Source organism: Loxodonta africana, chromosome 17, assembly GCF_030014295.1.
Source record: "Loxodonta africana isolate mLoxAfr1 chromosome 17, mLoxAfr1.hap2, whole genome shotgun sequence".
Lineage (NCBI taxonomy): Eukaryota > Metazoa > Chordata > Mammalia > Proboscidea > Elephantidae > Loxodonta > Loxodonta africana.
Window position 1 is genome coordinate 4294974 of NC_087358.1, and position 1064610 is coordinate 5359583.

Sequence of the window (1064610 nt, forward strand, 5' to 3'; positions counted from 1 at the left end):
GTCAACAGCTGGCACAGAAAATGCCAAGGGAGATAATCTTTAAACCTTAAGCCTTAAAATAAAAATATCCCCTGAAGGTTTCTTCAAGCCAAAAAACAGTTTAGCTTAATTAGTAAAGAAGTCTGCCTTGAGCATCGTGCTCTTTTATAAAACTTTGTGTTTGGGGTCAAATTGACAGCAGCAACTCAAAGGTTAGCTAGGAAGCTTAGGGGGCAGTGAGTTTATGTTAATTGGGGAAGAACGACTCAGAAAAGGAGGGTGCGAATGGTTGCACAACTCAAAGAACGTAATCAGTGTCGCTGAATTGTACATGCAGAAACTGTTTAATTGGTTTATGTTTGGCTGTGTATATTTTCAACAACAATAAAAAAATAAACTATCTTAAGAACAAGGTGGGTTGGAACGCTCAGCAGTCCACCCAGACCCTGGAAAACTTCCAGTTCTCTAAGATTCATGCAAGACCAGACCAGCGTTCGGGGAAGAAGCGGAAGGTTAGCGAGCTCATTCACTACATCCCAGGGGTAGATGCAAGGGGTTCACCACCCCTCAGAGTGGGGCGGCTTGGGATCAGGAAGGCGTGAAATCTGATGAAACTGGACGTGCAAATTCCTCCAATGGCTTCACGTAGAATGTAGTACAAAGTCTCAGCCTGTCATTCAGGATCACCCGAGATCTAACACCTAGTCTACCTTTCCAGTATTATCTCCTGGCCTGGTGGTGCAGCGGTTAAGAGCTTGGCTACAAACCAAGAGGTTGCTGGTTCAAACTCACCCAGTCGCTTCATGGGAAAAAGATGCGGCGATCTGCTCCCGTGAAGATGACAGCCTAGAAAATGCCATGGGCAGTTCTACTCTGTCACATGGGATTGCTGGTTCGAAAGCAACCCGACAGCACCTAACAACTTTCACTACTCATTTCCCTCAAATTCTCATACCTCTTCTGTTGCCACGCCTCCCCCTACCCAAACTCCCAGGTGACATTACATACAAGGGCTGAAAATAAGATGGTTTTTGTTACGAGCACAGTGTTTAATTTTGCTTTTTTTACTCCTGGCTTAGTTTGTGTCTTTTAAGTATATATCAATAAATAGAATGTGTTTAATGATGTGACTCTTGGCTATAATAAAATCCTTTGCTGCTTTTACCTGCGTTACCGTCGACTTTATGTTCGAACAGCTCTTAGTCTGCGAGCTACCCTCCCACACCCCCTCCCACGGCTCTGATCCAAAGGAGAAAAGAGCAGGCAGGGAGAGCAGGTGATGCTCTGGGGCTGTCACGGCTCCAAACAGCAGAACCATGCCCACCTCTCCCTCCTGCCCCTACAGTCAAGGACATTTAAAAGCTCCCTGTGTTGTGGTACTCTGGAGCCCTGGTGGCGTAATGGTTAAGAGCTACGGCTGCTAACCAAAAGGTCAGCAGTTCGAACCCACCAGCCGCTCCTTGGAAACCCTAGGGGGCAGTTCTACTCTGTCCTATACGGTTGCTATGAGCTGGAATAGGCTCCATGGCAACAGGTTTGGTTTTGTTTTCCAGAGTAACTCTAGTAGCTCTGGTGGCACAGTGGTTAAGTGCACGGCTGACAACCTGAAGGTCGGTAGTTCAAACCCACCAGCCAGTCCGAGAAAGATGTGGCAATCTGCTCCCATGAAGATTACAGCCTCGAAGACTCTATAGGGCAGCTCTACTCTGTCCTTTTGGGTTGTTACGAATCAGAATGGACTTGACGGCAACAGGTTCGGTAACTCTGAGTTCCTGGGTGGTACAAGGGTTGGTGCTCAACTAGTAACCAAAAGGTTGGAGGTTCAAGCCCACCTAGAAGAGACTCAGAAGAAAGGCCTGGCGATCTACGTCCAAAAAATGAGCAACTGGAAACCCTCTGGGGTCGCCATGAGTCCGAGTCAACTCGACGGCAACTGGTTTGGTTTTGGGGGAAGTAATTTTGTTCTTAGGAGCCATGGTGATGCAGTGGTTAGGTGCTCAGCTGCTAACCAAAAGCTCGGCAGCTCAAACCCACCAGCAGCTCCGCGGCAGAAGGACCTGGTGATCTGCTCTTGTAAAGATTACAGCCTTGGAGACCCTACGGGGCAGTTCTACTTGGTGCTGTGGGGTTGCTGAATGAACTCGACAACAACAGGTTTGCTAACTGTTCTTAAGATGTTGCCTTTCTCAGTGGTGTTTCCTGTTGAAAAGAGTTTGGATGGACTGATTACTTCAGAATAAGCGCGGAGTATTTTTGTGGTCAGCTGAGACAGCGTCACGGGGGAAATAAGAATGGATGCTGCGCAAAGAGACCCACTTGGCAGCTGCAGGAGTGTGGGGGGAGGGAACAAGCTCTGACCACCGGCTCAGTAACGCAAACAGCTGCTGGTCTGCACTGAGCCTTAGGCTAAGAGACTGTCTCAGCAGGAAGGGACATTCGTGCTCCTCTGACCCCATTTCCTCCTGGTACAGATGAGGAAACTGAGGCCAGAGACCAGGAGGGGTCAGAGCCCTCACCTGCTTCTTCCATTCCAGGATTTCTTTTTCTGGAAAACACAAAAGGCACGGGTAGCCCAAAGACTTGTATTCTTGAGATTTTCCTATACGAAGGTAATAGGTCGTAATGAGCCACTGTCAAGTGATTCGAAGATATTGAGGGGCCAGTGAACCCCACTGGCTGATTCTTCACCCTGGACTGGTGTCTGTCCTTTGTGTGGCCTCTGTTCACTGTGTGGCATTGTGAACGCACAGCACTGAGCACCAAGCACTGAGAATTGAGTGCTGAGCACACTGCACTGAGCACAGAGCATCAAGCACTGAGTACTGAGTACTGAGCACCAAGCACTGAGCAATAAGCTCTGAGCAAGCCCTCAGGGGCTCCCAGCTTATGAGCCTCCCTATGGCAGGAATGTGATCACCCCGTGGATCCTGCCAGCTTCCTTGGCTCTAATGGAACAGGTTTCAATGCTGAGGAATACTTAAGGATCTCCTCTGCCCAGGAAATATTCGGAATATCTTTTCTTCTCTCTCTCTTTTGTATTCCACGACACTATCCATATGCCAATAGCATCCTGGTTGTATTTCAGCTCCCTGGAGCATTCCAGAAAGAAGGCTTGTGTGATAGCCTTCTTCAAGAACTCACCCTCCCCCTCCTCCATGAAGCCTTCCCTTCTAGCCCCAGATACAGTTCCTCTCTCCTTCCTCTCTGTTCCCAGAGCACTGATGCCCAGTATTGTGTGACTGTCCACCATTTTGTCATCTGATGCGATTTTCCTGTGTTGTAAAAAAAAAAAAAAAAAATTATCCTGCCTCTATGATGTTAATGAGGCAGGGTTAGAGGCAGTTATGCTAATGAGGCAGGACTCAATCTACAGGATTAGATTTTGTTTTGAGCCAATCTCTTTTGAGATATAAAAGAGAGAAGTGAGCAGAGGGACAAGGGAACTCATTACCACCAAGCAAGAGCCAAGAGCAGAGTGCATCTTTTGGACCCTGGGTCCCTGTACTGAGAAGCTCCTCGACCAGTGGAAGATTGATGACAAGGACCTTCCTCCAGAGCCCACAGAGAGAGAAAGCCTTCCCCTGGAGCTTGCACCCTGAATTTGGACTTCTAGCCTCCTATACTGTGAGAGGAGCCCTGGTGACACAGTGGTTAACAGCTTGGCTGCTCACCAAAAGGACAGCAGTTCGACTCTACCAACCACTTCTTGGAAACCCTGAGGCGACTGTACTCTGTACTACAGGGTAGCTATGAGTCAGAATCAACTTGATGGCAACGGGTTAGTTAGTTAGTCTGTGAGAGAATAAGCTTCTGTTTGTTAAAGCCATCCACTAGATAAGTAAGACACTCCCCTCCCTCTCTCTCCTGCTTCTGTTCCCCAAGGTTTTCTCCTGAGTTCCAGCCTTACTCCCCGTCGCACCCCTTCTTCCCAGGAAACAGAAAGCAAGGCTTCAATGAGCATGAGGTCCACATGGGTTTCTTGAAGCCTGGGTCTCTAGCCTATCCTCCCCTTCTCAACCTTGTCCATAACCTGATTCCACCCGCAATGTCAGAAATTATTTTCAGACTACAAGAAAATATTCACTCTCCAGCTACATTCTGTTTTGTATGTTTCTAGACTCACTTATAGAAGGAGCCCTGGTGGTGCAACGATTAAGCACTCGGCTGCTAACCAGAAGGTCGGTGTTTCGAACCCTTTCAGTGGCTCCACCGGAAAAAAGCCTGGCTATCTGCTCCTGCAAAGATTAACCAAAACAAACCAAACCGGTTGCCGTTGAGTGGATTCCAACTCATAGGGATCCTATAGGACGGAGTAGAACTGCCCCATAGGGTTTCCAAGGAGCAGCTGGTGGATTCAAACTGCTGACATTTTGGTTAGCAGCCAAGCTCTTAACCACTGTGCCATGAGGGCTGCTGAAAAGACTACAGCCTAGGAAAACCTATGGGGCAGTTTCACCCTGTCACACGGGGGCGCTATGAGTCAGAATCAACTCAATGGCACACAACAATGACACAGCAGATTCACAGGTACAGCTTGGACTTTTCAGACGGCTGTTCTAAATTCAAAGCTGGGGCTCTGGAAAGTCTTAAAATGCAGGCTCTGAGGGAGGAGCAGATGCTTCACAGCAGCGGGGAACAACTGTTTGGCATAAGTGCCAATTCGAGGAAAACGAAAATATTGAAGGACTGCATGTGTCTCCTTTCGAAGGAAGTGCATATTCATACAACTTGCATTTATTTGCTTTGTTGATTGTAAGAATGCCCAGGGCTGCCCAGCTGCCATTACTGAACGTTTTGATCAGAGCCTCAATAGAGGGATCCCGGTCAAAAGGTGGGGAAATGTAGGACAGAATTTCCAATTCCTATGGAATCCAGACTCACTGGACCCACTGATACTGGAGGAAACCCCAAATCTATTGCCCTGAGATAACCTTTAAACCTTACGGTGAAAGTATCCCCTAAGATCATCATTAAAGCACACAAGTCTAGCTTAATTACTGAAAAATGTTTGCCTTGACCATCGCCCCACTTTAAAGAATTGTCTACATGAGATCAAACCGACAACATTAAATCTGAAGCATAGGTGACAAGTTCAGGGGGCAGTGAGTCTAAGTGGTGATGAAATAATTTGGGTAGAAACAGCGAGAATGATGACGCATGATGAAGACTATAACCAATGTCACTGAATTATACATGTGGAAATTGTTGAATGGGTGTATGTCCTGATTGTACACATATTTTCATCAAAAAAAAGAATGCTCAGGAAGAAATTGGCATTTCTTTTCACACACACACACAAAGGTAATATCATACCTGGACTTACTTGAAAAATGACCACATAGACCTATCTTTCTGACTTTCCTGTCGTTTCATCCTGAACTCAGGGGGCGCCCCTGTGCAGCCCCTGGCTTTAGGCGGCTCAGCCCCACCGTAGACAATCTTCTAAATCCCAGCCTGGCTCGTTTTACATTTAAAAACCGATCTTCCCTCTGCTAGTCCAGCTGCTACATATTCTACATGCCAGCAGTTGGGGATCCAGAATGTCCCCAAAAGCAAAATCCTGAAGTCATTTTGGCAGATTTTAAAGCATATAATGTTAGAAACAAGCTGCCAGGAGAGGTGTTTGAGGACGGGAAGAGAAGCTGGGCCACCCGCTCACCCATGTCCCTTGGCGTTTGGATCGATCGTCACCAAATTATCTCAGAGCCAGAAGTCCTGGAGTTCAAATCACGCCAGGGGTGCATCTCCTTTGTAAATGCCCTTCACTGTTCTTAGGGATGGCCAAGAGGGAGGGAGACCATCAGAAACCCTGCTCCTGTTTTAGTTTTCAAAGAATTAGGCCAGTTTTGTGGTGCTTGACTATTTAGTTCTGATGATAATCAAGGCATCCAACAAACAACTGATTGTGATTAAGTCGAGTCAGACTCAGGGCAAACCCACGTGTGTCAGAGTAGAACTGTGCTCCATAGGGTTTTCAGTGGCTGATTTTTTGGAAGGAGATTGCCAGGGCTTTCTTCCAAGGTGCCGCTGGGTGGACTGGAACTCCAACCTTTTGGCTACCAGCCAACCACATTAACCATTTGCACCACCCAGAGACCGTCCTCACTTTGTGGTTGTTGTTAGTTGCTGTCAGTAGCTACTCATGGTGACCCCAGGCATGTCAGAGTGGAGCTGTGCTCCAGAGTTTTCAATGGCTGGCTTGTCAGAAGTAGGTCATCACCAGGCCTTTCTTCCAACGTTTTGGTTAGCAGCTGTCTTAGTCATCTAGTGCTGCTATAACAGAAATACCACAAGTGGATGGCTTTAACACACAAAGCTTTATTCTCTCACAGCCTAGGAGGCTAGAGGTCCAAATTCAGAGCACTAGCTGCAGGGGAAAGCTTTCTCTCTCCGTCAGCTCTGAGAGAAAATCCTTGTCATCAATCTTACCCTGCTCTGGGAGATTCCTGGCACAGGGACCCTGGGTCCAAAGGACGTGCTGTGCTCCTGGCTCATCTTGCTTGGTAGTAATGAGGTCCCTCTCCTAACTACCCGATTCTCTTTTACATCTCAAAAGAGATTGGCTCAAAATAAAATCTAATCCTGTAGATTGAGTCCTGCCTCATTAACATAACTGCCTCTATCCTGCCTCATTAACATCAGAGAGGTTAGGATTTATAACACATAGGATAATCATATCAGATGACAAAATGGTGGACAACCACACATTTTTGGGGGGATATAATTCAATCCATAACATTCCACCATCTGGCCCCCCAAAATTCATGTCCTTGCCACATATAAAACACATTTACCCCATCATATCACCCAAAAAGTATAAAATCAGATTCTAGTCAAAATTCCATCCTGCAGCAAAATTCCTCTTCATTCTTGAAATCTAGAATACAAGTTATCTGCTCCAAAGTACTATGGTGGGAGAGGCACAAGCTAGACATGTGCATTACAAATGGGAGAAACTGGAGGGAAAGAAGGGATAACAGGCCCCAAACAAGTCAGCGGAACACATTACTTTAGCTCTCAAGGCTTGAAAATAATCCTCTGTTCTCTGAGACCATTGAGGCAATGGTCCTGCCCTCCAGACTCTGGGTGTTGGCCACACTCTCCGAATTCTGAGTGGAGACCCCTCGGCCCTGAGCTTCATTCAGCTCTGCCTTCCAGGCCCATGGGGTGGCAACTCTGCTCCCTCAGATTTGGGCAGCCCCGTCCTCCTATTTTGTCTGAGTGGCGACTCCACCCCCTCAGCCCCAAGAGGCCCCATTCTTCTGTCCTTTGGGCAGGGTAGCCCCGTCCCCTCAGCTTTGGGCAGCGGATCCAGCCCCACTCCCGACATTCAGGAAAGACAGCCCCACACTCCAGAACCGAGTTGGTGAAGACCTGACTCTTTGAAACCTAGGAGGCTGTAGCCCCACCCTTTGAGACCCAGGAGGCTATGGTTCCAGACTTTGAGACCCTAGAGGTTATGGCCCTACCCTTTGAGACTGAGGCAGCTCTGCTTTCTGTGCTCGCTGCCTCTTCAGCTTCTGCTTCCTGGTTCTTTGGCCTCCTGGCCCCTCAGACTCTTCAGCCGGCCTCTGCTCTGCTTGGGCAAGTGTTCCAAAGTTCTTTAGCTGTACTGGTAAGTTCCTGAAGGCACCCCACTCCACCAAGAAGTATCCTGCGGCACAAAAGCACTCAGCTCTCTTGCTCCGTGAGTCAGCTCCTGGGCCGTCTCACGCCAGTCCCCTGGTTCTGCTGCTGCCATTTCTCTGCTGCTGCTTCTCAGTATCCACACCATCTCCAGTGTTACACCTCCCCTCACTTCCCTCAGAGCCCTCACCAGAATTGTCTTTGATGTTCATAATTCCACCAACAGTCTCGTCAAAGCAATCTAAGCTTTTATTATACGGCACTTTAAAACTCTCCCAGCCTCTACCCATTCACAGTTTCAAATCTGCTTCCACGTCTTAGGTATCTGTTAGAGCAGCACTCCACTCTCCTGGCACCAAATGGTAGGTGGTGATGGTGTGGGTTTTCAGGATTTTCTAAGTCAAAAGTGTCCTTAATTCCTGACAGTTTAGTATTAGCAAGCATCAGAGGATAGAAGGTCAGGTCTTTGAGGTGTTACAAAGGAATTATTTATTTAAGGAGGATTTTGTGGGGAACTGGATGTGGAGTTCACAGAAGAGATTAAAAAAATGTGTAAGATTATGAATCAGCAGAATTAGAGAGTAATAAAACCACTGAACAAAAAGAATAGGCTCCTAAGAGTGAACTTGTGGGCGGTAAAATAGCCTCAAAAAATTTGGTTTCGGTTTAATTGAAAAATTCAACTTAGATTGCTTACAGATACACCATTTAGGACGAATATTATGGCAACAATTGAACTTCAGAATTAAGATTTGAGATTCACAAACATTTATAGGGTACTTGACACTTCAAGGAATGAGTGTCCGTGTGGCACAATGGGTAAGCCCTTAGCTGCTAACTAAAAGGTTGGTGGTGCAAACCCACCAGCCTGCTCTGAGGCAGAAAATACCTGGTGATCTGCTCCCACAGGTTACATTCTAGAAAACTCTATTGGCAGTTCTGCCCTGTCCTGTAGTGTCGCTTTGAGTCAGAATCAACTCGACGGCACCCAACAACAACAGTAATAAAGGAGTGACGACAGCAACCTCCAAGCAGAGGGCAATCAAGGTACAACAGGTGTTTAAGTGCTGGTAAAAAGCCAGTAAAAGGAAAACCTCTTAATTTCTTCCTGTTTTTAAGTATTTATAATTCTAGAAATTCTTATCCAAATTGTAATCAAATTAGAATAATATTAAGGAACCCCATTCCCGGTACGAAATGTCTTCGGCTGAGTTCTGTAGAAAAGCAAACCGGCGCAGCGTATGTATATACAGAGAGAGAGAGAGAGGTCAAGGAAATGGCTCACATGCTGCTTATAAAAATATATATATATATATATATATTTTTTTTTTTATAAGCAGAGGCTGGAAATTCCCAAATCCATGGGTCAGGCTGGAGGCTTCTGCTTTTGGGCTTTTGCTTACTCTGAATCCTGCAGCTGGCTCCTGTTCATCTGAACTCTGGTTCTTGGGACTTGAGCTAGCAGCTTACCTGCCATCTTGGGAATCATCAGCCTCTGCAGCCAGTCACCTGCCATCTTACCTGCCAATCTGGGGATTCATTGGCCTCCACAGCCCGTGAGCCAGCAGTCTGCTGTCTGACCTGCCAATTTTGGGTTCATGTCATGGATTGAATTGTGTCCCCCCAAAATATGTGTCAACTTGGTTAGACCATGATTCCCAGTATTGTGTGGTTGCCCTCCATTTCGTGACTGTAATTTTATGTTAAAGAGGATTAGGGTGGGATTGTAACAGACTTAACTAAGGTCACATCCCCGATCCCAGTGTAAAGGGAGTTTCCCTGGGGTGTGGCCCGCACCACCTTTTATCTCTTGAGAGATAAAAGCAAAGGGAAGCAGAGAGTTGGTAAACTCATACCACCAAGAAAGCAGTGCTGGGAGCAAAGCAAGTCCTTTGGACCTGAGGTTCCTGCACTGAGATGCTCCCAGACCAAGGGAAGACAGATGACAAGGACCTTTCTCCAAAGCCAACAGAGAAAGCCTTCTCCTGGAGCTGATGCCCTGAATTTTGACCTCTAGCCTATTAGACTGTGAGAGAATAAATTTCTCTTTGTTGAAGCTATCCACTTGTGGTATCTCTGTTATAGCAGCACTAGATGACCAGGACACCTCATCAGCCCCTGCAGCTATGTGAGTCAGGAGAAGCCTCCAGCCTGACACCTGACCCATGGACTTGGAATAGTCCAGCCTCTACAACTGCATGAGCCATTTCCTTGATATAAAGCTCTCTCTATCTATATATCTATACATATATATGGAGCCCTGGTGGTGCAGTGGTTAAGCATTAGGCTGCTAACCAAAAGGTCAGCAGTTCTAATCCATCAGCCGTTCCTTGGAAACCCTATGGGACAGTTCTACTCTGTCCTATGGGGTCGCTATGCGTTGGAATCAACTCAGTGGCAATGGGTTTGGTTTATGTATGGTTTACGTACATGCTTCATTGCTTTTACTTCTCTAGAGAACCCAACCTAAGACAGCAGCTGAGCAATTAACTGTTGACACCACTCAGGGACGAGTTAACAATAGAGCTGATATTTTAAAACAGGTCTTCCTGAGTTCCTTTTATTTTCCTTTCCGGTTACCATCAAGTTGATTGAGACTCATGGCGACGGTGTGTGTGTCAAAGTACAACTGTGCTCCATAGAGTTTTCAATGGATGATTTTTCAGAGGTATATTGCCAGGCCTTTCTTCCAAGGTGCCCCTGGGGGGATTCAAACGGCCAACTTTTCAGTGAGTAAATGAGCACCTATCCATTTGCGCCACCCAGGGACTCCTAATAAAGGCATAAACATTCAAAAAGGCCAACTCTGTATTACTCTCTCTTTCTCACACACACACACAAGCTTAGAGTCTCCTAACCCGAAGAGAGTCGCCCCAGGGAACTCTGAAAAGTTTCTGCTCTTATTTGTACTTCCAGAAGCTTTAAAAGAAAACAGTATGTTTAAGAGTCACTGTTGAGGAGCAATCCATTTGTCACAGTGAGCTTGTTAAGTTCTGCAATGATGACATGACGCATACATTACTCATCAAGGACACGCTTACCTAAAAAGCCGATGTCATTGTCTACAGGCTGATGAGTGCTAGAATTAAGAAAGGCTTTCTGATGAGGAGGAAAGGGCGAGGGAGAAGAATAAAGGAGGTTGTGCTCATTCTTGAAGCACGACCTTTGATTAAATAAAGCCTCCTCAGGCTGTGGAGTTGCAATAGTGACTCTCTGAGTACTTCTTGTGTGGTGTCCCTGTGTTCCCAGCACTAAGTATTGGGTTTATGTTTTGTTCTTGCCCGTATTTAATGGACACACACTTATTTTCGTGATACCCATTGCCTTAGGGTTGATCCTGACTCACAGCGACCCTATAGGACAGAGTAGAACTGCCCCATAGGGTTTCCAAGGCTGTAAGTCTTTACAGAAGCTGACTGCCACATCTTTCTCCCATGGGGCAACTGAAGGGTTTGAACCACCAACTTTTCAGTGAGCAGCTGAGTCCTTAACCACTGTGCCACCAGGGTTCTACTGGCATGATAAAATATGCAAATGTCGTTGTTGTTAGCTGCCATCAAGTTGATCTCGAGACATGGTGACCTGATGCACAAGGAATGAAGCGCTGCCCAGTCCTGCACCATCCCCGTGATCAGTTGCAGATCGGACCACTGTGATCCACAGGGTTCTCATTGGCTGAGTTTTGGAAGTAGATCTCCAGACCTTTCTTCCTGGTCCATCTCAGTCTGGAGGCTCCGCTGAAGCTTATTCAGCATCACAGCAACATGCCAGCCTCCACTGGTAGACGGGTGATGGCTGCGCAGGAGGTGCGTTGGCTGGTGCCTTGGTCTTCCAGCGCTGCTGTGACAGGAACACCACAAGCGGGTGGCTTTAACAAACAGAAGCTTATTCTCTCACAGTCTGTAAGCTAGAAGTCCGACTTCAGGGCATCAGCTCCAGGGCGAGGCTTTCTCTCTCTGTTGGCTCTGGAGGAAGGTCCTTGTCATCAATCTTCCCTGGCCAAGGAGCTTCTCAGAGTAGGAATCCCGGGTCCAAAGGACGCCCTCTTCTCCTGGCTCTTGTTTCTTGGTGGTATTTCTCTGCTTGCTTCTTTCTTTTATAGCTCAAAAGAGGCTGGCTTAAGAGACAACCTAATCTTGTAGATTCAGTCCTGCCTTATTAACATAACTGCCCCAAATCCCACCTCATTAACATCATAGAGGTAGGATTTACAACACATAGGAAAATCACACCTGCTGGCAAAATGATGGACAGTCACACAATACTGGGAATCAAGGCCCAGCTAAGTTGACATACATTTTTGGGGGACACAATTCAATCCATAACAGCAGGAAATCGAACCACGTCTCCTGCATGCAATGCCATAAATCTGCTATTTTCCTTCTGTCTTCCTGCTTAGTTAGACTTTATGTTAGACTTTCTGGATGGCTCTGCTTCTGCTCCTGCCTCTGGCTATCCTGCCCAAGGACAGCCAGATGCCTGGCAGAGAGCAGAGCTGAAACAGCCCCTGGCCCAGGATAGACATTCATTCATCTCATTAATTTGTCCCATCCAGGCCCAGGGTGGATGTCAGGAGAGACTCTGAAACATGCTCTTGAACGTTGAGTAGCTAAAGCGAAAGGAAGAAATGATGAAGTAAAAGAACTGAACAGAAGATTTCAAAGGGTGGCTCAAGAAAACCAAGTATTATGATGACATGTGCAAAGACCTGGAGATAGAAAACCAAAAGGGAAGAACACGCTTGGCATTTCTCAAGCTGAAAGAATTGGAGAAAAAATTCAAGTGTCAAGTTGCAATGGTGCAGGATTCTAAGGAGAAAATATTAAATGATGCAGGAAGCATCAAAAGAAGATGGAAGGAATACACAGAGCCACTATACCGAAAAGCATTGGTCGACATTCAGCCATCTCAGGAGGTAGCATACGGTCAGAAACCAATGGTGCTGAAGGAAGCAGTCAAAGCTGCACTGAAGGCATCAGCGAAAAACAAGGCTCCAGGAATTAATGGAACATCCACTGAGATGTTTCAGCAAAGGGATGCAGTGCTGGAGGTGCTCACTCGTCTTTGCCAAGAAATTTGGAAGACAACTACCCAGCTTACCGACTGGAAGAGGTCCATGTTTATGCCTTTCCCAAGAAAGATAACTCAACCAAATGCAGACATTATCAAACAATATCATTAATATCACCAACCCCCCCCCCCAAAAAAAACCCAACCCATTGCCCTTGAATCAATTCCGACTCATAGCAACGCTATAGGACAGAGTAGAACTGCCCCACAGAGTTTCCAGGGAGTACCTGGTGGATTCAAACTGCTGACCTTTTGGTTGGCAGCTGTAGCTCTTAACCACTATGCCACCAGGGAAGTGAAATCTTGCTGAAGATGATTCAAAAGTGGCTGCAGCAGTATATCGACAGGGAACTGCCAGAAATTCAAGCCAGATTCAGAAAAGGACATGGAACAAGGGATATCATTGCTGATGTCAGATGGATCCTGGCTGAAAGCAGAGAATACCAGAAGGATGTTTACCTGTGTTTTATTGAAAATGCAAAGGCATTCGACTGTGTGGCTCATAACAAATTATGGATAACATTGAGAAGAATGGGAATTCCAGAACACTTAATTGTGCTCATGAGGAACCTAGATCAAGAGGCAGTCGTTGAAACAGAACAAGGGGATACTGCGTGGTTTAAAGTCAGGAAAAGTGTGCGTCAGTCTTGTATCCCTTCACTTTACTTATTCAATCTGTATGCTAAGAAAATCTGAGAAGCTGGGCTCTATGAAGAAGAACAAGGCATCAAGATTGGAGGAAGACTCATTAACAACCTGCATTATGCAGATGACACAACCTTGCTTGCTGAAAGTGAAGAGGACCTGAAGCACTTGCTGATGAAGATCAAAGACCACAGCCTTCAGTATGGATTACAGTCAACATAAAGAAAACAAAAATCCTCACAACTGGACCAATAAGCAACCTCATGATAAATGGAGAAAAGATTGAAGTTGTCAAGGATCTCATTTTACGTGGATCCACAATAAACACCCACAGAAGCAGCAGTCAAGAAATCAAAAGATGCGTTGCACTGGGCAAATCTGCTGCAAAAGACCTCTTTAAAGTGTTGAAAAGTGAAGTTGTCTCCTTAAAGACTAAGGTGTGCCTGATTCAAGCAATGGTGTTTTCAGTCACCTCATACGCGTGCAAAATCTGGACAATGAATAAGGAAGACCGAAGAAGAATTGATACCTTTGAATTGTGGTGTTGGCGAAGAATATTGAACATACCATGGACTGCCAAAAGAACAAACAAATCTGTTTCAGAAGAAGAATGCTCCTTAGAAGCAAGAATCGCGAGACTATGGCTCACATATTTTGGTCTTGTCAGGAGGGATCAGTCCCTGGAGAAGGACATCAAGCTTGGTAAAGTAGAGGGTCAGTGAAAGAGAGGAAGACCCACAGTCAGATGGACTGGCACAGTGGCTGCAACAATGGCCTCAAGCATAACAAGGATTGTGAGGATGGTGCAGGACTGGGCAGTGTTTCATCCTGTTGTACACAGGGTCACTACGAGTTGGAACCGACTTGACGGCACCTCACAAACACAACACCAGGCCCAAGAAGTAACTTTGATGACCTAAGAAACCAACCCCCACGCCCTTGGTGAAAGAAAAATTCTGATCTATAAGTCAATGAGAGTTTGAAGGTTCTCTGGGCAGAATGAACTGTCCGTGAACAGGGAGCAGCCGCTGAGATGAGCCCTCACGTTACAGCTGTGACCTGCTTATGTCCAGCACAGATTACAGGAGGGTCCCCAAAGGGAAATGTGGAATGGTCGGTTGTCGTTCACTTAATCGACAGAAGGTGGCTTGGGCTGGCTTATTAAGTTGGCTCTTCTGCATTCTATAGGCTAGTTATGGCTCACCTAATTATTCAAATTTTCCCCAGAGCTGTCTTTATCTCGAGTTGCTAGTTACTGTGAAGGGTTAAGAGTTAAGTAGAAACAGGGGTGGGCATTTTCTTGAACACCCCTTTCTCTTCCTTTGTCACCTTAGCCCACACGGTCCTGTGCTCACAGCAGGTACTCAAGAACTATTTTGGGCTCCGACTGCTGACAGAGGAGCAGACACCCCATCAATACAAGGTCAGGGCCAAAAGACTCCAGGAAGAGAAAATAAACCAGGCTGTTCCTGTAGCTCTGCCACGATCAGCAGCCCATGTGACTAATTAGCTCATTAGTCAGACTAAGCCAGAGGTGAGAGCACACTGTATTTGGATCCAAAATGTTTGCACAAATGGGTAAAGCTGAGAACTTTCTGCCCACTCAGAGGACCCTACAGCCTGCTTCCCCTGAGCTGTAAGCCTCCTGTTATGGAATAAATCCCAAGATGGTTTCAGCGACCCTCAGGAAACTCAGCATTTTGATTAACGAGTCTACAGCAGAATCCTGACCAAAAGGGGAGAAATGCAGAACAAATTTCAAATTCTCATGGGCTCCAGACTTTCTGGAGCCATGGAGCCTGGATGAAGCCTAAAACTATTGCCTTGAGATAATCTTTAAACCTTAAACCAAACCAAAACTATCCTCTGAAATCTTCTTAAAACCAAACAATATTTTATCTGAATTAGTAAAGAATGTCTGCCTTGAGTGTTGTGCTCTTTCAAAGCCTGTCTATATGGGAGCAAACTGACAACAGTAACTTCAAAGATTAGATGAGAAATTAGGGCACAGTGAGTTTATGTTAATGCGGGAGGAACAACTCTGAGAACAAGGCTGAGAATGGTTGCACAACTTGAAGAATGTAACTAGTGTCACTGAACTGTACATGCGGAAACTGTTGAATTGGTATATATTCTGCTGTGTATATTCTCAACAACAACAGCAAAGTTAAAAAAAAAAAAAAAGCTAAGATGACCCTATGACTCAACAGTTCAGCGAAGGAATTACAAAAAGAATTTGCTTATCAGTGAAATCCTATCCTGAGATTCAAGCTGCCAAAAGCAGGAATGAGGGGAGTCTGCAGATGTGTTCTTGACACACAGTTCTGTGAGCTCGGATTGCCCTGCCGAACGGGGAGGCTCTGATGGGTTGCGTGGACCGTGTTGAAGGTCCCCCACTCCCGCTGCTGGGGTGACTCCTTTTGCAAAGGACAGGGAGGAGGTTTGTATCTCCACCTGCAGCTGGCCCAGTGACCACACTCCGTGGGCTCAAAGCATCCCCATGGCCGTCTAGTCAATTCCAACTCAGACTCAGACTGGGTCGTTCGCTAGAAAACACACCCTCAGGCCTTGGTCACAGCAGCTGAAGTCTTCTTACGTCCAGTCCACTATGCCTCTAGCCTTAGCTTCGTTGCCACAGGGCAAAAAATCATTATGACTCATGGTCCCTGCTTCCAGTCGAATTGGGAAGGCAAGCTGAACCATGAAATGGCAAAGAAAGATACCAACGCTGAATTAATTGCGAATCCTTGTGGCCCTAGCGCAATGGTTAACCACTCAGCTGCTAAACGAAAAGTTGGTGGTTCAAATCCACCACAGGAAACCCTGTGGGGCAGTTCTACTCTGTCACATGGGGTCACTATGAGTTGGAATCGACTCGATGGCACTCAACAACAGAAAATCAGAGAAACTGAGGTAAGTGGGGACTGAGAAACTTACAGCTTGCTCACTTTACAGTCTTCACATATGCTGGCGCCTCTGCCTGGAATGGGGCAGTGGTCGCTCGGTGGCAGAATTCTTGCCCTCCATGCAGGAGACCCGGGTTCGATTCCTGGCCAAAGGACCTCACGCACAGCCACCACCTGTCTGTCTGTCTGTGGAGGCTTGTGTGGTGCTGTGATGCTGAACAGGCTTCTGCAGAGCTTACAGACTAAGATAGACTAGGAAGAAAGGCCTGGAGATCTATTTCCAGAAACCAGCCAGTGAAAACCCTATGGATCATAGCCACCTGATCTGCAGCCTGTCCTGGGGAGGGCGCAGGCCTGGCTAGCGTTCCGTTCTGCTGTGCGTGGAGTCACCAGAAGTCCAGGGCAGGCTCCAAGACAGCCAACAGCTATCGACCGGAACGCTTCTTCCCGTCTCTGCCCTCAGTTCACTCCTGTTCACATCAGGTCTCACCTTCCGCGTCAATTCCCCCAGGAGCCCTCGCTGATCCTCAGCAGGCTGTCTTCTCCCACAGACCTCGCACAGTTTGTGCCATCATTTTACTTAGCCTTGTCTGTGGAATGGTGCTCTCCTCCTGCTAGACTGCAAGTCCCCAGAAAGCCGGGGCTGTGTCGGCTTTGCCCACTGCTCACCCTTGGACCCTCAGCACAGGCCTGCAGGCACACAGTAGGTGCTCCGTGGAGACCTGGTGCTGAAGGAAGTTTAGGGTTGGGGCGGCAGAGGGAGAAAAGGCAGGACCCCACAGGGGATCACAACACGGACAGAGGCCTAAATGTGGGCACACGTGGGGCACGTGTCTGAGGGCTGAGAAGAACCCCTGGGGAGCAGAAGGAGCAGAGAGGAGAGGAGAAAAGGTCCCCGGAGATGGACCAGGTCTGGGAGGAGCTACAGGCCAAAATGTGACTGCTGAAGAAGAAACCACAAAACTATTGAAGGCTTTATACACACACACACACACACACACACAAACACACACACGGTCCCCGACTTATCATGTATCCAAGTTATGAGGAACCGCACTTATGCCCTGTGTTTTTGGTACATCTTATCGTTTTTTGTTTTTTTTTTATCGTTAGTAATGTGTACTACATACAATGTTGCAGCACGTAATTTGCTGATGTCATTGTTCTCAGATGTTCAATGTTATGATTTACTGTTCAAAACACTGCCAGACAGCAGGTTATGAAAACTGAAAAAAAAAAGAGGGTATTCGACTCACATCAGTACCGACTTACAATGGAGACGTTGGAATGGCAACCCGTCACAAGTCGGGACTACTTGTATGTGCATATAAGTATATAAATATACGTAATTTATTTTATTTTGTTGTTGTTGAGAATATACACAGCATACCATAAGCCAGTTCAACAATTCCTACATGTACAACTCAGCGACACTGATTACGTTCTTTAAATTGTACAACCATCCTCACCCTCCTTTTCTGAGTTGTTCCCTTCTCATTCACAAAAACTCACTGGCCCCTAAGCTTCCTGTCTAACCTTTCCAGTTGCTTTGATCCCATACAGAAAGTTCTCAAAAGAGCACAATGCTCAAGGCAGACATTCTTCACTAGTTAAGCTAAACTACTGTTTGGTTTTAAGAAGACTTCCGGGGATATTTTTGGTTCAAGGTTTAAAGCTCTCACCACTGAAGGTTTTTGAGAAAAGGAATTTCCTAGAGAAAGTAACGTTGGAAGACTAGCTTAGTATCTTGCTTGGAGGAAGCTGCACCTGGAAGCAGGTGAGTCAGAGAGGACTCATGAGAACCACTCAACTCGATGACGTGGGCCTGGCTGAGAAAAGTTAGCGGCTGAGTGTGTCGACTGTTTAGCCACCCGAAAAACCAAAACCAAAACCTGTGGTCAAGCTGATTCTGACTCATGGCAACCCCGTGTGTGTCAGAGTAGAACCGGGCTCCATAATCTTGGCTATCTTTAGGGAAGCAGGTCGCCAGGCCTTTTTTCCATGGTACAGCTGGGTGGGTTTGAACTGCCAACCTTTCGGTTAGTAGATAAGCACAAACCATTTGTGCCACCCAGGGACGTTTTGCGCCACCCAACCCAGTGCCATCAAGTCAATTCCAACTCATAGCAATCCTAGAGGACAGGGTAGAACTGCCCCCTAGGGTTTCCGAGGAGCGGCAGGGGGATTCAAACTGCCGACATTTGGGTTAGCAGCCGAGCTCTTAACCACTGTGCCACCTACATACACACATACCTAGTCTGATAATAAGAGAGGGAGCAAAGGCCCTGAGATTGGAGGGTGCCTCTTTGAGACATAGCAAAGAGACTGGTGCGTTTAGAGGAGAAGCAAGTAAAAGAGAAATAGACTAATGGGGGTCGAGTGTGGAATCTAGAGACTTAGTAAGACAGGAACAGAGGGGCCCCCAAATCTGCAAACAAAGTAGCAAGAAATGGGCCAGGGCACAGAAACAAAGCCGTTCCCCAGAACAATGGGGCAGGGCATCTAAAAATAGCCCGCAAACTTCTCTAAAGTTGCCTTTCAGAAGCAGCTGGAGAAAACCAGGCCCAGGGACATGCGCAGAACATCCACCTGTGACCACTGTGTGACCTTCCACCAGGGGCAGTGAGGGGCTGCAGCCCCAGCACGGGAATCGAACCCAGAGAGCAGGCGGGACACCCCACAATAAGTCCTGCTATGAACCCACAGGCCTCCACGACAGGAGCCATCTTGGAAGGCTGCTGTGCGTGCACCTTAGTTAACGTATCCCCACCTGTGCCTGTGAACAAACATGAATCTTTTCCCGCCCAAGAACTTTTAAAAACTCAGGCCCGTCTTTTGTTCCGTGAGACGGGGGTATGCGTTGCTCTAGGCCCTCCTCATCTCTGCTCGCAAGCCTCTTCAGTAAAGCTTTGCTCCTGTGGAAAACTACGTGCCTTACCTGCTCATTCTTGACCAGTGAGAGGCAAGAACCTTATTCCGGTAGCAATAACAGGCTTACCAGCTTGTTCTGTACCTGGTTACCCTCGTCATTGTGCAGCTTTGGAGTCTGGGTCCCAGGACATTCCATACGGTTCTGGTTCATTCCCTCAGCCAGGTCCTATAGCTGAGTGGAAGCAGGGCCCATGTTTTCTAGACCTTTCCTGCACTCTGGTACAGAGTCCATGTTTTCTAGACCTTTCCTGCACTCTGGTACAGAGTCCATGTTTTCTAGACCTTTCCTGCACTCTGGTACAGAGTCCATGTTTTCTAGACCTTTCCTGCACTCTGGTACAGAGTCCATGTTTTCTAGACCTTTCCTGCACTCTGGTAGCACCTAGGATGGCCAGCCCTGGGGAACTGCTTGCTGAGGGAAAAGATTTCCCCTCTGGCAGTGGAACCACGGAAACACGGGCACAGCAGACAGCCCACAGGAAACTGCAGCGTTTGAAATACACTTCCCGGATTTTCAAGTCATTTCATTCTCAGCAACGTCCTTTAAAGCAAGGGTTGAGTCCTTTGTCCTCCAAAGCCTAGCGATGCTTCTGGTGAACCATTTCTTTATTTGAGTTTTAGATTGCATTTCCCAAAATCACCTCAGGGGCCGAGCTCCCCAAATGAAACCATTAATAAGACCAGATAAGACCACAGCAGCTCTTAGACCCAGCCCTGGAGGTCAACCACGCTACAAGTCAGGGCCTCAATTCCATTTGTAAATCTCCTGAGCTGACTTCTCAGAGCACCTCCGACCACCTGTTCTTGCCTCTCTCAGGCTGGGGAACGATGGCCAGCCCCTGTGCCCTGCTTTGAAGGGAACAGTCCCTGGAAATAAATACAGAAGGGGTGAAGCTGAACAAGAGGAGAAGAGCCATCGAGGGCCAGGTTCCTGCCGAGCAAAGGGTTTCCTGCTGACCGGGGCTGGGTGGAGGCCAGCGCCCTCAGCACCACTCGGTGGAGGATGAAGAAGAAGGGAGGGAGGGAGCCTTTTGCTCCAGGCTCAAGGCCAGGCTGGGGGGATTGCCTGGTGCCTGTCCCAGCAACGGAGCCTCAGAACTGAGGGAGCTAACGAGCTTCTCCCTGTGCCAGCCCTTTTGTTGTTGTTGGGTGCGGTCGAGTCGATTCCAACTCCTAGTGACCCCATTGGGTTTCCTAAGCTGTAATCTTTACAGGAGCAGATCAGCAGGCCTTTCTCCTGTGGAGCCTCTGGGCGGGTTTGAACCCCCAGCCTTTTGGCTAGCAGCCAAGCACTCAGCCGTTGAACAAGCAGACCTCGTTGTGTACTGCACGGCTTGGATGTGAAGCAGCCTCAGTGGACTTGTAGAAGATGGCTAGAACAGAGCAGGCAGACACAGTGCTCACAAGCTGTAAGGCTGCAAAGGCCACTTAGTAACAGAGTTCAAAACCCCAGACGTCAGTTGGCAACAGCTGACTCACTGTGTGCCTAACAGGCACCGGAAATCAGCTCTGCATTCCCATGGTTCTCAAGGCACCCAGCGTGACCCCGCAGCAGGCCTCTTCCCTGCCTCTTCGTCCAGAGCAGCCTCAGGGACACGGTGACCCAGCCCTGCCCTGCCCCGCCCCAGCCCTTTACATAGACTCTGTCTTCCAGATTCGTTCACTCTGAGGTGGAGGTACTGGTGACAGCTTAAAGGGTTTCTGCCACTAAGGATAAAACGATGGAGACCTCTGTGGGGCGCCTAACTGACTCAAAGGAGCCCTGGTGGTACAATGGCTAAGCCGCTCTGCTGCTAACTGAAAGGTTGGTGGTTCGAACCTACCCAGGGGCTCTGCGGGAAAAAGACCTGACGATCTGCTCCCGTAAGGATTATGGCTTAGGAAACCCTAGGGGGCAGCTCTGCTCTGTCCTGTGGGGTCAATATGGACAGCAGCGGGTTAACTGAACCCACTATTTACTGTCTTAAAATCATCTGTCTTATCTATGTGTCTATTTTTCTCACGGTCCCATCCTTCCACTCGCTCAGACCCAAGCCTTGGACACATCTCACTTCTTTAACTAGTTGTTATCGTTAGGTGCCGTCGAGTTGACTCTGACTCATAGCGACCCTGTGTGACAGAGTAGAACTGTCCCAGAGGGTTTCCTAGGCTGTCATCTTTATGGGAGCAGATCGCCAGTCCTTTCTCTGAGGAGTCACTGATGGGTTCAAACTGCCGGCCTTTCGGTTAGTGGCTGAGCACTTTAACCACTGCGCCACCAGGGCTCCTTCCGTTAATTCAGGTCATTTCAGCCTGCACTGTGGGAGGCACAGCCCCCAGGCGTCAGTTTCTCACAAACACCTGATCTCCTCGAAGGCCCAGAGGAAGTTCCAAAGCTGAGCTGAGTCAATGTGGAGGGCCCTGGACGCTATCTGCCCCTTCCCTCTCCATAGCGACACTTGTCCAGGCCGTTCCCGTGACAGATCTGTGGTCCTCACCCACTTTGTGCCTCTTTCTTTACCATGTCCCTTGCCTCAGAACTGTCCATGGCTTCTCACAGCTAAGTCCACATTTCCAACTTGGTGTTTAAGGCCAAAAAAGCCCTGGTGGAGCAACAATTAAGCCCTCGCCTGCTAACCGAAAGGTGGGTGGTTTGAGCCCACCAATGGCTCCGTGGAAGGAAAGACCTGGTGACCTCATGCCGTGAAGACTGCAGCCTAGAAGGCCCTATGGGGCATTTCCACTCCGTCACATGGGGTCGCTATGAGTCAGAATCAACAATATGTAAGGCCAACCCCTCATAATTTGGGCTCATTACCTGTCTTACTTTCTTCCAATCATTCCTAAAAATGAAAAGCTTAGAGTTAGAGGAGGAGGAATAAAAAATTCAGAGAAAAAAATTAATATTTTGATTTCTCTGTTTTTTCCTGAAAAAAAAAAATACATGGAATTTTTAGAATAATTAAGAAAATGGTTAGGGTAAAGTATTCTTAATTACTTATATTTTAATTCCACCAAATTGATTCTGAGGTGGAAAGGTTTCACATAGAATTGGTAGCAGATATTACAACTAAATTACAGAGTAAGCTTCCTTGAGCACTCCTACCAAACAGCCTGTGAAAAAGCAACTGTTTATTAGGCGCGGTGGCAGCTAACCGCAGCAACACTAGAGTTTAAACGAATCTTTGCTTACGAAGAAGAGATTTAAGAATTTCTTAAGAAACAGAAATAATTTATTAGTTTTTAAAAATGTTCTAAGTGCCTCAAAGAAGCATGTGCAAAGTTCTATACAGAACCAGGAAGAAAGGGATAATTTGTGAGTGGGTCTCATCAGGGAATACTGCAAGGGCAGTCAGAAACAGGAGGAGGAAGTGAAATGCGTGGCTGGCTGCCTCCACGAGCAACCGCCTCCTTTGCCCTGAGACCAGAAGAGCTGAATGGTACCTGGCTACCATTACTGAACGTTTTGATCAAAATTTCTGTAGAACAATCCTGATCAAAAGTGTGGGTTAGGGGAGGAATGCAAAACAGAATTTCAATTCTCATGGAATCCAGACTTTCTGGAGCTATGGAGGCTGGATGAGCCCCCTAAACTCTTGCCCCGAGATAATCTTTAAACCAAAAATATTCCCTCATGTTTTCTTTAAACCAAACAACCGTTTAGCTTACCTAGTAAAGAATGTCTGCCTTGAGCATTGTGCTCTTTTAAAAAGCTATCTCTATGGGATCAAAGTGACCACAGCAACTAAAAAACAGACAGGAACCTTAGGGCTCAGGGCATTTATGTTAATGGAGAGGAATACCTCAGAGAAGGAGGGTGAGAAGGATTGCACAACTTGAAGAATGTAATCAACGTCACTGAATTATACCGTAGAAACTGCTGGATTGGAGTGTGTTTTGCTGTGTATATTTTTAACTAAAATTAAAAATAAAGGCTCCGTGCAGGCGTGGGCCTTTGAGCATGACCTGGAAAAAATGGGAAGGTTTCTCCAGGCAGAAATGGAGAGAGGACAACCCCAAAAGCAGAAGAATACCAGGACAAGAACGTGTGGTGTGTCTTCCAGGGGCAGCCAGTCGTTCAGAACAGGCTTTGGGTGAAGTGCAACCAGTGATGGGCTGGAAAGGGACGCAGCTCTGCAAACTCCACAGACTTGCTTTGTCAATGTTGTTGTTGCTGTTTGCTCACGCAGTTGTGGAGACTGGCAAGTCCCAATGCTGTGGGTCAGGCATCAGACTGGAGGCTTCTCCTGACTCATGTGGCTGCAAAGGCTGATGAATTCAAAATCAGCAGGTCAGATGGCAGGCTGCTGGCTCACAGGGCTGCAGCAGAAGCTGGAGAATCCCAAGATCTGCAGTTCAGGCGGTAGGCTGCTTGCTCACGTCCCAAGAACTGGCGGTCAGAGGGTGACGAGTCAGATGCAGGGCCCTGAGTGAGCTTTGCCAGAACATCCATATATGTTGGATTCAGGCCACACCCCCAAGGAAACTGATTGGCTTTCAACTGACTGGCCTTTCAGCTGATTGGCTGCTCACATCAGATCATAAAATGGAGGATGATTACATAATATCTGCTAAACCACTGAGAATCATGGCCTAGCCAAATTGGGATGAGCCCCCTAAACAACCTTAGCCATCACACACCCCCATCTGTACAGAATAGAACTGTGCTCCATTGGGTTTTTAAGACAGTGACATTTCAGAAGTACATTGCCAGCCCTGCCTTCCAAGGCACCTCTATGTGGATTTGGACCACCAACCTTTCAGCTAGTAGTCGAGCGCTTCACCCTTTGTGCCACTCAGGGACGCCTATGGGGTTGTGAGGACTGATCACATTTCCTCAAACCTAAGACACCACGGCTTGTCCAGCACACCAGTATTTTATACCCTTACACTAAGCTGACAAGTCAGTGATGGTAAGAAGCATCCTGAATTCAGAGTTGATGGGTGCTGCAAACGGTTAACACACTCTGCTGCTAACCAGAAGTTTGGAGGTTCAAGTCCACCCACAGGCATCTCTGAAGAAAGACCTGGCAATGCAATTCCAAAATATCAGCCACTGAAAACCCTGTGGAGCACAGTTCTCGTCTGACACACATGGGGGCGCCATGAGTCAGAGTTGACTTGTTGGCAACTGGTATTTTGGTAGAAAATATTGTTGTTGTTGTTGTTAGGCGCCGTCGAATCGGTGCTGACTCATAGCAACCCGGTGTACCATGGAACGAAACTGCCCGGTCCTGTGCCATCCTCACAATCATTGTCATGCTTGAGCCAATTGTTGCAGCCACTGTGTCAATTCATCTCGTTGAGGGTCTTCCTCTTTTCCACTGACCCTGTACTGGGCCAAGCATGATGTCCTTCTCTGGGGACTGATCCCTCCTGACAACATGTCCAAAGTATGTAAGACACAATCTCGCCCTCCTTGCTTCTAAGGAGCATTCTGGTTTTACTTCTTCCAAGACAAATTTGTTCGTCCATGGTACATTCAATATTCTTCGCCAACACCACAATTCAAAGCCATCTATTCTTCTTCAGTCTTCCTTATTCATTGTCCAGCTTTCTCATGCGTATCCAATGATTGAAAACACCATGGCTTGGGTCACCTTAGTCTTCAAGGTGACACCTTTGCTTTTCAACACTGTAAGAGGTCCTTTGCAGCCGATTTGCCCAGTGCAATACATCATTTGATTTCTTGACTGCTGCTTCCATGGGTATTGATTGTGGATCCAAGTAAAATGAAATCCTTGACAACTTCAACTTTTTCTCCGTTTATCATGATGTTGCTTATTGGTCCAGTTGTGAGGATTTTTGTTTTCTTTATGTGGCGGTGTAACCCATACTGAAGGCTGTGGTCCTTGATCTTCATCAGTAAGTGCTTCAATTTCTCTTAGCGTTATCAAGCAAGGTTATGTCATCTGCATAACGCAGGTTGTTAATGAGTCTTCCTCCAATCCTGATGCCCTGTTCTTCTTCATACAGTCCAGCTTCTCAGATTATTTGCTCAGCATACAGACTGAATAGGTATGGTGAAAGGATACAACCCTGACGCACATCTTTCCTGACTTTAAACCACTTGGAACTGAAACATTTAGTAAATTGGGAGGCTGGAGTGGTAGAGTGGGGTGAAGGGAGCCCAGAGGATAATGTCGACATCAGATAAGGAGAGGGACACTGGTGGTGCAACGGTTCAGTGCTCAGCTGCTAACTGAAAGGCTGGTGGTTCAAACCCACCCAGTGGATCAGCAGGAGAAAGGCCTGGAGAAAGATTACAGCCTAGAAAACTCTGTGGGCCAGTTCTCTGTCACATGGGGTCACTGTGAGTCAGAATCAACTCGACAGCACACAACAACAACAGAATAAGGAGAATCTGCCCACACAAAAAGAATAGTGATGTTGTAGGCATGGATGAGGCAGATGTTGGGGGCACTGGGTCCCCCAGTGCCCCTACAATTACAGCATCCTGTTCCGGCCGCTTGAAGCTAGGGCAGAATGGCTCAGCTGCCTGCTTGGGCTATGCCGCTTGGCCCTGCCTGCTCCACTCTGCCCTACTGCCTTGTACTTCTCGCAAACACCCCGCAGAGGAGGGGTGCTCTGGAGACCACCCACTGCCTTCTCCCAAAGGAGGCAGCCCACACCGCTCGGTGTGGAGAGGAGGCCGCCTGTTCCGTTGAGCACAGCTGATGGCAATTGAGGTGGACAACGGACGTTCCTGAATGATGCATATCCCAGGGAAACAACAACAGGGTTTCCTCAGAATTCCAACTCTGAAGCCCAGGGAAACTTCCAGACTGAATTTTCTGTGATAATCAGTTAGAAAAAGGGGGCACTCTGACCTTAATTTCAGATCAGAAAACACACTTCTGAGCCATCATTGCCATGCCAGCGTGTGCACACACACACAGTGAGACACTTGTGTGTGCATACATGCTCATGCAGACACACGCGCACGTTCACATGTGCCGACATACGTGCACACGTTCTCATGAATGCACACTTGCACACACACAGGCGCACACACACACACACACACACACAGTGAGACACTTGCAGGAGACAAATTGGCATTTTTCTGATTCTGAGATGTCGGCCAACACGAGGAGCTTTCCATTTGCTTTGTGCAAGTTACCGCTGGCTACGCGTCTGTCTACAGCGACACTGGAAGCCTCAAACCAGGGACTTACATGCATATTTCATTAGTAGATAATTATGTTCCTTATAATTGGTTTCTCAGTCAGCCCATTTCACACAATTACGGGTTTTTTTTCTTTTCTTTTGCCTATTCAGTGAATTGTAAAGAAAGCAAGAAAGTTCTTTGTTATTAAAAGGGCATATTTTTAAGCTCTGTTATGGAGTGAAGGAGGTAAACTAAAATAAAGATACAACATTTTGCATACACAGAAAATACTCCTCATTACAATGCATCATGTATTCAAGAGAGGAGAAGAAGAAAGACTTTTATAAATATATCAGGAGTAACAAAATGCCAAGAGGGGAATTTGAGCGTGAGGGCAGATTTTGAAAAATCAAGAATGAAGTCATGCTGTTTGAATGCCAAAATCATTTTTCACCCAAATGAAAAAAGCAAATTGGGTACGAAAATGAAGGTCCCCAAATAACGACAAAGGAGCTACATGGGTTACACACTCAGAAGATCTTAATGCGTCCTTGGTGGTGCAGCGGTTAAACGCTCGGCTACCGACAGAAAGGCTGGTGGTTTGAACCCACCCAGCGGCTCTGCAGGAGAAAGACCTGGCAATCTGCCCCCATAAGGATGACAGCCTGAGAAACCTATGGGGCAGCTCTACTCTGTCACATGGAGTCACTGGGAGTTGGAGTCCACTGGACGGCACCCGAGAGCAACGTTCTTTCACCTACTCAACAACCATCTCCTGAGCACTGTGCTAGGTGCTGAGGACGCGCAATGAGCAAAACAAGTCTCTGCACCACTGGAGCTCAGCGTGGACCCCCGAACTCATGCACTCAGGGAACAGTGAGGGGACACGCTGCTGGACAGTGGGGAAGTGATCCCAGGCAGCTTTTCAACAGACTATGTGAGCGCCATAATGTCCTTCTCCAGGGTCTGGTCCCTTCTGACAACACGACCAAAGTGCATAAGACAAGGTCTCGTCAACCTTGCTTCTAAGGAGCATTCTGGTTGTACTTCTTGCAAGACAGATTTGTTCATTCTTTTGGCAGTCCATGGCATATTCAATATTCTTCGCCAACACCACAATTCAAAGGCATCAATCCTTCGGTCTTCCTTTTTCATTGTCCAGCTTTCTCGTGCACACGAGCACATAGCCCCATCCAACCCTTGGTTCTTGGTGATCCTCACGTGGCAGCTGTCTTCCCCAGCATGTGCTGGAATCTGTGTCTAATCCACTCTTCCTATAACTCAGAAATGATTAGGTTTAGGACCCACCCTGCAGCGATATGGCTGTATTAACATAACAAAGAAAATCCTATTCCCAAACCGGATCTCATCCACAGGGATAGGGTCATTATTCCCACACCTATTTTACTCACTGCCATCCAGTAGATTCCGACTCATTGCAGCCCTGTAGGACGGAGTAGAACTGTCCCTTAGGGTTTCCAAGACTGTAATCTTTACAGAAGTAGGCTGCCACATCTTTCTCCCTTGGTGCCACTGGTGAGTTCAAACCACTGACCTTTCAGTTAGCAGCTGAGCACTAAACCACTGTGCTACCAGAGCCCTGTTAGGGGGATGCAATTCAATCTATAACAGCTACTTTTCTTTAAAAAAAAAAAAATGTGTTTGATTTAGAAACAAAAGGCACAGATTAGAGAGCACACTCCCATGGCAGAGCATGGATGGAGCCGCCGCAGCTGAGGAGACCTGGGAAAGAGAAGTGAGGAAATCAGCTACTTCCCAGTTATCTGAAACTATCAACAGCTTTGGGCAGTTATGAAAGTGAACATGGACGGAGAGAAAACAAAGGCTGAGAACTTTCTACGCATGAGAAGAAGGGCTTGAACGGAGAAAGCGGCGTGCAGGCAGAAACTGCTTCAAGCAGGACAGTCCCAAATCAGAGCTCCCGGGAGGGCCAGTCAGCGCAGGTGGAAACAAAAATTGCTCCCTGGCTATCCTAACTGTGGTGTCCCCCAGCTCCATAATGAGAGAGAGGGATGGAAGTGAACACGAGAAGCCCTCTGCATTTCATTTATAGTTTATTTTTATGCGTATATATATATGTTGTCGCTGTTGGGTGTCAAGTCGATTCCAAGTCATAGCGACCCCACGTGACAGGATAGAACTGCTCCACAGGGTTTCCTAGGCTGTAATCTTTGTGGGAGCAGATCAACAGGTCTTTTCTCCTGCTGAGCTGCTGGGTAGGTTTGAACCCTCAACTTTTGATTAGCAACCCAGTGCTTAACTGTGCCACCAGCACTCTTTGCTTATATATACATATATCTTTACAGAAGCAGGTGTGTGTGTGTGTGTGTGTGTGAGATAAACTGCAAAGAATTCTTATTTCGTCACATTCAAGTAATCCTTCCTGTTTCTTTTTAGAGTCCTGAAGTAAAAACTTCATAGACCTATCACTATCAGAGGCCTGGGACAGGGAGGGGACTTGTAGGGGTCCCTAGTGATCACCGCCCCCCTCTTTTCTAAGAGAACTCACACAGCCACCTGTGTCAAAGAGATGGTTAAAACTGGTCAAAGCTGATAGTGGTATTGGATATGACAACAAAAGTAGAAGTGACCAAAAAAAAAAAATTAAAAAATTTTTTTCTTTAAAGGATCTCATCAAGAAACTGAAAAGACAACCTACAGAATGGGAGAAAATATTTGCAAATCACATAGGTTATAAGGAAACCCTGGTGGCATAATGGTTAAGTGCTACGACTGCTAACCAAAAGATCACCAGTTCAAATCCACTAGCTGCTTCTTGGGTTGCTATGAGTCAGAATCGACTCAACAGCAACTGGTTTGGTTTGGTTTTTTGGTTATAGGTCATAAAGACTTTGTATCCAAAATATACAAAGAACTCTTTACAATTCAACAATAAAAAGACAAATGACCTAATTTACAAATGGGCAAAGAGTCTTACAAAACCAAACAGTCTTATCATAGGAGACAGCAATCACACTCCTAGGTATTTACCCAAATGAGCTGAAAACAATACCTACACGAACGTTTATAGCAGCTTTATTCATAATTGGAAGCAACCAAAATGTCCTTCAAAAGGTGAGTGGATATGTCTTAGTTATCTAGTGCTGCGGAGCAAAAGTACCGCAAGTGGGTAGTTTCAAAGAGCAGGAATTTATTTTCTCACACTCTGGAATCTATAAGTCCAAATCAAGGTCTCTGCTGTGTAGTTTGCTCTCCTGTCAGCCGCCCGGGTGTGTCTTTGTTCTCGGAGACCCTCAGAGGTCGTCTGTTTTCCTCCCCGCGTGTGCTGTGTCTAATCTGATCTTCTAATAACTCAGAAGATCTTAGAGTTAGAACCGTAATTGACAAAACAAATAAAATGCTATTCCCAAATAGGATTACATCCATAGGTACAGGGGTTAGGATTCCAACACGGATTTGAGGGGATATGTTCACTCTGTAACATCACACGGAGGCTCCTCCAGATGGCTGAGTGCATGTCAGGTAAGCGCTCGGCTGCTAACCGAAAGGTACGTGGCTCAAACTCCATGGGAGAAAGACCTGTTGATCTGCTCCCATAAAGATTATAGCCTTGGAAACCCTATTGGGCAGTTCTACTCTGTCACATGGGGTCCCTAGGAGGTGAAAATTGACTGGATGGCACCCAACAACAACACTGCAGTTTTGGGAAACAGCCACACACAGTTTCTTTCTCATCACTGACTTCAAGAGTGGAGAAGGGACAAGAGGCAGCGCCGAGTTGAGAGAACTGCCCTAGGTCTTACGGCTCAATGCATCTCAATCCCTGATTATAAGATGCAGTCAGTTCATGGACCACTAGGACCCCCCGCAATTCTTCTGTCTTTGTATTGAATGAATTGTTTCTCATTTTTGTTTCAGAGAAATAATTTTTCATATTGTTGTTGTGCGCCTTGGAGTGGATTCTGACTCAATAGCAAACCCCCATGACACAGTAGGACTGCCCTGTAGGGTTTTCTAGGCTGTAATCTTTAGGGGAGCCAATAGTCAAGTCTTTCTCCCATGGAGTCTTTGGGTGAAGTCAAATTGCCAGCCTTCAGGTTAGCAGCCAAATGCTTAACCATTGCACCCCCAGCACTATTTCATATTGGGAAGATAAATGGAAGATGATCAGGTCTAATCTACTATTTTACATACAAGGAAATTAAGATTGAGACAGGTCTTACGACTTGTTCAGGAGCTAGAGCCAACACTGGAAATCAGATCTTCTAACTCCTAATCCAGGGCTCTTTCCACTGCCTTACGTTTTCCATCCAAAATGTTCCATCACACTCTTGTTCCCAATAACCATTATTTTACTGATTTTTGCCAACTATCGACTTTAATAGTACTTTGAATTTGAATTTTACTTTCTAGGGTGTTAATAGCCCTACTTCTAATCCACTGGAAGTTGGCTTTGTTTCCTGATACTTTTCTTTTTTCCTTTCTCTCTCTCTCTCTTTTTTTGTTGGCGCAAAGAAAGCCCTCACAAAATAATGACAAAGACGTTAAAGCCATGACTATAATAAAATGTACATTCACTTTGCTATCCTCTCATACTAGGTCTTAACAACAGATTTTAGAAAGTTCAAAAACAGTTTTAATATGAAAAAATATTCACGACAATTATTCCTATTAATATCCGAGTTGTTCTGAGCACACCTGTATTATTTATGATCAGTGCGTTAGTCCTCCGGATGCACAGTGATCAGACAGCAATCAGTGTTTATACAATATTGGCACAACCCTAATCACAGTCCTATAGTTTAGCCCAATGAAAGTCACATAATTAATGAAGATGCTAATTTCTGCTAAAACCTAAGGGGGTCAACAGATGCTCCATGGTAAGAACCTGTCCTTAAAAAATGCAAGTTTTATACTTACAGTTATAATTGTTTGAAGGAGCCCTCACGGCGCAAGAGTTAAGCACTCAGCTGCTAACTGAAAAGTCAGTGGTTCAAACTCACCCAGCAGCACTGTGTAAGAAAGACCTGGGCAGTCCTACCCTGTCATATGGGGTCACTATGAGTTGGAACCGTCTTGACAGTACCCAACAACAACATAATTGTTTGAACAGGGAAGACTGGTTTGATCATGCTTCAATGTATTGATCTGACAATCGCATTCTAAGTTGATCTAAGAAAAAGTTAACTCTGAAAAAGTCATCTTGCCTCTTAGAGACAAGTGAATTCTTACGTTACAGAGCAAGCCACACTGCAGTAACCTCTGCGAAATGCCCCAAACGCTGCATTTTTATACCATTTCTTGACATAAATGACTAATGTGTACGGCTTGACAATCACTACTTTTGCAGAGATTGGCGTTGTTGAATTAGACTGAAGCCGTGTGATGGGAATGGGATAATATACTCAAGTGTTCACCATCGGAATCGATTAACATGTGCTCAGTATCTCTCAGGTTCCGGCGTCATATTATGTTCTCTTTATGTGTAAATAAGTTTAGGAGCAAATAAAATGCCACTTCTCAATTTTCAAATAAGCCTACTCAGTTTTTAATTAAATTTCTCAAAGCAGCTTGTCAACCTTGGCATTTATACATAAAACAATAATCTCGTAAGGATTCTTAAGAGATCTGTCAAGAATGTGTCGACTTAAGAAGCACAATACCAGAGAAAGGGCAAAACTGAAGCGCTACTGTCGTGTTCGTCACAGCTGGGCTCTGGTAACAAAAGCCATACAGCAGAGGTGATTCATACTCAGACACACTAAGAGGAGAGTGAGGGGCCCCTTGGAAAGAGGAAAAGTTAAAACCAAGGCCATGCAAGTTTGCACTCATCCTGGGAAACTGTAGCTTTTATTTCTGGAAAAATATTTAGGAATCCCTATAAGAGCCTGTTGTTGTTAGGTGCCGTCAAGTCAGTTCTGACTCACACACAAGAGAACGAAACGTTGCCCAGTCGTGATCCTCACAAACATTGTTGTTTGAGCCCATGGTTGCAGCCACTGGGTCGGTCCATCTCTTTGAGGGTCTCCCTCTTTTCCGTTGACGCTCTACTTTCCCAAGCATGATGTCCTTCTCCAGACACTGATCCCTCCTGATAACATGTCCAAAGTACATAAGATGAAGTCTTGACATCTTTGCTTCTGATAACTCTCCTGGCTGTACTTCCTCCAAGATGGGTTTGTTCCTTCTTCTGGCAGTCCGTGGTACAGTCAAGATTCATCGCCAACACCATAATTCAAATGAATCAATTCTTCTTCAGTCTTCCTTATTCATTGTCCAGCTTTCACATGCATACAAGGTGATTGAAAACACCATGATTTGGGTGAAGTGCACGTTTTCGTTTGATTTCACTGCTGCTTCCATAAGTATTGATTGTGGATCCAAGTAAAATGAAGTCCTGGAGTACTTCAATCATTTTTCCATTTATCCTAATGTTGCTTACTGGTCCAGTTATGAGGATTTTTGTTTTCTTTATGTTGAGGTGTAATCCATACTGAAGGCTGTAGTCTTTGATCTTCATCAGTAAGTGCTTCAAGTCCTCTTCACTTTCAGCAAGCAAGGCTGTGTCATCTGCATAACGCAGGTTGTTAAGGGGTCTCCCTCCATCCTGATGCCCCGTTCTTCTTCGTATAGTCTGGCTTCAATTAGGGACTGTGCTTGGAGCCAGCACAATATTCCTATTAGAAGAATAGAGAGATATGGGAAGGAGGGAAGCAGAGCTAGATAGAAATACATGTTGTTATCAGTTGCCATCGAGTTGCCTCCGACTCCTGGCGACCCCATGTGCAACAGAACGAAACGCTGCCCAGTCCTGCACCATCTTCACCATCATCGGCACACTCGAGTCCATTGTTGAGGACGTCGTGTTTCGTGAATACCTTCCAACCCAGGGGACTCGTCTTCCAGCACATTCTGTTGTGACTCATTGGGCTTTCACTGGCTGATTTTGGAAGCAGCTCCCCAGGCCTTTCTTTTCTTTCGTTTGGAATAAACCCCTGTGTGTATGAGCCGGAACCCTGGTAGCAGAGCTTTTTGACTCATTTCCATACATTACTTCATAAGCCCTGTTCTCTTAAGTAGAAACACAGTCTGGGGTGTGGGTAGAGGTGGGCTTAGAGTAGCAACCACCACCAAGCTTTGCAAGGAGTTTCCCCAGGTCTCTACTCCCACCACTCATTCCCTGGTCTCCACCCTATGGAATTCTGCTGGCGCTTCAAGTGTCCGAGAGCACACGGCATCCGAGCGGCACCTGGGCCACCTCCCAGGACCCGAGCTCCCTGTCCTCACCTCTGTGGCCATCATTTCCACCGGAGCCTTCTCAGTACACTCAGGGCTCTGCTGCTGTTGTCGCTGGGTGCCATCAAGGCAGTTCCGACTCACGGCGACCCCACGTGACAGAGTAGAACAGCACCATAGGTTCTCCTAGGCTGTAATCACTATGGAGCAGACCACGAGGTCTTTCTCCCATGGAGCTACTGGATGGGTTCAAACTGTCAACCTTTTAGTTAGCAGCCCAGCACTTAACTATTGCACCACCAGGGCTCCTTAAAACTAAGATTTGGAGTGCTTATAAATAATGGTTTCTGTCCTCTAGTTAAGATACCCGAGCAAAAAGAAAGTAGAGTGTATTTAAGTTCTAGGCTTACTCAGCAGAGAAGGGGAACTGGCTCCCTTCCCTGTTTACGCGACACTAACTTAGAGGTGTTTCAAATCAAGGCAGCTTTTATCCCAGCAGTCTTTAAGGTTTTTGGTAAAAGACCTTTTTTGGTGTGTGTTTATTTATAGTCTTCTCCCTCTCCAGGATGCAGACTTGAGTCCATCTCGGGGTGCCAGGAGCAGATCAAGCGAGAGAAACTACAATCGCTACTCCGAGGGGTCCCTCTGGAAACCAAGGCTGTGCTCCTGGCTCCTTCTTCCTTGGGGTGAAGGCCCTCCGGCCCTGATGCATTAGGCTCTTGTAGGCTGCACCACAAAGCCACGGGGTGTGCACAACTGTATCTCAGTCCAGAATCGGAAGCTTACTCGTGGGTTTCTCCTCTACTGTTTCGGTGTTGCTGTTCATCGTCGTCCAGTTGATTCTGATTCACAGTGACCTCACGTGACAGAGGAGAACTGCCCCGTAGGGTTTTCTCGGCTAGAACCTTTGCGGGAACAGATCAGCAGGTCTTTCTTCAGCAGTGCCTTAAAAGCTTGCGAGCGTAGATACAGCTTTGGGTCTCTCCTCATCTGGGGTGAAGACTCAAAGAAGAAACTAGTCCGTCCACAGGGCAAATAGGTTACACAAATCACGGCCTCATCTATCCTGACACCAGAAGAACTAGATGCTGCCCAACTACCGCTACTGACCTTGCTGATCAGGGCCACAATAGATGGACCCTGATAGAATGGGAGAAAATTGTGGAATGGAACCTCAAATTCCTTTTAGCAAAATCACAGATTGGCTCACAAAATAATAAATGTCACCCATGGGGGCAGGGCAGGGGGAGGGAGAGGGAGCACAGAAACTATTGCTTCTGCCTGCGTGCTCCTTTCTTATTTCAGGTGGGCAGCCTGCTTTGGGGAGGGGATGTAGTCAGTGTGTCCTTTCCTGCCCAGCACACTGGCAACCTGCTGACTGTCTGTATGTCTGAAAATCTCCGAAAATGGTGAAGCACACCAGAAGTGATAGTTATGATTGTCAGTTACCAAAGCATCTATCAGGAATTCAGTTACTAAACCACCAGCGGCTCAGCCTACTTCTGTGGAGATTACAGCTTGGAAACCCCGTGGGAAATCCTATGAGTCAGAATTAACTCAACAGCAGTGTCTTCGGTTTCGGATAAAAATTAAAATGAACCTAATTTGGTTTAAAGAAATGCTGAGTTCCATAAGCTAATATGCTATTTAATATTTTTGCACCAAAATCGGTTTGGCCAATAGCTAATTATTTTGGGCCCAAAAATAATGCAGTCGTTATTGGGTTTTGGTAAATGTTGGCTTCTTAAAAATAAGTTTGAAGCCTTTTCACTTTCTCAAACGGTTAAAAAGTGTTATTTAAATTTAAATACAGTGTGTGCTTTATTATCAAAGGGAGGTTAGTGTAATTGTTAAGAGTGTAGGCTCTGATGCAGATGTCAAATTCTCGTAAAAAGACCAGGCTTAACGGTCTGACTGACACTGGAGGGGCCCTGACGGTCATGGCCCCCGGACCCTTTGTTAGCCCAAGATTGGAACCATTCCCGAAGCCAACTCTACAGACAGGGATTGGCCTGGACTATAAGACAGACAATGATGCTGGTCAGGAGTGAACTTCGTGGCTCAGGTAGACACACGAGACTATGTAGGCGACTCCTGTCTGGTGGCGAGATGAGAAGGCAGAGGGGGACAGGAGCTGATTGACTGGACACAGGGAATAGAAGGCGGGGAGGAGGACTGTGCTGTCTCATTAAGGGGAGAGCAGCTAGGAGCGTATAACTTTTTGTATGAGAGACTGATTTGATTTGTATACTTTCACCTAAGGCACAATAAATAAAATTAAAAAAAAGAAAATAGTGTGGGCTCTGGAGTGGAACTGCCTGGGTCTGAAGCCTGGCTCTGTCATCTCCGAGCTGTGTGACTGCTGGCAATTTTCTCTGCCCTACTGGAGTTAGTAAATGGCATCACCCTAACAGGGTGGCTGTGAGGATTGAATGACAAATTCCTGTAATAACTTAGAACAACGTCAGGCTTTAATAAGCACTAAGCACCTGTCAGCGTCTCTCTCCCCTTACGTTTATTAGTTTTTCTTTTTCTAATTTCTGTTTCTGCCATCTTAATTCTTCCTTTAGATTTATCTTATTGTTCTCTTTTTAATTTCAGTTGATATTTTTAATTCTTCTTAATGTGTGTGATTTTCCACTGAGCACCCATCCCACAGACCATGAAGACAGTAACAGTAGCTAATATACTCTGAGCACTCACTTTGTACCAGGTATGAACACACACGCTCATCTAATCCAGGGAAACCGAGGCTGGGAGAGGCCCTACAAAGGTCCGAGGTTACACACCTGATAAACATCAGAGCTGGAACGAAACCCGATCAAGGTCTGGCTGTGCAGCCCATGTTCTCAGCCACGTAGGATCCTATGGCTAGCCTGCCTTTCACACCTGGCATTTTCAGTATAGCCATTTTCTAGATATTCACTTTTTTTTTGTTTTCTTTCTTGACCTGAACGCACTAAAAATGTTCTAGGTAATTAAGCGTTTCTTTGGTTTTAATTAATTTTGTAGTTTGAGGTTCTTTGTGGCTTAATAGTTTTGTAAATGACTCTGGGTTGCTTGAAAGTGTATATATTCTCTGTTTCAAGGATACAGTATTTACTGTATTTTTATGCAAATAACGCTCGTGTTCAACGAGCCCTCCCCTCCATGAGGCACTTTCGTAAGGGCGCTATGCCAGTTTTTTTTAGCGTGTTGCTCACCTATTAGGTCTGCCTGGTTTCAGTCCCTTATATACTTTGATCTATAGCCATTTGCAGGCTCATTGCTTGGGCTGTTTTTCAGAGCTGAAGTTCCCCAGTGCCCTTGAGTGTATGAAGATGTCTGAGGTATTTCCTTTCCTGGGGTATCCTTTTGCTGTATGTTCTTAACCTGCCTTTTACTTATTCCTTTTTCCTTGGCGGGGGGGTGCAGAAGGAAGGGTGCAGGTGCTGACCTGTGGTGACTACTCATAGCTCCCTGTGAGCTCCTCTCCTCCTGCTGGTCGTCTCTGATGGCCGCACTTCTCTCAAGCCGCTATTCCTGAAGGACATGGAGGGGGAAGCTAGCTACCTTAAACACCTGGCGGTTTCAGTCTGGCCTTCAGAATACTCCCTCACAGGAAGGGGGAACATCCACGCAATTCCTGCACCGCCCCACGTAGGGCCGGGTCAGTGTGGCCAGTGAAGCTGGCATGGGCTCTCCAGAGGCCCATCTGGTGTTGCTCTCAGCTGACCTGTCAGCAACCACCAATGGGCCGTGCAGCTGCTTCCTCTTGGCCACATCTCACTTGCAGATAATCTCTCTCCACTCAGAGGCCGGAACGCAGTGATTCTGCGAGATGCCTCAGCGATTCCACACCCCTTGCCGTTTAGGGGAGCCCTGCTGGTGCAGTGGTTAAGAGCCTGGCTGCTAACCAAAAGGTCAGCAGTTGGAATCTACCAGCTGCTCCTTGGAAACCCTATGCGGCAGTTCTCTGTCCTATAGGGTCGTTATGAGTCAGAATCAACTAGACGGCAACGGGTTTGGTTTTGTTTTTGCCATTTAGGGTGCCAACTGAGTCCCTGCTGGCATGTCCAACCCTTGTCACAGGCCCAGCCGAGTCCCTTGGTCATCTTGTCACTCCTGACAGAGGACCCTCAAGTGGACTCGTCAGGTTGGTGACACTTTCTTCTAGACAATTCTTTCTTGGGCCTCAGAGGTCTATCCGCTTTTGGAGTTCACCTTATTTTAGTCCAAAAATAATGAGCTGATAGTAATTCATAACTGTGGTATAGAATTATGGCTCTTTTTTTGTTTCACAGAATATGAAGTTTTCTACCTAGTTCAACCCTTTCGTTTTCTGAGTGGTTGCAGCGACATGGAAATAAAAGCCTTCCCGTTAAAAGATGTAATAAAATAGGACCCCGAAAAGGTCTGTATTTCAGATAACTGGAAAAAAAAACAGGGTACTCCAGTGGTGAAGGTGGGCAGAGGGCGCTGTGGCAGGAAGGAGAGGAGACGGAAGAGAAGAGGGTGTGAAGCGGTTGGAGATCCAAACAATTGGCAATTGGAGACTTGTGACTAGAGTTCAGGAGTCAGTAATGAAAAACAAAGACTGGGAGTTGTTATGGATTGAATTGTGTCCCCCAAAAATGTATGTTATAAATCCAAACCCCTATACTTGTGTTTACAATCCATTGGAAATGGGTCGTCTTTGTTACGTTGAGGCCGTATCAGTGTAGGGTGTGTTTTAAGCCTATCATCTGTAAGATATAAAAAGAGCAGAATAAGCATAGAGATGCAAGCAGAGATGGGGGAACAGAGATGCCAAGCCACATGGAGATCACCCAGGAGCAGAAGCTCAAAGAGACAAGGACTTTCCTCCAGAGCCAACAGAGAGAGAAAGCCTTCCCGCAGAGCTAGTGCCCTGAATTTGAACTCCTAGCCTCCTAGACTGTGAGAAAAGAAAATTCTGTTTGTTAAAGACACCCACTTGTGGAATTTCAGTGATAGCAGCACTAGATAACCAAGACATAATTTATCAGAGTTGAAGCTGTGTCAATGACTTGTAGCACCAACGGAGTAAAAGAAAAAAAAAAAAAGCATAGCCACAATATCTAGTCTTCTCTACCATGATGTAATCGGAAACCCTGGTGGCTTAGTGGTTAAGAGCTACGGCTGCTAACCAAAAGGTCAGCTCTGACCTTCAGGGTCGCTATGAGTTGGAATCTACTCAGTGGGAATGGGTTTGGTTTGGGTTTACCGTGTAATCAAATTAAGTCACTGAAAGGGTAAGTGTAACAAGCCATAAGCAGAAGGCAAGTCAAGATGGCACAGTAGGCTGGCTGAAGGCAAGGTTTAATCTCAGGTTCAGGTAACTAAAATTGGTTGGGGTTACAGACTAAGACAAAATAAGCAGGAATAAAAACAGGACCGGGGGTGAGACGCGTGAGTTTGATTAATGGGCAGAGGCCAGGGATGGAAGCTAGTTAGATGGCAGCAGTCTGGCTATTCCCTACCTTTGTCCCAGAGCAGTCTTCCTGTTAAAACACACACACGCTCGCATTAGGGTAACTCTCTGTTCGCCGTGTGTGTCTCACTCACTCACATCAGGTAGCTCTCCGTTCCCCGTGTGTGTGTCTTACCTCTCCAGGTAAATATTCTTACCAAAGGCCCAACTCCTACCCTTTGGTGCGAAAGTGGGCAATGACCCCAATAATCAAATTCCTGACACACGCTTTGATAACTAACTATCCTAACTATCATTTCTAGTGTGCTTTATCATTTTCAGAGACTTTTCAGGCACAATACCATAATTGATTTGATTGAGCTTTTTTAAAAATATGTTTATTCCCATTTTACTAGTGAGGAAACTGCAGCTCAGGTGGATGAAACGACTTACCTGAGATTACACATGGATTCCATTTGCAGACCCCGCAGAACAAAGGCTGTATTAGCTACACCTTCCTGTACACCTGGAACTGATCAAATAAATGAACTGACCCACGTCCACCTAAGGGGCCAATAAACACCCTTCCCACAGGGGTGGTAACATCATTTAAGCGTGGACAGAAGAAAGTGAAAGCTTACTGAGCGTGGCAAATCCAAAGTCACCACATAAATAGGACCGGGCGACGTTTATTCTCACCACGAGTCGGAGTCGACTCCACAGGAAACAATGACAACAGTCAAAAGAAACCGTGAAAACCCCTAAGGTTCCCCACGGTTGTATATATACGACCAGCGTAGTGACTTCATGTGCACTCAGATTGGAAGATCAATGCCCTAAACCTACAAAGGCACAAAACGAAAGTGTCTACTTAGATGTCAGTGTATTCAAACAATTCTGCCTCGAAGAGAACTAGGACATCACAAGTGAGGAGATGGGTAGATTTATAGAACGTTCTTGCTTCCTTGCAAGACTTAATTTGGCTTAGGCACTTGCCATTTACATACTTAGCCAGTCTTATTCTACTACACGTCGTCGTGTCAGAGACAGTGAAGCCCGAGGAGCCCTGGTGGTGCAGCGGTCAGCACTCAGATGCTAACTGAAGGGTTGGCGGTTTGAACCCACCCATTGGCTCCATGGGAGAAAGACCTGGAGATCTGCTTCCATACAGATTACAGCCTAGGAAACCCTATGGGGCAGTTCTACCCTGTCGCCGTGGGCCAAAACAGACTCAGTGGCCCTAACAACAACAGCAGAGTCGTACCTTTCAAAGGGAGTAGATTTTGAAATCAATGTAGACTTTAATGACATTTACGGTGTGCTTGTAACCGACAAATTGTGAATACATATCTGTCTCTCGCAATGGATACTTAAAAGTACAATTGCTACTGGAGGGTATCTGTAAAATTGTTTTTGTCTTTAGAAAGAGGACAAAATGTTGGTAACTCTTCCGTTAAGCAATGAAGGAAGAAAAGCCACTAGTTATGTAACAGGCATTCAGAAGGGTTGGAAGAAAACCCTGTCAGGATAGCATCACGGGGGCCAGTCAGAAGAGCCAGAGATACAGACAGATGGTGCAAAGGAGAGCTAGGAAGCCAGCACTGGGTCTACAGCTAGGTGATCAGGTCGTAGTGGTGTCTGACAGGTGGGTAAAATGCGCCGCCCTGTCTTGGGCTGGCTGGTAGAAGCCCCGAGGAACCAAAGTGACGGCAACCTGCACAGTGGAGCAGTGGAGGCGTAATTACAACTCCAATGCATAGCGCCCCCATGTGACAGAGCAGGACTGCCCCACTGGGTTTTGTAGGCTGTAATCTTCTCAGGAGCAGATCACCAGGTCTTGTCTCTCATGAAGCCGTTGCTGGTTTCAAACTGCCAACCTTTCAGTGAACGCTGAGCGCTTAACCACTGCACAGCCAGGATTCCTTGGTAGCATAATTACACACGCTAATCTGTTTCTTTTTTCAAAAAAGCAGTTCAGGAAGGCTCAAAGATGACAGGTTAGAACAGGTTTACTCAACTTCCCCCAGACAAATAAAAAGGAAAAACAAGTAGGAACAGGACCTAAGTGCTGGAATGTGGGAGGAATTCCACCAGATCCAGAGAAGATTAAATACCAGATCTACCTTCCCTCCCAAAATGACCAAAGATGATTTAAGAATACCCGCACACTCCACAAAAATCACAGAATGAGAGGAGGGGAAGGAACAGGAAACGCAGAAATTGTGGCAAATTCTGGAGAGAAAAGAAGATCTCCAGAAGAATCAAAACTAAAAAGAATCATGGCTCAAAACAACGCTGGAAGAAAGCGTTGCAACAGTGAAATGGGGATATGAACGTCAGCTCTCAAGGCTCTAAAACTGTAACCAGCGTTCCAGAAGCGGAACAGAGGAAATAAAGTGAATCATAAAGATAGCTGTGTGGTGTTCCAGGAGCCCTGGTGGAGCAATGGTTAAGCACTTGGCCGCTAATGGGAAGGTCAGTGGTTCAAACCCCCCAGTGGCTCTGTGGGAAATCTGCTCTCATAAAGCTCACAGCCTTGGAAACCTTATGGGGCAGTTCTACTCTGTCACACAGGGTCACCGTGAGTCAGAATCGACTTGATGGCAGTGGGTTATAAGATGTTTTAAAATTAGACATAAAACAAAATGACACAGGGAAGTTGGAAAAAAGAGGTCAGAGAAAAATCTGTCTCACACAAATATGAATAAAAAGCATAGCAAGATTAAGATCCAAGAGAAGCCAAGCAAAAACATTAAAGGAGGAAAAGTCAGATATTTGGTGCAGTTGAAATATACACTCCATTGAGAATATGTATCAGTCACGGAACTACTAACCTCACAACTCTGGAATATACAAAATAAACACTGATAGAAACCCAAGGAGAAATGGGCGAATTCACAGTCTTCATGGGAGATTTTAACAGTACTCACTCCCCAGTGAATAAGCCAGACGGACCATAAAAACCAGATATAAGGTTTAAATACCCCCAAACAAGCTCAGTTTAAAACATACACGCACACATTTAGTACCCAAGAAACTATAAATAAACCTCTCATTGTAGTCCAAGAAGCAAAACTGACAGGAATGATGGTCTTTGCCCACAACTCACTTAAATTAGAAATTAATCACAAAACCAAAAAACCAAACCCACTGCTGTCGAGTCGATTCCGACTCATAGCGACCCTATAGCACAGAGCAGAACTGCCCGATAGAGTTTCCAAGGAGCGCCTGGTGGATTCAAACTGCTGACCTCTTGGTTAGCAGCTGTCGCACTTAACCACTACACCTCCAGGGTTTCCTTAATCACAAAAGGATAACAAAAGTTTTCTAAGCTGGACTTCATTAGCATTAAAAGCTGCTGCCCGGCAAAAGACACTGTTAAGAGACTGAGAAGACAAGCCACACACTGGGAGAAAATATTTGCAAAACACTTATCTGATAAAGGACTTGTATCCAAAATGTACAAAGAATTCTTAAAACTCAGTAATAAAAACAAGGGCAAAAGTTCTGAACAAACATCTTGCCAATAAAGACATTCAGATGGCACGTGACATGTGACAACTGCTCAACATCATGCCACTAAACCAAAGCCAAACCCATTGCTGTTGAGTCAATTGCGACTCACAGTGACCACGTAGGACAGAGCAGAACCGCCCCACAGAGTTTCCAAGGAGCGGCTGGTGGATTCAAGCTGCTGACCTTTTGGTTAGCAGCTGAGCTCATAACCACTGCGTCATTAGAGGATTGCAAACTACAACAAAAAGATACCACCACACATCTACTAAAATGGCTAAAATCCAAAAACCTGACACCACCACATGCTGACCAAGGACATGAAGCCACAGTAATTCTCGTCCATTGCTGCCGGGGACACAAAATGGTGCAGCCGCTTTGGGAGACAACTTGGCAGTTTCTGACAAAGCTAAACATAGGCTTACCGTATGAGATAGTGATTGCGCTTCAGGGTATTTACTCAAATCAATCAAAAACTTAGTCCACACAAAAACCTGCATGCACACGTTTATAGCAGCTTTATTCAGAACTCCCAAAAATGGGAAGCAACCGAGAAGTCCTTCCATCGGCGAGTGGATAAACACACTGTGGTGCATCCGTACAACGGCGCGCTATTCAGTGATAAAAAGAAATGAGCTATCCAAAGACAGGGAGGAGACTTGCATGCATGTTGTTAAGTGAAAGAAACCAGTCTGAATCTGAAAAATTACAAATGTGTGATTCCAATGAGGTGAAGTTTTGGAAAACGCAATACGACAGAAACAGGCTCAGAGGAAGGCGGAAGAATGAAAAGGTGGGGCACCAAAACCAGAAAACCAAACCTGTTGCCGTCGATTCCGACTCATAGCGACCCTATAGGTCAGAGAAGAACTGCCCCATAGGGTTTCCAAGGAGCGGCTGGTGGATTTGAACTGCAGACAATGGTGCACACTTGGTATTATGCACTCGTACTCGTAGGGCTGTACAACAAAGAGTGAGCCATAAACTATGGACTTTGGTTAGTAATAGCACACCAACACTGGCCCATCAATTGTACACACGCACCAACTCATGCAAGACACTAATGATGGGGGAAGGCGTGCGGGTGGGAGGGGGAGCACGAGAGCTCCCGGCACTTTCTGTGAGATTTTTCTGTAAATCTAAAACTGCTCTAAAAAATAAGGTGTATTCAAAAAAAATAAGATAGCCTATGTAAAAATTTTCACCAAGAAATTTTCAAAATCTTTAAATGCATTATTTCTCAGGAAACCATGAGCTACCAAAACTGAGAAAGAAGTGAAAAACCTGAATTAATCAACTACAAAAGAAGCTAAAAAGGTAATAAAAGCTCCACGCTAAAAATGCCATTAGGCCCCAAAGGGGTCTCCCGGTTTTTGGTAAACCAGTAGGTAGACAGGGTTAGTGTTCCTAACCACCAGTAACGGACAATTAGAAAAAGTAATTTTAAAGAAAGATATAATTTGCAAGACCATTATGGAGAAGACTGTAAAACTTTATCGATATATATAAAAGAGCAAGATGGATGGATGGATGGATGGATGGATATAGACAGCTGACAAACTGACCACCTGACCAACCTACTATATTCATGGATGGGAAGATTTAATATCATAATAACGGTCATTTTCTACAAATCCACCCCCTTTTTTTTTGCAGAATTTGGCAACCTGATTCTAAAATTCACGTGGAAGTGTAGAGAGACAAGAATAGCCAAGACAACCGTGAACAGTATTAACAAGTGATCCCTTACCGTAAAATGATAGTAATTAAGGTACACTGGTTACAACGGTACACATCTAACCTACTGGAACAGGAAAAGAACACTAGAAACAGACCCCAATATATAAAGGCACTTGGTATATGACAGACACAGCATTACAAATCAAAGCAGAAAAAGTAACTGTTTAAAAATTAGTGCTGAGGTGAGTGGCTATGCGTTTGAGAAGATAACATTAGATCTCTAACCTACAGCAGCCACAAAATTAATTTCAAATGGCTACAAATCTGCCACTGAGGGAACAGCAGGACTTCTTGTCCACTGCTGGTACGAGCACAGAGAAGACCCACCTCTCTGGGATGCAGCCGGCCGATATCTAGGAAGTAGAAGATGCGTACTCACTACAATTCGACACTTCCATCCAGAATAACTTTCCGAGACGTGACGGATGTTCACCTTGGGACTGTTTGTAATGGTGAAAGTGCAAACAATCTGATTACACACCAGTAAGAGGAATGATTAATTCTGGAACAGAAATGAACGAACTGTGGTATATTCAAACAACAGAACGCTTTACAGCAATTAAGATGAATTAACTACGGCATTTAATCAAACCTGAGAGGACATCAATTATAAGGTGCACCATTATTCTGTCGTTAAGAAAGAAAATGCTGCCAATTTTAAGACACCACTGATTTAAGAAGCATTCCAACTTCCAAGGTGTTATATTGTGAAACAATGGAGAGAAAAACATGCATCAACAGGGCTGACAGTACTAGGAGAAAAACATAGCAGGTTGCAAATAGATACAATGTTTCTTTTGCAAGAAAATTCAAAAGCACCCAAAATAGTTCCATGTATTTTCAAAAATACACACATGTAAAAGGAGGAGGAAAATCGTCATGGGAATGATGTTGTCTGTTAAAAAAAAAAGGGGGGGGAGACTAAATGGAAAGAGACTATGAGTTTTAACCATACAAAACTTTTTTTTTTAGTACTATATTTCTTATTTTTTAAAAAAGTTACTTCACAGAAGCACCTGAACAAAAACAATGAGAATGTTCACGCATTGTGAAGGATGTCACCAACGTCACAGAATGACCTGCATAGAAACAGCTGAATGGGAGCCTAAACTGCTGTGTGAACCTTCACCAAAAACACAACATTAAAAATAAATAAATAAAGGTCCAGAGGGGAAAGGGGACTGACACTGAAAAGATGTGGGAGGTAAACCCAGCGGTCAAGCTCAGCATGGCCAAGAGTGGGGCGAACTGACAGCACCCCTTTTCCTGTGAGATGGGGTGCCCTTCCCCCCGCACCTATGTAACAGTTTTGCTAAACCATCCTGAATCTCATCCCAAGGCATTCGACATGAAAACTGGCCGGGACTCTTCAAAAAGTCAATTTCATGAAATTAACAATAGTAACAACAACAACAAAATAGAGAGAGGGTGAGGACCGCCTGGGACATGTAACCAAGGACACCCAGTGAACCACAACGGGATCCAAGCAAAGCTGTAAACCACTTTGGGGTAAATGGGAAGTCTGAGCACTGACTGGGTCTTAGCTGAGGGCTGAATCAGGGTCTTGAGGTCCCGAGGGATGTGGGAATGTCCTTGTTCTCAGGAAACTCACTCTGTGTATTTAGGCTGACGTCTACACTTATTTTCAAATAAGGCAAAGAGGCAAAGCAAATAAGACAGCAAATCTGGGCAAGCGGAAAAAGACAGGTTACCTCAGCTTGTGCACAGTACACGAGTTTATCCTCCCCCCAGGGACCGGCAAGCGCCAGCCTCCCTCCGCGGTCCCTGTTAAGGCTTGCTTGCCCACCTCCACGGTCTGCTCCTTACAACACAGTGAAGAACCGCGGGGTGGGGGTGGTAATTGCGAACTGAAACATATATGGCAGTGTTAAGATCTTTTAAACATAAGGAATGAGATCATGAATGTCAACTAAATTCTGTCCCAGATGTCTGAAATGTTTTTTACTTTAAAATAAAAAATTCTAACTAAATTTTAAATAATGAAATTTAAAGACACCAGGTACAACTTTAAGGGTGAGTTCTATCAAAGTTTCAAGACAAATAACACCTACATTTATAAACTGTTTCATAGAAAAAATGTGGACAGCTTTCCAATGCACTCAAGAAGGCTAGCAAAATCCCTTATACCAATCCTGAGACAAAGATAACTCAACAGAAAATTATAAACCACTCTCACTTCTCAGCATGGATGTAAGAATACTAAGTAAAATGTTAGCAGTTGAACCTAGAGGCTTGATCAAACTGGGGTAATCTTATCAAAGCCACAAAGATTCTATATGAAATCTATTAATACTCATCACATTAGTAATTATATTTTAAAAAATAAAATATCAAACAGAGAATTCAACACATTTCTGATTTCATTTTTTAATGTCCCTGATTAAACTTTTAAAAGGATACTTTCCATTATTTAACGACCCTCTGGAGGTGCCAATCAATCCAATCAGACCAGAAAACTTGACCTATCAATATCAGAACAATTCAAAATAATCTACTATCTGCCTGGCAGATCCAAGAAAATTAACTGAAAAATTATTAGAACTAATAAAGAGCTCAGCAAAGTGGATAAAAAGATAACATAGCAGCCATAACCAACCAGAAAATAATGGAATGATAACAATGTTAGTAATAACAAAGCCCATGAAATATATTTGAAAAGGTGCAAAAGCCTATGTTGAAGAAAATATTGAAATCGCACTGATGGAAGGACTGTAAAAAATCTGTCTCAGTGGCAAGACTCAATCCTGTAAAGACGTTGATTCTGCACAAATCAGTCCATAAAACTAGTGCCCTTTCCACCAGGATGCCAGCAGGATTTTTTAATGGAAGGTACCAAGCTGACTTCTCTCAGTAACAAGAGCAGCCAAGAACAGCAGAGACATTATTAAAATTAAAACTTGGGAAAATTTCAGACCAAGCATAAAAACAACTACGCAGCCACAGTAATTAAAAAAGATACTGACGCAGCCGTAGACAAAGGGATCAATGAAGTAATAAGTGTTCAGAAACAGACTTAGGCAGATATTTAGTTCACGTGACCTGTGGCACTTCCAACCAGCAAAAATAAGAGAAACTGTACAATAAACTGTGTTAAGAAAATCAACTATACATTTAGCAAAAAACTAAGTTAGACCACAATCACATATATCAAAATAGTCCCCATATGAATTAAATAATTTAATGTAGAAAAACTAGAGAGTATAAGAAAAAAAAGAAAATATTTTCAAAATATTGCAGTAAAACACAAAGCCCAGAAGCCATACTGAAAGGTATAGTCAGATCTGAGCCCATAAAGAGTAAAAACTTCTATATCGTACGAGAGAAGATATCATTAAAAAAGTTTAAAGATAAGTGATTCACTAGAAGCTATCTTCCACATACTGAACAGGCAAGAGCTCAAAAAGCTCCTAGAAGGAGGGGAAGTTCCCTACTTTAGCTCCCTTTTATGCTAGCCAAAGGCTGCGGTATGAATTACACATTAACATAAAACTCAAAACCAAACCACTACTGTCGAGTCGATTCCGACTCATAGCGACCCTATAGGACAGAGTAGGACTGCTCCATAGTTTCCAAGGAGCGCCTGGTGGATTTAAACCTCTGACCTCTTGGTTAGCAGCCGTAGCACTTAACCACTAATGCCACCAGGGTTTCCACATTAACAAAAAGAAAACAAAAATCCTCACAACTGGACTAATAAGCAACATCACAATAAACACAGAAAATACTGAAGTTGCCAAGGATTTCATTTTACTTCGAACCACAATCGACGCCCATGGAAACAGCAGTCAAGGAATCAAACGACTCTTTGCACTGGGTAAATCTGCTATAAAAGTCCTCTTTAAAGTGTTAAAGAGCAAAGATGTCACTTTGAGAACTAGGTTGTTGCTGACCCAAGCCGTAGTATTTTCAATCGCCTCATATGCATGTGAAAGCTGGACCAAAGAATTGATGCCTGTGAATTATGGTGTTGGCAAGGAATACTGAATATACCATGGCCTGCCAGAAGAGCAAACAAATCTGCCTTGGAAGAAGTACAGCCAGAACGCTCCTTAGATGCAAGGATGGTGAGACTTCGTTTCAAGTACTTTGGACATGTTATCAGGAGGGACCAGTCCCTGAAGAAGGACATCATGTTTGGTAAGGTAGAGGGGTCATCGAAAAAGAGGAAGACCCTCAACAAGATGGACTGACAGAGTGGCTACAACCTGGGGCTCAAAAATAACAATGATTGTGAGGACGGCGCAGGACTGGCAACATTTCTTTCTGTGATATATAGGGTCCCTGACTCAGAAGCCACTGGCAGGCACCAAACAAGAACAACAACAAAAGCTGCTGTATCTTTTTATAAGAAACGAGTCAAGGGTGTGGCTAAAGTCCATAATCCATCTTTTCCTCCTTCCCTTTACCCAGAGGCAACAACAATGATAAAAAGACAAACTGAACACATTTTAAAAAACGGGCAAAGAATATGAGGAAGTAACTCATAGCTTATAAACAGCCAATCAACATGAAAACATACGCTCAGTTTCACTTGTAATTGGAGAAACGCAAATTACAACAAAGTAGTCTTTTTTTTTTTTTTCTTTTAACTGCTGGGTTGACAACACTTGAAAACAGTATTAATTGGTGGGTTTTTTGGAAAACAGTTTGGCAGAATACCAAAAGCCAAAAAACCAAACCCACTGCCGTCGAGTCAATTCCGACTCATAGCGACCCTATAGGACAGAGTAGAACTGCCCCATAGAGTTTCCAAGGAGCGCCCGGCGGATTCAAACTGCTGTCCTCTTGGTTAGCAGCCACAGCACTTCACCACTGCGTCAGGGCAGAATACATACAGATGTAAAAGAACTCCACAATCCTCAGCGCAGGAAAACTGGCACGTGAACACAAAGATGACCATTTGCCGCATTGCTGGTGACAGTGAAAACGTTTATGTAAAGAATCCAAATGCCCACCAACCGGAGAGTGATGGAATCAATCATGGCACACCCATAAAATGGGTACCTTACAGTTGTTAGGAAGGATGCTGGCAGTCCAAAAGGTGAACAATTACTCCAAAGCTGAGATGAGAGGATAAGGGGGCAGGGAAACGAGAGCCCCGGAAATGCAATGGCCACAACACAGTTAATGTGACACACTGTGGAAAATGTAACTAATGTCACTGAGACATTTGTGTTGAAATTGCCAGATGGGAACCTAATTTGCTGTGTAAACTTTTGCCGAAAATACAATATTTAAAAAAAAAAAAAAAAAGGATGCTGGTAGGGACAGATTTATAAGAACATTAAGTACGGAAAAGAGTTGTAGAAAAACAGGTAGAGTATGATCCCACTTAATAAAAACAAGAGACACATATGTGAGAAAGTAAAAAACCAAAAAAACCCAAACCCACTGCCGTGGAATCGACTCAGCACCTCACAGCAAAGAAGTCAGGCAGCCTGAGATCCTGGTGGAATGATTTTCCTATTTCCTTCTGAATGCCTGTGTCAAAGTAGCTGTGTAAAATTACTAAGTCAAAAAAAGATGCTTAACTAACTGGCTGCTGCTTAATTTGAACATTATTTTTTTAATTTTGATTTTTTTTTTATTGTGCTTTAGATGAAAGTTTACAAAGCAAATTAGTTTCTCATTAAACAATTAATACACATATTGTTTTGTGTTACCAACACTGGTTACCAACCCCAAGACATGTCAACACTCTCCCCTTCTCAATCTTGGCTTCCCCTCTTCCATTTGTCCAGCTTTCCTTTCCCCTCCTGCATTCTCATTCCTGCCCCTGGGCTGGTGTGCCCATTTAGTCTCGTATACATGGTTCAGCTACGTGTATTATTGTTTGTTTTGTTTTATAGGTCTGTCTAATCTCTGGCTGAAGGGTAAACCTCAGGAGTGACTTCAGTACTGAGTTAAAAGGGAATCTGGGGGCCATACTCCTGGCTTCCTCCAGTCTCTATCAGACCAGTAAGTCTGGTTTTTTTGTGTGAGTTAGAATTCTGTTCTACATTTTTCTCCGGCTCTGCCCAGGACCCTCTATTGTGATCCCTGTCAGAGCAGTCGGTGGTTGTAGCCGGGTACCATCTAGCTGTGCTGGACTCAGCCTGGTGGAGGCCATGGTAGCGTGAGCACTATTTGCTAACTTGAATGGAAGTAGAGAACTCAGTCCCTACAGTTATGAACAGTTTGAGGCTTGCAGACAAGGCGACTGCTTACTGGACAGCGGTCTATTTAGATATGGTGATGTTTGCATCCTACAGCTACGTAGCTGGACTCCGTGCTCAGCCTCTTACTGTGTTACACACCCTCCAAAGCTGCCATGCTGAAGTACCAGCAGTTTCATTGTCTTCATTCTTTTGTTCTAAAAAGCCTTCACTATGTCTGGAATTCAAGGTCCTATGCGATGTTCAAGGAGCCCTGGTGGCGCAGTGGTTAAGTGCTTGGCTGCTAACAGAAAGGTTGGCATTTGGAACCCATCAGCCGCTCCAGGGCAGAAAGATATGGCAGTCTGCTTCTATAAAGATTAGAGCATTGGACACCCTATGGGGCAGTTCTACTCTGTCCTATAAGGTCAGAGTCTGAGTGGACTGGATGGCAATGGGTACGGGACACGATGCTCTCCTGAACTACTTTTCCAAGGAAATTTCTGCATTACTGAACCACAACTAAAAAAAGTTCTCCACTTTGCCAAGCTGGTCTCCTGAGCCCTCCGTCCTCCTGCACCCAAACCCTCAGACACCATCTGTAAGATGCTAAGGGGGGTCCCCACGTCTTCTACCATCTTTACACACAGTAACTGTCGGCACCCAGGAGCAGAATGCGAAGATTCTAAGAAGGCCAGTTAAAACTCATTAGCTCAAGAATGTAGATACACAAAATGAATTAAATTTACATCTTTACCCATCAATTCTCAATATCTGTCTGCAACATAAACTTTCAACAAATGGAAAGTAGTTTTAGTTTAAGTAAATTATTTGAATTCTAGCCCCGTTCCATAGAGTAAGGACTGGCTGAGACGATGAGCTCTGATCGGCTGCCCTCTGTGACCTCTTCCTAAGTTACTTACAGTCAAGATGTCTTTACTGGTAAAACCTGGTAAGTACGTACTTCTGACAAGGTGGTGGTGAGCCCACGGGAGGTGACACCTGCACAGACACCAGAGTATGCACTCAGAGACGGCCACCGTGTTCCTTCCCCTGACCAGGAAATCCCGCCATTTAGGAATCACAAATTTATCAATACTTCTTTAAAATTAAAATTCATTTAGCCAATGTTGATTTAATAACTTGGTTGAGGTAGTACAGAAAAGCTTGGTTTTCGAGTAAAACCAACTAATTGCTATTGTGTGGATGCCGGTTCATGGCAACCCCATGTGTGTCAGAGTAGAACTGTGCTCCATAAGATTTTCAAAGTAGATCACCAGGCCTTTCTTCCAAGGTGTCTCCAGGTGCACTCAAATCGTCAACCTTTTGGTTAACGGCCAAATGTGTTCAATGTTTTCAGCAGCCAGGGACTCCTACCACACGTGATCAAATCTTTCTGCACCACTTCAGAAATGAAAAATCTTGAGTGAACCACAATCTCTGATCCCGGTTCCTAATTTGCTAAAAGGGCATGGCCTCAACTACCACAGAGAACTGCAGAGAGAACTATGGGATTATAACACATGTAGTTTTTAGTAAGGTATCCGGCACAAGTAGTATGATTCCTTCATTTTAAATCAGCTTTTAATGTCTACTCTTTATTTACACTTCAATAATGTAAATGGAGTCCCCGGTGGCACAAACTGTTGTGTGCTGGGCTATTAACCAGGTTGGCAGTTTGAATCTACCCAGAGGCTACTCAGGAGTAACGTGTGACAATCTATTTCCAAAAGGTCACAGCTGTTGAAAACCCTGTGGAGCACAGTTCCACCCTGGTGCAGTGGTTAAGAGCGATGGTTGGCTAAGCCAAAGGTCAGCAGTTCCAATCCACCGGCTGCTCCTTGGAAAACCTATGGGGCGGTTCTACTCCGTCCTACAGTGTTGCTGTGAGTTGGAATCAACTCAACGGCAATTGGTTTTAGTTTTGCCTTGAGTCGGAGTCGACTCAAAGGCAACTGAACATAAAATGTTATGAGTACTACGTGCACCAGGCACTGCGCTAAGTGCTAGAGATGGACAAGTAAACAAAACAGGCACCTCTGTCGTCCGGAGCCTGCCGCTGGCACCGCCTGTCATCCGGAGCCTGCCGTTGGGGGCGATGGCATCAATCAAACAGCTCAAATATCACGCTAAGCGACGTGGTGAGGGGAGGCAAGGTTTGCCCTGATCACAGAAATCGAGAAAGGCTTCCCCAGGGAAATGCTTAACTGTATCTGCACAGGTAACAGCCACACATAGTGGAAGGAGAGTGTACAACCAGAGAAAACAGAACGTTGTACATTTTTGGCATTCCTCTACACTTTCTGTCCAGCCTCGTACCACCTGGTATTAGGTACAAGGGACCGAGAGAACCGTGTAACCGGCACATCCTGAAGACGACCAGCTGGATAGGAGTGCCCCAGCATGCAGAGCTCTGTAGGGAACGCTATTGTAAACGGGTGAAGTATCAAAGGGCTGTAGGGCTTGTGCTGTTTGTGGGCGCTGCTGATGCTGAAGGAGATGGAATCGCTGAGAGAACGTGAGGCGGGGCAGGAACTAAATGAGAGCAGGTCAGGTCAAGGTAAAGAAATGGTGAGAGCCAAAAGCTAGGGACATTAAACTGGTGAGAAAGGTAGAAAAACTCAAGAAGTGATGGGCGGTAGATCCAAAAGGACGAGAGGACAGACTGAACGTGGGGTAAGGGAAGAGGGGAGTCGAGCCAATGCCTAGGTTTCTGATTTAGTTGCTTACTAGCTGGGTACTGGTTCCATTTTTAAATATAGGGAGACGACCAGATTTGGGACAGAAAGATTCATGTATTCAGTTTTGGACATTTTGAGGTAGTCTATAGAGAACATCAAGCGGGTAGCTAGATGTATGAGTCAAAAGCTTGCAGGGAAGATATGGGTATAAATACAGGTAGCCCCTGACCGACAACGGGCAACCGTTCCCACGACTCCGTAGCAAGTCAGCTCTGACATGTCAAATACCTTTTTTAGTTTTCATGGTAGACCAGGTCATAGCCTGCTACATGGCAGTGTTTTGAAGCAAACAAAACCATTGCCATCGAGCTGATTTCAACTCACAGTGACCCTATAGGACAGAGTAGAACTGCCCCATAAGGTTTCCAAGGAGCGGCTGGTGGATTTGAACTGCTGACCTTTTGGTTAGCAGCCGAGCTCTTAACCACTGTGCCACCAGGGCTCTGTGTTTTGGACAGTAAATCATAAAACTGAGCAACTGAGAATGACATCAGCAGATGATGCAACATTGCACATGGTGCTGTACACACGACATCCTTAAGTGTGGCTGTAGCTGCAGTTCCTTGTAACTGGAATATGTCGTCCTAAGTCGGGGACTGCCTGTATGTATTGATGGGTGATGCATGTTTAGGTGGTTTAGGCTGTCCCTACCTGGACTTACTCAGGTTAGACGAAGTCACCACAGAGAAATGACAATTGATGCATTATATTTGTGAAGCATCTCCTGTATTTTATCAACAAGTACTAGTCAAGCTTGTTGGTATGGTTGCTGGAATCAAGTTATTAGTAAACTGTTATAACCAAAAACGAAACCCAGTGCCGTCGCGTCGATTCTGACTCATAGCGACCTGTTATGTAATTGGAAAATTATTCTGTATCTTGGTATATACGAAAGACATACTCATGAGTCCTATGCAGACATGCCCTTGTCCCAGGAGAATTTAACTGCCAAGGAGATTTAAACTAACTCACCTGAAAACTCCATCGGCTCACCACCACCAACTACCGAATTCAAGTAACTGTAAAAACACACAGATTTATCTTCCATGCTCTCACATCTTGGAATGCCAGAAATTAGGAAATGTCCACATTTTTATTGTGGAAGCCAACTTGCTTTATCTTTAAATAGGAAGAAGCACAAAAGACTGACACCCAAATATCCAAAGCCTCTAAAAATTATGCATCACACGCTGACACTGATGAAGTGGCTCCAAGTGCTTTTATCCTGGAGATTATCTCCCGCCCACCTACCCCATCTTCACTGCTTTGGAAAACGGAATCGACAGGCACTCAGTTTCTCAGGTTCAAAACTCAGGAGTGGTCTGTGACTCATCTTCCTCACATTTCCATATCCATCCCACCAGCAAGTACTGTTGGCTGTGACTTCAAAATTTGTCAGGAACCCAGCTACTACCTCTCACCACTCACGTTAACACCAAGGTGCCACGAGTCCAACTACGATTTCACGACCTCTACCCCACCACTGTGTGCTGGATGTCCACCCACGCTCTGGACTACCGCTGTACCTACACCACACTCTGAGCTTCCACCCTTGCGTTTCACTGTCCGTTCTTTACACAACACCCAGAGGAACATTAAAAAAAAAAAAGAGACCTTGCCAGTCTCCTGCACAAAGCCCTACAATGCACTCCCACCAAACGCTCCACGAAGGTCCCCGGAGCCATCCAGGTCTGATCTGGGTCCTGGCTTCCTCCCAATTTCCTGTCCCACCCCTTTATCCCTGCCACTCCAGAAACATTCTCAAAATCCCTGATGCACACGAGGTTCACTCTTGCTTGCCGGAGAGCTTTTTCACTTACGCTTTTCCTGCACATTCACATGGCTTGACCACTTAATTTGAGGTCCATGATGAACGTCACTGCCTCAAAGAAGCCTTCTTTGATTTTTCTATATAAAACAGCTTTCCTGCTGAGAGGCTGGGCTGGACAGCCTTGTTGTGCTAGAGAGGGCCATCACATAACACAAGTCATGCCCTCCTGATACCTGACACAAGTGCACTGAGCCTACCTAAAGCTGCAATCCAGGCCCAGCTCCACAGACTGAAGTGACTGATTCCTCCAATGCTTAACAGAGAAAAAGGCGAATCATCTCTCTTGGGGTAAATCGCATCGACTTCAATCTCTTACGGTTTTTAATACACAACGCCCTGCACTAATAAACAAAGTAGAAGGCCTATGAAGAGGAAGAAGAAGTATGCTCAGGGAAAATGTGAGTGATAGTTAAGAGAAAAAAGAAAGACAACAGAAGCAGACCCACAATTCAGATGTTGGCGTTAGCTCACAAAGATTTGAATGATATAACTAAAGCTAAAGAAAGAGAGAAAAGGACAGGTGAAAAGATAGACTTTCAACAGAGAAATGAAATCTATAACATAATTAACTGGACACTCTAGAACTGAAAAATAATATTTGAAATTGACTCATTTGATGGGTTAAATAGCAGACTGGAAACGAGAAAAGACAGGATTGGTAAATCTGAAGATTATCAATAGCAAATATCCAAACGGAAGCAGAAAGAAAAAAGAATGGAAAGAGCAGAAAAGCACATAAAAGGCACGCATGTTGGAGGAGACATGAATATGTGACGAGAGGACAGAAAAGAACTTTTCAAAACTGACAGAAGACATTAGCCCACAAGTTCAAGAGCTCAGCGAACTCTAAGTGGGATAAATAAAAACGAAAACCATACTTAGGCACATCACAGTCAAACTGCTAAAAACAAAATGTAAGGAGGAAATCCTAAAAACTGCTAGGAAAAACGTATGTTACCTAAAAAGAGCAAGAGCCAGATTTCCAGCTGACCTCCTGACAGCAAATACAAAAGCCGGAGGACAATGGAACATCAACTTGTAAGTATCAAATATAACTGCCAATCTAAAATATTCCATATTCAGTGAAAATTTCCTTCAGGCATGAAGGTGCATTAAAGACCTTTCAAACAAACCAATGATGACTTCAGGTGACTGCCAGCAGATCTGCACTTCGAGCCATAGGAAAGAAGTCCTTTAAGCTGAAGGAAAATGAATTTGCATGGAAGCACAGAATTACTCCCCGCCTCCCCCGGCCAAGTTGGGTTCCCCCGGCCAAAAAAAAAGTAACAGCAAAGAAAAGAAATCTTATGGGTAAACACAAAGAATATTGGCTATTTAAAGGCACAGTAATATTGTGGGGTTTGTAACCATAAAATACCACTGTGGCACAGGGTGAAGCTGCATGGCTCAGAAGGTGGCAAAAGCACTAATGGGAAATAGACGGTAATAAGCCAAACACAGACCCTGTGAACTGCAGGGCGACCACGAAAACAGTGACACAAACCAGCGCAACAAAGCAGAGATCGGCAAAAAGAAAATAAGCAGCAAGAGGGCAGCCTTAAAACCCACTAGATCAGTGATTACACTAAATGTAAATGGTCTAAACACTCTAAAAAAAGAACAAGACCCAAGTACAAACTATTTACACAACATTTAAGGACATAAATAGGCTGAAAGTACATGGTCAGACCAAAAGTTTTCTCATACTGACAATATCCAAAACCAAGCTGGTATGGCTATATTAATATCAGACGAAGTACACAAAAAGTTAACTACAGATAGCAAGTGACATTTTGTAATTATAAAGGTGTCACTTCATCATAAAGATACAGCAATCCTAAATTTTATACACTGAGTAACACAGCCTTAAAGTATATAAAATAGCTTCTCCCTCAATCTCTTCTACCCTCTATCCTGCCTTTTTTTGTTAATTTAACATACTTTTCACAATGTGGTATTATATATTTAATTATTGTTTACTTATTCTCCTCGCTCCCATTAGAATGCAACCTCCAAAAGGGTAGGGACTTGGTCTATGCTGATCACACTTTATCCTCTGTAACTAGCCTGGCACACAGTAGGCACTTAATAAACACTTGGTGAACAAATTAATAAGACTGCCACTAGCAACCTACTTTCTTAGTGCCTTCTTTTTTGTAGTTTATATTGTAGGTTTATTTTCTTCAGTTATGCAATACTATCACTTACATGGTACTTAGTAAACCTCTGTCAATCAAGAAGTTTAGACAAAAATTTTGAAAAATGTTACTGGGAAAGAGATGTCCTCTTCGTGAAACAAAGGCTCTAAAATTTAAAATCATCAAAATGTGTCTTTCTCTATTTAGAACACATATTTAAGTATATACTGACTCACATAAATAAAATACAAATTATATTAACTTTCATGTTTATTCAACTTCACAGAAAATCCAAAACTGTGTCTGAAAATTGGTTATCTATTTAAATACCAATGGTTCATTATGGTGACATAATACTACGTGACAGGGAAGATATGGCTAAGTTAAACAAGTTCCTAAATTCCTGACGGTCTTCAGGTGGGCAAAAGTAAATCTTAAAAATCAAACTTACAAGTTATAAGAAGACGTAGAAAGTAATTTAACCTTTAATACCTGGGACAAGTTTTACAGCCACATTTGTAATTTACATATACAGTGGAGATCACTGAAAAAGCTTCCTGTTGCACTGCAGCAAGAAATTCTATTATACTGTGGATTAAACGGGTTTGCTGCAGAGTGCAGCAAGATAACCTCACCGAGAAATCGTAAGATTTTCATAATGGAACTTGTTACAGTGAGTGAAGTATCTTCTTAATGTTATACAGTACATATTTTCAAAATGAACATCATCACTGACATTTGCTAACCGGTGTTAGCAATTAATGTTTTATACAGACTTAATTTTATTCTAGCTGAAGTATGTGGCTCCCCAAATGTTAGTACATGAAATGTTAAGTTTAAACATAGTAAGGTGATCCCCTAAGATGAAGACTCAGGACATCCAAACTTTGATCATTATTGTACCTATTTTGCTACAGAATAATGACAATTTTACATCATAATTCTCCCCAAAAAAGTACAACAGACAAGTTTTAAAATCACAGACTCGATGGCATTATGAACAAAATCTACAATGAACACTTTTTTGTGACTGAAGTGCAATGAAATATGGTTAACTATGATCAGGCAAATAAAAATCTTGCACAATCGGTTTCAAGATCATTTTTTCATTTGTTTTATAAAATGGTCTTAAAGATGTATTTCCATAAACATTTCCGGTGCAATTTAGTCAAAGACAAAAATACAAAGCTATCCCTTATTCTTTATAGATTTAGAAACATGCCTTTGTACTGCTGAGTAGAAATAGCCTACTTGGGAGAACCGAGCCTGTGAAACATTTAAAAACCAATGGACCTTGATCCAACGTTAGCTGCCTTGATATACAGCAGCCTCCCATAATCACTGGTGTCAGTACTGTTGTAAATGAAGAATAACTAAATACTGAGAGATTAAAACACAACTCCAAACTTTTTTTTTTTTTTTAAATAAAAGGCTGTTTCATAAACATGAAGAATCTTTAAAACAGAAACAATCACATCAATTGCAATATACACTGGAAAATAGTAAAATGTCCTTTTCCAAAATAGTAGTTTCTTTATCATACCCCTATCTACTATAACCAATCTTTATCACACCCCCATCTGGTATAACCAATCTTTATCACACCACCATCTGGTATAACCAATCTTTATCACACCCCCATCTGGTATAACCAATCTTTATCATACCCCTATCTACTATAACCAATCTTTATCACACCCCCATCTGGTATAACCAATCTTTATCATACCCCTATCTACTATAACCAATCTTTATCACACCCCCATCTGGTATAACCAATCTTTATCACACCCCCATCTGGTATAACCAATCTTTATCACACCCCCATCTGGTATAACCAATCTTGGAAATATACCTTAAGAATAATGGTGTATTATATGAAAATGGTCCATCATTCAACGTGATAAATTTAATAAGTGAGAATATGATTTTCTTTTCTGATGTTGACAACCACAAAGAAACCACTAAAACAGCACCAGAAATACTAAAATAAATTCAGTTCAGCGTTATACAGTAACCTATGTTTTGGTTCAAAACACAGTTTACATGACTGTGTAAAGGATACTGCCTTAAGTAATTTGTTTCTGTATTTTGCTGACTACAACAAAGAAAAAAAAAAAAAAAAGACCTGCTCTAAATCCAAATAAATTTCCACTTCTCCCAACCTGGATAAAGTGGAATTTCACTCAAAGTTCCTAAGACTGTGATACCTAAGTAGTTGATATAGTTGGACATATCACTCCCACCCTGCCCCCCAAACAATTTTTGGCTCCAAAATAAAGTACAATAATAAACTCTTGATGAAAAACTATGTTATGGGCAATCTATCATATACGATGGCTAAATATGAATTTACAGAAAAAAGCACATCCCATTGTCAGCACTTTTTTTTTTTTTTTTTTTATAAACATGCAACTCACTATAAAATACAAAACACTCGGCTTTCAAGAACAGCTTTATAAAGACACACTGCATCAATAAAATTTTTCTTTCTGATCAACTTTACACTGTACGGAGAACTGGAATTTTATAATGTGTATATATCAGATTTTATATTATAGTGTAATAATTGTAATAATTTGCATTTTCTGAACATAATGCTCAGGAGGAAATATCTATACACAATAACATTCTAGACTATTAAAAACTCATTCAAATTACAGAATTTTATTGATACAGTAGATTAATAAAAACTGAAAAGGGATGATAAAATGGTATAAAGAATTCAGTACATTATTTTATAACACACTCTTTAAAATTAAAATATTTTAAATCTCTCTCTTCTTAAATTTTCATTGCCATGGAAGGCCAGAAAATTCTGGGATCAATACTGAGGTGTAAAATATTTCAAACAACGTAAGGGCTATTTAGCAATTTGCATGGTGTCATCCCATCAGAGACATCATTCGGTTGTAATGGCAGACAGTTTAGCACCTCTGGAGATTAAGGGTGCCCAGAAGTAAACACTAGGTAAGATACACAAAGGGGAAGAGACCGTTGACCTCTTCAACAAATAGCGACATCAAGAAAATGACACCATTTGTTGAAAAATTTGTTTCACAGTAAAATCGCAGAGAATACAAATACAAATACTGACAGATTACTGCTTACGATCTAGCATCCTAACAAACGCTTTTCAAATCAACAGATCCAATAAACAGTCAGGTACTGTCAGTTTAAAGCCGCAGGTAGAAGCTATACAAGCACTTTAGAAGTCAGAAACACTAAAAAAAAAAAAGGGGGGGGGGTATTTACAAGTTTCTTCTTTAGTTTCTGTCTACACAGCCATCGCACACCACACTTCCACAAGACTCCAGAGTCAATGTCACCAGCATGTGCATTGGCTAAAGCGGTGACCACAAATACATGAGGTCAGAAAAGTAAGGTTCAGCTGTCCAGTCTTCGGCAGTCCCATTCTGTCCACCAAAAGTTTTATGCAGCCCCAAGCTTGACAAAAAAATGATCTTTTTCAAAGCTTTCAACAGAGTGTTCTTGGTTACACTTGCTCATCGCCTATCCCTTTTAGAGCTTCTCCGCCGCACCTAAAAGGAAAGCCAAGGGATACGTAGTTAAAACGGGGACACACTTGTAAGACAATCTTTATTCTCACTTATTCCTGATTTTCCTTGCTTTCCTTTCCCTGAAACCTTTCTCCTTTCCACTCTGTGCCTTCGCATCATGTCCTTAGACCTATAAAGGAATGTCCCAACTCCTGTCCTCATCTCTGCTGCGTCAGCCCCCAACTCATGGCTACTCCACACAGAAGAGAACAAAGGCCGCCTGCTCCCGCCGCTTGACTGGTTGTGAACAGGACCCTTTTTTTATGACGCAGGTTTTTACTGGCTGATTTTCAAATGCAGATCACCAAGGCCTTTCTTCCTATATACACAGCCTTTTCCAGAAGAGCAAAAAAAAAAAAAAAAAAACAATTACTGTTTAATAATTCTAGAGAGAAACGAACAGAAGCCACCATTCACAAGAACAATCAACAGACGGATTAATCATCTTTCTACACACCTTTCTGTAGTGAAAGAAAACACCTGACGCTCACGGGCATATGCTTGAATGACGGCTGTCCTTCTGAGAAAAAGAGCTACTGAGTCTACATCCTGACAACGATCAAACGCACATAAATAACCTGAGATTTACACATAAAGCTATTTACTGGCAAGCACTAATGAAAGCATAAAACTCTAGTTCAAAAAGGATCAGTATTAACAACAGGCATATAAACAAACCAGGGTTTTAATTTAATTAACAACTTACTCAATAGTTTTTCTTTTATAATTTTTTTTTGGGGGGGGGCAAAAATACACACGGCAAAACATAACCAATTCAACAATTTCTACATGTGCGCTTCAGTTACACTGCTCACATTCTTTAAGTTGTGTGACCATTCTTGCTATCCTTTCCAAGTTATTCCACCAGCATTAACATAGACTCACAAGCCCCTAAGTTTCTCATCTAACGTTTCAAGTTGCTGTTGTCAATTTGATCCCATATAGATAATTCTTTAGAAGAGCACAACACTCAGGGCAGACTTCTGGGTGTCTGCTTGTACGTAAGCAGTGTCAGCAGCTGTCCTTTTTTTTTTTTTCGGTAAAAATATATGCAACATTTACTAACTCAATCTTTTTCAGGTGTACAGCTTAGTGATATCAATCAAACTGATCATGTTGTACAACTATTACCCTTAATCAATGCCAAATCTCCCATCGCTGTATACACAAACTCTACCGTGAAACTCAAACAGAAACATGACACATAAATAACAATATACTTAATGGATACCAGGGCACTAAAATCAAGCTACAACCTAAATGCTTGAAGTGTCCATGTTAGACTGTTACTCGTTCTTCTCCACATTGTTTTAGACTTGACATTTACATTTCCACTGGGCTCACCTACTACTCTCATTTAGTTTCGGGTTTCCATAAAAGATGTTCTGTCCACTAACCAAGCCTATAGATGAAATGACACTACAACTAACGAAGAAAAACAGTACATTTAGAATTATAAGTAACAGCAAGTACTAAGTGGGTCTGACCAAATATGTACCAACTATATTCTCGTATTCCACACCAGCACTACGGCATCCAGTAAACACATACGTTCACTGTAGAAACTTCCTCTTCCTCTGTTTCTTCCTGTGTGATATCATCATTGGCAGGAGAGCTACCCTGAAACACATCTACCTCTTCACTGGAGTCGTTTTCTTTCGTAGCGGCTTGTTTGGACCGTCCTACACGGCTGGGGCAAAACACATGAGGATAAGATGAGTAGTCTGGTCTTTAGGAGATCACTACACTCTGTCGCAGGAAGCACTTTATATACTTCGTGATTTCTCATTATTTCTATCCTCAATTACTTTAGGAGACAAGAAATAATTTTCTTATATTTTGAATCCCAAACCAGTGTTTTAATCCTAGAAACAAAGGTCTACCAGGTAACAAAAATAAGTGTGATCCAGGCCGTCACCTCGAATTCGCTCTTCTATTTTTTCCAACTCAGTAAAATGCAACTCCTCTATACCTACCACACTACTCCAAGATGAAAATCTGGACTCTTTCTTAATAATATACTATTTTTCATCTGCTTTTTCCTAGGTAAAAATAGCTGATGTCAAGCCTCCCCCGACACCCTCACCACGGTAACTCCCCACTCAACTGAGAATAATTTTGTAAAAATCCTTAACACAGCATCCCGGGCACTGCAGACGGTCCCTGCCTGCCAGCTTTCGTTTCTTTCTATTCTCCAACTCCCACAACCACAATCCAGCAAACCCTCGGCTTCCTTCAGCTCTCTGGATTTGCCAAGATTTTCCCCCACTTTAGAACCTACAAATAAAGTGTCTCCTCCCCAACAAAAGTACCTCTCCCTCCTCCCTGCTTGTCTCATTTCTACGTACAGATGGTCCCCGACTTATGACGGTTTTAAGTTATGATGCACCCCACTTACGACCCTCTGTTTTTTCTACACCTTACATTACTAACATGTGCTACATACAATGTTGCAGGGTGTTATTTGCTGACGTTCTCATTCTCATGCCCATCCCTGAAGACTTTAAATAAAGATCAGGTTTATACAGGTGCTTATAATAAGAGGCAATAAAAATGAAAAGTAAAAAACAAACAACAAAAAAAAGAGGTATTGGACTTATGTCAGAACTGACTTAAGACGGAGTTGTAGGAACAGAACGTCATCGTAAACTGAGGATTCCCTGTATTCTCAGGAATTAGCTTATTCTCAGTTTCCAAAGAGAAACTTTCCCAAATCCTTGATCCTCCTACATCATTCTGCTACAGTTTTTCAGAGTGTGATCACAATTCACACTTCCCTATCTGTGTGGGGTCATTTAATGATGACACACCTGCTGGACGGAAAGTCCCAGTGACAGGAACCATGCCCGTTCCTGCCACTGTATCCCCGGCACCTAGTGCTCTCTCAACCACAGGAGCCCCAGGGAGTCAAATGGATCAACCTTGAGTCATATTCATTCTTTAAAAAGCTGGAAATACAGCTTATCGCTTCCATAACCCTACAAAATGTATATTATTTAACCGATGCTCAAACTAAGTAATTTTTTTCTTTTAAAAATCTTATATTTAACAATTATATTTATTAACTGACTCTTTAATTTGAACATCAGAATAGAGAACAAACATGTATTCTCTTCATGGTTAGAAGTTAGTAACTTTTTACTTGGTTCAGTTTTTCAGGAATGACAGAGGTTATTACATAAACATAATGATAAAATCTTTGTCAACCCCACTAAGGTCAGGACAAGAAAAACAGACAAATACTAACACATTATTATACTAGCTATGAACAGAGCTTTCCAGTGAGGGTAAATCCTATCCCAAGACAGGCTACGGAATTCTTTTCTGCACTGATTTTTAAAAAGAAGTACCCGTCTCATCTAGAACACTCATGGCAGGACTTGTGTAATCGTAGACAATGAGGGCAATACTATATGCTTAACTTTATGATGCTGAAATATAAACAAATTAACTTTCTGAGCTTGGAAGATATTTACTCTCTGTTATTTCCTTGCTATAAAATTAATCACAGGAATTTAACATTCATTAAGAATCCTTTGTTTAGAAACCATGATTTTCCTTCGTTGAATCCAAGCATATCTATGAAGCTGCCATAAAAAATACACTTACCTTAATTTTTTACCTGAGAGAAAAATAAATAAAACAAAGAACAGGAAAAACATCTATTTAACCAAGGCATGCTGGCAACTCTGGAAAGTCAAGCTGGTGATAAGATTACATAATGGAATCACACTCAGAAAGAGTGCAGGGGTTTCTTAGTAATATTACAAAGACTTGCTATTCTCTTCCCCTTAAATCAGTGAACAAAAAATACTGCCAAACCTACAAATTACACCACTGGGTTCCTGTCACATTCATCATCTTGCGTACAAAACTGTTATTGTAACTCTCTTATAAATATGCGTTTTTGTGAAAATCCAAAACTACATATGGATTAAAAACAAAGAAAAAACTTTGTCATCCAGTTATATCAACACATAGCAACCCTCTAGGACAGAGCAGAACTGTCCAACAGGGTACCCACTGCTGTAATCTTTACGGAAGCAGACTGCCACATCTTCTTCCCACAGAGCAGCTAGTGGGCTTGAACCACCGACCTTTTGGTAAGCAGCTGAGTGCTTAACCACTGCACCACCAGGGCTCCTTATATATAGATATTTTAATTAGATTAGAAAACAAACATAGCCAAGGCATCAAGAAATTTAGATCGACCTGGGGTAATTAATTTCTATATATTATAACTTAAGAAAACTGATGTCTGTTAATTTCCTGCTACAAGTTCACAGGAATAAAAGCAGAAGTGTAAATGCTATTTTCACGTTTCCTAAACAAACAGCTGCTGAGGGGAGATATGAAGAAACACTGCAGCGTGCACTGAAGAGGCAATATGCTCAATGGGCTCTAAGTACTGAAAATACCTTACCTTCTCTTTAGGTACCATAAAGTCTACACAGGAAATAAACCAAACCAAACCCACTGACCTCGAGTCAATTCTGACTCATAGCGACCCTATAGGACAGAGTAGAACTATCCCATAGGGTTTCCAGGGCTGTAATCTTTACGGAAACAGACAGCCCCATCTTTCTCCCAGAGTGACTGGTGGGTTTGAACTGCTGCCCTTTCAGTCAGCAGTTGAGCACTTTAACCATTGTGCCCCATACGAAATAATAAAACTGTTTAATATTCATTTATAAACTCGTAGAAATGAACAAATGTTCCCGGGGGTTACTTGGGATATCAATCATCTAGGTAAGTTTATAAAAATAGTATCTTACCTAGCTAATGGGGCTAAATATATGAGGATTTAAATACAGCCTTAGCTATATTTATATATTTATGAACTTCCACAAAATAATTTGAAATTGGTTTGAAATTTAATATTATTTACAACTTACACATTTTTTTTGGGTTGTGATGGTGATGGCGTTTTTGATGGTCTTCCACGTCCTTTCTGTGGTGTGGACTGTGTGGATTCAACTGCACTAGTTTCAGGAGATTCTGCTCTGCTTTGGGGAGACCCAAACGTGGATAGCATCAAATTATGATTCTTCACACGGTAACTGAAGACCCGCGGTTTAGAGTGGCACGTACTTACCTCGGCTGCGCTCTCCTGGACGGCCGGTGCTGTTTGCTTTTCGACTTCTGCTCTACATTTCCACTTGGTCTGTCGTCTTCTTCCTCTTCCTCTGCTGCTGGCGGTCCCGATTTTTTTTTGCTTCCTTTTTTGGAAGTTTTTATTGTTGGTTCTTCTTTAGGGATACCTCCGCCAAGAGGCTTCGGTGGCCGGCCTCTTTTACCCTTCTTTGGTGGACTGTTCTGTTCGTCCTCATTCTCTAACAGGTCTTCTTTGAGCCTCTTCTCCTCGGGCCACTGCGGCTCATCTGACTCGGAGGCCGTGTGGCCCCTCTTTCGGCCACGCTGACTGCCCTTAGGTTTCTGTTCCTGGACTAATTTGCTCAGGTCATCAACACCTAATTTTTCCTCTGAGTCTGTAACAGGTGGTTTTTTCCGGCTTCTAGGCTTCTCTAATTCAGACTAGGAATAAAAATGAATCCCAATTTAAAACATAAAATTGTTAGCATGCATATTTTGAAGACTGAAACAATAAAATTTTTTATCTACTTCTGCCACAAAAAAAAGTACCTAAAGTATAGAGTTCTTGAACATATCAAAACCATAACTACTGACTTGCTTTTATTAATAGTTTTTTTTTTTTTTTTTTTACTTCTCTGGGCTAAGACGGTAGATTTTCATTCTTTCTTTGAAGCTAGAGAGTCTCAAGTGGGAACCTCTCAAGATCAGTATTTTATTAAATAATAAATTTTAGTGAAAGTTTTTTCATGAAAAGGAAAATTCTGCAATCAGTGCTCGGTCCTAATTGACCATGTAAAATGGATCTGTTTTCCCAGCCAGTTTAGGAGGTGCTAATTTTACACATAGTGCATAACCTGACATGAAATATCAACTATTCTATGCCACCAGGATTTCCTATTCATACATACATATCATTAATTCTTACAACATCATAGAAGAACTACTCTGATTTTATATGGAAGTCGCAAGATACAAAAGTTAAACATACTGATCACTTACTAAAAATTTTAAAAGTACTTCTGAGTCAGAGATACTACTTCTTCCCAGATATGCCTAATTAACAACAACACAAACAATAAAAAAACAGTGCCTTTCAAATGTCAAGTACTAGTCTACCTTCCCAGAGCTGATGGGCTGACAGCAAGTGGAGGGGGGAGAAACTGTCCGTGGAAGCCGAGAACGTGGAGTGTATGTTTGAGAATTCACACTCACCCTACACACACACAACTACATGTACACATAGGTTTTTATTACTAAATTAATCTCCAGGAAGGGTATAACAATCTACATTCTTAAAAATCAGTGAAAACAAAAGACTTTCTTTTATATGTTTAATTAGTCGTCTGCTTTTTCTGTCTGTGAACAGCCTGATTATGTCTTCTGTCCATTTGTCCCCCAGAGCCTAAGTGTTTTTATCTCCATTCTTCTACACTTGGCATATGATTAAATTTAATTCCTGCTGTATCTTGTTTTATAATAGGATGTGAGACCAAGCTGTAAACGCCCCTGCCCCCACCCCACAGAGCTAGCCGATCATTTCAGAGACACTGAAGTATGACCCTTCTTTCCTTCTGCATTACGTGTGAGCGTGCACGAATGTTACTGAGCTATTTTTGTAACAGTACCACAATATTTTAGTAACTATACCTAAATGTATTTGTGTCTGAATGGGCTGATCCTAGCTTTACTGCTCCTCCATTTTGTATACCTATCTACTCTTCCATGGACTTAAAATCACATTGGAATTTTACAATTATGTACTCACTTACAAAGAACTACCATTTTTCTTTATCCATTTTCCATGCAGGCACATAGCATCTCTTTTCTCTCTCTCTCTTCAAGTCTTCTATGTACCTCAGTTTTGATATTTTTCCTACAGTGGTTTCCTTCCACTTATTTTTAAGGCTATGTCTAGATATGTCAATATAAATAGGAGCCTGGGTGGTGCAAATGGTTAACCGTTCAACTAGCCAAAAGACTGGCAGTTCGAACACACCCAGAGCTACCTCAATCTGCTTCTGAAAGGTCGCAGCCTTGAAAACCCTACGGAGCAATTCCACACTGCACACATGGGGTCACCATGAGTCAGAACTGACTCAACAGCAACTAACAATAACAACAATATGCATACATACATGTATAACAATACACACACACATATTTTCTATTTTGCTGCATCTACCAAGCATGATGTCCTTCTTCTGAGACAGATTTGTTCACGCCAATCCGTGGAACATTCCGTATTCTTTGTCAACACCATAATTCAAATGCATCAATTCTCCTCTGATGTTCCTTATTCATTGTACAGTTTTCACGTGCATATGACGCAACTGAAAATACCATGGCTTGGGTCAGGTGCACTTTAGTCCTCAAAGTAACATTTTTGTTTTTTAAAACTTTAAAACAGGTCTTTTGCTGCAGATCTGCCCCAATGTAATAAGTTGTTCGATTTCTTACCCGCTGCTTCCATGGGCATTGATTGTGGATCCAAATAAAGTGAAATCCTTGACAACATCAGTATTTTCTCTGTTTATCGTGATGCTGCTATGAGGATTTTTGTTTTCTTTATGTTGAAGTCCAATCCATACTGAAGGCTGTGGTCTCTGATCTTCGTTAGTAAGTGCTTCAAGTCCTCTTCACTTTCAGCAAGCATCGTTGTGTCATCTGCATAACGCAGGTTGTTAATGAGTCTTCCTCCAATCCTGATGCCCCATTCTTCTTCATGTAGTCCAGCTTTTCAGACTGTTTGCTCAGCATACAGATTGAATAGGTGTGGTGAAAGGATATAACCCTGACACACACCTTTCCTGACTTTAAACCAATCAGTATCCCCTTGTTCTGTCCTAACAACTGCCTCTTGATTTAAGTTTCCTCATGAGCACAATTAAGTGTTCTGGAATTCCCATTCTTCACAATGTTATCCGTAATTTGTTATGATTCACACAGTTGAATGCCTTTGAATAACCAATAAAATACAGGTAAACATCTTTCTGGTATTCTCTGCTTTCTGCCAAGATCCATCTGACATCAGCTATGACTCCCCTTGATCCACGTCCTCTTCTGAATTCAGGCTGAATTTCTGGCAGCTCCTTGTTGATATACTACTGCAACAGTTTTGAATGATCTTCAGCAAAATTTTACTTGCATGTGATATTAATGATATTGTTTGATAATTCGTCTTTGGAATGGGCATAAATATTGATCTCGTCTGGTTAGGTGGCCAGGTAGCTATCTCCCAAATTTCTTGGCACAGACGAAGCGAGCACTTCCAGTGCTACATTCGTTTGTGCGAATATCTCAGTTGATATTCCGTCAATTCCTGAAGCCTTGTTTTTCACCACTGCCTTCAGAGCAGCCTGGACTTCTCCCTTCAATACCAGTAGTTCCTGGTCATACGCTACCTCCTAAGATGGTTGAATGTCAACCAATTCTTTTTGGCACACTGACTGTGTATTCCTTCCATCTTCTTTTGATACTTCCTGTATCATTCAATATTTTGCCCACAGAATCCTTCAATATTACAAATTGAGGCTTGACTTTTTCCTTCACGTCTTTCAGCTTGAGATATGCCAAGTGTGTTCTTCCCTTTTGATTATCTGTCTCCAGGTCTCTGCAAATTTCATTATAATACTTCGTCTTCTCAAGTCGCCTTTTGAAATCTTCTGTTCAGCTCTTTTACGTCACCATTTCTTCCATTTGCTTTAGCTACTCAATCTTCAGCAGCAACTTTCAGTCTCTGCTGACATCCACTTTGGTCTTTCCCGTCTTTTTAATGACCGCTTGCTTTCTTCATGTATAGCGTCCCTGGTATCATTTCACAACTTGTTTGACATTAGGTCATTAGGATTCAAAGCATCAAATCTATTCTTTTTTTTTTTTCCTTTGGTCTTTTCATCTTTTTTGTTTTTAATTTTCATTGTGCTTTAAATGAAAGTTTACAAATCAAGTCAGTCTCTCATACAAAAATTTATATACATCTTGCTATATATTCCTAGTTGCTCTCCCTCTAATGAGACAGCACACTCCTTCTCTCCATCTCTCTTTTCGTGTCCATTCAGCCAGCTCTGACCCCCTCTGCCATCTCATCTCCTCTCCAGACAGGAGCTGCCCACATAGCCTCATGTGCGTACTTCATCCAAGAAGCTCATTCTTCACCAGTTTCATTTTCTATCCTATAGTTCAGTCCAATCCCTGTCTGAAGAGTTGGCTATGGGAATGGTTCCTCTCTTGGGCTAACAGAAGGTCTGGGGACCATGACCTCTGGGGTCCTTCTAGTCTCAGTCACACCATTAAATCGGGTCTTTTTACGAGAATTTGGAGTCTGCATCCCATTGCTCTCCTGCTCCCTCAGGAGTTCTCTGTTGTGTTCCTTGTCAGGGCAGTCATCAGTTGTAGCCGGGCACCATCTAGTTCTTCTGGTCTCAGGCTGATGTAGTCTCTGCTTTATGTGGCCCTTTTTGTCTCCTGGGCTCATAATTACCTTGGGTCCTTGGTGTTCTTCATTCTCCTTTGCTTCAGGTACGTTAAGACCAACTGATGCATCTTAGATGGTGGCTTGTTAGCATTTAAGGCCCCAGATGCCACTCTCCAAAGTGGGATGCGGAATGTTTTCTTAATAGATTTTATTATGCCAAGTGACCTAGATTGTCACCTGAAACCATGGTTCCCAAACCCCACCCCTGCTATGCTGGCCTTCAAATCGTTCAGTTTATTCAGGAAACTTCTTTACTTTTGTTTTAGCCCAGTTGTGCTGACCTCTCCTGTATTGTGTGTTGTCTTTCCCTTCACCTAAAATAGCTCGTATCTACTATCTAATTAGTGAAAACCCTTCTCCGTCTCTCCCCACCTCCCCACTCTCATAACCATCAAACAATATTTTCTTCTCTGTTTAAACTATTTCTCAAGTTCTTATAATAGTGGTCTCATACAATATTTGTCCTTTTGCAACTGAATAATTTTACTCAGCATAATGCCTTCCAGATTTCCCCATGTTATGAAATGTTTCACAGATTCATCACTGTTCTTTATCAATGCGTAGTATTCCATTGTGTGACTATACCATAATTTATTTATCCATTCATCCGCTGATGGGCACGTTCGTTGCTTCCATCATTTTGCTATTGGTAACAGTGCTGCAATGAACATGGGTGTGCATGTATCTGCTCATGTAAAGGCTCTTATTTCTCTAGGATATATTACAATGAGCGGGATTGCTGGATCATATAGTAGTTCTGTTTCTACTTTTTAAGGAAGTGCCCCCCCGCCCCCACGTATATCTCAGTTTATCCTACTGTGGGGGCTTGTGTGTTGCTGTGAAGGTATGCCACCAGTATTCAGATACCAGCAGGGTCACCCATGGAGGAAAGGTTTCAGCTGAGCTTTCAGACTAAGACAGACTAGGAAGAAGGACACAGCAGTCTACTTCTGAAAAGCATTAGCCAGTGAAAACCTTATGAATAGCAGTGGAACATTGTTTGATATAGTGCTAGACGATGACCCCCCAGGTTGGAAGGCACTCATAAGATGACTGGGGAAGAGCTGCCTCCTCAAAGTAGAGTCGACCTTAATGATGCGGATGGAGTAAAACTTTCAGGACCTTTATTTGCTGATGTGGCACGATTCAAAATGAGAAGAAACAAATGCAAGCATCCATTAATACCTGGAACCTAGAATTTACAAAGTATGAATCTAGGAAAATTGGAAATCATCAAAAATGAAATGGAATGCATAAACATCGATATCCTAGGCATTAGTGAGCTGAAATGGACTGGTATTGGCCATTTGGAATCCGACAATCATATAGTCTACTATGCTGGGAATGACAACTCGAAGAGGAATGGTATTGTATTCATCGTCAAAAAGAACGTTTCAAGATCTGTCCTGAAGTACAACGCTGTCAGTGATAGGATAATATCCATACGCCTATAAGGAAGACCAGTTAATACAACTATTATTCAAATTTATGCACCAACCACTAGGGCCAAAAATAAAGAAATAAAAGATTTTTATCAGCTGCTACAGTCTGAAATTGATCGAACATGCAATCAAGATGCACTGATAATTACTGGTGATTGGAATGCGGAAGTTGGAAACAAAGAAGGATCAGTAGTTGGAAAATATGGCCTTGGTGACAGAAACAATGCTGGAGATCGAATGATAGAATTTTGCAAGACCAACGACTTCTTCATTGCAAATACCTTCTTTCACCAACATAAATGGTGACTGTACACATGGACCTTGCCAGATGGAATACACAGAAATCAAACTGACTACATCTGTGGAAAGAGATGATGGAAAAGCTCGATATCATCAGTCAGAACAAGGCCAGGGGCCGACTGTGGAACAGACCATCAATTGCTCATATGCAAGTTCAAGCTGAAACTGAAGAAAATCAAAGCAAGTCCACGAGAGCCAAAATATGACCTTGAGTATAGCCCACCTGAATTTAGAGACCATCTGAAGTACAGATTTGACACACTGAACACTAGTGATCAAAGACCAGACGAGCTGTGGAATGACATCAAGGACATCATCCATGAAGAAAGCAAGAGGTCACTGAAAAGACAGGAAAGAAAGAAAAAAACAAGATGGATGTCAGAGGAGACTCTGAAACTTGCTCTTGAGCGACGAGAAGCTAAAGCAAAAGGAAGAATTGATGAAGTAAAAGAACTGAACACAAGATTTCAAAGGGCCTCTCGAGAAGACAAAGTAAAGTATTATAATGACATGTGCAAAGAACTGGAGATGGAAAACCAAAAGGGAAGAACACGCTCGGCGTTTCTCAAGCTGAAAGAACTGAAGAAAAAATTCAAGCCTCGAGTTGCAATAGTGAAGGATTCCATGGGAAAAATATTAAACGACGCAGGAAGCATCAAAAGAAGATGGAAGGAGCACACAGAGTCAGTGTACCAAAAAGAATTAGTCGATATTCAACCATTTCAAGAGGTGGCATGTGATGAGGAACTGATGGTACTGAAGGAAGAAGTCCAAGCTGCTCTGAAGGCACTGGCGAAAAACAAGGCTCCAGGAATTGACGGAATATCAGTTGAGATGTTTCAACAAACAGCGCTGGAGGTGCTCACTCGTCTATGCCAGGAAATATGGAAGACAGCTTCCTGGCCAACTGACTGGAAGAGATCCATATTATGCCTATTCCCAAGAAAGGTGATCCAACCGAAAGTGGAAATTATAGAACAATATCATTAATATCACACGCAAGCAAAATTTTGCTGAAGATCATTCAAAAATGGCTGCAGCAGTGTATCGACGGGGAACTGCCAGAAATTCAGGCCGGTTTCAGAAGAGGACGTGGAACCAGCGATATCACTGCTGATGTCTGATGGATCCTGGCTGAAAGCAAACAATACCAGAAGGATGTTTACCTGTGTTTTATTGACTATGCAAAGGCATTCGACTGTGTGGATCATAACAAACTATGGATAACATTGCGAAGAATGGGAATTCCAGAACACTTAATTGTGCTCGTGAGGAAACTTTACATACATCAAGAGGCAGTTGTTCAGACAGAACAAGGGGATACTGATTGGTTTAAAGACAGGAAAGGTATGCGTCAGGGTTGTATTCTTTCACCATACCTATTCAATCTGTATGCTGAACAAATAATACAAGAAGCTGGACCATATGAAGAAGAACAGGGCATCAGGATTGGAGAAAGACTCGTTAACAACCTGCGTTATGCAGATGATACAACCTTGCTTGCTGAAAGTGAAGAGGACCTGAAGGACTTACTAATGAAGATCAAAGACCACAGCCTTCAGTATAGATTACACCTCAACATAAAGAAAACAAAAATCCTCACAACTGGACCAATAAGCAACATCATGATAAACGGAGAAAAGATTGAAGTTGTCAAGGATTTCACTTTATTTGGATCCACAATCAACAGCCATGGAAGCAGCAGTCAAGAAATCAAAAGTTGCATTTCATTGGGCAAATCTGCTGCAAAAGACCTCTTCAAAGTATTGAAGAGCAAAGATGTCACCCTGAAGACTAAGGTGCGCCTGACCCAAGCCATGGTATTTTCAATCACATCATATGCATGTGAAAGCTGGACAATGAATAAGGAAGACCGAAGAAGAGTTGACGCTTTTGAATTGTGGTGTTGGCGAAGAATATTGAATATACCATAGACTGCCAAAAGAACGAACAAATCTGTCTTGGAAGAAGTGCGACCAGAATGCTCCTTAGTGGCAAGGATGGCGAAACTGCGTCTTACATACTTTGGACATGTTGTCAGGAGGGATCAGTCCCTGGAGAAGGACATCATGCTTGGCAGAGTACAGGGTCAGCGGAAAAGAGGAAGACCCTCAACGAGGTGGATTGACACAGTGGCTACAACAACGAGCTCAAGCATAACAACGATTGTAAGGATGGTGCAGGACCGGGCAGTGTTTTTTTCTGTTGTGCACAGGGTCGCTACGAGTCGGAACTGACTCGACGGCACCTAACAACAACAAGGAAGCGCCAAATCGATTTCCAACGTGGTTGCTCCATTTTACATTCCCACCAGCGGTGTACAAGTGTTCCAGTCTCTCCACAGCCTCTCCAACATTTATTAATTTGTGTTTTCTGGATTAATGTCGGCCTTGTTGGAGTGAGGTGGAATCTCATTTCAGTTTTGATTTGTATTTCTCGAATGGCTAATGATCCTGAGCATTTCCTCATATATCTGTTAGCTATCTGAGTGTCTTCTTCAGTGAGGTGCCTGTTCATATCCTTTGGCCATTTTGTAATTGGGTTATTTGTCTTTTCGTAGTTGAGTTTTTACGGTATCATGTAGATATTAGAGATCAGACGCTGATCTGAAATGTCACACCTAAAAACTTTTTCCCAGTCTATAGGTAATCTTTTTTACTCTTTTGATGAAGTCTTTGGATGAGCATGTTTGATTTTTAGGAGCTCCCAGTTATCTAGTTTCTCTTCTGCATTGTTAGTAACATTTTGTACACTCTTTATGCCATGTATTAGGGCTCCTAGCGTTGTCCCAGTTTTTCTTACATGATCTTTATCATTTTAGATTTTATATTTAGGTCTTTGGTCCATTTTGCATTAGTTTTTGTGAATGGTATGAAGTATGGGTCTTGTTTCATTTTTTGGCAGATGGATATCCAGTTATGCCAGCACCATTTGTTAAAGAGACCATCTTTTCCCCATTTAACTGACTTTGAGACTTTGCCAAATATCAGCTGCTCATATGTGGATGGAATTACGTCTGGGTTCTCAGTTCTGTTCCACTGGTCTATGTATCTGCCGTTGTACCAGTACCAGGCTGTTTTAACTACTGTGGCGGTATAATAGGTTCTAAAGTCAGGTAGAGTGAGGACTCCCACTTTGTTCTTTTTCAGTAATGTATTACTTATCTGGGGCCTCTTTCCCTTCCATATGAAGTTGGTGATTTGTTTCTCCATCTCATTAAAAAATGTCATTGGAATTTGAATCAGAATTGCATTGTATCTATAGACTGCTTTTGGTAGAACAGACATTTTTACAATGTTAACTGATCTTATCCATGAGCAAGGTATGTTTTTCTACTTATGTAGGTCTCTTTTGGTTTCTTCCAGTAGTGTCTTGTAGTTTTCTTTGTATAGGTCTCTGACGTCTCTGGTAAGATTTATTCCTAAATATTTTACCTTCTTGAGGGCTACTGTAAACGGTATTGATTTGACGATTTCCTCTTTGATGTTCTTTTTGCTGGTGTAGAGGAATCCACCTGATTTTACTATGTTTATCTTGTATCTAGGTACTTTGCTGAAATCTTCTATTAGTTTCGGTAGTTTTCTTGAAGATTCCTTAGGGTTCTCTGTGTATAAGATCATGTCATCTGCAAATAGAGATACTTTTATGTCTTCCTTACCAATCTGGATGCCCTTTATTTCTTTATCTAGACTAATTGCTCTGGCTAGGATCTTCAGCACAATGTTGAATAAGAGTGGTGATAAAGGGTATCCTTGTCTGGTTCCCGATCTCAAGGGGAATGCTTTCAGACTCTCTCTATTTAGGATGATGTTGGCTGTTGGCTTTGTATAAATGCCCTTTATTATGTTCAGAAAATTTCCCTCTATTCCTATGTTGCTGAGAGTTTTCACGATGAATGGATGTTGAACTTGGTCAAATGCCTTTTCTGCATCAATTGATAAGATTATGTGGTTCCTGTCTTCTGTTTTATTTATATGATGGATTATTACCTTAACTGTTTTTCTGATATATATATATATATATATATATATATTTTTTTTTTTACCATCCCTGCATACCTGGTATGAATCCCACTTGGTCACGGTGAATTATTTTTTTGATATGTGGTTGACTTCTATTGGCTAGAATTTTGTTGAGGATTTTTGCATCTAAGTTCACAGGGGATACAAGTCTGTAATATTCTCTTTTTGTGGTGTCCTTACCTGGGTTTGGTATCAGGGATATGCTGGCTTCACAGAATGGCTTTGGGAGTATTCTGTCCTTTTCAATGCTCTGAAATACCTTTAGTAGTAACGGTGTTAGAACTCTGCAGTGAAGCCGTCGGGGCCACAGCTTTTTTTTTGTTGGAAGTTTTTTGATTACCTTTTTAATCTCTTCTTTTGTTATGGGTTTATTTATACTTATCTAGTTTTCTACCTCTGATTGTGTTAGTTTAGGTAGGTAGTGTGTTTCTAGACATTTATCTATTTCTTCTAGGTTTTCAAAATCTTAAGAGTATAATTTTTCATTGTAATCTGATATGATTCTTTTAGTTTCAGTTGGGTCTGTTGTGATATTGCCCAACTCATTTCTTATTCAGGTTATTTGCTTCCTCTCCTGTTTTTCTTTTGTCAGTTCGGCCAACGGTTTATTCGTTTTGTTAATTTTTTCAAAGAACCAGCTTTTGGTCTTGTTAACTCTTTCAATTATTTTTCTCTCCTCTATTTTATTTAATTCTGCTCTAATTATTATTATTTGCTTTCTTCTGGTGCCTGAGGGTTTCTTTTGTTGCTGTCTTTCTATTTGTTCAAGTTGTAGGGATAATTCTTTGATTTTGGCCCTTCTTTTTGTATGTGTGCATTTATCGATATAAATTGACCTCTGAGCACTGCTTTCGCTGTGTCCCAAAGGTTCTGATAGCAAGTGTTTTCATTCTCATCAGATTCGATGAATTTCTTTATTCCACCTTTCATGTCTTCTATAATCCAGTCGTTTCTGAGAAGAGTATTGTTCAGTTTGCAAGTGTTTGATTTCTTTTCCCTGCTTTTCCTGTTATTGATTTCTACTTTTATGGTCTTATGGTCAGAGAAGGTGTTTTGTAATATTTCAACGTTTTGGATTCTTCTAAGGCTTGCTTTATGACCTAATATGTGGTCTATTCTAGAGAATGTTCCATGTGCACTAGAAAAAAAAGTATACTTGGTTGCTGTTGGGTGGAGTGTTCTGTGTATGTCTATGAGGTCAAGTTGGTTGACTGTGGCAATTAGATCTTCCATGTCTTTACTGAGCTTCTTTCTGGATGTTCTGCTCTTTGCCGAAAGTGGTGTGTTGAAGTCTCCTACTATAATTGTGGAGCTGTCTATCTCACTTCTCAATGCTGTTGGAGTTTGTTTTATGTATCTTGCAGCCCTGTCACTGGGTGCATAAATATTTAATATGGTTATATTCTCCTGGGATACTGTCCCTTTAATCATTATATAGTGTCCTTATCATTTATGGTGGATTTAACTTTAAAATCTATTTTGTCAGAAATTAATATTGCCACTCCTGCTCTTTTTTGGTTGTTGTTTGCTTCCATCCTTTGAGTTTTAGTTTGTTTGTGTCTCTAAGTCTAAGGTGTGTCTCTTGTAGGCAGCATATACATGGATTGTGTTTTTTTATCCGTTCTGCCAGTCTGTCTCTTTATTAGTGCATTTAGCCCATTTACATTCAGCGTAATTATGGATAGGTATAGTTTAATGCTGTCATTTTGATGTCTTTTTTGTGTGTGCTGACATTTTTTTTCCCACTTAATTTTTTGTTGTGAGTAGTTATCTTTATATATTGTCTTTTTCTCTTATTCATTGTTGTTGATTTTGTTTCTGCTGAGTCTCTATTTTTTTCTTGTATTTTATTTTGATGAGTAGGATTGTTAGTCTCCTTTGTGGTTACCTAGCTTTTGTTTCTTCATATCAACTTGTCTTCCTCCCCATATGAAAGATCTATGACTAGATTTCTTAGTCCCTTTTTATTGTTTTAATGTTATCTTGTTTTACATAATGACATCGCTGTTTCCCTGTTTTGAGTTTGTTTGGTTTTTTTTTTTTAATCTTGATTTATTTTTGTGATTTCCCTATCTGGGTTGACTTCTGATTGCTCTGCCCAGTGTAGCTTGGGTTGATACCTGGTATTACTGATTTTCTAACCAAAGAACTCCCTTTAGTATTTCTTGTAGTTTTTGTTTGGTTTTTAGAAATTCCCTAAACTTCCGTTTATCTGGAAATGTCATAATTTCGCCTTCATATTTGAGACAGTTTTGCTGGATATATGATTCTTGGCTGCCAATTTTTTTCCTTCAATGCTTTATATAAGTCGTCCCATTGCCTTCTTGCCTGCATGGCTTCTGCTGAGTAGTCCGAGTTTATTCTTATTGACTCTCCTCTTTAGGTGACTTTTCGTTTATCCCTAGCTGCTGTTAAAATTCTCTCTTTATCTTTGGTTTTGGCAAGTTTGATTATAATATGTCTTGGTGACATTCCTTTAAGATCTACCTTACATGGAGTTTGATGAGCATCTTGGATATCTTCTCATCTTTCATGGTATCAGGGAAGTTTTCTGCCAACAAATCTTCAAAATTCTCCCTGTATTTTCTGTTATCCCTCCCTGTTCTGGTATTCCAATCACTCGTAGGTTATCTCTCTTGATAGAGTCCCACATGATTCTTAGGGTTACTTCATTTTTAAAAACTTCTTTTATCTGATCTTTCTTCAAATGTATTGGTGCAGAGTGCTTTATCTTCAATCTCACCAATTCTGCCTTCCACTTGCTCAGTTCTGCTCCTCTGACTTCGTATTGAGTTGTCTAATTCTGTAATTTTATTGTTAATCTTCTGAATTTCTGATTGCTGCCTCTATGGATTCTTGCAGTCTATTAAATTTTTCATTATGTTCTTAAATTATCTTTTTAATTTCTTCAACTGCTTTGTGTGTTTCTTGGCTTGTTCTGTATATTGCCTCATTTCCTTCCTGATGTCTTGAAGAGTTCTGTATATTAATCTTTTGTATTCTGCATCTGGTAATTCCAGGAAGGCACCTTCATCCAGAAGATCCCTGGATTCTTTGTTTTGAGAGCTTATTGAAGCGATCATGGTCTGCTTCTTTATGTGATTTGATATTAACTGTTGTCTTCAAGCCATCTATACAGTATTATATTAGTTTATTTTATGTTTGTTTACTGTATCCTAGCTTCTTGCTTTGTTTTGTTCTGCTATGCCCAAATAGGTTGCCTGAGTGAGCTAGCTTGATTATTTTCACCTTTGAAGCTCTAACGTCCTGTCATCAGATGTCTAGAGCTGTTATCAGGTATATGAACCTAGGGGTCCATTCACTTTTCTTGTATGGATTCAGCGCAGGTGTCCTGGTAGTTGGTCATCAAGTGTGTGGCACATGCTCTGTCCTACAGTCTTAGAGGGGCAAGGGTGATTGTTGTAGGTACTGGTACCTGGTTGCTGCTGGGGCTCACATTCTGAACTAGGCAGGGGTCTGACAACTGTCCCCTGAGTGTCTGTGAGGAAAGTGCATCACTGTTCCCTAGGGTGCAGAGGTGGGTGCATTCTGCAGACGGACCATGGGCACCCAGTGCTTTTGGTTGTAAGGACTGGGAGGTACCAGTTATCCTTGGACCCCTGTTGCGGGTGGCTGGATGACCTGAGTGGAGCCACCAGTCCTTAGGCCCCTGATATGGATAGATGAGGACCCTGTTTAATAGGCAAAGTGGTATCAAACATCAAACACCCACCTCTCCACCTCACAGCTAAAACAGTTGCAGTCTGCCAGCAAGGTTCTATTCTCCTGAAATAGGCCCACACAGGCCCATGTGGGCAGGAAAGGTATTCAAAGTCCATGGACTGTTTATGCCTGGACAGGGGCCGCTTCTGTCCTGAGCTCCCCAGGTTAGTGGAGCTGGCAGATTATCTTTTCCCCCAGTTGTGAGTTTATTCCTTTTCCAAGGGCGGGGAGAATGGCTCTAAGCATGCAAGAGGACCTATCTCAGGCCCAGGGAAATCGACAACCACTGAAGCCTGCTTAGGGGCAAGGAACACAGTAAAACATATGCAAGTATTTAGCTTTTGCCAAGAGCGCCGTTCTTCTCTGGTTCTGGAGGTATGAGTAGGCTGTTTCTCTCTGAGGAAACTGCAGCCAAATACTACCACCAGCCCACAACAGTCGCTCCTGGGGATGGTGCCTGAGGGCTCCTGGCAATCAGGTCTGGTAACTCCTCTCTGCTTCTGAACTGTCTTTCCCTCCCCGTCTCTCAGTCCATTTTCTAACTTTGCCTTTGATGTTCAGGGCTCCTAGCTTGTCATAAATATAATCATTTCACTTGTTTTTTCGAGTCTTTGTCGTAAGAGGGATCGCAGGTAGCGTTTGGCTATTCTGCCATCTAGGCCCTGCCTCCAAATCTGTTCTTGAGATGATCTCTAAATTCAGATGGGATATTCTCAAGGTCAAACTTTGGCTCTCGTGGACTTGTTTTAACATTCTTCAGGTTCAACTTGAACTTGTTATGAGCAACTGATGGTCTGTTCTGCAGTCAGCGCCTAGCCTTGTTCTGACTGATGATATTGAAGTTCTCCATCATCTCTTTCCACAGATGTAGTCGATTTGATTCCTGTATATTCCATCTGGCCAGGCCCACATGTACAGTCGCTCTTTACGTCGTTAAAAAAAGATATTTGCAAGTAAGATGTTACCTTTTGCTCTAATCTAATCATGTTTAAACTGAACTTGTGTTTCATAATGCTCACCCCTTTGAGGACATTTCAGATGAAACTACCTTAGTAATAACATACTTGTATTTCTGATAAAGGACCCAATGTTACACTCTATGGATGCCACAACAAACAGCAAAAGGCCTCCACTGGGATTATACAAATAAATCCTCGACTGCTCAGAAATTCAAGACTGCTCCATGAAAGACAGAGTAAGACTTTGTTCTGCATTGCTCCAAAAGGTAGGAGTAAATATGGAATTTATAGGGCCACAAACTGTGAAGAAGAATTAATAAAGTCATGTTTCCCAACTTGGGAAGGGGGGGATGTGGGTTTGGGTGTGAGTGGACTTGTTGACCTTTCCAACAAACAAGAGGAACCACCAGGTGTACATTTATGGCATTTTTAAGTACTTGGTGACCAGCTCCCTGAGCAACAATGAAGAAATGTCTGCATTAACTGAGACGACATAAATATCTTTTCCAATTCAAGGATTTTCTTCTACAAATACAAATAACAGGATTCCTTTCTGGCCAAGCTATCAATTTTTAATTCTGCTTCCATAAAATTTTTAAACAGTCAGTACAAATCCGAATTTGAAGTGCAGGTAGTAAGGATTTAGCAAGAATTCTAGAACTTTAAATTTTTTCTAAGAGAAATGAGAAACAAAGTGGCTAATTGAATTACTGGTGAAACTCGAAAACAACTGAAAATAAGTTAAACTCTTGGAATGACTAAAGTCGGCCCAGTGGAAAACAAAAAGGGCAGTAATACTTCAGAGAAAGCAGGAGTAATAATTTTACCAATAATCCCCCACTCCTATTATTTAGGTAGACTCAAACACTTTAACTTATATTGTTAGGATAATCATTATTATCACTTTAACAACAATAATACAGCAGCAGCAACAATTTCATCTGGGCTAATTCATTTGTTCTGATAAACCTTACTAGCTAAGTATCCACATTTCACAGATAAAGAAACTGATTTAGAGGTTCTAATTCGGTATATAAGAAATGTTTAGGACTTAAATAAAACATTAAAATAAGCCTGATTTTACGGCCATTGGATTGTGTTGGAATACATAACTGTGTTCTGTATCTGTACTAAAACTTTACCAAATTTGTCTTCAAATGACATTGACAAACTGTGTCTATAATACAAGTTATCATTGTTACTAAGATTTAAAAGCTGGATAAGGACTTCATGAAAACTGTGCCATTTTCAACCCATACGAGAAGCTTATTTAAGTAATTAAAGGCTCAAGAAATAAACCAAAGGGAGACATCTTCAAGGTCCTTCGTTCCATTTACCTCATTTCTGAGTATGAAATAGCATGTTTGATTCCAAAGACATAAAAAGTAAAGATTATTTATCAGAATGACAAGAAATACAGGGATTCAATATACTTAAACAACATGGTAGAGGGTAACTACATACTCAAAGTTGTGATTGAAACCACTTAAAAAAAGAAAAAATCATATGTCAAATATGAGAGTAATATTAACTGGTTTCAGTGTAAAAATTATTATTTATAGAGTAGAGTTGTTGTTATTATTGAAACTATTACACGATCAAATATCTCACCCTTACAAGATCAGAGTCGTCTCTCTTGTCGCTTTTTTTCCCCGGCAGTGGTGAAGACATTGTGTAATCTTCATTTTCACTGTGATCCATTTCGGAACTATCAAGCCTTTTAATACAGACATTTGCAACTGTTATTACAATCAAATAACCTTAAAATCTTTTCCCTGTTCGCTAGTGTAGCTTTATAGGGAAGAGTTTCTCACTCTTTTAAAAAACTATCAGTTTTATTCTATCGTACTTTATACAAAATCAACAAGCAATAGCAGAATTATTTTAACATAATAGGGAAACCAAAAAGCACAAATTTAGTTTTTTTTCCTAAGTCTTTTTAAAACCTAAATTCTATTTGGGGGGCAGGGGAACATAAGGCAAATGAAAACTTTTTGGTATTCAGTTGGACTGGCCAACTCTGTGACCTGCCCCATCCCCTGCCATTCCCTATCCCCTGCTGTACTTTTTCTTCTCTGTCATAGTAATGCTCTATAACACACATAGCTATTATGTTTATTATTTACTGACGAATTTCCCCTGCTAGCATGTAAGCATGGGTCTTTGGTCAGTTCTGCTCACCACTGTGTAGTAAGCACTTGGATCAGTGGCTTACATAGAGTAGCCGCTCAATAAATATATGTTCAATGAATGAACATACATGCTCTCAGAAAGGCTCAGTCCTCTGTCCTCGGTGATCTCATCTTATCCGATTTTAAAAATCATCTATATATGAAGAAACTAGTCTGCCAGACAGTCTACACGAACCATGGCCTCATCTACCCCGAGACCAGAAGAACTAGATGGTGCCCAGCTACCACTATGGACCATTCAGATCAGGGCCACAACAGATGGATCCCTAATAGAATGGGAGAAAAATGTGGAATAAAACCTCAAATTCCAAAAAAAAAAAAAAAGCCAGACCTACTGGACTGGTTGAAACTAAAGGACCCCCTCTTCAGACCTTGAACTGAAACTAGCCAGAGGTCACCTTGTAGCTAAATAACAAGCTGGTTCCAAAAATAATGAATATCACCCATAAGTAATGTGTTCCTTTTAAAAATCACCAATATGAGACCAAATGGTGAATAATTACTTTAAAACAAAGATGAGAAGGTAATGGGGCAGGAAAGCTAGATTAATGGCAACAGAACTACCAGAACGGAAATAATGAAAATGTTCACGCATTGTGAAGTAACCAATGTCACTGAACAACTTGTGTAGGAATTGTTGAATGGGAACCTAAACTGTTGTGTAAACCTTCACCAAAAACACAACAAAATATTATTTAAAAAAAAAAGTATATATTGTTGAACCCTAAATCCTGATCTTTGGCCCCGAAGCTGCCATGAGTCCTAGCCTCACAAACCCAGTTGCCTACTCAACACTTTACTTGAATTTCTAGTAGGCACCTCAATTTTAACATGGGCAAACTGGCTATTTTAAATTCCTCTCTTCTCCACTTCCCTCAAAACAGTAAACGGCACCACCATCTGTCTAATTATTCCGGCAAACAGGCAGGATGCGGCCTTAAATTCTTCCTTTCCCTAAACTGTTCTCACTGCATCCAGAGGCAAGATCAGTGGATCTTCAAACTCCAAATTTAACTGTTTAAGATCTTCATAGTTCAAGCCATCTTCATTCATACCCTAGATTGTTTTATCTGCTTCTTAACTGTTTTTCTACCTCAGTTCTAGCTCTGTTATAGTCCAGTCTCCATAAATCATCAGGGCAATCTTTTGAAAGCATCAAGTAGATCATTCTCCCAGTTGCACACACTTAACATCAAATTCCAACTCCTTGCCTTGGCCCACAAAGCCCAGACATAACCTGGCTCTCTCTCAGCCTAGTCTCTTACTAATTTAAAAATTAGGAAAAAACCAACCTAATTTTCCCCTTTCCCCACTCTCCAACCAAACTGGTCTCTCAAACAAACCTGGCTCATTCCCTTGGAAACAGTCGTAATGAACAGATGAAATTTGGACAAAAAAGTGACAAAAGAGATTGGTCAGAGGCTAAAAGGAAGTTTTTAAAAAAGTGTATAAAAATGTATAGTGAAAAGTACAGCAGGGAACCTATCAACGACTGACCAGGAGGCACTGTTCTGAGAAAAAATGGGAGATGAGCCCAGAGGAACACTGTAATTGTCTTGAAAGCAAGAGCTTGAGGTTACGGCTCCATTCTGTAGACAAGGGAAGACAATAAAGATTTCTGAGCAATGGAGTAACCCAAAAACTGTGGCATTCTAAGAAGATGATCTAGCAGTGACACAGTGAGGAGAGTAAGGAAGAGAAAAGCAACAAACACTACAATAATTAAAGAACAAGAACACACTAAATGATGACAGCAGGGAAGGACAAAACAACATAAAGAAAAAAAACTGTGGAAACTCAGCAGCTGAACACACAGACAAGGGGAAGAGCCAAAGGCAACTGTGAGCCTCTCAACCTAGATGATGGGGTGAATTAGGTCCCCTTTAGTTATAACTGGGAACTCAAGGAGAAAAACCAATAACACAGGAAACAAACTGACGGAAACGTTTTTGGCCATGTTAGGTATGAGGCCATCCACTGACAAGCACAGCTGAAGGACCACCTGGGCATTAGCCGCTAATACTGGGCGTTAATCCAGCAGGATCTAAAACAAATGACAGTGACAGGTGTAGTTGCCTCTTCTATTTCTAATGTACTCTACATCCTTGAACAATCTATTCATGACGAGGAAACTGATAATCCATTTTGGAGTATCTCTTGCTTTCTTTACTGACTGGTTATGAACACTGCCAATGACAGCATGGTCTTCCAGAATAACTTAGTAAAATCAGCAAGCAGTGGCAGTTCAGCCCTCTAGAATGCTCTGTGGCTAACAAACAGTATGCAGTATGCTAAGCACTTGTGCTAAAAGTAGTGAGAGCATAATATGAAAGTTCGTTTTAAAAGCTACTTTTTTTTAACAAACAAGTTTATACATGTACATGGTAAAAAGAAATTCAAACTACACCAAAGAGTATAAAATTATCTTCCTCTTACACTAGATTACCATAAACATGGTTACGATATTGTGTATTAATTCAAAACCTTTCTACACACACACTAACAAATAGAAATACAAATCTGTAAAAACTTGGAGAAGATACCATAACACTGCCTGTAGTTTGCCTTTTTCACTCGGTTTTTAATGAATCAGGAAAGTCTTCCATACCCGGCCATAAATTATGATTCTGTGTTCCGCTACAGGGTGTACCCTGAGGTAAGGGTGTTACAATCGATGGACACTTAGGTTGCAGGCTAGTTCACGCCTACCAACACAGGCTGCCCAACAAAATGTAGAACACGAAAAGCTAAGACTGAGCATCTACCTAAAACAAGCATAAGGCAACACATGAACTTGTAAACGGCTACCAACATTCAATGTGAATGTTACGATACCCAATGATTTCCATTCATGGACATTAAATGCTTTAAATTATATTATTTTAGATCTCTTTGCCTTGTTGGGATCCTTAAATGTAAAGTGTGCTATTTTTTATGCACGCACCTCCCTTTTATTCTGCCAGGAGAGCTTGGATTTGAGCTGCTGCTTGCATTGCTCACAGTCTCCATTCGTGACGATTTGGTCTGTGATTGCTTGCCTGCTGAGGAAAGTGGCTTGTTAACAGCTCCGAGAACATTGGTTGTCTTAGGCTGAAATCAGAAATGCATGTCTCTGATTAATTAAAACTAAATTTACATGTCATAACATAAATAACATCTCTGTCAGAGTATTTACGTACAAATCATGAAAAACGTGTCTATCCTTAAGCAAAAGAAGTTTCGCTTGAATCAGCTGAGAACAACACTGACAGCATCACAGCTCCGTTTCCTGGTCACGTGGGGGCTCACACGGAGAGCGCCGACGGCCAGCCGTGGGAGGGGGCAGACTCTGGCTACGGGGGGCTTCAGAAGAGACCTTTTCATCTTAGGGTTTCGATCTCGATATTACAATTAAGAAACCTATGAGTCAAAATCTGCTGAGCTGTACTACAAAGCGAAAAAATAAGTTTGTGTGTATCAGCTTCCACCTAGCTTACATGCAATAAACAAAATTATTTTTGTGCTAGACAATGAAATATATGATGATTATTTTCTTCTGCTTTGAGATATACACATTTTTGGAGAAATCCAAAACAGCGTAATGACGCCAACAGGGCCGCTGACTAAAACAAACTGCAACACAATAACAATGAAAGTGCTTTTCAAGACGTACTTTTCCAGGAGTAAAAAACGACTTCATTTCAGGAGGCAGGTAATTTTTGGTGTTGCTGAAGTTCTACAAGCAAGGGAAAATGAAGCAGTCAATTAACGCTGAGGAACTCCATCTACAGAGCAGTTCAAAAGCCAAAAGAATAGACAGCAGCTCTTTCTTTCCAAGCACACAAAACACAAAATTTCAGGCACAGATTTTAAGTACTGTAATAACCTCAAACTAACCTCATGCTATCACCAAGGTGAACAAGTCACACTTGAGCTTCACGATCCCTGCATTCTAGGACTGCATCAGAAAACACTGCTTCTGCAATCATCTCCCAGGGACCGCGCTCACAGGACCGTATTCTATGTATTCCTGCTTCTGCAATCATCTCCCAGGGACCGCGCGCACAGGACTGTATTCTATGTATTCCTGCTTCTGCAATCATCTCCCAGGGACCGCGCTCACAGGACCGTATTCTATGTATTCCTGCTTCTGCAATCATCTCCCAGGGACCGCGCTCACAGGACTGTATTCTATGTATTCCTGCTTCTGCAATCATCTCCCAGGGACCGCGCTCACAGGACTGTATTCTATGTATTCCTGCTTCTGCAATAATCTCCCAGGGACCGCGCTCACAGGACTGTATTCTATGTATTCCTGCTTCTGCAATCATCTCCCAGGGACTGGACCATACACACAGTCCTACTGTTATTTTGCTCATCCGTAGGCAAATCCTTAAACACAGAGAGCCCCTTCTGACTACTGGGTAAAACTACACAGCTGCTGCTCCAAATCTCTCTATATACTGGTACTTCATAAAGTAAGTCAGTGCCCCACAAGACTTTAACTGGTGTTTTGCTTTTTTGAAGAAAAAAAAAAAGAAGGTAGAGTGGTTTCCAAAACTCTAGGTTACTCAGTGTGATTAGGGACATGATGACTCTCTGAAAAGGATTCTAGAAAAACACCCCTTTGCATCATACACAACACTAGAGTTTTATGGAAAAGAGTTTGGGCACAGAGTTGCAGTGTTCCCAGTGTCTCTGATTATTTCCTCAGGCTCAGTTAAAACCAAACTAAGGGCTTTAACTTCAGGCTCAGTTAAAAACCCAAACAAGTGCTTGTAACTTCAGGCTTTATCTCTGTCAGCATTCTCCTTCCCATTCTGATCGATGGCCATTAACCCACAAATCCATATACTTTGATCCCACTTCTGCTGTGCTCACAGACTGCCTTAAAACTCTCCACACAAACTGCAAATCACCCTAAATCGTCTCTGAACCTCATTTGTACCCTCCAACTTGTACTCTTCAACCTATTTTCAAGACTGATGGCAACCACTCAACATCCTGGTAGTGCACCATCTGTGACACTGATCCTTCCTGATCTTCCCACAGCCTAGTGCTGAGAACAGATTTTACTTCAACACACACAAACACATCGTAAAATATCTACCTTGTCAGGTTGGGTAAAAAAACGAGCTGGTAGTACTGGGTCTTTAGGAGATTCCAAACTGTATGTGGTACTCTTTGACATGATGATATTCATGGCTACATCACACACAGTGTACAATTTCTGCAATGGTATTAAAAAAAAAACCAGTAGGTACTTAAGTTGGCATCCCAGGCTCTGTGAATCAGGAGTAATTCTAGAACATGCATCCAGAATAACTGGTAAATTAATGAAAGCAACTGTCAGTGTATACATCTTACTAACAGAAAAGGCTGTTTGATATCGTCTATAAATCCTACCGGAGTTTCAAGCCCATACCCAAATGCTCAGACCAACATGGAACCATAATTAATTTACAGGGAATTACATACTTCATTCATTTTTGCATCATCTGGTCCTTGGGCATCTTTTGTTTGTTTAATATTTTCTACCATTTTTCTGATAAATGCATGACTATTATTTTCATTTTTAGCCATTAGTATTTCCAGAACAAACCAAAGACATCTAAAAAACAAGAAGAAGAAATATAGAAGAAAAAAGATCCTTTGTTAAATACAGACACAATAATTCTAAGTATTAAATTTACAATGTAATTTTTTTTTAGATTATAACTCTAAAAGTGAGGGAAAATTAAAAAGAAAGAAACAGCTATAAATCAGCAGGGGAAAAAAAAAATGTCCTACATATACATTACATTACAATAGGTTAGCAATATAGGTGTGAGTTCATAAGACCCCTTCTCAAAGTCTCACTAATTTTCCCAGGGAGGCAGGTTAAAAAGGAACACTTATGGTGCCAAGAACAAAGTGACCATAACCCCCAGCTATCCCAGGGACAGAAGACTGCCTAAAGGAGTAACTGGGCCATGGACAAAGTAAGGCCTCAAATACCCAAGACTGACTATTGTCCTGATTAGAAGCCTTCAAGAGAATTTAACTACTCTACTCAATTGTTAAGAATATTCGTCAATAAATTAGGGAGGAAAAAGCCATGGTTGATAACCACATATAGTCTCTGCTTTAAGAGAGACAAACTAAGAGAGTTTCCGTATCCCAGGTTTGAAGTTAATTACATAAAATCCTTTTCAATAAAGAACCAAAAGTGCTCTGTTATTCTGTTATAAGTGGCAAGGGACAGAGCCACAGCTGATACACACAGGAGAAAAGCAACAGGAGGAGGAAGAGAAAGAAACATGATACGGGGACTCCAGGGGGAAAAACAAGCTTTTAGAGCGCAGGTGTATGATAAGGTCTCCTAGAGTGGCTGACGTTACTCACGGCTGTACTGGGGCTCTTCAGAAATACAGCCTAAAATGTCTAGTAAATTCCAAGAATATTTTATTTCAAAAGCCAATGTTCTCTGATAAGGAAAGACAGCTAGAAGCTTTCATTAGTTATAATCACTAGCACAGAACTCACTTTGGGAGAGCTAACTGCTTGTTTTTAAAAATGGAAATGCTAACATGAGAGTAATAGCTTTTTTCCCTTGGTATGAGAAGTATTAGTAATTTGATTTTATTCTTCCTGAAGTATCTTAATTATTTATCTATAAAATATGTTATTAAAAAAAAGTTATTTTCCTTAATAGGAAGCTAAAGGCATAACAATTTAATCAAACTCACAAAGGTCATTCTTTATTATAACAGAAAAAGGGTCAAGGAACTCTGCTGGTCTAATGAAGGCTTCTCCAAGTACCACCACATCCTCCTATTCCACACCCAGGCACATCTAGTCTGTTCAGTCTCTCAGCAATAATCTATACCACAACTGCCCTCAACTCTACGTAGAGAATCACCAAGGGAGTAATGAGTGGGAGTGGTTCTCCGGCTATTAACCTGGCCCACTGTTAGGTCAGGCCTTTCTCTCTTCCTGTGGAGGAAGGCAGTTGCTTCAGAGAAATAACGTGCTCACCGTGTGACTGAAGGAGAGCACCACCTCACCTCACGTGAATATCTATACAGAGTTCAGAAGGAAGTGGGGAAAGATAAACACTAGCATGACACTTGTAATGGACTGCTTTGATAGAAAAGAAATGGCAGACTGGTAGAGAAACAGAACTAAAATAAGTGTGCTAAATTAAATTTAGGGAAAATATATAAGAAATCATGTGACAAGATGGTATGAAGAAAAACAAATAAGAGAGCAAAAAAAGGAATAAAGAAAAGAACCTGAAACTCCTAAGAAATGAATTAAATCTAATAAGCCAAGTAATTACAGTTAAGATCCCATTATTGGCAGTAAAGGGTAAAAACAGCTTTCAGAAAATATGAAAATGGGATGGAAAAGTCTTACTCTTTAACATCTTTAAGTTGTTCAATATCCTGTACTTTGACATAATCTGGGTCATGTGCCAAAAGGTGGATTGTATATGGAACAACATACTCTGGTAGAAGAGACAATAATTTTTCTGGAAAAAAAAAAGAACAAAATAACAACAAAAAATCTGGGTTAGAAAACCAAATCTTGTGCGCTCTCTCTGATACTGTATTTCCTGTACCCCAATCGTTCACCACACCATGGTAGGAGAAAAACATCCTGGATGTTCCATGTTGAGGTGCTCCATAAATTAAACAGTCCGTCCATCCATCCATCCATCCATCCATACAGTATATGCGATACTGAAATGCCTACTGAATATACATGTGTTGCTGTTACACAGACAACAGTTAGGTTTCCAAACACATATGGAAAAAGTGACCCAAACAAGCCATGTTTACAATTGACAGACTTCACATCTTGTTTTCCTACAATAATAAGCGACCCTATGTTTAACACTCTCTTAAAGCTGCTGAGCAAAATGCAAAACTTCTACTAAAACCCTGCAGTCAATATGGTACAAAAATAGGAAGTAAATATTGACACTATTTCTAACAGAACAGATATAAAAAAGAATGGACTTCTTAGTTTAAACAGCTTAATTTAAATTCAATTTGTTTTCTCAAATTTGTTGACAGAGATCAGCACGTTTCTTTAGAGAAGTCAGTGGTAATCCTAACAAACTTTTAAAAACTGTATTCAGAACAACCAAGATTGATGTTATGAACCATTTCTTTTGTATTTCCTATTTTCAAAATAAAATTTTATAGCAGATATTCAACCTAAAGTGTAATCATATCAATATGCACCAATCAAAACCAAAACCACTGCCATCCAGTCAGTTCCAACTCATAGCGACCCTACAGGACAGAGCAGAGCTGCCCCGTGTTGTCCCAGGTTGTAACTTTTACTGAAGCAGACTGCCACATCTTTCTCCCGTGGAGCGGCTGCTGAGCTCAAACCACCAACCTTTTGGTTAGCAGCCAAGCACTTAACCACTGTGTCACCAGAGCACCTTATATGCATCAATGAGGCACTAAATTTTTTTTGTTTCTAGAGCTGAACTGGAAGAGAATAGTTTGTACGTAAACCGCTCATTTCAAGGCAGGCACAGAAGAGAGATTCGAAATTCAGTGTAACTCAAATGAAATCAAAGTTCTTGAGTGCTTAGGACGTCCCAGGCCTACGTTAAGAAATAAGGCTACGGAGGTGAGTAGGACGAGGTAGAGTTTACATCAAAGCACAGCGGAGACAGAAGCTATCCTCACTGAGAGGTGCCTACGACAGCCAACGCTGAGTACACCTCGGGGCCATGCACTATGCCACATGTTCTATACTCATTATTTTCTAATCATCACAACAAGCTTAAGAAATGAGTATAATTATATCCACTTTTACAAATAAGAAACTCGGGGCTCAGGTTAACTGAGTAGTCTGCCCAAATGCAAGCCGTACATGACAGGGCTGGGAGGGACTCCAGAGCCTCACTGCCTTCAAAGTGAGACAGTAAGAGAAAGAAAGACAGCCACGGCCATGTGGTAACAGCAAAGCTGTAGTTACGACAGGTCAACAGGTGCAAACCATAGTCCTCGGTTTTGCTTTTCGTGTGTCTGTTTCCCTGGAAGGGGGAGGCAATTTCTACATAGAGATGACAACAGAGCAAAAGAGATGGCTGCACATGTCTCCAGGGACCCAGGGTTCATAGCAGGGCGTGGCTGGAGAGAAAGCTGGATATCCGGGCTCAGCGCGAACTACAACTTGATCATACGAGAATGAAGACTCAACACTCGTTTGAAGCAAAAAAAGTGATGTGATCACATCAGTTTTAAAAGGATAATACTGACAGCAGTGTGGTCCACTGCAGGGGAGCACACTACAATAACCCACCTGAAATACAACAGGGGAGGAGAGATGATCAAGACCCTGGAGGAAGAACTAAGAGGACTCTCGGTGGCTGCTGAGAGGAAGAAGGCAGGGAGGAAGAGCACCTCTGATTTCTGACTTGGCTAACTGGGTAGATTTGAATGCTGTTGAACAAGTGATACAAGTCAGCAAGGTACACGGACTAACATGGACAGAGTGAAGCGAGCAAATGTACAAATAGGCACACAGGACCTGAGAGTAATGTCTCTATGGTGAGAGCAGTCAATCGACAAAGACTTTTCTTCAACTAAAAGGCAGTGCTTGGACAGTCAGTATAAATGTACACATTTTATTCTTCCGTTAGAAGTGCCTCAGCGATTGCAGTTTCATTTCCTTGGCCGCTTACTCATTTACATCAGGATACAGGGTTGATACTTACATAGCCACACATTTGTACTTAAAAAACGACCACCTTTCTAAATGAAAAGCTGTTGTTGAAAAATAGTAATGTCTTATTTAATGAGTAACAATTAGAATCAAATAAAGAACAGTAAGGTCATTTTGCACTCTACATGATGGAAACGTCCTGTGTGCTTACCGCTAACAGCTGCATGCTGCTTCAGATACTCGCGCCTAACGTTTATATTTTTCACCAGACACTGCCTGGCGTGAGCTCTCCTCTCTTTCACAGGATCTTTCGCACAGAGCGCACAGATGGCCATGTACTCAAGTGGAAGGCGTAATCGGGAAAGGCCTTTGTGAAGTTTTTGAGCGAATACTTGTCGTACTTGATAGCACTCATCCTGTAAAGACAAAATTATCCCGGGTATCATCCCCATGGCAGCTAAGAGTACCGTTAAGTAACAACTTCAGATACGAACTTGGCTGCATCAAGGCAAGACGGGTAGCCGTAACACGTTCATCTACAGCCACTGCTCTGCTCACAGACTGACACGTTGTGACTCAAGGGGATTTTAGGTCTCTGAGTGGTCACCTGGATCCTCATGACGGATGATAGAAAACTTTTACAACAGATATACTTTTGGATGCATTTTTAAAACAGATACAACTAGTAAATATAAATTTATCCTCATTTAAACAAACAAGATATGGGAAAAAAAATTTTAAACACTGATTGTTTCATATATATAGCCTTTCATTTACTGAGCAAGATAAAACTGCCCAATTTATGTTTTAGTTCTAGCCTTTAAAAAACTATTCAGATTAAAATGCACAGCTCTGACGGTAAGAGTTCCTAATTGATTTCAGAAACACCAAATTCCGTAGTTCAGTAAGTTCACCACACTGTCTGTAACCCTGTGCCTGCTTTCCCCATACTCCCCCACCTCACCGCCCAGCCTCACTTGCCCAGCTGAGTCCTACTCCTTAAAGGCAGCTCACACACCTTCCAGAAAGCGGCCCAGGATCAGAGTTCTGCATCCACGTGCACGCTCTCTTAGCACTCGGCAGGTCTCAGTGCAGCACTCAGCGTATGATCCTAAAACATCTTGTGCACAGTGCCACTTCCCTCAAGACCACACTGTGTCTGTCTGTCTTTGTGTCTCTAACACCTAGCACAAGACCTGGCACACGGACCATTAGCTTTTTCCTACCCTATAGGAAACAGCCCAAACTCTTCCACAGGACTTAAAATATCTTTAGGATTACTGTATTTTCATGCAAATAATGAGCCTTCTACATTTGTTTACCAACCCGCCCCCCCCCATCCTCATAAGCATGCTATGCTAATTTTTTACAGCAACAAGTAAAAGAAATTGACATAGCAGTGCTTATGAAAATACCTTGCAGGGAGAGGGCGTGGCTGACAAACAGAAGGCGTGCCTTATTTGTGTAAAAACATGGTACACTTTATTCCACCCAATTCACATACGATGTGGTGTGTTTCACGCTATTACAAATTTATGTCTATTTTTTCTCCTATCTCAAATGATTGTTTAGTTTTTCTTCAAAGCCTAGTTCATGATATGCTGCCCTTATCTTTGAATCTTTATTCTGTGTATCTTCTTTGATTTAAACTTCAGTTTATTATAATACCAAATACCTACTTTAAAAAGAGTAGTCAGCAACTAATAGCAACAGCAAATCCACCCTCACGCTGGACAAAGCAAGATTAAAGTGAGCTCATGCTTCCTCAGTGCTGCTCTATAGGGAAGGAAGGGGTTCATTATCCAGGTATTTATCACGAAAACACACAATTACAAGCTGCATAAATAGGGAAACGTCAAAATATCACAAATATACTCACAACTGAACAGACCTTTCCTTAAGAAATTATAGGCCACTCATTAAAACGTTCACCTCCACTCAAGTATGGCTCCTCCTTTAGATATATCCCCACCCGAGCCCATGTTTTTCTCCTCTCTCACTATTAGCTCAGGATCCATCAAAACAATGCAAAGTACTCATAAAGTCAGTCTGTGAATCATGGCAAAAGCAGTACAATTTCAAAAAGCCATTAAAGTGGCGTTAGGGAAGAGATGTCAACTTACAGGCAAGGTGACTGAAGAACAGTTAACAACACAAGAAGAGAAAACTGACAAGAACGACACACAGCAGGCACTTCAAAAGAGAATCATCTGAATAAAGTACGAGAAGGGGTCCTACTGGGAACTGAGGAAGCCTTCCAGTGTTTCTGCCAAGATGCGTGGACTGTGTTACGAAAGTTATATGTGAAGTAAAGGATATGGTAATACGACCTTATTAGGAAAATTATACTCTCGAAAACACAAACACTTGATTCTTTCCAGATTGCAATTATAACCAATAACTGGATAAATATAAGGAAAAAAAAAAGATGGTGTTTAACTCTACTAAGTTTTCTATCCCAAGATAAAATTCCAATCAAAGCTTTCATTCACTGTTAATTGTAAAATCAATGCTGCTTTTCATCTCAGGCAAATCCATGTTCAGTGCCCTTTTCTGCTGAAATTATCCTCAAAACAATTTCCAGTGCCTTGTATGTAGCTCGCTCACTTTGTGTATCACACTATATTACAAGCATTTATATTCAGTTTCTCCTTAGAGGTTGTTCACTTCTTGAGGGCAGTGCCGTGAGTTACTCATCTCTGTATTTCCAGAACCTACAAATACGTATGACCGTAGCAATGCAAAGTAAAGGTCTGATGATAAACTGAATTTAAATTCCAAAATACCTAAGGAATTACTTAAATTACGTCAAGATTCATAGTATTGAGTCTCGACTCCTTCAGACCTACTTTCAATTCAAATACATGGCAAGGGCCTGCAAGACACAACACTGCCTGGAAAGAGGCTCAGCTGGAATCCGAGAACTAAACCAGACAGACATATGTGAATAACTGAAGCACAAAGCCAAGTTCAGTATGTCTGAGAGGACTGCAGACATAATACTTAGGGAACTGAAAAGATAGAGTGATCACTTCCAGCTCTAACAATCAGAGAAGGTTTTGGAAGAAGGTTGTGTTTGAGTCTCACTTTGTAGAAAGGTTTGGATGTATGGAGATGGGAGGGTGAGAAGAAAATTCAAGGTAGCAAAGTCAAGGCACAAAAAAGAAAACTGCTCACCGTCACTGGAATGAGGGTAGCTAAGTGGCAGTGTGCTAAAGAATAGCTGCAAATTCCATTCGGGTCCAAATATTAGAGGGGCTTGAATGCCAGGCTGAAAACTAGTATTTCTATTTTTTTTTTTTTTCAAGTATGAGCCCCTAAATATTTTTGAACAGGAAAATAATATGACCAGAGCTGATTCCTAGTCAGGAAATTCACCAGTAATGGGGAAAGTCTCACAATAGCCCAGGGGAGTGCTAATGATGGTTACAGCAACAGGAGCAGTGGAATGGGGGTGAAAAAGAGAGATACAAGCAATATCAGAGGTCAGGATTATCTGGACCTTCGCAGTGAGGTGCAGGAACAAGCGATCAAATAGGATTCATGTGTTCAGGTCTAAGAAATGCCATTCAGATTTATTTCACATTTACGAGGCTCTCCATGCTGGGAAAGAACAGACTTGGGAAGATTATAAATTCAGTCTTATATTCAGGGAACATAAACATATGAAATTTCTGTTTAGCACCTGGAATGGGACCAGAGACGAATGTTGCTGGCATTGGTGTCACTTACAGAGAAGATGAGATAGCCAAAGAAGAATACATAAATGGAGAAGCTGAACATGGACAGATTCACAGAGAACACGTACACAAGAGGAGGAAGAGCCAGAAAACGTAGTCAGAGAAGGAAGACAAAAATCAGGAGACGAATCCAAAGAAGAGAGCTTCACAAATCCAGGTGCAATGAGCGGCATCATTAATGCAACAGAAGGAGATGGACCACGAAGACTAAGGTCAGCGGACCAGGTGACAGTAACAGGACGTTCTGAAGAAACAACGAGGGCAAATGACAAAGTGTGAGTGATGGGGAGTGAGGGAGTAAAAGGCCAAGAGAAACCGAGGTGTAGACTGAGACCTGGAGGTCTGAAGAGGGCTAATGGGCATGTGCCTTAATGAAACCGCAGAATTAGGGAGAGGTTTTATTTAAAATGGGGTAAAACCTCGTGTTTATAAGCTGTGGGAAGATGCTAGTAACTAACTTTCAAGAATTAACACGTGTTCCACACTCAATAGAATACCAAAACAATCTTAATATTTAGGCAATTTAATCTTGGGAAGCTAGTAACTGAGGTGGCAATGTATTACAAATATTACACTAGACAGAAAAGTCCACAGAAATTAATAAGTATGGATTCTTTTCATACACGGTGAATGTTTAACTAACGGCTAGAGTTAAGTTTCCAAAAGAGCCGATTTCTTTTTATATATTCCCATTCCTCCTTGGTTTTTTAAAATTTCTACTTCAATAATGACAGCACCAATACCATAAGAAATATCAGACCAAGAATCTGATAAATCAATAGACTGCAAGTATTGCCAACTCAAGGCTACAGAATTGTCAATTTATTTAAAAAACAAAAGAAAACCTGCATAGGTGATTCTTCTTCAAAGAAATTGAACACATATTTAAAAAAAAAGTTTTTTTCACTTTCTTACAAAATAAGATTATCTCCAAAACTAAATGAGAAAACTAGACACTGAAGTTATTGGCGCCCCACAAATCTCATTTCCCAGTTTGTCTGATATCTGAACAACAATAAAACTAAAACAAATCATAAACAGGATTTAGAATAGCTGTTTTAAAGACTGAAGCACTAGAAATTGACAAAATAATTGTAATTAAAAAACATAATGGTCGAGCCTAGATGGTATACATAAGCAATACTTTTAAAATAAGCAGTAGAAGGAAGAGGAGGGGGAAAAGGAGAAATTACAATGACCCCTGAAAGTACTGAGATAAACGCTATACATATTCTTATACATGAGACTGCTTGGAAAAGAACAAGAAAACTAAGTGTAAAATAACCAAACCATGAATGAAAAGCTCACATCAGAATACCATATTTACATATTTACTATTACGAAACTCCTTTTTCATTTTCTCAATGGTACTAAAAATGTGTAAAAGTGAATAGCTCCAATATAATGTATTCTAATATAAAATCTCTAAGAGTGGACTACGAAGCCGTAAGTCATCACTGTTAATAACTTGAGAACTTAATTCACTGAGTAAGAAGGAATGCTTCTGATCTGAAATTAGGATATCCCATGTCAGTATAAAAATATAAATTTCTTTATTTTTTCCTTTGTTTTAGGAACTAAATACTACGATACAAAAAAAAAAAAACCCATTGCCATCAAGTCAATCCCGACTCACAGTCACCCTATGTGAGAGACCAGAACTACCCCATACGGTTTTCTAGGCTGCAATCTTTACAGGATAAGACTGTCAGGTCTTTCTCCTGAGGAGCCACTGGTGGGTTTGAACTGCCTACCTTTCAGTTAGCAGCCAAGTGGCTTAATCACTGCACCACCAGGGCTCCTAAATACCATGTTAAAAAAACCCAAAACTCAAATGACGGTTTAAAAGCATTGAAATGTTTCTCATACATAAATTTTTCAGAAGGAGATATAAAAACCAAAATAAAACCCACTGACATCTAGTCAATTCCAACTCATAATGACCCTATAGGACAGAGTAGAACTGCCCCATATAATAGAACTGCCCCATATAGTTTCCAAGGAGCACCTGGTAAAATTGAACTGCTAACCTTTTGGTTAGCAGCCATAGCTCTTAACCACTATGCCACCAGGGTTCCCAGGAGATAATAAACATTCAAGATTTTTACTATCTATCACGGTGATGTTTTTCTTCCTAAACGTCAAAGATCAGACAAGGTAACCACGTGTCGATACAGTGACAGCCAGTGCACAGAGCTCGTTCTAAAAGTCAAAGATCAGACAAGGTAACCACGTGTCCTTATGGTGACAGCCAGGGCATACAGCTGGTACTAAAAGTCAAAGATCAGACAAGGTAACCATGTGTCCTTATGGTGACAGCCAGTGCACACAGCTGGTACTAAAAGTCAAAGATCAGACAAGGTAACCACGTGTCCTTAGGGTGACAGCCAGGGCATACAGCTGGTACTAAAAGTCAAAGATCAGACAAGGTAACCATGTGTCCTTATGGTGACAGCCAGGGCATACAGCTGGTACTAAAAGTCAAAGATCAAACAAGGTAACCACGTGTCCTTAGGGTGACAGCCAGGGCATACAGCTGGTACTAAAAGTCAAAGATCAGACAAGGTAACCACGTGTCCTTAGGGTGACAGCCAGGGCATACAGCTGGTACTAAAAGTCAAAGATCAGACAAGGTAACCACGTGTCCTTATGGTGACAGCCAGGGCATACAGCTGGTACTAAAAGTCAAAGATCAGACAAGGTAACCACGTGTCCTTAGGGTGACAGCCAGAGCATACAGCTGGTACTAAAAGTCAAAGATCAGACAAGGTAACCACGTGTCCTTAGGGTGACAGCCAGTGCACAGAGCTGGTACTAAAAGTCAAAGATCAGACAAGGTAACCAGGGGTCCTTATGGTGACAGCCAGTGCACAAAGCTGGTACTAAAAGTCAAAGATCAGACAAGGTAACCACGTGTCCTTATGGTGACAGCCAGTGCACACAGCTGGTACTAGAAGTCAAAGATCAGACAAGGTAACCACATGTCCTTATGGTGACAGCCAGTGCACACAGCTGGTACTAGACGTCAAAGATCAGACAAGGTAACCACGTGTCCTTATGGTGACAGCCAGTGCACACAGCTGGTACTAAAAGTCAAAGATCAAAGTAACCACATGTCCTTATGTGACAGCCAGTGCACACAGCTGGTACTAAGAGTCAAAGATCAGACAAGGTAACCATGTGTCCTTATGGTGACAGCCAGTGCACACAGCTGGTACTAAAAGTCGAAGATCAGACAAGGTAACCACGTGTCCTTATGGTGACAGCCAGTGCACACAGCTGGTACTAAAAGTCCAGGATCAGACAAGGTGACCACGTGCCCTTAGGGTGACAGCCAGTGCACAGAGCTGATACTAAAAGTCCAGGATCAGACAAGGTAACCATGTGTCCTTAGGGTGACAGCCAGTGCACACAACTGGTACTAAAAGTCCAGGATCAGACAAGGTGACCACGTGTCCTTAGGGTGACAGCCAGTGCACAGAGCTGGTACTAAAAGTCCAGGATCAGACAAGGTGACCATGCGTCCTTAGGGTGGCAGCCAGTACACACAGCTGGTACTAAAAGTCAAAGATCAGACAAGGTAACCATGTGTCCTTACGGTGACAGCCAGTGCACTGAGCTGGTACTAAAAGTTAAGGATCAGACAAGGTGACCACGTGTCCTTAGGGTGACAGCAAGTGCACTGAGCTGGTACTAAAAGTTAAGGATCAGACAAGGTGACCACGTGTCCTTAGGGTGGCAGCCAGTGCACAGAGCTGGTACTAAAAGACCAGGATCAGACAAGGTAACCATGTGTCCTTACGGTGACAGTCAGTGCACACAGCTGGTACTAAAAGTCAAAGATCAGACAAGGTAACCACGTGTCCTTAGGGTGACAGCCAGTGCACACAACTGGTACTAAAAGTCCAGGATCAGACAAGGTAACCATGCGTCCTTAGGGTGACAGCCAGTGCACAGAGCTGGTACTAAAAGTCCAGGATCAGACAAGGTGACCACGTGTCCTTAGGGTGACAGCCAGTGCACAGAGCTGGTACTAAAAGTCCAGGATCAGACAAGGTGACCACGTGTCCTTAGGGTGACAGCCAGTGCACAGAGCTGGTACTAAAAGTCCAGGATCAGACAAGGTAACCACGTGTCCTTAGGGTGGCAGCCAGTGCACAGAGCTGGTACTAAAAGACCAGGATCAGACAAGGTAACCATGTGTCCTTACGGTGACAGTCAGTGCACACAGCTGGTACTAAAAGTCAAAGATCAGACAAGGTAACCACGTGTCCTTAGGGTGACAGCCAGTGCACACAACTGGTACTAAAAGTCCAGGATCAGACAAGGTAACCATGTGTCCTTAGGGTGACAGCCAGTGCACAGAGCTGGTACTAAAAGTCCAGGATCAGACAAGGTGACCACGTGTCCTTAGGGTGACAGCCAGTGCACAGAGCTGGTACTAAAAGTCCAGGATCAGACAAGGTGACCACGTGTCCTTAGGGTGACAGCCAGTGCACAGAGCTGGTACTAAAAGTCCAGGATCAGACAAGGTAAGCAGGGGTCCTTACGTTGATAGCCAGTGCACACAGCTGGTACTGCTCCAGTGTGATGATCTCGTGGTAGCAGGGTTCTTGTGCCAGCTTCACAATTGCACTGGCAGCAGCAAGTCTCAGGCGGGACATATCTGGTTTACTGAAAAATAAGCAAGAAAGAATGCAGATTACATTTTTTAAATGTCTGCACAAAAGCCTTTCTTCCTTGCTTATCTAATTTTGTAAAAATTATTCTTGCAAAAAAATTAGAAAATAACTTAGTGATGGTGAATACCATATTATGTTTACTCAACTATGGAAATGATATCTAATATTACAATATTCTTCTCTTAAACGTAAGTCTTTGCTAGTGCCTTCAAAGCCATTAATTCTTTCATCCTACTCACAGTTTTCAGCCATGCCTAGAACAAATCTATTTCTATGCTAGTTGTTAGGTCTTAATTCTTCCATTATGGATTTTTTTTTTTTTTAGATACTTAAGCAAATACAGATTAGGTGTAAATATGTCCCAACTGCCAGTCAGTCAGCCAAGACTACCATGCTAAGAAGTAGAAAGAAAGCAACAGTATAGTAGGTAAATTATCACTATCCTGACCTAGAATTCAATTTTTCAAGTATTTCCAAGAGGCTCCTTCTCAAGCATAAGGAAAGGAAACTTCCGCTGAGTGGGCACACCTCACAGAATTCCTGACTAGTAAGCACATCCACACAAGCCTTCCTAACATAGTGACCTATCAGAGGAGTTACAGGGATCCTGGCTTAATGCAAAGAGGGAAAAAAGTGTGTTTTTCTACAGTAAAAGATTATTGTACAACATTCATGTAACTGTTTTTCTACAGTAAAAGATTATTGTACGACATTCATATAACCAGTGTGTCTGTTGTGTACGCAGCACTGAAGGGGATTTAAAAAAAAAATCTTACTCTTCCAAGATCTATTGTCCTGGTTCGGGTAAGACCCTTTATCTTTCGAAGGATTATGTAAAAATATTAACTGAATGAATGTAACACTGATAACATTCTGAGGTCTCAGGACATGCCCCAAAGGTACTTTTTAGTTTGTCGATAGCCATTAACAGGTAAACCACAGTCCTCAGCTCAGAGTACAGGCCTGTGGCTGGACACTTTCCCCACAGGCATGGACCGCAGATGCTTCCTCCGTGTCTGTCTTTAAAATATTCCATCTAGACCAGTAGTTTCTGTCTACTCCAGTGGGCTTTTGTTTTCTCTTTTTCACTTTGTTAAGCAAAGGGATCTTTCCTTCGAATAAAATCTGACATACAAGTTTAAGGTGTAAACACATAAAAGCCAGGTTCCTATTAAAGCACGGGACAGAGGCTCCTCAGGTTTCACCTGCTCTGTTTCTACTAGACGCCCTTCTTATCCCCCTCCAGGCAGCCCCCGGATGTTCCAGGGAGCACAACTTGAAAAATACCAATCCAAACAATGGTAACCCAATTAAGTCGACTCTGTAGCAAACCAGGATTCTGGAAGCCCCAAAGGTTAATTCTACATCTTGTAAATACACTTTTCCATGCCCTGGTATCCGCTGATTTGTTTGTTTCCTCAGATTGTTTTCTACTTTTACACCCCTCATTCTACTCGGCAACATGGCTTAGTGGTGATGGACGTGAACACAGACCGTGGGCCGACCGTGCGGGCCCACAGGCTGCTGGCAGACTGAGCGAGTCCAAATCTGGGTCCCACCATTTATCAGCCGCCTTACTTATCAGCAAGTTATTTAGCTTTTCGTGTCTCAGACTTCTCATCTGTAAGATGGGATAGCAACAGTACCCTTACAGGGTTTATGTGAGGACAGTACGTATTGAAATATGTAATTAGAATGATTCCTAGAGTATAACGAGTTTAATTCCAGCTCACAGGGACCCTACAGTGTCAGGAAAGCCTTTATTATTTTTATTATCACCTAATACCACGCTCTCATTTGCACTAAGGACTGAAGGTCTCCCAGACAACTCCCAAAAGTTTTACTTCTGAGCTCTTATTCTGTGTACGATCCCAAGTTCCCTTCTTCCCACCCTAGCTGGTACCCCTTCAGATGGTGCCTACACCTCTTCTGCTCCTCAGACAGATATCTTCAGGTCTCCTTCTACCACCTCTTGGAAAAGCTCCATCTTATCAATGTTGAGTGCTGTCAACTGACCGTGTAAAATCAGAGCTTAGGGAAAGGGACAAGGAAGCATTATCTTGAAAAGGAGACTGTCTCTCCTCTGTTTAAGCACCTCTCCTAGTTTTCTATCAAAATTGCCTTCGACCACATCAGTGTAGGTAGTACCCCCAATGACTAGCCGACGAGGGAGAACAAGTCTCATTAGTGTGCAAGTACCAATATCTGAGTTACTTCTGTTCCTCCGCAGGGAAACGGCAGTACGGAGCCGGTAAGTAACCTGCTAAAGGTTGCCTAGCTAGTAACTGCTGGAGCCAGGGTTCCAGTCTGCAAGGATGATACTGTATCTTTCAAATAAACAAAATAAAAACAAATCAAAAAGTCTGTGTGTTTTAAATAATTTACATCAAGTATATTTTTTTAATTTGCATACACCTATGCACCTGTAAACAGATTTAATAAAAAGCCTTCCACCTAGTCTGTTTTTTGCCTTAGACACCAGCAAGAATGTGTAGCATCAGTTACTGATGAACGCACTAACACCTGCACATTAAATATCCAAAACAGGAGCTATCCATTGTTCCAAACGCCTACCACGGACAGCAGGACAGCAGGATCCCCGTGGACACGTGACTGCCATTCTGAAGTAACTGCTGTACAAATGCATACTACAGGAAAAATATACACACACCTACAAAGTCATAGTAATTATTTTTTGAAAAAGAAACTACACCATTCAACAATGAGGCCAGGGGCTGAGGCATGACACGGCCCGGAGACCTGTGAAGGGTAACTGCATACCTAATCTTCCCTTGCTCCGTCAGGTCTCCGTCGCTATGCAGTATTGTTGTCAGCAACCGTAGGGTCGAAGTTCCTGACTTACTGTGATTATTTTTCATTCCAAGGAGCCATCGGACCATCATTTTAATAGCCTGAATCTATTTAACAGAAAAATTGGCAAATATGACATTGCTACCTTTTAAAAGAACTTCCATAGCAAATTTAAAAAACCAGGAAATGTTTTTAATGGATGCTTTTTTAAGAAGGAAAAAAAGAATTATTCATATAGACAGATAAATAGGTGGAGGGTGGGCGGATGCATGGATGGATGGATGGATGATGGTATATGTGAGATAGACAGACACACAGAGAGACAGATAACTGGGAGTGGCAAATAAGTGCTTTGACTAAAGACCGTTGTCGTTTTTAACGTTTCTCCCACATGCACTCCACTCTTGAGAACAGAGTAAAATCAGCTAATTTTCCATGGTAAGAAAAGTACTCAACCCCAAAACTATACTCAATCTTCTGAGCCCGCGACAGAGAGAGAGAGAGAGAGAGACTAACAGCCCACACCTGTAGTACATCTTACAATCACGAGGTACTTAAGTGCTCTCACACCCATCAGTATCTCTGGTGTTCACAGCAGCCCTGTTTGAGGGGTGCACATCCCTTTTGTCAGATGAGGAAGCTCAGGCTCAGGGGCTCAGCGGGTCTTGCACACTGTCCAACACGTGGCAGACACCGTCAAGACGACCTCTATCCCGAGGTCACTTAGTGAGCACAGCTTCAATACAGGTGGCCGCCTTCTAGTCCAGGGCTGCCCTCAACTACAAACTAAAAAAGAGAGAAATGCTGAGAGAATGGGCTCAGCCAGGAGCTGCCAAGTGTCAAAGCCTCACTCAGTGAGAGTGAAGGAAGGACCACTCTGCAGGGCTGCACACACAGCGTCAGAGCCTGAAGCTGGAGCAGCATGAAACAGTTCACAGCACGAAATATACATACACACAGAGAAGTATAAGACATTACAACCAGAAAACAACATTTAATACAACTGTTCCCAGCCTTCCCATTTTGGGCAGTGGGACGGGGTCTGCCCTAGAGGCCAGAGGCTGTCTTAGTACATCAGTAACTCTCCACACCAGTGATGGAAAACCTTCTATGCACAACTCCTAATTCAAAGAAACTAAAAATGTTTACAGGCTGCATTTTTTCAAAAATAAAAATAGTTTTACTATGTCCCATGTGAAAGAAGAGTCCTAAAACTTGAGCTTCTTCTTAACTGAAAACGAGACTGTCCATAAGAAAGCCAGCACTGTTTTTTGTCATTAAAAGGTTGGTATCTAAGAAGTAGAAACACGGAGGCAGCTTTCAACCCTTTTTTTCTCAAATTAGATCAGGTGCAGCTGCCCACAAGACCCCGGGTGCCTCGTTATTGCCCTACACCCTCAGAGCACACAGGATGTTATATAATATAGATACTTGAGTGATTTTCGTAGCCACATCACTATGACAGGAATAGAAATTTTAACACCTATAATGATATTAAAAACAACACAAGAACACCCGTTGTTATCGACTCAATTGCAATTCCGTGTGTTTCAGAGTAGAATTGCTCCACAGGGTTTCAGTAGCTGTAATCTTATGGAAACAGGTCGCCAGGCCTTTCTTCTGCAGTGCTGCTGGATGGATTCAAATTACCAACCTGTCAGTTAGCAGCCAAGCACAAGCTATGGCCACCCGGGGAACCTCAGGATAATATCACAACGTATATGGCCACCCGGGGAACCTCACGATAATATCACAATGTATACCGCCACCCGGGGAACCTCACAATGATATCACAACGTATATGGCCACCCGGGGAACCTCAGGATAATATCACAACGTATATGGCCACCCGGGGAACCTCAGGATAATATCACGACGTATTAAATACATTAAAGCCAAGAGGTCCATCCACATCACTCACTTTGACCATCGTCTCAGGAGAAACTTCTTCATCAGGAACCCAAAGTTTAGTTGTCTTTTTCCCGGGAAGCTAAAAAAGAAATGAAAGGCTTTAATACATGAATATGAGTAATCCCGAGATGACAGACTGAAGGAGCTGGGTGATATAGATTTGGGGTAGCTGCCAGGTATTTAAAGTGGCAGAAGAGATAAAATCAGTCTTAGAAGACCTGAGACACCAGTTTTTATCCCCAGACCCCGTTTTTTTCCCGGCTGCCAGAAGACTTCCAGAGGCGGCCTAGGACACAGAAGCTGGACAGCAGCTCTGCCAGCAGGACAGGGAACTCCAACATTGGGCAGGGAAGCCTCTCAAACACACAGGGCCAGATATTCACACACGACTGTCGACTGGGCTCTTCAGTTGAGAAGAGCCCTTGAGTCTGAAGCAGGAATTATGAAAAAGGGGCCACATGAGACACAACGGGTACTACAAAAACCAGCGACACAGAAAATCAAAAAACTAAACAGATGGCAAAAGTATGCCCGTCAAGATGGAAAGCACTGAGCAGGGTATGGACAGAAAGAGGATACTGATGTCAACAGGGTACTCACTGACATCCTGACTTGTACCACCAGTAAGATACAGAAGTCATTGATGTTTACACACCCAGCAGCATAATACCAAAGTCAAACAAAACATGGATGACTGAGAAAATCAGGAAAGACTGAAAACTCCAACCTCACTGTAGAGGACCTGACTGAACCTCTCTTAGAAAATGAAGTTGAGGTGAAAAGGGTAAATACCTGAATTACAGGCAGAAATATATAGAAATAAAAAATGCAAGGATTAGAAAATCATTAAAACTGGCCCAACCCAGTGCCGTCGAATCGATTCCAACTCATAGCGACCCTATAGGACAGGGTAATACTGCCCCCATAGAGTTTCCAAGGAGCACCTGGTGGATTCAAACTGCTGACCCTTTGGTTAGCAGCCATAGTACTTAACCACTACACCACCAGGGTTTCCTTTAAAACTGGCATCCTTCATAAATTAAAACTGGCATCCTTCTTAAATGATATGATTAAAAATATACTGATAAGGAGAATTCAGCAAGAAAGATGCATATAGATCAAAAGCACAAAAGAATTTGCCCAAATCAGCTACAAACAGAAAAAATACTTTTAAAAACTGGGGTACCTAACATGAGATGTACAAGCGTTAGAGGGAAGACGGTAACATCTTCATGGAGGGGACTGATGAGTGCGAGTGAACAAACGAGCCAGATGAGCAGAGGAGAGCTAGATCTGCCACACGCGTGGAACCACTGCAGCCCCTGGGGGAGGTAACATTATATTTACATTCACAAACTGCGCTGTGAAATCCAGTCGTCCTCAGGGGACCGTAAAAAGAAACAGAGTCCCTCCATCACAGCAAGTAAAACCAATCAATCCAGGCGGATTAAATTTTTTATATGTGAAAAGGAAACCTGAAAACTTTTAGAAGAAAACATGACAGACCATTTTTATGATGTGGGAATAAGAAAGGGTTTCTTAAACAAGCTATAAAAAGCATTAGCTACAAAAGAAAAGAATAATAAATTTAGTTACATTTTTATGCTAAATGATAAATTTAGTTATGTTAAATTAAAATTAACAACTTTTAAATTGGAACCTAATTTGCTGTGTAAGCTCTCCCAAAAACACAGTAAAATATTATTACAAAAACTAGTTAACAACCACCTTCGTTCAAGAACAAAGCAAAACTGAAGAAATTTTTGTTTAGAGAGAGATATGTGGTAAAGCGTTTTTGTTTTCAATTAGGGAATAAACAACCTAAAATTCAAGAGAATGGTTACCTGGGGCAAGAAGAAAGCAGGGAGAGTAACAAGACCAGGAGCTTCAGCAGTTCATGGGTGTTCACTGCACTATTTTAAAATATAACCTATACTTGCAGTATATACAGTAAAGCCTGCAAAAGCCAGAACCTGTGTAATGCAGAAGCCTATCGGAGAAGAAAAACTCAAATTATTTTCCACTAAAATGAGCAATAGGAAAGTGGTAAGGCTGTACCCTGTGTCAAGGGCAGAAAACTTGCAAGACCTGGGAAAACAAGGCAGTCCTGTCAAGTTCCAGCTCTCACGGGTTTCACTGTACATTCCTTTATACATAGCAAATATACTTTAGATATACAGATGAGCAAAAAAGAGAGGAAAAAAAAAAAACCTGTCCAAAAATGGAAGCCCAGCTTCCAGTCATTCCTTTCTTGATTGGACTGAGGTGATCTGACAATATAAGTCAACCTTCTCTGGAAGAATATAAAACCTTCCAGCGTCCTTGGAAAGTGTGAATGAAGAACTGAAGGCTTGATAAGACTTAATTTAATCTAAATTTGAATAGCCACTAGAAAACACTTCTTGGGGTAGGCAAATAACTTAAATCAAGATGACAAGTGCTAACCATAATGAAAAAAATTTGACAAGCTGGGCTTCATTAAAATCAAGAATTACTGTTCATCAAAAGATACCATTGACATAACTACAATTAATGTGAAGTAATTGTTAAAAATGTTGAAATGGCTAATGTTTTATTACATACATGTTTATCAGAATTAAACAGAAAAAAAGACACCATGAAGACAGTCAAAAGGCAAGTTACAGAATTGAAGATGAAATCTGCAAAACATATTACCAACAGAATATATAAAGATATCTTTCATGTCAATAGAAGACACTGACAATTTAATACGAAAACTGTGCAAAAGAGACTTCACAAAAACAGATATTCACTTCACAAAAGAAGATACCCAAAATATCAATACACACATGGAAAGTGGTGGAGAACACACTGCCACACCGACACAAACTGGTACATCCAGGACAGACGAAGACAGTACAACTAGAACCCTCATTCAACATGGTAGGAATACTAATGGGTACAACTTGGCAAAATCTAACTGAACATATACATTCCCTATGGCACAGTAATTACATCTCAAACAGAACTGCATAAATAAGTGCACAAACACATACATAAAACAATACTCATGATGCCAGTATTTGCTAAATATGGACAACAGCCTAGAGGTCTATCAACGGTACAACAGATACACTGCGGTAAACGCACGTAGCAATGAAGATGAACCAATTCTTGCTATATGCAACATGATAGATAAATCGCACCAACGGGATACTGAGTGAAGGAACCAGGTATCACTGACTCTGATTTCATTTATATAAAGTTTAAAAATGGATAAAAAATAATCTGTGGTCTTGGAAGTCAGAATAATAGCTACCTTCAAGGAGTAAGGAAGGCGTAGCGATAAAATGGGGCCTAAGAGAGCTTTTAGGGTATGGGAATATTCTATTTCTTGACCTGACTGCTGGTTAGTTGAAAATGTTAGCTTTGTGATAACTTAATGAGTTGTATGCACAACTATAAAGTATGCACTTTTCTGGTACATTTTACCACAATAAAATTTTTCATTAAAGAAAAAAACAGTAAAGAGATAAGAAATTTGAACAATGTGATTAGCAAACTTGACCTAAAGGATAAACAAGCAGTCCCTGGGCTAAGAACACCCGACTTACACACAACCCATAGTTACGAACCAACCCCGTAAAGCCTATTACATTAAAAATTCAAGGTACATACAATGGTTTCTGATAACAAATGGGTGCTACTTTGCAACACGCATCAAAACATTGTTATTACTGTGTTATTATGTTCAAGATGTTTTAGTGTATCTGGAAGTGATTCTTTAATGCTTTCATGCATAGAAAGGTACACTACATACTACATACTAATACAAACATTTGACGAACTGATGTTAGATACGAACTGTACCTAACTGTTCTGACTTATGTACAAATTCGACTTAAAGACAGACTTAGGAATGGAAGTTGTTCATGATCCGGGGACTGCCTGTACATGAAACTCTGAGAGGAAGGAAAAGTGAGAAACACTACTGGAGAACACAAGCAAAGGAACAGGTAGACATGCAAATTAACGTAGGCCCTTGGTCTCCAAATCACAGAGCTCTGGTCAGCTAAACAGCCACATACCATCACAAATCTTATATTTAATACACACAATTACCTTGACTAATATGCCCACAAACTATTTTTGCATAACCAATTAGTTTGAAATTATTAACATTTATGAACTGGACAGAAAAACAATGGTGGATATGACGTACGTGGTAATACAGCTGCACACCTTGAGATTTCTAACTGTATTTTAACAGCAGAAACTATTCATCATTTCTTTCCACTCTTCAGAGAATCTAGTAGAGCGCTGAGCACAGGGCAGATGCAAAACTGATGGTGACATATGTGTCTGTGCGTGTGCGTGTGTGTGTGTATGAGACATACATGCGTGCGCACATACACGTGTGCATGGAATTCCAAGGGACTGTCAGGGATCCATTCTCCGGGACACAAGATAGAGACAGCAACGTTGCTTCTTTTCCAATGTTTTCTCCCTGGGCTGTTTAAATTCTCTGCCATATGGAGGGGAAGAAACAACCACATTTACAAAATCTACACTGTGAAACAACTTGTGAGTCTTCCCGTTTTTTAAAAATAGACACCATCGCAAAAATTACACCTTGCAAAGTTGCGACAGGATTAGGAGACATTTTGCATTTCTCAAAGGCTGTGTTTTCGGGTCACATGCCTATGATCAATTAAACAAATGTTTCACTGATCACGGAGATACAACGTATTTTAAAAAACAGAAACACCTAAAACAAGGCGACCAGATGGAAATGTCACTCACGTCATTTCAGTCCTGTCTGTTGTATAAAAATTTAGAACACATTAAGAAAAACACAAGTCGAAAAAATGTAAATTACCCGATCGTTCATGAGAAGGTCTTTCACGATGAAAGTAGCTACCAAAGACTTCAAAGGAGCAGCAAACTGATCAGGTGCCAGGAGAGCAATGTGGCCGATGGTGACCAACGGGGTGATGAGATGCTCCAAGTTGCTGGGATCTAGGCTCTTATGCAGAGGCTGCAAGGGAGGACAGCACGATATACTCAGCTCTGAACACGTGGAAACGCTCTAACACATAGGCATGGCATAAACAGTAACTCAAGCTTACATTTAGACTCACACAGGTTATTTACAATGTCTAGGAGGTATCGTGTTTTCCGTCTCGTCCAAGCCCCACTTTAGGGGGAGGTAAAGAAACTGCCAGCACGTAGAATCCTATTAAGTAGCATGTATGTCATGACCATGAGCACGTGAGACTGCCAGGGCTCACTCACACCCACTTCTCTTCTACTTCCTGGGCATAGGCAGGACCAGGCTTCCAGCTCCCTCTGCAGTTAGGTGAAGACACGGGAATGGGAGCCCAAGTACGGCAGGGCACCCGCACTGAAGCAGGTGTGTGTGGGGTGCCGTCACAGTCTCTCTTTACTCACTGGCTGGCTGAAGGCCAAGGGTGCAGTGAGAATGTAGGGAAGAGCCACAAGACAGAAAAAAATCTCTGCTCCTAAGCCAAGGAGCAGAGGGTGACTCAATACCGAACTGGACTTTCAAAAGAAAGAAGAAAGCTTTTATTACGTCTAGTAACTTGAGTTTTTCGGGTTTTTATTACAGCATCAAATATTGGATACCATAACTAACAATTTTTATTATCCTGACAAGAAACCCTTAACAGAAGTTTTATTATTCTGACAGGAAACAATGTGAATTTTGCCATGATGGAAGAATGAAGAAGCTTTATACTCACACTAAATGACACCCACAATGTATTGTTAAATTAACAAAAAAAAATCCGAAGAGTGGCTTCGGTATGCCATCACTGGCATGGGGGTGGGGGGACATTTGTGTGTATGTGTGTGTTTACTTGTCCTTATTCACCATATTTTTACACAAATAACGTTTGTTTGCCAACCTCCCTAACCACCCCACCACCACCATTAATGCTGTATGCTAACTTATTTTACAGCAACAGGTAAAAAAAAAAAACATTGGCACAGAGCTCTTACCAAAATATGGGACGGGGGGAGGGTAGGAGGGTATGGTTGGCAAACAAAGGTAGTGCACACGTTATTTTCGTAAAAATGCAGTACATATGTTGACTATCTCTAGACAAACACACAGTAAACTGGTAACACTGGGTGCCTCTAGGAACGGGAACTGGTTGAAGGAGTGATTCCACAAGCTGAAATGTTCCCTTCTCTATTTCTAAAATCTGAACTTTGTGCACATTATAAATTACCTATAAAAGTCTAAAGGGAACAGGAGTGGGGGCGGGACCTTCTGCTGTATACTCGTTTCGTATTTTTTGATTCTGAAAAAAGTGAATATAGTATCTACTAAAAATTTTAATGCTACATTTTAATGAAAACTCAGTATGCTGAATTTGCCATACTGAACACCAAGAATCCTCAGCTTGAAAAGCAGTATGAAACCACTCTTCCCCAACATATTAGGGCAATATGAGGTTTTACCTAGTCAAAAAATATGTTTAAATGGGTTTAGTTCTTTCTACTCTTGACAACTTCCCTCACTATTCCATTGCATACTAAGCCAAGTGCCAGTTCATTTATATTATAAACAAAAATCTGATATAGTAGTTATTGTCAATTACTTTATTATACTGAATCTGATCATCTTCTACAATAAGTTAATAAAACCATTTCTGAAAAGGCAAAACAGAGACCAGACCCTGGGTTAGTGGAACTTCACAAAGGCCAGGTATCTCTATGAAACCTTTTCTCAGAAAGCCAGCCAACATCATATCCTGTAAGTCGGACATACAAGGTTAAGGTTCTTTTAAAGATCAAACAAAATAAGATACACTATCAAAATGAAAACAAAAGTACCCTACAAATGCAGGTTAGGGTCAGTATCATCTTCCTCATCATCATCATTGAAAGGAAGAAAAAGGAGATTAATCCAGAAAAACAAAAGCTTCTATAAATCAACATGAATTTATTGAAGACATTCTCGTACACAAAAACACAACATCTCCCTCCCCCCCCGGCCCCGGAAAAAAATAAAAACACAAAATTTGACATAAATTATTTGCTACCAAAAGCTATTCTAAAGATAGTTAAAGAAAACTACTTTTCTTCCTCTTTTGGTTGTTTAACATAATCCAACAGCATGGCAATTATACATGAAAACATGGCAAAGTGAGCATATACGTTTCTGAAACAGAGGTGATCCTGAAAGCATTTATAGTAGGGAGCTTTAGCATAATTTCCTAATTGTCTTCTCTTCATTTAAGGTTCCTGAACTAAAATTATAAGTTTGGATTTAATACATATTCTGTTTAGCTTTTATACAGAGTAACAGCACTGAAAAAAAAAAAAACCCTAATTGTAAGAGACTGCAATCAAACTACAATGCTTAGAAGGGGAATGGTTATTCAAAGTATAAAGAAGGTAATTTGAAATATATATTAAAAGGCATACTTCCTCTCTTGACATAAAATTAGGTCTGTCACAAAGGTATAAACTCATTCACTTTATATGACAAACTAAATGTTGATTTTACAACATCCTCCATTTGAGCAGTGTCTCAGATAAGGAATTCAAATTTGTCAACACTATAAATGGACATAACACTTATCTGTTACCTACCACCAAAAACTATGATTTTTAGATGGAATTATTTGTTAATGAAAAGACTCTCCAATTACTAAATCTATAAAGCAATGCCAAACAACCTAATTGTTTGATTTCTGAATCTGAGTTAACATTCAACATGTAAATAATCAGATCTTTTCATATTTTAACTACTTATCAAAGCTATTTAACAGATTCAAATTCTGAAAAAACTGTTATACAATGATACATCACGAAATGTGAACATTCAGTACGATCAACATTTGTTTATTAATGACAACATATAAAACAATTTTTTTTTTCTCTTTACCTCAAATATCTGTGCAAACTGGGTCTCTTTACTAGAAAATATTGCATGGATACAATGAATGGCATACTTGGCTTGTCGGGGAGGTCCTTTTTTAGATTTGTGATGTAAAACAGGAAGCAGGGCTCTGAAGAAAAGCAAATAAATCAGAAACATCAATGTGACTTATGCTAGAAACTTTAATGTTTGCATATTTGAATTAATGTTTTGTGAGAACAAAAAACGTCACAAGATCTACTCAGACTCGTTTTCAATAGTCTATAATTTTACTTGGTAATCATCTTTATTAAAAACATAATCTAAATACAAGTACTTTGGGTTTTTTTCCCTTTTTATTCAACAATTATAAACACAAACAAGCTGTTGACACAATCCCTCCTCTCTGGCACTGTCCCCAGGAGGCCTTTCTCTTCCCTTCTCACGGCTGTTACTGCACCCTTACACAAAGACCACTGTGATGGCACCTACATTGTTCCCTTGTTCTCAGGTCTCTGCCTCCTCAGCCTTACCCTCCGCTTTGTGCCAGAACAACACACCTAAAAGGGCAATCTGCTCACTTAACCAACACCTTCTTGAGTGCTTCAGTGTGCCAGGTGCTACTTGGGGCCCCACATCCCAGCCTCATGCTACCAGCATACGAGGGGACAAGAGAAATGAGACACGTAAACAAGCAGTACATGTGGTACGTCAAATTGTGGTAACGGCTATAAAAACCCGTTGCTGTCAAGGCGATTCTGACTCATAGCGACCCTACAGGACAGAGGAGAACTGCCCACAGAGTTCTTTACGGAAGCAGTCTACCGCACCTTTCTCTCATGGAGGAGGTGGTAGGTTTGAACCACCGACCTTTTGGTTAGCGGCCGAGCGCTTCACCACCGCAACAACGGCTACAGGTATAAGAGAAAAAAAAACAGAAGAAGAGGATGGTGGCGGGGGGGAGTGTAGAAGACTGTTCGGATTTTAAATAGGGTAGTTATAGAACATCTCTCTTATAAACTAACATTTGAGCCAAGTTCTGAGGGGTGTGGGGAGGAGGTCATGTAGCTCGCTGGAAGAACACTCTTACTTCTCGAAAACTCAAAATGGCTTCTGAGTAAAGCAGAAGCTCTCAGCACAACCAGCATTCAAACATCCTGTGGCAAAAGCAGCTTCTGTATCCCCCCCTCCGCCATGGCCCAACACCCACCTCCGGCAGCGAGAATTTAGAGGGCCGACACGTCACCACAGTACGAACAGTGTCTCATAAAAGGCAGCAACAGCAAACTGAGGGTGAAAACGTGCATTCGTATTACAGAAAAAGGGTTAATACTCATCCCTAACACATAAAGATCTTCTAAAAATGGAGAATGAAAAGACCAAGCATGCCACAGAAAGATAGGCTAGACATAAAGCCGTGCAAAAACTTCTTCAGAAAGAGGCAGGCAGGTTCCCCTGAGGGGGTCCCTGGTGGTGCAGTGGTGCAACACCTGAAAAGATGCACACTTCACTCCTAAGAAAATAAACACAAATTACAGCTAACCTGAGAGGGCCGCTGCTTCCGATCACAATGGAGTCACTCGGACAATTTAGCCTCCTGCCTCAAGCAACCAGAAAGCAGGATGCTACATTAAACAAAGCTTTCATACACTGGACAATACTCAGCAAAGACTGTGATCCCTAAGAGATGGGAAGAAACAAGAAGAGCCCTACATCTGCCCCAGCTCGCTGCGTGGAGGTAGCTTCCAGACATTGTGCAAGAAGGAACCCAAACGGAGCCTGGTAGTCTCACTCACCAAGTGGAGGGAGGCAGAGGTAGGAGTTCAGGGAGACCAACGAAGCTACAATTTTTAGGGTACAGGACTAGAGAGGGGGAAGCTACAGGACAGTGAGTCTTTGACTGGATGTGTGCCACACATGAGAAGAAACTACCACGGACCAGGAAAAGGATGTCTGGAAACCAGTAGGCCAGACACATCCCTGAACATACACAGGTCAGGAGAAAAATGAACAGCCCTAGAATGGCACAAATGACAGAATTAGCAAAGACATCAAAACAGCTGTTATAAATGTGCTCCCTATGTTCAAGAAGGTGCAGGAACCCATGAGCGTGATGAGGACAAAAATGAAATCTTCAGAAAAGACCCAAATGAAACTACTAAATGTGAAAAACACAATATCTGAGGTGAAAAGTACACTATCCAAAACCCATTGCCGTAGAAGTGATTCTGACTCACAGCAACCCTATAGGACACAGTGGAAGGGTTTCCTAGGCTATGATCTTCACAGAAGCAGACTGTCAAATCTTTCCCCCAAGGAGCAGTTGGTGGGTTCAAACAACCAACCTTTCGGTTAGCAGTAGAGTGCTTAACCACTGTACCACCAGGGCTCCTTGAAAAGTATACTAGATGGAATTTAAATCTGATTATGTATTGCAGAAGAAAAGATGAATAAACTTGAAGACATAACTATAGAAACTGCAAAATAAAATGAGAGAAAGAGAGGAGGAAAAAAAAAGGTCATTAACCTGTAAGCCAGTAGCAAGTAGTCAAAAACACATGTAATTGGAGTCCCATAAAATAAGGTACTCACTGCACCTTGGGAAAAGATAGGAAGAGACAATATTTGAAGAAATAATAGCTCAATTTTTTTTTTTCACATTTGATGAAAATCACAAACCCACCAATCCAAGAATCTCAAGCAGAAGTAACAGCTATTCCGTGGCATGCCATTATCAATTTGGTAAAAACCAGTGAGAAAGAGAAAATCTTATAGGCAGTCCGAGAAGAAAGATACATTGAGGAATAAGGAATGACAGAACGCTTTCCCACAAAAACAATTCAGTCCAGAAGATAGTGGAATGATTTCTTTTAGGTACTAAAAGAACTGACAATCTAGGATTCTATTCTGAGCAGAAGAAAAATTTATAAGGTGAAAATTTTATAATAGAAAACATTTCAAATCAATGATTTAACCTTCCACTTTAAGAAATTAGAAGAAGAGCAAAACAAACTTGAAGTAAGCAGACAGACGGAAACAACAAAGAACAAAAATTAATGAAATACAGTCGGCCCTCAGATTTGCACGTTCCGCATCTGCGGATTCAACCAACCACAGACCAAAAATATTCAGAAACAAACGAACAGTAACAGACTTTTTTTAAATCATTAATCCCTAAACAATATGGTATAACAACTATTTACATAGTATTTACATTGTATTGGGTATTATAAGTCATCTGGAGATGATTTAAAGTCTAGGGGAGGATGTGCACAAGTTATATGCAAACACTACACCATTTCACGTAAGGAACTTGAGCATATGAGGATTTTGATACCTGCAGGCGGTGTTGGAATCAATCCCCTGTGGATACCAAAAGACAACTGTAGGCATAATCAATGAAATCTTAAAAAAGAAAATAAAAAAATAGAAACAATGAAAACAAAATGAGGTTCCTTGAACTATCAATAAAGCTGATGAACTTTGAGCCAGGCTGATCAGGAAAAAAAGAAAGAGGACGTATATTATCAGTATCAGCAATGAAAGATGACAACTTCAGATCCTTCAAACAATGGATGAGAGACTATTATGAGCAACTTTATGCCAATAAATCCGACAATTCAAATGAAACATTCTTGGTGAATGTTCCACTGCACTTGACGAATTCCAATTTTTGAAAGAAACAAACTACCAAAGCTGATTCAAGATAAAAACAGATAAACTGAGTGCCTATTAAAGGAACTGGGTGTGAAGTTGAGCATTGGTCCACAAAGAAAACTCTGGTCCAGGTGACCTCCTTCTCTGGTGGATCCTACCAAACCCTTGAAGAACAAATAATACCACAAACTCTCCAAAAAATTCTTCCAGAATAAAGAAGTGGAGAAAAGATTTCACAACTCACTTTGTGAGGCCAGCATCACTCTGATACCAAACCAAAGACAATGCAAGAAAACATAACTATGGAACAACATCCCTCATGATGACATATGCAAAAATATTTAACAAGATTATATCTAACTGAATCCAACAATATACATATAATAAAGAGAACTCATCATGGTCAAATAGACTTTCTCCTAGGAATGCAAGGTAGGTTTTCATTCAAACGTCACTGTAATTTTAAAGGGAAGAACCATATGATCATCACAATAGACGCTGAAAAAGCATTCAACAAAACTCAACACTCATCATGATAAAAACTCGAGGTAACAAAGAACAGAAGGACACTTCATCGAACTGATAAATGGCATCTACAAAAAAACCCACAATCAACAACTGCCTCCTTTGCCCTGTGATCGGAAGAACTAAACGGTGCCCAGCTACCATTACTGAACGTTTTGATCAAAGATTCTAAAGAAGCCTGATCAAAAGGGGGGAGAATGTGGAGAAGAATTTCAATTCTCATGGAATCCAGACTTTCTGGGGGTACTGAGGCTGGATGATCCCCCAAAACTCCTGCTCTGAGATAATTTTTAACCCTGAAACCAAAACCCAAAAATATTCCCAGAAGCCTTCTTTAAACCAAACAACTGTCTAGCTTATCTAGTAAAGAATGTCTGCTGTGAGCACTGAACTCTTTTAAAGAATTTATTATATGGGACTGAATTGTTAAAAGCAACTCAAAGGTCAGACAGGATGCTGAGGGGGAAGTGAGTTTACGTTAATAGGGGAGAAACAAATTGGAAAAGAAGGGTGAGAATGGCTGCACGATTTAAAGAATGTAATCAATGTCGCTATATTATACATGTAGAAATTGTTACAGTGTTGTACATTTTGCTGTGTATATTTTCAACAATTAAAAAAAAAGTGCAAGACTATACCCTGAAAACTATAATGTACTGCTGACAAATTAAAGAAGACTTAACTAAAGAGCTATACCATGTTCATGGACAGATGGACCCAGTACTATAAATATGTTCATTCTCGGCAAAGTAGTCCAAGGCAACACAATCCCAATCAGAATCCTTGTGGGCTTTTTTGAAGAAAATGACAAGCTGACTATACAATTTCTGGACATATAAAGGGCCTAGAATAGCCAAAACAACTTTACAAAGAAAAACAAAGTTGGAGGACTTACAGTGATTTAGAATTACTACAGTAAGTGTGAGATTGGTGTGAGAAAAGATATCAGTCAATACCATAGAAACACACATACACACATGGGCCAACTGATTTTCAACAAAAATGCCAAATTACCTAAACAGGGAAAGGTAATCTCTTCAACAGATGGTAGAGGAACAACTGAATAGCATATGGGGGAAAAAAATGAACCTTGATCTTACTTCAAACGACATACAAAAACCAACTAAACAGGGATCACAGACATACATATAAGAGCTAAAGCTGTAAAACTTCTGCAAAACACACCAGAGAAAATCTTTGTGATCTCTGATTAGGAAAAGATTTCTAAGGACACAAAAAGCACAAATTATAAAAGAATCAAAATTAAAACCTTTTGCTCTTCAAAAGGCTGGTAAGAAAATAAAAAGGCAAGCCAAAGAGTGGGAGAAAATAGGCAAATCACGTATCTAATAAAGAACTTGTATCCAAAAAACATAGGGGATTCTTACAACTCATTAGGAAGACAAACAACCCAATTTTAAAAATGGGCAAATGATCTTAACAGACACTTACTTCACCAAGGAACATATATAAATACCAAAAATCACCTGAAAAGATGTTCAACATCACTAGTCATCAGGAAAATGCAAAGTTAAAATCACAATGATAATACCACTAGCCACCACTACCCACCCATCGGAAAGGCTAAAATTTTAAAAACTGACAATGCCAAGTGCTGATAAAGATACAGAACAAAATTGCCGGTAGGAATGCAAAATGGTGTACTTCGGAACACGGTCTGGCAACATCTTATAAAGTGAAACATACACTTAACATACAAGCCCACAATTCCATTCCTAGGCAACTACCCAAGAAAAATGAAAACGTCTCTACACAAAGACTTGTCAAAGAAGCTTTATTCATAACAGTCAAAAACTGAAAACAATCTAAATGTCCATCAGCTGTGAACGATAAGCAAAATGTGCTGTATCTATTCTAGGAAATACTACTCAGCAATAAAAAGAGCAAACACCACCATGCAGAGTAACGTGGAGAATCACGAACACATTATGCTAAGTAAAAGAAGTCTGACAGAACGATTACACACTCACTCCTCACGTATCAACATGGTTAGGGCCCAGAGATCAGGCTGCCACACACCCAGCCCCACCCAGGCGGAGGCTTCAGGCCCAGTTCAGCTCACTTTGGGGTGTCATTAAACTTGCAGGCATTTCTTCCACCACACCCTCCCCATACCTCTTTCTTTCCTCCCTTCCCACCCCACAGCAATTTTGAGCTGCGGGGCCTCGGGCTGCACAGGACCTGGGAACCCAGAACAGATGCCTGCTGGCTCAGTGCTGCCTGCACGCCCAGCTGGTGGCAATGGCCACAGAGGAGGGGGCAGGAGGGAGGGGAGGGCGTGGGGCCACCGGACCCGCTCCCCCGTTAATGAGCAAAATAGTAGATTTTTAACTACTGTCATGTAAATACAGCACAAGACAGTATGACAAGACAGTCAATAACTGAGGAGTAGGTGTATACTGGAAACCCTGGTGGCGTAGTGGTTAAGTGCTACAGGTGCTAACCAAGGGGCGGGGGGGGGGGGGGCAGTTGAAATCCACCAGGTGCTCCTTGGAAACTATGGGACAGTTCTACTCTGTCCTATAGGGTCGCTATGAGTCAGAATTGACTCGACGGCAGTGGCAGTGGCAGGTGTATACTGCATCATTCCATTTACATAAAATTCTAGTAAAAGCAAAATTAAATAGAAAGTAGACTGGTAGCTGCCAGAGGCCTGGGGGTGAATGGGAAGGTGGCTCAGAAGGAGCAAGCTGGAACTCCAGGGAGTACTGATAGCCTCCATATTTTGTGAGGGTTCAAACGGTGAAGCACTTGGGGGCTCACCAAAAGTTGGCGTTTCAAACCCACCCAGCAGCTTTACAAAAGAAGGGCCTGGTGATCTGCTTCAGCCAAGAAAACCCTATGGAGCCAGTTCTACTCTGTAACACGGAGGCTCGCCATGAGCCGGAATCGACTGGACAGCAATGGGTACAGGTACATCTTCACTGTGGTGGCACTAGCATGACTGTATACATTTGTCAACACTCACCAAATTGTACACTTAAAACTGGTGACTCTTACTTTGGAAATCAATTATGCACTTCCTTAAAAAGCCGGAAATAGACCTACCATATGATCCAGCAATTCCACTTCTTGGAATATACCCTAGAGAAATAAAGAGCCTTCACACGAACAGATATATGCATGCCCATGTTCACTGCAGCACTTTTTACAATAGGAAAAGGATGGAAGCAACCAGGGAGCCCATCAACGGATGAATGGATAAATAAATTATGGTATATTCAGGTAATGCAATACTACACAACAATTAAGAACAATGATGAATCTGTGAAACATCTCATAACATGGAGGAATCTGGAAGGCATTATGCTGAGTAAAATCAGTCAGTTGCAAAAAGACAAATATTGTATAAGACCACTATTGTAAGAACTCAAGAAAATGTTTAAACACAGAAGAAAATATTTTTTGATGGTTACGAGGGTGGGAAGGGTGGGAGAGGAGTATTCACTGATTAGATAGTAGACGAGAACTACGGGAAAGACAACACGCGATACAGGAGAAGTCAGCACAGCTGGACTACCAAAAGCAAAGAAGTTTCCTGAATACAATCGAATGCTTTGAAGGCCAGAGTTGCAGGGACAGGGCTTGGGGACCATGGTTTCAGGGAACATCTAGATCAACTGGCATAACAAAATGTATTAAGAAAACATTCTGCATCCCACTTTGGTGAGTGGCGTCTGGGGTCTTAAACACTAGCAAGTGGCCATCTAAGATGCATTGATTGGGTGTGGTTAGCAGACAAACACAGAAGGCGCTCATTACTTGCATAAAAATATGGTATTCACTGCGGGACTGTTTACAATACTGGAAACAACCCAAAAGCCCACCAATAAGGAAATGGTTAAATAAACTATGATACAGCCACGAGATAAATGAGAGCATCTCTATATTGCACTATAGAATAAGTGCAAGTGTATACAGTTAGTAAAATGCAGAACAGAGAAACGTATGTACAGTGTACGTTATCACTGTCAAAGGGGTATATGAACACACACACATTTAAATACAGGCCGGCGCGTGATGGAAGGATAATTCTGTCTTCATGCTCATCTACTGGGAAGAGAACAAGGTAGAGCATCAAGAGACAGCCGTTAGACTTCTTAGAAGACATTTTGCTTTTTAAATCTGACTTTAGAACCAGTGAATATCTTACACAATTTTAAAAAATTAAATTTTTAAAAAGCAACCTCCAAAAAAACAAAACAAAACAAATCAACAAAAGAGTATATCAATTTGTGGCATAACTACCCTAAGAGAAATAATTCCAAGTAACTTTTAAAACATGAGAATGTGCCTATAAAATCCCTTAATACAAAAGAGAAATGCCTAAACAAACAGCTGTTTCTAGGAATCACACTGGTGTGTTACTGCTATCTGAGATTGTTACGGCTGTAATATGAGATAATGCAAACCATTATTACGGAATATTATAATTTTACCATTCTATGAATTCTCAGCATGGGGAACAGACATATAAATGTAAAATCAAAAAGGTTTAGTAAAAAAGCGGTAGTCCTGGCTCTGGATTGGAAGTACCAGTATAAAGGCATGATGCACTTTACCTTTCAAAAAGGATTTTTTAGCCGTGTCTACTGCAACATCCTAGAAACATGACCCGCACACTAGCAATTAGTGCCCAGAGCACTCACAGTGAGGTTTCTTATACCACTTCCCATTCCCAGGAACCAGGGCTCCTCGTAGAAACGGCTGGTTCCAGGCCTGGGGCAGGATACGTACAAAATGGGCCCAGAACATCTTGTCATACAAGATGGCAAAGAAATTAACAGGAACTACTGGGGTTTCTCAAAAGGACAGACTCAGGGGCCGATTCAAGGTCACAGATGAGACAATCTGGGCATCAATGAGTGAGTGATGGCTGCAAACAGATTGAACGAAAATACATGTAAACCCGTGGGGTTTATCATGTTTTATAAAAACAGCTCTTAAGTGGTAGCCTCTGGAAGATGCTAGTTAACCCAGACTATTAAATAACATAAAAGTATCCAGACTTTAACCTGCCTTTCCTATATGCATGGAATACTGGGTGACCAGAGGGTAAATGCGAAGTTCTCTTTATAAAAGGGTTCTGCTAGTAAGTGAAGACGAATGACATAGGAACATCCCCACTGACAACCAAGTACCAACAGCTGCTAACATCACAGGACCAGAGACAAGACAGTTTGAACCTTCTGACAGGAGAGCACACCCCTGCCTACAAAGTAGTCCTGGGACAACAAACTAAACCAGAATCCAATCAGGCCTCCAGATTCAACTTGTCAGTTTACAGAAAATTCAAGAAGCCTGCCAAAATATGCCACAGGGATGCAAATGGTGAAAAACAGTTTGTGGGAAACTCTACAAGAGAACCAACCTGGTTTCTGTATCAAACACCTCATAAGAAGAGAGGGAGCTGGAGGGGAGCTGTGGTCAGCCAATCACAACGAGCGAGCTTAATTCAAACCCTGATTCAAGTAAACTGTCAAATAAATCACTACATTTTTAAGAAAATTAACAGACCATGATAAAGTTGTTGCTGTTAACTGTGTTTGTGATTTTTTTTTAAGAATTTTTATTTTTTAGATACATAGATGACATAGTAACAGTGTATGAGATCTGCTTGCAAATTTCAAGCGAACAGGGGCAGTGGGTAGAGATACAAATGAAACAAAGCCAGCCAGGAGTTACTCATTGTTAAAGCTGGTTGGTAGATAGTAGATACATGGGAGTTCACTCTATGTATGAAATTTTCAAGGATAATATATTTTTAAAAATTAAGAGTTCATTAAAATGTTATCTTTTTAGTCTATGGTCTGTAGCTTCTTTGTACAATGGAAACTTTTGTGGTTACTTCAGTAACTAAACTCTTCAGATAAGACCCATCCTTATTACAGATCATATCTTACATTATAAACATTGAGAATCTCTGTTCTCAGTAATCAAGAGAAAAATTACAGGTCACACACAAGTAAGAAGTGACTTTGCTTGGCATTTTTTAAGACAGTTACGTGAAATTTTACACTTATCCAGAGTTTTGTGTATTTGTTTATTTCAATAAGCAATTATAGGGGGGAAAAAAAAGAAATAAACCAAGCCAATAAACATACAGAAGAAAATAACTCACACAATTTTAATAATTCTGAAGTTCTGGGTAGAGTCTTAGAAGTCGGTGAAACGTAAATAAAACAACTACCTTCTCTGACTGCTCTTCTATTAAGAAATTCCTATTTATGAATCCCTTCACTCTTTTTCAATTGATTATGTTGATTTTCCTCTTTACAACTGAAGGGATTTTTCCCCTGATAGCAATCACACACATGTAGAAAATGCAAATGGAACTGAAAAATATATTAAAAACATAAAATAAAATAAAAACTCCCACTGCCCTGAGGTGATTACCGTGAACATTTTGGTGAACACTCTCCTAAAGGTTTCCTCACACATACGTGACCGGGGCTGTCTAGCGGAGAACCCCATGTGTGTGAGAGTAGAAAGAATACATGATGCACAGTATCTGGAAGCATATTTTTTCACTCAACAACGCTGTGGAGAATCTCCTAAGTAAAATATTGCTCAAGTTATCCTTTTTAATAGTCGCACAGCTCTTTATGTATGGCTCTACCACAACTAGCCTAACCAGTCTCCTACTAGCGGGCATTTAGAGTGTTTTCATTTTACTTTTTGGCCTAAACAACAATATCAGAAACACCGGTGTGCTGGTTCTTTACCTACTGTCCTGAGCTTCGACAATCTGCTCAGAAAGGCTGAAAACGTACATCTGCAAACTACATTTCCCAGACTCCCTTTCCAGCTGGCTTCCCATTAGGTTCTTCTAATGAGACATTGCAGCTTCTCCAGGCCCTCTGGGTACTCACTTCACTGTCCCCAGAAACGGCCAAGCCACCCTTCACCATGGCAGTTCAGGCCATGCCAAGCCTTCTACCCACTGGGTAGTACCCCTTAATGCCACTTCTTCCCAGGTGCTCCATGAGCCCTAGAGGTGGTGGCTGCTTCCAACAATTAACCATCCCAGGGTTGCCAAAGGACGTGCGCATGCTTTCAGCCTTCAAACATCTATACCAATTTCTCCATGTTTAAAATAACTAGTATGGTTTCTGATTGGACCCCACCCATGGATCGTTATGTAGATACTGTCTCAAATGGTCTCTCTGGCATAAGTTCCTAAAAGTGAAATTGCAGAGCCGAAGGCCACACACATTTTAAGTTGATCTGTTATTACAATGCCAATCCATAAAAGTTGCACCAATATATACGCCAAGAGAGTATCACTGGGAGCCAGCTAACACTGGTCGTTATCACACAATTATTTCTATTTCTTGATTACTATTAGTAGTCATAACCATCTCTTCAAGATCTGGGAGGATCTCCCATTAGTAAATTTCTCGTTCGTTCCTTTCGCAAGTCTTCTGCTGTGAGACTTGTCTGCTATTCCTTTATTAACACAATATGTTCTTGTTGTTGCTGTTAGGTGCCGTCAAGTCAGTTCTGACTCATAGCAACCCTACGTACAATACAACAAAACACTGCCCAGTCCTGCGCCATCCTCACAATCGTTGTTACGCACTATATACATGACAGATATTAACCTTTTCTTCATTATATAAATTGAAAATATTTTCCCAGCATATCATTTGCATTTCCAACTTATTTCATTATTTTTGCTTTTGTCTAAATAGTGGTTCTCCCCCAGTGGAATATAAGCGCGGAGACTTCACCTGTCCTGCTCACCACAATACCCTCGGTACCTAAAACTGTGCCTGGTACACAGTGGGAACTTCAGAAACGTTCTTGCAACAAACTTATTTTTTAAAATAATCAAATCTATCAGTACTTCATTTATGACTTGGCATTAGTGTCCTATTCTCCACAAAAAAAGGAGTTACAGAAAAGTACAGGGTTCTAGTACTTTTATTAATTCATTTTATATACTTGAAATCTTAGAGTGATCAAGAGTTTATCTTTCATCCATCTGCAATATATGTAAAATCAAGGCAGGCAGTCTGCATTAACATTTATTGGGGGGTCTACCTTGCCTTTCTTTAATGTTACACTCCCCACTCACCACTATAGGGCTGTGTATTTCTTGTACACTTCTAGGTTTTCTGGTTTTTACTGCTAAGGTATTTCCTACATGGTTGTTAGTGGTCTATAAGGAAAGATTTGGAGTTTTACAGATTTATTTTGGCCACCGTGTTTCAGTTGATTCTCTTGGATTTTCCAAGAAAAATGATAATTTTGCTTCCTCCTTTCTAAGAAAATATTGGTTTTACTAATACCAACCTCTTCTGTGTTCCTGGAATTAACCATATTTGGCCATACTATATTTTTGTTTTACTGTAATATACCCTCTTTTTAAAAATATTTTACTTATGATTTTAGCGTTAATAGTATTCAGATTTGTCTTAGTTATTTATTATTTTTTGGGGGGGGGAGGAAAAGATGGTTACCTTTTATCAGGATTTAGTATCTGTGGTAATGCAAACGGTTAAGCACTCAACTACCAGCCAAAAGGTTGGTGGTTCAAACCCACCCAGAGGTGCCTCAGGAGACAGGCCTGGGGAGCTGCTTCTGAAAGTCATACCCTTGAAAACCCTCTAGGGCAGTTCTACTCCACACATATGGGGTCACCATGAGTCAGAAGCAACTCAAAAGCAACTAGAACAACGACAGTATCCATCTCCATCACCCTGGCTTTATCAGAGCGACCCGAACGCTTCCCTTCTGACCCTCCCTACCCTGAACAAGTGAAACGAACCTGGTGTTTTTACATCTGAAACACTTCCCTCAAGAAACTTTTTCTAATGCTTTCATTAGAGGGTGATTTTCTCAATTTCTTTTATAATTATAGCCTGAGGTTTTTTTCTTCCCTCTTCTGGAGCCAATTTTATTAATTTGTATCATCCTAAAAAAAAAAAAAAATCCAGGTTTTCAAGTGTATTCGCACAGCCACATTTAAAGCTCAAATGCTGGCAGTAAAGTGATGGGCAGACAGGAATGAAGGGGAGGCAAACAAAAAGAAAACAACGCTGGATTCAGGGGTATAAGCAAAAAGTTAATTCGAGGGTAAAAGCTGGTAACTGGGTAGACAGATTCATTTCCTGAGTTCTGCACACTAAAGAGCATTCTTCATTTGCCCTTGCTTAAACACAACGTGGCTGGCTAGCTGTGTTCCTTTTGTCCGTTAGAACTCTCTGGCTATTGAAACACTAACTTCAGAAATCTCATGTGGCTAGAAGAAATAAGTGTGCCCCATTACTTTTCCTTTATACTATAAAACAAAAAAAACCAAACCCACTGCCGTCGAGTCGATTCCAACTCACAGCGACCCCATGTGACAGAGTAGAACTGCCTCGTAAGGTTTCCAAGGCTATAATCTTTACAGAAGCAGATTGCCAGGTCTTTCTCCTGGGGAGTGGCTGGTGGGTCTGAATCACTAATCCTTTGGTTAGCAGTCGGGCACTTAACTTTGCACCATAAGGGCTTCTAACATAGGACAGGACACTTACAACACGCTGCTTTTACACCTGATTCAAGGATACGTGTACCAACCATCAATACTGTTACATTCAATTCGGTCTAAGTGGTATTATATCCAGCACTAATTCTGTCCAGTTGGTGGTAGGTTCCACTTACATACTTTTCTTTTGGTTCTTTTAAACTGTTTTGGTGTCTTCTAGGGAACATAAGTTAAATAAATATTCACTTAACTCTATCATTTTTCCTCAAAAACTCAACTCACCTAATTTAATAATTCTAAACATAAAATCTGCATACATATTTTATCTCCTGCAAGGCACACGCTATGAGATACTTCATCGAGAACAGTGTGTGCACACAGCAGGTATTCAGTATCAGCGGAGCTATATACTCAGCACAGGAATCAGGTAACTTTAAGTACTGCAGCTCCACATGAAAGCAGCACGTTTTAAAATGCTCTTGTATGTTCTACAATGTCCACCTTTCTGCCTTGCTTTCAGAGTACTCCTACAAATATACCAATGGTTCTTTAAAATACAAAGGAAAAACAGCCTAGAAAGAAAGCAATAAAAACCTCCAGTAAGTAAGTCTAGCAAAGCCTTGTTCAAAGCTCTGGTTAAGAACGGGAACTGCAGGATAACAGGTAGGTTATAGGCATTGGAGCCAAGCAGGCCTCATTCAAACCCTGGCTCTGCCACTTGCTAGCTACATACCTAGAGCCTTTTACTTCTCTACCCTTAGTTTCCTCATTTGGAAGATTTAGAAAACAGCCACACTTTACTAAACTGTTACAAGGTTTCAATGAAACTGTGAGCAGGTGGAAGGCTGTATATACCTACACTGATGTACGCCCACACACACTCTTAACAAATCTTTGATCCGAACAGGAGAGCCTCAGCCCCATTCCAAAAACAGATTTATACTCTGGGTTCAATTAAAACTTAAGAAGTCAGTTCCAAACAATAAGGTTCCTCGCTCTTGCCAAAAAATACTACTGTTACAAAACTCTGGTATATTCCAATTACTATTTAAACAATGCCTTTGTCCTATTTATCAGCAGTTCCTAGAATTAAGCTCACAACAACAGACAAGGGTAACAAAAACTGTACCTGAGGTTCTAGGAGCTAGCTTTGTTCACAGTCTCTCTGAGGAAATGGGCCACAGGCCACTCCTGTGCATGAAGACATGTGCGACCCCAACCAGCTAACTGGGCCAGCTGAGGCAGAAGGAGCGGGTGAAGGGGACACCAACCACCCAGGACTGCAGCAATCTCAGGACCACACATCAGGTCCTTTATCCAGGAAGAGGTAGGAGAGACACATGTGGAGAAGAAGGCAAGGATCTATCAAGAATGAAGACTTCATCTCTCGAGCTACCGCAGACTCCTGAACAAAGGTCAACCACTGCTAAGAGTTCTCCATCACACTGCTGTGAGGATGAATGTGCCGTGCTTCCTGCTTCCCTGTGAGAAGTAAAGCCCTGCTTCGGAAACTCTTCTGTCCAGTAGCCTTAATCACAGAGCAAGGAGGGCAGTGCTGTGGACAGTCCTACTGCAAGTCCTCTGGAATTCCCCACTGCACATTAAATTCATGTGAATTTTTAGTCTGTGCTATAACATACTTGTCATTTACCTGGATTCACAATCAACACGCATGGACTCTGCAGTCAGGAAGTCAAAAGTCATATTGCATTGAGCAAATCCCCTGCAAAAGACCTTTTAAAGTGTTGAAAAGCAAAGGTGTCACTTTGAGGACTAAAGTATGCCTGACATGAGCCATGGTATTTTCGATTGCCTCATATGCATGTGAAAGCTGGACAAGGAATAAGGAAGACCAAAGAATTGGTGCCTCGGAATTATGATGTTGGCAAAGAATACTGAATAGACAACTGACTGCCAGAAGAATGAACAAGTCTGTCCTGGAAGTAGGACAGCCAGAATGCTCTTTGGAACTGAGGATGGCAAGACTTCATCTCATATATTTTGGACATGTTACCAAGAGGGACCAGTCCCTGGAGAAGGACATCATGCCTGGTAAAGGGACGGGTCAGCAAAAAAGAGGAAGCCCCTCAACAAGGCAGACTGACACAGTGGCTCCAACAATGGGCTCAACAATTGTCAGGACGGTGCAGGACCAGGCAGTTTCATTCTGTTGTACACAGGATCACTGTGAGTTGGAACCGCCTGGACAGCACCGAACAACAATAACATACTGGGGACTGTTGTACTATAAAATTTGTTTTTGTCAAAATCTTTAAGCAGAACTAATGCTTCAGAAAGATATGCTATCTTTATAGCCAACAATTTCATGAGTCTTCTAAAATATCAATACTTTCTTCCAGGAAATGAGAATCCAACTTGAACAGCACAGACCTAGAATAATCTACATTTTTTTTTTTTTCTTCAACATTTGAAAGATCCCAACAATTACATAAATCAAGAAACAGGAAATTCTTCTTCTCTTTTCCAAACTGTCAGAATTAGCTCAACTCACGATCTGATGTGTGGAAAATCCTCTTCAATTTTACTCCCTGTGTTCTTGAAAATCTGCAGCGCAGCTTCTGCTACCTTCTCATCATCCATTTTCAGACAAGCCAGCAGAGACTCAAAGGTTTCGGCAGAATGAAAGGAGATGGGATGTGTAAATGAGAGGACCTACAAAACGAGCCACAAATTCTGTTTTTAAACCCTTCTCATCTTTAAAAATACTCGATGCTGAGATGTTACATTAGAAATACCGCAAATCAGATGTCAATATGATAATTCAGCTAACGAGAGAGAGAATTACAAATAAAATTTAAATTTGCTCAAATACACAGCAGAAGACAGAAACAGACGTTCCTGTGCAGGAAGACCACATGATCTAAAGAAGTCATTTCTTCCCAAATGAAATTACAAACGTACATAATTCTAGTCAAAGTAATTTGGTTTTTGATTAAAGTTTGGGTTTTGTTTTTGTTTTTTGGGGAGGATGAGAGCAGGAGAAAGAAGGAACATGCAGAGATTGGAACAAAATATCTGTACACTTCTAAATAAAGACCATTAGATGAGATCAGCTAAGAACATTTCTAAGGAAAGTTCTAGGGAAGGGGATAAAACACTTACCAGGAAGTAAAAGACATCAGAAGTTACAGTAACCAAATCAACATGGTACTCACATCAGAAAAGTCACAAAACAGAAAAAGTAAACCAATATGGATCCCAGCATACATTAAAAATTTAGATTACACAGACTGTAATAAATTATAAAGAAAGCAACAGAAAATAAATGAGAATGAACAGAATTTTTTAATAAATAGTCTGGGAAAAACTGGCTAGACATTTGGAAAAAATTGTTTCAGATCTTCCCTCACAAAACACACTTTGAAAATAAATTTCAGAGGAGTTATTGTTTAAGATAATTTTTAAAAACCTCTAAATGTGATAGGAATTTTTAAGCTTAAAATAAGCAATGGAAACCAAATGTGGGATATAAAAAAAATCAAACAGCAAAAAATATATTCTGTATAAATGCCATATTTCTAAAATCAATAAACAAGCAAAATACACACTATGTTAGATATAATGTTAGATATTACTTAGACATACACATAGAGATACATACATAGACACAATTATATAAAAAACTATAAAGAATAGTAAGAGAATAACAAACCCAAAATTCAGGACAATTATATCTGGAGGATATAAGTGGGAAAAAACCACACAGGGATCTTCAACAGTATCATTGATACTGTAATTTGGGTTAATGTTATATTTAACTCTCGCTGGTATGACTTCATTGCTATACTTTATAATTTACATCTAACACAATACATTATATTCTGTTAATTTATCAAATACATCCTGTAAAATAGCAAAGGAAAATAGGGTTGAATTTGGCCAAATAAAATGTTAATATACGTATATCAAAAAAGGAACCCAAAATAACCAAACAAAAAAACAGCAAATCAATTAAAGCAAAACACAAACTGGGCAATAAGTGTACCAGAGTTAATATTGCTAATATATAAAAAGTTCAGTCAAATCAGTTTAAAAAAAAAATAAAAGATTGAGATACCACTAGGTATATGGACAAAATATAAAAATAAGGAATTTACTGCAGGAAAAACATGAATGATGGACATGTGGAAGGTGGATCTCGCTAGTAATAACCATGCATGTGAAAACATTCTTTTTGCTGATCAAATGGGCAAAGCTTTTAATAATTTACTATATTCCCAACAGTACTGATTAGGACAATTTTTCTATAAAGGAACTTGGCAATATGCATCTGAGATTTTGGAAAAGTCATTCTCTCGGACCATTCTCTTGGAATGCCCATCTAGGACTCCAAAGAAATAAGACATTAGCAAGAGATGTGACACAGAGATATTCACCTAAGCACTGTTCACAGAAGAATAAAATTGGAAAAATATAAAGATCCAACAATACGAAAATTATCAGAACACTAATGACTTACCCTAAAAGTGGACTAATAACTACTTCAAAAATAATGTTATTTCTAATATGAGCCAGACACTGTGCTAAAAATCTATGTACAAAATTTAATTTGGTCCTGTTTACGATAAGTACTTTTATTATCTACACTGCAGATAAGGAAGCAGAAGCAATTAACTTGTTCAAAGGCAAACGACCACACGGCAGCCAAAAATCAGCTGTTTTCTGGTACTCTTAAACACTGTCTTAAAAGACACTGGGAAAAACGCTTAAAATTTATTAAGGGAATAAGCCAAAAAACCAAACCCAGTGCTATCGAGTCGATTCCGACTCATAGCAACCCTATAGGACAAAGTAGAACTGCCCCCACAGAGTTTCCAAGGAGTGCCTGGCGGATTCGAACTGCCGATCCTTTGGTTAGCACTACACCACCAGGGTTTCCATTAAGGGAATACAGGATGTAAAATTATATATTCAGTCTGTTCTCAACTATATTAAAAATGTATATTTTAAAAGGACTAACAAGAAAAAAAGAAACATTAATGTTTACGTATAATAGGGTTCATGTCTTCTTTGCAATTTTATATTTTCTAAATTGTCAACAATTTGATATTTTTATAATTAGTAAAAGACAGTAAGAGCATTTTTTACCTAACAAAATTAGAAATAAAGTGGCTTTTGAGGAAGAATCTGGCCCATTCTGCAGTACAGTCAGCACCCTCTCTGCTCACTAACGACACCTGCAAATCATACTCCAGTATTTTCACATAATTAATACTAAGACCGTACAATTTTAGACCTGAAAATATTCCGCTTACGTGTTAAAATAAACACGTAATTTCTAAACTACCTAAAACAACTGAGAAAATTTTACCCCGGGTCATAGAAACTTAAGAAACAAAACTTAAGAATAAATATATCAGCTCTACGTGACAGTCGTCTAACCAGGCACTTCGTTCCGGGTAGGTATCTCACCCACCTTAAGCAGCTCCAGGCCTGCCCTGATGGCCTGATCCGTCGGAACGCCTTCATCTTCATCATCTGCTGTCCCATCAATTGATTTGTTCACTTGCTTAATAAGAGCACTAAAGGATGACAGAAAATAAAACAGACACTCGAACTGGCATTTATTAGCAATGTCTAACCCTAAGTATTTTATATATAGGTCACAGCCAAATCAAATGCAGATCTGATAGCTGTTTCACAAACATTACTACGAAACAAACAGCTATAATAAAATACTTTGAGAAGTTTTTAAAAACAGCATTTTCTCTTGTCCATTTAAATGTAGTCAAAAATGTAACTTGATTTGCTCTTTATTAATGCTATCTGTATTTTTATTATTGTCTTTTGTGTGGATAGTCTATGCCCAAACACATTAACGATACGCTGTTTTTAATTATTTAAAATTCATTTTTAGTCCAGTAAGTAGAACAGTATACTGAAATAAAGGACAAGCGGCAACACCAAGCATTTTCAAAGTTTACTAAATATGACTTTATATGGGCCATCGTTGTCAAAGCCAGAAGCACACAGTTCTGCCCCTGAATGGTATAAAAATACCTAGGTAACCCCAAAAAATAACCATTGCCGTCGACTCAGACCCATAACAACCCTATAGGACAGAGCAGAACAGCCCCATAAGATTTCCAAGCCGCCGCTGGTGGATTTAAACTGCCAGCCTTTTGGTTGGCAGCCAAGCTCTTAGCCACTGCACCACCAGGGTTCCTGACTGACTCACAGTGACCCTATAGAAGTTTTTTAAGACTTGCCAAGCCCTAGCATCTTCACTGGTAAAACGAGGATTGAGCACAGTACCAAAGTCTCAGGCAGACTAACGGTAACATAAATAAAGCACAGAGGCTAGTACACTGCTTACACTCAGTAAATGTTAGCCATTACTTATTACTACTATTCATTAAAATCTTAAATAAATCAAATTGAGAACCAACAGGTCCTGAAATACAAAGGTGTGAACAAAGCATGAAGCTCTCCGTCTAGTGACAGAAGGAGAAAATGAGGCCAACAGATGCTACATGAAAGCCGTCACCAGGGCATAATACAAAGACTACGAAGAAGGCCACGACACAAGGTGAAGGTCTTCAGCCAGGGCAGTCAGGAAAGGCCTCTCCAAATGGGCTCGGAGCCGAAGAACAAGGGCCAGTCGTACCAAAAAAACTGGGCGAAAACATTCCAAAGAGAAAGAATACCAAGTACAAGGACCTACAGGAGCATGGCCTGTTTAAACAACTGGTAGACCCTGTGGGCTGGAGAGAAACAGCATGGAAAGAATGTAAAGGCTGAGACTGAAGAGATAAGTAGGAGTGAGGCCATGGGGAGCCTCGCAGGCCACGTGGTGACCACGCTGCAGTGAGGGGACCGGCCAGGAAATGACTGCTGCAGTACAGCAGACAGAAAGGTCGTGCAGACAAGGCAAGCAGTGGGGGTAGATGTGGTGGGGTCACTAGCAGAGGCTTACTATGGCAGTGAAGGAGTCCTGGTGGAGCAAGAGTTAAGCGCTCACCTGCTAATGGAAAGGTCGGCGGATCGAACCCACCAGCCACTCCACGGGAGAAGAGACCTGGCAATCTGCTCCCGTAAAGATTTACAGCCTAGAACACCCTATGGGGCAGTTCTACTCTGCCCCATAGGGTCACTATGAGTCGCAGTCTATTCAATGGCACATAACCATACCACCACGATGGCAGTAATTCTCCCCACAAAGCACTAATCACTTTTTAACGTACTAGTAAGTTCATTGCATGTCTTCCCTACTAGATGGAGACCAGCAAATCCCAAGGGGCAAATCTGGCCAGTAGTCTGCTTTTGTAAAGAAAATATTAATTTATTAAATAACAATGAATGAGCCACACTCATTTATGTGCATGTTGCCAATGGCTGTAATGGCACAGCTGAGTAATTCTGACAGAGATATTACGGCCAGCAAAGCCTAAAATATTAACTATTTACAAGCTAACAAAAAGGAGTTTTTCCTGATATACTGGTAAAAGATAAAAACTACTCTTAGATTGACAATTTCTGACACAAATTGAACTTACCACTAAAACCAATCAAAAGAAAAGCTAAATATGTACAGATGTGTATCCAACAGCTAGTTTACTGCCCTATATACAGTAGGTAGAAACCCTGGTGGCATAGTGGTCAAGTGCTACAGCTGCCAACCAGAAGGTCGGCAGTTTCCAGGCACTCCTTGGAAACTCTATGGGGCAGTTCTACTCTATGCTATGGGGTCACTATGAGTCAGAATTGACTCAATGGCAACAGGTTTGATTATCTTTTTTTAAACACAGTAGGTGGAGCCCTGGTGGCACTGTAGTTAAATGCTCAGCTGCTAACCAAAAGACTGGCAATTTAAATCCACCAGCTGCCCCTTGGAAACCCTATGGGGCAGTTCTCCTCTGTCCTATAGGGTCACTAGGAGTTGAAATTGACTTGTTGGCAACAGGTTTGGCTATGCAGCAGGCACTCAACGGTGTCTGACCGACTGAAGCTATGGCAGGATGATGACAGGACAGACAGTAACGAAGACTTCACAGTTTTACACACAAATACCTGATAGACTCGGCGTCTATGTGCACAGGGGCTATCCTCTCCAACAGAAACTTGATCATCTCGAGGAAAGGATTCGTAGGCTGCTTGGGGTTGCCCAACTTCTTAGTTATTTCACGCTGTAACACAGATTTTTAAAATGTTACCAAAAAGTGTTTAAATAAATCATCACCTTAAAATGTTAAGAATCTACAATTATTAGGACCGTGAAGTATCGCTGCTGGAATGAATGAATCAATATGAATTGATCAAGTCCAGAAAAACAGTAAAAATTTAGTATCTGAGAAAGGTAACATTTCAAGCAAATATGAAAAAGATTACTCAATAATTGTACTAAAATAGCTGGACACACATTTGGAATAAAAACAAAGTTAAATCCCCATCTCATACCTTATACCAAAAATATTTCAGAAGAATTTAAAAAATGCTTAAGAATAAAACTAAGGTCAGTGGATATACAAACTTCAGTAAGCAAAATTATCTGAGGGGCTTGCTAAAACCAGATTCCTGGACGTCACTCAAAAGGTTCAGATTTAGTTAATCCAGGGTGGGGCCAAGAAACATCTTTTTTTTTTTTTAAAAAAAAAAAAGAGTCTCAGAAGAACTGTGGGCAAGAGCTCAAGAAATACTGATGTTAGTAAATATCTTCACTGACTTACAACAGAATTGGATTTTGTAAGCAAGACACCAAAGGCAAAAACCATGAAGAGAATTCTGATAGGTTCAGTTAGATAAAAATAGAAACTATGTCAAAAAGTGCCAAAAACAAAACGGAAGGGGAAACTACAACTGACAAGACATTATTTGCAACTTTATTAACAGATAATACTACAGAATGGGTAAAGACTGTAAACACATAATTCACACCAAAGAAATATAAATAGCCAATAAACCCAAGAAGAAAACAAAATGGTCAGATAACTATCAAACAAGAAATACAAATTCTAACAAAACAACTACGTTTTTGTTTGTTTATTTGGTTTTGGCTTGTTTCCAGCAATGACGACAATGATGTCAGTTGCCACTGAGTCGATTCTGACTCGGAGTGACCCCACGTGTGCAGAATAGAACTGCTCCACAGGGTTTTCAAGGCTGTGAACTTTTGGAAACAGTTAGCCAGGCCTGTCTTCCGAGGTGCCTCTGGGGGGGTTTGAACCACTAACCTTTCAGTTAGTAGTCGAGGGCTTAACTGTTTGTGCCACTGAGGGTCTCCTCAGCAATGATACTGGCCAATACTGTTATGTGTGAGGAAACGGTCACTTTTGTCACTGGTGATTAGTATAAAACTAGTTCAGTTGTGGAGAACAATCTGATAATACATACTAAAAGCCTTAAAAAATGAACCTTTAACCCATGCAACTGCACTTCTAGGAATTTCTCCTAAAAAATAAACAATCAATGCTATGTACAAATATTTTGCTATAAAGATATTACAGTGTTCTTTACAGTAATCAAAAACCAGGAAAAAATACTAACATCTAGCACAGTGGATTGTTCAATAAATTATAGTGTATATATTCAACAGTATTCTATGTAGCTATTAAATGTAACACTGCAAAAGACTAATTAATGAAAATTAAGTAAAATGTACAAAACTAGACATACAATATGATCTCATTTGGGAAAGGTATATACCGTAATACTAGCAGCACTTGTCTCTACAGTGGGATAATCATTTATTCGCATGGTTGCTTTTGTGATTCTAAATACTTCACAATGAATATATTCTATGGGGTGGGGGGAGGGACAAAAAAGAGATTTGGGGCTTTTTCTTAAACATTAGCGCTTTTAATTTCTCTCCTTACCACACAACTTTCAGCCTGCTTGCAGGAGCATGTTGGACTAACAAGTACTTCTAGCTGTTTTCTTATTTTCTCATCATCTTCTAAGACCTGTGTGAATTTCTTCATAAAATCCTGAGCCTTACCAGGATCTGGCAAATTTCCTTAAAGTAAATTAAAACACAATTTTAAAATTTTCTCAAACTAATAAAAGGTAAACATTTTCCACTCCTTTTCTTACTTCAATTAAGAATCCTAACATACACATTCAGTTTAGTTTACTGAGAAAATAAATCTTCAATTATCTTTAATAATCAACTTCCACATATCTTGCAAGAAATATAACACAGGATTATTGTGAAGTTTTCCTCTATGAACAGAAGGACTAAATTGGCTATTTCTAAGTAACTCCTTATAATACTGAATGGCACTAAATGTCAACCTGAATAATACCAATTTCATTACTGTCCCCTTGAGCTTAATACATACCTTGCTGGAGATTAACCAAATAGTTTTACCTTTAAGCAACTAGCTCCCTGTATTGTGTTGATTATTGTTAAATCAGTCCAGAGATAATTCACATACACAAGCCTGTTACATAAACGTCAGCCTCTGACATCTACTGAGCAACTTGGTTCAGTGTCACTGCTGGGTATGTCTTTACTACATGAGAGAGAATAAATGCTTATAGAATCAAAGATGATTTTTATACTACTATACCAATGTGTCCATGTATCAAACCATTTCTGAAAGCTAACAAAATTTTAATACTAGCATCCTTTTTTCTGGCTATTGGTGCTACAGAGAACGAGACTAGGATACTTCCAACAACAGAGATAATACACAACTTTGGACTGTAATGAAAGTAGGAGAAATTCAACTGAGCCTTAAAATCCGGGTACAGTAAACACACCCTTCAAGGCTGCATGCAACCCTGAAAGTTCATTTTAAGTCTTGGGTACAGCAATCAATCACTAGGTGCAGCAAACATCAATGAATCCTCCTAACACTTGACTGTAGGCCCTTCCCATATTTCTATAATAAACATGTCTGCTGTAAAGACAGAACCACATCAGCCACGATCGCTCACATAAGATCATCTAAACGTGCACCCAGTGAGCCTCTGAGGCCAACTGGGCACTGCTGGTACAGTGCTTTGCCAACTCGGTTCTGAACATCACCAGCTGTTCACTGGAGTTCAACTGGGTTCAGGAAAAGCTAGCATACTGAAGGCTGTAATAAGGTGTACCATTTAAGGAACAAATAAGAAGAGAGAGAGAAAAGGGAGGGAGGAAAGAGAAAGAAAACAAAACTCTAATTCAGCATCCTACAAAACTTAAATGACTAGGGAACCCTTTTTTTCTGACAATACTATTAACACCGGCAGGACACTAGCATTCCTTAGAACAGAGTTTGGGAGATACTGTACTTCCAGGAAGGAAGAAAATGGATATAGGAGGGGAAAAAAAACAAGAAAGAAGGTGGGAGATGATCTATCTCCTTTAGGGGATAATGTCCACAGTAGCACAAAACTACTTGTTTTAAGTTATTCTAAGGGAGTGAAAACTAGGTTATGTTTAGCTGCCCTGGACTAAATGATTTATTTGGTCTTAAAAGCCTAAGCACCAAACCAAACCAAATCTGTTGCCATCAAGTGAGGTGCATCTCATGGTGAGCCCAAATCTGTTGCCATCAAGTGGAGTGCAACTGGTACAGCCCCATGTGTTACAGAGCAGAACTGCTCCGCCGGGGTTTTCTTAGCTGTATTCTTTACGGAAACAACTTGCCAGGCCTTTCTTCCACGGAGCTGCTGCTGCTGGGTGGGTTTGAATTGCCAACTTTTAGGTTAGCAGCCGATCACAAACTGCTTGTGCCACCCAGTCTCCTTCCTGAAAACCGTACTCATGCTAAAATGCTTCTCACTTAATCTAAAACCCAACAGGTTAGGTTACTGCTTGTGTTCAGTGTCTGAGCATTACTTCCATATGTGTTTGTTAGCATCTCAGAAATCCACCCTACAATCTCCTCTTTACTACCAAGTGGAAGCTCAGCAGAGGCATTTTTCCGGGTGATCCTGTTTACCTCTCTGTCCACATACTGTACACAGTGGCCTCTGCGGTGGGAGGAGAAGCCAATGAACTGAAAGGCTGCAAATTTTCCCTGTTCCCACTCTGACTAAAGGCACTGTGCCACACAGTCCTTCCCTGTTTACTACTAAGTGTAATTAAATAACATTTTATTTGAAATCAAAGCAAATTAATATTTTTTCGAAGAAACTGTTTTGTAGTTACTAGGATATCCTGTAGATTCTGAATCTTGGTTCAGGGTAAAATTAACTTCAGACAGATTCCCCTGAGCGCAAGGAACATTAAAGTTCAGATGCAGTTTTGACAGTAACTGTATGGACAGTAAAACCCATGAAAGCTGGAACCTGTATAAGGCGGAAACCTGTCAGAGAAGGAAAACGCAAATACTTTCCACTAAAATGACAATAGAAACGTGGTAAGACTACACCCTGTCAAAGGTGGAAAACTTGTGAAACCCAGAAAAACAAGACAGTCCCATCAAGTTCCAGCTCTCAGTTTTCACTCTAACGATGTAAATTAAACCCAAAACCCAATGCCATCGAGTCGATTCCGACTCACAGCGACCCTATAGGACACAGTAGAACTGCCCCATAGAGTTTCCAAGGAGCGCCTGGTGGATTCGAACTGCCGACCATTTGGTTACCTGCCGTAGCACCTAACCACCACGCCATTGGAAACCCTGTTAATTCTCTGAAATCTATTTATAGAACAAATCCTTTTGTCTAGCTCTTGTTCATACAAGACACTAATAAAGGTGAAAAATTGTGTGTAGTTTGCAATATAAATGAAAATCAGAAAAAAGGGGGAAGGTGAGGCTGAATGGTCTGGCAAAAGTCAGTCAAAAACACTTTAATCTTTTCCTATATTATCAGAGCCTAAAGCAGAACTACATGAAAAAAAACTACCAGAAAGGTTTCAGTTAAATCTTCAATTTATAAAGAATATTTAAAATAACTTACTTGTAATAACCATCACCTTTGAAAATATGGCCTTGACGCTGGCATCTGTCTGTAAATCACACAAAAATGCACAATTAAAATCCCCCTGGTGAGACGCCACATCACGCTCTCAGAAAAGGAGACAAGCAGAGTCCCTGCCCTCAGCGCCAGGTGGCCTCCTCATCGGGCCATTTCACAGCTGCAGACGAAATGAACAGGAGGTAGGGGGACTCGGAGTCTGCTCTTATTCACCCTCTTTCGTCAGCCCCCAAACAAAAAAGAGGCCCCTTTTCCAGCAAGGAGATACTTTATCTTTCTTAAGCACTGAAAGAACAGAGCAACTACGTCTACCAACACAACAAAACATCCAGGAAATACAAGTTTTCAAGTTTTTATCCCTTATCTCAAACAGGAAGTTGACACTTAAGAATATGATTATGATTGCCTTGAGGCGTTCCTAAAATTTTTAAGCCTGAGCATTATAGGGCACAATCATGAAGCTCATGGGGAGGATGCTGGAGAAAAAAGACAAAAAACGTGTCAACGAGCAGCTCTGTGCAAAATACTGAGGTAGTCTGTAAACACGCGGTGAAGGGGACAATTCAAAAAAATAAAGACAGGCTTTCCGTTGAGAAGGAGCTTGCTAAGAGGCAGCAAGAGGCAACAGTAAAATCCTACTGCGGTCAAGTTGGTCCGACTGATAGCAACCCTACAGGACAGAGCAGAAATGCCCGTTAACGGCCCTAGAGGACGGAGCAGAACTGCCCCATAGGGTTTCCGAGGCCGTAATCTTTACGGAAGCAGACTGTCACATCTTGCTCCTGCAGTGCAGCTGGTGGGTTCAAAACCGCCAACCTTTCAGTTAGCCACTGAGCGCTTTAACCACCGTGCCACCAGGGCTCCTCATAACAGAGTACAAGAATATATTTGAAATTTAAAGTATTTGGACAGATCTCTCCAGAAGCATTTAAGACTTCTGTCATCATTTTATTTTGGTGGAACAGGGTGGGCTGCCAGTTGATCCACATGAAAAATAACAAGAAACAGAACCAGCCAAGGTACAGTACTAGAAATTACAGTCACTTCTGTGTGATGCTGGTCAACGAATGAGTAGGAATCAACTTGATGGCAATGGGTGTATGTGTGGTGTGTGGTCAAATTAAACTAGTTAGCTATAGGAGAAGGGCTGAGCTGAGAATAAAAATGATTTTAATCAAACTGAGTAATGAAGAAAACAAAAAAACATTTACTGACTCTTCGCCACCTAAGAGTGTTCCTGATCAAACAGAAACAGAAAGAAGTAAAAACACCCAACAGTTACGAAACACAGCTTGGTAGTGTTTGAGCTTCAACTCTGTAACGTCTACTACGATTCTCGGTATGAAGTGAATATGAAACAATCAGAGAGAAATTATTAATTCTTCTCACACTACCAGGTGCTGTCGAGCTGACTCCAAGTCACAGCAGCCCCATGTGTGTCAGAGCAGAACTGTGCTCCGTGGAGTTTCCAACGGCTGATTTTTGGGAAGTGGACTGCCAGAGCTTCTTTTTGGGGCACCTCTGGGTGGACTCGAACCTCCAACCTCTTGGTTAGTAGCCAAGCACATTAAATGTTTGTATCACGCAGGGACTCTTCCCACACTAGAATTCAAATTCGGGGTACTATTCTCTTCCATTCTGTTTTCTCTTCAATCTCACCATGTATGAATGAGAGTTCCCTCTTTCATGTGGACAACTTGGTAATTAGTTCAGGCCAAGCAGACGGAAAGCAGCACAAAGTAAAAGAGGACTAAACATTCTGATTTAATGGAGATTGTATTTTGTAATTTCACGGAAGACTGAGCAGAAAATTCATGAGACTCTCCCAACTTTTTTTTAACCAACAGGCAAGAGGAAGAAGATTCGACTAAATGAATTTGAAAATGGTCAAAAACAAAGTTCTACTTGCTTACATCTGACACGTCACGATGTTGAACACGACAAGCTTGCTTGACTTACACACTTTACCTGTTACCTGGCTGCTAGTATGACTATAATAATGCCTAAAATCAGGGATAATTTTATACTCAGGCATATAGAAACACCTCATATTCTTTCATTAACACATCTTCATCTTTAGTGAGAGAAAGTAAATTAATATGGCTCTGGGATAGCAAACAAAGGCACCTTACTTATCCAGAGCTTATTCACTGAAAGACTTGCAAATATAGGTTCCTAACGTTAACTGAGGTTTCCAATTCCCCCCCTCCCCGCCCGCTTGGCAGAAAAGGAAATACTAGAACCACAAATTTGTTTCAAGTCATTTACTATATGCGAAGACTTATTCTAGAAGGTTCGACATAGTCAATAATCATAGAAAAAAAGGTTAAACTATGTTCAAGAAACAGAGATCATTGCTAGCCTAACAAAACTACTACTCGGCCATCAGCTTTAATTAGACAAACAAGTGGAATGAAATGTATTATTACTTGCTATTTGGACGTTTAAAAAAAATAGTGAAAGTGTCACTATAAAAACGAATCAAGCAACTGGTATCATCTGGTTGATTCCCAGGGCACGTGGGAACGTGGACATTTCCCTTCTGAGGTGACACAGCGCTGCTCTATAGACTTCTGTCCTGGGAACATGACGTGTGTGTGCTGGGGCGGGGAACGGGGAGGGGACGATTATGAACTGAAAAAGAAATACACAAAAATGCTGTATTGTTATCTCTGAAATGCAATTTAAAGTGACGAGGCGCGATGCTTTTTTAATGAATTATACCTCTTATCGCCTATATAATACAGCATTCTCAAAGAAAAGGAGGAAAAGAAAAAAAACAAAAAATTAGAATCATTCTAAAAGACCAAGAATAAAATATGACACATCCACTGGATAAACAGCACCATTAAATTATGAGTATGAAGAGCACGTAATAATTAAAACCACCACAATAATTGCAAGTAAAAAACATCAAGACACCTAACTATAATTACATGATTACTGGAACTTTCTAAAAAAGCACAAGACTACTCAAATATGATGGGAGCATCTCAGGGTGGCAAGAGAAAGTGTCATTTTGTTCTATTTTCTAGGTTCAAAAATACTGAATTATTGTCTCTATTACTTTATTTTAAAACTGCCCCACCGCCCTCCCCCCTAAAAAAAACCCTTAATTTTGAGTATATGGAAGCGTATTCTCTTTCCTGTGGGGCATCACCTTTTGCAGACACAGTAAACATGTTAAATCATCTATATCATAAGTTTCTCAAAAATTCAAGGGTTCTACGTTAGGGATTATAGCTTAAAAATGTTCAACACAGAACTACTTGTTTAATACATAATAGCAATGGTAAATAAATATAACACGTGTGTTTTATAACACTTAACATCAAAGAAATTCTTTTCCTTTAAAACTTAACTTACTTTGGGTTGCTTAATTAAGTCAAGCAAATCCTTTACTTGATGTCGGAGCAGATTTTGACACTTCCACATTTCATTCAATGCTCTAGAAAACACAGACAGATAAATTTAAACAACAAAAAAGAACAAAAGTTCTTCTAGCATATTCCAACTATGTAACACTAAAAAAAAGCTCGTTACAAAGGGGATGACAGAGGTGAGGCAAAATTCATAGGACTGCGCAAGTGATGAGGCATGGAGGGGAGGAGGGTGTCCGAGGTAACAGGAACTACCACTTGAAGAAGGAGCCCTGGTGGCAAGTGGTTAAGCACTCAGCTGCTTTCTCCTGCTCCAAGGGATAAAGATGTAGCAGCCTGCTTCCTTAAAGATTACAGCCTTGGAAACCCTGCGGGTCAGTTCTACTCTGTCACTACGAGCCAGAATTGACTCGACTGACAGTGGGTTTTGGTTTATTACTGGAAGAGACAGCAGGATCAAAAGAGATTAATGGCTGCTGTTTTGCTTTATATAAAAATAAGGAAACTACCATTAAATGAACCGTGTTTGTAGGCTAAAGGGTAGGAATTAACAGGTGAGAGCAATTATAAACTTGAGAAATAAAGGAATAATTGATGGAATAAAGTCCAGTAGTAGGGCAGTATGAAATGGTGCGAAAAACAGAAGAAAGTGAGTCATGAAAGAATGGGGGCACTTTTTCCTAAAAACAAGTATTATTATGTTTAAATTTTAAACTGTCTGGAATTATTTTTGTAAGAGTTTTTTTTTTTTATGGCAAAAATCCTGATGTCCTCCTAATAGTTCTATTATTCTCAGGAAGAATTTTAAAAAGAAATTACACAGATTCTCAAGAAAATACAGTAAAACTTGCAAAAGCCAGAATCTGTGTACAGGAGAAACCTGCAGAGAAGGAAAACTCGAATATTTCCCACTAAATAGAAAACCACAGGAGAGTGGAAAGATTGAACGCTGTCAGAGGTGGACAACTTTCAAGACCTGGAAAAGCTTAGACAGTCCCATTGAGTTTTGGCTCTCACAGCTTTCACTGTACATGCAAATCATAAAGATAGAGAAGTTATAGAAAAAAAGAATCATACACATTTTAAAATTTAAAAAAGAAAGTTTCCAAACTGAAATCTTTTCATCATTTTGTTTTCCCTTATCTGCACTCCCCTGACCCTCTGGTCACCAAGTAACGAGGCACTGCCGTGGAACTGCACTGTGACCCGGAAACCATCAAACAATCCTTTTCTTCCGGTAGACAGTGAGCTGCTTGAATTTCTTCATTCTCCGCTTTAAAAATCTGTTTAAAACATACTTCCCTATTTTCTTAAGGAGATATTTTAGTTTAAACGTGGAAACTTAAACTCCTTTATAGTAGCCATTAGACGGAAACGCTGGTGGTGTAGTGGTTAAGCGCTACGGTCGGTAGTTGGAATCCGCCAGGCGCTCCCTGGAAACGCTACAGGGCAGTTCTACTCTGTCCTATCGGGTGGCTATGAGTTGGAATCGACTCGGTGGCACTGGGTTTGGTTTGGTTTGGTTTTGGTTAGCCACTAGAAAATGGTACTGGCAAAGCAACAGTCTTGAGGCACTTTGATGTTAGCAGTTAAATTTTAAACAGCTGTGCTTAACTATTTCCAAATTACCAAAGTCCCATAAAAAGCTTAATTAGCATAATTTAAGAATGTAAAAACTTAAAACAAAATGATCATTCTCCAGAGGACTGTAAAATCTAACACCTAGGTAGGACTTAAGTAATTAAAATAATAATTTTCAAAGAAATAGTCATCGATGAAACTACTTCCGAACTCCAAGGCCGAATGTATCCTCTCTTCTACGCTCTTTATCATTAATTACACCTTCCGAAACGCCTGGGTTTTGAAACCTGCCTTCACTTAAAGTGGGAATGATTTTACCTTTTTATTGTTACTATATTAAAGATGAAATCTCAAAGCCGTTATAAACTACTATGACTGTAGCTTAAATCAAAAAGTAATGACAACTAAGAATTCTATCATAACTTAGTTTAGGGGGTCGTCCTCCTAGGAAACACTGCTTTGGCCAGAAACACTTTGGTCCAAGTGCCTGGGAAGTCGACATTCAACTTGTCCTTTCCGTTTATTGCCTTTCTAAATATCACTTCCAAATGGAGAGGAGTGGATGTGTGTGTTTGCGGGGAGAGGCAGGGTGGTTCTACTAGTAGAAATATTAATACAAGAAGACAACTTAATCTATGATTGTTCAGATGTGCAAAAATATTGTGTTGCTTCTTGCATCCTACCCCTTCTTTCTGAATCTAATTTCCATTTATTTTACCGTTAGTGACCAGATCTGTCACTAAATAAATGTGAGAAATACGACTGGAGCCTGGATTCTCCATGTGTGTTACACAGCATTTTAAATCATGTCCTTTACTCAAGCAGTACGTCCCTCGCTAGGGCTTCTCCTTGTTATTGTGGCAAGAGTTTGCACCAACTGAGAAGAACCCCTGCCACCACTGGGTCTCAGTTGGGGACCTGCCCAAATGTTGACAAGCACCTCTCCTTCAACCCACTGCTCCAGGTGAGCAAACGGCCCACAGACGCAGAAGTGCACAAGTATCTGGATGGGAGCCTGCTCGACGAAGGAGGTCACAGCCAGGACAGCTCACACCGCCTCCTCCTCTGGCCACTACTGGGGGACCTGGGAAACCCATGGGAGGCGGATATACACACCATGGCTAGAGAGTATGCAAACCCGCCACTAGTCTCTTTTTTCAATAGTCCAGATATGTGATTAACTTGGGTACTTATCCAACGGCTGGTCCACATCAAAAACAATTTGAAGAATAGGAAGTATTTTTTTCTTCTCTAAAGAACATAGTTGTAGAATAAAAATAAACACAGTTCTTTCAACTAATAAGAAATCCTTACCAAACATGTTCTAACCAGGAACCTCCCTGCCAAGTAGCTACTTTTGGAGCCCCTATCAAACTAATTAAAACTAAACCAAACCTGTTGCCATCGAGTCGATTTCTACTCATGGCAACCACATGTGTTCAAGAGTAGAACCGTGCTCCTAGGGTTTTCTTGGCTGTTTTTTTTTTTTTTTTTTTAGATACTGAGTGACATTTCATTTATTCATTCATTTTTTAATTTTTATTGTGGTTTAAGTGAACGTTTACAGATCAAGTCAGTCTCTCATACAAAAATTTATATACACCTTGCTATATACTCCTAGTAGCTCTCCCCGTCATGAGACAGCACACTCCTTCTCTCCACCCTCTATTTCCATGTCCATTCAGCCAGCTTCTGTCCCCCTCAGCCTTCTCAGCTCCCCTCCAGACAGGAGCTCCCCACATAGTCTCATGTGTCTACTTGATCCAAGGAGCTCACTCTTCATCAGTATCATTTTCTAACTTATTCTCCAGTCCAAACCCTGTCTGAAGAGTTGGCTTTAGGAATGGTTCCTGTGGGCTAACAGAAGGTTTGGGGACCATGACCTCTGCGGTCCCTCTAGTCTCACAGTCAGACTATTAAGTTTGGTCTTTTTACGAGAATTTGAGGTCTGCAACCCACTGCTCTCCTGTCCCTCAGGGGTTCTCTGTTGTGTTCCCTGTCAGGGCAGTCATCGGTTGTAGCTGGGCACCATCTAGGTCTTCTGGTCTCAGGCTGATGTAGTCTCTGGTTTACGTGGCCCTTTCTGTCTCTTGGGCTCATAATTACCTTGTGTCTCTGGTGTTCATCATTCTCCTTTGCTCCAGATGGGTTGAGACCAATCAATACATCTCAGATGGCCACTTGCTGTCCTTTAAGACCCCAGACACCACTCTCCAAAGTAGGATGCAGAATGTTTTCTTAATAGATTTTATTACGCCAATTGACCTAGATGTTCCCTGAAACTATGGTCCCCAAAACCCCACACCTGCTGCGCTGGCCTTTGAAGTGTTCGGCTTATTCAGGAAACTTCTTTGCTTTTGGTTTAGTCCAGTTGTGCTGACCTGTCCTGTATTGTGTGTTGTCTTTCCCTTCACCTAAAATAGTTCTTGTCTACTATCTAATTAGTGAATACCCCTTTTCCTCCTTCATTCCCTCCCCACTCTCGTAACTATCAAAGAACATTTTCTTTTCTGTTAATAAACTACTTCTTGAGTTCTTATAATAGTGGTCTTATACAATATTTGTCCTTTTGCAGCTGACTAATTTCACTCAGCATCATGCCTTCCAGGTTCCTCCATGTTATGAAATGTTTCACAGATTCCTAACGGTTCTTTATCGATGCGTGGTATTCCATTGTGTGAATATACCATAATTTATATATCCAATCATCCCTTGATGGGCACCTTGGTTGCTTCCATCTTTTTGCTATTGTAAACAGTGCTGCAATGAACGTGGTTGTACATATATCTGTTTGTGTAAAGGCTCTTATTTCTCTAGGATATATTCCAAGGAGTGGGATTGCTGGATCGTATGGTAGGCCTATTTCTAGCTTTTTAAGGAAGCGCCAAATCGATTTCCAAAGTGGTTGTACCATTTTACATTCCCACCAGCAGTGTACAGTGTTCCAATCTCTCCACAGCCTCTCCAACGTTTATTATTTTGTGTTTTTTGGATTAACGTCAGCCTTGTTGAAGTGAGATGCAATCTCATTGTAGTTTTGATTTGTAATTCTCTTAATGGTATAATGATCGTGAACACTTCCTCATATATCTGTTAGGTACCTGAATGTCTTCTTTAGTGAAGTGCCTGTTCATATCCTTTGCCCAATTTTTAAGTGGGTTATTTGTCTTTTTGTTGTTGAGTTTTTGCAGTATCATGTAGATTTTAGAGATGAGACACTGAGCAGAAATGTCATAGCTAAAAACTTTTTCCCAGTCTCTAGGTAATCTTTTTACTCTTTTGGTGAAGTCTTTGGATGAGCATAGGTGTTTGATTTTTAGGAGCTCCCAGTTATCTAGTTTCTCTTCTGGTGTTTGGACATTGTTAGTAATGTTCTGTATACTATTTATGCCATGTATTAGGGCTCCTAGCATTGTCCCTATTTTTTCTTCCAAGAGCTTTATCATTTTAGATTTTATATTTAGGTCTTTGATCTATTTTGAGTCAGTTTTTGTGCATGGTATGAGCTGTTGGCCTTGTTTCATTTTTTTGCAGATGGGTATTGTTGTGCCAGCACCGTTTGTTGAAGAGACTTGGCTATAATTTTCATGGAAGCAGATCACTAAGCCTTTGTCCCACAGCACTGCTGGGTAGGCTCAAATCGCCAGCCTTCAGGTTAACAGTCCGGCACAAACTGTTTCCACCACCCAGGGGCCGCTCAAACTCATCAGAGGTCACAAATTCAAATGACTTCTGGGCAAGAATGGTAACTGAAACAAATGGAGTGGGACAGGTGTCGTAACTGGAAGTAGAAAGGGCAGTGGTGAAATCAGACACATTAATGGACCACAAAACTATAAAAATATCAATATTAACAATATTCAAGAAAACTGAAACGAAAAGGAGATAAAATTTTACACCCAGAAGATAACCAAAATTGAGGCATCCAATCATACTTCAGGAGGATGTAGGAAACTCACCCGCCACTGGTGGGCATGTAATTAGTACAATCTCCCTGGAAAACAGTTTGGCCCTGGTTTACGGTGCTGAAGACAGGCATACCCAGCGACTCCACTCCCAGCTACACTCCAGTGATCCTGAACCTTGGGTGTCCATTAGAAGCTCCTGAAATGCTCTTTTTTAAATCCCAGTACCCAGACTAAACTCCAGGTAAACTGAGAGCCTCTGAATGTGAGACCCAGGTAGCGGCAGTGTTTAAGCCTCCCCCCACCCCGCCCGATTCCAGTACGTAGACAGATTTGAGAAGCCTTCATACATGTACCTTAGAAAAACTCTTACGTGGACACGTCTTAATGAAATACGCTCACAGCAGCACCGTTTGTGACAGGGAAAATACTGGAAGCAACACGAATGTTCATTATACTCCGTGGACTCAGACAGCCAATGCCAAGACAATGGATAAGCTGTGGCATAAGGACAACTTGTAATTCCATGCCACAGTGAAAGTGAATGACCCACAGTGATAAATAATATTAGCGATGAATTAGAAACATGACACAGTGACCAGCCATTTTTGTAAAATCAAGGCCTTTTGACAACTGGTTCACTGATTAGAATTTACTTTCAACTGTTCCTTGGCATATTTTTCAGTTTATCTCTTATGATTAAAAAAATTTGTAATTCAATCTAATTTACTGTCATTTAAGTGATGAGTAATATTCATATGTTTAGTTTTAATATTGCTGTTTATATTGCATGTTTTCTGTTTCCCATAATTTTTCTTTTCTTTTCTATTCCTTTGCTGGTATTAAAGTTTTCATTCATTCCTTTTTGCTCCTACGGATTTGGAAGCTATACATTCTAATTCTACTCCTTCAGGGAATTTGTAGCATGCATACCTGACTTATAACCTTCTTGATCAACACCTCTGCCCCCACTGTTATAGGATTCAAGGACCTTAGAACATTTAGATGCTGCTTACTGACCTACCATCTTCCCACTGCTGTCGAGTCCATTTCAACTCTTAGCATCCCTACAGGACAGAGTACAACTGCCCTATAGGGTTTCCTAGGCTGTCATCTTTATGGAAACAGATTGCCAGGTCCTTCTCCTGCAGAACCACTGGTGGGTTGAATCGCAGACCTTTTGGTTAGCAGCCGAGCACTTAACCACTGCACCACCAGGGCTCCTTATCTACCACCTTACATGTTGTTATCTGATAGGCAGGGCGCTGACTAATCAGAACAGCTGGCAGAAGAACAAGGTCTGAAGGCCCTCCTGCTGTGCTGTTCCCCGGCTTGGAAGGCAGGGGTGTCCCAGGGACACTCAGAGGGCTCAGATACGGCTGCGGTGGTGTGTGCTGGCTAAGTATCAGTCTACATGGCACCCAGGGACACTCAGAGGGCTCAGATACGGCTGCGGTGGTGTGTGCTGGCTAAGTATCAGTCTACATGGCACCCAGGGACACTCAGAGGGCTCAGATACGGCTGCGGTGGTGTGTGCTGGCTAAATAGCAGTCCAGATGGCGTCTAATATTTAATTCACACCACATTCCTTGTAAAGAAAGCTTTATTATTATTCTTTTCACAGTCCAGGATTGTATAGATTTGCAAAAATGTTGTGTTGCTTCTTGTATCCTATTCCTTTCTTCTGGATTTAATTTCCTTACTTTGATAAAAGAAATTCTTCTTCTTTAATAATTTTTCAACTAGGATCTATCAGTAGTAAACTCTCATCTTTTGCTTGAAAGTATCTTTATTTCATTTTTACTCTTTAATGATAGTTGAGCTCAGTCAAGAAGTCTAGACTGACTGTGGTTTCAGTTTGTTTCAAATGGGGTATAGATACCATGTTATTCCCTGGGTGGTACAGTTAATGTGCTAGGCTGCTAACGGGAAGGTTGGAGGTTCAAGTCCACCCAGAGGCACCTAGGAAGAAAGGCCCGGTAATTACTTCCAAAAAAATCAGCCATTGAAAACCTTATGGAGCACAGTTCTACTCTGACGCACATGAGGTCACCATGAATTGGATCCACTCAACAGCAACTGGTTTGGTTTTTTGTATACACAATATTTCATCAGATCTAAAAGGCCAGGCCATCAATTCTAAGAAGCACCATTACTTTTTATACCATGAAGGAAAGAGCTGCTAATTAAACTATGAGAAAAACAATTTTAGGATGCACGCCAATTCTAGCGATGTTAACATATGAAAATTTTATGTTTCAGAATTAATACGGCAGTAATATATTTTACTATATGCAGTGGAAAAAGAATGAGCTTTGGAACCAAGTAGAATTGGGTTCAAATCTTGGCTCTTGTTTTAATTACTTGTATGACTCTTTAGGAGTTAGTTAACCCCTGTGGAACTCAGTTCATCGTGTGGAAACTGGGAAAACATCAGGCACTTGGCAAGCCTTCCCTGAAAAGGCCAGGCAGTAAAGCCGTCAGCGCTGCAGGCCCTGCTGTCTCTGCTGCGACTACTTAGCTCTGCCGTTCCAGCACAAAAGCAGCCACAGGTAACACATACTCCAGTGCCTGCAACAGAGCAGGTATTGAGAAAGGTGCACTGCCCACTTCAGAACGTTCTCCCCAGTGTTTCTACGGCAGACACAAACAGCGCATAAAATCATCTCCACAGAGAAAATAAAGCCACAAGTCCCAGTAAGCAGCAGTACAAATGAAAACGAGATGCACCTCTTAGATTTCCAATCACCCCAGCTTCTCTCTGAACAGCATTTAGTCCCCAGTAGCCGTAAACCCTGCTGGCTGCAATACTAAGGGTCTACATTTTCTAAAACCTCAAGCAAAGCAATCTCTAAGTCTCGATTTCCTATCCTTCAAAATGATCCAATTAGGTTAGCAATGTCTCTTCCATGTCCAAAAGGACAATTCGCTACTCAGACTTCCAAAAGCATTTTTTTTAATGAAACGTGGTCATAAGAACACACCTGTACCAACCCTTACGCAAAACTACACACTGTGTTGAGGACACGTGGCATAAAAACTTATACCTACAGGCATATACACAATTCAAGTCAGTTCCAGGTAAGAACAACTAAGGGACCTTTCTAACACCTTAAGGAAAACAAAAAAATAACAACTACCTTGGCAACATTTCTGTAGAACCAACAATATAAAAATCTGGAAAGAAAAAAAATCAAATCCTAAAACATCCCATGTCGATCAGCTCTCTATATTTTTTAATTGTTTATACAAATCATTGTTGAGCTCATGTTGACAGCAGTACTTCCTGAAGAAATAGCCAAGTATCTTATTGTTGTGTAACCCTTTAAATGAGGAACCCTGGTGGTACCGTGGTTAAGTAGTTGGCTGTTAATCAAAAGGCCAGCGCTTCAAACCTGCCCAGAGACTGCACGGGAGAAAAGGCCTCACACTATCTGCTTCCATTACGGCCTAGGAAGCCCAATGGGACAGCTTTACTGTGTGATACAGGGCCACTCTGAGTCGGAGTCAACGCAACAGCACAATACAACCCTTTCAACAATGCTTCGCAACAAAAACAAAAGTAGCTCCTTTTCCATATAATCCAGTATACTGCAGAAGATGAAAAGAATAAAGAGACTGACATTTGAAACATACTTCACAGCATTTAAATCCAGTGTGGCATACAAGTAATACAAGCACTTCATCCGCTCCGTAGTTTCCAAATTGTGGGGGACCATGTACTGAGCAAAGATGCGCTCGACAAGCAACCTACAAAAAAACATAAAAGTCACTGTATTGATTTTTAATGCATTTATTAATTTGTATATAAAATTCCAGAAGACATATGAAAGAAGCTCCTGCATCTCTGCGTGTAGATGACATTTCCTAGTGAAAACCACCTTCCTGTAAGAAGAGGAGGCAAAAGGTTTTAGTTGGTTGAACTGGAAATGGCCCTACATCCAGCTAAACTAACAACTACCTTTGCCTGACCTTGGGCAAGCTACAGACTAGGGACTCAATATCCTTACGTGGATAATAAAGGGTTAACGAATTACACCAGGTCCTGTCAAGCACCCAATTACACTTCTATAAGCTAAAAACCATGGGGGAAAAAAATTAAGATTCTTAGTTTTCATAGTCATCATCAGGAAAAAATATCTAATTAAAAATACTAATAAGTACTATCAAATCACAACGCAAATCTCTATGCACTAACGAATGCCACACACTCAGAAAATCTAAAAATGTCCGTTCAATAAAAATAACAACTATAAAGTTTCTTAGATAATGTTAACTAAGCTACCCGGTTTCTACTTCCATTACTCTTAAAATCATAATACAACCTACTGGTTCTTAATTTTCTCATTCTGACCTGCAATAGGCAGGATCATTTGTGCCCTACTAAGAACGTCACGTCAGCTGTGTGCAGATTTACATCTCCATTAACCACTGAAGAGCTAAGCTCCGTGCAAGCTGTAACCTCAGCCCAGAATGGAAAATACCAAGATTGTATTCAGAGAACACATTTTTGTATAAACTTATCAATGGTTTTTTTTCTTTAGACTTTAGCAAGAATTATTTGTGTTTAAAATTACTGCCTATAATATAAAAAAATTACTTTTATTTGAATCTCAAATGATTAAGTGGGAAAAAGAAAGGAGTTATGAGGATCATTCTAAGAAGATTAAATATGGAACAAAATAAATTATAACTATAGATATTCAGATATTCAAAACTTTCAGATATTACTCTGCTCAAAAATAGAATATACAAATGAACATAAAAGCTGTACCCGTCCCTAAAGTGATATGTCCGCTACTGCTTCAAATCTGGCTTTGGCAGGGAGAAGACTGGTCCCTCGTGACCTTCACCTCATGGTGAAAACTGAAGGGGGAGCTAGAAGTTACAGGCCACCAACTACAGACCAACAGCAGGTACGTAACACCCCAAATCACCGCATATTCTGTATAGAGCACCCTTAACTTACCGATCGTCAATACTATTTTGGTAATATATATGCAGTAATTTGTCTTTGATCCATGAAATCTGTTTTGCAGCATCTTTTCCAGCTGCTGATTGTAAAGCATATTTCTTATAAATTTGGGCAAGTCCCATCATGGCTTCTTTGCGTACTCTCCACTAAAAAGAAAAACGAAAATATGCTCTTATTGTTTAAAAATAAACATAAGAAGTCTGGTTTTCTGGTTTTTAATTTTCCTTTGCTTTGTATATTTTCTTCAAGTTGCAGATTCTGAATATCAGTTTACCACTACTGTATCTATGACAAGGCAAAGCTACCATGTTAATACATCTAATATACAAAGTCCAGTGGGCACATCAACATGTATAAAGACTTTTAAGACTGCAGTATCTTAAACGCATCATCTGCACGCCATTACTCAGAACTGGCGAGGGAAAGCGTGCTCCCACATTTTAAAAGGGAAAGACAGAATGAACTGGATAAACTGTGACCCACTGCTTACACGTTCTTCCTAAGCTACAGTCTTTACGGAGCATACTTACACTACATTAATGTAGTAACAACAATCGGCCTGTACTCAAGGTGTCTGTGACACTGGCTTTCCCAAATGCTGAATGAAAAGGCTGTCAGAGGTTCCATCCTGTCTGTCAGAGAGTCGGGTTCTGGTTGTCATCAGGGGAATAAAGTCAACTACCCAATTATTTTTTTAAACAATAGTTTAACACTGCTTAATTACTTGGAATGAGCGTATGCTTTAATTTTACATAAATACAACACCATTATCAGCAGGAAGTCAGTAACATTTAGAACTTCAGATGACTCATTTTTTCTCTGCAGTCTCTTACTCACAGCAATGTTCTTCCTTGGTTTTTGTTTCAATTAATTATAACAGGGAACAAATAGTCCTTATCTCATTCATCACCACTGAAAATAAAAGACTTCTAAAAGTTTTGCTCATAAAATTGGAATTCAATTTGCTTGTAAAAAACTCTATCTCTAACCCCTTATGTCATTTCTAACTCTCATTTGCCGAACTGCTGAGTTAAAGAGAATTAAAGGATAAAGCATCTTTTAATGCTGGAGCCCTGGTGGCCTAGTGGTTAAGAGCTATGGCTGCTAGCCAAAAGGTCAACAGTTCAAATCCACCAGCTATTCCTTGGAAACTCTATGGGACAGTTCTAGTCTGCCCTGTAAGGATGCTATGAGTTGGAATCGATTCGATGGCAATAGCTTTGGGTATTCTTTTTTCTATTTTTTTACTGTGCTTTAGATGAAGGTTTACAGAACAAACCAGCTTCTTGTTAAACAGTACACATACTGTTTTGTGACGCTGGTTACCAGCCCCATGACATGTCAACACTCTCCCTTCTCTACCTTGGGTTCCCTATTACCAGCTTTCCTGTCCCCTCCTGCCTTCCAGTCCCTGCCCCTGGGCTGGGGTTCCCTTTTAGTCATGCTCTGTTCCATGGGCTTGGCTTTTTTCTTTTTAATGCTGCCAGGAACATGTATATATTCAATTATTTTTTGGTACTCAATTTTTACATGAATAAGACAACCTACTATGAGCACAATAAACTGATCAAAAATATATGGGAATTATCATGTCAACAACACACAATGACTTCGTTCAAATTCTAAGCTAGCTAAGAAACAGATTACTTGAACGGTTAGGAGGCGGTTACCTTACGCCCGATGCAAACCCCTTTCCCTCTTATGCCTTTCATTGCTTAACACCCTGATACAATGTGCAACAAAGACAATTCCAAGTTTATCCAATAAAATAAGGTCTCTGGATACCAACCAGAGTTGGAGGCAAAACCATGCAATTCTCGCATATCCACCCCCTAGCTACAGCCACCACCATCAAAGAGAGATGAAAAGATGAAGATGGCACCATCGACCTGGGGAGACTGTGGAAAGTTTTACAACTATTTACCTCGTCAAAGCTTCAAAGCTACCAGTAGGCCTCTTACCTTCTTTGCTAATTAACCCCTAAATACATCAAAGATTCTCATTCTTGCACCAAATTACTCCTAAGCCTGAATGGGTAGAGCCCATGCCGTGAAGGAAAGGCCACCAGGAGGAGGGCAGAGTGAACATTCTCTGAGTACCTAGTATATTCCAGGCAATGTGGAGTACAAAAATAAGTCATGGTCCTGGACTCAGAAGCTCACTGCTGCAGATGAGCGGAGCTAGTGTCGCTCACCCAAGAAGGAAGGTTTGGGGTCCCAGAAGACAGGCTACAAGCATCCTGCTCTGTTCAGTTTGGCTTTCCTAAGTTGAAAAACCTCTTTCATCTTCAAGTCCATGAAATTATCATACAACCACCTAGAGGACTACCAACCTGTACCCATGTGACAAAAGCCTTAAATGAGAAAGAGAAGGGAGCCAACAGCACAAGATGGGTTGTGTCAGAAGCCTGTACCAAAAGTCGCGTGTCATTAAAACTGGTGTCCAGGCTAGACATATGACTACTCTGCCACTAAGAGCCATCTCATTTTTAAGGATTAGAAAAGCAACCTTGATAAAGAAAAACTAATAAAATTTAATCAAACAAAAATACAATTTTAAACGTTAAAATGCCTCCCCCTCAAAAAAAAAAGTTAACTGCAGTTAAACCTCAGTATTTTCAAATACTATTAAACCTCAAATATTTGCAATGACAACCTATTAATAATTATTTATTCCTGCTTACTTACCCGTTTGTCTAATGTTCTCTCTCTCACAAAATTCAGTAAGTGGTCGTTGACCAGCAGAATGTCCTTTTTAGCAGCTGTAACTATAGACACAATAACATCGTGTCTAATGGCTTCCTCGGGGTCATGTGACCGTACTTTAAGATACTCTGAAAGATGAAGTTTTCCTTGATTAGAATGCAAACTTTAATAATCAAAATGTTTAAAAAGACTGCATGAGACCTTTGAAAATACAGCACAACAAAACAAAACCTAAGTGGAAGGTCCAATGGATTTTCCATATGAGTTGCAATCAACTCAACGTCAACGGGTTTGGTTTTTGGTTTTGGGCTAGTATCTTTAAAAGGAATTCATAGATGAAGGAATTCACCTCACACAATTAAAAAAAAATCTATTTATCCTCTAACTGTGACAGACAGGAAAGAGAAAAGGGGAGAGGCAGAGAGACACACAGGACAGAAAGCACCCTCATGTTCAGGAGCAGGAGTAGCAGTTAACAAGCAAGAAGAGACCGTCTCTGAGGCCACTGGGAGAGAGGAAAAAGGCAGCCAAGGCGGGTATCTAGGGAAGGCCTACCCTGGCGGAAACGCCCAGTGCTGTCTGCCTCTCTGTGACCGGCAGGCAAGGTGGGCGTCTAAGGAAGGCCTATCCTGGCAGGAGACGCCCAGCGCTGCCTCTCTGTGACCAGCAGCCAAGGCAGGCATCTAAGGAAGGCCTGCCTTGGCAGGAGACGCCCAGCACTGCCTCTCTGTGACTGACAGCCAAGGCGGGCGTCTAAGGAAGGCCTGCCCTGGCAGGAGACACCCAGCACTGCCTCTCTGTGACTGGCAGCCAAGGTGGGCATCTAAGGAAGGCCTACCCTGGCAGGAGATGCCCAGCGCTGCCTCTCTGTGACCCATGTAGGCTAACATGATGGCAAGTTCAAACAAAGAGGGGCTCTACTTAGCCATGTATTAAGTAACTTGTTTCACACGCTGCTACATGTTTTAAAAAAGAGCACTTACTGGGGTTGTTTTACTAAATGAAAAAAATTAGAATTATAAAAATGAGAAATTCAATGAGAAAAATCAAAATCTAAAATAAAAAGCAGAAAAATAGATTAATGAAGTAACTAAAATGAGGCATTATAATGAGTTCAGATATTATCGTAAATATTATTTTGATCATATCACTAAACATATTTTCTAGAAAACGTGATAAAAGTTTAAGAGCAACAAGAACAACTATTCTATACTAGATTATTTCAAATTCTTCAAACCCCTTGAAGATAAATAATGATAACTAAAAATATTTTAGAGCTGTACTTCAAGACAAGCTCAGGAGAGTGGCAGGAGCAGGCAAAGGAAACAGGGAAAATTCTAATCTGGAAAGCAGTGAATAAATATAAGTAACTCTGGCGTCTCAAGAAAGCAAAATCCTAAACCAGTGGAGGGAAAATTGGTGCACCACACATTCTTCAAAAAGCTAGGAGCTAGCAACAAGTACTTCTGGGTCTGAAGACAAGGGGGAGGAGAGAGAACTAGGCAAAAAGTTGTTGGAGAAAACTCAACCGTTCACGTACGAGATTACCCCCATTCTACCCCGAAAGAAGTCTGGAAATTAATTCTATGCAAAACGTAAAACAGAGAGTCTCTAAATGGGGTGGGGGGACACCAAGCACAGTTAAGGGTATGGTCGCCATACCCAAAAATGGGGATTAATTATGCGACAGCAGAGCTAAAATGTGACTACAGAAACCCTCTGTCCTTTCCCCAAAGACTCTGGCAACGAGACTTTTAACCTCCACACAGGACACTCTTTTCAGGGAAATCGAAGTCAAGAGAAGTATCTAAACATAAGGGCTTCCCCACAAACGAGCCCTGTGACCACCCTAACGTGAAGCTCAGAGCTGACAGCCCCATCCATACACTCGGGCTTCCTAAGAGCTTTCTCTTCATCAAGGCGTTTGAGGAAAGTCTCTAACGTGGAAAACAGAGACAAAAGCAAGTAAAAGGTGGAAAAAAAAAGTTAAAAAAAATAGGTATCTTGTAGGAAAAAGAGAACTTGCCCCCAAAACAACAATTAGTAAAAAAAAAAAAAAAAAGAGAAAATACTGCATCCATAATACAGGGATGCCAGGAAAAAGGGATATCCAGGGAAAAGGGGACGAGGAAACAGAAAAACCAGAAAAACGGAGGAGGGGAGGGAGTGAGGGGGAAGGGGGAGGAAGAAGGGAGGGAGTGAGGGGGAGGGGGAGGAAGAGGGGAGGGAGTGAGGGGGAAGGGAGGGGAAGACGGGAGCGGGAGACAGACAGGAGGGAGGGAAAGAAAAAGAAGGGTGGGGAGAACTGAAGAAGAAGAAGAAGAGGGGAGGAAAAGGAAACAAGGAAAGAGAAAAGCTGGGTGTGAGGGGTGAAGTGAGCGAGGAAGACCAGGCCAGGCCACGATCAACACTGTACAGTCCACGCGGGAGAGGGAGGACAGGGGGCTCCAAGCCGGATGTCTCCCCCAAAAAGGATACATCGATAAACGCACCTGCTGTTTGTATGTGACTGATACAAACTCCACAAAACCTGACATCATTACTATCACACACTATTGTTTAAAATATCTTAAAAGGATATAATTCTGTGATGTTCTTCATCAGAGGAGTGTAGCAAGATTTAAGAAGCAACAGGGAGAAAAAGATTGTAAAATAAAAAAGCAGTTAAAATGTGCTCAAAGTTGGGAAGGTTTTTTAAAAATGTTAAGTAACTAAAGCAATGACGTGAAAGACAGGAGACAGCAGTCAGAATTAAAGCCTAGATTCCCAGGGCCCTTGGTTGTTCAGAAAGAAGCTAGAGAATTCTGATGGGACTTCATGAATCAAATACGTAGCGAGAGCACACACACAAAAAAGTTAACTTCCAAGCCCACGGAAAAAAGGAGAATGAGAATAAAGGAAGCTAATCAATCTAACAGAAGAGAGGAAAATAGGGGGAAAAAAGCAAAGAAGAAGCATGTAAACAGAAAATAACAAAATAAGACAGAAATAAGTACAACTAAATCAATAAAATTCAAATGATACTCTTTTGATAAAAACTTTAAAACATATGACACCACTGAGCACAACTTGTGGACAGACCCACAGGCGGCAGGAGTGTCACCACATGAACAGGAGACGGGCCAAATTCAGGGGAGGGGCTGCCAGGCTCTGCAAGGCGGGAAGGAGAATAGTTTGCGAGGGGCATTTCAACTGCAGCTACAATTTCTGTTTTTAATCTTTGAAGGAAATATGGGAAAATGTTAACACTTGTAGGAAATACATAAGTGGCTGTGACACTGGTCTGTATTACCTGAAGTATTTAAAAAAATTTTTTTTAATTTAACAGAACAGCAATAGTCAGGTATAGGACATTCTCATCACTACAAAAATACAAAGTTTTGAACTGCCTTACGCTTACACAGGGTTTAGAAACGTCATCTCCCTTCAGCATGCTTAAGTTAGTTTGTAAATCACTGACTCTCATCAAAATTCCTAGAATATTAAACAATGTTAAAGTCTTATAATCTATTCGAAATCAAGACTTGTTCAAATCCAAGCACCTGAGATATTTTTAGAATTACCCATAAACTAGGAAATTAACATTGTTCCTGAAGACACCGGCTTTCTATTGGCGTTTCTAGCCTAAGGAGGCACTAGGCTGTAAAAATTCTAGCTTCAGAGAATAATTTCAATGATGAGGAATTGTAACAAGACCACTTCACTTTTCACAGCAACTATTTTTTTTTTCCTATAAAACCAATTTTTTCACTAAGAAGCATCTAGGAATATTTGCTGTTATAGAGTACCTGTTAAGTCCTTTGCCAAATCAGGATGGTTCATGAGACAATGGCTAGCAAATTTCACACATTCCAGGCGAATTGGTACATGGATATCATTAAACCTGATGAAATATCAAGGCACAAAGCAATATTTAAAACAAAAGAAACAGATGTGTTTAATCTGCACTCAATTTATACTTATTTCTTTGAACAAGGAAAATTTACACAGGGGAGTCCAAAGTGGAGACAGGACATTTTAACACAGTTCACAGGTGCACTACAGATGTGGGCATGCCCTGGAGTCTCTACTTTAAACCAGGGCATCTCTTGGGACAACTAAGTCATTTTAAATAGCCTCTAAATATATGTTTAAGCAATACACATCTGGTTCAAATGTAAGGATCAGTATGACAAATACATGGAGTCCCTCTGGGTGGCCCAAACGGTTAACACCCTCGCTGCTAACTGAAAGGCTGAAGGTCCACTAAGAGGTGCCCTGGAAGAAAGGTCTGGCCATCTACTTCCAAAAAATCAGTCATTAAAAACGCTACGGTGCACAGCTCTACTCTGACACACATGGGGTCACCAGGAGTCGCAACTGGCCAGCAACTTGTTTTATCAAATATATGTGTACAGGCAAGTGTGTGTATGTAGTTTACGGAGAGACATAAACCTCACACCGCATTTGAAGCAGGGCTTTGAACAGGTTCATAGCGGAACCCCTGGAAAAGAATTTGAATTTCTAACAAGTGTCCAGGAAGTTGTACATAAGAATCACCTGGGGATCTTGTTAAAATGTAGATTCTGATTCAGTATATCTGGGGTGGAAATGCAACTTCTCAGCAGGGGACCTGTTAGAAATGCAAATTTCCAGCAGAGGGTTTGAACCAGAACGAACCGGTTCAAAGCCCTCATTTGGAAAGAACATTTTTCTCAAAATATTCTTCCTTAAATATAGGGCATGCACAGATGTGTGGCAGATCTCACACTACAGGCTCTATTATTTCATATTACCTGCCTCTGCAGATGCACCCAAAATATAACTCACTCCTATCCACTTCGCCATTACAATTACTGCAATTTTTACATTTCGTTTGTAAATAAGTATCTCTAAAAATTTTAAACTCTCTTAGAAAAAAGAAGCCATGATCACACTGAAAAAATTAAAAATTTCTTATCAGCATCAAATATTCAATCTCAAATGTCAATTTTTTTTTCTAAATTTTATTTTGTGGTTGTTGAGAATATACACAGCAAAACATACAATTCGACAAGTTCCCGTACAATTCAGTGACACTGATTACATTCTTTGAGTTGAATACATTCTCAAATGTCAATTTTTAAAATGTTTTCTTTGTAAATCAGTATTCAAATAAGATTAGAACATTGCTATGGGTTGATATAAAATTATTTATATCTCTTTAATTTTATCTTTCCTCCATCTCTTTTTTCTCTTGTAATTTAATTGTTGAAGCCACTGTGCAGCCACCGTGTGTGTGTGTGCGCGTGTGTGGTATGGTGTGCGTTCACAGTTTGGATTCTGCTCACTGCATCACTGTGACGCCAGTTAACATGCTCCTCTCTCTCCTCTATTTTGATAATCTGTACTTAGATCTACAGCCTTCCCATTTACAGGTTCAGTGTTTATAGCAAGACTACTTCATTAGGAAACATATGAGGTCCAGCTACCTCTCAACCACTGATGTTTAGAGCCTAGTACATTAGTTCAAATCCTCATGGATTCCAGACTTCCAGGAGCCATGGAGGCTGGATGAACCCCTGAAACTATTGCCCTAAGGTAATCTTTTAACCTTAAACCAAAAATATCCCCTGAAGTCTTCTTAAAACCAAAGAATAGATGAGCTTACTAGTAAAAATTATCTGCCTTGAGCATTATGCTCTTTTAAGAACTATCTGTACTGGGATCAAGTTGACAAAAGTAACTGAAAGATTAGACAGGAACCTTAGGGGTCAGTGAGTTTATGTTAACAGGGGAGAACAACTCAGAAGTGGACGTGAGGATGGGTGCACGACGCAAAAAAGGTCAATGTCTCTAAATAGCACATGTAGAAACTGCTGAACTGGTGTATGTTCTCCTGTGTATATTCTCAACAACAAAATACGTAAAATTTAAATTAAATTAAAAACATATATAGAAAAAAGCACAGTACATTAGTTCATTTTTGGAGTGAAAAGTTGTTTGTTTTTTTTTTAACCATTTTAAGTTATCAACAACATTAAAGAGAAAGCCAGCACTTTTAATTCAACATATTTGTAAGTCTTAATTTTGTGAAATCAAAAGGCTCTCCAATCTTTCATCATCTAACACTGGAAGAAACAGAATTTTGCATGATAAAGGAGGAAAAAATCTTGAAAATCAATACCAAATTACTCATAAAAGTTTATTTAAAAAATCGTTCTACGAAGTACGCCACCCAGAAAAGTTCTAAAATACGTTCTGTGGTCCCACATAAAGTTTCCTGAGTGTTTTGAATCCAGGTATTCAATCTCTGTAATTGTACCATGTCTTAACTAACCATTTGCCATAAAACCATTGTAAGTAAATATAATAAAAGACCAAAGAAAAATATCTTTAAAAATACTCTAGAGCTCTTTGATATTAGTGATATTGTGATTTTGTGTCATTAATATTAAAAGACAAAACCACAACGTAATAGAAAGGTGACCCAGAGGTTTAAATTAGGACTTTTTTTTTGTGTGTGGTAAAATTTAGACAACAAAGAATCGCCATTGTAACCATCTCCCAGTGTACTATCACACTCACAATGTCGTCAACCACCACCACTGTGTGTCCCCAAACTGTTTCATCACTCCAAAGAGAAACCCTATGCCTAGTAAACAGTAACTCTCCCACCCCCTTCTCCCCAGCCCATGGTAACCACTGACCAACGTTCTGTCTCTATACACCTATGTATTCTAGGTATTTCATATAAACGGGATCATACACCGTTGTATTTGTCCTTTTGTATCTGATTTATTGCAGTATGCATGACGTTTCCAAGGTTCAAAACTGTAACAGTTTGTGTGGAGGAACACTATTCTATGGTATGGACAGACCAGATTTTGTTTATCCATTCAGCTGTTGTTGGACACTTGGTTTTTTTCTACCTTTTGGCTATTGTGAATAATGCTGCTATGGACACTGGTGTACAAGGATCTGTTTCAACCCCTGCTTTCAATTCTTTTGGCTATGTACCCAAAAGTAAAACTGTTGGGTCATGCAATAATTACATGTTTAACTTTCTGAGGAACTGCCAAACTTTTCCACAGCAGCTGTACCATTTTATGTTCCCGCCAGCAACGGATGAGGCTACCGATTTCTCCTCATCGTTCTTCTGATGAAATCATCCTAGTGGGTGTGCAGCGGCATCTCGCCATGGTTTTGATTTACATTTCCCTAAGGACTAACGATGTTGAGCATCTTTTCATGTGCTTCTTCGCCACTGCTGTATCTTTTTTGGAGAAATGTCTACTCAAGTCCTTTGTCTATTTTTTTATTGGGTTATCTTTTTCTTATCAAGGAAACCCTGGTGGCGTAGTGGTTAAGTGCTACAGCTGTTAACCAAGAGGTCCGCAGATCAAATCCACCAGGCGCTCCTTGGAAACCCTTTGGTGCAGTTCTACTCTGTCCTGTAGGTCGCTATGAGTTGGAAGCAACTCAACAGCAGTGGGTTTGGTTTTGGTTTAGTTTTCTTATCGAGTTCTAGAAGTCCTTTATACATCCTGGATATTAAACCCTCATTAGATACGTAAGGAGCTTGGGTGGTGCAAGCGGTCTGTGATCAGCTGCTAACCTAAAGGCTGGCGATGCAAACCTACCAGTGGCTCCACAGAAGAAAGGCCTGGTGAACTGTTTCCGTAAAGATCACGGCTAAGCAGACCCTACGGAGCCCAGTTCTACTCTGTAACACACGGGCTCGCCGCGAGCCGGAACCGACTCAGCAGCAACAGGTTATCTGACGTACGGTTACCAAATATTTTCTCCCATTCTCTAGGCTGTCTAGTCACTTTCTTGATAAAGTCCTTTAATGCACAACAATTTTTAATTTCGATGAAGTCCATTTTATCTGTTCTTTCTTTTGCTCCTCAGGCTGTCAGCATCGTATTTAAGAATCCACTGCCAAATAGAAGGTCCTGAAGCTTACTGCTGTGTTTTCTTCTAAGAGCTTTGTAGTTTTAGCTCTGTATCTAGGCTCTTGATCCAGTTAGTTTAGTTAATTAATTTCTTTATCTGATATGAGGTACACTAGGATTTTTTGCTCTAAAAACCTATAAGATAAAGTCTGGCTAACTCAAGTCCCGATTTAAAGATACAGCTACGTATTAGAAATACTTTTTTGGAAATAAAATGGACATAAAATTTAGTTGCATCATTTAGCTTGTAAAACATTTTGTTCAACTGCCCACAAATCTTCCATTGTATTTAAGGGGAAAATGCCTACAAATCAAACTCAAAATGACAAAGGGCTAATATTTATTAGGTTAAGTATTTCATTAAATATTACTACTGAGCTAAATAAGAGCCAGAAGATCAGACTAAGAATTTAGAACTTAATAATCATTTATAAAAGTTCACATCCTCATTTAACAAATTAGAAAAACGAGGCCAAATGAGACTAAATTTATCACAATCACTGGCAGTTCTTTCACTGAAAAAGAAGATAGAAATACTAACCTAGATATTTCAACACAAATCAAATAGAATATATGTCTTTCAATTCTACTTATTTTTTATGGCTTATATGCACTATTTGTTATGAGGTTAATTCAAGGGGGAAAAAAGTTCTCCTTTATCCTCAGGGTCAAAACAGGTATTGGCAGGGTACTTGTAGGATTTTTACATTGTCACAGTCAGGGACCCCTTTGGAAATCAGAATGAAATGAGCCCTTGTCACAGAAAAGTGCCACATGCAGATACACACACAGTTTTACCACCCATTTCAGCATCCAAGGAACCTGGGGAACCAACTTCTTTAGTAAGGAGAAGCCCACACAGAGGCCAGGGAGAGGGACAGCCACAGGCAGTCATTAGTCATCCTCTGGGTACCCTTATCCTTTTCAATATCCCCGAAAATCTAATTAAGCATAACTTTCTATGAAGGGGCTATAGCTCACAATGGCATATTTTCAGTTGGAATTAATCAGTGCTTTGCAATGAAACAATTTAATATCCTGGCTGTAATACTACATGAGGTAGCTTTTTAAATGTATCATCTTTTGAAAATTCCCAAGGACAAAATAAGATGAAACGACGAAGAGAAACTGGAAATACAACCAATCATTGTCAGCACTGAAGATTTCCACAACAATGAAGGACCTTCATGTTTATGACCTAAGAGAATATGGCATGATGGCGTAAGTAGAAATAAACACATATCACCACTTTTAAAGAGGAAACCAAAAGCACACACCTGCCCAAGTAGCACTGCCACAGTGGCTTATTCTGAGAAGCCAACTCTGAGTCCTTTGCCCCAAACATTTTTGCCAGGAGTTTAACAACTTGCAGGCGTTCCTCATTGTCATTGCTCTAAAACAAAACGTAACCACAGCTTTAAAACCGGGAGGGAGAATTAGGCCACCCCCCACTTTTTCCCATGATTTCCCTTATCCTCTAATTCCACAGAAAACTTTCACGACCTCCAGATGAAAAATGACACTTTAAAACACTCTGCACACTCTTCACAAAATGATATGTCATCTTCAGTGCCCTCATGGCTTCAGGGGAAATTGAAGCAGGACCTCATCTGTGAAAACACAGCCCCTGAAGTCTAAGTGTCAGCGGCCTCCTACAGCAGAGACCCACTTCTGCTCGACGTCAAATTGAAACATTAAGCTCCTATAACACCTACTCAGGACCCCTGGAAAATATTTCTGGTTTATAGAAACAAATACTGATAGAGGCCAGAGCTCTGCAGGACGGCTGTGCTTTCAGGGCTCTGTATGATGACCCAACTGGAGGAGCTCTTTGTATAGCCCGGAGCCCTGGTGGCCAGTGGTTAGGAGCTCAGCTGCTAACCTAAAGGTCAGCAGTTGGAATCTACCAGGTACTCTTTGGAAACCCCATGGGGCACTTCTACTCTGTCCCATAGGGTCGCTATGAGTCGAAATCAACTCCATGGCAACAGGTTTGGGTTGTTTTTTTTTTTTGGAGAACATATCCATGTGCAGAAATCTCCCAAGAGGAGATTCTAAACAGGGGAATTTGACTGAACAGCAAAGACAGTCAGATCCGTAAGGGGAGTTCAACAGCACAAGGATGAAGCCTTCAGGATTCAGAAACTCACTTTCTGTTTTAGATTCTATACTGTGAGCACCTGAGGACAAGGACTCAGCTTTGTCACTGATCCTGGTGCCTCTAGCACAGCGCACAATGGTTAGGTATGTCGACCTGGACGTAAAGTGAGGCAATCTGGAGAGTCAAGGTGCTGCAGGAGGCACGGCACTTTTTTTTTTCCCAACAAGCGATTTAGCCTGGCATTCAGGAGCCCCCATAACGTGACCTAACTCGTCTCTGTTATTTTTCCTATTATTCTGCTAAATAAGCACTTCTCAACCCTGGCTGTACGTTAGAATCACCTCTAAACCTTTCTAAAAAATTAAAACTAAAAAAACTAATGCCTGGACTAGTCTCCCAGAAATTCTGCTTCACTGTTTGGGGGAAGGCCTGCACGTCTGTGTACTCACTAAGGATCCCAGGTGAGGGTTCTAAAGTGCAGCAGGAGTGGCCGAAGCTGACTTTACACTACCTTCCAACTGCAGCTCTTGGTGTACCACTAACTTGCCTGACACCTGCCTACCTCCATATGCTCTTCATGCTGTTTCCTTTGCTTCAATTTCCCCAATATAAATTGTTTGTATTTTTTATTACAATTTCCATATAGGGCCTCTTACTACAACGGGATTGTTTTTTTCCTTCTTCTTCCTCCAATACTAGATATTAAATTTGCTAAAAGCAGGGGTGATCATTTCCATGTTTTTATGTTTCTCATGTTGTTGTTAGCTGCCATCAAGTCTGCCCCCGAATCATAGCAACCCCTGGAGTTACAGAGTGGAACTCCTCTGTAAGGTTTTCTTGGAGGTTACCTTTATGGCAGCAGTTGGCCAGGTCTTTCTGCAGAGCCGCTGGGTGGGTTTGAAACACCAGCCCTAGGGTTAGCAGCCAATCACAAACTGCCTGCACCACCCAGGCTCCTTATGTTTCTGAGAGTGTGTAGGAAAATGCATATAGCAAGCATTTACTCAATATTTTACTAGAGAAAATCAGATAACCAACAAGTAATTAAAGATGTGACTGCCTCAGGCCTCACCAAAATCATTACACATTCACACAAAAAGAGGCAAGAGAATCCAGATTCACTTGAGGAATGCTCTGGAATAAAAGGAAAATTATTTGCTGGGTATTTGAGCTATTTACATGATCAACAGGAACTGTTTGTTCTGTTTTGTTCTTGAAAGAGACAAAGCAGAAGTTTTAGAAAAAAGAAATACAACATAGAAATCATTTAGGAACTTTTCTGGGTGGTACACTGGGGCCTTTCATATATAATTGTAATCAGCTTTACTTAACCTTTCTGTCATGATTTGAAAGAGAAAAGTATATTCCCCAAATCCACAAATGAAACTCAATTTTACAGCACAGTCTAATGTCAAAGCAATAGGGAAAAGGCTCCGCAGGACACGGTGAAAAGCAAATGAGCTTTCAATACAGGCAAGTATAAGGTAATGTGGTCAGGGTAAAATTTCACACTATTTTAACGATAATGAACCCTGAACTGTCTTTACCACCGAATCAAGCGGATCAAGAGAGCTGTTATAAACTGTTCCTTGAAAACATAAGCTCAGTATAGAGCTATGACCTAAAAAGCTAGTTCAATTCTATAATTTACCTGAAAACTATCTGGAGGAAAATATCATTCTACCCTCAAGAGAACACTATTTTTGTCCACTTTTAGAATGCGTGCTAGGACAACGAAAAATAATCAAGATTGTGAAGGATGACTTGCAAGGAATCCTAAGAACGGAAAAATGAAAGCTGATCAGAGTCCAAAAAGTAAATAAAAAGAAAAGTAATTAGAGTACATATAATAGGAATAGGAGCCTTGGTGGCACAATGGTTAAGTGCTCAGCTGCTAATGGAAAAGTCTGCGGTTTGAAACCACCAGCAGCTCTGTGGGAGAAAAGACCCGGAGATCTGCTCCTGTAAAGGCTGTGGCTGCTTGACAAGTCTGTTCTGATGCATAGGGACCCTGTGTGTGACAGAAGGAAGCCCTGCCCGGTCCTGCACCATCCTCAAAATCATAGCTGTGCTTGAGCCCACTGTTGCAGCCACTGTGTCAATCCATCTCATTGAGGGTCTTCCTCTCTTTAGCTGACCCTCTACTCTACCAAGTATGATATCCTTCTCCGGGGACTGGTCTATGGGGACTATAAGAGGAACCAGTCCTGTGAAGATTACAGTCTAGAAAACCCTTTGGGACAGTTCTACTCTGTCCTACAGGGTCGATATGAGTCAGAATCTGCTCGACAGCACACAACAATAGCATAATGGGAATTTGAAATGCTGCAATTTCAGGAAAATGAAAGTAATAATAACAAAACAATACACACAGACAAGAAATTTTTGAAACTCCTATCATTAAAACAATGTATGTTGTCAAAATGCAAGAGAACTGAGAAATTCATAAATTCCTAAGTGATCAACCTATAGGTAGATATTAAAAGTTTCTGTATCTAATCATTCCTACTTTGTCAGCAATCACTAACTTAGCAGCTGCTATCTGCCTGGCACCATGCCAGGCATGGGAGACACCCGGCCAGGTAAACAGAGGGCAATAACAAACCATCTCCAAAGTCTATCACACTCGGTTAAAATTTTGGTGAGAACTGAAAACTCACAGACAACACTCTCTGCTAATCTTGTTGATAGAATCGTGTTAGCTTTCCAATAGTTACCTTTAACTTAAATTCAAGCTGGGGTAAAACAGAGAGCAACAAATGACTGTCGATATTGTAGAGCTCCAAAATTAAGTCAAAGACGTGCTCTGATAAGTCGCTGATAGACGTTTTCCCAAGCATCAGAACCTGGTTAAAAAACTTTTGAAGAGAAAAAAAGTTTATCCTTAATAGAAACACCACAGATGAAAGTAATTTTCTAAAGCCTTAATTATTATTCAGTCAAATTCATACAAAGTCAAACCTGGCAAATCAAAGCATTTTCTAACAGTAGGTAGGAAAACCACTACCTACCTAAACGTGAAATTCACCTCGTACACAACAAAACAGACATGTTATTTCAGGAATCAGGACAGATTACCTGTCAACTTGGCTTCATTAGGTTTTTGCTTTCTATATTGAAAGCACAAAGTCAAGGATTTCACATTTCCATGTCTTTTCTGCTTACTTTGTTTTCAAATGAAAGTTTTTAGGTCTATGAACCTGTATAGACTGAGTAGCCACAAATTCTATAAACAGCTGAAAATGAACAGTAAAAGAATCTATTTTACTATGCTTTTTTTATTGGTTTTAAAAATAACTTGTTTGTCCAAAAAAAAAAAACCTTGTTTGTCTTCCCTGTTTATCAATTTTGAGAGAAAATAATTTTAAGACATCAAAGATCAAATTCTCTTTCAGGCTAAAAATAAACTGGCTTTTCTGTTTGTTTCCATTTACAAATGTTCTCCTATTTAAAAAAAAATAGCAAAATAAAAATTTTTTTAACTGTCTATGGATACTTTTTGTTTTTAATACCGTTTTACCTCATTTTAAAAAGCCCAGTTTACTGTTCCTTAACAAAGAACAAAAAGCTTTTCCAATCTGTCCACCTTGCAGTCACACCACCATCATCTTCCTCTTCCGTCAGTCTGCGAATGAACCCACTTGAAAATGCAAAAAATCCCTTCCTGGTTTAATTTCTTGTAAGTTGCTTCAAAACGTTTATTAAACACTTACAATCTCCATAAAGGCAAAGCCCAGGTGGGCCCTCCGCACCGTGGCTAGCACAGAGAAGGCACCGGGTACGTGAGTGAACAATGTGTAACAGGCACTATGACACCAGCTGGAGTGAAACAACCCACCCAGACGGCTTAGAAATTTAGTGGAAGATGCAGACTTAGATTTGATTAAAACATGTCCTTCCAAAAAACAGTAATCTTTCATCTAAAAATAGGTAACTATAATTTTCACACTACGAATTAAAGTATTTGATAACAATTGCCTCCTAAGGAAAAGTAAGGGGTGAGGCCAGGGCCGTAATAAGTTGTACCTTATGTTTTTTTTTATGTTACATGGTCTGTGTTCATTGGAAAGTGCTTTCACATTACATAACTCACCCTCTTCTACCACCGTCCCAAGCATTACTAACCCCAATTTACAGATTCAAAAACCAAGTCTCAGAGAGATTCAGTAATTGACCTGAGATCAAGAAAAATTCAACACATTTTTTCAGTCCTACATTTATCAGAAGTTTTCTAAATCTTGTGATTAAACAAAACTTGGATGCACAACAGTAACACTACTAAGACATATTCCATGTAGGAAATTTTTTTTAACTGTCTACGAATACTTTTTGTTTTTAATACTTGTTTACCTTATTTTAAAAAGCCTATGTTTTTGGTTTCCTGAGTTGTCAAGTTACCAAAAATTCTATTGAAAAAAATATACCACCGCAATGATTTCTCGGGGCGGGGGCAGGGGGGTCTGTGTGTGTATGAATCTACGAATTGCCATTTAGAAAGAGCACACCTGAATGTGCCTTTGCATATGTGAGTGAAAAAGAGGCACATAGAAAGGAGATCATCACCTCCACCTCTTACCTCAGTGCTGACTTGCTAATTCTCTAGGAAGAAAGAGGCGTGAATAAGGGCTATTTAATCTCCAAGCCAGAGAAAAGGCCTGGAATGATCTCTAACACTGTACTCGTGTTATACCTCTACTAGAAAGTGCTTTTATATGAAATTGCATAGTCTGTGATAGAAAAATAAGAGGATTACAAGGAAATTAAAGTGGGGGGATGGGGACAGCACCATTCTTACTGGCTTCCTGGCTAACCCTGAAATAAAACAAAGGACAAGGACACAGAGAGAAAAGAACATAATGGACAAATTACTGGGAATAAGTCTATACTCTGAGGTGTGCTCAGGCCACCCTACCTGTCCTGTGCCCCCTCTCCCATCCCTACTTTCCAATAACGATACAACAAGTAGAGGAGGAGAGGGGGCTTCATTTCTGCAGGCAAGACTAACAGCAAGAAATTAACATAAGGTATTCATGACTGGGAGATATTTTTACCTTGATCTATCTGAGATTTCTAAAAGCATTTTCTTGGGCCTTTTTAAACTTTTATTAAAAATGTCAAATATGTACAAAAGTTGAGAGAACAGAATAATGAACCAGTTCCAAGAAATACCATCATTCTGTCTTGCGCCTCTCCTTCTTTCAAATCATCTCAAACCAAATATTTATTTTTTCCCATTCCCAGAATCAAAATGGTATGGTATTCTTATTTTTATGCCAGAAAAAGCCATAAAAAAATCCAACTTGGCAATATCAATTTTAAGAAATGACCACCAGGAGGCGCACACCAAGTGTACGAAGTAGGCTGTGGAGATAGACATTTAGTGGCACTGGGGGGAAGGGAAAACCCTGGTGGCTTACTGGTTAAGCACTATGACTATTAACCAAAAGTTTGGCAGTTTGAATCCACCAGGTGCTCCTTGGAAATCCCATGGGGCAGTTCTATCCTGTCCTGTAGGCTTGCTGTGAGTTGAACTTGACTTGATGAAAACGGGTTTGGTGTTTTTGGTTTAAAAGCAGGAAAACCAAAACCAATCACTCTGCTACCAGGGCTCCAAGTGGGGCGGGGGGGGACCCTAGCAACAAGGGGAGAAGGAAGCAGTAATTAATACCTGCATGCAAGTCTTGGTCTCTACGCTTCAAACACTGCTAGATCAGTAATGAAAAAACTCAATCTAACCTTCTCAGCCAATACTCAAGACTCACAAAGCTGCAGACACCAGTATTTGGGGTTCCCAGCCAATCTTGGAAGTTACTAATATTGATTACAGGATTTGAATCTACAGTTTTATTACAAATCTAATCCATTTTTCTAAATCATCACGTCCTTATAATTTTTGAAGGCCACACTCCAGAAACATAAAAACCGAAATTTACAAAGGTGCTGTTTTAGAACGTACTTTGCTTTCAAAGTACATCTTTTCATGCTGTATTTTACATACTGACTTTTAATTTTTGTATACTACATGAAAAATTCTCCTTCAACAAACTCAGGAAGATTAAAATACTTTGGGGTTTTTCTGTTTGTCTGTCTTGTTTTTAACTTATGTAAGTAATCAGAAGGCTTTCTTCCTCACATTCTTCTAGAAGACAAGATTTATATCCTTTACGTAGTTGGAGGTGAGTGAAAGTGAAAGGTGGGTGGAAAGGCAGAATTGTCACAGAATTCCAATGCCCTCCCCCCCGCCCCGTGTGTTGTGGATCTGTGTTTGAGGAGGTGCCCCTCCCACAATGCAAATGGTGCCTCCCACAGCCGCTGGGCAACTCGGCAGAAATGCAGAAAGAAATAAAACCTACAATAAGCTGCTATTAGTGAACTGAGCAGCTAAAAATACCAAAATACCATAAAAACAAATATAATATGGTCAATCATAAATTAAATAGATTTGGGATGTTATGGAAAAGGTTCATTTCACTGGAATTCTTTCCCTTTTTCAAAAAAGGTAGGTTTATATGGAATCTATTTTAGGGATATCGACAGTAAGCAACTTTCACCAAATCACTGCTGCCATTCATACTTGCCTTCAATTTCTAGGTCTTGCTATTAGTTCTCATCTTCTTCTTGTACAAATCAACTTAATCTCCAAAAAGCTGTAAGCAACTTCTCTGAATAATGAAAAGTTCCTTATGTTTTATCTAATTACATTTAACTCTATTCTAACATTAGAAACAAACAGTATTCTCTTGCTATCCAATTTAAAAGCTCTGGTTTAGTTCCCAGGCCATATGAAAGAAGCAAATGAATGAACAAACAGGATATGAGCCAACACTCCAGAAAATACTAACCAAGAATAAATTTTAAGTAAGACAAAGAAAGAAAATACATTATTTAATGATTAAACAATACAAAATTAAAAAGGACATACTACTTGCCCAAATTTTGCCTCTAGTAGTCTTTAAAATTTTGGCTTAATACTTCTGGCAACCAGTTACAACACAGACTTACATTGGTAATATACGGTTCAATAGCTTGAGCTGTCCTCTTCAGTAAAGCCTTTGCCAAGTCATACGCTTGCTTGTTTAAATTCTGGAAAAAACAAAACAATATCTATATTATATACTGCTACCTATTAAAAGGAAAATATTAGCTGTCTGAAAAAAGCTACTCTTGAGGAAATGAATGGGAAAACTGTCTAAGACTCAATTAGAACAACAGAGAGAAGGCAAATCTACCTTTCTTAGGACTAACTGGGCTACTCTACTAGATGATAAGATCCTTTCCAAGCAGGGACAATTACATTCTCTTCACATCTTATTCACAGCACAATACAGACCACAGAGAAGTGGTCAATAAATGTTTATTAGACGGATGGAATGATAATTCCCCAAAACCAAATCCACTGCCATCGAGTAGACTCCCACTCATTGTGACCATGTAGAACAGAGGAGAACTACCCCATAGGGTTCTCAAGGCCATAATCTTTACAGAAGCAGACTGCCATGTATTTCTTCCACGAAGCTGCTGGTGGGTTCGAACTGCTAACCTTTCGGTCAGCAGCAGGGTGCTTAACCACTGTGCCAGCAGCAGGGGTTGATTAACCAGTAAGCACTGTATGTACCAGCTTGCATCGAGCAAGGTACTCATGGGCTTAACTGTATTTACTTGCTAATCTGTGGTGAGCAATTTCACATGGGTTTCACCACATCTTTGATGTCGTGGCGGACAGGAGAAACTGCACTGCAGATTGGTGGGAAGGCACAACTGGGCCTGCGTGTACTGCGCTTATTGGGTGATGCCAACCTGGCCACCAGGGCTCCTTGGAAGAGAAAGTTAGTCGTTCTAAATCTATCCTCAAAGTCAAATCAGTTCAGCTGAGTACAAGTCCTGGCTGTTTCACTCCAGGTCCATAAGAACCAAGACCTCTTAAGAGCGGAGTTCCAGAGTGAGGAGGAATAGGGGTCCCTAGGTAGGGGACGACAGAGGATTTGGGGACAGCTTCGGGCAAGGAGATTTACTCAAGTACATCTCAGAGCACAGCTAAATCCAAAGGTACAGCAAGAAATGGAACATAAAGTATTTTAAAAAAAGATGCATCAAGAAAATATTCCCAGGAGATGATGATGATGATGGAAAGAATCAAGACCAAAGATCTAAAATAGTGTCACGACAACAGTATAAACTTACACAAGATACACGATGAATACTGTATATATTCCAAACACATCCTTTACTCAACACTGATGCTTACATCGTATTATTTTATTCATTTCTAACTGCTGTTTAGTATTTCACTGTATAATACAGCTTGAATGGTAACAATAAACACAAGTGATTTATTCATTCTTCTCTTCATCGGCATTATACACGTCCTGTACCTGCCTCCTTGTACATGAGATAATTTTCTGTAAATTCTATCTTTGCCATTTTCAACTGGTCTGTTTTGTCTTATTTCTCTATAAATTCTATATGCTAACCCTTTGCCAGTTACGTGCATAACATGTCTTAGTCTATACTTGCCTTTTCACAAAGTATACTGTCTTACAATAAACAGAAGTTTTTTTATTTTAATGTAATAAAATATATCAATTTTATCCTATATGGCTTTGTGGTCTTTTTATGTATTTCTTAAGAAGCTTTTTTCCTTTGTGGAGGTTATAAATATGTTTCATATTTTTAAATATTAAAGATTTGCTTTTCAGGTTTATGTCTTCATTCAATCTGTAATTTATTATTATGTGTGGCCTGAAATGCAATACATAAGAATATGTACTTCATTATTTTCTATATGCATATTCAATTGTCCTAAAATCACTCATTAATAGTCCATCGTTTCCCTCACTGACTTGTAATCCCTACACTCTGAAGTTTCTATATTTCTATGTTCGCCAATACTTCCACATGTCCATTAGCCTACTGCTGTCTAATTACAGACAAAGGAGAATACAGAAATAATCTAAACACCAGGCAAAATAAGTCCCTACTACTTTCTTATTCTTCTTCAAAATTGTTTGGCTATTAACGGCCATTCGTTCTTCTGAGGAGCATTCTGGAAGTACTTCTTCCAAGACAGATTTATTGGTTCTTCTAGCAAAAAAAAACAGTCCATGGTATATTCAATATTCATTGCCAACACCATAATTCAAAGGCATCAATTCTTCTTCAGGCTTCTTTAGTCACTGTCCAGCTTTCACATGGATATGAGGCGATTGAAAACACCACGGCTTGGGTCAGGTGCACCCTTAGTCCTCAAAGTGACACCTTTGCTTTTAAACACTTCAGAGAGGTCTTTCGCAGCAGGTTTGCCCAATGCAATATGTCATTTGATTTCCTGACTGCTGCTTCCATGAGTGTTGATTGTGGATCCAAGTAAAGTGAAATCCTTGACAACTTCAGTCTTTTCTCCCATTATCAAGATGTTGCTTATTGACCCAGCCGGGAGGATTTTTGTTGTCTTTATGTTGAGGTATAATCCATTCTGAAGGCTGTAGTCTTTGATCTTCATGAGTAAATGCTTCAAGTCTTCTTTACCTCAACAAGCAAAGTTGTATCATCCGCATATCACAGGCTGTTAATGAGTCTTCCTCCAATCCTGATACCATGTTCTACTTCATATAGTCCAGTTTCTCGGATTACTTGTTCAGCATACAGACTAAGTATGGTGAAAGGATACAACCCTGATGCACACCTTTCCTGATTTTAAACCACACAGTACCCCCTTGTTCTAGTGAACAATTGCCTCTTGATCTGTGTACAGGTTCCACATGAGCACAATTAAGTGTTCTGGAATTCCCATTTTTCACAATATTATCCATAGTTTGTTATGATCCACACAGTCGAATGCCTTTGCATAGTCAATAAAACACAGGTAAACATCTTTCTGGTATTCTCTGCTTTCAGCCAAGATCCATCTGACATCAGCAATAATATCCCTCGTTCACACCCTCTTCTGAATCCAGCTTGAATTTCTGACAGTTTGCTGTCAATGTATTGCTTTTTGAATTATCTTCAGCAAAATTTTACTTGTATGCGATGTTAATGATATTGTCCGATAATTTCCACACTCTGCTGGGTTACCTTTCTTTAGAATGGGCACAAATGTGCATCTCTTCCAGTCAGTTGGCCAGGTAGCTGTCTTCCAAATTTCTTGGCATAGACGACTGAGTGTTTCCAGCACTGCATCTGTTTATTTAAACATCTCAGTTGGTATCCCGTCAATTGCTGGAGCCTTAATTTCATTCAAACTGGATATGCAATTCTAGATTGAGAGTTATTTTATCTTAGCGCTTTGGAAATATAATTCCATTATCTTCTGGCATCTCTTCTTGCTATCGAGAGGTCAGTTCTAAGTTTAACCTTCTTTCCTTTGTAAAGGCTAGGCCTTTTCCCTTTGAGTGCTTTATCGATTGTTCTGTTTTAGTGTTCTACAATTTTTACAGGATGTGCCTTGATGAAGATTTATTTTTACTTTTTCTGCTCATGACACTTTTTTTACCTAATCATAAATTCATGCCTTTCATCAATTCTGGAACATTTCTAACTAGTTTTTGAAATTCTTTATTTGCCATTCTGAAATCACTATTAAACACTGGATTTTTTTCACTCTAACCTTTACACCTTACTATCTTTCATATTTTCCTTATCTTTATCTCACTGCCTGTATAATTTCTTCAGATCTACCTCCTAGATCCTAAATATCTTTTATATTTAACCTAATCGAGATTTTTAATTTCAATGACCATTTTTCATTTGTACTAAGTTTTGTTCCTCATCTTCCCTTTTTATACTGTCTAGGTACTGTGTTTTTTAACTCTTATTTTTAAATCTGTAAAGCCTTCAACTAGGAGCCCTGGTGGTGCAGTGGTTAAAGCACTCAGCTGCTAACCAAAAGGTCAGTGGTTTGAACCTACTAGCCGCTCCGCAGAAGAACAACGCAGCAGTCCACTCTGTAAAAATCTACAGCCTCAGAACCCTAGGGGTCAGTTCTACTCTGTCTGTAGGATTGTTAGAAGTCAGAATCGACTCAACAGCAGAGGGCTTGGGGTTTTTCAAGTCCTTTAGGTATATTCTGCCTTTAATTCTTTTAAGGGTATTTATTTTCCTTGTAATAAATACATTAATTGAATTTTTCAGGTTGTGATGATTAACTTTATGTGTCAACTTGGCTTGCTATCAGAGCCCTAAACCAAAACCAAACCCGTTGCCATAGAGTCAATTCCAACTCATAGCAGCCCTACAGGACATAGTAGAACTGCCCATTAGGTTGTCTATGGCTGTAAATCTTTATGGAAGCAAAGTGCCACGCTTTTCTCCCATGGAGCAGCTGGTGGGTTCAAACCGCCTATCTTTCAGTTAGCGGCCAACGGCTGTAAGCACTGCACCACCAGCACTCCTCCTATGGCCTTAATATATAATATATATTATATTAGTAGAGACTAAATGCTTAACCATGGGCCACCAAGCTACCACGCAGCCTGCCCTGCCCGTCATGAACAAGATGCTGTGTGACCCACCAAGCTACAAAGCTGGGTGTGCACAACAGCACCCCATCATCGAATGGAGGTAACACATACAACATCAGGCTTCAACAGGCCCTGAAGGCACAGATGTGTTATGTGAGGAAGTGGGCCAAAAGCCAACAGTCCCCACTCCTGCTACATGAACTTCTCTCTCCTAGCCCGCACCTATGGCCTCATGGGGAATTCCCAATGATAAGCCGACTGGGGAAAACTCTTGCCTGGTGTGAAGACGGTTCTGTGCAATATGCAGGCACCACCTGAAAGTGGGCAACTGTAGCACTACAGCCCCTTCCTGGGGCATCCCTGAAGGACGGTGGTGAAGGAAAATCTTGCCAGCGGGTAGTGTATCTGGTAGTTCACTTTGCTTGGAATGAGCAACGGCCAGAAGCACAAGTGATCACTGAGATTCACGCGCTGTGGTCACAGACTTGGAGGAACTACGACTGGGAAGTTGGCAACAAGGGGGGAGGGAGCGGGGGCAGCATGTGAATAGACCTTGCAGTGCGATTACTTTTAAATGTGGCCTTTCTAGCCATGGTCTTGTGACTCCCACCTAGGTGACTGGGAGGGGCTGGGCAAATAAGACAATTGCGGCCCATCGATTACATTGGTCAGTGTGCCTTAATCCAGAGCAGAGAGGGGGGCCCAGCACTACCAAAAAAGGAGAGACCCACACCAGAGACTCGCCTGGCCCACTGAGCGAGAAAACTGAGAGCCTTTGGGCAGAGACTGAAGAGAGAAGTCTAAGCCTGATCCATGAATTCAGGACTTGCCAGCCTCCACAACTACATGAGCCATTTCCTTTATGTGGTTTGTGAGTTCTGTGAGACATTGCAGAGAATTAGGGAACCCAAAGCCAGGAGGAAGAGTGCTGAGGGGAGAAGGAGTAGCTGATGTTAGAGATGATGGAGTGGGACAGCAGCTTGGAAAAGCTGGACACCTGGGACATCTTTAACCTCCGCCTCACAGGAACCAGCTTTGTGCTGATTCTTATAAAAGAAGTTATTCATTTAGACCTCTCTATGCAGAAAACATGAAAACATGTGAATGCTCGTCAAAGGGCGACCACAGCAGAGGATTTTAACAGTCGAGTGGATAGGACGGCCATCCAGTGGACACCAGTCAGCCTCCTTCCCCAGCCGCTCCTGTCATTGCCCAACGTGCTCATGAACAAAGTCGCCATGGTGGCAGGAATGAGGTAAAGCATGAGCTCAGCAACATGGACTTTCACTCACCAAGACGGGCCTGGCTACAACCGCTGCCGGGTGCCCAATCTGCCAGCAGCAGAGACCAACGGAGTCCCTAATATGGCCTCATAACTCTGGGTGCTCAGTTAGCTACCTGCTGGCAGGCTGATGACACTGCACCTCTTCCATCATGGAAAGGGCAGTACTTTGCTCTTATTAGAATAGGCACTTACTCTAGATATGGATTTGCCTTCTGTCATAGATTGAACTGTGTCCCCAAAAAGTATGTGTCAACTCAGCTAGACCATGATTCCCAGTATGGTGTGACTGTCCACCATTCTGTCATCTGCTGTGATTTTCCAATATGTTGTAAATCCTACCTCGATGATGTTAATGAGGCAGGACTCAATCTGCAAGATCAGGTTGTGTCTTAAGGCAATCTCTTTTGAGGTATTAAAGAGAGAAGTGAGCAGGGAGACAGGAGGACTTCATGCCACCAAGAAAGCAGTGCCAGAAGCAGAGCATGTCCTTTGCACCCGGGGTTCCTGTACTGAAACACTCCTAGACCAGGGGAAGACTGATGACAAGGACCTTGCTCCGGAACCAGAGAGAGAAAGCCTTCCCCTGGAGCTGGTGCCCTGAGTTCAGACTTCCAGTCTCCTAGACTGTGAGAGAATAAATTTCTCTTTGTTGAAGCCATCCACTTGTGCTATTTCTGTTACAGTAGCACTGGATAACTAAGACACCTTCCCTGGATGCAATGCATCTGCCAAAACTACCATCCATAGACTCACAAAATGCCTTAATCACTGTCATGGTATCCCATACAGCGCTGCTTCTGATCAAGAAATTCACTTCATGGCAAATGAAGTGCAGCAATGGGTCCATGCTCATGGGATTCACTGGTCTTACCGTGTTTCCCGTCATCCTGAAGCAGCTGGCTTGACGGAACAATGAAATGGCCTTGTAAAGACTCAATTACAGCACTAGCTGGGTGACACTACCTTGCAGGGCTGGGGCGATGCTTTCCAGGAGCCAGTATATACTTTAAATTGGTGGGTGTTGTCTTAGTTATCTGGTGCTGTTTTAACAGAAATACCGTAAGTGGGCGGCTTTAACAAATCCATTTTCTCACAGCTCGGCAGCTCCAAGTCCGAGTTCAGTGCACTGGCTCTTGGGGAAGGCTTTCTCTCTCTGTTGGCTCTGAAGAAGGTCCTTGTCTCTTCAGCCCCTTGGTGATCTTCACGTGGCGCGGCATCTATCGGCCATCTCTGCTCCCTTCATTCACTGCTCTTCTACCTCAGGAGAGATTGACTCAAGACACAGCCTATGCTAACACTGCCCCGTTAACTTAACAAAGAAAACCCCAAATGGTGACTATAACCACAGGCATAGGGTTAGAGTTTATTAACATAACAAAGAAAACCCATTCCCAAATGGTGACTATAACCACAGGTATAGGGTTAGGGTTCATTAACATAACAAAGAAAACCCATTCCCAAATGGTAACTATAACCACAGGTATAGGGTTAGGGTTTACAGTGCTATGGGGACAGGGGCACGGGTGGCACAATTCGTTCCGTAACAGCAGCTATTTCTCCCATACTCAGGACTCAGGGGTCCAGGTGTCAAGGGGTGAAAACAGGAGTGGCACCACTCACTACTATCTTAAGTGATCAACTAGCAACATTTTTGCTTCCTATCCAGCACACGAAAGCTGGACAATGAATAAGGAAGACCGAATAAAAATTGACATCTTTGAATTGTGCTGTTGGCAGAAAATACTGAATATACTATGGACTGCCAAATGAATGAACAAATCTGTCTTGGAAGAAGTACAACCAGAATGCTCCTTGGAAGCAGGGATGACAAGACTGAATCTCATATAACTTGGACATGTTATCAGGAGGGATCAGTCCCTGAAGAAGGACATCATGCATGGTAAAGTAGAGGGTCAGCAAAAAAGAGGAAGACCCTCAGTGAGACAGACTGACACAGTGGCCACTATGGGCTCCTTGTGCCTCTACCTCAGCAGGCAAAGAAGGGAGTTACTGTACTGGCTGGAGGTGATTGATCCTGATTAGCACTGCAACACTGGAGTGCTTACTACACACGAGAGGTAAGATCAAGCATGCCTGAAATACAAGAGATCCCTTAAGGGGTCTCTTAGTACTACCGTGACCTGTGATTAAAGTCGACGGAAAACTATCCATAGTCATCAAGTCGATCGTGCTTACTTACTCATCTGTAGTGCAGCACAATTTCACCTATTTTTCATCACATCAGAGATATGGTGAAACCCATGGGAAACTGTGCACTACAGATGAGTAAGTAAGCATAAATAAGCCTGTGCATACCTTGCTTATTGGGTAATCTGTCCCTGTTTAAGGCCCTAAACGGTTGCAGGATATCCCCAACTGGTATGTATACCTCCAAACCCAAAAAACAAACAAACAAAAAAAAACCAAGCCCGTTGCCATCTAGTCAATTCCAGCTCACAGCAACCCTATAGGACAGAGCAGAAATCCCCCACTGAGCTTCCAAGGAGCATCTGGTGGATCTGAACTGCCAAACTTTTGGTTAGCAGCCGTAGCTCTTGAGTGCTACGCCACCTGTACCTCCAACCTCTCCTAAGTCCAGGCCATCTTTTATATTAAAATTATCTTTCTATAACACCTACACAACTATATCCCTCCACTGAATCATTTCCCTACAGCCAAAGAGATAAAACCCAACTGCTTGATACAATTCTGCAGGGGTCTTCATTATCTGACCGCTGGTCTTCATTTGGAAACCCTGGTGGCACAGTGGTGAAGAGCTACATCTGCTAACCAAAAGGTCGGCAGTTCAAATTCACCAGGCACTCCTTGGAAACTCTATGGGGCAGTTCTACTCTGTCCTATAGGGTCGCTATGAGTCAGAATCAACTCTACAGCAACGGGTTTAGTATGGTTTTTTCATGTCTTCATTTGCAGTCCTATCTTCTGCTACTCTCGCTTTCGTTCCTGTTTAATCACCGAAGTGAACTGCTTATAGTTCTTTCATTGCACAATTTTTTCATATTTCCTTATCTTTGCATGTGCTATTTTCTCAACTGAAATGAACATCTTCCTCTGCTCCTTTCCTCCATCTCTCGTCTGCCTGGTGAATTTTCTACCCAACCTCCAGGACTAGGTTCAGATGTTGCCATCTCTGGGAATTATGCTGAATGGCTTCCTCTGCTGAATTCTAACCACAACCTAGGAGACGAAGGGTAAGTTCAAGGGACTTGAAGACACACTTAGCTTCCTAATATTTTTATTTAAATTTTCTTTCTTCCTTTACTCCTTTATTTGCTGAATCAGCTGGCATGCAGTCTTGAACAAGGTAGTTTTTAACCCTTCATAAAACACAATATATAAAGTTATAATAGCATCTAAACCAAGCCAAACCCATTGTCGCTGAGTCATTCCAACTCATAGCAACCCTATAGGACAGAGAAGAACTGCCCCATAAAGTTTCCAAGGAGTGTGTGGTGGATATGAACTGCCAGCCTTTCAGTTAGCAGCCATAGCACTTAACCACGACACCACCAGGGTTTCCTAATAGCATCTAAGTAGCTATTAATGCATCCCCTGAAATACGTCCTACATGAAACTGAGTTGTTACAGATATTTTATCTTATGAAATAAATCTACCACTTCTTCTGCTCACTTAATTGGTGACTAATGTAAGTGTATAGTGTTTTCTTAAACACTAAACACAGTAAATATTTATTAGTATGAGTCAACAGAACGATTCCCCAGAACTAAGGTAAAAGCAGGGATAAACTGTATCTAGAACTTAAATACAAATTCTAGACCAGAATATTTGTGGGTATTAGACACATTTCAGTGTATACTGGTACTTACCTTATGGGCAGGTACCAGGTTTACCAGAACTGTATCCAAAAGCTCCTGAGATACTGTATCACCCTCACAAATAATAGAGCTCATGAGGTCGACCATGTGCATATGAACTTTCTGGTTGTGGCCATTGCTGAAATTCAAAATAGATATTTGACTTGAAGGGTACCTGAAATCTGCAAGTATTTAATCATAAGATGTACTGACAAGCATTACACTTTATAAAAAATGAGATAAATACATTAAACATTTGCTATATATTCATTAAAAGCTTCTCTCCCAAATCTTACAATAATATCAAAAATATATTTTGAACTACATTTCCTGTTTACTTTTCCCTAATTTCAACACAATTCTCTAATCACAATCAAGTGATTAAATCAAATGTAACTGTATTTTTTCCTTAAATTTAGAAAGCCAAATGGCAATGTCAAAGTTAAGTGTAAAAATATTTTTTTTAATACCAAAAAAGCTCAAATATTCACATGAATTAGGGAATCAAAATATCTATTAAAAGATTTTTAAAAAATAGCAACACGATTCACAAAAATATTTTATATTGGCTGTAAATTGCTTTGTGCCATTCTTCTGACCAATTATTCCTTAAAATCCAAAACTAAATTCTACTTATTTTTTAAAATCTATGAAAATGATTTTAAGTGAATTCTTTAAGTTTGAATTCTTAGCCTTCCATCCATTATAACAAACATCAAAAAACCAAAACAAAAAACCCACTCCCGTCGAGTTAATTCCAACTCATAGCAACCCTATACGACAGAGCAGAACTGCCCGATAGGGTTTCCAACACAGGGTTGCGATGAATGGGAATCAACTCGATGGCAGTGGCTTTTTTTTTTTAAATCTCTACAGAAGCAGGCTGCCACATCTCTCTCCCACAGAGAGGATGGTGGATTCAAACTGCCAACCTTTCAGTTTGCAGCTAAGCCCTTAACTGCTGCGCCACCAGGGCTCCTTATAACAAATATGCTTCATGTGAATTCACCTATGTCAGACATTTTTTATATTTTTTAAATGTTACACAGTAAAATAAACTTACTTTATCACCGAAAATAATGTTCTGTATAGTTGAGTAAAAATTTCATTGCTATCTTCTAACTCGAAGCATATGTTATACGACTTGACCCAAGCAATGTTCTATAAATGAGGTAAAAAAAACAAAAAAGGTGAAAGGTAAACACTTTAATTAGTAAAAATATCCAAGCACAAAAGTCAGTTTTAAATTTGTTATCTCAAGATATACTGCTTACCTCAAGTAAATAAAAATACCTATTGAACTGTGGGCTCTTTGTATCCTCTAGCCCCTTCAACTGCCTTGTTATAAACATAAATATATCCTTAAAAAGAAAAGACAAAGCACTGTTTAGATTATCAATACTAAATGAAAATATACACTGAATCTCTAAACTCAGCACTCACATGTCAGTATCATCAACGGTCAAAAACCAGGGGAACACTGGTTTCTTCACATTCATATGAATGACATTAGTAATAATAAATATCTTACTCTCCTTCACAAGAAAACAGTACATCATTTACAATGATCTCCAAGCAGAAAAAGAAAAACTTCATCTTACATCAAGTTTAACAAACAGACCTGAAACTAAGTCGACTAAAATTTGTGTTAGCTATTATTAGAACAAAAGATGCTGCAATGACTGAGGCCTGATCAGGCTTGCTGGAACAGCAAGACATACAGCAATCATACAGCAAGGGTGGCGTTTCAGAACCTTAAAATTCCAAAACGAAATCGCCAAATAAAGACAACGGATTACAGAAGCTTAGAAATTTTAAAAAGGACCCTTAAAAGACAACTTGTCACACGTCCTACCTAATCACTACATTTACCCGCTTTTCCCCACATTTCTCAATCCATCCCATCTCTTACTTTTGATTTTTGAGTACATATCCCTTCGTATCTGGGTAGTTAGGTTCAATGTCATTTGGAGTAAGTTTTTATGGAAATGGGTTTTGGAAAAAATGTAAATGATGCTTTTGCAAAGTTTGAAAAGGGCTTAAAATTAGAAAAGATAATTCTACAAGGAAGCATGTCACCAATAAAAAAAAAGAGGGGAAAAACGCATATATATATATATATATATATATATATATATATATATATATATATGCACGGTTTGAGGAATCAAGGCACACCTGACCCAAGCCATGGTATTTTCAATCGCCTCCTATGCATGTAAAAGCTGGACAATGAATGAGGAAGACTGAAGAAGAACTGATGCATCTGAATTACGGTGCTGGCGAAGAATACTGAATATACCATGGACTGCCAGAAGAATAAACAAATCTGTCTTCGGAGAAGTATAGCCAGAATACTTAGAAGCGAGGATGGGGAGACTTTGCCTTACACACTTTGGACATGTTATCAGGAGGGACCAGTCCTTGAAGAAGGACATCATGCTTGGTAAAGTAGAGGTTCGGCAAAAAAGAGGAAGACCCTCAGTGAGACGCACCGACACAGTGGCTGCAATAATGGACTCAAACATAGCAACAATTTTAAGGATGGGCAGAACCAGGCGGTGTTTCATTCTGTTGTGCCTGGGGACACTAGGAGTCGGAACCGACTCAATGGTACCTAAAAACAACAGTATGCGCTTGCTTGTAAGTAAAATAATAAGCAAGCATGTGTGGGTATGAGAGTGAGAGAGAAAGAGAGAAACCTAATATACGGATGACTGAGCTGCTTTTCAACATTCTATGAAAAGCACCCTCGCAGGACAGTTCCTTTGAGAGTTGTAAGTGGACAGGGTGCCCTCCGTGAAGGAACCCTCCCTGGGCTAACTGACAGAGACTCTCTTTGGAGATGGACAGACAACAGTCACTCATTTCTAACCTCTCCAACAATTATTCACCTAAATTCCTAACACATGCTAGGGATTCTACACACTTAGCCACGTGTAAAAGAAAGGTTTTTGAATGACAATAACAAGCTGACAGTGGAAAGGTGAAGATTAAGGTGTCATAATTTTCTATCACAATGAAAAATATCACCTTGATGTTAACAAAATCAAAAGAAAGAGAAAACTATTCCATAAATATTTAGAAAACACCCTCAAGATCAACAATTTTTAAATACTACTTGCCCCCAGCCAAAAAACGTCCTTTAGAATAAGAGCTAGTGACAAAAAAATTAGATACTTTAGAATTTTAATTAAGCTATGCCATAATGTACAAAGACCCTGATTTAATTTCAGCTCTTCAATATTCTCAGAAAACATACTATTACAAATAGAACAGGGATCTGTAGTTTTTTTTTTTTTTTTAGCCTTAACACTGGTCGATGGCTATACAAACAGAGAAATCCACAAGAGAAGTAGAAGAGCTGGGCAGCTGCCGTCTAAAGTCAGACCTCTTTCTTCAGGAGAGGGCTACCAAGACACCTAGTGAGGAGGGGCCACTGCCCACCATCAGCCCAACACAATCTTCCTTAGCCAATTAAGGACCTCAAAATTAGAAGTTTGCAATTAGAAATCAAGTGATACACCTGGGTACACAACTGCATGGACCAACTCATGTTATCTACTTTTAAGTCGCTGGCCATTCTCAACTCTTCCAATTCAATTCCACTTTTAAATGACAAATACCGCCCCCTCCTGCTCTCCCACACTCTCTACACCTCCCTCATCCTGAAATTCTTTCACCAATCAAAATTATAGAACAGGCATGCTCAAGCCAGCTTGGGCATTCCACACCTGAATTTTGGTTCCTCACTCCAATGATCGAGCAGCAGCTCCGTAAGTCCAGGAATCGTATCTGCTTTGTTTGTAGATATAAACCCAGTTCCAGATACATAACTAACATCAATATTTGTTTCATGAAATAAACCTAAATTTTCTGCCATGTTTGCACACTGAATTAATAATCTTCCTATGGGCTCATTCTCTAACCTACAATTTCCACAATTATGTTTTTGTTGTCTTAATTTCCTGCTTAGCCTGCCTTATAAACACTCAGTATCTTCCTGCATGGCACTCATTATTTCATGCCAGTACCAGCATTTTTCCAAATTGATTAATCTTGCTAGACCCCTTCTTTCCTCATCTTTTACAAGTTTTGTGCTCAGACGGCTTTACTTACAACCACCATTACCAAATACCACGTGTCTTTTCTATCTTTCCATTAAAATTTTGTTCGTTGTACTTTCTTCGAAACAATCCACAGCAGACCTTCGTTAAATGAATTAGAGTTCATGTACTATAAATACAGGTTTACACGGGCTTACTCTCTCTTCAGTAAGGAACACGGTCTTCAGTATGAATTGTCAGAAGGAAAAAGCAACTGCCTACCAAGTGACACTGAAGAAAACAGAGGCAATGAAGACGATTTTACAAGCATGGAATACATAAATCTACTACTTATGCTGAGGACCAGAAGACATTTTCAAACGTAAGCTCTAAAAAACCAGAAGTTGTTTAACAAAAGATTGCTGCAGCTGATGACAATGGACCCAAAGCAATTACCCAAATATTTTAACTTCCATCTTAGAGAGACAAATGAAGCTATCAGTCCATCTTGGTAGTTCTTTAAATCAGTACTTGCCTTTAGTTTATCGGGGGATGTGTAAGGGGCTTCAGGAGCATAGATCCTGAAAATGTCAGCTAGGCAGCAAGCTACAAGCAAGCGGACGTCTTTATCAGGATGCTTGAGGAAGAAGTCTGAAGCCAGATGTAACGCGAGGTTTAGATAAAGCTCCTTTTCTTCCTCAGAGTCCTGGTCCATATCCATGAACGTTTTCACAACCATCTACACAAAAAAAGAAAGAAAATCTCCATCAAATAATGAAACGTTCCATGTAAAAAAGAGTCATCTGAAATCAGGGCCGTATTAATTGCAAAAGGCTAACTTCCAACAAACACACTTTCATTTTCCCCCAAAGTGTTCATCTGCGCAAACAAGATCCTTCTAAGGCTACGGGTAAACAACTTTTAAAAACTAAGCCAAATACTTTTCATTTATGTACATCTGCTAACTAGATTTATGTTTAAAATTAGCCATATGCAATGGTCACTACTGAAAGAATTCTAGTATTTCTTGATATTTCTGGTCTCACTTATACAACTGGACTACTAAAACTAGTACTCCTTCCTCAACACAGCACCCCTTTTCTATAATATTTCAAATCCTTTCGTTAGAAAAAAAAAGTATACCTCTAACGAAAGATTTAGGGTGACAATTCAGGTTTCTCCGTCTGAGCCATAACCACTGTAGACACGTGGTTTATATGCTAGCTAAAACGAACTACAGACGCAGACTCCAGAAGGATGTCCAAGACGCAGCCCTAAACGTTTGACAGCTACCATGAGCGAGTATCATAGCACCGAGCAAGGACTTCCTGTGGCACAGTAAAAGAAAATATGATATGAACAATTCACTGGCAGGATTCAACGGCATGCATGGGGTGGCAGAAGGAAGCTTCAGGAAATGCCTTTTCCAAAAATATTTACATAAAAGGAGTGGGATGGAAAGGAATGGTAGAGCCTGACTTGTGAGAACGGTGTTCTCTAATCTCAGCATTAGAAGTCACTATGATGGTCTCAGCCTGAGCAATGTGAACAAGGTACTTTTCCTACTTCAAACAAGACTTCACAGAACTGCCTAATTTGACAGGAACTGACATTTAATTACAATGCCATAGAAAGGGTGCCCACATAGCAGCCACTAGGTGGTGCTGCAAATACTAAGCAACAAGTAGGGCTGGCCAGCCAGTACCACCGTCCATACCACAGGCTGCAAGGATTTCCTCTCCGCTGTAGAGCCAGACTTCTGAGTAATGAGTTGCTCCATTTCTTAGTGAATTCTCAGAGCAGCCCTGGAAAGCACTGTCCCTCACACAGAGGCCCCTCGGTTCTACCGTGCCAGGTGCCGGAACCAGCAGTCGACAAATCCCTCCTGTCTGGCACTGTTAGTTTAAGAGTACGATGTTCAAGACTAGTCTCCTAACTTTTTTAATTTATTACTTTTCAAGTGTATGTTCTGATGGCCTTGGTGGATTATGAAAGGTGACGAAGAAAAACCAGATCTAGGCGCAGAGAACTATTTGTTTTTCTAGAATCTCTTCAAAAAAACTGAGAGATTAAGTATGTTCTGAATGTTACAGGAAAAACTGGAAATTACATAAACCACATCAGCTCACAGGTGAACAAGCTGTTGTAACTCACAGCTTACACATGTACTTGTACATCTCCAAAGTCAACTATCACCTCACAGACAATCCTGTTCAGATTTTTCTAAAAACGATGCTAAAAATAGTAGAAAGTGTAAATTAGGAAAAAGTATATTTAACAGATTACTACCAGGCATAAGAGTCTACAAAGTAACAAAAGCATACTACAAACACCATGTGTGGGCGAGGTGGGAATAATTCCACCAAGCCTGGTAACAAAGTTTGCTCAAGGGCCAGACAGCAAGCAACACTGGATTCCTTACCACTGTCTACAACTCAGATGGTGTCATAAAGCTCATTAATAACTCAACCACAAGTCCTCAGAAGTAAAGAAGATGTCTGGGTAAATCAAGTAAATAAAAAACATCTCTAAAACACAAGAAACACTCATCAGCTTGTAACTATAAATTCTGTTTTCAAGCTTAATTTCTCAGCAAATAACAGGGATATCATTTCTGAAACACAAACAAATCTGAGGAAACAAATGTATTCATTTCCTAAAATTCAAAACATCAAGGTAATGTAAATACACAGAAAATTTTAAATGTCATATATAAGAGGTTATAGCTTAACTTTTAAATTAAATACACACATGTTCCCAACTAGATAAAATATCCACCTATTGGCAAATTTAATCTGTTCAGAGACATCTTTTCCTCTGAATGATACACATCTAAGATCTGACATTCTAATACTTTATGCAAAAATACTAAGACTTTATATGTGAAATTTACAATACTGCATTAGGATCCTAGTCTTTTTATAAAAATAGACCCTGTAGATCAATCATTTGCTGGAAAACAGAACTTTGTTTTAAAACTCCTTGGCTTTCAAAGACTAATTAAGGAAAGTTTTCCAGTCTTGAAATCCAAGACAGTAACAACACATCAAGCAACATAAACGTCTACGTAGATACAACCTACAAGGGGAAAAACTGCTCAAAAATAGATAAACATCATCCAAACTAACTGATAAATCAGCCTAACATTCTCTCCTTCAGCCATCTGCTCACAGGACTAGTACTGCATGAAGGGAAAGGTGAGGGATCCAGACAGACAGAGACCTTCCCGTGCAGTGAGTGACGGTCTCACCTAGAGGAGTTCACCATCAATCTTCACCTACTGCCGCAAGTCACAAGCAAAGCGAGAAGCTAAAAGGACAACTCTTGGGCCTTCCTCCAAAATAAAGTGAAGTACAGCCTGATCACTCAGTACAGGCTTAAAGCTTCCCTTCTCAGATTAAAATGGTGGCTCCTATAAAATAAATGTGATACAGGAGAAGGGAGGTAACTTTCCACAAACAAAAAGGACAAGAAGGGTACTGTGGATTGGTTCTTCACACCAAGTACTGGGGTCCTAGAAAATCTTGCTTCATCTCTCTAGTGGCTCCGGCGTTAACCAATCGCCAAGGAAGCCCTACTGTTCCCTCATCCCCTCTACTCTCTCAGCTCCTCTCTCTGACATTTGTCATTTGCTGCTTTGTTTTGTAAGTTGCCCTAGCAACTGTTTTTTTTATGAGCTAGAGTTATCTCAACCGCAATGGGTTTGGTTTGGTTTAGCAAGGTACACTCCCCTCCCCGTGTGATTTCCACGGGATGCTCCCACCCTAAACAGATATCCAAAAACTGAAACCCAATTTTACTCACCTTCAACCGTCTGACCATCTCTTCTTTAGATATTTTATCTGAGATTTCCTTGACACCAGGAGGATAAGTAATTTTTCCATCATTGGTCCGTGACTTTGAATGTGCCATGATGGAAATATTTTTACCCCTGAAACAAGAAAACTATTAGATGTAAACCAGAAAATACACACATACTACATACAAAATAAACATAAAAAGCAACCTGTGCCACCCAAAATAATTTAGAGTAATATATTTACCTAATTAATGAAAATTATTCATCATTTTCCAAAATTTAAAAAAAAAAATTCATTATTTTCATTTCCATTTATACTAAGCCTTCAACTAAAAAAAAAAAAACTACTATGCAAAAAAAAAAAGGAAAAATCCAAAAATTCTTAAAGGCATCACAAGGTAGTCAGGCCAAAATCTAAGAGAAAGCAGGAGCTCAGGGAAGTGAGTGGAGCACTAGAGCCCTATGTACACCCTAACTGCATTTCCTAAGCCTACGCAAACCTAGAGTTCAGTTTTGGGGGTCTCATAGGGAAAGGGAGACAAAAGCACATCTGAACTTGTCAAGGTAAGAAATTCATATAAGAGACCCTCCTGACATTAATGAGGAACACTACGTTCCCTCCCCCCTCCAAAAAAAAGACACACCTGCAAAGGAAAGGGTACACCACAATTCAACATGTGCCCTCTCCCAGCCTGCAGGGAACAACAGAGAAGGTTGCCTTGGCACTAAGCAGAGCAATAAAGGGTTATATACAGGGAAATAAAGGATACACAGGGGAGAAACAGCTAGTTAGCTTCAGCCATGGGCCTACACATTTGCTACGGTTCAGATGTCCTTAGTGGTCCAAGAGAACCTCAAGACATGACTTAGTGATCCCCAACTGGGAGTACTCCCAAGCACCTAACAAGTAAATTCACGGTCTGCCTAGAAGTGGGCACCTTCACCCAAGGTCTCAAAGAATATCCACATATGATGTTTCAAGAATGCTGGGCAGAACCCAGCCAAAAATAACCAACCAGCTAAGAAAACCAACGGGAACCCTGGTGGAATAATGGTTAAGAGCTACGGCTGCTGACCAAAAGGTCGGCAGCTCGAATCCACCAGGTGCTCCTTGGAAACCGTATGGGGCAGTTCTACTCTGTCCTATAGGGTCTCTATGAGTCGGAACAGACTCGACAGCAACGGGTTTGGTTTTGGTTTTGGTGAAGAAAACCAAGCACTGTAAGCAAGAACCAGTGAAGATCTGAGATACCAAGAACACTCGCACTGCCTTCAGGTGCTCTAACTACCAAACAGGTTATACAATACTAATAATTTTAAAGAAATAATAGATGAGTCTAAAAATATATGCAGGAAATTAAAAATATAAAGAGTAAATTAGAGGATTTGAAAAAATCAAGAACTTCTAAAAACGAAAAACAATAAATGGAATTAAAAGTTCAATGAATGTGTTTATCAGCATACACCCACTCCTCACTTATTAGCACGTTAGGTTCCAAAGACAAGGTCTTACATCCAAACTCCCTGAGGGACTGAATTACTGGGCTGAGGGCTGTGGGGACCAAGGTCTTGGGAAACATCTAGTGCAACTGCGTAACACAGTTTATAAAGAAAACGTTCTACATTCTACTTTAGTGATTAGCATCTGGGGTCTTGAAAGCTTATGAGAGGCCATCTAAGATACTCCACTGGTCTCACCCCATCTGTCCAAGGGAGCAAGGGGGAATGAAGAAAACTAAAGACACAAGGAAAGGATTAGTCCAAAGGACAAATGGACCACATCTACCACAGCGTCCACCAGAAGGAGTTCATTACAACTAGATGGTGCCGGCTACCACCACTGACTGCTCTGACAGGGAATACAATAGAGGATCCTGGACAGAGCTGGAAACAAACAGAACAAAATTCTAACTCACAAAAAAAGACTAGACTGACTGGCCTGACGGAGCCTAGAGAAACTCTGAGAGTACAGCCCCCAGACACCCTTTCAGCTCAGTGATGAAGTCACTCCTGAGGTTCACCCTTCAGCCAAAGATTAGACAGGCCCATAAAACAAAATGAACTAAAGGGGCACAGCAGCCCAGGGGCAAGGACGAGGAGGCAGGAGGGGACAGGAAAGCTCGTACCGGGGAGCCCATGGTCGAGGAGGGAGAGTGTTGATGTGTCGTGGGGTTGGTAACCAATGTCGCAAAACAATACGTGTACCATTTAACAAGAAGCTAGTCTGTTTTGTAAACCTTCATCTAAAGTACAATAATAAAATAAAAAAAGACAAGGTTGCTATGCAAAAATCAGCGTTATGCAAAAAGGAAGGAATTTTTTTTCTGTTTTCAGATCACCCATTTATCTGATTTTTAATTTAGAATATATGATCATAGAAATACTAACAGCTACAATTTACTGATGTGCTTAACACTTTGACAAGTACAAAAAAAAAAAAAAACCAAACTCATTGCTGTTGGGTCGATTCAAACTCCTAGCAACCCTACAGGACAAAGTAGAGCTGCCCCATAGAGTTTCCAAGGAGCGCCTGGTGGATTCAAACTGCTGACCTCTTGGTTAGCAGCCATGGCACTTAACCACTGTGACACCAGGGTTTCCATGACAAGTCCACTTATGGATTATTCCTCTGTAGAGAAGGAGGTTTGAAGGAGACAAGGCTGGATGAAGCTGGGCTGTGTGACTGGAGGGCCCATGGCTTAACCACCTCATCTTCCTCCTCTGCTGGGTCAGAGCTTCCCTTGAGGAGCCACCTCCAGGGCTCCACTTCCACCCCGGCATGCCCTGCGTTCATGACCCCAGAGCCTGCTCTGCTTTCGGGGCCTGGCAAGTCATCGAGGCTTGGCGTTTCCTGCGAGGGCCCTGGGAGCCTGGCCATGCACCCAGCCTCACTGAGGCAGAGGCTTCAGGCCCAGTTCGGTTCACTGTGGGATGTCATTAAACTCGCACGCTTTCTTCCAAACACCCTGATACCCCTTTCTTTCCTCCCTTCCCACCCCACAGCAATTTTGAGCCGTGGGCCTCTGGCTGCACAGGAGCTGGGGACCAAGAACAGGTGCCTGCTGGCTCGGTGCAGCCTGCATATCTGCCTGGAGGCTGTGGCCACAGGGGAGGCCAGCCCTGTGTGGCAGCTGGACACAGCACCCCCACTGGCAGGAGGAAGGGGAAGGTGTAGCGCAGCAGACCCAGTTTCCTGAAGGTCACCTGGAGACCCTCCTCAAGGGAGGCGACACTCTAGTACCATTGCCACTGTGCCACTGACTCCTTAATGCGCAAAATAGCCAGGCAGTAGATTTTTTACTATTGTTGTAAATACAAAATGCCAGATAATGTGATGAATAGATGTATTAGAAAAAGCTAAGAGAGAATTAGTCAGTTGGAAGACAAGTCAGAAGAAATTATTCAGGCTACAGCACAAACCAAAAACAAACCAAACCAAACCAGCTGCCATTTAGTCAATTACCACTCACGACTACAGTGTCGTCACGTGTTTCAGAACAGAACTTCACCCCACAGAAAACAGCACAGGGATACTTAACAACTGAAAATACAGAAAGAAGGGTAGAAAGGTCTAACTCTAATCTGTAATTCACAGAAGTATCAGAAGGAAAGGAAGGAGGCAGAGGCCAATATCTGAGGAGGTTATTATAAAATATCAACCCACAAATTCAAGAAGCCCAACTGGATTAAATTTAAAATATCAGTTCCAGAAAATAAACAAAATCTTAAAGGAGACATATCACCTTGGAAGGAACAGCATTTAAGCTAATAGCTGACTTCTCAACACCAATAACGTAACCCAAAAGGCAGCAAAATGTCATCTTCAATACAGGGAAAGAATACAATTGCAAACCTGAAGCTTACATACAAAAAAAAAAAAAAAAAATCAGGTTTATAAAGATACTGATAATAAAAGGGCAATAATAATGAAAACTAAAAACAAAATAAGGTATTCCAGTTGTACAGAACTAACTTACAACAGTCATCAGAACAGAGACACACACACGCACACACACACACACACACACACACGGAAACCTTGATGGCCCAGTGGTTAAGTGCTACAGCTGCTAAGCAAAAGGTCGGCAGTTCAAATCTACCAGGTACTCCTTGGAAACTCTATGGGGAAGCTCTACTCTGTCCTATAGGGTCACTGTGAGTCAGAATCAACCCGACAGCAATGGGTTTGGTTAAATATACAGAGAGAGAGAGATACACATTGCTATATATAAGCTGGACAGACAATTTGTATACTTTTCTCAATATATTATTATATTACAATAATTGTAACTACTGTATTATTGTAATAAACTGCATTATATTTGTTATATAAAATCTCACCACTGGGTGAAGATGGTGAAGAACTCAAGAGATCTACATATTATTTTTGCAGTTTCTATAATTAAGCTGAAATAAAAAGTCTTAGAAAATAAATTATATTCATATAAACTAGTATTCAAAGTTCTTAAAATATAATTTATATAGAAAATCAAACTTCCTAGGAATTAATGTAACAAAAGGTGCAACTCTACAAAGAAAACTATAAAGCCTTGTTGATAGAAATTACAGAAAACCTGAATAAATGAAGAGGTACCATGTTCAACTATTAGAAGTCTCACATACCATAAAGACAGAAAATCTCTCCAAATTTAGAGGCAAGGGGGAGAGAGAAAGGGGAGGTTACTGCTTATGGAGCGCTGAGTTTCTGTTCACGTTGATGGAAACATTGCACAGATTAAGGGTAGGGCTGCACAGCCGATCCATGTAATTGATGTCAATCAGTTCTAAGCTGTAAAGAGTTAAACTGGCAAGTGTCATGTGACAGATGCATCTACAGCAACAAAAGCGAAAAGAGCAGCTGCTGGGGCTAAGTATGTACAACCAAACACCTCGTGGAATTGGGTTTCTTGGTTTAGAGGTCAAGGGTCATGTTTTCATGGAAGATCCGAATTAACTGGCCTAATATCGTGTTTAGTGCTTCTGTTCTACTGCTTAGTTCATTGTACCGTGTCTGCGGTCTTAAAAGCTTGCAAGCAGACATCCAAGGCACAACAATTGGTCTCTATTTGCCTGGAACAACCGAGGAAGAAGGAATGTCAGGAATAGCAGGAGGAAATGGAATGTGTGGCTAATTGCCTCTATGAACAACTGCCTCCTTTGCCATGAGACCAGAAGAACTGGATGGTGCCCAGCTACCATTACTGAATTTTTTTTTTAATTTTGTTTTGTTCTGTTTGCATTTTCCAATGACTTAGCAGCTCTATTAGCACCATTACTGAATGTTTTGATCAAAGATTCCATAAACGAAATCCTGATCAAAAGGGGGAAAATGCAGAACAGAATTTCAAATTCTTGTTGAATCTAGCCATGCCGGAGCAACTGAGGCTGGATAAACCCCCAAAACTACTGCCCTAAAATAATCTTTACACCTTAAACCAAAAATATCCCCTGAAATCTTCTTTAAACAAACAACAGTTTAGCTCGGTTATTTTAAAAGCTCTGCCTTAAGCATTCTGCTAGTTTAAGGACATATATGGGATAAAACTGACAAGAGCAACTCAAAAGAATAGATAGGAACCATAGGGGGCAGTGAGTTTACGTTAATGGAGGAGAAACAACTCAGAAAAGGAGGGTGAGAATGGTTGCACAACTTGAAGAGTTTAATCAATGTCACTAAATTGTACAAGTAGAAACTGTTGAACTGGTGTATGTTCTGCTGTATATATTCTCAAAAACAAACAAAAAACAAACTTTTAAAAAATTCAAAATGGATCAATGACCTTAATTTGAAAGTTAAAAGCATAAAATTCATAGAGGAAAATGCAGGAAAGTGGGGGCCAGGTTTCTGTGATGGGCTATCGGACAGGATGAATTAGACCTGCTGGCACAATGGTTAAGTGCTTGGCTGCTAACCGAAAGGTTGGCAGTTCAAACCAACTGGCCACTCCACAGGAGAACGATGAGGCAGTCTGCTTCCAGAAAGATTTACAGCCTTAGAAATCATATGGGGCAGTTCTACTCTGTCCTATAGGGTCGCTATGAGTCAGAACTGAATAGAGGGCAACAAGTTTATTTTTTTAATTTTTAAATCAGAGAGGACAACAAAAGCACGAGCAGCAAAAAACAAAAATAGACAAATGAGTCCTCATAAAAATTAAATATTTCTGCTCATCAAAAGACAATAAAAAAAAAAAAAGTGAAAAGACAGCCTACACAGTGGGAAAAAAAATTTGGAACCATTTTTCTGATAAGGAAACCCTGGTGGCATAGTGGTTAAGCGCTATGGCTTCTAACCAAGAGGTTGGCAGTTCCAACCTACCAGATGCTCCTTGGAAACTCTATGGGGCAGTTCTACTCTGTCCTATAGGGTTGCTATGAGTCAGAATCAACTCGACGGCAGTGGGTTTGGTTTTTGGTTATCTGATAAAGTTCTAAGATCCGAAATTTATAAAATCCTTCCACAACTTAACAACAAAAAGACAAACAACTCAACCCAAAAATGGGCAAAGGACTTGAACAGACATTTCGCCAAGGAGAATATTCAAATGGCCAATAAGCACATAAAGAATATTTAGTCACTAGCCATTAGAGAAATGCAAATCAAAAGCACAATGAGTTACCATCTCCTCCCTGTAAGAATGGCAAAGATTGAAAAAAAAAACAGAAAACACGAGGTGTTGGTGAGGCTGTGAAGAAACTGGAGCCCTCAATCCATTGCTGGCGGGACAGTAAAATGGTGCAGCCAATGAGGAAAACAATTTGGTGGCTCCTCAAAAAGTTGAACATAGAATTACCATAAACAAACAAAACACTGCCAACGAGTAGACTCTGACTCATAGCAACCCTTTAGGACAGAGCAGAACTGCCCCCAAAGGGTTTCCGAAATTACCATATGACTCAGCAGTTCCACTCCCAGGTATATACCCTGAAGGCCTAAAAGCAGCAACACAGACACATGAACATCAATATTCACAAGAGCCAAAAGGTGGAAACGACTGAAGGTCCATCAAGTGGATTCCGACTCATAGCGACCCTACTGGACACAGTAGAACTGCTCCACAGGGTTTCCAAGGAGCGGCTGGTAGATTCAAACTGCTGACCTTTTGGTTAGCAGCCAGGCTCTTAACCAGGGCTCCCAATGGAATACTAAGCAGCCATAAAGAGGAATGAAGTCCTGATGCATGCCAAAACATAGGTGAACCCTGAGGACTTGATGCTGACTGAAGTAAGTCAGACACAAAAGGACAAATACTATATGATATCACCTATGTGAAATAAGCAAATACACAAAAACCCAAAGTGATCAGTGGTTTGCAGGGGCAGGAGGGAGGGGGAGAGAGGGGTTCTTAGCTTGGAGTGCACCGCAGGTATGTTAACAATGCTGGGATCGTTCGGAAAAAGAGAGTGAAAAGGGTGCACAATTTGACAAACACAATATCACTCAAGTGCACATGCGGAAATCAATAAAATGTTATGTGTTGTTATATGTGTAGATACAACAAAATAAAATTTCTATGGAAATGCAAAAAGCCAAAACAGCCAAGACACTTAAGAGAAGAAAAAATAAAAGTGAAGACTTGTTCTACCGGATATTAAAACCCATTCTAAAGCTAAAGTAATTTAGACAATGTTCCGCTGCTATTCATAAGGTTTTCACTGGCTAATGCACTGGGTAAATCTGCTGCAACAGACCTCTTTAAAGTGTTGAAAAGCAAAGATGTCACCTTAAACACTAAGGTGCACCTGACCCAAGCCATGGTATTTTCAGTCACCTCATATGCAAGAGAAGGCTGGACAATGAATAAGGAAGATAGAAGAAGAATTGAGGACTTTGAATTGTGGTGTTGGTGAAGAATACTGAATATACCATGGACTGCCAAAAGAACGAACAAATGTGTCTTAGAAGAAGTACAAACAGAATGCTCCTTAGAAGTGACGATGGTGAGACTGCATCTTACATACTTTGGACATGTTGTCAGGAGGGATCAGTCCCTGGAGAAGGACACCATGCTTGGCAGAGTACAGGGTCAGTGGAAAAGAGGACGACCCTCAACGAGGTGGATTGACACAGTGGCTGCAACAATGAGCTCAAGCATAACAATTGTAAGGATGGCACAGGACCGGGAGGTGTTTCATTCTGTTGTGCATAGGGTCGTTACGAGTCAGAACCAACTTGACAGCACCTAACGATGACAACAACATGGTTAAAAAGTTATTAAGGGCTTATTACTCGCAAAACACTTTAGCAGTGACTGTACAACAAAATGATTAAGATGGGTCTCAAAATCTACCAAGGGAAAGACATCCCCCTAAATCTTTAAAACAAAGTAGATTCTGAAATTATCCTAACAGTAATAAGAAACAAGAAGCTCAGGGAAGAGGTCAATTTATAGCAATAGATGCACACACCAAAAAAGAAAGGGACAAAATCAAAACAACGTGAAGAACAGAAAGAGAACAGCAAAAGCCCACAGGCCCCAGAAGAGAGCAAATAATAACATCAGAGCAGAAATAAATGAAATAGAGAATAGAAAAACAATAAAATCAATAAAACCAAAAGTTCGTTCTTTGAAAGGATCAACAAAATCGACAAACCACTGGCCAAAATGACAAAAGAAAAACAGGAGAGGATGCAAATAACCCAAATAAAAAATGAAATGGAGGACATTACAACAGATCCAACTGAAATAAAAAGGATCATAACACAGTATTATGAAAAACCACACTCCAACAAATTTCAAAACCTAAAGGAAATGGACAAATTTCTAGAAACACACTACCTACCCAAACTAACACAAAATAATACTGAAAATCTGAATAGACCCAAAACAAGAGATTAAAAAGGTAATAAAAAAAAAACTCCCAACAAAAAAAAAGCCCTGCCCCAGACAGCTTCACTGGAGAATGCTACCAAACATCCAGAGAAGAGATTATGCCAGTACTACTCAAACTATTTCAGAACACAGAAAAGAAAGCGATACTTCTGAATTCATTCTATGAAGCCAGCAGAACCCTGATACCAAAACCAGGCAAAGACACCACATAAAAAGAAAATTACAGACCAATATGTCTCATGAATATAGATGTAAAAATTCTCAACGAAACTCTAGCCAAGAGAATTCAGCATCATGTCAAAAAATAATACACCATGACCAAGTAGGAGTCACACCAGGTATGCAAGGATGGTTCAACATTGGAAAATCAATCAACACAATCCACCACATAAATAAAAGAATCACATGATCATTTCAATAGACACAGAAAAGGCATTTGACAAAGTCCAACACCATTCCTGATAAAAGCTCTTGATAAAATATGTACAGAGGGGAAATTTCTCAACATAATAAGGGGCAGCTATGCAAGACCAACAGCCAACATCATTCTTAATGGAGAGAGGCTGAAAACATTCCCCCTGAGAACAGGAACAAGACAACAATGCCCTTTATCACCACTTCTACTGAACACTGTGCTGGAAATTCTAGCTAGAGCAATAAGGCAAGAAACAGAAATAAAAGGCATTCAAATTGGTAATGAAGAAGATAAACTCTCCCTATTTGCAGATGATACGATACTATACATGGGAAACCCAAAAGATTCCATGAGAATACTACTGGAACTAATAAAAGATTCAGCAGAATAGCACAATACAAGATATACATACAAAACTCAACTGAATTCCTATAAGCCAATAAAGAGAATGACAAAAAAGAAATCAAAAAAACAATACCATTTATAACAAAATATTTAGGAATAAACCTAATCAGGGATGTAAAAGGACCTATACAAAGAAAACTACAAAACACTACTGCAAGAAACCAAAAGAGACCTACATAAATGGAAAAACATACCATGCTCATGGATAGGTAGACTCAACATTGCAAAAATGACAATTCTACCCGAAGCAATTTACAAATACAATGCAATATCAATCCAAATACCAACAACATTCTTTAAAGAGATGGAAAAACTTAACATTAACTTTATATGGAAAGGGAAGAAGCCCCAGATAAGTAAAGCACTACTGAAGAAGAATAAAGTAGGAGGACTCACACTATCTGACCTCAGAACCTACTATACAGCTATGGTAGTCAAAACAGCCTGGTGCTGGCACAATGACAGATACATTGACCAATGGAACAGAATTGAGAACCCAGATGTAAATCCACCCACCTGTGGTCACCTGATCTTCAACAAGAGCCTAAACCCAAAAAACCAAACCCAGTCCTGTCGAGTCAATTCTGACTCATAGTGACCCTACAGGACAGAGTAGAACTGCCCCATAGTTTCCAAGGAGCCCCTGGCAGATGTGAACTGCCGACCCTTTGGTTAGCAGCCATATCACTTAACCACTACGCCACCAGGGTTTCCAACAAGAGCCTAAAGTCCATCAAATGTGGAAAAACGTCTTTTTAACAAATGGTGCTGGCAAAACCGAATGTCCATCTACAAAAAAATCAAAGAGGGCCCTGTCATGGATTGAATTATGTCCCCCCAAAAATGTGTGTATCAACTTGATTAGGCCATGATTCTCAGTACTGTGTGGCTGTCCTCCATTTTGTGATTCTAATTTTATATTGAGAGGATTAGGGTGGGACTGTAACACCACCCTTCCTCAGGTCACCTCCCTGATCCAATATAATGGGAGTTTCCCTGGGATGTGGCCTGCACTATCTTTTCTCTCTCAAGAGATAAAAGGAAAGGGAAGCAAGCAGAGAGTTGGGGTCCTCCTACCACCAAGAAAGCAGCACCAGGAGCAAAGCATGTCCTTTGGACCTGGGGTGCCTGTGCCTGAGAAGCTCCTCAACCAGGTGAAGACTGAGGACAAGGACCTTCCTCCAGAGCAGACAAAGACAGAAAGCCTTCCCCCGGAGCTAGGCCCTGAATTTGTACTTGCAACCTACTAGACTGTGACAGAATAAATAAATTTCTTTGTTAAAGTCATCCACTTGTAGTATTTCTCTTACGGCAGCACTAGATAACCAAGACAGACCCATACCTCACACCATATATAGAAACTAACTCAAAATGGATCAAAGATCTAAATAAAAAGCCAAAAACTATGAAATTTATAGAAGAAAAAATAGGATTAACACTAGATGCCCTAATACACAGCATTAACAGGACACAAACCACAACCAACAACACACAGACTCCAGAAGATAAGCTACATAACTGGGATCTTCTAAAAATTAAACACTTAATGCTCATCAAAAGACTTCACCAAAAGAGTAAAAAGAACCTACAAACTGGAAAAAAAAAATTAGCTATTACAAATCAGACGAAGGTCTAATCTCTAAAATCCAAAAGAAAATCCAACACCTCCACAAAAAAAAAAAAAAAGACAAACAATCCAATTAAAAAAATGGGCAAAGGAAATGAACAGACACTTCACCAAAGACATTCAAGCTGCCAACAAACACATGAGGAAATCACTAGCCATCAGAGAAATGCAAATCAAAATCACAATGAGACACCATCTCACCCCCCCTCCTCCACATTACTGGCACAAACCGAAAAAAAAAAAACAAAAAACAGGAAATAACAAATGTTTAAGAGGCTGCGGGGAGATTGGAACCCTTTTGCCCTGCTGGTGGGAATGCAAAATGATACAGCCATTCTGGAAAAGGATATGGCACTTCCTTAGAAACCCAGAAATAGAAATACCATATGATCCAGCAATCCTACTCTTAGGAATATATACTAGAGAAATAAGAGTTGTCACATGAATAGACATATGCACACTCATGTTCACTGAGCAATGTTCACAATAGCAAAAAGATGGAAACAACCTAGATGCCCATCAGCAGATGAATGGATAAACAAACTATGGTACATGCACACAATGGAGTATTATACAACGATAAAGAGCAATGGTGAATCTGTGAAGCACCTCATAACATGGATGACTCTGAAGGACATGCTGAAGGAAACAAGTCAATCACAAAAGGACAAACATTGTATGAGACCATTACTGTAAAAACTCATGAAAAGGTTTACACACAAAAAGAAACAATCTTTGATGGTTACCAGGGAGGCGAGGGGTGGAGATGGAAAAACACTTAATAGACAATAGATAAGTGGTAACTTTTGTGAAGGGTAAGACAGGACACAATACTGGGGAAGACAGCAAAACTTGCAGAAGGCAGGTTATGGAAGGTCCATAGACACATCCAAACTCCCTGAGGGACTGAATTGCTGGACTGAGAGATGTGGGGACCATGGTCTCAGGGATCATCTAGTTCAACTGGCATAACATAGTTTATAAAGAAAATGTTCTACATTCTACTTTGGTGAGTACTGGCTGGGGTCTTAAAAGCCTGTGAGAGGCCATCTAGGATACTCCACTGGTCTCACCTGGTTGGGAGCAAGGAAAAATGAAGAAAACTAAAGATATAAGGGAAAGATTAGTCCAAAGGACTAATGGACCACATCTACCATGGGCTCCACCAGACTGAGTCCGGTACAACTAGATGGTGGCTGGCTACCACCACGGACTGCTCTGACAGGGATCACAATAGGGGGTCCTGGACAGAGCTGGAGAAAAAATGCAGAAATTCTAACTTAAAAAAGAAAGACCAGGTTTGATGGCCTGACAGAGACTGGAGAAACCCTGAGAGTATGGCCCCCAGACACCCTTTCAGCTCAGTAATGAAGTCACTCCTGAGGTTCACTCTTCAGCCAAATACTGGACAGGCCCGTAAAAGAAAACAAGACTAATGGGGCACAACAGCCCAGGGGCAAGGATTAGAAGGCAGGAAGGAACAGGAAAGCTGGTAATAGGCAACCCAAGGCTGAGAAGGGAGAGTGTTGACATGTCATAGGGATGTTAACCAATGTCACAGAATGATATGTGTACTGTTTAATGAAAAACTAGTTTGTTTTGTAAACCTTCATGGAAAGTACAATAAAAATAAATAAATAACTCTCAAAAAAAGCAGCAGCTTGGGGGGAAAAAAGATTGAAGGGAGGCTCCCGTCAGTAAGTGGATGGGGGCAAACTGGTAGTAATATGTGGAACAAAAGAACAGAGAAAACAATTTGAACAAATCTCGGATAGGAAAATTCAGAATGTGGTACTGGTCAGAAGTGTGACCGGAGGAAAAAGCGGAAGTAGTAAAGGGAGCTAAGATGGAAGAGTTATCTAGGCCGAGATGGAAGAGCCAAGAAAGAGGCAGGTCCGTCAGTCTGCACTTTAGTTTTGTAAGCATGTTCTGTAAGCAGAGGTTTGAAATAGTTGTTTCCTCAGAGTAAGACATACTGACCCCTGTCAGAGGCACCAAAAGGTCAGCAGTTTGAACCCAAAAGCCGCTCTGCGAGAGAAAGATGTGGCAGTTGGCTTCCATCAAGATGACAGCCTAGAAAGCCCTACGGCGGAAGTTCTACTCTGTCCTGTAAGAGTCGCTATGAGTCGGGATCAACTTGATAGCAATGGGTTTGGCTTTGGTTTTATGGACTTTAAAGTCACAACTCAAGTCTACCTGTAAACTTTCCCTGATCTCCACAGCTAAGGCACACTTTGACCTACCACCATTGGCATGCATCACAATATACTTATTTCTACATCTGTCTGTCCCACTAGGCTGTGAGTTCCTTAGACAAAGTTAGCATATCCACGTCTGTTACAGAATCTAGCACACAGTAGGTGCTCCGGAAATATTTGCTGAATGAATGGCCAGAACTATATTGAGGAATTGTGGCTACAACAAGCAATACTGACTAGATACAGGAGAAATCTGATACGGTAAATTCAGAAAACTACTGCAAAATTCCAAGTATGAAGTAGTGACTGCAAGTAACGACTGGAAAATAAGGAAAATGATTCAAAGACTTATGAATGATTATAATAACAGAGAAGTAGAAGATGAATACAAAGATCCAAAGCCTTTGTTCCTGAAAAGTCATTTATTTAAATATTTATTGAGAATTTGCTTCATGAGCTATACTTGTGCTGAGCACTAGGAATGCCAATGAACAAACTATAAAAAAAGTTCTGCCTTCATCTTAATAGAGATGGGAAAACCAGAGAGAGATCAGTCTCAGGAAAAATTAAGTTTGGTCTAGAATGTAACTGGAGGCGTGGACCTGGAATTCTAGAGGAAAAGTCAAGGCCAGAAAATATTTGAGGACCATCTGTAGCAGACGCTTTGTGGGTTTCCAAAAAAATACCAAACTCACTGCCATGGAGTCGATTCCCAATCACAGAGGCCATACAGGACAGAGCAGAATTGCCCCGTAGGGTTTCCAAGGCTGCAATCTTTACGGGAGCAGACTGCCGCATCCTTCTCTCCAGCAGCTGCTGATAGGTTCAAACCACTGACCTTTCGGTCAGCAGACAAGCACTTAACCACTGCGCCACCAGGGCTCCTTTTGTGGGTCACAAGATCAATAAAGAAGTGTGTAGGGTAGCTGAGACACCAAGCCTGAACCTTGAGGAAATACCTGTACTGATGTGGGGAGGGGAGCAGGAAGGAAAACAGGAGAATCAAGAACGGTTGGAAAACAAGAAGAATAATGTGTTACAGAAACCTAGTTTTTTAAAATGTTTGAAGGTGGAAGCCTGGGATTAATTTCAATTAGTATCAATTTCTAACAGCACAGAAAGCATTTCTGTTAAATCTCTTAAAAGTAATCATTTTTTAATTAATGATAACATCTCTCATTTATTGAATGACTGGTATTTCTATAGTCAGCTGTCAGCTCAGTATTCCATCCTGTGGGGGAATAAAACTATGTACTTCACTATTCATATCAAACCTCACTGCAAATCTCTTCAGTGAAAACACAGAAAATGACCTCAGCAAATACTTCCTTGGACTTGGTAAGGTAGTTCTTCAAGAAAGAAGTTTCTGGAGAATGAAGGGAATACACACTAAACTAAACCACAAGGGGGAAGAAAGAAAGGGGAAGTAAGAGATAAGGAACACAGAACAAGGCAGAAGAAGAAGAGAGGTAGGGGGAAAAATGATTTTCAATTTTTATCATAATCAATCATTATCAATGCAAAATAGGTAATGACATACAATTGCTCCACTAAAATGAAACAGGGAGTCGAACAAATGATTTGATATAATTCCTTTCACCTCTGGAAAATCTCGATTATTCATAATTAAGGTAGGACAGATGAACTTAAAATGAGAATAACTAAACTTAAAAAAATGATTTATTTAAAACTGATCTGCATCGGAATACACTGTATATACTATATAGCTATCTGTGGGTTTATCAGTTTACTTCTCCATTTAAAAAATACTTTAAATTTATGATCAATTTTATAGTAAAACTAAAGGCTCCTTCCCTATCATAATCTAGAATTTCCCTATGTTCAAAGGGTAATTTGAAATAAAAGCAGCTCATTTCAAAAATGAATTTTTTCATGTTCAGTTATGAACAAGAGATAAAACATATGACAATATGCTAACACTGACCAGCTTATTCCTCCTTTGAATAAGTTCACATAAAATGACCACTGATTAATGGAAATAAAAACCAGTACCTTTTGAAATCATACTAACAGTTTAAGGAAGAAGAAAAAAATAAATTAAACCATCATTCTTCACTTTGATATTGTCAGATGTAAATATATGTTCTTAAAATTAAACTAAGTAAGAGACTGAAGGAAAAATACTGAAGATCCTTTCGAAGAATGGAAAAGAAAAACAAAGCACTGACCTGACTGAGGAGCAACGGAAAAAGCAAGAGCGACGGTATTTTTTAATTCACCCGGGAAGAAATAAGGATAGGTAATTGCTATTTCGATGATGAATTTTTCTTTAAAATCCACAATGTGGTAATGAGCCTATAGTCACAGAAATCAAATCAAGCCACATCACTAGAATCCCCAGGTGGGCATGTATATTAACACCTATTTTTCTTCCTGGGACTTCACTTGGGGTCTGAGGTAGAAGTAGAAGAACAGGAGATCTGTGAGGAATCTGACAGCAGCATGTCTTCCCACAACTGGTGCCCCTTATAACCAGCAGATGGTGCCCTCCATAAAGCCAACCTCTCTAGTAGATAAACAGCATAAACCAGTCCAGTCCTTGGCAAGGGACAACTAAAGATCTAATGTGCGCTTTTCTCAGAGAAAAAATATAAAACAAATTATGCCATTCTCCCCTGGAGCCCTGGTGGCGCAGTCGTTGAGAGCTCGGCTGCTAACCAAAAGGTGGGCGGTTCAAATCCACCAGTCGCTTCTTGGAAACCCTATGGAGCAGCTCTACCCTGTCATACAGGGTCACTCTAAGTTGGAATCGACTGGACAGCATCAGGTTTGGGTTTTTTGGATGCTGTTCTAGAAGGGAATAGAAAGTTAAACATCTTGGCTCAAACAGAATTCTAACTAACAGCATAGAAAGTATTTCTGTTAAATCTCTGAAAATATTTTTTAATTAATGATGACAGTATTTCTCATTTATTGAGTGATTAGTATTCCTATACGCAGGCAGCTGTTAGCTCAGCGTCCCGTTCAGTGAGGGAATAAGATCACTTACTTCTCGACTCACGTTGAACCTCACGTACATATGTTTGCATGGTCCCCCACTCTCAGTAGACGACAGACAACCCCGGGTTACGAACTGGGTTAGTTCCTAAATCTGTCTTTAAGGCAAATTTGTACATAAGTCAGGACAGGTGCCTACGGTTCTTACTTAAGCCTTACTTTGTTTGTTGTTCTCGTGAGGTGCCATCGAGTCAGTTTCAACTCATAGTAACCTTTTGTACAACAAACAGAACCAGGCCCTGCACCATCCTCACAATTGTTATGTTTGAGCCCACTGTGTCAATCCATCTCATTGAAGGCCTTCCTCTTTTTCACTCTCTCTACTTTACCAAGTATGATGTCCTTCTCCAAGGACTAGTCTCTCCAGATAACATGTCCAAAGTACTTAAGACAAACTCTGACCATCCTCACTTCTAAGGAACATTCTGGCTATACTTCTTCCAAGACAGACTTAGTCATTCCTTTGGCAGTCCACAGTATATTCAATATTCCTTACCAACACCATAATTCAAAGGCGTCAATTCTTCTTCAATTTTCCTTATTCACCGTGGAGTTTTTGCAGGAATATGAGGCAACTGAAAATACTGTGGGTTGAGTAAGGCACACCTTAGTCCTCAAAGTGACATCTCTGCTTTTTAACACTTTAAAGAGGTCTTTTGCAGCAGATTTGCCCAATGCAATGTGTCATTTGATTTCTTGACTGCTCCTTCTATGGGCATTGATTGTGGATCCAAGTAAAATGAAATCCTTGACAACTTCAATCTTTTCTCTGTTTATCATGATATTGCTTATTGGTCCAGTTGTGAGGATTTTTGTTTTCTTTATGTTGAGGTGTAATCCATACTGAAAGCTGAAGTGTTTGATCTTTATCAGTAAGTACTTCAAGTCCTCTTCGCTTTCAGCAAGCAAGGCTGTGTCATCTGCATACTGCAGACTGTTAATGAGTCTTCCTTCAATCCTGATGCCACATTCTTCTTCATATAGTCCAGCTTCTTGGTTTATTTGCTCAGCATACAGATTAAGTATGGTGAAAGGATACAACCCTGATGCATACCTTTCCTGACATTCCTGCCTTTATCCCCTCGTTCTGTTTGAACGACTGCCTCTTGGTCTATGTACAGGTTCCACATGAACACAATTAAGTGTTCTGGAATTCCAGTTCTTCGCAACGTTATCCACCATTTGTTATGTTCCACACAGTCGACTGCCTTTGCATAGCCAATAAAACACAGGTAAGCCTCTTTCTCGTCTTCTCTGCTTTCGGCCAAGATCCATCTGACATCAGCAATGGTATCCCTTGTTCCACATCCTTTTCTGAATCCAGCTTGAATTTCTGGCAATTCCCCGTTCTGGCAACTACTGCTGCAACCATTTTTTAATTATATTCAGCAAAATCCTACTTGCATGTGATATTAAAGATACTGTTTGATAACCTCCACATACTGTTGGATCACCTCTCTTTGGAATGGGCACAAATATGGATCTCTTTCAGTCAGCTGGAGTCCTCATGGTGCAGTGCTTAAGCATTCAGCTGCTAACCAAAAGGGTCGGCACTCTGAGTCCGCCAGGCGCTCTTTGGAAACTCCACGGGGCAGTTCTACTCTGTCCTATACAGCTGCTATGATTTGGCATTGACTCAGCAGGAACAAGTTTGTTTTGTTTTGTTTCAGTCAGTTGCCCAAGTAGCTGTCTTTCAAATTTCTTGGCATACACAAATGTGAGCTTCCAGCATCGCATCCATTTGTTGAAACATCTCAATTGGTATTCCGTCAATTCCTGGAGCCTTGTTTTTCACCAATGCCTTCTGTGCAGCTTGGACTCTGTCCCTCAGGGCTATCAGTTCTTGATCAGATGATACCTCCTGAAGTGGTCAAAGCCCAACCGATTCTTTTTGGTGCAGTGACTCAGTGTATTCCCTCCATCTTCTTTCAATGCTTCCTGCATCATTCGATATTTTGCCCGTAGAATCCTTCAGTATTGCAACTCGAGGCCTGGATTTTTTTCTTCGGTTCTTTCAGCTTGAGAAATGATGAGCGTGTTCTTTGCTTTTGGTTTTCTATCTCAAGGTCTTTGTACATTTCATTATAAAACTTTGACTTCTTGAGCCGCACTCTGAAATCCCTGTCTCTTTTACTTCATCATTTCCTCCATTCACTTTACTCTACATTCAAGTTTCCGAGTCTCTTCCAACATTCATTTTGGTCTTTCTTTCCTTTCTTTTTAATGACCTCTTGCTTCCTTCATGTATAATGTCACTGATGTCATCCCACAACTCCTCTGGTCCTCAGTCATTAGTGTTCCATGTGTCAAATCTACTCTTGAGATGGTCTCTAAACTCAGGTGGGATATATTCATGGTCGTACTTTGGCTCCCATGGACTTATTTTAATTTTCTCTAGCTTCAACTTACATGTGAGCAATTGATGGTCTGCTCCACAGTCAGACCCGGGCTTTGTTCTGACTGACGATATTGAGCTTTTCCATCACCTCTTTCCACAGATGCAGTGGGTTTGATTTCTGTGTATTCCATCCAGTGAGGTCCATATTATATAGTCGCTGTTTATGCTTAGTGGAAAAAAGGTATTTGCATTAAGTCCCTGGGTTTGCAAAATTCTATCATGCAATCTCTGGCGTTGATTCAATCACCAAGGTCATATTTTCCAACTACTGCTCCTTCTTCGTTTCCACCTTCACATTTCAATTGCCAGTAATTATCACTGCATTCTGATTGCATGTTTGATCAATTTTAGACTGTAGAAGCTGTTAAATATCTTCAATTTCTTCATCCTTGGCATTAGCAGTTGGTGCATAAATTTGAATAACAGTCATATTAACTGGTCTTCCTTGTAGGCATATGGATATTACCCCACAACTGTCAGCACTGTACTTCAGGATTGATCTTGAAATGTTCTTTTTGATGATGAATACATCACTCCTCTTCAATTTTTTATTCCCGGCATAGTAGACCAGATGATCGTCTGATTAAATGGCCAATCCCAGCCCATTTTTGTTCACTAATACCTAGGAGGAAACCCTGGTGGCGTAGTGGTTAAGAGCCTAGGGTATCCACCTTTACGTGTTCCATCTCGTTTTTTGACAATTTCCAATTTTCCTAGATTCATACTTTATACATTCCGCGTGGTGATTACTAATGGATGTTTGCAGGTGTTTCTTCTCATTTTGAGTCACATCACATCAGCAAACGAAGGTCCCAAAAGCTTGACTCTATTCAAGTCATTGAGGTTGAGTCCACTTTGAGGAAGCGGCTCTTCCTCAGTAGTGGTCTGGGTGCCTTCCACCCCGAGGGCTCACCTTCTGCCACCGTATTAGACAGTGTTCCATTGCCATTCACAAGGTTTTCACTGGCCAGCCTTCTCAGAAGTAGATCGCCAGGTCCTTCTACCTGTCTGTCTTACTAGTTTGGAAGTTCTACTGAAACCTGTCCACCATGGGTGACCCTGCTGGTATCTGACATACCAGCGGCATAGCTTCCAGCACCACAGCAACATGTAAGGCCCACGGTATGTCACACTGACAGACACGCGTGCAGCCTGACTTCAGCACGAGAAAAGGCTCGAAGGCTTCTCAATGATTTAAAAGCTGCGTGTGTAGCAAGTGAAGGTGATTGGGATGAAGGATTTTCTGGGAGTAGGGGTTGGTTCAGTCGTTTCAAAGTAAGGCAAATTCACAGAACAGTAAACTGCAAGTCGGAGTTGTCCCTAAGTGGGAAATTCATAACCTGGGGACTTACTGTATTTCACTGAGAAAGCCAAACCTCTCTTGAGCATGAACTTCTTCAGCCTCCCACTGTCAAATCTACGTGCCTACCTACACCTAGAAGATGCCCTGGTGGTACAACAGTTAAGCACTCGGCAGCTGCTAACCAAAGGGTTGGTGGCTCAAACCCAAGACCTGGCGATCGGCTCCTGTAAGGGTTACAGCCTAGAAAACCCTACGGGGCAGCAATTCTACTCAATCACATGGGGTCACTAGCAGTTGGAATTCACTTAACTGCACCCAACAGCAGCAACCTACACCAGTACCCTCTGTCTCTCTCTCCATTCCTACTGCCAGGAGAAAGTAGCCCTCCTCAAATCTAACACTAATCCCTCCCCAAGGACACAAAACCCCATCCTCTACAGGTAGCTTCAAGACTTTCACTTCATTAGGTATCTCCTCTTTGCACAGCCTCCCCTGTGGCTATGAGTTCCTTTCTCCCAGCGTTCAAACACACTCTGGTCTTGGGTAGAAGAAAGGCAGGCAGGGATAGGAAATACAACACATCTGCTCAGCCTCCCAATGCCCCGCCAGCTACTCACTGTCTTCTCTCCTGAACTACTAAACCTCAAACCTCAGCTAAACCTCAAAGAGTAAGCTACACTTTCTACCTTCCCTTCTTCCTTTCCCATTCCCTTTTCTCACTAATCCAATGTGGTTTCCAAGCCCATCATCCACAATCATGTTTTTGCACTGGTGTTTATGGCAGACTGCAAAGATGGCAACAAATTACTCTTTTCCCCGTATCTACAGCCTTACAATTTGACTTTGTTTCTCTGAGCCCATAAATCTGAGCTAGTCTTAAAATCTGCTTTGGCAAATGAGACACTGGCAATCTTAAAAGGTGCTTTCAGTCTGCTGCTCTGGAGACCCTGCTCCTGGCACATGAGCAAGCAGGCCCCAGTTATCCGGCCATGGTCTTCAAAAAGAAGCCAGGCCCAGCCAACCCACCAAGGTGACCACAGACACACACTTAGGCCCAACTGAGATCTGTACGCCTGACCCAGATCAGCAGAACCACTGTAGCTCAGCCAAACTCTAACTACCAACTATAGAATTGGGAGCTAAGTAAACGGTGGCTGTTTCAAGTCATTATGTTTTGGGGTGGTTTGTTACACGGTGAAAGGTAACTAAAAGTCATCGCTGACTTCTATGCTGACAAATCCAATGAACACTTTTCTGGCCCTAATTTTACTGATCGCAGCAGTATGACACAGATGACTAGAGCCTCCCCTTGCAACACTCTTTCCTTTGGTTTTTATTACACTCACATTCTGATGCCTCTCCTACCTCACTGTTATTCCTGTCTCCTTTGTTTGGGTCTTTCTCCTCTACTCAACCCCTAAACATCTGTACTCTGTCAGAAGTCAACTCTGGCCCTTTTCTCCTTGTTACTCTACATGTTTTTCTCCCAAGGCTTTCTCCCTAAGCTTTCTTTTAAAGCTACTCCAAAGGCTAGAAATAATAAACACACATCCCGTGACGATCTCTCCTTTGAAGTCCAGTCTGCATATACAACTGTCTACTTACCATTTCCACTTGGCTATTCTCAAATGCATTCTGAACTTAAGATATCCAAAACTACGCAATGATCTGCCTCCCTGCTTCTTTATCCACCAAACAGAAGCTTCATTCTTCAGCCTTCTCCATCTCAGCGTACACTCGCTTCACGCACTCAGTTATTCCCCCAGAAACTGACAGTGACCTTTGGATATTTCCTTTCAATATTTAAAATCACTCATCAAAAGTCCTGTAGATGCTACCTGAAAATACATGGCAGATGAAATTCACCCTCACTGAGTCGTTATTTCACCTTATCTGAGCCACTCCAATTCATTCTGCACATAGCAGCCAGAGCGATCTTAAAATGCTCATCTTTTCATATCACTGTTTTACTTAAAATTCTTAAATAGGTTCCCACTGCTCTTAGAATAAGTTCCAAATATACTAATCTGACTACGTTCTCACTGTTCCCTCTGTCTAAGGGCATGCTGTGCCTTCTGCTTCACAGACCTTTTCCTCTTTCTGCTCCCCTCCCCCTCCTCTCTGGCTAACACTCATTTTTCAAGTCTCACCTTATACAGTGAAACCTGTGAGAGCCGGAACTCACAGGAACTGCCTTGTTTTTCTGAGTCTCACAAGTTTTCCACCTCTGACAGGGTGCAATCTTACCACTTTTCTATCGCTCACTATTAATGGAAAATATTTGAGTATTCCTTCTCTGACAAGTTTCCACCTCACATGGGTTCTGGCTTTTGCAGGTTTTACTGTATATCAGCCCTCAAGGAGGCCTTCCCACATCTACTCAGTTTGAATTAAGTCTCTGCTACATGCTCTCATACCACTCCTGTGCCTGTCTTTCACAGAATTTATCACAATTGTAAAGAGCAGTTCTCCAGGGTCTGTTTTCTCTTCTAAACTGTAAACTGTATGAGAACAGAGAATCTACTTTTGTTCTGCTGTATATCTAATGCATAATACAATGCCGGGCAAAAAGCAAAATATTCTTAATAATGGGATGAATTATATAATTATACCCATTTTATAAATGAGGAAACTGAGGCTCAGAGAGATTAAATAGCTCTGCTACAACTATCCAGCAACTAAACTGGAATTACCTCTTACCTGATTCCCAAAGATTGTGCCCTTAACCTAATGGTTCTCAATCTCTGGAGCACAACTGAATCCCCTAATAAAAAAAAAAAAAACAATCGTCGAGGTGATTCCATCTCAGAGTAACCCCATAGGGTAGAGAAGCAATGCCCCATGGGGTTTCCAAGGCTGTAATCTTTACAGAAGCAGACTGCCACATCTTTCTCCTGCGAAGTGGCTGGTGGGTTCAAACCGCCGACCTTTTGGTTAGCAGCCAAGCGCTTAACCACTGCACCACCAGGGCTCCTGAATCCCCTTATACTCAGACTGGCTCGAACACTGGAATTTGAAAAAAGTTCCATGGGGACTGTTACATGTTGAGAGAAAAGTTGAGAAACACTGCCTTGACCTTACAAAATACCAATTCTGCCACCACATCTACATTGGCATTTCTGATACATCATATGGGTGAATCATTTTAGTATATTGAAGACTCCAACACATATCCTTTTCACTGAGCTTTAGTGTAACCACTGTAATTAGTAAAAATATCTGACAAATAGATTGAAGTTTTCAAAGCTCTTTCATACGCATACTCATATTTTCCTCACAATCCTGTAAAATAAAAGCAGGAATTATCCCTATTTTACAGACGAAGAAGCAGAAGGTCAGAGTTTACAAACTTGCATAAGGTCACCATTCCATTCTGGTTTCTACTTCAAGGTTCTTCGAGGGATCTTGTGTGTACACTAAGGATCAGATTATGCCAAAGTAGGGCAAAGTGAACAGAAATGATGTTCCATCACCCACAGGCTCAAGACAGAAAAACCTTTTAGTCTTTTAGACCTTTTTAGACTTGTCCACTGGAACCCTGAGTGATTTTGGAAAACAGTTTCACAGTGTCTTAAAAAGTTCACATGGCCCCCAGACCTTCTGTTGGCCCAGGACAGGAACCATTCCTGAAGCCAACTCTTCAGACATGGATTGAGCCGGACAATGGGTTGGAGAGGGATGCTGGTGAGGAGTGAGCTTCTTGGACCAGGTGGAGACTTGAAACTATGTTGGCATCTCCTGCCTGGAGGGGAGATGAGAGGGCGGAGGGGGCTAGAAGCTAGTGAAAAGGACACGAAAAGAGAGAGTGGAGGGAGAGAGGGGGCTGTCTCATCAGGGGGAGAGTAATTGGGAGTGTGTAGAAAGGTATATATGGGTTTTTGGGTGAGAGACTAACTTAATTTGTAAACTTTCACTTAAAGCACAATAAAAATTATTTAAAAAAAAAAAAAGTTCAACATAATTTACCGTATGATTTGGCAATTTCACCCCAGATGTCTACCCAAGAGAAATGAAAATCTATGTCCACACAAGGACTTCCACTGGAATGTTCACAGCAGCATCATTCCTAACACTCCAAAACCAGAAACAGCCCAGATGTCTGTTGTCTGGTGAAGGGATTAACAAAATGTGGCATATACATACAATGGCATGCTAATCTGCAACAAAAAGGAACGACGTACCGATACTTGATACAACATGGATGAACCTTAAAAACATTATTCTCAGTGAAAGAACCAGATGCCAAAGACTACATATTTTATGATTACATTCATAGGAGATGTCCAGAAAAGACAAATCTACAGCAACAGAAAATAGATTGCTAGTTGTCTGGGGCCGGGGGTGGGAATAGAGGGTGACTGCAAATGGGCACAGGATCTTTTGGGGGCAATGGTTGCACAACTCCATAAAGTTACTAAAAAGCATTGACTTGTGCACATAAAAGGAGTATTTTAAAGGAAACGCAAAGAAGGAACGAGTCATTCTGCCAAAGATGGCTGAGAAATTTGTCAGCAGCACACCACAAAGAGCTGGGACTGCATCTAAGCTGTAGAAGATGACAGGCGGCTGGGTGAGGATTCTGGGCAGAGGGAGCCCTGTGGACAGTGAGCAAGATCACGAAGAGATGCTAGGTCTGAGGGAAAAACAGTACACGTAGCTCTGCCATAACATGTGTTCCTAGAAAAACCTCGCACTCTGCAAAACTGCACTTTCAAATTAACAGGTAGAATAGAATGTTAACAAAAGCGACAACCCTAATAAAATCTCAGCACCGTTAAACTGCCCCTGGCGTTTGTTCCCAGCATCACAATCAAGCTTATTCAGCCTAAAACCTTGGAGCACAGGCTTTCTCCATCAAGATGTAGGCCCTTGAAGGCACTTGTTCCTCACAGGAAAAATTTTAGCAAAATTTACATTTTAATCCAATGATGGCCTTCTTCAGATTTTTGCTAAACGTGGGGAAAATACCTTTCCAGATATTTCATCTGTGCCTGCGACTTTACCAGGTAGTCTAACATAGTAAGAGCTGTTGTCGTTGCTGTGTGCCGTCCAATCGATTCCAACTCATGGCAACCCTACAAGACAGAGAACTGCCCCATAGGGTTTTCTAGGCTGCCATCTTGATGGACTTACATGCATACTCATCAGGTCGCTATGAGCCAAAATCAACTCAACAGCAGCGGTTTTTTTCTTTTTTTAATCTTTATGGAAGCAAATCAACCAAACCAAAACCGTTCCCATCAAGTCGATTCCAACCATAGTGGCCCTACAGGACAGCGCAGAACCGGCCCAAAGGGTTTCCAAGGAGCGCCTGGTGGATTCAAACTGCCGATCTTTTGGTTAGCAGCCATAGCTCTTAACCACTACGCCACCAGGGATTCCATGGAAGCAAAGAGCCAGATCTTTTTTTTTTTTGTAGCTATTGATGGGGCTGAACCATCAACCTTTCGGTTAGTTGCCAAGTGCATAACCACCATGCCACCACAGCTCCTACAGAAAGAACAGACGACCTAATTGACATTACAGGAACAAACACCAAAGCAGAACAAGGTGATTTAACTGGACTCTGTGTGTGTGTGTGCACATACACATGACATACATTGGTGAAGGTAATAATAAAAAATAATTTTAAAAAACAGTTAAAATAAGGTTTTATGTCCTTCATAAGGTGCCTAGTCTTTATCACATAGTGTAGTTACCTGGTTTTTTATGCCCCCCTAGGGAATATGAAGAGGTCAGTTTTGTGTTTTAGAAAATGACTTTCCAAAGGCAGACATGACAACTAGAACACAAGAGGGCAACTGCAGGAACGTAAGAGGGGCTGCAAGGCTCACAGGAGCAGTAACAGGAGACCCTAAACAACTGGAAGAGACATAAAGACATTCAAAGGGAGAATATAACAAAGAAGAGGAAGAGAAGTACAGTGTAGGTGGAGAAAGCGGTTAAGAGGGCAGTAGGCAAACTTTACCTATGAGTGGCTACTCAATCCTGACCCCTTCTCAGACCATGATACCAAAACCAAACCAAATCCCTTCTGTCCAGTCATATGGTCATTTACCTTCTCAGGATCCCTATTACTTCCCCTAGCCCTTTCCCCACCTAGGGAATCCCGAATAAAAACATTACAAAGAGCAGCGATGTTCAATAATAACTTAACGCCGCGTGATGGATCACTTCTGTGTGGCCTTTCTCTCCATGTAACTCTCACCCAAGTAGCTGGCTGGGACAGTGCCAATAGGCTAACTATGGCCCCCCAAGGGGACTGGTCAGTTTTGCCATCCCGTTGGGCTTGAAATGAGCCCCCCCAGTGGAGAAAAAGAGAGGATCTCAACGCCACCAAGGAAGAATAGCCAAGAACAGAGCCACCCTTTTGGACCCAGGATACCTGCGCTGAGAAGCTCCTAGAAACAGGAGACGGACAGAGGGCTGTAACACCAAAGACGGGAGAAGTGGTGGTGACAGGAGAGACTGGCAGCAAATGGCCGGTGGGAGTGAGAAAGCTGAGTGCCTTTGGGCAGGAGACTTGCTGGCAGAGTAGGGTGCCTCCAGGCACTGGGTAGAGCTAGGTTTGGGTAGAGCTGAGCACTTCCAGGCCAAGGCTCACTGAGCTGAAAGAGCTCTGTGACACTAGTCTGGGCAGGGCAGGGCAGAGGCCCAGGGCCAGAGAGAGGCCTGCCTGAAGCACAGCTGAGAAGGGGTTGTACTGATGGAAGACCTGCATCCTGAGCGTTCCGCAACCTGAATTGTAACCTGTTACTTCCCTAATAAACCCCACCCATAATCATGAGCATGGTCTGTGAGTTGTGTGTGGCCACCACAACAAATCATCAAACCCAGCAGAGAAGCAGAGTGCCGTGGGAGAGGACTTTGGTGTCAGAATTGGTAAAGACGGTGGAGAGAGAAGGCTTGGCTGACCTCCGCCTCATGGGAATCAGCCTTGGGCTGTTGACCTTGACTCTCTTTCCCTCTTGTGAAGTTAGAGGAGGTCAGATGCCACGCCCACACCATTTTTTACAGCTTAAGACAATGCCAATGGAGCAAGATCTACACTTTAAATTCTAGATCAATATTCTTTGAATACTCCTATAAAATGGGTATAAATGGACCATTCAGTACTCTTAAAATAAATAAGTCCAATTATTAATTCTGTCTAGTGAAAAGTAACAGCAGTGTTCACTGCAGCACTACTCACAATAGCAAAAAGGTGGAAACAACCCAAGAGCCCTTTAACAAAGGAATGGATAAACAAAATGTGGTACATACATACTATGGCATACTACCCAACCTTAACCAAAGAAAAATTAAGTCCTGATACACGCTACAACAGGGATGATCTCTGAAGACATTATGCTGAATGAAATAAGTGAATCACAGAAGGACAAATATTGTATACTCTCACCTACATGAAATGACAAGAACAGATAAATATATTAAAAATCAATGGTTTCTAGTGGTTACCAGAGGCAGAGAGGAGGAGGGAGAGGGATATCACTCTCTGGGAAGTAATGGATTTTTACCTAATGTGTTGAGAATATTGGCATTGAGTAAGAGTAATGGTTACATAACTTGACTATTGTAACTGACATCACTAAGCTGTAAACTAAGAAAAAAAGGAGGGGAGTGTGAAATGGCAAATAGAATGTTATGTATAATTTTACAACAAAACCAGCAGCCCCCCACCCCTCAAAAAAAAAAAAAGGTTGCAACTGTTGATACCACATAAGTAAAAACAAACACCTCATAGGATTAGTTTTCTTAGTTCAAAGGTTTAGGGTCATGGTTTCGTGGGCCCGTCCAGGCGAACAGACTAATGTTGTTTTTGGAGTGTCTGTTCTAACTTCTAGTTCAGTGAGTAGTACCTGGGGTTTTAAAAGCTTGTCAGCGGCCACACAAGATACAATAAACCCAAGATACAATAATTGGTCTCTATTCACCTGGAGCAACAGAGGAAGAAGGAAACCCAGGAATCGGAGAAGGAAATGGACTGGAGGTCTAACTGCCTCCGTCAACCTCTTTTGCCACGAGACCAGAAAAACTGGATGGTGCCCAGCTACCATTACTGAACATTTTGATCAAGGTCCCAATAGGTGGATCCTGAACAAAAGGAGGGAAAATGCACAACGGAACTTCAAATTCTTACTGGAAACCAGACTTACTAGATATGTTGAAGCTGGAGGAACCCCTGAATACACTGCCTGAAAACAACTTTTAAGCCTTGAACTGAAACTATCCCAGGAAATCATCTTTAAACTAAACAACAATTTAGCTCATTTAATAAAGAATGTTTGCCTTGAGCATCACGCTCTTCTGAAGAATGACCTGTGTGAGATCAAATGGACAACAGTGACTCTAAAATGCAGACAAGAACCTTAAGAGGCAGAGATTCTAAGCTAATAGTGGTGATACAATATGGGCAGAGACAGGGAGAACGGTGGTGACACGATGTAAAGTACGTAATCATTACCAATGAACTACACATGTAAAAATCATCGAATGGGTGTCAGCTTTGTTGTGTATATTTTGACCAAAAAAAAAAAAAAAATTATTTTAATACAAAAAAAAAAAAAAAATCATTTGCCGTTGAGTCAATTCCAGCCAAAAACAAACAAACCCATTGCCATTCTGGTTGATTCTGACTCACAACAACCCCGCGTGTTAGAGTAGAACTGCTCCACAGGGTTTTTTCAGCTGCAGTCTTTACAGAAGCAGATTGCCAGACCTTTCACCTGCAGAGCCAATGGGTGGGTTTGAACTGCCGACACTTAGGTTAGCAGACCGTTGCAAATCACTTGTGCCATACAAGGACCTCAACAATATCCATAATGACATTTAACTGCCAAATTTGCTTTAAAAAGAATCTATCTTGTAGATAAATCTGGATGCCAAACCCACTAAAAAATTTTTAATTTTTAAGTTTTTTACTCACTCTATTTCCCCATAATAGGGAAGATATACCAAAACCATTACAGCGCATAAATGTTTGAAGATATCCCTGAAGATATTAACTTTGAGGGTATGCACAAGGGTTTTACTCTAGTCTCACTGATAAATATTACTTTTCTCAATTATTCTTAACTGAATTATGTCCAATAATTCCAAACAAGAGAAGATTTTGTTTTTGTTTTTTCCTGGTCTTCTGCTTTTACTTCTTTACAAAAGTGCTATCTACAGAGGCAGAACTTCTCTGCACACTTACCTGCTTAGGGACATTTTGCAGCGACATCGTCCTGGCTGGGAAATGGTGCAGCTCATCCACGGGAGCACGAGAGGCTCTTCCACGGCTATCACAGGTAGCGGCCAATATCTACCTTAAATTCTTTATGGCTAAGCCAACACTCTTCTGTGGCAGTGCTGCCCAAACATGGATGCTTGGTTTTGTTTGCATTTGTTTTTTAAAAAAAAGTCCTGGTCCCTCTTACAGAAATCCTGACTTAGTTTGGGTAGAAGCTTTAGATTCTGTATTTTTAAGGAGCAATTTAGGTACTAATTCTCATGGGTTTAGAAAGCAATACAGAATACAACACAGGGATTTGATTCATATTCTACAGCAGCCCAAGAGCTAATGCATATTTTGCAAGCCACGGAGATACCTATCCTACATCCAGGTGACAACCTAGGTAAGGGGCCTTAGTTTTCACAAAAGGCTGTCAATTTTACCATCTGCACATTTGTTTTCAAAAACATAGAACTGTGCCAAAATCAACAGCACAATCAAACTGACCACAATATAGGCTTATGGCATTCGTTTTTCCAACAAAAAAATATTTTTTGAGCACCTACTATACCCTGGGCACTGTGGGGATAGGGCAGTAAGGAAACACTGACTCCTGCTCTCATGGAGCTTACATTAAGGTTAGTAACATAAAATGTTAGAAAAATAAATGGTAAATGAGGGAAGAGAGCCATATTAGATTGCAAAGACACAAAAAGGGTCTGTGATGAGGTAACAACTGAACAGAAACCTGACAATGGGTGAGAGAATAAACTGTGCAAACACCTGACGAAGACTATTCCAGATAGAGTGGGAGCAAGAACCAAGGCCCAGAGAGTGTAACCTTGATCTCCTAACCAGTTCTCATCAAAGAAGCCCGCAGGAGATTAAGGATTATCGAAACAGATCCAGTCCATCTCTTCCTCTGTATCAGGGCTTCTTGACCTTGACACTCTTTGGCTTAGAATTCTTTATTAGGGGCAAGGTGAGGGTAGGGAGGGACAGGGGCTTGTGCACTGGAATGTTAGCAGCAATCCCTGGCTTCTGCCCACTAGATGCCAGTAGCACCCCCCACCAAGTTGTGACAACCAAAACTGTCTTCCAGATATTGCCAAATGTCCCCTGCAAGGCAAAATCCCCTCCTCATCCTCTACTTTCAGAACATCTGTTCTGGACCAGTTCTTCAACTGAAGTTTCTTATAAACCAAATAATAATAATATAACCAAACCCATTAAGTCATTAAGTCAATTCCAGCTCACAGAGACCCTATAAGACAGCGTAGAACTGTCCCATAGGGTTTCCAAGGCTGTCATCTTTACACAAACAGACTGCCACATCTTTCTCCTGCTGAGTGGCTGGTGGGTTTGAACCGCCAATCTTTCAGATAGCAGCTGAACGCTTAATCACTGGGCCATCAGAGCTCTTGTGAAGTTTCATGTAAGGAACCCATAAATAGGCTTCAGAAGGTCTATGAGCTACCTAGCCACCTGAAAGAGTACACAAAGTTTGCATGTATGTGAAAATGCACATTTTTCTGGGTAGAAGGTCCAAAGTTTATAATATTCTTCAGAGGGCTCCTGACTCCAAAAAGAAAATTAAGCAACACTGCTTTCAATATTTTAAGTGGGTTAAACAACAACACCTGAAAACTCTGAATTGCAGCCAAAATTTTCTTGGCTCCAACACATTGGCTCTCAAATGTCTGCACTCTGCTATCTTTTCTTGGGAGTGGGGAGGGGGGCGGCTTTCATCAAGAAACCCATTAAAAGTCTATAAAAGCAGTCACCGAATTTGTTGAAGGATGACTGGGAAAGTGTCAGCTCCCATTTTCTTAATACCCCTATTTGACAGTGAAGAACCCAAGGTCGAAAGAAGTTAGTGGCTTGCTGGGTACAATCAGAAGGCTCCTGGATGGCGAGGCTGGACCTTACACCATGGCTGCTTTCTCTGTTACATGAGTGGCAGCTGCCACGGAAGCACACCTCATGTCTGGGTTTTTAACTTCTAGCGCTTAACAGATTACTAACAAACCATCTCTCTGCCAAGGGCATAAGATGACTAAGACAAACAGAGATACCAACTACAAGGCTAACGTCGGCAGTTCGAATCCACCAGCTGTTCCGTGGAAACCCTATGGGGCAGTTCTACTCTGTCCTAATAGGGTCGTTATGAGTTGGAACTGACTCGAAGGCAACAGGTAACAGCTATAAAGTACGACTCAGTAAAAACAATTCCACAGGAATGAGGAGCCAGAGCGATGTAGCCAAAAAGCCAGTGATGTCAGTGTAGTTAGATCTAGGAAAAAAATCTAAACTATGTAAAGCAATGATTCTTCAACCCCATTTTAATCACAAAACGCATTCTTCTAACGAGTCTGATGTGTGGAACAGGTTAAATAAGTGTAGTTTCGGCTGAACTGGGTGATGGTCACCCCCAACAACTTGTCAACTAGGTCTCCAGCGAACGATCTGAAAAGCACTGACTCTTCCAGATGTTGCTGGACACGTGCACTCTCACCTTTCTGAAATGTATTAACAGTATCTATTAAATCGCAATGACCTGTTCCCTTCAACCCAACAAGGCCTCTCTTCAACTCTCTCTCACAGGAATAAAAAAGCCAACGTAAATGTACGAGATTAATTATTTCAGCATTGTTTATAATGAAAAGACCTGGGAAAACCCTAAATGACAAGAACAAGAGAACAGCTAAATGAAGTGTGATAAGTCCATACCGGGGAATGTTATGCAGTCATCACAAGAAAAGGCTGGGTCAGTATGGGCCAACCTACGGTAATGTGCTGAGGAATGGGAAAAGCATTTGCTCAAGTGTGTATGCTGTGCGTGTCTGTGGGTAAAAGGATCACAAAGACTAGCACCACTTCAACACACACCACAAAAAGCTCCATCGTTAGGGGGACTTAAAAACATTGAAAAATATGTGCAGAATTAAATTAGCAGAAAATACAGAACATAAAATTATTCCTATTGTAAATATGTACAAATTGAATACAGGCATGATTTGGGCTTGGGATAGAAAAAAGATAATTCTCTTAGAGATTTGTTATTTCAAAGTATTTGTTCTAAAGTATTTTTAAAACACAATCCTTAAAGAAAGAAAACGAATGATCTATATATAGGTAGTATAGAGTGCTATTCCTTCGAGCTTTTCTCTATAAGCATGGTTTCTCAAAACTGAATTTAAATGAAGGCTGGGCAGCAGATATAGTCACGGTTATGTACTCCTGCAGAAGCAAAGAATGCAAACATCCTCAACTGTCAAAGGCAACTTTGCCTTTAATACGCACTTAATCACACAATCAATACCTCCCTCTCCATTTCTCTCTCTTTTCCTCCTCCTGCCACTTTTCCACCAGCTACCTCCCACTACAAGTTGCTAAAAGATACAGAAGAATTCAGTTAGATGACACAGCCCTCATCTCCATTTTCATCCCACTTTACATCTCTTCCAGGTCTAAGACTCTACAATTCCATCATCTTGTTATATCACACACTACCAGTGGTCTGGAATTCGTATTATTTAGCTCGCCAAAAGTATTAGTTAAATATGATCTGTTCTTCACAGATCCATTAATGTAATTACTCAATGCAATTATTCATCTGCAAATTAATTTATCTCTTTTTCCCACATATTCCCAGGAAAACAAACTAGCAATGGATAGAACTTCTATACAGAAAACAGTTTTGCTATCTTTCACTTTGAAAGAAGATACTTATTTTCAACACCCTGGCAAAGATTTAAAAAAAAAAACCTTCTTCCTCTAAAAGGGTAAAAACTGACAGGAAATGAACTATAATAAAAGTCAATTGGAAATAAACTTTAAAATACATGTTGCTTTCTGAAATGCAAATAAATAGAAGAGCTTAGTAGAGCAGCTTTATATGAATACCTACAGCTTCTACAAAGATCACTCCATTTTCTCTTCTATAAAATGTAGATAGGCTCTACCCACTTAATCACTGCATAAACTGTGTAAAGCACTACACCTACAGTCCCCAGACTGTGCACCAAGACATCTCAGGACACCCCGAATGCAGCAGCAAACTCACAAGGCATTGTGGGGTATTTTATATTTTCAAGGAAAACACAGCAATTCTCAAGGTTTGTCAGATGCCAGGTGAACCGCTAGCTTCAGGTAGTTCATAGTTGCAACTCAAGTTCAGTCTACGTTCTACATCCTGAGGGCACCATGTCTTTGAGAAACTGGGTTTTGGGGCAGTGGCTGTGACAACAGCGAAGTACTGCAGAGAAACGCACATGGGATAGGAGGGGGGCTGGTGGCGCCCACTGACCCCAAGGCCGGGGAACGTGGGCGTGCCCAGCCCGCACAGGCAAGTGCATCAGTGAGTAAGTCTGCTTAAGAATAAAAAAGAAATGTGTTTTATTTCAATGTATGCGTAGTTCTTACACCATAAATACTTACTAAGCTATCTGTACCTAACTAAAAACTGTTAGGTATTTCTTTTGCCTCCATTAAAAAAAATGAGGAGACACTAAGAGCACCATGAATTGAAAACATCTGGAAGCCTCGCACTGCTCACTGCTATGGGATTCTCACAGACGTGCAGAAGCTGCAGGACCGGCTTCAGCACCTTTACCCTTTCTTCCCCGGCGACAGGGAAAGAAGAGAAAAAACTGCAAAGACTGAAAACATGCCACAAATGCACAGGATGATGACAGGCTGCCCACCATCATAGTGCCTTCTAGAAAAGCAAGAGATAAAACTAAAGATTAAGCATAATAATTAAATAAGAAAAAAATACCCCAAATGTTGCCAGTATTATGTTGGTTTTACTTAAAGACAAGGGTTAATTCACTCCCAAAGCTTCGATTGTCTAACAAATGCTCTAGCAGCCGCCGCCTCTTTTCAAACAAAATCTTCTATCAAATTCTAAATTACAAAACAGATTTAAAAAAAAAAAAGCAGAGGTGCCGAGAAGCCTAAAACCACAGGTCTGGCCCACCTTCTCCTTTAAAGGCAGTCACTGGAGCCTGAGCGCTTCAGGGGAAGGGGGCAGGGTTGCCCCAGACTTTCAATTGGAGTAGCTCAGCTTTCCCAAAGATCTCCTGTAAATACTGGATTCTTTGGGAAGACCAGTTGTTACAATCCATCACCTAGGGCTAGGACAATGGTCTTCTAACTTTTTTTCACCACAGCACAACCCAGAACATAAATACACCAAATAAAAGTCTCGTTAAATAATATCCTTATTGTTTGTAATTCCCTGAGATTTTTGGTATTTTTTCTCTACGTTAAAGCCAGTTTACAAAACACAGGCTAAGCAATCCAGTACCTCAACAACCCTGCAACTCAGCAAAAAAACGGTAAAAAGTGAGGAGGGGGCAGGTGTAGAAATGAGAGAGCAAAATTATTTAAAAATAAAAAAACCAAAAACTGTGAAGATTTCCACATCATCATGCACACCAAAAACAATTTTAAAAAGGGGGGGGTTGGGGGAAGGAGGAAGAGAGGAAGGAAAGCTTGCTTCTGCATAAACTAGAGTTAATTATAAAATGATCGAAATCTTGTCTCTATTTAACAAAATTTTTCAACCTGAAAACAAGAGAATAAATCTCAGATTAAATCTTTTTCAACAGAAATTCTGATTTCACAACGGCCAACTACACCACAACGCTTCTCTCCTCTTTCCCCAATTCCACTGAAACGGCCAAATAAAAAATTAAGGAAAAACTGCTAGCAGTCAGAAGACTAGAAGATGACAATGCTGAATGTCGACATGAGCAAAGCCCACCTCCCTCGTCAAGTCAGTAAACCACCCCAAACTCAGACAACCCACCAGGCTGAGGAGGGGGCACCAGACGGAGAAGCGGGGGTCCAAGAACCAGTAAGAAACTAGGGGAAGTAGAGCAACTTGGCAGCGGTGCCAGCGTTAGCCACTAACACTGATTCCCAAGGCTGTAATCTCTACGAAAGCGGACAGCCACATCTTTCTCCCGCAGAGTGGCTAGTGGATTACAACTGCGGTGTAGTGCTTAACCACTGTGCCACTAGAGCTCCCATAAAGATGACCGTCTTAGAAACCCTATAGAGCAGTTCTACTATGTCCTATAGGGTCGCTATGAGTTGGTATCCACTGAGGGCAATGGGTTTATTTGATATGCAGACGTAAAGCTCTACTTTAAACAGGAGGCAAAGTGGCGCAGACAAGGAGCAAGGCAGAAGACATGAAGAGGAAATTCCCTAGTTGTTATTTTACGACTCATGGCAACCCCAGGTACTACAGAATGAAACTCTGCCTGGTCCTGTGCCATCCTCACGATTGTTAGCATGCTCGAGTCCATCACTGCGGACACTGTATTTTGAGTGCTCTTCAACATAGGGGCTCATCTTCCAGCACTCTCTTGCACAATATTCTGTTGTGATCCATAGGCCTTTCACTGGCTAATTTTTAGAAATAGATCACCAGGCCTTTCTTCCTACTCTATCTTAATCTGGAAGCTCTGCTAAAACCTGTCTACCATGGCTGACCCTGCTGGTGTTCGAAATACTGATTCTGAAGATTTCAGCATCATAGTGACAGGAACACCACCCCAGTAAAAGACCCTGACAAACGGGTGGTGATCCATACCTCTGGGTCACTACAATTAACAAACCAGCAAAAATCCTCCAGTAACACACTCTCCCTCCACAGCAACTCCTTTCCTAATTCCTGTTAACGACCTCATGTCAGAGAACCCGATGGCATTGCAAGATGCTGACAGGAGCAAACAACAGAATTTTCAAAGTTCACCAGAAACCAATACAAAACGGCCAAAGAGCTTGCTCCTGAGCTTCCTTCGCTTGGCATACAGAGCAAGGTCAATCAAGTTAGGGTTTTGCGACCCAAATGCCCTTGGTCTTGTTCATGGAAGACACAAGCCCTGCCATTATGCTCCTAGCCCACATACCCTAAAAAGAATCCTACTTTGAAGCCTGTCTCAGTCCACTTACCACACCAGGAGTGGCCCCCACACAGAGAACTACAGCTACCTGTTCCTTCAGGAGGGTTCGCCTAGAGAAAACGATCATAACCTGTACAACTGCTGAAGAAGCCCACACCAGCCACCAACAGTGACTAATCTACAATTCCATTTGTAAATATAACTGCATAAGCATAAATCAATAAGCGTATCAGGCGACTCCGATCGTCCACAGGACGTGCACAAACAGAAAATCAGAGCACCAAGCCAAATAACATAGTTAACACAGAAAGGCACAAAAGAAAACTTAAAAAATTTTTTTGATTAGTACTCTCAGTGGAATGTGGAGAGATACTGTGTCCATAAACTAAAGTACGCTACTGTGAAAAGTAATTCCTGGGACTCAAAACTCAATGGCAGTCCAAGGGGGAGGGGGGTGGAATGTAACTAAATATCAACAGAAGCAGTGAAGCCCACAACAAATACAGCTTTAAAACAACTGAACGTCCACATCCAGTATGTAGACTAGTCCCTGGGTGGTACAAACAGTAATGCACTCGGCTGCTAACCAAAAGTTTGGAGGTTCAGGACCACCCAGAGGTGCCTCCGAAAGACAGGCCTGGTGATCTACTTTGGAAAAGTCAGCCACTGGATACCCTATGGAGCACGGTTCTACTCTGACACGCATGGGGTCATCGTGAGTTGACATCGACTGCATGAAAACCCGTATTTTTAGTATACTGTGAAGAGCCCAACAGATCCAACAGAAACTGTTATCACACTGCTGAGCTGACAGAAAGTCAGGAAAACCTACAAGGACCCTTCATGCCCCACTTGCACTCCCACACTCCCCACTCCTCTATGCCCACAGAAGGGAGGTGAGTTGAGACCAGAGCATGAGCAGCGCATGCAGAGGGACACCAGAGGGCACACCCACAGCAGCATCATGCCAGCTACTAGAGGGCCAGCTAAACTGACATTCCGTCACTAAACCCTAACTCCACAAGGGTCCCAGGTAGACAACAACATATTCTGTGAAGGGTAAAAAAAAAAATGCCACATATTAACCTCAACAAAATATGAGCCCTATTCAAGGACCACCAAACACATAAGAAAATCAAGCACCATGAGGGAGACGAGTACACCACTGAATTCAGATACTGAAATCCCACTGGTGGGTTCAAACTGCCAGCCTTTAGTTAGAGCCAAGCACTTCAACCAACTGCACCACCAAGCCTCCCTTCAGAGACTAAAAAACCTGTTGCCGTCAAGTCAATTCCAACTAATAGCGACCCTAAAGGACAGAGCAGAAATGCCCCACAGAGTTTCCAAAGCACAGCTGGTGGATTCGAACTGCTGACCTTTTGGTTAGCAGCCGAGCTCTTAAAAACACTTTATGTCAAGGACTGGCAAGCTTTTTGTTAAAGGACCAGATAGTAAATTATTTTGGCTTGAGGCTCTTACCTTCACTGTACAGCTACTCAACCGGGCTTTTTAAGCAACCACTGTACAGCTACTCAACCGGGCTTTTTAAGCAACCGGGCTTTTTAAGTAAGACTGGGTGTGGTTGTATACCAATAAGATTTTATTAACAAAAGAAGCAGGCAGCCTGAGGGTCACAGTTTGCTGACTTCTGCTCTATAACAATAAATTTGAAAACTCAGATAATATAAACTCCTAGAAAAATAAAAATGAAACTTATTCAAGAATAAAGAGAAAATCTGAATAGACCATAATTAAAGAAACTGAGTTAAAATCTTCCCACCAAGAATCATCAGTCTAGATGAGTTTTTACAAACTTTTCAAGAACATAATGACATCTAATATAAAGTCTTCCAGAGAACAGAAACAAAGAGAATATTTCCCCTTTTTTTCTATGAAACTAGTAAAAATTATATGAAAACCAGAAAATACTAGACAAAAAATACTCATGAGCAAACATATATAGATGAATTAGCCAAATAATTCTAGCAATGTATTTAAAAAGATAGCTTGTTCACAGTGGAATCCAACATAACTTTCCACGATGACAGGTATGTTCTATAATTTGTACAATGGCCAAATCATGTGCTTAAATAATTTGTAAAATGGCCATATTTAGTGCTTAAAATGTGGCTAAGAGAACTAATGAACTTCATTTTTTATTTTATTGAATCTTAGTTATTTTAAATATAAATTCCTACATGCGGCTAACGGTTACTATGCTGGCCAATGTAGCTATATCAGGATCAAGTTGAATTTGCCCCAATAACTTTGATTTCTCACAGCATTAAAAGCACTGGGAAATTAAGAACTTAGCAAGGTGAACACTTTTGTTGCTATGCGCCGTGCAGTCTATTTCGACTCGTAGTGACCCTGTATGACAGAGTAGAATTGTAAATCTTCATGGGTGCAGATAACCAGGTCTTCTCTCCCGCGGAGCAGCTGGTGGGTTGGTAGGTTCAAAACAGGCTTTTTGGTTAGCAACTGAGTGCTTAACCACTGCACCACGAGTATGCAAAAAAAACCTACTGTATTGCATTTCCCTACACCAGGCAAACCAGCTATGAATATAATTTGAAATTAGAAAGCATATTGTAAGTTACATTCTTAAATCTAGCCTAAGATGTCTAAGACCTACATGAAGAAAATCAACACTTTACTAAAAAACATTAAAGAAAATTTGAATGATTAGATAGATATTATACTACGTCCATATCATAAAGTTGTCAATTCTCCCCTCAATTACTCTACAGATCTATAAATTCTACAGGGCACTTCAGAAACCTTAGCAAGCAGATTCTGGAATTGCGTAAACATGCAAGGAACCAAGACTCCTACGAGAAACAGAATGGGGGGATTTTCCCTAGCAGGTAGTCAGACTTGTAACAGCTAGAGTAATTAAAGCAGCGAGGATAGTGAGGACAGGCAAACAGATCAATTGTACAGAACCCACAGTACATTAATAAGTAAAAGGGAAAATAAGCACAGAATCGTCTAAATTAAACCACTTACTATTCCTGATTGACTGAAATCCCTCAGAGCAAATCAGGGAGAGAAGAAACGTCTTTGATACTTTGATAAACAGTGTTTTGTTTTTTTTTTTTCACAAGTAAAGTGCAAATATTAAACTTACTTACAAAACGCTAGAGCATCTCCACTTAGACAACTTCAAGACAACAGTACCCACTCTATCCATGTGGACGTTTGGAGTGTCAAGGAACAAAAACCCCTGTCCAGAAAGAATGTGTGAAAAAAAGGACAACAGAAATGATGCCCATGCTGACAGTTAAGGGAAGCGACATGTCCACAACCCACAGCCGTAACGCTTGTAAGTGATCAAACCGGAACTCAATTCCAGACTTCATCCTAAAGCCCACGCTCTTTTCATTGCACCACGATGAACAAAAGTTCAACTCATGTCTTTAACATGCTCAGACTTTCTCATCATACTCCTTATAAAAATGACACAAAGAACTAAAAATTACAGAACCGATACAAAGTAATCAAGTGCAGTCAGTCCCTGTAGCAGCTGTCTACTCACAATGATTCAATACAAAGGCTTCGTGTAACAAATCGTCACAGCAGCCCATTTCACCACCTTTGTTCACCAGGCATCTCCCTACTCATCTTATCAAACTTCTCACCCCTACAAATCTCAATTCAGCTTTGGATAATATAATTAAGTGATTAACTCAATTATCAGAATGAATAAACAAAAACAACACACAGTAATTTAATAATAAAAGTACAGGAGTACCTCTGCTTATCCTACCCCATACACCAATGTAGACGAGTCTCACAAATATCACATTCAGCAAAAGAAGTCAGGCAAAGAAGACTAGACGCAGCATGAGTCCACCTACATAAAGTTCAAAAACAGGCCCAACTTACATATGATGTCCGACATGAGGATAATGTTATCCTTTGGGGGACTATCAACTGGAAGAGGGCACAAGGGAGGCTTCCGGGGTGTTGGTATTACTGTTTCTGGATGATGGTTACATGGGCATGTTTAGTTTGTGGGGATCCATAAAGCTGTCCACTTACAACTTGTGCATTTTTTTTGTACATACATGAATAGAAAAAAAAGTGACAAATCCATTAAGCCAAATCGATCTCTAGCGGAGAGCCCTGAACAATAACTGTCTTAGAGAAACGCTCACAAGGCCCCTAACAAGGTTCCTAGAGGAAGAAATGGGAAGATGACCCAGTGAGCCAAGTAAGTACAGTGAAAAGAACCTGACAGTTGAAGTCAAAAGTCAAAGGGTTTTTGTGGCCTCGGACAACCCACTTAACCATTCAGAATGTTTCCATTTCTGTAAAATAAGGATGGTAACACCTACTCTATCTACTTCACAGGATTATTACAAGAAATCAGTCACTAGATAAACATTTAAGAGACAGACGAGTAAACTATTAAAGTCCAATGGGAATCCCAGCTGATTTCTTTGCAGAAACAGACACACTGATCCTAAAGTTCATATGAAAATTCAAGGACCCAGAATGGTCCAAATAATCTTGAAAAAGATCACAAAGTTGGAGAACTCACAATTCCTGATTTCAAAACTTACTACAAAGCTACATTAATCAGGACAATGTAGTTCTGGCTTGATAGATACCATAAACCAATGGACTGGAATTAAGAGTCCAGAAATAAGCCCTCGCATTTATGGTCAATTGAATTTTGACAATGATGCCAAGCCAATTAAATGAGGGAAAAATGGTGATTTCAACAATGGTGCTAGAACAGGTTATCTACATGCGGAATGATTTCCACCCATACCGCACACCATATACAGAAAGTAACTCAAAAAAGATGAAAGACCTAAACTAAAAAGAGCTAAGGATTCAGGCAGTCAGTCTAGCTCCAGAGCCCACATTTTTAATCACTGCCTCGACGGCACTGGGTTTTGTGTGTGTGTGTGTGTGTGTGTGTGCTGGCTCTCACAAGAACAAATCAGATTTTCAAAGCAAACAAAAACTCATGGTTCAAATGTTGGGTCTCCCACCAACCTCAGCACATTTGTAACTTAAACAACTCAGTTTCCTCAGCTATGAGGACATAACTACAGTATCGCTAGATCCTGACGAGGATTTAATCACAGCTACAAAACACCGATTGAGTTAAAATACAACATTTACTGAGAATTTAATAACATACATCAGCCACTAGGTTATTTTATCTAATCCTCAAGATCATCTTTAAGCACGTGTCATTGTTCTCACCATTTTTACAATTTAGGAAATAGATCCAGAGACGTACAGTCTATGCAAGGGCACGTTGTATGGTAGGATGATTATAAAGATGGCCCCAGTTCTCTATCCTTCCCTGTATCTATACCCCTAGCAATACATTGCAGCTGCTCCCATCAAGAAAACCAAACGAAACTGAGCCCACTGCTGTGGTGTCGATTCCAGCTCATAGTGACCCTAAAGGATAGAGTAAAACTTGTCCCACAGGGTTTCCAAAGCACCTAGTGGACTCGAGCTGCCGGTCTTTTGGTTAGCAGCCAGGCTCTCAACCATTGCACCACTAGTCCAAGTTGATTTCCCCACATGTTGAATCTTGGCTTATGACTTGCCTTAGCGAACAGAACGTGGCAGAAGTGACATCGCACCAGTTCTAAGCCTAGACCTTAAGAGGTCTTGCTCAATTTCACTCCTTCTCCTGGAATCTTGCCACCACCGTGTGAACAAGCCCAGGCTAGTCTGATGAATGATAAAGGACGTGTGCCTCAGTCACCCCATCATCAGGACAGACATCCAGCCAACCACTAGAAAAGTGAGAAGCCACCCTGGAGCAGCCAGCTCCCAGCCAACCTGTCAGCTGCCCATATATGAAAGAGCCTAGATGAAATCAGTCCAGGTGAAACCAGCCAAATTTAGCCCAGATGATCCAAGCCACCCAGCTCATCCACAGACTCACAGTCAATAATAAATACTCAGAGTTGTGTTGTTTCTTTCCTTCTTTTTTCAGGGGGGAGGGTGTTACAGAGCAATAGCTAACTGAAACACACGATACGTAAGTGGCAGAGCTGAGATTCTGAACCCAGGTGGTCTGAGTCCAAGTTCACCCTCCTAATCACTACCCTATAACCTCCAGATTCAGAGTAATCATAACATGTTATTTCTTTCATCTTAATTTTTTATTCCTTTTTGCTTCCCATCCTTGCAACTTTAGGTTCTGCTAATCTAGAGATCTCAGTTCCCGTGAGAGACATACTTCCATCCAGGGACACAGCAGTGGTTCCATTAAACTAAAAGGGGAAACTGCCACCCATTCACTTTGGGCTCTTCATGCCAATGACTCAACAGGCAAAGAAGGGAGTTATAGAATGACTGGGGAGACAGACCTAACTATCAAGCAACTATAGGTTGCTAAACACACAATGCTAGTGAGAAGAATGTGTGGAATGCAAGAGTCCCCTCTGGGACACTACTTGGTACTCCCAGGAACTGTGACTAAAGTTAGTGGAGGCAATCCGGGCAGGATTAGTGGCCTAGACCCTTAAGGAATGAAAGTTTAGGTCACCCCACAAGGTAAGAAGACACAACTAGCGGAGGTGCCTGCCAAGGACAGAGACAACATGGAAAGGTGGTAATCACAGATACCAGCTACAACTGGTAGCATTAATGAGAATTCTAATAGTTAAGGGTATTTCTTATTTTTGGTATAAAATATAAGAAATGTACTTATTTTGGCATTAAAAAAACTTGTGTAGCTATTAACCAATTTGTTTTTCATCTGCCATTCTCTAACCATCTAATAGCTCATCTCAGATCTCAGGATTTAATTTACAGGATATCAAGTGGCAAATGTGGCTTAGCTAAAACAGAACTGCACACCAACCAAAAATGAATAAAGGAACTTTATATCCTCTTTTAAGTAGCAGGCTTGTGTGTTATCAATTGAACAAGTAACACCTGTGTTATTATGTTCAGCAGGAATATGATTTTTCAATTGTCTTTCTTTGTAGGTTAGATATGGTTTAAAGAGATGTGTATATACCAAGTTGACAAGGGGTGGACTGTAATAGCTTCACCTTAGCCAGGTTGCAACTGCATTTCTCAAAATTCCCTTCCCTGCACGGCTGTGGGTTAGAGTTGGCCTCAAAAGAAGCTGTCATGAAATCTGGAGAGCAAAGTGAAGCAGCAGTCGTGTTTATGTGCGTACAGTCTGGCACTGCTGCTGTCATGGCTGTTTTTGCTCAACTTTGTCGGCATGGGACAGCAGCTAGGCCCACAGCTCCTCCAGCTCATACCAGACTTTCTTAAGGCAGCAGCCAGACCCACCACAGCTATTCCAGCTCTCGTTGGACCTCCTTCTTTAGCTTCATCAAATAACCCTGGAACAGGTTTGCTAATGGCTCCATGGTGGAGGGCACCACCCCTGCCTCCTAAGGTTCCCCACACCATCAAAGCTGTAGGCTTAGAAGCAGTGAAAGCACAGCGCGGGCTCAAGTTCATGCGTATGGGCTCAGCTCCTCGTCACCAGCTTCCAGTCCTCCTCGGAGGTCCCCGTTTAACCTTGCCCACTCCTACTTCCAGTCCTCCTCGGAGGTCCCCGTTTAACCTTGCCCGCTCCTACTTCCAGTCCTCCTCGGAGGTCCCCGTTTAACCTTGCCCACTCCTACTTCCAGTCCTCCTCAGAGGTCCCCGTTTAACCTTGCCCGCTCCTACTTCCAGTCCTCCTCGGAGGTCCCCGTTTAACCTTGCCCGCTCATACTTCCCTCCCCAAGCGCCTGCCGGCTGAGTGCACGCCTGGTATTGGACACACGAGTACACAACCAGCTCCTACAGCTGCTAAAAATCAGTCACTACAACAAATCCTTTACTGAAAATGGTTTTGCTTCTCTAAACAAACCCTAATTGACAGACATGGAAATGTAATTCCAGGTTAGGCTGCTACTGAAAAGGACTGAATGGGTCTACCTGTCTCCTCTCTAAGTCACGTAACCCTCAATTACAGAGAAAAGTCAAATATAACATACTGGGGTTATGATGCACCTAGCTTTCCTTCCATTCACAAAAATATTTAAGGATTTAAATAAAAAACATTATGTTTTTAATGTATTTATTTTCCGAAGGAGTAAGTTCAAATTTTAAAATTTCCCTTCTTACAGTGCTATTTATATTAAAACAACAAAACAGGCACCCTCCCAATTCAAGAGAACAATTAAATAACAATACACTTTAATAAATGCTTTTAGGCTATGCTCGGTGCTAGACTTGTACAAGGACCACAAAGCAATAAATCTATCAGAAGATTTACGTGCTATCTGTAAAAATGAATTCACATAGCTCCCTCTTGGTCATAAATTTGTTTTAATCGGTTTAACTTAAGTCAGAGCCAGCAACTCAAATGTTTACAGAATGTCCTAAAGGGTCCTTGAGACCTGAGCCAGTCCCAGTGGACCATTTATAGATATTAAACAGCACCAGCACGATCATGAGCACGTATTTTGAGACAAAAGCAGTTCAGACATTTACAATTTAGTACTTTTTCCCAGAATAAAATATAAAAAGAAGTAAAGGTCAAAGTCAACGGGAAAAAGACAATAGTATAAACATGGTTGTCCCTTTCACCAGCCTTTATGAACATCCTTTAGCTCCCGGCTTTCCACTAAATAACTACCTATTCAATCCAAGTGTATGTAACTAAAGCTACCTACATTAACCTCTACCTAATTCTCAAAACATGTAACCCTAAAACAAGGTATATGTTAAGTCAGCAACTGTGTTTAAAAATCGATTTGAAATGAGTGAAAATGAGTCTGTGAGGAGCTCTCATAGTGGTGGAACAGCAGTCATCCAGCTTATCAAACTGAACTTCCACAGGTAACAATTATAAACACTGGACAAAATACTTATCAAATGATTTCAAGGCAGAGGAAAGCAAGCAAGAGCAGGCAGGAACTGAAGACCTGACCACTGAAAGAAGGGAGGTGCCCTAGGGGGCATTCTCATTTATACAGCTTTTGCCATGAGGACACTCTCAGTCTGCAGCAACACAAGGCAGGCAGAAGTCAAGCAGAAAACTGCAGTTTTATTGAAGTTCAATGCTACAGAGTGGCTAGAAATTCAGGGGGGAAATTCTGGAAAGAGCCACAGCAGGGAAGCCTCAAAAACTAATATAAATACCTTCAAATTCTTTGTTGATCCCTGAACTGCATAAGCTCAAGAAAGATTCCATGAGAGTCCCAGACAGAGCTGGAGAAAAATGCAGAACAAAATTCTAACTCACAAAAAAAAGACCAGACTTACTGGCCTGACAGAGACTGGAAAAACCCCAAGAGTATGGCCCCCCAGACACCACTATAGTTCAGTAATGAAGTCACCCTCAAGGTTCACCCTTCAGCCAAAGATTAGACAGGCCCAAAAAATAAAACGAGACTAAAGCAGGGGCACACTGGCCCAGGGGCAAGGACTACAAGGCAGGAGGGAAGAGGAAAAGCTGGTGATAGGGAACCCAAGGTCAAAAAGGGAGAGTGGTGACATGTCATGGGGTTTGCAACCAGTGTCATAAAACTATATGTGTACTAACTGTTTAATTCAAAACTAGTTTGTTCTGTAAACTTTCACCTAAAGTACAATAAAAGAACAACAAAAAAACACAATTCAATACTGGAAAAAAAAAGATTCCAAGGAGCCCAGCGGAAAACGATAACTGGAAAGCTGAAAGGACTCAGCAGAGCTTAGCTGCTGCCCACTGCAAAGCTTGAAGTTTGAATTTAGCCAAATAGAGGAATTTAGTAAACATTTTCAGCTTGACAAACCCACCTTTTAAAAAGTGTAAGACCAAGCCTCTGCAAGTTCAAGATAATCAGACAGTAATTTAACTGTTTTTTTTTAACAAAAAATAAATACTCTTCAGAGCAAAACAAAGAGAAAGTAAGAGATATCACTTATCTACAATGTTCACTACACAACTAAAATATTCTACACATGAAAAGCAACAGGAAATGTGAACCAGTGTCAAAGGGGGAAAAAACAGTCAACAGATAAAGACCACTAAGTAATCCAGATGATGGGATTAACAAAGACTATAAAAGCAACTATTATAAATACGTTCAAAGACTTAAAGGAAAACATGGTCACAATGGGGAATCTCAGCAGATAAATGGAAATGGCTAAAAAAGAATCAAATGTAACTCTAGAAATGAAAGATACATGATTTGAAAAAGAGCTTAACAACATACTAGAAACAGCAGAAAAAAGCACTGGTGACCTTAAAGACAGATCAGTAGAAATAATCCAATCTGAAAAAAAAAGGGAAAAAAATTAACAGAGACTCAGAGACCAACAGAAGAGTAACATGTATAATTAGAATCTCAGGACAGGAGAGAGAAAATGGCACAGAAAAAATACTTATTTAATAATGGCTAAAATGTCCCAAGTTTGATTAGAAATATCAACTTACAAATCAAATAACTCAGCAAACTCCAAGCACAATAAACTAAAAAAAAAAAATAACTACAGGTCAAACATTGAAAATTAAAGTTAGAGAACACCGTCAAAGCAGCAAAAGTAAAACTAAACACATTACATGCAAAAAAAGTGACAGAAAGCCTGACTTCTCATCAGAAACAACAGACCAGAAGACAAATGCGATTAAAGAAAAAGACTGTCAAACCCAGAATTCTACATCTCTCAAAAATATTCTTGTAAAATAAAGACACTCAAACAAGGGAAAGCTGAGACACCTGATCACTAAACTTGTACATCACGCAACATTAGGGGAAGCTCAAGCTAAAGGAGAATAATAGCAGATGAAACTTGGGTTGAATGAATGAATGAATATATATATATATAGCACTGAAGGTGCTCACTCATCTATGCTAAGAAATATGGAAGGCAACTTCCCAGCCAACTGACTGGAAGAGATCCATATTTATCCCTATTCCCAAAAAAGGTGACGCAACCGAATGTGGAAATTATAGAACAATGTGATTAATATCACACGCAAGCAAAATTTTGCTGAAGACCATTCAAAAACGGCTGCAGCAGTATATCGACAGGGAACCGCCAGAAATTGAAGCAGGATTCAGAAGAGGACATGGAACAAGGAATATCAAAGCTGATTTCAAATGAATCCTGGCTGAAAGCAGAGAATACCAGAAAGATGTTTGCCTGTGTTTTATTGACTATGCAAAGGCATTCGACTGGGTGGATCATAACAAACTATGGATAACATTCAGAAGAATGGGAATTCCAGAACACTTAATTGTGCTCATGAGGAACCTGTATATAAACCAAGAGGCAGCTGTTCAAACGGAACAAGGGGATACTGCGTGATTTAAAATCACGAAAAGTATGCGTCATGGTTGTATCCTTTCACCATACTTATTCAATCTGTATGCTTAGCAAAGAATTCGAGAAGATGGACTATATGAAGAAGAATGTGGTACCAGGATTGGGAGAAGACTCATTAACAACCTGTGTTATGCAGATAATATAACCTTGCTTGCTCAAAGTGAAGAGGACTTGAGGCACTTACTGATGGATTACAACTCAACATGAAGAAAACAAAAATCCTCACAACTGGATCAATAAACAACGTCATGATAAACAAAGAAAAGACTGAAGTTGTTAAGGATTTCATTTTACTTGGATCTACAATCAACACCCATGAAGGAAGGAGTCAAAAAATCAAAAGACACATTGCATTGGGCAAATCTGCTATAAAAGACCTCTTTTGTTTGTGTCTTTGAGTCCAAGGCATGTCTCTTGTAGGCAGCATACAGGCAGATGGTGTTTTTTAATCCATGCTACCACTCTCTGTCTCTTTACTGGTGCGTTTAGTCCATTTGCATGCAGCATAATTATGGATAGGTGTGAGTTTGAGTGCTGTCATTCTGATGTATTTTTTGTGTGTGTTATTGAGTTTCTTTGTTCTACTTGATTTTCTGTGCTAGGTCATTTTTCTTTATGTATTTTCCTTTCATCTTTTTCGTGGTAGTTGATTTTGTATTTGCTGAGTCTTTATGTTTTTCTTCTTTTTTATTTCGATATGTAAGACTGTTAGTTTCATTTGTGGTTACCTTAATATTTACCTCTGTTTTTCTAAGTTTTCTGGGCCTTCTGCTCTTATCTTGAGTATTATCTTTACTTACTTTGGGTTTAATCCGCTTTTTTTGTAGCTTCTTCAGGTAGATGCTTAGCTCCTTAAATTTAAGCTTTTCTTTTTTAAAAATAAGCTTTAAAATATGTCTTAGAAGAAGTACTACCAGAATGCTCCTTAGAAGCAAGGATGGCGAGACTAAGTCTCGCTGACTTTCGACATGTTTTCAGGAGGGATCAACCCCTAGAGAAGGACATCATGCTTGGTAAAAGTGCAGAGTCAGGAAAACCCTCAACAACATGGACTGACACACTGGTAGCAACAATGGGCTCAAGCATAACAATTGCGAGAATGACACAGGACGAGGTAGTGTTTCGCTCTGTTGTACAGAGAGTGGATACAAGTCAAAACCTACTTAACAGCACTTGACAACATATAAACCAACCACCCCAAACCCATTGCTGTCGAGTCAATTTTGATTCACAGCAACCGCATAGGATTTCCAAGGCTGTAAATCTTTACAGAAGCAGACTGCTACACATATCTTTCTCCCCAGGAGTGGCTGGTAGGTTCGAACTACGCAGACTTTTAGTTAGCAACTAAGCGCTTTAACTACTGCACCACCATAATAAATATTTATGAACCCAACGACAGGGCTCCAAAATACATAAAACAAACCCTAATAGCACTGAAAAGGGAAATAAACACCTTCACAATAATAGTAGGAGACTTCAACACACCACTTTCAGTGAAGAACAGGACATCCAGAAAGAAGCTCCGTAAAGACACAGATGATCTCAATGCCACAATCAACCAACTTGATCTCACAGACATATATAAAACACCCCACCTAATGGCAGCCAAGTATACTTTCTTCTCCAAAGTACACGGAACATTCTTCAGAACAGACCACATATTAGGCCACAAAGCAAACTTTAATAGAATCCAAAACGTCGAAATATTATAAAGCATCTTTCCTGACCATAAACCCATAAAAGTAGAAATCAATAACAGAAAAAGCAAAGAAAAAAAAAATCAAATACAGGGACAATGAACACCATCTTGTTCAAAAACTACTGGGTTATAGAAGAAATTAAGGATGGAATAAACAAAATTCACAGAATCAAATGACAATGAAAACACAGTCTACCAGAACCTTTGGGACACAACAGAAGCAGTGCTGGGAGGTCAATTTATAGCAATAAATGCACACATTCAGAAAGAAGAAAGGGCCAAAATCAAAATACTAACCCTACAACTTGAACAAATAGAGAACAGCAACAGAAGAAAGCGAATAATAAAAATTGGGGCAGAAATAAATGAAATAGAGAATAGAAAAACAAGTGAAAGAGTTAACAAGACCAAGAGCTGGTTCTTTGAAAATATCAACAAAACTAATAAACCACTGGCCAAACCGACAAAAGAAAAACAGAAGAGGAAACAAACAACCCAGATAAGAACTGAAATGGGCAATACCACAACAGACCCAACTGAAATTAAAAGAATCATATCAGAATACTATGAAACACTGTACTCCAACAAATTTGAAAACCTGGAGGAAATGGACAAATTTCTAGAAACACACTACCTAGCTAAACTAAAACAAACAGAGGTATAACTAAATCAACCTATAACAAAAGAAAAGACTGAATAGGTAATTAAAAACTTCCAACAACAACAAAAAAAAAAGCCCCAGCCCTGAAGGCTTCACTGGAGAATTCTACCAAACTTTCAGAGAAGACAACACTAGTACCACTAACAGTATTTCAGAGTGTAGAAAAGGACAGAATACTCCTAAACTCATTCTATGAAGCCAGCATAACCCTGACGCCAAAACCACGTAAACAAAAAAAAACCAAACCCACTGCCGTCGAGTCGATTCTGACTCATAGCGACCACGTACAGACACCACAAAAAAAGAAAATTACAGACCAACACCCTTCATGAACATGGATGCAAAAATCCTCACCAAAATTCTGGCCAATAGAATTCAACAACATATCAAAAAAATAATTCGCCATGAACAAGTGGGATTCATGCCAGGTATGCAGGGAAGGTTCAACATTACAGAAAACAATCAATGTAGTCCATCACATAAATAAAACAAAAGACAACAACCACATGATTTTATCAATTGATGCAGAAAAGGCATCTGACAAAGTCCAACACTCATTCATGACAAAAACGCTCAGCAAAATAGGAATAGACAGGAAATTCTTCAACATAATAAAGGGCATTTATACAAAGCCAATATCGTCCTAAGTGGAGAGAGTTTGAAAGCATTCCCCTTGAGAACATGAAGCAGATAACAATGTCCTTTATCACCACTCTTATTCCACAATGTGCTGGAGGTCCTAGCCAGAGCAATAAGGCAAGAAAAAAGAAATAAAGGACATCCAAATTGGTAAGGAAGAAGTAAAAGTATCCGCATGGACCAATGGAACAGAATTGAGAATCCAGACATAAATCCATCCACATATGAGCAGTTGGTATTTGACAAAGGCCCCAAAACAGTTAAATGGGGAAAAAACAGTCTTTTTAACAAATAGTGCTGGCATAACTGGATATCCATCTGCAAAAAAATAAAACAAGACCCATACCGCACTCCACACACAAAAACTAATTCAAAACGATCAAAGACCTAAATATAAAACCTAAAACGATAAAGGTCATGGAAGAAAAAACAGGGACAACATCAGGAGCCCTAATACATGGCATAAACAGTATACAAAACATAAAAAGTGTATTAGAAAAACTAGATAACTGGGAGCTCCTAAAAATCAAACACCTATGCTCATCCAAAGACTTCACCAAAGGAGTAAAAATACTACCTCCAGACTGGGAAAAAGTTTTTCGCTATGACATTTCCGATCAGCGTCTGATCTCTAAAATCTACATGACACTGCAAAAACTCAACTGCAAAAAGACAACCCAAGTAAAAAATTGCCAAAAGATATGGACAGACACTTCACTAAAGAAGGCACTGAGGTAATTAACAGATACATGAAAAAAATGTTCACAATCATTAGCCATTAGAGAAATGCAGATCAAAACTACAATGAGATTTCATCTCACTCCAACAAGGCTGGCATTATTTCAAAAAACACAAAGTAATAAATGTTGGAGAGGATGTGGAGAGATTGGAACACTTATACACTGCTGATGGGAATGTGAAATGGTACAACCACTTTGGAAATTGATTTGGCGCTTCCTTAAAAAGCTAGAAATAGGCCTACCATATGATCTAGCAATCCCACTCCTTGGAATATTTCCTAGAGAAATAAGAGCCTTTACACGAACAGATATATGCACACCCATGTTTACTGCAGCACTGTTTACAATGGCAAAAAGATGGAAGCAACCAAGGTGCCCATCAACAGATGAATGGATAAATAAATTACAGTATATTCACACAATGGAATACCACGCATCGATAAAGAACAGTGAGGAATCTGTGAAACATTTCATAACATGGAGGAACCTGGAAGGCATTATGCTGAGTGAAATTTTTTTTTTTTTCTAGTGCCATTAGTCAGCTGCAAAAGGACAAATATTGTATAAGACCACTATTATAAGAACTCAAGAAATAGTTTAAACAGAGAAGAAAATATTCTTTGATGGTTATGAGAGGGGGTAGGGAGGAAGGGTGGGAGAGGGGTATTCACTAACTAGATAGGAGATAAAAACTACGTTAGGTGACAGGAAAGACAACACACAATACAGACGAGGTCAACACAACTGGACTAAAGCAAAAACAAAGAAGTTTCCTGAATAAACTGAATGCTTCGAAGGCCAGCGTAGCAGGGGCAGGGGTTTGAGGATGATGGTTTCAGGAGTCATCTAAGTCAATCGGCATAATAAAATCTTTTAAGAAAACATTCTGCATCCCACCTTGGAGAGTGGTGTCTGGGGTCTTAAATGCTAGCAAGCGGCCATCTAAGATGCATCAATTGGTCTCAACTCACCTGGATCAAAACAGAATGAAGAACACCAAGGACACAAGGCGATTAGGAGCCCAAGAGACAGAAAGGGCCACATGAACCAGAGACTACATCATCCTGAGACCAGAAGAACTAGATGCTGCTCGACTACAAACGATGGCTGCCCTGACAGGGAACACAGAGAGAACCCCTGAGGGAGCGGGAGAGCAGTGGGATGCAGACCCCAAATTCTCATAAGACCAGACTTAATGGTCTGACTGAGACTAGAGAGACCCTGGTGGTCATGGCCCCGAGACCTTCTGTTGCCCCAGGACAGGAACCATTCCTGAAGCCAGCTCTTCAGACATGGATTGGACTGGACAATGGTTTGGTGAGGGATGCTTGTGAGGAGTGAGCTTCTTGAATCAGGTGGACACCTGAGACTATGTTGGCATCTCTTGCCTGGATGGGAGATGAGAGGGTGGAGGGGGTTAGAGGCTGGCAAAATGGACACGAAAACAGAGAGTGGAGGGAGAGAGCGGGCTGTCTCATTAGGGGCAGAGTAATTGGGAGTGTATAGCAAGGTGTATATGGGTTTTTGTGTGAGAGACTGACTTGATTTGTAAACTTTCACTTAAAGCACAAAAAAATTATTTAAAAAAAACAGAAACTTTCTTTGATGGTTACGAGGGTGGAGATGGAGGGAGAAAGAAGGAAATTCATTAACTAAATAATAGACAAAAATTATCTTAGGTGAAGGGAAGCACCACACACAATACAGGGGAAGTCAGCACAACTGGACTAAATCAAAAGCTAAGAAGTTTCCTGAACAAAACCAAACACTTTGAGGGACTGAGCAGCAGGGGAGGGGGATCTGGGGACCATGCTTTCATGGGGCATCTAGGTCAATTGACATAACAAAGTTTATTAAGAAAATATTCTGCATCTCCCTTTGGTGAGTGGCATTGGGGTCTTAAAAGCTTGCGAGCGGCCATGTAAGATGCATCAATTGGTCCCAACTCACCTGGAGCAAAGGAGAATGAAGAACACCAAAGACACAAGGAAAATATCAGCCCAAGAGACAGAAAAGGCCACATAAACTAGAGGCTCCATCAGCATCAGACCAGAAGAACTAGATGGTGCCCGGCTACCACCCATGATCGCCCTGACAGGGAACACAACAGAGAATCCCTGACAGAACAGGAGAAAAGTGGAGTGCGGAACTCAAATTCACATAAAAAGACCAGACTTAATGGTCTGACTGAGACTAGAGGAACCTCAGAAGACATGGCCCCCAGTATCTCTGTTAACCCAGAACTAAAACCATTCCCGAAGCCAACTCTTCAAAGATTAAGGGCTATAAAGTATAAAATAATACTCATGATGAGTGTGCTTCTTAGTTCAAGTAGTTACAAAAGACTAAACAGGCAGCTTCTAGTCCAGAAGTGGGATGAGAAGACAGAAAGGGATAGGATCTGGCTGAATGGACACGGGAAACCCAGGGTGGAAAGGGGGAGTGTGCTGTCACATTACAGGGATAGCAACGAGGGTCACATAACAATTTGTGTATAAATTTTCGTATGAGAAATTAACTTGAGCTGTAAACTTTCACCTAAGGCACAATTAAAAAAAAAAAAAAAGACACTGTGAAGGAAAAGAAAAGAAACTACAAAGGGGGAGAAAATACTGTCAATACATTGATATGACACAGAATTTGTATCCAGAATATCTTAAGAATTCCTACAAATCAATAATAAAAAGATAACCAAATTTTTTACATGGGCAGAAATCTTGAAGAGGCATTTTACAAAAAGAAATACACTAACTTCCATTAGCATATGAAAAAGTGCTCAACATTATTAGCTATCAGGGAAATCCAAAATAAACCACAAGATAAAATTTCACACCCACCAGAATGGTTAAAATTAAAAAGATGGATTACCCCAATGTCGGCATCAATGTAGGGCAAAGAGAACTCTCTTGCTTTGATGGTGGAAGTGTAAGATGGAAAAAACACTTTGAGAAACTATGTGGCAGTTTCTTGTAAAATTAAGCATACATGTGCCTATAAGCCAGCAATTCTATTCCCAGGTGTTTACCCAAGAGAAATGAAAACACATGCTTACAAAAAGACCTGCATAGGCATGTGTATAGCAGCCTCATTCATTAGAGTCAAAAAGTGGAAACAATCCAAATGCCCATAAACAGAAGAAAAATAAACTGTGATATATTCAGCCATCCATCTCCATGGATGAATATCAAAATTATATGTTAAGGAAAAGCAGCCAGGTAAAAAAGAACACATATTCTAAGAAAATGGAAGAAAAAACTAAAACAGAATCAGTGCTCTATCTTCTTTGGGATGGTGGTTAAATGAGTAATGTTGTCACACCTCATCAGAATACATTTCATCACATTTAGTTACACTGCAAATAAAAATAAGGAAAATAAGAAGTAACTTTTCTAAAATGAATTTGTGAACTTAACATTCCATTATTTTTCCTTCCTTATTTCTATTCTTAGAATTGTCACCTGTATATTTTGTGTGTGTGCATATATGTTAATGTGTGTGTGCTTGCGTGTGTTCAATAAATATGTATTACCTATTATGCGCCAAAAAGAGCCCTGGGGGCGCAGTAGTTAAAGCACTCAGCTGCTAATTGAAAGTTCGTTGGTTCTAACCCATCAGCTACAGGCAGTTCTACCCTATCCTACAGGGCCCCTATGAGTTGGAATCAACTCAAAGCAGTGGGTTTGTTTTTTTTGGTCTCGGTACGTCCATGCATTTTTTAAATCCTTGGAAGGATATACATGAAATTAGCAACATTCGTGAACTATTGTAGAGACTAGGAATTAGGCAGATGGAGGAAGGTATGCGTAAGAGCCTTTATACACTGTTTCTCTCTTTTTTCTTTTGAAGTATGCACACATAAAACCAAAAACCAAACCTGTTGCTGTCAATTCCCACTCATCGCAACCCTACAGGACAGAGTAGAACTGCCCCACAGAGTTTCCAAGGAGCACCTAGTGGATTTTAACTTCCGACCTTTTGGTTAGCAACCATAGCACTCTTAGCCACAACCATTATGCCATGTGTACATAGTAAGGGGAAAAAAAAAAAAAAAGCCTCCAGAATCCACAGGATTTGCTACTTGTTTCATAGGAGGGGCAGAGGAGATGAAGGGGTCAAGACAATTCCCAGGTTTCTGACTTGACAACAAAAAGGTGAAAGGGTGTTAAAGGGAGGGGATGGTAGCTCAGTTATGGACATGCTACACTGGAGGTACCTGTGAGGACGTGCCTGTGAGGACCTGCAGATAGACATGTTCAACAGTCCACTAGGAAAAAAATGGAAAATGTGGGAGGCAGGTCAGAGAATACAGATGTAACAGAAGCTTTGCCGAAGAAAATAAGGGAAACCATATATACGAGCCTAACTTATCCAGGAATTACTTATTCTACAAGCCCCATTAACTGGGATGAAACCAGACCCAGAGAATAAACTAAAAAGGCAACTAAGTCTAAGAGGCAGCACACAGCCACATACTAGAAGTCAGTCATCCTTCTCTCACAGACATCAGGCCTCATTAACAGCTTACTTACTACATTTAGACAGGTATAATGTTTTATTTCCTGATTTCCCAGGTGCACAACAGATTAAAAACATCAAAAAAGGGTGTGGCTGTAGTTACAAGAGGCAATCATTTGGCAGAAGCATGAGGCAGCAAAACAAAAACATCTAAGGCCTCAAAAAGCATGGCATTCTGCAAATATTTGTCATAGAAGCCAAAAGTCACACATTTCCATCATGTAAGACTTGACCAAATCAGTCCCTTCTTCAAAAAGTTCTTCATGGTTCCTGCACTCTCATCCTGACATGATTAATCTCCTTTTCTCAATTTTCCAATTTCAAATACTTTGTTTATGCCTTCCAGAAAGCACCAACTACATACTGCCATGTTTTACAATTATTTTTATATCAGTCTCTTTCCTCCTATTTAGATATACATCTCTTGATTAAAGGAGTATCTTCCACCTTTGTCTCCATCCAGAGCTGAGCATAACTTCCTCCCACAGTATAGGATGCAAATATGCATTCAATAAAAATTTACTCCCTCCTTGCCTTTTCTAAAGTGATGTGAATAGACTTTGCCACAAAAAGTGTCTCCGTGCCCAAGTTATAATTGGCTGAGCATTTGGCCTGGCCTATTCTAACAATCAATGAGCTGAAAGGAGTGGGGAATGACTGCTCATGGGTCCGGAGTTTCTTTTACAGGGGATGGAAATGTTCTAAAATCAGACTGTGGTGATAGTTACACAAACCTACGAATACACTGAAAAACACTCTAGTTTTACACTTTAAATGGGTGAACTGTGCATTACATTAAGTACACTTCAATGAAGCTGTTGTTAAAAATGAGATATCTGCTTGGCAAGACTGGTAATCTCCCCACAGTGATACAGGTAGCTAGTAAGAGAAGAATAAAAACCCAAGCAATCTTGATGCTAATGCTATGTGCTTAATCGCGATGCTCATCTGCTTCTCTTAGAAAAGGATTTCATTGAACATGTGATATCGAACATCACATCAAATGCCTTAAACATGTTCCTCATTAAGTCTTAAATGCCAGTGATCTTCCAAATCCCAACTAGGACTTCAAAGCCTTGACCTAATTATGTTATAGACCATAAGGGTGTAGGAAGAAAAGTCAAATGCTGAGAGAAAGCAAAAAGAGAATGGTGGAGTGCTCAGAACTGTTTGTAAAGCTTGCCATTTTTACTGTAAGATCACATGAAACATTGCCATTGCTTGACTACAACTGATCACCAAAGTTGGGTGCTTTTGTTTTTGTTTAGGTGCCATCAAGTCAGTTCCAACTCATAGTGACCCCACGCACAACAGAATGAAACACTACCCAGTCCCGCACCATCCTGACAATCACTGTTATGCTTGAGCCCACTGTTGCAGCCACTGTGTCAGTCCATCTCGTTGACGGTCTTCATCTTTTTCACTGACCCTCTACTTTACCAAGCGTGATGTCCTTCTCCAGGGACTGGTCCCTCCTAATAACATGTCCAAAGTATGAGACCCAGTCTCCCATCCTTGCTTCTAAGGAGCATCCTGGCTGTACTTCTTCCGAGAAGATTAATTTGTTCTTCTGGCAGTCCATGGTGTATTCAAGATTCATCGCCAACACCATAATGCAAAGGCATGAATTCCTCTTCGGTCTTCCTTATTCATCATCCAGCTTTCGCGTGCGTATGAGGTGGCTTGGGTCAGGGGCACCTTAGTCCTCAAAGCGACATCTTTGCTTTTTAACACTTTAAGGAGGTTCTTTGCAGCAGATTTACCCAATGCAATACATCCTTTGATTTCATGACTACTGCTTCCACGGGCATTGATTATGGACCCAAGTAAAATGAAATCCTCGACAATTTCAATCTTCTCCATTTATCATGATGTTGCTTATTGGTCCAGCTGTGAGGATTTTTGTTTTCTTTATGTTGAGGTGTAATCCATACTGAAGGCTGTAGTTTTTGCTCTTCATTAGTAAGTGCTTCAAGTCCTTTTCCCTTTCAGCAAGCAAGGTTGTGTCATCTGCATATCACAGGCTTCCTTCAAACATTTGATGCTTCCTGCATCATTCAATATTTTGCCCATGGAATCCTTCAATATTTCAACTAAAGTCTTGAATTTTTTCTTCAGTTCTTTCAGCCTAAGAAATACTGAGTGTGTTCTCCCCTTTTGGTTTTCTAATTCCAGGCCTTTGCACATTTCATTATAATATTTCGTCTTCTGAAGCCACCCTTGGAAATCTGTTCAGCTCTTTTATGTCATCATTTCTTCCATTCGCTTTAGCTACTCGACATTCAAGAGCAAGTTTCAGAGTCTCTTCTGACATCCATTTTGGCCTTTTCTTTCATTCCTGTCTTTTTAACAACCTTTTGTTTCCTTCAAATATAATGTCCTTGATGTCATCCCACAACTCATCCGGTCTTCCAGCATTCGTGTTCAATGTGTCAAATCTATCCTTGAGATGGTCTCTAAATTCAGGTGAGATATACTCAAGGTCGTACTTTGGCTCTCATGGACTGGTTTTAATTTTCTTCAGCTTCAACTTAAATTTGCATATGAGCAATTGATGCTCTGTTCCGCAGTTGTACCCTGGCCTTGTTCTGCTGATGACATTGAGCTTCTCCGTTGTTTCTTCCACAAATGTAGTCGATTTGATTCCTGTGTATTCCATCTGGTGAGGTCCATGTGTACAGTCACCGTTTATCCTGTTGAAAAAAGGTATTTGCAATGAAGAAGTCGTTGGTCTTGCAAAATTCTATCACGCAATCTCCAGCATCATTTCTATCACCAAGGCCATATTTTCCAACTACTGCTCCTTCTTCATTTCCAACTTTCATATTCCAATCACTAGTAATTATCCATGCATCTTGACTGCACGTTTGACCAATTTCAGATTGCAGATGTTGGTAAAAATCTTCAATTTCTTCATCTTTGGCCTAATAGTTGGTGCGTAAATCTGAATAGTCACATTAACTGGTCTTTCCTGTAAACATGAGTATTACCCTATCACCAATAGCACCGTACTTCAGGATAGATCTTGAAATGTTCTTTTTGACAACGAATGCAACAACATTCCTCTTCAATTTGTCTTTCTGAACATAGTAGACCATATGACTGCCTGATTCAATATGGCCAATACCAGTCCATTTCAGTTCACTACCACCCAGGATATATAGATCTTTATAAGTTCCATTCCATTTTTGACGACTTCCAATTTTTCTAGATTCATACTTCACACACTCCACATTTCAATTATTAATGGATGTTTGCAGCTGTTTCTATTCATTTTGAGTCATGCCAAATCAACATATGAAGGTCCCAAAAGCTTGACTCCATCCACGTCATTAAGGTCGACTCCACTTTGAGGGGAACCCAAGTGGCGCAGTGATTAAGAGCTCTGCTGCTAACCAGTTAGAATCTACCAGCTGTTCCTTAGAAACCCTATGGTGCCGTTCTACTGTGTCCTATAGGGTCACTATGAGCCAGAATCGACTCGATGGCAATAGGTTTGGTTTGGTTTGGTTCTACTTTGAGGAAGCAGCTCTTCCCTAGTCGTATTTTGAGTGCCTTCCATCCTGAGGAGCTCATCTTCCAGCACCGTGGCAGACAATGCTCCACTGCCATTCACAGGGCTTTCACCAGCCAATTTTTTTTTTTTTCACAAGTACATCGCCAGGTCCTTCTTCCTAGTCTGTATTATTTTGGAAGCTCTGCTGAAACCTGTCCACCATGGGTGACCCCGCTGGTATTTGAGGTACCAGTGGCATAGCTCCCAGCATCACAGCAACACATAACCCACCACAGTATGACACACTGGTAGACGGGTGGTGGTATGAAACTTACAGGTGAGCTGATGCTAACAGCAGACTTTCTGGGCCAGCTCACCTAAGCCAGGGTTTCTCAACCTCAGCGCTACTGGCACTCTGGGCTGGATATTCACTGTTTCAGAGGGCTGCTCTGTACACTGCAGGCTGATTAGCAGCATCCCTGGTCTCTATCCATTGGATGCCAGTGCACTTCCTCCCATGGGATTATGAAACCAAAATTGTCTCCAGATGTTGCCCAATGTCCTAGAGAGAAAGGAGGCACAAAGTCACCCTGGTTGGGAACCACTGATCTAGACTAGTAGAGATGACAGTAGGGCCAGCTGTTTGACCATAACTAGTGTATACGATAACGGGGAAGATAAAAAGCCTTTTAAACCAATCCCCTCCTAAGCCTACTCAGAAAAAACCTCATTTCTTAAATACATGAAGTTGGGGCCAGTATGTTGGGACTGAATAGTTGTCTCTATATCTAGCCCATGCAGCCTGGATTTCTGTACTGTTTAACAGGCAGGCCTCTAGCGTTCTGGCAGAATATAGGCCACAGACAGGTACTACTGAAGTACTGAAGTCAAGAAAGAGATCTAAAGAGCACTAGAAATGAGATTTGATCCCTTTGACTGATCTGAAGGAAGATCAGTTATACAATTAGAAGAAAAACTGAGTGTCCCTCATCTCTGGAGGAAATGAAACAGCCAGGTCCCGGTTGCCACCTCTTCCAGGGAAGAAGAGAAAACTAGGTGACAGCAGGACTAAAAATGCAATGACAGATGGGGGCAGAGGAAGGCGCAGAGTAGAAGGTAAAGCTGACCCTACACAAAATTCATTTGCCCCGACTCTCAAATTTCCTTTCCTGCCTTTATATATGCTTCTGTCCCTCTCCTATATTCTGTTTGCAATTCAAGAGCTTCCGGTACCCTCCTGTTGACCCCTGGTTGTGCACAGCCCAGCTCCGTAGCCTCTCCATTCTGAGAACCCCTCAAAGTGCCAAAGACTCCAAATCTTATTCCTCCCTAAAAGTTCCCACCTCCCTCAAACCATTTCAGCTTGGGGGGCGGCGGAGGGGGGCAAATAATTCAAGTTACTGACTCTAAAGATATGTGCTACAAGTAACCATCCTCAATAAGCATATAAAAAAATATTTACCCTCACTCTTAATTCAAGAAATACAAACTTAAAAGATATAAATTTCACATAAAAAATTTGCAAGAAATTTAAAGTTTAATAAAGTCCAACGTTGATGAAGATGTAACAGGGATACTCATGAACTGCTGGTTGGTGTAAATTCATACAATCCAAATATCACTCCACAGGAGTAAAATTATGCCACATCCATGCAACGGAAGACTCCAATCATTTTCTCAACTATACTGACCTGTGGCATATGTGCTAATACGAAAAGATTTCCGTAACATCAGCTAGGGAAAAGGTAAACTGCAGTCAAAAAAAGTAAACAGCAGTACAATACTATTTGTATAATTTGTTTGAAAAATAAACACATATATACATGGAGCTATTTGCATTAGTAAACGATGAAAACTGTTAACGGTTAACTTTTGGGGGAAGAGGAAAAGCAACTTATTTTTACTTTTCTGCACCGTTTTTTTTTTTTACATACACATTTCTAACTTTTACCTTAAAGTATAAAATTCTTTAGAGTATGTCATTCTCCCGCCCTTAACCACCACTCTTGCCACCAACTCTCCACCCTCAACTGCTCCAACATCTGAAGACTACTATGACTGAAACTGCCTGATGGAACTTCGGATAGTAAGGGATATATTATTGTCGGATATGGGGCTGTCCTTTAAAATCTCTTCCCTAGCCTCTGAGATGAAAGAAGAGAAAAAGAATCCCTCCACTACTCAGGGAATCACGAACTCTCTCTTCCTTTCAGGCCCCTAACCATTCTCTCCTACAGAGAGAACGATCCCGGTTATAACACCTCCTTTTTGCCCTATCAGTTTTATATCTAGACATTGGAAACCCTGGTGGCGTAGTGGTTAAGTGCTACGGCTGTTAATCAAGAGGTCGGCAGTTCGAATCCGCCAGGCGCTCCTTGGAAACTCTACAAGGCAGTTCTACTCTGTCTAGACGTAGGCTGTCATGGCTAATCTTACTCTCCCACGTAGAGACGAGCAACGTCAACTGTCACTGAAGACAGAGGAAGGCCTGCCCCTGTCAGAACCAATTAACAGCAGGGATGCTACTGTCTGCTTTTCCCCAGCTCTCAGCACCTATGGTGGGTGGCCAGCCACTAGACTCCAAACTTCTACAGAGCGGGTGTTCGCCCCGTTTATTGCATTATCCCTCATACTGTATGTACACAGAAGCTTAACACTTGTTCATGTTAAATGAATCAGGTCAGAGTATTTTCTGTCAAAGAGAGAGAGAGGCAGGTAGGGGAGTACTTCTAAGTCATGGCCCTTTAAATATGCCTCAAAATAACTTCCTGATTTATTCAGTCTTTCTTCCACTCCCCCTGGCTGACTTTTAAGTTTTCACACAGCTAAAGCAAGTATTTCTAATTACTGCTTACTATTAATGCCTAAGAGTTGTGGTGGCACAGTGGTTAAAGCCCTCGGCTGTCAACCAAAAGGTCGGCGGTTGCAAGCCCAACAACTGCTCCGCAGGAGAAAGATGTGGCATTCTGTAAAGATTTATAGCCTTGGAAACCCTATGGGGCAGTTCCACTCAGTCCTATAGGGTCGCTTTGAGTTGGAATCAACTCAACGGCAGTGGATTTGGTATTAGTGTCTAATCATTAGTGCACAATAACTACTATGGATATTTTTAAACTTCTCAGGTTAAGGGCCTAAGAGTCACTTTACAACTAATTTTACTCATCTGAGCTTAATCTTCATGATCGTCTCCCTGTGCACCATCGCCCCCTATGAATTAAAAACTTAAGAGTCTCAACTGAGCAAACTTATTCATAATTCTGAACTAATTAGCAAAAAAGGGGAGGAGAGCAGAGATGGGTTTTAATCAGTAGGTTCCTAATAGAATAACAGGAAGAAAGGACTGACCTCTCCACTTCAGGGAATCAGAACGTTGAACCTTTTGGCAGCTTCTTAAATACCATATTTTTTTGCAAATAACGCACATGCTAGGCCCAAACTGTTTTACTTAATTTCATCATTCCCACGCACTATATGTGTGGGCATGCTATTCATGTGGGCGCGTTATTTGCGAAAAATGTGGTTAAGCTTAAACAGTACATACATTCTCAGAGAAGCTACTGGTTTTTTTTTTAAACTAGGTATTTTTGGAATTTTTAACGTTTCCAAGCAGGAATACTCAAGACAAATAAAATTTTCTCCAAATACCTACTGTAACTGGAAATGACAGATGACACGTGTAGCAAACCATGTTTAAAAGTAAACACACACATTATATCCTCACACACACACACACACACAGGTCTCATAACAAAACAAAGCTCAGTACTAACTTTCCCAAAGTTCTCTGGCTTACAAGTTTCACAAAGAATAAACAAATGCCACGTCAAGTAATATTACACCATTAAAGACCAAGCAGCTCCAGAAACAGACACCCAAGAGGTTATCTCCCGAGACACATTAGTGGGCCGATTCTGGATAGAAACAATGAAAAACAGACTCTGAAACATATGGGTAACCTTGAAACTTTATTTCTTGGTTGAATGAATGGAAAAATAGAGGGGAGGGGGCGGACAATAATATACTGCCTCAAAATTATCTTAAATACTGCTTAAGCCTTAAATAAAATAATACAGACCCTGCAGATATTTCTAAGCTTCTGGGAGATCGAACACACCCCAATTTCACATTAATGTAACTATGACCTTGGATAGATCAATTAAATTTCCATCAACTGATTTTCCTAATGTGTAAAGTAAGTGAGTTGGAGATTACCCCTAAAATTCCATCCAGTTCTCTAACACTAACAAATGAAACACAAATTTATTCTTTTCTAACAGAAGAGATACGCAGTGCTTGTCCTCCAAGAGCCCAAACCAGAGTGAGCTCGTCTGTTAGTCTCAGGCAGATGTCAAAAAAAGGAGCGATGAGGAAGTCAAAACCCAGTCTCTAAATTCCCCAAGAATGATAAACAGAAAGAACACAATCTCCCAGAATATTCCTTTCCTCACAAAGTTTTAGGTATATTCTGCTATTTCACTCTTCAGCAAGGAAAAAGCTACCAATCCAGGGTATCACTGCATTTTAGTTTTCACAAATCATTCATAAAACCTAGCCCTCAAAATGTTACTTTTTGTGACATTAAACAAAGCTGTGTAACAATTTTTAAATAAACTTAAAAATTAAAACCACTTTTATCCAACAGTCAACTCAAAATTACATGTCAAATAAGCTTAATACAATACATCTCATGACAACAGGAATTACAACCAGCAAGCAGCTCCTCTAATTCTTGGAGAAATCGAGGGGTGGGGGGACAAGGCTAAAGGGGAATGCAGGCCACAAAGAGTAACAGACACCTGCTACTCAGACACGGTTAACCTAGGGACAATCACAACAACAAAAGCGGGGGTGGAACATTTCCAAAGGCCAAGACAAACACTACCTTCTCGCTTTAATGCTCACACCTCCAAGTTAAACTCAGCTGAGAAGAGGATACCTTTTTAAAATCATCAGAATAAGACAGAAAATAATAGTACTTCCAGCAATAAAAGAATGTCTGAAATGCACCTTTTCTGTACATACTGTCAACTTGTGTTACGTAAACGTTTCATTTCAGGAATAACGTTCTGACTTAAGGTGTGATTTTACAGTTCGGTTTCTGAGAATAGATCTATCTTAACATAACAAGTCCCATTCTATAACTGTTGCCTACATTTTCACCACTATGAATGCGAATTTTAATTAGATTTTCTGATATCTCTGTGTGATATAAGATGAACAGTTGCACATACTGGCCCATAAATACCATTTCACTGGTACTAAAAATGCTAACCATCTCTGGCATATGAAGTGTCCTTTCAAGCCCTATTTTGCTTAATACCATATTTGTGTTTTTAATTATTTTCCTTCATTATTATTCAGTCAAAAATATACAAAATGCTCTCCTGAAGCTATATTTAAGTGTATTAACTGATAACACCAATTATACTGCAGTTCAAATCTTAGGCAACTATGACTTGCTCACAGCTTGCCTCCTGCATATAAACACACATGAATTTTTTACAAAATCAGAGAGATCCCCACGTCCCTCCAGACCGCAGACCAATCTTGGCAGTTAAGGCTATGTCCAAAGTTTCTGAAACTACTTAACAAACAGTAAGGACGTGCAGGCTACAAGTGCCCAGCCATCATTTCATAAAAAAGTATGAGAAGAATGTTCACACAAAAGGTGTTCTTCAAAGTGAAATCTGGGGTTAACCCTTCGCTGGGTTCCTGGGAAGCTTAAAGCGTGAGTTGGGTGGCAAGAGAGGCTGGTGCTCCTTCCAATCCTTCCCTGAGCTCACGCTGTCGGAGAACGAACGCTGTGGAATGCGCTTCTGAAAACAGCCAGGTGCACATCTTGGGGTTCACCGTCATCCCCTAACAGACTATCAAGGGGCTTTAACATAGGTACCAAACAACACACACACACACACACACACACACACACTTTTCTCCCGGCCCTAACAGACTATCAAGGGGCTTTAAAGTAGGAACCAAACAACACACACACACACACACACACACTCACATTCATCCCCTAACAAACTATCGAAAGGCTTTAACGTAGGTACCAAACAACACACACACACACACTTTTCTCCTGGCCCTAACAGACTATCAAGGGGCTTTAACGTAGGTACCAAACAACACACACGCACACACACTTTTCTCCTGGCCCTAACAGACTATCAAGGGGCTTTAAGGTAGGTACCCAACAACACACACACACTTAATACTTCTCCTGACCAAAATACTTGTCAAGTGTCAGTAAGAAAACCAAGTGCACAAACCTTAACTACAACTGCACACCCACTTGCGCTGTCCTAAAGAGAGAACAGACCCACTAGGTTCCCGGGAGAGGCGGGGGGACCCCTCCAGGCCGGGACTGGGCTCTAACTCAGCCAGGCCCTCGGTCCCTATCCCGCTGGCTTCCCGGGGCGCCCACTTTGCTCCAGTGACCCGCCAGAAATCCTACGAACCTGTCAGTCTCCAAAACCGTCTCCCCTACCCGGGCAGGGGGCACCAGGGGCGGGAGGACTCCACAGGGAGGATTCTACAGGAGCACCGCGCCTCCCGCTCCCCGCCCGGGAAAGTAGGACCTGCCAGCAGGAGTGCTACACGGAGGGGGACCCCACAGGAGTACCCCACCCCCTGCTCCTCGCCAGGGAAAGGAAGGATCCCTCAGGAGCACCCTGCTTCCCGGGGAAACCAGCCAGCAGGGGTGCTCCACAGAGGGGGACCCCACATGGGCACCGCACCTCCTGCTCCTCGCCAGGGAAGGGGAGACCAACGGGCGGGAGGCCTCTACGGAGAGGACCGCTCAGAAGCACCCCAACACCCGCTCCTTGCCCGGGAAGAGGACACCCGCTGGAGGGAGGCTGAACAGAGAGGACCCCACAGGACCACCCCACCCACTGCTCCTCGTCAGGCAAGAGGAGACCAGCCAGCACGAGTGCTCCACGGAGGGGGACCCCACAGGAGCACCCCGTCCCCTGCTACTAGACAGGGAAAGGGAGAACCCCTCAGGAGCACCCCGCTTCCCAGGGAAACCTGCCAGCAGGAGTGCTCCACGGAGGGGGACTCCACAGGAGCACCCCGTCCCCTGCTACTAGACAGGGAAAGGGAGGACCCCTCAGGAGCACCCCGCTTCCCAGGGAAACCAGCCAGCAGGAATGCTCCACGGAGGGGGACTCCACAGGAGCACCCCGTCCCCTGCTACTAGACAGGGAAAGGGAGAACCCCTCAGGAGCACCCCGCTTCCCAGGGAAACCAGCCAGCAGGAGTGCTCCACGGAGGGGGACCCCACAGGAGCACCCCGTCCCCTGCTGGTAGACAGGGAAAGGGAGAACCCCTCAGGAGCACCCCGCTTCCCAGGGAAACCAGCCAGCAGGAGTGCTCCACGGAGGGGGACCCCACAGGAGCACCCCGTCCCCTGCTGGTAGACAGGGAAAGGGAGAACCCCTCAGGAGCACCCCGCTTCCCAGGGAGACCAGCCAGCAGGAGTGCTCCACGGAGGGGGACCCCACAGGAGCACCCCGTCCCCTGCTGGTAGACAGGGAAAGGGAGAACCCCTCAGGAGCACCCCGCTTCCCAGGGAGACTAGCCAGCAAGAGTGCTCCACGGAGGGGGACCCCACAGGAGCACCCCGTCCCCTGCTGGTAGACAGGGAAAGGGAGAACCTCTCAGGAGCACCCCGCTTCCCAGGAAGACCAGCCAGCAGGAGTGCTCCACGGAGGGGGACCCCACAGGAGCACCCCGTCCCCTGCTACTAGACAGGGAAAGGGAGGACCCCTCAGGAGCACCCCGCTTCCCAGGGAGACCAGCCAGCAGGAGTGCTCCACGGAGGGGGACCCCACAGGAGCACCCTGCTTACTGCCGCTCGCCGAGGAAGGGGAGACGAGCTGGAGAGAGGACCCCACAGGGAGGACCCCTCAGGGGCAGCCCGCCGCCCGCTCCTCCCCGGGAGGGGAGACCCGCCGGAGGGAGGTTAAACAGGGAGGATCCCACGGGGCATGGCGCTCCGGCGGGGGGAACGAGCCGCGGCCAGAGACTCGCGGGGACCCCCAGGAGCCCCCCCCGCGGGGCAGGGCCGGGGTCGGCGGCGCGGGGGAGGGGCGGCCGGCTGCTCCCAGGAGGACCCCGCCCGCGCGCAAGGTCGCCCGCCGCCGCCGCGGGGTCCAAGCCGGCCGGGCGCCAGTTTCCTCGGCGGGGCCGCGGGGAGCCCTCCCCGCCCCCCCGGGCCCCGCCGGGCCGCGGGCTGCAGCCCGACCCCGGCCCCGACCCGGCGGCGAGCCTCGCTGGCGGCGGGCGGCGCCTCAGCCCCGCCAGGCAGAGCCGCGGCGGCCGCTAAAAATGGAGCGCGGCGGCCGCAGGGCACGGCCACTTCCTTTCCGTTAGCCGGGTCGCTCCTACCTCCGGGCGCCCGGCTCCCTGCTCCTCTCGCGCCGCTGCTCGCCCAGGCCCGCCGCCGCCGCCGCATCCACTCGCCTCCTCCCCCCCTGCCGCAGCCAGCCCGGCCGTTCCTCCTCCTCTCCGCTTCAAAATGGCGCCAAGCGCTTCTCGGCGGCTGCTCCAATCGAACCGCCGCGGACGGCACCGGGGGCAGGCGGGGCGCGGCGTGGGGGCGCAGCGCCCCCTACCGGCCGCCCTGCCGCGCGCACCCGCCCTCCCGCCTGCTCGCCGCCCCGCCCCGTGCCTGCCCTCCCGCTCACCGCCCCGCCCCGCCCCCCCGCTCTCAGCCCCGCCCGTGCTGCCTCCGCCCGCCAGCTCGCCGCCCCGCCCGCCCGCTCTCAGACCCGCCCACCCGCATTCAGCCCCGCCCCGTGCTGCCTCCGCCTGCCCGCCCACCGCCCCGCCCGCTCGCCGCCCCGCCCCTCCGCTCTCAGCCCCGCCCCGTGCTGCCTCCGCCCGCCCGCTCTCAGCCCCGCCCCACCCTGTGCCTGCCCGCCTGCTCTTCGCCTCTCCTGTGCGGCGCCCACCCGCCTCTTTTTCCGCCCCGCCCCGTCCTACGCCGACCTGCCCACTGGACTCCTTTCGCCCCGCCCCGTCCTGCGCACTCCCGCCCATCTCCTCTCCTCCCCGCCCCCTGCACATCCTCATTACCCTCGGCCCCGCCCCCTCCTCCGCGTGCCCGCCGGACTCCGCCCCGCCAAATCCGGCGCGCACGCGGGCTTCCCAAGGCCCCGCCCCGTCCGACGCGCGCCATCCAGACTCCTCCCCGCCCCGCCCCGTTCTGCGCGGGCCCCCAGGCTCCGCCCCGTCCCGCCTCGCGCGCAAGCGCACAAGCCACCACACCAACAAGCTTTTGCTGTGGTGGCCGCTGGAGGGACAGTTGTCAGTCCGATCTCTGCCTCTGCCGCTTTCTTTCACTCCTGCTGAAATTCACATGGATTATTATATAGCTCTAACTTTTTAGAAAAAAGTCGGGAATGTTTAAAAACACACATTAGGTACTGATGTCCTGTGCAAATAAGATTTATAGTATTAACTGTTTTGCAACTTGCTTGGTAACTCTGTCCTGACGCTGTTAGGCGCCATCCAATCCAGCCTGACCCTGCGACTGGAAGGGGTAGAACCAGGGGCGGATTAACCCGGAATCAAGGCACACAGGGGTAACTTGTGTTTACTTACTGATCTGTAGTGCACAATTTCACATGCGTTTCACCACATCTTTGAAAGCCCAGCTCAAAGCCCTGTGTTCAAAAGCAATTGAAATACACAGTGGCCACAACAATGGACTCCAGCACGCCAACTATCTTCAGAATGGTGCAGGACCAGGCGATGTTTTCTCCTGTTCGCACACGGTCACCGTGAGCTGGAGCGGGCTCCTCAGCAGCTAAGAAGGGTTCTCTGGACAATGCTCCCTAGACATGTCACTGTATGCCACCATTCAGGGTTTTGTCATTGAAAATTCTACACATTTTATCAAAAAATGTATATATATATATATATACCTTCTTTAAATCTATGGTGAGCTCAGGGACTTTCACAGGACAGAGTGGGGTATCGATCTAAAAAACCTTCCCTACCTTTTTGATAGTTTTTATTATCTTTCTTATTTTGCCCTCCTCAGCTCCTTCCTACACCCTCAGGAAGAGAAGCAAGAACAGTATCAGAAGATCAGCAGAATGAGGGCAAAAATTTCTGTCTACACAGGAAAGCTGGCAATGGGGTACTCAAGGTCGAGAAGGGAGAGTGTTGACATGTGGGATTGTCAACCAATGTCATAAAACGATATGTGTACCGTTTAATGAGCAGCTAGTTCTGTAAACTTTCATCTAAAGTACAAAAACAAAAAAATTCTGTCTATATTGTTCAGTGCTCTTAATCCCATCAGCTGGCACATAGTAGGTGCTCAGTGGATGAAACCCTTGCTCGGCTGCAAATAAAAGTTGAGCGGTTTGAACCCACCAACCGCTCTATGGAAGAAAGGTGTGGAACTCTGCTCCCGTAGAGATTTACAGCCTTGGAAGCCCTTTGGGGCAGTTCTACTGAGTCCTCTGGGGTTGCTATGAGTAGGGATCAACTGGACAGCAGTAGGTTTGGGTTTTTTTTTTTTTTTTTTTTTTTGGTTCAGGTGCTCAGTACATTCTTTTGTTGACTATATGAATTGTTGAGGACCCCTGGTAGTGCAGGGGTTAAGCACTCAGCTGCTAACCAAAAGGTCAGGGTTTCCAACTTACAGAACCCACCAGCCGCTCCTCAGGAGAAAAATGTGGCAATCTGCTTCCGTAAAGATCACAGCCTTAAAAACCCTATGAGGCAGTTCTACTCTGTCCTATAGGGTTGCTATGAGTTGGAATCGAAGCCACAGCAGTGGGTTTTGGTATATGAATTGTTGAAGAATGTTGTTTTACAGCTTATAAGTTTTAAGGGTCTTTGGTTGGTTTGTTCGCCGGAAAACTAGTCTGTTTTAAGAAACTAGCAATAAAATATGTTCTAAACCTGGCATGAAACTTCAAACCAAAATTAAAGACCTAGCTATAAAAGCTAATACTTAATCTCTTATGTGGCAGTGAGTTCTGAAACGGCTAACAGTGTTGCACCCACTGCATGAGCAGTTTCCCCAGCATTGCTCACTAAGCCGTCAGCTCAAATAATAAACCCTAGAGCACATACTATCAACAAGGAGCCCTGGTGGCACAGTGGTTAAGCACTCAGCTGCTAACCAAAAGACCTGCGGTTCGAAACCACCCAGCAGCTCTATGGGAGAAAAGACCCGGTGATCTGCTCCCACAGAGATTTACAGCCTAGGAAATCCTATGGGGCAGTTCTATTCTGTCACATTGGGTTGCTGTGAGTCGAAATCAACTCAGAGCCACACAGGCTCTGAGGCTACTAACACCATAGGACTGAACCCATGAAAAGAATGGACAGCAGTGAGCTAGCCTTAGGAAGAGTTGTAGGGTAAGGATCAATGGGGCAATCGCCATTAGGACTAACTAAAACTAACTCAGATAGAGGAAAAAATCTTTAAGGCCTCAATGAAGCATAATTTCTATGAAAGTGTCCACTTTTATACAACAGCAAGTGGATCTACAGGGATTAATAATATAAACCTTCATTTAAAGAAACACTGTTTAGGAAAACTAGAATCTGTTATTGGTATTAAATCAAAAATGGTCATTTCTGCCCTTGACGGTTTAAAAAGTAACTGCTTTATTTACTTGTTAAGCTAAACTATTATTTAGTTTTAAGAAGACTTCGGATGATATTTTTGGCTTAAGGTTTAAAGATTATCTCCGAGCAGTAGTTTTAGAGGTTTGTACAGCCCCCATGGCTCAAGAAAGTCTGGAATTCATGACAATTTGAAACTCTGTTCTGCAGTTTCCCCCTTTTGATCAGGATTCTGCTGTAGAATCTTTGATCAAAACGTTCAGTGATGGTAGCCAGGCACCATCAAGCTCCTATGGGATCAAACTGACAACAGCAGCTTGGAAGATTAGAAAGACAACTTAGGGGGCAATTACTTTATGTTAGTGGGGGAGGAACAATTCAGAAAAGAGGATGAGAGTGGTTGCACAACTTGAAGAATGTAATCAAAGTCACTGAATTGTACGTGTAGAAATTGTTGAATCAGTGTATGTTCTGCTGTGTATATTCTCAACAACAACAAAAAATTTTTTTAATTTTCTTAAAGTTTCCACTTTATAATTCATCACGAAGAATAAAATCCAATGTGGAATAATTTAAGACAGTTAAGAATGTAAACCATTTAAAAATCAGTTGCGTTGGTAGCAGTTGAACATGAACGTAATTAATGTCACTGAATGGTACATGTATAAAAAAAAAAAAGAAATGGCAAATGTTCTGTTACCCATACGCTTATCACAATTTTTAAAAATCCTTGAGAAAGAAAACCTATGTGTAAATGATGTGAAAATACTGCTTTTATGCAGACATGGTTAGTAGAATTGTCTTGGATTATGAAGAGCCATAGATTCAGCCCCTACCTGTGTTGGTTTTCTCTTGTTGCTGCAACAAACATCAGAAACTTGGTGGCTTGCAGCAACACACACTCGTTATCCCACAGTTCTGTAGTTTGGAATTCTGACACTGGTCTCACTGGCTAAAATCGGGGTGTCGGCAGTGTTGTATTCTACTCTGGTGACTGTAGGGGAGGGGAATTGTTTCCCTCATTCTTTATCTAATGGAGGCCCTCCAAGGAGCCCTGGTGGCACAACAGCTAACCGAAGGATCGGCAGTTTAAACCCACCCAGTGGCTCCATGGGAGAAAAGACTTGACAATCTGCTCCCACAAATATTATAGCCTAGACAAAGTCATAAAAGCTTCATAAACACACCCAAACTCCCTGAGCGACCGAATTGCTGGGCTGAAAGCTGTGGGGACCTCGGTCTTGGGGAACATCTAGCTCAATTGGCATAATATAGTTTATAAAGAAAATGTTCTACATCCTACTTTGGTGAGCAGTTTCTGGGGTCTCAGAAGCTTGTGAGTGACCATCTCAGATACCCTACTAGTTTCACCCCATCTGGAGCAAGGAAGAATGAAGAAAACCAAAGACACAAGGGAAAGATTAGTCCAAAGGACTAATGGACCACAACTACCACAGCCTTCACCAGATTGAGTACAGCACAACCAGATGGTGTCTGGCTACCACCACCAACTGCTCTGACAGGGATCTTGATACAGGGTCCCAGGCAGAGCTGGAGAAAAGCGTAGAACAAAACTCAAACTCACAAAAAAGGACGAGACTTACCGGTCTGAAAGAGGCTGGAGAAGCCCTGCGAGTATGGCCCCTGTACACCCTTTTAACTCAGTACTGAGGTCACTCCTGATGTTCACCCTTCAGCCAAATACTAGACAGGCCTGTAAAACAAACAATAACACACTTAGCTCATCACTTATATGAGACTAAATGAGCACGCTAGCCCAGGGGCAAGGAAAAGAAGTCAGAAGGGGACAGGAAAGCTGGAAGAACAGAAATGGGGAACCCAAGTTCAAGAAGAGGAGAATGCTTACCTGTCGTGGGGTTGGCAACAAATGGCACACAACAGTATGTGTATTAATTGTTTAATGAGAAAGTAATTCGCTTTGTAAACCTTCATCTAAAGCACAATTTAAAAAAATGTTAAAATAGAAAGAAAAGAACAATCACAGTCTAGAAAACCCTATGGAGCGGTTCTACTCTGTCATATGGGTTTGTATGAATTGTAATTTACTGGATGGCACCTAACAACAATTTCCCTTCAAGGAGAACTGGTGGCACAGTGGCTAAGTACTCAGCTGCTAACCAAAAGTTAGGTGGTTCGAACCCACCCAGCGGCTCTATGGAAGAACAACCTGGAGATTTGCTCCCATAAGAATTGCAGCCTAGGAAACTCTATGGGGAATTTCTACCCTGTCACATGGGGTCGCTATGAGTCGGAACTGACTCAGTGGCACCCAGTAACAGAGGCCCTACACACTCCTTCAAAGCCAGCGACATCACATCTCTCTGGCCCCGCTTCCACCATCATACCTCTGACTTTCTTCTCTACCTCCCTAAATTCACTTTTAAGGATCATCACATTACACTGGGCCCACCCATATAATCCAGGGTAATCAGCTTATTTTAACGTCAGCTAATTAGCAACCGTAATTCCGTCAGCAGCCTTAATTCCCTTTTGCCATATAACCTCACATATTTACAGGTTCTGGGGATTAAGACATAGACACCTTTGTTCAATAATTTTGCCATTCTGTTGGATTACCTTTCTCTGGAATATGCACAAATACGGTTCTCTTCTAGTCAATGGCCCAGGTACCTGTCTTCCAAATTTCTTGGCATAGACCGGTAAGCACTTCCAGTACTGCATTCATTTGTTGAAACATCTCAATTGGTATTCTGTCAATTCCTAGAGCCTTGTTTTCTGCCAATGCCTACAGTGCAGCCTGGAATTCTTCAATACCATCAGCTCCTAATCATATGTTACTGTGGACTAGGTCTGAGGCTAAGTGGGGGCCTTGTTTTTGTTGTTGTTGGGTATCATCAAGTTGATTTTCAGCTCACAGCAATCCCACGTGACAGGGTAGACCTGCCCCCGTAGGGTTTTCTAGGCTGTAATCTTTACATGAGCAGATCACCACGTCTTTCTCCCTTGGAGCCTCTGGGTGGGGTTGAACCGCTGACCTTTAGGTTACCAGCGAAGGGCTTAACCATTGGGCCACCAGGGTTCCTAAGTGGGGAATCTAGCCCTACCTATTCAACCAGACTCCTTTACTTAATCTTTTTTTATTTACTTTTCAATACTCTTGTTCCTCACTTCTCAAACCCAAGCTCCTTTGCCCTGTGGTTTCCTTTCCCCGTAAGTTTGCTTTTCGTCATAACTTTCTTTATCTCTCCATAGTCCTACTGCCTATGCTGTTTACAATTGTAGAAAATTCTGTCTTTCATTTATTAAAAAATAATAATAAAGGGCAAAAAAGGAAACTTTCCCCATTCTTTACAGGATCTCAATGCTCTTTCCAAACAGGGCGTATGTGCTATATTATGTGTGCATGTCTAAGGAGCACTAGTCCCACAGTGGTTAAGCAGCTCAGCTGCTGACTGAAAGGTCAGCAGTTCCAAGCCACCAGTGGCTCTGCAGGAGAAAACACCTCGTGATCTGCTCCCATAAAGATTACAGCCTAGGAAACTCTATGGGGCACTTCTACTCTGTCCTATAGGGTCATTAATGAATTGAAATTGATTCGATGGCACACAAAAACAACATGTGTGCTTAAGAAGTCTGTTCTTTATAAATTCATGCCACTTCTACCCACGTAGAGAGAAGTCATCCTTTTTTATAGAATCAACCTAGGTGTAATTTCTTAGCCACTTAATGGTGGCTTTTAAATTTTATTATCAGTTTGCTTACAAATATTATTTCTTTAGAGATGGTTAGGAAAGAGTGTCAGAGAGAAGTCATAGAAAGACTGAGAATTGTAGGGTTGATTTGTTGTTGTTATTGGGTGCTGTCAAGTCGATGCCAACTTATAGCGACCCTACGGGATGGGGTTTCCGAAGAGCAGCTGATGGATTCAAACTGCAGTCGAACTCTTAACCACTGAGCCACCGGGGCTCCCTTTTGGCTACAAACCCATTGCCATCAAATCGATTTCTACCCGTAGCAACCCTAGAAACAGAGTAGAATTGCCCCATAGGGTTTTCAAGGGGCACCTGATGGATTAAAACCGCCAATCTCTTGGTTAGCGGCCATATTGCTTAACTGCTGTGTCAATAAAAAAACAAAACATGGTAATATTTGAAAACTAGCTTTATTCAGCAACCAGCAGATGGAGCAGTTGAAGAGGACAGCACTTAAAAAAAAAAAAATTTCTGCTTGCTTAAATAAAACCAGTTTAAGAGTACACTTTTTTTTTGCTATGTAAATAATGTGCTTAAAAAATAATAATGTGCTTACTGTAGAGAAATCTTGAAATGCATTTAAGCAAAAAAAGAGAAAAAAATCACTCATAATCATTCCACCAGAGATAATTGCTTTAATGTTTTGGTATATATCAGTCCAAAATATATTGTCTTCCTATATTTACCTTTATGTTTTGTTTTACAAAAAGTTACACATAGTGTTTTACAGTGCACCTTCTCTCCTAAAAACAGAATATGCATCTCCTGATGAAGGTGCAGGTATCTCCAGGGATAATATATGAAATAAGGTGGTGCAATGGTTAAGCACTCAGCTGCTAACCTAAGGTCCACAGTTTGAACACACTAACAACTCTGAAGGAGAAAAGACTTGGAAATCTGCCCTTGTAAAGATGTACAACCTAAAAAACCCTATGAGGCAGTTCTACTCTGTCACATGGAGTCTCTAAGAGTTGAAATCGACTTAACAGTATTGTTGATTTATGGCAACAGGTTTGGTTTTGGCTTATTGTTGAACAGTTCCACAATGAATTTAAACACAAAAAAATATGTTTAAATCCATGAGTTCATAATGTATTTTAAAAATAAAAAGTCACCACTGGAGGTTGCTAATGAATCAACTCATTATTTTGAAAATTAATGAATAAGAGAAAAGAATCATTTATCCTACTTTTTTTAAATCATATTATTTCATTTTGTTTTTGGTGAAAGCTTACACAGCAAATTAGGTTCCCATCGAACAGTTTCCATGCATACTGTTCAGTGACATTGGCTGCATTTTTTACAATGAGTCAACAACACTCTCACTATTTCCATTCTGGTTTTTCCATTTACCTTCTCGCCTTTGCTTTAGAGCAAATGTTGACCACTTGGTCTCATACAGATAATTTTTAAAGGAGCACTGTACTCTCAGTGATATTGTTTATTTTATGAACCAATCTGTTATTCAGCTGAAAGGTGACCTTTGAGTGTGGCTTCAGTATAAAGTTTAAAGGCTGTTTGTCTTAATCATTTAGCACTGCTATAACAGAAATACCACAAGTGGATGGCTTTAACAAAGAGAAGGTTATTCTCTCACAGTCCGGTAGGCTAGAAGTCCGAATTCAGGGAGCCAGCTCCAGGGGAAGGCTTTCTGTCTTTGTTGGCTCTGGAGGAAGGTCCTTATCATCAGTCTTCCCTTGGTCTGGGAGCACCTCAGCGCAGGAACCTCAGGTCCAAAGGATGCGCTCTGCTCCCGGTGCTGCTTTCTTGGTGGTATGAGGTCCCCATGTCTCTCTGCTTGCTTCTCTCTTTTATATCTCAAAAGAGATTGGCTTAAGACGCTACCTGATCTTGTAGACCTCATCAGTATAATTGCCACTAATCCGTCTTATTACATCATAGTGATAGGATTTATAACACATGGGGAAATCACACCAGAAGACAAAATGGTAAACAATCATACAGTCATACAGGGGAATCATGACCTAGCCAAGCTGACAGATATTTTGGGGGACACGATTCAATCCATGACAGTGTTTCAGCGGAAAAGTCTCAGAGGTTTCTCTAGTCTCTACCAGTATAGTATGACTGGCCTTTTTAAGAATTTGAGTTTTGTTCTACATTTTTTCTCCCATTCTATCCAGGGCCATCTATAGTATCCCTGGTCAGAATAGGTCAGTAGCGGTAGCTGAGCACCATCTAGTTCTTCTGGTCTCAGGATAAAGGAGGCCATGGTTCATGTAAGCTGTCAGTCCTATAGATGAGTTTCTTCTTTGAGTCTTCGGTTTCCTTCTTTCTCTTTTGCTCCAGGCGAGCAGAGACCAATGTTATAGTATCTTAGATGGCTGCTCACAAGTTTTTAAGACCCCAGACACTACTTAACAAACTGGAATATAGAATTTAACTTTACGAACTATGTTATGCCAATTGACCTCGTTGTCCCACGAGACTATGGCCCTAAAGACTTCAAATTCAGTAATCCAATTCCACGAGGTGTTTGGTTGTGTCTAGGAAGTCTCCGTAACTGTGTCCTCTCTGTGCTTTATTACACGTATGAATACATGTGCAGCACACGCATATATGTATATACATACGCCTACAGATATGCCAATACATGTACATTTACATACACATATATGCCTTCCTATCCACATATATGGGGCCCTGGTGGCACAGTGGTTAAAGATCTTGGCTGATAACCAAAAAAGGTCAAGAGTTCAAATCTACCAGGTGGTCCTAGGAAAACCTATGTGGCAGTTCTACTCTGTCCTACAAGGTCGCTATGAGTTGGAATCAACTCAACAGCAATAGGTTTGGTTGTTTTTTGTTTAATATACACATATATGGATCCCTGGTGGCACAGGGGTTAAGTGTTTGGCTGCTACCAAATGGTCGGCGGTTCAAATCTACCAGCCGCTCCTTGGAAACCGTATGGGGCAGTTCTGCTCTCTCCTAGAGGGTTGCTATGAGTCTAAATCGACTCAATGGCAATGGGTTTACGGTTTTTCTTGGTATACACATATATGAATACATATCTACCTATGTAACCTCACACATATTTTTGATTTATTACTGTTTTTACAAAGTTGTGTAAGTTATAGTTTACCAAAAATATCCCTTATTCTTCTGTACTTCTTAGTCTCATCATTTACCTTGGTCAAGTTGTGCACACTTCACTCTATCCTACCTTTTTTATACAAACTGTACCGATGGATAATCAAATAGTCTGTGAACAGAGGCAATTTAGGTAACAAATGAAGAAAGAGGAATTGAATATCATTTTGAAAACTCTAATAAAAATAATGATCTAGATATTGAATGTAAATACTGTTAATATCACACAGAGGGATAACTAGATATTAGGTATCCCCTAATGGAGCCCTGGTGGCGCAGTGGTTAAGCTTTCAGCTGCTAACCAAAATGTTGGCAGTTCAAATCCACCAGCTGCTCTTTGGAAACCCTATGGGGCAGTTCTACTCTGTCCTATAAGGTCACTATGAGTTAGAGTCCACTTGACAGCAACGGGTTTGGTTTTTGTTTTGTTTTGTTTTTTAAATGGAAGAACAAGGAGCCCTGATGGCACAGTAGTTAAGCGCTCAGCTGCTAACTGAAAGATTGGCAGTTCAAACCCACCCAGTGGCTCTGCAGGAGACAAAGACCTAGTGATTCACTTCTGTAAAGATTACAGCCTAGGAAACCCTGTGGGGTAGCTCTACTCTGTCACATGGGGTTTCTACGAGTCAGAATTGACTTGATGCCACACAACAACAACAGAAGACAACAACAGCAACTATTAGTAGTCTTGCCATAACAACCTAACAAGAAACTGACCACACTGCTAAATATAAGTACCAATTTATACAAAATACAGAGGAACATGTTCTGTTTTCTTAAACAAATAAATCCCAAGGAGGAGGGGGTGAGAGATGGAGAGGGTACCTAAACAGTGAAAGAGATTAACCAATCAGCCAATTGCCGTGTGGGCTGATGTGGGAAAAAGACCTGGCTATCTGCTTCCATGAAGATTACAGCCTAGAAAATCCTATGGGGTAGATCTCTCTGTCACATGGAGCGGCTGTGAGTCTGAATCAGCTCGGCAGCACTCAATCACAACAATATACTATGCTTCAATATAAAGTTAAAATAATAAAAAAATTCAAAAATGATGACATGTAAAATGATTTTTTTAATGAATTGATATGATCTCTTGAATTTGCTTCAGAATCACACAGAGGGGAAAGAGGAGACCAACCACGAGTTAATAATTGTTGAAGCCAGCTAATGGACATCCGAGGGTTCATTACACTTTTCTGTCTACTTTTGTATACATTCCAAATACTCTAGAATAACAAGTTTTTCTAAGTGTGCAGATTTTAAAGCTCTGCCAAACTGCACTCCAAAAAAATTATCCCAATTTTTACTTTACCAGCAGTGTAAATCAGCACCCACACAGAAGCAATATTAATTTTTTGGGTTAATTTGAAATAATGATGTCACTGGGTATTTTAATTTATAAACCAATTAGTCTATGTTTTTGCATGGTGCCATATCATAAAGGAAATTTTAAGTGATTAAAAACGCTTATGATTCCTTCGTTAAAGGATGATCGGTGAAAAAATCTAATGTTTAGGGACAACCTGAGGTAAATTGAAGAAGTCTAATTAAAAATATGAGTCAGTACCTCGAAGTGAACAGTGTTGTTGTTGTTAGGTGCTGTCCAGTCAGCTCCAACTCATAGCGACCCTTTGTACCACAGAACAAAACACTGCCGGGTCCTGCGCCAGGCTCACAATCGTTGTTATGCTTGAGCCCATTGTTGCAGCCACTGTGTCAATACAACCCATTGAGGGTCTTCATGTTTTTGTTGATCCTCTACCAAGCATGATGTTCTTCTCCAGGGACTGATCCTTCCTGAGGACATGTCCAAAGTATGTAAGACACAGTCTCACAATCCTTGCTCCTAAGGAGCATTCTGGTTGTACTTCCTTCAAGACAGACTTGTTTGTCCTTTTGACAGTCTATGGTATATTCAGTATTCTTCGCCAGCATCACAATTCAAAGCCCTCAATTCTTCTTCGGTCTTGCTTATTCATTGTCCAGCTTTCGCATGCATATAATGCGATTGAAAATACCATGGCTTGGGTCAGGTGCACCTTAGTGTTCAAGGTGACATCTTTGCTTTTCAATACTTTAAAGAGGACTTTTGCAGCAGATTTGCCCAATGCAATGCGTCTTTTCATTTCTTTACTGCTGCCTTTATGGCTGTTGATTGTGGATCCAAGTAAAATGAAATCCTTGAAAACTTTGATCTTTTCTCGGTTTATCATGATGTTGCTTATTGTTCCAGTTGTGAAGATTTTTGTTTTCTTTATGTTGATGTGTAAACCATACTGAAGGCTGTGGACTTTGATCTTCACCAGTAAGTGCTTCAAGTCCTCTTCCCTTTCAGCAAGGGAGGTTGTGTCATCTGCATAACGTGGGTTGTTAATGAGTCTTTCTCCAATCCTGATGCCCCGTTCTTCTTCATATACCCCAGGTTCTCGGATTATTTGCTCAGCATACAGATGGAATAGGTATGGTGAAATGATACAATCCTGACGCACACACTTCCTGACTTTTAACCAATCAGTATCCCCTTGTTCTGTCCAAACAACTGCCTCTTGATCTATGTAAAGTTTCCTCATGAGCACAAGTAAGTGTTCTGGAATTCCCATTCTTCGCAATGTTATCCATAGTTTGTTATGATCCACAGAGTCGAATGCCTTTGCATCGTCAATAAAACACAGGTAAACATCCTTCTGGTATTCTCCGCTTTCAGCCAGGATCCATCTGACATCAGCAATGACATCCCTGGTTCCACGTCCTCTCCTGAATCCGGCCTGAATTTCTGGCAGCTCCCTGTGGATACACTGCTGCAGCTGCTTTTGAGTGATCTTCACCAAAATTTCACTTGCAAGTGATATTAACGACATCATTCAATAATTTCCACATTTGGTTGGATCACCTTTATTGGGAATAGGCATAAATATGGATCTGTTCCAGTCAGTTGCCAGGTACCTGTCTTCCAAATTTCTTGGCGTAGACGAGTGAGCCCTCCCAGCGCTGCATCCGTTTGTTGAAGCATCTCAGTTGGTATTCCGTCAATTCCGGAGCCTTGTCGTTCTCCAACGCCTTCAGAGCAGCTCGGACGTCTTCCTTCAGTGCCATCAGTTCCTGATCATACGCTACCTCCTGAAATGGTTGAACATCACAACAATTCTTTTTGGTATAATGACTCTGTGTATTCCTTGCGTCTTCCTTTAATGCTTCCTGCATCGTTCAATATTTTCCCCATTGCAACTCGAGGCTTGAAGTTTTTCTTCAGTTCTTTCAGCTTGAGAAATGCTGAGCTTTTTTTTTCTTTTGGTTTTCTATTTCCAGCTCTTTGCACATGTCATTATAATACTTCATCTTCTCGAGGCACCCTTTGAAATCTTCAGTTCTTTTAATTCGTCATTTCTTCCTTTTGCTTGAGCTGCTTGATGTTCAAGAACAAGTTTCAGAGTCTCTTCTGACAACCATTTCTTTCTTTCCTTCCTGTTTTTTTAATGACCTCTTGCTTTCCTCATGTATGATGTCCTTGAGGTCATTCCACAACTTGTCTGGTCTTCGGTCATTAGTGTTCAATGCATTAAATCTATTCTTGAGATGGTTTCTAAATTCAGGTGGAATATACTCATGGTAATATTTTGGCTCTTGTGGACTTGATCCGAATTTCTTCAGTTTCAACTTGAACTTGCATATGAGCAACTGCTGGTCTGTTCCACAGTCAGCTCCTGGCCTTTTTCTGGCTGATGAAATTGAGCTTTTCCATCATCTCTTTCCACAAATGTAGTCGCTTTGATTCCTGTGTATTCCATCTGACAAAGTCCATGTGTATAGTCACTGTTTATGTTGGTGAAAAAAAAGTATTTGCAGTGAAGAAGTTGGTGGTCTCACAAAATTCTACCGTGCTATCTCTGGCATCGTTTCTATCATTCCTGCAGGTGTTTCTTGAGGGCAATGCCAAGGGGCTGATGGCTTTCCCAAAGGGGCCCCTGTCTCCTTCCCCTTGACAAGAGGGAAGGTAGGCCTGGAAGGGTCAACCAGGGAGTCTGGGGCAGAAACGAGAGAAGAATCTGGCTTTGCTGGCCTCCCAGGTCTCACATCCTCACTGAACAAGGTCAAGAATATTCATCCGCCTTGTTCACTGTGCCTGGCACTTAATAGGTGCTCTAAAACTGGAAGTGTACCTCTAACCTCAGCCCAATAGGCTGCTGTCTGAGGATTCTTACCCCAGCAGGTGAGGAGAAGGGTGTCTGCACCCAGAGGACCAGCCAGAGCTTGAAAATAATTCTTCTAGAAAGAAAACTTCTTGGGGGCATGGACATGCCTGTCTTGTAAACCACTGTGTCCCTAATACCTGACTCATGGTTGTGTCTGACTCCTAGCGACTCATACTAGGCCCTCAGAATATATTGAATGGACAAACATAACAAATGAATGTTGAACAATCTGTCCCCATGCCTGCCTTAGATATTTCAGCCCATGGGTGTACTTCCTTTGGCCCCATATTGTGATTCTTTCTAATCAGTTGCTGACATTTAAAATCAAGAGAGTTCATGTAAATCTGGATTCCTGTCTTCTGAAAAATTAGACAAGTGGCGGCCCTGGGACTAGAACCCAGGTCTGCACTTCTCTGCTATTCCCATATGGCAATATTGGTGGAGCTGAACAGGGATGAGCCATGAACTGGGCCTAGGCTGTTCAGTTTGCACCGCCATTGCCTGGCCTACTCATGTGCAAACCCTCCAGGTCCTTAGAGCCACTACAGTTTTTAAGCCCAATCTTCCAACAGTGACAGGCCCTCCCTTTTTATAGAATTGTGAGGCACAGAGAGGGTAAGTAACTTTCTCAATGTCACACAAGTTAGTTGTACAAACTCTCTCAGCCACTATCTTTCTAAATGACCCCCTGTAACACTTTGGTCCCTACTCAATTTCTCCAGTTTTCCCCACCCCAGGGCTGTGAAGTTTTTTTTGTTTGCTTGTTTTTTTTGTGTGTGCTTTAAGTGAAAGTTTACAAATCAAGTCAGTCTTTCATACAAAAACTTATATACACCTTGCTATGTACTCCTAGTAGCTCTCTCTCCCTAATGAGACAGCGCACTCTGTCTCTCTAGCCTGTATTCCCATGTCCATTCAGCCAGCTTCTGACTCCCTCTGCCTTCTCATCTCACCTCCAGACAGGAGCTGCCCACATAGTCTCATGTGTCTACTTAAGCCAAGAAGTTCACTCCTCATCAGTATCATTTTCTGTTTTATAGTCCAGTCCAATCCTTGTCTGAAGAGTTGGCTTTGGGAATGGTTCCAGTCTTGGGCTAAAACAGGTCTGAGGACAATGACTCCAGAAACTTCTAGTCTAGTCAGACCATTAAGTCTGGTGTTTTTATGAGAATTTGAGGTCTGCATCCCACTGTTCTCCTTCTCCATCCAGGATTCTCTGTTGTGTTCCCTGTCAGGGCAGTCATCGGTTGTAGCCAGGCACCATCTAGTTCTTCTGGTCTCAGGCTGATGTAGTCTCTGGTTTATGTGGCCCTTTCTGTCTCTTGGGCTCATAATTACCTTGCATCTTTGGTGTTCTTCATTCTCCTTTGCTCCAGGTGGGTTCAGACCAATTGATGCATCTTGAATGGCCACTTGCTAGTATTTAAGACCCCAGATGCCACTCACCAAAGTGGGGTGCAGAATGCCAAACACAATTCTTAACACGTTATCTCAGTGAATAAAATAGAAATCATTATGAAATTTTATAGGTGATTTTATCTTCTATAAGAAACTTCTTAATCATAAACTAAGATTGGCATGTCATTATCATTATTTACTATATTCTATAAGCATGAAAATAACAGGAGTTGGTAACTTTTCAAAGATGCACTGATTCCTTGGCCATGAAGTTGCAGGGGTGGGAACAGCACTTCTGGTCATCAAGGGGTTGCCGAATGCACTGTTAGCATTTCAAACGCTTTCCATTTGGAAATGCGAAGGTTCCAGTGGAGGGATGCTGGCTGGTGGATTATGAGGAGACTATGTTTAAGACAACAAACAGCTTAATTATCAGTTTCTGAGGGGGGAAAAAAAGATGGATGAACTGACTGTCAGATGATGGGAGACTAGAGAGAGTCAGAGCTAGTGGGGGGAGTAAAAACTACAACATGCTTTGCTCAATACTCTCCATTTATTTTTGTTCTTTTATAATTCATTTTATTTTTGTTATTGTTGTCAAGAATATACACAGCAGAACATACATTAATTCAGCAATTTCTATGGTACAATTCAGTGACACTGATTACATTTTTCAAGTTGTGCTACCATTCTCACCCTCTTATTCCAAATTGTTCCCCTATTAACATAAGCTCACTGCCCCCCAAAGCTTCCTGCCTAATCTCTTAAATTGCTTTTGTCAGTTTGATCCCAATCAGGTGGTTTTTCAAAAAAGTGCAATGTTCAAGGCAAACATTCTTCACTAAATAAGCTAACCTATTGTTTGGTTTAAAGAATATTTCAGGGGACATTTTTGATTTAAGGTTTAAAGATTATCACAGGGTAATAGTTTTAAGGGTTTATCCAGCCTCAATGGCTCTAGAAATTCTGGATTCCATGTGAGTTTGAAATTCTGTTCTACATTTTCCTCTTTTGATCAGGATTCTTCTATAGAATCTTTGATCAAAACGTTCAGTTATGGTAGCCAGGCACTATCCTCTCGTGGCAAAGGAGGCAGCTGTTCACGAAGGCAGTTAGCCACAAGGCCTACTATGCAAATGAAGTGTCTGTGGCTTACTGAGAAGGGATTGGTCAGTTTGTGGCCATTTCCTCCTCCTATTTCTGACTCTCCTTCTGTTGCTCCAGGCAAATACAGACCACTTACCGAGCCTTGGATGACCACTTGGAAACTTTTCAGACCCTCCCAGGCACTAGGCAAGGAACTAGGGGGTAGAACAGAAGCACTAAAAATGCTATTAGGCCAATTACCTGGGATGTCCCGTGAAACCATGATGTTGAGCGCCCCTTTTACATGCTTCCTAACCCTTTGAACTTCACCCATCACAGGGTGCATCACTGCATTTCTATTTCCTGTGTAACTGTCTAAGCCACTCCGTAGACTGCAATACTCTGAGGGCAGAGTTTGTCTGTTTTACAAAATCAGACACACTCGTTTAAAAAAAAAAAAAACTCTGACAGGGTTAATTTTACAGGGTTTATTTGATTTTGAAAAGATCCATGGATGGAAGCTTTTGTGAAATGAGTTCCTTTATGTGTCCTTTTGCCTTCGTTCTTTGGAAACGCAACTTGAGAGATTTTCCCCTAAACCCTAAGGAGTTACCTTTGCCCCAGTTTTCTACAACAGAAGGCTTGTTACATTTCCTGGGTAAGCTGTAAACAACTTGCTTGATACTTTTTGTCTGGCCCTGGGCTGCAGCCTGCTCTGTGATAGGTATGCACTTTGCAGGTATTAGTCAATAGCCTATGCAAATAAAGTGATTATGGACTATGCAAATTAAGTGACTATAGTCTACTACGCAAATGAAGTATCCGTGGCCTCCTGAGAGAGGATTGGTCAGTTTGTGGCCCTGCTGGGAGGGGCCACGCCTTGATGACAAGGAGTTGTGTATATATGCAGCCGTCCCTACAGAGGTTTTTCAGACAGAAAGCAGCAGAAGGAAGAAAGAAGAGAGAAGAAGCAGAGGAAGAAAGGAGGCCAAGGACCTCCTAAAAGAGCTGTAACATGGGTCAAGGGCTGTGTTACAGATTGAATTGTGTCCCTAAAAAATGTGTGTTGACTTGGCTATGATTCCCAGTATTGTGTGGTTGTCCACTGTTTTGTGATCTGATGTGATTAACTTATGCGTTAGAAATCCTAGCCTCTATGATGTTAATGAGGCGGGATTAGAGGCAGTTATGTTAATGAGGCAAGAATCCATAGAATTAGATTGTATCTTAAGTCAATCTTTTTTGAGATATAAAAGACAGAAGTGAGCAGAGAAACAGGGGGACCTCATCCCACCAAGCAGGAAGAGCCAGGAATGCATGCATTCTATGGACCCAGGGTCCCTGCACTGAGAAGCTCCTCAACCAGGGAAGATTGATGACAAGGACCCTCCCCCCTCCCCCCGAACCGGGAGGGGGAGGGGGAGGGGGAGAGAGGGAGAGAGAGGGAGAGAGAGAGAAAGCCTTTTCTAGGAGCTGGTGCCCTGAATTTGGACTTCTAGCCCCCTAGACCATAAGAGAATAAGCTTCTGTTTGTTAAAACCTTCCACTTGTGGTATTTCTGTTATAGCAGTACTAGATAACGAAAATGGTCTGTAACACTGAAGACAGTGAGAGACCCAGAAGGGGCCTAGGGGCAGAGCCAGCAGTGACAGGCCTGGAAGGGGCCCTGTGGTAGAATCAATGATGACAGACAGCAGGGCTGAGGAGCCTGTCCTGAGGGGCCCAAGAGGAGGCCCGCGTGGCTGAGAGGAGCTGAGAGAGCTGTCCCGCATTAACGACGGCTTTGCCTACATGCTTCCTGATCCTGGGTTGCATCTTGTTGATCCCGATCCTGAATTATACCCTGTTGCTTCCTTAATAAACCACTTAACTGTAAGCGTGGTTTGTGAATTCTGTGTGGCCACTGCAATGGATGATTGAACTCAGAAGGGAAGTAGAGAGTGCCATGGGAGGGACGGTTGGTGTCAGAACTGGAAAAATGTTGGACAGTGGAAGTACGCCTACTCACAGGGGTCAGCCTTGGGCAGCTCTTGATTTCCATTATACCCCGGAAGTCCAACAGGTTCTGACACTGCTACTCCACTGTTTTACAGAAATACATCTCCCGGCAAAAGCTAAGAGATGCTTCCTGGAATAAAAGCAAGTAAGACGAGAGATTTGTTATTATTGTTGATGTTGATGACAAAAGCATGCACAGCAAAATGTATACCATTCCAACAATACACAGTTCAGTGACATGGATTACATTCTTCAAGTTGTGCAACCATCCTCACCCTCCCTTTCTGACTTGTTTCTCCTCTATTAACATAAACTCACTGCTCCCTCCCCAAGTTTCCTATCTGACCATTCAAGTTGCTATTGTCAATTTGATTCTACATAGATAGTTCTTTAAAAGAGCACAATGTTCAAGGCAGACATTCTTTACTAATTAAATTAAACTGCTGTTTGCTTTAAAGAAAACCCCAAGGGATAGTTTTGGCTTAAGGTTTAAAGATAATCTCAGGGCAGTAGTTTTCAGAGGTTCATCCAGCCTCAATGGCTCCAGAAAGGCTGAATTCCATGAGAATTTGAAATTCTGTTCTGTATTTTTCCTCCTTTTTATCAGGATTCTTCTACAGACTCTTTGATTAAAATGTTCAGTAATGGTAGCTGGGCACCATCCAGGTCTTCTGGTCTCATGGCAAAGGAGGCAGTTGTTCATGGAGGCATTAGCCACACATTCTATTTCCTCCTCCTGTTCCTGACTCTCCTTGTTCCTCTGTTGCTCCAAGTAAATAAAGATCGATTGTTATGCCTTGGGTGCCTGCTTCCAAGTTTTTTAAAGCCCAGACACTAACGCAATGAACTAGGAGATAGAACAGAGGCACTAAACATGTTATTAGGCCAATTAACTGGAATGGCCCTTGGGAGCATGACCATAAATATCCAAGCCAAAGAACCAAATCTCATGAGGTTTTCGGTTTTACATAAGCAGCCTCAGCAACTATTCTTCTTTGTTCTTGTTGCTGTTATTGTAAATATATGTATATGTTATACAACATTTGCAATTCAACATATTACAATGTATTTAGTGACATTAATTACACCAATTGGCTATGTACCCATTACTCTTAATAAATGAGATTTTCCCATCACCATGAACAGAAACTTAGTCCTCTGTAAGCAATAACTTCCCCTTTCTGGCCCCCATGCTGAGAGTTTTTATAGCAAACAAAGGACAGACAGAAAAAAAGAAAAACAGAACAGAACACAGCATTTTTTCCCTTCACTTTGAAGTTGCAGCTGGTCATTAATTGCATCATTTTATCAAGGTGTACAAACCAGTGAAACAAGTGCTTCAAACTGGTTCTTTCCAGTTTGAACCCTTGCTGAGAATTTGCATTTCCACCCCAGATATACTGAATCAGAATCTATACTTTAACAAGATCCTCAGGTGATTCTTACATATAAGAAATTTTCAGAACCACTGCTTTACTAGTAGTTCTGAGAATTGGTCCCTAGCCAGCAGAATTAGCATTGCCTGGGAACTTGTTAGAAACAGGGTTCAAACTGGTTTGTTCTAGTTCGAGCCCCTGCTGAGAATTATATTTCTAACAAGATCCTTACTGGCATTTGCATTTCCATTTCAGATATACTAAATCAGAACCCACACTTTAACAAGATCCCCAGGTGATTCTTATGTATAACTGTGATGGTTAAGATTGTGCCTCAACTTGACTGGGCCATGATTCTCATTGTTTTGGCAATCATCTACGATGTGATCAGTTCCCTGCTGAGATTTGGTATGTGATCACCCCCATGATGGAATCTGCTGTAAACAGCCAATCAGCTGAAAGGGAGTTTCCTTGGGCATGTGGCCTGAGTTGAATAAAAACAGACATTCTGGCAAGGGGCCTTTTTTCTACGCTGGATCCTGTTCATCTGACCTCCAGTTCTTGGAACTTGGGCTAGCAGCTTGCCTGCTGACCTTGGGATTCATCTATCTTCATAGTCTGTGAGCAAGAGCCCTGTTCTCTGACCTGCCGATCCTGGGTTCACCAGTCCCTGTGGCTACATGAATCGTGAGAAGCCTGTATCTTGACCCCTGGACTTGGGACATTCCAGCCTCTACAACTGCATGAGCCATTTCCTTGATATAAATCTCTCTCTGTGTATGTATGTATTTATATGTTTTACTGGTTTTGCTTCTCTAGAAAACCCAGCCTATGACAATAACTTTCTGGGAGCTTGTTAGAAATGCAAATTCTCACAGGGAATTTGTTAGAAGCCCTGATTGGATTCAACAACAACATATCTATGGATGTAATCACATCTAAGAATAGAGATTTCTTTGTTATGTTAATGAGGCTACATGAGTGAAGGGTGTGTCTTAAGCCAATCACTTTCCAGATATAAAAGGAGCAGATTAGGCTTAGAAGCAAGCAAGCAGGAACCTGGGAAAGATACATGTCACATGGCGATATCCAGGGAATGCCAAGAAGACTCTGAGACAAGGATTTTTCCCCATAGCGGACAGAGAATACCTTTCCCTAGAGCCTGCACCCTGAATTTGAACTTCTAGCCTTCCAAACTTTGAGGAAATAAATTACTGTTTGTTAAAGTTACCCATTTGTGGCATCTCTGTTACAGCAGTACTAGATAAATAAGACAGGTTTACTTCTTAGAAAATAACTTAAATTCGCCTGGTGGAGAATGGGCTGGGGAGGAAAAGAAGGACTGTAGATGGTCTGGCTAGGTAGCTATGACAACACTAAAGGAGAGAAATGAGAAATTCCTGTCACCATGGTAGCAGAGAAGGAACAGAACGGAGGACAATTTAGGTGACAGAATAGATGCAGATGAATAGCAAAAGGAAAGAGTCAAGATTTTCATATTTGGGGCTTTAGGAATTAGGTGAACAATGGTTTCATTTACTGGACAGAAAATCTAGTGAGAGGAATGGACCTGGTAGTGGGACAGGCAGGTAGGTAATGATGAATTCAATTTTTGTATATGTTGTATTTGATTTGCCTGGAAGACCTCCATATCATGGTGTTGAATAGATACATGTAGCTGGATTCAGGAGAAAGGTCAGTTATGAAGAATGGATTTTGGAATATTCAGTGTAAAAGAACTAGTTGACGCCTTGGGCTTGGAGGAACTCACTGAAGGAGAGTGTGAAGACTAAGAAACAGAGAAGGTTGAGGTCAAAATCCTTAATATCACTGACATTGAACAAGCACCAAGGAAGAGGAGCCTTGAACAAATAAGCATAGAGGTAGGAGGAGAAATTATCAAAAAGAAAGTAGGATGGAACAACTGCTTCCTTTTCCATGAGACCAGAAGAACTGGATGGTGCCCAGCTACCTTTACTGAATGTTTAGATGAAAGATTCTATGGAAGAATGGTGATCAAAAGGCAGTAAATGCTGAACAGAATTTCAAATTCTCATGGAATCCAGACTTTCCGGGGCCATGGAGACTGGATGAACCCCCTAAACTATAGCCCTGAGATAATCTTTAAACCTTAAGCCAAAAATATCCCCTGACATCTCCTTTAAACTAAACAATGGTTTAGCTTAATTAGTAAAGACTGGAGCCCTGGTGGCACTGTGATTAAGACTCAGCTGCTAACCAAAAGACTGGCAGTTCAAATCCACCAGCTGCTTCTTGGAAACCCTATGGGCCAGTTCTACTCTGTCCTGTATGGTAGCCATGAGTCGGAATCAACACAACGGTGAACGGGTTTGGCGATTTTGGTTTTCTGCCTTGAGCATTATGCTCTTTTAAGAACTATCTGTACAAGATCAAACTGACAATGGCAACCCAAAAGCTTAGATGGGAAGCTTAGGGGGCAGACAGTTCATGTTAATGACGGAAGAACAATTTGGAAAAAGAGGGCGAGAATGGTTGCACAACTCAAAGAATGTAATCAATGTCACTGAACAGTATGTGCAGAAATTGTTGAATTCGTGTATGTTCTGCTGTGCATATTGTCAGCAACAACAACAAAAAGAAAATAAATTATTAAAACAGAAAAAAAAAAATAGAATGCTTAGTCAAGAGTGTCAAATGCCCCAGGAAGATAAGGAAGATGAAAAAGAATTCATGGATGACTAGTTGCTCACAGGTAACCTTAGTGAAGGCAGGTTCAGGGGGGCACAGTGGGGAAGGAAGCCAGGTTGCATCAGGGTTTAACTGTGAGTAAAAAGAATGTTTTTATTTTCAAAAGCCTGATTATGAGATTGTTATGATGTCTGTTGTTTACTTTAAAACATTCCACATAGGCACTGTGATATAAATGCATGTTAAAGCTACACTCTAGCTGGAGCTAGCATTTCAGTCATTCGTTCATGCAGTTGGGAGGAGGGGGATCAGCTAGCCTTACGTCAGAAAGGCAACGCTCCAGAGGTGGTTTCCACGACCACTTTGACTATTCATGTCCGTCAAAACTACTATGCTAAGACCTACTTCTCAGAAAAAAAGATTCCTTTCAAAATATTATTGCTCATTGACAATCCACCTGGTCACCCAAGAGCTCTGATGGTGATGTACAAGGAAATTAATGTTGTTTTCATGCTGTTAACACAACATCCACTCTGCAGCCCAGGATCAAGGAGGAATTTTGACTTTTAAGTCATTATTTAAGAAATACATTTTGTAAGGCTAGAGCTGCCATAGATTCTGATTGAAAACCTACTGGAAAGGATTGCCCGTTCTAGATGCCGTTAAGAACATTCGTGATTCATGGGAGGAGGTCAAAATATCAACCTTAACAGGAGTTTGGAAGAAGTTGATTTCAACCCTCATGGATGACTTTGAGGGGTTCGAGACTTCAGTGGAGGAAGTAACTGCAGATGTGGTGGGAAGAGCAAGAGAACAAGAATTAGAAGTGGAGCCTGAAGATGTGACTGAATTGCTACAATCTCGTGATAAAACTTTAACAGATGAGGTGTTGCTTCTGATGATTAGCAAAGAAAGTGGTTTCTTGAGATGGAATCTACTGGAGAAGATGCTGTGAACATTGTTGAAGTGACAGCAAAAGATTTAGAATATTATATATACCTAGTTGATAAAGCAGTGACAGGGTTTGAGACCGCTGACTCCTAGTCTGAAAGAAGTTTTACTGTTGATAAAATGCTTCCACACAGCATCGCATGCTATAGAGAAATCTTTCGTGAAAGGAAGAGTCAACTGATGTGGCAAACTTCATTGTTGTCTTATTTTAAGAAACTGCCACAGCCACCCAATCCTCAGCAACCACCACCCTGATCCGTCAGCAGCCATCAACATCAAGGCAAGACCCTCCACCAGCAAAAAGAGTACAACTCACTGAAGGCTCAGAGGATGGTTAGCATTTTTAGCAATAAGGTGTTTTTTAATTAAGGTATATACATTGTTTTTTTAGACACTATGCTATTGCACACTGAATAGACTACAGTATAGTGTAAGTACAACTTTTATATGCACTAGGAAACCAAAAAATTTGTGTGACTTGCTTTATTGCGGTGGTCTAGAACTGAATCCCCAATATCTCCAAGTTACGCCTGTATTGTTAAGTTACCATGGAGTCAGCCCCAGCTCGTGGCGACTCCAGGCACAATGGAATGGAACGCTGCTCTGGCCTGCGCCATCCTCATGGTCTGTTGTAATCAGGCCATTATGATCCACAAGGGTTTCACTGGCTGATTTTCGGAAGTAGATTGCCAGGCCTTTCTTCCTAGTTCGTCTTAGTCTGGAAGCTCTGTTGAAACCTGCTTAGCATCATAGCAACAGCAACATGCAAGCCTCCACTGACAAATGGGTGGTGGCCATGCATGAGGTGCATTGGCTAGGAATTGAACCTGGGTCTCCCACACGGAAGGTGAGAATTCTATCACCGAACCACCACTGCCTCCTCCATTAACAATTACAGAGAAAGCAGAAGGTGCCAGAGGGGAGATTTTAGAGGTTTTGCAGTCACTCACTGTCACAGCGATGTCCGCTGGTCTGTGCAGCTACAGTGTTCTTTCTGCGATGGCCACTGGGCTATCTCAGCCACTTGCAGGTCCAGAATTGTAGGTGGGAAGGACTGATTTTTCCCAAGGCCCTTCAACCCAACATAGGTATCAGAAGAAGGGATTTCCACGGAGCAGCTACTATTCACAGGGTGAAATGTGTTTCCAAACACCATGGGACTGGAAGAAAGTAAGCTGCTACCGCACGTGTGTAGAATGATGAAGGAAGAGAAGGAAAAGCAGCAGCAAGGAGAAAACCCCATCTACGTGTCTTACAGATTCAGTAATCCATGCCCATTGCTGTTGAGTGGATCCTGACTCGTAGCAACCCTATGGGACAGAGTGGAACTGCCCCATAGGGCGTCCGAGGCTGTAGTCTTTACAGAAACAGACTGCCACGTCTTTCTCCCGAGGAGCCGCCTAACTGACAACCGTGTAGGTAGCAGCTGAGCACGAAACCGCTGCAACACCAGGACTCCAAACTGAGTCAAACATGTAACGACTTTAAAATCGCGTCTGGCAGAGAGTAAGCACTTTGTGTTAGTTGCTTTTAGGCTCTCTGGGCTGAAAATGCATCATTTATGAACGCAGACCTACAGCAGCTGGGGCTTTTGAAAAAAAAAACATTTTTTTAAATTGCCATGGTACTAAAAACCTCCATAGTAATACATTTGTACAACATGCACATAAAATTGCCATGCACCATCAGTTTTAAGTAATATGTTATCTATAACAATTATACTAAAAGCTTGCATATTTACAAGGACAATCAAAGAAGATTCTCGGGTTATATCATATTATGACAAACATGGCGTGCAAGAGGTAGTAAGCACACTTTTACATGGAAATTACATCTGCCACAAGAAAACACCAATAGGTGTTTAAAGATCGGAGATTGTTTCAGCACCTTTCTGGCTACCACGGGGTAAGTGGTGGAAGACTCACGGTGGGGGCAGACATGGGGATTTGACAAAGATGTAATAGTCGGTAGGTTTCGTGCTACCTTCTAAAGCCCTTTACCAGTTTCTTCTCCATAACTAGAAGGGAAGAAATACAGGCCTTAACCATTGTTGTTGTCTGTGCCATCAAGTTGGTTCTGACTCACAGCGACCCTACAGGGCAGAGTAGAACTACCCCATAGGGTTTCCAAGAAACAGCCGCTGGATTTGAACAGCTGACCTTTCAGTTAGCAGTCTGAGCTCTTAATCACTGCACCACCAGGGTTCCAAATATAGCTAGGCAAAAAACAAAGCAAAACAAACAAACAAAACCAACCGGTTGCCCTTGAGTTGACTCTGACTCCTGGCAACCCCATGTGTGTCAGAGTAGAACTATGCTCCATGGAGTTTTCAGTGGCTGATTTTTTGGAAGTAGATTGCCAGGGCTTGTTTTCCGAGGCACCTCTGAGTGGACTCCAATCTCCAACCTTTTGGTTAGCAGCTGATCACAGCGGTTAACTTTTTGTGCCCCTAGTGACTTCAGCTGGAGGTCAGGGAAGTCAATCTCCCCTTCCCATGGGCCAACCACCCCAACCACTGTGGATAGGCAACCACCATGGGCTTCCAGCCTCTGCACTGGGACCCACTTGGTACATGGATCGGGGTGGGTGAGAGGCTGGGTAGCCCTTCAAACAGTGCAGTGGTACTGCCAACACGGGATGGGGACATTTTCCACTGCATCCTGCCTGAGACGGCACAAGGAGTGTGTGCCCAACTCTCACCCTCCCTGTGTCTATCCTGAGACCCCTCTGTGGTCGGTAGGGATGGATGGGATGAGAGCCTTTCCCCTTCATGTGAAAGGTAGCAGTGGTCACATGGAGGGGTGGAGAGGGTAGGAGGGCCTGGGGGACCAGGGAACTAGAAACAAGCAATCAAGAACCCATCTAAAAGAGGTGGGGAGGTGGGAGGAGGCAGGCTACAGATGACCTGAGGCTCCAAACCTCTGGAGAATGCTCCATTGTCCCCCTGGTCTTCCAAGACACAGGTTCAAAGATAAGTTAGTAAGAATATCGAGACAGCAACTACAGGCCATTAAACCCCAAGCATGAACTCTGCGTCACCATGCTGGTGACATGCCCATGAAGCTGGTCTTGAACTTGGTTCATCCGTCCATAGGTAGAGGATTGAAAGACATGGTCTACATACAATTCCTGTGTTATAGAATTATTTTTACCTTCGAAACAATCTACATTTTCAACATGAGGGAAATGCTTCAAGTACACTACTGCATGCACACTACGGATAATGACGTGACCATCAACGATGACCTCTTGTTGTCGGGTGATACTGAGTCGACTCCAACTCATGGCAAGCTCATGTGATAGAGTAGGACTGCCCCATATGATCTCCTAGGCTGTAATCTTTATGGATGTAATCTGTCTTGGAAGAAGTACAACCAGAATGTTCCATAGAAGAAAGGATGGCGAGACTATGCCTCACATACTTTGGACATGTTATCAGGAGGGATCCGTCCCTGGAGAAAGATATCATGCTTGGTAAAGTAGATGGTCAGTGAAAAGCAGGAAGACCCTCATTGTGATGGACCAACACAGTGGCTGCAACAATGGGCTTAAGCATAATAAGGATGGTGAGGATGGCACATGACCCGGCAGTGTTTCGTTTTGTTGTACTTGGGGTCGCTATGAGTCGGAACCGGCTCAAAAGCACCTAACAGAAACAACAACAATATTTATGAGAGCAGATTGACAGGTCTTTCTCCTGCGAAGCCACTGGGTGGGTTCGAACCACCAACTTTTCTGTTAGCAGCCAAGAGCTTAACCACTGCATTACCAAGGCTCCTTTTTAACAATGACTGTAAATATTTTATTTATTTATTTATTTCAGGAAATAATTTTTTGATATTGCAATACAGTGGAAGAAAACTGTGGGAGTCTGGAAATAGTTCAAATTCATGCCTTACGTCATATACCAATGTATATATATATAAGTACACAGATAGATTAAATAATTGTAAAACTCAAATGCAGAAAATTCATATTATTACTTGCCCAGTTTTGGTGAGAGTTGAGCACAACTATTAAATATTTGGAGAGCTGATAATTTTCTAGATATTTTATGGGAAATATAATCAGATTCAACTATGTAAATACTTTAAACATTTGTGATATTAAAATTAACACTCCAGCCACCCATTTCCGTTGAGTCCATTCCTCTCAGTGATTCTATAGGACAGAGGAGAACTGCTCATGTTGTTAGGTGGCGTGGAGTTGATTCCTACTCATAGTGCACAAGACAACAAAACACTGCCCAGTCATGCGCCATCCTCACAGTCATTGCTATGTTTGAGTGTGCTGTTGCAGCCACTGTGTCAATCCATCTCATTGAAGGTCTTCCTCTTTTCCACTGACCCTCTAATTTACCAAGCAGGATGTCCTTCTTCAGGGACTGGTGCCTCCTGATCATATGTCCAAAGTATGTAAGATGAAGTCTCACCATTTTTGCTTCTAATGAGCAATCTGGCCGTACTTCTTCCAAAACAGATTTGTTCGTCTTCTGGCAGTCCATGGTATATTCAATAGTCTTCACCAAAACCATAATTCAAAGGCGTCAACTCTTCTTCGGTCTTCCTTAATCATCGTACAGTTTTCACATGCACACAAGGCGATTGAAAACACCATGGCTTGGGTCAGGCACACCTTGGTCCTTATAGTGACACCTTTGCTTTTTAACACTTTAAAAAGATCTCTTGCAACAGATTTGCCCAATAAAATGCGTTGTCTGATTTCTTCGCTACTGCTCCCATGAGCACTGATTATGGATTCAAGTAAAATGAAATCCTTGACAACTTCAATCTTTTCTCCATTTATCATATGTTGTTTATTGGTCTAGTTGTGAGGATTTTTGTTTTCTTTATGTAGAGGTGTAATCCATATTGAAGGCTGTAAGTCTTTGATCACAGAGCTTTAAGTCCTCTGTACTTTCAGGAAGCAAGGTCGTGTCATCTGCATATTGCAGGTGGTTAATGAGTCTTCCTCTAATCCTGATGCCTCATTCTTTTTCACATAGTCCAGCTTCTCAGATTATTTGCTCAGCACACAGATTGAATAAGTATACTGAAAGGTAGTACTTGATAGTCTCTATGAACTCATAGTCAAGAAATCAAAAGATGAATTGCATTAGCCAAATTGGCTGCGAGGGACCTCTTTAAAGTGTTAAAAAGCAAGCATGTCACCTTGAGGACTAAGGTGTGCCTGACCCAAGCCATGGTGTTTTCTATCATCTTATATGCATGCGAAAGCTGGACAATGAGTAAGGAAGACCAGAGAATTGAAACTGTTGAATTGTGGTGTTGGCGAAGAGTACTGAACACACCGTGGACCGCCAAAAGAATGAACAATTCTGTCTTGGAAGAAGTACAGCCAGAATGCTCCTTAGAAGCGAGGATGGTGAGACTATCTCTCACATACTTTGGACATGTCATCAGGAGGGATCAGTCCTTGGAAAAGGACATCATCTTGGTAAAGTAGAGGGTCTGCAAAAAAGAGGAAGACCCTCAATAAGATGAGTTGACAAAGTGGTTGCAACAATGGGTTCAAGCATAACCAGATTGTGAAGATGGCGCAGGACCGGGCAGTGTTTTGTTCTGTTGTACATAGCAGAACCAACTCGATGGCACCTAACAACAACAACAGGAACTGCTCATAGAGACTATAACCATTTTAATCTTAAGAAAAAAAATCGTTATGCTACATTTGGAACTGAAAGAAGTAGGATTTTTAAAAATTGTATTCTGATTCTGTGATCTAAGTTACGTAAAGAAAAATGCATAGTAAAAGCCTGAAAGGAAAAATGTCAAAATGTTGTTTTGTCTGTGTCTTAGGTTGGGTTCTCTAGAGAAGCAAAACCAATAAAGCATACAAATATTTTTATATACAGAGAGATTTATATCAAGGAAATGTCTCCACCTACATTGGATGCAGGCCACAACCACAAGGAAACTCCCTTTCAACTGACTGACTGCTTACAGCAGATCCTATCATGGAGGTGATCGCATCATATCAAACCTCATCACAGAAGTGATCACATCATCATACGGCTGCCAAATTGCATCATAGCTGCCAAACCACTGAGATGTATGGCCCAGCCAAGTTGACACACAACCTTAACCATCAGTCTCGATGGTAAACTTACGTATGAGAGTTTTGCAACCTCTTGGGGTGTTCTGGTATTCAATCACAGCCTTCCTAAGAGTATAACCAGATCCCTGGGGAGACTATCCCATAGTATATGGTCTTGGTCGGGGGTAGGCCACAATGAAAGCTTAAGATTCACCATTTCCCATCGCAGGCACAGTCAGCGTAGGGGCTCAGACCTGTCATGGCAACCGTTACAGATTGAATTGTGTCCCCCCAAAATAGGTATTGTAAATCATAACCCCTATACCTATGGTTGGAGCCCTGCTGGCCATGATGGTTAAAAGATCGGCTGTTAACCAAAAGGTTCAGCAGTTCAAATTCACCAGCCGCTCCATGGAAACCCTATGGGAAATGCTTGGCAACCCTACTCTGTCCTATAGGGTCACTATGAGCTGGAATCAACTCGACGGCAATAGGTTTGGGGTTTTTTTTTTGTATACCTGTAGTTATTGTCCCATTTTAGAATGGGTTTTCTCTGCTGAGGTTAATGAGGCAGGGTTAGTGTGTAGGGTGTGTCTTAAATCAATCTCTTTTGAGATAAAAAAGGGAGATTAAACAAGCAAGAGGCAGAGACAGCACCTTGAATTTGGACTTCTAGCATCCTGAACGATGAGAAAATAAATTTGTTTGTTAAAGCCACTCACTAGCGGTATTTCTGTTATGACAGCACTAGGCACCTAAGATAGTGACCTTACGTGTAAGAAAGTACTGCCCCGACCTGAGCCATCTTCGTGATTACCGGTAAGTGGGAGCCCACTGTTGTGGCTTTTGTCAGTCCATCTCATTGAGGGTTTCCCTCATTTTTGATGACCCTCTCCTTTACCAAACGTGACGTCCTTTCCTAGCAATTGGTATTTCCAAATGCTTTCTCCTCAGATTTGATTCTTGATGGCCAAAGACATTCACTGCCAACAACAGTGGAGGCCTGCTGACAAGGCTTTTCTGCTGCCACACTTTGTTGCTTTGCTTCTTGCTTCCAGCCATTCCAGAACAACCTTGGCGTTCACTTCCACTCTGGGTCCTCCAGACTTTCTCCTGGGTTCTGTGTATCTCCTGATAGCTTTCCCATAAAAGCCCTTCTGCTTAGTCAGAATCAGTGTCTATGGCTAGCTCCAAGTGACACACCTTCTTTATCCTTTCTACAAGGAGCCCTGGGTAAGTGCTCAGCTGCTAACCAAAAAGTCAGTGGTTCAAACCACCAGCCGCCCTACAGAGGAAAAGTATGGCAGTCTGCTTCCTTAAATATTACAGCCCTGGAAACCCTGTGCAGCAGTTCTACTCTGTCCTACCGGGTCACTATGAGTCACAATCAACACAATGGCACCGAACAAAAACAAAAACAACAATGCTAACTCCTGGTACCTGTGAATTTGACCTTGTTTGGAAATACGCTTCGAAAATATTATCAGCTAACCCTTTCATGGATGAATTATTATTATAATTTTTGGAATATTTTGGTGATGCATTTTTTCACTAATGGAATGGATGCTGAATCATTGTTTGTTGGTAGTTTTTTCATTACTTAAAAAAAAAAAACGCAGTTCCCAATTGCAAGTGGGCCATATTGATACCACATTCCATGAAGCACATCGCAAACTCAGAACATATTGGTACCATGGCCAAGGTAGTGCATCGCACTTCCTGGTTACACTTGAGCCCTGAAATATTTTACTGAACTTTCCAAAATGTACATGAAGCACTAAATAAACATTGCACTTGCTGTATATAATTGTTGTCGGCTTGATTTTGTGTGAAACTTTAGAAAACACAGGGTGACACAGGTGACGTAAAGGCACTTTTCACTTTCTGCATGTAATGTATTATTTCCTAGTGCCTCTGAGGAGCAGGGCGATACAAGATGCCAGTCAGACAGTTAATAAAATAGCCATACTCTGTTGTTGTTGGGTTGTTAGGTGCCGTTGAGTCGGTTCCAACTCGCGTTCTAGAGGTGGCTAATACCGACACTTCAGCCTTACTCGTCTCTGATCAACACCAGCGTTTCGCTAATTAGCATACTGGATGTGGAAACATTTTGGTGTTGGATGATGAAATGAATGGTGCTAAAGATGGATGTCTGGATACGTAGAAAGATAAAAAACCAAAACCAGCTGCTATCGGCTCTGACTCATGGCGCCCCCGTGTGTGTCACAGTAGAACTGCGCTTCACAGCATTTTCAATGACTGATTTTTTCAAAGTAGATCTCCAGGCCTTTCTTCCGAGATGCTTCTGGTTGAACACAAAGCTCCACCCTTTCAGGTAGCAGCTGAACACGCTAACAGTTCGCACCACCCAGAGCTCAGACTGGTGGAGACTGTGTGTGGTTCACGTGGTCCACTAGTCCTTTGGCCTAATATTTTCCTTGTGTCTTTGGTTTTCTTCATTCTCCTTTGTTCCTGACTGAATGGGAACAATAGATGTATCCCAGATGGCCGCTCGCAAGCTATTAAGACCCCAGACATTACTCACCGAGGTAGGACATAGAACGTTTTCTTTATGAGCTATGTTATGCCAATTGACCTAGATGTCCCCAGAGACTATGGTCACCGGCCCTGAACCCCAGCAACTCAGTCCCTCAAAACGTTTGGATGTGTCTAGGAAGCTTCTATGACTTTGCCTTGGTCAAGTTGTGCTGACCTCCCCTATATCGTGTGTTGTGTTTCCCTTCACCAAAGTTAACGCTTGTCTACTATCTAGTTAGTGATTTTCCCTCCCTATCCCTTTCCATTCTCGTAACCACCAAAGATTATTTTTTTCTGTGTGTAAACCTTTTCCTGAGTTTTTATAATAGTGGTCTCATACACTGTTTGTCCTTTTGTGATTGACTTATTTCACTCAGCATAATGCCCTCTAGATTCATCCATGTTATGTTTCACAGATTCATCATTTTTCTTTATCGTTACATAGTATTCCATTGTGTGCATACATTATACTGTGTTTATTCATTCATCTGTTGATAGGCTCTAGGTTGCCTCCATCTCTTTGCTATTGTGAATAATGCTGCAACGAACACGGGTGTGCACATGTATTCGTGTGACGGCTCTTATTGCTCTAGGATATATTCCTAGGAGTGGAATTGCTGGATCATATGGTATTTCTATGTCTAGCATTTTAAGGAGGCACCATATTGTTTTTCAAAACGGTTGTATCATTTTGCATTTCCACCAGCAGTGCATAAGAGTTCCAATCTCCCCCATACTCTCCAACATTAATTACTTTGTTTTTTTGGTTAGTGCCAGTATTGTCAGGGTGAGGTGGTATCTCATTGTAGTTTTGATTTGCATTTTTTTTTTTTTTTTTGGTTTTTTAGTGGCTAATGACTCCACGGCACTGGGTAACGATAGTGAGCACTTCTTCATGTGTCTGCTGACTGCCTGAATGTTTTCTTTGGTGAAGTATCTATCTGTTCATATCCTTTGCCCATGTTTTTAATTGAATTGTATGTCTTTTTGTTGTTGAGGTGTTGAAGTATTTTGTAGATTTCATAGATTAGGCCCTTGTCGGATATGTCATAGCCGAAAGCTTTTTCCCAGCCTGTAGGTTTTCTTTTTGTCCTTTTGGTGAAGTCTTTTGATGAGCTTAAGTGTTTCATTTTTAGGAGCTCCCGGTTATCTAGTTTCTCTTTTGGTGTTTGCGTATTGTTAGTTATGGTTTGTATTTATGCCATATGTTAGGGCCCCTAGTGTTTTCTCTATTTTTTCTTCCATGATTTTTACCATTTTAGGTTTTATATTTAGGTCTTTGATCCATTTTGAGTTAGCTTTTGTGTATGGTGTGAGGTGTGGATTCTGTTTCATTTCTTTACAGATGGACATCCTGTTACGCCAGCACCATTTGTTAAACAGGCTGTCTTTTCCCCATTTTATGGACATCGGCCCTTTGTCAATTGTCAGCTGCCGGTAGATGGGTGGATTTATGTCTAGGTTCTCAATTTTGTTCCATTGGTCTATGTGTCTGTTGTACCAATACCGGAGTGTTTTGACTACTGTGGTGGTATAATAGGTTCTAAGATCAGGTAGTGTGAGCCCTCCACTTTTTTGTTCTTCTTTAATAATGCTTTGCCTATCCAAGCCTCTTCCTTTCCCACATAAATTTGGTGATTAGTTTTTCCATCTGGTTAAAGAATGCTGTTGGAATTTGGATTGGGATTGCATTATATCTGTAGATCACTTTGGGCAGTATTGAAATTTTCAGAATGTTGAGTCTTCCTATCCATGAGCATGGTATGCTTTCCATTTACCTAGGTCTCTTTTGATTTCTTGTAGTTTTTGGTAGTTTTCTTTTATAGGTCTTTTACGTCCCTCATTCAATTTATTCATAAGTATTTTATGTTCCTGGGGGCTACTGTAAACAGCACTGATTTGCTGAATTCCTTTTAGAAATTCTCTTTGTTGGTGTAGAGTAATCCTACTGATTTTTGTATGCTAATCTTGTATCCTGCTACTTTACTGAAATTTTCTTAGTTTCAGTAACTTTCTTACAGATTCTTTGGGGTTTTCTGTGTGTAAGATCATACCATCTGTCAACAGGGATAGTTTTATCTCTTCCTTACCAATTTGGATGCCCTTTCTTTTTCTTGCCTTACTGCTCTAGCTAGGACTTCTGCCATGATGTTGAATAAGAATGGTGATAAAGGAGTCTGGTTCCTTTTCTCAAGGAGAATGCTTTCAGTCTTTCTCCATTGAGAATGATGTTGGCTGTTGATTTCTTATAATGCTCTTTACTATGTCAAGAAATTTCCCTTCCTTTCCTATTTTGCTGTTTTGGTTTTTTTTTCAATCAAGAATGGGTGTTGGACTTTCTCAAATGCCTTTTCTGTATCAATTGAGATGATCATGTGATTCTTCTGTTTTATTTATGTGATGGATTACACTGATTTTCTAATGTTGAACCATCCTTGTATCCCTGGTACGAATCCCACTTGGTCACCATTATGAATTGTGTCCCCCAAAAGTTCATGGCAGCATGGCTGGGCCATGGTTTTCAGTATTGTGTGACTATCCACCATTTTGTCATCCGATGTGATTTTCTTATGTGTTGTAAATCCTACCTCTACGATGTTAATGAGGCAGAATTAGAGGCAGTTATTTTAATGAGACAGGACTCAATCTACAAGATTAGGTGGTGTCTTAAATCAATCTCTTTTGAGATATAAAAGAAAGAAGCAAGCAGGGAGACAGGGGGACCTCATCACCACCAAGCAAGAAGAGCCAGGAGTGCTTGTCCTTTGGACCTGGGGTCCCTTCACTGCAAAGCTCCTAGACCAGGGGAAGATTGATGATAGGACCTTTCCCAGAGCTGACACAGAGGGAAAGTCTTCCCCTGGAGCTGGCACCCTGAATTCAGACTTCTGGCCTCCTAGACTGTGAGAGAATAAATTTCTCTTTGCTAAAGCCATCCACTTGTTATAGCAGCACTAGGTAACTAAGACAGTCAAGATTTATTATTTATTTATTTGTTTTTATTAACTTTTATTGAGCTTCAAGAGAACGTTTACAAATCAAGTCAGACTGTCACATATAAGTTTATATACACCTTACTCCGTACTCCCACTTGCTTTCCCCCTAATGAGTCAGCCCTTCCAGTCTCTCCTTTCGTGACAATTTTGCCAGCTTCCAACTCTATCCTCCCATCCCCCCTCCAGACAGGAGATGCCAACACAGTCTCAAGTGTCCACCTGATATAATTAGCTCACTTTTCATCAGCATCTCTCTCCTACCCACTGTCCAGTCCCTTTGATGTCTGATGAGTTGTCTTCGGGAATGGTTCCTGTCCTGTGCCAACAGAAGGTTTGGGGACCGTGACTGCCAGGATTCCTCTAGTCTCAGTCAGACCATTAATTATGGTCTTTTCATGAGAATTTGGGGTCTGCATCCCACTGATCGCCTGCTCCCTTGGGGGCTCTCTGTTGTGCTCCCTGTCAGGGCAGTCATTGATTGTGGCCGGGCACCAACTAGTTCTTCTGGTCTCAGGATGATGTAGGTCTCTGGTTCATGTGGCCCTTTCTGTCTCTTGGGCTCTTAGTTATCGTGTGACCTTGGTGTTCTTTATTCTCCTTTGCTCCAGGTGGGTTGAGACCAATTGATGCATCTTAGATGGCTGCTTGTTAGCATTTAAGACCCCAGATGCAACATTTCAAAGTGGGATGCAGAATGTTTTCATAATAGAATTCTTTTGCCAATTGACTTAGAAGTCCCCTTAAACCATGGTCCCCAAACCCCCGCCCTTGCTCCGCTGACCTTTGAAGCATTCCGTTTATCCTGGAAACTTCTTTGCTTTTGGTCCAGTCCAGTTGAGCTAACCCTCCATGTATTGAGTATTGTCCTTCCCTTCACCTAAAGCAGTTCTTAGCTACTAATTAATCAGTAAAAAACCCTCTCCCACCCTCCCTCCCTCCCCCCTCGTAACCACAAAAATACGTGTTCTTCTCAGTTTATATTATTTCTCAAGATCTTATAATAGTGGTCTTATACAATATTTGTCCTTTTGCCTCTGACTAATTTTGCTCAGCATAATGCCTTCCAGGTTCCTCCATGTTATGAAATGTTTCACAGATTCGTCACTGTTCTTTATCGATGCGTAGTATTCCACTGTGTGAATATACCACAATTTATTTACCCATTCATCTGTTGATGGACACCTTGGTTGCTTCCAGCTTTTTGCTATTGTAAACACAGCTGCAATAAACATGGGTGTGCATATATCTGTTTGTGTGAAGGCTCTTGTTTCTCTAGGGTATATTCCGAGGAGTGGGATTTCTGGGTTGTATGGTAGTTCTATTTCTAACTGTTTAAGATAATGCCAGATAGATTTCCAAAGTGGTTGTACCATTTTACATTCCCACCAGCAGTGCTTAAGAGTTCCAATCTCTCTGCAGCCTCTCCAACATTTATTATTTTGTGTTTTTTGGATTAATGCCAGCCTTGTTGGAGTGAGATGGAATCTCATTGTAGTTTTAATTTGCATTTCTCTAATGGCTAATGATCGAGAGCATTTTCTCATGTATCTGTTAGCTGCCTGAATATCTTCTTTAGTGAAGTGCGTGTTCATACCCTTTGCCCACTTCTTGATTGGGTTGTTTGTCTTTTGCGGTTGAGTTTTGACAGAATCATATAGATTTTAGAGGTCAGGCGCTGGTCGGAGATGTCATAGCTGAAAATTCTTTCCCAGTCTGTAGGTGGTCTTTTTACCCTTTTGGTGAAGTCTTTAGATGAGCATAGGTGTTTGATTTTTAGGATCTCCCAGTTATCTGGTTTCTCTTCGTCATTTTTGGTTATGTTTTGTATTTTGTTTATGCCTTGTATTAGAGCTCCTAAGGTTGTCCCTATTTTTTCTTCCATGAGCTTTATCGTTTTAGTCTTTATATTTAGGTCTTTGATCCACTTGGAGTTAGTTTTTGTGTATGGTGTGAGGTATGGGTCCTGTTTCATTTTTTTGCAAATGGATATCCAGTTATGCCAGCACCATTTGTTAAAAAGACTATCTTTTCCCCAATTAACTGACACTGGTCCTTTGTCAAATATCAGCTGCTCATATGTGGATGGATTTATATCTGGGTTCTCAATTCTGTTCCACTGGTCTATGTGTCTGTTGTTGTACCAGTACCAGGCTGTTTTGACTACTGTGGCTGTATGATAGGTTCTGAAATCAGGTAGAGTGAGGCCTCCCACTTTCTTCTTCTTTTTCAGTAATGCTTTGCTTATCCGAGGCTTCTTTCCCTTCCATATGGAGTTGGTGATATTTTTCTCCATCACATTAAAAAATGTCATTGGAATTTGGATCGGAAGTGCATTGTATGTATAGATGGCTTTTGGTAGAATAGACATTTTTACTATGTTAAGTCTTCCGATCCATGAGCAAGGTATGTTTTTCCACTTAAGTATGTCCTTTTTAATTTCTTGAAGTAGAGCTTTGTAGTTTTCTTTGTATAGGTTTTTACATCCTTGGTAAGATTTATTCCTAAGTATTTTATCTTCTTGGGGGCTACTGTGAATGGTATTGATTTGGTTATTTCCTCTTCGATGTTCTTTTTGTTGATGTAGCGGAATCCAAGTGATTTTTGTATGTTTATCTTATAACCTGAGACTCTGCCAAACTCTTCTATTAGTTTCAGTAGTTTTCTGGTGGATTCGTTGGGGTTTTCTGTGTAGAAGATCATGTCATCTGCAAATAGAGATAATTTTACTTCCTCTTTGCCAATCCGGATGGCCTTTATTTCTTTGTCTAGCCTAATTGCTCTGACTAAGACTTCTAGCACAATGTTGAATAAGAGCGGTGATAAAGGGCATGCTTGTCTGGTTCCTGTTCTCAAGGGAAATGCTTTCAGGCTCTCTCCATTTAGTGATGTTGGCTGTTGGCTTTGCATAGATGCCCTTTATCATGTTGAGGAATTTTCCTTCAATTCCTATTTTGGTGAGAGTTTTTATCATAAATGGGTGTAGGACTTTGTCAAATGCCTTTTCTGCATCAATTGATAAGATCATGTGTTTTTTGTCTTTTGTTTTATTTATATGGTGGATTACATTAATGGTTTTTCTAATATTAAACCAGCCTTGCATACCTGGTATAAATCCTACTTGGTCGTGGTGAATTATTTTTTTGATATGTTGTTGAATTCTCTTGGCTAGAATTTTGTTGAGGATTTTTGCATCTATGTTCATGAGGGATATAGGTCTGTAATTTTCTTTTTTGTGTGATGTCTTTACCTGGTTTTGGTACCAGGGATATGGTGGCTTCATAGAATGAGTTGGGTAGTATTCCGTCATTTTCTATGCTTTGAAATACCTTTAGTAGTATTGGTGTTATCTCTTCTCTAAAAGTTTGGTAGAACTCTACAGTATAGCCATCCGGGCCAGGGCTTTTTTTTGTTGGGAGTTTTTTGATTACCGTTTCAATCTCTGTTTTTGTTATGGGTCTATTTAGTTGTTCTACTTCTGATTGTGTTAGTTTAGGTAGGTAGTGTTTTTCGAGGAATTCATCCATTTCTTCTAGGTTTGCAAATTTTTTAAGAGTACAATTTTTCATAATAATCTGATATGATTCTTTTAATTTCAGTTGGGTCTGTTGTGATGTGGCCCTTCTCGTTTCTTATTTGGGTTATTTGTTTCCTTTCCTGTATTTCTTTAGTCAGTCTGGCCAATGGTTTATCAATTTTGTTAATTTTTTCAAAGAACCAGCTTTTGGCTTTGTTGATTCTTTCAATTGTTTTTCTGTTCTCTAATTCATTTAGTTCAGCTCTAATTTTTATTATTTGTTTTCTTCTGGTGCCTGATGGGTTCTTTTGTTGCTCACTTTCTATTTGTTCAAGTTGTAGGGACAGTTCTCTGATTTCGGCTCGCTCTTCTTTTTGTCTGTGTGCATTTATCGATATAAATTGGCCTCTGAGCATTGCTTTTGCTGTGTCCCAGAGGTTTTGATAGGAAGTATTTTCATTCTCGTTGCATTCTATGAATTTCCTTATTCCCTCCTTGATGTCTTCTATAACCCAGTCTTTGTTCAGGAGGGTATTGTTCAGTTTCCAAGTATTTGATTTCTTTTCCCTAGTTTTTCTGTTATTGATTTCTACTTTTATTGCTTTGTGGTCTGAGAAGATGCTTTGTAATATTTCAATGTTTTGGATTCTGCAAAGGTTTGTTTTATGACCTAATATGTGGTCTATTCTAGAGAATGTTCCATGTGCGCTAGAAAAAAAAGTATAGTTTATAGCAGTTGGGTGGAGAGTTCTGTATAAGTCAATGAAGTCAAGTTGGTTGATTGTTGTAATTAGGTCTTCCGTGTCTCTATTGAGCTTCTTACTGGATGTCCTGTCCTTCTCTGAAAGTGGTGTGTTGAAGTCTTCTACTATAATTGTGGAGGTGTCTATCTCACTTTTCAGTTCTGTTAAAACTTGATTTATGTATCTTGCAGCCCTGTCATTGGGTGCATAAATATGTAATATGGTTATATCTTCCTGATCAACTGTCCCTTTTATCATTATGTAGTGTCCTTCTTTATCCTTTGTGGTGGATTTAAGTTTAAAGTCTATTTTGTCAGAAATTAATATTGCTACTCCTCTTCTTTTTTGCTTATTGTTTGCTTGATATATTTTTTTCCATGCTTTGAGTTTTAGTTTGTTTGTGTCTCTAAGTCTAAGGTGTGTTTCTTGTAAGCAGCATATAGACGGATTGTGTTTCTTTATCCAGTCCGTGACTCTCTGTCTCTTTATTGGTGCATTTAGTCCATTTACATTCAGCATAATTATAGATAAGTGTTTAGTGTTGTCATTTTGATGCCTTTTTATGTGTGTTGTTGACAATTTCATTTTCCCACTTACTTTTTTGTGCTGAGACGTTTTTCTTTGTAAATTGTGAGATCCTCATTTTCATAGTATTTGACTTTATGTTTGTTGAGTCGTTACGTTTTTCTTGGCTTCTATTTTGAGTTATGGAGTTGTTATATCTCTTTGTGGTTACCTTAATATTTACCCCTATTTTTCTAAGTAAAAACCTACCTTGTATTGTCCTATATTGCCTTGTATCCCTCTCCATATGGCAGTTCTGTGCCACCTGTATTTAGTCCCTCTTTTTGATTATTGTGATCTTTTACATATTGACTTCAATGATTCCCTGTTTTGAGCATTTTTTTTTAATTAATCTTAATTTGTTTTTGTGATTTCCTTATTCGAGTTGATATCAGGATGTTCTGTTCTGTGACCTTGGGTTGTGCTGGTATCTGATATTATTGGTTTTCTGACCAAACAATTTCCTTTAGTATTTTTTGTAGCTTTGGTTTGGTTTTTGCAAATTCTCTAAGCTTGTGTTTATCTGTAAATATCTTAATTTCGCCTTCATATTTCAGAGAGAGTTTTGCTGGATATATGATCCTTGGCTGGCAGTTTTTCTCCTTCAGTGCTCTGTATATGTCATCCCATTGCCTTCTTGCCTGCATGGTTTCTGCTGAGTAGTCTGAACTTATTCTTATTGATTCTCCCTTGAAGGAGACCTTTCTTTTATCTCTGGCTGCTTTTAAAATTTTCTCTTTATCCTTGGTTTTGGCAAGTTTGATGATAATATGTCTTGGTGTTTTTCTTTTTGGATCAATCTTAAATAGGGTTCGATGAGCATCTTGGATAGATATCCTTTTGTCTTTCATGATGTCAGGGAAGTTTTCTGTCAGCAGATCTTCAACTATTTTCTATTTTCTCTGTGTTTTCTGTCCTCCCTCCCTGTTCTGGGACTCCAATAATACGCAAGTTATCCTTCTTGATAGAGTCCCACATGATTCTTAGGGTTTCTTCATTTTTTAAAATTCTTTTATCTGATTTTTTTTTCAGCTATGTTGGTGTTAATTCCCTGGTCCTCCAGATGTCCCAGTCTGCATTCTAATTGCTCGAGTCTGCTCCTCTGACTTTCTCTTGCGTTGTGTAATTCTGTAATTTTATTGTTAATCTTTTGGATTTCTGCATGCTGTCTCTCTATGGATTCTTGAAACTTATTAATTTTTCCACTATGTTCTTGAATAATCCTTTTGAGTTCTTCAACTGTTTTATCAGTGTGTTCCTTGGCTTTTTCTGCAGTTTGCCTTATTTCATTTCTGAGGTCATCCCTGATGTCTTGAAGCATTCTGTAAATTAGTTTTTTATATTCTGTATCTGATAATTCCAGGATTGTATCTTCATTTGGCAAAGATTTTGATTCTTTTGTTTGGGGGGTTGTAGAAGCTGTCATGGTCTGCTTCTTTATGTGGTTTGATATCGACTGCTGTCTCTCAGCCATCAGTAAGATATAGTAGTGGTTTATTCTATAATTGCTCACTGAGTCTTATCTTGTTTTGTTTTCTTTCAATATACGTGGATGGGCTACTAGATTGTGCTGTCTTGTTTGTTGTAGCCCTTGACTTACTTAAGACCTATAACCAGCTGGTTTGGGCTGTTGCCAGATATATATGCCTGAGTCTATTCACTATTCTTGAGTAGAATCTGATTTTGGGTCATCAAGTGTGTGCTGCACCCTAACACCTATCAACCTCGAGAAGTAGTGGTGATAGTTGTGTGCACCAGATTCTATGAGCAGCTGGGGTTCACACTCCAGGGGGGGCAGGATGCTGACAGGCTTCCCCCAAGTGTCAGTGAGGTGGGTGTGTCTCTATTCCTATAGCACCTTGTGGGAGGGCACTGCAGCTGTACCTTAGGCCCCCAATGCAAGTACCTCCACTGATTGGTAGGTATCACCCTCCTTAGACCCCTAAGGCAAGAGGCTAGGTGGTCTGGGGGGAGCTTCAGCCCTCAGTTCCCTGTTGTGGGTCAGTTAGGGCTCTGTTGAATAAGCAGAGATATCAGACCTGGGAAACTTGTTTTTCCAGTAAATCCGCTAAAAAAAAATGCAGTCAGATCCCTATCAGAACTGCCTTTGTATTATAACAGCCACCTTGTTCCCTGTAGGGATAAAAGCCAGAGATTTGGATCATATATGCTTGGCTGGAGCTGGTTCTGTGTTTTTAGTCCAATTAGGGAAGGATTTTTGGTCCCTGGGTTTTTTGTGGTTGCTTCTCTCAGGCCGGAAGAATGGGTTAGGAAAAGACCAAAAAAAAAAAAAAAAAAAGGGAAAAGCAAAGCCTCGGAGCCGGAGCCGTTCTCCCTCTGGCTCAGGAAATTCCAATGTTAATGAAGCCTCCTGGGAAGGGGAGGGGAGGGTTCAGAAAAACAGAAGAGTAGCACCCCGGAATATAGCCAAAGTTGCTTATCTTGCTTGGGATGACTATTTTATCTGAGATTTCCGAGGGGCGTGTCGCCTATGTTTGCTGGCTGTGTGGAGATTGCCCCCGAGGATCTGGCCCGCTGAAGCCGCGGTCAGATCCTCTGCTGCCAGTCCAAAGCCCAGCGTCAAGGTTCCCCTGCTGGGATGCTGCACTCCCGGCTCCAAAATCAGTCGCTGCCTCCCGGGGACTTCTCGTCCCGCCAGCCGCGTCGCTGCGCCGCCTCCACGGACCGGCTGGGCCCCCTCCCGGGGTTAGTTTAGGGGAGTAGGGCTGCGCCCCGTGTTTGCGCCGTGACCAGATACCGTGTTCAGCTCCCCTGTGCCCAGTCCAAAGCCCGGTACCAAGGTTCCCCGGCTGGGACGCTGCACTCCCAGCTCCAAAACCAGTCACTGCCTCCGGGGACTTCTCCCACCAGCCGTGTCGCCACGCCGCCGGCGCGGACCGACTGGGCCCCCTCCCGGGGTCAGTTCAGGGGGGTAGGGCTGCGCTCCTTGTTTGCACCGTCACAAGATTTTGTGTTCAGCTCTCCTGGGCCCAGTCCTAAGCCCGGTGCCAAGGTTACCTGACTGGGACGCTGGCTCCAGGCTCCAAAAACAGTCGCTGCTTCCCTGTAGTTGTTCCTTCTCCGTCTCTGTCACTCAGGTTAACTCTTTAAATCTGTGTTTGTTGTTCAGGGTTCGTAGATTGTTATGTATGTGATCGATTCACTTGCTTTTCCAAGTCTTTGTTGCAAGAGGGATCTGAGGTAGCGTCTACCTAGTCAGCCATCTTGGCCCTGCCTCCGATGTATTATTTTTTGATATGCTATGGGATTCTATTGGCTAGAATTTTGTTGAGAATTTTTGCATCTGTTATTTGTGAGGAATATTGGCTTGTCATTTTCTTTTTTTGTGGTGTCTTTGCCTGGCTTCGGTACCAAGGTTATGCTAGTTTCATAGAATGAATTTGGGAATATTCCTTCCTTTTCTATGCTATGAAATAGTTTGAGTAGTATTTTTGTGACCTTTCTCTAAAAGTCTGGTAGAATTCTTCAGTGAAGCCATCCAGGCCAGGGCTTTTTTGTTGTTGTAAGTTTTTTTTTTACTACCTCTTCAATCTCTTCTTTTGTTATAACTCTATTTAGCTTTTCTATGTCAGTTTGTGTCAGTTTAGGTATGTAGTGTTTCTAGAGATTTGTTCATTTCCTGTAGGTTTTCAAATTTGTTTGAGTACATTTGTTCATATATTCTATGTTCCTTTTTATTTCAGTTGATTCTGTTGTGATATCACTCATTCATTTCTTATTTATTTACCTCCTCTAGGTTTTTCTGTTGTCAGTTTGGCCAGTGGTTTGTTGATTTTGTTGATCCTTTCAAAGAACTAACTTCCAGTCTTGTTGATTCTATTGTTTTTCTCTTCTTGGTTTCATTTCTTTCTTCTCTAATCTTTATTATTTCCTTTCTTCTGGTGACTGTGGGCTTCTTTTGCTGCTCTCTATTTGTTCAGGTTGCAGGGTTAATGCTTTGGTTTTGGCCCTTCCTTCTTTTTTGATGTGTATGTTTATTGCTGTAAAATGACCTCTAAGCACCACTTTTGCTGTGTCCCAAAGGTTTTTATGTGTTTTCATTCTCGATTAAGTCTATGATTTTTTTTTATTACATTCTTGGTTTCTTTTATTACCTAATAGTTTTTAAGCAAGGTACTGTTCAGTTTCCATGTATTTGGTTTTTTTCCCTTGCTGTTCTTGTCATTGATCTCTACTTTTATAGCATTGTGATCAGAGAAGATGCTTTGTATTATTTCGATGTTTTTGTTTTGGGTACTGGCTTTGTGGCCTAAAATGTGGTCTATTCTGGACAATGTTACATGCACACTGAAAAAGAACGTGTACTTTGCTGCTGCTGGGTGGAGTGTTCTGTGTATGTCTATGAAGGCAAGTTGGTTGACTGTGGCATTTAAATCTTCTGTATCTTTATAGAGTTTCTTTCTAGATGTTCTGTCCTTCACTGAAAGTGGTGTGTTGAAGTCTCCTACTATTATTGTGGACTCTCTATTTCTCTTTTAATGCTGTTAGTTTGTTTTATGTATTTTGGAGCCCTGTCACTGTGTGCGTATGTAACAGAATTGTTCTGTTGTGATCCATAGGGTTTTCATTGGGTGATTTTTGGAAACACATTATCAAGCCTTTCTTTTTAGTCCATCTTAGTCTGCTAAAACCAGGGCTTTGACCTGGTTCATTCCAGTTTGAACTCTTGCTGTGACTTTTTCACCCCATATATACTGAATCAGAATCTACACTGTAACAAAACTTCCCAGGTGATTCTCAGGTATATATATATATTTTAAAAAACCCATTGCCATCGAGTTGATTCTGATTCACAGCATAAGTATTGTTAAAATGTAGATTCTGATTCAGTGTATCTGTGGTGGAAATGCAAATTCTCAGCAGGGGTTCAAGCTGGAATGAACCAGTTTGAAACCCTGACTGAAACCTGTTCAGCATCATAGCACACTAAGGGGCGGATGATGGCTACACACAAGGCGTATTGGCCAGAAATCAAACCTGCTTCTCCCACATGAGAAGTGAGAACTCTACCATGGAACCATTAATGCCTCACCCATGAAACATCAGTATGGAGGAAGTAACACGCAACAGGAGTGATCATCCAGCTGCCTTGAGTTCAAGTTTCCTTACCAAAATTGAAAATATCACAGTATCCTGTAAGAATTTACAGATGAAGTTAACAAAATAGCTGTCAATGATTTCTGAGAAAGTGTCATAAATGTAAAAAGACAGAAATATTAAATTTAGATAACAGTTGGGGGGGAAAAAAGACATTTTGGAACCATGAAGACCAAGATCATCTGGAGCCAGAATCAACAGATAAAGAGTGATGGGAAAAAGCGAACAGGAATGAGGCAGCTGCTGGGTCTCAAACTATCTCCTAGTCGCTGTCAGTTATTGTGCAGCTGGCTAAGGCTCACAGTGACCCTACATAAAACAGGACTAAACACTGCTTGGTCCTGTGCCATCTTCATGATCATTGCTGTGCTTGAGCCCATGGTTTCGGCTGTTGTGGTAATCTGTCTCATTGAGGGTTTCCCTCATTTTCAATAACCTTCTACTGAACATGATTTTTTTTTCCTACCAATTAGTATTTCCTGATGACATGTCCAAAGTAAGTGAGCTGAAGCCTTGCCGTCCTCCCTTCTAAAGAGAATTCTGGTTGTATTTCTTCCAAGACTTACAGATTTATTAGCTACAAGAGGGAAATACACATTGCAGAAAGCTGAACGACACCTTGATCAGGTGATAAAGATTAAGATCATCAACAAGGATGCAATAAGGAGCAGACAGGTACAAATTGACTTATGTGGTTATTTCAAGGGATACATAACTTGAATCTAACCAGGAGGAAACGTAAGACAAAGTGAGAATTTGTACTTGAGGAAGATTCTTAACAAGTGGGTGGATCACTTGGCACACAGTGTTGTTAGGTATGGTCGAATAGGTTCCGACTCATAGCCACCCCACAACAGAATGAAACACTGCCCGGTCTTGCGCCATCCTCACAATTGTTTTTATACTTCAGCCCACTGTTACCCAATTGGGGTCCATGCCCTGGAGCGGTCGAGCCAATGAAATGTACTTCAAGTCAGAAAAAGAGAGAAAGTTTACTAGGAGGTGACATGAATGGAGGGGCCCCGACAGCAATGCAGGCTGTCCTTTATGGAGTCCCCCCAAAAGCAATTTTTACATCAGAGCTTATGTATCATTTTATCAAGGATTACATAACATTTTTAAGCAGGTAGCCAACAGATGATCATATACATCACAAAACAACTACAAGAAACTCTATTACACTAAAGATATACATGTCAGACATCTGGGTAATGTGTACGTTTGTAACGGGCTGAAAAAAAACTTACGTGACAATCTCCTGACTAGTGGAACTGGCCTTCCAAGTCCACTCTGACTGAGATAAAAAGGAAAAAAGAAAGTTGCATATTAAAAGCACCAGGCAGCCTTCCTAGCTGCCATCTTGCAGGTTGAAGGCCATTTCTCCAGAGAACAAAGAAGAGGAGAGAGACCAAGCACACAGGAGCCAAGAGGGCGCCGCATCCCTGTGGAAAGAAACCAGTGTAGCTGGTACAATAAAAAATGCTTATAGGTTACTTAGAGTATCATTATGGCGTTAGTTACGTCAAGCTCTCCATCACCCATTCTGAATAGGAGAAAACATGTTGTGAGGTATTAGGGTCACACCACTGCTGCAGTCACTGTGTCAATCCACCTCATTGAGGGTCTCCCTCTTTTTCTCTGACCCTCCACCAAGTCCTTCTCCAGGGACTGATCCCTCCTGATAATATGTCCAAAGTATGTGGGACATAGTCTCACCACCTATGCTTCTAAGGAGCATTCTGGTTGTACTTCAAAGACAGATTTATTCGTTTTTTTGGCAAGCCATGATATAGTCATGGGACACAGTGGCATTAATTAAATAATCAAAGGCAAGCACTTCAGAGTGTGATTTTAACTACTGTATTTATAAATTAAAAAGATCTGTTTAAATATGACGAGATTATCAACTGTCCCGTGCAAGAACAAAATTGGGGTGGGGGCGGTGAGTCTGGCGGGAGGAGCGGGCACCAGAGAAGAGGCCTAAGCTGTTCGGATGCACAGCTGTTTGGTTTGTATTTATGTTTAATGCAACACTTACATAGCACTTGTTACCAGGTGATGCTCCAATCTCTGTTCATATGTTGACTTTTTAAATAAGGAACACTCTGAAGTGTTTGCATTTGATTACTTTAATTAAAAAAAAAAATCAGATTATGACACTAATGCTCTTCTCCTAAGTATTTTTACCTATTGTCCTCTGCTGTAGAGAGTCTCTTTTTGATAGAAGAGCATGACCCTAAAATGCCTAGTGGTTTTTCTTAGAAATGACAGCAAGTCTACTTGGAGATACCAAATGTTGAGTCCCCTTTGAAAGCCCGCTGGCTCTTCATCTACAGTCTTAAGCATGCACTGAGAGCACCTGCTGCCATCCATTTGTGGTGCCAGGCACGACACTCACGTTCTCCTTCCCTTTAGGGGTGAACACTGAAGCAGACGTCTGCTTTTTCAGCCAAGGTCGGCATTTCTAAACTCCCCCCACACCGGGGAACTACTTCCGGTCGTGGGTTTGTTGCCTAACTGGTGCTTGGTCACGCAATGAATTCTGGGAGACCGAGTCTCCACACAGATAGGTTTACCGGGCCAGCTGGAACGAAGAACTTCAGTTCCCACAATGCTCGGCGCGAACCCAGGCTTCCTGCCTGGGAACAGAGAGGCGGCCGCCATGTTGCGTCCGGTGGTGCGGCTTGTTGCCCGGATCGTCAGGGATGGCCTTGTAGTCGCTCTGGCACCTGTTTCGGGGGCTAGGTCTCCGCGTTTCTCTTTCTTTTTTTGGAGAGCGCTTTCTAGAAGGTTTTATTGGGAAGTGGAGGTCAATGCAGAGTTGCAGAGTAAGGTGAGTAGACAGCCCATGTTAAGTGAGGGCGAGGTAGTCGTATTGACGTTTTTCGATTTCGTCCTCCTTCACCATCTCGGTGCTCGCTGGCTTGGTCCCCAAAACCCATCGCCATCGAGTGGATTCCGGCTCCTAGGGACCGTATGGGACAAAGCAGATCTTCCGCGTAGGGTTCCTGGGCTGTAATTTTCAGGGAAGCAGGTTTCCAGGTCTTTTCGCTCCCAGAGCCGATGGGTGGGCTCGAACCGCCCACCTCTCGGTTAGCAGCCCGGCGATTAAGCCCTGCGCCTGTAAATTAGACGCGTAGGCCGGAGCGAGCCCTTGAGCCTCGGAGACCTCTGCGAGTCCTAGGAAGGGCCTGGGCACGTCTGTGTGGGGACCAGGAAGCCGGTGACGCACTTTGCCCTGGCCGCCCGCCCTGAGCGGGGACGAGGTGGTGTGGCAGCCCCGTCCGAACGCAGCCCCCTCGCCCTTCCTCGGGACCTGTCCCTGGCGTTGCGAGTGGGGAAGTCAGCTGAGGGGTGACCGAGAACTGAGGGCTCTGCTTCCGGGAGGACGCCGTCCTTTATAGCTCCTGCTTCCTCCAGCCTGACTGTCGCTCGCGCTGTCTCGGGTTTACCTCCGTCTTCCATCTTTCTGCCCTTTCCTGTTAGAGAGGGAGACCAGGGAGTGAAGGGAACGAAGTACCGAGTTGTTGTTAGGTGTCCATCCAGTAGGCACCTGACGGAGGACGGAGGACTCACAGCGACCCTTTTTGCAGTAGAACGCAAACACTGCCTGGTCCTGCGCCATGCTCACAGTAGGTGCTATTTTTGAGCCCATTCTTGCAGCCACTGTGTCAGTCCATCTCGTCGAGGGTCTTCCTCTTGTTCACTGATCTTCCTTTTTACCAAGTATGATGTCCTTCTCCAGGGACTGATCCCTTCTGGTAACATGTCCAAAGTACGTAAGAGAAGTCTCACCATTCTCACGTCTAAAGAGCATTTTGGCTGTACTTCTCCAAGACAGATTGGTTTGTTCTTCTGGAGGTCCTTGGTATATTCAGTATTCTTCACCAGCATAATTCACAGGCGTCAGTTTTTCTTCAGTCTTCCTTATTCATTGTCCGTCTTTCTCATGCATGTGAAGCTATTGAAAATACCATGGATCGGGTCCAGTGTACTTTAGTCCTCAAAGTGACATCTTTGCTTTTTAGCACTTCACAGAGGTCTTTTGCAGCTGATTTGCCCAGTGCAGCTCATATTGAGTAAAACAGGAATTTGGATTGTATCTTGAGGTCTGTAAGAAACTTCAAGGAAAGTAAAAGTTATCCTTGAGATAAATAAATCTGGAGGAGATAATTTGATTTTGTTAGTTGCCACATTTTTTTTTAACTTAATATATTTGCATCATTTTCAGAACAGTTGAAGTTATAATCTTTATTCTTTTAATTAAAGCAGTCCACCCATTTGGGAACTGCTTTTACTCTATTCACAGGAAAAACCCACTGCCATCCAGCAGTAGTTCACTCTGCCCACTCTCTGGTCTTCATCTGGTCTTTATTCCCACTGATAGTGACCCTGTAGGACAGAGTAGAACTGCCCCATAGGGTTTCCAAAGCTGGTGAGTTTGAGCTGTCAGCCTTTTGGTTAGCAGCCGACTGCTTAACTACTGTGCCACCAGGGTTCCTTCTTCACAGGGAAAGGGCCCATAAAGAGTGATATTTCCGATAATCTAATGTTTGATTGCCAAGGAGGTGTGGTTGTTTGAGGTTTTCCAGCTGGATCCATTTACTCCTAAGGACACGCTGGTTTTAAACAGGAGAATGTTTATGATGCAATTTACCACGGGCCTGTGTTGATGTAAGTGTTAATTTGGTTGGCGGTTTTACATCCTAGTCCACAGTTGTGATCTGTGTTATGAAGATATGTATTATTGGTTAAATTTTCCAAACTTAGTTCTTCAAATTCTCTAAATTAAGAAATGGATCATGTAGATTAAAAGTGAGATTTTTTTTTTTAAGGGATATTTTCTTCAGTGAGATTTACCTTAGTGCTTTACTTACGTTAACTCAATTTATGATAATCCTTAAATAGCAAGCGATTATACAATGACAACTTGACTACAGTATTTTGGGAAGATGTTAGCATTAAAACCCTGTATCACAAATTTACCCTTTTTCTAATTTCTTGTTTCTGAAGAAACTTTTGTTTACGTTTTTTAAATGTTCCTGGGTGCTGTTGAGTCGATTTTCAACCATGTGTAACTGTTTGTTGTTGTTTGATGCTGTCAAGTCAATTTCATCTCATAGCAACCCCATGTGACAGAGTAGAACTGCCTCCATAGGGTTTCCTAGGCTGTAATTCTCACAGGACCAGATCGCTGGGTCTTTGTCCTGCAGAGCTGCTGGGTGGGTTCAAACCACCAACTTTTCCATTAACAGTCGAGCGCTTTACCATTGTTCCACCAGGGCTCCTGTTTAAAATATTAGCTATTAATTATATGGTTTATTTGCTCCTCAGATGCCTTATGGTGAAATTGAAGTGAAATCTTTGGGTCATGGAGAAGAACTAACCAGTGAACCATGCTACAAAAGATTGAAATCAACTGAAGAGGCTTATGTTTTCTCCCATCGCGGTGGAGCTGATTTTCGCAGAGTCCGAGAGAAAACTGGAAATGATTGGGCCCCTGTAACCATCCTTGATTTCAAAGGAAGTAGTCACCCTCGGGAGGACAAAAGACAAACTACAGATTTGTCGAAACCTTTGCATGATGTGATGCCTCAAAACAGACCAGATACTGTGGGATGCATTGAGTCACACGCTCTGAAGGGTGCAGGTCTTCCGCTAGCACCCACAGACGATGGGGTACATAGTACAAGTAAAGCATTTATAGGCCCCGTTTACAAGCCCCGTGAGGACGATGGGGTATATAGTACGAGTAAAGCATTTATAGGCCCCGTTTACAAGCCCCCTGAGGACGATGGGGTATATAGTACGAGTAAAGCATTTATAGGCCCTGTTTACAAGCCCCCTGAGAAGAAGAAATGTAATGAAAGAAGGAACCAGGCAGACACCATCAATGGTATAAATGGCAAAGGAGGACGAGAAGAGAAACACAAATATAACTCCCCAAAATCAGAGATTGACAGCGAATTATCCCAGTTCTACAAAGAAATTGAAGAGCTTGAAAATGAAAAGGGTGATTGGGAAGACAGTTGCCAGGGGCCCGAACCCCCCCCGGAACAGCTTCCTCCACGTTACCAGGACCATCACAGGGATCCCTTCAGATCTAATGAGGAGAAAGGGCCACTCAGTAACAGTCCTCCGTCCCAGTGCGGTTATCAGCAGGACTTGGGGAACAAGCCAGGCGAGTACCCCTGTGATGGACAAGTAGTACCTCCATTTTGTGATATTTCATGTACTTCCTTCAGGCCGGAATGGCAATCAGTGCCTTCTTTTATAGTACCCCGTGGTCCTCTTCCTCCTCTTCCCAGCTTTAACTGTCATTTCGACACTCAGAGATTTAATGCCCCACCAAATCCGCCGTCAGGTATCTTCCACGTCCCGGATGACCCCCAGCCCGGCAGTGGATGTTATGTAAATAGTTGTCCCGATAACTGGGCTTGTCCGACTTCCGGCCAGAACGACGAGTATACCTTCTGTCCTGAGAATAGCAGTAGTGTCCATCGCCCTAGAAACGACTACAGCGTGCATGATGGACTTGTGAGCAACGGTTTCTGTGAAACCGGAGGAGAATGGTGGAGAGACCCTCCCATGGACCAGTGGGACAGAACAGACATGTTTATGAACCAACGGTTTCAAGAGGAAAAGCTGCATAAACTGCAGAAGTTACTTATCCTTTTAAGAGGCCTGCCAGGTTCTGGAAAAACAACGTTGTCTCGGTAAGGGTGATTTATTACTTAAAGTCACAAATTACGTTAGTTATCAGTGACAGATGCACTAATGTTTCTGGTAGAATAAAACCTTGAATTTGTTATATTTCACAATGGCGTCCCATGGTGTAAATGTTTTCTGATAGGAGAAAGGAGAATTAGCATTAAATTTAAATTTGCTGAGGGCTTTGAAAATAGATACACCACGTATAATTATACAGTGATGAAAGCACGGCTGCTTGAGAACTGTGCTGGCCTTCCCTTCGAAGTCAGCTAGTTAAGAAGAGTTATCTCACTCTGTGACCTTGGGCAAGTTCTGCTGTCTTTTGATGGACTGAACAATACCTGTCCTGGAATTACCATGAGAACCAAAGAAGATAACCCAGGAAAGGAATGTGAAGTGTGTTAAACACTGTGCCTGGTTCATAGCATTGTTTGGCAGGGGGAAGTCCTTTTTGGTGTCTTAAAATTTAAGGAGTTTGAAGTGAGCAAAATCTGAATTAATGGAGTTACAGCTGGTGATGTTTTATTGCAAAACTTTTTAAACTCCTGCTTTTGTTTACATCTTAAAACAGAATATTGATGCACGTGAGTATGTAACTTTTGTAATGAAAAGCGAAAAGAAAGGCTATACAAATTCTCTGCACTTTATCTAGGAGGATTCAAGGTTTATACCAGATAAGGAGAAAAAGAAAATGTTTTTGATACCTTTGGGTGAGAATAAAAAAAGTCCAAGGAACCATTTTGCAAATGTTGTATATTTACTTTGAAAACTACTTTATATTTTTCTAAATCTCCAATTTCTAAACTATAAAGTTTTTTTCAGAATTAGAAGTTAGAAAAATGTTAAATCTGTGCTATGATCACTTCATGGTGTGTTATAAGCCGTGATCTTTGTGAATGAATTTGAACTGGTGCAACATTTTGGTTCCTCTCGATTTAGTGAAGATTTTGTAGAGAAGATGAAATTTGAACTCTTTGGAAAGGATAGAAGTTAGAGAGTGAGGTTGTCTCGCAAACATGGGCGGCCTTCCAGATTTAGGATTCAATGTCAGAGAAATACTGGAAATTTAGGAACCAAACGAAGGAGTCTGCTACCTAGGGCCATCTGACTAAGAGCGACTAGGAAATATAAGCAGGAAAGGTGGGTTTGGGACACCGTATTGGAGCATCTTGAAACAAAGTAGGAAGCAGTGGTAATTCAGTAGACTGCCAGGGGGACGTGGCCGGAGTGGGAGATGATAGAGACGATTATACTGATATGTATGCATTTTTATTCGAGGAATGTTGTTGTGTGCCATTGAGTCAGCTCTGACTCATAGTGACCCTATGTGACAGATTAGAACTGCCCCATAGAGTTTTCTAAGCAGTAAGCAGATTGCAAGGTTTTTTCTCCCTCGTAGCTGCTGGTGGGTTCAAACTGCAGTGTTTCAGTTAGCAGCTGAGCGCTTAACCATTACACCACCAGCGCTCCTTATTTGAGAATAGGTGTATGATTTAAAAAAAGGAAAGTTATATGTAGTAGCAACAACTAACTTCTGTGTCTTGATTTCTAATTTCTGGAGTATTTCCATAAAGTTGTATTCTTTTCATTTTATAGAAGGAGCAGAGCGTGAAGGGTATAAGTTCAGGTTAAGTGGCTTTGGGTTACGAACACTGGCGAGAGATCACATGAGGGATATAAGTGACACTAAGAGCATTTTCTCCCTACTGACGTCAGTGTCTGTTCCACACATAGGCCGGTACTGACTCCTGACTTCGAGGAGCTTGGTTAAAGAGGCAGCAAATACTTCTTTAGGTCAGCCTATTTTGAATGGCAGTACTGTTGTTTATTTAAGAGCCCCGGTGGTTCAGTGGTTATGGGCTCAGCTGCTAACCAAAAAGTCAGCGGTTCGAACCTACCAGCGGCAGTCTTCTTCCTTAAAGATGACAGCCTTGGAAACCCTAGGGGGCAGTTCTACTCTGTCGTCTAGGGTTGCTCTGAGTCGGAATCGACTTGACAGCAAAGGGGTGCGGTGTTGGTTATTTAGAGTTGATTATAATGCCACATATTCTCCAGTAAGGAATGGCTTGAAGTAAGAGTTAGCTTCCAAAATGAGTTCAGAGAGGAATAAAGATGTGGGAGATTAGAGTTGAGCTGATTTGGGGCACTGAAAGGGCAGTGTTTAGTACTGATCTGTAGTCAGGAGTATGCAGGCCTTAGATGGAGTTCAAATTCTTGCGGGTAGTGTTTTAGCTGCCTCTTACTTTAGTCCTTTCTCCCCCCTGCATCTTCATATCCTACTTTGACTTGACCCTGCCATCCACTGGAGGAGACATAATGGTATGTTATTCATTGTTCTCTAAAAATGCCAAAGACGCTCACGTTTGTCGGGGCAGAGCTGTGCTCCACAGGGTTTTCTGTGGCTGTGGTCTTTTGGAAGTAGGTCACCAGGCCTCTCTTCTGAGACACCTCTGGGTGGATTCAGTCTATAGCTGAGCACTTAACCGTTTGTACCACCCAGGGACTCCCTGCTAATTCAGAGCTTCTCTTAAATGCCTCCGCTTTTGGAGGTGTTGCTTTAGTAACACCTCAGCCCTCAGTAACCCTCCTTCTTAACTCAGACAGTGTTTGCCTTTACCTCTCTTTTTTGCGCTCAGCGTATGCTGCACAGGCCAGCGTTGTTTTTCATTCATTCGTGACTGACCTTAGCCAGTTTGGACAGGTACTAATACAGCATAGGTATCTTTTGGCAGTCATTAACCGCTGTTTTTGGTTATAAATGGGTGAAAATTAGTTGTTTCTCCCCTTCATTACCAGGTTCTGATAAAAGTAAGTCTTATATTAAATTCTAACACACATACAGACTAAATATTTATGAGTGAAACTTTTATGTGCAAACCAGTTCATACAACCTTATGAATGCTTTGTACTTTTAGACAACGTAACATTTTTTTTTTTTTTTTTAACATTTCGATGAAAGGTTGATTTGAGGGAGAATTCAACTATATTCTAGGGGTAGAATTTTGTTACCATTGTAGTTGACATCAGGCAGACAGAATCCTTTGGCCCAGTGGTTGAACACATGGGGACCATTTAAGGATCAAGACTTGGGTGTTGTTCCCAGGGGTGCAGGCTGTAGACTTTGCTAGACTTTCATACCCTGTTCAAGAGTGGGAAGTCTAAAATGTTTTAGCTCATCTACATTTCTTATACACTACTGGCTTCACCAATGAGAGTGTATTTTCAGCATCTTTTAGCCTAATGAACTAAGAAGACTCTAACCCCATTGCCGTTGAGTCAGTTGGGACTCATAGCAACCCTATAGAATACAGTAGAACTGCCTTATAGGGTTTTCAAGGAGTGGCTGGTGGATTTGAACTGCCAACCTTTTGGTTAGTAGCTGTAGCACTTACCCGCTGCAGCACCAGAACTCCTTAGCCTAATAAACAGCACTTAACCACTGCACCACCAGGACTCCTTAGCCTAATAAGCAAGCAGTTAATTTAATAAATGAAAACCCATTTCTGAAACCCATTGTGCTAGTTAGCAGAATGTTTGGAGCTGTTCAGAGATAAAGATAGTTGAAGCACTTGTAATAATAGCCTCTTGTAGCCACCTCTGGAGAATAGCCTTTCTCCTTAACCAGCATGGGGTATGTTTTCTTGATTGAGGTGACCATGCTTGAGACACAGCTTAAAACATCTCCGCAGTGAACACAGTAGGTGATTACACGGAAGGTGTGAATACTGGGAGGCAGGGATCCCTGGAGGCCATTGGTTTTGGGGTCAGGGAGACCACTAACCAGGACTCTCCCATGACTCTGCTAAGGAGATAGCGTACATCACCTGCGGCATGATGTGCTGAAGTATCTTAAGGTAAATTGTAGTCATAGCTGTATGGAATGCAGTTCCGATCTGCTCATCTAGATTGTAAGTGGAGACCCAGGCTTGGCAACTCTGTATCCCAGCAGCTGCTGCCTGCCCTGCCCATCTAGTAACAGTAGCTACAGTTTATGGAGTGCCCGCAGTGGAGGTCCCGTGCTCAGAGGTGGGGTAGTGCCTCTGCACCAGCCTCAGGTGTCAACGTCCCGTGTAACAAGCAAGCACACACAACGGTTTGGTAAATGATCCCAGGCCCCATTTCGTTTAAGTGATAAAACTAGGATTTAAATTCAGGGCTATCTCCAATCCCTTTCGCCTCTTTTTCTTTCCACCAAACTAGTCTGCCCCCCGGACAATAAGTGCCCAAGAAACCTTTGCTGATGACGCTGAGAGGCAGTGAGGGCAGCTTCAGTAGCTTTGGCCAGAGTTTCGGCAGCTTTATGGATGGAAAGACTCGATAGAGTAAAGCTGTCGTTACTCCCTTTAATTTATAAATTCAGTGTAACTTTCATCAGAATATCAAAGGGATTTTTGTATGAATTTTAACAAGCTGATTCTGAAGTTCATTTGGCATATAAATGTGTCAGAACTACAAGGACAATTTGATAACAAACAAAACTATAAGAGGAGACTTGCTCTACGAGATATGAGAATATATTTAAAAGCTACTGTAATCAAAACTTTTTGATAATTGACCAAAGAATAAATAGATAAGAGTAGAGAATCCAGAATCAAACCTGCATATAAGAGAATTTAGTATATGATAAATGCAGGGACGGAGTCACTGGTAAGCAAGGTACGCAGGGGCTTAGTTGTATTTACCTACTAATCTGTAGTGCACGGTGTCACAAGAGTTTCACCATATCTTTGATGTGGTGTCATTGTGCACTACAGATTAATAAGTGAACACAAGTAAGCTCATGTATGTCTTGCTTATTGGAATCTGTCCCTGAAAATGGCATTTTATATCAGTAGAGAAAAAGTGTTTAATAAGTGTCCTGTAGAGTCACTGTGAGTCAGAATCGACTCGACGGCACTGGGATTGGGATATTTGGCTATCAGCCTGGAAGAAAATATTTACAGCACTTTCTTACATCATTCACAAAAATAACTTCTAGGTGGATGAAAGGAATAAAAGTAAAAATAGAACTAGAAGATCTAGGAAAATTTGTATAATTTGGGGAGATGGTTGAGACAATAGGATCTTTCTTAGCATCCAGAAAATAAAACAGAGAGGAGAACATGAGAAAGCAGTTTTTGTTTTTAAACTATTGTTGATAGGGTAATGTCCATGTCTTAATCCCTCGGATTGGTGAATACATTATCTAATATGGTAAAGGGAATTTTGCAGATGGGATTAAAGCTTCCGAGATGGTGAGGTTACCTGGGCAGGCCCCTGGTAAGAGGGGGCAGGAGAGGAGATGATTACGTAAGCAGAGGTCAGAGAGGAGAGAAGAGAGCGCGCTGCTGGCTCTGAGGGTGGAGAAGGGGCCATAAGCCAGGGAATGCAGACAGCTGCTAGAAGCTGGAAAGGGGAAACCAGATTCTCCCCAGAGCCTCCAGAGGGAATGCCTGCCTGCCCAAACCTTGATTTTAGCCATGATTTAGATTCGGTACTTCTCACCAGCAGAACTGTAAGATAATACATTTGTGTTGTTCTGAGATTCCAAATTGGTAATTTTTGGTAGCCATGGATCAGCTACACGTACCATAACTTCAAGAGAGATGTTTTGTTTTTCCTCCCTGTTTTTGGAGCAGGGAGATGTCAGTTTGAACTCCAGAGGAAAGATTAACCCTATGTAGGTCTCTTTATTCTTAATTCAAGGAGTGTTTAGAGAGTGAAGTGGTCTTAGGCCAGGGGTGTGCAAAGCCCTTCAGGAACTAAGGAGGTAAAAGCTCATGGACTGTAAGAGAGCACGGCTTCCACTCCCTAAGTGACACCCTGCCACAGCTACTTCTGAGACAGTAGTCATTAAATCCAGCCCACCCACACAGGTGTGGGACCAGGAGGCAGGGAATGCCAGAGGCCATTGGTTTTGGAGTTCAAGAGACCCCTAATCGGGGCACTCCCATGACTGTGTGAGTGCGGTGGCCTGAATTCTGAGTTTATTTTCTTTTTTGGATTTGGGTTAATACCGAATTGGCAGGGTTGTTGTGAGGATCAAGTGTGGTGATACCCATTGCCACTGAGTTGATTCTGACTTAGAGCCACCCTACGGGACAGGGTAGAACTGCCTCACGGACCTGCCAAGGCTGTAATCTTTACAAAGCAGACTGCCACATCCTTCTCCCCAGAAGCAGCTGGTGGGTTCGAACCGCAGAACTTTTGGTAGCAGCCAAGAGCTTAACCACTGTGCTACCAAACCCGTTGCAGTTGACTTGATTCTGACTCATAGCGACCCTGTAGGAAAGAGTAGAACTGCCCCAGTGGGTTTCCAAGGCCGTAAATTTCTACGGAAGCAGATGCCACATCTTTAATTTTGAAAATACTAATATTCTCAAATATTTTTGCATCAAATGCTTGGTATGGCATCAGACATCTCCAGATTCACATAGGTATTTTTTAAAATACAAATCCCCCAAATAAAGGTTTATTAAAAGAAAATCAAAACTAGTTGGAGGTTATTCAGGAAAATTTTTAAATGGTATCTGAGCAATCTGTCTCGTCTGGGAGGAAGCAGTTCCTTAGCTAAAATTATTTACTGTAACGGTGATTTATGTGTTTTAAAAAGATGCTTTTTGTAGAGAATTGTTCATGTTTGGTGTTGACCTGGTTCAGTGACATAAATTGATTTACCGACCCTTGCCTCTTTTGATTTGTGAGAGGTTGAAAAATTTCTTTGATGCAGAAGTTACTAGAGTCTTGGAGTATGGTTTTATTAACATCTTAAAAGTCATCTACTAATAAAATAAGCCCCTGGGTTGTGAACATCCGATTTGGGGACGGCTGTACTTGCCCTTTAGTATTATGCAAATTTGTTCTCTTTTGAAATGATTGAACCAGTCCCTACCACCACCAACTTCGTCATCACAATCAGCTTCACTTGCTGCTTGTGCGGCTTTTACATCATTAAAGAGGCTTCTAGCCTCTTCTCGCACTAAACCCAGTGTCGTTGACCCTGTAGGACGGAGCAGAATGCCAGAACCATATGCACCTTTTCCGACTTAGCTGCAAATTGGACTTGAAGACACACTCAGGAAGGGATTTCTGTTGTAACGTAGGGACTGCCTGTAATGGAGCACAGGAGAAGAAAACCAGGGCATTTTGGAAAGATGAGAGTCTAGTACTACTAAGGTATTGTGTGATTGAATGCAGTGCCCTGGTGGCGTAGTGGTTAATTGCTGGCTACTAACCTTTAGGTTGGCAGCTCTAACCCACGAGCTACTTTCAGGAAGAAGATGCGGCAGTCTGCTTCTGTAGAGATTACGGCCTTGGAAACCCTATGGGACAGTTCTGTCCTATGAGGTTGCCATGAGTTGCAGTCAACTCAACGGCATTGGGTTTGGTGTTTGGTTTATATGGTTGAATATGATCGAAATCTGTTTTCAGGTCATCAAGCTTTGGGTTTAAAATGTTAATATTGTGGCATTTATAGAAGATGCCAAAGATGTTGGATGGGTATATTTTGGAAAAATTATGGTTGGTTAAAAACAGCAATTCAACTGCAGCCCCCAAAACAAGGAAAGACAAGGAACAGAGACCCAAATGATTGACTTTCATGTGATTTGTTTGAAATAATTTGAACTCTGATTTTATAAGTGTTTTTATTTGATAAATACGGTTTTATTTTTATTGTAAAGTTTACGTAATTTTATTAGAAGCTGAGAGAAGACGAGATGACATCTTTGTCACAGTAGTAGTTGAAATCCTTCCTAGTTTTTAGTAGGAAGTAAATGTTTTTGAGGAGTACCTGGGTGGTGCTAGTGGCTGACATGCTCACCTGCTGACTGAGAGGTTGGAGGTTCGAGTCCCCTCTGAGACACCTTGGAAGAAAGGCCTGGTGATTTACTTCTGCAAAATCAACCACCGAAACCCCTGGGGAGCACAGCTCTTCTCTGACACACATGAGGTCGCCATGAGTCAGAGTCAGTTCTGTGGGAACTGGTGGATTAAATATTCTTGAACCATCCTGGGACAATATTCTTTTGCTCTCAGTCTCTTCTGTCACTTTCTACCCCATTCTCCCCCTCCAAAAAAAAGTTACAAAATGATACTCAGTTGCCTAGTGGTTGAGAGAGAAGAGAAACAAAATACAAAAAATCCTTTTGTTTGTCCAAATCATTCTCTTACTGCTTTTCTCCGTTTCTTTGCACACCCCAGTCTCTTTCATGAGTTACAAGGATTCTCCTGACGCTCTGGACACTGATTAACCTCTCTGTCCTTGGAAATTTAAGGTGATATTACATTGTTAAGGAGCCCTGGTGGCACAGTGGTTAAGCGCTCGGCTGCTAGCCAAAAGGTTGGCAGTTCAAACCCACCCGGTGGTTCAATGGGAGGAGGACCTGGTGATTGGCTCCTGTAAAGATGACACCCTAGAAAACCCTGTGGGGCAGTTCTACTCTGTCATATGGGGTCACTGTGAGTCGGAATCGACTTGACAGCAGCAGGTATCACGTTGTCAAGACAAAGCTTTGTTATGGACAATCTGAGAGTTTCTTCTTTATTTAGTAATCATAAATTTTATTTAGTAATTTGTTTTTATTGTAAAAGCATATAAAACAATGGTTTTCCAATTTAGCATTTCTTTTAGTAATTTAATCTCTTAAAGTTTTCAAAGCGATTATATTTTGGGGGATCACAGGTTTTACAACCTTGAACGATCTGTGACTCCTCCTGGAAGGTCACATGTATTTGTGCTTCGTGGCAATGAATTCACAGCCATTTGTATGGAGTCAGATACGGTCCTCCCCAGATGAGTTGCTTGTTTAGGCTTATTTGCTTTTTGGGTTACCTCTTGCACTAAATTTAGGGAATTTCATACACCAAATACAAATTCACTAAAGTTGAAAAATGGATGACAGTTGACTTAATTCTGTGATTTGGTTAAGAGTGTTTGAAAAGGCTGTCATAGAAGTGCTGCTTTTAAAAGGTTCTGGTACTGGCCGTGATTGTGTAGATTTAGGTGTGACGTGATATTTGAAATCTGAACCCTTATAGTGGTGGTCAGCTCCTGTACTGTTCAGTTTGCTGTATCCTAACAGGTAAGTGGAAACCCTGGTGGTGTAGTGGTTAAATGCTACGGCTGCTAACCAAAGGGTCGGCAGTTCGAATCCACCAGGTGCTGCTTCGAAGCTCTATGGGGCAGTTCTACACTGTCCTGTAGGGTCTCTATGAGTCGGAATCGACTTAACAGCACTGGGTTTGGTTTGGTTTTCTCAACAGGTAAGTACCAGAAATTCATTCAGTAACCTTTCCTATGCGGTTCATTACTGGTGGTAATAGATTTCATAAATGGCACCTTTATGATTTCTTTTATTAACAGAATTCTGCTTGGTCAGAGTCGTGATGGCATTGTGTTCAGCACTGATGACTATTTTCGCTATCAAGATGGGTACAGGTATAATGTTAATCAACTCGGTGATGCCCATGACTGGAATCAGAACAGAGGTTTGTTTTGGATTAAGTCTACTGGGATAGAGTACTAGTTGGCTAGAAGTCAGAAGACCTGAGTTTTATTCTACACTCAGACTTTTACCAGCTAAGTGACTTTGACAAGCTGTTTAGCAGCTTTGAGACCCAATTGCATCATCTATTTGGGAAAAAAAAAAAAAAAACCATGGCTATCAAGTTGATTCTGACTCATGGCGACCTCATGTGTTACAGAGTAGACCTGTTCCATAGGGTTTTCTTTTTTGGGGGAGGGAATTTTTTTTTTTCATTATTTTTTATTGAGATATAATTTCACATACAATAAAATTCACCATTTTAAAGTGTACAAATAAAGTTTTTAGTATCTTCACAAAGTTGTACAACCATCACTGCTGTCTAATTCTATAACATTTTCAGTACCTCAGAAAGAAACCCCATACCCATTCACAGTCAATCCCACTCCCTCTTCCCCTGGCCCCTGGTGACCACTAACCTGTTTTCTGTTTCTTTGGATTTGCCTGTTCTGGACATTTCAGATACATGGAGTCATGTAATATGTGTTCTTTGGTGTCTGGCTGCTTTCAGTTAGCATAATGTTTTTAAGTTTTATCCATGTTGTGGCATGTGTCATCCATAGGGTTTTCTTGGCTGTAATCTTTATGGATACAGATTGCCATTTTGAAAATTTTAAGCATGGCCTATTTCCTTTAAGGAAAAATTGCTTTTTTTAACATATATTTTATTGAGTACTTTAAAATGCCAGGCACCATTCCGGGCATATCTGTTTGCCTCATGTTAAAACTAGTTGCCATCTAGTCGATTTCAACTCACGGCAACCCCATATGTGTCAGAGTAGAACTGCGCTCCACAGGGTTTTCAGTGGCTGGCTTTTTGGAAGTAGATCACCTTTATTCCAAGGTGCCTCGGAGTGGACTCGAACCTCCAACCTTTTGGATAGCGGCCGAGCACGTAACGATTTGTACCACTCTGGGCCCTCATGTTAGAGCATGTTTATTATTAAAAACCTGTTGTTGTCGAGTCAATTGGATTTTGACTCATAGCAACACTATAGGACAGAATAGAACTGCCCCGTAGAGTTTCCAGGGAGCTCCTGGTGGGTTCAAACTGCGGATGTTTTGGTTAGCAGCCATAGCACTTAACTACTACACGACCAGGGTTTCCATGTTTATTACTATTAGGATATAAATTCATCTTAGAACACTTATAAATTCAAAGCATCTCCAAAGCCGTCTTTCTCCTCTTTTTTAGGATATGGTGGTTAATTTGTCTAAGAAATTGGCTCTCGTTATTATTTATTTAAGTATAGTTGGAGCCTGTTTACTTAGGAGTTCTGTTCTTGTGGAGTCTGCTCTTGTGGAGTGCACTGGAATGTGGTATTCCAAAACCAAACAAACCCATCACTGTCGGATCTGTTCTCTTAGCGACCCCATGTGACAGTAGAACTGCTTCATAGGGTTCCCAAGGCTGTAACCTTTACAGCAGCAGACTGCCACATCTTTCTCCCACAGAGTGGCTGGTGGGTTTGAACCACTGACCTTCCGGTTAGCAGCCGAGTGTTTAACCACCGCATCACCAGGGCTCCTGAATGTGCTGTTGGATGAGATTATTCCTGGGAAGAGAATAATCTTGCCGTTCCCACAAGTTAAAGTTATCTGGTTAATGAGCTCCTCTTCCAGAATATAGGAGTCCCTGGGTGGTACAAACCGTTAATCACTCAACTGCGAGCCGAAAGGCTAGTGGTTCAAACCCATCCGGAGGCGGCTCAGAAGACAGGCCTGGTGATCTGCTTCTGAAAGCTGAAAGCCTTGAAAACCCTACGGAGCAGACACGGGGTCACCAAGAGTCAGAACTGACTCGACGGCAGCTAACAGTATCTCCCAGCACATAACTTCTTGGAGGTATAAGCTTGTCAAACATAAAGGAAAATTATTTTAATAAGCTTTTTTTAATGGAAGATTTGATCACTGTTCAGGATGGAGTACTGGGTAGTGATAGCATTTTGGTATCCTATTTGTGACCCAGATTGTAAGTTTCTTGGTACTTAGAATTATCCTCTCCCAAACCTGCATCCCACCGTGGCTGGTTGGTTAGTTGGTAGTTATTACTGCTTAAAAGTTTCTCTTGTGTAGAAATTACTGACTTCTAAGTCCCAAGAAAACACCCATGTGACTGCATTTTGCCTCAGCCTTTTTGTTTTTGTCAGGGCTTCTTAATTATGGTTCTTTGCTGCACCTAAGGGCTGCACACATTCCCATCATCCACAGTGGCTCGCGAGGCCATGATTCTTACCTCATGGGGGAAGAGGTGGCATGGGCAGAGAGAGGTACATTTTAAAAACCCCATCCTCCCGCGATTCCCCATCTGAGAATTCATAATCCTGGGAAATAACGCACGAGTCATTTAAATGTGGCTTATGAAGTTTTGCTGGTAAGTAATAAGTGCATAGCACTTTATTTTTTTATATTAGCTTTTCTTACTTAAAAAAAATTATTTGTACATTGTAGCAAATTGGACAATATTGGTAATACAGATAAACATAAAATACAGATATTCCTGCACCTACAGATGACCACTTTTAATACCTTAGTATAAATCTTTCCAGATCTTTCTACCTCTGGCTTAAGTGAGGTCATCCTTAAATGTTGTTCAGTCACTTGCCGTTTTCAGTTAACAAGTCTGTCTTCTGTGTCCCTACCTTTTCATCTCCTCTCGTGCCCAGCCCACATTCAGGTTTAGCTCGTCCCTCTGTCTCTTAACGTCTCCTGTAAATGAAAGTTTGCGCCAGACTGGAGACTTGATTAGCTGTAGGCTCAACAAATTGTTGTCCCCAAAATGTCATTTACAGCTGGTTTTTCAAAGCCAGCACCTGATTGGGAGGACACACACTGCACGTGGTCATGTCTCTCAGTTGCCTGTTCACCTAGGAGGGGCCTGCCTTTTCATGGCACTGACTCGAGATTTGGGTAATGTTGGTGTTAAATACAGAGGTGTAGAACGTTTCTTAATAACGGATGTTGGAATTTTATCTTGTTTGTATATTTTAACCTAATAGCAGTCTGTTTTTTGTTTTTGTCTTCTAATTTACTTGCATTTCAGCCAAACAAGCTATGGCGCAGGGGCGATCTCCAGTTATAATAGACAACACTAACACACAAGCTTGGGAGATGAAACCATACGTGGAAATGGTAAATACGAGATACGAAAGGGTTTCTTATTTTTATTGTTGTCAATTTTTGTATATTCTGAAAATTTGGCTGCTTTGCTCTTAATGGGTAAAACATGTGTCCTCATTTCTAAAGAGGTTTGTTGGTTTGCTTCGTTTTGTAAAAATTAGTCGTGGCGCTTATTAAAAAATTACTCCTCCTGTTAGTTTTGCCTGGACTTGAGGGTGGTAATTGGAGTTTGTCCAGTTGAGATTTTTACAAAATGTATTATTTTTTGAAGAAAAATTGTTCTTGGTTGAGCAAATGTAGAAGTGCTGTCTGGTTGAAGTTTGTATCCATCTGCCTTCTTTCTTACGTGAAGACGTATTCTCTGGGTTTGTGTTTTTTTTTTTTTTTCTCCTTTCTTTGTGTAGGCCATAGGAAAAGGATACAGAGTAGAGTTTCATGAACCCGAGACTTGGTGGAAATTTGATCCTGAAGAATTAGAAAAGTAAGGCACTTGCATTTTTATTGATTTCTTCTCTTTCTCTTTGTTTTCTCCTCTACATGGTCAGTTTTCTTTACTAGCTTTTTCTTGTTGTCCCTTTGCTGTTTGTGAACTGGGACTGTGGCACATCTTACTTTCTGTGAAGAGGGACATTGGTGGGGTCCCCGGGTGGCGCAGAGGGTCGCAATGGGTCGGAATTTACTCGAAGACAACTAACAATGACAAGGAGCCTTGCCTTGTTAAATGTGTATATCGAATGCTAGTGGAGAAGTAGTAACTTGCAGGGGAGAATTAGAACGTTTCCCTCTGGTTTTTAGCTAGTCCAGCTCTGCATTGCCCTTCCAAATTCTCTTGTAGGCCCCATCACATTTTTTCTAGTGAGTTACCTGGTCTTTTTATCTCGCTCCCCCCTTTTCCAGCTTTGCTGCTACAGGTTTGTAATCCCTGAACCAAGATCTTGGAATCCATGTGTTTTGGAGTTCAGGATTTTTTGTATCTAGAAGAGTAGTACTACAGCAGACGTATCAACTCTAACGGCCCGGCAGAGTTTGGCGCGACATGTCGTAATGGAAGGTCTTAATAGTCCTGGAGCAGATCATAGCTAGACACGCTGAGTTAGATGAGAACGATCCCAAACAATCTAACATTAATTCAGGGTAGATGGTGCTGCCAAATGGGTCCAAGTCTGCTCAGATTTTGCTGCCACGTCAGTCCCCAGAAACGCCCACTTTCACAGCTGTTGAGATTTCAGAACTTGTGAATTCTAAATGGAAATTGGCTTTACACAGCAAAGCCAGTTTGACTGATATCTTCCATGGATCTGACTCATTTTGGAAAAGAATTGAGATTGAATAATCACTTTTGGCATCTTATGGATTTATTTAGTCATGTCTTGCCAATTCGCAGCCGCAGATCTTTTTTTCCTTCTGTCTTCTGTCTTTTTTCTATATTTTTTTCTCATCTTGAATCTAAATATCAATAGTTTTGAAAGATAAACTTTAATGCTGTGACCCTTTTCTGGGAAAAATGAGTTAACATTATTATCAGTAAATCTAGAACTGCAGTATTAAGTGTAAAACACGGCCCTGTGTGTTTTGTTGTGTCCAAGCCAAGTTACAGAAGACTGTGAGGAAAAAGAAATTTTAGAAAGTTCTCTGAGGGTCAAGAATAACTTTTAAGCCCCTTTTAGTTATCATATACAGTAAACACACAGAAAAGTGCACAACATGAATATACAGCTCAGCAAATTTTTTAGAAATTGAGCGCTCCTTTTGTCATCACCTGTACCCGAGAGCACTGACTGCACCTTGGAGCTCTCAGGTCCTCTTCCCACTCCCACCTTCCTGTCGTCCCTGCAGGCACCCACTCTCTGGACTTCGTAATCACTTCCCTAAGGAGCCCTGGTGGCGCGGTGGTTAGGTGCTCAGCTGCTAACCAAAAGGTCAGCAGTTGGAACCCATCAGCCGCTCCATGGGAAAAAGGCCTGGCGATCTGCTCCCCTGAGGATCGCAGCCTAGGAAACCCTATGGGGCAGCTCTGCTCCATCACCTGGGGTTGCTGTGAGTCGGACTGGACTCGACAGCATGCCGCTACGATCACTGTCACTTCCTTGCTGCAGAGTTTTACCACAGCGTCTTTTGCCTTAACAACATTGTTTAAATTTGCCCTTTTCAAACTTTATATCAAACGTTATAACTTAACTTTGTGTCGATTTCTTTCACTCAGCAGTGTTTGTGAGATGTGATAATAATACTTTTACATGCTACAGGAGCTGCCCTAAAACTAGTTTTACAAAGTGATGTTTTATGTTGATTTTTGTTAAGTCCTAGAAGCCCACTCCATCATTCTCTAACTCTCAAAACAGTGTCTCGTTATCTTTTATTTTGTTTAAACAAAAGGCCGGGGGTGGGTGGGTATGTGCTCTTCCCTCAGTGACCAAGTGGCTCTGTGAAAAGGGGCGTAATCGATTATGGTAATTTTAGACCTTTTAAAAATATGTTAAAAACTGAGAGAGCCAGTAGAGATTGTTTTGTACAAAATGTGGGTAAATGAAATACATCTTCAAGTGTTTATTTGCAAAAATATAACTTAGAGATCTGTATTCTGTTGCTATAAAGTGGTCTAATCTCTAAGCCTACAGGTTGTGAAGAAAAGATTTAAAACGCTTTTCTGTCTCGGCAGGAGGAATAAGCATGGTGTGTCTCGGAAGAAGATTGCTCAAATGTTGGAGCGTTATGAGTACCAAGTGTCCATCTCCGTTGTAATGAATTCAGTGGAGCCGTCGCACAAAGGCACACAGGGCACGCAGCGACCTCCTCCTCCGCCCGGGAGGCAGAGGTGGGGAGGGCCTCTGGGCTCACACAGCCACGTGGGTGTCACAGATGATTACTGAGCGGGCTGTTCGCAGCTGGCACATTTGTTGCTTGCGCTTCCAAAAAAATTAGTGAGCCTGTCCTGAAACATCTAACTAGTGTCAAATAAAAAGACTCCAGTGCCTCACAAAGGATGTTCCCAGCAAGATGTTTAAATTTTAAACTGTAAATAAAAATTATAGAAATTGTATTTTAAATGTTTTTATAATCTTTTTTTGTAATACCTCTGGTTATTATGAAAACACCTGAGTAAAGTGGGTAGGAGCTAGAATGTTTTTCTACAGTTGAATTTTAAACTAGTTTTATCTGTTTTGTAGATAAACAATTTTTTATAGTTCGTATCTAAGTCTCATTTTTCCTGAAGTTTCAGTATTTTTCCTTGACTACCTTCAATATGCAAGAAATGCTAATTTGTCACAGGGAACCTTAGTTGACCCCGTTATTCGTTATACAGAGGAGATTATGTTTCGGCAGTTTAATCTGCGTGACGAAAATATTTTGAAGGTGTAACACAGCACTTAGTTCAGATGAGATTCCCCAGCAAATGCTGTGCAGTAGATGTGTCAGTCGCCTGGGGGTGTTTTCTCCGTAATATACATATTCATCACCCTTCTCCAGCCACACCCCCTCCCATACGCCCCCCCCCTCAAATGCTGGAAGGGGTACAGAGGGAATTATCTGTGTCCTTAGAAAAAGTTCCTGAGGCAACTCTGTATCGCATCTCTCTATTCAGTTTAAGGCAGTATTTTGTTATATAAACAATATTTCAGACAGTTGCTTACCTAGCATTGGCTATAAGAAGATTTAACCTGTAGGATATTTTCTTTTTTCTGGTTTTAATTTTTCTATAGAGCCAGCTTTCTTCCCTTAAAATTAAAAAAAACTGAGGTGGAATTCGTTTCCTGGGTCTTGTAACTCATAGCCGTGCCTCCGCCGAGCCTTGCCTGGACCTCCCTGGGTAATTCAGCTCTTCTCTTGCAGCAGCAGGACGGGAAACTCCACCGCCTCCTTTAGTCTTTGTTGTTTTACAGGAGATATTTCGTTGGTCTTTGCGTTGGTTTACTCTCTTAGGACCAACCGGCTAAATAGAATGCTACTTTTTAAAAAACGTTATGCTCCTTCGTAAGTTTTATATGATGATATTTCATAGCCTCTAAACTTCTTTCTCCTAAACCAGTCCATTCTGATTCCCATCATCCTCCTTCAGGTATTGTTTTAAAATTTTTTGCTGATCTTTTTAACTTTAAACAACCTGCCAAATCTTCACATTATTTTTTAAGCTTCATGAGGCTCAAAACCAGCTGCAGTACTCTCAACAAGGTCTGATGAGCTGCCTGTAGCTAGATGAGTGTGATTTCTGTGTTGTACTGCTCAGTGCTGTTTGTAGGTGAACCGCTAGTACCTTGCTTTATCGTGTTTAACACATACGTATGCGTGTCTCTGTTCATCTTCACTAAATATGAGATAGTCAGGATATGCTAACTCGTGTTTTCTGTCTAAATGTATATATACTTATGTACACGTATACAAATCTTTTTCATCCTGTTTTCATATATTCCTTTGTTTCAGAGCAATACTTCTTGATACTCAGGCTTGTGTTTTTCCAGTATTCTATGATGTAAATTAGCACATTTTTTAAAACCTTGGGTCAGGTGAAACAATTCTTAGGTGTACTGTGGATCCCTTTCCTTCTTCTTTATAAAGTTTTGTTCAGGAGCAATAGTACTGTAAACCCGTAGCTTTGAATAACAGACTCTTAATTCAGCAAATTTATTTGGAGGAAGTAGAAGACTATCTTTGGGAAAGAGGGATCATGAGGGGATTTGTTCATATATATGTTGTTGTTAGGTGCTGTCAAGTCAGTTCCAACTCACAGTGACTCTATAGAACAGAGCAGAACTGCCCACAGGGTTTCCAAGGAGCAGCTGGTGGATTTGAACTGCTGACCTTTTGGTTAGCAGCTGAATTCTTAACCACTTCACCACCAGGGCTCCTCACATTATACATGAAGTCTGAAACAAACGTCCAGATTTTATTACAAATACAGCTTCATCTCCTAGTACATCTTTAGTACCCAATAACTGTTCAAAGATGATTAACCATTACCAGTTAATTTTTTTAAATTATAAATGCTTTTGGAGACAGGGAAACTAACATTTTTAAAGACTTTCAAGTTTGGGTTTTTTGTTTTAAGGCAGAAAATTAACAGTTTCTCCAAGCAGTCTGGCTAATTTTCATTTTTTTTTTTTTTGATGGAGTGGGGGGGATAGAAACAGAATGGAGGAGTGCATATACAAGGAAAGATAATCAAATCACTATTATAATTCGTTGGTTAGTGCTAAGTCTATAAAAATATGAAATTTACCAATTAAACATTCTCTATCAAATTTTTTTCTCCCATTCAGAGAGAATTTCACTGGCACAGCCCCGGCCCCTAGCCCTCACTCTGAGTTGGCCTCCACCACAGAGAATAGCATGGGCGTTGGTGGTAATGTTTAATAAAATGGAATACATCTTAGTTAAGGAAAATATAGGTTCTAGTTTGTTCAGTATAATTGTTATATTTAGTTGTTTTTTTCATAGGCTTGGTGTAAAAATTATTTTTCCTTTGGGATGAGCAAATTTATAGTTTTTGTATGTCATGATTCTGTTAATAAAACCACTTGTGTGCTAATTAAGTTGAAATTTTGGTACTGGTTTTTAAATAGATAATCTTTAAGTATTTACCTTGCTGAAAGAAAATGGTAGCTTTTTATATTTTATGTCTTTTTTGAAAGTGAAATGGTTTATAAAGGTTTGGTTATATTTTTTGCTGTTGGAATGGTGGAGTTTAATTAATACAGACTTTGGGAGTTTCCAGTTTTATATATAGATAAGGTTTGAAAGACTCCATGATTTCATAGGATGTAAAAGTTTGTCTTGACTGTACTCAAATTTTTTGTTATTTAAGAAATGACTAAGTTTCTGAGGCTGGTTCTGTGAGTATTTATAAAGAAAATGATAGGCGACACGCTGCCCATAATATGCCAAAGAGGCTTAATTGTTAATATATTAGTGCTTTGACTAGGTAGATCTGCCAGCCTTTATTGGGATTCTGTGAAGTGCCCTGGGCCTTGTGAATGTAGTAACTGAGGATTGCAGCCCACTCAGAGTTATACCACTTTGTCTAGAACCCTAACGAAGTATAGCTTAGTTTTGTTAACAGTGACCTGGTGGAAGGAGAAGTAATAGATTGAGCCTAGTGATTTTTAGAATAAATTTCAGGAAATATGTAAGTAATTTTTTTCCCATTAAAATTTTTAGCTGTACCATGTAAATTTACCAGGAAGGATAGATTGTATTAAGAAATTAATGAGTGTCCTGTTTGGTGATGTTTTTATTTCTCTTTGCAGGTCAAATTGGCATTCCAATTTTTTTTATTTTAATTATATACCATTGAAACAGTTGATCTCCCTGTATGTTTACTAGATTTTTTTCCTCTAAAATATCCCTCACATGGTAAGAAGTAAAATTGTTTCTAAAATAGATCCTGAAAGAGCAAGAGGTTGTGATTGTCTGGGGTCTCTCTGGCCCGTTTTTTATTTGCCACGCAGTAGTTGCCTTGGCTCAGTTGATTCAAATAGTCCAATGTTTTAAGTTTAAGAAGTTTTTACTTTTGCTTGGTTTGTAAATTTTAGAGCAAGCCTCAGTTTCTAATTGAGATTTTCTGAAACTGAGTTTAGAAAACTTGTAATGGGACGGTTACAGTTCACATCTAGTAGCTTTCCTTAGTCTCTTCTGACTGGCGTAGTTTTTGTATGAGACTATATGCGTGTGTGTAAACAGTAAATTTTAATATGCTACAGAAATTCTTAACACGTCGCCACTGTCAGATAGTACCCAGGAGCAAGGGTAGCACAAATGCCTGTTTGGAAAGAGAGCCTCAAGAATGAATAATCGTTCTCTTAATTCCAGAGCTAGGTCTGTGTCTGTTGGAAAGTTTTGATTTTTTCATTCATTTAAGAGAAATTAATTTACTTATTTACATTAGAAATAATCTTTTCCTCCCTTTCCTCCTAACACATTTTCTCTCTGAATAATGACCATACCACATACCTGATGTGACAATTGCAACAATTAAGTACAGGTAGTCCCTGACATATGGTAGGGCCCCGTTCTGAGGACTCCGTTGTAAGTTGTTCGATGTATGTTGAATACCTCTTTTGTTTGTGTTCATTATTATTGCCTTTTATTATTCATGTCTTTATAAATCTGATCTTTGAACATCTGTGAGTATCTGCTAATGGTAACATCAGCAAGTTACTTGCTGCAACGTTGTATGTAGTACATATTACTAATGATAAGATGTATAACAACAGAAAAAACAGACCACAGCCATAAGTGCAGTTTGTCATAACTGGAATACATCATAGGTCGGAGACTACCTGTAGTATTATCCATGTCCCAGTATAACCAAAGCTATTGGGCTTTTTGCTTCTCAGCTTCATTAGGAGCTAAAGAAAGAAAAGAAGAGCAGTCTGTTCATTCGTAGTTAAAATTGTGGTCGAGTGTAGTACAGTTCACTGAAATACACTTGATTATTTGGATGACTTGCTTGTTCAGCAGCTTTAAGTGTCTTTGGTTAGGGAACGTGTAAATTTAAAGTCTGACCCTTGGGTTAGTTCATCCACAGCTAGTAATGATTACAGTAATCCTGCAACCGTGTTACCTTCTTTTCAGCTGTAATTCTGAACTCTGTTTTGGCTCTTCTTTGCAATTTTTTGGTATAACAGAAATCAAAGAAAATTGAGATGTGTGGGTTCTTCCTCTTTCTTCTTCCCTTTTTTTTTTTTTTTTAATAGTCTTAAAAGTCAAAAAGTCATGTTTCTCTCAGCCTCTTTCTGTGCACGCTGTTTTCCTCTCCATTTCACGCTCAGCTACCCTCCTGGAACTTCGCTCAGTTTTTCGTGGAGATGGGCTGGTGAGTGACTGACACTCCTGGAGGTAACCCCACCCCACCATTCTCCCACTGATCCATTCACTGTTCTTCTTGAACCTTACTTAAGTCAAGATAAGCTCACAGACCACAGCTTACAGTTAGGTTCCTGCCCCTGTGGTTTAGATAGAACTTTGATATGAAAAGATTTATAAAAATCTATCAGTGTGTTACTGGCTAGGAATCCCGTAACATGGCACAGTACTTGGATGTATGAATTTGAGGGGGAAAAAATGTACCATACTTTTAACGGTTTTAGTTAAGAACTAGTTGATTGAACACTTTTCCTTTTGAATTCACTATTTTGTCATGTTTGAAGGTTGTCTTAAAGGAAAGCCGGTAACTGTTTTGAGTTAAACTTTTACAAGTAGGTCTTCATATTCTCTGGTATTGCCACAATAAGCAGTAGGTATCTAACAGCAACAAGCCTTAATTTAAGGATATTTATATTTATTTAGATAGCTGTCATTTATTTAATGCCTGTTGTGATTGTTGCAGTCTCTGAATTTTCATAACAACCTTACAAGGGGTTCTAAAGAGAAGATGATCTTAGCGAGGCTAAGTAACTTACCCAGCATATTTTCTCCTGGAAGGGATGGAACTGGGTATCAAACCTAGGCCGATGTGCTTTCCCTGCTGCGTTCCCATAGTATCTTTTAAACATGTAGTCATCAGCTTTTGTCTTTTTCCTTTGTTTATTTTGCCTTTTTTTTTTTTTCTTCCAAGGTGGGGAAGAAATTTCAGTGGAAAGTTGAGTGCATCTTTATGGTACCTTTTGAATTTGTAGGATTTAATAGGTACATTAAGGAGCCCTGGTGGCACAGAAGTTAAGCGCTCAGCAGCGAACTGAAAGAGTGGTGATTTGGATGCACATAGTGGCTCCACAGAAGAAAGACCTGGCAGTCTTCTCCCAGAAAGATTCCAAAACCAAAAACCAAACCAATTGCCATCAAGTAGATACCAGCTCAGAGCGACCCTATAGGACAGAGTAGAACTGCCTCATAGGGTTTCCATGGAGCAGCTGGTGGATTCAAACTGCCAACCTTTTGGTTAGCTGCCCGAGCTCTTAATCACTGTGCCACCAGGGCACCCTAGAAAGATTATAGCCTAGAAAACCCTATGGGGCAGTTGCACTGTGTCATGTGGGGCCGCTATGAATCAAAATTAACTGCATGGAACCTGACGACGACGTAGATTCGTTGAGTCACCAGTGAAGTTGAGTGAAGACATGTAAATGGCCATGTAGAGTGCTATTTTTTAAAGCCAAGATTGAAAGAGACGTTTGTACCATTTAAAGTTTAAGTGTCTTCCACAGGTTGTAAGTTGGTCGGATACTCATGTTTCAGTAACGTTTTCTCAGTGAATTATTTATGTGTGCTGTGTTGCTTAAATGTTAAAATATTTTCTGATTCAAATTAGCATATAAAATGTGTACTGTTCAATAAATGAATTGTTAAACTACATAAGCTGTTTGTTTTGCTGACTAATTTTCAGGCAGTATTTCCTAAAATAGGTCAAAACGACTTGTAAGTGGTCTTAATTATTTTTCTTCTGTATCCACTTGGTAAGTGTGCTAGTAGTAGATGTCATAGAAATTATGTCAGTTTTCTCAATTTCTGCAGAAATAAAAGGTTTTTCTTTTTATCTGTAGTAAGTGCATCCTTTTTCTTTCATGATATTTTGAATTTGTTTTCCAGGCTTAAAGAACAGTGAATACCCAGTTACATAAGTTTGTTTCATATATAATATAATGAATTAAACAATTAGGTTCTACAAGGAAAGCCTTTAAGTACAAAATGAATGATTTTTACTGTTGTTCATTTGCCTGTTTTTTCCCCCCCAGGTTAAGTTAAAAAAAATTAAAGAACTGGGTTTTTTAATTTTTTTTTTTAATTCTGTAGAGTAGTTTGTGTTTTCCTGTTTATTTCTAAATGTCTAACGAGATGTAGAATTTTTGTCAGAATAGGGAAAGCTTCATACAAGAAGAAATGGCTCCCTGAAGAGATGAGCAGTTTCAGCTCAGGAATCTGGAAAGCAGCAAGTACATCATGGGGTAGAGATGGCAGAAATACAGTGTAATGTAACACCAGCAAAAATGGGATTTAAAATGTTATACGTAGAATATAAGCAAATTTGAAGAACTTGCAGAAAGTTGATAGGAGATCTGGACTTTTTTTTTTGGACGGGGGCTGGGGGTAGCTTATAAGAACAGAAATTTATCATCTCACAGTTCTGGAGGTTAGAAGTCCAAAATCAGGGTGTAGGCAGGACCACACTCTTTACAGAGGCTCTAGGAGAAGATTCTTTCTTGTCCCCAGCTTCTGGCAGCCCCAGTGTTCCTTGGCTTATAGCAACAGCATAATTCTTTGATCACAAAGCTTCTTCCAGACAGCCTCTTCCTTGTGTCTCTGTGTGTCTTCTCTTTTATAAGGACACCACTCATATTGGATTAGTACCCACCCTACTCCAGTATGACCTCAAATTGACAGACAGCATCTTCAAAGACCCCATTTCCAAACATGATTGTGTTTACAGGCACTGGAAGTTAGGACTTATCTTTTTAGGGGACACAATTCAGCCTGTGACAGCCATCACTCAGGGAGAGGGGGAAGAGCCCATGTGTCAGAATCCATGCTTCTGAATGCTGTTCTGAGTGGTCCAGGTACCTGACGTTTTTAATTAATTAAAAAGGAATGAGAAAACATATATTTCAAATTCTGGGGAATGATAGGAAACAAATTGTTGGGCTAGAAGGATAGTAATCAAAAGTGGTATTTCTCCTGTCCCATCTTCCCTTTGCAGTTTAAAGAGCCCTTTGCAGTTTAAAGAGCAGTAGAAGCTCTTGAAACATTGACCTTAATGACGTGGGTGGAATAAAGCTTTTGGGACCTTCATTTGCTGATGTGGCACAACTCAAAATGAGAAGAAACGGCTACAAAAATAATAATTGGAGTGTGGAATGTACAAAGTACGAATCTAGGAAAATTGGAAGCTGTCAAAAATGAAAGGAATGCATAAAGATTGATATCCTAGGCATCAGTGGGCTGAAACGGACTAGTATTGGCCATTTTGAATCGGTCAGCGTTATGGTCTACTGTGCCAGGAATGACAAAGAAGAATGCGTTGCATTCACTGTCAAGAAGGACATTTTAAGATCCATCCTGAAGCACAGCACTGTCAGTGATAGGGTAATATCCATACATCTACAAGGAAGACCAGTTAATGTGACTGTTGTTCAAATTTATGTACCAACCGCTCGCTAAGGCCAAAGATGAAACTGAAGACTTTTTACCAACTTCTGCCATCTGAAATTGATCATATATGCAATCAAGATGCAGTAATAATTGCTGGTGGTTGGAATGTGAAAGTTGGAAACAAAGAAGGATCAGTAGTTGGAAAATATGGCCTTGGTGATAAAAACGACACTGGAGATCACATGTGGGAACTTCGCAAGACCAACAACTTATTCATTGCAAAAAGCTTTTTGCAACCACATAAATGGTTACTATACACGTGGACCTCACCAGATGGAATACACGGGAATCAAATGGACTATATCTGTGGAAAGAGGGAGAAGTTCCGTATCATCGAGGCCAAGGGCCAACTGTGGAACAGACCATCAATTGCTCATGTGCAACTTCAAATTAAAGCTAAAGAAAATTAAAGCAAGTCCCCAAGAGCCAAAGTACAACCTTGAGTCTATCCCACCTGAATTTAGAGACCATTTCAAGAATAGATTTGACACAAAGAATACCATTGACTGAAGACCAGACGAGCTGTGGAATGACGTCAAGGACATCATGTATGAAGAAAGTAGAAAAGTCATTAAAAAGACAGGAAAGAAAAGACCAAAATGGATATCAGAAGAGACTCTGAAACTTGCTCTTGAAAATAGAATAGTTAAAGTGATTGGAAGAAATGAAGTAAAAGAGCTGAACAGAAGATTTCAAAGCAGCTCAAGAAGACAGAGTGTAATGAAATGTGAAAAGACTTGGAGTTAGAAAACCAAAAAGCAAGAACATGCGTGGCATTTCTCAAGCTGAAACAACTTAAAAAATTCAAGCTTCGAGTTTGCAATGTTGAAGGATTCTATGCAGAAAGTATTAAACGATGCAGGAAGCATCAAAAGATGGAAGGAATACACAGAGTCATACCAAAAAGAATTGGTTGATGTTCAGCCATTTTGGAGGTAGCATATGATCAAGAACCAATTGTATTGAAGAAAGAAGCCCAAGCTGCACTGAAAGCATTGACAAAAAACAAGCCTCCAGGAACTGAAGGAGTACCAATTGAGATGTTCCAACAAATGAATGCAATGCTGGAGGTGTTCACTCATTTATGCAAGGAAATTTGGAAGACGGCTACTTGGCTAACCGACTGAAAGAGATCCCTGTTAGTGCCCATTCCAAAGAAAGATGGAAATTATCAAACAAGGTCATTAATATTACACACAGGTAAAATTTTGCTGAAGATTGTTCAAAAGCAGCTGCAGCAGTACATCAACAGGGAACTGCCAGAAAATCAAGCCAGATCTAGAAGAGGATGTGAAACTAGGAATATCATTGCTGATGTCAGAAGGATCCTGGCTGAAAGCAGAGAATACCAGAAAGATGTGTTTTATTGACTATGCAAAGGCATTTGACTGTGTGGATCGTAACAAATTATGAATAACATTGCAAAGAACGGATGTTCCAGAACACTTAATTGTGCTCCTGAGGAACCTGTACATAGATCAAGAGGCAGTTGTTCGAACAGAACAACGAGATACTTTGTGGTTTAAAATCAGAAAAAGTGTGTGACAAGGTTGTATCCTTTCACCATATGTATTTAATCTGTATGCTGCGCAAATAATCCAAGAAGCTGGACTATATGAAGAAGAACAAGCATCAGGATTGGAGGGAGACTCATTAACAACCTGCAATATGCAGATGATACAATCTTGCTTGCTACTAGCAAAGAGGACTGGAAGCATGTACTGATGAAGATCAAGGACTACAGCCTTCTGGATGGGTTATACCTCAACATAAAACAGAAATCCTCAGAACTCGGGAGTAAGGAAGAATGAAGAAAACTAAAGATACAAGGGAAAGATTAGTCCAGAGGAGTAATGGACCACATCTATCACGGTCTCCACCAGACTGAGCCCAGTACTAGATGGCGTCTGGCTACCACCACTGATTGCTCTGACAGGGATCACAATAGAGGGCCCCAGACAGAGCTGAAGAAAAATGTAGAAAAAAAATTCCTAACAAAAAGAAAAGACCAGACTTGCTGGCCTGACAGAGTCTGGAGAAATCCTGAGAGTATATTCCCTGGACATCCTTTCAGCTCATTAATGAAGTCACTCCTGAGGTTCACCCTTCAGTCAAAGAGCGGACAGGCCCATAAAACAAAATGAGACTAAAGGGGCACACCAGCTCTGTGGCAAGGACGAGAAGGCAGAAGGGGACAGGAAAGCTGGTAATAGGGAACCCAAGATTGAGAAGGGAGAGTGTTGACTTGTCATGGGGTTGTTAACTAATGTCATAAAACACTATGTATACTAAATGTTCAATGAGAAACTAGTTCTGTAAACCTTAATCTGAAGTACAATAAAAAAAGGAAAAAAAAAAAAAAAACCACATCTGGACCAATAAGCCAACATCATGATAAATGAAGAAAAGGTTGAAGTTGTCAAGGTTTCATTTTACATGGATCCACAGTCAACACCCATGGAAGCATCAGTCAAGAAATCAAATGACATATCGCATTAGGCAAATTTGCTGCAAAAGACCTATTTAAAATTTTACAAAGCAAAGATGTCACCTTGAAGACTAAGGTGCATGTGACTCAAGCCATGGTATTTTCGGTCACCTCATATGCATATGAAAGCTGGACAATGAATAAGGAAAACTGGAAAAGAATTAATGCCTTTGAATTACGGTGTTGGCAAAGAATATTGAATATACCATGGACTTCCAAAAGAATGAACAAATCTGTGCTGGAAGAAGTATAGCTAGAATGTTCTTAGAAGTGAAGATGGTGAGACTTAGTCTTACATACTTTGGACACATTATCAGGAGGGACCAGTCCCTGGAGAAGGACATGAGGCTTAGTAGAGCGTCAGCAAAACAGAGGAAGATCCTCATCGAGATGGATTGACACAGTGGCTGCAACAGTGGGTTCAAACATAACAAGGATTATGATGATGGCATAAAACCAGGCCGTGTTTTGTTCTGATGTACATAGGGTCACTATGAGTCAGAAACGACTCGACAGCACTTAATAACAGAAGCCAGAGTATTAGACTAAGAAAGATTATCTTATGCCCTTAAGAATGTAAGTGCCGTGAGAGCGGGAATCTTGTCTTCGTTGGTCTCTAAGGAGCCCTGGTGGTGCAGAAGTTAAGAGGTACGGCTGCTAGGCAAATGTTCAGCAGGTTAAATTCACCAGCCTCTGCTTGGAAATTCTATGGGGCAGTTCTACTCTGTCCTGTAGGGTCTGTATGAGTCGGAATTGACTCTACTGCAACAGGTTTGGGTTTTTGCTTTTTCTGGTCATCACTGTGTCTCAAATCCACCAGACGCTCCTTGAAAACCCTATGGGGCAATTCTACTCTGACCTATGAAGTTGCTATGAGTCAACCGACTCGACGGCCATGGGTATGGTTGGGGTACTGTGTCTTGGAATCGACTCAAGGGCATCAATTCTTTTTTTTTTTTTTTTCCTGTGTCTTTCGTCCTTGGTCCTTTAATGGCAACAAAAGCAAACCCATTGTGGTAAAGCAGGTTCTGACTCACCTGACCCTATAGGACCCAGTAGAACTGCCCTAAAGGGTTTCCATCGTTGTAATCTTTCCTGAAGGAGACTGCCCTATCTTTCTCCCACGGAGCAGCCAACCTTTTGGTTAGCAGCTGAGTGCTTAACCACTGTACCCCAGGGGTCATTTGGTCCTTTAATAGGAGTTATTAGATCTAGTCTCCTTAGGACAAGAACAACCTTTTCATATTAAGGAGATAATGATCTGTGGGTTGGAATGGACTTGACGGCAATTGGTTTGGTTCTTTTCATCTCAGTAGGGCATCTAGGGCAACTTGTAGTGTAGAAAACCCAAGGATGGAGAGAGAATTGTGTCTGATACTTGCTCTTCCAGGGAACAGTTTTGGATGTAATGAGGCTTGTTGATCTCCAAACACTTCATACACTTTTTTCATTCACGTGTGTGTGTGTGTGATTATCTCTCCATTTCATACATTTTTTTCTTCATTCACGTGTATGTGTGTGTGATTATCTCTCCATTTCATACATTATTTTCTTCATTCACGTGTATGTGTGTGTGATTATCTCTCCATTTCATACATTCTTCTTCGTTCATGTGTATGTGTGTGTGATTATCTCTCCCATTTCATACACTTTTTCTTCATTCACGTGTAATGTGTGTGTGATTATCTCCCCATTATTTTTAAGCACCCATGAGTCAGGTTGTAACTGTTTGGCTCACCATTCTGTGTTCGTCACCTAGCACAGTGGCTGGGAAGGGTGGTCCTCAGGATTCATGCTGTATGTGCAGTCCTAGCTCCTCCACTGGGTAGCCTAGTGGGGCTTGTAAGGCATTTCCTTCTCCGTCCCCCAGTCCCTTCATGTATAAAATCAGGCATTTGACTGGACCCAGGGTTCTTAGCTTTGTAATTTTAGGTCCTAATCCACTTGCTTTATAATCTTTTCAAAAATGTCTGGAATTTTATATACCCCCTGATATCTATTCTGAACCCAGGTTCAGAATTCTTGGAAAAAATTATTTCTAAAGACGATTGTAGCTTTGTTTTGTAGTTTATGATCTATAATTTGACTATTTCAAGTGGAAAAATTGATTATGTGAAATGAGTAATAGAGTTAACTTGCATATTCTATATTTCATTGCCATGAAGTCGTTTCCGACTCCTAGTGACCCTATAGGACAGAGTAGAACTGCCCGTAGGGTTTCCAAGGAGCAGCTGGTGGATTCAAACTGCGGATCTTTTGCTTCGCAGCCAAGCTCTTTGATTCCATCACCAGGGCTCCATAATCTTATATAGTGCTTAAAAATTCTGTGTTTAGCTTTTAAGGAATTGTTTGTCATTATCTAGACTTTCACTGGACATGTATTGCGCCCCTTCTATATGCATGTGGTGGGAATATAAAGTAAATAAGGTGTGGCTCCCACTATTGAATATGTAGCTGACTCAGGAGAAGGTAATAGGGACTGATGGGTCTTGTATGGAACACAGACTAGCTCTGCTTTGTGGGGCTAAGCTCTTTGAGGGCAGGGATTCTGTCATCTTTATATCCTCAGGGTCTGTCTTGGTGCTAAGCACATAGCACAGGCTTATACTTGTTTGATGAGAGAATGAAGAGCCCAAAAAATTATTTCTGGTGCCAGCTTTAAGAAGCAACAGTGATATAGATGTTATACTACTTTTTAAAAATAGAGTATTTTTTAAAGCAGTATTAGGTTTTTTTTTTTTTTATTAGGTTAACAGAAAAAAAACAGCAGAATACAGAGGGTTCCCATATACCTCCTTCTTGCCCTCCCTCTAGTTTCTCTGTTACTAACATTTTGCATTGTGTGGTATACTTGTTAACAATTGATAAACTGATGTCGATATGCTATTACTAACTAAAGTCCACAGTTTGCTTTAGCGTTCACACTTCGTGTTGTACAGACCTATGGGTTTTGATGGATGTATACATGTCATGTGTCCACCATTATGGTGTCATACTGAATAGTTTCACTGGCCTGAAAATGCCCTGTGCTCCACCTGTTTGTCCCCTCCCCCTCCCCGACATCCTGGCAACCACTGATCTTTTAGTCTCCATAGTTTTGACGTTTCCATAATGTAGTTGGATCCTTTATTAAAGATTAGTTGACTATATTTGAGTGGGCCTATTTCTGGGCTATTTTCTTCCGCCAATCTATTTGTCCTTCACCACTCCCACACTGTCTTGATCACTGTAGTGTTATAGTAAGTGTTGGAGTCAGGTCGCGTGAATCATCTGGTTTGTTCTTTTTCAATGTTGTGTTAGTTATTCTGGGTCTTTTGCTTTTCCATACAACCTTGAGAATCAGTTTGTCGATATCTACAGAGTAATTTGCTGGGATTTTGATTTGGAATGTGTTGAATCTATAGATCAAGCTGGGAAAAATTAACATCTTAAAAATATTGAGTCTTCCTGTCCATGAACATGGAATATCTCTCCATTTAATTATATCTGCTTTGATTTCTTTCATCAGAGTTTTATAGTTTTCCTCATTTAGATCCTGCACATATTTTGTTAGATTCATGTTGTTTTTGTTAGGTGCTGTTGAGTCAGTTCTGACTGATAGTGACCCTATGTACAACAGAATGAAACACTTCCCGATCCTGTGCCATGCTCACAATCGTTATGCTTGAGGCTACTGTCGACCCACTTTGAGGGTTTTCCTGACCCTCTACTAAGCATGATGTCCTTCTACAAGGCCTAATCTCTCCTGATAACATGTCCAAAGTATGTGAGACGTACTCTCGCCGTCCTTGCTTCTAATGAGCATTCTGGCTGTACTTCTTCCAGGACAGATTGGTTTGTTTTTCTGGCAGTCCATTCAATATTTTTCACTGGTACCACAACCCAAAGGCTTCAGTTCTTCTGTCTTCCTTTCTCCTTCTCTAGCTTTCACATGCATATGAAGTGATTGAAAACACCATGGCTTGGGTCAGGTGCACCTCAGTCCTTAAAGTGACATCTTTGCTTTTTAACACTTTAAAGAGGTTTTTTTTTTTTAGCAAATTTGCCTAATGCAATACATCATTTGATTTCTTGACTGCTGCTTCCATGGATGTTGATTTTGGATCCAGGTAAAATAAAATCCTTGACAACTTCATTTCTCCATTTATCATGATGTTGCTTCTTGGTCCAGTTGTGAGGAGTTCTGTTTCTTTATGTTGAGATGTAATCCATCCTGAAGGCTGTGGGCTTTGATCTTCGTCAGTAAGTGCTTCCAGTCCTCTTCCCTTTCAGCAAGCAAGGTTGTGCTGTCTGCATAATGCAGGTTGTGCTGTCTGCATAATGCAGGTTGTTAATGAGTCCTCCAATCCTGATGCCCCATTCTTCTTCATATAGTCCATCTTCTCCGATTATTTGCTCAGCATACAGTTTGCACAGGTGTGGTGAAAGTATACAACCCTGACGCGCACTTTTCCTGACTTTAAACCACGCAGTAATCTCCTTGCTCTGTTCAAATGGCTGTCTCTTGATCTCTGTACAGTTTCCTCATGAGCCCAGTTGTTCTGGAATTTCCGTTTTTTATAATGTTTTCCATAATTTGTTATGATCCACACAGTTGAATGCCTTTGAGTAGTCAATAAAACACAGGTAAATATTTTTGCCTCACATATTTTAATGCTCTGTTGTTAGACACATACAGGATTGGTATGGCTTTCGGACAGTTAAACTCTTATCATTGTGTAATGCCTGTCTTTATCTCTGATAAGTTTCCTTGCTCTGAAGTCTGCTTTGTCTGAAATTAATATGGCTATTCCAGCATCCTCTCGATTAGTGTTAACATGATGTGTCTTTCTCCATCTCTTTACTTTTAATGTATCTATTTGTGTTTTATATTTTCTTCTCTTGTATTCTCATACGCGTATGTTACTTAAATCTTTTGTAATTGTCCCACAGTTCTTGGGTATTCTGTTTCTTTTTCTTTGTTTGCTTTATAGTTTTTTTATGCTAATTTAAATGTATTTAAGTCTTGATTTGTTCCACAAAGGGTTTGAGTCACATTTTTGGAATATAATTAATTGAAGTGATTTCTGATACTCAGAGTTTTCTGAAGATGGAATGCTTTTCATTTAGAAGTATGTTGTTTGTTGCCTGACACTTGAGGTGTTCACAGTTCTTAAGTTTCCAACTGTTCCTTCGAGGTAATCTCAGTGACTGTTGTAAAGGGTGAATGAGAGAGAAACCTTCAATTTAGTAGAGTATGAAGTTAAAATTGCGTGATATGAAGATAAGTTGCAATTCTGCCTGCAGCTTAGGCAAGTCACTTAATTTTCTGAATTTTTCTACATAATTAAATGAGGACAGTACCTTTTTTTTTTAATTTTTATTGTGCTTTAAGTGAAAGTTTACAAATCACGTCAGTCTCTCACACAAAAACTTATATACACCTTCCTATATACTCCCAATTGCTCTCCCTCTAATGAGATAGCCTGCTCCCTCCCTCCACTCTCTCTTTTCGTGTCCATTTCGCCAGCTTCTAACCCCCCCTACCCTCTCATCTACCCTCCAGGGAGGAGAAGCCAACATAGTCTCAAGTGTCCACCCAATCCAAGAAGCTCACTCCTCACCAGCATCCCTCTCCAACCGATTGTGCAGTCCAGTGCCTGTCTGAAGAGTTGGCTTTGGGAATGGTTCCTGTCCTGGGCCAACAGAAGGTCTGGGGACCATGACCACCGGGGTCCTTCCAGTCTCAGTCAGACCATTAAGTCTGGTCTTATGAGAATTTGGGGTCTGCATCCCATTGCTTTCCTGCTCCCTCAGGGGTTCTCTGTTGTGCTCCCTGTCAGGGCAGTTATCGGTTATAGCTGGGCTACGTCTAGCTCTTCTGGTCTCAGGCTGATGTAGTCTCTGGTTTATGGGGCCATTTCTGTCTCTTGGGCTCGTAATTACCTTGCGTCCTTGGTGTTCTTCATTCTCATTTGATCCAGGTGTGTTGAGACCAACTGATGCATCTCAGATGGCTGCTTGCTAGCATTTAAGACCCCAGACACCACTCTCCAAAGTGGGATACAGAATGTTTTCTTAATAGATTTTTTATTATGCCAGTTGACTTAGACGTCCCCCAAAACCATGGTCCCCAAACCCCTGCCCCTGCTACGCTGGCCTTTGAAGCATTCAGTTTATTCAGGAAAGTTCTTTGCTTTTGGTTTAGTCCAGTTGTGCTGTCCTCGGCTGTATTGTGTGTTGTCTTTCCCGTCACCTAAAGTAGTTCTTATCTACTATCTAATTAGTGAATACTCCTCTCCCACCCTCCCTCCCTCCCCTCTCTCATAACCATCAAAGAATATTTTCTTCTCTGTTTAAACGATTTCTCGAGTTCTTTTAATAGTGGTCTTATACAATGTTTGTCCTTTTGCAGCTGACTAATTTCACTCAGCATAAATGCCTTCCAGGTTCCTCCATGTTATGAAATGTTTCACAGATTCCTCACTGTTCTTTATCGATGCATAGTATTCCATTGTGTGAATATACCATAATTTATTTATTCATTCATCTGTTGATGGGCACCTTGGTTGCTTCCATCTTTTTGCTATTCTAAACAGTGCTGCAGTGAACATGAGTGTGCGTATATATGTTTGTGTAAAGGCCATTATTTCTCTAGGATATATTCCAAGGAGTGGGATTGCTGGATCATATGGTAGTTCTATTTCTAGCTTTTTAAGGAAGTGCCAAATCGATTTCCAAAGTGGTTGTACCATTTGACATTCCGACCAGCAGTGTAGAAGTGTTCCAGTCTCTCCACAACCTCTCCAACATTTATTATTTTGTGTTTTTTGGATTAATGCTGGCCTTGTTGGAGTGAGATGAAATCTCATTGTAGTTTTGATTTGCATTTCTCTAATGGCTAATGATCATGAGCATTTCCTCATATATTTGTTAGCTACCTGAATGTCTTCTTTAGTGAAGTGTCTGTTCATATCTTTTGCCCATTTTTTAATTGGGTTACTTATCCTTTTGTAGTTGAGTTTTGCAGTATCATGTAGATTTTAGAGATCAGGCGCTGATGGGAAATGTCATAGCTAAAAACTTTTTCCCTGTCTGTAGGTACTCTTTTTGCTCTTTTGGTGAAGTCTTTGGATGAGCACAGGTGTTTGATTTTTAGGAGCTCCCAGTTATCTAGTTTTTCTTCTGCATTGTTAGTAATGTTTTGTATACTGTTTATGTATTAGGGCTCCTAACATTGTCCCTATTTTTTCTTCCATGATCTTTATCGTTTTAGATTTTATATTTAGGCCTTTGATCCATTTTGAGCTAGTTTTTTTGCATGGAGTGATGTATGGGTCTTGTTTCATTTTTTTGCAGATGGATATCTAGTTATGCCAGCACCATTTGTTAAAAAGACTGGAGGACAATACCTTCTTACTGTATAATATAAGCTTATTGGTTGGATTAAATGAAATGAGTATGTTAGAGTTTCAGCTGAAATAGCTCTTGTTTTAGCCTTTAAATTTTGTGATTTTTTTACCTTTTGATCATTTCACGTCTTCTATTTTTGATATACAGTTATTGTTGTTAAGTGCCATCGAGTCAGCTCTGACTCAGAGCGACCTAGTGTAGAACAGAACAAAAGTTTGCCTGGTCCTGCGCCTTCCTCACAATAGTAGGTATGTTTGAGCTCATTGTTGCAGCCACTGTGTCAGTCCATCTCATTGGGGGTCTCCCTCTTTTTCACTGCCTTCTTCTTTACCAACCATGATGTCCTTCTCCAGGGATTGGCCCCTCCTGACAACATGCTGAAAGTAAGTGAGATGAAATCTCACCATCTTCGCTTCTAAGGCACATTCTGGCTGCACTTCCTGCGAGGGAGGTTTGTTCATTCTTCTGGTGGTCCATAGTATATTTAGTATTTTTCACCAACACCATAATTGGCAGGCATCAATTCTTCTTTGGTCTTCCTTTTTCATTGTCCAGCTTTCACATGCATACGAAGCAATTGAAAATACCATGGCTTGGGTCAGATGCACCTTAGTTCTCAAGGTGACATCTCTGTTTTTTTAAGATTTTAAAGAGGTCCTGTGTAGCAGATTTGCCCAGTGCAGGATGGGCTAAAAGAATGAAATTAACAAACCAGTTGGTTTTTGTACAGTTAAAATTGCCGTAAGTGGTCTAGAGGATGAAGTTTGATTACCTGGTCGTTACATTTATCGAAGATATTCATATTTCTCATTAGCATGGATAGTCAGGAGTTAACCTGTGGGATAGCTTAAAACCATTTGTGATGATGCATGTGCCTCTTGTTCACGAATACCAGCACTATTTGTTCAGCTATATTGTATAGAATGTTGGCATGATCTGATCAAGTTGATATTTTCTTTTTGACTGTCAAATTTGATAGGATTTGTTTCACAGAGCTGTGTATTGGTCAGCCCACACAAATCTACTTCTTAAACAAAAAGTGTATTTTTGTTTTAATGTTACGCATAATGAAAGCAGTGGGCCTTTTTCCCCTCTCTCTTGTTTTTCATGAGACATTGTCCCCCTTGGTTTTCATACACAGCGTCTGTGTCAAGTTTCTGGGACAGAGTGTGAGATCATCCTACCTGTAATTCCGTGAAACTGTTAGTTCATTGCAGCCTGGGCGCCTATGAAATGAGTCATTCCAGATGGGAGCATCACTTTGAGTGGATGTCAGCGTTCTATTTTTATAATGAAGTTAGGGAAGTGACAGTTGTCACAAGATTCAGTAGAGAAAGGGGAAGAGGGCATAGCTTGGAGCAGTAGGAGAAGCCATTAAAAAGGGTATATTCTAAATTTTAATAACATCAAGATAAACATCTTGCCTCACTCCTTGGATTGTTTTCTATTTTTACACTGAAGTAAAAGAAATTATTATATTTAGAAACAACTTACTCATAGAAAAATATGAGGTTATTTCTAGGAAGAATAGGTAGTGCTCAGTAGAAAAAGAACATCAGGAAAAAAAGAAGCTTGTCATTTTCTAATTATTTAAATAATTGGCACTAAAACTTTCTGAGTAAGATGTTGATAAGTTGCTGTGATATGGATTTGATGTGGAACATTCAAGAAATACGTGTTTGGTCATGTTAATGCTCCCCTTGTGGGGACTGGGCTGATCCCCTGAAGGTACGGAGCCAGTAGGAGGAGCCCAGGGCTGAGACTCAGGTGAGCGTCTTACTTCAGGTTGTTATTAGGTACTGTTGAGTCAGTTCTGACTCATAGCGACCCTGTGTACAACAGTATGAAACCCTGCCCGGTCCTGCGCCATCCTCACAGTCGTTGCTACGTTTGAGCCTGTTGTTGCAGCCACTGGGTCAATCCACCTTGTTGAGGGTCTTCCTCTTTTTCCCGGACCCTCTACTTTAGCGAGCATGATGTCCTTCTCCAAGGACTGAACCCTTCTATTAGCATGTCCAAAGTACATGAGATGAAGTCTTGCCATCCTTGCTTCTAAGGAGCGTTCTGACTGTACTTCTTCCAAGACAGATTTGTTCTTTCCTTTGGCAGTCCATGGTATATTCAATATTCTTCACCAACACCACAATTCAAAGGCATCAATTCTTCTTCAGTCTTCCTTATTCATTGTCCAGCTTTCACATGCATATGAGGTGATTGAAAATACCATGGCTTGGGTCAGGCGCACCTTAATCCTTAAAGTGAAACCTTTGCTTTTTCACATTTTATAGAGAGATCTTTTTCAGCAGATTTGCCCAATGCAGTGCATCGTTTGATTTCTTGATTGCTGCTTCCATGGGGGTTGATTATGGATCCAAGTAAAATGGAATCCTTGACAACTTCACTATTTTCTCTGTTTATCTCGATGTTGTTTATTGGTCCAATTGTGAGGATTTTCGTTTTCTTTATGTTGAAGTGTAATCCATACTGAAGGCTATAGTCCTTGACCTTCATCAGTAAGTGTTTAAGCCCTCTTCACTTTCAGCAAACAAGGCTGTGTCACCTGCATATCACAGGTCGTTAGTCTTCCTCCAATCCTACTGAGGGTAGGCAGCAGTAAGCAGAGTCAAAATAGGTCCTAACTGAAGTTCTCAGGAAACACCATGGGATATGCTGGGGAAACTTAAATTCAATCAGCAAGTATGAGAAAGGCATGGTAAACTGTGGGAGATAACGAGTCAGGAGCCAGGAATGGAAATGGAACTGAGAGTAAGGTTGAAAGATGATCCTAGGCCATTGTGATGGATGATGTTGGGATGTTCAAGACGTGTTTTACAGGGTATTAGCATTATGGCTTCTTGGTGGGGGTTGAACTGATTTTAAAGCAGAGTTTGACTAGAAACTTCTTCTCTGCCTTCCCTGCCCTGAGCAAGGACTTTATCTTGTTTGTCTTTGAAAGATGTGGAGGTTGGTTATGGTGGGCATTGGGGTGGGAGGGAGTAAGCTTGGAAACCTTTCCACAATTTAGTATACTCTATCTTACGCTGCCAGGGCTTAGCCTCGGTATAGAGTAGAGGATTGGAATCCATATAGGCCAAGAATAGTGTCAAGTGCATAATGGATATAAGTTGGAATTGAGACTTGGTTAGGTTGACTTTGAGTAAGCCCAGGAAGAAGAATTCTACCACTTAGCCATCAAGAGAACATGAAAACAATGGAGAATGGACAAGGCTTCTTTCTTGAATTGTCTTACGTATTGGATATCAGAATGCTTCACACTTTTCTATTAGGTGTATCTTGACTCTTAGGACAATTTTAATGCTATATAGTGGAAGTGCTCAGTGCAGTAGATAGGTAAGTGGTAGAAGCCATAGTTACCAAGATGGAGTGGTGTTTCTGGTTGGAGGACCATGGCTGATAAAGATGAACCATGGTGAGACAGGTAGTTAAATTGTGTTGCTTGTATGAATATTTAGCCGTGAGGTTACTTTTCCACTGCTCAGTTAATGGGTTGGTAGTCCGTGAATGAAAGTGGAGAACCAGGTTCAGCGAAGCCATCCTGGAGGGGTAGATGCCTAAGCCTAGGCCTGTAAGTTCCTGAGATGGAAGCATTAGAGAGTTTTGAGCAAGGAATGACACGATCTGATTCATGATTTAAGTTCCCCTAAATCAACTCTGGATGTGTCTCGAGAATCAGAGGGAGGCAAGGGTGGAAGCAGGGACTACAGGCAGTGCCTGGGTTATGAACAACTTCCATTCCTAAATCTGTACATTAAGTTGAAACAGTTAGGTACAGTTCACATCTAACATCAGTTAGAAGTTTGTCTTAGGATATACTATATAGTGTGCCTTGCTATGTATAAAAAACATTAAAAAAACAATTCCAGACACACAAAAACATCTTTAACATAATAATACAGTAATAATAATGTTTTGCTGCATTGCAAAATAGTGCCCATTTGTGTATATACCTCGAATGTTTAATATAATAGGCTTAATGGGGTTGGGTCGTACCTAAGGATGTTCATAACCCAGGGACTGCCTGTACTTAGGCAGTGATTGCAATGATGCAGGTTTAAGATGATCGTGGTTTTCGCGGGTTAGGAGCAGAGGTGGTGAGAGTGGTTGAAGCTCTTGCTGACAGACTTTGCTGAGTGGGTCCAATAATGGGAGCATGCGGGACGTGCTCTGTCCTGGAAAGGCTGAGATGCAGTGTGCCCCAGGAGGGCTCCTTTCAGAGGGACATGTTAAGTTTGAGATGCCTTCTCCATGTCTAAACGGAGATGGTGAACATGCAATTGTGTTTAGAGTCCAGGGGAGAGCTGGGTAGGTGAGGAAAGGAGGTGCTGAGCTGTTGTTGGAGCATCCAGTGTGACGTATAACATAGTGGGAGACAGCTGTAGGCATCAGTGCTCCCCACCCTCAACAGGGATGTCAAGTCACCAACTTTGTCATGTAGTCACAAGCCCTCTTTTTCTTGATTAAAAAACCTTGTTTATCTGAGAGAAGGTAACAATAAAATTTTGGAGTAGATAGACTAGATTACTTTTCCCAAGACCTCTGGTGTTGGGGGTGGGGACCTGGGCTTCACTCACCAGACCTGTTTGTCACCCACTTGAGACAGTGCCAAGCACGCTAGTTGGGAAGCTCTGTTCTAGAGAAGTATTGAGGGGCCAAGTCAAGGAGAGCCGGGAAATGCCATGTTAGGGAACTTAGACTCTGGCTTGTAGGTCATGGCAAACCACTGAAGAGATTTCAGAAGTACACACAACCACATTTGTTTTAGATCATTGCTTCTCAAACTTATTTGTGGTGAATGACAAGTTTCTTAAAATATCCAATCCATCATAGTCTGATACTATTTAAAAAAATAAATAAACCATTGCCGTCAAGTCAATTCCAACTCGTAACCACCCATAGGACAGAATAGAACTGCCCTATAGGGTTTCCAAGGGGCAGCTGGTGGATTTGAATTGCTGACCTTTTGGTTAGCAGCCAAGCTCTTAACCATTGCGCCACCAGGGCTCCAAGTAAAGTAGAATAAAAATATGAATTATTAGAAAAAGAAATTAAATTACAAGCCAGATACTTTACTGTTAAGTTCAACAGACCATGTGTTTCAATCACGTGCTCTCAATTTCTGGGGTTATCTTGTGATCTTGGAGTAGCGCTGTTCCATAAAGCGTGCGTGGCAGTGAGAATAGTAACAGGAAGAAGGAAACGTCTGATCAGCTGGGAGGTTGCTGAATATTCTGTAGTGTTTGTTGGATACCTCGAGTCATCTGAGACCGCCCATCAGGCAAGGCACAGGTATGGCAGAGGCAGAAACCCTGAGACCTCATGAGGTGCTTACTCTACTGAGAGGACCCCTGCCATTCTGCTGGTGAGGCCTCTCTCCACCCATCCCCCAGCATTGTGCTCTCCGGGAGCCACTCCATGAAGCCCGACCTCGGTCAGCCATGGCAAATGGTTAGCCAGCTCCTGGCTGATAGGTTTGATTATTTGTGTTCGTTTTAGCGGTGGCCAGAGGATTATATAGAATCTGGGGTGGAAGGCCTCTCAGTGTGGAGTGGCTTCTGTCCTTCCCTGGTTTTTTCAGATCAGGTGACAGAGACTCAGCTAGGCCATGTCGGCTGTCCAGTAGACAGATGATAAGAAAACAAAACTTTGGAGAACAGCAGTCTTTCTGAATCAGCAAAACGAATGAAAGCTGAGTGGGAAATGAAAGCTGAGTGGGAATCGACAGCCTTCTACACAGCGGGTGGGAACAGACAGCCTTCTACACAGCAGGTGTGTGAGGCTGCCCCATTCTGGTAGAGCTTGAGTTCCCCGTGCATTTGCCTGTGTTTTCCAGTGTTAAAAGCTCCAGCATTTAGCAGGGGAGGGTTATGTTTCTCTCTGTGTGTTTCAGAGGACCCAAACCCCTCTCTCTGAAAGTGAATAGACCCATTTGACAGAGTTGTTAGGTTACCAAATTGAAAAGGGACCTTGTCTGTCTGCAAGAAGTAGGGATCCACCTCCATTTGTATGAACCCCAGCCTGCCTTTACCCCACATGCCCTCACCTGCGCTGGCCTGTTACATCTTGGGCAAGAATAGTGAGAAGGTCCTGTTGTTGTTGTCAGGTGCTCTCAGGTTACTTTCTACTCATAGTGACCCCGTATGACAGAGTAGAACTGCCTCGTAGGGGTTCCTAGGGAGACCTGGTGGCACAGTGGTTAAGAGCTCAGCTGCTAACCCGAAGGTCGGCATTTCGAATCCACCAGCCACTCCTTGGAAACTCTATGAGGCAGTTCTACTCTGTCCTATAGGGTTGCTATGAGTCGGAATCAACTCAACAGCAAGGTTTTTTTTTAATCTTTAAGGGAACAGATCACCAGGTCTTTCTCCTGTGGAGCCGATGGGTGGGTTCGAACCACCAACCTTTCACTTAGCAGCCAAGCACTTAACCATTGCACTACCAGGCTCCTCGAGAAGGCCTTCTCAGATCAGAACTCATATTCTTAGGGTAGCCAGCAGGGTCAGGAGTTCTTATCATTGGAAAAACTCTGAGTGAAGGTCATTACAGGGTGGTTCTTGAATATACATTGGGCGTTTGGAATTTGGTGGCATATCAGCTAACTGACCCCAGCCCTTGGCACAGTCAACAAGTGTCTTTGACTTCCTCCACCAAGGCTGAGTCTTCCAATATGCCCAGAAGGATGATCAAAAGCCAGAGGTAGCTTGGTTGTCTATGCCGTTTTGCAGAGGCAGTGTTAAGCTACTGGCAGCTGGTGTCATGGACCAGTCTGCAGCTAGCCTGTCTGCTTTCTTCCTGGCTGTCTCAGGCAGAACCTGGGAGGATGCAGTTCCCACAGTAACCACGTGAAGGGGACCAGGAAATCACTGGAGAGCAGTCACAGCCTCCAGGGCCGAAAGGGCACCAGGCATTTGCCTGCTGGGGTGTCAGTGCCCTGCCACTGGAATCTTGTCTCCTACTGGTTCCAGGCCAGCTCTGACACAGCGGTCATGGAGGAACAGGAGCCAGCTGGATAATTGCTGAGATGGCTAGTGCCAGGTCTGTTCCTTGTCAAGATGCACTTGAGTTCCCTAGGGTTGGGTGGGGAAGGCAGGAAAAGCACAGGCTAGCCCTTGGGGGTCCTGACAGAGTGAGTTTAGGGGGCTTGATTGGATGAATACCAACCAGTCAGAGTCTGGTTATTGTGCTAGAGAGAAGCCCCAGGGGCACAGTGGTTAAGAACTCAGATGCTAACTGAAAGGTTGGTGGTTCGAGCCCACCCAGCAGCTCTGTGGGAGAAGGACCTGGCGATCTGCTCCCATGAAGATTTGCAGCCTAGGAAAACCTATGGGGCAGTTCTACTCTGTTTCATGGCATTGCTGTGAGTTGGAATCGACTCAATGGCACCCAGCAACAACAATACTGTGCTATAGAGGAAACTTTGGGCCCATTGGGGTACCAGTCATTAGCCCTTTAGTTAATGAGTTTGTGGGGGTCTTGGAGAGGGGCTGGGCTGCAGGGTTTAGAAGGGCCTGTGGGCACTGTTTGCCAGATGGTAAGAAGAATTTCAGTATATTAACAAACCATGTGGCCACAAGAGTGTACTGGCTAAATATCAGCCCTTTGAGGCCTGAGAATCACGAGCTGCTGAGTATCCATGTGTATGGAGGCTGTGCTGCTTCTCCAGTTTGCTCCTGATTCTTTTCTAGGATAGATGGTGTCCCAGAGAGACTGCGGGAGGAGGGTGCCCCGTGTTAGGTGCCTCCCTCACCCCTGCTCTTGGCTGGAACCCATTGCTCCCCTCTGGAGGTGAGAATTCACACCCTCACCACCCTGCCTCCTGGGTACGGGAGCAGGGTACAGCCTCTCACTTGTCTATGTGGGCTAGTGGTAGGTGTGTTTCTGTGTTGGTTGGTTTTAGGGGACAATTCTGAAAACTTGGCCAGAGGCAGTGGGGGCAGAGGGACTTGGTTGAGGTTTTGGCCAGGCAGGTTAGTGGTAGCTTAGGTCTCGGAGGCCACAGCCCAGGGCAGGAGATTCTGCTCGAGAAAGACAGGAGGGGAGTTCAAGCCAAAGTGCTTAGAGAGCTTGGAAAACGAATTTCATTCATTGATTTATAGGACCAGGACCAGGAGACCTAGAAGGGAGTGGGAGCAAGGTGAAGACTACTGTAGCTCGTGGTACTCTGAGTCTCTGGTGCCTTTTCAGCCACTCAGTGCTCGTGTATGTGAAAAATAGTCAAAACTCAGCAAAATTCCAAGATTTATTCTGAGCAGTTATTCTATATGCATGTAGGCAGACCATTTTGATTCCAGAAAAAGCAAATGGCTGGAAGGAGCTAGGTACAGTGAGGCTTATAAAGGGAAGAGGAGGGAGAAATACAGAAGGTCAGCCACTGGCTGATCTCGATGTAATTCATTGAACCGTGCCCTTCCCCTTTACTGAGATCAACTGATACCAGGTCACAGGATGGTCTCTGCCCAATTTAAACTTAGTAAGCCATAGGGTCGGTATGAGTCGGAGTCGACTCAATGGTGGTGGGTTTGGTTTTTGGGTTTAAACCTGGCTTCAAACAAGAAAGAAAGATTTGCAACTTTGGGCGAAATAAAAGCCACCAGAGGATTAATTTTGTTCAGGGATTTCTTTAAAGTGAGTATTTGGTTTTATGAGATGTCTGCTGTCAGCTTTTCTCAATGACAGATGCATCAGGTAAGTTTCAGGGAGCGGGGTCCAGGCAGATATGAATGTAGCCATGGTGGCAGCAGTCCTCTGTGGGTCGATATTTCTATAGAAAATTAGTAGAAATTATGTAGAAAATGACAGAAACCTCCACTTGGAGCCCTGAGGCATGTGCTTAAGAAAGAAGAGAGAAAGAATCACTGGTAATGGTTCTAATAATAGAACTGAAGGGGAAAGAGAATGTTGGGGAGACTTCTAGCAGCCAGAAATCGGGCAGGGTGTGTTTGAGTACATTAGGGAGCAAATTGGCTGATTGTTTGGGGGTGAGAACAGTTAAAACACAGTTGTTTTCTAAGCATAACAAAACAGTAATGAGGATAGCATAGCGAATAGAATACTGCAACCGCAATCGAGAAACGAGAATCGTTGTTCTTGGCATGCTACAGTTGGGTGGACTTTTTACAAATTTGTCTATGAGGTCATGACTCAGATGTTAAATGTAAGGTGGTATCTTTTTGTTTTCTGATATGAATACTGAGAATATTCCTGAGATACCATTTATGGTATATTCTGTATTCTGTAAAAAATATTAAGCATATTATTGTTTTCTTATTTGACACAGTATTTAATGTGCTAAAAAAAATAGGATGTTAACGATTTACAAGATTTGTAGTTCAAATTTTATGTTTTACTGATGAAGAAATCGAGGTCCAAAGAGGTGAAATAGCTTACCTATTTCAGTGGAAGAAGAACTAGGATGAGGATCCGGGACCCTGGCCTTTTAGGCCCTTCTTCCCCGCACCAAAACTCTTATCAGTAAGTATGATGGTGAGTGATGTTAGCTTGTAGTGTTTTAATAATCCGTGAATAATTAATTATGAATCCTTAGCAGTTGGAAGTTGGCTACCCAGGGCAATGCATGGAGATCCTGAAGTAGTTCTATGAAGGTTGTTTTCCTTCTTCATCTATATTAAAACAGCATGAAGTGTGATAGAAAACAAGCTGGCTTTTACCCACTTGTTTTTGTACCTCCATTTAACATTTTAATAAAAACCTCAACGAGAGGCTTTACTGTAATTGGGGAGTGGAGAGAGATGGAAGCCGATCCAGCTCAGCAGAACCCAGCCTCCTAAGTCTTCAGTCTTAAAGCCCAAACCTGTTGCCATTGAATTGATTCCAACTTATAGCGACCCTACAGGACAGAGTAAAACTGTCCCATAGGGTTTGCAAGGCTGTAATCTTTACAGAAGCAGATTGTCACATTTTTCTCCCACGGAGCGGCTGTTGGGTTCAAACTGCGAACCTTCTGTTTAGCCACTGAGCGCTTAACCGCTGTGCCACCAGGGCTCTTTTTAAAGGCACTAAAAGTTATGTAATACTTGGTAAACTATTTTGTTGAATGAGTGTGGTAATACTGGGTGACGATGAAACCCTAAAGAAGATTCTAAGGTCATGCACCAATTTAAAGCATTCCAGTGCAAAGGACTACTTTTATATGGCCTTTCTTGCCATGGTCTTCTAACTCCCACTAAATGATTGGGTGGGGCTATGCCAATGAGGTGCTTTTGGCCCACCAAGGGGATTGGACAGCTTGCTAATAATACAAAAAAGTGCATGGCACCTTGTGGGGATGGGACTATGCAAATAAGATGTATGGAACCCTTAAAATGAGCCATCTCAGAGGAGGAAAGAGGGAACCTGGCTACCACCAAGAAGAAGAGACAGCAGTGAAGCACGTCCTTTGGGCCCAGGGTCCCTACACTGAGCACCTCCTAGACCAATGAGACAGAGAGAGCTGTAATACCAGAAACACCAAGAAGCACTGGCAGAGAAACAGTGGGAGCAGAAGCTGGAGACCAGAAGAGTGGTAAGAGATGGGACCGTGGGCTTCCCAGCCCACGGATTGAGAAAGTTGAGCACCCTCAGGCAAGAGGTTTGCTGGCAGAGAGGGGTGCCTATGGGCACTTATTAGTGGAGCTAAAGAGCTTTGTAACACTTGCCCAAGCTGGGCAGAGAGAGACCTGCCTGCAGGCATGGCTGAGAAGAGGCTGTCCTGATTGAAAAACTGTATGCTGGGCATTTCTGAACCTGAATCGTAACCTATTATTTCCCTAATAAACCCCGTAACTGTGAGTAGGGTCTGTGAGTTCTGTGTGACTGTTGCAATGAATTATCAAACCCAGCAGAAAAGTAGAGAGTGTCGTGGGAGGGGATGGATGGTGTCAGAACTGGTGAAAAGGTTGGAGGGAGGAGGCAGCTCTGACCACCTCATAGGAATTGGGCTGTTGACCTTAATTCCCCTTCCCTTTGTGAAGTTAGAGGAGGTCAGATGCCTCTACCGTGCCATTTTTACGGTAACATGAATGGACTATACGTGGGTAAGCTTTTCATCACTCACGTGATAAAAGTTAACACTTAATCCTTCTACGCAAGCAACACAAGCATGCACGGACAGAAGAGTGAAAACTGAAGTCACCAAGCTGTGTACTGCCTAGAAGACAGCCAGAAAATGTGGTGACCCATCTTCTAAGGGAGGAAAAAGGCCCAAGGTCCACAGAAGAATGGCCTTCATGACCATAGACTTGGACCCACCACAGATTCAACTGTTCAGACAGTTTCTCTTTTAAAATGTATCTTTAAAAAGAAAGAGGAGACTACCAGTGAGGGCCAGGAATGCAGCCAGCCCATCACAAAGTTGATCCTTCTTGGATCCCAACTTCAGTGACAATATATGTGCTGTTGTTGGGTACCATCAAGCCAAATCCAACTTATAATGACCCCATGTGACACAGTAGAACTGCCCACAGGTTTTTCTGGGCTGTAATCTTTACAGGAGCAGATCATCAGATCTTATCTCCCACAGAGATGCTGGGTGAGTTTGAACCACCAATCTTTTGGATAGCAACCAAGCGTTTAATCACTGTACCATCAGGGCTCCTCAAAATATGTGCTAGGGTCCTCTCAAGACGTAATGTACTGTCAGTCAAAAAGTGAACAGCTGCGAGCACAAATGTGAAACAAATCCGTAGGCATATTCTGAAGCGTAATTTAACACCATGCTCTTAATTGTGGCAGGAGGGACTAACAAAGGTGGTTAGTATGCTGTGCAGCTTCCCAAAGTGAGAAGTCAAGCAGGTGCAACCGCAGGTCACCCACAGTGAGAACGTCCATCCCAAGTGCACAGTGCAGACATGATCTATGACTCCTGCATTATTCTTTTGGCCACACACCCAACCTGGATATAAGTTACATGAATAAATAACACACATGATCTAAAAAATTAATACAGGAGGAGATCAAGCAAAAGTAAAACCCCTTTCATTCCTCCTCCTCTTCACGTTCTGCTTCCCAAGCAGGGTTAAGTTTGGTGTACATCCTCCAGGCCCCTTTTGTGCCTCTGTGGAAAATGATCTGTATATCCCTATCTGTCTGTTTATCCACCCACCTGCCCACCCATCCACCCATCCCTCCACCCACCTGCCCACCCATCCATCGATCCACCCACCCACCCATCCATCCATTTGTCCATCCACCGAACCATCCATCCACCCATCCTCCCATCCATCCACTCACCCACCCACCCATCCCTCCACACACCCACCCACCCATCCATTTGTCCATCCACCCACCCATCCACCCATCCTCCCATCCATCCATTCACCCACCCACCCATCCATCCGTCCATCATCCATCCACCCACCCACTCCCCATCCACCCACCCACTCCCCATCCACCCACCCACTCCCCATCCACCCACCCACTCCCCATCCACCCACCCATCCATCCAGCCAGCCACCCAGCCACCCACCTCCACCCACCCAGCCACCTGCCCACCCACACATCCATCCATCCATCCACCCACCCACCCACCCATCCATCTGTCCATCATCCATCGACCCACCCACCCAGCCACATAGTTTACAGAAAGTGGTTTAGTTTTAGCATTAACTCTTTGCTTTTCAAGTTACCAGAGTTAGGCTCTGTTGGGGTTGTGAAAAGGTGTTGTGAAAACACCTTTTTCGAAGTAATGTTTCTTTTTTAAATGTGTGCAAATTCCATAATAAATGACCATTTCAGTTAGGAAGAACTCCTGGTGAGTAAATAACATTTTTCCTACTTTTTGTTGTTATCGTCAACTTCAGAGTTTTTTTTCGCTTGTCTTTTTCCCTATTGATTTTGGCTTAACTATCTTGTAGACTAAAGTTTCTTTGGTATGACTAAATCATCAAAAGGCATTGTTAATCATTTCTAATTACTGGAACTTAATCTACGTCTACGGAACTTCTTCCCATTTTGTATTTGATCTCTGCTTAGTATAACAGGAAGGAGCCCTGGTGGCACAGTGGTTAAGCGCTCAGCTGCTAAACAAAAAGTCGGCAGTTTGAACCCTCCAGCCGCTCTGCAGGAGAAAGATGTGGCAGTCTACTCCCATGAAGATGACAGCCTTGAAAACCCTAGGGGGCAGCTCCACTCTGTCCTGTAGGGTCACTGTGAGTTGGAATTGTTTCAATGGCTGTGGGCTAGCCAAGAGGAGCATGATTCGTCAGGTAGCAATAGCGATGTTGGAATCCATGGGTCTCTGTAATTCATCATGAAGGGTCAGGACGCACAAGGGACGTACTACACAGTCGCTGAGAACGCAAGCTTTCAAGGCCAAGGACCTCCACCACCTGCCAGATGTTTAGGCAGATTGCCTCATCTTCTCATGTCTTCATCTGTACAGCCTGCCGGCTGCTTGTGAACATTAAATCAGACAGTGCGTGTAAAGGCATGGCCAGCGAGCACCTGAGGAAGAACGCTGACGTGACTATAATGGGTAAGAAGAGTCATTCGACACCTTAACCTTTTCCCCACAAGACCGAAGACCTGTACATTTTATCTGCTCGGTTTTGTTTTGGTTTGTTTTTTCAGGTTCTGAGTCACTGTCCAAACTTGGAAACCTTAAAAAAGACTACTGGAGAAAGTATTTCCCTGACCTAGGCAGGGTGAAAAGTGATGAAAAACTCTAGTTACAAAACTCACCATTGTATTTCCCACCTGTTTGTATATTGCCCAATAAGCTTGGATAAAAGCCACAGCTTGCTTCCTCCTGCCCTAATGTAACATTAACATGCATTTAACAGTACCTACTGCGTCACAGGAGTCCCTGGGTGCTGCGCCACCATTCACCAAAAGGTCGACAGCTGGAGCCCACACAGAGTCTCCTTGGAAGAACAACCTGGCGGAAATTCCCGAAAAATTAGCCATTGGAAACCCTACGGAGCAATTCCACTCTGGCACACATGGAGGCGCCATGAATCTGAAGTGACTCAGTGGCAACTGACTGGGTTTTACCACGTCACAGGCACTGTTCTAGATAAGGGGTGGCAGCTGGGAACAAAGCAGACAAAAATTGACAAGAAATGGAAGAAGTAACTCACTGAGTAAGTTAGAAGGTGACGAGCACTAAGGAGAAAAAGCAGGAGGAGGCTGGGGAGAGCCTGGCCCGGGGAGACTCAGGGTGGTCACAGTTCTAAACAGGGAGTGAGTTAGGGTGGGCCTTGCGTGAGAAGGTGACATTTCAGCACCTTATATGTCCTTATTTTGGTTTGAGGATGGATATATATATATATATTTTAATAATATTGTGTTTTCAGTGAAAGTTTACATAGCAATTTAGGTTCCTGTTTGACAATTTCTACACAAATTGCTCAGTGACAGTAGTTACATTTTTCACAATTTGTCAACATTCTCTTTAATTGCGTTCTGGTTGTTCCATTTTTAGTAGTCTAGTTTCCCTGCCCCCTTATCTTCTCATCTTTGGTTTAGCGTAATTGTTGACCTTTTGATCTCATGTAGATGGTTTTTTAGTGGAGCGCCATACTCACAGGTAATATCCTTTATTTTGTGTGCCAATCTGTTATTTCACTAAAAGGTGGTCTCGGGATAGTTTCAGTTCAAGGTTTAAAGGGGATCTCAGGGTGATAGTCTTAGGGAGTCCTTGGTCTTAGCTGTAAGTCTGGAGTTTTTAAGAATTTGAGCTCTGTTCCCCGTTTTTCTCCTGTTCTATCAGGGTCCACCTCTTGTGGCCCTGATCTGAACAGTTGGTCGTGGTAGCTGGGCACCATCTAGTTCTTCTGGTCTTAGGATACATGAGGCCATGGCTCACGTAGGCTATTAGCCCTATAGACTAGTTTCTTCTCTGAGACTCTGGTTTCCTTCATTTTCTTTTGCTCTTAACGAGTAGAGACCAATAGTTGTATCTCAGATTGCTGCTTGTAAGCTTTTATGACCCTAAATGCTTTCTACCTTACTGGGATGTAAACATGAACTTTGTCGTGCTATTTGACTGAGTTGTCTCATGAAACTAAGGTCCTAATCCTTCAAACCCAGAAAACCAGTCTCGCAAGGTGTTCAGTTATGTCTGAGGAGTATCTGTAACTGTGTCCTCTGTGAATATATTCAAAAAGATTTCAGCCTAGTTAACCATACTGGGCAGTTGTACTCTGTCCTGTGGCGTCGCTATGAGTTGGAATCGGCTTGACGGCACGCAGAATCAACAACAAACGAATATATATGTGTGCATGCATATCTGTGGGTACACGTACATGCAGATACTTGAGGATAGTTTTTGACAATATAAAATCCACATCTCAGATTCTTAGTGTTTATTATGTGACCATGTAACTGAGTTCCATTGAGCTGATCAGTATTCGTGATCAGCAGTGGATGCCAGTGTAGCAATGTTGTCAGTGTGCTGGTTATGTCTTAGGAGTGAAAATGAATTAAAAGTATTTTCTAAAAGGACCAGGGAGGGAGTTGACCAAATCTCAGCAATTAAACTAGATTTGTAATACCAAAAAAAAAAAAACACAACAACAACCCACTGTCATCAACTTGATTTCAACTCACAGCAAGCCTGTAGGACAGCGTAGAACTGCTCCGCAGGATTTCTGTAATCTTTACAGAAGCAGCCTACCACGTCGTCATCCCACGGCTGGTGGGTTTGAACTGCAGACCTTTTGGTTAGCAGCTGGATGCTTTAACCACTGCGCCACCAGAGCTCCTAGACTTATAACAAAAGAAGGGAAATGTAACTGGTAGAGTTAGAGTTAATATGCTAGAATATTGAACTCATTTACCTTGTTAATCATAGATTATATGGAGACAGCTGTGTGATCTTGTCAAGAGGCAATAGAAAGGCTTTTCTGTATTTGAAGCAACCATATTGAAGTAATGAGGGTTTGTTTGAGAAGGTGTTAGAAGATTTGGAAATTAACTAGTTCCCTCAAGGAGTTTAAATTTCAAGAATATGGTGATTTTTATAATATATCTGAAAACATATGCTGCTTAATCTCTTTAAACACTTTTTAAAATTTGGGTAAGGGCAGACAACGACATCGACACTTTTAGGAATAAACTAGATGTAATCTCTGAGGACTTGTGGTTGTTATTGTCATTACTGGCAGTGATACACTTTTAAGCAATCTTATCTAAAAGTGAAATCTTGAGAGCTTACATAACAGAAGTAGGAAAATTATTTTCAGCGCATCGTACTACAGCTCGAATTGAAATTATTCTTGATTGTGGCTGATGAAGATGCAGTGAAGTCGCCAATTAGGAAAGAGCTTTTTCAGGAGATGAGAGCAATCTGGCGATCTGCTCCCATAAAGGTGACAGCCTCGGGGACCCGAAGGGGCAGTTCTGCTCCGTCACCTGGGGCCGCTATGGGTCGAAATTGACTGGATGGCACCCAGTAACACAACCTAAACAACTGTGAAGTCAGTGGTACTTTTAAATGAGTCCATATTTTATTAACTGCAAAATCATCTATATAGACTTGAAAACCATTAGGACATGTCCATGTGATAGATGTTTAACACAGATGTTCCTTGTGCACGTTTGGACACGTAGTTCATGTACGATGACGCCATTGTCAGGGACCACGGGAAGAAAATCACTCCTCCAGACACTCTCCTTTAAATTCTACTTGAGATGAGGTAACTTTTGGTAGCAATAGGACTCTCCTTGTTTCTTACTGTAATAAATTACAGCCCTAGATGTTTTATCTTGTGACCTGTGGCTAAACCACATCTATCATTACGTATTAGTAGAGTTGAACCTTATTTTGTGTGTGTGTGTGGGTTTATTTAGATTCTTCTTTTTATTACGGAAATTTTTAAACATATAGGATACTTGAAATAATAGTATAATAAGCACTGTATGCCCTCTCCCTACATTCAGAATTGTTAGCATTTTGTTATATTTGCTTTATAGGTAAATGTGTATAAAAAAAATAGGAGTGTGTATAAACACACACACACACATCTATGGATTCATGCTCCTGTGCACTTACTTGCTTGCAGAAGTATCTGAAAGTACACTGCAGGTATTGACCCTTCACTCCTAAACACCTCACGGGCATCTCCTAAGAATGACGGCATCGTGTTTCATAACAATGATACCATTACCATACCTTAGAAAATTAACAAAAATTCCATAATAATGCAGATTTCACGTAACTATCTGTGGCAGGCAGAATGCTCCTTAGAAGCAAAGATGGCGAGACTTCATCTCATACGCTTGGACATGTTGTCAGGAGGGTCCAATCCCTGGAGAAGGACATCAGGCTTGGTAAAGTAGAAAAAGAGGAAGACCCTCAACGAGATGGATTGACACAGTAGCTGCAACAACGGTGCAGGCCCAGGCAGCGTTTCATTCTGTTGTACACAGGGTCACTGTGAGCTGGAACCGACGGGATGGCGCCTAACAACAACTCCACCGAAGTGATCTTTGTTCTAAGCCCGGGAACCTATAAATATGTTATGTTACGTGGCAAAGGGGAATTAAGGTTGCAGATGAAATTAAGTTTGCTATCAGCTGATCTTAAATAGGAAGTTAATCCTGGATTAAGGAGCCCTGGTGGCACAATGGTTAAGCACTCAGCTGCTAACCAGAAGGTTGGCGGTTGAAACCTACCCAGCAGCTGCACAGGAGAAAGACCGGGTGATCTGCTTCCATAAAGATTACAGCCTAGGAAACCCTATGAGGCAGTTCAACTCTGTCACAGCGGGTCACTAGGAGTTGAAAGTTGACTTGACAGCCCCCAACGACAGCAGTAACATCCTGTATTATCTGGGCGGGCCCAGTGTACTCACAAGCGCCATTAAAAGTAGAATAGAAGGGAGAAGAAGCAAGTCAGAGGGAGATGTGACCACAGAAGAAAGGCACAGATGGGTCAATGTTGTTAGATTTGAAGATGGAGGAAGGGGGACGCAAGCCAAGGCATGTCAGCGGCCTCTAGACACTAGAAAAGACAGGAAAACGCGTTTCCCCCTATAGCTGCCAAAAAGGAGCCCAGCCCTGCTGTCACCTTGATTTTAACCCACTGAGACCTGTGTTGGACTTCTGGCCTACAGAACTGTAAGATGATAAATTTGTGTGATTTTAAGCCACTAAATTCATGGTAATTTGTTATAGCAACAATAGAAAACTAATATGCTATCTTTTATAACTTTATTTTTTCCTCTCCAAACTAGGAACCAATCCAGGTTCACACATTGCATATAGTTATTTGGTGTTTTTAGTTTCTCTCTGTCTCTCTTTTTTAAATTTTAATTCTGATAATATGTTTTACTTATACCAGTAAGTGCTGAACACTAGTAAGCTGGACAATGAATAAGGAAGACTGAAGAAAAATTGATGCATTCTAATTGTGGTGTTGGCGAAGAATATTGCGTGTACCATGGACTGCCAGAAGAACAAACAAGCCTGTCCTGGAGAAAGTACAGCCAGAATGCTCCTTAGAAGTGAGGATGGCAAGACTTGTCTCACTCACTTTGACATGTTATCAGGAGGGACCAGTCCCTGCAGAGGACATCGTGCTTGGTAGAGTGTCAGCAAAAAAGAGGAAGACCTTTGACAAGATGGGTTGACACTGTGGCGGCAACAATGGGCTCAAATATAGCAACAATTGTGAGGATGACGCAGGACTGGGCAGTGTTTCATTCTGTTGTGCACGGGGTCGCTGTGAGTCAGAACTGATTCATTGACACTTAACAGCAAGTGTTCAGCTGCTGACCGAAAGGTTGGGGGTTCGAACCTACCCAGCGGCTCCATGAGAGGAAGACCTGCCAACCTGCTTCCGTAAAGATTACAGTCTAGAAAATCCTATGGGGCAGTTCTACTCTTTCACATGGGTCACTATGAGTCAGAATCGACTCAACGGCACCTGACAACAACAGTATATCAAAACATGTTTGTTTCAACATGTAATCAATATAAAAAAAAAACTATTAATGAAATATTTTACACTATTTTTTTCATACTGTTGTTGTTATTAGGTGCCCTCAAGTAATGTCTCACTCAGTGACCCTGTGTACAACAGAATGAAACACTGCTGTCTTTGAAAATCCAGAGTGTATTTTATACTTACAGCACATATCAATTCAGACTAGCCACTTTTCAAGTGCTTCTACACCACATACCCATGACTACCTTGTTGGACAGCACAGCTCGTAGATATTCAGGAATTACCTCATTCTCTGAAAGGCAGTTATGGTGCAGAGGATATCCGCAGGCCGATCACTGTCTGTGAAAGCCTAGATGGGAAGAGTCAGGAGACTGGCCCTTCACCCAGGCTCAGACAGCCTCTTGTCACAGGCTCAACCTTTCTGGGCCTTGCTTTCGTCAACTGTGGAATCAAAACTTTGGTGAAGGCCATTTCTGAGTCCAGTGGCAGCTCAGAGCTCTGGGCCCGGTGCATCTTGGTTACCACCCAGGAGGAGGCCCTTCAGGCGTCCTGGGTAACTTTGCTCCAGGCAGTTCCATGAAGTGATGGACAGCCCTCACAAGAGGAATGTGGACGGTTCAGCTGTTTACGCTTCCCTTGAGTGTGAGGAAACCAAAAAGAACCGAAACTGTCCTTGCCTCTCCCCAGTGGCTTTACAGATGAAGAAACAACCTGCTCAGCAAAATGGAAGTCGATGCTGCACTTTCAACCTCACATTGAGGAAGGACCAAAAAACGGTAGTTTTGGTATTAACTTTTCTTTCTCTGAGTGGCTGGTTCAGCATGGCTCTGTAATTTATTTTAAATTAATGAACTTTATTTTCTAGAATAGTTTTAGATTTACAGAAAAACCGAGCAGATACTACAGGGAGCTCCCAGTTATCCCCTCTCCCCATTCTTTGGTCTTTTCTAATCTGAAGTCCTCTGCCTTTATTTTTAGATTCTGCCGTGGTAATGTTCTTCTTAAGAGCAAGCTGCTTGTCTTGTAGGACACCCACTTTCTGGATTTGTCTTACGTTTTTCTCACAGTGTCATTTAACATGTTCCTGAAGCCTCTGCATTTCTTGTGAGAAATGAAGTTAAACTTCAGGCCTTACTAGATTTAGGTCAATATTTTTCGCAAGAACTCTTCATAGGTGATGTTATCTTATCCCTCCGTAACGTTGTTTTTTAACGTTGTCTTTGTGAGGTTGTGCGTGTCGCTCTAGTCTGCTGTGATGTTTATGCGTCCTGATTCTGCCCTGTTACATCAGCTATTCCTCCCCACTTTCTGTGACTTGGAAATTTGATAAAGCACATCTTCACTTTTGTCATTCAACCTACTGATGAAAAACATTGGTAAAGAGAGGTCAAAGGGACGCGTGTCAATTCTACAGCTACCTTATCTTACAGTGTCGGGGGCACGGTGGTGGTTGTGTGCCGTTGAGTCGGTTCCCACTCATAGCGACTCTGGAGGACAGAGTAGAACTGCCCCATAGGGTTTCCAAGGAGCAGCTTGTGGATTTGAACTGCTGACCTTTTGGTTAGCAGCCGAACTCTTAGCTACTGCGCCACCAGGGCTCCTTGTGAGTACAAAGGCACTCAATAAATATTAGTTAAAATAATTTTTCACTGTCAGCTTCGCTTCTCGAAATCATCTCTTCCGCCTCTAAAACATTCCTGTTCTTATACACTCTTTTCATTTTAGTTGGTTTGTCTCCTCTTGCACCACTGGCCCCTTAAATGTTGTTTCTCGATGTTCTGTTCTATGCTCTTATCTCCCCCCACCCCCCATTCAACCTTTGTTGTTGTTTGGTGCCATCAAGCCAGTTTCAATTCAGAGTGACCCCATGTAACAGAGTAGAATTGCCCCCTAGGGTTTCCTAGGCCTTAATCTTTATGGGAGCAGATAGCCAGGTTTTTCTCTCTTGGACCCATGGAGAGAATGGGTAAGCTGAGTGCTTAACCAGTGCGCCACCCGGGCTCCTTGCAGGTGCAGGTAGGCACATAGACTTGGCAGTGAGAGGCTGAGGAAGTTCTTGTTGGCAGAGCTTTAGTTTTTTCGGCGAATAGTCTACTCAGAGCAGGAAGATGTGCTTGAGGTTAGATGTGAGTAGTGAAGTAGGTAATTTTATTCCCCCACGGAATGGACGCTGAGCTGAGAGCTGACTATAGGAATACCGGTCATTCAATAAATGTGAGATATTATCATCATTAATTAAAAAATGATTACTTTAAGGAGATTTAACAGAAATGCTTTCTGTGCTGTTAGAATTTGGTGCTAATTCAGATAATCCAGGGCCTGGGGCTCTTTTTCTGGTTGAGCCAGGATATTTAACGCTCTACTCTCTTCCATAACAAGATTGTAGTTGTTGTTAGATACCTTCCAGTGGATTTCCGATTCAGCAACGCCAGGTGACAGAGTAGAGCTTCCCCAGAGGGTTTTCTAGGCTGTAATCTGTACCAGATTTTTCTTCTGCGGAGCTGCAGCATGAGTTCAAACTGCCAACCTTTCGTTAGCAGCTGAGCACTTAACTGTTGTGCCACTAGGGCTCCTATTCAACCCTTAGGCCTTATGGGGCAGTTCTTCTGTGTCCCATAGGTTTGCTGTGAGTCAGAATCAACTCGACAGCACCCAAGAACAACAGACAATGGGAGCAGAAGGGTGCGGCTGTCCTAGAGCGCCTGTTGAACCGGGGCTGTTGAATGTGCCATGGGCACAGGTTGTTACGTCATAGAGGCACTGCAGAGAGGCAGCCTGCCACATCAGTTAAGGGGAGGTCACTGAAGAGTTGTTATTTTTTTAATTATGGTAACTATACGTAACAAAACGTTTGCCATTTCAACTTTCCATCCAAAACCTTTTACATTAATAATCATTACACCACCCTGCAAGAAGGTCATGTTAGGCTATATTACACCTATTTTACATAGGATACCTGATTGGCCCAAGATTTCACTGCTGGTTTACAGCTGGGCCAGGGCCTGAATTTAGGTCTGGGTTATTCCAATCCACAGTCTTTCCATGAAGCTATGAGGCCTTTCTTTTATAATCCACTTGTGTTTTTTGTTTTTTATTTTTTTGGTGAAAATGCATACAACAAAACATATACCTGTTGAACAATTCCTGCTTGTACAGACCAATGCATTGGTTACCGTCTTCACACCGTGTCACCATCCTCATGATCTCCACCCGTATTGTCTCACCGCCGTTAGCTTTACTCTCTCTGCACCTTAATGTTCTCATCTGTGCTTCACTTACTGTAGTCAGTTTGACCCCGTACAGATAATCCTTTAAAAGAGCAAAATGTTCAAGGCCGACATTCTTTATGAATTGAGCTAAACGGTTGTTTTGTTGACAGATAACTTCATGGGATAGTTTTGGTTCAAGGATTAAAGATTATTTCAGGACAATGGAGTCGGTGGTTCCCCCAGTCTCAGTGGACCCAGTGAGTCTGGTTTCCATAAGAGTTTGAAGTTCTTTTCCACATTTTTTCCTCATTTTGACCAATATCCATCTATGGGGTCTTTGATCAAAATGTTCAGTAATGGCGGCTGGGCACCATCCAGCTCTGGTCTCATGCATAGGAGGTAGTATTTCATAGAGGCAGTGAGACCTGCGGTCCCGTTCCTTCTCCGATTCCTGGGTCCCTGTCTTCTTCTGCTGCTCCAGGTGAATGGAGCCCAACTATTGTGTCCTGGGTGGCCATTCATGAGTGTGTAAGACCCCATCTGCCGATGCTTTCACTCAGATTTACTTTGTTTCCCGTTCGAGCTTTGTGAGCTAGCGTACAGGCCTGTGTGAGGAGAATGCTGCTTCGGGCCCCTTAGTTATTTTTTTCATGAGGCTCATCAGGCACTTAGCATGCTGTTGTTATTTTTTCCTTAGTCATTCCTGAACTCTCCATAGTAATCAGCCTGGGCTTTATCTGCATGTACTTGTCTGGAGGTCACAGTTTCCTTGGTCAGGTTAGCTTGTTTCGGGACAAACGCTCCTTCATTCTTGAGAGGTACACTTCCTCCCTCGCCAGAGCTTGAATTCTAAGCCATTATCTGGAAATCACAATCTTATTCATCATAGATATATTACCATTTGTTCATTTCTTATTTCCTCCTTTATTTTCCAAAACTACAGCCTGTGTCTCCGTCTTTCCTGCCTTCCCCACCACGACTAACTTGTTTTGTGAGGCTTCTTGTAATGGTGCCTGTCTTAGTTGTCTAGTGGTGCTATAACAGAAATGCCACAAGTGGGTGGCCTTAGAAGTTTAGAAGGCTAGAAGTCCAAATTCAGGGTGCCGGCCCTAGGGGAAGAAAGTCTCTCTGTCGGCTCTGGAGGACGGTCCTTGTCTCCTCAGCTTCTGCTCCTTGGCTCCTTGGTGATTTCATGTGGTGTGGCATCTGTCTTCCTCCATGTCTGCTTGCTTCTCCACTTGGTAAGTCTTGTTCTTTTGTATCTCAAAAGGAGATTGACTTAAAACACCTAATACTGTCTCATTAACATAGCAAAGAAAACCCATTCCCAGATGGGACCCTAACCACTCTTTGGGTTAGGATTTACATCACATATTTTTGGGGGACACAATTCAATTCATAACAGTGTCATTCATTCCTAAATGAATCCGCACAAATGAAGTCAGTTTTGATGAGGCTCTCACACGTTCTAGAGAGATGTCCTGGAAGACAATACATTTACGGATTAGCCGCGTCAGAGCCACACATATTTCAACAACCACTCACTAGCCACCATCATGTCCCTTATTTCTCAGGAGGCTCACAGGCCCCTGTGGCTGGTTTGGGTTTCCTTTCCAGAAGAACAAACATGGTGTGGAGCTTCAGTGGTCCACAGCACGCGTCCTGGCACACTCTTTGGTAGACTGATTCTTCTGGCGTCCATACCCCTTGGCATGGGGTGTGTTTTCAGTTGAGATTCCAATCCTTGGAGACTTTTCTCACCAATTCTTTTTCTTTTTAACTAGTATTTTTTTTTTATTGTTGTTGAAACTGTACACAGCGTGTACAATTCAGTGACATTGATTATACTTTTGGGGTTGTGCAGCCGTTCTCACCTTCTTCCAAATCGTTTCTCCCCCATTAACATACACCACTCACTGCCCCACAAACTTCCTGTCTAACCTTTCAAGTTGCTATTGTCATTTTAATCCCACAGGTAGTTCTTTAAAAAATCATAATGCCCAAGGCAGGTCTTCTTTACTAATTAAGCTAAACGCTTGGCTGCTAACCCAAAGGTTTGGGGTTTGAACCCACCAGTCTCTGTGCAGGAGAAAGATGTGGCAGTCTGTTTCTGTAAAGATTACAGCCTTGGGAACCCTGTGGGGCAGTTCTACTCTGTCCTACACTAGGAATCAGAATTGACTCGATGGAAATGGGTTTTGGGTTTTGATTTTATTGTTTGGTTTAAAGAAGACTTCGGGGGGATACTTTTCTTTAAGGTTTCAAGATTATCTCAGGGCAATAGTTCACTCAGCCTCAGTGGCTCCAGCATTTGACTGATTCTCTTAGTAAACTGCCTTAATAAACTGCGATAGTTTATTTTTAAGCCTCTTCGTTCTTCCATAAGCCAAGGCTAGCTCCTTCTCTATAGCAAGGGGTCCTGTCAGCGTTTGAGGTCTCTACTGCCCCTTCTCTCAGCAGCCGTCAGATTATAATCCACTTAGAAAACAAAGGCGCTCTTGAAGAACATTAGAGAAGCCTCACCTTTTCCACTTTCTAACCCTTTGCAACCCCCGATGGGCGGAGCAAATGGTTAAGCACTCAGCTACTAACCAAAAGGTTGGCGGTTTGAATCCACCCAGAGGTGCCTCAGAAGAAAGACCTGGCAGTCTACTTCTGGAAAATATAAGTCTTGTAGTCCTCTCTGTCTGAGTAAAAAGCTCCTCCGTCCCTCTAGTTCTTCAGACCAGACTCCTGGTTTCCATTCCTGACTCTCATCTTCTACTCATACCTGATGGACAGTTTGTTTTCCAAGTCCTGCTTGCTTTTCCTTCAAAATATACCCAGAGTGTGATCGCTTCTGACTCCCGCCATGCCATGATGAGTACACCAACTCCAGGGGGCAACCCTTCGATCCATTCGCCGTGTCAGTTGTGGGCCTTCTACCCTGGTCTCCCCACTGTTTGTATGGAGCCTTCAAATGAGCCTGTGCCAGAGAAGGGCGTCGGTTGTGGGCCTCCTACCCTGGTCTCCCCACTGTTCGTATGGAGCCTTCAAATGAGCCTGTGCCAGAGAAGGGTGTCGGTTGTGGGCCTCCTACCCTGGTCTCCCCATTGTTCGTATGGAACCTTCAAATGAGCGCGTGCTAGAGAAGGGTGTCGGTTGTGGGCCTCCTACCCTGGTCTCCCCATTGTTCGTATGGAGCCTTCAAATGAGCCTATGCCAGAGAAGGGTGTCGGTTGTGGGCCTCCTACCCTGGTCTCCCCATTGTTCGTATGGAACCCTCAAATGAGCGCGTGCTAGAGAAGGGTGTCAGTTGTGGGCCTCCCACCCTGGTCTCCCCATTGTTCGTATGGAACCTTCAAATGAGCCTGTGCCAGAGAAGGGTGTCGGTTGTGGGCCACCTACCCTGGTCTCCCCATTGTTCGTATGGAACCTTCAAATGAGTGCGTGCTAGAGAAGGGTGTCAGTTGTGGGCCTCCCACCCTGGTCTCCCCATTGTTCGTATGGAACCTTCAAATGAGCCTGTGCCAGAGAAGGGTGTCGGTTGTGGGCCTCCTACCCTGGTCTCCCCATTGTTCGTATGGAACCTTCAAATGAGTGCGTGCTAGAGAAGGGTGTCAGTTGTGGGCCTCCCACCCTGGTCTCCCCATTGTTCGTATGGAACCTTCAAATGAGCCTGTGCCAGAGAAGGGTGTCGGTTGTGGGCCTCCTACCCTGGTCTCCCCATTGTTCGTATGGAGCCTTCAAATGAGCCTGTGCCAGAGAAGGGTGTCGGTTGTGGGCCTCCTACCCTGGTCTCCCCATTGTTTGTATGGAACCTTCAAATGAGCGCGTGCTAGAGAAGGGTGTCGGTTGTGGGCCTCCCACCCTGGTCTCCCCATTGTTCGTATGGAACCTTCAAATGAGCGCGTGCTAGAGAAGGGTGTCGGTTGTGGGCCTCCCACCCTGGTCTCCCCACTGTTTGTATGGAACCTTCAAATGAGCAAGTGCTAGAGAAGGGTGTCGGTTGTGGGCCTCCTACCCTGGTCTCCCCATTGTTCGTATGGAACCTTCAAATGAGCCTGTGCCAGAGAAGAGTTCCTGCCCTGCCAGAGCACCCAGGTGGTGCAAACAGTTAATGCGCTCAGCTGCTATCTGAGTGGCTGGAGGTTTGAGTCCACCCAGAGGCACCTCAGAAGATACGCCTGTGGAGCATAGTTCTGTTCTGACACACATGGGGTCACCAAGAGTCAGAGCTGACTCCTTGGCAAATGGATTTTGGTGCTGTCCCACCTGACCTCCTCTTTCTGTTGTTGTTTGTCCTTGTCTTTAATCCAGGGAGAGAGAAAAGCATCAGTACTGTTGTTGCTGTTGTTAGGTGACTTCAAGTTGATTCCAATTCATAGCCCCTCCATGTGACAGAGTAAAACTGCCCCAGACAGTTTCCTAGGCTGTAATCTTTATGGGAGCAGATAGCAAGGTCTTTCTCCCACGGAGCTGCTGGGTGCTTTGAACCACCAACCTTTTGGTGAGCAGTTGAGTGTTTAACCGTTGCACCACCAGGTTAGTGATAATAGGAATCAAGGCTCAAGTGCTGCTCTCAAGTAGGAAGGAAGTGTCCTTTTATGGTGCAGCCGAGTGTCTCCATGTTTATGCACTGGAGAGAGCCTGAAGGTGAGACAAGGAGGAGGTACTCAGTCGCCTTCTATGCAGGGGAAGGTGGGTGATGAGTAAGGAAGACTGAAGAATCTAAGCCTTTGAGTTGTGGTGTTGGTGAAGAATATTGCATACACCGTGAACTGCCAGAGGAATGAACAAATCTGTCTTAGAAGAAGTACAGCCAGAATGCTCCTTAGAAGGAAGAAAGCGAGACTTTGCCTCACGTACTTTGGACACGTTATTAGGGGGACCAGTCCCTGGAGAAGGACTTCATGCTTGGTAAAGTACAAGGTCAGAGAAAAAAAGGAAGACCCTCAACGAGATGGATTGATACAGTGGCTGCAGCAATGGCCTCAAACATAGCAACGATTGGGAGGATGGTGCAGGACTGGGCAGGGTTTTGTTCTTTTGTACGTGGGGTCGCTATGAGTCAGAACCAACTCCATGACACCTAACAACAACAGTCAGAGAGGGGAAGACTTTTTTTAATTTTTAAATTGAGAGGCAGTTTTGTGTAACAGCTGAGTGTGGGCTCTTAGTACTAGGCGGTCTGGGTCCGAATCCAGCTGCTAGCCATGTGACCCTGGGCAAATTGTTCAACTTCTTCATGTTTCTCTTGCCTTTGTGAGATACAGTTTTTGTGACAATTAGTACAGGTTGTCCCCGATTTACAACGGGGTTCCATTCTGACGACTCCGTCGTAAGTCGGTTCTGAACACCTCTTTTTTATCTAGTTTTCATTGTTATTGCTTTTATCAATATTTTTATAAATTCAATCTTTGAACATCTACAAGTGAACACCTGAGAATGATAACATCAGCAAATTACATGCTGCAGCATTGTATGTAGTACTTATTACTAACGATAAGATGTACAACAACAACAACAACAACAACAAACAGTTGTTAAGTGCAGTTCATTTTAACTCTGAATTGATGTAAGTTGGGGACTACCTGTGCGTGTGAAACAATTAAACAGTCCTAAACCATAGTGCGGAGACCTTGTGGCACAGTGGTTAAGAGCTCAGCTGCTAACCAAAAGGTCGGCAGTTCAAATCCACCAGCCACTCCTTGGAAACCCTATGGGGGCAGTTCTACTCTGTCACATGGGGTCGTCTTAAGTTGGAAGCCACTCAACAGCACCTAACAACAACAATGATATAACGTAAGTGTTCAGTAAATGTTGGTCAAGTTTTTTAAAAAAGCCAGTTTTCGAAGTAGGATTTTTGGCCTGCCAGAAGAATGAACAAATATTTAGAAAAAGTACAGCCAGAATGCTCCTTAGAAGGAAGAAGGCGAGACTTCATCTCACGTACTTTGGACATGTTATCAGGAGGGACAAGTCCATGGAGAAGGACATCATGCTTGGTAGAGTAGAGGGTCAGTGAAAAAGAGGAAGGCCCTGATGGCAGAGGAAATGAGAAACATTTTTGTGATAACCATATCCTAGCACCTCTGTTTTTCCTAGCTGGGGACTCTGCTGTTCAGAAGGACAGTGGCCACAGGAGTCCTTGCATTCACCTACACAGAATCACTGGTCCTGAATGAGTCCTGAGTCATCAGCATGTTGTTGTTAGGTGCCATCGAGTCAATTCCAACTAACAGTGACCCCATGTGACAGAGTAGAACTGCCCCCATAGGGTTTCTTAGGGTGTAATCTTTATGGGAGCAGATTGCCAGGTTTTTCTCCTGTGGAGCCACTGGGTGGGTTCGAACCGCCAGCCTTTTGGTTAGCAGCCAAGCGCTTAACCACAGTGCACCAGGCTCCTTAAGGCATTAGCATATCACCATTTCCTCTAATAAGTAAAGGAACAGGAAACCACCTGTTCTTTTTTCTCCTTGCCCTGCACAGCGTGGCTGTTCGTGTTTGGGTAAAGTCTGTGGAATTTGTTTTCATGATGACACGCTGTTCTGCAATGTGAATCCCTTAACTGGTGTTGCACCTTCGGCTTCAATTGGAGCATTCACTGGAAGCAGGGAGAACTGGCCTTGAAGGAAAGTTAGTGTCAAGGACGGCATTCCTTACCCAATGTCCTTTTTATAGAAGCCGGTCACAACTGTGTTCCCGAGTGTTCTGTCAAAGAATGTTAAACAGGGGTACTACCATTAGGTGGAAGAGAACAAGACGTTCAGGTCTTCTTCTGCCCATTGGAAATGGCATAAAATGGAACCAACCAGATCAGAGGCCGTGTGTGTGTGTGTGTGTGTGTGTGTGTGTGTAGGTTTAATCAGCTCATGCATCTAACATCCTGTCAATTGATTGACTGTTCTGTTTTCCTGCTCATGTTCTTCCATGTTTATTTGCTTTTCCCACTATTCCTCTGTCCTAAGTTTTTCCCTCTCTGTCTGTTGTTCCTCCCCCGCGTCCCCGTACTGTGTCTCCATTGGCACCTTGCCCCTCACTCTGACTACCTGGTGAAGAAGAGAGGACAACTATACCTTTATATCCTAAAACAGAAAAACGGGGCATCCCAAAGCCTCCTTTTCTCTTAGGATCAAAAGCTGTTCTTAAGGAAGGGGATCTCTGAGCTTTCAGCGTGCTCAGTGAGAGCAAGCGCCGTTGCTCTGTGGGTGGGACAAGTTTTCGTGTGTGGCACTGTCCCCTGCATTGCAGGGTGGTTGGCATCCCGGGCAACAGCACCATGTTCCAGTTACACACTGCCAGTCATTGTGACAACAAAAATGCCCACACCTGTCTCCAAACACCCCAACATGTGGTGGGATAGCCTCTGGATTAGATCCACCATTGGCAAGACAATTAAAAGCTGTACGAGACAAAGAAATTGGCGTGCTTGGCCTTTGTCTCTGGTTTCTGGGACTAGCCTGAGCAATTAAGGTACACTGGTGGTGCAATGGTTAAGCACTCAACTGCTAACCAAAAGTCGGTGGTTCAGACCCACCAGCCACTCAACAAGAGAAAGATATGGCAGTCTGCTTGCATAAAGATTACATCGTTGGAAATCCTATGGGTCGGTTCTACTTTGTCCTATTGGGTCACTATAAGTCAGAATCCACTCGACAGCAATGAGTTTGGGTGTTTTTTTTTCTTTTGGTTTTGTTTCCTAAAATAGCCAGGCAAGTAGGGGCTACACCACACCTGCCAAACTAACTTCAGGAACAGAGGGGGCGTGATGCAGTCATGCATATTCATTGACTGGATGGACCATAGCTGTGCATTAAGGCCCCAGGCATGGGTTTGCATGAGGTCCCAATTACTAACTCCAGATCTCTATACCTTTCATTATCATACTTCGTCTTCTTGAGCCACCCTTGGAAATCTTCTGTTCAACTCTTCTACTTCATTGTTTCTTCCTGTCACTTTAGCTACTTGACATTCAGGAGCAAGTTTCAGAGTCTCTTCTGACATCCACTTAGGTCTTTTCTATCTTTCCTGTCTTTTTAATTACCTCTTGCTTTCTTCATGTATGATATCCTTATGTCATTCCAAAACTTGTCTGGTCTTCGGTCATTAGTGTTCAGTGCGTCAAATCTATACTTGGGATGGTCTCTAAATTCAGGTGGGATAGACTCAAGGTTGTACTTTGGCTCTCGTGGACTTATTTCAATTTTCTTCAGCTTCAGCTTGAACTTGCGTATGAGCCATTGATGGCCTGTTTCACAGTCGGCCCCTGGCCTTGTTCTGACTGATGACATTGAGCTTCTCCATCGTCTCTTTCCGCAGATGTAGTTGATTTGATTCCTGAGTATTCTGTCTGGCGACGTCTGTTTTTTATGTTGTTGACAAAGGTATTTCCAATGAATAGGTTGTTGATCTTGCAAAATTCCTATCATGCGATCTTGAGCATCATTTCTATCACCAAGGCCATATTTTCCAACTACTGATACTACTTCTTTGATTCCAGCTTTCACATTCCAATCACCAATGCATTATCAGTAATTATCAATTCATCTTGATTGGATGTTTCATCAATTTCAGACTGCAGGAACTTGGTAAAAATTTCAGTTTCTTCATCTTTGGCATTAGTGGTCAGTGCATAAATTCGAATGAGAGTCGTATTAACTGGTCTTCATTGTAGGTGTATGGATATTATTCTGTCCCTGATAACATTGTACTTCAGGATAGATTTCGAAATGCTCTTTTTGACAATGAATATGACACTCTTCCTCTTCAATTTGTCATTCCCAGTATAGTGGACCATATAATTATCTGATCAAAATGGCCAATACCAGTCCATTTCAGCTCACTGGTGTCTAGGATATAGATCTTAAAGTATTCCATTTCATTTTTGATAACTTCCTATTTTCCTAGATTCGTACTTCATACATTCCATGTTCCAATCACTAATGGATGTGTACAGCTCTGCTCATTTTGAGTTGTGCCACATCAGATAATGCAGGTCCTGAAAGCTTGACTCCATCCATGTCATTAAGGTTGACTCTACTTTGAGGAGGCAGCTCTTCCCCTGTCGTATTTTGAGAGACTTCCAACCTGAGGGTCTCATCTTCCAGCACTATATCAGACAATGTTCCGCTGCTATTCATAAGGTTTTCACTGGCCAATTTTTTTAGAAGTAGTTGCCAGATCCTTCCTCCCAGTCTGTCTTAGTCTGGTAGCCCCATTGAAACCTGTCTGCCGTGGGTAACCTTTCTCACATAGCTTCCAGCATCACAGCGACACACGAGCCACCACAGCATGACAAACCGACAGACAAGAGGTGGTAATATTCTCCAAAATTTTTGAGCTGTTATAGAGAATTAACGAACCCACAAGAAGCAATAGAATTTTTATTTAGCTCAGGGTGGCTAGTTCAGAGGGGGGCTACGCAGGCAGTCATAAGGACAGGGTCCTAACTTGTGAGGAACCAGCTTTGGGTGGCTGGTGGACAGAAAGGCTACCTGGGCGGCTGACGAAGGACAGAGCCCTTCTAGCTGTAACCTAGCCCCAGGGGGCTAGAGAGGGAGAGAGAAGAGCTGGCTGGTCTAAAGTGCAGGGAGCTGTGCAGACTCCTGAGCCTGCAGCTGCTCCCGGGTGACCTGGCCCTGGATGGTCAGGGATGAAGTCTGACCTAGCTCTAGGTGGTTAGGGTCAGAGTGGAGGTGCCACGAAGTGGCTGGTGACATGAAATGGAGATGTGGGAAGATCCATTTCCGGGTGAGAATTAGATTCACGCTGAGCCTTGCCACGCAGTTAGTGATAAAGGTGGGGTTTGCCCATACTCCCTCTTACTGGTCCTGTATAAGCACACCCGCCTGATACTGGACTCTGCTGCTCTCCAACCATTGTTTGTAATTTAACGCATCAGCGCGACACCAAATTCCTTTATGTCTAGAGAAAACCTAACTACTATAGTCACTACAGTTATGCCACTCTGAGGCTATACCAGCCACTTTTCAAGGTACAAGATGCTGGGAAATACAAGATGTTTATTGGTAGGTTAAAAAATACATAATGGAATACAATAGGGGACAAATTTCTTTCAAGAAAATACTAGGTTTTCATAAAGTTTTTATTGGTTTATGAAAATAGCTTTAACTTCTTTGAAGTAGGCTCCTTTTTAATTTACAGCATTAAAATATCCTTCTTAATAGTGATTGTAAAATATAGTACAAAGTACATGTACATTTTAGACTCTCTTGTGCTAACGATTCTTAAATCTCCCCGTGAAGAGTGTGATGGTATAGTTCACTAATGTTACACGGATGTCATAAAATTCCTCATTTCTTTTGTGTTTTAGAGAAAGAGATTTGAAGGAAACTGGACACGGGCTCAGGAAACTCAAACAGAAGAGAAACAGAAAGAGAAACAAAACACAGACTAATTACAGTGAAATCGTGGGGAAAAATGCCTGTGATGTCTTAAGCTATCTCACTCCAGGAGCTCAGGAGCCGTCTCAGAGTGAGGAGGAGGATTTAGAAGAGACCAAAAGGGAGCCAAGGTGTACCCTCACAGGTGGTCTGGGAAATAAACGAAGAGGTTTTGTGGATGGTTCTAAGGAAGAAAGCCAGAAAAACATGTATCTTGAAGAAAGATTTCCAAATGTTACGTCTGTAGTTGAGTTGTACAATACACCAAAGAATTACCCCCCTAAAGAAGGTGATAACTTGCTTCTAAGTTTGTCATCGATTCCAAGTGGAAGCTCAGTTGCTTGTCAGGCAGTGACTCAAAACCTCTCCTCCGTAACCAGAGGTGATTGCTCGGGTGTGAAGGTAGAAAAGCAGACTGAAAATACACACGCTGTGCCGTTGGATGTCCAGGATGGATTTGCCGAAGGCCTGTACTCATTGATGCCGAAGAGAGAGGCGGGAGAGAAAAGTCTCCTGTGCCATCAACGCGGATCCAAAACTTCACGTCAGGTTTTAATAGAGGAACAAGGAGTAAATACACCTCAAACCAATGAGTGGGCTTTTTTCTCGACCGATTTATCTGATGAGGAATTGCAGCTGGCCTCTGCTGGGCAGCCCTATTTCGGTAGCTGGCCTGAGGGACCTCACACATTTATATGTGAACAGAGACCGAAGAAAGGCAGGTGGCGGAGACAGGCTTGTCCCGATGGCAGGGGGCACCTGGTTAAATTGATCTCCACATGTGAAGGAGTACCAAGGCCAGGAAACAGCCCAGAACTATTGATAGAGAAGAAGCTATTGATAGAAGATGAAAACTTGTCATCTTCAGCTGAGACTACAGATTCATTTATAGAAACAAGTATCTTCAGAAACTACCTCCCTGAACTGGGTAGCCCAAGGAAAGCCTTAGTATCAACAAAGAATAAGACAAGGAGACAGATGAGGACTTTTAGTCTGGCACCAAACTTTGGCTTACAGGGACAGGCTAATAATGTAAAAGAAATGGGAAAAGGTGTCCTGTTAGTAGAAAATCATGGACTAAAACTTGTTTGGGGAGCAGAAAAAGATAGAATTTCAGAGATAAATGATGGAAAAGAGAAGAAAGAAAACCGTATGACCTCCAATCCCCATCCGTTATGTTTTTCTCTTGATATTATCAAAGACCTCTCTCTATTTTTAGGGGGACGGTTCTATCCTCGCTGCCTGCCGTTTAACAGGCTGGGGCGCTCTGTGTGGTTTTACCACAGCCCCGTCTCTTCTCTTATGCTACAGTATACATCCAGCTTTTGGAAGCTCTCTCTTACCAGCAGGACACCGTTTTTGACTTCCGGATCTCAGACAATGGTGGATCATAAACAAGATGACTTGAGATTGGTTTCTCCAGAAATTTTATGTCACCAACCTGATACTTTATATTCTTTTAAACTCCCTTCTGATCATCACTTTCTAAGCAAAAGGGTTGGTGATAAGCTGGAGAAAGAGGAAGAAGCCAGGCCCTTCCAGTCCTCACAAACCGAAGAAAACCAAGATTTCACAAGGACTACCTGTACTCCTCCTGGGCTACCCTTATCCCAAGAGTTTGCCTTTCAACTAGTCAGGCTTTTTGGATCTCCTGGAGTTCCAATGGGTAATTGTTTTATACTTGCTAAAAATAAAAGGTCCGGTTTAGCATGCATGAGTAATTCTTGAAGTGTTACTCTCTAGGGTTAGTGATTTCACGAGGCCCATTGATGGGGGTGCTTTTCAGCTTTGAAGTGAAGGGTCATAGCCAGTGTTGTCTTTGGTGCTGCCCACTGCCCCTTCCCCGCTCATCACCATTGATCTCCTCCCTTCCTTTCTTTCTCCCTCCCTCCCTGCTCCCTTCCTTCTTTTATTGGTGAAAGTATGCACAACGAAACATACGCTGCCTCAACAATTTCTGTATGTACAGTTCACCGTCATAGGTTTCATTCCTCAAGTTGTGCTACCTTTCTTGACAACCTTTTCCAGACTATCTCACCGTTATTAACACAAACTCACTGCCCCATAAGCTTATCTATACTTTTGAGTTGCTGTTATCAATTTAATCACATATAGATAATTCTTCAAAAGAATGTACAACTTAATGCAGACGTTCTTTTCTAATTAGGCTAAGCTGTTATTTGGTTCAAAGATGACTTCAGAGGATAGTTTCGGTTCAAGGATTAAAGATTTCTTTAGGGTAATAGGGGATCATCCAGAATCAATGGCTCCAGAAAATCTGGGTTCAATGAGAATTTGAAATTCAGTTCCTTGTTTTTCCCCTTTTGATCAGGATTCTCCTATAGAATCCTTGGTATAAATGTTCAGTAATGGTATTGGTGGACACCATCCAGTTCTTCTGGTCTCATGGCAAAGGAGGCAGTTGTTAATGGAGGTGACCAGACATGTATTACAACCAATAATAATAAAAAAAAAAACCAAGCCCATTGCCGTAGAGTCAATTCCAACTCATACAGACCCTATAGGACAGCGTAGAACTGCCCCATAGAGTTTCCAAAGAGCACCTGGTGGACTCGAACTGCCAAACTTTTGGTTAACAGACGTAGCTCTTAACCACTATGCCACCAGAGTTTCCATTCCAACCAATAATCTTCCTAAATGACTTGGTGTACATGGATACTTGGAATCTCAACCTAACTCGACCCTGGGAAGGATGAAGCATACGGCAGGTGAGCAGTGGTGGTACAACAGATAGACCTGGGCTACTTTTTAAAATCTTCCTTCTTTCCAGATTTACCCCTTTTGGCACATGGCCCTTTGCTTTCTCGTTTATGACTATGGCTCCCAGGTATGAGAATTACAAACAGGGAAGCAAAGATTAAGTGATGAAAAAAACCTTCTGAAAGAACTTGAACTTATTTTTTTAGAGTTCAACTGAAGGACAAAAGACTACTGAGAAGGACACTGAAAAGAAGACTGGGAAGGAGTCTGTCCAACTAGTTGACTTGAAAGGTTCCTTCTGGCTTTTGTAATTGTTGTTGTTGTTGGGAACTGTCATGTTGATTCCAATTCGTTGCGACCCCATGTGGCAGAATAGAACTGCCCCACAGGGTTTTCTAGGCTGTGATCTTTAGGGGAACAGATCACTAGGTCTTTCTCCCATGAAGACACTGTGTGGGTTTGAACCACGAAACCTTTCGGTTAGCAGCCAAGAATTTAACGGTTGCCTCACCAAGGCTCCTTCTTATAATTGTAGTTTTCATAAATTAAAAAAAAAAAAAAACTACTTGTGGATAGAGCAAGTGAAAATATGAGTTTTTCTTTTTGTATTCTAATTTCTTCTTAGTAATAAACATGGTTAAGATGCTAAATGTCTTAAAGTGGGAAAGGAGCACCTTCCCAATTCTGCTGTGTCTGTAACTCAATTGCCAGTACCTCCCAGTGTCCTTCCTTGGGAGTCCCTGATGCTGCAAATGGTTAATGCCCTCGGCTGCTAACCGAGAGGTTGCAGATTCAAGTCTACCCAGAGGCACCTCAGAAGAAAGGCCTGCTTCTGAAAAATCACCCATTGGAAATCTTATGAAGCACAGTCCTACTCTGACACACCTGGGATCACCATGAGTCGGAATCGACTCCACGGCAACAGGGCTATCCTTCCTCGGGGGTGGAAGTCAAAGAGGCCAGAGCACCAGAAGCAGTTCTCCTGTATCTGGCTGCTATTCTTTCTCTCCCACCACAGCCACGGTGCCCAGGGCCTGGTTTCCCTCTTTGCCCCAGCCCTGCTCTCTCTGACATGCTTGGGCCCAGCAGCTGAGACCCAAGAGTTGACTAAGTGCCAGGGCTCACAGTGATCACCCTGATCTCGAGGTTTTGGTATCATGTTTATCACATTTGCAAACACCGCCAGTAAGTAATCACATCCTGCTATTTGCTTCAATTTTTATGTCCTTCTAAATGCATCAGGGAAACCCCTGTAGCCCAGCATTAAGCCTTACAACTGCTAACCAAAAGGTCGGAGTTCGAATCCACCTGGCACTCCTGGGAAACCCTATGGGGCAGTTCTACTCTGTCCTATAGTGTCGCAAAATGAGTCGGTGTCGACTCCACGGCAACGGGTTTGATGGGTTAAATGCACCAAAGTTACACAGCAATTTTAAAAGATAATAAAACGCATTTGCTTTGGGGGAATTTTAAAAGCTAACTGAAAACATTTTAGGTCAGAAATCGTCCAAGGTCCATATTATATGCAAAAAAATTCTGTGCCTTTTTGTGCTATTTTTCCTGAGAGAAAATAGTCTTTGTATAGATTTTATCAGCTCCTCAGAAGGGTCCATGGCTCCAGAAGATGAACAGTGGCTGCCTTAGATTGGCACCAAAAAGCTCGAAGGCAATGGTGGGAAAGATTCTGAGCCTCTCCTCCTTCAAATGTCTCATCATAATCAGCCCTAACAACTGAGCGCCCATTAATGAAGGTCCGGAAGACCTTTTCAAAGAGACAGGCCTCGTTCATCAAATAGCTTACCTTCTAAATGGGAAGATGAGACTAACACAAAACAACATTACTGTACACAGAAAATATATGATGAGCTCCTGAATATTTTAGGAGTGATGCTAACAGTGCTAAAGGGATAGTTGAAGAGAATATGGGATTATGGTTTTATCTGGAACTGGCTTCGATGTGGAAGTAAAATTATAAGCAAGAGGGAAAGGATGTAGCTTGAATGAAAAGCAGAGGGAAGGGGCTTCCCATTGGGAAGCAGCACGTACTTTAAAAGGGAGAGGGAAAACCCAGTGGAGGCTGTGAGCAGATTGGTTAGGAGAGGCTGGACAAGCCAGTGGTGTCGCAAACAAGGTGTTGTTGTCACGAGGCACTGTCGAGTGGATTCCAACTCATAGTGACCCCATGTGACAGAGCAGAGGCCCCACAGAGTTTCTAGGCTGTAATCTCTGTGGGAATAGGTCATCAGGTCTTCCTCCTGCAGTGCCGCTGGGTGGATTCAAACTGCCGGTTTTTCAGGTAGCAGCAGAGTGGTTAATCGTTGTACCACCAGGGCTCCTTGGCAAACAAGGTGGAGAACTCAAATGAGCCCTACTGCGGGGTGCTTTGCAGACACAGTGGTAGGTGTTTCATATCAGGGCCATATGTGTTCCTTAAGAAACCAAGTACTCATGTTGCTAGGAGTATGTGGGCATAAGAAAAAGACATTTTTGTTGTTTTAGAGAATTTTTTTTACTAGACACTCATTTGTGAAGGAGCAATTTGCAAGAAAACTAAACTTGCTACAGTTGTGATGTTTTCTACACATCACAGGAAAGGGTGATGACCTGAATTTTATGCCCTGTGACAATCCCACTTGAAGCAATTCAATATATATCTATTGATGTGAATATATAATTATATTCACATGAAAATGTCAACTCTGACACGTACAGTTTTACATATGTATGTTATAAGCATCATCATTGACCCTGCGTACGGTTTGCTAGCGTAGACCTGAGGCCAACTAACTCCTATGTCGGCCAGCGCTGGAATAGCTTTCAAACTGGGCTTTTACTCCAGAAGAACTGGATGGTGCTTGGCTGCCATCACTGAATGTTTTGATCATAGATTCTGTACAAGAATCCTGACCAAAAGGGGGAAATGTAGAACAGAATTAAAATTCTCATGGAATCCAGACTTTCTGGCACCATTGAGGCTGGGTGAACCCCCCAAAATATTGCCTTGAGATAACCTGTAAACCTTAATCCCTAAACCCAAGATATCCCATGAAGTCTTCTTAAAACCAAACAATAGTTTAGTGTAATTAGTAAAGAATGTCTGCCCTGAGCATTGTGCTCTTTTAAGAACTATATGGGGTCAAAGTGACCACAGCAACTTGAAAGGTTAGCTAGGAAGCGAGTTTATGTTGATGGAGGAGGAACAACTCGGAAAAGGAGAGTGAGAATGGTTTACAACCTGAAGACTTTAATCACTGTCAGTGAATTGTACATGGAGAAATTGTGAGTTGCTGTATGTTCTGCTGTGTTTATTTTCAACAACAATAAAAGCAAGTATTTTTTAAAAATTAGGCTTATAAGATGACAGTGGTCCTTATACCATATTTGCGTATCTTCACATTTAAGGTAAAAAGACCTGTGTGGCATTAAAGATGAAATTTGCCCCATTGGTTTTCACAGACTCTTTGCTGCCTGAGGACTACGTGGTCCCCCTTGACTGGAAGACGCTGAAGATGATCTACTCGCAATGGAAGACATCAGTAGAGGTATGTGTAAAAGTACGGCTTTCAAAAAGACCTTCCCCAACTGGCTCTGGGAAGCCCTGGTGGTGTAGTGGTTAAGAGCTACGGCTGCTAGCCAAAAGGTCAGCAGTCTGAATCCACCACACGCTCCTTGGAAACTCCATGGGGGCGGTTTCACCCCGTCCTATAGGGTTGCTATGAGTCGGAATCGACTTGACGGCAACGGGTTAACTGGCTCCTAAAGAAAAGAAAAATGATAGAAAATTGTGTTCATCAAAGTCAGTGGTGAACGGCAGCCCTCCTGCGTTAATTCAGAACCAGGATGTCTGGGGCTGGGTGAATGATGCCCGCTTGTTTACTTCCCTTTAGCCCCTAAGAAGGCTGGACAATAAAACCTGCGAGAGCCAGAAACCTGTCAGAGAAGGATAACTCAGTGGGTGTTGATGAGGTAGGATTCTCAATAGAGAGCAAGAGAAAAGTGGTAAGACGGCGCCCTGTCAAAAGCGGAAGACTTGCGAGACCCGGGAAAACAAGGCAGTCCCCTCGAGTCCCGGCTCTCACAGGCTTCCCTGCGCTTGGTCGGGCCTGTGCTGGTGTAAGGGCCTGCTCAGGCGACGAGTCCTTTGTACTCCAACACTTTTTCCCTCCCTTCCAGCCCTCAGTCTTACCCTGGACGAGCTGGTAGCGGCTACAAGTTAGATCAGAAACACCTCAGTATCGGTGTGGTCTGTTGGTTCCTGGTGACATACGACCACCTCTTCTGACAGGCTGGTACTTTCCCAGCACACGGGAGGCAGGCTGGCTGGAAACAGTGGAAGGATAATACAAATTCGGGGAGCACCACCAGTCCGTGTACACAAAATGGGGCGGGCGCCTGGGCCTCTCTGTTCCTGTCAGCTGACAGCCGTGGTGAATTAATTGCAATGTAATTGTGCCCAGGGATCATGCTAGGGGTGTGCTTTGAAATAAACAGTGAAACCGAGGTTTAGTAAACTTGGTAGTTTACTAGTAGTTCAGGAGAGTAGCTATTTCTTAACTCTTCCTAAAGCACAGCTCAGGGAAAAGAAGCTTCATTTTCTTTGTCCAGTTAGTAAAACCAAATACATTTTATTAAACTTATTTTTCTTCATTCCCCATGGAGGCTTTATTGTTATCTTAAAAAAAAGAAAGAAAGAAAGCCATACTTTAAGTGACATTTGTAACTATTACGGGGGAACCCGTAAGAGCCGGGACGCGATGGGACTGCCTTGTTTTTCTGGGTCTTGCAAGTTTTCTGCCTTTGACAGGGCACAGTCTGACCACTTTTTCTTGCTCTCTGTTAGTAGGAAATTGTTGTCTTCCTTCTCTGACAGGTTCTGGCTTTCGCAGGTCTGCCTGTATGTTCTTTGGTCGTTTTGGGAGGTACATGATGGTGCAAACTAATTAACCCCAGTGTCAAATATTAATCTTCACTATATGTGTTTTAATTATGATTTCTAGAAAAGACAGAAGAAGATTGCTTAGAAAAATGAGAATCCCGTGAGTTGTAAGTACAGCGCATTCCCAAGACCTCTGCATCGTCAGTGGGAAGTGAACACTGACATCATTTGGTTTTAATAGCTCATCTGGACCAGGATCGCAGAGCAAAACCTAACAAATGTAGTTTGTCACCATGGCAACTCTGTCTACCGTTGCCCACGTGATGTTCTGATTTCCTTTAAATGTAGATCCTTTGTGAAATGCAACGAAGCTTAGCTTGTTGCTCCCAAATTAAGTCTCCACGTTTATTGGTCTGGACACATTGTAGAGCACTCTGTCAACATTACAATTTATGGGGGGGCGGGGTTTCCTTTCTAACCTCCCCTCACCTTTCCCCACCAGGTCAGTGTGAGGAGGACCAGGAGTCAGGGGTGTGGGCTGTATTCAAATATGAAATGACCCCCTAGGAAAATACCTTCAGAAGGGAGGACGAACTTATATTTTAAATTTAACACCACACTGACATTAAAATAAACACATTGTACATTTTTTCAGTTGCCTAAATTATGAAATAAACACAGCTGCTACCAGCGTATATGTCTCTGCATATAATAAGAACTGGATGCACTGTGTCTTTATTGTGTTTTTTTCTCTTCTTTTCGACTCTCAGTTGTAAGAGTGTTTCCATTTCTCAACTAGAAATACATGTATATCCAGTAGAAATAGCTGTGCTTGTTTTAAAACTGGTCCTGCTCAGAGAAGAGGGAGAAGGACTAAATTATCTGGGAGAAGAGTCTAGAGAACTGGATGGACCCCTGGAAACTAGGGGAAAGTAGAGGAACGGAAAGGTCGGCGGTTCCTCAGGAGGAAGACCTGGCTATCTGCTCCATAAAGATCATAGCCTAGGAAACCCTCTGAGGCAGCTCTGCTCTGTCACATGGGGTCACTATGAGTTGAAATTGACTCAACAGCACCCAGCAACAACAATATTAAGATGAAACAAAGATAATGAAAAAAGAAGTTCTTAAGTCTACAAGCATGTGTACTTATACGCTTAGGGGATAAAGATATTTAACATACTTTACTAAACCAACTATCTAAAAACAGTTACAAGAAAAACAAGTTAATAATGGACCTGGAAGAAAATCTTTACTAGTTGCCAATTTGTTATTAACCTGAGGGTGCAGCAGGGAAAGGCTTCCTGCCCTGAAAACATCTGTATTACAGGGACGGTTGTCAGTAAGGAATTGTTTTCCTTCTCCCCCATGTGATGAGAGACCGCTGCAGGCAATAAGCCTGGATGTGTTTGGCTGTGACCAGTCCAGGAGTCTTTTCTGTTTGCTGGTTCAGTAGTAGAATTCTCACCTTCCTTGTGGGAGACCCAGGTTCGATTCCTGGCCAGTGCATTCACACGCAGCCATTTGTCAGTTGCGGCTTGTGTGTTGCTCTGATGCTGAACAGGTTTCAGTGGAGTTTTCAGACTAAGATGAACTAGGAAGAAAGGCCTGGCGATCTGCTTCTGAAAATCAGCTTTAAAAAAATCCATGGATCTCAAAAGCCCTGTCCCGTAGTGCATGGGGTCACCATGAGTCAGGAGCCTACTCCGCAGCAGCTAACAACTTACTTCTATTTGCTAAGTTTGGATGTTTCAGGTCAAGGACCTTTTCTGGACCATACTGTTGATTTTTTTATTCATCTTCCACCTGCCTTCTAAGCTGCCTCTTACCTGGTCTTAATCCTCTGGTTATGAATCTTCTCTTGCTGGAGAATTTTACGAATGTGGCAGCTATTTGCAGATTTTTTCACAATTATGATGAAAAAGGGCTTTTCATGTTGTGTTTGCCATAGGGTGCTGATCAGCAGGCCTCAAGGGGTAAACAGAAAATTGTCATCGTTGTTGGGTGCCCTGGAGTAGATTCTAAAGTCCTAGCAACCCCTGTCAGCCCCAGCGGCTCCAGGGGAGAAAGGCCTGGCCATCTGCTTCCGCAAGGGTTACAGCCTAGGAACACCAAGGGGCAGCTCTGCTGTGTCAGGCAGGGTCACTGGGAGTTGGAACCCACTCCACGGGCACCTAACAACAGCAGTGCCCCCTTGGGTGAAAGCATTGTCTTTGAAATGCCCCCCTGGCAAAACATAAATTACGTTTTCTAAGAGAGGAATGTGTTGACCTAGTAAACCTGTTAACACGTTTCCATGAATTATGTATTAACCTTTCTTAACATCAATAGCTGACTCCTGATTTAGGGGCAGGGCCGCAGGAGGTTGGTAAATGCCTGTTGGTGGGCCTTGAATAAGGGGGATTAGGTGGAGTGGGCTATGGGGACTCTGGGGGGGGGTCCTAGGTGCCGGGGGAAGGGCATAAACAGGGAAACTAAGGCTGGGACCCTGAAAACAAACCACACTTATGCTTTCCTCTTGTCTGGACTTGCGCTTGTTTGTAGCTGCGGCCTCCTGTCTTCACTGTGCAGTCGAGGGTCCTAATCGGTGAGAAAAGTCAGAGTGCTTTAAACCCTCGATCCGGCGTGCCCAGTGCCGCCCCAGGACTGCCTCCAAGGTCGTGCCTATTGGGTAACAAAACGGGGCTGGTAATATGCCCCCCATTCTTGACTTGTTTCTGAATAACAATAAAAAATACTAAGCGGAAAAGGTAACCAATTGAATGAACATTTTATTTTCCAGTTTTCAAAAGGTTTGCCGTAACGTTCGTATGTTTTATAGAGGAAAATAAGTCAGAGAACACTTGAGAAGCTTATTTGGAAACTGACATCAATCAGACCAACTGCACCAGCTGAGACTAGAGGATTCCCTGAAACCGTTGCCCTGAGATACTCTTCAAGCTTTGAACTGAAACTAGCCCCTGAGGTCACCTTTTAATGAAATAGCAGATAGGCTCACAAGAGAAAGAATATCACCCGTGAGTACAGTGCTCCTTTAAAAAAATCATCTATATGAGACCAAACGATCAATAGTTACTTTAAAGCAAAGATGAGAATGTCAGGGAGCCGGGAAGCTAGATTAATGGAAATGGAACAACCAGAGCGGAAGTATTGAGAATGTTCACGCATTGTGAAAAATGTAACTACTCAACAACTTGCGTAGAAATTGTTAAACGGGAGCCTACACTGCTGTGTAAACCTTCACTGAAAACACAGTAAAATATTATTTAAAAAAAAGAAAATTTGCAGTGAGATCCGAAGGGTAGGCCCTAAATCCACACGTAAATCTATGATTCCATTTCTGGATTTCTGAAATGCGAAAAACTCTAAACGCCAGAAGTGTTTTTTTATTATTATTATAAATTTGGCATTAAAATTAATTTGGCAGCAAATCTGACCCAAAGTGACAGGTTACTTTTACTCAGTATTTGCCCCACTTAATGTGACTGTTCACACATTTTCTGCGTGAATATTCATGTGTTAATCATGGGGGCTGCCCCAGGTCCCACTCACTCGGATGTAAGGTCATATGTATGTGCTGGGTTACTGTCCTAAAAAGGAGTCCCTAGGTGGCTCAGATGGTGAAGTGCTCAACTACTAGCCAAAAGGTTGGCGGTTCGAACACACTCAGAGGCACCTTGGAAGAAAGGCCTGGCCCTCTGGAAGGTCACAGTCTTGAAAACCCTATGGAGCAGCTCTACTCTGCACACATGGGGTCACCATGAGTGGGACTGTCTTAAAACAAACACATACTTTCTGAATTCTGAAACAGATCTAGACTCAAGGCTTCTGGTAAGGAATTGCAGACCTCCACTGTACTATGTAGACATAATACCAAAACCAAACCCGTTGCCGTCGAGTCGATTCCGACTCCTCGCGACCCTGTAGGACAGAGGAGAACTTCCCCATAGAGTTTCCAAGGAGCGGCTGGTGGATTCAAACTGCTGACCTTTTGGTTGGAGGCTGAGCTCTTAACCACTGCGCCTCCAGGGCTCCATAAAAAAAAAAATAGGCATACCAAAAAAACCCACTGCGGTCGAGTCGACATAGTAAACCAAAAAAACCAAACCCATTGCGGTCAATTCTGACTCATAGCAACCCTGTAGGACAGTGTAGAACTTCCCCATAGAGTTTCTAAGGAGTGGCTGATGGATTTCAACTGCCAACTTTTTGGTTAGCAGCCGAGCCCTTAACCACTACGCCACCAGGGTTTCCATAGGCATAATAGGTAACTTTTTTTTTTTTATTCTGTTTTTGTTTAGTTTAAAATATGAAAATTCATATTTGAAAATGTTAAGCTAAGGAGTGATTATGGACTCAGTATTCACCGTGTAGAGCTTTACTTCCTCCTCCTGTTTTCAGTGAGGGAGTTCTATCTGCTTATCTTACCTCCTGCTCCTCCCAGGCCCTCTGTATTACCTTCTGCCAGGAATAAACCTCCAGGCTTCCCTAGGATGGAGGGGCAGCTGCCTGGCCCTGTGGGTGTTTAACTGGTTTTTAAAGACTTCCAACTCATCTGCCTTTCAGAGTCTGGCTTGGGTTCCCCGAGCTGCCTTAATACAAAACACCACAAGTGCGTGGCTTTAAAGAACAAGACCTTACTGTCTCCCAGTTTTGGAGGCTGGCAGTCCCAATCAGGGCCTTGGCTCCTGGGGAGGGTCCCTCCTTGTCAGTGGCCCAGGTGTTCTGGGGCCTGTAGAGGGCCTCTCACAGGGCCTCTCCGTGTGTGTGTGTGTGTGTGTGTGTGTGTGTGTGTCCTTGTCTGGCTTCTCTGTCTTTAAGTCACCACTCAGAAGAGATTAAGTTTTAGGATCACCCTACTCCAGGATGGCCTCATGAACATAACAAAAGAGCCCCCCATTCCAAACAAGCTCACAAACTCAGTTATGGAGTTAGAATTCCAACGTTGCTTTGGGGGGACACAGATCAGTCCATAGCAGAACCTGGCCTCCTCTCCCCCAGGTCTTCTGACACTGTTAGGGGGTTATGCTTGGTAGATTGTGTTGCTTTCTGGCTTTCTCTAATTCAGGCTTTTTTTGAGGGGCTAAATCTGTTTGGCTAAAATTTTGCTCTCCAGTTTCCAAAATGTTGTAGCATGGATTTTCTTTCTCAGTCTCTTACAGTTTATATTTAAAACAATAGAACGCACCCCCGCCCCCCCCCAAAAAAGCAACCCTTTACATTTTGGGAAGGTTTCAGATAGGGAGAGGAAGGAAGTCTAATACTTACGCTCAGTCTGCCATCTTTATCAGGAACATGCTGCTTTATTTAAAGTAGCTCAGTGTTTCCCTTCTGCTAATTTCCTGCACTTTCAGTTTCTCTTTCCTTCTATACCCTTGGAAACCCTGGTGGCGTAGTGCTTAAGCGCTACGGCTGCTAAACAAAGGGTCGGCAGTTCAAATCCGCCAGGTGCTCCTTGGAAACTCTATGGGGCAGTTCTACTCTGTCCTATAGGGTCGACTATGAGTCGGAATCGACTCCATGGCGCTGGGTTTGGTTTTTTTGGTTTCTACACTCTGAAGTCTTCCCTGCAGAGGCCGTGGTCTGCAGTGTTTGGTTGAACTCCCCTGAGTTCCTGCTGGCTCTGCAGGCTCCTTAACAGTTCCATTCGAGTCGATTCTGACTTATACGACCCTAAAGGACCCTTTAGGACAGCATAGAACTGTTCCATAGGGTTTTCTAGGCTCTGGGGTCCTGGTGGTGCAATGGTTAAGAGCTCTGCTGCCAACCAAAATGTTGGCAGTTCATATCCACCCAGCCATTCCTTGGAAGCCCTGTGGGGCAGTTCTGCTCTGTCCTATACGGTCACTATGAGTCGGAATCTACTGGATGGCAACATGTTTTTTTTTTTAATCTTCATGGGAACAGATAGCCAGGTCTTTCTCTTGTGGAGCAGCTGGTGGCTTCAAACCATGGACTTTTCCGTTAGCAGCTGAGTGCTTAACCACTGTGTCACCAGGGCTCCTTTGCAGACTCCTAGCCCTTGTGAAACTGGACTTGCCTTTGGTCCAGGGCGGGATGATTTCAGGACAGATCTAACCAGTATTACGGGCTAAGCACAGGCAGCTAGGGAGGGGGGCTCTGGAATCTGTCAACCACTTGCTCTCTTAGGGGGCTTCAATAGCAATATTTATGACTTTCTGATAAATACTTTAAGGAGCCCTGCTGGTGGTGTGCAACATTCTCCCCCAAATTTCCTGAGTCCTTCCTCCACATTGACATAAACGCACTCTCCCAAAGGTTCCTATCTAATCTTGCCAGTTGCTGTTGTCAGTATGATCCCATATAGATAGCTCTTAAAAGAGCATAATGCTCAAAGCAGACATTCTTTTTTTTTTTTTTAATTAATTTTGATTGTGCTTTAAGTGAAAGTTTACAAATTAGGTCAGTCTCTCATACAAAAATTTATATACACCTTGCTATACACTCCTAATTGCTGTCCCCCTAATGAGATAGCCTAGTCCTTCCCTCCGCTCTCTGTCTTCATGTCCATTTGGGCAGCTTCTGGCCCCCTCTGCCCTCTCATCTCCTCTCCAGACAGGAGATGCCAACATAGTCTCATGTGTCTACTTGATTCAAGAAGCTCGTTCTTCGCCAGTATCATTTTCCATCCCATATTCCAGTCCAATCCCTGTCTGAAGAGTTGGCTTTGGGAATGGTTCCTGTCTTGGGCTAACAGAAGGTCTGGGGACCATGGCCTCTGGGGTCCTTCTAGTCCCAGTCTGACCATTAAGTCTGGTCTTTTTACGAGTATTTGGGGTCTGGATCCCACTGCTCTCCCGCTCCCTCAGGGCTTCTCTGTTGTGTTCCCTGTCAGGGCAGTCATTGGTTGTAGCTGGGCACCATCTAGTTCTTCTGGTCTCAGGCTGCTGTAGTCTCTGCTTTATGTGGTCCTTTCTGTCTCTTAGGCTCATAAGTACCTTGTGTCTTTGGTGTTCTTCATTCCTCCTTGCTCCAGGTGGGCTGAGACCAATTGATGCATCTTAGATGGCTGCTTGCCAGTGTTTAAGACCCCAGATGCCACTCTCCAAAGTGGGATGCAGAATGTTCTCTTAATAGATTTTATTATGCCAATTGACTTAGATGTCCCCTGAAACCATGGTCCCCAAACCCCTGCCCCTGCCATGCTGGCCTTTGAAGCATTCAGTTTATTCAGGAAACTTCTTTGCTTTTGGTTTAGTCCAGTTGTGTTGACCTCTCCTGTATTGTGTGTTGTCTTTCCCTTCACCTAAAATAAAGCTTACGTACCATCTAATTAGGTAAGTTTTATTTATTTATTTTTACCATCTAATTAGTGAAAACCCCTTTCCCCGCCTCTCCCCTCTTGCAACCATCAAAGAATATTTTCTTTTCTGTTTAAACTATTTCTCCAGCTCTTATAATACTGGTCTTATATAGTATTTGTCCTTTTGCAACTGACTAATTTCACTCAGCATAATGTCTTCCAGATTTCTCCATGTTATGAAATGTTTCATGGATTCATCATTGTTCTTTATTGATGCGTAGTATTCCATTTTGTGAATATACCATAATTTATCCATTCATCCGTTGATGGGCACCTTGGTTGCTTCCAACTTTTTGCTGTTGTAAACACTGCTGCAATGAACTTGGGTGGGCATCAAAGCAGACATTCTTTACTAATTAAGCTAAACTGTTGTTTGGTTTTAAAGAAGACTTAAGGGGATATTTTTGGTTTAAGGTTTAAAGTTTATCTCAGGGCAGTAGTTTTGGGGGCTCATCCAGTCTCCATGGCTCCAGAAAGTCTGGATTTCATGAGAATTTGAAATTCTGTTCTACATTTTTATCAGGATTCCTCTACGGAATCTTTGATCAAAATGTTCAGTAATGGTAGCTGGGCATCATCTAGTTCTTCTGGTCCCATGGCAGAGGGGCATTTGTTCACCGAGTCTTTTAGTGTGTGTTACATCTCAGGGTTTTCACTAGCTGCAGTTCAAGTGCTCAGTAGCCATGTGTGGAGAGTGGCTCCTGGATTCCATGACGCAGGTGTAGAATGAAAGAGGCCCAGCATCCGAGGCTGGGCATAGACCCTCGTCAGAGGTAGGACAGGGTGTGTACATTATATAAGCTGCATTATTTTTATGATTCACGTATAGTCTCTATTTCTTATGGTTTTCCCTAAAATTTAGAGAAACCTTTTGAAATGCCAGTGTTTTTCAGCAGTGCTAAGAATCCAGAAAGTACCCGTCCTCTGCACACGCGCACGCACACACACACACACACACTTACTCACACTCACATACCACACACACTCGAGCACATATACAGTGTCAACGGTCACCTTAGGGGAAGCTTTCTCAGCACAGAGCCCCTCCCTGCTGGGATAGCCCCTTCTAAGTTTACTGAAAAATCTTTGGATTTTGTTTTAGAAGGAAGGTGCTTTTCTTCACAATGTTTTTCATAATTTTAATACCACAGCTGCCAGAAACAAAATGTATCTCTTTTACAGTAATTATTACACCAGAGCCGCCATACTCCTGGGTTTTCCAGCGTGGTGTCAAGTTCGAATATCATCTCTTTCAACCCACGCACCTTGAGTTTGGTTCAGAAAACATGGCTCCATCACACTCCTGAGTGTGAAATATAGGAGAGTCACTGGGGTGATCAACTGGTGGGCGTCCAGTGGTTCCTGGAACTTAGAACTTAATTCCGGAAACCCCTCTCAGTGGTCTCCAGGACTCCGCCACTTTCCCTGGGGGGCTGAAATATTCCCAGAGACGGCAGCATCTCAGGCGTCCGCCCAGCCGCACCGGGGCAGGAGCCGCTCCTGCTCAGGAGACCTGGTGTTGCTACTGTTCATGAACCAAGGTGAGTTTTGAGAGGCACTTTTTCTGAGGAAGAAGAGATTTAAAGTTATGTACAGGCAACGAAGCTTTCTAAGAATATTTTGGCAGGCAGAAAAAAAAAAAGGATGAAAAAAAAGAATGAGCGGAAAAAGAAAAGCGGCAGGCCCCGATAGGATGGTGACCCTCGGGACACCGGCCAATGTCGGTGCTCGCAAGTTAGGGGAAGGCAATGGCCTTGACTGTTACTATGCAAAGCGCCTGTACGTTCGTCAATCGTTAACTACGATTATTTCACTTCCAAGGTCCAGGCCAGGCGGGAGGGAGGGCTGCCGGAGGGTCCGCGGTCCCCCGGGCGGAGAGCACCCGAGGCAGCGGGGGCGGGGGACCGGGCGCCAGGCTGTCAGTCTCCCAGCGGCCCCGGCTTTCCAGGTAGGGACGCCCCCTGCCCGGCGCGCGGTTCCGGCGGTGGGAGGAGGGGCTGGGCTCCGAGCGCCGCCCCCCATCTATCACATGGCCGGAGAGCCACAAAAACAACCGCTTTGGCCAAGACCGTGACTTCGGGGACCAGAGCGCGGGGCCCTGGCAGCCGGCCCCCTCCCAATGGAGGACAGTTTTCTGGAATCCTTCGGGAGGCTCAGCCTCCAGCAGCGGCAGCAGCCTCGGCCGCCGCCCCCGCGCGGGACAGCTCCGCGCCGCCACAGCTTCAGAAAACACCTCTACCTCCTGCGAGGCCTCCCGGGCTCGGGGAAGACCACGCTGGCCAGGTAACCACCGCGGCCTGGGAGCCCACCTGGCCCGGCCCGGAGCCCGCGCCCCCTGCCTACCTGGCCCGGTCCAGAGCCTGCGTCCCTTGCTCGCCCGGCCCGGCCCGGAGCGCGCCCTGCCCGGACCCTGTGCCCCCTGCCCGCCGGCCCGGCCCGGAGCCCGCCTGCCCCGAGCCCGCCCTGCCGGGAGCCCGCGCCCGCGCCCCCTGCCCGGCCCGCCCCAGCCCGGAGCGCACCCTGCCCGGAACCTGCGTCCCCTGCCCGCCTGCCCGGAGCCTGCCTCCCGGGAGCCCGCGCCCGCGTCCCCTGCCCGCCCGGCCCGGCCCGGCCCGGCCCAGAGCGCGCCCTGCCCGGAGCCCGCGCCCGCGCCCCCTGCCCGCCCGCCTCTCCCCGGAGCCTACGTCTTTTGCCCGCCCGGCCCGGCCCGGAGCGCCCTGCCCGGAGCCTGCACGCCCAGCCCGGAGCCTGCGCGCCCTGCCCTCCTGCCCGGAGCCTGCCTCCCGGGAGCCCGCGCCCGCGTCCCTTGCCCCCCTGGCCCTGCCCAGAGCGCGCCCTTCCCGGAGCCCGCGCCCGCGCCCGCGTCCCCTGCCTCCCGGCGCGGCCCGAGCGCGCTACTCGTGGAGCCGCTGCGCGCCGAGGGGCGGGAGAGGAGGGAGAGCGCCCTGTTTGTTTTCAGGCTGCACTTTCCCGGGAGATGGATCTCGGCGCTGCGCCTTGCGCAAGCCCCTTCCCGGGGGCCGTGCCCGGCCTAGTGCCAGCCAGGCCGAGGGAGTTGTCGCCGCCCCCAGCCTCCCCAAGCCTGCGCTGGGGAAAACCAGCTAGCGCGCAGGCACCCGCCACAGTGTGTCAACAGGCGTTTTAAACAGAAGCGGATAAAAGAGGACGATCCAGGGGGCGGGAGTGCCAGGATGGCAGGGGCAGTGGCCAGGGGCCTTGGGCCTGCTTTGAAGACCCCTCCATTTGTTTTGGAAGCTGCGAAGGCGCACAGGTGCACGGGAGAGGGGGCGGCGACAAACCTCCCTGGACAGAGCTCTCCCGGGGCGCCCCAATTCGGTGACTTGAGAATTGCATAAGCGGTGCGTCCCGGGGCAGGGCCACGGTCATCCTCCGGGCCCGCTGCCCGCGGCCACCTCACTAGACCCCTCTCTCCAGCCTGAACGCCCACCGCTCCGTGCCAGCAGCATCGAATTGTTGATCCCTCTAAACCAGCGGGTTTGCTCTTGGCCTTGGCTGTCGCTGACCTGCCTGCCCTGCTGCCCTCCCACTTCCCTTGGCTGACTGATTCTACCAGCCCTTTAAGACTCAGCTGTCCTTCACCTCGCAGCCACCCCAGCTAGCCAGTAGATTCTCCTATCTGGGCTCACTGGCCCCCTGGTTACACCTCCAGGACTGGATTCAGGCTCTGCAGCCGGTTTTGTTTATCCTTCTGTTAGTTTCTTGAAGGTAGGGGCCATAGCTGATCCTGCCAAGCATAGTGTGGGCCATGAGAGTGTTCACTGAAGAAATGGCCCCATGCCCTCAAAGAGCTTTCAGTCTCGCTGGACGGAGGCTAGACATAGAGCCAGGAGACTGCCCAGGAGGAACAAGGGAGCTATGTTGGTGCTGAACTGGAGGGGACCCAAGCAGTGACAGACAGACAGATAGAGGAGGGTCTGAGCCCACTGGGTGTCAGGATGCTGTGGCCGCCTTGGTGAAGTGCTGCCAGCTTTCATTAGGATTCCTGGCTGATTTGTGGAGCAGAATCCTTTAGCAAGACTGTTGCCATCTCTTCACAGATGATGGGAATTCCTCAGAGGCCCTGTCCTGAGACACAGCACGCAGGCACTCTGTCTGACCTGAACGGGTGGGAGATGGAGGAAGACTGAGAGGGAGGGGCCTCCCTGGAACCTGCAGAACTTGTTTCTTTTGTGGCACCTTCACGGTGGTCACCTCTTACCAGCCAGGTGTCTTCTGAATGTGAAGTCCTGTTTGGTTTCACTTTGCCTGCCAGAGGAGGAAGTGAACATCTCTGCCTGTCAAAGGAGGGAGTAAACGTCGCCAGCACTGGCAGACTGTGTTTGTAGCTACCCGGAAGGGAGGTGACATAACGAGGGGAAGGTGCACAGGACTGACCATCAGAAGCCATAGTGGGTTCTAGTCCTGGCTCTGCCTTTGGACCTCACATTTTTTATCTGCAAAGCGAGTGGGTTGGCCTGGGTGGTCTTTTAGGGTGTTCCAGCTCTAACTTTCCACACTTTTAAGATTTTTACTCCTGCTTGACATTTGGCTAAGCAGAAGACACCAGGTGAGAAGCCAGCTTATTAAAGAACATCTCTCTAGGGACAACCGGGGAGAGCACTGGACTGGGAGTCTGAAGATTGTGCTTTAGATCCACTTGGTCACTTACTAGCTGTTGACTTTGGACAATCACACAGTCACCTAGCATCTGGGCCTTAGGTTCCTTATATGTGAACACACAAAGGAATTAGATGATTTATGAAAGCTCTTTCTGACTCTTGATTTCGAATTGTCAGATTTAAAAACATGGTTTGCTAATAATGGTGGAGCCCTGGTAGCACAGTGGTTAAGAGCTCAGGCTGCTAACCAAAAGATCAGCAGTTCATATCCGCCAGCTGCTCCTTGGAAACCCTATGGGGCAGTCCTGCTGTGTCCCTATAGGGTTGCTATGAGTCGGAATCCACTTGATGGCACACAAAAACAACAACAACGGCTAGTTAAAGACCTCTGCCCTTGGAGTCCCCGCTCTGCCACTCACCAGCAGTGATGCTCACTCAGCCCTTTGCACCTCAGTTTCCCCTCAAGTGGGACCACCTGCTTTATCTACCTCCAGGACTGTTTTGGAGGTTAAATGTGTGTGAGAGACCTGTTTAAACTTCAGAGTGCTGCATAAATTTTAAAAGATACTAATTAATGCTTAAGATGTTGGTTAATGGAGACGCATCTTCAGTGTGTTGTGAAGTGAAGCAGCAGCTGGAGGACTGCTCTCTGAGGCCAGCCTTGGTGCTGCGCGTTGGTGGCTCTGGGGAGCAGGGAGGCCCAGGCCCTGCTCTGGGATGGGATGGCTTACATAAGTAGGAAGGCCTGGGTGCCGGCCTGCCCGGAGGACACGGCCCTGTGCTGCTGAAGTCCCAGGCCATGGTCACACTGTTCAGGGGTGGGAGGGCCACGGTGGAAGGGCCGCGGTCACACTGTTCAGGGGGCGGGAGGGCCACGGTGGAAGGGCCTCGGTCACACTGTTCAGGGGGTGGGAGGGCCACGGTGGAAGGGCCACAGTCACACTGTTCAGGGGGCGGGAGGGCCACGGTGGAAGGGCCGCAGTCACACTGTTCAGGGGTGGGAGGGCCACGGTGGAAGGGCCGCGGTCACACTGTTCAGGGGTGGGAGGGCCACGGTGGAAGGGCCACAGTCACACTGTTCAGGGGGCGGGAGGGCCACGGTGAAAGGGCCGCGGTCATACTGTTCAGGGGTGGGAGGGCCACAGTGGAAGGGCCTTGGTCACACTGTTCAGGGGGTGGGAGGGCCACGGTGGAAGGGCCGCGGTCATACTGTTCAGGGGTGGGAGGGCCACAGTGGAAGGGCCTTGGTCACACTGTTCAGGGGGTGGGAGGGCCACGGTGGAAGGGCCGCGGTCATACTGTTCAGGGGTGGGAGGGCCACAGTGGAAGGGCCTCGGTCACACTGTTCAGGGGCCGGAAGGGCCACGGTGGAAGGGCAGCAGTCACACTGTTCAGGGGGTGGGAGGGCTATGGTCACACTGTTCAGGGGTTGGGAGGGCCACGGTGGAAGGGCCGCAGTCACACTGTTCAGGGGGTGGGAGGGCCACGGTGGAAGGGCCTCGGTCACACTGTTCAGGGGGTGGGAGGGCCACGGTGGAAGGGCCACAGTCACACTGTTCAGGGGGTGGGAGGGCTATGGTGGAAGGGCCACGGTCACACTGTTCAGGGGGTGGAAGGGCCGCGGTCACACTGTTCAGGGGGTGGAAGGGCCGCGGTCACACTGTTCAGGGAGTGGAGTGCGCAGCAGAAGGACCATGGCGAATTGTAAAAAACACACAGGTACAGAAAAGTTACCGTATGTATTGTCGGGTTCTGGGAAATTCACGTTTTCTCTATTTTCTTCTGTGTGATTTTCCAGAAGTTCTCTAATGACCATGCATTTCTTGAATCTGAAAAATAAAAGCTTGGGTACTTTCTTTAAAATTTAGAGGGCATAGGTCTTTCCGAATGTGGGCTTGCTCAGCCTTTTCTGTTTAACATTTAACCTTTATTTCTCATTTGATTAAAAAACTAATAAAAATTTTTTTGAAATCAGCGTTTGTCGTGTCTTCCCAGTCGGTGTGAGAAATCCATGCTTTTCACCTGTATGTTTCCACAGTTTGAAGTGTTGGGATGTAGAAACCGTCTGTTTAAATTCTTTGGATTCATTAAAAAGAAAAAAAAATTGGGGGTTTTGTCTGGTTTAAAAAAATATTAAGTACATCAGAGTGCAAAAAAATCGAGCATCCCCTAAATCTGCCTTTTCACTTCTATTTTATTCATCTCACATACTTCAGACATGTTATCAGGAGGGACCAGTCCCTGGAGAAGGACATCATGCTTGATAAAGTAGAGGGTCATCAAGAAAGAGGAAGACCCTCAACGAGATGGGCTGACACAGTGGCTGCAACAGTGGGCTCAAGCGTAACAACGATTGTGAGGACGGCGCAGGACCGGGCAGCGTTTCGTTCTGTTGTGCGTGGGGTCGCTGTGAGTTGGAACTGATTCGATGGCACCTAACAACAACAACAGCATTTCATTAAAAAAAAAATATTAACTGTTTAAATTAAAACCTATAAATAGGTGCTTACCCTTTGACCTGTAAGATCTGCTTCCAGGAATTCATGCTAAGGAAATAACTGGACAAGGCATGAAGAGAGGAATGCTGGTTTCAGAGTTCTGTTTTAATATGACAGAGGAAACGTACCAATTTCAATAGGCATGCAGTCATGAATGGTGACAGATGTGTATTTACCATGCAGATATATTCACCATCCCTCCATGAAGTTAAAAAAGCCTATTACAAAGATACACACACACCCCCCGTCACATTTTCTCTTCAGAGAAAGGAGGTCTACGTACGTTCAGAGAAAACTGGAAAGATAGCCATCTGTTGGCAGCTGTTGGCTTCAGAAGTAGGAGTCTTTGTTTGGAGAATGAGATTATGGACTATCAGGGTTACCTGGTTTATTTTCTAATTTTTCTACAAGTGTTGTCTTGGTCATCTAGTGCTGCGATAACAGAAATACCACAAGTGGATGGCTTTAACAAAGAGAAGTTTATTCTCTCACAGTCCAGTGGGCTACAAGTCTGAATTCAGGGCACCAGCTCCAGGGCAAGGCTTTTTCTCTCTGTTGATTCTGGAGGAAGGTTCTTGTCATCATTCTTCCCTTGGTCTGGGAGCATCTCAGTGCAGGAATCTCAGGTCCAAAGGACACGCTCTGCTCCCGGCACTGCTTTCTTGGTGGTACGAGGTCCCCATGTCTCTTTGCTCGCTTCTCTGTTATATCTCAACAGAGATTGACTTAAGATGCTCTCTAATCTTGTAGACCTCATCAGTATAACTGCCACTAATCCTTTTCACTATACCTAGTCAATCTGTATGCTGAGCAAATAATCCGACAAGCTAGATTATATAAAGAAGAATGGGGCATCAGGATTGGAGGAAGACTCATCAACAACCTGCGTTATGCAGATGATATAACCTTGCTTGCTGAGAGTGATGAGGACTTTTAAAGCACTTACTGCTGAAGATCAAAGACCACAGCCTTCAGTATGGATTATGCCTCAACATAAAGAAAACAAAAATCCTCACAACTGGACCAATAAGCAACATTATGATAAATGGAGAAAAGATTGAAGTTGTCAAGGATTTCATTTTACTTGGATCCACAATCAGCACCCATGGAAGCAGCAGTCAAGAAATCAAAAGATGCATTGTATTGGGCAAATCTACTGCAAAGGACCTCTTTCAAGTGTCGAAAAGCAAAGATTTCACCTTGAAGACTAAGGTGCGCCTGACCCAAGCCATGGTATTTTCAGTTGCATCATATGCATGTGAAAGCTGGACAGTGAATAAGGAAGACCAGAGAAGAACTGACGCCTTTGAACTGTGTGTTGGTGAAGAATATCGAATATACCATGGGCTGCCAAAAGGACGAACAAATCTGCCTTGGAAGACGTACAACCGAATGCTCCTTAGAAGCAAGGACGGTGAGACTGTGTCTTACATACTTTGGACATGTTGTCAGGAGGGATCAGTCCCTGGAGAAGGACATCATGCTTGATAAAGTACAGGGTCAGCGGAAAACCCTCAATGAGATGGATTGACACAGTGGCTGCAATAATGGGCTCAAGCATAACAAGGATTGTGAGGAAGGCGAAGGACCGGGCAGTGTTTCGTTCTATGGTACATAGGGTTGCTATGAGTCGGAACCAACTCCATGGCACTGAACAACAACAATCCACCTCATTCCCCCATGTCTATCGGTTTGTTATACTGTGGGGGCTTGTGTGTTGCTGTGATGCCGGAAGCTCTGACACCAGTATTCAAACACCAGCAGGATTACCTATGGTGGATAGGTTTCAGCTGAGTTTTCAGACTAAGACAGACTAGGAAGAAGGACCCGGCAGTCTACCTCCGAAAAGAATTAGCCAGTGGAAACCTTATGAATAGCAGTGGAACATGGTCTGATATAGTGCGGGAAGATGAGCCCCTCAGGTTGGAATGCTCTCAAAATATGACTGGGGAAGAGCTGCTGCCTCAAAGTAGAATTGACCTTAATGACGTGGATGGAGTCAAGCTTTCAGGACCTTCATGTGCTGATGTGACAGGACTCCAAATGAGAAGAAACAGCTGCAAACATCCATTAGCAATCAGAACGTGGAATGTATGAAGTATGAATCTTCGAAAATTGGAAGTTGTCAAAAATGAAATGCAACACAGAAAGATTGATATTCTAGGCATTAGTGAGCTGAAATGGACTGGTATTGGTCATTTTGAATAGGACAATCATATGGTCTACTATGCCGGGAACAACAACTTGAAGAGGAATGGTGTTGCATTCATTGTCAAAAAGAACAATTCAAGATCTATTTAGAAGTACAAAGCTGTCATTGATAGGAAAATGTCCATATGCCTACAAGGAAGACCAGTTAACAGGACCATTATTCAAATTTACGCACCAACCAAGGCCAAAGATGAAGTAATTGAAGATTTTTACCAACTTCTGCAGTCTGAAATTCATCAAACATGCAATCAGGATGCACTGATAATTACTGGTGATTAGAATTAGAAAGTTGGAAACAAAGAAGGGTCGCTAGTTGGAAAATATGGCCTTGGTGATAGAAATAATGCCGGAGATCACATGATTGAATTCTGCAAGACCAACAACTTCTTCATTGCAAATACCTGTTTTCACCACCATAAACAGAGACTGTGCACATGGACCTCACCAGATGGAATACACAGGAATCAAACCCACTACATCTGTGGAAAGAGACGACGGAAAAGCTCAATATCATCAGTCAGAACAAGGCCAGGGGCCAAGTGTGGAACAGACCATCAATTACTTATATGCAAGTTGAAGTTGAAACTGAAGAACATCAGAGCAAGTCCACGAGAGCCAAAGTATGACCTTGAGTATATCCCACCTGAATTTAGAGACCATCTCAAGAATAGATTTGAGGCATTGAACACTAATGACCGAAGACCAGACGAGTTGTGGTATGACTTCAAGGACATCATACCTGAAGAAAGCAAGAGGTCATTAAAAACACAAGACATAAAGAAAAGACCTAAGTGGATGTCAGAAGAGACTCTGGAACTTGCTCTTGAACATCCAGTAGCTAAAGCAAAAGGAAAAAATGGTAACGTAAAAGAGCTGAACGGAAGATTTCAAAGGGTGGCTTGAGAAGACAGTAAAGTATTATGATGACATGTGCAAAGACCTGAAGACAGAAAACAAAAGGGAAGAACACGCTCAGCATTTCTCAAGCTGAAAGAACTGAAAAAAGAAAATTTAAGCCTCGAGTTGCAATACTGAAGGATTCTACGGGGAAAATGTTAAACGATGCAGGAAGCATCAAAAGAAGATGGAAGGAATACACAGTCACTATACCAAAAAGAATTGGTCGACATTCAACCATTTCAGGAGGTAATACATGGCCAGAAACTGCTGGTACTGGAGCCGAAGCTGCACTGAAGGCACTGGCGAAAAACAAGGCTCTGGGAATTGATGGCTACCAGCTGAGGAGGACGAAGAGTAGTTAGCGGAGACGGTTCTTGGGCCGGACTTGAAGACGGAGAGGTCGTGGCTGAACAGAAGGAAAGGATGAGCGACAGACCCAAGGAGACAGAGGTGAGGCAGAGCTGGGCGCCGTCGTAGGATTGTGAGAACGGTTTGACGTAGGTGAAAGGTTCCTATCAGGGACTGGTTACAGATTGAACTATGTCCCCAAAATATCTGTTGTAAATCCTATCCCCTGTACCTGTGGTTACAGTCCCATTTGGGAACGGGTTTTCTGTATTGAGGTTAATGAGGCAGGATTAGTGTGTAGGGTGTGTCTTAAATCAACCTCTTTTGAGATACAAAAGAGGAGATTAAACAAGCCAGCACGCAGAGATGGAGGAAGATAGATGCCACACGACATGAAGATCACCAAGGAACGAGGACCTTCCCCCAGAGCCGACAGAGAGAGCCTTCCCCTAGAGCTGGCGCCCTGAATTCAGACTTCTAGCCTCCCAACTGTGAGAAAATAAATGTCTGTTCGTTAAAGCCACGGTTCTGGTATGGCGGCACTAAGAAACTAAGACAGGAATGTATTGGCGAGGTAAACCCAGGGCCAGGTGACGGAGGGCATTCAAAGCCAGACAGGACTAGAGATGTATGCCAGAAGAAATACGATCCCAATCCCAACCCTGACTTTCAGCAGATTATACAGAGCAGCCTGGTTCCACAGCTCAGCTGACAACTCACCTGCTCTGCACCTGCTCTGTCCTCCCCCTCACCTGTCCTGTCCTCCCCCCTCACCTGTCCTCCCCTCCCCCTCTGCATCTGTGCTTTCCTCCTCCCTCAGTGGAAGCATATGAGGCACCTGTGTGCCTTCTGCTGTGTGAGTGTGTTTGTGAGTGTGAAATGTCCTTTTGAAATGAAGTAGCAACAGTAGAGATACTAAATGGATTTACTTGAAAAATTAAAAGCTGTCAGCCTCTTTGTGCATCAGTGAAGCCAGGCTGGGCACCATGCTGCAGAGCATGGTACGTCCTTGCAGTCTTCCAGCTCCTCCGGGCCCCATCGCACACGGGTTGCGGCATGGGCTCAGTGAGGCTCCAGGGATGCTTGCTGACAGCCGTCTTTCCTCCTCATTCGTGTCTGGAATGACATGGGATTTTCTGTCATGAGAAGCACCTTTTCATTCTTTCTTGGCACCAGAGCCTCCAGGGAAGCGGGCGGGATGCTTTCCTGGTGTGATGCAGCAGTGAGAGAAGGGGCGAGGAACGCTCCACACCCAAGCCACCAGTGAGCTGAACCAGCAGGAATGAGCAGTTGGGCCTCGAGAGGTGTACCCAGCCCCGAGGCTCCCAGGCGGCAGGCCCCGGCCTGGGGCTTTTACTTAGGAGGCCGGCGCTCTCGTAAATAAGAACGAGGTCGTGATTGGAGGCTTGTACTGTTCCCAATCTGTGTCATGAAAATGGACGGTCAGGCAGGTGCTGTCTCAGGTCCGTAGTCATGTGTGTGTATACATGTATGTACATGTATACACGCATGTATCTGTTACATGTATGTATATGTATACACACACATGCATATAGGTAACCTGCATGTGCCTATATACACATGCATGCATAGGAGTAACATACATGTACACGTATATACATAACATGCATGTACATGTATATACACATACATGCACACACACATGCATGTACATGTATATGTGTAACGCACATGTACATGTATACACACGTATATGCGTAACATGCATGTACATGTATACACACATATATACATGACACACATGTACATACACATACATGTAACATGCATGTACATGCACACACAGGCACACACGTACCGTGTACACACGTATACAGGTAACATACAGGTACCTGTACATACACATGTAACATGCATGTATGTGTATACACGCACATATACATAACATGTATGTACATGTACACACATAACATGCATACACATGTATATACGTAACATGTAGGCACACACATATACGTAACATGCATGTACATGTATACACACGTATATGTGTAACATGCATGTACATTTATACGCACACACGTGTATACGTATTTTAAATGATCTGTTGTTGAGAATATACCCAGCAGCACATACACCAGTTCTACACGTCCATACACCGTTCCTACATGTACAATTCAGTGACACTGACGACATCCTTCAAGAAGTGCAACCATTCTCACCCTCTTTTTCTGATTTTTTCCTCATCACTAACATAAACTCACTGCCCCCAAAGGTTCCTAACTTCTTGAGTTGGCTGTTGTCAATTTGATCCCATATAGCTCTTAAAAGAGCACAATGCTCAAGGCAGACGATCTTGACTAATTAAAAAAACAAAACCCAAACGCATTGCCACTGAATCGATCCTGATTCATAGCGACCCTATAGGACAGAGTAGAACTGCCCCATTGGGTTTCCAAGGAGCGCCTGGTGGATTTGAGCTGCCCGCCTATCTAGTTAGCAGCCGAGCTCTTAACCACTACACCACCAGGGTTTCCCAGGGCTCCTGATTACAGAGTTACTACAGCTTTTTGTGTTTTTGCTGATTTTCCTAAGGTGGATCCTAAATCCTGTCCCCACTCCCGGGAGTCCTTGTCACACCTCTCTCTGGAGGCTTGGATGGATGGCGACTGTGTTTTAACACTGAGTGAGACTGCGGTGTGTGTGTTTATACTCACGTCCACAGTCCAGCCCTAAACTGGGGCACTGTCCTACTTGCAGATGTGGGTTATGATTTGAGAAGAAGTGGAAGTGGAAGGAGCAATGAAAGGGAAGACCTTTCAAAGGAAAAGCTCAGCAGATACACAGGAAGTTCCGTCAGAGCTCATCCAGTCCACGCCTAAGGAACTCAGCTGTCTTGATCATGGTTATAGGGCTGAATTGTCTCCTGACTTCTAGTCCAGAGCATGTCTTCTCCACCAGAGGAAGAGACTAGTGGAGGGGCCTGGTGAAAGAGTAGAGGGGCTGGTCTTCAGGGGGCTAAATTAACCTGGATTTCAATGCCAGGGTCAGGAAACCAAAACAAACAAAAAGCCTGTTTGCATTGAGTCAGTTTTGACTCAGAGTGACCCCATAGGACAGAGTAGAACTGCCCCATGGGGCTTCCAAGGCTGTAATCTTTATGGAAGCAGATTGCCAGAACTTTCGGCAGAGTAGCTGGGTGGGTTCAAACCACTGACCTTCAGGTTAGCAGATGACCGCTTTAACCATTGTGCACCAGGACCCCTCTAAGGTCAGGAAGCCACCTTTTATTTTATTTGTCATTACTAAATGATATATTTCTCCTAATTTCAGAAACTGACTCACCAGGGAATTCATCTTCTTTGTTAACATGGCATCATCAGGGGCAGTGGGAGAAGAACCTTAAACTTTGTTACTAAGTATTCATATTTGTCCTGATGAGGACCTGTTGGAGGGAGATGTCGTAATAAGCACCCAACCCTCAAGGCTGTCTGAAGTCTCTTCCTCATCTGCTCATGTGATGGGACATTTCTAATTCAGCTTCCTGTCTGCTTCCTTCTCGGCATTTCAGTGGGCTCCTCTCTGTAACGGCACCTGTTTAGGGCCCTTCAGACTCTGTTGTTGTTGTTGGGTGCCGATTCCGGCTCATAATGACCCCATGTGACAGAGTAGAACTGCCCCATAGGATTTCCTGGGCTGTAATTTTTAATCTTTACTGTAGCAGATCGCCAGGTCTTTCTCCCAGGGCGGGTTCCAGCTGCCAACCCTTCGGTTAACAGCCAGCACTTAACCCTTGTGCCTCCAGGGCTGTAGATGAGTCCAGTAAGAAGTTATTTCTTACCACTCCGAGTGTCTAAGATGCCCAGGCTCCATGAGACCGAGGACCTACTATGACAAAGAAAAACTGGTCTAATTTCTAGTTGTTCCCTCAGCAGGCTCTCTTTTGGATCGTGCCTACAGCTTGGGGAGAAGGGGATCGTTTTTTATGCGGGGGGAGTCTGGGGAGGGACCTTGCGCTTCCTTCTCCACGTCCCTCTCCTCAGCAACTTCTGTTCTTGTCATTAGCTGCTGTGGGGTCAGGCCTCCACTCATGACGATCCCATGCGCCACGGAACACTGCGTGTCCTGTGCCATCCCCACGATCGGTTGTGGATCAGACTGTTGTGATCCGTAGGGTTTTCACTGACTGATATTTGGAAGTAAATCACCAGGCCTTTCTTCCAAGGGGCCTCCAGTTGTACCAAAAAAGGGTTAAAAAGTTAGTATCAAAGATGCAGCTGCTTTTGCGTTTCTACAGCAGTCAAAAAAAAAAAAAAAGACCCCAAAGTGGCAGTTGTCGCCTTGGCCACTGTTCTGTGATCTGTAACTGATTTGTGACATTTTGGGAAAAGACAGCTAAAAAGCCTTAATATGGAGGGTGGTTGTGCATGTGGTCCCTTCTCGCCCTCTGAGCAGGACGGACATGACCTACAGGACACACACATGGGGGGACTCTTCCCTGAAGTCCCCTTGGCCATTCATTGTACCTTGGCAGCATCCGCGAGGCTGGTGGTGATGGAGGTCATCTTAGGCGGGGTTCTCCAGAGAAGCAAAACCAGTGAAGCGTGTGCGTGTGTGTATGTGTATATATATGGAGAGAGAGAGAGATTTATTGCAAGGAAATGGCTCATGAGGTTGTAGAGGCTGATGAGTCCCAAGTCTGGGTCAGGCATGATGCTGGAGGCTTCTCCTGACTACGTAGCTGTAGGGGCTGACGAACCCAAGATCAACAGGTCGGCCGGCTGGCCTCTGGCTCACGAGCTGTGGAGGCTGATGAATCCAAGATCATCGTGAGCCCAAAGACAGGATTTAAAAAATATAATTTATTTTTGTTTTTGTTGAGAATATACACAGCAAAACATATACCAATTCAACAACTTCTATCTGTACAATTCATTGACATTGATCCCATTCTTCGAGTTGTACAAGCATTCTCACCTTCCTTTTCTGGGTTGTTCCTTCCCTATTAACATAAACTCACTGCCCCTAAGCTTCCTATATAAAGTCAACTTTGTTCTTCTGGCAGTCCATTTTATATTCAATATTCTTCGCCAACACCACAGATCAAAGGTGTCAGTTCTTCTTCAGTCTTCCTTATTCATTGTCCACCTTTCACATGTATATGAGGCAGTTGACAACACCATGGCTTGGGTCAGGCGCACCTTAGCTCCTAAAATGACATTTTTTTTTTTTTTTAAACACTTTAAAGAGGTCTTTTGCAGCAGATTTGTCCACTGCAATACATTATTTGATTTCTTGACTGCTACTTCCATGGACATTGATTGTGGATCCAAGGAAAACGAAATCTTTGACAACTTCAGTCTTTCCTCTGTTTATCAAGATGTTGTCTATTGGTCCAGTTGTGAGGATTTGTATTTTCTTTATGTTGGGGTGTAATTGATACTATGATCTTTGTCAGTAAGTGCTTCAAGTCCTCTTTACTTTCAACGAGCAAGGTTGTGTCATCTGCATATTGCAGGTTGTTAATGATTAATGAGTCCTCGTTCTTCATATAGTCCAGTTTCTCAATTTGCTCAGCACAAAAATTGAATAAGTATGGTGAAAGGATACAACCCTGACGCACACCTTTCCTGACTTGAAACAATGCCATATCCCCTTGTTCTGTTTGAATGACTGTCTCTTGGTCTGTGTACAGGTTCCACATGAGCACAATTAAGTGTTCTGGAATTCCCATTCTTGGCACTGTTACCCATAATTTGCTATGATCCACACAGTCGAATGCCTTTGTATAGTCAGTAAAACACAGGTAAACATCTTACTGGTATTCTCTGCTTTCAGCCAGGATCCGTCTGACATCAGCAATGTCAACTCAATTCCTACCTAGCATAAAATCTACCTTCTGCCAAAAAAAATCGGAATAACGATTTAAGTAGAAAGATCTTCTCTTTGAAGTTATTTTGTGTAACACTTAATATACTTTTTTCTTTCAAAGGAATACTAACCAAAAAAACCAAACCAGTAACTGTGGAGCCAACTCCCAACTCACAGCGACCCCGTGTGTGTCCGAGCAGAGCCGGGCTCCCCAGGGTTTCCATGGAGCAGATTCCCACTCAGGGCGCCCCCGTGTGTGTCCGAGCAGAACCGGGCTCCCCAGGGTTTTCATGGAGCAGATTCCCACTCAGGGCGCCCCCGTGTGTGTCCGAGCAGAACCGGGCTCCCCAGGGTTTTCATGGAGCAGATTCCCACTCAGGGCGCCCCCGTGTGTGTCCAAGCAGAACTGGGCTCCCCAGGGTTTTTAATGGCTGATTTTTTGGAACTAGATCACCAGGCCTTTCTTCTGAGGTGCCTCTGGGTGGACTCGAACCTTCAACCTTTCAGTTAGCAGCCAAATACATTTACCGTTTGTATCACCCAGGGACTGCAAGAAGAGTACTCCATGATGGTTTTTCTTTTTTCCCTGGTATTTTCCTATTTTAGAGACAGTAAGAGAAGGGCATGGGGAATGTTGAGACTGCCTCTTTTCTCTCCTGCTGTGCTTTTTCCCTTTGGTTTAGGTCATTGTTGTAAATTTGTTACCTCATAGGGTGGCCCACACACAGCAGCCTTCAGGGAGAACTAATTTCTCTCCTAGATCCTTACGGAGTCAGAGCTCCAAGGACATGGGACCCAGGGCAGATAAGAGTTGAGGAGCATGATGCTGGAGGGCAGGTCTTAGGGGAGGCCTTCAGGTGGCCCCAGGGGCTGGCCGTGACCCAGAGCAGTGGTAATGGGGACGGAGGAAGTTGTCACGCCCTCAACTTCACCATCAGATTCGGTCCTGGTTGCTGCCCAGGTCAGTGGCGGTGACCACCTCTCAGCTTCAAGGTTGGCAACATACAAATCCCATCTCAGTCCTTTCCTGCCTCCTATTCAAGAGTGACACCTTTCAGAGATAATGAGCCTCTCTCTTTTAAAATCTGGGAGCCCTGGTGGCATGCTGGTTAAGTGCTCAGCTGCTAACCAAAAGGTTGGTGGTTCAAACCCACCAGCTGCTCTGTGGGAGAAAGATGTGGCAATCTGCTTCCGTAAAGATTACAGCCTAGAAAACCGTATGGAGCAGTTCTACTCTGTCCAGTGGGGTCGCTATGAGGTAGAATTGGCTTGAGGGCAACAGGTTTGGTTTTTTGGTTTGGTTAGTATTTTCCAAGGACCCCTTGTTGCACAGTGGTTGAGTGCTTGGCTGCTAACCAAAAGATTGGTGGTTTGAACCCATCAGCTGCTCTGCAGTAGAAAGACCCGGCAATTTGCTTCCATAAGAATTACAGCCTTGGAAACCCTATGGGACAGTTCTACTCAGTCCTGAAGGGTGTCTGAGTCAGAATTGACTCGACGGCAACAGGTTTGTGTGTTTTTTGGGGGGGACGCTTACTTATGGAGCCCTGGTGGGGCACTGGTTAAGAGCTCGGCTGCTAACCAGATCAGCACTCTGAATCCACCAGCTGCCCCTTGAAAACTCTATGGGGCAGTTTTGTTGTGTCCTGCAGGGTCGTTATGAGTTGGAATTGACTCAGTGGCAACAGGTTTTCTTTTGAAACGGAATGTGAACACTTCAAAGCCCAGCGTTCTCAGAATCACAAACTGCCAGCTGTTAGTGAAGGAAGGGGGTGAGTTTGACCGTGACTGTACATGTAATAAAATGTTTTCTCTCACTTCCCCATTTTCCAGACAGTTGCAGCATGACTTCCCCAGGGCTGTGATTTTCAGCACGGATGACTTCTTCTCCCGGGATGATGGCACCTATGAGTTCAACCCTGACTTCCTGGAGGAAGCTCACAAATGGAATCAGAAAAGAGGTGATGGAATCTCCCCAAACTCCGGGCAAGCCCCGCTGTGCATTTATAGGTTGCAGCTGCTGCAGGGTGCGTAGGTTTTATGGAAGGAACTTAATCAAAAGTCCCTCTACTCTTTTGCCAAGCAGCATGCCCGAGCGTGATAACCGCCCTAGATTCCAGGAAAAAGAGAATTAGTGATAACGGTGCGTTCTGTAGTAACGTTAACGCGGTGTGGCTCTCGCTCACCCTTCTCTGACTGTTGCCTGTTGTTCACTGTTGTGTAACATTGTGTTGCAGCAAGAAAAGCAATGAGGAATGGCACATCCCCCATAATTATTGATAATACCAACCTGCACGCCTGGGAAATGAAGCCCTATGCCGTCATGGTAGGAAGAAGTATCATTCTGCATTTTTCAGTTGTGGACATTTTGTGAAAAAGTTGAAACGTTTATTCTTCTTTCTCTGGCTTCCATGACCTTGTCCTATTTATTAACAGTAGCTTTTCCAGGGAGCAGGTAAAGGGGTTTTATTTTAGTTTTGCTCTGCTGTTCAATGGCTGAAGACTCCCCCAGACGCTGATCTTACCTCAGGGTACAATTCTTAAACGTTGGCTGTGACCGCGTAGAGCTGCCCCACAGGGCTTTCTAGGCCGTGATCTCTACGGGAGCAGATTGCCAGGTCTTTCTCCTAAGGAGCCTTGGGTAGGTTTGAACCGCCAACCTTTTGGTTAGCAGCCAAGTGCTTCATTATTGCGATACCAGGGCTCCTACAATTTTTAAGTAGTCTTAAAAAAAAAAAAATTTTTTTTTTTAAGTAAATAGTCGTTGGTCTGAATTCTCGCTAGCTTTCCTGACTTGGTCGTTTTCTGGAGGCGATGCAGAGAAGCGCCCGCTGAAATCTGCAGAGAAGCACCGGCTGCTGGCGCCTGGCCGAGCTGCGGGCTGCGCTCACGGGGCTCTGCCTCCGGGCAGCCGGGACTTCAGCACTCGGCGCCGCTGCTGCCTTGGGACTTCCATCGCAACAGAATTTTTTAGTTTAAAACAGATTTAGGATTAATACTATAAAAAAAAAAAATAGCCTTATTAAAATACTGTAATATAAATACACAGGCAAAGATAAATCTGCCCTCTGTTGTCAGAACTGATAGAAAAGTAATAGGAATAGAACGATGTGCACATTTTGTTTAATTCTGAAGTCAGTCTGTTTTTTTTTTTAGATCTATTTCACCTCTTATGCTAGTAAGCTTTCCTTCCCTGTTAGGCACACCCAACCCACTGCCATCGAGTGGATCCGACTCGCAGCGACCCTAGAGGACAGAGTAGAACTGCCCCGTAGTGTCCCCAGGCCGCTTTCTGAAGCAGACCGCCAGAGCCTTTCTCCCGCAGAGCTGCTGCTGGTGGGTCCAAACCGCCAGCCTTTCAGTTAGTAGCCGAGCGCTGAACCACTGCACCACCAGTGTTCCTGCTGTTAGGCATAAAAACCCGTAGCAAACCTGTTGTTGCTGAGTTGATTCTGACTCACAGTGACCCTCTAGGACAGAATGGAACTGCCCCACAGGGTTTCAGAGGGGCGGCTGGTGGATTTGAACTGCTGACTTCTTGGTTAGCAGCTGAACTCTTAACCACTGCGCCCCCAGAGCTCTGCTGTTAGGCATGGGGGGGAGGAAAGATCCAGAAACATACAGGGCGGGGCAGGAAGGAGAGAGTGGAGGACTCTGCCTTGTCACACCTGATGCCCACTTGGTTAACCATGAAGTGTATCTCTCTAGACCTGGGCTCATGGCACTGTTTTCAGGCTTTTTTCATCTTGGGCATAGCAGCGTACCTACAGCTTTGCTTTTTTGTCCAGCTGTAGGTCCGTCAGTTTTACTTAAGTCCATCTTGTGGGACTTGGATGAGTGTGAGAAGGAATGAGGGCCATCTTGGCTGACACTTCAGTTCCTGGATGGAGAGTCCAAGTTAGGAAAGGAGCAGAGACAAGAACGGTCGAGGGAGCAAAGGCACACTCAGGAGTTAGGCTTCCTGATGGTGGCCTAAGGGAAGTCGTCCTGCTTTCCGTTTTCTAGATACGTACAGTCACGTTCAGCGTCCACAGCTACTGAAGAGCACCCAGAAATCCGGTATTTTCCAGATACGGTATTTGAATCCTTCCCTAGTTCTAAGCATCCATCCACAGACTGAAGAGGAAATGTTTTTACTGACCCTTTCCACTTCATTCTCTGTGTGTAACACCGTCAACAATGGTGATCAGAGAAAGTGTAGTCTGAGAGGCAGCAGCAGTGAATGTGAAGTATACGGGGATGCGGATACAGACACTGTAAGGAAATGAGGTGTTGAGGCAAACTGCGCTGAATCACAGGGAGAGTGGTTTTAGGAGGGAAGAGCAGGTAGCCAGTCCGGAGCCGTAAGCCATGTTCCTACTTCCTAACCCAAGACCTGAGGGGCAGGACCCGGTATCTGACAGAAGTAAACCTGCAATAAATCTACAACTAATACATGGGACCTTGTGGAGCCATGAGTTCACTGCTCAGACCTGCGGGCAGGATGTTAAACTATTTCAGCCATCTACTTTTTTTTTTATATATGTATAATTTAGTTTATTTTTGTTGTTGAGAATATACACACTAGAGCATATGCCAATTTAATGATTTCTACATGTACTATTCAGTGGCATTGCTTACATTCTTGGAGTTGTGTGACCATTCCCACCCTCCTTTTCCAAATTGTTCCTCCCGCCTTAACATAAACTTACTGTTCCCTAAGCTTCCAGTCCAACCTTTTGAGTTGCTGTTGTTAATTTGATTCCATATAGATAGCTCTTAAAAGAGCACAATGCTCAAGGCAGACATTCTTTACTAGGTGTAAGCTACACTACTGTTTGGTTTTAAGAAGACGTCAGGGGATATTTTTGGTTTAAGGTTTAGAGGTTGTCTCAGGGCACAGCCATCTACTGGTAAAATGTTCAAAAGGAAAGAACCTTTACCATTTTCCTACATAATATGTAAAATTGACCAAAATTTATCACTGGGAACCATAACGTATAATCTGAGTGGCTAGGTATGGAAATGAACCAACTGTATTTTGGAAGATGAATTAGGCGTTGGATTACTGGTAAAACAAGGAATTTTAGAAAGGGCTGGTCGTAAATGTTAAATGGCAGCATATACGTTCCCAAACATACATACCATGTCTTCAATGTTTTATGTGCTTTTGAAAAATCAGGCACTTGAGAATAACTATGAAGTTATATTCCGAGAACCTGCCACTCACTGGAAATTCAACGTTCCCGAGTTAGCCAGGTACTGCTTTGCTTTTCTAGAACCTCATTGTGTATCCTGCTGTTTTCAGGTGTTTCAGACTGAACAGAGAATCTTTTCAGGCTGGAAATGGACATGGTAGTTTTCAGGCCAGAAATGGTAATTCTTGGAAATTGATCACTGTGGAATTACGATTGTGAAGACTTTGGCTTGGGGCCAGTTGTCTAACGTAATGCTCCATGCCAGATCTTAAGTCTTGGCTTGGACTCGGCCTTTCAGAGGACACACTGAACATTCTGCTGAAAAGCCTCTTCATTAACGAACGTTTAAAAGCACCTTCCTCTGCATGGGATTGTAGGTGTCAATGGTGTGTTTGCGTTTCCGTTAAGTAAATAAAGGACTTTGGACCTTGAGCACAGTCTGTGGTTCACATAGGGTCTAAGTGCTGAGTCTATTGTTAAAGTAGTGAATTTCCAAATTGTACTAACATGTCGATTGGATGCATGGTTTCGGATATTTACTATGTTATTGGATAATGCCAGTGATGTAAGGCAACTGTTAAATCATAGTTTACTTTTTAGAAATGAGGCTAGTTCATTCCCATAGTGACAAGCAGATTATTAAGGGTTTCTGCAAGTGGGTCTATGGACCAAGCCCATCAGAATGCCCTGGGGTGGACGTTAAAATCCTAGTTCACGGACTACATTCCATAGTCGGGATCTCTGTTATTACATTTTAACCACATCCCCAGTTGGCTTTGGATACCCGCTAGAATCTAAGATGGTTTTAACAAGCATCCAGAAGTGTCTAGGACTGGCTGATGTAAATGGATGCTACCCCACGTGACTAACGCGCAAATATGCGATCAAAGGGTCTCATGTTGTTCCCTTACTTCTAGAAGCACAGAATTGAGACTTCCAGAAATAAAGTGGTTTTGAGGTGTCAGCTCCTTGCCAACTTCAGGGTAGTCTGGGGGCCTGGGGGTCAGCACGGCAGACAGGAGTGCGACCTGAAAGACAGCACACATAGCAAGGTGTTAGGCTTTTCCAGTGAAGTCCTGAGTGTTTAGGTAACAATACAGGCCTCATGAAATGCAATGACTCCTGTCGACAAGGTGCCGTAACTAACATTTGCATTTTTCTCCCACGTAGAAGAAACATTCATGGAGTCCCAAGGGAGAAGATACACCGCATGAAGGAACAGTATGAACACGGCGTCACCTTTCACAGTGTGCTTCATGCAGAGAAACCGAGCCGAGCCACCAGAAGCCAGGACAGAAATACCGTAGCGCCTTCCGATGGCATGGGGGACTGGCACGCCTTTGCAGAGTTTCCCGGCCGGAGGGCCCACGGTGGCTTTGCCAATGGTGGCTTCTTCAGCAGGAGGGGTGGTTGCCACCATGGATATTAGTGCCCTATCTACGGGCATTTACAATTTTCCTAAATCAGTTTTTACGTCAGTTTTTGGTATTTATTGTTTGTTCAATTTTGGCCAGAGCTCTAATTCCAGTGTAGATAATCCAACCCCAAGAGTTTTCTAGCAAACATCATTAGAGTCATCATCCTGGGCATGCGTTAGCTCGTGTCCTGTGTGCACAGTCTGCTGCCAGGCTTCTGCAGATCTGAGGACACAAAGCCCCTTTCTTGAGGGAAAACCGAAACCTGACAACATACCAAGAACAGAATCAATTAGCCAAGTAGGTTCATCAGTGAAATAAAGGGTTTATATTATATATAAGCTTCAGTGTACTTTCTCTGAAGTAATCTATTTTTCCAGGAAATTCATCTCCGTGAGGAAAGCAGGGGAAAGAGAAGCGGGAGGGAGAAGTTTTAGGGCCATTGCTACTTACGTGGTTTGTGTGACTCCAGCGACATTTTCTTTTACTTTGTTGTTGTTGAGAATATGCACAGCAAAACATGCATCAGCTCAACAGCTTCTAGTGTACGATCCAGTGACATCGATGACGATTCAAGTTTCGCAACCATTCTCACCCTCCTTTTCTGAGTTGTTCCTCCCCCACTGACATAAACTCACTGCTCCCTAAGCTTCCTAAATATTGATTTTGTTTTAAAACTAATATGCCAGAAAGTACACATCTAAGTGAATACCCTTCAGAGTAGGCACCTGGGGAAGCTCTTTATTCTAATGATCTGCCTTTGTTAAAACTGTCTGTCAAATCCCTCTTAATAGCCAGTTGAGCTGCTGAGGAAAACCAGTCTCATTTCTTCAAGTCGCACCTTGTGTTTTAACTCCCACTTTGCTCAACAAGGTTGAACCTGAATAAATTTTGACTGTTGTCCGACTAGTGTAAAACAAGCCTGCCCTCATAAAACATCAATTTTTGAAAGGATTAATTAAATGATTTTTAAAACTTATGCCTACACATGTAATTGGTTGGCAGCCTAGATGTTTGGGAGCACAAGTTATTAAGCATCCCAGGATATAGATCACGTAACCAGTGGCCAGTTGACTCGGACTCATGGCGTCAGAGTAGAACTCTGCTCTGTAGGGTTTTCAGTGGCTGATTTTGGGGAAGTAGATTGCCAGGCCTTTCCTCCAAGACACCTCTGGGTAGATTTGAACTGCCAACCTTTCAGTTAGTAGTGAGCGCTTAACTGCACCAAAAAGCCATGCTCACTATAAGACAAGCAGTCTTGGTGTTTTATGTGGTGTTATTTTAGACAATAAAGTTCTACCAGAAATCAACAATGTTCCTGAAACTGAATTTATGAATCCAAATTCAATCTCAGCAGGTTAGGACCAATCAAACATGGTGACCATGATAGCCAAGACCACGTGGGATGTATGCTTTCTTTCCTGTTGGCCAACAGCTTCTTTCTAATGTTCTGTGGAGTATTATTTTCAGTGTCCCATATAATGGTGCTTTTATGGTTATTAAAAATTGTATATAACATTTATTTGGGTTTGTCATTGAATCTGTTTATTTTTTAATCAACAGTATAAAAAACGTCATTACCTACATCCCAAGGAAGTCAGCCTGGTTAAGAACCAGTTTTTCTATATCATAAACCATTTAGCAGTCTTCTTGACTAAATAGGAGGCACAAAGGTAAACCGATGAAAGCAAACTTTTGTCTTACTTGCTTATATAGATTATTTGATCTGTGCACGCGAGTCGGAATGGACTTGGCGACAGCTAACAGGCACACATTAGACTGTCTCACTCAGTGCCCGTTATCTGACAGTATGGAAATCCACTCAGCATCCTGACCACCAGCGATGCACGTGTAATTGTTTCATCGACACTCTGGAAGTTGGCATCTCTGAGTAACAAAGTCTGGTTGACAAAATTAGAGTAAAGGTGAATGAATCTAAAGGGTAGGCATGAAGTTCACTAAGCTCCACAGTCCAAGCACCATATATAATCCTCTGTTGTTGTGTGCTGTCGAGTGGGTTCCAACTCAGAGCAACCCCATGTGACAGAGAACTGTCCCAAAGGTTTCCTAGGCTGTGATCTTTACTCATAGTGACCCCGTGTGACAGAGCAGAACTGTCCCAAAAGGTTTCCTAGGTGTGATCCTTACAAGAGCAGATTGCACACAGCCTTCTCCCATGGAGCTGCTGGTGGGTTTGAACTGCTAACCTTCCGACTCATAGTGACCCTGTAGGACAGAGCAGACCTGCCCCATAGGGTTTCCAAGGCTGTAATCTTTACAGGAGCAGACTGCCACATCTTTCTCCCATGGAATGGCTGGTGGGTTTGAACCACTGACCTTTTGGTTAGCAGTGAGTGCTTAACCACTGCACCACCAGGGCTCATTTACTCCTGTTTCTGAGGTCCAGGTAACCCTGGGCATCCTAGTCTGTTACTATAGAACCAGCTCAGCACAGATGGCCTGAGTGGTCGAGGTGCGTAGAAGGGAGGTGGGTCAGTGCCCACGCTGGGAACTGCTTTACCCTCCACACCACAGAGGAGCCCAGAGGGTCAGATTCCATCTTCTTGATTGATGTCTAGCTCCGCTTAGGGTTCTTGGTTCCCTGGGCTGGGTTAGGAGCTCTGGTGACGCAGTGGTTAAGAGCTACAAGGTTGGCAGTTTGAATCCACCAGCCGCTCCTTGGAAACCCAATGGGGCAGTTCTACTCTGTCCTATAGGGCCGCTGAGTCAGAAGTGACTCGATGGCAATGGGTTTGGTTTGGGCTGCACGGGGGCCAGTGCTAGAGAAGTGGCCGGGGGTTAGAGATCCAGAGCGGCTACAGAGTTCTGACGGGGGTGTCCTGTCTGCCTCTGCCTTTCCTCCATGGCCCTGAAATACTTGGCCTGGAAGCACAAAGAACTGTAGATGAAGTGCTGCCAACTTGATTTATGCCAACTAGAAGTGACCTCTTTTTTCTCCTAACCCCCTACTCCTGATTTAGACAGTTTTTGAACATCCAGCAATGAGCTGTTTTGTTCCATGTGTCGCTGGCATCATTAATGGAGCTGCAGTCCTGCTTTATATACACAACAGGCTCTCATTAAATGCTTGTTGAGGAAGTAACACAAATTGCTTTTACCCCCATTCCTTACTGTGCAGTATACACTGCCGACTGGTTTATCACTTTGGGGACAATATCCACCTATAGTCATGTTTCATGCTTCGCTCATGCGGCTTGGTGTGTTACTCATGGAAAAATGAGTGTGTGTTAGGTACGTCTCTAACGGGTAGTCTGAATGGTAATGAAGAATGCAGGTCATAGCAGTTTTTCCAATATTCAAAGGAAAGGGTAAATTCTTGTAAATGTACTTCCTTCTGTTCACCTGAGACTCATGTTTTATTCCCTGTTCTAGACTGGATCACTGGGAAAACGTGTAGGATGTTAGGACGCAAACGATTTATGAAGACAACTTAAAGCACATTAACAGAACTAGCAGAAGAGCTAAAAAGACCAGCAAAATAGACTACCTGTTATGCTAATAGTTTTCAGAGAAGAGAAAAACCGTGGATCCCAGTTAATCATTTATGAAAGGAAACAGATTTTTAAAAGGATTTATTCTTGGCTCTGAAATGTGTTTATAATTAGACAGGGAAACATGATATTACATACAGACTTAAGGCATATTAAAAAGACCTGATGTAAGCACCCCTCCGTGCTTTTAGCTTCTGGTTAGAGTGACGTGTGGCTTTCTCTCTGTTCAGCATAAAGAACATAACTCACGGGAAAATCACCTTAAACTGATGGCTGTTTTCTGCCTTGGTGGTTCGTGAAAACCAGGTTGAACAAGGAGTGCTATCTGGGTGTGGTGAGCATGCTGACAAGGAAATCAGGTGAAGCTGCTAAGACCCATGCAAGTGCAAAAGCTAGATACTCTGAGGTTAAAAAAAAACTAACACTATGAAACCTGCTCCTGACAAAGTATTTGCATTTTTAATGGAATTAAGTTATTTTCAGAGAGTAAACGGAAATCTTAAAAAGGAACTGCACTAAGGGTCCTACTTTCTGGGTAAGTGTGCTGACTTAAGGATGAAGGACTGGGCAGAAGTGAACACAACTGAGGTGTCTCGTTCAACCTGACTCTTGAATCGGCGGGGACTATAGCAGAACCAACACCTGTATTGCACAGTGAGCTACCACGAAAAAAAGTCTGAGACAGGAACTCACACGGAAAGGACTTACATGAGTAAAATAACTGTACTTAGAAACCTATGTCCTGAAACTGATGACAAAATCTCAAAGGAAAAGGTTTATGTTTACCTCATTATAAAATAATACTTGTAGTGACTAAATGAAGTCATATGGATTTAAAGATTTTTTTCTCCATCAGTTAATAAATTTACAAAGTCGGTTTTTTAAGGTCTGTGACGGAGAGGCAAACAAAGAGCGCCTCTATGGCACAAACACACTTACATCAGCTTGAAACGCTGTTTTCTCACGGCAGTACTGAGGTTTGTGCCTGAAATTTTGTCCGCCTTACCAACTGGGCAGGTTAAGAGTCAAGGATCATTTTCTGTCATGTTTGCGTCTGTCGTCTGAGAAGTCCCCTAGTCGTATTCTGTGTTACGCTCATCTTATCTTCTGTGCTGGCTCGGGGATTTGCTCGTTCTTTGATCCCAGATGTAGCGTGAGGCCTCTGCAGTTCCAGGTGATCTTCTGAACTAGTAGGTGTGGTCCCAGTGGAATCACTGAGAGATGAGTGGACTTTCTCCTGCTGAGCCAGACAAAAGGGCCTGGGTGTTTATCAATGCCAGCTCTTCGTCAGGTATCGAATCACTTTCCAAAACAGAAGTTTCACTGGCCCTTCTAAGTGGAGCCATCTGAGGAGAAGTCCATCCTGCTTTCTTTATAGGTGTTTCGTGTTTGGTGCCGCAGCTCCGTGGCGGTTGGAATGCTTTCTGTGCGGCTGGAGAAACAAATGTACAAATCGGACTGACAGGTGGAGGTAAGGGCAGCCTACTCAAGAAATCCAAGGCTCTTCTCTTCCTGACGGTTTTTTGGTCATCACTGTCTTTTTCCCCTTTACAACAAGATTTCGAAGTCTTCTGGGCTGATACAGGTATGGAAAGAGACTTCCCTTTTGGCTATGAAGTGACAAAGAACTCTGGTAATTAATCTCATGATTAGGAAAAGACAGCTAATAAAAAACAAACTAAGAAGTAGCCTATTATCATTACGTGCTAATATATAAAAATCAAATTAACTTTTCTTTACAAAATATTCAATCGCACAAACACCACACACATTCTCATTTCCCAGGGGCTAGTGAAGCCGAAGATTTCAAGGAGCGTTCACAGTCCTCTTCCAGAAGGAAAGGATTCTGCACAAGAGGACATAAAATGACAGAGAAAAGAAAGGAAGATGAAGACAAAGTAAAAGACAAAAAAGAAGGCTGAGGACAAAACTTATGCTGGCATCTTGGCTTTTTTATTATTAACAGGTTTAACAAAGACAGACATTTAAAAACCATTGTAAGAATACAGCCTGGGTTCTAACACTTCCTCTTCCCAGCTCCGTTACATCAGGCAAAGGGCATGACCTCCCTATGCCTCAGTTTCCTCATCTGTAAAACGGGGAAACTAACAATCCTCGCCTCTCGGGTGGCTGTGAGGACCGAATGACGGACACTTTGTACTGGTCAGCTATGTAAGAATTAGTTATTAGCCAATATGACAGAACCTAGCTTGATTTTTAATATGTGGACACATTTATTGTGGCTTGAGGATTTAAACCAAAATAAGCTTAGAAACCACTCTAATCGTATGCAATAGGCCTCCTGCCAAAAGGAAACATACAAAAAGGGCTTTCAACCCCAGGTGCTCAGAATGCTAAAGGAGAAAGCTCCTGCTTGGAAAATCTGACCCCAAAGGGTGTTACATTCTTGCTCCAGTAAACAAGATCCAATTTCCAAGGGGGGCCAGATAGCAATTAACCACACGTTCTAAGGAAATGTAATTACATTTTACCATGTTTACTTGGTGTATGTCAGAAGGCACTGTTGCCTTCATATATAATAACAACATTCCTTAGGTTTACACTAACTTACCAGAAACTTACTGTCTGCACCAAGGCCTGCTGGAGCAGAGTGCGGCTCTGAAGTGCAGTCTTTATTCGGGGTGCACCACTTGGGATCGTGGGCAGTAAGTATATGCTGTAGCTTGTCTTCTGCATCATTGCAAAAGACATCAGTGTTCTAAGAAAATAAATTGTATGAGCTGTTGTCTAAACTGCAAATCCACACATTCATGTTTTCACAAAGTGCTTACGTTAAAACCAGAAATAAAAAGAAAACTAAACAATAAAAAATTTAGACCAGGACAAGAGAGACCCAAAATTTGATAGTAACTGTCAAACAATATGCAAATATGCCAGTGCAAAACCCACAGGTGTGATTTTGGGGAAATTAAAGTTACTTGAAGGAGCCCTGGTGGCACAGTGATTAAAGTGCTCTGCTGCTAACCCAAAGGTCCGCAGTTTGAACCCACAGTGGCTCTGAGGAAGAATGATGTGGCAGTCTGCTTCCTATAAAGATTTACAGCCTTGGAAACCCTATGGGGCGGCTCTACCCTGTCCTACAGGCCTGTTCTATAGGGTCGCTGAGTCAAAAATGACTCAAGGGCAGTGGGTTTGGGTTAAAGTTACTGAAGGCAGGGAACACAGTGAGAGTGAGAGACAGAATGAGCTTGTGTCTGTGTGTCTGTGTGAGTGTGAATGTGTGTGTGTGTGTCTGTGTGAAGGAAAGAGATGTAAAGAGACCTCCCCACCATCTAGTTTAAACAGCAAGGACCATGGTGCTGGATTTGGAGCTGGAAGACTGGGGCCCAAGTTCCAGCTTTATCTACTACCCAGCAGCTGAAAATCACCTCACATCTAGAGTATTCCTGTGCGATTTAGTCAATTTTCAACTCATGGCAATCTCCCAAGACAGAGTAGGCCTGCTCCGTGGGGTTTTCTAGGCTGTGATCATCGTGGGAGCAGATTGCCAGGTCTCTTCTCCTGTGGAGCACTGGGTGTATTGGAACCTTTCACCTTTCAGCTAGCGGTCGAGCACTTAACTGCTGTGCCACCAGCGCTCCCTCCAGAGTCCTCGTTATGTAGTAAACTGAGGTCATTGCTTCACTGCCTCACATGTTCCAAGGACTAACTGAAATAACATACAGGTGAAACACAGGAAATTGTTGTTTCAGAACTCGCCAACGCCAAATACCAGAAAGCTCATATGCGTTAGCCTGATTCATGGCTGATTTTCCCGGCTTTAAAATGCTGTGCAAATGGCAGTTACTAGCTGACTCTTCAGCAAGACTAATGAGAGTCCAAGAGGAAATTTAAAATTACTGCCTTTGATGGTGTCTTGGCAGAAACTTGGGTGTAGACAGTTAGACGGTAGCGACCTGGGCTGTGAACCAAATAATGAATGCAGCCCCACCCCGAAACTCCATCAAGCTGGTGCTGTTCTTCCCTCTGTGACTGCGTCTCTGGGTGAAATATTAACCAAGCTTCCTTTACACAGCCACTGCCCAGGTACTTTTTTTTTTTTTTTCCTTTTTTAAAATCTATTGTGCTTTAAGTGAAAGTTTACAGCTGAAGTCAGTTTCTCATACAAACTTATACACACATTGTTATGTGACCCTAGTTGCTCTTGCTACAATGTGACAGCACGCTCCTCTCCACCCTGTATTTCAACCAGCTCCTTTCCCTTTCTGCCTTCTCATCTTGCCTCCAGACAGGAGCTGCCCATTTAGTCTCATGTGTCTACTTAAATTAAGCCAAGAAGCACTCTCTTCACGAATATCATTTTATGTCCCATAGTCCAGTCTAATCTTTGCCTAAAGAGCTGGTTTTGGGAATGGCTTCGGTTCTGGGCTAATAGTCCTGGGGCCGCCCTAGTATTCTTAAATACAACTTTACATAAATAAATTTTAAATAACACACATTTCAAATATTAAACTACAGAACTAAGAGGCTTATTTTGTATGGATTCTTCACTAATTGTCAGTTCATGAAAGCCATCATTTCAATGGGAGGCAGATGTGTACAGGGGTGAGGAGCCTGGGCTCTGTATCCTGATGGCCTAAGTTTGAATCCTGGTTCCACCAACTTGGCTGTGTGGCCTGGGGCAGCTTCTCAGCTTCCCATTGATAAAACGGCTAACAGCTCCCAACCTCTTGGGGTTGTGGCAGAATGAAATGAGACAATGCCTGGCACACAGTAAGCCCCAATAAATGATAGCTAATACTAACGTGTGACGTATGCAGGGACTAAAGCAGAAGATACCTGCGTGGTCCGGGGGAAATCAGCAGTGTTCTCCTATTTGGGATTATTTCAAATCAAGGACCAGTAATAAACTGTATAAAATTCTGGGTATGAAGTTAAACGGAAACCTGTAGTTTACATACTAAGGCTTTAACTATTACACTGTCAGCTGCAGCGCGTTCTTGCTATCAGTTTCCGGCCTGCCCAGCTCGCAGCTCTTCACGCCTTCTCAAGTTTCTCCTCAGTCAGTTTCTTTCCTTCGGATGGATCGTTCTTTCCTCCCAGTAGTTGTCCTTCCCACCATCCCCCCGCAGTCGCCTCGGCTTCACGGACAATTAACATATGATGAGCCCTCCCCTCATGTGTACGTCAACTCCCCACTTTCATGAAGGCCACACCCTTCACATGTGACTGTCAGAGTAAGAAATACCAAAAATGTGTGGTGATGCTTAGAGTAATTCACCTCAATGGCATTCTTCGCCCTGCTGAACGCCTCCTGGAAGTGGCCCTCCTTCGGACTGGCAGAAAACGTCGAAACATCTCCAGCAAATAAAGTCGGAATTCCTGACGCGGATTCTGGCCGCCACTGGAGGTTGCTTGCGGCAATTAGTGTAGGAGGTTTAACAATGTCTTCATTAATATCTGTCCAGAACTTTACTGCCAGCAAATTATGGCATTCATCTGACAAATAGACCAAAGGGGCAAAACCTAAACGGAAAAAAGAAAAAAAAAACAGAATATGTCTTCGTTACACCCGTGTCAGGTCATCTTAGAAACGCGAGGAATCCTTCATGTGCTCATGTACGTTGGTATGTGTTAATGTTAAAAATAAATAAAAATAACCAAATTCAGAGAAATCTCAGGATTTCCAAAGTGACCTGTTGCTCATGGTGTGAAAACGTCAAGGCTTATGTGACAACACAGGCTGTTACGGAGGGTTGGGGAAGTAGGCACACTCACTGCTGGTGGGATATAACCTTCTGGAAAAACATTTAGTAAGACCCAACGGAGCTATGTAAACAGTTACCTTTCCGCCCAGCTATCTGTCTCTAGTACCCTGCTCTGCTAAAAGCCAAATCCAAACACACTGCCATTGAGTGACCCTATAAGACACAGAACTGCCCCATATGGTTTCCAAGGCTGTAAATCTTTACAGAATGCCTTACCTTTCTCCTGTGGAGCAGCTGGGGGGTTAAAACCACTGACCTTTTGGTTAGCAGCCAAGTACTTCAACCACTGCACCACCATGGCTCCTCAGCCACACTGAAGGGGGTGGGTAGTTTCACAATTGCTGACCCATATGCCCTGGGAGAAACACACCTAATAACTAGATTACAGCTTTTATGTACGATTCTTGATGTCTTTAGCCTTACAGTATTCTGTTACTAGACTGTAAGTACACTAATTCTACATTTATTTCTTTTTTTTCCAAGAATACTGAATGTACTATGGACTACCAGAAGAATGAACAAATCTGTCTTGGAGGAAGTACAGCCACAATACTCCTTAGAGGCAAGGATGGCGAGACTTCATCTCACGTACTTGGGATATTTTACTAGGAGAGACCGATCCCTGGAGAAGGACATTATGCTTGGTAAAGTAGAGGAAGACCCTCAAGGAGATGGACTGACCCAGTGACTGCAACAACGGGCTCAAGTATAACAAGGATTGTGAGGATGGCACAGGACCAGGCGGCATTTCCTCCTGTGGCACACAGGGTCGCTATGAGCTGTAACTGACTTCGATGGCACATAAAAACAACTATACGGGCAAGATAACGATGCAGGAAGCATCGAAAGAAGATGGAAAGAACGCACAGTCACTGTACCAAAAAGCAGTGGTCAACATTTAACCATTTCAGCAGGTGACATGTGACCCAGAACCGATGCGACTGAAGGAAGACGTCCAAGCTGCCCTGAAGGCACTGGAAAAACAAGCCTCCAGGAATTGACGCAACACCAATTGAGATGTTTCAACAAACAGATGCAATGCTGGAAGGGCTCATTCATCTATGCCAAGAAATGTGGAAGACAGTTACCCGGCCAACCAACTAGAAGAGATACATACTTACGTCTATTCCCAAGAAAGGTGATCCAACAGATAATGCAAAAATCACTGAACAATAGCATTAATATCACACCCAAGTAAAATTTTGGCTGAAGACCATTCAAAAATGGTTGCAGCAGTACTTTGACAGGGAACTGCCTGAAATTCAAGCTAGATTCAGAAGAAGGTGTGGAACAAAGGATATCATTGCTGATGTCAGATGTATCCTGGCTAAAAGCAGAGGATACCATAAAGATGTTTACCTGTGTTTTATTGACTATGCAAAGGCACTAGACTCTGTGGATCATAACAAACTACTGGCAACATTCTGAAGAATGGGAATTCCAGAACACTTAATTGTGCTCATGAGGAACTTGTACATAGACCAAGAGGCAGTCGTTTGAACAGAACAAGGGGATACTACACGGTTTAATATCAGGAAAGATGTGCATCAGGGTCGTATCCTTTCACCATACCTATTCAATCTGTATGCTAAGCAAATAATCCAAGAAGCTGGACTATATAAAGAATGGGGGATCAGGATTGGAGGAAGACTCATTAACAACCTGCATTATGCAGATGATAACAAACTTAGTTGCTGAAAGAGAGGAGGGCTTGAAGCACCTACTGATAAAGATCAAAGATCACAGCCTTCAGTATGGATTACACCTCAACACAAAGAAAAGAAAAATCCTCACAACTGGACCAATGAGCAACATCATGATCAACGGAGGAAAGACTGGAGTTGTCAAGGATTTCATCTTACTTGGATCTACAATCAACACCCATGGAAGCAGCAGTCAAGAAATCAAATGATGTACTGCACTGGGCAAAACTGCTGCAAAAGGACACTTTCAAGTGCTGAAAAGCAAAGATGTCATTTTGAAGACTAAGGTGCACCTGACCCAAGTCATGGTATTTTCAATCACATCATATTCCTGTGAAAGCTGAACAATGAATAAGCAAGACCAAAGAAAAACTGACGCCTTTGAATTATGGTATTGGTGAAGAATGTTGAATATACTGTGGGCTGCCAGAAGAATGAACCAATCTGTCTTGGAATAAGTACAGCTAGAGTGCTCTCAGAAGTGAGTACGGTGAGATTTTGTCTGATGTACTTCGGACATGTTATCAGGAGGGACCAGCCCTTGGAGAAAGACATCATGCTTGGTAAAGTAGAGGGTCAGTGAAAAAGAGGAAGACCCTTAATGAGATGCAGTGACACACTGGCTGCAACAACGGGCTCAAACATAGCAATGACTGTAAGAATGGAGCAGGACCAGGCGGTGTTTTGTTATTTTGTACGCAGGATCGCTACGAGTCAGAACTGACTTGATAGCACCTAACCACAACAAGAAGTCTATACTGATGTACATAATCAAATAAATTAATAAGTTGGGTAGAGTTCCAATTAATTAATGTAGAAGGAGAGAGAAAAATAGAAAATAACCATCAGGCAAATACCACAGTAATAACTGTTAACAAAGTCCATGGAAGGACGCTAAAAACGGTGAAAGTTTGAAGAGGAATACAATTTCCACAATCTCAGAATATCCCGCAACATATTTAGTGACTACAAAGGTAAAGAGAGTCACCGTGCAGTGGAGAAACCCCTTTAACCGAGGGATCAAGGTTAAAAATAAAACAACCAGTTGCCATCAAGTCGGCCCCTACTCATGGTGACCCCACGTGTGTCAGAGCAGAACTGTGCTCTTCCTCAGGGTTTTCGAGGGCAGATTTTTCAGAAGGAGATGTTAAGGCCCTCTTCAGCGGCACCTCTGGGTAGATTCGAACCACCAACCTTCTGGTTAGCAGCTGAGCATATTAACCCTTTGCACCACCAGGAACAATCAATATAAGTAATAATCAATAATGACCAGTAATAAGATATATATTGGAGCCCTGGTGACACAGTGGTTAAGAGCAATGGCTGCTACCCAAAAGCACCAGCTCCTTGGAAACCCTATGCGGCAGTTCTACTCTGTCCTATAGGGTTGCTAGGAGTTGGTATCAACTTGACGGCAACAGTTCCATTTTTTTTTTGATTAATAAGATATATAAACATCATGAACCCCTTAGAACAGATGTGGTCAGAAGAGTGCCCTACCCTTTTGGTGGTGGTCTTGCAAAAATGCATAACCTCATCGTGAGGAAGCATCAATTAAATCCAAATTGAAGAAAAGCTATAAAGTAAGTATCCGTCTCTTCAAAAGTGTTAAGATCATGCAAACCAAGGTAAGACTGACAAACTGTTACAAGTTGGAAGAGACTAAGGAGAAACAATGACTAAATGCAACGTGGGACTGTGAACAGGATGCTGGAACAGAAAAAGGGAAATGGTGGAAAGACTTTCTGAAAGGCAAACGCATCTACAGCTCAGATACCAATACGGTACCGATGTCAACATCCCCGACTGCTATCACTGGGTTACGGTCACGCAAGACAGTACCATTAGGAGCAGCTGGGTGAGGTACTTGGAAACTCTCTGTGTTATTTCTGCAACTTTTCTCAAGGTCTGAAATTAGTACAAAACGCCAACGTCAATGCCACAGAAAGCTAGGGGACACTGGGTAAGGAGGCACAGGACTGAGGCCAGGACTGGACAAGGTGCTGGACATTCAGCCCCACTAGAGATGCCTCTGAATTACAGCAGACTTGAGTTACAACCGCACTTGCCAACTTCGGTTTTTGTCGCATATCTTATCATTAGTAACGTGCTACACACAATGCTGCGCCACGTAACTTGCTGATGTCACCTTTTCAGGTAGTCACTCGAAGGCACTCAACGTTATGATTTACTGTCTATAAGCAGCCAATAATGAAAACAAAACACAAAAAAAGAGGTATTCGACTTACGTGAGAACTGACTTATGATGGTGCTGTGGGAACAGAACCCTGTCCTAAGTCAGGGCCTACCTGTATGGACAGTTCCTCGTTTCTGCTATTCTGATGACCATGTTTCCCTTAGAAATGACAGGGAAGGAAAGGACTCTTATTTTCAGACGGTGGTTTGTTCATCCCGTTGCAAATGATGGTCATTCTTTCACTTTTCAAATTTACAAATACGCTTATTTGACGGATCTTGATATTAAATACTGCATTTAGAGAACTTGTAAGTTTCCCAGACACATTCTGTTTTCTAATTTTGGAATTTGCCCCTAATTATACTCATAATTACAGTTGTGCCCTTCCCCAAACACCTTCTTTATAATATCACGCTCCCCCGCCCTGTTATAAAATTTATACGTGCTACTGAAAACCATCAGAAACTCTGCAGAAGGGTGGTGGTTTAAGGCAGGAAGTTGAAGGATTTTTTTAAAGCTGTACCAAGGAGTTTCATTTCCTAAGGGTCAGGGGTTGGCTGACCCTGCTGCCACAGCACTGTGTAGTTCACCTTCTCCCTCTGCCCAAGCCTGCCTTCTTACTCCCTTCACAGATGCTGCACCTCGGGAACTTTCCAATACACCTCCTGCATGACCGTCTCTGAGTCTACTTCCCAGGGAACCACCCTAAGAAATGATGTCATTTAATTTTAATTCATTTTACATTAGAGTACTTCTGTAACACAGTCACAGAGCGTTAGACTGGAAACACAGAAGTCCCCATTTAAGCCTGTTATGGACTGAATTGCATTCCCCCAAATTATGTATTGTAAATCCTAACCGTGTAGGGTCGCTATGAGTTGGAATTGACTCAATGGCAGTGGTTTGGTTTTGTGGTTTTATATTTGTGGATGTAATCCCATTTGGGAGTAGGGTTTGTTACAACGATGAAGTCCTATCAGTGTAGGATGTGTTTTAAGCCAGTCACCTCTGAGATATAAACTGAGCAGATCAGGCAGAGAGAAGAAAGCAAAGACGGAGGAAGACAAATGCCACATAAAGATCGTCAAGGAGCCGAGGAACACAAGCTGAAAAGAGACACAGACCTTCCCCCAAAGCTGAGAGAGAGTGAAAGCCTTCCCTTGGAGCTGGTGCCCTGAATTCAGACTTCTAGCCTCCTAAACTGTGAGAAAATACATTTCTGTTTCTTAGAGCCACCCACTTGCGCTATTTGTTACAGCAGCTCTAGGTAACTAAGACAGAGCCCAACTCTCAACTGTTGGGTTTGGTTTTGTTTGTGCTCCTAGCATGCAGTGTAAGAAAGAACACATGAGCTTTAGAGCCTAAAAATATGGGTTCAAATCCCTAAGAGAAACGTGGCCTTTGGCAAGTTCACCTCTCCGAGCTCTAGCATCATCCTCTGTAAAACGGGGATGATATGTCAAGTCAACATTCTGACGACAGTATGGGCTGCTGTATTCCAGAGGTTTCCAAGAATTACCCCCCAACCCTGCCCTTCGATTAGGAGGACAGAAAGAAACTAAGAGCCCCTGCTCATGAAGAGACAACAGTATTACTTGGGGCTGCAGGGAAGGATTCAGAAATGGCAAGGCAGGACCACCGACCGCACGATGGGCGCTGACCCAGCCACACTCGCAATGCTAGCAGAGCTGGAGGCAGGTCCACGGACCACATGATGGGCGCTGACCCAGCTACACATGCAACCCTGGCAGAGCTGGAGGAATGACCACCGACCACATGACAGGCGCTGACCCAGCCACACACGCAATGCTGACAGAGCTGGAGGCAGGACCACCGACCACGTGATGGGCGCTGACCCAGCCACACACGCAATGCTGACAGAGCTGGAGGCAGGACCACCGACCACGTGACGGGCGCTGACCCTGCCACACACGTGATGCTGGCAGAGCTGGAGGCAGGACCACCGACCACGTGACGGGCACTGACCCAGTCACACACGCAACACTGGCTGATCCGGAAGAATGACCACCGACCATGTGACGGGTGCTGACCCAGCCACACACGCGACACTGGCAGAGCTGGAGATAGGACCACCGACCATGTGACAAGTGCTGACCCAGCTACACATGCAACGCTGGCAGAACTGGAGGCAGGACCACCGAACACGTGACAGGCGCTGACCCAGCCACACATGCGACGCTGGCAGAGCTGGAGGAAGGACCATGGACCACATGACAAGCGCTGACCCAGCCACACATGCAACGCTGGCAGAGCTGGAGGAAGGACCACCGACCATGTGACGGTTGCTGACCCAGCCACACACGCAACGCAGATAGAGCTGGAGGAAGGACCACCGACCCACCGACCACATGATGGGCGCTGACCCAGCCACACACATGATGCTGGCAGAGCTGCAGAAGGACCACTGACCACGTGACGGGCGCTGACCCAGCCACACGCGATGCTGGCAGAGCTGGAGGAGGGACCACTGACCATGTGATGGGCGCTGACCCAGCCACACACACAACGCTGGCAGAGCTGAGCTGGAGGAAGGACCACCAACCCCCCGACCACGTGACGGGCGCTGACCCAGCCACATGTGATGCTGGCAGAGCTGGAGGAAGGACCACCGACCCCCCGACCACGTGACGGGCGCTGACCCAGCCACATGTGATGCTGGCAGAGCTGGAGGAAGGACCACCGGGCCACTGACCACGTGACGGGTGCTGACCCAGCCACACACGTGACACTGGCAGAGCTGGAGGAAGGACCCCCGACCACGTGAGGAGCGCTGACCCAGCCACACACGCGATGCTGGCAGAGCTGCAGGAAGGACCCCCAACCATGTGATGGGCGCTGACCCTGCCACAGAGGTGATGCTGGCAGAGCTGCAGGAAGGCCGGGCTAAGCTGGATGGTAAGTGCCTGGCTAGCTGAGGAATAGCAGGACGAGCCCACTGAGAGGACAGAGGGAGCTCCAAGCAAAGGGAAAAGTATTCTTTTTAAATCTTTATTGCACTTTAAGTAAACGCTTACAAATCAAGACAGTCTCTCATACAAAAATTTATACGCACCTTGCTATATACTCCTAATTGCTCTCCCCCTAATGAGACAGCACACTCCTTCCCTTCACTCTCTGTCCTCATGTCCATTTGGGCAGCTTCTGACTCACTCCGCCCTCTCATCTCCCCTCCAGAAAGCAGATGCCAACATAGTCTCACATGTCTACTTGACCCAAGAAGCTCATTCTGCACCAGCATTATTTTCTAACCCATTGTCCAGGCCAATCCCTGTCTGAAGAGTTGGCTTTGGGAATGGTTCCTGTCTTGGGCTAACAGAAGGTCTGAGGACCATGACTACTGGGGTCCCTCTAGTCTTAGTCAGACCATTAAGTCTGGTCTTTTTACAAGAATTTGGGGTCTGCATCCCACTGGTCTCCTGCTCCCTCAGGGGTTCTCTGTTGTGTTTCCTGTCAGGGCAGTCATCGGTTCTAGCTGTGTACCATCTAGGTCTTCTGATCCCAGGGAGAAGCATTCTCAAAGGTAGGAAGCATGAGGTGAGCAGGGTGGTTGGTGGTTTAAGGCGTGAAGTGGAAGGTTTCTTTTTTTTTTTTTTTGTAGGCATACCAAGAAGTCTGGGTTTCTTTTTCTAGGGAAAGAGAGCCACTGAAGTTTTCTTAAAAATTATTTTCATTTTTCTGTTCTGGTACTTAAACCCATTACCAAACCCATTGCCATTGAGTCCATTCTGACTCATAGCAACCCTACAGGACAGAGTAGAAGTGCCCCACAGGGTTTCCAAAGCTGTAATCTTTATGGAAGCAGACTGGCACATCTTTTTCCCACAGAGCAGCTCGTGGGTTTGCACTGCTGACCCTTCAGTTACTGAGTACTTAACCACTGCACCACCAGGGCTCCTGCTACTAAAGATCTTAAGCTGGGAAGAACCAAGATTATATTTGGGTATTAGAAAGGTAACTAGGACTTCTGGGTTAAAGCGGCACTTTGAAATTTTCCAATAGAATTTTCTTTCTCTAACACTTAACATGGAGTCCCTGGGTGGTATAAATGTTGACACACTTAGCCAAAAGGTTGGAGGTTCAAGTCTACCCAGAGGTGCTTCAGATAAAAGGCCTGGCAATCTACTTCCAAAAAATCAGCCATTAAAAACCCTATGGAGCACAGTTCTACTCTGACACACAAGGGGTCACCATGAGACAGAGTTGGCTGCATGGCAGCTGGTTTTTAAGTTAATATCAAATTAAATTAAAAAAGAAAAAAGGAGTTCACCAAAAACCTCCAAATAAGCACCATCCTGATATAAAAGTTAGAAACTGCTGATGAGGGAAAGCAGCAGGAGCTTGGGGACCAGAGCCAGGAAACACGAGACGGCTTAGCTTTTCATCCCTTTTCCCAAGCCAAACCCATGATATGACAAAACTTTGAGAATTCTAATATCCGTGAATCTGATGAAAAGCCAATGTAGGGATATCAGAATGCGTATCCTTATCTTTTTCCTCTTCTGATCCAGGAATAACGGAAATGGCTGCAGGGAAAAACAGGTGACCAGTAATGACCGAGGTGAAGGTCCCAGGGTCACCTCCCGAGCTGGGGAAAGTGACCCAGATCATGTCTTCTGAGGTGAAGGTACCAGGGTCACTCCCTGAGCTGGGGAATATGATCAGAGATCACGTCTTCTGAGGTGAAGTGAAGGACCCAGGGTCACTCCTTGCGCTGGTAAAAATGACCCAGAGGTCACGTCTTCTGAGGTATGGAATACATAATGGATAGTAACTCAAATATCCAGCCCTTACACTAAAGTAAGGGGGAAAACACGAACTGGTCTTAGATTCGGTAGAAAGATCAAGAACTAAGCAAAACACTACAAACGTCCTCCCGTCTCCCTCTTCCTCACACGCCTTGCCTCACCTCCACTGCCCAGGGACCATAAGAACTAACCTCAGGTCATCTCCCAGGTCATCTCATATTCCCTGGACTCTGTCTCCAAGTGTTTAACCTGCCTTTTCTGACCCGTTCTACCTCTCCTGGAATTGTTTCACCAGGCTGTGCCTACATCATCACGACTGAACGTGGTTGGAGAAATACCACACAAGCATTTAAAATTCATGATCATGAACCTCGAGTGGGCCCTGGCAGTCACTGTGTTTGCCTGGTCCATTCCCTCTTTGACTTTGTGGTATCGTGACTTCATGCCCTTCCTCTCTTCTTAACTCTCAATACTGTTTCCTCTATTCTGACTCTCAGCTGCTGATTTTGTTCTCTACCTCAGCAAGGAGACAGAAGCAACCAGAAGACGACTGGTCCATGCTTCCAGGTCCACATCAACTCTTCCACTTGCATCTGTACTCAGATACTTTCCCCTCTACTGTGAGTTAACCATCTCTGTATAGGCTGAGGCCACACTTGCCATGCAGCCACTAAAGACCATTCCCACACAGCTACTGAAGGACACTGCTCCACAGCTGTCCCCCTTTTTCTTCCATGGTAGACTTCTCCCTCTTTCTTGGGTCTTTCTCATCAGCGTACAATGCTGCATGTGTGATCTTCCCACTTCCATTTGAGAAAACACCTTCTCTCTTGATGCCAACTCCCCTTCCAGCTACTGCTCCAACTGTTTTCCTCCCCTGAAACAAAACATCCTTGAAGCGCCTACGTTCACTGTTTATTTTTCTCCCCCTCCGTTTCCCCTGCCTGGCTGCCATCTTTCACTCCCACCACCTGCCCAAACTCCCTCTTCATGGAGCTAATGCCAACAGGCAATTCTCAGTCCACATCTTAGAGGCCTACCAATAGCATCTGACAGAGTTAACCACCCTCATCTCTCTGAAATCCCTTTTTCTGTTGGCTTTCAGCATACCTCACTCTCCTAAGTACGCCTCCCACCTCTTTGGCCATGCCCTCCTGTTTCTGTTACTGGCTTCTCTACATCTCCCTTGCCTGTAAGGCTTTGGATCTCTTCTCTATCCACGCCTACTCCCACACTAATCTCATCCAGTCTCATGGCTTTAAACATCATCCATATGTTGATGAAGGTGCCCCGGTGGTGCAGTGGTTAAGCATTCAACTGCTAACCAAATGATCGGTAGTTTGAACCCACCGGCTGCTCTGTAGAAGAAAGATGTGGTGGTCTGCTCTCATACAGATTTACAGCCTTGGTATAGGGACCGTGGTCTCAGGGAACATCTAGCTCAACTGGCATAACACAGTTTATAAAGAAAATGTTCTACATTCTACTTTGGTGAGTAGTGTTCGGGGTCTTAAAAGCTTGTGAGCAGCCATCTAAGATACTCCACTGGTCTCATCCCATGAGGAGCAAGGGAGAATGAAGAAAACCAAAAACACAAGGGAAACATTAGTCCAAAGGACTAATGGACCACAAGTACCACAGCGTCCACCAGACTAGGTCCAGCACAACTAGATGTGCCTGGCTACCACCACCAACTGCTCTGACAAGGATCACAAAAGAGGGTGCCAGACAGAGCTGGAGAAAAATGTAGAACAAAACTCTAACTCACACACACACAAAAGCCAGACTTACTGGTCCGAAAGAGGTTGGAGAAACCCTGAGAGTATGGCCCCCATACACCCTTTTAGCTCAGTAATGAAGTCACTCCTGAGGTCTGAAGGATTGAACAGAACTGTAAAACAAAATAAGGCCAAATGGGCACACCAGCCCAGGGGCAAGGACAAGAAGGCAGGAGGGGACAGGAAAGCTGGTAATGGGGAACCAAAGGTCAAGAAGCAAAGAGTGCTAAGACGTCGCGGGGTTGGCAACCAATGTCAGAAAATAGTATGTGTATTAATTGTTTAACGAGAAAACTAGCTTGCTCTATAAACCTTCATCTAAAGTACGATAAAAATTTTTTTTTTTTAAAAATGACTTTCAATCGTACGTTAAAAACATTGAATTGGCAGATGCTGTTAAAATTACTTTAAGTTAAAAAAAAAAAGATTTACAGCCTTGGAAACCCTATGGGGCAGTTCTAACCTGACCTATAGGGTCACCATAAGTCGGAATCGACTCGACAGCAGTGGGATATGTTGATGGCTTCCACATTCACAGCGTCAGCCCAGACCTGAACAGGCTCCTAGATATCGGCCAAGCAGACATCTCTCCCTAGACACCCAATAAGCACCCAAAATGGTAGTAAATGGCAATTCTTGTTTGTTCGGCTGCTCAGACCAAAAGACTGAGCACTGGCCCCTGATCCTTCACTTTACCCTGCACCGGCCCTACCTATCCTTCACTTCACCCCACACCGCCCCTACCTTCAGCAGGCATCTGACCATGTCTCTCCACTGCCATTGCTTCTGCTGCTCCAAGCTATCATCATCATCACCTCTTACCTTAACTACTGCAAAAACCTCCAACTGGTTTCCTGTCTCTACTGTAACGCCCCCTACCATCTATTCTCAACATAGTGGCCAAATTCGGTCCCTCTTCTACATGAAACCTTCCTGCCTTTGCATCATACTCAGGTCATGGTCAGAGTCCACACAGGGACACCAGGTGATCTGGTCATTCACGGCCTCTCTCCTCAGCTGGCATGACTCACTCTCTGGCCTCTGCTTGAACAAACCAGGAACGATCCTGCTTCATCATGGCTTTGTGACTGCTCTTCCTTTTGCCTGGAATGTTCCTTCCCAGATGTCCACATGCCTCACTCCTTCAATTCCTTCAAGTCTTCACTCAAATGTCACCTTCCCGGGGAGTTCTTTCCTCACCTCCCTGTCTAAAATCACACCCTTCCCCCTTCACCCTGACACTCGCTGCACCCCCACCTCCTTAATTTTTTTCCATAAACTATGTATATTATTTAAGTCTTATACACATAGTTTTAAGGAAATGTAAACATACATAATAAATAATATACGTATATACACATACGTAGCGCTGTGAGTTGCAATCAACTTGACAGCAGTGGTTTTGGGTATACACACACACGCACACACACACACATACATATAAAACTTGTCTGTGGTTTTTCTCCCTCACCATAACATAAGTTCCATGAGGGCTGGAATTTTTGTCTGTTTTATTAAGTGCCTGGTAGACAAAAAACCCACTGCCATCGAGTTGACTCTGACCCCTGCCAACCCTACAGGACAGAGCAGAACTACCCCACAGAGTTTCTAAGGAGCGCCTGGTGGTTGGAACTGCTGACCTCTTGGTTAGTAGCCGTAGCACTTAACCACTACAAGTACCTGGTACATAACAGGAATTCAATAAACACTGGCTGAATAAACGAATAAAAGTTACCTACCCTATATATGGAAACCCTGGTGGTGTAGCGGTTAAGAGCTACAGCTCCTAACCAAAACGTTGGCAGTTGGAATTCACCAGGCACTCCTTGGAAACCCTATGAGACAGTTCTACTCTGTCCTGTAGGGTTGCTGTGAGCTGGAATCAACCTGAGAGCAACAGGCTTCACCCTAAATATAAGGAGCCCTGGTGGCACAGTGGTTATGCACGCCGCTGCTAATCGAAAGGTCAGTGGTTCGAACCCACCAGTCGCTGTGTGGGACACAGATGTGGCAGTCTGCTTCCATAAAGACTTACAGCCTCGGAAACCCTATGGGGCAGCTGTACTCTGTCCTGTAGGATCGCTGAGTTGGAATCAACTTGACAACAATACCCTATACGTGTTCTATATACAATAAAAACAAAATAAGGCCATTGCTGTCGAGTCGATTCCCACTCATACAGACCCTACAGGACGGAGCAGAATTGCCCCACAGGGGTTCCAACATACACTCTACGTAATGTATGCAGAGAATCACCCAAGTATGACCAAGATGAAATGAAATGCCATGGCAACAATGCAGCATGTTAACACACTACAGCCAAAAGCATCCCACAGAGCACCAAAACAGAACCAACAAAACAATAAAAACGTTTAAAGATGAAAAGAGCACACTTAGCAAAAGACAGAACAGAAGAAAACCAGCTGCCATTGAGTTGACTCTGACTCATGGTGACCCCACACGTGTCAGAGTAGAACGGTGCTCTACAGGGTTTGCAATGGCTGACTTTTTGGGAAGTAGGTTGCCAGGCCTCTCTTCCAAAGCACCTCTGGATGACCTGAACTACCAATCTTTTAGTTAGTAGCCGAGCGCTTAATTGTTTACGCCACCCAGGAACTCGTAACTAATCATAGCAAAGACAAATCTTAAAGGGTAATGTATTTCAGGGGACCCAAGAGAAAGCGACAGTGAAACACGCTGCGCGTTACCTGGTTTTTTCACAACAGACACTACAAATCCTATTAGGTCCACCTCAGAGCAAGGGGGATGGAAGTCTGGGTCCAATAATTTGCTGAAGTGAAGGGGTTCTCTTGGCTGGTAAACCTGCAGTAGGATTTCATCTGAAGCCTAAAAGGGGGAAAAAAAGGTAAACATTTAAGTAAATGTAGATTCTATAAACTAACATATATTTATCAGAACTGAAGTATTTTCACGATAAATTTGTACCGGCAGTTGTTGATACTGGGTTTTCTTTGTTGCTGTTAACTGTATGTTAGCTCTTTCAGATTTACTTTTAGATTTTGATGTTGCAAGATGATAGATTCTGTATCTCCTCCCCTCCGTTAACAGGGAACATAAATCTGATGATGGACGCCAAACACTCAATATAACTGTTCAAAAAAAGATGGGGGAAAAAAAAACCACAAGGGAAGAATTGATAATCATTAAAATGCTTGTTTTAAAAAGAAAGGCTGATTGTAACAACACAGGTCTAAGGACGACGCTGTTACTCTGTGGGCTGTGCTGGCCCATTCTGGACCTCTGGCTCTCACTAACCTTCTATTTTATCTATCATTTGTAATCATTTTATTCATAAGATCATTTATTTAACTTAACAGAACTAAAAAAAAAAAAAAAAAACCTCACATACTGACCTGAATCTTTTCCTTTTTTCTCATAGGTCACAACACGCAACTTCCACACAGCCGCCACATCCCGTGACAAGCCTGGCCCCCCCGGTTCCGCAGACCCCACGGCCCTCCTGAATTCCGACTGTATCTGCGCTTGCTTCTTATCGTTCAACACCCGTCTGTGGTTGCTCAAGGCTCTGAGCTGCTCTTCACTGAAATAACCCTGTGACCATCGACAAGATCAAGGTGGGTGATGTTGGAACAAAAGCAAACCGAGCCAAACAGAAAGTCTCACCAGCTGTAATGGGATCACTTTAAATGAGGATAAATACCACAGAATTGAGCTCACCTTAAAGAGCATGAATATAAATATCTCAAATATAAAAAGTGAGTTAATATACTCACCTTTCTCATGTAACAACTTTGCTCAGGTCCCTTAAACTGTTCATTAATCCTTGTGACAAATTTCCCAAGGGCCAATACAAACCCTTAATTATCAGTGTTTTCTAATAATCACCCTCTCCTTATTAACAGCTAACATCCGGGAGCTCATATTGGAGGAGGGGACCCACAGGTGGCTCATGTATTAATTCATTCAATCCTCACAATAAACCCACGAGGGAGGTACTAGTACTGTTTCCATGCTACAGATCATGAAACACCGGAGGCACAGGGAGGTCACATAACCTGTCCAAGCCGGATAGGCAGGAGCTGGTTCAAAATCCCTACTCTTAGCCCCTGTAATGTAATCTCATAACTCTTTGGCTTTGCCTCTGCACTTCTCTCTCAATCATTTTGGCAAACTGCTGCCTGTAACTCTTGGGAATCTCACCCAGTGTGAAACAAACAAATGAAATAAAACAGGAAATGACTGTAGACACATAACATCCTAGACCACTGCTGCCTCGTTAGCTGCTGGTGATTCCAACTCATGGTGACCCCACGTGTGCAGAGAACCGCTGCGCAGGGTTTTCAAGGCTGTCACCTTTCAGGAGCAGATTGCCAGGCCTGTCTCCCCAGGCACCATTGGGTGGGTTTGAACCGCCAACCTTTCAGCTAGCAGTCAAGGGCTTAACCGTCTGCACCAGCCAGGCAGGAACTGACCGAAGTGCTGATAACCAAAATGTTGGCAGCTTGAGTTACCCAGAGGCATCTTGGGAAAAAACCCAATGCCTTACCTATTTTAATATCCTAATCTATACTGGGAATGAAGACTATAATATCTCTGTCCCCACAATGTTCTTCTAAACATGCAGACAGTCATTAGTTTCAATTCCATTTCCTAAGTCCCACATCATTAACATGTCATTCAAAACAAATCCTTTTGACGAGGGCTTTAGAAGTCGATAGCTGTTTTTCCCTCCAAGAAGTACAATGATGACTTTAAGTCAAATCACATAGAACCATATAAGCTTAGAAGCTTAGGGACAACCTACTCTTTGGCTGTTCCTTGAAAGGAGGAGGGAATGAGGCCCTAAGAGATAAATCACCTGTCCAGCTATACAGTGATGGGGCCAAGTTTAGAACTTCGTCCTCCAGCTCTCATTCTGCCTTGTTATTTCCTCTTTGCATTATAATATGGGAGTCTCTGGGTGGTGCAGACAGTTAACACGCTCGGCTACTAATGGGAAGGTTAGAGGTTTGTGTCTACCCAGAGGCACCTCAGAGGAAAGGCCTGGTGATCTACATCCAAAAAATTAGTCATTGAAAACCCTACGGAGTGGTTGGTGGATTCGATCTGCCAACCTTTTGGCTGAGTACTTATCCACTGCTCCACCAGGGCTCCTTTTCAGACACAGAGGTGTCTAAAAATTTAGTTTAGGTGGTAGCTTACCTTAATGTATGAAATGATGTTCTAAGAATAGTTAGCTAACATTCATATGGAACTTCATAGGTTATGGAGCCCTGGTGGCGCAGTGATTGGGAGCTTGGCTGCTAACCAAAAGGTTAGCAGTTTGAACCCACCACCTACTCCCTGGAAACCCTATGGAGCAGTTCTACTCTGTCCGATAGTGTTGCTACGAGTTGGAATGGACTCAAAGGCAATGGGTTTATAGGTTACAGTACACTTTTATAGAGCCTTGGTGGTGCAGTGGTAAAGAGCTTGGCTGCTAACCAAAAGGTCGGCAGTTCAAATCTACCAGCCACCCCTTGGAAGTCCTATGGAGCAGTTCTACTCTGTCCTGCAGGGTTGCTATGAGTCAGAATTGACTCAATGGCAACCCGTCTGTTGGCTGCACTTTTATATACATTATCTAATTTAATCCTAAAACAACATATTTTACACCCACTTTATAGCTATATTATGCCCAATTTGCTTAGCTAATAAATCGAAAAGGCATGATCCTAAAGCCTGCTCTATTTCTAACACAGTTGAGTGCTTCTGAAACTTTTCCATCTAAGTACGCTCAAGGTAGAGGATGATGACAGAGGCCCTGCGCAGGACCTGAGACACAGCCAACACCATGGAAAGCAAGATCCTGCTTTGAAGATACTTGTTTTATCTTAAAAATAAGAATAAATTTACAGTGCATCTTAAACAACAGTAATTAATATATAAATAATACCTAACCCTCCTTACCCCCACTTGGTACTGAATCGAAAATGCACTGCACTGGTTTGCACATTACAGACGACCCCAGAAATGTATACATTCCCATTTGAGAAACACAGCATTTCCACACACTGCCTCCCGTAACGACTATGAGAGTGAAAGCAGAGTGCCACCTTACTAGATGATGACTGAGGCTGGTTACCACAGGCTCTGACTCTCACCTCAAGGTGACCCGGGTCCGGCGCGTTCTTCACGGCTTCGTACAGTTCTGCACCGTCTTGCAGAGCACGGATCTGCTGTCTTGTTAGTGCACGCGACGGTATACATTGTTTAGCTGCAGTCTCTAGGAAAAAACCCCAAAATGTGTCACTAACTTGCTAAACCACAAAATTAGAAACTAAGAAATCCAGAGAACAAAAGCAAAGACACACAAGTCAGGGAATTAAAAATAAGAAACCACTCATCTGTTAAGACTTTTCTAAGAAAATCTAAAACTAGTGTACTTAGAGTTAAACGTCATAGAAGAGTTTACTTTAGTTACAGGTATGAAAATAGCATGAGCTAGTGATAATTTTTAAGGAAATAAATGCTAAGTCCAATTTCATAGAAGGTGAAATTGAACAATACAGAAAATCATGAGGAAATGCAGAAATATATAAAATCTTCTAGCAATAAAAAAGGTACATTAGAAAAAGTCGATTTTATGTTCTTTCAGCATAAAAACAGTGATTTCTAGTATTAAAATTGATGCTACAAACACCTCACCAAAGAAGATATACAGATAGCAAATAAGCATATGAAAAGATGCTCAACATTATACGTCACTAGGAAAATGCAAATTAAAAAAGGACACATGACTACGTATCTATTAGAATGGCTAAAATTAAAACACTGACAACTGCAAAGGGTGGCAAGGACGTGGAGCAAGAGGAACGCTCGCTCGCTCCTGGTGGGAACACAGAATGGTGCAGCCACTTTGGAAGGCAGTCAGGTACTTTCTTACAATTGTGCTCCTAGGTATTTACCCAAATGAGGTGAAAATGTCTGTCTACATAAAACCCTGCACACGAATGTTTATAGCAGTTTTATTCCCAATTGCCCCAAACTGGAAGCAACCAAGATGTCTTTCAACAGGTGAAGACTACAACAGATGAACAAGCTGTTTGTACAACATTCATTCAAAGGAAGATTATTCAATGACAAAATAAATTTTCTATCAAGCTACAAAAAGACATGGAGAAACCTTAAATGCATTTTGTGAAAGACGCCAGTCTGAAAGATTTATGTAGAATTCCAACTATATGACATTCTAAAAAAGACACACAACAGAAACAGTGAACAGATCAGTGGTTGCCAGAGGCCCGAGGGGGTTGCGGCGGCGGGGGGCCCAAACCTGCTGCCGTCAAGTCGATTCCAACTCATAGCGATCCTCTAGGACAGAGAAGAAGTACCCCATAGTTTCCAAGGAGCACCTGGCAGATTCAAACTGCTGGCCCTTTGGTTAGCAGCCATAGCACTTAACCACTACAGCACCGGGGGAGGAAGGAAAGGTTAAATATACGGAGCACACGGCATTTCTTAGGACAGGGAAACTATTTTGTAGGATATTGTAATGGTGAACACATGACATGCATTCGTCAAAGCCCATAAGACTGTACAACACAAAGAGTGAAACCTAACGTAAACTGTGGACTTCAGTTAATGGCAACATGTCAATACTGGGTCATCAGTTGCTTTCGTTAATGGCAACAATGTCAATATTGAGTCATCAACTGTAACAAATGTGCCACAGGAATGCAAGATGCTAATAGCAGCAGAAAGAGTGTGCGCAGGGGAGGGGGTGTACAGGAACTCTGTACTTCTGTACAATTTGTCTGTAAACCTAAAACTGTTCTATAACATAAAGTGTTATTAAAAAAAAAATTTTTTTAATTAAGAAAAAAAAAAAGTCACAGGGAAAACAAGTTCTAGCTCCAGGTAATAATAACATTAAAGGTAACAACAATAAAAATGCAAACGTTAAATAACAGATAAGGACGCTGAGGAAACAGTGACACACGGGATACATGGGGGAAAACCACTGGACAGTTCTCCCTATTTTGCTATTCTTTGTCTAATCCCAAAAAGGGGAGGGATACTGCAAATAGTTTAGTACTGAAGCTTAAGAGGGAGTTTACTTAAGACTTCTGAAGAGTGCTATGGATATCTACTGGTTTATCTCCTCAGACGGGAGCAACTATCTAAAAGCTCAGTGTGCTGAAGAGAGATGTGGTGATTGGGTCAGTTTAGTGCTTATCTCTGTATCTATGTAAAAAGATTTTAAAACAAGTCAGAAAAAATTCAGATTCAGGATTAGAAAAAAAATGTTACTCAAAACGAAGACAATTTGCCCAATTACAAAAGTAAAAAGAGTAGGCCCTAAACTTTGTTCTCATATGTCAAATACAAACAATTCATTTTACCTTCCTGCTCTTCAAATTCCGCTTGGATTTTAGCGAGCAGGGCTTCCAGTTTCTTTTGTTGGGTCTCTGCATATTTTGCTGCTTCTTTTTCTTCTGCTCTTTCATCACGAAATATGTACAATCCAGAAGGCGTCTTCTCCACCCACTGTCATGGGTTTTAAGCAAAAATACACAGTACGGAAGAAACAGTCAAATTGGCTGTCTCAAAAGAACAAAATACACAGTATGTCTCAGGAATGCGTCATACCTGTATAGGGTAAGCTCTCTGAATGATGACATCAACACAGCCAACATGTCCCCCGTCACTGAACAGTGATGACAAGGGTAGAGAAAAAGGCCTGGGATCAGGGAAGAACCCAAGTTTGGCATACCAACAAGCAGGCCGGGTGCTGTTAGCAGAAATCTGGACAAATTAAAGAATAAATCAGTTCAGAAATTAAATATACATTCAATTCTATTACAGATGTCGGAACACTCTTCATTCTTTGAGGGCTGTTTTAAAAATACTCACTTTAAAATTCTCATGGACTCAGCTAAATAACAGATTGGCTTAAAAAAAAAAAGAATATCACCCTTAAGTACTGCGCTCCTTTAAAAAATCACCCATCTGAGAACAAGTGGTCAACAATTCCTTTCAAGCACAGATGAGAAGGTAAGCGGCAAGGAAGCTACATTCCCGGAAGGGAACAACCAGAGTGGAAATAAGGCAAATGCTGACACAGTGTGGAGAATGTACCCAAGGTCCCTGGACAATATGCACAGAGCCTGTTAAATGAGAACCTCATTTGCTGTGTAAACTTTTACCAAAGCCACAATAAAATATTTTAAAAAACTCTCATGGAAAGGAAAGTGAATAAATAAATTGCATGAAAATGAAAATATTCTAAAAATACAGTACTCCTCAAAAAACAATGTTTATACTGCCATAAAGCCTTAATGTTATTTAAATATTTTTATTAAAAAATGAATAAAAAAGACTTTCATTGAAGAACTGAGGCCTTTGAATTACGTCGTTGATGAAAAATACTGAATATACCACGGACTTCCAGAAGAACAAACAAATCTCTTTTGGAAGAAGTACAGCCAGGATGCTCCTTAGAAGTGAGGATGACGAGGCTTCGTCTCACATACTTTGGACACGTTTATCAGGAGGGACCAGTTCCTGGAGGAGGACATCATGCTTGGGAACGTAGAGGGGTCAGCAAAAAAAAGAGGAAGTCCCTCAACGAGATGGACCGACAAAATGGCTGCATGATTAAGTCAACATACTTAGCTATCTCTAGGCCCCTCAAAAAACATGTAAGGACAAAAGAGACCTGGAGAGAAGATGACATAGATGAGATGTCACCAAAATTTTGGAATCTAAAAATTCAACGAACAAGTGGTAAATGACAAAGCAGCTCAGAGAAAGATGACACCTAATAAAAATTGCAAACGTTTATATAGCACTTACTATGTGCCTAACGCAGGTTGTTAATGAGTCTTCCTCCAATCCTGATGCCCCGTTCTTCTTTATATAGTCCAGCTTCTCAGATTATCTGCTCAGCATACAGACTGAATAGGTGTGGTAAAAGGATACAACCTGATGCATACATTTCCTGATTTTAAACCACGCAGTATCCCCTTGTTCTGTTCAAACAACTGCCTCTTGGTCTATGTACAGGTTCCTCATGAGCACAATTAAGTGTTCTGGAATTCTCATTTGTTATGGTCCACATGGTCGAATGCTTTTGCATAGTCAATAAAACACAGGTAAGCGTCTTTCTGGTATTCTGTTTTCAGCTAAGATCCATCTGACATCAGTAATGACATCCTTCATTCTACATCTTCTTCGGAACCCAGTTTGAATTTCTGGCAGTTCCCTGTCAACGGGAAACCCTGACTGCACAGCGGTTAAGAGTTACACGGCTGCTAACCAAAAGGTCAGCAGTTCGAATCTACCAGGTGCTCCCTGGAAACTCTATGGGGCAGTTCTACTCTTCCAGTAGGGTTGCTATGAGTCGGAATCGACCCGACGGCAATGGGTTTTGCCTTGTCAATGTACTGCTGCAACCGTTTCTGAACGATCTTTAACCAAAATTTTACTTGCGTGTGACGTTAATGATATTCTGCATTCTGCTGGATTACTTTTCTTTGGAATGGGCACAAATATGGATCTCTTCCAGGCAGCTGGCCAGGGAGCAAACTTCCAAATTTCTTGGCATACACAACACGTCCAGCCTTGCATCTATTTGTTGAAACATGTCAATTAGTATTCTGTCAATTCCTACAGCCTTGTATTTCACCAATCCCTTCAGTGCAGCTTGGACTTCTTCCTTCAGTACCACCGGTTCTTGATAGTATGCTACCTCCTGAAATGGTTGAATGCTGAACAATCCTTTTTTGGTACATTCAAGGAGTAATACAGATCCCTTGAAAATTGAAAATTGTAAGCGTAAGCAAAAATGTGAATACTTTAAGGGTTCAAAGATAAAGTTAAGAAATATTCCAGAAAGCACGCAGGGAAAAAAAAAAACAGAAACAGAAAACAAGAAGAAATATAACAAAATTAGAGGACCCATCCAGGAGGTCTACTGTCTAAACATCAGAAGTCCCAGAAAGAAGAAGAGAAATAAATGGAATGAAGACAATTACCAAAGCACTACTTCAAGAAAATGTCACAGGACTCAATACAGGACATAAGTTTCCCAATTGAGCAGCACTGAGTACATAGGACAATGAATCAAAAGGGACTGCCAGCAGAGTGCCTTACGTGCAATTTCAAAATGCTGGAGACAGAAGGTCTTAAAAACAGGACACAAAACAAGGACTAGGAATATGAATGAACTGAACTTCACAGGACGTACACTGGAATCTGGAATAGGGGAAATGTCTTCAAAATTCTGAAGAAGGATTTTCAACCTAACATTCTATATTCAGTTGACCTTACAATAAGGACTCAAAAAGCTGCAGGCTTCCTGTCTCAAGAGTCTCTGGGCTTGTGTGCCCTCACAAACAGGAGTAAGTCTAGCAACATGACATGGAATCTAGCAAATCAGGTTTCTAAAATTGAAAAGAAGGGAAAGGAATTTCCAGAATGACAGCTGTAGAGCAGACACAGGCCATCCCAAGATGAAGCAGGAGTATGGAGAGGCCTCAGAAGGTCTCTAAGAAAAAGAAATGAAACCAACAAAAGGATTTTACTGCATTGAGAGGATTCTTAAAGCTCCTGTGTCGGAACGAGCTGGTGCTAAGGAGACAGAAAACTAAGAACAACAAAGCAAGAAGATGGTTAATGACTCCAGGGGGAAAGCAATACTTTGTAAGGAAAGGAAATGTAATCACAGCATGTTACGTGCTCAGTACAATGGTGTAATGTCACTGTGAGGATGGCACAGGACCGGGCAGTGTTTTATTCTGTTGTACATAGGGTTGCTATGAGTTGGAACCGGCTCGACGGCACCTAACAACAACACTGCTTTGATAAAATTAAAACTAACAAAAAGATGATGCCACTGCTACCTGGATATTCTAAGCAACATAAAACAAATGCCTGTTTCAGCTTGACTGAATACTGTCAGTAAAAAGCAACCCAATACAGACTTAATGACAAGTTACATATCTCTTTATCTTAAAAATGTTTGATTTATAAGATGCTTCCCTGAATTAGGCTGATCCAGAATATAACAGAAGTGAATTCTCCACAAGATACTTCAAAAATGAACCTGAATATGCAATATTATTAGCTATTTCTGACGCAATATTGCAGACCATTCAACATGACAACGTCCTGTTATGTATGTAGGTCAAAATATAGAGGTGAAAGGTGTATTTTGTTATTATGTATTTAAGAAGTATTGAAATCTAATTCTCTAATCACGCTGGATCTGATGGAGGCATCTGGGTAGAAGCAGAGCAGTTACTGTGAGGACGAGATGGCAGCACAAGCCACAGGTACCAAACACAACATCTGCTGCAAACCCACTCCCGCTCTTTAACTGCAACGGCATTATTTTAGCACAAGACAGATCTCTGACTCTCCCATAAACAGCAAAAAAATTTTAATTGAATGAAGAATTTACTTCTCATACTAAGATTGAAAAAAAAAAAAAAATCGGTGCCATTGAGTCTACTGCAACTCATAGCAACCCTACAGGACAGAGTAGCGCTGCCCCACAGGGTTTCCAAGGCTGTAATCTTTACGGAAGCAGACTGCCACATCCCTTTCCTGTGGAGCAGCTGGTGGGTTCAAAGCCCCATCCTCTTGGTTCCAAAACCCAAACCCACTGCCAACAAGTAGATTTCAACTCATAGTGACCCTGTAGGTCGGAGTAGAACTGCTCCATAGAGTTTCCAAGGCCGTAAATCTTTTTTTTTTCTAAACTATACTTTAGATGGAAGGTTTACAGAGCAAATTCATTTCTCATTAAACAATTAATACACATTGTTTTGTGACACTGGTTGCCAACCCCACGACATGTCAACACTCTCCCCTTCTCGACCTTGGGTTCCCCGTTACCAGCTTTCCTATCCCTCTTGCCTTCTTGTCCTTGCCCCTAGGCTGGTGTGCCCCTTTACTTGTTTTGTATTATGGGCCTGTCTAATCTTTGGCTGAAGGGTGCAAGGCGGTAATCTTTTCAGAAGCAGACTGCCATATCTTTCTCCCATGGAGCGGCTAGTGGGTTTGAACCACTGACCTTTCGGTTAGCGGCAGAGCACTTAACCACTGCACTACCTTTTGGTTAGCAGTGTTTTCAGGAAATGTAGAATGTGCATACGTGAACGTACAACTTCAGGCGTAAAACCCCTCTGGGACTTCAGTAAACTGACTTTTACTTAGAGTGCAGGCAAGTTTGGTTTACCTTCAACAGGAGAGATTCTGGGGCTTCGAGAGGTGTGCAAGCATCCGGAGAACCCACCAGCTCTGCTCCATGCGTGATGATCTTCTGACCCACCGCCAGCCTGCCCTTCTTCAAGAGCACCGAGAGGGGGGCGTCGAGCTGGGCTCTGATAGCATACCACCCATCTGTAAGCTCGAGGATGGCCACGCTTCTGGAACCCACACTACTCGTTGTACTGCTGGAAGTTTCATGTACATTTGTGTTCGATGAAATTATTGCCGAAACACAGAGAACAAGTGTTTTTGCAGCAGTGTCGTCCCTTTCCGTTATCTTTTTTATAGCTGACCTTCTGCTTCTATCAACCTCCACATCATATCTAAAAGGAAAATTCACATTTTAGGAACTGTGAATCTAGAATTCACCATAAAAGGTCAGTGAATAATTAAAATTAAATTCCTTTATCAAAGAAATACCGAGACAGAAAAGAATCTAAAATTTGGCAGTTAGCAAAGTTTTATATTATTAAAATATGGATTAAATATTAAAAAACAAGAAAAATGCAAGAATGTTTTATTAACAATCTTTGACTAGAGGATCAAATTAGTAATTCATATCCTTCTCAGACGCCCAGAGTGGGCAGGGAAGGCGGAAGCAAGGGGTGCGTGAACCTATGTTCTCTAAGTCAGGGCATGGGGGTGAAGAGAGACGATCTCCACCCAGCACGAGCAGTAGAATGGGGGGAGCTGTCGCTGACGGCTGCTTGTGTAGCACCCGACACAGACCGTGCAGGAGACAGAAGCACCCCACAGGGTGTGAGCTCCTCACGGGACGCTTGACACTTGCCTGTATTTCAGCTGGAGAAGCACCCTTTCTGGGGTCAGACATCTATTAGCAAATTCCTTAGGGAAAGAAAACTCCATAGCAGCCAGTTTCCATAGGATCCATCTATAGTGATTGTAGACCCAATCTCTAGAAATGAGCTTTGGATCCACACCGGGGGTGTCACACAGAGCCCTGAACAAATAAAGGTAGAATAATACAAAACAAATCACACGAGATGACACTGAACTCAGACAGTGAATACGCTCTGTACAAAACGCTACAATGTACAAAATCATTCAGCAATACCTTTCTATGTGATAAACGTGATAAAATAATTTCAGAGAGTGGTTTGATACGTACCAAAATGGCACACTCATCACAATTCACTTAACATAGTCACATCAACACACAGGTTTCAACTCATGTATGTGTCTCCTGGAAAATGAGATCCTTAATTTAAAATAATTATAACTTAGATTTTTTTTTAATTGAGGAGATAATTTTTGAAAATCACACCTAAGAATTCCCTTCCCTAGTCCCGGTGCTCTCCTTGATATCTTCCCTTTCTTCTCAATTCCCTGACTCCCCTTCCTCCCCCACTCCCACTCCTCCCATGAAGAAAACAACTTGACAGCTTGCTTCCTTGACCCACTCACCAGCACTGTACCTGCACACTCTGCCTTCTCCATCACTGTGGGTGAACGCTTACGCGCTGGCTTCCCTCTCTTCTACGGCTGCCCCCACCCCCTGCATCTCCCATTCATCAGGGGTTCCCCAGACAGTACTGTGCTCGCTCGTGCCCACCGCCTGCAGGTCACTGATCAATGTCACCTACACACAGAAGACTTCCTGACTGCGTACTCTAACACTGCACCTATCTTCACCCAGCTCTTCCAAGCCCCTTTCCAGCTTGCTCTGTCTTCACGGTACTTATCGCCTGCTGTACAAGTTACTTGTTTATTTTCTGCTTCTTCCCACTAACCAGCCAGCTGCCCTCGGGCTGGTTCCTATGCATGTGTGTCAAAGCAGAACTGTGCTCCGCAGGGCTTTTAATGGCTGATTTTTTGGAATTAGATAGCCAGGCCTTTCTTCAGAGGCACCTCTGAGTGGACTTGACACCCTTTCAGTTAGCAGCTGAGCTCTTTCACTGTTTGTACCCCCCAGGGACCCAACCCCACCCCCCACCCAACCCTACACTAGAAGGCACAACTTATCAGGGCAGGGATTTCTTTATTTTGTTATTCATAGTACCCAGAACAGTCCCTGCGTGGTACAAACAGTTACCACTCTCAGCTGCTAATCAAAAGACTGGAGGTTCAAGTCCACCCAGAAGCATCTTGGAAGAAAGGCTTGGTGATCTACTTCTAAAAAACCCACCATTGAAAAGCCTACAGAGCACAGTTCTACCTTGGTAAACACGAGGTCGCTGTGAGTTGGGCTCAGCTGGACAGCAACTGCCTGCTTCCAGAGCAGGACCCGGCCCGCAGCAGGTGCTCAATAAACCACCGCTGGCTGAACCAAAAAACCACCAGTGAGAACTGATCAGCTTCAACACTCAACTGTGAATGCCGCCCACCTGATGATAGGGTGGTAGCTGTTAACCTCTGAACTACGCAGTCTGTTTGAGTAAGAGCACCCAACACAGCCCGTAAACCGTACTCTTTCTGCTAAAGTTTAGAGCAGATGTTTGTTACATGAGACATGTGCAAGGTGTACGTTACTTTCCTGCTCTAAAATACTCAAAAAACATATAAAGACCTCTAATTTAACGGGACAAAATAAAGGTTCTCACACTTCCCCAAAACTGTAAGTTTTGGAAAAATGCAGAGAAATTTTTAAAGGGCACTGAAGAGAAGTTTCTCACCTCTTGCCGCCGGCATGAGATGGGGCGTCCCTGATGGCACAGTTTAAATGATGTTGGTGTAACCATTAGTATTGGAAGGGGCTACGGAGTTCCTAAACAGTTAACATTTCAGGGCATGAAATTTTCTAGTTATCTGGTATTAAAAAGATTTCTGTTTAGCTTTCAGTGTGTCTACGTTATAGTCAAGAGACCTCGTGGTGCAGTGGTTAAGCACTCAGCTGCTAATCAAAAAGTCAGCCACTCCAACCCACCAGTGGCTCTGCAGAAGAAAGACCAGGCGATCTGCTCATGAAGATGGCAGCCGTGGAAACCCAATGGGGCAGCTCTGCCCGCCCTGTAGGGCCACTGCTCTCATGAAGATGACAGCCTTGGGAACCCAATGGGGCAGCTCCGCCCACCCTGTAGGGCCACTGCTCTCATGAAGATGGCAGCCGTGGAAACCCAATGGGGCAGCTCCGCCCGCCCTGTAGGGCCACTGCTCTCATGAAGATGACAGCCGTGGAAACCCAATGGGGCAGCTCCGCCCGCCCTGTAGGGCCACTGCTCTCATGAAGATGACAGCCGTGGAAACCTAGTGGGGCAGGTCCGCCCGCCCTGTAGGGCCACTGCTCTCATGAAGATGACAGCCGTGGAAACCTAGTGGGGCAGCTCCGCCCGCCCTGTAGGGCCACTGCTCTCATGAAGATGACAGCCGTGGAAACCCAGTGGGGCAGCTCCGCCCACCCTGTAGGGCCACTGCTCTCATGAAGATGACAGCCTTGGGAACCCAATGGGGCAGCTCCGCCCGCCCTGCAGGGCCACTGCTCTCATGAAGATGCCCCAATTTAGGAAAACGCTACTCAATTCACTATATCCCAGACAGAGAATTCACCTTATGAATGGCTTCAACGGAATGCCTCCTGAACCACAATGCATTTTAAATTATTCAGTATATAAAAATGTGATTTCTAGTCAATATTTTAGTTCAAAAGAGATAAGGAAAGCGACAAAAGAGGGAAGAGAGGGATGGTGGAATATATCAAAGTTAACGCAAAGTTTTTTTGCACAGAGTACCTATAAAATTCTTCTTTTCCAGCCTTTCCATCATTGGAGGGTATGAGCCATCCACCATCAGCCAACTGTATTCCCTTTCCAGCCCACAAGGCCTCCTTTCCAAAATAATCCTGAGCGTGAAACCGGAAAGACTCTGCAGTCTTGCTGTTAATTTTTATGCAATGTTCAGGAACACCGTACATATATAGCTGCACAAAACAGAGAACACAGAGGTCTGGTAAGGAATGAAGAACAAAAACCAAACAAAATAAACACATTTCATAAAACAAAAACTCAAGTGTAACAAGGCCAAACGGAATTTACCAATCATTTCTGATCTAAACATGAAAATATCCACTATAAAAAAATTACTATGAGAAGTAAAGACTAACAGAAATGCTCCCCACACTGGGTCTGCTGCACCTTGTTCACTCCCTCGAGCACCTGCCTCTGCTGGACCTGCACAGCAAGTCACTGTGTGTATAAGAAAACACAGTAATGCTGGAAGAGACCTTTCAAGCTCAAAAGCTTAGAAAGGAAAGAGCAGTGAAAGCTAGCAGTATTTTTGGGATGTGACCTTGGAGTGCTTACTTTCACCCCAAGGAACCCAGGTGGCACAACAGTTAAGTACTTCGCTGACAACCGAAAGGTCATCGGTTCAAACCCACCCAGCAGCTCTGCAGGAGAGAAGACCTGGTGATCTGCTCCTGTAAAGATGACAGCCTAGGAAACCCTATGGGGCAGTTCTACTCTGTCACATGGGGTCGCTATGAGTTGGAATCGACTCAAACACAACTTTCACCCCCACACGTCTAACCCCAAAGCATCTGCTCCTTTGTTCAGAGCACGAGGTGAGTCTAAACTCAGACTCCTCGCTCTGGAGTCCTGGTTCTTCTATCCACTACTTAACTGACTTCAGGGAAACTAATTAACTCTCTCTGTGTTTCAGTCCTCTTGTTTGTAAAATGTCATGTAAAACAATGGTGACTTACTTTTGAGGTGGTGGGGAGGATTAAGTGAGATATAACCAACACACGTGAGGTGCTTGGAAGAATGCCTAGCATACAGAAAATATTCAATAAATGTTAATTTTTTTTATTAATATTACCATGGAGCCCTGGTGTGCAGCGATTAAGGGATATGGCTGCTAACCAAAGGGTCAGCAGTTCGTATCCACCAGTCACTCCTTGGAAACCCTGTGGGGCAGTTCTACTCTGTCCTTTAGGTCCGCTATTAGTTGGAATCGACTTGATGGGAATGGGTTTGGTTTTTTTGTTTATTAATATTACCAATATTATTTCATTCCTCTATTACATAAAATTCTACCTAGAGAGTAGTGAGTAATCAAGAACCCTCTTTTAAAAATGCAGATAGCTCTTAGAAAGTTCAGGGTTATGAGCTATTCATTTTAAATTCACTCAGACTACTTCCCTCTAATACCCAGCTGGGAGCCCTTGCAATAACAAAATGGTAAGACTGATGCAGGAAGAGAAACATTCATTTTGAAGCACAGATGACTTTGGTAGGAACAGGCAGGCAAGCCGAGGAGAGGGAGGCTCCCACTTAGGCTGATTAACCACAAAAAATCCAATCAGTTGCCGTCGCGAGTAGATTCTGACTCACAGTGACCCTACAGGACAGAGCAGAACTGCCCTGTAGGGTTTCCTAGGCTGTAAATCTTTACAGATGCCACGTCTTTCTCCCGTGGAGTGGCTGATGGGTTTGAACTGCCCACCTTTTGGTCAGCAGTTGAGTGTTTAACCACTGCGCCACCAGGGGTCCTTTAGATTGATTAGAAGCATGATTCATTATCCATTCCTGCATCCACTCGTTCATTCTTTGAATAAAACAATCTGGAGATACCAGTCAATGAAAGAAAATATACTTTGCTGTAAAACTATAAAGCACTGTGGACAAAAGCACACCTGCTTAGGAGAGCACGTGGAGGGGGCCCGGCCTCCGACTGCCATTTTCAGAGACAGTCTCGGCACCGTGGACGTTTTTGCGAGATACAGACTGCCTGGTTGTGGACAAACACGCTGCCGTTGTTTCATTTTAATTCGTGTATCCTGTCTATCTCTCGCATTCTGAAGATTTGTAATTAAATCTATTAAAGAATAAATAATTAGGCAACAATTAAATGGACTATAACATTTTAAAAGCACAACCCATCCGTTTTATATTTTAAATAAAGAGAAAGTATTCCTCTCCTCTTTTTAAATCTTCAAGCATGAAAAAAGTTTCCCAACTTGTAAAGTTGTATAAAGAATATATCAATTATTTTTATCTCAAACTTGGAAGAAAATTAGTAGCCTGATAAAAAATATATTCTAGTCTAGCAGTCCCAGATTGCACGCGCAATACTTATGTTCAACAAGAAGTTATTTTTGAAAAGAAAACAAAAAAAAACAATTTAACCTATTCTTTGGACTTAGAAAACTCTGAAGCATTAAAAAGGTTTTGAAATTATTAATCACAAAAAGGGGAAAACCTGGGGACATTATTTAATAAGAGAAATATCTAAGCCAAAGGCAGGAACACGCTGCATGAATTCTCATACAGTACCTAGTGGTTCCTTCCCGCGCTCTCTCAACGTCGCAGCTGCTGCCTGATGGGAGTTACTTTTGCTAAATGGATGAATTCCACCTTCATTAATGTTATTTTCACTATCACCAGAGCCAAGCTTAACGGCACTTTTTTGTGTTTGTTTGTTTTCTTCCAAATTAACATTCCCGGCAGCACACTGTTCATTTCTTTGAGCACGTGATTTAGTTTTAAAAGGTGGAACGAAGACTTTGGTCGGTTTGCCTGTAGTAACTGAGTGTTTCGCTTTTTCAGTTCTCGTGGCGGGAACGTTGTAACGTGGCTGTCCTGAAACCGATAAACTGCTCGAAGGTTTTTCCAAAGCCAAGTGTTCAAACAAATGGGACCTGGATAGATATTCCTGACCAGGCGCGGTAACACTCAGATTCTGTATTTCTTGCCATTTTTCAGTTGTGCTGAAATGGGGAGAAAAATTATATTTAGAGTTTGACTTTTCACCAGTAAGTGGACACATATACAAGTTTAGAGACACGGATTTTTTCGCACACCCTCAAATGCTACATGGCAGTCCTGTTCTGCTAAGGCTTTTGCATTCGTCACGGTTGCCGTTCCAAGCCACCGCAGGCTTTTCTACGTCCTCACACCCCTCCTCTCAGCTCTACCATCTTCTCCCGTAATAGACGAGAGTCTGTGCAGTGTGGGTGCTGCATCCGGCCCCCCTACTTCTACCAGGCTTCTTACCTCCTTTCCCAGAGAAGCACTCATCCGTCCTCTCTTCTACAAGCAACACCTTCATCTGTACTGGGGACCCCGCCTAAGAGTTCAGTCTCCGCAGGAACCCCACTACTTCACTTATTCATCTCTCCTCCACCTCTTCATACCTTTTTACAGTGCTCCTTCCACTTGGCTGGAAAGCCCTACCTACCTTAGGACATTGTCCCCAGCCTTACCTCTCCCTGAAGCCAGGTGTTCTGCATTCTCACATCACCGTTTTGTGTCTATGTTCTGTTACATTATAATTCTTGTTTTCATGCCTGGCTCCCTACCAACAATCTGACTTATTTATCTTTGTATTCATCAGCACAGGATGTATCACGGAGTTAGAGCAGGTGCTTCATAAATATTTGTTCAGTGCCTAAAACTTTTCCCATTTAATACGTAAATTAGGGTAATACACATATAAGTAACTAAGCATTTACTTCCTTCTTAATATTACAACCTGTTTTTGCGAAAAATACATGAAAACAAACCAAAAACATCTCCTAGCTTTCTACACTCAAAGCATGTGTATTTGTATCCTGCTGAAAACTGCATTCTGGAAATACTGTTCATTAACTTTTTAAAACGATGCCACAGTTATTTCTGAAAAGGTAACATTAAAATAACTTAAACCAAATCTTTGGGTTTTAAAAGCATTGCCAGATAGAAAAGATTTTCAGCATTTTCAGATGTTTTTATTGATACTTCATCCATTATCTCTAAGTGACATCCCTGTAACTGGTTCTTCTGGACTTTTTCTACGGATATACCATCTCACAGAAATGGGGGTGTAGCTCTTTGTCGACACCTCACTGCGCAGACACACAGGTCCTCTCGCTACTGGCCATCTTCCCAACTCCGTCAACATTTAGCATCTCCATTACAACACACGCACACGACCTGAAGCTGGGTGTGCCAAATTTGCGTAAAGCATACGGAGTATGTGCTTACGTGTACTTATACTTCTCTTCTCCTGGAATAATGCATCTTCCAAGGTTATTTATTTTTTTTCTGATGTCTGGTAATCGCGTGTTTCTACAATCCTGAGAGCTGGGGGCCAAAATGCTCTTGGAAGCTCCTGGTACATAGGTAGAATTTGCTGATGGTAAGCTACTTTGTTGACTGGTTAACTGGGAACTTCTAGCAGTGAAAATTCAGCCGCCGGCACTCTAGGAGCTGAGCGGGGGCAGAGTCTTCTGGGGAGCCCTCAACATTCCGTTAACTTGTTCCGTCTGCTTTCAGAACATCACTTCCGGCCTCAACTGTACCTACTGTGTTCCCGGTGAACAGACCCTCGTTTGTACCCTCTCTGGAGAATAAGACTCTAGTCTTTCCGTAGAGGGGACCAATTTCACCAAGTGAAGGAGAGGAATTGATTGTTTCTTCAACATATTTCCTCCTTCCTTATCATGGCTCCCTCCCTCTCCAACATCCAATTCTGAAGATTTCTGAAATCACTGACTCCTGGACTTCTGAGGTTTCTTCAGTGTAAAACGGCTCCACTTCCTCCATTACCAGTTCAGTTTTCGCTTGCATGCTTTCAGAAATTTAGCTCCTCTCCTGCTTCCCCTGTCCTTCACTTTGTTTTGGTAAAATTTTGGAAGGCAGTGAAAGTAGATGAGTGTTATGTTCAATTCATCATCTTTACCAAGAATGTTTCTTATTATGAGGTATGCTTAATTTCACCTTGTTGGCAAAAACTGTCCCAGGGCCCTCTGGTCTCCTGTTCCAAAGCCGTCTAGCTACCTCTCCAGCCTAGCCACCTAGCTGTGGTCACCTGACGACTCCCTGGGCCTCTCCTGTGTGACTTCTTGTTTAAGTCCCACGTCTTCCTCCTCCTTGATTTATGTACTTATGTTGGTTAGCTTTCCGAGACAGAGCGTGGGAGAGAAATCTTCCGGTATTTTACACCCGAAAAATGTCTACCCTCACACTTAATTGACATTTTGGCCAGTGACAGAATTCTAGCTTGGAAATTATTCTCTCAGAATTTTGAAGGCAGATATAATATATATTACAGCATCTACACTCTTCTAGCTTCCATTGTTGATGATGAAAGGATACACACCATTAAAACCCCCAAAAATAAACCCACTGCCGTCGAGTCGATTCCGACTCATAGCGACCCTATAGGACAGAGTAGAACCGCCCCACAGAGTTTCCAAGGAGCGCCTGGCGGATCTGAACTGCCAACCTCTTGGTTAACAGCTGTAGCGCTTAACCACTATGCCACCTGGGTTTCCGACATATACTATTAGGGCTCTCAAAACTTTATTAGAAACCTGCTTTTCTTTTCCTCTAGAAAATCTGAGGTTCCTCTTTGTCCTTGGCGTTCTAAAATTCCACACTGATGCGCCTAATTGTGGTACCATCAAGTCAGTTCTGACTCATAGCGACCCCATGCACAAAGGAAAGAAACACTGCCGGGTCCTGCACCATCTTCACAATTCTTGTTACGCTTGAAACTGTTTTTGCAGCCACTGTGTCAATCCATCTCCCTGAGGGTCTTCCTCTTTTTCCCTGACCCTCTACTTTACCAAGCATGATGTCCTTCTCCAGGCACTGGTCCCTCCAACTCCTTGAGGGCCTTCCTCTTTTTCCCTGACCCTCTACTTTACCAAGCATGATGTCCTTCTCCAGGCACTGGTCCCTCCATCTCCCTGAGGGTCTTCCTCTTTTTCCCTGACCCTCTACTTTACCAAGCATGATGTCCTTCTCCAGGCACTGGTCCCTCCAACTCCTTGAGGGTCTTCCTCTTTTTCCCTGACCCTCTACTTTACCAAGCATGATGTCCTTCTCCAGGCACTGGTCCCTCCAACTCCTTGAGGGTCTTCCTCTTTTTCCCTGACCCTCTACTTTACCAAGCATGATGTCCTTCTCCAGGCACTGGTCCCTCCTGACATGTCCAAACTATGTGAGATGTAGTCTCGCCATCCTTGCTTCTGAGGAGCATTCTGGGTGTGCTTCTTCGAAGACAGACTTGTTTGTTCCTTTGGCAGTCAATGGTATATTCGATATTCTTTGCCAACACCACAATTCAAAGGCATCGATTCTTCTTCGGTCTTCCTTACTCACTGTCCAGCTTTTCCATGTACATGAGCCGACTGAGAGCTCCATGGGTTGGGACAGGCGCACCTTAGTCCTCAGGGCAACATCTTTACTTTTTAATATTTTAAATAGATCTCTTGCAGCCAATTTGCTCAATGGACCTTCTTAATCAAGGAACGTCATGCCCTTTAGCAGCGGTAAAATTTCTTAAATATGTTCTTTGAAAATTTCTCGTTTTTCATTTCTCTTTTCCTTCTTTCACAAACTCTGAATTTTCAGGTATCCAGACCCACAGGACTGACCGATCTTTTCATTCCTTTTTCCTCAACTTTTTTTCTCTTTTTGTTCTACATTCTCGGAGCTTTCATGACTTTTATCTTCTCTTCTACTGAATTAATCTATTTTTAATTTCTTAGAGCTCTTTACAACTTCCTCTTATTTCAAAGCTGTAGTATTTTATCTTAGAATACTGTTTTTTTTTTTTTGGGAATTTGTCTTCTCCTACTTGCATGGCCTATTTCCTCTATATCCCCTCACTCCCCTTTTGTCTGCTGTGGTTTTTGTATTTTAGTTACCATCTTTCACAGCAGCTTTCTTCCAGTGGCTAGTGATGGCAGATGGTTCATATTTAACAGTGAAGCAGTAAAGAGCTGACTGGAAGCTTGTGTGCTGGCAGGCCTTGTCAGCTGCTGGCTTCACTGTCTGGTGATCTGGCTACGCTGTTTCATTGGCGTATCTCCAACTGTCAATATTTTTAGGTCTTTTCTGTTGGGCTGGTCACATTCCCGAGAGAAAAATCTTCCAGTATCCTGCCCAGAGGGCTGGCTGCCAGCATTTGGGAGCCAGGGTGGAAGAGGGCTACTTGGTATGTAAACTTTTACTTAGTCTGTTTTCAGGACCTTTCCCTCAACTGTGCCTAGTGCCCCCCTTCACCTCAAATTCAGAATCCCTCCAACTGGTCTTCTCCAGAGAACAAACTTCTGGTCTTCTGGGGGAAGAGGGATAACTACCTGCCTGCTGTAGGGAGGGACAGAGATGCTAGATGCTTCCTAAACTGTCGACTTATCTTCCTATTTTCTAACTTATCTTCAGAAGTACATGTCGCAGCCACTCTCTGAGTCTTTCTTGGGCCCTCAGGGGAAGCTGAGTGGCCTCTCTGCTGACTCTAAAGCTTTTTTAGGCTTGCCAAGTCATCCCTCTGCTTTCTGGCTTCCAAAATTTTGTTGTTGTTTGTTTCTTCTGACCTTTGTCCTAGGGGTTTTATATACATATATATAAGTCTTAATCTTAGGGGGTTTTGAGAGGGAAGAGAGATAAAAGGATTATTTTCAATATCTGCCACCTTTTTGCTAATTGATTTTGAGTAATTAATTTCCTTAATCTCTCTCAATCTCTGTATCTCATCCAAAAAACTGGAATAAAATCTGTCTAGTCACGAAATTAAAAAAAAAAAAAAGAGAGATGATACAAATCGTACCATCAAGCACTAACAGAAGTATGTTGTTAAGTGCCATTGAGTCAGTTCCAACCCACAGTGAGCCTGTGTACAACAGGACGAAACAATGCCCAGTCCTGTGCCATCCTCATAATTGTTATGCCTGAGCCCATTGTTGCAGCCACTGTGTCAGTCCCTCTGGTTGAGGGTCTTCCTCTTTTTCACTGACCCTCTACCTGACCAAGCATGATGTCCTTCTCCAGGGACTGGTCCCTACTGAGAAAATGTCTGAAGTATGTGAGATGAAGTTCCCCCATCCTCACCTTCAAGGAGCACTCTGGCTGTACTTCTTTCAAGACAGACTTGTTTGTTCTTCTGCCAGTCCGTGGTATAGTCAATATTCTTCACCAACGCCGTAATACAAAGGCATTAATTCTTCTTCAGTCTTCCTTATTCATTGTCCAGCTTTTGCATGCATATATATATACCAAAACCAAACTTGTTGCCGTCGAGTGTATTCTGAATCATAGTGACCCTATAGGACAGCGCAGAACTGTCCCATAGCGTCTCCAGGGAGCGGCTGGTGGATTTGAACTGGCCACCTTTTGGTTAGCAGCCGTAGCTCACCACAGCTCTTAGCCACTGTGCCACCAGGGCTTGACGCATACGTACAGGAGTTTTGAATCCTGGTCCATCTTTTCAAGACTTTTTTACTCCATGTTAGTGACATAAGGTGGACTTTATTTTAAAAAATATTTATTAAAAAGACTATCCCTACCTCATTATATCATTAGAATTAAAAGAAAAAATTAAAGATGGCTTACCAAATTGGTGCACAGCTAATTGGTGTTAAGGAAATACGATGCATAAATAATCTTCTATCTTTTATTGTGCCTAGAAAAAAACATTTTGCATTATATATTATTGAAACTCTAATGGGGGATTTTATTTCCTATGTCAAGTTTATTACACGTTATTGCAAATATTTACACAGAAGATTTGAGGCAGTTATAGACTTTTAAATTTTCAATGCATCTAATGGATGCTCAGTGAATAGCGAACAAAAGAAATCTTGGATTCACAATCTGATAAAAACTATACACCAAATTAACTGAAGTGCAAATGTACAAAAAAAACAGCATAAATACAAAAAACAAAAACAAAATAAACACAGATAAAATCAGCATAAATTTAGCCCAGAAAGATAAACTGAAAACTATTAAAAATGGTTACCTACAGTGAGCAAGAAATGGAGAAGTGGTAAACAGTACAGAGTATGGAGAGGACAGGAAATAGAAACAAGACTTCTCCAAGCACGCCATTCCAGAGTTCTGAGTGAACTATGTAAATGCTTTACACATTCAAATGCAAAATTAAAAAAAAAAAAAGCAAATCCTAAAATTAAAAATGGAAACGAATGTAATCTAATTATTAAGTTGGTAACAACACACAGAAGAATTACTTCTGGTGACATCTGAACACAGTACTCTGTAAACCCATAATAATACATGTTCTAAGGACAAGAACAATCGCAAAGAATTCTTAAACTTTCCTTAGCAGTTTCATTGTTAGAAAGGTTTCAGAGCCGCTAAGTCAGAAGGAAGAAAAGAAAAACAGAAGTACGGGCAGCTTTCTGCACATTCAATCCATTCTTTTTTTTTTTTTTTTTATTAAATATTGTGGTGTAAATATACACACCAAAACGCTTGCCAACACGACTTCCACATTTACGTTTTAGGACGCTGATTACGTTTTCCATGTGGTGCCACCACTATGGCTATCCTTTTTCAAAATATTCCACCACTGTTCACATTAACCCAATGTTCCCACCACCCATTCCACCTTTAAGATAACTTCCAAATCTCTATCATTAATTGAGAGATGTGTTAGAGAACCCCAAAATGCTGATTCCCTGTGGGATTTACTCCTTTGTGTTTCAGAGCTAAGCCTCTATAGTTTAATACAATTATCCCTCACTATCTGAACTCTTCTCATCCAAACTCGAGAAATAGTGAGCAATACTTATACACATTTCATTTCTTTTCAAACACTGGTGGCGTAGCGGTTAAGTGCTACGGCTGCTAAGCAAAAGGTCGGCAGTTCAAATCCGCCAGGCGCTCCCTGGAAACTCTACGGGGCAGTTCTACTCTGTCCTATAGGGTCGCTATGAGCCAGAATTGACTCGACGGCAGTGGGTTTGTGTTTTTTTTTTTTTTCAGTCCATGGTAAGAACTTTGGATTTCAGTGTAAATGAGATAGGGGCCATGGGGCGCTTTAAGCAGCCAAGTGACATGACTGACTTTTGTGTCAGAAGGACAGCTCTGTGCTGTGCTGAAAGGTAGCCCTGGCAGGTGGGTGGTCAAAGACAAAAGTAGGGAGATCACTTAGAAGCTATCATAGTTGAAGGGGCAGAGGTGGAGGTGAGAAGGATTGGCCAGATTCTGGTTACATTTTGAAGTCAGAACCTGCAGGACTTGGTGATGGACTGGATGTGGGTTGTGAGGAAAACAAGAGTAAAAGATGACATCAAGGTTTTGACGTGATCGCCTGGCTGAATGGCACTGCTCCTTACTGAGAAGAGAAAGACAACAGCAGGAGTAGGTTTGGGAACGGAATGGAATCAGTTCGGCACTGGGCATTTTAACTGTGAGATGTGGATAAGAACTCCATCCAAACAGAGGTGTATCGAGCAGGAAAATGGACAAGTAAGTCTGGAGTTCTGGGGACAGGCTAGGGCTGTGGATGTTAACTTTGCTGGTCCCTGGATTAGGGGATACAAGAGCTAAGGACAGAGCCCTAGGGCTCTCCGATGTTTAGAATAAGGAAAGAGTAAGGAAGAGCCAGCAAAGAATGAGAGGAGAAGCCAGTGATACAAGAAGAGAAGCAAGAGAGTGCGGTGGTCTGAAGAAGAGTAAGCAAATGTTGCTAGAACGTGGAGTCAAACGAGGGCTGAGAAACGTCTGCTGGGTCTGGCACCACGGAGACCACTGTGTGACCTACTGGAGGAAAACAGTGATCCTGGTGGATGGTGGGGTCGAAGCCTGACTGGGCTCTGAAACCTGAGCTTTTACTACAACAGGTTTTCACTGAATTCTTCTAGCTTAAAAAAAAAAAAATCCAAAAATGCCATCATTTTATAATCACTTCACACTTCTTATTTATGGAGACCCTCTGCACCCTACCAGGCATTATGAAGGAAAAGCTCATTTAAGAAACAAGGCAAGATGTAAGCTTAACGATTAAACTAGAGTATAAATTATTTCCCAATTACATAAATACCCAAAAGAAATGAAAGAGGTAACTTTCTGGATATCATGTGTATTACCTACACAGGAGGAAAAGGTAAGAATAAAAAGCAAATTTTACCATCTGGAGTGCTTTTTGAAGCTTGTAAGGATTTTTCTTGATTTTCTACTATCCTGTCAAATTCATTTAACAAGCTTCTTTTGATTGGGGGTTCTCCTAAAAAGAAATTTCCATACATGTTTTTAGAGCAAATAATATCAATTTTATTTTTCAAAAGTCAGTTGTTGTTAGTTACTGTTGAGTTGATTGTAACTCATGGTGACCCCATCTGTGTAGAGCAGAACTGTGCTCTGTAGAACTTTCACGGCTGTGATCTTTCCGAAGCGGATTGCCAGGCCTCTCTTCCAAGGCGTCTTTGGATGAGTTGGAACTGCCGACCTTTCAGGTAGTAACTAAAGTACTATCTTATGATTAAAGTAAAAAACACGCAAGTAAAAAATACATAATAATTACAATTTAAATAGTGACTGTTTTAATTCAAAAGAGAAAATCCATTTTTAAATATCAATTTAACATCTTTTACTTTTTCACCGTTTTAAATATTTATCTAATAGGGCCTAGGGATAAACAGGGAGTCCCTGGGTGGCATAAATGGTTAGTGCCTGGCTGAGAACTCAAAGACTGGCGATTTGAGTCCACCAGAGGCTCCTTGGAAGAAAGGCCTGGCAATCTATTTCCAAAGACTCAGCTGCTGAAAACCGTATGCAGTACAGTTCTACTCAGATACATGTGGAGTAGCCATGAGTCTGAATCAACTTGATGGCAACTGGCGTTTTTTCGTTTTAGAGCTAAACACATGTTACCAGATACAACAGATAAGCGACTTTTTAATAAACTGGTGATGAAGGTATAACTCTAGGCTTACTGGAAATAAAGAAAAACAACATTTCTTCAAAGAATGTTTTTTGGCATTAAATTCAAGGGGAACTACTACATAGGCCCTTGAGCTAGAGTCAATGAGTAGGAGAACAGGTTTTTAAAATTACCAAATTAAGTAAAAATATTAATGAAACAAACACTTCTGATTTTAAAAGTCTAAGAGAAAAAAACTGAGCCATAATTCAAACTACAAATGTTCATGTCGTGCTGAGACAGTATGGGACAACAGGTGCTCTGCTTTCTGATGCTATATTACAGGGAATGTATCTGTCAGACTTAGTAAGTAAAAATGTCCACGCAAGGCTTTATCAAGTCTTTGTTCTTTATGAAGGGATTCTGCTGCTTAACAGAGACCTATAATGCTCAAATAACCAAAAGCTGATTAAGCTACATGCTTACATATAACAGAAGAAACCCTGGTGGTACAATGGTTAACCGCTTGGCTGCTTACCTAATCTGCTTTATAAAGATTACAGCCTCAGAAACCCTATGGGGCAGATCTACTGTGTTCTATAGGGTCAGTACGAGTGGAAATCTACTTGACGGCAACAGGTTTTACATATACCGGAAGTGAAGAAAATTAAAGATGTCTTTGAGAATATTTAGGGTATTTTTTTCCAGGCAGAAGATGAAGTCACTTCTGCATTTCAATGTTTTCACTAGACAACAGAAAATAGTTTTAAGTATTATAAACTTGCTACTTTGCTTATAAAGGAAATTCGGCATAGAATGTGACCTAGATATCGTTAGGTGCTGTTGAGTTGGTTCTGACTCCATGAACAACAGAGCAAAATCCTTCTGAGTCCTACACCATTCTTGTAATTGTTGTTACGTTTGAGCCCACTGTTGCAGCCACTGTGCCAATCCAACTCATTGAGGGTATTCCTCTTTTTTGCTCACCTCTGCTTTCCCAAGCATGATGTCCTTCTCCAGGCACTGGTCCCTCCTGATAACATGTCCAAAGTGAGACAAAGTCTCACCATTCTCGCTTCTAAGGAGTATTCTGGCTGTACTTCTTCCAAGACAGATTTGTTCTTTGGTCTGGATGTTGTTTGTCGTTAGGTGCTGTCGAGTCGGTTCCGACTCATAGCAACCTTATGTATGGACCTGGATAGCATTTGATTAAGTAAAACTGTTATCTACCAGGATGACTTAAAGGCAAAAGGCACCAAGCGGAGGAACAAACAGAATGGACCCAGTTTCTTCCACTGTAACTTGAAGGGACTGGCCAAGAGACTTCTGATAACTCAAATATTCTATGAATCTGTAACTTTTTAGAAGGAGCTAGTTATTTAAGGATTTTCTTAACTGGAATGCTCCTCAGAAGCAAGGATGGCAAGACTTTGACTTGCTTACTTTGGTCATTGAGAAAGACCAATCACTAGCAAAGGACATCATGTTTGGTAGAGAAGAGAGCCAGTGAAAACAAGGGAAACCCTCAATGAGATGGACTAACACAATGGTGGCACAATGGACCCAAACAAACCAATCATCATGCAGATGGCCCAGGACTGGGTACATGGTTCTGTTGTACACAGGGTTGCCATGTTGTCAGAGCTGACTTGACGGCCACTGTGTATTCTGAGTGTCCTACAACCTAGGGGGCTCATCTTCTAGCACTCTAATGGACAATATTCTGTTGTGATCCACAGGGTTTTCATCACCTAATTTTCAAAAGTAGATCATTAGGTCTTTCTTTCTGTAACTACAAGCTAGCATGCCAGGACCATTAAGGTCCTCAGTTCTTACTAATTTGCAAATCAAAAGGAAAAAGTAGGAACTTACCTGCTGAGACAAGCGCATTTCTTCTTTTCCCAATTCTTACAGCCGGTTCCTCACTTTTTGGGCAGGTAAGTTGAGGATGTTTGGCATGACTCGGCGGTTCAGAATCTGTCAGCTCGCCGTCTTCCATAAAAGCTCTGGCAATCTCTACTGCTTCTGTTTCAAAACGGTTTTCTGGATCTTTGGAGTAAGTAGAACAAACTTCCATGTTTGTTTTCACAGGAAGATTAGAAAAAGTTTTGATTTTACTAATTTCCATTTTTATATTTCTAGGCAAAGTTTGCTCTTTTGCCAAAAGATGAACATTCTCAACTAGTGATACCTCTTGCTTAGACTGACAGAGATGCGGAGAAGCTTTGATAGGGTGGTCGGTTTCTGAAGAACCATTTTCAACGTTAGAGTTATTTGAGAACCGAAATTCTTTATAGTAGGTTTTTTCCATTTTGGCATTTACAGGGTGTTTTGGGATTCTCTTACCAATGGGAGGAGGTGTTTTTGATACGTCTTGTCTAGACGTAGGTAAATGATGACTACATTCAGTCGTGATTCTATCAAATTCCTCTAACATTTCTTTAGCTTTGTGTAAGGCACTTTCAGAAATTAAAACCTGTTTTCCACTTGCTGTACTAAATCCAGAGGAGGCAGACAAGTTCACACTAGACGAAAAGCCTTCCTGGGGTGGTAGCAATTTGTTTTTGGTATGTATCACAGTATTTTTTTCTTTGGTGAACTTGTTTGAATCTTCATTACTTTTAAAGGATAGTTTGGAAAAGAGATACTTGGTACTCTCTTCAATCTCAGAAAACACCTGTCTTGTCTTTTGTAATGAAGCATCTGACACCTGTACAGATTTCCCACTTGCTGTGCTAAAAATCCCACAAGCATTTGTAGAAGAGAGAGACTTGGGAAGCATCCCCGTGTTCAATTTACATACGTCAGAAGTTTTCAAGTTAACCTGACAAGGCCGTATTTCACAAACTTTGTCCAATTCAGACATACTCTGGTTATGTGGTAAAATTTGTGCACTATGAATGTCATCAAGAGCCTCACGTGAATGCATGCTGCACTCCTCGCCACCTAGAGGGTTAGGAAAAGCATCACCTTCTGGACCATCTAATTCTGCAGAGCAATCTGCCACAGGTTTCGTTTTATCAGCGTCTGATTTACTCTCAGTGTTTTGCTGAACGACCTTACTGGAGCTGTCTGCAAATATCTCACTCACTCTTTTTATTGTTTCACGTGAAACAGATACTATTTTACCACTTGCTGTACTGAATACAGGTGGTCCAACCTCAAAATTATTTAAATCAGATATAATGAATTCAGTGGCTACGTTTTCATTTTTGCATGGTGAAGTGCCAGTCACAAGTTTCTGAGCACAAATATCTTCATTTCCAGTTTGTGGGTTTGTGTTTGCTTTTCTTACCGTAGACGTTACTTCGGAAACACTAGTACTTTTTCTGTCTTTAACATTCTTCACCACTCGCTCAATACCACCATTGTCCATCTTATTTTTTGAGAGATACCCTGATTCATTATGTACCTCATCTGAATGACACAAATCAGAATTGTGTAAACAGTTGTTACTTAAGTAACTTAGATCTTGTTTTTCAGAGAGATGGTTTTTGTCATTTTCTGTTATGATGCTATCTGAACTATTTCCATATGAGGGGTTTCCTACACAACCCTGAGGGTGTTCTTTTAAACAAGCAACCTTGGCAGCATTTATTTTTCCTGGCTGATCCTCCAATTCTCCTTCTCTAACCCATTTCTTTGCTTCAGATAGTGACGTCTGACTCACAGAAATCTGCCTGCCACGTCCTGTGTAAAACGCTAAAGCTGTATTTTCACTGGCTGAACAGGTTGAGCGGTTTCGGAAACAAGTCGTAGGACTTTTCGCTGTTTCCTTTTCTACATTTTCATGTACTTCAACTTCCGAAGAAACACTACTTGACGTTTTGAGATTTTCAGTGTGGCTACATAAATGATCATTCACGAGCTCCATGGTCTCATCGGAAAAAACGCCTCTCTTATTATCGCCTAGAGAATTCACCATGTCTTCAGACTTCGAGAAAGTAGTTGTCTCGACTGTCTTACATGCTAATTCAAGCCCTTCTTTACACTCCTCTATCTCCTTTACAGTCTTTGCCCCTTGATGTGGAAAACTGAAGACTTCACTACTGTTATCTTGCTCGTTTTCATCGAAGAGATTTTTCACTTTGTCCAAAGATTGCTTTGCAATTTTTACTTTTTTCCCACTAGCTGTATGAAAACCCAACATGGTGGGTTCTCTGGTCTTTTCAATTTCACATTTGGGTTGTCGGTGGACAGTCAGTAATTTATTTTCAGTACCAACTGGGTTACTTCCTTCCCATATTTTATTTTTAACCGTATTTCTTTCCTCATTACTTGAACTGTCCATTTTGTTATTTAGGTCAGAAAGCAATTCAGAGCTCAGAGAATCTGAAAAGTTACTCAATTCTTCTTCTGCATACTTTTTATCAAATAAACTTACAACTTTATTTAGTGACTCTTTGGAGACTCTGATATTTTTCCTATTTGCAGCCTGAATGGGTAAATCACATATGTCAAAATTTTTCACATTTTGCCCCATTTTATTAGAAGCTGACTGTTTATCTGAACTATCAACATGAAATGTTTCTTCAGCTTTCACAACCTCCAAACAAGTTAAATCTGATACACCTTCTTTAATTTCATTGTTTCCCTCCTTTATAAACTGCCTAGGTACTTCTAGATACACGTCGTGCTGATCAGTCATACATGGCAAGGCATTTTCATCTTCATAAATACAAACGGTATCATTTCTACTTGACTCATTGCCATTGGATTCTCCTAAGTTGCAAGCATTTCTACTGGTACCAGTACATTTGTCTTCTTCATCTGTGTTTCTCTTACAACTGTCAGTATTCCACTCAACGAACATGCCAGTAGTTATGTCAATATTATTTTGTAATATAACGTGGCATTTACTATGTTTCTCACTCAAATTTTCATCACTGTTGAAGTTTTTTAACTCAGACACGGAGACGACAGAAGCACACTGACTCCGAGAGGATCCTCCGCGATCTACTTCCGCAGAAGCGTCTTCACGAACGTCCTCAATATCCCTGAACAGCTTCAGAGCACTCTGCAGAGCTTCACCAGAAACACTGATCTTTGTGCCAAGTGCAGAACAAAAGCCTGTAAATTTCTCTTTATTTTTATGTGTTAAACAGCCAGAAGCACTTTCATCACTGTTACTTTTCAGCAGGCCAGCAACCTTCTGCTTATCTCCAACCGCACCGTCCCATTTCTTGCTGTTATCCACCTGGCTGGTAGGTGGGGCATTAGTTGTGACGCCACGAGCAACATCTTTCCAACCCTCAGAAGAGTTATTCAAGACAGTTATCTGGTTTTCAGACCTCTCACATGTATTATTCTCTAATATGCGGCTTGGTTTTCTGAACTGTGTAAATTCAAACTGACTTCCTGATTCTTCCAAAATAGTAGAAAGTTCTGTGATTTCTGCCTTTTGGCTAGGTGTTAAATTATGGTTTGAATTAAAATCTTGTTTTAAAGATAAAATCTGAGGCGCTGTGCGACCACTTCTATTGTCAGAGACAAACACACTGTTCCACTCGTCCCCAGATGCGGTTTTCAGCGTCTGCCAATCTAGTGCATGAGGTCTGTTCAGTTTCTTTTGATCATCTAATGATAAGGGATTTACAATTTCAACACAAGCTAAACTTTCAGGATACTGGTCTTCAATATCTTTGAAGAGCGCTTTGCTTTTCTTAATGTTGTGTTCAGAGAGTTTTATCTCTTTATCAGAAGCTGTTCTGAAGCCACCTCCAAAGCTGTAATTTGAAACTGGATCTAAGAGTCCTGCTCGTCTTCCCACGTAACTGTTATTTCTGCTTGATTTCCTGTCTACCTCCAAGGAGACGTCTGACTTTACATGTTGACTTAGAGTCATTTTTAGATGCTGCTTTTCACGATTTCTGTTCTCCTCTGTAAGATCACGGACTACATCTGATGAGTCATCACCTTCTGTAAGCAGTAGTTGGGCTGCCCGTTCATCACCTATGTCTGAATACACTACCATGGTGGGGCTCTTGAGAACGGGCTCTTTCACACAGCCGAAGCTTGCCTTGGGAAGTCCCTTTATATCTTCTAAAATAGCCGTATTCCTTTTATTTGTCATTTGAAAGACACAATTATCCTCATTCTCTGGGAAAAGTTCTTTGGAGTTTGGATCTATAGTTATTTTTGAAATTAAAGCAGTTTCTTCTTGCTCTTTTGAGATTACTGTGACATCTATATTTTGGTTAAATTGTACCTTCACAAAATGTGAGGCTACTTTCATGTATTTTTCAGGGGGTGACAACTCAGCTTTTTTAGAATTTTCATTCAAGACAAACATTTCTTGATTTTTTTCCAGGGGAATATTTTTGGTTAATTCAAAAGTGGCTTCACGATTCTTATGTTTCAGTTCCTCTGACATTTTATATGATTCTTTATCTCTAGAAATCACAACTGAGTTTGATAGAGGATCCTTGGACCGAGGAGTTAAACCAAGACTGCTGGCATTATGATGGTCATATAAAAAGCTTTTCTGCAGTTGAAAGTGAACACCACTAAGTTCAACTTCTGAATGTCGTACTGCCGGGCGATGTGCTGCAGCCAAGACCTTTCTTTTTACATCTGAAGCTCTCTGGCCTGTGGGATCACCATCACCATGGCTTTCCTGTAGGCACGACGGACAGTCAGGTCCTGTGGTTACAGGGGACAGCGGTTCTTCTGTATTAACTTCCGTTGCTTTATAATCCAGATCCTGAGATATTACTTTATTATTACAACTGCTTTCATTATTGGAACTTTTTCTCAGAATTGTCTTGAAAGAGCTGGTTAAAGACAAAGTTGGTCCTTCAGTATCATTCTGTGAACTATTTTTTTTGACGGAAGAATGCAATAAACCTAAAGACACAAAGTGAAAAAATAAAATTTAAGCATCATCAATACATTCACTAAATATTTTTCACTAAGAAGGTAGTATCTAAAATGAGAATTATATGAAAAGCAGTAAGTGAATGTCACTGATTTAAAGAATTCTAAATACTCTCTATTTTGTAATCGTATTTTCCCGCTGAAGATACATAGCAACCAGTATTTTTTTTTTTACAATGTGCATCAGTTCAATCAAAACTAGCACATAGCTCAAGGAAGTAGCTAGCCACCACATACAAAACTCAACAAGTGGCTTTTATCAGAAAATAAGTTCACAAGTAAGTGAGGCAAAGGAAAAGAATGAGAAAAATAGCCATTTCCTTTAGTTAATTATTCCGGCTTTCATACGAAAAAGAACAAATGCCAATTTTTAAAAACAGGCTCTACATGTAAAGGGCCTGAAAGATGACCTAATCTCACTTACAAAAGCCAAATGGGTTAAATTGTTCTGGTAAGTTAATTTTCTCAATCCTCTGAATTTTCTACTGAGCAATTCAAAATTCTCAGTCAGTGACCATTACTACATATTAACTATTTCTTTGGCTTTAACTCTGATATCTAAAGCAGCAAACATTTTTCTCTGGAAATTAATCCAAACCTACAACAGCTTCTCTCTACTCCAGTCCTACCAGCCTTACTGTCCACTAGGCAATTATCAGCCACTAAAGCTTCTTAAAGCTTCTAGGAAGAAGAAAAAACTCCTTAAAAAAAAAAAAAATTCAGTTTAGCTACTGAGAAGCCAACGCTGTTGCTGTTGTTAGGTACCCATGGAGTCGATTCTGACCCCTGGTGACCCCAGGGGACAGAGCAGAACTGCCCCGTAGGGTTTCTCAGGCTGTCATCTTTACAGGAGCAGATCACCAGGTCTTTCTCCCATGGAGCTGCTGGGTGGGTTTGAACCACCGACCTTTCATTTAGCAGCTAAGTGCTTAACCATTGTGCATCCAGGGCTCCTTGATAAGCAAAGAGTTGCTAAAATAAAAAATGAGTTTCACTGTGCACACTCTGGGCACCCAGAAACACTGTGATAACTTCAAGCAATCTCTAAGTACTTCACTACGCAAGAAAAAATTGCTACTTTATTTTAGGACTGCCTTACTTTAAATTTGCTACCAATTACCTTTTTTTCCCTCTTTTTTCACATGCTTCAGAGCTAATACACAGTATATAACACAACATTTTTAGAGTTGCCCAGTTTGCTACCATATATTAATAAACATTTATAGCAGAAAGTAGTTAAAATGGCAAATTTTTTACTTACATTTTACCACAATCAAAAAAAAGTTAAAGCAGAAATTTAGCAGCCAAGCCTTTGACGCATATGCAGCAAACTAATCCAATGAGTTTAAAAAAACTGATTTTGGATACGGTAACTAAAGGCCTAAACAATAACGCATGTGGACGCTACCCGAGATTGACTACAAGACAATCGAATTAAAAACAAAAACAAATCTAAACTACCAAAGGAGAGCTGGCTGTATGTTAAAAAAAAAAAAAAAGAGTAAAGAATTTCACATATTCAGAAAAGAGACCTTGTCATCACCATCATGAAACTATACGCATTATTCACAATGAAAAGAGGTACCTGAACCACTATTTAGGAACGTAAGCGGTGCTTCAAATTGGGCTGAACAGTGAGTTGGTTCAGATTCTTGATCTTTCTGCATTTTTTCCCCTGGATAAGATGCTTTATCATTTACAGAATAAATAAACTTTTTTGTTTTCTTTTTCAAAGTGGATATTAAACCAGCATTCTTCAAAGTTACAGAAGCATGTTTGGTGGTGACTGGGCAGCTTCCATTACCAACTAAACTTGGACATAAGGAACCCCATCTCTGGGAGCAATTAGCACCTATTTCCAATCCACTTTCAGGGGCTTCAGGTTTTTCTTTTAAGTTTGAATCAGTCATATTATCTGAGAAAACCACACCAAAAGCCACATCAGGTGATTCTCTTATCTTGAAAATAGACTTTGTGATACCCTGAGACAGAGAAGCTACCGGAGAAGTTCCGGATGCTGTTTGCTTTACTGCAAGAATGGAGTCTTTATGAGATAAAGGACTCTGCTCTTCCTCGCTCTTATTTACCACTCTTTCCTCATTCAGTAGCTTCTCTGTTTTTGGTAAACGTGAAATGCGTGACAAAGAATTTTCTGAAGTAGTGAAGTTGGCACATTCTTCCTCTGTGCCTATTAGGTCTTTTTCCGAATTATTTTGGTCACAAGAAGTAGGTAGTAGGGGTATTCTCTCCATCTGAGTTCCATTTAGGCCAGAGAGGGTTAGCTGAGGCCACTCAGAGGCTGAAGATGCTACAAGCTCCTTGGACACCGTGTGGCCGATATTCCCAGTGGGCTCTTCACCTGGTGCACTGGAACCTAATGGGTCACTGTCATTTGGTTCCATTTCAAACGCAAACAAATGTCTACTTTCTTCCAGTTTTTTAGCTTCCTCACATTCACCAGCTTTTGTTTTATTGAAATATTTTTTCCTAGTCTTGTCAGTCTTTACTTTTTGTAGATTTCCTGTTTTATATTTACTAACACACAGTGAAAAACTATCTTCTTCAGAAATATGTGCAACTGTTTCATGTCCTTCTTCTTCTAGAGCACTTGGCGCTCCCCCTTCAGGATGGTCTTCACAGCTATTCACTTCACCAAGGAAGTTCCCCAATTCTGCTGAAACTGAAAACAGAAGCACAGTGAGAAGAAACAGAACCATAACATTAATACTAGTCTCCCAGAAGAAGTACATGCTAAAACTGCACTTAACTTAGCATTGAAAAGGTTATTCTGAGTGCTAACTATCATTTCTTTAACCACCCTTCCCATGTTTTTGGTAAAGACCGATTTTAAAGTACCCAGCGTCTTTTATTCAGGCTCCAGTCCCTAAGAGTCTTTCTCTTCCAGCTCTACAAAGTTAAAACTCACCTTACCTTACTTCATATACAATTTAATTTTCTAAGACCCATCAAACCAAATGTTTCAAATCCATTTTGTGGACCTCAACAACTGAGAATAAAATCTGATTTTGCACACGTACACACACACACAGAAATAAGTGTGTGTATATATGACAGTGCACACACACAAATCCACAGACATCCAGTCCTGCACATTTAGGCAGACACATACAAAGAAAAACGCAGTGTTCCCATGACCTGGCTAGTAAGACCTGTGGTGTATCTATATTCGTATTTATTTTTTAATGAGAAAATCAGGCCTTCTCATTTTGCTAATTGTAAGTCTTACTCTCTTCATTTCTGAAGGCTTTGAGTAATGGGTTTTGTTTTTCTGTCACAACAGCATCTAAATAGCACTGTCTTAGTATGATGGTTGAACATTTTCATCCAAATCAAGTTAGTTCCTAGCCTCAAGGCCTTGAGACAGAAACACCAGTTTGGTAATCAAGAAAAAAGGGGCAACAGTTAAATGATGTCTATTAAAAGCAGCCCTTCAGCTAAGCACAGGGACTCACCACGACTTATCACTTCTCCTTGGTTTTCATTTTCACTGTCTGGCACAGAAGGGATAAACTGGTCATTTTTCTTCAGACTTTTATTATGGTTGGAAAAATGGTTTTTCGAAATCTGCAAAAGTTATATTTTAAAATCAATAGTACACAAACTCACAGTATAGCAATTTAAAATATATACAAGGATGTCAAGGTGCACACACTTATATATATACACATATACATACATACACACACGTGCAACTTACTCTTAGAGAGATAAGCAAGTTTCATGCGAAGTCAAAGACAATCACATACAGAAGCAGGTTTACAGACTCTCAAAGCCTTAGACAAAACATAAAGTAGGAAGTGAAAAATGCAAGATGAATAATTTATCAAGGCCATCTAAAATTCTAGGCAATTTCAATAGAAAAACCAATTTGTCATATTTACTTACAGCAGAATCATCAGGAAATACAGTTTCAGGTGCTTCCTCATCTCTGACTGTAAAAAAAAAAAAAAAATTCCATTTACCTGTATCACACATTTACCTGTACTGTATTACACACTGGAGCCCTGGGGGCGCAGTGGCTAAGAGCTTGGCTGCTAACCAAAAGGTCGGCAGTTCAAATCCAGCAGCCACTTCTTGGAAATCCTGTGGCACAGCTCTACCCTGTCCTATAGGGTGGCTGTGTATCAGAATCAACTCGACAGCGATGGGTTATTTGGTCACGGGTATTACATATTACACACTAAAGTCAATGCAAAAACTTTCACTAAATGGCATGAGCAAGTATGTATTTTTTGGTCAGACATCAAAAAGCACACACGCTACTGGATTAAATGACACACGTGAAACAAAATAAATTGACCTGATTACAGCAATTAGAAAGGTCAGTCAACACAGGAATGAGCAGTACTCACTTCCTTGGTGCCACTCATAAGGCAATAAGAACTATAGCCTGGTGATCTGGACTTTATGGCAGTACTGTTCATAACGACTTTGAAGAAGCAGATGGAGTTGTGTGGTCAAGACATAAACACTAAAGCTTGAAGCTGTTTAGACAACAATGCTGTCTAAAGGCACATCATATGTTAAACACGTCTTACTCTTCAAAATGCTTCTACCCAGATTATTTCATATGAACCACAAAAGAAGAACGCTATCTTCCTCCCAGTAAGAGAGGAATCAAAATGGTATGTATGTTTGCTAAAATAAACAAAATAATAATAATAAATTAAGTCCTGGTTTGGGTATAAATTAAACTCAAGCTCTGAGTACAACCCATATATACATAAATACAGACACATATATACACATACAAGGAAAACAGAAGTTTTACAAAACGAACATTTCAGATAATCTCATGATTATACCATTTCAATTATAAAACTGAAGATTTCAGTTTAGTACCACTGTTAACACAGAACTGTAGAACGGATTTAAGTAGAGAGAGAGAAAGCTTATTTGACATTGTACTTTAATGCCTACGTATAAAAATGATTTGTAAAAAATTCACATTTTCACACCAAATATTGGTTCTTAAATGCTCATGTGTAGGTAAATGGGTGTAAAGCTCTTCTAGGTCACAGACACAGCACTAAAACGCAGCGCTGGGCTCCCACAGAGCACTACTTCAGGTACTTATGGTTTATCCAGTGTACCCTCAATGATTCATTTATCAAAATGACATATTTATCAAAACAGTATCATCTAATATTTTATTTTTATACTTTCCTTTTAAAAGCACTTTTAGAAGTACTAGAGATGTCAACAACATCTACCTTTTTTTACACGATACACACGTTTGCTAGTATTACCTATTAGCACAGTAGAACTAAGAGTCGGTGGTGTGGCTAAAGAACTTGACCAAGACATATCTGGGTCCACCTCAGCTCCTAGACTCTCAGAAATACGTTTTGGTGTCTGACCCTGGAAATAAAATAGTTTATTAAATACATACATACTTCTAACATGTACCCAAGAATAAGGGAGTCGTTTCTGTTCTCTTCCAAATAATCACTGAATTTTGCAAGTCGCTTACTTTTTAGGCTTTCGTTTTCTTTAGTTATCTGCTTCCGAAAGGGCCTGCTCTTGAAAACCCTATGCAGCAGCTCCACTCTGCACTCACGGGGTCCCTGACTTGGAATGAACTTGACAGCAATCAACAACAACAAGGGTGTCCAATTTTATTTCGTGGAAATACACGGATGGACAATGTTTTTTCACTCGCTCATTTCTTTCACTTGTCATTTACTGAGTGCCAGTGTGAGGCAGTAAGCTAGGTACACCTCTGTAAACCTCAGGGCAAAGTAGAATACTGGTGTCAGCTGCCACCAAGGTGGCCTTGACTCATGGCGACCCCACGCAAAACAAGATTAGACTGGTGTGATCCAGAGCATTTTTGTTGGCTGACCAGGCCTTTCTTCCTGGTTTATCTTATTCCGGAAGCACCACAGAAACCTGAGCAGCATCAGAGAACACGCAAGTCTCCACCGACAGGCACGCGGTGGCTGCGGACAAGGTGCGGTGGTCGGGCATCGGGCCTGGGTCTCCTGTTGTCAGTTCTCCACTATTCCACAATAAAAATAAACCAGACAGAATGCTCACCTTCATAAGCTTTGGTGTATGAAATAAACTTCCACATAATACTGGGGGGAAAAAGAAAGAAATTACTAAGTTTTATATGCCTTAAAGTTTCTAGTATTCTCAGAATAAAAAGCCTTGTCTTTATTCATTCATACCCGACTTTTCTCTTTGTGGTGTTACATGCATGCATCGCAGAACAGGACTAAAACAAAACAAAACAAATACCTCGGATTATTCAAAAGATAATAGATATGGCAAAAAGCAACAAAACGCTAGTTAACAATCTTATTGCAAAAAAATACAGACTCATTATCAATTGCTTGAATTATACTTTTTAAATCTTTTTAGATTACTTTTTAAAAAGTAAATACCTATGAAGAATTGACAGCAACGGGTTTGGGGTTTTTTTTGGAAGTAATGTTTAAACGTTCATTGAAAGCAATGTATAAAGTACTCACAAATTTCAACTTCTTGGAACTGTGTATTTTGAATTTAAAAATTATGTAAAGTGAATATGAACACCTAAGACCATCACATTCTCACCAAAGATTTAAAGGACATGAATAAATTTTAAACTGATAATTTCAAAGATTTATGGCTTTCCATCATTAATATTTGTTAAACAGTCACAGAAAATAATATACAGAAAACCAGCCAATTCAATGTTATCAGAAAAACAGGGTAAATGTTTCTAATGTAAAAATTATTCTATGAAAGGTCTCAACTTAAGAGGAAATTATTTAAAAATAGAAGATCCTCTACCAGGTTCAGCCAAAACATTATCATGAAAATTAGATGCATTTCTATAAAACAAATATCATACACAGAAAAACACCCTGGCTTTTGAAAAACAAAAGAAAAATGTTCTCTAAGTATTTTAACAGAACAGATTCATCATACCTTTCACTAAGACAAGGATTGAGAGGCGGGCTGGTAACATCCTTTGCTTGAGACATTTCAGCCCTCACTGAGAAACGACTTTGTTTACTACTGGCAATATCCTTTCCTGAAATACAGGACAATAATTATATGACAGTGTACATGCTCTGGACTGTGAACGTTCATCTTACGAAAGTAGTTAAAAACGAAAGGCCTCATCTGTACCGCGAAGGGGAAACCCTGGTGGCGTAGTGTTAAGTGCTACAGCTGCTAACCAAAGGGTTAGCAGTTTGAAAACGCCAGGCGCTCCTTGGAAACTCTATGGGGCAGTTCTACTCTGTCCCATAGGGTCGCTATGAGTCGGAATCAACTTGACAGTACTGGATTTTGGTTTGGTACTGGGAAGGGGACTATGTGGGAAGTTCAGTCTGAAGGGGTTTTGCACTTTGCCGATTCCCAGGATGTCTCCCCGTTCAGCGCCACGTTAGGCACGTGATATGCATAAGACCCTCTGGGTGATGCAATTCAAGACACAGCTTTAACCTCAAGTTCATAACCTAGTCAAGAGATTTTCTGAATGTACACAAGTGGGACACAAAGTAGAATGTGATGTGTTCTCTTACTGTTACACACAGTATTATGGGATCACGGAGGATAAAAAGAAGGGAAAAGGCGTTTTACCAAAAACCTACCGAGGTACCAAATCTGACCACATCACACCTCTGGTGAAAACCTTTCAGGAGTTCCCTGTTACCTTCATGATCAAGTTCAAACTCCATAATAACAAGGCCCTTCACAATTTGCCTTCTTAATTTTTACGATTCCATTCTTTCACACTCTGTTTTTAGCCTACACAACTCCTTGCCTATCCTGATGTGTTCTTTCGTCTTTGTATGAGCTCTTTCTCTTGACCCCCTTCACTTGGTTCTCAGTTATCTTCAGGTTTCCATCTAGACATGACCTCCTCCAGAAAACTTTCAGTGGTTCCTCAGGTGAGATGATGGAGTCCCTGGGTAGTGCAAAAGGTTAAAAGCACATGGCTGCTAACTGAAAGGCTGGAGGTTCCAGTTCACCCAGAGATGCCTCAAAAGAAAGACCTGGTGATTTACTTCTAAAAAACCGGCCACTGAACACTGTGCACTGAAACAGGGCAGTTTTACTCTGACACGCACGGGGTCACTACGAGTCGGCGCTAACTCCACAGCGACTGGCTTTTTAAAATGCGATAAAGTGCCTACTCCTTCTATGCTTCCCAGAGTCTATCACGCACTGTTCCTATTTCCCCTATTAGACTGTGAGCTCCCTGAGGCAGGGATCCTGCCTTATTCATCCCTGTACCCCTAACAACTACAGTAATGCCTGATACATGCCACAAATGCTGGCTGAATGAACGAGCTAGTCAAAATAGAGGAAATGGGCTGTAAATGACAATACACAATACTTCTGTGCTCATGCTGGACGCGTCTGCTTCCCAAGACAACACTACTCAGACGGGGCTTCCGAAGCTGTATGAGGTTCTATCAAATCCAATTCCCAGTTTTCAACATGCCTATTCTCCGTATTAGAGGACATTATATGTGACTGTCCAGGGCTTTTAATGGTTGATGGGTGCTATGAATTTGGCCCTCAAGGCATCTGATTTATAATTACCCTTAAAACAAAAAAATGCTCTTAAAAATAATTGCTTTGGCTGATTTGACCCTATAACCTCTTAGACGAGCTCTGGAAAAATAAGCTCCATCAATGTTGTTAAGATACAATGAAATGAAGACGAAACTAATTTGAAACTATTTGTAACCAGCACAGACAAATGCCTCATTCTCATTTCTCAAGTAACAGAGACTAGAGACGGTTACTTATAAGCCAATGTATACATGTGACTAAAAATTCCACTTTACAAGATATCAATTTTTTTCTCTCATGAGACTGTTAGTTGAAGATACTATTAAAAGTAGCTGAACCAATTTTTTAAAAACCTCATCTTTTCCCCGTTCACTTGTATAGAGATTCTAATCACAACGAAGATGGCCTTAAAAAATAACCAGTCAAAAACAACTTTATATTCAAATAAAAATGTCTCAGGTAACTTGAGAATCTCATATATAAGCTAAAGGATAGTAAGCTAAGCTCCTGCCCAAAAGCAAAATGCGAAGGCAGGAATGGGATGGAAAACCAGACCAACGGACATGGGGAACCCAGGGTGGAAAGGGGAGAGTGCTGTCACATTGGGGGGACTGCAACCAGTGTCCCAAAACAATATGGAGTATGTATACAAATTTTTTAATGAGAAACTAACTTCAGCTGTAAACCTTCACCTAAAGCACAAAATTAGAAGGAAAAAAAAAAAAGCAATGCTAAGCTAAACTCATACGATTTTTAGGAAAAGGAAAGGCTGCTGAGAAGCAGAAATAGCACATTTCCTCATCAAACTCTGGAGATAATTCTTTTAAAAAATAACATATTAAAAACAGCAAAAAACAGGTTAAGAACAGTTTAAGTCTATTACTTTCACATTTCAACACTGAATTTACAGTCAACTTAAAAGCAAAAGGAGGTCTCAAGAGGCTACAGCCAGCAGAATTATTTACGTATTAAACAAACAAACAAAAAAACCCAATCCACTGCTGTCAAGCTGATTCCAACTCACAGTAACCCTATAGGACAGAGTACAACTGCCCCATAGGATTTCCAAGGCTGCAATCTTTATGGGGCCCTGGTGGCATAGTGGTTAAGCACTTGGCTGCTAACCAAAAGGTCAGCAGTTTGAATTAACTTGCTGCTCCATGGAAACCCTGTGGTTCTATTCTGTCCCATAGGGGCACTATGAGCTGGAATCTACCTGACAGCAATGGGTATATGATCTTTATGGAAGCAGTCTGCCACATCTTTCTCCCGCAGCGTGGCTGGTGGGCTCAAGCCTTCCATTTAGCATCTCAGCGCTTTAACCACCGTGCTACCAGGGCGCCTCACTGATGCATTCCAAACCCATAGCCGTTGAGTCAATTCCAACTCATGGTGACCCTACAGAACAGAGCAGAACTGCCCCATAGCTTCCAAGGAGCACCTGGTAGATTTGAACTGCTGACCTTTTGGTTAGCAGCCATAGCTCTTAACCACTACACCACCAGGGTTTCCCATATTTGCATTACAGCCTTAAAAAAGTCAACTACTCAATTAGATCCAGTGTGGCCCTCATTAAATAATTCTTATCCTTCCCTGGTTATAAACAGGAAACCACTCAATCTAGGTACATCCTTCAAGACCAAGCAGTCAGTCCAAGCTGCTTTATGGAGCTCTTCCTGATCACACTAACACAGGTGGCTGCTCCTTTCACTCAGCCCACAACACAGTACTCTGTACATGCTCCTGTTGTAACACACCCCACCCCACCCCACCCTAGTATGTTCCTTCATGTTTTCCCTCCCTACAAGACTGAGATTCTAGAGGCCGAAGGCCAAGTCATTCATGTTGTGTCTTTAATGCCTAGCAAGCTGCCAGGCACAAAGCAAGCACTGAATGTGTTAGACAGATGGTACCCTTGTCCACGCTCTTGTCTACATTTCATCTGCTAAACACTCCCAAGGCTCGTATCCTAGGCGTCAGCATAATCAATTTTCTCCTCTTCTGTGATGACCCTGTTACCTTCCAAGGTGATGGCTGATTCCACCGCTTTCCCGCCTGTCTGAATTCTCTCTCATTCCAGCCTTCTATTCCCGAAAGTGTACAGGGCAGTCTCTACCTAACATCTCTCTTCCCTCCCAAGCCTGCTTTTCCTCTTGGGCTTCCAGCTTCCATAGATGTCACCACACCTTTTCCACTTGGTCATGCTCTAAGCGGCAACCCAATCCTTTCTTCTGAATCCTATATTCAAAGTCACTGAAGCACCCTGTTTTCTACTTCCTATACCCACTTTCAAGCCCTATAGGGTTGCTATCAGTCAGAATTGCCTCGACAGCAGTGGGTTTCATTTTGTTTTAATCTGGGTTTATATAGTTATTTTAAAGGAGACTGGTACAGTGCTGGAGTTATACCTTGATCTTTGAATATGATCGGAGTTGATGCCAACTGATTGTAATAGGGTTTCCTTTGTGGTGTCTTAAAGGGATTTGACCCATAACTGCTGATTTTATATTCAGCCTCTTCTGCACGTTCAGATTTATATGGTGGAGCTTCTGAAGAAAGTTCTTCAAACCAATTAAGGCTAACTGGTCCTAAATCTGTAAGAAAAATAAAAATTCCACCTTGGTTTTAATCAGTGACATAGAAAAGATCATGAGCCTATCAAGTAAAGATCATAACAACAACAAAAAAAAGGATGTTTGAGATTACTTCTGTTAAGGGATATTAGTTTAACAAGACTATTAATCCATTCTCTTATGAATCTGTAGTAAGGTACAACCTGAGTTCACAAAAGTTACAAGCTGCAATCTCTTAGCAGTATTAGCTTTTCTACAGCTTTCTTTCTACCTTATATTCATGAATCAGAACCAAAACTCATCCCCAGGAAGAACGCATTCCATAAATACAATTCGAATAACTACAAAGACTACAGAAGTGTATGTGGCCAATCCATGGGTACAAGGAACATGAAGACTCTAAAATAAAGTCCAGGACAAGATTCTGTCAGGGAGAATGGTTCTCAAAGTGTAGCCCGTGGACTCTTCCAGGAGATCCACAAGGTCAAAACAATTTTCATAACAATACTGAGGTGTCCCTTGCCTTTTCGCCATGCTGACACCTGCACTAAGGACGCAAAAACAACGCTGAGTAAAACTGCTGGAGCCTCAGCATGGGTCAAGGCTGCGGCCCCAAACCGTAGGAGCTTCACCTGACTCTTCGCTACCATGCACTTGCAATTAAAAAAAAAAAAGCCAGTTTACTCAATGAAACAGTAAAAATTGATTTGGCACGTGCCTTTTTCATATTCCCTGTGACAAAACGGCAAGTATGCACAAAGCACTTCTGTGTAATGAGGTACGACAACTGTCTAGAAAACTACTCACTCGATGCCTCATGAGCCCAACTAGTGCTATTTTTCGTGGAACACCATGGCACTAAGTTACTCAGACTGGAGTAATCGGGCAGACATCTCAAAAATGAGTGGAGTGAGGCACCACAAGGAAAACAAAAGTCAGTTTGTTGCCAATGATAAAAGGCGAGCTTTCAGATGAATGCTAGAATCATGGTAAACTCACAACTGTAGCGGGGAGCCTCATAACCTTCCAATCTTAGAAGACTTTTCTGGTGACACTGGAGGTGAGATTAATGAATATGTTTTTTGTTTGCTACTGTTTAATGCAGTGTGTCAACAGATGGAAGATCTGTGTAACTCCAAGCATTGATATTTTCCAAATAATCACATAATACTACTGTTACAAAATCACGTGTGGGTACAAGATACATTCAAAGTGTAAGAAAGATTCATGGGCTTTAATATAAAAAGGGCACGACACAGTTTCAGAGTCTACACTGCGAGTGAAAAACTATCACTTGTTTCAAGTTTTGACATAGCATCAAAGAAAAATACACATAATTAATCGGAGACGACCAAATATTCCTTTTTCCAACTATACAGCTATGTGAAGCTGGATTTTTCTCTTCCATCCAAACAACATATTCTAACAGTTAAAATGCACAAATAGATACGCGACTCCAACTATCTTCTATTAAGTCAGACACTGAAGGGAAATGCAAAAATGTAAAATTACTTCTGTATTGAAAAATGTAGCTATTTTTCATAAAAACTTAGGTTTATTTTTGAGTGAATAAAAAAAATTTAAACTTTTTAGTTTCAATTTCTAATGTGGTAATGTACATACACAAAAGTTCTTTGGGTCCTCAATCATTCTTAAGCGTGTAGAGGGGTACCGAGTCCAGAAAAGTTTAGTAATTTCCACTCCAAACTAACATTATCAACGCTGCTGACTTGCCAGTCATTGCTTGGTGCAGTGGAGTCGATTCCAAGTCAGAGCGATGTCACATGACAGAGCAGAACTGCCCCATAGAGTTTTCTTGGCTGTCATCTTTACAAGAGCAGACTGTCAGATCTTTTCTTACACTGAACCGCTGGACGGTTCAACTGCCAACCTTTCAGTTAGCAGTTGAGCACTTAACTTCCTATTGCTAACCAAGGGGACAGTCTTCTCTTTATCAAGCAAGGGTTCTATATTTATCATTTTGCTAACTGTGAAGAACCATGTCCTTGACTGGATGTATGATCCCATAAGGAATAAAGTGTAACAAAACAAAAACGTTTAGTATTGGCTTCTCATATGCATCTTCACGTATTTTTCTGAAAATATTTTCAGTGCCACGTGTATTGAGTTATATAAAACCCGTCAATACCTGCTTTGCTGCATTGGGCCTTAAAAATCTCAAAAAAGGTTGGCCTCTCCTTGAATCCAACAGGCATTTCTGTCTACAGTATTACTCCAACGCTGGATAAATAATTCTGCAAGAGAGAAGACCAAAATATACTTCATAGAGGTACACAGTCTTTGTTAGGTGACTCTGAGGTACGGTCAGAAGTGCAGCGAACACCTGAAGTTAACTGTTTACCCCGGTCCTATCTTTAGGGACGACAGCCCAACCTAAGAGCCATGATGAAAACGTTCTCTATTTCCGCCGTCCGACACAGTGGCCACCCCGCTCCATCCTAACGTCCAGCGCACAGACATCAGGCACTCGGAACGCGCCCAGTGCGACTCGAGAACAGGGTTTTCGATATGAGTTCACTTGACCGGTCCCCGGCAGCTGTTCGTTATGGAGCCTGGGGGCACAGGGGCTAAGAGCTGGACTGCTCACCAAAGGTTGGAGGTTCGAGTCCGCCCGCCGCTCCCTGGAAACCCTAGGGGCGGTTCTACTCCGTCCTACAGGGTCGCAGGGAGTCGGCTCCACGGCCACGGGTGTGGTTTGGTCCTTGGGCTGTCGTGGGCGGTAAACGCCGCTGGCACCCGGACCTGCGCTCACCTGCGAAGCAGGGCGCCACCTGGGGCGGGTGCGCTAAGCGAGGCCGGTGAGGAGCGCCCCCAGGCGGTAGGACGTCACCCCCACGGAAACACTCCGTCAAGGTCCGAGCCCGCGCCTGCCAGGAGGGGACCCCGCTGGGGAGGCCAGAGCCCCGGGGCCGACCCTGAGCTGCCCGGAGCCCCGATTCCGCGCCTGCCAGGAGGGGACCCCGCCGGGGAGGCCGGAGCCCCGGGACCGACCCTGAGCTGCCCGGGGAGGCCGGAGCCCCGGGGCCGACCCTGAGGTGCCCGGGGAGGCCGGAGCCCCGGGACCGACCCTGAGCTGCCCGGGGAGGCCGGAGCCCCGGGGCCGACCCTGAGCTGCCCGGAGCCCCGAGCCCGCGCCTGCCAGGAGGGGACCCCCGGGGAGGCCGGAGCCCCGGGGCCGACCCTGAGCTGCCCGGGGAGGCGCCCGGAGCCCCGAGCCCGCGCCTGCCAGGAGGGGACCCCGCCGGGGAGGCCGGAGCCCCGGGACCGACCCTGAGCTGCCCGGGGAGGCCGGAGCCCCGGGACCGACCCTGAGCTGCCCGGGGAGGCGCCCGGAGCCCCGATTCCGCGCCTGCCAGGAGGGGACCCCGCCGGGGAGGCCGGAGCCCCGGAACCGACCCTGAGCTGCCCGGGGAGGCCGGAGCCCCGGGACCGACCCTGAGCTGCCCGGGGAGGCCGGAGCCCCGGGGCCGACCCTGAGGTGCCCGGGGAGGCCGGAGCCCCGGGACCGACCCTGAGCTGCCCGGGGAGGCCGGAGCCCCGGGGCCGACCCTGAGCTGCCCGGGGAGGCGCCCGGAGCCCCGAGCCCGCGCCTGCCAGGAGGGGACCCCGCCGGGGAGGCCGGAGCCCCGGGGCCGACCACCCCGCCGCCGCCCCCGGCCGGACCTGACACAACCTCCGAGGCGCTCAGAGCGGACGCCCGAGCCCGGGCTGCCTCCCGCCACCCGGCCGCCGCGACCCACCGAGCGCACAACCCCGCGCTCCGCCTCCGCGGCCCTCTTCACACGTTCGCGCCAAAAGCCGCTCGCGGCCCACGTGACGCACGGCCCGATGACGCAATACGCAGCGTGCGCGCCGCCCGGAAGTGAGGCTGCGCCGGGGCTGCGCCTTCCGCCTTTGCGTCCGGCGTTTCCGGGCGGCGTTGGCGTGCGGTGGGGTGTGGGTGGGGATGTGCTTTGGGTTGCTCTGGGGTCGGTTTTCGCCTCCTAGCAACCCCACGGGACAGAGAACAACTGCCTCGTAGGGTTTCCTAGCCCTGGTGCCGCAACGGTTAAGCGCTCGGCTGCTAAGTGAAAGGTTGGCGGCTTGAACCCTCCCGGGGCACCGCGGGAGAAAGGCCTGGCGATCTGCTCCTGTAAAGATTACGCACTAGAAAAGCCAATGGGGCAGTTGTACTCTGTCACATGGGGTCGCTATGAGCTGGAATGGGACAGCACCTACAACAGTCTTCAAAGAAGCAGATCGCCGGGTGGTTTTGAATCAACCTTTTGGTTAGCAGCGCAGTTTAACCGTTTCGTCGCCAGGGCTATTACATCTCACTGTGGAGAAGGTGAAGTCCTTGTTCAGCTCTGTAAGGGTGGTCTGCTCTCTTGTGCCCCTGAACGTTCCAAACACCAGGCCACCCTGCTTGGAGGGGACCACTTCTTCTGTCCACTCCTCCAGCCCTCCTCGTCTCACCTTTGGTGGTGGTGGAATACTAAAACTGAACGAAATTGGCTAACTCAGAAAACCTCTCCGCAAGAGGAAGAAGAGAAAGAAGGCAGTCTTGTTACTGAATACGCATTATATCAGAATGTGATGTACATCACAAGAAACCCGCTACAGATTGCAAAAATAGCCAGGCAGGTGCAGCCCATTTTGTACATGTTCTCAAGATAAATTATAAGTAGTCCTCAGGTAAGAGGACATGTCAGCACCATTTATCACACATGGTTCATCCTAGATTTCCCTGGGGTTTAGGTGTCTGCTAACTCCTTCATCCAAAGGAAGAATAAATTTCTCATATCTATGACAGGAGGTAGTTTTTCTTTTTTTCAACTTGAAGCCAGCACCTGCCAGAGTTAAGTGCTATCCTCCCAGGGTCTGAGAGATAGGGAAACCCAGTGATAGGGGCCCTAGCTTCCTTGGTGATTACCTTTCAAAGAGATGGCTTCCAGGTCTTTGAGGAAAATATTTCTGGATTGTACAACTTACAAGAGGCTTACTTTTAAAAAGATTCGCATACACCTCAAAAGGTCAGAGAAAGAATTTACAATCACAAGCTTTCTAAAGTATATGCTCTAAGAAAAAAGGGGGGTGCCTCGTTTCATTTTTTGTGCCAAGGAGAATTCTTTTTTTTTTTAAGATACTGTATTTACCCTTACAATGCACTCTGTCTGTTACTGTGGGATCGTTGTCAGTGCCTGTCAAGTCGATTCAGACTCCGGTGACCCAGTATGTGCAGAATAGAATTTCTCCAAAGGGTTTTTAGTGGGTGATCTTTCAGAAGTAGATCTTCCAAGTAGTCTCTGGGTAGGTTCAAACTGCCAACCTTTCCACTAGCAGTCAGTACTTAACCTGCTTGGTGCTACCCGGCCACTGTTTTAATTTCCATTGTTGCTTCTTCGTTTCTCTGGGCAAGTTAGACCCATTGTTGTCGAGTCAGTTCTGACTCATAGCAACCCTAAAGGACAAAGGACCCTAGGGTTTTGAAGGCTGTAATCTTTATGGGAACATACTGCCACATCTTTCTCCCTCGGAGTGGCTGGTGGGTTCAAACTGCAAACTTTTGGTTAACAGCCGAGCGCTTAGCCACCAGGCTCCTTCTGGGCAAGTTACAACCATCTAAATATCCACTAAATTCATCATATAAAACAGAGCAAAGCAATAATCAGAATTACAATAGGATGAATTTTAAAATTCAGTACAAGATTCACCTTGGAGAAATAACCTTTAAATATATCATGCCAACGGTGAATGGTGCGTAGTGGTTAACAGCTCGGCTGCTAACTAAAAAGTTGGCAGTTCAAATCCACCAGGTGCTCCTTGGAAACCACATGGGACAGTTCTGCTCTCTGCCTTACAGGGTCGCTTTAAGTGGGAACTGACTGGAGGGCACCTAACAGCCACAACAATGGCGAATCGTTTAACCATATTCTGGATTAGCGATGTGTAAAAATTTTCCTTAGTCAAACATGAGCTTTACCAATTGTCGTGATGTCTTTATTGCTTGCACTTTTAAGTGACTGTTTGAGTGCTATTTTGTAGTTCCTTACAAAGTCTTAAAAGGAGCCTGGGTAGCACAATGGTTAAGTACTCAGCTGCTAACCAAAATGTTGACGGTTTGAACTCACCAGCTGCCCTGAGGGAGAAAGATGTGACAGTCTGCTTCCATAAAGATTACAGTCTAGGAAACTCTATAGGGCTGTTCTACTCTGTTGTATGGGGTTGTTGTGAGTCCGAATTGACAGCAACGGGTTTTGTTTGGTTTTTACGAGATTTTACCCAATCTAAGCTTACAGAGTAGCTTAACTCTGAAGCCTGCTAATCTAAATTTTTAACTAAAAGTTTTTTTGTAAGGCCCAATGAGTTTCTCCTGAGTTTCACTCAATCACAGAAGTATCATCACATTTACATGACAATTTAGGCCCTTCAGTAATTGTTTCATCCTCCCAGATGATTTTCCCCCGATGTGAAATACGAAGACATCCCATTATCTCCTATCTACGCCCTGTTACGAGGCGCCCATTCAGGGCACAGACTGAACTTCCAGTGTCTAATGTGCATGGTTCCAATTGTTTTAAATCTTGAGGACAAACCCAACTGTCTTACTTCTCCAGTGTCACTGTAACAGAAATACCACAAGCGGGTGGCTTTAACAAACAGAAACTTATTTTCTCACCATTTAGGAGGCTAGAAGTCCGAATTCAGGGCACCAGCTGTAGGGGAAGGCTTTCCGTCTGTCGGCAAGGACAAGGAAGGTCCTTGTCTCTTCAGCTTCTGCTCTTTGGCCTCTTGGCGAGCTTCATGTGACACCTCTCTTCCCCCATCTCTGCTTGCTCGATTCCTTGCTTAATCTGCTCTTTTTATATCTCAGAAAAGATTGATTTAAGAAATACTCTACACTAATACTGTCTCATTAACACACAAATAAAAGCCCATTTCCAAATGGGATTATAACCACTAAGGAGTTAGAATTTACAACACACATTTTTTGGGAAAACAATCCGTAACACCAACCAATGGCCTTTATTATTATGATTTTTTAAGATATTTGTCCAAATCAATAGTTATATTACATGAGCCAACTGAATTTCCATGAGTCAAAGGCGTCAGCCTTTGTTTACCTGTCTGTACTGGGAATGACGAGAACTTGCCTCATAGTTGAGTGATGCTAGACCTGTCTTCTGCAGTTTCTATCCATAAATGCCGGATTCTGTTTGTCCATTAATTAGGTGTCTTTTTCCCTACACAATTTTTCTACCTCTTTCGGTGCAGTCCTTATCCCAGTACCTAGTTGTGCCTGAAGTATGAAGGGTCCTGTGATTCTGAGCCGGTGCGGACGTTATGGAGCTGGCTCAGAGCTCACTGCTGGCCTGCCAAGGGGGTGCCCTGAGAGCTCTGTGGGATTGTCATCGTCGTCGTTGTTCCAGCATTGCGCAGTCTGAGCTGTCCAATGCCAAATCCCAACAAACAGTATGCTTGTTCCCCAAGTGATGTGATTCTTAACAGGACTTAACGGAACCGCTCCTGTGAGCGGGAAAGCAAGGCAGTCTATGAGAACAGCAGTAAGTTTGCTAGAATACCTCTTTCGGTTGACTTGCCTACAGATCTCAGTTACTCTGGAAAAGTTAAGTTTCATGTGTGTTGTGAGAAACCCTGGTGGCACAGTGGTTAAAGCGCTCTCCGCTAACCGAAAGCGTGGCGGTTCTAAACCACCAGCGGTTCCGTGAAGATTTACAGCCTTGGAAACGCTATGGGGTCGTTACGAGTTGGAATTGACTGGTCAGCAGTGAGGTTATGGAAACCGCAGTCCGATCCTCGTGAGGCCCTGGTTTTACCTAGGAAGCAGGAACCCAGCGGGGTTTTTCTTTCCCTTCGATACCTCTGTGGGTGATCAGCAGCACTTTAAAGGATCCCCCCAGTGCAACATCACCTGCCTTTCCTTTGGAACACCTTTACACGGACAAATTCTCATCTATACAGGTAACGAAGTCCCTGGGTACTGCAAATAGTTAAAACGCTTGGCTGCTAACCGAAAGGCTGGAGGTGGGAGTCCACCCAGAGGTGCCTCAGAAGAAAGGCCTGGCAATTCACTTCCAAAAAATCAGCCATTAAAAACCCTATGGAGTGCAGTTCTGCTGTAGCACACATGGGGTGGCCATGAGTTGGTGTCAGCTCGATGGCAACTGCTTTTACATGACCATCAGTAAACATTATCAAATAGGCATCATGAAGAGAAACAAGGTGTTTTTATCCGAAAAATGGGCTGATTCCTAGACGGTGACACTTCGCAGCCTTTGGTTGACAATAAACGAAAAAAACAGACCTGTTGCCATCAAGCTGATTCCAACTCATAGTGACCCTGTAGGACAGAATAGAACTGCCCCATAGTTTCCAAGGAGCGCCTGGTGGATTTGAACTGCTGACCTTCTGGTTAGCAGCTGTAGCTGATAATAGATGTCCTAAATGTTGTGCCTCAGTGGGGCAATAGTGTCAGTTGTCTAGTGAGGCTGTATGCCCCTGTGTAGCAAGGAACTACTACTATAAAGCCAAAGTATCAGTTCTGTATTGATCTTCAGTCTCTGCAAACAGCTGAAGCAACCTCGATTAGAGAACGGGTGGGCTGCACTTGGTTCCTAACGTGTCATTTTAGTTTAATAATCAATAACCCTTAGCTGTGTCAGGATTGAGAGACCAAGGTCCTTACCAATGGAACAGATGCCAAAGCTTATGATCTACATTGCAAAGGAACACAGACCTCTCTGTGAACTTTGTCAGTACCAGTTGCCAATGAGTCGATTCTGACTCATGGTGATCCTACGTGTCAGAGTAGAACTGTGCTCCGTAGGGTTTTTGATGGCTGATTTTTCAGGAGAACATCAGGGTTTTTTTCCTGAGGTACCTCTGGGTGGACTCGAGCCTGCAGCCTTTTGGTTAGCAGCTTAGCTCATTAATATTTGCACTATCCAGGGACTCTAACAATAGCTACCACTTACTGAACATCTAGAAGTCCCTGGGTGGTGCAAAGGGTTAAGCACTCAACTACCAATCAAAAGGTTGGTGGTTTGAACCCACCCAGAGGTGCCCTGGAAGAAGGGCCTGGTAATCTGTTTCCCAACGTTCTCAGCTTTGAAAAGCCTATGGAGTGACTTGATGGTAAGTGACTTGGTTGTTTTTCACTGAACATTTACTATGAGTTAGGCTTTCTGCTCTGTTTTACCAGCAATATTGCATTTCTTCTGGCAATTCTATAGACTGGTTAGTGTTGTCAGCTGGGGAAACTGAATCGAGCAAAGTAGCTTGCCCAAAGTCACCTGGCAACAAGGCCCAGGTTTGAATCCAAGTCTGTTTGAGTTTCCATACACTTATTCACCCTGTGGAAACCCTGGTGGCGTGGTGGTTAAGTGCTATGGCTGCTAACCAAGAGGTTGGCAGTTCAAATCTGCCAGGCGCTCCTTGGAAACTCTATGGGGCAGTTCTACTCTGTCCTAAAGGGTCGCTACGAGTTGGAATCGACTCGACAGCAGTGGGTTTGGTTTTTGGTTTTGGAATCACCCTGTGATTAAATCTGCATGTACCCTCTAAATCAGAACAATTTGCTTTTTTTTTGTCTCAGTAGGAGCAGACTAAAGAGAACCACTGGCATGTCGCACAACCCTCTGAAATGTATATACGTATATATATGTTTGGAAACTCTGGTGGTGTAGTGGTTAAATGCTATGGCTGCTAACCAAGAGGCTGGCAGTTCGAATCTGCCAGGTGCTCCTTGGAAACTCTATGGGGAAGTTCTACTCTGTCCTATAGGGCCGCTATGAGTCGGAATCGACTTGACAGCACTGGGTTTGGTTTTTTTGGTATATATATATTTCTCATTTTGGTGAAAGTATACACAGCCAAAGATACACCATTTCAACAGTTCTTACATGTACAATTCAGTGACATTGTGAACATTCTTCAAGTTGTGCTACGATTTTCACTCTCCTTTTCCAAATTATCCCACCACCATTATCTGAAATTCACTGCCCCTAAGCTTCTCATCTAACCTTTCGAGTTGCCCTTGTCAATTTGATCTCTTTAGAAGAGCACAATGCTCAAAGCAGACATTCTTCACTAATTAAGGTAAACTATTTTTTGATTCAAAGAAGACTGTGAAATTGGAAGAGGAAATTGAATGTGTGGCTAATTGCCTCCATGAACAACTGCCTCCTTTACCACGATACCAGAAGAACTGGATGGTGCCTGGCTACCATCACTGAACATTTTGATCAAAGATTCTGTAGAAAAATTCTGATAAAAAAGAGAAAAAATAAAGAACAGAATATCAAACTGATGGAATCCAGACTTTCTAGAGCCATTGAGGCTGGATGAACCCTGAAAATTATTGCCCTGAGATAATCTTTAAACTTTATACTTTAAGTCTCTGAAATGTATTTTCTCTCGCAATGGGAGATTTGGCTGGTGTCAGGCTGGTAAAAGGTTGCAGAGTGGGGAGACCTCCTTCTCACAGTAATCAGCTTTGGGCTGATGGTGATTATTCTCTCCCCTTGTGAAGTCAGATGGCCTCTGACACGACACCATTTTTACAGTGAATAAGAAGTGGGCAATGAAAAACTGTTCTGAAAAAAGGGATTCAGGACCCTGAATCCCAAAGCTAGGGAAAAGCAATTAGCAATCAGGTGACGATTAGAGCTCTGAAGGTAGGTAAATCTTTTTCAATTAGGGTAATAAGTGGCAGCTCCTCTTAGGATTTGAACTACATGGAGAAGCCGGGGTTGAACCTGAACCAATCTGGTCAGGTGGAGAGAGCAGGGGTGGATGAAGGTGGAAGGCAAAATCAGGGCTTTGAAATGGTTCATTCTGGTTCAAATCCCTGCTGAGAATTTGTGTTTTCACCCCAGATATACTGAATCAGAACCTACAGTTTAACAAGATCCCCAGGTGATTCTTATATATAATAAAGTTGGAGAACCAGTGGTTCTCAGAATTGGTGCCTAACCAGCAGCATTAGCATAGCCTGGGAACTTGTTAGACGTGCAAGTTCTCAGCAGGAGGTTGATCCAGAAGGAAGCGGGTGGAAGCCGGAAGGGGTGGAAGCCCTGGGCAAAACAAGGAAACAAACAGCACCAGGATACTGGATACCCAGTGCTCATCGGCGACCACAGAGTGGACAGCACGCTTGGTCCTGTGTCCCCCATGGCTTATACCAGGGCCAGAGGGGGGTTAACCAGTAAGCAAGGTACCCATGGGTTTACTTGGCTTACTGATCTGTAGCACACGATTTCTTCTTTGCAGTACCTTGCTTATTGGGTAATCCATCAGGCCCTGAGCTATGACAACACCTTGTGTTTGGCCTGAAGACCCTGGATGTCAAAAATGGTTTGTACTCTTAACGGCTGAACTCATCCAGCAGTGCCGTGGAAGAAGGTCCTGGTGATCTGTTTCTATAACGATCGCAGCCAAGAAAACTGTGGAGAACTTCTACTCTATAACACCCGGGGCCGCCCTGAGTCGGAGCAGACCCCGCGACAAGGGATTTATGTTTGGGCTAGCCTAATGTCTTTGAGCACAAACAGCCTGACTGGAGGCAGAACACGGGTCCCCCAACTTTCCTGGCAAGGCTCTGGCTGCATCCGAACAGCTGAGCGCGGTGGAAGGCCATTCTCCTCTGTATGAACAGGAAGGCCCACACCCGGGTGGGGGCGTGCAGGCAGGTGAGCCCGCAGGTAGGCAAGTCTGCGCAGCTCTCACTGCGCTTCCCCTAGGGCAGCACCAGCCACCGGGCGGATGGGCCGGGCTTCAGTCACCCGGAGAAGGCCCCGGCCAGCCCGGGGAAGGCAGGAGAGGAAGGCGCTTGCTGGCTGGCGGGCTCCTGGCAGGTTGCAGGCTGAAGGAACCTCGGCTGCAGCTGGGGAAGAAGAGCAAACTAGCACAAGGGGGCGCCGGGGGCTGCTCCAGAAGCCTAAACTCCAGGTGAACTTTCTCTACCCTCTGCTTGGTCCTCATCCAGCCCATCCTCTGTGTCCTCTTCCCCATTTCTGGGGCAGTAAGAAGAGCAAAACCTTCTCTTGCTTCCTCTTTATTTGGGGAAGGAGAGGGAATTCTGAAAACATATGTTTTACAAGCCCTACTCATTTTGTTAAGGAGGCTGGTGGCCCAACAGTTAAACGCTCAGCTGCTAACCAAAGTTCTGCGCTCTGCGGGAGACAGACCTGGCCATCGTTTCTGTAAAGATTACCAAAACCACAAAAAACAAAACAAACCAAACAAACAATAAAAACCCCTTTGCAGTCCAGTGGTTCCGACTCATAACGACCTAATAGGACAGAGCAGAACTGCCCCATAGGGTTTCCATGGAGTGGCTGGTGGCTTTGAATTGCCAGCCTTATGGTTATCAGCCAGGGTCCTAACAACCACGGTGCTACAAGGCTCCAGAAGTTCGTGGCAGGTGGCTTAAATTCTAGGAACGGGAAGTTACACACAATGTCAGGGTAAGAGTTTGCTGTTAAAAGCAGCGCCTGGTGGAGAGGAGATGGTGACAGGGAAGGAAACATCTGGCAGGAAACTACTCCAAGTTAGTGGCCTGTGTAAACTGTAGCCACTCACTTCCTGTGACCCCAAACACAAAACAAACAACAATGAGGACAACAAAATCCAACGTCAGATTTGGAGTGGAACCACGACAGGAGCAGTCTACGTGGGAGAATAGAGGGTGTGCTTAAACACCATCTTCCTCTACAATGACCTTCTTCTAGTTCAGTGTCTTTCAAAGTGGGGTGGTTACTAAATGCTGATTTTGGGGACCCTGCTCTGGATTTACCACACTGGTCTCTAGAGGGGCCAACCCGAGGCAGTCTGCATTTTCAAAACGCACCCTTGGGCGGCTCTCAGGTTGGAAAACCATCAAAGAAAGCTGTGTTTTGACCTTGGCAGCCAGTTGGACTCGCCTGGGGGAACTTTAAACAGGCCCTGAAGGCTGGGCATGGCTTCAGATCATTAAATTCCCCTCTGGAAGGGTGGAGACTGGGTACTGGTGCTTTAAGTTCCCCAAGTGACTGAACGTCCAGCTAGGGTTTCGAACCCATCACACTACACTCTAACCTTTACAACACTGACCCCCTTCCAGAAAGGCCAAGACAGGTGAAGTTTGCCTTTGTTCTCCGGGGCTTTATGTTTTTTATTTTTACATAGCCCTGGTGGTGCAGGGCCTAAGAGCTCAGCTGCTAACCAAGAGGAGGGCTATTTGAATCCACCAGCCACTCCTTGGAAACTCTATGGGGGCAGTTCTACTCTGTCCTATAAGGTCGCTATGAGTCTGAATTGACTCGATGGCAATGGGTTTGGTTTTTTTTTTTTTTTTTTACATGTCTTTACACACAGACTCCCTTACCCACTGCTTTTACTCCCCATACTGCCTTGGATGTCCACTTAAGACAGGGAGCAAAGGCCCTGAGATCGGAGGGTGCCTGTTTGAAGAATAGCAGAGACTGCTGTGGTTAGAGAGGCAAGTAAAAGAGAAATAGACTATACTATCAGGGAGGTAATGGGGGTTGGATGTGGAACCTAGAGACTTAGTAAGACAGGGAACAGAGGGGCCCCCAAATCTGTAAAGTAACAGAAATGGGCCAGGGCACAGAAACAAAGCCGTTCCCCAGAACAATGGGGCAGGGCATCTAAAAATAGCCCGCAAACTTCTCTAAAGTTGCCTTTCAGAAGCAGCTGGAGAAAACCAGGCCCAGGGACATGCGCAGAACATCCACCTGTGACCACTGTGTGACCTTCCACCAGGGGCAGTGAGGGGCTGCAGCCCCAGCACGGGAATCGAACCCAGAGAGCAGGCGGGACACCCCATAATAAGTCCTGCTATGAACCCACAGGCCTCCACGACAGGAGCCATCTTGGAAAGCTGCTGTGCGTGCACCTTAGTTAAAGTATCCCCACCTGTGCCTGTGAACAAACATGAATCTTTTCCCGCCCAAGAACTTTTAAAAACTCAGGCCCGTCTTTTGTTCCGTGAGACAGGGGTATGCGTTGCTCTAGGCCCTCCTCATCTCTGCTCGCAAGCCTCTTCAATAAAGCTTTGCTCACGTAGAAAACTACGTGCCTTACCTGCTCATTCTTGACCAGTGAGAGGCAAGAACCTTATTCCAGTAACATAATGGCATCTCAAAGTTAACATGTCTAAAAATTGAATGTTGATTTCCACCTCTCAAACACGTTGTCATGCTTCGACTTGTAGTCACCCCTGTGCCTAGTCCTGGGCCATCCTCACAGTAGTCGGTATGTTTGAGCCCACTGTTTCAGCCACTGTGTCAATCCATCTTATTAGGGGACTCTGGAGGTGAAGACACCTAATTGATTAGTACTCCACCAGGTATCAGGCCGCTCCTCCCCACCACATCACTCACTTCTTCTAAGTTGTTTTTCAGACCCTCCAGAGAGCCCCAGGAAGGTCCAGATCTCACCGACTCAGAGTAGCCTGACACGTGCAGAGCAGACCTCAATGACCAACAAAGGACCCTGGGCTGCCGCGCATGCTCAGTAACGCAAGAGAACCTATGTCAGGGAACCAAAAGACTCATGCCAAGGAACCGGAATCACTGGACATGCGTCATCAACAATAGTCAAGCCCATTTCAAAAGCATTTGGTCTGTCGGCCACCTCCGTGCAGAGTCTTAGCCCCCCGCCCATAAACAATCAGTAGAAACTATGAACAGGTAAAACCTCTGATTCTGCCTACTGTTTCCCTCCACCCCTAAATGAATATGTCTAAGTATAAATTGTACATTGCTCATACAGATCGGGGAACTCAATCTGAGGTAATACATCTGTGTTCCCCCTTGCTAGCCTGCAAAATAAACTCTCATCCTCTGAAAACCAGCATCTGAGAGCTTGGCTTCTTGCACGCCAGGCATGGATCCATTGGTCCGGTTTCAGTCTCACTGAAGATCTTCCTCCTTTTCCCTTTATACTTAACCAAGCATGATGTCCTTCTCCAGGGAATGGTCCCCCCGATAACATGTCCAAAGTCAGAGAGATGAAGTCTTCCCATTCTTGCTTCTAAGGAGCATTCTGGCTGTACTTCCTCCAAGACAGGAATTACAGTTCTGTCCTCCTGGCAGTCCATGGTATATTCAGTGTTTTTCAACAAACACTTCCTTCCTCATCTGAGTAAATGGCAACTCCATTCTTCCAGTTTCCTTGGGCTAAAAATCTCAGAGTTTCTCATGACTATGTCTTCTCAGCATGTCATGTCAGCTCCACCTCTGAAATATTTCCAGAATATTCCCACTTCCAATTACCTCCACTGCTACTCCCATAGTCTGAGTCGCCATAACCTTTTGACTGTGCTAAGGTGACAGCCTTCAGACTGGCTTCCCTGCCTCTACTGCTGCCTTCTAGAGTCTATTCCACACATAGCCAGAGTGATCCTTTCAAAACCTATGTTAAAGCATGCTACTCTCTGCCCCCATATGTCTGCTGGCTTTCCACCTTACTCAGCAAGAGCCAAGGTCCTGTAGGACAGAGTAGAACTGCCCCACAGGGTGTCCTAGACTGTAATCTTTATGGAAGCAGATCATCAGATCTTTCTCCTGAAGAGCTACTGGGTGGGTTTGAACCCTCAACCTTTAGGTTAGCAGACAAGAGCTTAACCATTCCTCCACCAGGGCTCCTTTTTTGGATAACTACAGTATCCTTTAAAATCATGCCTAGCCCAGAGTGGGTAAGCAAGAAATACTTGCTGAATGAAAACAAATGTCTCAGTTCACGTTAAACCAAAAGCCCGTTGCCAATGAGTCAGTTCCAACTCCTAGTGACCCTATAGGACAGAGTAGAACTGCCCCATAAGGTTTCCAAGGAATAGCTGGTGGATTCAAGCTGCTGACCTTTTGGTTAACAGCTGAGCTCTTAACCACTGTGCCACCAGGGTTCCCAGCTCATGGTAGGTATTTAAATATTGTTGTTGTTGTTGTCAGGTGCCCCTGAGTTGCTTTTGACTCATAGCGACCCTACATACAACAGAACGAAACACTGCCTGGTGCTGCCCCATCCTCACAATTGTTTGAGCCCATTGTTGCAGCCATTGTGTCAATTCATCTTGTTGAGAGTCTTGCTCTTTTTCACTGGCCCTCTATATTTAAATATTATGTGACCCTAAATAAATGCATTGAAAACTTTTTTTTAATGAAAAAAGCTTTATTGAGACATAATTAACATACCATAAAATTCACTGGTGGAAACTAACTTTTATGTTGCTTTTCAGGCTTGTATTTAGAAGTCGGGCGCAAGGTATTCATGTAAGCTGCTTAGAGGTACTCTTATTCTTCCTTTAATTCTACCACTCACTAAAAGGATCAATGTTTTTAGGAAATGGAACTAGAAGAGCCTCAAGACCTGACACGTGCGTGTGTGCGTGTGTGTGTGTGTGGTGTTATGTCACAGACACGTTAACACATTTTCCTAATATTCTTACTTGTTGTCGGGTGCTGTTGAGTCAGTTCTGACTCAGTGGTTCCATGTTGCAGAGCAGAACTGTCCCAGAAGGCTTCCTAGGCTGTAATCTTTACAGGAGCAGATCACTAGTCTTTCCCCTGCAGAGGTGCTGGGTGGGTTCAAACTGCCGGCCTTTCAGTTAACAGCTGAGCACTGAACTGTTGCACCACCAGGTCTCCTTAATGTTCTCACCTAGACTGACATATTGGTGGAAGCAAGATATTCAACTGCCTACGAAATGTCTGGTGCTTTTTCTAAAACATTTGATTTGCAGGCTACAACTTTAATCAAGTTAGGTCTGAGCCGCGGAGCACTTATCTGAATGGCTTTATCACACCAGGGATCAAAAATGTACCATGGTTGGCGCTAGAAAGTGCTGAGATACGAGGAGACATGTCTCTTCCTCATCCTGGAAGCATCTGTTAGTGTCTGTGCTGGTCTTCAGTAGCTCCACTCCTGTGCTTCCCTGGGGAAGCACAGTGCCCAAGGAGATGACTGCGGGATGGAAAGTCATTGCTCATCTCAGGTGGGGCTGCGGCCTCCAGCGGCCTTTCTCCACATTCTCGCCATCTCTACTCATGGGAGAGGAGGTGAAGAAATACAGGAAAAGTGGAAGAAACCTTTCACATTAACAAATCTCGCTCTCTTTTTAATAAAATGAAGAAAAACACCACCACTTCCCCCCCACCCTGCCACTACTTCCTATGACTTAGGAGCCCTAGTGGAACAACTGTTAAGTGCTTGGCTGCTAACTGAAAGGTCAGGGATTCAAACCCACACAGGGGCTCTGCGGGAGAAAGACCTGGCGATCTCCTTCTGTAAATATGACAGCCTAGGACACCCAGTGAGGAAGTTTTACTCTGTCACATGGGGTCACTACGAGTTGGAATCGACTCCATGGCATACGACCCACTTCCCACAGCCACTGGGCCATCGTGTCACATAGCCTAGCGTGTACCCTCCATGGAATTCACACGAATGGTGCCTCTTGGGGATGTCACCATGGCAACCCACATGCCAATCTATAAATGTGCATCAAAGGCAGAAATCTTCATTAACCAGAAATGAAATCCATGGTCAATACACATTATGTCATCTTTTTTTTAGTCTAAAGAAGCTCTGAACAGAATATCAGCCGAGATTACATCACAAAAGCTTTAAATGTATTTACAGAGTGAATAAGTTACAGAGATAAACTCTGACTATGCTTCTGGTGTGCCACAGTTTCCCACGCACACGTCTAACACTCGACAGCATTCGGTTTAAGGAGAAGAGCCAAGAACGGCCCTTCGTGTATATATGTTACAAATAAAACAAACAAAACATGACATTTCTGAAGAAACACTGTGACAACTTACATTTTTACCTTTATGACTCTACTTTCAGCTACGCAAGTAGATATTAAAACACGCATGCACGGCAGGTCGGCAGACACGAAGTTTATAACGTGGATGCCGGTGACGTTCTTCTACAAAACGGCAGAGTTAGTTAAAATTCACACGCATCCTCCTACAGTATAAATATGCTCATAAAAGCAACTTTCTAGTAAAAAGCAGCCAAGATCTTTAAAAAAAAAAAAAAAGTCTTTCTGGACCATTTTTTGGTGCTAGGGTCCAAATAACAGACTCCTGCAAAGAGATCCAGGGCCTTCAGAAACAGTAGCCTAGCAACCTAAGAAAGGTACTTCGTAGCAGCTCCTTTTAGATACAGTAATTGTATTCCGATTACAGTGTGCATTAAATTGTAATCCATTACAGTTTCTCTTTCACAGACTCACAGGCTGTCAGCTTTTGACCATCTTGCAGTTGTCAGTGGCCAGCTTCATCTCGCCTGCTCCTCTCTCAGCCCACCAGGAAAAGGAGAAAAAAAAAAAAAAAAAAAAAGAAGAGAGGGAAAGAATGTACAAGTTTCAGAATATCAGAATATAAAAAAACTTTTTTTCCCAGTGAAGAAAACATTGCACTTTTGCCAATTTAAAATTGTTTCTAGAAAGGAAGGTATCGTTCAGTGTCGTTGGCTTTGGTATGCAATGGAAGTCACTCCTTCAGTAGTGAGAGGCATTTGCTCAGTAAAATGATCACACGTTGGTGCCACACAGCATGATGGGGGTGGATGGAGTCTGTTCCAGAATGTTCTATGCTACCTCGGTTTGTATAGTATTGCTACGTGTTGGCAGTTGTGCCATCCTCTTCAGGAGAAGTCTTACAGTGAACAAGAGGGAGAACAGTCTGACCAAGCCTTCTGAAGACTGAGAAGACACTGAAGGACGTCACCCCAGCATGGCAGCATGCCCAGCTTGGCACCCATGGGGGACGACGGGAGGCTCCTGTCAGAGACTAGTGCCAGAAACGCTGGAGTCTGGGAGAAAAGCCGTGAGAACTCGGTAGCTCTGGGCCCTGCGGATCATGTCCCGGATCTCCACGTTCAGCTCCATCAGCTTGGTACAGATCTCCGTCAGGCTCTGGTTTGACCCCACCAGCGCGTAAGTCCCCGTCTGTCCCAGAGTTTGATGACGGAAATAAATATTCAGTAGTGTCTGGACCTCATCATCAGAATTGCTTCCGAAGATGTCGTTGGGCCACAGACTTCTGCAGTCAAAAAGAACAGATAGGTTAGAGGACTAGTTCTCACAGATAAGAAGACTACTGGTCATAGATTAGAGGATTGCTGGTCAGAGGTTAGAAAACTACTGGCCACAGATAAGAGGACTGCTGTTCACAGATTAGACGACTACTGGCCACAGATTAGAGGGCTACTGTCACAGATAAGAGGACTGCTGTTCACAGATTAGACGGCTACTGGCCACAGATTAGAGGGCTACTGTCACAGATTAGAGGACGGCTGGTCATAGATTAGAGGACCCCTGGTCACAGATTAGAGGACCGCTGGCCACAGATTAGAGGACCGCTGGTCACAGATTAGAGGACCGCTGGTCACAGATTAGAGGACCGCTGATCACAGATTAGAGGACTGCTGGTCACAGATCAGAGGACTACTGTCACAGATTAGAGGGCTACTGTCACAGATTAGAGGACTATTGTCACAGATTAGAGGACTACTGGTCACAGATTAGAGGACTGCTGTTCACAGATTAGACGGCTACTGGCCACAGATTAGAGGGCTACTGTCACAGATAAGAGGACTGCTGTTCACAGATTAGACGGCTACTGGCCACAGATTAGAGGGCTACTGTCACAGATTAGAGGACGGCTGGTCATAGATTAGAGGACCCCTGGTCACAGATTAGAGGACCGCTGGCCACAGATTAGAGGACCGCTGGTCACAGATTAGAGGACCGCTGGTCACAGATTAGAGGACTGCTGGTCACAGATTAGAGGACTGCTGGTCACAGATTAGAGGACTACTGTCACAGATTAGAGGGCTACTGTCACAGATTAGAGGACTATTGTCACAGATTAGAGGACTGCTGGTCACAGATTAGAGGACTGCTGGTCACAAATTAGATGACTACTGGTCATCTATTGTCACAGATTAGAGGACTCCTTGTCAAAGATTAGAGGACTACTGGCCACAGATTAGAGGACTGCTGGTCACAGATCAGAGGACTTCTGTCACAGATTAGAGGACTGCTGGTCACAGATTAGAGGACTGCTTGTCAAAGATTAGAGGACTGCTGGTCACAGATTAGAGGAATGATGTCACAGATTAGAGGACAGCCGGCCACAGGTTAGAGTACAGCTGGTTACAGAGTTGGGAGGCTTTGAGCCCTGGCTAGTATATTACTTTTCTTTTCAAAAATAGCTTTATTGAGATACAATTCACATAACATACAATCCACCCATCTAAAGTATATTAAACCAAAAAACCAAAACGAAACCTGTTGCTCTTGAGTCAATTCTGACTCGTAGCAACCCCGTGTAACGGAGTAGATCTGCCCCATGGGTTTTTTTTTAATCTTTAAGGAGGCAGACTGCCATATCTTTGTCCTGTGGAGCAGGCTGGTGGGTTTGAACCAACGACCTTTTGGTTAGCAGCCGAGTGCTTAAGCACTGTGCGATCAGGGCTATAGGTCTCTAAAAAAGCTCTGGTGGCACAAAGGTCAGTGGTTTGAACCCACCCAGGGGCTCCTCGGGAGAAAGAGCTGGCAATCTGCTTCCATAAAAATTACAGCCTAGAAAACCCAATGGGGCAGTTCTACTCCGTCACGTGGATCACTGTGAGTCGGAATCGACTCAAAAGGCACCCAACAGCGGCAAAAACAGGCCCCTAGGTGGTGCAAACAGTTTACCTTCAACTACTAACTGACAGGTTGGTGGGTCGAGCCCAAAGCCCTGGTGAACTGCTTCCGCAGAGACGACAGCCAGGACAACTCTCCGGGGCGTTTCTAGTTTGTAACATGTGGGGTCACCATGAGTCGGAATTGACTTGACAGCAACTTTTTTTTTAATTCGGTGGTTTTTAGTATATTATCAGTGTTGTGCAAACATCACCATAATCAATTTTAGAACACCGAATATTATTATTTTCAATAAAAATATCAGAATAGAATTTGATAATCTGAAAACATGTATCTTTGCTGTACCCTTCTAGATCCATCGATGGTGAACACAGTATCCAAGTGTGGGGAAAACACAAAAAGGATACATTTGAATAGCAGTTTTCAAATCATGCGGACATACACTTGGAAGTGTTCCAACATTTTAGAAATGCTTAAGAAGTAACATGGATACTTTAAGTTTTCAAGTTCCACAGTCCGAGTTTCTAGCAAGGCAATGGTAATGATCTGAGAGGGAGACATATTCAATATATAGATGTTCCTAGGTCCCTGGTAGTGCAAAAGGTTTGTGGTCGGCCAGTAACCAAGATGTTGGCAGTTCGAACCCACCCAGCAGCACCATGGAAGAAACAGACCTGGCAATCTGCTCCCGTGAAGATTACAGCCAAGAAAACCTTATGGGAGAGCTCTGCTCTGTAATACACAATGTCTCCTAAATTACAAATCAGCAAAAACCAAATCAACCACAAAGTATCTAGATGCTCTTTCTGCGGTGATTTATTGCCCACCATGACAACTCAGCTGTTAGGTATGTATTTCCTTTGTTGCTGTTGGGTGCTGTCTCGTCAATTCTGACTCATAGCGACCCAATGTGACAGAGGAGAACTGCCCCACAGGGTTTCTAGGCTGTCATCTTTATCTGAGCAGATGGCAAGGTCTTTGTCCTGAGGAGCCGCTGGGTGGGTTTGACCTTTTGGTTGGCAGCAGAGCACTTAACCATTGCACCACTAGGCTCCCGCGTTTCCGTAACCGGCTCTAAAAGAAAGCGCCCAGGCACCTGCACTCCCTGATCTGCCGCAGAGCTCGGCCAAGGTCGTTGTTCTTCAGGCAGTCCAGCATGGCCTGGATGGCTGCTTCGGTGGACGTGAAGGTCGGCTCCGACCAGGCACCCTCTACATAAAGGGGGTCTGCTGCAATGGCTGCAGTGGCCTCCTTCAGGTTCTTCTTTAGGTCGCTCAGTTCCCTGGACATATTCAGCAGCTGTTATAACAAGAGAAAAAAGATGTTTACTGTATTTAGATGCAGGCTGGATGTCCCACCCCCAGGGGCAAGACATTTGATCACAGGGGTCTGGTGAAGCGTAAGCTTGGAACCCTTGGCGAACCTCAGCCTCCAGCTGAATTAGACACTGGTCCTCTGGGCGCCTGTAATGTCCAGTGCACGCTGCCATTATTTCACTTACTGTTGTTGTCGCTAGGTGAAGTTGAGTCGATTCTGACTCACGGTGACCCCGTGTGACAGAGTAGAACTGCCCTGCAGGGTTTCCTAGGCTGTCATCTGTACGGGAGTAGATTGTCAGGTCTTTGTCCTAGGGAGCCGGTCGGTGTATTTAAACCACCAACTTTTCAAGTAGCAGCTGAGCACTTAACCTTTGAGCCACTAGGGCTCCTTATTTCACTTACTACAATCAGGTATTACCATTTCTTCACTTCTCAGAAAACTGGCTCACTTGGTAGCAGCATGTTTATGGTATTTTACTTCTTTACATTCACGTTTAGCATCCTGCTGTCAAGCGGGGCAGGGAAATGGGAGAGAAGCAAGGAGAATGTATCAGGGTATCGTGCGTGAATGTATTGCACGTGCACTTCCTTTGTGTCTCAGCCTAAGAGCAAGTACTAAACGCTGAATGTAAAGGAAGAAAAACTGCCACACAAGAAATTCGTTTCAAGTAAGGGTGCCCAGCCACAGGGTGAAGATTAGGGTGAGGCAAGTGAGGCGCCTAGACTGTCCCATGAAAGAGGCCTCTCTGTCAGGGTCAGCGTTGGTGCCTCACTTACTTCACCCTAATCCAACCCAACACCAGAAAACCTCTTAAAAACGGGACTGGAGATAAATTTGAGACAAGTTTATTTGAAAGACTAGTGTGTGAAGAAAATACTTATGTGAGAATGAAATCCCTTGAAGAGTTACAAACCCAAGGCAGACAAAAGCAAAAGAACAGCCCTGACTTTAGGGGAGAGACTTGGCAGGCTGTGCAGACTTACCTGGGGCATGGCACTGACTTCGTGCACCTGGCCAATGAGCTTACAGTAGGATTGGAAAAGCAGCAGCAGCTGGAAGTGGAGCTTATATAGCCTCTGACACAGTTCCAATTGCTAAGGAGAGAAGTTACACGGGAGGGAGGACACAGTTACTAAGGAAAAGAAACTTCGGGAATCATTCTTGTGTAACAAGTGAAATCTCGGTGGAGACAATTTTCTTTTTTTTTTTAATTAAGGAAGCATAGCAATCATCTCCAATGAAACAGAAAAAATCCAGTCAAGAAATATCAATGAAAAATTCACAGTATGATACAGGATCACAGAGCTCCTGGCAGGCGACTGATCAGAAAGGAGTGGAGGTCATAAAAGAGCCCTGTGAGCTGCCAAATGGTCAGGATATTTGCCAATTAAATGCCAACAAATGATAGCTGACTCGTTGTCTTAATGTTTACAAGGTACAAATTGTTTTTAAAGGTAAAGTTTTTTTTTTTTTAATTAAAAGTATATTCAAACGGCAAGAGCGTAACTAGTTGTGTCAAGTTTATAAATCCAGTAGATGCTTTGGGGGTGACTCCATGTGATAGTTCTGGCTGCCATGTGGGGTGCAGACACTTGTCCTAAAGTACGTGCCAACGCAACAGTCGTATGATCTTCTAGGGCAACGCGTCTGTTTCACGTACGATAAATATTCCCACTCGGTGCTCAGTAAGTACTTGTTGGATTAAAGACATACGGAAAAGGGGCCAAAATGCTTTAAAAGGAAGGTGAAATTACGATAACATTCCAAGCGTTCTGTGGCAAGAGCATTAAAAAGTAATCACAGAGAATGGCCCTTGAGCCCCACAAATAGCCCTGGAATTTAAAATATTTGTTTCACAGCTTATGTATACTATTCGGCGGGGGGACCCCAGGAGTGATCCCAACAGCAGTAATCATACCACTCTTGGAGCTGTATCTGGTTATAAAGTTCACCTAATCTTTGCCTCTGCTATTCCAAGAACAGGTTAGCTCCCAGGTAGTGCATGGATGCCACACTTGATAGAAGTTCATGGCTCGGCAGTCACCAGTGAGACTGGGCTTAGTACGGGGTTTAAAGTAAACACTCCCTCTGTGGGTTCCCAATGGGGCTGGGTACTAACGGGTCAGAACTTTAAAAACGTCAGCTCGGAATCAAGTTTCTGAGACTTAAAATTGTTCCCCCAAATCAGTCTAAGGAGAGAAATTATACAAATTTAAATTTTGGCTTTAGAAAAAATATTCTGTTCATAATATTAATAACAGAATTTGATCCTAATTAAAAAAAAACTACTAAGTGTATGCTGATACTATGCTGAGTAAAGTTTTCTTCCTCCCTCTACCCTTCCTCTGCCCTTAGGGGAAGCAATTTCTACTGAACTTGTTTGATATCTCTGTACTGAGACCCAGCCAAGGTTTAAAGAAGCAGCTAGCTTCGCTAATTAGCTCACACAGGATCTTTGGTTGTTTCAGTAAAACATTTTATGATCATTTAACAAAGTTTTCTTTATGGAAACCTTTTAAAATCTGATACAAAAGATGGCTGTCATGGACTCATAAATTAAAAAAAAAAAGTTTAAAAACAAATGTCACTTTAACAATTTAGTGTGAAACCTAGTTATGAATACTCTGATTTTCCTAAACACAAAATTGTGTTTGGTGTCATCAAGTCGATTCTGACTCACAGTGACCCCACGTGACAGAGTACAACTGCCCCATAGGGTTTCCTAGGCTGTAATCTTTATGGGAGCAGATCACCAGGTCTTTGTCCCATGGAGCCACTGGGTGAGTTTGAACCGCTGACCTTTTGGTTAGCAGCCTAGTGCTTAACCACTGTGCCACAAGGGCTCATTCTCATTAAGTGCTAAATAATGGTAGTTGTTCTTCAGAATATTCCATTGAGAGTATCAGAATTCATAGCAACATAGGTTTCTACTTTGGGACTGAAGCAGCCCAGAATGCTACTAAAATACTGCGTGTCTCGATCTACCAAATCAAATAAAATGGAACAAAAAAGGGAAAACATGCTAAGAGATACAATGGCAACAGTAAACATAAGGTTCATTGTGAGTCCATGTCTAAATGGACAAAGAGTATGAAAGAACTGTAACTTACTGCAAGAGATTCCATTTGCTACCCAGCAAGCATGGCACAGGAAACAAAGGAAAGGAAAGAAAGTACAAGGGTCAGTGTACGCATGCAACAGAAAGCACGGCTCTCTTCCAAGAGCAGATCCGTTAACGGTATTAGCGTCGCTCGCCCAAACTTGATACACGGTTGCAAATGTCCCATTCACCATGCACAGCGATCCAGTTAAAAAACAAGCTCTAATGGGAAATATGTCATTGAGAGAGATGTAGTTGGTAATCTTTTAGGGTTCTCCGATTAGACTTGTCAGTCGGTCTTGGAAACTAGAAGTCACAAACTTTTATTGCGTGAAGATCTTAGTGTATAAACGAGAAGAGTATGTGAAACACAGTGAAGGTGTGAGGAGACCAACTGAGTGATGATAAGATGTTTGAAGAACTATGTTGTTGTTGTTAGATGCCGTCAAGTCAATTCCAACTTGTAGCGACCCCATGTGATAGAGTAGAACTGCCCCCACAGGGTTTCCAAGGCTGTAATGTTTATGGGAGCAGATCTCTATATCTGTTCTCCCGTGGAGAAGCTGGTGGGTTTCAATCGCCAACCCTTTGGTTAGCAGCCGAGTGCTTAACCATTACACCACCAGGGCTCCTTTTGAAGAACTAAAGCCCCAAACAAATTGTAATATTGCTTTACATTAGTTAAGGCAGAGTCTTTAATAAGGTTTGCTTTGTATCTTCTAAACCACAAACACCAGTTAACATACAATTAGCAATCTAAGTGGCATTTTCTTTAAAAAGTCAGATTGCCTTCCATATTGGGAATATTTTATAGCACTGTTGCTGTTAAGTGCTGTAGAGTCAATTTTGACTCATATCAACCCCATGTGACAAGGTAGAACTGCCCCATGCAGTTTTCTAGGGTGTAATCTTTCTGGGGAGCCCTGATGGCACACTGGTTAAGTGAAAGGTCAGTGGTTGGAACCCACCAACTGTTCTGCAGGAGAAAGATGTGGCAGTCTGCTTCTGTAAAGATTCATAGCCTTGGAAACCCTATGGGGCAGTTCTACTCTGTCCTACAGGGTCACTATGAGTCAGAATGAATGCAATGGCAACAGTCTTTTTTAAAAAAATCTTTATGGGAGCAGATGGCCAGGTCTTTTTCCTACAGAGCTGCTGGGTGGGTTTGAACCGCCAACCTTTTGGTTAGCAGTCAAGCACTTAACAGTTGGGCCACCAGGGCTCCTTATAAGATGGCGAGATATTGTAATTTCAAAGGAATAAACATTGCACACTCTCAAACGTGTATGTGATGTAGGACAAATAGTTACTTGCATTTCATTTTTTAAATAATTTTTTCTAGTAGACACTTTCTAAAAGTTAGCTAGAACCGATAGCTAGATTAAAATAATGTAAATTTGTAACTGGGTCATGTTCAACTATAGCTACAAAGGAGTGAATTTTTTGGTTTAACCATATAATAACGGTAGAATTGGTTTATGGAAAGTTTGGGTATACAGAAAGAGATAACCACAACTGGACTTAGAATTTTTATTTTTTTAATTGACCATGCCTAATTTTGGACCAACATATGGGTTCTGTATTTTCAAAATGTTTAAGACCTGTCTCACTCAGTATTTAACCCCTGACAACAAAAAACCCTGTATTTTAAAGCTCTTTCAAAGATAAAACAAAACAAAACTCACCTCAGTTTAACCTATTGTCTTTTAACATAGGGCACAATGCATAAGAACAAATAAAACTATCAGGTTATTATGTCTGAGTACCTACAGACAGAACTCAAAGATCTCCCCCTCCCTGCCCCTGCACTCCAAGGCTCCCTTCTCCCCTCACCTGTTGCTAGTATCACCTGGGCCTGGTACATGGCTGACTGCTGTATTGTCTTTAGTGAGTGGTTGTTTGGACCTTGGCCGTGAATATCTTCTGAGGCTTTGAAAGATAAACACCTTTAAGTCTATGACATAAATTAGACAGCCGGAGGTAGTCACTATTTTCAAGAAAATTTCCAACTATGTCTAGAGGTTTTTATAACCAACCTTCTGAAATCCAATGCTGCACCAGAAAGAGGTCCAGGGCCGGAGCCTTTAGTTTATTTTGGCAGGACCCTCCACTGTGAAGAATTTGAAGAAAACTTCAAATTTGATTGAAATGTTTAGTGTACACTTTAGCAAAGTAACTCTTCCTGCCATGGGATTTACTTTTCAGAAGCGTGGAATGAAACAAATGCTGGGTAAATAACATGGTTTTGTGTGAAGAAAATGGATATACGTACATACATACATATATATATTTTACCATCTTCCGAAAGAAGGTGGTAACCCAAGAAGCTCACACATGAGTTACGGAGAATCTTCTCTGTTCGATAAAAGGCAAGGGGGGCTTTGACCCCCACAGGGTGTTAAGGAGTTTATTGTCTTATTGTCAGTGAATTCTTCGTTCTCGGGGCCCGGGGCACAGGACGGCGTATTCTGGGGAGACGGCCAGCTTGGACAGACACCAGCTCTCCGTGAGTCCTTCCTTTTTAGGAGTTCATGCCGCCTTGATAGTTATTATCTCAGATTCCTTCCCTAGTGCCCAGGGGGGACCTGCTCTGTGTTCAGAACTCCAAAATGATAGTGGAAAATGTCTTTCTAGGGGCTATTTTATGGAAAATGTTCACTTTTCCCCTGTGCTTTACTGTGGCTAGTTTTTAAAACTAGAAATCCTTAGGAATGTTGTCTGTGTTTCAGTGACTTAAGGTTCTTTTGACAAATGCTGCAGGAATGTCATTGCTTCATTCACAAGGATTTTCTTTCAGCTCGTTTCCTGATGTGGCCTGATTTAGAAATAGACTAAAACCTGCAAAAGCCAGAACCTGTGTAAGGTGGAAACCTGTCAGAGAAGGAAAACTCAAATATTTTCCACTAAAATGATCAATAGAAAAGTGGTAAGGCTGCACCCTGTCAAACGTGGAACACCTGTGAGACCTGGAAAAATAAGGCAATCCCTTTGAGTTCTGGCTCTCACAGGTTCCCGTGTATAATTTGTTGTTGTTGTTCTTGTGTGCCATTGGGTCAATTCTGACTCATAGCAACCCCATGTGACAAAGCAGAAACTGCCCCATAGGGTTTCCTAGATTGTAATCTTTATGGGAGCAGATCGCCAGGTTTTTTCCTGCAGAGCCACTGCTGGCTGGGTTTGAACCACTGACACTTCGGTGAGCAGCCCAACTCTTAACCATTTTACTACCAGGGTTCCTCTAGAGGTGTGTTTTCTCAAAATGAGAAAAAAGATCAAGCACCTAAAAACTGACCCTGGAGAACTGAGGAACAGAGCAGATTAAAAAAACAAAAAACAAAAAACAGAGCAATCTAATTCTTACTGATTAACAATTACAAAAAATAAACCTGTTGCCGTCGAGTAGATTCTAAATCACAGCAACCCTGTAGGACAGAGGAGAGAACTGCCCCGTAGGGTTTCCAAGGCTGTAATCTTTACCGAAGCAGAATGCCACATCTTTCTCCCGAGGAGTGGCTAGTCGGTTTGCATCGCTGACCTTTTGGTGCGAAGCCAAGCGCTCAACCACTGTGCCACCAGGGCTCCTCTGATTAACAATAGCACAGCCACATCTTGTTACTTTGAATTCTGTTCTCACACAGATTCTATGTTTCTGAGACCACCCATCAGTTAATATCTAAGAAATTTTCAATACGATCGAAGATGAGCCTCAGTGTGCTGGACTGGCTATTGTCCTTGTCATTTTTAATTTCTAAAAGCCACGGGTTTGAACTAAAGGGGGTAAAATGGAGATAATCTGGCCTAACCATGCAGTTTCTCTCCTCGGTAATGTACATCTGCATTTAGCCTCCTAAGCAGGTATGAACGATATGTACGTTAGCAGACATTTCCTTAGTAAATTTAGGAAAGAGAATTCCTAGTAGCAGACTGTGGTAAAATGAGCTTCTTTATGGGGCCTTTTGCCTTGGTTCTGGGGAAAAGGGAGGAAAAGCAAACAGTTTGGGAGCTTTTCCCCTGGGGCCCTGAGGGGATGTTACCATTGCCCTAGTCCTTTGGAGAAGCTTCTTACTTTCACCCAGGGAAGAGGCCAGTCCCTGCCAGCAGAAAATGTCTGTTATTATGCAAATAGGTGGAGCGCTTATGAATGGATTGGTCAGTTTAGCGAAGACTGAGTAGCTATTATGCAAACAGGGTGTGTAAAATATGTCTAATAGAATTGAGCCACTTGCCTATATAAGCACCCATCCCACAGAGGTTGAGGGGGACCTCACTATCACTAAGAAGAAGAGCCTGGAGCAGAGCTCATCCTTTGGACCTGAGGTCCCTGTGCTGAGAACCTTCTAGACCCAGGAGACAGGGAGCTGTAACACTGGAGTGGTGGAAGAACCAGGAGACTGGCTCAAGATGGTGAGGTGGGCTTCCTGGCCATGGAGCGAGGCAGCTACAGTGGGTATGCCAACCCACGGAGTGAGAGAGCTGAGCACCTCTGGGCAGGAGGCTTGCTGGCAGAGTGGGGTGCCTCCAGGCACTGTTGATGGAGCTAAGAAGCTGTAACACTTGTCTGAGCAGGGGATGGGGCCAGACCGGAGAGGGGGCTGATAGGAGGGCTGCAGGGCTGCCAGAGAGAGAAAGAGAGCGAGCAACAGACAGAGAGCTGTCCTACACTGAAGAAGGGAGGGATGGACTCTTCACTCTGGGGAGCCTTCCACACTTTGCCTGTGTGCTTCCTGACATTGATCCTACTCCTTCCAAGTTAACCTTGATCCCATGTTACTTCCCTAATAAACCATATAACTGTGAGTCGGGTCTGTGAGTTCTGTGTGGCCATTGCAACAAATTATGGAACCCAGCAGGGAAGTAGGGAGTGATGTGGGGAGGATGACTAGTGTCAGAACTGGTAAAAAGGTTGGAGGGTGGAGATATGTCTGACCTCTACCTCACAGCAATCAGCTTTGGGCTGATGCTGGCGCTGATTCTCATCCTCCCTGAAGTCAGACGAGGTCCGACGCTGCCGCTACCCCGTTGACTGACTACATCCGAAGGATGATATTTAATGTCTTCCCACTTAGCTGGAGAAAAGTCTTGTCTTGTTCAACATTTTTTTTTTTTTTGCATGTTTTTTAAAAAATTTTTTTAAGTGGACTTATATTGTATGAGTTCTGTTATTTTCTTTTTTAAAAACATTTTATTTTTTTTTTGTTGAGAATATTCAGAGCAGAACATACACCAACTCAACTGTTTTCTACACACACAATTCAGTGGCATTGATCACATTCTTCGAGTTGTGCAACCATTCTCACCCTCCTTTGCTGAGTTGCTCCTCTCCCATTAACATAAACTCACTTCCCCTAAGGTTCCTATGTAAACTTTTGATTTGCTATTGTCAATTTGGTCCCATATAGATAGTTCTTAAAAGAGCACAGGGCTCAAGGCAGATAATCTTTACTGGTGAAGCTGAACTACTATTTGATTTTCAGAAGACTTCAGGGGATATTTTTTGTTTAAAGCTTAAAGATGATCTCAGGGCAATAGTTTCAGGGGTTTGTCCGTCCTGGATGGCTCCTTGTTCAACATTTTTTTATTAACTAATATGAGAACAGAGATGGTTGGTTGGCTTCTCATTATGTTGAAGGAACAGCAAGTACAGACAGTCCCTGGATTATGAGCACATTTCCTTCCCGTCTGTCTTCAAGTTGCATTCTTACGTTAAGCGGGAACAGTTAGGTGTGGTTCGCATCCAATGGCGGTCGGTCAAATGTATGTCTTAGTATACAGTGTACCTTTCTATGCATAAAAACATTAAAAAAAACTTCCAGATACGCTAAAACATCTTCAACATGATAATAATACTGTTTTGACGTGTGCCACAAAGTAGCACCCGTTTGTTATTACGAACCATCCATCGTATGTAGCACAAATTTTTAGTATAATAGGCTTTCAGGGGGTTTGTTCATAACTACAGGTTGTACATAAACTGCATGCTCATAACCGGGGGTCGCCGTGTATAACGGAGAGGGTTAGTGTCCGACAATGCCCTAACAGCTGGCATAGTGACTTGAATGTAATAACGTGAAATTGTTATGTTAGGTTACATATAACTGTATATGGAATTATATGCACTTGAGTCCAAAAGGTCAACCGCTCAAGTAGGCACTTAGCAAGATCTGTGAAATCTATGAGTGTGTCAACTCGAACCACTTGTAACAGGTGGAAGGGAAACATCTCCAGCTTCCCAGGGGCCACCTCTGCAGACATGGGGCGCTGAGCTGTGCTAATTAGCTGCAGGGCCAGGCTACCCCGGGAACCTACAGCTGGGAGGGCTAGAGTCTCCCTGCCCCCACATTTAGCTTGAAGAGCAGTCATCCAGAATGAATCCCCAAATCACAAGTGCTGGTTTTAAGTCTTGAAGACTTTTTGTCTCTCCTCTTGACATGCGTAGGCTGAGACAACGTTCCTAAAGCTTTGTCTACCAGCGAGGGAGACACATTACGTGAGGCATAAACCACGCTCCTTCTCTTATGTTCCACTCAGTGTATACTGTGCCTTATTCTTTCCAGGAGCCCTGTGGCGCAGTGGTTAAGTGCTCGGCTGCTAACTGAGAGGTTAGTGGTTCAAACCCACAAGCTGGTCCGCGGGAGAAAGATGTGGCAGCCTGCTTCCATAAAGATGACAGCCTTGGAAACCCTATGAGATAGCTCTGCTCTGTCCTATAGGGTTGCTAAGAGTCCGAATCGACTTGACAGCAATGGGCTTTTTTTTAATGGGTGCTTATTATTCTATTATTCTAAGAGAATTGTCATTATAATCATCAAGAAGCCTAAAGCATTTATATATCATCACCGTCTTTTTAAAAAGCCATTTCCTCCCTGAGTCTAGGCAATGTCTCTTAGAAACACTGTTTTATTGTTTCATGCGGGCACTGAGGACTCCAACGTCCCAGCTCCAGCAGCCGTGGAGTTGGCTCTGACTCATGGTGACCCCTTGTGCGTCAGGGTAGAACTGTGCTCTGTAGGGGTTTCAGTGGCTGGTTTCTTGGAAGTAGATTGCAGGCCTTCCTTCTAAGGTGCCTCTGGGTGGACTCAAACTGCCAACTTTTTGGTTATCAGTAAATAAATTGAGTAGACAGGCGCTTGCACATTTCCAGCAACCCAGTGCTGTCGAGTCAAATCCGACTCATAGCGACCCTATAGGATATACACAGAACTGTTTCTCACATCTGCAAAGAAGAGTACTTTCCCATTTTACTTGAAACATGCAGCCTTCTTCCCTAGCTTTCCTTTTCTCATTTTGGGGACTTAGGTAGCCGTTAAACTGGTCACTATCAAGTAGATTATGACTCACAGCGACCTTATAGGATAGAGTAGAACTGCCCTATAGGGTTTCCAAGGCTGTAATCTTTATGGGAAGCAGACTTCCACATCTTTCTCCCGAGGAGCGGCTGGTGGGTTCAAACCACCAACCCTTCAGTTAGCGGCCAAAGGCTTAACCATCGCGCCCCTGGGGCTCCTTGGGGACTTGCGTACAGAGACATATTTTCCTATTAGAAGAAAAACAACAGTCCAAGCCTCATGGTGAGGAGCACCTGACTCGTGCCTTCAGCATTAGGAGCTCAAGAGGAAGCGAGAAACATGAAAGATAGTCCAATGGGGCAGCTGATACTCAACCCTAGCTGACTGCTGTCTCCTCGGAAGGCAGTCCCAGTGTTGCTAGACCTTTTTTTTTAGAGACGCCAGAAATCCAGTTTTGTTTGTGAAAATTTTCAATTTTTAAATGTAAGTTCCATTGAAAAATACTGTGGAAGCTTAATGAAAAACTACTGCACAAAGTTAATGAAATGTGTCTGTGAGTTTGCAGACCACCAGTGTGTAACCTTCCTTCATTCTGATGCCTACGACTTCCTGGTGAGGGAGGAGAAATTGGAAAATACTCGATGTGCAGAAAGTGTTCAGTATTTACCCTTCCACTAACAATTCCACGGCAATCCTGACTTACGACACTTTTTAAGAACAAGGAGAAATCAGCTGTGGGCAAAGCGCCGAGCAGCCTGGGTAGGACCCAAGGGTGGGGGGACGCCACTGCCTGGTTGTGTGCTGCCTTCGTCTCTGGCTGATGGTGCCTCTGCCTGTTCAAGGACTTTGCTAGGCTTAGTAAGGTACACACTGGCCCTTTCATAAAGGACACACATGTCTGAAACAGAACACACACGTGCAGCATTTATTCATGTGTTTGCGTCTCAGTTTCCCTCCAGACATAGATTCTGCAAGTTCTAAGCTCACGTGCTGTTCCTGTCCTCCTTGCCCCTTTGTAAGGGGTGCTCAGCATATTCTCTACCTTTTCCCGGTGTGCATCTCTTGTCTCCAGGGCTAAATGAGAGCAGGTACCGACAAACGGGAAGGGCGTGGCCTTTGCCGTTAGCCTCTCAGCTTCCGGTCTCTCATCCGCAAAACTGGAAGCACCCTTACTTGAAAGGATCATTGTAGAGGATCAAATCAAGACTAATTCTGTACCGTGCTTGGAAACCATTAGTTCCTGCTTCCTACTTTTGTATTCGCAAGTCTTTTTGTACTATAATGCTAACAGGGTTGCCGTGTGTGTGTTGTTGTTGGGCGCTGCCGCGTTGATTCTGACTCACAGCAACCCCGTGTGACAGAGCAGAGCGGCCCCACAAGGTGTTCTAGGTTTACCAGGGCAGACAGCCAGGTCTTTCTCCTGTGGAGTCACTGGGGGGGTTTGAACCACCAACCTTTCGGTTAGCAGCTGAGCACTTAAGCAGTACTCCTTGCCATGGACACACACACAAATGGATGAATAGATGAGCGCTATTTTCTTCATCCTTGGACTTTGTAAAACACAAGAAAAGAGATGAGAAGCAAGGGAAGACAGGAAGAGGCGGGTGAGGAAGAAATGAGAAAGAATAAACAAGAGGTGAGAAGTAAAAGCACAAACAAGGGAAAGCTTGGTTCAAGGAAGATGGAGAAGAACTAGGAAAAAAAAGGAGCAACTAGCCAAAGAAAATAACTCAACAGATAAAATTATAAGCACAATAGAAACACCTATTTTAAAATTGAAATGTGTATTTGCCATGTTCCAGACTTTCTGGCCACGCTATAGTTCTGCCTTTCACTAATCAGCCGTGTATCCTTGGATGAATGTCCTCATCTGTAAAACCAAAACCAAACCCATTGTCATCAAGGTGATTCTCACTCATAGCGATCCTACAGGACAGAGCAGAACTGCCCCATAGGGTTTCCAAGAGTGTAAATCTTTACGGAAGCAGGCTGCCACATCTTTCTCCAGAAAAAGAGATGACAGGTTCAAACCACTGACTTTTTGGGTCGAAGCTGAGCACTTAACCACTGCATCACCATGGCTCCTTTCCTCATCTATAGAGCAGGGAGAATGAAATGACTCCAAGGATAAGAAAGCTCCCTGTAAACCATAAAGTGGAATATAAACCTATGTCCTCAAAAAGGCAGCAACTGGAAACGTCAGTCTCACCTCAATACTCCATCTAGCTATTTCTCAGCCTGGTCATTTTCGCGTCCAGTCTTTCTGCTTCCTTCACGAAAACAATCCAGGGGCTCACTGGGTGACTCGTCATGGCACAGACAGCTACTCTCAGACTGAAAACTTCAATAACAATTGTTGCTGTTGGGTGCCGCTGAGTCAGCTTCGACTCATAACTGCCCCATAGGGTTTCCTAGGCTGTGATTGTTATGGGAGCAGATCGCCAGGTCTTACTCCTGAAGATCTGCTGAGTGGCTTTGAACCACCAGCCTTTTGGTTAGCAGCCTAGTGCTTAACCACTGCACCACCAGGGCTCCTTAATTTAATCATAAACTCCTGTTAAAACCCTTCAATTGCTTGCTATTGCTGCTAAGATGGAGTCCTGGTAGTGCAGTGGTTAAGAGCTACAATTGCTAAGATAAACACCCAAGCCCGGCATAGTCTGGCTTCTGCCAGCTTCTCCACACTCTTGTTAAATTTTTCTCCTTATCGACTTTCTGTACTGGCTACATGGAGCTCTTGCAAAAGGGCAGGTTCTCTCCTGCCTCAGGGCATTTGCACAGGCTCTCCACCCACCCCGCTTCACTTCCTTAACTCTAGCTTGTATTTTAGATGTCAGCTTCAATGGCACTTCCACAGAGAACCCTTCCCAGAATTGGGTCTTGGTCTCCTGCCATATGCTCTTATAGCTTACTGTTCTTGCCTTTCTTTCCTGGTACTCGTTGTGGTTTATACCTGTATGATCTTTTGATTAACGTTTGCCTCTGTGGCAAGCCCAGAAGCTGTGTGAGGGCAGAGGCTCTGTCTGTTGTTCACTGTGTATCCATGGTATATATGGGCCATAGAGAAGGTACTCACTCACAACTGTTGAATGAACGACTTTAATCCACTCACACTCTTCTCCCCAATTTGCTTTACAAGTATGGCCGACACTTACAAACAACCTCTTTCAAGGTGCGTAGTTAAAGGAACTCTAAATGAAAAAGCTGGTTTTAGAGTGATTGCTAAAAGATAAACCAAGACCTCCTTCACTGAAGGAGCTAAGTGAAGAATGAATGAAATTTGGTTTTATATTCTGACTTAAGAACAATTTATTGTTAGTATCATTAGACAGTGTCCAGCAAACAGGTTATTCTCACACCAATACTTTTTTCCAAAAAGAAGAAATAAATCAACCCCAACTCACATCAACACACAGTCATGCTTGGCTTGACGTCATTCTGTCTTACTCTATTTGGGCTCATGGGAACGTCTGAGATGAATGACTTTGCCTGGTTCTTTCTTCTTGGGCGGGTCAAAACCAACATATGATGTCAGAGCACAGAAGAGAGAAATTCTCACAGACTTTTATTACCTTTTCTTCCGAGTCCCCTGGCTGGCAGGTAATCACTCCATCCCTTGATCCTCCCGCAAATGTTGCCTTGCAATTTGCGAGCCACTGTTGTCAGAAAAAGAGACGCACACACAGTAAATTCAGTGATGGCCTGAGGACTTTTTTTTCCTTTTTTTTTTTTTTATTGTACTTTAGGTGAAGGTTTACAGAACAAACTAGTTTCTCATCAAACAGTTAGTACACACATTGTTGTATGACATTGGTTAACAACCCCACGACATGTCAACGCTTTCCCTTCTCAACCCTGGGTTCCCTATTACCAGCTTTCCTGTCCCCTCCTGCCTTCCAGTCCCTGCCCCGGGACTGGTGTGCCCCTTTAGTCTTGTTTTGTTCCATGAGCCTGTTCAATCTTTGGCTGAAGAGTGAACCTCAGGAGTGACCTCATTACTGAGCTGAAAGGGTGTCTGAGGGGGCATATTCTCAGAGTTTCTCCAGTCTCTGTCTGGCTAGCAAGTCTGGTCTTTCTTTTTGAGTTAGAATTTTGTTCTACATTTTTCCTCCAGCTCTGTCCAGGACTCTCTATTGCAATCCCTGTCAGAGCAGTCAGTGGTGGTAGCCGGGCACCATCTTGTTGTACTGAACTCAGTCTGGTGGAGGCCGTGGTGGATGTGGTCCATTAGTCCTTTGGAGTAATCTTTCCCTTGTATCTTTAGTTTAATTCATTCTTCCTTGCTCCTGAAGGGGTGAGGCCAGTGGAGTATCCTAGATGGTCGCTCACAGGCTTTTAAGACCGCAGACGCTATTCACCAAAGTAGAATGTAGACCATTTTCTTTATAAACTATGTTATGCCAATTGAGCTAGATGTTCCCCAGGACCATGGTCCCCATAGCACTGAGGACTTTTTAACATCCGTCCTGTTGAGGAAAATTTATTAAGCCTCCAATCAATCAATAAATCAATGAAGGAAGGAAGGAAGGAAGAGAGAGAGAAGGAAGAAAAAGAAATTATTGCTATAGCGACTTTAAGAAAAGGATTGTTTCTTTGGGTTGAGGTTAACTGTCTGAAATTAAAGTATCAAGAAATGTGGGGTTTGGGGATGGTCATTTAAAAATATAATTTCGACACTGTGATATGTCACCTGGGGACTGTTTTCACCAGACCATTCATAGTTTAGGTATAAATTAAAACAAATTTATATATGGTTAGAAAACTTCTGTAGGATAGACATTAGGAGATATAAACAACATTTTCTTACAGGTTGGGTGGTTTCAAACTTTTTCTTATATAATCATGTTTTTGGAGGCCCTGGGTGGTGCAAGGAGGAGCCCTGGTGGTGCAGTGGTTAAGCCTTTGGGTGCTAACCAAAAAGGTCAGTGGTTGGAATCCATCAGCCGCTCCCTGGGGGAGAGATGTGGCAGTCTGCTTCCATAAAGACTACAGCACTGAAACCCCATGGGGCAGTTCCACTCTGTCCTACAGGGTGGCTAGGAGTTAGATTTGACTTGAGGGTAATGGGTTTGGTTTTTGGGTTGTGAAAATGGTTAATGTGCTTGGCTGCTAACTGAAAGGTTGGTGGTTCGAGTCCACCCAGAGGTGACTCAGAAGAAAAGTCTGGTGATCTAGTTCCAAAAACTCAGCCACTGAAAACCCTGTGGAGCCCAGTTCTGCTCGGACACACATGGGGGCACCCTGAGTGGGAATCTGCTCCATGAAAACCCTGTGGAACCCAGTTCTGCTCGGACACACACGGGGTCGCCCTGAGTGGGAATCTGCTCCACGTTTTGGACAACACGACCTGACCTACTTCTGTTGAGAGGCTTCTTTGGGCAGGTCTACTTCATTGTAAGAAAAGCTCTTATAGTGATGGCTCACTTACTTAGAGATTCTGCCAGCTTAAGCCTCTAAGATAGCATCTAACACAGATGCGAAAAGGAACCCCTGGTTAGAAAGCAATGACTGTTAGAGAACTGAAATCTGTATGTGATATGAAAAGACTGGCTTGTTCACCAACTAGAATGAAAGGATCACACAAGAAAACAATGACAGTTCTAGGTTTGAAGGTTTAGGACCTTAGTCTCACGGGACAACTCAGTCATTTGGCATAACACAGTTCACACAGTTCACGTGCTGCATCCTGGTGAGGTGAGTAGTGTCTGGGGTCTTAAAAGCTTGCGAGCAGCCACCTAAGATACAACTATTAACCTTGTGGTCAGTAGCAAAAGAAGGAAACAAAAGTCTCAGAGAAGAAACTAGTCTGTAGGACTAACAGCCTACATGAGCCACGGCCTCATCTGCCCTGAGACCAGAAGAACTAGGTGGTGCCCAGCCACCACTACCGATTGTTCTGATCAGGGCCACAAAGGGTGCGCCTGATAGAATGGGAGAAAAACACGGAACAGAACTCAAATTCTTAAAAAGTCCAGAATTACTGGACCAGTTGAGACTAGAGGACTCCCTGAGACACTCTCTAAACACTGAACTGAAACTATCCCGAGATCACCTTTTAGCGAAATAGCAGATTAGCACACAATATAAAAGATATTACCCATGAGTACAGCGCTCCAGTAAAAAACCATCTATACGAGACCAAAAGGTAAATGATTAATCTAAAGAAAGTGAGATGATAAGGGGGCAGGGAAGCTAGAATACTGGGAACAGAACAACCAAGATGCAATTAAAGAGAATGTTGACACATTGTAAAAAATGTAACTAATGTCACTGAGGAATGTGTGCAGAAATTGTCAAAGGGGAACCTAATTTGCTGTATAAACTTTCAGCGAAAACACAATATTATTTAAAAAAAAAAAAGACAATAACAACGGGTTAGGAGCAGAAGTCAAAGGGAACATCATGGTGGAATGTCAGAGCTCAGACCTGTGGACAGGCCATAAGGCCAGGAGCAACCACAGCCACGAACAAATAAAAAACTAGTACCTTTACATTGAATGTCGGCTCTGGATGCAGCACTGTGCTGGGCATTTACACCTATTATTTCTATTTTCAAGGTAATGTCATGTTGTGGATAAGAGCAGGGACATTTGAATCCCACAGACCTGGGTTTAAATCCCACTCTTGCCCTCCCAGCTAATGGGGAGAATCACAGCCACTCACAAGACAGCTGTGAGGATTAAATGAGACAATTATATGAAACGCTTATTTGGTTGTTGGAACAACAACAATAAAACCCAAAACCCATTGCCATCGAGTCAATTCTGACTCATGGAGACCTCACGTGTTACAGAGGAGAACCGTGCTCCACACGTTTTTCTTGGCTGTGATCTTTACAGAAGTAGATTGCCAGGCCTTTCTTCCATGGCATGGTGGTGTGTGCTTGAACCGCTAACGTTTTAGTTAGTAGCCAAGTGCAAGCTGTTTGCACCACCCAGGAACCCAGCTTGTTTGACATGTGGAAAGAACTCAGAAAATGACACCTGCTATGATTATTATAATTGCCATTTCCTTATAACAATCCTGAAAATTAATCATTACTGTAACTCTTACAGGTGATGAATCTGAAGGTTTCTCATCTTGAAGTAACTGAGCTGTGATTTGAACCGAAGTTCATCTGACTTGAAAACCCATGTTCTTTTTGTAGTATTTGGGATATTGTACTAAGTGTTCAACACATATTACATACAATTATTGTTACTATTGAATCACTCGAGCTCTCAAACTATCCATTTGTTGGAAACCAGGGGGTTTGAATGGATGGTGGTTGTCTTAGTCATCTAGTGCTGCTGTAACAGAAGTGGATGGCTTTAACAAACAGAAGTTTATTCTCTCACAGTCTAGTAGACTAGAAGTCCAAATTCAGGGCATCAGCTCCAGGGTAAGGCTTTCTCTGTCGACTATAGAGGAAGGTTCCCTGTCATCAATCTTCCCCTGGACTAGGAACTTCTCCACGCAGGAAACTCGGGTCGGAAGGATGCGCTCTGCTCTCGGCACTGCTTTCTTGGTGGTATGAAGTCCCCACTCTTTGCTTGCTTCCCTTTCCTTTTATCTCTTGTAAGATAGAAGGTGGTGCAGGCTACATTCCAAGGAAACTCTGTTTATATTGGATCAGGGATATGACCTTAGTAAGGGTGTTACAATCCTACCCGAATCCTCTTTAACATAAAATTACAATCACAAAATGGAGGACAACCACACAATACTGGGAATCATGGCCTAACGAAGTTGACTATATTTTGGTGGACACAATTCAATCGATGACATTGGTCTAGGTCACATCTGTCTCTAACATTTTACAGTCTAGATCTACGAAGGAAGAAAAAAATAAACAGCATATACAAAAGCCAACAAAAGCCATGGGGACAGGAGAAACAGCTACCAGGAGTGGTTAAGAAGAGGAGAGTGGTAAGATCCAGAACAACTAGCTTTGGGTTTGGCTAACCCTGGAAGGAAGTAATCAAACATCTCAAATATTTGAGAAAATACAAATTGAAAAAGGACATAGTCAGCTGATGCCCACTTTTTCTGATTTCTTGGCGGGGACAATAAGGGATTAAAAGTGAAAACTCAGGGTTCATCTAGCCAACATGACTTCAGAATGTCTGGATTCCATCAAGAATTTGAAATTTTGTTCTGCATTTCCCCCCTTTTGATTACGATTCTTCTATAGAATCTTTGCTCAAAACTTTCAGTAATGGTAGCCAGGTACCATCTAGTTCTTCTGGTCTCATGGCAAAGAAGGCAATTGTTCATGGAGGCAACCAGAAACTATTGCCCTGAAATAATCTTTAAACTTTAAACCAAAACTATCCCCTGAAGTCTTCCTTGACCAAAAAATAGTTAGCTTATCTTAATTAGTAAAGTGTATCTACCTTGAGCATTGTGGTCTTTTAAAGAATTATCTAGGTGAAATCAGACTGACAACAGCTACTCCAAAGGCTGGACAGGAAGCTTAGGGAGCAGTGAGTTTAAGGTAATAAGGGTACAATAATGTGGAAAAGGATAGTGAGAATGGTGGCACAACTTGAAGAATGTAGCCAGTGTCACTGAATCGTACATGTAGAAATTGTTCAAATGGTGTATCTTTGGCTGTGTATACTTTCGCTCATATAAAAAAAATTAAGAAAAAAAAGTGAAAGCTGAAAAAATTTTTTTTTGGTAGATAGCACTTATATAAGTGATACTACGGCAGTTCACCCACCATTAAAGTGGAATTGTAATCCCTAACAGGGGAAAAGAGAAAGTCTCTCTTCTGTTCCCAAAAGGTCTTGTCTTAGGTTAATCACAACATCTCCCCAGAACCCTCAGTGGCTGGCTTCACTGGGTTCTAACCGCGTGCACAGGCATAGAAACACAAAAGCTTACTGAGAGAGTGGCCTCTTTTCTGCTGTTGTAGGTATCCAAATATTCTTGCAATTCTAAGACACTGAACTTGAGCTTGTCCAGAAGTCCACAGGAAAGGAGCTAAAGACAGGAAAATAATTTGTGTTAAAACCTCTAGCGAGACACCAGCACAAAGGCGTGGCTACACGGAAATGAGAAGGGCATTTCAAGGTGATGTAAAGGGGTGGCTGCCGTATCCCTTTCAATAAGCTGTGAAATCTGTTGTTTTGCTTTACTGTCAGCTGCAACTGTACTGCTCGCTTGCTAATACAAGCATCCTACGGAAGTGTCGGGTTTTTCTCGTATCAGTATAGACACGTAAGCCTTCGCAAGTATTCCATAGAAGACCACATTAAGGTCTGATACCTCTTTTATGTATGAACTCTGTTATATTATCTTTATCTAATAATACTCAAGTACTGTATTTTTTCCCAATTAATGCATGTGTTACATGTTTTTTGCCAACCGTGTGACCCCCCACACGTTATTTTTGTAAGCGTTCTTTGCCTGTTCTTTTTACATGTTGCTGACTTCAACTGACACGAAGAAGATATAATCAAACTCCGAAATAAGCAGACCTAACAGAACCTAATGGTTTCCTAAGAACATCTGATAAGGTTTTCAAATTCAACTGTTGAGCTAATGCGCCATAATTATCAACTTAAATTAAGTGAATAGAAACAAACGCACAGTTTCGATTGTTTATTTTCTAATTACCGGGGGACAACCAGACTCGATCCATGACTTCATGACCATGGTTTATAACTTTATTATACAATTATGATCAAAAGTAACAATTTTGGACTATTTTTATACACATAAGCAAGAGATGAGAGAAAAGAAACAGAATGAAATAAAATGAACAGGACAATATGATTTACCTGTAATACGGGAGGACAGGTGAATGGGGGTGAAAATCACTTATGGAAGTGTCTCCAGACATGCCTGGTATATGCATGGGTGAGCTATTCCAGAGCCGTTTATGTAATTTTATCATTTCCATGCATTATTTACATGGGTGTGTTATTTGGGAAAAATACGGTAGTGGGCAGACAACCTCCAAAGAGGCCTTCGGAGTGATTTTGAATTTAAGCTATAATTCAAATAATTTAAAATAGAATGATTTTTCATGTTGCATTCTTTGCTACAAGGCAGCCGGAACCACCCATCAAGGTCTTGAGAAGACCGACTTCTGAGAGACTTTTAAAATGAAAGCACGTCCTCGGTGCCTCCAAACCTTGGCAACCACTCGGCAAACATGCTGTTCTGTGATGTGCATGGAGGAGGTGGGGTAGAAAACGGTAACATACAAGTCCTGCTCTCTAAGAGCTAGTCAGCCTTGCAGAGTTACAGGTCCTGACTCATAACGCCCTGATTCAACTGTCAGCCAGAGACTATTTTCTCCACCTTTTAAAATTCATCATTCATCCTTCGAATCCAAAGGGCAACCAGTAATTCTATTTGGGACTTGGGGTTGGGGGAAGTAGTGACATGTGTCTCTAGCTGGCCAATCTGGGAGAGTAGGGGTTGGCCAGGTTGACTGAGTGGTTCTCCTACAATGTTCACAGCTGTCAAAGACAAAGCCACCAGAGAGAGGTGCCAAGCACGTGGAGCAGGTACAGAGGTGGAATTTTCTTCTGCTTTCTGAAATGGCTTTTTCCTTGGTCTGGGCTGTGATGTGCAACATTTACTCTGCAGACTGGGAGGAGTCACATCACAATCTTTAGGAGACATATCACAACCCAGCGCTGCTCACAAACACTGGGGCGTGTTTAAAACAACACAACCCAACCAGGTTACTCGGAAACTGCACACTATCAGCTGGACGGGCTACCATGGCTGGAGCAGGACTGGGGATACTCACAGTCTCAGCGTCCACAAAAAGAGTGGGGCACTCAGAACAGGAGGTGAGCATCTGGGAGGAGCTGACAAACTTGGATCCAATTCCACGGAGGTTATCTCCCAGGTAACTGGCTGCATCGCAGGTTAGGAAGCAGAACCTCTTCTGAATATTCTGGAAGGCAAAATAAAGACCATTTGTAAAGGCCAAGTTTTAACTTAACATAGTAGAGAAAAACCAACTTTCTAATCTTTGTAAAAATATCAAATGGGCATGGGGCCTCTGGGTAGTAGGAGGAGGACAGAGTGATAAAAGTTCATGTAGTTGTGCACAAAGATTGTTTCTAAAATGTCATTTCTGAATGTGTGGATGCTCATAGAATCTGTTTTTTTGTTGTTGTTGAAAATATACACAGCAGAACATACACCAATTCAACAGTTTCTACGTGTATAATTCAGTGACACTGATTACAGTCTTCAAGTGGCGAAACCATTCTCACCCTCCGTTGCTGAACTCTTCCTCCCCCACTGACATAAACTCACTGCCCCTGAGCTTCCTATCTAACCTTTCAAGTCACTGTTACCAGTCGGATCCCATATAGTTCTTTAAAACAGCACAATGCTCAAGACAGACATTTTTTTACCAATTAAGTTGAACTATTATTTCATTTGAAGAAGACTTCGGGGGATATTTTTGGCTTAAGTTTTAAGATTTAAGGATTACCTCAAAGCAATAGTTTTGGGGGTCATCCAGCCCTAATGGCTCCAGAAAGTCTGGATTCCATGAGAATTTGGAATTAGGTTCTATATTTCCCTCCTTTTGATCAGGATTCTGCTATAGAATCTTTGATCAATGTAAAGACCAAGTTTTAATTTACATATTAGGAAAAAAAAGATTTTCTAATCTTTATAAAAACATCAAAAGGGTACAGGTCCTCTGGGTAGGACGAAGAGGAGGATGGAGGGAATGTTTGTCTTAAATCAACTGAACAATCACCCAGTGTGGACAAATTGGTTCCTAAAATGTCATTTCCAATCGTGTGGATGGTTGTAGAATATTTTTTTGTTGTTATTGTTAAATAATATTTTATTGTGTTTTTGATGAAGTCTTACACACCAGTTTAGGCTCCCATTCAACAATTCCTACACAAGTTGTTCAGTGACATTGGTTACATTCTTCACAAGGTTATAGAATCCATTTAAAAATGCTGTTTTTTTCTGGCTGATAGTCAGCACTGCTCAGCAGCTGGAGTCCTTCTAGCCTGTTTGTCAGATCATTGAGAAGGTCCTGAGATCATTCCATGTGGGTGGCAGGAAAAAGCGAAGAGATGTCACCCTTGTTTGGTTTCCAAGATGAGTGTTCTCAGAGACACGGCACTGAAAGAGTGCCATCTGGAGCCCTGGTAGCACACTGGTTAAGAGCTTGGGTGCTAACCAAGAGGTCAGCAGTTCAAATCCAACAGCTGCTCATTGGAAGCCCTATGGGGCAGTTCTACTCTGTCCCGTAGGGGTGCTATGAATCAGAATCGACTCGATGGCAAGAGTTTTTTTTTTTTAAGAATAATATAATAAATGCTACTTGTTGTTAGGTGCCGTCGAGTCAATTCCAACTTACAGCAATCCCATGTGACAGAATAGAACTGCCCCACAGGGTTTCCTAGGCTGTAATCTTCACGGGAGCAGATCTCCAGGTCTTTCGCCTGCAGAACGACAGGTGGCTTTGAACGGACAATGTTTCAGTTAGCTGCCAAGGGCTTAACAACTGCACCACCAGGGCTCCTTTTATGTTACCTGGGACCTGTAATAGTATCTTCTTCTCAGAACGTGTCTGATCGGGAGTCTACGATGTACCAGATTTCCTTCTACAGCTTTACATATGTCAACTCATTAATCCTCACATCACGAGGAAGAAACCCAGGTTAAGAGAAGTTAAATGCGCCTGGAGCACCAGAGGAAGAAGCGGAGCCAAGAATTGGAGAAGGAAATGGTCTGCAGGTCTGACTGCCTCCATGAACTACTGTCTCCTTTTCCACGAATGTTCTGATCAGCGACTCAATAGATGGATCTTGATCAAAAGGAGGAAACTTGAAGAATGGAACTTCAAATTCTTATCGGAAACCAGACTAACCGGACACATTAAGATTTGAGGGACCCCCAAATCTATTGCCTGCAAACAACGTTTGAACCTTGGGCCGAAACTATCCCGTGAGGTCGTCTTTAAACAATTTAGCTCAATAAAGAAGGTTTGTCTTGCATTGCACCCTATTGAAGAATTACCTCTACGAGATTGAAATGACAGAAGTAACTCTAAAGCACAGATGAGAACTTTAAGGGGAAGAAAGTGAAATAACAGGGGCAGAGACAGGGAGAAGGGGACACAAAGCGAAGACTGCAACCACTGTCGACAAACTGTACACGGAGAAATTGTTGAACAGGTGCATGTTTTATTGTGTGTATTTTCACCTAAATAAGTGAAGACAGGTTAAATGACTCCTTCGTTAAGGTCACGTAGTTAGTGAGTGTAGGGGAAGGGTGACGCTGATCCCAAGTCCACATTTCTCCCATGAATCTATAAGTTACTGTCCCTTCCACACTGCCTGAGAAACAAATCATAATTAGGAAGAATCAGATTCACTGTGCCTATCTCAAGTGCCAAAATGAGGACAGTTTTGCCCCTAAACTTTCCAGCGCACCAGACTGTTAACAAAATGTGCAAAGTATTTAATAAAAAATAATTCCAATTCTTGGCGTTGGCTTTTCCCAAATAGACATTATACCTTCTGAGTAATAGAACCAAATCCATAAGAAATACTATGTACCCATTTATGGGGGAAATTAACATGCCCCCCAAACACCTGCCGGTTCTTTATAAGTCACATTAGAAAAAAGCCCACCATGTCGCATGTTATTTATGTTTTATTTAATGCATCTGAGAATTGTGGTAGAATGAACAATATACGTACATCTCTATGGTGTTGTTAGTTGCATGTGCAATTGAAAAAAATACACAAAATGACAGAATGTTAGAGCTGAAAGGAACCAGAGGGATGAAATGCCATGTCAAGCATCACATAGCTTGTTGGGTGGCATAACCGAGACTAGGATTCGTGTCCCCCAAATAGTTTGGGGTTCTCCCCATCTTACAGAAAGATAAGGTGAAACCTGGGTTTGTAACACATTGTACTGAGAAAGCTGGTTGTGCCAGTGACAGGCCATATAAAGGCAGGCAGTATTTGTTGTGGCTAGGTGCTCTTGGACTGGTTCCAATTCCTAGTGACCCTGTGTGACAGAGTAGAACTGCCCCATACGGTTTTCTAGGCAGTAATCTTCACAGGAGCAAACTGTCAGCTTTTTCTCCCCTGGAGACACTGGGTAGGTTCAAACTGCCAACCTTTTGGTTAGCGGCTGAGCACTTAACCATTTCTGCCACCAGGGCCCCTGCTAACCACTAGTAAACTTTTGTCTCTACGTATTTACCTAATTTAGATATTTCATGTAAGTGGGATCAGATAATATTTGTTGTCTTGTGTCTGACTTATTTCACTGTGTATAATGATTTCAAGGTTTGTCCATGTCATAGCATGTATCAGAATTTCATTTCTCTTTATAGCTGAAGGATATTCCATTGCATCTATGGGCTACATTTTGTTTATCCACTCATCTGTTGATGGACACTTGGGTTGTTTACACCTTTTGGCTATTGTTTATCACGCTGCAGTGAAGGTGGGTGTACAGTATTTGCATAAGTCCCTTCAGGTCACTTGGACACATACCTGCGAGTGGTATTGCTGGGTCACGTGTAATTCTATGCTGAACTTCTTGAAGAACTGCCAGACTTTTCCATAGTGATGTTACCATTTTACATTCCCACCACCAATGGACTCAGGTTCTAATTTCTCCGCATCCTTGCCAACACTTGTTATTTTTTGTTTTTCCGAGAATAATCATCCTAGTGGGTGTGAAGTGGTATCTCCTTGTGGTTTTCATTTCCCTGAAGACTAGTGATGTTCAGCATCTTCTCTTGTGCTTATTGGTCATTCGTATTTCGTCTTTGCAGATGTGTCTATTCAGGTCTTTTGCCCACGTTTTGATTGAGTTGTTTGTTTTTTTGTTGTTGAGTGGTATGAGTTCTTTGCTTTTTATATATCCAGGAGATATGGCTCCCAAATATTTTCTCCTGTTCTGTAGGTTCTCTTCACTTGTCGATAAAGTCCTTTGATGTACAAAAGGTTTTAATTTTGACGAAGTCTAATTTACCTATTTCTTCTTTTGCTGCCTATGTTTTTGGTGTCATGTCTAAGAATCCATTGTTAAAAACAAGGTCTCGAGGTTTCATCCTGACGTTTTCTTCCAAGAGCTTTAGGGTTTCAGTTCTTATATTCTTTACTTCTTATATAGAGGTCATGATCCATTTTCAGTTAATTTTCACAAATGGGGTGAAGTAAGGGTCCAGCTTCATCCTTTCGCCTGGAGAGATCCAGTTGTCCCAGCACCATTTATCAAAGAGACCATTCTTTTTTTTGTTTTTTTAATTTTTATTGTGCTTTAAGTGAAAGTTTATAAATCAAGTCAGTCTCTCATACAAAAATTTATACACGTTGCTATATACTCCCAGCTGCTCTCCGCCTAAGGAGACAGCACGCTCCTCCTCTCCACTCTCTATTTTCTGTCCATTCGGCCAGCTTCTTGACCCCCTCTGCCCTCTCATCTCCCCTCCAGACAGGAGCTGCCCACATAGTCTCATGTGTCTACTTGATCCAAGAAGCCACTCTTCACCAGTATCATTTTTGATCTTATAGTCCAGTCCAATCCCTGTCTGAAGAGTTGGCTTTGGGAATGGTTCCTGTCTTGGGCTAACAGAAGGTCTGGGGACCATGACCTCTAGGGTCCTTGTAGTCACAAAGAGACTATTCTTTCCCCACTGAATGGACGTGGCACCCCTGACAAAAACAATGAGCTCCAGTAACTATTATTAATATCTAGTTTACTCCCAGGAGCTCCAGTAACTATTATTAATATCTAGTTTACTCCCAGCATTGTTCTCAATCACACGGCATTTGATGGGGGCTGAGAAAGCTCTCAGGGCTAAATATACTGTTAAACATAAACAGAGGAGGCATACATTTGTGCTGTTGTTATCACTGCAGATCAGCTCCCCGGGGGACTGATCTAATACAATGATGGAAAAAAAATCCCACATCCAAATGCCTCCCTGGGGAACCCTGCCCAGCCCGGCCTCCCAGCTCAGGCTGCATCTTAAGTGGCACTGCTGTCTTCCTCCGTCCACAGCTGCTGTGCCGTCCGGATGCTGGGCTGTGAGAACTGAGCACGATTCCTTGCTGAGGGTGAAAGAAGCATCTCAGAAGTGAACTTTCGCCAGCCCAGGGTCCCCTCGGTCCCTCTCAGGGGAAGGTGCTCTCTGCACGAAAGCTGCCGCTGTGATTTTTGAAGGCGTTTCTCTCCGTGAGCCACAGTGTGATCACTCAGGAGGTTAATCTTTGGTCTCCTTGACTCCTCTCCCGCAGCCTGAGTACGACTCTCCAAGTGGCCAGAGAGTTTCCAGGGAGGACACAGGGTTAGGGCTGGAGACTGGTGAAATGTGTTCCTCTATGTGCCTTTTGCCTTGGTTTTCTAGAAAATGCTTGAGAGATTTTCCCTCTCAGCCTTGAGGAGCTACCTTTGCCCTAGTTTTCTACCCCAGAGGGCTTGTTACATTTCCTGGGTACACTGTAAACAACTTGGTTGGATACTTTTTGTCTGGTTCTGGGCCGCAGCCTGCTCTGTGATTAGCATGCACCTTGCAGGGATTGGTCAATAGACCTTGTAAATGAGGTGAGTTGTAGCCTACTATGCAAATGAAGTATCTATGACCTACTGAGGGGGATTGGTCAGTCTGTGGCCTTGTTGGGAGGGGCCGTGCTTTGAAATTGGCAAGGAGTTGTGTATCTATGCAGCCAACCCCACCGACGTTTTTCAGACAGGAAGACGCAAGAAGAGAAGCAGCAGAAGAAGCAGAATGAAGCGAGAAGAGAAAAGAGAGAAGCAGAGAGAGAGACAGGAGGCTAGGAACCACCTAAAAGAGCTGCAATAGGGATCAAGGGCTGTAACATTGAAGACAGAGTGAGGCCTGGAAGGGGCCCAGCAGCTGAGTTGGTGACAACAGACGGCAGGGCCGAGAGGAGCCCGTCCTAAGGGGGCTGAGAGGAGCCTAACTTGACTGTTATGGATTAAATTGTGTCTTCCAAAAACACATATTTTAAATTCTAAACCCCTATACTTGTGGATAGAGCCCTGGTAGCATAGTGGTTAGGAGTTTGGCTGCTAACCAAAAGGCCGGCAGTTCGAAACCACCAGCCGCTCCTTGGAAACACTATGGGGCAGTTCTACTCTGTCCTCTGGGGTTGCTATGAGTTGGAATCAACTCAACAGCAATGGGTCAGTTTGGTATATTGTGGATAGAATCCCATTTGGGAACAGGGCTTTCTTGTTATGTTAAGGAGGCCATATCAGTGTAGGGTGTGTTTTAAACCCATCAATACCTTTGAGATAGAAAAAGAGCAGGTTAGGCAGAGAGAAGGAAGCATAGACAGAGGGGAAAGATACCTGTCAAGAAAGCGACAAACGGAAGCTGAAAAGAGACAAGGGCCTCCCCCAGAGCTGACAGACAGAAAGCCTTCCCCTTGAGCAGGTGCCATGAATTTGGACTTCCCAGTGGTTAAGAGCTGTGGCTGCTAATCAAGAGGTTGGCAGTTCAAATCCACCAGCTGCTCCTTGGAAACCCTGTGGGGCAGTTCTACTTTGTCCTATGGGGTTGCTATGAGTTGGAATCGATTCAATGGCAATGGGTTAAGGGGTAAACTGTGAGAAAATAAATCTCTCTTTGTTAAAGCCCCCCACTTGTGGTATTTCTATTACAGCAGCACTAGGGAACTAAGACACTGGCTTAATGTTAAAGCATTTCTGGAACCCTTTTAGCAGTTGGTTATTTTCTGTCATAAGCCTAATGCTCCCTCCCACCCCCAGGTAATCCCAGGCATGGCCTTACTTTGTCTATTCGACTTTCTAAGAGTTTTCACTAAAAGTAAAGTGAAGACGTTGAGGGACCGCAGCCCAAATAAGACTCCAAGTGAGAAACCGTAGCCAACAGCACTACTGGTATAGAACGCTCCCAAAATGTACAAAGGGCCTGAGGCTCAAAAGCAGGGTTTGCCCTCATATAAACTAAAACTCTGGCTCCCTGAATTTGAAATTATTTAATGCAGAGGATTACAGGTTTGTCTGCTCCCCTACTCTGTAGGGATAACGGATTAATAGGTAACCTCAGAGATTTACGGTTGTGATCCTAAAGGCTACGAAATAGAAGGCATTTTTCTCCTATCATAAAAAGAACTCTACAACGCCCAGAATTGTACCCCACACTGTGCATCACAGAGCAGAATTCAGTCAAGCGACTCCGGCTACTGAAATGTTGCAATGATTTTTTTATAAATAATATTTTATTTTGTTTTTGGTGAAGGTTTACGTGGCAGTTTAGGTTCCCATTCAACAATTTCTATACAAGTTGTTCAGTGACATTGGTTACACGCTTCACACTGCGTGAACATTCTCACTATTTCCATTTTGGTTGTTCTGTTTCCATTAATCTAGTTTCCCTGCCCCCTAACATTCTCATCTTTGTTTTAAAGTCATTGTTGACCATTTGGTCTCATATGGGTGATTTTTTTTTTTTTAAAGTAGCACAGTACTGATAGGCGATATTCACTATTTTCTGTGAAATGATGTTTTAAGTTTTAAGTACTTGGAAACAGTACTTCTTTATGTATATACATTTAAACAATACTGCAAATTTGGTTTAATAGTTGATAATCAATGTAATTTACATTAACAGAAAAATATCTAATTTCCATTGAGACAATAAAAACATTTAATAAAATTTAACATTGCTATATGTTTAAAAAGTTTCAACAAATAGAAGGTAACTTTCCATTTTACCCGTGTATGTGTGTGTGTGTATATATATATATACACATATATATATACACACACACATATTTGTTGCCAACAAGTTGATTCCAATTCATGGCGATCCCGTGTGTTATGAAGTAGAACTGCTCCACAGGGCTTTGTTTTGTTTTTACTTTGGTGAAAGTACACACAGCCCACGATACACCATTTCAGCAATTTCCACATATATAATTCAGTGACACTGGGTACTGGGTACTGATGGGGTATCCTCGTCTCTTAATAATCAGGGCCTTTTAACACCTGATTAATATGGACTTAATTTCCATTTTTACATGTTTCCATATTTTCCTGCCTCTCTCTTCTGCCACGCTGACCCTGCTGGTGATGAGAAGACCCTTCCCTTCAGTCCACTCAAATCGCTGTCCCTGACTCACGATACCATGGTCTGCCAGTCTGCTATATTGCGGTGGCTCACGATACCGCGGTCTGCCAGTCTGCTGTATTGCGGTGGCTCACGATACCGCGGTCTGCCAGTCTGCTGTACTGCGGTGGCTCACGATACCGCGGTCTGCCAGTCTGCTGTACTGCGGTGGCTCACGATACCGCGGTCTGCCAGTCTGCTGTACTGCGGTGGCTCACGATACCGCGGTCTGCCAGTCTGCTGTACTGCGGTGGCTCACGATACCGCGGTCTGCCAGTCTGCTGTACTGCGGTGGCTCACGATACCGCGGTCTGCCAGTCTGCTGTACTGCGGTGGCTCACGATACCGCGGTCTGCCAGTCTGCTGTATTGCGGTGGCTCACGATACCGCGGTCTGCCAGTCTGCTGTACTGCGGTGGCTCACGATACCGCGGTCTGCCAGTCTGCTGTACTGCGGTGGCTCACGATACCGCGGTCTGCCAGTCTGCTGTACTGCTGTGGCTCACGATACCGTGGTCTGCCAGTCTGCTGTACTGCGGTGGCTCACGATACCGTGGTCTGCCAGTCTGCTGTACTGCTGTGGCTCACGATACCACGGTCTGCCAGTCTGCTGTACTGCGGTGGCTCACGATACCGCGGTCTGCCAGTCTGCTGTACTGCGGTGGCTCACGATACCGCGGTCTGCCAGTCTGCTGTACTGCTGTGGCTCACGATACCGCGGTCTGCCAGTCTGCTGTACTGCTGTGGCTCACGATACCGCGGTCTGCCAGTCTGCTGTATTGTGGTGGCTCACGATACCGCGGTCTGCCAGTCTGCTGTATTGCGGTGGCTTGTGTGTGGCTGAGATGCTGGTAGCTGTGCCTCCGGTATTTGAAATACTAGCAGGGTCACCCTGGGTGGACAGGTTTCAGTGAAGCTTCCAGACTAAGACAGACTAAGAAAAAAGGCCTGGTGATCTTTTTCTGAAAATTAGCCAGTGAAAGCCCTGTGGGACACAACAGAATATTGCTCTGGACATGTCATCAGGAAAGACCAACAGCTGTCTGGTGACGTGGAGGCCTGTGGAACCAGAGGGCCTCGCCGAGATGAACTGGCACAGTGGTTGCGATAATGACTTGAGTGTACCAGCCGTCACGGGGGTGGTCCAGGATCCGGCAATGGTTCCTTCTGTTGTACACAGGTTGTCATGAGTAGGAACCGACTCGACAGCAACCAACAACACGTGGGGGGAGAAAACAGTACAAGTCCAGACCAAAACGGCACCCCCTGCTTAAATCAGAAGCTCCCTGGCTCCGCTAAGAGACTGAGTCCCCGAACATCGCGTGGGCGCCATACCTTAAACAAAGAGGAGAACACATGAAACGTGTACACAGCACAGGAGCCATCCGAGTCACACATGAGCTGGTTGATGTGGCTACGCCAGGCTTCCTCCGCGTCGTCACAGGCCGTGGGCTGGAAGGCAGCGAGGATGGCCGAGAAAAAGGGCGAGGGAGGTGGGGAGACACCCCTGTCCCCTTCTCCAAAGCTGGAAAAAAGGAAAACAACTGTGTCAAGAGGGGATGGCCTTGTTGTCCTTCCTCGTGTTCAATACATTCTAACCCGCAGCCAGCAGCATGAGGTCTTATCTGCTTTGGGGACTTGGCTTTCATTCAAAGGTCTCCAAGATTCTTTTATGACGCTAGGATTTCTGTGATTCCTCCATTTCTGACTTCCTCTATATAGATTCTGTATCTCTTTTAAAAACCAGTTGCCATCGGGTTCATTCCAGCTCACTGTGAACCCATGTCAGATTAGCACTGTCTCCAATGGCTGACTTTTTGGAAGTAGATTGCCAGGTCTTTCTTCCAAGGTGCCTCTGGCTGGACTCGAACCTGCAACCTTTTGGCTAGCAGCCAAGTGCATTAACCGTGTGTACCACCGAGGGACTCTGGCATGTCTTCTAGCCTTCAGCAACTGTCTTGTGCTTTCCTAGATGAGGTTTCTGATGACAAACACGTCAGGCCCTATGCCTTGGCACTTTCATTCCTCTTCCTACTCTTCATTATAAAAAATGAAAATTAAGAATCTTCTAATTTTTCCTTCACGGAGGGAGAGTACTAATGAATGCATGTGCATAAACAAGGAACCCTGGTGGTGCAATGGCTAACTGAGAGGTTGGCAGTTCAAACCCACACAGCAGCTCCGTGGAAGAAAGACCTGGCGATCTGCTCCCCTAAAGATGACAGCCTAGGAAACCCTACGGGGTAGTTCTACTCTGTCACATGGGGTCTACGGCACCCAACAGCAACACTATTCGTAAATGCCCAGAAGAAAAGAGTGAAGGTAGGAGAGAAGGCAACAAGAGAGAAGACAGGTAGGGTGAGAGGCAGAGAGTTGGGAAGCAAAGAGAGATCATGAATAAAAAGTGGAAAGTCAGATTCTTTTCTCTGTATTGCCCTAACCTCCTTTTTCTTGGATGGAGAGATACTGCTCACCACGTCAGAAGGCTTTTGTCTAGCCACGTCAGAAGCTCTTACTTAGCTCTTACCTGCAGCTTTCAGAACAGTGATTTTTAGGATCTCGACTTTCTTCTCCAGTAAAGCTGCAGCACCGTTATTTGTGATTTCTCCTGGGTACTGCGTTAGTCTGACCTGCGGGGTTTTTGAGGAGCCTTGGTGGCACAGTGGTTATGCGTTTGGCTGCTAACTGAACTGAAAGCTGCCCCGCAGAAGTGGCAGTCTGCTTCCGTAAAGATCTACAGCCTTGGGAATCCTATGGGGCAGTTCTACTCTGTCCTATAAGGTCGCAATGAGCTGGCATTGACTTGGTGGCAACGGAATTTTTATGGTGTTTTTGTTTATTCATCTTTATATATTTTTATATAAATGAGTCGGAAACAACTCGATGGCAGTGGCTATATATTCTTTCTATTCATATTCTCTGACTGTATCAGACTAGTCTCAGAAATATCAGCCATCAGGCTAAAAGCCACCTACTTAAGAAAGAGTTGGTATTTGGTTTATAAAGCGTCTTTTGTTCTGGTCTTTCAACTCAAAATGTAAACAACTCCTCATTTCCATGGCTTGCCAAATTTTGCTATCTTCCAGGCTTACAAGGCCTGGGCCATGTCCCCAGATCCCTCTTTGGCTTTTTATGCTGCTCCATGGCTCAACTTTGACTCGCGTACTTTGGACACGTCATCAGAAAAGATGACTTGTTTAGTTAAGTAGAGGGTCAACGAAAATGAGGAAGGCCCTCCATAAGACGGACTAATACGACAGCCACCACAGCGGACTCAAACACACCAATGGTCGTGAAGATGGTGCAGGACAGGGCGAGGTTTGTTCTGTTACATACAAAAGGTCACCACGAGTTGGTGCCAACTCAAGGACAACAAACAACAACAGTATGGCTTCCTGAGCTCCTATATGAGTATCTTTTCCTGGGTCCATATGGTGCCCCACACTGGGGTTGGACGATTCCAGCCCAGCTGAGAGCCCACCAAGTCATGTATCAGCTTGGACCCCTTTATTAGACAGTCCCAGCAGTGCAGGTGTGAGGGTAAAAGCGACAGAACGTGCCATGTGTAATGGCTCCACGCATTTCCACCATCACCTTGCAAGTGTGAACTGATCCAGTGCTCGGTCGCCTTTCTCTTCTGCCTCAGTCATGTCCAGGCTAAGGCTGTCACTGCATTCAAAAGTTGCTGGGAGCTCGTTGATGGAACTAGAAAGGTCATCGTCATGCACTGTGGTGTCCTCCCCCTCCTGCACAGCTTCTGCCTGAAAGAACAGAAAGAGAACATAATCCCCCCAATACCTACCAACAGGTACAGGATAATCTGTTCAACTAAAGGAAAAATGGTGGTGGTGTGTGCCTCAAGTGGATTCTGACGCACAGTGACCTACAGGACAGAGTACAACTGCCCCGTAGGGCTTCCTAGGCTGTAATCTTTACAAAGGAGCCCTGGTGATGAAGTAATCGCTCAGCCGCTAACTGAAAGATTGGTGGTTCAAACCCCTCAGCAGCTCCTTGGCAGAAAACACCTGGTGATCTGCTTCCGTAAAGATTAACAGACTTGGAAACCCTATGGGGCAGCTCTACTCTGTCTTATCGGGTTGCGATGAGCCAGAATTGACTCGACAGCGATGGTTTTAATCTTTACGGGAGCAGTCTGCCAGGTCTTCTCTCCCGCAGAGCTGCTGATGGGTTCGAACTGCCGACCTTTTGATTAGCAGCTGAACACTTAACTGTTATGCCACCAGGGCTCCTTAAAGGAAAATTAAGAGGCTGAACTCCTTAGAGTAACAGACACCAGGACCTTTGTTTTCTAGCATCCATCATCCATCTCTATGCCTGGTCTCAGGAATCTTCTAGAGCACTGATCTTTTTTTCAGTCTTTTCTACAATAGTCCCCAAAAGGGCTGTCAGGTGACTATCGCATTTGACCCATGCTTCACAGGGTACCCAACGATCAACTTGGGAAGGGCCATAGAGAGCCCATGATCCAACATCGTCATTTTGCAGATGTGGGAATGGATATTTCTTGTGGGAAAGAGACTTGCCTAATATCAGGCAGATAATTCTAGCTGGAGCTGAGACCAAAAACCCAGCTTCAGATTCGGAATCCTTCCCATTGTATGACCTCAGCCTTCTAATGCAAGGCCATCCACAGTCAGCTCTCCTCTCCAACATGGAACCCCTGACCTGTTACCTATGGAAACGAGAATCATCAGTGCCGGCGTAGCAGACGCTCCAGAAATACGCGCAGTGTGCGTGACTAATCCATTGTTACTCACACGGCTGGCCACGCTGATGTTGGTGTTAGTCGCCATCGAGTCGATTCTGACTCATAGAGACCCCATGTGTGCAGAGTGGAACTGTGCTCCATAGGGTTTTCCAAAAACCTTTTGGAAGCACATTGCCAGTCCTATCTCCCAAGGTACCTCTCGGTGGGTTTGAACCACCAAACTTACAGCTAGCCAATGAGCACTTGAACGTTTGTGCTACCCAGGGGCCCCTCCCATGTGGATGTTGTTGTTGTGTGCTGATGAATTGATTCTGGCTCATAGTGACCCTATAGGACAGAGTAGCACTGCCCCATAGGGTTTCCTAGGCTGTAATCTCTACAGAAGCAGACCACCAGGTCATTTCTCTGGTGGAGCTGCCGGTGGGTTCCAACAGCTGACCTTTCAGTTAGCAGCTGAGCACTTAACCACTGCACCACCAGGGTTCCTGCCACGTTGACTAGTCTTTCCATACTGAAAATGCTCTAAGATCCATTGACACACATGCTTTACTCTGGGGACTATCCCTTGAAGATAACAGCTTTGAGTGGCTGCTCTCACCTTGTTTGAAAATGTGCACTGAGCAGCAAAAGGAAACGCTCTGCAGCAGGCAGCGCGGGGATCAGTGAGGGCAGGAAAGAGACAAAGCAAGTAAAATGGGAGAGAGGCTGGGATTGAGCCCAGGCCAGGGGAAATCAGCTGGAGGACTGACTGTTCTTTGCAGAGGAAGGAAGGCGGCACAGTACAGTTCAGAAGAGGAGAGGCAGAAAATACACGTACATGCCTCAGTGAATCATTTTCTTAAAACAAACACAAAACCCAGGCAAAAGAGAAACATAAATGAATTAGTGCATTATCATGCCTTAACATCTGGCCACCCATTTAGGATTAATAATAGGGTAATTAAGTGGAATGTTAGATATGTCAGGGAAATGGCATTTGTCAGAGGTCTTTGAAGAAACTGCCCTTAAATACTGAGCTTCGGAGGCTTATCTATATCTGCTTCCTCCTGCCTTTTAAGACGAGCATGGTGCCAGCGAGCCTGCTCCCGGTCACTGGGTTAGGTTATTTTTGTACATAAACGCAATCTCTGAAGGGAGGGCTGAATTCTTATAAAAATGCCTTTTAGTTTATCTTCCTAACATCACAGATGTATTAAAAACACTGCAGAAACCCAGCTCATGTGAAAAACAGGGAAAGTGTTTCAGAAACGAGACTCAGCCTTTCCTTGGTAGGATTACATGACTTCAGTCTGAGTCCATAAAAATATGACCTCTTAGGTCGGGCCTTCTATGAGAAATCTACACAGCTCAGCATTCAACACAGAAAAATGGAGAAAACGACTGTATCGGGAGTCAGAGGCAGTGAATGCTAACGACTTCATGTTTATTTTGTGATGTCCTTTCCGGGGCGTTTAATTTCTTCATCTTAGGATTCCGGTATTTTAACCACAGACAAGTTGTCTTCCTGCCCGCCCCCCTTTCTGGGGGGCTAAAAAAAAGGACGAGGCTAACTCTCAGACTCTTGATCACAGTTCCGTTGCAACAGGGCAGTCTTACAAATAATTTTTCCTTAAGTTTCAACATTTTTACATCATTACAATTTGGTGGTTGTGTTTGCTTTAAATTACGCAGGTTTTCCCAGATCTCAGATCTGTTTTTAGTGTGCCGAAAAACAATAAAGAACAATCTGTAGAATATTTTTTTCCATTATAAGTATCAGAAGGAAAATACTTCTAGATACTATTTTTTCTACTTTATTCTCTTTCAAACTTACGTAAGCAGAACCAAGCCCAGGATAAAGAGAGCTTTACCCTGTCCTAACAGTGAGAGCTTACTTGGGTAGTTCTGACGTAAGAAAATAAATTCTGTGTGATAGACAGAGATGTGGGATATAGAGTGTGAGTGCATAGTTTTGTGGGCAGGATAATTCCTGGTAATTTTGATAAATATAAGTGAGATATATATTGATCTTTTTTAATTGTGTTTTCGGTGAAGGTTTACACAGCAGTTTAGGTTCCCATTCAATAACTTCTACGCAAATTGTTCAGTGACACTGGTCACATTCTTCACAATGCTTGAGCATTCTCAAATTTCATTCTGGTTGTTCTGTTGCCATTAATCTAGTTTCCCTGCCCCCTTACATCCTCATCTTTGTTCTAAGTAATTGTTGACCGTTTGGCCTCATATATGTGATTTTTTAAAGGAGCACAGTACTCATGGGTGATATCCTTTATTTTTTTGTGAGTCAATCTGTTATTTATTAAGCCAACCTTTTAAAATAAGAAAATTACATCCATTCAGCACTTTTCCTCTCAGAATGCCTGACTAGAATGGTTTTGTGCAAATCCAGCATGATGCTGTGATTGACATTGAAAATTCCTGTAGTATGCACTGTGAGGCGAGAGTCAAATCAATGGACAAATTGTATAACTGGTTCCTACACAGGAAAAAATTTCCCCAAATACATGCAAACTCCCACACCTGACTTAGCATACTGTTTTATAAAAAGTCATGACAAAGGACAGCAGCTTCCCAGTCACAGCAATCTCAGACACACACCAATCTGTTTTGCCGTAAAATCAGCAGGAGTTCCTGCTATACAGAAAGTGTGAGATATTCAACTTGGAGAAGACCTCTAATCGGGTCTCTTTCCACCAAGAAGACGCCTGCTCAAGCTGGTGCGGGCAAAAGCACTTCACACCACTGGCCCAGGGGAAGAACCTTCAACAAAGGAAAGAGAAAAAGAGAACCCGAAAAAGACAGTCCCTCCACCTTTACGCTTAAGAATGCTCAGAAAATTGTAAGTACTTTTCTTTTACGGAAACCACAGTCAGAAACACCAAAAATCTCCTCACCTTAGCGCCCTCAGAAACATGCAGGTTATTCATATCCGGCAAGGAGGCGTCGAAGCCGGCCATCCTCGTGGCGAAGGCGTGGGGGTCAGCAGGCGTGGTGTCGCGGGCCACGCCGAGCGAGTCCATGTGATTTGCCTCCTCAGAGGGGGAGAGGGTCATGATCTGTGGAGAAAGCAAAGGGGATAACGCGTAACAGGCAGTTCCCATTCTTTAAAAGCCCTGATTGTTCTTTATGTAAGAGCTCTCCGTTGATAAGATACTAATTTTTTAACCGACAAGTTCCACCATTGTTGTTGGGTGCCGTAAATCAATTCCGACTCATAGCGACCCCACGTGACACAGTAGAACTGCCCCATAGGGTTTTCTAGTCTGTAACCTTTACTGCACCTTCAGGGCTCCTGATAGGAATAGGGCAGATGACCAGGTCTTTCACCTGTGCAGCTGCTCGCGGGGTGGGTTTGAACTGCTGACCTTCTGGTTAGCAGCCAAGCGCTTAACTGTCGCACCACCAGCGCTCCTTTTTATTTCACCATTATCGGACCGTAAACATAGCAGCTGGCAATCTGTCACTCTGGTGCAGCTCTCTAGCACATGGATACCTGCTTTTTGAAATAACCACGTCAAAGTGTCTGTCCTATTTCCTAAAACTCTAGATATCTGGAAAATTAAAGAAAAAAAAAAAAAGATGCCAGCAGAATAAAAAGCTAGTCGGACAATCGAGGCCTTAGCAGACTTGACAGTTTTTGGGGTTTATAACAAATATCCCTGCCCCCTGCATTTGTTTACATCTGCAACCTACAGAGGAGAGGCCCATCAGACTCCGTGAGACACCCCCTGGCATTTCAGATTCTGGGGGAGCAGCTGTGCAAAGTTTAGCTGCAACTGGAAAGGACACTACCGCTTTCCTTAGAAAAAGAAGTCCCCCAAGTCCTCCGTGGGCAAGTCCCTACTTACGAGGTCCGAGTGTTCCAGCAGTTGGCTGGTGGGGAGGTCCTCCTCCTCGGAGGACTCGTCGGAATCCTCACGGTCCGCCTTACTGAGGCTGGGGGTGCGCCCTGAGAGCTGGTGCTCCTCCAGCAGCTGCATGTCGCACTTGTCCAGACTGTCCAGGGACCGCCTCCGCACGCCCCAGTTGAAGTTGTCCATGCTCTCGCCCTGCAAGCACACGCCAGCCGCTGACCTCTGCGCCCACGCTTCCTGCATGCCCACCTTCACACGCTGGGCTAGCCACAGCTCATAGAGATGCATTTTCATTAGGGACCCTCAACCATGGACCCTCAACCATGGACTCAGGGACCAACAGCCATGTTTTCACGATGTGAGAAACGCTGCTGCTGGTGTCTTGTGCCGTCGAGTCGACTCCGACTCACGGCGACCCTGCAGGACAGAGTGGAACTGCCCTGCAGGGTTTTCTAGGCTGACATCTTTATGGAAGCAGATTGCCAGGTCTTTCTCCTGGGGAGCGGCTGGTGGATTCAAACCGCCGACCTTTCGGTTAGCAGCCAAGTGCTTACCCATTGCACCACCAGGGTTCCTTGAGATAAAAACAGTGAAAGCACACTATTTTCATGTAAATGTACATGACATCAAAGGCGGAAGGAATCACACATGCTTCTTTGGCATGGTGGGTGATACCACCTCTTTTAAAAGTTCATTTTGGTAAACTCTATAAATGATCCTTTCCCCCCAAAAAATCTGTAAGAAGACCATCAATGTTAAAAAAAAGTTGAAAGAGTACCCCCGACCCATGCCCTCTACCGCTTCTTAGTACTGTGTTCAGAAGGAGAACAAAGTCGGAGCGCTTGCCGGTGGCACATTCCAGACCCTTTGGGTATTAAGTAGAAGAGCATTAGGTAAACATTCCAGCTCGTTTCTGCCACAGCGGTTTCCACAGACGAAATGCAGAGTCAAAGCCTTTCAGAGCAGCTGGACAACGTCTGATCATGCACTATGCAAAGGCCGGCACAGCATGGCTTAACTTTGGCTCCTGCCCCCAAGTGGAAAATGGCTCCTTTCTTGGGAACGAAGTAATTGACTCAGTACCAAATATTGCCGACTTGTACGTACTTCATTTACTGAGAACCGGGCTAAATGGCGATTTAAGTCTTCAAACAATGTTCTTAGTTGTGTTTCATACTTTCTGTACAAACCATCAGATAGTCAATATATTTATTTGACTAACAGTTCTTTTTTTTTTTCTGGAAATAATTGGGGTTTTATTTTTCTTTCTGTTAGGATAGGAATAAGCAAAAACCCAAACCAAACCTGTTGCTGTCAAATCGGCTCAGTCACAGCGACCCTATAAGACAGAGTGGGACTGCCCCACAGGGTTCCCTAGGCTGCAGGAAGCTGACCGCCACATCTTTCTCCCACGGAGCAGCTGGTGGGTTCAAACTGCCGACCTTTCAGTTGGCAGCCGAGTGCTTAACCACTGCACCACCAGGGCTCCTGATAGGAATAAAGGCAGGCAAATATTACAGCCATTGAAAAGCATGTTTTCAACTTGAACAAATTGGTAATCTGAATAAAATCTAGCACAAAATAATTTCACTTATTGGTAATTCAAAACACTATCTGATGATTCACAACTGAAAAGTCTTTGATGGCCAACGCTTTTGATAACAACAACAACAACAAGAATTATTTGAAATCCACTAAAACACCCGAGGGGTTGCTGAGGGGCACCTCCGGGGGCATAGCTGAAGTGACTCTGCACCCACATCTATGCAGAGAGAGAAAGCAAAATACGCTTTTCTGATGAGAGCTCAGCGGATAGCGAAACGGTATACGATAGATGTAGGTAACTGTTGAAATAAGTGAGTACACATTTATTAATTTTCCTCTGGTTTTCTGTTGCTGGTTGCTGCCAAGTTGATTCCGGCTCATAATGACCCTGCGTGACAGAGCGGAACTGTCCCGTAGGAGTGGAACTGCCCTGCAGGGTTTTCTAGGCTGACATCCTTATGGAAGCAGATTGCCAAGTCTTTCTCCTGGGGAGCGGCTGGTGGATTCGAACCGCCGACCTTTCGGTTAGCAGCCGAGTGCTTACCCATTGCACCACCAGGGTTCCTTGAGATAAAAACAGTGAAAGCACACTATTTTCATGTAAATGTACATGTAGAAAGAGCCCTGGTGGCACAGTGGCTAAGTGCTCGGCTGCTAACCAAAAGGTTGGCAGTTGAACCCACTAGCCATTCCTCAGCAGAAAGGGCAGAAAGGCTTGGCAATCTGTTCCTGTAAAGATTACAGCCTGGGAAACCCTGTGGGGCAGTTCTACCCTGTCCTATGGGGTCGCTACGAGTCAAAATGCACGTGAAAACAACAATAACAACAAAAATCTCTACAGAAGCAGATTACAAAGTCTTTCTCTGGAGCAGCTGCTGTGTTTAACAGTTAGCAGCTGAGTGCCACAAGGGCTCCTTTCCTCTGGGTTAGGGGTCTACACTTCTGGCTCCTGCTGAGACAAAGCCTGCCATTTTCCTCATAGATCTCCCATACGACATGTACTCGGCTTTTCCAAAGTCTGTTTTGGCCAGTCATGAGAGAAAAGCCAACAGGTAAGAATCCTGAACATACTCTAGATCAAAACAAACCCGCTGCCGTCGAGTCGATTCCGATTCATAGCGACCCTCCAGGACAGAGTACAACAGCCCCGTAGAATTTCCAAGGAGCGCCTGGTGGACTTGAACTGCCGACCTTTTGGTTAGCAGCTATAGCACTTATCCACTATGCCACAGGGGTTTCCCACTCTAGATAGGAGATCGAAATTGCTGTTTGTATTCCTCCCCATTTAAGAAATTTATGCTCGTTCTTAGGGCTGTTTGATGATAAAAAGAAAGCATATTCAGGATACGCTTCCTATACTGGCTATATTTTCTATCTGTATCCGCTATGAAAAATTCCCACCAAAATTTTTCTTTTTTCTGGCAGAAAAAAATAACTGTCCTGCTTGGACTTTAAAATAGTTATTGCAGTTAAAAACTGGAGCCTTGGTGGCACAATGGTGAAGCACTCTGCTACTCACTGAAAAGTTGGCAGTTCAAAACCGGCCAGTGGCTCCGTGGGAGAAAGACTTAGGGCTCTGCCTCCATAAAGATCACACCCGTGGAAACCCTGTGGGGCCATTCTACTCTGTTCTACAGGGTCACCATGAGTTGGAACTGACTTGATGGCAATGGGTTTGATTTTGTTTTGCCGTGTAAAAAAAAAAAAGCGCAAGAGGGAAGAGTGCTGTCAGTAAAAGAAAAATGCGATGTGTAAGGAAGGGGGAAGATAAAGAGCAGAAAGAAGAATGACAAATAACTGGGAGAGGGACACAAACATCACTTCACAAAACTGATTCTCTTGCATGAAACCGACAGATGGGATGGATGTACTGTCTTAGGCAACAATACTGGAAGTCTCCCACGTGAACCTGACGCAGAACAGTAAGCTCGCAGAGCAACGCAGACTTTTAGGGTGAAATCTGGAAACGGACAGCGGTGATGGTTGCACAATACAATGGATGGAGTTATTGCCACTGAATTGTACATGAAAAAAGTTCAAATGGCAAATGTTACATATATGTCGTTGTTGGGTGCCGCTGAGTGGATTCTGACTTACAGCGACCTTATAGGACAGAGTTGAACTGCCTCATAGGGTTTTCTGGGCTGTAATCTTTACAGGAGCAGATCACCAGATTTCTTCTCCCCTGGAGTGGCTGGTGGGTTTGAACCGCTGACCTTTTGGTTAACGGTCGGGAGCTTAACCATCACCCCATTAGGTCTTTTTAGTTTTACGAGGGTAAGTCAAAAAATATTGCTCCAAAATCATATAAACCTTTCTTATACAAAAATATCAAAATATGCAGCTATTGTTTCTCAACGTGTCCTTCACCTGAGTCTATACCCTTCTGAAGGCAGTGTTTCCATCTCTCTAACCCTTCCCTGAAGAATTCTGCACTCTTCAATTTATACCACGTCAAAACGGCAGTTTTGGCATCCTCGAGGGACTCAAATTGTATTCTTTTTAAATATTCTTTGAGTTTTGGGAACAAAAAGAATTCTGAAGGAGCAAGATCAGGGCTGTAGGGGGGATGAGGTAAGGTTTCCCAACAAAATTCTTGTAGGACAGCCCTTGCCACCCTTGAAGAATGAGCAGCTGGTGTCATGATGGGGAAAAATTCCTGGGCGTAACTTTCCTGGCCTTTTTCTCACCAATACCGTTTTCCGTTTCCTTAAAACTTCTTCATAATAAACCACTGTGATTGTCCTGTGCCCCTGGACAAAGTCTCTCAAGGTTACCCCTCTGGAATCCCAAAAAACAGTCTCCATAACCTTCGGAGCAGTCTTCCCTCTCCTGGGTCATCTTTGAGGTCTTCCCAACCCTCCCAAACGGTTGATCCATCTGAAAACTGTTGTTTTATGTGGCGCAGCATTCCCATAGACTTGTTGCAAAGCTTCAGTGATTTGGGAAGATGTCCACTTTAGTTTTGTTAAAAATTTGATATTAGCCCTGACCTCAAAATTGTTTTTTTCCATGGCACAAAAAGTATCCTTTGATTTGAAGTCACCTTAAAAAAATTTTTTTTTAACAAGACTAAGACAAGTGTATGACTGAGAGTAGCTGTCTGCAGCCATCCACTGATCGCAGAGACATGTTTGAACACGTTTTGTGTGGAAAATACCGGTGCGTGTATGAACCGGAACCCTGGTAGCGAGACCTTTTCACTTACCTTCGTATATATACTTACCACAATAAAAATATTAAAAAAAAAACTCAAGAACTCAGCATAAAAAAGAAAGTCCATCAGGCTTTCTCCCCGTGGCACAGGAGTGCCTCAACTGGGAAAGCCAGTCTCTGCTTTCTCTCCCTCCTCCCCAGATACAGTCAGATTTGCTCTTTGACTCCAACGTACTCTTTGCATTTTATGTTATATACAAAGTCAAAATTCAAAATGTTTTGTGAGCTAAATCAGATGTTCTATGTGTGAGAAAATCTAGAGGATGGCTGACTCTTCCAGATGGAGAATCTGTATCTGGCAGTTGTGGTTGCTGTGTGCTGTATGGTTGATTTCAACTCAGAACGACCCCATGGGACAAAGCAGAATGGCCCCATTGGGTTCGCTGGGCTGTGATCTTTATGAGAGCAGATCACGAGGTCTTCCTCCTGTGGAGCTGCTGGGTGAGTTTGAACCGCCAGCCTTTCGGTTAGCAGCTCAGCACTTAACTGCTGCACCATCAGGGGTCCTCAATCAAACTAAAACAGACAACTCAGAATTTATACTGAGATGGCCAAGTATACATGACTGAACATTCTACAAGTGTTGGAAATCATGTTCTTTGAAAATTTTTTTTCATATCTACATATAAATATTTGAACTCGGTCAAGCAAGTATTATTGTTGTTGACGGAACTTGGGTGCACTACATCAAAGTATGTTCCAACACAGAGTAAGTCTGATACGACGCAGATGCAGGGTGATCAGAGGTTCCAGTTCACCCAGAAAGACCCTGCTTTATGACCTGTGACGGGGCCCTGGTTTGGATGAAAGTGTAAATAGCCGTCACGTAGAGATAACCCCTAATCCCTGGAAGGTAACAGGATTTGGTGGGACGTGTATATAGTCTATCCTTTAATAAAAGGATTTAACAACAAAACCAATCCAGTCGTGCACCTTCCTATTCAGAAATTATAAGCTTTCCATGGATCAGATTTTAAAACTCACTTTCCCTCAAGAGATATAATCATGCAACTTCCAGAACTCGGCATATAGAAGCTTTTATAAAAAATCTTGTATTTAGACTTTAGAAAATATTTCCATACTAGAGCAGCCAAGAAAACCATCTTTTGTATCACACACACCGGGATGTAGATATGCACACAGACAGGCATACGTACATATACACACCCGAAGGGGGGGAAGCAGTTACGTTGTCACACATCTGCAGTGATGCAAGACACCTACCAGCGTATCACAATGAAAAACCGCATCGTCTTACCTGAAGCTCCTGGGCAGCAGATATTGGACAGAAAAACAAATAAAAGGTCTATTTAAAATGATTATATTAAAGAGTTTCAAGTTTTACCTTATATGCCCTAGTTTTAACCTGACAGCAACTAACAGCCCCACCAATATACACTCCAGTAGACGCACCTTAAAAATAAGGTAAAGGTACACAGATCCCCAAAGAGAAAAGATCAGTATTAAACATCAGAAGACTCAAACCCTCTTTGTGCCTGCTGTAGCCAGGGTAACAAATAATAAACACGATTTCTGAAATAGCCTTCTATATCAGTGACAACGCTGGTCTCCTCAACAGTTTTTTTTGGAATGCCTAAATAGCTGCTGGGGAGAAAACTGCTAAATGCCCTGGGAACCGAAGGTAGGTCACCAACTGGGAAAAAACTCATCAGCTGATAGTGCTCCCGAAGCTGAAAATGCTTGTGATCGTGATCTGTTTACTGCAACCAACACCGAAGACACAGCACCTTTCAAAGATTCTGAAAAGTTCAAAGGCAAATCCTTGCAGATATGATTCAATAAATTCTGAGACTATTTAATGAAAAGGCGTGTTGTTGTGAGCCATCGAGTCAATCCCGACACATAGCGACCCCATGCGACAGAGTAGGGCTGCCCCATGAGGTTTCCTAGCCTGTAATCTTTACCAGAACAGATTGCCAGGTCTTTCTCCCGTGGAGCTGCTGGGTGGGTTTGAACTGCCAGCCTTTTGGTTAGCAGCTGAGTGCTTAACCATTGTACCTCCAGGGCTCCTTAGGAAAAGGCATAGGCACGAAAAAAAAAACTTGTCTTTCTTTTTTGACAGCCATGTTTTGACCTATATGCTTAACTTTCTCAGATGAGGCTATCCTATATTATTTATCAATGACAGAAATACAAGCCAACTAATGTTTAGAACGCCAAGTACTTGCCTGACACATGCTGGAAGCTGTACATAGGTTGTCTTATTGAGCCCTCCATCAACTCTATAAAACCAGTTGCAGCCGAATCGGTTCCGACTCACAGCAACCGCATGTGTGTCACAGTAGAACCGTGCTCCACAGGGTTTTCAACAGCTGATTTTTCAGAAGTAGATAGCCAGGCCTTTCTTCTGAGGCATCTCTGTGTGGACTCAAACCTTCAACCTTTCCCTTAACAGCAAGCGTGTTAACCACTTGCACCACCCAGGGACTTCATCACTCTATAGGCAGGTTTATTATAACTATTTAATAGATGAGGAAGCAGATACCAAGAGAAACTGCACTCACACTTCAAGTCATTCGGCTAGGTAAGTGGTAGAGTTACAGTTCGAACCTGGACCTGCTCGATCGCGAGGCCCAAGCCACTCTGTAAGCGGAGCAGGAGACCTTACTACAATTCGGAGAGGTGGCAAAACATTCTCAGGTGGTTCACTTCACTTGGGCAAAACGTACACTCTCACCTCTTGAGTTTCTCACAATATCTTAATCACATAAGATAAAATAATCACTGCGAAGTATTTGTTGTTGCTGTTGTTGGCTAAGATAATCAAGTGAAGATTAGAAGCAAGGTGCGGTATTCATTATTTACTAGCACTGAAAAAAATTAGTATACTGTTTATTTTCAGGTACTAGGCATCTCAGGTTTGTCTTCCTTTATAGGCTGGAGTGAAATTTGTGAGTGGTTCTGAAACGGTGTCTGGTTCCTCTGGTTCACGTCCTTCCTGCCAAGTCATGTCACTTACCGCACCTTTCTTCAGCTGAGAAGGGAAGATGATTGTCTCTTTTGCTCCGTTAAGGAGCCCTGGTGGTGCAACAGTTAAGTGCTCGGCTGTGAAACAGAAGGTGGGTGGTTTGAACCCACCAGGGGCTCCGTGGGAGAAAGACCTGGTGATCTGTTCCCGTAAAGACTACAGCCAAGAAAACTATGGGACGATCCTACTCTGTCACATGCAGCCGCTATGAGTCGGAACAGACTTGACAGGACCTAACAATAATAACGTCCTCCGTAGGATTTGGGCCTCCATTTTAATTGTACGTCTAGCAGAAAGCTCCTCTGTCTTAGAATAGGGTGGGTGTGCTAAGTTAAACATGAGCTGACATGTTCAGTAATACCGTGAGCCAGGCTTGCTCGGTACCAGGCATTTGTACCTTTGCTAACTGTAAACAGTTAACTTGCTCAGTGCTAACTGAAAGGTTAGAGGTTTGAGTCCATCCAGAGGTGCCTCATAAGAAAGGGCTGGCAATGAATCTACTTCCAGAAGATCAGCCATTGAAAACCCTGTTGAGCACAGCTGTACTCTGACACACACAGGGTTGTCGTGAGTCTGAATCGACTGGTTGGCAACTGGTTAGTTAGTTTAATCTCACTTAAGTCAATTTTATTTTCATTCCATGAGGCAAAAGACTCTCTCAACCGGAACATGCTCTAAAACAACCCATTGCCGTTGAGTTGGTTCCAACTCATAGCAACCCTACAGGACAGAGCAGAACTGCCCCATAGGGTTTGCAAAGCTGTAATCTTTATAGCAGCAGATCGCCTGGGTCTTTCTCCTGTGGAGCGGCTGGTGGGTTCAAACTGCTGACCTTTTGGTTAGCAGCTGAGCGCTTAACGCTGCGCCACCAGGGCTCCTCCGTATCCTTAATAAGCTCTCGAAATGATGGTGATGGGCAGTGCTCCTTCTCCTAACTCGTTTTCAAAAACATGGTTCGTAACTGGAAGCATCCGGCTACAGTGATCATTGCTCAGAACAAACACTCTGCACTTGCTGGTTGAGACTTGAATTCAGGCGCTCCAGGTGTCTGGAATGACAGGACTGGCCCAAGGCAGACAAGGGCTCGTGTCTGTGTTCTATTTTATTTAAAGCTATCATGATTTCATCAAACAGCACAGAAATGCCAGAGCCCTCAGGCTCAGATCTGTTGTAGCAGGCAGGCTTGGAAGTCAGTGAATTACAACAATTTCACATTTAAAATAATTAAATGCTTAGCATATTTTCCTTGGGTACAAATGAACAAGCTCAGAACTTGAAGGTTTTTATGAACCTTTTTTTTTGAGTTCACCTTTAGGCTACACAAACACACACACACAGACGGATACACACCCCCAGGGACTTGGTGTGGTCATTAAAATGAAGGTCTTTGCCACTTAGAAATAACAGGGCAGCTTTCCCTGTGGGCTCAGGCAGGAAGGGTGTGGTAACTTATGCCACAGCTACACTGCTGTGCTTGGAGTAAGCTGATTCATAATAAAGTTTACAGCTTTCCAACTAAAGACCCTATGACAAAAACTCACTATTTAGCAGGCTAAAAAAACCTGTTTGGTTAAGTCAAAGAACAAGAGGGGTAGGCTTATTTGTTTACAGAGAGTATACTGTACCTCTCCATCTTCCAGCTCCACGTCTAGGAAGTCGAAGTCTCTGAAGACTCTGAACTGCTGTTCGCTGTTTGTATCGTCCATGTTCTCCTGCTCTCGTGCGCCGTCCTCAGAAGAAACCAGACTTGCCTGGTGCTCCAGCAGGTCCGAGTCCCCGCATGACGAGAAAATCACCTGGGGTCAGAAAGGTCCCCTCCTGAGAAACCGTCCTCCCTTCAGCTGCCTGTGCTACAAAACTGTGTACTTGGCTCTTCATAGCACTGTAATTCCAGTACACACCTAATTCCTTAAGTGGGTATTTTTAGAATGTCCTTTTATTATTTATGTTGGACAGGTGCCTTCGGATTAAACTCACCGCGAAGACGCACGTTTGTGCACCAGGAAAATGTTCAGGAGTCAAATTGCTGCCTCTTAAGGCAGACAGGATCCTACCTGAATGTGTATGTGTGTGTGTGCTTGTGTGTGTGTGTGTGTAAAACAATTAAGCATGTGTTCACCACAAACTGGAGCAGCCAACAAAATTTTCCATTGTCTATGAACTGACTGAGGTTAAAGATGATACACGTTCACACACACATACCCGTCACATTCGTATAAATAATATTTTAAGGGATACTGATACCAAATATGTTCTTGGAGAATGTGAGAGCAAAGGATTTAACCCCTTCAGAGGTAAGCCTGGAACGGGGTAAAGAGTAAGAAAAAGAGGAATGAGCACGGAATTACAGAAGACTAGCTGAGAATTCACGCCCAGAATTTATACTCAAGTTCCTGTCGTGTTGACTTAAACAATAACAACAACACACAATCAAAACTCTCCCCCCAAAACAACAACAAAATCAAACAGTTTTACATTAAAATCCATAGTGTGTTAACATTCTTAGAAATTAATTCCTATGTCTAGTGTTCTTTTTACCAGGCCATTTGAATAGAACTGTGCGGAAATGATAAATTGCAAAGGAACCTAAATGTTTTGCTACCTAGCCTCTAATGAACACAGGCTGATATTAAATAAAATCAACAGCACTCTTTACCTACACAGCATTATAATATCTCAGTCTTCCTTCAGAAGTAGGTAATTATTTATAAGACTTGCAATGTTACAAACATCTCTCGCAGGTTGCAAGGGTGACCGTGCCTTTTTTCTCTGTGTTTAAAGACAGTCACACGACCTGTGTCAGAGTTGCATAAAGTGGTGCACGACAAGCAGTTTTGTACACAGATTGTAAATGGGTGTATAAGATAAAGAACACCCACACCCGTTGAAAAAACTCACTGCTGTCAAGTCGATCCTGACTCACAGCGACACTCTAGCACAGGGTAGAGCTGCCCCCATAGGGTTTTCTTGGCTGTAATCTTTACAGAATCAGATTTCCAGGTCTTTCTCCCCCGGAGCTGCTAGGTGGGTCTGAACCACCAAACTTCAGGTTCACAGCTGAGCTTAACCACTGCGCCACTAGGCCTCCTTAAAGAACACCCAGGGTCCGCTAGTCACTGAAAGACGAAAGACGAGGGACTAGAATTCCAGTTTCCTCAGCTTAAGGCCCCTTTTCCTACTTAGTCCTGCTTCTTTCGTTTCAAAACTGCCCCGATACATATTCTCAGCTGGAAGGGCCTCAACACAGGTACACAGTGTGGACCTGAAGGAGAAAGCAGTAGCCGTAAAGGCAATATGAAATGGCTCTCAGTGGCCGTGGCTGCACTGCAGAAGCAAAGTGACCTTGTTTCTCCTCACAGCCCCTCTGTGGGCTAGAATGCCCTGTCTGCCCCTGCCTCCCTGGGCCCTCCCTTTGTAAATAATGCCACAGGCACCGCCACAAACCCACAGATCAATCACACTAAAAAGGGTACTTAAGTCAGGCAAAGCTCAGCCAATGGCTGGCTGGGCCGTTTATCCAGATGATAAGAAATATCAGTTTACACGTTAGCAAGGAGTCAAGGACCTCTACTATTTCACTTTTTCGTGAGCTACATTAATAGGTACATTTTGACATTTTAAAAATAGCTCTGCAGAGAAATTTGTTTGCCAATTCTTCCTGTATTTGGGAAATTAGTTTGTGCTTTCTTATGCTGTTAATAATAAAGATGTCATAATGGGTGAAATAAAAATACCTGCCAAACCCACTCTTGAAATTTTTATTGTTTTTGCTACAGTATACTCACGCACACACATTTGAATTTTCTAAATTTTATAAAAGGTTTAGAAGCTTACTAAAACTTCAATCTTTCATTGCTCAGCTGTGTTTTATTATTTTTTTTCCATAACATCAGTGGAGTTTATATGAGAATAATACATATGATAGTATGTCCCCATTTTCACCTGTATTATGTGTGAGTAATATAGTGACGTCACAGTATGAAGTGTGTGTTGTTGTTGGCATGTTCACTGATTCGATCCTGACTCATAGCGACCCTGCAGGACAGAGTAGAACCGCCCCACAGGGTTTCCAAGGCTGTAATTTTTACAGAAGCAGACTGCCACATCCTTCTCCAGCAGAGAGGCTGGTGGCTTCCAACCACTGACCTTTCGGTGAGCAGGCCACTGCACCACCAGGGCTCCAAGAGGTGTGTATACGGAAAGCAAAATTACATCTGAAAGAAATGTACATTATACAAAGCAGTGCAGTAGGCATTTACGAATTTACTTTATGGAAGCCTGGGCTTACTTATAAAAAAATACAATAAATTGGAAAAAAAAAAAAACAAAAAACTTGAGTATTTATTCACAGACAAACTGGAGTAAATAGCCAACAAAATCTTTCATTGTTTCTGGACTAAGTGAGATTAAAAATCATGGTGTGGGGAGAATAGGTGGTCTAGACAGTGGATATCATACCAACACTTGTAATCCTCAAAACTATGACCAAAGACCAAAACGGACCACAGGCGAGAAAGACAAGGTACCCCAAATAAATGTGATACACGCTTAAACTTACTGATGGGTTTTTGCTTAATCCTACTTCTTGGCCACACAAAGAAAGGACATGCACCAACTTCTCTTTTGTCCTCTTCTGGAAAAGAAACACACAGGCCAGCTTTAATCAAGGAATCTCGTGATCGAAACCCGTTCTCTCTCACACTGTAGCACTCACCGCCCGTGCGCGGCTATCATGCACTCAAAATGTGGCCAGTGCCGACTAGGGTATAAAATACATGCCGGATTTTGAAGACTTGATATTAAAAAGAAAAAAAAAAAGGTAAAGTATCTCATTAATAATTATTCACATAGATCGCATGTTGAAATGATAAAATTTCAGATACACTGGGTTAAACAAGATGTTATTAAAATTAATCTTTAAGGGTGACTGTTTTTTAAATGTGACTATTAGAATATTTGGTAACCCTGGTGGCGTAGTGGTTAAGTGCTACAGCTGCCAACCAAAAGGTTGGCAGTTCAGATCCACCAGGCGCTCCTTGGAAACTCTATGGGGCAGTTCTACTCTGTCCTATAGGGTCAGAATTGACTCGACAACAACAGGTTTTATTAGAATATTTAAAATGAGGTTCACGTTATATTTCTTCTGGATGATGCTGATCGAAGTCACCCCAGGGGGTGAAAATCAATTCCTAGCTTCTTCAGATGACATTCTATCACTCCTCTTGATAATCTTTGTGTATTACAACCTTCAGTATCAGCAAGGCTTTTGGAATACCAAATTACATCTATTACGCTATGGCTCAAGTATGTTTTCCTCAAATGGGAGAATAACTTTATTTCTTTGCAGAATGAAACAATTCAATTATTTGAAAGCCTTTCCCAATTTATTCTTCCTAAAGTTAAACAGATTCAATCCCTTGTGGTTTTCTTCACAAACCTTATTTTCTAGCCCCTTAAGCACGGAGATTCTTTTATAAACCATCACATTTTCCAATGACACAGATCAACTAGGTCTCAGAATGACTGGTGAGTTGAGAACGAAAAGAAAGAGAGCTGTTGTTGGGTGCTGTCAAGTTGATTCAGAGTAGAACTGTCCCACAGGGCTTTCTAGGGTGGAATCTTTATGGAAGCAGATCCCCAGGTCTTTCTCCTGAAGAGCTGGCAGATGGGTTTGACCTGCCAACCTTTTGACTAGCAGCCAAGCATTTAACTGTTTGTGCCACCAGAGCTCTGGAGCCTAAAAAACGTTAATGTTCTTCAGAGCTGCTCTTAAAGCAGTCATCCTAAGTCTTCTAAGTCCCCCTCCCCTTTAATCTGATTTAAGTTTGTTACGTGGAGACCACTAGGAGGTCAATACCACTTATGGATTTTCCTTCTTAATGGAACTCGGTGGGCTGCGTTCTTTCCAAACTACAGAAGGGACATTCAGTACGGTACCTTCCCGAGGTCACAGTGTAGAGGACCTTGATGTCACGGGATGGCAGAAGATTCCTTAAACTATTCCCCTAAATCCTAGCAGGAATCAACCTAGAAGGGTACGGAATCGGGCTGTGCACTTTTCTTCTTTTTCCAAACCCATAACAAAGTCTGGTCAGCTCCCTTGCTTCACTGTCATACGTGCTTACTGAGAATCTGCTGTGTACCCGCAGGCATTAGGCACGCTTTCAATTCCCCTAACCTGCAAGAAGGAACAAATCTGTCTCGGCAGAAGTACAGCCAGAATGCTCCTCAGAAGTGAGGATCGTGAGACTTTGTCTCACATACTTTGGACATGTCATCGGGAGGGACCAGTCCCTGCAGAAGGACATCATGCTTAGTAGAGCAGAGGGTCAGTGAAAAAGAGGAGGGCTCTTAACGAAATGGACTGACACAGTGGCTGCAACAATGGGCTCAAGCATAACAACGATTGTGAGAATGGTGCAGGACTGGGCCGTGTTTTGTTCTGTTGTGCACGGGGTTGCTACAAGTCAGAACCTATATGATGGCACCTAATGACAACGACAACCTTCAAGAGAAGGAGCCCTGGTGGTGCAATGGTTAAAGTGCTAGGCTGCTTTAACTGAGCAAGATTGGTGGTTCAAGAACCCACCAGCGGCTCCATGGGAGAAAAGGCCTGGTGATCTGTGTCTGTAAAGATTAGTCTAGGAAACCCTATGGGGCAGTTCTACTCTGTCCTATCGGGTTGCTAGGAGTCAGAATCGACTCGATGACACCGGACAACAATAACAACAAGCTTCAGGAGCAAGGGTGAGTCCTGTTGGCACGTAATCAAGGTGTCTCTCCTGGCCCAGCACCCATTCCGCCTTCTTCTGGCAACACAGTCCTGCTTTCTATCTTGGGAATGGCTCTTCTCCCTCATACTCCTCGAAGAATCCTTTCTTTAGGATTGCCATGGACATCAGGGGAGAGAGGACCTGTCTCCTTCAAGATCGTCAGAGCCAAAGACCAGGTAAAGGTGGAGCTGTCCGAGGTCACTGGTGCCTTAAGCGGAGAGAAGCTGCCTGAGAGTGAGGCCTACAGAGACGTAAGTGGGCCCAGACATTGGGAGGGGAAGTGGGAAGAGTGAGAATGAGAAGAGAGGCTAAGAAACCAGTTCCTGACCCTTGGATGCTAGCTGTGCTTGAAGTCAAATATTCACCTGGAGCCTTCAGATATAGGAGTTAATCGTCATTATCCGCTTCAGGCAATTTTTGAATGGCCTTCTGTCACATGTAACCCAAAGAAAACCAGAAGTACCAAAACCACGGCCGTTGACTCGATTCTGACTCATAGTGAGCCTACAGGACAGAATAGAACTGCCCTATAGGGTTTCCAGGACTGTAATCTTTATGGAAACAGACTGCCGCATCTTTCTTCCACAGAGAAGATGGTCGGTTCAAACCATTGATCTTTCAGTCAGCAGCCGAGCACTTAACCACTAAGCCACCAGGGTTCCTGTAACCCAAAGTGCCCTGAATCCAATGCTTGGCAGTGAGCCCACTGACATCAACACTGTGATGCAGACTGGGGCTGGGATAAGAGAAGCACGGTGGGGGCCTGGCAGTCCACACTAAGCAGGGCTACCATGCTTTAAGTGCACACTCAGAGGACAGCAGCCAGAGTGGTACCTGGGTGAGAAGCCTTATCATTCACACCTGGGTGTGTCATTTGGAGAAAAACAGACCCATTTGGATGAGTGGCAGAGGGCCAGGATTTCTTTCACTGTTTGAAGGGCTGCCATGTGGAAGAGAGATCAGATTTTACTTCTAAGCCTTAAGGAAGAGAACTAGGACCAGTGAGGGAAGCAAGGAAGAGTCAGACTTCAACTCAAGGTAGTGAGCTATTCAAAGATAAATGGCTTCTTAGAATTCTGTGAGGTCCCCATCACTGGAAGTGTTAAAGCCTAGACAGCAATGTTGGGATGGTGAACAGTAGGACTGTGGATCACGGGGGCAGTTGGGCTCAACGCTGTTGTTGTTGTTAGCTGCTGTTCAGTTGGCCCCTGACTCATGGCGACCTCATGCACAATGGAGTGAAACACTGCCTGGTCTTGCATCATCCCCGTGATTGCCTGTGGATTGGACCCTTGTGATACACAGGGTTTTCACTGGATGATTTTCAGAAGTAGCTCGCCGAGCCTTTCTTCCTAGTTCATCTTGGTCTGGAGGCTCCAGTGAAACCTGTTCAGCATCACAGCAACATGCAAGTCTCCCCTGACAGACGGGTGGTGGCTGTGCGTGAGGTACATTGGCTGGGAATCGAACCTGCAGCTCCTGTCTGGAACGTGAGGGTTCTACCACTGAGCCGCTACTGCCTGCACTGGGCTCACAGGTACCCTCGAATCCCTTCCAAATAGTTCCTTTGAGTCTAGGATCCTATACCTGAGAATACTGAGGCCTTTTCCAGCTCACGGGAACGAGGACGTTGGAGTTGGAGCCCGATGAGGTGGAGGATGTGCTCCGGGTGACGGCCATCGCCCTGGGCTTCCCATCACGCCCTGAAGAATTCTGCAGTTCATCATACCGCCGCCCAATGATGGGCGTCTGAGGGACAAAGAACACAAGTTCTGTCTCATTAATAGTTCTTTGGTATAGGGACCACTCAACCCAGAGGCACCCAAGAAGCGCTTTTATTCTTTTATTTTGGTGAAAGTATACACAGGCAGAGATAAATCATTTCAACAATTTCTATACATACAATTCAGTGACGTTGGTAATTTTCTTCGAGTTGTGTAACCGTTCTCGCCATCCTTTTCCACATTCTTCCACCACCATTACCTTAAACTCACTGTCCCCTAAACTTCCCATCCAATCTTTTGAGCTGCCATTGTCAATTTGATCTCACCTAGATAATTCTTTAAAAGAGCACGATGCTCAAAGAAAACGTACTTCACTAATTAAGATAGGCTAGCTATTTCTTGGTCAAAGAAGACTTCAGAGGATAGTTTTGGTTTGGTTTAAAGTTTAAAGATTGTCTCAGGGAAATAGTTTTGGGGGCTCATACAGCCTCAGTGGCTCCAGAAAATCTGGATTCCATTGAGAATTTTTAATTCTGTTCTACATTTTTCCCCCTTCTGATCAGGATTCCTCCATAGACTCTGATCTGAACGAAGAACTGTTTTTTGATTAAACACTAGGTGAGTTCAGTGTCACAAGTAGGCTCATTTTCCTGGTGTTTGAATATCATTCTCATTAAGTTTGCATCATCAACATTTTCCCATTCTCTTTATCAGCTGAAAAAAGTCGCAATTACTTGTTCTTAAACACACTTGAGAAACCACTGATAAGGATTAGAAGCAAAATGCTCAGGAAACCAGGGAGTCCATTTTGTGATATTTAAGCTTGGAAAGAATTTGTTATAGTCACAAGAAGAGACCAAAACTTCTTCCCCTCTTCCTAATGTTCCATCACCAATCGCTACATCCTTTCAATTATTAAATATTTATGTAAATTATGTAAATTGTGTTCCTCCTTGGACCAGAACAAGCTCAAGTCAAAGAGTAACAGTAGCTTTTTCCCCCCATAGCAACGTAAACAATGCTAAAAATGGCAAAGGATCCAATAGCCATCCTAGTATCGCACACGTTCTAAATACAGAAGTGGGTGTGACAATGGCAGGGAAATACCATTTCATTCTGAACACGAAAAAGATAAGAAGTCAGTAAGCTCTGTTGTGTCAAAAACTCAACATAGATATAACCTGCTTAATAGTGCAAAAGCAAACAAACCCAAACCTACTGCTGTCGAGCCGACTCCGACTTATAGCGACCCTACAGGACAGAGAAGAACTGCACCACAGAGTTTCCAAGGAGCGCCTGTCAGATTTGAACTGCCGACCTCTCGGTTAGCAGCTGTAGCACTTAACCACTACGCCACCAGGGTTTCCAAAGTAAGCACCATGTAAGTAGATCAGGCTTATTCCTTCCATGAGTTCACGCATTCAGCAGCGTTTCAGAAAACATCTATGAAGTGCGCAGTATGCGTCAGCCACCGGACCAGGTACTGTGGTTACAGAGACTAATTGGTCACGCCTTCTTCTTCGGAAGGGCTCAAGAGATCACAGGGTAAGAGAGACTTGAAGGCAAAGAATTTTTATACCTTCAACTACATGAATTAAGACCAGTAATACCAGTAAGGAGCCCTGGTGGCACAGTGGTTAAGTGCTCGGCCGCTAACCAAAAGGTGGGTTTGAATACACCAGCTGCTTCGCCGGAGAAGGATGTGGTAGTCTGTTTCCACGGAGACTGCAGCCTTGGAAGCCCTGTGGGACAGTTCTGCTCTGTCCTACAGGGTCGCTATGAGCTGGAATTGACTCAACAGCCACGGGTTTGGTTTTGGGTTTTTAGGACCAGTTGCCACTGATTCCGACTCATGGTGGCCCCATGTGTGTCAGAATAGAACTGTGTTCCATAGGGTTTTCAATGGTTGATTTTTTTGGAAGTAGATTGTCAGGCTTTTCTTCCAAGGTGCCACTAGGTAGACTCGGATCTCCAACCTTTCGGTTAGCAGCTGAGCTCATTAATCTTTTGTGCCACCCAGGGACTCCAAATCGGGCTTAGAAGTCTTCATTTTAAAGAAATATAATAGGAATAAGTCTCTGTTTTGCCAGGCAACTGCTTTTGACCTTTGCCAGGACAAATTTATGCTCAAGCTCCCGGAAATACGTAACACAGCTAAGTACCTCTGAAATATCAAAGTGAAAATCCAGGGTTTTTCCGGGTAATTCCTTAGAAGCGCTGGTCCACACTCGATGTATTTCTATTTTCGAAAGATCACTGTGTTGGTAGGAAGGCAGGACGAGGCTGGCAGATCGAGAAACTACCAGCTTCAGGATATTCAAAGCTTCTCTCCAGTGAATACTCTGAAGGAAATAAAACATCCCATGGTTAAAAATAACTTTATTTTTTAAAGCATCTGCTGAAACTTCTTCTGACCAGTCAGAAATCACTCATTTAAAACCGCACAGGAAATTCCCTGATAAACCAAGGCAGATAATACGAAAAGGCCACTTACATGTCAGATGTGCTACACGCAGGAAACACGCAAGTTTAAAAAAATGACCAACTGCATATTCAAATAAATAACAATTTAACATAAGGAGGTACCATTTTTGCCAATGTGGTATTTCCTTAATTTGGATAAAAATCCCCAATGCATTTCATGCAGCTGACAACTTGTTGGGTGCTCTCAGATGGACTCCCGCTCACAGTGGCCCCGTGTGACAGAGCAGAACTGTCCCATGGGGTTTTCTAGGCTGTAATCTTCACAGGAGCCGATCACCAGGTCTCTTTTTCCATGGAGCCGCTGGTGGGTTTGAACTGCTGACCTTTCGTTAGTAGCCGAGCACTTAACCATTGTGCCACCAGGGCTTCTTACTGACTAGTTCCTCTTTCTCAAAACTCTTTCTATGTCCGGTTTCCAGTCTTCCCTGCTCTGTTTCCTATTTCTCTGACCTTTTCTGCCCTGTTTTTTCCATGGATTCCTCACACTCAGCCCATTTCTCTCCTCACCCTATGCCTCCCTCACTGCCTAACCCAGGAGTCCAGGAGCAGTTCTCAACTCCTCTCCTCCTGATAGTTCCTTCCTCCCTCTCCATTCCTGCTGGCACTAGCTCAATTGATCCATCTACCTGGACTATTTCTACCAGACTTCACCTATGTCCATCAAACCCACTCCTGCTAAAGTGATCTTCCTGAAACATTTTAGAGTGTCCCACCTTCTTGCTAAACTCCTTCAAGACCTCCCTCTTGTGGGTACTCTCTGGGTATGGCCAATGGGCTAATCTCCCCCAGGCTACCACAGGGAGTTCTTTAGACCTGGCTGGGTCTCCCAGCCTCTGTGCTTCACTCACGCTGTTCCCTGATCTGCCCTTCCTTTCCTTACCTCCTTACCTGCCTGTCAAACCCCTGCTCTTTCTTTACACTCAGTTTGTTTTACCATCTTGGTCTCACTGACAATCCCCAGGAAGACTGAGGTACTTCTCCCACAAAAATAGTGAACATAGATAAATCAACGTGATAATTTTTTTTCTTTCTCTCAGTTCCTCCCTCCCTCCCTCCCTCTCCCCTTCCTTTCTTTCTTTCTCCCTCTTTCCCCCTTCTTTCTTTCTTTCTGTCTGCCTTTCTTCCTTCCTGTCTCTTGTTCTTTCTTTTCTTTTTCTCATTCTTTCTCTCTCTCTCTCCCCCTCCTTCTCTCTCTCTTTCTTTCTGCCTCAGCTTTGGAGTAAAAGCACATAAAATAAAACTGATTCCCTCTGCTATTAAATTCTATACGAGGGAAGTAATGGTTTGAATGTGAAATTAGCCACTGTTAAAAGGAAGACCCACTGGCCTAAGACAGAGTGGGCAGCCTTCATAAATGATGAAACGGGGCACCTGGGTAGTAGAAAGGTGTGGAGTGGCCCTCTGACTCGTGAGTGCTGTGACATGCAAAACCGTCACTGAATGTCTGACCTGCGGCACAACTAGTATTCGAACACCACCACTCGAAAGACGAACGATGCTTTGGAATCACTTCAGCATCAAATAATTTCTGCAAGTAATGTGACCGGTGAAGTGAAGATGGGGAGAAATGTTTAAAATTTACACTGCATGGCACTGTCATTGAGTTTACCCAGAGAAAACCTAGCACTTGCCCTTGAAGGCTACAACTTGTTGAGTACCAGCCTGAGAAGAAACAAGGGAACAACCGAGATGTGCAGAAAAGCATGTTGTCTTATGAGTCAACTTGGCTAGGCTTTAGAGTCCAGTTATTTAATCAAACAGTAGTCTAGGTGCTGCTGGGAAGGTACTTCATAGATGTAGTTAACATCTATAAGCAGTTGACTCTAAGTAACAGAGATTATCCTTGAAAATGTAGGCGGGCCTCATCCAATCAGTTGAAGGCCTTAGCAAAAACTGAGGGTTACCAGAGAAGACATTCTGCCTCAAGTCTGTGGCACAAAATCCCATCACACTTCCAGCCTGCTGGCCTGCCCTACAGACTGTGGACTACAGCGTCAACTGACCAAGTTTCCAGCCTGCCAGCCTACACTTACCCTAAGGATTCTGCCTTGACACCCATGCAGCTTTGCAGAGGCACAACCAAGTGCAAGCTACAAGGGAAGATGCAGTCTCTCCAGAATGACGCTCTGGAAACATCCCAGTTTGTAAGTAAAGCTATTCAAATACTCACTTGCACATATTTTTCAATGGTCTTCAGGACTTCCACGTTAAACTGCTTCACAGGAATGACAGAAAGGTCCATGTAGCTGAGCAGACTGTAGATCACTTGGAGCAGGGGCTGCTGCATGCTAGGGAGGCCCTTCTCCAGCAGCTGTGGGACCCACGGAGGACAGGACACAGGGCCAGTTAGCTTGACACCAGATTTCAACACAAAAGACCAGTGTTTCTCAATGCCTTTGTGGTTGCAACTTTCTTTAAGTTGTTATTGTTGTTGGGTGCCATCAAGTCACTTTTTGACTTATAGCACTCCCATGTGACAGAGTAGAACTGCCTCATAGGGTTTTCTAGGCTGTCATCTTTAGGGGAGCAGATCGCCAGGTCTTTCTCCTGTGGAGCAGCTGCTGGGTTCAAACGCCAATCTTTCAGTTATTAGCCGAGCATTTAAACACTGCATCACCAGGGCTCCTTTTTGCACCATGCAGGGACCACACAGTATACAATAACCAAAGAACCTGTTGCTGTCAAGTCAATTCTGACTCACAGTGACCCTATAGGACAGAGTAGAACTGCTCCATAGGGTTACCAAGGAGTGGCTGGGGGATTTGAACTGTAAACCTTTTGGGTAGCAGCCATAGCTCTTAACCACTGCACCACCAGGGCTCCCATAATATATAATAGGCATTCAATAAATGGAAATTATGAGTTATCATCAGTTCTATGTAAATATTTTACCCATGGAAACTACAATAGCTCTTCTCCTTAATTTAAAAGCTTACCTCTGCCAGGTAGGTCACCATGTTCAAGGTCACATCAGCATATGCTTCATGAAGATAGCGACAGACCACATTGACCCATGTGGCACAGTCCCTCGTGTAGCTGTGGGTTTTATACAGACTCATGACGTGTGCGAGATTCGAGAGCTTGGGGTTCTTCTCCTCCAAACAAACCTTGTGAGAAAAGAAAATCAATTAGGGAAGAAAGAGCCTGATGAATAGGAAGACATGTTAGCGATTTTGCACCAAGTCTTGGTGGTCTGGAAAGTCGATTTATCCATTTTTTGGAAACGCTACCTCGTTAGCTCATATCACCTTCACCAATTATTTCCACCTGCCTTCTTATTAATGAAACGAAAAAGGAGCCTTTGAGCGGCCACCCAGAGATGCGCACTGCTGCCGTCATGCCTCAGTTACCGTCCTCGATACGTTCCGTGAGGCAGGACGTCATGTGATGTGGACGTTGTGTGAACACCATTTTGTGCATAAAATTCCTTTCAGGCATTCCCTTCCAGAATAAGGAGTTTTCATCCGTACTAAAAATTTCCCAGGGCAAATAACCTCCCTCTACAATGAGTTTATCTAAGGTTTCAACAAATTCTTCCGTGACCTTTGCATGAGCACACGCAGACTCACCGCTCCCTTTCACATTACGCCATGGAAAACGTCGTTTGAAGCATTCGAACCACTCAGAGCCAGCACTAAACTCGGTGTCGTAGGCTCAGAGCCAGCACTAAACTCGGTGTCGTAGGCTGGTCCTGCTTCTTCTGTACGCATCTCGAACAAGCTTCGTGCCTTAGCAGTGACTGTCAGCACACTGAGAGGGATTCGCTTCTGTATTTAGTCCTCAGTCCATGTCATTAGCAATTTCTCCATATCTCGTATCTTCAAATACAAGGCGTTTTCGTCAGCCTTGTAGCTTTCAGTGGAGCCGACCCTTTAACAGCTTGGAGATTTTTTCTTTGTTTTTGAGGATCATCAAGATTTTCGAGTGTGACATGCCTGAATCCAGGACATCCCGCTCTTTGATTGGAATTTCTGAACTCTATTATAACCTTATGGGACCACGGATGTATACATGGTCAGACATTGCCTGGATGGACGTTATGCAACGCTTGACCATACTGACAAACCAAAACCCATTGTCACTGAGTCGATTCCAACTCACAGTGACCCCATACGACAGAGTAGAACTGCTCATAGGGTTTCCAAGGCTGTAATCTTTATGGCATAGTAGTTAAGTGCTACGGCTGCTAACCAAGAGGTCGGCAGTTCAATCCGCCAGGTGCTCCTTGGAAACTCTATGGGGCAGTTCTACTCTGTCCTGTAGGATCGCTATGAGTCGGAATCAACTCGACGGCAGTGGGTTTGTTTTTTTTTTTTTTTTTTTTAATCTTTACAGAAGCAGATTGTTAGGTCATTTTATCTTAGAGTGGCTAGTGGATTCAAACTGCTGACCTTGCAGGTTGGCAGCCAAGTGCTTAACCACTGAGCCACTGCTGATATCAATTATTATTTTCAGGTTTTGTGGAAATTGTTGTCCTGTCTGGGCCTGGTAATTTCTGCCTAACACCGGGCCTTCTGAAAGGCGGTATCCATCTGCCTGAGAACTATAACATACCTGGGCGATCCTTTCGGCCACATCCTTACAGAACTGATTGGGGTTTTCAAAATGCTGGATCAGCTGGGGCAGGAGACACAAGACATTCAGTGGAAACCCTGGATTAGAGAAGAGAGAACGGACACAGCTACAGACAAGCACATCTTAACCATTAACAGTGGGAAGGCAGAGAGCAGATTTTATTCCAAGGTTATGCAAAGCAGACTTTCTGAAGCACTTTAGTGTGGTCTAACACAAAATCCAGGAAAAACGTGTGATGATAATGGCACCAGTTACAAAGAAGGCAATGAAGTAGGTTTGTAATTTTAGTTATAGTAGCCCTCTTGCTAAGGAGCCCTGGTGGTGCGACGGTTAAGCACTTGGCTGCTAGCTGAAAGCTTGGTAGTTGGAACCCACCCAGTGGCTCCGCAGGAGACAGATCTGGTCATCTGCTTCCATAAAGATTAAACCCACTGGTGTTGAGTCAATTCTGACTCGCAGCGACCCTGTAGGACTGAGTAGGACTGACCCAAAGGGTTCCCAGGCTGTAGTCTTTACGGAAGTAGACTGCCACATCCTTCTCCCACGGACTGGCTGGTGGGTTAGAACTGCTGACCTTCTGGTTAGCAGCCAAGCACTTAACCACTGGGCCACCAGTACTCCTGTCATAAAGGCTAAGGCCTAGAAAATCCTAGGGGGCAATTCTACCCTGTCACACGGGGTCGCTATGAGTTGAAAATCGGCCCAACAACAACAGCCCTCTTGCTAAGGGTTGTTTGTGATGAAGGATAGCTGGCCCGGGTTTGTAAAATTGGATTGAAATCAACTGAAGCAATAGTTGGAGATTTTTTTTATCAAAAACATATTTTGAGAAAAGCCACTAAGAGAAGAAACAGACTAAGCAATTTTAGGTCTCACCCATGTGATGGAAAAGACTGTTGTAATGAAGATTAATGGCTTAGAACCACTGCTTACGCGCTAGCTTCATGAAAAGAATTCTAGGCCACAGGCCATGGTATTAAAAATCTGGTTTGTTAATTTGGCTTAATTTAAAACAATAGGCAACCAACAGACTTTTTAAGAGGAAAAGGAAGGCAAATAAAAGGATTTGGGGGTTAAGAAGTAAGAGAAAAAAAGTCTATACGAGATCAACTGAGTGAACTACCATTATCCGCATTTTGACCCTGAAAGCATAACGAAATAACTAGTATCTTATATATTACTTCTGCTCTCTTTATGCTGTTGCCTTAAAAATATCTCCTATGATCTAAATAATTGTCATTTACATTACATAGAATTAAAAAAAAAAAAAAAAACTCCTCCAAGGAAGCATATCTAAGCAGAATTATTAAAAACAGTGTTGTTGTTGGGGGGTGTCGAGTCAGTTTCAACTTAGCTTATAGGATAGAGTACAGCTGCCCCATAGGGTTTTCTAGGCTGTAATCTTTATGGAAGCAAATGGCCAGGTCTTTCTCCCACAGAGCTACAGGGTGGGTTCGAACCACCAACTGTTTAGTGAGCCACTGAGTGCTTAACCACTGTGCCACCAGGGCTCCTTGTTAAAAGCAGCAAGTCCACATTATCTTGTTACGTTAAACATCAACGCAACCCCCACCAGAACGTGTAAGAGAGCAAGTGCTGTTGGCTTTACCAATAGCCTGGGATGAGTCCACCATGGGTGCTTTGGATACTGGCGTCAGCAGACTGAAGAGGTGCAGGGTCAGGTCTGCGGTGGTGAGAGACGTGAACCCTTTCAGCAGCAGCTGTTGCAGCCCTGAGAAGTCAGCCCACTTGAGCTGCGCCTGGAGTTTCTCAAGCTTTTCTCGGGTCTCAGCTTTATCCAGTGGCATATGAGCCAGAAGTCTACTCAGGAGTCTTAGGGCCATTAGGTATTCAAACTCAAAGTCAGACTCCATCAAGGCCACCGTGACCCAGAAGATGGTGGCCAACAGGTTGGTTGGATGGTTGATGTGGGATGGGTCGGTCAGGCTGTCTTTCAAGGAAGATGAGCTCCTGGCTTTTGAGGAGAGGCCTTGCTGGGTACAAGCCTGGATTCTGTCCAGTGTAGCGCTTCGAGGTGGGTCTGAAGATCGGTCTATGACACCGAACTTCTTGGGGACAGAGAAGCTTCTCTGGTGCCGGCTGCGTTCTGCAGTAGCTGTGCTGCCACTGGCAGTTCCTGGGTTCACATTGAGTTGTCCTGTGCTCTTTCTGCTTGCTGTTAATTTTGCACTAGAGCTTAAATCTGGTGATGATGAGCTGGGTATAAAAATAAATACATTCATTAGAATGTCAACATGCTTCAGTGAAAAGCCAACATTTTCTAGTGCACCGAGGAACGACAAGGGCAGGAAACCATTCTTTGGAAACCCTGCTTTTTAAGTTGATTTCTTTCTCTTTATTCTTAAACTGAAAGCTACGGAAAACAAAACTTAACAACACTCACAAACAAAACAAAACAAAACCCAACATTGACTTGATCTTATTGAAAGTCTATAGAAATCATCAGTTGGCCTTAATGTTGACTGATATTTCATTTACCTTTTGTTTGAATTTGGGTAGGGGTAATTATAAAATGGGTTAATTCCTGATAGAATAAAGAGCAGAAATTGAAATGATGTTATCTAGAAATAAGAAAGTAAATATTTGTGTCGAAGAAAAAAATTTTTGAATCTATAAAAGTTTATGAAAATGATTTCTAAGCTTGTTTCACGCAGAAAAGATAAAGCTCTTTATCAACATTCTTGCCAAATGTTTTGTTTAGATAAAACTGTAAATTTATGTAGGTAAATATGTTTGATGTTAGCAATTACACCAAAACTACCCACTCTTAAAAAAAATTCAACTTAAAAATGGAACCAGATCCAATGCGATATAAGAAAATGGCTCAATTTCAAGCATGATGAGCTGAATTACACACATGAGATACAGGATTGTGAATGACCTGAAATGGGTTATTAAACACTGGCAGGAGCAAAAACAAAACAAAACAAAAAGATCTTAATGTAAGAAGTTCTTTAAAGTCAACACTTATTTCAACTGTTTTCATGGTCATGGTTCAGATAAGTTTTGTATGTATTTATTTAAAAAGAAGATTTAGCTTTAGTTTCTGTTTACCAATATGATAAACAGGATAATAATTACATAACATCTGAAAAAATGTTCAAAGATATAAAGAAGGAAATTAAAAACCACTAATTTTTAAGACTTGTATTATTTAGGGATAACATATTGCTATCTATCTGGTGTTTAAAAAATATATATATATATACATATACACTTACTGCTCACTGACAACCTCATCTGCTATTTCACATTTACAGTAATAGTGAAAAATCTGCTATATGACTGTTTTGCCCATTAATGATGTACGTCTGGCAATAACAAATGCCGAGGTGTGAGGCAAGAGTAACACTGGCTGTGATGATTAGGGTTCTGTGTCAACTTGGCTGGGCCATGATTCTCAGTGGTTTGGCAGTTATGTAATGATATAATTTGGCAGTTTTGTAATGATATAATTCAACAATTAAGTAATGACGTAATCTGGCAGTTATGTAATGATGTAATTCAGCAGTTTCATAATGATGTAGTCATCCTCCATTCTTTAATCTGATGTGATAATCCTTCATTTTCTCATAGCACCAATTTTCACCTAACGACCTGGTCTTTAGAACCTAACCATGTTGATAAGTAAGAAGGGGTGTATACATATGTACATACATACATATATATACATTATATATACCTATATATAGCGTGTGTGTGTATGAGTTGTAGCTTTCATTTTAATTTAAGAAAATACCATAAATATTTTTCATGTCATAAAGAGCCTTCAAATCTGGATTTGTTCTTTCGTCTTTGTCCAAAGTCCCTGCATTTCCCAAATATTGAGTATAGTATCCTTGATTTCAAAATGCCATTAGGTGGATTCTCACCGAGATAATACAGCCAAGAGATCGCTGTTCTTCAAGCAGTCAGACAAGTTATCCACGGCCGCTTCCAAGGTCAAGAGTGCTTCCATGACATAACCCTGCCAAACATGCAAAGCCAACGTTTTTTAGTGCTTATGTCTACTGACTGTGCGCTTCCTGAAGGTCAAGTTAATAAATGCAAAATTGACTCAGATGATGTTATAGAAAGCTAGGCAGCCATTGCCGCCTAGCTTTGACTAAATCTGAAAGTAATTCATAAGGGTTCCATGCTCAGGAAATTCAGATGGCTTAGGAGCTGGCAGAAAAACATAAGATTGACTTCCCCAAGTCTGAGGTCCTCAGCACATCATCTACAGCAGGGAGGCAACAGGCTGAAGGTGGCTGGCACGGCCCCTGGCTGGGGGATGGAGGGTCTTTGAATTGTGGCGTTGAACGTCTGAATGTCGGAGACTGAGAGGTGGAGTATGGGAAAGGTGGTCCTCAGTGCCATTTCCAGCAGTATGCCCACGGCCAGAAGGAAGACAGGAAGCTAGGGGCTACAGGCGTGCAGGCTTCCGGATATGTGGTAACATTTCTTTTTTTTTAGTTCTCTGAATTTTTTTTTAAATTGTGCTTTAAATGCAGGTTTATAGAGCAAATTCATTTCCCATTAAACAATTAATACACATATTGTTTTGTGACATTGGTTGCCAACCCCATGACATGTCAACATTCTTCCCTTCTTGACCTTGGGTTTCCCGTTATCAGCTTTCCTGTTCCTTCCTGCCTTCTCGTCCTTGCCCCTGGGCTGGTATGCCCATTTAGTCTCATTTTGTTTTACAGGCCTGTCTAGTCTTTGGCTGAAGGGTGAACCTCAGGAGTGACTTCATTACTGAGCTAAAAGGGTGCCCGGGGGCCATACTCTCGGAGTTTCTCCAGTCTCTGTCACTAGTAGGACTGCTCTTTTTGTGTGTGTGTGTGTGAATTTGAATTTTGTTCTATATTTTCCTCCAGCTCTGTCTGGGACCCTTTATTGTTACCCCAGTCAGAGCAGTGGGTAGTGGTAGCCAGGCACCATCTAGTTGTGTGGACTCGGTCAATGCAGGAACATTTCTGATGGCAAAGAAGGGCTTGTTCTGACTCCCAGAGCTTGTAATGCCCTTGGCTTTCAACTTGCCCAGCTCCCCAATCTCTGGGCTCTATCTACAGAGTCATTCTTGTGGCAGCTACATTCTTCATTACTTCTTCAGCTCTTCCTGATCTCCTGGAGGCTAGCCATACAAAAAGTGGTGGTGTTTCGCATGGATATGAGCGGGACTCCTGTCCTGGGCAGGGAAATCATACAACAGCATCCTAGGATGGTGGCAGAAACCAAAACATGACAAGCAGACTCCTTCCTCTCCCACCCCCTCAGAAACAAAACAAAAACAAGAAAAACCAACAACAAAGGAACCACTAAAGGATTTTCAGTTGCTGGCTTGAGTAGAACAGAGTATCTGTTGGATTTCTAGAACAATTCTCCATGGAGTGATTTTTAAAAATGTAAAAGTCAACCTCTAAAAAATCACCTATATGAGACCAAACGGTCAACGATGACTTTAACACAAAGATGAGAATATAACGGGGCAGGGAAACTAGATAAATGGAAACAGAACAACCAGAATGGAAATAATGGCATGCTCACACATTGTGAAGAATGTGACCGATGTCACTGAACAACTTATGCAGAAATCGTTGAACAGGAACCCAAACTGCTGTGTAAACCTTCACCGAAAACTCACAGTAAAATATTATTTAAAATAAAGAGTCAACCTCTAAGGGAAAACAACGAAAAAAAAAAAACTACAAATTGTGCACGTCCAAATGGCTGGAGCAATTGGTGAGAAAAAGAAGGCTTAAAGAAAGCCATTCACACCTCATCTTTGAAAGGGAGAGAAGAAGGATGAGCCCAGGGGCCCAGGGCCTTGTCTTGCATACCTGGATCTCATCTCCATGTTCTCCGATCACCTCCACCAACCTTGAGAGGAGGTCGGACAAGGCATGAGCTGACAGGGGCTGCTTGAGAGCTCTGAATATCTGGAAGGCTCGCCCCGCACAGTGCCTGGAGGAGCTGGCCAGGGCCGTCTGCAGCGCAACTTCACTCAGGTGCTGCTCCAGATGGAGACCTAGGCCAAGAGGAGCCCAGACAACAGGTCAATGCCCCAGCCGCAAACAGGGGCACCCAAATTACCTGTAAATTTAAAATAGGCTACGTAGACAGGGCTACATGCTGGAGATGCTTACTTAAATTCATCATTTTAAAATAAAAAAAACAAATCTGGAATGCATCTTAGAAAATGGCATAAAACACCAAACCAAACCCACCGTTGTCTTGTCAGTTCCGACTCAGTGACCATATAGGACAGAGCAGAACTCCCCCATAAGGTTTCCAAGGCTGTAATCCTTGCGGAATTGACTGCCACAGCTTTCTCCCACGGAGCGGCTGGTGGGTTAAACCCCTGACCTTTTGGTGAGCAGTGGAGTGTTTAACACTACACCACCTGGGCTCCTTCTTAATCCCATATAAGCAACTGCAGACTAACGAATGGATCATGTTTCAATTTTTTTTTTTTACCTCTTCACTTTTTCAAAACACATTTTCCTGCTTCAACCACCTGAGACATGGACGTTAAGCCCCCAGCAAGGAAAACCAGCTTATTTAAGTCACGACGACCCTGAAGGACAGGTTTGTATTGGTAGAACTGCACACCCTGCCACCACCATGACAGTGTCCTTTGGCAGAGCAAAGGAAAGTGTCCCTTGGATGCCCTGGGAGCCTACAGTTCCCAGTCTGCTGTGCTGGCGGGTGTGACCAGGGGTCGGAGTTCAGGAAGCGTGGGACGCTCCATTCCAGCCTGGCTTGTGGTCTCCTGCTGCCTCCTCCTCCTCACTTTCTCTCGTCCTCTGCCCGCTGGCTTGGTGTGGAGGACCCAACAGAGGCCTGTGACCATAGGGGAAGGCAGAGCACCAGGACTGAGGGTCCTTCAAACACCAAGTGGAAGTTGCCATTACGTGCTGTCGAGTATATTTCAACTCAAGACAGTAGAACTGCCCCATAGGGACTTCCAGGTTGTCACCTTTACAGGGGCAGATTGCCAGCTCTTTCTCCTATGGAGCCGCTGGGCAGGTTTGAACCATTAGTAGCCAGTCGCCTAACAACTGCATCACCAGTGTTCCTTCCCACGTGGAAGGCTGCCTGCCTAATACCCACATGGAAATGCTATGTGAGCCCGAAGTAGCCTTCCAGTGTGGTAAGCCTCCCTTTGAGCTTTTGGGCTTGTTAGTTACAGCAGCTAAGCCACCCTGCCTGATAAAAGTGTTTCTAGGAACATATATTATTTTGGTGTGTGTGTGTGTGTGTGTGTGTGCTGTTAATGGGAACAGACCTAACACAGTGATGTACAAGGAAGGAAATAATAATAATAAAAATCAAACCCAAATCCACTGCCGTCAATTCTGACTCACGGCGGCTCCATGTGTTACAGAGTGAAATTGCTCCACGGGGTTTTTTGGCTGCAATCTTTATTGAAGCAGATAGCCAGCCCTTTCGTGGCATCACTGGGTGAGTTCAAACTACCCACCTTTAGGTGAGTAGTTGAGTGCAAACGTTTGCACCACCCAGGGACTGTGCAATGGGTGAAAGCAGCTTGGTCACAGTGTGGAAAAACTTAGATTCTAAGCAGTTTGAAGCCCCTTCTGAGAATATAGTATAGGGTACTCACGTATTTGCTCAGTTTTTATTATCTCCACGTAACCAAGGGTTTTCAACAAATTAACGGTCCACATACAAACAGTACATTTCTCCCTTTGGGTTGTGTTTAACTGTTAAGTGATTTCTAAGTAGAGGACGGTGGTTAAGAGCGCGTTCCTTAGAAACCTTGTGGGGCAATTCTACTCTGCCCTATAGGGTCCTTATGAGTCAGAATCAACTTGACAGGAATGGCTTGGTTTTTTATTTTTAAATTTTAAAGAAATTCCAAAGGGGAAACTCAAAATAAGAAATGGCAATCCTATTCCTGGAGAAGGAGCCCTCTTGGAGCGATGGTTAAGTGCTCGGCTGCTAACTGAAAGGTCCGCGTTTCGAACCCACCGGTGGCTCCGTGGGAGAAAGACCTGGCAATCTGCTCCCTTAGACTACAGCACAGGAAACCTTGTGGGGCAGTTCTACTCTGTCGCATGGGGCTGCTATGAGTCGGGACGAACGGCACACAACAAGAACATTCCTGGACAGATTTTCCCATTCCAGTTTATCAGCCTTTTTCTGCTTTATAGTAAGTGTTCTGTGACAATAAAAAGACATGTGGCTAATCTGAGCTGTTTCACTCCGTGAGGTGCGCTCATTATCAGAGCAGCTGGGAAAGCCAGTGAGCAGAGCCTGCGTCTGCAGCCTGGTGCTTGGAAAAAGGCAGAGAGAGATTTTCCACCTCACTGAGGAACCAAATGCAAACTTCACACCCCAACCAGCCCAGGCTAAGAGGGATCTAAAAGGAACTCAGCTGAAGAGAAACAAACGTTATTATTCTTGTTGTCGTTGCTAGCTGCCGTCGAGCCAGCCCCTGATTCATGGAGACCCCGTGCACGATGTAACAAAATGCTGTCCGGTCCTGTGCCATCCCCATGATCAGTTGTGGGTCTGACTGTGAGATCCACAGGGTTTTCAATGGCCGGAAGTAGATCGCCAAGCCTTTCTCCCTAGTCTGTTTTAGTCTGAAAGCTCCGCTGAAAACTGCTCAGCACCATAGCAACACACAAGCTTCCACTGACAGACGGTGGTGACCGCGCACAAGGTGCATTGGCCGGGAATCGAACCCGGGTCTCCTGCATGGAAGGTGAGAACTCTACCACTGAGCCACCACTGTCCCCATTACGATGCTGTTGTGTGCTGTTGATTCTGACTCATAGCGACCCTATGCGACAGAGTAGACTTGCCCCATAGGGTCTTCTAGGCTGTAATCCTTACGGGAGCAGATCACCAGGTCTTTTCTCCAGTGGCGGGTAGGTTTGAACCCGTGACCTTTTGGTTAACCATTGTGCCACCAGGGCTCCTATTATGATGCTAAGTAACCAAAACAAAAACATTGTTTTTCAGTCAATTCTGACCCATAGCAACCCTACAGGACAGAGTAGAACGGCCCCATAGGGTTGCCAAGGCTGTAAATCTCTACAGAAGCAGACTGCCACGTCTTTCTCCTTCGGAGCAGCTGGTGGCTTCGGGCCTCTGAGCTTCTGGTTAGCAGCCGAGTGCTTACTAGTCCAAACAGGAACCACGACGTGTTCCGAATACTGAGCGGCATTTGCAGACGTACGTGTTCTAAAATGTAATTATCAGCAAACGCTTTTAAAGCCAAAAACATTTTACCACAAATTCTTTTTTTGAAAAAGTTGGTTTGCAAGGCTGGTGCTTGATAACAGCCAATACATGAGATTTATTTCTCAGGGTCTTTTTTTCCATAAAATTAATATTGTGGGCACAGTTTAATTCTAGTAAGACAGAAGTCACCCTGAAGACTAAGGTGCGCCTGACCCAAGCCACGGTGTTTCCAATCCCCTCATACGCATGTGAAAGCTGGACAATGAATAACGAAGATCGAAGAAGAGTTGATGCCTTTGAGTTGTGGTGTTGGAGTAGAATGCTGAATGTACCGTGGACTGCCAAAAGAACGAATGAATCTGTCTTGGAAGAAGTACAGCCAGCATGTTCCTTAGAAGCAAGGATGGCGAGACTGCATCTCACATACTTTGGACATGTTGTCAGGAGGGATCAAGTCCCTGGAGAAGGACATCATGTGTTAAAGTAGAGGGTGAGTGAAAAAGAGGAAGACCCTTGAGGAGATGGATTGACACAGTGGCTGCAACAATGGACTGAAGCATAACAACGATTGTGAGGATGGCACAGGACCGGGCGGTGTTTTGTTCTGTGGTACACAGGCTTACTATGAGTCGGAACCAACTCGATGGCACCTAAGAACAACAAGAAGGCAAATGAATCAAAGAGAACAAGTGACCCTGGGGAAATTATTTGATGGTACAGAATGCACGTGGACACAGCAGTAACTGTTACTCAGTTACGCGGCATCTGAAATAAGCTTCACCAGTGACACAGTTAAATATGCTTGTGTGATAGACGCAGACCATCGAGACCATACACACAAGATACTTAGTCACGTAGGGGGGAAGGGAGCCCTGGTGGTGCGGTGGTCAATGTGCTCAGCTGCCATGCTGAAAGGTCAGTGGTTCGAACTCACCAGCCGTTCCATGGGTCAAAGATGTGGCAGTCTGCTTCCGCCTTGGAAACCCTGAGGAGCAGCTCTACTGTCCTATAGGGTCGCTATGAATCAGAATTGACTCAACAGCAATGGGTTTGGCTTTTGTAGTCACGTAGGGAAGGAACCCTGGTGGTGCATCAGTTAAAGTGCTCGGCTGCTAACCAAATGGTTGGTGGTTCAAATGCATCCGGCTGCACCGTCCAAGAAAGACCTGGCAATCTGGTCCCCAAAGATTACAGCCCAGGAAACCTATGGGGAAGTTCTACTCTGCCATGTGGGGTCGCTATGAGTCAGAATCGACTGAACGGCACCAACAACAACAGTTGTGTGTGGAGAGAGAACTCCATCATGGAAAAATGCTGAAAATGGGGTTTGGAGAAATAGGGTGAAGTACCTGATTTGGAATCTTTAAATACGGATACAACATGGCGTAGAAAGTTGGTGAGCTGTTCAGCACTCTTTGAATTTTGATTTTTGGGTGTGATGTCTTCATGGCACCAAAGTGGCCCAAATGCCCTGAAATGAAACACATAAAGTATCAGAAACATAACTACCATTTGATATTTTTAAAACCATACAAGCAGTTCTAACTGCAGAGGTGCAATATAGTTTTCTAAAATGCTTCCTAATTCATTTGGGGGTAAACTTTGCTCTTACAAACCTTACCAGTGCACTGAAAACAGATGCAGCTACCTTATGGAGACATATGACATTTCTGTGAAAAATTAAAACCTTCTCAATTCACCAAACAGTGTTTGGCACAGAGCAGGTGCCGTGTGTTTGTCAAGTAGGATGATACAGAATGTTAAATAAAATGTACAGAGACTATATTCAAACATGATCCATGCACATATTACATACTGTTGATAGGTGCTGTTGATAGGTGTTGTCGACTCATAGTGACCCCACGTGACAGAGTACAACTGCCCCATAGGGCTTCCTAGGCCCTGGTGGTGCAGTGGTTAAGCACTTGGCTGCTAACTGAAAGGTCGGCGGTTTGAACCCACCAGGCGCTCCGTGGGAGAAACGTGCGGCAGTCTGCTTCTGTAAAGGTCACAGCCTAGGCGACCCTGCCTACGGGGCAGTTGTCAGGATCCACTTGAAGGCAAACAGCAGTATCCTGTACACGCACAAACTCCTTCCCATTAAATTCCATGTTGAGCAGAACACTCTGAATCATTAATTGAAGGAAGAAAATGTTCTCTTCCAGTTAAAAAAAAAAAAAAAATCATGCGAGATATTAGATGACATGTACATAGACTATACTTTGAGGACTTAAGTCCCTGAGAAGGAAGACCAAGCCCCAGGTGACAGGTCAGCAGGCCTTTATGCAAACACTCGGCCTGGGCTGCTAGAAACCCTAACTAACCGTTAAGCTGACTGATTAATTAGAAGAGTCAGAAGACCTGAAAGTAAAACAGAGTAGCTAGCTGGTTTTTTATTGTGATTTATTATTTGATTCCTTTCTTGTCATGTTCCGTGCTGGTTCTGGTTTCTGACTTCCACATATACATGACTCTCTAGACTCCTAGGGCAGACGGTGGCTACCTTGGCACCTGCTCTGGGCTCGACCATGGCTTATAGCTTTCCAGAGTGATGCTCCTTGCCAAGTCTCAGAAGTCCCATCTCCTGGTAACTCTGCTAGATAATTAAGGTCCTGCTTACCACGGGTGCTACCGTCTTCCTGTGTCTGCTGCATCATGGTTATTCTCAGAATGCCCCTGCCATCAACTGTGACGTCAGTGGGATCTTGGACAATGTCTACCAGCATTGGCCTTTTACACAGACTCCCGAAACCCACTGCCGTTGAATCAACTTCAACTCATAGTGACCTTGTAGGACAGAGTAGAACTGCCCCATCGGGTTTCCAAGGCTGTAATCTTGACAGAAGCAGACTGCTGAAGTTTTCTCCTGTGGAGGGGCTGGTGGGTTCAACTGCCAACCTTTCAGTTAGCAACCGAGTGCTTAAGCACTGCACCACCAGGGCTCCTTTACAGGGACTCCAGCAGATGCCATATAGGAGAGAAAAACGGGCTTTGTTAGAACTTCGAGCTCACTGTTTCATCTGTGTGGCTGACAGTGTTGGGACTCAGCAACGCGATTTGGCCCCTCATTACCTGGTTGTCAGAAACTCAATCAGCTTGTTGGCCTTCTCATCCGTCTCCGCAGCTGTGTCCACATCTTCCACCTCTTGGGTCATCTGTGGGAGATTCCCGTTGCTGCCTCCCAGGCTGATGCTGGACGAGGTGGAGCTGGAGCTCAGCCCCGAGTCGGGCACCGGGGAGGACTGGTGCTCTCTCAGGAAGTCGAAGCCACCTGGTAGGAGAAGGAGGTCAGAGGGTCGGCAGCAGGCTTTTGGGGGGCTGGGAGGTGAGCACAGACAGGCGCAGCCAATTACGTTTTTCTGGAGAAAATACTCGATTTAGGCACTAAGGAACCAGTTGCCCTTGAGTCAACCTTGACTCATGGGGACCTCATATCTGTCAGAGTAGAAGTATGTTTCATAGTGTTTTCAGTGGCTGATTTTTTGGAAGTAGATCACCAAGTCTTTCTTCTGAGGCACACCCGGGTGGACTTGAACAGCTAATCTTTGGCTAGCAGCTGAGTGGGTTAATTGTTTATACTGCCCAGGGCAACACACGCGCGCGCACACGCGCACACACACACACAAACCCATTACTGTCGAGTCGATTCTGACTCACGGTGACCCCATGTGTGCAGAGTAGAACTGCTCCGTAGGGTTTTTAAGGCCATGACCTTTGGGAAGGAGATCACCAGGTCTGTTTTCCAAGGTGCCTCTCGGTGGGTTCGAACCACCAACCTTTCAGCTAGCAGCTGAAGGTGTTACGTGTTTGCACCACCCAGGGACCCCGACTTAGGCTGTAGCTCTGATTAAACGAGACCCATGTGCTCTCCTTGCCTATAGAGTCAGTTGCTCTGCTGTGTACACCAGTGTATATGTGGTAACACGAAGGTGGTGTGCTGTTTCTTACTCTGGTGTTTTTATCAGTTGATGCTTTCTTGCAAAAGAATTGGTGTGTGTGTGCATGCGTGTGTGTGTGTGTGTGCATGTGTGCGTGCAGGTAGATGTGTGCACAGGCTGAGGAACAGGTCAGCTATACACTGGCCCTGACTGTGCTGCTAGTAAATGATTCTCAGGTATTAGACTACCTAAAAAACAAACAACGACAACAAAAACTCGTTGCCGTCGAGTCGATTCCGACTCATAGTGACCCCACAGAACAGAGCAGAACTGCCCCACAGGGTTTCCAAGGAGCACCAGGTGGATTCAAACTGCCAACCTTTCGGTTAGTAGCTGAGCTCTTAACCACTGCACCGCCAGGGCTCTCATTAGACTATTGAGACAAGTGAAATGATAACCCTTTTGAGGACTGCTGTTGTCGTTGAGTCGATTCCAACTCATAGCGGCCCCATGTGACAGAGTAGAATCGCCCCATAGGGTTCTCTAGGCTGTAATCTTTACAGGAGCAGATCTCCAGGTCTTTCTCCTACAGAGCCGCTGGGTGGGTTCGAACTGTCGACCTTTTGGTTAGCAGTTGAACACTTAATTGTTGCACCACCAGGGCTCCCTTTATTGAGGGTACCAGTAAGTTAATGGGTGAGGAATTACATTACGTGTAATGTTTCTGAATAAATACACTCGGAAGCTTGATTATTATATGTTTATTAACGTATTTTAATAAATATGTCTCATGGTATTCAAAGAAACATGCTATAAGCAAACGCTATGTATTTTCCACGATGTTTGGTTAACATTTGGTATCTCTGAGTGTGTCGTGGTCTGAACATGTCTACACTCAACCATTCCTTCCCCTACTTAATTATCGGAGCAAGTTCATAGTCCTGTGTGTCTGACAGAGACACTGGCCCAGGAGTGCGGAGCCCTGGGCTTGGGGGTCATCTCTGCCGCTTACTGTGAGACCTCGGAGACGTTATAGAGCCTCCCTGTACCTCTGTTTCCTATTGCGCAAGATGAAGGCAGTAATTGGTATTACACAGGTTTCTAGTGCAGCGCTCTGGTGGCACAGTGGTTAAGCACTTGGCCGCTAACCAAAAGGTCGGCGGTTCAAACCCACCAGCCGCTCTGCAGGAGGAAGATGTGGCAATCTATTTCCATAGAGATTACAGCCTCGGAAACTCAATGGGGCCGTTCTGCTCTGTCCTGTGGGGTCGCTATGAGTTGGAACTGACTTGACAGCAATGTGTTCATAGTTGGAACTAGATGCTCATTGAATGTTTATAAAAAGGGGTCTTTCCCATGCCTTTTATAAAGCTATTCAATGTGTATTATAGATTTAATCATTTTCACTATCTGTTGCGGGCTTTCTTCCCCACTTTAAACCATTTTATGCCATATTAACGGTATAGAGAATGTAAAACTGATGCACTCAGATACACAGCTTAATGGACATTACAGTTTTTCTTAGCCTAAGGCCATACACTTCATGGACTAACCCTCATCCTCAGGAATTAGAATGGCTTGTCACAACTCTTCAGGTTCTTTTAAGTAAGCATCTGTATAGTACAGAGAGTTTTGTGTCTCTGAGAGGCTACTGATGGGTTATTTTCAAGGAAGTGTAAATTGGTTCAAAATAAAGGGCTTAAACTGAGGTCCCATTAACACCCACTGCCATAGCATCAATTCTGACTCATAAAGACCTGTAGGACAGAGTAGAACTGCCCGCTAGGGCTTCCAAGGTAAATCTTTATGGAAGCAGATTGCCAGGTCTTTCTCCCGTGGAGCAGCTGGTGGGTTTGAACTGACAACCTTTTGGTTAGCAGCCGAGCGCTTAGCCATTGTGCGACCAGGGCCCCTAAACTAAGGTCGGCAGCCCTTAAGGCTCAGAGCTAATAATGAATTCATATCTCCTTTCCAAAGAAATCTGTCAGAAGACAAGACCGTGCTAAGTGACAAATGAAAGGATGCTGAGCACACCGAAAACCCATTGCTGTTGAGTCGATTCCGACTCACAGTGACCCTATAGAACAGAGTAGAACTGTCCCATAGGGTTTCAAAGGAGTGCCTGGTGGATTCGAACTGCTGACCTTTTGGTTAGCAGCCAAACTCTTAACCACTGTGCCACTGCTGAGTGTAAGCAATGAATAAAAGGTGTGTTCTTTTCAAAGTAATGAGGGAAGTACAAACTGACATAGAAAATGCCACATCATATCCAATGCCCATGTAAAAAAAAAACAAACAAAAACAGTTCCTAAACTCTCTTAACTGGGTAATCTTTATTATCATTTTAAGATACTTTAAATATTTTGGTTCTAAATGAAAACCATGGATCAACCCTTTCTGGACCATTTTCCATGAACAGCTTCGCATGGCAGAGTAATTTCTTTGACTCAGCTAATAGCTTCTCTTCCCATTTCTAAGGAGAAACTTTTGGTTTTAAAACAGCAATGGTTTTTAATAGGCTCCCCACTGATGGTGCCTTGTAGAAAAAAGTCAGGCATTCCCTGCAGTGAAAATTCCTTCAGGAGAACTAGAATGTCCATAAGAGATAAATCTGGCTCCTTGACCATGGCTGCTCCCAAGGCGGTAGACAGGGTCACTGTTTCTGCATTCTCATCCTTCAGCGCTGTTGTCTGATGCTCTTGGCCAAGGGGCGTTTTAATTTAGGATGCATAAGTAGGAACATAAGGAGCCCTGGTGGTGCAACAGTTAAGTGCTCAACTACTAAGTGAAGGGTTGGCAGTTCAAACCCCCCCAGCAGCTTCTTGGAAGAGAGATCTGGTAATCTGCTCGCATGAAGATTACAGCCTAGGAAGCCCTATGAGGCAGTTCCATTCTGTCACATGGGGTCGTCATTGGTCAGAATCAACTAGGCGGCACCCAACAACAACAACCACAGTAACACAGTCAGTGAGAGCAGAAACCATAACAAGAATGAGAAAAAATATATTAAAAAACACTCAGTAACGAAGTGGAATTTCGGGAGGCACATTAATGTCAAGCGAAACGGTACGTATTTATCGTGCTTTGATTTCATCGTTTGGGAAGCTAGAGGTAACAGCATCAGAGAGCTAACCTGGGCTCCACTGACGCCTTCAGTTACCTTTGAGTTTGTGACTCTGACTCCGACTCTTGTTACCTGTGTAGAGGTACTGGGGCTGGTACGCTGGCTGCACCGTCAGAGTCTTGGCCTCGCTCATCTCTCGAGTCTGCAGCAGCACAGAGGCAATGGCGTGGAAGCTGCTGTCGCAGGACAGGGCAATTAGGAGGTGGAGGAGCAGTTTCTTGCTGTGTTCAAAGACCTCAGGCCGGTAGTGGTCCAAACCTGGGGCAAAACGTGGAATCTCTTAGTGTAAACAAATTTTAAGCTGGTTTACATTCCAAGGATAGTAAAGATTCCAAGATCCCCGGGAGGAACACCTTAAAAGGATGTTTCGTTTTCTTTGTGATTGTTTGTGCTACCAACATGAAGAAGTTGGGCTTTGGAAAAATAAAATGCTCCCTCCCTTTAATCAAAGGTTCTCAAAATGTGACGGGTGGATTTTTCCTGACCTCTCTGTGGCCTTTGAAGTTGTTAGCATTCCTCCCCCTGTGAACGTTCTCTTCCTTGGGCCTCCCCGTTACTGCAGGGTTCCAGTGTTACTATCTCTCTCTGACCAAGCTTTGAGGCTTCTCGGCTATTTCATCTTCCCATTTTTTTTCTACAACTCGGGTATTTCTAAAGCTCAATCCTTGGTCCTCTGTATTCTACATTGTTTCTCTCTTCGCACTCTGACTACGTTACATGGCCTTAAATTTATCACCTCTTGCCAAAGGCCCAACTTATTTTGGCTATTTTTATGGGTATAATATTTGATATTTACATTACAGTAATAGGACAATTCTGAACAATGACGGATCAACTGAAATTTAGAGGAGATGTCACAAAAAGGCAATGAAAAACTGAAGTGACTAAATGTTTCTGAAATGAGGCAAGTGGGACGTCAAGGTAAAAGGAAACCTCTGTGGATTGCCTGTGTGTCTGTGACCCTGCTGGCTCTGACGCCTCTCGGATCCAATCTTACCCAAGAAGACGGCGTGAAGTAGTAACGGCAGATGAAGGGCCCAGTCTTCTCTCACACTGTGATCCACCACCATCTCCGTCATGAAAATGACAGCAATATTGCACCTGATCAATGGAATGACGGGATTAGTGCAGCCTCTGCAGAGGGTGGAAGAACACTGATACACCACGGATACACAGTTACGTACAACCCTTAAACCTTGTGGAAGAATTATGCAGGGCTCGTCGTATTCCAGGGAAATGCGGTTTCACTTCTGAGATGTCATAGGGTTCCACATCAAGAAAAAACACCAGCTGAGTTAATTACACAACGGAGAGTGTGCTGCTGCTGTTGCTGGGTGCCGTCAAGGCCGTCAAGTTGATTCTGACTCATAGCGACCCCATGCGACAGAGCAGAACTGCCCCATAGGGTTTTCTAGGCTGTAATCTTTACAGGAGCAGATTGCCAGGTCTTTCTCCCGAGGGGCCACTGAGTGGTGGGTTTGCACTGCCAACATTTCAGTTAGCAGCCAAGCGCTTAACCCAGGGCTCCTGTTGGACAGTGTACTAGTCATTAGATAGAATGAGTGAAGGGTGATGAGAAATACAAGACATGGTCCCGCTTTTCAAGTTCCTCAAGGTCTAAAAAACATAACAATAAATACACATATCAAGATTGTATGAATTCACAGGGTCCCAAGGCAGCTTGGCACATTGGTTAATATTCTGCCAAACTCTGCCAACATGGCAGTCAGCCATGGCCCTATTGATTTCAAAGGTCATTTCATCTCATGGGGCTTGGGATAGTTTTCCCTATTCTCAAGGGCAGACAAGTCCAGTAAAGGCTAAATGGTCATGTCCCTCTATCTGTCTGTGCTGCTCACCGATGGAGTGGCCCCCGTGGAGTGATGGTTTCTGGGAGGTAGTCAACCAGGGGTGCCCAGCATCCTCCGGTACAAGGCATCGGTAAAGGCTGTGGCTGCTTGGTCTCTGTAATATTCAACAACCAGCCCGTGTAGGGAGAAATTGGGTCAGCTGTAAGGTGAGAAAGAAAAACATGCTTTATTTTTCGGGAGGAAAGATTTTTGTTCTCCCTACTTGGTATTTTTTAGAAAGAATCTTACAAATACTTGCTTGCATAGATAACTTTCTAGCCATCCGATTTGGCGAGAATGAATTATGTCAGTTAGAATGACTTGATGAGGTTTTCTTCATCCCTTAACTTTTTCGATAACTAATTAGTAGTTATTCATAATCCACCAATTGGAAAATATAGACATGGAATAGAAAACATGAAATCATGTGAACTCCCATGGCTATGAAAACTTGCTCTTTCTCCAGTCTTCCCCAACTCAGTAAAATGAATTTCCTATTTTCAGTTTGCTCAGGATGAGATCCATCCCTGGCTTCTCTCTCATATCCCACATCCAATCCATAATCATGATGACGATGACAGTAATAATAACAAAAAGATACGAACATTCAGAACTAGGGTGCTGAACATTTCACACAGTAACAGCCCAATAACTGCTGTTGTGGTTAGTGGCTGTGGAGTCCACTCCGACTCATAGCGCCTCCACGTGTGTCAGAGTTGAACTGCACTCCACAGGGCTTTCAATGGCTGATTTTCTGCAAGTAGATCTCTGGGTTTTTCTTCTGAGGCACCTCTGGGTGGGCTGAAATCAACAATCCTTGGGCTAGTAGTTGAGTGCTTAACCATTGTGCCACCCAGCAGCTCCAGCCCAATAATAGTGAACTTTTTTTTATCCCTGAGGAGTCCTGGTGGCGTAATGGTTAGGCATTTGGCGGCTAATCAAAAGGTCGGTGGTTTGAAACCACCAGCGGCTCTGCAGGAGAAAGATGTGGCAGTCAGCTTCCGTAAAGATTACAGCCTTGGAAGCCCTATGGGGCAGCTCTACTCTGTCCTGTAGGGTCGCTATGAGTCGGAATTGACTCGATGGCAGTGGGTATGTATGTGGGTATTATTATAAAGTAACTTCCCACCATCAACATATTCAGTGAGTTCTACCTTCAAAATACATCCAGAACACGCTGTGTACTTTTCACCATCTCCTGTATCACTTACCATCTCTCTGTCACTACTCTGCCATTTTTCACTACTGTTATCCTACTGGAAACCCTGGTGGTGTATTGGGTATGTGCTATGGCTCCTAACCAAAAGGTCGGCAGTTCGAATCCGCCAGGCACTCCTTGGAAACTCTACAGGGCAGTTCTACTCTGTCCTATACGGTCGCTATGAGTAGGAAACGACTCGATGGCAGCGCGCTTTTTTGGTTTTATCATCCTACTAGGAGCTCTGGTGGTGCGCTGGTTAAGTGCTTGGCTGCTAACGAAAAGGTGGGCTGTTTGAACCCACCAGCCACTCCATGGGAGAAAGACGTGGTAGTCAGCTTGGAAACCTTATGGAGCAGCTCTACTCTGCTCTGTATGGTTGCTATGAGTTGGAATCGATTCAATGGCAATGGGGTTTTTTTTTTTGGAACCATCCTACTATCCTACTCTAAGCCATCATCAGCTCTCACTTGAATTATTGTAATAGCCTCCTTACTGTCTCCTTGCTTTCATCCTTGCCCCTCTACAGAGCACCCACAGCAAGACATTTGTTGTTGTTATAGTCACTGTTTTTTTTTAATTTTGGTGAAAATATACACAGTCATACACCACTTCAACAATTTCTACATGTACAACTCAGTGACATTGATCATATTCTTCAAGTCGTGCCCATATTCCCACCATCCTTCTCCATATATGGTGTTCCATCACCATTGACTTAAACTCACTGCCCCCTAAGCTTCTCACCTAACCTTTCAAGTTGCTGTTGTCAATTTGATCCCATGTAGATAGTTCTTTAAAAGGGTACCATGCAGAGTAGTACGTTTTAAACAGAAGTTAAATCACGTCTCTTTCTCTGCTCAGCATTCGCCAGTGGTGTTCCTTTAGACTCCAAATGAAATCCAATCTCCACACCATGGCCTTTAAGGCCTTATGAGATCTTGCCCCTGTTGTTCTCTTGGCTCATTCCTTACTACCTTTCCCTTTGCTCACTCCACTCCATCTGTCCTGGCTTCCTTGATGCTCTCTGATCATGTTCGGTATGGCCCAGCCTCAGAGCCTTTACATCTACTGGTCCCTGTGGCTACAATGTTCTTCCCCCAGACAGCCGTCTGACTTGCTCCATTGCCGCATCCAGGTCTCTGCCCGATTATTGTCGGACCACAGAGGACTTCCTTGATAACTCTATTTAAAACATTCCTCCTCCTCCTCCCCCCATCATATTCCCTCTCCTCACTCTGCTTTAGTTTCTTCCCTGGTACAGATCGCCAGCTCACATAAGCTCCGTGGCAGTGGGTACCTTCTCTATTTTGTTCACTGCGGTTTCCCTAGGACCAGGAACACTGCCTGACCTGTTGTGGGGATCAGTATTTCTGGAATGAAGGAAGGAATTTCATCAACATCTTAAAGTAAGCATAGCAACAACTTCCGTGGAGTTATTTCTTATAATGCTCTTGATACAGGCCAGTGGCATTCAAGACAAGCCATTCCACAGGGAGCATATAACACGATCCAGGTATATGGCTTCAGACAAGCTGGCTTAATGCTGGGTGTGCAGTTAATGTCATGTGTCAACTTGGCTAGGCTGTGATTCTCAGTGGTTTGGCAGACCCTGGACTGGGTACTCTTCCATAATGTGATATAAAGTAATCAACTTCCATGATGTGATCTGATGTGAGTAGCCAATGGGTTAGAAGGGGAGTTTCCTTGGGGGTATGGCCTGCCTCCAGGATATAAACGGATGTTCTGGCTGAGCTCTCTCTCTCGACCCTGCACTCTTCTCGTCACCTCACCTCCAGTTCCTGGGACATAAGCCTACAGGGATCACCTGCCTGCCGCCTGACCTAAAGATTTTGGATTCGCCAACCCCCACAACCCTGTGAGCCAGCAGAGGCCTCAAGCATGCTGCTGGACCAATAGACTCAGGACTTGCTAGCACCCATGATTGTGAGAACTATTTCCTTAATGTAAATCTATCACTCTCTCAATCTCTCTCTCTGTATATTACAGTAAAACCTGTGAATGCTAGAACCTGTGTAAAGTGGAAGATTGTCATAGAAGAAAAACTCAAATATTTTCCACTAGTAGAGAGTGACAGAAAAGTGTCCAGACTGCACCCTCTCAAAGGTGGAAAACTTGTGAGCCTGGAAAAACAAGGCAGTCCTGTTGAGTGCCAGCTCTCACAGGTGTGTTTCACTAAGTGAACATCTCATTGGTTTTGCTTCTCAAGAACCCAGACTAAGACACTGGGATAGGTTGGAGTGTATCCAGGGGAAGACATATTACATTGTCTTTATGAAATTTTCCACAAATATAGTTTCTTTTGGTTAAGCCTTTGAAAGGTGGCAGGAGGTAGTTGATTCCAGACTGCCTGCCCAGTGTAGACACTGGCTTTCACAATTAGCATCTCTGAGGGAGGGATGCCTTCCTATTGTGAAAACCCAGGAGGCTCCCAACAAGGATGGCACCCAAACCAAAGACCAGATGGTGCCTGCCACCACTATAGCCCATTCTGATCCAAGTCACAATAGATGGACCCGGATAGAATGGGAGAAAAATATGGAACAGAATCCCAAATTCCTAAAAAACAGACCTACTGGACCGGTTGAGACTGGAGGTCTCCCAAAGACTACTGCCCTGAGATACTCCTCAAACCTTGAATCGAAACTAGCCCCTGTGGTCACTTTGTGGCTAAATAACAATTTGGCTCAAAAAATAATGAATATCACCCAGAAGTACTATGCTTCTTTTAAAAAATCACCAATATGAGACCAAACCATCAACAATTATTTCAAAACAAAGATAAGAACGTAAAGGGGCAGGGAAACTAGATTCATAGACACAGAACAGCCGGAATGGAAATCATGAAAATGTTTATTCATTGTGAAGAATGGAACCAATATCACTCAACAACTTGTGTAGAAATTATTGAATGGGAACCTAAACTGCTGTATAAACCTTCACCAAAAACACAACAAAATATTATTAAAAAAAAAAAAAAAAGGCGAGAAAGCAAGCAGAGACGGACAAAGATAGATGCCACACCACATGAAGGCCATCAAGGAGTAAGGACCAGAAGAGGAAAAGAGACAAAGACCTTCCTCCAGAGCCCACAGAGAAAGAAAGCCTTCCCCAGAGCCAGTGCCCTGAATTCAGGCTTTTAGCCTCCTAACTGTGAGAAACCAAACTTTCGTTAAGGCCCCACTTGTGGTATCTCTGCTACAGCAGCACTAGACAACTAGCATAGCCCCTTTTAAGCAATGAGAACAAGAAGGATCAGAATCCGCATTTTCCATTCTCCCACCATCTGCGTTTCACCTGCCACCCCACAGCCTGTGGGTACTTACTTTTATCCTCATCATAGGATCCTCCAGAGCTATTGCTGTATCTTGACTCCAGGCGAGTGTGGGTTCTGATGACATTGCTAAACCTTCAAATAAAGAACAGCCGTCGTGAATAGTGATGCGTGTGTGTGTCGCTCACACAAAACTCACTGCCAGCGAGTCGATTCTGACTCATAGCGACCCTGTAGGACAGGGAACTGCCCCATAGGGTTTCCAAGGCTGTAAATCTTTACAGAAGCAGGCTGCCACATCTTTCTTCCACAGAGCGGCTGGTGAGTTTGAACGGACGAGCTTTTGGTTAACAGCCGAGCGCTTTAACCACTGCACCACCAGGCCTCCTCTTGTTACCCATAAACACACTATTGTGAAGTCACTGACCTTTTGGCAGTTAGTTCCAACTTGAGTTGGAATCGACTTGAGGGCAACTGGTTTGGCTTTTTTTTTTTTTAGTTCCAATCAGGGCTTCCAACCAGTTTGTTCCAGTTTAAACCCCTGAGAATCTGCATTTCTATTAAGTTCCTGGGAGCTTGTTAAAATGCAGATTCTGAGTCAGTACATCTGGGGTGGAAATGCAAACTCTCAGCAGGGAACTTGTCAGAAAGGCAAAGTCTCAGCAGGGGTTCGTTTTGGTTCCAACCCCTGGTTTCAATAACACTTTTCTTATAGGAATGCTGTAAAAAGTGTGCCCCAAAACATTTCTTTTTTCTCGATAGGGTCACTAAGCAATCACTTTTTTTTTTGGACTTTAGATGAAGGTTTACAGAGCAAACCAGTTTCTCATTAAACAATACACATATTGTTTTGTGACTCTGGTTGCCAACCCCACGACATGTCAACACTCTCCCTCTTCTCAACCTTGGGCTCCGTGTTATCGGCTTTCCTGTCCCCTCCTGCCTTCCCTTTCTGGCCCCTGGGCTGGTGTGCCCATTTAGTCTCGTTTGTTTCATGCGCCTGTCTAATCTTTGGCTGAAGGGTGAACCTCAGGAGTGACTTCAGTACTGAGTTAGAAGGGTGTCCGGGGGCCATATTCTCGGGGTTTCTCCAGTCTCTGTCAGACCAAGAAATCACTCTTGATCACAAGGACACACTCAAACCTTGAAAAGAAAACAATTTAAGGGCCAATATTTTAGTTAACTACAAAATGGTAACACTGGCTTGGAAGAAAAAATGGGCATGATATTGAATAATAGAAATTGCTTATTCACATAGCCTGGCACATAGTGAAGAGCGCTGGTTGCACGTGCAGTGGTTAGAGCACTCAGCTGCCAACTGAAACATCGGCAGTTTGAATTCACTGCCGCTCCAAGGGAGAAAGCTGTGGCAGCCTGCTTCTGTGAAGATTTACGGCCTTGGAAACCCTGTGGGCAGTTTTACTCTGTCCTACAGGGCCGCTATGAGTCAGAGTCAACTTGACAGCAACAGGTCAGCACAGAGTGAATGGGTGGTCAATAAATATTGTTGATGACTGAATAAGTGAAAGTAGACTTGAAAATACAAAAAAGTAGTTTCATAACAAACCCTGGGCTTCTTTGGTTTTAAAGTTTCCCTTAAAATGATCTGAGTGTTTTCAAGCAAAGGTATACTACTTGGGACATAATATAACGAGAGAGACGTTGTCTCTTTGGCGTCTCCTGTGGCCTGTTAAGAAGTAACCCCCTCATTTAACCTTGCTGACTAACATGTTCACATTGTTACTGCTGTGGTTAGGTGCCATGGAGTTGGTTTTGGTTCTTAGCGACCCCATGTACAATAGAATGAAACACTGCCTGGTCCTGTGCCATCCTCACAATTGTTGCTATGTTTGAGCCCATCGTGGAAGCCGCTGTGTCAAACCATCTCATTGAGGGTCTATCCTCTATTTCACTGACCCTCTACTTTACCAGGGAATGGTCCCTCCTGACCACATGTCCAAAGTATGTAAGACAAAGTCTCGCCCTCCTTGCTTCTAAGGTATTCTGGCTATACTTTTTCCAGGACAGATGCTGAATTGCTCACGTTACTTCCCTGGGTGGCCTGACCTGACTGAGACCAACATGCCATTTCCCTCGGAATTCTGGGAGGTCCAGGGATACTGCTGTCCTCACCAGGAGAACGGGTAACTTTTCAGAAAAAAGTATGGACGTGCTGTTGAGATACCTACCCTGACCCAGGGGTGTAACCTCAGAACATGGCATCAGCGATTTGAATTTGCTGTATTGCAGAAACGTAACAGAACATAAAGGAGTCCTGGTGGTGCAATAGTTAGGTGCTTCGCTGCTAACCAAAAGGTTGGTAGTTCGAATCCACTCAGTGGTTCTGTGGGAGAAAGACCGGGCCACCTACTGTGTAACATGGGGTTGTTATGAGTTGGAATCAGCTTGATAGCACCCAACAACAACAGAATATAATGACTTTGGACTTATTTCCCTCTTTTTCCTCATACAGCTTTGTTCCCCCTCCTGGCACACTGTACTCCAGACGTTCCTCACTCTCTGATATTTGGTGAAGCCATAAAACAAAACAGAAGACATCTGCTTAGTTTCCTACAAACCAGGCCAAGTAATAGTCTAAATCAGATGGGGACTTGTGAAATTACAAAAGTGACAAAGCTATTTCCTTCTGAAGAAGCTCTTTAATCATATTTATGCAGATAAATGCAAAGTTGTAACAACATGTGCTGAGCTGAGACATCATTCAGCAAGGAACAAAAGCAGTGTGATCAAAGAGTCCCACATCTGGATATTTACACGGGGTGGAGAGCTCCCCAAGTTTGTAGCTACTGATGAGCTGGGATATATGCCTCTTTGTAAATCATTTCTAGAGGGCCCGGGCAGGGAATTACAGAATGGATGGCAATTCTTTTCTTTTCCTTTTTAAGATAGGTCTAATGAACCCGCCAGGTGCTCCTTGGAAACTCTATGGGGCAGTTCTACTCTGTCCTATAGGGTCGCTATGAGTCAGAATCGCACTGGGTTTGGTTTTTAATGAAAACTCTGTGAATCACTTCCACCTTCTAGTTTGTTGCGCAGTGCCTGGGGTCTTAAAAGCTTGCAAGCAGCCATCCAAGTTATGATAATTGGTGGCTATTCATCTGAAGCAAGAGGAAGAAGGAGAGTCAGGAATAGGAGGAGGAAATGGAAATGTGTGGCTAATTGCCTCCATGAACAACTGCCTCCTTTGCCACGAGACTAGAACAGCCGGATGGTGCCTGGCATAACCTAAACATTTTGATCAAAGATTCTATAAAAGAATCCTGATCAAAAGGGGGAAAATTCAGAACAGAATTTCAAATTCTTACGGAATCCAGACTTTCTGGAGCCCTTGAGGCAAGATGAGCCCCCAAATTACTGTCCTGAAATATTCTTTAAACTTTAAACCTTAAACAAAAAATATTCCCTAAAGTCTTCTTAAAAGCAAACAGTAGTTTAGCTTAGCTAGTAAAGAATGTCTACCTTGAGCATTATGCTTTTTTAAGTTCTACGTATATGGGAGCAAATAGATAACAGCAACGAGAAAGGTTAGATTAGAAACTTAGGGGGCAGTGAGTTTATGTTAATGGGGGAGGAACAATTCGAAAAAGGAGGGTGAGAACGATTGTACAACTTGAACAATACAATCAATGCCACTAAATTGTACCTGTAGAGATTGTTGAATTGGTGTATGTTCTGCTGTGTAAATTCTCAACAACAACAAAAGTAAAATAAATTATTACAAACAAACAAACAAAAAAGCTCCTATGGATCACAACAATCCAACCTGTAACCGATCCTGGGGATGGTGCAGGACCAGGCAGCGTCTCGTTCCATCGTGCATGGGGTTACCATGAGTCGGGGGCTGACTCGATGGCAGCTAACAACAATGACAACAACCACCACAGGAGTTGAGCCAGGGAGAAGGGGAGGAGCAAGCCCCTTGCAGACCACTCTCCTTGTTTTGGAGAAGATGGAAACCACAGTGTGCTGAAGTGAACACTTGGCAAAGAAGGAGAAATGTCTCCCAGGAGTAAAATCTGTTCCGTTCCCCTTGCTTTCCTGGGCTGAAGAAGATAATTTCAGGTCTGGGACCTGGAGGAATTTTGAGGATTAAGTAGACTGAACATTCTTTTCACATCAAAACTACATGTCTTAAGACATACATCATGAAAACAGCTCTGACTAGAGAAAAACCTAGAAGGATGAAATGTTTCCTAAGTTTTCTCTTGCTGATTTAGCTTAAATTCATACTTAGGCAAGTGTCTGTAGATTATCCGATCTCTAACCCTGATTTTTTTTTTAACCCTGAATCGACACTGATCACCAGAAACTTCCACAGCTCAAGTTTGTTTTAGTACCCTGTGAAAAATCCTTTCATGGAACTGCAAATTCATAAAATAGACGCATTAAGGGCTGATGTATTAAAATACACGTGAAGACTGCTTCTGAATATTTTACAAAACTGCCATAAGCTGATATTTTTATAAAAAATATACTTTATATAACGTATAAAAACATAAAATATTTTGTTTTTCAGTTAAAAAAACTACATGATAAATGCTTCTTAGACTTTTGGGCTACTTTCTGTGAGGAGCTTCTGATGAATTTTTTTTTAACACTGAAAGTTAGAGCATTCATTCTATATTTCTACGTTGCTTGGGCCGTTGGGGAACTCAAAGTTAGATGTAATGTTAACTTGTAGTTTTTGGAGTCCCTGGGTGGTACAATTAACGCACGTGGAAGCTAACCAAAAGGCTGGTGGTTTGAGGCCCCCCAGAGGTGCCTCTGAAGAAAGGCCTGGCCAGCTACTTTCGGACAATCAGCCACTGAAGGCCCTGTGGAGCATAGCTCTATGTGACACACATGGGGCCGCTGAGAGTCGGGGTCGACTTGATGGCTATTGGTGGGGGTGGTAATTTTCCTCAGTGAGGACTTTTGACACAACAACCTGATCTCCTCTGAGTTTGTCTCTTCTCCTTTTACCCTCGTTTGAATGATTTTTTTACTATAAGTTATGTGATTTTGTTGTTGTTGGTAGGTGTGGTACTATTAAATATGACTGAATTGTATCAGAGAACCATCAATCTAGTTGTAAAGAACATGGTGTCATTATCAAAGGTTTGTTAAATAAGTGAATGAAAATAAGTGTGATGTCAGAGCACCAGAGGTAGACAAGGTCTCCAGATGCTGTCCAGCCCATTTCTCTCCCTCCTGTCACTAACCCGTCACAGCAGACAGTTATTCACTCTGTCAGAGCACCAGAGGTAGACAAGGCCTCCAGATGCTGTCCAGCCCATTTCTCTCCCTCCTGTCACTAACCCGTTACGGAAGACAGTTGTTCACTCCGTCAGAGCACCAGAGGTAAACAAGGCCTCCCGATGCTGTCCAGCCCATTTCTCTCCCTCCTGTCACTAACCCGTTACAGAAGACAGTTATTCACTCCGTCAGAGCACCAGAGGTAGACAAGGCCTCCCGATGCTGTCCAGCCCATTTCTCTCCCTCCTGTCACTAACCCGTTGCAGAAGACAGTTATTCACTCCGTCAGAGCACCAGAGGTAGACAAGGCCTCCAGATGCTGTCCAGACCATTTCTCTCCCTCCTGTCACTAACCCGTTACAGAAGACAGTTATTCACTCCGTCAGAGCACCAGAGGTAGACAAGGTCTCCAGATGCTGTCCAGCCCATTTCTCTCCCTCCTGTCACTAACCCGTTACAGAAGACGGTTATTCACTCTGTCAGAGCACCAGAGGTAGACAAGGCCTCCCGATGCTGTCCAGCCCATTTCTCTCCCTCCTGTCACTAACCCGTTACAGAGGACGGTTATTCACTCTGGTAGAGCACCAGAGGTAGACAAGGTCTCCAGATGCTGTCCAGCCCATTTCTCTCCCTCCTGTCACTAACCCGTCACAGAAGACGGTTATTCACTCTGTCAGAGCACCAGAGGTAGACAAGGCCTCCCGATGCTGTCCAGCCCATTTCTCTCCCTCCTGTCAGTAACCCGTTACAGAAGACAGTTATTCACTCCGTCAGAGCACCAGAGGTAGACAAGGCCTCCCGATGCTGTCCAGCCCATTTCTCTCCCTCCTGTCACTAACCCGTTACAGAGGACGGTTATTCACTCTGGTAGAGCACCAGAGGTAGACAAGGTCTCCAGATGCTGTCCAGCCCATTTCTCTCCCTCCTGTCACTAACCCGTCACAGAAGACGGTTATTCACTCCGTCAGAGCACCAGAGGTAGACAAGGCCTCCCGATGCTGTCCAGCCCATTTCTCTCCCTCCTGTCACTAACCCGTTACAGAGGACGGTTATTCACTCTGGTAGAGCACCAGAGGTAGACAAGGTCTCCAGATGCTGTCCAGCCCATTTCTCTCCCTCCTGTCACTAACCCGTCACAGAAGACGGTTATTCACTCCGTCAGAGCACCAGAGGTAGACAAGGCCTCCCGATGCTGTCCAGCCCATTTCTCTCCCTCCTGTCACTAACCCGTTACAGAGGACGGTTATTCACTCTGGTAGAGCACCAGAGGTAGACAAGGTCTCCAGATGCTGTCCAGCCCATTTCTCTCCCTCCTGTCACTAACCCGTCACAGAAGACGGTTATTCACTCCGTCAGAGCACCAGAGGTAGACAAGGCCTCCCGATGCTGTCCAGCCCATTTCTCTCCCTCCTGTCACTAACCCGTTACAGAGGACGGTTATTCACTCTGGTAGAGCACCAGAGGTAGACAAGGTCTCCAGATGCTGTCCAGCCCATTTCTCTCCCTCCTGTCACTAACCCGTCACAGAAGACGGTTATTCACTCCGTCAGAGCACCAGAGGTAGACAAGGTCTCCAGATGCTGTCCAGCCCATTTCTCTCCCTCCTGTCACTAACCCGTCACAGAAGACGGTTATTCACTCCGTCAGAGCACCAGAGGTAGACAAGGCCTCCCGATGCTGTCCAGCCCATTTCTCTCCCTCCTGTCACTAACCCGTTACAGAGGACGGTTATTCACTCTGGTAGAGCACCAGAGGTAGACAAGGTCTCCAGATGCTGTCCAGCCCATTTCTCTCCCTCCTGTCACTAACCCGTCACAGAAGACGGTTATTCACTCCGTCAGAGCACCAGAGGTAGACAAGGCCTCCCGATGCTGTCCAGCCCATTTCTCTCCCTCCTGTCACTAACCCGTTACAGAGGACGGTTATTCACTCTGGTAGACAAGACTCTCCCTCAGCTGTCAAGTCAGTTCCATTCATGGTGACTTCGTGTGCATCAGAGTAGAACTTGGTTCATAGTGCTGTCATTGCTGTAACCTTGGAAAAGAAGGTTGCCAGGCCTTTCTTCCAAGGAGCCTGTGAACAGACTCAAGGAGGCTCATCGTGTAGCTCTATATTGAACGATACTGTGCTGTGATCCATAGGGCTTTCGCGGACTAATTTATGGAAGTAGATCACCAGGCCTTTCTTCCTAGTCTCTCTTAGTCCAGAAGCTCCACTACAGCCTGTGCACCATGGGTGACCCTTTCAGTTAGCAGCCACGTGCATTAACTGTTTGAACTCCCAGGGCTCTTTGACAAAGAGTGTACAGAGATAACACTCAGCAGTCCTTACTGGGTTTCTGTGTGCACACCCCTGGGCTCCAGGGGTGCCATGGAGTTGTGGCAAGCAGCAGCCCTGGCACCATGTTGTTTACAACTAGATTCTCTGATATAACTTAGTCTAAGGACCGAGGCTATGAAGACGCGTAAGAGACACGGGCTCTGCTCTCCAGGAATTAAAAGCTAGCGGTTGAGACAAACATGCAAACCCAAACCAAACCAAACCAGGTGCCCTGGAGTCGATGCCGACTCACGGCGCCCCCATGTGCGTCAGAGTAGAGCTGTGCTCCACAGGGCTTTCAGTGGCTGATTTCTCAGCAGTAGATGGCCAGGCCTTTCTTCCAAGGCACTTCTGGGTGGATTCAATCCTCAAAACTTTTGGTTAGTAGCTGAGCACATTAAATGTCTGCATCACCAAGGGACTCCTGAACACATGTACAAGTACCTACAAATCGATATGACAGGGACCAAAAGGAAGAGGAGGGTGATAAATAAACTAAAGAGGAAAGATATTTAAGGCTGAGGGTACAGCCTCCTTTTATAGATAACAGTTAATATATTCAGAGAAACAGTGCAGCTGGGGTATAGGAACAATGGAATAGTGGTATCCTTTCTGATGGCATATCTACATCTGTGCGTGTGTGCATACGTATGTGAAAGTAATCGATCTATCTGTAGACAGATAACTGTGTAGCTGTGTTGTTGCTGTGAGGTGCTGTCCCTCAGTCCGCTGTACTGTGGGGGCTCCTGTGCTGCTGTGATGCTGGAAGCTCTGCCACCAGTATTTCAAACACCAGCAGGGTCGCCCATGGTGAATAAGTTTCAGCGGAGCTTCCAGACTAAGACAGACTAGGAAGAAAGGCCTGGTGATTTACTTCTAAAAAAACTGGCCAGGGAAAACCTTAAAGGGTACTAGCAAATATGAGTTAAAAAATAATATGTTAATAAATAATCCTGTACTACACTGATGTATGAAAGCCTTTATTCATTTCTGAGAAAGACAGAAAGGCCAATAGTAGAGAACTCTACTACCACCGAAGGAGCCCTAATGGCGCAGTGGTTAAGCGCTCAGCTGCTAATCAAAAGGTTGGTGGTCGGAACCCACCAGCCGCTCCCTGGGAGAAAGATGTGGCAGTCTGCTTCCATAGATATTACAGTTATATCCTGTCCTATAGGATCACTACGAGCTGGAATCAACTTGAAGGCACGGGGGTTTTTATACCACCACCCATCTGTCAGTTTGTCGTACTGTGGGGGCTTGTGTGTTGCTGTGCTGCTGGAAGCTATGCCACCGCTATTTCAAATACTAGCAGGGTCACCGATGGTGGATAGGTGTCAGCGTAACTTCCAGACCAGACAGGCTAGGAAAAAAGGCCTGGAGATCTACTTCTGAAAATGAGCCGATGAAAACACTACGGATCACAACAGGATATTGTTCAGTATAGTGCTGGAAGATGAGCCCCCTGGGCTGGAAGGCACTCAGAATATCAACACAGTGGCTGCAACAACGGACTTGAACACACCGGTGACAGTGACGGTGGTGCAGGGCCCGGCACTATTTCATTCTGTTTACATGGGGTTGCTATGAGTCACAGCGGACTTGACAGCGACTTACAACATAAAGGTCTGTAATGTCTGACCCACTGGGTTCAGGCTTTTAGTTTGAGGAGCAGCCCGTGTGGATGAGCATCTGCTGAAAGGCACCGCAACGCCCCCTGACGTACTCAGCAGCTTGGCGCCCTTCCCCACGCAGAGCCAGCAGCCCACGTCGGGTACTCTTCCACCTGGGGCCTCTGCCGTATCCCAGTACCTGTGACGACACCCCGTGTACCGCCGGCCAGTCGGGAAGCACCTGGGCCTTGGGACTCGGTGAGGCAGTTTCGTGACTTGATCCGTTACATTTTCTCCAATCTGATTTGTATCTTTCAGCCTCGTTTCCTTCTGTTACCGGTAAGGTCGCTCGCCGTAAGTGGAAGCTGGCTTGACGGCAACTAACAACACCGACACCAACAACATCCTTGTTACTAATTTATAAACATAATATTTCATTGTGTTTTTGGTAAAGGTTTGTGTGGCACGTTAGGTTCCCCTTTGACAGCTTCTATACAAATTGTGCAGTGACGTTAGTTTCATTTTTCACCACGTGTCAGCGTTCTCTTTAATCACATTCTGGCTGTTCTGTTTCCAGCGCTCTGGTCTCCCTGCCCCCTTATCTTCTCCTCTTTGCTTTAGCGTGATTGTGGACCTTTTGGTCTCCTGTAGATGGCTTTTGAATGGAGGACCGCACTCACGGGTAACATCCTTTGTGTACCAATCTGTTATTTCAGTAAAAGGTGACCTCAGGAGATGGTTTCGGTTCAAGGTTTAAAGAGTATCTCAGGCGACAGTCTCAGGGAGTCCTTGGTCTCAGCTGGTCTTGTTACTAATTTTTTAAGAGGAAGGGCTCCCTGTTACTTTTCACCAGAAAACGCGCTGTCTAAGGAACTTTCAACACCATGAGGATCGTCCTAGTTTTTCTTTCTAAACTTGAGTCCTCTTTAACTTCCCTGGCCTGTCTCCCTGTTTTGCACAACGAGCCGCAGGCAGCGGCAATCCTAATTTACTTGTGAGAAATTCTTAGGCAATGAGAAGGCAGAGGCGTGAGCAAGTAAAATATTATCATTGAAGAGCTAACGTATGCCTTGAGATAATCTTCAAACTTTAAACCAAAACTATTCCCTGAAAGTCTCTGAACCAAAAAAAAGTTTATCTTAGTAAGTAAAGAATGTCTGTGGTGAGCACCGTGCTCTTTTAGAGAATGACCTATGTGGGATCGAATTGACAAGGGCAACTCAAAAGGTTAGATGAGAAGCTTAGGGGCAGTAAGTCTCAGTCAATGGAGGAAGAACAGTTCAGAGAAGGAGGGTGAGATGTCTGTACAAACTGAAGACTGTAATCGGTGTCAATGAGTTAACACGTAGAAATTGTTCAAATACTGCATGGCTGTGTATATTTTCACCAAAAAAAGAAAAAAAGGCTATGGGCAGGCGTTCCACATTTTTGGCAAAAAAAAGCAGTGTGAAGAAAATGGAGACTCTTTTTTAAGCAGGAAAGGACAGTATTTTTGGTTAATGGAATAGAAGCAAAATCAGAGTAAAATAAGAACGATGACGCGTCCTGAAGCTCACCTCCACGTAACGATCACTAAGAAAGTTACTCAACAATCAGAACTGAACATTTCACATGGTAATTCTCTCTGACTCTGCGTGACTGTGTCCACCAGCAGGATAACCAGTAAGTGGTTTTCATTAAGCTCCGGGGAGAGTGGAGACTGGCTATCAGAATGGGAACCTCCTTATGTTTCTCTTCTCTGCCACCGTCGTTGTTGGGCGCCATCAGGTTGATTCTGACTCATAATGACCCCACGTGACAGAGCTGCCCCACAGGACTTCCCAGGATGTAACCTGCACAGGAGCAGATCACCAGGTCTTTTCTTCCGCAGAGCTGTGGGTGGGTTTTGACCTGCCAACCTTTGGGTAAGCCACCAGTGCTCCTTCCTCTGACTTTTTGCGCAGGAAGAAATCATGATTTTTAGGGATATACAAAATGGCACCAGTCTGTGTTTCTAAAAACAAAGAAGGACTTTAGTGTGTGGGTGTGAAATTTATAAAACCCCACCAACTTTTACTGATGTATAAACTATTACTGAAAGTATCATATTTTTACACAAATAACACACATGTCCTACATTTTTTTTTTTGCCAACTGTGCCTTCCCCCTGCAAGGTATTTTTATAAGCACCCTATGCTAATTCCAACTCGTAGTGACCCTATAGGACAGAGTAGAATTGCCCCAAAGGGTTTCCCAGGAGTGGCTGGTGGATTCGAACTGCTGACCTTTCGGTTATCTGCTGTAGCACTGAGCCAGAATTGATGGCAATGGATTTGGTTTTTTTTTTTGGTTCTATGCTAATTTTTTTTTTTACAGCGACTAATTGGGAGGGTGTGGCTGGCAAAAAAACATAGAACGTGTGCCTTATTTGTGTAAAATCTCCGTAATTCAGAACATGAAGCCGGTTTGCACACTGACCTTTCGTCACATTCTTTCACTACCTTGCTCTCTTCAGCGTCTGGGAAACCGTCCTGGCCGGCCACCACTGTGTTGCTGCTGGATGTGGTTCCTGCCGGTGGGGTTAAAAGAAAGAAACTTAGAAAAAGAAGCAGTGGAAGGGTCCAGCTCACGTCTCAAGCAGTTCTAGGAAAGGATTTCCTGTAAAACCCCACGTTTGGAGGGTTCCTTATGTCTTCTGCAGAGTCTCAGACATTCTAAACAGGCTTCCAAGCCCACACCACTGACATGGGAGAAGCGCAGACATCTGTTCGGGTCAAAGCAAATTCCTCTGCTGTCTTGTAAAGCGAGGCGACCACATTCTTGAGACCTGTTCTTCCTGGCCACTTATTCGTGGCCAGCCCTGCAGTGAGCTGCTCTCGCACTTCTGGGTCTCGGAGTTACCACACTACTGTTAGCGAAGCAAGGCCAAGTACCCAGAGCCTCTGCTTCCTAGGCTGCTGCTTCCCTGCAAGAATGCGCTTCTGGCGCCTGTGGGCAGGGCAAGAAGGGGACACAGGAGACAGGGGATCTCGGGGGCGGGGGGGGGAGAAGGGGACACAGGAGACAGGGGATCTCGGGGGCGGGGGGGGAGAAGGGGACACAGGAGACAGGGGATCGCGGGGGTGGGGGGGAGAGAAGGGGACACAGGAGACGGGATCGCGGGGGCGGGGGAGAAATGCCACGGCAGTTGTGACATTAGATGTATCGGGAGGAAGCCGGCGTCAAGGAATTTGAGGAGGACACTGTACACCTCAGGAAATGACACTCCGGGACCAGTTTACTGAAAGCGGTAGTTCTGCTGGGGGGTATTTAGTCAATCTTGGGGGATCATTGTCATTGTTGTTAGGTGCTGTCAAGTCGGTTCTGACTCATAGTGACCCCATGTGACACAGTGGTCCCCCTGTCTTTCTGATCACTTCTCTTTTATATCTCAAGAGAGATTGGCTCAATATACAACCTAATCTTGTAAATTTAGTTCTGCCTCATTAACATAACTGCTGCTAATCCTGCCTTATTAACATCATAGAGATACGATTTACAACACGTAGGAAAATCACATCAGATGACAAAATGGTGGACAATCACACAGTACTGGGAACCATGGCCTAGCCACATTGACACACATACTTTGGGGGACACAATTCAATCCATGACACACGCACAGGCACTTGGGAAACTATGGCTGTATCTTCAGGCATCTCCAACCATCTCTCACGTGGACGTACACACAGGCAGAGGAGGGAAGACACACACACACACTTATGTCTTTCCACTGGTCGACATAAATGACATCCAGGGACATGTGACAAGATGTCTACCCAGCGCTCTGTCCTACCAGAGGCCACTGCGGAAGCCTTGCTGCTGGCCGTGAAGCGGTAGAAGGGTGGGTTGTCACAGTGCTGGACAATAGGGTTGACCGGCTCCGTCTGTTGCAGCTCGAACAGCAGCTCCTCCATGGTTTGAATGGTGTTGTTACGGCACAGGTATATGGCCACCTTTTTAATCTAAGAAGATGAAAAGAAAACAAGGGCCGTTTCCAGCGTCTCATCCACAAGTCTGTCCACCACCTGTCTGTCAGCCTGTTGTACTGTGGTGGTTTGCGTGGTGTTGTGATACTGGAAACTATGCCACCAGAATTTCAAATACCAGCAGGTTCACGGTGGGTAGACAAGTTTCAGTGGAGCTTCCAGACTAAGATAGACTAGGAAGAAAGGCCTGGCAATCTACTGATGAAAATTAGCCAGTGAAAACCCTATGGATGACATGAGAATATTGTCCCACTCGCTCACTTCGGACATGTCATTGGGAGGGATCAACCACTGGAGGAGGACATGATGATTGGTGAAGTAGAGGGCCAGTGAGGGCAAGGGAGACCCTAGGTGAGACAGATTGGCACAAAACGCACAACGATGACCTCAAACACGCTGGCTGTGGTGAGGATCATGCAACATCGGGCAACATTTCATTCTGTTGTACGTAGGGTCGCCATGAATTGGAGTCAACTCAACAACAGCTACCAACACTAACAACAGTCCACAGAATGTGAGCTATTGAAAGCACAGAAGACACCCCCTCATTCTGATGAGTGCGTCCCCACCCAGGAGGCAGGTCTGGGGGTACATGCCAGTCAGGTCTCATTCAGACTTGATATTCCTGAGAGCCAGTCTGCGTGCTCTCAGGATAAACCAAGTGTTTGGATTACAACCCACCTGTCTTTGCGTGCACACCCCACAGGGTGGGTTGTTCTAAAGAAGGCTGCTTTACCTTCTCTAACCGCTGAGAGTAAGGAAGTTATTTCAGGACACATGGATTCTCTCTAAATGGAAAACTCGGCTTCTAAGCTCTTAAGAAAGAACTTTATTTATACAAACCACGGGAAAAACCCACTAGCTACTTTTGCTTAAAAAGGAACCCAGTCCCCGGGTATTCTCTTTTCCCTTAGAAACTAACCCGTTTTAGCAGTTTTTATGGTTTAAAATTTTAAAAATAACTCCGGATTATTAAAAATAAGCTCTGCATGATTGTGGGCCTCACAGTCAAAGCTGAGCTACGTAGGCTGCAACTCAGCTCACGTGGCCCAAAGGCACAGGGAGGTGTAAAATCTCTCAGAAAAACAACCAGCATAGAGACGCCTCTTGAGTTACAGTTTAAAAAATGCTGTCATTTTTGTGATCATAAAAACCGACTCATAGCGATTCTATAGGACAGAGTAGAACTGCCCCACAGAGTTTCCAAGGAGCGCCTGGCGGATTCGAGCTGCCGACCCTTTGGTTCGCAGCCGCAGCTCTTAACCACTACGCCACCAGGGTTTCCTTGTTGATCATATCACCTTTAAATACAAACCCTGGCTACCTGACATCTAAGGAGAATTGCTTTCTGCGTATTTCTCTCTTCTGCTGTCTAAATTTGAAGACTCTGAATTTTTATTCTGTTTCAAGAGCAAGAAAATATAAATATGAAACATCTTTGTTAGTTATAATCGTTACCAGTTGCTGCTGAATCGACTGTGCCTCACGGTGACACCAGGTGTGTCAAAGCAAAACTGTGCTCCCTCAGGTTGTCAATGGTGTGCCTCACAGTGACACCAGGTGTGTCAGAGTAAAACTGTGCTCCATCAGGTTGTCAATGGTGTGCCTCACGGTGACACCAGGTATGTCAAAGCAAAACTGTGCTCCCTCAGGTTGTCAATGGTGTGCCTCACAGTGACACCAGGTGTGTCAGAGTAAAACTGTGCTCCCTCAGGTTGTCAATGGTGTGCCTCACGGTGACACCAGGTGTGTCAGAGTAAAACTGTGCTCCCTCAGGTTGTCAATGGTGTGCCTCACGGTGACACCAGGTGTGTCAAAGCAAAACTGTGCTCCCTCAGGTTGTCAATGGTGTGCCTCACGGTGACACCAGGTGTGTCAGAGTAAAACTGTGCTCCCTCAGGTTGTCAATGGTGTGCCTCACGGTGACACCAGGTGTGTCAGAGTAAAACTGTGCTCCATCAGGTTGTCAATGGTGTGCCTCACGGTGACACCAGGTGTGTCAAAGCAAAACTGTGCTCCCTCAGGTTGTCAATGGTGTGCCTCACGGTGACACCAGGTGTGTCAGAGTAAAACTGTGCTCCCTCAGGTTGTCAATGGTGTGCCTCACGGTGACACCAGGTGTGTCAGAGTAAAACTGTGCTCCATCAGGTTGTCAATGGTGTGCCTCACGGTGACACCAGGTGTGTCAAAGCAAAACTGTGCTCCCTCAGGTTGTCAATGGCAGCTGATTTTTTTGGGAAATGAATCACCAGGCCTTTCTTCTGAGGTGCCCCTGGGTGGATTCAAATCTCCAACCTTTCCATTTGCAGACAAGTATGTTAGCCACTTGTACCACCCAGGGACGCCTTATTAGTTACAGCATAACATTTTGCCCAGCCCTCAATGTTTCTCTTACGTAATGTGGCGGATGTTTATAAAAGTTGGCATTTGGTAATTGACAGAAAATATTCATTCCTTAATTCATACATGTCTGTATCCAAGGGCTGAGAGACAGAGGATGACAGAGACATCACCAGCACACACACCGCAGCCTGGCTCTCAGGAGGCAAAAGGGAACTGTTACGTTACATGTCGTGGGTTGAACTGTGTCCCCCAAACATGTGTCAGCTTGGCTAGGCCATGACTCCCAGTGTTGTGTGGTTGCTCACCATTTTGTCATCTGATGTAATTACCTGTGTTGTAAATCCTAACCTCTGTGATGTTAATGAGCTGGGATTAGAGGCAGTTTTGTACATGAGGCAGGACTCAATCTACAGGATTAGGTTGTATCTTGAGTCAATCTCTTTTGAAATATAAAAGAGAGACTTGAGCAGAAAGGAGAAGGACCTCATTACTACCAGGCAAGATGAGCCAGGAGTAGAGCATGTCCTTTGGACTCAGGGTCCCTGTGCTGAGAAACATATAGGCCCAGGCGAAGATTGATGACAAGGACCTTCCCCCAGAGCCAACAGAGAAAGAAAGCCTTCCCCTGGAGCCGGTGCCCTGAAATTAGGCTTCTAGTCTCCTAAACTACGAGAGAGTATATTTCAGTTTGTTAAAGCCACCGACTTACGGTATTCCTGTTACAGCAGCACCAGTTAGCTAAGACATGTGCTCATGGAGTTACAGCGACTGAGAAACCCTGACACCTCTACGTTAGGTGGAGCAAAGAGTGCATCCTGATGTGCACAATGCGAACAGAGCCTCCGACAAGCGTGAGGATGCTCCGAAAGCCCGCGGGGCACTTACATAGGGCAAGAGGAGTGTATCACTGCTGACCCCACACAGGCTGATGAGAAACTGCAAGGTTATCCTCAGGTTGTTGCTCCATTTCTCGTTGTTGGCTAACGCGTTCCAAGCGTTTTCCATTTCTGACCCAGGAACTTCGTCTCCGTACTATAACGACACAAAATAAAAACAGGTCCAGGAGAAGCGTAGGGAACTGGGGTAAGGGAGCAAAACGTTTGATGAAATGTGGTGTTTAGAGACATTACCATCTTGAAATCACGAGAAGGGGGCTGTGTGGCCATCCATTAGAAAGATGACATTTTCTAGTAGATGACACTTTACAACGTCCCGCTCAGGGAGGAAAACAGCTGTTCCTGCCATTTTTTTAAGCTTTTTTTTTTTTTATTTGTTGTTGTTGAGAATATACATAGCTGAACCCACACCAATTCAACAATTTTTACATGTACAATTCAGTGACATTGATTATATCCCTCCTTCTCTGAACTGTTCCTCCTTCTCTGGCATGAACTCATTGTCCCCCAAGCTTCCTTTCTAAACTAACCTTTCAAGTTGCTGTTGTCAATTTGATCCCATATAGCTCTTAAAACAGCACAATGCTCAAGGCAGACATTCTTTACTAGTTAAGCTAAACTTCTTTTTGGCTTAAAAAAGGCTTCAGGGGTTATTTTTGGTTTGAGGCTTAAAGATTATCTCAGGGAAATAGCTCTGATCAAAAGGGGGAAAATGTAGAACAGAATTTAAAATTCTCATGGAATCCAGACTTTCTGGAGCTATGGAGGTTGGACGAACCCCCGAAACTATTGCCCTGAGATAGGTTTTTTTTTCCTTTTTTTAAATTGTGGTAAAAATACACATAACAAAACATTTGCCAATTCAACAACGTTTATACGTATAAAATTCAATGACATTGATCGTTCATCTTGTTGTACAACCAACCCCACTATCGTTTCCCAACTATATTCATGAAACTTTGAAGGATAAATGCCATTTTCCTTGGGTTTGCACAGGGGGTTCCACTGCCCTGGGTTTCCTCTGGCAACAGACCCGTGTTTAGGAGGATACCTTTTCTCTGAGTTTACCTTGGCTGTCATGTACATGAGATTATTCAGGACCAGTGACGTGGCTTCCGGAGAGCCCCAGCCATTCCCTTTCAGCCCATGGCAGGCAGTCACTTCCCCTTCCCGGTCCTTGGCTTCGTCCTCGGGGCTGCTGGGGCTTGACCCCGGGAGCAGGAGCCTGCTGTCCACCAGCTCGATGTTGTGCAGCCAGGGCAGCAGGTAGGCAAGCATGACCTGACGTCCGTTTGGATGAGTTGTGGGGAACCGCTGGCTCACCTCTAAAGAGAATTGCAGCAATGGAGAGTGGGATGTTGTTTTATCAAGATATACTAAAACATTACCTCTAACTTACAGCTTGATTTAGAGCCCCTGGGTGGTGCAAAGAGTTAACACACTCGGCTGCGAACCCAAAGGTTTCAAGGAAGACACTTGGTAAAATGCTGGTTTAGTGGAAAGATAATTGTATTGTTACAATAACCCTGATCACCATTTATTAAGAGATGGTGAGGCACTGTGCTCAGCATATTATGTACATTGAGATTATAGGTTTTAATTCTCACAATAGCCCAATGTGGGGCCTGACAGCCCTATTTTACACATGAGGAAACTGAGGAACAGGGAAGTTAAATAACTAGCCCAGCGGCACATGCAGCTAGTAAGTAGGGGAACTAGGACTTGAACCCATGTCCTTCTGACTCCAACACCTTTGCTATTTCCACCCTATTACAGCGTTTCCTCCAGGACAGGGTGTGAACTCATGAGGCGTTCTGACTCACTCCCCTTCCACAAGGCCTGCGAGCTGCCCACTGCTCTCTGTTCCTTAGCGCAGACAGAGCGCCAGATGTGGAATGAGAAGGCTTGAGGACAAGCCTGGGTTTAACGGCTCTGCGGCCTTATGGACATACTGGGCGTGAAAATGCTTTGTAAGCCACGAGCAGTCATCAAACTGGGCCAGTATCAGCTGCTGCCGAGTTACTCCGCTTGTGGCGACCCCACGTGTGCAGAGGGGAACTGCGCTCCGGCATCAGCTGCTGCCGAGTTACTCCGCTCGTGGCGACCCCACGTGTGCAGAGGGGAACTGTGCTCCAGCATCAGCTGCAGCCAAGTCGACTCCGCTTGTGGCGACCCCACTATGCAGAGGGGAACTGCGCTCCACAGGGTTTCCGGTGGCTGATTTTTCAGAAGTAGACCACCAGGCCTCTCTTCCGAGGCTCCTCTGGGTGGGTCTGAACCACCAACCTTTCAGCTAGTGGTGGAGTGCTTAACCGTTTGCGCCACCCAGGGAAGCACTCCTTGAAACACTAGTTGCTAGAAAGTGAGATGTAAATATCCAAATGAAACAGACCCAGCGTGTGGACTTGTGCTTGTGGGGTCGACTTGAAGACCACTTACTGTGTAGAAGTGGGTGCTGAGTGCTGCACTTTATTTTGGGAAATAAGTGGACACAAATGACAAAGGTGACTGTCCAGCCCCGTTCCTTTCACCGTTCCTTGCTCTGAGAGTGTTTTTGCCCTGCAGCAACACTGAATTTTGTAATTGGAATGAGCTCTCTCTAACGAGTTTTATGTACACTCTGTAAGCTCTGAAGCACTCTCTTATTTCTAATGTCTTGAGAAGAGACTCTTTTATTCTAAGGGACATTGGAAAGCTCGTTCTCACGCACTTATCATCCAGTGGAGCCCGTGATCTCGTTTAGAGAGCTCCTAGCTGCTAAACGACAGAACAACACAGACGCCAGGAATTACACCAAGATCCCTGAAACGGCACCTTTAATTGATTTTGAGTTTTTCCTAAAATTATACTTAAACCCCAAATCAAACCCAACCCACCACCATTGAGTGAATTCTGATTCATAGCAACCCTACAGGACAAGGCAGAACTGTCCCACAGGGTTTCCAAGGCTGTAATCTTCATGGAAGCTGGCTGCCACCTCTTTCTCCCACGGGACAGCTAGAGGGTTCCAGCCGATGGACTTTTGGTTAGCAGCTGAGCACTTGACTGCTGCATCTCCAGGGCTCCTTTCAAAATTACAATTACAATTTATTTTGAAAAATAAGAATATATTTAACAGTGTGCCACAATGGCCAGAAAGTATTAAGATGCTATGTTTTACACAGGTCAGCATTTCAAAATTCACTTCTTAACTTTATGGATGTTATCGCTGTATTATAAACTGTCACAATGTATATTCAGGTCCTCATAAAATTGGAACATTCTTTTGTTCCAATGTACTGAGCATTTTCTGGGTGCAAGCCACTATGTTATGTACTCTGGAGATGCAAAGACGTGCAGAACACACAGCTCTGGCCTCCGAGGCAGTGCTCTGAGACCCGTTACACAGTCAAGCAACACTGGGGCAAGGTAGAAAGTGACAAATGACCCAAGAAAGGCAGCAACGCAATGCTTCAGGGTTGGGCGGAGGAAAATGGCTTCTCATACAAAAATCTGGGACAGGTTTATGGAGGAAGAAGTAATTAAACTCCTCTAGAAATGATCTGACGGACATGGTGGTTCAGTAGTAAAATTCTCGTCTTCCATGCAGGAGACTCAGGTTCGATTCCCGACCAGTGCACCTCATGCACAGCCATCACCCGTCCGTCAGTGGAGTCTTCCGTGGTGTTATGATTCTGAACAGGTTTCAGCAGGGCCTCCAGACTAAGATGGCCTAGGAAGAAAGGCTTGGAATCCTACTTCTGAAAAATGGCCAAGGGGAGCCCTGTGGATCACAATGGTACGGTCTCCAATGGGTCAAGGGGTTGGAGCAGGACTGGGCAGCGTTTTTTTCTGCTGTGCACGGGGTTGCCATGAGCTGGGGCCATTGCAACAACAACAACAACAACAACAAGAAGGAAGGTCTAGACTTTGGAAAGGAAAAGACCAACCCAATCAGAGGGACAACAGCTATTAGAAATACCTGTCTTTTAACAATGGTATCTGGGGTCCCTGGGTGGTGCAAATTGTTAAGTGCTCTTGACTACTAGCTGAAAGGTTGGTGGTTTGAACCCACCCAGAGGTGCCTTGGAAGAAAGGCCTGGTAATCTGCTTCTGAAAGGTCGCAGCCTTGGAAGCCCTATGGAGCAGTTCCACTCTGAAACACACGGGGTTGCCATGAGTCAGAATGGACTTGGTGGCAACTCACAACAACAAACAGTGGTATAAAAATCTATACACTTTTTATAGCAACAACTGCCTTCTAACACATTACATAATTTAGGGATTTAGTATGTTTATTGCATCTTGTCTGGCAGGATGTAAACTCCACGAGGGTGAGGATTCTGTGTGGGGTGTCCTGAGTGCCTAGCTCAAGGCCTGGATTGTACAGGTGTTCGACAGCCATTCAAAAACTACGGTTTCTGAAGAGAGAGAGAAGAGGGAAAAAACAAAGCCACAGGCATGCAAACACCCCCCTCACCCCACCATTTGCCCTTCCAGAAAGAACGAAACGAAGCGTGAGAGAAGTCAGTGGGTGCTGGCTCTGTTTTCGGGCTCCTTTGGGAGGGGCCAGAGCGGCCCGTCTGTCTGCTTACAGGTAATTAGGTTATCTGCAGTGACAGGCTACAGCAGTTTCCCCACGGGGTTTATAACAGTGAAGGCAGTGAAAACACGAGCCAGAAATCTATTTTAGCCTCCTTCGCTTTCCATGTAATTTTTTTTTTTTTTTAAAGTTCTTCCTAAGTCAAAAGAGCACAAAGGTAAATTCTTGAAGAAAATCTAGGTGGAACCTGCTTGCGACTCATTATGTGAGCTTTTTTTCTTGTTAAATGTGCTTGAATACTTAACATCTCTTCCCTCCTGAACTGTCAATGTGGCGCAGTGGTTATGTGCTCGACTGCTAACCAAAAGGTTGGTGTTTGAATCCAACAGTGGCTTCGCGGGAGAAAGATGCTGCAGTCTGCTTCCATAAAGATGACAGCCTTGGAAATCCTATGGAGCAGTTCTAATTTGCCCTGTAGGGTTGCTATGAGTTGGAATCTACTCAATGGCAGTGGGTTTGATTTGGGTCTCACTTCACTAGCTTCTCCCTCTCAGCTAACAAACATGCTCAAACAGCTCTTGTCCTTAAAATCTCCTCCTCCTTCCATGAGCTGTGTGGCTCACTGTAGTGCCTTTCACTCTTTCTTCTTTCTCAGCCAGGCCGCTTACTCTGGCTCCTGCTGCCAGCTCTCCATGGAAACCATCAGCACTTACCAATGCATTGTGAATTCCAGAGGGTCATTTTTAGACCTTATCTTCTGTAATCTCTCTGCTCTATTCAAGACCACACACTGCTCACTGCCTCCTTCTCAGGCCTCTTCTTTCTGAGTTTCTACTGGGCCGTCTTCCTCTCTAAACATGCCCACACTCCTTTTCTGTACCCTCATTCTTCCTTGGCCCAGTCCTCAAAAGCTGGGTGTCCACAAACTGAACATTCTGATCAAAGATTCTATAGAGGAATCCTAATCAAAAGGGGGAAAAATGCAGAACAGAATTTTAAAATCTCACAGAATGCAGACTTTCTGGAGTCACTGAGGCTGGATGAACCCTCCACACTACTGCCCTGAGATAATCTTTGAACCTTAAACCAAAAATATCCCCTGGAGTCTTTTTAAAACCAAACAATACTTCAGCTTAACTAATCAAGAATGTCTGCCTTGAGCATCGAGCTCTTTTAAGAACTATTTATATGGGATCAAATTGACAACAGCAACTTGAAAGATTAGATGGGAAGCTTAGAGGTCCATGAGTTTATGTTAATGGGGGAAGAACAATTTGAAAAAGGAGGATGAGAATGGTTGCATAACTTGAATGTCATCAGTGTAACTAAATTGTGCATATAGAAATTACTGAATTGGTATATGTTCTGCTGTGTATATTCTCAACAACAGTAACAAAAAGTAAAATAAATTGAAAAAAAAAAAAAGTTAGGTGTCCAGGTTCTTTCTTTTTTATGCCGTGCTCTTTCTATTCCTGATCTCATTTGGCCCCTTGATTCTAACCACTCCATCCTTCTGTCAGCTGGTGCCAACCTTCCCGTTGACCACGTCTGCATGTATGTGGAGATGTCCAACAGATGCCTACCACACAATGTCATAAGCTGAGCTCAAGCCCTCTATCCCTCCCTAGCCCTTCCCTTCTCCCTGTATTGATTATCTAAGTGGGATATCACCACCCACCTCCCAAATCAATCACTCATCTGTCTCTCTGATGCTGGAAGCATTGCCACCAGTATTTCAAATCTCAGCAGGGTTACCTGTTGGGGGGGGGGCGCAGGTTTCAGCAGAGCTTCCAGACTAAGACAGACTGGAAAGAAAGGCCTGACCATCTATTTCCAAAAATTAGCCAATGAAAACCCTGTGGATCACAGAATATTGTCCAAGACTTTGACTCGTTTTGGACATGTCAACAGGAGGGACCACTTGCAGGAGAGGGACATCATGGTTGGTTAAATGCAGGGCCAGCAAATGCGAGGGAGACCCTCAGTGAGATGGACTGACACGGTGGCTGCAACAATGAACTCAAACATAGCAGCGACTGTGAGGATGGCACAGGACTGTGCCACGTTCCGTCCTGCGTACGGGGGGTCACCATGAGTTGGATCTGACTCCATGGCAACTAAAACATCACCTCCCAAATATCACACCAGGTACCTCTTCTGCGGATTCTGCCCCTACGTCTCTGGTCTCTCCACGCTCACAGTGCTCTCAGCGTAGCCTCCTTTCTTAACTGGCTTCCTCTCTCTAGACTTAATGCTCCTGAATCCATCCTCCACACGGCAGCCAGCCTTTCTAAAATGCATTCTCAGCTCGTCAGGCCCTCTTCTTGCTGGGAACTTATCAGTGGTTCCAAAATCCCAGCAGCTGCTTGGATGCCTTCCTGTTTGTAGGGTTTGGAGGGGAGGAGGGATCAAGGGACACATACAGAAACTCACTGGCCTGCAGACTCCTGAGGGTATGACACGAGGCCTCCGAGGATGTGGCTGCTGCCCCCTCTGACTTTCCCCCTTCCCTACACGTCCTGTTAGCCAGCTGACCTCTCTGTAGTCTCGCAAACACACCAGGCTACTTAGGCCTTTAAGGCAAGCTACGCCACTTGGCTGGCCTGCAGTGGCCGTCAGCTGCATGTCTGTCTTGCAAGTCAATTTCTATTCTTATCTTCAGTTGCTGCTCAGGCATCAGCTTGTCTGCCAAGTCCTTCCTGGTACCTGTGGCCCCACGACGGGACATTTCCTCATCTTCCGTCTCACTTACTGGACGTATCGTTCCCTATGGTACTTGCTACACTGTATCATAATCGTGTGATCCCACATCTAGATTGCTAGACTACGATCCCTTGGGAAGACTGCTTTACTCATCTTTGTAGCCCTAGGCCCTAATACAAACCTTGGACGAAGAGAATAAAAATAAATTTTAGTTTTCTAAGAAGAGAGTTAATTTACTGAGGAAGTTTCTCGTGGGTCTTTCCAGTGTTTCAGGTGCCATCCAAGGATGTGGCTAACTCTGCCTAAGGTCGTCGGAGTGGTCCTCACAGTTGTTGTTGGGTGCCGTGAAGTCGATTCCGACTCACGGTGACCCCGTGCGACAGAGCAGAACTAAGGTAGATGGAGTGGTCCTCATAGTTGTTGGGTGCCGTGAAGTCGATTCCAACTCATGGTGACCCCGTGCGACAGAGCAGAACTGCCCCAGGGTTTCCTACGCTGCAGTCTTTATGGGGGCAGATCACCAGGTCTTTCTCCCACAGAGCCACTGGGTGGGTTTGAATTGTCAGACTTTTAGGTCTGCAGCCAAGTACTTCACCGTCGTGCCACCGAGCCTCTTGTTTTCACAGTAGAGGTAGATTTTACATTAGATCTTAAAGAAGGTCTGGATTTGTGGAGAGCAGAGGGGCCATTCCCGGCAGAGGGCACAAAATGGACAAAAGCAAAGATTTGCAGAAGGGCCTGGATGCTGATGAAAGCCTACGTGAGACTGGAGTAGAGGGTTCTGGATGAAGAGATGGAAATCAAGTTTGTGTGGTAAAAAAAAAAAATTTTTTTTTTTTTTTATAAAAAGACGGTTTTTTTTGCTTGTTTGTTTTTAATAGGTTAAGAGGTTACAATTTTATAGCACTGGCTTTGGAGGGAGACAGATCTACTTTTAATTCCAGCTTGGTTGTTTACTAGCTACGTGGTCTTGAGAAAATTGTTTGACAGGTCTAAGGTTTGGTAGGAGCCCTGGTGGTGCAACGGTTAAGTGCTTGGATGCTAACAGAAAGGTAGGTGGTTCGATCCCACCCAGAGGCTCCACGGTAGAAAGATCTGGCGATCTGGTCCCATAAAGGTTCCTGCCTAGGAAACCCTACGGGGCAGTTCTACTCATCACATGGGGTCGCTATGAGTGGGAAACACCTTGATGGCAACAAGCAACAATAAGGTTTGGCTTTTCATCTGTAAAGTCGGGATGATGATGATAGTGGTGATGATGATGGCGGTGGTGATAATGTCAACCCAGGACCGTGCCAGTGCTTTACAATTCTTATTGGCTCATTTTAAACCTCACAGCCTACGAAGTAACCAGCTTCTATTACCACAGAAGAGGAGATGGAGTTCGGAGGCTTCATGACTTGTCCAAAGTCAAACAGGGCCAGGAATGGAACCCAGGTGACCTGATTCTGCAGCCTCATTTCTAAAACCATACCCATGGAGTTGGAAAGATTAAATAAGTAAGATGCATTTAAAGGGTCTAGCAAAGAGCCTGGCATATATTAAGCACTCCATAATTGGAAGTGGTTATTACCAGCAACTCTTTTTAGGACAACTGGGCAGAGAAGTTTGAGCTAGGTGCCATATTGGTTTTGGTGGTACAGGCAGTTAATGCAGGTGACAGCTTGGATGATGACGGTTGTAGTGAGGGGCGTGAGAGGTAGGGGAGGGCTGAGGAGGCTCTGGACTGAGTGGACTGAGGCACCGGTCACACAGATGGGAAGAGTGGGTGAATTCAAGCAGGGCTTTGACCTGGTTAATTCCGGTTCCGTTCCCGCTGAGAATTTGCTTTTCCATTCCAGATACACTGAATCAGAATCTACATTTTAACAAGACCCCCAGATGATTCTTACATATACACAAGAAATCTTAGCAAGCCCCGCCCATGATTCTTATATACAGAAGAATCACCTGGGGAGCTTATTAAAATGTAGATTCCAATTCAGTATACCTAGGGTGGAAAAGCAAATTCTTAGCAAGGGGTCGAACCGGAATTAATAGGTTCAAAGCCCTGAGTTCAAGAGCCCCAAGCCCTGCCCTCAGCAGGTTGCTACGTGAGTATAGGCAAGAAGTTAATTTCTACATGTAATTCTTTCGAAATGGATTTTCACAAGATTTATTCACCAAGGTGGTTTGTAAAGACGTGCCCAACTATCCAACTCTAGACAACTTATATATGTAGCGATGAATATGCTACAAAACAGCAACCACAACAACAGAGACGATAACGAACAACCTGCGGCAATATTTATACTGCCCATATTACATTTTCTGGAGAGATTTTACACCTAAATGTATGCAAAGTTTTCATGTTAACCTCAGCATGATTGCATTTGTCATATGTTCACTTATACCTCCACTCTTTTAGAGAGATACATTTTTACACTTTAAAGATATCTTAGAATTTACTTTTACATGTAACGGGGTTTGTTGTTGTTATTAGCTGCTGTGAAGTTGATTTTGACTCATAGCGACCATGTGACAGAGTAGAACTGCCCATAGGGGTTTCTAGGCTGTAATCTTTAACGGGGAGCCCTGGTGGTGCACTGGTTAAGAGCTACTATGAGCTATGGCTGCTAACCAAAAGATTAGCAGTTTGAATCCACCAGCTGCTTCTTGGCAACACTATGGGGTAGTTCTGCTCTGTCCTATAGGGTCGATATGAGTTGGAATCAACTCAATGGCAATGGTTTTTTTTTTTTTTTTTTTTTAATGTTTAAGGGAGCAGATCGCTAGGTCTTTCTCCCGTGGAGATGCTGGGCTGGTTTGAACCACTGACTTTTCCGTTAACAGCCGAGTGCTTAACCGTTGTGCCACCAGGGCTCCTTGTCACTTAATCTAGCCCACAGCAATTCTGATCTACTAACTTGGCACCTATCATTTTGACTTCAAAATTGCTCTAGTGTTAAGAAGGAAAATGTCCGTCGATCAGAAGGAATGCTGATGAATGTCATGATGAGCTATGGTAGGGTACCTGAGAAGAGAGGAAGGGTGAGCTCGGGGTACATCCTGGCCAGTTCACAGGACAAGAGCGCCAGAGACACGCTGTAGAGGGGTGGCAACGGGCCGTGTGTGCCGTACAGGACGCTGCCAGGTCTCTGCTCGGCCACTTTCTTCGAGTATACAAAAAGCTTTGCTTCAAGGATCTAAAGAGAGGCCGGAAAGTAAGAAATGGCATGAACAAAGTAGTCGCTGCATATCTCAGGACTATTTACATTTAATAAAGTTTAGCAGTGACCAATGAATGTGTGCATATTTTAATACAGTGGTAAAAGAAAGATGTCAGTTCATTCTGAGGTTTGCAGAAGGTTATGCGATTTTTTCCCACCGTCCACACCCACCAATGACGTGCAGAAATAAACACAGGCATGTGAGTAAGCAACGAATCAGCGATCAACTATCATCTCTACTTTCCATGCTCAAAGGTGGCAGTTTTCTAAGGAAGTAAATGATACGTGCCTGCATGAGCTCCATAGAAATTTCATAAATCTCTCTGTTGGTGTCAGAGGCCTTGAACAGTACAAGGTTTAACAATGTCACTATGTCGAAGGGGTAGTTCCTAAAAGAAAAAAAAAGGCACAGTTTATAAGACAGCTTGGCTAGTAATCTTTTTTGTCGTTGTTGTTGAAAATATACACAGCAGAAGATACACCAACTTGGCAATTTCTACATGTTCAATTCAGTGACACCAATCACATTCTTCGAGTTGTGCAGCCGTTCTCACCCTCCTTTTCCGAGTTGCTCCTACCCATTGACATAAACTCACTGCCCCCTAAGCTTCCTATCTGACCTTTCCAGTTGTTGTTATCAGTTGGACCCTATATAGACAATTCTTTAAAGGGGCACAATGCTCAAGGCAGGTGTTCTTTACTAAATAAGCTAACTTATTGCTTGGTTTAAAGAAGACTTGGGGGATATTATTGGCTCACGGTTTAAAGATTATCTCAGGGCAATAGTTTTGGGGCTTCATCAAGCATCAGTGGCTCCAAAAAGTCTGATTCCTCACCTTAAGAATTTTAAGTTCTGTTCCGCATTCCCCGCCCCCTCTTGGTCAGAATTTTTCCATAGAATCTTTGATAAACATGTTCAGTAACGGTAGCCAGGCACCATCCAGTTCTGACGTCACGGTAAAGGAGGAATTTGTCCATGTTGGAAATACACGCAGCAGAACATACGCCAATTCAACAATTTCTACATGTTCAGTTCAGTGACACTGATTACATTCATTGAGTTGGGTGACCATTCTCACCCTCCTTTTCCGTGCCGATAAATCCTAAGCGTACAAAATTCTAGATGGCCCTCTGTCTTCATCCACACTTACTAATGACATCTCCCCCCAACATTTGGCTTTTTTTTCTCTTTTTTTCCTGTTTTTTAGCAGATGAAGGAAAATGACTATTTTTGTTTAAAATTGAATATTGTCACACCAGGACAAAGAACACACAAATCTATTAATGTAAGTAGATTTTAAGGAAAGCAATTTTAATAAAAACCAAATACAGATGAAAAAGAAAGAGGATAAGTGTACTAAATTCCTCAATTGCTCACTGACTTAATATTTCCATTGAATCTGTATACATTTTCTTTTAGTAAATATGTTATTGTGCTTTTGGTTCACACAGCAGTTTAGGTTCCCATTCAATAACTTCTACACAAATTCTTAAGTGACATTGATTACATTCTTCACAATACATGGACATTCTCATTATTTCCATTCTGGTTGTTCCCTTTCTACTAATCTAGTTTCCCTGCCCCGTTTCATTCTCATCATAGTTTTAAAGTAATTGTTGACTGCTTGGTCTCATATTGATGCTTTTTTAAAGGAGCACAGCACTTACGGGTGACAGTCATTACTGTCTGAGGCAGTTTATAACTTAGCTACGAGGTGGCCTCGGCGGCTAGTTTCAGTTCAAGGTTTGAAGAGTATCTCAGGGCAATAGTCTTGGGGAGTCCTCCAGTCTCAACCAGTGTAGTGATCTTTTTTCTTTTTTTGGATTTCGAGGCTCTGGTTGCACATTTTTCTCCCATTCTATCAGGTCTAACTACTGTGGCCCTCCTGCTGGGTTTTCTTGGCTGTAATCCTTACAGGAGCAGATCACCACGTCTTTCTCCCGAGGAGCCACTAGATGGGTTAGAACTGCCAACCTCTGGGTTCGCAGCTGAGTGTTTAACCGCTGAGCCACCAGGGCAGCTTTTCTGGGCAGAGAGAGCAGCATCCTGAAAGATTACAGGAACGAAACAGCAAGATGGCTTCTGTAAGGGCAAAGAGTCTCTGCACAGACGAATGAAGGAAATAAGGAGATGGGGCTAGGGTGGTCGGTAGGTTCAGATTGTGGCCAGCCTATGGACTTCCTCCTAAAGATTACGGAGATCCCCTAAGGACCTGAAGTAGAGGAGTGTGGCGAGGACATTGGTTTTTGAAAAATCACTCTGGCTCCTGGGTGGAGAATGGATTCTAGGGCCAAGAGTGGAAGCTGCTACCATAAGCCAAATGGGAAGAGTGACAAGGGCTTGCATTAGAGCAGGACAGTGAGACAAAAAAACACTATGGGAGTAAAATCAGCAGGATTTGGTAACTGCATGTGCGGTATAGGGAACTCTGGTGGTGCAGTGGTTAAGTGCTTGGCTGCTAACCAAAAGGCTGACAGTTTGAACCCACCAGTCGCTCCCCAGAAGGAAGATACGACAGTCTGCTTCTGTAAAGACACAGCCTAGGAAACCTATGGGTAGTTCTGCTCTGTCCTATGGGGTCAGTATGAATCAGAATGGACTCGGCAGCGACCGGTTTGGTTTGTTTTGGTTACGAGAGCCAGGAGAGAGTACGAACACAGAGAACGGTTATGTTGCAATTAGTGGGATAACTAATGGAATATGGAGATTAAATCCATTTTCTTTATTGCTATGCAATAAAAAAAAAAAAAAAACGTAGTAAATAACCACTCTCATGTACTAAGTAACCACTCTTGTGGAGCTCCTGGGTGGTGCAAATAGTTAATGTACTCAACTGCTGAACAAAAGGTTGGAAGTTCGAGTCTACCTTGAGGTACTGCAGAAGAAAGGCCTGGCTACCTCCTGAAAAATCAGCCACCAAAACCCCTATGGAGCACAGTTCTACTCTGACACACATGGGGTTGCCATGAGCTGGGGCTGACTCACACCCACTGGTGTTGGAGGTACAGCCATTCCTGTGGCTCCCCCAGTTAGGACTGAGGCACTCAGCTAAAGCATTGACAACTGATACCTCTAAGCCAAGCCCTCTCTGGAAACTACCTTCATTTGAAGAGAGTTGCGTAGGCCAAGTGCATGCCTGCTCCCAGCAGCAGCTCCCATAGGCTGGGTTAAGGCCTTTTCCCCCTGCCCAGTTCTAGTTCCCTCACTTCTCCATAGGTGCTGACCCCAAGGGCGCCTCCTAGTAAACTCCCCGCACTCATATCTCTGCCTCAGAGTCTATCTTCTGAGAATCCAAGCTTCGACACGTGTTGATGGCCGTTTAGGCAATTTTCAATTTTTCACTCTTACAGTGTCAGGAACACCTGAAGTGCAAGCCTTTTTTAAGACCAGATTCCTAGAAGGAGGCAAGCAGGGTCAGAGCGCCCACTGAAGATTTTGGTAGATACTGCCCACCTGCCCTCCGGAACAGCTCGACCAACTCACATTCTAAAATGACCACTCTCCTGGAACTTTCATTTTTAAATCGACAAGGCGTGAGAGGCTGATGTGTCTGGTGGTGGTGACGGTGGTGGTGAGTGATGGCTTACACCTGTGTTGCCATGTGCTTACTCTGCCTTTACCTAGAGTTGTTAACCTTCACAAAAAGCCCGTGAGGGCTAGAGAAGCTAAGTGATTGCCTTAGGGCATGCAGAAGTAGTGGGCTCGATCCCAGGTATGTCTGAATCCAAAGAACTCAAGCTCATACCCACAGGGCTATCATATTAGCTTCCCAGACAGCCAACAACAACATAGTACATTATGTGTTGAGGTTATGTGAAGTCAAGTCCATTCTGACTCAGTGACCCCAAGTGACAGAGCAGCACTGCCCCATGGGGTTTTCTAGGCTGTAATCTTTACAGGAGCAGATAGCCAGGTTTTTCTCCCATGGAGTTGCTGGGTGGGTTTGAATAGCCAACCCTTCGGTTAGCAGCTGAGTGCTTAACCATTGCGCCACCGGTACATTTCATAGACAGCTTAATTTAGAATTCTTACAAGCTGTAGTATTTGGAACAGACCTTTCTGAGTGTGAAAGTATAGAGGAAACCCTCTTTGAGCCCCGTGCTGGTGGACATGTCTTACCCACGTCTCACCTTTGGCATTGACATTTCATATGTACATATTTTTATATAAAACACCAATGGGATGCATCACAGGACCACGGGAGATTCGAAGGTGGGAACAGGGTTGACAGACCTCCCCTTTAAGCGGGGCCATACACATGACCTTGTAATTAGGCCACATTCCATTAGTTGCTTAAGACTAACCAAGCTTTAGAATGTATCTAGCGTTAACACTGAAAGAAATAACACATATAGAAAACACAGAGAAGGAAACAATCAGAAAGGTCTCAGAGGAGCGAAAGACCATGAAACAAATAGAAACCAAGCCTTACACCTTTCAGCATTTAATTTATTCAGCATAGGCAGTGGAAGGATAAACGACAAAGAAATAAAGACAGCTATACAGAATAAAAAACAAATGATAAAATAAATGTAGGGGTAAGACGACTCAGAAAGCAAGTAAGAGCTAAAGCTGGCTTCTTGTTTTTTTTTTTTCAATCTGGAGGAGAGAGGATTTTGAAGAATTTGCGGAACACCCACTAACTCTGAGTTATCTAGAACTAAACGACAAAACTCAGAATAACTCTGAGGTGTTTTGAAGAAAAACACATTTTACTAGTTGATTAAGGAAACTGCTTTATAGCTCTTTCCCTCCAAAAACATGGTGTTGTTATTGTTGGGTGCCGTTGAGCTGATTCCCACTCATAGCGCCCCCATGTAACAGAGTAGAGCTGCCCCATAGGGTTCTCCCACAGAACCGCTGGGTGCGTTCAAACTGTAGCCCTTTCGGTTAGCAGTTGAGCGCTTAACTGTTGTGCTACCAGGGCTCCATTCCTCCAACAATTAGCAAATAATAACAGTGTTTGTAGAGTGCTTTCTATGTGCAAGGCCTTGGACGAAGAAATTGGTTTTATTTCATCTTTACTCTAATCCTATTATCGCCCCCAGTTTACAAATGAGTAAACATTCGTAGTAACTTGCTCAAGAGCGCACAGTTTGATTAAAGGGAGAGCTTGGATTTCAACCCAAGACAGTTTGCCTTTAGAACCCAAATTTTCAAAATCTGTTCTCTGGAAACACACCAAGCCACTGACACAACCAAAAGAGGCTAGGCCTCACCAGTTAGGGAGTGCGACTCTAATTCATGAATCATGGTTCCTTTATCTTCTTTGCTGGATGGATGCTATTCCTTTGAAAAGGTCCATGGGTGGTGCAAATGGTTGATGGTTCAAACCCACCCAGTGGTACCACAAAGAAAGGCCTGGCAATCTTCTCTGTAAAGGTTACAGCCAAAAAAACCCTGTGGAGCACAGCTCTATTCTGTAACACATGGGGTCACCACGATTGGGAATTGACTCAAAGCCAACAAGTTTGGTTTAGTTTTTTTCTTTAAGAAATGTGAGGCATTTACTTTTTTTTTCCTCCTACTATGTGTTGCCTCTCTGTTTTTTGTTTTTATTGTACTTTAGATGAATGTTTACAGAACAAACTAGCTTCTCATTAAATAGCTAATATGCATATTGTTTTATGACTTTGGTTAACAACCCCATGACATGTCAATACTCTCCCTTCTCCACCTTGGGTTCCATGTTACCCGCTTTCCTGTCCCCTCCTGCCTTCTAGTCCTTGGCTCTGGCTGGTGTGCCCCTTTAGTCTTGTTTTGTTTTATGGGCCTGTCTAATCTTTGGCTGAAGGGCGAACCTCAGGACTGACTTCATTACTGAGCGAAAAGGGTGTCTGGCGGCCATACTCTTGGGGTTTCTCCAGTCTCTGTCAGGCCAGTAAGTCTGTTCTTTTTTTTTTTTTTTTTTTGTGAGTTAGAGTTTTGTTCTACATTTTTCTCCAGCTCTGTCCACGACCCTCTATTGGGGCATTTACGTTTTAGGAATACAGTTTTGCTGGGCCTGATTTATATCAGAAAGGATTTAGAGAAAGTTAAATTAAAGCAAGCACGAACAAGCAAAGAACAACAAAAACCACCCCCCTCCACCAAAATAAACCCAACAAAATTCTTCAGAAGTCAAAACTTTGATCTTATCCTTAGTTCTACAATAACTATTAAACATGTTTTAGAAATATGTTGGAGGGTCAAAGTGAAGACAATGGAACTCCTATGTGGTATTTAATGTGTCAAAAGAGTTCTGGTGAGCTCGTCCATTGCTTGGAAATGACCTATAATTTTAATATAGCATACTATTTACCTTGATGTATCACCTTGGAAACACCATTTAATCTCTTTCTCAATTTCCTTATCTGTTCGACCGATGGCATTTGGTGTTGAGGGAAAAGTTAATAAGGACATGCACAGAAGCCAAGAGTTATTTGAGCTAAAGCTGCCTAACAGGGACGTTATTATTTTTTGTGAGTTAAATCATAACAGAGCTGTATTTAATAGCTTTTTATCAAATTTATAAACCAATTTTTGAAAAATTCTTTAACATTAATATTGCTGGTTCTATCATCATTTTCTACTTTTACCTCACTTCCCCTGTTCCTATCCAAGTTCCACTCTGACTTTCTGTCAAAATCCTCAAAGCCCCACCACAGTTAGTTTTGATTGCAGACCAACAAGCTTTCTCTCTCTCACACACACCAAAAATCTAGAAGATTTAAAGACTCACTTTAATAAGCCATGATTTGCTCTATTTTTTTTTTTCTTTAGTTCAATTTATTTTTTGTAGATGCTGGGCCCGTGCTAATTAACTGTTTGTAAAAAATAATAGGAATTACAGGTGCATAATAACTGGGGAGGGAAGTAAAATAAAAACTAGATAGTTTAATTGTTGCTGTTGTTGGGTGCCCTCGGGTCGGTTCCGACTCATAGCGATCCTGTGTCACAGAGGGGAACTGCCCCATAGGTCTTCTAGGCTGTAATCCTTACAGGAGCAGATCACCAGGTCTTTTCTCCCATGGAGCCGCCAGGTGGGTTCAAACTGCTGACCTTTTGGTTAGCAGCTGAGCGTGTAACCATTGCGCCACCAGGGCTCCTTGATAACAGGCATTTCAGATTAACACATCTGCTAAAATCCTATCTATCAGGAAGCACCCCTGCCTTAACCACCTCTTCTACATGGTTTCATGTGTGTTTTCAGTAGGGCATTCTGGGGGCTGAATACTGCAAGGCTATTACAGCCTACAGGAGCCCTGGTGGCGCAGTGGTTAAGAGCTCGGCTGCTATCCAAAAGGTCAGCAGCTTGAATCCACCAACTACTCACTGGAAAGCCTAGGGGGCAGTTTTACTCTGTCTTATAGGGTCGCTATGAGTCAGAATTGACTTGATGGCAACAGGCTTGGTTAGACTTTGGTAGTATATCCTACTGTCTTTAGATAGCCCTTTACAGAAATAAAATGAACCAAAAAGAAGAATGTAAAGAACTGCATTGTTTTTCCATTATTGCAGCTAATAAATACATGGATCAATACATTAGGTATCAGCCCCAGACACCCTTCTACTCAGCACTGAAGTTACTCCTGAGGTTCAGCCTTCACCCAAAGATTAGACAGGCCCATAAAATAAAACAGGACTAACTGGGCACACCAGCCCAGAGGCAAGGATGAGGAGGCATGAGGGGACAGGAAAGCTGGTGATGGGAAACCCAAGGTCGAGAAGGGGAGAGTGTTGACATGTCGTGTGGTTGGCAACCAATGTCACAAATCAATACGTAGTAATTGTTTAATGAGAAACTAATTTGGTCTGTAAGCCTTCATCTAAAGTGTATATATATATATTATCAGGAGACCTGGTGGCACAATGGTTAAGCGCTTGGCTGCTAACCAAAAGATAGGCATTTCGAACCCACCCAGCCTCTCTGCAGGAGAAAGACCTGGTGATGAGTTCCCGTAAAGATTTTTTTTTTTAAAGATTACAGCCTAGGAATCCCTATGAGGCCGTTCTACTCTGTCGCATGGGGTCACTGAGTCATAATTGACTGGACAGCAATGGGTTTAAGAATAAATGAGCATCATGAATGTAAGTTATTATGCAATATTTGTCCAAACCAAACCCAGTGCCGTCAAGTCGATTCCGACTCATAGCGACCCTACAGGACAGAGTAGAACTGCCCCATAGAGTTTCCAAGGAGCGCCTGGTGGATTTGAACTGCCAACCCTTTGGTTAGCAGCTGTAGCACTTAACCACTACACCACCAGGGTTTCTAATATTTGTCCAGGAAACTAAAATAGTTTACCATGAGACCTAAAAAAATCTAAACACAGAGGGTTTTATCACCTAATATTTTTGTGACTGGAGATATTTTTACTGAAATTGACACTATGTGGCTACGCTCCTGAAGCACTCATACCTAGGTCTGTCGAGAGGAAGGCGGTGTGACATTTTACGGGACAGCTGCACAGAGGAGTAAATCTGACTAGGACAGTTCAACCCAAGTTCATGGAGAAGGGAGGCAAAGACGGGAAACATACTGCTCTCGTTGTCATCAAAGAAAGAGACTCAGGCCAGGTATTCTAAACACATTTTTTTTTAAATGAAAGAACCATGTGAATAAAAATTTATTCTTAGAATGTAAAAATATCTGGGGGAAAAAAAAACCCCAAAAAACCCAGTAGAAATGTTTTTGCAAAAATATTTCAGTAATGTCCCATAGGTATAAGTACTCTTTAATAATGCATATATCAAGTAATAAAACTTTACAGAAAATTGACAGTTTAGATTATGTTCATCTGCTTTAACTTTTATGGAGATTAAAGTGTATAATGAAAATCCTGTGACTAAGATTATGGAAAATCAAAGCTTTAGACATGAAATGTTACCTACTATCTTTATAAAAGAAAAAGTTGTCCCTTTAAACAGCTGGCAGGCTCCTTTTAGGTTTATCAAAATTAGCTATCTTCCAAACTTGTGTTCTTATTCATTTCGAACCATCGTAAAGTTGGAATTTAAAATGAATTCACTTTTATTACCTTCATTTGGTAGCTCAAGATAGCTACTTAAAAAGCAACCTTTAATTAAAAAGGAAAATTGACAGTCTAGTCTTCTAAAAAATAAACTTGAGCTTGCATTCTTTCAATTCTCTTAATGCGTGAGCTATTTCTTGTGACTAAGGAGCCCTGGTGGCGCAGTAGTTAAGCACTCAGCTGCTCACTGAAAGGTTGGTGGTTCTAACCCACCAGCCACTCTGAGGGAGAAAGATGTAGCAGTCTGCTCCCGTAAAGATTACAGCTTTGGAAACCCTATGGGGCAGTTCTACTCTGTCACGTGGGGTCACTATGAGTTGGAATCAATGGGCAACAAGTTTTGTTTTAAAGATGGCTGAAGGGCTTGCAGTTCACACCTGCCACAACCGTCATGCATCTTCTTTATCATGATCACACCCTGCTCTAAACACTTAGCAGTGAAGTTCCAGGCAATTAAAAAGGACACTGAAACCACAAACCACTCTCCTGGCAGTGGCAGAACGAGAAAAATCAGCGTCACTGTAAGCTTATAAACCAAAAAACGAAACCCACTGCTTTCGAGATTCCAACTTATTGTGACCCCACAGGACAGAGCAGAACTGCCCCCACAGGTTTTCCAAGGAGAAGGAGCAGCTGGTGGATTCAAACTGCTGACCTTTTGGTTAGAAGCTGAGCTCTTAACCACTGTGTCACCAGGGCTCTTGTAAACTTACAGGGAGTAGTTTATCTGCTGGGGAAATGCAGGCTGTTCTGTATTCTCATGGATCTCACTCTGCTCAGCTAATTGCAAAAGCAGACAGCTCTCTACTGTTCACACCCTGAAGAGTAACCTTAATGCTGTTAGGAATTGAATTGCGTTCCTCCAAAATACGTGTTGCAAATCCTACCAATACCCGTGGTTGGACCCCTGGATGCGCAGTGGTTAAGCGGCAGTTTGAATCCACCAGCTGCTCCTTGGAAACCCTACGGGGGAGTTCTGCTCTGACCTACAGGATCGCTATGAGTCAGAATTGACTCGACGGCAAAGGGTTTGGTTTTGGGGTTTTAAACCTATGGTTATAACCCTATTTGGGAAAGGATTTTCTTTGTTATTTTAATGAGGTAGTGTTCGTGCAGGGTGTGTTTTCAATCAATCTATTTTGAGATATAAAAGGAGCTGATTAAGCAAGGGGGTGAGAAAGCAGAGACGGGGGAAGGTAGATGCCATGCGACATGACGGTCACCAAGGAGCCGAGGGACAGACGCTGAAAAGAGACAAGGACCTTCCCCCAGAGCCAACAGAGAGAGAAAGCCTTCCGCTAGAGCTGGTGCCCTGAATTTGGACTTCTAGCCTCCTAGACTATGAGAGAACAAATTTGTTTGTTGAGGCCACCTGGCTGCAGTATTTCTGTTCTGGCAGCTCTAGCTAACTAAGACATTTGCCCTCACCGCTGACCATTACCTCTCTTCTTCAGGAGTACACACATACCTGCTTCCACACACAGTCGCTATGGCTTTGAAGCAGCCAGACGCTAGCTGGTAGGAGCCTGTGTAGCATCGGTCAATGGCCCAATTAAAAAGATTTATCTGGTCAGGGTTAAGTTCCAAGAGCAAGACGACAACTTCACAGCCAAGCTGATGAACCTGAATACAGGGAGCAAATCAATTATTCATATTTAATGAAAGAATATTCTTTGAAAAGATACGGAATCAAGTAAAAAAACAAAAACAAAGCCAAACCTGTTGTCTTTAATTCTGACTCATAGTGACCCCACAGGACAGAGCAGAGCTGCTCCATAGAGTTTCTTAGGCCGAATTTTTCTTTTTTAAATCTTTACGGGAGCTGATTGGCAGGTCTTTTCTCCCGTGGAGCAGCTAGTGGGTTTGAACCGCCAACCTTTTGGTTAGTAGCAGAGCACTTAACCATTGTATCGCACTTTATAGACTTTTTTTGGATTTTCTACATGAACAACTGTGTCATTTGTGGATAATGAGCTTTATTTCCTCCTTTTCATTCATATATCTTATGTTCTTTTTTCTTTCCCAATGCATTGATTAGGATCATGAGTAAATGTTGAACAGAAATGATAAATTCTAATCTCAACGGGATCACTTTCACTATTCACAGTTAAGTATGGTGTTTACTGCAGGATTTTTCCCTTTCTTTTTCAGATGTTCTTCATCAGATTAAGAACGTTCTTTTTATATTCTTAGTTTTGCTTTTCTCATGAATGAATGTAGAATTTTATAAAATGCTCTTTCTGTATCTACTGAAATGATCATATGGTATTTCCTTTTTATTCTACTAATATAGTTACTATACTAACAAAATGATAGGTATTTGAATATTAAACCAAGCTTGCATTTCTTAAATAAACTCAACTTGTCACATGAATCATCTTTTTTTTTTTTTTAAATATATTACCGAATTAAATTTTCTGATTTTTTTTCGGGGTTTTTGCATTCTTTCCTGCTATGTTCTTACCAGGTTTGGTATCAAGGTTATGCTGGTCACATACAATGAATTGAGAAGTATTTCCTTTTGCTACATTCTTTGTTCAATGCAATTTACGACTTAAATGTTTGGTAGAATTCACCACAAAACCATCTGCTCTAAAGTTTTCTTTGTGAGAAGATTTTTAATTACAGAGTCAATTTCTTTATTACTTGTATTATATGAGTTTTTCTTCTTGTGTTTTTCAAGAAATTTGTCTATTTTACCTAAAAATTCAAGTTCATTGGCACAGAGGTGTTCCTATTTGACTTTTTAATGTCTGTAGGGTCTGAAATAATGCCCCTTTTATGTTACTGATTTGGTTGCATGAGCCTTCTCTCTCTGTCTCTTGTTCTCCATCAGCCTTACCATGGATTTATCTACTTTATTACTCTTTTTAAAAAATAAACTTTTGGTTTTGATGATTCTTTCCATTACATTTTAAATTTTAGGTCTCATTTCTTCCCTTATCTCTATTATTTCCTTCCTTCTACTTTCTTTGGATTTGACACATTATTCTTTTTCTAACTGTTTGAGATGGATACTTAGGTCAGTGATCACCAACTTTTTTTTCCTAACAGTATATACATTTAATGCTATACATTTCATTCTAAGCTTGCATTTATTTACAGCCCACAAGTTTAGTATGCAGTGTTTTCATTATTCTTCAATTAAAAAAATTTTCCAGTTTCCATTGCTATTTCTTCTTTGACTCACTGGTTAACTGGAAGAATACTTTTTTTTTATAAATAATATTTTATTTTTCAGTGAAAGTATACACAGCAAATTAGGTTCCTGTTTAACAATTACCACACAGATTGTGCAGAGACACTGGTTGCATTTTCCACAATGTTTTATCTTTCTCGTTAATTCCCTTCTGGATGTTTTGCTTCCAGTATGGAAGTGTACTTCTTAATTATATATTTTGTTATTGATTACTAGCTTCATTTCACTGTGATTAGAGGACATACCCTGTATCATTTCAGCCCTTTGAACTTTGTTGAGATCTGCTTCATGACTCAGTTTATGGTCATTTTTTTGCTCCTTACACAACATAGTATAAAGCAAACAGCACATAAACCTACCCTTCTGTAGTTGGTGTGTGAAGAGATTGTGGTTGAGAATGATGCTTAGGTATCTCAGTAACTCAACTGAGGCAGAAGGCCACAGACATTTAAAAACAATGTATTTTTGGCTAATACTCATAAATCTTTTTTATTGTGCTTTAAGTGAAAGTTTACAAATCAAGTCAGACTCTCATATAAAAATTTATAAACACCTTGCTCTACACTCCTAATTGCTCTCCCCCTAATGAGACGGCACACTCCTTCCCTCTACTGTCTCTTTTTGTGTCCGTTTTGCCAGCTTCTGACCCCCTCTGCCCTCTCATCTCCCCTTCAGACAGGAGATGCCAACATAGTCTCATGTGTCTACTTGATCCAAAAAGCTCATCCTTTACCAGTTATCACTGTCTATCCCATTGTCCAGTCCAATCCCTGTCCGAAGAGTTGGCTTTGGGAATGGTTCCTGTCTTGGGCTAACAGAAGGTCTGGGGACCAGGACCTCCAGGGTCCTTCTAGTCTCAGTCAGACCATTAAAAAAAAAAAAATTTACTTACTCGTAAATCTTGACAAGCCAGAATGTTGTCAAGCCACTTATATAGGTAGCCATCGGGGGAAAGACCCACGTTGTCAAAGACGGGGCCACAGCACAATACTGCTGACATTGCCTGATGACAAAAACACAACAAAACATGGAAATGAAACCCAGAATAACGTAATGGCATGCAACTAACTTTGTTAAAGACATTATTTTCCACAATATTTTTTAAGAATTCCTTAGTGGATTCAAGAAGAAAAAATGGATTCCAAATTTTGGGTCTCTTTCTAAGAGTTAAAAACTCTGCTGCCGAACCTTGAAATGTAGATGGTCCAAATGTAGGTGTGCTCCAAGTGTTTGGAGCACTTGGAGTTTCACACTGGTTTCAAGGCATTAAAAAGGTAAAACATTTCATTAATAAATGTTCGTGTTGGTTACGTCTTGAAATGATACTATTTTGGATATGTTCACTTAAATAAAATATATTACACACACACAAAAAGAGCCAAAAACTAACAAATTTAGCTTTGCAGACATGTACTTTTGTGATTACAACAAATCTTTACGATGAAAGAGTAAGATATTTAAAGCAAAATGATCATTTCCCAGCATTTAAAATAAACGTTTCTTCAACGATTTCAAGTGAGTGAATTCTGATTACAAACATGACTTTTCAAATTTTGCTTTGATGATGAATATTTGATTAATGAACTGAAATGACAAAATGTAAAAAAATTATGATCAGCCTTTGGTCAAAGTTAAAATCAAGAATGTAAAACTAGTTTCTTTGGTTGGGGGAAGGAAGAGGGATGCAGGAAGCAAGGGAGGGAAGGGGAGAGGGAGAAGAAGGGAGGAGGTGAGAGGAGGGAGGGTACCCCAATTAACTTCATAGTTAGCAGGCCCAGCTGAACGTCAGGGCTCTACTGAGTCAAAAGCCAGTGTGAGAGTCATACGGCATATATGAGAGTCGAAACACAGTTGAGTTCCTAAAGGAAATTAGGCTGTAAAGAGTCACGCCTCTGAAGGTTCTACACAACTCCAACAGGGTGGAAATTTATCTCTGGCAATCTTCTAGGGTACGGGGAGACTAAAACAAAGGGAATACAGCTCTTAGCAGGTTTCAAACTTAATTTTTTTTTCTTTATTGTTGGAAATTAATTGTCAAGTCAGCTACTTAAGGGATAAAAGAGCAAAAGCAGTTCTCACGCAGGAGAGACACTGGACAAAAGTGGGAGCTTGGAAAATTTTTGCATTTTGATGTTGTGAGCCCAAATGAAATAGTTACACATTTATAAATATCTATCAATGTATCTATGTTAAAGTGTGTATATTTTAGAAATTTTAAAGGCATTTTATGTATTTATATCTGTGTGCATATCGTATCATATATTTTATCAGATCAAATCACATCATATCATGTATTGCACTGTGTTGTATTGCATTGTATCATATCATATATCATATCATATATCATATCATATCATATATACTGTATCACATCACATCATATCATATCATACCATATCATACATGGTATCATATCATATATCATGTCATATTGCATCGTATCACATTAATCATATCATATAACAACATGTCATGTCATATACTTGAGCCTTCTTTTAAGCCACGGTAAGACCATCAATCTGACAAGTCACACAGCGAGTCTAATGGTGCCCACCTTTAAAGCACAATACTGGTATCTTGTGATCTGGTGGTTTCTGTCACTGTACCGATCCAGGGGGGTGAACATAATGCTGAAGGGGCCCGCCCACTGGCTAAATAAGATGAAGAGATGGTGCCTCAGGCTTTGCTGTGGGAACAGAAATCTTCTGTGGTGGACTAGGGAGAAAAACAAAGCGCAAAGCGTCGACTAGATGGAAAAGGACAGCAGGCACAGTCCGTATCACTATTCTCCATCAAGTCCTAACTCAAGTTTTCTTTTTTCTTTGTAATTGTTGTTGAAAATATACACAGCAAAATGCACCAATTCAACAGTTTCTACAAGTACAATTCAGTGACATTGATTACATTCTTCAAGTTGTGCAACTATTTTCACCCTCATTTTCTGAGTTGTTTCTCCCCCATTAACACAAACCCTAAGTTTCCTATCTAACCTTTCGAGTTGCTGTTGTCAATTTGATCTATAGATAGTTCTTCAAAAGAGCACAATGCTTAAGGCAGACATTCTTTAAATTAAGCTAAACTGTTGCTTGGTTTAAAGAAGACTTCAGGGGCTATTTTTTGGTTTAAGGTTTAAAGATTATCTCAGGACAATAGTTTCATAGGTTCATCCAGCCTCAATGGCTCCAGAAAGGCTGGATACCATCAGAATTTGAAATTCTGTCCTGCACCCCCCCTCCCCAGTTTTGATCAGGATAGAATCTTTGATTGAAATGTTCAGTAATGTAGCTGGGCAACATCCAAATCTTCTGGTCTCATGGCAAAGGAGGCAATTAGTCACACATTTCATGTCCTTCTTCTATTCCTGACTCTCCTTTTCTTGTCTAACTTGTTTTCTTTAGGTAATGAAACATGTATTTAAAAAATCAAGGCTAATTTTCTTTTCAAGTGTGTTCTTTCCCTCTCCTCAGTTTGCAGTCAATAGTACTGTGACTCAGAGCGGGAAAGAGAGAGGAACAGGCCCCCAGACACTGTTTCCTGATCAACATGTAGAAAAACTGCACCAACTTCCCCTCAGCTGCGGCTTCCATACGAACTGTTTTCTTGCCCGCTGCAGGGCTTTAGGAAGAACCGTGAAATACAATGCATGGACTGTCTATTTTAAATACACTTTCCTTTAGTTGAAGAAATCAATTCAAGCCTTAAATTAGTAAGGCCCTCAGAGATGAGGGGGATTGGTAAGAAAAAATTTATGCGTCAAAATAACAAAAGACTAGAAACATTCATTGAGTTGCCACTTTTCTAATTATGCCAGAAAGTTTTAATTAAAAGCATCAATTTTTATACAGCACAGACTATTTTTATTCTTTATGTTTCTATTTGGTTGAGAATGCATCAAATCCATTTACCTGATAATGTAATATTTAATCAAGCATAAAATTTATTAAGCTATAGTATAACCTGCGAAAGCTGGAACCTGTGTAAGGTGGAAACATGTCAGAGAAGGAAAACTCAAATATTTTCCACTAAAATGCAGGATAGAAAAGCGGTAAGACCTCGCCCTGCCAAAGGTGAAAATCAGGCGTGACATGGAAAAACAAGGCAGTCCCGTTGAGTTCTGCCTCTCCCGGGCTGCACTGTATAAAGAATTCTACGTAATGTGTTGAATGGGTTGGCAGAACGCAGACATGCTGCTCACACCACATGCTCACACATCAGCACAACGAGACAATGTGGAGCAGTGAAGCCGTTTCCAACAAATGTTCCCTCTGAACTGCTTCCTTCCCATAGAAATCGCATACGTACATTTTCAGATGGGAACCCAAACGTTGAAATAATGACAAGCACCAAGCCAAATTTAATTCGGATTGTTCCCTTATCATTCTGTGCTGAATTACCCCAATCTGTTCTCATACACACTTCCAGATACAGTGAAACCTGAGAGCCGGAACTCGACAAGGCTGACTTGTTTTTCTGGGTCTTGCAAGCTTTCTGGCTTTGACAGGGTGTCGTCTCACCACTTTTCTGTCGCCCTCTATTAGTGGAAAATATTTGCATTTTCCTTCTTTGACAGTTATCCGCCTTGCACAGGTTCTGGCTTTTGTGGGTTTTACTGTATCTCACAATAAATGAAGAGTCCATCCCAGATGCACAGAGGCCAGGTGGGATTAAAGAAGCAAGCAGAGAAAGGAAGACCACAAACGGTTTTTCAAGCACAAGAGGGAATTTGCAGCGACACACTGCTGTACCTGGAACACACTGGATCAAGTTGGCCACCATTGCGCTAAAATGCGCCCGGATATCTTTAAGGATTTCAACCTCTTTATCGTTTTCAGCTTCTAGAAGCATGCGGGTCAAGTCCACATATTCTAAGAACAGAGCTCCGAGGGCTAACGTGTCCCGTTCTAAGGCCCCATTTGTGCTGGAATAAAGGAAAGCCAAGCCTTTAGACAGCTAGTTTTTACATCAAAGAACCGTGTTTTTCTGCAAACAACACACCCACGTAAATAACGTGCCCACACATATGATGTGTGGAAATTGGCACAGTGCACTTACAAAAATAAATGCTGGGGGAGTTGCTTCGTTGGCAAAAAATGCATGAACAGCACACGGTACAAAAATACGGTAGTGGGCACTTAACGAAAAATAGGATTCCCTGTCAGAACTCACCACTGAATTTGTTCCTGACCTACATATATCCAGTGTAAGTAGGATATGGGGGGCAGCAGGGGAGGCAAGCTTTTTCTGACTTTTCTGAACAAAATTTAGAAGTGATGTATTCAATGAAAAGAAAAAACAGGAAGGGAGAGAGAGACAAAGGACCAGTCCGATGAGGAGAGAGGACCTCAGAAGGATTCTGACCCCCCACCTGTCACTTATCACACCAGCGTCGGCCAGAAGTTCAAAAATTCGAAGGAGCTGTAGTCTTAGCAGATCTCGCCGTTCTCGGCGCTTCTTGTTCTGTGTGGAAAGAGGTGATGACACCAGTTATAAAACCAAAAACCAAACCCAGTGCCGTCGAGTCGATTCCGACTCATAGTGACCCTGCAGGACAGAGTAGAACTGCCCCATAGAGTTTCCAAGGAGCGCCTGGCGGATTTCAAACTGCTGACCCTTTGGTTCGCAGCCGTAGCACTTCACCACTACACCACCAGGGTTTCCAACACCAGGGTTTCCAACACCAGGTATAAAAAAAAAAAATAGACGTGGGCAAAACAGTGTTAACTCTGCTTGAGAAAGTCATGGTGAGGAAAGGCATAATCTTGCCATTTACAATTTTCTAAGCATAAAGGACAAAATCTATTTATTTTTCTTTCTTCCTGATCTTTAGAGAAAATGCTTGTTATTACAGGCTATAAGAGGAACAGATCATCCAGTGGGCCAATGAATATTTATAAGACGGAAGTGCTCAGAACTAACAAGCCCTGTTTCCCAGCTGTGCCCAGGGTCGCTGAGACGGAAGCATCTAAAGCAAGTAGGAGGGAATGTAAAACTTGTTGCCATCATTTCGATTCCAGCTCATAGCAACCCCTTTGCTGTAGAGTAGAACTGCCCCATAGGGTTTTCTAGGCTGTGATATTTACAGAAGCAGACTGTCACATCTTTCTTCTGTGGAGCAGCTGGTAGATTCGAACCTCCAACCTTCTGGTTAGCAGCCAAGTGCTAAACCACTACGCCAAAGGAATATGGGACACTAAGAATCCCGCCAGCTCTGGTCTTGGAGGTAACACTGTTTGCTCTTATTCAGACGGCTAAGTTCTTTGTCAACCACTCACGCCAGACACGTGTGTTATAAAATAGTCACTGCTGGTGGTATCCAAGCCCAGAGTCAAGTGTGCTGCTGAGTCGATGCTGACTCATAGCAACCCCAAATGACAGAACAGAACTGCCCCATAGGGTTTACTAGGCTGTAATCTTTACAGGAGCAGATCCCCAGGTCTTCCTCCCACGGAGCTGCTGGTAGTTTGAACTGCTGACCTTTCAGTCAGCAGCCGAGTGCTTAGCCATTTCACCACCAGGCCTCCTTCGACTGCACATAAACACGTTCTTATAATAAAAAACGAGGTGCCCTAGTGGCCTAGAAAACCCCGTGGGGCAGTTCTTCTTTGTCACATGGGGTCACTCGGAGTTGATATCGACTTGACAGCACTCAACAACAACAACGAAAAATTTCTATTTCTTATATCGACTACACGGGAGGCTATCTTTTTAGTCTTTTTTTTTTTTTATTATTATTATAGTACATTATAACTTTATCTTTTACGGAATTCATTTCAGGGAAGTTGATGTTGAGAGAAATGCTTCATATGGGCACTGGGAAAAACAGTATTCTTTACCGTCTAACTCCTGGTTAAGCTCTCCCTTCCCTAAACACCTCCCCCTCAAAAAAAAAAAAAAACAAAACAAAAAAAAAACCAGGAAAATAAACTAAAACCCCAAGTTCAATGCCAACTCCTAAGCCTCCCAGAAAGGAGCGTCATAACATCACATACATGGCTGAGTCATTTTGCTCTTATAATGTTTACCCATTCCCCGTTGCCGTCGAGGCGATTCCGACTCATAGGAACCCTATAGGACAGAGTAGATCTACCTCATAGAGTTTCCAAGGAGCTCCTGGTGCATTCAAACTGCCAACCTTTGGGTTAGCAGCCATAGCGCTTAACCACTACGTCACCAGGGTTTCCCTTATAATGTTAGGACATGAAATTAAAAAAAATCCAGGGCCGTCAAGTCGATTCTGACTCATAGTGACCCTACAGGACATAGGAGAACTGCCCCATAGGGCTTCCAAGGCTGTAAATCTTCATGGAAGCAGACTGCTGTGGAGCTGCTGGTGGGTTCCAACCTTTTGGTTAGCAGCTGAGCGCTTAACCACTGTGCCACCTGGGCTCCTTAGGACATGAAATAGGAACCATATTATACTAAGTACTCAGTAAATACTGGAAAATAACAAAAATCACAGAAGTTAAAAAAATTTAGATTCATCGTTAAAAGCATATTTGGATGTTTATATTCCTTAGGGGAAACCACTGTCCAAATAAAACCAAAAACCCAGCCAGTTGCTATAGATTCAACCCTGACTTAAGACAACCCCATGTGTATCAGAGTAGAACTGTGCTCCATACATAGGGTTTCCAATAGTTGATTTTTGGGGAAGTAGATCACCAGGCTTTCTTTTGAGGTGCCTCTGGGTGGACTCCAACCTCCAACCTCCAACCTTCCTGTTAGCGTTAACTGTCTGTATCACCCAGGAACTCCTTGTCCAAATAAACCAAGGTGTTAATTACTTAAATTAGAAAACAAACAAACAAACAAAAAACTTACCTCTGGTCTTCGTTCTAGGGCTTCTTTCATCAATGGATGAAGCTCTTCTACCAATTCTCTACGGAGGGAAAGGGTCAGCATTTAAAATCCATTGCTGTGACACCAAACTTGTCACCAAACATAGTCATTCACTCCCAATTGTCTGCCTTTATATTTTGCTTCTGGCTTCCCTAGTTGCCAGTCTCTTGGTGAAGCAGGTGACAGGTATTGGTCCAATCTTTGCATTACTGGTAGTAAGCCCCGAGCTCTGCATATAACTTCTGCTCAATAAATATCTGTTGGTTTGATTTTCATTTAAAGTTCTGAAGACCTCCAGGGCAGAAAATTCTATCTGAACAATTAAATAAACAATATTTACCAGGCATTTACTAACTTCAAAGCACTCTATTACAAAGTATGGGACTGAAGATAACCAAAACAGAATCCCTGTAGACAAGAAATTTTCAGTCCAGCTGCAAGAAAAGAGGCAGGTGCAACTACTATGTCACTACCTTTGGGACCTGTGCTCAGGGGACTGACTTGTAGTTTATTTTAAAATGGTCTTTTTGGAATTTCGGACCTAAATTCTTTTATTTGAGCCATAAGATAAATATAAATTATGGCAAGTGCTATAGTATTGAGGTTCTCATTGAAAGCTTTTCTCTGTGTAATAAAAACAAAACTCTCGATCACATTTATGTATATCTACTATTACATATACACCTGTCCTCATTATTTCAAATTCTCTGTTTTAAACCTGCTATAGGGTCGCTATGAGTCAGAACCAACTCGATGGCAGTGGGTTTTTTTCGGGTATCTAATTGACGGGATTGATGGAGCCCTGGTGGTACAGTGGTAAAGAGCTTGGCTGCTAACCCAAAGATCGGCAGTTCAAATTCACCTGATGCTTCTTGGAAACCCTATAGGGCAGCTCTACTCTGTCATATAGGGTTGTTATGAGTCTGAATCGAATCGATGGCAACGGGTTTTTTTGTTTTGTTTTCATCTAATTGGTTGTCTTCTTTAGGAGATAATTTCTGAGCTGGTACGTTAAAGCAGACAAAATGATGAGACCTTGCCTGTAACCATACTAGTGTCTCAGTATTTTGTCTACGGTACGTGCCAAGTCTGAAAACCTACTTTCTATTAGGGTGCTTTGTGCTATTAGACGCCACCCTCTGGAAAAATCCAAGGACAGAAGGTACACTCTATGGCACTCTGCACCGAGAGAAGGCAAGCCTGGGTTCTGCCCTCAACGTCTGCAACGTGAATCAGATGCTAGAATTTCTTCATCTGAGCAGTGGGAATAACACTAACGGTCTCCTCTGCCTAACAGCTATACTTTGCCAGATATTTACCATGTGCAATTCCATGCTTAATCTTCACAACACATCTGGGTTTTTTTATTATACCAATTTTTTTTTAGAGAGCTACACATTCTCTAATTTTATTTATTATATCAATCTTCCATGTGAGAAAACCGTGGCCCAGAGAAATTACGTTTCCTACATCCACATGGCTAGTCAATTGTACAATCTTACCTACTTCTGGGAATACTGAGAGACTAAGAATTATAAAAAAGCTGTAGGTTCTTTGGGAAAGAATGTTAGGTCATTCTATGGAATTGTTATTGTCGTCTTCCTGTAGTATTTATGTATGACTCTTTGTCTTAAGTTTTAACCTGTTAAGCACTGGGTAACTGGTGCTCAGGGAGACAGAACCCACAATTATTTTTATCAAGGATAATGTAACAGACCTTTTAAACAGCCTCTAAAATGTCCATAAATCTTTGTTGTTGTTGTTTTGGGGGGCTGTTGAGTTGATTTCTGACTCATAGTGACCCCACGTGTAGAGCAGAACTGTCCCAAAAGGTTTCCTAGTCTGTCATCTTTACAGGAGCAGATGACCAGGTCTTTCTCCCATGGAGCTGCTGGTGGGTTTGAACCGCTGACCTTTTGGTTAGCAGCCAAGCCACCAGGGCGCCTATTTCACTGATCTAAAACAAAGCTTGCAAGTAGGATACAATCTGAGTGGTGCCATTGAAGTTGCAGTGACTGAAAGCTAAATGCGAGGTAGCTGCAAGAAATGCGGTTACACGGATATCAGCCGAGGAAAGCACAACAAGACAAACATGTAAAGGGAGCACACAGAGCCATACACCCCCAGGCCACCACCGACAGCAAACTCAAACCCAAGTTAGAGAAAGAAACACCGTCACCGCAGCACACACGCATCCAGAGCAACTCATTGAGGCCACTGTACCTGAAAACAAGGGTGTTTGTTCTTCCAAATCCCAAGACCAAGGACTCCGTGATCTCAACGCTCTCCAGTCTCATCAAAGGCACCAACTGCTTTAACAGAACGCCCACCGACGGGGTGCCTATGGCCTGAAACGAATTGATGTAAAGTGAAAGAGAGGCAATGAGTTAACTGAGGGTTCCCTAACCCAAACAGGATTCCACCATCACCGTTCTGAAGCACTGGACCACACCCCAGAGCACTGCCAACGTTTCAGGAAACAGAAAAACAAACCAATCAACATCAAAAAAACAACCCATGAGTTTAACACCGCACAACGGATGCACGTCTTACTGGGACACAAATTCTAAAGAATATTTTTTATTTTAAGAGCCTTCTTTACATGAATCACTTGTTGTTCTTAGGTGCTGTCGAGTTGGTTCCAACTCATAACGACACTATGCACAATAGAACGAAACACTCCCCAGTCCTGCACCATCCTCACAAACATTGTTATGCTTGAGCCCGCTGTTGCAGCCACTGTGTCAATCCATCTCGTTGAGGGTCTAACTCTTTTTTGCGGACCCCCTACTTTATCAAGCATGATGAACCACTTAAACCTACAAAACTATCTCTAATTTTCAAATAAGCTAATACTTAGTGAGGAGTGAGAGAGATGTGGTATGTAGGACCCAGATCAAGCCTCAAGGAATTTTAATAAATTAATACAAGTCACTGTAAGGTTTGAAGCAAGTTTGATAACTTCTTGTTATCTTCTGCTTCCCACTTGCCAGGGAGGAAGGATAAATTATTCACATGAATGCTCAAGGGGCTTTAGAAATGTGTAGGGTGAAAATTTGACCCCATACAGTCCAGACGGCAGGCACAGCACAGTGTCCACTGCGAACTCCAGACAAACAAGCTAAAAAAGCCTTAGAGAACAATTCTTCTGAAGCATGGCATGTCACCTTGTTATCGTAGCTCACGGTACCATCAGGCGTGGTCGCCATGATTTCTGGAGTGGAAGCTCGTAAGTGACCGGGGCTCATGATACTGGGCTTCGCAACTCCAAAACAAAGAATGAGGTAATTCCTCCACAAGGTAACGTAGTTGTCTCCGCTGCTGGTGGCACTGCTGGTTTTCTTGGCATTGATTGGGCTGCTAGAAATACAGAGTTGAAAACAAGACGGAAACTAAGTTCCTGATTTTAAATGTCACTTATTAAATAAAGATATCAGAATGGGCAGATAGAGTTGAAGAATACTCCGTCAAGGTTATTGAACAGGCAATTTAAGCACTGGACGGGCAGCTGAATAGAACGTTAGGGTCCCTTTCACCACAGAGGGTCTGAGATTGTACAGTCAGTCATACTGATTGTTAAGGAAATGATTAGCTCTCAATAGGACCGTTTGATCTGTTTTCACCCAATATTGAGGATTCCGAATGAGGAAGTTCAGAAACTACCAGTAACCAGCTGCTGTCACATTGACTCTGACTCATGGTGCCCCATGTGTGTCAGGGTAGAACTGTGCTCCACAGGGTTTTCAGTGGCTGATAATTTGGAAGTAGATTGCCAGGCCTTATTCCAAGGTGCCTCTGGGTGGAAACTAGGGAGGATTATAACATTCCAAACGCTTATATACAAGCTGAAAATTTAGAGGGCAATTGGTAGAGCAAGCAGATGGGCAGGGAACCCACGGACTCCTTACTTTGGGTCCACGAGAGGCATCACCGCCTGGAGCCGAGTAAAGGCGTAGGGCCAGGCGTAGCTGAGGGCTGTGGGGCAGTGCTTGGGCAGGTTCTCCTGCCGCAGGAAGCTGAAGAGGCAGAGCACCCAGGGGTCTTTGACAGACTGGGCGAAAATCCAGACGTGGGAAGGGCTTTTCACATCGTAATGGCTGTTGACCAGGCCTGCGTTCCACTCGACCAACCACTGCAGATCCACACTGTGGGTCAGTGGCAAGGTGGCCTGCAGGTAAGAGACAAGCAGTGAGTCCACGGCCACCTGTAAGTCATATGGCCTCTTCATGGCTTAGCCACAACGCTCCTCTCTCCACATGCCCTTGCCCACTGTCTGTGCACTGGGATGGCTTTGCATCCGAGCGCTTATCCTGTACTTACCGTATGAGGACTTGCTGTGTACTCATTAGCGTTCCCTAGGACAGCGGTACACAGCGGGAGTGCAAAGCTCAAGGACAGGGTCAGACATTGTCCAGTTTTACATGGCGCACACCGCTGAGCAATGATCCCCGGAAGACAGTCGCCAATACTTGTTGAAGAAATACTTAACGTTAAACCCATAACCCACTGCTGTGGCACTGATTTAGACCCATAACAACCCCGTGGGACAGAGCAGAACTGCCCCATACGGTTTCCGAAGCTGTAAGCTCTAAGGACACAGACTGCCTCATCTTTCTCCCATGGAGCAGATGGTAGGCTCGAGCTGCCGACCTTTCAGTTAGCCACCAAGTGCTTTAACCACTGAGCCACCAGGGCTCCTTAGATAACATTGATTTAATCTTGGTCATGAGCCTACAACTTTAAGATGCTGAAAAGTTATTGATCTATGTGGTTCATAATTTTTTTTTTAAATCCATGTATTGCATTTATTTAGAACTAAACTCAGTATTCCAGTTGCTATTGAATTGATTCCAACTCATAGCGACCCTGCACTATAGGAATAGAAATCGGACTTTTTTTTTTTCCCTGCTTGGGTTTTTGGTTTATACCTTGGTCAATATATCTTAATTTCTCTGAACCTCATCTTCTCCTGTAAAATATAATTAAAGTTATCAGAAATCAGACTATTTTAAAATGTCACAAGTATAAAAAAAAAATTCCCCAAACTCCTCATGAGTCCTTAATAGGGTAAAAACACCTAAGGAAAAACTAGCACGGCTTCTGAAACACACTTGTCTTGAATAGCTTCAGCATTTTACGGAATTTAGAACCAACTAGATCATAGATCATTTTATCAGGCAATTCTGCTCCATCCGATAGGGTTGCTATGAATTGGAACTGACTCAACGGCACACAACAACAACAGATCATTTCATAGTGGCACAGTGGTTAAGCACTCAGGTGCTAACCAAAAGGTCAGCAATTCAAACCCATCAGCTGCTCCACAGGGGAAAGAAGCAGATTGCCTTGGAAACCCTATGGGCAGTACTACTCTGTCCTATAGGGTTGCTGTGATTTGGAATTGACTCAATGGCAACGGGTTTGGTTTTTTTTTTTTTTTTTAATTAGTATTACCTAGCCACGATCTTCTTTATCTTCACTTAACTGAAATACCTTCCTTTGACTTAGAGAGAAGGCTCAGTGCAACCCTTTCTCTGAAGGGCACCCAACTCATGATTTTGAGGTGAGACACCTACTTATTCTTGTTCCACGATTCCAAGCTGACACGTTCCAAACCTCTTGGATGGTAAAGTATATGCACTGTGGTCATTGTGTGCCATTGAGTTGATTCTGGCTCATAGCGACCCCATGTAACAGAGCAGAACTTTCCCATAGGGTTTCCTGGGTTGCAATCTTTACAGGAGCAGCTTGTCAGATCTTTACCCTATGGAACCGCAGGGTGAGTTCAAACCATTGACCTGTTGCATAGCAGCCAAGCACTTAACAGTTATGTTATCAGGGCTGCTTAAAAAATATACATACATATACACATTAATATGTGTGTGCGTGTGTGTGTATATATATATATATATGGAGCCCTGGTGGTACAGTGGTTAAGTGCTCAGCTGCTAACTGAAAGGTGAGTGGTTTGAGCCCACTGGCAGCTCCATGGGAGAAAGGCATGGCAGTCTGCTTCTGTAAAGATTACGGCCTTGGAAACCCTATGGGGCAGTTCTACTCTATCCTATAGGGTCTCTAGGAGCTGGAATCAACTCGATGGTAACAGGATAGAGATATATATATACATATATATATATATGTATATATATATAATATACACACACAAAGAGATAGATATCAAATTAAAAAAAAAAAAAAACCAAACCCGTTGCCATTGAGTTGATTCCAACTCCTAGGAACCCTACGGGACAGAGTAGAACTGCTCCATAGGGCTTCCATGGGGCACCTGGTGGATTCCAACTGCTGACGCTTAACCAGACACTTTACCACTGCACCACCGGGGCTCCTCTGGTGAGAAAAGGAGCGTAAAATCACCTGGCCAAAAGCAGTACAATCCCACTTACATGAAATGTCTAGAATAGGCAAGTGTATAAAGACCAAGAAGGTGCCCTGGTGGTGCTAATGGTTAAGCCCTTGGCTGCTAACCGAAAGGTGAGTTCGAACCCACCAGCCGATCCATAGGGAGAAAAGACCTGTCGATCTGCTCCTGTAAAGATTACAGGCTAGGAAACCCTATGAGGCAGTTCTACTCTCTCGCAGGGTCACGGTGAGTCGGAATCAACTCAGTGGCACACAACAACAACACAAAGATCAATGTTGTTCGTGATTACCAGGGGTGGCGTGCGAGGGAGGGGGAGAGGAGGAGCCACTGCTCAGGGGACACCGAGCTTGTATTAACGGTAACGGGAAAATGTGGAAACGAAAGTGTGATGGTTGGACAAGATCATGAACGTGATCAATGTCGCTGAATTGTACGTGTAAAAAAAGTTGAGATGGCGACTGTTTTGTTACATATATATTTACCAAAAAAAAAAAAAAGCAGGCCCCCAGTGAGTAAGTTTCTTTCTTCGTCCTTCCTCTCCCCTCTCTGGGTGTGTACCTTCCCAAGTGCGGTCTTCCCGACTTGGGTACCCGGTCTTCCCGACTTGGGTACCCGGTCTTCCCGACTTGGGTACCCGGTCTTCCCGACTTGGGTACCCGGTCTTCCCGACTTGGGTACCCGGTCTTCCCGACTTGGGTACCCGGTCTTCCCGACTTGGGTACCCCCGACTCAATATTTTGATTCTGATAAACATAGAAAAAAATCACACAAACAGAATGCAATTTTGTTATCTGTGACCCACCCAACCTGTGGCCACGGAGCTGATTCTGACTTATAGCAGCCCTATAGGACAGAGTAGAGCTGCCCCACTGAGCTTCCAAGGAGCGCCTGGTGGATTCAAACTGGCAACCATGATGCCACCAGGGTTTTCATTATCTGTAGGCATATGCAATACGCATTTAAAACAATCCAAGCGGACTATTCTATGTTAGCACAATTTGAATTTCTAAAAGAGGTGAGACCACTTTTCTTATCACTGTTAAGGGCTGCAGGGCTTGGCTGAAAGTTTCAGCAATTATTACCGCTATTGTTCTCATAGGCAAGAGGGAGTCACTAAAAAGGGAGAACTGTGTTCCATCTCAGAAAAGGCCGTGAGAAGCTCACAAGGGTTCTCAGGTTTTGTGTTCGGGTATAGGACAAGTTTCTGCACGGAGCATCGGCAATGTAGATTCTACAAGCTGTCTCAGGTACGCCCTGCCTAAGGAGCCCTGGTAGCTTGGTGGTTAGAAGCTCGGCTGCTAACCAAAACGTATGCAGTTCGAATCCACCAGCTGCTCCTTAGAACCCTATGGGGCAATTCTGCTCTGCCTTATTGGGTCGCTATGAGTTGGGATTGACTAGACGGCAATGGGTTTTTTTTTTTTTTTCTCTTCGGCTGTTTAGCTGAAATGAATCCACGGGCCATGACTGCACTTTTATTATTTTTTTTAAATCAGGTAATTAAGGTTAGTTTCAATTCCCCTTTGACATGTTCAGGAAACTGAAAGCTGCCAATTTCCTTTTTACAAGGAAGAATATATTTGTGTAGCAGATAACGCACTCCTGGGTGCAGAGTGCAAACAAGTACAGCCCTGGCTCTAACTCCTTCTTTCTGCGTGACTGTGGTCCTGCCACTTAATGGTTTTTAAATTTTCTTTTATTTTGGTGAAAGTGTATACAACCAAAGATACACCATTTCAACAATTTCCGCATGTACAATCCAGTGACACTAGTCACATTCTTCAAGTTGTGCCACCACACTCGCTCTCCTTTTCTACCACCGCTATTTTTTTTTTTTAACTTTTATTAAGCTTCAAGTGAACGTTTACAAATCCAATCAGTCTGTCACATATAAGTTTACATACATCTCACTCCCTACTCCCACTTGCTCTCCCCCTCTTGAGTCAGCCCTTTCAGTCTCTCCTTTCGTGACAATTTTGCCGGCTTCTCTCCCTCTCTATCCTCCCATCCCCCCTCCAGACAAGAGCTGCCAACACACTCTCCAGTGTCCACCTGATTTAATTAGCTCACTCTTCATCAGCGTCTCTCTCTCCCACCCGCTGACCAGTCCCTTTCATGTCTGATGAGTTGTGTTCGGGGATGGTTCCTGTCCTGTGCCAACAGAAGGTCTGGGGACCATGACTGCCGGGATTCCTCTAGTCTCAGTCAGATCATTAAGTATGGTCTTTTTATGAGAATTTGGGGTCTGTATCCCACTGATCTCCTGCTCCTCAGGGGTCCTCTGTTGTGCTCCCTGTCAGGGCAGTCATCGATTGTGGCCGGGCACCAACTAGTTCTTCTGGTCTCAGGATGATGTAGGTCTCTGGTTCATGTGGCCCTTTCTGTCTCTTGGGCTCTTAGTTGTCGTGTGACCTTGGTGTTCTTCATTTTCCTTTGCTCCAGGTGGGTTGAGACCAATTGATGCATCTTAGATGGCCGCTTGTTAGCATTTAAGACCTCAGACGCCACATTTCAAAGTGGGATGCAGAGTGATTTCATAATAGAATTATTTTGCCAATTGACTTAGAAGTCCCCGCAAACCATGTTCCCCAGACCCCCGCCCTTGCTCCGCTGACCTTTGAAGCATTCATTTTATCCCGGAAACTTCTTTGCTTTTGGTCCAGTCCAATTGAGCTGACCTTCCATGTATTGAGTGTTGTCTTTCCCTTCACCTAAAGCATTTCTTATCTACTGATTAATCAATAAAAAACCCTCTCCCACCCTCCCTCCCTCCCTCCCCCCCTACCACCGCTATTTTAACCTCACTGCCCCTAAGCTTCCCACCCAACCTTTGCTGAGCTAACCAAAAGGCTGGTGGTTCAAATCCACCAGCAGCTCCTTAGAAACCCTAGGGGGCAGTTCTGCTCAGTCCTATAAGGTTCCTACGAGTCTGAACTGACTCGAGAGCAATGGGTTTTGGCCTTTTAGATAATTCTTTAGAAGAGCCCAATGCTCAAAGCAGACACACTTTCCTAATTACGGTAGGCTATTTTTTGGTTCAAAGACTTCAGGGGATGGTTTTGGTTTATGGCTTAATGTTTCTGAGTTTAACCACTGTGAGGGTCAAAGAAGTAATAAAGGTGAAAGTACCCTGTAAGCTGCACGGCGCCACGTAAATGTGTCACACAGCACAGGGGCACTGAGTAAGGCGGGGTAGTTCATCGAAGAATCCTGAGCCATTCTTTTTGAAACTGTGGTTTAAAAATACGATCTCTAATCCTAAGGCTCAAGTTTTGTTGGCAACTGATTTGAGTGTCCCCTAAGCCAGCATTTAAAAAGCTCGCTTTGTTTTCATAAATACCTTTGTGTCAGTTTATCGATCTGACACCAAACCCCAGAGTTCGTCCACACAAAATTTCTATGTCTCTCTTTTTCAGATCGGTCCAGAGCTTATACATAAAGACTAGTAGTGACTGGGATCAAATATGTACTTACTGAGTCAGAAACAGCCACGTGAATAAAACTGTCAAGGATGGAGGAGCTCAGTTGATCCATCACGTCAATCATAGGCCTGTCGTCGTCCTGTGCAAAGGACAGGCAATCACTCTCCACAGGAAAGCAAATCCATCGCCCCCACCCCACCGCCTGTCTAACGCACGAAGCAGAGTGGCTTGCAAGACAGTGATAAGGTTTTTCTCACAGAAAAGTGAGCGGCGAGATGGTGAAAGGCAGTGGATAAACTCTCTGCCGCTCCGTGCTGATTCTTTCAAGTTTTGGCGGAAGATAATTACAGCTGCAAATCACATCATTTTGAAAGACATGTACCTGAATTTCAAAGACGTACCTGTGTGCAAGAGAATCTAAATACCAGCACGATACATTATTCACCAAAGTGTTCCTCCTGTCACCAGGTTTAAGGAAAGGAAGCCTGACAAGACATGCTTTGTCAGGCTATTAAAATGCTGTTTATTTTAATCACTGGTCTGCTAAAATAACAGATAAGTGGCCGATTATGAGTGAATTTCAGTTCAAATAAAACCATACTGGAGATGGAGGTATCTGTGCTGTGTACAGCTATTGATAAAAGGAGCACATTGGAAAAGGCACAAGAGAGGGTATCTTACAGGGAATTCTGCATGAGCAGCATCTATGTTCGAAAACACACACGCTTGTCACCCTTCATCAAAGAGAAGCTAGGAGACATAAAATTATCCACTCAGAAGTCTCATAAAAGCAGAGACTCTTGGGATGTATATGTTGTTAGCTGCCTTCACTTCAGCCCCTGACTCATGGTGACCCCATGCACAATGGGATAGGACTGTTGTGATCCACACGGTTTTCACTGGCTGACTAGTGTTTCTTTCTAGTCCATCTTAGTCTGGAAGCTCTGCTGAAATTTGCTCAGCATCATCGCAATACACAAGTCTCCACTGACAGACAATCTTAGAGATCTATTTAATCAGGCACAGGATGTGGTCCTGAGTATACTAGAAAGCTGTTTGAAGACATGGAAATGGAATGAACTTGGTCCACGATGGCACTGACGATCTCATAAAACCAAGACCACTTCATTCACGCAAGAAAAATGGAAGCTGGTAGTTTCCTAAAGAAGTGCAGGACATAAAAGGCTGGTCCTAGGACCTGGCCACCTGTGTCTGTGGCTACTGAGCCGTAACACCTGACAGGGTGTGTGAGGGAGCTGGAGTTTACCATGCTTCGTAATGGACTTGCTTCTCCCATCTCAAGGGTTTCTACGTGATGCCATTTTCCCGTCACCATCGAGATTAAACTACTTTCCGTTAGTCAGAACGCTTGGTACCTTGACCATTTTAAATGAAACACATCATCTTTTCAAGTTTATTCTCTAGTACAAATGAATAATATCTTCTTCATTACACGTATGCTGAACACTATGAAGAAGAATGACCCATAACCAAAATGAACCTTAAAGTTCAAAGATGGTAAAGCGCCATCTCCCAGAGAACCAAGAATGATCTTTTTCTGCACTCTCGGAATATATGACTTATCTCTAGAACATTAAGAGTCACGTTACATTATTAAAAACCCAACAATGCATCAAAAAATATTTGTTGACACCACGTGTGACACAAAGTACATAAAATAGCAATGTGTTGTTGTTAGAGGCTATACAGTCAATTCCGACTCGTATTGACCCCAAGTGGCAGAGTAGAACTGCCTCATAGGGTTTCATAGGCTGTAATCTTTATGGGAGCAGATTGCCAGATCTTTCTCCCCTGGAGCTGCTGGTGGGTTTGAACTGCGAACATTTCGGTTAGCAGCTGGTTGCTGAACCATTGTGCTACTTATTGCTAATATTCATCTAACTTGAAAACTGTGGAAAGAAAGGTATCGGAAAATTCAAAACGATAATTCATACCTCAGGCTGACCCAGGGCAATAAATAAGGCTCGGATTTCCTTGAGTATTAAAACAGACAGCTTGCGGGTGGCGACCTGGAAACTGCAGAGCAAGACCAGGGCGAACCCTTCCACGGCGTGGAGGACGCTACAGTGGGGACCTCGCTCCGACTGCGTTCTGTGGCTGGACCCATTGGGAATTAGCTGCCGTGGAATAAGAATGATGGTCTACATTCAGAAAAACCACAATGGAAGAAGAAGAAGAAAACACTCTTCTACGTACATCTTGCAACATATTTGACCCAATTTGACCGTGTCATAGCACAACAAATCACAATGGCTTAGAACTAGACATGTCTGTGAATTCGTTATTACACATGACCTTTTGCTTTCTTTCTTTTTTTTTGCTTTAGAATACATCCACCGTCTGTTACCTCTGATAAGGAATAACTTTTCAAAGCCTATTCATGTTAATACTAATAAAAATGAAACTGCTTCTATCACACTGTTCCAGATGATACTGTATGCACAAAGGGGCCTGATTTGTTTTGACTTAAATTATCTAAAGGCTTTTGAAGACTATTAAATTGAATTTTGCTGTTGTTGGGTTCTGATTCCTAGTGGCCCCATGTGACAAAGTAGAACTGCCCTATAGAGTTTCCTAGGCTGTACAGGGGCAGATCACCAGGTCTTTTCTCCCAGAGAGCAGCTGGGTGGGTTTGAACTGCCAACCTTTCAGTTAGCAGCCCATCGCCCTATCGTTTGTGCCAGCAGGGCTCCTCGAATTTGCAAATATTTATTTTCTATTCAGATTTGCTTAACTGTTTGCGTGTCAGATTCTAGTCTAGGTTTTGAACTTTCATGAGATGGTTCTGAAACTCTCCAAACAGCAACCAAGTGAGTCTAAAATGAAAACAAGCCAGGTAACGAGGCAGAGTCCACCTTAGTTTCCGTTTTCCTTTTATAAGCACACTGAAGCCCTGTTTTTCAACTTCTCATCCTTTGGCATGTGTAGAGCACAGAAGGGAAGGACCTGATCGTCATCTCTGTGGTTAGCCCATCTGGGATTCTGCCCCGAGCTCCACAAACCTCAGACTCTTAGTTACGCTCTTGTCTAGCCGGAGCCCTTCTCCATCTGCTCATCGCCAGTGCCAATTTGTCACTGCCTGTTCTCCTTGGGCAACACTCCTTGCCCAACCTGCTCTCCACATTACTCACCAGGAACATCAGTAATTTTCTACCATTCGGGATGGAGGCAGCAAAGAATAAAAAGACCACGAAATCACATTTTCTCCTCTGTGAGATTTGATACTGTTGCCTAAGGAAAAAACTGGTGGACAGCTAACTTTTATATACATATCCATCTCCATATCTATTTCTATAGTAATTTGCTCTATGAATAGATTTATAATCATGATTCTTTGAAGAAAAGCTCTATTCCCTAAATGACATTGTTCATGTGGACAGATCCAACGTGATATGGTATATCACATCCTGAGTTTCTTGGTTACACTTTATGCAGGTAGAAGACCTAGGGCCACCACCAACAAGAAAGTTCCTAGGGGGCTGTAAGTAAGAAACCCAAAGATTCTCTACGCTGCAACTCATTTACACACACACTAGATAAAAGAATATATAAATTGGCAGGGAAAAGTGTCAAAACCACTGTTACGGATTAATTGTGTCTCCCAAAATGAGCGTTGGAATTCTAACCAATATACCTGTGGATATGATGTGATGTGATGCAGTGTAACGTAATGTAATCACTTTACATAATGCAATCTATTGTAATATAATTAATCAACCAATCAGTTGAGGTCATACCACTGTAGGGTGGATCCGAAGCCTAATCATGTCTGAGTTATAAAAAGAGTAGAATAGGTACAGAGACACACACGCAGAAATGGGGAAAAGACAGATGTCACGTGAGTGAGGATCGTGTGTAAGCCAAAGGACAAGGCATGTCCAGGGCTACTGATAAGGAAGGAACTGACACGGCCAAGACCTGACTGGTGCTTTAAGCCTGCAGAATTGAGAAAATAACTTTCTGTTCTTTAGGGCCACCCACTTGTGGTATTTGTGTGACAGCAGCACAAGGAGACTAAGACAACCACCTCTGAGCTCCTGATTTTGTTGGCTTGCTCGTAGACTTTTCCTTGAGTTTGGATGACCAGTTTCCACTGGGTGAGCAGCTGCAGCAGAAGCTTCAGGGACGAATCGAGGAGTGTGTGATGCATGTCATTGACTTCACGCAGCAGGAAGTTGGTAAAGCCAAACAGAACATCTTCTCTCCAGTCTGAGAAGTCAACCAGTAAACCCTGCAGAGAATTTTGTGCAATATGTCGCAGTTCGTCGTCCATGTGAATCGAAAGCCTGTGAAATACACACGAGACAATCAAAGCGTTTGTTTGGTGAGCTTTTCTTCTAGCTCACCTTTCTTTCACTCACACGGGATGCATGAAGGAACGGATAGAGGTCTCTGTTTCTACTTGTGTCTGAAACGTGTTGTTGTTAGCTTCCGTCAAGTCGATTCTGACTCATAGTGACTCTACGTGACAGAGTAGAACTGTCCCATAGGGTTTCCTAGGCTATGATCTTCATGGGAGCAGATCACCAGGTCTTTTCTCCTGAGGAGGTGCTGGTGGGTTTGAACTACCAACCTTTGGTGTAGTGGTCAAGCACCTAAGCACTGCACCACCAGGTATCCTGCCTGAAACATGGGGCCCTCTTATTTTCTGCTTAGTAAATGATCTATATGAAAAACGCAAAAAAAAAAAAAAAAAACACCTTTTAATCTTAGACTTACTGAAAAGTTGGCAAAGATTATACAGAGTTCCTCTGTACCCTTCACCCAGCCTCCCCAATGCTAACATCCTATATAACTACAGCAGACTTATCAAAGCTAAGAAATTAATGCTGCCACAACACTATGGACTAAACTACAGGTTTTATTTGGATTTCACCAGTTTTCCACAACGTTCTTTTTCTGTTTCAGAATGCAATCCAGGATACCACGCTGCATTTATCATTATATGAATACTTTCTTAAAAAATTTTTATTTTATTTTTGGTAAAAATATACATATCAAAACATGCTTCCATTCAACAATTTCTATGTATACTGTTCAGTGTTACATCTTTCACACTGTGTCATTATTCCCATTATTTCTGCTCTAGCTGTTTTACCCCCATTAATTTAGACTCATCGGCCCCTAAACTTCTCATCTAGGCTTTAGAGTTACTGCTGTCTCACATAAACCAAAAAAAACCAAACCTGTTGCCGCTGAGTCAATTCCGACTCACAATGACTGTATAATTTTTTTTAAGTGCAGCATTTGAGGGTGAAATTCTTTACTTTTTGAGCTAAACTATTTTTTTGTTCGTTTGTTTAAAGATGACTCCAGGGGATAGTTTTATTTCAAGGTTTGAAGAGTATCCCTCTTGAGTACTTTTTAATACAACATTCGCTGCTGTCTAAATTAGTACCATTTTCAAGGATGAGAAACCCGAGTACTGGAGAAGCTAAGGGACTCATCCAGAAGTTGAGTAGGAACGAGACACTGGAGTTAGGCCAGTGGTCCTTGGCTGGATTTACATCCCTGGGGACATCTGGCAATGCATGGGGACAGTTTTGGTTGTGGCAACTTGGAGTGTGCTAATGGCATCTAATGGGTAGAGGCCAGGGATGTTGCTAAACGTCCTACAATGCACAGGGCAGCCCCCAACAATAAAGAGTTTTCCATTCCAAAACGTCAATAGCGTCAAGGTTGAGAAATCTGGAATTAGAAAACCAGACAATATCAGTGTATTTGAAGGTGAACCCAGTGCATCATAATAATATTAAATCTGGACATTGGTGTGGATATTACAATGAGCAGAGTGCGTTTGTCTAGGTCCTTTAATTTGTTTACCTGATAAGCAAACACTCTGTGAGACCCTTCTAGGCTAGGATTCAGCACTGCACCCTTTGTATCCTGCACTTATGGTGTGTCTATTGGGAAGGGTGCCCAAGAGCCAGCTGTGAGACGGAGCTGGGCAGGAAGCAGGGGCAGCTTGCTGAAGGGCCTGGGACCACCCACACAGGCACCACAGCACGGAAAGGGTCAAGGGTGTGTGCTCTGGGATCAGAATGCCGGGGTCACTGCTTGTTCTGCCAGGTATATGCTACGTGACCTCAAGCAAGTTACTTCGTCTCTCTAAGCCTCAGATCCCTTATTGGTAAAATGGGGATAATAACTGTAACTGCAAGGAGCCCTGGTGGCACAACAGTTAAGCACTCGGCTGCTAACCGAAAGGTTGGCAGTTAGAACCCACCCAGTGGCTCTGCGGGAGAAAAGACCTGGCAATTCACTCCCATATAGAATACAACCTAGGAAACCCTATGGGGCAGCTCTATTCAGTAACATCTGGGGACTCTATGAGTAAGAATTGACTTGACCGCAATGGGTTTGGTTTACTGAGGCCATATTGGGAGTATTTATATCTACAGTCCAATGATGTTGTCTTAGGGTTCTGGGGATCAGACACAGTCCCCAGGGGGCAAAGAGGTGTGACTCTAGCAATACCCTGTCTCTTTGGACTGATGAAGGCAAGCAGGCTTGACTGTCAATAAAACGAGTCAAGTAGGTGAAACTGATAGGGACCCTGGTGGTGCAATGGTTAAGCACTTGGCCGCTGACCAAAAGGTTGGTGGTTCAAACTCACCCAGTGGCTCTGAGTGAGAAAGACCAGGCGATTTGCTTCTGTAAAGATCACAGCCTAGGAAACCCTTCAGAGCAGTCCTACTATGTCACAGGGGGTCACCAGAAGACAGAATGGACTCGATGGCACCCAACGGCTGTAACTGCATCTCACAAACCTGTTGTGAGTTTCCATGAAATCATCACATAAAGTGTTTAGTGCTGTTCCAAGCACGTAGTAAACACTCAGTAAATGTTAGCTATTATTAAGAAAAGAAAGATAAACTTCATCCCAAGAGGTCTAGGGAAGAAACGTGATTACTGATGCACATTTTGAAAAGAAGCCGGTGGGAGTACGGAAGGTGTCTAGGAGAAGCGAGAAGACTGAAGGCAGAGAAGAGCCAGGGGGTCATAGCAGTGACTGAGCGGACAAGTGGGGAGGGCTTGATCTAACTCAGAGAGCAAATAAGGAGTACGGAGGGTGTCTAGGAGAAGCAAGAAGACTGAAGGCAGAGACGAACAAGGGGGTCACAGCTGTGACTGAGGGGACAAGTGGGGAGGGCTTGATCTAACTCAGAGAGCAGGTAAGGAGTACGGAGGGTGTCTAGGAGAAGCAAGAAGACTGAAGGCAGAGACAAACCAGGGGGGTCACAGCAGTGACTGAGGGGGTAAGTGGGGAGGGCTTGATCTAAGTCAGAGAGCAGGTATAACAGACATCTAGAAGACAGAATTGCCAGGGCTCTGTAACTGGGAGGCGCTTGGGATCAAAGAAGCAAGAGACTGAGTCAACTGGGGCTCTTAACTCTAGTAAGCAAACAGAGAAGGCATTACTCCAACAAATCCAAGAAGAAATTGTGGCCTAGAGTGATTAAGGGACTTGCCCAAAGCCATGTGGTTAATAATGGGAGGAGCCAGGATTTCAGACTAGGACTTCTAATCCTTACCCAAAGTTTCTCCATAAAAGAAATCTGGCACAAGGCGCCCCAGTTATCTACTATTGAATAGAGTATTTCAAAAGCTTGACAAGCAAACTCCATAAGCAAATTCTTGAAAGCAAAAAATAGATTAATTAGTCCCAACTTGACAATAAGAAACAGGCAAAACTCTTTAATGAGCAGATTTACACCAAGCCTGGGAAGATATATTTCCTGTCTCAAAAGCAAGTTAAGCTCTACAAAGATGCTGAGAAGGAAGTCTGACCTAATTCTTTAGGGAAGAGTTACTCAGTTAAGTCTAAAACCAAAATCAAACCCATTGCTGTTGAGTTGATTGACTCATAGCAACTCTGTAGGACGGAGGAGAACTGTCCCATAGTGTTTCCAAGGTTGTGATCTTTACAGACGCAGATTGCCAGGTCTTTCTCCTGCAGAGCAGCTGATGGGTTCAAACTGCAGACCTTTTTGGTTAGCATGCAGAGCACTTGACCACTGCACCATCAAACCCAAGCCAAACCAAACCCATTGCCATTGAGTTGATTCTGACTCATAGCGACCCTACAGGTCAGGGTACAACTGTCCCATAGGGTTTCCAAGGAGCGGTTGATGGATTCAAACTGCCATCCTCTTGGTTAGCAGCAGTGCTCACTGTAGCTCTTAACCACTGCGCCACCAGGGCTCCTTCAATGAAGTCTACGATTCCGAAATAGATCATAGTCGCTGAAAGAAAACTTTGCGGACTTTAACCTGGACTTCCAATTCAACATTCTCTAACGCAGGGGTTTTCAAATTTTCTTTATATTTCAATCAGCAGTAGGTCCTTTTTTTTTTTCTTTCAAGAAAACTACATGTGTAACTCTAATATAATATATAAAATCTGAGATACTCTGGTAAAAGCTGGGGTGTTGGGCCTGAAGCCCACCCATTTGGCCAGAAAACACTCTTTCCCTCCACTAGCAGCCTTGAGTTACCTTTATAGTCCACTGCTTGAAAACACTAGTTTATGAAAACCCCTTGAAGTTATTTCCCATCTTAAGTTTATTATTCCTATTTATTACATTTATACTTATCTGTGGTCTTGAAGGAAACCCTGGTGGTGTAGTGGTTACGTGCTATGGCTCCTAACCAAAGGGTTGGCAGTTCAAATCCACCAGGCTCTCCTTGGAAACTCTATGGGGCAGTTCTACTCTGTCCTATAGGGTCGCTATGAGTCGGAATCGACTCGACAGCACTGGGCTGGCTTTTTGGTTTTATGGTCTTGAAGATGGAGTCCTGGTGGCACAGTGGTTAAGTGCTTGCCTATTAACTGAAAGGTCGGAGGTTTGAATCTATCAGCCACTCCACAGGACAAAGATGTGGCAGTCTGTTTTTGTAAAGATTACAGCCTTGGAAACCCTATGGGGTAGTTCTACCCCATCCTATAGGGTGCCTATGAGTCAGAATTGACTTGATGGCAGTGGGTTTGGTTTTGGTTTTTATGGTCTTGATGAAGGTCCCTGGGTTGCGCAAATGGTTTGCGCTTTATTACTAAAGGAGCCTTGGTAGTACAATGTTCAGGTGCTCAGCTGCTAATCAAACGGTTGGTGGTTCGAACCCACCCAGTGGCTCCAAGTGTGAAAAGATCTGGTGATCCGCTCCTGGAAAGGTTATGTCATAGGAAATCCTATGGGGCAGTTCTATTCTGTCACATGGGGTTGCTATGAGTCGGAATCGACTTGATGGCACCCATCAGCAACAACAATATTCCTGGAACACGAAGAGATGTACAGGACAGGGGAGAGAAGAGACTTTGGGGATAGAAGGCCTAGCTGACAACAGAAGTGGGATGTTTGTGGAAAATAAAGGCCGAAGCAGCCATAGAGCTGAGACCTACCCAGGCACATCCAGGTGGCCGTAGGTGAAGGGTGAATGAGGAAGAAGCTGTGAGGGGTTGAGGGCCCCTCCCCGTGTCTGTTCGCAGAAGAGTGTGATCAGAGACCTGCCTTTCAGACATTTGCCACTAATCACCCATATCGTCCCCATTTCTACTCTTACTAGATTTTAAACAGATACTCACAGATCACCTTGTGAGACAGATGAGATGAAATATTATAAAACAAGAAACAGGAAAAAAAGAAAGCTACCCTAAAAGCAAGAAGGCTTAGGCTGAAACGAGAAGCATGTGCAGCCACGCTGAGTACCGAGAATCTGTGGGAAGGCAGTGGGCGGCAGGGATGGGGGCAGAGGTGGTTCACTGATGGAATTCCTGCCTTCCGTGTGGAAGACGGAGGTTCAATTCCTGGCTAGTGTACCTTAAGTACAGCCACCACCCACCTGGCAGTGGACTTGCGTGTTGCTGTGATGCTGGACAGGTTTCAGCGGAGCTTCCAGACTAAGACAGGCTAGGAAGAAAGGCCTGGCAGTCTACTTTTGAAAATTCGCCAATGAAAACACTATGGATCACAATGGTCTGATCTGCAACTGATTATGGGGATGGTGCAGGACTGGGTAGTGTCTTGTTTTGCTGTGCATGGGGTAAAGCAGAGTGGTGCTGGCTGGCATATTCGTAAGTCCTATAATGTCTCCTTTCCAGCAAGTCAAGGAGTGAAGGTGACGAGTGGGCAGTTCTCCAGCCCCACAGCACGGCCATCACACAGAGAAACCCGAGCAAAAAATAAAGGACAGGTTCTTAACCGCGAAGTAAGGGACTGCAATGACAATACAACCTGCCCTGCAACAGAGGCGCTTGGCGTCAGTGTCTGAAAGAGAACAAAGGGGGCCTTTAAGAGAAAGCACCTTGCGAAGAAGTTTGACTACTGAGGGACCACAGAGTAACTCCTAAGAAGCTGATGTGGTTCTCAGGAGCCTAGCACAAGGCTCACAGGATTCACGGTAACACACAAACAAGCCCACCCAGGGTGCTTCAAAGCCTCCACAGTGACACAGAAGTAAAACATACCGAAAGAAACCCAGATTGGCAACGTAAATTGCAGCTGTCCTCTGCAGACAGCTGGCAGAAGGAGCTCCGGCTGAGGGCTACGACTGTTAACGGCTCAGATCAGCAAGCAAACAAGCTGCTGTGTTCTGCACAGGCCTGGTGCCGGTATAAACAGCCGTGGGGGCCTGGTGTGGACGATCTGAGTGACTCGGTGGTGTGGTCACAAGGGCGTGCTCTGCTTGTACAAGGTTGTTGCTGAATAAGGAAGGACGTGTCTTAAAATGAGAAAGAACAGAACGTAGACAAAGCCACCCTCCTGGTGAGCCCGGTCAGACAAAGGACCGCTAGTGGAAAAGACCGAATATGAATTTCAGATTCAGGTCATATCAGCTTAATAGGTTTTTTTGTTCTTGTTTTTTGTGAAAGTATACACAGCCAAAGATAAACCATTTCAACAGTTTCTACAGGTCCGATTCAGTGACATTGGTTATATTCTTCAAGTTGTGCAACCATTCTCACTCTCCTTTTCCACATTCTTCCACCATCATTATCTTAAACTCACTGCCCATCCAACCTTTTGAGTTGCCATTGTCAATTTGATCCCACATAGATAATTCCTTAAAACAGCACAATGCTCAAAGTAGATGTACTTTACTAGTTAAGATAAGCTATTTTTTGGTTCAAAGAAGATTTCAGGGGGTAGTTTTGGTTTAAGGTTTAAAGATTATCTCAGGGCAATAGTTTCAGGCACTCATCCAGCCTCAATGGCTCCAGAAAGGCTGGATTCCAGGAGAATTTAAAATTCTGTCCTGCATTCTTCCTCCTTTTGATCAGGATTCTGCTGCAGAATTTTTGACCAAAACATTCAGTGATGGTAGCCAGACACCATTCAGTTCTGGTCTCATGGCAAAGGAGGCAGTTGTTCATGGAGGCAACCAGACACGCATTCCATTTCCTCCTCCTATTCCTGACTCTCCTCGCTTTGTTGCTCCAGGTGAACGGAGACCAGTTGTTGTACCTTGGATGGCTGGTTGTACAGTAGGCAAATTTTTGAAAGGGGAATGAATCTCAGTCAAACAGCAATTGAATACTGATCAGTAAACCCTTAGTGCATGTAAGGTGATCTGAACTCGTACAGATTGTCATTGTTGTTATTGTGTTGTTAGGTGCTGGTGAGTCAGCTCTGACTCATGACCGCCCGATGTGACACAGCAGAGCTGCCCACAGGGCTTCCCAGGCTGTAATGTTTACAGGAGCAGATCGCCAGGTCTTTCTTCCATGGAGATGCTGGGTGGGTTCAAACTGCTGACCTTTCAGTTAGCAGTGGAGAACTTAACTGTTGTATTACCAAGGCTCCTCCTCGTAAAGATGACAGCCTAGAAAACCCTACGAGGCAGTTCTACTCTGTCACATGGGTTGGAATGGCCTCCATGGCACCTAATAGCGACGACGACAACATAAGCCTGTGGTTAGTGTCTGTCATATTTAGCCATTACGGGAAGTGCTGGGAAGGTATGTGGGGTAGTTAGGAGGGAGACATCTGGGAAAGTCCTTACTCAGGGAGCTGGGCTAGAAGTGATGCAGAGCCTGTGTGAACAGTACTTATCTTGTCAGTTATGAAGAAGACCAAGTTTTTCCCCAGTAAAAATGTACCATGGACGTGACCATGAAACTGAAATAAAAGGTTATACATCTTCCTAACTAGATCATACATTGTTCAAGACTGAATTTAATCCAATAGCACTTGGACTATGGGGCTATAAAGTGACTACAGACTTGAAAACCACACTTATTGCTACCAAATAGCTTCACATTTGTCCTCTGACCCGCTTGAGGAGATCAGAAGGAGATGATTTCCCCATAGGTTAATAGGACCCAGTATGTGGGTTGGGTGTTCCAGTTCTCTCTCCTCTGGCTTCCTTCCAAGATAATGAAAAATGCCTTTTCACAGGCTTCCATATAATTCCAGGCATTTTCTTGATTTTTCCTTAAGATTTGAACCCTCAAGAATATTTATTTGTTCTTTTCCCTGTTAAAGACAGCGCCCATTGTTTTGGCTCCATAAGAAGGTGCATGATAACAAACTCTCCCCACTATAAATAGCATTCACATTCCAACCACGTCTCACAGAATTCCCTCCTGACACGCCTGGCATTGTGGTCTGCAGTCAGGCATTGTTGGATTGGGTTGACAAGGTGATTCCAGAGGTAAGAGCCTGTGACACAGAATTTCAGCAAAACAGCCTTAGAGAAAGGGGCCTGGTGGCATAACCGTTAAGCACTTGGCGGATAACCCAAAGGCGGTGGTTCGGATCCCACTCAGTGGCTCTGTGGGAGGAAGACCTGGCGATCTGCTCCCGTGAAGATTTCAGCCTGGGAAACCCTGTGGGGCAGTTCTGCTCTGTCGCATGGGGTCACTGTGAGTCAGAACTGACTCGATGACACCCAACTTCAATAGCCTCAGCAAATTTACCAGAATGCTGCACAAAATTTAAAAAAAACTTAGTGTTTCAAAGGCCTTCATCACCAGCTAGAGCGTCACTGAGTAAAGCAAACTTTCCTTCCACTTCAGTGGAACTGGTGACTGTCTTCTCCCCTCTGATTAACCTCAGGGTCCAACCAGCTGCCGTGGAGTCGGCTCCAACCCGTGGCGCCCCGTGAGCATCAGAAGAGAACTGTGCCCCCCGGGGTCTTCAGTGGCTGGTTTGGGGGACGTAGATAGCCAGGACTTTCTTGTGAGGCACCTCTGGGTGGACTTGAACCCCCAAACTTTTGGTTAGCAGCTGAGCACGTTAACTGTTTGCACCACCCAGGGACTACGTGCTTATTTAAATTCTAGGTGCTTCTGTACATTCTAAATTGGATTTTAAACCCCCCAAGCATGAAAAATTAAAAAAATATTTCTTTTTTCCTTCCTGTCCAAGCATAGCATAATTCCTCATTCAGTTAGCATCTGCCGATTGTCAATAATCATTCTAGTTTTTAGGAAACATGACACAGGATTAAATCGAATTTGATCACGTGAGCCCACCACAGTCCTCTCCTACCTAGCCAGCAGGTCGATCAGTTCAAGCTTTGACATCCCATCAGGAAGCAGTCGAGGAATGGCAGCCACACAGGTCCTGAAAAGATCGATTTTTGGCTTCCTCTCACCCCTAGGATTGGAAAACGAAGTTTAAACATGGGTCAGAAGGTTGTGAAAATTAAAAAACAAAACAAAGCATATAATACGTATATATATAGAGAGAGATGAAATATGTGAACAAAGAATCCATGTCTTCTGAATCACTCTGTTGACAGCACCATGCTGTTGTGGTTTGGTGCCGTTGAGTCAATTTCGACTCACAGCTCCCCATGTGACAGAGTAGAACTGCCCCACAGGGTTTTCTACGCTGTCATTTTTATGGGAACAGATGGCCAGGTCTATTTTCCGTGGAGCCTCTGGGTGGGTTTGAACTGTCAACCTTTGGGTTAGCAGCCAGTGCTTAGCTACTGCCCAACTAGGGCTCCTTTGATAGCCCCATGTTACTCTCCAGTGTTTATGTCCTCTATAGATTGGTGAGTGCTAAAAGAACTTGTAAAAATTTAAATGTAAGACAGAGGTACAAATCTGAAAAGAAAAACGCCGACATCAGTAGCGATCTACCACATGACTTACCATTCAGTTGCGTTCCCTGAGTTTGTCCCCATGGACTGGACTTAAAACACCAGATTGACAGGTATGCCTGTATGTGTCAGGATGTGAGGAATATATACACTGCAGTCATTCCCACACTCAGCATTTAGAAATGGAATTTTAATGTATTACAAGGAATGGGGCCTCTAACAGGTGTGACCTTGGGAAGCTTTTCTCTCTGATGAGATAGGTTTCTTCCTCTACAGCCCATACCCCCATTTGCAAGAAATTAAGAACTTCCAAAACAAGTCTTACACAATGACAAGCAAAACCCGGAAATGTGTTTAGTTGTGTCCTCAGTTCTGATTTTCAAAATTATACCGACAGGCCCGATTTCTATGGAGATTGCTCTTCTCTTTTTAATTACTCTCCTAAGAATATGAATGTTTAATGGTAATTTATGCCTTCTGAAGGAGCCCTGGCGGCACGCATTGATTAAGCGCTAAGCTGCTAACTGAAGGATCAGTGGTTTGAACCCATGAGCTGGTCCATGGGAGAAAGATGTAGCGGTCTGCTTCCATAAAAACGACAGCCTTGGAAACCCTATGTGGCAGTTCTACCATATGTCCTTTAAGTCATTATGAGTCGGAATCGATTCGCTGGCATGCAACAACATTGACAATGCCTTCTGTATTCTGTTGTAAAATCTGAAAAAAAACACTAAACTTTATAATAAACTATGCGTATGTCTAGCTTAAATAGGTAACCATCTGATTTTTCACTGCTTATTTTATCAATAATGTTTAAGGAAGAATTAAGCTAACCATCAAGTCTTTTAAATAACCTAAAATGTAACAGCATATTTAAATTCTGATGATTTCTTCTTCTGGCAATAAATATAAAATTGGAACCAAATTAATGCAATCTTAGGACACGAAGACAATGAATGAAAATGCAAAGCAGCTCAGAAGTAATTCATTCTAGGACGGTTACCTGGGATTAGAATAGAAACGCAATGAGCAGAAGCCACCCGCTCTGTAATCTACAAATCACCATCAAACAGCAATTTTGCTCTGTGGCGTTCCTATTTAGCGTGCTTTTGCAAGCTTGTCAAGAAGGAATACAAAACTGTGTATGTGAAAAACAGAACACGTATATGTCGACTTCTCAAATACTGGGCTCTTGTGCAAAGGCCTAAGGTTATTTTCTCTCCTTTTCCAGGGTCCTTCTGCATGAGAAGCATGATCAGTCCCGAGAGGGTGCAGGCACAGGGAAAGGTGTCTGCAGCTGACCTCCTCAGTAGTGGGGCAGAGTCAGCACTAGCCTACGGAGCTCCCGAATTGCTCCCGTGCCACTGCGAGGAGCTGAAGCCGTTCTCCAAGCGTGCCACCAGATGTTCTCGGCAGCTGGGATTATTTTCCTATCTGTCGGAGAACAGGTGACCCTGCCTGGCCTCCAGTGTAAGGCAAACGCTGCCAAGCTGATAAAGCAAGCCGGGCTGAGAAACTGTCATTGGTGCGTGATTTCTTCTGAATACTGCTGTCCTTGCTCTCTGGGTTTTATGGAAAGTATGTGAACCGCTAAAAGAACGTAATTAAGAAAACTTATTAACAGATGTTAAAATTGTTATTTTTTTTGCTAGTTCAACCACAAAAGGGATGGGGAACAGAGATGGGGCAACTCAGGGTGCTGGACACTGAAGTTCATGCCCTAAGCCAGGCCTGGGAAAGGGTGGGCTGACCTCAGGCATCGACTTAAACGACTGTTTCCTGTTGTCCTAAACGCTCACACGGTTGCCTAGCATTTCTCCTTGTGTTTTAGAAGTGTAGTACCAGCTATTTTCTGCTCCAGAAGCTGCCTTACAGTGTAGCATAAGAAATATTCCTGGCCAATAGGAGGAAGACATGGAATGTGTGGCTCATCGTCTCCATGAACAGCTGCCTCCTTTGTCATGAGACCAGAGGAACTGGATGGTGCCCAGCTACCATTACTGAACATTTTGTTCCTCCCCCATTAACATAAACTCATGCCCCAACCCCGCCCCAAGGTTCCTATCTAATCCTTCAAGTTGCTTTTCACCATTACTGAACATTTTGATCAAAGATTCTATAGAAGGCTCCTGAGCAAAAGAGGGAAAAATGCAGAACAGAATTTCAAATTTTCACGGAATCCAGTCTTTTTGGAGCCATGGAGGCTGGATGAACCCTGAAACTATTGCCCTAAAATAGTGTTTAAACCTTAAACCAAAAATATTCCCTGAAGTCTTCTTAAAACCAAACAATAGTTTAGCTGAACGTCTGCCTTGAACATTCTGCTCTTTTAAGAACTATCTGTATGATATCAAGTTGACAACAGCAATTCGAAAGGTTAGATAGGAATCTTTAGGGGGTAACGGATTTATGTTAAGGGGGGAAGAACGACTGAGAAAAGGAGGGTGAGAACAACTGTACAACTTGAAGAATGGAATCGATGTCACTGAATGGTACAGACAGAAGCTTGAACCGGGGTGCGCATTTGCTATGCATGTGTTCAACAACTACAAAATAAAGTATAAAAAGAAGAAAGAAAGAAATATCCCCAGCCCTATCTGAGGTCTTAAGATGGCTGAATAGGAAAAAGACAAGAGGATCATAGAAAAAGTTTAAGCTACTGCTTAAAATACAAATGAAAGTATCAAGCAGGCTACCTATCACAGTTCAGGAACCTGCACTGGGAACAAGTGAGATTGAAAAGATGGAATGTTTAAAAACTGGTGATGTCACTATGTCACATGGGTGGTGACAGAACTTGAGTACAAAACATCAGTTCTGAAAAAACGAGGACCAGTAAATGAGCCTTTGGGCCCCATATTCTATTTTACTAGCCTGCTGATACTTGAGATATAACAAAATAGATCAATCTCAGGTTTGACCTAATTTTTCTAGTTAGTCAAATACTGTAAAATATTTTTTATGTTCCTTTACACCCCTTAGAACATTGACTCTAAGGAAAAGAGAACAAAATACAGAATAAATGTTGTATGCCGTTGAATCGATTCCAACTCATAGCGACCTCATAGGACATAGTAGAACTGCCCCATAGGGTTTCCTAGGCTGTAATCTTTATGAAAGGAGCCCTGGTGGTGCAATGATCAAGTGCTTGGCTGCTAAGCAAAAGGCTGGTTGTCCAAACCCACCAGTGGCTCTGTGGGAGAAAACCCCGACGATCTGCTCCTGTAAAGATTACAGCCTAGGAAATCCCATGGGGCAGTTCTGCTCTGTTCTGTAGGGTTGCTGTGAGTCAGAATTGACTCAATGGCACCAAACAAAAATAACACAATCTTTATGGAAGCAGATCACCAGATCTTTCTCCCACTCAGCCTCTGGGTGGGTGGGTTCCAACCACCAGTCTTTCGGTTAGCAGCCGAGTGCTTAACTGTTGTACCATAAGGGCTCTTCACAGAATGAATAGGAAGAATAAATTAGAAGACTCTCCACTGCTGTCTTTTGGTTAATCCTTCATTGAAATCTTAGTCCTCATTGGTACTCACGTGATCATGTCTTCGGGTTCTTTGTTTAACATCTGGACATTAGTTAGCATCATACATCTTCCTACTTCTTTATCAAGGTGCCTTAAAATATTGTCCACAGCTTTTCGTACTTGAGGGTAATATAATGACATGCCTGAAAAACACGCGTTATCATTATGCTGTTGACTAAGTCTATCAAACGATATCCTCTTTTTGTTTATTCTCTGTAACTTTTTTTTACTGAATGATTTCCTTGAGTTGAGGGACAGAGACTGATTCAGTATCTGTCTCAATGGCTATTGGCATAGTGCCCACACTTAGCGAGCGTTCAACAAATATTCATGTAAATTCAGAAAACAGGAATGCAAATGCTTCAAAGGAAAATATCTTCCCAGAAGAGTTAAAATGAAGAAGGCTGTGGAGAGTTTTACTTTTGTTTTTCTACGTTCCTCGTTAATGTAAGAAAATTCACCGTCATTGCTGGGATGAACGTGAGTAAAGGATGATTCTCATCTGGGGGTTTTAATACTTCATATTATCTCCTGAAATGGATGCGTGGAATATTTTTTAGTGAACTAAACAAAAATGACCATATCGGAAATTTTAAAACGAAGGAAGGTGTATTTTAGCTATATTATTTTTACTACTGTCGTTAAATACAGCATCAATGTCCTTCAGTAGAAAACAAATATGGAAGTTGTTGTGGGTGCTGTCGAGTCCATTCTGACTCACAGCGACCCCATGTAACGGCACAGAACCGCCCCATAGGGTTTTCTTGGCTGTAATCTTTGTGGAAGCCAACTACCAGGTCTTTCTCTTGTGGAGCTGCTGGGTAGGTTCCAACTGCTGCCCTTTTGGTTAGCAGCCGAGCACTCGGCCATTGTGCTACCAGGGCTCCTTACAAATACAAACAGTGTACATATGTCCTATGTGTATATATATTTTATCCATACATATTATACAATGAAAAGTAAGTAGCTTTGCATTTAAAATTTATACTTTAATAATTGATAATGGTTGTTTCTCTTGCATTAAACCTTCAACTCAATCATTGCAGAGTTAAAGACAAATATTTTAAAGTAGAAGAGTTTCCTCATGTGTTTCTTTCATATCTTTGGAATCCAGAAACTATCTTAACAAAGTTTATACTCGGTTTCTAAATTTTTGTACCTAGTAAGAGATGAACAAATGCAAAAAAAAAAGAATTTTTTTTTTTCATCTCTTTATAAGATTAAAAAAAGAAACAAACCCAAACCCATTGCTATCAGGTCGATTTTGACTCATAGAGACCCTAGTTAGATTAAAATGAGAAAAATCTCATGTAGACTAAATTCAGAATACAGCCTGGTTTGCTGTTGGATTTGGGGCATTTGAAACATAGATTAGACCAATATTACTGAAGAAAAGAACTATAAAAATGAGCCAGTGAATGAGTAAATATATGTATCCATACGGGTTTGTTTTATGAACAGGGATTTCTGCTAAAGCACACAGATGTCTTAGACACTGATTGTAAAATGCAAATAATCAATAATAGAGGTTTGCAAATATCATAGATAAAAACCTAACATTTAGCTGGCAAAATATTTACCACAAAGTTGAAAAAGTTTAAAGGGCAGTTAAAACACAGCATGAATCAATCAAAGGAATTAATGTTAGAATGTCTCAAAAGCTACTTTTATAAAGATTTAAAAAAAAATGAATCCACTAAGGCCAAGTATCTCCTTGTCATTTTTAAGGCTTAATAAGGCCAAACTCTAACATATCTTTGAAACTCACTGTTATGGGTTGAATAGTGTTTCCCCAAAATATGTGTTACACATGCTATGCAATTCCATTTGGGAATAGGGTTTGTTATGTTAATGAGACCATATCAATATTTTAAACCAATCACACGTGAGATGTAAAAAGAGCAGATTAGGCACAGAGAAGGAAGCACAAACCGAGGTGAAGACACGCGCCACATGAAGATCACCAAGGAATAGAGGTACAGAAGCTGAAAAGAGACAAGGACCTTCCTGCAAAGCCCACACATAGGGAGGGACTTCCCCTGGAGCTGGTGCTCTGAATTCCAACTCCTAGCCTCCTGAACTGTGAGAAAACAATTTTTTGTTCATTAAAGCCACCCACTTGTGGTATTTCTGTTACAGCAGCACTAAGAACCCAAGACACCCACCTATCATTTTGGCTTCCTCTTCAGTTAGAGTTTTACTCAAATATGTTTTCTTCACTCTCAATGTGTTTCCTGAAGGAAGAACAGCGCCTGTCACTGGCATGGGAGGTTCGCCATCTTTCTGCTGCAAGCTGTCAGCGATGACCAGGAATGCCCTTAAACCAATGTTCATTCTCTGAAAGACACAATACGTTCAGGACACACAGACTCAATCACTTCAGTGGAGTTAACATACCAGCTACTTAGAGAAGCTTGGCTTGCTGTTTAGATTAGTGCTAGACAAGTAGTCTAACAGGGACAAGAGTGTAGGCCAAATCTACAAAGATGAAATTAAGTTTCTGTCGTTGTTTGTTGCTGCACCACAAGAAAACAACTGGGAAGACTGTCACCAAATTTAGAGGGTATGTTTGTGACAGTTCTCGTAGTTTGCTCGGGAGATCCTCGCTGTGCCTCCAAGTTGTTGTTGTTGGGTGTCGTTGAGTTGATTTAGGCTAGAGTGACCCCATGTGACAGAGTACAACTGCCCCATAGTCTTTATAAGAGCTGATCACCAGATATTTCTCCTACAGGGCCGCTGGGTGGGTTCGAACCGACAACCTTTAGGTTAGCAGCTGAGTGTTTAACTGTTGTGCCACCAGGGCTTCTTGGAATATAGGTGGTTATCCTCTGGAGCAGCTGAAACTAAGGTAAACTGAGGTAAACACAAGGCTCCAGGTCTTCCAGAAGGAGAGAGACACCATAAGTATTAATTTACAAAGACTGAAGACAAACAGGGGTTCCAAACAGGAACCACAAAACAAAAAACCACCTGCTCTGAATTGTAAGTGTTGCCTTTGATCCACAAAGAACAGCACGTTTGGAAATAAATTTTTAAAATTCAACATCACAGAACTTGTTACTGATGGAAACACACAGGGGTATGAGAAGACATGTCATTCTGGGCCAGATGGTTCTCTTTCTCAGGCTGAGGTAAAGCATAACATGAGCTCTGAGAGGTGACTCGGTAAGACGGTGGCCCTCTGAAAGGTCAGCAGGTACCAAGACATCTGTACCTCCTTAAACAGCCATGTGGAACACATTTACACTCACTGCTATTTTCAAATCTCATGAAGTTCCCAAAGTAGACGACAACCTATAGCAGAAGATAACGATAGTTCTAGTACTAACAACGAAAATCGTAGTCACCATTTATTGAGCCTCTCAAATGGATCCGGAACTGCTCATTAACTCTAATCCTTAAATAGTTATTAGCAGAAGGTACAATTATTCCCATTTCACAGGCAAGAAAACTGAGTCACACAACAAGTAAGTGTGAAACTATGCGTCCAAGTCAGTTTTGCCTGAGTCACGTATACCCTGCAAACTCTATAGCATGGAGTACTATTATATTTTATAATGTGAAATAACATTGACTTCTATTCATTTTAGAACTATTTATTCAAGCTTCAAGGAGTCACGAGATCTCAACCAGGATCTGCTGGATAGCCCTCTGACCCACTTATACCCCGTCCACTGTGTGCTTCACAACTGCGTGGCCTTCTATGACATTCGCTCCCTCTCCCCTCGCTAGAATGAACGAGGACCAACTTTTAAAAACTGATCTGCTATCAAAGTCCCTTCACTCCCTCAGTGATTTTAGTAGTACTCTCGTGAAATGATTTCTAGGACTCGTGTATCTTTCCGGAGTCCTGGTGGCCAATGGTTAAGCGTTCCGCTGCTAACAAAGAGGTCAGCAGTTTGAATCCACCAGCCACTCCTTGGAAGCCCTGTGGGGCAGTTCAACTCTGTCCTATAGGGTCACTAGAGCTGGAATCAACTCAACAGCAATGGGTTTGGTTTGGTTTTTGGTGTATCTTTCTTAAGACACAGCAGTGTTTTACGTGAGGAAATACGATGTTCAACTTAGGATATGCACACCAATACCCTAACCGTATTGAACAAACAAATCTGTCCTAGAAGAAGTACAACCAGAATGCTCCTTAGAGGCAAGGATGGTGAGACTACGTCTTACATATTTTGGACATGTTGTCAGGAGGGATCAGTCCCTGGAGAAGGACATCATGCTTGGCAGAGTACGGAGTCAGCGGAAAAGAAGAAGACCCTCAATGAGGTGGACTGACCCAGTGGCTGCAACAATGGGCTGAAGCATAACAACGATTCTAAGAATGGCGCAGAACCAGGCAGTGTTTCATTCTGTTGTGCATGGGGTCGCTATGAGTCGGAACTGACGCGACAGCACCTAACGACAACAACCCTAACCGTGGGCTGCCATATACAGTCAAGCCTCGATTATCTGCAAGTGGATTACCGAGGGATGAATCCTCCTTGCTGGCTCTCTAAGTTTTCCTTCTGTTCTGGACAACACAAAGGGCAGAAGTAAGGTGAGACGCTTTGGGACAAACATTTTGAACTTGGTTTCAAAAATAATTTTTTTGTTTGCATTATATCCAGTTCTGTCTCATAGTCCTCCCTTTATTACCTATCTGCCTGGCCTTAAGAATAATTTTTCTAAGTTTCAGCATCCTTCTCTGTAAAAAAAAAAAAAAAATGAGGATAATAATATCTACCAATCTTGCAGGGTTATAAAAAAAAAAACCCCGTTGCCATCGAGTCAATTTCAACTCATAGTGACCCTACAGGACAGAGTAGAACTGCCTCATAGGGTTTCCAAGGAGCACCTGGTGGAATCCAACTGCTGACCTTTTGGTTAGCAGCTGTAGCTCTTAACTATTACTCCACCAGGGTTTCCATGCAGGGTTATAGCGAGGACTAAAAACAGTGTTTGAAAAGTTATCGGACTTTTCTGGTAAATATACTGTATTTTTATGCAAATAATGCACAGATCATACTTTTTTTTTTTGCCAACAGTGCAACTCCCATCTCACTATTCATAAGTAAGCTATGACATGTGTTATATGTGTGGGTCAGTTATTTACATGGTTGCGTTATTTGCAAAAAAATATGGTATATACTGCAAGCCAGAGTCTTATTGGTGTCTCCACTTTATTATTTTTTTGATTGAAATATAATTTACAAGCAGTAAAATTCACTTCTTCTAGTTGTCTAGTACTATGAGTTTTGACAGACACAGGCACGTAACCACCAACACAATCAAGGTACAACTTCCATCTTCCCAAAATGTTCCTTCTTATGCATCTTTGTAGTCAGACCTCTTCTCCAACTCCAGGCCTTGGCAAACGTGTGTCTAATTTCTGTCATTATAGTTTTGCCTTTTCCAGAATGTCATATACACGGAATCATACAGCACATAGCCTTTTGTGTCCTGCTTCTTACACTTGGCATAGTGCTTTTGAGACGCTGATGTACATATCAGCAGTTTGGTCCTTTTTATTGCTGAATAGTATTCCACAATAGTGAAGAATCACAATTTGTTTATCCAAAGTGACTGTGCCTTTTTGCACTCTTAGCAGCAGAGAATGAAACTCCTGTTTCTCCCCAACCGCCCATGCACACTTCACCGCAGTTAGGATATCCATTTCCCTAATGACGAATGATGCTGAGCATCTTTTCATGTGCTTGGTGGCCATTTCTACCTCTTCTCTGGTGAGGAGGCTGTTCATTTTTCCTGTTTAAAAAAACTGGACTGTTTATTTTCTTGAGTTTTGAGAGTTCCTTATGTATTTTGGATAGAAGTATTGGATCAGATATGTGTTTTGCAAATATTTTTTCCCGGTCCGTGGCTCTTCACTTTCTTAACACTGTCATTTGGAGAGCAGACTTTTTTATTTCATTGATGCCCAATTTATCAATTTTTCTTTATTGATTTCTGCTTTTTGAGTCCTATTTAAGAAATCTTTGCTTACCCCTGAGGCCGCAAAGATTTTCTCCTTTGTCTTCTAGGAGATTAATAGTGTCAGGTTACACATTTAGGTTTATGATTCATTTTGAGTCAATTTTTTATATATATAGTGTGAATTATGAGTCAAGGTTCATTATTTTGCATGTGGATGTCCAGTTGCTCAGTGCCATTTATTGGAAAGACTATCCTTTCTCCATTGAATTAACTCGACACCGTTGTTGAAACTCAACTGACTGGAAATGTGCAGAACTATTTCTGGATCCTTTATTCTGCTCTCTTGGTTTCTATGTTTGTCCTTCTGCCAGTATCACACTGCCTTGTTTACTGTGTCTTCATCGTAAGTCTTGAAATCAGGTTGGGCTAGTCCTCCAACTTTATTCTTCTTTTTCAAAACTGTGGTGGCTATTCTAGTTTCTTTGATTTTCAATGTAAATTTTACAGTCAGTTGGTTTATTTCTATAGAAAACATACAGCAGTTTTGATTGGGATTATATTTAGTCTAAGAAGTCCTGGTGGCACAATGGCTAAGAACTTGGGCAAACTGAAAGGTTGGCAGTTGGAACCCACTTAGCTGCTGCATGGGAGAAAGGCCGGGTGAGCTGCTCCCATAAAGATGACAGCCTAGGAAACCCTATGGGGCAGTTCTTTGTCACATGGGGGTCACTAAGAGTCAGGATCGACTTGGCGGCACCACCACCAATAGCATATTTAATCTATGTAAGTTAATTTCGGGAGAATTGACCTCTTAAAAATATTGAGTCTTCCAATCCACAAACTCTGTCTTCTCCATTTCTTTGGGTTTTCTTTGATTTCTCTCATCAATGCTTTGTAGTTTTCAGCATACAAATCTTGCACATCTTTCGTTAGCTTTATCACTAAGCCTTCCATGTTCTCCATGATTATTGCAAATGGTCACATTTTTTAACTTCAATTTCCAACTGTTCATTACTAGAATATAGAAATGCATTGGTTTTACATATTTATCTTGTATCCTGCAAACTTCCTAAAATCATTTATTAGTTCTTATGGTTTTATGTAGCTTCTTAGGGATTTTAAACTAAGCCAATCACATTATCTGCAAATAAAGACAGTTTTATTTTTTCCTTTCCAATCTGTATGTATTTTATTTCTTTTTCTTGCCTTATTGCACTGGCTAGGACCTCCAGCTCTACGCCATTCTAGGTCAAGGCGAAAATGAGAGAAATGGAAGATGTAGAAACTCTTCTCAAGAAAGAGCAAGTTCTTATGATGATGAGGGTGGAAGTCTTCTAGGTCTGACCTAAAACAAGATGATTACCTGGAGTCTCCTAAGTGGTGAGTGGTGGCATAGTACTGGCTTTGCAGTAAGATAACCCTTCAGACTTTTGGGCCCTGTGCCACACGCTACTTGCTAAATATTTTTTAAGACCCAATCTAGATTTACCTCCTGAGAAACTACACCCACATCTATACATTGATGAAGCACATGGCATCTGCTTCATAGACTATTCTCATTCTTGGTCTGTTTTTGAGCGGGACTATGGGTATCACAAACTACGGATAAATAAATTCTTCTATAACCCTACAAGATCAAGATGTGTGGAAGAAGATATCCAAATATCTCCTCCCATTCTTGGCAGGAATACTGGAATACCTCCTCCAATTTCTGGGAATTCAAATTTTTTTTTTTTAAATATTGGCAAAAATATACACAGTTGCACGCCATTTCAACAATTTCTACCTACACAACCCAGTGACAGTGATTATGTCCTTCAAGTTGTACAATCATTCTCACCTCCTTCTAAAAACTGTTCTACCACCATTGACTTAAACTCACCGCTCCCTGTAGCTTCTCATCAAACCTTTTGAGTTGCTGTTTTTTAAACCATAGTTCCAACTGCTCTGCACAGAGAGGTTAACTAGTGAATCACTGGCTGAATGAGGAGTTTGGGCAAAGAGCCAAGTATAATTTTTATGCGTGGTGATAATGATAGTAGTAGCTCTCAACACATTATTTTCAGACAAATAACCGGGTCATTCTGAGAATCAATTGCTGTGGCAAGTAGAGCCATGACTACTAAGAAGTAAAAATATTTTGAGAAGCTTCCCAGTAAGGGAAGACTCTATGCAGTTGGGGGGTGGATCTCCTTCCAGCCAAAGGTCTTGGTCATCTGCGTGGGCTTTGTCTTGTTCAACTGGCCCACTAACCGTGGCTACAGTCATGCCAGGAGCCTCCGACATCTTTAAAACGAGGCAAAAACTCCCAGGCTTGGGCTTCCTGTCATATCTCTACACATGTGGCAACCTTAGCGCAAAAGAAGAGGATACAGGGAGTGGTAGGAAGAAGCATGGGAGTACCAGGAGCGCTGTCTTTGCTCAGCCACTAACAAGCTTCCCGTTTGGAGCCTGTGGGCTCTGAACCTCCTTCTTCCCTGACAGAATGAAGGAGCCAGACAATATCACAGTGATGACAGGAACAGTCTTTTTTTTTTTTTTTTATGCTGTACAATTTGTTTCATGTTTTTGGCCTAAGAGTTTCCTATGTACTGTTTCTAATATTACAATTGCTCTGTGAGCTGAGCTGTTGTTGTTGTTGGGTGCTACTGAGCCAATTCCGACTCACAGTAACTCTACAGGACAGAGGAGAACTGCCCCACAGAGCTGTCTAGGCTGCAGGTTTTATGGGAGTAGAATGCCAGGTCTTTCTCCTGCAGGGCCACTGGTGGGTTTGAACTGTCAACCTTTCGGTTGGCAGTGGAGTGCTTAACCTCTGTGTCACCGGGGCTCCTACAGTGACAATAGGAACAATCTTTTTTTTTATGCAGTACAGTTTATTTCCTATTTTTTGCTCAAGAGTTTGTAATGCACTCCTTATAACACTGCAATTATTCTGTGAGCTGAGATGCTGTTGCTGGGTGCCGTCGAGCAGGTTGTAGCTCACAGCGACCCCACCTGACAGAGCAGAACTGCCCCGCAGGGTTTCCCAGACTGCCATCTGTATGGGAGCAGACGGCCAGGTCTTTCTTCTGCAGAGCTGTTGGGTGTGTCTGGACCACTAACCAAATAATGCTCGCCTTCTATGTTTGTTTGCCAACTGTGCCCTCCCCCGTGAGGTATTTTTGTAAGCACCACTATGAGTTTTTTTTACATGTTGCTGTAAATGTAGACGGTGCACGTTATTTGTGTAAAAATACGGTAATCGTTGGCCATTTGGTCTCATAGTGATGATTTTTTAAAGGAACGGAGTACTCACTAGAGGGCAGTGAGTTTAAGGTAATGGTGGTGGAATAATCTGGAAAAGGAGAGCGAGCAGAGCAGCCCAACTTGAAGAACGTAACCAGTGTTACTGAACTATACAGGCAGAAGCCGGTGGGACGGTGTACCTTGGCAGTGTATACTTTCACCAACACTAAAAAATAAGAGAAAAATAGTTCATAATTAAAAGTTCTTTTGAAATAAAACATCCTGACTTGTAGTGATAGATGATTTTTTTTTGAAAGAATTATTCTCTTATAGAAGAACAGAAAATGGTAGCATGTTCACTTTTCACCATTTTAAGTCGGTTCATTGAGAATTTTACTTCTGAAATTCCATCCTCCTCACTCACTATTTAGTCAAATAACATGGAGAGAAACAAACAGCAGACATTTCAAAGCAGATGTTCCTCGCCCCAGCCCCCAAAGTCTCAAAGCAAAGACAGGTGTGGGTCTGTGAATGGACACTCCGTCAGAAGCACAAGGAAGGATCGTTCATTCATACCTCTGGATTGAGACTGAACGCTTTCGCTGGTTTTCCCACACAAAGAAAATCAAAAATGATTTCTTTCATTGCAAAATCTAAACGCTCCTGTAGTGAAAACAAGAAATAACACAAAGGGGTTAAAGTATGCATTCAACATGAAAGGCTATTTTCATCACATGCGCCACTCAGGCAAATACTCAGAGAGGAGGGGTACTTCTACATTTTATGAATCACAGAGGGTTCCCGAAGGAGGGTCACACCCATCCGAGCCTTCAGTGGAACCATTTCTGTTTTCCTATGGTTCGCAGACATGTCTTCATTATACGGAGCCCTGGTGGTGCAGTGGTTAAGAGCTTGGCTATTCACCATAATGTCAGCAGTTCAAATCCACCAGCCACTCCTTGGAAATCCTATGGGTCAGTTCTGCTCTGTCCTATAGGGTCTCTATGAGTCAGAATCGATTTGATGGCAACGGGTTTGGTCTATACATGTAATTAGCTCCTAAAACAGAGACTGGCTGAAGACAAACAGAAAGTACAGAAAGCCTGGAGTGTCTGGGCTTATCAACAAGTCAAACTCTGCCTACTTGTACTGCGTGCCGTCCAGTCCTTTCTGACTCATGGCGACCCCACGTGACAGAGTAAAGCTGCCCCACAGGGTTTTTTAGGCTGTCATCTTTACGGGAGCAGGTCTCCAGCTCTTCTTCCCAAGGAGCTGCTTGGTGGGTTCGAACGGCCAACCTTTCGGGAAGCCAACGATTATGCCACCTAAATGCTGGCAACTTGCTAGAACTCAGTTTAAAACGTATTTTTTAAAATGCTACTGCAAATTGACCATTTTCTTCTACTCTCTATTAACATTGAAATTTCTTGGGCTCCGATCATATCAAACAATTCTGCCGGTGAGCTAAATCATCAATAATAAGACATACTAAGGTTTGCTGAATGGGGGCGTTTACGCCAGATCCTAATACTTAGAGACAGTGGCTGCTAAGACACAACAGCTTCATTTTATAATTAATCAAACCTGAAAAACGAGAGCACGTTCTCAGCCACTTGGTAACTCGCATAGGAAAGTTATGTCAAGTCATCTGTCTGCAAAGCCAGAAATGTCTCTCCCCAAGTGCATACCTTACAGAGGCATTCCACTGTACCGAACACACAGAGGTATCACATAGTAAATAGCCCATTAAGTAATAATTAGGAAGCCCTGGTGGCACAGTGGTTAAGCACTTGGTGCTAACAGAAAGGTCAGCAGTTCAAACCCACCAGCTGCTCCATGAGAGACGGATGTGGCAGTCTACTTCCGTAACGATTACAGCCTCGGAAACCCTATGGGGCAATTCTACTCTGCCCTACAGGGTCACTCTGAGTCGGAATTGACTTGACAGCAACGGGTAAGTAAGAGTTGAATCTCACATCTTCATATACTTAACAGTATTTTCACACATACTATGTCGCTTCATCTACACAACATTGTGAGCTATACTGAGCAAATATTCTCACCCCCATTTTACTGATGAAGAAACCGAGAAGAAAGATGATTTCTGACTTGCCTCAGTTACAGAGCTGGCCAAGGATGGACCAGCAGAGTAGTCTCTGTGGCTCCTCCACAAACCACAGGGAGGTCGAAGTTGGGGTAACACCATTTACTCACAAAGCGCTTTAAAATGTAAAAACTTTGGGTCTAAATAGTAAATTTGTTGTTAGGTGCTACCAAGTCAATTCTGACTCATAGTGACCCCATGTGACAGGGTCGAACTGCCCCGTAGGGTTTTCCAGGATACAATCTTTATGGGAGCAGATAGTCAGGTCTTTCTCCCGTGGAGCCACTGGGTGGGTGTGTACCACCAGCTTTTCAGTTAGCAGCTGACCAATTAACCACTGTGCCACCAGGGCTCCATAATATACGATATTGCTGTTTTTGTTGCTGGGTGTCACTGAGTCGATTCTGACTCACAGTGACCCCATGTGACAGAGTGGAACGGCCCCTTAGGTTTTTCGAGGCTGTCATCTTTACGGTAGGAGTCCTGGTGCTGTAGTGGTTAAGCACTTGGCTGCTAACCAAAAGGTCAGTGGTTCAAACCAGCTGCTCTCCCGGAGAAAGATTTACAGCCTTGGACGCCCTGTGGGGCAATTCTGCTCTGTCCTATAGGGCCGCTATGAGTTGGAATCTGATACACATGGGGATGCCATGAGTTGGAATCAACTCGATGGCAACTGGTTTTTTATCTCTTCCAAATATCAGACACTTTGCTGCTTCTTCATCACTTGCCAATTCCAGATTTGGAAAAAGATAAGTCACTTAAATTCTCTGTCTCAATTTCGTCATTTGTCAAATGCCAAAAATATTTGACTTACTCATGTCACAGTTTGTTTTGGGGGAAAAAAAATAGATATATATGTATATATATACTTGTATTTTTTTTTTATATATACATAGGTTATATGTGAAAATACTTCCCAAACCCTTCTGAAAAGTCTCTACACGCGAGAGATGATCTTAGACTCTCCGCCTCTTTGTGTCCCAGAGGTGGAGACCGGCCACTTGGAAGCTACTCACTACCGGAAGCACACCCATTACCTGAGCAATGAACTGGATGATTTTCACAAAGATGTTCAGGGGCATATCTCTGGGTACCACCCCGCGGGAGCCTCTGGGGAAAAGGGTTGTGACGATGGTTATAAGTCGGCTGAAAGACAAGGGGAGAAAAAAGGAAAAAAAACAAGCCAGATTGGCTAAGCTCCAGCTGTTGAGGGAAAATGGCAGATGTTCCACCTTATCTAAGGATCAGAGAGGATTCCAAAAAGCAAACCGCCTTGTCCCTTTCCATTAGTATAATTACTCCATGAAAAGTTTTTTCTAGAAAACTAAGGGCCATTGCAAAATCACAGGTAGTCCCCGGCTTAAAACAGGGTTCTGATCGGAAGACTCTGCTGTCAATCAGTTCTAAATCGAGTCCCTCTTTTTTTTTAGTTTTCATTACTATCACTTTTTATTATCCGTATGTTTATAAATCCAATCTCTATTTGTCTTTGGTGGTTGGAAACATTCCATATAAACTTACAGATATACTTTAACATATACTTGTAGGTAGTACATGTTACTAACGTAAGATGTACAAAACAAAACCGAAGGTCGTAAGTGTAGTTGGTCAAAACTCGAATACACTGCAGGTCAGGAATACATTGTACAGTCGTTTTCTTTGTTAAAGTGGGGAACTCAGCCCTACTTACGGAACGTGTCAGTCCTGGCAGAAGCTGTAGTTTCTGAAATGACCAAAGCCTGGAAAAGTACTCAGGACTTAGTGTTTTCAGGAACTATGACTTTTGAAGATCTCCCAGCTGGGTTAGCATAAAAAAATAGGTAGCAATAAAGAAAACGCCCTCTGCGTGGCCGGGTAATGTGGTCACATGAACCCAAGCCAGCTCCTTACCTCTGAGTGGCTGTGTTGCTTTCACATTTGATGCGAATCATGTAAACCCAAAGTAATCGGTACAAAGATTCCAGGGCAACTCGAGCCATCTTGAGGTCTTTATTCTACAACAGAAACCGAGACGTCAAGTTGCCATTTAAATGGTGACATATGGAGATTACTCTTCTCTGACTTCCTTACTCAGGGCCAAATGTCTTATTTATCCCTGAAATCTATCAGAATTCCTGGCATCTATGGAGGGTCAGTAAGGAGCCCTGGTAGAGCAGTGGTTAACCATCTGGCTGCTAACCAGAAGGTCAGTGGTTTCAACCCACCATCAACTCCTTGGGAGAAGGGCCTGGCAATCTGCTTCCATAAAGATGACGGCCTAGGAAACCCTATGGGGCAGTTCTACTCTGTCCTATAGGGCGGCTATGAGTTGGAATCAAGTTGGTGGCAATAGGGTACAGAGGATGAATAAATGTCTTCGAAACAGTCTTTAAATGTTAGTCTTAAACTTCTTACAGGCCTTTGGCCTTTATGTTGCCTTTCTTCCCCTGATGACATAGTGGTTAAGTGCTACGGCTGCTAACCAAAGGGTCGGCAGTTCGAATCCACCAGGCACTCCTTGGAAACCCTATGGGGCAGCTCTACTCTGTCCTGTAGGGTCTCTGTGAGTCGGAATGGACTGGACGGCAGCGGGACTGGTTGGTTTTGGTTCCCCTGTTTATGTTGTTGTTAGCTGCCCTGGAGTTGATTCTCACTCATAGTGACCCCCTGTGACTGAGTAGAACTGCCCCTTAGGGTTTCCTAGGCTGAAATCCTTATGGGAGCAGATCACCAGGTCTTTTTCCCTCGGAGATGCTGGACGGGTTCCAACCATCAACCTTTCAGTTAGCAGCTGAGCACTTAACCGTTGCTTCACCAGGGCTTGCTGATAGGAAACTAGCACATGATTCTGTAAAAGCACATAAAACCGCTGTCGTTAGGTGCCGTCGGGTTGGTTCAGACTCACAGTGACCCTATGTACAATGGGACAAAACACTGCCTGGTCCCACACCATCCTCACAATCATTGTTATGCTTGACCCCATTGTTGCAGCCACTGTGTGCAACATAATTACTAGGAACACTTGGCAAACATTAAAATTTAAAAGAACTAGTAAAATCAAATTCTGAGAGCGTATTTCCTTTTTCAGAATTAGGCGTTGCATAGCAGATGTGAAGGGAATGTTACCATTTTTCATATAGCTCAATACGTTCAGATTTTGGCATAAAATGCGTAGGAAAAAATATTACTCACCACTTGTTATGGATTGAATTGTGTCCCCCAAATATATGCTGCAAATCCTGACCCCTATACTTGTGGTTGGAGCCCTGGTGGCATAGTGGTCAAGAGCCTGACTGCTGGCCAAAAGGTCAGCAGTTTGAATCCACCAGCCAGCCACTCCTTGGAAACTCTATGGGGCAGTTCTACTCTGTCTTATAGGGTAGCTACGAGTCATAATCATCTTGAAGGCAACGGGTATACCTGTGGTTAAAATCCCATTTGGGAATGGGTTTTCTTTGTTATGTTAATGGAGAAGTATTAGTGTACTGTGTGTCTTAAATCAATCTCTTTTGAGATATAAAAGGAGCAGATTAAAAAAGAGAGTGAGAAAGCAGAGATGGGGAAAGATATATGCCATGCTACATAAAGATCACCAAGGAACCGAGGAACAGACGCTGAAAAGAGGCAAGGACCTTCCCCCAGAGACAACAGAAAGCCTTTCCCTACAGCTGGTACCCTCAACTCAGACTTCTGGCCTCCTAAACTGTGAGAAAAGAGCTTTGGTGGTGCACTGGTTAAGTGCTTGGCTGCAAATAGAAAGGTCGGCCATTCAAACCCACCAGCTGCTCTGTGGGAGAAAGATATGGCAGGCGGCTTCCATAAAGATTAAAAACCAAAAAACCAAACCCATTGCCATGGAGTCGATTCCGACTCACGGCAACCTTATAGGACAGAGTAGAATTGCCCCATAGAGTTCCCAAGGGGTGCCTGGTGGATTTGAACTGCGTGCCTTTTGGTTAGCAGCCGTAGTGCTTAACCACTATGCCACCACCGTTTCCTCCATAAAGATTAGAGCCTTGAAAACCTTATGGGGCAGTTAAAACTCTGTTCTATAGGGTTGCTGTAAGTCAGAATTGACTCAGCAGCAAGAGGTAAACTGTGAGAAAATAAATTTGTTTGTTAAAGCCACACACGTGTGGCATTTGTGTTATAGCAGCACCAGATGACCAAGGTACCACTGGCCAAGAATTCCTGAAGTATATGAAGGCCTTGCTAAGAAGGTGCCATGAATTTCTCATTACTCCACAAAGGTATATCGCTAATGTACGGTTGACAAAGCTAATTAAACATAAATATTAAAGAATTCAAGCTTGTGCTCCAAAAGTTGCCTGCTTCTGACTGACTGACGCTGAGGAAAAATCAGAACGTTGATGTTACATGAGCATTGAATCTGAGAGCTTGCTGACTTTGAAGGTCGGCCTTCCCAGCTCCCACATGTTTCTTCTATCCTGCTCTATGCCAAGCTGCCCCTCACGGACTTGCCCGCAGAAGGCATCAAAGATGGCTGCCAACGTCATACACTTGGGATTCAGACACTACGTTTATTATACTGAAGTGTGTGTGTCGGGGGGAAGAGCCTGTGAGAAAGGCTGGGAAGGATGTGGAGGCCAAAAGGGGGGAGGCATGTAGAACAGGTAAAAGGCAGAATGAGGCTGGTCTGGTGGTCCCTTACAGAATGATCTGGTGGTGTTGCTGGATGCTGTCTAGTTGATTCTGACTCGTGGCACCCCACGTGAGAGTACGACTGCCCCACACGGTACCCAACACAACATACTGGGTTTAGTTCTTAATATATGTGATGCAATTTTATCCTATTTTATAACTTATCTCTAAGTGGTGCAAATGATTAATGCGCTCACTGCTAAGGGAAAGGTTTGAGTCCACTCAGAGGTGCCTTGGAAGAAAGGTCTGGAGGTCTACTGCCGAAAAATCAGCCATGAAAACTCTGTGGAGCACAGTGCTGCTCTGACACACACAGGGTCACCAAGACTGAAAGGTGACTTCGCTGGACAACTGGTAAAACGACAACAGCAAAGAAAAACCTCATCAAGGATCTTTCTATCTTTTACACTTAAACTTGTAAAACCCGTTGGCAATGAGTCGATTCCAACTCACAGCAACCCTACAGGATAGGGGAGAACTGCCCCATAGGGTTTCCAAGGAGTGGCTGGTGGATTTGAACTGCCGCCCTTTTAATGAGCAGCTGAGCTCTTAACCACTGTGCCACCAGGGCTCCACAAACGGTGGGCGCTTGATGAAAACTTGGCGAGCTAAACTGAACTCTGCAGTGTGGTCCGGTCGCTCTGTAGTGCTCCTTTGTGTACTCTTCAGGATCTTACTCCCTCCCCCCTTTTTTAAAAACCCTAATGCTTGAAATCTGTTTGCATAGGGAGACACCTTCGGCCTCCAGGTCCTCATCTCGAGCCGTTTATTACACTCAGCGCGTCTCTCAGGTGTGCTTTGACCAGAGCTCCAAACACTGTTCCAACCCGGGGAGAGTAGAACTCCAAAGTGAGGTGATGCTGCTAGGTTTCAAAAACAACTTCAGGCAAAAAAAAACAAAAAAACTTTTTTTTTTTCTTTTTTGGCCATAGTGATAAATTGTCATGCAAAATATGATTTTATTTCTAACAAAAAAATTCATCACACACACATTTAGTGTTATATGCAGGAAACTGCAGCCCTGACATTCTTACTCACTTCCTTTTTTGTTGTGAACCAAATTACCATTTCTACCTGTAAAATGTAAAATAAAAGCACATACAACTGGAACTAATAAACCGATAAACTTTAAAGCAGAACAAATAATTAAAATGGCGCTGGACTGGCCTTTAGAGTACGGGAAGATGGATAAACCCACAAATAAAATACCTGAGAGGGGCCACTGTATTAGAGTTGGTAGCCCTGAAAAGCATCGCATTTTTCAGAATACTTAAAAGCTTAATTCTCTATCCACTGCTATTACATTTCACTGCCAGTCTGAGCAGAATGAATGACTCCAATCTTGGATTTCACCATCAGCCAGTGCATAGTTGGTGCTTAAAACAGCTCTAATGCAGATTATTGTGTAATTACGGTCGATGCCAGAACAATATAATTATCTTAACCACTTCATCAGAACGGAAGTATCTTAGAAACAACAACAACAACAAAGCAGCACGTATAGGCACTTACAGGATTTTATAAAAACCTAACCCGCTGCAGCTGAGTCAGTTCTGACTCCCTTATTCTATAGGGTCACCATGAGTTGGAATTGACTCAACAGCAATGGGTTTATGTAGGTGGTGGTGCGCTGGTTAAGTGCTTGGCTGCTAACCAAAAGGCCAGCCATTTGAATTCACCAGCCACTCCCTGGAAACCCTCTGGGGCTGCTCATCTCTGTCACACAGAGTCGCCGTGAATCGGCATCGACTTCACAGCAACGAACTACAGCATGAACAGGGGAGAGAAGTAATAGAAAGGCCAAAGACCTGTTCAAAAACCAAACCCAACCTGTTGCTGTCGAGTTGATTCTGAGTCATAGCGACCCTACAGGACAGAGTAGAACTGCCCCATAGGGTTTCCAAGGACTGGCTGCTGGATTCAAACTGCCGACCTCTTGGTTAGCAGCTGAGCTCTTAACCACTGTAACACCAGGGCTCCGTACAAAGGTTAAGACTGACATTTAAAGATTGTTTAGAAAACATGTATTGATCCTCTGTACCCATTGCCCTTGAGACGATTTCAACACTAGCGACCCTATAGGACAGAGTAGAGCTGCCCCATAGGATTAGCTAGGCTGTAATCTTTATGACAGGAGGAGGCCATTCTCCCGTGGAGCCGCTGGGTGGGTTCAAACCGCTGATCTTTCGGTTAGCAGCTGAACGCTTAACCGCTGTGCCACCAGGGCTCCCTTCAGGATTTTAGACCTTAGTAGAATTCAAAAATTCTACAGCTAACCTGTAAAGGAAATCCAACCACACCTTTGGACACAACTGTGAGCAGCTGGGAAAAATACATCCTATTTGCATATACATAAAGGAGAGTTTTCCCGTAGCTGTTTTTTTATCAGTGGATCACTGAAACTGTCAAGTACATTCACCACTTCAGAGTTCTAAAGCTAATCACCACAGTTGTTTTATCTGTAGGTTCCTCTGTCTCGGGGATGGTGGTCTCATTCCTCCCATCGCCCAGCACCTTTACTGTCCACCTGGGGAGCACTGTTCCAGGAATGCTGAGACTGACTCATGTGGCTTGAATAAAATACCTTCACATAATCACAAATAACCAAAACTCATCGCCATTGAGCTGATTCCGACTTATAGATACCCTACAGGACAGAGAAGAATGGCCCCATAGGGTTTCCAAGGAGCGGCCGGTGGATTCGAACTGCTGACCTTTTGGTTAGCACCCTGAGCTCTTAGCCACTGCACCACCAGTGGCAGGAAATAAGCGGTGTCTATAGCTGAGCCTTCCACAGAATGGAGTGTTTTCTCCCAGAATGTCACTTGACAGGACAGGTGTGGCGGAAGGATGGGGAGGGTATATGGGAGCTTCTGAAATCAATTCACATGCTTCTGTCAGCTAAGTATTATTTTTTAAAATTATTTACATAAAATATGACACTCCCAGAGACAAGGCAGAGATGGACCAGCTGGAGATTCTGTCCGATGCTGCTGACCCTAGACCCCAGCTACAAGGAACCTCTGCTGAGTTCGAGCCTTCAAGTCGATTCCAGCTCATGGCGACCCCACGTGTGACAGAGTATAATTGCATTGCAAAGGGTTTTCAATGCCTGCACTCCTACCGAAGTCGGTCACCAGGCCTTTCTTCTGTGGTGCTGCTGGATGGATTCAGACCACCAGCCTTTTGGTTAGTAGCCATGCACAGGCCGTTTGTGCCACCCAAGGGCTGATAACAAGGGGCATTTAATTCTATCTTTAAAGTGAGTGTCCTTAGAACAGATTTTTTCCTCCCAAATCTGAAGTGATTTCTCTTATCCCTAGTCATCACCTATAATTGACTATATTTAACAAGGAGAAGCCTTATTAATTTTTTTTTCACAATTCCCATGTTGTTGTTGCTAGGTACCGACGAGTTGGTTCTGACTCATAGCAACCCCATGCACCACAGAACGAAGTGCTGCTTGACCCTGCACCACCTTAACACACCATTACTATGTCTGAGCCCACTGTTGCAGGCACTGTGTCAATCCATCTCCTGGAGGGTCTTCCTCTTTTCGATGACCCTCTGCCTTACCAAACTTAACGTTCTTCTCCAGGGACTGGTCCCTCCTGATAACATGTCCAAAGTATGTGAGACAGCCTCACCACCCTTGCTTCTAAGGAGCATTCTGGCTGCACTTCTTCCAAGACAGATTTATTTGTTTTTCTGGAAGTTCATGGTGTATTCAATATTCTTTGCCAACACCACAATTCATAGGCATCAATTTTTCTCCAGTCTTCCTTATTCATTGTCCAGCTTTCATATGTATATTAAGGTGATTGAAAACACCATGGCTTGGGTCAGGCACACCTCAGTCCTCAAAGTGACATCTTTGCTTTTTAACACTTTAAAGAGGTCTTTTGCAGCAGATTTGCCCAATGCAATGCACGATTTCAATAGAACGGGATAACCCCACCCCCACCCCATCACCGTCAGAAATACATGTACCGGCCTATGAATGATACCGTATATCTCATCTAAGATTCTTTGGAGAGGACAGATACTTACTTTGAGGTTGGATAAGCAGTTGTTGAGGAAAACATGCCACCTGTTGAGAAACAGCTGCTTTTGACTGACACAGAGCAGGCAGGTCACCAGGGGGTACAAGGCCTGAAAAGGGAGGGGATGAGGTCACAGAGTGACTTATATTTCAACAAACCAGGTAACACATGTTGAAGAAGTAAAATTAATAACAGACATCCCACTTTGATTTTCAGGGTTTTCTTATCCAGGAAACCATAAAGAGCCTGAGAAAAACTGCAAAAGCCTGCCCGAAACTGCTCTTCTAAAAAAAAAAAAAAAACCCATTGCCTTTGAATTGATTCTGACCCATAGCGACCCTATGCTGCTAGAAAAGGAGAGTTGTCAAGCCATTATTTCCTGATTTAATGCAAAAGCCTCTTGGCTGCAGGTGGGTGGAGGGCCAAGTTATTAGCAGCCAGGCCCGAAGTGACCTGATGTCAGTGGATCCCAGAAAAGGAGGAAGGCAGCGTTCAGCGAATCAGGTTAAGATTAGCCAGTGGGTGATAGTCTATATATCTCCCTCCTCTTTTCCTCTTTTCTTTAGAAGTGGCTGCAGTGATGGGCTCAAGCATAACAAGGATAATGAGGATGGCAGAGGACTGGGCAGTGTTTTGTTCTGTTGTACAGTGAGTGGCTAGGAGTCGGAACCAACTCAAAGGCACCTAACATCAACAACTTCTCTTTACGCCTCATTGTACCTAGCTTCCTCCAGCCATTTGCTTTTCTGGAATCAAAATGGTTTCCTAAATGCACACAGAGCAACTGCTCAGAATAAACCTTATGTTCACATTTTGCTGAGCTTTCATGATTTTTAACATACACATCCCCCGGAACCACTTCTTAATCATCTCCCTCTGTGGGGTGTGCCAGCTAGAAAAAAAATAGGACACTTCCTAACGGAACAAGTACCAACGGGTGCTACCAGAGGTGAGCATTTGGCAAATGGTTTTTGATGATGATGGAATAATGTAGAGTGTGTGTAATGTGTAATAAGTCTTATGTATGTGGTTGTATGCTAGCGAGTTGATTCTGACTCACAGCGACCTTCTATGTCAGAGTAGAACTGACCCATAGGTTTTCTAGACTGTAGTCTTTGTGGAAGCAGAGGCTAGGTCTTTCTCCCTAGGAGCAGCTGGTGGGTTCGAGCCGCCAACCGTTTGGTTAGTTACCAAGTATTTAACCACTACACCACCAGGGCTCTGATTTAGTTCTCAGTCACAGGTTTTAAGAAAAAACTCACTGTCTTAAATCATTCTCTCAACCCCAACCGCCCCCCTCACCAAAAAAAAAAAAAAAAAAAGGGCAGGAAGATATACTAAGTTTGAAAGATATGATTGGCTCTTTTGCTGGTAAACATCTAGTTTGTGCCTGGCTTAGAGGTAGGTGTATGTATTTTCTTTCGCATGCAACCTTCCTGTAATTAAGGGAGATTCCTAAAAGAAATGTTATTGCACTGGTAAACTCCACAAGACAAACTGAACTGCAGAAGGAATTTGCTTATGAGCAAATAAACAGAGATGCTACTGTGCTTTTCCTGCCTAACTGGGCTGGTCTCCAACGGCAACTGGAAAAGATGGAAAAGCTAACGGGAGGCCACCCAAAAAAATACAGACACAGAGCTGGTCACCATTTTGCTGAATCGGATACCATAAATCTTTAATGGCTCCCGCTAAATTATCGTAATGAAGATTTAAACAAAATGTAACCAGCTCATCCATTAATTTGAACTGTGTTGTTGTTGCTGGGTGCCATCCAGTCGATTGCGATTCATAGCGACCCCATGTGAGAGTAGAACTGCCCCATAGGGTTTCCTATGCTGTAATTTTTTTTTCTCATTTTTTTTTTTATTGTGCTTTAGGTGAAAGTTTACAATTAAAGTCAGTTTCTCTTACAAAAACTTATACACACGTTGTTATGTGACTCTAGTCGCTCTCCCTACAATGTGACAGCATACTCCTTCTCTCCGCTCTGTGTTTCTCATGTCCATTCAACCAGCTCCTGTCCCCTTCTGCCTTCTCATCTCGCCTCCAGACAGGAGCTGCCTACATAGTCTCAGGTGTCTACTTGAGCTAAGAAGCACAATCCTCACCAGTATCATTTTATGTTTTATAGTCCAGCCTAATCTTTGTCTGAAGAGTTGGCTTCGGGAGTGGTTTTAGTTTTGGGCTAACAGAGAGTCCAGGGATCATGACCTCTGGGATCCTTCAGTCAGGCCATTAAGTCTGGTCATTCTACGAGAATTTGAGGTCTGCATCCCACTTTTCTCCTGCTCCACCAGGGATTCTCTGTTGTGCTCCCTGTCAGGGCAGTCATTGGTGGTATCCAGGTACCATCTAGATGTTCCGGTCTCAGGTGGATAGAGTCTCTGGTTTACACAGCCCTTTTTCCTATGCTGTAATCTTGATGGGAGCAGATCACCAGGTCTTTCTTTCACAGAGCCACTAGGTGGCTTGGAACTGCCGATCTTTTGGTGGGTAGCCAAGTACTTAATCATTGTACCACCAGGGTACTCGGCTGCTAACCAAAAGGTCGGCGGTTTGAACCCACCTTCAGCTCTGCGAAAGCAAAGATCTGGTGATCTGCTCCCGTAAAGACTGCAACCAAGAAAACCCTACGGGGCAGTTCTCCGTCACACGGGTCGTTATGAGTCAAAAATCGATTAGATGACACCCAACAACAAGGTCCATTTGAAGTAGCAAGAAACAACTGCCCCAGTGAGACACAGTCAAAGATTATTCACTTTGTTTTAAACCAACTTTGAACTATTGCCACCACTGGATGCAATTCTAATTTCAGTCACTAATCTTAAAAAAAAAAAAAAATGCATGCTGTTAGTCACAATGGACACCAGGCCCGAGAATAAATGAGCCAATCCATCACCTACAGAGCAACCCTGAGTGCTGCTTAGATAATGGTGGCCACCTTCAGCCTCTGGAGACCAGTACGCACCACATCAGAACTGGCCACCTACACAACACGCTTCCTCCACACCGTCACGGGCGCAGCTGGTACACCACCAGCTGATTCGGAAACAAGAGCCTTATTTGTCACGGAGGAGAGCATGCTATGGCAGTTTAAAAGAATGTTCTATGCTGTTCTTCAGTACAAAGGCTTTCCCAGGAATTGTTTTCCCAGGCCTTTGAGAATCTTTGCTCCAGGCTACTCTGTTTCCCAAATCTCCTTTCTGCCTGGTTCCATTTTGATTCTGCTTCTCAGGATAGAAATGAGCCAGAGAAGGCTCCTGGGGATTGAGAAGAGAAACTGTTATTATAAACTTTAGCCTTCAAATTGAAGGGAAAAAACTCTCAGAAATTAAAACAAAAAATCAAGTTAAGCCAATCTTAAAAATAAACAACAGAATCCTTGGGACTGAAAGGGCCATCTGAGGTGACAGGGTCTCATCCCCTCAGAGTACATTGATTCCATCACGGTCCACACTAAACTCAAACTCCAAATTTTGAAATACTACTTCTTTTTGAGGGATCTGGAAGTAATGCTATGGGGGCAGTTCTACTCTGTCGTACAGGGTCGCTATGAGTCAGAACTGACTCCATGACAGTGGGGTTTTTTTGGGTAGGTAACGCCACCATGTGTGGAATCTGATGGTTCTCAAAGAGATTTCTGCCTAGGAGTTTTCTGGTTTTTGTTTTGTTTTGTTTGTCTTGTGGATTTGCTCATAGTTACTAACCAAGGAATGCTTCTTTCGAGAAGAAAGTTCCAGTGTGGTATCGTAGAGGCTTTCAACAAAGTTTCTAAGGCAGGGGACATTCACTTCATTTTTCACAGCCTGAAACAGAGACGCGTGTTAATATGACATCCATCAGATGGTTGACTCTCTAATCCAATTTGAAGACGTGCTTAAAAAGAAAGATGTAACTCACAGCAGCAACTGGGACAAGAATTTCCACAAAAAGCCCAGCCAAGGCGTGCTTGATGTCTTTGTCTTTGACCTCAAGGAAATAATGTGCACATTCCTAGGGAGTAGAAAAACAGTAAAGTGGGGAGAGCAGATTGAAATATGTACATAAAATGTGTTTCAACAAGTTTAATTGTTCTTAACTCAATTATATACACTGACATGTTGTTATGTGCCATTGAGTCAATTCCAACTCATAGCAACCACATGGGACAGAGCAGAACTGCCCCATAGGGTTTTTTTTTTTTTCAATTTTTATTTATTTTGTTGTTGTTGCTGAGAATATACACAGCAGAACATACACCCATTCAACAGCTTCTGCATGTACAATTCAGTGACACTGATTACATTCTTCAAGTTGTGTAAACATTCTCGCCCTCCTTTTTCGAGTTGTTCCTCCACCATAAACATAAACTCACTGCCCCCTAAGGTTCCTGTCTAACCTTTTGAGTTGCTGTTGTCAATTTGATCCCACATAGGAGTTCTGAAAACAGCATAATGCCCAAGGCAGACATTCTCGACTAGTTAAGCTCAACTATAGTTTGGTTTTAAGAAGACTTCAGGGGACAGTTTTGGTTTCAGGTTTAAAGATTATCTCGGGGCAAAAGTTTCAGGGGTTCATCCAGCCCTCATGGCTCCAGTCACATAGGGTTTTCTAGGCTGTAATTTTTATAGGAGGAGATCCCCAGATCTTTCTCCCACGGAGCCACTGGGTGGTTTCGAACCGTTGACCTTTCAGTTAACAGTTGAATTCTTATCCATTGTGCCATCAGGGTTCCTTTTTTGCGTATCCAACAATCTATTAAAATCATTAGAGTCAAATATTTATATTTCATCCTAAACATTTGCAAGGGTCTTAGTGACACTTGGCAAGGCTGGTTTTCCTACCCTCCTCCTACTTCTGTTTCAAATGACTACTCTGAAAGGGTAAAACATCTATAATCAGCAAGCAGGCGTTCGTTCACTGAATCACTCACTGATTCATTCAATCACTTTAATACATCTCTATTGACTACCTACTGTGCGTGGAGCCATGGGCCCCTAATTAGCCCACCAACACTGATCCCCAGAGAAGGTAAACATGGGAAGAGAAACCAAAACCAAACCCGTTGTACAGACTTTAAACTTATTTTAGGCCCTATGCCCGACAGCCCTGGGCTCTGAGCTGTTTACTGTTCTCCCCGACATTTCTGGTGTGTTTATTATTCAGATAGTTTCATATGCAAGTCTGGACAGCTTCCCCTGCCCACCTCGGACAAGGAATCCTTTGGAACAGTTATGCAAACAAGTGTGTTTCTGCCTGCAGGCTACCGTCTATGTTGTTGTGTACCATGGCGTGGATTTTCGACTCATAGCAACACCCTTGATAGAGTGGAACTGCCCCATAGGGTTTTCTAGGCTGTAATCTTTATGCGAGCAGGAGGTTATCAGGGTGAGTTCCAACCACCAACCTTTCAGTTGACAGCTGAGTGCTTAACCACTGCGTCACCAGAGCTCTGTAGGAAGACTGCTATCGGCTGCCCAGAGACTCTTTCTGCAGGAAAGCTGGCCTGCCCAGAATTCTGCCAGTTTCTCTCTCCTTCCCAGTCTTATGTGCAGTGACTGAGTGGTCTATGTTAGATTTTGTTTTTACGGAATGAAGCCCCAGGACTCCTGTACTTGATGGCACGTTAACACCTACACTGTCGTTGACGGATGCGTGGAGTCGATTCCGATTCCCAGTGACCCCACGTGACACACAGAGCTGCCCCATAGCTTTTTCTAGGCTGTAACCTTTTGGGAGGTGGTTGCTCGGTTTTTTCTCCCATGGAGCCACTGGATGGGTTTGAACCACTGACCTTTTGGTTAGTAGCTGAGCGCTTAACTCTTGTGCCACCAGGGCTCCAATGCCTACATTACCTATTATCATTTATTTTCAGTCAATATTGGGGCCACTGCCGAAAACAATTTCTAAACTCCTTGCCTATCAATTCCATATTAACACCTCAGCCCAAGACAGGCCACACCAGCATGGACTATCACTGAGACCGTTTCCCCAATTCAATCATACGTACTAACACAGTGTATCAAAAAAATCTATTCAAATGGTTGGCTCCAAATGTTTATATTTAATCCTAAAAGTTCACATGGGTCTCAGTGACACTGGGCAAGGCTGATTTTCCTACCCTCCTCCTACTTCCACCCCAAATTACTACTCTGAAAGGACAAAGCATCTGTGACCAGCAAGCGGGCGTTTGTTCATTAAATCACTCCTAGATTCATTCATTCAGCAGGAGTTTAGGGTTCCCAGATTTGTGGCCCTTTGCCTACATGATTTTGCATATGTATGTAAATATTCTATTGCATTATCATTCAAGTACATAGATACATGTATTATTAATACAGGACAAGGATTCTCAATAGAAAACTAGTCAACAGTCACCGTACTCTCTCCATGTGCCAACCTTCCCATGGATTATCTCGTTAATTCTCAGAACTACCCTCTCAGGTTAGTGTCATGACCACCACTTTACAAATAAGGAAACTGAGGCTAGGAAGGGTTAGTGTGACTTGTTTAAGCTCACAGAGCTGCTAAGTGCAGCCTAGAGTTCACGTACTGTGCAGTAATAGTACATGAGTTTAAAGTGTACAATTGGTTTCTAGTTTATTCAAAGAGCTGTGCATTCATTATCCCAATCAATTTTAGAACATTTTCATTACCTCAAAATGAAATTCTGCATCCCTTATCAGTCTTCCCCTCCCACTATCTTCGTAATCCTCCCTTTCCCCCCTTAACCCCTAGGCAACTACTAATCTACTTTCGGTCTCTATGGATTTGCCTATTCTGGACTTTTTGTAAATTGCAATAAAAAAAAATGTGGCCCTTTGTGACTGGCTTCTTTCACTTAACATAATGTTTTTAAGGGTCATCCATGATTGTAGCACATATGAGTACTTTATTTCTTTTTACTGAGGAATCATATTTTACTGTATAACCCAAAAACCCACTGCCATTGAGTCAATTCCGACTCAGAGCGACCCTATAGGACAGAGTAGAACTGCCCAATAGAGTTTCCAAGGAGCGCCTGGCGGATTCGAACTGCCGACCTCTTGGTTAGCAGCCATAGCACTTAACCACTATGCCACCAGGGTTTCCGACTTCTACTGTATAGATAGACCATATCTTGTTTACCCATTCATTAGTTGATGGACTTTTGGGTTGTTTCCATCTTTTGGCTGTTACAAATAATACTGCAATGAACACTCCTATATGAGTTTTTGTGTGGACATATGCTTTCATTTCTCCTGGGTATAGATCTAGGAGTGGAATTGCTGGATCACATGGTAACTCTATGTTTAACTGTTTGAGGAGTTGCCAGGTTGTTTTCCAAAGTGGTTGCACCATTTTACATTCCTATCAGCAGTGTATAAGGGTTCCAACTTCTGTGCACCCTCGCCTGCATTTGTTATTACCTGTCTTTCTGATTACAGCCATTCTAGTGGGTGTGAAGAGGTATAGTTTATATTCTTAACCCTAAGCTTTTCGTTGATTAAGATCCGCACCAAACTGAATTCACAGCAGCATTAGAAAGATCCCTTCTGATGCTAAAGTTTTGTTAACTCTAATAGAGCAGTGTATTCTGCTAAACCCCCGTAGCCACAGTTGTTCTGTTAGCACAAAGGGATTAACACTGTGCTAATATATATCTAAACTTGTATGGTTTGGTTGTATTTTTTAAAAATTAAGATTCCTTTTTACACTGTGAATGAAAGATAATTCTTTCTTCATCTCTTTAAAGTTCTCATGCTTGTGAATGATAATACAGCCAACCCCAAGCTATTAATTCTAAAAAAATTTTTTAATAAATCAGCTGTCTTATTCCCAAAACAGTATGTAGCCCACAGGCAAAAAAGAAGTCAACAAATAATAAATCCCACGGTATATTCTACTTCAGCGATGATATGAAAGCTTTCAAATAAAATCATGTGTTTGCAGCTCTATTATCTGGTTACAAAGCACTTTGTGAATTATGGAGGAGAAAACAGGATTTTTTTCCAAATCGACCAGTCAATGGGCTTTCGCATTCCTGGTGAGTCATTCTGAAGAAGGACGTTGTTCAAGCTGGTGGCCCCTTGGCCCAGGACATTACCTGCATAAACTGAAGAGAAGCCTCAAAGTCCTCCACTGGATACATCTTAATCCGAAAGAATTTCATCCCCATTATCAAGCTGATAATGCTTTGAACCACATACGGGCTCTGCTCTTTATGCCGTAATTCTTTTAGTTCTGCCATAAATTTCTTCTTTACGGCAGGGAATCTAAGAAGAGAACACGAGTTATTTATCAAACAATGGGGAGGGAAGTCACTGCAGTGGAGGCTGCAGACATCCACACGTGACAGCACAAGTAGCGTAGGCCTCTGAATCTGGTGAAGTATAGTGGCCGCCATCTTGGAAACATTCAATATTTGGGATTTGGTGGAGTCCAATTTTCTCCTTTCCACTGTTATTCTATAATGTGCTCACCATCAACTTCAGGCAAGGGAGCGAGCAGGTAGAGAGTTATTTAGACTCTCTCAAAATGGTCTAGCTCTTAAATTGGGCATGACGAAAAGCTTCATTTCATCAGGCCTAGCAATTTCTAATATACTTCCAGACTCTGAGGGCTTGAAATCTCAAATTGTGAGTGTACGAGAAAGAACATACTGGGTCGGTGGTTTCTGACAGTGACAAGAAAGGGCTTTTGGATTTGTATTCCAAATAATGCCAAGAAATAGACCTACATATGTTTCTAAAGTTTTTCTGTTGTTTCTTTCGTAGCTCTAGGTTAATGACCATTGAGGAGTATATTTTTAGGTTAAAGGAAAACCAGTAATGGGAAAATTCAAGTCATATCTAAAAGATGAACAGGCTTTTTACTACCTGCATGGGACTTTACAATTTGATCTGGTGGATGAAAAAACAAGAACAAAACCAAAACAAATACACCCCCATCCCCAAAGAACTTAAAGTAAGTATATTATTTGAAAGTAAAATAATACTGATGACAACAGCAATGACATACCATGTTGTTCTTAGGTGCTGTTGAGTCAATTCTGACTCACAGCGACCCCCTGTGACAGAGTAGAACTGTCCTGTAGGGTTTTCCAGGCTTAAACCTTACAAGAGCAGATCGCCAGGTCTTTCTCCTGCAGAGTTGCTGGGTGGGTCTGAACAGCCAGCCTTTTGGTTACCAGCTGGGTACTTAACCGTGTCTGCTACCAGGGCTCCCTAATATATTGTACAGGGTTAAAAAAAATCAATCTTAAATCTAAGAGGACAGAAAGTAGTAGCAGATTTTCAAAGTACCTATGGCTAAAGGAATGTGCACATAAAAACTATCCAAGTTACTTCTGAATTGGCTGGTTTGATTCTTATTAAAAAAACAAGTTAAAGCTCTAAGACTCCTTGTATTTTGCTTCCTGAGTCTATCGGCCTGATGTTCTGTGTAAACGTAATGGCTGATCAGGAGCAAGTCGTGATTAGAAAGGGTAATTATGATTACTAAAGGGAAAGGGAAACTAACAGAATCCCAGAAGTTTGAAACGATTTTTGGCAGCTCAAAGTAGAAATTTCAGACAAATAATGTAGGTGGCAAGCATACTGATCGTGTTTCATCAAAAGCCAGCCCAAGACTGTAACATCTATCGATAAAGGTTAACTACACATTGACTAGCAGCCCTGGTGTCACAAAAGTTAAGTGCTTGACTGATAATCACAAGGTGGGTGGTTTGAACCCACCAACAGCTCTGCAGAAGAAGGCCTGGAGATCTGCTCCCGTAAAGATCACAGCCTAAGAAACCCTATGGGGCAGTTCTCCTCCGTCACGTGTTGTCGCTATGAGTCAGAATCAACTCGATGGCACCCAACAACAACATATGTTGACTGTTGAGAATAAATCATGGGTTATTTGAATCTGAGATTACTACTTTAAGAGAAGACTGGCTGGCCAAGGAGCTGTCTGGCGACTGGAAAGATTGGAACATTGTCCAAATTGAGGCATTGCTTACATCCTACTGTTGCAGAATCAGGATCAATACCCATGTCAGGAAAATTTTACAAAGCCAATGTTGGCATGAAAACATTGGCTTGGTGGACTAAATCTAACCTAATATGGAAATTCCTATAATCTTAGCATACTGCTTACTTATGATATTGTTTCCCAGTTCATTCACAACCAGCTCAAAATCAACAGAGCTGAGGAGAGTCATTCCAAGCTACCAACATCACTATGCAAAATCCACAAAAACTGAGGAGAACACAGAAAGCCATTTTTGGCTTATTAAACTTCCCAGAGAGTATGAAGAATCATGCTAAGACTAATTACAAAGAAATATGTTGACATTTTCAGAGTTGGACTAACTGGCAGGCAAATAAGCAATGATCGTTTTTCTGAACATTTCCGGGAATAAGGTAGAGACGCTTGAATGAATTGGTCAGAAAACTGTAATTTATCTCTTCAAAATCTAATGCTTTCATTATTCAACTGAATAGAAATATCTCCAAAATTCATTACATCGTTTTTTCCTTAGTGACTCACGAACCGCAATTTCTATAATACTCTATAATAAAACTACAATCTGGTCTCACACAAAATGGCCTATTGTTTACTTCCTATATATGCTTGGGCCAGTTTTTCTTTTTTCTCTGTTGCTGTCAGGCTTTGAGCTGATATTCCTCACTGGTATCAGTATATCTACTTCTAGAATTTTCTTCTTTTCCTTCCAGCACCGATGTGTTATGTGTTAGAGAGAGGTTTTGTTTGCGGTCGAGTTGATTCTGACTCATGGTGACCCCACGTGACATAGCAGATCTGCCCCATAGGGCTTCCAAGGCTGTCATCTTCAGGGGAGAAGATCACCAGGTCTGTCTCTCACGGAGTCACTGGGGGGGTTGGAACTGCCAACCTTGTGGTTAGCAGCCAAGTGTTTAACCTTTGTGCCACCAGGGCTCCTTAGAAAAACAGGTAACAGAGATTAATAGGTAAATGGGCTTAGAGTAAATAAGTCACACCAGGGAGTTTTGTGTCTCCGTTTTACAAACTATGTCTTAAGAACTATGCCTGAGCTCTTGCCTATAATGTGGCTGGGTAATGTTGCTGAGTAAGTAAAATCTGTTTTTTTTAACTTTTATTTTTGATAAATTGTGTATTTCATGCTATGAAGTTAAGAGATCCCATCTCTGGAAGATAAAAACCTATTTCTGAAGATCTCATTTCACAAGACGGGGCCTCACCGCTGCTTTCAGCTGGCCTCTCGGCCTGAATTCCCACGTCTCTGGCTCCTCTAACCGACCCTCGTGTGCGATTTTGCCCGATTTGCCTCAGGGTTGGCTAAACGCAGAGTGGTAAACTAAGGTGTGACGTCACTTCTGGAAGAAGTATATTATCCTAATACATGGTCTAACACTACTTTGTTCTATTGTGCTAAGCAGTGTCATGGAGCCAGATAAATTTAGCAATGAGAATTTCCCTGCAACTTGTTTCCATGGCAGAGTCTGGGACATTTTCAGGTCGGCTAAATCAAGTAAGGTCTACAGTAAAAGGACAATTTTAGAACAGAATTTCCCGAGTCTACTCGTGGTTGACATACTGTAACCACCCACCCACAGGGTAGAGATAACAAAACTGGTAAACTGATAAACTTCTTTGGAATGTTTGGGCAGACCCAAATCCCAAACCAAACCCACTGCTGTCAAGTTGATTTGACTTATAGCAACACTATAGGACAGAACAGAGCCGTCCAAAGGGTTTCCAAGGAGCAGCTGGTGGATTCAAACTGCCGACTTTTTGGTTAGCAGTTGAACACTTAACCACTGCACCACCAGGGCTTCTGTTTGGGTAGAGAGAGAAGCAACCTGGTTAGTTCCTTTATTTCTGTGATGCAGTAATCAGAAGCCCATGGACTCTGGGTAGGATCTGCTCTAATTGTCAAGCGACAAAGATAACAAGGGAACAAAGTAGGAAAAGACTTGGTACCTGCTTTGGAGGACCTTCCAGTCTAGCTTCAGAGATAGGATACATACAGCAAAAAGAACCCAGCTCTGTATAATCTCACACATGAGGCCCCCTTCCTCGGTGTCTCAGTTTCCTACTGCTGCTATAACAGAAATGCCACAGGTGGGGGGCCTTAACGAACAGAAATTTACTCTCTCACAGTCTAGGAGGCTAGAAGCCCGAATTCAAGCCACCAGCTCTAGGGGAAGGCTCTCCCTCTGTTGGCTCTGGGGGAAGGTCCTTGTCTCTTTTTAGCTTCTGCTTCTTGGATCCTTGGAGATCTCATGTGGCCTGGCAATTATCTTCCCCCATCTCTGCTTTCTTCTCTGTGGCTAATCAGCTTGGTTTATACGTCAGGGGTGACTGGCTTAAGACATACCCTATACTGATATGGCCTTATTAACATAAGAAAGAAAACCCTATACCCAAATGGGATTACTTCCACAAGTGGCAAAAACAAAAACCTGTTGCCATTGAGTCAATTCCAACTCATATCGACCCTGCAGGACAGAGTAGATCTGCCCCATTGGGTTTCTAAGGAGTGGCCACTGGATTCGAACCGCCAACATTTTGGTTAGCAGCCGTAGCTCTTAACCACCGTGCCACCAGGGCTCCACCACAAATATAACTCATATGAAACCAAACCCACTGCCGTCAAGTCGACTCTGACTCGTGGTGATGCCATGTGTGCAGAGTAGAACTGTGCCTCCATGGAGTTTTCAAGGCTTTCACCTTTCAGAAGAAGACTGCCCAAACACCTCTGGGTGGGCTTGAACTGCCAACCTTTTGGTTAGTAGCTGGACACTTAACTATTTGCACCACCAGGGAGTCTGGTGGTGGGATACAAGAGGTAACCGTCCTCTGTAGGAAACGGTTCTGGTGCTTACTTACTTAGCTTGTGCCAACACTCCAGTGACTTCTGCATACAAGTCTGCCACAATGTGCATATTGCCCGTGTTAGGACCAAGGTACCTGAGCAAGGCAAACGAGACGAGTCAGGGAGCCTGGTTGTCTGAAGACAGCGAACTGTCTGAAATCCTAAGGTGAGAAATATCCTTACCCTTCTTTGTATTTAAAGTGCTTGAAAGCCAAATTAATGACATCGTGTATTAAACTGTCTGTTACAGGATGAAGGGGAATCTGAAAAGAAGAAACAATATGGCTCTTAATCTGGAAGGGAATGTTAAAGATGAAATCAGCAACAGTACTTCCAGAAACTATACATACAGCCTTTAACCCTGCTGCCTGTCCGACTCATAGCGACCCTGCAGCACAGAGTAGAACTGCCCCATAGGATTCCCAAGGCTGTAAATCTTTATGGAAGCAGACTGCCACATGTCTCTCCCATAGAGTGGTTGGTGGGTTCAAACCGCTGACCTTTTGGTTAGCAACCGAGCAATTTTAAGTACAGAACCACCAGGGCTCCTTCAAATATAATTCCTTTGGCTCAGTATTTAGAATTCATGAACAATTTAATAAACTTAGACTTCAAAAAATTAAATTGCTTTTAGAGTAATAAAGCTTATTTAAAAGTAACATTAAATTAACCACCTACCTGTTTCAAAACTTCTATTAATACTAAAGAAAAAATAAAATCAATGGCAAGGTCCCGTCTTTCCATTAAATAATCTCGTTGCTGTTCATCGCTGTAAAATTTAAAATATTCATATTAAATGGCATTGCAAATACTCCAAGAGTCATATAATTCATCAAAAACCTAAGACGCAAACCCAGTGATTGGAAAGTGATTTGGTTATTACGGTGAGATTACAATGCCGAATACACACTAAGGCTAGTTCTATCATCAGCGTGGTCCAGTGGACAAACGTTGGATCTGAAGCCAGAATACGGTAAATTTTACATTCTCAGCTATGTCAATTGAGTAGGTATTTGTGAGCCTGTGTCCTCATCTTGGGAACTTTTCTAAGGTAACTTTGAGCCCAGTAATTCTATCTCCACAGAAAATGAGATGGACACACAAGATGGCGTTACCTCATGGGAGGTCTACAGTAAACACCAACAAAAGGATGCTGGCGAAAGCTTCCGTGAAGAGCTAAACGATGTAGGGAAATACTGTGATCACCCACTGGCGCAGGACTGAAGGTGGGGAAGAAAGGATTCAAATCGTTTCTCTTTTTTTTACCAGTCCTTTTTTTTTTTTTAACAGTCCCTTTCTTGGCTGTTTGCCACTTGAGATTTAGTGAAAGGAGGGAAGTAGAAGTGAAAGGGGGGTGGAAGAGGGAAAGAGAGAAAGGCAGGTGGAAGAAGAGGCTGTTGTTAGCTGCTGTCCAGTCGATCCTCACTCATGGCGACCCCACGCATGCAAAGTAGAACTACCCCCATAGGGTTTTCAAGTCTGTGACCTTCGGAAGCAGATCACCTGGCCCGTCTTCTGAGGGGCCTCTGGGTGGATTCCAACCACCAATCTCTCGGCTGGTAGTTGTGGTAAGACTGCACCCTGTCAAAGGTGGAAAATTTGCGAGACCCAGGAAAATGAGGCAGTCTCGTCCTGTTCCGGCTCTCACATGTTTCACTGTACATAAACACCGAAGATGCTATATACTTAATAAGCCACTTTATGCATTCGAATAAAATGCAAGACATAGACTTTTCCAGTAATGAATTCAGCTTTATGGCTGGCTTGAGGTCTAACTGCTGGGAGACAGTGGCATTTGACAACATTTATTTGGCAGTCATAATGTTGAGATTGTCCTAATCTCAGGAATCACAACCCAAGTGCGCATCCGTCATGTGGGACTACCTTCAGGGGGTGAGGCCCCGCCTCCCTAATGCTCCTGTCCTTCTCTGTAGTAACAGAAACCTATATTGTTCGCCACCTCTGGGTTACAGACCCTCATTCTTTTGGCTTTCCCCTAAACACACATTCTCTCTCTCTTATTTTAAATTTTCGAATGCCAACTAAAATGCTACTAAATCGAATTTCAAGGTCTTGCTTCTGTACTTGACCTCAGCAGTTACTCTGATCTGCAAATGATCGGCAACGTGATTAAAAACCTATCACTACCCATCCGTCAGGAAATGAGCTCCTGAAAAAGTCTAGTTTTGGTAAAATTCTGACAAGATGGAGGAACACAACTAAGGCACTAATTTAGCTCGCTAAACCTGCCCCGCCCCCACCACAGCCAAGTTTTAACGTCTGTTCATAAGCCAGCGTGTAATATGGGAAAAACAATAAAACGATCCCATTAATTTATTAACCACAGAGTCGCAACCATTTTCAGAAACAGAATTGAAATTCTAACGATCAAATTTTATTTCATAAATTAAACAAGTATTTGTGGGGAGAGGCCGTGATAGGATACAGGTTTCTTTTCGGGATCATGAAAACATTCCAGAATCAAAGTGGTGATGGTTGCATCCATACCCTTATGAATATACTAAAAACCATTGAAATGTACACTTTAAAAAGTGGCTGATTTTATAGTATGTGAATTATTTTGAATCTCAATTCAAAAAATCCTTTCTGAACTCCAAAAAAATTATTCAATGAAAAAGCTATTAATCTCTCCCCAAAACAAAATGATGAATGATTGAATCTCACATAACTCAAGTCTATCATGAGGCTCAGATACAAGTTCAGATCAAATGTAATTTGGTAAAATTACATGTCCTTAATTTCAAGAGAAGCCTATTTTATATATAAGTGTTTTTAAGTATTAGGACTGTCAAGAAAAGCGAGAGAGAAACCATCCAGCAGAAGCAGTTAATATGTGAATTTCGGAGTGATTAGTTTCAGTTTTCTGTCCTTCTAACCACAAAAAAGGTTGCACAATTGATTCATGTGGGAAAATTTAGTTGCTTAAAACAATACCTTTCTTTTTTGAAAAAAGGTAACTGTTTTCAACTTTCATATATTCACTTTCTTGCTCAAGTAGGTTGATTTCAAATACATGAAATGATATATGTCATCACTGTTGTGCGCATCAAGTCAGTTTTGACTCACAGCGACTCTATAGGACAGAGGGGAAATGCCCCATAGGGTTTTCTAGGCTGTAACCCTGACGGGAGCAGGTCATCAGGCCTTTCTCCTGCGGGGCCGCTGGCTGGGTTCGAACCACTAACTCGTTGGTTAACAGCTTATTGCTTAATCACCGCACCCCCAGGGTTCCTTACCAAATGATATATATTTACTTACAATTTTGGGGGTCACACATTAGTTTGACCTATGAGAATCTTAAATTTTATGGCCGCTGAAGTTGATTGTGCAACAAGTAAGTTCCGCTTTTCAAATCCACAAGAGGATGAAGCCACAGAATAAATGAACACAATTCTCGGCTGGAAGGGAAGTCAGAGGTCTTTCTGCTAATGAAGAGGCCCAGAGAGGTGGAGAATTGCCCCAAGTCACACGGCGAATCAATGGCAGTGCCAGGGCTGCCACTACCTTCCAGCCCTGCGTCCTTCTCCCCACAGCACACCAAGTACTCAGGGTGATCCTCACCTGAGGCCCACTCTCACCCCACCTGCAGTTGTTTCAGGAGGCAGTTTGAAAGGTGGTTATGGGCATATGCTTTCAAGTCAAACAGACCTGGTCTAGAATCCTGACTCTGCCACTACCAAGCTGTGTGGCCTCGGACGAGTCACTTAACCTCTCTGAGCCTCAGGTGACTCATTTCTCTTAGGTGAAAAGTAGGTGTAAGCAACAGAACGCACCTCATAGAGTTATTGTGAGGATGCAAATGAAATCCTGGTTGTGAACCGTGGATGTCACCTGCAGCACTCTTCTTACCCTTAAGATCTAGATAGATTGCTTCAAACTCCCATTTCCCTCCCCCAAAATATCTGCAAATTTCTACTTGTTACCCGTTGCTGTCCAGTTGATTCCCACTCATAGTGCCCCCATGTGACAGAATAGAACTGCCCCATAGGGTTTCCTAGGCTGTCATCTTAACGGGAACAGATTGCCAGGTCTTTGTCCCACGGAGCCAGTGGGTGGGTTTGAACCACTGACCTTTCGGTTAGCAGCTGAGTGCTTAACCACCGTGCCACCAGGGCTCCCTTGCACATTTCTAGGTGTTTAAAATCACATGGGCACCTGTATCTTTGGCTTTCTTCTTCCTCTGAGTTCTTGTTCTCAAATTATGGCCATTTTTTAAAGCCTCCCTCCCCAGGTATTAACCCAAACTGAGAACTCAAACCCTTCCTGTCATTTCTACAACAACTACCCCGAAATATTCACAGCCACAGAAGTAGCAAACCATCCAGGCCTGCGTGTGTATAGCACACTTTACTGAGGGTTTGGGGAAGGAGAAGAACTTGCTGCAGCATGGGAAATGCCTTCAGATTGAAGATGAGGTACAGAGAGGTGGAGAACCACCCAAAGCCACACAGTTAATTAGTGGTGGCGCCAGGACTCCAGCTACCTTCCAGTCCATCATTCCTTCCACTACAGTACAGTGAACACCCAAGATGACTCCAACGAGGGCTAGAAGATCCTCCAGGCAGCCCACGCAGGTGGTGCAGGCCTGGGTGTAGACTGGAGGAGAGAGGGCACAGGAAAGAAGCCGGTTAAGATGGTAACCTGAGGACCCCATGCTGAATTTTCAAAGAGCCCTGGTGGTGCAACAGTTAAGTGCTTGGCTGTTAACCAAAGGGTTGGGGGTTTGAACCCACCCAGCAGCTTGGCAGGGCAAAGTCCTGGTACGATGCAGTTAGTTACTTTTGTATGTGGCCTTTCTACTCATGGTCTTGGAACTCCCACCCAGGTGACTTGTGATAGGAAACTGTGGCCTACCAAGGGAATTGGTCAGTTTTGCCTTAAAAGAGAGCCAATTCCAGAGCAGAGAGGAGGGACCAGCAGAGAGATCCAGCAGCAGAAGACGGTGCGGTGGGCTTCTCAGACCATGGAGAGAGAAAGCATTAGGGCAGAGACTGAGGGCCAGCGAGAGGCGTGCCTGTGAGCGCAGCTGAGAAGAGGCTATCCTGATGGAAGAACTGTATCCTGAGTGTTCCTGAGCCTGAATTTTAATTGTTATTTCCCTGGTAAACCCCATAATCGTGAATATGGTCTGTGAGTCCTGTGTGGACATTGCGATGAATTATCAAACCCAGCAGAGAAGTAGAGAGTGCCACAGAAGGGATGGCTGGTGTCCGAATTAGTAGAGATGGCAGCGAGAGAAGGCATGTCTAACCTCTCCCTCACAGGACTCAGCCTTGGTTTGTTGATCTTGGTTCTCCTCCCCCCTTGTGAAGCTAGGGGAGGTCAGACATCGCCCCCACGCCATTTTTACACCTGGCAATCTATTTCTATAAAGATTGCAGCCTAGAAAACCCTATGGGGAAGTTCTACTCTGTCACACGGGTTGGTATGAGTTGAAATTGACTTGGTGGCACCTAACAACAGCAACAATGAATTTTCAATCCGTAACAGCCAGCAGAGACCAGATATTCAAAACGTGCACACTGCTGCAGACCGGGTGGTCCCTGCTGCAGACCGGGTGGTCCCTGGAGTCGCTGCCAGGTATCTATGGGCAGAGGCAGAATACCTCCAAGCCTCACAACTCTCATTTTGATTTACTTTTCTTTGGAAGAAAAGAAGAGGTTTAAAGGTTATCTCAGGGCAACAGTTTGGGGTGTTCATTCAGCCTCAATAGCTCCAGAAGTTCTGGATTTCATTGTGAATTTGAAATTCTGTTCCTTTCCCCTCCCAGCTTTTCATCAGGATTCTTCCACAGAGTCTTAGATCAAAATATTCTGCAGGGGTAGTCAGGCACCATCTAGTTCTTCTGGTCTCATAGCAAAGGGCGCAGATGTTCATAGTGGCAGAATTTTCCCCTCTGGTTTCTGACTTTCCTTTTTCCTCTGCTGCTCCAGGTGACTGCAGACCTATATTTGTAGCTTGGATGGATGCTCAGATGCTTTTAAGAGCCCAGGCACTACATAGATAATCTTCAAACCTTAAACCTCAAACCAAAACTTGTCCTGGAAGTTGGCTTTGAACCAAACAACAGTTTAGCCTAATTAGTAATGGATGTCTTCCCCCAGCACTGTGCTCTTTGGAAGGTGTATCTGTGAGGGATCAAACAGACAACAGAATCGCGAAAGGCTGAACGGGAGCTTAGGAGGCAGCGACTTTACGTTAACGGTGGTGGAATAATTTGGAAAAGGATACGGAGAATGATAGCACAACTTGAAAAATATAAACAATGTCACTGACTTGTACATGTGGAATTTGTTGAAACACTGTATCCTTTCCTGTGTATATTTTCACAAAAACAAATTAAAAATTTAAAAAACAGAGTAAAGGAAAAAAAAAAAAAAAAGTGAAAAGAAAGAAGCCATAATCCTTACACAAGAGAACGGTACCTTTTTGATTTATTGCTTGTTCTTGGTCTGTATTCGTGTGACTCATCCTCAATGCCGTTTTGCCTTTTATACCAGTCAAATAATGTGCGAAGAATGGAAGGCAGGCAGTACTCAGACAGGGAGCTCATCGAGCTGATGACCTACAGAGAAAAACACAGGCAATTAAAAGGTTGGGCGGCACTGTCAAATACTGAGAAATTTTGATTTCACGAACAGTTCCAAGTGACCTTCATTAAAAATTTTCTTACTTATCACAGTCCCTTATTTAATATTCTTTATTAGTATATTGCCAAAAAGACTTAATGCTACTATGGTTAAGTTCTCAGCTGCAAACCCAAAAGTTTGGCAATTCAAACCCACCAGTGGCTCTGCAGGAGAAAGACCTTGCAATCTGGTTGCATAAAGATTATAGCTAAGAAGACTTTACGGGGGCAGTTCTGCTTTGTCACATGGGGTTGCTACGAGTTGGAATTGACTTGACGGCACCCAACAACCACAAGAATCCAAGACTCTTTTTTTTAAATAATAATTTTTATTGAGCTTTAAGTGAACGTTTACAAATCAAGTCAGTCTGTCACATATAAGCTTATATACACCTTACTCCTTACTCCCACTTGCTCTCCCCCTAATGAGTCAGCCCTTCCAGTCTCTCCTTTTGTGACTATTTTGCCAGTTTCTAACCCTCTCTACCCTCCCATCTCCCCTCCAGACAGGAGATGCCAACACAGTCTCAAGTGTCCACCTGATACAAGTAGCTAACTCTTCATCAGCATCTCTCTCCTACCCATTGTCCAGTCCTTTCCATGTCTGATGAGTTGTCTTCGGGAATGGTTCCTGTCCTGGGCCAACAGAAGTCTGGGGACCATGATTGCCGGGATTCCTCTAGTCTCAGTCAGACTATTAAGTCTGGTCTTTTTGTGAGAATTTGGGGTCTGCATCCCACTGATCTCCTGTTCCCTCAGGAGTTCTCTGTTGTGCTCCCTGTCAGGGCAGTCATCGGTTGTGGCCGGGCACCAACTAGTTCTTCTGGTCTCAGGATGATGTAAGTCTCTGGTTCATGTGGCCCTTTCTGTCTCTTGGGCTCATAGTTATCGTGTGACCTTGGTGTTCTTCATTCTCCTTTGCTCCAGGTGGGTTGAGACCAATTGATGCGTCTTAGATGGCCGCTTGTTAGCATTTAGGACCCGAGACGCCACTTTTCAAAGTGGGATGCAGAATGTTTTCATAATAGAATTATTTTGCCAATTGACTTAGAAGTCCCCTGAAGCCATAGTTCCCAAACCCCCGCCCTTGCTCTGCTGACCTTTGAAGCATTCAGTTTATCCCGGAAACTTCTTTGCTTTTGGTCCAGTCCAGTTGAGCTGACCTTCCGTGTATTGACTATTGTCCTTCCCTTCACCTAAAGTAGTTCTTATCTACTAACTAATCAGTAAATAACCCTCTCCCACCCTCCCTCCCTCCCCCCCTCGTAACCACAAAAGCATGTGTTCTTCTCAGTTTATACTATTTCTCAAGATCTTATAATAGTGGTCTTATACAATATTTGTCCTTTTGCCCCTGACTAATTTCGCTCAGCATAATGCCTTCCAGGTTCCTCCATGTCATGAAATGTTTCACCGATTCGTCACTGTTCTTTATTGATGCATAGTATTTCATTGTGTGAATATACCACAATTTATTTAACCATTCATCCATTGATGGACACCTTGGTTGCTTCCAGCTTTTTGCTATTGTAAACAGAGCTGCAATAAACATGGGTGTGCATATATCTGTTTGTGTGAAGGCTCTTATTTCTCTAGGGTATATTCCGAGGAGTGGGATTTCTGGGTTGTATGGTAGTTCTATTTCTAACTGTTTAAGAAAACGCCAGATAGATTTCCAAAGTTGTTGTACCATTTTACATTCCCACCAGCAGTGTATAAGAACTCCAATCTCTCCGCAGCCTCCCCAACATTTATTATTTTGTGTTTTTTGGATTAATGCCAGCCTTGTTGGAGTGAGGTAGAATCTCATTGTAGTTTTAATTTGCATTTCTCTAATGGCTAATGATTGAGAGCATTTTCTCATGTATCTGTTAGCTGCCTGAATATCTTCTTTAATATAGTGAGTGTTCATATCCTTTGCCCACTTCTTGATTGGGTTGTTTGTCTTTTTGTGGTTGAGTTTTAACAAAATCCTATAGATTTTACAGATCAGGCGCTGGTCGGAGATGTCATAGCTGAAAATTCTTTCCCAATCTGTAGGTGGTCTTTTTACTGTTTTGGTGAAGTCTTTAGATGAGCATAGGTGTTTGATTTTTAGGAGCTCCCAGTTATCTGGTTTCTCTTCGTCATTTTTGGTAATGTTTTGTATTCTGTTTATGCCTTGTATTAGGGCTCCTAACGTTGTCCCTATTTTGTCTTCCATGATCTTTATCGTTTTAGTCTTTATGTTTAGGTCTTTGATCCACTTGGAATAAGTTTTTGTGCATGGTGTGAGGTATGGGTCCTGTTTCATTTTTTTGCAAATGGATATCCAGTTATGCCAGCATCATTTGTTAAAAAGACTATCTTTTCCCCAATTAATTGACACTGGGCCTTTGTCAAATATCAGCTGCGCATATGTGGATGGATTTATATCTGGGTTCTCAATTCTGTTCCATTGGTCTATGTGCCTGTTGTACCAGTACCAGGCTGTTTTGACTACTGTGGCTGTATAATAGGTTCTAAAATCAGGTAGAGTGAGGCCTCCCACTTTCTTCTTCTTTTTCAGTAATGCTTTACTTATCCGAGGCTTCTTTCCCTTCCATATGGAGTTGGTGATATTTTTCTCCATCACATTAAAAAATGTCATTGGAATTTGGATCGGAAGTGCATTGTATGTATAGATGGCTTTTGGTAGAATAGACATTTTTACTATGTTAAGTCTTCCTATCCATGAACAAGGTATGTTTTTCCACTTAAGTAGGTCCTTTTTAGTTTCTTGCAGTAGTACTTTGTAGTTTTCTTTGTATAGGTCTTTTACATCTTTGGTAAGATTTATTCCTAAGTATTTTATCTTCTTGGGGGCTACAGTGAATGGTATTGATTTGGTGATTTCCTCTTCAATGTTCTTTTTGTTGATGTAGAGGAATCCAAGTGATTTTTGTATGTTTATCTTATAACCTGAGACTCTGCCAAACTCTTCTATTAGTTTCAGTAGTTTTCTGGAGGATTCCTTAGGGTTTTCTGTGTATAAGATCATGTCATCTGCAAAGAGAGATAATTTTACTTCCTCCTTGCCAATCCGGATGCCCTTTATTTCTTTGTCTAGCCTAATTGCTCTGGCTAGGACCTCTAGCACAATGTTGAATAAGAGCGGTGATAAAGGGCATCCTTGTCTGGTTCCCGTTCTCAAGGGAAATGCTTTCAGGCTCTCTCCATTTAGAGTGATGTTGGCTGTTGGCTTTGTATAGATGCCCTTTATTATGTTGAGGAATTTTCCTTCAATTCCTATTTTGCTGAGAGTTTTTATCATAAATGGGTGTTGGACTTTGTCAAATGCCTTTTCTACATCACTTGATAAGATCATGTGGTTTTTGTCTTTTGTTTTACTTATATGGTGGATTACATTAATGGTTTTTCTAATATTAAACCAGCCTTGCATACCTGGTATAAATCCCACTTGGTCGTGGTGGATTATTTTTTTGATATGTTGTTGAATTCTCTTGGCTAGAATTTTGTTGAGGATTTTTGCATCTATGTTCATGAGGAACATCGGTCTGTAATTTTCTTTTTTTGTGATGTCTTTACCTGGTTTTGGTATCAGGGAGATGGTGGCTTCATAGCATGAGTTAGGCAGTATTCCGTCATCTTCTATGCTTTGAAATACCTTTAGTAGTAGTGGTGTTAACTCTTCTCTGAAAGGTTGGTAGAACTCTGCGGTAAAGCCATCTGGGCCAGGGCTTTTTTTTGTTGGGAGTTTTTTGATTACTGTTTCAATCTCTTTTTTTGTTATGGGTCTATTTAGTTGTTCTACTTCTGATTGTGTTAGTTTAGGTAGGTAGTGTTTTTCGAGGAATTCATCCATTTCTTCTAGGTTTGCAAATTTGTTAGAGTACAATTTTTCGTAATAATCTGATATGATTCTTTTAATTTCAGTTGGGTCTGTTGTGATGTGGCCCATCTCATTTCTTATTCGGGTTATTTGTTTCCTTTCCTGTATTTCTTTAGTCAGTCTGGCCAATGGTTTATCAATTTTGTTAATTTTTTCAAAGAACCAGCTTTTGGCTTTGTTAATTCTTTCAATTGATTTTCTGTTCTCTAATTCATTTAGTTCAGCTCTAATTTTTATTATTTGTTTTCTTCTGGTGCCTGATGGATTCTTTTGTTGCTCACTTTCTATTTGTTCAGGTTGTAGGGACAGTTCTCTGATTTTGGCTCTTTCTTCTTTTTGTATGTGGGCATTTATCGATATAAATTGGCCTCTGAGCACTGCTTTTGCTGTGTCCCAGAGGTTTTGATAGGAAGTATTTTCATTCTCGTTGCATTCTATGAATTTCTTTATTCCCTCCTTAATGTCTTCTATAACCCAGTCTTTTTTCAGGAGGGTATTGTTCAGTTTCCAAGTGTTTGATTTCTTTTCCCCAATTTTTCTGTTATTGATTTCCACTTTTATGGCCTTGTGGTCTGAGAAGATGCTTTGTAATATTTCGATGTTTTGGACTCTGCAAAGGTTTGTTTTATGATCTAATATGTGGTCTATTCTAGAGAATGTTCCATGTGTGCCAGAAAAAAAAGTATACTTTGCAGCAGTTGGGTGGAGAGTTCTGTATAAGTCAGAGAGGTCAAGTTGGTTGATGGTAGTAATTAGGTCTTCCGTGTCTCTACTGAGCTTCTTACTGGATGTCCTATCCTTCTCCGAAAGTGGTGTGTTGAAGTCTCCTACTATAATTGTGGAGGTGTCTATCTCACTTTTCAGTTCTGTTAAAATTTGTTTTATGTATCTTGCAGCCTTGTCATTGGGTGCATAAATATTTAATATGGTTATATCTTCCTGGTCAATTGTCCCTTTTATCATTATGTAGTGTCCTTCTTTATCCTTTGTGGTGGATTTAAGTTTAAAGTTTATTTTGTCAGAAATTAATATTGCTACTCCTCTTCTTTTTTGCTTATTGTTTGCTTGATATATTTTTTTCCATCCTTTGAGTTTTAGTTTGTTTGTCACTCTAAGTCTAAGGTGTGTCTCTTGTAGGCAGCATATAGACGGATCGTGTTTCTTTATCCAGTCTGAGACTCTCTGTCTCTTTATTGGTGCGTTTAGTCCATTTACATTCAGTATAATTATAGATAAGTATGTGTTTAGTGCTGTCATTTTGATGCCTTTTTATGTGTGTTGTTGACAATTTTTCCATTTACTTTTTTGTGCTGAGACGTTTTTCTTTGTAAATTGTGTGTTCCTCATTTTCATAGTATTTGACTTCATGTTTGCTGAGTCGTTACGTTTTTCTTGAGTTATGGAGTTGTTATACCTCTTTGTGGTTACCTTAATATTTACCCCTACTTTTCTAAGTAAAAAAGTAACTTGTATTGTCCTATATCACCTTGTATCCCTCTCCATATGGCAGTTCTGTGCCACCTGTATTTAGTCTCTCTTTTTGATTATTGTGATCTTTTACATATTGACTTCAATGATTCCCTGTTTTGAGTGTTTTTTTTTTTTTAATTAATCTTAATTTGTTTTTGTGATTTCCCTATTTGAGTTGATATCAGGATGTTCTGTTCTGTGACCTTGTGTTGTGCTGGTATCTGATATTATTGGTTTTCTGACCAAACAATTTCCTTTAGTATTTCTTGTAGCTTTGGTTTGGTTTTTGCAAATTCTCTAAGCTTGTGTTTATCTGTAAATGTCTTAATTTCGCCTTCATATTTCAAAGAGAGTTTTGCTGGATATATGATCCTTGGCTGGCAGTTTTTCTCCTTCAGTACTCTGTATATGTCATCCCATTGCCTTCTTGCCTGCATGGTTTCTGCTGAGTAGTCTGAACTTATTCTTATTGATTCTCCATTGTAGGAGACCTTTCTTTTATCCCTGGCTGCTTTTAAAATTTTCTCTTTGTCTTTGGTTTTGGCAAGTTTGATGATAATATGTCTTGGTGATTTTCTTTTTGGATCAATCTTAAATGGGGTTCGATGAGCATCTTGGATAGATATCCTTTCGTCTTTCGTGATGTCAGGAAAGTTTTCTGTCAGCAGATCTTCAACTATTCTCTCTGTGTTTTCTGTTGTCCCTCCCTGTTCTGGGACTCCAATCACACACAAGTTATTCTTCTTGATAGAGTCCCACATGATTCTTAGTGTTTCTTCATTTTTTTTAATTCTTTTATCTGATTTTTTTTTCCAGCTATATTGGTGTCAATTCCCTGGTCCTCCAGATGTCCCAGTCTGCATTCTAATTGCTCGAGTCTGCTCCTCTGACTTCCTATTGCATTGTCTAATTCTGTAATTTTATTGTTAATCTTTTGGATTTCTGAATGCTGTCTCTCTATGGATTCTTGCAACTTATTAATTTTTCCACTATGTTCTTGAATAACCTTTCTTAGTTCTTCAACTGCTTTATCAGTGTGTTCCTTGGCTTTTTCTGTAGCTTGCCTTATTTCATTTCTGAGGTCATCCCTGATGTCTTGAAGCATTCTGTAAATTAGTTTTTTATATTCTGTATCTGGTACTTCCAGGATTGTATCTTCATTTGGGAAAGATTTTGAGTCTTTAGTTTGGGGAGTTGTAGAAGCAGTCATGGTCTGCTTCTTTATGTGGTTTGATATTGACTGCTGTCTCCGAGCCATCACTAAGATATTGCAGTGATTTATTCTACATTTGCTCACTGAGTCTTATCTTGTTTTGTTTTCTTTCAATATATGTAGATGGGCTACTAGATTGAGCTGTCTTGATTGTTGTAGCCCTTGACTCACTTATGTCCTGTTACCAGCTGGTTTGGGCTGTTACCAGATATATAAGCCTGAGTCCATTCACTATTCTTGAGTAGAATCTGATTTTGGGTCCACCTAGAGAAGCTGTGGTGATAGTTGTGTGCACCAGACCTTAGGCCCCCAATGCAAGTACCTCTACAGATTGGTAGGTGCCACCCTCCTTAGATCGCTAAGGTAGAAGACTAGGTGGTCTGGGGGGATCTTCAGTCCTCAGTTCCCTGTTGTGGGTCAGTGAGGGCTCTGTTGAATATGCAGAGATATCAGACCTGGGAAACTTGTCTTTCCAGTAAATCCACTAAGACAATTGCAGTCAGATCCCTATCAGAAATGCCTTTGCATTATAATAGCCACCTTGTTCCCTGTAGGGATGAAAGCCTGAGACTGTGGATCACATATGCTTGGCCGGCGCTGGTTCTGTGTTTTTAGTCCAATTAGGGAAGGATTTTTGGTCCCCGGGTTTTTTGTGGTTGCTTCTCTCAGGCCAGAAGAATGGTTTAGGAAAAGACCAAAAAAAAAAGGAAAAGAAAAAAAGAAAAACCTCGGAGCAGTTCTCCCTCTGGCTCAGGAAATTCCAATGTTAATGAAGCCGCCTGGGAAGGGGAGGGGAGGGTTCAGATAAACAGGAAAAGAGTAGCACCCCAGAATATAGACAAAGTTACTTATCTTGCTTGGGATGACTGTTTTATCTGAAATTCCCGAGGGACGTGTCGACTGTGTGCGCTGGGTGGGTAGAGATTGCACCGAGGGTCAGGCCTGCGTCCTGTGCTTGTGCTGTCCCAGAAGCCGTGGTTAGTTCCTCCGGTCCCAGTCCAAAGCCCAGCGCCAAGGTTCCCCGGCTGGAATGCTGCACTCCCGGCTCCAAAACCAGTCGCTGCCTCCCGGTGACTTCTCCTCCTGTCAGCCGTGTTGCTGTGCTGCCTGCATACACTGGCTGGGCTTCCCCCGAGGTCAGTTGAGGGGGCTAGGGTTGCGCCCTGTTTTTGCGCTGTCTCAAGGTGCCGTGCTCAGCTCCCCTGCGCCCAGTCCAAAGCCCGGCGCCAAGGTTTCCTGACTGGGACGCTGGCCCCAGGCTCCGAAAACAGTTGCTGCTTCTCCTTCGTTGTTAGTTCTCAGACTCTGTCACTCAGGTCAACTCTTTAGATCTGTGTTTGATGGTCAGGGTTCATAGATTGTCATGTATGTGATCAATTCACTTGTTTTTCTGAGTCTTTGTTGCAAGAGGGATCCAAGGTAGCATCTGCCTAGTCAGCCATCTCGGCCCCGCCTCCCCAAGATTCTTAATATTGACAAATGTTTCTCATATAATAATAATTCTGTGGTTCAAGAAAATTACTTTGACTCTCTATCATTCTAGAAATCAGATGTTAATTGCAGACAGGTGATCCATGGAACCACAAAGAAATTATTTTCCCACAGCATCTAGTACAGGACCTTGTACTTTTTTCCATTGTCATTGAGTCCATTCCAACTCATAGTGACCCTATAGGGCAGAGCAGAACAGCTCCATAGGGTTTCCAAGGCTGTACATCTTCATGGGTCCCCATGAGTACGTCAGTTCGTTGTACTGTGGGGGCTTGTGTGTTGCTGTGTTGCTGGAAGGTATGCCAACAGTATTCAAATACCAGCAGGGTCACCTATGGCGGACAGGTTTCAGCTGAGCTTCCAGACTACGACAGACTAGGAAGAAGGGTCCGATGGTCTACTTCTGAAAAGAATTAGCCAGTGAAAACCTTATGAATAGCAGCAGAACATTGTTTGATATAGTGCTGGAAGATGAGCTCCTCAGTTTGGAAGGCACTCAAAATACGACTGGGTAAGTAAGATCTGCCTCCTCAAAGTAGAGTCAACCTTAATGATGTAGATGGAGTCAAGCTTTTGGGACCTACATTTGCTGATGTGGCACGACTCAAAATGAGAAGAAACAGCTGCAAACATTCATTAATAATTGGAATGTGAGTGTACAAAGTATGAATCTAGGAAAATTGGAAATCGTCAAAAATGAAATGGAATGCATAAACATCGATATCTTGGGCATTAGTGACCTGAAATGGGCTGGTATCGGCCATTTTGAATCAGACAATCGTATGGTCTACTGTGCTGGGAATGACAACTTGAAGAGGAATGGCGTTGCATTCTTCATCAAAAAGAACATTTCAGATCTATCCTGAAGTACAACACTGTCTGTTAGTGATAGCATAATATCCATACACCTACAAGGAAGACCAGATACTATGATTATTATTCAAATTTACGCACCAACCGCTAAGGCCAAAGATGAAGTAATTGAAGATTTTTACCAACTTCTGCAGGCTGAAGTTGATCAAACATGGAATCAGGAAGCATTGATAATTACAGGTGATTGGAGACAAAGAAGGAGGATTGGTAGTTGGAAAATATGGCCTTGGTGATAGAAACGATGCTGGAGATTGCATGGTAGAATTTTGCAAGACCAATGACTTTTTCATTGCAAATACCTTTTTTCAACAATAGAAACGATGACTATACATGTGGACCTCGCCAGACAGAGTACACAGGGATCAAATCAACTACATCTGTGGAAAGAGATGATGGGAAAGCTCAATATCATCAGTCAGAACAAGGCCTGCGGCTGACTGCAGAACAGACCATCAACTGCTCATATGCAAGTTCAAGTATAAGCTGAAGAAAATTAGGACAAGTCCCCAAGAGCCAAAGTACAACCTTGAGCATATCCCATCTGAATTTAGAGACCATCTCAAGAATAGATTCGATGTGTTAAACATTAATGACCGAAGACCAGATGAGTCGTGGAACAACATCAAGGACATCACACACGAAGAAAGCAAGAGGTCATTAAAAAGACAGGAAAGAAAGAAAAGACCAAAATGGATGTCAGAAGAGTCTCTGAAATTTGCTCTTGAATGTCCAGTAGCTAAAGCAAAAGGAAGAAATGATGAAGTAAAAGAGCTGAATAGAAGATTTCACAAGGTGGCTGAAGAAGACTAAAGTATTATAATGACATGTGCAAAGACCTGGAGGTAGAAAACCAAAAGGGAAGAACACGCTCAGCATTTTTCAAGCTGAAAGAACTGAAGAAAAAATTCAAGCTTCCAGTTGCAATAGTGAAGGATTCTATAGGGAAAATGTTAAACAACGCAGGAGGCATTAAACAAAGATGGAAGGAATATACAGTGTCATTATACCAAAAATAATTGGTTGACATTCAACCATTTCAGGAGGTAGCATAAGATCAGGAACCGACTGTACTGAGGGAAGATGTCCAAGCTACACTGAAGGCATTGGCAAAAAAACAAGCCTCCAGGAATTGAGAGAATACCAACTGAGATGTTTCATCAAATGCATTCAGCACTGGAGGTGCTCACTCATCTATGCCACGAAATTTGGAATAGAGCTACATGGCCACCCGACTGGTAGAGATCCATATTTATGCCTATTCCCAAGAAAGGCAATCCAAGGGAATGCGGAAATTATCAAACAATATCATACAGAAGTAAAATTTTGCTGAGGATCATTCAAAAGTGGCTGCAGCAGTATATCGATAGGCAATGCCAGAAATTCAAGCCGGATTCAGGAGAGGACATGGAACTAGGGATATCACTGCTGATGTCAGATGGATCCTGGCTGAAAGCGGAGAATACCAGAAGGATATTTACCTGTGTTTTATTGACTATGTAAGGCATTTGACTGTGTGGATCATAACAAATTATGGATAACATTGTGAAGAATGGGAATTCCAGATCACTTAATTGTGCTCATGAGGAACCTGTACATAGATCAAAGGGCAGTTGTTCGGACAGAACAAGGGGACGCTGAGTGGTTCAAAATCAGGAAAGGTGTGTGTCAGGGTTGTATCCTTTCACCATACTTATTCAATCCGTATGCTGAACAAATAATCTGAGAAGCTAGAATATATGAAGAAGAACGGGGCATCAGGATTGGAGGAAGACTCATTAACAACCTGCATTCTGCAAATGACACAACCTTGCTCGCTGAAAGTGAAGAGGAAGCACTTACTGATGAAGATCAAAGACCACAGCCTTCAGTATAGGTTATACCTCAACACAAAGAAAACAAAAATCTTCACAACTGGACCAAGAAGCAACATCACGATAAATGGAGAAAAGATTGGGGTTGTCAAGGATTTTGTTTTACTTGGATCTATAATCAACGCCCATGGAAGAAGCAGTCAAGAAACCAAAGAATGCATTGCATTGGGCAAATCTGCTGCGAAAGACCTCTTTAAAGTGTTGAAAAGCAAAGATGTCACCTTAAAGACTAAGGTGCGCCTGACCTAAGCCATGATGTTTTCCGTCTCCTCATATGCATGGGAAAGCTAGATGATAAATAGGGAAGACCAAAGAAGGATTGAATTCGAATTGTGGTGTTGGGGAAGAATACTGAATATACCATGGACTGCCAAAAGAACAAACAGGTCTGTCTTGAAAGAAGTACAGCCAGAATGCTCCTTAGAAGCAAGGATAGCAAGACTACATCTCACAGATTTTGGACATGTTATCAGGAGGGATCAGCCCCTGGGGAAGGACATCACGCTTGGTAAAGTAGAGGGACAGGAAAAAGCAGAAGATCTTCAACAAGATGGATTGACACATGGCTGCAACAATGGGCTCAAGCATAACAACAATGGTGAGAATGGCACAGGACTGGGGAGTGTTTTGTTATCAGTTGGAACCAACTCAAGGCATCTAACAACAACAACAACAACATCTTTACGGAAGCAGACTGCCACATCTGTCTCCCTTGTAGTGGCTGGTGCCACATAGTGGCTGGTGGGTTCAAACCTGTGATCTTTCAGTTAGCAGCCGAGTGCTTAACCACTGTGCCATCCTTCATACTTGTTAAAAAAAAAAAAAAAAACTCGTACTTGTTAGGTCCTCAAAAATACTTGTGGTATGAGTAAATGTATTAGTCAACATAATTGCATTAATTGTTCAGGTGAAATGTGCAAATCTATTCCTTAAAGAAATAACCTAAGTGGTAATACTGTGTATGGTTTCTGCCAATAAGTGAGGTGTGCCTCGAATTAGACTCAAGATATGAATAAACCCACAGCTGTCAAGCCGATTTCGACTCATAGCAATTGCACAGGACAGAACAGAACTGCCCCACAGAATTTCCAAAGAGTGCCTGGGGGTTTAAACTGCTGACCTTTTGTTTAGCAGCCGTAGCTCTTAACCACTATGCCACCAAATTTACCCTGTATTGCATTTAATGCGTGGACTCAGAAGATCTTGCATAACTACAAAAGGCAAACTTGTCCCTCTCTAAACATCAGGCAGGCCTTTGATAGACCCCCCACCCACTCCGACTCATAGCAACCCTATAGGACAGAGTAGAACTGCCCCATAGAGTTTCCAAGGAGCGCCTGGAGGATTTGAACTGCCAACCTCTTGGTTAATAGCAGTTATTTGCTTTCCAGGAAAAGCTCCGGACCTTTTACTATTGTCGTTGTTGGATGCTGTTGTGTCAGTTCTGACTCAGAGCAACACCACGTGACTGAGTAGAACTGCCCCGTAGAGTTTTCAAGGCTGTAATCTTTACAGGAAAAGAGCGTCAAGTCATTGTCCCATAGAACTGCTGGTGGGTTTGAACCATTGATCATTTAGTTAGCAGCTGAGCGCTTAACCACTCTGCCACTAGGGCTCCTTTGATCTTTCACTAATCACCTCAAAAAATGGATCTCAAACCATACCTCCTGCCATATGCAAAAGGTAACTCAAAATAGATCATGAACCTAAGTATCAACCTGAAAACAATAAAAATTCTAAAGAAAACATATGAGAAAATCTTTGTGTTTTTGGTTTATAATGATTTCTTAGCTTCAACACCAAAAGCAAAACCTAAGCCAAAAAAGTTGATGCATTGGACTTCATTGAAATTAAAAACTTCTCCTGTTAGAAAGATACTGTTAAAAAAAAAAAAAAAGTTGAAAAGGCAAGCCACAAACTGGGAGAAAAATGTCTGCAAAACACATATAGGACAAAGGTCTTATATACAGAATATATAAAACAACAATCAGATGGGTTTTCATCATCTAATTAACACCAGAACCTGAAATCCACTGCCATTGAGTCAATTGTGACTCATAGCGATCCTATAGGTCAGAGTAGAACTGCCCCAAAGCCCCACAGGGTTTTTGAGGCTGTAACCTCAAAGAGAGTAGATCTCCAGGCCTTTTCTCCTTCAGAGCGGCTGGGGGGTTTGAACCACTGACTCTTTGGTTAGCAACTGAGTGCTGTACCACTGTGCTACCAGGGCTCCTTTAACTAATACCAAAAGGAAATATAATATCCAGTGCTGATGAGATAGCAATAAAATGGACAAGTTCATACTCTGCCAATAAAATTAAAATTTGGCATAACATATTTGGAAAGTAATTTGGAAATACACACTGAGAACCTAATAAAAATTTTTCTCTATTGGCCCACTCTTAGGAATTTCTCTCAGGTACCTAGTTAGAGATAAGCAAGAATTTTCAGGGTACCCTAACTTACTAACCAAACCATGGAAACAACCTACCGTAGTTCTATGCGAGTAACGAGCGCCTTCTACATCTATTTGCCAACCTCGCCCTCCCCCGACGAGGTATTCTCATAAGTGCTGCTACGCCAATTTTTTTAAGATTGTAAAAAAATTAGGATAGCAGGCTTACGTGAGGGGAAGATGCAGCTGGCAAACAAACATAGTAGAAGGCGCGTATTATATGTGTAAAATACAGTAAATGTGCAAGTATATGTAAACGGCTCGATAAACTGTGGCCCTTCCATTTCATGTAGACTAGAAACCTGGAGCCCTGGTGGTGCAGTGGTTAAGAACTCGGCTGCTAATCAAAAGGCCAGCAGTTCGAATCCACTAGCTGCCCCTTGGAAACCCCATGGGGCACTTCTACTCTGTCCTATAGGGTCATTATGAGTCGGAATCGACTTGACAGCAACAGGTTTTTTTTGTATTTAGGAAACCATTAAAATCACCTTTCAAAAATATTTAATAACATGAAATGTTCCTGATATGTTAAATCACAAAGGAGCGAGAAACCGTTTAGTTGGTATGATCTCATTTTGGTATAACCCAAACCAAACCCAACGCCATCTAGTCAATTCTGGCTCCTAGTGGCCCTATAGGACAGAGCAGAACTTCCGCACAGAGTTTCCCAGGCTGAAACCCTCACGGAGGAGCCTGGTGGCACAGTGGTTAAACCCTCACGGAGGAGCCCTGGTGGCACAGGGGTTAAACCCTCATGGAGGAGCCCTGGTGGCACAGTGGTTAAACCCTCACGGAGGAGCCTGGTGGCACAGGGGTTAAGTACTAGGCTGCTCATCAAAACGCTGGTGGTTTGAATCCACCAGCAGCTCCAAGGTGGGAAGACCCAGCACTCGGCTTCCGTAAAGATTGAACCCAAAAGGAAACCCGTTGTTGTGGAGTCGACTCTGACTCGTAGTGACCCTACAGGACAGAGCAGAACTGCACCATAGGGTTTACAAGGAGCAGCTGGTGGATTCGAACTGCTGACTTTTTGGTCAACAACTGAGCTCTTACCCACTGCACCACCAGGGCTCCTGGTAAAGATTACAGTCTAGAAAACCATACAGGGCAGTTTTACTCTGTCCTACAGAGTCATTGTGAGTCGGAACCAACTCAAAGACGATGGGGTTTTTTTAAATCATTGTGGAAGCTGACTGCCACATCCTTCTCTCCTGGAGTGGCCAGTGGGTTAGCAATCCCAACCTTTCAGTTAGCAGCTGAGCACTTAACCACTGCACCACCAGGGCTCCTCAATTTGGTATAGACACTACATAAATATGCATATACATAAATTAAGACCAGGAGGGAACACACCAAGATATTAACTTAATAGTGTTTGTAAGTGGGTGATGGAATTACAGGCAGTTTTAATCTCCATTCTATGCTGGGTGTTTTATTTTAACCGTGAAGTACATTACCGTCCTAATCAGAAAAATACCAGTAAGCAAAAATCACCTTTGTCATGACGGAGGACACACGTGAGGCTGCAGACCAGAAAACACCAGCTACGACTCACAGCGGCCCCGTGCGTGTCAGAGCAGAGCTGTGCTCCACGGGCTTATCCATGGCCGATTTTTCAGAAGTAGATTGCCAGGACGTTCTTCCGAGGCAGGTTTGGGTGGACTCACACCACCAACCTGGTGAGTTAACTGTCGGTACCTCCCAGGACCCCCAGACCACAGACAGAAAGAGGTAAGTGACTTTACAGGAATGAATTTAGGAGCTTGGGTTTCACTCTTAGTGGGTTAACTCAGCTCACTGTGGCGCTTGGCTGATAGTAACCCGTTTCTGCTGAGTCAGCTCTGACTCATTTTGATCCCAAGTGTTATAGGGTCGAACTGTGCTCTGTAGGGCTTTCTTGACTGTTCCCTTTTTGGAAGCAGATCACTAGGACTTTCTTCTGCAGAGCTGCTGGGTGGGCTCCAGCCCCCAACCTGTAGGTGAGCAACTGACAGCAAACCATCGGAATCACCCAGGGATCTCGGCTGCTTACATTCCAGTCAGGCACCATCCCAGAGGACGGGAGGAAAAGAAATCCAAGGAGCACACCACAACCTGCCTTCAGGGAGCTCAGCGCCTTGTTGGGGAGGAGGGAGATGCACAAAAGGAGCTACAAACCTCGCCACGATGTGGCCAAGGCCAAGTGGGGGATCTAGGCCTGCTCAGCTCCACCAGTGATTTCAGGTGCTCACTGACACCAGGGGTGCCAGGCCACGCGAGGGAAAGGGTGGGAGAGGGGAGTGCAAGAGACACTAAGGCAGGGTTTTATCTGTGCCTTTTTAGAAAGTGTAGAAATTTGAGATGAGAGTTGTCCAAGAGGAAAATTAATAACAGACATCTTACTTGGATTTTAAGGTTTTTCTTGTCCACAAAACCAAATATTAACCTAAAAAGTCTGACCCAAACTACAAAAGCATTGATTTAGTTTCTGCCAGGAGCTCCCCTACAGCAATGTAAACCTGTCTTGGCACAGTGGTCAAGAGCAGTTCTAATCCACCCGTTGCTCTTTGGAAACCCTATGGGGCAGTTCTACCCTGTTCTATAGGGTCGCTATGAGTCAAAATCCACTGAAGGGCAATGGGTTTTTTTGGTCTGCTAGCAAAGGACAGTCACAACAAAACCATTGCCTCCTGATTTAATGAAAAAGACCCTAGGCTCTCCTAATTTAAATCTCAAAAAGGTGTGGCTGCAGGTGGGTGGAGGGCCAGAGATCTCTTTGTGAATCGATATCAGTTGATCTCAGTAAACAGGAGGACAAGGCTCAGTCAATCATGTTAAGATTAGCAGTGGTTGGTCTTCTGTCCTCCCTCTTCATCTCTTTATAAGCCTCTTTGCTACCAGCCTACTTAAAGCCATTTGCTTTTTGGAGGAATTAGAACGATCTCCCTTTATGCATATGGAGCCCTGGTGGCACAGTGGTTAAAGCTCTTGACTGGTAACCGAAAGGTTGGTGGTTTGAAACCACAGAAAGATGTGGTAGTCTGCCTCTGTAATGAGTTACAGCCTTGGAAACCTTATGGGGTTGCTATGAGTCAGAACTGACTCGATGGCAGTGGGTTTGGGTTTGGTTTTATATGCATATAAAATAACTGCTCAGAATAAACCTTATGATTCAATTTCTTTGAGTTTTGATTTTTAACAGAGTCAAGAGAAAAAGCAAGCAAAGACCCAAGGTAGGAAATCCTATGACAATGAAAGTGCAAAATAACTCTGTTGGTTAGGACTATAATGATCAATGAGATGAAAGCTCTGAGCAAGCTGAAACAGGAAATATCTGGCTGATGTGGAAGGTTGGTATGCCAGAGTGGAGGAAAATAATACGGAAAAGTTCACGTTGGAACTAAAACCTTGTTGTCGCTAGGAGCCACAGAGTCAGCGGCGTGCACAGCAGAACAAAGCACTGCCTGGCCCTGCGCCACCCCACCATCAGGTGCGGATCAGATCGCTGGGATCCACAGGGGTTCTGCTGGTTCATTCTCAGATGTAGATTGTCAGGCCTTTCTTCCTAGTCCGTCTTCCTCTGGAAGCTCCAGTGAAACCTGTTCGGCATCATGGCACCCGAAAAGCCTCCACTGACAGATGGGTGGTGGCTGTGCGTGAGGTGCACTGGCTGGGACTCGAGCCTGGGTCTCTGGCACGGAAAACGAAAATTCTACCATTGACCCACCACTGCTCTCTTTCAGGTGTTAAAATTTAAAAAAAAAAAAAAAATTAAATTTTCCCCCCATATCGATAAATGAATTTACCAGGAAATGAGAAATCCCCCGAAGATTTTTGAATAGGGAGCTAAACCCATTGCTTTCGCGTCAATTCTGACTCATAATGACCCTCTAGGATAGAGTAGAACTGCCCTGTAGGGTTTTCTTGGCTGTATTCTTTAAGGAAGCAGATAGTCAGGCCTTTGTTACACGGAGCTGCCAACCTTTCAGTAAGCAGCTAAGCGCTTAAATGCTGTGCCACCAGGGCTCCTTTCATTATTCATTGTTGTTATTAGGTGCTATAGAGTTGGTTCTGACTTTTAGTGACCCTGTGTACAACAGAACAAAACGTCACTCGGTCTTGCACCATCCTCACAATTGTTGCTATGTTTGAGCCCATGGTTGCAACCACTGTGTCAATCCATCTCATTCAGAGTCTTCCTCTTTTTTCCACTGACCTTCTACTTTACAAAGCGTGATGTACTTCCCCAGGGAGTGGTCCCTCCTGTTAAAATGCCCAAAGTATTGAGCTGCAAAGGAGATATGAGCTTGTGTTTGCCTCCTAAATATCTTAGCACAGCACACCATGGGTACTTAGGTGTAACCCACATTCTCTGTAGAACATCAACCGACTGACCGACTGAACGACCGGCCGACCAACCCAACCCAACCAACCCACCAACCCACCAGCCCACCAGCCCACCAACCCACCAACCAACCAATCAGCCGCATTGCCGTTGAGTCAATTCAGACTCATAGCGACCCTAGAGGACAGAGTAGAACTGCCCCATAGGGTTTCCAAGGAACGGCTTGAACTGCCGACCTCTTGGTTAGCAGTCAAATGGTTAACCACTTGTGCCACCAGAAGGTCAACAGTGCTCCTGAAACCTCAGCCATAATAATTTTACGTACCCATTAAAAAGCCACCCTGAAGCCATTCTTGGTGTGACATCAACTAGGCATACTTTCCACAGCAAGTAGACTGAAACCATCTTAGAAAGGCCTAAAGGTCTGTAGGGGTGGATGGATGTGTGTATTTTTTCCATTTTTCTGTTACTGCCCATCTAAGCCTAGGCTTCCAGGAAGGAAGGGTGGAATCTGCAAAGAGTTGGCCCTCAAGGCTCAGGAAGGGAGGAAGGCCGAGCCGGCTCCTTGGTTACTCAACTCCTTCATTTACGGGAAGCCAGTCCATGGTGAGATGAATTCCAGCTCTGTGCTGCTGCTGAGAGCGGGTGGGCTCACTTACAATGATGTTCTTGTTGCATTTAAATGAGCATATTCTTCCTTCATAGATGAGCTAGGTCCTGCGTAGTGCGAGGGGATGGAATGCACTGGATCACACCACTGTTTCATTCTGGTGTTTTCTTTTTGGGGGGGTGCAGGAGGATACTGAATGCACTTTTTCAATGTTTATTTTGGTGTTTCATGTATAAATAGGCTGAAAGAGACTGTCCTTTATGCTGGAGCTAAGACATTAGTTTTTCATAAGCATTTTATTATACTCGCTAAATGCAAAGAGGGACACTTCATGCATAAATACTGGACTCATTACTCAGAGGGCCCATCCATATTTTACAGTACTGAGGCTGGCTTGTCAAGAGTGGTGCAGTCCAGGAATAATTTTAAAGTAAGTCCACTCACGGTGTGATTTCTTAAACTAGTTCAGGCGGCCAAGCAAGTGTGGGTCAGGGCACACTTTATAATACCACAAAATACTGATCAATTAAACTAAAACACATTTTTTATTCGATCCCATATCACCTTATTGCTAGATTGTAGTATTCAGAGAGTAATGACGGACACCAATGGCTTAAGGCTAATTTATTGTAGAAAGTTAACATTATAAAAATTCTACACCTTAAATACACGTTTCCTGCAAATTCGGAAAACAGCGTTGTTATTGGATTTTAACATCTTGGCCCATTTTACAGAATACACTGTTCCACTGGAGAATAGTTTTCAGAATGGAAGAATAACACTAATATAAATCCAACGCCAGTTGATGTTTTCATTGCTTTTTTTTTTTTTAATCACTTATATTTTTCACTGGAGCCCTAAGTGGCATAATGGTTAGAGCGCTCAGCCGGTAGTCGAAAGTTGGCAGTCCAATCTCACCAGCCACCCTGCAGGAGAAAAGCGTGGCAGTCTGCTTCCATAAGGAAGTCTGCCTCCACAGCCTTGGAAACCCTACGGGGCAGTTCTACTCTCCCCTACGGGGTCACTACGAGTCGGAATCGACTTGACGGCGGTGGGTCTATATTTTTCATTTATACATTTTAAATAGATTTTCATTGAATTGTAGCATTAGAACCAAGGTTGAAACACTAGACTTGCACCTGCTTCCCAGGAAGATCATTCTAGCTCTTTTATAGACAGAGAGATTGGTTTTACTGCGCATTTCTTGTTCATACAGAGCGTTGTGTTTTAACGTACTAAGAAACTAAGGGGCCACACGTGATATCTAGAAGAAAACCCCAGTCTCAGTTACTAACAGTGTTTGAGGAAATGATCTGGACACTGTAGAGCTGAGGCCAGTAAAGGATATAAGTCACACTGCACAGCAGATAGCTGCAACTCAGAGTAATGTCCACGGAACCACGCGTGTGATGGCCGCACCTTCAGACACAACGTCATCAGGGCACCAGAGTCTTGGGGACATCAGTCTGCCTTGGGTTCAAGTTACAGCTCTGCCTCTAATTAGCTGTTTGGGCTTGAGCATGCCCTCATTTCTCCAAAACTCTGTTCTCAGCTTAAAATGGCACAGAGAATACTTGCCTCACCGGGGTCTGTAAGTACTAAATGAGCAGCTATACACTGCGTGACATATTAAAAACCCTCAAATAACCTGTCTAATCCATTCTGATTCATGGCAACCCCACGTGTGTCAGAGTAGAACTGTGGTCCACAGGGTTTTCGATGGCTGATTCTGGGGAAGCAAATTGCCAGGGCTTTCTTCCTAGGTACCTCTGGGTGGGTTGAAACCGCCACCCTTTTGGTCAGTAGCTGAGCAATTAACCACTGGGCCACCAGGGCTCCTTTAATATAGCCATCTCTCCTTGGTTCATTACATTGTAAATTCCTTGAGCTCAGGAACTCTGCTCAGTTCTTGTATTCCTCACCTCCAACCCATAAACTTAGGTTTCTGGTGGATCAGAAAGCTCAGAGTTTGTCACGTTGACTGCAGTGGAATCGAGCACCTGCCCACCCTCTCTATCCTCGGTGGATGTCCCGTGTGTCCCTCCACACGCCCCGGTTGTGAGTTTTGGGGGTGTTTGGTCACAGAAAGGGATTAGTGCTCACCGTTGTTGCGGCTGGTTGTGGCTGAGTTGATTATGCTTCACAGTGACCCCATGTGACACAGTAGAACCACCCTACGGGATTTCCTAAGCTGTGATCTTTACTGGAGCAGATCACCAGCCCTTTCTACCTCAGAGCTTCTGGGTGGGTTTGAACCCCTGACCTTTCAGTTAGCAGCTGAGTGCTTACCGTTGCGCCATCAGGGCTCCTAGGCTAAGTTAATGGCAGATGCTGATGACAGAGTTTCATTCATCAGACCTGAGAAGTGTTGCTTTATAGGTATATTATAAACAAAACAAAACCCATTTACCCCTTATCCAAGCACAAACCCTCAGCGTCTCCCTTAGCATCCTTGTAATTTAGTTCACGTTACCACGCTTTTCTAACTCCAAAAAAACCCAAACATATTGCCGTTGAGTCGATTCCAACTCCTAGTGACTCTAGAAGACAGTAGAACTGCCCCATAGGGTTTCCAAGGAGTGGCTGGTGGATTTGAACTACTGATCTTTCAGTTAGCAGCCGTAGCTCTTAACCACTGTGCCACCAGGGCTGTTTTCTAACACCAGCAAGTGTAAACAGTGCTTCCTGCCTGTACCTTGCAAATACTTGTTGCTGTTGTTAGGTGCTGTCAGGTCGATTTCAACTCATGGCGACCCCATGTGACAGAGCAGAACTGCCCCACAGGCTGTAATTTTTACGGGAGCAGATTGTCAGGTCTTTCTCCCTGGGATCCGCCGGGTGAGTTCGAGCCTCCAACCTTTTAGTCAGCAGCCGAGAGCTTAAGCGTTGGCCCACTAGGGCTCCTTGCACCGCCATTAGCCTCCTTGTAATTTAGTTTATGTTATCACACATTCACACCTCCAGCAGATGTAAACGCAGTGCCTCCTGGCCTACACCTTCCAAACCCTTATACCTTACAAATACTGACACCTGGCAAGTCAAATGCCTGCCCCACCCTAGACCCACGAGAGAAAGGCTGTGGAGCTCCCTGAGTTTGCTACAGTCAGCAGCTCACTCCACAACCAAACGTGGATAGTGAGGACGGCAAGTGTCCCAGAGGCAGGGAAGAGTATTAATAAAGCCAGTTCCACAGTGTGGGACTCGCCTACAAGTCAGACTCTCAGGAACTCAACCATCAGGGCAAAAGAAAAACAGCGTTGAGCCCAAATATCAGCGAAAAATGGACAACACACCTGGCAGACAGGTAACACTTGAAGCTCTTGTATTTCCTTCTGTCTGAAAAGGCTTCAAACAGCACTCACTTGACTTTGCGCTCCTGGCGCTCATCCAATGACTCGTCCTTCTTCTGGCCAACTTCTCAGTTAGCAATGTACCCCGATGCCTCCTCTTCTCTCCTCCCTGCCAGCTCTCTTATGATCCTCATTTCTGGTTTTGCCAGGCTACTGACACCTTTATCTAACAGATCAGCAGGAACAAACCCAATGGAAAGACCAATGGCTTTTTTCAGCTCCCGGTTCCCTTGAACTCTCTTGAGAAAATGACACTATTTCCCAGGAGCCCTAGTGGCCCAATGGTTAAGCCGTTGGCTGCTAACTGAAAGGTTGGTGGTTCAAACTCACCTAGCGGCTCCGTGGGAGAAAGGCCTGGCCATCTGCTCCTGTAAAGATTACAGCCTTAGAAAGCCTACGGGGCAGTTCTACTCTGTCACATGGGCTTGCTATGAGCTGGAATCGACTCAGGACACACAACAACAGCGATGTCAGGTTCCTCTTGAAATGCTTTCCTTCTGAGGATTCTACAATACTGTCCTGTCTTCATGACCCTCCTAGTTCCTCTTCTCACCAGAGTACATTAAGGCGATGAATTCACCTGAGAAAAGCAAGATCTGAACTCTGGTTCTGGCACAAGTCTGGGGGGGCGCAATCATAACTTACCCCTCAAAGAGGAAATAACGTCCGCTGACTGCAGGAAACCATTTTAAGTAACCACATTGAAGGCATGCTTCAAATGGAAACACGTCATGCAGCTGACGATTGTTTGTGTCATCTCGCTTATTTATGTTGTCATTGTTAAGTGCCATCGAGTTGATTTAGATTCACAGCAACCTTGGGAGGTTGGGCATGAGCACCAACTTGGGAGGCCTTCCTTGGCGAACAGATCATAAAATAGAAAACGGGGGATTCCATCTCTACAGCCAGCCTTTACGTTTCTGGATCACACAAGTCTGGGCTTTAACAGCCGGGAAATTTCCTCTGGCTGCGGGCAATTTCAAAGCTGTACGGAAAATGTGTTCTCCAAGTGTTCTTTGTGTTGTTGTTGTTAGGTGCTGATTGCTTTGGACTTATAGCGACCCCATGTGACAGAGAAGAGCTACCTCATAGGGTTTCCTAGGCTGTAATCTTTACAGGAAGGAGCCTTGGTAGCTCAGTGCTTAGGCACTCGGCTGCTACCTGAAAGGTTGCCAGTTTGAACCCACCAGCTGCTCTGCAGAAGAAAATGTGGCAGTCTGCTTCCGTAAAGTTTACAGCCTTGGAAACCCTATAGGGTGGCTTTCCTCTGTTCTATAGCGTTGCTGTGAGTTGGAATTGCCTCAACGGCAACAGGGTTTTTTGTTTTTAATCTTTGCAGGAGCAGATTGCCAGGTCTTTCTCCCACGGAGCCTCTGGGTGGGCTTGAACCACCAACATTTTGGTTAGCTGCCAAGCACTTAACCACTGCACCACCAGGGCTCCTTGTGCTCTTTGTAAGACAGTATGTCCGCCATATTAGATCAGTCCGTGACGCACGAGTTCTGTCTCTGACAGTCGCACCAAGCCATGTTTTTGAAGGAAAATGGCAGTTGTTTAGGGAAATACCACAAACACATCTCCAACCTCCTGTGATGTCTCCCTATCCTCCATTCTGAAACTTATCTAAAGCCCTCCTGAGCCAGTTTACTCAGGCCTGTCAGACCCTGACTGCATGTCTGTTACCTGCTGGCACTAGCTGTCTCAGCTATCTAGTGCTGCTACAAAACAAATACCACAAATGGGTACCTGTACACACAGAAATTTATTTCCTCAGTTTACAAGGCTGGAAGTCCAAATCCAGGCTCCGGGCTCTAGGGGAAGGCTCTCTCTCCGCCAGCTCTGGGGGAAGGTCCTTGTCTCTTTGGCTTCTGTTGCTTGGTTCCTTGGAGATCTCCATATGGTGTGGCATCTATCTTCCCCAAACACTGCTAGCTTCTCTGTCCTAGTCTGCTGTTTTTACATGTCAAAGGTGACTGGCGTAAAACACACCCTACACTGATACGGCCTCTTAATATAACAAAGAAAACACACTCCCAAATGGGATTATAACCACAGGTATAAACCAAACCAAACCAAACTTGTTGCCTTGTCAAATGATGCCAACTCGTAGCAACCGTATAGGACACAGTAGAACTGCCCTATAGGGTTTCGAGGGAGTAGCTGGTGGATTTGAACTGCTGACCTTTTGGTTAGCAGACAAATGCTTAACCACTGTGCCACCAGTGCTCCACTACAGGTACAGGGGTGAGGATTTACAACACATATTTTGGGAGGACACAATTCAATCCATAACCCTAGCCCTATATTATTTTCTCTATTAGAATCTAAGTTACTACGTTGTTTTGTAATTTCTGCTTAGATGGTTTTCCTCTCATAAATGCATAGATTCTTGAAAAGCTACAACTTCTCCTAGGTTTTGTATCACCAGCCGTTAGCACTGTGTTGTTGTTGTTGGGTGCTGTCAAGTCAATTCAGACTCATAGTGACTGTGATGGTTAATGTCACTTGTCAACTTGGCTAGGCTATGATTCTCAGTGGTTTGGCAGACACGGAACTAGGTGCACCTATAGAGTATGATATAATGTAATCACCTTCCATGATGCGATCTGATGTGATCAGCCAATGGGTTGGTAGGGGAGTTTCCTTGGGGGTGTGGCCTGCCTCCAGGATATAAATGGATGTTCTGGCAGAGCTTGCTCTCTCTCGACCCTGCATTCTTCTCATCACCTGACCTCCAGTTCCTGGAACATAAGCCTGCAGAAGTCTCCGGGCTGCCACCTGACCTGCAGATTTTGGGTTTGCCAACCCCCACAACCCTGTGAGTCACCAGAGGCTTCCAGCCTGATGCCTGACCTTCAGATTTTGGGTTCGTCAGCCCCTGCAACCCCATGAGCCAGCAGAGGTCTTCGGCCTTTTGTTTGACCCACGGATTTGAGACTTGCCAGCCCTCACAAGTGCGTGAGCCATTTCCTTTAAGTAAATTTCTCTCTATATATTTATAGATGCTTCATTGGCTTTGATCCTTTAGAGAACCCAGACGAAGACAGTGACAATATATGATAGAGTAGAACTGCCTCATAGGGTTTTCTAGGCTATAATCTTTAGGAGAGCAGATTGTCAAGTCTTTTCTCCCGAGAAGCTGCTGGTGGGTTCGAACCGCCACCCTTTTGGTTAGCAGCTGAGTGCTTAACCACTGTGCCACCAAGGCTCCATAGTGAAATAGTAGGTATTAAAAAAAAATGTTGGATAGAAACATGAGTACATCCTAGTGCAGAAATCTGAGCATTACACAGTGCTGTTTTTTCTGTTGGATATCATTAAATATTTTTAATAGAATTTCCTCTAAACTATCTTTTCTCAGCTTCTTTAATTCTGGTACACAAAGATTTAGGAAACAAATCAATTGAGGGCCTACTCATATGATTCCAGCTCCTCCCAGTTCAAATCGACAAACACTGACTGAATGTTTGCTACAAGCCGTAACTGTCGATGCTGCAGGAATAGAGATAAACCAGACTCGGTTCTTCAGACCACACACCCAGATCCTTCTAAGGACCTTCATCAATAGACCAGTAGTCACCACCCAGCCCCTGCTTTTGTGCATTTTGAAATAAACAAAACCCACTATATGACATATATAACATATCACGTACTTGATCAAACTGGGGGTCTTCTCCACGTTGTAAAGACTTTGTCAATGGTTTTTCCTAGAGATAAAAACAAAAAAATACATATAAGAACAATTATTAGAGACTCTTAACTTTTTATGAAAGGAATGCCATTATTGTTACTATTTTTCTCCCTTTATGGGATGAAGAGCTGTGTTAGTCATCTAGTGTTGCTGTAACAGAAATACCACAAGTGGATGGCTTTAACAAACAGAAATCTATTCTCTCCTAGTTTAGGAGACTAGAAGTCTGAATTCAGGGTGCCAGCTCCAGAGGAAGGCTTTCTTTCTCTGTCAGCTCTGGGGGAAAGTCCTTGTCCTAAAGCCTCCCCTGGTCTGGGAACTTCTCAGTGTGGGGGCCCTGGGTCCAAAGGATGCACTCCATTCCCAGCTCTTCTTTTTTGGTGGTAAGAGATCCCGGTCTCTCTATGCTTGCTTCTCTCTCCTTGTATCTCTTTTTTTTTTTTTTAAGGTAAAAGGCTATGCAGGCCACACCCCAGGGAAACTCCCCTTTACATCGGATCAGGGCTATGATCTGAGTAAGGGTGTTACATCCCACCCTAATCCTCTTTAACATAACCTAATCTTGCCTCATTAACCACAGGCAGAGATTAGGATTTACAACACATAGGAAAATCACATTAGATCACAAAATGGAGGACAACCACACAATACTGGGGATCACGGCCTAGCCAAGTTAACACGTATTTTTGGGGGACGCAGTTCAATCCATGACAAGAGGTGTCAGTCTTTAAACGTGTGGGAACCTCTCTCTTAGCTATTTCTGATTTTACTTATGATGTCTGCTCATTACTGCATAACTCGAACTATTTGTCTTAACGTATACCTCTTGGAGTAAAAATCTGCTGCTATAAGTGGTCCCATGTATTCAATGGAAACCACACAATAAAAACTATAGAATTTGTCTGAAATATTTTAGTATCTATCTTGAGGCTTTTTTTGTTGTTAGGTGCCTTGAGGTGATTCCTCCTCATAGCAATCCCATGTGACAGAGTAGAACTGCCCCATAGGGTTTTCTAGGCAGAAACAGACTGCCAGCTCTTTCTCCCGTGGAGCTGCTGGTGGGTTTGAACTGGCAACCTTTCAGTTAGCTGCAGAACGCTTAACCACCGAGCCACCAGGGCTCCTTATTTTGGGGTTTGACAGATAAAAAAAATGGAAAGTGATAGACTATCCCAAGTCCCTCAACTGATAAACAGAGTGAGGTGCGTTTATTACGCTGGCTAAGAGACAAGTTACCAGTCACACATTTTTGTAATACGATTGATATATTTTGATCTATGATTTGTTTTACACCCAAATCTCTGCAGAAATGATCTGGGTAGTGGCAAGGGCCTACAGAAATAACGTTTCCTGATCATTGTATCGACGAGCCCTGGCTAGTGCTTCAAGCACTTACTGATGGAATGCTGTGTTTGTTTTTCAAAAACCACTCTGAAAAAGCACAGGTTTGGGGTGACAGGCCCCAAGAAGTTCTTAGTTGTCCAAAGCTGGGAGGCCTCAGTCCATGACTCCACCTTAGCTCAAGCTCCAGTTCACCCTGACAGTGAACAAGAGATGATCCATGTTGAGCACTGGAACAAAAATGAGAGAAAACCAGATAGTAAGTGTCTTCTGATGGAAGAAAACACTATGGAAGAGTCTTCCTCGCCTCCTTCTTCCCATCAAACCTGAATTTGATCAAACTAATCAATTTTTAGGAAATACAGGAGTTATTGAGTCCTTGAGTAGTTCAAATGGTTAAGCGCTTGGCTACAGATCTTACAGTTGGCAGTTTGAGTCCATCTAGAGATGCCTTGAAAGAAAGCCCTGGAGATCTGCTTCTGAAAGGGCACAGTCGTCGAAAGCCCTATGGAGCATGGTTCTGCTCTGACACACGTGGTGTCGCCATGAGTCAGGGCTGACTTGATGACAACTGGTTAGTGAGTTATAGGAGTCAGAGGAATGTGTTACATTATGCCAAGGGGATGCAATCGGCAAAATCCAGAAGGAAGAAAACACCACAGGAAATAAGTTCCTTCTGGTTTCTTCCCAGTTACAGACAGGGTTTGGGTGGTGAGGGCCTTGCCTGCTGTGTAGATAGCAGGATTCGGTTTTCTGCCGGCACAGTGAGCTTTTCTTTGGTTAGCTTCCCCGGAATCAAAGTGCACTCCTGTCCTGAGCCACCCAAGGTGGATTACCTCCTGTCAGGAGAATCTTGTTGGGTTTCAGTATTTGCACAGGAAAAGAGAGGGGGCCCTGTCTGCGCTTCTCACACCTTGGGGAGTTCCAATCCCCACCCTCCGTTCAGAAAATACAAACTCTGAAAGCCCTTTGTGTCCATGTGAACCTAAAAAGGGCAAAGGAAAGTCATCAACTTCCACTTCAACTTTCAAACAATTTCAGTGTGTTCTAGCTACGTTTTTACTTCATAGTCTTTTAAGACACAGGTTCCTTGTTTACTTCTTATGGACCTTACTTAACTTCTCTTACCCTCAGTTATCTTTTCTGTAAAATGTGGATAAATAACACCAACCTACCTCATAGAAAAGAAATACTAACAACTCGAGTTACAGGAGGAAAGATGGCTGTACACAATAGGACAGGGTAGTCAGGCAAGTCTAGAGACTTAGGATGAAAGGCCTGGAGATCTCCTCTGACTATCACCCATTGAAAAGCCTACAGATCACAAAGGTCTGATTTGCAACCGACCATGGGGATGGCGTAGGACTTGGCAGCATTTCCTTCAGTTGTATGTGGGGTCGCCATGAGTCGGAGGCCAACCCGAAGGCAGCTAACTACAATAGAGAGGGTCTTGTGTATCATAAAAGCATTTCATTTTCAGGATACAAGGGGCTCCTTTAATAAATTACTTTCTCCTTCTAACTTTTTAGTGTATTTCACACAGGCAGGACTTCACTAATCTAGAAAGATCCAAAGGTATTCCTCAGAGATATTCTGATAAACATGTTACCCAGTAATGCCACTGAAGTTCATATGAGATGACTCAATTCGCAGAATATATCACCAACCTTGATAAAGATGCTATTTTAAGGTCTTTTCATTGTTGTAATGGTTTGATACATGGACTTTGGAATCTGAGGAATTTGTTGGAATCCTAGGTTCCTCTTTTACATCCTATGGACCTTACTTAACCTCTCTTACCCTCAGTTATCTTTTCCGTAAAATGGGGATAAATAACACCAACCTACTTCATAGAACAGAAATACTGATGACACGAAGTACTCAACAATTGGGAGCTCTGGTGGCACTGTGGTTAAGAGCTTGGCTGCTGCCCAAAAGGTCAGTGGTTAACTTGAATGTATCAGCCGCTCCTTGGACACCCTATGAGGTAGTTCTATTCTGTCCTACAGGGTTGCTATGAGTCGGAATCAACCCAATGGCAATGAGTTTTTTTTTATTACAGTAAAACCTTTGAAAGCCAAAACCTGTGTAAGTTGCAAACCTGTCAGAAAAGGAAAACTCAAATATTTTCCACTGAAATGAATGGTAGAAAAGTGGTAAGACCGCACCCTGTCAAAGGTGGAAAATTTGGGAGACCCAGAAAAACAAGGCAAGCCCACTGGGTCCCATCTCTCGCAGGTCTCACTGTATTATTAAGACTCCTTTTTACGTAATTATTATTGGAATTAGATAACATTAAAATGTGTAATCCCTTTTCAGAATGCTCGGGAGCTGAAGCTAAGTCCCCCACATTTTCCGGGGACAGAGGACGCTCCCATTAACATTAATTAAAGCTTAAATTTTAGTTTCTTGGAAGCTTCTGATAGCTAGGAAGTTGTAATACAGGAAGTTGATAAAAAAAATTATAAAGAATAATTACTTTTCACTCTTAAAAAAAACTCTAACATTATTCAATGAATTTAATTCTTTATGTACATATATGGAAACCCTGGTGGTGTAGTGGTTAAGTGCTACGGCTGCTAACCAAGAGGTCAGCAGTTCAAATCCACCAGGCGCTCCTTGGAAACTCTATGGGGCAGTTCTGCTCTGTTCTATAGGGTCGCTATGAGTTGGAATCTACTTTATAGCAGTGGGTTTGGTTTTTGGTTTATGTATATATATATATATATATATAATTTAGAGATCTTTTAATTTAACGGTGGGTGTCTGTAAAAACAACCAAGTTAAAAAAAACACAAATGTCTACAGTCTTGAAACTATGGTGTATTTGATTATGTTGTTGTTAGGTGCTGTCAAGTTGATTTTGACTCACTGTGACCCCATGTGACAATACAGAACTACCCCACTGGGTTTCCTAGGTCACTACGAGCTGAAACCAACTTGATGGCCCACAACAACGACACCACCAATCTTTACAGGAGCAGATGGACAGCTCTTTCTCCCGCAGAGCTACTAGGTGGGTTCAAACTACCAAGCTTTCAGTTAGCAGTCAAGCGCTTAACCGTTGTGCCACCAGGGCTCCTCGTTTTTGACTACAAGAACGTAAGTTTATGCATAACTGACTAAGGGTTTTGATACCATCAACACTGATGTTTATACACATATCTGGCCTGAGTGGGTAACAAAGAATTTCAAAACAGAACCGCTCCAAGTGGGATCTTTTCGTTGACTGAGTGCAGGGAGGGTGCAGAGTAGATGCTGCTGTGACCCATGGTGGCAGACTCTTCAGAGCAGGGCGAGGGCCTGGCTAGGGGACTGTAATGAAGGCATTTCACCCAGTACCATCCACCCACAGAAGGTGGACACTCCACTTCAATCTAAACCAAAGGAAAAGGGTGTTCAAAATGCCTTCCTGTCTACAGAAGATCTTATTAGTACCAGCTTTGACTCAATTTTGGGAACAGATCTAAGGAATGAGCCAGACACCAAACGTTCTGAATACCAACTGATTCTTATCAAAGGGCACCCCTGACATCAGGGGCTGGAGGGACCCAAGAGTCTACGCTGTCTGGAAGATATTCTCTGTTCACGCTGACTGAACAGGCTGCATGGACCACTGAATCTCCAGCAGAAGACTGAGCCCCTGTATGCCTAACAGAGTGCCCACAGGTACAAATGGACACTGCTATCTGACATCTTGGCAAGGTTTCTAATAAGACTAACCAGCACTAGTTAAAAACCCTTGAAGATCTGTGGAAGGAACGTGCTTATGTAAGCTGTACAAATGGGTTCCTTTTATTCCATTCAGTTATTAAAACAAATTTCCTTACACAAAACAAAACACGCTGATTTCCACCCAAAATAATGGGAAGAAAATCAAGAAAATGATATACAGAGTATCTCAAATCAATTAAAGGTACTAGCAAGTAAGATGCTGCTTGGTGCCCTGTGATATAAAATGAGAACAACAACAGCAAAAAAACCCCACTGCCTTTGAGTTGACTCATAGCAACCCCACAGTTTCTCTACAGAAGCAGACTAACACATCTTTCTCCCGAGGAACAGCTGGTGGTTTCAAACTGCTGACCTTTCGGTTAGCTTTAACCGCTGTGCCACCAGGGCTCCTTATAAAATGCGAAAGGTAGATGGAAAGCCAGAAGCAAGAAGATCATTTTGACTTCTCTTATTATTCCCTTAAAAACTCTTGAGATATCATATTTTTATAGAAATAGTATGTGCCTTCTATGTTTGTTTGCCAACCTCACCATTTATCTGGGAGATATTTTTGTAAGTGCCTATGCCTTTTTTTTTTTTTTTCCACATGTTGCTGTAAAAAAAATCAGCATACGACTCTTAAGAACGTACCTGGGCGGGAGGGTAGGGAGCTGGGCAGGGAGGGGAGGGAGCAGTTGGCAAACAAATGCACAAGGCACGCGTTATTTGCGTAAAAATACGCAACTGTCCTATTTGCAGCTGGCTTTGTACATTTTGGTGAAGCCTATTTCTCTGCCAGATTCAGCAGGGGAACTTCAATCAAATTCAGCTAAAGTTAATCTTTATTTTAATTGGAACAAAAGAGCAATTCTTACAGACCTTCAAAGACTTTTTCTTTCTTTCTTTTTTTAATACAGCAAGCTACTAAGAAAGTACTATGGGCAGTTCTACTCTGTTCTAAAGGGTCACTGTGAGTTGAAATCGACTCAGAAACCCTATGGGGACAGTTCTACTCTGTCCTATATAGTTGCTATGAGTTGGAATTGGCTCGACGGCAACAGGTTATTGTTTGCTTTAAAGAAGACTTCAGGGGATATTTTCGGTTTAAGGTTTAAAGATCATCTCAGTGCAATCATTTCAGGGGCATTGAGACAGTACTGATCACTGTCTTCTTTCTACTCTAATCACTCCAACCCCTCTGATCACTGGGCTTGTTCGCCTTGTATTGCTCTAGCCATTCCTTCTCTATATTCTTTGTGAGCTTGTCTTTTTGTATTTTCCAGAGCTGTCCTTGGGAACTTGAAATCAATCATGTTCTGATTTATCTTCGGGCATCACTAAAACACACACACACACACAAACACACCCATACCCACTCACCTTTCTTAGGCCCAACTAAACCACCTATCGTCAACAAATCCCACATGTCCTCCAAGAGTCATTTCTTCCACGACTCTTTCCCTGATCACACCCACAAGAAGGGCTGCCTGCTTCCACACTCACAATGGATCTTTTGGTACTTGTACAAGGCCATCCTAGTTATTCACTTAGGTATGATCTCTCAAGTAGATTGGCACTTAGACTTTGGAGTCAGTCAGACCAGGATTTGAATCAGGGTATTGACTGTAATTAACTGTGTCACCTTGGGTACATCTGATTAAATCTCTCAGGTTTCATTTTCTTGACTAAAAACTAAGGATAACAGAGAGGTCGTGAATGCAGTGGTTAAGAGAAGAACCCCAGAGAGAGATGGTCTGAACTGAATGTCAGTTCCACCACTTACTAACTGTGTGACTTTGGACAAGCCATTTAATCTCTTTATGTCTCAGTGTCCTTGTCTGTGAAGTGGGGTAGTGGTACTAACTCATAATGTTGATGTGAAGATTAAGTCAGTTAAAATTAGGGAAGTATTAAGAACAGTGCCTGCCACGTAGTAGGTATTACATAAGTACTAACTTTCTAGAAGAACGACATTATGTAGAGGGTCAGTGAAAAAGAGGAAGACCCTCAATGAAATGGATTGACACAGTGGCTGCAACAATGGGCTCAAGCACAACAATGATTGTGAAGATGGCACAGGACTGGGCAGTGTTTTGTTCTGGGGGTTGCTATGAGTCAGAATCGACTTGATGGCACCTAACAACAACTTTCTAGGTTTGTTATGGAGATTAGTGTGCCCGGTACATATACATGGTAGATGAGCTATAAATGTGAATTATTAATACAAAGATCAATCTTATTCCTCTTTGTAAAATGCATAGCCTCAAGCACAATCAGTTGTACACAATAAACCAAAAAAAAAAAAAAAAACCCCAAACCCATTGCCATTGAGTTGATTCTGACTCATAGCAACCCTGTAGGACAGAGTAGAACTTCCCCATAGGGTTTCCAAGGAGCAGCTGGTGGATTCAAACTGCTGCCCTTTTGGTTAGCAGCCATAGCTCTTAACCACTACGCCACTCAAAAACTATTTGTTGAGGAACACAGAACAAGATGGTGGCATGAGCAGCTCCATGCTCCCATTTGCCCACAAAAACACCAGAAAAAGACAAACAAAACAAAAGCAAACAAAAGACAAGCAGAACTGGCAAAATCAACTTTGTCAAAATGATGTAAACCAGTCAAAGGGTTACAACAACTAAGTGAATGCTGAATAAGAAAAAGGCAACATCTAAAGGCTTGGAAAGCTTTGGTTTTCTAACCTGTGTCTCACTCTCTCCCTGGTTTGGCATGGCTGTCTTAAAGCTGCTGTGGCCCACATTCCCAGGGAGACAGCCAGGGAGAAGAACAGACTTTACTCAGAAATTATTGTGTGTGTCTGTTCTAATCTGTCTGAGGGCTGCATTACACATTGCAGGCACTTGTCTATGTTTGGCTCATCTTGGACCTCACACAGGGCTGAGGGGAAGTAGAAATGCCTGGAGGCTGTAATCTGGGGCTAAAGAGTGTGATTAAGGCATACAATAGGTGTCTAAAGACTGGAAGGATAAGTTGTAGAGAGAGTTTCTCTGGAAATTAAGTACAGTGTATGCTGATGAATTCAGAAAGCCACACACATGCCCAGAGCAAGATGTATGCTCAGAAATTACATGAGAATACTCTCTGTTGTCACATTGGGCTGATCCCAAGGCTCAGTGCAAGCCTGGCTAAGTGCTGAAGGAGGTCCCAGCATAGAACCCATTTGCAAAGACTGAGAGAGGGTTTTGTTCCCCTTGGCATTTAAGGAAATTCTGTCAAAACACTAGCTGAATACAAACTAAGAAACAGAGACGTCAGTATCCAAACATGTCTGGGAAGGCAGTATTTGCAAAAAATAGTTAGGGGAAGTCACTGAACAAATGAACCACTACGATCTTCAACAATTCAAAAACGAACACAACAGAACATCCTACTAAACCCCGGGGAAGGGGAAGAATCTGATTTCCAGAGTTACCACATTATAATATTCAAATGTCCCAATTTCAACAGAAAATCATAAGACATACAAAGAAACAGGAATAGATGGCCCATTCTAAAGAACAAAATTAAGTGACAGAAACAGTCCTCATGGAAGCTCAGATGATGGACTTAAATAAAGAAAGACTTTAAAACAACAGCATTAAAAACACTCAATGAGCAAAAGGAAACACAGACAGAGAACTAAAGGACCTCAGGAAAATGATGCATGAACAAATTGAGAATATCAATAAAGAAATAGAAATTATAAAAAGGAGCCAAACAGAAATTCTGAAACTGGAAAGTACAATAACTGCAGATTTTGGCAGACAGAAGAAAGAATCAGAGAACTTGAAGATAGGTCAATGGAAATTATTGAGTCTGAGGAACAAAAAGAAAAAAAATATAAAGAAAAGTCAATAGAGCCTAAAGGACTGGTGGTACACCATTAAGTAGATCCACATATGCATTATGGCAGTCCCAGAAGAAGAAGGAAAGGGGAGGAGATAGTATGTTAAGAAACAGTGGCTGAAAACTTCCAAAATTTGATGAAAGACATAAATCTAGACACAAAAATCCTCAACAACGTACTAGCAATTATAAACCATGACAAAGTAGGATTGATTCCAGGAACATCAGGGTGGCTCAACATAAGAAAATCAGTCACTATAATATAACACATTAACAGCATGAAGGACAAGGACCACATGATCATCTCAATTGACGCAGAAAAGGCATTTGATAATATCAACACCCTTTTATGATAAAAACACTCAGCAAACTAGGAATAGAAAGGAAATTACTGAACATGTTAAAGGGCATTTATGAAAAACCTACAGCTAATACCATACTTAATGTGACAGACTGAAAGCTTTTCCTCTAAATTCAGTGTGGGGTAAAAGACCTAGTTTTACCCTAGGTAAGGTGGCCTTTGTCCTTGCCTCCAGAGAAATAACCCTTGGAGTCATTGGGGTGCCTTGGTCTTGGACTTCTAGGCCACACCCAAGGATTTGTGCTGGTGAGTGGGGGCTGCTGAGACCAGAAAAGACTCACCTGGGAGGCCGATATCAACTAGCCTCAGTAGGCGTGATTTAGCCTATCTTGCAGGACTGGCTGATCAAAGGCTTGGACAGCTTCCTGGTTAGTGAAGGGAAGGTGATGTGCCCTTTCTGAGACATGGCAGCTCCAAGCTGGGAACCTTCCCGGTCTTCACCCATGCATCTCTTCCTTATGACGGACTTGATTTATATTCTTTTTTAAATAATAAAACCGGTAGACATAATATCTTCTATGACTTCTGCGAGTCCTTCCCACAAATTAATAAGCCCAAGGATGGTGTCCTTTTAACCTGTGATCTGCCCTACCTCCAGGTGGCTAAGGTCTGAGAGAGGCTGTGCCACGTGGACAATTGGTGTCAGAAACGATGGAGAAGTGGGAAAGTAGGGATATGATTCTGCGCATAAAGTTCATGCTGACTCCCATCCATGAAGCTATTGTAATCAGGAATGAGACAAGGACACCTACTTTTACCATTGCTATTCAACATTGTACTAGAAATTCTAGCCAGAGCAATTAGGCAACAAAAATAAATAAAAGGCATCCAAATCAGAAAGGAGGAAGGGAAATGATGTCTATTCACAGATGACATGATCCTATATATAGAAAATCCCAAAAGTATTCACAAGAAAACTACTAGAACTAATGAATGAATTCAGCAAAGTTGCAGGGTACAAGATCAACACACAAAAATCAGTTGTGTTTCTATACCCCAACAATGAACCATCTGAAAAGGAAATTAAGAAAATAATTTCATTTACAACAGCATCTAAAAGAATAAAATACCTAGGAATAAACTTAACCCAACAAATTTAATAATGAAAACTCTAAATCATTACTAAAATTAATTAAAGAAGACCTAAATAAATGGAAATACACCCTGTGTTCATGGAATGGAAGACTTAGTACTGTTAAGATGTTAATACTACCCAAAGCGATCTATACATTCAATGCAATCACTATCCAAAATTCCAACAGCCTTCTTTGCAAAAATGAAAAAGCCAACCTTCAAATTTATATGAAATTGTAAGAGATAGGAAGTGCTTAAGCAATTACGAAAAAGAAGATCAAAGTGGGAGGACTCACATTTCCTGTTTTCAAAATGTACTATGAAGCTACAATTATCAAAACAGTGTGGTACTGGTTATAACGATAGACATATAGACCGATGGAATCGAATCTACAGTCCAGAAATAAACCACACATCCATGGACTTCTGATTTTTGACAAGGGTCCTATGTCCCTTCAATGGGGAAAGAACAGTCACTATTATAAATAGTGGTGCGATAACTGGATCTTCCCAAGAATGAACCCAGACCCCTATTTCACACCATACATAAGAACTACCTCAAAATGAATTAATGGCCTAAATGTAAGAACTAAAATCATAAAAATTTTAGAACAAAACAGTGAGTGGTGCTGCAGGACCTAGTTTTTGACATGAATGTTTAGATATAATACCAAAAGCATGAGCCACAAAAGACAAAATAGATATATAGGACTTCATGAAAATTAAAAACCATTGTGCATTGAGGGACTTTATCGACAAAGTGAAGACACAACCTATAGAATGGGAGAAAATATTTGGTAATCATATCTGAGATTATGAAGAACTCCTATCCTCAACAAGAAAACCCTGGTGGTGTAGTGGTTAAGTGCTACAGCTGCTAACCAAGAGGTTGGCAGTTCGGATCCACCAGTTGCTCCTTGGAAACTCTATAGGGCAGTTCTACTCTGTCCTACAGGGTCGCTATGAGTCAAAATCAACTCAACAGCAACAGGTTTGGTTTTTTGTATCCTCAAAAGCAAAAAGACAAACAGCCCAATTAAAAAATGGACAATGGATACAGCATTTCACCAAAGAAGACATGTTGTTGTTGTTGTTAGGTGCCATCGAGTCGATTCTGACTCATAGTGACCCCATGCACAATAGAAGGCAACACTCCTCTGTCCTGTGCCATTCTCACAATCATTGCTGTTCGAGCCCACTGTTGCAGCCACTGTGTCAATCCATCTTGTGGTGGCTCTTCCTCTTTTTTGCTGACCGTCTACTTTACCAAGCATGATGTCCTTCTCCAGGGGCTGGTCACTCCTGATAACATGTCCAAAGTACATGAGACAAAGTCTCACCATTCTCACTTCTAAGGAGCATTCTGGCTGTACTTCTTCCAAGATGGACTTGTTTGTTCTTCTGGCAGTCCATGGTATATTCAGTATTCTTCACCAACACAATTCAAAGGCATCAAAAAAGATATACAAACGGCCAATAAGCACATGAAAAGATCCTCAACGTTATTAGTCATTAAGTAAATGCAAATCAAAACCAAAATAAGATACCACTTCACACCCACTAGGATGGGTATTACCAGAAAAGAAGAAAACGACGAGGGCTGGCAAGGATGTGGAGAACTTGATGATGGTATTTACAATGGTGTAGTCACTGTGGAAAACAATTTGGTTCTTAAAAAGTTAAATATAGAACTATTATATGAGCCAGAAATTTCACTCCTAAGTATATACCCAAAACACTTAAAAACAGATACTTGTACACGAACATTCATTACAGCATTATTCACAATAGCTAACAGAGGGAGACAGCCCAAGGGTCCATCAGTAGATGAATGGATAAATAAAATGTCTCATATACATACAATGGAATATTATTCAGCCACAAAAGAAAAATGAAGTTCTGATATATGGTATGACATGGATGAATCTGGAAATATTAAGCTCAGTGAAATAAGTCGGACACAAAAGGACATATATTGTATGATTCCACTTATATGAAATACCCAGAACAGGCACATGCACAGAGATCCGAGTTCATTAGTGGTTACCAGGGGCAAGCAGGCGTTGCTGCTTACGGGGCACTGAGTTTCTTTTGAAGGTGATGAAACAAATTGGAAATGATAGTGGTGATGGTTGTACAACATGGAGAATGTAAGTAATGTTACCGAATTGTACATAATAAATGGTTGAAATGGCAAATACTGTGTTATATATATTTCACCACAATAAAAAAAAAATACAACAATAATGTTTTGGAATTAGAACCAACAAGTCTGTCTTGGAAAAAGTACAACCAGAGTGCTCTTTGGAAGCCAGGCTGGTGAGACTCCATCTCATGTACTTTGGACATGTTACCAGGAGTGACCAGTCCCTGGAGAAGGACATCATACTCGGTAAAGTAGGGGGTCAGGGAAAAAGAGGAAGACCCTCAGCAAGATGGATTGACACGGTGGCTGCAACAGTGGGCTCAAACATAGCAAGGATTGTAAAGATGGTGCAGGGCTGGCGGTATTTTGTTCTGTTGTATATAGGGCCGCTATGAGTCAGAAGAACAACAACGGTTACACAAGGAGCCCTGGTGGTGCAATGGTTAGGCACTTGGTTGCTAACTGAAAGGTCAGCAGTTTAAACCCACCAGTTACTCTGCAAGAGAAAGGCCTGGCAACCTGCTTCTGTAGAAATCGCAGCCTTGGAAACTCTATGGGACAATTGTACTCTGTCCTATAGGGTCACTATGAGTCAGAATTGACTTGATGGCAAGCCGTAATGGTTACACAGCTTTGTGAATCTACTATAAACCGGTGAATTTTATGGTATGTGAATTATGTCTCAATAAAAAAATAGATCACATACATTTGAGGCCAACAAAAATAGTAAAGATTATAGCCCCCGACTTTCTATTTGCTGTCTTTGGTTTCTGGGCACAGCTACTTGGAGAAGCCTTTGAGGTCATTTTATGTGGTTGCAACTGGTGAATCGGGTGGAAACTTCCAAAGGCATCAGGAAATATCATCAAATGGAAGAAAATATTTCAAATCTTTTAAGTCGGGAAGTAGTAAATATATGTAAGCTAGTATAAAACATACCGAATAAAACTCGGTATTATTATCGTTAGCGTGATCTGTGGAAATAAAGACTTGCGCTGGTTAAAATGGCTACAGAGCTCCAGTAAAGGTGGCTGTTTCTTGAAATTGTACTAATGGCTCTGGGGACCATCAAAGTGCGAAACGTGGTGTAGAAATACAGCAGTATGACAGCACAGTGACTGACAGAACGGGCCTTCAGTACAGGTAGTCTCAGCTTACGACATACTTGGGCTGCGATGATCTGCATTTATGAGCGTCTTTTTCGGATTTTTTTGAACATCTTATTGTTAGTAATATGTACCACATACAATGTTGCAGCATGTAAGTTCTTGACGTCATTATTCTCATACCAACCCCCAAAGACAAATATAGATCGAATTTATAAAGATATTGATAATAAAAGGCAATAATAACAAAAAAAAAGAAGTATTTGACTTACGTTGGAACTGACTTAAGATGGTTGTCGTTGGAATGGAACCCCGTTGTAAGTCCGGGACTACCTGTACTTAATACTACGTCATATTACTTAACATATTTTACTGGCTTTTCCTGTCACTCTAAAAATATGATGATATATTTTCAAATGATCTCATTTTATTTGTGTTAAAAATGTCTCTGTAAATAGTAAAAAGAAGCGCATAATCAGAAAGACTAGACTTAAATAAATTGAGGAACAGGTTTACCTGGTTGTTTCCTATTCTTAAAGAGAACCTCTGATAATCTTCTCATTAAGTCACTGGACATAAAAATTATAGTCTTACCCTTAGAGGAGTTGCCTTGGATGCTATTAAACTGAACTTAAAAGTCCCTTGATACTTTTTATTACTTCATGATACTTTTCACACGGTTTATTTGCTGTGAGTTTCCATTGAACGTTTAGGATTGCAGTACACATTAAACTTCATTTCACAGCTGAAAAAGTCCCATTTAGGAGCCACCAAAAAAAAAAAAAGATGCTTTTCATCTATATAATTCCAAACATATTCACAATAAAGAAAATAAACTTCAAGCTGAACCATGCACAGAAAAAGTGAGTTTGTGAGCTTATTTGAAAGATCATTCAGCAGCTAAACGGAACCTTTTAACTATTGTTTCTGGTTTTGGCTACTGACACTGTTTTATTTCTGGGTTAGGGGGAGTTTTCGGATTTCTTTGGATAGGTTTGTAGATTAAGTAAGAGATGCCAGGCTGAGCAGCTTCACTAAGAAACAGATATGTTTAAAGTTACTCATCCATCCACCTATCCACTCATCCATCCATCCACCCATCCATGCATTTACTTACTGGAAAACAAGCTAGCACCTTGTCGAGTATAATATAAATAGTTCCCAACTGATTAGATTTGTTTATTGCCGTCCTTTCAGGACAGCGTAATTTTGATTCTATCCCTATACTAACCGAACCAAACCCACTGCCGTCAAGTTGATTCGCATTCATAGTGACACTATAAGACAGGGCAGAACTGCCCCACAGGGTTTCTAAGGCTATAATCTTTACGGGAGCAGATCACCAGGTCTTCCTCCCAAGGCGAAGCTGGTGGGTTCGAACCACCAACCTTTTGGTTAGCAGCCAGGCACTTAACCACTGCACCACCACGGCTCTTTTCCCTATACTTAACAGGGAGCTAAATCTAGAAATTATTTTTCTTCTCTTTATGTTTCCCTTATTAGGTTTGTTGAAGCAATCGGAGCTTTGTTTAAAGAGGATTTTGTCTAAAAGACTACCTGGTTGTCCTTCTGAGAAGCTGACTGGAATCCACAGGGCAGAGAGAACTTAAGGCTGGTGGTCCCGCTTTTTGCCCATCCTTCATCAACAGATAAGTAACATTTGCTTATCACGGGAAGATTGCAGTACACGACCAGTTCAGGAAAGCCATCAACTTGAAAATTTGGGCACACTGAAATGTTATCATGAAACATGCCACGGTTGCGGTTAGTGAACGTGAGGAAATACCCATTGCCGTAGAGTCAACTCCAAACTTAATTTGAGGCAGTCCTTCAATTAGTATAGCCAGGTTTCTGAATTCACTAATTCCGTAAGTATTGAAAAGAGATTTTGATGAGAGGATCTTGTCTAGTACCTGGTATTTTCAGATACCTAGAAGTCTAGAAAAAGAATTAGTCGATGTTCAACCATTTCAAGAGGTAGCATATGATCAGGAACCGATGGTACTAAACGAAGAAGTCCAAGCTGCTCTGAACACATTGGCGAAAAACAAGGCTCCAGGAATTGACGGAATATCAATTGAGATGTTTCAACAAACAGATGTAGCGCTGGAGGTGCTCACTCATCTATGCCAAGAAATACAGACGACAGCTTCCTGGCCAACTGACTGGAAGACATCCATATTTATGCCTATTCCCAAGAAAGGTGATACAACCAAATGTGGAAATTATAGAACAATACCATTAATATCTCATGCAAGCAAAATTTTGCTGAAGATCATTCAAAAACAGCTGCAACAGCATATCGACAGGAAACTGTCAGAAATTCAGGCTGGTTTCAGAAAAGGACATGAAACCAGGGATATCATTGCTGATGTCAGATGGATCCTGACTGAAAGCAGAAAATACCAGAAGGATGTTTACCTGTGTTTTATTGACTATGCAAAGGCATTCAACTGTGTGGATCATAACAAATTATGGATAACATTGTGAAGAATGGGGATTCCAGAGCACTTAATTGTGCTCATGAGGAACCTCTACATAGATCAAGAGGCAGTTGTTCGGACAGAACAAAGGGATGCTGATTGGTTTAAAGGCAGGAAAGATGTGCATCAGGGTTGGATCCTTTCACCACACCTATTCAATCTGTGTGCTCAGCAAATAATCTGAGAAACTGGAGTATATGAAGAAGAACGGGGCATCAGGATTGGAGGAAGACTCATTAACAACCTGTGTTATGCAGATGACACAACCTTGCTTGCTGAAAGTGAAGAGGACTTGAAGCACTTACTAATGAAGATCAGAGACCACAGCCTTTAGTATAGATTGCGCCTCAACATAAAGAAAACAAAAATCCTCCCCACTGGACCAATGAGCAACATCATGGTAAATAGAGAAAAGATTGAAGTTGCCAAGGATTTCATTTTACTTGGATCCACAATCAACACCCACGGAAGCAGCAGTCAAGAAATCAAACAATGCATTGCATTGGGTAGATCTACTGCAAAGGACCTCTTTAAAGTGTTGAAAAGCAAAGATGTCACCTTGAAGACTAAGATGTGCCTCACCCAAGCCATGGTGTTTTCAATAGCATCATATGCATGTGAAAGCTGGACAATGAATAAGGAAGACAGAAGAAGAATTGACGTGTTTGAATTGTAGTGTTGGTGAAGAATATTGAATATACCATGGCCTGTCAAAAGAATGAACAAATCTGTCTTGGAGGAAGTACAGCCAGAATGCTCCTTAGAAGCAAGGATAGCGAGACTGCATCTTACATACTTTGGACATGTTGTCAGGAGGGATCAATCCCTAGAGAAGGACATCTTGCTTGGCAAAATGCAGCATCAGCAGAAAAGAGGAAGACCCTCAACAAGGTGGACTGACACAGTGGCTGCAACAACAATCTCAAGCATAACAACGATTGTAAGTATGGCTTAGGACCGGGCAGTGTTTTGTTCTGTTGTGCACAGGGTCGCTAGGAGTTGGAACTGACTCGACGGCATCTAACAACAACAACAACAGAAGTCTGCAGACAATCCAGGTATCTCAGAGGGTGAAACACAAGGCTATGGCTGAATGTTCAATCTCCAACATGGGCCAGTGGGGAACAGAGCTCTTTTATAGCTACAAATACACTGTACCCCCACCTCGGTCTGTTACTTCTCATCAGTTACAGTCTAAAATCCCAAGAGGGATGCTAGGGTGAGTGTGTATTTCACTTGCTAAAGTCCTAGCTTACTTACAGCCATAATCAAATTCAACAAAACTACAAAAATGACTCAAAGTATAGTTCGTTGGTGGCAGTCCACTGGTATCATTAGTACGGCACAGTGTCTTGAGAATTCAGGGTTAAGGGGAGAATTGCTCTGATGCCAGCCCTATAACATCAGCACCCAGAAGATGCTGGAAGCCTGAGACCCAGGGCCAAGGAGCAAAGGTATGTTAACAGATGTTACTGCCTGAACCTGGAACAACATTAACTTGCAATAATGCTGTCATTCATTAATTGCTTGGCTTTCAATGTTCGTGCCAGCAGGCCATGACTGATGTTCATACAGGCTTGGTCTTAAGGCATGACCTACTTCATTAAAGTTTCATGCTGTGTGGTGAAACAGAGTTTGGCATACTGAATTCTTCAGACTCTGTAGCTCAAGAAAATATTTTGTGTTCCTTGTAGTTTACTTTTAGTCTTATTTTAAAAATAGAAATTCCCAGGGGAAATCGGCACAACTACACCAAAGCAAAAGCATAGAAGCTTCCTAGGCACACCCAAACACTTTGAGGGATGGAGTCGCTGGGGATGGGGGCTGGGGACCATAGTCCTGGGGGACATCTAGGTCAATTGGCATAACATAGTTCATAAAGAAAACGTTCTACATCCCTCTTTGGTGACTCATGTCTGGGGTCTTAAAAGCTTAACAGTGGCCGTCTAAGATACAACTATTGGTCCCATCCTGTCCAGAGCAAAGAAGAATGAAGAAAACCGAAAACACAGGAAAATATCAGCCCAAAGGAACAAAGGACCATGTGAACCAGAGACTCCACCAGCCTGAGCCCAGAAGAACTAGATGGTGCCTGGCTACCATTTCCGACTGCTCTGACAAGGATCACAACAAACAGTCCCAGACAGATTGGGAGAAAAATATAGAGCAGAATTCAAATTCACATAAAAAGATCAGACTTACTGGTCTGACAGAGACTGCAGGAATCCCCAAGACTATGGCCCCAAACACCCTGCTAACTCAGAACTGAAGCCACTCCTGAAGCACACTTTTCAAAGATCAGACAGGCTTATAAAACAAACAAAGCACATATGAGGAACATGCTTCGTAGCTCAATCAAATTTACGAGACCAAATGGGCAACTCCTGACCAAAAGAAAGATGAGAAGGCAAGAAGGGACAGGAACTGGATGCATGGACACAGGAAACCCGAGGTGGAAAGGCGGAGTGTGCTGTCACATTGTGGGGATGGCAACCAATGCCACAAAATAATATGTGTATAAATTTTTGAATGAGAAATTATCTTGAGCTGTAAACTTTCACCTAAAGCACAATAAAATTTTTTTAAATTCCCTTAAAATTTTTAAAATAATATTTTATTGTGTTTTTGGTGAAGGTTTACCAGCAGTTTAGGTTCCCATTCAACAATTCCTACAAATTGTTTAGTGACATTGGTTACATTCTTCACAATATGTGAACATTCTCATCATTTCTGTTCCGTTGCGTCCATTTCCACTAATTTCCCTGCCCCCTTACATTTTCGTCTTTGTTTTAATGTAATTGTTGACCGTTTGGTCTCATATAGATGATTTTTCAAAGGAGCCCCGTACTCACACGTGATATTCCTTATTTTGTGAGTCAATCTGTTATTTAACTACAAGGTGACCTCAGGGGTTAGCTTCAGTTCAAGGTTTGAAGAATATCTCAGGGCAATAGTCTTGGGGAGTCCTATAGTCTTAATCAGTCCAGTAGGTCTTTTTTTTTTTTTGGAATTTGAGGTTTTGTTCCACATTTTTCTCCCATTCTATCAGGATCCATCTATGGTGGCTTTTTTTTTTTTTTTTAAAATGTTAGCAACCCCTACGTGTCTGTCAGTTTGTCGTACTGTGGGGGCTTGCGTGTTGCTGTGATGCTGGAAGCTATGCCACCAGTATTCAGATACCAGCAGGGTCACCCATGAAGGATGGGTTTCAGCTGAGTTTCCAGCCTAAGACAGACTAGGAAGAAGGACCCGGCAGTCTGCTTCTGAAAAGCACTAGCCAGTGAAAACCTTATGAATAGCAGCGGAACATTGTCTGATATAGTGCTGGAAGATGAGCCCCCCAGGTTGGAAGGCACTCAAAAGATGACTGGGCAAGAGCTGCCTCCTCAAAGTAGAGTCGACCTTAATGACGGGGATGCAGTAAAGCTTTCGGGACCTGCATTCGCTAATGTGGCATGACTCAAAATGAGAAGAAACAGCTGTAAATATCTGTTAATAATCGGAATGTGGAATGTACAAAGTATGAATCTAGGAAAATTGGAAATTGTCAAAAATGAAATGGAACACATAAACATCGATATCCTAGACATTAATGAGCTGAAATGGGCTGGTACTGGCCATTCTGAATTGGGCAATCATGTAGTCTACTATGCTGGGAATGACAACTTGAAGAGGAATGGTGTTGCATTCATCCTGAAAAAGAACGTTTCAAGATCTATCCTGAAGTACAATGCTGTCAGTGATAGGATAATATCCATACGCCTACTAGGAAGACCAGTTAACACGACTATTATTCAAATTTACGCACCAACCACTAGGGCCAAAGATGAAGAAATAGAAGATTTTCATCAGCTGCTGCAGTCTGAAATTGATCGAACGTGCGATCAAGATGCATTGATAATTACTGGTGACTGGAATGCAAAAGTTGGAAACAAAGAAAAACGGTCAGTAGTTGGAAAATATGGCCTTGGTGATAGAAACAATGCCGGAGATCAAATGATAGAATTTTGCAAGACCAACGAATTCTTCATTGCAAATATCTTCTTTCACCAACATAAATGGCGACTATACACATGGACCTCGCCAGATGGAACACACAGAAATCAAATTGAGTACATCTGTGGGAAGAGATGATGGAAAAGCTCAATATCATCAGTCAGAACAAGACTAGGGGCCAACTGTGGAACAGACCATCAATTGCTCATATGCAAGTTCAAGCTGAAACTGAAGAAAATCAGAGCAAGTCCACGAGAGCCAAAATATGACCTTGAGTATATCCCACCTGAATTTAGAGACCATCTCAAGAATAAATTTGACGCACTGAACACTAGTGGCTGAAGACCAGATGAGTTGTGGAATGACATCAAGGACATCATACAGGAAGAAAGCAAGAGGTCACCGAAAAGACAGGAAAGAAAGAAAAGACCAAGGTGGATGTCAGAGGAGATTCTGAAACTTGTTCTTGAGCGTCGAGCAGCTAAAGCAAAAGGCAGCATTGATGAAGTAAAAGAACTAAAGATTTCAAAGGGCATCTTGAGAAGACAAAGTATTACAATGACATGTGAAAAGAGCTAGAGATGGAAAACCAAAAGGGAAGAACATACTCGGCATTTCTCAAGCTGAAAGAACTGAGGAAAAAATTCAAGCCCCGAGTTGCAACAGTGAAGGATTCTATGGGGAAAATAGTAAACGACGCAGGAAGCATCAAAAGAAGATGGAAGGAATATACAGAGTCATTGCACCAAAAAAATTAGTCGATGTTCAACCATTTCAAGACGTGGCATATGATCAGCAACCGATGGTACTGAGGGAAGAAGTCCAAGCTACTCTGAAGGCATTGGCGAAAAACAAGGCTCCAGGAATTGATGGAATATCAATTGAGATGTTTCAACAAACAGATGCAGTGCTGGAGGTGCTCACTCATTTACACCAAGAAATATGGAAGACAGCTTCCTGGCCAACTGACTGGAAGAGATCCATATCTATGCCTATTCCCAAGACAGGTGATCCAACCGAACATGGAAATTATAGAACCATATCATTAATATCACACACAAGCAAAATTCTGAAGATCATTCAAAAACAGCTGAAGCAGTATATCAACAGGGAACTGCCAGAAATTCAGGCTGCTTTCAAAAGAGGATGTGGAACCAGGGGTATCATTGCTGATGTCAGATGGAACCTGACTGAAAGTAGAGAATACCAGAAGGATGTCCACCTGTGTTTTATTGAGTACGCAAAGGCATTAGACTGTGTGGATCATAACAAATTATGGATAATGTTGTGAAGAACGGGAATTCCAGAACAGTTAATCGTGCTCATGAGGAACCTGTAAGTAGATCAAGAAGCAATTGTTCGGACAGAACAAGGGGATACTGATTGGTTTAAAGTCAGGAAAGTTGTGCGTCAGGGTTCTATTCTTTCACCATACCTATTCAATCTGTATGCTCAGCAAATAATACGAGAAGTTGGACTATATGAAGAAGAACGGAGCATCAGGATTGGAGGAAGACTCATTAACAACCTGCGTTATGCAGATGACACAACCTTGCTTGGTGAATGTGAAGACTTGAAGCACTTACTAATGAAGATCAAAGACCACAGCCTTCAGTATGGATTACACCTGAACATAAAGAAAACAAAAATCCTCACAACTGGACCAATGAGCAACATCATGATAAATGGAGAAGAGATTGAAGTTGTCAAGGATTTCATTTTACTTGGATCCACGATCAACAGCCATGGAAGCAGTAGTCAAGAAATCAAAAGACGCATTGCATTGGGTAAATCTGCTGCAAAGGACCTCTTCAAAGTATTGAAGAGCAAAGATGTCACCTTGAAGACTAAGGTGTGCCTGACCTAAGCCATGGTGTTTTCAACCACATCATATGCATGTGAAAGCTGGACAATGAATAAGGAAGACCAAAGAAGAACTGACGCCTTTGAACTGTGGTATTGAATATACCATGGCCTGTCAAAAGAATGAACAAATCTGCCTTAGAAGAAGTACAACCAGAATGCTCCTTAGAAGCAAGGATGGCGAGACTGCGTCTTACGTACTTTGGACATGTTGTCAGGAGGGATCAGTTCCTGGAGAAGGACGTCATGCTTGGCAGAGTACAGGGTCAGCTGAAAAGAGGAAGACCCTCATTGAGGTGGATTGACACAGTGGCTGCAACAATGAGCTCAAGCATAACGATTGTAAGAATGGCTCAGGACCAGGCAGTGTTTCTTTCTGTTGTGCATACGATCACTATGAGTCAGAACCGACTTGACGGCACCTAACAACCACAATGTTAGCAAACCAGCTAGACCACACTCTGTTTTTTTTGAAGCCTCCGTTCCAGTATGACACAGTTGGCATCTTTATGAATTATCACAGTGTCAATCACCCAGTCCCTGGGCTGGCTCCAAACTCAACACAAGTGTATGTCAGAGATCCTGGCCTGCATCCTGTTCACAGGCTGCTTTGGGAGTGAGAGCTAGCAAGGCTCAAGCCATGCCAGTAACAACCTGCCCCCAGGTTCCATCCCCTTTCATCATGAAATTGTTTTTAAATTCTGGGACAGAAGAGGCAGGAGAGAACTGCTCTTTCTGGGTTGTAGTCTCTGGTGAAGGGTAAGATGAAAGTTAGGTGTTTTTTTCTCCCCTCTGTGGTCCTGAAGACCTTTTCCTTTTTTCAGGTTTCCATCAAAGTTGAAAGAGAATAAATTACTTGCTTTCAGAGTCACTGTTTACCAGGCTAGTTAGAATTTCTTCTTCCTCCTGATATTTTATACTCATAGGTTACAGATCCATGAAATCCCTGGGCCAGTTGCTGATTTTAGCTTCCTCCGCAGCTCTGGGGCAGTTCTACGCTGTCCTATAAGGTCACTATGAGTAGGAATTGACTTGATGGCAATAGGTTTGGTTTTTGGGTTTTCTTTTTTTTGCAGCCATGCACAGTTCTACTCTGTTCTATAGGGTCACTCTGAGTTGGAATTCAACTGGATGGCAATGGATGGGCAGGTCCTCACAGGAGCCCTGGTGGTACAACAGTTAAGCACTTGGCTGCGAACCAAAACGTTAGTGGTTTGAACCCACCCAGCGGCTCCACAGGAAAAAGGCCTGGTGATCTGCTTCCGTAAAGATTACTGTCTTGAACCCTATGCGGCAGTTCTACTTTGTAACACAGGGTCACTTTGACTCGATGGTAATGAGTTTTTACAGGCAGCTCCTCACGGGGACAACAGAAGATGAAACCGGGGAGATTTACTAAGACGTTACTCATATTACTATAACCTCTCTGCCCAGAGGTAATGGTTATACTTCCTTTGTTATGTGCATCAGAGCTAAAGCCGAGCCTGACTGCTGTCTTTTTATAGAAAACGATGATGGGTAACATTTAAGTGGCTCTGTCGGAAGCCCAGGCTAGTGGAAGGGCTATGGGGAAATCAAGTTTCTTGTGTATGGGGTGTATGGGCCAGCTGATAAAAAGGGGGGCAGACAAAAGAGGCAGTCAGAGAAATGTGACTGAAAAGTCTTGAACCTTTCTGAAAAGTTAAATATCCCACTTTCCCCACCTTGGTCCGCCTGGTCTCCCAGTGACCTGGCGTTACACTGGTCCTATTTGTCTCTGAGGCTTCTAGTGTCCAGAACCTGTGAAATTTTCCTTCAAAAGCCTTGCACACCAATCCTCACTGCAGCACTATTTACAGTGGCCAAAGGTGGAAGTAGCCTGTATGTCCATTGGCAGATGAAGGATAAACAACGTGGCCCCTGCAAACGGTGGAGTATTACTCCGCCATACAGAGAACGAAGTCCTGATACATACAACAACATGGATGAACATGGCGCTGAGTGAAATATGACAGTCACAAGGGGACAATAATGTATGACCCCACTTATACGCGGTATGGAGAACAGGCAAGTACATAGAAACCAAAGATTATTAGTGGCTACCAAGGAAGTGTGGGAAGGGGAAGAGGAAGTCTTTGCTCAGGGGACACAGGGCTTCTGTTAAGGGTGGTGGCAAAATCTGGAAACAGACTGTGGCGGTGGGTGAGCACGATGGACATAATTATTATCACTGACTTGTACATGTAAAAAATGTTGAAACAGAAAATGTTTTATATATATACAAATATACACACATATATGTATACACGGAGCCTTGGTCGTGCTCGAGTTAAAGCGCTCAGTTTAGATGATCCTAGTTTTGTTGGCAACATCCAAAGCATGATAGTCAAGAGACAGTCTAATGCATGCTGCCTGGTCTCCATCAGGCTGATGGAGGTGTCGGTCTTGGCCACGTCATCACAGAGCTTCTTCACAGCCTGGTTGTTCTCGTACTTGTTGGCCTTGACAGTGAACACAGGTGTGTTGTTATCTTTGATTTTCTTCATGATCGATGCACTCGTTGGGGAACTTGATGGCACAGTGGTCAAGCTTGTTTCTCCTGGGGTGCTCTTCCAAGGGTATCTGGGCTGCCTTCGAAGCTGCAGTGTCTTGGGCCACTGGAAGGAGGGTGATATGTGGACTGTCTCTTTTTTGTGACCGTGGACGCCATTCAGTACTGCCCTCTTCGCCTTCAACGTCTTTGCTTTAGCTTCAGTTTGGGCAGGGGCAGGGGTTTCCTTCATTGATTTCGGCACCATCTTTGTAACAAGCTCTGTGTGCTTTGATTTGTTTGCCTCTGTTATCTCTGAGAGTAAAAGTCCCCAAAGGATCCAGACTGGGTCTGCGTAAAGCTGTCTTGGCTGTATCTCTGTCAGTTCCACAGCAGAGTTTGGGACAAACACCTGACAGAAATGATGAATGGTAATGGTAGGCATCCAACGGCCCTGCTCCTCAGGCTCCACTCACTTTGAGGGAACATGGTGAGGAGAAGCTCCAGGATGATGCTGATGCTGACAATGAGTAAGTGCCTAGAACACACTAAGGATACATCAAGTGCTCCACACATATTCTCTCTAATCCTCTCAACTACCCTGTGAGTTCATTCCAACTGTGCCGTTGAGTTCATTCCAACCCACAGTGACCCTGTGTGATGGAGTATAACTGTCCTGTCATGTTTTTTTTAATTTTTATTTATTTTGTTGATGTTGAGAATACACATAGCAAAACACACACCCATTCAATAGTTTCTACAAGTACAATTTGTGACATTGATTACATTGTTTGAGTTGTGTAACCATTCTTACCATCCTTTTTGAGTTGTTCCTTCCCATTAACATAAACTCACTGCTCCCAAAGGTTCCTATCTAATCTTTCGAGTTGCTGCTGTCACTTTGATCCCGTACAGATAGTTCTTAAAAGAGCATGATGCTCAAGACAGACCGTTTTTACTAGTTAAGCTAAACTATTGTTTGGTTTAAGAAGACTTCGGGAGATATTTTTGGTTCAAGATTCAAAGGTTATCTCAGGACAATAGTTTCAGGGGTTCATCCACCCTCTATGGCTCCAGAAAGTTTACAGTCCATGAGAATTGGAAATTCCATTCTGCATTTTCCATGGAATCTTTGATCAAAACACTCAATAATGATAGCTGGGCACCATCCAATTCTTCTGGTCTCACCACAAAGGAGGCAGTTGTTCACGAAGGCAATTAGCTACACATCCCATTTCCTCCAGTTCCCGACTCTTTCTCTGTTGCTCCAGGCGAGTAGAGACCAATAGTGTGTTGAATGGCCCATCGGGTTTTCTAGGCTGTAATCTTTATGGGAGCAGATTGCCAGGTCTTTCTCCTGTGGAGCCACCGGATGGGTTTGAACTGCCAACCTTTTGCTTAGCAGCTGAGTGCTTAACTGTTTGTGCCACCAGGGCTTCCTATAAGCTAGGTACTGTTATTCCTGCTTGGCAAATAAGAAAAGGGGAGGTTGGCTGGCGGGCCCCAAGGCCATAGCACTAAAGCAGGTAGAATCAGGATTAAAACCCAGATCCACCTGAATGAAAAGTTGTTTTGTTTTTTACTTGATCTCTTCTTGCCCATTACATCTACCAAGCCAAGGTTATGGGAGCTCGTGGATTTTGAAGAGCTGGAGAGTCTTGTGTTTAGAAAAGAGTTTGTTGAGAAGGTAACTACCTATGACCACAGTGACCAGTGCTGTGTAAATGGAAAGGCTCACAGATAACGAGACTCTGTCCAACTGCTGAGAGTCAATCTGACTCTCTTCACGTCTGGAGGGTGGGCGGTGGGGAGCAGGTAACCACATCAATGAATGACACGGTATCCTTAAATACCCCAAGGCAGGAGGCTGAGGACCAATGTCCCCTGTCCTTCAGTACAATGTAGGGTATCCTTCTGCTGAGTACAATGGAGTGAACGAAATCCATTATTATCAGTTTAGAGGTTGGAAACATGACCCTCAGAAACACACAGGAGAATTTCCTAAAGACAGTCCTCTTAAGCTACTATATTGTTGTTAGGTGCCGTGGAGTCGGTTCCGACTCACAGCAACCCTATGTACGACAGAAGGAAACACTGCCCAGTCCTGTGCCAGCCTCACAGTCGTTGCTGTGTTTGAGTTCACTGCTACGGCCACTGTGTCAATCCATCCCATGGAGGGTCCTCCTATATTAACGTTTTATTTATTCATTCATATACCCGTTTATTCACGAAACATTCACTGTCTATAACCCTGGTGGCGTAGTGGTTAAGTGTTAACGGTTGCTAACCAAAAGGTCAGCACTTTGAATCCACCAGGCACTCCTTAGAAACTCTGTGGGGCAGTTCTACTCTGTCCCGTAGGGTCGCTATGAATTGGAATCAACTCGACGGCAGCGGATTTGGTTTTCTGGTTACCTGTAGAGCAGGGCATTGGTGGTTCAATGGTAGAATTCTTGCCTTTCATGTGGGAGACCCAGGGTCCATCCCTGGCCAATGCAACTCATACGCAGCCACCACCTGTCTGTCAGTGGAGGTTGTGTGCTGCTACGATGCTGAACAGGTTTCAGCGGAGCTTCTGGACTGAGGCTCGGAGGAGAGGTCCAGCAATCTACTTCCAAAAACCTGCCAGAGAAAATCCTATGGATCCCTACGTCACAGAGCTGGCGTAGGGCTGGGCAGCATTTCTTTCCATCATGCATGGGTCACCATCAATCGGGGCGCACTTCACAGCAGTGAATAACAACAATCTGTAAAGCACTGTCCTAGGCAAGGGCGTGGGGCGGGTGGAGGTGAGAAGATGGATCAGGCATAAATCTTGCCTCCAGGGAGCTTACCGGTTAGGAGAGTGTTTCTCCAACTTCCAACTTTTTCCTTAATGTGTGTCACACCTCCCCCCAAAAGAAATGTTTTAGACTATTATTCAGCACGTACACATACAACCGAAATTAGCCTTCAAACCGATAAAGTACTCTGATATTTCTATTCTAGCCTGTTCCTTTTCAGTTAAAAATTTCTAAATACTGACCATTTCTTTTTAAATGGGTCACAAACTACATATTGATAAACACTGTTCTAGTAGAAGCCCTGGTAGCACGACGGTTAAGCACTCAGCTGATAACTGAAAGGTTGGCAGTTTGAACTCACCAAGCAGCTCTGTGGGAGAAAGACCTGGAGATCTGCTCCCATACAGATTACAGCCAAGAACGCCGTATGGGGGAGCTCTACTCTGTCACATGGGGTCGCTAAGAGTTGGAATTCACTCAGTGGCACCCAACAACAACAGAACCGTAGGAGAGGTAAGACAGTTACCTAAATATTCTGATGCAATAAAGGCAGTATAATTTGCTCAAGAGAATGTTCAGAAAGAGGTTTACAGGTGTATGTGTGTATGTCCGGATCTATGTAACTCTGTGGAGACAGCAATGAAGAAACACAATAAACCTTTTCAGATGATGAGGAAGCCAGGAGGAGGGGATGAGAGCCATTTCCGGAAGAAGGTGTGGCACGAATAAACGCATGGTGCAGGAAAGTGCAAAATTGAAACCTGGGTCCATAAAGCAGCATGGTGGAAATAAGATAGACTGGTCACGTCAGAGGTGAAAAGAGTGTGAAATGAAGGTTTTTGATCAAGGAAATAAAAAGAACATTCCCTTTTTTACAAAATGATTCATTAGATAGGATCAGAGAAAGACGAGCTCATGACAGCTCCCTCACTCTTCTTTATCCACCTTGGGGACGCCTTGCCTTGTCCCAGAAACTTCTGCTTGCATTTGAGCCTCACTTTGCAAGGGCCCACCCTGGCCCTATCTGTCTGAGAAGCAAACCAAGAGTTCTGCAGAGAATTTGGCAAGATGGTGGACTAAGATAACCCTAAATCTCACACACTACAAACACTTAGGAATGCTTGATGGAATATAATGTTTAACAAATGTTAGAAATGAGCCCACAAGAAAGAAAAAAGGAAAAGGAGAAAACAAGGCAACAAAGTGGTTGCCCAGGGGAGGATTGTTGTTCTTACTATCCTGGAGGATTTGTTTTATTGTCCACTTGGGGACAAGAAACAAAGCTGAGTGTCTTGGGAGGTGGGAAAGTGGAAGCGAGATGTCAACAAAAAGTCTGCAGCTAAATGGTGAAGACATAGGAAGATGACAAGATTTTCTGTTGGTTTCTCAACAACAACAATAAAATATCACCCCTGGAATCTGAAACTACAGGCCCAAGTCTTGCGTGGGTTTGGGGTTTATGTTTATATCACCTGTTAGGCGCAGAAACTCCCAAGCTAAGAAATGAATGTAACATTTGCCCCAGACAGTAAAAAACCTGGGGCAACAGAAAGAAGTAAAAGTAAAACCATCTGGAGGAACAATCCCACAACCACTACTGTAAGGAAGAGTCACAGAAAAATAAGCCCTGCTGTTTTAGTTATCCAGTGCTGCTATACTGGAAATACCACAAGTGGGTGGCTTTGTTTTTTTTTTTAATTTTTATTAAGCGTCAAGTGAACATTTACCATTCCAATCAGTCTATCACATGTAGGTTTACATACATCTTACTCCCTTCTCCCACTTGCTCTCCCCCATTGAGTCAGCCCTTACAGTCTCTTGTTTCGTGCCAATTTTGCCATCTTCCCTCTCTCTCTATCTTCCCATCCCCCCTCCAGTCAAGAGTTGCCTACACACTCTCCCGTGTCCACCTGATTTAATTAGCTCACTCTTCATCAGCATCTCTCTCCCCACCACTGACCAGTCCTTTTGATGCCTGATGATTTGTCTTCGGGGATGGTTCCTGTCCTGTGCCATCAGAAGTTCTGGGGAGCATTGTCTCTGGGATTCCTCTAGTCGCAATCATACCATTAGGTGTGGTCTTTTAGTGAGAATTTGGGGTCTGTAAGGTGGGTGGCTTTAACAAACAGAAATTTATGTTCTCACAGTTTAGGAGATTATACATCTGAATTCAGGGTACCAGCTCTAGGGGAAGGCTTTCTCTCTTTTGACCTTAGAGGAAGGTCCTTGTCTCCTCGAGTTTCTGCTCCTGGGCAGTCTTCATGTGGCTTGGCATCTCGCTTCCCTCATCCCTCCTCTGCTTGCTTCTTTAATATCTCAAAAGAGATTGACTCAAGACACACCCTACAGTAATTCTGTCTCATTAACATAACAAAGACAACACATTCCCAAATGGGATTATAACCACAGGCATAGAGGTTAGGATTTACAATGCATATTTTGGAGCACACAACTCAATCCATAATATTCTACCCTTTGGCCCTCCAAAATTCATGTCCTTGCTCCACGTAAAACACATTTACCCCATCACATCATTGCAAAAGTCTTAAATCAACTCCAAGTCCAAAATCTCATTTTCTGAAGCGTCTAAATCAAATATGGGGGAGACTTTAGGCATACTCCATCCTGGGGCAAAATTTTTTATCATCTGTGAACCTGTGAAATCTAGAATACAAGTTATCTGCTTCCAAAGTACAATGGTAGAACAGGCACAAGGTAGACATTTCCAATACAAATGGGAGAAATTGCAGGGAAAGAATGGATAACTGTCACCAAACAAGTCTAAAACCCAGCAGAACAATTTACAATAGCTCTCAAGGTTTGAAAATAATCCTCAGTTCTTTGGGACCATCTGGGCAAGGGCCCTGCCCTCCAGACCACCTCTGGGTGTTGGTCATGTTCTCTGGATTCCAGGTGGAGGCCCCTTGGCTCTGGGCTTCAGTTCCTCCTTCCAGGTGCACTGGGATGGCAACTCTGCTCTCCTGGAAGGCTCTGTTCTTCTGTCCCTTGGACATGGTGGCCCCAACCCCTCAACTCTGGATGCCAGCTTCATCCTCCTGGCACACCTTAATGGCAGCTCCACACTCCACAACTGAGTTAGCGAAGACCGACTCTTTGAAATCCAGGAGACTGTGGTCCCACCCTTTGAGATCCAGGAGACTTGTGGCTCCATGCTTTGAAACCGAGAAGACCCTGCTTCCTACGATCCTTCCAACAGTTCTGCTAATTTCTGAGTGGCTCCAGGGATGGCCCTTTTCTTTTCTTGGAGGACAATGGATGTAGCTCCTTTGGCCTGTTTCCTGCCTATAGAATTACAATAAGCACAGTGTCCTCTCCTTCTATTCCTTCTCTGTTCCCTTAAGTCTAAGATGATGGGTTTTCTGCTGTGGTAGTTGGTTAGATCCATCAGTCACAGGCTTAATCTCTTTAACAAAAGCTTGTGTAGTCATGTCCTTGGTGAAAATTCTAGGATATGTGTCCTTAGTTTGTATAACAGAATTTTCCAAATCTTTAAGTTTTGTTTTCATTTTGCACAGTTCATTTTTAAGTCCACCTTTTTCCTCTTGCATTTTGCTATAAACAGCAAGGAGAAACCATGTGGTTCCTTTAAGATATTTCTTAGAATTCTCATCATCTAAATATCCAACTTCATCACTTACAAGTTCTACCTACAACCAAATATTTGAACATAATACAGATAAGTTATTTGCCACTGCATAAAAAGCAACGCCCTTCCTCCGTTGTCCACATGTTCATCATTTTATTTTAAAGTCTCACCAGAAGCACATTTAACGTCCGCATTTTTAGGAACATTCTGTTGCTGGCACCATACATATTCTCTAGGACAATAGAGGCTTTATCTGTAGCTCTCTTTACTTCCTTCTGAGCCCTTACCAGAATTGCCTTTGATGCCCATAATTCTCCCAAAAGACCCTTTAAGGGAATCTAGGCCTTTGCTAGTAGGCGCCTTGAAATTCTTCCAGCCTCTAACCCATTACCCAATTCCAAAACCACTTCCACATTTTAGGTATCTGTTTGGTACCCCGCTCCCGGTACCAAATTCTGCCTTAGTTATCTAGTGCTGCTATAACAGAAATACCACAAGTGGGTGGCTTTAACAAACTGAAATTTATCTCACAGTTTAGGAAGCTAGGAGTTCAAATTCAGGATGCTGGCTCTAGGGAAAGGCTTTCTCTCTCTGTCAGCTCTAGAGGAAGATCTTGTCTCTTCGAGCTTCTCCTTCTGGATGATCTTCATGCGGCTTGGCATCTCTCTTCCCCCATCTCTCCTCTGTGTGCATGTTTAATCTCTTTGACGTCTCAAAAGAGATTGACTCAAGACTCACCCTACACTAATCCTGTCTCCTTAACATAGCAAGCAAATTTTTACTGAAGATCATTCAAAAACGGCTGCAGCAGTATGTTGACAGGGAACTTCCAGAAATTCAGGCTGGTTTCAGAAGAGGACGTGGAACCAGGGATATCATTGCTGATGTCAGATGGATCCTGGCTGAAAGCAGAGAATACCAGAAGGATGTTTACCTGTGTTTTATTGACTATGCAGAGGCATTTAACTGTGTGGATCATAACCAATTATGGATAACATTGGGAAGAATGGGAATTCCAGAACAGTTAATTGTACTCATGAGGAACCTTTACATAGATCAAGAGGCAGTTGTTTGGACAGAACAAGGAGATGCTGCTTGGTTTAAAGTCAGGAAAGGTGTGTGTCAGGGCTGTATCCTTTCACCACACCTATTTAATCTGTATGCTGAGCAACTAATCTGAGAAGATGGACTACATGAAGAGAAACAGGGCATCAGGATTGGAGGAAGACTCATTAACAACCTGTGTTATGCAGATGACACAACCTTGCTTGCTGAAAGTGAAGAGGACTTGAAGCACTTACTAATAAAGATCAAAGACCACAGCCTTCAGTATGGATTAGGCCTCAACATAAAGAAAACAAAAATCCTCACAACTGGACCAATGAGCAACATCATGATAAATGGAGAAAAGACTGAAGTTGTCAAGGATTTCATTTTGCTTGGATCCACAATCAACAGCCATGAAAGCAGCAGTCAAGAAATCAAAAGACGCATTGCATTGGGAAAATCTGCTGCAAAGGACATCTTCAAAGTGTTGAAGAGCAAAGATGTCACCCTGAAGACTAAGGTGTGCCTGACCCAAGCCGTGGTATTTTCAATCACATCGTATGCATGTGAAAGCTTGACAATGAATAAGGAAGACCGAAGAAGAGTTGACACCTTTGAATTGTGGTGTTGGCGAAGAATATTGACTATACCATGGACTGCCAAAAGAACGAACAAATCTGTCTTGGAAGAAGTGCGGCCAGAATGCTCCTTAGAGGCAAGGACGGCAAGACTGCGTCTTACATACTTTGGACGTGTTGTCAGGATGGATCAGTCCCTGGAGAAGGACATCATGCTTAGCAGAGTACAGGGTCAGCAGAAAAGGGGAAGGCCCTCAGTGAGGTGAATTGACACAGTGGCTGCAACAATGAGCTCAAGCATAACAATGATTGTAAGGATGGCACAAGACTGGGCAGTGTTTTGTTCTGTTGTGCATAGGGTCGCTATGAGTTGGAACCGACTCGACGGCACCTAACAACAACAACAACATAGCAAGGACGACCCATTCTCAAATGAGATTATAACCGCAGGCATAGAGGTTAGGATTTATAACACATATTTTTGGGGTACACAATTCAATCCATAACACCTACTAAAGAACTTAAAGAGAAAAATTTCAAAGCACATAAAGAAACAATCCACCATAGGCAAACAAGTACAGACCCACAAATACTGATATAACACTAATCTAAAAGAAGATATATGTGATGTTGCTGTTAGGTGCTATCGAGTCAGTTCCAATCCTCTGTTATTCCATGTACAACAAAATGAAACACTGCCAGGTCCTGCACCATCCTCATAATTGTTGCTATCCCTGAGCCTATTGCTGCAGCCTCTGAGTCAATCCATCTTGTTGAGGGTCTTCATCTTTTTCACTGACCCTCTACCAAGCATGACGTCCTTCTCCAGGAACTGGTCCCTCCTGATAAAATGTCCAAAGTACATGAGAAAAAGTCTCGCCATCCTTGCTTCTAAGGCGCATTCTAGCTATACTTCTTCCAGGACAGATTTGTTCACTTTTCTGGCAGTCCACGGTATATTCAATATTCCTTGCCAACACCATAATTCAAAAGCATTAATTCTTCTTCTGTCTTCCTTATCCATTGTCCAGCTTTTGCATGCATATGAGATGATTGAAAATACCATGACTTGGGTCAGGCACACCTTAGTCCTCAAAGTGACATCTTTGCTCTTTAACACTTTGAAGAGGTCTTTTGCAGCAGATTTGCCAAAGCTTCCAGACTAAGAGACCAGGAAGAAGAGCCTGGTGGTTTGCTTCTTAAAATAATTGGCCAGTGAAAACCTTATGAAAGGTGAATTGTCAATTCAAGAAGCACAAGAGTCTCAATCGTGGTGGGGAGGGGGAATCCACAACTAAAGACAGTTTAGTGAAACTGCAGAACACCAAAGACAACAACAAGAACAACGATGAAAACAAAGAAAAGTAAATAACCCACAAAGAAATGGCAGACCAACCTCAGACTTTTGAACAGCAATGACAGACGCAACACAGCAAAATGATATGTTCAAAAGTAGAGAGGGAAAATGAAAGTCAATCTAGAATTCTCATCCCATTTAAACTACCACTGGTAAGTGAGGGGGAAGTAAAGACATTTCTGACAAACAAGGTCAAGAGATTCACCACCCAGTAACTAAACATTTGGCTGCTAACCCCAGTTCAAATCCACCAGCTGCTCCTTGAAAACCCTATGGGGCAGTTCTACTCTTAGAGTAGAATCAACTTGAGTCAGAATTAACGTGACCACAATGGGTTAACTCTTACTTAGGAGCTCTGGTGGTACAATGGTTAAGCACTAGGTTGCTAAAGGAAAAGTTGCCAGTTTGAACCCACCAGTCGCTTCAGGGGAGAAAGATGTGGCTGTCCACTTCCGAAAGGTTACAGCCTTGGAAAACATATGGGGCAGTTATGGGGTCGCTATGAGTCGAAACCCACTCGACGGCAAACAACAACAACTCTTCCTTAAAGAACTACAATAAAAGGTCCTTTGGAAGAAAATGTAAACCATGGAGAAGGAGGGGGTGCTGGAAGGAACAGTGCTCATTATCTTTTTTATTTTTCATGTTTTGAAATAAAAATATAAAAATAGAACAAATGACCTCATTTAGCTTGTTCAGAACACTCTGCTTGGGAAAGGTGAAAAACGGTGAGACTGGACAAATGTCATTAACTTACCCCACAAAGCAACAGAAATAGAATAAAATTATTGACTTACCCATAAACAGTACTGAACACAACCTGAGCATTTTTTGAGTACAAAGAATCATACTGCTGAACCAGTGAAAGTTATTTACAAAGAAAAACAATCTAAAATTTGATGTTGGCAGGACATTCTGTTTCCTGCCTTTTCTTACGTCAACGTTAGCTATTTGGATATCTGAAAGTCATAAATTAAACTTTAAAACTATGATTTGATGTTGCATATAACATATCCCACAGTCTAACTGCTTTGGGATCCTGAAGGATTTTAAAAATAAAACAAACACACACACACACACACAAAATACAGGTTCACAAGTAGCCCCATAAATAATAAATCTATACTTTAAATTTTTAAAAATTACCCTTGCCACCATCATAAAAATATGTTATATTAAAGATAATAAAATACAAGTTTGTGAATTAATACAAACCCATGTACATTTAAGGTTTTAAAGGCTTCAACGTCTTCCTAAATAAAGGCAACTCGGCAAGAGAAATAGGAGGGGCGTTTACTAGAATCCAGTTTAAACACATTGTGTTGTTGTTAGGTCCTGTAGAGTTGATTGACTCATGCTGATCCCATGTGACAGAGGAGAACTGCCCCATAGGGTTTCCTAAGCTGTAACCTTTATAGGGAAACTCTGGTGGCGTAGGAGCTAAGAACTATGTCTGCTAACCGAAATGTCTGCAGTTGGAATCCACCAGGTGCTCCTTGAAAACTCTATGGGGCAGTTCTACAATGTCCTGTAGGGTCACTATGAATCGTAATCAACATGGCAAAGGGTTTTGTAACCTTTACAGAAGCAGACTGCTACATCTTTCTCCCACAGAGCAGCTGGTGGGTTCGAACTGCTGACCTTTCGGTTAGCAGCTGAGCGTTTAACCACTGTTCCACCAGGGCTCCTTAAATGCCCTATATATACATGAAAAACAACACCTCTTGCTATGGCTACAGAACAAAACGCCAAATGCACATTAACTTAATTAGACTCAAATAACAAGGCACAGGATCTCCTTGAATTCATCCTCCCATAAGTAAGCAAATAAAGGGACAAAAACTATCAAATACTTTCCCAAGAGATAAGGGATGGATACGGCACTGAGTTTACATCTCTGCCAAAACGTACAAGGGGAGTCAACAATCGCGTTTTATAAAAAGCAACAGTGCTAAAACTTGAATACTTTTTTTTTCAGCTAAAAACAACGCATGTCTCCTCAGCCATTCCCTCACGTTACATACCCAATAAAGATTTGCTAAGAAGGTGACTTCCACTTTTTTTTTCCTGCAATTTTTCTTGTTTGGGTATATTTAGGGTGTCTTATTGAAAGGTACAAAAATTCCTACCTCTAATTAAAGGAATTTTTTTTTTTTTTTGTGGCACACATTAGTTTTTCAGACGTAATGCTTACTCCCAGGAAAAAAAATGCCACCCAAACAAATTCCAAGCTGAGTAAAAACGAAAAAAGTGAAACCCAAACTATTTTACATCATAAATTCTTTAAATAACAGTACTTAAGCTGGTGGCATGGTGGTTAAGCATTGGCTGCTAACCAAAAGGTCGGCAGTTCGAATCTACCAGCCCCTCCTTGGAAACTCTATGGGGCAGTTCCACTCTGTCCTAAATGACTTGATGGCAAGGGGTTGGGTTTTTAAGCTATTATTGTGGAAACATAACAGGAACAAACAAAACCCTTTGCTGGTGATTCTAACTCACAGCGACCCTATAGGGCAGAGCAGAGCTTTCACACAGGGTTTCCAAGGCTGTAATCTTTACAGAAGCCGATCGCCAGATCTTTCTCCTGCAGAGGGTTGGTGCGTTTGAACTGCCAACCTTTCAGTTACCAGCTGAGCACCTAACCACTGTGCCACTAGGTGAAACATAGATGGCTCGAAAGGTGTCAGGGCTTAGTTTTCTAAGCATTTCTTCACCTTTCCAGTTGCTCAGTAAAATTCACCAGGAAACACAATTTCAGGGAGCCCTGACCTGCGGTTTTGTACTTGCCTGCTGTGAAGGAGTGAAATGAATCATCGCTGTGTTTATCACTCTTTAACTGCCTCCTACCCCTGGAGCCAGGTCCCTGGGTGGCACAAATGGTTTGCAATTGTCTGCTAACCCAAAGGTTGGCAGTTTGAACACTCCCCACCCTGCCCGGCAGAGCCGCAGAAGAAAGGTCTGACAACCTGCCTTCATGAAGATTACACTGACCTGGAACAGGATTTCAACTCTGCAATGGAATCTAGACCAAAAAATGGCTAGCTTAATCAGTAAACTGTCTGCTTTGAGCATTGTGCTCTTTTGAATTATCTAGAGATCAAATTGACAAAGTTTGTAATTGGAAAGGTCAGGCGGGAAGCTTGGGGGCAGGGAGTTTAGGATAAGGATGGTGGAAAAATTTGGAAAAGGATGTTGAGAATGGTACCACCGCTTGAAGAATGTAATCAATGTCACTGAATTATTCATGCCGAAATTGTTGAAATCTGTATCTTTGGCTGTACATACTTTCATCAAAAAAAAAAAAAAATTAAGCCAAGAAAACCCTATGGAGCAGTTCTACTCTGTAACATATGGGGTTGCTTTGAGTTGGAATTGACTCCATGGCTTGGTTTTTTTTTATCCTGCAGCCAAGGCAGAGTCCCTCCCTCACCAGGGAGCAGGTCTCGGGCTGCCTCGTTGTCTGACTTACGTAGCGCGGGGTTCCAAGTTTCAGCATCATTTTGGGAAATGTGAGTTAAAGCACACGATTCGGCTGACTCAAGTTACAGGACAGCCCTGTGTTGACCTGTCTTAAGAAAATTGACCTTCCCTACAAGATGGCCATGCAAAGACGGGCAATGGAGGGTAGGGTAGTTCAGACGTGGGCTCTGGAGCCACCCAGCTGGAGTTCGAATCAACAGCTGTGTGACCTTCACCAATTCCTTAACCCCCTCTGTGCCAAAACCTCCTGCCTATAAAGTGGAGATATAAATTACATCTACTTAAATCAACTCGATGGCACAGGAGAACGACCAGGATGACAGTCATCATGGAGTTCCTTGGTGGTGCAAATGGTTAATGTGCTCAGTGGCCAACCGAAAGGTCAGTGGCTCCAGGCCACCCAGAGGCACCTTGGAAGAAAGGTATAGTGACCTACGTCTGTAACACCAGCCACTGAAAACCCTACGGAGTGCAGTTCTACTCTGACACACGTGGGGTCGCTGTGAGTTGGAACTGACTTGACGGCAACTGTTTTATTTTTAAGGTTATGATGAAGATTGAGATAAACAGTTCAGCACAGTGCCTGGCCCAGAGTAATACCTATTAGCCATTGTTGTTAAGGAGCCCTGGTCACTCAGTGGTTAAACACTCGGCAGCTAACTGAAAGGTCGGTGGTTTGAACCTATCAGTTGCTCTGAGGGGGAAGGATGTGGCAGTCGCTGTCTGTAAAGATTACAGCCTTGGAAACGCTATGGGGCAGTTCTACCCCATCCTACAGGAGTCAGAATACTCAATAGCAACAGGTTTGGTACTGCTGTTGCCGTTAGGTGTCATCGAGTGGATCTTCCACTCACAGTGGCCCCATGTGACAGAGCAGAACTGCCCCACAGCGTTTCCTAGGCTGTAATCTCTATGAAAGCAGGTCGCCAGGTCTTTCCCCTAGGAACTGGTGGGTGGGTTCGAACCACCGACCTTTCAGTTGGCAGCTGAGTGCTTAACTGTTGTGCCACTGGGGCTCCTCATATTAGCTATTACTAGCAATAAATATAGCAGAAACATAAAAACATGAATGAGAGGAAAAAAGGTGTTATTTGTGGGTTTAAATGCTTTGAACTTCAAAAACAAGAAACATTTTCCATAATAATTTTAGAATTTTTACAGATAACCTCCGCTGATCTAACAAAATCTTTAAAGTGCAAAGTTGGTAACATCCAGCCGGGCACACACTTAACAAATATTCTTGAATGATGACACCCAAGCAACAAGTTGTGAGTCTTCTAAAGGTCATTTTTAATGGACCATGCTCTACATCATCTGCATATTTTTGGGGACGCAGACTGGGGGCTCAGTTTTAATTATTTTAAGCTACGATTCAGTAGAGCAAAACCCGCATCGCCGTGCCCTTGCCCAGTATTCCCCACAGGAGGTACAAGGCCGGCTTCACGGGCTCCACAGAAAGAGCCACGCAGCTCTGAATGCCTCTTCTCTTGTTGTGTGTGGCCCCAGCAAGGGTAGCAATGAAGCAGTATGAAGCCACTGATCCTCTTCCTTCCTGAGTCTCCTTTCCAGGTTCAGCTCTCTGTCTTTGTTGGTGTTGGGTGCCATCAACATGATTCTGACTCATAGCGGCCCCACGCGACAGAGTAGAACTGCCCCATAGGGTTTCCTAGGCTGTCATCTTTACAGGAGCAGATCGTTTTACAGGTCTTTCTCTGTGGAACTGCTGGGTGGGTTCGAACTGCTCACCTTTTGGTTAGCAGCCGACTGCTTAACTGTTGTGGACCAGGGCTCCTTCTCCGTCTCTGGAGCCCTGTTACAGCGATGAACAGGAGGTTGAAGCACACCTTGTTTTCTGGGAAGACCATCTGCAAAGGATGCTCCTGACATCCACGGGCATCCACCGCCTACTCAGGGACCTAACAGTGGGTTAGTCCAGAATGTCCTGCCTTCCAAATTCAGAAATCGAAAATGGTGTTTCTGAACTACTCACCAAAACACTCCCTCCAGCAGCCAGGCACTGGGGCCATGTGACACACGTGTCATCACACCAGGACACACGTGTCATCATGCTAGGAGTCCAGGCAGCCCTTGAAGAGCTGTTACTGTCTTCACTCATTTAGATAATACAGAAATACACTTTATTAAAGACAATGGGACAAAAGATTGTGACTATACGATTTATTTTTGACATAAGATTTTGACCGCAGTGTTTATTCATTGCAGAGACCATGAACACAATTTTTCTCAGGTTAATACTTTGAATTGCTATATTATTCTTATTAGTCCTGAATACCACGAGCCCCGGTGGCACAATCGGCTGTTAACTGAAAGGTTGGCAGTTAGAACCAACCCAGTGGCTCCAGGGGAGAAAGATCTGGCGAGCTGCTCCGGTAAAGGTTATAGCCCAGGAAACCCTATGGGGCAGTTCTGCTCCACCACATGGGGTCGCTATGAGTCGGGATCAACTCCAAAGCACAACGACAAGTCCTGAATGCAGCAGGGAAGCCTGCGACTGAATTGTATTTGCTAAGGATATTGTTTGAGAGCCCCTTCACCCTCAGTTTCTTTTTTTCCCCCTGAAATCAAGGACCATAACTATTATCTCATTGGGACCCTGGTGGCACAGTGGTTAGTGCATTCCGCTGCTAATTAGAGGGAAGGTGGTTCAGACCCATCAGCTGCCAAACGTGGCAGTCGGCTTCCGTGAAGATCACAGCCTTGGAGACCTCACGGGCAGCTCTATTCTGTCCTAGAGGGTCGCTATGAGTCAGGTCAACTCAACAGCAACGGGCATTTTTTTTTTTTTTGGAGGGATAACTATTATCTCTTGAAAAATCACCTTATAGATTCCAAAAAACCTTTGGGAATTAGGAAAAAGCAGTCCACCTTTGCTTGAAGTGGGGAAGTCTAACAGGGTCCGCGTCCAGTTGAGCTCCGAGAGGGGTGTGTGTCGCCCGTACTCACCAGGGGTTCCGCCATGATGACGCGGATCTTGCGCTCGGCCTGGGTGGTGAAGTTCACGAACAGACTCTTGAGGACGTATTCCCCTGGCTTGCTGTCTGGGTCCACGCTGATGGGCAGCATGGTGGGCGGCCCTTTCTCCCTTTGAGTGCCGGGAACGGGTGGAACTGGAGGCTTGATGTAACCGTTGCCAACTGGAGAAGCTGAAAAACAGAATGGATATTCTTACTGACTGCAAATAACATCATCACTATTCAGATGGGCTGTGTTAAACCATAAACATAAGGCGACGACTCGTCATCCAGAAAGTCATGTTTACGGTCATAACCTAGCCATCCTCTTTAGAAATGGTGTCAGAACCCATTATTCTGATTACATTATGTTTGTGTTCCGTCATATACGATAAGCTCACAATACTTTGAGATACTACATTGCTTCAGGTAAATAATTTTGTGAGTACATAATATAGTTGATAAATCCCACAACATTTAAGATGTTTTTTGGCTTCTTTTTTATGTTCCAGGAAAACGGACTCAGAAAACCAAAAAAACCAAACGCATTGTTGTTGAGCCAATTCTGATTCTTAGTGACCCTACAGGACAGAGGAGAACTGGCCCATAGTGTTTCTGAGGCTGTAATCTTTATGGAAACAGGCAGCCACAACTTTCTCCCGGGAAGCAGCTGGTGGGTTCAAACTGCCAACTTTTCAGTTAGCAGCCAAGCACTGTAGCCATGGTGCCACCAGGGGTCCTTGAAAATGGACTAAGAAAATGCCTATGGGGACAAAAAGGAGGGGTGAGGATTTCTTGCCCAGGCTTCCCTGTTGGACATGAGCTCTCTGTCTTTGGTGATCCATTCTGGAGTCCTACCTTTCAGGAGTCTCCAAAAAAGAAAAAATCAAAATCAGTTCATGCAAATAAAGTCTTGAACCCCCCTCGCCTTTACCTTCTGCTCTCTCAAAGCTGGGAACTCCAGCTTACACAGAAGCAGAGCCTCCACAGGATATTTTCCTAACGTGCCAAGGATACCACACCACAGACTGAAAACTAGAATGTTGCTGTTGGGTGCTGGCAAGCGGATTCCGACTCACAGCAACCCTGGGCGACAGAGAAAACTGTCCCATAGGGCTTCCTAGACCGGAATCTTCCTGGGAGCAGGCTGCCAGGCCTTTTCTCCCTCAGAACTGCCATCTTTTCACTTAGCAGCTGAATACTTAGCCACTGAGCGACCAGGGCTCCTTGAAAACTAGAATGTAAACCTAAAAAGTCTGTTTGGAGGACAACTTATTTTGTTATCTTTGGTTTGCCACAAACCAAAAAAAAAAAAAAACCCCAAAAAACTAAACCCATTGCGTTCTAGTCAATTCCAACTCATAGCAACCCTATATTACAGAGCAGAACTGTCCCATAGGGTTTCCAAGGCTGCAATCTTTATGGCAGCAGACTGCCACATCTTTTTCCCCGGGAGCATCTGGTGGGTTTGGACTGCTGACCTTTCGTTTAGCAACTGAGTGTTTAACCACTGCGCCACCAGGGCTCCCGTTTGGTTTGCTGTAGGACTTAATAAACTTAATGATAACAGCAATCACTGGGTTGATATTGTATGTAAGTGCAAGCCCTGGCCCATAATTTACAGAATTTGGGGCCTAAATGTCTTAACAATAACAAGAGAATTTTTATGAGCGTGAGCTCTGTCAGTCCTTATTTTGAACCAGAGAGCTGAGAGCCAGACACAGAATATCCCTTGGATAAATCTTCCACTTAGAAGGCCAAAGTACCAATTAACTGCTAAAATAAGAAAATGTTATCCACTTTTACTTAAAAGCCAGGTATCTCTGTGAGGACATATGTCAGTGTGGCCAGCCTCAGCAGGCGGGAACTGCCGAAGTCCCTCGCCGGAGCAGAAAATGATCCCAGGGGACAGCACCCATCATCCTGAGTTTCAAACATCCCAGCCTGAGCAGGTGGAGAGACAGCAAAAGTTAATGGAGTAAGTGTCCTTGAGCTAGAGCCGCTCCCGATTCCAGTAACCCTCTTCTTCCTAATGAAATTAATCCGAGCAACTCCTAGCCTTTCATAAGGAAAGCTGTGTGACACATAACCTATATTGGGGACCAGTGGCATAACGGTTCAAGCACTCAGCTGCCAACCAGCGGCTGGCAGAAGAAAAACCTGGCTATCTGCTCGCATAAAGATAGCAGCATAGAAAACCCTACAGGGCAGTTCTCTGTCGCGTGGGGTCCACAGGAGTCAGGATCGACTTGATGATACCAAACAATAACATATAGTTATGTCTGTGTTTGGAGCCCTGGTGGTGCAGTGGTTAAGAGCTCAGCTGCTAACCAAAAGGTCGGCAGTTCAAATCCACCAGGCATTCCTTGGAAACTCTATGGGGCAGTTCTACTCTGTCCCATAAGGTCTCTATGAGTCGGAATCAACTTGATGGCAACGGGTTTGTTTTTTTGTTTTTGTCTGTATTTGAGAAGGCAGGGGAAAGGGTGATATAAATTTCTAAAAGATTTCCATTCAAAATAATAGAAGTAAAAATATGTTCTGGTGTATAAATGGCAAGCTGCTCACCACTCCTAGCCTCAAGGATGAAGTCCGTTTCTTCACATTTTTGATTTCTTAAGTTAAATTTGGTTTTGGTTAACACACGCAAACACATACCAGTTCTGTACTAGCCCCACTCAGGCCCCACTGTCTAGCTTTTTGGGTACAGTTACTGTTTGACCATACTCCTCTCTACCTGGGCTTTTCCTTGCTCCCTACTGTGTGTGCCCAGCTAGCAAATCTGCCCCCCTCTTCACCTTCCAGAAGCACACCGACCATCTGCGTGCCCGTCGTAGGCTGGTTCAAAGTCTCATCTCCACCAGAAGTGACAGATACAGGGCTGGCTGAAGGTATGGCTCCAGAAGCAGGTCTTGCCCAAGCCCGCGTGTCTGGATTTTTTTGTACACCGAGAATGCAGGCTATATTCTTCCCTTTCCGCCAAATGCCAAATCCTCAACCAATCCATTGTCATCAAGTTGATTTTCACTCATAGCAACCCTACAAGACAGAGTAGAGCTGTCCCATAGAGTTTCCTAGGCTGTAATCTTTATAGGAGCAGATCACCAGGTCTTCTCTCCCTCAGAGCAGCTGGTAGATTCTAACTGCCAACCTTTCAGTTAGCAGCTCCAAACTATAACATCTGAACACCTTCGAGCAGATAGAGCAGAGCAGGTTTCTCTATCTACTTACTCTGTTTAATTTTTCTTTTAGAACTTATTACAATCTGAAATATTCTGCGGTGGGCGAGGTGTGTACACGTACATGAAATGGCGTATTATGTGACCCTGCCTCTGCGGAAAGGAAGCTCCATCAACTGCTCTGTTCACTGCTATCATCTAAGTGCCTAGAACCTAGGCATTCAGTAAATAAATATTTTTTTGAAATAAATGAGTGAATGAATGAATGATAGCCTGTAAGGAGATGGTGGTATTACTGCTCTGAAAATCTGACTTAAAGAAAAATTGCTTTCTTGCAACATTAAAAAAAAAAAGCTCAAACCAGTGAACTCTGACTCCTGGTGACCCCACGCGTGTCAGAGCAGAACTGTGCTCCGCAGGGTTTTCAATGGTTGACTTTTCAGAAGTAGATTGTCAGGTCTTTCTTCTGCGGCGCCTCTGGGTGGATCACATCTTCAGTTGGCAAAGTAACTATATTTTCAAAGTTAGAAAGTGGGGCTGGTGCTGAATGGATGTTTGTTTGTTTTATCCAAACCCAAATTTAACTTAAGAATCAGAAAAATGAAGAAATAGGAAATGGGTGGTGCTAACAGTTAATGCACGTGGCTGATAACCACAAGTCTGGTGGTTCGATTCCACCCAGAGGTGCCTTGGAAAAAAAGGCCTGGCAATCCACTTGTGAAAAGCCAGCCCCGGAGACGCCTGTGGAGCACAGTTCTACTCTGACACGATGGGGTGGCCGTGAGCTGGACTTGACTCAAGGGCAACCGGTGGATGGGATGAGTCCAAACGCTCAGTGTACACGCAGCACCTCGCCTCCCTTCACAAAGCACAGGGCAGAGAAAAGAAGAACCTCTTTGCCTGCTTTTGTCAGCAGCCCACAGAGACAGACAAGCACGGAACCTGCGTTTCAAAACACTTAATGCTTTCTCTGATGCTCCCATCACAGAAGTCTGACCTGGATCATTTGAAGTAAAAAATGGTTTCCTTTCCTAAAGTGCTTCTGAGATTATAGGTGGTAACCCTCCAAAGCAGGTACTCTTTTTAGAAACTCAGGCAGAAATGACATCCAAGACAGTCTACTTTAAACGAGTTTCTAGAGATCAGTGTAACCTTAGTTAAGTGCTTGGCTGCTAACTGAAAAGTTGGAGGCTCGTACCCACCCAGCGGCTCTACGGGAGAAAGACCTGGAGATCTGCTCCCGTAAAGATTACAGCCCAGGAAACCCTGTGCGGCAGTTCCACACTGTCACATGGGGTCCCTGTGAGTCGGAATGAACTCGATGACAATGGGTTTTTATGGGTCATCTTTTCACACCGGAGAAAATTTATCAGATTTCTTTGTGCACAAACCCAAAATAACCAAACCAGCTGCTGTTGAGTCGATTCCGACTCATAGTGACCCTATAGGACAGGGTAGAACTGCCCCACAGGGTTTCCAAGGAGCAGCTGGTGGATCTGAAATGCTGAGCTTTTGGTTAGGAGCCGAGCTCTTAGCCACTACGCCACCAGGGCTTCTCTTTGTGCACCCATAAAAAATCCAAACCCATTGCGGTCCAGTCGATTCCAATTCATAGCGACCCTATAGCCACCCTATAGGACAGAGTAGAACTGCCCCATAGAGTTTCCAGTGAGTGCCTGGTGGAGTCGAACTGCCGACCTTTTGGTCTTAATCACTATGCCACCATATTTGTATATGAATTGTTCTTTCATCCATGTCTCAGCACCTCATTAACTTTGCAGGTTCTGAAGGCAAACCCCATTAGTAAACAAGAGTCAAGATCCTTCTTTAGGACCATGCCTTCCTCCCACACCTCCCTCAACCCCTCTTTTCCCACAAGCCTTATTTTTTTTACTGACAATATAGGAACGTTTCATGAACCAAGGTTTCATACCAAACCAAGGATGATGCAAGTACTGAGTGAACACGTCGCACTGTTCACACACTGCATACAGGACAATAATAAACTGCTCGCTGCGTGTATGAGGGTGTCTAAGAAATGGCATTGTAAAAGCCATTGCAGATACCCAAAATGACCAGAAACCCTGAAAAATCATAGATAGCCAGTGAAGATAAAAACAACAACAAACTCCAAAAACGACAGGAAGAATAATTTTTCTCTGAGAAGGATTATTAAGGAATAAAAAATGTTGGGATAAAAAGCAATAATTAGTTTGAGCAACAGAAAAAGATTTCTTAACAAAGACAGGGATGATCCCTAAATAATTTCATGTATTTTAAAGCAGGCCAAGTAAAGAATTATCAGGTAAAATATACTCTGAAACAATGTTTGACTTGGAAAAAAATGTATTCAGTGAGACAATGATGTTTGCTTAATTTCCATAAGATTCAATAACGTGAAGTGTTTTCCTTCCCAAATTTTTTTAATATTAAAACTCAAATGCACCCTTCGAAATGTTTTAAAAATATTTTTTAAGTGGTAAATACATAAGTCACAAAACACTTGCCATTTCAACAATCTCTGTGTACAGAGTTCAGTGACTTTAATTACATTCAACACATTGATCAACACGTTGTTTAACCCTTCTTGAGTTTCTCTATGGCGCTTAACAGAAGCTCTGTGCCCCCTAAGTACTGTGTCTTCCTTTCTCCTCCCAGTTTGGTTGGTTAAATAGATTCCTAAAGGAGCCCCGGTGGCGCAGTGGTTAACTGCTCAGCTGCTAACCGAAAGGTTGGCGGTTCAGCCCCACCAGCTGCTCCACAAGAAAAAGATGTGGCAGTCTGCTTCAGTAAAGATTACAGTCTTGGAAACCCTACGGGGCAGTTCTACTCCGTCTTATAGGGTTGCTATAAGTCAAAATCGACTCGACAGCAATGGGGAAAAAGACAAGTGTACAAAAAAAAAGTCAAGAATCGAGGCCCTGTAAAAATATATGAAATCTGATTAATGCCGCACCTAAGGTCCAAAGGCTATCCTCTTCTAGATGTACTGATGATGTGACATTTTAAATAATATTTTATGTTTTTGGTGAACTTTACACAGCAGTTAGGGTCACATTCAACAATTTGTACAGGAGTTGTTCAGTGACACTGGTTACGTTGGTTACACGGCACGTGAGCATTCTAATTATTTCCGTTCTGGTGGTTTTGTTTCCTTTAATCTAGTTTCCCTGCTCCCTTACATTCTGATCTCTGTGTTTAAGTAAGTTTGACCGTTTCATCTCTTCGTTTATTTATTTTTATTGTACTTTAGACGAAAGTTTACAGAACAAACTTCTCGTTAAACAGTACACATACTGTTTTATGACATTGGCTAACAACCCCATGACATGTCAACACTCTCCCTCCTCAACCTTGGCTTCCCTATTCCATTTCATCTCTTATAGGTGGATTTTTAAAAAATCACAGTCTTCACGGGTAATATTCATTGTTTTCTTTTTGCACCAATCTGTTATTTAGTTATAAGGTGACCTCGGGCTAGTTTCGGTTCAAGGTTTGAAGAGTATCTCAGGGCAATAGTCCTGGGGAGTTCCCCAGTTTCAACCAGCCCAGTAGGTCTCTCTCTCTCTTTTTTTAAGGAATTTGAGATTCTTTTCCACATTTTCCTCCCATCCTGTCAGGGTCCATCTACTGAGGCCCTGCTGTGATGTGATCTTTAACTGCCTGTGATCCTAACAAGCAGCAACACCCTTGAGGTACCAGCTCTCTTCGCTAACTCCAATCTGTGACCTCTCAAATCCATCTCACCTTTGTCTCCGGAAGGCAGACTGCCTGGCAGAGAGTGAAGCCCTTCATCAAGAGAAAGTTACCACAGGCCTCTGCCTGGTTTTCTTTTCTCTCTTCCTCTGCCTCCCAGCACTTTATCTGAGAGAAACAACAGTAGCTCCTCAGTGATTTCCTTTATAAATGTCTGTCATTGGCTAAGATGCAATTACACAGACTTTCCCTCCGTTTTCAAAGTGGCAACTGTCAGCAGAGCCTGAAAGGATTTCTGCCAAGATCTGTGAGCAAAGGAAGATGAGGTTACACTGACATTTCAAGGTCCCCTCTCACCAAAGGAGCTCAGGTAGCCTCCTAGAGGCAGGATAATCCTGAATTTCAACTTCCTCTTTCTCGCTAGCCCAGCTGAGAGCCAGCTTGTTCTCCTGTCCCTCGCCGGCCCTCCTCCCTTCCTGCTCCTTTCCTGTTCTCCTCCTCTCTGTTTTCTTTTTTCTCTGGCTCATTTTAGGCAGCAGGGTCACATGCCTTTGAACCCCATTAGTTCAAGATGCATGATACTTTGAGCAATGCCTTTGCATTTTTTTTAAGTATTTTAAAAAATTTTTTTATTGCTGTGAAAATATGCATCACAAAACACATGCCATCTCAACAGTATCTACACGCACAGATCAGTGACATGGCGGCATTCTTCAGGTCCTTTCCACATCATTCCACCACCGGTCACACAACCTCAACAGTATCTACACGCACAGATCAGGGACATGGCGGCATTCTTCAGGTCCTTTCCACATCATTCCACCACCGGTCACACAACCTCAACAGTATCTACACGCACAGATCAGGGACATGGCGGCATTCTTCAGGTCCTTTCCACATCATTCCACCACCGGTCACACAATCTCAACAGTATCTACACGCACAGATCGGTGACATGGCGGCATTCTTCAGGTCCTTTCCACATCATTCCACCACCGGTCACACAACCTCAACAGTATCTACACGCACAGATCAGGGACATGGCGGCATTCTTCAGGTCCTTTCCACATCATTCCACCACCGGTCACACAACCTCAACAGTATCTACACGCACAGATCAGGGACATGGCGGCATTCTTCAGGTCCTTTCCACATCATTCCACCACCGGTCACACAACCTCAACAGTATCTACACGCACAGATCAGGGACATGGCGGCATTCTTCAGGTCCTTTCCACATCATTCCACCACCGGTCACACAACCTCAACAGTATCTACACGCACAGATCAGGGACATGGCGGCATTCTTCAGGTCCTTTCCACATCATTCCACCACCGGTCACACAATCTCAACAGTATCTACACGCACAGATCAGGGACATGGCGGCATTCTTCAGGTCCTTTCCACATCATTCCACCACCGGTCACACAATCTCAACAGTATCTACACGCACAGATCAGTGACATGGCGGCATTCTTCAGGTCCTTTCCACATCATTCCACCACCGGTCACACAACCTCAACAGTATCTACACGCACAGATCAGTGACATGGCGGCATTCTTCAGGTCCTTTCCACATCATTCCACCACCGGTCACACAACCTCAACAGTATCTACACGCACAGATCAGGGACATGGCGGCATTCTTCAGGTCCTTTCCACATCATTCCACCACCGGTCACACAACCTCAACAGTATCTACACGCACAGATCAGGGACATGGCGGCATTCTTCAGGTCCTTTCCACATCATTCCACCACCGGTCACACAACCTCAACAGTATCTACACGCACAGATCAGTGACATGGCGGCATTCTTCAGGTCCTTTCCACATCATTCCACCACCGGTCACACAATCTCAACAGTATCTACACGCACAGATCAGGGACATGGCGGCATTCTTCAGGTCCTTTCCACATCATTCCACCACCGGTCACACAATCTCAACAGTATCTACACGCACAGATCAGTGACATGGCGGCATTCTTCAGGTCCTTTCCACATCATTCCACCACCGGTCACACAACCTCAACAGTATCTACACGCACAGATCAGTGACATGGCGGCATTCTTCAGGTCCTTTCCACATCATTCCACCACCGGTCACACAACCTCAACAGTATCTACACGCACAGATCAGGGACATGGCGGCATTCTTCAGGTCCTTTCCACATCATTCCACCACCGGTCACACAACCTCAACAGTATCTACACGCACAGATCAGGGACATGGCGGCATTCTTCAGGTCCTTTCCACATCATTCCACCACCGGTCACACAATCTCAACAGTATCTACACGCACAGATCGGTGACATGGCGGCATTCTTCAGGTCCTTTCCACATCATTCCACCACCGGTCACACAACCTCAACAGTATCTACACGCACAGATCAGGGACATGGCGGCATTCTTCAGGTCCTTTCCACATCATTCCACCACCGGTCACACAACCTCAACAGTATCTACACGCACAGATCAGGGACATGGCGGCATTCTTCAGGTCCTTTCCACATCATTCCACCACCGGTCACACAACCTCAACAGTATCTACACGCACAGATCAGGGACATGGCGGCATTCTTCAGGTCCTTTCCACATCATTCCACCACCGGTCACACAACCTCAACAGTATCTACACGCACAGATCAGGGACATGGCGGCATTCTTCAGGTCCTTTCCACATCATTCCACCACCGGTCACACAATCTCAACAGTATCTACACGCACAGATCAGGGACATGGCGGCATTCTTCAGGTCCTTTCCACATCATTCCACCACCGGTCACACAATCTCAACAGTATCTACACGCACAGATCAGGGACATGGCGGCATTCTTCAGGTCCTTTCCACATCATTCCACCACCGGTCACACAATCTCAACGCCCTCTGGGCAAAAACTCTTTCCCCTTCCTCTCCACACGGGGGGGGGGGTGGGGGGAGCACTTGAAATCTTTGGTTTCCATGTATTTCCTTATTTTATATAAGCGAGATCATACAATATTCATCCTTTTGCAACTGACCTATTTTGCTCAGCATGTTTTCAAGGTTCATCCATGTTGTGGCATGTATCAGGACTTCGTTTCTTTATAAAAATAAAACCTGTTGCCATTGAGTAGATTCCAACTCATAGTGACCCTATAGGACAGAGTAAAGCTGTACCATAGGGTTTCCAAGGCTGTAATCTTTACAGAAGCAGACTGCCCCATCTTTCTCCCCCAGGGCAGCCGGTGGTTTCAAACCACTGAGCCTTTGGTTAGCAAGAGAGCACTTAACCACTGGGCAAGCACGGCCCCAAATTTGTTTATCCATTCATCTGTTGATGGAAGATCTCTGTATTTTTATGTCAGTTTTGAGAAAGGACTAGTGGACTCACAGTGTAAATCAGAACCTGGGGCACCTGAGATCTGGAAGGTGGAGTCCCATCCCCTGAGGGTCTAGATGGGGCTTGAGAATTTGCATTTCTAACAAGCTCCAGGTGCTGCAGGCCTGGGAACCACGCTGACCCACTGATGTAAATAAAGAGCAAACCAAAGCAGGGGACCCTGAATCCACTGACAAAAGGGATCTTAATGCCATTTGCCTACAGCAAAACTGATAAGCTTCCTTAACTCCAGAAAAGCTACCACTGTAGGCAAACCGGAGGGGAGGAGCACAGAAGACCCTCAAGGAGACCCTGGGGAGGGCTCTTGCACAAACAGCTTCAGTGTCCTTGTCCTCCGTTCTTTTTCTGTCTCTTTCTACATTTATCTATCGTAGTAAATACAAAACATTTCCCATTTCAACATTCCTCACATGTACAGTTCAGCGAAGGAGCCCTGGTGGCACAACGGTTATGTGCTTGGCTGCCAACCAAAAGGTTGGCAGCTCTAAGCCACCAGCGGCTTCGTGGGTCAAAAACTTGGTGGTCTGGTCCCATAAAGATGACAGCCTAGGGAAAAAACCCTATGGGGCAGCCCCGCTCTGTAGCATGGGGTTGTTGTAAGTTGGAATTGACTCGAGGGCGCCCAACAATAACAACAGGAAACAATGGAGACAAGGAAAAAGTACAACGCCGCCATAAGGAGAAAAAAAGAGGTAACCCAGAATTAGGTTTATTCTACAAGAAAACTGAGTCAATTTCTACAAGTCAGTGGGAGGGATGAGAATGGGGAGGGTGATTAAAGGAAAAGTAAGAGACAGAACAACCAGACGTAGTGTGTGGCCCTTATTTGAATCCTGACACAGGCAAACCACCTGTTAAAAGACACTTCTTTATGACAGTAAAATACATTTGAATATGGACTGGATATTAAACCAAAACCGAACTGTTGCTGTCAAGTCGATTCTGACTCATAGCGATCCTACAGGACAGAGTAGAACTGCTCCATAGGGTTTCCAAGGAGCGGCTGGTGGATTTGAACCGAACTTTTGGATAGCAGCCATAGCACTTAGCCACTACACCACCAGGATTTCCAGACTGGATATTAGGTGATACCAAAGAATTAGGACAATTTTGTTAGGTATGGTACTTACACCACGGGTAGGTAAGAAAACATCCCTATTTTTTGTTGTTGTTGGATGCATACCAGGTATATGAAGTTCACTGGAATGGCATCTATATTTGATTTAAAATACTTTAACGAGGAGAAAAAAAGTGTAAACGAAGCCACTGTCAGTAAATACAGGTAACTGTTGAATCTGAGTGATAGGAATACACTGTACTGTTGTGCTATTATTTCTCCTTTTGTGTTTGCTTAAAATTTTTCATAGGAAAACATCTTTTAAGATGAGGCTTGTTTATTTAAAAAAATTCCCTACCTCTTATAATGGCACTAATGAAGGGGTGTTACCTTTGAACTTTAACTTGATAAATAAATAAATAATGCATTTTTATATATGTATGTACACACACACACACACACACACACACGGAGTCCCGGCTGATGACAGGGTTCCATTCTCATGACCCCGTGGTAAGTCGGCTCTCGGGTAAGTTCAATACCTCATTTCAAGTTAACAACTGATGCTTCTGACGGTATGAAACACTGAATAAGATCATGCTAGAGGCCTGGTCTACAATGAAGTTGGCGTCAATGTTGTAAAAATGAGGTCAGAGTCATAATGGCTGCCGGGCGTGTGTGCAGTTCAACTGTTGTATGTCGTTCGAGTTGAACATTGCCCAACTTTTTATCCATTATGACTCCTGACACCAACAGTGGCTTCATCGTAGACCAGGCCATAGCCTGCCAAACAGCAGTGTTGTAAACGGTAAATCATACAACTGGACATCGTAGAGTGACCATCTAAGAACGATCACATCAGCAAATTATGTGCTATGACAGTGTATACAGTACATATCACTAAGGATAAAATGTACAAAAAAAAAGATCAACCAACCCTAAGTGCGGTTCGTAGTAACTTGAATACGTCAAAAGCCGGGACTACCTGTAGACATAAAAAATTGAATACCATGTGTAGTTCACGTTCCATCTCAGAGAGAGGACTGGGTATTCAAAAGCATCCACTGAGAGTTCAAGTTCAGCTGCCACCTTTGCATACGCTGAATGGTGTAATCTTAGAACACTGACACGTGCAGCACACACCAGGGATGACTGGGGGTGGGTGTTACGGACCGCACTGTGTCTCCCAAAAAGATGTGCTGGAGTCCGCACCTCTATATGGAAACAGTGTCTTCATAGATGTTTTCAGTTGGGTTAAATGAGGCCATGCAGGAGTAGGGTGGGTCCTAATCCTATGTGACTGGAGTCCTTACTGAAAAGGAAAAGAGACACAGAGACAGGAGACAGAGGAAGAATGCCATGTGATGCTTCAACTGCAAGCCAAGGAAGGCCTGAAGTTACCAGAAGCTAGGAGAGAGGCACAGAATACATTCTCCCGCAGAGCCTCAGAGGGAGTAAACAAGGCCAACACCCTGATGATCTCGAATTCCAGTCTCCAGAACTGTGAGACAATGTATTTCCATTTTTTATAGCCACCCCACCGCACAGTATTTTGTTACAGCAGCCTTCAGAGACTAATACAGGGGTCGTTTACATAGTTGTCCTTTATCATGCCTTTGTTACAATATGGTTTGGGTGGGTTCAGATATATTTTTGTCTCAAAAAAACATGTGCTGCAACAAAGAAAAGTCCTAGACCAGATGGCTTTGCTGGGAAAGTCTACCAAAGATTTATAGAGGAAGTGAATGCAACATTACTTAAACCTTTCCAAAGGGTAGAAAAGGAGCAAACACTTCCGAACCATTCTATGAGGCTAGCCTCACCCTGATACAAATGCCAGGAAAGATACCACAAAAAGAGAAAAATACACACCAACACCTCTTGTGAATATAGATGCAAACATCCTCAAGAAAAACACCAAAAAACAGAATCCGAAAGCATATTAAAATGATTATAGACCATGATCAAGTGGGATTTGCTCCAAGAATACAAGGGTGGTTCAACATTAGAAAATCAACCAATGTAATACAACACAGTAACAGAACAAATAAACAGAACTGCACGGTCATCTCAGTAGATGCAGAAAAGGTATTGGACAAAATCCAACACCCTTTTATCACAAAAACACTCAACAAGGTAGGAACAGAAAGGAAATTTCTCAATATAATACAGAGAATTTATGAGAAACCCACACCCGACATCACACTCAACAGAGAAGGACAGAGAGCTCTGCCCTGAAGATCAGGAACTAGCCCAGGACGCTCACTCTCACCACTGTTACTCAGCTTTGAACTGGAAGTCCTGGCCGGCACAATTAAGCAAGAAACAGAAATAAAAGGTATCCAAATCAGGAAAGAGGATGTACAACTATCCCTTTTCATAGATGACATGATCCTATATATAGAAAACCCCAACGATTTCACAAGAAAGCTATCAGAGCTAATAAATGAACTCAGCAAAGTGGCAGGGTACAAGGCCAAGACACAAAAATCAGTCACATTTCTATGGGTCAGCAATGAGTGAGCTGAAAAGGAAATTAGGGAAAAATAATTCCATTTACAACAGCATCTAAAATAATAAAGCACCTAGGAATAAATTTAACTAGGAAGGTGAAAGACTTGTACATGGATAATTATAAAAAGTTACTAAAATAAATCAACCGTTTCAGCCAATGAATCAGCCATTTGCAGCTGAGTTCATTCTGACTGATGGCAGCCCATGTGTTGCAGAGTAACCGTGCTCCACTGGGTTTTCAAGGCTGTACAACATCACAAACCAAACCCGTTGCTGTCAACTCAATTCAGACTCGTAGCTACCCTATAGGACGGAGTAGAACTACCCCCATAGGGTTTCCAAGGAGCAGCTGGTGGATTCGAACTGCTGACCTTTTGTTTAGCAGCCAAGCTCTTAACCACTGTGCCACCAGGTCTCCTCAAAGCTGTAAAGGAGACCTAAATAAATGGGAGGACATTCCGTGTTCATGGAATGGAAAACTTAATATTGTTAAGATGTCAATACTATCCAAAAAAAAAAAAAAAAGAATCTATAAATTCCATACAATCCTATCAAATTTTCAACAGTCTTCTTTGCAGAAATGGAACAGCCAATCCTAAAATTTACATAGAAAGACAAGAGGCCCCAAATAGCCAAAGGAATCTTGAAAACGAAGAATAAAATAGGAGGCCTCACACTCCCTGATTTCAAAACACACTGTAGGGCTACAGTAATCGAAACAGCCTGGTACTGGTATAATGATAGACATATAGATCCATGGAATGTAATTGAGAGTCCAGAAACGAACTCATAAATCTACGGTTAGCTGATTTTTGACAAGGGTGCTAAGTCCATTCAAAGGGGGAAAGAAGAGTCTCCTTAATAAACGGTGCTGGGAAAACTGGATTTCCACATGCAAAAGAATGAAGCTGGATCCATACCTCACAGCATATACAAAAGATAAGTCAAAATGCATCAACACCCTAAATGTGAGAACTAAAACAATAAAACTCTTAGACGAAAACATGAAGGCGTTGCTTTGCGACCTAGTTTTTAACAATGGATTCTTCAATATGACAACGAAAGCATGAAAAGCAAAATACAATGTAGATAAATGAGATTTGATAAAAATTAAAAACTTTCATTCACCAAAGGACTTTATCAACTAAAGAGACAACCTACAGATTGGGAGGAAACGTTTGGGAACCATGTATCTGATAAAGGTTTAATATCCGGAGCATATACCAAACTCCTGCATCTTAACAACAAAAAGATAAACAATTCAATTTAAAAAATGGGCAAAGGACTTGAATAGACATTTCACCAAAGAGTATATACAAACGGCAACAAGGACTTGGAAAGATGCCCAACGTCATTAGTCATTAGGGAGACGCGAATCAAAACTACAATGAGAAAACCACCTCACCCCCACTTCAATGGCTATGATAAAAAAAAGCACGGCAACAACACAAAAATAAAAGGAAAATAACAGCAAGTTTTGTTGAAGATGGGGAGAAACTGGACCCCCATCCATCCCTGATGGGAATGCAAAAACAGAAAGCAACCGACGGTTCCTCAGAAAGCTGAGCAAAGAACCGCCATGACCACCACTGCAGCTGAGTCAACTCTGATTGTTCCACAGGGTTTTCAAAAGCTGATTTTTTGGAAGTAGACTGCCAGGCCTTTCTTCCGAGGCACCTCTGGGTGGACTCGAACCTTCAACCTTTCAGTTAGCAACTGAGTGCCTTCACCCATTTGCACCACCCAGGGTACAGAACTACCATGTTGTTGCTGTTAGGTGCCGTCGAGTTGGTTCCGACTCATAGCGACCCTACACGCAACAGAAGGAAACACTGCCCAGTCCTGAGCCATCCTCACAATCACTGTTATGCTTGAGCTCATTGTTGCAGCCACGTGTCAATCGACAGGGAACTGCCAGAAATTTAGGCTGGTTTCAGAAGAGGACGTGGAACCAGAGATATCATTGCATAGAACTACCATATAACTCAGCAAATCCACTCCTGGCATGTACCTAAAAGAAATTAAAGTAGGAATGCAAACAGAAAGCTGTACACCAATCATCACTGCAGTACTATTCACAATAGCCAAAAGGTGGAAATAACCTACATGTTCATCAACAGATGAATGGATACACAAAATGCGAGATATTTATAAAAATATAAAATATTACTCAGGCATAAATAGAAATAAAATCCTGACACATGCTATAATATAGACGAACCTTGAAAACATTATGCTGAGTGAAATAAGTCAGTCACAAAAGGACAAATATTCTATGATCCCACTCATAAGAAATACGCAAATGTAGAGAGACCAGAGTTATTAGTGGCTACCAGGGGTGGGACGGCATGGGAGGGGGGAGTCATTGCCTGGGGGCACTGAGTCTCTGTGAACGGCGGTGGGATAATGTGGATGAGGATAGTGGTGCCGGCTGCGCAACACAGTGAATGTAATCAATGTCGCTGAATTGTACATGTAAAAACTGCTGAACAGGCAAATGTTTTGTGATATTATTTTTACCGCAATAAAAAAAATGTGTCTTATAAATTAATCAATTCATGAATTAACAAACATTCCTTGAGACCCTAATATATACAAGGCACTCTGCAAAGTTTTGTGGGGAATACAAGAATAAATAAAAAAAGAAATAATTCAAGAGATTTTAAAAAGTTAAAACATTCACCCACAAGATGTCACCAGGTAAGGAAGGAAAACCTGGTGGTGCAGGGGTTAAGTGCTAGACTGCTCACCAAAAGGTCAGTGGTTCAAACCCACCAGCTGCTCCATAGGAGAAAGGTGTGGCAGTCTGTTTCCGTCAAGATTTACGGAAACCCTATGGGACAGTTCTACTCTGTCCTATAGGTTTGCTGTAAGTCTAAGATCAACTCAGTGGCACTAAACGACAATATAATATGCATCTGATAGAAAATAATACATACATGCATGTACAAACCCAAACCCATTGCTGGCAAGTCAATTCCGACTAGATGACGCTATAGGACAGAGTGGAACTGTCCCATCAGGTGTCCGAGGCTATAAATCTTTATGGAAGCAAACTGCCACATATTTCTCCCTCAGAGTGGCTGGCAGGTTTGAACAGCCGATCTTTCGATTAGCAGCTGCGTGCTTAATCGCTGAGCCACGAGGGCTCTCTATGCATGTATAATATACATTATATTATAAAAAAATATACAGTATGAAAAAATCTACATATACACACATAATATAGATGTTATGTTTGTAGATATAGATGCCAGCTCATTTAAAAATAACTTAGGTTTTCTTAAATTCCTAAATGGTTTTGGAAATATGCACTGACGGTGTAAAATCCATTGGATACGCGCTCACCAGAAGCGTGTACTCTGAGACGGCGATAAATCCATCAACCCACAGAAACACATTAGGCTACCATTACTGAATGTTTTGATCGAGGAATCAATAGATGAGTTCTGATCAAAACGGGGAAATTGTGGAACAGAATTTCAAATCTCAGAGAATCTAGACTACTAGAACGGTTGAGGCTGGAAGAACCCCGAATCTATCACTCTGAGATAAATCTTCAAACATGAACCAAAAATATCCCCTAAGTCATCTTTAAATTAAACAACTGTTGAGCTAAATTAGAAAAGAAAGTTTGCCATGAGCGTTGTGCTCTTTTAAAGAATTATCTATATGGGATCAAATTGCCCAGAGTAACTCTAAAGCAGAGAGAAGCTTAGGGGTTAATGAGTCTAAGGCAATGGCGGTGAAGCCATCTGGGAGGAGGCGGTGCCAATGGTGACCCAGCGAGAAGGTACCCAGTGCTACCGAGCTGTACACACAGAAACCGATGAAACGGTGTATGTTCTGCTGTACACCTTCACCAAAATTAAAAAGTTGATATATTACGAGTAAAGAAGCAGTGACTGAAAAAGGAGTCAAGGTAGTCCCCAGACCACAGAAGTGGTCTCTCCAGCTGAAACACGAGGGTCAGCACATTTCTAAGGGATCTCAAATCACAGACATACTATGCGTATCGTGCGAGTCCCATCACGATGCCCTGGTGGTGCAGTGGTTAAGAGCTGGGCTGCTAAACAAAAGGTCAGTAGTTCGAATCCACCAGCCACTCCTTGGAAACCCTATGAGGCAGTTCTACTCCGTCCTATAGGGTCACTATGAGTTGGAACCGACTCAAAGGCAACGGGTTGGGGGGGGGCGGTTTATTGTGATGCAGCATTGTTTCCAAACACATAAAGCCATAAATCTTATCATTTAGCTTGAATGCTTGTTTCTCCGGAAAAAGATAATCTCTTGAGAGGAAAAAAGTTCCCAGTGCATCCTCCACCTTATAAAGCACAGAAGAAAGGGGCAAATTAATGACTAATAGGGATTTTACTCCTGGAAACAGAAAGCTATCGTTTGTAAATATCTAATAGTTCCATTAGAGAGAGTGCAGAGGAATAATTAACAAACCAAACCTCCCAAACCTTTAATAAACAAAAAGCTTCTCCTCTACTGCAGCATCTCCCACTTAGAAACGAGCTTTCCCTGCCTTCATCAAACAGAAAGCGCAAGAGTCAACATCGAAGATGCATGCAATTAACCCCGGGTCGTGGAAGTTTCCTCTCATTAATTTTTCGGAACTCTTGTAACAATCTTACTGAAAACGTTATGCTGGGATGATGTAAGCACAGTATCACTTTGATAAAGGAAACGCAGTGCCATGGAATTTGGGCCCACTTAACGCTGGTTAACAAACGGTGCCCAGATTTTAATTCATAAACAAAAAGAAAAAAAAATTAATTTTTAGATGTCAGAGAAGGCTAAGCCAAAAGCAGAGAAGAAACTGCTGGAGGTCTAGTTGAGTGTTAAAAAGCAAACAAGTAAGAGTGTTTGCATTAATTTTTAGAAGAAATCAAGCATAAATCCCACGGCCACTGTGATATCACGTGTGATGGTGTTAACTCTAGGCCAGATACACAACAGCTACTTTTACGGATTGGTAACTTTACAGCACAGGTAGTAAAACCAAGAAGCAGCCTCGGTGGTGCTGTGATCAAAGTGCTCATGGAAAAATCAGCAGTTCCAGCCCAGCAGCTGCTCTACGGGAGAAAGGCCCGGCAGTCCGCTCCTGTAAAGATTACAGCCTAGGGAACCCCACGGGGCAGCTCTGCTCTGTTATACGGGGTCGCTATGAGTCAGAGTCGACTCGATGGCACCCAACAACAACACTAAAACCAAATCCTTTAGCTGGAAGTTCAGCGCACACAAAAATTCCATCACTTCATGGCTTGTTGTTACAAAGACTCAGGTCCAAAAAAGGCCCAAATCTCACCTCTGAGATACTACAGTACCCAAACAGAAAACCTAACAGACGTTACTCCAGTATCTGAGCAGTGGCATTACAAGCAAATCCCTGCAATATGTCCAACTGCTTCTCCCACCCCCACCCATGGAAGCCCTCAGGAGAATCTTGCATGTCTCAGCATTTCACCCGTCACCCACTGCACCCCCGTCACCAGCCGTTCACACCTACCAAGCCCTTTGATGAAGCTGATCACACAGGATCGTCTCCAGCAAGCTGCTGTAATCTCCATGAGCCTGAAAAAGAACCCAAGCTCAGAGTCTGGAACTGCTGCAACCTATGTCCCAAGGCCAAAAAACCTAAGGACAGGTTCCATGGCCCTGGCACTCGCCGCCCTAAGTGTTTCAGCCACACAGTGTAAGACCTACAGTAGAAGACAAACTACAACAGGAAGTAGAAGGCAAACTAAATCCAGGGCCGACTGTTCATACCAACGGGACAATTTTTAGCTGCACAGTAAGACAAGTCACAGAGCGCCCATCAGTCTATTTTTATCCGCAAGAACATACTATGCTGACAGACTGGTGAAGCTGCTCAAAGCCATCCAGGAACACGAGCCCGACCCACAGGGACTGTCAGGAACTGTGCGCCCCAAAGACGCACTTTGCCCAAAGTTCTAACAGCCCAGGCTGCTGGGTTCCTGTGCCTGAAGAGACACACAAGCAGCAAGGATACCACAGGCTGGGCGATGGGCTTGCGTTGGGCGCCAGGGACTGTGGGCCGCAAGTACAAACGGTTTTCAACAGCTTCAATGCTCACAGACGAAACCAACGGCAGAAAATCCCTGCTGGAAGCCAAGAATCAGGAAGAAGGTGTACACCCGAAGGAAAGCGAAACACTGAACATCTGTTGACAACTTGTAAAGTGAATGCCCTTAAATACAGAATTACGTTACCTTAAAAGACACAGCACAAACTGACTGGTTAAAATCCCATTTAACCGACCGAGAAGGGGCCAGGGAGTAGCCAACGTTAAGCACTTTATCCTTCAAGATAAAACCCTTTAGGCCAAGGGGAGGTTGAGAAGGAAAATTCAAAGTTACTTTAAACAAAATAAAAGGGTAACTAATTGATCCTGCAGTGAGCATTACTTCCAACAGAAGAATTTTCTGAGGGTCAGTGAAAACCCTTCTTCACTAATAACTTTCATGAAGAGCACGGAACACAAGTGATTTTCTCATCTGTTTGTCTTTAGTGACATTGACTGGGACCACAGAGCTGTGTGGTATGGAGCACTGTACTGACTGAATGGAAACGTTTAACAGGAAGGAAAACACGTCCCAAACACTAAAACGGACGCTTGAAGTGATTTTGGCACACTACTACCAGCAAAGATGCCCCTGGTACCACTGCGGGTCGCACATTGGGGCGTTTATGACGCCATTTTAAGGGTTGATGAGGTAGCGATGTGGCAATTTGTTCCGATTTTTTCTAAAAGAACCAGAGTCATTATGATGCAACAGTGTGTCTGTATTTCCAGTGAAAGGGTTCTTCTTCAGTCTTCCTCTTTCTGTACCTAAAATGACGTCTGGGTTCCACTGACAACCTGCATGTTGTCGATTTCAAGCCCCTTGCGCTGTTATTAGACCAACTTTCCAATGATGTGACTGCCATTCAATTAAAAAAAAAAAAAGCATTACTTCCAACAGCCTCTTAAAAAAATTTTTTTTCTATCATTTTATTTTTTTCACACTTTTTATATCAATTACCAAATGATACTTAGAGGAAGTGTACCAAAAAAGCAAGGAGACAAAAAACAAACCCACTGACATAGAGTTGATTCCTACTCATAGCGACCGATAGAGTAGAACTGCCCCATAGGGTTTCCAAGGAGTGGATGGTGGATTTGAACTGCCTGCCGACCTTTTGGTTAGCAGTTGTAGCTCTTAACCACTTTGCCACCTACAGTGCCGTACCTGATTCAGGTAACATGCTAGGCACTTTCCACACACTATTTCATTCGGTCCTCATAGCAACCTTACAGGGTAGCACTGCGATCTCCATTTTACAGTTGATGAAAAGGAATAAAAATAACGTGGAATCACTTGCCTGAGGTCATTCAAATACAAGTCTGCCTGACTCCAGATTCCCAGCATTTGCTCATTTTTATTCTAATACATTCCCTAATATGAAAAGGGACTTCTAAGCAATGGTAGGTAACCTAACAGTATTTATCCTTGCGTATATTTAAGAGGTGCCCCAAAATAATCTACTTTTTTTAACCTAGAAATATTACATATCCAAAACCCAGCTGAATTCCAGAGAGTGACACCCTTCATGATCCTGGTGGCCCTCCATGGTAGCCTGTCCCTTACTGGTCTTAGGATCACCCTAAGGGCAGGAACCACATTGTTTTCTTCTTTGGTTCCCCAGGGCTTAATAAAAGTTGAATTAATGAACAATAAGAGGTCTGTTAACCCTGGTGCCATAGTGGTTAAGACCTATAGCTGCTAACCAAAATGCAGGCAGTTCGAACCCACCAGGCGCTCCCTGGAAACTCTATGGGGCAGTTCTACTCTGTCCTATAAGGTCGTTATGAGTCGGAATTGACTCGGTGGTAATGTTTTTTTTTTTTAATGGTCGAAGGAGTCCCAGGTTGTGCAAACAGTTAAGGCACTTGGCTGTTAACCAGAAGGTTGGAGGTTCCAGCTCATCCACAGGCGTCTCAGAAGAAAATCCCAGCGATCTACTTCTGAAAAACGAGCAGTCGAAAACCTTAGGGAGCACAGTTCTACTCTGACACACATGGGGTTGCCGTAAATCGGGGTCGGCTCCATGGACACTGGTTTACTGGTATGGTCAAAACAGATGTCGCGCAGTTTAAAGTCTTTCTTGCCGAGAGTCCTCACGTCACTAAAGCCATACCCACTCAGAGCCTCCTTTCTCCACATTACACATAATTCTAACAATCTTGGTTCCCCTTCACCTCCCAGTTCATGTTAGATTAAAAGGAATAAATCACAGATGGGTAAAGGCTCCTAAAGACAGTAGGAATAAGTGACAGTTGTTAGCCGATGGCTAATAATGACAGAAAGTATCAGAAAACAACAATGATGACAACAAAAAGCAGACATAAAACTTACAAAGAAAAACACCCCAAGGACATTTTAGTAGAAAAACAGATACTTCTCGCACTGCAAGATCCCCAAAGGTATCCATATATTATGTTGTTGTTGTTGGGTACCCTGGAGATAATTTAGACTCACAGCGACTCCATGTGACACAGTAGAACTGTCCATAGGATTTTCTAGGCTGTAATCTTGATGGGAGCAGATCACCAGGGTTTTCTTCCATGAAGCTGCTGTGGGTTCGGACCACCAACCTTTTGGTTAGCAGCTGAATGCTTACATTACAGAATCACTCTTAACTAATACATTTACTGATCTGAATTCAGTTAGACATGGCTAAAGTATGATAGCACCCTATCTCATAAATACACAAAAAGAACAGTAAAATATAGTTTAGAGAGGATTTTATCCAAAATTATTAAAATGAAAATGTTTTGACACTTTAAGGGATAAGCTTCATGGTTGGGAGAAATTTACTCATAGATCACTTGCTTCCTGATAGTGCTAAGTAAATGTTATGTATTTCTAACTATATTAATGCGATCTAAATTTGATAAGTAAAATAAACTGGATTGATGGCATGTTTAATTGCTAGTTCCACACTGGTGTTGTTGGGTGCCATCAAGTCAATTCCAGCTCATAGCAAGCCCATGTGATGGAGTACAATTGCCCCATAGGGTTTCCTAGGACGTAATCTTTATGGGAGCAGATCACCAGGTCTTTTCCCCACAGAGCTATTGGGTGGATTTGAACAGCCAACCTCTCAGCTTGCAGCTGAGTGCTTAACTGTTGCGCCACTAGGGCTCCTTTGCTAGTTCCATAATAACCTTCAAATCTGATTGAATGAATGGTTTTAAAACTGATGCTTTTTTTTTCTTTTATAGTTAATCTAATATTCATAAAAAATTTCCTTTCTGCTTTTGTGTGTCCTGGGGCATAAATGCAAATATTATTAGGGGCACATTAAAGACCAAACCTCTACAGGATTAAAAGTTGCAAAATACATTTAATTTACCTCCTTAATTTCAGAAAGGACTGCTCTGGGCCACTGGCTGACAGATAGCTATGCTGTTAGCAAGAAGGTTGGAGGATCAGACTGCTACTGTCATGTGTAACCTACTAGATTCTACAGGGAGCCCTGGAGGCGCAATGGTGAAGCAATCAGCTGCTAACAGAAAAGTCGGTGGTTTGAACCCACCTGTGGCTCCATGGGAGAAAGGCCTGGCAATCTGCTCCCATAAAGACGACAGCCTAGGAAGCCCTATGGGACAATTTTACTCTGTTACATGGGGTTGCCATGAGTCGGAATTGACTCAACGGCATCTAACAACAATAGCAACTAGATTCTATTTACCTAACTTAATATACAGTCAACCTGCTTTATTATACTATGGGAAGCAAAAAAATATCTTTTAGACACCGAAAACTTTTTTTTTTTTTACTGTGTCCGGCTTGAAGGAAAAGTTGACATGTAATGAGATGATCAGATTGTAATACTGTTTCCTTCAAGTGATAAGAAATGTAAGCTGATGACCCTTTTTTTTTCCTTCCCCATCACTGGTCTTATGAATCTAACACTTCTTACTTTGGTTTCAGAACAGTTTGTGATACATTTAATGAAATAGTTCAAAAATAAAATGGCTACATTTTACTTCTATAATCAGATACGTATTAGTCTTTCTAGAAACTTAGTCAATACAAGTGTTAACATAATATTTACTTGTATAATCAAATACTAGCCTTCCTAGAAATTTAGTCAACACAAGTGTTAAAATATCAACACAGAAATATGTCGGGAGCAACAGATGTCAATGCCAAATAAGGATTATTACTTCTCACTGTTTTCCATGACATCACACGTTGTTGTTGTTGTTAGTTGCCATCCAGTCGATTCCGACTTATGGCGAGACCCCATGTGTGCAGAGTAGAACTGCTCCAGGGGGTTTTCAAGGCTGTGGCCTTTTGGAAGCAGATTGCCAGGTCTGTCTCCGGAGGCACCTCTGCGTGGGTTCAAACCCCCAAACTGTCAGCTGATATAACATTGTCCAGAATATACTGATTCACTTGTATTAACAAAACTTTCAGAGACGGGGAGCCTCTGAGGCTGTCTTCAAGGAGGAAACACATTAAGTACAACACAAGCAAACATCACCTGCAGCCTTGCCTCTTCCCTGTGGAACACATCACAAGGGCAGAGAAACCATAAAAGACAATGTGTGTCATTGTGTTTGCAAGAACTTGGCTATCAAACAGGCTTCTTGTGGAAGGAGGCACTGCCAAGCATATCATTACCTAAAGACATATGCAGCAAACAAATGCAACCTGCAAATGTTGACTGGGAGAGCCTCTAGGAAAATACTGGTTTGTTCTGGCACAGGCTGTGTTTGGAAACCAGTCACCGAAAAGGCCGTGCTCTACCTGCCAGCTGCACCATGTGCTGAACCTTTAGAGAGGCTCACTTTCTGTTGCCATCGAGCCGATTCCAACCCATAGTGACCCCATGTGACAGAGAACTGCCCCATAGGGTTTCCTAGCCTGTAATCTTTAAGGAAGCAGATTGTCAGGTCTTTCTCCCAAGGAGCCACTGGGTGGGTTCGAACCCTGGACCTTTCGGTTAGCAGCTGAGCACTTAACCATTTTGCCATCAGGACTTCAGTACAGTAGGTACTAGGTACATACAGCTATTCAGCTCTTGACATGTGGCCAGTGCACCTGAGGAAGTAAATTTTTATCTTAAATTTGATACATTTAAATTCAAATTTAAAAACTGATATTTGATTCAGTTACTGGGAAATTTTAAGCATACCTGGAACAACCTGCATTTGTGAAGCTACTTTTTGACTGTAAAGTTTATACAATCTTAATACAGAGCATGTATTTTTGATGAAAATTTGGTGTCCAAATCTAAATGTGCTGATTGCAAAATACACACTAGGTTTTCAAGAATTAAACCAGAAAAGAATATAAAATACTTTGTTAATTTTTTTATGTGGATTATACATTGAAACCATATTTAAGATATATTGGATTAGGTAAAATATGCTATTAAAATTAATTTTCCATGTTTTTTTAACTGCTTAATATGACTAACAACAACAGGAAATGTAAAATTAAATATGCATCTTGCATTATATTTCCATTGGCGATGCCGTTCTCTAGACTACTTATCAAGGAGTCTGCTGGTACAAGTGCTCTCAGTTGCTAGCCGGAAGGCCAAAGGTTCAAACCCACCTAGTGGGTCCAAGGGATAAAAGACTCGGCGGCCTAGGAAACCCCATGGGGCAGTTCCACTCTGTCACACGGGGTTGCTGTGTGTTGGAATTGACTCCACGGCACTCAGCAACAACAACAGATTGTTTATGTGTTTATAAAACTTAGACATATGTGGGGAACAAGTTTTGCAGAGCAGTGTAGAAAAGCCACAGTGTTGCATATATGAACTAGTGAATACACGCAAACATGTACACACCAACAAGTGATGGAAAATACTGATTTATTGAGTCAGTAAGCAAACAGGTATTAATCACTTCAGAAACTATCACCTGGGTGAGACTGGAGGTGGTTATCCCTATCCCTACCAGCTGAGAAAACGAAATATCTTGTTCAAGGTCACTCAGCCAAGCAATGCCAGACCAAAGGGCACAAGCACAGGCTTTCTGGCTCCAGAGTTTGTACTCTTCGCACTAAGCCAGACTGCCAGAGTGGAAGAGCAGAAACACCGTAACAGGTATTTCTGATATTAAATGCTTCCACATGGCACCCAATTCTGTATAAAACCACAAGTATAACGTTTTTTTTTTTAGGGAACAGGTTTTTTAGTCTTCATACTCAGTAAGCACTGTCTAACTATACCATCCAGACTACAGTTGATCACAGGAGCCCTGGTGGCGCAACGGTTAAGTGCTTGGCTGCAGACTGAAAGTTTGGCCATTTGAACCCACCCAGTGACTCCGCAGGAGAAAGAACTTGCCATCTGCTAGCATAAACATGACAGCCTAGAAAGCCCCACGGGGCAGTTCTACTCTGTCACATGGGGTCAATTTGAGTCAAGATGGACCTGACGGCACCTAACAACAGCAAATGATCACACACTGATCTGCGGCAGCTCCGGTATGGCCATCTTCATGGTTACTGGGTGTCTCACTGAATTCCCACCTTGCCTGCTTCTGTGTGGGAACCCCTCACCCTCCTTTGCAATCTACCCAGGTTTCTACGGGAGTGGTTGCCCAGAGTGGGTCTCAATGAATATTCCGTGGATTTGTTTAAATCTTGAATTTTTTTAAACCACATTCACGTGAGAAGAAAGGCTCATTAAAAATGTACTGAAAGGTGGTGAATTTGTAATACACACTTATGAAGCCCTGGTGGCACAAGAGTTAAGAGCTCGGCTGCTAACCAAAAGGTTGGCGGTTCGAACCCACCCAAAGTCTCTGAGGGAGAAAAGACCCAGCAATCTGCTCCTGTAAAGATTACAGCCTAGGAAACCCTATGGGCCAGGTCTACTCTGTCCTGTAGGGCAGCCACGAGTCGGAATCGACTTGATGTCACCCAACAATACACACCTGCATTAGCAAAACCAGCGTGGGTAACCACTATTAGCACTTCCGCCATCACTCCAGCAGAACTGCCGACCTCATGTGCACAGAGTTTACCGGTCTTTCAGAGTTAATACCCACCTGAAAACTCAAGAGTAATTCAACGCTGGGAAAAGCAGGCTCAGTATTGAAGCAGAAGGCTCAACTGGCAAATGTGCATATATCCTTTTGTTGGCTTCTTTTTCCTCCTAGTTGGTAGTTCTTTAATTACCTTCCATCAGCTCTTGCCAGTCCTTTCACCATGCCCTTCCTCTGCTTCTTCTACTTCCAACTACACAATTTCTGCTCAACATGCCTTTCCCCCAATCCTGCCAACCCATCTCATTCAAAGACCTTATAAAAATCCCACTTGTACCACAAAGCCTCCCCCAACCAAATAAAAGGGAAACGGTCGTATTCCTCACCCATCTACGCCCTGGGATGAAAAGAATTCTGAGTTCTTCAATCACAAGGGGGGGGGGAGTAACTAAATAGGCATGTATATAACCAGAGTTTTATCACTGCATAAGCAATCTGTTTTGAATTGTTATCTTCTCTTGATTGTGTTAGTACAGGTCCATCTACCTGAAAACTTCGCGTTATTAGGTTAAATTGTCATCCTGAAATTGTGTATGTGGCAGATATGTAATTGAAAATAAATGTTAAGTTCCTTTATTTTGCAATATTCATTCAGAGCATCGGGAGTTCACGAGACAGTACAGGTGTGAGGCTTACAATCTGCTGCTTTATCATGATCAGTTAAGTACATCTTAGGTTGTGATGCAGTAGTTGGTGATGTAGTAGTTGGTGATGTAGTAGTTAAGCGCTCAGCTAACTGAAAGGTCAGCAGTTCAAACCCACCCAGAGGATCCATGGGAGAAAGACCTGGCGTTGTGCTTCCATAAAGATTACAGCCTAGAAAACCCTATGGGGCAGTTCTACTCTGTCACATGGGGTTGCTATGAGTAGGAATCTACTCCACGGCACACAACAACGACCCCCCCGCCAAAAGCACATAGCACATACTCTGGCCCCATTGCTGCCACCCCCCCCCCACACACAAAAGACCTGCCCCTTATGAGTGCTCCATCCTCCTTATTCGAAGGAGACTCAGGAGCTTTGGGACCACAAGTCAACAGGTGCTTGGCGGTTGAAATTAACTGGTTGAAAAAAAAAGAGCCGGTTTTTCAATAGGAGCCCTGGGGGCTCAATGCTTAAATGCTCAGCTGCTAACTGAAAAGCTGGTAATTCTAACTTGCCTAGCGGCTCTGTGGGAGAAAGACCTGGTGATCTGCTCCTGCAAAGACTACTGCCTAGGAAACCCTACAGAGCAGTTCTACTGTGTCACACGGGAATGTGTTAGAATCCACTCGACAGGACCCAACAACAACTTATGTGACGATCAGCCAATGCCATTACTTATTAATTGTCACCAGAACACTCTGTAGCATTCTGCAGTAGCTACTGTCATGTTCTGGCAGCACATGAAAGATAACACAGCTTCCAAAAGTTTCCATACACAAGGGCAGGGAGGAGGCATTGACAGAGTCTTATTCAACCAGCCTAATGGGGGGATTTTTTTTTTTTTTTAATGGGATGGAGTTTGAATTGGCATAAAAACACAGAACGATATGCTTTCATATCGCTAGGAGAAATCTCCTCTCACTCACAACCTGTTTGGTGTTGACAGAGAGGCTTTTTGCTAGCGTCTATAGGGTCACTATGAGTCGGAACTGACTCCACGGCAGTGGGTTTTTTTGTTTGTTTGTTTTGGCTTATGACTCTGGAAAGCACACTGCTGTCCCTTGAGGGTAGAAAGAAGAGTCGAACAATTGATAATTCCTGTCTGTCAAAGCAGGACCAAACCAGGTATGGGCATTGATACAATGAAAACAGTCAGCAAATCAAAGGTTCTACAGAAGAATCCTGATCAAAAGGAGAAAATGTGAAACAGAATTTCAAATTCTCATGGAATCCAGACTTTCTTGAGCCATGGAGGCTAGATGAGCCCCTGAAACCAACAACCTGAGATAATCTTTAAACCTTAATCCAAAAATATTACCCAAAGTCTGCTTAAAACCAAACAGTAGGTTAGCTTTATTAGTAAAGAATGTCTGCTTTGGGCACTGTGGTCTTTTAAAGAACTGTCAATAGGGAATCAAATTGACAACAACATCTCAAAAAAGTTAGATAGGAAGCTTAGGGGACAGGAGTTTATGTTAAAGGGGAAGAAACAATTTGGAAAACAAGGGTAAGAACGGTTGCATAATTGAAGAATGTAACCAGTGTTACTGATTTGCACATGTAAAAACTGTTGAAATGGTGTATGTTCTGCTGTATATATTTTCAACAACAAAATAAAATAAATAAACAGTCAACAGAGATGATCTTGAATCTTGTTTCTTAAGAGGTGCTGTCTTTGTGATCCTTCATGATGTACTGGTGTCCTGTGAAAACTGCATCACATTTTCCTGGGAGACTTTCATACGTAAAAAGTGGTTAGAGAACAGAGATGGAATGACACCCCAAAAGTATCCCAAAGTAATCCAGTGGGCTATGCAATATCCATTAAAAGCCAGCTGCTGTCAAGTTGATTCAATTCACGACGACCCTATGTGTATCAGTGTCATTCCATCTCTTTCCTGGGCTATCGTCCTCTGATTCTCCCTACCTCCGTTCTCAGCCAACAAACCAAAAACCAAATCCGCTGCCCTCAAGTCCATTCCGACTCATTGCAACCCTACAGGACAGAGTAGAACCGCCCCATAGGGTTTTCTAGGCTGTAATCTTTATGGAAGCAGATCGCTAGGTCTTTCTCTCACAGAGCAGCTGATAGGTTCAAACAGACCTTTGATCAGCAGCCGTGTACTTAACCACTATGTCACCAGGGCTCCTGCAGCTTATCCAGGGGTGTCCAATTTGGGCTGATGCTTTGAGTATATGCACCTTAATCATTAGGATAAAATCTTTGGGTTCAAAAAAAATTTTTTTTCTAGTAAGGTAATTGGTTTCTCCAAATAAACATGAACCAGCAGTATTCCCCACATGGGAAAAGACCTTGATCAGGAAAGATTTAAATTTACCCAGTAGATTTCACTGAGAGTGGTTTCATTCCAATATGGAGAAGTGGAGGTTTGCTGTGGTTGGGTGCTGTGATTCCGACTCTTAGCAACCCTACAGGACAGAGCAGAACTGCTTCACACGGTCCCCTCGGCTGCTTCCCAGGCCTCGTCGTCTCCTTCGGAAAGCTCTCGGGTTTGAACCACCGACCTTTTGGTAGCAGCTCAGTGCTAAATCACAGCACAATCAGGGCTCCTTTAAGTGGAGGGTTTAGAAAGTAAATTTAAATTAAATCCATAAAATTTAAAAACACTTTATGCAAATACTGGAATACGTTAATATTTTTACAGAGAGCAATATCCTCGACAGTGTGGACTGATTTAAACAAACAAACAAACCTGTCTCAGAAATATTCTCTCAAGTCTGGCTGATCTGACATGACAGAGTAGAACTGCCCCGTAGGGTTTCTCAGCCTGTAGTCTTTACAGAAGCAGATGGCCAGGTCTTTCTCCCACGGAGCCACCGGCTGGGTTTTAACTGCCAACCTCTTGGTTAGGAGCCTAGCGCTTAGCCACTGCTCCACCAGGGCTTCATATGTATACATAGGTAGTCCCCAGCTGACAATGTATTCAGGTTACAACAAACTGCACTTACGTCCGTTGATTTTTTTTGTGATTTGTGTCATCTTTTATATATGTATATATGTATTAAAATATATCTGTAAGTTTATATGTAATGTTTCAAACCCCCAGAGACAAATAAAAATCAGATTCATAAAGACATTTATAATAAAAAATAGTAAAACCCAATAACAAAAACTTAAAAAAAAATGAAGTATTTAACTTATATCAGAACCAACTTAGGACAGAGTTTTTGGAACAGTGTCCTGTTGTAATTCGGGGACTACCTATATGCATGTGTGTGTGTATACATATATTTTTATTTATATTTATATATACTCATATACACAAATATACACATTATACACACACACACATTTATATTAATACATTATTTACTTGTAATAACCAAAACCAAACCTGTTGCCATCTTGTCGATTCTAACTCCCAGTGATCCTATAGGACAGAGGAGAAGTCCTCCATAGACTTTACAAGGCTGTACTCTTTAGGGGAGCAGACTGCCAAACCTTTCTCCTGGAGAGCAGCTGGTGGACTCCAACTGCCGACCTTTTGGCACCACCAAATCAATAATATAAACCCCATTGAGTTGATTGTGACTCATAGCGACTCTATCCAAGGATCGCCTGGTGGATTCAAACTGCTGACCTTTTGGTTAAAAGCTGTAGCACTTAATCACTACACCACCAGGGTTTATTTACTTATAGGGACTAATATATTTTATGTATATATCTTTTTCATGTATGTTATATATATATGATATTATATATAAAAAACTCATTGCCATTGATTCAATTCCAACTCATAGCAGCCTCATAGGACAGAGTGGAACTTCCCCAATAGGTCTCCAAGGAACGCCTGGTGGATTTGAACTGCTGACCTTTTGGTTAGCAGCCAAACACTTAACCACTGCACCACCAGGGCCCCATCATATATAGGCCCTTCGTATTCTATTGGTACCTTTTACCGGATGGGAGATTTTAAGTAACTTGCTCAAGGTCACATAGTAAGTTGCTGAGACAAAGCACATGTTCCTAAGTGTCCCAAATTATACAGAGAAACTCTTGATCAGTCAAAATAAGTCAAATGAGCTTAAACCAACCCTTTCCCTATTGTCTGTTTTACCTACAAAATGGAGGCATCCAGTGATCAAAAAGGCAGAAGAATAAAAGGAGGCACAATGAAGTGAAATACTGTGGCTCCTCCACACCGAGAAGGATGGGAATTTCAGGCCCCACCACGTCCGTCCCTCCTGGTGTGGGCATTGACCCTTTTCTTTCTTTACACCAAACACAGCACAGAACGGGTTTGCATAACCGGTCTGTATTCTCTACACCCTGTGGCCAGCCTTGCATCACTTCCCTCTGCGGCTGTGCTTGGTGGGCAGCAGGATTCACTTCTGTTTTCAGCAAAAATAAATAAATAAAAGTAACCCAGATGGGATGAGAGTCCCAGCTGACTCTCCCAATTCGTTCACTTTCTGCAGGACGTGGAGGCTACGGAGCCTTGGACTTGGCTCTGAATTCACACAGCGGTGCCAGCCCCAGGACCACCGGGCATGGGTAGGTTTTTTGGCATTGAATCAACACTGTCCATAACGACCATCCTAACCTCCTCTTCCTTGCCTGGGTCAAGAGCAGAAGCCTCATGAAAACACGAAGCATAACAGCCGAGTAGGCATCTTTCAGTGTAACGCCTAGATGTGGGCCGACACGGTGAGGAACGGCATCAACAATGTCTCTCTATCCAGAGCGTCAAGAGTGTCCTCATCCTCCTGGCCCCCGAAGTGACAGTCTCTTAGTCACTCCCTAAAACAAGGGCCTTGTCTGGCAGAACAGTATAATATTTAATGAGCTCACTGGGTCTGTCTGGTGGCTGCTATTTTGTGTGTGAGGAACACTTGAGAATTGTTGAGTAGGCCTTCCAACACTGGAGTGTGCATGGTTCACAAGGAGTTGTATCCTCTGCCTGGCGCCCCTTAATATATTAACCCAATAATTTCTTTAGCTTTGGGGTTTTTGCTTAATTTCTGCATCATACCTTACCTATCAAAGTCAGGTTCTTTAAACATCGCCAGCATCATAATAAGCGCAGTAGTGAGTGCTATTCCTTTTCCCCTGAAGTGGGTTTCTAGATGCACTTCACCGATATTCTCCAAGAATGTTCCCGTTCTCTCCCGGCCAATGACCCCAACTAGTAAGTCGGAGGACATCACTGCTATTTACAGACTGTGAGTCAGGGCTGAGTCCGCTCCTGCAGTCCGCGGAGCCCTTACATCCACTGAGCAAACAGCTTGGATATATGTGGTTAGTAAAATTACTTAGAATCATGATTGTCAGTTTCTAATGATACCTTAATTATTCGGTGTGCTTGGAACCATCAACATTCTTCAAGTTGTGCAGCCATTCTCACCCACCTTTTCTGAGTTATTCCTCCCCCATTAGCATAAACTCACTGTCCCATACTTCCTATCTAAGGCGTTTTGCATGTGATATCCGCACATGGAAACACACAATCACGGGATTAAGGGTGAAAACACACGCTCGACACAGTATCGAGGTCTAGATTGCACGGTAAAACCTGCGAAAGCCGGAACCTGGGTAAGTCAGAAACCTGTCACAGAAGGAAAACTAAAATCTTTTCCACTAAAATGAGTGATAGAAAAGTGGTTCAGATTGCACCCTGTCAAAGGTGGAGAATGAGGCAGTCCCATCAAGTTCTTCACCGTACGAGAGAGGCAGTGACAGCAGAAAGGCCAGTGAGGGCTCGTTCTCAGTGCTCCAGCTGGGGGAAGACAAAGACCTGGAGGTAGGACCTGGCAGAGGCAATGGTGATGAAGACCCAGATGTGTGGGAGAACGTCATTTGAGAAGGAAGACATGACCCGTTTTAGCAAGGCTTTGAATGAATGACAGGGTAGATGTGACCGGGGCTCTGGCTTCTTGTCTGGGATTGATGGATCGAGAAATTCAACATTTACGGCGAAGAAGCAGAGCACAATAGGGTTCCTGGAGGAGAGAGATGAAGTCAGAGCTTCGCTGGGCTGCTGAGAACAGACTCAGTTGTGAAGACGAACGCCAGCAACAAGCCATAATGGGGAAAGCTTGGCCTGAGGGGACAATGGGTGACATTTATGTACAAGTAACAGTCACTCTCACTCACATGCACACAATTAATCTTTCAGTCTGACTACTGGTCATACTTTATTCTAATTATTCATTTGTGTAGGTCTCTTTCACTAGCACCCTCTCCTCCAGGCCAGGAGGGACATGGTTCATATTTAGCTTTTCGGATATTTAAAACGTGGTAGACTCTTCCTTCTCGTTCCTAGTTGTGATCTTTCTTAAAGTTCAAGTATCTTAATTTTTTTATTGTTATTGAGAACTTACACAACAAAACATACACCAATCCAACAGTTTCTACATGTACGGTTCAGCGACACTGATCACATTCTTCTATTTGTGCAACCATCCTCATCCTCTGAGTTGTTCCTCCCCCATGAACTTAAACTCACTACCCCCAAACTTCCTATCTAGCCTTTCGAATAGCAAAGTTAAAGCATTTGAAACTGATAGTTAAAAACAAAGTATCTCGCCCTAACCGACGAAGTGGGCCAAACTTTCAAACACCTTAAAACTCCTATCTTGATTGGCACAAACTAGGGTGGTCTTCCCTTTAATGACCATCACTGTGGGTTTGTCAGTAAATGGAACGCAAACTCAGAAGGTGAGACACTGAAACCTCTCCTTTTTTTCTTGCAATCTTATTCAGCCAAATAAAAAAAGAAAGAAAGGAAGAAAAGCTGAGAACAGGCCTCAGGGCCACCATCACATCCCAAGGGAAGTGAAACCAAACACCCTGGGTGTGCCCCAGCACTGGGCCTGGCTTCACTCTGAACTCCTTAAGGAAGCTAAAGTTATGACTGAAAAAGTAAAAGATTTAATTTTTGGTGCCAGATGAACGAACAAATAAGTCTTAGAAGAAGTGTAACCAGAATATTCCTTAGAACTGGGGATGTTTGTAAGGCTTTGACTCGCTAACTTCGGACATGTCATCAGGAGAGACCAATCACTAACTAGAAAAGGACATCATACTTGGTAAAGTAGAGGGTCATCAAAAACGAGGGGGACACTCATTGAGATGGATTGACACAACAGCCGCAATGGACTCTAAATATCAAAGGTGGGGGGACGGTGCCAGACCCGGCAACGTGAGTCGGAGCTGACTTGATGGCAACTAAAACTAACAACAACAAAATTTGATGGGTGATGTAGCTAACACCAGACCATGTTATCATTCAATTGCAGGGTCTCAGTTTTAAAGCAGACTAGTTTAAAATGCGGTTTTTAGAACTAAATGTTGAAAAATAAACTTTTTGAAAAGAAAAATTGTAACCTGTATTCCAATTTGGAGCTGTTATTTGTACACTTTAAAGCAATTGCCTACAATTTTCTAAGGCCATAAGCCGTCTATTCACCTACAGCAACCTTGTTCATCGTAAAATTGTTTTGTGCTGTCACAGAGCTTTCTACCCAGCTGTAGGCGTTAAGGCAAAAGATATTACAAACGAGACAATGAACGTTGCAGACAGATTTTTGAATAAATCTTGCATCCTTATGATCCTCTTCATTCCAACATGATTTAACTGAAATGCAGTTATAGATCGAATTGTGTCCCCCAAAAATGTGTGTCAACTTGGCTAGGCCATGATTCCCCGTGTTGTGTGACTGTCCACCATTTTGTCATCAGGTGCAATTTTCCTATGTGCTGTAAATCCTGTCTCTATGATGTTAACAAGGCAGGATTAGAGGCAGCGACATTAATGAAGCAGGACTAAATCTACAAGATAAGGTTGTATCTTGAGTGACTCTCTTTTGAGATATAAAAGAGACAACCAACAGAGACACAGGGGGGCCTCATGTCACCAAGAATGAAGACTCAGGAGCAGAGTGAGTCCTTTGGACCCAGGGTCCCTAACAAGTAGCAGAGAGACAGGTGGATCTCATGTCACCAAGAATGAAGAATCAGGACGGGAGCAAGTCCTTCGGACCCAGGGTCCCTAGGCTGAGAAACTCCTAGACCAGGAGAAGATTGATGGCAAGGACCTTCCCCCAGAGCCGACAGAGAGAGAAAGCCTTTCCCCTGGAGCTGGTACCCTTAATTCAGACTTTTAGCCTCCTAGCCTGTGAGAGAATAAATTTCTGTTTGTTAAAGCCATGCAGCGACTTGTGGTATTTCTGTTATAGCAGCACTAGATAACTGAGACATTGTCTATCTACCAAAATCAGGGAGAGTGTCCTTCAGTAGGCTGATCATATGTTATAAAGCCTCCAGTATGCCAGCAATCTCTATAAACACCATATCTCATTTTGCAGGAAAAAAAAAAAAATTCCAGTCTCCAGACCAAGAATGCTGGCACTTTAAACTGTAGACAATCCAGTTCAAACTCACTGAGTTAGATGCACAGTCACTTTACTGGAAAAAAAATAACAATGAAAAGAACCTGACAGGCTGTCTAGGGTGACAGTTTTCTTATTCAGAATACTGAAAAGCAAACAAGTCCAAGAAACTGACCAAGCTTAGAAAGTCAGGCTTCTCAATCCAGCCCTGACTTCTCAGGCTCCTTCAATCACATGCAACTCAGCCTCCTTCAGCCTCGCTTTAACAGGGCTGGAGAAGTAAGGGACAAATACTACGATGTTGACATAAACCTCATTTTTCAGTGACATAATGTTTCACATTAATCAGCTTGAGACAAAGTGTCAGACTTGTTCCTTTTGAAAAAGGAAGTAGAAAAGGAGACCATCAAGGTCACTTACACACAAAAACAGCAACAATCAAAGAAAAAAAAAGAAACAAGAAGGGAAAACCAAGCTTGTGTTTATACAATGGAAGCATTTTATTGACTGAACTCTTATTTAATAAACCATTTTATTGACTTGCTGAATTCTTCCTGCATAAATATCACCTTCAAGCGGAATTTTACCAAAGTATTGCCCTAGTTAATCTAACACCCTACCCTTCCCATGGCTGCCAAAATACCTGCTGCCAAAATACTTGCCGAAGGCTAAACGCAAAGGAGCCAGCCTAGTATCCCTTAAGCCTAGGAAAGAAAAAGTAGTGGAAATTTTAGTGTGTATCTCCACCGCGCTGTGCTTGCGGCATTAGCTGAGAAATCCTGGGAATTTCAAAGCCTCCTTCCACTGCCGAGCTACTTCGCGCTCTGCGACGGGGAACGGCAGAAGCAGTGGGAGTTGTACGTCGCATTAGAGTTGACAAAAGTACTTAACGCAGATTGAATGCCTTCGCGAACGAGATTTCAACTCCCTGAAATTGACATGGCAACAAATTCTTATGGCGGCATAAAAAGTGTTAGCTGGAATGTTACGGCTTTGGCTTAAATTTCCATCTGCAGCTCATCAAATGACTAAACAGTAGGAAGGAATTAAACCAAATCAGACTCATTACAGGGTCTGATACGCTGGCAGAATATAAACTTTCCCTGCTCAGCAGCTGGAGCTTTAAAAGGGTGACTAACATTTCAGTCTTGGTGCTTATGGGCTTTGAGAAGAAGAAAAGGGTGTGTAAGGCTCTAAGTGAGGTGTCTAATCATTAAACTTCACTTATGGAAATACACACGTTGGCCTTTCTGTCTCTCTGACACACACACACACACACACACACACACACACACACATACCCCTTCTCTTTAATCACCCAAATAGTCTAAAGAAAGAGAAGGTCACTCAAAAAGAAGGCTTAACCCATTGCCATTGAGTTGATTGTGAGTCATAGCGACCCTACAGGACAGAGTAGAACTGCCCCCTAGGGTTTCCAAGGCTGTAAATCTTTGCGGAAGCAGACTGCCACGTATTTCTCCCACAGAGCAGCTAGAGGGTTTGCACCACCAACCTTTCAGTTAGAGGCTGAGCTCTTAACCATTATGCCACCAGGGCTCCTTAAATGAAAGATTATTTGCTTTAAATAAGTGTCCCATGTGCAAAATTCTGATAAACAATGTTAACTGTTCTTTACATCTTTCTAACAGAAAGCATAAAGATCCCTGGTGGTACAAAGTTAAGCTCTCAGCTGCTAACAAAAGGTTGGCGGTTCAAACCCACCAAACAGCTCCTCGGAAGAAAGACCTGGGAATCTGCTCCCATAAAGATTACAGCCTAGAAAAACTATGGGGGCAGTTCTACACTGTAACACATGAGGGCTTCGCGAGTCGAAACTGACCTGAGAGCCCCTAACAGCAACAACAACAACATAAAGAATGTCGGTCTGAAACGCTCCTGGCAAAATGTCTGGCCAAGCATCCCAGGGCAAACTGTTTACATTCCTTTTTCTCCTTCAGCAATCCTCTAGGAGGGATATCTGAAAATGTTTTGGAAGACCTTTCCCTGCTAACATCAGACTCTAAGAGTTGTCTGATGCAATGAAATTACAAATCCATAGAGTTAAAGTCCACAGAATGTATCGAACACACCCTCCCAAATAAAATCTTCTAGGGAATGCAAGGATGTCCTACTTGGTAAAGGAGAGGGTGCGCAAAAGAGGAAGACCCTCAACGAGATGGGTTGACACAGTGGCTGTTACAATGGGTTCAAACATTGCAACAATTGTGAGGATGGTGCAGGACCAGGCAGCTTTTCATTCTGTTGTACATGGGGTCACTATGAGTTGGAGCTGACTTGATGGCACCTAACAATGACAACAACAACAACAAAACAACAACAGGGTGTGCACTGTGTCTGAAACACTATCTGGTATCTGTCCCTGGGGTTAAGTCCTGGGACCTTCGGCATTAGTATTTCTAAATTCTGAATTCAAAAAGGAAAGAAGGGACACTTTTGATTCCTGATGGCAGGCTCCATGTCTGGGTCATTAATGAATCTCCCAAAGCCAGGTGTACCTTGTACACAGTAGATGCCCAATAAACAAATCAGTGTTTGCCTTTTTTCTCCGACACGGTTTAAGAGCAAGACATTTTGGACCTAAAACCAAAAAAAAAAAAAAAAAAAGCTGATGCTAACGTAGTAAGTTGTTGAACATAACCCAACACTGGAACGTAAGTAAAGGGTGCAACTGTTAAGCACTTGGCTGTTAACCAGAAGTTTGGCAGTTGGAACCCACCCAGCTGCTCTGAGGCAGAAAGACCTGGCAATCTGCTCCCATAAAGAGTACAGCTTAGGATGCCCTATGGGGCAATTCTACTCTGTCATATGCAGTCTCTGTGAGTCAGAATCGGCTCGATGGCACCCAACAAGAGAAATGCTAGGTGACAAATAAATGCATAAAATCTTAATACATGTGTTTTTTGGATGGATTCTATTGTCTGTATTAAGTGATCAATACCAAGCTATATTGCTTTAAAAAGTCCTAGTCAAACATAACGGTCATGGACTAAGATCACTAGTTGTTCATTTGCATCCAGCTGGAAACCTCACAAAATCTCCCTATACAAAGCCATATGGATTTCTCCTAAGTCTTAACACCTCAAATCAGGAACATTTAAAAATAGGCTAATGTATTCATAATCAATGCATCTCATTCATCCAATGAAGTAATGTGTTTGAAGGTAGTGAGCAAAGTACAAGGCACTAAACAAATCTAAGATTTAGAACAAACAGTAGAATCTGCCCAGAAAGCTAATGTAGGACTGTCAACCCACAGAACAGAACACCCCAACAGAGCAAGGTATCATTTCTCAGTACCTCAAATTCATATCTGAACCCCACTCATTTTGAATATGACATGTTGTCACTATGTGCTGTCGAGTTGATTCCGACTTACAGCGACCCGTTGCGCAGGGTAGAACCACCCCCATGAGATTTTCAAGGCTGTAATCTTTACGGGAGCAGATCGCCAGGTCTTCCTCCCACAGCGCTGCTGGGTGTGTTCAAACCACCAACCTTTTGTTTAGCAGCTGAGCGCTTAACTGTTGTGCTACCAGGGCTCCTTTGACTATCATAAAGAGCTAAAAAATATATAACTTACTAATAAGATGATAGGCACACATGTCACTTAACCAATTCCTTGAACTGTACCCCCAAATGAACTAAAAAGCCATAGGTGTTGAAATGTTTTGAAACCAACATCTTTTAAATAAAGAATATCTGCATGTTCTACCAGCGAAGCATCTAAATACTGGCGACTTTCTCAAATATCCTGGGCTGCTCCCAGACTGTAAAATTATCCAGGTCACCTTTCCTTCTCACATACCGCTGTTTGCCTTTCTGACTATTTCAGTTCTACTTGGCAACGTCTCCAAGCAGCGTGCAAACGCAGGCAAAGAAGCTGAAATCTAATCATCCTGGGCAGCCAGTCCTGCACTGGTTTTATGGTGGAGGAGACTGGAGCTGTCAGGTAAATGAGATACCTGGATTACAGACAGGTTTCCATTATCCCTGGAAATACTCTCTCTGCTCGCACTGCTAAAGGTAATTAGAGTTTGGTTAAACTCTTGGCTGCTAACTGGAAAGTTGGTGGTTTGAACACACCCAGCCCCTCTGTGGGAGAAAGACCCGGCGGTCTGCTCCGGTAAAGATGACAGCCTAGAAAACCCTAGAGGCAGTTCTACTCTGACACACGGGGTTGAGATGAGTCAAAATTGGGTTGACGGGAGGCAACGACAGCAACATGTTTCCTAAACAGAAATGCAACACTTGAGGTGGTCAGCAAGGTAAGTAAGCCACCATACTAAAAGCAGTAAAGATTATATTTACTGTATTTACTGAAGCCATTTAAAATGTTTATATATACTTCAAAAAATAGGGAAAATTCAACATAAATCACACCTAACGGAAAATATGTACCTTTTTTAGATTCACCATGTTTTGCGCCATGAACTGCCAAGAGAACAAACAAATCTGTCTTGGAAGAAGTACAACCAGAATGCTCCTTGAAAGCAAGGATGGCGAGACTGTGTCTCACATACTTTGGACATGCTGTCAAGAGAGATCAGTCACTGGAGAAGGACTTCATGCTTGGTAAGGTAGAGGGTCAGCGAAAAAGAGGAAGGCCCTTAATGAGATGGACTGACACAGTGCCTGCAACAACGGGCTTAAGCATGACAACAATTGTGAGGATGGCGCAGGACTGGGCAGTGTTGTACACAGCGTCATTATGAGCCAGGCCTACTAGAAGGCACCTAACAACAATGTTCTGTGCATTTGTGTGCTTTTTAAATCAAATGACCAGGGAGTTCAGAACTGCCTATGTATTATTGCCATTATGATGGAGACGAGCGAGTACTTGGGTCTTTAAAACAGGCCTATGCTAAGGGGATGGTTCTCTCCAGCACTGGCTCTTGAGAGAGAAAGATACATTGAGAGAGATATTGATTGACTGATTCAGAGTCACAGGGAGGGAGGGCGGGAGCACCAAACGACAGGAATGATAGTGCCTATAAAGCACCAGCTTGCCCTGGGTGGTGCCAACATTGAACATGCTAAACTACTAACTGAAAGGCTAGCAGCTCACATCCACCAGAACTGCCTGGGAAAAAAGCCTGGTGATTGGAAAGATCAAAGCCATGGAAAAGTCCATGGAGCACAGTTCTACCCTGACACACATGGAGTCGCCATGAGTTGGAATTGACTCAATGGCAACTGGTTTTGCTTTGGATAAAGCACTGTTGTTGTTGTTGTTGGGTGCCATCAAATTGATTCTGACTCATAGCAACCCTATAGGACAGAGAAGAACTACCCCACAGGGTTTTCTAGGCTGTAATCTTTACTGAGGACCCCTGGTGGCGCCGTGGTTGAGAGTTTCGCTGCTAACCAAAAGGTCGGCAGTTCAAATCCACCAGCCACTCCTTGGAAACCAGACATAACAGGTTTGGTTTGGTTCGGTAATCTGTACAGAAGCAGATGACTAGGTCTTTCTCCCAAGGAGCCAATGGGTGGGTTCGAATCACCAACCTTTTGGTTATCAGCCAAGCATTTAACTATTTGCACAACGAGGCCTCTTAGGAAAAAGCACTAAATGCTCCCAAGGTGTTCTTTATCCTTTTATCCTATCAGTGATTAAAAACCAAAACAATGGGATACTCAGCTGGATGGGGGTGGGGTAATGGCATTTACCCTGGCACTCACTAGCATCCTGGTTTTCAGCAAATCACTTTCTCATGTCTCATTTTTCTTTTTCTTACTTGTAAAGTGAAAACAAGCGTGGATAACATGTAATCTCACAAGATTATTGGAAAGAGGAAAGACAATAAACAGAGTGGCCATATGGCCCCCTTTGCCCAGAGCACTCTGTGCTTACACCCCATAACCCAGCCTAATTATCAACTTCCGCACTCAAAAGTGTCCCAGTTTGGACAAATAATTATATGGTTATCCTATAAATAAAACAAAGGGGCCCTGGTGGCGGAAACGGTTAAGCGCTTGGCTACTAACTGAAAGGTTGGCGGTTCGAACCCACTCAGTGGTTCTGTGGGAGAAAACACTTGGCGATCTGCTTCTGTAAAGATTACAGTCTACAAAATCCTATGGGGACAGTTTTACTCTGTTATGTGGGTCACTATGAGTCAGAATCAACTTGACGGCACCCAACAACAACATACATCGGTCACCTAGCACAACGTGTCACCCAGAGTGGGTCCTCGGTAAACGTAACAGTTACTGTTATTCCAGGGCTGTCCACGGATTTAAAGGAGGAAACTATCTCTAATTTGTCCCCATCTGTTTTTTTTTTTTTTATCTCTTCTGCTCAGGGGGAGTGGACATTGATTTGGGGACCTGCCTCATGTTAAAACAACAGAGTGGGCCTGCGCTCGAGCCGCTGGCTTTAGGCAGCTCGGTTAACTTCCTTCGACTGCTGCCTCTGTTGAATCAACTCTGCCAAGAGGTCAAAACTAACATTAGCCTGGAGATTTTTCTTAAACCCTTCTCCCAGTGTTCTTGAGGCACACTCTTAACATCACCCAGTAAGTACTGCTCTGTTTTCCATCCTTCCCGTAGCTCACCTCACACTAACTAGTGTTTCTAGGTTACGCAGAGATGTTGTGATAAGCACCACAACTTTTTTCACTACAACATGCCTGAAAAAATGCTGCATCCAATTCTACCAACCGATGTCTTTCTATAGCAAATTAGACACTTCACACTGCACACCAACCCCTTCCCTACTACAAAGTGACTCCTCGGTTTTCTGGAGCAGGGTATTTTCCAGATGGAATTCTTATTATCTGAAAGAGTTAACAAGAACTCAGGTTTCCTTCTTGGGATAAGGTACAATGGCTCGATGGCCAGCAAGATTTGCCAAACGCTATAGGTCGCTATGAGTTGGAATTGACTCGATGGCACTGGGTGGTTATAGAAAAGACAGAAACCTGGTGGCACAATGGTTAAGAGCTTGGTTGCTAACCAAAAGGTTAGCAGTTCAAATCCACCATTTGCTCCTTAGAAACCCTATGGGGCAGCTCTACTTTGTCCTACAGGGTTGCTATCAGTCAGAATTGACTTGATGGCAATGGGCTTGGTTTCTGTGGTTTTACAGTAAAGATGAGGCATTGGGTCGTTCGGTGGTAGAATTCTCGCCCTCCATGCAGGAGACTGGGGTTCAATTCCTGGCCCACGGACCTCACGCACAGCCACCGCTCGTCTGTCAGTGGAGGTTTGCGTGGTGCTGTGGTGGAGGCTCGCGAGGTGCCGCGGTGGAGGCTCGCGAGGTGCTGCGGTGGAGGTTCGCGAGGTGCCGCGGTGGAGGCTCGCGAGGTGCTGCGGTGGAGGTTCGCGAGGTGCTGTGGTGGAGGTTTGTGAGGTGTTGTGGTGACGGCTCGTGAGCGGCTGTGGTGGAAGCTCGCGTGGTGCTGTGGTGGAGGCTCATGAGATGCTGTGGTGGTGGCTCGCGTGGTGCCGTGGTGGAGGCTCGCGTGGTGCCGTGGTGGAGGCTCGCGAGGTGCCGTGGTGGAGGCTCGCGTGGTGCCGTGGTGGAGGCTCGCGTGGTGCCGTGGTGGAGGCTCGCGTGGTGCCGTGGTGGAGGCTCGCGAGGTGCCGTGGTGGAGGCTCGCGAGGTGCCGTGGTGGAGGCTCGCGTGGTGCCGTGGTGGAGGCTCGCGTGGTGCCGTGTTGGAGGCTCACGTGGTGCCGTGGTGGAGGCTCGTGTGGTGCTGTGCTGCTGAACAGGTTTCAGTGGAGCTTCCAGATTAAGACAGACTAGGAAGGAAAGCCTGGAGGTCTACTTCCAAAAATCGGCCAGTGAAAACCTATGGATCAGAAAGGCCCATCCACACCTGATCATGGGGGTGGTGCAGGGTCAGGGAGCATTTTGTTCTGTTGTACACGGGGTTGCCGTGAGTTGGGGCTGGCTCAATAGCAGCTAACAACACAGGCGGCCTCGTTAAACGGATTCTGAGTGCCCCTTCAGTCACTGGGCCCTGTGTTCAAATGCACCGTAAGTGGATAGAAACACAGAGGAATGCCAGTTAGAGCTTCCAAACTGGGGACCGCCCACCTACCAGCACTACACATCACTACAAAGCAGGCCTTCCTTTCCAGCAAAATAGTTTAAAATTTTGACCATCCAAGGAGCCCTGGTGACACAAAGGTTAAGCACGCAGCTGCTAACCCAAAAGTTGGCAGTTTGAACCCACCGAGCAGCTCTTTGGGAGAAGGACCTGGTGATCTACCCTTTAAAGATTAACCAGAAAACTAAACCCACTGCCATCGAGTTGATTCCAACTCCTGGTGACCCTATAGGACGGGGTGGAACTGCCCCATAGAGTTTCCAAGGAGCACCCGGTGGATTCAAACTGCTGACCTTCTGGTTAGCACCCACAGCACTCAACCACTACTCTGTCACATGGGGTTGCTATAGGTCAGAATTGACTTGAGGGCACTAACACCACCAGCCATCTACTTACAGACTGCCTGCTCCAAACGTCTTCTGGAGCAAACCTCAAAGGCCAAGGTGATTTCCTGCCACTGAGAAAATTCCCAGGCCATCTCCTGAGAAGCTGGAAGGTGCACACTTAGGGAGGGCAGGTACGTTCTGATACTAGCTGAGGTAGACAAGCGGGAACGGGAGAGTTAACAAGCAATCTGGGGGAAAAAAGGCCAAAGCAAACAACTGATTTTGGCATATATTCGTGCTGTCCCACTCTGTAGGCACGTATTGAGTGTTGACTACTCAGGATAGTTCACTGAGGATGTCGATGCCTAAGGAAGAGAAGACCTGAGTGAGATCTTAAGTGGGTTTAGAAGGCAGCGAACATTAGAACACGCTAACACTACTGTAACATTTATTGAGCGTTTATAAAATAGGTAGCCTGGGTGGCGCACACAGCGAGGTGCTCAACTACTCATTGAAAGGTTGCCAGTTGAACCTACCCAGAAGTGTCTTGGAAGACAAAGCTGGTGATCTGCTTGTGAAAGGTCTGAAAACCCTATGGAGCCATTCTACTCTGCACGCATGGGGTCACCCTGAGTTGGGATTAACTGGAGGGCAACTAACAACAACAACAGGTATTATGCTAAGTGCTTTACATTTTTAGTACCTAACTAACTCCTGTGAGGTACCCATTAATTTTGCTTTCCTTTACGACGAGGAAACAAAGACAAAGAGAAGTCAACTGTCCAAGGCCAGCAGGTGCAGAGGTGGGGACAGGAACCAAACCTGCTTGGTCCTGCGTGCGCTCCAGGTGGGGGCATGCCAGACTCAGGGCCGACATCTGCACAGGCATGCATTTGGGTGCAAGTTAGCTAAAGGCAGAGGAGGCTGAGCAGATTAAGCACAAACCGACTCACAGCAACCCAATAGCACAGAGTAGAACTGCCCCACAGTGTTTACAAGGCTGTAATCTTTACGGAAGCAGACTGCCACATATTTCTCCCATGGAGCGGCTGGTGGGTTGGAACCAACGACCTTTCAGCTAGCAGCTGAGCACTTAACCACTGTGCCACAAGGACTCCTTGTTAGGAAACCATTGGTCCTGTACTCCAGGCTGAATTGTGAAGTGTGTGTGAGCACAGAGGGGCAGGAGCTGTAAGAATCACTGAACAGCTTGAGGATGGCCTGGGGAGGACTAGGGAGGGGCACAGCGGGGGGTCTGAGGGGGTAAGGAAAACCTCAGCAGTGGGGTCTACACAGGACATTTCACTTCCAGACACCAAAGCTATTTTAATCCTTGGCTGCGCTGAAATGAAAGGTCAGCCGGACAAAGTGGGTGTGCCAATAAAGCAGAGAATGTCAACAGGGACAGGGAATAAAAAGCTACTGCATCTCACCAGGCAGTCATTGATTTGATTGCCTTGCTCATTCTTCAGAAGAGACAAATATACATAAACTTCTATTTTCCATGTACCTTTTTTTTTAAGTGGAAACTTTAAAATGAAAATACTTCTGGAATCTTCCTTCTTTACTACTGCTGTTGTTGTGTGCTGTTGAGTCGATTCTGACTCGTGGAGACCCCATGTGACGGAGCAGAATGCTAAACCGATTTGCCACTTGGGCCCCTTTTCCTATTACTACCACCTTGCAGAGCAGTCAGCAGCGGTCACGGGCTTTGTTTTACTGCTGCTTAATTGTTGCACCTTGTAAATCAGCACCGCGGTATAACAGGGGGTTGATTCTCCAGGACTCTCCAGCTCTCAGTCCTGGGGTGCCCAGCCTGCCTCTGCAGGCACAGACAGCTCCTGGCCCAGCAGTGCATCCCCGAGCCAGGTCACTCTGAGGAGACTGAAGTCCTAAGCCTTCTCTTTTCTACTCCTTCTTCCATACCCATTTCTTTCTCCCTCTGCTACTGAAAACCTGTGAACTAAGTAAGGAGAGTTACACAAGGTCGTAAGCACTGATGTTGCAACCAGCTTAAGGAAGGCTAAGTAAAAAGCCCATTTCCTCTTCCTCTTTCTACAAAGGACTGACAGATGATCTGGGCCCCAAAGGAACGTTGGAGAAGCACTAAGTTCCCTCTTCTGAAATAAAGGAATGAAGACCAAGGGCAGGTGTGGTGTCTTGTTCACCTCTGCAGCCCGGGAGCCCAGCACCAAGTAGGTGTTTGAGGCATCTTTGCTGAATGAATTGAACAAACGCAAAATTGTGTCACCGATCCCATCCAGGTATAAAGGAGAGAGTCCTTTTGAACCACTTCCTGATGTTTGTGGTGGCGGAGGGGAGGGGAGCACTTAGGAAGGGCGGAGACAATAATTTACTTCATTTAGAGTCTCTCGAAAATAGAACAGGGGCAGTGTAGTGACAACACTGTGGCCAGTGGGCTTTTTAGTTATTGGATAACCAGTTCATACAAAGAAGCCAACATGTCAAACGACGGACAAAGAAGATCCATCGCTGAGTGTAGAGTATTACAGAAATAAGGCATCTAAGTTAAATGCCTAATGGCTATCACAAATAAAGCAACACTGTTTGGGCAGCCGCGTTACTCCCCAACGGCTTCACAGCGTAGAAAAACAGCTTCAGACCGGCCCCGTGGTGTATACAGTGGTGCAAGACGACCTGGAAAAGTGGTTTCTAAGGGTATCACTTAGAGATCCTCTCCCCAAGTACCTTCAAGGTGGAGGTGCCTGGGCTCTTTTCTCCAAGTGTTCCCGGCACAGGTCCCCCAGCCCAGGCTTTGTTTACGTAAGGGCCATCCTGGCCACTGGTCACTTTGGGCAGGAGGTAATTAACTGCAAGCTCTGTGAGCACAGGTGGAATAACGAGTGTGCACGTAACACCAGATCAGGATTTTCTCGGAATTTTTAAAATTTCAAACAATTAAGGATCTGTACTATCTGCCAGTCTTTTACCCAAAGCAGGGAGAGGTTGGCGGTGAAACAGAGCAGACTTTGTTTTTACGCTGCTTGGAAAATACAAGACAGTATCACCTGCAGACCTGCCTTCCATCTGACGCCAGCTCCCGCTCCACCACGGCTTGGAGGTTGTCTTTTTGAAAGATCGCATTGCTAACATCTTTAAGTAGGTCAGAAACGGAACTTCAGAAGCCATGACATTCTGATATTCTACTCAACGATTCGGGTCAGAACCTCACTTGTTTACATGACAGAAAAGCATGTTATTTGTACTGTAACTATCCTGAGGATTTTCTAAAAAATTCAAATATTAAATAGCATTCTGAACACCATCCACACAGGCAGGGAGAGATCAAATAAATACATTTGCAAATACCTCTACATACAAAAACGATAAGATTCAGGTTTGGGACTATTGGGTACTTTTTTCCTTCAGACAATACCCCAATGAAACAATTACTAAGTACTCTGAACCCCTGCCACACCCCTTCAATTCAAAGGCACTTCCCAAAATATTTAGATAAAGCCTGAACAAATTCAATAAATGCTGCAGCCAGCAGTGCAGCCCGAAATGCCTGCTACCTCTCCCGAGTCTAACTTGACAATTTCATGGAACAAGATCGGCTGTCAGTTCCGTTGCAGCCTTCACACTGAATGTGAGCTGGTTCCATTTCTGACATTTTGATTCTCCTGGCAGATGGAAGCAAGAAACTTAGCTCGCGGACATTAGCCGCACAGTGGAGACCTTATTTCTCCAACCTTATGCAACATCCAACCAACCAACAAAGGTTATTTTCTGTTACTCACTGTTGCTCCAGGATTTCAGTAAATATTTGATGCTGATTTCAAAGAAGCCCGAGTCCTGCTGGCTAGCCATGTCTGCGGCATACAAAGAGGCTTCGCGAAGTGGGCCTGGGCGGAGCAGGTAGGGCGCAGAGGGAGCCTGTCACCGGCTGGTGATGTAAGCGGGAGGTCAGGAGCGCACGAAGGCTGCAGACCCACGGCTGGCGCCGGCAGGGAGCCCTCATTTAAAGGGCCTTGTGGAGCGGAGAGATGCGCGGCCGCTCCTCCTCCTCGGGTCCAAGGCTTGCTTCTTATTTGCTGGGTGCTGATCTCCCTGCAGCTTCAGAGGCGGCTTCGGCGGCGGCCTTCCTTCCGGGGCTGCTGGGAGCCGGGATGCCTGCGGCCAGCCTCCTCCATGCTCCAGGCAGCCAGGTGCAGTCCCAGGCGGCCCCACCTGCACCGGGCTCCGCGTTCTCCCCGGAGGAGGGCTTCCTGGCTGGCTGCCTTGACCGAGTGCACACAGCGCCCTGCCCACGGCTCGGCGCGCGCGCGGGGCCCGGGGGCGGAGGGTGGGTGGCAGCGTCGCCCCTCCCCTGCCCACCCTCACCCTGAGCCGCCCCTGGGCCTGTCTCCCTTCTGGAGGAGGAATGCCACAGCTCCCGAGGATCCTCGCCCTTGCGCACGGCGCCCAGCGCACATCCTCCGTGCGCTCTGGCTCTGCTTCCCCTTGGGTCTGTCCCTGGAACGCACACGACTGCACCACGCTGCGGCGCGCAGGGCTGTGCCCCGGGGCCGGGCGCGGTGACGTTCGCCAAAGCCCCGGCCGGCAGCCGCGCTGCAGCAGGAAGGCTGGGGAACAGCAAGGAGTTCGCCCGGCCTCTTTCTCCCCCTGCTCTCACCCGCACAGGGAACTCTGCATTGGGAGCTTCTCCCTCGGAAGAACGCGGTTAGTTACTTCCAGAGCCGCCGGAGCCCAAACGTGTGCATCCAAAGATGACTTGCTTCCGAACGCCGGGGATCCACAATGAATCCATGACGGAAACCTCTCATTTCTAACCATCTCCGAGCCCAATCGAGTTTATTTTATTTATTCCAAAAGGATAAGAGGCAAAAATAAATAAATTTAGATTGCTTGATGTCCAACGTATTTTTATTCAGAAATTCTGGGTATCAGGTATCCTGATTTCAGCTAGCTGTTTCCTATTATCATTCAGCTTGGTGAAGGAGCCCTGGCGGGAAACCCTGGTGGTGTAGTGGTTAAGCGCTACAGCTGCTAACCAAAGGGTCCCCAGTTCGAATCCACCAGGCACTCCTTGGAAACTCTATGAGGCAGTTCTACTCAGTCCTATAGGGTCGCTATGAGTCAGAATTGACTCGACGGCGCTGGGTTTGGTTTTTGGAGTTTAGGGAGCCCTGGTGGTACAGTGGTTGGGCATTACCACCAGCTATGGCTGCTAACCAAAAGGTTGGCAGTTTGAATCTACCAGCTGCTTCTTGGAAACCCTATGGGGCAGTTGTACTTTGTTCTATAGGGTCGCTATGAGTCAGAATCAACTCCATGACAATAGATTTTTGGGTTTTAGGGGGTTAAACAGGAGCCGTCAAGTGGCAAAATGGTTAAGACCTTTACAACATTGGCGGTTTGAACCCACCCAGCGGTACCATGGAAGAAAGGCCTGACAACCTGTTTCCATAAAGATTACAGCCAACAAAATCCTGTGGGGCAGTTCTGTGCTGTCATGTGGGGTCGCTAGGAGTTGGAATTCACTTGGGAGTACTCAATAACAAAAGAAAAACAAACCAAACTCACTACCATCTAGTCGATTCCAACTCATAGTGACCCTATAGGACAGCGAAGAACTGCCTCACAGGGTTTCCAAGGCTGTAATCGTCACAGAAGCAGACTGCCACATCTTTCTCCTACGGAGCAGCTGGTAGGTTTGAACCACTGGCCTTTCGGTTAGCAGTCGAGCACTTTAACCACTGTGCCACCAGAGTTCCTTCAACAACAACAGCAGAGGGTTAAATACAAGTACTACATTTTGATAATGACAGGCTACATTTGTGGGTTGGATTTAGTCAACCACCTCGTAAACCACGGGAGCCTCCCCCAACCACAGTGCTTTTATCACTAATTTTTCTGAAAGAATTAATAAGATAAACGAACGAATGTTGGATAAAACCCCCATATCAACACACAAGTAGGATGTCCTAGATTAAACAAACAAACAAAAAAAAAACCCACTGCACTCGAGTTGATTTAGCGACCCTGTAGGACAGAGTAGAACTGCCACATCTTTCTCCTGAGGGACAGCTGTTGGGTTGGATTCGCTGACCTTTTCGTTAGCAGCCGAGCACTTTAACAACTGAGACACCAGGGTATCTCTTCCTAGATTAGTGGCTCACTGAAGAAATGGAAGGGAAAGGGCACTATATATACATTTTTTTAAGACTAAGAATTAAAACAATTCAATACCAAAGAGAACTTTCAGGGTTATGTCTTGACATGCCCTAGGATGGTCTTTAAACTTATACAAAAGGCCAGCAGTGAAGCCAAAGGTCTCCGGACTCCGATTACAGTACTTTATTCTCAGGAAGTCCCTAGTCAGATTGACTTCTCACTCATTCACACATACTAGAGTTGATGAGTGAATTTTGTTCTGTCACCTGTATTTCGAGTATATAAATTCTAGGTGAAATAAGACCCAAAGTTTTTACCTCAAAAAGTTACATCTACAAGCGAAAGCTAACACTCCTGCCTGCCTGGTCTGGCCCTCTTCACCTGCCAATGAAGGTTCAGTGAATCAACAGGGAGCTGGAATTAGTGAGTGCACAGGCACTCACTGCAAACCTCCTAGGTTCCCACCTGGCACCAACCCTTCATAGCTATGAAACATACGGCCAGTTATTAACCTCACTAAGCCTTAGTTTCCTCAGCTGTAAAATGGGGATACTAGCGGTACTAGTCTCGTAGGGTTGCTATGAGTTGAAATCGACTCAACGGCACATGATGACAACATAGCCCTAATGGTAAAATGGGAGTCCCTGGGTGGCATAAACAGTAAATGTGCTCAGCTGCTGACCAAAAAGTTGGTGGTTTGAGTCCGCCTAGAGGCACCATGGAAGAAAGGCCTGGCAATCTACTTCTGAAAAAAAAAAACCCTGGGGAGAACAGTTCTACTCTGTCACATGTGGGGTTGCCATGAGTTGGAATTGACAAGACAGCAACTGGTTGGAGTAGCACCTACCTCATGTGGTTGCTGGAAAGATGGAAAGATGAAATGATAGTATGAATGTAAAATTCTCAGCATACTGTCTTATGCTGCTATTAGTTGTTGTCATCAGTTGCTGAATTGGCTCCAGCTCCTGGTGGCCCCATGTACAACAGAACAAAATATTGCCTGGTCCTGTACCATCATCATGATCTTTGGTATGTTCGAGTCCATTGTTTTGGTCACTGTGCATTTTGAGTGCCTTCCAACCTAGGGGGCTCATCTTCCAGCACTATAGCTGACAATATTCTGTTGTGATCCATAGGGTTTTCATTGCCTAATTTCTTTTTTTTTTTTTATTGTGCTTTAAATGAAAGTTTACAAATCAAGTCAGTTTCTCATACAAAACCTTATATACACCTTGCTATATGAGGCAGAATCGACTCGACGGCACTGGGTTTGGGTTTTATGTTCTCCTAGTTGCTCTCCCCCTAATGAGACAACACACTCTCCTCTCCACCCTGTATTTCCCATGTCCATTCAGCCAGCTCCTGTCCTCTGCCTTCTCATCTCGCCTCCAGACAGAAGCTGCCCACATAGTCTCACATGTCTACTTGAGCTAAGATACTCACCTCACCAGTATAATTTTCTGTCTCATACTCCAGTCCAATCCCTATCTGAAGAGTTGGCTTTGGGAATGGTTCCAGTCTTGCGCTAACAGAAGGTCCAGGGACCATGACCTCCCGGGTCCCTCTAGTCTCAGTCACATCATTAAGTCTGGTCTTTTAATGAGAATTTGAGGTCTGCATCCCACTGTTCTCCCGCTCCTTCAGGGGTTCTCTGCTGTGTTCCCTGTCAGGGCAGTCATCAGTTTTAGCCGGGCACCATCTCGTTCTTCTGGTCTCAGGCTGATGTAGTCTCTGGTTTATGTGGCCCTTTCTGTCTCTTGGGCTCACAGTTACCTTACATCTTTGGTGTCCTTCATCCTCCTTTGCTCCAGGTGGGTTGAGACCAACTGATGCATCTTAGGTGGCTGCATGCTAGTGTTTAAGACCCCAGAAGCTACTCTCCAAAGCGGGACACAGAATGTTTTGTTAATAGATTTAATTATGCCAATTGACCTAGATGTCCCCTGAAACCATGGCCCCCAAACCCCTGCCCCTGCTACACTGGCCTTCAAAGTGTTCAGTTTATTCAGAAAACTTCTTTGCTTTTGGTTTAGTCCAGTCATGCTGACCTCTCCTGTATTGTGCGTTGTCTTTCCTTTCACCTGAAATAGTTCTTGTCTACTATGTAAATAGTGAATACCTCTTTCCCTCATAACCATCAAAGAATATTTCCTTCTCTATTTAAACTATTTCTCGAGTTCTTATAATAGTGGTTTCATACAATATTTGTTCTTTTGCAACTAATTTCACTCAGCATAATGCCTTCCAGATTCTTCCATGTTATGAAATGTTTGACGAAATCATCATTGTTCTTTATCACTATGTAGTATTCCATTGTGTGAATATACCATAATTTATTTGTCCATCCATCCATCCATCAATGGGCACCTTGGTTGCTTCCATCTTTGTGCTATTGTAAACAATGTTGCAATGAACATAAACCAAAAAAAAAAAAAAAACCCAGTGCCATCGAGTCGATTCTGACTCATAGCGACCCTATAGGACAGAGTAGAACTGCCCCATAGAGTTTCCAAGGAGCGCCTGGTGATTTGAACTCCCGACCCTATGGTTAGTAGCCATAGCACTTAACCACTACACCACCAGGGTTTCTGCAATGAACATAAAAAAAAAAAAAAATGAGCATAGGTGTGCATATATCTGTTCATGAAAAGGCTCTTATTTCTCCAGGATGTATTCCAAGGAGTGGGATTGCTGGACATACGGTAGTTCTATTTCTAGCTTTTTAAGGAAGCACCAAATCAATTTCCAAAGTGGCTGTACCATTTTACATTCCCACCAGCAGCGTATGTGTTCCAATCTCTCCACAGCCTCTCCAACATTTATTATCTTGTGTTTTTTTTTAATTAATGCCAGCCTCGTTGGAGAGGGAATCTCATTGTAGTTTTGACTTGCATTTCTCTAACGGATAATGATTGTGAGTATTTCCTCATGTATCTGTTAGCTACTTGAATGTCTTCTTTAGTGAAGTGCCTGTTCATATCTTTGCCCATTTTTTTAATTGGGTTATTTGTCTTTTTGTAGTTGAGTTTTTGCAGTATCATGTAGATTTTAGACATCAGACGCCGACTGGAAATGTCATAGCTCAAAACTTTTTCCCAGTCTGTAGGTAATCTTTTTACTCTTTTGGTGAAATCTTTGGATGAGCACAGGTGTTTGATTTTTAGGTGCTCCCAGTTATCTAGTTTCTTTTCCGGTGTTTGTACACTGTTAGTAATGTTTTGTATGCTGTTTATGCCACGTATTAGGGCTCCTAGCATTGTCTCTATTTTTTCTTCCATAATCTTTATTGTTTTAGATTTTATATTTAGGTCTTTGATCCATTTTGAGTTAGTTTTTGTGCATGGTGTGAGGTACGGATCTTGTTTCATTTTTTTTTACAGATGGATATCCAGTTATGCCAGCACCATTTGTTAAAGAGACCGTCTTTTCCACATTTAACTGACTTTGGGCCTTTGTCAAATATCAACTGCTCATATGTGGATGGACTTATGTCTGGATTAATCTATTCCGTTCCATTAGTCTATGCATCTGTTGTACTAGTACCAGGCTGTTTTGACTACTGTGGCAGTATAATAGGTTCTAAAATCAGGTAGAGTGAGGCCTCCCACTTCGTTCTTCTTTTTCAGTAATGCTTTACTTATCTTGGGCCTCTTTCCCTTCCATATGAAGTTCATGATTTGTTTCTCCATCTCATTAAAAAATGTCATTGGAATTTGGATTGGAATTGCGTTCTACCTCTAGATAGCTTTTGGTAGAATAGACATTTTTATAATGTTAAGTCTTCCTATCCATGAGCAAGGTATGTCTTTCCACTTAGGAAGGTCTCTTTTGGTTTCTTGCAGTAGTGTATGGTAGTTTTTTTTTTTATTTATGTGTCTGGTAAGATTTATTCCTAAGTATTTAATCTCCTTGGGGGCTACTGTAAATGGTATTGATTTGGTGATTTCCTCTTCGATGTTCTTTTTGTTGGTGCAGAGGAATCCAACTGATTTTTGTATGTTTATCTTGTATCCCGATACTCTGCTGAACTCTTCTATTACTTTCAGTAGTTCCCTTGAGTGTTTTCTGTGTATAAGATCATGTCATCTGCAAACAGAGATACTTTTACTTCTTCCTTTCCTATATGGTTGCTAAGAGTTGGAATCGACTCCATGGCAACGGGCTTAGTTTTTTTTTTTTTTTTAACCTATTTGGATGGCCTTTATTTCTTTATCTAGCCTAATTGCTCTGGCTAGGACCTCCAGCACAATGTTGAATAAGAGTGGTGATAAAGAGCATCCTTGCCTGGTTCCTGTTCTCAAGGGGAATGCTTTCAGACTCCTTCCATTTAGGATGATGTTGGCTGTTGGCTTTGTATAAATGTCCTTTATTATGTTGAGCAATTCCCTTTCTATTCCTATTTTGCTGAGAGTTTTTTTTTAATCATGAATGGGTGTTGGACTTTGTCGAATGCCTTTTCTGCATCTACTGATAAGATCATGTGGTTCTTGTCTTTTGTTTTTTTTTATTTATATGATGGATTACATTGGTTGTTTTTCTAATGCTGAACCATCCCTGCATACCTGGTATGAATCCCACTTGGTCATAGTAAATTATTTTTTTCATATGTTTTTGAATTCTATTAGCTAGAATTTTGTTGAGGATTTTTGTGTCTAAGTTCATGACGGATAGAGGTCTGTAACTTTCTTTTTTTGTGGTGTCTTTACCTGTTTTTGGTATCAGGGATATGGTGGCTTCATAGAATGAGTTTGGGAGTATTCCATCCTTTTCTATGCTCTGAAATACCTTTAGTAGTAGTGGTGTTAACTCTTCTCTGAAAGTTTGGTAGAATTCTCCAGTAAAGCTGTCAGGGCCAGGGCTTTTTTTTGTTGGGAGTTTTTAAATTACCTTTTCAATCCCTTCTTTTGTTATGAGTCTATTCAGTTCTTCTACCACTGTTTCTGTTAGTTTAGGTAGGTAGTGTGTTTCTAGAAATTCATCCATTTCTTCTAGGTTTTCAAATTTGTTAGAGTTTAATTTTTCATAGTAATCTGATGTGATTCTTTTAATTTCACTTGGGTCTGTTGCAATATCACCCATCTCATTTCTTCTTTGGGTTATTTGCTTTCTCTCCTGTTTTTCTTTTGTCAGTTTGGCCAATGGTTTATCAATTTTGTTATTATTTTTTATTTTTTTCAAAGAACCAGCTTTTGGTCTTGTTAATTCTTTCAATTGTTTTTCTGTTCTCTACTTCATTTAATTCTGATCTAATTTTTATTATTTGCTTTCTTCTGATGCCTGAGGGTTTCTTTGTTGCTCTCTATTTGTTCAAATTGTAGGGATACTTCTTTGATTTTGGCCCTTTCTTCTTTTTGGATGTGTGCATTTATTGCTATAAATTGACCTTTGAGCGCTGCTTTAGCTGTGTCCCAAAGGTTCTGATAGGAAGTGTTCTCAATCTCATTGGATTCTTTGAATTTCTTTATTCCATCCTTAATTTCTTCTACAACCCAGTTGTTTTTGAGCAAGGTGTTGTTCAGTTTCCAAGTGTTTGATTTCTTTTCCCTGCTTTTTCTGTTATTGATTTCTACTTTTATGGCTCCACAGTCAGAGAAGATGTTTTGTAATATTTTGATGTTTCAGATTCTGTTAAGGCTTGCTTTATGACCTAATATGTGGTCTATTCTAGAGAATGTTCCATGTGCACTGGAAAAGAAAGTATATTTGGCTGCTGTTGGATGGAGTGTTCTGTATATTTCTATGAGGTCATGTTGGTTGATTGTGGCATTTAGATCTTCTGTGTCTTTATTGAGCTTCTTTCTGGCTGTACTGTCCTTCACCAAAAGTGGTTTGTTGAAGTCTCCTACTAGTATTGTGGAGGTGTCTACCTTGCTTTTCAATTCTATTAGAGTTTGTTTTATGTGTCTTGCAGCCCTTTCACTTGGTGCATAGATATTTAATATGGTTATATCCTCCTGGTATATTGTCCTTTTAATCATTATATAGTGTCCCTTATCCTTTGTGGTGGATTTAACTTTAAAGTCTATTTTGTCAGAAGTTAATATTGCCACTCCTGCTCTTTTTTGATTGTTGTTTGCTTGCTATATTTTTTCCATCCTTGAGTTTTCATTTGTTTGTGTCTTTAAGTCTAAGGTGTGTGTCTTGTAGGCAGCATACAGACAGATCATGTTTTTTAAATCCATTCTGCTCTGTCTGTCTCTTCATACGTGCATCTACATTCAGTGTATTTATGGATAGGTGAGAGTTTAGTGCGGTCATTTTGATGTCTTTTTTTGTGTGTTGTTGGCAGTTTCTTTTTTCCACTTAATTTTTTGTGCTGAGTAGTTTTCCTTTATATATTGTCTTTCCCTCTTTTTCATTGTTATTGATTTTGTTTTTGCTAAGTCTTTATGCTTTTCTTGTATTTTATTTTGATGTGTAGGATTGTTAGTCTCCTTTGTGGTTGCCTTAATATTTACCCCTATTTTTCTAAGTTTAAACCAAACTTTTATTTCTTTATGTGACATTGACTTCCTCTCCACATCAAAGATCTATGACTACATTTTTAGTCCCTCTTTATTGATTTAATTTTATCATCTTTTACATTATGACATTGCAGTTTTCCTGTTTTGAGCTTTTTTTAATCTTGATTTATCTTTGTGATTTCTGTATCTGGGCTGATATCCAGTTGTTCTCTCCTGTGTTCTAGTCTTGAGACGATATCTGATGTTATTGATTTTCTAACCAGAGAACTCCCTTTAGTATTTCTTGTAGTTTGGTTTGATTTTTGCAAATTCCCTAAACTTCTGTTTATCTGGAAATGTTCTAATTTTGCCTTCATATTTGAGAGACAGTTTTGCTGGCAATTTTTTTTCTGTCAGTGCTTTATATATGTCATCCCATTGCCTTCTTGTCACATGGTTTCTGCTGAGTAGTCCAAGCTTATTCTTATTGACTAGGCTTTTTAGGTGACTTTACATTTATCCCTAGCTGCTCTTAAAATTCTCTCTTTATCTTTGGTTTTGGCAAGTTTGATTATAATATGTCTTGGTGACTTTCTTTTGGGATCTACCTCATGTGGGGTTTGATGAGCATCTTGGATAGATATTTTCTCATCTTTCACGATATCAGGGAAGTTTTCTGCCAACAAATCCTCAACAATTCTGCCTGTATTTTCTCTTATCCCTTCCCATTCTGGTACTCCCATCACTCGCAGGTTATTTGTCTTGATAGAGTCCTACATGATTCTTAAGAGTTTCTTCATTTTTTAAAGTTCTTTTATTTGATTTTTCTTCAAATATATTGATGCCAAGTATTTTATCTTCAGTCTCACTAATCCTGACTTCCATTTCCTCAATTCTGTTCCTCTGACTTTCTTTTGAGTTGTCTAATTCTGAAATTTTATTGTTAATCTTCTGAATTTCTGATTGCTGTCTCTCTATGGATTCTTGCAGCCTTTTAAATTTCTCATTATGCTCTTGAATAACCTTCTTAATGTCCTCCACTGCTTTATCTGTGTGTTCCTTGGCTTGTTCTGCATTTTGCCTGAACTCCTTCCTGATCTCCTGAGGAGTTTTGTAAATTAACCTTTTGTATTCTGCCTCTGGTAATTTGAGGAACACCTCTTTATCCAGAAGATTTCTTGATTCCTTGTTTCGAGAGCTTGTTGAAGCGATCATGGTCTGCTTCTTTATGTGATTTGATATTGACTTTTGTCTCCAAGCCTCTAGAAGTTATTGTATTAATTTATTTTATGTTTGCTTGCTGTATCCTAGCTTGTTGCTTTGTTTTGTTTTGATATGCCCAAGTAGGCTGCTTGAGAGAGGTAGCTTGGTTATTTGTGTCATTGAAGCTCTAACTTCCTGTCACCAGATGGCTAGGGCTGTTACCTGGTATATGTGCCTAGGAGTCCATTCACTTTTCTTGTATAGATTCAGCTCAGGTATCCAGGTAGTTAATCACCAAGCGTGTGGTACAGGCTCTGTCCTACAGTCTCAGAGGAGCAGGGGTGATTGGCGTAGGCACAGATATGTGGTTGCAGCAGTAGTCATGCTGTGAGTAAGGCAGGTGGCTGACAACCATCCACTGAGTATCTGTGAGGAACACGCATCCCTGTTCCCTAGAGCACACAGATGGGTGAGCTCTGCAGCTGGACCATGGGCACCCAATGCTTTTGGTTGTAAGGACTGGGAGGCACCACTTATCCTTGGACCCCTGTCATGGGTGGCTAGGTGGCGTGGGTGAAGCCACCAGTCCTCAGGCCCCTGATGTGTGTAGGTAAGGACCCTGTTTAATAGGCAGAGTGCTGTCAAACATCAAAAACTCGCCTCTTCACTGCACAGCTGAAACAGTTAAGCCATATTTCAGGCAGATACACCATTGCAGTCTGCCAACAAGGGCCTAACTCCTGAAATGGGCCCACACAGGTCCATGCATGGGTGAAAGGCATTCAAAGTCTGTGGACCGCTTGTGCCTGGACAGGAGCTGCTTCTGTCCTGAGTTCCCAGCTTACGGGAGCCGGCAGATTATCGTTTCCCCCAATTGTTAATTTATTCCTTCTCCAAGGCTGGGAGAATGGCTCAGGACATGCAGTAGGACCTATCTCAGGGCCAGGGAAACTGACAGTCACTGAAGACAGCTTGGGGTTTGGGGGCACAGTGAAATATATGCAAGTACTTAGCTTTTACTGAGAGCATTGTTCTTTTCTGATTCCAGAGGCATCAGTAGACCGTGAGGCTCACTGTCTCTCCCTGAGAAAACCATGTCCCGAAGGCTACTGCCAGCCCCGCTGCGGTTGCACCAGGGAATTGTGCCTGAGGGGTTCTGGTTCCCACCAAGTCAGGCCCAGCAACTCCTCGCCACTTCTGAAGCATCTCTCCCTTCCCCTGCCACTCAGTTCGATTTCCTAACTTTGCCTTTGATGTTCAGGGCTCCTAAATTGTCATATATATAATCACTTCACTTGTTTTTTCGGGTCTTCATTATGAGAGGGATCACTGGAAGTGTCTGACTACTCCGCCATCTTTGAGATAGTCCTCATTGGCTAATTTTTGGAAATAGATACCGAGCCTTCCTTCCTAGTCTAGAAGCTCTGATGAAACCTGTCCACCATGGGTGGCCCTACTGGTATTTGAAATACCGGTGGTATAGCTTCCAGCATCATAGCAACACACAAGCCACCACAGTGTGACACACTGGCAAACAGGGTGGGTCTTATGCTAGTACACAGATGGATTAAATTTTAGCTATTTTGATTTTTATTGTCATGTGCTCTTAGAGACTCCAGGATGGAACAGCTGCTTTTTGTCAGCTATATACATTGTTCTACCAGTTATGAAACTTAGAAGGTATACTACACTTGAAACTGTTGGTAACTATTTGAAGGCAGCAAAGTTGGAGACATTTAAAAGCAGCTGCGATAAGTAAAAATGTATTATATTTTGTTACTCGCACAAAAGTTCCCTCTGTTGATTTTACAAAAATAGATTTTACTGGCTTCTGAACGTTTTTCACTGCAAAAAGGCTGATTTTGAGAGTGCCCCTGCTTATATATATTTCAAGAGGAAATGATCACAAAATTTTAAATGCTGTTTAGAGAAGAATGTTTTTAATATTGTCCCTGTGAAGAATGAATCAGCAACTAAGAGTCTAATGTCTGTCTGCTAGAACCTGAAACTGTGTCTGGTATGAGCCTTTATCTCATTTGAGGACCTTGAAAGAGAGAATAGATTGTAAAAGAACAGAAGAGGCTCTTTGTTCTGTTGAAAGGCCTGCAAGTCGAACAGAATGACACCTGCTGCAAAGTGGGATGGAACATTCATCCTTTGTCTCCTTTCTCTGTCTCTGCATCTCTCTCTCTCTCTCTAGGCCTCTGTCTCTTTCCCTCTCTAGGGAGTTATAAGAAAATGTGGCCAGAGCAAACACCTGGGCAGAGATACACAAAACACAGGTATAAAAGCTGACTTAATCCTTGGCTTGCTATGTGACTTCAATTAAGTCATTTAAGATGATCTGAAGCCATCACAGCTTTCCTGCCTATAAAAAAATTGAGTCTTCATTAAAAATCTTAGGAGAACATAAGAAGAATCTTGAGGCCAAGAATCAGGCATTGATGTGCGGGCGGAAAAAAAAGGAACGGTAATACAGGAAACGTGAGACCTCAGGAAATGGGTCTCAGTGTGGGGGTGCCCCTTCCTCAGTGTGGGGCAGAAGCCAGAAAGTGACTTAAAGTGACTTAAAACAAGTGGTAACAATTAATGACAACACCCATGTTTATTGAGTATTAATGCTGGGATACAATACATATTTTATCATATATAATCCTCACCACAAACCTATGAAGTACTATTAATAGCCCCATTTCACAGACAAGAAAACTGAGGCTTAAAAAAGCATAAAACATCAAAAACACATTATAAATAAAAATAAAACATTGCCGTCAAGTCAATTCTGGCTCATAGTGACCCTACAGGAAATTGCAGAACTGCCCCATACGGTTTCCTAGGCTGTAATCTTTACAGGAGCAGATCACCAGATTTTTCTACTGCAAAGCCACTGGGCAGGTCCAAACTGACAACCTTCCCATTAGCAGCCAAGTGCTTAACCACTGAGCCATGAGGGCTCCTTCAGAGATGCTCAGACCCTCTTTATTAACTGTAGGGGTGCTCCAGTTTCCACTGGTGCTCCCCTACTGACTGTCCCCTGCCAGTTTGAGCCTTAGGGAAGAATTGTGTCCTGGGAGGCTGTAGCCCCATCCCTAAAGAACCTAGGGAAGAATGCCATTGTATTTTACATAAAGTGATTGACCGAGTCATTCCTTCAACAACTCCTTAGTGTGTGCCTGCAATGCACAAGGCACAGTGTATTCCATGTTGGGATAAAATGATAATCAGGACAAGTATGGTCTGAGCCTTTCAAGAGCAGAGACAGGCAGAGCCAGGGAGCCAGTGCACAGGCCAATAAAACAACGTATTGGGGTACGAGCTCTTAAGGTAGTCCCGACTTACGACGAATCCAGTCACAAGAAACTGCACTTACCACTGTCTGTAGAACAGCTCACAGATCACAAAGAAGGGGAATCGACAGATCAGGACTTAACGGATTTTGAAAAGGAAAGAAATGCTAAAGAAGAAAGAAATAATGAGGAAGAAGAAGGAAAGAAGTTGTCAAAAAACTTTACAGTGAAAGGATTAGCTGAAGTTTTTTCTAAACTAAATCAGAGGCTTCAGTTGCTTAAAAACTTGGACCCAAATGCTGGTCACTTTACTAAAATCAATAGGTAGATTCAGGAAGCAGTGAGATGTTACTGCGAAATTTTGAAGAAAAAAAGCAAAGGATCATACAGACAGCTCTCACTAATTTTCTGACCACAAACGCCATCCCCATTCCCAGGGATGATCCAGGTGACCCAGAACCTTCCACAAGTGGAGTTATTCGTATAACTTCTTCATCGTTGGAGTAAATTTTTACGGTTCGTGTATTTTTTATGTATGTATGTATTAAAATACCTCTGTAAGTTTATATGTAATGTTTCCAACCCGCAAGGACAAACAAAGATTGGATTTATAAAAATACTGATAATAAAAGGCAATGATAACGAAAACAAACAAACAAAAAAAGAGGTATCTGGCTTACAACGGAGTCGTAGGAACAGAACCCCCGTCATAAGTTAGGGGCTAACAGAAAAACAAACTCATTGCCATTGAGTCAATTCCAACTCACAACAACCCTATAGGATAGAGTAAAACTGCCCCCATAGGGTTTCCAAGGAGCAGCTGGTGGATTCGAACTGCCAACGTTTTGGTTAGCAGCCACAGCTCTTAACCAGTGTGCCACCATGGCTGCAGTCGGAGACTACCTGTAGTCAAATGATGTTACACAGAATAACTAGCAGGGTGTGGGGTAGGGACCAGCTTAAGACAGGGAGGTCAGAGCCCCTCTGAGGAGGTGGCACTGAAGCCAAGATGTGTAGGTCGAGAATGAGTCAGCCACAGGTCGGGGGCTGGGCTGTCACCGGAAGGGGAAAGAGGAGGACCGGATGATGCAGAGCGTTGCAGCGATGCCAAGGAGACGAGGCGTTAGTCTAAGGCCAGTTGCTGTTAAGTCGATTCCAACTCACAGCGCCCTGTCTGTGTCAGAGTAGAACTGCGCTCCACAGGGCTTTCAACGGCTGATTTAAAGGGTCTTCTTCTGAGGCACCTGGGGGCGGACTTGAACCTACAACCTTTTGGTTAGCAGCTGAGCGTGCTAACCATTTGCACCACCCTGGGAGTTTTAGTCTAATACTAGGGATTGGCAGACTACAGCGTGTAGGGTGTTTTTGTAGAGCCCGTGAGCTAAGGATGAATGGTTTTCATATTTTTAAATGGTTGAAAAACATCAAAAGAAGAATAATTGTTTGTGGCAAGTGAACATTATATAAAATTCAAATTTTCAGTGTCCAGGAGTAAAGTTTTATGGGACCACAGCCTTGCTCATCGGTTTATGTATTGTCTGTGGGTGCTTTCACACTACAATGGCAGAGCTCGGTAGGTGTGACAGAGACCCTATGGCTTGCCAAGCCTAAAATATTTGCTATGTGGCCCTTTACAGAAAAAAAATCTTTCAACCCCTGGTTTCCAGTGGGAAACCCTTGAAGAATTTATGCAGAAGGAGACAATGAAAGAGACCGAGACAAAGGGATAGATGACGTAAGAGGAAAAGAGAAGGGTATTATCACGGTCGCCATGTACAGCTGTGCAGGCTATGCTCTGTACAAGGACCCCTGGCCTGGGGTGGGTGTGTGGTGGCTGAGGGTAGAAGCCTTGTCTCAATGCCATTCTCCATGTTGTGAAGCTGTGGTAATGGGTTGTGACCACCCTGGTATGGGGCCACAAAAACCCAATACTCAGTCCAGAGAAAGGGGCGCCTATATGAAATCATGATCTCTTATGGTCTATTGGTAGCCCTGGATGGTTCACTAGAAACCAAGAGAGGAGAGTATTTCAAGAAGGAGTGGCCCATTGGCCACCTATGTCACAGACTGCTGAGTGGTAGAGTGCGATGAGAATGGTAAAGGGTACATGGATTGTACTTTATGCTGTTGTTGTTGTTAGGTGCCGTCCATTGAGTCAGCTCCGACTCATAGTGATCCTATGTACAATAGAACAAAACACTGCCTGTTCCTGCCCCATTCTCACAATCATTTCTGTGTTAGAGTCCATTGTTGCAGCCACTGTGTCCGGCCATCTCGTTAAGGGTCTTCCTCTTTTCATTGGCCCTCTACTTGTCTGAGCATGATGTCCTTCTCCAGGGACTGATCCCTCCTGATAATATATCCAATTTTTAAGTGAGACACAGCCTTGCCACCCATGCTTCGAAGGAGCATTCTGGCTGTATGTACTTCCTCCAAAATAGATTTGTTCATCCTGGCAGTCCACAGTATATTCAATATTTTTCGCCAACACCACAATTAGAATCAGCCTATCCTTCTTTGGTCTTCCCTATTCATTGTCTAGCTTTCACACGCATATAAGGTGATTGAAAAGACCATGGCTTGAGTCAGGTGCACCTTAGTCCTCAAGGTGACGCCTTTGCTTTTTTAAGGTTGTACTTCCTAACCAATGTCATTTACCCTTGTCCTGTCTAGATTCTTCTTATAACCATCCATCCTATCTCTCCCCCCAGAAGAGCTATCTTTTCAGCTTTGCATCCCACACAGTTCCTAAAACAAAAAAACCCAAAACCCATCGCTGTTAAGTCGATCCCAACTCGTAGAGACCCTACAGGACACAGCAGAACTGCCCGGTAGAATTTCCAAGGCTGTAATCTTTACGGATGCAGACTGCCACATCTTTCGCCCGTGGAGCCGCTGGTGGGTTTGAACCGCTAACCTTTCAGTTAGCAGCCAAGCGCTTAACCACTGTGCCACCACAGGTCCTGGCACACAGAGTGTCTTTGGGCAATAAGTACATTCTGAGCGAGTGAGTGAACGCACAGGCTTGTCACACGGGACTGGTATTATCTGGTGCCAATGAAAAAAAAGGGCGACAGAAGCACAATTGGCTCATATTTTAATTTATATTTAATCTTCCTTTTCCCAGCATTTTTGACCATTTTTTTTTAGGTTAAAATGTGTAGTTTTCAAAGAATGTGAAAACAAAGCCAGGCCAGCTGTCTGGATGCTGGCCCACATCCAGAGTCATTACCTAACGATTTTAAAGCGTCTGACTGATTGGGTTAGGGTTGCAATCCGCCCCTCCCCGCTGCAGACGGGCATGCGTGGGCACACACGTGTCATCACTGTCACAGCTGAGACGTGCACACATTCACAGAACGCGTTAGGAAGAAGACAGACGTTTTACCAGCATCCTGAGGAAACAAAGGACAGTCGCTTCACGTGAGGGGAAAAAACGTCCAGCAGTTTCAAATTCCAAAAAGCATGGAATGTATTATATTCCTACTGTCATACGCTGTTTCTCCATAAGAATTGTTCTAAATCAAATTAAGCATCGCCTGGATTGAGTTAGGGAGACAGCCGCCCAGATGGGTGGTGAAGAGTATGGAGAAAGGGCTTTGCTTTTCTTTAAGCAGTCGAATAAGAGGCCTTTTAGAGATAACCTAACAGCCCTGGTGGCACAATGGCTAAGCGCTTGGCTGCTAACTTAAAGGCTGGTGGTTCAAATCCACCAAGCAGCTCTGTGGGAGAAAGACTTAGCGATCTGCTCCTGGTAAGGTTACAGCCTAGGGAACCCTATATGGCAGTTCTACTCTGTCACATGGGGTCACTATGAGCTGGAATTGACTCAATGGCACCCAACAACAACAAATACACACACACACCAAAAAAAAAATCACCAAACCCATTGCCGTCGAGTCTATTTCGACTCATAACAACCCTATAAGACAGAGTAGAACTTCCCCATAGCGTTTCCAAGGAGTGTTTGGTGGATTTGAACTGCCAGCCTTTTGGTTAGCAGCCATAACTCTTAACCACTATGCCACCAGGGTTTCCAACATACACACATGTGTGTATGTGTCTATAGTATTCCCCTCCCCCACTGCTGGTAAGTAAAATAATAAATATTCTGGGAAGCATTGCATGAGAAGACAAGTTTGTTTGCAAGGAATGCAGACAAAACACAATAAAACAAACAAACAAACAAACAAAAAACACCACATACCTCCTCCAAAAAAAGAGTGGTGCGTGGAGAAAATTACAGCTTCAAAGCCATGTCCAGGAGGAGCATTTGACAGCTACAGGAAATGAAAAGAAGATTCAAGCGGCTATCGGTAACTTGTTTGGTTTGGGGAAAGAGGAGTGAAATGCCCCAAGAAGTCACTGTCTTCGAGTGTCTGATAAAGCAGAGCTTTGGAACCGCTCATTCTGGTTTGAACACCTGCTGAGAATCTGCATTTCTCACAAGATGGACGTGTTATCAGGAGGGACCAGTCCCTGCAGAAAGACATCATGCTTGGTAAAGTAGAGGGTCAGCAAAAAATAGGAACACCCTCAATGAGATGGATTGACATAACGGCTGCACAACGGGCTCGAGCACAGCAACGATTGTGAGGATGGTGCAGGACCTGGTAGTGTTTCATTCTGTTGTACGCAGGGTCACTGTGAGTCAGAACTGACTCAACAGCATCTAACAACAACAACAACAACTACAAGTTCAAATTATACATAAGAATCACCTGGGGATCTTGTTAAAATGTAGATTCTGATTCAGTATATCTGGGGTGGAAATGCAAATTCTCAGCAAGGGTTTGAACTGGAGGGAACCAATTCAAAGTCCTGGATCAAGTCACTTTTAATACACCCCACCCTCCCACTCTAACAATACGTGTTTCCCCGCCTTTTTTTTCCCATCTTGGAGCACGTGTGAAAGGAGTCCTGGTGGCATAAACAGTTAAGCGCTCAGTTGCTAACCAAAAGGTGGTTCGAACCCAGCCAGTGGCTGAATTGGAGAAAGACCTGGTGATCTGCTCCCATAAAGATAACAGCGTGGGAAACTCCATGGGGCAGTTGTACTCTGTCACACGGGGTCGCTATGAGTTGGAATTGACAGCAAATAACAACAACAGAGAAAAACTAAAGAAAGAAGTGTCAAGATAAATCACGAATTTTTCTTTTGACCTATTTCAGGAGTATCATTTGGGCTGATTTATTCCTTTCTAAGAAATATTAGAGAAAAACAGGAAATGATGCCACATAATATTCATCTCACAAGCATAAAACATAGTAATTGTTTGCTTAAAAAAATCCAGCCCACAGATACAAATCTTGACAAAAATTAGATTCTGCAAATTTCAAAAACACTCCAATACTATCCAGTACCAAAGATTTTTTTCCGATGGATTGAAATACATGTAAATTTTCTAAATGCAGCAGAACTTCATTAAAAGAGAGCTTAACTGAAGGTTTAGACACAAACAAGGAAAATTCTTTTTTAAAAATGTTGTTTTTTTTTAAAAAAAAAAAAAAGCAGCTGAGCCCATTCCTCTTTCCCACTCACCTACCCTTTGAAGGAGTTTTGCAAGAAACTGCAGACTCTGAGGAAGAGACGGGGTGTCCGTCTAGTGCAATGGAAGCCCCTGGAGGAGTTCAGCAGTAGAAGGCCTTCAAAGAGACCAAGCAGTGGTGGCACAGAGAGGGGAAAGCCTGGAGTCACCCACTTGCTGCCCAGGAAGGGAGCCCCCTTTCAGTCCCCATCATCACCCAAGGCATTTTTACAAATTTAGTGTGGGGTGGAAAGAGTCTGGGTGGTGCAAATGGTTACGGTGTTGGACTGCTAACCAAAAGGTTGGAGGTTCAAATCCACCCAGAGGCACCTCAGAAGAAAGGCCTTCTGAAAGATCACAGCTGTTGAAAACCCTGTGGAGCACAGTTCCACGCTGACACACACAAGGGTCGCCTCAGCAGCAACGGGTAGAGTGGGGCAGAACTGGCATCTATTGAGCACTCAGTGTTGAGGTATCATGCTTGCCTGAGTCTGAGAGGACCTGTGTGAACGAAGCTGAATAAAGGGGCATGCCTACTGGGCAGCTGCAGACTCCTCTCTCAACAGGCACCAAGACACCATTAGGATGAATTGCAAATAGAGACCTGGTTAACTCGGGTCTCCATCCCCAGCACCTTCATAACTGAAAACATGAAAAGTGGGCCTCTCCCCAACACAGGTCCGGAAAACTGAATGGCAATTGAAAGAACACCTCTTCAAAGGGTATTAGAAGGGGCACGCTGTGGATACCAGGTATACCAGCTCTATCGCACAGCAGCTGTGCAGCTTTGGGAAGTTGTTGAGCACTTCACAGCCTCAGTCTCCTCATCCATACAACAGTGCCCATCACCCAGGTCTGTTCTGAGGATTAAACAAACACACAGGCAGTTAACTGTGAAGCTGAAGACCTACAGCTGGCAATGCAACCAGAATCCACATCACAAAATACTTCCTAAACTCCACAGCCAGGTTAGGAAAGAGAGAGAGGGTAGGCTCTGCCCATCTCAGAGGGCTCCCCGGATTGTGTCTCCTGCCCCCCAACCCCTCTCTGCTGCCAGGGTAAGGGGAGCCTGCCAGCAAGGCTGGGATCTTATAGAGGAAAGAAAGCTTACAGATTCACGTATACAGAGTGTGATGGTTAATGTCATGTGTCACCTTGGCTAGGCTAGCATTCTCAATGGTTTGGCAGACACTGGGCTGGGTGCTCTTCCACAATGTATATAATGTGAACAGCTTCCATGTTGTGATCTGATATGAGCAGCCTATCAGTTGAGAGAGGCATTTCCTTGAGGGTGTGGCCTGCCTCCAGGATATAAATGGATGTTCTGGCAACGCTTGCTCTCTCTTGACCCTGTACTCTTCCAGTTGCCTGACCTCCAGTTCTTGGGACGTAAGCCTGTAGAAGTTTCCGGCCTGCTGCCTGACCTGAAGATTTTGGATTCGCCAACCCCTGCGACTCTGTGAGCCAGCACAAGTCTCCAGCCTGCCACTGGACTCACGGATTTGGGACTTGTTAACCCCCAAAACTGCATAAGCCATTTCCTTGAAATCTCTCTCTGTGTACATATATACACATATACATATATGTATACATATTTATATATATACACGTACACACATATATATGTCTTACTGGTTTTGGGCATCTAGAGAACCCAGGCTGACACAAGATATTAAAATGTTAGTGCTATCAACTTTTGGTGCCCAGCATAAAGGCCAAGTCACCCCATCTCAGTACAGGATCTGGGTATCTCAGCATCACTTCAGTATCTACCTAATTTAATCTTCTCATCGGCCTGTCAAGGTAGGTCCTGGATATCTGAATATAACTGACCTAAGCCAAAGCCAGGAGTTATGGGTCATATATATTTTTGCGCAGATAAATACAAAGATTTGACCTCAATTTCTGCACAGTAAAGACAAGGCATACTTAGTACTTAATGCTGTATTTATAAACATTTACGGAGTCTGCAATCAACATGGAAGCAGCAGTCAAGAGATCAAATAACGTATTGCATTGGGCAAACCTGCTGCAAAAGACTTCTTTAAAGTGTTAAAAAGCAAAGATGTCTCTTTAAGGACTAGGGTGCGCCTGATCCAAGACATGATGTTTTCAATGGCTTCATATGCATGCAAAAACTGGACAATGAATAAGGAAGATTGAAGAATTGATGCCTTTGAACTGTGGTGTTGGCAAAGAATACTGAATATACCAGAGACTGCCAAAAGAAAAAACTAATCTGTCTTGGAAGACGTATAGCCAGGGTGCTCTTTGCAAATGAAGACAGTGAGTCTTCCTCTGACATATTTTGGACATGTATGTTATCAAGAAAGATCAGTCCATAGAGAAGGACACTATCCTTGGTAAAGCAGAAGGTCAGCAAAAAAGAGATCGATTGACCCAGTGGCTACAGCAGTGAACTCAAGCATAACGATTGTGAGGATGCCGCAGGACCGGGCATTTTGTTCTGTTGTACACGGGGTCACTATGGGTTGGTACTGGCTCAACAGCACCTAACAAGAACAACAAGGAGTCTTGGTTGTGCAACAGTTAAGCTCTCAGCTTAACGGAAAAGTAGGCAGCTCAAAGTGGCTCCATGGGAGAAAGACCTGGTAATCTGCTTCTGTAAAGACTGCAGACAAGAAAATTCTATGGGGCAGCTCTACTCTGTCACAGGGGTTGCTATGAGTCAGAATTGACTCAGAGGCACCTAACAACAACAACAACAATGCAAAGAGGAAAAGTGGAAGGGTTTCTCCCACTGCATCTTACTGTGTGTGAAAGCATGCAAAAGGCCAAAACCAAACATGGTGTTGTTGAGCCGATTCTGACTCGTGGCAACTCCATGTGTGAAAGAGTAGAACTGAGCTCCAAAAGGTTTTTTTTTTTAGTTATTATTATGATTTGGTGGCAGCATACACAACCCAGCATACTCCATTCACAATTTACATGAACAGTTCAATGGCATCGGTTACACACTTCACACCGTGTCACCATTCTCCCCATCTCTGCCCATATTGTCTCATCACCATTAGTTCAGGCTCTCTTCCTCTTACAGTTCTCCTCTGTGCTTCAGATTAACTGTTGCCAGTTTACACTCACATAGATAATTCTTCATAAGAGTGCTACTCTCTAGCCAAACATTATCAATTGGGCTAAACTGTTGTTTAGTTTAAAGATGGCTCCATGGGATAGTTTCTGTTCAAGGTTTAAAGATTATTTCCAGGCAATAGATTTGTGGATTCCCCCAGTCTCAATGGATTCAGTGAGCCTCATCTTCATATGAATTTGAAGCTCTGTTCCACAATTTTCTTCCTTTTGATCAGGATCCATCTACTGGGTCCTTGATCAAAACATTCAGTAGAAGGGCACCATCCATTTCTTCTGGTCTCATGGCAAAGGAGGTAGTAATTCACTCCATAAGGTTTTCTTGACTGGAATCTTTATAGAAGCAGATTGCCAGGACTTTCCTTCAATGGCACTTCCGGGTGCATTTAAATGCCCAACCTTTGGTTAGTAGTTGAAGGTACACCGTTTGCACCACCCAGGAGACACCAGTACGGATAACATTACTATTCCTGTTTCAAATACTACCAGCAAAGTAAGAAATTATTTATACTGAAATGCAAACAGATCCAGTATAATTAGATGTGATTAAAAAAAAAAAAGTGGCCAATAATTCATTCCTGATTTTCAAATAGTAAGACCTTTCTGATGAAGCAAGAAACGACAGTTGCTTTGCACATTACTGTTTGCCAAAAACATAGAGATAGATAACACTTAACAGGATAGAAAACAACCGCATTTGTATCAATCATTGTCACCCTTCTCAAACACTATTTGCCATATAAAGGAAAACCAAGAAAGCATTCGTTCTTTCTCGCATGGATGATAATCTAAGGGAATAAAAAAGGGTGTGTCCCTGGTTGCATTAAGATTATTGGGCAGTAAGATGTTTCCATTATTCAATGATATAAATTAAGTACCTTTTAAGACAACAGCTAAGAGTTCCACTAATGTTCTTAATTTCACACACAAAAATAAATACTAGAGCTTAAGACTCATGGAGAAGACCAGCTTTTCCTCAAAGGTGTCACCAAGGTGAAACTCATAATTTTAAAACCAATGAAATTGAGGAACATTAGACATTTTGATTAGTTTTCTTTTTATGTTGTAGTCACTTAAATTTTACACATAATAAAATGTCTTTCCTTCTTCTAGGTATGACTGCATGTTTACAGTTACCTGTCAACAAAGGCTGAAGGGCTGGGAAACATGGGGTTCTTTATTCCGCTTCTTATTTTGTTCATATTGGCTCAGACAAGTCATTTCTCCAGGAAATGAAGAATGCCATTTCTTACCACGAACTGCCTCATCTATGAGGGCAGGACGACCTTTGATTACCCTCACTACTGGGAGAAACCATGGCATGGTGAAAGCAAAACACTTGATAATAAATTATTTTATGTAAGCCTTGGACATAAGTGATTTGAATTTTCTGGCAACCGATTTGCATTCACAACGGTGCTTTCATGAAAATAAATAAATAAATAAAGCTAGTATCAATCGCAAGTATCCCTGGGAGCGCACACTGTTGACCGGTGGGAAGAAGACGTCACGGGATCCAAAAATAAGTGAGAATTAGAAAGAGCTAAATCCATATGAAAATGATCAAGTGGACTAGTGCGAAATGCATGAGGCAGTGTCAAAGCCCTGGTGGTGCGGTAGTTAAGTGCTCAACTGCTCATCTAAATGTCGGTGGTTCGAAACCACCAGCAGCTCTGCGGGAGAAAGATGTGGCCGTCTGCTTTTATAAAGATGACAGCCTTGGAAGCCCTATGGGACAGTTCTACTCTGTGTAGACTCTATGCGTCAGAATTGACTCAACAGCCCCTAACAACAACAAACAACAATAACAGCATCAATTTGTTTGGAATGAATGCTCTAAAGTAAAGTGTCTACTCCGCCGACTACCATTGATTAGACCTCCAAAGTCTTCAAAATGACCATCTGCTCATGGTGCTATGTCATAAGCTGTCCAGAGCCTCTCCTCTGCTTCCTGCCTTTTAGGAGATGTCTGAACTAACCCAGCAACGGAGAGGTAGACTGAACATACATCACTTCCCCCCCCCCCACCAACAGGCACGGCTCAGGCGAGTTAGAAGAGGTAACTTCATAAGTATTCCATTTATGCTGTTTACACGTGAAGGGGCAAGTAGCCTTGCAAGGCATGTTTTTAGAAAGGGAGGAGAAACCCTTGGAGCTAACAAGCAGGGCTTTGTGTAGGAGGGTGGGAGCTGTTGGAGGCTGTTTGAACGAAGGAAGGGAGCAGTCTACCAGGCACTGGGACAGCAGTTCCAAAGGCGAGGCTCAGCTTAGGAGTCAGGAGTGCGGTGGAGAAGAAGGTTCTTTGTGGACAGTCGAGGCTCAGTTTAGGAGTCAGGAATGTGGTGGAGAAGAAGGCTCTTTGCGGACAGTCGGGGTGGGTGAGCTCCCTCTGAGGAGCCAGGGAAAAGAGGGTCAGGTCTCTGGTTCTGGTAGTGTTCACTGTGGAGAAATCTAAGTTGTCAGGGGCTGGTCCTGGTGACCCAGCTCTTTGTGAATCCCACCCCCCCATTTCCATGGTACACATGATACTACATTAGCTGCCCTCTAAGCTGTCTCCTTGCTTCAGAGGAGACTGTCTGTGAAAGGGCTTTGTACTCCCAGGGCACCTGTGTTAGGATGCTCACTCATCCTCAGAACTCCATCAGTGCAAGGATTAGGCAAAAAAAGGGGCGGGCGGTGCTTCCTCAGGCAGCCACTGTAAAGAAAAGCACCGTCCACCTCCCAGTCACTGTCCACAGCCTGCTGAATGTTCTGTTTTTGCTTTAGGGACACAAGAGGTTGTCCTGCTGTTTAAGTGGCCATCCCTCAACTCCGGGAATGTGCCGGTGGTTTGCCTGGGTCTCATCCAAACGCCAGTCCAGCCTCTCTGGGTGAATACAGGATGGGTGGCGACAGCAGTCTGCCTCCTACTCCACCCCACCTTAGCTGGTATTTTCCATCTTCGTTGGTCCCCAAGGGAATTCTGCCCCCCTTTATTCTCCCTATCCTTTAAAATTATTTTTAAAATTCACTTTGTTTATGGATTCTTACATCCTTACCTTTCACAAATATGACTTAAATTTTGTGCTCATTAAAGGACAGGGAACAGAACTGTCACTGAATATTTTGATCAAAGAGTCTATAGAAGAATTCTGATCAAAAGGGGAAAATGCAGAACAGAATTTCAAATTCTCATGGAACCCAGGGTTTCTGGACCTATTGAGGCTGACTGACTCCATGAAACTACTGCCCTGAGATAATCTTTAACACTTAAACTTTAAACCAGAAATATCCCCTGAAGTCTTCTTTAAACTGAACAATGAGTTGACTTATTTAGTAAACAATGCTTGCATTGAATATCCTGAATATCTTTTGAAGAACTATCTATATGGGATCCAACGGACAACAGCAACTGGAAAGACCAGACAGGGAGCTTGTGAAGCAGTGAGGAACAATTTGGGAAAGGAGGGTGAGAATGGTTGTGCAAATTAAAGAATGTCATCAATGTCACTGAAACGTAGGTGTAGAAGTTGTTGAATTGGTCTATGTTTCGCTGTATATACTTTCAACAACAATAAAAAAAAAAAAAAAAAATGAAATAGTCCAGAGGACTTGAGGAAACAAAACAACAAAAAAACAGAGAGTAGAACAGTAAGGGAAGGGAGCAAGGATGGAGGCCTTCTATTGGATTTTTGGATAAAACGCAAGATGGCAGGGTGTTCCCGACAGTGAGAAAAGGCAGGATCTGAAATAAACACAGCAATATTCTCCTTAAAGGTGAGGAAAGTGTAATTTATGGGGCTCACACAGTTAGGACGCAGGAGAGTAAAGACAACAATAATGATGATATTGCTGGTTATTTGTTAGAGCCGAGTGGAACCAAGATCTCGCTCTAGGCCAATGATGTCCAATACAAATGTAATACGAGCCACATATGCAATCTAAAATGTTTCTAGTAGCTACACTGAAATAAAGGCGCCCTGGTGGCCCAGTGGTTAAGCGTTTGGCTGCTAACAAAAAGGTTGGTGGTTTGAACCCACCTAGCAGCTCCTTGGGAGAAAGACCTGGCGATCTGCTCCCGTAAATATTACAGCCTAGGAAACCCTACAGGGCAGTTCTGCTCTGTCTCGGATTGCTATGAGTCGGAATTGACTTGAGGGCATCTAACAACAACGTTAAAAATAACTAAAAATAAGCAGATGAAATTAATCTTAATAATCTATTTTATTTAACTCAATATATACAAAATATCACTTCAACATATAATAAATATAAAAATTATTAGCGAGACATTTAATGCTCTTTTTTTTTTACTATATCTTTGAAATCTGGCGTGTATTTCACACCTAGAATACACTGCTTTCCGACTAGCCACGCTCCAAGCCCTCAAGAGTCACAGGTGGAGTGGCTGCAGTATTGGGCAGTGCCCTTCTCGAGGGTTCTTAACTTCCACCACCAATCCCTTTGGTAGTCTGGCGAAGCCCATGGACTCCTTCTCAGAATGTTGTTTTATTTATATTTTAGGTGCTGTCGAGTGTATTCCATCTCATAGCAACCCCATGTGACAGAGCAGAACTGCCCCATGGGATTTTCTAGCCTGTAATTTTTACGGGAGCAGATCGCCAGGTCTTTCTCCTGCGAAGCCACTGTGTGGGTTTGAACTGCTGACCTTCCACTTAACAGTGGAGCACTTAAGCCATGCCTCCTTCCTTCTCAGAAGAACGTGTTTAAATGAATAAAATACATCGGGTTACAAGGGAAAGCAATTATTTTGAGATACAGTCATCAAATTATTTTTTAAAACCAAAAAGTTGTGGTAACGTATACAAGAGCTTCTTTAATAGCACAGTAAATAACACAATGCAGAAGCAGGACTAATAATTAGAATGACTTTTAAATAAAACAATGAGCACAGCAATATTTCAGCGTGTCTGCAGCAACTGTAATGGGCTGAGAACACCTGTGATGACAACTGGGAACAGTCACAGGGCCTGCTGCTGCTGTTGTTAGCAAAACCAAGCTCCACCCACTGCCGCTGAGTGGATTCCGACTTGTTAGGTGCCGTCAGGTTGATTTTCAATTCATTTCCTTCAGATTATGAATATAGACATTTTATCTTTAAAATTATAATAGTATTAGCAGTCCCTGTAGCAGCCCTGGTGGCACAGCGGTTACGCGCTCGGCTGCTAACAGAAAGGTTGGCGGTTCCAACCCACCAGCAGCTCCGAGGGAGAAAGACCTGGAGATCTGCTTCGGTAAAGATTACAGCCTAGGAAAGCCTGTGGGGCAGCTCTGCTCTGTGACATGGGGTCGCTAGGAATCAAAAATGGACTTGATGGCCCCCGACAACAACAACGAAAATCTTCACGGGATGCCTAACACAGGAGGTATAACTCACAGTGGAATGTGCTCTAAAGCTGTCTAAGTTTAATATAATATATAAAAGTCATCCTCAAAAATCAACTAAGCCCCCTCAAAGAATTTATATGCCTTGATAGAATTTCCAGTTGGATGAAAGATCTCCTAAAGTCTCTGAATATACAAATGGAAGGAAGATACACTGTACTATTATATACGTACAGAAGTACCTGATCTTAACAGCTGTTATGGATTGAATTGTGTCCTCCCCAAACCATGTGTTGTAAATCCTAATCCCTGTGGTGGCTGTAAGGAGCCCTGGTGGTGTAGTGCTCAGCTGCTAACCAAAAGGTCAGTGGTTTGAATGCACCAGCTGCTCCAAAGGAGAAGGACGTGGCAGTCTGCTTCCGTAAAGGTCACAGCCTTGGAAACCCTACAGAGCAGTTCTATGCTGTCCTATAGGGTCGTTATGAGTCGGAATCAAATTAAATCGATTCGATTCGAAGACAGTGGGTTTGGTGGTTTCTTTTTTTTGGTATAGTGGTTATAACTCCATTTGGGAATGGGTTTCCTTTGTTATGTTACTGAGGCAGTATTAGCATAGGGTAGGTCAATCTCTTTTGAGATATAAAAGAGCAGATTAAGCAAGCAAGCAGAGATGGGGGAAGACAGATGCCAGGCCACATGAAGATCACCCAGGAGCCAAGAAACAGATGCTGAAATGAGAAAGTGCCTTCCTCTAGAGCTGGCACCCTGTTTTCAGACTTCTAGCCTCCTAAACTGTGAGAAAATAAATTTCTATTCATGAAAGCCACTCTCTTGTGGCATTTCTGTGATAGCAGCACTAGATAGCTAAGATTAATTTCCAAGATTTCATTTTGCTTTAAATGGTGGAATTAATTTGATGGATCAAAAGCAGCACTTTTTCTAATAATTAGAACAGGAAGGACTGCATTATACATAGTAAGGCTGGGTATTGTTCCTTGAGAATTTATGTATACAAATATGTATATGTGTAAATATATTTATGTCAATACTGGGTCGCAATATTAAATGTATCTATTGTGATCACAGTCCAAAAAAGCTCACAAGCCCTTGTTCTAGAAGGACTGTCTCTAGGTCTACTTTTCAGTGTGCATTGTGTCTAACTGTGGAATTGCTGGGTCTCCACCTAGTGGTGAAGGCACCTTCTGCCTGGATTCAAGGACTGAAGATTCAAGGACCGAAGATGCTTTCACATCACACAGTTCAGTATCTGAACTCAGGTCAAGGCCCATATCTTAACTCGGGTGTCCATTTCATAAGTGACTGGACGATGCACAATGATAACCATGAGCCACCCTGGGCGTCAGGCAGGCAGAAATATTTCTCAAGAAGCCACTTTATCTCTTTGGGGTTGGTTTATCTGTCTACAGAATGGGAGCAACACTCCCTACCACAGGATTATTCTAAGAGTTAATATAAGAGCACATAAAGAAGACACCTAACACAGGTTCACCAAGAGTTAGTTCCCTTCCTCGCCTTCCTAATTCTAGAGATACTGGATCTGGACACATGGACCACAAACAAGATGACCCGTGCCTCCAGGAGGGCTCCTCCTGCTTCAGCTGGTTGCCAAAAGAAAGATAAGGCCGTGGGTGTTGGGAGCAAACCCAGAAGGATCTGGAGTGATTCTGAGAAGACGAAAAGAGAACACAAGCACAGAGCACAGAGCAGAAACTAACTATATCACAAAGCCAAGAGATGGGAAGCAGCAGGAACCTGGTGAGCACCAGGTGCATAACAGGAGTCGGGAGAGAGAAGGAGAAGAAAAACCTACAGACTTTCTAGTGATTGCCACACACATTGCCGGAAGGTTCCTTAATCACCACAGAGAGACAGGAGAGGTGCCAAAAAATACATAAGGCAAAGTACTTGGACATTTTTGCAAGTGGACTTGGATGATGACAGATGCCAGCTTCTTAACGCATTCTATAAAAATGGGATGGAAGGCAGGCTGAATTACAAGATGTAGGTACAGAAACAACCAGGCAAGTCAGATACACATAAAAAATGCACTTCTCAAATGATGAGGCCAAACAGAATAAGCAACTCTAGAAAAGCAAAGAACATGAAGGGAAGGATCATGAAATTAATTTGAGATGAAATCGGAAGAAATATTGCCAGAGCAAAGAGCACCTCTCCCATCTCAGAATATTTGGGACTCACAGGAAATTATATCAAGCGGTGTAATTTGGCATTGGAAAAACACGGGAAACAAAATTAAAACTTGAGTCTTATATAGTTCTAAGAAATGACAGGAGTAGAAAAGAAAATCACACAAGCAGATATGAAGAACTAGGCCTTCTACTACCATTACTGAATGTTTTGATAAAAAATTCTACAGAAGAATCATGATCAAAGGGGGGAAAATTCAGAACAGATTTCAGATTCTATTGGGATCTAGGCTTCCAGAAGCCATTAAGGCTGGATGAGCCCCTGAAACTATTGCCCTGAGATAATCTTTAATCTTCAAACCTTAAATCAAAATTATCCCGTGAAGTCTTCTTGGAACCCAAAAAATAGCTTATCTTAATTAGTAATGTATGTCTGCTTTGAGCATTGTGCTTTTTAAAAGAATTATCTATATGAGATCAAATTGATGACGGCAACTTGAAAGGTTAGATGAAAAGCTTAGAGGACAATGAAAGTACGGGATGATGGAATACTTTGGAAAAGGATAGCGAGAATGGTAGCACAACTTGAAGAATGTACCCAATGTCACTGAACTGTACATGTAGAAATTTTGAAATGGTGTATCTTTGGCTTTGTATACTTTCACCAAAGTAAAAAAAAAAAAAAAAAAGAATTAGGACATGGACACCACATGCTACTGAGCAAGCTTTCACTTCCTTGTTCTGCAGAAATCATTTTAAGCCTTTTCCACTCTGCAGTCTTTCCATTTCTCTCCACCCGCCTCACTCTCACACAGTGACCTGGCCTCACTGATGGTGCCAGATGGGAACACTTCCATTTTTCTGCCACAGAAACCACAAAGGCACCTCCCCTCCTCTCCTGCTTGCTGTTGCTGTTGTTGGGTGCCGTCCATTGCTACCCCATGTGACAGAGTAGAACTGCCCCATAGGATTTCCTAGGCTATAACCTTTACGGAAGCAGATCACCTGGTCTTTTCTCCTGCAGTGCAGCTGGTGGGTTTGACTGCTGACCTTTGGGTTAGCAGCTGAGTGTTGTGTCACCAGGATACTCATGCAACTAAGAGCTGTCACACTGAATTGTCCCTTTCCTGCTACATCCTGACCCCATCTGTCTCCTTCCCAGGGCCTTCCCATCACTCTATTGCATCCAAGCCTTTCCTGTTATATGAGCTCTTTCCTACCTTTACTAAAATATGCTTGATAACTCTCATTAAAAAAAAATCAATAAACAAAAATATTCGAATTTCTACTTTCTCTTCTTGACTTTCCAAATATTGCTGAGAGTCTCAACACAGCTGGCTGTCCTCCATTCCTTCATGCCTCACCTCTGGCTTCCCCTTCGTTCCTCACCTCCCACTTCTTCATTCCACTCCAGTCTGACTTCTCTGGCCATGCTCCTGCTCAGGGGACCAATGGCCTCCATTTAGTCAATGCGAACTTCTCAATTCTTATCTGAAATGGTCTCTCAGCAGCATTTGGCACTGCTGAACCACACATTTTTCTTTTCTTTTTTTCAGTTTAACAACTTTATTTGATAACCGGGTGTTAGTTTCAACCACAATGACTGTTGGTGACAGGTACATAGGTAACCAACGTAGAGAGCTTGCTTGCTGGATCTCCATTCTCATTGCGTTTTCTGGACAACTGTACATGGGTACAGTATGCGACATGCCTTATTCCTTTGGCCCAGACAGCTTTGTTGCGCCTGGTGTCAGCATGCACATCTGGCGTTCCCATCTCGTTCGTAGCAAATTTCTTCATCTCCTTGAGTGACCAAGGGGCGTGCATCTTGACGCCTACTCCACAGATGTGCGGTGAATGCCAATGGCGTTCTCTCTGGTCACCGCTTCACTGACAGCAAAACAGTCCAAAATGGTGCCTTTAACAAACAGAAATCTATTTTTTCACAGTTTAGGAGGCTAGAAGTCTGAATTCGGGTGCTGGCTCTAGGCGAAGGCTTTCTGTGTCGGCTCTAGAGGAAGGTCCTTGTCTCTTTTGAGCTTCTGCTCCTGGGCGATCTTCATGTGGCTTGGCATCTCTTTTCCCCCATCTCTGCTTGCCCACCTGCTTGTTTAATCTCTATAATATCTCAAAATAAATTTACTTAAGATACACCCTGCCCTAATACTGTCTTATTAAAATAACAAAGACAACCCATTCCCAAATGGGACTATAAACACAGGTATAAAACCCGTTGCTGTAGAGCCGTTTCTGACTCATAATGACCCTGTAGGGATCAGGATTTACAACACCTATTTTGCGGGGGGACACAATTCAACCCATAACACCACACACGACCCCTACCTACTTCTCTAACCTTGTCACTCTTCTACCTAAAACTCTGTGTGTTCCATAGGGAGCTGTCTGCAAGTCCTCAAAAACAGTATGCTCCCCAATACAGCTGTACCCTGCACAGTACATTCTGCCTTTTCTTTCTGATTCTCCAACTCCAACCTTCACCCTTTCTTCTCAGAAGCTCTCACTGACTTGCTCCAAGTCAAGTAAAATGCTCTTCTTTGGGATCCAGTAGCACTTGTTACATGGTTGTTATGGATTAAATTGTGTCCCCCAAAAATGTGCGTCAACTTGGCAAGCCCCTGATTTCCAGTATTGTGTGATTGTCCACTATTTTGTGATCTGATGTGATTTTCCTAAGTGTTGTAAATCCTACCTCTATGATGTTAATGAGGTGGGATTATCAGCAGTTATGTTAATGAGGCAGGATTCAATCTAAAATATCAGGTTTTGTTTTCAGTCAATCTCTTTTGAGATATAAAAGAGAGAAGCTAGCAGAGAGATAGGAGGACCTCATACTATCAAGAAAGAAACACCAGGAGCAGAGCGCATCCTTTGGACCAAGGGGTTCCTGCCTGAAGAAGCTCCTAGACCAGTGGAAGATTGATGACAAAGACCTTCCTCCAGAGCTGACAGAGAAAGCTTTCCCCTGGAGCTGGCAACCTGAATTCAGACTTCTGGCCTCCTAGACTGTGAAAGGATAAATTTCTCTTTGTTAAAGCTATCCACTTGTGGTAGTTCTGTTATAGCAGCACTAGATGACTAAGACAATGGTCTTGCTGACTTGTCCTTGGTTTACTTGTCTGCCTCCCCACCAGACACTGAGCTCCCTGAAGGAAGTGGAAGGATAATGCCCTCATCTTTAAATTACCAACATCTAGGGGTGGTGGTGGTTCAGTGGTAGAATCCTCACCTTCCATGTGGGAGACCTGGGTTTGATTCCTGACCAGTGCACCTTGTGCACAGCTACCACCCGTCTGTCAGTGGAGGTTTGCCTGCTACTATGATGCTGAGCAGGTTTGAGTGGCACGGCCAGACTTAGACAGACTAGGAAGAAAGGCTTGGTGATCTACTTCCAAAAATCAGCCAGTGAAAACCCTATGGATCACAGCAGTCTTATCTGCAACAGATCACGGGGATGGTGCAGGACTGGACAGTTTTTCATTCCACTGCACCTGAGGCTGCTATGGGGTGACTCAACGGCAACTTGACAACAGCAGCAGCATAGTGCTTAGCACAAAATAGATTCTAAAAACTACTGAATAAATAAATTTATGTTCAAACACAAGGTCCATTTTTGTGTGCAAGCCCAGGAGCAATGGGTAGGATAGCATCTCTCTCAGTACATTAAATCCATAAGATAGAACCTTTTGCTATGCATCTTAATTGTATCTGATAAGCAAAGGCTAAAAATTACATACTAGTATAGAAGACGTTTTTATTAAAACATCCAACCAGAGACATAAATTCTAGAGATTAATTTTGAAATCCTCTACCATTACTGCTGTATTTCCTTAAATGCCATATGCTCAAGCCTTGAAAAACAATGCAGATACAGTATGTGACCCATGAAATATTATCAGACTCTCCATACGCGTGTCAATGATGAGGCCTAATTCTACTAGAATGTACTTACCTAGCCGATCATTCACAAAGAAGTGTCTCCAGTAAAAAAGACCCCCACACTGGATCTCTGACATGTGGAGTGAGGGCTATGACGGTAGGAAAGGCCAAGTGGAAGCTATTAGTACTGCCCCTGCCTAGGAAAATAGTAAGCCAAAAGCAATACTGCATTCCTGGAGGGATCGCAGAGATTACTGCCACCTTCAAAGACTTGAAGGATGCAAGAGTGGTGATTTCCACCTCATTCCCATTCAACTCTCCTATTTGGCATAAAACAGATGGGTCTTGGAGATCGACAGTAGATTATCAAAAACTTATCCAGGTGGCGACTCCAATTGCAGCTGCTGTTCCAGGTATGGTTTCATCGCTTGAGCAAGTTCGTACCTCTCCCAGTACCTGGTATGTAGTTATTGATCTGGCCAATGCCTTTTTCTCCATACCTGTTTGTAAAAACCATTTGCCTTCAGCTGGCAAGGCCAGCAATACACCTTCAGTGTCCTACCTCAAAGCATATCAACTCTCCAGTCCTATGTCATAATTTAGTCTGCAGGGACCTTGATCACCTTTCCCTTCCACAAGACATCACACTAGTCCACTACATTGATGACATTATGCTGATTGGACCTAGTAAGGAAGAAGTATCAATGACTCTAGGCTTATTGGTAAGACACTCTGAGGCTTTCTTTCCAAGGAAGAAGTAACACACTTTGACATCACGTAAAGGTCCACCATATCTTTAAATTTTTCATGTAGGAATATTGAAGCATTTAAGTAAGATGATTATGGTTGAAGAAAGAGTCCAATTACTGTTCTTGTTTTTGCAAACTTTTCTCTCAGGACCAACTGAAATTCTGTGGGTAGCATTTCAGAGGGTCTAACTACAGACAAAGGAGTCCTGGTGGCACAACGGCTAAGAGCTTCGCTGCTAATCGAAAGGCTGGCAGTTTGAATTCACCCAGTGGCTCCATGGGAGAAAGTCTTGGAGATCTGCTGCCTTGAAGGTTACGGCCTAGAAAACCCTATGGGGCAGTTCTACTCTGACACATGGGGGCATTATGAGTTGAAAACTGACTTGAGGGCACTTAATTACAACAGGCTCTCCTCGGAAACTCTATGGGGCAGTTCTACTCTGTCCTATAAGTCGGAATCGACTCGATGGCACTGGGTTGTGGGTTTTTAACTACAACAATAATGACTATGGACCAGTTATACTCATACTCATGCCCTGGGTGGTTGCTCTTCTTGAACCTCAGATGCTATGGTGGTCTCTGTGGTGATCAGCGTGATGGCAGACAGCCATAGCCCCACTGGAATGTCGGGCCTACTCACCCTGTGTGGCACCACCTGCACACACACACTGCTCCTGACGCAGGTCACCTCTAAGAACCTGACACATGGCAACGCTTGGAAGCATAAAGTGTGTTGGTGGTATAGCCGAAAAATTCCCAACATTTCTCAGGATGCCTACTCAGGGCAAGCCAACTAAGCCTGAGAACAAGACTGGACTCAGGAAGTAAACTCAGCCATTTTGTTTATTAAATTATCTGTCACCACTGGGATAGTGGCTGCAGTGGTTAAGCCAAAGACTTAGTTAAAACTAAGAACAAGCAGGGGCCTAGGGCATGGGAGAACCTGTAAAAAATCAGATATGTTATTCAAATTTCAAACTACTCTGGCGCCTACCTAACTGCTGTTCTTTACTTGGAGGATGAAAATAATAGCATTTGCAGGATTGATTTGGAAATAACAGATTACATAATATACTACAGGGGTTTTGTACCTGTTAGACTAGTAAGTCTCATATTCAAGTGTAAACGTATGTCTCAACGTCTGTCCTTATTCCACTCAACATGCATGTGTATGTATACACAGACACGGGGGTCAACTCCTTAGCCAGTTAGGAACGAAGACTGTTGCTGCTGTTAGGTACTGTCAGCGGATTTTTGACTCACAGCAACCCCGTGTGACAGAGCAGAACTGCTGCCCCGCAGGGCTTCCTAGGCTGTAATCTTTACAGGAAGGAGCCTTGGTGACACAGTGGTTAAGTGCTCGGCTGCTAACTGAAGGTTGGTGGTTCAAACTCACCAGATATTCTGGGGGAGAGAGATGTGGCGGCCTGCTTCCATAGAGATCACAGCCTGGGGAGCCCTATGGGCACTTCTACTCTGTTCTATAGGGTTGCTACGAATCGGAATTGACCTGATGGCAGTGGGTTTGGTTTTATTTTAATCTTTATGGGAGCAGATCGCCAGGTCTTTCTCCCTAGGAGCTGCTGGGTGGGTTTGAACCGCCTTTTGGTTAGCAGCCCAGCACCTAACCACTGTGTCACCAGACTAGGTAGAACAAAATACTCTTTTCTCATGTACTTTTAGTCGACAACAACAACAAAAACAGGGCAAGTCTAGGGAAGAATCAATCTGATTGTTTGTTACATTTTCTGAAACATTAGCAATGAAGAACAAGCCTGTCATGGATTAAATTGTGTCCCACAAAAATGTGTCAACTTGGCTAGGCTGCGATTCCCAGTACCGTGTGTTCGTCTTCCATTTTCTGATCTGATGTAATTGTCCTATGTGTTGTAAATCCCAATCTCTGCCTGTGGTTAATGAGGCAAGGTCATGTTATATGAAAGAGGATTAGGGTGGGATGCAAGATTCTTACTCAGGTCACAGCCCTGATCCTATGGAAGGGAAGTTTCCTTGGGGTGTGGCCTGAATCACTTTTTATCTTACAAGAGATAAAGGAGAGAGAAGTGAGCAGAGAGAGAGGGACCTACTGCCACTAAGAAAGAAGAGCCAGGAGCAAAGTGTGTCCTTTGGACCAAGGGTCCCTGTGCTCAGAACCTCCTAGACTCAGAGGAAGGTTGATGCTAAGACACATTAAGATCTCCAAGGAATGCTGGGCCCACAGATGTTGAAAGGAGATGAGGACCTTCCCCCAGAGCTGACAGAGAAAGAAAGCTTTCCTCTAGAGCTGGTGCCCTGATGGCAGTGGGTTAGTCTCCTAAACCGTGAGAGAATAAATTTCCATCTGATAAACCCATCAATGTGTGGTATTTCTGTTACAGCAGCACTAGATAACTAAGACACTGCCCTAGCTCTCCTCCAGCCACAGTGGCTTCCTTGCTCTTCCTTGGACAGACCAACCACAGGGCCTTTGCACCTGCTCTTCCCGCAGCCTGGAGCTCCCTCTCAGCCTGGAGCTCCCCCTCAGCCTGGAGCTCCCCAGATGCCCACATGGTTTTCCTTCATGTCTTTCTATCAACAAGATCTTCTCTGACCACCATATAAAAATAAGATAGGTTCTCATTCCCTGTCACTCCATCTCCTTCCCTTGGTTTACTTATTATATTTCTGATAATATTTTATTATGTTTTCGTTGAAGGTTTATACAGCAGTTAAGGTTCCCATTCAGCAATTTCTACACAAACTGTTCAGTGACATTGGTTACATTCTTCACAATGAGTGAACATTCTCATTATTTCCATTTCTATTAATCTAGTTTCTCTGCCCCCTTACATTCTCATTTTTGTTTTCAAGTATCATCAACCATCTGGTCTCAGATGATTTTTGAAAGGAGCACAGTATTTACAGATATTATTTTGTGAGCCAATTGCTATTTAGCTGCAAGGAGACCTCAGGGGCTAGTTTTGGTTCAAGGTTTGAAGAGTATCTCAGGGTGACAGCCTCAAGGAGTCTTCCAGTCTCAACCAGTCCAGTAGGTCTGTTTTTTTTTTTTCTTTAGCAACTTGAGGTTCTGTTCCGTATTTTTCTCCCATTCTATCAGGGTTCACTTGCATTATTTTATTCAAAGCATGTTTCACTCTCTGAATAATACATATTTATACTTTTATAAATATAAACTAGAATATAAGATCTGCAAGGACGGGGGCTTCGTTTCTTTTACTTCCTGCTGTAATTCTCATGCCCAGAACAATGACTGGTGTGTGCTAGGTGCTCAAAAATATTGAATGAATGAATACATGAATGAATTTTGTTTCAATTTAACTTACTCTGTGTCTACCACAGGGACATTGGTGGTTCAGTGGTAGAATTCTCACTTTCCACCTGGGAGACCCGGCTTCAATTCCCGGCCAGTGCATCTCACGTGCAGCCACCACCCACCTGTGCAGGTTTGCGTGTTGCTGTGACGCCGAGCAGGTTTCAGTGGAGCTTCCAGACTAAGACAGACTTAAGACGAAAGGCCTGGTGAGCTACTTCCAGAAATCAGCCAATAAAACCCTATGGATCACGAGGGTAAGATCCGTAACTGGTCAGGGGAATGGTGCGGGGCCAGGCAGCATTTCGTCCCACTGTGCATGGGGTCACCACGAGTCAGGGGCCGACTCAGTGGCAGCTAACAACAACGTGTCTATCGTTCAATACAATGTAACAAATCAGTATATGTAAACTAATAACAAATAAGATCCAACCTTAAAAAATAGTTAAAACGGCACCTCTGTCCTCATGAACCTTGGCGAGCTACAGTCCATGTTAAATTACAGGTCAGAGGTCCTTCTCAGAAAGCACGTCGCCCACTGCTCTCAGTACACTGCTCTGCCCGTGAGGGTGACACCGCTTCTTTGTCAGTTCCCCTGTGCTGACCCAGGGTGACGTGCCCTTGAATTATATGCTCAATCCCCGCTTCTCTGAATTTGAGTGGATTCCCCCACTCCTGACTAGAAAAAGTTAGCTCAGGGGACTGGCAGCTGAGAGATCTGGGGTTCCTTTGGTCCCACACATTGTATGAGGACCAGATTGAGCAGGGCAGTGAGTGCAGTGTGGACATTAAAGCCAAGGTGCCAAGGTAAGAAGAAGGGAAGGAGCCCCGGGGCTGGTCTGGATAAATGCTAGTCGTGGGCCCACAGTGCCACAGGCTTCTAGAGTGGGCCTGTGTGGCAGGTTGTTGCTGGGTGCCACCTAGTTGATTCCGACTCCAAACAAGACTGTATGGCAGAGTAGAACTGCCCCATAGGGCTTTCCAGCCCGTAACCTTTAGTGGAGCAGATCACCGGGTCTTCCTCCCACGGAGTCACTGGACAAGTTCAAACTGTCGACCTTTAGTTTAGCATCTGGGTGCTTAATCGTTGCGCCACCAGGTCTCCTTTGCATGGGCAGGTTAGCTCCATTTCAAAGAACCAGAATGGACATCACACTTTTTTTTTTAATTTTATTGTGCCTTAGGTGAAAGCTTACAGTGCAAATTAGCTTCTCATTCAAAAATGTACGCACAAATTGTTTTGTGATACTGGTTGCAATCCCTGCAATGTGTCAGCACTCTCCCCCTTTCCACCCCCACTTCTCCCTGTCCACTCAGCAGGCTTTCCTGTCCCCTCCTGCTTCTTGTCTTTGCTTTGGGATGGGTATTGCCCATTTGGTCTTCTAAACTTGATTGATCTAAGCAGCACGTTCCTCAAGTGTGTTATTTCCTGTTTTATAGGCCTGTCTAATCTTGGGCTGAAAGGTGGACTTCAGAGCAGCTTCAGCTCTGAGTTAGCAGGGTGTTCAGGGGCCATAGTCTCAGGGGTTCCTCCGGTCTCTGTCAGACCAGTAAGCCTTGTCTTTTTTTTGTGAATTTGAATTTTGTTCTACATTTTCCTCCCACTCTGTCTGGAATCCTCTGCTGTGATCCCTATCACAGCGGTCAGTGGTGGTAGCTAGGCACCATCGAGTTCTTCTGGGCTCAGGCTGACGGAGGCTGTGGTTCGTGTGGTCCATTAGTCTTCTGGACTCACATTTTCCTTGTGTCTTTGGTTTCCTTCATTGACATCACCTCTGAGCCTTGGCACTGTAGAACGTAGGCATTCTGTTTTGCAAATGGTGCTATTCTTTCCAGTTAGATTGAGAACAACTTTCCTGATGTTACGAATGAAACACTCTAAATGGACTTGACCTTTTAAGAATCACCAGGCAGACAGCTTGCAAGGCCTTTTGTGAAAAATGCGGCCAGACCAGAAGGACATTTAAGACTCGGGTGACTGATGTAGGAACTTAGCAGCGGGCAGCTTTATTTTTGTTGACATTTCTAATTAAAGAACCACTTCATTTCCATCTCGTGGTGCAGGCCTTTGGCTAGTGCAGCAGGTGGACAGCACTGCGAGCTCTATGACGACAAGGCTGCTATTCTGATCTGTTTGACATTTTAATCAATGATGTGATGAAGCCAGAGGAGTCACGCTCATCACGTTTGGGAATTGAGTGAAGGGGGAAGAGGTAGGAATATAATAAACGACACCAGGATCTCCCTGTAAACGAGTGTGGCATGGAGAATGGATGGGTCGAATCTAAAACATCATATTTTATTTCAGGATAAATATCAAAGTTTGTACTTTGGCCACCCAAAACAAACTATGGAAAGTAGAGTGCCCCTCTTATTACCCACATGTTCACTCACTTTATAGCAGGTATTGCACTTTGTGACTATATATTTGTTTGTTCACTTGGTTACTGCCAGTCTCCACTGATATATTTTCAACTCCAGCAGAGGCAGGCACGGTCTCATCTATCCTGAGACCAGAAGAACTAGATGGTGTCCAGCTACCACTACGACCGTTCTGACCAGGGACACAATAGATGGTCCCAGATAGAATGGGAGAAAACTGTAGAACAAAACTCAAATTCTTAAAAAAAGGCCAGACTTAGTGGATTGATAGAGGAACCCCCAAGACTATTGCCCTGAGGTACCCTTTAAACTTGGAACTGAAACCACTCCCAGAGGTCACTTTTCAGCTAAATAACAGATTAGCCAAAAAAATAAACAGTGTCACCCCTGAGTACTGTGCTTCTTTAAAAAATCATCTATGAGACCAAACGGTCAGCATTTACCCTAAAGCAAAGATGAGAAGGTACGGGTGAGGGGAGGGCAGCTAGATTAATGGAAATAGAACAAGCAGAATGGAAGTAATGAGAATGGTGACACACGTGAAAAAGGTAACCAATGTCACTGAACAATACGTATAGATATTTTTAAATGGGAACCTAATTTGCTGTTTAAACTTTCACACAAAGCACAATAAAATACTGTACTCAAAAAAGAGAGGCAGGGATAACACCTGCTTGGTTCCCGACTGTCTACCCAGTGTCTGCAGAGCCACGCAGGGAGCTGGTGCTCAGTATGTTTGCTGAATCAATAACTGAATGAATGAACTATATAACGTATAGGGGAAGATGTGGTGAAAACTCCAGTCATTTAAAGGGCTGGGATTTCTCATCGACTGCAATCTCAGTATGGGCCAACAGTGCTGGGCTACTGGAGTAACCTAGAGGGAAGTCCCTGGATGGTGCAAACAGTTAACATGCTCAGCTGCTATCTGAAAGGTTGCAGGTTCAAGTCCACACAGAGGCGCAGCAGAAGAAAGGCCTCGCAATCTACTTCTGAGAAATCAGACATTGAAAACCTTATGGAGCTCAGTTCTACTCTGACACACGTGGGGTCACCATGAGTCAGAGTCAACAGCAAGTGGAAGGAGTCTAGAACTTGGGGTGTGACCGTCCTGCCCCATTTACCGTGTCTGCTGCTGTATGTCCCACTTAAGAGGGACATGAGCCGGTACGTAAGGAATGAAGAATGTCTCATCGGAAAATGAGATGACTTCAGAGGGTAATGACGCTTTCTTTGAACACCTAAGCTATCAATATGTAGATGGAAATATAAGGAAAATTTATTTGACAAAAAGGAGCCCTGGTGGCACAATGGTTAAGCACTTGGCTGTTAACCGAAAGGTTGGCAGTTCGAACCCAAGGTTGGCAGTTCGAACCCAATCAGTGGCTTTGTGGAGAAAGATGTGACGATCTGCTTCCCTAAAGATTATGGCCTTGGAAACCCTACGGGGCAGTTCTACTGTGTCCTATAGGGTTGCTTTGAGTCAGAATTGACTTGATGGCAATGGGTTTGGGTTTTTTGGCCTCATATAAGGATTCTAGTCAAATTATCTGGGCTATGCACTTATACAGTGAAATCTGTGAGAACTGGAACTCCACAGAACTGCCTTACATTTCCGGCTTTAGCAAGTTTTCCACCTTTGACAGTGTGCAGTCTTACCACTTTTCTGTGGCTCTCTATTGGCGGAAAAGATTTGAGTTTTCCTTCTGTAAAATGCTTCCACCTTATACAGGCTCTGGCTTTCACAGGTCTTACTCTAATTTGCGTTGCTTCAGCCTGAATGAATTATACACCCATTTTACCTCCTAAAAACCCCAGAATTTCAAATTAAGTGTACTACCATAAGTTGTTTTCCTAAATCCAGCTCTTTTTCCGTTTCCTTTTTCAAAGGGCGTTTCTTCTGGCTCCATTTCTGTTTCATTTGTAGCGTGAGCTTCAACAGCAGAAGATTGTGGCATCCTAATAAATGTCTAATGATGAATAATTAATAACATTAAACTTATCCTCTTCTTCTACTCCTGAAAGCAGTGGCAGATGGTGAATTCTGGCTGTGCCTAATTCTCGCTGTGCCTGTGGCTGCCCATAGATCTTTCTAGAAGCCAGCACTCAAAGAACAGAGTGAAGATCATAGGCATCTCATGAATTCTGCTGTTGTCGTCCCAAAGGTTCCTTTGGCCCAGGCTCTATTCTAACAGATGAGCCCGTGTATGTTCCCACAGCAATTCAACTTAAAAATAAAAAAACACCAGGCGAACTTACAGAGATGTAAAAAAACAGACCTGTCCTGGAACCCCTTCCACTTCCATTCCACGGAAGAATCCCAGCCCCAGTGTTAAGTTTTCAGACTTTTCACATACAGCTCAGAAACACTGGACACGTCATTGAAAAGCGCACACATTTTCAGTAGATGCTATTTTGGTTTCGTGGTTCACTGTGGCAGATGTTGAACACTTACCTGCTGCCGTAAACTGTATTCTCACCTTGCTAAAATTCTGCCATATGCCAAGGTCAATATTACATACGGATCCAAGACGGAAGCTTCTGCAACCCAACACACATGGGTTTACAGTACCTCCTCCTTCATGTTTGTCACAGTCGATCTGTATGTCCCAAACGTTTATTTTCACAGGGAAGATCATCACTCTGAATCGAGCCAAAGAAGCTACCTGTTAGCACTTATTGGCAATTAAAACAAACAAACCAAAAGCATGTTGCTATAAAATGTTCTTGGGTGCCATCCAGTTAATTCCAACTTATAGTTCACCCCGTGTGTTACAGTGTAGATTTTCTTGGTTGTAATCTCTAGGCGAGCAGATCGCCAGGTCCTTGCTCCGTGGAGCCACTGGGTTAGCAGCTGAGTACTTAACCGTTTGCGCCAGCAGGGCTCCTTAGGGCTATTGACGCTCTTTGGGGCTGACTATAATAAGGTCTATGTCTTAGGCTGGGTTCTCTAGAGAAGCACAACCAGTGAAATGTGTATACACACACACACACGTATACACACAGAGAGATCTGTAACAAGACAATGGTACACGAGGTTATGAAGGCTGGGAAGTTTCAAGTCCATGGGTCAGGTGTCAGGCTGGAGGCTTCTCCTGACTCATGTAACTGCAGAGGTTGACAAACCCAAGATTGGCAGGTCAGATGGCAGGCTGCTGGCTCAAGTCCCAAGAACTGGGGGGTCAGGTGATGATGAGCAGAGCGCAGGATCCTGAGCAGAGCAAAAGCCAGGAAGTTTTGCCAGAAAGTCCATATTGCACTGGACGCAGGCCATACCCCTCAGAAAACTTCCTTTCAACTGACTGGCTACTCACAGCAGATCTCATCATGGAGGTGATTATATCATTGTATGACGGCCAAACCACTGAGAATCCTGGCTCAGCCAAGGTGACACACAACCTTACCATCACAGTCTATTATAGGTAGCCCCAGAGAAGGCCAGTCCATGTTGTAGTTTGTCACTTGGTGCTTGTGGAGAGCAGAAAATGGAGGGCAAAACCTCCTAACATCCATTCTCACGAGGGAATCAGTAGTGTTTCCTTCATACCATTTTCTCTACTCTCTTGCTGACAACCCTAGTGCTGTGTCATATAAGTTCAGTATTCCCAGAATAACACAGTCCTCTCAACAAGTACATAAATAAGGTCCACACCAGGCCGCTCCATCTCCTTAAGCAGATGCCTTTTCAGCAGGAGTGGTGCCTGGCCAAGCAGTGGGGTAGTTCTGAAGACACTCTAACCCGGCCCACCACCTCTGACCTAGCAAGGAAACTGTGTGAACTGCAACAGCTTGGGGTGTTGAGGAAGAACAATCGACTTGATGGCACCCAACAGCAACCACCCACAAAAAGGGTCCTTTGACGTATCACCAGCTAAATAAGCATTTTCTACATAAATCTTAATTGTTTCTGGAGAAGAAGATGTCTCTTTTTTGAGAGGCGAATAGAATTTTGATTTTTTTCTTTTGTTGGAAAAGGTTTGACTGGGTTTAAGAAAGGTGATGCACCCTAATTGGGTGTTGTTTCTTATCCTTTTACTGTGTGGGTTTGAGCCGTTTCTAGGACGAGAGCATCCTGGCCCTCCATCCACTTCTGAAGTGAGTCTTCCTTAGCTGCCAGACGGGTCACGCAGCGAGCTCAATCTATGCAGCCAGGCCACTCTGTGCTGGGCCTGCGTGACACCGCTAATGCTCAGGTGATGAGATTTGTGTTATTGTATTCTCAAAGTGTACTTATGACAAACCACATAACCCACATTCTAGAATATTCTGGGAAGGGGGGCGGGAAACAGCTACCAGAGAGAGCTTTTATCATGCACAAATAAGGTAATCACTAAGGCCAACCAAAACCCATTGCCATCAAGTTGACTCCGACTCATAGTGACCCCACAGGACAGAGGAGAACTGCCCCAGGTTTTCTAGGCCATGGTCTTCACAGGAGCAGATCGCCAGGTCTTTCTCCCATGGAGCCGCTGGTGGGGTTGAACCACCAGACTTTTGGTGAGCAGCCGAGTGCTTAACCACTGTGCCACCAGGGCTCCTTTCATTAAGGCCGGGGAACATATTTTTCCCTGGCTTCTGCTCTTAAATCAAGTATATGAGACCAAATGGACAGCTCCTGTCCAAAAGCAGGATGAGAAGGCAAGAAGGGGCAGGAACTGGAAAAATGGACACAGGGAATCCGGATGGAAAGAGGGAGCGTGCTGCCACGTTGTGGGGATTCCGACCCATGCCATGAAACAATATGTGCATAAATTTTTAAATAAGAAATTAGCTTGAGCTATAAACTTTCACCTAAAGCACAATTAAAAAAAAAAAAAAAAAGATTCTACATGATTAGGAATTTATCTCAAACCGGCCTCAACCACCAGGCCGAGAGGGGCGTCCTGAGGGGAGAGGTTCTTGTGAGATGCTGTCGCACAGACAAGCAAGAACGTGCTCCAGGATCGTTTTTAATGGGGTAGCTCCCCTCCTCCCTCCACAGGAAACACAAGACCCAGAAAATGTATGCAAGCAAGCAAAATACAACCTAGACATTTTTTAAAGAACCTAAAAGCAGTTCTTTATCAGAACTCGGCATGGTCATTTCAAGGAGAAGTATAATGGAAGCCTCATCTATTTATTAACACTGAGGTACTGGAGATAATTGCCATCACAACAGTGCCTGGTATTGCCGTTGTCCTGGAGTCGATTCCGACTCATAGCGACCCTGTGGGGGTCCCAGAGCGTTCCCAAGGCCGTAGGCTTTACAGAGCAGACTGCCACATCTTTCTCCCGTGGGATGGACTGAATGGACTCGAAGGCAACAGGAATAACTGTATCTATCTCAAAGAGTTATTCTGAGGGTTATATTACTGTCCAGTCCAAACTCAAAAATGGCATAAGCCAAAGAAGCCAAACCCACTGCCGCTGAGCCGATTCCGACTCATAGAGACCTGCCCCGTAGGGTTTCCTAGGCTGACTCTTTACAGAAGCAGACTTCGACAGCTTTCTCCCATGGAGCGGCTGGTGGGTTCAAACCACCAAACTTTCAGTTAACAGCCAAGCACTTTAACCACTGTGCCACCAGGGCTCCTTTCCAGAGGGCACATCAGCCAAATGAAGGGCTGGGGCCCGCGGGGTGTCTCAGAGCGGACCTTAGGGTGCATCCTTAGATCTCTGTCGCATGCCTGCAACCCACACCACACCTTTCACTGCCTTCCACTCTTTGATTTAGTTACTGCGTTCGCTGAGCAAGCAGATTTTTTAAAAAATCTGTTTTTCTGTTATTTTCTTATTTCTTAAAAAAAAAAAAAAATTATTCTGGTGAGAGTCTACACAGCCAGAGACACACCATTTCAGCAATTTCCATGTGTACAGTTTGGTGACACTTGTTACATTCTTCAAGTCGTGCTCCCATTCTCACTGTCCATTTCTACATTCTCCCATCACCGTTATCTTAAACTCACTGCCCCCCAGCTTCCCATCCAACCTTTGGAGTTGCTGTTGTCAGTCTGATCTCACATAGGTAATTCTTTAAAGGAGCACAATGCTCAAAGCAGGCGTACTTAAGACAAGCTACTTCTTGCTTCAAAGAAGGCTTCAGGGGATAGCTTTGGTTTAAGGTTTAAAGTTTAAATATTACCTCAGGGCAATATTTAGTAGTGTTGGAGGCTCATATTTTAATTCCTTTTTTGAAAAGGTCACAATAGGTTATAGACTCCAGCTTCTGAGAATAATTTTCAAGACTAACATTTTCTCATAATAACTAATAAGAAAAAAAAGGTCATTTTACTTATAATTTACCTTTTATATTTTTTGGTGTGTGTGTTTTAATACTGAAACATCGCATTTAACATTAAGTTGTTGAAACATCAGTGACCTCTTTATAGAAATTACATGAATTAGTAAAACACGCTTTTTAACTGGTAAAGTCTATATTTTCATTAGTGGCAGGGGTTTGTAAAGATACATGCAGTTACTTCTAGAAAAGTCCCTGGGTACAGACAGTTAGTATGCCCGGCTGCTAACTGAAAGGGTGGAGGTTCAAGTCCACCCAGAGGCACCTCAGAAGAAAGGCCTGGTGATTTACTTCCAAAAAGAAACCAACCACTGAAGTCCTAGGGGGCACAGTTCTGCTCCGACACACGTGGGGTAACGGTGACTTGGAGGCGCTCAGCGACAGCTGGTTTAATGCTGCAAGATCACACATGAACGTGTACTCCCTCCCTTGGGGCTCACTTAACCACCGAAGACCATAAGCTAAATTTAAGAACGCCTGTTCCCTCTCTGTGCCCTCCAACCTGCAGGCAGAGAGCTTTCCCTGGCAAACTTCCTTTTGCACAAGCCATTTATGACTAACTGCAAAGGAGCCCTGGTGGCGCAACGGTTAAGCACTTGGCTGCCAACTGAAAGGTCAGCAGTTAGAACCCACCCAGTGGCTCTGCAGGAGGAAGACCTGGCGACCTGTTCCTGTAAAGATCACCCAAACCAAAGCCAACCCCCCGCTATCCAGTCCATTTCGACTCAGAGTGACCAGACAGGACAGAGTGGAACCGCCTCATGAGATTTCCACAGAGTGGCCGACGGATTCAAACTGCCGAACTTTCGGTTAGCAGCTGAGCTCTTAGCCACTATGCCAGCCTAGAAAACCCTCTGGGGCAGTTCTGCTCTGTCACGTGGGTGCATGAGTCTGGAATCGACTAACAGGCAACAACAACAGCAGTAGGCCTGGACTCCAATTCTGGAGAGAACCTATGTGCTCCAAGCCAGTACGTAAAGGACGTTTGTTTGACCCAGTGAAGAACGGAAGTGTGTACATCGTTCAAGTCCTGAGGGCCGAGTTTCACAGGGTGCTTTGCAACAAAGAATTCCATCACCAACTCCGGCCCCTGAAAGAAGCTGTGATTTCAACATCAGCATTTTAGTTTGCACTCCTGCTCGGACCATCCAGCCCGTCTCCATGGTGACCAACCACATTTCTGAGGCTGGCAGGACCCTGCCAAAATGAACCAGGCCACGAATCTTGGTGAAGGAGGTGCAGAGCGTGACAAAGATATCCCCCGTCCCCTCCCCCTGCCCCAACCTCACTGTTGAGAAGCCACTGAAAACCCTACGGAGCACAGTTCTACTTTGATACACATGGGGTCACCGTAAGTCAGAGTAGATGGAACAGCAGCTGGTTTACCCAATGCCATTGCATTGGATCCAACTCATGGTGATCCCACGTGACAGAACAGAACTGCCCCGTAGGGTTTCCAAGGCAGTAATCTTATGCAAGCAGATCGCCAGGTCTTTTCTCCCGCAGAGCCCCTGTACAGGTTCAAACCACCAGCCATTTGTTTAGCAGCCAAGCACTTAACTGCAGCATCACCATAGCACTTTTTAACCGGTTTAGTGCTAAAAAAAAAAAAAAAAGTATATGTGAGCACGTATTCCCTCACACTGTGGCCCATTTAACCACCAAAGATAAGGCAGATATCTGGCTCACACGTTTGGCAGAATCTGATTCCTCAAGGTCACTCTAGGCCTCCAATGCCCCAGGGATGAGGAACTGCACATTCCGGAGCCCACAACCCAGGGCTTTTAGAGGACTGGGTCCAAATCAAGGAAACAGCCACAGAGGGCTTAGCTTCTCCTCAGCTGAGCGTGACACCTAGTGGCAGCAACTAGTAAAACCCCCAAGAGGAGAGGGGGCGCCTGAAGACCCTGGCCTGCTTTAAGGTCACCAGGCTGGCGGGTGGTGGAGGTGGATCTCCAGCTCCAGGGCTGTCAGTCTGTGCTCGTCCACCCCTCCACTCTGTCTGTAAGAGACAGCGTCCCTAACGGGCTTCCTGTCTACAAGGCTTTCCCTTATACTTAATACCCGGTGGGTATCTCATAATAAACCCCCGTGGGGGGGAGGGTTGGCGATTTCAGGATCCAATTGCATTTTCATTTAAAAACAAAAAGGTCTTTTTAACTGTGCAACTTTCTCTTTACAAGAGATTATGTGGAGGCAGAATTTCTAAAATGACCTCACCCCCCATTTTCTCTCTCCAATCCCCAGGATCTGTGGATAGAATCTGGAGATTATGTTACATTACTTGGCACCAAAACAAAAACAAAAACACCATTGCTGTCAAGTCGATTCTGACTCATAGTGACCCTATAGGACACAGCAGAACTGCCCCGTAGGGCTTCCAAGGCTGTAATCTTTAGGAGAGTCGACTGCCACATCTTTCTCCCATGGAGCAGCTGGTAGGTTTGAGCCACTGACCTTTCAGTTAGCAGCTGAGCGCTTTAACCACTGTACCACCAGGGCTCCTAACTTTATATGTCACTCATAAAACCAAACCCATTGCTGTTGGGTTGATTCTGACTCACAGAGACCCTATAGTAACCTTACAGGACAGGGTAGAACTGGCTCTTAGGGTTTCCAAAGAGTATCTGAACTGCCTACATTTTGGTTAGCAGCTGAGTGCTTAACCCCTGTGGCACTAGTGCTCCCTATATGGCACAAATACCTTAAAATAGGGCGATTATCCAGGTGGCCTAATCGAATCATATGGGCCTTTCCGAGTGGAGAGCTTTCTCTGGCTGGCGGTGGGAGGTGAGATTCAGAAAGATCTAAAGCATAAGGGTGCTTTCCTGTACCACTGCTGGTTTGAAGATGGAGGGGGCCACATGACAAGGAATGTGAGTGGCCTCAAGGAGCTGAGGATGGGCTCCAGGTGCCAGCCAGCAAGGACATGGGGTCCCAGTCCTACAACTGCAGTAATGGATTCTGCCAACACCTGAATGGGCTTGGAAATGGATTCTTCCCTATAGCCTCCATGTAAGAGCCCAGCCCACTACCATCTTGCTTTTGGCCTTGTGAGACCCTGAGCAGAGGACCAAGCTTCCTCCTGTGCCTGGACTCCTGACCCATGGAAACTGTGAGATGATAAAAGGGTGTTGTTTCAAGTAGCTAAGTTAGTTGAAATTTGTCATGCAACAACAGAAAATTAATACAGATGGTTATCAAATTTGTGGATTATGCCAAAATGGAATTTCTAGAATTAGGACTCCTTCCTTTCACTTATCCAACCCCTCATCCTCTCCAGGTGCCAACTCCTACTTTGAACTACTTATCACATTATTGATTTGTCCTCATTATTCCAGTGGCCGCTAACCCACTTCCTGCTCTCATTACCTTTTATCTGGATTCTAATCTGGCTTCCTACGTCTGTTCTTCCACCCTTGTGTCTAATCCTGACCAACGCTGCCAGCTTTACCTGCCTACCTTCAGAGTTCCAAACACTGCTTTTCAGAATAATGTTGAGAGGCATGAAGTTTCACAATCCATAATATTAAAAGAAAAAAATAACAACAGTGTGGTGAGTTATAAAGCTGTTGATGTCTGGTGCCATCGGGTTGATTCCAACTTATAGCAACCCCATGTGACAGAGCAGAACTGCCCCATAGGGCTTTCTAGGCTGTAATCTTTACGGAAGCAGATAGTCAGGTCTTTCTCCCCCCGAGCCACTGGGTAGGCTTGAACTGATGACCTTGCGGTTAGCAGCTAAGCACTTACCCATTGCACCACCAGGGCTCCTTTATATGAAGCTAAAGATATTAAATTTGAAGACATTTTATTCTGACTTTCTGTGTTCTTTTTCTATTGAATGATGATCATAGGTGTAGGAGATGGCAGCACAAATTCTTCCCTGCTTGTAGGTCCCTTTGCAACGTGACTTAGCAGCTCCTTCCACAGACAGGAGGAATCTGTTTCTCCACCCCTTAAATCTGGGTGACGGAGAAAAGATTGAAGCTGTCAAGGATTCATTTTACTTGGATCCATAATCAACATCCTTGGAAGTAGCAGTCAAGAAATCAAAAGACACATTGCATTGGGCAAATCTGCTGCAAAAGATCCCTTTAAAGTGTTGAAAAGCAAAGATGTCACCTTGAAGACTAAGGTGCACCTGACCCAAGCCGTGGTGTTTTCGATCACCTCCTATGCATGTGAAAGCTGGACAATAACAATAAATAAGGAAGACCGAAGAAGAGTTGACGCCTTTGAACCGTGGTGTTGCTGAAGAATATTGAGTATACCATGGACTGCCAGAAGAACGAACAAATCTGTCTTCTTAGAAGCAAGGATGGAGAGACTACAGCTCACATTCTTTGGAGGGACCAGTCCTTGGAGAAGGACATCATGCTTGGTAAAAAAGAGGGTCATCGAAATGGGGTTTGTTTTTTGGTTTAGATTACATAAAATCGTAAGTGCTATTTAAATGATGGAAAAGTCCTTGGAGAATGAGAAAGAATGTTGTCAGCTGTTCTTGAGTATAAAATGACAAGAGAATAAGGGGTCTTTCAGTTGAACAGTGTAAGGAGAGCTGAACTGTTGTTTATTTTTTCTTTTACTTTTCTTTCTTTTTGCTTTTTAAGATTTGGCTCTTTAAAAAGGTTTTCTGTCCAGATTCTTGGATTATTTGCTCAGCATACAGACTGAATAGCCAGAATCCATCTGACATCAGCAATGATACCCCTGGTTCCACGCCCTCTTCTGAAACCGGCCTGAATTTCTGGCAGTTCCCTTTGGATATACTGCTGCAGCTGTTTTTGAATGATCTTCAGCAAACTTTTGCTTGCGTGTGACATTAATGATATTGTTCTGTAATTTCCTCATTTGGTTGGATCACCATTCTTGGGAATAGGCATAAATATGGACCTCTTCCAGTCAGTTGGCCAGGAAGCTGTCTTCCATATTTCTTGGCATAGATGAGTGAGCACCTCCGGCGCTGCATCTGTTTGTTGAAACATCTCAATTGATATTCCATCAATACCTGGAGCCTCGTGTCTGTCAGTTTGTCGTACTGTGGGGGCTTGCGTGTTGCTGTGATGCTGGAAGCTTTACTACCGGTATTCAGATATCAGCAGGGTCACCCATGGAGGACAGGTTTCAGCTGAGCTTCCAGACTAAGACAGACTAGGAAAAAGAACCCGCAGTCTACTCCTGAAAAGCATTAGCCAGTGAAAACCTTATGAATAGCAGCGGAACACTGTCTGGTATAGTGCTGGAAGATGAGCCCCCCAGGCTGGAAGGCACTCAAAAGATGACTGGGGAAGAGCTGCCTCCTCAAAGTAGAGTCGACCTTAATGACGTGGATGGAGTCAAGCTTTTGGGACCTTCATTTGCTGATGTGACACGACTCAAAATGAGAAGAAACAGCAGCAAACATCCATTAATAATTGGAACCTGGAATGTATGAAGTATGAATCTATGAAAACTGGAAACTGTCAAAAATGAAATGGAATGCATAAACATTGATATCCTAGGTAGGCATTAGTGAGCTGAAATGGACTGGTATTGGCCATTTTGAATTGGGCAATCATGTAGTCTACTATGCTGGGAATGACAACTTGAAGAGGAATGGTGTTGCATTCATCGTCAAAAAGAATGTTTCAAGGTCTATCCTGAAGTACAATACTGTCAGGGATAGGATAATATCCATACACCTACAAGGAAGACCAGTTATTATTCAAATTTACACACCAACCACTAAGGCCAAAGATGAAGAAACAGAAGATTTTCATCAGCTGCTGCAGTCTGAAATTGATCGAACATGCAATCAAGATGCATTGATAATTACTGGCAACTGGAATGTGAAGGTTGGAAACAAAGAAGGATCAGTAGTTGGAAAATATGGCCTTGGTGATAGAAACAACGGCGGAGAGTGAATGATAGAATTTTGCAAGACCAACGACTTCTTCATTGCAAATACCGTCTTTCACCAACACAAATGGCAACTATACACATGGACCTCGCCAGATGAAACACACAGAAATCAAATTGACTACATCTGTGGAAAAAGACGATGGGAAAGCTCAATATCATCAGTCAGAACAAGGCCAGGGGCCGACTGTGGAACAGACCATCAATTGCTCATGTGCAAGTTCAAGCTGAAACTGAAGAAAATCAGAGCAAGTCCACGAGAGCCAAAATATGACCTTGAGTATATCCCACCTGAATTTAGAGACCATCTGAAGAAAAGATTTGATGCATTGAACACTAGGGACCGAAGACCAGATGAGTTGTGGATGAAGAAAGCAAGAGGTCATTGAAAAGGCAGGAAAGAAAGAAAAGACCAAGATGGATGTCAGAGGAGACTCTGAAACTTGCTCTCGAACGTCAAGCAGCTAAAGCAAAAGGAAGAATTGATGAGGTAAAAGAACTGAACACAAGATTTCAAAGGATGGCTCCAGAAGACAGAGTAAAGTATTATAATGACATGTGCAAAGAGCTGGAGATGGAAAACCAAAAGGGAAGAACATGCTCGGGGTTTCTCAAGCTGAAAGAACTGAAGAAAAAATTCAAGCAAGTTGCAATAGTGAAGGATTCTATGGAAAAAATATTAAACGATACAGGAAGCATCGAAAGAAGATGGAAACAATACACAGAGTCATTATACCAAAAAGAATTAGTTGATGTTCAAGCATTTCAAGAGGTGGCATGTGATCGGGAACCGATGGCACTGAAGGAAGAGGTCCAAGCTGCTCTGAAGGCATTGGCGAAAAACAAGGTGACAACTGTATATATGCATGTAAAAGAATGAAGTTGGACCCATACCTCAGACCATATACAAAAATTAACTCAAAATGGATCAAAGACCTAAATTTAGGAGCTAGAACTATAAAACTCTTTGAAGAAAACACGTGACCTTGGATTTGGAAATGGTTTCTTAAATATGACACAAAAAGTGCAGGCAACAAAATAAAAAATAGAAAAGTTAAACTTCCTTAAAATTAAAATCCTTTGTGCATCAAAGGACAATATCATAAAGTGAAAAGACAACTTGCAGAATGGGGGAAAATATTTGCAAATCATATATCCGATAAGGGTCTAATATCCAGACTACATAAAGAACTCCTACAATTTGACAATGAAAACACAAACAACCCAATTTAAAAATGTACAAAGGACTTAAGTTGATATTTTTCCAAAGAAGATATACAAATTGCCAATACGCACATGAAAAGATGCTCAACATCTCAACATCATTAGTTGTTAGAGAAATGCAAATCAAAACTGCAATGAGATATACTAGGATGACTTTTAGTAAAAAAAGAAAAAACAACAACAAAGCAAAATGAAAAACAACAAGTGTTGGTGAGGAAGTGAAGCAAATGAAACCCTCATACATTGCTGGAGGAAATGTAAAATGGTATAGCTGCTGTGGAAGACAGTTCGTTGGTTCCTCAAAAACCTAAACACCGAACGACCACACCTTACCTGTTGCTGTCGAGTTGATTCCGACTCATAGCGATCCTGTAGGACAGAGCAGAACTGCCCCATAGGGTTTCGAAGGAGCGACTGGTGGAGCTGTAACTCGCCATACCTCTTAACCGCTGTACCACCAGGGCTCCAGAATTACCATATGACCTAGCACTTCTACTCCTAGATACATACCTAAAAGAACTGAAACCAGGGACTCAAATGGACATAGCTATTGTTATATATATTTTTTACCACAATAAGTTTTTTTTAATGGGCAAAGGATCTGAATAGACATTTCTTCAGAGAAAACATACAAATGGCCAATAGCATGTGAAAAGATGTTCAACATCATTAGTCATCAGAGAATTGCAAATGAAAAGCACATGAGCTACTACTGCACATCCACTGGGGGATTACGATCAAAAAGAGGTTAATGTTGTCAAGATGTGGAGAAATTGGAATCCTCAGATACAGCTGGTGGGAACGTAGAACGGTGCAGCCACCTTGGAAATCAGTCTGGCAGTTCCACAAACAATTAAACATAGAGTTACCATACAATCCAGCAATTCTACTCCTAGGTATCTGCCCAAGAGAAAGGAAAACGTATGCCCACACAAAAACTTGTACAGAAACGTCCATAGCAGCATTATTTATAATAGCCAAAGGGTGGAAACAACTCAAATGTCCATGAACTGATAAATGAGAAACAAAATGTGTTACATTCACACAATGGGATATTATTTGGCTGTTAAAAAAGAAGTACTGACACAGGCTACAACATGGACGAACTTGGAAACAGCATACTGACTGGAAGAAGCCAGTCACAGAAGAGCACATGTTACATGATTCCATTTATATGAAATGTCCAGAATAGGCCGATCTACAGAGACAGAGAGTAGAAAGTGGTTGCTGAGAGCCAGGGCTATAGTAGAATAGAGGAGTGATGGCTAAAGGGTATGGGGTTTCTTTTTGAGGTGACGAAAATGTTCTAAAATTAACTGTGGTGATAGTTTTACGTATATGTGACTATACTAAAAAAACATCAAACCGTACATTTTAAATGGGTGGATTGCATAGTATGTGAATTATATTTCAATAAAACTGTTATTTAAAAAGAAAAAAAAAGTTTTGTTTTTTTCTTATTGTGCATTAGGGGAAAGTTTACAGAGCAAATTAGATTCTCATTCCATCGTTTGTACATGAAGTGTTTCATAGCCTTGGTTTCATTCCCCACAATGTGTCAGCACTCTCTCCATTTCTGCCCTGGGTTCCCCATTTCCTTTCATCCTGATTTTCTACCCATTCCTACCTTCTCATCTTTGCTTTTAGGTAAATATTGTCCTTTCCAGCTCATATAATTCATTGTTCTAAACAGCACATTCCTCTTGGGTGTTAGTGTTTGTTTCATGGGCTTATTTATTGTTTGGCTGGAAGGTGGTCTCCAGGAATGGCCTCAGTTCCAGGTCAGAAGGGTGTCTGAGGGCGATAGTTTTGTCGGTTCCTCCAGTCTCTGTTAGACCATCAAGCCCAGTCTTTTTTGTGAACTCGATCTTTTGTTCTACATTTTTCTCCTGCTCTGTCCAGGACCCTCTGTTCTGATGCCAGTCAGAACAGTTGGTGGTAGTAGCTGGTAGTTGTTTTTCAAGAGTCTGCATCCAGCATTAGCAATATGTAACAGTATTTTGCTTATTTCTACCAACAAAACAGCCTGTATGGAGTTCACGATCCTGAAAGCAAGAAACAAATCAGGATTCTAGGATTCCTACTGAATTGTCATCTCCATTTTGAGCCAAATTAACCTTCTAAAACGATTTCTAGGAAGTCCTTCGGAGGTCAAATGAGAGTGTCAAAATAAATGTCACACGTTCCAAAAAAATGACAGGATCCGCTAAAAGGCAACCAGCTAGTTCCTGATTTACAACATATTCAAGTTACCAGGAACTGCACCGGTGGCCCAGCGGTTAGGAGCTCAAATCCACCATCTGCTCCTTGGAAACCATATGGGGGCAGTTCTACTCTGTCCTGTAGGGTTGATATGAGTAGGACTCGACACCCCAGCAATGGCTTTTTTTTGGTACATCTCATCATTAGTAATATGGACTACATATAAAGCCGCAGTGTGTAATTTGCTGATATCATTCTCAGATGTTCACTCATAGATGTTCAAATATGAGATTTATAAAGACAATGATAATAAAAGGCAATAACAATGAAAACTAAAAAAAAAGGAGGTATTAGACTTATATCAGAGCTGACTTAATGACCACCGGAACGGAACCCCGTCATAATTCGGGGACCACCTGTACATCAAAATCCCTGTTTCTTATCTACATGAATTATAATCATAACCATTCTAGGGGCAGAAAATGAGCCAATGTGAGAAAATGGAAGACTACTCAAAGAAGGTCAACAAATGGGAAATAACTACCATATTTTTAAGCGAATAACACATACATTATACTTTTTTTTTGCCAAATGCACCATTCACAACCAGTTATTTTTGTAAGTGCTATGCTAGTATTTTTACCACATCACTATATAAAGATTTGCATAGCGCTTATGAAAATACCTGGCAGGGGACAGGCGTGGCTGGCAAACAAACGTATAACATGCACATTATTTGCATAAAAACTTGGTAATCAGTTTTGTAAAGGATCCCAGAGAAGAATTTTTAAAAATTCTGGTTCTTTCACTTTATATTGTACTTCAGGAAAGGTCCTGCCACACCTCGTTCCTATTTTTCTCTTAGTTTTGGGCAAGGTTACAGCTCCGAATCACTTCTCTCCTGTCTTCTCACCTATTTCATTTCTCTTACCCAAGATGCTGTCCTGCCACAAAGCATCGCTGAATTTTCCCCACGTGATCTTCACTGATTGATCACTGCATACCTGAGCCAGGTGGCAATCACCTGGCCAGGAAACCATATTGTCTCCCTTTCACAGGAGGAAACTGAAGCTCTGAAAGGCTGAGTAACTTGCCCAAGGCCAGATGATTAGTAAGCTGCGGATACAAGTTTCAAACCCCAATCTTTCCCATCTAAAGTATATGCCCTCTACCCTACCCAGGAGGAAAAGGCTGCCCGTGAGTCAACTCCGACCCGGGGCGCCCCCGCGTGTGTCGGGCAGAACTGTGCTCACGGGCTCTTCACAGTTGTCATCTTTTGGAAGAAGATCACCAGCTCTTTCTCCGAGGAGCCTCTGAGTGTGTTCAAAAAAACCTCCAAGTTTAGTTACTAGTGAGCACTTAATGGTTTGTGGCTCTCAGGGATCCCCTAGCCCACCTACTCTGCATTTAACTAGTATTTAGTCAGCACCGACTATGTGCCAAGTACTGTGTTAAGTGCTAAACATGGAGTGTTTCACATAAACTACAAAAATACCCACCAGCCCTGCCCTCACAGAAGTAACAGTGTCCTCTAGGAAACATCTCCAGAAGCCTAGAGTGAAGATCAGTTGTAAGGATGGCACAGGACAGGCAGTGTTTCATTCTGTTGTACACAGGGTCTCTGTGAGTCAGAACTGGCTCAATGGCACCTAACAACAACAGAGCTATGATAAGGAGCCCCGGTGGCACAGTGGTTAATGTGCTCAGCTGCTAACCAAAAGGTCAGCGGTTTAAATCCACCAGCTGCTCCGTGGGAGAAAGATGTGGCAGTCTGCTTCCGTAAAGCTTACAGCCTGGGAAAGCCTAGGGGGCAGTTCTACTCTGTCCTGTAGTGTTGCTGTAAGTTGGAACCCATTTGATGGCAATGGATTTACACCCAAGGTGGCTCTGGAGCCAGCTAAGCAGAGGCAGGCCCCATGACAGTAGTTGGTGTTGAGAAGAAGAAAATGAAGTGCTGTGAGTTTCCGCATAAAATCCCTCAGGACCACCAGAATGACGCAGGCGAGTTTGGTGGTCTGGAGTTGCCATTCTTCCACACACAACTTCCGCGATGCACACTGCTCCCTTTTTGACAAGTTCCCACCCCACCGTCCCCTCCCTCAAGAAGCCCTGGCAGTGAAACGGTTAAGAGGAAACCCTATGGGGCAGTTCTGCTCTGTCCTGTGGGGTTGCTCTGAGTGGGAACTGACTTGACAGCACTCGACAACAACCCCGCCCTTCACAGACGCCGGTTTTAACCAGATTTTAATCTCGATTGTAACCTGGTGTGGAGTATGGATTCCTCCTCAGGCTGCTTGCTGGGTTACTGGACCTGGATACTTCCCCAAAGGGCAGTTAATGAGGCTTATCTGGGACCAGGGACCCCCATCAGCCCAGCCTCTCCTCCTACAGAAAAGACCTCCAGAAACCACAGACACAATGTCAAACGCCTGGGCCCCCATTCTTTTATCCTTAAATAATTGGTGTGACGCTCATTCTGCAATTCTATTTCTGAAAACCTCAGGAAAAGTCCTAAAAAAAAAACCCGATGTCATTGTTGTGAGTTGGTGTTGAGTCGATTCTGGCTCATGGCGACCCCACGTGTGCAGAGTAGAACTGTGCTCCACAGGGTTTCCAAGGATGTGAGCTTTCGGAGGCAGAGTACACGGGGATGGCACTGAGGTGGGGGGAGCGGTGGGTGCCTGATGGTGGCACAGGAGCTGTGATGGTGAACAATATGGCGTGCAGTTTGGGTGCTTGTGAAGAGGGCAGCATGGGTGGAGTTCAGAGGGAAGTACCCCTACCTGGGTACCTGTCTCAATGACATCAATGCTTCATGAGGCAACCTGCCATCTGAGCCAGGCCCTTCAGCAGATAAGGTTTACCTGGACAAAGCTATCATCTGTCTGTGCACGTCCATGAGTCGTTTCGTAAAAATGCAGTCATGGGATCTGCTCTTGAGTCAAAGCTCTGAACAATACATGTTGTTAGTTGCTGTCAAGTCCATTCTGAGTCACGGAAACCCATGTGTGTAGAGTAGCACGCAGGAGAATTTTGGAAGCAGATTGCCAGGCTTGTCTTCCGAGGTGCCTCTGGGCGGACTAACCCTTTGCACCACCCAGGAGACCCTGAATAATATACATCACATGTGCAGACAGACGTGGGCGTCACTTGGGACACAGTCGCGTCTTTCTGGCTACCAAGACTTTACTGTACAAAAACGAATCACAATACACATTCCATCAGTGTTCCATCATATCTAGCGCCAAAAAAAGGGGGGGCTATTACTTTCTCTACGGGAGGTGGCGGTTTGCTGACGTCAGCGGCTACTTCACAAGCTAAGAAACTAAACACAGGAAACGAATCACAGCAATAGGATGAGGAGAAAATAATTCAATCTTGCTCTTTGATATTTTTCTAGCCTTTTTTTTCCTTCCCTAGAAAAAAACCGAAAGGGTCACTCAAGCCCACTGCCATCTAGTCGATTCCGACTCATGACGACCCGTCAGGACAGAGCAGAGCTGCCCCACAGGGTTTCCAAGGCTGTAGTCTTTACGGGAGCGGGCCGCCACGTCCTCCTCCCCAGGAGCAGCTAGTGGGTTCATACCTGGACTTCTCCGTTAGCACTCAGGCGCTTCACTTCTGCGCCACCAGGGCTGCGTGTAATCCGCTAAATCACATGGAGAGCTGTGGGGCACTCCGTCTCTTGGGGGCTGGGATGGTGGGGTCTGACTTAGAGGAAGGAGCCTAGAACTCCAGTTGCACTAACTTCTCCGGTCCCTCCCCAGTGTGGAAGGCGGGATCAACCGCCCTCTGAGCGTTGCCACTGCACAAGCCAATGGATCGTTCTCAGAGCAGAACGAGCTCTCCGCATACATAATTACCATATTTTAAAATTCAATGCATATACCAACTGTAGTGTTATTTATTGAGAGTTAAACACATTATCCTGATTATTTTACAATGTCCCAAGAAGAGGTTTTAAAAAATGTTGTTGTATAGGTGCTATCTGTTGCTTCTTTTTGAAAATTTCCCAGGCCACCCACCCCTCTTCAGGGAGTCCTGGGAGCTCACAGCAACCCCGTGACAGGAGAACTGCCCCATGGTGTTTTCTAGGCTGTAATCTTTACGAAGGCAGATGGCTGGGTGGTTCAAGCTGACGACCTTTGGGTTAGCAGTTGAGTGCTTAAACATTGTAACATCCAGGCTCCTTTTACCAAAAAAAATGGTTTTCTTAATTAGAAAAAGTATCTGCTTTCAGCACTGTGCTCTTTGAAAGAATTACCCAGGTGAGATCAAACTGACAAGGGCAACTCGAAAGGTGGCATGGGAAGCTTAGGGGGCGGTGAGCTTAAGGTAATGGTGGTGGGAGAAAATGGGAGAGTGAGGATGACCGTATAACTTGAAGATCATGACCAAAGTCACTGAATTTACATGCAGAAATTGTTGAAATGGCATATCTTTGGCTGTGTATACCTTCATCAAAAAAAAAAAAAAAGTTTTTTTAAATAATAGGTTTTAAAATTGTTCTTTTTCATCCTTTAATAGCTGTTACATTATGATTCATGAAGCTAGATATAAATTCTCTATGAAATACTATTTGCATGAAAATCCACATTCTCCAGTATTGATAGCAGCTTGAATCTTGGCCCGTAGAAACTTAACTTTATAAAAAGCTCAGTGCCTTCAGGGAAAAAAGGACTGGTTGAAATTCCTTTTTTTATTTTCCTCCCATAATCTCTAAACATAACATTTAAACTGTCATTATGAAGGCACACATGTATTTACATGGCTATCAATCTGTCCAATTAGAGTCATTTGGAAAAGACTCTCCCAGAAGTTTTACAAGGCCTCAGAGCTGGTAGCAAAGCTTTGGCTCCAAAGCCAGGAGACAGGAAATATTCTTATCACTGTGCTCCAGATTTACTGAATAACCCGGAACCACCCTGTGTGTTCAAAGTGACCTTGCTCCCTGCCTAGTGGAAGAGGAATCTTCTGGGAATCAGACAATAATTTCAGGACATGTGGGGGAGCGGGTTAGAGAAGGTTAAACATAAATGCAAACACGTTCCCTGTGCAGAGCTGGTCTAGCAGCTGTTTAAGAAACCCGGAGATTTTAAAGATCCAGTTTGTGATTTTCCCACTCGGTATTTCATTTGTAATATCACGATCCACCAAGCTCCAGGATCTAGAAAGTTTGGTTAGGGATAGATAGACAGGAGCAAAAGAAACTAACATTTTCTAGTTGCCTACTGTACACCAGGCACTTACATGTGCTATCTCACTTAATCCTCACAACTCTATTTTATAGATGCGGAAACTGAAGTACGCAAAGGCTAAGAAAGTTGCCTAAAACCATAGCGCTATTGAAACCTACGCAGCTATTTCTCGGTATCAATTTCTCCTCCATCTTCACATCGTCAGCCCCTGCTTCCAATAGGCTACTGAGTCAGAATTCTAACTCCTACTTTGGTGCATTGATGGTTCAGTGCTAGACTTCTCACCTTCCACGCAGGAGACCTGGGTTCAATTCCTAGCCCATGCACCTCATGCACGGCCACTGCTTGTCTGTCAGTGGGAACTTGCATGTTGCTCCGATGCTGAACAGGTTTCGGCGGAGCTTACGGACTAAGACAGACGAAGAAAGGCCTGGTGATCTAGGTCTGAAAATCAACCAGTGAAAACCCAGCGGATCCCAATGGTCCAATCCACAACCAGTCACTGGGATGGCGCAGGACCAGGCTGCCTTTCATCGCGTGGTGCATGGAGTCCACATGCATCGAGAGCCGACTTGACGGCAGCTAACAACAACAAACATCACTTGAACATTCAGGCCCTTACCCTCTCTCACCTGGTCCAATACACAGGCTTCTAGTGGTTTCTCTGCCTCTGAACTTCTTTTCCCCTGTACATGGATGTATCATCTTAAAAGTTATTCTTCTCCCCAAACACAAAGCTGTTTATGTCAATCTAGTTGGGCATGTCTTCCCTGGATAATGAGCTGCTTATGAGTAAGTTCTAGTCTAGTCCCTGGCATGTAGTAGGAGCTCAATAAGATTTTGCAGAACGAATAAATGAACAATCTGGTGTGTGATTCTTCTATGAATCACAACAATAGGAAGAAAAAAACCCAATATGGACAATAATCACTGTAATAAAAATTACAAGCATTACTAACACAGAAATGAAGATTGCATTAGGCAAGGTGATCCTAGACAATGATGTAGAGATCAAAATTAGTATCTGGGGACTCCTCGGAAGACGCACGGAGTCCCGAGGAGGTGTAAATGGGGAATGCGCTCAGCGGCTAACTGAAACGTTGCGGCTCAAGTCCACCCAGCGGTGCCTCGGGAGAACGGCCATGTGGTCTACGTCTGAAAATCGGCCACTGAGAACCCTGTGGTTCTACTTGGACACGCATGGGTGGCCACGAGTAAGAATCGACTTGATGGCAGCTGGCTGGTTTGGTTTAAAAGAAGTGTACATTTTTAAGGTGTTACAAGGGATAAATGAGACACGTCGTTGTTGTTAGGTGCTGTGGAGTCGATTCCGACTCAGAGCGTCCCCATGTGACGGAGTAGAACTGTCCCAACATAGGGCTTTCTTGGCTGTAGTGTTTACAGAAGCAGATTGCCAGGTCTTTTTTCTGTGAAGCTGCTGGGTGGGTTCAAACCACCAGCCTTCTGGTCAGCAGGACGTAACCATTGTGCCACCAGGTCTCCTTAAATAAGGTCCACTGCACGTAAAGAACAGTGTCCACGACTTACATGCTCCTGGGGGTATCCGTGCATTAGTACACACTACTAAAAATTTAAATTTAAGAGTAACACAGGCATAAATCATCGTAATGGGAAGCACAGTACCTGCTAGTAGGTCTTGAGGGTTAACGGACACTGAAGATTGAGTGGAATTCGAGCCCTCAGTGCTCCAGCGGAGAAACCCAGCTAGGGTTTACGTCCCTGGGGGACTGTTTAACGTCCGCAAAGTGAAAGTGACTCCAGGTAGAAATGATCCTGATGTCATCCTGGGCCAGAGGATTTTTCCAGTTGACCCGAGTCACCCTTGGAAACCTCAGTACACACAAACACAGAACCTCAGCCCAGGACCTCCCAGATCGGGGAGGGAAACTAGGAGAATTGGCACAGCACTTTCGTGGGCTTTACCCACTTCACTTTTGCTGGCTATGCCTGGGCCTTTGGAAGAAACAAAACAAATTAAATCCTGCTGTGGGCTGATTAGCGTTGCCATAACAATAAACATCATTTTACATGAACAAAGATGGTAGCTCTGATCATGGCCAGGCAGAAGGAAATTGTGTCAAAAGTCACGAGAGTGGTCGGGAAAGAAAGCTTATGTGGGTGGAGATAAAGGTACTTCCGCCATCATGTACCAGATTGTAAACCAAAAAAACCAAACTCTTGGCCATTGAGTCAATTCCAACTCATGGCAACCTCACGTGTGCCAGAGGAAAACTGTGCTCCACAGGGTTTTCAATGGCTGGTTTCTCAGAAGCAGATCACCAAGCCCTCCTTTCGAGGTGCTTCTGGGTGGACCCAAAATGCCAGCCCTTTGGTTAGCAGCAGAGTGCGTTAATTCTTTGCACCCCTCAGGGAGTACTCACCAGACTGTAGCTGCATTTTTATAGGTAAGAGATTCCAATCCAAAGTGCCAAAACTAAAAACCAAACCCGTTGCTGTCGAGTTGATTCTGACTCAGTGACCCCACAGGGCAGAGCAGAACTGTCCCAGAGAGTTTCGAAGGAGCACCTGGTGGATGCGAACTGCCAACCTTTTTGCTCAGCAGCCGTAGCTCTTAACCACTATGCCACCAGCGTTTCCGTTGAAAGTGCAGAAATGAACTTTATATCTTTATCTCATTTCTTGTTCCCTGGTAAATAGAAAGGTAAGATTCCCATTCTACTGATAAAGAAACCAAGGAACAAAGTTGACACAGTTAGTAGGTCTTTGTCTCCTGGGTCCCAGAAATTTTGTTCTTTCTGATTATTTTAAATTTTGTTGTTCTATGAAAATTCCCATAATTAAATAGTTAGGTAATTCTACACTTTGGAATTCCAAAACTGTTGCACAATGACTCTCTTCTATACAATGAAATGGGGTAAACGTTCTTAAAGAAAAAAAAATCAGACAACAGATTAATTAAGCAGTAAAAAAAAAAGCAGTAACACCTTTTTTTTTTTTTGCATTCCCTAGAAAGATACACCTAATAATAAACTAATCTGTTTCTGCTAACTAAGTACAAGTATGACATCTGGAAATTGGTGGAACACTAGAACTTTGGGGCTGCAAACAACATTTGAAATTAACTCCCGAGCTGGGGGGGTGGGGGGGACCCAAACCTGTTGCCATCGAGCTGATTCTGACTCGTGGTGAACCCATGTGTTACAGATTAGAACTGTGCTCCATAGCATTTTCTTGACTGTAATCTTTATAGCAGCAGATTGCCAGGCCTTTCTTCTGTGGCACCACTGTGGAGCTTCAAACCACCATCCTTTAGGTTGGTAGTCAAGTGCAAACCTTGTGCCACTGAGGGACCTGTGATTAGCCCCCAAAACCAAACCTACTGCCATGGAGTTGATCCTGAGTCACAGTCAACCCCACAAGACAGGGTAGAACTGCCCCATAGAGCTTCCAAAGCTGTAACCTTTACAAGCAGATTGCCAGGGCTTCCTCCTGTGGAGCAGCTAGTGAGTTTGAACTGTCGACCTTTTTGTTAACAGCTGAGCACTTAACCACTGTGCCACCAGGGCTCCCTGTGATTAGCCGAGCAGGATCTTTCTACAAACGCACAAAGGGACTTCAAATGAGTGAAAGTGGACCACCCGAGGTCACATCTTTACTTGTAGAGAATGGATGCTAAAGGAGAGGTCTTAGAGTAACCTCAAAAAAAGTGATCACTTTACTTTTAGGAGAAAATATAGCTCATTCTGTAGGTCATCTATTTCCAAAAATTAATAGAATTTGAAAAAAAGGAAAAACAGACAGAGAAAAAACCAGGAAGACTGTTCGATATTCGTAGCTCATTAGATATTTTCCAGACACCCAGAGCACACCCCAAGCCTAGAGAAGACAGACGGACTCAGAGAAGCCAGCCTAAAAGTGGCTCCACAACCTCCAATGATTAATGCAGAAATACATATTTGATTATGGACATGACAAGCTAGGAAGGCTAGACCCGCCCGCCCAGAATAGGTGTGGGAGGAATGGTTATTAAATATTTACACAGCACCGATGGACAATAGGTATACTTGTGCCAAACGTAAAGTCCTTGCCCTCGGGAGTCTGCCGTCAGTTGCAAAGCTGGTTACTCCTGAGACGTTTGTTGTGCTGCTTCATCAGGTGAACAATCCACTCCAAACTTCAAAAAATCATTGTGGCAACAAGCTCTCCCAGGAAGAAGGCTACACCCTGACTACTCAATGTCACCCTATTCACAATTTTAGGAAATTCACTTGTATTCTATGACAACTTCATAGCCATTTCTCTTCGCTGAATCCTTTACATCTTTTCTACTTCTCCCTTCTTCTAAGTTGTTGCTGCCCAGTCCTGAGCCATTCCTATGACAGCTTGCAGATTGGACCACTGTGATCCACAGGGTTTTCACCGGCTGATTTTTTGGAAGTAGATCACGAGGCCTTTCTGCCTAGTCTACCTTAGTCTAGAAGCTCTGCTGATACCTGTTCGGTATCATTGCAATCTACAAGCCTCCACTGACAGAGGGGTGGTGGCTGTGCACGAGGTGGATTGATGAGGAATTGAACCCAGGACTCCTGAATGTTGTTGTTAGGTGCCATCAAGTTGGTTCCAACTCATAGTGTCCCTATGTACAACAGAACAAAACACTGCCTGGTCCTGCACCATCCTCACAATCGTTGTTACACTTGAGCCCAGTGTTGTAGCCACTGTGTCAATCCATCTTCTTGAGGGTCTTCCTCTTTTTCGCTGACCCTCTACTTCACCGAGCATGATGTCCTTCACCAGGGACCGGTCCCTCCTGATAACATGTCCAAAGTATGTGAGATGTATGTAGTCTTAACATTCTTGCTTCTAAGGAGCATTCTGACTGTACTTCTTCAAGACAGCATCTCCTGCCTCGAAGGGAAGAATTCTACCACTGAACCGCGACTGGCCCAGAGCTGTCCCATCCGGTCCCGGCCAATTCTGACACCCTGTGTGTCAGAGTAGAACCCTGCTCCTCAGGGTCTGCAGTGGCTGATTTTCCAGAAGTAAGTCATCAGGTCTTTCTTCCGAGGCACCTCTGGGCGGATTCACACTTCTAACCTTCTGGTTAGCAGTGAGCACATTAACTATTTGCACCACCTAGGGAGTCTTCATTAGATTGTAGCAGCATCTGAATACGTAAGAGATTCCAATTTGAGCATCAGACCACCATGCCCTGACACACAGGTGGTGGCCGCAGATGAGGTGCACTGGGGGAACTGAACTGGCTCTCCATCCTGGAAGGCGAGCATTCTACCCCTGAGCCACCACTGCCCCTTATCTTCCACGCTGTTGCAGAAAGCATGATCACACTGTCTGCTGCTGCAGCACACACAATGACACCAGCAGGAAAGAAGTGCACTAGAAAGTTCTGACTTTGTAAATCTGTGTTAGCCAGAAGGAAACGGTCAAGCAATCGTGCCAATCATCTACGCGGAAGCAAAACAGTAAAGGATACTGACTCAAAAAACATTGTGTTTGACACACGTTTGAAGCCATATCCCGCTTTATCCAGGATACAGTGAGGGCAGAAAAGGAAGTGGAAAAAGTGGTGCTGACTTTGGTGGAAAAAAAATTTTTATTTGGCCCTAATGATGCCCAGGAGACGTTATATTATATTTTTCACTTACTTAAACCTGCAAAGGATTTAATGTCATTTAAGAGACAAAAATATTGTAGAAATGGGAAATATTAAGACCAGAATAAAATAATAGGAATCCAAGTAATAAGGGATTTGGAGAGAAGAGGGGAAAGTAATTTTACCAGAAAACGAATACTAAGGAAAACGATCGCTTTCCGGGGACTAGATTAACTCTGTGTATCTTACTGATGGTTAAGACGGAGCAAGCAGTTAAGACAGACAGACAGACAGTCAAAGTATTCATTCACTCATTGATTCATGGCTTCTGTCTTCCAAGGATTTAGAGCCCTACATAATATGCAGGATGTTACATGATATCTCAACAGCCGAGGAAAGGAAGACAGGGCTGGAGAGCAGCCAGTGATGTGGTGGGGCTGGAACTGTGAGCAAAAGGGCCAAGGGCAGTGGTCTGTGCACGAGGCCAGACTGGGAGGGGTCCTGGGTTTTCAATACCATGTTCAAAAATGTTTGTGACTACAGGACTAATGGTCTACACGAACCATGGCCGCATCTACACTGAGACCAGAAGAGCTAGATGGTGCCCAGCTACCACTCCTAGCCATTGTGATCAGGGCTACAAGAGACGGATCTTGATAAAGGAGGAGAAAAATGTGGCACAGAGCTCACATTCTTAAAAAGTCCAGACTTACTGTACCGGTTATGGCTGGAGGACTCCCTGAGACCTTCGCCCTGAGACACTTTTTAAACTTTGAACTGAAACTATCCCCTAAAACTACCTTTTAACTAAATAACAGATTGGCTTATAAAATATACAACCAGTGAGTAGCGTGTGCCTTTAAAAGATCATCTATATGAGACCAAGTGGTCAACAATTACCCTAAAGCAAAAACGAAAGGGAAAGGCGCAGGGAAACTAGAGTACTGGAAACAGTACAACCAGAATGGAATTAATGTGAATGCTGACGCGTTGTGAAAAATGTAACCAACACCACTGAATAATTTGTGAAGAAATTGTTAAACGGGAACCTAATTTGCTGTGTAAACTGTCACTGAAAACATAATAAATATATTTTTAAAAAGTGTGTTGACTCTGAAAGTGCCAGGACCAGCTGCTGTCTAGCTGACCCTGACTCACGGTGACCCCACGTGTGTCAGAGAACTGTGCTCCACAGGGTTTTCAATGGCTCGTTTTTCAGAAGCAGACTTGCCAGGCTTTCTTCTGAGGTGCCTCTGGGTGGACTTGAACCTCCAATCTTTTGGTTAGCAGCTGAGCACACTGTGTGCACTGCCCAGAGATTCCGATTCTGAAAGCAAGGGGCTTAAACATGATAGAGACACTATCAGAAAGAAGATGCAGGGCGTTACATAACATCTCAATATTCAGTAGAAGAAAATCTACTGGTGGAGGCAAGAATCACTCCAGGGGTACAGTTTTAGACGCCGGAGGAGTCCTTTATGTAACAGAAATTACTAGGACCAGTTGCTATTTTTATTCAACTTTCAAAGAAGAATCAGGTACACCCATTGCCTTTGAGTAGATTCTGACTCATAGTGACCATTTAAGACAGAGTAGAACTGCCCTGTAGGGTCTCCTACACTGCAATCTTTACGGACAAAGACTGCCACATCTTTCTCCTGCAGGGCCTCTGCGTGGGTTCAAACTGCCAACCTTCTGGTTAGCAGCTGAGTGTCTAACCACTGCACCACCAGGGCTCCATTCTAGGGTATGCACACAAAAAGGCTAAATTATTTGCCTAGATTCATGCTGCTAATGGAAGAGGGGAGAGGAAAACACAGTCCCGGGTGGGCATCAGCACTCCTGAGAACCCCTGGTGGGCAGAGGCCCCCAGATGGATGCTTCACAGGTACACAAGAAGGAAACTATACTCAAAGAGCTCGGAATTAAGCTGGAGAGATGCCAGACTCATGAAAACAGACAGTAAACTTATTAAGAAAAAGAGTTGTTGTTGCGTGCCATCGAGTCGATTCTGACTTGTAACAACCTGATAGGACAAAGTAGAATGGCCCCATAGGGTTTCCAAGGCTGTAATATTTATGGGAGCAGACTGCCACATCTTTATCCCACAGAGCGACTGGTGGGTTCGAACTGCCTACCTTTTGATTAGCAGCCATGCTAACCACTCTACTACCAGTTAATGTGAACTTTTCACGAACTACTTTGGGTGCTAAAAATATAAAATAATGTGGTACTCTGCTAACTCAAGATGTGGTCTTCTTCACTGATCCTTTAAGAATTTCTTCTGTTACATGTCCTTGGAGATGGGAAGAAAAGTTCCCTAGGTAGTCTCAGAGCAAGCTTTGTCCTCTGTGTAACTTAACTGCATGGGTCGCTCAGCCTGTTCAAGGGGAATACAAACACGTTTCTGGCAAAAGAAATCCTCTTGACAAGAGAAATACGACGCTTATGCCCTACTAATGAGCCTACCAAACCGTCAGAGCTTCTAATGAGACTGCTATCTCAGGTACGGACACTTCTTAGACATAGCCAAACACCTCGCAAGATTAGTTTTTGGGGGTCGAAGACTTAGGACCTATAGTCTTAGGGGACAACTCAGTTAACTGGCATGACACAGTTCATAAAGTGTATGTGCTACATCCCAATGCAGTGAGTACCGTCTGAGGTCTTAAAAGCTTGTGAGCAGCCATTGAAGATACAACTATTGGTCGCTACCAGTCTGGAACAAAAGAGAAAGAAGGAAAACAAAGACTCAGGGAAGAAAGTAGTTTATAGGACTAACTGTCTACAAGAACCATGGCCTCATCTACCCTGAGACCAGAAGGCCTAGACAGTGCCATTACTTGCTGTGCTGGTCAGGGCCACATCAGATAGATTTGGCAGAACAAGAGAAGAACGTGGAAGAGAACTCAGATTCTTAAAAAAGTAAAGACTTCCTGGACTGGTTGAGACTCGAGGACTCCCCGAGACTACTGCTCTGAGATACTCCTTAAACCTTAAACCCAGATTATCCATTGAGGTAACCTATTAGCTAAATAACAGACTGGATCATAAAATAAAGAATATCACCCGTGAGGGGAAAAAGAGTGCTATCGCTGGCTTACAGCATAAGATGGCGCAAGCAACAGGGTGATGGAGAGATGGTTAACTCTAGTTCTCTGTGTGTCTTCCTAGTGCTTTGCGTAGAATAAGGTGTACTGTATATGCAATAAAAAAAAAAAATTTTTTTTATATGCAAAGGAGAAAACAATAAAAAATACCAACGCTGCTCTTTAAACTCCAACTGCCTCCTGTGGAGGATGAATATTGTTGGATGAACAGTGATTCTCAGAGAATGAGCTGAAGATCCCCTCTATCGGAATCACGGTGCAAGGCATTAACGCGCTCAGCTGATACTGAAAGGTTGGTAAAGCTTCAAGACCCCCTCAGGGGTGCCTCAAAGAAAGGCCTGATGATCTGCTTCTTAAAAACCGGCCATTGAGAGCTGTATGGAGCACAGGTCCACTCAGATACACATGGGGCCACCACGAGTTGAAGTCGACTCAACGGCAGCTAGTACTGATACTGGGGTCAGAATCGCGTGAGGCGGGGCGACCATCAGGTACACAGTCCGAGGCCAAGCCCGCACCCGAGGAGTGGGCATCCGAATGTCTAACAAGCCATGCGGATGGCTCTTATGCACCCTCATGCTGGCCACGGTCCCACAGGAAGTCGTCTCAGCTGGCCCTTCGATTCTGATGGGTACCATGACTGGCTTTGGATGTCCAATGATAGGCCTGGAGATGAGCTTAGCCGCTGAGGCTGGAAGGGGCTGAACTGCTCTATACAATCGATGGAGAGGAAAATGAGACTCTGGAGCACCGTGGTGGAAAGGGTTTGCAAAGACACTCATTGTCTCCACGTCAGTTCCGACTCATGGCAACCCCAAGTGTGTCAGGGTAGAGCTGTGCTCCACTGGGTTTCCGATGGCTGTTATCTTAAGGAAGAAGATTGCCAGGGCTTTCTGGATGCACGAATTAGGGGCAAAAGGAGACACCAACACAGCCAGAGTTTGAAGAACATTGGTAATGCAAGCACTGTGAACGCCCAATGGCAGGGTGGCCGAGAGGCCTTGGAAGAACAGCAATGTCTAGTGTTCAAATTAAAGTTGTTCGTGTTCAGTGAACATCTGAAATCCAGATTCTCATCTCTCCAGACTTCCAGTAGAATCAGCTGCACACACAAAGACCCCTGAGGTTGAGATTTTATTTGTGGAAACCAAAGAAAGAAGTTTAACTTTAATTTTGAATCCACACTATAGAATAGGGACATGGTGAGGGAGATAATAGGAAAAGCGATAAACAGCTAACAAAGCAAAAGAAAGCAAAACATTAGTAGAAGTCAGAGCCTAAGCACAAGGACACCGTGAGCCTGGAAAGTTGTAGACATCTTGGGGTTGGGACTGGGGGACTTCCACAGGTATTAGAACGGAAGTCGGATCATATTCAAATTTTAAAGTAAAGTGCTCCCAGCTGACATTTTGGTTTAGACATATAAATATATACATACATACATATATACGTATTATGTACATGGTGCAGTGGTTAAGAGCTCAGCTGCTAACCAAAAAGTCAGCAGTTCGAATCCACCAGTTGCTCCCTGGAAACCCTATGAAGCAGTTCTACTCTGTCCTTATAGGGTTGCTATGAGTTGGAATCGACTTGATGGCAACAGAGTATATACATACATATATAGCTTTATCTTCTTTTTACTACTTTAAAACAATGCAAAAGAAAACAACTTTCTATATCTCCAATCTCGTGAGCTTGGAAAAAAATGAGCTTTTTTTTTTTTTTTAATTCACTTTAGTTTGAGCTCTTCTGAAGTCCTTTACCTAAAGCAATAATTATTTCTTACATCTCTTTTATAGGGAGCTCTGATGGAGCAATGATTAAATGCTTGGCTGCTAACCAAAAGATTGGCGGTTTGAGCCCCCCCAGTTGCTCTGCAGGAGAAAGACCTGGCCATCTGCTCCTGTAAGGATGACAGCCTAGAAAACCCTAAGGGGCAGTTCTGCTCTGTCACGTGGGGTCATTGTGAGATTACAGCCTTGGAAACCCTATGAGGCAGTTCTACTCTGTCCTATAGGGTTGCTATGAGTCAGAATTGGCAAGATTCAAGCGCCGAGAATTCTCACAACTTAAACTAAAAAAAAAAGGGGGGGGGGTGTAATTCTTCCTATTCACCCAATAGTTACATTGAAATGTTTTGAAAGTGGGGTATTTTTCTCACCTACTTATATTCCTTAAAAGGTGATTGGAGAAATGTTAGCATTTTGGATGAAATTCATGGCATTTCAAATATTATACTTTTATTTAAAGTCCTAACTTTTGCTATAGTTCTATTCTGCAGCATTTAAGCAGACAGGTTACTGGCGACTCCACTCATCAAGGCAGCACGTTGAGATCACAGGTATGGAGCACAGAAACAAGGAGCTCACAAACACTGGGGCAGACGAGGGCAGTTCCAGCTAGCTGACTGATGTGTATTTTGTGCTCAACTTTACATAGTAGTCTATTTTATAGTTTTGTTAAGCAGTTCTCTTGGTGCAATGGTTAAGTGCTGGGCTGCTAGCCAAAAGGTTGGCAGTTCAATCCCACCAAGTAGCTCCACAGGAAGAAGACCTGACTATCTGCTCCTGTAAAGATTACAGCATAGAAAACCCTATGTAGCAGTTCTGTTTTGTCACATGGGGTCATCACGAATCCAGATCGACTGGATACCACTGGGTACCCAACAATAGAATGAAAACCATCCTCCTTGGCCACATCCCTTCCTTCTGCCTGGTCATGCATGTGTACATGGAGTATTTGGTGTGGAAATCAGATGATTTACTGCCAATAAAGTGGCTTCTATCATTATTATAAATATTAACTGGGGTTAAGCATATAGTTTTCAGTTGCCTAGTTTTTGCTGAAAAAGGACAGAACAGTTTGGGGGTATTTGAAACAGCACAGCACTTTCTGATTTAGCAGAAGTCAAGACAAAGTACAAGGCCATAACTCTGGAATGTTTTCATTCTGACAAAACTGTCTTGCCTTTTATTTAAATAATTACGTCACGATTTGTAGCATCCATATTAGAAGTCATTACATTTCAGGACTATTTCTTTTGAGAACTTGTGCGGGCTGCTGTTTCTTCTGGATGAATGTGATTCAAGTATAACAGAAAATAGGTAACTCTAGTTTACTCCGTCTCTGAATAATGCAGTCAGGTATGGTGTCCATTAACTCTTCTTCACTGAATGGTTTTATATTTTATAATACTGCTTGTACTGTTTGGAAGCTTTTTTTAATACTGTATTTTATTTTGTCATTGTTGAAAATATACACAGCAGAACATACACCATTTCAACAATTTCTACATGTGCAACTCAGTGACAGAGATCACATTCTTCAAGTTGTGCAACCAGTCTCACCCTCCTTTTCTGAGCTGTTCTTCTCCCATTAACATAAACTCATGGCCCCCTAAGGTTTCTGTCTAATCTTTTGAACTGCTGCTTCAAATCAGTACCATATAGATAGTTCTTTAAAAGCTCCGTGCAGAGATTCTTTACTAATTAAGCCAAAGTATTGTTTGGTTTAAAGAAGACTTGAGGGGGTATTTTTGCTAAAGCATTGTTTGGTTTAAAGAAAATTCTGTTACATATTTCCCCCTCTTGATCAAAACATTCAGTAATGGTAGCTGGGCACCATCCACTGCATCCTTTGCCCCGAGAGCTTTTGTTTTTATGAATGTAAAATGTTCCTCATCCATCCAATGTATTCAAACTGGCTGCCTCCAAGAGGCATTGCTACCATTTAAAAAATTGGTCAAGAGATTGCAGAGAGAGTTCTAGAGTTTTGTCCCATGGTATTGACATGGCTTGGGATAAAGACCTTGAGATGGGTAGTCTTGACCTCTATGACTTGTCATGCTGCCTTTTAAGGTGATAAGAGGGAACCAGGAGGGAGTTGGTATATGACGTAACTCAAATGCTGTCACCATTAGGAAAGAACACACAGGTTCTCCTTCTGCCAGAGAACAGGCTGACCCTGAGGGTGGGGTGGCTGGGTGGGTGCGTGGCATGGTACTCGATGGGGGGCTTGCCACGGATAGCTGCATCCTGCTTTCTACACATGAAAAACGGAATGGTTTAAGAATAACTCTGATCTGTGAATGTCTTTTCTATTTTCTTTGAGTTAGTAGTTCTTGACCAGGAGATGGGACAGACATCAGTGCACCCGGGAAAACTTTCCACAATGCAGGCTTGACCCCGGTTTAAAAATCCAGTTGCTGCCAGGTTGATCCTGACTCATGGTGACCCCATGTGTGTCAGAGTAGAACTGGGCGCCATAGGGTTTTCTTTGTTTTTTAAGTTTTAGTTTGTTGAATACATATACAGCTAAACACTGTCACACCTAGGAAATCCTATGGGACAATTCCACTCTGTCCTGTAGAGTCGCTGTGATTTGGAATCGACTTGATGGCACACAACAACAAACACACACCAATTCAACAGTTTCTACATGTACAATTCAGTGACACCGATTACTTTCTTCAAGTTGTACAACCATTCTCACCCTCCTTTTCTGAGTTGTTCCTCTTCTGTTATCATAAGAAGAGCCCTGGTGCAGTGGTTATGTGCTCGGCTACTAACCGAAAGGTCGCAGTTTGAATCCACCAGCTGCTCCACAGGAAAAAGATGTGGCAGTCTGCCTTCGTAAAGATTGCCGCCTTGGAGACCTTGTGGGGCAGCTCTACTTTATCTTTTAGGGTTGCTATGAGTTGGAATCAATTCAACAGCAACAGATTTGGCTTATTTGGATTTTATTATCATAAACTCACTTATCCTAGCTTCCTGTCTAAACTTTCAAGTTGCTGTAGTCAGTTTGATCCCATATAGATAATTCTTTCAAACAGCCCAATGCTTAAGGCAGACATTGTTTACTAATTAAGCTAACCTATTGTTGGAAACCCTGGTGGCGTTGTGGTCAAGAGCTAGGGCTGCTAACCAAAAGCTCAGCAGTTCAAATCCACCAGGTGCTCCTTGGGAACCCTACGGGGCAGTTCTACGCTGTCCTCTAGGGTCACTATGAGTCGGAATCAGCTCGATGGCAGCGGGTTATTGTTTGGTTAAGGAGCCCTGGTAGTACAATGGTTAAGTACTCGGCTGCTAGCCAAAAGGTTGGTGGTTCGAACCCACAGGCCACTCCACAGGAGAAAGATGTGGCAGTCTGCTTCTGTGAAGATTACAGCCTTGGCAACCCCATGAGGCAGTCCTACTCTGTTCTATAGGGTCACTCTGAGTAGGAATCAACTCAGTGGCAATGGGTTTTGGTTTAAAGAAGACTCCAGGGGATATTTTTAGTTTAAGGCTTAAGGTTTAAAGATTGTCTCAGGGCAATGGTTTCAGGGGTTCATCTAGCCTCAATGGCTCCAGAATGTCTGAATTCCATGGGAAATTTGTAATTCTGTTCAGCATTTTTTTCCATTTTGAGCAGGTTTCTTTTGTAGAACCTTTGGGCACCGTCCAGTTCTCCTGGTCTCATGGCAAAGGAGGCAGTTGTTCACGGAGGCCATTAGCCTCACATCTCGTTTCTTCCTCCTATCCCTGACTCTCCTCCTTCTTCTGTTGCTCCAGGCGAATGGAGACCAATTGCACCTTGGACGGCCACTTGCAGTCCATAGGGTTTTCAGTGGCTGATTTTTCAGAAGTAGGTCACCAGGAGTTTCCTTCAAGCACCTCTGGGTGGATGCAAACTTCCAACCATTCATTAGTAGTCGAGCTTGTTAACCATTGTACCACCTAGGGACTCCTGGCCCTAACCTGGATTTACTAAATCAAATCTCCAGGGACAATGCCTATGGCTTCAGAAAAAAATCTTCTCCAATAAGTTAGATTTGCATACTTGTTTAAAAAGTATTCCCCAAAGCTAATAAATTGATATTCTCTTAGCTATGGAGGAGTCTGGAGATCTTCTCAAAAGACTGGAAGCTCTTCCTCAGCTTGACCTTGAGGAAGGACATTCCATTTATGACCCTTGTCCACTCAACTGTTTTAAGAAGGCAGAGAAGAGGCACAGACTACAAAATGTAAACAAACCCCCAACAAAGAAAACTTGATGAAGAGGACTAGTAAGGCCCTCTGGGGCTTTCCTGCAGGGAAATGCTTCATTGCCAGTCGGGTCTTCCGTGCCTGATGATACAGAATCAGCAGTTGTCATTAGCTGGTGCAAGATGGATACTAAGTATTGGTGTCAGAGAGGTGTGGACACCCAATTCAACACACCCTTCTCTGCTAGTAGAACATTAGATAGAAAAAACAGGTTACTGTGTATCAATGTCCTAACCTGTACATGTTTTGCACCCAACAGACATGTAACAATGGAGCTCTGGTGTTGCAATGGTTAATTAAGCGCTTGACTACCAGCCAAAAGGTGGGTGTTGGAGCCCATCCAGTGGCTCTGCAGGAGGAAGACCTGGCGATCTGCTCCCGTAAAGATAACAGCCTAGAGACAGAGATCGGACTGGACAGTGGGTTGGAGAGGGAGGCCGGTGAGGAGTGAGCTTCCTGGATCAGGGGGACACTTGAGACTATGTTGGCATCTCCTGCCTGGAGGAGAGATGACAGGGTAGGGGGGTGGTTAGAAGCTGGGGAAATGGACACGAAAAGAGAGAGTGGAGGGAGGGAGCGGGTCCCATTAGGGGGAGAGTAATTAGGAGTGTGTAGCAAGGTGTATATGTTTTTGTGTGAGAGACTGACTTGATTTGTAAACTTTAACTTAAAGCACAATAAAAGTTTAAAAAAAGATAACAGCCTAGAAAACCCTACAGGGAAGTTCTACTCTGTCAAATAGGGTCACTATGAGTGGGAAAACTACTCAACAGCAGACGTTCAACAAGAACAACAGACATTCAACGACGTATTTTAGACCTCTGTTGAACAGATGTTATTCTTCTAGCATATATCATCCATTTAATCTCGGGCACTGATTTCAACACTTAACCTCTAATAACAAGTGTTTCTTCAAATCGTATCTTTCTTGCCCAGAAAAACCAACTGCTGAAAAATGCCACCCGGTACTGATTACTCCATTAAGATGACTTTGGTTTCTCTTAAGTATCCGGGTGGAGGGAAGGGCGTTATTTGATAGCTGAGGAGGCACCCTCCGTGGATCTGATCTAATGGCAAAGGGAAAGGGCACACCATCTTTGTGGTTCCACCACCTGTGTGCCTGGAACAACCAGGATGTTCAAAGGTATATCTGGCAATCTGTCGTTCAGCACAAAAGGATTAAGTCACGTCACATTTAAGGTGGGACAGTTTTAGCCTCATGCCTGGAAAATACCCTGACCACCCTGTAATGGGCACTGAAAAATGAGTACACATCAATCTTGCTTCTGAATCCCCAATTCCCAAACCCATATTTTTCTAGATTATATAGAAAAATGGAGGTATGCTAATTGCATTTTTAAGGTAGGGATCCTTTAGGGAGCTACTTTTCCTGAATTATTTGAAGACAAAATTGTCCTGGCATGGCCATTTCTTACGTAACTGAGTACCTGATGTCATTTTTGCTCTCCCCCAACAAACATATACCTGATGTCATTTCTGCTCTCCCCCAACAAACATTTTTTAAAACTACATTATTCAAAAACCAGCCCTACTGGACTGGTGGAGACTGGAGGACTCCCCAAGACTGCTTCCCAGAGACAGTCCTCAAACCTTGAACTCACACTGGCCCCTGTGGTCACCTTGTAGCTAAATAACAAGCTGGCTCACAAAATAAAGAATATCACCAGTGAATGCTGTGCTCCTTTAAAAAAATCACCTGTGAGAGACCAAACGGTCAACACTTAATGTCAAACAAAGATGAGAACGTAAGGGGGCGGGGAAACTAGATTAAACGGAAATGGAACAACCAGAATGGAAATAACTAGAATGCTCACGCGTTGTGAGGAATGGACCAATGTCACGGAACAATCTATGTAAAAATTGTTGAATAGGAACCTAAACTTCTGTGTAAACCTTCACCAGAAACACAATAAAATATTAAAAAAAAAAAACCTACATCATTTATGCAAAAAATCACAACTGCTTAAGAAGCACCACTGAAATACATTGAGTAAATACAAAATTAAAATCAGTTGCCGTCAAGTCGACTCCAGCTCACGGTGACTCCATGCGTGTCACAGCTCACGGTGACTCCACGCGTGTCACAGCAGAAATGTGCTCCGTGGGATTTCGGTTCCAGCTCACGGTGACTCCATGTGTGTCACAGCTCACGGTGACTCCACGCGTGTCACAGCTCACGGTGACTCCATGCGTGTCACAGCAGAAACGTGCTCCATGGGATTTCGACTCCAGCTCATGGTGACTCCATGCGTGTCACAGCAGAAACGTGCTCCGTGGGATTTCGACTCCAGCTCACGGTGACTCCATGCGTGTCACAGCAGAAACGTGCTCCGTGGGATTTCGACTCCAGCTCACGGTGACTCCATGCGTGTCACAGCAGAAACGTGCTCCGCGGGATTTCGGTTCCAGCTCACGGTGACTCCATGCGTGTCACAGCAGAAACGTGCTCCGTGGGATTTCCAGTGGCAGATTTTTCGGAAGCAGATTGCCAGGACTTTCTTCTGAGGTGCCTCAAGGTGGACTCAAACCTCAAATATTCCAGTTAGCAGCTGACTGCGTTAATCGTTTCCACGAGGCTGGGACTCCAAGTATAAAATCACAGGGGTGTAAAACTATGTAATATTTTCACAGTCTAGATGTGAATGCCAAAGTAGAACGTCATTTAAGAATGGAAAGAAAAAGCACGTGGGATCTCTCAAATCTGTAAAGTCATACATTTGCTACAGATCACCAAATGAAAATGAACTGTTTTTAGGTCAGAAGTGTTTAAGCCACTTCTTAATATACTTATAAGGTAAGTCCTGAATTCAGGCTTTAAATAGACCAAATCTGGCAAAAATATTAAACACAGCAAGGCTGTAAGTTATTAAATACAGTCACTGATGTTTCTAATACAGTAAAACTTGCAAAAGCCGGAAACTGTGCAAGGCGGAAACCTGTCAGAGAAGGAAAACTCAAATATTTTCCACTAAAACGAGCGACAGAAAAGCGGTAAGACGGCACCTTGTCAGAGGCGGAAAACTTAGGAGACCCAGAAAAACAGGGCAGGCCCGTCGAGTTCCAGCTCTCACTGTACAAGCCCATTTTCTGAGGCTTTCCATGACAATACTTTCAAGGTTAGTAGTTCCCTTTGAGAAAACATATATTTATATTATAAAGAAGAGTTTTCATGTCATCCTTTTTTATGAGAACACTAAAATTAATAAGTCTATTAGTCGTGTCTCATTATGCTGAGTTTGTATTAGCGGAGGGCCTGCTTAGCAACTTTGGGTAACTTTTCAACCATGTAAGTTTACAAAAGTGTTACAACTGCCCCCCCATTCCTTAAAAGAAAATATGCTAACTATGAAAAACAAAATCTTTAATACCAGCAAAGCCACAGTCAGCCCTTGTTGTATGTCATTTCGCAGTCATGCAGTATCTGGTTTGAGCTTAACACCAGCCTGTGAAACTGGGGTCTCCATGTCCATTTCACAGGTGAAGAGACGCGATCTGAGAGGCCAAGTGACTTGTCCTAGGTTACGTATTTAGTACAATGGGACATCAGGACTTGAACCCAGTTGTGAAGAAGGTATTTACTTTGTGCATTTCATGGGCTGAAATCCTTTCATGAGAAGACAGGTTCAAACTCTTGCCCTCAAGTATCTCCATTTGCCTTGGCCTCTGACCATGGTCTGCTCTGAAGATGGCTGCTGAAGGAAGCTATAGGACCAGATGAAGAGGGGTGCTGCTTCTCGCACATCTTCCACCCTGCCTGCCTGTTTCAATGCTACTTAAGCACCTACCACATGCAAAACCCTGTGGTGGCTGTTGTGTGGAACACTAAGGTGTTTGAGACGTGGTTCCTGTCATCACCAAGTGTAACCATCGAACTCAACACGATGGAAAACAATCCCAGGAAGCACTCTTTTTTAAAGCACGTGTTGATGGAGGCCCTAGTCAAGTTCTCCACATCCCTTAAGGCACCTCGGAGATGTCATCAATGCACTAAGCTGCAGGGTTCTGGAATGACACATCTCTTAAGCAGAGAACATAATAACTGAGGAGGCATGTCTAATAACAGAGTGTCTTCTGAGGAGCCTGTGAGAGGCATGTCTCAGGGGGGAACCAAACCCCTGTGCCCATCCTCACTATCTCCTTGACGTGGCCCATCACCCATAGGGAGGCCAGATGGCATCAGGCTGCCATTGGTCTTACCATCACCCTATGTTCCCAATGAAAACCTCCAGGCAGTAATCAATGTCACTGAACTGTACATGTAGAAACTGTTCAATTGGTATATGCTTCATGTGTATATTTTCAGCACAAAAAAGTAAATAAAATATATTAAAAAAAAAAAAAGCTCTACATGCAGCCGGGAAGAAAATAAAGCAATATGTTCAAAAGTCTGTTTGATTATAAAAAACAACCTGAGTTTAAATAACATTTTTTTTACAGTATGGATTTGGAAAAAAAAAAAAAAAAGAAATCTGAATTAAAAATGAGGAAGTAGTTAGCCTACACGCCAGAGTGTCTGAGTCTGAATCTGGGCCAGAGTCCCCACTCTGGCCCTAAGCCGCCCTCACCCTGTCTCATCCTCTGACTAAGCAACCAGGAAGGGTGCGTGTCTGCCCTCTGAGTCTGGGCCAGGGTCCCCACTCCTCTGGCCCTAAGCTGCCCTCACCCTGTCTCATCCTCTGACTAAGCTACGAGGAAGTGCACAGAACTGTCTGTTTCCTCCAAGCAGGTGGCTCCTTGCTTTTCGCAACAGAGGACTGTAAAATCAGGAGGGTATTTAAAGCACTAGCTGGTTATACACACCTACTTATTTGCTTAAGAATGTTGAAGCAAGAACCCCTGACGCCCGAGCCTCTCTTTCTTCCGGGTGTTGGTTGAGAGAAGCCCAGTGGTTAAGAGCTTGGCTGCGAACCAAAAGGTCGGAAGTCTGAATCCACCAGCTGCTCCTTGGAAACCCTACAGAGCAGTTCTACCCTGTCTTACAGGGTTGCCGTTAGTCAGAATCGCCTCGACACCAGCAGGTTTGGTTAGTTTTCTCGTAGGATGAGAGACTAGGTGTCATCCTGCCCGTCCAGGGGCTGTGGTGTGTCGGGGCATGTAGGCCTCCACCCTCTGCTTTCTAGGACTGAGCTGAGCCCCAGATGCAGAAGCTGGAGTTCTTACATGAGGAGTTCAGAAACCAGGCTGCCCACTGCCACAGAGACCTAGACTCTCAACGCTTGGACGAGGGAGCCCCAAGACTGGACACTCAGACAAGGAACCCACAGTCACATTCAACTGTGGAAGCGTCTGCACGGATTACTACGGGGAGGAGAAAAAAACGTTAGTTTCTGGCATTTTTATGTAAATATGATTTCACAACATAGTGGTGTTCTTTTTAAGATTCACTGCTTTGAGTATGATGGTCATCCATTCCCTTTTTTCAAGAGTATTTATTGAGCTGTACAATAGGCAATGGGCAGTCACAGAAGGAATACAGAAAGAATGCGCAGTCACAGAAGGAAAAGCGAGGACGGCAAGACTTCAGCTCACTTACTTTGGACATGATATCAGGAAAGACCAAGCTCTACGAAAGGACAGCATGATTGGTAAAGTAGAGGGTCAGTGAAAGCAAGGGAAACCCTCAGTGAGAAGGACCGATACAAAAGCCAAACAACGGACTCAAATGCGGCAACCATCATGAAGACGGCGCAGGATTGGGCAACGCGTCATTCTGTTACACGTAAGGTCGCCATGAGTGGAGCTGGCTGGATGGCAACTAACCACAACAATAATATGCAAGGTCCACTGTTAGGAAAATTCTTTTCCATCAACCTAGACCAGAAACTGTCTCCTTTTTTGCACCATTCCCAAGGTCTAAAACAGTCTCTGGCATATAGCAGCATCCTAACACGTTTTTCAATGAATGAATGAAGCAGTGAATGAATCTGTGGAATGACAGCACACGGAGGTAAGTGAGACCTGCATTTTACCCCCACCAGGAGTTCATGTCATGACGAAAGTCAGTATAAAGAACTTCCCCTTTGACAGTCTCTTGTTGGGTGCTCTCGAGTCGACTGACTCATAGCGACTCCACAGGACAGAGCAGAACTGCCCCACAGGGTTTCCCAGGCTGTAATCCTTACATAAACAGATTGCCAGGCCTTTTCTCCCAGAGAGCAGCTGGGTGGGTTCAAATCACCAGGCTTTTTGTTAGCAACTGACCACTTAACTGTAGCACCACCAGGGCTCCTGTAATAATGTCTAGTTGACCAAATGACAAGAAGGAGTCCCTGGGTGGTGCAAACGGTTAACACATTCAGCTGATAACTGAAAGGGTAGAAGTTTGAGTGCACCCAGACATGCCTCAAAAGAAAGGTCCAGAGCCACCTGCCTGGGGATCTACTGAAAAACCAGCCACTGAAAACCCCACGGAGCACGGTTCTACTCTGACACACATGGGGTGTCACGAGTCGGAATCAGCTCGACGGCAACTGGTGACTGGTGTAAGAGGTCAGAGGAAGAAGACTGGGTGATTGCAGAAGATGGAAGACTAACTGGGCCTTGGCCCCAAAAGAAGAATGGAACAAAGGGCAGAGTGGGGTGTGTGTGTGTGTGTGTGTGTGTGTGTGTGTGTGTGTGTGCGCATGCGTGTGTGCGCGCTGGGAAGCAGGAAGAATGGCGTGAACCAAGTCTGCAAGAAGGCAGAATACAAAGGAGGCATGCCAAGGGTTAATTTTATTTAGTGCAATTTGAATCAACTGAATAAATATTTAATGAGTGCACACTAGGTGCCAGGCATTGTGATAAGTACTAGCATAGAGTGGTAAACAAGGCTGATACATTCCCGGGCTTACTGGCTAGTAGGTGATTCAGACAGGTAAACAGGCAATCACAACATGGTGTGATAAGTGTTGTGACAGGCAAAATCCAGGTGTTATGGAATAGACTCACCCCAGATATGAGGGTCTGGGAAAACTGGAAGACGGGATGCCAAGCTGACACCTGAAGCCAGGGTAGGAATTAGTTAGGCGAAGCTGTGGTGGCACCACACCCGTGAGCAGAGTGGGGGGATGGGCCAGGACATCTGAAGTCCGAGGGCCTTGTTGGGATGCAGGAATGAGTGGAAAGAGATGAGCTGGGACAGAAGCCATGAGCAGACCATTTGTCCCTTGTTCTTCACATTAAGGAGTTTAGACTTTATTTGAAGAGCAGCAGTAGGGGCTGAAGAATTTAAGCAAGGGAATGAAACAAACAGACGTGCATTTTAGAAAGATAGCTATCTGCAGTGCGAGATGGTCCGCAGAAATGAGCGGCAGGGACAGAAGACAACCTGAAGCTAGGTTCTTAAGGTCTACGCTTAACGGAGTGCAAGAACTGAACGACTACTTTGCACGTGAACAAATGAACGAATCAGTCAACCAGGGCAAGGCTGAAAATATGAGACTGGGGGTGGAGGATTTGGGAAAATCTGTGTGTGTTTGGAAGGGTCCCTGTGGAAGCTGGCTGCCACCGACACGCCCCCAAGGCTTGAACCTCATCGGCCAGAGGATAAAAGCTGACAATGTGGCATGGCATCACAGAGGGGATGAAGCTTCCACGTTGGAGTCACCAGACTAAGCCTGAGGCCCGGTTTGAGCGTTTATTAATTTTAAGACGTCCTTTCCTTTCTCTGTCCCTCAGCTCCTGCATCTATTATACCTGCTCTTTACCTGCAACTACACAGCAGCATAACACGTGAAGGATTACCACGACCTGGGCACATTTCTGTTTTCAGGCGGTCCTGAGGAGCTGTGGTGGGATTTGTAACCCACAAGCCGTCCACTGTAAGAAGAAGCCAGCGCCATCTGCACAGTGGTGGAGTTGTGGTTTAGTTTGAAGGGAATTTAGAAAACCAAGCTGCAGTATTTTTCAGATTTTGGGCAGATTAGCTTCTAACTCCTTTCTATGGAAGACCCTGGAGTAAAGAGGCAAAGGGGCCGGGGGAGGGGCGGGAAGAATCATCTCCTCACAGCTGTCCTCAAGGAGAGGAATGGGAGCAGAAACAAATGACAAACAAATGACGAAGGCCACAGGGTTCAGTGAGATGGCTCGACAGACACATGTAGCCACTGAGGGACATGGTATACACTAGAACACCACCCGCACAAAAAAAATACCAAACCCACTGCCACCGAGTCGATTTCAACTCACACTGACCCCATAGGACAGAGTAGAACTGCCCTATAGGGTTTCCAAAGCTGTAAATCTTTACAGAAGCAGACAGCCACATCTTTCTCCCATGAATTGGCTGGTGGGTTCAATCTGCCAATCTTTCAGTTAGCAGCCGAGCACTTAACTGCTGTGACACCAGGGCTCCTTAGACTAGAACTCGGCTCTCCTACATTCACAACTCCATCCTGTCAAATTCATCATGATAACTTCAGATCTCAGAAAGGATAACTTGGGTAAGGTCAGAACTAAGAGGCTGTGGTTTTGTGGCTGCTCAACGGCACTGGGTTGGCTTTTTTTTTGTTTTTTTGGGCTAGGAGCCCAGAGACGGATGGCCTGGTAGAAAGAAGGCCAAGTGGAATCACGACTGCAGGTGGGGAGGTGTGTTCCTGGGGTTTGGTTGTAGATGGGACAAATGGTTTGCACACGACTACTAACCTAAAGGCTGGTGGTGGAAACCCACCCAGCAGCGACACAGAAGAAAAAGCTGGCAATCTGCTTCCATGAAGATCACAGCCAAGAAGGCCTTGTGGGCAGTTCTACTCTGTCACATGGGGTCGCCATGAGTCAGAAGTGACTCCATGGCAAAAGTTTGGTTTTGAGTCCACATGTTAAACCAGAATTAAGGAAGAGAAGAAAAAGCAGAAGGTGCAGAGAAAGACCTAGGAGAAGGTTCCGGAAGAAGTGCTGGTGAGGTGACTCAAGAGAAGGTGCTTCACAGCAGGCAGGTTCAGGAAAATAAGACAGGCCTAAGCCCTTGGCACCCTCAGGAGGCCACAGGGGGCAGGAGAGAGCATGCGCATTTCTTTAGACACTCCTGACACCTAAACACTCCTCTTTGCAGCGTTTTTCATGCCACTCCCTCCCCGTAACTCACACACTTACATACGCTCTGGCCTCCTAGGCTGGGCTCGCTTTTTCTCTACCGAAGCGTCCGACACCATGGCGACATCACTGAACCCAGAAGAATTTCAATAAAACAGCAGTTTCCTTAAGAAATGTGATTTTCAGCTTGTGGCTTTGAGCCCCCATATTTCTGTCTCATCTCCTTGCTATTTCCTAAAGCAGCATAAAGGCTCAGCTGTCGTTGCTGACAGTTGCCATACAGTCGATTCCAAGTGACGGCGACATCATGTGTGCAGAGTAGAGCTGCCCCGTAGGGTTTTCAGGGCTGTAACCTTTCAGACGCAGATCCCCAGACCTGTCCTCGGAGGTGCTCCAGGTGGGTTCAAGCCACCAATTTTCAGCTGGTAGCCGAGCACTTGACCACTTGTGCCACCCGGGGAAGAAGAGACAGGGGAGGTAGAGGGAGTAAAATCAAAACTTTCAGGAGGACAGAAGTGCCCCCTCCTCACGCATTTCTGCTCTCACCTAACACGCTGACTTGGGGATTGTGTGGAATTGAATGAAAACAACAACAAGACAGAGAAGCAACTGCTCACTTCCTTAGCTCCGAACAGCAGACTGGCTTGGATGGGAAACAGCCCTGGAAAAAACTGTGCCTGTTCCACTTACCAGCAATCTCTTCATCAGCAAAATGAAAACAGTAATAGAAAAACCAGCCACTGAAAACCCTGTGGAGACCAGTTCTGCTCTGACACACCTGGGGTGTCCAGGAGTCAGAGTCGATGGGAATTGATGTGTACAGGTTCACCTGAGCATCAAATAAGACAGAACATGTCAAGGATTTAGCATAGTCTCCCAAACACACTAAATGCTCAGTGTTGTTGTTGTGGGGTGCTGTCGAGTCAGAGCGATCCCATGTAACCGAGCAGAACTGCTCCATGGGGTTTTCAAGGCTATGACCTTCTGGAAGCAGATTGCCAGGCTTGTCTGGGTGAGTTCAAACCACCAACCTTTCAGCTCATCAATGAGCGCTCAACTGTGTGCACCACCAGAGGCTCCTAAAGCCGTATAAAGGGTCAACTGCTAGAGGGACCAAAATAATTTTTATGAAGTGAATCTGGTCTGAACTATCTCTTCCTTTTATGTGGTCACAGATTTAACACTCAGGAGTGGGGTCTAATGTGTCCTCCCTAAAGAAGAGTCCCAATCAGTCACTACAACCAAAAAGGTTATTTCCAGCGATTTCTGGAAATGAGAATGCAAACAGTATCGAAACCAAGTTGACTAAGTAATTCGTATTCTCCCATGACCACGAAGATGCCTCAGTCTGGGTTCACTGTCAAAGGTATCTGACGTGATGTACTCATCTGTAAGACCATACAGGAACACCTAAGGCAGACCCAGAGTCCCTTGATCAAGACTGAAATCTGGGCGTCTCCTGGGCTCCCATACATGTCAGCGTCCAGATTGTTTAATCACGCTCTTTACTACAAATGGTTTTAGGCTCTGATGCAAGGCAGGAATTTGAAGCACGCATTCGAGTATTTAATGGTGTTAATTTCTGGTGCATACACACTGGCTTCACTCCACGACCCGATCATCTTGCAAAATAAAGAAAAATGAGCCAGAGAAAGAAATGCCATGTGGGATTCTTCAGGGTTGCAAGCAAAGCGATTCCTCAGTCCTGCTGACGCTGCCCGTGAATGAAACGGCCACTCACAGAGCCTTAAAGGTCTGACAGCAAACAGGGAAAATAAAAGGAAGAAGGGGGATGCTGTCCCATCAAAGATTTGTTTCCATTTCTACATTCCAACATGTCTATTTGGCTACCGAAGGCTCTCAAACACGCCCCAAGTTAATTTTCAGTGGGACAGACCTGATCAGAACAAATGAAATACACTTCTTGTTTTGTTTTTTTTTTTTAATTTTTTTAACTGGCAGGCATAAACTTAAAGTGTTCCTACCTGGAAATATGGATGGTCTTTTTTTCGGACGCCTCAGGTGAACCGGCTCCAAATTCTTAATGTTCCTTTGAAGCCTCCCTCGAGTGTCATTTCCTACGAGTAGTTCAGGTGGCAGACTGCTCCGTCTTGATGACTTGTAATCATTTTGCGACAAACTGAGTTTGTTCTTCGTTCTGGAATATACATTGCTGTCGTCAACTGCCATGATAGAAGATTCATTTGAGGCTCCTAACTCAAGTTAGAGGAGCCCAACCCCACAGCAGCGCCCGCCACCACTGCCGCCCCAGACTGGGACTTTCTGGGGCTTGGCCCTGCAGTTGTTGGGGAAGCTTAACAAGTTGATGGGCGTGGTCCTGAACAGGTGTAGAATTACCAAGTAGCCCCTCCTTCCCACAGTTAATAGTACAGGAGAGGAGAGATCCAAAAAATCATTAAGTTCAGAAGATTTTGGAACAGTTGTGGCACGGTGGCCCACGTTTGTGCAGACAGGAAGAGAGGTGGGTAATGGCTGCTGCACCGAATTCCGGTTTTAATGGTGCAGTGCCATAAAGCAAACACAACCGGCTATTTAAGGATGAATGCCTATGCAAACGGCGAGTCTAATTTTTCTCACTCTTACAGGCTTTAGGCAGTTTTCAGGAAACGCTGCTCCGTCCCTCAGACCTTGTGTTTCAAAGGCCATACACAGAACATCCTACTTTATTAAATTTCTGATGTGGCAGGCAGCCAACTAGACATTGGGTGGTGGCCGGGGATGGTCAGGAAGGAGCCCATTGTCAGCGGGTATCCAGCAGCATGCCAGGAACCCCAGCCGTGTCTCGCCCCACCCTTCCATCCTGTGCTTTACCTGGCAGAAGGCTGCTCTGAAGCTTTAGGCTGTGTGCTCAAGCCGGAGGTCTAGCAAACAAGCCTGGGCCAGAGAAGCAATGAGAGCCTCACTCAACAAATAAAGTAAATGTTGTTCTCCTGGCAGGGAGTCTGCCTTGCTTTCAACTGAAATGGCCAAGTGGTCTGGTGGTCCGAGGAAAACAAGCATTTCCTCAATAAAGATTCCTGCTTGACCTGTCACAGGTTTTCTTTCCTTCTCTTCCGGATGTTGCATGTTTGCCCCTTGCTCTCTTTACGTGGGAATGCTACGCACCCTTTTCTCCAGCTGACCATGCAGAGAACATGACTATAATTTATGCTCTCCAGCCATCCTCCAAGGGGCCCTGGGGATGCAATGGTTAAGCACTCGAAAGGCTGGCGGTTCAAACCCACCAGTGGCTCTGAAGAAAGACACGGCAATCTGTTCCCTTAAAGGTTACAGCCTAGGAAACCCTATGGGGCAGTTCTACCCTGTCATATGGGATCTCCGTGAGTCAAACCCAACTTGATGGCACCCAACAACAGCAGCCATCCCCCAGGGGTGTGCTCATTGCATTGCCAGCGCACTCTCCTTCATGTACACACACACACGCATACACTCACACAATGTATCACATGTGCACACATACACACATGTGTACACACATGCACAAGCACACACATGCACGGTGCACAGGCACACCCATGCACACATGCATGGGGTGCACATCCAGATGCATACACACGCACACATGCATCACATATGCACACACACATACACATGTGTGCACATGCACATATGCCTACACATATGCACACACATGCAGGCATATGCCCACACACACACATGCACACACACACATATGCACACACACACATGCAGGCATATGCCTACACACAAGCACACACATGCAGGCACATGCCCACACACACACACATGCAGGCACATGCCCACACACACACACACACACACACAATGCAGGCATATGCCTACACACGCACACACACATGCAGGCATATGCCTACACACACATGCACACATGCAGGCACATGCCTACACACACATGCACACATGCAGGCACATGCCTACACACACACGCACACAATGCACACACATGCCTACACACGCACACACACGCAGGCATATGCCTGCACACACACACGCACACACACATGCAGGCATACACCTATACACACGCACACACATGCCAGCATATGCCTATACACACACACACACACGCAGGCATATGCCGATACACACACACATGCACACACACATGCACACATATGCCTACACACACAAACGCATGCACATGCAGGCATACGCCCACACACACACACATACAGGCATATGCCTACACACACACGCAGGCATACGCCTACACACACGCACACACACATGCAGGCATATGCCTACACATGCACACACATACATGCACACACACATGCAGGCATATGCCTACACACACACACGCAGGCATATGCCTACACACATGCAGGCATATGCCTATACACACACACATGCACACACACATGCAGGCATATGCCTACACACGCACACACACATGCAGGCATATGCCCACACATGCACACATACATGCAGGCATATGCCCACACACACACACATATGCAGGCATACACCTACACACACGCACACACACATGCAGGCATATGCCTACACACGCACACACATACATGCACACACACATGCAGGCATATGCCTACACACACACGCAGGCATATGTCTACACACACGCACACACATGCAGGCATATGCCTATACACACACACATGCACACACACACATGCAGGCATATGCCTACACACACACATGCAGGCATATGCCCATACACGCACACACACATGCAGGCATATGCCCACACACACACACACACATGCAGGCATACACCTACACACACGCACACACACATGCAGGCATATGCCTACACACGCACACACATACATGCACACACACATGCAGGCATATGCCTAAACACACACACGTAGGCATATGCCTACACACACACACGCGCGCACACACACACGCACACACATGCACACACACACACGCACAGCTCTCTTTTGTTCTGTCTCATATCACCATGAGTCAGAAGACAAGACCTGCCTTTTCTCTCCCCAGTGCCTGGAATCAGCAGATACATAAAATTATAGAGGACTTAGGTGTGGTTTCAGAAATCACCGTTTATTTTGGTGTCCTTCATACCAAGCGGACACACGACCAGGCTAATAGAACTTTCTCAGGTATTCTCTTTATTCCCTTTTGGCCACCAAATCTTCAAACGACAACAGATTCTCTAGAGAAAAAAGCATTTTTTTGACAAGGGTATCCAGATTAGAGTTCCCAGATAAAACAGGGCACTGGATTAAGTCTGACTTTCGGATAAAAAAAAATTTTTTTAAATTTAGTATAAATATGTGCCACGTAATGATGATTTTTCTTGTACTTTTAATTGCTAAATCGGGCAATCCTGGTGCTGTTGTGTGCCATCGAGCCACTTTGGACTCCTAGCAACTCCATGTGACAGAGAGCTGCCCCATAGGGTTTCCTAGATTGTAATCTTTATGGGAGCAGCTCACCTGGGCTTGCTCCTTTGGAGACACTGGGTGGGTTGAACTGCCAGCCTTTCAGTTAGCAGTCAAACCCTTAACCATTGTGCCACCAGGGCTCCTTAACCGGACTGCTAGTAGACCTTTAAAATCCTTGGAATGAAAGTAAAGCAGGAGAATTCTAATTTTTGCCAGTGTCTATCAGAAAGTAATTGTTTTAATAATAAAGTAGCATGTTGAGGGCTTTTCATCTTAAAATACATTTAAAATAAAAGCATTTGTATATTTTCCTGAGATTTAAATTATAATTAGGGAAAAAAAAAAACTCTCCCTTTTTGTGAGTTGCCCTTAATCCTCTGAAGCTCTAAACATTAAACCATGTAAGAGGGGTTGGAGGGGTTCCTGATACGTCTAATTTGTTCTCTCTCCTGACCAGCTCACTCCCCACTCTTTTTTAAAGGAATATAAACAGGCATGAATCTAGCTCATCTCATATATGCCTGTATGGAGAAACAACTTGGTTTTGCCATTGTTAAAATTCTGGGACAATGAAAACAAAAGACAATTTCTATTTATTCAACAGTGGTGTCAAAGCTGTGAACATGAAATCTTCCTTTCAAAAAGCTTTCTAATTGTCTGACAGCATAAATGCCAACCACCTCCAGAGAACAGCTTGGTTGGTCTAAATGAGATTCTAATGTTAAGTGAACTTTTTCCTCTTTACAGTAACAGTCAAGAATGGAATTTTGTTTTGTTTTTTCAGGCAGTCAAAAGAATAACGATATTAGGCTCTAGGCTAAGAAAAAAAGAGAACTCTCAAAAGACATATATCATAATTGAGTAATTTTGGCCATATAATTGGACATCTTCTATTCCTATATTTTTAATAAACGTTATGACTATATGAAGAAAAACACGTCATTAGGATGGAGGAAGACTCATTAACAACCTGCATATGCAGATGACACAACCTTGCTTGCTGAAATTGAAGAGGACTTGAAACATTTACAGATGAAGATCAAAGACCATGGCCTTCAGTATGGATTACACCTCAACATAAAGAAAACAAAAATCCTCACAACTGGACCAACAAGCAACATCATGATGAACAGAGAAAAGACTGAAGGATTTCATTTTACTTGGATCCACAATCAACACCCATGGAAGCAGCAGTCAAGAAATCAAATATGCATTGGGCAAATCTGCTGCAAAAGACCTCTTTAAAGTGTTAAAAAGCAAAGACATCTCCTCGAGTGCTAAGGTGGATCCGACCTAAACCGAGGTATTTTTGGTTGTCTCATATGCATGGGAAAGCTGGACAACAAATAAGGAAGACAGAAGAAGAACGCACACCTTTGAATCACGGTGCTGGCAAGGAGTATTGACTGCACCACGGACGGACCACCAAGAGAACGAACAGATTGCTTTGGAGGAAGTACAGCCAGAACGCTCCTTAGACGCAAGAATGGCGAGACTTCGTCGCATGTACTTTGGACACATTCTCAGGAGGGATCAGTCCCTGGAGAAGGACATCACGCTCGGCAAAGTAGAGGGTCAGTGAAAAAGAGGAAGACCTTCAGCGAGATGGGTTGACACGGTGGCTGCAACAATGGGCTCAAGCTTAGCAACAATTGTGAGGATGGTGCGGGACCGGGCAGTGTTTCGTTCCGTTGTACACAGGGGTCACTATGAGTCAGAACCGACTCACGAACACTGCTGGCGCAGTGGTTAAAGCACTCAGCTGTTCGCCTAAAGGTCTGCATTTCGAACCCACCAGCTGCTCCTCAGGTAAAAGACGCGGCAGTCGGCTTCCGTAAAGATTTACAGCTTTGGGAACTCAACGTGGCGATTCTACCTTGTCCTACAGGGCGCTACGCCGGCGATGGGTGTGGTGGTTTTGTTTTATTCTCCTATAAATCTTTTGAATTATTCTAATTTTCTAACCTTCAAAATATTATGTGTTCTGTATTAAATGATGTTACCATTTCAGGAATATTTTATTCTTCCTGATAGTGCTGATAGTAGGATATTATCATTCTCTTTGAAAGCTGAAATACTCCATGGAGCCATGATTTCCTTGTGAATTTTTGGTAGTTTTTAAATAACCCATTGTCGTTGGGTCTATTCTGATTCATACTGACCCTACAGGACAGAGTAGAATTATCCCACAGGGTTTCCAAGGAGCGACTGGCAGATTCTAACTGCTGACCTTTTGGTTAACAGCCGCAGCCCTTAACCACTGTGCCACCAGGGCTCCAGCTTTTAAATAAACCAAAAACAAACAAACAAACCCACTGCCGTAGAGTCAATCTGACTCATAGCGACCCCGTACGATTTCCGAGGCCGTAAATCCCTATGGAAGCAGTCTACCACATCTTTCTCCTGCGGAACCCCTGGTGGTTTCAAACCACTGACCATTCGGTTAACCACTGATTGTGTTAACCACTGCACCACCAAGGCTTCTCTAGCTTTTAAATAGCTTTGTGGAATTCTCTCACTTTTTTTGAGAAAACTGCAACTTGAAAACTGTACAGTTTTATAACTGTAACCATCTCATTGTCACGTTGCCAGAAATGATCCACAACGAAGTTTTCAGGATGGTCAGGGTTAGCCAATTTGGCTTCTGAATTTCAATCTGAATGAGCTGTACTGAATACCCAGCGCATATTTCCTATTTCTGAGGAATTTCTTCAGTTTTTCAGCTGCAGCTTCCCATAATGTAACGGGTCTGTCACCAGGAACAAGATAATTGTATACAATGTGAGAACCACAGATACCACCAAGTCAAGGGGCCCAACTGATACACTTCTCAAAGAGGTCGGCCAAAACCAAAATCCAGCTCAGCTGCTCTGTAGTCAACGCCAACTCCTGGTGACCCCACGTGACAGAGCAGACGTGTCCCATAGGGTTTCTAGGTTGTGATCTTTACAGAAGCAGGTCGCCAGGTCTTTCACCCGAGGAGCCCCAGGGTGGGATTAAAACGACAACTTTTTGATTAGCAGCCAAGCAAGCGTTAAAAAAAAAAAAAACCTTGCCATCAAGTCAATTCCAACACAGAGAGACCCCATATGACAGAGCAGAACTGCCCCATGGGTTTCCTAGGCCGTAATCTTTATGGGAGCAGATTGCCAGGTCTTTTTCCCGAGCAGCCACTTGATGGGTTTAAACCACCAACCTTTCGGTTAGCAGCTGAGCACTTAACTATTGTGCCATCAGGGCTCCTTAATCTGTGTAGAAGGGACACCACACTGTAAAGCCTCTTGGTCAAGGCTTCCTGATGGAGAGGGGAATGGAAAAGGAAGGCTGTCCTCTCTGCGGTGAGAGCAAGTTCACCAGGCAGACGTAGGGACCCCAAGCAAAGGAACAAGGAGTGGCTCAGCACCACATGTCCAGAGAATGGCAAGTGTTCCAATCCTGTGCCTACAATGGGGCATTGTTGTTTTTGTTGTTGATGGGTGCTGTCCAGTCAATTCCAACTCAGAGCGCCCCCTTGTGACAGAGTAGAGCTGCCCCATACGGTTTCCTAGGCTGTAATCTTTGTGGGAACAGATCACCAGGTCTTTTCTTGTGGAACCACTGGGTGGGTTCAAACCGCAAACCTTTCAGTTAACAGCCGAGTGTTTAATCATTGCACCACTATGAAAAGGACAGACATTGGCAAATCAAGACTGGACAATCCCAGAGAAATGGGGCAGAAGGAAAAAAGAATAAAGTGGCATTATTATATTTTTTAAACCTCACCATAAATCAGACAACTGGAAATCTCTTATTTAAAAATAAATAATAAAAAGAAAAGTCTGTATTAAAAAAAAAAAAAAACTGACTCCAATCTTTTCAAACAAGTTGGTAATGCCTAACAAAATGTAAAAAGATGTTTTAAAAAATCTGGCTCCAGCAAGCGACCCTTCTCTTGAATCATCTTCCTTAATCCCTGTGATGCAGGGATTTGCTGAAGCCGAAACACACGTTTTGAAGGCCACACAGACTGTACATTTAAAGAAAAAAAAAAAAGCTTTGGAACCAGTTTATACTGGCTTGAAATCCAACCTCACATACAGTGGCATTCTTCCTTGTTCTATTCTGCAAGTCTCAGCGAAACACCAGGGCGACTGGCTGGCCTTTTCGCAAACTAAGGCAGGGCTCGAGGGCACATTTTTCTGGGCTTGGCTCTGGCTCTCTCTGGGGAAAGAGTTCAGCACAAACACATCTGTCTCCCTGTCCTCCCCGACACAGCCACGTGGTATGTGAGGAGAAGGAGGACCGGTTTCTGGTTTACTCTCAGGCTTCGGGAACTGAACTGGAGTGTGCGTTCACAGAAGAGTAAGAGCTTTTGAATTTTTTTTTCTCCAAATACTAGACAATGTAGTCTCAGAGATGTGGCTGGCAAAACCAGGTGGGCAAGTGACAGCTGTGTCAGAGGATGGTGGGAGCGCTGGGGCACACAGCAGGTGTCTCCATCGCTGATTTTAACCGTCTTCTGTGTGCTAGTGACGTCCAAGCCCGAGCTCCCTGCCAAACCTCCGCGTGGCGTTTCAGGGTTGTATATTCAATTGTGTACTGAACGTTCCCAGTTGGAAACTCAGCAACCCCAAACTGGACCCCCCAAACCTACAGCTCCTGAATTTCTGATCTCCCTAAAACGGCATTAAGGCCCTTTGGTGGTGCGCAACAGTTAAACACTCGGCTGCTAACTGAAAGGTTGGCAGTGAGAACCCACTCAGCAGTTCCACAGGAGAAAAGGTCTGGCAATCTGCTCCCATAAAGATGACAACCTAGGAACCCCTGTGGGGCAGTTCTACTGTGTCACCTGGAGTTGCTGTGAGTTGAAATCGACTTGTCAACACCCAACACAAAACCATAAAATGGCATTACCGTTCACCCAGTGCTTCAAGCCAGTACTCTGTCTGGCTGCTCCTGGTCTTAGTTCCTCAAGCATTCCACCTTAGACAGGACATCTTTTTTTCTTTTTTAAAAACATTTAACATTTTATTGTGCTTTAGGTGAAAGCTTACAGAGCAAATTAGTTTCTCATTCAAACATTTATACACATATTGTTTTTTGACATTGGTTGCAAGCCCTACAATGTGTCAGCACCCTCCCCCTTTCCACCCGGGGCTCCCCGTTTGCATTCGTCCAGTTTTCCCGGCCCCTCCTGGCCTTCTCATCTTTGTTTTAGGGCAGGTGTTGCCCATTTGATCTCGTATACCTGATTGACCTAAGGAGCACGTTCCTCATGTGTGTTACTGTATGTGTTTTTAGGCCTGTCTAACCTTTGCCTGAGAGGTGGACTTGGGAGTGGCTTCAGTTCTCAGTTAGCAGGGTGTCCGGGATCCGTAGTCTCCAGGGTTCCTCTAGTCTCTGTCAGACCAGTAGGTCTGGTCGTTTTTGTCAACATGGCATCTTGACCTTTCATATTTTAGCAAACATCCCTTAGCCCATTTTCCTCTTTAAAATGCTGCTGAGAACTGGGCAGAACCCCTCCGACGCGTTAACCAGTCCCTGACGTTAGGAGCCTAGTTCCACCCTTGATACCAACGCTACTGGGACACCAGATCATTTCAGCCTTGTCACCGCCATATCGCCCTACTGTCTTATGGTCTGGCCAACGAAAACTCCCAAACTTCAGTGCTGACTTGCCGTGAGGGTGGGTGTGCCAATGCTCGCCTGGACAACGGACTTTCGGAAACACACCTGAGGGCTTCTCTGTCACTGCCATTAAATTCCGTTTTCACGGTTTTGGCTCCAGGCTCCAGCCTTTGCTTTGTCTCCACATGTTTGGGGTTGTATTTGAGAGGGAGGCTGAAAGGGGAGTATTCAGCATCTTTTTAAAATTATTTTTATTCAGAAAAGGATCTCTGACCAAAAAATCCAAAATTACACATTTTGGACTTGGAAAAACAAATCGTTTTAAACTAGGATTAAGCTATTTAATTTTCCGGCATCTTTGTCTCCATTTTCTGATATATAAAAAGGAGGTATTTTTCCTCTTTCCGTGCCTTCTGTGAATTAAGTACATTATGAATATATAACATATGTGTGTGTGTGTTGTGTATGAATCTGTGTGGGTCCCTGGGTGGTGCAAGTGGTTAGGCACTTGACTATTAATGGGAAGGATGGTGGTTCAACCCTACCCAGAGACCCCTTGGAAGTAAGGCCTGGCAATCTGCTCCTAAAAGGTCACGGCCTGCTGGTCCCATCCTGCCCAGGGCAAAGGAGGACGAAGGAAAACAAAGACACATGGGAAATGTTAGTCCAAAGGACTGAAGGACCACATGGACCGTAGCCTCCACCAGCCTAAGCCGAAGAACTAGATGGTGCCGGGCCACCACCACCAACTGCTCTGACGGGGATCACAGTAGAAGACCCCAGACAGAGCTAGAGATAAATTTAGAACAAGATTTAATTTCAGACACACACACACACACACAAAAAGACCAGACTAACTGGTCTGACAGAGAATGGCAGAACCCCGAGACTACGGCCCCTAAACACCCTCTTAACTCAGAACTGAAGCCCCTCCAGAAGTTCACCCTTCAGCCAAAGATTAGACAGGTCTATAAAACAAACAATAACACACGTGAGGGTCATGTTTCTTAGATCAATTATATGAGACCGAAAGGGTGATACCTGCCCCAAAGCAATGGCTAGAAGGCAGGAAGGGACAGGAAAAATGGACTGATGGAAACGGGGAATTGGGGAGTGGAAGGGGAGAGTGTTGACATGTTGTGGGGATTACAACCAATACCACAAAACAATTTGAGTAGAAATTGTTGAATAAGAAATTTTAAAAAAAGGTCCCAGCCTTGAGAATGGTATGGATCAGCTCTACTCTGCACACGTGGAGTGGCCATGAGTCTGAACCAACTCGACAGCAACTAGCAACAACAAATATATATATATAATGACAGATACAGATAACTATATGTGTATCTACATCTAGAGATAGAGATACATATTTCCATTCTAGAGACAGGAATACGCACCTCCACATACAGGATGCTCCTTGCCTCTTCCAGCTTCTGGCGGCTCCAGGCATTCCTTGGCTTGTGGCTACATCACGCCCCTGTCTCTGACCCACATGACCATCTCCTCTTCTCTGTGTTTCTCCTCCTTGTGTCTCTTACAAGGGTACTTGTCATTGTATTTGGGGCTCACCTGATATTTCAGGATGATCTCACATTAAGATCTTTCACTGAATTGTATCTGCAAAGAACCTTTTCCCAAATAAAGTCACATACACATAGGTTCCAGGGGTCAGGACAGGGGCATATCTTTTGGGGGGCCACCATTCAATCCACACCAACATGGATTCGCATGTTAGGTAGTATTACTCTGGCAAATGAAACAGTACCTATGTCATTGTAACACCACTTCAAAAAAGTTTATTTATCAGACACTCCACAAACTAAGGATAGGAGAGAACTTCCTCAACCTAATAAAGGGCATCTGTGGCACAATGGTTAAGAGATCAGCTGCTAACCAAAAGGCTGGCAGTTTGAATCCACTAGCTGCTCCCTGGAAACCCTAAGGGGCAGTTCTACTCTGTCCTATAGGGTCACTATGAGTCAGAATCGACTAGACAGCAACGGGTTTGGTTTTGGTTCGGGTATGACAAACTTATAGTTAACATCATATTTAATGGTGAAAGACAGAATGCTTTCCCTCTGAGATCAGGAAGAAGGCAATGATGTCCACTCCCATCACTTCTACCCAACATTGTGCTGGTGGTTCTACCCATCGCAATCAGGTAAGGAAGGGAAATAAAAGGCATGCGGAAATGAAGAGTACACCTGCCTTTATTTGCAGGTGACAGCTGTCTATGTAGAAAATCTGATAGAATCTACAAAAAAACTACTAGAACTAATGAGTGAGTTCAGCAAGCTGCAGGACACAAAATCAACAGCAGAAATATGTACTAGCGGTTGAAATTTAAACTGGATTAAGCAGAAATTGAAATAAAATAACATGAAAAATATGAAATACTTAGGGATAAATCTGACAAAAGATGTGAAAGATATGCACATTGAAAACTATAAAATATTGTTAAGAGAATTTCTCTGATTTCATCAGGAGAAATTAAAGGAATCCAAATAATGGAGAGATACACTGTGTTCATGAGTCAGAAGGCTCAGTAGTGCTAAGATGTCAGTTCTCTCCATGTTGGTCTACAGATTCAATCCAGTCGATTCCAGTCAAAATTCCAGGAGCCTTTTTTTTTTGGTAGAAATTAACAAACTGATGCTAAAATCAGTGGAGTCACTAGGAGGGTACAGGGGGCGTGGACCACACAGGGTGACAACTATCAGAGGAGGTGACACCAAAATGACTGTCTATAAATTTTGGGGGCAGTTTTTCAGCAGCTAATTATTTTTATAAAAATATCCCTGGAGTTAGTTATAAAAAAAAAAAAAAAAACTTTCCTGTAAGCCCAGCTTACATGTATCAGTATACCTGCAAGGCTAAATCTCTATGCTAATTTACATTTTGAACCTTCCAATGTGCTCAGCTCAGAGCTGTCATTATGACTCAGTCACAGTGACACTTTGAATCACGTGATTTCATTTGCACCAGCTACAAGCACATGTGTTGTTTTCATTGTTTTTACAGTCACTGATTTTTGTCAAATTTTCTGGTGTTTTAGCTACAATATTGTGGCAATTAGTATTTGTGAGCCTGTATCAGTAACTTTTTTGAGAATGAAGTAATAAAGGAAAAGAGGGAGAAAAATCAGAAAAGGCTTCTGCTCAGTTACTAGTAATATTGTATAATGAATAAAGCTATAATTTAATGTGGAAAGATTTCACAAAACAATTTGTTATATGTTATTCATATAATCTAAGAAATATATTTAAGTAATTTATGACTATATCACATAGTATTTTATGATTAAAATTGATAATAAACTTACATGTATAACAATTATTGATTATGTAACTCTGATAACTAAATTGAGAAAGTAACAGTTTAGAACCTGAAGTGAGAGAAATGCTGTGTTTCTTGATACATGTTTAGAAATATAACTCAAATTTTAAATTCAAGTTTTTAAATTTTAGTCTTTTTACAATTTTCTTTAAAAACATCACCGTCTTGCAAATATACGCTTGACTTTAATGAAATTTTCTGGCTTTAATTTTCAATTACTGTTTTAAAAAATAGTGACTCATTAAAACGTGAGTTGGTGAAAGACAGAGATTTCTATGAAGCCATTCACAGGTTTGCAGCTTTGAAGGCAGGAACGGGAAGTTCTGATTTAGTCAAGATGTTCACTAAGTGCTGGCGTGCTTGTGTATTTGTGCCTGTTCATTTTTACGGTACGATTTATAAATTTAAAAATATGTTTCCCTGTGCATTTGTCTACAACTTCTACACTACTTGGGCCATTACTGATTATGCAAATCTAATCCATTAATGTGCCTCATGTCACGGTAAAGCTCAACATTAAAATGAACATAATTTTGATGTAGTTCTTAAACGTTTCTCCTTCGAACTCTATTGTTTTCTTACCAAATTTTCACTTTAACCACGTGAAGCTATGTAAACGCAAATACATTTATGCTGTGCATATGATATTGTAATTCAAAGGAGAAATTTTATTTTGCTAGTTGTTTAAGTCACTACTATTGCCATTACGTTTGGTGATATATGGGAATTAGGATTTACGAGGAACGTTAGCACAAAAAACATTAGTAAGGATTCTGTCTGGTCTGGTACGGGAGGAGGTGGGGGTGCCCGGAGTTAGCGCACTGGGTGACACCAACCCTGGTGCCACCACTGCTAAAATTCACACGGAAATGCAACAGACCAGTAACAGGCAAAACGTCTTGCGCCTATTTTTTTAAGAGAGAAAGTAACAACTAGATTGGACTTTTTAATATTATTTCCTAATCCATCCCAAAATTACTAGGTTATTACTTGTATTATCTAGGTGTAAATGGCTCTTTGTACTTGGTATATTCCTGGGGGCATATACCTCCCCATCCTAAAAGACTCCAGATAAATCACCCACAGGTCTGTCAGACTGCTTGAGGTGTGGTGCACTCCTCAGTTTATCAAGCATCTCTTCAAAATATGATCCTACTAAGAGATTATGTGTGGAACAAATGAGAAAAAAAAATTTTTTTTTAAATAAGCAAAACAGCTTTGAAAAAGAACAAAGGCCTAACACTACTTGATATCAAGACTTGGTATTATTATTTTTTTATTATTGTTGTTGCTGGGTGCTGTCAAGTCGATTCTGCCTCATAGGGTTTTCTAGGCTGTAATTTTTATGGGAGCAGATTACCAGGTTTTTCTTCCACAGAGCCGCAGGGTGGGTTCAAACCGCCAACCTTTTGGTTAGCAGCCAAGCACTTAACTGTGGCACCACCAAGGCTCATTTAGGCATTAACAAAATTGCACTAATAAAAAACCAAGCCAAACCCATCGCCATCAAGTTGGTTCTGACTCACAGCAAACTCATGTGACAGAGCAGAACTGCCCCATAGGGTTTCCAAGGCCGCAATCTTTACAGAAGCAGACTGCCACATCTTTCCCCCGCAGAGTGGCTGGTGGGTTTGAACCGCTGACCTTTCAGTTAGCAGTTGAGTGCTTAACCATCACATCACCAGGGCTCCTTCTAAAGCTACAATAATCAAGACAGCGTGGTACTGGCATAAAGACAGACAAATCAATGGGGTAGAGTGTCCAAACACAGAAGGCTCATTTTTAGCAAAGTTCTAAAGGCAATTCAGTGGATTAAGGGCAGTCTTTTCAACAAATGGTGATGCAACAACTGTAGAGCCATATGCAAAAGCAAAAAACATTTGATCTTCACTTCGCACTGCAGACAAAAGTTAACTCAAAATGGATCACAGACCTAAAGCTATAAAATTTCTAGAAGAAAACATAGCAGAAGATTCCTGTGATCCTGGGTTAGGCAAATATTTCTTATTTCCGACACTAAAATCATGATCCATAAAAAATAATTAATAAATTGGACTTCATCAGAATTATAAAATCTGCTTTTTTGATAACCACTGCGAAGAAAATGAAAAGATGAGCCACAAACCGGGAGAAAATATTTGTAAAGCACATATATATGATAAATTACATGTATCCATAATACATAAAGAAGTCTCAAAACTCAGTAATAAGAAAGCAACCCAGTGAAAAACACGCACTTCACCAAAGGAGACATACGGATGGCAAACAAACACATGAGATGTGCTCACCGTCGTCAGTCATGAAGGAAATGCAAATTAAAACCACAGCCACATACCACTACATACCTATCAGAATGGCTAAAACTAAAAAGACTGACCATGCCAAGTGCTGGTGAGGACGCCGAGTAACTGCAACTCTGGCACACCACTGATGGGAATGTAAAATGGTACGAACATTTTTGGAAAACAGTTTGACGGTTTCATAAAAATTTAACCAAATACCAGCCATTCCACTGCTAGTATTTACTCAAAACAAACAAAAAGAACAAATAAATGAAAGAATAAGTCCATATGAGAATTTGTACGTGAATGTTCACAGCAGATTTACTTCGGAGAGCCACGTATAGAAACAAAACCTCCACCATTACGTGAATACATAAACAAACTATGGTATACCTATACGATGGACTATCACTTAACAATAATATTAAAAATACATTGTCAATATCACTTAACAATGTATCAATAGTAACAGAAAAATTATTGTTACATGATTCAACATGGTTGAATCTCAAAAGACTTACATTGAGTTAAAGAACCCCGGACCAAAAAGACTGAATATTGCATGAGCATATTTATATAAAATTCCAGAAAATGTAAACTAATCTACAGAGACAGAAAACAGATCAGTGGTTGCCCAGTAATGGGTGCGGAAAAGTAAGAGGAAGGGATTCCAAACGGCATGATGAAATATTAAGGGGGGGTTGGATTCATGGGTGTATACATTTGTCAAAACTAATCAGATTGTATGCTTTAAGTGTTCACTTGAAGTACAGTTTCAGTGTGTTTTGTTGTTATTGTTGGGCACCGTTGAGTCGATTCCAATTCCTATTGATCCCATGTGACAGACCAGAACTGCCCCACAGGGTTACTTGGCTGTAAACTTTACAGGAGCAGATCACCAAGTCTTTTCTCCCACAGAGTGGTTGGGTGGGCTTGAACCACCAACCTTTCAGTTAGCAGCCAAGCTTTCAAATGCTGTGCCACCAGGGCTCCTTATGCGCAGTTTATCATATGTCAATTACACCTCAATAAAACACGTGATTTTTGTTCATTCATTTGTTCTCCAAAGGCAGTGTTATACTTCCCCTCGGTGCATTTGACCAGGGATTCAGAAACGTTCTGGACTCCAGCTAATAAAATTAGTAAGTAAAAGAGTAAATGACTCTTTTGATCTCATCACCTGTATCAAGGCTGAGTTAAAAATAAACATACACCCAACAGATATGTGAATCTTTTTCACTTAAGACAACCCAAACCAAACCCACTGCCGCAGAGTTCAAGTGACAGAGTAGAATGGGCCCATAGGGTTTCCAAGGCTCTACGGAAGCAGACTCCTACATCTTTCTCCCTTGGAGCAGCTGGTGGGTTTGAACCGCCAACCTTTGGTTAGCAGCCAAGTGCTTTCACCACTGCACCACCAGGGCTCCTTTTGCTTGAGACAAGTAAGGATTTTCTTATAAGGATTTCCTGACTGGTGAATGCCCAGAAGGATGTCTTCTCTGAGAGGGCTCCCAGGTACCCTGTTCACTGTTCCAGTGCTTGGCCCAGAGAAGGTGCTCAGCGAATACTGCAGAACAGATGGAAGAGTCAATGAGTGAAAGATGTGATGGAATAAGAAGGCGTCTCTTGGAAGAAAGAGTTTCCTCAGAAACTACCAAGAAAAAAACTGTGAAATCATCTTGCCCAAAGCAGTTCAACATCAGGATAAACGCTGGCTGGCTTCATGCAGCCTTGGGAGAAAACAAAGGTCTAGAGAAGATGAGCTGATCTCCCAAGTCTTCTCTCTTTTTCGGATGCTGACGACGCTCTTCAGACCAACCTATGTGAGCCCTGCAGATGCAGGCGGCAGGAGCCCTGGTGTTATTAATAAAATCAAAGAAACCAAAGCTGTGCCAGATGAGGGCTCTGGCGTAGCCTCCTGCCCAGGGCCACAGTTGCTCTTTCACAGAGACCCCCTGGAGCTAACGCTTTCACCCATCATCTTCAAATAGCAGATCTGTGGAAGCCCTAGTGTCAGAGGTGCTCCCAGGTCAGAAATGCCTAGAACATTCTGCAAACAACGTACCTCTTTAGAGAGACTCAGCGTGCAAGAGAGCGTGCAAGCTCAAAGCTCCTGAATCTTCCAGCAGAGAACTCCACCTAACTTTGTGTAACCGGGCATTTTCCACGCGTATCTGAATACAGAACTTTATTCCCACTTTTTTCCTGTAATGACTATTAATATCCTTTAGCCCTGATGTCCTGCAAGGCAAAGCTTGGGAAGTGCTGCCTTAACACAAAGCCATTGCTCGAACAGTCACTGTGGGCATCGTGGTAGGAGACGGCTGGAATAGCCTCAAACTCCTGTTGGTTCCTAACAAAGCTCCTTCTCCCTTACAAGTGCGACATGCACCCGATGGATAATCAACTACTCTTACCTGTGCTAAAGAAGGCGTTAAGGCGCTCTGGAGGTGCAACGGTTAAGCACTTGGCTGCTAACTGAAAGGCTGCTGGTTCTAATCCACTCATCAGCACTACGGAAGAAAGGCCTGGCTAACTACTTCCATAGATTATTGTTATTGTCAGTTGCTGAAGAACTGATTCCAACTCATGGCAACCCCGTGTGTGCAGGGTAGAACTGCCCCACAGGGTTTTTGAGGCTGTGATCTTTGGGAAGCAGAGTGCCAGGCCTGTTTTCCAAGGTGCCTCTTGGTGGGTGGGTTTTGGCCAGAAGTTGAGTGCTTAACTGTTTGTGCCACCCAGGGACTCTTCCGTAAAGATTATCGCCAAGGAAGTCCTATGGGAAAGTTCTACTCTATAACACATGGGATCGTTCTGAGTCAAAGTCGACTTGACAGCAATGAGTTTGGTTTGGGTTTGGTTTACTGAGGCCATATTGGGAGTATTTATGTCTCAGAGTCCAATGATGTTGTCTTAGGGTTCTGGGAATCAGACACAGTCCGCAGGGGGCAAAGAGGTGTGGCTCTAGCAATACCCCTATCTCTTTGGACTAACAGAGGCAGGTAGGCTTGACTGTTAACAAAACAAATCAAGCAGGTGAAATGACAGGGGCCCTGCTGGTGCAAGAGTTAAGCATTCAGCTGCTAACCAAAAGGTTGGAGGTTCTAACCCACTGTGAGGCTCCATGGGAGAAAGACCTGGAGATCTGTTCCTGTAAAGATTACAGGCTAGAAAAAACCAATGGGGCAGTTCTACTGTGTCACATGGAGTCACTATGAGTTGGAACTCGACAGCACCCAACAACAAAGAAGGTAAAGTAATTTCAAATCATTTATACGAGGCTGTGGAGTCCAATATAAGCCAAATGAATTGTCTTTAAGGTTATAATTAATATTATAAGCAAATAAATGAATTCATATACTTAGCACACATCAAGTGATGGAATGAGTGAGTAAAGTCAAAATCGAATTTATATTTTTTCTACACATTATCTTCAAAGGAGACAGAAAATACCGAAAGTTAACCATGTTCTCACTAAGTCAGAAATTACTCCGTGATACGCAAACCTGTATTTTTCTTGTTGTTGAGCAAGTTTCTCCACAAAGGATAGGCTATCACACCACTCTTATGAAATGCTATCCTAACAGGGAGGTCAGTTTTTTTCCATCTATGATAGATTGTGGTTTCATTTCAGCCTTCTTAGAGACGCAGAAGTTTGACTAGTAATTTAATAAAAGCAATTTTGTGGAATTCCATTTTCCACAGTAAGTCTTCTAAATCTTTCCGGAGGTGAACTGCCGTCTCAATTTCAGCTTTATTATCTTCATTTTTGTCAGGCTTTTATGTTTTACTTATGATTTAGATGAAAGGCGAGGTTTTTAAGTGGTTTTTCTAAATCCCTTTTAAGTTGAGAAATGATTCTTAAGGACTTTACAGTAACAAGACATTTAAGAATTTAGAAAATTTCAGAGTTTGGGGAAAAGTAGCATGAAATCCTCAATGCACTCAGACTTGAACATGGTTGTCATTGTTGTGTGCCTTCGAGTCAATTCCAACTCATAGTGAGCCCACGTGACAGAGCAGAACTGCCCGGTAGGGTTTCCTAGACTGTAATCTTTACTGGAGCAGATAGCCAGGTCTTCCTCCCGTGCAGCTGCTGGTGGGTTTGAACCGCTGACCTTTTCGTTAACAGCAGAGTGCTTAACCGTTGTGCTATCAGGGTTCCTGACTTTAAAATAACATATGATATTTAGCAACTGTTACTGGTCTGCCATTCTAGGAGAGGAATCATAAGAAATAAAAACCTTTGAATTATTTAATAAGAGAGTTCCCTGTATTGTTTGAGTTGTCATTTTGGAAAGTGATATATTTCGTACTCTACAAATAAACAAAGAAGGCTTTTTCCCCCTTGGAAAACATCTACGATTTCACTTCCACTACAAAACATTGAAATGGCTTCAGTGAATAAATGCCCAGATCTACAAAGATGCAGCATTTTCTAGTTTCACACTTACTCGGGGCGGGGGGGGGGGGGGTGCTGGGAAATGTCTATCGTTAGAATTGTGGGGTTGTTGTCGTTGCTGTTGTGGGGTGCCTCCAAGTCGATTCTGACTCACAGTGACTCCACGTGACTGAGCTGAGCTGCCCCACAGGGCTTCCAAGGCTGTCATCTTTACGGCAGCAGATCACCAGGTCATTCTCTTGTGGAGCTGCTGGTTGGGTTCAAACCACCAGCCTTTCAGTTAGCAGCCGAGCGCCTAACCATTTGTGCCACCAGTGCTCCCTTCATACTTACTGCAAAGTGGGGGGAAAAAAGGCTGGGAAACGTGTATTGGTAGCCTGGTGGCACAGTAGTTATGAGCTTGGCTGCTAACCAAAATGTCGCAGTTCAAATCAGCTGCAAAAGACCTCTTCAAAGTGTTGAAAAGCAACGATGTCACCTTGAGGACTAGGGTGCACTTGCCCCAAGCCATGATGTTTTCAATCGCCTCATATGCATGTGAGAGCTGGCAAGGAATACTGAATATACCATGGACTGCCAAAAGAATGAACAAGCCTGTCTTGGAAGAAGTACAACCAGAATGCTCCTTGGAAGCAAGGATGGTGAGATATTGTCGTCTCACAGAGTTTGGACGTATTATGAGGAGGGATCAGTCCCTGGAGAGGGACATCATGCTTGGTAAAGTACAGGGTCAGCGAAAAAGAGGAAGACCTTGAACGGGATGGATTGACACAGTGGCTGCAACAATGGGCTCAGGCATAGCAACACTTGTGAGGATGGCGCAGGACCAGACAGTGTTTTGATCTGTTGTGCACGGGGTCGTTATGAGTTGGAATAGGCTCGACGGCACCTAACGACAACAACAAACAACAAGCTACTCCTTAGAATCCCTATGGGGCGGCTCTACTCTGTCCTATAGGGTCGCTATGAATCAGAATCGACTTGACGGCAATGGGTTTGATTTGGTTTGTAAAGCGGTGGGATGTATTAAAAGTGACTTTATTAGACAGTTGAAGACATAGAAGGTTCTGACTTCTTGAGGTTGTTTGCTCTTCTTTCCCCAGGCCAAACAAGTTGGTCATTTAAATCTTCTTTTCATATCCTGTAGCTGTCAAATGCTCCTCCTGGACATGGTTTCAAATCTGTAATTTTCTCCATATACTGCTCTTTTTTTTTTGGAGGAGATATGTGTGTTTTTTTTCCACGGTGTTTTGTCTGCATTCCTTGCAAACAAACTTGTCTTCTCATGCAATGGTTCCAAGAATCCTTATTATTTTATTTACCCTTAGTGGGGGGGAGGGGAATAGTATACACACATATACATGTGTGCGGACGTGTGTGTGTGTGTGTATGTGTGTGTGTGGATGTATGTTGTTGTTCTAGGTGCCGTCGAGTCTATTTCTGACTCATAGCGACCCTACAGGACAGAGTAGAACTGCCCCATGGGATTTCCTAGGCTATAATCTTTACGAGAGCAGATCACCAGGTCTTTCACCCATGAAACCCCTGGGTGGGTTCGAACCGACAACCTTTCAGTTAGTAGCTGAGTGGTTAACCACTGTGCCACTAGGGCTCCTTATGTATGAGTATAAACTTGGATGTTTAATCGAGCATCATTAACTGATGGAGAAAATTTAATCAATCCCTCTTCTCATTTCAAATATTGGCTGTGTGCTCTTCAGATATATATGATTCTCAAGGCTACATTTCCACCCCAGGTTTCTGCTCAGATATCCAAGTACCTGACTATCTGATACCACTTCCACCTGGATACTCAGGGTCACCTGAAGCTTGACAGGTGCAAAACTGAAATCATCGTGTTCTCTAAATCGCTGCTCCTGCTACGTGCTCTTGTTCGTCTGAGTTTCTAACTTGGAAATCATTCTAAACTCCTCCTCTCACCACCACAGACTAAGCACTTACGGGAGCTGCTGATTTTATCTCTGTGAATTCCTCTCTTCCTGCCACCATTGTTCTAATTCAGGTCTCCCTTAACTCTTCATTTTATTGTTTTTTAAAATATTTATTGTGTTTTTGGTGAAAGTTTACACAGCAAATTAGGTTCTTATTTAACAATTTCTGTACATATTATTCAGAGACATTGGTTACATTTTTCACAATATGTCAGCAGTCTCATTATTTCCATTCTGCTTGCTCTTTTTCCCTTAATCTAGCTTCCCTGATCCCCCTCACCGTCTCATGTTTGGTCTAGGGAAGATGTTTACCGCTTGGTTCCATTTAGAGGAGCACAGGGCTCACTCACCCTTAACTCTTGCCTGGATTCTGCAATTGCTTTCTCTCTCCTCTAATGCTCTGCCCAAGGAGCCCTGGTGGCACAATAGCTAAGTGATCAGCTGCTAACTGAAAGGCTGGTGGTTCAAATCCACCCAGTGGTTCTGCAGGAGAAAGACCTGGCAGTCGGCTTCTGTAAAGATTCCTGTTGTTGTTAGATGCCGTCAAGTCAGTTCCGACTCATAGGACCCCACGTACAACAGCATGAAACACTGCCCAGTCCTGTGCCATCCTCACAATAGCCAGTATATTCGAGCACACTGTTGCAGCCACTGCATCAGTCCATCCCGTCAGGGGTCTTCCTCTTTTTCACTGCCCCTCTACTTTACCAAGCATGATGTCCTTCTCCAGGGTCTGGTCCCTCCTGATAACATGTCCAAAGTAAGCAAAGCAAAATGTCCAAATGTCTCACCACCTCACTTCGAAGAGGTATTCTGGTTGTACTTCTCCCAATACAGATCTATACGTAATGATTAAAGCCTAGAAAACCCTCCGGGGCAGTTGTACTCTGTCACGTGGGGTTGCTGTGAGTCGGAATCGACTCAATGACATCCAACATCAACAGTACTCTGCCCCTGAAATGCATCCTAAATGCCGATGCCAAAGGGGCTGATCTACAGGGTGAACGGGCATGCCATCTCCTGCGTGTGAACGGCTCCCCGTGGCCTACGGACAGAAATTCAACATCAGCTCCACTTGGATACATGACCAAGAGCTTCCTCCATGGCCTGGTGCAGGCCCCTTCGTCACACTCACCCCTTACAGTCACCTGCTTCGTTCTTCCTCCTCTGCAACACGAAGCTGCACGTGGTCGGCTCCCTGCACCCCACTCCACCAGCCATTCCTGAAGTGACACCTTAGTTCACGGTACCACTTTCTCCTGGAGTTCTTTCTTATCAGCAGTTCAAGTCCACCAGCCACTCCTGGGAAACCCTATGGGGCCGTTCTACTCTGTCCTATGGGTTTGCTATGAGTCGGAATCAACTCGACAGCAATAGGTTTGGCTTTTTGGGTTACAACATTGTTAACTGGCTTCTCAAAGAGGTCCTATGTGATGCTTTGATAAAATACAAATTAAGAAAGATAATCAACTGCAAAGCACGTATCTCTGGGAAAACAGGTGACCACACACGGTATGAAGGTAAATATGGCACCGTCCTGGACCGTACGGATTTTATCCTCTACTATGAAATTGCTCTGGTCTGGTAGACAGATGAAAGAATATTAGAGCTGGAATCAGAAGACCTGGGTTTGAGTCCAGATTTTGGCATTTATTTAGCTGTGTGATTTAGAGAACGTCAGTTAACCTCTCTGAGCTTCTGTCTTCATCTGGACAGTCAGAGTGATAACATCAACCACACAGGAAATAGTTGTGCCTGTGTGTGTAAACAAGATAATCCTGTGAAAGCCCTCGCTACAGGGTTTGGCACAGAGCTGACCCTTTATAAACAATGGCTGATTCTGAATCTTTACGACTTGCATTGAATTTCACAAGTCAATCTGAGAGTAAAATTCCTCTTATTTTCACACAGTGCAAGACGTAGAAATAAAAACATATACCGAGCATAGGAGTCCCTGGATGATGCAAGTGGTTAACGCATTCGGTTGGTAACCAAAAGGCTGCAGGTTCGAGTCCACCCAGAGGCACCGCAGAAGAAAGGCCTGGAGATCTACTTCTGAAAAACCAGCCATTGAGAACCCTGCGGGGCACAGTTCTACTCTGACACACACGGGGTCGACATGAGGTGGAGTCAGCGCCACAACAAACGTTGTTCTGTTGTGCTGTGTTTGTAGAGAGCATTATTCTACATAAAATGCAGAAAACCCATGCAAGACAGGTTGTTTAAAAGACGAGTAAAATTATTCCCACGACAAAAACATTCTTCACTTTATGTAAAGATGTGCCACTGCCAGCTTCCCTTGGGCTTCCGGTTCCTTGTGTGTAGATGTGTATGTGTGTACGTGTGCATGTATGTGTATATATGCGTGTATGTGTGTGCATGCATGTGTATGTGTGTACGTGAGTATATGTGCATGTATGTGTATGTATGTGTGTGCATGCATGTGTATGTGTGTACACGTATATGTGTGTGTATGTGTGTATATGTGCATGCATGTGTATATACGTGTATGTGTGTACATGTGTATATGTGCGTGTATGTGTATATATGTGTGTACGTGTGTATATGTGCATGTATGTGTGTACATGTGTATGTGTGCATGCATGTGTATGTATGTGTGTACATGTGCGTGTATGTGTATATATGTGTGTATGTGTACGTGTGTATATGTGTGTGTATGTGTATATATGTGTATGTGCATGCATGTGTATGTGTGTACGTGTGTATATGTGCGTGTGTACATGTGTATGTGTATGTGTGTGCACGCATGTGTATGTGTATATGTGCATGTATGTGTATGTGTGTGTATGTGTGTACATGTGTATATGTGTGTATGTGTGCACACATGTGTATGTGTGTACATGTGCATATGTGTGTATGTTTATATATGTGTGCATGCATGTGTACGTGTATACTATGTATGTGTGTATGTGTATATATGTGTGTACGTGTGTGCATGCATGTGTATCTGTGTACATGTGTATATGTGCGTGTGTGTATATATGTATGTGTGTGCATGCATGTGTATGTGTATATGTGTGCGTATGTGTATATGTGTGTATGTGTGTGCATGCATGTGTATGTGTGTGTATATGTGCGTGTCTGTGTATATATGTGTGTGTGTGCATGCATGTGTATGGGTGTACCTGTGTATATGTGCATGTATGTGTATATATGTATGTGTGTGCATGCATGTGTGTGTATGTGTATATGTGTGTGTGTGCATGCATGTGTACGTGTGTATATGTGCGTGTACGTATATGCACATGTCTGTATGCATACAACCCACCTTTTTGTACCTTCCTTCTTTCAAGAGCTCATCAAGCCCCACTGTTAAATGAAAAGCTTTATTTACCTAACACCACTCTTAGTAAAAAGAAAGAAAAACTCATTTTTAGGTCGGTGTTTGACGGCTCCTCTGAGCTCTGCTCCTCCCCACTGCTCCTTTTCACTAACACAAGTCAGGGCAAGGAAGGAGAACACTGACAGGCCACACTGTCCGTTAGCTAAGCAGCTCTGACTCCATTTCTGCCCCTCCTTCCCCATGCCCATGGGTAAGCTTACTGGCCTTGCTCCTAACGCTATAATCCAAAGAGGCAGCAATCCTTCTCCAGCTGGCTCTGGAGTAAAAATTCAATCAGGTAATGACAGTCTGTGGGATGGAGGGAGCAAGGTTTGGGACTGCAAACTTGCCTGTGGAGAATGAGGTTCTGCGGCCCAGGAGACAGGCTGAAAGCAGGGCAGCTAGCCAAAGGAAGGTGCTGCTCCTTTAAGACAGGTGAGCTCCTGTGATTTGAAACTGTCCTTGCAAAGCCACCCTGTACCAGCCCTGCACCCTACCTGAATAAACAGGCCTATTTATCAGGCTTGTGTCAACATCGACTCACCTCTGTCCCAGAAAGAGAAAAAGCCTGTTCCTGAAGCTCATGGCTGGCTGCTTCAGGTGCAGGCACCTCAAGGGTGTTTCCAACCTGGAATGGCAGTTGGGTCATATTCCCCCAGAAGCTTCTCCAGGCAAGACAGCTTCCTGTCATCCACGTTCGTGTCTTTTTTCATTAAAAAGCCCCAGGATGGGAGAGGTGCCGCGGAAAGAGAGGTCAGGAAAATCCCCTGATTCTTCATTTGGTTGTGCAGCTAGCTAGCTGTGCAACAAGTCTTTTGACCCATTTTCTTTCCCATTCAGAAAAATGGAAGGCGTCCATGACCTGGTTTTCACAATTCCCTGTGGCTCCAAGCATGTATGACTCTAAGGGACACAACGCAAAGTTGTGAAACTACGATTCTCATTGTTAAATTGGAGCAAATTAAAATAAATGAATTAAGTATATGAACAGAAGATTTCAAAGGGCAGCTCGAGAAGACAAAGTATTATAATGACATGTGCAAAGAGCTGGAGATGGAAAACCGAAAGGGAACAACCCAGTCACCACTTGTCAAGCTGAAAGAACTGAAGGAAAAATTCAAGCCTCAAGTTACAATATTGAAGGGTTCTATGGGGAAAATATTAACAATGCATGAAGCATCAAAAGAAGATGGAAGGAATACACAAAGATAGAAGGAATAGGCCAAAAAGAACTGGCCAACGTTCAACTATTTCAGGAGGTAGCATATGATCAGGTGGTACTGATAAGTCCAAGCTGCACTGAAGGCATTGGCGAAAAACAAGGCTCCAGGAATTGATGGAATATCAACTGAGATGTTTTAACAAACAGATGCAGCAGTGGAGGTGCTCACTTGTCAATGCCAAGAAATTTGGAAGGCAGCTTCCTGGCCAACTGACTGGAAGAGATCCATATTTATGCCTATTCCCAAGAAAGGTGATCCAGCCAAATGCAGAAATCATCCAACAGTATCTTTAATATCACGTGCAAGTAAAATTTTGCTGAAGATCATTCAAAAGCTGCTGCAGCAGTACATTGACAGGGAGCTGCCAGAAATTCAGGCCGGTTCCAGAAGAGGTCGTGGAACCAGGGATATCATTGCTGATGTCAGATGAATCCTGGCTGAAAACAGAGAATACCAGAAGGATGTTTACCTGTGTTTTATTGACTATGCAAAGACATTCAACTGTGTGGATCATAACAAACTAAGGATAACATTGCAAAGAATGGGAATTCCAGAATACTTAATTGTCCGCATGCAGAACCTGTACATAGGCCAAGAGGCAGTCATTCGAATACAGCAAGGGGATACTGCATCGTTTAAAGTCAGGAAAGGTGTGCGTCAGGGTTGTATCCTTTCACCATACTTATTCAATCTTCTTCATACAGTCCATCTTTTCTAATTATTTGCTAAGCATACTTTGGACATGCTATCAGGAAAGACCAGTTCCTGGAGAAGGACATCATCCTTGGTAAAGTAGAGGGTCAGTGAGAGGAAGACCCTCAACAAGATGGATTGATACCGTGGCTGCAACAATGGGCTCAAGCAGAGCAATAATTGTGAGGATGGCGCAGGACCGGGCAGTGTTTCGTTATGAATCGGAATCGACTTGATGGCACCTGACAACAACATACCTACAATATTCACTGACTGAAAAATCAGCAATATTATTAATTTCTGCAACAGTGGCCATTACAATGACAACATAGACAAATTCATTGCTTTCCTGTATATTATCAGTACACGTAGTCACCAACTTATGCTGGGGATCCACTGTGATGACTCCGTTATAAGTTGGTTCTGACGTAAGTCGCATATTTTTTTTTTTAACTTTTCATTACTATTCCCTTTTATTATTAGTATCTTTATAAGTCTGACCTTTATCTTTGGGAGTTGGAAACATTACATAGAAACTTCCAGATATATTTTAATACGTACATATATAAAAAATACCCAGAGCATAAAAAGTTGGATCATAAAAGAGTTGGATGACGCTGGCATTTTGTCAGCTGCAGTTTTAACTCCACTTGTGGAAGGTTCTGGGCCATCTGGATTATCCCTGGGAATGGGATGGCGTTTCTAGTCAGAAAATTAGTGAGAGTTGTCCGTCTGGTCCTTTTCTTTTTTTCTTCAATATTCTGCACTAACATCTCACTGCTTACTGAATCTACCTGTTGATTTTAGTAAAGTGATCAGCCTTTGGGTCCATGTTTTCAAGCAACTGAAGCCCCTGATTTAGTTTAGAAAAACTCCAGCTAATCCTTTCACTGTAAAATTTTTTGACAACTTCTCTCCTTCCTCTTCCTCATTATTTCTTTCTTCTTCGGCATTTTTTTCCTCTTCAAAATCCATTGAGTCCAGGATATGTTCTACATTCTACTTTGGCGAGCAGAGTCTGGGGTCTTAAAAGCCTGTGAGCGGCCATCTAGGATACTCCACTGGTCTCATCCCTTTGGAAACAAGAAAGAATGAAGAAAACTAAAGATACAAGGGAAAGATCAGTCCAAAAGACTAATGGACCACATCTACCATGGCCTCCACCAGACTGGAGTCCAGTACAATGAGATGGTGCCCAGCTACCACCACTGACTGCTCTGACAGGGATCACAATAGAGGGTCCCAGACAGAACTGTCATAATAAAAATAAACTCAACAAGATAAGTATGTGACCCGTGCCATGAATTCTAAGATTAGCTTACTACAACTTCTAGAAATAGCTTCCATGGTTTGAGAGCTTGATCTGTTGTAAACACTCTCCTAGGATTTTTATTTGCATTACTGTATTTACTTTTAACAGCAGTGCCATCAAGTATTTCTGTACCCATCTTACAGATAAAGACACTGAGTTTAAAAAGCGTTAATACTCAAGCTAAAAATAGGTAGATTTTGGATTCAAACCCAGGAGACAAACATAATCATTTGCAGATAACATCGTTATTCACATAGAAAGTAGAAGAGAATGAATGAAAAGCCATCAAAACTCTTAAAGAAATAGGTAAGGTAGGAACCCCACTGCCGTTGAGTCAATTCTGACACACAGCTACCCTACAGGACAGAGCAGAACTGCCCCATAGGGTTTCCAAGAAGCACCTGGTAGATTAGAACTGTCAACCTTTTGGTTAGCAACTGTAGAGCTTAACTACTATGCACCCAGGGTTTCCATAGGTAAGGTAGTTATACCAAAAAACCCGTTGCCGTAGAAGTCTGTTCGGACTCATAGCGGCCCCACAGGACAGCGTAGAACTGCCCCATACAGTTTCCATGGGGCCGCTGGTGGATTTGAACTGCTGAACTTCTGGTTAGCAGCTGCTCTTTTAACCACCGCACCACCAGGGGTCCTTAAGGTAGTCAGTCACAGACAAAATAAATACACAAAGGTCAATTGTTTTCCTATCTAGCAGCAAAACAGTTAAGAGAATATGATGGGGAAAATTATATTTCCAATTGCGGTAAGAAATAGTCAAAAACAAAGACTCAACAAGAAATTTTCAGGGCCTGTAAGAACAAAGGTATAAAACGTTGCCAGGAAACAGAAAAGATGATTTTAAAAATAGAAAAAAACATTGATTTTCTCAAATTAATCTATAAGCCAGGTTAGGCACAGAGAAGGAGCCCTGGTGGTGCAGCGGTTAAGCACTCTGCTGCTAACTCAACGGGTGACAGCTTGAACCCACCCAGCAGCTCTGCGGGAGAAAGAACTGGCTCCCATGAAGATTCCAGGCAAGAAAACACTACGGGCAATTCTGCCCGGTCACACTGGGTCGCAGGAGTCAAAGAGAAAAACTCCAGAGTGTTGAATAGGAAAATTAATAGCAGACATCTTACTTTGACTTTAAGGTTTTTCTTATCTAGGAAACCAAATGTTAACCATAAAAAGCCTGACCCAAACTGCAAAAGCCTGCCAGAAACTGCTCTATAAAAAAACAAAAACACCTAACCCTTGCCCTGGAGTTGATTCTGACTCACAGCAACCCTACAGGACAGAGCAGAACGGCCCCACAGGGTTTCCAAGGAGAGGCTGGCGACTGTGAACCCTGGATCTTTTGGTTAGTAGGCAAGCTCTTAACCACTGCTCTAAGGCAATGTAAATTTGTTTTTTATCCTGCTAGAAAAGGATAGTCAACAAACCATTGCCCCTGAATTTAAATCTCAAAAAGCCTCATGGCTGCAGGTAGGTGGAGGGTCAAGTTATTAGCAGCCAGGCCAGAAGTGACCTGAAGTCAGTGGATCTCAGTTCACGGGGGACAGGGTTCAGTCAGTCATGTTAAGTGGTTGGTCGTCCGTATTTCTCCCTCCTCTTCTCTTTATCAGGAGCTCTGGTGGCATGGTAGTTAAGAGCTACGGCTGCTGACTGAAAAGTTGGCAGTCCAAATCCACCAGCTGCCCCTTGGAAACCCTATGGGGCAGTTCTACTCTGTCCTACAGGGCCACTGAGTCAGGATTGACTTGATGGCGGCACGTTCTTCTCTTTATAAGCCTCGTTGTACCTAGCTCCTTTGAGCCATTTGCTTTTCCTGGAATCAGAATGGCCTCCCTACATGCTTATAGAATAACCGTTCGGAACAAACCTTAGGTTCAAATTTTGGTGAGTTTCGATTATTTTTAACAGAAGTTTATGCTAACCCTATTAAACCATCTTTAATATTGTCACTGGAGTCCCTGGGTGGTACAAATGGTTAATCCACTCCGCTATGACCCAAAAGGTTGGAGGTTCAAGTATACCCAAAGATGCCTTGGAAGAAAGGCTTGGCAATCTACTTTAAAAAGTCAGCCGTTGGAAGCTCTACGGAGCACAGTTCTATCCTGACCACGCGGGGCTGCCAGGAGTCGGTGTCAACTCAAGGGCAACCGCTCTGGCAGATACAGAGCCATTAATCTCTCAGCTCACTTGAAAGTCATAGTAAACATCTGTAATGTATTCAATTGTGTCCCCCAAAATGTGTGTCAACTTGGCTAGGCCATAATTGCCAGTATTGTGTGGTGTCTACCATTTTGTGATCTGATGTGATTATCTTACGTGTTGTAAATCCTAACCTCAATTACGTTAATGGCAAACCCTGGTCTCATAGTGGTTAAGAGCTACAGCTGTTAACCAAGGGGTCTGCAGTTCAAATCCACCAGGCACTCCTTGGAAACCATATGGGGCAGTTCTACTCTGTCTTATCGGGTCACTATGAGGGTCACTATGAGTCAGAATCGGCTCAAGGGCAACGGGTTTATGATGTTAAGGAGGCAGGAGTAGAGGCAATTATGTTAATGAGGCAGGACACAATCTACAGGGTTGGATTGTATCTTGAATCACTCTCTTTTGAGCTATAAAGGGGAGGTGTGAACAGAGAGGAGAGGGACTTCATGCCACCAAGAAAGAAGAGCCAGGAGTGAACGTGTCCCTTTGACCTGGGGTCCCTGTGCTGAGAAGCTCCTAGGTCAGGGGAAGATTGATGACAAGGACCTTCCTTCAGAGCCAACGGAGAAAGAAAGCCTTCCCCTGGAGCTGGCGCCCAAAATTCAGACTTCTAGCCTCCTAGACTATGAGACAATAGATTTCTGCTTGTTAAAGCCATCCGCTTATGGTATTTCTGCGATAGCAGCACTAGGTAACCGAGACACCATCGTACAAAAAGTGACCAGGAGGAGCCTGGAGCAAGACAGAGGCATGAGCCACGGCACAGTCCCACTCCTCACAAAGCTAACACAAAGAAATAAGCAGAAACTTGAAGAACCGACTGCGTCAGAACTCCGGAAACCAGACAAAGGGTCAGAGCAACTAAGCAAACAGTGACTCAAGAAAACAGTGGAGTCTACATGGTAGGAACGGTGCCCCGGTGGCGCAGTGGTTAAACAACTCTCAGCTACTAAACAAAAGGTCAACAGTTTGAACCCACCAGCTGCTCTGCAAGAGAAAGACCTGGTGATCTGCTCCCATAAAGATTAAAACCCAAACCAAAAAACCTGTGGCTGTAGAGTCAGGTCCGATGCATAGCGATCCTAGAGGACAGAATAGTACTGCCCCATAGGGTTTCCAAGGCTGTAAATCTTTATGGAAGCAGACTGCCACATCTTTCTCCCATAGAGCAGCTGGTGGGTTCGAACAACTGACCTTTCTGTTAGCAGCTTAACTACTGCACCATCCAAAAAAAGCCATTGCTGTTGAGTTGATTCCGACTCATAGTGACCCTACAGGACAGAGTAAAACTGCTCCACAGGCTTTCCAAGGAGCAGCTGGTAGATTCGAGCTGACAGCATTTTGGTTAGCAGCTGAGCTCTTAACCACTGTGTCACCAGGGCTCCTTAATCTTTTATGTCAGCTCCAGTCAAATCTCTCATTTATTTCCTAATACTTGCTAATCTCTTCTTGGGTAAAATGCACAGGTAGGAGTAAACTGATTAAACATCTATTTAATTTCTTTAGGAACTGTGTGACTTTCAGTACGGAATTGCTTTGTCTGCCATGCTACTGGAAAAAAGAATTTTTTTTCCTGTATAATTTTCACATTTTCTCTGCTTGACAATGCTGTTTAGCCCCGGGTTATAACCTTATGTCAAATCTTCAGTGATGCTCTTACCCAAGTGACGCCATATTAAAAATCAATGGCATTCCATTTGAATCCCAAATTCCTCTTCTGCTTGTTTTCTGATGGTGAGGCCACTTCTCCTGCTCTTCAAACATTAATCCACTTCCTATCACCTCGCAAACTGAGAACAAACCAGCACACACTCCAAGACGTCCACTTAGCCTAAGACTTGCCTGCACCAAGCTCAATATAATTCAGCCCCGACCCTTATGTATTTCTTCAAGCCCTACTGTGATAGCCAATGAAATGTCTATGTGACATCAGCCTCAAATTTTACAATTTATAAACTATATTCTTGATCTTTCAAGAGAAAAATCTTTACCCAGAGAACTACCGCCTAAAAAATAAAAACCAAACTCATTGCTGACGAGTCAATTCCTACTCATATCGACTCTCTAGGATGGAGCAGAACTTCCTCAAAGGGTTTCCAAGGCTGTAAGCTCTACAGAAGCAGACTGCCACATTTGGCCTTTCAGTTAGCAGCCAAACACTTAAACACTGCGCCACCAGGACTCCTTAAATCAAACCAAACAATGCTGTTGTTACGTGGCATCAAGTCAGTTCCCGACTCAGAGCTACTGCCCCATAGGGTTTCCAGGGAGTGGATAGTGGATTCGAACTGCTGGCCTTTTGGTTAGCTGTCAAGCTATTAACCATGGCACCACCAGGGCTCCATACCAAACAATAGTTCAGCTTTATTAGTAAAAAATGTCTGTCTTGAGCATTCTGCTCTTTTAAAAACTGTCTATATGGGATCAAACTAACAACAGTAACTCACAAAGTTACGGTAGATAAGGAGCTTAGGAAACAGTGAGTTCATGTTAATGGAGAAAAACAACTCCAAAAAGGAGGGTGAGAATGGTTGCACAACTTGATGAGTGCAATCAATGTCATTAAACTGTACATGTGGAAACTGTTCAACTGGTGTACGTTCTGCTGTGTATATTCTCAAAAACAACAACAAATATAAAATAAATTATTAAAAAAAAAAAACCCAGCATCTCAATGCAACTGAAAGATCCAAGAGGCAGGGCTCCTTACTCAGAGAACAAACGTAGCAAAACCAACAAGTATTTATCAAATGACTATTTTACATGTGACAATGCATTCAGGAAAGCACATCAGGATGCGTAAACCGCAGTTCTTGTCTTAAGGGATCTAAAATCTCTACCGGGAGACACGACAGAAAGGCGTGAGAACGTCCACACCAAATCAAGGCATGAAGGACGATGAAGACAAGTGAGGAAGAGCTGTTACCCGTTGGTATGTGACCCATTTCAAAACGGATCACAGAGACGGTAGATGTTACAGGAGTTGAAAGTAAGACATGGATTTCTTCATGTTGAGATGGGAAAGAAAATATTGACAGTGAAGACTAACTAGGAACTGGATATCAAAGGATGGACAGGATTTGTATTGGCAGGGAAACATGAAGAGAATATTCTGGAAACAGGAATGGCGGAAGCTGACTTGAGATCAGGAAGCACTCCACCAAAGTGACTAATCATCTTACGTTCTTGCCACATGCCTACCCCATCTCAATGTTAGTGATGGAAAACAGAGAATGTCTTACATTCTTGCCACATGCCTACCCCATCTCAATGTTAGCGATGGAAAACGGAGAACGTCTTACGTTCTTGCCACATGCCTACCCCATCTCAATGTTAGTGATGGAAAACAGAGAATGTCTTACATTCTTGCCACATGCCTACCCCATCTCAATGTTAGCGATGGAAAACGGAGAACGTCTTACGTTCTTGCCACATGCCTACCCCATCTCAATGTTAGCAATGGAAAACGGAGAATATTGCAAAGGGTGCAATATATTTTTGTATAACCATAGGTATCAGAATTAAAATACATTGTCCCAAAATATCAAGGCATATGTGACGGTTAAGGTTGTGTGCCAACTTGGCTGGGCCATGATTCTCAGTGGTTTGGCAATCTTATGATGTTGTGATCACTTCCATGATGAGGTCTGATATAATGTGATCACTCCCAAGATGGGATCTGCTGTGAGCAGCCAAGCAGTTGAAAGGCAGTTTCCTTGTGGCCTGCAGCTAATGTAAGTGGACATTCTGGCAAGGCTCATTCTGGATCCGGCAACGGCTCCTGTTCCTCTGACCTCTGGTTCTCGGGACTTGAACTAGCCACTTACCTGTGGTCTTGTCTGCTGACATTGGGATTCAATGATCTTCACAACCTATGAGCAAGAGCCCTGCTCTCTGACCTGCTGGTCTTGGGTTCGCCAGTCCCTGTGGCTTTGTGAAATCAGGAGAAGCCTCCATCCTGACCCACAGACTTGGGACGTTCCAGCCTCTACAACCAGGTGAGCCATTTCCTTGATATAAACCTCTCTCTCTATATATATTTATATGTTTTACTGCTTTTGTTTCTCTAGAGAACCCAGCCTAAGACACTGTATAAACTAAGAAAACCACTGGCTGCTATTAAAGTTGCATTAATCGGAGCCACTGGAGTTCCTGGGTGGTACAAATGGTCAACATGCTCGGCTGCCAACCACAAAGTGTGGAGGTTCGGGTCTCACCAGAGATGCCTCTGGAGAACTGGTGGTCTACTTCCAAAAAACGAGCCATCGAAAACCCCACAGGGCACAGTTCTACTCTGACACACACGGGGTTGCCATGAGTTGGAAGGGACTGGTTAAGTTTTAATTATAGCCACCAGCTGCTCAGCATAAGAAATAGGCACATTTATAGCAAAGAACCAAAAATCAAACCAAACCTGTTGCTGTAGAGTCAATTCACACTCATAGCGACCCTATAGGACAGAGCAGAACTGCCCCACAGGGTTTCCAAGGAGTGGCTGCTGGATTCAAACTGCTGACCTTTTGGTTAGCCCCTGAGCTTTTACCAACATGCCATCAGGGCAAGAAAGCAGCACCGAATTCAGGATGACTTGATAAATGTTGCCTACAGTATCTGCTCACAAGTGTCCTTCACCACAACCACCACGAGACGTCACAGCTGTCTGAACACCAGGCGCAGGTTAGGCACGGACTGGGCAGAAAGCTCAGTTAACAATGGTTCATGAAAAAGTCAACAATTCCAGGACTTATGGAGCTTCTCCAACTTTTACCTGCACACAGATCACTAGGAGGACTTGTAAAAATACTGATTCCTTTTTCAGCAGTTCTGGGGTACAGCCTGAGATACAAAATTTCCTTATTTATTTTGATGGTTTATATTGTTCCTGCTTCCCACTGATGTGTGAGCCGCAAGAGGGCAGGGATCTTTGTCCACCTTGCTCATCGATGTGTTCCCAGCAGCTACAGCCGTGTCTGATATGTGGGAGGCACTTGGGGATTGTATGTCAAGGAGCAAATGGCATTACTCACAAACTCCAGTTCTAAGAGGGTGAGGACACCCACAAACCCCAGTTCTAAGAGGGTGAGGACATCCATAAGCCCCAGTTCTCAGAAGGTGAGGACATCCACAAAACTCAATTCTAAGAAGGTGAGGACACACACAAACCCCAGTTCTAGGAGGGTGAGGACACCCAGAAACCCCAGTTCTAGAAGGGTGAGGACACCCACAAACCCCAGTTCTAGGAGGTGCGGGCACCAACTCTGACTGGGGAGATTAGACTCGCTCGGGAGACACCGTCGACTCTTGAAGACTGAGAGAGTTCGCAGCAAGGACACAGGTGGCCAGGTGCCTTTAGTTTGTACCAGGTCATCCTCAGAGTAAGGCCCTCCTGTGGTGCTCAGCCCACCTTGGGCTCCAGCCTTCACCTGCCCAACATTGAAGGGCATTAGAATTGATAGAATAGATATCAGCTCGCAACTGGCTTCCTGTGATTTTCTTGTCTGCCTGCTGTGACCCTTGCCTGCTTTGATCACACGGATAGCCCTGGGGAAGGAGCCCTGGTGGCGCAAGGGTTAAGCGCCTGGCTGCTAACCGAAAGGTCTGTGGTCTGAACCTAGCCAGCGGCTCCATGGAAAAAAGACCTGGCAATCTGCTTCCATAAATATTACAGCCTAGAAAACCTTATGGCAGTTCTACACTGTCACATGGGGTCACTAGGAGTCAAAATCAGCTCAATGGCACCCAACAAGAACAAAAACCACAGGAGGGCTAGAGCTTTTGCCTTCCTTGCAGGAGACCAGGGTTCGATCCCCTGCCAATGCAACTCATGCACAGCCACCACCCACCTGTCAGTGGAGGCTTTCGTGTTGCTGGGATGCTGAACAGCTTTCAGCGGCACTTCTAGACTATGGCAGGCTAGGAAGAAAGGCCTGGCAATCTACTTCTGAAAACTGGCCAGTGAAAACCCTATGGATCACAACAGAACAATGTCCAATATAGAGCTGAGAAATGAGCCCCTAGGTTGGAAGGCACTCAAAATGCACAGTGCCTGCAACAATGGGCTCGAGCGTAGCAACGATCGTGAAGATGGTGCAGGACCGGGCAATGTTTCATCCTGTTGTATGTGGGGTCGCCATGAATCAGAGGGCTGGAGAGCAAAAAACAACAGTGCACTTTCCAGCTGCGTTTATAGGAATTGCCTGTTTTTCAGTCTTTGATTCCCCACGTCTCGTTAGCTCCATAAGGCCATGGAGCACGAGTCTCTTTTTCACTACGGAATCTTGAGTGCCTAGCATGGTGCATGGCACTCAGTAAGGACTCAATAAACATGTAGTAGATAAATGAATGAACTTATAAGGCCAATCTATGATACTGAACTCCGAAGCAAGTCTGTCAATCTAATTCTAAAAATCCAACCATTGAAAAGCCTACGGAGCACAGTTGTATTCTGACACACTTGGGGTCACCATGACAGAGTTGACTTGAAGGCAACCAGTTTAACTGTGCTGAACCATAATCCAGCAATATTATGCTAATAGATCAGAAAATAAAAATCTAATGGGGTCCGGATATGCATAGACTGCCTACTGGATGAACGTGGGCGATCTGAGATCTCTGCCAATCATTTTTTTTTAACCTAGTTACCTTTTTTTTTTTTTAGTTACCTAGATCCCATGAATTCCAGGCCAAATAGAGCCTAATCATCTGTCCTTCATACCTCTGTGCAACTCACTGCCACCAGGTGTCACCCAGTTAGGTGGGGACCAATTAGTAATTATAATTGAAGCCGCATGTAATTAATTACTTTATCTGCTAATTTTAATTTCACAGACATTACATCATGAAACTGGGGGAGCTTGGAAAAATAATTGAAAGGAGAAAAACAGATGTGAGGAAAAAAAAAAAAATCCTGGGTAGACTTTCCCCTGGGGCAGCCCAGAACTTGGAGAAGTGGACTAATTACGTCAACAGGTCAGGATGAAATGGTGCGGGCTGGGCAGAGCGGTCAGTGGATAACTTAACCAGTGGTGGTGCACAGTCGAGAAAGGACCTGCCAACAGGCGTCAAGAGGATTCAGAGAAGCAAAACTGGCTTTTGAGCCCTGAGACAACCAGAGGGGACAGCAGTGGGTCTGGGCCACCCACACACGTGGGCTGACGTTCCTGTGGCCACGATTGAAAAGAAGAAGAAAGAAACACACACACCTGCACCACTTTCAGTCTGGCCCATTTTACACTGCCTTGTGGTTTTGGGGTCACACCACACTGTTTCCAAACAACTCCCTCTATCAATATGCAGCACAAGCTGAAATTTTTCCTAGTTGTTGCTGCTGTCGGGTGCTGTCCAGTTGATTTTTCAACTCGTGATGACCCCGTATGATAGAGTCGAACTGCCCCACGGGGCTCCCTAAGCTGCGATCTTTACGGGTGTGGGGGGGTCACCAGGTCCTTCTCTCAAGGAGCTGCTGGGTGGGTTCCAACTGCCAACCTTTCTGTTAGAAGCTGAGAACTTACTGTTCTGCGCCACTAGGTCTCTTTCCACTTTTTAGAGTATCACAAAATCAATCAATCTGTGTTAAAATTTACAGAGATTTAGAAAGTCATCTCAATTTACAAGGCTCATCATTTACACTTACATTTATCACCTGGCTTATAATAATGAAAAATTTAATTGCTTTAATGAACTACTCTGTGTGTCGGGGGTGGGGGGCGGTCAGTGGTTGGATCCCACCAGCCGTTCTGCGGAAGAAAGATGTGGCAATCTGCTTCTGTACAGATTACAGCCTTGCACAGTTCTACTCTGTCCTATAGGGTCGCTATGAGTTTGAATAGACTCGACAGCAAAAGGTTTGGTTTGGTTTTAGCGTGTGTGTGTGTGTGTGTGTGTGTGTGTGTGTATACACACACACACACACAAAAGGGAAATCTATACTGGTTCCCAGATTGGCGACCCAGGTGCTTGCTAAAAATATAAATGTCAGAGCCACGACTCCAGAGATTCTAAACCCATATACCCGCCCTGAATGATATCCCAGTCTACATAAAGAGACAAAGGGGAACCAGGAATCGCACTTTCACGAGCATCCCTGGGAGGATTTTTATGCTCCTAGTTTGTTGGTGTAAACCCTGGTGGCGTAGTGGTCAAGAGCTATGGCTGCTAACCAAAAGGTCGGCAGTTAGAACCCACCAGACACTCCTTGGGAACCCTATAGAGCAGTTCTACTCTGTCCTATAGGGTCGCTATGACTTGGAATCAACTCAACCGCAACAGGTTTGTTTTGGTTTTAGTTTGTTGGTATGGAGCCCTGGTGATGCAATGGTTAAGCACTCAGCTGTTAACCAAACCACTGGTGGTTCGAACCAACCCAGCAGCTCCATGGGGGTCCTGCAGCAAGCTCGTGGTCACTGTGGGCTATTTTTAAATTTCAGGGGCCTAACCGTACTACTGGGTATCGGTCAGTCACCAGCAGACTACTAGCTCAAGGTTTTTCAGAGCCTTAACATGAGACCATGGGACATTCCTCCCATAACTTTGGGAAGCTGGGTTTTGGGCAGATGCTTGATGAAAAGCATATCCTACTGAAAATTAACGTGGAACTGAAATGCGGTGGCCACGTCCAATCTGATTACAAGATGTGAGAAGGCAAGCGGCCTCCAACGGGAGCACACCTTCATTAACAATTAACTGCAGTTATTTAAGAAGGGAACAGGGAGCCTGGTGGTGCAGTGGTTAGATGCTCCACTGCAAACCAAAAGGTTGTTGTATCCACCAGCAGCTCTGCAGGAGAAAGACCTGGCAATTTGTTCCTGTAAAGATGACAGCCTAGGAAACCCTCCGGGGCTGTTCTACTCAACAGCATCCAGCAACAACAGTTTGTTGACAGGAATCCTTGTATGGCCATAAATACAGTATTTTTACGCAAATAAGGCATTGCCAACTGTGACCTACCCCGGGGGGTATTTTCATAGGCACATTATGCTTAGTTTTTTACAGCTACATGAAAAAAAACTAGCATAGCGAGCATGCTTAGAAAAATACCTCACAAGTAAGGGTGCAGTTGGCAAAAAAAAAAAAAGTATAACATGCACTTTATTTGCACAAAAATACGGCTACTTATGAGCATGGAAATACAGAGATTGTTAAATACCTGGGAAAAAAAGGTTTATAAAATAGTCTTGTAGTATGATCTCATTTTAAAAATACCTCATTGGGTAGATTAATACAGACACGTGTAGGAAAAAAATGTAAAAGGATGAGCACTATGGCATTAACAGTAACCATGGTAGGAATATAGTGTTTTTCAAAATTATTTTTGCTTCCATGTATTTTTTAATTTTGTATAATGCATTCATACTGCTCTTTTGTGGGAATGAAAAGTTACCTTTAATTAAAAAAGAAATATATTAGTGCGTTCTTAATGTGCGTTGAACATTAGGAATACAAAGATGTAATCAGGTCACGATTCTACCTTGAGGAATTCAGTCTCAAAGGAACTAAAACGTGGTCACAGCTACATTACAGCATAACGTGGTTGTTGCTGGGTGCCTTCGAGTCGATTCTGTACCATAAACTGATGTCGAACAAAAAGACATTCTTCTGATTTTTAAAATGGCTTAATAATGAAAATTAAACCTCTCGGTTAAATTAAAATGATTGTTTATACATAAATGCCTGTATATATTTCTAACTTCCGTCAAAAGAAAAAAGTCTGATCAAATAAGTCAGCGAGAGTTAAAAGGTTTTCTGGGCAGAAAGAACTGCCCGTGAACAGGGAGCAGCCACCAGGGGGCAGCCCTCACGTTACAGCTCTGATCAGCTTACACACACAGCAGAGACTGTCAGGGGGTCCCCAACGGAAGCCGCGGACTGATGGCTGTCATTCACTTGGTCGTCAGGAGGCGGCTGGGGCTGGCTTACTAAGTTCCCGCCTCTGCATTCTATAGGCCAGTTACGGCTTGCCTAATTATTTAAACTTCCCCCAGGAATGTCTCTATCACAAGTTCCTAGTTTCTGTGCAGGTTTAAGACTTAAGTTTAAACGGGATGGGCGTTTTCTTTAAGACTATCCATATTTGTATTTTTTTTCAGCACTGCTATTTTGTCTTGATGCATTGATGTGTTTTCATTTTTAAATTCAGCAATAGCCATACACCCACCGACCAAATGATCAAACTCTAAGTTTCTACAAGCAAGCCAGGATGTAATTCATTTATCACTCTCTCACAGATTACACCTGCTAAACATTTTAACATACATGGTGATTGTCCCTTGGTGGGGTGAGAGCCACGATCTTGGTAGAATGAGAATGTGCTTGCCTTAAAAAAAATAATTTAAGAAAATACTCTTCTAAGAAGTCTTTTTTAGCTCATCATGGGCAGAAAAGAACTGTTTTCGAGATGTCACAATTAGAATGAGAAATAATAGCAAATGTGTGTTAATAACAAAATAAAGCCAGGTTGTATGAATTCAAATAAGCCTGTTCACGACCAGGTGGTACATTTCTGATTCATGGTTGTTGTTGATAGGTGACTCGGTGGACCCCATGTGTTACAGGGCAGAAAAGCCCCACAGGGTTTCCTTGGCTGTATGACTGCACCCTGTTTCAGTTTTTTTAAATCTTTACATTAGCAGATCACGAGGCCTGTTTCTTCCTGGTGCTGCTGGGTGAATTTGAACCCCCAACCTTTAGGATAGCAGCCAAGCACAAACCGTCTGCACCACCCAAGGACCTTAAAGGTAGTGTATCATTTTTTTAAAAAGCATTTTCTTTTTTTAAAGGTAGAGCAGGAAGACAGGCAGAGGTACCGTTCTAACGTTACTCTAGCGCCCCCTGGCGGCCTATTTGCATCATGCCTTTTTGTGTTCTTTCTTGTTCCTTTAGCTATTCCCAAAGCAGCTTTTTGGGAAATCAATACTATGTCTGGAGGGGAATGCTCCATCAAAGAAAATCAAATACCTGGATATTACAACCTGACGGTGTGCTCCTGGTGCCCATACATACTGTTTAACTCAGCCGGAGAGCGGGACCCACATCCCACTTACTAGAGTCACACGGGGGAGCAGAGTCAGGAAACGTTTCGGCCTGAAAAGGAAACTTTGGTAATCCTATTCAATACTTGTTGTGTGGGAAATTTTCATGGGCAGTCATAGACAATCTACTGAGAGCAAAATGTTTAGATGTTGTGGTCAATTTTTGACTCAGTGACCCCATGTGACACAGCAGAACTGCCCCATAGGGTTTTCTAGGCTGTAGGCTTTACGGATTCAGGAGAGGATGTGAAACAAGGAATGTCATTGCTGATGTCAGATGGATCTTGGCTGAAAGCAGAGAATACCAGAAGGATGTTTACCTGTGTTTTATTGACTAAGCAAAGGCATTCGACTGTGTGGATCATAACAAACTATGGATAACATTGTGAAAAACGGGAATTTCAGAACACTTAATTATGCTCCTGAGGAACCTGTACATAGACCAAGAGGCAGTCGTTCAAATAGAGCAAGGGGATACTGCGTGGTTTAAAATCAGGAGAGGTGTGTGTCAGTGTTGTATCCTTTCACTATATTTCACTATACAATCCGAGAAGCTGGACTATATGAAGAAGAACGGGGCATCAGGATTGGAGGAAGACTCATTAACAAGCTGCGTTATGCAGATGACACAACCTTGCTTTCTGAAAGTGAAGAGGACTTGAAGTACTTACTAATGAAGATCAAAGACCACAGCTTCAGTATGGATTGGACCTCAACATAAAGAAAACAAAAATCCTCACAACAGGACCAATAAGCGACATCATGATAAACACAGAAAAGACTGAAGTTGTCAAGGATTTCATTTTACTTGAATCCACAATTAATGCTCATGAAATCAAACGACCTGTTGCACTGGGCAGATCTGCTGCAAAGGACCTCTTCAAAGTGCTCAAAAGCAAAGGTGTCTTTTTGAGGGCTAAGGTGTGCCTGGCCCCAGCCGTGGTATTTTCAATAACCTCATCCGCATGCGAAAGCTGGACAATGAATATAGAAGACCAAAGAAGAAATGATGTATTTGAATCATGGTGTTGACGAAGAATATCGAACATACCATGGACTGCCAGAAGAACAAACAAATCTGTCTTGGAAGAAATACATTCTGAATGCTCCTTGGAAGCGAGGATGGCAAGACGCCATCTCACGTACTTTGGACGTGTTATCAGGAGGCACCAGTCCCTGGAGAAGGACATCATGCTTGGTAAAGTAGAGGATCAGGGAAAAAAGAAGAAGACCCTCAATGAGATGGACTAACACAGTGGCTGCAACAATGGGCTCAAACATACTAAGACAGAAGTCCCCAAGCTGAAGAAAATTCCTCCGCCTCAAGCAGTTTACTTGGCATGCCCTGTAGCTTTAAACTGAAATCCTGGTGCCGCTCTTATTAACTGCTGCCCAAAACTAGAGGAAATTGATGGAAACGGCTTAGGTGCCATGTTGACATTCAGCATAATCTTTTCTCTCATTAAATACTTCATACATAGTAACTTCCCTGCCTCTGTTGTTGCTGTTAGGTGCTGCAAGTGGGTTCTGACTCATAGTGACCCTACGTACTACAGAACGAAACACTGACTTGTCTTGCGCCACACTCACAATCATCATTATGCTTGAGCCCATTGTTGCAGCCACTGTGTCAATCCATCTTGTTAAAGGCCTTCCTCTTCTTCGATGATCCTCTACTTTACCAAGCATAATGTCCTTCTCCAGGGGCTGGTCCCTCCTGATAACATGTCCAAAGTATGTGAGACAACGTCTCACCATCCTTGCTTCTAAGAAGCATTCTGGCTGTACTTCTTCCAAGATAGATTTGTTCATTCTCTGGCAGTCCGTGGGATATTCAATATTCTTTGCCAAGACCATAATTCAAAGGCATCAATTCTTCTTCGGTCTTCCTTATTCACTGTTCAGCTTTCTACATGCATATGAGGTGATTGAAAACACCATGGATTGGGTCAGGGGCACCTGGCTCCTCAAGTGACATCTTTACTTTTCAACACTTTAAAGAGGTCTTTTGCAGCAGGTTTACCCAATGAAATATGTCATTTGATTTCTTGACTGCTGCTTCCATGGGCATTGATTGTGGATCCAAGTAAAACGAAATCCTTGACAACTTCAATCTTTTCTCCATTTATCATGATGTTGCTCATTGGTCCAGTTGTGGGGATTTTTGTTTTCTTTATGTTGAGGTCCAATCCATACTGAAGGCTGTGGTCTTTGATTTTCATTAGTAAGTGCTTCAAGTCCTCTTCACTTTCAGCAAGCAAGGTTGTGTCATCTGCATAACATGGGTTGTTGATGAGTCTTCCTCCAATTCTGATGCCCTGTCCTTCTTCATATAGTCCAGCTTCTCTCATTATTTGCAAAGAAAATTAGGGGACAAGTTTTTTTTTTTTTCTATTTCCAAATTTTCCCAGTTGGTAACTTATAAATCAAGCTTTTTATTTAGGACTGTGTCACCTATTTCCTTGTGACCCTCTTCTCCTTTTCTAACCCTAAGTCCCAAGTGCTGGTTGTAGCTATCCTCATTTCAAGTTACTGCTATCCTCACTTTTCTCTTGGTCAAAGCTGAGTAACTGACAATTTATGCAACCCATTCATCTGCTTAGCAACTGGGAGGGTGGAGCTAAAAAAGAGAGGAGAACTACACCAGTAGCTCTCTGCCATGGTGAATGAGGAAGGAAGACTGGGGAGCTGGCTGAAGGCCACAAGAATTAGCTCTGAGGGCAAAAGAAAAAGAAAAGAAAGGGAAGGAGAGACACAGCTTGCCATTTTCAAGTACTAAATCCCAAAACGACAAATCAAAACAAGACATGTTCTATATTTTTTCAAACAAAACTCACAGTTATAATCTAAGAGTGCCATGTGATTAGAATGCCATAAATAGCGCTTTAATGACAAATAAATAAAAAGTCCCTTACCCATCCATCTCTAAATGGGTCAGTGGACTTTGCCTCAGAAATCTCCTCAGGGAAAGGGTGTAGCTCAGCCAAGAGTCAGCTGAACTTAGGCTCAGGCGAGAGCTAGCCACCGGGGAGAACCACTGATGTGCTGAGGTCTGGGGAGAAGGTCCGGCTGCTGGGCCTGCAGGGCGTGTCACGTCACCTTGGCATCAGGGAAAAGGCAGGAAGCCTGGGCAGCAGCTGGGGTCCACCAGAGCAGCTGTCTGTACCACAAGCTTCATGGATGTTATGGTTACAGTCTCCTCAGATGACGAGAACCTGACGGTGACGAGGGGATAAAGATGGCGTCACCACAGCAGCACCGTCATCTTCCATGCGCCCAGTCAGGGATTTACACAGACATTGAGAAACACAGACGAGGTGTCAGTGACCTGGCTCAGCCAAATGATAGCAAGGCTTGATTTTAGTCTTTATTCGCTTGATTGTTGTTGAGAGCTGTCAAGTCGATTTTGACTCATAGCGACCCCACATGACAGGGTAGAACTGCCCCATAGGGTTTCCTGGGCTATAATCCTATGGGAGCCCATCTCCAGGTCTTCCTCCCACGGAGCTGCTGGGTGGGTTCAAACCACCAACCTTTCAGTTAGCAGCCAAGTGTTTAACTGTTGCACCACCAAAACCTAACCCACTGTTGTCGAGTTCCAATTCATAGTAACCCTACAGGGCAGAGTAGAACTGCCCCATAGGGTTTCCAAGGCTATAATCTTATGGAAGCAGACTGCCACATGAGCGGGCCGGTGGGTTCAAACTGCTGACCTTTCGGTTAGCAGCTGAACATTTAACCATTGTGCCACCAAGACTCCTATTTTCTTGATTAAACCAAAACAAAAAACCAAAAACCAAAAAACCGTAGCGACCCTAGTCCTTAGGAATTTAGTAGGTGAGCTGAGACCTCATCCTGGAATAAAACAGCAACTGTCATTCATTTCCCACTTAGCCGATTTCCCTGCTGTTTAAATTCATTTACTCATATGTTCAAAGAGCGTTTTTTGAGTACCCATTTTTTTTTATGAACCCAGTCAGTGGCTCCACAAGAGAAAGACCTGGGGACCTGCTCCTGTAAAGATCACAGCCTAGGAAACCCCACGGGGCAGCTCTGTGCTGTCACGTGGGGTCACTATGAGGCCGGTGGACTAGACTGCACTCAGCAATAACTACGTGTCAAGCAGTGTATCAAGCAATGAGTTCACGTGGTGACAGGGGCCCTGCTCTCACAGGGCTTGAAGCAGAGTTGTGTGCAGGTGCAGAATACAAAGTAAGAAAGTGTCAGAGAGTAACAAATACTCTGCAGAGAAACAGGAGGGTGACACAACAGAGTGTGACCACTGTACACTGGGTGTCACCGAGGACCTTCTGGAGCAGGTGAATTAGGCTGAGATAGGACGTTAAGGAGGATCCAGCCCTGAGGAGATAAGGGCAAAGAGCCCCTGGTGCAGACAGTGCATGCAAAGGCCCACGGCAGGAACCTATTTGGTGGTCAGAGGAAAACAAAGTAAACTAGCACAGTCGGGGTATAAAAAAAGAAGCAAAAATAAACACAAAAAACCAGTCCCATGCAGTCAATTCCGACTCATGGTGACCCTCGTGTCAGAGTATAACTGTGCTCCTTGGGGTTTTCAATGGCTGAGTTTTTGGAAGTAGATTGCCAGTTCTTTCTCTGAGGTGCCTCTGGGTGGACTTGAACCTCCAACCTTTCAGATAGTAGTGGAGCGTGTAATCATTTGTGCCCCCCAGGGACTCACTCAGAGGCGAGGCACAGAAAGATACTGGAGACCTAAGCAGGGTCCAGATGATGCGGGGGTTCTGCCAACCAGGACAGCGTCCGGCTCTTACTGCGGGTGAAATGGGATGCCATCATGGTATTATCAACAGGGGACAAGATGATACAACGTCCTCCATGTTTGTAGGAGGTGACCGCGGCTGCTTTGTGCAGAAGTGACTGTAGGCAGGCAGGAATGGCGCCAGAAGACAACCAGGGGTCTGTGTGGCAGTAAACTGTGTGCATACACAAGGCTGTACTCTAAACCCCGAGCCGTCATGAGATGCTGGATGAGCACTCTAATATCTGATCCAATTGGGTCACACACAAGACACACACAACACAGGGTTGGCAACTGAAACCCGGTATCATCATTATTATTATTTCTAGTTCAACTTTTTACAACTTCTTGTATAACAACTTAGTGACAGCGATTACAATAATCAGCTGTGCAACCCTGCCCTATATCAATGCAGTTTTTCCAACACCTTTAGTCCCCCTTTTCCCCCTGGTAGCCGCTACTAAACTTCAGTCTCTATATGTTTGCTTTTTCTTCTCTTTTTATATAAGTGAGGTCATACTAAATTTGTCCTTCTGTGACTTACTTCACTCAGCATAATGTCTTCCAGCTCCCCCCATACTGTAGCGTGTACCAGGGCTTCACGTCTCCTACTGGCTGAGTAGTACTCCACTGTATGTCTATACCGCATCTTGTTTATGTGTTCATCTGTGGGTGGGCATTTAGGTTGCTTCCACCTTTCAGCTACTGTGTGAAAGCCGGTATTTACAGTGGGTAGACAGTAAGAACAGATTACTTACAGAAAGTAAACAGTCAGCAACAGGTTTGAGGTGAACTGGCCTCCCCCATCCCCACAAGTACCCCGCTTAGTATCATTGGGGAGGCACCCACTTATGTCTAAAAGGGGACCTGCTCACTCTTCCCAAGTGACACGTGTCCATTTCTGTGTCACTGGGCGGGCACAGGGTGGACCAGCGTCAGCAGGCATGTCTCTCTTTCTCAGCGGGTGTGTCATCAGGTCAGGTCGGCTGTGGCGTGGCTGTGTTCGTCTCTCTCTCTCTGTGGCTTTTCTTGGCCAGCTCTGGCCCCTCGCGCTTGCTGGTCCAGCTCTCAACCAGCAGCTACGGAAACAACCCTGGGCCTGCGCAACCCCTGTACAGTGTATGCCCAAGCCTCTGCTCTGTGGGTGACCACCTGCCTGGGGGTGTCCCACTCTGTTCCGTGGGCTGACTCTTCGGCACCATCTGCTGGTCTGGTGGTTACCGGCGCTGCCACTGTTTCTCTGTCGCTGGGCATTTCTTGTGACCTTCAGTGTTGTCAGCTTAGGGAGGGTTACCAGTTCAGTGTCGCAGCCCTCCACCTGTATTACAGCTTTTCTGTCCGGGTCTAGGAGGGTGTCAGCACAGGGACCCCAGGACCAAAGGACACGCTCCTCTCCAGGCACTTGTTGACAGGCGGTCCCCGCAAACCCTCTCTGGGGCTGGCTGCTTACACAGGCAAGCTCCTCGTTAATTTCGAGGCAGGGCTTTCCTAAACCAACCAATCCCTTAAAAACACCAAACCTGCTGCTGTAGAGCTGATTTCAACTCATAGTGACACTACAGGACAGAGCTGAACTACCCCACAGGGTTTCCAAGGAATGGCTGGTGGACTAAAAGCTTCCAACCTTTCGGTTAGCAGCTGAGCAGGTTAACTGTCTCCGCCACCCAAGAACTTCACACAGACATAAAAAAAAAAAGTTGCCCCCAACCCACTGCCATAGAGTAGACTCTGACTGAGGGCAACCCCACGTGGGTCAGAGCAGAACTGTTCCCCACAGGATTTTCTAAAGCTGATTTTTTGGAATTAGATCACCAGGCTTTTCTTTTGAGGCACCTCTGGATGGATTCGAACTGCCAGCCTTTCTGTTAGCAGTCAAGCATTTAGCCATTTGCACCACCCAGGGACCCCAAACAGAGAGGAAACGGCTCTCTTTACCTAGCTAAAGTGCACAAGTACCCTGGGGGAGGGCTTGGATTCCTGGTTGAGTCACGAGCTTATCCCCACACCAGTTGCTGTGGCTTGGGATGCGGGCAACGTGACCAGCTTAGCTTGGCACATCCCTCCCTCCCACTAGAGCCAAGCGTCCTGGAGAAGATTCTGTCCCGGAAGAAAGGCGTGTGGCAGCATGGGCAGATAAAAAAAAGAAATTTCCACCACAACTATTATCCATGGAGGATCTCCTGGGATCCAGCAGCTTTGCATGTATTATTCTGATGAATTATCCTAACAACTGTGTCATGCAGGTGTTATTATACCCATTTAATAGATGAATAAATGAAAGTTCAGAAGGGCTAACTACTTTTCCCTGTGTCACACAACTAGACAGATGTGAGATGGACCCAGGTCTGTTTGAATCCAGAACCCATGCTCTTTCTGCTAAGTCACACTGCCTTTTTTTTTTTCAAGTTGGGCAAGTCTGCTGCAAAGGACCTCTTTAAGGTGTTAAAAAGCAAAGCCATCACTTTAAGGACTAAGGTGCGCCTGATCCAAGCCACGGCCTTTTCAATCACCTCACACGCACACGAAAGCCGTTGAATTGTGGTATTGGCAAAGACTATCGAATATACCATGAACTGCTAAAAGAACGAACAAATCTGTCTTGGAAGAAGTACAGCCAGAATGCTCCTTAGAAGTGAGGATGGTGAGACTTCGTCTCACAGGAACCAGTCCCTGGAGAAGGACATCATGCTTGGTAAAGTAGAGGGTGAGTGAAAGACAGGAAGGCTCTCAACGAGATGGATTCGCACAGTGGCTGCAACAATGGGCTCAAGCGTAACAACGATTGTGAGGATGGCGCAAGACCAGCAGTGCTTCCGTCTGTTGCATACAGGGTCTCTAGGAGTCGGAACCAACTTGATAGCGCCTAACAACAGCAACAACATTATATTAAGATCCATGGGTGGCACAAATGGTTTGCACTCCTGCTAATCTAAAGGTTGGTGGTTCAAAGCCACCAAGCAGTGCCATGAAAGAAAGAAAGGCCTGGCAATCTGCTTCCATAAAGCTTACAGCCAAGAAAACCCTATGGAATGCAATTCTACTCTTCTAACACGTGGCATTGGCATGAGTCGAAATCCACTCGATGCAATGGATTTGGTTTTTGTATTTATATTCACTTCATCTAGATTTAGCAGCGTGGCAAACATATTTCCACTCCCAAAATCTGCACCCATGCAGGCATCACTAATTGATCACAGATTCAGAATCCTCAGTGCAGGCCTCACCATGTCAAATCTGGCACACAAGTTGACACCTGGCTGCAACAGGCACAGACTTGAATAGAGTCTGTAATCAGGCATTTGTCGTTCTGAGCAGAATTGCCTTTAATTAACTACCAACCATTCATTCTCACAAAATTTTGAGCGTTATATTACTTAATGATTGAGGCAGAACCAAGGAAATATTAACATTTCTTGCCAGAAATGTCAAAAACTACAGGCAGCAGCAACACTTTATTTTGAACAGCATACAGTTAAGGGCCTTTGATACTGCTTGCTGACATTTAGAATTTAATTAATGTGCCTATTTCAAGAGCAATTGTGGAATTTTTAAGGAGACTTGGTGTGTAAACAAGGCCAACAATTTACTTCAAGGGTGATGTTTCCATTTCTCTGCCCATTGGGCCAAAAGGAGTTACTCAGTACAGGGAACATGAGAAGAACATATGCCAGGGAGTCCCTGGGTGGTACAAACGGTTAAGCGCTTGACTGCTGGCCAAAAGGCTGGTGGTTTGAACCCACCCAGAGGCACCTCAGAAGACAGGCCTGGTTCAAGTTCACCCAGAGCTATCCTGGAACCAGGCCTCGAAAACCCAGCAGAGCACAGCTCTACTTTGCACACATGGGGTCTCCGTCAGTTAGAATCTAGTCAACAGCAACTAACAACAACAATAAAGGCAGAAAGGAAAGGATGGATTAAGGAAGAATAGTGGAGGGACGAAGGAGCCCTGGTGGCACTGTGTTTGGGCGCTCAGATGCTAACCAAAAGGTTGGTGGTTTGAACCCTCTAGGGGCTCTGTGGGAAAAAGAAAGACCTGGTGATCTGCTCCTGTAAAGATGACAGTCTAGGAAACCCTATGGGGCAGTTATGCTCTGTCACATGGGGTCGCTAGGAGTCAGAATCGACTCGATGGCACACAACAACGGTGGACAGATGAGAATAATGCCTTGTAAGGAGAGGCACCCTTCCAAGCATTAAGGGGACACAGAAAATGAGAAAGATGAAGAAGAGATGGTAGTTCTATTTGACAGCAAAGTCTGAAAAAATAAAAAATGGCCTAAGGTTACTAAACTAATCCAGAATGTTAAGACTTAAAAATATCATTGGCCCAAGATTAGCATTATTCTCCTTACATGGACTGAGGTCTAATGGATGTATTTATTTAACCATAAATATAAATTCTGGCTCCATGTCACCAGGGTTTAAAATAAACCATGACAAATGGAGGAAATGAACAAAAATAAGTGTCCCAAAATCTGCCCACCTCTTCTTTTTGTCCACTTGGCTTGATTTTTTTATGGAAACCTGTTTTGCTGCCAGAATCATGTCTCCGTTTAACACGGATCAATCCCTGCATCTCCCAGCGTTGTGACGTGGAGCCACAGCAAGAAGGTGAGTAAACAAGGGAAATAAAATGAGCAGGAGCCAAACGGAACTCAGATTTTTCTGAAAAATCTCTGCAATGCTACTGTATCAATACTACCAAGGTTAATACATCATATCTGTCCAACTTCTTTACAACTTTACTGTCAACTACTCCCTCCCAGTAATAAAAACTATTTGTTTTCTAAAAGCATTTAACCTTCATTAACTTGACAGGCACTATTTTTACTAACTGTTATGGATTGAATTGTTCCCCCCTGAAAATGTGTGTCCACTTGGCTAGGTGGGGCTGTCCACCAGTTTGTGATCTGATGTGATTTTCCTATGTGCTGTAAATCCTAACCTCTGTGATGCTAATACAGATGGATCAGAAGGTGTTATGTTAATGAGGAAGGACTCAATCTACAGGATTAGATTGTATCTTGAGTCAATCTCTTTTGAGATATAAAAGAGAGAAGGGAGCAGAGAGGAGAGGGACCTCAAACCATCTTAGAGCATCCAGAAGCAACGGATCCATTTTAGCCGCTGACCTGTTTTAAACATCTGACCTCCAGAACTGCAGAATAAATCTGTATTGTTTTAAGCTGCTAAATTTGCGGCAATTTGTTACAGTAGCAATAGGAAGCCCATACACTCAGGGGAGAGCAGTGAGTCACATGCACGTGTCCCTTTGATGTAAGACCTTACGTACTGTCTGTACAAAGCAAGGACCCCCGGTGGAGCAGTGGTTAAGAGCTCAGCTGCTAACCAAGAGATCGGGAGTTCAAATCCACCAGCTACTCCTTGGAAACTATCCGGGGCAGTTCCACCCTATCCTATAAGGTTGCTATGAGTTGGTATGGACTTGACAGCAAGGAATTTGGTTTTGGTTGCAAAAGGTAAGTAAGCAATAGATGTCAAAATAGTGTATAATACTAAGTAGCTTCTAAGCCATGAGGCATTACAAACATATATAAATATAAAATAAAATGAAAGGAGTCATGACAGCTAGGCTAAGATGTAAACACTCCAGTACAGGTAGTCCTCGACTTAAAATGTATTCAAGTTACCAGAATCACACTTATGACCATCTGTTTTGGTTTCATTTCTGTTTTTTTCTTTACATCTCATCGTTAGTAATATGTAGTATATAAAATGTTGCAGCGTATAATTTGCTGATGTTATCATTCTCATGCCAACACCCAAAGACAAATAAAGATCAGATTTATAATGCTACGGATAATAAAAGGCAATAATAATGAAAAATTAGAAAAAAAAAAGAGGTATTCGACTTACGTCAGAGCCAACTTACGACAGAGTCATTGGAACAGGACCCCATCAGAAGTCAGGGACTACCTGTATTTAGTTGTTAGGGAATTCAAAAAATTGCATTTGATCTTAATTTGCAGCAGTTTATATTTATAAATGATCCCTACAGCCCTACCATTTTTCGGCTTATGAATTTCTCTCATTTTTTTTACCTTTATTGTCTGACCTTCTCCTTCTATGCATGAGGTCAACATTTGTGGTCTAAAGGCATCTATTTCTCTTTTCTTAGAGCTGTGCCCAGTCAGGAGAAAGCTCGGCTGTGGTTTTTCCGCTCCCAGAAACCCCAGGGGGCTACTTAGGCAGCTATGAAGGCGGCTTTATTCTGAGGGTGGGGTCCCTGTCAGGAGGGTGGGAAAATCGGCTGACTCACTGGCTATTCAGTGGGCCCTGAGACAACCCTGCTTCCTGCTCAGCCGGGGGGCGCCGCTCTTACCCAGGACTCAGACTGGCGGAGTGGTGCCTCCCTGGCTCCTTATGGGGCACAGACTCTCGGCTGCAGGCAAGGTCTCACCCTCTGGCTGACAGTGCCATTTCAGATGTGTGTCTTCTGAATAAAGAAACTTCCAGAACTGAGGGTCCCCAGGCTCTCACAGTGAACCTGCAACTTCTTCCTTGAACGTAGTGTCAAGAGGTGGGATATTTTCTGATTTCCTTCCTGCTAAAATCACATGAAGTCACCTTGTTCTTGAAACGTAGCAGTGAACCCATCTAACTTTAATCAAAGGAGCGTAAAACATTTTCCCCCAACAATTACTCTAAATCAAAGATGAAGGGGGAAGGGGACAGGGAAACCAGCTTACTGGAAGAGAAACATCCAGAAGGGAACTAATGAGAATGTTGACACAAGGTGGAAAATGTAACCAATGTCTCTGAACAATACGTATAATGTTAAATGGGAGCCTAACTTGCTGTGTGAACTTGCACCAAAAACACTATAAAACATTATTTAAAAAAAAAAAAGGAATTCTCCCCAGCTTGAATAACCCCGCCTCCTGCCCATTCTTCAAGAACCAATTCTTCGATCACAGTATTGTGCAGGCTGTGCACAGTGGTTAGTGCTCAACTCCTAACCAAAAGGTCAGCGGTTCAAACCCACCGGCAGCTCCCCAGGAGAAAGATGTGGCAGTTCGCTTCTATAAAGATGACAGCCTTAGCAAAGGACCACAGACCCGAGTGACAGCTACATCAACTGGCACAACATAGCTCATAAAGACAATTTCCTACAGCCTCCTTTGGTAACTAGCATCTGAGATTTTAAAAGCTTGGGAACAGCTATCTAAGATACAACTGTCTGTGTCTTCCAGTCCAGAGCAAAGGAGAGTGAAAAAAAACAAAACAAAAAAAGGCTCAAGTGAGCAGTGAGTCCAAAGGACTAATGGACCATGTGAACCACAGGCTACATGACCCCGAGACCAGAAGAACTAGGTGCCAGGTTACCACTACCAACTGCTCTGACTGAGATCACAGCAGAGAGCCCTGGACACAGCAGGAGAAAAATGTAGAACAAAAAAATGAAATTCACAAAAAAGACCAGACTTACTGGTCTGGCAGAGACTGGAGGAACCCCCAACACTGTGTCCCTAAGACACCCTTCTGAAGCCATTCCTGGAGACCACATTCAGTCAGACAACAGGCAAGCCCATAAAATAAACAACATCTGAGAGGAACATGCCCCTTAGAACAATCAATTACATGAGATTAAGGCAATATTGGCCCAAGAGCAAAGACGAGAAGGCAGGAGTGGGTAGAAAATTATGATGAAAGGAAGCAGCGAACCCAGGGTGGAAATGGGGAGAGTGCTGACACATTGTGGGGAATGGAGCCAAGGCCATGAAACACTTTATGTACAAACTATCGAATGGGAATCTAATTTGCTCTGTAAACTTTCACCTGATGCACGATTTAAAAAGAAAAAGAAATTACACTCTTGGAAACCCTGGGGGGCAGTTCTACTATATGTCCTACGGGGTCACTATGAGTCGGAACTGACTTGACTGTAAAGGGTTTGGTTTCGGGTTTCTGGCGGCACAGTGGTTAGGCACTTGACGGCTAACTGAAAGGTTGGCAGCTTGAACCCACCCAGTGGCTCCACAAGAGGACAACCTGGCGATCTACTCCTGTAAAGATTACACCCTAGAAAGCCCTATGGGGCATTTCTACTCTGACACACGGGGTTGCTGTGAGTTGGAATCGACTGGATGGCACACAACAACAACAATAGGAGACAACAACAGCAACTAGGTAGTAGTTCTGCCATAAAAATCGAACCTGAATCTGATTAAACCTCTAGATGCAAGTACCAATTTATAGGAAATATGGAGGAACCCGTTTTGGTTTCTTAAGCAAATAAATCTCAAGGAGGGAAAATGAAGGATGGAGGGAGAATCTAAAAACATTGAAGAGATTAACCCATCAACCAATTGTACAGTGTGGACTTATCTGGATCCTAATTATAAAAAATAAACTGTAAAAAATAATAATGACACTTATAAGATATTTAGGAGCACTGGTGGTGGAGTGGTTAAGTGCTCAACTGTTAACTGAAAGTTGGTGATTCAAACCCAGCAGTCACTCTACAGGACAAAGACGTGGCAGTTGGCTTCCATAAAGATTCCACAGCCTCGGAAACCCCATGGGGCAGTTCTACTCTGGTCTGTAGGGTTGCTATGAGTCCAAATCAACTCAATGACAATCAGTTCGAAACGCTTCAGTCATGGTGACAAAAACACAGGCAGTGTATGCGTTGCATAGCAACCAAAGTTCTTGCCGTGGGATTTTGTTCTGATTAGGAAACAGCACTGCCCTCCTCAAAGAAAGCAGCCGACCACGGCGCTGTGAAACTGTGTGCTTCTCCACAGTCCTGCTAGTAACCGCTCTCCCACATCCGGCTCCTGAAAGTTTCAGAGATTGAGCCTGAAAGTTCAACAACAACAAACTATACATGTGCTTCAAAACAACTCAAAATAGAAAGAAGGGGAAAAAAATTCTATATGAGTTTCTCAAACAAGCTATTCAGAAACCCTAAATATTTTTTGCAAAGTCTCTCAAACCTGCATATCACAACTTCATCTCTTTTCTACTACCCTATGGCAGGGAACTGCCAGAAATTCAAGCCAAATTCAGAAGAAGACGTGGAACCAGGGTTATCACTGCTGATGTCAGATGGATCTTGGCTGAAAGCAGAGGATACCAGCAAGATGTTTGTTGTTGTTGTCAGGTGCGGTTGAGTAGGTTCCGACTCATAGCGACCCTATGTACAACGGAATGAAACACTGCCCAGTCCTGTGCCATCCTCACAAATTGTTGTCACACTTGAGTCCATTGTTGTAGCCACTGTGTCAATCCATCTTGTTGAAGGTCTTCCCCTTTTTCGCTGCCCTCTACTGTACAAAGCCTGATGTCCTTCTCCAGGGACTGATCCCTCCTGATAACATGTCCAAAGTATGTGAGATGTAGTCTCGCCATCCTTGCTTCCAGGGAGCATTCTGGTTGCCCTTCTTCCAAGACAGATTTGTTCGTTCTTTGGGCAGTCCATGGTATATTCAATATTCTTCACCAACACCACAATTCAAAGGTGTCAATTCTTCTTCAGTCTTCCTTATTCATTGTCCAGCCTTCGCATGCATATGAGGCAACTGAAAACACCATGACTTGGGTCAGGCGCACCTTAGTCTTCAAGGTGACATCTTTGCTTTTCAACACTTTAAAGAGGTCTTTTGCAGCTGATTTGCCCAATGCAATGTGTCTTTTGATTTCCTGACTGCTGCTTCCATGGCTGTTGATTGTGGATCCGAAAAGATGTTTACCTATGTTTTATTGACTATGCAAAGACATTCGACTGTGTGAATTGTAACAAATTATGGATAACATTGTGAAGAATGGGAATCTAGAACACTTTACTGTGCTCATTCAGAACCTGTACATAGACCAAGAGGCAGTCGTTTGAACAGAACAAGGGAATACCTTCTGGTTTAAAATTAGAAAAGGTGTGCATCAGGGTTGTATCCTTTTACCATACTTATTCAATCTGTATGCTGAACAGAAAACCCAAGAAACTAGACTATATGAAGAAGAACGAGGCATCAGGATTGGAAGAAGACTCGTTAGCAACCTGTGATATGCAGATAACACCATGCTTGCTGAAAGTGAAGAGGACTTGAAGCACTTACTGAAGAACAAAGACTACAGCCTTCAGTATGGATTACACATCAACATACCCCATTGCAATGGAGTCAATTCCGACTCATACCGACCCCATAGGACAGAGTAGAACTGTCCCACAGAGTTTCCAAGGAGTGCCTGGTGGATTCAAACCGCCGACCTTTTGGTTAGCAGCCGTAGCACTTAACCACTATGCCACCAGGGTATAACTAGAAAAAAAAAATTTTTTTTTTCTAAGTACCCCCTAAAATGAACTTGCATAGATATAAATTCCAATAAAATGTATCCCTTGACTTTAATACCTCCTGGAAGTCTTTTCATTTGCTACTCAACTCTTGTAGCACTTTTTGATCTTAATTGTAGCCCTTCACTCTGCTTCATGGTGATTGTTTTTTTTTTTATTATCTCTTTCTTCTCCATCTCCTGATCTCGCTATTTATGAGTTTCTCAAAGATGTATTTTATTCATCTTTCATGCAATTATTCAATAAATACCAAGTGTCTCCTATGTAACAAGCACTGTTCCAGTGCTAGAAGCAATATCCCCAGCCCTAACGCAGTGCTAAGGGTGGCTCAGTGGTTAAGTGCTCAGCTACGCACCAAAAGGTCTGCAGGTTTGAACCCATCAGCCTCTCTGCAGGAGAGAGACCTGGCGATCTGCTCCCACAAAAATTTATAGCCCAAGAAACCGTACTGGGCAGTTCTACTCTATCCTATAGGGTCAGTATGAGTTGGAATCGACTCAACAGCAGTATTTTGTGTTTTTTTTTCCTAACATAGTGCTTAGCTTATGACAGATGCTCAGTAACTGTATATTGAACAAATGGGTATTTCTCTTTTTTTCTTTCACCTTTTTTATTGTGGTAAAATATACAACGTGAAATCTGCCATTTTAGCCATTTTCAAGGGTACAGTCTAGTGGCATTGACCATGCTCATGATGTTGTGCAACCAAACCTTTCATTTCCGGAATGTTTTCATCGCTCCAGGCACAACCTTTGTGCCCATTAAGCAGTAACTCCCCGTTGCCCCTTTCCCTAAAAAAATCTAATTTCTGTCTCTGTGCATTTGTCTATTCAAGATATTTCATAAAAATGAAATCACACAATATTTGTCCTTCTGAGTCCGGCTTTTTTCACTCAGCCTAATGTTTTCAAGGTTCATCCATGTAGTAGCATGTATCTGGACTTTATTTCTCTTTATGGCTGAATAATATTCCATTGGATGGATAGACCACATTCTGCTTATCCATTTACTGTTGATGGACACTTGGGTTGTTTCCACCTTTTAACTACCGCGATCAATGATGCTATAACACTGGCGTGTAAGTACCTGTTTAAATGCCTGCTTCCTATTCCTTTGGATATACACTCAGGATATATACCTATATTAATCCAAATTCTTTTGGATTATTGTTGTTGTTGTTAGGTGCCATTGAGTCGGTTCTGACTCATTGGCAACCCTACATACATTAGAAGGAACACTGCTGGGTCCTGCACCCTCCTCACAATTGTTGCTATGTTTGAGCCCACTGTTGCAGCCACTGTGTCAATTCATCTCGTTGAGGGCCTTCCTCTTTTTCACTGACCCTCTACTTTCCCAAGCATGATGTCCTTCTCCAGGGACTGGTCCCTCTTGATAACATGTCCAAAGTATGTGAGGCAAAGTCACGCCATCCCCATTTCTAAGGAGCACTCTGGTTGTACTTCTTCTGAAACATATTTATTCATTCTTGTAGCCAAAACTCAAAACCAAACCCAGTGCTGTTGAGTCGATTCCGACTCATAGCTACCGTATAGGGCAGAGTAGAACTGCCCCATAGAGTTTCCAAGGAGCACCTGGAGGATTCGAACTGCTGACCCTTTGGTTAGCAGCTGTAGCACTTAACCACTACGCCACCAGGGTTTCCGTTTTTTTGGCAGGCCACAGAATAGTCAGTATTCTTCACTAACATCACAATTCAAAGGCGCCAGTTCTTCAGTCTTCCTTACCCACTGTTCAGCTTTCACAGGCATAGGAGGCAACTGAAAACACCACGGCTTGACTTTTTAACATTTTAAAGAGATCTTTTGCAGCAGAACCTGATGCAATCCATCATTTGGTTTCTTGACTGCTGCTTCCAAGGGCATTGATTGTGAATCCAAGTAAAATGAAATTCTTGACAACTGCTATCTTATTCTTCCGTTTATCATGTTGTTGCTTTTTGGTCCAGTTGTGAGAATTTTTGTTTTATGTTGAGGTGTAATTCACACTGAGGGTTGTAGTCTGTGATCTTCATCAGTAAGTGCTTCAAGTCCTCTTCCCTTTCAGCAAGTGAGGTTGTGTCATCTGCATATTGCAGGTTGTTGAGTCTTCCTCCCATCCTGATGCCGCGTTGTTCTTCAGAGTCCAGCTTCTTGGATTAACTGTTCAGCATACAGGCTGAATGAGTATGCTGAAAGGATACAACCCTGACACACACCTTTTCTGGCCCTGGTGGCACAGTGAGTAAGAGCTCAGGCTGCTAGCTAAAAGGTCGGCAGTTCAAATTCACTAGCTGCTCCTTGGAAACTATATGGGGCAATTCTGCTGTGTATTATAGGGTCTCTGTGAGTTGGAATCAACTCAAAGGCAATGGGTTTGAATGACTGCCTCTGCCTCTTGTTCTATTTACAGGTTCTGCATGGGCACAATTAAGTGTTCCGGAATTCCCACATGGTATTTTATGTTTAACTTTTTGAGAACCCTCTAAGCTGTTTTCCACAGTACCATTTTATAGTCCCACCAGCAATGAGAGTTCCAATTTCTCCGCATCTTTGTCAACACTTGTTATTTTCCTTTTTAAAAAATATATATAATAGCCACCTTAGTGGGTGTGAAGTGGCATCTCGCTATGGTTTTAATTTGCATCTCCTTAATGACTAATGACATTGAGTATCTTCTCATGCGCTTACTGGCCATTTGCATATCTTCTTTGGAGAAATATCTATTCAAACCCTTTGCTCATTTTTGATTGGGCTGTTTGTCATTTTGTCATTGAGTTGTAGAAATTCTTTATATATTCTGGATTTTAAACCCTTATCAAATCTATAATATCCAAATATTTTCTCCAATTCTATGGACATTCTTAATAGTGTTCTTTGATACACAAAAGTTTATTTTAATGAAGTCCAATTTACTTATTTTTCTTTTGTTGCTCATTCTTTTGGTGGCACATCTAAGAATCCATCACCGAATACAAGGTCCTTAAGTTTAAGTTTTACTCTATGCTTTATTGTAAGAGTTTTATGACTTTATCATTACATTTAGGTCATTAATCCATTTTGAGTTAATTTTTGTATATGATGTGAGGTGGGTATTTCTTAACATGAAAACCTTCTTTAAAAAAAATGGAAAAACTTAAATAAATATTGCCAAAAAACCTAACCAGTCACTCATGAGACTAAGTGGAAACATTTCCAAATATTTTATTTAATACAATCTAATCTCTCCAACGTTATGTTGTTATCCATCGTGCGCCTGACCCAAGCTATGGTCTTTTCAATCTCCTCGTGTGCACCCAAAAGTTGGACAATGAAAAAGGAATACCGAGGAAGAGCTGATACATTCGAACTGTGGTGCTGCTGAAGAATACTGAATGTACCAGGGACTGCCAGAAGAATGAACAATTAGTCTTAGAAGAAATACAACCAGGATGCTCCTTAGGAACATGGATGGTGAGACTACAGCTTCCTTACTTAGGACACATCATCAGGAAAGACCAAAAAAGGACATCATGGCTGGAAAAGTAAAGGGTTAGAGAAAACAAGAGAAATCCTCAATGAGATGGACTGATACAATGGCCCCAACACTGGACACAAACATGCCAGTGACAGTGAGGAGTGTGAGACTGGGCAATATTTCTTTCTGTTCTACATAAGGTCATCATGGGTCACAGCCAACTCAGGGGCAACCGACAAGGACAGCAGCAGCAGCAACCTCCAGGAGAGCAGAGTGAAGTCACAGCAGAGCACTGAAGGGGCGTTCGCAGTGTTAGTCGACGTTCAGGAGCTACGGGCAGAATGTTTCATGGTCTTCAACTGTGTGAACTCTGATTAACTTGTTCTTTAGGATGTCACAACTCCAACACCTGATCATTCTGTGACGGCCCCCATTACAGTTCGCTTACTGCCCCCTCCCCCCGCCCCCGCCCATCTGGGCTGCATCAGTGCCCCTGTGCATAGTCGGTGACTTGCAACAATGTCACTGATGCACAGCACGCAGGGGCCCTCCACCAGACAGGCTTACCAACGCGGAACACGTCTCACCGCGTAGCCGTCACAGCTCTGTGGGAACGCCACTGCTCTCTCAAACCATTCGCTAACTTCCCTAACTACAAAGTCGGACACCGCTCCGCTGGGACTGAGCTGGGCACAGACCAAGAGGCGCTATCCCACCCAAAGGCAGCGCACATGGCTTGTTAAGACCATCAACATTGTAACTGCCCCTCTGTCTTTTTTCTGAGCTGGCTAGACTCTCTCCAGGAGCCTTCGGATCTTTCATGGGAAACACTCAGAGGTAATTATCCCCTCCCCCCGCCCTTGTCAGGAGATGGCGATTAATGACACTGATTACTCCTGGCCTCCCTGTGGTTTGTTTCCTTTGCTCGCATCCACAGTAAAAAAGCAAAAAAAAAAAAAAAAAAAACATAAATACAGTGAATTTCTTTAAACCCGTATCATTTTTTCTCACAGTAACGGACTCAGCATCATCAGAAACCCAACAAAGTACACATGCAATAAAAAGTAGTAATTTCCATGTGTACGATTTTGAATTGCATTTATTTGAAAAGAACGGTAAACACATTTTATACTATTTCATTTGAGATTGCAAACAACATGGTGTTTAAAACAAATTTAAGCAGCGTCCTTGCTTCTGTATTCTCTGTCTCTCAAAAGCTGTTGCTGCTTTTGTTAGGTGCCACTGGGTTGATTCTGGCTCGTAGTGACCCCATGTGACAAAGAACTGCCACAGAGGGTTTTCCAGGCTGTAATCTTTACAGAAGTCGGCTGCCACATCTTTCTCCACAGAGCGGCTGGTGGGTTCGAACTGTCTACCTTTTCGGTTAGCAGCCAAGTGCTTAACCATTGCTCCACCAGGGCTCCTTTCTCAAAAGCTTAGTGACTGATACACCACAAGTATGCTGTCACAATTGATACTAAAAAGTAGAAAATGATCACCAGCTGTTCGTTCTCTGTCATACAAAGTCTCACGTAAGCAAATAGAGGCGGGTGGGGGGAATAGGAGCACAAGAAAAAAAGTCTTTTCAGAATCAGCTGACACACAGACTAATTTCAAGCCACAGAAACCTAATATGAGTGTATCAGTTTCAGATTTTTAAGATTCAGGAATGAGGTGCAATGTTGCCGTGGAGATTCTATGAGATAAACTACAAGAGGAAGCAGGCTGGTGAATAATTGATGTGTGCCTAAGATTAGAAAGCTAATTTGCAGGCTGCTTCTACGTGGCGTGTACCACAAAGTCTCCAATGAGCACGTAATGGGGCTGACAACACACAGTGCAATTTTGCAGAGCTCTGTGCTATTAATCACAGACAGCCGTGCTACAGAGAGTAAAAAAGCAGAACTGCCTGATATTTAAACTACGTGGACTGTATGATACTGTTAACAGGAGAATAATGTCGTACTCACAGTTCAGGACATTTTCACGAGTTTATCTCACTGCAGACTCGTAGCCACTTTCTGCGACACTCAGGGCCGTTTACTACTATAGCTGCTTTCACCGCTGTTGTTGTTGGGTACCGTCAGGTTGATTCCAACTCATAGCAACTCTATGCATCAGAGCAGAACTGCCGCATAAGGTTTTCTAGGCTGCAATCTTTATGGAAGCACATTGCCAGGGCTTTTCTCTGCGGCTCCCTGAGTTGGTTCGAACTGCCAACCTCTAAGGTTAGTAGCTGAGCTCAAAGTGTTCGCACCACCCAGGGACCTAAAGGTATGGTCGGGGTCTTTAAAAATGTTCTGTCTTCCTTTCACGTTTTAAGTAGATGAGGAGACTTGACAAGAAATCCAGGCCATGAGAAGATTCCTCTTCACCTGCTCCTACGGGTTAGGCTGCGCTGCTCTGTCGCACAATCATCCCGTGACGTGTAAATATGCTGAGTAACCGAACCCAGTAAATGAAGAACTAACAATGCATGTCTGACCTCAAGTCCCTGCTATCATGAGAGATCCCAGTATCCAAAAGCTTCATAGCTTGTATGCCAGGTATCCATTAATATTTGAGCACAAAAGAAAAGGCTGGAAGCCTGATGCTGCTGTGTTCCTTTTCATCTAGCCTCCTTTCAACTCAGAGTTCTGTCTGAAGGAAATGAACTGCCCTATCTGATAGTCCTATAGGGTCACTATGAGTCAGAATCAACTTTACGGCAGTGGGTTTGGTTTTTTTTTTTTTTTGGTTTATCTGATAGTGATACTCTCCAAACAGCTGGACACTGAAATGAGGGTTGGGATCTGCCTTAGCTATCTGTCTTTGCTGCTGTAACAGAAATTCCATGGTGTCTTAGTCATCTAGGGCTGCTATAACAGAAATACCACAAGTGGATGCCTTTAACAAAGAGGAATTTATTTTCTCACAGTCTAGTAGTCTAGAAGTCCAATTCAGGGCGTCAGCTCCAGGGGAAGGCTTTCTCTGTCTGCTCTGGAGCAAGGCCGTTCTCATCAATCTTTCCCTGAACTAGGAGCTTCTCAGGCGTAGGGACACCATGTCCAAAGGATGCGCTCTGCTCCTGGCGCTGCTTTCTTGGTGGTATGAGGTCCCCACCTCTCTGCTTGCTTCCCTTTCCTTTTCTGTCTTGAGAGATAAAAGTTGGTGCAGACCACACCCCAGGGAAACTCTCTTTACATTGGATCAGGGATGTGACCTGGGGAAGGCTGATGTTACAATCCCACCCTAATCCTTTTTAACGTAAAATTACAATCACAAAATGGAGGACAACCACACAATGCTGGGAAACATTGCCCAGCCAAATGGATACACACATTTTGGGGGGACATAATTCAATTCATGACACAGGGCATATTCAATATTCTTCAACAGTATCGTAGTTCAAAGGCATCAGTTCTTCAGTCTTCCTTATTCATTGTGCAGCTTTCACATCCATATAATGTGGCTGAAAGCAGCATGGCTCCAATATACCATCAGCTGTCACAAGAACAAACAAATCTGCCTTGGAAGAAGTACAGCCAGAACGCTCCTTAGAAGCAAGGGTGGTGAGACTTTGTCTCGTGTACTTCACATACATTATCAGGAGGGGCCAGTCCCTGGAGAAGGACATCACGCTTGGTAGAGGGTCAGAGAAAAAGAGGAAGACCCTCAATGAGAAGGACTGACAAACAGTGGTTGCAATGATGGGCTGAAGCACAACAACGATCGTAAGGAGGGTACAGGACCAGACAGTGTTTCATTCTGTTGTACTTGGGGTCTCTATGAGTTGGAATCAACTCAATGGCACCTAACAACACCAACATAAGAGAAATACCACAAGTGGGTAGTTTTAACAAACAAATTTATTTTGTCACAGTTTAGGAGGCTAGAAGTGTGAATTCAGGGCACCAGCTCCAAGGGAAGGTTTTCTTTCTCTGTTGGCTCTGAGGGATGGTCCATGTGTCTTCTCAGCTGCTGTTCCTGGGCTCCTTGGTGATCGTCATATAACATCTCGCTTCCTCCATCTCTGCTTGTGCTTGCTTGGGCAACCTGCTCTTTTATATCTCCAAAGAGACTGACTTAAGACACAAACTACACTAATAAAAAAAACTGCCTGATAAACATGACAAAGAAAACCCATTCCCAAAAGAGATTATAACCACTGCCCAAAACCTGCTGGTCTCGAGTAGATTCCAACTCACAGTGACACCATAGGACAGAGGAGAACTGCCCCATAGGATTTAGGAGGCTGTAGTCTTTAGCAAAGCAGACCACCACATCTTTCTCCCATGGAGCTGCTGCTGAATTGGAACCACCAATCTTTTGGTTAGTGCTTTAACCACGGCGCCTCTTATAACCAGGGCCTCTTATAATCACTACACCCATTACTGCTGAGTTGATTCCGAGTCATAGCAACCCTATACCACGCGAGCAGGAGCTCACGGCCTAATGTGAGTGAAATCAAATAGCCATGCCACTGGTGCTCTCATGACGGACAGCAACTAGGAGGGAAGGCAATCTATTCTTGCTCCTTAAGGAGCCTCCACAGCCTGGGCGAGCCAGCAGGACCAGGCTGGGGGCAGTGGGTGGGCTGGCACTGGGAGTCAGCAGTGGCTCTGTTGGGTAGTCTTCCTGGACTTCAGCCATGGCCATGAATGGAGCACCAGGTCAGCAGGGTTGAGTGGTACCACCAAAACCCCATAACCATGGAAGGGCCAGAGTATTTATGACGGGAACAGCGAGAGCTATATCACTACAAGTGGCCTTAGCCTTTGTCTCCAGCCTCTTCAAGCAAGCATAATACAACACCCAAACCAACCAACCGGTTGCTGTCCAGTGGATTCCAACTCATGGCAACCCCATTCGTGCACTCCATAGGGTTCTCAAGGCTGCGACCTTTCAGAAGCGGACCACCAGGCTTTTCTTCCAAGGTGCTTCTGGGTGGGTTCAAACTGCCAACCTTCCACTTAGTAGTCAACCACTTAACCATCTGTACCACCAGAGCCTCCTAAATATAACACCGAACAAAAGCTAAATCCATTGCTGTTGGATTCTGACTTATAGCAACCCTATAGAACAGAGCAGAACTGCTCCATAGGGTTTCCAAGGCTACAGTCTTTACAGAAGCAGACTGCCACCTCTTTCTCCCATGGAGACGCTGGTGGGTTCAAAGTGCCAACCTTTTGGTTAGTAGCTGTATGCTTAACCACTGTGCCGCCAGGGCTCCTTAAGTCTAATACAGGAGGAACCATATCCTTTTCCCTTTCACGGAGCAATATGTGGCTCCCTGCATCAAGGTACAGGGCTAACATTATGGATTTGCCAGAAACCTTGCTATGCTGATGGAGGGAGGCAGCAGCAGTGTCTGGGCCAACTATGGTGCTGGCGAAGAATACTGAACACACCATGGACTGCCAGAAGAACAAACAAATCTGTCTTGGAAGAAGTACAACCAGAATGCTCCTTGGAAGCAAGGATGGCAAGACTGAATCTCACAAAGAAATTCCACGGTATATTCAATATTCTTCACCAACACCATAATTCAAAGGCATCAATTATTCTTCAGGCTTCCTTACTCATCGTTCAGCTTTTCCATGCATATGAGGCAACTGAAAACACCATGGCTTGAATATATGGTGGACTGTCAGAAGAATGAACAAACAAGTCTTGGAAGAAGTACAACCAGAATGCTCCTTAGAAGCGAGGGTGGCAAGACTTCGTCTCATGTACTTTGGACATGTTATCAGGAGGGATCAGTCCCTGGAGGAGGACATCACACTTGGCAAAGTAGAGGGTCAGCAAAAAAGAGGAAGACCCTCAGTGAGATGGACTGACACAGTGGCTGCAACAATGGGCTCAAACATAGCAACGACTGTGAGGATGGAGCAGAACCCGGCAGTGTTTCATTCTGTTGTACACAGGGTCACTATGAGTCAGAAGTGATTCGGCGGCACTTAACCACGACATAACAAGCAGCACAGATATCAAGACTAACCTCAGGACAAAAAAATCTTTATGAGTGTTTACCATTACCAGCTTTCCTGTCCCCTCCTACCTTCTCATCCTTGCCCCTGAGCTGGTGTGCCCATTTAGTCACGTTTTGTTTTATGGGCCTGTCTAATATTTGGCTGAAGGGTGAACCTCAGGAGTGACTTCATTACTGAGCTAAAAGTGTGTCTGAGGGCCATACTCTCAGGGTTTCTCCAGTCTCTGTCAGGCCAGAAAGTCTGGTCCTTTTTTTGTGAGTTAGAATTCTGTTCTATATTTTTCTCCAGCTCTGTCCAGGACCCTCTACTGTGATCCCTGTCAGAGCAGTCGGTGGTGATAGCCGGGCACCATCTAGTTGTGCTGGACTCAGTCTGGCGGAATAGCTGTGTTCATTTTTAAAACACGAGGGTGGATAAACGGGACCATCCATGATTTAGAACGGGTACAGAATCTCAGTTTCTAGACGATGTCCCCTTGGACACTAAGACTGATTATAGCATGTGACAGAAACGGAGGAAAGCCTTGCTCTCCTAACGCCAATCTCTAGAGACCAGAAATGTCAAAATGCTCCTGCCTTCTCCTCTAGGTTTTGAATCTGGATACTTGGGCGTTCACGCAGCTCCCAAGCTAGTAACAAAGGCCGCTAGACCCTGGGCTCTTGCATGTGGCTGTGCATCTTGAGAGTAGCGACCCTACTACATGCTAGATCCTCCACTTCACTTCACCCTGAGAGGAAGGAGGAAGAAGAATCTGACCCCAAGGGCATTTCAGCACACCTGGAAGCCTGCTCTGAACTAGAATCATCTTCCTCGTAAAGACAACAGCCAAGTAAAAGAAACTTACTCAGCAACAGAAGCATGTTTTTCTATCCAGATGGCCGTTTTAATTGACCCTAAGGTTGGGACATCGGTTCACCAGGCTCTTACACATTTGCATATGACCAGGAAGTTTCTATCTTAATAGTATATTAGCGCCCTAGAGTATCATGAGTATAATGAGGCGCAGTGATGGCTTAGTGGTAGAAATCTCTTCTTCCAGGCAGGAGACCCGGATTTGATTCCCGGCCAATGCACGTCATGTGCAGCCACCACCTGGCTGTCAGTGGAGGCTGTGTGCTGCTGTGATGCTGAACAGGTTTTGGTGGTGCTTCCAGACTAAGACTAGGAAGAAAGGCCTGGTGATCTACTTCTGAAAATCAGCCAATGAAAAACTATATGGATCACCAGTCTGATCCATGATTGATCATGGAGGTGGCACAGGGCCAGCCAGCATTTCATTCCTTTGTGCCCGGGACCACTATGAGTCTGGGGCCGGCCAGACAGCAGCTAATCACAGAGTGTAACGAACTACACCAGATTGTTATTGTCACTGGATGCCATTGAGTAGATTCCTACCCACAGCAGCCCCACGTGTCATAGCAGAACTGCCCCATGGGGTTTTCTATCACACCAGTGATGCCCACTAGGGACGCACCGCCTCGATGGCCAGTGGACACTGAGTGGAGCAGATGATGGGACCGAGGGTTGGCCACCGCAACACAGTGACAAGTCCTCTCACACACAGTGCTCAGACCTGGTCGCCCCATGCACTCAACCCGAGGTTGGAGAGTCAAGGTGCTGGGTCTCTGCACGTCACCGTCCTCCTCTGTAGGACAGGGACAATGATGGAAGCTCCTCATGGGGTGAAGTAAAGACCAAAGAAGATAACATGCAAAGCACTGTGATGGTAGATTTTACGTGCCAACACCGCTAGGCCATGGTACCCGGTTCTTTGGTAAATGCTAGTCTAGATGTTGCTGCGAAGGTATCTTGTAGATGATGTTGTTGTTTTTATAAGGTGACTTCGAGTTGATTGCAACTCACAGTGACCCCATGTGTCAGGGTAGAACTGCCCCATAGGGTTTTCTAGGCTGTAATCTTTACGAAGCAGGTTGCCAGGTCTTTCTCCCGTGGAGCTTCTGGGTAGGGTCGAAGTGCCAACCTTTGGGTTATCAGCCAAGCCCTTAACAGTCACTCCACCAGGGCTTCTCATTACTGGGTTCCCTATGTCAGGTGCTGGGGATACATTGTGAACAAGACAGATTCTGCCTGCCCTCCTAAAGCCTGCAATCTGTCATAGAACAGAGACGTCAGTAGGTAGTTACGGGTGGGAGGAATGTTAAAAACAGAGGACAGCAGTCAGCCAGAACAATGAAGGGCTTTATCCCAGACCCTTTCCAGCTCCAGGTTCCATGAGCACATGGGGTGTTCTTTCCTGAAGGCGCTAACTCAACTGGCAAGGGCAACCGTTGAGTAGATTCTAACACTGGGCACATTCCACAAATTAAAAAATATGCTCAAGCACATTGGTAGTTATGGAAAAAAAAAAAAAAAAAAAGGATTCTTTCAGTATCCTTACCCAAACCCAGCACAGCATGTCGGATAAGCTAGGGAGCCTTTACATGGTTTAAATATGAAATGCTGGCAACAGAGGCCACAAACTGGTCATCTGAATGCCAGGCCTGTATAGTGTTTGAGAAGTTTTGAATTAGTTGCCAACGCTTAAAAATCAGGATATCTAGCTTCCCTGGAAAATCAGAAAATGGCAACACTAGGGTTATGGCAGAGGCTGACTGGGCTGAGGAGCTACTCTGCCCATTCTGGAAAAGCTGTGTCTTGACACAGGCCCCCTTGGCCCTTTTGCATATTTTTTCTTACCTGCTTGTTGTTGCTGTTGTTGGGTGCCTTCCAGTCAATTCCGACTCACAGTGACCCCATGTGACAAAGTAGAACTGCCCCATACGGTTTCCTAGGCTGTAATCTTTACGGGAGCAGATGGCCAAGTCTTTCTCCCATGGAGTCGCTGGGTGGGTTTGAACCGCCAACCTTTTGGTTAGCAACCGAGTGCTTAACTGTTCCACTACCAGGACTCCTTTCTCACCTGCTTAGCCCCTGTAAGCCTTTGCTCCAGAGCTCACCTGTCCAATACAGTGGCCACAAGCCACGTGCACATGACAGGTAGCCGGTCTGAACTGAGATGGGCTGTATGTGTAAAATGCACACCACGTTTTGAAGACTTAGTAGCAGAAAAAGAATGGGAAATATCTCATGAACAAATTTTTACACTGATTACGTGTAGAAATGATGTCTGTATCTAGCTCAACTGGCATAACATAGCGACCCTACAGGACAGAGTAGAACTGCCCCATAAAGTTTCCAAGGAGCGCCTGGCAGATTTGAACTGCCATCCCTTTGGTTAGCAGCCGTAGCACTTAACCACTACTCCACCAGGGTTTCCTTTTTTTGTTTTTTTTTTTGGGTTAGCTCAACTGGCATAACATAGTTTATAAAGAAAATGTTCTATTCCTACTTTGGTGAGTAGTGTCTGGGTCTTAAAAGCTTGTGAGCAGCCATCTAAGATACTTCACTGTTCCCACCCCGTCTGAAGCAAGGTAGAATGAAGAAAACCAAAGGCACAAGGGAAAGATTAGTCCAAAGGACTAATGGACCACAACTACCAAGGCCTCCGCCAGCCTGAGTCCAGCACAACGAGACAGTGCCCAGCTACCACCAGTGACTGCTCCAATAGGGATCACAATAGAGGGTCCCGGAAAGAGCTAGAGAAAAATGTAGAACAAAATTCTAACCCACAAAAAAAGACCAGACTTACTGGCCTGACAGAGGCTGCAGAAACCCCTAGAGTATGGCCCCCGGAAACCCTTTTAGCTCAGTAATGAAGTCACTTTCGAGGTTCACCATTCAGCCAAAGATTAGGCCCATAAAACAAAATGAGACTAAAGGGCCACACCAGCCCAGGCGCAAGGACTAGAAGGCAGGAGGGGACAGGAAACCCAGTAATGGGGAATTCAAGGTCGAGAAGGGGAGAGTGTTGACATGTCATGGAGTTGGCAACCAATGTCACAAAACAATATCTGTATTAATTGTTTCATGAGAAACTAATTTGCTCTGTAAACCTGCATCTAAAACAATTAAAAAAAAAAAAAGCCATCCACTTGCGGTACTTCTGTTACAGCAGTACCAGGTAACTAAGACCTAGGTGTGGACCCAAGAGAAATGGAAACAGACGTCCACACAGAAGCTCGCACAGGAGTATTCATAGCAGCATTATTTCCACTTGTCAGAGGTAGATACAACCCAAACAACCACCAGCTAATGAGTGGATAATGAAATATGGTATATCCATAAAGTAGAACATTATTTGGCAACAAAAAAAATAAACTACCAATACATGCTACAACATGGATGGACATTGAAAATAGGATGCTAAGTAAAAGCAGTCAGTCGCAAAGCGAAAAAAAAAAAGCTTATTTGTCTCTTTTTACTTCTTTTAATGTGTCCTTTGGAAAATTAAAAATTACATACGTGCTGACATTAATTTCTATTGGACAGCGTCTCTTACGACACAGAGTATCTGGGACTTTTCTTCCCATAAAGAATCACCATTTAATTTGTGTCACAGTAATTGGAGCTCTGGTGGCGCAACAGTTAAGCGCTCAGCTGCTGACCGAAAGGTCGGCGCTGGGAACCCACTAGCCGCTCTGTGACAGAAAGACCTAGCGATCTGCTCTCATAAAGACTACAGCCTAGAAAAGCCTACGGAGGAGTCCTGCTCTGTTACATGGGGTCGCTGTGAGTTGAAAATCTACTCGATGGCACCCAACAACACCATCAACAACAATGCATAACCATGTATTGATTTATTAAGCAAGAAAATTCCAAGATGGAAAATCGATCATTTATGCAAACTGCAGCTCCTATAAAAAATCTGATACCATAGGCCTTCTGTAATTTTAAAAGATATTTATTCCTCTCGAGTGGATACATTGAAATAGCATACCTAAACATGCTCTGTGACTCGACTATCACTCTGATATTTATCTCTTATTTCCTTTAATGAGTAACCTAAGTTACCTGGTAACTTACAAGGTGAGTTTTTCATGTTTGTCTACAGCACCTAATACACTTTAAAATGAACTCTGAAGGGGCCTGATGATCCAATGGTTAAGTGGTTGGTTGCTAACTGAAAGGTTGGCGGTTTGAACTCCCCCAGTGGCGATCTGCTCCCATAAAGATTACAGCCTTAGGAAACCCTATGGGGCAGTTCTACTCTGTCACATGGGGGTCACTAGGAGTCAGAACTGACTCGACGGCACACAATAACAACAACAAATTCATCTAGTAATAGCACAACTTCCTCCTTTACAAAAGTAAACCAAAAACCAAACCTGTTGCTCCAAGCCAATTCCCACTCAGTGACCCTAGAGGACAGAGTAGAGCTGCCCCACAGGGTTTCCAAGGAGCAGCTGGTAAATTCAAACTGCCGACCTTCTGTTTAGCAGCCGAGCTTTTAACCACCGTGCCACCAGGGCTTCTTACAAAAGTAAATACTAGAGAAATTCCTGGGGATAGCACCCAACTTCTTTTGGCCAATATAAAACTTTTTCTCTCTTATTTTTGTCTTTTTTTTTTTTTTTAACTGCCTTTACTTCCTCTCTTCTGTTCACTCTCCCTTCCTTCTCCTATTTTAACCATTCCAATGCTTTGAATTTTTTCCCCCAATTTTACCTCCTATTATAAGGAATATTTTCTATTATGATCCAGACAGCCTGACTTCTACAGAAGGACAGCCCTATAAGGTCTGATTTTCAAGCAGGTGGTTGACCAAACCGCAGGTTCCTGTGTGCACAGCTCAGCCTTCCTCCACGTTTTGGTCATGGAACAGGTAAGGACGTGCTTCCTGAAATGGGCAAGACGACAGAGGACGTTGTGGTACAGAGCTGACGAGGTCTAGTTCTGTTAGCTGAAGTGCTTCAGCCACTAGTGAGAGAGAAAATAAACCCATCAGCTTGTTGTGAAGGAGCCCTGGTGGCGTGATGGTTAAGTGCTCGGATGCAAACTGAAAGGCTGTCGGTTCGATCCTACCAGCGGTTCTGTGGAAGAGAGACCTGGCGATCTGCTCCCATAAAGGTTACAGCTTAGGAAACCCTACAGGGCAGGTCTACCCTGTCAGTTTGTCATACTGTGGTGCCTTCATGACGCTGGAAGCTACGCCACCGGTGTTTGAAATACCAGCAGGTTCGCCCATGGTGGACAGGTTTTAGTGGAGCTTCCAGACTAAGACAGACTAGAAAGACTGGTAATCTACTTGTGGATCACAACAGAACATTGCTTTGGACAGGTCATCAGGCAGAAGTGAGGACATCATGTCTGGTAAAGTGGAGAGGACGCGGGAGACTCTTCGTGAGATGGAACGTCGCAACAGCCACAACAATGGGCTCGAGCACGCTGGCAACTGTGTGGATGACGCAGGACGGGCAACGTTGCGTTCTGTTGTACACAGAGTCACCGTGAGTCAGAGCTGATGGCAGCTATCAACAACATCCTGCCAGTACTTCTTATTTCTTCTTTTATTATAAATATAGAAGTTGGAAACTTATGCCAAGATCTCACTTAAATAAGCAACAACCCCAAATTCCAGATTTACTTCAGAATACCTCAAATCTGAACCACAAGCTTCCTCAGAAGTTACATTCCAGAGTGAGCCGTAATCTCACGACAGCAGCTTGGTACTGGGGTTCTATCACATCTGTCCCCGTAGGGTTCTCAGGCTCGAGGTCCACATTTAATTTCACGAGCAAAGAATCACTGGAAAAGCTTCCTGCTGCTTTTATCTATTTATTTTAAGGAAAACTGTTAAAGAAAAAGGAAAAAAAAAATAAGGGCTTCAACAAATAAGCTCAGGCAGCAGCTGCCCAGACCCAGCGTTCCTCCATGTACTACGTGAGCATCGGGACCTTTCCAATTATTTACAGCTTCCAGCTCGTTCAGGAAAGCATTTGAAAAGCAGGGGAATGATTTGAGAACGATTTCCAGCCATCTGGGATGTGTTGTTGTCGGGTGCCATCGAGTCGATTCCGACTCCTAGCGACCCCACGTGACAGAGCAGAACTGCCCATAGGGTTTCCAAGGCTGTCATCTTTATGGGAGCAGACCACCAGATTGTCAGCAGAGCGCTGGGTGGGTTTAAATTGCCCATCTTTTGGTTAGCAGGTGAGTGCTTAACCATTGCACCACAAGGCTCCTTAGATCTGGGATATATATTTATATATTTAAATATAAGTGAGTGCTTAACCATTGCACCACAAGGCTCCTTAGATCTGGGATATATATTTATATATTTAAATATAAGTGAGTGCTTAACCGTTGCACCACAAGGCTCCTTAGATCTGGGATATATATTTATATATTCAAATATATATCCTTTCTTGGTATCTATATTCCTTTTCGAAATACATATATTTAAATATTTGCATAAACAAGAGTAGGCCTCTTCATAGCCTTAGCGCATCATGTTTCAGGGTTAGCTATCACGACATCAGGGTCCAGACTCTTCTTCCACACAGGTCGACACTCAAGGGGAATAACAGAGCTCTTTATCTGACTTAGCTTCAAGTTTCCAGCGCGTCTCAATTCCATCTGCCATTCAATCTGCAGTCAATTAAACTACACGTCAGCCAAAGGTATGGATCTATTTAGAAATATATCCAGCCACCCACCACGGTCACGATTTGAGACATTATACTTGGAAAGCTGTGTCCTACCCCTCTCCAGCCTTCAGTTAGTATAGAGACCTCCACATAAACAAGATCTAAGGCTAAATTTGGATATCCTTTATTTTTTATCTTAAATAAATAAAACAACTGTTCAGACACGCTGAAGAAAAACGCTTTTAGCCAAATAAGCTTAAAGTAAACGGCGAGTGTCACACAAATGTATCTCAGAGCACCAGCATTCATCAGCCATGTAAACTGGCCCTTCCAACATAAGGCGTGGGTGGCATTTGTTGACCTTTCATTCGAAGCCCAGAATATTGTTTAATCCTCTGAGCAGTAGATTAAGTAACGGCTGAAAACTATTTAAAAATAGTCAGGGTTGAGTCTCAAAATAGGATTTTTTTCCATCTGACCAGCCACAAAAAGGTCCCTGTAGATTTCCCGATACTGGCAAGGGAAAAACGGGTCTAGTTCAGAGTTGAAATTTCAACAGGCCTTTATTCTGCCAACAGCCTGAATTTTCTAGTATGCGATTACGGTAGAAAAGTTTTCAACTTCTCACACAACGATTTCTTCCTGAGTAAGAGCAGGAAAAAAAATATATATGTCTTTATTTGAATCACAAGAATTAAAACATAATGAGTTGGTTGCCATTTAATACACCTTAAATTCTGTTAACGAGAAGTGACCCAGGGTAGCGATCTCAGAACTAAACTAGAAGTTACAGGCTCATTTTCTTGTTCTACTGCATCATGTGCACACAGATACATGTCCACCTGTAATATCCAACTCGGGCGGTAACTAATGTTGTAAAATTGTTAACATCCTGACCTATCTCAGCCGTCAGGACAAAACACATTGCTGTCAGTCAATTCTGACTCATAGCGGCCCTACGGGACAGAGTACAACTGCCCCATAGGGATTCCAGGGAGTGGCTGGTGGATTCAAACTGCCGACCTCTCGGTTCGCAGCCAAGCACTTAACCACTGCACCACTAGGGCTCATAACTTAGAGGATACAAAGTATTAAATGGGATGACAAGACAGTGCAGGAAATACTTCACAACTTTTCATGTCTTCAATTACGAATGTCACCTTTTTCATAAAAGCCTCTTTTGACCCAATTGGCTGTTGCCACGAATGTTCGTGTGCCCCTTGCGGAGGAACCTATGATACTCTGTGATAATCACTGTTCTCTTCCTGGGTCCTTTACAGAATCTTTTATTACTTTAATCTACTTTCTTTCTTTCCCTTTAATTAAAGTCAGCATTTAGCTTCTTGCAAACAACACTGTCTCTGTTCCACCTTCACTCTCATGGAATTATGGGTGGTTGTCCTGAGACTTTAACAAACCATGGTGTCTCTCTCCTGGAATTTTTTCAATGACTACACCCTTCCTAGGATTTCCAGCTTGTCTTTCCAACCACACTTTTGAGGCAGGGTTTTTTTTTTTTTTTTTAAATAAAAATTTAAACTCATGAGAAGACTCAAATCCCAGATCCTAAAGGACCCCCAATAGTGCAAAGATCAGTGAAGCACCAGAACCCACTCTGGTGGATGAGCTAATAAGAGCCAAAATACAAAGCAAGCAGGGTCCCCCACAAAACAGCCTACCTGGGATGCAGCCGGAGCATCCGTCTTAAAAACCTCTTGGGAAGCTCCAGGTTGGAGGACTGCAGAAAGCACTAGAAGATGTTCCAGACCCTTGAACTTCACTTGCAAGTTTTCTGTAGACATAGCCTTAGAGACTGTGCTTTCCTTGCGGTTGCTAATTTTTTGTTGTTGTTGTGTGTTGGTCTAGTACCTACTCTATTAATTGATCCTCAGCACTCAAACTTTATCATCCACCCTGTTTGGAGGTCCCAAATCCTACGTCCGTCCGCCGCCCCAGGTCTCGTCATGCTGCGGAATCTTGCTTCTTGGTTTTCTCTGCGGCATCTCCTACCAGGCGGCTCATCAGCAATTCAAATGTAACTTGACCAAGATTGTTGTCTGCCACTTACCAGGGCCTTCCCCTCCAGGCTGCTGGTCTCCTCACCTGACTCTGGCCTTTCTTGTGTCTTCCCCTATCTCCACTCTTACTGATTTGCCCCTTCTGGGTACAGAGCCTCACTTTCCATCTCACTGAATGTGGATTTCACAGGAGACTTGACAACGTTGTTAAATAACTCGCCATTCTTTTGTAACTTACACAACTTGCCCCTTCATTTGTAAACTATACAAAAGAGAGGGGTTCCTCTTTTCTGTTTCCTTAAGATCCCATTATCCCTCTGTTGTTGGATGCCATAGAATCGATTCCTTCTTATAGCGACCCTGTAGGACAGAATAGAACTGCTTCACGGGATTTCCTAAGCTGTTATCTTTAGGCAAACAAATGGAAAGGTCTTTTCTCCCTAGGAGCAGCTGGTAGGTTTGAACCACCAACCTTTTGGTTAGCAGTCAAGCACTTTTAACCACTGGATTGCCAAGGCTCCTTATTAGCATGTAAAGATACAAAACCAGTGCGATTCCATGTTTAATTGGCAGGCTAAAATGCCCTTTCTATCCTTTGGTTTAATAATCTCTGTTGGCACACTGGTTAAGCCCTCGGCTGCTAACCAAAAGGTTGGTGATTCGAACTCACCCAGTGGCTCCAGCTCCGCAGGAGAAAGACCTGGTGATCTGCTCCTGTAAAAGATCATAGCCTAGGAAACCCTATGGGCAGTTCTACTCTGTCATACGGGGTCAGTAGGAGTCAGAATCGACTCGATGGCACCTAACGACAATCCTTTGGTTTATTTTGTGTGTTACTGTCTAATCCCATTGAACAAGAGAAATGCAGTAGTAATGAGGCAATTTTACATTCAATAATTCATAAATAATACTAGCTATGTTTTTTATTATGAGTCAGAATCGACTCGACGGCGCTGGGGTTCTGGGTTTACCACAGATGTTATCAAGCAATACTCTATTGTGCAACGCAACTTGAAACAGAGCCTGTTTAAATCCCCTGGTGGTGCAATGGTTAAGCGCCCAGCTGCTAACTGAAAGGTTGGTGGTTCAAACTCAGCCAGCATTCCATGGGGGGGGGCCTGATGATCTGCCCTTGTAAGGGTTACAGCCTAGGAAGCCCTCTGGGGCAGTTCTACTGTGTCGCATGGGGTCTTTATAGGTCAGAATCAACTGATAGCAACAACATCAGAGCAAAGGGCACCTCCAAAAGCAGCTCCGTCAGACATGAAACAGGCAGAATCCGTAGAAACTTTGGACATTCTAGCTTTTCATGACTCAAAATATGCCTGCTCCGCGGAAACTGGGAGCGAAGAATTATGATGACCATACGGCATTCCAGGAAAGTCCTGCGGAAGGGATGGAACCGTTTTCCTGTGAGCCCGTAGCAGGAGTGGGTTGGCAATCCAGAAATGAAGAGAAATAAGTAACCGACTCACAGCTGATTCTTACCTGTGAATGGAGAATTCACTTTGAACTTGTCTTGTGAACTGCATTCACTTTATATTCTTCTATCTTTTAAATCCTCTGTCATGGATTGAATTGTATCCCCCCAAAAATGTGTGTATCAGTTTGGCTGGGCCATGATTCCAGGTATTGTGTGATTTTCCTAAGTGTTGTAAATCCTGCCTCTATGGTGTTAATGAGGGAGGATGGGCAGCAGCTCTGTCAGGGAGGCAAGGCTCAACTTACAGGATTGGATTGTGTCTTGAGGCAATCTCTTGAGAGATAAAAGACAGAAGCAAGCAGAGAGATGGGGGGCCTCATACCACCAAGAAAGCAGTGCCAGGAGCAGAGCCTGTCCTTTGGACCCAGGGTCCCTGTGGAGAGAAGTTCCTAGCCCAGGGGAAGATTGATGAGAAGGCCGACAGAGAGAGAAAACCTTCCCCTGGAGCTGACAACCTGAATTTGGGTTTTTAACTTACTTTACTGTGAAGAAATAAATGACTCTTTGCTAAAGCCATCCACTTATTTCTGTTACAGCAGCACTAGATGACTAAGACATCCTCATAGAGATATTTATGTGTGGTAAGGCTCTTAGAAGGAGCCCTGGTAGCACAGCGGCTAGCACTCAGCTGCTAACCAAAAGGTTGGCGGTTCAAACCCTCCCAGCAGCTACACAGGAGAAAGGCCTGGTGGTCTGCCCCCATAAAGATTACAGCTTAGAAAACCCTACTGAGCAGTTCTGCTCTGTCACACGGGGTCACTATGAGTTGGAATCAACTTGACGGCCCCTAGCAACAACAAGAAGAAGGATCTTCAGAATTCATTTAATCTAATCTCCTTGCCTTACAAGCAAGGGAGCAGAAACGCATTAGATAATTCTGTCACCAAGGCCACAAAGCTAATGGGGACCAGAAATGAGATTAGAATTCAGGGACCCTGCCTCACCATCCAGTTCTCCTGGCACTGCCAAATCTGTCCATATCCTAGTGACCACGGCCTTTTCTAATCTCGCTTGTAGCATTTCTGTTCCCTCTTTCTATCTCAGCTTTGAATCTCTAGGGTTTTTGTTTGTTTGGTTGGTCTTATTTGTTTTGCTTTTAGATGTGGTACCTTTTCCTGGCTCATAAAAAAGGTAGCCTGGACCACATAAACCAGAGACTACAACAGCCTGAGACCAGAAGAACTAGATAGTGCCCGGCAACAACCGATGACTGCCCTGACAGGGAACCAACAGAGAACCCCTGAGGGAGCAGCAGAACAGTGGGATGCAGACCCCATGTCCTCGTAAAAAGGCCAGACTTACTGGTCTGAGACTAGAGGGACCCCGGAGGTCATGGTCGCCAGACCTTCTGTTAGCCCAAGACAGGAACCATTCCCAAAGCCAACTCTTCAGACAGGGACTGGGCTGGACTATGAGATAAAAAATGATACTGGTGAAGAGTGAGCTTCTTGGATCAAGCAGACACATGAGACTATGTGGGCAGCTCCTGTCTGGAGGGAAGATGAGAGGGCAGAGGGGGTCAGAAGCTGGCCGAATGGACACGAAAATAGAGAGTGGAGAGAAGTAGTATTGCTGTCCCATTAGGGGGAGAGCGATTAGGAGTATACAGCAAGGTGTATACAAATTTTTGTATGACAGATTGACTTGATTTGTAAACCTTCACTTAAAGCACAATAAAAATTAAAAAAAAAAAAAGAAAAGGTGGCCTGGAAAGACTCAATCTGGTGCCTTTTACTTTCTCTTGTTGTCTTGTTGTTACCTGCCTCTGACTAGGCCCCTGACTCATGGTGACCCCATAAACAACAAAACAAAATGCTGCCCTGCCCTGCGTCATCCCCTTGGTCAGCTATAGATAGGATCGCTGTGATCCAGAGTTTTCACTGGCTGATCTTTGGAAGCAGATCACCAGGCCTTTCTTCCTAGTCCATCCTAGCCTGAAAGCTACGCTGAAACCTGTTCAGCATCATAGCAACATGCAAGCCTCCACTGACAGACAGATGGTGGGTGCTCACGAGGTACACTGGCTGTGAACTGAACCCAGGTCTCCCACACGGAAGGCGAGACTTCAATCACTGAGCCTCATTATTCTTAAACCTTCCTTATCTGGACAGGTCTCTATAGGTAAGGGTTTTTGTTGTTGTTGTTGCTGTTGGTTTTATTTGTCATTTCTTGCCCCCTTCCTGAAGTCTCCCAAACCATTCCCATCATCTGCCCGTATCTCCGCCATCCCCATCTTGGGACTTCCCTTGCTCAGGATGCTGTTCAGAAAGTAGCCTTACCGCATTGATCACATTTTATACACAGTGTCCTGGATTGATTTAATCTTCCTGCTTCTTGATCCCAACCTGGTAGCTTTCCTTCTGTGCCGTTAGCTCCCTTATTTTTCCAGCTGAGTGCCCTCCCCCACCCCTTTAATATAGTCATTACTGGGCAGAGGGGAGTCATTTAGAACAAGCTAATGGCCTCCCCCCTCCCGCCCCCCAGATGGGACTGCTGGGCTTCCAGCTGGATCTGCACCACCTAATAAACCCATTTCCATTTCACTCGGTCGCTCGGGTCCTTTACCACAACGCTTCCTCTTGTGCATCAAATTAACCTCCTCGTTTTTGTTTCAAGGCTTATCCCTCATCCCTCACTCTCAAACCACCTCTCTTTCCACTCAGAGTCAGGCTCCTTCCCAAGGGTTCTCTCCCTACTCCTTTCCGGGTTAATACTCTGTCCTTTTTCCTGCATCCAGCTTCTGCTTGGCTAGTGATGCTGGCCGTTTGGAAGGGGTCTGCCTTTTCATTTGCCCCCTTCACATCTCCTGTCCATTTTATCTAAGATCAACATATTCTCAATCTCGTCAAACAGGGATATCTCTTCTGATCTATCCCTGACAGAACAAAACCCAAACCCAATGCCATTGAGTTGATTCCTCCTCGCGGAGACCCCATGCGACAGAGCAGTCCTGCTCCTTAGAGGCTTCTTGGCTGTAATCTTTTTGGAAGCAGACTGCCAAGCCTTTCTTCCTGGAGCCACTGAGTGGGTCCAAACCACCAACCTTTAAGTGAGTAGTCAGGCACAAACTGAAATGGTATAAATCTATGTGTGCTGCTGGCTGGGCCATGATCTCGGCTCCAGTGGGGCCATGTGTGTACAGGACTGGGCCAGATGTGGTTTTGGGAGTAGCTCTCTGATCTACCACCCCACTGTCCAACCCCATCCCAGCCCTTCACCAGTGAGAAGGTGTGTGGCCCAGCCCCTGGGCACTGACCCCCATACGCAGTAGATCCTCAGGTGATATGTGCTGCTGGTCAGCCTGATACCAAGCCTGTTGCCGTTGAGTCAATTCTGACTCACAGTGACTACAGGACAGAGAAGAACTGCCCCCGAGGGTTTCCCAGGCTGTAATCTTTATGGAAGCAGACTGCCACATTTTTCTCCTGCAGAGCAGCTGGTGGGTTTGAACCGCTGACCTTTTGGTTAGTAGCAGAGCACTTTAACCACTGTATCACCAGGACTACTTCAGCCTGATAAGGAGTCCATATAGGTCTGTAACAGCACCTCCCCACCCCAAGCGTGACTGGCCACTCCGGCCTTCGAGCCACCACTGATGCCCGTCTGTGATCCCATTCCCTAACATTTACAGCCATATCTGTTTGCCCTACAGAACTATGAGTTCCTGGACTGTTTGACTGGTATTTGGATCCCATAGTTGGGGCTTAGCAAGTGGTGAACCAGTGAGACTTCCACGTCCCTGAAAGGACCCTTTACTCCTAAGCCTGGCCCCAGTGCACGACTTCCATTTTGCACTACTGACCTTGTTAGTGAACACATGGTGTGACAAATTCCTGAGGAAATACGAATAGTCTATCTAGGGCTTGCGTCTCCGCAGGAGAAATGTGCTTTATAGGGTTTCTGCCACATATCCAGCAGGATAGATCTGCCACATTTCACAAGTGTTGCACAGGCTTTGGGGTGGGGGGAACAAAGCGGGTAAGAAAGACCGTAACTTAAGCAGTAATTCCGCTTTTCTACTCTGACGGTACGTGAGTCAGCACTGAGCAAACCAACCCTGTCACCTGGAGTCCTATAGGACCAGCTGTACCTAGCCCATCACAACTCCACCCCTCCACCAGCTCCATTCAGGCTGAAATCTCAGAGAAAAGGGAGAGACAGGAAACGGCAGGGAGTCCCTGGTGGTGCAAAACAGTTAAGCACTTGACTACTAGCCAAAAGGTTAGCAGTTCCAATTCACCCGCAGGTGCCTTGGAAGACAGGCCTGGCGATCTGTTTCTAAAAGGTCACCGCTCGGAAACCCTATGGAGCTGTTCTACTCTGCACACGTGGAGTTGCCATGAGTCAGAACTGACTAGATGGCAACCAACAACAACAACAACAACAGAGCAATGACAACAAGAAACTGATAACAGGTGTTGTTGTTTTTAGGTGCCGTTGAGTCGGTCCCGACTCATAGCGGCCCTATGCACAACAGAAGGAAACACTGCCTGGTCCTATGCCATCCTTATAATCGTTGTTATGCTTGACCTCATTGTTGCAGCCACTGTGTCAGTTCACCTCATTGAGGGTCTTCCTTCTTCTTTTTCGCTGACCCTGTACTTTGCCAAGCATGATGTCCTTCTCCACAGACTGATCCTTCCTGACAACATGTCCAAAGCATGTGAGACGCACTCTCGCCATCCTTCCTTCTAAGGAGCATTCTGGTTGTACTTCTAAGACAGATTTGTTCGTTCTTTTGGCAGTCCATGGTACGTTCAACATTTTTCACCAACACCACAATTCAAAGGTGTCAATTCTTCTTCGGTCTTCCTTATTTATCGTCCAGCTTTCATATGCATATGATGTGATTGAAAATATCACGGCTTGGGTCAGGCACATCTTAGTCTTCAAGGTGACACCTTTGCTCTTCAACACTTTAAAGAGGTTCTTTGCAGCAGATTTACCCAATGCAATGCATCTTTTGATTTTTTCACTGCTGCTTCCATGCTTGTTGATTGTGGATCCAAGTAAAATGAAAATCTTGACAACTTCAATCCTTTCTCCATTTATCGAGATGTTGCTCATTGGTCCAGTTGTGAGGATTTTTGTTTTCTTTATGTTGAAGTGCAATCCATACTGAAGGCTGTGGCCTTTGATCTTCCTTAGTAAGTGCTTCAAGTCCTCTTCACTTTCAGCAAGCAAGGTTGTATTATCTGCATATCTCAGGCTGTTAATGAGTCTTCCTCCAACCCTAATGCCCTGTTCTTCATATAGTCTAGCTTCTCAGATTATTTGCTCAGCACACAGGTTGAATAGGTATGGTGAAAGAATACAGCCCTGACGCACAACTTTCCTGACTTTAAACCAATCAGTATCTCCTTGTTCTATCCAAATAACTGCCTCTTGATCTATGTAAAGGTTCCTCATGAGCACAATTAAGTGTTCTGGAATTCCCATTCTTCCCAATGTTATCCATAATTTGTTATGATCCACAAAATCGAATGCCTTTGCATAGTCAATAAAACACAGGTAAACATCCTGCTGGTATTCTCTGCTTTCAGCCAGGATCCATCTGACATCAGCAATGATATCCCTAGTTCCACGTCCTCTTCTGAAACTGGCCTGAATTTCTGGCAGTTCCCTGTCGATATACTGCTGCAGCCATTTTTGAATGATCTTCAGCAAAATTTTGCTTGCCTGTGATATTAATGATATTGTTCCATAATTTTCATATTCAGTTGGATCACCTTTCTTGGGAATAGGCATAAATATGGATGTCTTCCAGTCAGTTGGCCAGGAAGCTGTCTTCCATATTTCTTGGCATAGACGAGTGAGCACCTCGAGTGCTGCATCTGTTTGTTGAAACATCTCAATTGATATTCCATCAATTTCTGGAGCCTTGTTTTTCACCAATGCCTTCAGGGAAGCTTGGACTTCTTCCTTCAGAACCATCAGTTCCCAATCATATGCCACCTCTTGAAATGGATGAATATCGACTAATTCTTTTTGGTATAATGACTCTGAGTATTCCTTCCATCTTCTTTTGATGCTTCCTGCCTTGTTTAATATTTTCCCCATAGAATCCTTCACTATTGCAACTCGAGGCTTGAATTTTTCCTTCAATTCTTTCAGCTTGAGAAACGCCGAGCGTGTTCTTCTCTTTTGGTTTTCCATCTCCAGCTCTTTGCACATGTCATTATAATACTTTACTTTGTCTTCTTGAGCCGCCCTTTGAAATCTTCTGTTTAGTTCTTTTACTTCATCAATTCTTCCTTCTACTTTAGCTGCTCAACGTTCAAAAGCAAGTTTCAGAGTCTCCTCTGACATCCGTCTTGGTATTTTCTTTCTTTTCTGTCTTTTCAATCACCTCTTGCTTTCTTCATGTATGATGTCCTTGATGTCATTCCACAACTTGTCTGGTCTTCAGTCACTAGTGTTCAACGCGTCAAATCTATTCTTGAGATGGTCTCTAAATTTAGGTGGGATATACTCAAGGTCATATTTTGGCTCTCGTGGACTTGCTCTGATTTTCTTCCATTTCAGCTTGAACTTGCATATGAGCAATTGATGGGCTGTTCCACAGTTGGCCCTTGGCCTTGTTCTGACTGATGATATTGAGCTTTTCCATCGCCTCTTTCCAGCAGTCTCCTTTTGAAAAGCATTAACCAGTGAAAAGCTTATGAATAGCAGCGGCACATTCTCTGATATAGTGCTGGAAGATGAGCCCCCCAGGTTGGAAGGCACTGAAAAGATGACAGGGGAAGAGCTGCCTCCTCAAAGTAGAGTCAACCTTAATGACGTGGATGGAGTGAAGCTTTCGGGACCTTCATTTGCTGATGTGGCATGACTGAAAATGAGAAGAAACAGCTGCAAACATCCATTAATAATCGGAACCTGGAATGTACAAAGTATGAATCTAGGAAAATTAGAAATCGTCAAAAATGAAATGGAACGCATAAACATCGATATTCTAGGCACTAGTAAGCTGAAATGGACTGGTATTGGCCATTTTGAATCGGACAATCATATAATCTACTACGCTGGAAATGACAACTTGAAGAGGAATGGTGTTGCCTTCATCGTCAAAAAGAATGTTTCAAGATCGATCCTGAAATACAATGCTGTCAGTGATAGGATAATATCCATACACCTACAAGGAAGACCAGTTAATACGACTATTATTCAAATTTACACACCAACCACTAGGGCCAAAGATGAAGAAATAGAAGATTTTCATCAGCTGCTGCAGTCTGAAATTGATCGAACTTGCAATCAAAATGCATTGATAATTACTGGTGACTGGAATGTAAAAGTTGGAAACAAAGAAGAAGGATCAGTAGTTGGAAAATATGGCCTTGGTGAGAGAAACAATGTCAGAAATCAAATGACAGAATTTTGCAAGACCAACAGCTTCTTCATGGCAAATATCTTCTTTCACCAACATAAATGACAACTATACACATGGTCCTCGCCAGATGGAACACACAGAAATCAGACTTACTACATCTGTGGATAGCAGGTGTTAAGGAAGAAAAAGGCCAGGAATTAGGTAATTGGCTGAGGGGAAAACCCCAAAATATACATTGATAAGTCAAATTACACTTTTTTAAGAAAAGCTAATTTCCACCCCTACTGCCCACCCCAGGGAAACCCTGGTAATGCAGTGGTTAAGAGCTATGGCTGCTAACCGAAAGCTCGGCATTTCAAATCCACCAGGCCTCCTTGGAAACCCTACAGGCAGTTCTACCCTGTCCTATAAGTGTTGCTCTGAGTTGGAATCGACTCGACAGCAACAGGTTGGTCTCTACTCATCTAGATTAAAAGTCAAATCCCAAAGTCTCAGAGAAGAAACGAGTCTACAGGGTGAATAGCCTACACAACCCAAGGCCTCATCTACCCTGAGACCAGAAGAACTGGATAGCGGCCGGCTATCACTACAGACCATTCTGATTACAGCCGCAATAGATGGACCCTGATAGAATGTGAGGAAAACACAAAGCAGAACTCAAATTGTTAAGAAATCCAGACTTACTGGACCAGTGCAGACTAGAGGACTTCCTGACACTATTGCCCTGACACTACAGATACTTTTTAACCTTGAACCAAAACTATCCCCCGAGGTCATCTTTTAGCAAAATAAAAACATATTAGCACACAAAATAAAGGACATTGCCTCTGAGTGTGGAGCTCCATTAAAAAACAATCTATAGGAGGGCGGGACCAAGATGGCGGACTAGGTGGATGCTACCGCGGATCCCTCTTGCAACAAAGACTCGGAAAAACAAGTGACTCGATCACATACATAACAATCTACGAACCCTGAACAACAAACACAGATTTAGAGACGGAGAACGAACAAATACGGGGAGGCAGTGATTGTTTTCAGAGCCTGGAGCCAGCGTACCAGTCAGGTGACCTTCGGCGCCCGATTTGGGGCAGAGCCCAGGGGGGCAGACGGCACAAACAAGGGGCCCAGCCCTGGCCCCCGAACTCATTCCAGGAGGGGGCCCAGCCGGTTCGCGCGGGCGGCATGGTGGCGCAGCCGGTGGGAGAAGTCCCCGGGAGGCAGTGACTGGTCTTGGAGCGGGGAGAGCAGCGTCTCAGCCGGGGAGCCGTCCCGCCGGGATTTTGGTGGGGCGCAGGCACGGCCTAAGCGCAGGGAGCTGCTCCAGCCCCCTGAACTAACCCCGGGAGGGGGCCCAGCCAGTTGGCGCGGCCAAGGTGGCGACGCGGCCGGTGGGGGAGGTCCCCGGGGGGCAGTGACTGGTCTTGGAGTGGGGAGAGCGGCGTCCCATCCAGGACGCGGTCGCAGCGCAGGCGCGGGGAGCTGCTCCGCTCGCCTGAGCTGACCCCGGGAGGGCCCAGCCGGTTCGCTGGAGTGGCGTGGCGACGCAGCTGGCGGGACGGGGAGTCCCCGGGAGGCAGCGACTGATTTTGGAGTCGGGAGTGCACCGTCCCAGTAGGGGAACCTTGACGTTGGGCATGGGGCTGGCAGCGAAGGATCTGACCATGACTCCAGCGGGCCAGACCCCCCGGAGGCAATCTCCACACAGCCAGCACACATAGGCGACATGCCCCGTGGAAATCTCAGATATAATAGTCATTCCAAGCAAGACAACCAACTCTGGCTATATTCTGAGGTGCTACTCTCCTATCTCTCTGATACCTCCCCCACCCTCCCCAGGCGGCTTCATTAACATCCAAATAGCCTGAGCCAGAGGGAGAACTCTGATAGGGATCTGACTGCATTTTTTTTTTAGCAGATTTTCTGGAAAAACTAGTTTCCCAGTGATGGCTCGCAGACAGCAGTCCATATCAAACCACATAAAGAAGAAGACCATGACAGCTTCTCCAACCCCCCAAACAAAAGAATCAAAATCTTTCCCAAATGAAGATACAATCCTGGAATTATCAGATACAGAATATAAAAAACTAATTTACAGAATGCTTCAAGACATCACAAACGAAATAAGGCAAACTGCAGAAAAAGCCAAGGAACACACTGATAAAACTGTTGAAGAACTCAAAAAGATTATGCAAGAACATAGTGGAAAAATTAATAAGTTGCAAGAATCCATAGAGAGACAGCATGTAGAAATCCAAAAGATTAACAATAAAATTACAGAATTAGACAACGCAATAGGAAGTCAGAGGAGCAGACTTGAGCAATTAGAATGCAGACTGGGACATCTGGAGGACCAGGGAATCAACACCAACATAGCTGAAAAAAAATCAGATAAAAGAATTAAAAAAAATGAAGAAACCCTAAGAATCATGTGGGACTCTATCAAGAAGGATAACCTGCGGGTGATTGGAGTCCCAGAACAGGGAGGGGGGACAGAAAACACAGAGAAAATAGTTGAAGAACTCCTGACAGAAAACTTCCCTGACATCATGAAAGACGAAAGGATATCTATCCAAGATGCTCATTGAACCCCATTTAAGATTGATCCAAAAAGAAAAACACTAAGACATATTATCATCAAACTCGCCAAAACCAAAGATAAACAGAAAATTTTAAAAGCAGCCAGGGAGAAAAGAAAGGTTTCCTTCAAGGGAGAATCAATAAGAGTAAGTTCAGACTACTCAGCAGAAACCATGCAGGCAAGAAGGGAATGGGACGACATATACAGAGCACTGAAGGAGAAAAACTGCCAGCCAAGGATCATATATCCAGCAAAACTCTCTTTGAAATATGAAGGCGAAATTAAGATATTTACAGATAAACACAAGTTTAGAGAATTTGCAAAAACCAAACCAAAGCTACAAGAAATACTAAAGGATATTGTTTGGTCAGAAAACCAATAATATCAGATACCAGCACAATACAAGGTCACAAAACAGAACATCCTGATAGCAACTCAAATAGGGAAATCACAAAAACAAACAAATTAAGATTAATTGAAAAAAAAATACACATAACAGGGAATCATGGAAGTCAATAGGTAAAAGATCACAATAATCAAAAAGAGGGACTAAATACAGGAGGCATTGAACTGCCAGATGGAGAGTGATACAAGGCGATATAGAACGATACAAGTTAGGTTTTTACTTAGAAAAATAAGGGTAAATAATAACGTAACCACAAAAAGGTATAACAACTCTATAACTCAAGATAAAAACCAACAAAAACGTAACGACTCCACTAACATAAAGTCAACCACTATGAAAATGAGGATCTCACAATTTACTAAGAAAAACACCTCAGCACAAAAAAGTATGTGGAAAAATGAAATTGTCAACAACACACATAAAAAGGCATCAAAATGACAGCACTAAAAACTTATTTATCTATAATTACCCTGAATGTAAATGGACTAAATGCACCAATAAAGAGACAGAGAGTCACAGACTGGATAAAGAAACACGATCCATCTATATGCTGCCTACAAGAGACACACCTTAGACTTAGAGACACAAACAAACTAAAACTCAAAGGATGGAAAAAAGTATATCAAGCAAATAATAAGCAAAAAAGAAGAGGAGTAGCAATATTAATTTCTGACAAAATAGACTTTAGACTTAAATCCACCACAAAGGATAAAGAAGGACACTATATAATGATAAAAGGGACAATTGATCAGGAAGACATAACCATATTAAGTATTTATGCACCCAATGACAGGGCTGCAAGATACATAAATCAAATTTTAACAGAATTGAAAAGCGAGATAGACACCTCCACAATTATAGAAGGAGACTTCAACACACCACTTTCGGAGAAGGACAGGACATCCAGTAAGAAGCTCAACAGAGACACGGAAGACCTACTTACAACAATCAACCAACTTGACCTCATTGACTTATACAGAACTCTCCACCCAACTGCTGCAAAGTATACTTTTTTTTCTAGCGCACATGGAACATTCTCTAGAATAGACCACATATTAGGTCATAAAACAAACCTTTGCGGAGTCCAAAACATCGAAATACTACAAAGCATCTTCTCAGACCACAAGGCAATAAAACTAGAAAGCAGTAACAGAAAAACGAGGGAAAAGAAATCAAATACTTGGAAAATGAACAATACCCTCCTGAAAAAAGACTGGGTTATAGAAGACATCAAGGAGGGAATAAGGAAATTCTTAGAAAGCAACGAGAATGAAAATACTTCCTATCAAAACCTCTGGGACACAGCAAAAGCAGTGCTCAGAGGCCAATTTATATCGATAAATGCACACATACAAAAAGAAGAAAGAGCCAAAATCAGAGAACTGTCCCGACAACTTGAACAAATAGAAAGTGAGCAACAAAAGAACCCATCAGGCACCAGAAGAAAACAAATAATAAAAATTAGAGCTGAACTAAATGAATTAGAGAACAGAAAAACAATTGAAAGAATTAACAAAGCCAAAAGCTGGTTCTTTGAAAAAATTAACAAAATTGATAAACCACTGGCTAGACTGCCTAAAGAAATACAGGAAAGGAAACAAATAACCCGAATAAGAAACGAGAAGGACCACATCACAACAGAACCAAATGAAATTAAAAGAAGCATTTCAGATTATTATGAAAAATTGTACTCTAACAAATTTGAAAACCTAGAAGAAATGGATGAATTCCTGGAAAAACACTACCTACCTAAACTAACACATTCAGAAGTAGAACAACTAAATAGACCCATAACAAAAAAAGAGATTGAAATGGTAATCAAAAAACTCCCAACAAAAAAAAAGCCCTGGCCCTGACGGCTTCACTGCAGAGTTCTACCAAACTTTCAGAGAAGAGTTAACACCACTACTACTGAAGGTATTCCAAAGCATAGAAAATGACGGAATACTACCCAACTCATTCTATGAAGCCACCATCTCCCTGATACCAAAACCAGGTAAAGACATTACAAAAAAAGAAAATTATAGACCTATATCCCTCATGAACATTGATGCAAAAATCCTCAACAAAATTCTAGCCAATAGAATCCAACAACACATCAAAAAAATAATTCACCCTGATCAAGTGGGATTTATACCAGGTATGCAAGGCTGGTTTAATATCAGAAAAACCATTAATGTAATCCATCACATAAATAAAACAAAAGACAAAAATCACATGATCTTATCAATTGATGCAGAAAAGGCATTTGACAAAGTCCAACACCCATTCATGATAAAAACTCTTATCAAAATAGGAATTGAAGGAAAATTCCTCAACATAATAAAGGGCATCTATGCAAAGCCAACAGCCAATATCACTCTAAATGGAGAGAACCTGAAAGCATTTCCCTTGAGAACGGGAACCAGACAAGGATGCCCTTTATCACCGCTCTTATTCAACATCATACTTGAAGTCCTAGCCAGGGCAATTAGGCTAGACAAAGAAATAAAAGGTATCCGGATTGGCAAGGAAGAAGTAAAGTTATCACTATTTGCAGATGACATGATTATATACACAGAAAACCCTAAGGAATCCTCCAGAAAACTACTGAAACTAATAGAAGAGTTTGGAAGAGTCTCAGGTTATAAAATAAACATACAAAAATCACTTGGATTCCTCTACATCAACAAAAAGAACACCGAAGAGGAAATAACCAAATCAATACCATTCACAGTAGCCCCCAAGAAGATAAGATACTTAGGAATAAATCTTACCAAGGATGTAAAAGACCTATACAAGGAAAACTACAAAGCTCTACTACAAGAAATTCAAAAGGACATACTTAAGTGGAAAAACATACCCTGCTCATGGATAGGAAGACTTAACATAGTAAAAATGTCTATTCTACCAAAAGCCATCTATACATTTAACGCACTTCCGATCCAAATTCCAATGTCATATTTTAAGGAGATAGAGAAACAAATCACCAATTTCATATGGAAGGGAAAGAAGCCCCGGATAAGCAAAGCACTACTGAAAAAGAAGAAGAAAGTGGGAGGCCTCACCTTACCTGACTTCAGAACCTATTATACAGCCACAGTAGTCAAAACAGCCTGGTATTGGTACAACAACAGACACATAGACCAATGGAACAGAATTAAGAACCCAGACATAGATCCATCCACGTATGAGCAGCTGATATTTGACAAAGGACCAGTGTCAATTAACTGGGGAAAAGATAGCCTTTTTAACAAATGGTGCTGGCATAACTGGATATCCATTTGCAAAAGAATGAAACAGGACCCATACCTCACACCATGCACAAAAACTAACTCCAAGTGGATCAAAGACCTAAACATAAAGACTAAAACGATAAAGATCATGGAAGAAAAACTTGGGACAACCCTAGGAACCCTAATACAAGGTATAAACAGAATACAAAACATTACCAAAAATGATGAAGAGAAACCCGATAACTGGGAGCTCCTAAAAATCAAACACCTATGCTCATCTAGAGACTTCTCCAAAAGAGTAAAAAGACCACCTCCAGACTGGGAAAGAATTTTCAGCTATGACATCTCCGACCAGCGCCTGATCTCTAAAATCTACATGATTCTGTCAAAACTCAACCACAAAAAGACAAACAACCCAATCAAGAAGTGGGCAAAGGATATGAACACACATTTCACTAAAGAAGATATTCAGGCAGCTAACAGATACATGAGAAAATGCTCTCGATCATTAGCCAATAGAGAAATGCAAATTAAAACTATGATGAGATTCCATCTCACACCAGCAAGGCTGGCATTAATCCAAAAAACACAAAATAATAAATGTTGGAGAGGCTGCGGAGAGATTGGAACTCTTATACACTGCTGGTGGGAATGTAAAATGGTACAACCACTTTGGAAATCTATCTGGCGTTATCTTAAACAGAAACAGAACTACCATACAACCCAGAAATCCCACTCCTAGGAATATACCCTAGAGATACAAGAGCCTTCATACAAACAGATATATGCACACCCATGTTTATTGCAGCTCTGTTTACAATAGCAAAAAGCTGGAAGCAACCACGATGTCCATCAACGGATGAATGGGTAAATAAATTGTGGTATATTCACACGATGGAATACTACGCATCGATAAAGAACAGTGACGAATCTGTGAAACATTTCATAACATGGAGGAACCTGGAAGGCATTATGCTGAGCGAAATTAGTCAGAGGCAAAAGGACAAATATTGTATAAGACCACTATTATAAGATCTTGAGAAATAGTATAAACTGAGAAGAACACATACTTTTGTGTTTACGACGGGGGGAGGGAGGGAGGGTGGGAGAGGGTTTTTTATTGATTAATCAGTAGATAAGAACTGCTTTAGGTGAAGGGAAAGACAACACTCAATACATGGAAGGTCAGCTCAATTGGACTGGACCAAAAGCAAAGAAGTTTCCGGGATAAAATGAATGCTTCAAAGGTCAGGGGAGCAAGTGCGGGGGTCTGGGGAACATGGTTTGAGGGGACTTCTAAGTCAATTGGCAAAATAATTCTATTATGAAATCATTCTGCATCCCACTTTGAAATGTGGCGTCTGGGGTCTTAAATGCTAACAAGCAGCCATCTAAGATGCAGCAATTGGTCTCAACCCACCTGGAGCAAAGGAAAATGAAGAACACCAAGGCCACACGACAACTAAGAGCCCAAGAGACAGAAAGGGCCACGTGAACCAGAGACCTACATCATCCTGAGACCAGAAGAACTAGTTGGTGCCCGGCCACAATCGATGACTGCCCTGACAGGGATCACAGCAGAGGACCCCTGAGGGAGCAGGCGATCAGTGGGATACAGACCCCAAATCCTCATAAAAAGACCAAACTTAATGGTCTGACTGAGACTGGAGGAATCCCGACGGCCATGCTCCCCAGACCTTCAGTTGACACAGGACAGGAACCATCCCCGAAGACAACTCATCAGACATGAAAGGGACTGGTCAGCGGGGGGGAGAGAGACGCTGATGAAGAGTGAGCTAATTATATCAGGTGGACACTTGAGATTGTGTTGGCAACTCTTGTCTGGAGGGGGGATGGGAGGATAGAGAGAGAGGGAAGCCGGCAAAATTGTCAAGAAAGGAGAGACTGAAAGGGCTGACTCAAGAGGGGGAGAGCAAGTGGGAGCAGGGAGTGAGATGTATGTAAACTTATATGTGACAGACTGATTGGATTTGTAAACGTTCACTTGAAGCTTAATAAAAGTTACTAAAAAAAAAAAAAAGCCAAAAAAAAGTAACGACTCAACTAACATAAAGTCAAACACTGTGAAAATGAGGATCTCACAGTTTACTAAGAAAAACGTTTCAGTACAAAAAAGTATGTGGAAAAATGAAAGTGCCAACAACACACATGAAAAGGCATCAAAATGACAGCACTAAAAACTTATTTATCTATAATTACGCTGAATGTAAATGGACTAAATGCACCAATAAAAAGACAGAGAGTCACGGACTGGATAAAGAAACACGATCCATCTATATGCTGCCTACAAGAGACACACCTTAGACTTAGAGACATAAACAAACTAAAACTCAAAGGATGGAAAAAAAATATATCAAGCAAACAATAAGCAAAAAAGAAGAGGAGTAGCAATATTAATTTCTGACAAAATAGACTTTAGACTTAAATCCACCACAAAGGATAAAGAAGGACACTATATAATGATAAAGGGACAATTGATCAGGAAGACATAACCATATTAAATATTTATGCACCCAGTGACAGGGCTGCAAGATACATAAATCAAATTTTAACAGAATTGAAAAGTGAGATAGACACCTCCACAATTATAGTAGGAGACTTCAACACACCACTTTCGGAGAAGGACAGGACATCCAGTAAGAAGCTCAACAGAGACACGGAAGACCTACTTACAACAATCAACCAACTTGACCTCATTGACTTATACAGAACTCTCCACCCAACTGCTGCAAAGTATACTTTTTTTTTCTAGCGCACATGGAACATTCTCTAGAATAGACCACATACTAGGTCATAAAACAAACCTTTGCAGAGTCCAAAACATCGAAATATTACAAAGCATCTTCTCAGACCACAAGGCAATAAAACTAGAAAGCAGTAACAGAAAAACGAGGGAAAAGAAATCAAATACTTGGAAAATGAACAATACCCTCCTGAAAAAAGACTGGGTTATAGAAGACATCAAGGAGGGAATAAGGAAATTCTTAGAAAGCAACGAGAATGAAAATACTTCCTATCAAAACCTCTGGGACACAGCAAAAGCAGTGCTCAGAGGCCAATTTATATCGATAAATGCACACATACAAAAAGAAGAAAGAGCCAAAATCAGAGAACTGTCCCTACAACTTGAACAAATAGAAAGTGAGCAACAAAAGAACCCATCAGGCACCAGAAGAAAACAAATCATAAAAATTAGAGCTGAACTAAATGAATTAGAGAACAGAAAAACAATTGAAAGAATTAACAAAGCCAAAAGCTGGTTCTTTGAAAAAATTAACAAAATTGATAAACCATTGGCCAGACTGCCTAAAGAAATACAGGAAAGGAAACAAATAACCCGAATAAGAAACGAGAAGGACCACATCACAACAGAACCAAATGAAATTAAAAGAATCATTTCAGATTACTACGAAAAATTGCACTCTAACAAATTTGAAAGCCTAGAAGAAATGGATGAATTCTTGGAAAAACACTGCCTACCTAAACTAACACATTCAGAAGTAGAACAACTAAATAGACCCATAACAAAAAAAGAGATTGAAACGGTAATCAAAAAACTCCCAACAAAAAAAAGCCCTGGCCCTGACGGCTTCACTGCAGAGTTCTACCAAACTTTCAGAGAAGAGTTAACACCACTACTACTGAAGGTATTTCAAAGCATAGAAAATGACGGAATACTACCCAACTCATTCTACGAAGCCACCATCTCCCTGATACCAAAACCAGGTAAAGACATTACAAAAAAAGAAAATTATAGACCTATATCCCTCATGAACATAGATGCAAAAATCCTCAACAAAATTCTAGCCAATAGAATCCAACAACACATCAAAAAAATAATTCACCCTGATCAAGTGGGATTTATACCAGGTATGCAAGGCTGGTTTAATATCAGAAAAACCATTAATGTAATCCATCACATAAATAAAACAAAAGATAAAAACCACATGATCTTATCAATTGATGCAGAAAAGGCATTTGACAAAGTTCAACACGCATTTATGATAAAAACTCTTACCAAAATAGGAATTGAAGGAAAATTCCTCAACATAATAAAGGGCATCTATGCAAAGCCAACAGCCAATATCACTCTAAATGGAGAGAACCTGAAAGCATTTCCCTTGAGAACGGGGACCAGACAAGGATGCCCTTTATCACCGCTCTTATTCAACATCATACTTGAAGTCCTAGCCAGGGCAATTAGGCTAGACAAAGAAATAAAGGGTATCTGGATTGGCAAGGAGGAAGTAAAGTTATCACTATTTGCAGATGACATGATCTTATACACAGAAAACCCTAAGGAATCCTCCAGAAAACTACTGAAACTAATAGAAGAGTTTGGAAGAGTCTCAGGTTATAAAATAAACATACAAAAATCACTTGGATTCCTCTACATCAACAAAAAGAACACCAAAGAGGAAATAACCAAATCAATACCATTCACAGTAGCCCCCAAGAAGATAAGATACTTAGGAATAAATCTTACCAAGGATGTAAAAGACGTATACAAAGAAAACTACAAAGCTCTACTACAAGAAATTCAAAAGGACATACTTAAGTGGAAAAACATACCTTGCTCATGGATAGGAAGACTTAACATAGTAAAAATGTCTATTCTACCAAAAGCCATCTATACATATAACGCACTTCCGATCCAAATTCCAATGTCATGTTTTAAGGGGATAGAGAAACAAATCACCAGTTTCATATGGAAGGGAAAGAAGCCCCGGATAAGCAAAGCATTACTGAAAAAGAAGAAGAAAGTGGGAGGCCTCACTCTACCTGATTTCAGAACCTATTATGCAGCCACAGTAGTCAAAACAGCCTGGTACTGATACAACAACAGGCACATAGACCAATGGAACAGAATTGAGAACCCAGATATAAATCCATCCACATATGAGCAGCTGATATTTGACAAAGGACCAGTGTCAGTTAATTGGGGAAAAGATAGTCTTTTTAACAAATGATGCTGGCATAACTGGATATCCATTTGCAAAAGAATGAAACAGGACCCATACCTCACACCATGCACAAAAACTAACTCCAAGTGGATCAAAGACCTAAACATAAAGACTAAAACGATAAAGATCATGGAAGAAAAAAATAGGGACAACCCTAGGAGCCCTAATACAAGGCATAAACAGAATACAAAACATTACCAAAAATGATGAAGAGAAACCCGATAACTGGGAGCTCCTAAAAATCAAACACCTATGCTCATCTAAGGACTTCACCAAAAGAGTAAAAAGACCGCCTACAGACTGGGAAAGAATTTTCAGCTATGACATCTCCGACCAGCGCCTGATCTCTAAAATCTACATGATTCTGTCAAAACTCAACCACAAAAAGACAAACAACCCAATCAAGAAGTGGGCAAAGGATATGAACACACATTTCACTAAAGAAGATATTCAGGCAGCTAACAGATACATGAGAAAATGCTCTCGATCATTAGCCATTAGAGAAACGCAAATTAAAACTACGATGAGATTCCATCTCACACCAGCAAGGCTGGCATTAATCCAAAAAACACAAAATAATAAATGTTGGAGAGGCCGCGGAGAGATTGGAACTCTTATACACCGCTGGTGGGAATGTAAAATGGTACAACCACTCTGGAAATCTATCTGGCGTTATCTTAAACAGTTAGAAATAGAACTACCATACAACCCAGAAATCCCACTCCTAGGAATATACCCTAGAGATACAAGAGCCTTCATACAAACAGATATATGCACACCCATGTTTATTGCAGCTCTGTTTACAACAGCAAAAAGCTGGAAGCAACCAAGATGTCCATCAACGGATGAATGGGTAAATAAATTGTGGTATATTCACACGATGGAATACTACGCATCGATAAAGAACAGTGACGAATCTGTGAAACATTTCATAACATGGAGGAACCTGGAAGGCATTATGCTGAGCGAAATTAGTCAGAGGCAAAAGGACAAATATTGTATAAGACCACTATTATAAGATCTTGAGAAATAGTATAAACTGAGAAGAACACATACTTTTGTGGTTACGAAGAGGCGAGGGAGGGAGGGAGGGTGGGAGAGGGTTTTTTATTGATTAATCAGTAGATAAGAACTGCTTTGGGTGAAGGGAAAGACAACACTCAATACATGGAAGGTCAGCTCAATTGGACTGGACCAAAAGCAAAGAGGTTTCCGGGATAAAATGAATGCTTCAAAGGTCAGCGGAGCAGGGGCGGGGGTCTGGGGAACATGGTTTGAGGGGACTTCTAAGTCAATTGGCAAAATAATTCTATTATGAAAACAATCTGCATCCCACTTTGAAATGTGGCGTCTGGGGTCTTAAATGCTAACAAGCGGCCATCTAAGATGCATCAATTGGTCTCAACCCACCTGGAGCAAAGGAAAATGAAGAACACCAAGGTCACACGACAACTAAGAGCCCAAGAGACAGAAAGGGCCACATGAACCAGAGACCTACATCATCCTGAGACCAGAAGAACTAGTTGGTGCCTGGCCACAATCGATGACTGCCCTGACAGGGAGCACCACAGAGAACCCCTGAGGGAGCAGGAGATCAGTGGGATACAGACCCCAAATTCTCATAAAAAGACCAGACTTAATGGTCTGACTGAGACTAGAGGAATCCCGGCGGCCATGCTCCCCAGACCTTCTGTTGGCACAGGACAGGAACCATCCCCGAAGACAACTCATCAGACATGAAAGGGACTGGTCAGTGGGTGGGAGAGAGATGCTGATGAAGAGTGAGCTAATTATATCAGGTGGACACTGGAGAGTGTGTTGGCAACTCTTGTCTGGAGGGGGGATGGGAGGATAGAGAGAGGGAAGCTGGCAAAATTGTCACGAAAGGAGAGACTGAAAGGGCTGACTCAATAGGGGGAGAGCAAGTGGAAGTACGGAGTAAGATGTATGTAAACTTACGTGTGACAGACTGAATGGATTTGTAAATGTTCACTTGAAGCTTAATAAAAGTTAATAAAAAAAAGCAATAAAATAAAATAAAAATAAAACTTATGAGTTCATATACAAAGTTAAAAAAAACAATCTATATGAGAACAAAATATCAATAATTACTATAAAGCAAAGATCAGAAGATAAGGGGCAGGGAAACTAGAGCACAGGAAACAGAACAACCGGAATGTAATTGAAGAGGCTGTTGGCAAATTGTGAAAAATGTGACTAATGTCACTGAGGAACTTGTGTAGAAATGGTTAAACGAGAACCTAATTTGCCACGTAAACTTTCACTGGAAACACGATAAAATATTATTAAAGCAAACCCTACAGAGCGCAGTTCTACTCTGCTGCACATGGGTCACCATGAGTCAGGGGCAACTCAACCGCAACTAGTTTTTTGTTTTTTTAAGTATAAAGAAATAAACTATCTCCCGTATCACTATCTGTATTTAAAATATAATTGGAAAAATATCATTTATATACTTCAAAAAAATTAATAAGGAAATGACTTTCAAACTTCTTTGACCAAGACCCACAGCAAGAAGCGCATACTATATTACAACCCAGTACGTACACACTTATCCACACATTCACATACCCATATACGATACACATATTTACATGTAACTAAAAAACTTCTGCAAAATATTTAACCTTACAACACATGATGCATGCTGATATTTTCAGTCAACTCTCTTTAATTTTTTAAAAGGAGCTGGTCATGACTCACTAGATTGATTTTCTTATCCACTGATAGGTCATTAATGGTTCATGACTTGTAGTTTAACACAGAAGTAGACTCCAGGGTTCATGACTTCCTAGCAACCATCGGATAACTCGGAGAAGCATGTTGGTCATAAAGAGGCTAGGTCCACAGAACACGGGGCCTTAGGCAGCCCAGAGAGGCACCAAGTCAGTGTGGGGTCCATTTACCCCATTTTCTCCGGACAGTAACATCCTGATTAATTACTTTCTAAATTACTCATTAAAACTTGGCTTCGTAAAGTGAGTTATTGCGGCCAGATTTCCTGTTTACAGTGAACTCAGTATGCTAGACTATCGTCCCCACTAAAAAGTACTTCACACATGGAGAAGGTGAACCAAAACAAGAAACCAGACACCGAGCCTCGTTTCATAGCGCATTCTAGCAGAGCTAGGGATTCACGGAACTCAAAGAGTCCCAGTGACGTCTCGGGCCTGCAGACACTAAAATGACCAAAATCATTTTACAAAAAATGGTCAGAAAGGTTTAACAGTGTGATCAATCCAGCCTGCTTTCTTCAGGCAGTCAGTGCCAGCACAGCCCATCGGTAACTTCAACTATCTGTCAGAGAGGTTTCAGGGTAAGAGGTGGGGATAAAGCCTTCTTGCAAGTGCACTGATGCACACTGGTTTTCTCCTTGGGTAACCATGTTTCTGCCCCCAAACATGGATAATAACTTCAATTAAACTGGCTACCATAAGCGCATTTATTGTTGTGATTTTAGAGCTAAGAAAAGCTGTAGTCAGCAGAATTTTTTCCTCAGAAGGATGGCATGCAAAAGAGGTAATTAACCATCTCTCTTCTGCATACCTCTTTTCCACTGTCTCCTTTCTCCCGGGTTCCACTCCTCCAGGAAGGAAGCCTGGTGACAAAATGGTTAAGCACTGGTATGCAGCTTGAACCTACCAGCCGTTCCATAGGAGAAAAGACCTGGCCATCTGCTCCCATGAAGGTTAAACAAACAAACAAACAAAAACCAAACCCTTTGCCGTCGAGTCAATTCCGACTCATAGTGACCCTACAGCCTAGAAAACTCTATGGGGCAGTTATACTCTGTCACATGGGGTCGCTGAGTTGGAATTGATTTGATGGTGATGGCACCCAACAACAACAGGAGAATTACAGAGTCCCTGAATGGTGCAAATATTAAAGGCAGATCAGCTGCTAGCCAAAAGGTCCTCAGTTTGAATCTATCCAGGAGCACCTGGGAACAAAGTCCTGTGATCTACTTCAGAAAAATCAGCTAGTGGAAACCCAGTGGACCACGGTTCTTCTCTAACACACACGGGGTCTCCGTAAGTCAGATTGGACTGGACAGCAACTGGTTGGAAAGATAACAGATCAAACTGTTCGCTTCTCTTGTAGTTTTTTTTGTAGAGTTCGCCATTATATAAAGGTTACTTGGCTTCACCTCGGAAAAAGTGCAGCTTCTCAGCTGAGGCCAAACCGCCTTTTCTGAGCAACGCAGCGTCAAGTGCGTGATTTTGAGTGCATCAGGGAGATCTATCTTAGGGCCGAGGAGCTCTGGTAGCACAGTGATTAAGTGGTCGGTTACTAAAAAGGCCGGTAGTTCAAACACACCAGCCACTTCAAGGGAGAAGGATGTGGCAGTCTGCTTCTGTAACAGTTACAGCCTTGGAAACCCCATGGGGGAGCTGTCTCGTCCTACAGAGTCACTAGGGCAAAGGGTAACCCTAAGGCCTTGCACTAAGCCATCTCATCAACACACACCTCACCCATCAGGGATGTGCAGTGCTACCCTGCAAGCTGCCTGTGACTTTCCTTACATCTGACCACAGTCATCCTGCTTACGGCCACCTCCTCTTGACTGCTTCTCTAAGACCCTGAAGACAACTCTGCACATTATGCAGTTAAGTACTTAATTTTATACAGTCTTTTTTGCTCATCAATTCTTTCTCAAATGTTCATCTTCTCTCTTCAGTGGCCTTAAGTTATTCAAAGGCTGGAGTCTGTCTTACATTTTTGGGGTGCCATCCTCTGCCTCCCTTTCTCATGCCTCCCTTAGGCATTGGGGCACACTTGCCGCCTATGCCCTGACCAGCTGATTTCTGGGTCCTCCCGGAATGTACCAGTGAAGGGTGGCTGGAGTCTGCTATACGAACAGTTCTAAGGGTGTGGCCCCTGGGAACTGTACTCTCTTCTAGAATCACACAGTCCTTGAGTGGCGCAAACGGTTAACGTGCTCGATGCTGACCTGGAGGTACCTCGAAAGAAAAGCCGGGCAATCTGCTTCCAAGACATCAGCCAGCGAAAGCTCTACGGAGCACATTCCGCTCTGATACACATGGGGTCGCCGTGGGTCAGAATCAACCCGATGGCAACTGGTTTTAGAATCAGGTATCAACATAAAAGTTATCTTTTTTGTAAGGTCTTAGAAAGCCGTTGTGTGCAATCCTGTAACATATAAAGTCCAAGTCCCAGGCCACAGTATACTTATGGGAAAGTGCCTATAAATATTATGTTTGGAAGAGATTATAAGGCCTCGGGAATTTTTTTATTTCTAAGTCAACAATACATTATTTTGTACCAGTTAGCTTTTAGCTGGATACATCATCAAGAAAGACCAATCGTTAGAAAAGGACAGCATGTTTGGTAAAGCAGAGGGTCATGAGAAAACAGGGAAACCCTCAGTGGGATGGCCGCAACAACAGGCTCAAAAACACCAACAAATGTGAGGATGGCGCAGGACTGGGCAGTGTTTCTTTCTAACATACATGGGGTTGCCCTGGGTCAGAGCCAATGTGAGGGCAACTAACAACAATTTTTAAATACCTTAGGATTTGATGTTGGTCTAACAACAAAAGCAACTTTAAGCACCATGAAGGGCTTGTAACCTTCATGCCAGGGTTCTTAGATAAATTTTGTGCAGAGGAAACACCACTGGATATCATCCCATCAGACACTCAGGGTAGAAATATTTACCCGTCACATGAGTTCACGGTGTAACATGCTTCTGTGGGCTAGAAAGATACTATATAAACACAGCGGGAAAGTCTTTCCTGTGCCATATGTCTCAAAGCATGATTCACTAGAATAAAAACAGAAAATATCACCAATGCAAATTCTGTAAATTAATTCATTTCACTTTTCTGGCGCTCATACTTAAATACATTTTCTTCATTGAGCAATAAGACAATAAGCCAAACAAATATAGTACATGTGGGGGCGGAGAAAGTAAGTGTGACGTTTTCCCTGGTGCCTGGGTTTGGCTATTACAGTTCTAATTATAGAGTCGTGGGAAGGGCTGTTTTAGGCTGGAATGCAACGTGAGAGGACAACACTTCCTGGGTGAAGGGGGCTCGGGTCATTTCCCAAAGTACCAGTCATCTTTCTTTCTTTCTCCTCCCTGCCCCGCCACCACCCCGTCAGGGCATAAAACCCAGATGCTTTTTAATGATGCAAGTTTCCAGGCAGTCACATGAGAAAAGCAGAAACACAATGCACTAACAAAATGTGTCAAGAAAATGTTCTGCATCCCACTTTGGAGAGTGGCGTCTGGGGGTTTAAACACTAGCAAGCGGCCATCTAAGGTGCCTCAATTGGTTTCAACCCACCTGGAGCAAAGGAGAATGGAGAACACCAAAGACACAAGGTAATAATGGGCCCAAGAGACAGAAAGGGCCACATTAATCAGAGACTACACCAGCCTGAGACCAGAAGAACTAGATGGTGCCCGGCTACAACCGATGACTGCCCTGACAGGGAACACAACAGAGAACCCCTGATGGAGCAGGAGAACAGTAGGATGCAGACCCCAAATTCTCGTAAAAGAGACCAGACTTACTGGTCTAACTGAGACTAGAGGGACGCCGGAGGTCACGGTCTCTGGACCCTTTGTTAGCCCAAGACTGGAACCATTCCCGAAGCCAACTCTTCAGACAGGGATTGGACTTGACTATAAGATAGAAAATGATACTGGTGAAGAGTGAACTTCTTGGCTCAAGTAGACACATGAGGCTATGTGGGCAGCTCCTGTCTGGAGGGGAGATGAGAAGGCAGAGGGGACAGGAGCTGGCTGAGTGACACGGGTGGAGAGGGGGAGTGTGCTGTCTCATTAGGAGGAGAGCAGCTAGGATACATGGCAAGGTGTGTGTAAGTTTTTGTATGAGAGAATGACTTGATCTGTAAACTTTAACTAAAAGGACGATAAATTAAAAAAAAAAATAACAACAACAAAAGGAAACAATGCACAAGCTGCTGTGGATGCCCCAGCCCAGTCCAGCCGATCACGTGTCTTCCTCGTGCAGTTTTCAGAATCGTTAGGGCGCTACTGGAGAGCACACGCATATCCGTTGCTGTTGAGGCGATTCCAACTCACTGACCCCGTGGGACCGAGCAGAACTGCCCACAGGGTTTCCAAGGCTGAAATCTTTACAGAAGTAGACTGCCCCATCTTTCTCCCTTGGACCACCTGGTGGGTTTGAACCACTAACCTTTTCATTAGCAGCTGAGTGCTTAGCCACTGCGCCACAAGGGCTCCTAAATACACACACAAACACATCTCAAAACCAATCTCTGAGGTTCATTTCCCCCTCACTGCAGATCTCATTAAGACATTATCATCAAAATTCACACGTACTGAAATCTGCATCTCTAATCAGGGAGGGAGCCCTCGTAGTGCAGTGGTTAAGAGCTCGGCTGCTAACCAAAAGGCCAGCAGTTCAAATCCATGATCCTTGGAAACCCTATGGGGCAGTTCTACTCTGTCTTATAGGGTTGCTATGAGTCGGAATAGACTCTATGGCAACAGTTTGGTTTGGTTTTTGGTAATCAGTAGAGCAGGGGAGGCAGTGGTGGTTCAGGGACAGAATTCTTGCCTTCCATGTGGGAAACTGGGGTTTGATTCCCGGCCTCAAGCATAGCTACCACCAGTCTGTTGGTGGAGGCTTGTGTGTTGCTAAGATGCTGAACAGGTTTCAGTAGAGTTTCCAGACTAAGACAGACTAGGAAGAAAGGCCTGGAGATCTACTTCCAAAAATCAGCCAATGAAAACCCTACGGATCACAATGATCCCATCCACAACAGACCGTGGTGGAGGCACAGGACTGGGAAATGTTTTGTTTGGTTGTCACAAGCTTGCCATGCGTGGCGGGCAACTCGACAGCAGCTCACAACAACAGATCAGTAAAGCAGATCAAGCTGTGCGCTCAAGTATCTTTCTCTGTCCACCAGGAACGATGCCAGAAGGTTCACATACATTATGTTTTTCCTCTCATCTATTTTTTCACTTCATCCAAATGGTTTGCCTAGACTACCCAGGCTGCCCCAGACCAGCTAAACAGAATTGCAAACCGAAAGCCTCCTGGTTTTACATTCAGCCCCGAAGGGCAGAGGCCGACCCTCTCCAGGAGCAGTTGCCTGGCACTGGATCTCTGACGTCAGCCAGCTTCCCGCACGTTAGCGAGATTTTCAAGGCAGTGATTAAATGAACTTTTCTTGACAAGGGAGTGGTGTGTAGCAGAAGGTCCATGTGCAACAGTGGATCCAGTTGCTTTCTCACTGACATCTAGGCTGTTGCTTCCAACATATGCTTTCCAAAAACACATTTTTCTGAATGACAACGCTTTATTTTATATAATTTTTTTCTTTTTAATTGTGTTTTAGGTGAAAGTTTACAGAACAAATCAGTTTCTCATTAAACAATACACAAATTGTTTTGTGACATTGATTGCCAACCCCACAATGTGTCAACGCTTTCCCTTTCTCAACACGGGGTTCCCCCATTTCCATTCGTACGATTTTCCTGCCCCTTCCTGCCTTCTCATCTTTGCTTTTGGGCTGGTGTGCCCATTTAGTCTTGTATACATGGACAAACTATGTGTGTTTTTGTTTGACCGAAGAGTGAACGTCAGGACTGACTTCAGTACTGAGTTAAAAGGGTGTCCGGGGGCCCATACTCTTGACATTTCTCCAGTTTCTGTCAGACCTGTAAGTCTGGTCTTTTTTTGTGTGAATTTAAATTTTGTTCTACGTTTTTTCTCCCATTCTGTCCAGGATCCTCTACTGTGATCCCCGTCAGAGCAGTTGGTGGTGGTGGCTGGGCACCATTTAGAATCTATTTCATTCTCCCTTGTTGCAGACAGCGTGGGACCAGTAGATGTATCTTAATTTATTTTATTTTTGTTGTTGAGAATATACACAGCGGAACATACACTAATTCAACAATTTCTACACTCACAATTCAGTGACACTGATTACATTCTTCAAGTTGTGTAACCATTCTCACCCTCTTTTTCCGAGTTGTTCCTCCCCCATTGATATAAGCTCAATGCCCCTCAAGCTTCTCATCTGACCTTTGGAGTTGCTGTTGTCAACTTGATCCCATACGGGATCCGACAGTGCTCAAGGCAGGGGTTCTTTACTAATTAAACTGAACTACTATTTTTTTTTTTTTTTACTAATTGGTTTTAAGAAGACTTCAGGGATATTTTTGGTTTAAGGTTTAAAGATTATCTCAGAGCAATAATTTCAGGGTTCATCCAGCCTCCATGGCTCCAGAAAGTCTGGATTCCATGGGAATTTGAAATTCTATTTAGCTGAATGACACTATTTGTAGAACATTCAGACCAAAGGCACTGGAAGGCATCAGGATAGCTTATATGCCAGGTTGTGGGCTAGGTGATGGTGTTATCACAAACAGAAGCAGAGGCCTAGAGCTGGCTGACCTGGGTTACACTGCCCAGAAGGGCTCTGCTTAGCAGTGTGCTTTCCTTCCTCTTCACTGCTGTTCACCATACCTCGCTCATCCAAGGGCTAAGCTCTAAGGAAGCCCTGTGATCAGGAACAAACCTGAATTTGTCTACAGGGCTACACCCTTTATTGCTCGACTGCCTCAGAGTCTGTACCCAAATCAAGTGCTCGTGCTGGTGGCCACTGTCTGGAGGCTGCGCCTCTCCTCGTCCACTCTCAACGCTGGGTCCACCTGGATGGAGGGCTTCTCCCGTAAACACCAGGGCAGGCTCACTGTGAAGAGCGGGCCGGAGAAGTATTGTCCTGGTAAATAGCAGGGAAATGGAACTTATAAACTACTAGGCGATTACACATTTTTTGTTGGAATCTAATGCGTTGGTACTCAAATTTTTGTTCTTTAAACAAACCTAAAGGAGCTCTGGTGGCACAGTGGTTAAGCACTTGGCTGCTAACTGAAAGGTCCGCAGCTCGAACCCACCCAGCGGGATAAAGACCTGGCGATCTGCTCCGATAAAGATTATAGCCTAGAAAACCCTATGGGGTAGCTCTACTGTGTCACATGGGGTCAGTATGAGTCAGAGTTGGCCCGATGGCAACTAACAGCAACAACAAACAAACCTAAAGCATAAAGGGATGATTTCTAATTATTCCGTAAACTTGATTAAACCAAAACCAAACCAAGCCTGTTGCCGTAGAGCCGATTCTGATTGATAGCGACCCCGTAGGACAGAGTAGAACTGCCCCATAGGGTTTTCAAGGAGCGGCTGGTGGATTTCAACTGCCGACCTTTTGGTTAGCAGCTGAGCTCTTAACCACTGTGCCACCAGGGTGCCCTGAACTTTATTAGTGTAGAGAAAAGGAACTAAATATGTCTGGTTTAGAACGGTTTGCTGTTGTTGTTGCCGTTAGTTGCTGTCAAGTCGATTCCAACTCATGGCGACCGCATAGGATGGAGCAGAACTGCCCCATAGAGTTTCCTAGGCTGTAATCTTTACGGGAGCAGATCTCCAGGTCTTTCTCCCACGGAGCCCCAGGGTAGGTTCCAACTGTCAATATTTCAATTAACGAGTGTGTAACCGTTGCACCACCAGCACTCCTTCAGAAGGTTTTAAGGACCTCAATTATCTGGACTAAACCTGCAGAGTGATCAGCTTTGTTGAGCAACGGCCATATCTCCAGATGACAGGCCTTACTGGAGAAAACAGCTAGGAACAAGTCTAGCTGGAACTGAAAGGGAAGAAGCGACACTTTGTGAGAAACTTTGTAACGCTGCCCTAGGAAAAGAATGAAATCTGTTGTAGATTTGTCTATACGGCTGACACAGGTTTTATCTGATTAAACAACATCTCAGTACGCTATTTACAAACACTGGTACCACCAACCCTATAGAAGTTTGCAGATGTTTAATTCCTTACAGGCTAAAATGTATCGACTTGTAATGCAGAACACAGCATTATGAAATAAAGAAATATTGTAAGTGGTGTAATAAAATGGGGAAAGAGCCCAGGAGGTCCAACAGTTAAGCGTTTGGCTGCCAACTGAAAAGCTGGCAGTTCAAGCCCACTCGGCAGCTTCAGGGGAAAGACCTGGCGATCTGCTCCTGAAAAGATTACAGCCTAGAAAACCCTACAGAGCAGCTCTACTCTGTCATATGCGGTCCCTAAGAGTAGAAAATCGACTCCATGGTACCCAACAACAACAACAAAATAGAAAGCTTGTCTCCGTCCTATGAAATAATTCATTGAAAATACATGAAAATTACTTTTTTCAGACTGTGAAACTGAGGAAAGACTACTTCTATAGGGATATATAGAAAAAACAAGACCTCATAATACTGAGTGCGTGCCCAGTACCCCATACCAGGGAGATGCACAATTCTAAACTTATTTAAACCTCTCTCTGCTTCCTTAAAAGTTATATTTACCTAATTCTATTAAGAAAACATTCTGCATCCCACTTTGAAATGTGGCGTCTGGGGTTTTCAATGCTAACAAGCGGCCATCTAAGATGTATCAATTGGTCTCAACCCACCTGGATCAAAGGAGAATGAAGAACACCAAGGTCACACGATAACTATGAGCCCAAGAGACAGAAATGGCCACAGGAACCAGAGACTTACATCATCCTGAGACCAGAAGAACTAGATGGTGCCCGGCCACAACCGATGACTGCCCTGACACGGAGCACAACAGAGAATCCCTGAGGGAACAGGAGGTCAGTGGGATGCAGACCCCAAATTCTCATAAAAAGACCAGACTTAATGGTCTGACTGAGACTAGAGGAATCCCAGCGGTCATGGTCCCCAAACCTTCTGCTGGCCCAGGACAGGAACCATTCCCGAAGACAACTCGTCAGACATGGAAGGGACTGGACAATGGGTAGGAGAGAGAGGCTGATGAAGAGTGAGCTACTTGTATCAGGTGGACACTTGAGACTGTGTTGGCATCTCCTGTCCGGAGGGGAGATAGGAGGGTAGAGAGGGTTAGAAACTGGCAAAATTGTCACGAAAGGAGTGACTGGAAGGGCTGACTCATTAGGGGGAGAGTAAGTGGGAGTATGGAGTAAGGTGTATATAAGCTTATATGTGACAGACTGACTTGATTTGTAAACGTTCACTTAAAGCTCAATAAAAATTATTGGAAAAAAAAAAAGTTATATTTACCTGCAGAGTGAGGTGAGCTCTTCCTTTAGGCCGTTATTATTTGGTCACTCATGTTATTTATTATACACTACACGACATAAATTGAGTTTTTTAATAGTTGTAAAAAAACACATCTGCCAAGTCAACAATTTTTACACGTAGAATTTAGTGTCGCCAATTACATTAATCATGTCGTGAACCATCACCATTGCCTGTTGCTAAGTTTTCCATCAAAGTGAGCAGACGCCCAATGCTTCCTGCACAATGACTCCTCCTCCCCCACCCCCCGTATTGTTGTAGGTGCCGTGGAGTCACTTCTGACACACAGCGACCCCCTGTACAACAGAAGGAAAGGCTGCCCTGTCCTGTGCCATCCTCCCAATCATTGCTATGTTGAGCCATCACTGCAGGCACTGTGTCAATCCATCTCACCCTGCCCACGGTAAGCACTAATAAACTTTGTTCTCTATGCATTTGCCTATTCTAGGTATTTCACAGCAATGGGATCATATAGTATTTGTTCTTTTGTGATGAACTTACTTCACTCAGCATAATGTTTTCAAGGTTCATCCGAGCTGTCACACGCATCAGGACTTCATTTGGCCCTGTGGTTAACAGTTCAGCTGCTAGCCAAAAGGCTGGCAGTTGGAATCCACCAGCTGCTCCTTGGAAACCCTATGGGGCAGTTCTACTCTGTCCTATAGGGTCACTGAGTCAGAATGATCTCAACGGCAATGAGTTTTCTCTTTTTGAAATCTGAGGTTTTTGAAAAAGGTGCGATTAGTAGACTGATTTCAGGTCGAGCTTGAAAGTGGACTTTGCGCTTAGAATTCCTAAAGAGCTAGCGTCTAGAAACTGTAGGGCGTGTGTTAGAAATTCACCAATTAATGATCACAAACCAGACGCCATCTTTTTTACTTAAACTCATTTTAAGCTGGGCTTGTGAGAATAATTCAAACCAAGAAGCGTCACTGCCCAGCATTAACTGTTATCGAGCCTGACTTTCTTACTATTTTTAGAAGTGTAGCATTTTTCAAGTGCCGTTTATAGCACAAGATGCCTGGAGGCGCCCAGGTAACTGAAGGAAACAGCTGTGTATTAGAGGATGCTATGAGGATGACAAGACTTTACCCTGCTTACTTTGGACGTGTTGTCAGGAGGGACCAGTCCCTGGAGAAGGACATCACACTTGGTAAAGTAGAGGGTCAGGGAAAAAGGAAGATCTTCAACGAGATGGACTGACACAGTGGCTGCAACGATGGGCTCAAGCATAACAACGATTGTGAGGATGGCGCGGGACCGGGCAGTGTTTGGTTCTGTTGTACAACCGACTCAGCGCACCTAACAGCAACATGACAAGTGTAAGGAGCCCTGGTGGCACAACTGTTAAACATTCAGCTGTTAACAGAAAGGTTGGCCGTTCAAACCCACCTAGCGGCTGTGGGAGAAAGACCTGACAGTCTTCTCCCTTAAATATCACAGCCTAGAAAATCCTATGAGGCAGTTCTACTCTGTCACCTGGGTCACTATGAGTTGGAATCGATGCAACAGTACCCAACAACAACAACGTGACGTGGATGGAAAGTAACCATGACAATCTGTGCAGGAAAAGGTCTATAAAAGTCTGAGGGAATACGTAAGAAAGTCCAGGCATCCAGGGTAGCTTAGCTTAATGTACAAATGGTCCTACAAACAGAGGGTTTACAATCCCAGAAGGCACATCACCGTGTTGACAAAGACGACCCACGTCTTCACTACTCCGTGTTTTAGAGACGGGGGACGGTGCCTTCCTTTCAGAATAAAGATTCCCAACAAAGTAGACGCTTAGCCCATTTGAAAAACTAACATATTTGGAACACATTCCCTAGGACGACAGATAAATGAGGCTTCATTGTAGCTGTGATGTGGAATGTACCAGACCTGCTGCTTTGTCTTAACAGTGGGTGGAAAGGAATACAAGCCCTCTGACAGCGTACTAAGCTACTGCTGATGCCAAGTAAAATGCTCTATCTGAAAACAGAGGGGTCTATCTGGAGTCTGGTAGTGGCTTAGGATCAGCTATGGGGTAACTGGCATGTCGTTCACGTCTCACTTTCTTCTGCTTTCGTTGGTTAATCTTCAAGGAAGATCATCTCCTTTCAGTAAAGCAGATCCTCCTTAGTTAGCATCTGTTAAGTGGAATGGAGGCCACTTTGCAAAGTTTCATGGGTCATATTTTCAAATAAACAAATCCATCCACAAAATTCCAGAAAGTCCACTCCATTTCCAAGGCAAAACTCATGAACAGGCCTGATAGTTCAAAATCATAGCAGAAAGAAATTTAGACAATCAAATTGTTGTTATTGCATGCTGTTGAGTTGATTCGCACACATTAGAACTGCCCGTCAAATTTCTTAGGCTGAAGTCACCACAGGAGCAGATCGCCAGGTCTTTTCTCACGCAGGGCCGGGCCGCTGCTGGAGCCGACTTGGCATGACTGGTGTGTATACATTTGGTCAATTCATCACTGCGTGTGATACAAGAAAGGGCGGCCCCGCACTCTCAAACCTAACTGCACATGAAATAAGACTGGGTTTCATTTTTGTTTATATCTTTAAAAAGAAGATTTCATTTAATTTATTTATGTAAGCCAAGCACCCAGCCTTTCCACAAGCCATTATCAATACACTACCAAACACTGTCGTCGAGCCGATTCCAACCCATAGCGACCCTACAGGACAGAGTAGAACCGGCCCATAGGGCTTCCAAGGCTGTAATCTTTACAGGGGCAGACTGCCACACCTTTCTCCCAAGAAGCAGCTGGTGGGTGTAAACCGCCAACCTTTAAAGCAGCTGAGCGCTTAACCACTGCACCACCAGGGCTCCTTATCAATACACTAGAGGAACTTATATCCCAAGTGGAAGACAAAATAAATATAATCAAGTCTCACTGCACTTATGATCCAAAGGAACATATATTTCTTAATTACTGTGCTTATAGGGAGTATTTTAAGGAGGCCTGGTGGCGCAATGGTTAAGCACTCAGCTGCTAAACCATTGCGCCATTTCTCGTGAGAGAAAGGGCCTGGCGATCTGCTCCCATAAAGATAACAGCCTAGGAAACCCTATGGGGTGGTTCTACTCTGCCACGCGCACTCGCTATGAGTCGGATTGACTTGAGGGCCCTCAACAACAAGGGTGTATCTTAGAATTCAGAACTCTGAAGGTGTATTGGATTCTGAAGCTGTTTAGGGAGCTAGCCAAAGTTGTAGAAATTTATACTATAGCCAAAGTTGTGGGAATTTATACATAGTTGAGCCCAAATAATAAAGGCCTGTTCACAGAAACTGGAAGGCAGCCCAGCTTGCCCACGCCATGCTGAGAGTGGATGTGCCGTCTCGCACACCACACTGTTCAGCCTCCGCCCAGAGGCCGCCCTCCAATGCGTCACTTCTTGGATTCACTGGGTGCTGAGGTAGTGAAACATTCGAGTTTAAGAACTTTTTTATTCTGCTAGCTGAACTTGGGGGTTTGGAAGGCCACCGCCAGCTTCTTTCTTTCCAGGAACAACTTGAATTAAATGTGCTCACAGTCAGCAAAGACAACGCTACTTCAAACTGGGGGGCAAAACTAAAGTTGCAGTTCTTAAGTGTGTTTTAGCTGCAGGTTCGTTTTAGAACCTGATCAAGCTACAAACATCCTTTTAGAGCCTAATCAAGCTACAAACACTCTTGCCTAAAAAAAAAAAAAAAAATTTAATTAATTATTTTTTTAAAAGCACATACATTTTGCCCGTGTTTTGCACAGATTTTAAGGGAAAAAGTAAATGACATCCTGAATCCCAACAGGATCTAGATAAAATCAATCACGCTGTGGCCATTTTCCCCAGGCTCCTTTTTAGCTTTGAATTTATATTTCTTGTATTCTAACCTTGGGTGGGAGGAGCCCTGGTGGTGAAATGGTTAAGCACTTAGCCTCTAACCAAAAGGTCTGTGGTTTGAACCCACCCTGGCTCCATGGGAAAAAGACCTGGTGACCTGCTTTCATAAAGATTACAGCCTAGGAAAGTGTATGGGGCAGCTCTACTCTGTCACATGGGGTTGCTAGGAGTTGGAATTGACTCAACAGCACACAACAATCCAGGTGGTGCAAACACTTAAGCGTTCGACTATTAACCTAAAGATTGGAGGTTTGAGTCCACCCAGAGGTGCCCAGGAAGAAAGACTTGGCTAGGAATGGGTAGGCTCAGTGGCGGCTAGTAATCTAGGATCCAGCTGGGTTTGGCCCCTTGTTGGGTGGCAGGTGAGGAGAGGGGAGCTTTGATCCTGGGCTCACCTCTCTCTGCCTTCTAATTTACAGTCCTCAAGACTAACTCCCGGCTGATGCTTAGAAGGCTGTGCCCGCTTTGACTGTCTCTTACTAAAAAAAAAAACAGGGGGTAATTCACATATAATTTATTTTCAACACTTCCAGTATCCCTTTCCGTGCTAAGGACACGATCCAACAAGAAATCAAGTGTTGATTTTCAGTAAAAATGCATTTAAAAGACCATGCTATGCTGTGTTTATGTTCAATTGTCACTTCTGACAAATACATCTGCTGTTTAACAAACGCTGAAGAGAAACTGAAAATGCCATAGAGGCACTCATGCCTTTTGCACTAGCCTGTAAGTGCTGACAAACAGCCTGTCTGGGAAGGCTTTTAATGTTATTGAGAGCTTATCCAAGTAGGCTGCAGCAGTCCCACTGGGCCTGAATCATCCCAGCTCTCAGGAATAAGCCACTTAGGAAGCAAGGACATGGAGGACACAGTGCTTCTTAGCATCAGTGATAAACCACCGAGGGCAGTAACCTTTCTTACATTCGTAACCCAGCTAGCTGCAGCAGTACCGGGAAGGCCAAAGCCCCAAATGACTTCCTTTAAGAAAAATAAATATTTTAAAGAGGTCTAGAACTATTTCGGGAAAACTTAATGGCTGTGATGGTCACAGTGAGACGCTGTGGTCTTAATGTTTGTTCTTCAGACACACTCTAGTCCTTGCTGCGAGGACAACCAAGTCAGGAGAACAGCACAGGCATATACAACAGAAACGGGAGGGAAGAGTGATGGAAATGTGGGATGCCGCGCAAACAGCTGGGGGAGGAAGGAAAGGGTGGAGAGGGGGCTGAAGAGGTGAAGCAGCCGCCTCTCACTGGCTGAGGAGGAAAGGATGCTGGTGTGCGCCTGGGCGCACTTGGCAGCTGGAGGTGTCAATGCTCAACGAGCCACAGTGGAGACTCAAGTGTTTGAGGCTAGAGAACGATGACTCTGATTCATTTTAAAAATGTGTGCTTGTAGTACACAATGCTGGGGAACCCAGGACAACTTGTCCAAGACAAGGTCATGGAAGCTCCATAGACACATCCAAACTCCCTGCAGGACCGAATTACTGGGCTGAGGGCTGGGGACCATGGTCTTGGGGAACATCTAGCTCAATTGGCATAACATAGTTTATAAAGAAAATGCTCTACATTCTACTTTGGTGAGTAGTGTCTGAGGTCTTAAAAGCTTGTGAACTGCCATCTAAGATACGCCATGGGTCTCACCCCATTGGGAGCAAGGGAGAATGAAGAAAACTAAAGATACACGGGGAAGATTAGTCTAAAGGACTAATGGACCACAACTACCACAGCCTCTACCAGACTGAGTCCAGCACAACTTGAGGGTGCCCGGCTACCACTACCAACTGCTCTGACAGGGATCACAACAGAGGGTCCAGGACAGAGCTGGAGAAAAATGTAGAACAAAATTCCAAGTCACAAAAGAAACCAGACTTACTGGCCTGACAGAGTCTGGAGAAACCCTGAAGAGTATGGCCCCTGGACACTGTTTTAGCTCAGTAATGGAGTCACTCCTGAGGTTTATCCTTCAGCCAAAGATTAGACAGGCCCATAAAACAAAACAAGACTAAATGGGCACATCAGCCCAGGGGCAAGGACAAGAAGGCAGGAGGGGTCAGGAAAGCTGGTAATAGGGAATCTAAGGTCAAGAAGGGAGAGTGCTGACATGTCGTGGGGTTGGCAACCAATGTCACAAAAATAATATGTGCGCTGTTTAATGAGAAGCTAGTTTGTTCTGTAAACCTTCTAAAGTACAATAATAATATACATATGTATATAATCAACCAGTTTGGTATAATTACCTGGTTGATACTTGCTTCATTTAATAATTGGATCCAGTTGATTAAAACCCAGTGAAATCTAGATCAAAACAAAACAAAAAAAAAATGTGTGCTTGTAGGTTTATGCACACACGCGTGTACACATATATATTTTTTTCCACAACAGTAAAATGGAATCCCCGAGTGAGGCAAATGGTTAAGTGCCCAGCTGCTAACCAAAAGGTGGGAAGTTCAAGTCCAGCCAGAGGCTCCTAGGAAGAAAAGCCTGGTGATCTACTTCTGAAAAATCAGCCACTGAAAACCCTATGGAGCACAGTCTACTCTGACACACGCGGGGTCTCCATGAGCCAAAACTGCCTAGACGGCAGTGCGGTCCTATGTGCCAAGCCCTGCAGTGAATTTACGGAGCCCTGGTGGTGCGGTGGCGCTTGCCTGCTAACCAAAACGCCGGCAGTTCAAACCCTCCAGCCACTCCACGGTAGACCAATGTGGCAGTCTGCTTCCGTAAAGACTGCAGCCTTGGAAGCAATACGGGGCAGTTCTACTCTGTCCTGTAGGGTCACCGTGAGTCAGAATCGGCTCCACAGCAGCGGGTAGGCAATGAATCTACTAAAAGACGATGCTGCTAGCGAAGCCCAAGTTCAGAAATGCATTCCCCTAAAGTCAATTGTCTGTGGCCCGCGAGTCCGTGCACAGTACAGTCAACACTCAAGGTTGGGGGTTTGAGTCCACCCAGAGGTGCCTCGGTAGAAAGGTCTGACCATCTACTCCCTAAAAATCAGCCACTGAAAGCCCTGCAGAGCACAGTTCTACCCCGACACACGCGGGGTTGCTGTGAGTTGCAGCCGAATTTCAGTGATCGGAAAGGCTAAGATGGAGGAAGACTGAGGGAAGGTGAAGGCAAGTTAGTGTAAGCAAACAAACAAATGAAACAACAGAAAAGAGCAACAATTAGTTGGAGCATGTTTGAAAAGTTTCGACAGGCTCTGGGAGAACCTGGGTAGCGAAGAACAATCTATATGTTCTTGGATAAAGTATTTGGGTAAACAATCGAGAAGGAAGAGTAAGCATGTTAGTCTCCTGGCACGAACACCTTGCTTTTTACTCTTCACAGCACACGTCTCAGAGACTGATGGACTCAAACTGCGGGAGTACAAAGACAGGCTGGTTCTCCTTGTCTCTCTGGCAACCAAATTCTGGCCACCTCGTTGCTCATTAGGCTCTGAAAGAGGGGCTAGTTAGGGGAATCAAAAGGAGAAAAAGCACAAATCTGTGCCTTTGTGAGCAGCTTGGGGAGAAGATTCAAACTATCATGAATTTTGGTTATTATCTGGGGGTTTCAATTATTTTTGGCATCTTGGCTTCCTGGAGAAGCAGTAACTGAGAGTCAGCTGCAGAAATAGAAATTTATAAGCTGGGGAGGGTGTCGGCATTGTGAATGGCAGGTTTTTATCGGCAGATGGGCTTGGCTTTAAGAGGCCAACGGGCAGTGTTGTGTGTCGGAAGATGCGAGGCAGAAAAAGCTCATTTGTGCTTCCATGTCAGAACCACTAAGATGACTCTGAGCCTCTCGGTGGTGGTGGTGGTGGTGCTGGTTTTGTTAGTTGCCTTCCTTCAGATTGGCTCCGATTCATGGTGACATTATATACAGGTTCCCCCCCATCTGAAAGGACAGCATTCCTATGAAACCTTTTGTAAGCAGAAATGGAGTAAAAGTGAAGAAGCAATTACCGTTAACTTATATGGGAAAAAAATGGTTAGGTTAATGGTGTCAATGGTTAGAACCTACCAGCGGTTCTGTGGGAGAAAGACCTGGCGATCTGCTCCCATAAAGGTCACAGCCTAGAAAACCCTATGGAGCAGTTCTTCCCTGTCACTAGGAGCCAGGGTCGCTATGAGTTGGAATCGACTCAATGATACACAACGACAACAACCTTTACGGGGACAGATCCTCTAAGCCTTCCTTCTGCGGCGCCACTGGGTGGGTTTGAACAGCTAACCTTTCCGTTAGTAGACAGGCGCAAATTGTTCACCACACCACCCAGGGGCCTCTTCCTTCTGGCAGCCCGTGGTATATGCAATATTCTTCACCAACACCACCATTCAAATGCATCAATTCTTCTTCTGTCTTCCTTTTCCATTGTCCAGCTTTCACAGGCATATGAGGTGACTGACAAGATCATGGCTTGGGTCAGACACACCTCAGTCCTCAAGGCGACATCTTTGCTTTTGAAGCCCCCGAATAAATCATGGGAAGAGTGGGAGGCTCATGACAAGAGCATCAGGCCCCCCAGCACGAGCATCACACGTCGCAGTAGGAGTCCAGATGCAGAGCCTTTACTTCACAAGAGAACAAAGCTTGAGCCCCTTGACCACCCCCTGGTCTTCTGTTGCTGCTGCTGGGTGCCAACAAGTCAATTCTGACTCGAAGCTACCTCATGTGACAGAGCAGAGCTGCCCCACAGGGTTTTCTAGGCTGTAATCTTTACAGAAGCAGGTCACCAGGTCTTTCTCCCAGGGAGCCGCTGGGTGGGTTCAAACCACCAACCTTCTGGTTAGCAGCGAATCACGTAAACACTGTGGCACCAAGGCTCCTTAGGTCTCCTATAGAGAGGGACAAAGCTCAGAACCTCAAGGACAAATAGAGGCTTTCCCCGTGTGCCCAAACACAAGCCCCAAGGTCTGATGACTTTCAGTTTGTCTAAAAATCTACCTAATAATTTACTGTAATGGAAAGACTTTTGGGAAAAATTGTGCTATGTGGTGGAAAAGTTTATAAAACAGTATACTCAATGATTCCATTTTTGTAAAAACTAAATCAACATGCAGAAAAAAAGATATCTGGGAGGATAGATACATAAAACGCAAACAGTACTGTATTTGGGGGTGGGATTATAGATGGTTTTTATCTTCTTTTCTTATTTTATTTTCTTTTGTTTCCTAAGTCTTTTAACTTTTTTATCTATACTGAACACGTATTACTTGTATTACAAAGACATATATTTTTCTCTCTTTTTGTTTTAAATTTGGTGAAAATATACATAGCAAAACATACAGCCATCAACCAGTTCCTGCATGTACGATCACGTAGACACTGTAATTCCTGTAAACACTGGTTACATTCTTCACTGTGCCACCATTCTCACTGTCTCTACTCATGTGGTCTCACAACTATTGCTCAGACTCACTACCCTCTGATAAAGATATATATTTTTAAATGTATTAACTATCAGATGCCACACAGCAAGCTGTTGGGTCTGTGAGAATGAAGGTGAAATTTTATAGTTGGTTTTGAAAGCTTCCTAAGTGGATGCCTGTGCTGCAATGAATTGCTTTCACATGGCCTTTCTAGCCATGGTCTTGTAAATCCCAGAAAATGATCAGCTGGGACAATGCAAATTGTATGATTTAGAGTCTACTGAGGAGACTGGTCAGTCTGTGGTCCTGGAGGGAAGGCCATGCCTTGAAATTGACAAAAGCGTTGCTTATGTAAGAGCCAGACCCACAAAGGTTGGAGGGACATCACTACCATCAAGAAGAGTCTGGGGCAGAGTGAATTCTTTAGATCAAGGACTCAGGGTACCTGCGCAGGGAAGGTCCTACACACAAAAGAAAGAGCCATAACATTGAAGATGGCCTGAGACAGCAGTGGTGGGATTGTGGGCCACGGAGCAAGAGCTGAGCGCCTTCGGGCAGGAGGCTTGCCAGCGGAGCTAAAAGAGCTGTAATGCTGGCTTGCAGGGGGCAAGAGAGGCCTGAGGGTTTCTCTGAGGGGCTGCACGCTTCCCCACTGGGCAGCAGGAGCCTGGGTAGCTGCATGGCAATAGCCCAGCAGGCCCGGGTAGTGTGGCGGGAGCTGGCAGCACAGGCTACAGGGCCCAGTGGCAGAGGCCCGGGGGATCCCGTGCAGGGGTCTTCTAGCCAGCAGCAAGGCCCAGTGGCAGAGGAGAAGCCTCAGGAGCCCTGCAGGCCCCTGGGCAGCATGGTGGTACCCGGAGGCAGGAGCGACATAAACACAGATCTGACCTGAACCACGGCAGGACTGCCCAGCCACATAAGGACGGACGTGGGTAATTTGGGGAAGGGTAAGCGTTTTCTCTCTGAGAATCTGTTATTACCGTTTAATGTTTGCTTTCTGCAAATAATAATAATGGCTTTCACTTTGCCAACACTGTCTCGTGTGTCTGGCTGGATCACAGATGATGGAATGGTTGTGTCCGGCTAGATCATACATGGGATGGTTGATGCCAGTGGGTGTACACTGTCATTCCCAGCAGTCTAATGGCTGCCTGGAAGATTGAGGCACAGCCCGTCTGCTGTGCAGACAGACAGACAGACATGTACATACGATGTCCCCTTAAGGACAAGCCAGGGAAATATAAAGTAGGCTTCCATGGCTACACTTGCAAGAATTTTTTTTTTTTTTAAGATCTAACTACTTGAGAAGGAACCCTGGTCGTGCAGCAGTTAAGCGCTCGGCTGCTAACTGAAAGATCAGTGGTTAAAATCCACCTAGCAGCTCTGCAGGGGAAAAGATTGTCCATCTGCTCCCGTAAGGATTACAGCCTAGGAAACCCTATGGGGCAGTTCTACTCTGTCACATGGGGTCACTATGAGTCGTTCAGAACCGACTCGATGGCACCCAACAACAGTAATAAAAAGTTTTTACTGGAAACAGTTCTCAAAAAACAATTGTGCAATTTATTTTACTTCCCGTAAACTTCCTATAAGGAGTCCTGGTGGTACAATGGTTAAGCGCTCAGCTGTGACCCAGAAGGTCGGTGGTTGGAACTCACCAGCTGCTGCACAGGAGAAAGAAGTGACAGTCTGCTTCCGTGAAGGTTACAGCCGTGGAGACCCTATGGGGCAGCTCTACTCGGGCCCTACAGTGTCGCTGTGAGTCGGAATCCACTCGACAGCACCGAACCACAACAGCTACTTCAGATCTCACGGCACCTGTAACTACGTCACTCTCTCGTTAGTCAGTGCTTTAGGAGTGAAGCAGGTTGCCCGGGGTCATCTTCTCACTGAAGACCGCCAAGGAAGACAGCCGTTCCCCAGTGCCTGGCACCAGCGTGCTGGGGGGAGCTTTCCTCCTGCTCCGCTCGTGGTGGATTTCACCCCACTGTTCTGCTGAGTGGGCACAGACTCCTGCAGAGAATCCCTCTCCCCGCTCTCTTCTATTGTCGCTAGGTGCCTTCGAGTCGGCTCTCGGTCACAGCGACGCCACGTACAGCAGAACGAAATCTGCCCTTTTCTGCACCATCCTCACCATCGCTGCTACGCCTGAGCCTGTGGCTGCAGCCGCCATGTCAATGCGCCTCCTTCAGGGTCTGCCCCCTTTTTGCTGACCCTCTGCTCCCTCCCTTTTAAGTACTTCCTTTTCCACTTCTTTCCTTCTGCTTTCCACTCATGTAACCACTCTGCGTAAAGCAGAAAAGACAGGTCCCAATGGAAAGAGTGTTCTAGGCGGGACTTCAAGAAGCCTGCAGGTGGGTGTTGATGAATGTGTAAGATGGGATGGTTGTCATAGCAATGGGCACGCTGGGCTAAAACTAGAAGATAAAAGTCCCTGAGACTCTCACAGGCCATTTTATTACATTCAGTTCCAAAAGCAGCAGAAACAACTGGCAATTACTCTGGGCCAGGCCATTAGTGTCTTAGGTATTTTAAAATATTACCCTGCAAACTTACACCAAACCTGCACAGTAGAAATGAATAGTGCCATTACACAGACCAGGAAGTAAGGCCAAAACCCACCCATTGCTGTCAAGTCGATTCTGACTCACGACAACCCTACAGGACACAGTAGAACTGCCCGGTAGAGTTTCCGAGGAGCTCCTGGTGGATTCAAACTGCCGGCCTTTTGGTTAGCAGCCATAGCATTTAACCACTACACCACCAGGGTTTCCAGAAGTAAGGCTGAGGGATGTTAAACCAAACCCAAAACCAAACACGCTGCTGTCGAGTCAATTCGGACTCATAGGGACCCTATGGGACAGAGCAGAGCTGCCGGATAGGCTTTCCAAGATCCAGCTGGTGGAATCCAGCTGCTGACACTTTGGTTAGCAGCCAAGCTCTTAACCACTGCGCCGCCAGGGCTCCAACTACTCCTTTAAGCGGTGGCAACTAATGCCCGTGCTTTATGTTCTGGGCCTATCATGTGATAACCTAGTAATTGCACTTCAGCGTTCAAAATGGCTACTTGTTTTCCTCCACCACCAGAGCACTCACGCCCTGTGTTCTGTGTTCATGTCAACTCTTCACATTTCTCAGATGAGTTTTCATCAGCCATGGTCTTTCTCATTCTGTAAATTTACCTTCTATAATTGTTTTATTACGTTTCAGTATTTACATATCTTAGTTTTCTATACTCTGTCAAAGAGCAAAAATAATAACAGACATCTTACTTTGATTTTAGGGTTTTTCTTACCCACAAAACCAAATGTTAACCAGAAAAATTCCTGACCAAATCCTGCTCACTGATATCCAGTCAATTCCCACTCATAGCAATCCTATAGAACAGAGTAGAACCACCCCATAGGGTTTCCTAGGCTGTGATCTTTATGGAAGCATCACAAAACCTAGGTCAATAACATAAACCAGCCAATCTGGGCTCACAGTTACTTTAATTAAAGAGTTAGGATGTCAGTCTGGAAGCACAATGGGGAGCAGCTGTGCCCCCGTGAACACACGAATACAATTTCCATCAACACGGACGAGCTCCTGCACAAAGCAAAGGAGGTCCGTGCAGAGTGACAGATGGGAGGAACTGTAGGCAGAGGTTTCAGTGTGGAAGAATTGCCCTTGTTAGACTAGCAGACTGCCCTCCTGTCCATGGTGTCACTATTATTACTTACTGTGCATGGTCAATGGAAACCCTGCTGGCGTAGTGGTTAACAGCTGCTAACCAAAAGGTCAGCAGTTCAAATCCACCAGGTGCTCCTTGGAAACTGTATGGGGCAGTTCTACTCTGTCCTATAGGGTCACTATGAGGTAGAATCAACTCGATGGTAGTGGGTTTGGTTTGGTTTTGGTGCTGCATGCACAAGATTCTAAGGAAAGGTCACAGAACTTTAAAGATGTTATAATCATTAACCAACCACCTAAAGCAGTGATAGGCTCACCACAGCAACAGCTCTTTTAATTTCCTCAGGGCAGAGCCTACCACTCCCCCCTCCACGCACTCCCTCCGTTCATCACTACAAGTAATGTCTTGAGTCTAGCTCCATGGGCCTCCCAATCATGTCTACCCTCAGTCAAGGCAAAGAGGACATGTGTTGATTTTAAACATTCTGTGCCTGGATACGGCACCGCCAAAAAAATAAAAACCAGCTGCCGCGGGATTGATTCCGATTCACGGAGACCCCATGTGTGTCAGAGTAGAACTGTGCTCCACAGGGTTTCCAACCAGGCCTTTCTTCCGAGGAGCCTCTGCTGAACTGGAACCACCAACGTTTCAGTTCGCAGCTGAGCGCTTAACTGTTTGCAGCACCCGGGGATTCCTGTCACCACCATACAGCCTGCTAATTGCTTTCATATAACTCTCTCCAGCACCATTACTTCACGTGTGTCTATATATATATCCAAAAACCACTGCTGTCCAGTTGATTCCAATTCCCAGTCACCCCCTAGAACAGAGTAGAACTGCCACACAGGGTTTCCAGGGAGCGGCTGGTGGATTCGTACTGCCAACGTTTTGGTTAGCAGCCAAGCTCATAGCCAGTGCACCATCAGGGCTCCTTACATATACATATACGTGTACATATACATATACACATCCCACCCACTGCCGTCGATATACACATACACATATACATAATCTGATTTATACTGACATGTAGCTGAGAATGAAAGCATGTTTCCTGGAATTTTGAGTAACTCACAATTAGAAACATACTCCTGGGCACAAAAGGTGGTACACACATAATTCATTCTGCAATTCAGTTTTACTGTGGGGAATACGCTTTTTTTTTTAAAGCTACATGTTTCCTAACTTGTGTTGATATTCAAAATCCACAGAGAATAAGAGGTTACCCACAACATATAATTATCTCACACATTTGAAGATCTCACAGCCAAAGAGTTATATTCTTAAGGACTCATTTACAGGTTAAAAGACTTGAACACTTTGCCTCCTTTTCATGCCGGGCGGTCCTTCCTTTACCTGGGGATTCTTTTTGCAGTGTGCCGGTTCCCTTTTTTTTTCTTTTTCTCAAGACAAACACGGCACACCTGGTGACAGTTCCCATCATGGACGGACTGTTGGCACGGTGGGAGCATCTGGGCACTGACTCTGACTTAATTAATGTTTACTGAGTGAGCACCGTGTACGTTATCTCATTTGGCTGAACCCTCCATTTGTTGCTGTCAGCTGCCGACAAGTCAGCCCCCAAGTCATGGAAGTCCCATGCACAAGGGAACAGAACACTGCCCTGTCCTGGGCCATCCCCATGGTCAGTTGTGGGTCGGTTCATGTGATCTATAGGGTTTCCATTGGCTGGTTTTTGGATGTAGATCACCTGGCCTTTCTTCCAAATCCATCTTAGCCGGGAAACTCCGCTGAAACCTGCTTAGCATCCCAGCAACAAGAAAGCCTCCAGTGACAGATGGGTGGTGACAGCAAATAAGGTGCACTGGCTGGGATTCGAACCCGGGTCTCCTACCCATGGACCTAAGTCATTAGCAGACCATTTAAAAAACTTCTCACCTTAGAATTGGCAGCTAAGATTATTCTGTTTTTCTTTCATTCCACTGTGGTCAGTACAATCAAGTTTGTTTGTTTTGGTCATTTTATGCAAACTTATCTGGCCCATGTTAGCAATTCTTAATAAATATTCAATAGAAGTAATTATCGGGAAGTTCCTTTACTGAAGAACAAACAACAATTAACTTAATTAATAATTACTTCTACTATATGCAGTAAGAGCCCTGGTGACGCAAGTTAAGTGTTTGGCTGCTAACCAAAAGCGGCTCAAACCCACCCAGCAGCTCCGTGGGAGGAAAGGCTATGGATCTGCTCTTTTCTCCCTGTGGGGCAGTTCTACTCCGTCACATGGGGTCACTACGAGTCCGAATGACCTGACGGCACCCGACAACAATGTGCGAGAGCCAGCTTCATCTGTCTGTCACGTCACTGCACAGCACCCACCCCCATGCCACGCTGCTTCTACTGCACCTGGGGAGAGAAGGCAGCGATCCTCTGCTCAGCTCACCTGTCCTCCCCTGGGCGAGCAGCCTGAACGTATCTTAGAAAGCCACAAGTGACTTTATTTTCTTAGACTTGTGACTCGGTGGTCCGAATTACACTAAGGGTCCCTGGGTGGTGCAGACAGTTAACAGTGTCAGCTGCTGACAGAAATGTTGGAGGTTCGAGTCCACCCAGAGGGGCCTCAGAAGGAAGGCCTGGTGACCTGCTTCCAAAAACTCAGCCACTGAGAACCTCAAGGGGCACAGGTCTACTCTGACGCACACGGGTTCATCATCAGCAGTGAAAGACAGACCCGTACCTTGTACTGGCCTGGAAGCCGGGAGTGTCTCTGCAGGCCAGCTATCACATTTGCGTGCAGTGGGGTTATTCAGGCAGAGCTACGGAGCCCTGGGAGCGCAATGGCTAAGAGACTGGCTGCTAGCCAAAAGGTCAGCAGGTCAAATCCACCAGCCCTCCTTGGAAAGCCTACTCTGTCCTATAGGGTCGCTGTGAGTCAGAATCAGCTTGATGGCAATGGGGTTATTTCACATCCGGTGCTGAGGACTTCTTCGGAGCTTGTTGCTAAGCCAGCTTTGCTGCCATCCCTCCTGCTGGGGTCGTGCCCCAGCATCCTGTCCTCGGTCTAGAAGGGCACTGCCGGGCCAGTGCGCGGGAGGGAGTCAGAGGCACTGACAGATGAAGGCTGGGTAGCTCCTGAAGGGTTTCTTGGTTTGTTCTGGTCTTTTCTTTGTAAAGGGTGAAATGTAAGGATGGCCTTTTTGAAGGGGAGGGGTAAGGACGGATTCTAAGGTAAGATCCTCAAGTCCACACCGATCTTCTTGGAGATATCCATCCAGACACGGTCACCAGGAGGAAGGTTCTGTTTCAGAGCGGCTGACAGGGCCAGAAGCCATTTCCCTGTTACTTCTGATACATGGTGAGTATAAAAGAGGACAAACAAAGAAAACTGGACCAAGCATAGAATTCATGATTTAGGATCATATTTTAGATATATAGATAGATGGACAGGTGTATATATATATATAAATTGTTATAAATTCTTTCAGTGGTCAAAGATCACTAAGAGCTGCAATGGAATTTGTTCTACCCCACGCTAGTATAGTAATGGTAATACATTTTCACTGTTGTTGTTAGGTGCCATCAAGTTGATTTCAACTCATGGAGACCCCATGTGATAGGGCAGAACTGCCCCACAGGGTGTCCTAGGCTGTCCTTTTTAAGGGAGCACATCGCCAGGTCTTTCTCCCACAGAGCTGCTGGGTGGATTTGAACTGCCACCTTTTCAGTTAGCAGCTGAATGCTCCTTCCAATTTTCAATAAGTCTCTGCAAATAAAGCCCAGAACATAATGCCAGCCTGTTCCCTTTCTCTCCATCTGGCATTCCTGCCCTTGTTGTAATTTCAAAAATACCTTTTTTAACCGGCAGAGGGGAACATAGCTCCTCACTGTGCCTCCACACTTTCTATGGGAGGCTATTCATTCATTCACTCATCCTGTAAACATTGACAAAGTATATTTACTATGTGTCAGGGGTGGTCCTGAGTGGTTGGCAGACAGGAGAGAACACAGAGAAAGAGCCCTTGCTCTTGTGGAGCAAGGAGCCTAACATAAAATGAGTGAATGAATGAATGAATACATGCAAGAAGACAGACATGTTAGGGTTCATGTGCCCTAAATGAGCACAGATTACTATATGTCATTGATGATAAAGCTTTTTCTTTCACATTTTAACATCTCTGAAAAAGAAATGTGTCTTTAGACCGATGGCATCTCAAAATTGCTGACAACTCGGAAGCAGTTGTGACATAATCGCCATGTGCCCGCTCACGCATGAACTAGGCCGTAGCTATTCATTTTGTTATCACGGCTACTGAGTTACAGGCATTGTTAGCACCGCACGTGTTCCGTCTGGTTGTCACTTAAATGGTTTTCAAAAAGATTGCACTGTGATTTGGCGTTGGAAGGAGACGTTACCGTGTGTGCACAAAGACACAAATGGAGCTGCTGCTGTCGTTGCTGCTGGGTGCCATCGAGTCGATGCCAACTCATGACAACCCCATGTGACAGAGCAGAATTGCCCGAGGGTTTTCTAGGCTGTCGTCTTTACAGGAGCAGATTGCCAGGTCTTTCTCTCATGGAGCCACTGGGTGGGTTCAAACAGCTGACCTTTCAGTTAGCAGCTAGGTGTTTAACCCCAGCGCCACCAGGGCTCCTTAGAAGCAGAGCTGTGGGGCATGAATGTTATATTACAAAAGGAAATATCTGCCTCTGGAGGAACAGCAGCGATATTTCCATATTGCCTTCAAAGTGATGGCCGAGAGCTTTACGGGACTGAAGGAAGAAAGACAAGTAGATGAAGCTGTGTTAGAGTTTGTTACTGAGAAGCAAGCCAATGGCTAGCCTATCACATGCCAAACAGTATTACCTAAGGCACCAGCAGAGAAAAGGCCGCGCAAGAGTTGAAGGAAACTTGAAAACAATGAGAGACTAGTGTGGTTGACTCACGGAGCGCTGTGGAAGACCACTGTTCAAGCAATGTGTCATAATATCATCGGCAATGCTCTCTCTTCCTTTTTGGTACATAAAAATAAGGTACGTCTTACAATTGGTAGCATCTTAGATTTGTTGAAATACGGAAATAGAGCACTGCTAGTTAATGAGAAGATTTATATATACAACAGGACCAAGAGTGGAAGTTTGCTGTTTCTGCACAGTTTTACGTTAACGAGGTATTTGCATGCACCCAGCTTTAGGATCAATGTGTGATTTCCATAATTTGGTATAGGTTTATAGGTCACTCATCACTTAAAGAAGGAGCCCTCATGGCACAGTGGTTAAGCACTAGGCTGCTAAGTGGAAAGGTTGGCCGTTTGAACCCATCAGCCACTCTGGGAGAAAGACCTGGTGATCTGCTGCCATAAAGATTACAGCCTTGGGAACCCTATGGGGCAGTTCTACTCTGTCCCATAAAGTTGCTATGAGTTGGAACCAACTTTGTGGCAATGGGTTTAGTCACTTAAAGAAGGTCTATTGTTAAACCCAAAACCAAACCTGTTGCCATCGAGTCAATTCTGACTCAAAGTGACCCTATAGGACAAAGTAGAACTGCCCCACAGGATTTCCAAGGAGCAGCTGGTGGATTCAAACTGCTGACCTTTTTGGTTAACAGCTGAATGGTTCACCACTGTGCCACCAGGACTCCACTGTTGTTCTTACGTGCTGTCAAGTTGATTTTGACTCATGGCGACCCCATGTGACACAGCAGAACTGCCCCATAGGGTTTCCTAGGCTGTAATCTTTACAGGAGCAGATCACCAGGTCTTTCTCCCACAGAGCCCATGAGTGAGTTCAAACCGCCAAACTTTTGGTAAGCAGCTGAACACTTGACCGTCACGCCACCAGGGCTCCTTAGAGAAGCTTCACTCTTCATCCCCAACAATGTTTCTGGAACATCTCCATCCTGGTGCACAGGCGTGACGAGGAGCAAATCTTGTTTTCTATTTTCCCAGCTTCAACAGGGTCGCTGCAGTTTTTGGCAGTTTAGAGATATTAGAATGGAGGTTCTGAGGTCAATTTCTAAACTCAGAACTTAGCAATGATACAGAGGAAGGAATGGAATAGAGTCAGGAGCGTCCACTGGAAATCCCCAAGCAGGGATCTGAGACTTTGATCCTATTAGCGCTTGGGCACCTTGGGTCAAATGCCAGCTACAGGGATGCCTTTCCAGGCAGTATACAGTCACAGCTCAAAAATGCTTGTCTTTCTTTTTAAGCTTAGTGTGACGTGTCATTTTGGAACCTGAGAGAGTGGGAAACCATACCAACAAGGACACACACACACAGATCTAGGGATGAGGAATTATAAAACAAAGGCTGTACGTTACAACAGGCACACCTTTTTTAGGCACGGCTTCAAAAATGACTGCTACACAACCCAATTTGGATACCACTCAGTCAAGTGACAACTGCCTTACTGGATAAACAAGTCATCAAATCAAGAGTGGGAGTGTGGTCACATCCATCCCTGAGACAACAGGCAAAAGGGTTTCTGTATGATGAAACGTAATCTTCAACAGTGTTTACAGTGGGCTACACCATATACAAGGAGCCCCGGTGGAGCGGTGGTTAGGTGCTCGGCTGCTAACCAAAACACGGTCTGAACCTACCCAGTGGCTCTGCGACAGAAAGATCTGGTAATATGTTCCCATAAAGATGACAGCCTAGGAAACCCTAGAGGGGCAGTTCTACTCTGTCACATGGGGTCACTACGAGTCTGAATTGACTCAACAGCACCTAACGACAACACACCATATACCTGGCACTTCACACTATGGAGAAGGCCTACTTGCCTGGAGCCCTGGCTGAATTTCCCTTCTGGTCAGCAGTGCAGAATTCAGGGATGCGTGGGCCAAACACCTTCCCCAGTGACTTCATTTCAGCCCCTCCTCCTCGTAGGTCGGCCTGTGTCAGGAATTCTCTGACTGTTGGTACAGGGGATGTGGTGCTGCCAGCTGGTGGGGTACACTTGTATGTACAGAGCTAAAATAGATCTTGATGGCTGAGAGGGCAGAGACTGCTCCTTAAGTGCCACTGAGGGAAGCACCTGGTTACCTGTTCTCAGGTCCCAGCTTATGCTAAATGGCACGGGTCTTGTGCTACAGGACAGAGTTTGCATGTCCAGACCTTCCCATCTGATGTACCTGCTGAGAAGGTGGGGGTCTGGGGAGTCCCTTTGGCAAAGGGAATGCCTGCTGTGGGTGTGCACACAGTGACAGGTTCCCAGAGGGTGGGCACATTCTATAAAGGGGCCTGATGCATGAGGCTACCAGGGACAGCATGATGTCACCACATGCTCAGTCACTACTGTGGTATAACAAGTCAAGTTTCTCTCCAGAGGGGCCGAGAGACAGCATAGAGTAGTGATAAAGAGCAGGGGCAGGGAGTGAAACAGATCTGGGTTCAAATCCTACCTCTACCACTTGTTTGGCACCTGCCAGCTGCTCCTTGGAACCCCTATGGGGCAGTTCTACTTTGTCCTACAGGGTCACTGAGCTGGAATTGACTCTACAGCAAGGGGGTTGGTTTTGGTTTTATCACTTACTTAAGGAGCCCTGGTGGTGCAATGGTTAAGCATTCAGCTGCTAACCGAAAGGCTGGTGGTTCAAACCCACCCAACTACTCTGTGGAAGAAAGACCTGGTGATCTGCCATAAAGATTACAGCCTAGAAAACCCTAAAGGGCAGTTCTACTCTGTCACATGGGGTTGCTATGAGTCAGAGACAACTAGACATCACCTAACAAGAGCATCACTTGCCATGTAACTTTGGAAAAGCTGAATATACTCCTTAAACTCTAAAACGAGGAAAATAATATCTCATTAGAGTGAATGTGAGAATTAAAGCAGTAATATATGTAAAGATCTAGTACTGTCTCTGGCACATAGCATGTGTTCAATACATGGACACTATTGTGTTACCAAGGAGCCCTGGTGGTGCAACGGTTAAGTGCTCCACTACCAACTTCAAACCAAACAGGGGCTCCATGGGAGAAAGACCTGGTGATCTGCTCCCATAAAGATGACAGCCTAAGAAATCCTATGGGGCATTTCTACTCTGTCACATGATGCCTTTGTGAGTCAAAAATCGACTTTTTGGCACCCAACAATAACAACACTGTGTCACCACTAAGTAACTGTCCATTATGATGTAAATGTTCTCACAGACAGGATGTTACCTGGTGTGAGAGGTAAACCGTATGGACCAGAACAAGATGTTCATGTCATTGGCTAAGGGTGTTTCAAGGGCAGGAAAGTTTTCTTACAGAGGGTGGAGGGAGTGCGTCTTGGTGACAAAAGAATAAACTGGATGTGAGAATCCACATGTGTTATCAGAAAGGTGTCAGACAGCTTAGAATGAACCAGAATTCAACATTTATTTGCTGATACCTGCTAAGTCCATGGGCTGTAGACATTTTACTTTTTGTCTGGGAATCGCTTTATAACACGTGCATCCCTAGGAGCTGGTACCACTGGAGTCTCACTCTAACCATTATTTCTCCACATTAGTGGAGGTTTTGTAAAGCAAATATTCCCCACCTAATCGATCTTGTTTTGAGGGCTGATACTTTCTCATCGCTTCAAGTGGGTACTGGTGTTCTGCACTTACTGTTCCTACTCTCTCACCCCAAGTTAAGAGCTGGGTTATAACGTTTATACCCTTTGGTAGACTGGGCAGCACCCACCTCATCACTCAGGGAACGCCGACTGAAAGCATGTGGCGATCAGAAAATATTAAACATTCAAGGGAAGCAACCATCGGCATATTGGTGTTTGGGGACCTTCAGTGAGAAGCTAAGGCAGATTTAAACTTCTGAAGGAGCTCTCAGAGCAGAAACCTTGGTAGACCCCATTCTGGGAGGAAAGATAGGGTCACGGACCACCTACTTCACTGTTTCGCAAGCAAAAATTACAACGTGGGGGGCTCTCTCGATGCCCTGTCTCAAGGACAGCCCCCTCCCCAAGCGCTGGCCACAGGGGAATTTCCACAGGGAAGGTCCTAACTTCGCAGAGGATGGAGCAGGCACGTCAGGAATGCTGCTGGGTGAGACAGGGCACGGGTCCCCATGTGGCCCTGGCAGGTGATGCGGCCCCAGGGACCGCCCGTCGCTCCTCCAGCCTCAGTACCAAACTTTCTCCTGGAACACCTCTTCCTCCCCGCGGGGAGGCAGGAGGATGCATGAGGATGCAGGATGGGGACACCGTCAGCTGCGCCCGGGGACAGCCTCCTCCCCGCCCGCTCCCGGGCCCCCGCCCTCCTCCGCGGAGGCAGCGCGGCCCCACGGCGCCGCCCGCCCGCACCGCCCGGCGGGAGCGCACAGAACAGCGCCCGGGCGCCGCCATCCCCCGGGGCCAGGGGCGCGCGGGCTGGTACCTTAGGAAGAGGCCAGGGCACCGGTGCCGGAGAAGACCCGCAGCTTCGCCCAGCCGCCGCCGCCGAGAGTACGAGCTGCGCCGGGCGCGGAGCTGCTGGGCCGGGCGCCGCCTGCGCTGCTCGCGCTCCTGCAGCGCGCTCGGCTCCCTGCGCTCGGCTCCCTGCGCCGGGTCCGCGCCGGCGACCACTGTCAGCGGAGCCCCGCCCAACCGGGACGCGCTGCCGCCGCGATTGGCTGCCGAGCCGCTGCCCCGCCCCGTCCGCCGGCTCCGCCCAGCGCGCTGGTCCCAGCCCCGCCCTACTCGATTGGCTGCAGAGCCGCTGCTCCGCCCCGTCCGCCGGCTCCGGCCAGCGCGAGGTGCCCGCCACGCCCCGTCCGCCCTCTCCGTCCTTCGCACTGGTCCCCGCCCTGCACTCCGCGATTGGCTGCCGAGCCGATGCCCCGCCCCACCCGCCGGCTCCGCCCTGAGCGCAGGCCCCCGCCCCGTCCCGTCCTCCTGCTCCGTCCTTCTCGCTGGTCCCCGCCCTGCACTCCGCGATTGGCTGCCGAGCCGCTGCCCCGCCCCACCTGCCGGCTCCGCCCGGCGCGCTGGTCCCCTCCCTGACCTCCACGATTGGCTGCCGTTCCTCTGACCTAACCCCATCCGCCGGCTCCGCCCTGCGCCTCTGGACCCGCCCCGCCCACGGCTCCGCCCTACACCTCTCGACCCACTCTGCCCTTCGCGATTGGCTGCCGAGCCGCTGGCCACCCCCTACCCCCGGCGACTGGCGGCCTAGTTGCGGGCCGGGTCCCTTCCAAGGCCCTGCCCCTAGCGCCTCTGGCCCCGCCCCATCCTCTGAGTCTCCCGCCCCTCAGGGCCGAGCCAGGACCAGGGCGGGTCCCGATGGGCGAGGCTCTCTCGGCCCCTAGGTTGTACAGTTTCTGTATCCTTGGCAGCCTAGACATAAACCCATAAAAAGACCCCATTGCCATCAAGTCGATTCTGACTCATAGCGACCCTACTGGACAGAGTAGATATGTCCCCTAGGGTTTCCAAGGTTGTTCTCTTTACATAAGCAGATTGCCAGGTTTTCCTCCAGTGGAGCAGCTGGTGGGTTTAAACCACCCACCTTTCAGTGCTTAAACATTGCGCCACCAGGGCTCCTTCAAGAAATAAACAGATACCAGAAAAGAAAAGAAAAGGAAAAAAAAATCTTTTCTAGGGTCCTTCGAGGAGGGGCTTTGGCAAGAAATCTTATGTATGTAAGGGCAAGCTGGGCAATGAATAAGGAAGGCCAAAGAAGAATTGATGTCTTTGGATTTATGGCCCTGGGGAAGAATATTGAATGTATCATGAGCTGCCAGAAGAACGAACAAGTCTGTCTGGGAAGGACACCCAGAATGCTCCTTGGAAGCCAGGATGGTGAGACTTCGTCTTATGTACTTTGAACATGTTATCAGGAGGGTCCACTCCTGGAGAAGGACATCACACTTGGTAAAGCAGAGGGTCAGTGTAAAAGACGAAGACCCTCAAGGAGATGGGTTGACACAGCGGCTGCAACAATGGACTCAAGCACAACAACGACTGTGAGGATGGCACAGGACCCACTGCCACCCAGTCTTCTGTTGTACTTGGGGCCACTATGAGTCGGAACCTGCTCGATGACACCTAACAACAGCTATCAGTAAGGAAGCCTAAGATCCCCAGGATGGGTGTTGAAATTATACCAGGGGATCTTTTGAGGTTTTTTTTTGTTTGTTTTTGTCTGCTTTTTAACCTGAAGGTACCCTCACACAGCATCTAAACTTCTTCATCTCATGAAGAAACTAAACACAGTTAAGCAACTTAGCCAAGGTTATAGAGCTAGTTGGAGATTGGTTGTATACTTCCATGCTTAAACCAAAAATCAAAAAACCAAACCCAAACCCAGGGCTGTCGAGTCGATTCGGACTCATAGCGACCCTATAGGACAGAGTAGAACTGCCCCATATAGTTTCCAAGGAGCACCTGGTGGGTTCAAACTGCCAAATCTGCCTCATTTTATGTTTCCTCAGTCAGGTGAAGAAATGCATGCTAATGTTTGATGCTGTGTATATTGTATAACAAGAAATTGATTAAAAGTCCATGAAGACAGAAAGATGAGTGGTTGTGAGGGGCTATGGGGAGGGGGGAGTGGCCGTCTGTATGTTTACACAAATATACAAGGACATACATGTATGTATGTATATGTGTGTGTGTATACACATACGCACAAGGAGCCCTGGTAGCACAACAGTTAAGCATGTGGCTGCTAACTGAAAGGTTGAGGGTTCAAACCTACCCAGCAGCTCTGCAGAAGAAAAGACCTGGTGATCTGCTCCCTATGAAGATTACAGCCTAGGAAACTCTATGGGTCAATTCTACTTTGTCATATAGGGTCACTATGTGTCAGAATCAATTTGAGGGCAACAACAACAACGCACACATGCATGCATAGTCTATCTACTTTCTGAGTGGCAAGTAGGGATATTACAGGCCTGAGAGGGGTTGGGGAATGGAGCCCCGCTGGCACAGTGGTTAAGAGCTCAGCTGCTACCCAAAAGGTCGGCTATTCGAATCCACCAGCCACTCCTTGGAAACTCTGTGGGACAGTTCTACTCTGTCCTATAGGGTCGCTAACTCAATAGCAATGGGTTTGGGGTTTTTTTTGTTTGTTTGACTGTGGGGGGAAAGAAGGATCTCTAGTGGTGCAGAGTTTAAGTGCTCAGCTGCTAACTGAAAGCTTGGTGGTTTGAATCCATCAGCCCCCAGCTGTTCCGGGAAGAAAGCTTTTGTAAAGACGACAGCCTTGGAAACCCCATGGGACAGTTTTACTCTGCCCTACGGGGTCGCTATGAGTCACAATCACCTCTATGGCAACAGGAAAAGGTAAGGGGTTGGGGAAATGGGGGACTTAGCTGCTGATGTCCTTAGTTCCTCTCTTGGGTCTGTGGATCAAAATCATGCATTCTGGGCTTTTCAAGGAAGTTACTCTGTAATTTGAAAACTGGGGGCTGCCAATTTTAATTGCCACTTGTCAGGAGCCCCAGTGATGCAATGGTTAAGACTTCGGCTGCTAATGGAAAGTATGGTGATTTGAACCCACCAGTGGCTCGGTGGAGATCTGCTCCCATAAGGAGTACAGCCAAGAAAACCCTTTGGGGCAGTTCTACTCGGTAATACATGGGGTCGCTCTGAGTCAGAATAGACTCATGGCACCCATCAACAACAGCCCGCACTTGGGGTCAGATGCCCAGTGGTTTCCTTTTGCCCCACCCTTCCTTCTCTGATCTGCAATTTTGTGTACATGTTTGTTTTTTTTCCTGGGATTGTAAATGCCTTTTGGAAGCAGGTACTGTGCCTTGTTAGTTTGTTCACCATCACCACCCCCCCACCCCACCTCCCACTGCTGTCCCATTTCCATCCTCGCCACCTTCCCATCCTGTTGGCCCTCAACGAAGGCTTGTTAGATGTGCAATGTCGTTTTGTCATCAGAATGGAAGTCATTATTTTCATCACTAATGGTCTGGGGGCGCCTGCTTTATGAAATGTGGACGTTAATTGTCCCACAGAGTGCGCAGGCTTTAGCACTTTGGGGTGTAACCGCAGAGCATCAGAGTTGCATTAAGGCGTTTCACACCTCAGTAAGGTGTGGCTCAAAGTCTAAATCCCGCCGCCTGAGATCTAAAAGTTAGCCCCTATCTAGGGAAGCATACATTAACATTTTAACAATAAATAAGCTTTGTACTTGGGAGCAGAAGAGTTCTAACGTTTATTTTAGAATTCTTTCATTGCTAAGGAGATGATGGAAACCCTGGTGGCACAGTGGTTAAAAGGGAAAGACACAAAGGCAATGGAATAAAATAAAGAATCCAGAAATAGACCCAAACAAGTACACTCAAATGACTTTAGACAAAGTTGGAAAGCTAATTCAATAGAGGAATGATAGTATTTTCAACAAATAGTGCTGGCACAATTGGGCACCCATAGGCATAAAAAGGAAACCCTGGTGGCATAGTAGTTAAGTGCTACAGCTGCTAACCAAAAGGTCCACAGTTCGAATCCACCAGGCATGCCCTGGAAACTCTATGGGGCAGTTCTACTCTGCCCTATAGGATCACTATGCGTTGGGATGGTCTCCACGGCAACGGGTTTTAAGGAGATAACTAACTAGTGACCTTAAAGACCTTTGAGGTCTTCTCTAAATCGTCCTCAGTTTTCTTCTCTTCCTTTTTCCTTTTGTACCTCCGCTTAGGATCTTTTTTGTTTGTTTGTTTTACAAGATTATGACGTGGTGAATACCTCAGTATCACAGTTCTCTTTTCCACAAGTTTCTGTGCAGAAGCCTAGGGAATCTGAAATAATTGTTGTTGGGTGCCTTAAAGTCAATTTTCCACTCATAATGACCCCATGTGACAGCACAGGACTGCCCCATAGGGGTTCATAGGCTGTAATTTTTATGGAAGTAGATTGCCAGGTCTTTCTTCCATGGAGCCACTGGGTGGGTTCGAACTGCCAACCTTTGGGTTAGTCGCTGAAGCTTGCTTAACTGTAACACCAAAAGAATGGGGGAGTTCTAATCTCCCTGGAGTCTAAAGCCTGGATGAAACCAACCGGAAAGCCTGGCTATTCCTCCTGCAGTAGCAGATGTCTTCACTCCTGGAGAAGTTATTGAGGTCCGGAAGAAATGAGATCATGAAAATCAACAAGCTACTTTGGGATGGTTTTATCAAATATTGTCAGCACCAGGCAGCTAGAGGCCTGAGGGAGTCAATACACTTCACTAATAAAAGCAAAAGCAGAAGCAGGCTCCAGTTCCCTAAATACATTCACAACAATACTAATCTGAGCAAAAGGGTTGACCCCACTGGGCCCACGTGGTGGCTGCCATCAGGGTAGGAGTCCTTGGGAAGTGGAAAGTGCGTTGCGGGTGGACTCAGCTGGCTGTCAGCTGTCAACTCCGCCCCCAGCCATACTTGTCAGCCTTTTCTGGGTCACAAGGCAGAGAGTTATAAACTCTGTGATCTACGGCCCCTTAGGATATTTATGGGACCTGCCTCTGTGGGTAAAAAACCAATCGAGACTAGGAAGAAGGGGGAGAATCAAAACGCTGAGCTGCTGAGCTGTCTGTGGGACCCTGGCATTTTCAGTCAGCTAGCTTGGGGGCTCCCCGCTGCTCTGGGAAAATCAGCTTACCTTACGGTGCAGGAGCCGAAATTTCAGGAAAAGAATGATACCAGTAGATAAAGGCTACAAAAGAAAAAAAAAAAAGCTGCTGAGTTGACTCCAGCTGGTGGCAACCCCATGTGCATCGCAGTAGGTCTTTGCTCCATAGGGTTTTTTTTGGGTTGTATCTCTTTATTTTGTTGTTGTTGCTGAGATTATACACAGCAAAACATACACCATTTCAACCGTTTCTACGTATTTCAGCAACGTTGATTACGTTAAGTTCTATAATCATTCTCACCCTCCTTTTCTGAGTTGTTCCTCCCCCATTAACACAAATTCACTGTCCCTTAAGGTTCCTATCTAATCTTTTCAGTTGCTTTTGTCAATTCAATCTCATGTAAATAGTTCTTAAAAGAGCACAATGCTCAAAGCAGACATTTTTTACTAGTTAAGCTAAATTGTTGTTTGGTTTGAAGAAGCCTTCAAAGGATATTTTTGGTTTAAGGTTTAAAGATTATCTCTGTGCAATAGTTTTGGGGGTTCATCCAGCCTTCATTGCTCCAGGAAGTCTGGACTCCATAAGAATGTGAAATTCTGTTCTGTGCTTTCTCCTTTTTGAACAGGATTCCTCTATAGAACCTTTGATCAAAATTTTCAGTAAAGGTAGCTGGGCACCATCTAGTTCTTCTGGTCTCATGACAAAGGAGATCATCATGATGGAGGTGGGTGTTCAGCTGACGGTGAAGGATGAGTGAGCAGTCAGTAGTCTGAGAATGAGAGGGGAGAAAGAAGCCATTCCAGGATGAGGAAATAAAAAGCCTTTTGCCGTCAAGTCTAATACATATCTCTCTTGCTTAATTAATTAAGGCCTTTCACATGTCCTTTCTTTCACTAAAACCAATTGCTGTTGGGTTGATTCTGTCTCATGGCAACCTCATGTGTGTTAGCGTAGAACCGCACTCCATAGTATTTTCAATGGTTGATTTTCCGAAGTAGATTGCCAGTCCAAGACACCTCTGTGGACTCGAACCTCCAATCTTTCAGTTACCTGATGACCGTTTGCACCACCCACGGACTCCTGCTGAGTATACATCCCCAGGCAGATCTCAGGGTGTGAATATGTATACAAGTTCCAGGAAACAGCAAGCAGGCTTGATGTGGATGAAGTGTGCAGGGGGGTTGAGAGGTGAGGCTTGACATACGTGTTTCTGTTAACCTAAACTGCTTGTACTATCTCTGCCTTTGGATACTTGTCTATTTTTCCGCCACTAGGAAAATAGATGCATAAGAAAGAAAAGAAAAATACTTGAAGTAACGTAGCAGGTACCACAGAGAATAAGAAAATAAAAATTTTCTTATCATGTGAAAGAAAAGTCAAACATCATATACAACTCTTCAGAATAAACTACAAAAATGTTCTTCAGCAGAATAAAGAATAGTTATCCCAAAGGAAGCTACTGCTATGACATTTAACTGTGAAGACAACCAAAATTTAAGACTAGAATAATCGTCCTAGCCTTTCTTTTGGAATGCTTCATAGTGTTATTCAAAGAAGCTGATGTTTACAATTCTAGTCACCTTCAAATGAAATAAAATGATCCCAGTGGGTGAGTATGTATAAAGGAAATGAGCACAATGATTATCCCTCTTTTTAGTCAAATGACTGGAAGTATTTCCTTGATGTAAACTCTCAATAATGAATTTTAATTATCCTTCTTTATTTCCAATCCCTCTCTCTCTTTCTCTGTCTTGTTTACTTACTAGACTGGCTAAAATGGGTCAATTTCTCCCTTTCATCTACCTACCTACCTACCTGCCTGTCTATTTATTTTCTGTCTCTTGTCCCGTAATAGTGATTCTGTTTCTTGGCGCTGAGAGTGGCTGGGAAGGAGCTCACTGAGGCGTTGCTCTCTGAAGGAACAAGGGAGCTCCAGGAAGACAGAAAAAAGGTAAAATTTATATCCTCTAGGGAGCAATCCTTCCTCGCCACTTTTAGCTTCTGGTGGTGGCCCACGATCCTGGCTTTCCTTGGCTTGTGGCAGCATCACCCCCATCTTGGCCTCTGCCTTCATGTGTCTGTCTCCCCTCTGTGTCTGTGTCTCTGTTTCCAAATTTCTCTCCTTATAAGGACACCAGTCATTGGCTTAGGGCCCACCGTAATCAAGTATGAATCATCTTAACTTGACCACATCTGCAAAGATCCTATTTCCAAATAAGGCCACACTCCCAGGTACTAGGGGTTAGGACACAAGCATATCTTTTGGAGGGAAATAATTCAACCCAGCACAGGTACTTAGTCTGTTTTTATAAGGGGTTTTTGGAAGATTCAAAACATATGTCAATGACGCCAACATCATCTATCTGTGTTTCTAAGGCTCTTCTGTGGTAGAATCTTTAATATTGATAATGAAAATAAACAACCGAGTAGAGCCTGGGCCTTATAGATGGACAGTACATAGGTAGTTATCACTTAACCCATTGCCCTCTAGTTGATTCCAACTCATAGCAACTCTATAGGACAGAGTAGAACTGCCCCATAGGATTTCCTAGGCTGTAATCTTTAAGAGGAAACCCTACTGGCATAGTGGTTAAGAGCTATGGCTGCTAACCAAAAGGTCGGCAATTGAAATGCACCAGCTGCTCCTTGGAAACTCTATGGGAAGTTCTACTTTTGTCATATAGGGCCTATATTAGTCAGAATTGAGTCGACGGCAACGTTTTTTTTTTATGGAATCTTTAAGAAGCAGATCACCAGGTCTATCTCCCTTTGGGCCACTGGATGGGTTCAAACTGCCAACCTTTTGGTTAACAGCCGAGCACTTAACCACTGCGTCACCAGGGCTTCTAGGTGGTTATCAGCTCCCTAAAATGTTGTATCCATAGATGTATGTGGACATGTTCGCGTGCTCAGCAAGAGAGTCCTTAGCTCCCATTGAAAACCAAAGGAGACCGTTGGCCCAAGTTCCTAAACAGCCGTTGTGGATTGTGAGCTCCTTAAAGAGTGGGCATGGCTTCTCTCCCTTCAATACATGAACAAATGAGTGAATAAACGCTTCCCCTTTTTAGAAGATATAAGACAATAAGAGTAAACTGAAGAGACATGAACTTGGCCTCCCTATTGTATAACTGCTTTATTTGATTTTTATGGGAATATGAGTTTGTGAAACAACTGTGAGTGTATTTGCCATGTAAATATGGGACCGGCTGTAGAGAATATCATAATTGCTGGAGGTGGGGAAGCTGAAAGTAATATGCAGTATGTAAGTAGGCAAGTGGAGATCTTGCTGTCATGCTAAGACTGGATCATTTCTGCCATCTTTTTGCCTTTAATAAACTGCCAGATTGTCTTGCAGCACTTAATGTGATAGAAATTTCTTTCCTCCTTTCAAAGGATGTCATTTGAGTGATGAAATGAAACTAGAGAAATTCCGACACTAATGATGATCGCAGCAGGTAAGTGCTGTCCCGGAACAGGTTTGGAGTCAGGGCAGAGCATTGCAGCTTTACAGATTCAGTCCTCATTTACAGCTGGCACCTTTCTGTCTTCATCAGGTTAAAAGACACCTGGCTGCTGGGAGAACCATACATTTGTTCTGTTCTGAAAACAGCTTTTTCAGTTCTACGTTGGTTCCTGAGGTCTTGTGTCCCGCATCCACGGATGTCGTCATGATTTCGAGCTAGGACACATTGAATTGGAAGAGGTGACAGATTAATTCTCAGGGACGTTAGCAATAGGTAGAGCAAAGATTACAGAAGGATCAAAGACCGCAGCCTTGGTATGGATTACACCTCAGTATAAAGAAAACAAAAATCCTCACAGCTGCACCGATAAGCAACATCATGATAAACAGAGAAAAGATGAAAGTTGTCAAAGATTTCATTTTACTGGTATCCATAATCAATCCCATGGAAGCAACAGTCAAGAAATCAAACGACATATTGCTTTGGGCAAATCTGTTGCAAAACACCTCTTTAAAGTGTTAAAAAGTAAAAATGTCATTTTGAGGACTAAGGTGCACCTGACCCAAGCCAATCACCTCATATGCATGGAAAGCTGGACAATGAATAAGGAAGATCGAAGAAAAACTGGTGCCTTTGAATTATGATGTTGGAAGAGACTATTGAATATACCATGGACTGACAGAAGAATAAACAAATCTGTCTTGGAGGAGGTACAGTCAGAATGTGCCTTAGAAGCAAGGATGGCTAGACTTCGCCTCACATGTTTTGGACAGGTTATCAGGAGGTACCAGTCCCTGGAAAAGGATATCTTTCTTGGTAAAGTAGAATGTCGTAGAAAAAGAGGAAGACCCTCAACAAGATGGATTGACACACTGGCGGGAACAATGGGCTCAAATATAGCAACGATTGTGAGGATGGCATAGGAGTAGGCAAGTTTTGTTCTGTTATACATGGGGTCTCTATGGGACAGAATGGACTTGAGGACACCTAACAACAACAGGGCAAACTCTGGAGCTCTGCTGATTAAATCAGATGTATACTTGTTGGCTGGAGCCCTGATGGCTCACTGGTTAAGAGCTTGGCTGCTAACAAAAAGGTTGGCAGTTTGAATCCACCATTAGCTCCTGGGAAACCCTATGGGGCAGTTTTACTCTGTACTATAGGGTCACTATCAGTCGAAATCAACTCGAAAGCAATTTTCTTTTTGTTTGTTTTTTTTAATACTTGTCGACTAGGGGGCCTAGGTGACTCATGTGGACACTGTTCAGCAGCAAAGGCCTGGAGAAGTGAGGACTGGGATAACACCATCTCTGTAAGTGTTATTGTTTGGTGCCCTCTAGTTGGTTTTCACTCATAATGACCCTATGTACAACAGAACAAAACACTGCCTGGTCCCGTGCCATCCTCAAAATCTTTGTTGCTTGGTCCCATTGTTGCAACCACTATGTCAACCCATCTCTTTGAGCGTCTTCTTTTTCACTGACCCTCTACTTTACTAAGTATGATGTCCTTCTCCAGGGACTGATCTTTCCTGATAACATGTCCAAAGAACATGGGAAGTCTTGCCATCCTCGCTTTCAAGCAACATTCTGGCTCTGCTTTTTCCAAGACAAATTTGTTCCTTCTTCTGGCAGTTCATGGTATGTTCAATGTTCTTTGACAACACCATAATTCAAAGGCACCAATTCTTCTTCAGTCTTCCTTAGTCATTATCCAGATTTTGCGTGCGTATGAGGGGATCGAAGATAACATAGTTTGGGTTAGGCACACCTTAGTCCTTAAAGTGACATTTTACTTTTTAATACTTTAAAGAGGTCTTTTGCTGAAGATTTTTCCAAGGTAATAACAACCTCATATAAATATATATATAGAGAGAGAGATATCAAGGAAACAGCTCGTAGGACTGTAGAGGCCGGGATACCCCAAGTCCACGGATCAGGATAGAGGCTTCTCCTGATTCACTTAGCCGCAGGGGCTGGCAAACCCAAGACTGGCAGGTCAGAGAGTGGGGCTCTTGCTCACTGGCTGTGAAGGTCAATGAATCCCAAGATTGGCAGGCAAGACTGCAAGGCTTCTCCTGATCATGTAGCTGCAGGGGCTGTCAAACCCAAGATCAGCAGGTGAGAGAGCAGGACTCTTGCTCACAGGCTGTGAAGATCGATGAATCCCAAGAACGGCAGGTAAACTGCTAGCTCAAGTCCCCAGAACTGGAGGTCAGGCAAGAGACGGCTGCAGGATCCAGAACAAGCTAAGAGCCTTGGCAAGACCAGCAGGAAGGAAGTAGGTGGTGGAGGGCAGAGAGATGAAGGCTGAGGGGGTGGTGAGCTGCCACAGACCCCGGCCCCACTGATACCACTCAGCAGATTCCGTCATGGGGGTAATCACATATCAAATTTCAATAGGCAAGTGATCACAACATTATACAACTGCCAAAACACTAAGAATAATGGCCCAGCCAAGTTGACACACAATCTTAACCCTTACAGGGATCAATTTTTCTTCGATCTTCCTTATTCATTGTCCAGCTTTCGCGTACATATGAGGCAAATGAAAATACCGTGGCTTGGGTTAGTCGCACCTTAGTCCTCAAAGTGATGTCTTTGCTTTTTAACCCTCTAAAGAGGTCTTTTGCAACAGATTTGCCCAATGCAATAAGTCATTTGATTTCTTGACTTCTGCAGCCATGGGTGTGATTGTGAATCCAAGTAAAATGAAATCCTTGAAAACTTCAATATTTTCTCTGTTTATCATGATGCTGCTTGATGGTCCAGTTATAAGGATTTTTCTTCTCTTTGTATTGAAAAAAAATTTCTTTTTTTTTTTTTTTTGTATTGAGGCATTATCCATACTGGAGGCTGTGGTGTTTGATCTTCCTCAGTAAGTGCTTCAAGTCCTCTTCTCTTTCAGCAAGCAAGGTTGTGCCATCTACATATCACAGGTTGTTAATGAGTCCTTCACCAATCCTGATGCCACATTCTTCTTCATATAGTATAGCTTCCTGGATTATTTGCTCAGCATACAGACTGATTAAGTATGGTGAAAGAATACAACCCTTATGCTAACTTTTCCTGATTTTAAACTAAGCAGCATCCCTTTGTTCTTTATGAATGACTGACTCTTGGTTTATGTATAGGTTCCTCATGAGCAAAATTAATTGTGCTGGAGTACCTATTCTTTGCAATGTTATCCATAATTTGTTATGATCTCACAGTCAAATGTTTTAGTCAATAAAACACAGGTAAACATCTTTCTGGTGTTCTCTGCTTTCAGCCAAGATCCATCTGACATCAGCAATGACATCCCTTGTCCCAGGTCCTCTTCTGAATCTGGCTTGAATTTCTGGGAGTTCCCTGTCAATGTACCGCTGCAGCCACTTTTGAATGATCTTCAGCAAATTTTTTCTTGCATGTGATATTAATGATATTGTTTGATAATTTCCACATTCTGTTGGATCACTCTTCTTTGGAATGGGCACAAATATGGATCTCTTCCACTTGGTTGGCCAGGTAGCTGTCTTTAAAATTTCTTGGCATAGACAAGTGAGCACTTCCAGAGCTGCATGTGTTTGTTGAAACATCTCAATTGGTATTCTGTCAGTTTCTGGAGTCTTCTTTTTCACCAATGCCTTCAGTGCAGCTTGGACTTCTTCCTTCAGGACCATCAGTTCTTGATCAAATGACACCTCCTGAAATGGTTGAAAGTTGACCAATTCTTCTACCTTCTTTTGTTGCTTCCTGCATCATTCATTATTTTGGCCATAGAATCCTTCAGTATTGGAACTCAAGGCTGGAATTTTTTTCTTCAGTTCTTTTGGCTTGGGAAATGCTGAATGTGTTATTTCCTTTTGGTTTTCTAACTCTAGGTCTTTGCACATTTCATTATAATACTTTACTTTGTCTTCTTAAGCCACCCCTTGGAACTTTCTGTTTAGCTCTTTTACTTCATTATCTCTTCCTTTTGCTTTAGCTGCTTTACATTCAAGAGCAAGTTTTAGAGTCTCTTCTGACATACATTTTAGCCTTTTCTTTCTTTCCTGTCTCTTTAATGACCTTTTGCTTTCTTGACGTATTATGTCTTTGATTTCATTCCACAACTTGTCTGGTCTTTGGTCATTAGTGTCTAACACATCAAATCTATTCTTGAGATGGGCTCTAAATTCAGATAGGATATACTCAAGGTCATACTTTGGCTCTCATGGACTCGTTCTAATTTTCTTCAGCTTCTACTTGAAGTTGCATGTGAGCAATTGATGTCTGTTCCGCAATCGGCCCCTGGCCTTGTTCTGACTGATGACATTAAGCTTTTCCATTGTCTCTTTCAACAGATGTAGCTGATTTGATTCCCATATATACCATCCGGTGATGTCCACATGTATAGTCACTGTTTATGTTGCTGAAAAAAGGTATTTGCAATGAAGAAGTCGTTGGTCTTGCAAAATTCTATCATGTGATCTCTGGTGTCATTTCTGTCACCAAGGCCCTATTTTCTAAGTATTGATCCTTCTTCTTTCCAACCTTCGCATTCTATATGTGTGCACAGTATGAAACCTTCCAACTGTGTGCTTCTCACTTAACAGTTTTCTGGAAGTGAAATCAGGTTCAGTTGACCACCACCATCTTGAAGTCAGAAGGGGGAAGTGCAGGTTGAGAGGCGTAGGTAGACAACCAGGTGCTACTGAGTCAGCTCTGACTCATGGCACCCCATGCGTGTCAGGATAAAATACACTCCGTAGGCTTTCCAGTGGCTGATTTCTCAGAAGTAGATCACCATGCTTTTCCTCCAAGATGCCTCTGGGTGGACTCTACCAACTTTTTGGGTAGCAGCAGAGCACATTAACTGCTTGTACCATCCAAGGACTCCTGCAGATTGACGGGAGAGGAAGACTTCCCATCAGGTTGGCATACAGAGGTTGAAGGTTTGTAGGTGTGTGAGTCCTAGGCCTTTTTTAACACCATTTGGAGGAACTGCTCTTGGCCTGTCCCTTGCACACCACCCCTCCTTAGCTACCCAGTGGGCTAGGAGTAATTTGCCCTCAGGTTCACAGTGCCCTGAAAATGACTCTAAAGAGGTCATTGCCTATGCATCATGTTTGCCTACAGATGTAAAATCCCATTCATTTCCTGTAATATATTTATGTACATTATGTCACTAATTTTTTTCCTATGGACTATGTATTTCTGAGGGATGTATTTTGGGAACTGTCTTTTCAAGCCAACACCTACCAAGTGCTGTAGTAAGAGGCTCTAAGCATTTTACAGTTAAAGCTTCCTATTTGAGGCCATGATTAAATGCCTCCTAAAACCACAATAAACAGCAAACGTATAATTTCCAGACATGTGCTGAAAATATACCCCAATTATAGGTTTTGAAGTGCCAACAAATCAATGAAACATGATTCTGGTGAATCTGGAAATGTTGAGCAAGTCATTCTCATAAATTAGTAGAAATGTTATTCTCAATATCTCTTTGTTCAGAGAAAAAAAATCAATTTTAGAGTCAACTCTGGACTCAGCTGTAACTGTGTCAGAGTAACTGTAGCCTAACTTGTTATGATCAGGATTAGTATATTAACTAATGCGATTACAATCTACTTGTGTATCAGAGAATGAATTTAAAATCTCACAGCAATATGTAATTGTAAAGGCCCCCCCCCAAAAAAAAATGAGTCTTAGTTTGCCTAAAAATAAGAATGGAAAGGAAAATTGAAAACCTCATTTAAGCAGGGTATACCTGTATTTGTTCCTTCTTATCTTCCGTATTCTAAAATTTGTAAGGACTTTCAAACAAATGAAAATACTTATATTTGCTATTATAGATTTTGTTGCCTTATTATTTAGCAGTTGGTCTTCATTTACTTAATCCCTATAATATTAAGGCATCTTGTTTCTCCAGACATACCTTAGAAAAATGAATTATTAGGTAATCACAGGATAACAATAGTAAACTCATGTATAACTGCTGATTTCTATCTTATCCAGAAATATTAAGATAAATTGTAATTAACTTCTACTTTTCTCATTTCCTGTTGGTCAATGTTTCTGGTAGTTGCCTATCGCTAAGACAGAGTTCTAGCTTTAGAAACTCTATGGCTGAGCTACTCGAGTTTAATATTCTGCCGTCATCTAGATCTTTCTCTTAAGTGGGTGAAATCTAAGCACTAATCCTGCACAATCAAGTCATGGAAACAGAATTGCAAATATGGCTTTTATTTGGCAGAGTAGTTTTTTTTTTTTTTTAATTTTTCTAGAAAATGAAATGGGCTTGCCTCTAGGATGACTAATGTCCAAATATGCATTTAAAGCACATTTCGATATTGATTTTTAAATCATATTCCTGAAGACATTACACTCGTGCTTACAAGCGCAGTAACAGGGATCAGAGTCATTTTCAGTGATAGCTTCCTGGATCAGAGAAATAATGTTAAAAACAATTCAACATCAGACACATACGCACATCACACGTTGGAATTTAAGATATTTGACAAAGAGACAAATACATGGAAACATTCATACTTTACATCCTAGACATTTAAAATACTATGTACTTTTAATCCGTAATAGTTCATTCCTCGTTTTTGAGTAAACTTTTCTTTTGGGGGGTAGCTATTGAAAAGAGAGATCAAATCAGCAGTCTGGTCAAATTTGTAATACCCGTTAGGTGCAGTGACGTCACTGAATTATTCTTGAAAATCTTGCTCCTTACTTGGGAAGACATACTCAAATGATCTTTAGAAACCGTACAGCTCAGCCTGCATCTTAGAAACACTGAAGCTTTAGTCAAGTTGTTTGTTTTTTTTTCTTTGTTTTTGTTTTTTATCAGTCTTGTACAGTGAAACCTCTGAGAGCTGGAACTCGATGGGACAGCCTTGTTTTTCCAGGTCTCACAAGTTTTCTGCTTTTCAGTGGGTGCAGTCTTTTATCACTTTTCTGTTGCTCTCTATTAGTGGAAAATATTTGAGTTTTCCTTCTCTCACAGGTTTCCACCTTACACAGGTTCTGGCTTTTGCAGGTTTTACTGTATTTTAATGTTGTTTTCTTTATGCAGTGGGTAGTTTAATGAACAAATTCTCCAGGAATACAGTTTCATTATAACAAAGTTGACCAGATTTGAAATATATACACGTCCACTCCTTATGGATCTTGTGAGTCAGAGCTACCTACATATGTTTATCAGGAAAAAAACCTCCTCTCTCTGCCATGACTGTGTGTTACACTCAAGTGGAAGATGGACACAAAGGTCATTCCAGAGTATGTGGTCATCAGTGGAATATGTCTCCTCAGTCCCTAGCCTCCCCTTTTCCTCTTCATTCATTTCACTAAATGAGTGAATGAGTGTTGCTTTCAGTCATCTTGGACAGTCGGAACCTTTTGGGAATATCAGAATGAGACAGGTTTTATATCTGCCAGTTCATCAGACCAAAGCTAATGGGGAAGGAGGAAGGCAGGCATTCTTGCTCTTGCTGGTTTTTATGCTTCAGGTATGCTGGGATCAGGGCACTTTAGGTCACACATGCTGAAAGAGAAAGCAGGAGCCATGGGTGGGTGTTGTGTGTGACGGTGTTCACTGAGCGCCTCACTGACACTTTCCTACTTACCATTTATGGCTTCTCCATCTGTCCTCTCTCACTTCCCAGCACCATCATCTCCTCCTGTGGGTCCTCTGTACTTCCTCCCTTCCGTTCCCCACCTCGTCTAAACGGGAGTTGTGCTTCTCACAGAACACTGCTGCTTTATCTCATTGCTGCTCAGCCTCCCAAGCTTCCCTTGGCAACATCGCTCTTTGCACACAGCTTCTACCTTGGAAATGCAGGCAGATTATATTAGGTAAACTGAAGGAATTTAAAAGCTTCATGGCTTTTTAAAATATGGAAGTGAAAATAAGTGTATGTGTGTACTTATTACTTATCACTTCCTACTTATCTTTTGGGTGGTACTGAGTACCTTAATATATAATCATTCTGTCATTGAAGGCACCACACCTTTAATTTTCTAATTTTGGCAAGTTCGTCCTTCAGAACTGCTAGGTCAGAGGAGACCATCACTGATAGACACTGACATCATCTCTGTTCTAAGGCCAAGTGTTCCACTAATGAATGGAAATTAAGGGAATCAAAAAGGCTCTGGCCTGATAGCATTAACTTTCCCAGAACTTTGAAGGAAAGAAACTAGCACGTGAAGACCTCCACATCACAAAATTAGGGATGGAGACTATTGGTCTCCACTAGTCTGGAGCAAAAGAGAAAGAAGTAAACAAAAGACACAAAAAATAGTCTACAGGACTAACAGTCTACATGAGCCACAGCCTCATCCACCCTGAGACTAGAAGAACTAGATGGTGCCCAGCTACCACTACTGACCATTCCAACCAGGGACACAATAGGTGGATCCTAACAGAATGGGAGAAAACTGTGGAACAGAACTCAGATTCTTTAAAAAAAAAAAAAAAAAAATTACTGCATCAGCTGACTGAAGGGCTGGCTCTATGAGACAGTTACCTTCAGATACTCTTTAAACCTTGAACCAAAACTAGCCCCTGAGGTCATCTTGTAGCTAAATAACAAATTGGCTCAAAAAAAAAAAAAATGTGAGTACTGTACTCCTTTCAAAAAGTCATCTATTTGAGACCAAATGGTCAACAAGTGCTTTAAAACAAAGATGAGAATGTAAGGGGGCAGAGAAACTAGATTAATGGAAATGAAAAAAACAGAACAGAAATAATGAGAATGTCCACGCATTGTGACAAATGTATCCGATGTCACTGAACAATTGTGTAGAAATTGTTGAATGGGAACCTAAACTGCTGTGCAAACCTTCTCTAAAAACACGATAAAGTATTATCGGAGACCCTGGTGGCTAGTGGTTAAGAGCTACAGCTGCTAACCAAAAGGTTGGCAGTTCGAATCCACCAGGCACTCCTTGGAAACCCTATGAGGCGGTTCTATTCTATACTATAGAGTCGCTATGATTTGGAATCGACTCGACAGCAAAAAAAAAGATTAGGGCTGGGAGGAATCTCTTCAGACTGGGATGAAGGAGACCATTCCGGCCACAGTTGTGCCCATTTCCCCAAGTCCCCCAAACCCTCCCCAGCAGAGTCTGGTGCTCCCTAGTTGTCAAGCCTGAGATCTCTACTATTAAAATCACTAATGGTAAGAAAGAGTTTCCCATTTGTCTTCAGGGCGTTGTAACAGGCACGTGTTATCTGGGAGCAGACCATCCCCACCCCGCCTCTTTCTTTAGCACTAGTTAGCCTCCGTATTAATTAAAGAGGTTGTAGTGGTTCCATGGTAGAGTTCTCATTCCGCTTCTGGCCCATGCACCTCACATGCGGCCACCACCCGTCTGTCAGCGGAGGCTTGCGTGGTGCTGGGCTGCTGAGATGCTGAACAGGTTTCAGCGGAGCTTCCAGGCTAAGGTGGACTAGGAAGATAGGCCTGGTCATCTACTTCCAAAAACAAAACAATGAAAACGCTATGGATCTGTGCGCGTGGAGTCACCACGAGTCAGGCCCGCTCCATGGGAGCAAATGAGAACGACAAGCCCCGTGTATTAGCTTGTCATTGTTGTTAGGTGCCATCAAGTCGATTCCGACTCATAGTGTCCCCAAGCGACCGAGTAGAATTACCCCATAGGGTTTCCCAGGCTGTGATCTTCACAGGAGCAGATCGCCAGGTCTTTCTCCCACAGAGCCCCTGGTGGGTTCCAACCATCAACCTTTCGGTTAGCAGCCAAGCGCTTAATCATTGAGCCACCGGTCCTGAGGGCGTAAGAAACCCTCAACTATTGGGGTGGGATTAGCAGTGGGAATAGTACAAGCCCTGGGTTGGGAGTTGGGGCAAACTAAAGATATTGGGCCAAGGAGGACTGAGTTAGGAGGAGGAGTCTGCAAGGGGAGAAAATAAAAAATGTCGGAAGGTTGTAAGGGGGAGAGGTAACAGAAAAACAGAGACGGGTGAGAAGAGATGTTTAACCAATTTCGTTTTTAAGTTTTTCTTTCAGATTAGCCTAAGCCTTATTGACCCTCACCTCCTCCCATAATTGTGCATTATTATTTTTGGAAGAAAAATGAAGGATTGTCTGTTCACTCTTGTTCTTTGGGTTTGATGGAGCAGTTCCACTTTGAACAGTGGGTGTTTTGAATAGGATACTCTTTGTTCTTATCGGTGCTTAAAAAGGGCTAAAGATTGCGCCCATCAGCAAGCGGAAGAGGCTTTAGCAAAGGAGTGCTTTTTGGCCATGTGCTTTCATAAAGATGACAGCCTAGAGAACCCTGTGAGGCAGCTCTACTCTGTCACATAGGGTCGCTACGATTTGGAAGTGACTCGAAGGCACCCAACAACAACAACAAAGAACTGTTAAAGAGCTACTGAAATCCTAGTTCTAACTTTTAATTAATACTGTGTTTCTTACAAGTCAAAGTGAGGCACTCAAAGATTTCTGAAGGCTGGCAGAGATACAGGGGCTAAGGCCGTCCTTGTTGTTGTTAGCTGCCCTTGGGCGGCCCTCAAGTCCTGGTGATGCCATGTACTATGGGATCTGAACGTTGTGATCCATATGGTTTCCATTGACTGATGTTTTGGAAGTAGATCTCCAGGCCTTTCTTCCTAGTCTCTCTAAGTCCGGGAGCTCTGCTAAAATGTGTTCAGCATCATAGCAACATGCAAGCCTCCGCTGACAGATGGGTGGCGGCTGTACACGAGGTGCATTGGCTGGGAATCGGACCTGCCTCTCTGGGGTTGCTCCTACATGGAAGGTGAGAATTCTACCACTCATCTACCACTGTCCCTATGTCCCCTAATATTTATTTTATAACAATTTACCTGTAGTGGAATGGTCACACTAGTCTGAGATTATTTTTCTGGCAGAAAAAGAGGGAGGGGATGATGAGAGAGAGAGAGAAGCAGAGGAGGTTCTAGGGAGGCAACCTAACATGGTGGCTACGGTTCCCTAGATACCTTTGTCACACCAGCTGTCAGAGAGAGACTGATAGCGGATATCTTGCTTTGATTTTGGGGTTTTCTTACCTACAAAACCAAACACTCACTTTAAAGAAAACCGTGACCAAAATTAATCCACCAGTGCCTTTTCTTTCACCTGAACTTGCGGATCCTTTCTTTCTTATGCAAAGCCAGGCTTACCAAATTTAAATTTCAAAAGACATGGCTGAGTAGAGGGACAGAGACCGTCTCCTGACCTGATAGCCGTTTATTTGTTGTTGTTGTTTGTGAGCGGGAGGGCACCAGTGAATCACATTAAGATCAGCCAGTGGTTGGTTTTCTACGTTTCTCCTTCCTCCTCTTCACTCTGTGGAAACCCTGGTGATGTAGTGGTTAAGTGCTGTGGATGCCAACCAAAGGGCTGGCAGTTCGAATCCGCCAGGTGTTCCTTGGAAACCCTATGGGGCAGTTCCACTCTGTCCTATAGGGTTGCTATGAGGCGGAATCGCCTCCACAGCAACGGGTTTGGTTTTGGTTTTGGTTTTGGTTTTTCTTCTTCTTCTCTTTACGGAGCACTGGTGATGCAGTGGTTAAGAACTACTGAGAGCTATGGCTGCTAACCAAAAGGTCAGCAGTTCAAATCCACCAGCCGCTCCTAGGAAACCCAATGGGGCAGTCCTACTCCGTCCTATAGGGTCATATGAGTCGGAGTCGACTTGGTGGCAACGGGTTTGGCTTTTGTTTTCTTGTTATAAGCTTGATTATACCTAGCTTCTTTGAGCCATTTGCTTTTTCTGGAATCAAAACGGTTTCCCTACATGCTCAGAATAAACCTTATGTTCGAATTTCGTTGAGTCTTGATTATTTTTAACACAACCTTGGATATGAGGTGGTTTTCAGAGAACTTCTCAGTGGGAGAGAGCGCCACGTGACACCTCTGGCTGAAGAGCTGCTGTCTCCCTGTGCCCAGTCTGCACTATCCGTCTCTCCTTCCTTTGCAAATCAAAACGTCCGGCATTTTGCCGGTTTCCAGCTGAGTTGCCATCTTTCAGATGTGACTCCTCATTGTTCTGAAGAAACTTTACAAGCAGTAAGAAAAATGAACCAAAGGTTTCCCAGAAAACTCTATAGTGACTGTAGGCTGAGACATTAGCAATCCCTCTCCCCACAAAACCATTATACTATGACTTTCCATACGTTAACAGGACTTGGGACCCAGTATATCCTTTCCGGCCAGTTCCCAAGTGTCTGGCTAGAACTCTTATTAAAAAAAAAAAAAAGAACTCTTATCACTTAAAACCAAGACTTCAGGTTTTCATGTAGCCTGCTGCTGTTGTTGCTGTGTGCTGTTGAGTCTGTTTCAGCCCAAAGGAACCCCATGGGAAAGAGTACAATTGCCCCATAGGATTTTCTCAGCTGTACTCTTTACTGAAGCTGATGGCCGGGTCTTGCTCCTGTGGAGCCACTGGGTGGGTTCAAACCCCTGACCTTTCGGTTAGCAGCTGAGGGCGTCACCGTTTGTGCCACCAAGGCTCCTTTCATGCCGCCGAAAGCCTGGGTATGTTGTGATAAGTTATTTTATTAGAAATATTTGTTATAAATTCTGTAGGTATTCATTCTGAGCTCTTGCTTTTTGATATCTCTTTATGAGCCTTAAAGAGTGAGCTCCAGTGGAATGTGAGACTAGCCTAGAGAAAGATTTTTCTAGAGTCATCTGAATGGTTTAATGCTGGGAAGCATGACTTAAGCGACAAGCAAAGAAAAACCTAACAAGACAAATCTCCAGAAACTAATGAATAATACCAAATCAGCTAATGTTTAGCATTTTGTAGACACATAATATCTTCTCATTAAATCCTCATAACAATAGCCGTGTGAGATAGATAAAAACCAAATCAAACCCATTGCCGTTGAGCCGATTCCGACTCATAGCAACCCCACGTGACAGAGTAGAACTGCCCTATAGGGTTTCCTAGGCTGTAATCTTACAGGAGCAAATCACCAGGTCTTTCTCCCAAAGAGCCACTGGGTGGGTTTGAACTGCCAACCTTTAGATTAGTAGCTGAGTGCTTAACCACTGCACCACCAGGGCTCCTTCATGAGATAGGTATCCGCTGGCCATCAAGTCGATACTGGCTTATAGCAGCAGTATAGGACAGAGTAGAACTGCCCGTAAGTTTTCCAAGGTTGTGATCTTTATGGAAGCAGACTGCTACATCTTTCTCCCGCAGAGTGGCTGGTGGATTCCAACCACCGACTGTTCAGTGAGCAGCTGGGCACTTTAACAACTGTGCCACCTTGTCGTATAGATAGTTGAGGCTCAAAGACACTAAGAGACTTGCTCAGGGACACACTGCCTCTCTGTGGCTGGTCTGGGATTTGAGTGAGGGCTCCTGTTGCCCAGTTTGAGACTTAGGTTCCATTTCCACCCAAAGACCTGCTGTCTTGGTCTCCTTGCACTACTGTAACAGAAATACCACAAGTGGGTGCCTTCAAGGAACAGAAGTTTATTTTCTCACAGTTTAGGAGACTGGGCGTCTGAATGCAGGGCACTGGCTCTAGGGGAAGTTTGTCTGTCTGTTGGCTCTGGGGGAAGGTCCTTGTTTCTTTCCAGCTTCAGCTCCTCAGTTCCTTGGTGATCTTCATGTAGTGTGTCTCTCTTCCCTCCATTCCTGCTTGCTTCTCGTGCCTGATCTGCTCTTTTTATATCTCAAAGGTGATTGGCTTACAACACACCTACACTGATATGGCCTCAGTACCGTAACAGAGAAGACCGTAGTCCCGAATGGGATTACATTCACAGGTAAAAGGGTTTAGAATTACAACACAGAATTTGGGGGGACACTATTCAATCTATACACCTGGCAACCTCGTATTTCCTCCCAGGTACATCACAGGTTGCTATCTCCAGAAAGCAGACTCAAATAGTTTAGGTTCAAGGTGTTTATCAGGGAGTGACCTTGGGATCAACATTTGTAGAAGGAAGAGGGAGGATGGAGAGCTAGGATGCAGGACCAGAGCCTCAGCCAATGCTGTGGGGATCTCTGGATTGGAAACAGCCCACTGGAGTTGCCATGAATTGGGCTGCATTGGGTGGAAACGGCCAGGTCTTTGTTACTGCCTCCCCCCAGCCAGCTATTAGACGCAGCTTCTCTCGGAAGGGCATGACTTTGGGCACAACAACTCCCTGCAAATGAGGGAATCCCTGACAGGGCTGGTAGCTGAAGGCCACAAACTTCACTCAAGGGGCAGCAAGTCCTTCCTGAAAGGGTGGGTGGCACAACTCTGCAGCCACCACAGAGAACACACAGGGCATAGGGTGGTAACTCCCTCGGCTTAGCTTCAAAAAAAACCAAGGGCTCTTAACCAATCAGAAGCTTAGGAGAATGCTTGCTAATGACAATGCTTGCCATAAAAAATAGTCCACATTTTGCAAACCTCACCATTGTAGTCTCAGCTTCGCTCGTCTACTTTCCAAAAGGAAAGAGGCTGAGCCTGTTATTGTTGTTAGGTGCCATGGCGTCGGCTCCAACTCATGGCCACCATGTCTGTGTACAACCGAACAAAACGCTGCCAGGCCCTGTGCCGTTCTCGCAATTGTTGCTGTGCGCAAGCCCATTGTTGCAGCCACTGTGTCAATGCATCTTCCTCTTTTTCCATGACCCTCTACCAAGCTTGATGTCCTTCTCCCGGGACTGCTCCCTCCTGATGACGTGTCTAAAGTACGTGAGACAAAGTACCCCCATCCTTGCTTCTAAGGAACATTCTGGCTGTACTTCTTCCAAGACAGATTTGTTCGCTCTTCGGGCAGTCCATGATACATTCAATATTTTTCACCAGCACCGTAATTCAAACGCTTCAATTCTACTTCCATCTTCCTTATTCGTTGTTCAGCTTTCACAAGTATATGAGGCAACTGAAAATACTAAAATCAAAATCACACTCTGATTCTGACCAGAGAACTGTCCCACAGGGTTTCCAAGGCTGTAATCTTTATGGGAGCAGACTGCCACATCTTTCTCCCGAGAAATTACTGGTGGGTTCGAACCGCCAACCTTTGAATTAGCACCCCAGCACTTAAACACTGCCTAGAAAGCCCAATGGAGCGGTTCTACCTGTTCACTGGGGGTTGCTGTGAGTCAGAATAGGCTATATAGCCCCTAAAAACAGTAACAACAAAATATGAGTTCAAGTTTTTAAGGACAAAGAAAGGTCTAGCTTACATATAAGAAGCGCTGTGGTTAAACGCTCAGCTACTAACCAAAAGGTTGGTGGTTCAAACTTACCACCCACTCCACAGGAGGAAGATGTGACAGTCTGCTTCTGTAAAGACTGCCACCTTGGAAACCCTATGGGGCAGTTCTACTCTGATCTGTAGGGTCACCATAAGTTGGAAATTACTTGATGGCAACAGGTAAAAGGTGATGTGAGTGCACACCACCAGTTAGCACCTGCCAGGCTGACTCCTCACAGCCTGCTGGGGAGTCCTCCTGTTCTAACGCTCCCTGTGCAGTGGGAGAGGCTGAGTGGTGTCGAGGCAGAGCACCTGTGGGTCTGGCCAGTCCAGTGCTGACATTTGCTTCCTGGGACTTATAGGGGCTTTATTTTAGTCTCACATTTAGAACACTCGTTCAAGATAGTGATGTAGACAACTGACTTCTGTGTTATTACACTTTCTTCATAAATTTTACCCTAAGCAATGATTTTGGGGTCCTTTCCAAAATGCATGCTTATGAATAAATTAATATAGGGCTTTCATTTCCCAGAGCTCATCACACTTCTGTTACAGTGATAATCTCACAACATAGGCAGAACTGTAGGGAACCTTGAACATCACCCAAGCCAGCACCCCAGTATTCAGAAAAGGTGCAAGGAGTCATAAAATTATTTAAACAGAAACCTTGGTTTCCTGGTTCTCAAAACATCCCTCTATCTACCACATTACACTGTTGGTGTTAGTTGCCACCAAGTCAGCTCCAACTGACTCATGGTGACCTCACGTGCAACAGAAAAAATGTTGCCCAGTCCTGCACCATCTTCACAATCATTGCTAGGCTCAAGTCCGTTGTTGTGACCACTGTATTTTGAGTTCTTTCCAACCTAGGGGGCTCATCTTCCAGTGCTATACTGGACAATATTCTGTCAAGATCCACAGGGTTTTCGCTGGCTACTTTTTGGACGTCGATTGCCAGGCCTTTCTTCCTAGTCTGTCTCAGTCCAGAAGCTCTGTTGCAACCTATCCACCCTGGGTGACCTGCTGGTATTTGAAGTACCAGTGGCATAGCTTCCCAAAGCATAGCAACAGGCGAGCCTTCACCATACAACAAACTGGCAGACAGGCGGTGGCCGCTGTCTCATACTCTGCTGTTTTCCCTCAGAATTCCTGTGGTGGGGATTTACCATTCCACTGGTAGGTAGAAAAGTCAGGGTTTCTTTTGCAGCATCTTTGTGGCAGAAACCATACACTCATTCTTCCTATACAGTCATGTTCTCATCCTGGCGACCAAAAACAAACCACTCAAAAAGCTGTCACTAAAAAACAAACAAAAAATGTCTCCAATTGTAAATGAAATAATCACAACTAATAATTATTGAAGGAGCCCAGTGGTTAAGTGCTTGGCTGCTAACTGAAAGGTCTGTAGTTCGAACCCACCCATTGACTCCTTGAGAGGAAATACCTAGAGAGCTGCTAAAGATAAAAGCCAAGAAAACCCTATGGGGCAGTTCTACTCTGTCACATGAGGTCACAATGAGTCAGAATTGACTCGACGGTGCCTAAAAGCAACAACGACATTTACTGAGCACTTACCATATACCAGATACTATTCTAAGGGCTGAAATGTATTGATTTGTTTAATCCTCCAAACAACCTCATGGGATCAGGAAAATGAGGCAAAGCAAAGTTCGAGGGACTTGGCGGAGCTGAATAAGCGACTCGTGGAGCCAGGATTTAAATCCAGGCAGTGGGATTCTAGGGCCCACCGGCCTTCGTTTTGCTGGTCATGTCATCGGCAGAACTCGGTGAATGTATAATGGCCTTCGGTGCGGCAGTAATTTTAGTTGTGTCAGGAGTAATTTAAAACCCAGTAGGAGCAAGTTCCAGACAGTCTCCTGAGAGTAGGTCTTTATAAGGTCGAAGGGGAAGAGACAGCAAGTATCTGAGAGGTGGTGGTAGTGGTGTTGTGAGGAGCCCACTGAGTTGATTCTGACTTACAGCCATCCCACGTGACAGAGTAGAACTGCCCCACAGGGTTTTCAAGGTTGTGATTTTTACAGCAGCAGATTGCTAGGCCTTTCTCCTGTGGAGAAAATTACATCATTAAACAGAAAGAAAACCAGCCCCTGGTGTGTGGCTTTCTGCATCACAGGTGGCCTGAGAGCAAGCCTGGTGGGCCCTACGGGAGTCAGGGCTTGCAGTGTTGAGTGGAGCTGACAGGTGTAGCCATTCCACCCTGTGGCATTGTGGGAAAGTTAGATTTTGTTCTCCAAACCACCTGCAAGAAAGACATTACCTCCTCTGCTAAGGCAATTCTAAAATCATTAACTTCTAAATTGAACCTTCAATATCTACTGATTTAAAATTGCACTGAGTTAATAGAATTTTGTCTCTCTGGGTATTCATGTTAACTTATCACAAGATGTTTGAACTCATGAGCAAGTTTTTAAACCAATATGATTATACAACAAGTTAAATATCTAGCAGCATTCTAGAAGCTTCTCATGGAGAACACATGCAGGGATTTCTGTGCTTTGATGTGACCCCTTTTCTCTCCTGTATGTGCTTTGCAGGTGACTTAATACCATTCTGTCATTTCTGCTAAACGTTGTTGTTGTTAGATGCCGTGGAATCAATTCCCACTCATAGCAACGTATAGTGTTATAGAACCCAGGAAGGTGGGTTCTCATCTGGGGTGCTCAGGCCTGTCAATAATCTGGACATTGGCCTTTGAGAAGAAGAAAGTGACTTTATTTGGAGGGTGCAGAGCAAGGAGCCAAGAAGAAGGTCCTCAGATCAACTCCCCAAATGGTGGGGAGGCAGGCCTTTTATGTGATTAGGAAGCAAGATGGCGGCCATATAGGTGCACGGAGGGGGGGTTCAATTTTTTACTTCTTTAATAATTCTTTTTTAATAATTTTTATTGTGCTTTAAGTGAAAGTTTACAAATCAAGTCAGTCTCTCACATAAAAACTTATATACACCTTGCTACATACTCTTTTTTTACATACTCCCAATTATTCTCCCCCTAATGAGACAGACTTGTCCCTCCCTCCCTCTCTCTTTTCGGGTCCATTTTGCCAGCTTCTAACCCCCTCTACCTTCTCATCTCCCCTCCAGGCAGGAGATGCCAACATAGTCTCAAGTGTCCACCTGATCCAGGAAGCTCATTCCTCACCAGCATTGCTCTCCAAACCATTGTCCAGTCCAATCCACGTCTAAAGAGTTGGCTTCGGGAATGGTTCCTGTCCTGGGCGAACAGAAGGTCTGGGGACCATGACCACCAGGATCCTTCCAGTCCCAGTCAGACCATTAAGCCTGGTCTTTTTATGAGAATTTGGGGTCCGCATCCCACTGCTCTCCTGCTCCCTTAGGGGCTCTATGTTGTGTGCCCTGTCAGGGCAGTCATCGGTTGTAGCTGGGCACCATCTATTTCTTCTGGTCTCAGGATGATGTAGTCACTGGTTCATGTGGCCCTTTCTGTCTCTTGGGCTTGTAATTACCTTGTGTCCTTGGTGTTCTTCATTCTCCTTTGATCCAGGTGGGTTGAGACCAATTGATGCATCTTAGATGGCTGCTTGCTAGTGTTTAAGACCCCAGACACCACTCTTCAAAGTGGGATGCAGAATGTTTTCTTAATAGATTTTATTATGCCAATTGACTTAGATGTCCCCTGAAATCATGGTCCCCAAACCCCTGCCCTGGCTACACTGGCCTTCGAAGCCTTCCGTTTATTCAGGAAACTGCTTTTGGTTTAGTCCAGTTGTGACCTCCCCTGTATTGTGTGTTGTCTTTACCTTCACCTAAAGTAGTTCTTATCTACCAACTAGTTAGTGAATACCCCTTTCTCACCCTCCCGCCCTCCCTCTTCTTGTAACCACAAAAGAATGTTTTCTTCTCAGTTGAAACTATTTCTCAAGTTCTTATAATAGTGGTCTTATACAATATTTGTCCTTTTGCAACTGACTAATTTCACTCAGCATAATGCCTTCCAGGTTCCTCCATGTTATGAAATGTTTCACAGATTCCTCACTGTTTTTTATAGATACATAGTATTCCACTGTGTGAATATACCATAATTTATTTATCCATCCATCCCTTGATGGGCACCTCGCTTGCTTTCATCTTTTTGCTATTGTAAACAGTGATGCAATAAACATGGGTGTGCGTGTATCTGTTCATGTAAAGGCTGTTATTTCTCTAGGATATATTCCAAGGAGTGGGATTGCTGGATCGTATGGTAGTTCTATTTCTAGCTTTTTAAGGAAGCCCCAAATCGATTTCCAAAGTGGTTGTACCATTTGACATTCCCACCAGCAGTGTAGAAGTGTTCCAATCTCTTCACAGCCTCTCCAACATTTATTATTTTGTGTGTTTTGGATTAATGCCAGCCTTGTTGGAGCGAGATGGAATCTCGTTGTAGTTTTGATCTGCATTTCTCTAATGGCTAATGATTGTGAACATTTCCTCATATATCTGTTAGCTACCTGAATGTCTTTTTTAGTGAAGTGTCTATTCATATCTTTTACCCATTTTTTAACTGGGTTATTTGTCTTTTTGTAGTTGAGTTTTTGCAGTATGATGTAGATTTTAGAGATTAGGCGCTGATCAGAAATGTCATAGCTAAAAACTTTTTCCCAGTCTGTAGGTAGTCTTTGTACTCTTTTGGAGAAGTCTTTGGATGAGCATAGGTGTTTGATTTTTAGGCGCTCCCAGTTATCTAGTTTTTCTTCTGCATTCTTAAAAATGTTTTATATACTGTTTATGCCATGTATTAGGGCTCCTAACGTTGTCCCTATTTTTTCTTCCATGATCTTTTTCATTTTAGATTTTATATTTAGGTCTTTGATCTATTTTGAGTTAGTTTTTGTGCACAGAGTGAGGTATGGGTCTTGTTTCATTTTTTTGCAGATGGATATCCAGTTCTGCCAGCACCATTTGTTTAAAAGACAGTCTTTTCCCCATTTAACTGTTTTGGGGCTTTTGTCAAATATCAACTGCTCATATGTGGATGGATTTATGTCTGGGTTCTCAATTCTGTTCCATTGATCCATGTATCTGTTGTTGTACCAGTATCAGGCTGTTTTGACTACTGTGGCGGTATCATAGGTTCTAAAATCAGGTAAAGTAAGGCCTCCTACTTTGTTCTTCTTTTTCAGTAATGCCTTATTTATCCGGGGCTTCTTTCCTTCCATATGAAATTGGTGATTTGTTTCTCCATCTCATTAAAGAATGTCGTTGGGATTTGGATTGGAATTGCATTAAATGTATAGATCCCTTTTGGTAGAATAGACATTTTTATAATGTTAAGTCTTCCCGTTCATGAGCAAAGTACGTTTTTCCACTTATGTAAGTCTCTTTTGGTTTCTTGCAAAAGTGTACTGAAGTTTTCTTTGTATAAGTCTTTTACATCTCTGGTAAGATTTATTCCTAAGTATTTTATCTTCTTGGGGGCTACTGTAAATGGCATTGATTTGGTGATTTGCTCTTCGATGTTCTTTTTGTTGGTGTAGAGAAATCCAACTCATTTTTGTATATTTATCTTGTATCCCGATACTCTGCTGAACTCTTCTATTGGTTTCAGTAGTTTTCTTAAGGATTCCTTAGGGTTTTCTGTGTATAAGATCATGTCATCTGCAAATAGAGATACTTTTACTTCTTCCTTGCCAATCTGGATGCGCTTTATTTCTTTATCTAGTCTAATTGCTCTGGCTAGGACCTCCAACACAATGCTGAATAAGAGTGGTGATAAAGGGCATCTTTGTCTGGTTCCCGATCTCAATGGGAATGTTTTCAGGCTCTCTCCATTTAGGGTGATGTTGGCTGTTGGCATTGTATAAATGCCCTTTATTATGCTGAGGAATTTTCCTTCTATCCCTATTTTGCTGAGAGTTTTTATCATGAATGAGTGTTGAACTTTGTCAAATGCCTTTTCTGCATCAATTGATACAATCGTGTGATTCTTGTCTTTTGTTTTATTTATGTCATGGATTACATTAATTGTTTTTCTAACGTTGAACCATCCTTGTATAAAAAAAGATACCCGGTATGAATCCCACTTGGTCATGGTGAATTATTTTTTTCATATGTTGTTGAATTCTATTGGCTAGAATTTTGTTGAGGATTTTTGCATCTACATTCATGAGGGATATATCTATTGGCTAGAATTTTGTTGAGGATTTTGCATCTACATACATGAGGGATATAGGTCTATAATTTTCTTTTCTTGTGGTGTCTTTACCTGGTTTTGGTATCAGGGATATGGTGGCTTCATAGAATGAGTTTGGTAGTATTCCATCCTTTTCTATGCTCTGAAATACCTTTAGTAGTAGTGGTGTTAACTCTTCTCTGAAAGTTTGGTAGAACTCTCCAGTGAAGCCGTCTGGGCCAGGGCTTTTTTTTTGTCGGGAGTTTTTTGATCACCTGTTCAATCTCTTCTTTTGTTATGGGTCTATTTAGTTGTTCTACCTCTGTTTGTGTGAGTTTAGGTAGGTAGTGAGTTTCTAGGAATTCACCCATTTCTTCTAGATTTTCAAATTTGAGTATAGTTTTTCATAGTAATCTGATATGATTCTTTTAATTTCAGCTGGGTCTGTTGTAATATCGCCCCTCTCATTTCTTATTTGGGTTATTTGCTTCCTCTCCTGTTTTTCTTTTGTCAGTTTGGCCAGTGGTTTATCAATTTTGTTGAGTTTTTCCAAAAAACCAGCTTTTGGACTTGTTAATTCTTTCAATTGTTTTTGTTTTCTATTTCATTTAGTTCAGCTCTAATTTTTATTGTTTTCTTCTTCTGCCTATGGGCTTCTTTGGTTGCTCTCTTTCTATTTGCTCAACTTGTAAGGATAATTTTTTGATTTTGGCCCTTTCTTCTTTTTGGGTGTGTACACTTATTGATATAAATTGGCCTCAGAGCACCACTTTTGCTGTGTCCCAAAGGTTCTGATAGAAAGTGGTTTTGTCCTCATTGGATTTTATGAATTTCTTTATTCCATCCTTAATGTGTTCTATAATCCAGTCTTTTTTGAGCAGGGTATTGTTCAGTTTCCAAGTGTTTGATTTCTTTTCCCTGCTTTTCCTGTTATTGATTTCCACTTTTATGGGCTTATAGTCAGAGAAGATGCTTTGTAATATTTTCAATGTTTTGGATTCTGCTAAGGCTTGCTTTATGACCTAATATGTGGTCTATTCTAGAGAATGTTCCATGTGCACTAGAAAAGAAAGTATAGTTGGTTGCTGTTGGGTGGAGTGTTCTGTATATGCCTACGAGGTCAAGTTGGTTGATTGTGGCATTTAGATCTTTTGTGTCTTTATTGAGCTTCTTTCGGGATGTCCTGTCCTTCACCAAAACTGGTGTGTTGAAGTCTCCTACTATTATTGTGGAGCTGTCTATCTCACTTTTCAATGCTGATAGAGTTTGCTTTATGTGTCTTGCAGCCCTGTCATTGGGTGCATAAATATTTATTATGGTTATATCTTCTTGGTGTATTGTCCCTTTAATCATTATATAGTGTCCTTCCTTATCCTTTCTGATGGATTTAACTTTAAAGTCTATTTTGTCAGAAATTAATACTGCCACTTCTGTTCTTTTTTGATTGTTGTTTGCTTGATATATTTTTTTCCATCCTTTGAGTTTTAGTTTGTTTGTGTCTCTAAGTCTAAGGTGTGTCTCTTGTAGGCAGCCTATAGATGGATCTTGTTTTTTAATCCATTCTGCCACTCTCTGTCTCTTTATTGGCACATTTAGTCCATTTACATTCAGGGTAATTATGGATAGGTATGAATTTAGTGCTATCATTTTGATGTCTTTTTTTGTGTGTTGTTGACAGTTTCTTTTTCCCATTTAATTTTATGTGCCCGGTAGATTATCTTTATATATTGTCCTTTCCTCATATTTGTTGTTGGTGATTTTGTTTCTGCTGAGTCTCTATTTTTTTCTTCTATTTTATTTTGATGAGTAGGATAGTTTGTCTCCTTTGTGGTTACCTTATTATTTACCCCTATTTCTCTAAATTTAAACCTAACTTTTATTTCTTTGTATCGCCGTATCTTCCTCTCCATATGGAAGGTGTATGATTACATTTCTTAATCCCTCTTTATTATTCTAATGTTGTCTTCTTTTATATAATAACATCGCTGTTACCCTGTTTTGGGCCTTTTTTTTTTTTTTTTAATAATCTTGCTTTGTTTTTTTGGATTTCCCTGTCTGGGTTGACTTCTGGTTGCTCTGCCCAGTGTTCTAGTCTTGGGTTGATACCTGATATTATTGATTTTCTAACCAAAGAACTCCCTTTAGTATTTCTTATAGTTTTGGTTTGGTTTTTACAAATTCCCTAAACTTGTGTTTATCGGAAAATGTCTTAATATCACCTTCATATTTAAGAGACAGTTTTGCTGGATATATGATTCTTGGCAGGCATTTTTTTTCCTTCAATTTTTTAAATATGTCATCCCATTGCCTTCTTGCCTGCATGGTTTCTGCCGAGTAGTCCGAGCTTATTCTTATTGGCTCTCCTTTGTAGGTGACTTTTTGTTTATCCCTCACTGCTCTTATAATTGTCACTTTATCTTTGGTTTTGGCAAGCTTGATTATAAAATGTCTTGGTGACTTTCTTTTAACATCTACCTTATGTTCAGTTTGATGGGCATCTGGGATAGATATCTTCTCATCTTTCACAATATTAGGGAAGTTTTCTGCCAACAAGTCTTAAACAATTTTCTCTGTATTTTCTGTTATCTCTCCCTGTTCTGGTACTCCAATCACTTGTAGGTTATTTTTCTTGATAGAGTCCCACATGATTCTTAAGGTTTCTTCATTTTTTAAAATTCTTTTATCTGATTTTTCTTCAAATATGTTAGTGCCAAGTGCTTTATCTTCGAGTTCAGAAATTCTAGCTTCTACTTGCTCAATTCTGCTCCTCTCACTTTCTATTGAGTTGTCTAATTCTGTAATTTTATTGTTAATCTTCTGAATTTCTGATTGCTAACTGTCTATGGATTTTTCCAGCTTAGTAAACTTTTCATTATGTTCCTGAATAATCTTTCTAATTTTGTCAATTGCTTTATCTGTGTTCCTTGGCTTGTTCTGCATATTGTCTTGTTTCCTTCCTGATGTCTTGAAGGGTTCTGTATATTAAGCTTTTGTATTCTGCATCTGGTAATTCCAGGAATGCACTTTCATCTAGAAGATCCCTGGATTCTTTGTTTTGAGAGCCTGTTGAGGTGATCATGGTCTGTTTCTTTATGTGACTTGTTATTGACTATTGTCTTTGAGCCATCTATACGTTATTGTATTGGTTTATGCTTGCTTACTGTGTTGTAGCTGCTTGCTTTGTTTTGTTTTGGTATACCCCTATGGGTTGCTTGAGTGAGCGAGGTTGATTATTTTCACCTTTGGAGCTCTGGTGTCCTGTTCCCAGCTGGCTAGAGCTGTTATCAGGTATATCAGTCTAGGAGTCCATTTAGTTTTCTTGTATGAATTCAGCTCAGGTTTCCAGGTAGCTGATATCAAGTGTGTGGTACAGGCTCTGTCCTACAGTCTTAGAGGGGCAGGGGTGATTGGTGTATATACCTCTATCTGATTGCAGCAGGGGTCATGCTCTGAACAAGGCAAGGGGCTGAGAACTGACCCTCGAGTGTCTCTGAGGAAAGCGCGTCCCTGTTCCCTAGAGCTTGCACATGGGTGGGTTCTGCAGACGGTCCACGGGCACCCAACACTTTTGGTTGTAAGGACTGGGAGGTACCAGTTATCTTTGGACCCCTGTCACAGGTGGTTGGGTGACCGGAGTGGTGCTACCAGTCCTTAGGTCCCTGATGTGGGTAGGTAGGCAAAGTCAAACATCAAACACTCACCTCTCCAGAGCATAGCTGAAATGGTTGGATCTTGCCAACAAGGGCCTATTCTCCCAAAATAGGCCCACACAGGTCCACGCAGAAGGGAATGGTGCTCAAAGGCCACAGACGGTTTATGCCTGGACAGGAGTTGCTTTTGTCCTGAGCTCCCCCAGTTAGTGGAGCTGGCAAATTATCTTGTCCCCCGAATGCAAATTTTTTCCTTCCCCAAGGCCGGGAGGATGGCTCCAGGTGCTCACCAGGGTCTATCTCAGGCCCAGGGATTCAGCTGCTGAAGCTGGGTTGGGGGTGGGGGGCGGGGGCGCAGTAAAATATACGCAAGTACTTAGCTTTTGCCGACAGTGCCCTTCTGCTCAGGTTCCAGAGGTATGAGTAGACTGTGTGGCTGGCTGCTTCTCACTGAGGAAACCGCGGCCAAACGCTAGGATCAGCCCTCTGCCGCCGCCACCCCGCCACTCTGGAAATGGTGCCTGAGGGCTCCCCGTGATTCACGTCCAGTAACTCCTCTCCCCTTCTGAATCGTCTCTTCCTCCCGCTGCCCCTCAGTTCGTTTTCTAAGCTTGCCTTTAAAGCTCAGGGCTCCCAGCTTGTCACAAATACACTTGTTTCACTTGTTTTTTCAGGTCTTTGTTGTAAAGAGGGCTCGCTGGAAGTGTCTGTCTATTCCGCCATCTTGGCTCCACCTCTTCAATAATTTTTAATGAACATATTTTATATATTCTAGCGGATCAGATAATTCTATCATCTGAAGTATTTTTGTTGTTGTTGTTTTATTCCCCTTGCTTGGGTGTCTGCTGACTCTCACTCTAGGTGGATTATGTCCCCATTATTTATTAATTTTGGATTATGAGCTTATCTGCTATGAGACTTTACTGTGGAAATTCTGTGAAGACTGAGATGAGCATATAACCTCCTGAAGATGTTTGTGATGACTGAATTGGGGATACATGTTCTAGAGAATTCTGAGCTTGGTTCTTCCAGTTACCTCAGGGATATCACCATCCTAGGATTAATTTTAGTATCAATTTTCTG

At 43.2% G+C, this 1064610-nt stretch overlaps 5 protein-coding genes and 1 non-coding gene across 40 annotated transcripts; 3 read left to right on the forward strand and 3 right to left on the reverse strand.

Annotated features, from left to right (window-relative positions):
- Window positions 1–53596: 53596 nt before the first annotated feature.
- On the reverse strand, window positions 53597–258860 carry PDS5B (PDS5 cohesin associated factor B). Of its 11 annotated transcripts, none has more exons than XM_064269922.1 (35): window positions 190949–191075; window positions 187680–187883; window positions 184373–184459; window positions 184162–184259; window positions 183111–183237; window positions 173523–173603; window positions 169238–169378; window positions 165697–165812; window positions 160292–160386; window positions 156486–156631; window positions 153793–153944; window positions 152460–152573; window positions 143324–143405; window positions 139940–139988; window positions 136918–137057; window positions 135116–135231; window positions 132522–132627; window positions 129597–129757; window positions 113434–113557; window positions 110395–110553; window positions 105565–105633; window positions 103614–103750; window positions 100701–100824; window positions 92622–92826; window positions 90137–90251; window positions 88217–88349; window positions 87849–87968; window positions 86412–86474; window positions 85704–85849; window positions 82179–82284; window positions 65649–66088; window positions 65449–65559; window positions 62105–62243; window positions 61011–61073; window positions 53597–60535 (listed from the first exon to the last, which is right to left on the reverse strand). In XM_064269922.1, exons 1-34 carry the CDS (start codon window positions 191054–191056, stop codon window positions 61041–61043), a joined length of 4347 nt encoding a protein of 1448 aa, XP_064125992.1. In that variant the 5' UTR covers window positions 191057–191075; the 3' UTR covers window positions 53597–60535; window positions 61011–61040. The 11 variants fall into 11 exon arrangements, with proteins under 11 accessions (XP_064125992.1, XP_064125995.1, XP_064125998.1 ...); XM_064269926.1 differs by lacking the exon at window positions 61011–61073 and adding an exon at window positions 258736–258860 and having other exon boundaries at window positions 54759–60535; XM_064269925.1 differs by lacking the exon at window positions 61011–61073 and having other exon boundaries at window positions 62052–62243.
- Window positions 258861–306611: 47751 nt separating this feature from the next.
- N4BP2L2 (NEDD4 binding protein 2 like 2) lies at window positions 306612–410085 on the forward strand. Of its 11 annotated transcripts, none has more exons than XR_010318168.1 (11): window positions 306612–306819; window positions 309321–310702; window positions 320041–320165; window positions 323265–323353; window positions 323746–323822; window positions 326001–326156; window positions 376729–378464; window positions 382976–383061; window positions 384517–384562; window positions 386937–388659; window positions 409958–410085. XR_010318168.1 is itself a non-coding variant. In XM_023547238.2 (11 exons), exons 2-10 carry the CDS (start codon window positions 307610–307612, stop codon window positions 384538–384540), a joined length of 3684 nt encoding a protein of 1227 aa, XP_023403006.2. In that variant the 5' UTR covers window positions 306708–306819; window positions 307473–307609; the 3' UTR covers window positions 384541–384562; window positions 386937–386953. The 11 variants fall into 11 exon arrangements, 10 of the variants coding, with proteins under 10 accessions (XP_023403005.2, XP_023403007.1, XP_064126013.1 ...); XM_023547238.2 differs by lacking the exon at window positions 409958–410085 and adding an exon at window positions 307473–307618 and having other exon boundaries at window positions 306708–306819; window positions 386937–386953; XM_023547237.2 differs by lacking the exons at window positions 386937–388659; window positions 409958–410085 and having other exon boundaries at window positions 384517–385092.
- N4BP2L1 (NEDD4 binding protein 2 like 1) lies at window positions 393604–414730 on the forward strand. Of its 5 annotated transcripts, XM_023547243.2 has the most exons (6): window positions 393637–393999; window positions 409958–410085; window positions 410211–410267; window positions 410362–410450; window positions 413286–413362; window positions 414472–414730. In XM_023547243.2, the coding sequence occupies exons 1-6, from the start codon at window positions 393836–393838 to the stop codon at window positions 414728–414730; spliced, it is 774 nt and encodes a 257-aa protein (XP_023403011.1). In that variant the 5' UTR covers window positions 393637–393835. The 5 variants fall into 5 exon arrangements, with proteins under 5 accessions (XP_023403012.1, XP_023403015.1, XP_023403013.1 ...); XM_023547244.2 differs by lacking the exon at window positions 413286–413362 and having other exon boundaries at window positions 393604–393999; window positions 414472–414585; XM_003409492.4 differs by lacking the exon at window positions 410211–410267 and having other exon boundaries at window positions 393648–393999.
- LOC111750545 (small nucleolar RNA SNORA16B/SNORA16A family) lies at window positions 406508–406650 on the forward strand. The gene has a single exon (XR_002785649.1). It is a non-coding gene; the product is annotated as a small nucleolar RNA SNORA16B/SNORA16A family (small nucleolar RNA).
- A 113-nt stretch (window positions 414731–414843) lies between the features above and the next one.
- Window positions 414844–497207, reverse strand: BRCA2 (BRCA2 DNA repair associated). The gene is given in 28 exon segments (XM_064269931.1): window positions 414844–419445; window positions 419447–419838; window positions 420801–420947; window positions 423471–423715; window positions 437110–437248; window positions 437348–437511; window positions 437776–437974; window positions 440527–440648; window positions 442768–442912; window positions 443015–443170; window positions 447609–447963; window positions 448431–448601; window positions 451327–451514; window positions 453231–453412; window positions 453871–454304; window positions 459916–459985; window positions 462458–462553; window positions 465062–470035; window positions 471651–472745; window positions 473539–473650; window positions 473972–474018; window positions 475336–475447; window positions 476126–476166; window positions 476260–476306; window positions 477005–477110; window positions 481015–481200; window positions 483329–483434; window positions 487859–497207. Coding segments are annotated over 27 exon segments (10167 nt in total). The 5' UTR covers window positions 483396–483434; window positions 487859–497207; the 3' UTR covers window positions 414844–419270.
- A 2385-nt stretch (window positions 497208–499592) lies between these two features.
- FRY (FRY microtubule binding protein) lies at window positions 499593–900974 on the reverse strand. 11 transcript variants are annotated; one of them, XM_064269934.1, is made up of 63 exons: window positions 788730–788755; window positions 785696–785760; window positions 766342–766541; window positions 726049–726102; window positions 700665–700804; window positions 694897–694987; window positions 694402–694481; window positions 694233–694313; window positions 689458–689626; window positions 685293–685385; window positions 685100–685198; window positions 681397–681498; window positions 674596–674699; window positions 673743–673851; window positions 671178–671264; window positions 663623–663794; window positions 661468–661600; window positions 657370–657477; window positions 647908–648166; window positions 645815–645997; window positions 643912–643998; window positions 637964–638223; window positions 637223–637415; window positions 636279–636403; window positions 634038–634095; window positions 631582–631673; window positions 630962–631134; window positions 628771–628931; window positions 627109–627219; window positions 624486–624640; window positions 614292–614391; window positions 613807–613978; window positions 604637–604893; window positions 603558–603704; window positions 600137–600305; window positions 598780–598870; window positions 587190–587272; window positions 582654–582804; window positions 581792–581895; window positions 580867–581052; window positions 576865–577063; window positions 575142–575263; window positions 570420–570607; window positions 568467–568561; window positions 566183–566790; window positions 564553–564650; window positions 562935–563105; window positions 562169–562309; window positions 559677–559856; window positions 557378–557539; window positions 553576–553650; window positions 550643–550813; window positions 541262–541462; window positions 540308–540469; window positions 536279–536445; window positions 534020–534209; window positions 524325–524474; window positions 522443–522541; window positions 517147–517230; window positions 506299–506316; window positions 504172–504282; window positions 502965–503167; window positions 499596–500258 (listed from the first exon to the last, which is right to left on the reverse strand). In XM_064269934.1, the coding sequence occupies exons 1-63, from the start codon at window positions 788738–788740 to the stop codon at window positions 500000–500002; spliced, it is 9069 nt and encodes a 3022-aa protein (XP_064126004.1). In that variant the 5' UTR covers window positions 788741–788755; the 3' UTR covers window positions 499596–499999. The 11 variants fall into 11 exon arrangements, with proteins under 11 accessions (XP_064126010.1, XP_064126004.1, XP_064126002.1 ...); XM_064269936.1 differs by lacking the exons at window positions 785696–785760; window positions 788730–788755 and adding exons at window positions 796249–796480; window positions 814426–815161 and having other exon boundaries at window positions 499597–500258; XM_023547249.2 differs by lacking the exons at window positions 785696–785760; window positions 788730–788755 and adding an exon at window positions 900755–900776 and having other exon boundaries at window positions 499597–500258.
- Window positions 900975–1064610: the final 163636 nt, after the last annotated feature.

What these genes read in the sequence shown, in the direction of transcription:
- PDS5B (XM_064269926.1), bottom strand. Translation starts at nt 191,056, where the DNA reads ATGGCACATTCAAAGTCACGGACCAATGATGGAAAAATTACTTATCCT. An exon ending in ACGGAGCAAGGGAAGATTAG is followed by an intron (nt 100,825 to 103,613) that starts GTATGCAGTTAC and finishes CTTATTTTTCAG; the next exon opens with TAAACCAGATATGTCCCGCC. An exon ending in AGGAAGTTTCTACAGTGAAC is followed by an intron (nt 60,536 to 62,104) that starts GTATGTGTTTAC and finishes CTTTCCTTTTAG; the next exon opens with GTGCGGCGGAGAAGCTCTAA.
- N4BP2L2 (XM_023547237.2), top strand. Translation starts at nt 306,649, where the DNA reads ATGTTGCGTCCGGTGGTGCGGCTTGTTGCCCGGATCGTCAGGGATGGC. An exon ending in TGACTGGAATCAGAACAGAG is followed by an intron (nt 320,166 to 323,264) that starts GTTTGTTTTGGA and finishes CTTGCATTTCAG; the next exon opens with CCAAACAAGCTATGGCGCAG. An exon ending in CCTCCGCCCGGGAGGCAGAG is followed by an intron (nt 326,157 to 376,728) that starts GTGGGGAGGGCC and finishes TTTGTGTTTTAG; the next exon opens with AGAAAGAGATTTGAAGGAAA.
- FRY (XM_064269932.1), bottom strand. Translation starts at nt 900,959, where the DNA reads ATGGCAGTTGACGACAGCAATGTATATTCCAGAACGAAGAACAAACTC. An exon ending in GATCAGTTCACACTTGCAAG is followed by an intron (nt 534,210 to 536,278) that starts GTGATGGTGGAA and finishes CCTTTTTTCCAG; the next exon opens with CTTTGGAGAAGGGGACAGGG. An exon ending in CAGGGGACTCGGAAGAAAAG is followed by an intron (nt 504,283 to 517,146) that starts GTAATAAAAGTC and finishes TTCTCTCCTTAG; the next exon opens with CAATTGGAACTGTGTCAGAG.
- N4BP2L1 (XM_023547243.2), top strand. Translation starts at nt 393,836, where the DNA reads ATGGAGGACAGTTTTCTGGAATCCTTCGGGAGGCTCAGCCTCCAGCAG. An exon ending in CAAATGGAATCAGAAAAGAG is followed by an intron (nt 410,086 to 410,210) that starts GTGATGGAATCT and finishes TTTGCCAAGCAG; the next exon opens with CATGCCCGAGCGTGATAACC. An exon ending in TGAAGCCCTATGCCGTCATG is followed by an intron (nt 410,451 to 413,285) that starts GTAGGAAGAAGT and finishes TTGAAAAATCAG; the next exon opens with GCACTTGAGAATAACTATGA.